Raw genomic sequence first — 1016633 nt, 5'->3', positions numbered from 1 at the left:
GGGGGAGGGGCAGAGAGAGATGGAGACAGAATCTTAGGCAGGTTCCAGGATCTGAGCTGTCAGCACAGAGCCTGATGTGAAGCTCAAACTCATTAGCTGTGAGATCATGACTTGATCCAGAGTCAGACATTCAATCAACTGAGCCACCAGGCGCCCCACAAGGGAAATACTTTATAAAAAACAGCAGCAGTGTTTGGACCAAGGACAAAGAAAATTCTTTTGAGAGTTGAAGTTAGCTAGATATGAAATTCTATCTGCCAAAGGGCTATGTACCCGTGTTGTCCAGCTTGTAAGTAGTTTATCCTATAATACTCGTTATTAACATTAATTTACATACATGCATAGAGTGTGTTGCCTGATAACTCACAACAATCAGGGAGCAGAAGATTAAAAAAAAGAAGATAAAGAAGTCCTGGATTTTAGGAGCAAATGTTTAGAAGCCCATGGGTGGTGACAGTGAATTTAGGAGGAGCTACGTGAATGTGGCATCCCAGCACCTGTATACACACCAAATCTTCAGCAACTAGAAAGTAGATTCTCCACCCTTCACACAATGCCCATGAGTTTAATGAATGTCTTATGATACAGAGAAGAGTAGCAACTGTGGTGAATTTCTGGTAATGCCTGGCATGGAGTCTGTTCCTAATTAGACACACCACAGAATTTATTCATTGAATGATATTTTCTAAGTCCCAACCCCACTCCTACCATTCAAGTTACATGAGTTCAAAAACTTGAGTTGCACCATTTTGCCTGTTTCTGAGCTGATGTAAGCCTCAACAAGATCTGCCTCTGAACCACTGGCCCAGCCTGAACTCCCAGTAATCTCCAGCCTAAACCCAAGTGTTTGCACCAGAAGCATCTGTTTCCTGAATATCCATGCATAGCTCTACATCCTCACGTTCACTGATGCCATTCACCTTTTCCTGTGCTCCTCTTTATGACCATGGCCTAAGTTTTATTCCCCTTCGAGCCCTAGTGCCAGCCAGACTGCATACACAAGTGCCAAACCCAATCACTAACTCTTGCCCCTTCACACTTGTTCCCCTTTCTGTTGTACCTACTGTCTTTATCTCTTACTTGGCACTGAGTGTAAGCTCTGTCCCATTATCACGTATCTCTTTATTTCACCTCTTTTTTAAAAATTGAGATATAATTGACATATATTATTTAAGTTTAAAGTGTACAACATGTTTTTTTTTATGCCTTGTTTATTTATTTTGAGAGAGAGAGCATGTGTGAGTGGGGAGGGACAGAGAAAGAGACAGGGAGAGGGCAAGAATCCCAAGCAGACTCCTCACTGTCAGCACAGAGCCTGATGTGGGGCAGGGCCAGTCGAGGGGTAGAGTTGGACTTGGGGATCAATACTCACCAACCGTAAGATCATGACGTGAGCCAAAATCAAGAGTCAAGCAATTAACAGACTGAGCCACTCAGACACCCCACAACATGTTTATTTTATACACTTAGATATTGTAATATGTTACCACCACAGTGTTAGCTAAAAACCTCAATCATGTCACATAATCACCATTTCTTTTTTGTGGTAGACATTTAAGATCTAGTTATTTAATGACTCTCAAGTACATAATACAGTATTATGAAACATAATCACAATGCTACGCACTAGATCCCCAGAACACATTCATCTTCAGATTGCAAGCTTTTAACCCTTTGACCAGCATATCCCAATTCCTCCACACCCGAGCCCTTTGTAACCACCATTCTACTCTACAGGTTTGGCTTTTATAGATTCCATATATAAGTGAAATAATACTTGGCTTTGACAGGGATTCCACTAAATCTATCAGGTGGCTTTGGGTAGTATGGACTTTTTATAATATTAATTCTTCCAATATATGAACAAAGGACAGCTTCCCAGTTATTTGTGCCTTCAATCTCTTTCATTAAAGTCATGTAGTTTTTAGTGTATGGATCCTTTGATTCTTCATTAAACTTATCCCTGTTTTATTGTTTTTGATGCTATTGTGAATGGGATTTTTTTAATTTCTTTTTTAGACATTTCATTGTTGATGTATAGGAATGCAACTAATTTCTGTATGCTGATTTTAAATCCTGACACTTTACTGAATTTGTTGGTTACTTCCAAGTGTTTTTTGGTTAAGACTGGTCTCTATGTGCTCTCCCTGTGTACGCGCATCACCTGTCTTGGGGCCAGGCATACACAGACAGCCACAGAGTCAGGGGAGGTACGGTTTGACACTCAGGGCATTGGGGGTGCCTGGGGATCAGTTGCAGGGATCCTCAGGTGAGGTTTTCCCAGAAGCTTATGGGCAGAATTCCTGCTGGAGCCCAAAACACAGTCAGCAGTAACCATATCCCTTTAATTTCCTCTGATATTTGTATGCATGTCTTTTCCAATCTCCTCCCTAGTAGTGTCCCCCACAGCTGGGGAAGCCGGGCACTCACTCCACCCCTTCTCTTTCTCCTATGGGCAAGGTGACCAACCTGTTTCTCTTACCTACATCGATGTGTCCAAACTCTTCTGTTTTTCTTTCTCAAGTGGAGTGTTGGAACTTCTACTCTGGAGAATCTGGACTTCTACAAGGGCTCTCTTGATGGTGAGTGTCTACCCAAGCTGGTGATCTCCACATGCTCTTAGACTACAGCCAAAAGGGGCTTAAGCCAGTTCACAGTCTCCTGCTGGTTCCATAGCCAAAACCGATATCTGTTTGCCTAGTACCTGATCTACAGGTGGGCAAGACTCCTCCCAGGTCCCTTGGCATATGGTGTTGGACCCTACAACCACCACAGAGGCACTTTTGTTTATGAAAAGATGCTGAATTTTAGTTGCTAAAGGAGTGACAAAAAGGAAGGCATCTTATGCCTCCTTGATGTTGATGTCATTGTGTCTGCTCCTATGCAGTGGAAGCTTTCTACACACAAGAAATTCAACTAATATTAAATGGTGATGATGACCATGGGATGATAAGTAACAACACTGAATTCTGATGAGACAGCACAGGATTGGCTCAGATTTATTCCATAAATATTCACCGTCAACCTACTGGACACTGTTGGGAATATAAAGATGGGCTGGCAGCTGTATCAACCTGTGTTCCTCCTGGGAAATGAGGGCTCTTCCCTGAGAGTTCACATGTCAGCTTTGTTATCCCAGTGGAGTGCTTAGGTCAGCTTTTACCCTTCTTGTTTCAAGAGAACGTGGGTAGAAAGAGGCTGTGGGTGTTCCACGAAGGGGTAAAAGCTCAAAGGAGCCAAGCAGTAAGAGCCTTTCCTATAGCAGGGAATGATCCATCAAGTGTGGAAATCCCATCTTGAAGCACAGGAAGCAACCTGCCTGCATTTGCACCCCTTCCCCAACAGAGGGCACCAATGGCCAGATTACAATAGCACCAGGCAGTTAGGCTTTAATTTTATTTTCCCCTCAACTCAATCAATGGTCCTGTAAGAGCAGGAAGAAGAGAGAGGAGGAAGTGAAAGGATTGAATCTCCACTTTCTTCCCTGCTGGTCTTCAACCTCTGTACTAGACCTAAGATAGTGGAGGAGATGAAGACTTTAATTAGATATGACATTAATGTTGATTTAGACTCTTTAAAACCTGAAAATGAGACTAGTCTTCAAAACCTGTGGAATCTATAATGCCATCAAGAGGTGATCTCTGGAATGTGTTTGAAGGCAGAGGTTGGAGAAAAGCTTGTTTCTTTGGAGTTCAGTCTATTCAATAAATGTGTTCCATGAGACGTAAAAATCAGTATGATGTGAAATACCTCTGTATTTTCTTTGAGATCGCTTATCCTGTGTTGTGTATTTCATTCCCCTTATAAAAAGACCTTGAGATAAGTTCCTTGCTCAGAAAGAACTAAACCAAAGGTCAAGGTAAAGGCCTATCTCTGATAATCCTTCATTTTCTTGCCACTGTGGCGGTCACAACTTCCTCTACCTGAATCCAGATACAGCAGCCTTAAATTGTCTCTGTCGAAATACTTTTCTAAGGTACTCCTGACACAGAGCTCTGCTCTCCTGCTCATTCTGGTGCTTGTGTTTATATATTTCGTTACTGGTGTTATTGGTCTCCTATGAATGGTTCTTATCGTCTCGTATTTCTACTATAGATTGTGGCAAGTTCTTTCCAACATTGGTCTTGTGAAAGATAGAACAAGAGAAGACAAAGAAAGATTACCAGAGACAATGGAGGAGTAACATTGTACCAATGAAACAATCATGACATACCTGCAATTGCAAACCAATTTTTTAAAACTGCAGATTTATTTTTATCCCAGAAACACATATTAAAGGAGAGAGTTTGGGGAACTTGTTCTTGTAAAGCCTAGAGGAGGTATCTCCTTACAATCAGTGGGAAATAAGTTATTCCTGTGACTATTCTTAATGTCAAAATTCTTCCCAACAGGAAGGGAAACCATCTTCTTCAGCCTTTAAATAGAATCCTTGAGACACATTCACCATCTATTAGCCATGTCTTAAACTCCCAAAGAAACACTTTTTGAAAGACTATTTGTTCTATTTTTAATAACACTTACAAAATTGATCCTAAGTGTGAATTGACTTTTTTGCTAGTTTTGCTGGCAAGGATATAGTTATATAAACTGTATTGCGGTGCCAAGTTTCTTCAAAACATATTTTTTAATAAAATATACCAAAAATGACAGGTTAAGTTGGTTGGGTGAAAGATAAATCCCTTATCATGAGCTAAGTTTTCTTTAAATTTTAACCTAAATGATAGATTTTTTCAAAGATATTTTTATTAAAATATGCTAGATGTAAGTAACTGAAACACAGCCAAGATACAGTCAAAATGATTGCGAATAATCCCTTGCATTGCAGGGAAAATAGATCTTAAAACTTAAGTTTAAAATTAGAAGAAAGATAAGTCTCACAAGCCTTCATTCTTAAAGTCTAAAGATAGACTGTGTAGGTCGATATTTCTTAAGAATATTGGCAGCTTGGTGTTGTCAGTACTTGATGGTTTGAATGAGGCCCACTCCAAGAACTTGGAAATAAGATCATCTTCTGAAGAGTCAATCAAGAAATCAACTCGCGTCCCTACCTCTTCTCTAAATGTAGTAACCAGAAAATGGGTGGCTAGAGCATAAGTTTTTAGTCAGTATATAGTTTCAAGGAGGGCTAGGGAACTAGGCAGAATCAACACACCCAGCAGAAATACCCAACCATACCCACACCATCTGCCACTGGCATCCATGACGTTAGGAGACAGGCAAGAGGACACGCATCACATCTGTCCTGAGAGCCTCCGATGCCTGTGACCCAAGATCAGCTCTCACCTGCACAGCCACTACCCCACATCACTTATTTCCTCCTTGGGTGACTCTGGTGGGTGCCTCTGCTTACTAACATGGATCACACATAGAGTTCTAGCTGCAGAGTCTGAAAAATGCCATGTTAATATCCCAGCCTTCACTGAAGACTCACAGGAAGGGAGCCAGAGGGGGTATAGAGTGAGACAAAGCAGTCTCTCCACAACTTTCTTATGCAAATACCTGCCACCTGTAATTTATAGACCTTACACATTGATTACCATTTTTCACTAATAAAAAACTAGTGAAGTATTGCCAAAAATGTGCTTATACCTAAAATGGATATGAAATGGATATGAAATGGATATAAAAATAAATCATGAAAGTTCTCAAGCAATTGATACCGGAAAAAAAAATCTCTATATAACATCAAGGATAATTAAATATGGCTACCTTGACATTTATTAAAATCAAGGATCCCAAACTCTAATAATTTCAGGCTAGTCACATAAATATGTGAAGTTCATGTAAGACAATGGTAAACGTGGCAGAACACGCTGACCGCTCCCCATGTCACTTGCTTTCTGTTGCAGAGGGGGAAAATACCTTAAATGTAATGGCAGAGACGGGGAAGAAGACATTATTAGCTGTAGTATTAGATGGGCTTCATTTCCCTCCCTGATCCTCTTTATCAAATCCGTGCACTTAGCTCCTAGCTGTTGTCACGATCAGCTGCTAACAGCTCACAAGAGCTCACTTCTTGAGAAAATTGCTAACAAACAACAGAAACAGCCTTACTCAGGAAACTATTTTCAGCCTACATATTGTAGCCTACAGCTAATGACTGAATGATATGGAGTGTAAATTCCAACCCCCTTGGGCCAGACTAACTCTATGGTACAATTCATACTCAGAACTCCCTCTGGGATCCCACATCCTTACCTAGCTTTCCCCTACCTGCCCTACCCAGCATGCCTCACTCATTTTCTCCTGAGAACTCTCCTTCACTATATCATCTGAACAAGAAGCTGCCCAAGTTTTGTCTCCAGGGAATTAAAATGAACAAAGAAACTAGCTATTTTCGATATTGTTGTAGTAGAAAAATAGTAAGGAGCAAAGAGAAAAAAAGAAGGCACTAATACTTAGTAAAGAGAAATATATCAGAGCTAAACAGTATAAAAACACATGCATGTTAAAATGCTAAAATCTAGCAGTAGATAATATATCTTATTTTTAATTGTACATGCAACATGTTATAAAAATTGACCACAGATTAGACGAAAAAGAAAAAAACTTCAAAAGTTTCAAAATGAAATAATACAGCCAACATTATTTGACACAATACAATTAACCCAGAAAATAATAATAAAACGATTAAAAAGACCTTTTTACATAAACCTTGAAAAGCATGCTGAAAAACAACTCTTGGTTCAAGGCAGAAGACAAGACTTCAAAATTTATTGACAATAGCTGCAAACAAAACATATCAAGTCTGTGAGATACAACTAAAGCAGTTTTAGTGTTGAATTCCCATAAAAATACAAATACAAAATAAAAATCCATTAATTAAACACCCTACTCAAAAAACTTTGGAAGGAAAAGAAAAGAAAGCAAGAAGAAATTAATAAGGATAAAAGCAAAAATTGATGGATTTGAAAACTGAAAAGAGTTAAACTAATAAAATCGAAAAGTGTTAGTTGAAAATTTTAATACAATAGACAAATTACTAGCTAATTTAATCTAGAAATGATGGGAAAAAACAAAATTATCCAAAATTATAAGTGACAAAAGAGAAATAACCATTAAAACAGAACATTAAGATTTTTTTAAATGTGTATTTACTTTTAAGAGAAAGAGAGAGACAGAGACAGAGGCAAGGGGTGGGGAGGGGTTGGGAGGTGGGGTCAGAGAGAGGGAGACCCAGAATTCAAAGCAGGCTCCAGGCTCTGAGCTGTCAGCACAGAGCCCGATGCCGGGAGCCCACAGACGCCCCAAAATAGAACTTTTAAAGAAAATTGTGAAACTACTTTGCAAAACTCTGAGAAAATCCATTTTAAAATATAGATGAGGGACACATGGGTGGCTCAGTTGGTTAAGTGTCCAACTGTGGCTCAGGTCATGATCTCACGGTTCGTGGGTCCAAGCCCCATATCAGGCTCTGCGCTGACAGCTCAAAGCCTGGACCCTGCTTCAGATCCTGTGTCTCCCTCTTTCTCTGCTCCTCTCCCACTCGTGCTCTGGCTCTCTCAGTCTCTCAAAAATTAATAAACGTTAAAAATTTTTTTTAATATAGATGAAATGGGCACCTGGGAAGCTCAGTCCGTCAAGCAGCCAACTTGGGCTCAAGTCATGATCTCGTGGTTTATGGGGTTGAGCCCCACATCGTGCTCTGTGCTGACAGCTTAGAACCTGGAGCCTGTTTCAGATTCTGTGTCTCCCTCACTCTCTGCCTCCCCTCCACTTGCTCTCTCTCTCTCTCTCTCTCTCAAAAATAAAGAAAACATTAAAAAAAATTTTTTTTTAAATTTTTTTTTCAACGTTTTTTATTTATTTTTGGGACAGAGATAGACAGAGCATGAACGGGGGAGGGGCAGAGAGAGAGGGAGACACAGAATCGGAAGCAGGCTCCAGGCTCTGAGCTGTCAGCACAGAGCCCGACGCAGGGCTCGAACTCACGGAGCGTGAGATCATGACCTGGCTGATGTCGGACACTTAACCGACTGCGCCACCCAGGCGCCCCCCAAAAATTTTAAATATAGATGAAACAAATCATTTTCTACAACAATGGAACAGAGGGACTTCCAGGTTTCTGTTCCACACGTAAGGAGCTTGGAAGTTGCCATTCCAGCCCAGCCCATGTAAAGAGCTGAACAGACTGAACCCTGGCAAAGATTACCTAAGCCAGGTGATCAAGGTTAACCTCATTAGTGGTATGTCATACCCCTGCTATGGGCCCCTGGTAGGAAGTAATAAGAATGACACTTCAGCTCTGTGGTCTTCCTCCTAGAAACCCAGTGTAACCATGAAAACAACATCAGACAAACCCAAACTGAGAGACATTCTACAAAATACCTGAGCAATTCTTCTCAAGACCCCTCAAAAAATCGGAGAAATTGTCCCAGACCAGAAGAGGCTAAGGCAGCAACGATGATTAAATACAGTGTGATTATCTTGGGTAAGAGTCCAGAACACAAAAAGGACATTAAGGAAAAACTAGTGAAATCTGAATAAACTTCAGAAATCAGTTAATAGTAACATATCAGTGTTAGATCCTTAGCTGTGATAAATGTTCTGTATGTATCCTAAGTAACAATTGGGGAAAACAAGTATTAGCACTCTTTGCTCTGTCTTTGAAATTCTTTTGTAAATCTAAACTATTTTAAAATCAAAGTTGTTTTTTTTTTTTTCATATTTATTTATTTATTTGAGGGAGAGTGCAAGCAGGGGAGGGACAGAGAACAGAAGATCTGTCTACCCTAGGTAATCCACACGTCCCTTGCTCTACCCTAGGTGATCCTTTCCATACATCCTTTCTCTCCTTGGAGGAGGCTGTCCCTGCATGGGTGTCAGATTGCTCAATCACCTTATGTCTTTAGCTCCATGGTGGGTTCAAGAAAAGTTACGATTTTGTCATTTATCCAGCTCTTTCTCATTGATAGATGGGAGCATGTTCTTTTCAGCTTTGCCCATCCTAGGTGTAAGACAAACTCCAGAGATTTCTCCCTAACTCTGAATACTACAGTCAAGCATGCATTTGGGAGGGGTGGTGATTATATTAATCACCATTAGAATTAGAATTATATTCTAATGGTGATTAGAATAATATTTACTTTTAAAATAAATAATAAATACTTTTTATTAAATAAATAATAAAATATAAAATATAAAATAAATAATAAATAATAAATACTTTTAAAACAGAGATTCTGGGGTGCCTGCGTGGCTTAGTCAGTTAAATGTCCAAGTCCTGATTTTGGCTCAGGTCATGATCTCACAGTTGGTGAGATTGAACCCTGCATCCACTGATAGCACAGAGCTGGCTTTGGATCCTCTCTCTCCTCTCTCTCTGCCCCTCACCTGCTCATTTTTTCTCTCTCTCTCTCTCTGAAAATAAATAAACTTTTTTTAAAAAAAAGAGAGAGATTCTGAAGATTTCAAAAGAATCATAGAATCCTAACAGTGCAAGGAATATATTAGAGGCAATCTAGCTTAGATAAATTCTTTAAGCCGTGTCCTGTTTTATTAAAATTAACATTTCACTCATATTCCTTCCAGGAGGAGGCTGCTTCTAAGTAAAGATCACTATACTTCCTGCACATCCCTACCAATCAAAAAACATCTCTCACACTTTTCTTTCAACTGAAATGAAAAGCATAGGACGGACATAAAACTTACAATATTGAGAAAGTTTTCAAACTCTACACCCCTATCCTGACTCTGCTTAAATCAGTACTGTATATGGAATCTTCCCCCTCCTTAGTTAGAAAATAATTCACTATTCCAAACCCTCCCCAAATAAATATTTTTCTTCTGTCTATGTGCTTCTCAGAGAAGTACTTTTGACAGTGAATTCTTTACACTGACACAACAAACCAACGTGGTAGTAACAAAGATGGGGATAGATAACATGGGCAAGAGAGGGAGGACAGGTCTATCTCTTTTTGCAAGAAGGTTGAAAGGTGGGTTATAATAAAAAAGAACTGTGCCATCTAAGGACTCAATACTTCTAAGGCAAATGTGGTAAAGCACCAAACAGCCAAAGAACTGAGGTCATGGAACAGATTCATATCAAGTGTCTCTAGTCTCTGACCAGAAACAGAAACCCCCGTGAAGAAATCAGAAACATCTGCAATGTGAGACCTGAGGGACACAGCCCATCTTCGTTGTTTGTAATTCTCAAATGCTGGGAAAATAATCCTGTAACGATTACCATTGACTAGTAAAACATAACCTTGTAGAAGTGTTCCCTTGTCATAAGAATCATCAGGCTTCCTATCAAAAATACAGATTCCTGGGAACCATTCCAGATCAAAAAACCAGAATCTCCAGGAAAGATTCCACAAAAGATATACTTTCTTTTTTTAATTTTTAAATGAGCATTTATTTTTGAGACAGTGCAAGTGGGGGAGGGACAGAGAGTGAGACAGAGGATCTGAAGCAGGCTCTGTGCTGACATGACAGCAATGAGCCCCGTGTGGGGCTTGAACTCATGAACTGCAAGATCATGACTTCAGCCAAAGTTGGACACTCAACCAAGAGAACCACCAAGGTGCACCTTGTTTAAAACAAAACAAAACAAAACAAAACTATTTTATTTTGTTTTAATTTTGTTTTTTATTTTTTAAAACTTACATCCAAATTAGTTAGCATATAGTGCAACAATGATTTCAGGAGTAGATTCCTTAAGCCCCTTACCCATTTAGCCCATCCCCCCTCCCACAACCCCTCCAGCAACCCTCAGTTTGTTCTCCATATTTATGAGTCTCTTCTGTTTTGTCTCCCTCCCTGTTTTTATATTATTTTTGTTTCCCTTCACTTATGTTCATCTGTTCTGTCTCTTAAAGATCTCATATGAGTGAAGTCATATGATTTTTGTCTTTCTCTGACTAATTTCACTTAGCACAATACCCTCCAGTTCCATCCACATAGTTGCAAATGGCAAGATTTCCTTCTTTTTGACTGCTGAGTAATACTCCATTGTATATATATACCACTTCTTCTTTATCCATTCATCCATCGATGAACATTTGGGCTCTTTCCATACTTTGGCTATTGTTGATAGTACTGCTATAAACACTGGGGTGCAATTGCCCCTTTGAAACAGCACACCTGTATCCCGTGGGCAAATGCCTAGTAGTGCAATTGCTGGGTCATAGGGTAGTTCTATTTTTATTTTTTTGAGGAACCTCCATACTGTTTTACAGAGTGGCTGCACCAGCCTGCATTGCCACCAACAATGCAAAAGAGATCCTCTTTCTCCGCATCCTCGCCAACATCTGTTGTTGCCTGAGTTGTTCATGTTAGCCATTCTGACAGGTGTAAGGTGGTATCTCATTGTGGTTTTCATTTGTATTTCCCTGATTATGAGTGATGTTGAACATTTCTTCATGTGTTGGTTGGCCATCTGGATGTCTTCCTTGGAGAAGTGTCTATTCATGTCTTTCACCCATTTCTTCACTGGATTATTTGTTTTTTGGGTGTTGAGTTTGATAAGTTCTTTTTTTTATTTTTTTTAACGTTTTATTTATTTTTGAGACAGGGAGAGACAGAGCATGAACAGGGGAGGGTCAGAGAGAGGGAGACACAGAATCTGAAACAGGCTCCAGGCTCTGAGCTGTCAGCACAGAGCCCGACGCGGGGTCAAACTCACGGACTGTGAGATCATGACCTGAGCCGAAGTCAGACGCTTAACCGACTGAGCCACCCAGGCGCCCCCTGATAAGTTCTTTATAGACTTTGGATGCTAACCCTTTATCTGATATGTCATTTGCAAATATCTTCTCCCAATCTGTCAGTTGCCTTTTAGTTTTGCTGATTGTTTCCTTCACTGTGCAGAAGCTTTTTATTTTGATGAGGTCCCAGTAGTTCATTTTTGCTTTTATTTCCCTTGCCTCCAGAGACGTGTTGAGTAAGAAGTTGCTGCGGGCAACATCAAAGAGGTTTTTGCCTGCTTTCTCCCAGAGGATTTTGATGGCTTCCTGTCTTACATTGAGGTCTTTCATCCATTTTGAGTTTATTTTTGTGTATGGTGTAAGAATGTGGTCCAGGTTCAGTTTTTTTGCATGTAGCTGTCCAGTTTTGCCAGCACCACTTGCTGAAGAGACTGTCTTTATTCCATTGGATATTCTTTCCTGCTTTGTCAAAGATTAGTTGGCCATATATTTGTGGGTCCATTTCTGGGTTCTCTATTCTGTTCCATTGATCTGAGTGTCTGCTCTTGTGCCAGTACCATACTGTCTTGATGATTACAGTTTTGGAGTATAGCTTGAAGTCTGGGATTGTGATGCCTCCTGCTTTGGTTTTCTTTTTCAAGATTGCTTTGGCTATTTGGGTCTCTTCTGGTTCCATACAAATTTTAGGATGATTTGTTCTAGCTCTGTGAAGAATGCTGGTGTTACTTTGATAGGGATTGCATGGAATATGTAGATTGCTTTGGGTAGTATTGACATTTTAACAATATTTGTTCTTCATATTCAGGAACATGGACTCCTTTTCCATTTTTGTATCTTCTTCAATTTCTTTCATAAGCTTTCTATGGTTTTCAATGTATCGATTTTTCACCTCTTTAGTTAGATTTATTCCTAGGTATTTTATGGTTTTGTGTGCAACTGTAAATGGGATTGATTCTTTGCTTTCTCTTTCTGTCACTTCATTGTTGGTGTATAGGAATGTAACTGATTTCTGTGCATTGATTTCATATCCTGCAAATTTGCTGAATTCATGAATCAATTCTAGCAGTTTTTTGGTAGAATGTTTTGGGTTTTGCATATAGAGTTATCATGTCATCTGTGAAGAGTGAAAGTTTGACCTCCTCCTAGCTGATTTGGATTCCTTTTATTTCTTTGTATTGTCTGATTGCAGAGGTTAAGACTTCTAATACTATGTTGAATAACAGTGGTGAGAGTGGACATCCCTGTCTTGTTCCTGACCTTAGGGGGAAAGCTCTCAGTTTTTCCCCATTGAGGATGAGTTTCTTTATGCTTTTGATTAACTGATTTATGTATTTGGGTTCTTCCACATTTGGTGCATAAATGTTTATAATTGTTAAGCCTTCTTGGTGGACAGACCCCTTGATTATGATATAATGCCCTTCTGCATCTCTTGATACAGTCTTTGTTTTAAAGTCTAGATTGTCTGATATAAGTATGGCTACTCCGGCTTTCTTTTATTGGCCATTAGCATGATATATGGTTCCTCATCTCCTTATTTTCAATCTGAAGGTGTCTTTAGGTCTAAAGTGGGTCTCTTGTAAACAGCATATAGATGGATCTTGTTTTCTTATCCATTCTGTTACCCTATGTCTTTCAATTGAAGCATTGAGTCCATTGACATTTAGAGTGAGTATTGAAAGATATGAATTTATTGCCATTATGCTTGTAGAGTTGGAGTGTCTGGTGGTGTTCTCTAGTCCTTTCTAATCTTTTGTTGCTTTTGGTATATATATATATATATATTTTTTTTTTTTCATCTTTTCTCCCCTCAGAGAGTGCCCCCTTAACATTTCTTGCAGGGCTGGTTTAGTGGTCACAAACTCCTTTATTTTTTGTTTGTTTGGGAAACTTTGTATCTCTCCTATTTTGAGTGATGGCCTTGCTGTATAAAGAATTCTTGGCTACATATTTTTCCGATTCAGCACACTGAATATATCCCACCATTCCTTCTGGCTTGCCAAGTTTCTATGGATAGGTCTGCTGCAAACCTGATCTGTCTTCCCTTGTAGGTTAGCAACTTTGTTTCCCTTGCTGCTTTCATGATTCTTCCCTTGCCTGAGTAGTTTGTGAATTTGACTATGATATGCCTTGTTGATGGTTGGTTTTTGTTGAATCTAATGAGGGTCCTCTGTGCTTCCTGGATTTTGATGTCTGTGTCTTTCCCTAGGGTAGGAAAGTTTTCCACTATGATTTGCTCACATCACCCTTCTACCCCTATTTCTCTCTCTTCCTCTTCTGGGACCCCTATGATTCTGATGTTGTTTAATGAGTCACTGATTTCTCTAATTCTTAAATCATGCTCTTTTGCCTTAATCTCCCTCTTTTTTCCTGCTTCATTATTCTCTATAAGTTTGTCCTCTATATCGCCGATCTCTGTTCTGCCTTGTCCATTTGTGATTGCAGCTCAGTTATAGCATTTTTAATTTCATTCTGGCTATTTTTTATTTCTTTTATGTCTGCAGAAAGGGATTCTAATCTATTTTAAACTCCAGCTAGTATTCTTATTATCGTGATTCTAAATTCTGGTTCAGACATCTTGCTTGTATCTGTGTTGGGTTAAATCCCTGGCTGTTGTTTCTTTGTGCTCTTTCTTTTGGGGTGAATTCCTTCATTTTGTCATTTTTAAGGGAGAAAAGGAATTAATGAGGTAGAAAAATTGAAATAAAAAAATTGAAATTAAAAATTAGAAACACACACACACAAATCGAATAGATGATGCTAGATTCTAGGTGTGTTTTGGTCTGGGTGTTGAAAGTGGTTTGACAGATTAAAGGAAAAAAAGGGGGGCAGGAGAAAAGAAAAGGAAATCATTTGAGAATTTGAAAAAATGAATACACTGAAGTAGACTAAAATGAGATGATGGGGGTAAAATAGAATTTGAAAAAAATACACAAAAGTAAAGAATATAGTAGGAAAAATTAAGGAAAAATATTTTTAATAAAAATTAAAAACAAATGTGAATTTTTTGTTTTCTGTATTTAAGAAAAAAGAAATGAAAAAGAGAAAAAAGATAAAAATGAAAGAAAAAAGAAAAAAAGAAATCGTTTGAAAATTTGAAAAAGTGAAAATACTGTAGTATACTATAATAAAATAATGGAAGTAAAATAGAATTTGAACAAAATTTACATAAAAGCAAAAAATATAGTAATGAAAATTAAATAAGAATATTTTTAATAGAAATTGAATGTAAAAAATAAAGTTTTTCTCTTTCTGCATTCAAGAAAAAGAAAAGAAATGAAAGAGGGGAAAAAAGAAAAAAAAGGAAATTGTTTGATTATTTGAAAAAGTGAATACACTGTAGTAGACTAAAATAAAATAATGGAAGTAAAATAGAATTTGAAAAAAATTACACAAAAGTAAAAAATATAGTAATAAAAATTAAAGAAAGGTATTTTTAATAAAAATTGAAAATAAAAATGAATTTTTCTCTTTCTGTATTAAAGAAAAAGAAAATAATTGTAAAAAAGAAAAAGAAAAAAGGGAAAAAAAGAAAGAAAATTGAATAGATGAACTTGCTAACAGATTGAAGTAGGACTGAAATTACTTTGTTTTCCCCTAGAAGTCAGTCTATGTAACTCTTTACAGTGGATAAATCAAGCCAGTGGTGAGGCTTGTGTTCTTTAAGAGTGAAGTTGGCCCAGTTGGGCGGGGCTCAGTGTAACAGCTCCACTCTCCACTAGGTGGCACTGCTAGCCTACTGGGGTGGATTGTTGCTGTGCTTGTAGGTGTGTTTGCGCAGGTGCAGGAGCCGTGAAAATGGCGCCACCAGGCTACCCAGTCTGTTCTCCCGGATCAGCAATCGTGCACCCATCCTCTGTCTTCAACTCTCGTCCACTCCCCGCTTTTCCGCTCTCCGTGACCAGGCCCCAGGCAGTACTTCTCTCCCGAGTTTTGTCTCAGATGCGGCTGTTTTCCCCACGCCTTACTTCTAAAGGACTGTGGTTTTTGACCTGTTCCGCCCCTCTGCGGGAGGGTCTCACCGAGCAATGGCTGAATGTCGGCTGCACCCAGGAACGCCCGCTGGACCCTGTTGTTGCCGGTGCGCCAAGACTCAGCCAGGTGCTAGCCCGTCCCAGAAAATGTTCGTGATACAGTGTAGTAGCAGCGTTTCAGGGATTATGGAAAATCCCACCACACATGTGGCACCAGGCTTCACCCTTAATGACCTTGCCCCAGCACCAGCGAACGTGGCCGCCTTCCAGGCTCTGCTGGGACCAGGTGGCTTCAACAGTCTCTACCAACTGTCCTTTCAGCAGTGGAACCACTTTTCCCCATGTGGCCCAAGAACCTCCTGGACCCCACTCTGTTCCTGGGGATTTGCCCTTCCCACCAGAGCACCGCCAGGTATCGAGCTGCAGAGTTGCAGCCTTTGTGCTCCCCTTGTTTACAGTCTTAATGGAATTTAAACCCTCTCCTTTCTCCTTTCTCCCTTTTTAGGTTAGTCCCTGCGACTGTTTCCAATTTTCCCCTTTCTCTCCAGCCGCTTTTGGGGAGGGGTGATTTTCCCTTATTCTCCCCCTCTCCCCAGTCTCTGCTCTCCGCCCACAAAAGCATTTCCCTACCTTCGTGGCTTCTTGCTCCCAAGTTCAGCTCTCTGTGCCACGTACCTGCTGAATTCTGTGGTTCAGGTTGTGCAGATTGTTGTGTTAATCCTCCAATCAGTTTTCTAGGTGTGTAGGATGGTTTAGTGTTGGTCTGGCTGTATTTCATGGACGCAAGACACTCAAAAAGCTTCCATGCTGTTCTGCCATCTTGGCTCCTCACCCCAAAAAACTATTTTTTAAGTTTATTTATTTATTTTGGGAGAGAGAGAGCACACACACATGCACAAGCAGGGAAGGGCAGAAACAGAGAGGGAGAGAGGATCCCAAGCAGGCTCCAGGCTGCCGGTGCGGGGTGGACACGAGGCTGGACACAGGGCTTAGGTTCACAAACTGTGAGCTCATGACCTGAGCTGAGATCAACAGTTGGATGCTTCACTGACTGAGCCACCCAGGTGCCCCAGAACTGAGACCCATGGGATTCCTTGGCTCAGAATTATTTGGGAAACACAGTCGGAACACAGCCTCTTCAACCATTCCTTGCCCTAAACAGCATTTTTGTATTATTAGCCAATTATTTCTGATAATCAAGGCCAAATAACCCTGATGCTTAACACTAAAATATTAAATATGAGGAGTTGCCTGTGTGCTTGTTAAGCTATAATTTCTTTTCTGGAGATACAAATGGAAGAAACTCAGTGTTGAATTCACCTTACAGTAAATTTTAGTGAGAAGCTGGTAGCAAGCAAACCGAAGTGTTTTATTTTTGCCTGAATGATTTTCTTTAGAAGATTATTCAAGGACAAGATATAACCTTTTTAAACAAATTATTCCAATGAGTGTAAAATTATATGAGCAGGAACAAATCAAAATTTATTCATAAACATATGACTGACAGTAGAATCATTACTCTAAACCTCTTGAGAATATGTCTCAGACTGAACCTAGATTGAGAGCCTCTTTGTGAACTATCCACGGCCACATACTTCAGTGGAAATATGTTTGTTTTACACAAAAGGAGTTTCTAATGAAGAGAACTTTGTCTTTTGTAGTAAAGATGAAAGGCATTGAGGCTTGGTTTTAATTTGGGGGAAAAGGATGAAAATCCTGCAGAGACTTGTTTTGTTTTTTAAGTTTTTATTTACCAGAGACTTCTTTGAATTCTCCTACAAACTACCTCCTGAGCTCTTATCACTGACCCTTAGGCAGTGTTTCTTTTTTTATTTTTTTTTTTTAAATCTTTCTTTAACATTTATTTATTTTTGAGACAGAGAGAGACAGAGCATGAACGGGGGAGGGGCAGAGAGAGAGGGGGACACAGAATCGGAAACAGGCTCCAGGCCCTGAGCCATCAACCCAGAGCCCGACGCGGGGCTCAAACTCAACGGACCGCGAGATCGTGACCTGGCTGAAGTCGGACGCTTAACCGACTGCGCCACCCAGGCGCCCCGTAGGCAGTGTTTCTTAATGTCTGGCTCGAGATTATTGGAGTCAGAAGTACTTGAAATTAAGTGTCTAAAATGCTAATTCCTAGGCCTCCTTAGACTTAAAGAAGTCACATTTTAAGTGTGTAAGCCAGAAGATACATTTTTAAAAGCATTCCAAATTATATAGATGAACATAGAAATTGGAAAAATCAGTGCCCTAAAGTATGGTCCAGCAAATCTTTTCTGGAAAAGGCCAAATACTAAGTATTTTTACTTTATTCTTAAACCACTTTTTTTGAAGTATGGGTGACATATAAAAGGTTGTACATATTTAATGTAGATAGTTGTATGAGTTTGAGGATAAGTATACACCCCTGAAACCATCATCACCATTAAGGTCATGGACATATTCATAACCTCCCATGGTTTCCCCCAGCCCCCTCTATTATTATTACTATTACTATTTTGGTGTGATAAAAATATTTAATGTAAGATCTGTTCTTTTAGCAAATTTTAAGTATACAATACAGTATTGATAGCTATAGGTACTGTGCTATATAGGGATTGCTCGAAATTATTTATCTTGCAAAACTGAAACTGTGTACCCTTTGACGATCATCTCCCCCATTTTGCTCTCCCCACTGCCCCTGACAGCCACTTTTGTATTCTCTGCTTCTGCGAGTTTGATTATTTTCGATTATCCATGTAAATTATATCACATAGGGGTGCCTGGGTGGCTAGTCGGTTAAGTGTCCCACTTTGGCTCGGGTCATGATCTCGCAGTTTGTGAGTTCAAGCCCCACATCGGGCTCTGTGCTGACAGCTCAGAGCCTGGAACCTGCTTCGGATTCTGTGCCTCCCTCTCTCTCTGCCTCTCCCCTGATCATGCTCTCTCTCTCAAAAATAAATAAACATTAAAAAAAGTTTAATGATATCACATAGTATTTATCTTTCTGTGCCTGGTTATTTCACTTAGCATAACGTCCTTCAGGTCTATCCATGTTGTCACACATGACAGGATTTCCATCGTTTTTAAGGCTGAATAACATCCCACTGAATGTATAAAGCACTTTTTCTTTATCCATTCATCTGTCAGTGGACCCAGGTTGTTTCCCTGTCTTGGCTATTGTGAATAATGCTGCAGTGAACATGTGAGTGCAGGTATCTTTCAAGATCCTGACTTTAATTCCTTTTGATAAAGATCCATAAGTGGAATTGCTGGATCATATGGTAGTTCTATTTTTCATTTTTTGAGGAGATAATGTAATTTTAGAATGCATTTAGCTAGAATGATAAACAAAACTATACTACTTGTATCCAGAGTGTTTTTGTGTTGTCTACCTTTAAAAGACACTTATTAATTCCAATAATTTTAATAAGTAAACTCAGAAACTCCATTCATAATTAAGTGCCTCTTTTATTTGTAGCCTATTTAGAAACTAACTCTTACTTTTGGAGCTCTGGGACAAATTATAATATTCCCCATTGAAATCTCTACCAGTTGCCTTTTGTCTTAATGTCTTTTGATCTGACTCTGCTAACATTGTTAAGTGAGAGAAAGAATGTACTCTTATGTTTGCAAAACTTATTTCATACCAAATTTCTATAATTTTCTAGAACCAATATCAGAACTTCAGCATCAGCTTTATTTTCATTTTATACCAAAATACTCCTACATCCAAGAGGCATAAAGTTCTCTTCAAGGGTAAACTTTTTATGATCAAAGGCACTCCTAGATACCACAGGCCCCCAACCACCATGCCTTCTCTTTCTGCCTTTGCCGCTCTCATGGCCTCCTAATTCCCACATCTGCCACACATGCACACACGTGCTCGCATGCGCACACGCTGCACATCCTCTCTTCTTCCACAGACCCCTAATCGTTGTTGCCTGGGTTTTGCCTATTTCCTAATCCAATGTTTGCATAGGAGAAAGTGTAAGTGATTACAACAGAGAAAAAGGAAGAGAATTGAAAGGAGTGCAGAAAGTATTGTCGTGAGGTAGCCATGAAATGAAATAACAGCATAGAGAAGAAGCTGTGTGTAAATCTCTGCCTTCATCTGATGACAGATGTGTTGATGCAGAATTTGAGGGCTAGGATAGACCTGTGAGTCTTCCAGTACAAAGCCCTCTGTTAGCAGATAAAGAAAAAAAAAAAGGAGTAGAGAGTGGGTGACTTAATTCAGGAATTTAAATAGATGTTGAGGAAACTAGAATTAGAAACTATATGTCAGTTTTTCCATTAAGATGTTTGAGTTTTGTTTTTGTTTTTGTTTTCGTTTTTCCTATTCATACATCCTTAGTAGCATGTACTCCTCCTAACCCATATGAGATAAGACTGGTATTTTCACCCCCGCATTATCAGCACAGTGATAGTGGTGGTGTATTCATCAGGACTCAGGGTTTGAGGGAACTGACTGTACTCAGATTGCACAAAGAACTATGATTAGTTTACGCTAATTAATTTGGGTTTATTGCATAAATACACCAAGAGTAAATTAAACAGTAAACAGTATAAATTGTCCCATAGCCAGGTCTCACGGAGCACTGGAATGTTAGTTGCAAAGCAAGTCTAAGGATCCAAAATTCTTGTTCCTATTCAACAGCAGACATCCTTGCTCCCTATTCCAGTGTTCTAATATGATGTTGACTCAGCTAATCTCTAAATGTAATGCTCTTATTTTTACTAATAATAGACTTTTTCCCCTTTCTCTGTGTGTATGACTAATACCACTCCCTTAGAAAAATGGCAATCACCTTTTAACGTGGAACGACCCAAACATGACAGAGCACTTGTGTGTGCCCACTTCAAAGGCCATGAGTTAACCCCCAGGTCTGGTTCTTTTAGGTCAGGTGCCCATCTTGTGTCAATCAGTTATGGCGAGGGTGGTGGCAAAAATCATGGCATCATATGAAATAAAATACGCCTCAGTGGAGGCCATGGGTATAGCAGCCCTATGGTTTCCCAAAAGGTCATTGTAACCACTTCACATGTTATGCACTTCGCATGGCCTGCCCTATGAAGAAACAAGCTTTAAAAACAAACAACCCCCACCAAAAAAAAAAAAAACATACACAATGACTGAATACAGAATATATATGTGTAGTACACATAAAGCAGAGAGATTTTGGATTACAATTGAATGTACACAGTAGTCACACCTGAGACCACAGTAAATGATGACAAAGGAGGGGTGGGGTGGAGGCATCAACCTTTACAGATGAAGAGAAAGGAAGAGGGGACAAGAAAAACAGTATTTTGTGGGCAAGAGCACAGACGTTTGGTAACTGACTCAGCACTACTGAGAAAGTTGAATCCTAAACTGACAATATTAGAAAATCAAAAAGCAAGGCAATTTGTACCACATGACTCATGAAAGAGATGAAGGCTCCGGGCACCTCTGGAAGTGGGGGTGGAAGTGGAGAGAGAACAAGAGATGTTGCTAAAGTCTGTTAAAGAGAGTAGTGGCCTCCGTAGTTCCTCTGCCTGCCATGGCAAAGCCTGGGGCTTACTCTCCAGGGAGGATGAAACAGAAGGTAGGTCAAGTGGATGGCACTGGCACAGCTAAGATAGGGTACCATCCTGGAAAAGTGCCTTCTACCAGGACTCAGGTTCCAGAATCCCAGCAGCTGAGTTTATACCTTTCAGGCAGGAGATTAGAAACACTTTCCTGAAGAATTCGACTACTAGGGGTTCCCTAGCCAAATGCCAAGCCAGATCACCCAGCAGTGGATCCCACCACATTCAACACATGACAGTCCTGTGCAGAGAGCTTCCCGCTCAGCCTTTTAGCACCGGATTCTTCAATAGGATTGAACAGCATGTCCAGATATTTGGTGAAAGCTTCTAGTAGGAAAGGCAGAGAAACAAGAACACAGGGAAAAGTAGCTTGGAGGAAATAAAAATTTGAAAGGACCTAGTGGTGAATACTCCCCTAAAAAAAAATCACAGCTCTTTGCAAGGGTGTTATTGCTTTTCCTCCCATCAAGAGAGTCCATTTGAGTATGGGCTGGCTGGTGACAGACTTGGAGAGTTTGTCAAGGGGGCCTATAAGCCTCTGCTATTGCTCTCTTAGAACCCGGGAATTGCCCGGAATCATGAGAAATAGTAAATGAAATTGTTCTAAACCACCAAGTTTGACATGTGTTCATTTTAAGATTGCATAAGAATCATGGTCTTACCTTTTTAAAACTATGCTTTAGCAACAGCCAGGTCTTCATTTTTCTCAGGTTGAGAGAATGCCTAAAACTGGGTGGGGGGTGGGGGCTGGGAGGCAAAATAAGCATGTTACTTAGAATAATGGACATTAATGTCAAAAGAAACCATGAAAGCTTGAAATTGTCATTTTTCCTAATAATCTTTACAAAAAAACTCTTGTTTTATCAAAGTCTTGTACATGTGTAACTTGGATAAAAGTTAAAACTACATCCTAAAATGTAAAGGCCCAAGAAAAAAGATAGAGAAATAAATGTACCAAAATGTTCCTGATGCTATTTATTGCCTGAATGGTCGGTTGCAAGTGATTTTTATTTTGTATTGTTTTGAATATGTACTGATTACATATTCTCTAACTTTTCTCTATTTTCCAAATTTTCAATAGTGAGTATATATGGCTTACATAATCAGAAAAAAAAAACTTGATGAGTTAGAGAAAAAAATAAGAAAGTCTTCTTGACCATGTTTAACTGCTAGGCTCTCCTGCACTCCCATGTCCCTTCCCATTCTCTTCAGGCTTCTGAATGTTTTCATCTCTTTCTCACTCTCACACATAATGAGAACACACAATCAGCTCCTCGACAATTGTCAGTTCTTTTTAGGTTTTTGGTTCTTCCTGAAAACAAACCTTCTCAGAAAAACAAACTGGTCTATATATGGCAGCTTTCTTTGATTTCTAGACATTCTCTGTGTTTCTGTATAACTTTTTGTCTCTCCCCTATCCTAACCCCTAAGACTACTGGCTCTGCCATCCTACCTTATTCTCCCTCATCTAGAAGTACCAAACTCAGATCCTCCATGTTCATGATTTGACCGCAGGATAGTGATTTGACACATCTGTGTTAAATCATAATCCACTTTCCCAAGCTGTTTTTCCTCACAGTCAGGGCTGATGTTGGCCAGAGGAATGACAGAAGTCCCATTTGTCTCTGGTTCCACCCCTTGTAAGCTCTTTTTAAGGGGAGCTGTGATGTTGAATGTCACTGTTCACCCTATAACACCATCTTGTAGGCTGTCGATACTGTTGCTCATGTTACAGGTTGATCTGCATGAAATACATGCACTATCCACAAACCTGAGAGTCTTGCAGAAAGGATCGTTTAAGGAAGCCACACAGGAGAAAGATTTTTCAAGGTATTAGTTCTTTCCTTCTTAGAAGAAAGGCTAATTTCACAAATAAAACATAGTGGAGACAGGGAGGGCTGAGAGGAAAGGATAAAGACTTGCCTTTCACTGAGACATACATATTTTATATGTGAAAGCTAGGATTAGTTTCTACTCTGGTCTTTGAATGTTTTTTTATTCTTTAGCTAAAATGTGCTTTTCCAAATTACAGCAGGAATACTATAATACAGCAGTACTTTCTAACCCTGCCACTGTGTCGCACTCAACTGTTGTGGTTCACTCCTTTAAACTGTGCTTCAGGGGCGCCTGAGTGGCGCAGTCAGTTAAGCGTCCGACTTCAGCCAGGTCACGATCTCGCGGTCCGAGAGTTCGAGCCCCGCGTCGGGCTCTGGGCTGATGGCTCAGAGCCTGGAGCCTGTTTCCAATTCTGTGTCTCCCTCTCTCTCTGACCCTCCCCCGTTCATGCTCTGTCTCTCTCTGTCCCAAAAATAAATAAACGTTGAAAAAAATAAAAATAAACTGTGCTTCAGATTACATAGATAAGTGATTATTAATACTGTACATATTTATGTACTTGATAAATTATTTTCAATATTTGCTTTTTTGGTGAAAAAAGTCTCCCTATATAGAGGAGAGGAGGGAGTCAAAAGGAAAAAAACTATTATAAGCTAAGGGCAGGGCTAAAGTATTGAGCAAAGTATGAGTCTTCATGACTAAAATGTTCACTCCTATCTAAAAAAAACATACTATAGTCAATTGTTTGAATAAACAATTCTAAGAGCATGAAAATATCCTTGTTTTTACATGGAGCACAGCTTGTATTTATATACAGTGTAAGGTATTAAAGTATAAACACAAGAAGTCGCTGCAATAGGTAATAACACCTACTTCCTTTGTGCTGAGGGACTAGGAAGGTCTCAACTGTGTTGGAGAAAAATCATCCATGGGAAAGAAGGAAGGAAGAGAAAAAGAAAGAAGGAAGGAAGGGAGGGAGGGAGGCAGGAAGGAGTAAGGAGAAAAGAAGGAAGGAACCCTACTGATTTAAACTGTATTTACCAACTCTAATCCACCAAGAAATTTTAGAAATACTGATTTATGTCAAGAAAAACATTTTTAAAGGTTATTTATTAATTTTGAGAGAGAGAGAGAGAGAGAGAGAGAGAGAGAGAGAGATAGTACATGGGCATGCACAAGCACAAATAGGGCAGGGGCAGAGAGAGGAGGAGAGAGGATCCCAAGCAGGCTCCATGTTGTGCAGACTGACATGGTGCTCGATCCCAGGAACTGGGAGATCATGACCTCAGCCAAAATCAAGAGTCAGACGCTTAACCTACTAAGCCACCCAGGAGCTTCAGGAAAACATTTTCATCTTACATTCAGAAATGGGGAAAGGGATGGTCTGGTCATATCAAAAAGGGAATATTAAATTCTCTCTTTTAAAACTGCTAACAATAATAATCTATAGTTAAGACTTTTTGCTTAAAGGTACCAAAGAAAATAAGAAGACAAAAAAGAAAATTAACTTTATTGTATCTCCCAGAGTCTGTGGGCATAGCCAGCTGTGCATGATGTAATAGGGGGTACTGCAATAGATGGGCACAGAGGCCAGCACAGGAGATTTGAGCCACATACTTGGATTTGGAGAACTTTTGGAATCTGGGTTTTTTTTTTCTTTGTTTGTCAGGTGGTACTAAAATGTTTTAATTTTATAAAATAAAAAAGATGGAGAGATAGAAAACTAAATGTGATAAAGATTAAAATAATAAAAGAAAATCTACAGGGAGTGGAGTTGGGATGGGGAAGTTAATTACCAATTTCTATTCTGATTCTTCCACCTTATATTTTATCATAGCTCTTGGATATCACTTTAAACACAACTTTGTCTTTTCCTTATAACCCCATAACAAATTCCCCTTCTCTTCCCTTCATATTTTCATATATACCCCTCTTCTCTCTTATTCCCTCCACTTTTCTTCCTTGTCTTTCCTCCTCTATTTCCTATTTTTCTTTCCCTAATAGCAAGAGACATGCAAAGTGTAGAACAAAATGGGAGTATTATTTTTAAATGAAATGAGGGAAAATGTCAAGAAACAGCAGAATATTTGGGAGGTCAGTTCGATTATGCTTCCTCTCTGCAAAGATAAGATGAAAAAAGAGGAAGAGGAGAAGAAGAAGGGAGAGAGAAGGAGAGAGAAGGGGGAGAGAAGAGGGAGAAGCTGGAGGAAGAGCAGATGGAGAGAAGGAGAGGAAAAAGGGGAGAAGAGGAGGATTTCCACAAATAATCTCCAGTGATCTTTGGGGGCAAAGGGACCCAAGTTTGAAGTACTAAGGAGTGACTGAGCCAAAGAAGGGAGATCAACGCAGAAGAGTAAGATGAAGAGTAATAGAGTGTACTAATGAGGTGGGAAAGGAATAGGATTAGTGGTAAATATAAAGCAAAAAAGAAAATGTGTAAATTGGATTGTTAAAATTATATTCAGTGCTTTCAGTTGTGTAAATCAAAGGTATGAAAATCCGCTAGAAAGGCTTTTGTTTCAATAGTATCAAATGTCATAATGAATTAGAAAGCAAAATCATAACCAAGGACATTGTTGAAAAAATTCATTAATAACGCTTAAAAAGTTATAGCACACATAAATTGTTAAGTACTGCCCACTCAAAACAATTAATAATTCAACTTAATATGTAGCTCCTAGTCCAGACAAATGGTTTTAGCATATTTACTTAAATAATGAAAGATTTCATTAATTATGAAGGCTGGTAGTGGGATAAAAAGTTATTCAAGGCATTCAAATTGTTCTTTTTCTAGGATATGCTCTTATATGGAGTGTTGAAATGAAAAGGTGAGATTTGCAATCTATTAGAACACCAAAAACTAAGGGCTATAATATTGCTAAATACTTATTTGTACTCAATATTATGCATTCTGTAAGGCTTTCCTTCTTTTCTTTTTAATTTGATGATCATACCCAACAAATTGCCTGATTTATCTCTAATTATCTTGTCAAAATTCTAAATAATAAATTTTTACATAAGTAGAATTATAGCCAGGTAAGAAATTTTTTAAGTTTCTAACTTATCTAGTAAATAAAATATACTATGATAGACAAAGAGGATTATCAATAAATTTAATTTCTATTAGTAGGACAACTGCGTTAGAGCAAACTAATCATTTGTGAAGAGTGGACATACTTTAAAAATACATTTAATTAAATACATCTAATTCAGTCAGAATTGCTGGTCTTCTCTTTGCTCAAGACCTTATTTATACTAGGCATTAAAATGGGCCAAATAATTTTAGGTGAGAAACAAAAATACAAGTGATTATAAAACCACACTTGCTCTTATGTATACTTTAATATTTAATAGTTCAACAGTACAGTGGAAAGAGTACTATGGTAGTACAGTATCTGAAGTAGGAGAGATAAAAATAATAATGGAAAGACCTGGAAATCCCCACGGATTGGTAAGAATAATGCAGTGCCTTCCACCGACATCACAGGGAAGGAAAGTTTGAAAAGATGGTGAAAAGCAAGAGCTAAGGCCCAGAGGTAGGCATCTCTTATTTCCGAAGTTTCTTCCCTTGTAGCAATCTGAAATCAAATCCTCTGTGATTTTAATCCCCTGTCTCTTTAATTCCTGTCTCTGGAGTTATGCACACTAGACCTATTCATTCCTTTAAAAGAAGGCTTTTAATTACTGCTGATTGTATCTGAGTCTTCTGTAAGTAAAGATCTTCTGTTCCTTCTTAAATGACAATTTTTAAGTGTTTCTTAACTGTCAAAATTTTGAATCACTTTATTATCTTCATTGTGTTCTTCTAAATCAGTTTCAGATTGATCATACTATCTCAAGTGTGTTGTCAAATGCCTTTCAGTGGTGACAAAGCAAAACTGGATTACAAGATCTCCTGCTCCCAAACACAGATGAATAAACAATTACCAAAAATGACAAATGTACTGCAATCAAAGAAAAAAGTAGAAAATTCTGGGCTTTTTTATATGGCTCTGAACTCCCAAGAAATATTATCAAGGGAAAAAGTGGATTGAAATCTTAAAAATCTCACAAATGCTATCTATGTGGAAAGAAATGTACTATAAGTGAGTAGGAAGCAGGGGAAAGAAAGTCTTGAGAGTAGAAAGCAGTATGATTTTTCATGTTTTTAGAAGCTCAGCAGAGGCAGAATATGTGGTTAAGGATTGCCATTGTCCAGGGATTTCCAAAATAAAAAACTAATGTCAAGCCTTAAACCATTGTTTCTTGAAAATACAGCATACCTTGGACTAGATAATGTGGACTCCATGAGAACTGGAGAAGGCCATCAAAAAAATATGAAACAAAAACTCAGCATCTGAGTCTTATGAAAAAGGCTGCTCCAGTTCCAGCTCTTATACATACTTCATATTTCAGAAAGGTGGATAACATGTAGTTCCAATCTTTAAGCAGAAGAGAAGCCTATCTTAGGTAAAGTGTTAACGCTGCAAGAAAGAATTCAATCACTTTAAATCAAAACATTGAGAATGTCCGGATAGAACTGCCCACATCAAACATGAGCAAGCTGAGAGAAAAAAGCCAAAAACAACAACAAATGAAAAAAATAAGAAAACAGAGAAGGAGAGGAAGAGAAGGATGAGAACGAAGCATGCAAAGATGAAGAACCCACTACAGAAGAAGTCATTACCCAAGGTAAAGAAAATCTTCCAAAAATGCTTTGAGCCACAGAAAAATAGAATATGGATAGGAATTCAATAAAACATAAACTCTAGGAGAGGATGATAAAGCATCTATATAAATGGCTGAAGAAACAAATTGAGAAAAAATGCATTATTCCAGAACTAAACAATAATTTAGAATCAGCAAGGAACAGAATTGACATGGCTAAAAATCTATTAGCTACATAGACAATAGAACTGAATATCACGGTAACTGTGTACAGTAGGTTAGATAATAACCACCTAAGAATATCAGGTGTCAGTCCCTGAAACCTGCAAATATTACCTGATAAGGAAAAGGGGTCTTTTCAGATGGGAGTAAGTGAAGGATCTTGACATGGGGAGATGATCCTAGATTACCCAGGTGGGCCATAAATCTAATCATAAATGTCCATGTAAAAGAGAGGCAAAGGGAGATCTGACTCCGTGGAAGAGGAGGAAGCAATGTGACCAAGGAGGCAGAGGCTGGAGTGACACTGCCGTAGGAAAGGTTGCCAGCAGCGACCAGAAGCTGGAAGAAGGGGAGCAAATCTTCCTAGAATGTTCCGAGAGCCTAGCCCTGCTGACACCTTCATTTCAGCTCAGGGAAGCTAATGTCAGACTTCTGGACTCTGGAACTCTGAGAGAATACATTTCTGGTGTTTTAAGCCACTGACTTTGTGGAGCTCTGTTACAGCAGCTCTAGGGAACTAGAGAGAGATGACTGCTTCATTTTTGCCTTCCAGACCCTGCAAAAGTTCCTCTTCTGCCCAGCTCTAACCTACTACCATACAGGAAAGGGGGTCTAGGAAAAGTAGTTCACACTTAACTAAATGATTGATTTGGTTGGTAAGCCAACATGAGTAGCCTGAGGTTTCCAAACAAGGAGCCCAGAGGTTTGGAACAATTGGTGTGTAATCAGAAACCATTCAAACAAAACAAATCTGTATTTGCTTGTAAAATGACCTGCTCTCTTTTTATCTTGTTCTCTAATGATGCTTATTGTTTTCGTGTCTAAGATTAAATGTCCATTCAAGCTTAACCAATTTCCTCCTGATGTTCATTTCAGGTTTATACCACAATGAGGTCATGATTTTACTCTTGCAATCATATATTGGTAAAATGAAGTTACTTCTGAAAATTATTTAATATCTAATTCAAGACAAAAAATTTGAGAAGATATGACAAGTAACCAACACTGCTAGTGTTTAGGTAGTTGACTATCTTCCTATCTACTTTCAGAGTGAAGGATTACATGGAAACAGAGTAAAACTATACTACATTTGGAATACATCTGATACTTCATCCCCCAGTATTTTTTCTGATCAGTACTATCTCTCATTTATTTATAAAGGAACAAAATGTAAGAGCGGCATTTTCTGATGTGCAAGATGGGCATTCTTGAATGACTATAAGTTTCATGCAGCATTATACAAAATTTAATCACATAGAGATAAAGATCTGCCCTTCCCAATTATCTTTCCATTGATTATACCAAAGAGAAAGTCTCAACTTCTTGCTAGTATCTTAAACATACCTCTAAATATAACTGTTCTCTTGAAGTAAATAGAGATCAGGTCTCAGGCCTAGGGCTTAGGGAAGGCAAGAGGACTTGCTATAACTTATTTCGTGTTTTCAATGCATTTAGTTTTACAAAAGTCTACTTTCTCCAAGTAATATCACTGACTAATTATATTAGTTATAGAAAGCCAATTTAAGGAATATGGTAAGTAAATAATGTTACAAGTGGATGTGGATATAGCAAATATTATGAAGGTAGTACAAAAATGGATGAACTTAGAGAAACAGTGCATGGGGAAATCACGCAACATACCTTCACCATAACTGGTTGTCACTGCCATAAATAACACAAAGAGAGGTGACATCATCACGGGTTATTTTCTTTGTACTAAAGCTATTGTATTTATACTTAGAATTGTTCTTCACGAGAGATATTCCCTACTAAAGAATAGTTATGTATACATATAAGACCAGATTCAATCAGTTATGATGCAGGTTCAGCTGCTATTACTGGTAACCAAGTGAAAAATGGCTCAGATAACACAGAAGTTGATTTCTCTCTCCTGTAATAGGCATATTGCAAGTAGCCCAGGAGGTTTCCATTTCGCTTTTGCTCCTCTTGCACTGCTGAAGCTGCTACAGGATCAAAGATGCCCAAGCACACGTTCTACATCTCATGTAGCAGGATGAAAGCAGAAGCCAAATGAAGGAAAGCTTCTTCCCTTAGTGCTGTACCCTGGTAAGGGCAAAAGCATCTTGCCACATTTAAATATAAAGGAGGTTGGTTGGTCCTATGGTCCACCGGAAAGTCCATTAGTATAGAAGAGAATGGGTCTTCATGGGCACATAGGGGTCTGTTTAAAGATCCAGGGGATTTCTCAATACAGAAGAGATGAAATTATATTCAGTATTATTTTATCATTACTGCATTATTGCATCTTATGGTTCTATTCCATGCTAAATTAAAGACAAACCCCTTGGCCTAAAGTTCAAGTATCTCCACAGTTATCTACAATATAAAAATATGACTTTAAGTTACAGACAGTTTGAAATGGCAACACATTAGAGCTGCTTCTTTAAAAAAAATGTACAATGTTACTGAATGTATCTGGGTGAATATGATAATTAAGCAAGATGTGAATTTGAGCATGTAAGAGCATGTATATGGGGTTTATTTCTTGAAGACATCAACTGACACTAAAGCCTAGAAAGGTATTTATACATTTTTAGCTCTGCTAATGACCAGTAGGTGACAGAAGGTAAACTTAAGACTCCCACAGAAGAGGCTGACACTGATAAATGAAAACGAGGTTAAACAGAATCATTATAAAAATCCCTCTGGTAAAACTTTAGAAAAACAGAAGTTAAAGCCAGATGCTTCTGTTACACAGTTCATCCAATTTAAGTCCACACAAGTATCAAAAATCTCTCTTCTAAGACTTCATCACAAATGAAGGTTTTGGGAGTGGCAGGAGAGGTGGTTAGCACTTGCCACTTCTGGGACATTTTGTATGAGGCCCCCCAAATCGTATAACTGGAGTTGTGGGAAGCCCCTGGAAACTGTCCTAGATATAAGGGTCTTAAGTCATATTCAGTACCATGATAGCACCATTGGGAAAATAACTTTTCAACTTTCCATATCTTGGAAATAATTGTGACACATGGTAAGCAGAAAGTGGGACACTTTCTGTGGGACACAGAACTACACTCCCCCTGTAGTTCTGTGTAGGAACTCCCCTATACACCCCCAAGAGTAACAGAGATTCCATTCCACTGTAACAGTGAAAATAAAGTGAAAACAATCATCAATATAATAGAGTAGTATTATCACTTACTACTCAAATGGTACCAGAGTATAAGAATTCACTTATATATCAGATCAGAATATGTACTCATTCAAGCATATATGACCTAACGCTACTTCTCTTTCAAATCTTAGAATATTTTTAATTTGTAAAGAATTGTGTCCATCCATCCTTAAAAAGTAAAGCTATGCTGGACATGAGGAAAGTAGCTTAACTGTTATTAGGATAGCTCTGAATAAAATCGTAGAGTAGGCAGAGCTTCTGTCTTCACTTCCAGCCTAGCTCTTTTACAATTTCCTGCTGGTCTCTACCCCTAATCTTTCAAGCACCTGGTCTCCTTGCATTCTTCTCTATCCTATCCCACATCCTAGCTTCTGATTTCATCCATGCTATTCTTGCTCCCAGAGAAGGATCTTCTACACATGGCAATAGTACATTACATTGTATACTCAACTTCGAGGGGAAAAGAATGACCATGGACAGGGTGGCTAGATATTTCCATCCTCTTCCATCAACAGTATTATGAAAGAAGTCGTGCCCCACTCATTCTTGGTCATGTCATTTGGGTTGGATAAACCATTCACAACTTTAGGGGTGAGCCGTATGATCGCCTTTTGTCATCTGGATCAAGTACCTATAGAAGGCCAAGTTTTCAGTGGAAATAAAGAGTTTAAGGACTGTGGACTTGGTTGGTTACTGCTAAAAAATGTGGGAAAAGAAAATGATGAGTTTAGAGCTTTAAATTCATAGCACAAGGTCTAGGGAATAAACGGAAAGCTTCCTTACACCTTGTAGCTAAATGGTTGAGATTTCTGAAAACAAACCCAAAGTCCAATCCTGCAGGTGGCTAAATTATAATGCACATAGAGTTCACAGCCCCAGATTCTCTTATGTTATAGAATTGATTAGAAAAGAGTGGGAACTATGAAAAGTGGAATGAGACTATCTGGAGAAGTCCTAGAGAAGCTGGGCACCTTGAACCTCCAAATTCTGCTGTGTCTCTTTTGCCAGGAGAAAAAGCCTATTTTCACTGTGGAAAGAGGTTAGACTCTTCTTGCCTAAAAAAACGTGTAATGACCTTTCCAAGAGAGTTACCTTGCAGGAAATCTTAATATTCTTCTTACTATTACTTCTTACCTATAACTATGTTAAAATCCGGGGCACTGAGAATAAAGTATGACCTGGGAGGAAGTGGCATACATAATATTGCAAAATTCTGGCAATATACACAAACTAAAACCTGAGTAATATGTATCATAATGGATTCTATCATAATGGAGTGCTTGGAATCAGGTAGAAGGAATGCACTATTGGCCAAGGCCAAACTTACTGATATAGGGTGATTAATGACAAATTTTGAATTTAATGTGTTATCTAAGGTAGTTTGGTTTGGCTCTATGGGTTCAATTGCTTGATTGAAATTTGGAGTTAAATGTGGTTATGCTGACTGAAGTTGAAAAACCAAAATTGCCCTGGTATTTTGCAGAGAAATGTATCAAATATTTAAGGACTACTGGATACTGCAGTGACTTTATAATGTGTGACTTCCTCTCCCATCAAATTATGTCCTCAAGGAAGGTCTGGAGGGCATTTCCTTTATAAAAGCTTTGAGAAGTAGACTGGTGAAGGGATCACCAGTATCCTTGAAGGCTTCTGTAATAGCTGTTTTCTGGAGGCCAGGGGTAACAGTGGGCAATGCTGCTATTAAAATAGGTTGCCTGAATCCTGTGTGGGAAGATGCAATCCCACTGTACCACAAGCCAAGTTCCAGGTCTTACTTGTCAAGAGTCAAAGAAGGTACAGTTACTATAACCGGAAGCAGACTATTTGACCATCAGTGATCTTTGGTCCTGGATAATTGATTGTGATGATTTTAGGTCTGAAATATATGATTGTAGTTTATTTGAATAATCAGAATGGCTCTGACAATTGAATAATGGTGGACAGAAATCTAACTTAAATCATCTCAATAGAGAGTCCTGGACCCTCAATCAATTCCCAGATTTGAGCCAATTTATAGATAAAATCTCCTTGAATGAAGGTAGGGCTGGGTTTCCTTGAGGAAGGACCCTTAGACATTCCCAAAGAATATCCCATAAAACTTCTTAGCCTTTCCCAAAGGAATTGTGGACACTTACCAATGTGAATGCATTGACGAAAGTGTAACACCCAGATCTGAGGGAATTATTGGACCCTGGGCACTAAACCAAAACTAACTTGGGGAACAAAACCTTAACAGTCAAGTTAGAAGCTTATGGAAGTCAGGAGACTAATAAGGTTTTGGTTCATGTCTGTCTTGTAGTGGCTCCAGTAGAACCTCTATCCACTCTAGTAATTTTTTTCAATTCCAGAAAACAGAACTGAAATAGACACACCTAACAATTGCCAGAATCCCCATAGTAGTTCGTTGACACACAGTGAGGCAAGAATTATAGTAGGAAAGGCCAAATGGAAACCTCTAGAATAGCACTGAATTATCATAAATTTAATCTGATGGTGACTCTTGTCACAGTGGCTATTCTACATGTGTTTCTTGACTACAATAAATCAACATAGTCTCTGGTTCCTGGTGTGCAGGTGTTAAACTGGTGAAGTCTTTTCCTCTGTACTTGCTAGAAACAATCAAAAGTAGTTTGCTTTCAACTCATTATCTCTCTGTCCAATTCAGTCTCCAGGCACTTTGATAACCTATCCATCCTATAGGATATGATACTGCTCAAATACAATGGCATCACACTAATTGAACCTTACTGGTAAGCAGAAACAGAAACACTGGTAAGTCACATGTGGGTCAGGGGTAGGAAGAAACCTCCGTGAAAATTCAAGGGTCTGACACTCCAGTGAAATTTCTAGGAGTCCCATAGTTTGGGGCATATCGAAATAGCCCTTCCATGGTTTAAAAATCCTCTCCAGTTACTAAGAAAGAGGCTTAATGGCATCTTTTCACTTCAGGGACATCATACTTTATTTGGGTATTCTATTACAAACCATTTACTGAAAAACCTGAAAGACTAAAATTTTTAAATGGACCCAAAGCAAAAAATAGCTCTGCAACAGGTAAAGGAGGCTGTACAGTTGTTCTGCCATTTGAGTCCTATGACCCCGCAGATCCCGTAATGTTTGAAATGTCTGGGCAGATAGGGATGCTGTATGGAGTCTTGGCCAGACCCTATAGGGAAAATGCATCAAAGAAATACATTTTACAGCATAGCTATGCTGTCATCTGCAGATAACTATTTCCCTTTTGAAAAATAGTTTATGGCTTACCAATGAGGGTAAACAGACACTGACTGCTTGGCCACTGGCCCTTGAGTTAGTATATTTTCTGAGCTGCCCATGACAAACTGGGAATTGTCTGATGCCCAAGTCATAGTAACAGTAACAACACCTCGTCAGGAAAACGTAGTAGAAAGGAAATCAGAGTTGGGAAGGTCATGAGGCACAAGTAACAACATCAAATGGCTCAGATTCCTTAAAAAGCAATTAATTAAAAGTCTACTACTTTCCCCACTATGTTCAGAACTCCTTGAAGCAGAGAATATGGAGTGTTCATCTCTTTATCTGTAATGCTTGAAAAATTCCCAGAAAATTTCAACATATTTTTATTGAATGTGTCCAAGCATGAAATAATTAGGGCCTAGTTAAGGAATGTGGGAACACAGCACAAAGGAATTGGTGGGTTAAATTAAATTAGCAAGAAAGTTGTACTGGGGGCAAAAAGCTGAGAGAACAGTTGAGGAACAATCAGGCAGCATGGGAAACATGGACAATGACAGTGAGAATTCTGATTTTTTTTGACTAAACCTGGGGTAGAAAATGACATTTTATTGGTGGATATAAACAGAAATTTCAGAAAAAGAAGTTTCAGAATGATGCAATGAAGTATAGTGTCTGTGAATATAAGATATAAGGAGCTCTTCAAGGCAATTAGTATCCCGATGAAATAGTAGGTCCTCCAGAAAGGATCATAATCATATTAAAGGGGGTCATGGAGAAGAAGCAAGTAAAGAAGAAAATTCAAGAGCAAATAAGGGGGAGAAATGGAGAAACAAGAATAATGTAGTTGTGTCAAAGTGGGTAGGTCTAACAATACTGTCAAATATGCAATAAAGAGGGATAAGAATAGGCTCTTGCTTTAGGTGTCTTTGTCTTTAGTCACTTTTTAATTGGAATGATTTCAGTAACATGGAAACAGTGTAAACCACAATAGAGAGCCACAAAATTTGAAAAATAAATAGAGAAAGGCTGCAGGATATTCTATTTGATCAAGTTGAAGCAAAGAGAGGAAGGGGAAGCATTCAGGGTGAGTATACACTGGGCAGAGGACATACCTCCCCATGTTTGAATATGGCAGGGCTGGAAGCAATGGGAAAGAGGTGAACAATGAAAGAGAAAGCATGGGCTCAAGGCTGAGGCAGGTGGATGGCTGAAGAATAGGTATGTCTGTGGAGAACAGCTGATTTATGATTATGATATTGGAAGACGGGGGAAAGTGAAAAAAGATTAGGTGCCAAAATCAGTGATGTTTTCCCAAAAGTCCACCTCACAGGGCCTGGGAAGAAATGATCAATGGGGAATAATAGATTTTTAAAACTATGAATGCTCATTAGTGATAAATAAAGGAGCAATAAAAAGCTGAAGATCATAGAAAAATATGCATTGTTTCACCTTGATTTGACTTGTCAGTCTTATAAACTTTCGTTGTAATTGTATCCCAAGTAGACAGAACTCCACTTGATTATAGTCATGCATTTGGGATTAGTGAATATTTAACAATAAATTTTATCATGACTTAGGTGCTAAATTTTGCTCTGTATTCAATAACATCAATTATGAAATGTAATGTTCCAGATTCTAGTTCAGTAGCAGGGAGCATGCACATTAATGGAATCTTTAAAAGCCTATATATATAAATTCCAAATGCAAATATGAAAATCATATATATTATACAATCTTAGGTTTGAAAGATATAGAAAGATTTAAGAAGTCCTTTTTCTCTTGCCCACTGAGGGCTATGAGATTAAACAAAGTTGTGGAGGCTTCCCATTGAAATGAAGCTTATTACCTTGAATATTTTCCTCCTACTCCACTACTCCTATTTTCATTCTAAAAACTCAATATAGTCTTAACATATTTTGAGTTTATCTGTGCATTACTTTATTTTCCCCATCTTGTTTAAGAATTCTGAGGGAATAGGAGAGGAGAAGTACCCTTCAGATACCCACACTAATGCTGCTTCCATGGAATCACATTCAATTAATTGGCACCTGACCCCAGACCTAGGAGCATCCTCCTGAAAAAAATGTAGTTAAAAAATGTTCAATAAGCATGTTCAGTGATAGATGTTCAAGTGCTGATTTTCAAGACCAGTTTTTCTATACCTATTAGCCTACCAGTTTTGTGGTTCTCTTTGTTTACCATCAGGAGAGAGCAGTCATAAACATAGCTAGTCATTAGGAGCTTGGGTGGTTTTAATAAAATGAAAATTGCCTTGTTTCTATTATTGATGATCTCTCTCTTCCTTTGCTTGTATTGAATAGCAACTACTAAATGGGTTCATAATACTAATTCTTTGCTGAGTTCTCTGAGGTTGCAAGGAAAAGACATGCCAGGTTAGATGATATGGTGTTATTATAAGGATGGCTCTAGAAATAAAGAAGCATGGGAAGCCATCTCACCAGCTATACTCCAGTTCAGAAGTGCATCACCTCTAGGGATGGGATTGCATTTCATTCCATGAAAAATAAGCAAGGGCCCATTTTCATCAGGATTTTTCAGACTAAGGCCCAAGAACCCACCTCCTATTGGGGTATCTTCACATTAATGAGACAATCCAGTATGGAACATCCCAGTTGGGCTGAGTATTGCACCAAGCCATCTCAGTAGGAGAGAGCACACCTTACATCCATGAGATGGCATATCTTATGTCTATACTTTATGTCCAAGTTTATTTCATGCAGGGTACCTATAGCTGGATCCTTATAGCTATTTCATATTTTGTACCTACTATAAACCATAGTAGCTTAAAACAGAAGTTCATTTCCTTATAACGGGTCTGAAGGGCATCCTTGTCCGCAATTCATCTCTGGTATCATTGCTTCTGTAGGTAAGTACTGTCTAAATAGTAAAACATTGGATCTCAAGTGTATGTAAGATTAACCTGTAATGCTTATTTAAAATGTAGGTGATTAAATAAATTTAGAGGGAGTTGGTGCTCTCATTTTTTTTTAGAGAGAGAGAGGGAGTGCCTGAAAGGGAAAGGGGAACTGGGAGACAGAGAGAGAGAGAGAGAGAGAGAGAGAGAGAGAATCCCAAGCAGGCTGCATCCTCAGCACACAGCCAGATGTGGGGCTCAATCCCATGACCTTGGTATCATGACCTGAGCTGAAATCAAGAGTCAGACACTCCACTGAATGAGCCACCCAGGTGCCATACATGCTTCCATTTTAAAAAGCACCTTTTGTGTTTCTGATGAAAGTGGTAGAGGATCGCACTTTGGGAAATTCTGTACAGAGAATGTCTTCTCAGCCTGCTTTGCTTTTTCCAGACTGAGTCACTTGAGGCTATTCAGGGTCTTACCAGGTCACATAATCTTGCACTCAGGTTCTTTAAAGACTAAATGTTTGAGATTCAGACCAAGATACCCATAGAGCAAGAAGAGAACTCATTAGGGACAAAGGTAGTTTTAGAAGTTACATATGACATGAAAATAAGAAAAAAATACTGTATCAGGAATTATTCTGTGCAAAATGCCTGTAATTCACCACCATTATCACTTCCACAGTTAGACGCTGTTAGAACGGAGGCTATTAGAAGACTCCACCCAGCTGGGTTTGGAAACTTGATTAGATCATGGTTCGGTGGCAGATGGTAGCTGGAAAAATAATGCAAAGCACAACTAAATGATAGCAGGAAATGAGGATCCACATTGAGAGGGAACACACCATAATCTTTAACTAATGACAAATTAAGTTCAGTTAACTAAGCTCGTCCAAGCCTTCAGTACCGTGTAGTGTGAGATTTTAGAAAAACATCTCTGCTAAACATGAACAAACCATTCTTTTATAGACAACTTAATCATTTATCTTCTTATATTGGCAGCTAGATAATTTCATTACCAAGCTTTCCTTGAAATACTTTTTAATTGATTACTTCTATGTAACAGGTATTTATGAATAAGTTTGGAAAGATACGTAAAACACCATTGGGAAGTTCTGTTGCTGGGTTTGCAATGTGAAGTTTATAAACTATTTTATTCAGAAGCAGTAGAGGCCAAGTTTCCTCTACATGTACCTCCCTCAAAAAGATTAAATGGGTAATACTTCTAAAATATTATGAGAGATTTAATTAAAACTACATAATCCAGCATATAGGATTAGAGAAGCACTGTTAACTAGCAAGAAAGGAAATACGGGCTCTGAAGGAAAAATCACAAAGCCTTAGCACGACAGAAGCTGAGGTAGGTTAAGAACTAAGACAGGAGAAGGGGCCATATAATGGAGTGGTTGAGAGCATGGACCTTCTCTCCCTCTCTCTCTGTCTCTCTCTCTGTCTTTGTTGTTGTTGTTATTGTTGTTGTTGCCTACATTAGGAATCCTAACCTTCTCTATCTATAAAGACAGGATAATAACAATATCTGTTTCACAAGACTGTTGCAGAGTCAATGAGTTACCATAGGTAAAGGACTTAGGACAGTGCCTGCACATAGCAAGTTCCAAGTAGCCCTAACTCTTGGCTCTTATTATTAACCAGAGGAGATTAGAGGAGATTCACACCACTCTAAGACAGAAGGGTTAAAATAATAACACCTTCCCCATAGGTAAGCCAAATCCCTTCCTCTCTTTCAATTTAAACTCATATTCTCTTACTGTGTCATTCATGGCAGCAGGGAATAGTTGGACACTCTCCTCTGCATGATGACCCTTCATACTCTGAATGATTTCATGTATTCGGAAACATTTGTGGATGTAGAGCTCTTCAGGGAAAAGCGTGTCCCAATCTAATTTCACAAAGTAATGTCTGGAAGGAAACGATCAATGAGGTTAGTCTAAATCAAAGCACTTTAGAGAAAGTCTTTTAATCCATCTTTAGACCAGTAAAGCATGGATAGAGAAACACTGATGTCCAAAAGAGTTCTTTATATCTCTACTTCCTAGTACATTTTGAGGCTAAAATTAAAGGTTAGGGAAAGATTTAATCGATTAAATCAGAATAATGTGGAGTCTGTTTCCACATTACAATATCAGAATATTTATTTTGAATCTTGAGGTTTATAACATGATTTTGGTTTATCCTAATCTTGGTTTTAGTCTCCTATTTGAAGTAACAACTGGAAAGCAGAGGATCCTATTTACACATATTCAGATTTTCACAAAACCTAGCAAATGGTTTACCTATTACAAGTATTCATTAAGCATTAGTGCTCAATGAGTCCATAGTAGTCAAGTTAGAAATTTAGGAGCTAACAATCATTTCTGAGTTCTGTTTATTAAAATTAATAGCAACCAGGGAACATCACACCATGAGGTAAATGCTCAATAAATATATGTTGCTTCAAGCAGTGCAGACAAACAGTAAATGAAATGTCAAGCTCACTTTCTTTAATGAGTGCTGAGGGTGCTCATAGGCCAGTTGGGGGATTCATGGGTGAGGTGAGCCCAATGTCTCATGGGTGGAGTTCTTGATGGGAATCTCTGATTCACTTAGTGGGATCCACGTTCCTTTAATGTCCTCTGAGAGTCCTATCTTCCACTCTCTCAGCCTTCTCCCTCTATCTCCACGTGCAACTCATGATTCCGTGCTTCATATATGGTGAGAAGGAAATGGGTCTCTGGAGCAACATCCCACAGGGCTGGGGAAGCTTGGTTGTCAGCCACATGTAATCACTCTCCCCCATGAGAGAGATCACAGGCCAGTAAGGTCTCACTTGGCACTGAGCCATGCCCCTTGTAGGGGAAGGGTAATGCAGATAAAGTCAAACTGTTCCTCTGACTCCAGTGCATCCAAATTCGTACTTTCTTTTTCCTTTAGTGGTGGGCTAGAGCTTCTTCACTGAAAACCTGGACTTCCACATAGGTTCTTGCATCCATGGGTGATCGTCTAAGTCCACAGCAAAGAAGGGCTGGAGCCAGCTCACAGGCCACTGCAGAGTCCACAGACAGGACCAAGGTCTATGTACCTATTACTTAACACATGGGTGGGCAAGACTCCTCAGGTTTTTTGGTATATTGTGCTGTATCCCACAGTTCCCACAAATACATTCGGTCTATGGATTGATGCCAAACTGTTGTGAATGCAGGATACAACAAGGGACATCTTATTCGGCCATGTTGCTGATGTCACATATGAACATATACTTAACTCATACAGATTCTTCCCTGAGAAATGTACTTTGATCCTGTATTACATTGTCTGTCACCTGTCACCATCGACCCAATACTACACTCAGGCCTTCCCAGACTTCTTTTCATTTTCATTAAGTTTTGAGGTTGTTTCATTAGGTTACTTTAGTCCCAATAAGAAATAAATCAGAGCTTTTGACACCGCAGGCCCAGGGCTCTTCCTTTCAAGTAGTATCAGGGTATGTTCTATACATTAAACATTAATACGTGTAATCCTTCTGTTGTTTCCCACAAGACAGAATTGAATGATATAATATATTCAGGCTGATTTTTTTTCCTAAAAAGTCTAAAATGTTTTTCAATGCTTTTTTATCACTCCTGTCATATCTTCCATATGTACTTGGGAAATGGGCAAAGAGCTTTAGAGTACTCAAGATCATGCGATGAGAAACTAAAAATTAGAATCTTTGACTATAAGCTATTTGAAATACAGCTTTGCAATAATCTTCCAGTAATCACAAGAGCTTAAGATTGCATTTTGAATTCTTTTAAATATCAGCTTATTTTATATTTCATGTTCTGTAGGATTTTACTTGGCTTTTACTCATGTTCATTTTCACCTTTTTTTTTCATCTTCTATATTTAAAGTCTAGGCAATTTCTTACTAAATTGTCATTTCCAGGTGAGGTTGGTGAGTGACTGCTGATGACATTTAAACTGTGAATTCATAAACATCCAAAATATTCCTCACTTGCATGAACTTTTCATTCTTTTAAATTAAAATATTTAGACTCCATAAACCTGCCATTAAAATTCAAATGTGATACTTGGAATAAGTAATATTTTAAGTCATTATCACTAACACGTTTTGTAATCAAATTAGTTGATATACATAGTTCATTGAATTTCAAGTAGATACTCTTTATAACTAATTCAATTCTGCTGTTCATAGATTTATTATTTTTGAGTGCTATTTATTAAGAGAACTGTATTTTAGCTTTTGACCAGGTTAGAGTAGGTTAATATACAATTCCTTATAGGTTAATGAATACTTATTTCAGTGATAGAAATTTTTTAAATAAAATAAGAGATTGCGATGAGGAGGCAGAGAATTAGCATAGACTTCAATGCTACTTACAAAATAAATGTTATATGAACTAAAAAAGTTGATGGGTTCAAGGATCCAACACTATAACCTAAAATGGAAATTTAATAATAAACTCTTGTCAGCAGTTACAAATTACTCAAGTAAAGAATGAATTTGTAGAAAGAAAGCAACTCACAAAGGAAAAAACATGAGCAACAAATGTTTAAAATCTTTGACTAAATATTTAAAAATAAAATGTACATTAAAACAACAATAGGGGCGCCTGGGTGGCGCAGTCGGTTAAGCGTCCGACTTCAGCCAGGTCACGATCTCGCGGTCCGTGAGTTCGAGCCCCGCGTCAGGCTCTGGGCTGATGGCTCAGAGCCTGGAGCCTGTTTCCGATTCTGTGTCTCCCTCTCTCTCTGCCCCTCCCCCGTTCATGCTCTGTCTCTCTCTGTCCCAAAAATAAATAAAAAAACGTTGAAGAAAAAAAAAAAATTATAAAAAAAACACAACAATATAACAGGATTTTATTTTGTTTTGTTTTTACCTCCCAAATTGTCCTATTTTAAAAATTGATAACAACAACTGTGTTAGGAGTACAAAAAGAAAAAAAAAAACCAGGCAATCCCTCATATTCATAGCAGCAATGTTAATTGATATAGCCTTTCCAGCAATTGGGTGACATATATGCAAATTTTCTGGCAATTAAAAAATATATACCAAATATCTTGAAATATATGTTTGTCAACTTAGAAAAGCCTCTTCTAAAAAGTTGTTTGGAGAAAATATTTATTGGTATCTGCAAAAATACAGCTGCATTATTAAGGGCTGTAAAGGTCCAATAATCAGGGTTAAGTAATTGTGTTTCACAAACTGATGTGTAAAGTTATTCAAAATTATCATTAATCAGAAAGCCCATTTTTGTAAAAGAGATATACATGCATATATAAATATAAATAGTCATAATTTCTGAGATATATACCAGGGAACTTGTGTGATATCAACTTTTTATTTTTTACTATTTTATTATTTCTATTTTACTATTCTATTTTGTGCATCTATATTTATAATTTTTGTCCAATGATCATGTATTTAACAAAGTTTTTAAAAATAATCTAATAATTGTTTTACATACGCCTCAAATATATAACCCCCCAAAATCTCCTTAAGCTGTAATCCTTTTTAATGAAAGAAAATTGGGAAATGTATAAAAACCTGTTGAGCCATATACTCAGCACCATCCCCATCTCTGACAACTGCCCTTCTTCACCCCAGTGAGAGAGCCCGACAGCTCTTATTTTTTTGTTTATTTATTTACTTTGAAGAGAGAGAGAGAGAGAGAGAGAGAGAGAGAGAGAGAGAGAGAATCCCAAGCAGGCTCCTTGCTGTCAATGCAGAGCTTGATGTGGGGCTTGATCCCACAAACCATTAGATCATAACTTGAGCTGAAATCAAGAGTCTGAGGCTCAAACTACTGGGCCACCCAGCTGCCACCCCCCCCACATAGCTGTGTTTTAATGGCTAATGCCACTGGAACCAGATATGGACATTTGTACAAACGAGGCCACTCAAGGTCTCTCCCTTTATCTGGAACTGGAATTCAGATTGGCTAGTAAGCAACACCTGAACTGAAAACAAATAAACCCAGAGGTATGGGATGTTGTAAGAGAAAGGTAGAAAAAATTAGCCTCCTAGAGACAGAAGGAAAGTGAGGGAAGAATAGAGAAGAGACAGACTGTGGAGTTACCAGGAAGACAACATGGAGTAATCCTAGTTCTAAGGTTCTTTTCTGAAGCTTACCAGGCCTGATTGCACTTCCTGTCTCAGGATTCCAGGAGCAACATATATTCTATGATAAAGTCTATTTCTTCTTAAACGAGTTCAAGTAAGTTTCTGTTATTTTCAAAGAAAAAGCACAGATTAAGAAATAGTCTATCAGTTAAGAAAGCAGAAGTCATACCAACTATTTTAACTAGAAAATTTAATAGAAGGAATTGATTTAACAGTTACTAGAGGATCAAAGAGAGAAAAAAGGAAACACTGAAGTATCGTTGAGGTAGCAACCACAGTAGGAAGCTGCCACCTGTAGGGCTGGCATAATAAGGAGAAGAAAGTAGGAATACTGTAAAACCTAGGAGTTTGAAAGCAGGCTGCCTAGCTGGCGCTTGTAACTCAATGATCGTGGAGAAGAGGCCCCAAGAACCTGGGACTCAGGTATCCAAGAAGAGGATGCCAGCCAGCTGGTGCTGGTCTTTCTGAGAAGGCAAAATGAGAGTGGCTGTGGAAGTTTGAGGGAAAGAAGTAGAAACTAGAACCAACTGCTACTGTTATTTATTGTCACTTCCAGGGCAAAAAAAAAAAAAAAAACACTTCTGGGGTGATGTTGACAGTGACAGGAAACAAAACGGGAAAGAACACATCCCTTTTTCCTTCTTCGGCCTCCAGTATTCCTTTAGAATTCTCTATTGCCAAAGTCTAAGACAGAGGCACCTGGCAAAGTGGAAATGTGTATGGTTTGCATAGTCCCAGCCCTAGTAATACAAAGCAGAACAGAAAAGAGTAGGTTTGAAACAACAAGAAAATGGCTTAATAACAAGTAAATATGGCAGAAGTAAATTTTATGTTACTTCTTAATTCTATGTTTATGCCAAATACAATCTAAAAATACTTTCAAAATGAATGAAAAACACTGTAGAGAAACCATAGAAACCATTCAGTAGATAAATTAGCAAATTCAGGGGAAATTTGCTATTTTGGCAGTCTGTGTTCTGCTAAAAAAAGTCTTTTAATTAGCTTTGTTTAGTCCTACATACAATTAAGTTTGTGAATTTAGAAGCAATCTTATATGTGTCAGTTGGACAAAAATGAGAAATTGTTAGCATCTTTTTTGTTGAAAAATGTTGAATTCCGATAGTACCAAAACCTAATACAAGAAATAATTGGAAGACAAAAATTTAAATGGGAACCATATGAGGTGATGAATTTGTTAATTAGCTTGATTGTGGTAATCACTTTACAATGTATGCTTATATCAAAACATCACATTGTACACCCTAAATATATGCATTTATTCGTCAAAAAAGAATAGAAAAATTAAATAATCTTAAATTAAGGAAATTAAGTCAATTATTTTTATCAAACAAATAAAATCACATCTCAAAAACTTCACTAGTGAAAATTTCTAAACATTGAAATAAAAAATAAGACCCACCCTAGATAACTCTTTCAAAGAATAGAGAAAGAGTGGATACTTTCTATTTCTTTTTTTTGCCAACATAGATGTTACAAGAAAGAGAAATTACAGACCACCCTTTCTTGCAAATACAAATGCAAAAATCCTTTTAAAAAGTTGTCAAGTCAAATATAGCTATATATAAAAAGGATAATGCAACAAAACTAACTGGGGTTTATCCCAGGAATGTAAGGTTAGGTAAATATTCAAAAATTATTCAGTGTAATTTTTTACATTAACAGAATGGAGGGAAAAAATGATCATCTCAATAAGTACAGAAATATATTTGATAAAATTCAATACTTATAATAACAATAAAAAAACCCTCTTCACATACTGGGACTAGAAAGGAATATTCATATTATTATAATGGTTGTCTATGAGCAATCCATAGCTAACATTATACTTAGTGATGAAAGAGGCAGTACTCTCACCCTGAAGGTAGAAAGAAGACTCATATGTCAACACTCACCATTTGTATTCAACATTGTACCAGAGGTCCTAGTCTGTGTAATAAGACAAGTAAAAGAAATAAAAGATATAAATATCAAAGAGAAGGAAGCAAAACTCTGTATTTTCATGTGACATGTGTGTATATATTTTTTAAAATCCAGACAAAAATTGCATATGACGTGTGTGTGAATATTTTTTAAAAGCCAGGAAAACTATTGGAAGTAATAAATGAGTCTGGCAAAGTTGCAGTATTAACAAGATTAATAACAAGGCTATTAACAAGGTTACTATACAAAATTGATTTTTTTCTGTATACTGGCAATGAATAAGTGGAAAGTAAAATTTTAAATCAATGTCATTTGCAATAGCATCAAGATCACCAAATACCTCAAACTAAATCTAATAAAAGATGTGCAGTGCCTCTACAATAAAAATTTCGAGGGGCGCCTGAGTGGCGCAGTTGGTTAAGCGTCTGACTTCAGCCAGGTCACGGTCTCGCGGTCTGTGAGTTCGAGCCCCGCATCAGGCTCTGGGCTGATGGCTTAGAGCCTGGAGCCTGTTTCCGATTCTGTGTCTCGCTCTCTCTCTGCCCCTCCCCCATTCATGCACTGTCTCTCTCTGTCCCCAAAATAAATAAACGTTGAAAAAAAAAATTTTTTTTTCTAAAATTTCGAAAGCTTATTAACAAGAATTGAGTAAATAAAGTAGCATTTCACCATATTTATGGCTTGGAAACCTCAATATTTTTTTAAGTTTATGTATTAATTTTGAGAAAGAGAGAGAGAGGGACTGTGAGTGGGGGAGGAACAAGGAAAGAGAAGGACAGAGAGGATCCTAAGCAGGTTCCACACACTCAGTGTAGAGGCTGACTTAGTAGGGCTCGAACTTACGAAGCATGAGACCATGACCTGAGCCAAAACCAAGAGTCAGACGTTTAACTGACTGAGCCGCCCAGGTGCCCCAGAAACCTCAATATTTTTGAGATGTCAGTTTCCCCAGATGAACCACTGGTTTCAATGTAATCCCAACCAAGAGTTCAGAAATGTGTGTGTTTATGAGTATGTAAACTGTCAAAATGTTGCTAAGAGTTACACGAAAATTTAAAAAAAAAAAAAAACAACTTGAAAAGCCAAGACAATCTTGAATTAAAAAAATCTTGGAGGACTTAGACTATCATATTTCAAGACTTAGTATAATGCCAAAATTGGAGCAAGGATCAATAAGTGGAACAACGGAACCAAGTGGCAAAAGCCCCACAGCAATTCATGGAGAAATGAATTACTTTTCAATGACTGGTTCTGTGGGAACTGAATACCTATAAGAATCCAAAGGAGCTTGACTCCCTACTTCATACACTATACAAATAAAAACACTAGGTTGAGGTATATCAAGGGTAAATGTGAACAATGAATACATAAAGCAAAAAGATGGGGAAAAATCCCAGAGGACAATATCTATATTATTTTGGGACAGGCAAATATTTCTTACACGGGACACAAAAAGCATTAGCAATAAAAAATGGTGATGTTGGACTGCTTTAAATTAATAATTTCTTTTCATTAAAAGACATCAGTATTGGGTCAGAAAAGGTAACCGGGAATTCATATTTTCGGTTTCTATAACTGTCAAGGGCTTATATAACAGTTTATACAATTGTCTGGGATATTTAAGAACTCACACAGATCCATTAAAAAAAAGACAGGCAATACAAGAGAAAATTGAGCCAAAAAAGGAAACCGACATTACAAAAAGGAAGAAAGTGAAATGGCCGGGAAATACATGAAAACATGTTCAATTTTACTACAGTATCAGCTCCACAAAAATACCAGAATGAGAAGAACAGACAAGGACGACAATGATGCAGGACAATTGGGAATGTCATACACTGCAGTAGACATTTACATTGATATTATCACTTGGAAAAATTGTTTGGCAGTACCTACTACTGTGGAACATACACACACCTTATCAGGTTTCTATTCCTAGATCTATACGTGAGAGATGCATACAAATATTAATAAGAAAGACATATATAAGAATATTCATGGCAGTGTTGTTTGAATAACTCAAAACTGGAAAAATGTAAATGTCTACTTATGGTAAAACTGATGAAAAATTATGGTACATTTTAAAAAACGGAATGCTATCAGGGCTCCTGAGTGGCTCAATTGGTGAAGCTTCTGACTCTTGATTTCGGTTCAGGTCATGATCTTGTGGTTTGTGGGATCGAGCCCCATGTGGTGCTCTGTGCTGACAGTGGGGAGACTGCTTGGGATTCTCTCTTGCCCTCTGTCTCTCTGCCCCTCCTGTGCTTTTGTGCACGCTCTCTCTCTCAAAATAAAGAAACGTTAAAAAGTGGAATGTTATCGATTAGTGACAATGATAAAATTACAATTTCATGCAACAGCACAAATATACTGTTGGAAGAAAGAAGCCATAACCAAAAAAGAAAATATTGTAAGATTCCATTCGTAGAAAGTCTTAAAAAAAACACAGGCAAACTAGCCAATTTCAGGGGCGCCTGGGTGGCTCAGTCAGTTGAGCATCCGAATTCGGCTCAAGTCATGATCGCACAGTTTGTGGGTTGGAGCCCCGAGTCGGTCTCTGTGCTGACAGCTCAGAGCCTGAAGCCTGCTTCGCATTCTGTTTCCCTCTCTCTCTGCCCCTCCCCCGCTCATGTTCTGTCTGTCTGTCTGTCTGTCTGTCTCTAAAAACTAAACAAATATTTTTAAAAAATTAAAAAAACACTAACCAATTTCATTAAGTCAGGATATTGGCTACCCTTGAAATGGGAAGGACAGGGTGGGGCATAAAGGGGCCTTCTGAGGTATTCATAATGTGCAGGTTAAGTGAACATGTTCATTTTGTGAAAACACATTAAGCTACTCTTATGATTTGTGTACTTTTAAAATGTATGTTATAATCCAATAAAATTTACATTAGCAAGCCTGAATGGAAGGATTAAGCAGCTAATTAGACACAGATGAGAAATAATGTGATGACTAGAAAATAGATCTGAAAAAACTTGGAAAAATACAGCACAGGGAGAAAATTTGAAAGATTAAAAGATGCAGAAAGTAGAATCCAAATGAGGATAAATACAAATTGATATACACTTAGATACAGTGTCATGAGATACAAAATGCCAACACACACACACACACACACACACACACACACACACACAAACTTGAAAGCCACAAGAGAAAAGAAAATTATCTTAAAAAAAGGAATGATAATTATCCTGGAAGCCAGAAAATTGTGGGAAAATATCTTCAGAATACTAAGAGAAAGTATTCTTCACTCTAGACTTGTACACAACATGCCTGCATCCTAGATGAAAGTAAACCTGGGTATGCGAGTTCTCTTGTTTCTTGGGAGGGCTGACTTTACAATGTAGAAATTACAAAACATAAGGCTGTTCAAAGATGTTGGACAGCCACTTCTGATGAGTATCCCCTCCATCCCATTCCTTGACTGCCTGCCAACCACATGCTACTTTATTATATACCTGAATATCCAAATATGAATTCCCTCACCCCAACAGAAGAATGCTGTTTCCACACAAGCAAAGCAAAATGAAACTCATTCGTTTGTTCCCTAAAAAGGAACAATTTGTAAATATCATCAGGGACTGCATCTAAACTCCAATTTCAATATTCCAAAGAAATGTGTTTTCCTCCTGTGGATTACTCATGATGTTGTTTTTTTGCTTTGCTTTTTACATTTTTTAATTGAGATATAATTGACTTATAACATTATATTAGTTTCAGGTATATGACATAATAATTAGATATTTGTATATATTGCAAAATGATCAACACAAGAAGTCTAGTTAATATCTATCACCATACATAGTTACAGTGAGGTTTTGATATTCTATAAGTTATGAACGAAATTACAAAAATGACCACCAGCCACAAATCCTAATTAAAATAGTAGATGAATTGGAGGTGCTTCAAACTCAGTTAATACCTTAAATACCACCTTCATTTCTACAAATGGTCACTAGAGAACCAAAGTTCATTCCTTAGAGCAATAAACCTTTAATGGTCCTGTCTGGGTGGATATACTCTAGTATGCGGTCAATTCTAGTGAACGTGATAGTACAACAGGACACTAGGTTATCCCCACAGTTCCATCTGTACTCCTCCAACCCTTACTGTTTACTTTGTACAAAATGCTCTGCAAAATGCCTTATGCTGCTTTTTATTATCTTGAGAATAATTACCACTTATATAGTACTGCAGCTGAGAATCTTTGGAAACTCAAGGCCAAATATACATATACATCCAAAATTGTCTACAGAAAGCATAAAATGCCTTCCCCATCTATGCATTTTTAAATGTGTAGATGGCACTTCCAACTAATGAAATACAGTTTACTTCATTGTTTCTCTCACTTAACAAGTATCTATTAAGGGGAGTCAGTCTATCTCATCACATGTGCCAAAAGTAGGGATGGAGTGGATGCCCACAGGAACAATTAGTTCTGTTACCAGAAGAAAAGTGATAGATTTTGAGCAGGCAAAGACAGCAAATGGTCACCCTGTCATTTATTTTCAAAATCTATATAGGCATGGAAAGATGAGAGTCGGGATGAAGTTTTGAAACTTTGCCAGTTCTTACCTCTTCCCTTGAAGCTCTGTGTATAAGCCAAAGATGAAGAAAATGACAATCATGATATAACAGAGTGGCAAGAATCTGAACTTTGTGTTAGTAATTTCACAAGAAAATTATTTAATACATGTGAATATCAGTTTCCTTGTTCAAAAACAAAATGGAAGAGGAGGAGGAGGGAAAGAGAAAATTGAATAAGATGAGTTCCGAAGTACCAAAATTCTATGCTTCTTTATCTTTTATTTCAATATTCCTGATTAGACAGAATCTCATTTTCCTTTTTTTATGTTTAAGAATTTGATGTTTTTAATATCTCATGCTTCTTGGTTATTATCCACATATGTGCTGTGGTAATAATCTTACTATCTGGTATTGGGTTTTGAATAAAAACAAAATTGCAGTATTTGATGACAAATATATAAGGAAGATTTTTTTTTGTGGAAGCATGGATACATATTTTCATGGAATTGTTTTTTTCTTATCTAACAGATCAGATTGGATGTTTTTGCAGGACAAGGATAATGTATTGGGCATATAGTAGAGTTCATTATGGAAACATGTTGCACTAATATCAGGTATAGAAATAATGCATTAGAGTCCAGGAGAATAGTACGAAGCAAATATAATGGTCATTTTGCAGTGATCTTTAAATAAGATGCTATAGAACCTTGGATAGGAAGATAATAATAACCACCCTCTATTGAACAGCTGCTAGGTGTCAGCTTTTTGTGTGTTCTCTGTAACATTCTCTGATAAACCATATTACAGTGTTGTGTATAGAGATCATGAAATAGAATACATGTATAAGGAAATGGCAAAGGGATGAAGGCTCAAAGATTGATAATTTACCTAAACTCACAGATCTGGTCATTGACAACAACGAATCCGTTCTCAGGTCTCTTGGATATTTTGAGACCATTGTCTTTCCTACTTTGAGATTATGACTTTTGATAATTTCCAAGAAGAGAATGTCTCGCTTTCTTGTTTCATATCAGGAAAGTTGTTCCCTATGAAACATCTCTGCGACATTTGAATCTGAGGCAACTCTGTATCAAATGAAGAAAAGTCTACAGAAATGCAGGAGTTGTGATTTTTTTATAAATTGCTATTTATTATTTGGTAGAGAATACAAAATGTTGACATAAGAAAGAGCAAATTGGCTCTTATTTCTAAATCCATAAATGCAGTTGATAGTGGTCTTGTAGAAACTCTTACTAGAATGTCCTACAGAGATATGAAATTAGGTTACTAATTTAGGATCTGTTTAAAGATAGCAGTATTAATTTCCCTTTGTTTTCCATGTTATCCAGAATAAACTACCTTATTTGGAGGAAGATGCTTCTGAAGCAAGAAGCACAAGAAAGCAGCTCAAAGTTTCTTACTCTTAAGAATAGTGATTGTTCCTTATTAAATCAGTGGTCATAGATCAGCAAAGCTGCCTCCAAAGGTAATTTCAGATGAATCAAGCCCTAGGTAATCAAGGCAAAGCTTTGCTATGCACATGTTAATTTGAGTATGTCTCACACTGCCAAAGGCAATAGCAGAACCCACGGCAATGAGCATGCTAATAAAGTAGCTGGATGTACGTACGGAGCAAGAGGAAGCCGAATAGGTCTCTGGTCTAGTTCAACAGCAAGACTTCTTTCTATTCTAAATTTTCACAACAAAGTGGTTATGCAAGCTCGGGTAAATCTCAAGAGGTTGAATAATGGTTCACGAACCAATTGGAATGTTTCCATTTTAAATGTAGTTCTTAAAATAAAGAAATAAAAACAAATGCAGTCATTATTTTGGTAATGTCATGGATTGCTTAATTCTGCTAGTTTTTCAACAGTGAGAGGTAGCAGAATATACCACCCTCCATATGCCATTTTGATATATTGATTGATTGTTTTGAATCAAAGTTCCTTAAGACAGTTAAGAAGGACACACTGACTCCCCTTTGTCCCCTTGAAAGCAAAAAATAAATCTCCGTGTAAAAGATACCCTCCCTTTATCAGGAGGAAGAAAAACATCATTATCACCAGAGACAGGGAATTTAGGGCTGAGAAAGCTATATAAACAAACCTTGTTACTTCTTCACTAATTTACTACCCCAAGCCCAAACTTCTTTATCTTGTCAATTCTTCACAAGTTTATTGTTTGTCTAGAAGTTATGAAAGATGCTTGCTTTGGTAACTTCTTTGAGTACTACATTTTGGTGGGCTCTTGTACATATGAAATTAAATTAAATTTTTTTCCTGTCAATTTGTCTTAATGTCAATTTAATAATTAGACCTGCTAAAGAACCTCAAAGAGAAAAGCAGAAAAAGTTTCCTCCCCTACAGCAGAAAAGGGAAATGGAAACCATTGCTGTAATTGCCAATATGCAGCTTTACACAGATACCCGCTGAACTGGTATGGAAGCTATGCCAGGCTTTCAGTTAATGAGGTTTCTCAATCAACTGGCTATAGGTGCTGAGTGCCTGCTCTAGGGGTGCACTTTTCCAGGCAAACTCTGTGATAGATTTTCTATGTATAGCCACAAGTGCCTCTCCAAAATTTGGAAGAAGGGGAAATAAGTTTGTTTTAAGAGACAAACATTGAAATCAATGTATAAAACAACAGTAAGCAGATTTGCCTCAAAGAGAGTGAAAGGCTCCACTGGTGAATGGTAACTTGATTGAATGAAATAGCAACACATTTAATGGAAGAATGTGTTAATGAATGGAGAAATAAATTAGTCACACACACACACAGAATATGAGAAAGAGAGAGAGAATGTGAAAATCTAAGTATCTAGAAATAAAATGGGATCAGGGCAACACAAGTCTGGTGTAAATTAAACATTGGAATATTGTACCTTTAAGGGTAAAAACAAATTAAAAATAAGAAGCTTAATTCTCCCTATTGAAAATGAGAGAACTTCTCTCCCACTTCCCCTTTCTTAGAGAATTTACTTAGAAACCTTTTAAGTTCTTTTGCTCCTCTTGGAAATGTATATGTCTTTTATTTTTTATTTAGATATAATTGACATATAACATCATATTAGTATCAGGTGTACAACATAATGATTTGATATTTGTACATACTGTGAAATGATCACTACACTCAGTCTAATTAACATCCATCACCATACATAGATAGAAATTGTTCTTTCTTGTGATGAAAATCTTCAAGATCTACTCTCTTAGCAACTTGCAAATACAGAATACAGTGTTATTCACTATAATCCCCATGCTGTACATTATATTCCCATAAGTTATTTATTTTATAGCTGGAAGTTTGTACATCTTAACCTCCTTTACCCATTTTGCCCTCCAACTCCATCCCCTATCTTGGGCAACAACCGATCTCGTCTCTGTATCCATAAGCTCAGGGGTTTGTGGGGTTTTATTGCTTTTTAGTTGTTCTTGTTGTTGTTGTTGCTGTTGTTGTTGTTATTTTTTAGATTCTACATATAAGTGAGGTCATATGGTATATAAGCCTTTTTAAAAGTTAGATAAGCCTGTTGGTAACTTCAAGAGCCAGGAATGTCTTTCTCAATGACCTACGAACCATCTCTGAAAATGTAATAATCAAGACGGATAACACCCCTATTTCCTGGTTTCTGTGGACGATCAGTGGCCTAACCTCAGTGGGAGTCTCATTTCAAGTTATAAAACTACTTCCAGTCCTAAAGTTATAAGATTTTTTTTTTCTTTTGGGTAAAGCCAATTAGCTAACAAAGATGGTTATCCCAATTACCAAGTTAATTAAGGGTGAACTATGTGTGACAAATGGTGCTGTTCTCTTAAGAACTAGTTATTGTTCATCTTGAGAACATGGATATAATGAATTATATCTGCTTGGCTATATAAGAGTGAGATTTTTTGTTTTTGCATACTATTTGGTGGATTGCCTGTGATGTGTTTCACATTGTGGTTTACTGCTTATTCAATAATAAAATTGTTTACCTTCTCTTCTATCTTTGTGGTGAGGTTTTCTGAGCTAGGAGATTTTATTTCTAATTATATTTCTACAACACAATTCCCTTTGCTCTGATCCCATGCTCATTCTAAGTTCTTGATTATAAATAGTTTTCCCTTAAAAGTCTGGATCCAATGCATTAAATAGGTGTAAGAATTTTTGGCTTACATTCTTATTCTTCTCCTTGTAAAATAATACGCATTTGTTTATACACATCAGTCTCTAGGAGTTTGATTATTGTTAGTACACTTTCAAAGAAGACTCCAATCTTAATTATGCTGTCAAGTTTTTAAGCGTGTAAATCTGAGAACCATCTTCCTATCCCTGATGAATTGCCAAGATGAATACTACTCTGTGAGGATTCTTAGCAAATAGCCAACAGGCTTTCCCTAGTGAATTACTTTAGACATGCAACTTTTCATGCAAAATTTCTTCAGAAGCAAAAAGATAATAGATTAGAAAAACTTGCCTACCTAACAAAAATTGCTAAATGTTAAAACAAACGTTGTCTGTTCAGATCTTGCTCTTGGCTTTGCACTAAAAAGTGGTTAAGTGTTGTGATGCCTTAAATTTCTTTCTGGGATATACAAGGGAATTCATCAATGTGGAAAGAAACAGGTATTCTACTGAGGAATGAAGGAAAGAAAACAAAACATTATGTTTCAGTGTTTCTATCCTAACATCTCTCAGATATAGGGCTTGGTAGCCAGCAAATGGAGAACACCATTCTCTCTGCCTAATTTCATTTTAAAAAATATGAAAGACTAAAGAAAGTCTACACATTATTTATTCTTTCTGTTATCAAATGCCCATTTTATTCTACGTTTGTTTTAGATGCTTCCAGGTAGCATTAAAATGTAAAGCCACATCAGTTTTCTGGGAAATTTCAATATACCATTGAATATCTGGAGCTGACCTTTTAATTCAATAACATACTTGGGACCCTGTTCCATCACTTGAACTTCTAGTAACAAGCCTTCATTTCTATTTACCCTTTCTATGTTCATTTTGTTGTTCAGCCTCTTAATATGCTGGCACACTTTTATCCAGAGCAGCTCATTTTTAGTATATCAGTTTTTCTCTATACTATATAGAACTGAAAACTATGGTTTCGTGTAACCTAGCTACATTCAGGCTGCACACATATAAATCGCTTAAGATATAAAATTACTGAGATTTATGTACATTTGAAGTTTGGAGTACTTAATTTTGATTCTAGATTATCTTGCTCTCCAGAATATTAGTTTTCATTTGTTTACTAAGAAGCTTTTTAGTTTGTGAGTTCCATGGTTTTGTGATTAGCTTGAATTTTGGTTATGTACATATTGGTGGTGTGCCCTGAAATAATTTTATTTAAATTTTTTTAGTGTTTTATTTTTATTTTTGAAAGAGAAAGAGAGACAGAACGTGAGTGAGGGAGGAACAGAGAGAGAGGGAGACACAGAATCTGAAGCAGGCTCCAGGCTCTGGGCTGTCAGCGCAGAGCCTGACACGGGGCTTGAACTCACAGACTGCGAGATCTTGACCTGAGCCGAAGTCAGACGCTCAACCGACTGAGCCACCCAGGCGTAATTTTTTCTAAATTATTTTTTAAATAATTTTTTCTAAATCTTTACTAATAATTGTGTTTCACTTGTTAAAAAATATTCTGTCTCACTGTAAGTTACAAATGGTTTGGTCACTTAGGTGCTTCACTGTAAAAAATCATCAGTCTCATTTAAAATAAAGCACACGATGGGGCACTTGAGTGGCTTAGTTAATTGAGTGCCCAACTCTTGATTTCAGCTGGGGTCATGATCCTAGCGTCATGACATCGAGCCCATGCTTAGTGTAGGGCCTGCTTGAAGATTCTCTCTCTCTCCCTCTGTCTCTCTTCCTGGCTCACGCTCTCTCTGTCTCTCTAAAATAAAAAATAAATAAACAAATAAAATAAAGTACATGCAAATCCCCCTGTCCACTTCCAATCAAACCCAACAGATTTTTAGTCGCTCTTCAAGAAGTTTTTTTTTTTTTAAGTAAGCTCTAGGCCCAACATGGGGCTTGATCTCCTGACCCCAATATCGAAAGTCTCATGCTCTACTGACTGAACCAGCTAGGCTCCTCAAGAGCTTTTAATGATAGTCTTAAACACCTACTTTGTCTTACTCTTTTCAGTGTTAATCAAAAATATTATAAATGGAGAATGTGACTCTTCTAATTAAAATATATTAACATTATTATATCATAAGGAATGTGATTTCTTTAAAAAGGTATGATAAAAATTTGCAATCTAACAGTTATATTTAGCAGGTAAAATGTTGTGTTATTTAATATTGCTCTAGAGAGTGTTGAAATGCTACATTCAAAAACATGAAGACAGAAGGAGAAATTGGGCTTAAATTGGTAAATAGGAAGATTCCACTAAATCTGATAAAACCTAATAAATGGCAAGAATTTGATAAATGGCAAGATTCACTGGCACTCAGTAAAACCTGAGATACCAAGAAAACCAAAAGATCAAATTATTTTCTTATTTTATCTGAGCATACCTGCTTGTCAGGTGCCAAGAATTCAAATAATCATGTCCGATTACTTTAGTACTTTTCTGTGCTGGCTGAGCAATGTCAGAAAAAGCTCACTGAAATAAATAGGAACATTGATGTGGTCTTTCTCCGGGGAAGGGCATACGGTTAGTTATGCACAACTCTAGGGAGTACTTCTCATATTCATGGTTGCCCTGGACTTGTGTGTTGATTACCATGGCTGTTTGTCAGATGGATGTACATGCTTTGAGAAAGAAATTTTCTCCTACTATGAACAAAAGCACCATTCAGGCTGCAGCAAGGCTAGACTCGGACTCTAGATACGCACTGCCAAGCAGTAACACAATAAGCCAGAATCTTTGCGTGATTAGATTACAGCGTCACCCAAACTTGCATCCTTTGTGAAAACATGTGGAAATTCAAATGTAATATTTCCTCAGAAATTTAGTGACTTTAACAAGGATATCATATTCTGAAATAAAATAATAAAAAATGATTAGCTTTTATAGTATAAATATAAAAAGGAATCTGCTGATTTTATTATTAGTTCTTCCCTGTTGCAGTCAATAGTTCTGGTTTGTTTCAGTCAAAAAATAGCTAAAATTTTGCCCATCAAATGGAATACAATTAGATAAAATATAGGAAAAAATTTTAATGAACAATATAGTCAAAAAGTAATATAAGAAATACAATGAAAACAAAAGTACAACCAGAAAAATAATGGTACATTAAATTACTGAAGAATATTACAGAGAAAGAAGTAGTTGCCCATGAAATGCTATTAAAAAGAATTATATACCAAATAGCATGAACTTGAAAACAGTATATTAATACAAAGCTAAGAGGGAAGGTAAGTCCATGCATCAACACCTATGCTCTGACTTAGAAGATACAGGGAAAGAACAATTGGAATAAACTCCCCAAAATAAAAGAGCAAAAACTTAACATTGAAGAACAGTTACAGATGCTTGTAACAGAATCAGATAGGTGGGGGAAAGAGATCTTGAATAACAGCAAAGAAAACCAGTAGAAAACTGTCCCGTGGTCAGGAGATCTTTGGGGAGCTCATTGCAAGAGAAGGAGAATATTGGAAACATCAGAATAAACCCCAACAGTAAGAGGAGAAAAAAAGAGTAGGCTGAAAGGAAAAGTAGCCCCCACAGAGAAGAAGCAAGCATTCCATTAGGCAGTAAGGTATATCCTAGAATGAAAACACACAGTCTTGATGGCTTGAGTTCACATCCTACCTCTGTTATTCAACTGGCTGTGTGAACTTGGGCAAGGTAGTTACCCCTCTAAGGACTAAATATGTATTGTGTATGTATGGTATTTGTCATAATTGCATGCAGTATGTATATCCAGCCATCCAATCATGAATATATGTATTATATATCTCATATATTATTATGGCAAAAACAAATGAGGGAAAGAGAAATGTTGCGACCAGGAATAGTATTCAAAAGAGTTTTAGTTTGAATCTGGAAATTCCAAGATGTAGAGGAGATAGAAAGGATGATATAGCCTTCTCACCATACAGTTAAAAATATTATTAATTATAATTCCTTTCCATCCCTATGCAGGTTAGAGAGGGAGCCACTCAGATTTTTCTGTTGACTATACCTACAGTTTGCCTTCTTGTGAGTTAGTTTTTCCACTAATTTCTTCAAAATGCCACTGAATATTTAGTTTACTATACTGACAATTTTGTGGTTGATGATGTTTGTCTGCCTTGCCAATCTGGTCTCCTTTCTTCCTTCCTAGAAAAACCTCTTCTTCGATCATAGCAAAACGCTTTTCCAGGGGCTGGCCTGATTGGTCTAAGACCAAAAGTGAATTCTAGTGACTGGTTCAGGGATCTAGACCTAAGCCAATCAGCACATGACACATCTTGGGCTACAAGATTCAGTCACAAATGGGTATGTGACCAAATTCTGGCTAATTGGGAGAGATTTGCTGAAGACTTCTGGGGGTGGGGGGGCGGGACGGGAAGCATCTTTGTTATTATAAGATGGCTCCCTGAATCTTTCCTATCTTTTTCTGGTGTAGTAATAGGCGATGGGCAATATAGCATTTTCGCTACTATGCAGACAGCAGCCTCAGGAAAAACCCAATACTCAGAGGAAGGCACAGGAAACTATGAAGAGCCAGAACCAGAATTACTAAATGAAACAGACCTAAAGTCTGTCTGGCCTCTGGAGTCTCAGTCACATAAGTCAATAAATTTTCTTACTGTTTAAGCCAATTTGAATAGGATTTTGAGGTACTTGCGTGTGAATTGCTTCCATGTCAAAAGAGTGTTGGTTCATTCTCTGACCAGAGTGCCCTGTATCCAGTTTATGTGGCCTTATGAGTTACTGTATTTTAGCCAGAAGGACTTTTGGTCATAAAATGTTGGAGGATCTCCTGATCGATTCCGGACTGTATCAAAGAATTAAAAATTTCTTAGATACCACTCTCAGGAAATTCTTCCGCTTGTTTGCACTAGTTTTTCTTTTTGTTCCAGATTAACAAATAAAACGATGGATTTATTTCTCATAAATTCTTTTGCTAATATAAGTAGAGCGTGATTTCTGAGTCCTCTCTTCCTTTAGATCAGTAGGCTGCCATGAGGCTTCTTCTATTCAGAACTGTCCTTCATAGGAAGTAGGCTGCTAAGAAAGAAAAATGAGATCATTCTCACCAAGACAGTTTTGCCTAAATGAAAAAGAGAAGACAAATAAAAATTAAATTAAAATCAATTCATTATGAGTTTAATACTATATTTTTTGATGAATAGATGGTAATTTGCATGTTATGTTAAATATTCTGAAATTGTTGCCATTTTAATAATACAGAATAGTATTAGAAAAAATGTAAACTGGAGGAAAATAATTCAAATTCAATGTGTCTATTTTCCTTTTTTTTAATATTTTATTTTTAAGTAATCTCTACTCCCACAACCCCAAGATCAAGAGTCTCATACACTCCACTGACTGAGCCAGCCAGGCGCCCCAGTATGTCTATTTTCAAGTCAAACTAACAGGGTTTTTTTGTGGCTTTCATCTTCAAATCACTATCCTTTCAAGATGCATTTCATTTCCATTCCAAATAAGTAGCATTTCATTTCTTTTACTTTAGTGGTTTTTTTCTTATTATTTGTTCACCAATACTTAGTTAATTTACTCTCATGGGCTTGTACCTTAGTCCTGCTGCAAGTAATCTTTCACATCTATTATATCTCTTGCTTCACAAGTATTTGGTCGTGTTTTAAAATTTATTTGACAAGAAAATTATTCATTGCTGAGTTCAGATATTACCTCCTTTGGGAAGGCTGTCTGGAATCTCCTAAAGCAACTCAATCTGCCTCGTCTGTTCTCCCTAGAACATATAGTTACCATTCATACCTCTATAGCATGTTATTTACCTCATTTTCTTTCATTTAACTTTTTAAGTAATGGTCTCCTTTACTAGCCTATGATGTCTGCATTAGTAGACTCCCAGCCTTATTAGAACTTCAGGCCTCGGTACCTACCACAAAACCTGACACCGGTACAACCAATAAAAGTTTCTTGTGTCCCTGCTCAGTTTAAGGTCTTCTAAGGAATGTGCCTAGTTTCTGCCATTTTTAACCTAAAAGTTGGAGACAGTTCGCTTTCACCTCGTCTCTATATTGCAGTATTTGCAATTCATAGAGATTAAGAGAATGCATTCTAGAGTTAGATTATCTGCATTCAAATTCCAGCTTTGTTCGTTTCTAGCTGAGTAACCTTGAAGAAGTTACTTAATATCTCCAAGTCTCAATTTCTTTAGCTGTAAAGTTGGCATAATAATAGCATAGCAACTTGGCATAATAATAATATGTTAATAGGGATTTTGTGAAGATCCAGCGGGGGGGAAAGATTATAAAACTCTTAATACAATGCCTGGGTTGTACTACACATTCTCACCCTCAAGTATATGGCAGGCAGTGCTTTTGGGTTTAACATTAGCTATTATTATTACTGTTGTTATTATTAGCTATTTAAATATTTTATTTTCAGTGTGATTAGATACTACGTTTCAGACAGTAATGAAATGTTGTTATAGAAGGAAGGCTGTTGATTTAAGTTAGCTTTAGAAAAATTCCAGGTAATATTACAGCTAAGAATTAACAGTATCAACAAGAAGCATTCACACCAGAATTCTGCTTTTATTGTTCACAGGCTATCTTTTTACAGGAAAACAAGTTTTATATTTTCAGTCAGTCTTGACCCACCATTTGAATTCAATGGTTGCTATCTTTGGGTTATTAGCATGTGGATATCTTAGTACACAAACTCTAGAATTCAAATAAACAGTTGATAGTTGGGGGGAGGGATGTACTTTGCTATATCTTCAAAATGCTCCAAATTTGCTCATATTTCTCTACATGATATATCACCATGGACAAGTATGGATTGTGAGAGATTTAGAAAATGGACAACTAACTAAAATGCTGATTATTTAGTATTTTCCTATTAACTTCATTTTTTTGTTCACAATTCCAGATATTGAAAATTTGTGGGTGTGATGGAAATATGTGTAGGTATATGTCTGCCAGAGGAAAATTGATGTATATGGTACTGCTTCTAGGTGAAAAATCCCCAATATGCAGTCTATTCGAATTCCAAAGAATCTCACATGATTATTCACTGTGGTTCTTTAATGTTAGTGCTTGAAATATTCAAGTTGAAAAAGTTAAATTAGTTGAGACTAATAAAGATTGCCCCGTTAAAAGCTTAACCATGACTTTTGGCTGGACGATAGAAAAATTGCGTTTATTTTGGAAACTGACTCCTAAGACTGTTATTTGTAAACTTCATATGTAGGAAAGAAAAAAAACAAATGTGAGATCAACTTGTAGATTCCAGTGTGCCAAGTGTAAGAGAAAGCACTAGAAACCAGTAACAGTCTCCTCAGAGATTCACTACATTAGGTCTGAATTTCGTTAGATTCTGTAAGCACGTATACATTACCGTGACCTTGGGAGTACCTTCTCCGAATTCTGGAGACTGCGTATGCAATGTTTAATTCATTTTATTTTTGGGGTGCCTGGGTGGCTCAGTCGGTTAGGCGTCTAACTTCAGCTCAGGTCATGATCTCATGGTCCATGAGTTCGAGCCCCACGTCAGGCTCTGTGCTGACAGCTCAGAGCCTGGAGCCTGCTTCGGATTCTGGGTCTCCCTCTCTCTCTGCCCCTTCCCCACTCATGCTCTGTCTCTCTCTCTCTCGTAAATAAAATAAAAACATAAAAATTTCTTAAAAAAAAATAATTCATTTTATTTTTGTCAGTACTTCCAATTGCTTTAATGGGATTACATGTACTACCTCTAGTATTTTAATTTTATACCTGAAAATTATTTCCCAAATTACAAAAAAATCAACCTTCTTATATATCAGCAGTGCCTAAAGTAATAGCACTAGCTGAAGTCTATTTAAAAAGTCCCCTCACTTATCTGCCAGGGTTATGTGCCAAGACACCAAGTGGACGCCTGTGGATAAAGTCAAACCTTATGTATACTGGGTTTTTTTTTCACTATACACACAAAGCTATGATAAAGGTTAATTTATAAATTAAGCACAGTAAGAGATGAACAATGATAACTAATAATAAAATAGAATAATAGTAATAATCTACTGTAATAAAAAGTTATGTGATTGTGGTTTCTCTTTCAAAATATTTTATTGTACTGTACTTACCCTTCTGGTGATGATGTGAGATGGTAAAATGCTTACGTGAGGAGAAGTGAGGTGAATGACGCAGGCATCATGTCAAAACTGGGCTACCATTGACCTTCTGCTAATTCATCGGGAGGATGATCTGCTTCCAGATTCCCATTGACAGAGGGTAATGGAAACCACAGAAATGAAACGGCAGATGAAGTGAGACTACTGTATTTATAGAAATTCAGCAGCATTACTTGCTTCCTAGTTTGTGATAAGCATCATCACCAATGAAATATTAATTTTCTATAGGTCATTTCATTCCGACTTTTAGAAACCTTTCTATTTTTTATTTATTAAATGTTTATTTATTTAGGGGCGCCTGGATGGCTCAGTTGGTTAAGCATCTGCCTCTTGACATCAGCTCAGGTCATGATCTCGTTGTTCATGGGTTCTGGCCCCGCGTTGAGCTCTGCATTGACAGGGCTGAGCCTGCTTGGGATTCTCTCTCTCTCCTTCTCTCTCTGCCCCTCCCCTGCTCACTCGTTCTTTAAAATTAAATAAGTAAACTTAAGAAATAGTTAAATGTTTATTTATTTTGAGAGGGAGAGAAAGAGTGTGAACAAGGGAAGGGGCAAAGAGAGAGGAAGACAAAGAATCCCAAGCAGGTTCCAGAACCTCACGTGGGGCTGGATCTCATGAACCCTGGGATCATGACCTAAGCTGAAATCAAGAGTCAGATGCTTAACTGACTGAGCCATCCAGGTACTCCCCTTGTTATTTTTTTAATCAACTTTATTGAGTTGTAATTTACAAATAATGAACTACATTCATATAAACTACAGTAAAACCCTGGTTTGTGAGCATAGTTCATTCCAGAAACATGCTTGTAATCCAAAGCACTCGTATATCAAAGTGAATGTCCACACAAGAAATGAAGGAAACTCAAATGATTCTTTCCACAACCCAAAAATATTCATATAAAATCATTACAGTACTGTAATATAATACAAAATAATAAAGAAACTACAAAATATAAAGAAAAATAAACAAATTAACCTGCACTTTCCTTTGAAAACCTTCATGGCTGGAGTGAGGGAGACAAGAGAAATGAGGATTATTATGTAGGACAAGTTTCACTATCACTAATAGAATTACTGCTATCTATTGGCTCAATGGAATACTTTTCATTTCGTGCAGGTTTAGCAAGGAACCTATCCAAAGACACTTGCTTTTGCCTCCTTTTGAGGATTTTGCAGAAATGTGACATTGCATTGTCGTTAAACAGATTCGTTGCTCGCACTGTTACTGCCTTATTTGTGTGGTGCTTTTCTACAAAGTTTGCACAGTCTCCTGCATTTTACACATCTCCCTAATCTCATTTGAAGTGAAGGGTTCCTCCACCTTTTTCTCCTCCTCTGCAGATGAGATGCAGATGTTAAACTTCTTATAAAATCTTGCAATTTTGGCCACTCGCATACCTCATTCATACTTCTTGATGATTTCCTTCCTAATTTCCACCATAAGCATCTCCTTCTTACCACCTTTCTTTTCAACTTTTTCTGCATGGGGGTCATTGTATACACTTGCGTGGATATTGACTACAGTTCAGTATTAATAAACTTGTGTCATATACTGTATTTAATGTAACTGGCAATAAGGTAGCAGAGGAAAAGGTCTCTATCTATAGGTAGCCTGACCTAGAATGAAGCAAAACATTTCTATTCTTACTCTTGTATGGAAAAAGCAAAGGACTGTCCATAAATACTTTGAAGTGACAAAAAATACACTAGTGCCAGTTGTGGGCACCTTCCAATGTTCTGAAAAATCACTGATTTCTGCCAAACACCATGGCCTGAGACCGAGCATCCGAGCATGGAAGATGATCACCCACAATCCCACACAAGAGACACTGAGAGAGAGAAGAACCATTGGCTCAGTTGTAATTATGTGACATTCAGCGTCATGTACTACTCATATTGCAAGACATCACTCGTTTATTAAGGTAACATTTATTATAAATGTTTGCTTGTCTTATGAAACACTCACAGAACAAGTTACTCGCAATCCAAGGTTTTACTCTATATGATTTGTTGAGTATTGACAGAGGTATGCATCTGTGAAACTACTACTATGAATCAAGACACAAAATGTTTTGATAGCCCCCAAACTATTCCCCATGGCATTTTGCAATCCATCTCTTCCTCTGCTCCTGATCCCAGGCGACCACTTTTGCCTTCTGTTATGATAGGTTAGTTTGCAATTGTCATACTTTTATATAAATAGAATTATACATATGTCCTTCTTGTGTCTGGCTTCTTTCACTCATCACAGTATTTTTTAGATTCATCCATATTGCACGTATCAGTAGTTCATTCCTTTTTATTGCTGAGTAATAATAAATTCATTCATTTACCATATTTTTTCCCATTCACCTGTTGATTTGGAGAATGTCTAGCTTTTGGCTAGCATTATTGTGAATAATGCTGATTTGAGCATTCATGCATATCTTTATTTGGACTTGGGTTTTCATTTCTCTTAGGTAAATACATACTTAGGAATGGAATTGCTGGTTCATATGGTAATTATATGTCTAAATGGATGAGAAACTGCCAAACAATTTTCCAAAGTGCTGTGCCATTTTACCTTCCCACTTAGCAGAGTGTAAGTTCCAGTCCTCTGCATCCTCACCAACAATTGGTATTGGTGATGTTTTTACTTTTAATTCAGATGGCTATGTAGTACTGTGTCGTTGTGGTTTTAACCACGTTAATGAACATTGCTTTTAAAAGTGGGGTAGAAATGAAATTCAATGATCTTTTGCAAGGTTCCATTTCTGTCCTATCCCTAACTCTATTCAATAAGTATAGTTAATCATCTACCTTGTGTCATGTACTGTGTTAGGAAAGAGAAAAGAATAAGAAACTGTTTTCTGAAGACTTCACTTCATGAGACAGGAGTAAAAAAAAATGTCACATACAGTCCAGTTGCTGCTATAGTAAAGGTTTAGGAAAATACATTGACAGGGGCGCCTGGATGGCTCAGTAGGTTGAGTGTCCAACTTTCACTCAGGTCATGATCTCACAGTTTGTGAGTTCGAGCCCCACAGCGGGCTGTCTGCGGTCATCACAGAGTCTGCTTCAGATCCTCTGTCTCTCTCTCAAAAATAAATAAAGACTAAAAAATACATATATTGACAAGAGCATCTGGGTGGCTCAGTCGGTTGAGTGTCTGATTTTGACCCAGGTTATAATCTCATGGTTTGTGAGTTCAAGCCCCGAACTGGGCTTTGTGCTGATAGCTCAGAGCCTGGAGCCTGCTTCGGGTTCTGTGTCTCCCTTTCGCTCTGCCCCTCCCCCACTGATGCTCACTCTCTCTCTCTCTCTCTCAAAAATAAACATAAAAAATTAATATAGATAGATAGTCATAGAGGAAGGAAGAAAAGTTGGAGAGGACTTCACAAGAGGTGGTGTCACTTGAATTATCTTCATTATAATTCCTTTTACCTTCTTTTGAAAAGGAAATACATTCATAACAGAAAATTTAGAAAAAATAAATGAGATTTACCTCATTAATCTGTATTTTGGGTGCTAGCAATCTCATATGGACCAAAAAGTTCAATGAGGAGATGTGCCTTAAGTAAGAAAAAGAAACCTGGTTGTCTTGCCTGACAGGCCTTCCCTACAGATGAGTCATTTAAACTGATATGGCCACTAGAGTTAACTTCCCTTAAATGTAAACCTATTGTCTTGTGCCAAACAAGTGTGCTTCGTTGGAAAAAGGGAATGGGCTTGAGAGGAAACAAGATGGGTAGGAGAAGCCAGGAGGTGGAGATTTCATTAAATGAGCAGAGACACACAGAAATCGCAGTGCCTACTCTTTACCTGCCATTCACTATGGGACACACATCCTAAGTGTTTTGTTGAATTCTCACAGCAACCTTAAGAGGGTTTTAAATAGAGAGAAGCTGAAGCAAGAGATATTAAGACTACCATGATAGATTCAAAGATTGTTTAAAAAAATTGACTCTCCCCCACCCTTACTTCCCCACTGCTTTGATGCTTGGTTTGGTCATTTGACTGGCTTTGGGCTCATGGTGGACAGAAGGCAGAAAGACTTTAGTTTTGGCCATGTGATTTGCTTTGGTCAATGGGATGCTAACAGGTATAACACAAGCAGAGGCTTAAAATATGCATGCAGGGATGGCTTCTCCTCTAATGGCTCTGCCATCACAATGAAACATGCCCTACTTGGCCTACTGGTACAAGGAGGATGAAAGACAGGTGGAGCAGTCCTGGGACCAACATGTAATTTAGAGTACAGGCAAGCCTGAGGCAGGTAACCCACAGACAAGTGAGAAAGAATAGTTGATTATTGTTTATTCCACTGAGTTTTAGGGTGATTTTATTATTCAGCCACCTAAGTATCAGAAAGAATTTGAACTCTGACAACATGACTACAGAGTCTAAACCACATTGCCACTCATTCAGTTATTTTCAGATATCTAGGTAAAGATAATTGGTTGGAGGCTGAAAGATAATCAGGAGGAAGTTATGGGTCTGGAATTAAAAGAATATTTCTTCGATTAAAGAACTAAACCTTGGCAAATTATTTAATCTCTCTGTGCCTTCCTTATAAGGCTATGGTGAAAAAGAAAATGCAGTAATAGCTATCAGATCTCTTCAAGTGTGGTAAAAGTGTTATGGAAATGCTAGTTTTTCTTTTAAGTCTATTTTCTTTCCTGCTGTTTCTCAGTGCCTAGAACAGCACCTGGTGTGCAATGGGCACTCAGTAAATATTTGTTAAGAGAAATTAAATTTTTTTCAAATAGTATTCTCAGTTTGTAAATGCAAATGACAGGAACACACTGTACGTCTATCATTAGGGGAGTAATTTCTGTTTTTGACAAGAGTGGGGGAAGTCTAGGAAGTCCCTTCCTCTTAGAGCAGATTTGTGTGGGGTATACTCTACAGGGGATGTTCGTTTCCTGTCTCTATCACCCAACTAAAGGCACACAAACTAATGCTCTGTAAATCCTCATATTAAGGGAGAATGTTATTGCAGTCTTATACTACGATGCTTTCTGCCTCAAAGATTGTTTTATTAATGGGAAAATATTTGAATTTAATATTTGTTCTGCCGTTAAAGAAAGGGAACTTGATTTATAAAATACAGATAATTCAGAAAACAGCCAAATGAGCATCTGGGTTTGAAAGTTGGGTCACCATGATAAAAATGTTCATTTACCCTTTTTCCTTCTTTGCTTACCACAAAGCAAGATCTAGCCAAATGAGACATCTCACTTTACGACATTTGCATTTAAATCACTTTAGGATTCAGGTCAGAGAAATGGTTGGTTTGGTTTGGGTTAGATGAGCAATTTGTTCCCCACATCAACTCACAGAACATTCAAGGACTAGAGATGTTATTTAACTTGCTCTATTTTCTATTATAACACAGACTGCCTTTTTATCCCAAAACTTTTCCAAAGATTTCCCAAGAAAACTTTTGGTCGTGTGGATAAAGGATTACTTCAGCTCCAAACTCTCCTGTTAAAATATTAAACAGGAACATTTGAACAGTATAGTATCATCGCCATGAAACTGACTAACAATCTGGAAGCAATAAATTTTGCTTAAGTGTCCTCCATTGTACTGAGTGCTTCACCCTGTGACAGATATTCTCCAGTGAGGGTTTCGAGTGAAACTCCTATCTCAGCTAAAAATCTTTTAATAGCTACTCCTAATCCTGAACCATTTTTGGCCTCAGTTAATATGTGTTAGGAATGTAATTAACCTATCAGTATCAGTAGTATGTTAACAGTTATAGACTAAACCTAGTATTGAAAGACAAAAAAGAAAAGATCAATCTCATTATTCTCGCTGTAGATTTTCATTATAATGAATCCTTTGTTTTATTTCTTGAAAATCCGTTGTATCTATTCCAAGACCACATGTTTGAAAAAAAATTTTTTTAATCTGATAAAAAAACAATTTTTTAATGATTACTTATTTTTTTTATTTTATTTATTTATTTATTTTTTATATATGAAATTTATTGACAAATTGGTTTCCATACAACACCCAGTGCTCATCCCAAAAGGTGCCCTCCTCAATACCCATCACCCACCCTCTCCTCCCTCCCACCCCCCATCAACCCTCAGTTTGTTCTCAGTTTTTAACAGTCTCTTATGCTTTGGCTCTCTCCCACTCTAACCTCTTTTTTTTTTTTTCCTTCCCCTCCCCCATGGGTTCCTGTTAAGTTTCTCAGGATCCACATAAGAGTGAAACCATATGGTATCTGTCTTTCTCTGTATGGCTTATTTCACTTAGCATCACACTCTCCAGTTCCATCCACGTTGCTACAAAAGGCCATATTTCATTTTTTCTCATTGCCACGTAATATTCCATTGTGTATATAAACCACAATTTCTTTATCCATTCATCAGTTGATGGACATTTAGGCTCTTTCCATAATTTGGCTATTGTTGAGAGTGCTGCTATGAACATTGGGGTACAAGTGGCCCTATGCATCAGTACTCCTGTATCCCTTGGATAAATTCCTAGCAGTGCTATTGCTGGGTCATAGGGTAGGTCTATTTTTAATTTTCTGAGGAACCTCCACACTGCTTTCCAGAGTGGCTGCACCAATTTGCATTCCCACCAACAGTGCAAGAGGATTCCCGTTTCTCCACATCCTCTCCAGCATCTATAGTCTCCTGATTTGTTCATTTTGGCCACTCTGACTGGCGTGAGGTGATACCTGAGTGTGGTTTTGATTTGTATTTCCCTGATAAGGAGCGACGCTGAACATCTTTTCATGTGCCCGTTGGCCATCTGGATGTCTTCTTTAGAGAAGTGTCTATTCATGTTTTCTGCCCATTTCTTCACTGGGTTATTTGTTTTTCGGGTGTGGAGTTTGGTGAGCTCTTTATAGATTTTGGATACTAGCCCTTTGTCCGATATGTCATTTGCGAATATCTTTTCCCATTCCGTTGGTTGCCTTTTAGTTTTGTTGGTTGTTTCCTTTGCTGTGCAGAAGCTTTTTATCTTCATAAGGTCCCAGTAATTCATTTTTGCTTTTAATTCCCTTGCCTTTGGGGATGTGTCGAGTAAAAGATTGCTACGGCTGAGGTCAGAGAGGTCTTTTCCTGCTTTCTCCTCTAAGGTTTTGATGGTTTCCTGTCTCACATTTAGGTCCTTTATCCATTTTGAGTTTATTTTTGTGAATGGTGTGAGAAAGTGGTCTAGTTTCAACCTTCTGCATGTTGCTGTCCAGTTCTCCCAGCACCATTTGTTAAAGAGGCTGTCTTTTTTCCATTGGATGTTCTTTCCTGCTTTGTCAAAGATGAGTTGGCCATACGTTTGTGGGTCTAGTTCTGGGGTTTCTATTCTATTCCATTGGTCTATGTGTCTGTTTTTGTGCCAAATGATTACTTATTTTTAAGACAGAGAGAGAGAGAGAGACAGAGAGAGCATGAACCAGGGAGGGACAGACAGAGAAGGAAATACAGAATCCAAAGAAGACTCCAGGCTCTGAGCTGTCAGCACAGAGACCAATGGGAGGCTTGAATTCACAGACCAGAGATCATGACCTGAGCAGAAGTCAGATGCTTAACTGACTGAGCCACCCAGGCTCCTCAACAATTTTCTTAATTAAAAGAATTTCGCAAGTCCAATATTGTACAAACTCAAAAGTTTGGGAGGCCTTAATATCTTCACTCTCATTTTTGTCTAATATCCATTTCTTCATCAAGATACTTCAGTTATAGCTCCTATATTTCTTTCCAATTATTTCCTTTCTTCTATTTCCACTGCTTTCACCTATTCTTGCCCTCTTGTAATCGCTACAGTGCAACTTGAGTGATTTTTATTATAAAAAATAAAACATGAATATAATGCTGATGCCCAACACCATCATTGCTCTTAGGATACAGGCCAAAACCTTTGGGATGGTCCACAGGGCCTGGGCTGTCTAGCTTCAGTTCTGGGCATTCCAGTCACCCTGGCTTTCTTTCAGGGACTGAGAACAAACCAAATTCCTTCTTGTTTCAGGATGCCCCCTCAAATATGCCCCCTTCTGCCTGAAAGTCTAGTATGTCTCTCTCTCTCTCTCTCTCTCTCTGCCTCTCTCTCTCTCTCTCTTTGTGTGTGTGTGTGTGTGTGTGTGTGTGTCCACATACCTATTATTGAAATTATCACTCATATATATACTAACAATACATTTTTAATCTTATTTCATTTATGGCACCACCTGCCTCTCCTCCAGCCCAGACAATTTTGAAGCAAATCCCAGGCATATTATGAAAGGCCCTTTCTAACTCATGCCTATCCTCACGATCTCTGCCCTAGCACCACCTGCTTTCCTCATCTCTCTGCCAGAGTGGGTCATATCTGCCTGTCTCATGTTGTCTTATGTTCACTAATACAGCACTTCATAATGACTACTAGCTTACTCAAAGTTTTCGGAAAAACTATAGCATTGTATCGGATTAAAAGGTGTAATGATGGTGTCAATCAGAAGATGGCACTGTTCAAAGGGAGAAAAATAATCTGAGCAATTGATGGAAAAGCCAATCAATAAAATTAAAAATATCCCCAAATTATAGCAGTAAATATTTTCTTTCAGATTTTCATGTGGCTATGTTATGCCTTGGATATACTTATATAGATATTACTGCCCTTAAGAACTTCAAGTATTTCCTTTTAGGAACACATTTTCCCTTATTACCTCCCCTAAAATGGTTTCTCTTCATTTGACATAAGATTGTTTATCTTTTTTTTTCAACGTTTATTTATTTATTTTTTTGGGGGGACAGAGAGAGACAGAGCATGAACGGGGGAGGGGCAGAGAGAGAGGGAGACACAGAATCGGAAACAGGCTCCAGGCTCTGAGCCATCAGCCCAGAGCCTGACGTGGGGCTCGAACTCACGGACCGCGAGATCATGACCTGGCTGAAGTCGGACGCTTAACCGACTGCGCCACCCAGGCTCCCCAAGATTGTTTATCTTAAAAGTAAAGGATCTTGTAACCAATTTTTTTTTTTTTTTTTTTTTTTATAAATAATGTTTTGGAAATCTCGTTCTGATCATACTGGTCGCGTGGATTATCTTTTCAACGTTTATTTATTTTTGGGACAGAGAGAGATAGAGCATGAACGGGGGAGGGGCAGAGAGAGAGGGAGACACAGAATCGGAAACAGGCTCCAGGCTCTGAGCCATCAGCCCAGAGCCCGACGCGGGGCTCGAACTCACAGACCGCGAGATCGTGACCTGGCTGAAGTCGGACGCTTAATCGACTGTGCCACCCAGGCGCCCCAAAAGTAAAGGATCTTGTAACCAATTTTTGAGTACTCTGTTTATTAAACCTGCTTATGAGTGATAATTAGATAGGATATAAAATATTACTTCTCCAGACCACATCGCCTGAAATCAGAAATACACTATACAATTAGCACATCTTAAATTATCTTTCCCTCACTGGGTAAATAATCTAGAGAGAGAAAATTATTGAGTTAGCTCCTCTATAGTTCCTCAACAATTGAAAGGACGTGCTTGCGTGTGATGTCATTTCTAATTTCCATTGGATGTTACAGAGGACTTCTAAAGACAACTGCTAACCTTGGTAGAAAGTGATACTGTATATCATCCAACTGCTTCATTTGTCTAATATGGTATGTGCAAAGTGGCTATTTAGAAAGTATCAGTTGAAATAAGAAGTTCAATTATTTTTTTCATCTATACCAGGTGACTGAATCTGGGGCAGGACATTTTAGCAGTTGTGTGATATATGAAAAGTAAGTATGTAAAGATTCCAGTTACACTTATACTGACATCTCTAGAGCATAAGACTTATTAAAAGTTAAACTCCAACCTAGTCTTTTAACCACATTTGTAATACATGTGTTTTAGCATTCAAGTATCTGACCAAGTTAAAGAATACAGCACCATCTTATGGATATTTCTGTATTTGTAAAATCTGGAAATGCAAAAATCATTCAAGTTTGGGAAAGGAAATCTTTACCAGAAAAAAATTGTAGAAGGAGAATATTTTAACATAACAAGGGAAAATGATACGGTATTGAATAATCTGAATATGTGTGTGTGCATGTATGAATGTGTGTGTTTGTGATGGCATATTAAATGAAGGCACAAACCAAGATCTGTAATTCTTTTTCTTTTCAAAATTGTGAATTCTGATAAAAAGAAAAATGAACACCTGTTCTTTCAATCCAAATTCGTAACTTTGTGAAATAAGACATGTAGCCCAGAATCCTATCAGTCTCTAAATGACACTGAAATATCACTGAGTATCAACCTTGCAAAGATGCTTTCAAACTACAGAACTATTGAGAAGTAGAAGCGTGCTTACTAGCCATGAGTCACACTTCCTAAAGAATTCTGAGAAGCTTAGGTGATAATAAACCTATTTAACTATCTGCTGATACTACACAACTGGTAATAAAGTCTCCTTATGTTTATCTAGTATTTAAATGTTTTCACAAGTGATTTATGCCCATTATTTTGTTTATATTTTAGATGCAGATATTTTTGAATAATCGCTTCTTAATAGAACTCTTATTATTGTAATGTAGAACACAAAGCCGGTTTAAGGAGATTACAGAAAAATTGATGAACAAAACTCCCCAGTTAATGGTTAAGGTGTAGTCAGATATGTATGGTCCACCAACTTTCGTTCACTTTAGTTATCAAGTATGGGCCTGAGGCATTACATGATTTACCGAGTTCATATTTTATAGAATGATTCCGCTCTAACTAAAACACAGATTCAGTGATTCTTAGATTTTTGCTGCCTTGAACTCTATGGTATAAGCTTTGGAACCTCTTCTTAGAAAAACAGTCCATGGATTTGATACACTTTGCATACAATTTTAGGGGGCTCTAGACCCCCTGGAGTTCATCCATACTCTATGATTTTAAATAATATTCTCCTTATTTTATTTTATTTTTAAAGTAGTTTTTAATATTTACTTATTTATTTTTGAGAGGTAGAGCATGAGCAGAGCAGGGGCAGAGAGAGAGGGAGTGAGAGAAGACCCCAAGCAGGTTCTGCGCGCTGTCAGCACAGAGCCCCATGTGAGGTTCAAACCCACGAACCGTGAGATCATGACCTGAGCCGAAATCAAGAGTGCGCCGCTCAACCAACTGGGCCACCCAGGTGCCCCTATTCTCCTTATTTTAACATTTATTTATTTAGGTCCAATTTTGATGAGTAAAAGCCGGGAACTTAATTGCAAAAATATGAAGTCTTGTGATAGAGAGGATCTATAATTTTTACAAACACACACACAAACACACTCCTATTTGGTTTTAAGTCATTTCCCCCCCACAACTAAATTACATAAAAAGATCATTGTAAATAAAGAGGTTCTTATTGGTTTATTTTTATATATATTTTATTTTCATATTGTTTACTTCAGAGTGAGATGTGAAAATATGATGCTGACTACAAGTAATATAGAATTTTTAGTTTTATCTGCACGGAATAGTATAGTTTCTAACAATGTCCTGTTAGGAATCATTTTTTAATATAATGTAGACTCTTGAATCTAAATTTCTAAATTTTGTTTTAAATGTAAACTTGTCACCAATTAATAAAATTAAGTTATCCCTAGATGTCCACAGTAGTAGAAAAAATATGACATAGTTGAAAAATTCTAAGCATACCATATATATCTTTTTTGTTCAGTTCTTAGATATAGATAGGTATTTTATGACTTAAAAGAAACCCAGGGAAATTTAATAGGCTTATAATAATAATATGTTTAAGTTCAGATTCAAGGCATAATATTAGATATTAAATTACCTTTTTTATGTTATCAAATGAAGAATTATCCCTATATAAAAATTACTTTATTAATATTCCAGAAATATCTTCCTAATTTAATACAATGCTTTAATTTTTGAGAGAGACTGCATAAAATGTATGAAAAATTTATATATATGATAATTTAAAATATGAATGAAGACATTTTCACAATATATATCTTTAACTGTAATAAGATCCACAGGATATATTTGTTCAACATAGTATAATACCTACTTTATTCTAGACAGAGAGAAGAATATTTGAGAGTGAATATTTAATGGGTAACAACAATGTTTTAGTTGTACAATAGCAAAATTAGAAACCTAACCCTGAAGATGAAGCATACTCAAAATACGATCCTTAAACCCCTGGGCATCCCTAAGACCCTAACAGAGGTTGAAAATTTTTTCATGTGAATACAAGATGTTATTGGTCTTGTTCACTGTGTTGACATCACATAGCTGCTGTAGAGACAATGGTGGATTCATGATGGAACTTCAGCGGGAATCAAAGCAGTGGCTTAAAAAGCCACTAATATCACTGTGTCCTTCACCTGCAGACACTCACAAAGAAAAAAAAAGCCAATGTCACTTAAAAATATTCCTGATTAAGCAGTAAAAAGGTAATGAGTTTGTTAAGTCTCAACCCTTGGGCATACACTTAAAAATATATTCTGTGAGGTGAAATGAGATGTTCACATAGAACACTTCCACTGTATATTGAACTACAATGTTTGTCTGGAGGAGAAGGAACTGTTTGAGTTGCAAGCTGAACTAGCTGCTTTTTCATTGAATGCCATTTTTACTGGAGAGAGCAACTTGACAAACAAATTATAACTATTCAGACTTCGATAACTTGGGAGGCATTTCCTCAAACATGAGTGAGGTGAGCTTGTCTCCACTGACAGTATTGTTACCAGTTATAAAATTCAAGCTTTCAAATGAAAATTAGAATTCGGAAAATCTCTGTCTGCAACTGTGAGCTTAATAGTTTTCCGGTACTCAACGACTTTTTTGGTGTTATTGCTGGTTATTGACAAATGTCGTTTTTTGGGTGCTATGTAATTAAATAAAATGTGCCAACTTTTGGACAATCTAGATTATCCAATGAACCAGTGTAAGAAAGTTTTACTGATGTGGTTTTAGATTCCATACTGCAACTAATCTTAAGGAAACCCCCACTTATTGAGTTTGGGTATAATATCAAAGTAGCATAACCACAGTTACAGAAACAGGCTATTAAAATACGCCTTCCTTTGTCAACTGCATATTTATGTGGGATTGGATTGTCTTCATCTCTTTCAAACAAAACATATTTCAACAGGTTGAATGTAGAAACAGATAAGAAAATCTACATGATTTCTATTAAGTCAGACATTAAAAAGATTTGTGTAGTGGAAAATAATGCCACTCTTTCCACCCACCTTTTTATTTTGGTAATACAGTTCTTTTTTTCATAAAAATATGTAATTTATGTTACATAATAGGTTTGTTACTTTTACGTTTAAATGAATTGATAAAGAACTATTCCTAAATTTTCTTAGCTTTATTTTTCTAATATTAAAAATACCAATAAATGTAACCCGCCTAACCAAGACCTTGTGGTCCTTAACAACTTTTAAGAGTGTAAGTGGGTCCTGAGAACAAGTTTGTTCAGCACTGCTACAGACCAGAGTAATAGTAGTTAATAAAAATATATCTTTATTTTTCCTATGTAACGTAATTTAACTATCACTTATAATTGTCTTCAATAAAAACTCTACTTCAATTTAGTTTAATTTTTTTGAGCATTATTGTTGAAATGGTGTAAGTTTTTTTTTTACAGTAGTAGAATTCTCATCTCTTGAGTAAGACATTGGTTGAATTTCTAGTCCATCGATGCAATGCTCTCTTTACAGTGCCCTAGTACGGTGCTTAATGTAGAATAGGCACTCAATAAATATTATTGATTGGCAAAAAAATGTGTTCAGCAACAAAGTCAATATAACTTCAAGAAAACTATAAAAGGTAGATGGGGGGAAAACCTGTTATTGCTTTATCCACTTATGAGCATAATTCCTACGTTTTAACATTTAAAATACAAACATCTTTTCTAGGTTAGATATCTGCTTCTCTAGAAGAGCATAATCACCACATGCATTATATAACTTGAATTAATGTAAGACTTTTCTCATGACATTTTGAGCACATAGGTCACAATATGTTTCTACCTTTTTTTTCTCCTTGTACTTTACAACCAGCTCATTTCTGTTACCTCCTCCAAATTTCCACCAAATGGAAAATTAAGAACAAAACTATAATCAATCATTAATGAATGTCCGCAGATTGAATAAGAACAGAGGAAAAGTAGCTTCTTCTTGTGGGTCAGACCTTCTTATAAAAATTATGAAATCTTTGGGGTGCCTGGGTGGCTCAGATGGTTTGACGTTCCACCCTTGATTTTGCCTCCAGTCATGATCTCATGGTTGGTTCACGGGTTCGAGCCTCGCGTTGGGCTCTGCACTGACTGTGTGGAGCCTGCTTGGGATTCTTTCTCTCTCCATCTCTCTGCCTCTCTCCTACTCCTGCTCTCTCTCTCTCTCTCTCTCTCTCTCTCTCTCTTTCTCAAAATAAATAAACATTTTAAAAATTTATGAAATCTTTGAGATCTTAATAAAATACTTTAACACATATTTGGGGGTTTCTTTAGTCTGGTTGTTTCAGGACAAATAATTTAGAAATACAAATTCTAAGCTATGTAAAACCCAATAAAAATGCATAGAATCATTTACTATATTATCTACAGTTTGTTTCTTAAAAAAATCTTTTAATGTATATTTATTATTAATAGAGAAAGAGAAACAGACTGCAAGTGGGAGAGGGGCAGAGCGAGAGGGACACAGAATCTGAAGCAGGCTCCAGGCTCTGAGCTATCAGCACAGAGCCCAACGTGGGACTTGAGCTCACAAACTATGAGATCATGACCTGAGCCGAAGTCGGACGCTTAACTGACTGAGCCACCCAGGCACCTCTCTACAGTTTGTTTTTATAGTTCTATGGTTAACAGTGAGCCAAATAATACAGCAGTTATAATAACAACAGCAAAATACTTGGCATTCACTGAGAATTTACTCTGTATCAAATACTTTTTTAGTACTTTACGTCCATTATCTTGTTTTATCTTCACAACAATCCTTTGACTATATCTTGTGTTTCTGTGCATGAGTCTGTGTATCAATGTTGACTACTCGTTTACTGGTCAATTTGTGCTAATCGTTTGCATATGTTTTACTCATTGTCTATAAAAAGTGGAGTCCTGGAACAGTTCTCCACTAGGACTCAAATTCTAACTAGAGAGGAGGAAAAAGGGAAAGCTAGGCAACGAGAGGAAAGGGATTTAAATAAAGTTGCCAGGAAGATTATTGCCTCATAAGATATAAATATTCATCTTCAAATTTGTTGTTTTTATCCTACTTCTGTAAATGCATAGTCTTTTTTCTTACCTGGGCTTGTGAGTTTGACAGTTTTCCTGTACGTATTTGCAAAACTGGTCCTTCTATTTGACCTGAAAAAGATTCCTCTCTCTGTTGTCATATTATTTTAGTGATAACTAGACTACAAAAAATAATAGACTGTCCAATTCCAAAACACTTAAGGGATATTTTGTGATTTTTTTCTGTATTGCCACAAGAGCATTTATTACCATAATTTCTTATTTTGCTCATGTCTGTTTCATATGCATTGCCTCAGGGACTAACTTTTATTGTTTTTATCTATTTAGAATAGTGCAGAGCCTAGAGTGGATGCCCAAAAAAATATCTGTTCAATGAAAGAATGATTTCATTTGTGACTTAAAAGAGTTAATACCTTCCTTTCAGGTCAAATGCACAAATCAATTCTTAACCAGAAAACAGACCACCTATAGCTATTCAGGTCACACACCTGTTTCCTTAAATATCATTGCCAAAACACATTTTATATTCTATTTCATTACTGTGCATCCATCTTTCCCCAGGATTAAAGGTGTTTCATTAAAAAGCAGTATAAGCTCAATTTGTTTTTATATTCACCTTGACAAAAGTAAAAATGTATCATTGAATAAGTTCAAGTGTATTTTGTGTACTTATGAAATGGTACAAGCCAATCATAGTCTTACGTTAGGCATCATTATTCAATTATTCTGGAGCATCAGCTGATGTTATAATTGCCTGGAAAGCTAATATTTAAGGTAAAATTTGGCAAGAACATCCATGCAAGCACAAAATAAAAAATGTTAATTAAGAACAACTGAATTCTAATGATCAGGTTGTTTTCTTTGAACCATCCTTTAACTGGAGAAGAGGCAGGGAGGGTTCCCCAGAGACCCATTGTTGGCCTTCTCTCTCTGAACATGATTTCTGGACCTTCTCATCTATATCTGTAGCTTCAACTAGCACCAATATGCCGACGATTCCCTTATCTGCTGACAGAATTGAGTAACAGCTTTGCATCTCCAACTGATCTAGGATAGAGTTTAGGATCTCTATGATGGGTTCCTCAAAACTTCATGTTTCTCCAAACCTATGTGTCTTCTAGCAGCCCATATTTCATCTATCATCAGTGAAGTTACCCTATCCTGAGAATCGTATTCTATTCTTAACCTCTTCCTCAGCTCCTCATCCATATTCTATCAATTCCTTTGTCCTTCTCTTAAGCGTCCCTCTTCTTCTTGTCCTCTGTTTAAAGTCAAGCCCTCACTGTTTCTCTCCCCGATTTTTTTTTTTTTGAGTAATTTAATTGGTATTTTGCTTCTGGCTTCACTGCCCTTACACTGCTCTGGATGACTCTTAAGAGTTAAGGATCATCTTATGTTGTACCTTACTTAAGCCTTCACGTATAACCCCATTTGGATGCCTGCTCACTGTCTTGCTTGATGCTAAATTTGCCTCTGCCAGTTCTCTAGTCTCACTCCCTTCATCTTCATATATGTCCTCCTCTTCAGGCATGCTAGTTTATTTGCAATTCTCTGAACATGGCAAATAATTGCATACCTTTGCAAACACAGTTCCTCCTGCCTCCAAGTGCCCTCACCCTACTAGCTCTAAATCATTCTTCAAGACATATGTCAAGCATCCTTCCTTTTCTCTGTCCTGCATGAGGTAATTCTTCTCTATCTTACATTATCTTTGGGGATACTAGAATAATAATCAGATTGCAATATCAATATTTATTTTCTGCTTTTTTAAAATAAATCATTTTCTCACTTGTCATTGTTTAATCTATACACTTTTAAAGGTTCAAGACTAGATCTTGTTTTTCTAAGTATACCCAGCATAGTTTTGACATATGTTAGCTTCTTAAGCCATGTATGTTTAATTAATGAAATCCTTAAACATTGTCTTTGTTGTCTTTTGGATACTTCTTTAATTTATGCCCCTTAAACCATTTTCATCTTCATAGAGAAAACACATCTTTTTTAAAAAATGTTTATTTACTTTTGAGAGAGAAAGACAGAGAGAGAGAGAGAGAGAGAGAGAGAGAGAGAGAGAGAGAGGGGGGAGGTGCAGAGAGAGAGGGGGACAGATGATACAAAGCAGGCTCTGTGCTGACAGCAGAGAGCCTGATGTGGGGCTCAAACTCACAAACTGAGAGATCATGACCTGAGCCAGAGTCAGACACTCAACTGATTGAGTCACCCAAGTGCCCCCACTGTCTATCTTATTCTAAAAATTATTAGATGTTTTCCAGTCATGTCCCCAAGGCTTGAAGAATCTTTAATTTGGTAACTATTTTTAATAGGAAGAGAATAAGCTATTACATCAAGTAGTATTAACTAATTAATAAAGGAAACAAAAGTATAGCTTTCTTTGGCAAGAAAAGAAAGGGCAATAAAACTGTTATATTTAAATTGTACTTTTATGTTGCTAAGTACAACATATTTGAGTTATCAGTTTAATAAACATCATACATTTAGTAAACTGATTTATAATCAGATTATAATAGAAAAAAAGCACTATTTGGAATTAGAAAGGACTCATAATGTTGAGTCTTTGTTCCCATAATTCTGTGGGAAAGAGGATTCTCTAAATCTCAGGATCCTTATCTGTACAAAGGAACTACTAATAAAAATAAAAAAATGAAATAATGTATGTAAAGGGCTTGGTGCAATAGTCCATACAAAGCACCTAAAAGATTAATTGTAATCATCACCATCATCATTACCTGTTATCCAAAGGTTACTTTGATGGCATTAGTTAAGCACATTTACAAAACTTTGCAAAATGTAAATTGCTATGTATGTAAGCATTAGATACTATGACTGAAATGAATAGGCTTATCATTTATGGTTTACCTTGCCAAGAATAAAACATTCTTGAAATACATCAGTTTCTGAGATTTCCTATTCCTTGGAAAGTTGGAGATCTGCCAGCAGTAATGCCCTCAATGAACATTTTATCGCTATGGGCACCCATTAAGGATTGATAAATAAGCAAGGCTCCTTAGGAGTAAATGCCTCCTTATCTTTTTACCCCATCTAGGGAGAACGTCAGTAAATGCAGAAGGAAAGCCTCTCTATTGTGTACCTAACTGTGGAAGTGGCTTTAAAAAAGCTAGAACTGCTTTTTGGCCACAGAGTAGACAAGCTCAGAGTCGACAGTGCACCTCCCCCGTATCTCCCCGGCGCTTCATAATCTCTCCGCCAGTTTGGCCATAGTACATTGCATCTTGGTTTGAATGCACTGTTTTCCCTGTTTCCCCCTCTTGACCGGATTAAGAACATCGGAAACAGAAATCACAGGAAGAAACTTCCAGGTGGTTCCAGCATTGGGACTGAGAAATCTGTGCAGATAAGACAGGCTTCAGGTGCAGCCTCCAGACGCCCACTTGAGGCCAGAACCAACAATGACCAAGTGTTGTGTGTCCCTGAGCTCCGCAGGCTCCGCCAAATGCTGACAGTGCCGGACAACGGGCGTGTGCTCAAACGTTAGCTGAAGATATGTGTGCACTCACTACACAAACTATTTGAGTCAATCTCATTCCAACCCAGAAAATAATCCAGCTATGTGTGAGCTGAACCAAAGTGCCATTCCAAAAATACAAAATCTATCTTGCTCATGTGGGAATAAAAACAGTTTAAAAAAAAAGCCTCGCGTGTTTCTTTCTTTCTTTCTCTTTTTTTTTTTTTTTTTTGTCAAAAACGTTCCTCTGACTTTATAATTTGGACTTCAGCATGAGCGTCAAACAGCAGCAGAGCAGAGCGAGAGACTTTTCAAAGTCTCTCCCCAACATTATTTTGAGGTGAGTGGCTCCCACTTTTCCGCACTTGGGTTCAATCTGGGCATCGGATTCGGGTCTCAGGGATGTTCTGGCCGCTTTCCTCACCTTCGGAGAGTAGCAGCAACTCCACCGCCCCCATCCACCTGCCCTTTAGGAATCTGTCGGGAGAAAAAGCATGGAGGGTAGGGGGTCAAGGTAGTCCAAGCAACCCCGGGTGTGCATACGGAGCAGACACGTCTACCCCTCCTCGCTTTTGCAAACTACCAGCCTCGGCACCCGGGATCCTGGGCCCCGGCAGCAGCCGCGGCGCGCGCACGCGTACTTCACGACCCCGCGCCCGCTCAACATTTTATTCCACGTGTTGCTTGTTGTAGGAGCCACAGGTTCCCCACCTGCGTCCGGGCGCTCGGGCCGCCCCGCCTCTGCCCGCCGGCGTGGCGGGATCACGGGGTTGGCGGGTCCCGGGCGGGCAGAGGAATTCACGAGGCGCTCACGTTCACCTCCAACGCTAACTCCGCCTATTTAATCCCGGCGGCTCCCCCTCGCCTCCTCCCGGCTCTTGCCCGCCCCTTTCGCCCTGGTGGTAGGAAACATCCCGGTCTTTAACTCGACGTGTCCGGAAAGCTCTGGCCAGTTTTCCTTTCGTTCTGTGGCCGCTGCTGCCAGCCGCGCGGCTCCCTCAGACCGGCGGACGCAGCTGCCGCGGGTGAAGCGCCTGGGGACCGCGGGCCGAGCGGCGGGGCGCCCCGAGCACCATGCTGGACCCGTCTTCCAGCGAAGAGGAGTCGGACGAAGGGCTGGAAGAGGAGAGCCGCGATGTGCTGGTGGCGGCCGGCGGCCCGCAGCGAGCGCCACCGGCCCCGGCTCGCGAAGGGCGGCGGGACGCGCCGGGGCGCGCGGGCGGCGGCAGCGCGGCCAGACCCGTGAGCCCGAGCCCCTCTGTGCTCAGCGAGGGGCGAGATGAGCCCGAGAGGCAGCTGGATGAGGAGCAGGAGCGGAGGATCCGCCTGCAGCTCTACGTCTTCGTCGTGAGGTGCATCGCGTACCCCTTCAACGCCAAGCAGCCCACCGACATGGCCCGGAGGCAGCAGAAGGTGAGTTGCACGCAGGACTCGGCGCCTCCGGCCGCCACTTCTTCCTCCCGGGAGTTTTCTCCTGGGAGCGCTGGGGCGCTTGCCCTCTGCCCTTGTTTAATGCGTGCACTGTTTTTGTCGGTCTTTACGGTTCAAGGGAATCTTTCAGGGGGAATCCCTTCGTGCTTTAGCCGGCTGGGTATCGGGTTGCAGCGGATGCGTCCTCCCCCAGCCCCCTTCCTGTTGGCAGAAGCTGTCAGCTTGGCATCGTGAGACCCGCAGCGCCCGCCGTGCGGTGGTTGCACCCGCTGGGACTCCGCTCCGGCCAGGTTACAACGCAACTTCCATCAACTTAAGTTTCTAAGAGCAGTGGTGCATTCCTGCCCACCTGAGTTCAGCTGGAGCTGGGCTTTTTTGTGGGTCTTAATGATTGTGTAATTAGGCGAAACAGGTGGAATCTGGCCACCCCTGTTAGCTAGAGCAGCCTTCACTAGGGCGAAGGGGTAGAAATTTTCCGCAGGGAATAAAAAAGTTAACGAGCTTGCTTTACTGCTATGTAATGAACACTTCAAATACAAACCCTGGAGAAGGTACGCAGTTCTTAGAATTGCTGTAGGTTGAGAATTCCTGGTCTGGGCAGGCACTATTAATGAAAAACAAAGGATTGGTGCATAACCACTTGGTAAGGAATGCGTGTTTTTGTTTTTTGTTTTTTGTGTGTGTTTTTTTTTTTTTGCTTTGTTTTTGCATCCCAAAGAGGTAAGGAGATTGTTTCAGGTGTAACGTCTGCCAACTTTAGTTTTAAAACAACATTGCAGGGTCCGATGTTTTTGTAACAGTGGAAAGTCATGACTCCAATTGCTCTAATTGGGTAAATGGGAACCTAAGAAATCTTTCTGATAGAATGCTGAACCTAAAAGGTCCAGTAGAAATCTAACTATCTCCGACAAAATGTGGAGGCCCAGAGAGCTTATAATTTGCCCGACGTGTATCTAGATGCACACGTGTTTATTTTGACATATCAAGCATATAAAGCATTTCTCAGAAATCCAGGGAGCATTTGAATGGTCTTCTGAAACACCACTGCAGCTTTGAGTACATGCAGTCCTCCCACCATCCTCCTCTATCCAGCCTTTAAAAACACACCTAAACTAAGTAGCTGTTTTGAAACCCTTCACTCTCTGGGAATACTTGAGGGGTCATTCTTTACAGCTGGTGCCTAATTACACCGAACCTTCAAGAACCTAACCCTGTAGGTAATTCAGTCACAGAATGCTAGAGCTGGAAAAGACCTTGGTGTCCTCCAGGCAGACCCCTCCTTTCGGAGGTGAGCAGTCTGAGCATCATTTCCTCAGGGGGCATGATTGAAGTCCCCATTCCTCCAGTCAGTCGTGCGTGCCCTGTGATGTTCTTGTGCACCTTCTATTCTTCCCGTAGGTAAGTACCCTGCTTCCTCATCGTTGTGCTGCAGTCACCTGTTGCTTGTCCACTCCATAGGTCAAGCAGATTTCAACTTCAGTAGTCCTCCTTATGCTAAGTGTAAGTAATTCTTGACCTGTCTAGCCGTGTAAAGCTTCTGAATGTCAGCCTGTTATCACTTCGGTCATTCATATTGCATTGAAGCTTATTTTTAGTGTATTAAACTGTAAAAGCATATGGTGAAACTAAAGCCAGTCCTGTCCAGACTATTCTGCTTTTGTAAAAAGTTACTGGTAGCTGACTTACACTGTGCTTGTCGCATTTTGGTACTGAAACTCCCCTTTGCTTGTTCATGGTTAGAGATCTGACTCCTCCCATTTAAATAGAATGTTCCTACAGAAGTTATTTGAACTGTCAAATACGTTCACAACCCTAAGAAAACTATGACCTTACCCAGAGGTTACCAAAACCCAAACAACAAAACCCTGCATCTGATCTCTGCAAAAATACTTGGAAACTTCAGCTCTCTAAATCTTGGGAGCATTGAGTGCTGTCAGATTAACTTCAGTGAATTTTTATTAAGGGGGAGGCCACATAACTTAAATCTTTGCCTTATTCCAAAGGCCCCACACTTTTTTTTTTAACGTGCTGCTTCCTAGAGGGAAGTGGAACAATTTCTTGGCAGTAGGTTTTCTTCTAGGATGGAGTGAAGTGGGAACTTATATTCCTGTGAATTTGATACATAAGTCAATTAATGCCAGAAACTTTAAGTCTCAAATTATACACGTGGGTTATGTAAAAAAATCACAGCATAATTGCAAAATCATTAATCCATTGTATGTTTTTTCCTGTATCTTCAAGTAGTCCAACATCTAATAAAAGGATCTGATGGGGCGCCTGGGTGGCTCAGTCGGTTAAGTGGCCGACTTCGGCTCAGGTCATGATCTCGCGGTCCGTGAGTTCAAGCCCCGCATCGGGCTCTGTGCTGACAGCTCGGTGCCTGGAGCCTGTTTCAAATTCTGTGTCACCCTCTCTCTCTGACCCTCCCTCGTTCATGCTGTCTCTCCCTGACTCAAAAATAAACATTAAAAAAAAATTGTTTAAAAAAAAATCTGATAGCTTAAATTGTTATTGACCTGCATGTTGCTGCTTACTCCTCACAACTTTGAGAATTTAGAAACTCTCACACTGAGATCTGAAAGGGTCCTCGCTTTAAAAAAAAAAAAAAAAAAAAAAAAAGTTAATGTTTATTCACTTTTTGTGAGGGACCTAGCACAAGCAGGGGAGGGGCAGGGACGGAGACCCAATCCAAAGCAGGCTCCAGGCTCTGAGCTGTTAGCACAGAGCCTGACACTGGGCTCGGACCCATGAACCGTGCTATGACCTGGGCCGAAGTCCGACGCTTATCTGACTGAACCACCCAGGAGCCCTCCTTTTATAAGTGACACAAGAGCCTTCCTCTGGCTGTCCTAGCCCTCCCTTAAAGGGCTGGTGAGTTTTTGTGAACTAGACCTCAGCTGCAGTGTTTTGTTTTCTCCTTACTTAGCTAGAAAGGCCCACAAAGCTAGTTAAGGGTTTTATCCAGGAGTTCCTCGAAAGCTTAGTAGCATTAAACTCGGTTGACTCAAACATTGCTTTCTTTGCTCTTTGCTGGAAAACTTCGAAGAACAGTGGCCAGTGTATGCCATTGGGGCCCTGGGACTACTGATGGCTCTACAGAAAATTCTGGAAGTGAGTACCTGGGTCCACCCTAACAGCTTTGCACCGGGTGGTCACATCACTTAATGTATCCAGGGGTTCACACGTGATACCAATATGAAGTAACTGCTAATGGCAAAAGGACTTTAGTTCCGAATAGTGTCTAAGCCTGATGCCTCTTTACCTTGATGACTTTGGTACCATCAGAATGCTACAGCAATAATGAACTTTGTGTGACTCTCTATCATTGGTTAAGGGTGGGATCAGTATTAATGGCAAAGCAGTTTACCAAATAAGCAAATCTGCTTCATCATAAGGCAAATCATAAAGGCAATTTGTTGAACCTTTGGAAAAGTAATAGGTGTTCATGGTGACTAGAAGGTACGGGGACTCTGACCCATCATAACGACTACCACAGCAGGGGGGTCAGTATGTTCATTCCTGTAGTTAAAGGTTTAGACTGCAGGTCTGTAGGCTTCTAATGGGTGGTTGCACTGTTTTTGTTTTCATTAAAGTTAGTAAAGTCCGATGTTGAAGGAACCCGCTCTTTTAAACTAGAAATCAGGAATTAGAGTAAAATGGTATTTGATAACTTTCTGTGAATCCTAGATCGATGTTCTTGCCATTTCTACATGTATGACCAGTAATCACTCTAAATTGTGACTTAACCTTCACCTAGAGTAAGCATTCCCACCACTTCACATAATTTTTGTCCAAGTTTGAGAAATGTACACAAATGTGAAATTGTGGGTGGGGGTGGGGGGGGGAATGCATAGGTGCCTGCCTAGAACTCTGCCATCTGAATGTTTCATTACAAAAAGTGGCTACTTTTAGATCTTTGGACATGATGGTCTCTTTTGTTAACATTCTGACTGCTCAGGTGATCCCTAAGTTCAGGGAAAAGAGCCAAATTTTTAAAATTTTCTTTAAATGTTTATTTCTGAGACCAAGTGAGGGAGGGGCAGAGAGGGGAGACACAGAATCCCAAGCAGGCTCCAGGCTCTGAGCTGTCTACACAGAGCCCAACATAGGACTCAAACCTGGAGATCTTGACCTGAGCCTGGGTCAGACACTTAACGGAATGAGCCACCCTGGCATCCTGGAAAAACCAGTTTTCCAAAACAAAGCCCCCACAGCTTTACAAGGGTTGAGAATCCCTTACCTAAGGCTAGGAAATCTTATGCCTTCAGTGCTGTGTTGCCCCCTCTTTGGTGCCTTAGCGTAGGGCGTCCAGCAAAAACGTGTCTTGGAGCGGGGGGGGCACGCCTTGGTGGCTCAGTTAGCTAAACATCAGACTCTTGATTTCAGTTCAGGTCATAATCTTGAGGCCTGCTTAAGATTCTCTGCCCCTCCCGTGCTCATTGGTGTATGTGCTCAAACCCCCCAAAACTTGTTTGGATACAAACAAGTGTCAGATTTAGTACATGTTGCAAAGAATTAGGTGCAATTTGGAGGAAAGCTGTGGCAGGGGTGGGGGGGGGGGAGAAAGGAAAGTAAGAGTCTTCTGATCTCGGGGAAACTAGTGTTCCTAAATGTGTTTTTGAGACCTCCAGGATTTTTACCCCCTGAAAGCCATAAAAATGTAAAGCTGGTAGAACTGATGACTGCAAAGTGAAACTTGGCCACTGCCACTACCAAGCCCAAGAGACCAGCAGTGTAGAAGCCCAGTATTCTACCTTGTTTTCTTGTTTGCAGGTTTCCAGCAAATGATGTGAAAATCTTAAAAAGCCACCCTCTTTGGGAGTTAGGCTTAATTCAGCCTTTGTGCTCTGACTTTGGTACATTGTGGAGCAAATGCAGAAGGGATAGGTTATGTTGGTTTTTAAGAAGAGCGAATACATTGTCCTCCAGGGAGTGAGTTGAAACCACATTAAAGTAACCTCAGACCGGACTTAATACAGTATCTCAGGAAGATGCGTGTTGCTTTGATTCATCTAACCCTCCACAGGGTGTCTTGAGATGGTGGCACTTAATTTAGTGGAATGAGTTGTGTTGATGAGAAGAACTCAGACGGATTAAGTGATATTGACGTTTGCTTCTTTCAAAAATGAAATCAGCTGTAATTCTGATATACAATGACTGCTTATAAAGTGAAATAAAATAGCTAATTATGTTTCCCTCTTTGGTTTTTTCTTAATGGAAACTGTTCCCTTTATTTATACACTCAAAAGATAAATAACACTGTAAGGTCATTAAAGAACTTTAAGATAAAATTAAAGCCAATTGCCAGGTTATGAAATATGAGAATTCCAAATAGAACATCCCACCAGTTTGGTGGTGAGGAGGCCTCTTTTGCATGATTGTGCTATTTTCTATGCATTTCAGATTGACTTAGATCTTTGGGAAGGAAGTGGTGGGTCATATAGTCATGTGTTGCTGTTTTAATTTTTGGGTTAAAGACCTAATAGCTGTAAATGTAAAGGTGGACGTATACTGGAACAAAGGACACCTGCCCAAAATTAATATTTAGGAATCAAATTATGAAATTGTCCTGAGTTGGTAACGCTTCCTGTTAGGACCACTGTTTTTGGTCCCTGTGTTTCAAAATCAGCTGAGGATTTTGATGGGCTTTCATTTTTTTAAAAACAAAAATCTGATTTCTATCCTTAGCTGCACATTCGAATTCCCTGGAGAGCCCTTAAGAATCCCATCATCCAAGTTGCACCCCACATTAATGAAATCAATCTCTGGGGGTTGTAGTCTTAAAGCTTCCTAGGTGATTCCAGTGTAGGGCCAAGGTTGAGAACTGAGTGTGTGTGTGTGTGTGTGTGTGTGTGTGTGTGTGTGTGTGTGTGTGTGTGTGTGTGTGTGTTTTCTGGAAAGCTGCCGGAAACTGGCTTATTTTCACATGGGCAAGGTGAAAGTATTTGCATTAACGAGTAACATTACTGAGTAATTAAACCAATATTCCATATTAAGGTAAAAGCAACAGGGATGCTCTAAGGGAGGAACAAACATCTAAATATTCTAGACTTTATTGAATCAATACAGTGGGAGGCCAGTACATATTAGACTTCCGAAAGGTCTTTAATTAGGTAATATGCTAGAGGCAATTAAGTTGCATTTGCAAGTGTGTAATTATAAAACCACAGATCACAACGTTAGCGATAGAAAATATAGGATGCTGAGGGTAAGCCTGAGTGTTGCTTCCTATTCCAAAATGAACTGGGAGAGTATAGTGAAATCTCAGAGGCTGACACTGAGTAATGCCTAACTGAAGAGTAAATTGCACCAAGGTCTTTCAAGATCTTTAGTCAGTGGAATATTTCCTTGGTATATGCAGTAGTCGTGCATATAGGTCTTTCAGAAAGTAACTTCAGAAGGCATTAAGTGAAGTACTTAGCTAAGTTCTTGTTTAAACGGTTTTAAGTGTTATATTTTTGTTTGCAGTCCGCAAAATTTTAGCGTTAGGTGGAGAGTATGGAAAACCTGTTCAAATTGCATTAGTGTCACATAACTGTTGTACACCTGAGACTAACGTTGTGTATTGACTGTACTTCAGGAAATTAAAAAAAATACATTAATAGGTTGTAGTTTGCATTTGAGAGTCTTCTGTTTGTAGAGCATCATTGGTCTACTTTTTGAAACTTCTTCACATCACTTTGTAAACCTTGTGGTTTGAGTATTTTCATTTTCTAACCTTCAGGTTTGTGATGAATTTTTACAACGAAAATATTACTGGGGCAAAAGGTATGAACAGTTTAAAGGCAGTCTTTGCCAGGCTAGCAGGATAGTTAACTCGCTCCTTCCTGATAGTGAAGATGAATATATGTGTATGGTCTAATGTCCTTTTTTTCATTTTTTTTGGTTACAATTTTGGTAATGTGAACTCTTTATCAGTATGTTGAAAATAACATTCCTTTGTGAAGGGTTTTCTATAGTCTGCCTTTTTTTTAAGATATACTTTGATCTTTTCCTTAACATTTCTTCTCTTGGACAATTTCCCATCTAGAATTAATGTTTGAAGCAAGGAGTTGACATCTCCCCGCCCCCCCCCCCCAAAAGTTAAGCAGTTCTTGCAGACTGATTCTTGATTATGCTCTGCTTCCTTCCATTCCTAAGCTGGAAGGCCAAGTTCATATGTTTTCCCTCATTAATTCATTGACCAAGTATCTATTGAGCCTCTACTTAACAAGATCAGATGTTCTGGAAACACAGTCAAGAATAAAACAAGCATAAATTCCCTCAGTAGTGTTCAGTAACTTATAGATTATGTGTATGTGTCTTTTACATCTTTTTCTAGGTTACCTATTCTAATCTAGCTCTTTTCCTATTGCTCATATCCTATAATTTTGACTTAGGATAATTACATATTTTAATACTTGATTGGAGTTCCCATTTGTCAAATTTTTTACCATTCTATTCCTCCCCCTATCCCCACCCCCTCACCCTTAATTTTTTTTTTTTTAATGTTTATTTTTGAGAGAGAGCCACAAGAGTGCAAGCAGGGGAAGGGCAGGGAGAGAGGGAGACACAGAATCCTAAGCAGGCTCCAGGCTCTGAGCTTTAGACACAGAGCCCCATGCAGGGCTCAAACTCAAGGACCCTGAGATCATGACCTGAGCTGAGGTCAGCTCAACCACTCAACCAAATGAGCCACCCAGATGCCCCTCACTTGCCCTTTCTTAAAAAAAAAAAAAAATGCAGCAGTTAGGAAATTGCTTTGTCTTCAGGGAGCCTGGCTTCATTCTTTTGTAGTATCCCTGCATTGTATGAGTAAGGTATTTCTGCTCTCTAGGTCCTGGCTTTTTCATTTGTAAAAAGGGGCTAATGGCTGCATAGAATTTTTGTTACAATTAAATGAGATGCATAGAAAGTGTTTAGCTTGGTGCCTGCTAACACATATGCTCCCTTATGCTCCTGATTAGATGCTGTCATTTCTTGTTAAGCCTGTTTGAGAAACTAATTTTTACTAAAGTCAGTCTTGTTGATGTGCATCCTCTTCAGTTAGGCTTCTTCTGTCGTCGTGATGTTTCGTCCCTTTCATTGTATTGACCCCTTGGGTTTATAACCAAGTTATTTTTAAACCTTTTACAATTTTTTCGCTGTGGCTTGTGTTTTTCTATTACCAGTAATTGGTAAATGTTAAACTCTAGCTTTGTTTTAACTGATCATATCGCTGTGCACTATTGTTTTAGTAAGTCCTATCTGAGCCTTCTGGGTTGTCTATGGTAGGCGGTTGAATCCTCTGATAGTAATGATTTGTCTTCTCCGGTAGCTGTACCTGTTCTGTTTGACATCTCTGGTTAAGAACGTTCAAAACAGTGTATTTGGTTTTTTTTTAATTTTTAAAAAAAATTTTTAAATGTTTACTTTTGAGAAAGTGACAGACAAGAGTGAGCAGGGGAGGGGCCGAGAGAGAGAGGGAGACACAGAATCAGAAGCATGTTCCAGGCTCTGAGCTGTCAGCACAGAGCCTGACTCAGGGCTTGAACCCACAGACAGTGAGATCATAACCTGAGCTGAATTTGGATGCTTAACCAACTGAGCCACCCAGGTGCCCTGCCATATCCTTCTCTTGATGCAGGCTTTACTAGGAATGCTTTTGGAATTGTACCAAGGAACATATTGTTAGCATTTTAGGGTATTCTTTGCTACTCTATTTTTCTTACATTAAGTGAGTTGAAAAATATCAGGAATGGACTTTTATCAAATTTCTTGTCCCATCAATTGAGGTGATTGCCTGACTTAATTTTACTGATGTGATGGATTTACTAGGTTTCCTATTGTTAAACTGTATTTACATTCCTAGGGTAATTGCTCCCTGATTGTGGTGGTTTTTAAAAAACTTGAGTTCCCTAGGCTTTTAATTTTTTATATTTCTTTTGGTCTGTATTCAGAAAGGTCTTTTTCTGTGCTGGCTGTCAACTGTCACCGAAAATTGGCCATTTCTAGGTTTTCAGGTATATTAACATAGTTGGATATATCTTTCATTTTCTCTATCTTCAGCTTTTGGTCTCCAGGGTTTCTCCTTTTTAAAAATTCATTAGATAGCCCAGATACTCTTGTTCTTACAAATGTACACGTAAACTTCATAAACTTTGTTTTATAGTTTCTATTTTCCTAAGGTGTTTTTTTTTTTTTTTTTTCGGGGGGTGGGGGTGGAGCTGGGTAAGGGGAGATACAAGTGGTTCTTTGATCTGGCAGTTTAACAGGATTTTTTTTCTGCTTTGTAATAAAATGAAAGTATATGAAGCTATGAATTTACCTCTAGGTACATTTTGGCATCTGTAGTACTATGAAATTGTTGCTAAATGTTATTTTTCTCTTCAATCGGTATTAACATAGTTAACCAGAATACTTAAAAATTTCTAGTGGTGAAGTTTTTGTTTTCTCTGTGGTAATTTCTAATCTTATGTTGACACTATGGTTCACTGTAGTATGCAATGAATATTAAGTTTTAGGTCAAAAATCATGTGGCAAATTTTGACTTTAGGATTTTTTTTTATATATCTAATAATTAGCATTATAGTAATCATTCCTATCTTCTTTGTCTTTATAGTATCTTTATATTATCCTACAATTGTATGTATCTTTAACTGACTTTGTATTTCTAGAAGCATTTAACTCCTAGATATTGATGCCAGATTCCTACTAGTATAAAGAGAAGTATATACTGTAGTCAGTGGAAAGGAACTCCCTTTGATTCATTTAGTGTGGGTGTTGGACAAGGATTCTTTGTCCAACTTTAAAGGTTAAAACTACTTTCTGTTGGAGTTTTGGATGTTAATCATAATGCATACACCTGTTTTTCACATCTATAAACACATCTGCATGTGTGCATATATACATTTTGAGGTTATTTTGTATTGAAGATTATTTAATACAACAATTTTTGCCTGGTCTTTGCTTTTGAGTTTGATGAAACCATCATTGCCAATGTACCATTAATCTTATTTTCCATTTTGTTTTTTGTTTCCTTTATTTTTGTTTTGTCTTGAGTATATGGCATTTCAGTTCTTCCATCCTGGAGCCAGGGACAGGTAGAGGGACAGGATATAAATCTTGCTAGGTCTTCATAGTTGTGCTTCTTGTTTTGATTCACAAAGCAAAGCATGTGTGCTTTAAGAAGCTGGGTCTCTAGTTTTCATGGATTATGAAGTTAATGGACATTCATCTTGTTGGGTTTTAGTCTTATATTTCATCTGCAGTATTTCCTTTAAAAATACTGTTATGTATCTGTATGAATACTGGAAGATGGGAAAATTAAATTCTGCTACGAAACCTGTATTTTTATTTCACAAATTTAGGGAAATCTATTCCATATTTTATTTAAAGAGATGAGAGTCTTAATTTGGTTCTGTAGAAAAATCTCTAAAACTCAAAATACTTCTTTAGCCAGAAAGGCTTACAAAATGCTAAGTATCCTCAGGAATCATTCTGAACTATAACAAGACATCTATTGCCTACATTTGTGAAGCTCTGGTTTTCTTTACCAGAAGGGCTTCATGTATTGTTGAGTAGCGGGAAGTAGGGAGATAGAAAGCACTTTTTTTTTTTTTTTTTGAGAGAGTGGGGGAGGGCAGACAGGGGGCGGGGGAGAGAATCCCAAGCAGACTCTGTGCTTTGATCGCGGAGCCTGATATATAGGGTTTGATCCCAAACTGTGAGATTATGACCTGCACTGAAATCAAGAGTTGGCTGCTTAACTGACTGAGCCACTCAGGCGCTCCAGAAAGCACATTCTTGTTCTCTATTCCCTGCTTCAACTAGAAGGCCACTCTGTTTTACATGATAGAACAGTATATCTTAAATTACTGGGGGAGGACAGTGTCCAAATAGCTTTAATGTTTCATAATTGTGGTTCAAGTGTGCGATCCTGTAAGAATGTCTATAATTTGATTGCTACATCCTAGAATCCTAGGCTTTGTTGCCTTTCTTATTCTTTTTTATTTTTTATTTTATTTATTTATTTTTATTAAAAAAAATTTTTTTTTTCAACGTTTATTTATTTTTGGGACAGAGAGAGACAGAGCACGAACGGGGGAGGGGCAGAGAGAGAGGGAGACACAGAATCGGAAACAGGCTCCAGGCTCTGAGCCATCAGCCCAGAGCCCGACGCGGGGCTCGAACCCACGGACCGCGAGATCGTGACCTGGCTGAAGTCGGATGCTCAACCGACTGTGCCACCCAGGCGCCCCTGTTGCCTTTCTTATTCTTAAAAATATTTGAGAAGCTATGTGGGGATATACAATTTAATCCAATACAGATCATGCCATGAGGAACTTAAAACCTAATAGGTGAGATGTTGAATTTGTGGTCCTTGAAATAAGAAGAGATCAAAAGGACAATTGTTTGGAGCTTGGGAGAGATTTGGGTATAAGAAGTAAATTTGAGAATTGTCCTGTGGATTTCATTTGAAAGCATGGGCTTGAATGATGTAGAAGGAAAGTGAATCCAGCAAGAGAAGTAGCACTATGAGTGCTAGTTTGAGATTGTAATCTGAATCTAAGCTATCACAATATATTTACACAGCATAAACCTTGCAGAACTTAGAATTAAACAGTCTGTTCTCTCTTCCCCATTGCCAATCAGCTTTCCAGAGGGAACCTTTGTAACTTTTCATGTTTTTTTAGTTCTTTTGGAAATAGTTCATAAATTGAAACATGTATACCACTTTTCTCATGGATTCTTGGTGACTTTAGCCATTGCTTCCTGTAGAATATACGATGGGGAGAGTCAGCTCATTTCCTACAAGCATCTGGTTCCCTTTCTTCTGGAATATGGTCTTTTACCATTATTGGTTTCTGCTAGTTGCCTCCTCTATGTTCTCACCTTCTTTTTTTTTTTTAATTTTTTTTTTTCAACGTTTATTTATTTTTGGGACAGAGAGAGACAGAGCATGAATGGGGGAGGGGCAGAGAGAGAGGGAGACACAGAATCGGAAACAGGCTCCAGGCTCCGAGCCATCAGCTCAGAGCCCAACGCGGGGCTCGAACTCACGGACCGCGAGATCGTGACCTGGCTGAAGTCGGCCGCTTAACCGACTGCGCCACCCAGGCGCCCCTATGTTCTCACCTTCTTACAAGAAATAGAATTTTTAGCTGGGCACGTGGCTGTCTGGCTGAAGACTACATTTCTTATCTTGCCCTCCCCTTCCTTTTGTTATCCGTGGAACAGAGCATGACTGTCCAGAGAATGCATGTCAAGAACCTAGCTTGGAGGGTGCCAACTTTATTTCTCCCACATGAGAATAGGGCCAGGTCCCATGGCCCTATCAGTCTTTACAAGGAATTGCACAGGTAATGTCTTTGTTTTTACACAATTCTGGAAGACCAGCTACAGACTTCTGAGATTTTGCTGAGGAGGGCAGGAAGGAAGTCTTGCCAGAATAGGAGGAACAAGTACGTGGCATACAAATTGTTGGCTCAAATTGTCGTTGATGGCTGGGAACAATTGGAATCTGATATTTGTTCTACCTTCTCTTGGCAGTTAGCTTAGCCAAAAGACTAATTTCAGGCTAGCGGGCTATGAATGGAGGTGATGTGTGCAAATGTATGGGCCGTTCCTTGTGAAGGGAAGGAAAAATTCGTCTTTTAAGGTTTTCTAGCTGGAGTAAGAATTAAATTTACATGAGACAGACCAGAGAAAAAGTTTATTGCATGCACACAGAGGCCCAATGATAGAGACCTAAAGACATGACTAAGGCAGCTTTTTCACTTTTTAGGTAAAGACAGTAAATCTGAGGAATTGACAACTGAATTTGGGGAGCTTCAGTAAGGAATTCTAAACAGAATTTGGGCCAAGGTACTAAATTAGTAAAAAGGGTTGTTTGTACAGGCTTTAGGCTCTAAACTTCCTGTCTCTCATCATGAGAATGTCTTTTAACCTCCTGGTACAGGGAGGGTACCTTTTGTGTGGGACATGATGCCCTGCTTTTAAGGGGGGCAGAGGAGGGTCTAGGTGTCCTTGTACAGGCTGTCCCAGTAACTTTTATTTAAAGAAATATGTTAGGGGCGCCTGGGTGGCTCTGTCAGTTAAGCATCCGACGTCAGCTCAGGTCATGATCTCAGAGTTCAGGGGTTGGAGCCCTGCCTCAGGCTCTCTAGTGTCAGCACAGAGCCAGCTTCAGATCCTCTGCCCCCATCTCTGTCCCTCCCCTGCTTGTGCTCGTTCTTTCAAAAGTTAAATATTCCAGAGTGTGGTCCATCTTGGGGAAGCCTGCCTTTGGCTCCTACGCCGGAAACCAGAGGAGAGTGTCCCTGTCCCTCTGCCCTTTCCCACCCACTGGCTGAATATCTGTCTCAGTCTGGCAGTTAAAGCAGCCTTTGGATGAGGAGCCGGTTACTACTTATTGAGTCGCTGAGCGGCGTGGCTTGCAGACGGAGAGCTACCCCACCTCTCAGATCTCTACAGGAGAGAGAAGTGAACCTCTCATGGTTAATTTTCAAGTGACTTGATTTTTACTTGTTAAAGTGGGTCTGCTCAATCCATATTGTAACTATAATTAGTTTGAAGTCTAAACAATCACCTGTTTTGTTTTTTGCCTTCCTATATGAGGCAGGAAACACTCCTTGTGACTACAAGGAAAAGACTGCAGGAATTTCAGACACTGGAATTGAAATCCATTGCCAACAGCACCTGCATCTAGATTCTTCAGTGAAGAAAATATCTTCCCAAGGTTAACTTTATCTTTTAGAATCCTTAAGACTTCTGGGGCTCCTAGGTGGCTCAGGTAAGTGTCTGACTTTGGCTCAGGTCATGATTTCACAGTTGGTGGGATTTGAACCCTGTGTCCGTCTCTGTGCTGACAGCTCAGAGCCTGGAGCCTGCTTCAGATTCCGTCTCCCTCTCTCTCCGCCTCTCCCCCACTTATTCCTTCTCTCACTTGCTCAAATAAACATGAAAATTAAAAATCCTAAAGACTTTTGTATTTTGAGTAGCTGATTCTAAAAACTGGAAGCTACTTAGTGGAGTTCTGTCACTACAAACCACATAGTATGCATTGGTTACATATCTTCTAAAAGTTGAAACTTTTCTTGGAGTTCTTGTTTTTCTTTACCTATTTTGTCTCAAGTTGCTAATTACGAACCATTGGTACTTGGAAGGGAAGCAAAAACCTAAAAACAGGGAGGGGGACATGACAGACTCTTAAATATAGGGAACAGAGGGTTGCTGGAGGGGTTATGGGAGGGGGGATGGGTTAAATGGGTAAGGGGCATTAAAGGCACTTGGGATGAGCACTGGGTGTTATACATAGGGGCTTAATCACTGGAATCTACTCTTGAAATTGTTGTGCTATATGTTAACTAACTGGGATGTAAGTTAAAAAAATATAAAAAGTGGTAAACAGAAAAAAATGTTTTATTACTCAAAACAAAACAAAACAAAAAAAAAACCTTGGTTCCCAATGGGGCTGGTAATACCCCCAGCAGACACTTAACCAACATACCCCATAAAATGTTTTTTCTCGGTGATTAGGGGGTTGCTACTAGTATTTAGTGGGTAGGTCCAGGGATTCTAGAAAAAACTAAAATGCAGGATAAATTGTCTTTCATCCTACATGGTATTTGAATGTCTTGTTGGACACTGGTGTAGGTAAGTCCTGTGTATGGTTATTTGAGCCTAGAGTAAAGCTCTTTATAAAGAAGGTATTGGGGCACCTGGGTGGCTCAGCTGGTTGGGTGGCTGATGCTTAATTTTGGCTCAGGTTGTCATCCCAGGGTCTGGGAATTGAGCCCCCCCCCCCCCCCATCCCCCTACTGCCATTGTGCTCTGTGCACAGAGCATGGAGCCTGCTTAAGATTCTCTCCTTCCTCCCCTCTCCCCTGCTCATGCTGAAGCTTACTCTAAAATTAAAAAAAAATCTGTATGGTTTAATATGTATGATCTTCCAAAAAATCCAGACAACTTTTGGGTAAATTGGGGAAAGATTGAACTTTATTTTGTTAGGAACTTACCTGAGAATTGCTCATCATATTGGAAAAAAAAGTCACCAGTAGCAATGGTGCTTGTGATGTTTGTTATTGATACAGGATGCCTGTGTCAGCTTTCATTTTCAGTTGTCCCATTCTCCTGGATTTTATGGATAGGCAAACTGTTTAGCCCTTGAAAATATCAAAAGAGAGTGTTGATAACATTCAGTTAAATCTTATCTCCCTTATCTTAAATTCAGACTTCCATATCATATGTGGGTATATATGTCGAGTTTACTTTCCTGTAGACCAGCTATGCCTAAGCACTTATATCTGAAATCCATGTTATTTCCCTTCATTTTATTATTCTAGTTAGGAGGTTATATTTTTGAAAGTATGTGGAAATACTGTAACCTAGCAGTAAAATCACTTCTGTGTAGCCAAAAGGTTATTATTTATTTATTTTTTTAAAGGAGGAGGATTATGAAATAGGGCCTAGTAGGAAATAACTGTTATGCCAAGGGGCAACTCACAAATGAGAGGGTCAGGTAGTTTAAGGGAACCAATGAGGGTTGGTGAAGCATTCAAGGGTTACTACAGGGGGAAGAACTTACTTACCTGTAGGCCTCCGTGGGCGAAAGGAGGAAACTCTGACCTGAACTGACCAGGAATCAAAGGTGTGGGAGAAAGCTATCTGACAGAGGGTGTGGTCTTCAGTTGTAGAATAGAGTTATGGCCAGATGGTGCATAGTAGGGAGGTGGCCCAGGGATTAAATCTCCTGTTATCTTGGACTTATTTCCCTCTGACTTTGTGCAGGCACCTCCCCAACAAGGAAAACCCAAAGAGAAGCTGAAGAACAAGCCTGCTTAGCTGTTAGGACTAACAGCTGAGAGTGCTGAGCCGGATAGGTGATGGGAAATGGAGCTCGAGACCAAAGGGGGAATCCAGCACGTGGGATATCTGATTGGGTTTGGAAATCACTATTACAGTGGATAGCTGGCCTTGATCGCTTCATCTCTTTTCTTTTGCATATCTTTCCCCTTCGGTTTACTCTGAACTCAGTGTTGGGACAACAGGCTGAGAATTGTGATTCTCTTTTCATAGTTCTTGTGAGCTATAGAGCCCCTGTTCCTATTTCCTAATTTTGTTTGAAAGTTCTCATACTCCCCTTTGAAGGAGTGTGACAAATTTTCTGAATCTACATGGGTTTGAAATTTTTTTCATAGAGAAATCAACTGGGCAGAGTAGTCTGGATTGAAACCCTCTTCCCTCGGAACTTTTAAGGCATTAATAGTACACTCTTCCAGTTTCCAGTGTTGCTAATACAAAGTTTGAAGTTGGGTTTCACTCATTTTTAGAAGACCCATTTTTTCCTTTCTGGTGCTTTTAATGTACTTGGCTTTAGAGGGCTCTAAAATGTTAAAGTCTTAGTTTGAAAGTTTGTTGTGCTAGATGCTAAATTTTGCTGTTGTAGTCAATCTGGCTATAGGCACATGTCATCTTAACCCAAAGGAAATTATTTGTGGATTTGGGGTGGACAAAGGCTGGGTTATAAAAGGTGGTGATTGCTTTTCTTAAAGGTGAGAAAGCTCCTTAGAATCACTGGCTTTATAAGCACACTTAGAAATTTCACAGGCTTCTATTTGGATGAATTTTCTAATCCTGCTCTTGAGATTGTTTAAAGTGTTTTTTGCCTGTCTCTTGGTTTTGCTTTAGGTATCAGAGTAAAATAAAGTTAGCTTAGAAGAATCCAGGAACAGAACAGTGTATTCATGTTCTGTATATAATTAAAATGTTCCCTATTCTTTTAACTTTCTGTGTGACTTCCATGTGTACTAATGGAGCTGTTTAACTGGAGTAAGGCCGTGATGATAAAATATAAACATCTGGCTGAAAAAGCGAATTTCAAAAGAAATGTATTGGTTATGCTGCATGGTTTTTACCTAGGGGCATTAAGCAGTTAATGCAAATGTTAAAAATTCTGATTTAACCAACTTTTTTTCAATCTGTATGTATGACTCCCATGTTCAGTCAGTCATTTATAAAATGGAGTCTTTGGGGATTTTATTGTAAAATATTGCAAACTTAGCTAAAACCCAGTTAAATTGAGTATTTTAAGCAGGCTTGGGAACACACCAATAAGGGAGTAGTGAGGGGAATCGGGAGTATATTCTGAAAAAGAACTTGGAAGTTATGTGCTAGGGTCCAGGAAGAGCTGGGAATTTTTATTATTTTTTGGGTAGATACTTAACTTTTCATCGTGCATAACCCTTAGGGCCCTGTTCCCTGATGATATCAATATGCGTTGGTTTCAGTAGGTAATAATGACTGTATTTACCCCCAAGAGCCAAGAGTGTGACCACAAGAACATTTGAATTTTATGAAGCAACTTATATTTTCATTAAAAAATGCTCTTTTCAGCATATTTGCTTAAATACAGCCCTTTTCGCGTGTGTGTTTTCTCATCAAGAACCTCACGAGACCAGTGTGTTCATCAGTTTCAGAGTTCGGTATTGCTGTTCAGAGGTCTCACAGCAGAATCGTCTCTCTCTTCATAAAAACATAGACTCTAAACTGTCAGCTACGTATATTGTGCCCAAAATATTGTTGACCAGGTTCTGAGATGTTCTTCAGATCATGAGGGTTAAAAAGGGATGAAATAGATAAAATTGCTTTCTAAAAGAAATGAGTAGGATTAAATGGCACTTTCAAGTGTTGGGCGTTTGAGCTCATCTTATTTCTGTTTCTGCATGTGCTCAGGGAATGTAAGTGATTTGCCTTAGGTCAGTAAATGATGGCTTTGGAATTACCCCGTCTCTGTGCCTCCACACCCTTGGATCTTCATGGGCTTGCCAAGGTGTGTTCTTGGTTTTTTCTCTCACAATAAGAACTGTATTTGTTTCTTGAATAAGAGCTCTTATTTAAAACTGGTTTGTTGAATTGCATGGAAGTCAGGAGTACGTGGGTGTGTCGCAGAACAAGTCCTGTGCCTCCAGTGCGTTACGACTTACAGTTACAGCCCAAGTGACTTGAATGTTTTTGTGATCTTCCACAGTGGCTTTCTACAGGGAGTTAGGATTGTATGGGAAATTGTTTGAATAGGAGATGTTCAAATGTCAGGACCTCATGATTGGAATTCTGAAGTCTCCTAAATTGTAATGGAGGCTGTCACGCTGCTAAGGTTATTGATCTTGGTTCCCTTTGGGTGCTTCGACTGAGGGCTCCCAGCTCCCTTCACCAAAGCCACATGAATCTGGTTATGGAAAGCTGTCCTCATTTAATAGTAGCTCAACCTGGGTTCTTTGTACTGTTGCATTTTTTTTTTTATACTATCTTTTGTTTTTTCTTATCTCCAGAGCTGTATATATTTTTTGAATATAGAAATAATGTGCTTGTAGAAAACTTCAAAAACAGAAGTTAAGGGGGAAGTTACTCAGGATCTGGCTAGAGGTAACAGTGGTGAGTGGTGAGCAGTTCATCCTTACTGTTCCCATGCGACTCCCATTGATCATGCTGTAAGCAACTTTGTATCTTGGCTTTTTCCCCCACTTAGCATTCTATCCTGAATATATCCCTGTTCAAAAAAACTTGCTAATGGTCTTGTACTCTTTCCTCATGCATACTAATTTCATGAACATTTATGTCCTGATGACCTTCTTGGTGTACCTTATGGGGATGAGGGATGGATTTTACGACACTTCTATTGTAGGTGTACAATAAGTGTGCACATGTTGACACTTGTAATATACAGTTGGCCCCTGAACAGCGTAGGGTTAGGGGCACCAAGCCCCCCCCCCCCGCCCGCCATTCTCCCATGCAGTCAAATCTGTGCATACGTTTTGACTCCCAAAAAACTTAATTTGCTTATAGCTTGCTGTTGACTGCAAGACTTACTGATATCCTAAACAGTCCATCAATATATCGCATGTGTATTATATACCGTATGCTTAAAGTAAGCTAGAGAAAACGTTAAAATCCCAAGGAAGAGGAAATTTACTATAAGAGAAAAAAATCCACATGCAAGTGGACCCACACAGTTCAAACTTCTGTTCAAAGTATATTGAGTAATTATACTGATATATACATACACACCTGTGAATAGTCTTTAAGAATATCTATCTCCCTGCATCCTCGCCAACTTTGAATGTAGTAGAGATGTTTTGGTAAAGGTTTCTTTCATTTTAACAAAGACCATCTTCCTGTGCTTTATGAGGAGTTAGACATCTTTGTATATTGGATATAAATGATCTCTTTACTACTTAAAAATGTTAAAATGCTGGCTTTTCACATGTTTTTGTAGCCATTGTTGGACCCCATTATTGTGAAGTCTCTTGAGAGACAAAGTAGAATCCAAGAATTCATGTTGGTATGTCTGGAAAACTTGTCAGGAGAGGTTTGTGTGTCTAAAAAGTGTATTGGTGGCGGGGAGGAGTTTGGCGTTTCAGTGGTCTAGAGAAGGAGAGCATGAGTGAAGGTCGTGAAGGGTAATGGAAGGGTTGTATGGTGTTTAAGAAACAATGAGGTACAAATGGGCTGATGTGAATGAGGAGGATTTAAGCATGATTCTTATGATCTTGCTGGTGCCAGTTGGGGGGATGTGAAATGGAAGAACAGGATTTGGGGATCTTCCAGTGAGGATTTTGTTGGCTCTGAACAGAAAGGCAGTCTAATAGCTTAAATCACTGGGCTTTATTTCCCTTTACAAGAACAGAGTGCTGTGGCAGTGGCTCCCTTGTGCTTTATCCCTCCCATGACACTTTGGCCATTATGGTTGCACCTATCTGCAGGTGAGGCACTTATGTTCCAAGTGGAAGGAACAGGGAAGCCATGGGCTCCATCATGGAGAAGACCTCATTCTGGAAAGGAGGTCCCCTCCCCACTTCGGCTTCTTTCTATAGCTTATTGGCAAACCATAGTTGTAAAGAAGGCTGGGTGGAGGTGCCTGGAAGGCTCAGTCATTAGATTTTTTTTTTTTCCCTTACCAGCCTCTGTATCAGAGGAACACAGAAGAGGAGGGATTTGGAATTGGAGTAAAGTTACTGAGAGTATGCCAACAAGGAAGGCAGGAAACAAACTAAATTTTGGCATGTTTGTGGAGGAGACTTCTGTGCAATAGAAAACAATGCCTCCTTTGGAAGTTGTCAGTGTTTGAAATACATAGGGGCAGTCTGTACTTAATATTTAGCCTTATAACTAAAGAACTTCATGTTTTTTCTTTGTGGCTTCTCCTAAATTCCATTTTGTAGGTTTCCTGCCAATTGGTGGTTTCAAGACCATGTCCTCCACCTTCCAGCCACAGGGCCGGATTCCCCATGACTTCTTATTCTGGTCCGGTGTGCTGTTATTTTCCTTAACTGTCTCAGTTCTCCTGGGTATGCTTCTAGTGTGAATGGGAGGGTCCTTATCCATGTTTGGAACTTGCATTCCAGTCTATAGTGTGTAGATGGCAACTACAATTTCCAGTTCCTCCCCATGCAGTTGACCTTTGAATAACACGGGTTTAAACGTCACGGGTCCACTTGGATCCACGTTTGGATTTTTTTTTAAAGTACTGTAAATGCATTTTCTTGTGACTTCATAATTATTTTGAGCTTTATGATAAGAATGCGGTACATTATGAAACATACACAATGACTGTTCTTGGTAAAGCTTCTAGTCAACTGTGAGCTACTAAGTTTTTGGGAAGTTGGGTTATACTTGGCTTTTGGACTACATAGCAGGTGGTGCCCCTAACACCAGCATTGTCCAAGGGTCATCCGTATATACCTTTACGTAAATGGGGGATTGAATTGCTCCTGGACTAAATGTGTAGTAACTCTTAACTCGAAAGGCCTGTTCCCTCCTGGTATCTGTTTGGTATCCATTCACCGTGCTAATGCAGGGAGATGTAGCTTCCAGGAAGAATACTGCTGTGAGGGATACTCCTGCTAAAGAAGTGATCCCTCTAGGAAATGAACACTCCCTTTCCATAGGATGGTGCTTGTTTCCTCCCTTTTGTGTCCTTTGCTATCCTGAGGGGACAGCAGATGGGGATCAAAGTGACCCTTGAAAAGCTTTCAGACTACCACGAACTACTTCCTCTCCAGGGACGAAGGCTTTTAAGTAATTTGAAGCCTTTATAGGTTCTATTTCGTATGGGTTGTATTTTCACATATAACGAGTCTGTAAACATCTAATGTTTTAGGTCTGACGCAGTCTAGTTGATGTCCCTTTATACTATGACTGTCAAGGACATGATTCATTGTTGAATTAGTGGTGACTAACCGTTGGAGTGCTGAAGCGGTTTTCTGATCCGTGCGGCTACCTGTCTTCCCTGGGGTCAGTCCAACATATTCCCTTTTATACCAAAGTGCTTATGCAACACAATATAACCTGAAGTGTGTTTTCTGTAGAACTTGTTACTCTCACAGGCACTCGAGGCTGAATTTTCTGTCCTTGTATATGCATCCTGTTTATCTGCAGGGCTAATGAGCGTTAGCCTGGAGGTTGCCGGTAGAGTCTCCCCAGCCCTTGTGTACACAGCACACATTGTTCCAGCCCAGCTGCGTGATGGAGGGGGTCTGGTTTGCCCACGTTCTGTAGCAAGTGTGGGTGGTATCTTTGTCTTGACACCTTAGCGGCTCAGGTTTTTCTGTTGACGTTTCTGTACATCGACCTCACCTCCTTTGACTTCTTAATCATTCTGTGCTGTGAGTACAGGGTTGGAGAAAGCAAGGCTCATTTCTGGCAGCTTCTAGGACTGGCCTCAGGGGTGCCCGGAGCCTTGAGGTGGTGACTGATAGCAGCAGGTTCTCTAGGAGGACTGGGGTGAGGTTTCCTGGCTGAGCTGTAAGCCCTGAGGAGCCTCCAGGACTTTTGCCTTGGGCTCCAGATCAAGAGGGTATTTGTAAAGCACTTAATCAGTGATCTGCAGGACATCCCTCTTTGCCTCTTCCTCTCGCACCCCTTGCCCCTTTCATCTCCCCTGATCTCCCTTCAGCCAGATTTCCCTGGGAAATAAGAGTGTAGGTTACTATAGAGTATGTGCATACCTTCCAGATTGTAATTTAACACAACATGCATGTATATCTTTTGACATAGGAGTACCAAAGGATCTAATCAGAAAAACGACCACCAAGTGGTTTCATAGAGGGAATATAATATAGGGAACTAATTACAAAGGTGTTAGGAAAGCCGAAAGAGCAGATATGAATCCGTTCTTCAATGCAGAAGTTACCAGCTGCAGGAAGCGGCCGCCATTCCTTGGGCCACAGTGGGGGTAAGAAGAGTTCCTGTTATTAGAGCCAAGGAGAGGGGGCATGGTGGGAGCCCAGCTGTAGTAGAGGAGCCACCTGTGAGCAGAACCCAGGATCTAGGGCCACCTGATTCCAACTGGAACCATGGAATAGGCTCCCCATGGGGAACTGAACAGTGGAGATATAGCTACTGTTGGAGATGCCACCTGAAGTAGAAGACGTTGGGGGAGAAACGTTGATCTTTCTACTCACAACGTCCAGTTTCCAGCTAGTCTCTTAAGCCAGCTGTCCAGGAATCCTGGGCACTGAAGTCTCTGGCCTTTCAGCCCTGTGAAGGGGAAGATGGGAATAGATGGGAAGGCAAAGGACAGGACCTTTTCCTTAAGTATGGTTCTTTATTAAAAAAAAAATTTTTTTTTAATTTGAGAGCACGAGGGGAAGCGGGGGGAAGGGCAGAGAAAGAGGGAGACCCCGAATCTGAAGCAGGCTCCAGGCTCTGAGCTGTCAGCACAGAGCTCCGTGCAGGGCTTGAACTCACTAACCTTGAGATCATGACAACTAAGGTTGGACACTTAACGGACTCAGACACCCTGACGCCAGACCTTAAGGATAGTCCTGCTGCTTTTCTAGCCTAAGGCACATCCCTGATGTACCTTCTATATTTCCACTTCAGATTCTTTTAATTGGTGGGATTTAATTTCATATGATTTTTTTTAGAATGGTGATTACAAAGCAGTCTGCATGCAGAATTCTGCAGTAGCCTTCTAAACTTGTTTTCTTCTGTCCTTCAGACAACCCAGTCTGATCTCTTCAAGCAGTCAATGATTACTTTGTAACAAAAGTCAAACTGCTTTTGTTCAAGACCTCCAATGGGTTCCACTGCACTCCTAGAAAGTCTTCATCGTGGCCTGCAAGGCTCTGCATGATCTGCCTCCTTTATCTCTTACCTCCTGCTCCTCTCTTGCTCGCTCTTCTTCTCTAAACGACATTTTTGCTGTTCTGGAACATGCTGGCATGTTCTTACATCTGCCCTTTTGTTCTTACCATTCCCTGAACCTCAGATGCTTTTCTTCTAGATAACCCTCCTGCCCCTCTTCACCTGTACTTTCAGTTTGGTAAGGCTTTTCCTGACCTTGCTCAGTCCTTCTACTCATTTAAATACTAACTACTTTCTCTTTCTGCTTTAATTTTCCCTGTTGTACTTATCACCTAATATACTATGTAACCTTCATTGTTCACCCCTACCTTCTATCTCCTCCCATAAGCTCAATGAGGGCAGGGAATTTTGTCGGTTTGTTCATAGAAGGTCTGGCATATGTATGTCTTTAGGAAGATTTTCTAGCCATTTGGAGTGTCAAGATTACTTATCTTTCAATTACATTGAATGGGACAGTATTCTACCAACTTTTTATTTAAGAAAAAAATTTTTTTTAATGTTTATTTATTTTTGGGACAGAGAGAGACAGAGCATGAATGGGGGAGGGGCAGAGAGAGAGGGAGACACAGAATCGGAAACAGGCTCCAGGCCCTGAGCCATCAGCCCAGAGCCCGACGCGGGGCTCGAACTCACGGACTGCGAGATCGTGACCTGGCTGAAGTCGGATGCTTAACCGACTGCGCCACCCAGGCGCCCCAACTACCAACTTTTTAAAAGACATTTGAGACAGTGCACATGTGTGAGTTGGGGAAGGGGAGGAGAGTGAGAGGGAGGGAGAATATCAAGCAGAGGTTATGGACCACGCAGAGCCCGATGTGGAGCTCCATCCCACCAATTGTGAGATCTTGACCTGAGCTAAAATCAAGAGTCAGGAGATAGACCAACTGAGCCACGCAGGTGCCCCATATTTTTACCAACTTTTAATGCGTATCTCATTTAACTTAATTCTTCATAGAAGAAAAACTTCTTCACGCAAACTCGCGGGGTAGTAAGGACTTCTGGATTCAAATTAGAGTTGACACTAATTGATTGTGGTCCATTACCTTTGCCTTCGCTTCCTTGGTGATATTCAGGTAATAGTGCCTTGCTTCATGGTTGTGGGTATCAAGGCATAATAAAGGTTGAGCCTACATGGTAAGTGTTCACTTGCTCTTAGCTGTTATAATGGGATTACATGCTGGGATGACTTGTAAAGTGGATCTCCGGGGGCTCCTTGGCTCATCGCCCACTTTCGGGGAGTTGGGTGCTCCTTTGCTTCCTCTGGCACTCTGAGGTCCTGTCTGCTGTGGGCTGGGCCTAGCCAGGTGACCAGGGACAGAAGGGATTGTAAGGTAGGCAATCCTTCAAATTGTGGGACTGTGCTAATGGATGACTTGAGCTCAAGGACTTGCTATCCACTTGGCTGAACCTTTTCTTGGACCTTTGCCAGAAGTCCAGTCCTTCTCTCTTCTCCTTGAATCTTGTATGAGGATGCTCCCTGTCTTTGCTCCCTACTTGTTATGGGATGTGTGTTTGTGTGTCCCCAAAATTTAGAAGTTGAAATCCTACCCATCAAGGTGATGGTATTGGGGGTGGGACCTTTAGGACATGATTAATTCATGAGGGTAGAGCCCTCATGAATAGGATTACTGCCCTTACAAAAGGCATCTATGAACCAGGAAGTGGGCCAGGCACCACATCTGCCTGTGCCTTAATCTTGGACTTCCAGCCTCCAGAACTATGAGAAATAAATGCTGGTCACCCAACCAGTTATTCTTTTGTTTATAGTAGCCTGGATGGACTGGGACCCTACTCCAATAGGTCTTTTATTGGAGGCTCCAGGCTGCAAGGTGTCAGCACAGAGCCCAACGCGGGGCTCGAACTCACGAACCGTGAGATCATGACCCAAGCCGAAGTTGGACGCTTAACTGACTGAGCCACCCAGGCGTCCTGGGCTTGTACATGTTTAATCTTACTAGTGGCTTCTTGATGGATCCGAACTAATGCAAATGACACTCAAAATAATAAAAGCCTCACTGAAGGTTGACCAAAGTTGGAGAGGAGTGATGGCTGTCTGGAGGGAAAGTATTCAAGGTTCAGGAAACTGTAAGACCATGGGGGCAGATGAACATGCCAGGACGTTCTAGAACACGAAGGAGGTAGTTTAGTTGAAAAACACAACCATCTCATTGTGGGCTTAGGACTTGTCCTACTGAGAGCAGAAATGTGTGGCCAGTGAGGAGCCTACTAGCTACGGTATGCCCTTTGCAGAGTAAGAATGGTGCCAAGGTAAATGGAGAGCATATAATAAACTTGTGTCTTGCTGGCTGTTGGAGTTTCTGCTAATAGTATTAGCTTGCAAGCTGTTTCCCCCTGCCTGCACCACCCCACCCCCGATTTCACGGAAGTGAAATCATATGGTATTTCTTTCTCTGACTTCTTTCACTTAGCATAATATCATCTAGGTCCATCCATGTTGTCACATATGGCAGGATTTCATTCTTCATGGCTGAGTATATCCATTGAGTATCTCAATGGCTGAGTATCTCCATTGCTCGTATGTGCCACATGTTCATCTAGTGATGGACACTTAGGTTGCTTCCTTATCTAGATTATTATAAATACTGTGGTGAACACAGGGGTACATATATTTCTGAACTGATATTTTCATTTTCTTTGGATAACTGGAAATTGGTAGTATGGTAGTTCCATTTTTAATTTTTTGAGGAATCTCCATCCTGTTGGCATTGTGGCCATGCCAGTTTATATGCCCACGGATAGTGCACAAGTGTTTGGTCATTCTCCATATCCTTGCCAACTCTTGTTATCTTGTCCTTTTGAGAATAGCCAGTGTCACAGGTGTAAGGGGGTAGCTCATTGTGGCTTTGATTGCATTTCCCTGACTAGCCATGTTGAGCATCTTTACATGTGCCTGTTGGCCATCTGTAAGTCTTTGGGAAAATGTCCTCTGCCCATCTTTTAATTACTGTTTTTTTTTAAATAATGTGTAAACTCTGTATTTGGGATGTTAACCCCTTATTTGGGTAGGATTTATAAATCTCTTTCATCCGGTGGGTTGCCTATTTTGTTTGCTGTGCAAAAGCTTCATAGTTTGTTGTAATCACATTTGTTTATTTTGGCTTTTGTTGACCTTGCTTGAGGAGACTGGTCCAAAAAAATTGCTAAGACCAACGTCGAACTGCTTACTGTCTGTTTTCTTCTAGGAGGCTTATGTGATTTTTTCTTTCAGAAGACTTTTGACTAAGCAGATTAAATATAATGAAAAAGTAAGTTTTACCCAGGCATCTTACAAATTGAGAAATTCAGAATGTGCCAACATTCTTCAATAGAGCTGTTCAAAATTTTGGTAAACATGAATAAATTACATTTGTGTTTATCAAATAGTGGGTAACTCACTTATTAATCACTGATGGAAATGTGAATTTGAGTGGTCTCTAGATAGCTTGGTAAGGAGACTAAGTTTGGACTCCATTTCTTAGCCTTCAGATGAAAACTGTTAGATGCGGAGGGTTGAGAGGTTTAGCAATTATTCGTTAACCTGCCTGGGACTTTAGAAAGCAGGTTCCATGTTCTGGCATCTATTTTCTTAATAGAACACGAAAAGCTGTGCTGAGATGCTTCCGAAACCTTTTCTTCCTTGTGAAGTCTTAAGAACAACAATGTAGGGGAGAGAAAAATGACTTTGCTTCAACCCATCTAGGTTCTTGGCTGACACCACCTCCCTATAATACGAGATTAAGAGGAGAAAAACAGAAGTTTAATACTCCACTTACCCCACACGTATGGGAGAGACAGCGGAAGACTCAATAACTCCCTACATGGCCCAAGCCAGCACGTTAAATACCGTCTGCAGCTAATGACAAAGAAGGTGGTAGTGGGGTGGGGGGAGGATGGAGGAAAGCAAGTTATGGGAGGTTTCTTAGGCAAACCGCAGTAAACAAAGGCTTGTGGTGGTTCCTTGCCTTCTCCATTGATAAGTTTCTAGAGATTTAATCCTCCCCTTCTACCTGGTAGGGAGAAGGGGGTACACTTACAAATGGAGATGTGTCTGCTATTAAAAATCATGAGCTCAAGATAATCCTTATGCCGAAGAGGTGTATTTTGGCGTGGCAGATTTTCCCTTTCAGTAGCTTGTGTGTGTAAATCTTGAGATTTCTTAGATGCATTTTCTCTCCCTTTCCTGACATCCACTGCCTCGGAGTTTAGAAGTTGCCTGAAGTTTTTGGTTGCCTAGGTGTCAAATTCTTAAGGTAAAAGTCAGCATTGCATTTTACACACAGATGCAGAGTCTGGGTGTAGTCCACTAACATGGAAATATTTTAATTTGCAGTGACCTCTGAGAATAACAGTTCATTGGGGTGGCATTGGAGGCTGTGGGGTCTGTTTGAATCACAGCTGTGCCACTTCGTAGCATCTGATCTTGGCATTTGAGCCTTTGTGAGCCCTGACTCCTCATCCATGAGGAAAACACTCCGCACAGACCTAGGGCATCACAGACTGTAGATAAATGGTCTTTACTCTAGGAGGTGGTGTAGGCATTTGCCAGTTTGAGGGGAGACTTTTCCTTTTGACCCTTCCCATGCAAATGGAGAGATTCAGGTTCCCTTGTTCTTATTATTCCAGCAGTGACTCTAGTATCTGAGGGCTCTGTTTCTGAGGAAGGGCTTGTCTGTCTTGGAACACTGCCTCAACAGGGACTTTTCTCTTAGTTATGCTGGTTACAGGCCTTGAGAAAGGGCATTGCTTTTATCAGGGGCATTTATAAATTGGCAAGAGCTTAACTCTAAGCAGATACTGAGTGTTCTAGTGGGATCACCTTGTTAGAAGGTTCACATTGTCTATTCTGGCAAATTTTGCTATGTGGTTGCTCTGTAACAAGTTATCTTGCTCCCACCAAATAGTTTATCTTGGCAGGATGTTTTATTGGTTTTGCTAATTTCTTTCAGTCCTAAGTATTAACCAGTACTATCCTAATACCTTTACCATTCTTACCACTACTGTTGGAATTGGAAGCCAGGAACGCTTTATTTCAGTAAGTCTAGAAAAGAAAAACTTGAGGGAGGTTAAGTAAATAACTGATAAGGCTGTTGGGTTTGAATGGTAACTTGACTAATGCCTACCAGTGTGAGCTGAAGCAAAGTTGCTTTTGAAAACCTGTTTTCCCATGTATTAAGAGGGCATAAGAATGGTATTTTTCTCATGGGGACTGTTAAGAAAAGTCGAGTTAGACATAGATATATGGTGGCTGTTCTTGTTCAAACAAGTGAATTGATACAAAAAATGGGAAACATACAGAGCTGCACACAATTGAAGAAAGCAGAAGGCCCTTTAGTTGATCGCTGAAGACTTCTATTAGGTAAGTATTGAACTAGATTAGAAGAGATGAATGAGGAATAATGGACTAGAGAGACTTCCATTCAGGTACTTATTCAAACTTTTGTTTTTTATTTAAAAATTGTTTTTAAAAGTTTATTTTTTTATCTTTATTTTATTTTTTTTTAATTTTTTTTTCCACATTTATTTATTTTTGGGACAGAGAGAGACAGAGCATGAATGGGGGAGGGGCAGAGAGAGAGGGAGACACAGAATCGGAAACAGGCTCCAGGCTCTGAGCCATCAGCCCAGAGCCCGACGCAGGGCTCGAACTCACGGACCGCGAGATTGTGACCTGGCTGAAGTCAGACGCTTAACCGACTGCGCCACCCATGCACCCCTTAAAAGTTTATTTTTGAGAGAGAGCATGAGCAAGAGGGAGGGGGGAGAGAGAGAATCCCAAGCAGGCTCGGCAGTGTCAGAATGGAGTCCAAATGTGGGGCTCAAGCTTAGGAAACCATAAGATCGTGACCCGAGCTGAAATCAAGAGTCGGAAACTTAACTGACTGAGCCACCCAGGCACCCCTTACTCAACATTTTAAAGCCATGGTTCTCAAACTGCAGCATGTGTTAGCCTGCTGAGGACGACTCCTGAGGAGACCTTCAAAATGCACGTTCCTGGGGTGCCTGGGTGGCTCAGTTGGTTAAGCGTCAGACTTCAGCTCACGTCATGATCTCATGGTTTGTGAGTTCAAGCCCCACCATGTAGGGCTCTCCACTCTCAGCAGAGGGCACACTAAAGATCCTCTGTCTTCGTCTCTCTGCCCTTCCCCAGCTTGTGCTCTGTCAAAAACATTAAAAACACATTCCTGAGCCTACTGCCAGGTGTTGTGGGTCAACAGGTATGGGGTGGGGCACGAAAATTTACATTTTAACAAGCGCCAGAGTTGTGGCTACTGACAACACTACCAGTCTGTGGCAGGGAGATGCTGCAGCGTCCCACGGAGCCTGGCATGTTGCTGACGGGAATGGAGGCCAACTTGAGGGTCCTCTCAGGATGTGAAAGTTGCAGTTGGCACAGTCGCATAATTTGCTATATGCGGATTCTCCAGACAACTAGAACCAGTTGGCGTGTGGTGGGGGATGGTGCTCAGGAGGGTAGAGGTTTAATAAGGGAAGTGGCTCATATGACGACGGAGGCCAAGAAATTCCACAGTCTGCTGTCTGCAAGCTAGAGAACCAGGAAAGCTGTTGCTGTTATTCAGTCTGAGTCCAAAGGCCCGAGAATTGAAGGACCAGTGGTTGAAGTCCTCATGTAAGTCTGAAGGTCCAAGACTCGGGAGCACAGATGCCTAAAGGCAGGAGAAGGTGGATGTTGCACAGTCAGCAAATTGACCCTTCCACCTTTCGTCTGTTTTATTTAGATCTTCAAGGGATCGGATGTCCACTAGCATTGGGAAAGACCATCTGTATTCTGTCTTGTGATTCAGGGCTAATCTCTGGGGAGATCTCATATATACCCAGAAGTGTTAGATCAGTTCTCGGGGTATCTCGTAGTTCAGGGACATTGACCCAGTCATTCCCCTCTGCTCTGCGTATTTTCTAGAACCTCAGTTTTGACGGTTTGGGCCTGTTTGTGGTTGTTCCTTACCAAGATACAAGTAACTGGTCTGTGTCTTTCTTCACATTTTTGGCTGTTTGCAACACAAACCTCTCTCTCGTAGCTCATATCAACTTTTATTTCTGCAATTCTGTTGAATCTGTGAATACATATATTTCACCTAAAAATTGAAGCAGCACTTCAAATACCTCATCCTTGGCTTTATATTTCCTATATTAGGTGACTTTTGTATCTAAACTCAACCTAAAGTTTACTTTTGAGCCTTAAAAAGTACAGCCATAAACCTTCTCAACACTGGTGAAAAAATTTCCCATAATTTCCTTGATATTTGAGAGATTTGTACCATTTGCTTTAGGCTACAACTTAGTAGACCATCTTTTTAGTGTATGAAGCAGTTTTTCTCACACAGGTTTAAGTCCGTTTTTATTTACATCTTATTCCGGCTTTTACATCTTGTTTCTTAGAGTAGAATAAACCTTGCTGACTAGGTTTTATAGTACCTTTATCACTTAATATGACTAAGTGGAATGTGTAAGATGCAATGCTTACCATTTAGTACCTTGCATTAAAATAAATGTCTCTAGCTTAATCGTGAATCCCTACAGAGAAACAGCTAGAATTCAACATATTTGCTTACCTCTGAATTTTTAGAGGTACATACTCCAGTTTTCTTGTTGGGTATTTTAACCATTGTGTTGATTTGCAAAAACATCACGACTTTGTGTTCCCTCAAACACTCCCCCCCCCCCCCCCCCCCCGATGGAGTCTTCACTAGGTGCTATAACCTTTCTTGGACAATAACATGAGTGATATGTCAAATTCTCTTATTTCCTGTAGTCCTACAAATCCCATTTTGGTAGCTTTCAGTTTTGAGTCATAATCAAAACTCTAGACTTTGAGGTTTGAAGATGGTCTGTCCTGTATGCGAGGACCTGCCTTGGGCTGAGCCCCGTAGTGGGATAAGTAGTGCAGTTGGAGAGAAATTTATAAATGAAACTTCTTGTGAAGAAAAAAAATGGGGCATTTATACAAGAGGATTAATTTTAATTGGAGTGATTAGAAAAGGTACCAAGGAGAGGTGCCTGGGTGGCTTAGTCGGTTAAGCGCCTGACTTCTTGATTTCCGTTCAGGTCATGATTCTGTGGTGGTGGGATCGAATCCTGCATAGTGCTCTGCTCTGGGTGTGGAGCCTGCTTAAGATTCTCTCTCCTCTCCCCCACTTCCGTGCTCATTTCACTTGTACGCTCTCAAAAACAAAACAAACACCAAGGAGTTGGCATTTGAATGCAGTCTTGGAAATCATCTCCTTTAAGTCTTATTCGAGGAGTAGGAGAGTGGCAAGTATGTTGAGAGGACTTGGTATAATCTGGGGAGATTGCAGTATAATGGACATGGTGGGGCAGGGGTGATAAAGTTGGAAAGGTCAAATTCTGGAAGTTTGAGTGCCATGCAAAGAAACTGGGATTTAATGAAGGGAATATTCCTTAGTTGTAAAGCATTGCGTGTGAAGCCCAGCTAGAGGTCAGAGCTGGGAACTGGAGCATGATCTTCAAAGATGCCATAAAGGGTTTACAGTGACATTACACAGCCACCAATCCAGGGACGTGTGAGAAAGATCTTTATCACCTCAAGTCTTCTGTGGCCATTATCTTCTGATGGATGGTGATAACCCCTATTCTCCCTCATTCCTAGGATCTGAGCCAAATAGAATTTGTGGTAGAGAACTGAGGATGTCTGTCAGTGGGGAAATGGTGATTAAAATGCCTAATTCAAAGTTTTAAATCTCTCAGAAGCACCTTGATTTTGTCCCTCTGTGAACTATGGAATGATAAAATCTGTGGGGGGGAGCCCCATAACTTGCAATGCGCGCACGCGTGCGCACATATACACACACACAGACACAGACACACACACACACACAGTAACCAAAAAGCCGTAGAATAAAATATTGTTACGTCTTCTCATTTACATACTGCTTTAGGCCACAGGTCTATCTTTACATCAGAATTTGACTCAAACTCTTAAAATTGCCTTCTGTAAATCTTTTGTCTCCTAAGCTCGAATAGCTGACTTTTCTAACCACATCAGACCTCTGACCTCCAATCTTTTATTTGATGTGACTTTTTACTTATTAAAAATTTTAATATTTGTTTACTTTTGACAGAGATCCAGAACATGAGTGGGGGAAGGGCATAGAGAGAGGGACACAGAATCTGAAGAAGGCTCCAGGCTCTGAAAGCACATAGCCCGACATGGGGCTCAAACTCACGGACTGTGAGATCATGACCTAAACCGAAATCAGACACTTAACCGACTGAACCAAGGGGCACCTTGATGTGACTTTGGATAGTGTAGTCACTACCATGATTGCATACATTATACCTAAATCCTTGTCCACAAACTGTAATTTAGGATGCATCACTATATTGAGGTATTTTAAAAGAGCTATTTTCTACTTAATTCGGCAAGCTGTATTTTCCATCCTAGTATGAGTGCCAGTGTTCTAAAATGTTTCCTATGTGTAAATAGGATAAAGGATGTATAGCGATACTGTATTGTTAAGGCATACGCTTTGAGAAGGGAACTCCTAGAAATGTTTGGTCCCCAAAAAGACCTGTATCTATGACCTAGATATCAGGGATAAACAGGATTCTCAAGTATCCCTTTTAGAGGAAAGGTCAGGTAGGGTATTTCTTGGCTTTAAAGCTCTCAAAGAGTTTACCTCTAATCTTAGAAGATGAATTTTAATACGAAAAGTACAACTTAGTTATGCCCCAACACTTTACTCCATCTTGTGGGTTCAGCCTCATCCCCCAGGCAGGGCTGATTTTTTTTTTTTTTTTTGTCTCTAGTCGGGCCTGTATGAAGAGTTTGGAAGCAGAAAGCCATTAGACTCAACTTTAGGCTTGGCTTGTGTTCAGTCTGGTTCTCCTCTTGGTGCCCTAGTTGCTGGAAACTGGATTCCTGCCTTGCTCATCTGTGATTACTTCTCTGCTGGGTATCCCAGATTCCTTTCAGATACAGTGTACTCCCTTTGAATTCCTTGTTCTCCTTTTTATCAGACCACTTGTGCCCATAATACCTTCCAACTTGCCCTCCACCCAGATCCTATTTTCGCTTTCAACTTTTGGCTTATAATGGTATCCTCCCCCCACCCCAACTTCATCCTGTAGGCTCTTCTCATTTCAGATCTTCTAGACTCAGGCCCTCTTTTACCATCTCATCATTAACTGAGTCTTTTTTTTCTTCTGTATTCTGATCAGTGTGGAATTTCAAGTCAAGTCTTCCAAAGTCTGTCTTGTCAGACTGCTTAATTTTATGGTGAAAATATTTTTTCTTTGTCAGATGTCATAATTTGGTATGATAGCATCATTCCCCCAAGGAACTGGGGTTTTCATTAGGAGCTCACACATGCATTGCTGGCTGTGCATTTTAAAATATTATTCTTTGTATCAAAGCACCAACTTCATTGTTTCCCTCTCTAGGGCATCACTTTTTGTTATCCTGATAACCACTTGTCTCATGGTTTCAGATCCGAGTATATATACACGTATGCCTGGTCTATGGCTGAAGAATTAAAAGCTTTTACATATTATGCAGTTTAGCCAGGGACACATTGGAAAGCCAGAGATGAAACTAAGGATAGGACTCTACTCTTGCTAATCTTTGGTTCCTGTAGCCCTCTTGATGGAAGAACATTAACACAAAATCCACTATGTGGGGTGGTGCTTAAGCTGATCTTGATTCCCTATCTTTTGCCTCAGGAAGATTGTCTCTGTAGGCTCTGTAAGCTACGACCTAATTTTCATGATCTCTTTTTCCTATAGCTGAGAAGTAACTTTATCTGCCACAGGGCTGATGTAGTTGCTGTTGGGAGCTTAGGGAACCTGGGATGTAGGGAAATGAGAATTCTTCTTGGGCTGTGAGAGTAGGAGAGAATGTTCAAATATGTGAATGATTACAACCTAGATTTTCAGGAAAGGTATCCAAAAACTAACTTTGGAGAACTAGGGTGTAAACTTTTTAAAATATATGCATTTAAAATCAGGTAGTGAGGACATTAAATCGCATGTTCTTTATTAGGTCCAATACTTTTTTTTAAATAACAAATAGTGTGTAATACCATTTTTTGTGTCCTAAAATAGCTATATGCTCTATGAATTTTATATTTAAATATTTATAAAAATGTATAACCCAGTCATAATGCATTGTTATAATGCCTTATCTATAATATGAAGTAAAAATAATTTCAGTAAACTAACATGTAAATCAATGTGTAAATACTTGAACACAGCTATCCTGGGAGATCCAATTTAAGATGTGTGTATTCATATTTATATAAAATCATGGAATGTACCAATCTCCGGTGCAGACTGACATAAATGTATTCTGTTGATTTAAACATAGCCCACAGCAGGATTTTCCTAACTAGCAAATAGCTGTTAATGTTTCTAAAAATATGGTCTTTCCTGAATTTGCATAGTAGTTGTATTTTCGAAAAACTGTGGATATATTTAAACCCCTGCAAAAATGCTTGTATATAAACTTAGTATTAGGTTCTAGTAAGTTTTTTTTTCTCTTCTGTGGATGTCCTGGAGGATGTCTGCAGCCCCAGGACCATCCTTCATGTAGATCATTTAGCATTACTACCCCCTGCTTCTCTAATACCAGCTATGCCCCTTCACTCCCATGTCATTGGGACAACCGTCAGTAACCATTTTAAAATGTTCCTCAATGAGGGTGGTCTGTGGCCTTCTTAGAGATCCTGTGCACCAGTCATTGGGGTGGTGATGCATCCCTGTAGATGAGCTTCCAACCTCAAATAATAGGTTCGTTCGGGTCTTTTCTGACTTGTGCTAGGTTTCTGGCCATTTATATTCTTGGTACTGCTGATATTATACTCAGAAAATAAAGTTGGACTAAATCCATTCTAGTCAAGGGTCCATTCTGGTCATGGAACCAGGAAGAATGGTTTCTGAAATACTTCTGGCGAGGAAGGGATAGTCCTCAGCCCTTTAAATTAGTAGTTGTAGTTCAAATGCCGGTCGCAGTTGGTGTGACAAATGGGTGTTGGCTTCATCTGTCTCCCACTGCAGGGCAGGAGTGGAAAAGACAGATTTTTTTTTTCTCTAGCCCTGTGGTTCACAAATATGGCTGCATATTAGAATCACTTGGTAAACCTTGAAGCAAAGCCGGGTCTACACCAAGTGAATCAGAATTCTGGGTCTTACCCTGGATATTTAAGCTCTCCAGACAATTTGGTCAGTCAGTCATGGTTAGAGGGGACTTCTCCATCAGTTCTTATTCCAATTAACTAGGCTGGTGCCTTGTCCAGTCTAGCACTTTGATGTTCTGGCAAGATCTTTGGCTAATCGATATATCAAAAATGTGCTGGTTTTATCGATAAAAAGTTTTATTCATTTGGTAAGCAAATACCACAGATCTAGGACTTGAGGATTCACACTGACTGAGAAAGTAACCTGTCCTGAGGGAGGAACACAAAGGAGCAGTCAGTTCTCCAAGGCACCATCAGAGTTGACTTCTTGGAGGAAGTGAAATTAGAGCAGCAGGTTGAAAGGTGAATAGATCAATATGTGAGTGAGAGGGATTCAGATGGGATTAGCTGTAAGGGTACCAGGACATGAAGTGGCACATTGTGTGTGGGGGGGGCAGCTTTGGGGAAAGGCACATAGCAAGAGATGAAACTTGGTTAGGTGGGTGGGAACTGGGTACGCAGAGCCTTTTGCAGGAGTTTGGGCTTTATTCTGTAAAGTGAGACCTAGTGAAGGCTTGCATGGAGGAAAAATATGAGGTGAGTTCTCTGTAAAAAGAGTATTCTGGAAAACCTAAGGAGACTAGGTTAGAGGAAGGCAGAAGTGAGTGAGTGGGAAGGTCCCGGCAGAAATTGGACAACCTGAAGTAAGGTAGTAGCTGTGTAGGTAGGTAGAGATACTGTGTTGGGATGATCAAAACATCCCAACTGTGTTGGGATGTTGGGGTTTGATCAGAGATCCAGTCAGTAGGAGAGTGGAGTCGAAGGGATTTATGGTGACTCCTCCCTTTTGCATTTGAGTGACTGGGTGGGCAGTGATGGATTTCCTTCTCAAAATATTCCCTTTGAGGTCGATGATCCAGGCATCTTGATGGGACTCGCTGGCTCTTGAGGTGTGGGCTGACTCAAACTAAGCCCTTAGGAAGGTGAGAAGCTAATAGCATGTAAATAGAGATTTTGATAAGCATTGCAAAGGCAGCTGATGAATTTCCTTTGAAATAGGCTTCTGTCTGGTTAGAGGAGGCCATTCACTACATCGGAGTTAGCTTGCCCAGTGGCCAGGTATCTTTGGAGGCTGTCCCGTGGGGCTACCAGACACTGTCACTGATAGTACATCTCAAATTTGTCACCTGTTTCTATCAAATATCCCTTCATCTCAAAGTTTGATTGTAACTTTGACAGTAGACCGTGACACTTCAGAGGTCAAGGTAGTGGTGTGAGCAGATTAGTTACCTTCCTTCTCAACTTCCCATTTTGATGTTTTCCTGGCTTTTTCCGTTATGGCAGATACGTGGGTAATTCTGTGGCCTGCTTTCTCCATCCTTCTATATTGTTGAAGGAGAATTTCGTCCTGCTTTTGGTAGGAAAGAAAAAATAACCCATCTAGTATATTGAGTACAGGCTCTTGCTAGTGTGTGTTCAGAAATGGGAATCCGGTATCTGGTATTAGAAAGCACTGTTCTTAATGAAGCCTTTTGTTTTTCCAGCTTGGTATCCTTAGCTAGCTGTAAAAAGAAAAAAAACAAACAGAAAAACAAAAGGTTGGGGGGGGGTAACAATCTCTTAAGTAATTTACTCATGGGATTGTAAAGCTTTGTTTTCCTTTGTGCCTTCTTCCACATATAGTTACAATTGATTTTTATTTTTGCCCCATTAGAAGTGTTTAAAAACAACCCCCACAAAATTTTGCTTCAGTGGTGGCTACTGAAAGGCTTAAGTTATCTAGCTTATTTCCTTTAGTTATCTTGAGAGCAAAAATGTTCTCAAACTGAGAATTGACTGGGCCCTTACTGGATAATGTAGAACATGTGTTTTTTCCTTTTCCTACCTGTTTGTATCTTAGTCTAGAAATTTAAAGACCACTGTATCCTATGTTAACACATACCATTTTTAACATATATATTCACATGCTTATAACTTTAACATACAAAGGATATGTGCTTTATTTTTCTGATGCCGTTCTGTAAGCACTGTCTAGTTGACTTTATAATCTTAGTGTCTCCCCCCCTCCCCCCCCATTGTCACTTTTTGGTATGTAGGATTGTGACTATTGTTAAATGAGTGTCCATTTTCGACATGGTTAAAGAGGAACAGGAAACATTTCAGATGGTCAGGAGCCTTCCACCAGGTTTCAGGGCATTGTGTGAAACTGGCACGAACAATGCTGCAAACCAGAATTCGAAGCAGAAGAGCAGTCCTGAGGCTGGGCTCACCCTGTCCTACCGGATTGTTGCTCCTTTAGACTCCCCTTCCACCCTTTCTCACCCTGCTTTCTGCCCCAGAAGTGGACCTGCTTGGACTCTTGCTCTCAGGCTTCTGATTAGGTTTGGCTCTCGGGAACCTGGCTGAAGCTGGGAGGGTCCGGGGAGGAAAGAAGTCCCAAGTATTCCTGCTCCCTCCCTGACCCCCAAGGTCCTCTGCAGTGGGCTGTGCTCCTTAGAGCTCACAGCTCTCCACGAAGCAACCATTTCTTTTCTTTTACATTTATTTATCTGAGAGACCGAGCACAAGTGGGGGAAGGTCAGAGAGAGAAGGAGACACAGACTCCGAAGCAGGTTCCAGGCTCTGAGCTGTCAGCACAGAGCCTGATGTGGGGCTCGAACCCACAAACTGTGAGATCATGACCTGAGCCGAAGTCGGTCGCTTAACCAGCTGAGCCACCCAGGCACCCCCCACAAAGCAACCATTTCTATGGCTATTTCTCAGACTGACAGCAACTGCTCCTTCACCTACTTCTAAGCTAGGAGAGGTCACGGCCCAGCCACTGTCATCCTAGGGCAGGGTCTGTTATACCCCCACCTTGTAAATCACCCTTCTTAAATTCTGTTACCACGTTCTGAGTGTCCCATCTCTTTCTTCTTGGGACCCTGACTGAAGGACTGGTCATACTGGATAGTTGGCTTGGAGTACAAAGTTCTTAGTAGGAACTAGGTTTTGGAAATTTGGAATTAGTGGACTCAGCCTTGAAGATCTTCAGTTCTTCCTGTTTACATTGGTTTTGGGAAGAATAGTTGAGAATCCAAGTCAGCCTGGGGAAAAAAGTCTGCTTTTCTTTGCTATTTTATGATGGGTGGAGAGGTTCTAGGTTGTTTGTTTTTGTTTTTCCCTGTAATCAGATATATTTTTTGATTCTTCCTACTCTTAACATACTCAACTTGCATTTTCACCTCTTTCATAAATTGGCTTAAGATTTATGGTTGCTGTAACTTGCTTTATGCTACAAGGTAGGTTTATTTTTTTTAATGTTTATTATGTTATATAAAACTAAATATATATTTATAGTATATATATTCTCATGTTTATTTTTAAGAGGCAGTGTGAGCGGGGAAGGGGCAGAGAGAGGGGGGACACAGAATCTGAAGCAGGCTCTAGGCTCTGAGCTGTCGGCACAGAGCCTGACGCGGGGCTTGAACCCATGAACCGTGAGATCGTGAGCTGAAGTCGGATGCTCAACCGACTGAGCCACCTGGGCACCCCTTCAAGGTAGGTTTGAAAAGTTTTCTGTGGTGCTATGTTATCTAAGTTATTAACTTTTCCTAAATCCTTGAGCTTGATACCAAATTTCATACATTAAATTACATATAATTATGTCTTTCCTGAGACTTCTAATTCTTTTGCCTCAATCTGCTTTAATTTTATGATTGTTTTAATGTAGTTTGTAATGTAAAGGTGGGGCTAACTGTCCTGTCCCTTTCATGTTGGAGTACTTGACAACATATTCTTTCAAAATAAGTTTTGATTTACTTAGTGAATAAATTTGTTATCACGTGTGTCTACAAGTGTACATGTACTGTCAGGTGTCATTTGTATAATTTACTTTAAGAACTGTAGATCCACTTTGCAATTGTAATGTTGACCATTTCCCCCCAGAATCTTCACCCTAAACAAATGGTTTAAAGAGTTTTATACAGTTTAAATTTGGGTGCCTGGGTGGCTCTGTTGCCTAAGCATTTTCTTTTAATTAAAAAAAGATTTTTTTTTTTAACGTTTATTTATCTTGAGACAGAGCATGAACAGGGGAGGGTCAGAGAGAGAGAGGGAGACACAGAATCTGAAACAGGCTCCAGGCCCTGAGGTGTCAGCACAGAGCCCGATGCAGGGCTCGAACTCATGGACCGTGAGATGGTGACCTGAGCCGAAGTCGGACGCTTAACTGACTGAGCCACCCAGGCGCCCCATGGCCTGAGCATTTTCACTCTTGATCTCCGCTCAGGTCCTCATCTCAGGGTTGAGTGTTTAAGCTCTGTGCTGGGCATGAAAGCTATTTAAAAAAAAGAAACAAAACCCAAAACAAGTTTAAACTCCAGTATAAGCATTGGAAGGAATTTTTTATTGCTAAATGATGCCCGTAGATTACTGCATATAACCTCTAGCATGGCATTCTACAAAACAGCATTGATAAGGTTGATACCGATAGACTGGTTCTGTATTTTCTGGAACGTTAATCACAAAGAATTGATGTTTTTGCAGTTGTTTTCATAAAGGAATATTACAGGAATGTTACATAACTTTTAGGTACATAAATTTTATACCTTGTTGATATATGGGCATGAAAATTTTATTATATACGTGACTTCTTTAGTAAAGATAATCTTTTCTGTAGATCTGCCAATATATCAATTCATATACTTTGCTATTTCCTATCATAGTACTAAGAATTTCCAAAGGGGGCATTAATGGTAGTAGGCCTTTTTTAAAAATCTATTTGAAGAGAAGTTCTCCACTCTGAAGTATTCTGTGGCTTTTTGTTTAGTGTGATACATTTTATTCTGTTTATCAACTTCTAAAAGGTTTTAACTCAGAAAAATGGAAAAATTGTTTTTATGACTACCCTCCCCGCCAAATACTTGTTATAGTAGCAAAGCCCCTCATAAGGTGGAGGGTGCCACTGTGTGTCTTTCTCAGTTTATGGTACCTGGCTATTTTTGGGTAATTCTTGCACTGGTTTTAGGTATGGTGGTAGTAGACTCTCGGGCTGTGTTGAGCATCTATGCTGTGTACCGGTATCTCCCTTAAGGAAGTTTGACGTGACTGGCACTCTTGAGCCTGCTCTCTGCTCTGGTACAGAGTGGTACAGAGAAGAGCAAGAAAGCCAGAAGGAGTCTAGAATTTGGTGATGGTATACTGCTTATTTTCTTTTCAGTGCTGTTTTGTAGAATGCCATGCTAGATGTTATATGCAGTGATCTATGGGCATGATTTAGCAGTCTTTTATCCAGGATAAAAAATTGCTTGTAATGCTTGTGCTGAAGTTTAAACCATTTAGGGTGGAGGTTGTGTGGAGTAATGGTCAACATTATAATTGGTAAGGGATCTAGAGTTATAAAGTAAATGTATTACACAAATGAGACATGCGTGATATACGTATACTTGTATATACATATGATATATTTTTTGGCTGCTGTAATCTTGCAAACCAATTAATAAAACCAAATTTTAACTAAAATTCTTTTATGGGCTTGGATGCCTTGAATCTTTATCTACAACTGAGTTGTTTCAGTAAGCTTGGAAAAGAGAATCTTCTGTATTCTGTAGAAAGTAAATTTTAATAATTTTAGATGTAAGGTAATGCTATCTAAGAATCTAACATAAAATTACTTTCACATACAATATTTACTAAAATGATTACTGGAAGGTTCATTGAACAGATATGGAATGGAGGCACCAAGAAATTTCCACTTATGCTTATAAGTAGATCTGAGTAAAGGATCTAAGTCGTCAGTTGGTTTTCTTCATCTTCATTTCTTGTTTTACCAAAATGTAAAACCAAAGGTGACTTGAATTCCAACACTGAAGGGATTTGTTTTCCTATAGAAGATTTATAAAAATGAATTTGATTATATTTTGGGTTCCTTTTAAAATTGTAACTGACTTGCTTACGTAACTAATGCTTGCCTCCCTCCAGAAAAGTACTCCCTAATCGTCTCCAAGTCCTGGCACACTTAAATGATAATTTGTATAGTACTTCCTGGTAACTGGAAAAGGCTTCCTTCGTTTGGAGTTGATGGGACCAGGTGATTCTGGTTGTCCTGGACCCAGCCTTGTTCCTGGGCCATGGCACGTGCGCCATGGAGGCTCCGGGTAGAGCTCATTATAAAGTTCAGCAGCACAATGAATACATTCTTCAATACGGTTACTGCGAAAGACAGAAAGCACTGTAGGAACAGCTCCACTCATTCGGTTTTGTTGTTCTTCCACGATTCTGACCTAGGTTTTTCACTCTTCTGCTCAAAACCCCAGTGGCTCCCTAATACACTCAAACCACAGGTCTTAAATCACCTGCAGGATCTGTCATCCTTTGACTTCATAGCTTTACCTATCCTTGTTTCTCTGTGTTTTTAACTCCCCACTAGCCTTCTTTGTACTGCCTTCTACATGCTAGGCATGTTCTCCGAGCTGTTTCCTCTACCTGAAATGTTCTTCCCCAGAGATCGGTATGACCTTCCCAGAGGCCAACTGACCACTCTTTGAAAAATGGATTTGACTTTTGGGTTCCCTGTGCATTATCAACTTCGCTGATAGTGGAACTTGGGTTTATGCTGGTATTTCTGGGAAAAGTCAACTGCAAAATCTACAAGGTTCTCTGCTTGTTGTTCCTGTCGAAACTGAATTCTTGAAGGCCTTTACCACTAAATCTATTGGCCTTTTCAGCTGATGTTTTCCTGCCCTTCTGTAGCATGGGATAATTGCCCTGCTTGTTAAAACCATCTTCTCCTTGAACTTTGGTAATTCTGCCCTTCCCTAGGTTTGTAATGCTTTGATGGTTCTTCAGTTTTCTTTCACCTGGGATTTTTTTCAATTCTTTCAGGGTAATTTCCCAAGGGTTAGACCTTGATTTTCAGTTACTACCCATTTAGTTTTTCTACCTTAACCTTTTCACCTATTCTCGCAATGTTATCAACATTGCCCTTGCAGGCCTATCTTGGTTATCTTTGATGGCACTCCTTTCTGAACAGTTTATAAGTTTCTTTTAGCCAAATGTGTTTAAGGTAGTCTCTGGTTCCTGGCTCTTTTTCCCTCCATATCCATTCAAACCTTATTTAAGAACAAGCTCAAATCTATTTCCCATCTGAAACCTTCCCAAACACTCAGTCTGATATTTCTTGAATTTGTGTTCTTAGAAAGTCCATAAATTAAGGACTTTTATTGTTAACTTGAAATTTTTTTTAAAACCCTATTGCTGTTGAAGTGAAAGTTAGAGGAAATACCCTCTTGGGCCCACATTAAGTGTGTTTCAACTTAATGTTTAACATTGTAATTCTTAAAACCAAGTTTAGTATTTAAACATAAAGCATGATACATAAACATTTTCCTGTTTCTTGAACTGATTCACAACATTTTAATAAGGTGAAAAAATGGTCCATTTCAGTAGGAATTAAAACATTACAAACCACTAGATACTTCTTTCATCTGTTAGCAAAGATTTTGAATACTATAATGGTATGTTATGTTAAAACTTTATCTCATAAAGGGGCGCCTAGGTTGGCTCAGTCCATCTCTGAGCATCTGACTCTTGATTTTGGCTCAGGTCATGATCCCACGGTTTGTGGGACTGAGCCCTGTGTCAGGCTCTGCACTGAGAATGTGGAGCCTGCTTGGGATTCTCTCTCTCCCCGTCTCTCTGCCCCACTCACATTCTCTTTCTCAAAATAAACTTAAATTATATCATCACAATTAGGGAAAATGGAAATAGAAATGATATGAACAGAACAGAGGCTAGAAGGCATTACGAAAATGTTATTGGTCTCACTGTCCAGGCACAACTATCTTTCCTCCCTGGGTTATTTCTCCCACTTTTTGATCGGCAATATGGTATTTGGACATCTGTTTCTTTTTTGTAGTTAAAGAGGAGGAGTGTATTCACGTGAGCTAAGGAAAACAAAAGTGAAGAGAAATGCCTTTATTTCATCATGAAACTAATAAAAAATTAAGACTTTCATTTTTTATAGCAGTGTTAAGTGTACAAAACTGAGGGGACGTACAGAGGTTGCCTGTACACTGTATGACTTCCCCATTGTCCACATCCCCCACCAGATGGTACGTTTGTTACCACTGATAAACCTACGTTGGCACATCATAATCACCCAAAGCCCATGGTTAATTTTAGGGTTCACTCTTGGTGTTGTCCATTCTATGGGTTTGAATACAGGTATATTATGTATCCACCATTTTGGTATCCTACTTAGTAGTTTCACTGTTAAAATTTTTTATGATCCTGCAGTCTCCCATTCTCTGTATTGGAATGGCTTGCTTTCATGACCGACGAAGATTTGGGTAATGTTTGTGTAGATCTCACTATGTTATGGCAATTTCCATATTGTACTGTGATTTCTTGGCTTCTCTGGGGATAGCCAGCTATGGTTTTGAATTACTAATTTGTATAGCAGCATTTGAACATCTATTCAGTTTACATCTGTGAGGTTTACTTCAGTTGCCTTGCAGTGGTAGGTAGAACCAGACCACAATATTGCCATCTGTTCCCACGGTTATACTGGTAGGTTTCTGGTAACACAGGCAGAGGAGGTCTGTTTATGTTCCATTTCTTAATTCAGATGGAAGATCAGACCCAGGAAAATAAGCCCTTTTTCTATTTCCAGATGATTTCTGATCAAGCATAAATAGACTTTGAAAATCTGTATGCTACATTTCTCTTGAGCAAGTATTAGCAAAGGGCCACGTATGAAACCAGGTCTCTATACGCTGTTTCAGGATTCAAGTTCACACTTCTCATTTAGTATACATGTGTGCACACATGTGTGGTTCACAACATGCTTTTTATACTTAAGCTTTTTTAAGTCCATGATCTTGGAAACTGTGGACTTAAGGGAATCTGATGTTTTGAGGGAATTAACATTATGTGTTTACATGCCACTTACCACCGGAATAGAGTTCCCTTAATGACCACTCTGGTATTTGTTCCTTTATTTTTATTTTTTTTATTTTTGAGACCATGAGCAGGAGAGGGGCAGAGAGAGACAGAATCTGAAGCAGGCTCCAGGCTCTGAACTGTCAGCACAGAGTCCAGTGCGGGACTCGAACTCAGCCATGAGATCATGACCTGAACTGAAGTCGGACACTTAACCAACTTAAGCCACCTAGGCACCCCAGGACTGTTATTTCGTGTATGCATCCTAACAATGCTTGGCACATAAATATTTTTGAATGATTTTAGAGTGAAATACATACTTCTATATAAATCCATCTATTACCAAAGAGGGACAGTATTTTATAGCATGATTGATGTTGGCATTTATGGTCTCTAACCAGAATGGGACCATTCCTTTATGGAATGCTGACCTAGAGCTTTCCTTACATACTATATTGGCATCCCTTTTTCTGGAAAGATTTTCATTTTTCAAAGGGAAAAGATAACTTACTACAAGCTTCAGTCTATTTTATGTGAGAGTAGAGCTACAGTGACAATCCCTATGTATGCTTTGTGTATGTGGGGGGGGGGGTCTCTGATCAACTTTTTAAATTGCTAATATTGGAAAGGGCTCTTTAATCTTTGGCAGAATTGCTTGAGGGTGAGGAGTTTGAGTTCAGGCTTTTGGCCCCTACGAGGTGGAGAGTTAAGTTTATGTGATTGAAATTTTACTGGCAATAATTCCAGGGACCTCCTTTAAACTGCCCCCCACTGCCAGACAACATCCCAACAGGAATACAGGAATTGAAGTACATCCCATTTGGGAAATAACTCCTATATCTTCAGTCCTCTTTTTTTTTTTTTTTTTTTTTTTTTTTTTTTAGGTAAAAGCCTGTAGAATTCACAATAAAATATAAACATCACAGGTTCTAATGAAAATCCATAAAATCCATAATTGAAGATACTGATGGTTTTTGAAGACTGGAATGTATCAATTTTTCTTGTAGAAATAATAAAGGGTTGCTTTGCTATTTTACCCCACAAATAACACCAGTTAGGGCATGATGTTTTGTTGCATGAAGTGATGATGTATAGGTATGAGTCCCTTATGTTACTTGATCATGTAATGTTGGACTTGGTTTTCTTTTTGTAACAAGAAGATCTGAATAATAGCCCCATTGATCACTTTCAGCGGGAAGAAGGAAGAGGAGGAGGCCTGTTTCCTAGTAGGTCACTGAATTTTGTGTGGTATTACTACTTCCTCCAGCCTAGGTTCTAAATTTCTCCTAGAAAAGCCTAATAATATGGCCCTCAGATGTTTTACATTTAAGATTATGGGGCACCTGACTGGCTTAGAGCATGTGACTCGACCTCAGGGTCGGGAGTTCAAGCCTCACTTTGGGTGTGGCACCTACTTAGAAAAAAAAACCCAACATCAGATTTTTTTTTTTAATTTCCGCTTTAATCCTGTGGTGGTTCTTTGTTTTTTATCATAAGCTCTGTTCACTGGAAGTCCTGATTGCATTCTTTTAATGACATATTATGAGTACTTTCTTTTGAATTTCATGGTGTTATAGTTGGAATTTATAAATGGAAAACATGAAACTTTTTTTTTTCTTAAATAGAATGGAGTTATTTTATAGCTGAAGGGGATATGTAATTATTGGACTTGGAACTATCTTTAGCCTTCTTTTACAGTATGAATTGCTTGCTTTATGATTAATCTTTTTGCTTCAGTGTTTTCTGAAGAACCTCCTAAATAGGAATTGAAGATCTTCCAGTGTCCAGAGACCGTTCTTTTTTTGCAGTTATTACAAATTGAAGACTACAAATTACTGAAAAAACTATACTGAGCCTGGCTCATCTCTTTTTCCTCTTATGCACTATATATGGGAGCAGTTAAATTTCTTATTTTGGTACTTCTTATTTTTAAATTACTGCACATTCAGAATAGTCTGTCTCTGCAGACCTTTTGAAATCGGTGGGATTGGCATCCTTTTTTTTTTTTTTTTTTTTTTTTTTTGGTATCCTAATGCTAATAAGGTTTAACTTCCTGCTATTTCTATAGCACTGTCAAATGGAATGCCACTTTTTTAATCCTCACTTAAAATAGAATCCTTATTCTATAGATTTTACACTTTGCCTTTTAATCTTGCAGTAGACATTACTCTCCTGTGATTTTTCTGAGTCTGCAGTGTAGTGACGAGTTAGCAGCAGGGACTATGGAGACCAGACTGTCTCAATTTTGAATGATGATTCTGCCTCTTACCGGCTGTGTGGACTTGGGCTGGGCTAGTAACCTTTCTGTGTCTAAATTATTCTTACCTTGAAACGGGGATAATAGTTCTTTCCTGTACTTTTATATACAGTGATCACTGTAGTGAAGTACAACGGATAGTTGTATGCCTCATTCTGTGTATTCATAAGTACTTGTTTTTTTTTTCTGTGTGTCACAATACTTGAAAAGGTATCTGCTCTTGTGCTGTTTTGAATGAGCTTGGCCTAAATGAATTATAATCTTATTGTCAAATTTAGAGATATTAGAGGCCCCTTTTAAACAGTTTTGTAAAAAGAGGTGCATCTTTGTAGGGTAAAGACTTCAAGCTGTGTTTTAGAAGTGCTTAAAAATGTATTTAATACATAAAATAAGCTAAAGGCCTAAGGTTACTTGGGAGTGAAATATATAATTTATGTACCAGTTGACCTCTATAGTAAGGTTTTCCTGTAAAACTTCTGTCATGCTTTCTTCACATGAGACAAAAGATAGTTGAATCCATCTACCAGTTGCACATGACTCTTCATAGGGTAATTGAAAATATAGAAAGTGGCTTTTGCATGCAAGGTAGGAATGTGGGAGGTTGACCTTGTAATGCCATTCACGAGGTTTCTTCTTGCAAAACATTTAACAAAACTGATCCAGTATTCCTTCAGAGTGCAAAGGGAAGAAAATTTCTAAGTTTGGCTTTTGGATTCTCTGCTTCACTCTTTTGCTGAAGGAAAACAACACATTAGCCTAATGCAAGTAGTATATACATTATAATTACCTGAAGACATGATGGGTAGAATCGGTGGGTTGGACAGTGGAGAATAGTGCTGTTTGACCAAAAACACCTAGGTGTTCTGATGGCAGACCTCAGTCTGAATGCTCCCATAAAGTTCATAGTATTTCCTAATATTTTTAATGGCTGGGGGATTTACAGTGTTGTATTTCATTCTGGGTATCGGTGATGTGTGTCTTTTTCTGTTTTTATGGTTGTTGCTAGAAGTTTAACAAACTTATCCCCCCCCCCCCCACCCCAGGAACCAGCTTTTTATTCCATTGATCTTTTCCCTCTGTTGATTTCCTATTTTCAATTTCATTAGCTTTTGCTTTTCATTTCCTTCTACTTAGATTGGATTTATTTTGTTCTTTCTCGGTTCTTGAGCTGAGAGCTTAAATTAAGACTTCTAAAATCTATACATCTAGTGCTATAAATTTTGCTCTCAGCAATGCTTGTGTCTAATCTAGACATATTGTATACTCATTCGGTTTAACATTGGTTTATTTTTAAAAATTCATTAGGGAGGGTACGCAAGTCAGGGAGGTGGCAGAGGGGGAGAGAATCCTAAGCAGGCCCCACACTCATCACAGAGCTTGATCTCACTACCCTGGGATCATGACCTGAGCTGAAATTAAGGGTCAGACACTCAATCTACCGAGCTGCCCAGGTGCCCCTCTTGTTTTTAAAAAAAAAAAAAAAAAAAATTGAGACCCTCTTCGATCCACTTGTTTAGAAGTGTATTGCTTGGTTTTCAGCTGTTTGGAAGTCTTCCTGTTGTCTTTGCTATTGATTCCTAGTTCAGTCCTATTTTGGTCAGATAAAATAGTCTGTATGATATCATTAGTTCTTTTAAAGTTTTTGAAGTTTGTGGCGCAGGATACGGTCTATCTCGATATGTGCTCTGATGTCCCTTGAATGTATTCTGCTGTTGGGCAGAGTGTTAACATTAGATTCTCCTAGTTGAAGGTATTGAATCCTGTATGTTTTCTAGTAACTTAGTTCATCTCCAACTGTAATGGTAGACGTGTATATTTTGAGTTTTAGTTCTGCTTTACATATTTTGCAGCCTTGTTTTTTGGTGCATGCACATTTAGGTCACCTAGGCCATCTTGGTGGATTGACTTTTTCCCATTATGCAATATCCCTTTGTCTACTAATTTTGCTCTGAAGTCTGTTGTATCTGATAGTCCTAATTACCTTTCACCAATGTTTGCATGACATCTTTTTCCTTCCATTTCCTTTCAATTGCCTGTGTCATATTTGAAGTGAGTTTATTGTATGCAGTATATAGTTGGGTTAGGGTTTTTTTTTTTTTTTCCAACTTTTTTTATTTTTTTATTTTTGGGACAGAGAGAGACAGAGCATGAACTGGGGAGGGGCAGAGAGAGAGGGAGACATTCCAGGCTCCGAGCCATCAGCCCAGAGCCTGACGCGGGGCTCGAACTCACGGACCGCGAGATCGTGACCTGGCTGAAGTCGGACGCTCAACCGACTGCGCCACCCAGGCACCCCGGGTTAGGGTTTTTAATCTGTCTGTCTTTAGTATATTTAAACCATTTATATTTAATATAACCATTTATCTGTTAGGGCATAAGTCTGCCATTTCATTTTGTTTTCTCATTTTCACTTCTTAGTCTTGACTTCCTATGGGTTATTTTAATATAGGTTAAAATTATGACAATATCTACAATGAGTGTATTTTTATGGCCTTCTAAGAGGTTGCTCTAGGTATTACCTAAATACCCATAAATTCTTACAGTCCACTAGTATCACCTTTTTACTAGTCTTTTTGAAATATAGACTCTTTTTATGTTTCAAAACACTTCTATTCCAGTGTGTGTATTCACACACATACACCACATCTGGATCCATTCATCTGTCAGTGGGCACTTATGTTGCTTCTGTATGTTGGCTATTGCAAATAATGCTGCAATAAACACGGGTGCATGTACTTTTTGAATTAGTGTTTTTGTGTTCTTTGGATAGATACCCAATAATGGGATTATTAGATCATAGGGCATTTCTATTTTCAACTTTTTGAGGAATTTACATACTGTTTTCCACAGTGGCTACCCCAGTTGGCTTGCATTCCCACCAACCGTACACGAGGGCTTCTTTCTTTCCTTTCACATTTTTGTGAACACGTGCTATTCTTTTTTAATTTTAGCCATCCTTACAGGTGTAAGAGATCTCATTTTGGTTTGGACTTGCAATTCTCTGTGGAGTAGCTTTTCCTGTGTCTAGCCATCTGAATGTTGTCTTTGGAAAAATGTCTATTCAAGTTCTCTGCCTGTTGGATTGATGTGTTTTGTTTTTGGTGTTACGTAACATCTTTATGTATTTTGGATATTAACTCCTTATCATAAATACTGTGCAAATCTATTTTCCTGTTCAGTAGGTTGCCATTTTGTGTTGTTGTTGATGGTTTTCCTTCATTGTGTGAAAGCTTTTTAGTTGGATATAGTCCCAGTAGTTCATTTTTGCTTTTGTTTCTCTTGCCATAGGAGACCTATCTAGAAAAATGTTGCTATGACTGATGTCAGAGAAATTACTGCTTGTATTGTCCAGTTTTGTGGTTTTATGTCTGACATTTAAGTCTTTAATCCATTTGGAGTTTATCTTTGAATAGGGTTTTAGAAAGTAGTCCAGTTGGAATTTTTTTTTCCATGTAGCTATCCTGTTTTCCTAGCACCATTTATTGAAGAGACTTTTCCCAGTTGTATAATCCTGCTTCCTTTGCCATAGATTAATTGACCATATAAGCATGGGTGTATTTTTGGGCTCTATATTCTGTTCTGTTGATCAGTGTTTCTGTTCTGTATTTGTGGTCTTCTATGGTTCCATACAAATTCTAGTATTCTGTGAAAAATGCTGTTGATACTTTGAGAGGATTGCATTAAATCCTATAGATTGCTTTGGGTAGCATAGACATTTGACCAGTATTCTTCCAATCCATGGGCATGGAATATCTTTCCATTTGTGTCCTCTTCGCTTTCATGAGTGCTAGAGTTCTCAGGGTACAGATCTTTCATCTCCTCAGTTACATTTATTCCTAGGTGTCTAATTCTTCTTGGTACTATTCTAAATGGAATTATTTCCTGGATTTATTTTGCTTTGTTATTTGTGTACAGAAATGCTACTAATTCCTGGGTATTAATTTTGTACCCTGCAGTTTTACTGAATCTATTTGTTTTTCATGGCGCCGATAGCGTTTTCTATATAGAGTATGTTACACAGCCATGAAAAGGATGAGCTCTTGTTAATTGTGACAACACTGATGGACCCAGAGGGTATTATGCTAAATAAGTCAGACTGAGAAAGACAAATACCATGTGATTTCACTCCTGTGGAATCTAAAACAAAAGAATCAGACTTCTAAATACAGAGAGCAAACTCAAGGTTGCCTGAAGGAAGAGGGTGGGGTTTATAGGCTAATAAGGTTGAGTGGGAGGTGGTTTTACAGTTATGGAATGAGTAAATCATGGAAATGTGCACAGAATAGGGAATACAGTCAGTGATATTGGAGTAGTATCCTGTGGTGACAGATGGTAGCTACTTGTGAATGTAGCATATATAGAGAAGTTGAATCACTATACACCTGAAACTAATGTAACACTGTCAACTATACTGAAAAACAAAACAAAATGAAGCAATTAAAAATATTTTTATACATAACATTGGAATGATATGAAACAGTGTTTTGCTTTAACCATCAAAAAACAGAATTTAGAAATCTGAAAAGGAAGAAAGCTTATTATGTTTACCTGTGTTTTCGTTTATTTGGTTTTTCTACCAAATGTTTTCTAGAAAACACTTCAGTTGCTTTTAAAGTAGGTTTGCTTGTGAAAAGTCCTGGGTTTCATTTATCTGAGAAAGTCTGGATATCCCTTCTATTTCCTGAGGACATGTTGGATATAGGATTGTAGGTTTGCCATTTATTTCTTCTTTTGCATAACACTCAACTCTGGCTTCCATGGTTGCTAATAAGACACATATTTTCAATAAAGTATGTCATTTTTCTTAGCTGCTTTACAGATTTTGTTTCAGAAGTTTAATTATTATGGGTCTTGGCATGGATTTCTTCGGGGTTATCCAGTGTTTAGGGTTTTCTTGGTTTCTTGAATCCATAGGTTTGTCTCTCCATGGCAAATTTGGAGAGCTTTCAGCCATGATTCAGTACTTTTTCAGACTCCCCCCCCTTGTTTCTCTTTTCCTGGGATTCCATTGACAGAAAAGCTAGATGATTATTAACCCATAGGTTGCTGAGACTCTGTTGATTTTTTTTTTTCTCTTGTTCATACTGGGTATTTCCTATTCTGCTTTCTAGTTCATATTCTTTCCTCTGTTGCCTCCACTCTGTCATTGAATTCATTCATGGAATTTTAAATTTTGGTTGTATATTTCCTTTAAAATTCCCATTTGTGTTTTTCCTTGCTGAGGCTTCATTTCTTTGAGGCTCTTTTTTTTTTTTTGGATGGGTTTTAATAAACATACTTATAATTGTTCTTTTGAAGTATTTTTATGATGGCTGCTTTAAATCTTTGTCAGGGGTGCCTGGGTGGCTCAGTCGGTTAAGCGTCCAACTTCAGCTCAGGTCACGATCTCATGGACCGTGGGTTTGAGCCCCGTGTCAGGCTCTGGGCTGATGGCTCGGAGCCTGGAGCCTTTTTCCGGTTCTGTGTCTCCCTCTCTCTCTGCCCCTCCCCCGTTCATGCTCTGTCTCTCTCTGTCTCAAAAATGAATAAACATTAAAAAAAAACCTTTGTCAGTTAAATCTGATGTCTGTCATTTCAGTGTTGGCATCTGTTGATTGTCCCTTCAGTTTCCAGTATTCCTGGTTCTTGGTTATGACTATTTTTCTATTGAAACCTGGATCTTTTTGTGTCATGAAAGACTATGGTGGTGGTTAAACTTTAAGTGCTTGTGTTTGCTGCTGGCAGAGAGTAGGGGATACTGCCTCATTGCTAGCAGGGGGAGCTAGAAGTCTAGGTTCTTCAGTGAGCCTCAGTTGACCTGTGAGTGGGGGTTCTTAATTGCTGGGTGGGGTAGAATTTTTGCCTTTTCTCTCCATGGACCCCGTGGTGTTTCTGCTGGTTGATGGTGAAAGTCTTTAGTCTGCACTAGGCCACCTCTGTCCCTACCTGAGTGGGAGGGATGTCACCTTGTGGGGGGGCTGAAGTCCAGGCTTACCGTGTTGCTTCTAGTGATTGAGGAAGAAGGGTGCTCATCATTGCCCAGTAGGCTTTAATCACAACTTCCCTCACTTACTCCGTGGTCTCTGGCACAACCTAGGCAGGAGTGTTTCAGGTGTTCAAGTCTCTAGAGAAAGTAGAATTCCTGACCTTTGTTGGCTTGGGTGGTGGAGATGAAGTAGGTTTGGTTATTTCTTGTGTGTGTGTGTGTGTGTGTGTGTGTTTAGGCCATAACAACTGTATTCCAAATGTTTTCTGTCTAATCAAGTTGCCTGTTTGCTAGTATTTTGGTTATCTGGAGAAGCCTTTTGTCAGGGCTTTTTTTGGGTTGGGCCATTTGTTTTTAGGTGTCCTAAGTATTTAGCTCCAAATCTGGAATATAAGAGGCAGAACCAAACAGTGTTATTTCTTGGTTCCCAGCTTTCTGCCTTCTCTTTAATATTCTTATCCTTGTTTTATAAATCCAAGATTTTCTGTTGTACTTAATGGGAGGAATAGGGAAAAGGACATCTACTCAGTTGTTCCAGAAGCAGCAAAAGTACCATACAATACTTCTTGAATGAAAAAATTGTAGAAATCAAAGATGAGTTTTGAACAGGGGTTAGGGATGGAGTGGGGCTGTGGCAGGAAAGGTATGTGTGATGTTCTAAATAAGCAACCTGAAGAATTCTTGTGGTTTTTGTACCCACGGTGTTGGATTAGAGGAACCTTCACTGGTGACCACATTATTTACAACCTAATGTGCATACACAAGGAATATGCATAATCTGGGGAAATTTAAGTTAGATGGATTGTGTCAATGTCAATATACTGGTTTCAGTATTGTACTCTGGTTTTGCAAATTGTTACCATGGATCAAAGTGGACATGGGACCTCTCTATTTGAACTATGTGTGATTATGGAGTGATCTCCGTAAAAATCTTAAATTAATGAATTCCAAAATACAAAACTAAAACTATAGAGTAAGGTATGTTCACAGAAATCTTGTTTTCAGAGATGTCCCCTCCTTTTTTGGCTAAGTAACCATATCTGTGTTTTTCCTTCTTGTTTTTTTTGTTTGCTTTTGTTTTTTCCTTTGGGAACCTTGATGTGCCCACTTATGAAGAATCCTATTGAAACATTGTATATCGTGCTTTTTCACTTGATAATAAGGTTTGCCTTGGTCACTCTATATAGACTGTTTTCACCCATTATTGCATGGGTGAACCATAGTTCGTTGGCTCTTATAATAACACTATCTTTATGCTGTGGTTATTTTGTATTCTTGTGAGTATATTTTGGAATACAGTAGAGGTGGGATTTCTAGATTAAGTGGAAACATTGGAAATTTTGCAAGAATTTTTAATTCTAGAGAGTTTGTAATGTAGTTAATACCAGGGTGGGATAATCCCATTCACCCAATTACTGTGCTTTTTCTGGCTGTTCTTGGTATTTTTCCACCTTGAACTTTTCAATGAACAATTGAAGGGCGTCTGGATTTTTTTTTTTCTCTATTAGATTATGTCTACATTGTTTGATTGGTCACAAAACCTAGTACTGTGTATGAAAAGGCTTATCAAATCAGTGAGGAAAAAATGGACTTAATAGCCATTTTTGAAACCACTGAATAGCCATATGGAAAAATAAAATTAGATTTGTTCTTCGTTAATGCATAAGAATTAATTCCAAATCCAGAATAAATTCCAAATACAAAAAATGAAATAGTACAAGCCTTAGGAATAGAGAAGGCATTCGTATACAAAATTCAAAACCCAGGAGCAATTAAGACATTAATACATTTGCCAAAGATATAAGCAAGGTTGAAATAAACTGGAAATCATTGCTACACATCATAGACCTAGAATAAGGACTAACCTTGATTTTGTAAGGAGCTATTAAAAACTGGAAGAGTAATAAAAAAGGGTAATGGAATAAATGTAAATGGCTCTTGAACAGGAAAGTATAGGGCGTCTGGGTGGCTTAGTTGGTAAAGGGTCTGACTTGTGGGCTCTGGTCATGATCTCAGGGTTGAGATCAAGCTCCTTGTTGGGCTCTGGGCTGCTTGTGGAGCCTGCTTGGGATTCTTGTGCTCTGGTTCCCTTAGTAGCTCCCCTGCCTTGTGTGTACATGCTTTCAAAAAAACAAAAACATGGGAAAGTATAAAAGCAGTTAAAACAATGAGTGAGCAATCATTTCTTTCGGATCAAGTGGCAGAATGCTACAAGTTTATTTTTTTGCTGGCAAAGCATTGAGAAAAAGCATACTGACATTGTAAGTTCAGATTCAGTGCTCATGCGGAAGTTTTTTCAGGGTGCAGTTAAGAGCATGGACCCTATGCTCCTGATGTTGTAATTACTCTTGTTAGCTACATGACCTTGCACAAATTTCTTGGCTTCCCTAAGTTAGTTATCTTGTCAATGAAAGAGGGATGTAAAAATATTTATCTTGGGTGACTTTTGTGAGAAATAATACATTAAATGAAAACACCATGATATTTTTTTCCTCATCACTTCTGTCCTCACTATTTCCTAATTGTTAAATGATTGCCAGACTAATTCTTAAGCTGAAGATGAAGGGGTACTGGAGGGTACTTGGAGGTTGAACTTGAGCAATTGCAAGTCCATGCCTTGTGCCTGTGCAAGTCACAAGGTTTGGGAAGGTCAGGTGTGGAACTAGAGCTCTGAGTGGGAGGGACAGCATAACCCTACAGTGTGAGTCGTTGTTGTTGCTGTAGTAGTTGTTGCTGTAGTAGTTGTTGCTGTAGTAGTTGTTGCTGTAGTAGTTGTTGCTGTAGTAGTTGTTGCTTAGCTGCAGCAGCTGTTGTAGCATGTTGCGTAGCAGCTGCAGCAGCTGTTGTAGCATGTTGCGTAGCAGCTGCAGCAGCTGTTGTAGCATGTTGCGTAGCAGCTGCAGCAGCTGTTGTAGCATGTTGCGTAGCAGCTGCAGCAGCTGTTGTAGCATGTTGCGTAGCAGCTGCAGCAGCTGTTGTAGCATGTTGCGTAGCAGCTGCAGCAGCTGTTGTAGCATGTTGCGTAGCATGTTGCGTAGCAGCTGTTGTAGCATGTTGCGTAGCATGTTGCGTAGCAGCTGTTGTAGCATGTTGCGTAGCATGTTGCGTAGCAGCTGTTGTGGTTGTTGAAAACCCAGCACTGCTTTTACCCTTCTTATGATATGATACTCAACTACTAGAGTAAATGGTGAGGGACCCAGAAATTGGTGCAAAGTGGGCAAGAGACTTTTTCAGAGACCCAGCTCCAAAGATAGGTCCATTGCAGGTTACATTTTGTTAACATTTCTGAGTGAACACACCCAATGGAGTCTGTATCTTGAAACAAAAATAACCTTGTGAATTGGAGCTGATCTCCCTTTATAGTTACAGAGCCCTGCTACTGGGACTGTGGACAGGTAGGGCAGTTACCTTCAGAAATTCAGAATCTCTAGCCCCACCCCAAGCCTATTGAATTAGACTCTGCATTCAGCAGGATCAACCGGGGATTTGTATGCATATTTCAAAATTAGAAGCATTGTTTACTTGAGACTCTTCTAGGCTAACTATCTAGGAGAGAGGGACAGGCTATATTCATAACTTTTTATTACCTGATTAGCTTGCTTTTTCATTCCCAGTATTGAGACTTTACAGACACATTGCAATTTATTAATCACTTATATGCTAAGACAGTGGTTAAACAAAGTATACCATTATCATCTAATACCTCAAGGTTAAGAGTCAAGTTCTGGTCTCCCCATTTTTACAGTGGAGGAAACTGAGGCAAGGGAATTTTCCCTGCCACCCCCCTCCCAAATGGAAATGCATTGTGCAATTAAGAACATGTGAGGTGAGCATCAGGTATTTCTCTACTGATAAGGATTGAATATTTTGGAGCACATGCCTTGACACGAAATGATTTCTTTAAAAGCTAAGAATTAAAAAATTTAGGAGACAGCATTTAATTTTTGAGAGAGTAGAGTTCATCTTTTCTTCTAACAATAGGTTAATTCTTAAGCAGAATGATTGCAATTAGAGCTGCTGAGAGTTGAAACTTTGCTATCAGTGACTGCCAGGTTAGAGGTGGGGTAATTGGTCAAGTCTTCTAACCATGAAGGACCTGGTGGGTTTATTCCGTACTTGTCAAGGTTTAACAGTTCTCTGGAATGTATGATAAATTTTTGTTTTTTCATTATTAGCCATGGCTCATTTGTTTCCCTCCCTTTCAGGTCTAGTTCTGTTGTATATCTGTATGGTTTCACCTGCTTACAGCATTTCTTGCTTCTACCACAGCCGGGGAATAACTTCAAGAATTACATATTTTAACTGACTTCTAAATTAGGCGTCATGTTTTGATCTTTTGTTTAAAAAATGTAGATAAACTTGTCTCCTGCACAGCTTTGTGAAATCAGTTTTTCCAGATGTGAGGTCAAAGCATAATCATCTGAAGTATATTCTTGAGCATTACGTGGGGCCTTGAACACCCTTTTTCTGGAAGCAAATTAGCATTCTGGGTGAGTTGAGCAGTACGTCTCTAGTTAGGTGCACTTTGGAGATTCTCTGAACAATTGTGACTAAGGAAAGCATACATTACATGTAGAATGATAATTTAGTGAGTTACAGGAGCAATGTATTCAAACCACTTTATTGTAGCTATGTTGCAAAGTCTAAGCATGCAGAAGCCTTCCCCCCCACCCCCCACTTTACCTCTTAAATACATCTTGGTTTTTGCCTGTAAAGCTGCCTGCTTCAGTTGTATTTTCCTTCACGCTTTGTGCTAAAGCTCTGTTGGACTGATCTAGGAAAAATTCCCACTCATCCTGTTGGGAGTACAGGGACCCTGAATCAAAAGTGTCTAAAGGAGGTTTCCATGAACCAAAATACAATCAATTTAATAACATGACAACTGTATGTGAATATCATAGTTTCTTGATTCACAGGAACTTGTAATAAAAATAGTGAAATGCTGGCTGTCTTTAAAATTGCACAACAAAATAGATTAGTATGTGTATATATACCAATATACACAAATTCAAACATTTTAGGCTTTGTAGGCCATAGTGTCTCTGTATCCACTCTGGTAGTGCAGAAGTAGTCCTAGTATGCAGATACATGGCATGGCTGTGTCATAGCAAAATTGTGGATGCAAGTTTTAACTTCATAGAATTTTGGTGTGTTGTGAATAATATACTTGATTAAAAAAATTTTTTTAAACATGAGAATACCATGTCTCCTAGAAAGTATGCTAGGCCCCCGTAATGTAGATTTTATAGTCTGTTGACACCATTATGGTTGTGGTGCAGTTAAGATGCTTCTTAGAGTATTTCAGTTGATACTTGAAAATTCTACATTTGTTTCAGGCTTCACTAAATTGAGAAGACTTCTTATTTTGCTTATGTGATCTGCTTTAAGTAGATCTCCTCTCTCTGTAGGATTTTGCTAATACTACTTCCGAGAATATTGTCTGCTTGACTTGTGTTGTTCAGAATACTAGCGAGATATTAGTTGGAAGGCAGAATAGCTTGATGTAGTTAGGCTTTGTAATCAGGTTCCGCATTGCTGGCTTTGATTTGGGCGCACTTCTAAGCCTCATTTTACTCAGCTTTAAAATGGAAATAGAGGACTAGTTTTGCCCCCCACATCACTATACACACATGAATGAAGTAATTTTTTTAAAAACTGGGGGAAAGGTGCCTGGGTGGCTCCATCAGTTATGCGTCTGACTCTTGATTTCTGCTTAGGTCGTGATCTCATGGTTCATGAGTTCAGAGCCCCATGTTGAGCTCTGTGCTTGCAGTGTGAGGCCTGTTTGGGATTCTCTGTCCCTCTCTCTACTCCTCCCCTCTTCATGCATGCTGTGCATAAATAAACTTTAAAACCTAGGGGAAAAGCAAATTAAAACAGTGAGCTCCCACTGCATACCATAGAATGGCCCAAACTTGAAACATCAACACCGAATGCTGACGTAGAGCAATAAGAACTTATATTGCCGGTAAGACTATAAATGGTACAGCTACTTTGGAAGATGGTATGATGGCTTCTTACAAAAAGAACATACTCTGACGATACAACCCAGCCATTGTACTCCTTAGTATTTGCCCAAAGTACTTGAAAACTTAAGCTCACACAGAAATCAGCACATACATGTTTATGGCAGCTTTATTCATAATTTTCAAAACTTAGAAGCAAGCAAGATATTATTCAGTAGGTGAGTGGATAAATAAGCTGGTATATCCAGACAGTGAAATGTTATTCACTGTTTAAAGGAAATATGAAGCCGTAAGATGTGCAGGAACCTTAAACGCATATTACGAAGTGAAGGAACTGATTTGAAAAGGCTCCTGTAGGATTCCAATTACAATGTTCTAGAAAAGGCAGAATTATAGGGAAAGTAGATAAATGGTGGTTGAGGGCTAGGGAAGGGGAGGGATGAATGGGCATAGCACAGAAGGTTTAAGGCAGTGAAAACACTGATACCATAATGATGGGTATGTGTCATTAGTATACGTTTGTCCAAAACCATAGAACGAATGCCACCAAGAGTGAAGCCTCAGATAAACTGAGTCCTTTGGGGGGTTACGATGTCAATGTAGGGTTATCAACTGTAACAAATACACTATTCTGGAGGATTTTGGTAATGGGGCAGCCGTGTGTGTTGGGGTAGGAGGGTTTCTATGGGAAATCTCTGTACCTTTCCCTTCATTTTGTCAACCTAAAACTACCCCCAAAATACTTCTGATTAAAAGCCAGCATGGGTAACATTATTTCAAAACTTTAAGTCCGGGCCACCTGGGTGGCTCAAGTCATGATCTTTGTGGCTTCAGAGTTTAAGCCCTGCGCTGGGCTCTGTGCTGACTGCTCGTAGCCTGGTGCCTGCTTTGGATTCTGTGTGTGTCTCTCTCTCTCTCTGCCCCTCCCCGCTTGCTTGCTTGCTCTCTCTCCCTCCCTCAAAAATAAACCCTTCAAAACCAAACCAAACAAAAAAAACCCCAAAACTTTATGTCAGACCTCATTTCTCCCTGGTTAACATGTTTATGGGACATACTCATTTTCCCGTGTTTAAAGAGGAAGGCCTGTTTTTGAAGGGGGGGGGAGGAAGAGTTAGTACATCTGTAACTTAAAAAATTCTTTATTAAAGTATTTCCCAGTACCCAGTTTTTTGGGGGTAATACTAAGAATGGTATTATCAAATAAAGTCCTGAAGGGCAATTGAGACCAAGCTGTGAACACAGACGGTACGGTTTTTTTAATGCAGTGGTATTGTCAGAATACCCCCTTTATAGCCTGCATGCATTTCCAGGCATTTAGTGAAGTCCAGTTTCTTGATGTTACAGTTCAGTTTTTAAGACAGTATCTATACTTAAAAGATTCTTAATGTAAATAAGCAAGGTAATTTACAAGTGATAGTGGTTTTGAGTGTTTTTTTTGACTAGAGAACAATGAACACTCCATTTATGGTTAGCAAACAGCTAGAAATGATGAGTTATATAATGCCACAATTACATTTTAGTAAAAAGACTTAAGAGTAAGTATCACAAATTAGCATAATTAAGCAATATAAGTATAGTCTGTTGATATAATTTGGAGCTGTGTGGAAAATTAAAGTGTCCTTACTCACTTTCATTTCTGAACAGGGAGTAGGAGGAGAAGAAAAACCCTATAAATGCAGGTATTGATTTACATCTTGCAGGGAAGGGTCAAAAGGGACTTGGCTGTAGATAAAGACATAATTAGCTTGTACTTTTCTCTAAGATAATGTTGTCTTTGAAAAATCTTTCTACCTATGCTGCTTTAAAATCTGAGTGGAAGAATGGAAGGTGGTAGGGCCTTGGTCTTTGTTCATAGCTTTTCCTGCAGTGTTCCATATTGGGTAGAATACCAGAAGATTGGATTCCTAGCTTTAGGAGGTCCAAGGAGCAGTTGACAAATAGCACATTGAGAGCCAACCAAAAATAACTACTAGGTTTTCAGGGTGTGTTAACAAATAGTAGTGTTCGTTATATAGAGAAAGTTCATAGGAGGACACTATATTTAATTAAAAATGACCCTAATTTTAAGAAACCATAGTATTAGTAATGAAACGAGATCTTTTTAGCATCTAATCTGTAATAACTGGAAGATAGTATGGCCCAAACATAGGATGAATAAACGGTATGTGTTGGGTATTATATAAAGATTTTGAAAAACAAAGTGTTGTACCTATCATAAAGATGACCCCCTCCCCACCCATTTTCATAGGAAGTTTTTAATTGCAATTCCCATGTTAAAAAGTTCTTTTATGCTATTTTTGTTTTCTATAGCATTTACCAGCCTTTAGCATTTATTCATAGTTTTAGATCTATAGCTAACTAGAAGGAAAGACTATTTCTCTTCTTTGAAGTTCTGTTTTCTGTCAATATATCATGAAAATCCTTTAGAATAACTGATCAACCTATATAACCTTGATGGATATGTATACCATCATGCAGATAGGGAATTGATAGCAGAAATCACTGAACATGTGTTGGGACAAGTAGGGTATTTAGTCCATTGGAACCTCAGTCTACCAAATTGTACGAAAGGAAACATACAGGAGGGGAAGAAATAAGTTGAAAATCCCAATCAGCTGAGGACCCAGAATACTAGAATCTTTAAAAGGGGAAAAAGCAACAGTAAATGATCTAAATGATTGAATAAATAATAGAGGAGTTTGCTCAGTTTAGCAAATTATTGCCCTAATTAGTTTTAGCAGTGGGTAATGTAATAAAACAATATTTTCCAAGATATTTCATCTCCATATATTAAAAAATCACTTAGTAATAGGCATTTAAGATTCCTCTTTTTGTGGCTTGACAGTTGATATTTGTGGGTATTTTTAAATACATTACAAAGTGGTTTCCTTTTTAATGTTCTCTTTGTTTTGTGTTTTTGAGAGAGAGTGTGAACAGGGGAGGGGCAGAGAAGGGAGACAGAGAATCGAAGCAGGCTCCAGGCTCTGAGCTGTCAGCATAGAGCATGACGCAGGGCTTGAACCCATGACCATGAGATCATGACCTGAGCTGAAGTTGGACGCTTAATCAACTGAGCCATCCAGGTGCCACATACAAAGCTGTTTCATACTAAGATATGAGGCAGTATTTTTTCCGTAGACCCTTGCCATCTTCTAAATTTTTAGTAAATTTTTATTTTTGTGATCTGAAATGATATATGGCACACGTGCAGAAAACCACATGAAACAGATCTAGAGCATAATGAGTTATTAACTCGGCATAGCCTCCTTTTGGTGACCAGGTAGTTAGAGCTTGGAAAGTACTCCAGAAGTCTGCCAGTGTCCTAAGACAAGCCCTTGGTGGTCCTAAATTTAAATTAGAATTATCAGTATGAATCTCCATATGTATGAACACTACCTGTACATCAAAATCCTATCTCTCCCTATAAAACATTTAAAATCTATATTTCCTAGCTCTTTTACTCTTTCTATGGAAAATACATAGAAACAGTCTAGTAATAATGAGCATTCCTAGTGCCAAGACTGAGCCCTTGAAATCCCGCTTTCCATAAGTTTGTCCAATATCTATAGTTTAAAAACATTTTTTAAAATTACGTTTCTTTGTTTTTGAGAGGCAGAGACAGAGTGTAAGTGGGGGGGAGAGGGGCAGAGAGGGAGACACAGAATCTGAAGCAGGCTCCAGGCTCTGAGCTGTCAGCATAGAGCCCGACATAGGGCTCGAACTCACGAACTATGAGATCATGACCTGAACCAAAGTCGGACGCTTAACCAACCGAGCCACCCAGGCGCCCCTCCATATCTTTAGTTTTACTGAAGTGTAGAAATTGTGGCAAATGCTGGGGCTTTAGAAGATGTCAGGTGGGGAGTATGCCTGTGTTCAGAGCTATGTGAATTTGGTATGTTCTGCATTTATAATGAGGACTTTATAGCTAAGAAATAGTTGGACCTTGAACACAATACGCCTCAAGACAACACTTCAGTATCTGCGTTGGTATTGTCAAAGAAGGAGTTTGGTTTTGTTACTTTAGCAGTAAAGCTGCTGTTACCCAGTTTCTTAATGTTGTACTCCAGGCCCTCCTGCTCTTGATCAGTAAAGTTGTCAAGGTGGTTAAGAATGTGTGGCAGAACTCTGGAAAACAGTGTGGAGGTTCCTCAAAAAATTAAAAATAGACCTACCCTATGACCCAGCAGTAGCACTGCTAGGAATTTACCAAACGGATACAGGAGTGCTGATGCATAGGGGCACTTGTACCCCAATGTCTATAGCAGCACTCTCAACAATAGCCAAATTGTGGAAAGAGCCTAAATGTCCATCAACTGATGAATGGATAAAGAAATTGTGGTTTATATACACAATGGAGTACTACGTGGCAATGAGAAAGAATGAAATATGGCCCTTTGTAGCAATGTGGATGGAACGGGAGAGTGTGATGCTAAGTGAAATAAGCCATACAGAGAAAGACAGATACCCTATGTTTTCACTCTTATGTGGATCCTGAGAAACTTAACAGAAACCCATGCGGGAGGGGAAGGAAAAAAAAAAAAAGAGGTTAGAGTGGGAGACAGCCAAAGCATAAGAGACTCTTAAAAACTGAGAACAAACTGAGGGGTGATGGAGGGTGGGAGGGAGGGGAGGGTGGGTGATGGGTATTGAGGAGGGCACCTTTTGGGATGAGCACTGGGTGTTGTATGGAAACCAGTTTGACAATAAGCTTCATATATTGGGAAAAAAAAATGTGTGGCAGAGAATTCAACCGAACTGGGCTATAATTCTGTAAAACTGTACTTTCTTAATGCTGAATCAGAAAGGTATGTATAACTGAATGGTGAAGTTCCATAAAGCATGAACATAGAAGGTGGGGTTTCTAATTAAAACACAACTACACCATCAGTGTGTCAGAATTCAGTCTGGAGGCACAAACTGAAAGTAATTTGAACAAGAAAAACTTAACAGTTTACCATAAAAAGAATAAACAGAACTTTCAGTGATAGATTGGATAGATCAGAGCATCCAAGTTCTGGGCTGAAATGTGCCCTGTCACAATTCTCATGTTGAAATCCTAATGCTCCAGTACATCAGAAAATACCCATATTTGGAGATAAGGCCTTTAAAGATGTCACCAAGTTAAAATGAGGCTGCTGTAGTGGGCCCTAATCCAGTCTGACGAGTGTCCTTACAAGTAGAAGAAATGAGAACTTCCAAAGAAGACACAAAGATTCATGTGCATGGAGAAAGACCGAGGACCCAGCAAGAGGGCAACCATCTGTAAGGCAAGGAAAAGAGGCCTTAGAAGAAACTGAACCTGCTGACACCTTGACCTTGGACCTCAACCTCTTGAAGTAGGAGAAAACAAATTTCTGTTCAAGGCACCTAGCCTATGGTATTGTTATGGCAGCCCTAATGAACTAATAAACCAAGGAAAGAACAAACTTGGGAAGGGGGCTGCCTCTCCGGGGCTGGGATTCAGATTTCCTTATAGAAGGAATGGTTGCAGCACATGGTGTAGCAGAAGTTAAATGAGTTTTCCAGGCTACGGCTGGTCTACAATTGCCAGGCAAGCCAGATACTACTCCAGCTAAGAGACAGCTTGAGTCTGGTCGGCGGGGAATGCCTCTCAGGGGTTCACGTGGGCCCCGATGGTGGAAGGAGGCAGAAAGATTCTGGCAATGGAAGCGTGCTTGTTTCCCTGGCCGAGTGGAGCAAGGCCTGAGGTGTAAACTGTCTAGGGCAGGAGGCTCTAATGAAGTGTTGCCTGGGCTGAGATTTGGGGCTAGGAGCTCACTGAGAGTCTGTGGTTTGGGGGCGTGTAGCTGGTACAGCACTGTGTCCCTGTCTTTGCACTGCTTATAGCCGGTAATAGGACCAAAAAAGAGTGAACACAGGCACTTTGGAACCGGGAAGGTAGTGCCCCTTCCTCCTGCAATGTCCCACCAGCATCCTCTGCTGACAGTTCAATAGCACATTCACTGCAAAGGGAGGAATACTTCTTCGTGGTCAGCTCTCTTAGTGTAGGCAAAAAATGGTGGGTCTGGAGCCAAGAGGCAGTAGAATGTTTCTTGTCCTATGTGCTCTCCCTCTTTCCTATAAATGAACAGTCTTTAACGTTGTTTGGGAATTAAAAAACAAAATTCCAATGGACTTATCTTGCTTTTAATATTGCCCATGCTTAAGCCAAAAAACACTCTTCTCCAGAGAGAAGAAAGCAAGGGTTACCAGAGGGAGAGGTGAGTAGGGGGCAATGGGTGAAATAGGTGAAGGGGTTTTAAGAGTCTGCTTATCCTGGTGAGCATGGAGTAATGTATAGGTTTGTTGAGTCCCTATACTCTACACCTGAAACAGAACACTGTAGGTTAACTACACTGGAATTAAACATTTAATAAAAATACCCATCTTTAGAGTATAGGTTAAACAAATTTCTAGACTTGAGGATAGTCATAACTGTAGAGGAAAAGCTTATGGAAGTGGTAGTTTTTGGCAAAAATTCTTACTGCTAACCTAAAACCATGAGTTCCTTATCTGTATTCTGTTCACTGAGATTGCTATGTGAGTGTATCACCAACTACAGAAAACTGCGAGAGAAAGACAAAATCATTAGGATTGCTTTTAATAGATGACAGGATTCTGGATGAACAACTTGTTTATTTAGACACATCAAGTTATTTAAGTCAGTGTTAAAACAGCATTTATGTTATAAATCCATTAACTGTCCTTGCCGGTATAGTGAAGTTACTAGAGGGAATTATTTAGGCAATAAATTCTAGAATCAGGCCTTTATTTTTTCAATCAGAACACTTTGTTAGATGTGTTTTCTTTTAGTTTGGGTGAGGTGGCAGGAAAAGAAATGACAGGCGAAATTTTTATTGCCAGTTCGAAGTAAATTTCAATGTAGAATGGAGATAGTCACAAAAGTGGTTTATTCACTCAAAACGGAAAACATATCTAACTCCTCAGAAACCTTTATATAGAATAAATTATTATAACTTAGTTTTTTAAACTACATCATGAAGAGCTTCTGACCATGCAAGTCTCATCCTATCTGGTGGTTCTGCCACAATAAGAATGCCAAAAACCTGAAGTAATGAGTTAGTACCTCTTAATTTTACTTTGAGAAGGATCCTGTGACAAAGGGTTGCATATCCAGTGCTCTGATATACATACTAATACACATAAAAGGCATGATTCCTACCTAAACGAGAAAGTCTTGCTTTGTTGGAGAGTTCATGGTTAAGTACCCTATAAAACCTCTATAAAGAGCTAGTGTTAAAGGTCATTGTGCCTGTGTCCTTTTATCCTGCCATTCAAGTTTAAGCATGGGATAGACTGTGGCAAATTGGTAGTATCCATGCACATTTTATTTTCCTTTTTGTTTGCAGAGGGGTTCTTCTGTGAGATGAAAGGTGCCTATTTCCTAGTAACTGGTCAGTGTGTAATGTTGGCACTTGGCAGTTGTTCACCAGCCCTTGATAGTTCTGAGACCCTGTTTTTGTGACTTCTGATACCCGTTGTGGTCATCTAATTACTTGAATTCTAACCAGGAAAGATGGTTATGACCTGTCAGGGTAAATGATTTGGGAGGACTACACTTAGCTTGTAAATGAATAAATATGGAGGGTTTTGATCTTTGGTTCTACCGTTAAAATTAGCTTAGGTCCAGATAAATTATGTTTTGCTATTGAATATACAGAAGAATAAAAAAAACCCTGAAGGAACTCTCCCATGCTTATCACCCATGTTGGGTGTAGGCTGTAGAAATAAAAGAAAGCCTGTGAGTTTTGCTCTCAAACTTGTGCATGTGTCTTCTGTTATTAACTAGAACTAATATTAAGTGGACAATATTGATAAACACAATAAAGGTCCTTCTGAGATAATATATTCTTCTGATTAAGAATGCTCCCTACCAGGAGCGCCTGGGTGGCTCAGTCGGTTAGGCGGCTGACTTCGGCTCAGGTCATGATCTCACAGTTCGTGAGTTCGAGTCGAGCCCCACGTCGGGCTCTGTGCTGACAGCTCGGAGCCTGGAGCCTGCTTCGGATTCTGTCTCTCCCTTGCCCCTCCCTTGCTCATGCTCTGTCTCTCAAAAATGAGTAAACGTCTAAAAAAAAATTTTTTTTTTTAATGCTCCCTACCAATCCCTAGAGATTACTTATGGTTTCCCTTATGATTCTAACCAATCTAGTTTAAGTGTATGGTATTAGAAATGACAAGCAGGTGAGAAGAACTTCTAGAGGTAGCAAAGAGATTACAGGGAAAAAGGATAGTTGATCTCGAGGCAAGACCAGAAAATCTGATCAGGTGTATAAGAATTTGAGGCATGTCAGTCTAGTCATTAACATAGGGAAACTGCCCCTCCATGGTACATAGTATCCTTAGGACATCTGTTATAATCTAGAGTAGTAATCTCCAATCACGGTAATTTAGAGGTTTAAGAAAGGCTGAAATATTTTCTGCTTCATTGACTTAATACTGCATACTCCAGTTTGTAGCCAAAAATCCTTGTCATTTCCTTAAAATGCCATTGAAGAAATATTCTAGGGGTGCCTGGGTGGCTCAGTCGTCGAGCGTCCGACTTCAGCTCAGGTCATGATCTCGCAGTCTGTGAGTTTGAGCCCCGCATGGGGCTCTGTGCTGACAGCTCAGAACCTGGAGCCTGCTTCCAATTCTGTGTCTCCCTCTCTCTCTCTGCCCCTCCCTCACTTGTGCTCGCTTGCTCTCAAAAATATTAAAAAAATTTAAAAAATAATGGTAAGTTGATCTCTTGGCTTCAACTAGAACTGTCAGCCATTCAATTGCACAGGAGTTCAGAGAGAAGATAATCTATTACATTAAAAAAACTTTCCTGAAAGAAAACTCAGTCTATATATGTGGTTGTAAAAATGTAGCATTTAGTGGTTATGAATGTTGATATTCAAACTTTTGGTAGATATTTATAGATTTGCCTTGTTTTGGCTTACAAGAAGTTATTTTATAAAAAGTCATTTTAAAGGATGTTTAAAAGCTTAGAGTAAATTAACTTGTTTTTTTTCTTCTAGAGAAATACTGGTTATGCCATTGCCTTGCGCTGATGTGGGGAAAGGAAGTGCAGGGGTCAGAATTAAAGCTTTGTCTAAGACTTTTCTGAACTTAGAGTTCAGGTTCAGTCCTATCCTCAGTCAGGGACAGACCAAGAGCATTGTGATGGCTGGGGACACTGACCACAGTGGATTGATGGCCCTTTCCCACCATTTGGCCAGAGGGAGTATAGCTGTTAGTCACAAAGCAAAAAGCCTTAGTGCAAATATGTTTGTGATTCTTTCCATTCAGGAATCATCCCCCCAACACAGTTAAAATGGAGCATAAATACACTGGAAGAGCCAGACATTCATCTTGGTTATTTAAAAGAATGTTGACAGCTCTGAAGTGTGTATAATACTCAGTTGACAATGCCTTGTTTTCTTAATTGAAGCAATTTAATTTTAAATTGAGGATCTTCTTTCTCAAACCTCTTTCCATTGAAGAGACCAGTGTCAGAGGCCTGAGCTCACCATCTAGTGGTTAAAGGTTACTGTGAGTAAGGGTATGTCACGTTATCATACATGATCAAGAGAAAACACCATGGAGAATGACCAGCTCTATTTCACAGTGGTAGCAACCTGACATTCTTCAGATCCCGAAGTGAGTTCCATAATAGAATGTTTTCTTCCCTACTCTTTATCTTAGATTACCAGGACAAGGATTTAGGCAGGTGGTTACTGTTTCTACCTTGCGAAGGAAGAAATGAGTCTTGCCAGATTGTGATTACTCTTTACAGAATACTGGCAATATGTACTTTTTCACTTAAGATGTACATTTTTTTTTTTAAGCAGCAAGGTAAGGGATTAAGTGAATTTCTACAAACAGCATTGAGCTGTATGACCTGTATTCACCGGTTTAATTTTTAAAAGTTAATTTTTGAGTTCATCTACAGTATGACAAGGCAATAAGGGGGGAGATGGGGAAGTGAAGAGGCCTAGATCCTTAAAAATACATGCATATGATAATGCATCCATATTGGTTTCTTATTAAAAACCATTTTTTAGAACAGTAAAATAAAAATATGAGAAATCACAACATGTTAATAAAGGTAGTCATTGTAAGAACTGTATCCTTTTGTATACATGAATTTGATTATAAAAGGGATAGTGGTCTGTGTTCTGTACTTTACCAGCTTTCCTTAACTACTTTTCAGGGCTATCATTTTAATGGTCGATGCCATTGTATGCATGTGTAACTATTTAACCAACCAACTACTTATATTTGGATGGTGGCTAATACTTAAAAAAGTGTTTTGAAGAACCTTTTTATTTAAAAAAATTTTTTTTTTAACATTTATTTATTTTTGAGACCGAGACAGAGCATGAACAGGGGAGGGTCAGAGAGAGAGAGGGAGACACAGAATCTGAAACAGGCTTCAGGCTCTGAGCTTTCAGCACAGAGCCCGACGCGGGGCTTGAACTCACGAACTGCGAGATCATGACCTGAGCCGAAGTCGGACGCTTAACCCACTGAGCCACCCAGGCTCCCCTTGAAGAACCTTTTTAAACAAACCTGTGTGTCAGGCTTTATGCCAAGTCTCAGAGATGACAGGAGAGATGTGATTTCTTCAGTGATGGAGCTTCTGATGGGAGAAGATACTTATGGTTGGACATTTATAATGGGATAGACCTATACCTAGGGTGTGTAAAGGCATGTGGGTGCATATCTACATTAGGGAATTCAGAAAAATTTTTTGAACTGAGGTCCCAGGAGTGAGACTGGGCCAGCTGTTACAGAAGACTGAGGTAGAGCATTTGAGGCAGAAAGAATAGGAAGTGCAAAGTTCCTGAGGCAGCCGTAGCCTCAGCTTGTTGTTAAAAGGAAGAGATCTTTGAGTATCTATTTCTCCTTCTGCTTTGAAAATGAATCATGGGTTCAGTGTTAGTTTAGAAAGCTGGACTTTATTTTTTTTTAACTTTAATTTTTTTTGCCCACATAGGGTAATTTCAGGGGGATGTTTGGCACCCACAGTATAGTATTATTCACAGTACTATCCACATAGTAGAAACATAAACACTCTATTCAGGTTATTTTTACATCTTTGAATTTTTAAGATTTTACCCATATTGACACCTTTGAGACATTGTAAGTTTTTTCTATAAGATTTTTGAATACTGTTAGTTGTAGGTCTTGAAGCCCTTACTGAAGCCTTAGGGTTTAAAAATTCTCTTGACTTTCCATATGGATCTGATTTCCAGTAAATACCAATTTAAGTTTTCCTTTTTTAAAATGTATATTTTTGACTAATGCATTTTCTTACTGCATTGACTAAAAATATAGTGAGTAGTAGCAATGGTACTAGGGATCCTGTTTTTTTTTTCCTAATTTAAATGAGAGCATACCTAATATCTTCTGGCTAATTGTGTGGGAGATTTGTGCTAGGTACACTTTGATACCCTTTACTACATGAAGACCCTTGAATACTGGTCCTTGCTAAATACATTTTGTTAGCAAAGGGTGATGAATTACTTAGATTCTTTTAAGCATTGATGTGATCACATGACATTTATTCTTTAATCTGTTAATGTAACAGATTTCATTAGGATATTTCTAACATACTGGACCATCTGTACATTCGTGGCATAAACATTAGTGGGTTTAGGCACATTATCTAGGAGCTTGTGAGAAATGCAGATTCTCAGGTATCTACTGAACCAGAATCTGAATTTTAAAAAGACTCCCAGGGGCGCCTGGGTGGCGCAGTCGGTTAAGCGTCCGACTTCAGCCAGGTCACGATCTCGCGGTCCGTGAGTTCGAGCCCCGTGTCGGGCTCTGGTCTGATGGCTCGGAGCCTGGAACCTGTTTCCGATTCTGTGTCTCCCTCTCTCTCTGCCCCTCCCCCGTTCATGCTCTGTCTCTCTCTGTCCCAAAAATAAACAAACGTTGAAAAAAAAAAATTGAAAAAAAAAAAGACTCCCAGGTGACTCACGTGAATGTTAAAGTTTAAGAATCCCTGTCCTGGAACTTGATCAGTGTTTGTTAAAGGTTACGTACGTGTTTTAACAGAGTATTAATCTGTGAGGTAAAAATTTCTCCTTTATTTTGACAAGTTAGATTGTGTACTGTGCTTAAAGAAATCGGAGATGTTAAATTTTCCAACATGACTACATTTATCAAAATATTTCTCATGTGAATCAAATATGAAACAGGAATAGAAACTAGTATTGTGACTCTGGATGTATCCGTTTATTGAGTAATACATTCCAAGTATTGAACTAGATTGTAGACAGTGAAAATGGCTTATGGAGCACTGTTTGCATATATATCTATTTTAAATATTTTTATTTATTTTTGAGAGAGTATGTGAAATGGGGAGGGACAGAGAGAGGGAGACACAATGCAAAGCAGGCTCCGAGCTGTCAGCACAGAGCCGCGGGGCTCGAACTCACGAACTGCGAGATCATGACCTGAGCCAAAGTCGGACACTTAACCGCCTGAGCCACCCAGGCGCCCCTGCATATATTAACTTTCCAGGACAAGGGAGTGTTAGGTGTTTCCTTCTGAGAAGCCACAAGCAGCCTTTCTAAAGTTCCTTAGCTGGTGGGTGTTGGGGCCGGGAGCTGTAGATTTATCTCCCCAGCCCGAGGTTTGGTGACTTTTTTCCCCACACGGATAAAGGTATTACCTGGGGAAAAAGTGTAAATATAAGGCATCGAACCTCACCACTTAGAAGAGAAAGTGAACAATTGAATATTTTAAAGAATTTTAATTGTTAGGTTATATGTTGACTGATTGGAGTGCCATGGCTAATGTTTTTATCTCCTTGTTCAGGCCTTTTGATGAAAAGATTTTTGTTGAATTTGATTCCATTTTAATTCTTTAGGTTAATGTTCTATATTTGCTTAATGAGCTATACTCCTTAAAAATATACTTTCATCTTCTCATAAAAAATACTGTGTTTTGTGTTTCTTGCATTATTTGGGAACTATGTTTTATAATTAGTATTTTCAGATAGATTGGCAATATCTCAGGGTTGGTATTTAAAGAAAAGTGCTGTATTATTGAAAGGTAGGAAGATTATAAACCTGTATCTGATTTTGTTTATAAAGCCATTAGGTTTATCATGTGACTTAAAATGTGACCAATATTTTAACAATGGAAGATCATTTTTCTAAATGTGGGTTATACCTGAACAGATGATTTCACTAGTACTCCTTGCATAGAGGGCTTTTTGTGGGTCCCCACCTAGCTGTCCAAAGTAACTGTTAGGTGCTTTCTGCAAAGGGAGACTTCTCTTCACCCTCCTGTCTTGGAGAAATCAAGCAGCAGGTAAAGAAGGTTTGCATAAATCTTTTATGAGCTCAGGAAAACTCAAACACTCCTCCCATAATGTAGCCTTTATTTTCTTCCTGGAACAAGTCTTCCATGAAGTAGAGTTTAAAATAAAATGGAAGTGGGGCACCTGGGTGGCTCAGTTGATGAAGCATCTGACTCTTGGTTTCGGCTCAGGTCATGAACTTGCAGTTTGTGAGTTTAAGCTCCGTATTGAGCTCTGTGCTGGCAGCTTGGAGCATGCTTGGATTCTTTGCTTTCTTGATCTCTCTCTCGCTTTTGCTCTCTTTCTCTCCCCCTTCCTTTCTCTTTTTCTCTTTCTCTCTTTTTCTCTTTTTCTCTTTCTCTCGCTCTGTTTCGCGCTCGCTCTGTTTCGCGCTCGCTCTGTTTCGCGCTCGCTCTGTTTCGCGCTCGCTGTTTCTCTTGCTCTTTTTTATCTCGCTCTTTCCCGCTTTCGCACTCGTGCTTTCGTGCTCACTTTCTCTCGCTTTCTCTTTCGTTTTCTCTCTCTAGCTCTCTCACTCTTTCTCTCTCTCTCGCTTTCTCTCGCTCTTTTTCTCTAGCTCTTGCTCTCACTTGCTCTCACTTTCTTTCTGCCCCTGCCTTCCCCCCAGCTGTGTGTGTGTGTGTGTGTCTCTCTCTCTCTCTCTCAAAATAGATAAACTTAAAAATACATAAAATAAAATGGAAGTCTCTAGAGTTCCAATACAATTGGGTCTACAAAACTTGTGATGGAGTCCATGGTAGAATTTCTTTTGTTCAAAAGGTTACCTTATAATGTTTTGCATTGGCTAAGGCTTTGTGAAGACTAACCTTCCATTTGCTTTTGCAGCATTTGGGATAATAAAGGACCTATATATAGGTTGATATAGAGACAGAGGCTGTAAATATCCAGGTAGTGGTGGTTCCCCTCTAAAGAATTTCATTTCAGCTGATAGTTAATGTCTTAGTCTGTGCGGAAGTTTATGTGCTTACTTTGGCTTTTCATCAAGGAGAGTAGCCTATTACCTTGCTCCAGGGGCTGAGTGAGCTGTGGCCTTGAGCAAGCAATGATGGCTGAGTCAAGGATGGTGTGTTCAGGGAGGCTCATAGAGCCTTCCTTCCTGGTTTTTGCTCTTGATATTTATAATGAGTTAGGGAAGAAAAGAAGTTGTTAGAGCTTTACCATGGAGTTAGAGTTCTTGAGGATAATGTGAAGAGGAGGATTCCATGTCTGAACGTTAGTCAAAGAATAATGTTCAAAGGTTAGGGGTTGGAGAGATGTACCAAGGAATTTTAAACAGTGAAAGTGGGAAGAAATGAGAAAATCTGTGAAATCATAAGGGGCCTTGAGTAATCTTTTTAGACACTGGACACCATAAATCTGTGGTGTTTTAGGTTTGTGTGTATGTGTATTTATAGATGGAATGGCTGAAAGGTACAACTTTTAGGTTTCCTCGTTTGCACTCGGTGGTCTTTGCATGAACTCAAGGATTCCTACTGGAATGCTCAGACATGCAGTCAGGAATCACATTAGAATTGTACAAATCTTACCCATGGTGTGTTGACTAGAAGTTGAGGTAAACATAGTGCTGTTAGAATGATCAGTTTATCTTGAGAGACTAGATGCTTTCCTGTTTCTTGGCTTTGGATGAGCGATCTACCTTTCATTTGCTCCGTTTATGTTTAAACGGAACATGTTCTAATTCAATTTTTTTGCTTTAGCAAGATAAGCTATTTGAAAGCCATCAGATCTAATTTACTTGAAATCCATAATTTCATGCTACTAAATACCTTTGAGAATCTTATGGGTGCTTCTTTAAAACCTGTTGAATTTTTACTAACAGTAGTTTAAGTTTGTTACCAGAGTAATGGTGATCTCTGTTCGCCACAGCATATGCTTGGGAATACATTTTGCTTGGTATACAAGATTGTGATTTGATTGACAGACACTGAGTCTTCCTTTTGTTTTTAAGTTCATTTCTTTTTAATATTCAACACAAAGCAAATATGTGGGATTTGGTCTGTTGTTTAGAGACTGACTTAGCCACTTGATTTAGTTCCCTTAAGACATCAACCACTAATATAAAATGTATTTTCTTCACCAGAGATTTTGAGAAATAATTAGATGCATATAAATCATTTAATTACTAACATTGAGATGAAGATGCATTTGTGATTTACTCAACCCATTTAGTAATTTATAAAATTTAAGTGCCTTCAATTCCGAGCAAACATTTTAGACTGTGGTTTATAATTAGATTGAGTTCATTTTTTTTTAATTTTAAAATTTACTCTGAAATTGAAAAACTTCCAAGATAGGCTGTTTGTATGAAAATTGTTTTGTCCTGTCTTGCTATTCTTAATAGGATAATTAAATAGCAATAAGATGCTGAGAAAGTTGCTAAATCACGATGTACTTGGTAATGGCATCCTGTGTAATCTTTCTCCAGATTGTGTTTGAATAGCTGTTATTCCGGCAGTTGGCTGTTAGTTGCTGTGCTGGTATATCTGCCTATGAGTTTCACTCCTAACCTTTGGCCCAATTCAGAATGAACTCAAGATTTAGTTGACATTGACTATCAACCCAAGGATGATGGGAATGTTCAAAAGGAGAACTAAGAATAACAAGGTTTAGAAACTTTTGTGTTTTTATCTCTGAAAAGAATACTATTTCATCCCATCTATGGCTTCCCCAGTGTGTTGTATAGTGTAAAATTGAAAAGTTAGGCAATCTTTTTTTTTTAATTTATTTTACTTAGAGTGGGGGGTGGGGGTGGAGGGCTGGAGAGAGAGAATCCCAAGCAGGCTCCATGCTGTCAGCACAGAGCCCAACACAGGGCTCTATCCCGCCAACAGAAAGATCATGACCTGAGCTGAAATCAAGAGTGGGATGCTTAACTGAGCCACCCAGGTGCTCTGAAAGTTAGACAATATTGTATGCCATAGTGGAAAAATAATTTCTTCTGGAAAACTGTGGTGTTAAAGGAAGAACTTCAGCATCTGAACCTCATACATTACATATCAGTCGTTTGTACTCGTAACCACCAGCACAGTCTCATACAGCATATTTAATTTTGCCCTGGTCAGTGTGGTCTACAGCATTGAAGCACAGTAATAAAGACAACTGGTAGAATTGAGGGACCTTTTCATTTCCTGTGGGCATACTGCATATGGAGCTCTAAATTTAAAATGATTTGTACCTTTTTCCCTTTGCTATATTTTAGGTGCTACCGTTTCCTTTTGTACTTTGCTCATAGTTGAGATTCCTTAAATGCTTCAGTGTTAAGTCTTAATAGCCAGGAAAAGTTACGAAGATGGGCTCTTGGGAGACTTTAGTTCTACAGAAGGTCAGGATCTTATGCCTGAGAATTTTCGAGTAGCAGCTCAATTAGTCAGAACTAGTCATGCATTGGAGTATCTTGAAGAGCTATCTTGAAACCAATTTCAAACCTAGCTGGTGTTCATGAATTGTAATTTTAAGAATGAAGGATAGAGTACTAGATTTAGATGCTTCTTTAAAAATCAGTTTCAAATGGATTAAGTTGATGTTTCATAAGCACTAGTTTGATCTTTATATGCCTCGATAGTTTAAAATCCTGTATTTTCCTGAGTTTTGAATTCATTTCTGTAGTGTTTATTTTAAAAAGCTAAATTGAAAGGGGGAAGATTAGGAGCCTTTTCTTGAGTTTAAGAACTTTAATAAAGTTGCATTTAAGGAAAAACTCATCCACTCTGACCATTCTGTTTTTGATCCACAACCTTATTGCAAACTTCGATCCAGGGACCTGTGTTTCTTGTCTTAAAACAAACAAAAACCCAAACCTGCCTGATGGGATTCTTTGTTCTTATGTCAACATAAAGTATTTATTTCCTTCAGCACCCTACCTTCAATTTATTTTTTTAAGAAAATGGGTTAAGTGCCATTTTTATTTTCTTCAAACTGTATATGCAAGTCCGTGTTCTTTTAAGGAAACTAGCTCTATATCTCTTAGCATTGCAGATATTTTTCCACACATAGTTTTGCCTTTCTAAATGGTGTTTCATTTTTTGCTCTGTTTTCATGCACAAGTTTTAAAGTTTTATGTAGTCAAATTATCTAGGTTTTCCCTTTGGCCTCTGGGTTTTATGTACAAATGACTTTTGAAAAGTGTTTACTGGCTATACCCTTACCGAGGGACATCTTTAGGAGTTAGAGCACTTTTTCTGCTCTGGAAGTGGGAGAACTTTAAAATTTATTTTGAGAGAGAGGGAGAGAAAGAGAACATGAGCAGGGCTGGGACAGAGAATCTCAAGTAGGCTCCGTGGCCAGCATGGAGCCCAACATGGGGCTTGATCCCACGACTGTGAGATCATGATCTGAGCCCAAATCAAGAGTCAGACACTTAACCAGGTGAGCCACTCAGGTGCCCCTGGAAGGGAGGGAATTGATATGGATGTCCTCTGGGTTTGGGAACTAAATAGGTTTGGGGGGTTAGGTTGTAATGCTTATGTAGTAAGTGGCAGAGCTTTTTGTATTCCTGAGCAGTTCTCCCCTGTAAGACCTTTGGCTTCTGAGTGCTTTCCAAAGCAAGATAAAGTGGCTGAGGCAATTAAATAAGAGATCTCACTACTAATTACTGGGCCTTTGGAGTAAATGAACCAATTAGAGGCTAACCCTTCCTTGAAATGTATTGGCCTTAAGGGACGTGTGGGCTAGTAAAGCAGTAACCAGCCTTTCTGACAGAAAAGTGGTTATAAAAATGTGAAGTTCTGAGTAGACTCTGGATGCTGCAGCTGGCATTCTGAATCCTTCCAGCCCAAATGACACCCTACTACTGAAGTCTTTTCCTCTGAGGACATTCCCTTCGTCCCCTCATTCTTTTATGTATGTCCCACATGGGTCCAGGGCAGCTAAGCTGAAGACTGAGAAATAGCGTTATCCTTGCCTCCCCATCTGACACTTTCCATCTCTGAGGACATGTGGGCTGGGGAGTATCTTAAAGCCTGGGACCGAGTGTTGGAGATAGGTAGGCAAGTACTTCTTTGTGGTCCACATCTGATGGCAGCCAGGGTGCTTGCAGCCTTTAGAGTAAGGGCTAGTGAAGTGTGGAACTGTTTGTCCTGCTGAAGCAGGCAGTTCCTTAATTGTGGTGACTGAGGGCTTAAACCCTGGGGAGCACAAGTCCACCTAAGCCTGACTGAACACAAGTGACAAAAGTGGAGCCCTGTGACCTCAGATCAGACTTAGTGCCTCAGGCTTTGCTGGAATCTACACTCAGTCATGGAATGGGTGGTTCCCTGAAGGCTTGCCGAGGGTCTTGCTGTAGCCAAATCAGCCTAAGACCATCAGGGACAATGTTGTAGTTTTACAAAGTCATGTTGATCCTTTGCAATGAGGGAGACCACACAGCAGAGGATCCACTCAACCTCTCATCAATAAAAAGAAAATACAGAGTTATTACAGGGTTTTGGAGAAGGATGAGGTTTGGGTGACATTTAAATAAACTTTTTGATAGGTTTAGAGCTGGACTTCGTCTAAATAGGTTAACATCGCTGCAAAGTGGACCTTGGTCCTGTTTCCTTGGAAACTGCAAAGCTGAGTGATGAGAAATGTCCTATCCATCAACCTTTCTGAAGCTCTGTGCCTGGGTTTGTAAATCAAGTTTACTTCTTTGTCCGAGTGACTTAGATCCTCCAGGTTAAAGTGAAATGATTCATTCTCATCATTAGGATTTTAAACAAAGTTTCTGATAGTCTGTGATTTTAGTGAACTAAAGTTTCTTCAGGAGTAAGAAAATGGACACACAAAGGGGGTTATTATGGAACATTACAGTAGCAGGAGTCCTTGAGAAAAATACTGCTTTCTACTAACCTGGAAAGTGGCTCTATCCATATCTGTTGTTCCAGCCTGATGAATGGCTGGGCAGATTTTTACTTTAATTTGTACTTTTTCCTTCTCCAGTAGTACGCACTCAGTCTCAAAGGACGTTTGTTATGTAGTCTGAGTATGGTTTGTCAGGGACTCTTTGTTCTCTCCTAGGACCGTAACTGCACAATGCCTTTCCAGTTGTTTTAGGCTGGTGGTTGGACCTTGAGAGGTGTTGAGTGAGGGTTAGAGATCACTTAGTACTGCTTTGCCTCATCCCCTAACATGAAGTTTTGTGCATGGTAAAAGATACTGCTGATGGATCCCCTGCTATTCCCAGACATCCTGGAATGCAGTTAGTTTGTCAGGTTAGAATTTACTCCCTTTTCCCTGCCCCAGACATGTAATTGGGAACTTGCAATGGACCCTGTAATGCACTAGGCACTTATGTCAATGTTAATACAAGGTGGTTTTGTCTTTCGGGAGCTCTGTTGGGAGAGATGAGTATGGAAGCAGGTTGTTGTAGTGAATGTTGGAGACACGGAGTTGGTGTTGATGAAGTGTCCATTTCCATTTGAACTTTAATAACTCTTCAGTTACCTGGGATTTGGGCCCTGCATTGGAATATATCTGGGCTCAGAGTCCGTTTACAGATGAGAGTGCATCATCCAGAAGTTTTATAATAACTCGTAGGCCTGTGGTTTTCATAGACCCTTCTGCGATGGCCTGAGACAGCATATGCATAAATTCATGGTACTGGACACGGCTGTCAAATGGCATGAAACCTAAGTGAATAAACTTTCAGGTTTTCCTTCTGAGTAGGGAGACACTTTGAGACACCCTCCTGAGAGGCAAGGAAGTTAAATATCTGGTCTCCAGTCACTCAGCCAGTGAGAGCATGAGATGTTCCTGGTGCTTAGTTTTGTTTTTGGAATGAGTTATCCAGAGTATTTAGATGAAGGAGTTGGGAATTGTTTCCAAAGAGTCCTGTGTATTCCTAGGGGATTCACATCTTAAATGCTAGGTGAGGCCTGCCTATATGCCTGGCATTTGCTAGCACTAGGGATGTGGCTGTGAGAAACACCCATGCTTCATTCTCCTGGAACCTCGTTTCCAGCAGGGGAGAATGCACTGGGCTGGGAGGATGGAGTCTTAAGCAGTCTTGATTCTCCTTTTATCTGTTGTCTGGTTTATTTGTTTTCTTTTGAATAAAGGGTAGCCAAAATCAATTTGAAAACCACCTTTATAGAAAAAAGTCGAATGTGGTGATGGTTTATTGCCCTTTACTTCTCACGTTATAGTTCTAAAAATACTGGTTGCAGTCCTGTCTGCAACCTGGGACTCATACACCATTAGTAAAAGCATTTACAATTGAAGATTGGAAGGGAAAACTGTTCACGGAACTTGTGCCGTGTATCAAAATTGGGAAATTTTGTGAGAATTCAACAATGTTGACATAATAGAAAAGATACAAGAATGTCACTCCCTATTCCCCAACTTTCAGCTAAACATCCTTGTGCAAATCTAATCTATAAATGTGCTGCTTATCTATTTTGTAAATCATTTTGACTTTGCTTCAGGCATTATCTGGTTAGTCCTTTTTCTCCCAGTTTCTTGTCTGCTTGATCCTCCTCCTTCCCTTTTGAAATTTGCTCTTGGCATTCTAATGCTCATTATTAGCTGACCTACACCGTTCTCTCTGGCCTCTCACCCATTTCCCCAGTGTTGCTAATTTGCCACTTAAATGAACAAAAACTGTATTTAGATGTTGACTATATCCTGGGAAATGTCAAAAATGAAAGTCTATGTGATTCCTGCCAAGGAGGGCAGTTTGAAGATGTGGGTATGTTTTATTTCTCTTAGGACCTTGTTACCTGGCTCTTCTGAGCCACAGGGACCTATAGGCAGCAGGTTTAAGGGGGGGGGGGGGGTGGGGCTTCAGGGAAATGAAATGGTGGGGGCTTTCTCTAAATGGTCTGAGCCTTGCTGGGAGAACAGTGTTAGAACCACAGGATGAAGAATCTCAAAGAGATCCTGGAAAAAGGCTGGTCTTTGGAGATCTGCATGTTCCTTGGAGTAGGCGTGTGAAAGTGTGCTGGACACCCTAAAAGCCCAAGAGGAAGCTGACTGGCTAGACTGGGTCATTCATGCTCTTGAGCCTGAGACGGCAGTAGGCCTGAGAGGAATGAGACTTCCCCCTGCTCTTTGCCAGGGACTGACAGCCTCTTCAGAGCTCACATGGGTGCAATTTAAAACCAGGTTAGAGCTCAGGTTCTCCAACTTACATGGGGAATTTACATAACTAATGCCTGAGTTTTCTACTCTAGGGATTCTTATTTAATAGGCCCTAGGCTTTAGAAATTTTAAACTCCCCGACCACCCAAGTGAATCTAATGTGTAGCCAGATTAGAGAACCACCAGACTGGAACCAACAAAGACAGTAATCTACATAAGACAACCTGCAGTCAGAAGAAGGAAAATCAAAACAAATTTGAAATGAAGTATTTCATTGGATGAGACATGTTAAACACTCAAAAAAAAAAAAAAAAAAAAAAAAAAAAAAAACAAACCCTAAAAATCTTAAGCATGATTCCTAATCAACTTAGTTCATGAATAAGAAGGGAATAAGAGCGAGGTTGGTCACTGCTGACACCTGAGTTGGTGTCCTTGGAAGATCAAGTACACAAATATCTCAGGTTACAGAAGTATAAAGATGATAAAAAGATAAAAATCATGAGGGGGAAATAGAAGAATGGGAGAGTAGATTCTAGAGGTCTGAAATAAAAGTAACAAATTTAGTGAGGTTAAAAAAAATAGGAAAGGTATGAATTCTCTATAGTAGAGAGTCTCCCTGACCTGAACATAGGAAAGATCTGGGCCAGTAAACTGAAATTCCTCACTAAGGTCTAGGCTCACCTGATGAGAAAGACCTACAGTCTAGACCTATTCTGGTAACATTATGTTCTGTAAGGCTATAGATGGTTCCAGGGAGAAGAAGAAGGAAAAAAAAAAAAAAAAAACCCAACTTTAGAAAACAGTGGGAGGTGGGAACCGGCCTGGCATTGGTTTTCTCATCTGCAAGTCAGAGAGGAGATGGGGATATCCACAAGTTACTGAGAGAAGTGGACCATAATCCAAGAATGCTATTTCCAATTTATGTAACTTACCTGCCTGCATGAAAGATGTTTGAGGATATGCATGAATTCAGAGAATCACCAATACATAACCTATTGTAAGGATAGGTGCTAACTAAATACTAAATGAACCTGAACAATGACTTCAAGATGGGAAAAGATAGAATAAATACTGATCATAAACCTTAACACATTTGTGCATAGACAATTAGAAATTAAACCTAAATGGATGGAGATCACTGGGGATTTGTAACTTAAATGCAAAGTGACACCTTAAGTCTTCCTAGAAAACCCAAAGGTATACTGTATCAGACAAACTGAGAGCGGTGGGCAGAGAAGTGGAAGCATTCTAGAAAGATCATAAGAGGGTTGAGGGAGGAGAAATTAAAAAGAACACACAGTGAGCTTACTAGGGCGGTATAAAAGAGTAAAGAGAAGGTCATCTTGGGAAAACTCCATTAATGGAAGTAGTTGTAATCTTGTTTTCAAAGAATGGAGCCTTATCTGGTGAGAATAGGGAGAAAGAAGGTGACTAATGAAAGAAAGGATGTCCAAATTAACAAGGGGGTTGGTAAATAACAAATTAGTCCTTCAATTAAAAATTGTGAAATAAAACGACTACGAGAAGGAATAATAGGAATAAAATATTAGTCCTTGTGTTAAATATAAACAGAATAATTAGAAAATTAAAAGCCAGATATAAGATTAATTAGAGTAAACCAAGTTAGTCTATTTATTGCTTATTGCCATTTATTGTTAGTGTTTATAAGAATATTTGAAAGAGATGCATTAAAATCATACTAGGAAATGACAGGTTAAAAACATAAATGCACCAAACAACATCAGTTAAACTGTAAAGCAAAAAAAACCAAAATGTGAATCAAACAGACTATCCATACACATAATCCATTATGTCCTCACATTTGGTATAGATGACCAAATACTTTTTATTTTTTTATTTTTTAATGTTTATTTTTGAGAGAGGAGGAGAGACAGCGTGAGTTGGGGAGGGGCGGAGAGGAAAGGAGACACAGAATCTGAAGCAGGCTCCAGACTCCAAGTTGTCAGCACAGAGCCCAACATGGGGCCCTGAACTCATGAACTGCGAGATCATGACCTGAGCCGAAGTTGGATGCTTAACTGACTGAAACACTTGGGTGCGCCGATGACCAAATACTTCTTAGCATGTGCTGATGTCATTTCCAATGAAAACTGAAACAAATAGGAAGAAATTTAAATCAATCTTTAAAATTTTAGAATAAATGATTACTAGTATAACAGATTAACAACCAAGTTATCTAGTTGTGCTATTTTTAACATTTCTTGAAGATTTTAGTAAATGGAATAGTAAAGTAGCAAAGACCTTGGAAGGTTATTGTTACTGTTATGGAGAGATATAATTTTATACCTAGAAAACTTAGTCTGGTAAAAGAATTTGATAATTTTTGTGTATTTACCTTATATCTAGCAACATTAAGTCTATGTGTTAAGCAGCCAAAATAAAAATGCAAATAATTTAGAAGAGTGACAAAACCATATAGTGATAAATTCAAGGTGAGCATAAGACCTATGTGAATAAACCAAAGTTTTCCTGACATAAAATGAAATCTGAACAAATGAACTTAAAATGGAAGATTCAAGGGGCACCTGGGTGGCTCAGTCAGTTAAGTGTCCATCTTCGACTCAGGTGATAATCTCATGGTTGGGGAGTTTGAGCCCTGCATTGGGCTCTGTGCTGAGAGCTCAGAGCCTGGAACCTGCTTCGGGTTCTGTCTCCCCCTCTCTCTCCCTCCCCTACTTGTGTACGCATGCTCTCAAAAAAAATAAATAAATAAATAAATAACCATTAAAAAACTGGAAGATTCAATGGCAGTAAATATGAAGTCATTCAGTATATAGAGGTTTCCATTTCAGATGTCAACATGGTTGTTAAATGGAAAGAAATAGTTTATGGAGAATAAGTGCTTGGATAGAAAACTTAGGGGGATTTTGGCTACTCAGTTGGAGTATTCTCTATACTGAGTTAATAGTATGATATTTAATCAATATAGCATTGTGCTAAGAACAGATAAATAGGTGAGTAGAACAAAATTAAAAATCTAAGTACTCTGTAGAAAATTTAACACTGATAATGCTTTATTAAATGTAGAGACTAGGAAAGGATATTTACTGAGTGGTACTGGTACAATTGAAGGAAAAGTGAATTCTTTTATGTTCAGATAAAAGAACAAATGAGGTAAGAGATAAATATAAAAGCCTCCAGGTAGGAAAATAACACCTAACAAAGACTGGAAACACAAACTAAAAAAAGAAAAAACAGACTTTATAGTCTCTTCTACTCAGAAGAGTTATCTTTTAAAGAGTCAAAGAGCCCCCCACCTCAAATATCATACAAATGATGTATTTATAGCAATTACATGGAAAGACCTGGTAATAGACAAGACAAAAGGGTAATGGGTAAGGAAGTAGACAATTCAGAGAAGAGCAAACCCAAATGATCAAATTTATGAGATGATGCAAATTGAAATATCAAAGGTTGATTTTTATTTATCAGACTGGTAATTGTAAAATGACGCTACATCATGGGTATGGCAGGAAAGGTATTCTGGTAGATCACTTCCGTAAGAAGCTACAAATCTATTAAAAGGGATACATCCTTTACTTCAGTATTTTCACATGTGGGACTACTCTAGAGAATAAAAGCACCTTAAGTAAGGCTATATATGGAAGAATGGTTATTGGTGCATTGTTTGCAGTGACGTGAAACCAAAAAACCATGTAGGTGCTGTCAGAAGAGGAATGGTCGTATGAATTGTGGTCGGTACAGCTACGTGTCATTTAGTATTATGCAGGTCCTAAGAGAAGGACTCAGAGCTAAACCGGATTACTTGCAGGGGAGGTTTCTCTGGAGGTACTGGTTGAGTGAGAAATGCAGTCTACCAAAAACTAATTTCCCATTTTTGTAAAATAAAACTATGGTTTAAAATACCTCTGTAGCTTATGTAGTTGTGTGCATGTTTGTATCTATAGAATTGAATATGGAGAAAAAGTCAAAGTTGTATTATTTCTAGTACTCCTGGTAGAGGTGTCACTCTGAGTTTCTTTGTAAGACTATAAAAAGTGAAGGTTGGTGAGGAAGAGCATGGACTCAAGCTGGAAAGAAAAAACTACTTTAAAAAAAAGATTGATAATATGTAGGGATTTGTAGAATGCTGTACATGTAGACACAGATTTTTAAAATCTGGCTCTTGGGTATTTGACTTCGAGACAAGTTGAGCCAACCTACTTATCTCTTCAAGTCTGGAAAGGACCAACAAACAACAAAAACTAAACTTAGTGAAAGTGCTAGAAAACATGGAAGGATGCCACTGAGTAACCTGAGGCACTGAGGAATTTTTAGCAGTTCTGCAGCAGACAACATCAGATGAGGAGAAAAGTCCAATAATGGTGACTGGCCTGTGATTCATCACATGGAACAGAGGACGTGCCCAGGAAGTGACTCGTCAGTGGAGATGGTTTTACTCAGAAGGCTTTAGTAAGTCTGTAGTTTGAGGGTAGCAAGGTAGTGATGTGAGGTTCATGATGGAGTGGTACACAGGGTGACAAAATGAAGGCCCTTTTGAACATGCGGTAATTCTGTGTGTGACTCCTGGCTTTGTCACTGAGGTCTGTTCCCAAAATAAATGGGACCTCTGCTGCAGTGGGTTTTGTTTGTGTGGGCACTCAGTTCTTTGTTTGTTTTTTCTTTTAATGTTTACTTTGAAAGAGAACAAGTGAGTAGGGGATGGGCAGAGAGAAGGGGGAGAATTTCAAGCAGGCTCCGTGCTGTCACTGCAGAGCCCGATGCAGGGCTAGGATCACCTGAACTGTGAGATCATGACCTGAGCTGAAATCAAATGAGTCCAGATGCTTAACCAGCTGAGCCACCCAAGGGCCCCCTGGACACTCAGTTTTTTTTTTTTTTTTTTTTTTTTTTTGAGAGAGGGAGAGCGAGAATGCGAGCAGGGGATGGGGGAGAGTGAGAGGAAGCAGAAGCTGACTCTGTGCTGACAGCAGAGTGCCTGATGTAGGGCTTGAACTCACAGACCCGTGAGGTCATGACCTGAGCCGAAGACAGATGCTTAACCAACTGAGCCACCCAGGTGCCCAACACTCAGTTCTTGAATACCTAGAAGGTTTGTTTATTGTGTGGTGGAGAGTGGGGGCTGTGAACTAAGGCGTTCACAATAACTGAGATTATTGTCTAGCAAATGCTTGCTCTTTTTTTCTCCTTCCAGGCAGAGTTTACTTTCCTTGCCCCTTGGCTTTGAGCCTGGCCTTTTGATTTCAGCCAGTGTAATGTTTGTGGGTGTTACTTGAACAGAGTTTTGAAATGTTAAACCTATTTGAGGTTGGCTCCCTTGAGAGCTACTGACTTCAACATGAGAAGACGTGTCTTCTGTTCCTAAGCCTGGCCCCAGAATGAGACCAGTGGAATGGTCACCTCGTTGACCAGAAGCAGCAGAGCTACCCTAGCTGATGACTCTTGAGAGAGGAAAGGCTACTTGTCTTTGGCTGACACGCTGTAAACAATAGCTGAATGACACAGCTATTGTAGAGGAGAAAAACCTGTTGTTTTATAGGTACAAGAACTAGAAATTCCTCTGACTTTACTAGAAATTTTACTTTGAACTTGAGAAAAAGTACTTTACCCAAATGGAAGAGGAATCCTAATAACATGGAAGGGGAATGGAGGAATCAGCAGTGGAAACTGAAATTAGTAAAATTTATGATTAAGCTTAAGTAACAGCTTGTAAGAAGGCTGTGAATCTTAATACAGTTGTTAGGAAAGAATTTTCAGAATTCAAGATCTGTTCTGTTGGAAAAAGTATCGGGAGTCTAAGCTCAGTAAATTTCAGGAGGCTGGCAGGGAAGGGGAATTAAAACCTTGTTTATAGTCCTAAGTCCTATTTTACTACGGGGAAGATCATATATAGTGTTGATTGTTAATGGTGATAAGCAAGTATAGGTGCAAATATGCTAAATTAAAGGTAAGTAAAAAATGCAATATTAAAAAAAACTGCCCTCTGTGCCAGAGGGAGACTTTGTTTCCTAACCAGGGTAATAAATACTTCCTTTCCTCCCTCTGGGAGGAAGTTTAGAAAGCTATGCCTAGCATTTAATTAAAAAATTAAATATGTACATACTTACATACATACATACATTGACATTTCCTAAACCACAGGGTTTTGTAGCTGTGACACGAACACATTGTGTGTGCAGCATCTTGCATCAAGCCACCTTGCATCCCTTCTATGGGACTTCACAAGCAGAACCCCTTGACCATGAAGCTAATGCTCCCTTGTGTGTTATGAAAAATACTCTCCTTTAATCTTTGACTCAGGAGTTTCATCTCCTGTACCAGTGTCTATAAAACAATGACAGGCCAGTTTGTTACCTTGAAAACAGTAAAATCTCAGACTTTTCAGATATTCTGTTATACTGTTAAATGTTTTTTGTATCACCCTTGGATAAAAGGTACAGCATACTGAGAATGAGTATAATTGTCATCAAACTTTTATAATGCAAAACAACATGATAAAACTTCTGGAAGTAGTTTATATTTTGAAAAAAAAATTAAAAAAAAAAATTTTTTTTTTTCAACGTTTATTTATTTTTGGGACAGAGAGAGAGACAGAGCATGAACAGGCGAGGGGCAGAGAGAGAGGGAGACACAGAATCGGAAACAGGCTCCAGGCTCCGAGCCATCAGCCCAGAGCCCGACGCGGGGCTCGAACTCACGGACCGCGAGATCGTGACCTGGCTGAAGTCGGACGCTTAACCGACTGCGCCACCCAGGCGCCCCAAAAAAATTTTTTTGAAAAAAAATTTAATGTTTATCTTTGAGAGACCGAGCTTGACAGGAGAGTGGCAGAGAGAGAGGGAGCTACAGAATCCTAAGTAGGCTCCATGCTCTGAGCTGTCAGCACAGATCCTGACGTGGGGCTTGAACTCACAAACTGTGAGATTATGACCTGAGCCGAAGTCTGTCGCTCAACCAACTGAGCCATCCAGGCACCCCATTTTGAAACCCTTATTTCAAAAGCTTTAACATGGTATTATCAAAAAAATTTAACAAAAATCTAGGGAGATTTGACTATCACCCTCAAAAGCTTGAGTACATAAAATATTTATGGATCTACATATACCATATTAGAAAGTAATGTAAATTGAGTGCCCATGAAACCATTAAATACAGTGTAGGCTTCAAATGAAAGTTCAGTATTAAAAAGTAGAAACAATTCAGTCTATATTTGCTTTCCTAAATCCCTTTAAACTAGAAATTAGGTTGGAATTTTTGGTTCCAAACAGAAATGAAAGCTTCTAAATAATTTTAGGATCAAGGAGGATATCAAATGTAAAACTATGCTGCTGGAATAAGAGACACACTCGACAGCAAAGGTTATCTTAAGTGGTTAAACCATAGTTGGTAGAAAATTCATAACCTTATGCTTTGATTAAACAAAAGGATATGAAAATAAATGAGAAATTCAGACCTAGAAACTAGGGAGTCTTCACTAACTTTTCCTTGGAAATGGTTCTGGTTCTCACTGCTAAATATAAGCTTGTGCTAACACATTGTTCCATTTTTAGAAAAGAAAATAGCTTTTTAGCTTCTAAAGAAATTGGCTTGAGAAGGCTTTTTTGTCAGTTAGTATGTTTCCAGAGTGTGTATTTTTATTTTTATAGAAAAACTTGAATAAATCTTAGCAGATTTCTCATATTCAAAAACAACTTATAATAATTTACATCATCTACCTTTAGAGATTAATACATAGGACAACATGTAGTGCTTGAAATTTAAATGAAATTGAAGAGTTATTTTTTTTAAACCGAAATGCTTACAAGACTGATTCAGTATCTGAATTACATTTATTTTTTTTTCTGGATATTTGTTTTTTTGTTTTTTTTTTTTTTTTTTACAGCCTGTTAATAAAAAAAAATTTGACCTATAATGTGCAGAGTTTGCACAAGAGAGAACTAAGCAAACATAAGTTTATAATCCGTACAGCATGCAGAACAAACAAGGTGAAGGAAAATGTGAATGCCAAACATCAGAGAGCAAAACTGTGGAGATCTGTCTTTATTCCTTTAAAATGTAAAAGGTGATTTAAGGAAAGCTCCACAAGGGAAGTGGACTGAAAATTTGAAGTGCTGTCACGGAAAAGTAGTTTGCTACAGTAGTAAAGATTAAAAAAGTATTTTGTATGCCAACCTTTTTTTGATATTAAAGCAGTGCCAGAAAAATACTTGTTCATTTTAGAACATTTAGGATGTGTAAACATACAAAGAGGATGAATCCTACGTTTCTTTTGTGAAGTCTTTTCCATGTCTTTGGGCTGCATTCTTTTTAATTTTTTTAATGTTTAGTTTTGAGAGAGAGCATGAGAAGGGGGAGGGGCAGAGAGAGAGGGAGACAGAATCTGAAGCAGGCTCCAGGTTCTGAGCTGTCAGCATGGAGCCTGATACGGGGCTCGAACCCACAAACTGTGAGATGATGACCTGAGCTGAAGTCAGACCCTTAACTGACTGAGCCACCCAGGCACCCCTCTCTGGGCTGGATTCTATTCCTCCTTTTTGTGTCCAAGGTGTACCCTTTTCATTCTTGGTATTTCATGCACAGTAGTAAAGCTGTGATTATCTTCTCCATTATGGTAGGTAGCATTGAAGTTTAAACAATGTTACCTTTTTTTTTTTTTTTTTTTTAATATCGGCAATTTAGTGATGTCATTAATAGCACTCAGTAAACACTGATTTTTGGGTCAGTTATTAGGATTGATTTATTCTAGAAGAGGAGATGCTTCTTTAAGCAGAATAAACCGTATTTAGGCCTTAGGTCAACTAGCATTTCAGAAATGCTAACTGCCAATTTTTGCACTAGATTTAGGTTTAAAAATCCCCGTATCACTGTGTCCTTTCCAGCACTGGGCATTCCAACTTTAAGGTGTTAGCCAATGTAATCAATAAAATCTTAATGTGCTCTCTTTTCATTACTAGAGCGATTGGACATTTTAACAGTATTGAAGTCCTGTGAATTACTCATGTCTTCTCCCTTCTGCTTGAGATCTAATAAACTTAACTTTTGCCCATTTCATATGAGGGAATGTTCTTCCAGTTTGTTGCTTTTTTAGTTTGCTTTGGGATCTGTGTGCCATACAAAAGTTTTGTGTATTTAATATCACGGATTCTTTGTCATTTTGTTTGTCTGGAAAGTCCTTTTGTATGAAGAGCATACGTTTTCACCTTTATTTTCTTGCGGTGTTATATGGTTTAAGTGCCTTATCTAGGTGCAAAGAATGCATTGTATTTACTGGATTTGCATTAATTGAGCATGTGGATTTGTGAAGAACGGACATCTAACTTCTGGTCCAGAAACCAAACCGGTTTCTCCAGTTATTTACTTGAAATCTCTCAGCAAAGATTTATGAAAAACTTTTTTTTTCCCCACAGATTGACCTATATCTGTTGAATTTATTGAACTCCCTTATTTACCAGAAGCTACCCAGTTCAGGTTTTCTAGATAGAAAGTATATTTAAGAGTAAAGTGATATTCTGGCTTGGGATTGTCCTCAATTTTTCAACCATTAGGAATGCTCTCCGTTGTTGTGAAATGTAGGTTATAATGTTATTCCCAAAATTTACTTAATTTTTAAAAATAGGAATCCATATAGAATTTGACAAATATACAAATACCTTCTTGGCCTATATTAAGATCAAATCTACAGATACCTAGCATATATTAAGATCATTACATGGTGTCAGAGTTTGACCTGTTGAAGTGCTCTACTAGTCAGATTTGTATATTAAACCGTTCTTGAAGAAATCTGACCTAGTCTTGGATTATTTTAACAGAAGATTGGAATCGATCCACTTTTATTTTCCCAAATACTTAATATCACATTTTGAGGAGCACATGAAAAATTCCTGCATACTACCCATCTGTCTCTATTCTGTTCTCCTTCCTTAGTGACTTCAGATTACCCTGACTTCTAAGTTTTTTCACTCTTCCATAGGGAATGGATGAATTTAGTTAACAGTTCTACCCCTAAATGTATGCAATCCTCCTTCCCCAGCAGCAGTTGCCTTGCTATGATCCCTCTTCCCTGCCCCCAAACACAAATTTGATCATGCCAGTTCAGTTTTCAAAATCAATTGGTGGTGTTGTGTTGCCTTTGCAATGAAACTGAAGCTCTTTAGCGGAGTTATTTTGATCTTCGACTACCTTGAAGTCTTTACATTTGCCCTTATTCCAGTCTTAGTGCATCACCTTATGTTATAGAAGTATGATAGGTTCTCACAGCCTAGAATGATCTACTGCCTTATTTGCCTGGTGACTCCTGCAGCTTCCCTCTTAAGCTCAGAATCTACTTCATCTTGGAAGTGTTTTATGATAGCTTGGCTATGCACCCTAAATTTAGCTGTCTTTCCTGTCTACTCCCATTATAGCCTTCATGTTTGTGTTCTACTTATCACACAGTATTTTAATTTTCTTGCCTTTTCATCACTACGCATTTGAGAGCAAGTATGTTTGGCCTTATTCATCTTACTGTGTCTCCTAAACAATAGAGGCTCAATAAATATTTGAGTGAAAGGATAGAGAAATAGACTACCTGGAGCCTGCATTATAGTAGACCCTGGTCTTTTCCTCTTCTGCCTCACTGCTACCAGTGTTCTTTCCAGAAGATAAATCTAATACTTTTAGAACAGTATTGTAAATCCTTTAGTGAGTCTCAACACCCACATGATAAAGTACTTGAAGTGTTTCTCTAGACTTGATTCTGAATGCCTACAGGTTAGAATCATCTGGGGAGCTTTGAAAAACCATGGGGATGCCTATACCCTATCCCAGACCAGTTACAGTAATCTCTGGGGTTGGGCCTCAGCATGGGTATTTTCCCAAAACTCCCTGGATCCTAATATGTAGCAAGATGAAATTTGCCCAGCTCCCAATCTGGGCATTTCCAGCAGCCACCGGTCAAGTCCCTCAGTTTATGTGGAAGTCTCAGAGTCAAGGCTTGATGGAGCACTGAGAATTCTTCCTGGTTGTTTTCTCTCTGCTGAGACCTGCTTCACTGTTTGGAGACTGGCTCCTCAAGGCCTTGATGCCCTGGTTGTCTGCAGAGGCCCGTGAGTGCCCATGTGGCATGGTTGCCATCGGGACTGCCATTTGGGTGCCACCATACACACTGCAGATACTTTACATCCTCCGTGCGCTGTTCTTCACAGCTCTCCGGGGTTTACATTTATGGGTTTGCTCTGCCTAACCTGTATTGGGCACTAGGTTGAAGAAAAGGTGCTTTTCTTTGTCATTCTCCCTTATTTAATGGGTGTCATAAGAAGTGAAGCTACCTTATGCCCGGTATGTTCTAAGTTAGCGTGATGTCTTACCTGAGATTGCGGTAACAATATACTGTAACCTGGGTGACTTCTACAACAAACGTTTCTCAGTTCTGGAGGCCTGGGACGTCCAAGATCAAAATGCAGACAGAATCATTGTATTGTGAGCATGTTCTCTGGTGTATAGACAGCTGTCATCTGTCTTCACGTGGCCCAGAGAGGGAGCTTTTGTCTTGTCCTTTTTTTTTTTTTTTTTTTTTTTTAAATCAGGACACTAATCCCATCTTGAAGGACTTGCTCTCATCACTTGATCTAACCCTAGTTACCTCCCCAATGTCTGACCTCCAGATACCATCATACTATGGGTTAGTATGGATTTCAAAATGTGAATTTTGAGGGGAGGGTCTCAAACTTTCTCTAACAAAGGACCAGTGGTACCTGTGTTACAGATACTGTGTGTATAGATTTACCTTTGAGAAGAAGGTTACTTTGTCACTTGCCAGAATGGTCTGTTATACTCTTTAAGGGGAATTTTTTTTTTTGTTTTTTTTTTTGTTTTTTGGTTTTTGTTTGTTTTTTTGAAATCTGAGGGATGCTGTTAATCCCTTGTATCCTTAAATTTCTTTTGATAAAAGTGGTCTTCTCAATTAAGGTACTGATTTTATAATCCACATGATAGAGGGTGGAGTGCAGATGAGGTAGGAAAAAGAAAGGAGTGTGTGGCTGGTGCTGTTGGAACAGACTGAATACCGTGTGCTCACTCAGTGAGGCAAGCTGTCCTGGAGGTGAAGGGTTCTGTACACCCACAGCTGGGTTTCAGTTTTTATCCCATCAGTTAGAGCTGGGGTCTTTGGGTAGCCACTTAACCTCATGCCTCAGCTTCTGTAAAACACCCATGAGTTCTCATCTCATGGGTGGTTGTGTGGATTCAGTGAATTAACTATATAAAGTGCTTACAAGAATACCTGACACATAGAAGCGCTCAGTAAATGTTAGCTATCGTTAGAACTGTGAAAACTATAATTTTAACCCTCACAGCAGCTATTTGAGATTTCTCTCACTATCTCCATTTTAAAGGAGGAAAAACCAGCTTTGGAGATGTTAACTGAATGACCCAGGACATGTGATTTAACAGCTGACAGATTCAAACCCATGTCTGTCTCAGTCTGAAGCCTCTACTCTTAGTTTAACTATAACCGTAGAAAGATGATGTTTAAACTGCTCCTAAGTATTGTTGAAGTCTTTGATTAGAAAGTTTTCAGTGGTTACTTGATCTGAAAACCACTAAGAAGATTGACCTTCGGCAGAGTGATATAATGTCGTTCCCAGAAAATTGTGCTGCACGTATGGAGTGATTGGTGGGGGGTTCCGGGGGGGGGTGCGAGGATAAAGACCTGGCAACGTCAGGTGACAGAGCTTGAACAGAGGTGGAGTCAGGGAAGAGTAGGAATATTGTGACCTGGAGATCTCCAAGTCCTTGGCGGCCGGCTACTGCAAGCCGTGGACCCAAGTGCTGCTTTCCTGAAGAATAGATCGCTTCGCCATGTTGGGAATTTGGAGGGAGGAGAAATGCTGTCAAGGCCTTTCCAAAGGGAGAGCATGAGATTTGGACTCTAATTTTTAGCTGTGGATTTTAAAACCATGTGTTGGCAGAGGTGTAAGAGCTAAGTGTCTTATCTAGTAATCGTAAGACTAAGCGGAGTTGTCTTGAGGGCAGGGCGAACAAAAAAGCAGAAAGTCAGATTATAGTTGTCTCAGTGACTGGAGTCTCTCAAACTCGGGGTATGGATCTTACATTAAACATACACCGAATTTGACTGCAGTTAGAGTGGCAGCCTTGCCGTGATCTAGAAATACTTATGGCAGCTGTGGCTTTTTTTTTTTTTTTTTTCCCCTTAGAATGGCACTTAGCATATGCTGTCTTTCCAGGTTATCTGTATTTTCTGTCATCGGCTCTGCTTTGAATTGTGGCTGTCATTCCTCATTTAGGTTTTCTTTTTAGAACAAAATGTATTTACTGTGTTCTCTCAGGACTTGGTATACATGGGATCTTTGGGCTACTCGGTACTTGAAGACAAAACCTGAAAGGGGGAATAGTTAAGTCTAAACATATGGCTTCCAAAGGAACTGCTATTACTTATATAATTATCCACAATATGATTTTCCTCATGTCTAAGCAGACACTTTAAAAATAGCATATGTCTCCTTCTGCAAAACTGAAGACATTATTTTGTGTCCTTCTTAGTCATTTTGTTTTCAATCTTGAAAAACAAATCCTTATCAGATAGTGTCATTTTGTTTTCAATCTTGAAAAACAAATCCTTATCAGATAGTGTTTTAAAGATCTCTATCGGATGACCAGCGGGTAAGGTAAAGTAAGGTGACCTTCGTAAAAATCTTTCAGCTTCTATTTGACTCTAAGATTTACTGGTCCCCCTTTTCTCCTATTTAAAAGAATCTTAAATTTTTAGAACAAAGTAGGATTTTTTTTTTTTTTCAAAATTCCTGTTTTTCTAACAGGATGGTCTGTCTGCTATTCATATGTGACTTGGTATATTTCTTATAAGACTGACTAAAGCTTTATGTTGCCTTCACACTTAGCACCCGACCGCTCTAGTAGGAGCTAGGAAATGAAGGTCATAACCCTGGATTTGGGCTTGCCAGTATCAGGTTTTTCTGTCAGGTGCTTGTCTCACTCAGCCAAACTGATGATTAGACATTTGAAGGTGCCTGCTGTAAGCTGTCCTGTATTAAGGGACAGTTTGGCTGTAATTATCACATTTCCCTTTGTTAATTTGTGACTGACACCTGGCTGCATCCTTCAAAAACTGTATATAAGACCACAAACTCATTTCAGCCACGACTGTCACCTGATGTATTTTTCTAAAATTGTAAACACAAAAAGGAATGCAAACTTGTTTCTCATGTGAAATAACACATGAGAGGAAGTAGATCAGCCACAGAGAACCAGAATTCTAGAAGCCTAATTTTTCAACGTGGATTATCTAAGTTCTATTATGAAACAGTTTCTTCACCCTTTTTAACTACAATCTCATGAAATGACTGAAAATCTGGGAGTTGTTCCAATCAGATAGTACCCTTCATCATAGTTTACTAAAAGTGCTTGGAGGTAAATTTTTGGAATGTCAGTAAGTGACTAATTTACAGTTGCTAAAATGATTGGCACACCACCACACTGGAAGGGTGAGGCGAAGGCAGGAAGAAATGGGCACGATGGGTGTGCCAGCTGTGTAGAAGTAAAGCCTTTGTGGATCTCACTGGATGCTTTAGATGTCTTCTCATCTGTTGACTTTTCCTTGCACAAAAAGTAGGTAATTTGTCTCCAACTGGGAAGTTCAGTTTCTTGAAAAGCATAGTAGGTGGCACCTGTGGGTTGTGAGGAGCGACGGGGTTAGGGTGGCACAGTGTTCAAAAAGGTAGACTTTGGAATTAACATACCCAGGTTCGGAATCCCATCTCTCACTTCCAGGCATTGGCACTTTGCTTAACTCCTGAGCCCACATTTTCTTGTCTGTGAAATGGGGATACTAACCTCTGCTTCAGAGTGAATTAGTTTACTGTCTAAAACCTATGAAGCTTTCAATAAAGGACGGTCTTGTAATGATCTAGGAAAAAATTAAAATGACATTATGTGCACATTTAAAAACTCATTAAGGGGCGCTTGGGTGGCTCACTTGGTTAAGCGTCAGACTTCTGACAGCTCAGCCTGGAGCCTGCTGTGGTTTCTGTATCTCCCTCTCTCTCTCCCCCTCCCCCTCTCCCACTGTGTGTGTGTGTGTGTGTGTGTGTGTCTCTCTCAACGATAAGGGAACATTACAAAAAACCTTAAAGTTTCTAAAAGTGTTTGCTTGGAAGCGTTCTACAGTTTTTAAGTTATTTATTCATTCATTTTTGAGAGAAACAGAGACAGCGGGGGTGGGCCAGAGAGAGTCTCTAGCAGGCTCCACACTGTCAGTGCAAAGCCCAGTGTGGGACTTGAACTCCAAACCATGAGAACATGATTTGAGCTGAAACCAAGAGCTGGACACTTAGCCAACCAAGCCACCCAGGCGCCCCGGAAGCATTCTACATTTTGATAGCATTGGAAACGCAGTTTGGCAGTCAGCCTTCTCCAGAATCTCCTTACATTATCTAGGGAATAATGACTTTTTCTTTTTAATGTTTGTTTAGTTTTGAGAGAGCATGAGCAGGGGAGGAGCAGAGAGAGGAGGAGACACAGAATCCGAAGCAGAATGCTGTCAGCTGTCAGCACAGAGCCTGTTGTAGGCTTGAACCTACGAACCGCGAGCTCATGACCTGAGCCCAAGTTGGACGCTTAACCAACTGAGCCACCCAGGCACCCCGGGAGTAATGACTTTTTATTAAGTAGCTGATAAGTGTTAGATGCTTGTCTTTCGTATTTGGCTTTCATATTTTATGTGTATTAGTCATCTCATCTTACGCCAGTTCTGTGAAATAGGTACTATTATTATCCCCTCTTTATAGATAAGAAATGGAGGTGTAAAGAGTGAGTTACTTCCCCAGTAACGAACAAATGATAGCACTGGCATTTAGCTTGAACTCCATCAGCAGGGCCGGAGTTGGTTGGGTACCTGTCAGCTAGGATGTCGTCATCTGCTGACATACATTCTCCTACACTTCTGTGTTCCACAAAGTCTTTTTAAAAGCTTTTGAACTAGCCCTTACATATTTGAGATTTACTGTCTCTTGCATTGGCATACACCCTTGCTAACACCTCGTCTTAGGTGTTAGCAAGACAGCTTTTCAAAGTCATCTTGGTTTTGAAGGGTTTTTCTGAGCCAAAGCTGGCTGTATATTGAAAGAGAAGGGAAAGAACAGTTTTCATTTCCCTGCCCCACGGTTCAAAAAACATAGTCTTTAGGACATGTAACAGTAACTTTTGAGTTTGAGGACAGATAACTAAATGCGTAAAATGACCAGAGATGTAAAAATATTCCTAAATCTACATAAAACATTTCTAGGGGTGCCCGGGTAGCTTAGTTGGCTAAGTGTCCGACTTCACAGTTCATGAGTTTCAGCCCTGTGTCGGGCTCTGTGCTGACAGCTCAGAGCCTGGAACCTGCTTCGGATTCTGTGTTCTCCTCTCACTGCCCCTCCCCTGCTCATACTCTGTCTGAAAATAAATATTAAAAGAATTTTTTCTGAAAATCTAGTTGGCTAGCAATCAGTCTGTATTATATCTATACGACCATGGCTCAAACGAATGAAAAACTGTTGTTTACCTTCATGAGAGAGAAATTGGTCCCGGAAATCAAACACGTCTGAGGATTTGCATAATGGCCTCACAAACAGCTAGCTCTTGGGTGACCTCGGGAACCTTACCTGTCCTGGAGTACTGCTTCTCAACTGTAAATTAGAGATATAAAAATTACAGATTTGTTTAGATGATTAAATGGGTTTACATTTTAGCTAGCATAGTACATAGGAGGGTTTCAATTATTGACGGCTGCTACTTCAGCTGATTTTTGTTAATACGTTTTTACAAAGAGGACATGATGTTCCTAACAAAGAGTGCACTTGAGTTTTAGAAATATCGTAAACCACCTTATTTTGAATATACATTGCGACAGTATTAGTGGAGTAGGTGCCGTGGGAAGTTCTGGAACTGGGAAGAAGTTGATGGCGATGGTCCTTGAGGTGTAGAAGGTCTGCAGACTAGTGGTTGAGTTCCTGACTGCATCTGTCCTCTCCTGGTGACTGACTGGTCAGTCGTTGGTCCATGTGCTTCTAAAGTGTTTCTTAACATATTCAGTGTGATGGTTCTATATCTTTAGCTTCCAGGGTTTGTTTGAGTTTATCAATCCCCCCCCTCCCCCCCCACAGGTTCAACAGTAAGCAGTATAAACTGACCAGGATTCTCCATGGTCATTTTAATCAGTTGTCTTCCAGGAGGGAGAATTAAATATACTATTGGACTTCAACTTGAAAATTCTTGACTGGGACATATTGAGACCCTTGAGCCCTGACTTTCTACAGGAGTAAAATCGAGCTGTGAGCCTTCGAAGCTCTGAACTGTTGGAGTGCCTGAGCTATTACATGCCAGAACATGTACAGTTCAATTGGTATAATCCATCACTGTATCAGATGAGCCCCTGCAATTGGATTTAATTCATGAGAGTGTGAGTCGGGGAGTGTGACCCCAGGTATGTCTGAGAGCCAGCTTACCTGGCACCCTCCATCTGCCCTCAGCTGGGTGGTGGTAGGGGGCACAGGAGCAGGGAAGGCAGGTAGTAAGATGCCTGGGCTCCAGATTTTGCTGTTAGTGTAACAAACTTGACATTTTGTAGTTGAGGGGAAATGAGGCTTAGAGAGGTAAAATGATTTCTTGCAAACTTATGTAACTGGTTGGTGGCATAACTGCCTTGAACACATACTTTCCCTTTTCTGGGCCTTGGTATTTGGCTCTTACCTCTAGCTGGAGCAGACTTACCCTAAATGCCTAGTTTTTCCCTCCCTCACCATCTTATCTAAAATAGCACTCCTTCTTTTTCCTTTCCACCACTTTACTCTGCTTTATTTTGCTTTGTGACCCACTCCGCACTGTCTCACACTGTTAAATATACTTGCATCTTTGTCTCTCCATCTAGAATGTAAGTTCCACAAAGGCCAGTTATTTGTACTCTTTACAGTTTTATACTCAAAGCCTAGGAAATGCCTGGCTACACAGTAGATGCTAAATATCACTTAAATCAAGGAACAAACTCGTTAATCAGACATCTGTCTACAGTGACCAAGTATTATACTAGTTGCTGAGGATACAGTTATAAATAGGCTATTTGCTCTATCAAGATTGCGTTTTCTAGTGGAAGAGAGACCAAACTCATTTAGTGTGTGTTCTATTGATAGGAACGCACAGGAGGGTCTCTAGGCTTAGAGATCGAGAAGTTACCCTGAAAATGTGATGATAATTTAAGCTGAGTCATAGAAGCAGCTTGAGTGAAGCTGAAGTGTGGAAGTGTTGGGCAGGGAAGTGATGGACATCAGGCAAAGGGAGCTCCAAATGGAAATGCCTACAGGAACGGGAGCTGAGAGAATTTTAGGAGTTCGGTTGCCTGGATGAGGAGATCTTAAAAATCTTTTGGCCCAGCTGAATTTATAAACCTCTAGATATACTGATGAAATAAATATGTGTACTCATAATATTGGTACATTAAATCCTGTACCCTATAAAAACATACCAAAAGTCCTGCTTCTATTTTAATCATTTGAAATGTCTCAGACTTTTGATGTGTATCTTCTGTGTTATTATCATAAATAGAACCGCTTTGGGGTTACCTAACAAAGTCTTCCAGAGCTGCTTATTTTTTAGAATGTTTGTGATGTGCTTTTTGAATGTAGATTTGGTATTCTTGACAGTGTTATCTCTACAGATACTTGTAGAACCTTAAAGCCATTTTTGCTCTTTTCTGTTTCTTCTGACAATTAAACATGACCATATTTTCTTCTTAAATAATTTTTTTGAAGTTTGAGAGAGCCGGAGTGGGGGAGGGGCAGAAAGAGAAGGAGTCAGAGAATCCCATGTAGGCTCCGCACTGTAAGCATGGAGCATGGTATGGGGCTCAAACTCATGAACCATGAGATCATGACCTGAGCTGAAACCAAGAGATGGATGCTTAACTGGCTGAGCTGTCCAGGTGCCCCCACATGCCTGTATCTCTAAAGAATGTTTATATACTCATGTAATTGATCCATTTTAGCCATTGTCTGCCGAATTCCTATCATTATGGCTTAGGATTTAGTGCTGTTAACCCTCTATCCCCTTTCCTTCCCTTCCCTCTCCTTACTCATATAGGGTTGTATTAATCTTCTTTCTTCTATCACTATTTAATATTTTGCATATGCAGTATTATTCACAACTGGGAATTATGCAGTGTGATGATATTTTCTTCATTTTGTTTTTCTTGAAACTAATGATGACTTACTTGCTTAGTTATAACTACCAATTATACTTCTCCCCACTCTATCCAAAAGACTTTCTGTGCAGCCCTCCATAAGTTGGTCATGTTAAGGAAAGAAAATCTCTTCTCTGATTTTTGGTGGTCCCATTTCTGTGGTGATCTCTATTGACCATGTAGACTGGTTGCGAGGTGGGCTGCCTTTTAGGTTTTGCGTGAATTTCCTTTGCTGTTATCCTGGATATTCCTTTTAATAGACCATATTTTGGATATTCATATGACAGTGTAGAAGCCCACAGAGCTTTGGTGTACTAGATTAAAAAAAAAAAAAAAAGCCTGAAGTCTATTAGTTGGGTTGAAGAAGAAATCACATACCTTGATGTAGTCATCATATGCCTGTCTTAGGAACTAAATACAGTTAGAAAGTTAGGACCAAAAGGAGAAGAGCAATTATTTTTGCAAAAAAGGGAATAAGATGTTTAAAAGGATAGGAGTTTTAAATCTGTATTAAAAAAAAATACACACACACACATATCAAAATTAAAATTGACATCTAATCATTAAATACTTAACCAAACAGCTTTGGTGACCTTTTAGAATTCACGTGTAGTGAGCTTGTTAAATCAGTTGGTAGCTGATTTTTTCCACATGTTGTATGTTCTATGTTGAAACTTCTCTGGCTAGTTAAGGCACAGGTAGTAAAGGTATGCTTTGATTAAATCACCAGTGATTGTCAGGATACAGATGATCCCCTATTTAAGCACAGCTTGGCGGACGCCTTTTATTGCTTGCTTTGCCCATGTGTGCATATGAGTGTTACTCTTCTAAAAGACAGTAGGGAAGTCCTATTTTGACTGTTCTTCCTTTCTTGCTCTTGTCCTATACATTTTCATGAACTGGTTTGTTCAATGACCTACACATGTAATCAGGAAATTAAAATGGGGAACAAACCAATTAATACACAACAGGGCATGGTGAAAATTGTGGACAACTCAAGAGTTCATCACTTCTCAGCTGTAGCTGTCATTGCCCAGTTTAGTAAATCTTCCCTCCTTCCCTTTTCCTCCTTCCTTACTGTTACCAGAAATTCAGTTTTTGTGTGTAATTTCACTTTGAAGAGGACTTTTGCCCTTTGAGTTGGTTCAGAATTTGGATCAGTAACCACCAGCTAAGTTTGGCTTTCTCAGTCTTGAGAGAGCATACATGTGCTGCTTCTGGCTTCCTGGGTGGAGTTAATTCAGGGGCGTTGCTTTCCAGGGCTTCTTGGTTCCTTCTTTGGCAGATGGCTCTGGCACTCCAGGTTCTTTAGCTACTCTTCTGAAGGGCTGGGCATCCATGAAGGATTTTTGTGTACTGCAGGGGTTCTCCTATTCCCTTCTTCTTTTGAATCCTTTTCTCTCTTACCAAGATCACTTTCTTGGTCTTTCACTTGCTTGGGCCAAACATGTTCTCTAATAGTGTCATCAAGTTAAAAAATAAAAAAAAGTACAATAGCAATGCACACTGTGGTGACAGCCCTTAACAAATCTGCCTTTTAAGGGTCTCTTGGGTGGCTCAGTGGGTTAAGCCTCTGACTCTTGATTTTGGCTCAGGGTATGATCTCCTGGTTCATGACGTTGAGGCCCCTCTCCTGACAGCCCAGAGCCTGTTGGTGAGTCTCTTTCCCTCTTTCTCTGCCCCACCCCTGCTTTTGTGCAAGTTCTCGCTCAGTAAATAAACATTAAGAAAAAAAACCCCACAAATTTGCCATTTGAGTCACAGTGTTCCAATTTGGACAGGGTTGCCCTTGTTTGATACATACTTTTCATCCTAAAATCTCCACCATCTTGAGAGTTCAATTTGCTTGGCTCCTTAGTTGAAGCTTCAGTTTCCTAGGAGGATGTTCTCTTTCTTGGGAGGACATCTCATTTTGATGAAGCACATCCTCCAGTAACTTCCTGAGAGATGGTCGTGTGCAGGAGGAATATTTATTGAATTTTGTAAAACACTTTTTATTCACGTGTTCAATTAATAGTTGGACTAGGTAAAGAATTTTCAGTCCATTTTCCTCAATTTTTAAAGCCTTTGTTCCATTGTCTTAGTTTTTGGTGAGTCTGAAGCCCTTCTGATTCCTCATCTATTTATTACAGTGATGTGCTTTGATTCGTAATCCGAATTCAGAAACACTACCCCTACCGTGTTTTATTACAAGGTGATACGCATGGTGAAATGTAACAAGGTAGTATTTTTTTTCTTTGTACTTTTGAAAAATCAGAAATGTAACTTTATGAAAATGGAGTTTATTCCTTCTTTAACCTTGCATTTCAATTCATCCTTTGTCTTGTGTCTTTAATCCTTTTTGTCCACTCACATCTGCTTCATTCCTCTTCAGAGTATATGCTTTTTTCAATTAAAAAAAACTCAGAGAAAGGCATAATAATCTTACTCATTTTGGCAATAATTCCTGAGACTGTCTACTTAGTGAGGAAATAGTAAACTTTTTGTCCTGATATTCAGTGGCTTCATAAAAATACAGCTTACTGCTCTGAAACTACATGGATTCCTTGGCCTCTTCTTTTTCCTTTAAGGGCTTTACTTTTTTTCTTTTCCCTGAAATAAGAAAGCCCTTCATCACTATTTTTAGCTTATGCTAAGTAAAATTTTCCTTTCTAAACAAATGCACTCTTTGAATGTGTTAAGCTTAGTGCTTTCTTATCCTAGTCATTTTCCCCTTGAACTTTGCTGATAAAGATTAAGAAACACTGATGGTTTACAGCTATCACTGTTTTTTTAATGCCAAAGGCTTTCATGGCAAGAGAAGAAATAATTGAATGAACTTAGTTCTAATTCTGAAAGGTGGTTTAGGATTAGCTCTGAAGACTGCTTAGGGAAAGGTCAGTAAACATATGCAAATCCCATCTTCCTTCGGATTTGAGTAGCTTTTGCCCCCGCATCCCTGCGAGTCTGACTGATTTCATATAATTTTGAGTGATACAGATGATTTGATGTGTGCCCGTTTAAAAAGTGGCAACAACTTAGTATTTGTTGAATAGGAAATCTTTCAAGAAGCATAGGTACTAAAATTTATGTTGTTTATAACAAAATCAGGCACTTGATATCAGTCTCAAAATAGTTACTTTATACATTCCTTGTGCTTTAAATCCAGTAGAGACTTTCAAAATAAGGAGAAAGATTGCATTTGCTTCGCTTCATCTCTGTGGTCATTATAATGTGTATGAAAATGTTCGTAAGAGTCTTAATGGGAATGATCAAAGATTTTAGAGGTTTAAGTAAAATACAGTGAAAAGTTTGGTTTATTTGCGGCCTGACCATTTTCTTGCTGTGCTGGGGTTGAGTGTACAATACCAAAACAAGAAATGATGTTGAGAACCTATAAGGAATATAACAATAAGGTCTGACAATTTTCTTTCCTGCTGTTGAATTATAATTGACATACAACATTACTAGTTTCAGGTGTACAAGAGAGTGATTCAATATTTTTACACATTTTGAGATGGATCACCATGACTGGTCCAGTTACTGTCTGTTCCCATCCAAAGTTATTACAGTGTTGTGGACTGTAGTCCCTCTGCTGTACATTTCATCCCTGCAACTTATTTTATAACTAGAAGTTTGTACCTCTTAATCTTCACCCCTTTCCCCCCGGCCCCCCGCTTCCCTGGGGGACCTACTGGATCTCTGAACCTATGAGTGTTTCTGTTGGTGGTGGTGGTGGTTTAAGATTCCACCTACAAGTGAAAGTGGTGTTTGTTTCTGACTTAACTCCACTTAGCATCGTACCCTCTAAGTCCACTCATGTCATCACAAACATCAAGATTTTATTTTTTTTTATGACTAATATTGTGTATATATACAACATACTCTCCATCAGTCAGTGGACAGGTTGCGTCCATATCTTCTTGGCTATCGTAAACAGTGCTACAGTGAACGTAGGGGTATATGTATGTTTTTGAATTAGTGTTTTCATTTTCATCAGATAAATACCTGGAAGTGGAATTGCTGGATCATATGGTCATTCTATTTTTATTGTTTTGAGGAACCTCTCTACTGTTTTTCACAGTGGCTGTACCAGTTTACATTTTCACCCCCAGTGCATAAGTGTTCCCTTTTCTTCCATATTCTCCTCTATATTTGTTATTTCTCATATTTTTTATCCTAGTCATTCTGACTGGTGTGAAGGGGGGATCTTCTTGTGGTCTGGATTTACATTTCCCTGATGATTAGTGATGTTGAATATCTTTTCATGTGTCTATTGGCCACCCATATGTCTTTGGAAAAATGTTCCTCTGCTCATTTTTAATCCGATTATTTTTTTGTTATTGAGTTATTGAGTTCTTTATACATTTTGAAATTCAGTCCCTTATCTGCAGTATTATTTGCAGGTATCTTTTCCCATTAAGTAGGTTGCCCTTTCATTTTATTGTTGGTTCCCTTTGCTGTGTAAAAAAGCTTTTCAATTTGATACTATCTTGGTTTTCTGTTGCCCTTACCTGAGATCTATTAAAAAAAAAATTACTAAGACCAATGTCAAAAAGCTATTGCTTTTTTTTTTTTTTTTGGAAATGTTATGGTTTTAGGTCTTTAATTTTTTAATCCACTTTTTATTTTTCTATGTGGTATAATAAAATGGTCTGGTTTCATTCTATTGCATGTAGTTTTGCCAACAGTTTTCCCAACATCATTTATTGAAGATTGTCTTTTCCCCATTGTGTTGTTGCCACCTTTATCATAGCTAAATTAACCATATAAATGTGGGTTTATTTCTGGGCTGTGTCTGTTTTGGTGACCATGCCTGACTGTATTGATAACTATAGCTTTGTAACATAGTTTGAAATCAAGGAGTATGATACTCCAGCTTCCTTCTTCTTAAGATTGCTTTGGCTATTTGCAGTCTTTTGTGGTTCCATGCGAATTTTTGAATTACTCTAGTTTGGTATAAAATACCCTTGGGGTTTTTTTTGTTTTGTGTTTTTGTTTTTGTTTTTTTGATGGTGATTATTTTGAATCTGTAGATGGCTTTGAGTAGTTTGAACATTCTAACAATGTTGTTCCAATTCCTGAGCACAGTACATCTATTTGTGTCGTCTTCAGTTTGTTTCATCATGGTCTTAGAATTTTCAGAATACAGGACTTTTCACCTCCTTGGTTAAATTTATTTCTGGGTATTCTTATTGATGCAATTGTAAATGGGATTAAAAAAAAATCTTACTGCTTTTAGCGTATAGAAATACAACAAATTCATATTTGTATCCTGCAACTTCACTGAATTCTAATGCTATTTTGGTGGATTCTTTAGAGTTTTCTATACATAGTATCATGTCATCTGCAACTTGTGACAGTTTTCTACCCAATTAGGATGCCCCCCCCCTTTTTTTTTCTTGCCTAATTTATGTGGCTAGGATTTCCAATATTGTGTTGAATAAAAGTGATGAGTGGGCCTCCTTGTTTCTGATGGTTGTCTTAATTTGTTGGCAATTTGCAACTGAAAGGAACTCAGTTTCATAGGCATGGGTGGTAGTGCATATATGTAAGTAATTATAATTTAATCCAAGATCTAAAAACTGCAAGGAAGTTTTTTACAAAGCATAAAGGGAAGCAAGCTTGTTTGTTGCATTTGCTTCCAATAGACTTTGATGTCTGTCTACTAAGAAAGTATTAGGTTGTGAATGTTCCTGTCCAAGTGTTGTTAGTTTTTTAAATAGCATTTTATGTAGGAAGAATATAATAATTTTGGAAATCCTAGCTATACTTGTATGGTTATCTTATGCTTTTACTGATGTTAATTTTTTCTTTGAACTATGTGGCTATATTTAGGAAGACAGCCAGGAGTTTGATCTAGACAAGGTTTTTATAATTTTATCTTAAAATTAACTCTATATAATAGTATCAAATGGGTAATGACCACTTCCTTTTTTTGGCCTAAAATAAATAAATTTATAATTTTTCTTTAATCTTCAAGTATATAATTTTTGTTTTATAATTCAGCTCAAGATTGAATCTAAGCAGGAGTCTTATAAAAGAGGATTGTTCAGGTTTTCAGATTCCAGCCAAGTGTTCAGGACATGAATGTCTGGACTGCTTCCATACCCTAAGTGACTACAAAGCATCTAGAGCAGGAACTGGGATTTTGAGTTTGGTTGAGTGTGCCTCAACCAAAGACCTTACCATTCTCTCTGTCGCCACATAAAGGTCTCGGGATGCCAAGTCTATTGTAGTACGGAGCACTTTGAAAAATATGCCCAACTTGTGGTAACAGAAGCTTGGTCAGCAGTGTTTTTAAAACATTGCCTTTTGGCCATATTTCACAGCTTTCTCACTTATGTGTTGGAATACACTACAGTGGTCATTATATGTATGGCCAAAGGCTGCCTTTTTAGCAGAATTTTAGGAAGTACCATTCACGTTCATTCAACATAAAAGATGCCCCTCTGGAGTGGTACAGGATTAGCAGTACTGCATACTGCAATGTGGGATGCAAACTCGAGGGTATTAGGATATCTGTATTGGTTTGATGAAACAGTTCAGGACGTTTTTTGTTACGGAAGAATGATTTTGACCTGGGAAAACCTCTGAGTATCTGGAAATTTGATTACTGAGGGTATAAATATTCTTCAAATGTAGCATCTCTTCCTTAACAAGTGTGGTAGGTATACTTTTGTAAATATAAGTGCTTTTCAAATTGAACTTTCTCCTATCAGGACTTTCAGAATGATTTTATTCTTCACGCATTGTTTACATGATGTCCTACAGTATGAGGATACAAATAACACCAACTAAGCTGTGCTAGTGACTTGTCTTAGCCTCACTTTTGAAGTTGAGTTGTTTTCAGTCTATAAGCTTTGTCAGTACATGTTCACGTATATTCATCCAGTCCTTGTAATTTTCGATTAGTTCATTCTGGGGCTCCAGTGTCTGCCACTTTTTGAAGCTGGCCAGTAAGTATCCAACAAATCTGCAAGGTGAGTGTAAAGCATTACAGTTTTCTTTAAAAAAAAAAAAATCACTTTTTAATTTCCTCTTTAGATACACTTTCCTGTGCCATCAGGACGCTGTGATAGGAAACAAATAACAAATGATGGTCTGATCTTCTGTTGCCTCACATAAAAGCTGGAAGCAGATGGGACGGTAGCCACTTGGATTATATTCACCATTTGCTTAACATAATTTAGTATAGAATCCAGGCAGACTTCTATAGGAAGGGTCTTTGGAAGAAAAATGACATGGTAATTACATTGCAATATTTTCCGAATCAACTCTTGATGTCAAAGCCTTTACATATTCCTGTCAGTGCAGAGCATACACATAGGCCTTGTTTATATAATGTCTTATTTGTTTCTTGATTTTTCTTCTGCCACAGAGGATATTTCATTCCTAGTAGTTTGGGTATTTCTCTGCAAAACAAACAGTGTTGTTCTAAGCATGACTTCTCTGGAATTTTAGTTGTTGTTTTTTTTTTTTTTTTTTTTAAAGACCATTTTAATAGCTGCAGATGCATTAATATGTAATGAAAATTAAATTTTTGATTTAGTAATGTTTGCAATTAGTATTGTCCAACCTCTTTATCTGTAAGAATTTGGACAGCTGACACCTTTTGGTCCCTTATACAATCTAATGTTGATAATATGTAACTGTTGAAATAAGCCATGTGCTGGTTTAGGTGAGATGTTTTGGCGTTAGCGTTTAATTGCATGACCTTGAGTTCTTGAGTTCAGTATGATACATTTGTAACAGAGCTAATAAAATTTCTTAAAATTCATCACTTATTTATGAATATATTATGGGAAGGTATGAGCATGGTTTTTGTGTAATACCTTTGCTGAACTTGATAAATGTTTGTGATGAAATAAGACATTTAGACTGCAGAAAAGAATTACTGGAATATACAAATCCTGATCTGGTATAATCTTCATACTGCCTAGTGTCAGACCTTCTTATCACTATTATCTGAAGGTGTTCTAAATTAAAAAGGAAAAAAAAATGTATTTTAGTGGAAAGAGATCTGTAAAAACTCTATTCAGATGGAAGTTTTAAAGGAGACTGTGAGCTATTACGAATTTGGAAACTTGATCCAAAAAAACTCTAAGGTTGCCTGTTTTAAGATTGTTAGACTACTCAAAAATTTAAAAATAGTTTTAGGAAATACTGAGATACAGATATCCTATAATATTCAACAATTAAAACTTAGGAATTCACATAGATGTTCATAAAATAAAAAATTAAAAAAAATATCTGTTCAGAAGCTCTAAAGGCCCTTAATCCTTTTAATTAAATTGCATGAATTGAGAAGAAAACTTCTTTCCAAATCATAGAATTCCTTCAAGGGGCAGACTTTGGTTAAGTATTAAAAACGACAGTAGGTAAACTTAGGAATAGTTGATCCAGTTCACAGAAAAACAATAGTAGTTGTGGTAGTAGTGATAAGCAGTGCCACTTTGTGTTAGTAGGAAAAATTATGAAACACAGAGAAGCAAATTAAATGGAGGGAACGCTAAACGTTTTACATGTGGGTGCTAAACAAAACTCCTTGGTTATAAACGGACTGCGAGGACAATTATCCTGTGATTCAGCTGGAGGTCGGGGGGGGGGGGGTGCAGTTTGTAGGGACCTTATGCTGCTGCTTGTTAGTGTGGAGAGCTCTGCATCAAGCCTTATTTGTCAAAGTGACCATGACCTAACCAAGAAGGTTTATGGAAGGAGCCATGCAAATTATGTTCAAATAGGATTCAACCGATTAAAGCTTTTTGAATAGTACTTTGAAGAGGTTAATTCTTTTTGGTGACCTCTGCAGCCCTCAGGAAGCTCTGTTCTGTAGAGCTTGTTAAAGGCCCCCCCCACCCCCCCGCCCTGCTACTGCCAGTGGGTGGGTAGGGGGAGTATATGCGTATGCTCTGCAAGTACGCTTATGCATTGGCATGTTAACGCATACACAGTGGAGTCAGTCCTATGTTTGGCAGCCATAGCTGTTAGCTAAAGTGTACTGTTTTACAAACCAAGATCACAGGAAGGAAGAAACTTCCTTTCTTTCAATCACAACTCGATTTCAAAGTATCATAGTTTATTTTACAAAATATTGGAAAATGAGGATGTATTTTCACCCAAATACTAACTAAACTCACTGAAGGTAGACTTTTTTTGTCCCCCATTGTCACTGCAGTACTTGGTATGGGACAGGGTCTCGTATATTTGTTGAAATGAATATTTGAGGAAACCTTAAAAACTAACAACCTTTCTAAATAGAAGTTGAGGCACTTATTGCTTTAAAGTTTCCTATTTGCATTTAGAAAATTGTAGGGCAGGGTAGTAATTGAGAAGTGATGTGTATGGCTTTTGGCTTAAACAGAATAACATGAGAATGAGTTTCTCTGCTTTATGTGTATGTAGCATAAAGTGCATCTCCTTCCTGGGAAATTTCTCTTTGATTTAGTTATACCCTATCAGATTTTATTTTTAAAAAATGTGCTTTTAAGATGTATATTAAAGATGTGTATTGGGGCGCCTGGGTGGCGCAGTCGGTTAAGCGCCTGACTTCAGCCAGGTCACGATCTCGCGGTCCGTGAGTTCCAGCCCCACGTCAGGCTCTGGGCTGATGGCTCAGAGCCTGGAGCCTGTTTCCGATTCTGTGTCTCCCTCTTTCTCTGCCCCTCCCCCATTCATGCTCTGTCTCTCTCTGTCCCCAAAAAAATAAATAAACATTGAAAAAAAAATTTAAAGATGTGTATTAATAAGAGACTAATTTCTAGGTTTGCAGTCACAAGTAATCTTTTACCTGACGACTGGTGACGAAGTAATCTACCAGAATGTCCATGGAGCACTTTGTTGGGATGACTCCCTTTTGGGGAGTAGAAGTTCCAATCTCAGTATCTTATTCTCTGTTGATCTGCTTCCTTCCCACAGCCTTCTATCTGCTTGCTTTCTTTTTCCTCTGCTGACTCATTTCCTAATCAGGAGGGAAAAATCATTGGTGCCCTGTCTTTTAGGAGAAGGCTGCTGGCTTAGTGAGCTAATGCTAAGCTGCCATGCACTTTAAAGAACTAATAGGTTTAGATACTCACCTACTATAGGAATTTTTAACAAGGCAGAGGTTCTGGAAACAATACTATAACCCAGAGAGTTAGTCATTATAGAATGCCAGACATTTTGGTGGGCAGAGATGGGATATGTGAGTAATGTTTCGGAAGATGTGACAAATCACAAATCTGTCACATGGAAGCCTTTTGAGTTGTGTAAAATTTACCCAGTGTTTTTTCAATTTAGGTGCTTTATGTAATTCTTTGCAGTATCCTAATTACAGTGGCACTAAATTTCATGCTTAACTGTTAATGTATATTAATTATTGATATTTATAATTCTGTCATTGTAGCCAAGTTTTTCAGTGATACCCAGGAACACTTCAATTATTTATAATACTCGGGACTTCAGAAAGCATGAGAATGTGGTATTCTTTGCTACAAAAGTAATTTAGGTGGTATTGTAATTTAGCAATGTCAATAGATATTTTATGGGATAAGTAGGGTTTGTTCATAGAATTTTTTGTGAGAAACATTAAACAGAAACACTGGAATGTCTTCCAATATGAAAAAAAAATTCAGATGTGCTTTAGCACAAAATATTTAACTTTTCTGTTCTATATATTCACATCCTAGATTATCTTTCGGTTTTTAGCATCTTGAATCCCTTTTGAGTTGTCTTGAGTTTTCTTGGACATCTGTTTTGTGAATCTAAATTTTCTCCTGCAAAATGGAACTGATAATAGTCTTAAACATTAACAAAGAGTAAATAAGGACTCTTCTAGTTAGCTTGGCTCTAGGTCTTTGTGTGGGCAGGAGATGGAGTAGAGCCAAAGGCACCCCAATAGACAGTTCTAGGACCAAAATGCAAATTCTGTGGCCTGAATTGCATGGTTACTTCACACTTGAGGAATCTTTATGTATATGCATTTGGTATAGGATAGGTTTTCTCTTGAGACCAATGTATTCTGTGGGGATACTTGACATCTGGTCACCAGTGAGTGATACTATGCAGTAACCCTTCTCCATTCCTGTGGTTTGGTTGTATTTGGAGGTTCGGTTTGTGTGGCCAAGGTCTTTCCATGTTGATTTGAATTGCTTTCATTTTTTTACAATATGGCATTCTATTTTTTTTTTTTTTGCTTTTTTTGCTTTTTTAAACTTGTAGACTTGGTGTATAAAGCCACCTTCTTTAAGATTCAGGCAGGTTAAGGTTAGATTGTATGTGAAGGCTAACTTTCCTGGGCATGGTGTGAAGGAGAGCATGCTTTAGATTTTTTTAAGGTATATTTTGAGAGAGAATACAAGTGGGTGATGGACAGAGAGAGAGGGTGAGATCGAATCCCAAGCAGGCTCTGCACTCTCAGTGTGGAACCCAAAGCAGGACTCAAACTCACAAACCAGGAGATCATGACCTGAGCCAAAACTAAGAGTAGGATGCTTAACTGAGCCACCCAGGTGACCCTAATTTCTAACACACTATGTATGCTCAGCCTTCTACCTCAGTAGAATGCATGGCTAAACCTTAGGTTCTGTATGTTAATTCCCCATGCTCTGGAAAATTATATTCTGCATTATTTCTCATGAGAAATTTGCTTTATTTATAAGCATTTGTGTGTTAGATGCTTTCCAAGCAGACAAGATGTACAACTTAAGTTCCTGTATCTTAAACTAGGACTCATAATTACACTAACCAGGAGATAAATGTATTTTTTTTTTTTTGGCCATGAATAAAAATCTAAAAGTTGCTTGTAGTCCTACTCTGTGTATCTTGCATGTCTGTTTTTCCATTTTGTTAGTTGAAAATACAATTTTACGAGTTAAATCTAAGCAGTATGTTGTGTAAATAAACCTTAATCCACTGATGCCTCCGTACATTTGTTTTAGTTAGGTAGATGTCTTAACTCATGGGTACCAGATCCAATAATCCTCTAACCTAGCTGAACATCAGACCCTCAGGAATTTAGAGTAGCTTTCCAGGTCCCTGTATTCAGAAGTTGAAATAGTAGGTCTTCAGTATCTGTATTTCTGAAGAAGCTTTCAAAGATTGTGAGGAGCCAGGTTTCAGAAACTCCCCAGTTTTTCATGGTTTAAAAACAATCACACATGCCTCTTAGTGGTGTCTCCTCTATTTGTCCAGTTTTCATCTTGCACAGCATATTGAGTTGTGTTGTAAAGATTTCCTTGTGAGCTTTCTTTTCAGATCGCACTGAAAAGATAAAGAAGTTGGAGGTGACAGTTACAGTGACACATTGTCAGGTCCTAAGAGGCAGAGGAATACAAGGCAATCCAAAGAACAAAGGGAAGATGTTATCAAAGCCTCAGTGAGTTAGAAGGTAGAATACAAATACAACTATAGGATACCCTGGGACACTGGAATTTTAGGTAAACTGTGAATAACATTTGATATAAGTATCCCAGGTATTTCATAGGACATACTTCTAAAAACCACCCTAAATACGTGTTTAACATAAGTATTTTATCATTACCCATTGCTTATCTGAAATTCAAATTTATTGGGACATCCTATATTTGGCAGCCTTACCTAGAAGCACACTGGTATGAAAGGAGGACATGCTATATGCTTAGACTCAACAGCATAGCCAAAAGTGGCCGTTCAACTAAATTAGCTCTAGAAGCAGTTTTTATTTTAAGATCCCTTATTTTCTTGTTTTTAGTTACTTGAAAGCTAGCTTTGTAGTTGACAGAATAAACTATTTGCTTTTTTTTTTTTTAATGCTTTATTTTGAGAGAGGGAGAGAGTGTGTGCCGTGTGTGTGTGTGTGTGTGTGTGTGTGTGTGTGTGTGTGAGTGAGTGAGTGAGAGAGAGCTGGGGAGGGGCAGAGACGGAAGGAGAGGACTGTGCTGTCAGGGCAGAGCTCCACGTGGAGCTTGATCTCATGAACCTCCAGACGACCTGAGCCAATACCAACAGTCCGATGCTTAACCTACTGAGTTCTCCAGGTGCCCCCATTTGCTTTTTCTTAGTGGGGAAATGGTTACATAGTTTGTTTGGTTTGACCTCACTGTGTACAAGTGTACTATCTACTTTTATCTACCAGCAGCATTCTGCACATGAATTGAAAATTGCTTTTAAAATCTAAAAATCTAAAGCACATGTCATCCCAGTCTATGTGTTCAGTTCTTTTAATGCTAATCTTGAAGAGGTTTTTGGGGGGATTTTGTGTGTGTGTGTGTGTGTGTGTGTGTTTTTTAAACTCTGTTTAATTTTCACCAATCCTTGAATTTGCTGATAACAAATGTTAAGCCCTGAAGTTGAGGTAGCATAGCATGCTTTGCTGGCTAAAATTCTGGTAGATTGTTCTCTTTAAAGGAGTAGTAATGTGATCTTTGCAGTTATCAACAGGGGTTAAATTCTTAAAGTTGCTGCTAAGATTTCTGTTTGAGGTACACACTAGGACTTTATATGTTAGGGAAATTAGCCAGGCATTTGAACATAGAAGGCTTTATCTCTTCTCTGCATCTTTCCATTCCAAGCCTCCTTTTTGGAAAGTTCAGGAAGAATGACAGTTCTAATTGGCCTACATCATAGTCCTTCTGTAGCTACAGTTCTTCCTAACCAGACCCTTGGATTTATTCAGATATCAGACCCCCATTGTGCGGGAATGACTGGATTCCTCTTGAATCCTCAGGGTGACTGACTCTGGATCCGTCCATCGTGATACTACCCCTTCCCTTACTTTAGGGATTTCTTCAGGAATAGATCCATGAATCCTTACTGGATAGTAACATGTAGGGAGAAATACTACATGTAAGGGTGTGCTGATTCTGGGAAAGTTGTCTCTACCCCCCCCCCCCCCCCCCAGAGTAAAAACACTTTCTTTAATGTTTAGTTTTTGTGATTTGGAGGATGCCTTGATAGAGTGAACATGGGTTTCTTTGGAGGCAGGGAAGCTGGAGGACAAACCAGCACATGGAGGGATATACCTAGATGTAAGAGGCCTACTAAACCCTTGATAACTTCATTGAGTGACTCAGTTAACTGATCTGGAACCCTCTTGTCTTGAGATGTGCGATGATAAACCCCTATTTTGTCTAATAGGCCCTTTTGAGTTGGAGCTTGTGTAACTTTCAGTCTAATGCATTCTTACCAAATTAAAGGAGTTAAAGAGGATGGCCCCACTGGGTGTGTCAGGGATGGGTCAACCAAGATGACAAGCTGAAAGTTTCCTTCCCCCCCCCCTTTTTTTTTTTTTAACAGATAGCCTTTGCTCATCCATGATGTATCTGCTTTAGAAAGAAAGCAAAAACTTCAAACATTTCTGGGGAAAGCAAATGTATATTCTATTTTCTTTTAAAAGCAGCTATCCCAGAGCACTTATTAGCTCCTGGAAAAGGCCATTGTGTGGCTTGGAGCTGGTCAGCTTGTTTAAGCTTTTAGACAAGTACACAGTTGTCTGCAGCAGTGTCTGTCCAAATTCTTTGTGACGAATATAAAATCTCTGTTTCTTCAGCATACGGAACTTTGCCATGAAATACCAGATGGTACCAAGGCACAGAGTTCTTCCTGCCGGAGAACAATATTCTCTGCAAAACAGAACTACTCACACTGCAGCTCAGCAAAGAAAGCCTTTGGTATTTCTTAGGTCCTCACTGAGTCTGACCATGCTTACTTAGACAACACACAGTCCTGGAATTTTAAGACTGTCCCCTACTCCTCATTCAGTTATGTCACTGCTAGTGTCTTTTTTTTTTTTTTAATGTTTATTTTTGAGAGACAGACGTGGCACGAGTGGGGAGGGGCAGAGAGAGGGAGGGAGACAGAATCTGAAGCAGGCTCCAGGCTCTGAGCTGTCAGCGCAGAGCCCTATGCATGGTGAGATCATGACCTGAGCTGAAGTCGGACGCTCAGCCGACTGAGCCACCCAGGCGCCCTGCTAGTGTCCTTTGCCAATGGTTGTGACAGGATACATGCCCAGAAAAGCAGTGTACTGCATAATGATCTCCTCTTCCACTCTAGATTTTCTTCCAGTGTTGATGACTTTGTATCAGCAAACACTGTACTTAGCGGGAATGGGGATACATAGATGACTGACATCCCTGTGTAAGGAATGTGTACTCTAGTGAGGAGAAAACCATGCTATGCAAATGATAGGGTACACAGAAGGTTTCTTGGAGGTTTTGTTTGGGTTCCTTTCTAAAGGGAGAAAGGAAATCTAGGCAGAGTGGACTAACCTGTGTTGAACAAGCATGGTGGGATAATGATATGGAGGGAAAGAGAAGAGCTTTTAAGGGGCGCCTGGGTAGCTCAGTTGGTAGAATGTCTGACTTCGGCTCAGGTCATGATCTCACAGTCTGTGAGTTCGAGCCCCGTGTCAGGCTCTGTGCTGACAGCTCAGAGCCTGGAGCCTGCTTCAAATTCTGTGTCTTCCTCTCTCTCTGCTCCTCCCCTGCTCGTGCTCTCTCTCCAAAAAAAAAAAAAAAAAAAAAAAAAAAGCTTTTACTCAACTTGCCAGGCTGATCAAATCTTGGAATGGCTTTGCCAGGCTCTGATGGTCTTGTATCTTGACACTGGTGTGAAGAATGATTTGCTCAAGAAGAAACTCAAAGGGTAGCCAGTGGCTAAGAGTGTGCTAGTCAGATGCACCTGACTCTGCCTCCAAATTATGTGAGTTGGGTCTTTCTTATCTGGGTCTTAGCTTCATATTTGACACAAGGAACCTACCTCATGGGTGCTTGGAATAACCCTTGTAAAGAGGTTAGAAATGTGCTTACTATGTGGTAAGTGGTCAATTAGTATTAGCTATTCCTAGGTATTAATTACATGTTTATCAGGGGTGGTCAAGGGGAAGTCCTATTGTTTAAAAAGGGCAATCCCCTTATCTCCCTTGACATGGTCTACTAGACTTATTTGTAGGAAGACAGGACTGCTTCTGACTTTGCAGGTGGTGAGGTGACTGAACATGTGCTGGACTACTTCCTATTTTCTGCCTTTCTAACCTAGTTCATCTCCAAGATGTCTTTTGGGAAGTCTTGTATACTCACAGTCATCTCTGACTTGCTTGATTCCAACAGATCGTTAAGGCTGTTATTATAATTGGCATATTAGTCAGGGTTCTCTAGAGAAGTAGAGCCCATAGTATGTATATATATATCTATGGGATTTATTACAGGAATTGGCTCACACAATTATGAAGGCTGAGAAGTCCCATAATCTTCCCTCCGTAAGCTGCAGGGCCAGGAAAGTTGGTATATTCAGTGAGTCCAAAGGCCCAAGAACCAGGAGCCGTGATGTTTAAGAGCAGGAAAAGATGGATGTCACAGCTCAAGAGGAGAGAGAATTCACCTTTTATCAGCTTGTTTCTATTCAGGCTCTCAGTGAATCAGATGATACCTGCTCATACTGGTGAGGGTGGATCTCTTTATTCAGTGTACTGAATCAAATCTTCATCTCTTCCAAAAACACTTCCATAGACCTACCAAGAAACCGTATTTTACCAGCTATCTGTCAAGTGGGCAGATAAAAAAAAAAATATCCTCACGATTAGTTTGCATTTGCTTGTGATGAGCTGCTATTATTTGGGACCATTAAAGGTGTTCATAGGTCCATCTCCTTCTGAATCGTGGGTGAAACTGATGCTCTAATGAGTAAGAAGGTCCTAAAGCAGATTGTTGAAAGATAATGACCAACAAAATTTGGCAGTTGGCTCTCTTAACCTATATTCATGTTCAGGAATATGAAAGTCTTATTGAATAACTGCGCACTTGATTGTCTTTGGTAAGATAAACTGAATGGAGACTTAGAGTCAAACAACATGTCAGTGGGATAGGCAGCATGTAGGGATAAAATACAACTCATAGACTTGGATTCAGGATACCTAGGTTATGATCTTGCTTCTGTGACCTAACGGGTTATGTACCTTAACCTTTAAGACTGTTTTCTCATCTAAAATATGACTAATAATACCTACTTTGCTCTTTGACAGTGAAAAAACACTAGACAAATACTTAAGTTTTTTGCCTTTTAGGCTCTTGTGTTCTTCTGAATCAGTCATACCCTAAGACTGCCACAAGCCACATACTGGGGGTCCCGTTGCTGTGAGTGAGGTCACAGCTATTTGGCAGGATGTAGCATGGACTTGTTCATCTGTCATCAATGGACACCTGACCATCACACACATTTCTCTCTACCAGTGTGTCTGATTGAACTAAAATGGGAGCTGTGTAAGTAACTTAAAATTTTCCAGTGGTGCTTTAAAAACAGATGAAGGTCATTTTAATAAGTCATTCTATATATACAAAATGTCTTTCAATATATAACCGATATGCAAGTATTAGTGAGATGCTTCATATTTTTTATTGTACTGTTTGAAATCTTGTAGGTGTTTTAGACTTGGACCACATGTCAACTTGGACCAGCCACATTTCAGTTGCTTGGTGGCCAGGTGTGGTTACGTACTGGACAGCATAGCTCTGGGCAGTCTATTTTTAATGGTCCATCTGCATCCATCTTAAGATTGGTTTTTGTCTCTGGTCTCTGCCACTGTGGAAACAAAATCCCCATGTATTTCTAAAATAATAGGTAACAGTTCAAAGCGTTTAATGTGTGTTAAGCAGTTTTTCCCCATTACTGGGAACAGCCTTATTGTAGATTGCTACCATCCTCATTGTGTAGATAAGGAACTGGAGACCTTGAGGGTAAGTGACCTGAAGAGCCTACAAATTGTGGGGGATCCTGGAAACAAAGGCAGTTGGGCACTGCAGCCTGTTATCTTTATTACTGTCGTTTGTCATGTAGAACCTTGTTAATGAGTAGGTGAACCTGTCTGATAAGCTGTTGTCTGATCTGTTGTGATGGATTGAGGTAGTCTTGAGGTGTTATGATTGCATGATAAGCCAACATTTTTGTGGGGGTAGGTGAGCGTGAGAGTGGAGGATGTAGCTGTCCTGGTAAGGAATAGTGTCATAGCAGCTGGTATATGTTTGTTCATTTGTTCATTCTTAGAACATGTTTGTTTTTTTTTTATGTGTTAAAATCATGTTCTTATCCCGATGTGGATTTTATTCTAGTGGGGAGACTTTAATAAGCAAAAGAAAACATACAAGCTATCTGTGACACAATGGACAGTGATAAACACCTCTTAACTGGTTGGCGGGGGGGGGGGGGGGGGGGGGGGTGGTGGTGGTGGAGAGTGACTGAGCAAAAACAGTAGTATGGTGATTAGAAAGAATATAGGCTTTAGACCAGGATACTGGTTTACATTCTTCCCCTGCCCCTTTATCAGATGTGAAGTTAGGCAAAGTGCTTAACTTCTTTGGGCTTAATTTCCTCATGTATAAAATGAAGATGAACACTTTATAGGAGACTAAGGAAGATTGAATGAAACACGTGTGGAATGTGTTTAGTGCAACAAGGAAATTGATGGAATTCATGGATTTAACTTGTCTAGGTCCAGTATTTACTAGCATCCCCCTACACCCTCCAATCCCATCATGGCATGTAATTTTGCTGAGGCTTGAATTTGACTTAGGAGGCCAGTGAGAATGGGGATAGAAGTAGTCACTTAGTGGCTAAGACTAGCCTGCAGCCTGTCTATTCAGAGGGATTTTGCTCTTTCAACTCATGACTGTATACATTTCATTATAAAATGTTTTAAAGCAGATTTGGGGCTTTTTAATACCCACTTTCAATACTGTGGACAATAGAATTCAGTCTGGTAGATAGCTTTATTTTTAGCCTCCATCAGGCACTTAAACCCTAGGCTTCACTGTTCATGGGGTGAAGTTTACTAGATGGTTTTTTGTTTGTTTGTCTTTACATAAAATAACATATGGAATGAATATTCTATTTCAGAACTAAGATAACCTTACCAGCAAGGGATGGCATTTTCACCCTGGTTGGGTATCTCACCGGGATTTGTATCAGTTAGGATTTGTTTCATTGCTATATTGATAATGAACTCCAGATAAGAGTGATCGGTATATAGAGGCTTATTTCCCTTTTACATAAGGGAAATTGGGGTGTAGATGGTCCAGGGTTACAGTGGCTCTTCCACATCAAAAAGGGCATCAGGCTCTTTCTATCTTCCACCATTTTTATGGGCCAACCTGAGAGTTACTGCAAACACCTCAAATTCCAGTCAGTAGGAAAAGAGGAAAGAGATAAAAATTGGCTTTTCAGCTACCTTTTAGGGTCTCCTGCAAGTTGCACACACTTGCTTATATCTCTTAAGCCTTAACTTGGAAATACTAAATGAAGCTGTTGTTTGTAGTCTTAGCTAGGAGTATTCACTGTTCCAAATATCTGTGCTTACAGAAGGGGGCAAGAAAAGTTATTTGGCTAGGAAACTAATAGCAATGCCTTCCACGGGCTTTATAACTTATGAGACCTGGCCACGGTCCCTCTGTTTTTCTACTGATAGGCAGTTTGGAGAGGTTTGTGGTTTTGGAAACATGGAAGACATGGAAGGTGTGGATTATTTTGCCCTAATAGTGTCTTTTTTTTTTTTTTTTTTTTTTTTTTTTTGAGAGAGAGTGTGCATACGAGTGGGGGAGGGGCAGAGGAACAGGGAGATCAAATCTCATGCAGACTCCATGTCCAGCACAGACCCTGTCACTGCAGTGGATCTCAGGACCCGAGACCACGACCTGAGCGAAAACCAAGAGTGGGATGCTTATCTGACTGAGTCACCCTAGGCGCCTCGCCCCAATGGTTTTGTGTAGATCTTTTTGACTGCCAGAATGTTGGTAGGGAGGGAAAAATGAAAATAGCATCTCTACTTTAGTCTTCTTCTGTTAATATCTTTTAGTATATCTCACTAATAGGCATTAAAGCTATGCTTGTGTATTTCAGAGACCATCTGTGCCTGGAGTAAATCCTTTCATTTTCTTGAAAAATATTTGTTAGTATCTCTTCGAGGTATGCATACACCGTGACCCATTCTCCAATCCTAAAGGGAGGTACCATACCCACTAGTCACCTGCCACTTTGCTTTGGAATCTGTGGTCACTTTTACGTGGATGTCACACAGCCCCACCATGAGTGTGAAGGCTCTTGATGGGGAGCACAGGTCAGGACAGGCTTTGCACAGCAGTGCTTGCTGGATTCCCAAATTCCTGACTAACATAAATGGCTGGTTTCCTGCTGTAGTCAAGATGCTGATGTAAGTCTTCAGTTGGTCATGACTTAGAATGAAAATGCTAGAATCTAATTTGAAAATGAAGGAAAAAAACACCTAAGAAACATAAAACATATCTGAACCTTGAAAATTGTTTTTTCTGTGGCAGTTGTTATGGATAAATTATCACTGCCAGCCAGAAGTCGTAAAACTTAGCTTTTGCTGTCAGTATTCAGAATGTTCTGTTTATAAGCCTAATCTCTTGGCTGTATTTAGATATTTGCAAGGATATTTATGTTCTAGTTTCTGCAATTTAATTTCATATAAAAAGCTCTCTAAAAATTCCCGTTGGATAATTTTTGCATCAGAGTTTTCTCTATTTGAAAAACGTTATGCATTCATTGGTAAGTATACTCTTGTGAAGGCAGTATGGACAAAACTGAAATATAGGATGAATCCTAATAAAGTCAGCTACCCTGAAGAATGTTAATCGATTGTGTCAAATTTGGGTGAATCCATGTAATGACAGGTTTCCAGTTTCTTAATCCTCAGCTGAAGGTTTCTTAAAATGACTCCCCCAGTTGAAGACTACAGATACCACCTTATGTTAGTGGACATAAAGCTAGGAGTGTTATTTGGTCATTGGGTGAAGGAATTAGAATTCTAATAAAATATTAATCAACTAGAATAGTAGACCAAATCTAGCAAGATGAAACATGGCTTAATGAAACACAGGTAAGAATGTTATAGAAATTTTTGTTTATAAGCATGATGTGAGTCAGTTGATGTGACTGCCAAGAAGAGTTCATTTGTTTTTGGTTTGAATTAAGAGTGATTAGAATGTGGGAAGTGGTCCCCCCTTCTGTGTTGCCCACACTGTCTTAGGAGAATTATGATCAGCTGGCTCAGTATTTTTAAGACGGACATTACTATTGTTATGAGCTCCGTTTGTATGTTACATCTTCCAGTGTGCTTTTTTTATACTTACCTGTAACTAACTTCTATTTAATGGTTGAATGTTTAATTTATGAAGAAACCTTTAGGGTGTTGGGGAACTGGCAGACTTTATCCTGGAAAGGCAAAGACTCACAAATAAGCCAGTACCTGTTTTCCAGTTCCTGAACAGCTATGTTGAAGAAAGTAATGTTTAGTCTGTTTTGTCCTGGTGCTAGAACTAGGATTGTGTGAAAGTCCTAAGGGAAGGGAAGCAAATTTCAATTCTTGAAAATTTGTATAGGCTTCATTGTGAGGCAATGAAGGTGTGTGTTAGCTTTAATAGACTCCAAGGGAGGCTGAGAGATGACTTCATAGGGATTTTGTAAAGTTTAACGCATTGATCAGAATATTAAATAAGGTGACTGCTACAGTTTTATTCTGAGTTTGTTGTTTTTTTTTTTTTTTTTTTTCCTGGTCTAGAGATGTTAGACCCAAAAACCCAAAAATCAACAACAACAAAAAAAGTGGGACTGTCAAGTTCAAATCTTTCACTTGAAAGGAGAACTGAAAAATCAGGTCATCTGTTGTCCAGTCTCCCTGCAGGATGATGAGATCTAAACTATATGCAATGGATCGTAATTGTTCTGTGTTAAAACATGTGGAAAGTTGCTCTCATAGCTTATTTTAAATCTAAATTAAAATTTGAGTGAAGAGTCCTATGAGTTAAAATCTAAAATAAATATAGCAGTATAGGTTGAAAAGTCTTTTTTACTTTTTTTCCATCTGTCCAGTGCCCATAGCCATCCTTCTCTAGTTTCCATCTGCGTGTGGAAACATATTCACATGCGTGTTCTAATTTTGCCCCTTTTCAATGGGAGTGGTGGCTTATTTTTATACCCTGTTCTATAACTAGCTTCCTTCCCCCAAGATATTTTGCAGATCTTTTCATATCCATACAGAAGAGAACTTTTTTCTTTTTATAGAGCAAATAGTATTGCCACTGTTTGGATATAGCATTTATTAGCCCTCTATTTATGAAAATTTAGGCTGTTAGCTTTTTTCTGCTTTTTGCTGCCACTGAGTGGAGGGGTGGGGGATGACCAGCTGCTACTGTGCTAGAAGCTAAAATTGGCCCGAATTAAACACAATTTGCATTCAAGTCTTCCCCTGTAAGTTGCAAGCCCTCAGTAGACTCCAGAATTCCAAAATATTTATATCAGACAGAAACTGCCAATGCAATTGTAGGCTAGGTGGGAGAGATTTCTGGTGCTTCCCACTCCACCATCTTCCCAGAATCCTTCCTCTGTCATGTAGATCTAATTTGCATTTTACTTATTATGAATGAAGTTAGGCATGCTTTTTCATAGCTTAAGAGTCATTTCTCTGGATATATCCATTTGGTCTGTTTCTCTGTTGTCAGATTCTTACAGTGTCTGGGATCTGTATTTGGAAATTAGCTCTTTAAGATAGGAGTTACATGTATTTTCCTCACCCCTCATTGGTCTTTTTCTAACTTTTTTGCCTATGATTTTTTTGCCATGGAGAATTTATGTTTAGTGTATTTGTAATTAAATTTATGACTTGCAGATTTGCATTCATGGTTAGAAAGATCTTTTCACATGCTAGTGTTTAAAAGAATTTTCTTCTTCTTGTACTTCTACGTTTTCATGTTTTTATGTTAAAAGTTTTAATTTGGACTGTAACAGTGTGTGTGATGATACAATTTAATTTTTTTCTGTCTGGCTACCCACTTATTTTAACCCCATTCATTAAATAGACCATCTTTTGAGTGTACTTAGACCTAATTCTTTGGTTTATTCCATTAGTCTTTATCTGTTGATGTGTAATATTTATTTTGATAATGCAAATAGATTTTAGGGAACTCTACTTTCTAAACAGCTATCCCTGCTGCTAGATTTTAAATTTAATTTCCTTTTTTCCCCTCCGTATCTTTTGTGGAAATATAGACTTTTATACTAAAAAAGTACTTTATTGACTTTTTTTTAATATATATTACTGTAATGGTGGCTGTCATTTTAGGTCTTAAATGTAACTGCAGTAATTGTTAAAAAAAAAGTTGAAGTTGGATATTTAGCTAGATGCCTCTGGCCTGTTTATGAACTATACCAACAGTGTTGGAGTTTCTAAGAAGACTGTTTTCTCAGATATCATGTACCTAATTGTTATTCATGAATTTTCCATGCCGTAATCCCCCAAAAGAAGTAACTCATGGGTGTACAATGGCACAATAAACACTATAAAGAACAAAATGCATCTGATAAGACAATTGAATGAAGAAGTCTCCAGTTTTTGAAAGCTATTTACTTTATATATATATAATGTGTGTATAAAATGGGTGTGTATAAATGTATAAAATACATAAAATATATATATCTCAAATGAGGGAGATGGGGAGAAAGCTCAGTAAGATCTCTTCCAGTTCGTTGTCATTTGCACATTTTTCCATGTTCACTGTGTTACCTGGACACTTGGTTTGCAAGTTGAAGCCCTTGCTGGCAGTTCGTGGGCTTGGCAGCTAATGTGCTCTCAACAACTGCTGTCCTGTTTCCATCTGGTCCTTTTGTGTGAGCCATGCTTCAGGAGCTAAAGTCGTGGACTCCATTTGCCTTGCCAGTACTTACACACAAAAGGTCCCTGCTTTGATTTTCCTTATGTTATAAAGTGGAAAGTGTAATATAATGGTGATAGTTCTGCATTTGAGCTTGGTTTAGCTTTCCCTAAAATGAAGGAGATAAGGTTAAAAAAAATGGAGTGGTATTTCTTCTCTGCTGCTCGGGGCAAGAGGTTTCTTACGCTGGGGTACAATAGGACGTTTCTGTGTAAGTCTGTCACTACCAGCAGCATTTTCTCTAGAAACTGTCTTATTTGTTAGATTCCTGAATAAAACCCCCTTTCTTTTGAAAGCGCTTGTCTTTCCTATTGGAATGGCATCTTAATAAGCCTTTTGAACAGATTTAAACTTAGGGCACATCAGCCTTCTTTTGGAAGCCAAATCGTTGCAGTTTATTTAGCCTTCCTTCCTAATCCTTTTTTAATCATTTTATCTTTAGCATATTTCCAAATGTTTCGTATCTCTCTGTAGAATCCAGAACTGGAATGAGTTCTTTAATAGTCTGATGAAGAATGAATGAAATGGAAAGATCACTTTTTCCTGTTCCTTATGTATGTTGGCATTGTGGGGTTTTTTTTTTGTTTTTTTGTTTTTTTGTTTTTTTTTTCCCTGCAAGACTGTTCTCTCAGCAGGTAAGCACTTTGAACTGCTGTGGGACCTACTGTGCCCCACCTCTAGTGAAGTCTGTGCCCTGTATTCTGGGCTGGCTTCAGGGGCAGTTGCACAGGGCTCCATGCTTCATAGGGCCCATGCTTGGTGGAAAGTGCTGTTACTACTGTCTTGAAATCCTTCAATTTTTAATAATGGGCTCCTGCGTCTCCTATTGCCTTGAGCCCTACAAACAGCTGACTCTGCTTGTCACTGATGACTACAGGACATAGTTGGTAAGTCATGGTTCATGTCCCACACACCTTTAGTAATCATTATGGCAGCCAGACCCAGGGTGAGGAAATCTGGTTGTGAACTTGAACTCCTCTCCGTGGCATATAGCTCTTGCTTGGTATGCTTATATAAGGCATGCTCTGCCTGCCTGTTGCCTCTCTGTTCTCTGGGTTTGTCTTCCAATCAATTCTTTATCTCCCCTCAAGCATTGAGATATGTTCATGGAATTCAAATTTGTGCCATCCAAAAGATGTTCTTTCCAGAGGATACTTTCTCAGGGTCCTCTGTCCTTTGCAGTCTTCCAGTTAGTCTTCATCTAAGGTGGCTGTTGTTCACTCACTTCCAAGGACCCTCGTTCTCTCTGCTCTCTGTGCTCAGGACAGCTGGCAATTTTGCACAACAGTTCATTTCTCATCCGAATTTTAGATTTTACCTGTTTCTACAAAGAGACCAGGGTAGTAAACCTAGGAGCTCCATCTGGCATAGAAACTTGTATCACATTGCAATGTTAGGATTCCAGAGTATGGGGAAGTGAATTGGAAATGTTTTAAAATTGAGCCATAGTATAAGTAGTAGGAGTTAGTTTTTTTTGTTTTGTTTTTTTTTGGTTTTGTTTTTGTTTTTGTTTTTGTTTTTTTTAACATAAAGCTAATTCTAGGTGTCAGATCTAACTTCTGGCTATTAAAATTTTTATGAATTGTCACATTTCTCAGATTGGCTGATTTTTCAGCTAATTCCCTCTTTTTCTTCTAGCTTAACAAGCAACAATTGCAGTTATTGAAAGAAAGGTTCCAGGCCTTCCTCAATGGAGAAACTCAAATTGTGGCTGATGAAGCATTTTGCAATGCAGTTCGGAGTTACTATGAGGTAAGTTTAAAGAGCTTTGTTTTTGATATTTTGATGCTTCTTAGAAAGATTTTTAAAAATGGCTTTCCTATTTTAAGGAACTCACTGGTATGATAGGAAGGCTGTGAATTTGCAACCTTCCTGAAAGCAATGTCAAATTTATTTTACAATTTAAAAACTCTAATTCCACAACCTGGCTTGGAGAGATAAACAGAATTGGAAATCATTCACATCTTTTCAGGAGAAGTAAACTGTTTAGAAAAATGTTCTGGCAGTGATTGATACAGGTGACTATAGCTATCTTTGGGTCCACATGTCTAAATTATCCTTTTTAATCAGAATTTTAATAGTAAATTACTATCTTGTACCATGGTGTGCCCTAAGCTTTATAATTAAGGCTGGTACTAATTTCAATAGGATAAACTGAATTCTTTTTTCTTCCTGGAGGAATAATACTACCAATACCACCTTGCTTATTTGTTCTGATTTTAGTTTGTGATTCATCAGGAATTCTCTGTGGATTTCCTATGAGCACCAGTTTTCACACATGGTCATTAACTGCTTCAGTGAGTTGCCAGTAGATATTAAATTTAGAGAAATCCCTTTTTATCCTAAGCATTTCAGAGTCATTGGTGGGGGGTGGGGATGCATTCCTTTTGCTGTGTAGACAGTCGAAATCTTTAGCTGTAGAAGCAGAACATGCGAACTAGTAAAAGGAAAATGTGGAGATGCGGTAGGTCAGAACTTGCCTGATGCAGGGAATATCTTTGCATGAAAAATCACCGGATGTACAGATAATTGGTTGCATTTGTCATTTACTGATGGTAGGCGTTCGGAGGTCCCTCATGCCACCTGAGGGAGGTTTGTATTAGCCCAAGAGTTGGCCTGTTGAGTTGTATGAACGTTTGGAAGTCTTGCTTACCAAATGTGTGTATGGCATGGATCTCATGACAGCAATGACGTGTCCAACTGGATCTCGACTCAAACGATCTTAAAGTATAGGATATATGAAATATGTATAAATATATGTAAATAAAGTATATATGAAATATAAGGACCTGTAGTAGTAGCCTCGTGTAATGAAAGAATAGCCAAAGGTCTGTGTTCAGGATGAAGGAAATAGAGGTTCTGGAAAGTAATTTGTGTTAAAAAAAGAAAAACAAAAACGGGGTGCCTGGGTGGCTCAGTCGGTTGAGTGTCCGACTTCGGCTCCTGTCATGATCTCATGGTTTGTGGGTTTGAGCCCCACGTCAGGCTCTCGTGCTGATGGCTTGGACCCTGGAGCCTGCTTTGGATTCCGTGTCTCCCTTTCTCACTGCCACTCTCTCATTTGTGCTCTGTCTCAAGAATAAACAAACATTAAAATTTTTTTTAATGTAGTTTAAAAAATCAACCGGCTCATTTTTGGTTTGGGGAAATGTACTGTGGCCACTGGCTATGTTAACATTAGGAAAAACTGAGTCTGGGTGAGGGGAGTGTGTGAGAGCGTGCAGTACTATATCTGCAATTTGCGTGTAAATCTGAAATTATTCCAAAGTAAAGTATATTCCAAAATAAGTTATTCACATTAAAAAGCATAATGTGATATGGTCACTCTTTGACAAGAGGCACACTTAAGCTGTGACACTGGAGAGATTGAATTGTAATGAAAGTGTGTCCTCATTGTATCCTACATGGGGATTTTGTTCTCTTGGTGTCCTGTATAAAGATGTGGACAAATTTAGGGTTATCATGTTTGGAACATATCACATGTAGGTTGTTTCAAGAAGTGAGAAATGTTTAGTCAGGAGATGGATTAGGTGTCTGTGGAGCCAACAGCAAAACTAGCCTAAGGTGGAAACTAAAGTGGGGAGATGCCAACCTAACATCAGAGTTTTGTCGCACGCCCCAAATGCAGAATGGCTGGTGAGAGCAGCATCACCAGAGGCTAGATTCTGGCTACACTTGCACATCACTTGGGAGGCATATTGTACAAACCGGTCCTGGAACTTTGCCCTGGACTTTGTGAGTCAGAATTTCAGAATCTGTCCTTACCAAAGCTCCTCAGGTTGTTCTCCTGCAGTTGGTAGGTTTCTAAACAATGGAATTAGATGATGATTTGCTGGGATTGTTGCAAAAAGAGTCGCAAGAACTGAAGAGGTGGTTGGACTGGGTGACCAAGCATTTTCTAGTCTTCTGGATACTATTTCTAGCCAGCGTGAGACTGTATCCACCTTGCCTTTGTGCAACTCTCAAAGCTGTGTTAAGATTGGTGATATTAATCGTGTTTATGGAGGCTGCATTCCTGATTTACATTTGGGAGTTATTCTCAAGGTGACACACAGTTGGTATTTAAATTCTTCAACAGGGGTATTTTGTTGGGTAAATACGGCAAAAAAACTTTGCAGTTTTTTTCCTCAGAAGTCCTGTTTTTTACATATGCTGTGACTAACAGTGCTGGTAGCCTCTGGTACCTTTATGAGGTATTTTTTATGGCTCAATAAAAATCCCTAATTTTTTTCTTCCAGTGTCTCTAGTAAAGAGTACACATATTACCCACAAATGAGAGGTTAGAAACTAAATCTCACAGATGTTATAGGACTTGTCTGGTAAGCATCTGAGTTAAACCTGAACCTAGATGTTCAGAAACATTCTGATAGAGCTGTTTCACGGTTGCCATTTTGAATACACCTGTGTCAGGTAGTATGTGTGAAGCACTTCAAAAAATACTTTATTTTTTTAAAATGTTTTTCTTTATTTTTGAGACAGAGACAGAGCATGAGCAGGGGAGGGGCAGAGAGAGAGGGAGACACAGAAGTTGAAGCAGGCACCAGGCTCTGAGCTGTCAGCACAGAGCCAAACGCGGGGCTCGAACTCAGAACTGTGAGATCATGACCTGAGCTGAAGTCAGACATCTCACTGACTGAGCTACCCAGGCGCTCCCCAAAAATATTTTTATTCTTGAATAAACCTTTTAACAGACTTCATCTCATTTTAGAGATGAAACTGACAAGTGTCAAAATCTGTACTGCTAATTAGTAGCACAACTAAAACCTCTCTTTCCATTAAAGCTTTTTCTTTTTTTGAGCATGAGACAGTGTAAGTGGGGGAGGGGCAGAGAATGAGTGGGGTGGAGAGAGAGAATCCCAAGCAGGTTCTGAGCTGTTAGTGTTGAGCCCTAGGCAGGGCTCTCTCACGAACCATGAGAGCCAAAATCCAAAGCCAGATGCTTAACCAACTGAGCTGCCCAGTTGCTCCTCCCCTAAAGTTTTTTTTTTTTTTAAACATTTATTCATTTTTGAGAGCTGGAGACACATACATCATGAGTGGGGGATGGGCGGAGAGAGGGAGACACAGAATATGAAGCCCCAAGTGGGGCTCGAACCCACCAACCCTTGAGATTGTGACTTGAGCTGAAAATGGACACTCAACAGACTGAGCCCCCCAGGCACCCCTCCCCTAAAGCTTTTTAGAAGTAGATTTTAATTCACTGTATTTTGAGAAACATGTTGAACTAGATCTTACAACTACTAGAATAGGTGTTTCCTGAAGGATCTGTTTTTGTCCTGGTCATCATTGTATCCCCAGTGTGTAGAACACAAGTGCATTCAGCAGTTATTTGCTGGCTAAGTGTAGGAGTATCGTAGCACCTATTTCTCTATGTAGAAATTGCTTATTTTCCCGCACAACAGTATTTTTCTAAGAGTATTGTTTCAGTATTGCGATGGAATTTGCTTTGGTTATAAATGTTCTCATGCATGATTTGTTCTTCAGAAGTTGCAATTACTTGGGCACCTGGGTGGCTCAGTTGGTTAAGCTTCTGACTGTAAGTCATTATCTCATGGTCCCTGAGTTGGAGCCCCTCATCCAGCTCTTTGTTTACAGCTCAGAGCCTGGAGCCTGCTTTGGATTCTATGTCTCCCTCTCTGCCCCTCTTCTGTTCATGCTCTCTCTCTCTCAAAAACCAATAAAACAAAAACAAAAACAAAAAAACAGATTGCAGATAGTTTAGAAGTCTGGTTGAATTTTCATGTTCTAACTTAGTATTCTATGATTCTATGATCTATGTTTTGGCTTCTCACATCCTTTGAGGTCTGTTTTCAGAGATACTTTGTTGTTTGCTATATATTAATTGTTTTCAACTACTAATCTTATCAGTAGTAATTTTCTCATTTATTAGGTTCTGTAGCCTTTAGCTGCAATGGCCATTTCTAACTATGATAGGCATGAAAAACCCTAATAAATGTGTATTACCAATAAAACTGATGGTACATCTTCATACTTTGTGAACCAAAGTTCTCCCAAAGTCTGTATGCTACTGACTTTATTTTTTTAGTTTCATAAATGCTATTTAGTGATTTTATGGCATCTTTTCCAGCTTGGTTGTATATCTTTTTTTTAATTTTAAATTTTAAATTTTTAATTTTTTTTTTAAAGACCAGAGTTACCTGCCTGGTTTTTGTTTTGCTTGTAACTTCAGATATTTGGTTTGCATTACTTTTTAGCAACTGGATCTTAATATGACTCAAAATACACATTTCTTCAAGGTACATTCATTACTTTAAAAGATAATTTCTTTCAACTAGATCATGACAGAATTGGGATTTGGTATTTTATGTGGTGCCCTCTTGGGTGTGCTTCTTCAGGTCTTTGTTTTAATAAATACCATGAATACTATTCAGTATGTCACTTACACAGAATTATATATTATGAAGGTAATGATTCCTATTGGACAACATAATTTTTATCACATCGATTTTAATAAGATGTCTTAAGTTTGGCTTAAATACTGGCCTATAAAGTACTAAGAGTAAGTCTGTTTTTGAAATCGCACCGGTCTTTCTCACCATAAAGCTAAGCATAATTAGAAAACTGTATCCAGGCATCTAAACCACCTAACGAGGCAGCCATATGGTACAGAGGGACCAAAACGGGAAAAGAGGAAAATGGCAGGTAGTGTATATAGCTACTTAATAAAAGTTAGCAGTTATTCTCTTGATAATTTCGTCACTGCTAATGGTTGTTAGATTCTACCGTGCTTTTTTTAATTGTAATTTTCTTCCTTTCAAGTTTTTTGTTTTGTTGTTTTTTCTTATTTTTTTAATTTTTTTTTAACTGCTGCAGGTAACTTACTGTCTGGAGGAAAGCATAAATGGATATTAAGTCTATGTATTTGTTTTTTCTTGCCTTTTTTTTTTTTTTTTTTTTTGCGTTTTGCTTTTCAACTTAGGAAACTTCAGCTGATTCTGGGAATGGGGAAACATAAGTTTTATTACAACATAAAACTTTCCAACTTATTCTTCCCATCAGATATATGCTTGTTTCACAAGACTCAAGTGGACTTTATCCAAATACAACCAATGACAGTGTGATTTATAACAGATATGTGGGAAAGTAAATGGCTTTTCTCAGAAATTTCCAAGAGTATACAATTGCTTACTACTTGCTTTCAGCCCAACAAGCTTTCAAGTTCTGTTAGTGTGGGAGAAGATAAAAAAAACCCAAGATGTTGGAGCTTTTCTTTTCTTTGTGGGTTGGTTTTCTTCACAACTTTTCAAAAAGGGTGTGATTTTTTCTATTACTTCCACTTGTTTATGTTCTCTTCTGGTTCTGAAGAATGGACAAGGGTTATAGGGGCGTTTAGTGTTTAAAAATTGCCAAAAATATATTGACGTTAGTCTTGCCCCCACCATCACGACCACCACCATGTGCTCTCCAGAATTTCTACTTGCTAATAAGAAAAAATGAAAATTCTTTCACTAACTTAAATTTCTCTTCAGTGTTGTTCAAATTTCATATAAAATGAAAAATTACTTTCATCTCAAAATATAGTGAGCTCTAATTTTCGCCCTTTTATTGCATACTTTTATTTAAAATGCATTTTTAAATTCTTGGATTCAGAAAATGTCTACTTTATTGAAGAACACTTGTGAGTAGAAGTAATACATGTTTATGTTAGAGAATTAAAAACTAAACAGGAAAATTTGCTATCCTAAAACTGTTGTAAAAAAATATAGTACTATTTTAAAAAAGGAAAAGAAAACAAATAATCACCTATAATTGCAAAACCTGTAAATAACTCCTTTCAACAGTTTAGCGTTTCTCTTTTATACATAAGAAACTGGAACCATTTCAATTTCCTTGTGTACTACTATGTCAAGACTATTTTTTTTTTTTAAGTTTATTTTGAGAGGGAGTGGGGAGGCAATGAAGAGGAGAGAGGATACCAAGCAGGCTCCATGCTGACAGCATGGAGCACAGTGCGGGGCTCAAACTCAGGAACTGTGAGATCATGAACTGAGCTGAAACTGAGAGTCATCGGTCGTCGAATGCTTAACTGACTGACTCACCCAGGCACCCCTGTCATGAGCATTCTTTTTTTTTTTTTTTTTTTTTTAATTTTTTTTTCAACGTTTATTTATTTTTGGGACAGAGAGAGACAGAGCATGAACGGGGGATGGGCAGAGAGAGAGGGAGACACAGAATCGGAAACAGGCTCCAGGCTCTGAGCCATCAGCCCAGAGCCTGACGCGGGGCTCGAACTCCGGGACCGCGAGATCGTGACCTGGCTGAAGTCGGACGCTTAACCGACTGCGCCACCCAGGCGCCCCATGTCATGAGCATTCTTTAACAGCAAATGTTCACCATAAACATGGTTTTAAATAGGTGCATAATACATACAACATTGATAAAAATAAAACCCATGTATCTTTTAATTTTCTTAATAGATGTTCCAACTTTTTCCATTTTTAGCTATTAAAGTATTGAAATGGTCATTCATACTCATTTATTTTTGATAAATTTCTGCAGGTGGTATTACGGGATGATCTGAAATGAGCATTGTTTACTCTTCATACCAGTTACTAAATTGCCCTCAAAAGTAGTAATAACTTGTGGTAAAAACAATGAGAGCCTCATTTTTAAAAAATGTTTATTTTTAATGTGTTTATTTATTTCTGAGAGAAAGACAGCATGAGTAGGGGAGGGGCAGAGAGAGGAAGACACAGAATCTGAAGCAGGCTCCAGGCTCTGAGCTGTCAGCACAGAGCCCGACGCGGGGCTCGAACTCACAGATTGTGAGATCATGACCTGAGCTGAAGTCAGATGCCCAACCGACTGAGCCACCCAGGTGCCCCTAAAAATGTTGGTTTTTGAGAGTGCATACAAGCAGGCAAGGTGCAGAAAGAGGGAGACACAGAATCTGAAGCAGGTTCTAGACTCTGAGCTGTCAGCACAGAGCCCAACACGGGGCTCGAACAGATGAACTGTGAGATCATGGACCTGAGCCAAAGTCGGACGCTTAACAGACAGAGCCACCCAGGCACCCAGAGAGTGCCAGTTTTTTCCTTCACACTTGGTATTACCATAAAATAAATGCCAGCTATTTGGTTCACTTATTTCTGTTTTACTAGTGTGGTTTTGACAGTCTCTATTGGTCATTCATATTTCTTGAATTACCTGTTCATATCCTTTGTCCATTTTTCCATTTGGATATTCTGTCAAATACTGAGTTTATGGGTGTTTTTTATACAGCAAGAAAACTATTAATCCTTTGTTATGCTGTGGTCATTTATCTTTTTTTTTTTTTTTTTTTTTTTTTTTTTTTTTTTTTTTGCACATTTCCTTACCTCCAGTAGTGATTCATTTCCTGTTCTGGTGGAATGAAAGACCTGTTCACATACAGAGTAGAACCTATACCCTATTTTGTTAGCTTTGGATTTTCTTCTTCAAAAATCACTTGTGACCATGCTTTCCATCATACTTCCAGCTACTGCCTTTCTTTGCTCTGTCAGTAGCTAATATTGGTGTAACTCCTGTCACTGCTGTGCCTGAAGGGGGAAGATGATCTCAGACTGCCTCTAATTGCACAAGTCCCTGAAGGGTAATTTGTGTCTTGCTACTTTTCCTTTCTTTGTCCTGTGTGCTCTTACATCTCCAAAATGAAAAGAACAAATAGAGGAGCTTGGCTTGATACTATTGTCCTCAGACAAATACCTGAGCCATAGTTTTGAATTCTTAGATAAACACATTAAGACAAAGCAAAACGATCTTTCTCGTCCAGAACACCAAGGAACTTCGGCCTGCTTCTTCCATGGAAATTGGGGTATGTGTTCCTGTTACGTAAAAATTAAGTGCAGGAGTGCCTGGCTGGATCAGGCAGTAGAGCATAGGACATTTAATCTCAGGGTTATGAGTTTAAGCCCCACACTGTGTGTAGAGCTTTTTAAAAGGTTGACCTCAAGGGTTGCCTGTTGTGGTCCAGGTAGAGGTGACAGTGACCTATGAACTAGAATGAGAACCCTGGAAATGAAGATCAATGGAAAGACTGGGATCTGTTTGGAGGGTAGAGATTATTAATCTCTGATCTTGATACTTGACCCCCCCCATCTTCACCTCAATGATAAAATTGTCACATATTACAAGCATAGATATTTAATGGTTTGTGAAAACAGAGTGTTTTAGTGCATTTTTGTCTTGTTTTATGTAATTACTGTCGTTATTGTAGAGTTAACCTGTACAGCCTGAGTGTTCCTTTGTCTAGTGTGTGCCAACTAAAAGGAGAGAGAGGCTGAGCAGGCCTGCATTTAAATATTTTGATGCAAGTTTCTTTATCATTTTACTTTGGTATAGAAAGATTTACTTTTCATATTCCAAGGGATGTTTGACCTGTCAAAATCTTTTACAATGTGAAATAATGCCATGGAAAAGGCCTATTTTTTCATAGGGAATTGACGATTGCTGAGTAAACCAAGATTGGCAGCCTGTGGCAGGAGGGTGTAAAAAAAAGGTCAGCACATTCACAGATGAAATCCAGTAACCGGTAATGAGAAGTGAGGTTTTAAATTTGCATTGAGCTCTGCAGATCACATTGCGTTTGCTATTTTTGATATTAGCCATTTTATTTCACATCACATTTTCTTAAATTCTAAGGATGGCATTTTCAATTAAGTATTCTGTAAGAATCTGGAAAATGTTTTCATGTCTGAGATTCCTATTTCTGTTCAGGGGAGCTTTCTTGATGCTCTCTGTCAGTGAGTTTTGTAGACCTGCCTACCTTCTTGATGGCATCCATTTCATGGTGAAGAAGGGTTAGTCTATGGATTGTATGATTTTGTTGTTTGAAGGTAGGTGATGTTTGAAGCAAATCTGGTTTGACCATTTTCCTCTTCTTCACATGTTTTTAGAAGAAATTGTCTTTGTTTTTCAAGCTCACATATTTGTGGTAGAGGGCATGGTTAGACCTTTATCTCTTAACTCTTAATGTTCTTTACATTTTAAGACAACGATATTGTATCTTTACCATGGGCTATGGGTTAGTAGACCTAGTGCAGCTTTCCAGTTTGGCTGGTGATTTGGAAATTTAATCCAAGCCAGGTAGCCACAAAGAACAGAAGTATCTGTGGCTTACTTCAGGCCAGCATTCTCTAATCCCCAAACCCAGTGTGAGAGTTCTCCATTTAGGGTTACCACATGACAAAGGTAGACTTTTGAGCTTTGCCCTATCTCGGGTGCTTTTTTTTTTTATTATTAAATTTTAAAAATTTACATCCAAGTTAGCATATAGTGCAACAGTGGTTTCAGGGCTAGATTCCTTAATGCTCCTTACCCATTTAGCCCATCCCCCCCTCCCACAACCCCTCCAGTAACCTTCTGTTTGTTCTCCATGTTTAAGAGTCTCTTATGTTTTGTCCCCCTCCCTGTTTCTACATTATTTTTGCTTCCTTTCCCTGTGTTCATCTGTTCTGTGTCTTAAAGTCCTCATATGAGTGACATCATATGATACTTGTCTTTCTCTAATTTTGCTTAGCATAATACCCTCTTGTTCCATCCACATAGCTGCAAATGGCAAGATTTCATTCTTTTTGATTGCCGAGTAATACTCCATTGTATATATGTATATACCACATCTTCTTTATCCATTCATCCATCAGTGGACATTTGGGCTCTTTCCATACTTTGGCTATTGTTGATAGTGCTGCTGTAAACATTGGGGTGCTTGTGTCCCTTCAAAACAGCATATCAGGTGCTTATTTTTGAGTCACACCACAGGCATGTTCTACTTTGGCCTAACATCACGATCCAGAAAGAATTTAGACCTATGTTGGTCCAACTATCATGCTTTCTATCAGGCACTCTCCGTTCTTTCAATAAAATGCAAGTCAGCAAAGCCATATCCTCCTCCCGGGAAAATTCCACATTAGTGCTTAGAGAATCTGACTGGTCTCACTGCTGGTGCTTTGTGATGGATGAGCTGTTGGGTCACAGATTACATTTTTTAAGGGAAATGCTCTTTAAGTGTCTTTGAGAAGTTGTTTAGTGTCATTTGTTAAATTATGTCACCCTAAGGTTAACATATCTTTGAAAAACTATTGTGCTTTGATTTACCTAATCAGGCAAGTTATATCTTATGTGGATTGTTTTTTGGTATCAGAAAGTTGTTTCTAATTCTACAGTTAATTTCTTTGATTACCTGGAGCATTTTTCAATTTTCAAAAGGTTTCAGGAGTTAAATAATCCCTTTCCCTGATGCTTTATGACCCTGAAAGCATCAAGATGCTTTGTGGTTACTTAAATGTCACTCTTAAGTCGAATGCATTTCCTCTGCTTATCTTCTGTCAGGTTTACTCATTAGAACTTTTTAGCGTTGAACTTCTATTTATTTTTAAGGGAGGGACAGAGAGAGGGAGACACAGAATCTGAAGCAGGATCCAGGCTCTGAGCTGTCAGCATGGAGCCCGATGTGGAGCTTGAACTCATCAACCTCGAGATCATGACCTGAGCCGAAGTCAGACGCTTAACTGACTGAACAACCCAGATACCCCTGAAATTGTTTTTAAAGCCTTGTCTTTCACTGCTTTCAGGGGTGAGATCTTGAGAGGAATCCCATGTACCCTTGTTAGCATAGTCCCAGTGGAGGCTGGTCTCACCTTGGTATGTCTGTTTTTCTCTATCCTAAAAAATGAATAGAATATGCTCTTGAAAAGCATAAGGTATTAAGCAGGTAAAATATGCAAGACAATGACCAGCTAAGATTGCCATTGATCATCTGTTTCTTAGCTCATATAACTTTAATACCTCTGTTAACTGTTTTCAAAGTACTTATTGAAAGGCCTGTTTGATACCCCCACAAAACACACTGAAGACCTAGTCCTTATCCTCTCACACTTTACAGTTAAAACAAAACAAAAAAACCTCAGTGTCCATGAAGGTACTGGTTCTTCTGATCTTTTCAGAAGATCACAGAGAATTATGGAAAGAGCCTAAATGTCCATCAACTGATGAATGGATAAAGAAATTGTGTCCATCAATTGATGAATGGATAAAGAAATTAATTCTCCATACACAATGGAGTACTACGTGGCAATGAGAAAGAATGAAATATGGCCCTTTGTAGCAACATGGATGGAACTGGAGAGTGTTATGCTAAGGGAAATAAGCCATACAGAGAAAGACAGATACCATATGGTTTCACTCTCATGTGGATCCTGAGAAACTTAACAGAAACCCATGGGGGAGGGGAAGGAAAAAAAAAAAAAAAGAGGTTAGAGTGGGAGAGAGCCAAAGCATAAGAGACTCTTAAAAACTGAGAACAAACTGAGGGTTGATGGGGGGTGGGAGGGAGGAGAGGGTGGGTGATGGGTATTGAGGAGGGCACCTTTTGGGATGAGCACTGGGTGTTGTATGGAAACCAATTTGTCAATAAATTTCATATATTGAAAAAAAATCAGAGAGGAACATTCTTTTGCATACAAATCTGTTTGTGATGGGAGTTTTATTTAAAAGTAGTTGAGCTGGTGAAAGAAGATTTGGTGTCTTGATGAAGGATAACTATTTGAAAAAAAATGTCAAGCTGCTTTGGAAGTGCCTACTATTTTTAGCCAAAGGGATAATATAAAAGTTGTATGCATTTATCCCATAATCCTTCAGCCTTCCACTCACTGTGTGTGAGGTGCTATGCAGGTACACTCTAGGTGTTTGACTGCTACTTTGCTCCTAAAGTACTAGCTGTTCCATTAAGGGTAAAGACAGTATCGGCATTCCTAGCTGTAATGAGAGGAAGGATCATGAAGAATGGTAAAAGAGAAAGATGTCAGAGAGAAGCTGATTAATTATAATTTACAGCTGAGGATCTTTTTTAAAAAATATTAAAAAAAATTTTTTTAACGTTTATTTATTTTTGAGACAGAGACAGAGTATGAACAGGGGAGGGGCAGACAGAGAGGGAGACACAGAATCTGAAACAGGCTCCAGGCTCTGAGCTGTCAGCACAGAGCCCGACGCGGGGCTCGAACTCATGGACCATGAGATCATGACCTCAGCCGAAGTCGGACGCCCAACCGACTAAGCCACCCAGGCGCCCCTAAAAATATTTTTTAATATCCATTTGTTTAAGACCATGCAAGCGGGAGAGGGGCAGAGATAGGGAGACACAGAATCCGAAGCAGGCTCCAGGCTCTGAGCTGTCAGCAAAGAGCCCTACGTGGGTCTGGAACCCATGAACCTATCTGAGCCACAGTTGGATGCTTCACCAGCTGAGCCACCCAGGCACCCTACAGCTGAGGTTCTTAATCTGGATAGAATTCAGGGAATCTGAGCTCAGATGGAAAAACATTACACCTTTATTTTCGCTAATCTGTAACTGAAACTTAGCATTTACTTATGAATGTAGAAAACAAGCTATAGTAGTACTGGCTATTATCTGTGGCTTTATCTCCAATCAAAATACATGGTTGTTCCTATCACATATTTCATTGCAGCTATCTTGAAATACTGTTTACGTTCATGAGCTACACTGAAACTACAGTACTTTAAATACCTTATTGCATCTTAAAATTTTTTTTAATGTTTATTTTTGAGCACAAGAGAAGAGAGAACGTGAGCAGGGGAAGGGCAGAGAGAGGGAGACAGAATCTGAAGCAGGCTCCAGCTCTGAGCTGTCAGCACAGAGCCTGACACGAGGCTTGAACCCATGAACTGCAAGATGATGACCTGAGCTGAAGTCGGACACTTAACTGACTGAGCCACCCAGGTGCCCTCTGTATTGCATCTTCTTAATGAGTTATTAACGATACATATAAATTTCCTGCGACACATTGGCTTTTAAAATATTTTTTTATAACTGTATTTCAGTAAAACTGCTTTTCTTTGTAATCCTGTGAATTTGTTTAAAAGCACTATCCTCAGAAGGGATTCATAGGCTTTACTAGACTGCCAAAAAAGATCCTATTACCAAAATGGTTAGAAATCTTAGAGGACTTTTGAAGACTTCAATACAGAGGGAATAGGGTGTAAGCATAAGGGGTGAAAGCGGGCAGATAAAAGTGTGTTTTGTTTCTGTGCTGGGGTTGCAGATTTAACACCTATCTGTGTGACTCCTAGAACTGAACCTTGCTGCTTCATTTTCTTCATCTGTAAAACGGTGCTAGTGCATCTCCCTCCCAGGATTGTTGATGATTAAATTGCCAAGCCCAGTGTTAGATGTGAGCTATTTATTACCTGCAGCATTGCTTTCCCAAAAGTACCTCCCCCCCCCTTTTTTTTTTTTTTTTCCTAGTTCAGCACTTAATTCATATTGTGTGTATTCCTTCCTAATTAAATGCTCTTTCAGAACGGGAAACCATGGCTTATATATGCTAAGAACATAGAGACATAAAGTAATCAATTTTGAGTGAAATAGCTCATCTAATAAACATTGAAATGCTAATCAGGTACTGTCTTATGCTCTGGAAATACAAAGATGGATAAGCAAGGTCCCTTGACCTCAAAGACTCCAGTGTGTTTGGACGGATAGATACACGAGCAGTTGATGATTAAAATCACCCTGGGCCAACTTTACTGGCTTGGAGTAGGGAGAACTGAAACCACATCTAAGTTCTCCCTTCTGTACAGAGTAAACCTAAGAAGACTTGAATGTGCTGTCACCTATGTCTATGTGACAGTTTTATGTACATAGTAGTTGACACTTGATTTCTATGAAGCTGTGAAAATTAGATTAAGCGTGTTAATGTACCACAGTGTGTGGCACATATTACATTTGTGATGGTAGCTTTTCAGTTGAATGATACGAAACTGCCAATATGTTTTTAATAAAAAAGCTTCCTATGGATACATCTAATAGTATTTAAAGCTGCAATAATTAATTCTACTTGCTGTCTCTCATAGGTGGTTTTGTGTGTCAGTGTTTTTTTAAAAATTCTTTATTTTTGAGAGACTGGGTGAGTAGGGGAGGGGCATAAAGAGAGGGAGACAGAATTTGAGGCAGGCTCCAGTTTCTGAGCTGTCAGCACAGAGCCTGTTGTAGGGCTTGAACCCACAAACCCCGAGATCATGACCTGAGCCAAAGTCAGACGCTTAACCAACTGAGCCACCCAAGTGCCCTTGTGTGTCAGAAATCTTGTGAACATCTAGATATCGGTCAGAATCGTATGTGATTGATTTTTAAGAATGTGACTGGAGGCAGATGACTTATTAGGGGCAGACTAGAAGATTCCAAAGGTTCTTCATGAAAATCCTTCATCATATACACTTTTGTAATACCTTATGCTTACTTACTGTCAAGGTATATTTAAGCATATACAGTTTTAACAGCATTAATACTGTTTATGTGTTCTTAATTTTGTTTCCAAATATTTGACATGTCCTCTCAAATCACATTTAGAAATTAATATTTAAATTATTTAATTTAATAAAATGGTGTTTATTATCTCAGAAACAGTCTCTGCTGTCTCATGAGACCTGACACCTAATCAGCATGACAAAATGATTTTATTTCAGATCAGCCAACATTTGGATACCCATTGATCATGTGGATTTGGAGTAGCCCTGCCTGTGCTCCAAAATTAGGGGAAAATTGTGAGCTGTTGAATTCAAACATAATGTTTAGGAAACATTTTAGTAAATAGTTCTCTATTGCAAGAACTCTCCTTTTTGAATAAGCTTTTTCCATTCTGAGGTGGTATGTACGTGTTTTCATTTTTTAAATTGCAACAGACAGTTGCAGGGGAAATTCTTCCTTCCCCAATGGCCTTTTAATCTCCGATTTTGAAGAAGTGGTAAGTGATGATTTTCTACTTCTGTGATTTTTTTTTTTCCAGTCACCTTGGACTATATTTAATCCTTTATATACTGCTGAGATTTTAGCTTGACTAGAGTTCTGAAAATTTCTATCTCACATAGGGGAATTTAATTCCCATCCTGGCTTGGCTTCTCCTTTTCTTATAAAATTATATGCATGTTATAGTATAGCACGGATAGGTATTAAACCAGTGATCATTATAGATGGATTATGAAGGGTCCTTCAAGAGGTAAGGCTGTAATACACTTCATCTCAGTTCCATGCATACTGGAAAGAAAAATGGATGCCAGCTTCCCTCCCTGTTTCTGTGCCTAGTAGCCTTGGTTTTTAAAATTGACTTCATGTGTACTCTCGTTAGTCACTCCAAGGGATAGGTGTGGTGTGAACTTGGCCCTCTTGTTTCCTTTACAGCATGGAGAAAGTAGATGATTTGAGCAACCTAGGGAGCAGAGAGGAAGGGCAGTGTTGGGGGACTTCCTGCTGACTCCCCTATAAACAGAATTCCACACCTCAGTTAGGCTGGCCTTTTTCTGTTTCACTCCCTTGTCCTTCCTTTGTTTTCCCTCTTTCCCCGACCCTGTTTAAAGAGCTCTCGGTATGGTCAGCACCTCTCATCTCAAACCTAGTGACTGCTGGCCCCTTCTCCTCCCACACTTGAAGATCCTGGGTTGCCCACGGCTATCAGCAAGTATGCTAAGGGGGTTGAGTCCATAGAACATGGAGGGATTTGCATCTCGGCTTTTTTTTTTTTTTTTAACTTCACCCCTTCAAAATTGATACACTGAAGGTGGCATCAGATAGCAGTCCCTGAAAGTTTAAAAAAAAAAAGTTTTAACATTCATTTTTGAAAGACAAAGTGAGCAGGAGGAAGGAGGGGGTAGAGAGGGGGAGGGAGACACAGAATCTGAAGCAGGCTCCAGCCTCTGAGCTGTCAGCACAGAGCCCGACGTGGGGCTTCAACCCACAAACAGTGAGATGATGACCTGAGCCGAAGTTGGATGCTTAACTGACTGAGCCACCTGGGCGCCCCATCCCTGAACATTTTATTATTGAAACACAATCAGTGGCTAATGATTGTTGTAAATGTAGCAAGTTGGAGGTGTAAAGAGGTCCACCCTAAACTATATTCTTTGCCAAATTCTGTTTGAGAAAATGAGTTTATTTGCTTCTATTCACTGCTATATCAAACCAGCTGACAGGGTCCTTGGCTCCCCACATTGTCTCTGAGAAGTAGTCCATGGTTCTTGTTTCGCTTCTGTGCTCTACAGTGTGTTCTCATTCTTTTAAATGTTATGTTGTAATACTTGGATTATACATGGAGCCATTTGATCAGTTCCTTGCCAATTTATATCTTCGTTTTAGTCTATTCAGGCTGCTGTAATAAAACACCATACACTGGATGACTTATAAACAATAGAAAGATTTTTCTATAAGTTCTGGAGACTGGGAAGTCTAAGATCATGGTTCTGGAATAGTGAATGGGATAGCAGGCAAGAAACTAATTCCTGGTTAATGCATGGTGCTTTCTTGCTGTGTCCTCCTCATTCAGTGGAACAAGCTAGGGAGCTCCATTGAGTCCCTTTTTATAAGAGCCCTAGTCCATTCATTGAGGGCTCTACCCTCCGGACTTAAGTATCTTCCAGAGACCTCACCTCCTAAAACCATCACATTGGGTGTTAGGATTTCAGTGTTCAGAATTTGGGGGTGGGGGGAGGACACAAGCCTTAAATCATAGACCTCGTTTCACTACATCATACATGACTGTTCAGTGATGGGGGAGGGGAGGGTGGTGGTGCAGAACTGTAGTTACCTGAGAATGACATACACATCTTTTCATTATCCATGGTTTTCCCATCCTGCTCTATCCAGAGAACACTTATCTGTCCTGGAAGACTGAGCTTCCTTATTACGTCCTCTGTGTAACCCTCCCTTCTCTCCCCATCCTCCTTCCACTTCTCCCTTCCCTCCTTTTCTTTTCCCCTTGTCCTCCCACATGATTTTTCCATGTCAAAAGATTTACAGATCTATAGGAACATAATGGATGATGTGGATATGACCTTCTTGGAGTAGATTAAGATGTCATAGTTGAATTGCATAATGACGATCACATAAACTACACAAAGTTTCTACCCTTAGTAAACTGTGAATTTTGAAAAAGAAAAAGGGGGGATATACTGCTGGTCTGAGGTAAATAGTATTTCGGTATTTTCTGCCCAGTAATTTTATTATCTCAGGAAAATGTTTATCTTCTCTAGGGTACATTCTTAAATTTAAGGCCTTTGAGCTAAAAGATGGAAGGGATGGAAAGATTTCAGTTGCTCAATGTTGTATAACATTGGTTTTTCTACAGTATAATGTTGTTTACTCCCTATTATCTTAAAGCTGCTTCATTATTACTCTTAGCTTGGGGGTATGAAAATCGGTTTTTTATTTTCAAGATAACTTCCATATGGAAAACCTAAACAGTACTATCTATAAACCAATTTTTAGTCAATATTTATTGGGAGAAAAAGTTTCTGCTACTTTTTAATATTCTTTATAATTTTTATAGAAAATTCTACATGTTCTTACCCATTTAATGTTTTCATTCAAAAATTAAGCACTACCTACAAGAACTATTTATGGTCTGTGTTTTTAAATGTCTTTGTACCTTCAATTTACACATTTTTGAAGTTGCCAGACTGTTAAGGCATTGCTACTATCTGTCCTCTTTTCTTATTTGGTGGGACCAAACAAAAAGAGGAGAAAACCTCTTAATTGGGTTCTTGACATGCTATTGGGAAATTTAGTGCAAAGTAGTAAAAAATGATAGATAATGCCAAATATGAAAATAAGCTGGGGATCTGTGGCATCTTGAATTCAAACACATTAAATGTACAGAATAGTTAATGTTAAGAAAGATTACTAGCAGTAAAAAAACGTGTTTTGTCATTTAGTTCATTATAAATTTCCCTTAAGTGGCAAATTTTGTTGGTATATTGAAAAATCAGGTATGACGTGTGTTAGATTGTCTGCTCTGTCCTAGTAGAATGAAAGGCGTGTTTACATTCTATGTAGAAACTGAACTCCTTTTCTTCGGATGTGGAGTGACTATAAATAGACTCACAGTACTTTAGATCAGATTTGCCCCCAAATGAGTTTATTGCAAACTTCAGGGAAAAAAAAGTTTTTGTTGAAATGTGTATAAAACATACGGCCCTTAGTAAAATCTAGAGGAGCACAATCATGTTGTTCTTAATGTTGGTCACAGTGGATGGATGACTTTATTATTGGCACCTTACTAAGAATAGACTATTGGGATTTTTAGTCTGGAGTTGTGTATTGGTTGGTTTTTACAGTTGTACCACTGGATTTCTTTTTGTCATAGCTTGTGTGTGAAAGTTTTAAGCCTTATGCTATGGAGAAGTTTTTGGCCTTGGCGGGAGGAGTATAGCTGGCTTTGTCCATGGGAAAGCTGCTCTTGATTTAGAGGCAGTTACTGTATTTACACTTAGACCTCACTCAAAGGAGCATGCACTCAGTTTAAACTACAGGTGGCCCTGGTACACAGGCTTAGAATAACACTGGTGTTTTCCTAGGCATAAGTGTGTGAAAGACCATCTTTTTCACGTCTTTTAGGCATAAGCAACACAGTATCTGCTCATCTTTAATTGCAAGGCGTAGAAATCCTGTTGTGTGACTTACAGAGGAGCCACGTTTGGATTCATGCTGTTTGTCCGTAGGCTCAGATTCCATACCCCCGACCCAGGCCCATTCCACCAGTTTGGCTGTGAGGAGAGAAACCTTCACCAGGAAGCAGGGTTATATAAGGCCTAACCAAACCTAACTAGTGACAGTGGACACTCCAATAATAGTCACTTACTAAAGAATAATGTCATGCCACTTGAGAGACTACCCATGCATGAGGGGGGGGGGGGGGAAGGGTATATACAAGTTAAAAGGTTTTATATATGATGGAAGAGATTGAGAGCCTCGAAACCTGGTATCAGGCATTCATCATTGCAAAGAAGGAAAAGTGTCTCAAATGTCATTCTGAGAGTGAAGATTGTTTATAGAGGCGGGTTCTTACACCACCCACTTGGTAAATTCATAGTGTTAATTAAAGTCAGCATCTTAATGGGAGTACTTAGGTTTACAGGTCAGTCAGAACAGCTGCCATGGACTGATTAGCATCTTGGCAACATTAAAAGGCTTTTTTTTTTATTATTTTTTTTTTAAAAACCTTTGACTTTTCTATCTTGGCTATAGTTTTGGCTACATACACTGTTCCCTCAGATAACTGACTTACTGCTGAGTCCGGGTACTTAATTCTGTAGATAATTATAACCCCAAAGAATGAACTTGAAAGTAGTAAACATGATAAAAAGTAAAGAAACTGAGGCTAAAGTCTAGTTGTGGTAGACCTGTGAGACTGATGCTACCCAGATTAATGAAAAAATGCATAAATAAGCACAGTTAGATAAGCCCAAATAGCAGAATTACATTCGAATTTTAGCTACTTTGAACAATGCTAGGCTAATACGTTTGGAAACTTTCATGAATTGATATTTTTGTTGGAAAACAAAATTGAAGAAGAAAAAGAAACCCTGAATGATCTATAATCCTTTAAGACAGTGAAATGATAAGTTGGACTCAAATAGTTTTACCAAACCTTAAGGGAAAAATAATTTCTAAGACCTGTTCTGGAAATGAGAAGAAATGCTTGTTTGATGAGGCTGGTAAATCTTTGTACAAACGAAATTGGAAAATATATGAATAGAAAACTAAAGATCAGCCTTTTTACATAGATACAAAAATCCTTAATAAAATGTTAAATATCAGTGTTGTGTATCAAAAAGTGTGTTCTATCCTGAGTGGGTGAATGGGTCAGTATTAGAAAAACTATTAATATTGTATACATTGAGCTAAGAGAGAAATCATTATGTTAATGTAACAAATGGCATTTAATACAATTCAACATGTGTTTAGGATAAAAATGTGCAAGATAAAAATGGGCACTAGAAAGGTTCTTGAATATCAAAAATTTACACAAAGCATCTAGTTAATGAAGACCTTGAAGTTTTCAAAAGAAAAGACAAGGCTGTCACCCCTTACTATTCAAGTATTCCATGATGTAACAGAAGTCCTAGTCACTGCAAATAAGAAAAAGTGACTTTAAACTTGTAAAAGTAAACTATCCACATTTGCAGGTGCTGCGTTTTCTATGTAGACCATTTCAAGAAAACCTATAGAGAAACTACTAAAACTAATGACTTCGGCAGGATTGCTGGATAAAAACTAGGCCAACCTACAGAAATCTGTACCACTTTTATTAAATAACTAGTAAAAAAAAAAAATGGGAAAAAAACAATTCCTTCTCAAAGACATCAAAACTCAAAGTACCTGTTAGGTACGAATTCAACCAAATACTGCAAGGTCCCAGGGAGAAATATCATGAAATATTATTGAAGGTAGAGAACATGTTTCTGAATGGGAATATTTGATGGCATTAGTTGTAATTTAACCTGAGCATAGTCAGGAAATCATTGAAATTAAAACCTCCAACAGAATCTTGCTTTTTCTTTTTTTTTTTAAATTTTTTTTCAATGTTTTTTATTTATTTTTGGGACAGAGAGAGACAGAGCATGAACGGGGGAGGGGCAGAGAGAGAGGGAGACACAGAATCGGAAACAGGCTCCAGGCTCTGAGCCATCAGCCCAGAGCCTGACGCGGGGCTCGAACTCACGGACCGCGAGATCGTGACCTGGCTGAAGTCGGACGCTTAACCGACTGCGCCACCCAGGTGCCCCTCTTGCTTTTTCTTACGTTACTTGATAAGCTGATACTGAAACTTGTGTGGAAAAGCGAAGGATCAAGAAACAGGCATGATTGTGTGGAAAAGGAGAAATGGCATGGGGAGATTTGCTGTACCAGGAACCCATGATTATAATTAAGATGGCTTATTTACTTCTCTATTATTGTCATAATATAAATAAATCCATGCATAGGTATAAACTTGATATGTTTCACAAGTGGCATTACAAACTTTTGAAGAAATGATGGACTGATGAATAAACATTGCTAGGATAACTGGCTACCCGTAGGGAGTTAAGATACTACTGGATTCTGTCCTCACACTCTGCACAAATACGTTCTAAACATATTAAATACAGAAATGCAAAAAGCAAGAACTTTGAGGAAAATGTAAGTGAAAATAGGATGACAGGATTTTTAAGCCAAAGAAAGCACAAACCATAAGTGATTGAAAAAAATGCTAAAAGCTGAAATACTTCACATGACAAAACAAAGTAGGGAGAAAATAGTTGGTATTACCATCAACAAGCCTATAATACATAGGCTTAATACCTAAAATACATACAGAACTCTTCTATGTCTGTATGACAAGGCAAATGGTCCCTGGACAGAATGGGTAAATTCAAAGAATAGGAAATCTAAATGGTTAATAAACTGTAATAGTTTCATGTAGCTGTTGTGATAGTTGCCACAAACTGATTGGCTTAAAACCTTTATTTTCCTAGTTTGGAAGGTCAGATACCTGAAATCAAGATGTAAGCAGGGCTGCATTCTCTCAGCTCTGGGGGAAGACTCCTTCAAAGCTTCTTCCAGCTTTTGGAGTCTCTTGACATTGTCGTCTTAGCTTGTGATCGTGTCACCCTAGACTCTGCCTTCATCTTTACGTTGCTGCCTTCCCTTCTGCCTGCCAGATATTCCCTGTGTCTCTCTCAGAAGGACACTGGTCATTAGATTTGGACCCTGCTTGATAACCTAAGATGGTTTCTTCATCTCAAGATCTTTAATTTTATCCACAAAGACTTTTTCAACAAAAGTCGCTTTCATAAGCTCCAGGGGTTTAACATGGATGTCAAATACATGTTGGAGTCATTCAACCTGTTACAAAATTGGGATGATTAACATTCCTAATAATCAAGGATGTTTAGATTAAAAGGAGATACCGTTTCTTCCAGTTTGGTGAATTTGGAAAAATGAAACTTTAATAAGGATATAGGAGAATGAGTAGTTACATGGTTCTGGCTGAAGTTGTAGATCTTTTCAAACAATCTGTTCAGCTTGTAGCAGTGTAGTGCCTATACCTTGTGAACTGGAAATTGACCTGCCAGGAGTATAGTCTAGGGAAATTCAAGCACAAGGAAACCCATATAGGAATGTCTGTTGCAACGCTGAAATATTGAAGGAGTGAAAACAACTCAAGTACTTATCAATAGGTGAGTGAATATAAAGTACGATATGTTCATACAATAGAATGCTATAAAACTGGTGAATCTCAAAGACAATGATCAAAAAAGTTGCAAAATGGTTTGTATGGCATAGTTGTATTTATATGGTTTTTGTAACACATAGCAGAGTTTTTCTATATGAATACATGCACATAAAGCTTACTGAAATTAGTAGCACTTTCAGAATAGGGTTTATCTCTGGACGTCTGGATTATTGGTTTGAGGGTGGTATATAAAGGGCTTCAAGTGTGTCTAATTTATTTTCATTAAACATCCTTTACTAGGTTGTGTAGTGTTCCCCCCAAATTCAGGTTCTTCAGAACCTCAAAATGTGACTTCATTTGGAAGTAGGGTTGTTGTAGATGTAATTACGGTGGGGGGCATACCAGAGTAGAGTGTGCTCTTAAGTTCTATGACTAGTGTCCTTAGGAGAAGAAAGATACAGGGGAGGACGCCCTGAGAAGATATGAGGATCGGGGCAGACGTTGCAGTGATAACGTCTGTAAGTCAAGAGACTAAGAATTGCTGGGAACCACCAGAATGTGCTGGAAAACATGGACCAGATTCTCTTGAGCTTGCAGTAGGAATAAGTCCTGCCAACACTTCAATTTTCTATTTCTAGCACGAAGAACTATGAGGGGAAAAAAAGCCCTATTTCAAGTCATCTAGTCTGTGGTATTTTGTTACATGGCCCTAGGAACTGAATGTGTGTCTAAGATGTTAAGATTAAAAGTTGGGTGATGAGTATGTGAGTGTGTAACATTTTCTTTTTCTTTTTAAATATTGCACCTTAAAAATACTTAAAAGCGAGTAATCCCCACTAATCTGATTGAATTTGCTATGATTAACCTTTTGTTGAAGTTGAAGAAAATAGATGTGTATGTAATTGTCTAAATGAGCAGTGCTGCAAATATTGCAGATGGACTCATGGCTGATAGTTGCAGTAAAATCCCAGCAGTATGTTTTCTGTCATCTTTTAAGGTTTTAAGTATTGAAGTGGGGGACTAATTCACCATCCGAAAAAGTTGTTCTTGGCCACTGTCCAGTATGGTAAATGATTATGCATCGGGACCTGCTTATAAAAGTATTTGGGCCATGAGACATTACGATAGACATCAGGGTCAAATCCTGATTCCTATTTAACTCCCTCTGTGGTGTTAAATGATTACTTGCTTGGCTTCAGTTTTCTCATTTATAGCTTAGAGATTCTAAATAGTACTACTTCATTGCCAGGTGAATAGTAAAAGCGATAATCTAGAAGGTTCTAAACCCCGCCATTTAGTAAAGACTCAAATTGAAGCTCTGTTATGGTTCATAGCAATAGCATTATAAATTTCTGTACTTCAACAGATTATGAAAGTACTATAGTTGAAATATGAGCTAGAACAGTTTGTAAAAATACTACACTAATAACCTTGAGAGTACTTTGTATTCCTGTGCATGGCATTGGGTTTTGTCTGATTTACTCTCCATCTGTGTCTCACACTCAGTAGCTCATCTTGTGTATTTTTTGAGACATAAATGTAAACCCACGAATTTTGTTTCAGTCTTCAGTTTGTGGATTTTTTCTGTAATTTTCACCTGTGGCCCTACTTAATGTTTTTTTGTTCCATGATTGATGCAAGAAAAGTATTAAATTTACTAAAGGTTTTAAAAGAAAAAATGACATTTGGAAGATGAAGTTAAAAAATAAGACCACCAGAAACAATTCACAAAGTTGTAGAGAGGAGAGAAGGTGTTAACTTCATATACTTGGAGATAAAAAGGCTGTCACTCACCTGTGTTTTCGGGTTAACTGTATCACTTACCGTCTTTTTTACAGTGTTTATTTCGATCACTCAGTCTCGTCACCCAATCTCATCACAAATGCACTTTTTTTTTTAATGTTTTTATTTATTTTTGAGACCAAGACAGAGTGTGAGCAAGGGAGGGGCAGAGAGAGAGAAGACACAGAGTCCGAAACAGGCTGCAGGCTCTGAGCACAGAACCTGATGTGGGGCTCAAACCCACAAACCACGAAATCATGACCTGAGCTGAAGTTGGACGCTCAACAGACTGAGCCACCCAGGTGCCCCGCAAATGTACTCTCAATCCCCTCACTTATTTCACCCTTCCCTCGTTTCATCCATTCCCCCCACTCCTTTCCCCTCTGGTAACCATCTGTTTATTTTCTATAGTTAAGAGACTGTTTCTTGTCTTGTCTCTTTCCCCCCTGCCTTTTGCTCATTTGTTTCTTAAATTCCACTTATGAGTGAAATCAGATGGTAATTCTTTGACTGACTTCACTTAGCTACAATCATGCCATTTCAAATGACAAGACTTCATTCTTTTTTTATGGTGGAATAATATTTTAATGTGTGTGTATATCATAGATTCTATATCCATCAGTTGATGGATACTTACCCTGCTTCTGTATCTTAGCTATTATAAATAATGTTGCTTTAAACATAGGGATGCATGTACCCCCTTTGAATTACTGTTCTTGTGTTCTTCAGGTAAATAAGCAGTATTGTAATTGCTGGGTAACAGGATAGTTCTAATTTTAAGTTTTTGAGGAACTTCCATATTGTTTTCTAGATGGCTATACCAGTTTGCATTCCTACCAACAGTGCAAAAAAAAGATCCCCCCTCCCCATCCCTGCCAACACCTGTTGTTTCTTGTGTTGTAGACTTTAGCCATTCTGGTGAGTATGAGGTGATCGTTCATTGTGGTTTTAATTTGCATGTTCTTGATGTCAAGTGACTATGAACGTCTTCCCATGTATTCGTTGGCCATGTGTATGTCGTCTTGGGAGAAATGTCAGTCTGTGTCTTCTGCCAACTTTTTTTTTTAATCTTTATTTTTGAGGGAGAGAGAGAGAGACATAGCGCGAGCAGGGGAGGGGCAGAGATAGAGGGAGACATCGAATCTAAAGCAGGCTCCAGGCTCCGAGCTGTCACCACGAGCTGTGAGATCATGGCATGAGCTGAAGTTGGACACTCAACTGACTGAGCCACCCAAGCACCCCTGTCTTCTGCCAGTTTTTTTAATTGGATTATTTGTCTTTTGGGTGTTGAAGTTGTATCAGTTCTTTATGTATTTTAGGTAATAGCCCTTAATTTGATGTATCATTTGGAAATGTCTTTTCCTATTCCATAGGTTGCCTTTCAGTTGTATTGATTGTTTCCTTCACTGTGAAGAGGCTTTTTATTTTGATGTAGTCCCAGTAGTTTATTTTTGATCTTGTTTCCCTTGCCTCAGGGGACTTATCTGGAAAAAAAAGGTTGCTATGGCTGATGTCAGAAAAATTATTGCCTGTACTCTTTTCTAGGATTTTTATGGTTTCAGGTCACACATTTAGGTCTTTCATCCATTGTGAGTTTATTTTTGTGTATAGTGTGAGAAAGTGGTCCAATTTCATTCTTTTACCTGTAGCTGTCCAGTTTTCACAACACTATTTGTTGGAGACTTTTTCCCGTTAGATATTCTCTCCTGCTTTGTCAAAGATTAATTGACCATATAATTATGGGTTTATTTTTGGATTTTTTATTCTGTCCTGTTGCTCTGTGTCTATTTTTGTGTTAGTGCCATACTTTTTTGATTACTATAGCTTTGTAGTATAACTTGAAGTCCAGAAGTGTGATGCCTCCAGCTTTGCTTTTCTTCTTCAAGATTGCTTTGGCTATTTGGGGTCTTTTGCAGTTCAATACAAATTTTAGAGTGGTTCTAGTTCTGTGAAAAATGCTGTTGGTATACTGATAGGGATTGCATTAAATGTGTAGATTGCTTTGGGTAGTATAGCCATCTTAACAGTATTTTTCAAAAATACTGGAATGTGAAATGTCTTTCCATTTGGGTCTTCAATTTCTTTCATCAGTGTTTTGTAGCTTTCACAGTTACCGGTCTTTCACCTCTTTGGTTAGGCTTCTTCCTAGGTATCATTATATTAGGTATAGTAATAAATGGTATTGTTTCCATAAATTCTCTTTCTGCTGTTTCGTTATTTGTGTAGAGAAATGCAACAGATTTCTGTAGATTGATTTTATATTCTGTGACTTTACTTGAATTAGTTTATCAGTTAAAGCAGGTTTTTCTTGTTTTGTTTTTTGATGGATTTTTGTTTTTGTTTTTGTGGAGTCTTTCAGGTATCTATGTAAGGTATCATGTCATCTGCAAATAGTGAAAGTTTTACCTTTTTCTTGCCAATTTGGATGCCTTTTATTTTTTTGTCTGAATACTGTGGCTAGGACTCCCAGTACTATGTTGAATAAAAGTGATCAGAGTGAGGGGCACCTGACTGGCTCAGTCTGTACAGCATGCAACTCTTGATCTTGGGGTTGTAAGTTTGAGCCCTATGTTGGGTGTAAAGATTACTTTTAAAAAAATCTAAAAAATTTAAAAAGGTGGTAAAAGTAGACATCCTTGTCTTGTTCCTCACCTTAGGGAAAGGCTCTCAGTATATTCCTACTGTGGTATGTTTCCTCTAAACCTACTTCATTGTGGGTTTTTATCATAAATGGATGTTGTACTTTGTCAAATGCTTTTTCTGTGTCTATTGAAATCATAGAATTTTTTATCCTTTCTCTTAATGATGTGATATGTTATATTTATTTGTGAATATTGAACCACCATTGTAATCAGGAATAAATCCCACTTAATTGTGGTGAATGATTTCTGTATTATTGGATTCTGTTTGCTAGTATTTTGTTGAGGATTTCTGGGTCTGTGTTCATCAGACATACTAGCCTTTAGTTCTCTTTTTTTTTGTGGTGTCTTTATCTGTTTTTGGTATCCTGATAATGCTGGCCTCACAGAATGAATTTGGAAGTTCCCCTTCCTCTTCTATTTCTTGGAATCGTTTGAGAAGAATAGGTATTAACTCTTCTTTAAATGTTTAGTAGAATTTGCCTGTGAAGCTGTCAGGTCCTGGACTTTTGTTAGGTGTTTTTTGATTACTGATTCAATTTCTTTGGTGGTAATTGGTCTATTCAAATTTTCTGTATCATCTTGTTTCAGTTTTGGCAGGTTATATGTTTCTAGAAACTTACCCATTTCTTCTAGGTTGTCCAATTTGTTGGCATGTCGTTTTTCATAAATATTCTCATAGTTGTATTTCTGTGGTGGTATTGGTCCTCTATCATTTATGATTTTATTTATTTGGGTCCTTTCTTTTCTTGATCTGGAGAGAAGTTTATCATTTTTTTTAAAGCTTATTTGGAAAGAGCAAGAGCTGTGGGGAGGGGTAGAGAGACCGAATCCCAAGCAGGCTCCACGCCAACAGCATGGCTCACTCCCCCGAAGCGTGAGATCATGACCTGAACAGAAACCAAAAGCCAGACACTTAACCGACTGAGCCAGCCCGGTGCCCTAGAGGTTTGTTAGTTTTACTGATTTTTTTTTCCCCCCTCCAAAGAACCAGTTCCTGGTTTCATTGATCTGTTCTATTATGGTTTATTTTTGTGTTTTGTTTTTTAGTTTTTATATCCTTTATTTCTGCTCCAACCTTTATTTCTTTCCCTATCCTGGTTTTAGGTTTTGTTCTTCTAGTTCATTTAGGTGGAAGGTTAGGTTGAGATTTTTCTTCTGTATAGGCCTGTATTGTAATAAACTTTCCTTTTAGACCTGCTTTTGCTGCATCAGAAATGTTTTGAACCATTGTGTTTTCATCTTCATTTATTTCTGTGTACTTTATTTCCTGGTTGATCCATTCATTATTCAGTAGTATGTTATTTAATCCTTTTTTTTTTTTTGTGGTTTTCTTGGCGAATGACTTTGTTTCTCAGTGTATGGTCAGAAAAGATGCATCGTATGACTTGGATGTATTTGAATTTTTTGAGGCTGGTTTGTGACCTGATACTTGATCTGTGCTGGAGAATGTTCCATGTGCATTTGAAAAGAACGTGTGTTCTGTTTTAGGAGCGAATGTTTTTGAATATATCTGGTAAATCCATCTGGTCCAGTGTGTCGTTCAAAGCCAGTTTTTCCGTGTTGATTTTCTGGTTAGACGATCTGTCCATTGATGTAAGTGGGGTGTTAAAGTGCCTTGTTGCCATTGTGTTATCATTGGTTGGTTCCTTTGACCTAGTTATTAACTGTTTTAATTATCTTGTTGCTACCATGCTGGGTGCATAAATAGTTACAGTTGTTACATCTTGTTGGATTGTCTTTTATTATAAATGTTCTCCTTTGTCTCTTATTACAGTCTTTGTTTCAAAATCTATTTTGTCCAACATAGCTTTGCTACTTTAGCTTTCTTTTGACAACCATTTGCGTGATAAATGTTTTTCTGTCCTCTCACTTCCAATCTATAGGTGTCTTTAGGTCTGAAATGAGTGTCTTAGGGGCAGCATATACATGGGTCTTGTTTTTTTTGTTTTTGTTTTTTTTATCCATTCCATCACGCAATATCTTTTTATTGGAGTGTTTAGTCAATTTACGTTCCAAGTAATTATTGATATGTATTGCCATTTTATTAATTATTTTGTGGTTGAAGATTTTCCCTCACCCTTTTTTGTCTTTTTCATGGTTTGCTGATTTTCTTTAATGATCTATTTGGATTTCTTTCTTGTTATTCTTTGCACATTTATTATTGATCTGTGATTATCATTAGGTTTGTATATAACATCTGTGTATACAGTCTATATCAAGTTGATGGTCCTTTAATGGAACCACTAAAGGTAGTTCCTTTAATGATGGAACCCATTCTTTACTCCTCCCCATGTTGTAGGTGCATGTATATAGGTCATATACCTAAAACATACCATACTTAAAACATACCTAAAGGAATCATTTCTATTCTTCTATTTTGTGAGTTCCTTGACTGATATTTTACAAAAATGCTCATTTTTACTACTATTGTGTTTCCTGCCTTTATACTGTAACTTTTGGTTTCCTTTTCCACTCAGAGTCCCCTTTATTATTTCTTACAGGGCTGGCTTAGTGGTCATAACTCTTATAGTTTTTGTCTGGGAAGCTCTTTATCTCTCCTCTTATTCTGTGTGATAACCTTGTGGCGTAGAATATTCTTGGTTGCAGGTTTTTCCCATTCAGCACTTTGTATATATCATCCCACTCCTTTCTGGCTGGAATGTTTCTGCTGAAAAACCCACTGATAGCCTTATGGTGGGGTTTCCTTTGTATATAACCATCTTTTGTCTTGATTCTTTTATAGTGTTTTTTTTTTTCCTGTATCACTACATTTTGCTATTTTGATTACAACATGCCTTGGTGTCGATCTGCTTTTGTTAATTTTGTTAGGATTTCTCTGTGCCTCCTGGATCTGGATATCTGTTTCCTTCCCCAGGTTAGGGAAGCTTTCAGCTATTATGTTTTCAAATATATTCTGTCCCCCTTTCTCCTTTTCTTCTGGGACTGCTATAATATGAATGTTACTATGTTTGATGGAATCGCTGGGTTCCCTAAGTTCTTTTGTGTAACTCTTTTTCTCTTTTGTTAACCTTGATTTCTGTCCATTACTCTTTTAAGTCATAAATTTGTTTCTCTCAGCCTCCTGTCCCTTCCATCCAGCATGTTTCTCATTTTGTTTGTTGAGGCCTTTATCTCTATTTATTCTTTATCTCTGTGTTAAGGGTATCACTCACGACCTACACTCTTTTCAAATCAAGTGAGTATCCTTCTGATGATTGCTTTAAATCCTCTATCAGACATGTTACTTACACCTGTTTCACTTAGATCTCTGGCCTTGTCGTGGTCTTTTATTTGGGACATTCCTCTGTCTTATTTTGTCTAAGTATCTGTGCCTATTTTGTGTATTAGGAAAGTCAGTTACTTCTCCTTTAATGGCCTTATGAAGAAGAAATCCCATAGTGCCCTGGATTTTAGCATCCCCTGTTTCTCAGGGCCTGGTGCTTCTGGGATTGTCGTCAGTGTGTGCTCCGTGCACTCTGCTGTTGTGTCCTGGCTGTTTTTTTGTTTGTTTTGTTTTGTTTTTCCCTTTAGACCAGCCTTCTGCAGAGGCTTTCTTTGTGTGTTGTTCTTTGTGTGTTTGGTCCCTGGTCTGAATGTGCTGAGTTTAACTAGGTATGCTTTGATCTGCTTCTGAAATGAGACCTGTCTGTGTTGCCACTAGGACAGAGGACTTGGAAAAACCCCAGGGTTGGGGGTTGTGGTGTGGGCAGGGGTTTGGGCTGGTCTTCTGAGAGAGGGGTTCCTGCAGGGCCAAGACTGAGGCAGGTGTGACTGGGAAGGATGGTTCCACCATAGTGCAGGGGTTGGGACTTGGCATGAGCAAGTTAGGTAATGAGTACGGGCACTGGCTGGTTACTGCAGGTAGCCCTGGGCTCAATGCTGAAGGGTGGGGAAGAAAATGGCACCTGCCAGTTCTTTTGTTACTGGTAGGATCTCACCCTCGATACTCCCTCTTTGGGACAAGCTCTGAGACGAGCACCTAACCTTCCAACTGTGTGCCCCAGGTGCTCTTCAGATAACTGTTTCCATACTGTTGGTCCACAGGCAATTTGCCCTTCAGCACCAGTATCCTCCAGCCTCTCCCAGGGCCAAGCATGCTGACCCAGGCTTTAAAACTCCAGGCTTTAAGCTGTGCTTGTTTCAAGAACTCATGAAATCTAGGTCCTCTCACTTTCCAAGCCACTTGCTGTAGGGGTTCATTTTCCCCATGTACTCCCCTATGTGCTAATCTGCCTTCCCCCTTCTCTGCAGCCACGTTTATGATCCAGTTCTCTCCCAAGTCACACCTCTGCACTTCCCACCTTCTTTGATGTGGCTTCTGCTCTATCTTTAGTTGAGTTTGTTCTGCCAGACTTCATGTTGATTTCTGGGATATTTAGTATGATCTCATTGTTGTATTCCTAGGATAAAGGGAGCCTAGGGTCTTCCTACTCTGCCGTCATCTTTTTACAGTCTACTTTCATTTATATGGGATGTCGATCATTTAGTTTTTCCACCTGAGTAATTTTAGTGTCCTCTCAATAAAATGGACAGTGGAACATCAGTAATTCAACTATGTTGCACAGAATGAAATTCTTTACGTGTGGTTTACACACACTTTGCTTTCTCACATGATAACATCTATCCCTTAAAACTCAAACATCTTTTCCTAAAAACTCATGGATAATTTGAATCATTGGTGACCTGAATGTTCTTCTTCGAGTTTAATGTGGATTAGTAATATAACAATTGGTGAAACAAGGCTCCTTTTCAACATAATGAACAGTATCATGTCAGGAAAGCTAATCAAAAGCTTTACTTCTTTGTTTTGATTTTATAGGAGGTCTGTGGGTGTGAGGGAACAAAAAACACCTTTTGTTTGAAGTTGGTCATGTATATTCCAACAATAATAATAACTAAGCTCTGTGACTATTTTCTTGTCCCCTCTGAGTCCCAAAACCCTTTCTCTAAAGGGCAGCCATGTTAACTGTTGAGTTGGAGATGGTAAGAGGCATTTATGTAGAGACTAGGTCTCTAGTCTTTAAGAGTGAATGTTACATGTGGAAAAGTGATAGCAAATATTCTGTCAATATAGAGAACTTGTTAGAATTATAGGATTTTAATCAGGTTTCTGGGGATTGTAGGATTTGACCACATTTTTGGCTGGGGAATATAGAAGGCCTTCTGGGTTGCTGAGAAAGTTGGTGTCATTTAGAACTTTGTGCATTAAGTATTACTGCTGATCTAATCTAGGGCTTTGAGGTGCTGAAATGCACAATATTAATCTGATACAGTTTTCTTATATTGACCATTTGACATATGACTTGAGATACAGATATGTTGATCTATAAACTAAAAGAATTTTTCTAATGTTTATTTTGAAAGAGAGAGGTAGAGAGCAGGGGAGGGACAGAGGGAGTGGGGGAAAGAATCCCAAACAGACTCCACACTCTCAGTGTAGAGGCTGATGTGGGGCTCGATCCTATGAACCCAGGAGATCATGACCTGAGCCGAAATCAAGAGTCAGATGCTTAACCGACTGAGCCACCCAGGCACTCCTAAACTAAAGGGTTTTTGATTCAGTAGAGTCTACTTAAACATTAGAAATAGTTATTACTTTATGGCTGTATATTATTCCATTTTTCAAGTGTAGAGCTGTGGATGGAATTTATTTCACAGAAAAAATGTCAGATGGATGGCCTCTGATCTTGTGATACTAAATAAGCCTTTGCTGGACAACTGTTGTCAAAGTAATTCTTAGCTGAGGGAAGACTTGTCACATCATTGCCTGTTTTATATATTTTTTAAATGGGTGGCTGTAAAAAGCAGAGGTTGCCAGAGCTGCTGATGGATCTTAGTATTTTGAAGAATAAGTACTTGAAAAGACACATATTTGACAGGGACCCTGAGCGCTAGTCCCTGTCTAGTATAGAGGCAAAAGGGAGGAAACCAGTTTTATACAAATAAGTTAACATTACTCACCAGACATTTTAGGTCAAACTGAACTGGGAACAGACATAAATATCTAACTACATGTAATATACGGCAGGATGGACTGTCAAATAGATGTAAAAACAATGTGTCATAGGAACAGGTGCTTTTCTCTGGGGAGATTGCAGAGGGAGGATTGGGATGAGTCGTGAAGGATGAGAAGAATTTTATTAGGTGAAAAATGGAGGAAATAGGCTATCTAGAATTGGGAAGGGGTGGAAGGGCCAGGCCTGTTGATCAAGCCTCTGCCATGCCAGTGGTGTGCTTGGTGATTTCCGAATAAACATGGAAGCGATCATCTGATGGTCCACCATCCATTGCGCTGAGAGGCCGACATTACTTCCCCATCGTACAAGTGAAAAAACAGGCTCACTGTGGCACCCCTCACTCAGCATGTGGTGAAGACTGGGTTTCCCCGTGGGTCTGTCACATAGCTGGGTGCTTCAGCAAGTTGCTGCTAGCATGATGACGTCATCCTCCTCTTTTTGTTCCTCTGCTGCCTCCCAGGAAGGATTAAATTACCTCACAAATGGGTAAAGGTTTTGTGACCGGTGAATTGGAAAAATATAACTGATAAATGGGAAAATCTCCTTGATTGCCTCTACCCTGCTATTTCAGGTGGCTAAGAGCTTACTCAGAGTTAAGTGTGCTCTGCAGGACTGGTCTTCAGAAGGCAAAACAGAAACCTTCAATGACTGACTTTGGCTTAGGAAGGTCTGGAATCTACTTGAGGGTTTTAGAACAATTTTAAAATGGCAGAGCCTCAAAATCGGCCTTCATACCCATTTGGTCCTCCGTGTTGGCTCTTACTACAGAAGCAGAAAAAGTCTATTGATAGAACAAGTTCTTGGCAGTTATTCAAAAGATTCCTTTTTTTTTTTTTTTTGAGTGCATTGCCTATTCACCCTTTCAAACAAAACTCCAGACTAAATGATCGAGTTAATATTAAGATGTATTTTGTCCCAACTCAAAGAAAGATGATCATACAATCAAATACAGTTCTTAATCTTGTGTTTACTTAAGGATGTTCAGCTCCTTCCTCTATCCTTCTTGATGCAAAGGTTACAGTGTAAATAAAGGGTTTTTTTTGCCCCAATTACTTCTCAGACTGGTTACTAATATATTCCTACTCTATTGATTACCATTCTATATTCGAACTAGGTAGATGGAGAAGAAAAAAAGGTATTCAATTTAGTGTTATGTGAACCTTGACTTAAATTCTGAATGCAGAAGAGAATATAATTTAGGTAGTTTGTTTTATACCCATTAAAATTTAAAGACATTTGGTCATACTCTGCCTGCTCATTTATCTTTGTATTCAAGTATGGCTATAGGAAGTCCAGTTTGGAGTATTAAATATACAGAATTCAATATTGAACTCATGCACATTCTAATTATACCCAAACTGAAACTATCACCCTTGTAACGATAAAACAAAATACATAATTATTGAATGAGGAATAGTATATATTAGGATATAGAGGATAATGACACTGTGAGTTTATCCAGCCTTCACTAAGAACTTACAATAGATAACTACATGTGCTAGATACTGTGCTAGAGGATGAGTACTGAAAATGAGCCATTGAGTCCTAGCTGTGAAGGAAGTTAATGGAGTAGATAATTCTGTAGAGGGAGCTCTGTCAGCTGCTGCATTATAAACCATCCCAAACTCCTGTATATCGGGGCAGTTTCTTCTTTTTATAAACTGTAAAATAAGAGTATGTGTTATTGCTCAGAAGTCTAGGGTTGACCAGGTGAGTCTTCAGTTCTGTGTGGTCACCTCACAATCATGGAGACCTCTCTGCTTATCAAGGCCTTTCACACATGTTGGTCTATCTGTAGACTGATGTAGGGTGGGCTCAGCTAGGCTGCCTGGCCTCTCCTCCACTTAGCATCTTGTTAGGCTAGTTTTCTTTACTTGAGGGTGGTGGGGTTCCGAGAGCTGGGGAACAGGGCAAGACGGTAAGGCTTCCTGAGGCTTAGACTCAGACCTGGCATGTCTGTACTTCTGTTCTAGTCTCTTTACTACTTAAGTTCAAAGGGTGTAGAAATAGATCCACCTCCTGATGGAAGGAACTGCTCTAAGCCACATTGTGAGGGCTGTCATTAGAGGGAGGGAAGTAATTGGTGTCGTTTGCAATCAGTGTACCTACCATAGGAACAAACTCGCTTATTAGAAGGCATAAAGCCTGTGTAAGGTCTTCTATAGTGACTGCCGCAACAGGAGTGCAGGAAACTATAAGCTGTTTGAATTGAAGAAGATAAATTTCAGGATTGATAATTGTAGAAAATGAGACCAGATGAAAGCAAAGAGGACCAAGCTGGAGAGGCTTGTATTTCATTCTTGGCCGCTTGGGTGTTATCCTTTGAATAGAGTAAGCCATCTAAAGTTTTAAGCAAAAAAAGAATGCCATTGTAAACTTCATTACTTTTTGTCTGTAGGTTGCTCTGGCAACAGAATGAATCCAAGGTGATGGGAGATTAGATAACGATGCTATTGCAAAGTTCTACACTGTGGGAATGATTTTGAAGGCCAGACTAAAGCAGTGGAAAGTATTCATTCAAGTGTGATAAAACCTGACCATGCTAACTACTCATTCACACAAGCTCTTTTGAGCCAGCACTGTTAAGTGTTTGAGTAAGGTGAGCATTCCCCGTCCTCCATGTCATGGTGGCTTCTTGGAGCTTTGGAGCTCCTACACTAAACTTTCCTCCTGCATCTGTTAGGTATGCCAGTAAATAGAAGTAGTAATCCTGGCTTACGTTAGTGAAGAAGTGGTGGTTGGTCATGTGGTGACTTAAAAATGTGTCTGCTTTGGGGGCACCTGTGTGGTACTGTTGGTCTTCAGCTCAGGTCATGATCTCATGGTTTGTGAGTCCGAGCCCCCACATCGAGCTTGCTCCTATGAGCACTGTACCCCTTTCTGTGACCCTCCCCCTGCTTATGCACATGCTCTCTCAGACCTTCCCCCGAAAAAAACAAAAACCTCACATGTACAGAGAAAAAACAAGTGTCTACTAATATACTTAATTACCAGAGCCTTTAATGACTTTGAAAGTCATTAAATTGGTTAATATAAGGAATAATGAGGAGCCTGAGTAAATTTTGGGGTTTTCATGTATCTGTACCTGTTCTAGTACATAGTACTTGACTGTCCAGGTAATTCCCAACTTCATGTTATTTAAAAAAATTATTGTCTTTCATTTAAGCATATTCAGAACTCCTGTGTTCAAGAATATTAAGAGGAGAAAGCACTTGTATATTAAAAATTTTTTTATTGCATATGTCTGAGAATATGTGAGAGTAGTGATTAACTTATGAGAGAAAATGAGAAAATACATTATGAGAACTTAATTTACAATAAAATATATAATTTTAAGTTGATGTAATTCTGCCTTTTAATATTCTGTTCTTGCCAAATTCTAGTATGCATTTAGTTACTGGCAGAAAACTTACATAGTTTTCAAACTTTAAGTGAATCCAGTGTGTTTTGTGGATTCTTAGAGATCTCGAATATCATAGCCCTGGGTACTGTGACTTGTGAAATCATTTATTAAAGTTTCTTCAGTATTGCCTGTATCTTACAGATACTATGTGGGCAATGCTGAGTGACTGCATTTGGCTATTTCTGTCATCAGGGTGGAGATTTCTGGAAATTTGAGTAATGAAAACTATAACCTTCTTAACATTTTAGGTGGAACCTGAAAGTTAAGATACAGAGATGCGTATTTCTGATTTGTGCATAACACTTTTCTACTACCTAGATGATGACCTCCTTAATAAAGGGGCCGTGTTGTGTTCCTTGTGATACTGGCTCTAGCCCTTGTCAGTGTATAGTGTGTATTACATGTTTGTTGTGGTTAATGATTACTTAAATATCATTCCTTTGGGTAAAATGAATTTAGAGCCTGTAGCTGCTGTGTTGTTTACCTACTCACGTGGCAGTTTGTACCTTTTTCCTTTGGTGGGAGAGCACCAGTAAAGGGGATCGTTATTGATATATTGGCAATTATAAAAGCTTAATTTATGATAAGAGCTCAGATATCCCATGGAGAAGTAAGTTTTGTGTTGGTTCCTTCCTCACAAGCCTGTTCTGTTAGTTTGTTAGCCTCAGCATTGACATTTTGAACCAGATAATTATTTAACCGGGCTATCCATGTGCACTTTGGAATTTTTAAAAGCATCCCTGGCCTCTACCAGTGCATGCCAATAGTATTCTGTCATCGTGGCAGTCGAAAATGTCTTCAGAAGCAGCCAAATATCCCCTGGAAGGGAAAATTGTCCCCTATTTGGAAACCACTGTGTTGGAGATAAACAGTTGTTTCTTATAGTTGCATGTATTCTGGGACTCCAGCGAGTTCTATCATTGCCTTAATCCCCTTACCTCGTAGTGAGAAAAATACAATGAATTGGTAAAATTTTCAAATCATTTTTCAACCATAGGACCTTGAGATTTGAGATGTGTTACTGAGTCAGAATATAGTTCCTGTTTAAACTGTTTACCCTTAAGAATTAGCAAACCAAAACAAAGTTAGAATTTTTTAACCAGATTTACTGAGGTATTGACAAATGGACAAAAATTATACGTGTGTAAGGTGCACAATGTGATGCTTTGGTACGTGTACAGTTTGAAATCGATCACAAACTAGTTAACCTATCCATCCCCTCACATAGTTTCCATTTGTGTGTGTGATGAGGACACTTGAGATCTACTTTTTTGGCAAACGTTGAGTAAACAGCATTCTTTACTGTAGTCACCAGGCTGTGCATTAGGTCTCCACAACTTAGTGATTTTTTTTTTTTAATAGAAAGAAGGAATTCATGTTTGAAGTTGTGTGTTTTCCAGGTGTAGTTGACACACAGTATTACATATTTTCAGGTATATGCATAGTGATTGGACAAGTTTATACGTGATGTTCGGCCCACAAGTGTGGTAGCTGCCATCCGTCACCCTACAATGCTGTCACAATACGATTGACTAATGTTGCTTACACTGTCCCTTTTAGTCCCATGACTTAGAGAATTACTTCTTAAAATCCAAATGTTAAGTAATCCTACAGCACCTAATGTGATGATGTAAATGGTCTTCCTAGTAAGGCTTCACCTGGTCAGTGTTAATGGGCCAGCGCTTGACATGATTTGAAGCTAGGAAGAGTCCACATTCTGTGTGTCTTCACAATAGTCCAGATGTGAACTGAATGATGAGACAAGTTTCATGGTTTCCAATTTTATTTTTGTAAGTGAATATTAAATATTACAAGGAGTACAACTAAATGCTTCTGTCAAAACGGCAAAATTCTGTCAACATGCCTCAAATTTTTTTTTGTCCCTTTTGTATCCCGAGGGCGTTACGGTATGCCTGGGGCATAGGCTACGTTCTATATAATGAAAATGATAAAAGTTTGAGTGTTGCCTGTTTATTGAATCTTTGAAACAGACTTCAGGTGAGATTTAAAATGAAAGCAAATAAGCATTAAAGGATCTTTAAAGCAGTAAAGATGCCACGGTTTGCAGCAATAAACTAACAGAGTGATTTGTGGCCATTGTGGTCCTCCTTTCCTCCACCCGCTACTACCCTTCCAGTTACCAGATCTGTTAATTCAACCTTTGAAGTGACTGACTTGTCTGTGCCTCTGCATGTTTACTACTATTTCAGGAGTCCAAGCCACTGTCTACCTAAGCTCCCCTCACCACTCTTCTCCTCCAACCCGCTCCCCGCATGAGACAGCCAGAGTGTGCTTGATCACGTGTCTACATCTTGAAATGTTTATAAGTCCACCTCCCCACCTGGCAACCCCTTTGGTGTGTTTCTGTTGTCCTTGGGACCTAATCCAAAATCCTGGTGTAACATTTACAACCCTGCCCGCTGATTGCTGTTTACCCTCCTCCCTCATTACCTTTTGCCCTCTCTCCTGTTTTGCCAAACACACATTGCTTCAGATCCTTTCATTTGCTGTGTTCTTTCCTGTGTTAGGGTCTTGAAACTGCCATTTCCTCTGCCTGAAATACTATTCTCAGTTTAGGTAATTCTGATTTATCTTTCAAGTCTTAGTGGCACTAAGTACCACTTCCTTGGGGAGCAATGCCTTGGACCTCTAGTCAAATTTGTGTCCTTTTATATTCTTCGGATAGAGTGTTTTCCTTTCAGCGACCCTATCAACTTGCAGCTACGTGTTTGTGTGTGTGTTTAAGATGTGTCCTCACTAGGGGTGCCTGAATGGCTCAGTTGGTTAAGCATCCGACTTCGGTTCAGGTCATGATCTCACCATTCATGAGTTTGAGCCCTGCCTCAGGCTCTGTGCTGACAGTTCAGAGCCTAGAGCCTGCTTCAGATTCTGTGTCTCCCTCTCTCTCTGTCCCTTCCGTTTGCGCTCTGTCTCTCTCTTCTCAAAAACAAATATGTATTTATATAATATAGATTTTTATGTATGTATATGTATATACATATATAAATGTATATATACATGTATATACATATATATACATATATACATATATATAAATCTGTCTGCGCTAGGTTGTAAGCTCCACACAGTAGCTGCCTGTCTGTTTTTGCCTCCAATGTATATCCGTGCTTAGTGTTTGCCTAGCACATAGATTCTTAGTAGCAATTTTAGTGAAAAGTTGAATTTGCCTTGTGAGTTGGCAATGTATCAGGCTTACAACATGTTTATTGTCCTCATGTTGAATCTGAGATAAGCATTTAATTTTGAAAGAGAGTAGAAATGATTTGTTCCTGCTGCCCATAGATTAGCATATTGGGTAGCATGGAACCATGCATGAGAACTGGTGACTGGCCAGCCACATGCACGAATACATGAATGATTTCTACTTTGCCTAACAGAAAAACAATGAATATAGAGTGGTATTAGGCAGTTTTCACTCTATCCAGAACTAGGAAAGAAACCCCGGGCTTAAAAACAAAAACTTGCCTGTTTATTGCTTTATAGTTTATCCAAATTGTTATATACCATGAGTTCTTGCTTGGTGTTTTTTTGGCCAATAGAATTTCAGTATGCAGTGCACTAATATCAACTCCTGGATTGGCTTAACTACCTCTGATGTCACAATATCCCCGTGAGGAAGTCATAATTTGCTTGAAATCACATTGTACTAATAACAACTCTTGTTCTGTTTCATTGCAAGAAAGATAATCTACCAAAAATAAAAATGCTGGAAGGAGGAACATACCTCTGATCAACACAGACTTTTTTCCATTTATGTGCTTTAATTATCTACTGCCAACAATTGAAGTTAGCTTCTTTGCTACTTTTTTTTTTTTTTTTTTACAACTGATGTTTTGTTTTTTGTTTGTCAGTTAAGAGGCAAATGGAGGAATGAGCCTACTTAGAATTACTCCTTCAACTCATAGTTCTGTTTCATCTCAACTATTGAGGCTTAGCATCTTTCTACTACTTAGCCTTTCTGGCTCAAAAGGAAAAGCCATTTGGACAGCCCACCTGAATATAACATTTCAGGTGGGAAATCGGATTATATCTGAATTAGGAGAGAGTGGAGTGTTCGGAAATCATTCTCCTTTGGAAAGGGTGTCTGGTGTGGCGGTACTTCCTGAAGGATGGAATCAGAATGCTTGTAATCCTATGACCAACTTCAGCAGACCTGAACAAGCAGACTCTTGGTTGGCCCTCATTGAACGGGGAGGCTGTACTTTTACACATAAAATCAACGTGGCAGCAGAGAAGGGAGCAAATGGGGTGATCATCTATAACTATCCAGGTACGGGTAACAAAGTATTTCCCATGTCTCACCAGGGAACGGAAAATATAGTTGCAGTAATGATAGGCAACTTGAAAGGTATGGAACTTTTGCATTTGATTCAGAAAGGAGTCTATGTGACGATCATCATTGAGGTGGGAAGAATGCACATGCCATGGCTGAGCCATTATGTCATGTCTCTCTTTACCTTCCTGGCTGCCACAGTTGCCTACCTTTTCTTGTACTGTGCTTGGAGACCTAGGGTGCCCAATTCTTCCACCAGGAGGCGAAGACAGATGAAAGCAGATGTGAAGAAAGCTATCGGTCAGCTTCAACTGCGAGTGCTCAAGGAGGGGGATAAGGAACTAGATCCAAACGAAGACAGTTGTGTTGTTTGCTTTGACATCTACAAACCCCAAGATGTAGTACGTATTTTAACTTGCAAACATTTTTTCCATAAGACGTGCATTGACCCCTGGCTTTTAGCACACAGGACATGCCCCATGTGCAAGTGTGACATTCTGAAAACTTCAACCCAGACAATCTTCTGAAGATGTAACTGAGTCTTGCCAAAGGTTAAAATTAAATGAATTTTCATGTAGTACTTTATGTAGAGAGAAACTCCATCTTCTCTACCTAAGCACTGAAGAGAATGAAAGTTGCGTTTTTAAAATAAAACTCCATATCATGCCAGCTATTTGAACTTGTTGTTTTTCTATTAAGTTGTTAGACTTTTGTCTTTATCCAAATAAGAACATCATATGTTTAAAAGCAAATTAGTTTTATCTTCAAATTAAAATGATTTTGGTGTTGAGGCTATGGAGAATTAGGCATGATATTTTAAAGTTTCTTTTTTAGATTCATTTTATTATTTCTATGGGTTTTTTAATTATGAAATTAATTGTCAAATTGGTTTCCATACAACACCCAGTGCTCATCCCCAACAGGTGCCCTCCTCAATGCCTGTCACCCACTTTCCCCTCCCTCCCACCCCCCATCAACCCTCAGTTTATTCTCTCTCAGTTTTTAAGAGTCTCTTATGGTTTGGCTCCCTCCCTCTCTCTTTTTTTTTTTTTTTTTTCCTTCTCCTACCCCATGGTCTAGGTCTTCTGTTAAATTTCTCAGGATCCACATAAGAGTGAAAACATATGGTATCTGTCTTTCTCTGTATGACTTATTTCACTTAGCATAACACTCTGTTTTTGATACCTAAAATCTCTATTAAATAAATTTCATTATAGGGACGCCAGGATGGCTCAGCCAATAGAACATGCAACTCTTAATCTCAGGGTTGTGAGTTCAGGCCCCAAGTTGGGCATAGAGCTTATTTAAAAAAATAAAATCATTATATAATTAGACCTTGATTTAATTCTCCATGGTTAATCAATAGGAACTCTGGTTTCCAAAGGCACTGGGTAGATCATGAGTTCTAAGTAATTGCTTTGGATGACAACACCTCTGGTTAGGTAACTAAAATATTTTAAATTATTATAAACCTCATTTAAGGAAAGCATCACAAAAAATATCTCTTTTGTTTGTCAGAGCTTAGTTAGCCTAGCCTAGTGAATTAGCTCTGGTAGCAGATTTCTCTTCTAGAATTAACCTTAGTAAGTGCTTTTGTTTTCTTAAAATGGTGGTGAGTGTGTTTCTGCTTGGGCATTTTGACACAGTTCTAGAGTGGAGCTGAAATTTTGTTCGGCTGCCTTTAAAAATTGTGAATAAACACAAATACTTCTGTGTAACAATGGAGAGACTGAAAGATTTGGGTTTTGTGTTTGACTAAAATCTCTCTGGATGAAATGCTACACCATTGGTACCAACTTAGATGGCACTTTATGGATGTACACACTATGTACTACCCATTTTGAAGATTGGGTTGTATGGAAATACAATCAGGTTAGTGGCCTTTGGAAAAGAAAATTCACTCTTGGGAGCTGAAGTTTACTCAGTAGTATTTGTTTTTATGCCGCTTGGGTTGGGCCTGTAGGACCCTGTTCTTCTTCCCTCCCTCAAGTTTTGTTGACTCACATTTCATAAGAACAACTAGCTCCCTTAGCCCTGGTGAGACCCAGCCAAAACTGTCTCTCAGCATCCTGTGTTGTAAGGACAGACATTTGTGTTCAAGGTAAAAATTCTTGCTTTCCTAGCCAGTGGAGATAAGAACCACTGAGAGATACCCTCATGAAAGTGTATGCCCCTACACCAAGGGCTGTCCATGTTTGTTAGTCCACAAGTCACTTTGGTATGAAGTCCTTTTGTGCCAGTGATAGAAGTGGAGCAAAAATATAGGCAGAACTGATAGTGTATGTGGGGATGGGGAAGGGCAGTTTCTATCAGGGATGTTTGATTTTAGCAAATGTTTTGTTCAAAGCATCTGTGACCTTTAACACTGCTGTTGGTGTTAATCTAAATGAGGGACCTTGATGTTTTATTAAAATCAATAGTTGCCTTTTTGTTTAAAATGAATGATGCGAAGACTGCTAAACAGAATTGTTTCCCCTTATACTCTTCCTCTCTTCCCTCAAAATATTGTTAGATCAGTAACAGATGTCAGTGTCTGCAGAGAAAAGAGATTAAAGTTCTTTACTGCTGTCATCCCTATGGATAGGCAACGTAAGAGTGAGACAAGTGAGGCTAAAGTAATCTAACAGGATACCCTCCTTTTAAAAATCAAAACCAAATCAAACCAACGAATCTGAGCAAGCAGTTGTTAAATAAACTTAGTACAGTGCTTTATGTGATAAATAAAAAATCTCTTGTGATCACGTGAGTGAAAAATGGTAGTAACGCTCATTGCTTTTACCACATAATTGTTCTTCATGCTAATTCCTAATTATTTTAAACTTGCCATTTTGTTGCATGTTTCCTCGATTTGTGAAGAAGAGTGATAATGCTGTGGCTTTCTTGCATATGCTTTCAGGTGTGTGTGTGTGTGGTATGAGTTTTATATTTCTGATTTAATGTGATACCTGTTAATATGTTGCTCAGGGATTGACTTGATCTTACAACCTAGGTATCACCCATAACAGTATTTGAAACTCTCAAGTCAGTAAGTTGACAGCAGATTCAAAGCTGTTATCTAATTGGTTGTGTTATCTTTTATGTCATAATCACATCACCCAATTGTAAACAGTATCTGGAGTTACATTAGTGGGACTGGGATTTTTTTTTTTTTTTCAATCTAAAGGGTTTCTCTTCCTCTCTCTAATAAAACATCTGAACCTACTAAGACCTCTTTAAGAATTTCTTACAAAAACATGCTGGAAGACCGTGGAACTTGTTTTCACCCTGAAGATTTTTCTCATTTTATTTTCGACTGATTTCCCACAGATGTGGAAGCCACATCTTTTTGTTGGGTTGGTTATTCAGTCGCTAGGTGGGGAGAGAGATGACTCCACTCAAGATTAGCACTTACAGAAACAAAACTGCCTCTTCCTGGCTTATGAAATTCAGTTTTCTTTGGCTTCTTAGTCACAATTGTTGCAGAGCCAGTGCGGTCTGGACTGCTTACATGAACATCTCGTTTCATGTTGGGAATCGGATGTTGTCAGAGTTGGGGGAAACGGGAGTGTTTGGAAGAAGCTCCACTTTGAAGAGAGTGGGAGGAGTTATCGTGCCACCTGATGGAAAAACTCAAAATGCATGTAATCCCAGTACCAGTTTCAGCAGATTGAAGAACTCAGAGACCTGGCTTGCACTTGTTGAACGAGGTGGTTGTACCTTCACGCAGAAAATTAAGGTGGCCATTGAGAAGGGAGCCGGCGGAGTGATCATCTACAACTTTCCAGGAACTGGCAATCAGGTTTTCCCCATGTCTCATCAGGCATTTGAAGACATCGTTGTGGTGATGATTGGTAACCTCAAGGGCGTGGAGATTTTGCATTTAATTCAGAAGGGAGTTCATGTTACAGTCATAGTTGAGGTGGGGAGGAAACACATCATCTGGATGAATCACTATTTTGTCTCTTTTGTGATTGTCACAACTGCTACTTTAGCATATTTCATCTTTTATCGTATTCGGAGACTTTGGATAGCAAGGATTCAGAACCGGAGATGGCAGCGGTTAACAACTGATCTCAAGAAAGCCTTTGGCCAGCTGCAGCTTCGGGTTCTGAAAGAGGGGGATGAGGAAATCGGTCCAAATGGAGATAGGTGCGTAGTTTGCTTTGAACTCTATAAGCCTAACGATACAGTTCGTATTCTCACTTGTAAACACTTTTTCCACAAGAGTTGCATTGACCCCTGGATTCTGGCCCATGGGACGTGCCCCATGTGCAAACGTGACATTCTTAAAGCTTTGGGTATTCAGGTGGATGTTGAAGATGGGACAGAATCTTTGCAGGTTCTCATGTCAAATGAATTGTCCGATGCCCTGTCCCCTGATGAAGAAGAGACAGACAGTGAACTTCCTCCTGTGAGAGGATCTGATGAAGTGACGCCTTTGGAAGCGGGGGAGGTGCCACTGCCCCCTCAGAATGACAGCCAGCCTACTTCAGTAGTTGAAGATGTTCATCCTTTACCTTGACAGCATGACCTTTGAGCAAGTGGATTAAACCTGTTTGTCAACTCAAGTCCTAATACTGACAAGCAGTTTGTCTGTTTGAAGTGTGGTTTTTGTGTCCTCTTGTTACTTTGGTAACTTTCTGCATTGTTTGTCAAGCAGAAAAAGGGCCTAGCAGGATTTTTTTGTTTACCTTTTTGCCTTTGCTAAATTTAACTTTTTGTCCATGTCTATTGAGTATATATGTCTATTTCTTTGTACACATCCATGTTAAAATCAAGAATGAACTTTCCCCCCTAAATGTTTGTACATATTCTGGGCTCCATTTTGATAAGAAAATTGTTCATATATTCGCATGTTCCTTATACAGAAGCCATCAATTGTTTGGGAACGATAAATTATCTTATGTGCTAGAAAGAGTAATATTTTTGATATATTTATAGTACAATATACTACTTTTGAAGTCAATGTGTGCTGTGGTTTTTCATTCTTAGCATGAAAATTTTGCTGGCCAGAATTTTATTACTCTCACCCTTGGCAAGAAGTTCTTTTCAAGCTGTTAGTACATTTTGATGGGCTCTGCATATGCATGGTGATAGTAATTTTAAAAGTAAAACACTAGCACTTTTCAGTGAACAGCAAATAATTCAGTGCCCAATATTGCTGAAAAGTATTACATGTTCATGATTTGTGGAAAGATTTAAGTGGTCAAGAATTCCTATGGTGTTTATTAGGGTGTATTCATTTCCTATGTATTTCAGCTTACTAAGTATGTTTTGTCATTAAAGATTTAAAACGTGCTAGATTATTTTCAGGTAAGTATCACAATGTAGATGTTCTTACGACAGCGTTTGTGTTTATTTTGTTCACTGTATTTTCAGGATCTAGCAGAATGCTGGACACTCATAGTTTTGAGTGAAAGGATGAGTAATAAGTATTTTTTTTTTCTGTAACATAAATATATATTAATATGAAAACCTGGGTAGTTTATCCCAATCATACAAAATAAGGGGAACTTAGTCCTGACAATTTTCATCCTAAATCACCTTGACAAAATAGAAAACTGATTCTCAGCTCAGAATCCATTATTTCAACTTAACATATATAGTTCTAACAAGGAGCTTTGAACTCTTCCCGGCCTGACAGTGGGTTTTTAGTTCTTGTGCAACACTAAGAGAGTGGGGTTTTTTGTTCTTGGCAACACTGGAGAGAGATCTGTTAGGAACTTTCTTGAGTTCAATGCTGACAACCCTGGAATTCAGAAGCCGGTGGAAGGGCAACAGTTGATTCTAACTGCAACACCGTCAGACTATTTAAAGGAGGGAGAAACAATCATTGAAGGCCAGGGAGAATCGAAACACAGCAAAATGTGTCCAAGATGACCAGGTAGAGGGGTGAAACTTGACTTGGTACACACATGTTTCTTTTTATTTTTGAGAGTGAGTGTGCTATCGGGGGAGGGGTGGAGGGGCAGGGAGAATCTTAAGCAGGCTCCATTCCGGGCATGGAGCCAGATGAAGGACTTGATCTCAGGAGTCTGAGATCATGATCTGAGCCGAAATCAAGAGCTGGATGCTTAACCGACTGAGTCACCCAGGCACCTTTACACAGGCTCTTATACCTAACCGGGGAGAGGTTTGATTCAGTTAATCAAAGGAACTGGTCTTTGAAAGAACTACAGAGCACCGATACTGTGGAGGATTTCACAGAAACACTGTTTGGCAGATTTTTTTGCTTTTACCTGGGAGAGTAAATTTGTTTGAGGTACCAAGGATCACTTTAAAGAGACAGGAGACTGAAGATCATTTAAAAGCCACTCCTACTAGAATCTGTTGCTAAATCCAGGATAAGTTGTCTTTCTCAGACTGGCCACTGTTGGCATCTCAGTCTCTAGGGCTAGCAGCTCATGGAGTGGCAAGGGTGACTTCCACTGGTTGCCCAAGAGAATCATTGGAACTATGGAAGTGAATGCATCTTGGCAGCCCCCGAACCTAGGTTCTAGAATCATTACAGCTGTGTGTCCTCCTGGAAAATTAAATATGGGTTACATGTTCCACGATAGACCTAGCATTTAAATTTGCTTTTCACACTAACTGCCATTGTGTTCTCTTTCAGTCCTTCCTGTGCCTCCTTGGTTTTTCCTTTTGGTTCATCATTGTCAACCGTAAACATGACTTATCATGTGTACAAAATTAACATATATTTACTTTCATAATTCAGTGTCTCAATGATGGACATTTAACGCACTGTGGGCTTATTGTCTTGATCTGAGAATTTTCGGTGGATACCCTTTAAAAGGTGTTAGAACCTGTATTTGTGTTGGGGAAGGAAAGGTCAGTGAGCTTGGAACCTGTCATTGCTGAGTTGTCTACCATGTAGTAAGTAGAGGACTAAATGCTTTCTCTTATGTCCGAACAAAAGTTTTAATTTTTGTCTTTAGAATGTTGTAAACAGATCAGTTAAACCACTTTTGCTGAGTTTAATAACTAGAACCTGGAAATAAGGCTGCTGTGTCAAATTTAAGGTATTATTCATCGTAGTAAATTTTTACCTATTTTGTGGGCTACCTCATTTTCTCTTAGCGAGGTAAACATATTTTGTCATAATGGCATGGGACCATGATAGGAACTGTCTTGCTCCTAATACCAGCGTCATGATACATTTCCCTTGTGTTTCTTCGTACATACTTTTGCATTCCCTGGTAGTTGATTCCCCACACCCACCTCTAATAGGGGGGGTTGATGTTCCTTATAAAAATGCAACTTCTTTGCTTCATTACTGGGATATATTAGGTTTAATTATTTACTAAACCGAAAGTGGCCTTAACCACTTGGTTGAACTTGACCACTGATTGGGTGATGCAATAGGTGATTTTATCTATACATTTCCTTGTATGACAAGACACACTAAACTATAACCCTGTCTCTTGCTATAGAAATACTGTAATGTAGTTGTGCTGTAGAGAAATGTTGGCCAACCATACTATTTACAATAGTATGTGTACTTTAAAAGGCTTAGCTTGAGAGCTGGTGTTTCCGATGGTATTTAAGTTTTGTGTACAGTTAATGTTTTCTCCTACAGACTTTCAGGTTTTTGAAGTGGCACACAGGAATCAAGGAAAGGATCAGAATTTAGAGAAGCACTGATGTAAAAAAACAAAAGAAAAAAACATTCACTCCTGGCTACTGTGTGAAGAGTAATGGCGACTCCATGTTCTTACTCCATCATTTCCTATGGGCGCCAGTTTCCGTCTTTTAGAATTTATTTGGCTTTGTGTTTGGTGCATTTTTAAGTGTTTAGTGCTTACTGATGAAGAATACGGATTATGAGTTACTGCAGTTACCAAAAGAAATATCTTAATACCTGTTTTTATAAACTGCAAGTACTTTTTTTAGAAAAGGAGGGAATAATAATGCACTTGAGATTGGCTGCTCCCTGTGCACAGGTGTTAAAGCTCATCACAGTCCCTCCACAAGAAACCTGCCTTATTTGTAGATATTCTACCTATAAGTCTTCACAGTTGTGCTGTCATCTTAGAGCTCTGAGATAGAGTTCCTTGAGGACTTCAGCTGCTGACATGAACTTTCCTCATTGTTGACGACCAGCGTAATCCTGATTTCAAAACTTCTCTACACCTGTAGTGTTCATCTCCCAATTCTACAACACACCATTGTCACCGCCATCAGCTTGTGTCATTTTTGAAAATGACTCAGCTAAGAGCATCTTTTTCAGAATTACCTCTTTGAATTCACTTGACTTTTCCTTTCCACCCCTTGCTTGCTTTGTTCTCATTCTATGGTTTCCTGTACCCATTCTTTTTCAGCCCATCTCTTTTCCAGCTGCAGCCTAGAACCAACTATCAGCCATTTGTTTTGTTCTACCACATGCCACTGAATTCCTTGCCTTCTAAACTTTTTTCCAGGACCATTGGTTGTCTGAGTCATCTCTACTGATTTTTACCAGATACTCAGTTCTGTTTAAAAATTCTTTATTCTCGGGGTGCCTGGGTGGCACAGTCAGTTGAGTGTCCAACTTCAGCCAGGTCACGATCTCGCGGTCCGTGAGTTCGAGCCCCATGTCAGGCTCTGGGCTGATGGCTCAGAGCCTGGAGCCTGTTTCCGATTCTGTGTCTCCCTCTCTCTCTGCCCCTCCCCCGTTCATGCTCTGTCTCTCTCTGTCCCAAAAAAAATAAATGTTGAAAAAAAAAATTAAAAAATTCTTTATTCTCAGGGTGCCTGGGTGGCTCATTCGGTTGAGTGTCTGACTTCAACTTAGGTCATGATCTCACAGTTTGTGGGTTTGAGCCCTGCATCAGGCTCTGTGCTGACAGCTTAGAGCCTAGAGTCTGTTTCAGATTCTGTGTCTCCCTCTCTCTCTGCCCCTCCCCACTCATGCACTGTCTCCCTCTGTCTCAAAAATAAACAGTAGAAAAAATTTAAAAATTCTTTATTCTCAGGGTGCCTAGGTGGCTCAGTTGGTTAAGCATCCTACTTCGGCTCACATCATGATCTGAGTTTGTGAGTTCGAACCCTGCATCGGGCTCTGTGCTGACCACTCAGAGCCTGGGCCCTGCTTCAGATTCTGTGTCTCCCTCCCCTGTTGGCTCGTGCATGTGCACGCTCACTCGCTCTGTCTCAAAATAAATATTAAAAAATTTTAAAATTCTTTATTCTCTTAAGTCCCTCTTTTGTTTCTCATGGAGCAGTGCTTCTTGACCTTGGCTACACATCAGAATCCTGTTGAAGGCTCTTAAAATTCTCCATGTCCAGACTGCACCCAGCACCTGTGCTTTGGACTCTGGCTTCAGAATTTTTTTTAGTTACCCAGTTGATTGCAATAAACAGACAAGATCGAGAACCACTACCATAGGGCTTTTTCAGAGAGCCTTTATGTTAATCAAGTTCCTTGTTTCACCTTCTGCTTACTTCTTATTGACTTGTTTTCACTTTGCTCAAGATATTGAGGTGGAAATCTAGCAAGTCATGAAGGGTGATATTTCATGAAGAGCAATTGATAAAGGCTTCTGGGAATATGAAGGAATGGATTTCAGCTAGAGAAGCAAGAACTCTTAGCTCCATTTCAACTGTTACTTCCTTCTCTATCATTTGGGAAGAAGCACATTTTAATGGAGGGAAGGATGTGAGCAGCAGTGTGGTTCCCCCCACCAAAGAAATATATTGTTGGTAATTCAGGCAGTAAAATAATCATGTAAGAATTTAAGAATGTTGATATATCATGGATTATTATTATTTTTTAAGAGAGTGAGTGCATGAGAGGGGTAGAGAGAATCCCAAGCAGGCTCCGCACTCAGCCATGAGCCCTACTCAGGGCTCCATCCCACAACCCCGTGATCATGACCTGAGCTGAAATCAAGAGTCAGACACTTAACCAGCTGGGCTACCTAGGGTCCTCAGATCATGGATTGTTAATCTGTTTTTTTCTTTTTCAAGTATTTAAATTCCAGATAACATGGTATAATATTTCAGGTGTAAAATTTAGTGATTTATCACTTAAAATACCCAGTACTCATCACAAGTACCTTCCTTAATCCCCATCATCCATTTAACCCATCCCATACTCCAAACCTCTAGCAACCCTCAGTTCTCTATAGTTAAGAGTCTGTTTTAACAACAGTGTTTTCTAAAGAAGTTAGTATCCTGTAGAATTTTGATTAAGGAACTTGAAGACCAGGAATTCTGGAGGCTGTTGTAAGAATCCAGGAGTGATAAAAAGAAAGTGTAAACAAAAACAATAATAGGTGAAATTGAGTAAGAGAATTCACCTTCAAGATAACATGTGCTTTGATTTCATTTGCTGATTTATATTTTTGATCTGATTTTTTTAATGACCAAGTTGGTACTGATTTCAGAACTTGCCTTTATACCCATAACTTTCATCTTCAGTTTAGCAACACCGTGAATAAAGAATAGAAGGGTTAGGGTCAGCAGGAGTAGAGGAATGGTCAAGGATGACTCCTAGATTTCCGTCTGGGGCACTAGGTGATAATGGTGCTATTCATTGGAGTAGAAAATAGGTGAATCAAGCTTTTGGGGTAGAAGAAGAGTTCACATTTTGAATGTGCTGGATTTGAGGAGCCCACATAACTTACAATAATGTTCACTACACAGCTGAAAATAATAGGTCTGTAGGAATTAAATGAGAACATAGCAAAAGAAAGGATCTGTGCAGAGTAGTCAATTGTGGCGATTTACTAACAAAACGACCCACCATTGACTTGTATATTAGTGGTAATTTACCAATGTAAAATGTAATACTGCTGTTTTTGGATTCCTTGATTTTATGGTATTCCCATGGAAGTGCTATATGGCTTTTTCTCTCAAAAAGTGGTGGTTAGGATGGTAGTGTGGTGATAACCGTTTCAGTATGACAGGATGCTGTTCCGTGCGTTTATCAGGCAGACACTCATTTAACCCTAACAATAACTCTGAGATATGCTCATTCTTTAGATGATAAAACTTAGACCCACAGAGGCTAAGCAGTTTGCCTAAAGTTAAACAGCTGTTATGTGGCAGCATCTGTGTTTGACTTTGGTCTGGTTCCACAGCTGTTGGCCTTTACCACAGCACTACAATTAGCTTGAAAAACCAGTTTTTAATAGGAGTTTTGTTTTGAGGACTTCAAGAATTGGGCCTTAGAAGAAAATTCCCAGCTAAAAGATACTGGGAGTGCTGGTGAGAGGGTGGTGCAAGTGATAACTGGAGAAATCTCCGGACGATTTAGGGATACAGGAGCATGGGTGGCTGAGGGTTGTAGGCAAAATGTATCTAATGGAGAAGGGAAAGTTGAGCTCAAGGGGAATGTCTGCTTACATTTAGAAAGTATGGATTCTGGAGTTGATCTCATACAAAAAATCAATTAGTTGGGGGGTTTTATGTAGTCTTTTATTCCTTTGAAGTTGGAAAGGGTTAAAAATAATTTTTACAATTACCCTAATAATTGATAACACTCCATTTTGCATGTTCAGGGATAAGCACAGTTGCCTATTGAAAAGAATACCATGCTTTTTTATACATCAGGTGACCTGTATTCATATCCTTTCCCCCAAGGCAGAGCATCTCAGAACAGTAGTCCTCAGGCCAGTATCGTTAGCATCACTTGAGCCTGTTGGAAGTGCAGGTTCTCAGCCCCCAGTAGACCTTTATGGAGCCAGAAAAGTTGGGGAGGAGGGGAGGGAGGCCAATACCTGTTTCAACGAGTCTTCCAGCTGATTATGATGGACATTCAAGTTTAGGGATCTCTACTGTCTCAGGAAGTTTATTTTCAGAAGAGGATGCATCACATAGTTGTCATCAGATAGAAATAGTATACATGAAAATAATGGTGAATCTTAAAGCAGTACACAAATCATAGTTGCTATTGTTGTATTAAGAGACCTAGTAGGCATTTTTCACAGGTCCAACTTATCAGATTTATGTAGGACTTGTGCATATAAATGCTTACTCCTTTCCTCTCCTAGTTCTCGTTTCTCTACCACCACTATCATACTGCCAAGGGATTTGTGAAAAAAACAGATTATAGACAATTTAGGAATTCCAAAGTAGAAGGTTAGGAAAAAAAAAAAAAAAGCTTAAAGCAGTCGATGCACTGGGTAAGGATTGTTTCTAATATCACCTATGTAGTAGGTCTGAAAATAACCTACTAAAACGGGACCATAGATGAAATGCAGAAGGGAATTAGGTAAATTCTTGGGTTTGGGTTCAGAAAACCAGCCTCACAAATACTGGAGGGAGACTCCGTTTAGAGTCCATAAATACAGAGCTGAAAATACATCTGTGCAGCTACCTGAAAATGCTTGGCGTCTTCTGTGTGAATAGCACCACTGCTTCTGTAGCAGGAGTTACTCCTTTTTGTGTTAATGGTGAGCATCTTACCCATATGGCAGATTCATTGATAATTTCATTCAACAAATATTGATTGCCTTGGAAGTCTAGGAATAAACCATACAAAACCCATTGCCCTGATGGAACTTGCTTTCTAGCATGATTAAGTTCCAGGATAAATGTAATATGTTAAATAGTTTTAATTGCTGTGGAGAACAGACCGAAAACAGGATGGGAACTGTCAGAAGCAGAGTTGCAGTTTTAAATGGAGTAGGCTTTGAGGCGCCTGGGTGGCTCAGTCCATTGAGCGTCCAATTCTTGATGCTGGCTCAGGTCATGATCCCGGGATCATGGGATTGAGTCCCACATCGGAGTGTGTGCTGAGTGTGGAGTCTGCTTAAGATGGTCTCTCTCACCCTCTGCCACTCTCCCCTGTTCACACTTGTGCTCTCTCAAAACTAAAAAAATAATAGTAATAAAAAATAAAACTGGAGGAGACTTCACAAAGATGAAAAACTGAACCAAAGACCCGGAGGGAATGTGTGCCATGCACTAAAACACATGCACGGAAAGGGCAGCACGTGCAGAGGAGAGCCGCCAGGTTAGTAAGGGGGCCTGTCATCTGAAGAATGTTTAACCTCACAGCTTGAAGACCGGGTTAACTGCCATTAAAAAGCTTGAGGAATGGCCTTTGGCAGAACGGAGGTTGTCTTTGCGATGACATGAGGTAAAAGTCTGTGAGAGAATGACAGCTGTAAGGAAAGTGTTGCCACCGGGAAACAACCTTCCTGTCCTTGGTCCTGTCCTAGGCAGATTATGGCAGCGGAGAGTTTCTCTTCCCTAAAGGAATCGGTTGTTGCTTAGATATCATTTTAATGGTGGTGGTGAGGGAATCCATGTTTTGAAAGAACCCTGGGATTTGTACCCTTGAAGTCCCTTACTATCCTGAAAGCCAAATTCTGGGATTAAAAACCAACAATGTTATTTCATGCATAGTAGCCATCTTGTGGAAAAACAAATAACTGCAAGGTATAAACCACAAAAATTCAAGTATTTACTGAGCACAATTGTATGCCAGAGAGATGGTAGTTCAACAAGTTTTGGGTTCATTTTCTGTACCATAGCAGAATGTTTGCTTTGAAGATTGACTTCCTTTCCAGAAATATTTTTCATTTTCATTTTGAAACTTCATTTCTCTGCTGTAGGCTCCTGGCTTATCAAGAGTAAATAACTTGGTATCCTTAAGATTCATGTTTTAGAAACCTAGAATATGAAAGGGTAGTAGCTCATTCTCTGGTATCCTGATAGTATTGTAGAAAAAAAAATGTTTTGGTTTTTAGAAATGGTCTTTCTCAATTTCGGTGTCAACATTAGTATATCACCTGTCTTCTCAAAAGTTTCCTGAGATATTGTATCTGCAGCAAAGGAACGAGTATTTGTTTTCCAATCCATCATGGATTATTTTGTAAAATAAAACCCATGTGTTTTATTTCCTCTGAAAATGTATAACAGAAGTAATTTGGATTGATGAAGGGATGGATGGATATGTGAAAGAAACACTAGAGTAAAATGTCATTTGTAGAATCTAGGCTGGGAGGTAGGTATATGTCAGAACAAAGGCAGTTGTTAGGAGTTTTAGCTTCTGATCTCTTCACATTTGATAAAGGAATGAAGATTGGTTAAATCAGTGATTTTTCAGACCACCAAAAGCTTTTTTTTTTTTTTTCAATTTTTACGTTTGGACACTTCCATAGCAAAATGTTGATTAAAACTCTGCTTTTGGATGTTATGGCATTGTCCCATCACTGCAAGTTTCTAAAACGTCTCTGTACTCTTTGATGGACAGATGATGATAATTTGAGAGTTGGCGTTGGTCCATGGATCACACTTCCCATAACACTGATGAAACTCATACATTACTATATTATATAATAAATGAAAACGTATTGAAGAAGGCCGTTACCCCTATTCCACCAGCGGGGAAACTGACCCAGAACATTGCATGTTCTCAGCTTGTGTCACACCTGGAACACCCAGGGCTGATTCCCTTTTTGTTACATTATTTTCCAGCCGACAAAAGGAGAGTGACACAGAAATGGAGGATGAGGTGAACAGAATTAGAGAATTGATGCTGGACTATTGTAGAAGAAGAGGACTGAGCACGTTCTTTGTTCCATACAATAAAGGATTTATTGAACGTTAGGTACTATGAGACTCCAAAAGTAATCCACTGTTTAGTATTCTTTTTTTCTGTATCATAATCATGAGTGGGGGGGGGGGGACATCTTTGTAAAACAGAACAAAGTAGCTCAACCCAGAAACTTAACAGTTTCTATGGTACCATGAAACATTGAAACAAGAGCGAGGAGATGGGTGCAGAGAGGGTGGCATCTTTTTTCACTCTATTTGTATAGAAAAATACTGTAGAAATTCACATTTTCTATGTCATGGCTTGCTTTTCCACTGCGAACATGAGGTTTTTTTTCTTTGAACCCTAAACCATCCCAGTCTGGAGATTGGAATCCCAGCTAGTACCCAGTGATTTTGGTTCCGTGTGTATGGAACTTAAAGTGAGTGGGTTGGTGACTTTTTTCAGCTTCAGCCTCTCTAGTTACAGGGTTAAGGAAAGTTTGCCATTGGTTTAAGGAAGTTTAAAGGACATTCTTAAGCTGAAAAATACTTGTAAAGAAAACTGAAGGATCTGCTATTGGCTGATATTACAAGAAAAACTTTATAAAAACTTTGTAATGTTGACAATAGAAATAGCATGTATATGTTTTTCCAAAAAGCTTCGTATTTTTCCAATCACCTTTATGTTCATCTGGATATAAGTTCCCCTCAATCGAACTATAGGACAATGCAAGAAGACTTTAGTAGTTTAGGGGGTTCAGATTTGCTCTAAGGGCTTTAGGTGAGTTATAACAAAAGGGTCATTTGAGAATACCTGCTTTCTAGTTTAAGGATAGAGGTTTAAAGTTATCACCCAATTTTTCAAGTAAGAGATGGTTTGCTATCATTGTTAAGTTATATTTTCACATTTGATAAGGGAATGGGATTGGTTAAATTAGTGGTTTCCAAACTGTTAGAATTCATGGATCAGTAAAAACAAACAAAAGAAAACCCCCCGAAGTCAACTACAGCTTTATTATTTTTGTCAAGAAGGATCATTAACCACAACAAAAAATTGATTCACAATTTACTGTTAATAACATTGTATTACAAGTAAGTGACTTGTTGTACCTATGATTTCTATCAAAATATTGGAGTGAATATAGCTTTACTAAAATTACTTTGCAATCTACATGTCTTTACATTGAATTAGGGAAAACCATCTTTTGGATTCAGTAACTTTCCCAAATTCCTTGCTACTATGAGGACTCATGATTTCCTTTAAAATTTGAGTGTTGAATGATACCAGATCCTACAGAGGCTTTAAAGGTACAGCTCTAATGAAGTTCATAGTCTAAGCAGGGGAAAGATACAGGGATTGCTGTACAGAATTTGCTGCAGCATGAGAACAGGTTAGGTTCCGTTCCTTAAGAGAGGATGGGGAAGCCCTAAGAAGGCTCACAATGAAGAGGCGGCATCAAGGCCGTGGGAAGCTTCACAAAGGAGGGTGGACAGTAACAGGAGAAAATTCCGTACCTCCCAATTCTCTTCATCCACCCAATTCTGTAGCTCAGTTTCATTAACCATAAGTTGATAGATCCCCAAATTTTATTATAGGGTGGGGGATGAGGAGGGATCTCAAGTGAGACCCTCAGAGCTTCAACTTTGACCCTTCGGCAATCTGGATGTGTGACCTGGGGCATGTTTCTTTACCCCTCTGCTTTATTTTCTTTTTTTTCTTTTTCTTTTTTACACCTTTAAAGTAGATGCTAGCATGTACTTTGTATTGTGAAGGTTAGTATATCTAAAACCCTAGAATGTGTTCTAGCTATTTTCAAAATGCTTTTTTAATCATGTGACTCCCGGACTTAAATGTTTGGAAGGCGTTCTGTGTTCTCTTGGGATAAAGACCAGGTACATTCCAGGGCTTAGGAAGCCTGTCCCTCCTCTCTAGCCTCTTCTCATTCACTAGATGCCCTGTCCCTTCACTGATTCTAAGGAGCCTTTTCAAACCCACTTAGATCAGTTGTGTTCCCCCGTCTACTATCCCTTGGTCTCCCCTCTTTCCAAACAAATTCCTCTCCATTTTCATATCTCCAATCACCACCTCAGGGAATCTTCTGTGACCTCCTCAAATAGGTTCAGAACCTTGTTATAAACTCTCGTGGCTCCAGAAATTCCCAGTATTTTCACCTAGCTGCCATCATTTTGTTTGGTTTTCTCTAGTGTAAGTTCTGTGAAGGCAGCAGACTCTTGCCTTTTTCTCAGTAGTACATTCCCAACATTGAGCACATTGCCCAGTAGTTAGTATGTTTTGATAAAATATTTATGGGAGAAATGGGTGAGGTATGGGGGAGGGAACTTGTAGAGGATTGTGCTAAACAAGCGTTCCCTTTATTAGAAAAGAAAATACATTCTTCTGACAGGAAGAAGAGAAGACTGTAAAGGAAGCTTGTGGGATACCCAGATGGATGAAGAGACTGGCACAGTACAGCCAGTAGGGAACCTATTGACTGGCTCTGGGCATGTGAAGTGACCTGATAGATGCTGGCGTTGATACTGGAAAACTAGAAATTGATATATAGTGGGACGAAATTCATCACTGTTAAGCTACATGAATTGATAACACCTGAAAAATAGGTTTTAAAAACAGTCACCGTTTCTCTGTGCACAGCCTCCATTATGGGAATTAGAAGTAGTTTCCATTAAGGAGAAAAGGGCGTCTCTTATAAGTGGGGCTCTTGTACTTTCTCCATGTTTTTCCTGGCTGGACACCTGCTGGCAGCTTTCCCAGGAACCATCTCATAGATAGCCACAATGATTTGGCACACACATAATGTTTTTCTTGTCATTATACGATCCTTCTGAATCAGAGAAGCGATGCATGGATCAGATCAAAAGCAATGGCTGAACAATAAGTGCTTCTGTGGAAACGTGTATTTGAAGTTTTATTTGGACAGCTGAGCAGACTTACCTTTTGCAGACAGAGCTTACTATTGTAGTCATCACATTTCAATTGTTATTCTCCATGACATGAAGGTATTCAGTGACTTCTTTGGTATATAAACTGAGCAGCTGAATGGAAAGGGTGGCCGTTGGTGGTGCTCAGCGGGCCCCCATATGTGGTATAACTTGTTAAAATGTGGAGAAGACGTGACTACACGGTATGTTCTGGTTTGATATGAGGTACCTGACTCCCACACTGAGTTGGTAGGGTGTGTTCAGTGGCATTTTCACATAAAGGTCACTGATTGGTAATTCCCATAGTGTTGACCAGCACCCATCAGAATATATATGCCTATCAGGGGTGAACCCTTGATAGGAGTGGGGAAGTGAGAAGAGTAGGTGAAGGAATGTTGCTTTTAGATTCCATTGGTCTCTTCTCTCAATATGTGGCCTTAGGCCAGTCACTTAACTTCACAGTCTAGAACGCTTAATCTGTAAAAGAGAAAGATAATAAAGGCCCAGGGAGGGTGATTGTGGGGACAAAAGAAGATAATGTGTAAAGAGCTCTAGGGAGACAGAATATCTGCTCATCAGTGGGTTTGCTGATATACCAAGTTCCCATCACTGCTTTAGCACCAATAATGACACACTATTCAATGTACCCCAGGCATAATTTTATGGAGGATCCTGGGGCTCTGACCAGAAAGCTGGCGTGTGTGCACCCAAGGCTTGGAGGCCAGTTCCTAGAACCAGCCTCTTCATGTGGCCACCCTTTACCTGCCTTTGACTTGACGATTGTTACTGTGAAAGGTTAGAAGATTAAGATAGTTTATATCTAATGGGACTAAATCCATCATTGTTCCATAATTTATAACATCTGAAAAATCTTTAAAAACTATCTGTGATTACAGTAGATTGTCATTAAGACTTTTTAATTTTTTTTTTTTTTTTTGAGATAGTGCATGCGCACAAGCACCTGTGTGAGCAGGGGTGGGGCAGAGAGAAAGGGAGACACAGAATTTGAAGTGGGCTCCAGGCTCGGAGAGCTGTCAGCACAGGGCTCAAACTCATGAACTGTGAGATCATGACCTGAGCCAAAGTCAGACACTTAACTGACTGAGCCACCCATGGCCCCTAAAGTTTATTTTGAGAGAATGCATGCGCACGCCAACAGGGCAGGGGGTGGAGAGTGAGAATCCCAGGCAGGCTCTACTGTCAGCCTGGAGCCCAACACAGGGCTCAAACTCATGAACTGTGAGATCATGACCTGAGCCAGAGTCAAGAGTCAGATGCTCAGCTGACTGAGCCACCCAGGTGCCCCTAGACATTGTTTTTAAACAGTGTTTTTAAAGTTTTTTTTTAATGTTTATTTTTGAGAGAGAGACAGAATGCAAGTGAGTTGGGGCAAAGAGAGAGAGAGAGGGAGGCACAGAATCCGAAGCAAGCTCCAGGCTCCAAGCTGTCAGCACAGAGCCCGACACGGGGCTCGAACTCACAAGCTGTGTGCGATCATGACCTGAGCTGAAGTCGGATGCTTAACAGGTGCCCCCAAACAGTGTTTTAAACATTTTAAACAGAGATGTTTTTCTGTCCCATTCATGTGGACAAGCTCCATATTTTAAGTTAAGCATATAATTGAAAATTACTAAACCTTAGTGGTTATTTAAGTTATGCAAGTGCATGGATGGGGAAATAATCATCCAAACCATCCTCATTTATTCATTTCATGGATATTTTCTAAGTGCATGCTCCGTACTTGGCCTGGTGGTAGGTGCTACAGATACAGTACTGAACGACATCATCTTTGGCTTTGGAACTTTTTACTGAGTTAAAGAATAAGATGACAATATAACCTTCACTGAATTATCACAGTGACAAAGTGCTAAGTACTGTAAAGGAAAAAGGTGCTAGGATTACATGCAAACACCGCCAGATCGGGCTGATTCAAGGCGATTGGGGAAGGAATCAGTAAAGAAGGGTTAATTGTGCCAATATCCTGCTGTCTTGATGATTACATCTTTGTAGTAGAGGCTAAAGTCTGGGATTGTGGTGCCTCCCACTTTGGTCGTCGTCTTCAATATTACTTTGGCTATTCGGGGTCTTTCATGGACAGGAAACCCATCAAGACCCTAGAGGAGAAAGGAAAAAACCTCTCTCACCTCAGCCACAGCAACTTCTTACTTGACACATCTCCAAAGGCAAGGGAATTAAAAGCAAAAGTGAACTATTGGGACCTCACAAAGATAAAAAGCTTCTGCACTGCAAAGGAAACAATCAACAAAACTAAAAGGCAACCAATGGAATGGGAAAAGATATTTGCAAATGACATATCAAAGGGCTAGTATCCAAAATCTATAAAGAGCTCACCAAACTCCACACCCGAAAAACAAATAATCCAGTGAAGAAATGGGCAGAAAACATGAATAGACACTTCTCTAAAGAAGGCATCCAGATGGCCAACAGGCACATGAAAAGATGCTCAACGTCGCTCCTCATCAGGGAAATACAACTCAAAACCACACTCAGATACCACCTCATGCCAGTCAGAGTGGCTAAAATGAACAAATCAGGAGACTATAGATGCTGGAGAGGATGTGGAGAAATGGGAACCCTCTTGCACTGTTGGTGGGAATGCAAACTGGTGCAGCCACTCTGGAAAACAGTGTGGAGGTTCCTCAAAAAATTAAAAATAGACCTACCCTATGACCCAGCAATAGCACTGCTAGGAATTTACCCAAGGGATCGAGGAGTGCTGATGCATAGGGGCACTTGTACCCCAATGTTTATAGCAGTACTTTCAACAATAGCCAAATTATGGAAAGAGCCTAACTGTCCATCAACTGATAAATGGATAAAGAAATTGTGGTTTATACACACAATGGAATACTACGTGGCAATGAGAAAGAATGAAATCTTGCCATTTGCAGCAACATGGATGGAACTGGAGAGTGTGATGCTAAGTGAAATAAGTCATACAGAGAAGGACAGATACCATATGTTTTCACTCTTATGTGGATGCTGAGAAACTGAACAGAAGACCATGGGGGAGGGGAAGGGTAAAAAAGAGAGGGAGGGAGCCAAACCATAAGAGACTCTTAAAATCTGAGAATAAACTGAGGGTTGATGGGGAATGGGAGGGTGGGAAGGGTGGGTGATGGGCATTGAGGAGGGCATCTGTTGGGATGAGCACTGGGTGTTGTATGGAAACCAATTTGACAATAAATTTCGTATTTAAAAAAGGGTTAATGGAGTGGGGATCTGAAGCATTACTAAGAGATAATTAGATGATGGTCAGATGGACAGTGTGAAGTTTTGGAGAGACCAGTGGGACTGGAGCATGGAGACTGAGCGAGCGAGCTAGAGAGAGACAGAGAATATGCCTTGTAATGAAGCCAGAGTGGTAGTTTGGAGCCAGTGAAGAATTTGTAAGCTGGAGGAGGATTGAAATAACAGAGTAAAAAAAAAAAATACTAGTTTGATGCCAGTGAAGGGAATAAGTTGGGAAAATGAGAATCATTTGGGTGGCTTTCAGGAAAACGGAGGTAGGAAAGCCAGTTCCAGGCACTCTGGGGTGCCTGGTGGCTTAGGGAAGCGTCTGACTCTTGATTTCAGGTCAGGCCATGATCTCACGATTGTGAGATTGAGCCTTGTGTTGGACTCTAGACTGAATGTGGGGTCTGCTTGGGATTCTCCTCCTTCTGCTCCTCCCCCACTTGTGCTCACTTGTGTGCTTTCAAAAAAAAAAAAGAACTTGCTTTTAGCTAGTTGAGACAGAGTGAGGTGCATAAACAACTTTTGTGGGCACAGGAAGAGGAAAAGAAGGATTTGAGAGGAATTTAGGGGGTGGGATCAGCAGGGTTTAGTGACAAGTTGTAGGGAAATAAACATGGAAGAGATGGAGGTTTTGAGAATGCTTTCCAGGTCTCAAGGCAGGAAGTAGGTATCTGATGTTCACTGAAGCAGATATAGCAAACAATAGGGAAAGTTATGCATTCTGTTTGAGACTTGTCCCACTGGCACCCTAGACTTCATGTGTAAGGAGAGCTTTTGGTTGGTATTAGCTATGTCTGAAGCTTGAGTGATATTTGAAGAGTTTGGTGGATCCCTTTTTGTGATGGTGTCAGAATTGGGAGCGTGTGCAAAGTGGACTACCCAGACCTAACTGATACTGGTCAGCATGGGATCCCAGAGGAGGACACAGAACGGAAAAGCAGCCATGGTATCATGGTAGGTCTTCCTTTCCCTATGCCTGGGATCAGGGGAGGGCTGTCCCTTCCCCCTGCTTTCAGATCACGGCTTTTCCTTCCTCATGCAAAATCTCTCTTGCCTTCTGGAATGCATTCTTTTCCACTATACCACAAATCTTTCAGCTTTTTAGTGTTTATCCATTTCATGGCTCCTCTCACACAGACATCCATATCTCAGGAAATCTGTGAGCTGGATACCTATGTAATCCTCTTCTTTAGCTTTAGAGTGTTCAATGTCCATAGATAGTACTTTTTTCAACAAATCTTTATTGAGCTCCTATTATAGGACAGGCTCTGTATCAGGCCCTGGATTCACCAGCAAACAAAACCAAGTGTCTGTCTGCTCCAGTGGTGTTTGCTTTCTTTTTGGGGAGACAAATACATACAAGGTGCTCTGTACTAAGAAGAAGACTAGAGCAAGATATGAGGGTGAGAATGGCAAATTAAAAGGGGGCTGAGGGGGCACTTCTTCTCAGAAAGTGATATAACCGAGACCCAAATGAAGTTAATATAGTAACCCATGTGAGTGTATTTGCTGTCTAACAAATCATCTTAAAATTTAGCAGCTTAAAGTGATAAATGTGTACATATCATTTCACAATACCCCAGTGTAAGGAATCAGGGTGTAGCTTAGCTGATGTTTCCGTCTAGGGTCTCTCGTGAAGTTGCAATCCAGCTGTCGGCTGAGACAGCCATTATCTCATGGCTCAATTGGGACTAAAGAATTTGCTGTCCAGAACACTTGTGTGCTTCTTGGTGACCTAGTTCACTGAGGGCCTCCTTTCTTTGCCTCCTAGCAGCTTGCTTCCCCAGCGCAAATGTTGGGAGAGAGGGACAGTATGCCATGGTCTTCTGTCAACAGATCTCAGAAGTGACAGACCATCATTATTTTCTGTCATCCATACCTTAAACTGCCTCTTTACTGACTTGTTTGTCTCCCTCATTGCCTAACGGCAATTTCCCAGTCCAGCTTCTCCCTCTTTTCTCGTTTCCCTTTGTATTCGTGCTTCCTAAAAGGAGAGTTTATATTTGCTGTCTTAAGTTTTACAACTTGTCCCCCCTTTCTCTCCTACACGTTGGCTCCCTCTCTCTTCCACACCATGAACTCTTCTCTGTCAAAGGTGACCTCTGGTGATAAAGACTCTTCTTAATTAAAAAACCTAGTCTAAATTTAGTTGCCTTCTCTTGTGGCATTTAATTCTTTTTCTCTTGAGATGATCTCCCCTCTGGATAGCAAACAGATCATATCTTGCCTTTTCTTCTCTGATGCTGCCCCCTTTCTTGGATCCAGTTCTTTTGCCAACTGTTTAAATGTAGGTATTTAAGAGTTTTTTCTTCACTTTTTGTTTTTAGTTTACTTTGTCTTCAAAGCTGACTTCTGCCAAAACTAAAATAATCCATGACCCCTCCTGACACCACCGCCATATACAAACACTACACACACACACACACACACACACACACACACACACACACACACACACACACGTTGTTCCATCTGTATTCCCTCACTCTTTATTTTTGGTTAATGGATTCCAGGCACCCTCTAGAACTTTTCCTGCCTTTCCAAATTCTATAATTTGTAACACATGTTAATTCTGTCTTTTAACTCCCTCTTGCCTCTCCCTAGTTCTCTAGTTAATGACCTTTGCCCTAGATCAAGCCCTTCCTGTTTTCACCTGGTCTACTGTACTTGTATGGTAACTGATTACCTGATCTCTGTTTTGTTCTATCGTCATGTCTTTGATGCTGCTACCAGTGGTTAGCGTAACTCCTGCTTGTCAACATTTCAATACCTGGGTCACCCTGCCGTCATTGGCTCTCTGTCCTCAGAGCCCAGATCCCTTGCTTGGCGCACAGTGCATTTTGCCATCTGGGCTCTGTTGGTCTGCTTGGCACAACTTTGGCTCCCCTTACCCTTACATGTAATGCTTCTGCAGTATGAAAATTCTGACGTTACCCTCAGAAGACCATGCTGTCTTATGCCTTTATGCTTTTATTTCTTTTGTTTTCCTGAAATGTATTTTATTCTCCCTTTTCTCCTTTAACCCACAGGTCATTCAAATTACAGGTTCCTGTCTTTGTTTTGTGCCTTCTTTGTCCTCAACCTTGTCCCCAGACAATGGAGTTCCTTTCCTTTTCTCCCCCCTACCTCCTGCCCCCTTGCATAGGCTGCAGTTCTTGCTTTTATTTGATTATTTATCCTGTCTCTCTCTGGTTGTGTGAGCTTTGAGGGCAGGGTCTCTGGCCCATTCACTCTTGTGTCCCCTCAGTACTTAGCAAAATGCCTCACAGGTGGTTATCTAGTAAATATGTATAAATAACACGTATTTTGACTGAGTTAGTATGGCTTCACCTATGGTTTTATAGGGTAGTTAAGACTCCAGAGACTCCTTATTATCCTTGCTTCAAAAACATTGTCGTGTTCCTTGGTAGAATTTAGCACTGTGTTAGGCAGGAGAAGTTGAGAAAACATAAAATGCCTGCCAACTTAAAGTATCAAATACCAAGTAATTAAAAGCTCTTCTGAAGCCAGTCCTAAGGTATTTATTTTGCACATTAAAAATATCTTGCTGTTTCCAGCTATACACACAGCTACCAAATTTTTAAAAGTTGTTTGTCTCAACTCCAAATAATCTCCCATAGAAATAATGTTACTTACAGCATTTCAGTATTTCTAGATCAGGGTGCAGTCTGGAGACAGAAAGCGCACAATTGAGCAGGGACAATTAAATCAATGAGAGATTGGTTACCATGGGTAAGGAAAGCTGAAAAATATGGGGGCACAGCACCTGGGGAAGGAACAAATCTGGGAAGGGTTCCACTCCCTGCCTCTCAAAGGCTGGGATCCGGTCCTCGTCGGAGATGATGGGGCATGTCCTGCATGGCAGAGACATTTCACTGAAGCACCACACTAGTGGGACTCAGGGGTGGGAGGGGGTCTGCCTTCTGAGGTGCTGCACTGCGGAAGTCACTGGAAATCTGCCAGTGGGGGTGGTGCACTGGGAAGTCACACTCAGGCCTGGGGAGAAGCTGTCCAGGGGTTGGTACCACATGCCTCCAGGTATGAGAAGAGAACCAGAAGGAAGAGCCCTCTTCCTGTAAAGTGGTGCTGGCTGACACAGGCAGGGTACTGGAAGGGTAGCACAGAAGAGCAATAAATTGACTACTTTGACCACTGAGCTTATCTATGTCCCCATTTAACAATATACCTGTATCACAGGAGTTAGAAAAAATACATAAATGTAATTTATCTTGAATTCTAGTGCCTAGTGAGAGTTGTGCAGTTAGATGAAGATTAGAAAGGAGATGAAGGCACTCCCATGTGTATCGAAGTTGTTAATAGTATTCTTGGACAAGGTACATCATTAAATGTCTTCATTTTCATTGATCTGCGTAAAATAAAGGCATTATTGTTACATCTGTCACTTAAGAATTAGTTGCAGCTTAGAAACCTAGAAAATAAGCGTATTTTACGTAATAACTGAGCCACAGCTGGTAAAGAGGAAGCGTTGTGTGTAGGTCTTAAATGTTTGCTTAATACAGAGTTTACAACCCCTATTTCAGTACATTAGTCGACCAAAATGTTTGAAGAATCAGGAATCTTCTGGCCAGTGAGCAAAGATAGGAATACATATTTTGTGTGAACGACTTTAAAAGGAGAAAAATAAAATGTTGGAGAAAGGTTTGGAGTTAGGTGACAGTCAATGGAACTAGTGAGGTCAGTTTATATGGAATGTGTGTCCTGCTTACTGACATGCAGACAGACAAGAGCCTACCTAGTCTAAGTAGTGGGCTCATAACTTGGGGTGCCAGTTCTTTGGGTAAAAGTTAACAGGGATTTTTGTTTCATAAGCTTCACAGATGAAACTCCTGGGACTGCACTGAATAATCCTACATGCTCTTTGGGAAGAATTTGTCATTATAGGAAAAGAAGGAATAAAATCAGTCTTACCTGATTCATAGTGGATTCTTAGGACTATTGATGAGAAAATTGGTATTTGAATCTTGACTGATATTTGCTCATTTTGGGGTCTGTAACTTAGAAGAAAGGAGATGCTTAAGGCCAAGTGTGAGTTGTTGCACAGTAAGGCCCATTTCTTCCTGTTTCATGAACATTCCTCTCCTTTTCTCTCTCTCTCCCTCTCTCTGTCCCACTCTCCCCCTCCCCCTCATTGTCTTTGTATTTTATTTCTTAACCTGGTATTAGCAGACTGCTAGATGCTTCTTAGAGAATTTGCTTTTCTGTCATGCATTTTTACCAGCTATGAGACATGTGGGAGAAGTTGGTGGACTAGTCAAGTCAGGGTTGTGGAAGGTTATACCCTAATCCCCAGTTGTGGGGCAGTTTTGTTTAACAGTTATACATGCTAAGTATTGATTTGGATACTAGACTTACCACACTATTGGACTTAAGATCCTGACTCAAATAATTGGAACTCCTCTCCCCGCTTAAAAACCTAGCCTAAACCCTTAAGTACAGATAAAAACGCTGAGTTGATGTCTCCAGTTACCTACTTAACTCTGAAAAAATTCAGTTGCAGAGATGCCTAGGACCTTCCGGTAGAGGTGCATGTAGTTCGGGTTGGCTCATGTTATAGATTTCTCACCATTCATTACTGCCTCTTGTAAACGTTTTGTCATTTTAGAAGATTTGGGTCCTCCATTATGTTATTAGTTACCATGTGCTAGAAAACATTTTTAATCATTGTAGAATATTTGTCCTCATTCTGAATAGATGGCTAAAAGCAAGTGTTCTTGCCCAGTTGTAAATGGTTTTTTGGTTTGTTTTTTTGTGTCTTCTAGGTTTTTCTGAAGAGTGACCGAGTGGCAAGAATGGTTCAGAGTGGAGGATGTTCTGCTAATGACTTCAGAGAGGTGTTTAAGAAAAACATAGAAAAACGTGTGCGGAGTCTGCCAGAAATTGATGGCTTGAGCAAAGAGACAGTGCTCAGTTCATGGATAGCCAAATATGATGCCATTTACAGAGGTGAAGAAGACTTGTGCAAACAGTCCAACAGAATGGCCCTAAGTGCTGTGTCTGAACTGATTCTGAGCAAGGAACAACTCTATGAGATGTTCCAGCAGATTCTGGGTATTAAAAAACTAGAACACCAACTCCTTTATAATGCATGTCAGGTAAGTGGTCCATATTTCCTATTGCCCCTGTCTCAGAAGGCACATCAAATGTTTAAAAACCTGTGAAAATGTATGTTTTATAATCAGTTGGCTGAAGAGTTGAGTGGAAATGAATTTTAGTAAATTGAGTAGTGGTATTTGAAAGAAACTTTGAAAGATGCATTTGATGGAGAACCTTTTATCCCGTGAGTAGTTGTTCCCATGCATCCTATTTGAGGACATCAGATTTTCACCTATTGGGTATATATAGGGCATGCCCCAAGTACAAAAGTGAAAATAATCTGTTATCTGAAGAAGTTGGGCGATTTAAAATAAACAGGTATTCCTGAGTGCAAAATAATTTTTTCATAAAGATATGCTGGTCTTTTGAGTTTTATGGAAGTAATTGAAATTTCAAACTTTTTTCTTTAACCCATCCATATAGAAATGAAGATATTGCTGAACTATGTAATTAAGAGATGACCAAATTAAAAGTATTTTTTCTCTTCAGATGTTATTTGTAACCATACAGGGGAAAAATGGAATAAAATATATACCGCACCTTTCATCTTTGGACCCTGTGATTTGTCTAATAATGTAGTCATTTCATATGTGCATTTTGTTTGCTTGTTTTAGTGGTATAAATTATTTAACTATGCTTTAAAATACAATTCACATTGACAAAATTCAGCATTTTGAAATTCATGCATTCATGAAGAGTTGTACTGCTATAATCATACATTCACGTTTTTCATCTTTTCAGAAATCTCAGTTTCTGTGTTCTGTGTGTATCATTTGCATTACGAACTTGTGGATCAATTCAAATGAATAAATTGACAGTTAATAGTAAAGCAATGTAGCATCTTAACTATGAACAACTTATGCATTCATAATTGTTTTTCACTGTTATCAAACCGGATGGTTATTTGTTAATAGAGGAGGATGACAGTAAAACCAAAATCTGTTTTAAAAGATCTTTGTATTTTTAATGAAACAGTAGCCCACTTGTACAGTTAAATTGATGAGCATGACTTAATGAAATCCATAATCACATATTTGGTAGATATTTATTGAGTTAGGTGTGGGAGAAACCAAGCTGAGCAAAAGAAAGTATTCTCCATATCTCCATATGTTGAAGTCTAATAGAGCAGATAGACCTCTAAAATGAATTATTACAAATGCATTGGAATTTATACTGGTGTTAGAGGGTCATAAAATTTCTGTGAACCTATCAGTTTATTTTTTTAAATAACAGTGTTGTATCTTTTTATGTAAGTAATTCCTTTATAATTATATAAAAATCCCTCTATTTCTGATAATTTTCTTATTTTGAAGTCTGCTTTGTCTTAAACTAATATGACTACTCCAGCTTTCTTTTGATTAGAGTTAGCCTGGTGTCTTTCTCTGTTTACTGCTAACCAATCTGATTCCCTATGCTTAAAGTGGGTTTTTTTTTGTAGACAGCATAAAATTGCCTCTTGGCTTTTTCTCTTTTAATCCAGTCAGACATTGTCTTTCAATGGATGTGTTTAGACTGTTCATGTTTCAAGTGATATTGTTTTCCATTCTGTTCCTTTGATCTATAGGTCTATTTTTGTGCCAGTACCATACTGTCTTGATGACTACAATTTTGTAATATAGCATGAAATCCACTTTTTTTCTTTTTCAGGATTGCTTTGGTCATTCGGGGTATTCTGTGGTCTCGTACAAATTTTAGGCTTGTTCTAGCTCTGTGAAAAATGCTGTTGGTATTTGGATAGGAATTGCATTAAATGTGTAGGTTGCTTTGGGTAGTATAGATAGTTCATGAGCATTGAATGCCCTTCCATTTCTTTGTATCCTCTTCAGTTTCTTTCACAGGTGTTTTAGTTTTCAGAGTACAGGTCTTTGACCTCTTTGGTTAGTTTATTCCTAGGTATCCTGTTAATACAATTGCAAGGGGACAACGACATTCAGAAGAGTGAAACTGGACCACTTTCTTACATTATGCACAAAAATAAATTCAAAATGGATGAAAGACCTAAATATGAGACAGGAAACCATAAAATCCCAAAGGAGAACATAGGCAGCATCCTCTTTGATCTCAGCTGCAGCAACTTCTTACTAGACCTGTCACCGAAGGCGAGGGAAACAAAGGCAAACATGAATTATTGGGACTTCATCAAGATAAAAAGCTTCTGTACAGCGAAGGAAACAATACACCACTAAAAGGCAGTCTACAGAATGGGTGAAGATACTTGCAAATGACACATCTGATAGAGGGTTAGTGTCCAAAATCTATAAAGAACTTATTAAACTGAGGACCCAAAAAACAACCCAATTAAGAAATGGACAGAAGACATGAACAGACACTTTTACAAAGAAGACATCCAGATTGCCTAAAGACAGATGAAAAGATGCTCATCATCACTCATCAGGGAAATAGAAATCAAACCCATGATGGAGTTTGATTTCTCACCCCTGTCAGAATGGCTATAAAATTAACAGCACAGGAAACATCAGGTGTTGGCAAGAATGTGGAGAAAGGGGGGGGGGGGACCATTTTGCATTGTTTGTGGGAATGCAAAGTGGTACAGCCACTCTGGAGAACAATATGAGGTTTCTTAAAAAGTTAAAAACAGATCTACCCTCGATCCAGCACTGATAGGTATTTACCCAAAGGACACAAAAATACAGATTCGAAGGGGTACATGCACCCCAATGTTTATAGTAGCATTATCCGCAATAGCTGAGCTAAACTATGGAGAGAGCCCAAATGTCCATTGACTGATGAATGGATAAAGAAGATGTAGACATACGCACGCATGAACACATGCAATGAAATATTATTCAGCCATCCAAAAGAATGAAATCTTGAGGCACCTGGCTGGCTCAGTTATTTGAGTGTCCAACTTCAGCTTAGGTCATGAACTCAGTTCGTGAGTTCTAGCCCTGCCTTTGGCTCTGCACTGACAGCTCAGAGCCTGGAGCCTGCTTCAGATTCGGTGTCTCCCTCTCTCTGCCCCTCCCCAGCTTGTGTGCGCTCACTTATGTGCTCTCTCTTTCTCTCTTCCCCTCTCCTCCCCTCTCCCTCCCTCTCCTTACATGCCTCCCTCTCCCTCTCAAAAATTAACAAAATCTTGGCAATTTTCAGTGACGTGGATGGAGCTAGAATGTATTATGCTAAGCGAAATAGGTCAGAGAAAGACAAATACCATATGATTTCACTTAGGTTGAACTTAAAACAGATGAATGTATGGGAGGGGGAAGAGAAGAGAGGGAAACCACAAGAGACTCTTTAAGGATAGAGAACAAACTGAGGGTTGATGGAGGGAGGTGGGTGGGGGATGGGCTAGATGGGTGATGGATACTAAGTAGGGCACTTGTGATGATCACTGGGTGTTACATGTAAGTGAAGAATCACTGGATTCTACTCCTGAAATCAATATTGAACTATATGTTAGCTAACTAAAATTTCAATAATAAGGAACTATTATAGGGGCGCCTGGGTGGCTCAGTTGGTTGGGCATCCGACTTCGGCTCAGGTCATGATCTCGCGGTCCATGAGTTCGAGCCCTGCGTCGGGCTCTGTGCTGACAGCTCAGAGCCTAGAGCCTGTTTCAGATTCTGTGTCTCCCTCTCTCTGACCTTCCCCCATTTATGCTCTCTCTCTGTCTCAAAAATGAATAAATGTTAAAAAAAATAAGGAACTATTATAGATGCAAAAAATACCTGGTTTGTTGAAATTCTACAGTCTCAATTTGTAAGTGTCACTTCCTTGAATTTGTCCTTTGTCCCCTTCCCCACCCATTTTGCCTTCTCTCATTTGAATTGAATGCTTCATGGGATTCCGTTTTATGGGATTTCCTTTTGATGTACTATTTTTTTAAAACTTGTTTAGGGCTTGGTTAGTGGTTGCTCTAGAGTTTACAACCTACATTTCAAAACACTCGGAGGTCTACATTCAAGTAACATTATAAGGGCCTCAAGTGTAGTACAGTTGTCCCATGATAAAGAATTCCCAATTCCTGCTTACTATCCCTTAGGATGTCTGTCATTTATTTCGCTGACCTTTCTGTCCTTCATTTCCTTGATGTTGTTATCACCCAGCACATTGTTACTATTATTGCTTTAAATAGCTAACATTTGGGTATTGAGAATAAGAAAATAAGAAAAAGTTAAAAAAATATATCCATTTTTACCTTCATTCATTCCTTCTCCTGACCCTCTTTCTTCATGCAGACGCAGGTTTCTGACTGGTGTCTTTTTCCTTCTCTTTCTTCTCACATTTCTTGTAAGGGAGGACTATTGGTGATTAGTTCCTTCAGTTTTTGTGTGTGAGAACGTCTTTTTTTCCCTTCATGTTTAAAGGATAATTTCATTGGATATAGGATTATCAGCTAGTTCTTTTTTCTATTTCAACATTCTAAAGGTTTCACTTCACAAGTTTCTTGCTTGCATGCTTTCTGATGAGAAGTCTGAAGCTCTTGTGACTTGAGTGTTTTTTTCTTAGTTTCCTACAGTTTGAATATGATATGCCTAAGTATAGGCTTTATGATATTTCTCTTGCTTGGCATTCTCTGAGCTTTCTGGATCTGTGGGTTGGTGTTTGTCATTAAATTTGGAAAATTCTCGGCCATGATTACTTCAGATTTTCCTTCTGTCCCATTCTCCCCTTCTTCTGGAACTCTAGTTCTGTTTGTCACTCCTCTTTGATTATTGTTCTCCACAGTTTTTGGGTATTCATTTTGTTTGGTTGGGTGTTTAAAATTTTTGAGTTTTTTTTTCTCTTTGCTTTTGAGATTTGGAAATTTATGTTGACTTTTCTTCAAGTTCAGGGATTCTCTCAAAATCATCAGGTCTACTGATGAGCCCATCAAAGGCACTGTTCATTTCTGCTAATGTTCTTGATTGCTAGCATTTCCTTTTGAGTCTTTCTTGAGGGTTCTCATCTCCTTGTTTACATTACCCATCTATTCCTGAATGTTTCTGACTTTTTCCATTAGAGCCTTTAACATATTAACAATAGTTAAACTTTCTTAAAGTGTAACATCTCTGTCACCCCTAAATCCAGTTGGAATGCTTCCTTTGTCTTTCCAGACTGTGTTTCTTTTTCTTTTTTGGCATGCTTTGTATTTTTTTGTTGAAAGCCAGACCTGTTGTATCAGATAATAAGAACTGAGATATATTTTCCTTTAGTGTGGGGGTTTACAGTAATCTGACTGGAAGTTAGGCTGTGTTTAATGTTCATTGTAACCATAGGTACAAGATTTGACTTTAGACTTCCCTAAGTATTTCTGTTCAGAAAGAGTCTGTCTTGCATCTCTGTTAGCTGTGGTACTCTGCTGTGACACTGGAGTGATGTTGGGGAGTAGGGACTGTTCTACAGTCTGACTGAATCTTGGACTTTTGGTGGGCCTAGGTCTCAGGGCTGTAGCCTTCACAAGTGCTTCTGTCCCTTGTCTAAGAGATCACTTCCCTCCCCAACATGTGCCTATTCCTCTTCTTGCCTAAAGCATCCCCAGTCTGTTTCCTTGAAGCCATGTCTCCTGTTCCCTCAGATGTCCCCCCCCCCACACACACACCCTGTAGAAGACATCAGAAGGCTGCAGAGGGTATCCTTCTTTGTCTCCAGTTGGGATAATTTTTTCCCGTTTCCTTTTGGCAAAGTCCATCCCTCTTTGTTAGGTAGAAGAATCTGGGAGGTTTAACAGTGGCTTTTCTTCCCCTCTTCCTGCCAGGTCCACATGGGGATCTTTCTTAGATCCCTACCATGAGAACTTGGTGGGGTTACTGGAAGTAAAGGCCAGTAGATTGTGGGAGTCCCCTCTGACTGCAGCCCCAGGATTTTCTCACTCTCTTCACTCAGCTTTTAGTGATTTGTCCAGATTACTAGCCAAGTAAGTAGTCCTACGCTTTATGGCCTCCATAGACTTCTGCTTTCTGTGTTGTGCCTCTCTGGTTTTGATTGTGTCTCTAGGTTTTGGGTTAGTGGTTTGCCCTGCAACCATAGTTCTCTGAGAAGTCCAAAAAAAGTCCTTGATTTTCAGTTTATGCAGCTCTTAATTTTAAGAATGGGAGTGATGACTTCCATTCTCTACACATGTCCGAGGGGAAACTACAATTCCTTTTTTTGGCTCTGGGGTTTGAAATACTTTTGGATTATTTTTTGATTGACTTGAAAACAAATTACAAATAATACTCGTACATAAAGAAAGAGCCTTACTTTGGAGTAACAATCATTTTATGAAATCAACACAGTGATGAAAATAGAGGGTTAAGAAAACAGGTGAGATTTTTTTTTCTTTCTCTAGGGCATATGGATCTTCTATGTTCTTCCATTGCCTTTCAACAGAAGTTTAAAAAGAAAAGGTGATAGAAAACACAGATGATAGTCCATCCTTTACTAAGGAAAGGAATATTCTGAGAAGAGGAATAGTGGAGCAGGGCTCGGGGGAGCGGAGAGAGGACCTGAAGCCAGCTGAGCTCTTGGAACCTGGCTCCAGGTATAGGTCAGTGAAATGTATTCCACTTTCTCTGGCATCTCAGAAAAGGCTTTAAAACTTACTAACTGTAACTCTTCTGTATTTGTTTACCCTTAGCTGGTCCCTTGTTTTTGCTGGTAGTGGTTCCCTAGGAAATCTCAAAGATGTGTGCTTGCTTCAGGGTCAGAAGCTCAGGATAGAGATCTGTTCTGTTAAGATGCGCATGATGGTGACAGCCAGTCTGTCCCTGGGACTTGAGAAAGAACAGGAATGTGAAGGGAACGGTGCCAGAACTGCAGCCTGATGCCAACGGGAGCCTACCTGAAAGATACTGCATTTAAATGATAAAGCTAAGGATAATTGAAAGAAAAATTATTACATGTTAACAAAAAATACAAAAGAATAAGAACAATCCATGTATTTCATAGATTAGCTATTGTGCTATTAAAGCTATCTGTCAGGGGCTCCTGGATGGCTCAGTTAAGCATCCAACTTCAGCTCAGGTCATGATCTCGTGGTTCGTGAGTTCGAGCCCTGCGTTGGGCTCTGTGCTGACAGCTCAGAGCCTGGAGCCTGCTTCGGAGTCTGTGTCACCCTCTCTCTCTGGCCCTCCCCCACTTGCTCTCCCTCAAAAATGAATAAATGTTAAAAAATGTCACATTTTGGATTCTTTGGTTTGAGAGTCCTGTGTATTGCACATTTACAGAACCAAATATTAAAAAGAGCTCATTCTAAAATGAGCAACATAACAGTATGAGAATCTGAATTTGTTAGCCATGATTTATTAGAGGTGCAGTAAAGTAACAGGTCTGAAAGACAATCTGCTGGTGGAAAGTTTAATTTCAGAATAGTTTTAAGGAAATATAGTGAATTTCAGGTAAATATAGTTATACTTTTAGAGAAAACAGTTATTAAAGGTATATATTTTATAATCTCAAGTAAGAATTTTGTCACCTATTTTATTAAAAAATCTTTTAATGTTTATTTTTGAGAGACAGTATGAGCGGGGAAGGGGCAGAGGAGGGAGACACAGAATCTGAAGCAGGCTCCATCCAGGCTGTGATCTGTCAGCACAGAGCCCAACGTGAGGCTTGAACTCCCCAGTTGCTGTGAGATCGTGTGACCTGAGCTGAAGCCAGACGCTTAACTGACTGAACCACCCAGATACCCCATTTCATGTATTTTTAACGAAAATGTGGTTATTGAAATGGTACTAGTAATCAGCTTCCTTTGAACAGAAGTAGGCTTATTATAGTTTATTTTAAAATATGACAGGATAATAGATTACGTTCAAATCGATAGTCTGCATTATCCTGTTTGGGGGGTGATGCGGGGGAGGAGAGGTGCTGGCTCTTGTCTCGTGGAGTCGAAGAATGAATCTCACGGACAGTAGAGAGTGAGCAAAGTGATAGAGTTTAGCGAGGGCAAGTATAAAGCTCTCAAGAGTGAGAGGGGTTCTGACCGCATAGCCACCAAGGATTTTTGTCCCTTTTTATTGGGACCTTAACAGAAAGTTTGTGAGACTTGATGTGTGGCACTAGCCCAGGAGGGTCCAGAACACGTTTATCTTCTCTTCTTCCCCAAACTCTGCTGCCACTACTGCTTCTTCAGCCTCCCACTTGCAGCCACATTCTGCCTCCCTGAAGTTCCCTGATCTTTCCCTGCCTAATGTTAGCCCTTTCCCTATTCAATGTTAGAAATATATGTAGTGAAAAAGTATGTGCCAAGCACTGTATTGAATGATAGGAACACAGAGACCAGACCTAGTTATAACTAGATAAAAAAAAAAAAAAAAAAAAAAAAAAAAAAAAGACAAGGCCCTGTTGTAAATGCCGCAGTGATGTGGTGAGTTCCTGGCTCTGTGTTCTTGAGATTGAAAAAAATACAGTATTGGAGGAGTGTCATGAAGATACCAGAATAAATTGCTAAAAAAGAATTATGCAAGGAAGGATGAGTAAGTGTAGAGTATCCAAAAAGGCATGGCATTAAGGGGAACTGCAAGTCTTTGTTGCTGCTGGAGTATAAGGAAGAGAGGGGCTGTGGTTTGAGAGGACATTGGCCGATGTAGGTAGGGGTGTTGCACACTGTGGAGAACAATCCAACCCTAGATGACCAGAGTTGGTGTGGTGGGGTCATAGTACTAAATGAACACTAGTTCTTTTACTTCTTTATTTGTATTTTAAGAGAATTAGTAAGGGAGTTTTACAGCTATCCAAATCCTATCTTTTCTGCCTAAGGCAACCTTCATTGATCTTGCATAATCCCATTACATTAACTGAAGAAAGTGATTCATCCATATTATCCAAGGGTCAAAGCAAAGTTGAATGAAATCTTCCTCTCTAAATATTCCTCTGCCCCAGATCTCTTATATTCTGAAGACTGCAAGAACTCTAAGTGATACTACAGAACTGTTGTAAATTTTAAGGGACAAGTGGGAATGATTCACAAATGGTTAGAAAGTAGCATTCAGGTCTATGATACCTTTTCTCTGGGATTTTAGCTTTGGAGTTGAAGCGCTTGAGTTTAAGAGTTTTAAGGAAATGGGCAAATCTAGGCAGTTGCGAGGTTCTTTGCTCCTCTCATTGTGAGTCTTGCCTTGGAAGACCTGCATTCAGAATGTCAACGGCAAATGGAAGAGCGAGGAATGTGAATACTCCTAGGAAATTGGTATCTGCCTTGCACCACTACCCTCTTTTCTTCTCCACTAGTGCTGTGTGATTTGATAATACTTCTTGTTTAATATAATTTATCTGCTTTGGCAAAAATAAAAGCACACCCTACAGAGGCAGTTACATTTGATAACAAAAATCATTTTCAAAATTAGACAATAAAGCTGTAGAAATGACCATTTGCAGGGTGTATCTTTCAAATCCTCAAAATGCTTGAGGAAAATGTTGAAGTAAATGTCATTAAATGGCAGTTATGTTCTAAGATGCCTCAAGAAGCTTAAGACTTTAAAAATGAGTTGATTTTATAGTCTCCGGTTTTTCAAACTCTGTAATTATAATTGGAATGGCCATAATATTTATGTACATGTTCACTTTTTTTTAAATTTTTTTTTCAACGTTTATTTATTTTTGGGACAGAGAGAGACAGAGCATGAACAGGGGAGGGGCAGAGAGAGAGGGAGACACAGAATCGGAAACAGGCTCCAGGCTCTGAGCCATCAGCCCAGAGCCTGACGCGGGGCTCGAACTCCCGGACCGCGAGATCGTGACCTGGCTGAAGTCGGACGCTTAACCGACTGCGCCACCCAGGCACCCCCATGTTCACTTTTTAAAATGAAGGTGTCATGATATGAATTAGAGGACTCTGATTTCATTTCAATGAATTTGAATATCTGATTAACATTAAATCAGTTTTCTCTCTAAAAATTAAAAATTTTAATTGTGAATACATTTCTAATATATTAAACCAAATTTTAGGTTTTATCAATAAGTTTTGCTTCATTCAACTGTGCATTATTTTGTTTTTTTACCTTTGGCCCATCTGTAAGAGAGCTACATAAGAATATGCCTAAATAAGATTTCTCCCAAAAATGTTTTACTTTGCTTTTTCCCAAATCTCACTAGATAACAAATATAGGCTACCTTCAGACATTCCTTGCATTTATTTTAGGGTTTTCTTTACCCAGATCTAGCCTATACAAATTAAGATATTAACTTTTCCATTTTTTTAAATAAGAGAGTACAAATCTTCAGAGATCAGGCATCTTTGTAGTAGTAATAGTTGAGCCAGGGTGGAGGTGTATTTTTGCTAATATATTTCAAGACCTGTTCTCAACTCTTCATAAAAAAGGATCATATATACTGTTTCAAGTATAATAAGTAATTGTGTCTTTTTCATGATTGTTCATGAAAATATTCTATGGAAATTAAAATGAGGTATCTACAAATGTCAGGGAGAATACAAAAATGACAAAATTTGATTTTTTCAAGGTATCTGCATATGGTCAGGGGACAGATCTATAAAGAAAACGTAATGGTATAGTTAAAAAGTGTGATCCTGAGGCTATGTATACTGCACAACGTGGGCATGTGTGTGACTGTATTTTAATTTGACATGGGTTAATTGGCACAGCTTTCTCTAGTTCTCCATCCTGGCTGCGCATTAGAATGATCTAAGGAGCTTTAAAAACCACTCAATGCCTCGGCCCCACCTCAGACTAAGTGAAACAAACCACAGAAATGGGGCCCGCTGTCTGGTTTTAAAAAGCCTTCTACGTTACGCTGATGAAGATGTCCAGTATGGTTGGGGACCCCTGGCCTGACTGCCCATCGAGGACTTAATGCCATGGTGAGCTCAAACCATAGAAACAGCTTGAGAACTGTCTGAGAACAGTCTACCATTGTGCTCAGGAAGAGGAGTGTTTGGGCAGTGTGGAAAACCTATTTTCCTTTGTAGCTTTAATGAAGGTTCTAAGAAGGCACAAATTCCTGAATTTTAGAAGATGGGTAGAAATTTGACCGACAGGTAGGTGGAAAATAACATTTACAAAGGCACAAGGAGAGTGAAAAGGCTTGGAATTTGTTAGGAAGGTATGTTGTGTGTATTGCTGGAGTAGAGGACATGAGGCTAAAAAGGACTTGGATATTAAGGGTCTTTAACTGCTAGCTGGAAGACCTTAGAATTTATTAGCTCTTCTGGAGCTAGGCTGGAAGAAAAGAAATGACAGGAGCAAGGTGGGATTCTGCAAAGCTTTTTCTCCGTGGCCTAAAAAATAGATTGCCAGTGGTCAATATCGTGCCTCACCCAACCTGTGGGCATATTGCAGCATTATTAAAACAGAAGTGGGTAGGGGCTCCTGGGTGGCTCAGTCTGTTGAGTGTCCAATTTCGGCTCGGGTCATGATCTCACAGTTGGTGAGTTCGAGCCCCGTGTCAGGCTCTGTGCTGACAGCCTGGAGCCTGCTTCGGACTCTCTCTCTCTCTGTCTCTCTGTCTGCTCCTCCCCTGCTCACATGCTGTCTCTCTCTCAAAAATAAATAAAGATTAAAAAAATTTTCAAAAAACAAAAAAACAGAAGTGGGTCAGGGACCTACGTGTTAATCCTTCAAGTAATCTCCATGCTCTGCTCCTTGCCCTGCTGTGGTCCTGTTTTATCTCTGTTGCTTGTGAAGTTCCTAGACTACTGGCTTTGACCTAGGAGTCTGTTGTCGGATCCTCTTAGATCCATCCCCTGTATTGTGCTTCACAGTCCTGCTGGCTTCCTCGCATACTTGGGAACTTGGCCTTGAGTCAGAACACTGGAACACCTGTTTGCAAGGAAAGGGACAAAGAAGTCTGGGAATGCAGGCAGAAGCTAGGAGTCAACTTGGGTCTATAACTTAAGACATACCATTTTCTAGAACTTTGATTAAGACTGCCTATTCCTCTCCCTTTCTTTTTGTAGGAAAGATCCTATGCTTTAATGGCTATCTTCCCATTTGTTAATGTTTACCTGATTCAATGTTTATGTTAACCATGGTCTGATGAGGCATCTTTGATTAGGGTTTTCTTTCATCATTGTACCTACTCTAGTCCAGCACTGTTCTAGGCTTTCAATATATGCTGTTCCCTCTTCTCAAGGAGCAACATCTTGGGGAGGGAAAAGGGTTGGGGGGAAATCAGAGGAGTTCTGTTTTATACATGCTGAAAACAAAATACTAAATGTCCACATGGAAAAGGCAGGTGGTAGATGGATGTGCAAATCTGAAATGCCAGTGAGTGGTCTGGTTGGAGATACAGATTTGGGAATCATTTAGATAAAGTTAATATTTGAAGCCAGAGGCCACTATGAGATCATTTTAGGACAGTCTCGAGCTCAAGAAGTAAAAGGGCCCAGAAAAGAATCCTGTGGACACCAGGATTCAGAGGCTGCACAAAAGACGAATAGCCAGGGAAGTAGGAGGGAAACCATAGCATGTGGTATCAGGGAAGCCAAGAGAATACCCGTCAGAGAAGGAGAGGGTTTATGCCACAAGCTTCTCAGAGGTCAGGTAAGAGGAAAATGGAGTGACCCTTGTATTTGTCATGGTAGAAGGCACTCTTGACTGTCTTGGAGTGGATTAAGAGAGGAACCAAGAAGGCAAGAAAATGGAATTAACAGTAAATTCTTTAGGGGATTAGGCAGTAACATAAAACATTTACATATTCAAGAAATCCCTTCTATATAGTGCGTTGAATCGTTTTATTAAATTTGTTGGCAACTTACTGTGTGCCAAGCTCATAGCACCAGACTTTCTTCTTGTTTATTATTTTTGGATTTATAGAAATGTGTGGCCCAGAGAATTTAACACCTGCTCCTTTTGGTAGATGGTTAGAGCAACTTTTTGGTTTTTATAATGCACTTAAAAAAAATTTGAAAGGCTGAGGGAAAGGGATTGATACATACTCACAAAAGAGTACCTGCTGATATTCAATGCTTTTTAGCTGATTATCAAGGTCATAATATCCTAAATCCTCTTTGCTTTAGACTATAAAAAATTTCCATTTATCCTAATCACATTAGAGCAGGGCCAACTGATCATTATCTTAGTAAGATTTTGCTTGTGTAATGGGTGGCAGTGATTGATTCTGGCTATTTATTACAAACTTCTAGAAAGGCCTCTGTTATTGTTAAATGTTGAAAATGATGTTCTTTTCTGTTTATGAGTGTTTTCTTGATTCTGATGCGAAGGTCTCCAGATTAACAAGGCTTACATCTCAGTCTGTGAATCCTCATCAGAGGTTTGTGAACTCATTTTGTACATGGTATGATACTAAGAGCAATAGTGTTTGAAAATTAGAAACAGGCTCACTACCCTATTTTTGAGAAATGAGATGCTACTGTTTTTGTTGCATTGAGTTAGATCCACTGAAAAATACTGCAGTGATAAAAACAACACCACCACTCACTGTGTTTTGCTTATTTTGAGTATTAGTGCCTTTTTACCCTTTTTACGTAGGTCAGCTCCTCCCTCTCCATTCTGTCTCACTATAGCCCAGGGCAAACTGATGAATCTGAGACTCCTGAGACACAACAGGTTCAAAATGCCATTTCTTCGCATCCCAAACACGATCCTTCTTTTATTTGTGTCAGCCTTCTGACTCATAACCATCGGTCCTTCTATGTCTTCCCAGCCCAATTACCTGCACTGCTGCTTTCTCCATAATGCTGTATCATCTCTCTTATTTGTTTTTTATTATGAAAATTATTATCAAATTGGTTTCCATACAACACCCAGTGCTCATCCCAACAGGTGCCCTCCTCAATACCCATCACCCACACACCCCACCCTCCCACCCCCGATAAACCCTCAGTTCTCAGTTTTTAGGAGTCTCTTATGTTTTGGCTCCCTCCCTCTCTAACCATATTTTTTCCCTTCCCCTCCCCCATGGTCTTCTGTTAAGTTTCTCAGGATCCACATAAAAGTGAACAAACACATGGAATCTGTCCTTCTCTATATGGCTTATTTCACTTAGCATAACACTCTCCAGTTCCATCCACGTTGCTACAATAGGCCATATTTTATTCTTTCTCATTGCCAAGTAGTATTCCATTGTGTATATAAAGCACAATTTCTTTACCCATTTGTCAGTGGATGGACATTTAGGCTCTTTCCATAATTTAGCTATTGTAGAGAGTGCTGCCATAAACATTGGGGTACAAGTGTCCCTATGCATCAGTACTCCTGTATCCCTTGGGTAAATTCCTAGCAGTGCTACTGCTGGGTCATAGGGTAGGTCTATTTTTAATTTTTTGAGGAACCTCCACACTGTTTTCCAGAGGAGCTGCACCAGTTTGCATTCCTACCAAAAGTGCAAGAGGGTTCCCGTTTCTCCACATCCTCGCCAGCATCTATAGTCTCCTGATTTGTTCATTTTGGCCACTCTGACTGGCGTGAGGTGATATCTGAGTGTGGTTTTGATTTGTATTTCCCTGTTGAGGAGTGATGTTGAGCATCTTTTCATGTGCCTGTTAGCCATCTGGATGCCTTCTTTAGAGAAGTGTCTATTCATGTTTGCTGCCCATTTCTTCACTGGATTATTTTTCTGGTGTGGAGTTTGGTGAGCTCTTTATAGATTTTGGATACTAGCCCTTTGATATGTCATTTGCAAATATCTTTTCCCATTCCATTGGTTGCCTTTTAGTTTTATTGATTCCTTTGCAGTGCAGAAGCTTTTTATCTTCATGAGGTCCCCATAGTTCATTTTTGCTTTTAATTCCCTTGGCTTTGGGGATGTGTCAAGTAAGAAATTGCTGTGGCTGAGGTCAGAGAGGTTTTTCCCTGCTTTCTCCTCTAGGGTTTTGATGGTTTCCTGTCTCACATTCAGGTCCTTTATCCATTTTGAGTTTGTTTTTGTGAATGGTGTAAGAAAGTGGTCTAGTTTCATCCTTCTGCATGTTGCTGTCCAGTTCTCCCAACACCATTTGTTAAAGAGTCCTCTCTCTTATTTCCATGGTCATTGCCCTCGCTCCAGACTTCACTTATGAGCACAGCCTATGGAGCATGGCAGTAATTTAACTGCTTCCCCCTCCCAACCTTAATGTATTTTTGTTGCCAGATTAGTATTATTGGAGCACCATCCCATTCTCATCATAACCCAACTATGAATAGGAAAGAAAAGAAAATGGCTCCTCTCTGTCAACAGAATGAAGCTAACACCACCTCAGTGTTCAATCTGGCTCCCCCACGTGCCTTGCTTATGTTATTTCCCATGTAACAAATCTTTACATACCCTGTGTTCCATGTAAATTGAATCACTCCCTGTATTTTCTTGTATTTTAATTTTGTCTCTTAATATTCTCTTCACTTCAAATTCCATATTAATTCTTCAAGATGCAAGAGAAGGTCCACTTGCATGAAGATTTCCCTGCTCCTGTCCCCATTTTTCTTAAATACTGGGAGAGGACCCCCCAAAAATGAGAAATTTACAATTCCTTATCATTACCCAAAAGCCTACCATATTCTACTTTGCATTATATTTATATATGCCTCTTCTACTTCATTGAACATGGGATATTGAATCTTTGTATCATTAATTTGACAATATTTAATGTGCTTCCTATTGTGGGTACTCCTGGATAGAGCGAATGACAGAAAGAATGGAAATTGAGTGTGAGGTAGTTAAGTTGAACGCTGCACTCAAACTGCCCTGCCCCTTATTAACTGTGTGACCTTGACCCTGGATAATTGCTTAAAGCAGTCTGTGCTTCAGATTTTTCATCACTAAAATGGGATAAAGTTATCACCTATCCCATAGGGTTGCTTTGAGGCTTAAATGCCATCATGTTTATAAAAACATAGAAGAGTTTCTTATATGTCATAAGTGCTGTATAAATTTAGTTCTTATTAATCTTGATGAAGCTGGAGTTCTAATGTACTGGGACAAAGTTTTCTAATATCCTTGATTAGTGTCTGTTACTTAATATTAAACTCTCTCAATTTCAGCATTTAATTATTAATGTGAATGTACACTCAACTATTGAAGTGAATATAGTTAGTAGTTGCTTGAAAGTATTAGCATGTTACTTTTGTCTGGAAGATAAAATGTTAATATAAATGAAATACTGAAGATTCTATGATATTTCAAATTTTGCCACCTACCATTTTAGAGAATATGCATGCATTGTCTTCAGGCTATTGAAGTCTCATGGTTTTTAGATTTGAGGTTAAATTCTTATGTTCTTGCTTTTGAACACTTTGATCCATTATTTAATACAGTTCAGTTCACATAGGGTAATCTTATATGTAATTAACTCATTCATCTTTCCCCTACTTCTTTAGCATTCAAATGAAAGTGTGGTTTGGGAAATGATCTTTCTTAGTTTTATTGAAAAATAATTGACCTATGTCTTTGTATAAGTTTAAAATGTACAGTATGATTGTTTGGTTCATGTATATTGTGAAATGATTACCACACAGGTTTAACCAAGTTCTGTCTTCTCCTATAGATACAATAAAAAGAAAACAGAACTTTTTTTCCCCTTGTGATGATAACTCTTAGCTTTTCCTATATATCCTTCAGCAGTCCTAGCTATATTCCTCATGCTGTACAGTATATCCTTAGTGCTTATTTATGTTATAACTGGAAGTTTGGGCTTTTTGACCACCTTCCTCCAATTTCCTTCCCTCCCAACCCCCTCTGCCTTTGGTGACCACAATTCTGATCTCTGAGTTTTGTTTTTTCAATTAGAAAAAAATCACACAAGCAATCCTACAGTATTTACTTTTCTATGACTTACTCTACTTAGCATAATGCCTTCAGGTTCCATACATGTTATTGCAAATGGTAGGATTTCTTCTCCTTTATGGGTGAATAATATTCCATTGTATATATACACTACAACTTCTTGATCCATTCATCCATCGATGGGCATTTAGGTTGTTTCCATGTCTTGGCTATTGTAAATAATGCTGCTACGAACATGGTGCAGATATCTTTTCAAGCTTGTGTTTTCATTTCCTTTGGATATATTCCCAGAAGTGGAATTGCTGGACCATATGGTTGTTGTATTTTTAATTTTGTGAGAATCCTCCATACTGTTTTCCATAGTGACGGCACCAAATTATAGTCCCACCAACAGTGCACACAGGTTCCCTCTTCTCCACATCCACGCCAGCATTTGTTATCTCTTGTCATTTTGATGATGGCTATTCTAACAGGCATAAGGTGACATTTTTGTGGTTTTCATTTGCATTTCCCTAGTGACTTATCAAGTTAGGTGTATTTTCATGTACCTGTTGGTCTTTCATGTATCTTCTTTGGAGAAATATCTATTCAGGTCCTTTGCTCAGTTTTTAAATTGTGGTGTTTTGTTTTTGTTTTGATTTGTATGAATTCTTTATGTGTTTTGGATACTAACTTCTTTTAAGATGTATGGTTTGAAAATATTTTTTCATTCCATGGGTTTTCTTTTCACTGTTGGTTTCTTTTGCTGAGCAGAAACTTTTTAGCGTCCTATAGTTAATACTTGTTTATATTTGATTTTGTTGCATTTGCTTTCAGTATTGTATATAAAAGCAAATAAATCATTACCAAGACCCCAGTCAAGGAGCTTTATTCCTTTGTTCTAGGATTTTCACGGTTTCAGGTTTTATATTTAAGCCTTTAATCCATTTGAGTTAAATATTGTGAGGGGTGGAAGATATGGGTCCAGTTTCATTCTCTTACATATGAATACCTAATTATCCCAGCATGATTTATTAAAGAGATTGTCTTTTCTCCATTGAGCATTCTTGGCTCCTTCGTCAAATATTAGTTGATTATACATTGTTGGGTTTATTTCTGGGCTCTGGACCTGTTCTATTCATCTTTGTGTGTTTTCATGTCCATGCCGTACTGTTTTTGACGACTGTAACTTTATAGTATAGGTTGAAATTAGGAAGTGTGATGCCTCCTGCTTTTGTTCTTTCTCAGGATTTCTTTGGCTTTTCAGGATTTTTTGTGGTTCCATGTAAATTTTAGGCATATTGTTTCTACTTCTATAAAAAAGAAATGCCATTGGAATCTTTATAGGGTCTTCCAGGCTATGAACATGGGAAACCTTTCCATTTATATGTGTTTTCTTTGATTTCCTCAATTTTATTTACCAATGTCTTGTAGTTTTCAGAGTAGAGATCTTTGACCTCCTTAGTAAAATTTATGCTTAAGTATTTTGTTTTTGATGCTATTGTAAATGGCATTTTAAAATTTCTTTTTGAGAAAATTCATTGTTACTGTATAGAAACACTACTGGTTTTTCTATGTTAATTTTGTATCCTATTACTACTAAAGTCATTGATTAGATCTAATAGGTTTTTGGTTGAGTCTTTAGGATTCTCTGTACATCAAACCTTATTCTCTACAAGTAAAGACCATTTTACTTCTTTGCAGTTCTGATACCTTTTATTTCTTTTTTGTTGCCAGGTTGTTCTAGCTAGGTCTTCTAGTATTATCTTCAATAGTAGTACTGAGGGTAGGTGCCCCTGTGTTACTCCTCATCTTAGAGGAAAAGCTTTTAATATTTCACCATTGAGTATGTTGTTAGCTATGGGCTTATTATGTTGAAATAAGTATGTTCTTTCTTCCTTCTGGGAAATGCATTTTTAAGACTCTTAGAACTGTTCTACAAGGACCCATGGCAGAACTGCTATTTCTGAGTCAGGTTTTTTATACATAATCTATACGATAGATACAAGGGAATTCTTTCAATGCTTTGCCTCTAGCACATGTGATGTTACCTGAATCATACATATCATATATGCAAGTGTCTCTTTTGAGAGTATGGGAATAACTTCATTTTCTTATTATATTCTTTTTGTTGTGTGACATTACAAAGAGAGTTTACCATGTTGTTGGCTGATTCCCAATGACCAAGAAAAAGGGAGGAAAGAGGTTTTGGTTTTTTCAGGGGGATTGACTCACAGAAGATGGGTCAGCTTGGAGGGAATGTCTTGGACATTCTTTGTATTTGAATTAAAATTTACACTAGTTCTTTGAATTCCCCTATTCGAGTTGGAGTTGTTTTACCCCTCTGGGTAGGCTGGGCTGACCAGAGGCATACATTGCAGGCTGAGGTAGTGGTCATAAATATCTGAAGTTCAACAATAATAGGAAACTATGAAAGATATGTCATGAGATAGTACCTGCTTTATTATTAAATGATTGGTAAGGTAATCTCAGATTTTAAGTTTGATCAGGACAGTGAAGGTAGGTAAGAGAAATGTTGCTGGCAGAAGAAAGAAACACAAGCAAAATGCATGACTGGGAAAATGTAACATGTTCAGTAAACACTAAACAAACTGACTTGTATAGATAATGGAATTATCCAAGAGCTTAAAAATATAGATTGGTACAAAATTTGGGAGGACCTTAATACTAACCTGAGGTGTTTGGGTATCATTCTCTCTATTCATATTGATTTATTTAGTCCTTTCTCTCCTTTCCTCATCTCTCTTCCTCCCTCTGAGACTGTAGCGTGATCAAGGGTAGTGGGAATTCTATGTAGAAATAGGAAGCTATGTTGAAGAGTGGATGATAAAGAACAGATTGTTTTTTTGAAATTTTAACTTATTTTTTTAATTTACATCCGAGTTAGCATATAATGCAGTAATGATTTTAGGAGTAAGTTCCATTGATTCATCCCATATGTATAACACCCAGTGTTCATCCCAACAAGTGGCTTCCTTAATGCCCCTTACCCATTTAGCCCATCTCCCCATCCACAACCCCTCCAGCAACCCTCAGTTCTCTGTATTTAAGAGTCTCTTATGTTTTGTCTCCTTCCTTGTTTTTATATTAGTTTTGCTTCCATTCCCTTATGTTCATCTGTTTTGTATCTTAAAATCCACATAATGAGTGAAGTCATATGATATTTGTCTTTCTCTGACTAATTTTGTTTAGCATAATACACTCTAGTTCCATCCATTTGTTGGAAATGGCAAGATTTCATTCTTTTTGGTTGGCGAGTAATTCTGCATTGTATACATATACGACATGTTCTTTATTCATCTGTTGATGAACTTTTGGGCTCTTTCCATACTTTGGCTATTGTTGATAGCACTGCTGTAAACATTGGGGTGCATGTACCCTTTTGAAACAGCACAAGAACAGGTTTAGTTTTAGTTTGAGGACTTTGTGCGTGCCTAAAAGGAAAGGCCTTGCCTTCAGCTGGAGAGCTGAAACTCAGGGGAAAGGCCAGTGGTATGTACTGACTAATGATACTGTTTTGAGAAGTAACTGGAGATACTCTGATATCTAGAATAGCCAAGAACCTGTGTGTGTGTGTGTGTGTGTGTGTGTGTGTGTGTGTGTGTGTGTGTGTAGGCATGAGGTGGGGAGGCAGCACAGAAAACAGAAGTAGTAGGTAGAGTTAGGGGCTATCTTTATGATAAATCTGTGGTTCAAGTAATAATAAAAATTAACACGATTTATAGATGAAGTAAATTAACACCTAAAGCTTTTTGATGAGTGGTTTTAGGTCCTGTTGCAAAATCCATGTATATTTGATAGTGTCAAGTAAACACTGGGCTACTAGAAAATTACGTGATAAAGTGTTGAAGTGTTCTTTTGGAATCCGTGTTAGGTTTGTACTGCTTACTTCTCATGATGTATTATCTATAAATCACTGGATTTATAGATAATATAAATACAGTGGACCAGCATATGGATTAATCTTAGGGAAAACACGAAGTTTATATAACAAATCCTAGTCTCCTTGCATTTTTCATACTAAAGGATAAAGATGAATATTGCAAGAAAATAACAATATAATTTGAAAAGAGGTATGCCATAATTGGAGTATGGAGTTGGAGAGAATACTAATTTCTTCAGTGGGAGAAAGGACATAATTGAGTAAGGTTGGCACACACAAAGGCATCATTATGGGAAAACAGCTATTCCCCTTTTTAGTGATTGACAGTGTTAATACAGTTATCCTGGTTCTAGAAAATAGATTGATAGGAGAGGGTAATGATGCTAAACAGCTCTGTGAAAAGTGCTTTTTATAAATGATCTTTTTTTTAAAGATGAGCAAATTTAATGAACTCAAATGTTTGATATTTATAGTTTTTAAAGCATTGAAAGAATATCACAAGTTGTAAAATGAAGGTGTTAGATGGAACTTGGTAAAGTTATTTTATTGCTGTTTATTACAGTTTGTGAAAATTTTAGACTTGGACACCACATAGGCTTTGGGTCCCTGAGGCCTTTCTGCAAAGGGAGATGTGCTGATCCCTGAGGTCTCTTTTCAGAACTGTTTCCAAGGACATGAGGGGAATGTGGCAAAGACAGCCTAGGCTTAGAGATTTGTAAGTCAAGACCAAAATAGACTGCTGCATCAGGTCAGCATTTTCTCCTCCACCTTTTACTATTTCCATCTTCACGAATCCATCCTGTTACTAATCAACCGGGAAACACATCTCTCTCATTACTGAATTCTTACAGCACCTGGTCAGTAACTTTCTTGTGGCAATTATATTCTGTTCTGTGTACTATTTTTACTGTTTTCGACATAAAGTGTGAACTTCTGGAAGGCCCTTACTTTTGTAGGTACTGATGAGCTTTCATAGTGGTTGCTATATGGTAGGTGTAGGAAAGGGTAAATAGAGTTGGTAAAGTAACTGTGGACCATTGCCAACACTATTGAGAGTCTGTGTCTTAGCATCCCTTTACAAAGATTTAACAAATCTCTGTAAGAGTAAGGTTGATGATGTGTAGGTCTGAGGTGACCATTTCCCATGGTTTATTTTTTAAAAGCCATATAGCCTCTTCTAGGATATAGAAGCTTCTAGAAAGATGACGTCCTTACAGCGTTGTTCTTTACTTTGTTTGAGTTAGGGAGTTGCCACCCCTTTGAGTAAGGTATGAAAGTCAAGCCATTCCCCGAGGGGAAAAAAATGCCTAACTCTACAAAATTTTGCTCACAACTTGAGTAATTCAGACCCCCCAAAGGTCCAGGTTAAGAATTCCCTAGCCTAGAGAATTTTAATTAAGGAAATTATAATCCCTGTGTAAAAACAAGAGGAAAATAAAAATTCACTTTCTGTATTAAATATTTGTTAAGCTAGTGAAATATTCTCATCATTGGAGTGGTCACTGATTTTTGAATATGGTAATTGATTTTGAAATGGTATCGAAATTGATAATTTTCAATTAATCATGGAAAATGCTTTGTATAGTGGATAGTAGAGGCATTGCAGGGAATAAGGCTACATTTGGGCACCTGTTATGGTCAGGGTTGATTGACCCTTTTTAAAAGACCTGAAAAATCTTCTGTGCCAGAGGATTCTGAATGTGGAAACAGTAATTTCTGTGTAATGAATAGGAGGGAACTAAAAGTACATTTCCTGTACTAAATATTTGCCATTCCAGAAACATCTCTTGATAATTGAAATTGATAATTTTCAATTAATAATTGAAAATGCTCTGTGTAGTGGATACTATGGGCATTACAGAGAATAAAGATACATTTGGGCATCTGTTATGGTCAGGGTTGAATAACTCCCTTTAAAAGACTGGGAAAATATTCTGTGCCAGGAAAGGACACCTGTGAGTTAAGTCATCTATTGTCAAAAAGTGTTGAAATCAAGAATTTAAAAGAAAATGAAGTTTAAAAATGAAGTTGCCCTTGTGGAATGAAACTTATGTCTAGTCCCTACCATGAATTCCAGAGTCTGCATATCCCCATTTTATCTCATACCCCAAATCAGGCATTAGAGACAGATGTGTTTCCCAGCATTTAATTTTTTTCTTTTATTATTTTAACATTTCTTTGTTTTGAGAGAGAGCAAGAATCCCAAGCAAGCTCTGTGCTTTCAGGAGCCCCAATGTGGGGCTCAATCTCAAGAACCGTGAGTTCATGACCTGAGCCATAATCAAGAGTTGGATGCTCAACCGACTGAGCCACCCAGGTACTCTGGTGTTACCAAGCATTTTATTTTATTTTAATTTTTCTTAATGTTTATTTTTGAGAGAGCGCATGCACACGCACACAGCAGGGAAGGGGCAAAGAGAGAGGGAGACGTGGAATCTGAAGCAGGCTCCAGACTGTGAGCTGTCAGCAAAGAGCCTAGCACAGGGCTCGAACCCATGAACCGTGAGATCATGACCTGAGCTGAAGTTGGACGCTTAACCTACTGAGCCACCCAGATGCCCCTGTTACCCAGCATTTTAAAATCTGGTGTCCCACATCTGTAAACCACCTAACCAGACTTCTCCTTTTTTTCTATTTTTATTTTTTGAGAAGGGGGTGGAGGGAGTGGTATAAAAACCCATGTTCTCTTGAGGGTTCAGAAAAGGAAAAGAATTATGTTCACCGTAACCATAGGTACAAGTGTTCTGATGAGAGGAGATGTACTTGAAGTGGCTAAGGAAACACTCCACTCCCCAGAAAAGTGGTCCTGGCCAAGAACTCTTGAGTACCTCAATTCTGGTCTGCCTCAACAATGTGATCTAGGTTTCACCCTGCATGGCTCAAGGTTGGATTGGATGTGGGCCGTGAGACAAAGGGGAAGGTTAAAGATGACACGTAGGCTTTGGGCTTGAGCATTTGTATGACATGGCATTATTCATGGAAGGAGTGATTGGGACAGGCTACTAGAAATCAAGATTGCATTTTGGGCTTACTAGTGCAATGAGCCTTCTCTTCATGCAAACAGAAATGGTAAATAGGCAGCTGGAAATGTAAGTCAAACTCTAATGAAGGATTGGAGCTAGAAATACATGCTTGGGAGTTGTCAATGAGTAGATGCTATGTAGGGCCATATGCTTTGAGGAAAGAACTCAGGTGGTGAACTTGAAGATTTAAGAGGTCTGAGACCCCCCATCTACTGTTGACAAATGTTAACCTCATAAGAGGCCATGTCCAATTTCATAATGGAAAGTAAAAGAAAACCCATTTGCCTTTTTAGAATTTATTTTTAGACATTGTGAAAAGAGGTGCATTATTATTAAAACCAACTGCAGGTTCCCTGGAGGGAAATGGGTCTGGTTATAAAAGGGCAACTTATGATGTTAAAACTCTTCAGTGTTTTGACTGGCGGTGGTGAACCTGTGAATCTAGATAAATAATTGGTTAAGACGAATAAGCATAAAACTGAGAAACTCTGGATAAGATGGATGATTATATCAAAGTCAATATCCTGGTTGTGCTAGAATAGTTTTGTATGATGGTGCCATTGGGGGAAACTGGGCAGTGGGTGTATCTATTTCTTATAACTACATGTGAAACTAATTTCAATTAAGTCAACTTTTAAGAAAATATTTATAAAAATTACATAAGCTTTCAATGAATTTGAAAACAAAGGCAATACTCAGAAGAAAACAAAACGCATGGGACATTAACATTCTTACATGTAAAAATAAAAAAAAGCTAACCAACTGATCTACTTCCTTCAATTGTATTTAGTATTACATGACACAAAGATAAGAATTTATTGGTTGTTTTTGTTAGCTTTTCCTCTCTTTTGTTAATGTGTTTGGAATTATGCTGTTCTATTTTCACCAAATGACACCAGTAGTCACAAAAATTAGTGTTCGGTCTCTGAAAATTTATTAAGGAAGAGAAAGCTATTCAAAGGTCGTTTGGTACAGCAGCACTCTGCTTTTGTCTGCCTACGTTGTTTCAGAAAAAGCACTTAAGGTATTAATATTTTTTAGAAGTAGCAGAAAACTGGCTCTTGCAGTGATCATTCTTGCAAAACCCAGAAGTAAGTCAAATAATCCCACTTAAAATTAGGGGCTGTTAATAAGAAGATAAGAATATTTGAAGATGTTAAATAGTGTTTTGTGATTGAGTTTGAAGGAGAACTATGACCTTTTATTTTAAGATGTTAAATACTGTGTCTTAGTGGAACCAGAACTCTTTACATGCAGGTAATCATTTCATTTCAGTTTTCTGTGGAAACATACCTATTAGCATTTAAGCAAAAATTGGAACATTTTCCGTGTTAAGTTTAACGTATTTGAAGTATTATAGTTACAAGTTCTTACACATAATTTTTGCTTTTAGGACCTTGATTTCCATTACCTAGAACAGACATACCACGTATTCTTTAACAGTTTTGTTAGTTTTTAATGTAGATTATTTTGACTTTGGACACAGTGAAGAGAAACTGTTTGACTTTGCCTCCTATTAATTGTATTTGTTTTAAGATGACATGGAAAATTGTCTACCAACAATTTAGTTTAAGAAAATCTTGGCTATTTTTAAACTTGTCTTTTAAAAGAATTTGATTTTTTAAATGAACTTGGAAACATATTTTTTGGAAAGTAACCCAAGATCTCTCTTTCTAATGAATAAATAATAGACTTCCTATGTCCCTCTAACCTGTTGTTAGTGCCAGAAACAGAGTGATCTTTCCAAAATCCTGTTTAAAACCTCTCAGTGAATTCTCATTGCTGTAGGAACCAACTCCAGACTCCCTAATGTGGCTGTGAAGAGTAGTTTATGAAGTAGCTGGTCTCTCTCCAGCCCCATTTTCCATGTATCTTCCCCTGCCTGCCCCCCCATCCCATTACCAAGATTATTAATCTCACCTCCAAACTTTTGATGCCCTCTTAGTGAAACATCTTCTCCTTTTCTTGACTCTTTATATTTGCCCTGACACCACCATCCTGTTGACCTGCATTGCCCCCACTCCTCTTTTTCAGGCATTATTTTTTTCTTTTTTAAGGCCGTGTTAAAGCATGTAATCTGGTCCATTTGTAGTTCTTCAGCAAATGAAATACATCTCTGTTTTCCTAGGCATTTAATGTGGTACTCAATACTAATGCAGTCTTTAGGTGGGCCTTTACTATAATACAGTTGTATTGTGTGGTCCTGTTTTCTTAATGAGGGAAGTAGGAAAGGGGAAGGAATTAAAGTTGAGAGAAACATCTGTAGCCCACCCAGTGCATCCCCCACTGCGCATGGCTCATAGGACCTCCGCAGTTTAGCAGTTTTTATAATGAACTAATAAAAGAAGTTGATTATGAATAATTCAGGAGAAGGGAATCATGAGGAAAAGTTAAAAGAAAATCTATAAGAAAAGGATTATTTCACTGGATAAGTGAAAGTAATTTTCTGTGTAAGTATCTTTAAAAAACAATGACCACGTGCTTTTCTTGCTTTCAATCAAATTTAGTACAAGAGAATGGAATTCTAATGTGGTGCCAGTCTGTGAAGAGTAGAAGGGTTTCCTGGCAGTATAAGTCTGTTGAAAACTAGAATGAGGAGAATATGAAAACTTAAAGGGTAGGAAGTTCTATCAGTCAATCAAATGCTACTTTTATAGTTTAGCACTAATGCACAAACTTGTTATAAAACTGACGAAGAAGGAAAACATTACTCAGTATCTCACCATCCAGAAATACACTGTGGAAATTTGAAAGAACAAGACAAGAGACTCGTCTATCTGGAACTACTTAGGAACTGACCTTCAAGAAGATAGAAGGATGGACTGAATAAGCCTAACAATGATTTAACCAATTTAATATAACTTCAAGGAAACAGCTTACTGGACACGTTGGGCAAAGAATGATTATGATTAGATTTTTGGTAAACTGAGCTATGATTCTTAGCAATTGAATAACTTTTATAGCAACTGAATAACTTTTTTTAGCAATCGGATAATTTTTTTGTGAACAAAACTAAAATGAAAGGTGCCCAAGAAATTTAATTGGACTGCTGACCTAATTAAACATTGTTCTGTGTTCTCAATAGGTAGCTGAGAGAATTTATTAAAAACAAAAATCGAGTCTTTAAATCTTCACTTTAAACTGTAGGTCACTGCCGTTAAGTAATCACATATGTGTAATTTCTGTCTTAAAGCTGGACAATGCAGATGAGCAAGCTGCTCAGATCAGAAGGGAACTTGATGGTCGTTTGCAGCTGGCAGAGAAGATGGCAAAGGTAAATGGTTAACTTTGACACACTGTGCCACACTTTTTTTTTGTAGATTTCTGTGAGCTGAAAAAGTTTTGTATAGATAAATGCAGCATAATTTTTATCATTTTCTTCTCTGTGTGCATGTTTCTTAAGCCCAAATATCTGAATGCATATTGTCTGAATGGGGCATATTATCTATTTTACAGATCCTTCCTTATACATAGGACATATTTAAGTTCAGTAACTTTTGTAGATTAAAGCCATGCCTGATTTTCTCAAACTGACAGATTTAAAAGAATTTTAATATTGCACTAAACATAATATAATCAGGGAGTAAAATATTGTCCCTGTGAAATATGTGAAATCACATATTCTAAAGTATTCAGCACGGTGATTGGCACATAGTGGAGTCAACTAATATTTGAATGGATGAAAGATACAGCTTGAAGTTTCTTGTAAAAAGTCTCTGTGTATTTAATATTTTATTTTGTGCAATCACTGTGTTTCTCTGTAATAGGAATAAATTTCTTTAAAAAAATTTTTTTTTGGGCGCCTGGATGGCGCAGTCGGTTGAGCGTCCGACTTCAGCCAGGTCACGATCTCGCGGTCCGTGAGTTTGAGCCCCGCGTCGGGCTCTGGGCTGATGGCTCAGAGCCTGGAGCCTGTTTCCGATTCTGTGTCTCCCTCTCTCTCTGCCCCTCCCCCGTTCATGCTCTGTCGCTCTCTGTCCCAAAAATAAATAAAAAAACGTTGAAAAAAAATTTAAAAAAAATTTTTTTTTTTGATGTTTATTTATTTTTGAGAGAGACAGAGACAGAATGCGAGTGGGTTAGGGACAGAGAGAGAGGGAGACACAGAAACCGAAACAGGCTCCAGGCTCTAAGCTGTCAGCACAGAGCCTGACGCAGGGCTCGAACTCGTGAGCCACAAGATCATGACCTGAGCCGAAGTCGGCTGCTCAACTGCCTGAGCCACCCAGGCACCCCTGTAATGGAAATAAATTTCAAACAAAAACCTTGAATTTCTTCTTAAGACTTTAAAGATCATGGAACTTCATTATCTGCCTCATTCTTTAGTATAATTGATGCATTAATTTATTAGTGGTAAGGGAAAATTTAGTCTTTACCAATAGACTTGAGGCTATAGTGCTCTTGATCTGAGACTATGATTTTTTTCCCTTTTTTCTGCTAAGCAAAACTTTGAATATTTGGTGGTAGACTCTTCCTTTCCCTCCCTCCATCTTTCGGATGACTCCTCCCTATTGAGGGAGTATTACTCATTTCTTTAAAATTTAAGTATAATGTATACAGTATACAGATAGTTGACAGCTCAGTGAATATGTGTGTATATATACGCATATATATATATATATATATATACACTGTGCGACCACCTCCCAAATTAAGATAGTGAACTTTTCCAGCACTAGAGAAGACACATCCTGTGCTGATTTTAACAATTTAAATGCGTTTGTTTTTGCAAAGACAAATATATTTGTGAATAATGTATAAGTTTTAAGAACACTAATACTGTGTTTATTTAAAAGTCTTTTAAACTAAAAAGTAGGGAAGTTGTTGAGAAATCGGAGATAAATAGGAAAGTAGAGAAAATTGAGAGAAATTTGGGTAGCAGAGAGGAGAGTAAGTTGTGAGAACCAAGTCGGAGATAGACGAGGAAGTATCTGCAGATGAATGAAAACATAGGATGGTGTGAGTTGGGAGCTAGAGAGTTATATGCATCCAAAGGGCAGTGGTTATAGGGCAGCATGCCTTGTTACTATGGTCTGGATATCTGGAGAGGCACTGCATCATCCCAGAGGTAAAAATGTCAGATTCATAGCCTGGAAGTCAAGTTAGATTAAGACGATTAGAAGCTTTAGAGAAGAAAATACTTTCCCCAAAACCCTCAGCTGAATTGGAAACTGGCTGGAAAGACCTTTGCTTTTCTAGAAGACCCGAGGCTGGGAGAGAATCCAGAGAGATCTTCCAGACCCTGTGGGGAAGGACCCTGGAGCTGAGAGCTGCATTTGTAGATTGCCTAGGTGTATGTAGATTGTACCTGAGACTGTGCACATTGTCATGAGTTGGATTTGCTTCTGTAAGGGCCTGGCCAAAGATGTGATGCTTTAGAATAAAGTTTAAATGAATTTCTGGAGAGTAATGAAACAGGAGAGCCTTGGTGTTTTCTCAAGGCCAGATCTGGGGAGGAGGATGTGGGTTTATAACCTCTGGACTTGAGAAGGGTCAGTGATGCACCTACAGAGAGTTCTCTTTGATGATACCCTGCTGATGCCATCACAAACATTGATACATTTTTAAAAAGTGTGGAGAAGGGCCAGGCACTTGGGTGGCTCAGTTGGTTAAGCAAGTGTCCAATTCTTGATTACAGCTCAGGTCAGGATCTCATGGTTTCTGAGATCAGCCCCATGTCTGCTTGGGATTCTTTCTTACTCTCCCCCCCCCCCCCCCCCCCCGTCCCACACTCCCACTGTGCCTCATCTCTCTCTCTCTTTAATAATAATCTCTCTCTCTCAAAATAAATAAATAATAATAATACATATATAAATAAATAAATAATCTCTCTCTCTCAAAATAAATATTAAAAAATAAAGTGTGGAGAAGGATGTGAAGCTAGTGGGATTGGAAGGGGGAAAAATGCCACCAAAAATAAAATGCCTTTTGGTGAATATATTGACATAGCAGATAGAACATGTTTAATTGCTTTCTACTTTAATTGCACCAGTTATAAGCCATCTTCATAAAATATTCATGGCGCTAATTATAATTACTGACCTTGTTGCATTGTATATCTATAATCTATGAACCCACAATGGCAGATGATACAGTGAATCTGTTTTATAGACCAGGAGATTGAGATCTAGGGAAGATTATTGATCTCAAGATTACATAACAAATAATGTGCTGGAGGCTGGGCTCAAACCCTGGTCCTTTGACTCCAGAACCTAGTTTGCTCTCTTGGGTGCAACTGCCTGTTCAATCTGATAAATCCAGAAGTGTTGTCCATTAGCTAATCATTGGTAATCAGTAACCCCTCCTACCACACTTCACAATACGATATAATAACAAGGAAGCCCCAGGGCAGAAATCTGTTTGAAAGGATAGAAATACTGACCTTAATACTTTAGCCAAGGTCTAATTTGGAAGTAGTCAGAAAGGTGTGGACTGAGCCAGAAAAACCTGTAGGCAAATCCATGATTGCCATTTTCTAGATATAGAACATTAGGCAAGTTTGTTTAACTTTTTGGAGACTGAATTTTTCCATCTGTAAATTCAGTGTTTATTGAACACCTGCTAAAATAGCTATGCAATGTTGTAGGTGCTTAGGATACATCCAGACAAATGTGTGGTTGTCTTGGGATAAAACCAGACAAAAATATATCTGCTATGCCCTAACAGAGCTTGCATTTGAGAGAGCCCCACAATAAGCAATATATGTTCTATATAACTGAATTATGGAGGGTGATCATTTACTGTTTAGAAAATAAAGACAAGGTAGAGTCAGGAGTTTGGAAGGGAGGGAGGGTGCTTAAAATCTCCTGTTAAGTGGTCAGGTTAGGCCAGTTCTTGGCAGTGGTGTCTTTTCGATTACACCAAAAAACTTGGAATCATCTCTGACTCCCTTCTTTTTCTCGTGCTTCATGGCAAATTTATTAGAAAACCCATTTGCATCTGTCTTCAAAGTATTTCTAGACTCTGACAGATGTCTCCATCTTCCACCTACTACTCTGGTCCAGGCTTCATCTAGTGAAGGTTAGGAGCACTTAAAAAGTGACTAAATTTGAATACTGAGAATTTTTTTATGGAGCAAACATTTTCACATATATCATGTGTTAGGGCTGCTAATGAGCGAGTAAATTAGGACTTTTAAACCATGGTTTATAAGAGCAACTCACAGTTAAACTAGAGAATAACCCATTTCTGATTCTTTTCTAATTTAACAGATCAAATTTAACATATAGAGTTGCCTGAAGTACCCTTGATTTTGTTTCCAAGAAAGAGGCAACATAAGTGGGCTAAATAAAGTTGATGAAATACTATTAATAAGCCTCTGAGCTTTAAAGCAGGATTGTCTATCTTTTCCCCCAGAGAGGAAAAAAAAATGAGTATAGTCTATTTCTTGAAAAGTTGGAAAATGCTGATAAAACAGTCACTTTTGGTGATTCCTGCCAGTCTCCTCCTTAAAAAATGATAGTGAGTGAAGTGTTGTTTTTAATGCTAAATAGGAGTAGGATCTTTTATATGGTGATGGTAAGTTTTCCATCAAATAACACCTTAAAAATTTGACAAGAGAAAATTGGTGCATCCAGGCTTTCAAAGAAGGTATTTCTTTTTGCTTTGCTAAAACAAAAATTTTAAAAAGGCAAAAATCATGACTCCTACACATATACAATGAACACACAATAAAGGTTTCATTGAGAGCATAATGAACAAGCCAACTAGTTATAGATGAAGTAACCTCAAGAACATACTAGAACTAGGTGGTTTTAGCCAAGGTTAAAATAAGATTCATGGATTAAATCTGAACGTGGTTAATTTCCAACAAAGTTGTAAAGTATAACCATTGGATTCTCTTATTCACCAGACACACACTATTTGTATCTTTTTCAGACAAAATTCTGTAAGGTTAACATGTAATTTCACTTAAAAAAAATTTTTTTTTTAACGTTCATTTTTGAGAGACAGAATGTGAGTGGGGGAGGGGCAGAGAGAGAGGGAAACAGAATCCAGAGCAGGCTCCAGGCTCTGAGCTGTCAGCACAGAGCCTCCTGTGGGGCTTGAACCCACAAATTGAGAGATCATGACCTGAGCCAAAGTTGGATGCTTAACTGGCTGAGCCACCCAGGCGCCCCTGAGACTTTTCATCAATAAACAGTAAATTGAACTTAGTATATTTCCTCAGATGACCCTTGGATGTCCTTTATCCATACAGGACATTGAAAGGACCTTCCCCCCCTCACCCTTTTGCCTTATTTCTAAGTTTTGGAGACTTTTCATAACAACTTTTAAAGTCAGTGCACCAATCTATAAATCTATTTTTATGGCTCATTTTGCTTGTAATTTTGTTTTTCCTTTACATACATTGAGAAACCATTCCAAAACTTTTCTTTTTCACCAAAGGAAGCCAAGGTATTCTGTACCTGACTAGCTATGTGTTTTTCCTGGGATTGCAAACTGACTGTTTTTGGGGTGTCACTTCAAACTATAAAGGAATGTTGAAAGGGTATTTAAGAATCTTACAAACGTTACTTCTGAATGTGGATATTACTGTGTGATAATAAATATTCAATTTTAATATTGATTATATGTAAATTATGGTAAAAGAAATACGTGAAGGTTGTACTGGGGGAAAAGAAAAACAGGTGGCCTGGGACTCTGGGACTGATTTGTGAAGTGGTGCCAGGTGTTGCTTTCGATCCCATGAACAAACGAGGGCACGTGAGTCACAGGTTAGGTGCTGGTTGATGGGAGCATTCTGGATGTGTTCCAGTTATCTCAGAGATGAGGGTTCCTTGGGTTAGGCTTTGAATGATGCCAAGGGAAACTGTAAGGAAGGCGCTGCTTTTCTAGGGCATTAGGCAGCTGTTTGAAAGGTGGCTGCTTTAGGCTTTCATTCCCAGCCAGTTTTGTGCAGTAGGTGGATATGGTATGTCATACTTGATACCATTATAAACTCTCTACCTCTAAGGAAAGAGCTAATGCCAATTGTCAAGGGTTAAGGAAGAGCCAGTAGCAGGAGGAAGTCTCATTTTGCTGTTTGTAGTAATATGAATGGCTATAATCTTCTCTAAGGGCAATTTGGCAATGTCTGTCAATATTTTTTGGAATACTGATACTTGGAATGTCCTTTTCATCGAGTGAAAGAAACCAAAATCTGATGGCAGAGATAGAAGGATCAAATGTCAGTGCTCATGTGACCAAAAAGAAAATGACTCTTCTAAGTTGATATTATTCTTTTATATGTAGATGTGAAAATTCTAGAAATATCATATTGCTATTTCACATGATTTTTTAATTTGAATGCTTATTTTATAAAAAGGATATCTTCTCAATAATACACCTCTGTGGTAAGGGAGAGATTTAAAATGTTTGTTTCCCAACAGGCAAGGCATCCTGTACTGAACATTTTTCTTACCGACCAATTACCCCAAGCATTTCAAAGTTACCAGTGGCTAATTAAGATCGATACACACACTAAAGTTTCTTTCATGTAGGTTTCCAGTTTTTACTTAAGCAAAACCTTATCAAAAATAAAGTTAATGTTGAAAATGTAATTCATCTTGTACCATAATGATTCTGAGTAAGGGATATGAGTAGGGTACTCTTATACATAATCAAAATTGCCAAAGCCTCATGATTTTAAAGCCTGAAGACTCAAGTATTGGGTAGCTGCATTTATACTGAGTATCATAATTTCTGAGAGTCAAATATATACATCATGTGATCTTTTATGATAAAATTGAAATATGTCTTTTGTAACGTTATTTTAAAATTATTTTCAAGGAAAGAAACTTCCCCAAATTCATAGCAAAAGAAATGGAGAATATGTATATAGAAGAGTTGCGATCTTCAGTGAATTTGCTAATGGCCAATTTGGAGAGTCTTCCAGTTTCAAAAGGTGGTCCGGAATTTAAACTACAAAAACTAAAACGTTCACAGAATTCTGCCTTTTTGGACATTGGAGATGAGAATGAGATTCAGCTGTCAAAATCTGACGTAGTGCTGTCATTCACCTTGGAGGTAAGTGTCTTTATCCCATACTCACCTCTGACAGCCTGAATGAGGCTGCAAAATAATTTCTGCTGACCTTCGTGGTAACTCTTTGAATTTAAAGCAGTGTAATATATTTTGAAGAAGTTACATTATTCTTCATTTGCTAGACAATCAGGTTGTGAATGCAAATTAATGCAAATTGCTCTTTAAACCTAACAGCAGTTTTAGGATTAAATAATAAAATGAGTTGAGGGAAGTCATCCTGTGCTGGTGTACTAGGCTGGTGTACGTTTATTGATAAAGTTAAACACCAAAGCACTCTTTAAACACATGATTTAAATCTCTAATTTGGGAATTGCTTTCAGGCTTTGGTTTAGCTTTGTTTTTAATCTACCTCACTTGTGTTTTTCTAGCCTCAACTCACACCATCTAGCTTTGAAACACAATATTGGGTGAATATAGATGATAAGTAGTTCTTCCTTTCCAGGATGTCCATTTTTGTTATAGATAATATTTTAAGGACCAGGAACAGATGTAACACATTTAAAATTGTCCTCCTGGAGGCGCATCTGAGTGGCTCAGTTTCAGTGTCTGACTCTTGATTTTGGCTCGGGTCATGATCTCACTTGAGCTCTGTGATGGGCTCTGTGCTGATAGTGCCGAACCTGCTTGGGATTCTCTCCTTCGCTCTCTGCCCCTTCCCTGCTCATGCGTGTTCTCTCTCCCCCCTCCCCCCTTTTCAAAAATAAATACATTGTAAAAAGATAAATAATATGTGTTTCCTGAGACTTCAGAGTTTCATCATTTTTATATAATTCACTGGAAACCAGATATTGATACGGACTCTTATTGCCACAACCACTTGATGTTTTTCATGATTACATTTTTTCATTGCTAATCTGTGTATTTGAGCTAATCCACGTAATATTTTGATGTATTTATACATAAAACAGACACACAATATCAAGGTTAAATTTATAGCTCTCTCAAAAATTAAAACTTCTAACTCCTTCCTTGCATTGTTAAATTGTCGCTTTGCTGGTACCCAATACTGCTATTTGAGTTTGTGGATTGACAGAGAAAAGTACATGGAGTCTTAGGAGGTACCGTTTTAAATTTCCCTGTTGATACTTCTTGCTCTCGGCTCGCTTAGGTTGTGGCAGAAAAATGTGTGCTTTTTGTTCTTTCCTCCACCTGTTCAACTCTAAGGTAAATTCAGGCTTCAGGATAAGCCAACTGCCTCTCTCTTTCTTGACTTCCAAGCTAATGATTTCTGTGTAGGTTAACAGATTAAATGTACTATCAGAGTAGAGATAGGTTTTCTTCTGACTCAAGCCTCAGTTCTGGGGTTCCCTAATGATTGTGCCATTATTGCCTTTCTTCTCAGTCTCTTGTCATTACTGAGTTTCTTCTCAATCTCTCCAATATCTTAAAGAGATATTTAAAGGGAAAATACACAGTATCTTACATGTCGAATTTTCTTAGCATACCTGTCTGTTTTCCTAGTGACCAAGATATAAAGTGCCCAGTTTTTTTTAAGGCTTTGTATGAAACAAAATGAGTTTATTATAATTTGTAAAGCATCTTATTTTTGTCATGTATAAATCTGCCATTATATAAACACGCAGAACTGGAAACAGTTCAGAACGTCATCTCTTTATTCTTTAAAAAACTGTAAACAATAGTAAATAATTGGCTCTTACGGACTTTTTCCCTACTTAAAAACAAAATTATGTTCGTGAGTTAGTGTCTGTGTGAAACCATGCGTTGTTCTATGCTTCATCGCCAGTGTCTTAAACAGGGCTGAGCATGTAGCAATAAAATGGCATTGGGGGAGAATAGGAGTTAAAACTTCATTTTGGGTGGTCTGAGAAGCTTGTATATTTATAAAATTATTTTGATGTTCTTTATTGCTATGTGTATAAAGGCAGAGATTTTCCTTCCTTAGCATAATACAGATCTTTTCCATGATGCCCCCAGTATTATAAATAGGAGATGTGTGTTCAACAACAAAATGAAATCACATTCAGTGCAAACTACATACACAGTATGTATCTGTAGACCCCTTAGAGAATAGACAGGTCTCCCTCCGTCCCCAGGGCCTCTGACCTCAGCCTAGCTAAACTCCATAATTATCCCTGGCCCATTATCCAAGCCTTGCTTCTCAGCCTAAGAAAATTCTGAAAGGCAAGTAGTTAATCCACTTTAAGGGTCTCGCATTTCATCAGTCAAGCTTAGAATTGGTCTAGTGAGAAAGGTTTTTTCTAGGAACTGAAGTCTGGATCTAAGGGGTAAGTGCAGATTTGAAAAACTCCTATCTTATCACCCTCTTTAAAATTGCTGCTGACTGCTCTCTTCTCTCACCCCACCCTATTCTGTTTTCAAGCTGAATTTTTGCCACAGCTCTTAACCACCTACTGTATAATTCAGTTATTATGTTTATTATTCATCTGATTTATTCTACAATGTAAGCTATGGGAAGTTGAGGTCTTTTGTTTACTGAGGTATCACACGAGCCTAAAACACTGCCTGCTACACAACTAGCTTGATAAATACTGATTGAGTTGGGGACTTTGGTGGTTCAAAAAGCAGCAGTTGGCCACACATGATTACTTTCAGGTCTCTCCATTCATGAAGCCTTCGGTTCAGAGAGAATAGTAAAGCAAGAGACCAGCTAAGCCACAAAACTGTAAGCCATACAATGGGATTTTAAAATTAAATATTCAAATCAGGGGAGGACAACAGATGTTCATCTATGAAGTTGAGTCTGCATGTCGTAAGAGAAGAGGAATGGTTTTCGCTGGCATGAGAACCGTTGGTTTTCACTGGTTTTAGGCTTGCAGACCCTGTGACTTCTTTCTCTGGTATATGTGGTCCCCATATACTGCTCAGCTTTGTTTTCTCAAACCTGCCCACACCCTGATGCCACAGAACTCTGGACAATTCAAAAGCATGTTACCAAGCTTTATATTTTGTACGTGCCTCCCTTCTTTTTGCTTCTAGAATAACTCTGTATATTTTATCTTTATCATATCAGTCACAGAGAGATTGGGGAAGAGAAGATGAAATTTAGACTAGTTTTATTTTCTGTAGTTGCATTGTCAAATCTTGCAGGGAATTGGTAGAAACCATTACCTAAAATTAGGTTAGTTGATGGTTCATGGGATTCTGGGCTGTCTTTATCATTAATGATTGAGACTAGCTGTATTTTTTTTTCTCCTTTTGGAAACCAGATCTGCAGAATTGTGTTGTTTTGTGTATATGTATGGATTCCAAACAGAAGTTCCTTCTTTTGAGAGTGGCGATTCTGCAGAATAAAACCTTCCCGGCACAGATGGGAGTATTGTTTTGCAGAGCAGAAAACAGTTTCCTGAGTTGTATGCTTCAGGAGGTCCTGTTTACAGTAGCTTGTAGTAGAGGTGACAGAAATAGTGTTAAGCATATGCTTCCTTTCTTCTTTTTTGAACTTTGACTATTAAACACACTGTAGAAAGAGATGCAGTGCAAATAAACCTATTCCCAAATAGGAACTAAAACATTTCTAGATTTATCATGTGTACATGATTCTGTTGCTTCCTATATTTTAAGTGATCTTCCAAAAATTTTATTTAGAAGTCATTGGGGTCAGGGCACCTGGGTGGCTCAGTCGTTTGTTTTAGCTCAGATCATGATCTCACAGTTAGTATGAGCCCCTCCATCAGGCTCTATTCTGACAGTGAGGAGCCTGCTTGGAATTCTCTCTTTCCCTCTGTCTCTGCTGTCTCCTGCTCGAGCTCCCTCTCAAATAAACTTAAAAAAAAAAAAAAAGAAAAAAGTTTACAAATGACCAAAAAAAGAAGTCATTAGGGTCATGGTAGTAAGTCCATGTGGAGTTGGCTTTTGATCGATAGGGTTACAGATCTCATTTGTTTTAGTTTCTGCTTAGTTCTAACGAGTTTCAAAATGATTAACAATGAAGCTGATTTATTAAGAATATATACCTTCTTTTGCTTACTTTCCATCAATAAGATGAAGTGCTTTACTTCAACTTCCTTGAATGTATTAGGGAAGCTGTGAAAGATAATTCTGTTATCTATCAGGTCTTAGTCTGTTTTCAGTTAAGTCCTTATTTTTATTCGTGACTTGGTATGCATTTCATTGCAATAAAATGACAAAAGTCTTGATTGAGGAGGAAAATGGTTCAGAGTTTGACCTTTTTCAGTGATTAGTTTCCTATCTTTTTGTGAAAAACAAATTTGGCATTTGTATTTATGAACATAATCCTTCTGTTGTGCTGGAGAGTGAAAGGAAAAATAGTTTTTTTAAGATGGCTTCTTTGAGACCTTTTGCCTCCAGATTCATATCACAATTCATGAAAGGGGTAATGATTTAATAATGCATTAAGTGATCAATATATGATTTTTTAGTGGATATTTTGGTAGCTACTTGGCATGAATGCTGTTGATCTTGTTTGTACAAATACAACACGAGATCAGTAAAGACATGAATGTATATTATGAAAATGCCATTGAATATATTTTATGCAATTTGAGAACTGAGGAAACTTTTGGGTTGCAAGTTTTGGTTGAAAAAGCTATAGCATGTAATATTCAATAATCATATTTTATGTGTATACCCAGTGAAAACATTAGGTTACAGTGTTTTAAAACCAGTAGCCTTTTATATGAGTATAAAAGGCTCACTTGAAAAAAAATTGTTTCCCTTTTTTCCAGGACTTATAGATGCATAAAATAATATCACCTTCTACCCTTTTCCAGTAAACTGCCTTAAATTAGCACATACTTTTAGTGGGTGAAGAAGTCCTTTTTTTCCCTTGTGAAGTTGGTAGAAGGATATTCATTGGCAAGTTAAATTTTCCATATTTCATAATACATACATAACAGTGAATTGGTATTATGATGATGTGTACCACTCATAAAGCGTATTCCACTTTATGTGGAACTCAACCTGTACATGTTTTAGCACATTCACTGAGATTTCATTGGTCATTCTGCTTTACCTGATGCAGACTTGCCATCGTTTTTTAAGGATCTGAGTGTATACCTCACTTATTAATTCAGTAGGGCTTATATTTAGAGATTTTAACCTTACTGTAATAGCTGGCAGGAGAGATTTCTTCAATATCCAATATTTCTTCAATTTCTTCAAAATTTATTCAATTTCTTCAATATTCTTCAACTCCAATATTGAAGAAATCTTGAACATTCTTCAGAGTATTGAACATTCAGAAATATTGAACATTCTTCAGAATGTTATTTACTTTACCTTTCATGAATACAGGTGGATTCTAAGGAAGAAAAGATACCATTGGTGTTACCAGATAATTTATTCAATTGGTCATTCTAATTGTAGTCAATGCTGCTATCTCTGTATATTGCTAAAGGCTGCCAACTTGATGTATCATTTAAATTTTTTTTATCTTTAGATTGTCATCATGGAAGTTCAAGGTTTGAAGTCTGTTGCTCCCAATCGAATTGTTTATTGTACAATGGAAGTGGAAGGAGGAGAAAAACTGCAGACAGACCAGGCTGAAGCCTCAAGGCCACAGTAAGGCACTTAAAAAAAAAAAAATTCTCCCCTTCCAAAGAAACCCGGTTTGTTTATTTGCAGCATTGTGTGGTTTTATACTCTGAAACTGTTATTTGGCCAGGCTTGTCTGAACTGTGCTAGAATTATTGTATGCCTTTCTAGATAAGGATGCCATAAATAGAACTGTAGCAGAATCCCTGTGTAGTACGAACAGAAAATCTAACATGCAAATGAGAAGCTAATTATTAGGCAATTAAATGTTGGTAAGTCATTTAAAAGGAAAACATGCATTATATGTTATTTAGAAGGTAGTGCTTGATCCTATTTCAGTTTCTAGAATTGTAACTTAATAGCTTTTCCATTTCCATATATTATAACACTTATGTTGAGGTAGCTACAATTTGGCACAATGTCTTAGAATACTTAGGGAATAGGCTTTAGGTAGAGAAGCAGTTAATGACAACCATACAGTAATCAGAGAAGCTAAAGCTGTTTTCTGCTGGCAGCTTTATGTTTCAGAATGTGGAAATGAGTTTAATTAAGTTTGGAAGATGTTCTTTTTAACTGACTGAAACTTGGGAAACATCACAGTCTCTGGTAGAAATAACCAGGCTAGTCTGAGGAATTTGAGTGAAAATTGCCTGGCTTTCATTTGTACACTGCCTATAGAAAAGAATTTTTTTTTCCTTCCTCGGGATTTAGGATTTTTGTCTTATCACAGCATGATGATGGGACTAATCATACAAGAGACATCAGTTCAGATCCTGGCTAGGCACTGGTTAGATAGTGGTAAATAAAACCTTTCGTTCTCTGTAGGGCAGGCACAGTTTAAGGTAGAGACACAAGTTGACATGTAACAGGACAGATGTGCACAGAGTATTATGAGATGGAGGAAGAAGCAAGTTGCAGCTTCTCACCCTGCCTTACAAAAAGCCATACAGGTCTGCCCCTAGCCCGCCCCTCATTACCTCTGGGACCTCACCTTGACCCTCGGTTTCCCTGGGCAATTACTGGACTTAATGCAGTTCCTTCAACATCTCAGCCTGTTACCATTGCACTTGCTTTTTCCCTCTGCCTGCCTGCTTTCTTACCTTTGTATGGCTGGATCCTTGATACTAAGAATCTTAACACAAACTTCACTTGCTGGGAAGATCTTTTAGATAACCCAATATGGAGCAGATATCTTCTGGCTCATTTTAATTTTTAGACCAGTGTGTTTTTCATCTGTTCACTTGGTCTTGTTTTCCCTTGAGAAAGGGGAAGATCTCTTGTCCTATTTGATCTTCTAGTACCTGGTAGATTGTCAGAACTTACTAGTTCAGTTGCTTGCACTTATTTTTATGACTTAGTCACAGCAAATATTTAAGGTCGTAGTATTTACTCTTGCAGGCAAGTAGAGTTGAGTTACATTGAGTTGTGACAATGAGGTGAAAATAATGAGGGTAAACAACTCTTTTAAGAGATTTTCTAAACCTAAAAGAAGGCTGTGGAGATAGAAGGAAGTTGATTGGGGCCAGTTTTGGCCAGGCATATGGAGTCAAGGGAGAAGTTTGTTTTCTGTTTTCAAGGACAGCTATATTAGTATATGTTAGTATATTCACAGAATTATGCAACCATCAGCAATTTTAGAACATACTCATCACATCAAAAAGAAACCCTATACCCTTTTCCTAACAAACTTAGATTACCCCGTCCTGAGCAACTAAGTGACTTTCTTTCTCTCTAGATTTGCCAATTCCAGGCATTTTATATAAATAGGATCATTTATATGCTCTTTTGTGCTCTTTTGTGACTGGCTTCTTTCCCTTAACATAATGTTTTCAAGGTTCTTTCATCTTGCAGCGTGTGTCAGAACTTCATTCCTTTTTATGGCTAAATAATAGTCTAAAGTAAACACATTTTGTTTCATCTAGATTTTTGACGCTAGGGTTGTTTCCACCTTTTGGCAACTATGAATAATGCTATAACTAAAGTTGTACAAATATCTGTTTGAGTTCCTGTTTTCAAATGTTTTAGGTATATTCATAGGAGTGGAATTGCTGGATTATAGAGTAATTGTGTGTTTAGATTTTTGAGGGTCCACTAAACTGCTTCCCACAGTGATTGCACCATTTTATTTTCCCACCAGCAATGTATATGTGTTTCAGTTGCTTCACATTCTCACCAGTATTTATCATTTGTCACATACACACACAGTCCTTCTAGTGGGGGTAAAGTGGTATCTCATGTTGCTTTCATTTACCCTTCCCTCCTAATGAGTTGTGAGCATATTTTCATTTGTTGATTAGCTGTTTGTTGATTTTCTTTAGAGGAAAGTCTATTCAAGTCTTTTGCTCCTTTTTTTAACTGGGCTGTTTATCTTTTCAGTTGTAAGAGCTACTGGTATATTCTAAATGTTAAATCCTTATATATATGATTGCAAATGTTTTCTCCCATTATGTGGATTTATATTTTTATTTCCTTGATATTGTCTTTTGCTATCATTCAGTTTATTTTGTTGCTGATGCTTGTTTGTGCTTTTGGTGTCATACCCAAGAATCTGGTGTCCAGTCAAAGTCAGAGACTTATACCCATGTTTTCTCCTGAGACATTCATAGGTTTTCCTTTGACATTTAGGTCATTGATGTATTTTCAGTTGAGTTTTGTTCACAATATGATATAAGGGTTCAACTTGTTTCATTTGACAATTCAGTTGTCCAATTCTTCAGCTGAAGAAACTATTCTTATTAAGTGTTCTTGGTACCTTTTTGAAAATCACTTTACCGTAGATGGGGCGCCTGGGTGGCGCAGTCGGTTAAGCGTCCGACTTCAGCCAGGTCACGATCTCGCGGCCCGTGAGTTCGAGCCCCGCGTCGGGCTCTGGGCTGATGGCTCAGAGCCTGGAGCCTGTTTCCGATTCTGTGTCTCCCTCTCTCTCTGCCCCTCCCCCGTTCATGCTCTGTCTCTCTCTGTCCCAAAAATAAATAAATGTTGAAAAAAAAATTAAAAGAAAATCACTTTACCATAGATAGATACATGGGTTTATTCCTGGAATCTCAATTGTATTTCATTGATGTACTTAATGCTAGTACCACATTATTTTGATTGCCATAGCCTTGTATGAAGTGGGTTTTTGTTTTGTTTTGCCTTGTATGATGTTTTAAGCATCCAGTAATGTTCTTTTTTGAGATTATTTTGTGTATTCTGTATTTCCATATGACCTTTAGGATGAATTTGTCATTTTCTGCAAAGATTTTGCAGGTATCTCTAGCTGAGATTCTGACAGATTGTGTAGAATCTGGTCCATTTGGAGAGTATTGCAATCTTAACAGTGTTGAGTCTTCTGTTCATGAACATGGAATGTCTTTCTAGTTATTTAGATCTTTTGTTTCTTTTAACAATAGTTTATAGTTTCCAAAGTTTTAAGTTTTACACTTCTTTGGTTTAATTTATTATTTTTGACCCTATTATAAAGGAAATTGTTTTTGGATTATTTAAGTATATAAAGACAATTGATTTTTTTTAGATGTTGATCTTCTATGCTGCACCCTTGCTGTACTTTATTCTAATGGTTTTTTGTTGGGTTTATTAGATTTTTCTTTATATAAAATCGTCATGGGGTGCCTGGGTGGCTCAGTCGGTTAAGCGTCCGACTTCCGCTCAGGTCATGATCTTACGGTTCATGAGTTCAAGCCCCGTGTCAGGCTCTGTGCTGATGGCTCAGAGCCTGGAGCCTGTTTTAGATCCTGTGTCTCCCTCTCTCTCTGACCCTCCCCCGTTCATGCTGTGTCTCTCTCTGTCTCAAAAATAAATAAACGTTAAAAAAAATTTTTTTTAATCATGTCATTTGCAAATAGTGATAATTGTATTTCTACCTGATCTGGATGCTATTTATTTACCTAATTACCCTCTCTCCTTCAGTGCAGTGTTGGATAGAATTGGCAGGAGTATAACTCCTTGCATTCTTCCTGATTTTAGTAGGAAAGCCTCTATCTTTCACCAAGTACAATGCTAGCTCTGGGGTTTTTGTAGATGCCTATTAACCAATTTGTGGAAGTCCCTTTCTATTTATAGCTTGTTAAGTGTTTTCATCGTTAAAAGGTGTTGGGTTTTGTCAAACAATTTCTCTGCATCTGTTGAGATGATCATAAGGGATTTTTGCTTTTTATCCTGTTGTTATGGTGTATTACATTCTTTAATTTTCAGGTGTCAAACCAGCCTTGCATTCCTAGCATAATTTGCACTTGCTCATGATGTATAATTCTTTTTATTTGTTACTGGATTCACTTCTCCGGTGTTTTGTCAAGGATTTTTGCATCTATGTAAGAAAAAGTGGTCTACTAATATCCTTTTTTGTGAATTGTTTATCTGATTTTATATTGGCCTCATAAAATGAGTTTGGAGGTGGTCTCTGGTTTCATTTCTTTGTTTTTATTTTTGTTGAATTTTTTTGGAAAGTCATGAAGAATTGGTATTCTTTAAGTGTTTGGTAGGATTTACAAGTGAAGCTGTCTGGGGCTGGACTGTTCTTTATGGATAATTCTCTACTAATTCAGTCTTTTTATTTGTTATAGATCCATTCAGATCCTCTGTTCCTTGTCACTTTTGGTATTTGGGATCTTTCCAGTAATTTGGCCATTTCATTCAAGTTATCTAATTTACTGGCATACAGTTAATTTATATTTTTCCATAAAGTATAATGTTTATAATGTTATATAATGTTTTTTTATTTCCATAAAGTATTCCCTCTTTCATTTCTGATTCTAGTAATTGGAATCTCCTATCTTTTTATTACTCCATCTAGCTAAAAATTTATGTTTTCTGATGTTTAAAAACCCACCTTTTGCTTTACTGATACTTTTTTTTTTTTGCATTAATTTCTATTATAATCCTCATTATTCCCTTCTCCTTTTTCTTTTAGGTTTAGTTGGCTCTTTTTATAGTGTCTTAAAGTGGAAAGTTAGGTTTTTGAGGTCTTCTTTCTTGATTTAGGCATTTAGAGCTATAAATTTCCTTCTGTGCACTGCTTTATCAGCATGCCGTAAATGTCCATATGTTTTCTTCATTTTCATTCATCAAGGAGCCTTGAGCCAGGGACATGTGTTATTTGCATGATAAATAGTGGAAGTAGTTTCTTAGCTGCAAGAAGATACAAGCCTCAGATGCTGTCCTGCCCCCCCCACCCACCAGCGACTGAGGGAATTGAAGTCACTCTCAACCCATTGGAAACACAACAGTATGTCACCACTCACTGGTTGGAAGCTCTTTCATGTCAGCTATTTTAGTTTATTTAATCTGTGTGTCTTAGTTCAGGCTACTGTAGCAGAAATGCCGTATACTGGGTGGCTTAAGCACCAGACATTATTTGTCACAGTTTTGGATGCTGGAAGTGTAAGTTCAAGGTGCTGGCATGGTCATGGTTCTTAGTGAGGGCCCTCTTTTCTGGGTAACAGAAGGCCACTTTCTTGCCAGATCATCACAGAGTAGACAGTGAGCTCTTTGATCTCTTTATCCTCTTACAGCTGCACCATTTCCATCATGGGGGTTCCTCATGACCTCCTCCAAATCCAGTTATCTCCCAAGGGCCCCACTTTAAGACACTGTCACATTAGGGATTAGAGCTTCAACATATGAACTTTGGGTGTGCACATTCAATCGTTCACATTTTACCTACGGCCTCTCAAAATTCATACCTTCACCTGCAAAATACATTAATTCTATCTTGACAGCCCCAAAGGATTTAACTAATTCCAGCATCAGTCCGGAAGTATAAAGTCCAAAGTCTCATCTAAATATCATCTAAATCAGATATGAGTGAAACCCAAATTATGATTCATTCTGAGACAAAATTCCTCCAGCTGTGAACCTGTGAAACATTCAAGTAAGTCATATGCTTCCCAAGAACAGTGGTGGGAGAGGCACAGAATCTATCTTCCCGTTCAAAAATGGGGAAATCAGGAAAAGAGGGGTGAGTACAAGCCCCAAGTAAATCTAAAAGCTAGCAAAACAAATTCCTTTAGACCTTAAGGCTCAAGAATACTCTTCTTTCCTTCTATGCTTTGCCTTGTAGAACCACTTAGGCAGTGCTCACGCCTGTGTGATGGATGTTTTGTCCCTGCAGCTTCTGGTGCCTGCCATCTGGCCTATTGAAACCAAGGTGATGGCCCCATCCACAAGGTCCTGCTGGGAAGAGGGCTTACTCTTTGAAACCAAGGGTGGGGATAGCCCTTTGTGTGCCCCCCCCCCACCTGCCCTGCCCCACAGGCTTGTTGCACTCAAGGCCTGTGCTGGGATTGGCAGCCCTAATGATCTCTGAGTACTTCTGGAGTCATTCCTCCCTTGCTTTGAAGACTAGAATGTGTTCATAGCTGAATCCATGGTCCATCTGTGTAGGGGCTGAGGAGTTCAACAGCCTTCCTTCATTTCTTTCCATCTCCTTTAGTTCAGTGGTGTTCCTGCTGGGATGGTTGACGAGGTTCAGGGTTCATACCTATACTTACCTCCTTATCAAATGGTTAGTCTACCACACCTTTAGTGTTCTCTTCTGTACCTGCTTTTAATTTTTATTTATGAACAGGTTGAGAATCTTTAAACTCTTTATGATCTGGTACCTTTTTGCAGAACAATTCTGTCTTTAAATTCATTGATCACTGTTGCTTTTTACTGCAAGCGGTCAGGAGGAACCAAGCTGCTCATCAGCGCTCGGCTTAGACATTTCCCCAGGTAAACCTCCAGGTTCACTGCATGGAAGGTTCTACATTTCACAAAAGACTAGAACATGAACACACTTCGGCCAGGTTTTTGCCTCTGGTAATGAAGATCGTCTTTCTTGTGGTTTCCAATAACCTGTTCCTCATTTCCACTGAGACCACATCAAAATTGCTTTTACCATCCGTATTTTCTGCCAACATTCTGTTTGTTATATATTCTCCAAGAAGACAGAAGCTTCCTCTGTAGTTCTCATTGCTTTGAGTCTTCACCAGAACTTCCTTTAGAGTCCCTTCATTGCAATACTGGCTTCTTCCAGCATGCACCTCAGAATTCTTCCAGCCTTGATCCAGTTCCAAAGCTGCTTCCACATATTTAGGTATTTGTTTGTTACAGCAGCACCACACTTCTCCAGTTGGGCTGCTAGAATGAAAATACTGTAGAATCCGTGGTTTAAACAGCAAACCTTTATTTCTCACAATTCTGGAACTAGAAGTCCGAGATCAGGGCACCAGCAAGGCGGGGTTCTTGCTGAGGGCTCTCTTCCTGGTTTACAAATGGCTGAGTTCTGCCTGTACCCTCACATAGTGGAGAGAGCGATCATCCACCTCCATGACCTTATTCAAACTCGGTTCCCTCCCAGAGGCCCAAACTCCAAACACCATCATACTGAGGATTAGTGCCTCAACATGAGAAGAGGGGGTGGGGACATAAGCCCTATGACAGTAGTAATCCATGTAATCTTGAGGGAGTGCAAATGCCCTAAGAATCTGAATACCACGTTATTTCTTTTCACAGAATCTTTTTAAAAAGTTTTGTTGAGCTAAACTTCATATAGCATAAAATTATTCCATTGTCATGTAGATGATTTTTAGTAAATTTATGTGCTTGTACCACTACCAGCTGGTGCCACTCTCAGTTCAGTTTTAAAATCCATCACTTCGAAAAGTCCCTCATGCCCATATTTAGTTTTCCAAATGCCAGTTCCAGGAAGCCACTCATCTACCTCCAGCGCTATAATTTTCTTTTTTCTAGACATTGCATATAAATGAAATCATGCAGTATGGAGTCTTTTATATCTGGCCTTTTCATGTAGCATAATTTCTATAAAATTTATTTGATACTCAAATATTTGGTCAATCAAACAAATTAACTTTTATATCAGTAAAGTTATTTTAACAACTTTTTTCACAAGTAGGTTTTCATGAGGTGTTTCTCATTAAAAAAAACTTTTTTAATGTTTATTTTTGAGAGAGAGCACATGTGTGAGTGCGTGTGAACAGGGGAGGGGCAGAGAGAGAGAGAGAGAGAGAGGGAAACACAGAATCCAAAGCAGGCTCCAGGCTCTGAACTGTCAGCACAGAACCTAACATGAGGCTCGAACTCACAAACTGCAAGATCATGACCTGAGCCAAGTCTGAGGCTTAACCGACTGAGCCACCCAGGCACCCCAGGTGTTTCTCATTTAATTTATGATGTATTCATAACGAGATTCTGATAATAGGAAACACGTAAGTGGACAATTCAAGTGAATTAAAATGCTTAGAAGTGAGAAAATATTACAATAATCCTCCAGTACTCTTTTTTATTACTCTGACCGCAAGGAAATTTGGCTAAAATACTGCTTTTCTCTTTCCTCATGAACACGTAGTTAACTTATAAATTGAATTAAATGATTTATATTTATCATGTATCCCAGGGGCACATTACCTTAAAGATGTGTCTTCTGAAGCTGGCCAACTGCGGCTTTTCAGCAGTGTGGTAACTTCTGTCTTGAACTCACCTTGCACAACAGGAAAGAGATTCATCTCCTCCATCATTATAGCGAATCATGCCTCAGACACGTTTTCTATGTTTTATTGCTTTAACAGTTTCTGCTGTATTGGATATCAATTCATTCTTTTGTCTGATACTAATTAAAGTGCCTTATTTAGTCCATATTTCCAATAAACTTAATCAAGATTTCTAGTCATTGCCTATTTCATTCCTGTAGTTCACATTTCCTGCCAGCAATTAGGCGGAAACAGTGTGTGAGGTTGGTGCATAACTTAGGAAATAGAATCTGAGATCTCATAAAAGTGTGTTTATAGACAAGTTTGATTTACAAAGAGTAGTAGTGAGTTAAAGTTTTTATTTTATAATGGAGGGAAGAGAATGTATGTGAACTGTATTTCAGTTATGAAAGAAACTGTTTATGGGTTTTCATAGTCTCTCAGCCAGGAAAGGTTTTGTTCTCTATGAATAGAGGTCCATAAACACTGTTGCTACCCTTGTGTAGCTTTTTACCATTTCCAGACATTTGGTGGTTTGAGTTTTAGCCCATACCCTTCATGACCCGCCCCCCCCCCCAAAGGAAAGAGAGCGTAAGAATGACAGACTGAAAGGGGAAGGGGTCGGTTGTGTTGTCCTCACCAGTCTCTCAGTAACACTGTGCCTATAAATAATGACCATCTTTGCCTAAGACACAAAAGCTGATAATTTTCCGTGGAGGGTGAAGATAAATCTTGGTACCAGAAAAATAAAAGCAAGGAAATTAGTTGTTAGAAACAAACCAGAAATGCCTGGGAGGTTCCATCAGTTAAGCTTCCAGCTTGATTTTGGCTCATGATGTCAATTTGTGAGATCAAGCCCCGTATAGGGCTCTGCACTGCCAGCATGGAGCCTGCTTGTGATTCTCTCCCCATGCCCCTCGAAGTAAATAAACTTTAAAAATATTTTAAAAAAATAAACCAGGAACTGGGAGGAGGGGGAAATGGGGAGTTGTTCTTTAAGACATACAAAGTTTCAGTTATGCAACATGAATAATTGTATGAGACCTACTAATATTGGACTTACGGTTAACAATACTGGACTGTACACGTAAGCATTTAAAAGGCAGATCTCATGCTCCATGTTTTTACCACAATAAAAAAGATAGAGGGAAGCAGCACGGTTTTGTGGGGGGGGGAGGAGGGGTGGTTTTGTTTTTGCCATACTTTCTGTATCTCTTTTATGCCATAGTGTTTTTAAAGGTACCTCTATATCTTTTATTAAAGGTATTTGAAGGTTAATTGGTCTCTGCTCCCAACCCTCTGAAAGTAATATAAAGGTAAGGAGCAATTAAAAAAAAAACTAATGAGGTGCATTATTAGAGAAATATATTTATGGATATGAGGACAAAACTTTCTTCTACCTCATGAAAATGATGAGAAATATAGGCTCCAGTACCCATTTCTGGAAACTCTACATTCAGAACCAGAATTGTAACAATCTGTCAAACTATGAAGGAATAGTAGAGCCACAAATGGAAGGCTTATCTGTATCAAGGGGTTGGGACAAGTGTGTGAGAGATTAAGTACAGACTGCATAGAAACTAAAAGAAGCTAACCAGCCTTTTTAAAAACAGTAGTTTACATCTTAATTTAGGAATGTCAGAGTTTTGAAATATAATTCATTAGCCTGCTACTCTTGCAGAGCAGAGATCAAATATACTAAATTGATACGTGATGTCAAAAAGTGTGCCTGTTTTTAATGAACCTAAAGGTAAACACTAGAATGGCGTGAGTCTCATCTTTTCTCATTTCCATCTTGAAAAACATGAGCTGGCTTCGGCTTACATAAATAAATTCACCAGAAGTAACATTTCTCTGAGCTGATGCGACTGGTACAGAACAAAATGAAGCCTAAAGAGACCAACATTGGCCAAATACAGGAATTACATTCATTGAGAATTTATTTGGAAGTAAAGGAAGCTGATTTGGCAATCCTTGTAACTAGTGACATCTGCATTAAAGGGAAAACATGATGGATTCAGGTTCCAGATGCTGGCTCAAGAGGCCCTATGAGCTAAAGTGGAAAATGGCCATGAGAGAGCTTGGGAGAAAGTTTATATAATTATGATTATCAACATCTCTGTGATGGATTTACAACTTGTAAATTACTTCCCTTTACAATCCGTGACTTTTTTTTTTTCAGAGCAACCTTTTGTAGTTGTTTTCATTATTATTCCATTCAATTTATGTAACCACTGTATCAGATGGGCTAAATTTGGCAGAGAGTGAGTAGCAAACAACTTAATTTTTATCCCAGTATTACTCTCAGACACAGACTAGAATCTCCCTTCATATCCTTTGAAGAAATCTTGGCAGAAAGCATAGCTCTTGTTGTTGTTAGGTATTAAATACCATGTTCGGGTATTAGAATTTTCAGGTTTCAGTCAAAACTTATGCCATTTCAAAACTTGTTCCTTTTCTTCCAGCTCCTCCAGAAAGCTGTAGGAGGGAGGAATATACTGTAGTTCTTTTCACTATTCTTGTTTTGCCTGCCCATATACTTTTTCTACCACTTTTGAGTAGGATTGAGGTTGGGAGGAGGGGAAAAGGTGAAAAGGGCACATCGTTTTTGTGTGTGGTGCTCTTGTAGTCCTCTCTTCTAGCAAATGGCTTCTGTCATGGCTTACGTCCACACCTAACTTTTCTCTAGGGTAGTTCATTGGAGACGCCCATGCTGCCAGCAACTTGTGACATTGCATTATTCTTTCCTAGAATGATGCATCATGTAGCTGCCATCTTTCTCTTCCCCCTGAGCTTAATAATATCCCCCACATAGCTTCTTCCTGCTTACATTTAATTTCCTTTGCAGAGGACTCACATGATGTAGAAGCTACTTGAAAGACAGGGGCTATATCATAAACCTCCTGGTTTCTGTTTAGCACCAGCCGCAGTAATATGGCCAAATAGTGCTCAGTAATCTGAATGTTTACCCTTCAGAATATGAAAAATAGTCTCCCGGTAGGTTTCCCGGTATGACATCTGAGCTATTACCTGCTTGTGATCAGCATATCCAGCCCTTGTTCTCCCATCCCAAGCTCCCATTTTTCTAGAAATTCCTTGGAAAACATATTCTAAAGAGCAGCGCTTTTGCTTGTACTTACTGGTGACTGGAATTAAGGACACTTCCGACTCTTGCTACCCTTGCTATCCTGAGATGGGGGACCCTCTGGGTAAACAAGACTACTTCTTCAGGAATGTGGAGGCACAAGTATGATTTTAATGGAATCAATATATGATTCCTTAGTTCACATGTACTCACTCCTAAAGCTCTTCTTTCTAGAAAATAGCCTGCTTTATGCAAGTTCTTTCTGGAACTTGGCTCTCTTCTTTGACTTTTACAAAGGAAAGGCACATCTCTCGACCAACTTGAGTCTTACCGTCATTTTTGTCCTAGAGTGGAAAAACCTCTAGGTCACCATTCGAAAGGGAAATTTATGATTAGTTTTGAGAAAGTGCTTGACAAATGATGTCATAAGTCCTTCTGTAGATTACGAGGCTTGTATTTCTTTGTTTTCAACAAAGATGAAGGGTTTATTTTGAACTGCTAAATGATTGAAAAATAGTTTTTGCTTATCAATCACTGTAGTTGGTGACATTTAAATAAAAAATAAGCAAATTGATGGAAATTGCCATAATAAAGTCTATCTAATTATTTTTAGTGCCTACAATAGGAAAACAATAACCTGGAAACGGATCAATTGAAATTGATACTGAACTCAATCTAAATTAAGTAATGGCCACTGCTTTAGATAGGTTAGATAGATTCATCAACTAATTGGGGAAAAACTATCAATTTCATTAAGAGATATATATCAAAAAATATATTTTTTGTATTAATCACTTGTCATATATTGGATCATATGAATACTATTTAGTAATTGTAATAAAAATTAAATTCAGAAGGAATTTTATTTCCTGGTTTAATTCTTGACTTGATTTTTGACAAATAACTATTTAAGGTGTACAACATGATGTTTTGGTATGTGTTATGAAATGATTATCATAAACTAATTAACATATTTCACATCCCATAGTTACCTTTTATATGTGTGATGAGATCAGTTGAGATCTAGTTACTCTTAGCAGATATCGACTATATGGTGCATTATAAACTGTAGTCACCATATTGTGATTAGTTCTTGAGAACTTACTCATATATGACACATTGTACCCTTTGATTAATATCTCCCCATTTCTTCCACCCTACAGTTTCTGATAACCACCATTCTTGTGCTATTACTATGAGTTTGACCTTTTTTTTTTTTTTTTTAGATTCTATGTATAAGAGATCATGCAATATTTGTTATTCTGTGTGTGGCTTATTTCAGTTAGCAAACTATACTCCAGGTTCATACATGTTGTTGCAAGTGACAGGACTTCTCTCTTTTTTAAGGCTGCGTGATACCCCATTGTATGCATATACCGTGTTTTCTTCAGCCATTCAGCTATTGATGAGCACTTAGGTTGTTTCCATATCTTGGTTACTCTGAAGAGCACTGGAGTGAACATAGGCGTGCAGATCTCTCTTCAAAATAGTGATTTTTAGGGGCACCTGGGTGGCTCAGTCTGTTAAGCATCCAGTTCTTGATTTTGGCTCAGGTCAGGATCTCACAATTGGTGGGTTTGAGTCCCGTGTTGGGCTCTGAACTGACAGTGTGGAGCCTGCTTGAGATCCTCTCTTTCTGCCTCTCCTCTGCTTGTGCATGCCCGCTCTCTCTCAAAATAAACTTAAAGTGATTTGGGGGGTGCCTGGGTGGCTCAGTTGGTTAGGCATCTGACTCTTGATTTTGGCTCAAGTCATGATCTCTTGGTTCATGAGTGTGAGCCCTGCATAGGGCTCCACACTGACCGTGCAGAGCCTGCTTGGGATTCTGTCTCTACCCGCACCCCCCCCCCCAAAAAAAGAAATAAACTTTTAAAAAAATGATTTTATTTCCTTTGGGTATATACTCAGAAGTGCAATTGATGGATCATGTGGTAGTTCTATTTTTAATTTTTTGAGGCATCTCCACACTGTTTTCCATAAAACAGTTGTACCAGTTTATGTTCTCACCAAAATGCAAATGTTCTTCACATCTTCATCAATACTTGTTATCTTTGACTTTCTGATAATAGCCATCCTAGTAGATGTGAGGTAATATCTCATTGTGGTTTTGATTCGCATTTCCCTAATGATGAGTGATATTTAGCATCTTTTCATATACCTATTGGCCGTTTATAGGTTTTCATTGAAAAAATGTTCAGGTCCTTTACCCATTAATAGGTATCTGAGTTTTGTTACTGAGTTGTAGGAATTCCTTATATATTCTAGATTAATCCTTTATTAGATATATACTTTGCAAATATTTCAAAAGTTTCTTTTTCTTTTTGTTGGTTATTTGCTGTGCAGAAAGTTTTTAGTTTGATTTTTGCTTTTGTTGACTGTGTTTTTGGTGTAGTCCAAAAATTCCTTGCTAAAACAGGATGCTTTTCTTCTGCATTTTCTTTCAGGAGTTGTGTGGTCTCAGAGATTATGTTTAAGTCTTTAATCCATTTTGAGTTTATTTTTTGTATATGAACACGGATATCCAGTTTTCCCAGCACCATTTATTGAAGAGACCATTCTCTCCCATTGTATGTTCTTGGTACCTTTGATAAAAATCAGTTGAACGCATGTGCATGGATTTATTTCTGGGCTCTCTATTCTGCTTCCTTGATCTGTGTCTTCTTTCATGACTATACTATATTGTTTTGATGACTATAGCTTTGTAATATTTTTTTTAATGTTTATTTATTTTTGGGACAGAGAGAGACAGAGCATGAATGGGGGAGGGGCAGAGAGAGAGAGGGAGACACAGAATCGGAAGCAGGCTCCAGGCTCTGAGCCATCAGCCCAGAGCCTGACGCGGGGCTCAAGCTCATGGACTGCGAGATCGTGCCCTGAGCTGAAGTTGGACGCTTAACCGACTGCGCCACCCAGGTGCCCCTATAGCTTTGTAATATTATTTGAAATCAGGAAGTGTGATGCCTCCGGTTTAGTTCTTCTTTCTCAAGATTGTGTTAGCTATTCAAGGGTTTTTGTGACTCCAAACTAATTTTAGGATTTATTTCCACTTCTTTGAAAAATGCCATGGGAAATTTGATGGGGATTGCATTGAACTCTGTAGATCACTTTGGGTAGAATAGACATTTTAACAATACTATTCCAATTAACAAACATGGGATAGCTTTGTGTTTTTTGCAGTTCTTTTCATTAGCATCTTAGAGTTTTCAGTGTTCAGATCGTTCACCTTTTCAGTTAAATTTATTCTTACGTATTGTACTCGCTGTTGTAAGTGGGATTGTTTTTTTTAATGCCCTTTATGCAGAGTTTGTTGTTAGCATGTGGAAATGCAAGTGATTTTTGTATGGTAATTTCTATATCCTGAATTTATTCATTACTTTTAACAGGTTTTGGGGAGGGGGTGGAGTCTTTAGGGCTTTCTATATGTAAGATCATGTTTTCTACAGAGACCATTTTACTTCTTCCTTTCTGGCTTAGGTCTCTCTCTTAGACTTCCTATATTCTGTTGAATGTAAGTGGAAAGAGTGGGCACCCTTGCCTTGTTTGTGATCTTAGAGGAAAAGCTTTGTGTTTTTTCACTGTTGAGTGTGAAGTTAGCCATGGGCATGTCATCTATGGCTTTTATATTGAGGTATGTTTCTGAAGAAGATAAATCTATATAGTTTTATATAAATAGGTATCTTTATAGACACCATTATACATATTAATATATATACTGCCTTTACAGAGGACCTTATCAAAGAAAATAAAAATTATATATAATTTAGCACAGATAATTAGGATCCTCAGTAAAGCATGTTCAAGTGTTAAAATATATTACAGTAGAATAAAATTCTAAATTTGTGAGGGGATAAAGGGAATCAAAGTGGGATCTTGAAGTAAAATGAAATGTTGCAATTCTATTAAAGAGGTGTGCAGATGTTTTTAAAATGGGTGGTGGTAGGATTATCTTGCTATGATAGATTCCATTGAATCCACTTAAGAATGACATCACATTTTTGTTAAATGGCAACGTTTACAGTGCCAGGAATTAGACCCTTTGCAGCCCTTTAAATGTATATTTCAAATTTCTAGATATGAAATTGAAAATGGGTGTATACTTTTTAAAAATTCTTTTAGGAATTATGGGAGAGAAAATGTGAAGGCTGCTTCTTTACAGTGTGCCCTGTATTAGAGCCAGACTAAGTCCTAGGTCAGAAGACGTTGTTGTGTTTTAGATGCAAACTTATACAGTCGAAAGAATGTCTTTGTTCCTAGTCTCTGCTGTCCTTATATCGAGAATTCTGCTTGGCGGTCTAGGAGATACCCCTGGGGCCCACCTGCACTGCTGCTGGTACAGATCTTCACCCAGACCAGAGCGCTGTCTAGTGGTACAACATAGGACTACTCTTCCCTTGGGACACTACTTCGAAGACTGCTGTGAGGAGCTGGGGGGAGGAGGAGCACCTGCAAACGATTTGCCAGGACCCTTAGAACAATCAGTGGATGAAGAAGAATGATGATGAGGGGCGCCTGGGCTGCTCAGTCAGTGAGCTTCTAACTCTTCATTTTGGCTCAGGTCATGATCTCATGGTTCGTGGGATCGAGCCCCACATCTGGCTTTGCACTGACTGTGCAGAGCCTGTTTGGGATTCTCTCTGTCCCTCTCTCTTTGCCGCTCCCCCACTCTTAGTCACTCTCTCTCTTTTTCTCTGTCTGAAAATAAACTTAAAAAAAAGAATGGTGATATCAGTAAATAGAGAAGACTTTTTAGGAAACCTAATTGAATAATATTTAATGTGAAGTGGTAAATAAGTTCATATTTTCAGAAATGACCGGGAATTATAATAATTAAAAATAGAAAGGCCTATATTGGAAGTAAGAGTTGAGGTAGAGGTTTTAGGGGTGCCTGGGTGGCTCGGTCAGTTGAGCGTCCGACTTTAGCTCAGGTCATGATTTCACGGTTCGTCGGGTCGGGCCCCGTGTCAGGCTTACTGCTGTCAGTGCAGAACCTACTTTGCATCTTGTTCCCTTCTCTCTCTACCTCTCCCCCTCTCACACGCTGTCTCCCTCTCTCTCAAAAATAAATATTTTAAACAGGAAGTAGAGTTTTTAAATCAGATTTTGAGACTTTTAAAATGTTAATTTCACAGTGATTATAGTGGACGTTTATCAGGGCAACATGGCTTTAAGGAAAAGAATGAGACCAGAATATAAATCTCCAGATTTGTCACAGATGAGCCATGTTATCATGGCTAGTTAAATCTCTTCCAGTGTGTGTCCTGATTGGTGAAATGGGGGTAATATGCTTGTATCAAGGATTGTGAATTGAGATAATGCAGGTGGGAACACTCAGTCATGTTCTTCTGCTTTTACCTCTCCCCATATACTATTTTTTTCTTTGACCCTTTGTTTCATGTGCTTGTCCCTGGAGTTGTTGATGTTTCTTTCTTTAAAACATGTGTATGTGCTCTCTTAGCATCCTGTTTGAAAGTCCAGAGAATTAGCAGGAAGGGGCTCACACTTGATGAAGGATTGAGTGCTTCTGACAATATGAAAGAAATTTATTTGATGAAGTGAAATTTGCTTGTGTCTCCGGAGTCCGTCCTGCCTGAGATTTTCAGTTGGTGTTTTTTATTGTCATGTAATATTTATTTGGTAAGAACCCCATAACCATCTTTTCAAGATTTGAGAGTTACTTTCAATCAAATGTAGGCAGTTTTCAATATGAATAATGGCCTGGTGTCAGTTACGAAGGGACCGCATTCTTTGGTTGTCAGATATTTACTATCAGCACTGGTTTTGTTTCTCAGTTGATGTCATTGAAGATTTATATCTTCTCTGGTAAAATGCAGCTGTCAAAGGATTGCTAGCACTGTGCATCAGAGCATTCTGCAACTGTTGACAGTAACTTTGCAGCCATGTCTTCCATGTTGGCACCGTGTTAATACATTATGTGCGGGGCACTCAACTGTGACTTGTATTGCAGCTGTGGAATTGAAATGCAGCTGGGGGCTCCCACTACAACTGATGTGTGGATCAGCCAAAGAAAGGATAATCCTAAATTCAATGCAACCCTTTATTACTGGGATTGTATCAGCTATAGGGAAATCTGAAACAGTTTGTAAAAATATCTTGGAATCCTTTGTGGGCCCTCAGGGTAAGAAGGGAATACGGGAGGTTGTTTCTGTAAGGTAGAGTGTTTAAAGGGCCTCGGTGACTGAGATGCAAGGTAAGTAGGAGTCAGGAGTGCCATGCTCCGCGAGACCTCTGCACGTGAGAGCACGGTGCTTCCTTTGGCTTTCCTCTGTCCAGGAAATCTGAGGACTGCTCCAAGACCACTTGAACTGGGGGAAGGTTTGCACCTGGATTGATCTCAGCGTGGTCTTTTCTTTATTAAAGCGCTTTTTTTTTTTTTTTACTTTTAAATACAGTGAAATGTTAATACAACATATTATAATGTATTTACACTTTTATATTCATTCTGATGAATCCTTATATATATGCCTTCCTAGACAAAAATACTCATTTTGGAGTAGTATCTATATTGTGTACATTTATGTATATATGCATTACTATATAAATAATTTTTCAGTTAAGTGACTATGAAATACAATTGCGGTAGTTGTAATAGGATGACAATGGACATTATTTGCAGGTGAAATTTGTTATTGTGGTAAGGGCACAACATAGGATCTCCTTTCTTAAATTTTTGTGTAAAATATAGTATTGTTTACTGTGGGCAAAATGTTTTTCACTAGAACTCTAGAATTTGTTCATCTCCTAGAACTGAAACCTTTTACTTCTTGAACAGCACCTCCTCAGGTCCCCTTCCCCCGCAGTCCCTGGCAACCACCTTACTGCTGATTCCAGGAGTTTGACTATTTTCGATAGCTCCTGTAAGTGGAATCATGCTTTTTTTTTTTTTTTTTTTTTTTGTCCTTTTGTGACTACCTAGTATAATGCCCTTGAGGTTCATCCCTGTTGTCACATGTGGCACGATTTCATTCTTTTTTCCAGGTGGAATAATTTTCCACATCTTCTTTATCCATTCATCCATTGATAATGCATTGAGGTTGTTCCATAGCTTAACTATGGTGAATAATGACGCAACAAGCATGGGAGTACTGGTATCTCTTTGAGATCCTGATTTAAAATTCTTTTAGGTATATACCCAGAAGTAGGATGGTATGGTATTCTATTTTTTTTTAAGTTTTTGATGAACCTCCATACTGTTGTCCATACTGAATGTACCATTTTGTATTCCCACCAATGGCGCTTTGAGGGTTTCCGTTTCTCCATATCCTCACCAGCACTTCTCTGTTTTTTAGATTAATAGCCATCCTAACAGCTGTGCGTGATCTCTCACTGCAGTTTTGCCTCGTGTTTCCCTGATTATTACTGATTTCCCTGATTATTACTTTTCATGTACCTTTGGTCATTTGTGGATCTTGCTTAGAGATATGTCTGTTTAAGTCCTTTTCCCATTTTCTAATTGGTTTGTTTTTTGTGTTTTTGCTATTGAGTTGTACTCTCTGTATGCTTTGGATATTAACCAAAATTATTAATATCAGATATAAGGCTGGCAAATATTTTCTCCCATTTCATAGGTTGCCTTTTCACTGTGTTGATTGTTTCCTTGGCTGTACAGAGCTTTGTCTGATACTTTCACTTTGCTATTTTTGCTTTGTGGCTTGTGCTTTTTTAGCATCATATCCAATAAATCATTACTTAGACCAATGTCTCGAAACGTTACTGTTTTCTTCTAGAAGTTTTGAGGATTCAGATCTTACATTTAAATCATTAATTTATTTTGAGTTGATTTTTGTATATGGTGTAAGGTAAGGGTCTAATTTGATTGTTTTACATGCAGCTGTTCTGTTTTCCCAGCCCTATTTGTTAAAGAGATTACCTTTTTTTTTCCCATTGTGTGTTCTTGGGACTCTTGTTAAAGATTATTTGATTGTAGATGTGTCGGTATGTCAGGGCTCCCTGTTCTGTTTCATTGATCTCTATGTTTTTAGGCCAGTATCCTATTGATGTAATTATTTAGCTTTGTAATTTGAAATCAAGAAGTGTGATACCTAAACTTTTTTCTTTCTTAAGATTGCTTTGACATAAGAGACTCTTAAAAACTGAGAACAGGGGCGCCTGGGTGGCTCAGTCGGTTGGGCGACCAACTTCGGCTCAGGTCATGATCTCGTGGTCTGTGAGTTCGAGCCCCGCATCGGGCTCTGTGCTGAGAGCTCAGAGCCTGGAGCCTGTTTCCGATTCTGTGTCTCCCTCTCTCTCTGACCTTCCCCCATTCATGCTCTGTCTCTCTCTGTGTCTAAAATGAATAAACGTTAAAAAAATTAAAAAAAAAAACAGAACAAACTGAGGGTTGATGGGGTGTGGGAGGGAGGGGAGGGTAGGTAATGGGCATTGAAGAAGGCATCTTTTGGGGTGAGCACTTGGTGTTGTATGGAAACCAATTTGACAATAAATTTCATTGAAAAATTGCTTTGAATATTCAAGGTATGTAGTGATTCTATTTGATTTTTAGGATTTTTTTTATTTTTTATAAATGCTATGGAATTTTGATAGGGATTATATTCAGTTTATACATCACTTTGGGTAGTATGAACAGTTGAATAATATTAAATCTTCCAATCCATGAACATGGGGTATCTTTCCATTTATTTACTTATTAAGTTCTTTCATCAATTTCATATAATTTTCATTCTAGAAGTTATCATCTTAGTTTATTCCTAAATATTCTTTTTGATGCCACTGTAAATGGGATTGTTTTCCTAATTTCTTCTGTGGATTACTCATTGTTAGTGTATAGGAGTGCAATTGATTTTTGTACATTGATTTTGTATCCTGCACATTTATTTTTATTAAAAAAATTTTTTTAAATGTTATTTCTTTTTGAGAGAGAGACAGAGTACAAATGGGGAAGGGGCAGAGAAAGAGAGAGACATGGAATCCGAAGCAGGCTCCAGCCCAGAGCCTGATGGGGGGGTTGAACCCACAAACCATGAGATCATGACCTGAGCCTAAGTTGGATGCTTAACCAACTGAGCCCCCCAGGTGTCCCGTATCCTGAAAATTTATTAAATTTGTTTTGCAGTTTTAACAGTTGTGTTGTAGAATCTTTAGTGTTTTCTACATACAAAGTAATAGCTGCAAACAGATGATTTTATTTCTTCTGTTCCAATTTGTATGCTTTTGAAATTCTGTATTTTTTTTTTTTTATTATTAATTGCTCTGGCTAGGACTTCCAGTACTATATTGAATAAAGTGCTAAGAGTGGAGTACCCTTGCCTTGTTTCTGATCTTAGAAGAAAGGTTTTCTGGTTTTCACCATGGCGTATGATGTTAGCTGTGGACTTATTGTATATGGCCTATATTATACTGAGTTAAATTCCTTTTATACCTAATTTTTTCAGAGATTTTTATCATGAAGGGTGTTGAATTTTGTCAAATGCTTTTTTCTGCATCAGTGGTTATGATTATATGGTTTTTATTCTTCTCTCACTATGGTGTGTCCCATTAATTTGTAGATGTTGAACCATTTTTTTTGCATCCCAGGAATAAACTCACTTGGTCATGGTGTATGATCCTTTTAATGGCCTTGTTGGTTATATTTTGCCAGTATTTTGTGGAAGGCTTTTGTATCTATATATGTCAAAGATACTGGCCTGTAGTTTTTCTTAATGGTCTTTGTCTGGCTTTGGTATCTGGATAATGCTAGCTTTTTAAAATGAGTTTGAAAATGTTCTCTTCAGTTTTTTGGAAGAGTTTGAGAAATGATTAGTAATTCTTTTTTTAAATTGTGGTGTAATTTACCGGTGAAGCCATCTGATCCTGGGCTTTTCTTTGTTGGCAGGTTTTTTATTACTCATTCAATCTCCTTATTAGTTATAGGTGTGAACAGATATTTTATTTCTTCATGAATCAGTCTTGTATGTTTCTAAGAACTTACACATTTCCTCTAGGCTGTTCAGTTTGTTGGCATTAATTGTTTGTAGTAGTCTTTTACATGATTTTATTTATGTGTCATCAGTTGTAATGTCTCCTCTTTTGCTTCTGATTTTGAGTCTTCTCTGTATCCCACATATCTGTATCCCCCTGTATCTATCCATAGGTTGCACAATTTAGTTGAGGAAATTTCTGCTACAACCATGGAAGTGACCTTTTCTTCCCCTACCAAAGCACTTTTATTAATATATCAAGACGGTGACTTTCCTATTTTAAGATTTTTTTCATTACTAATTTATGAAGAATAATAAGTTATTTTTAAATTTATATAATTTTTTTAAAAATCACAATTTTGAAGCTTGTTTAGAAGGAAGGGGGGGACACATTAAATACATTGTCTAACATACTGACAATTATCAGGGAACTTTGGCAGAGTAAGACTCATTATTCATGGTAGTTGTTCCTACTCTATGAAATTTGAAGAACTTTTTAAATATAGGAACCCTATTACTGGAATATATGACTTTGTTTTTTCTTAAGTTTTGTTTTAAGAAAAGAATAAGTCTTCTGTAAACTTAATGGTGAGGGGGGGCAGATTGGTGAGTTTTAATTTTTTACACTTCTACATCTTCCATAGCTTCCAAATTAAACCTGTAGGCTCTAGAAATACTGCTGGACAGGTAATGACATCACATTATTTAAAGAGAGTTTTGAAAGTTTGGGAGACAAGCCTATTTTTAAATTTCTTTTTTCTCAGAAAAGATTTCATTGACTTAAGAGACCACCAAAGGAACCATAGTGATGGTAAATTTGGCAAAAGAAATAAAAGTGAATCATTAGTCAATTTTTAGACAACGCTTTTGTTACCTTGGCTCAGATTTCCTTATTATATAAAATGCAAGATGGATTTGGTTGGCAAAGATTTGATATCTTTTGGCTTTTATAAAATAGCAAAATTTTACCTGGAGCAAAGTTTTTGAGCGTTTCACTGTGTTCTAATGTTTAATTTTCTTCTTTTTGCCATAATATAGCTTTGCTGGCAGATGGCAACATTTGGATCATATTGAATTTGGCAAATTCTCATAAGAATCTTTAAAAATTTTAATATTTGCATGTGAAAAAAACACAAATTTTACATAGCTCTGCCAAGAGGTAGAGACAAAGTCTTCTGCATTTTTCTTATTTTCATACCCTGTATTGCTTCACATTTAAATAGGGTAAATGTCTAGGAAAAACATGAATTAATGTATAACAAATATAATCTTCGGGATATAAAAACTTAACCTATCATGTTCCACATTTAAAAACTGTGTTCCTAAAGTAGAATCTTGTGTTTTTCTTAAAATAAAATCAGTAGCTGAAGGTCAACATTCATGTCAACACTAGACAACTTTTCCTGTAGCTTCCCTTTAAAAATTGGAAATATTTGCATCTGATTACTTATTTTACATAGGGGCCAGTGTTTCAGGTCACCCCATTCTCCTGTTTGCTCTACAATGCTGGGTTCCCTGAGAAGGCTGTGGAACTATCTGCTAAGAGGGAGGCCTGTTTGTTCTTTTAGTAAACGGGACCCGGGGTATGTAGGACCAAAACAGATATACATTTTTTTTTTTTAATTCAGCTCCAAACAAATTCATGCCATAGCTAGATTTTGGTGGATTTACGTATTTATGCGGAGCTCCTCCCTTAAGCACACATCCTACTTGTAATGGGACTAGAATCATAAATGGCTTAGACTCAGGGACTCAAATTCTGTGGCAAACTCATTAAAATTGCACAACTATTTCTGGAAGGCTCAGAACAGGTTTGTGGACTTAATGCGATTAGTCACTTTTGTGATGAGACTTACTGACAGATGGACCCTGTTTCTCCCATAATCAGACAGATTGGTTGATTACATGAAAATTTCATCATTAATATTTTCTTGGGCCTATCTGAATGTTTCATGGCTTAGTTTTTCAGAGAAGGTCCCCAACCTCGCCAGTGACCTTTGGCTGTTTTCCCTCAGTTGGTGGGATCTTTAAAAAGACAAAGCTTGTTTACACCAAGCTGAGCTTGGCTTTGTTGCTTTGACTCCATGGGGCTGCTCTTTCTGTTCACAAAGAGGCTAATTCCTTTACTTAGCTATTTTCTGTTGTTTGCTTTCTTGCCATCATGTAGCTGTGATGGCCTGGACGCAAAGTGTACATCCATTTTACAATCATTCTTTTCTTAAAACCAATCCAAAGATGTACTACTCAAATGTCCTATTCTTATAAATTGATCAAAATTTTTCAGTTTTATAGCACCACTTATGTAAATTAAGATATATTACAAGGAGGATAATTCATCTGATGTAGAAATATTTATCCATATGGTGTGGATGAGCAAGAGCTTCCCAGTGGAATATAATCATTCTCTTTTATTAGATAGGAGACAGATAACAATTTATTCTGCATTATGTTAATATGTGAGTAATTCATATTGTGTGTGGTGTTGTTTCTTCTGAAAGAAACTTTCATGGCGGGCCAACCCTTGTGATAGAATACAAAGAAAAATAGCTTTCGGATTCAGAAGGCTGTTGCTGAAAGCAATTCTGCAAAGGACAGAATCCACTTTTTAGTTCACCCGATTGGTTCTGGATGGCATATCCTTCTGTCTGGATATCTTCATTCGGATATCTTACAGACCCTGAAATTCACATTCAAAATAGAAACACTTATTTTTACTTTTAACACTCCTTCTTTCTGTTTACCATCTCAGTGTGTGGTCACTCCATCTACAGAGGCGCCTAAGCCAGAAGCCTGGGTGTTCCACACTTCTTCCTCTTTCCAATCCCCACATCTAAAATCCTGTCTGGTATGCCTCCTCCATGCCCAACGAAACTGTTTCCCTTTCCACATCTTCATTGTCAGCACATGGGTTCAGCCTTTGCTAACTTGATTTCAGGAGCCTGTATTTGGTCTCCCGGCCTTCCTGCTTGCCCCCACTGCAGTCCAGTTGCTAAAACACAGGTCAGATTATGTCATTCCCCTTGACATTTTTTAGTGACTTCCCTTTGCCTTCGTGAAGAAGTCTGGCATGAAAGACTCTACGTTTACCTGACTTCCACTTACTTCTCCACCCTACCTCTTTTTGCCGGTCAGTGTTTCCAGGCATTTGGTTGCATTTTGTGGGAGCGGTTTTCATCAGTGGAACTGCATTATAGGTAATTTAGCTTTCATAGCCTCTGCCCATACACATATTTAAATGCCCTGAGCAGGAGGAGGAACCATTTCTGGGGAGAACCACTATCTCTCCTTGTACATGGACTGCCTGCCTTTCATTTGTACCTAGCTGCCTACCCTCAGGTAGGTTTGGGGGGCTCTCCTCTGTGTAGACGTCCTGAACCCCCTGCCCTCACTTTCCTCAACAGGCTTCCTGAACAGTGTGTATGCTCTGTCCCCCAAATATAGTTGCCTCTATTTGCTGCTGCTCAAAAGCTGTCCGCTCCCCGAAGGCAGAGCCCAGGTCTTATTCAGCATTGCACCTTCAGCATCTGGCTCTGCGACTGACCTCTATTTGATGGAGTATTTGACCTTTAATAACTGACAATAGTATTCTCTTGAATCTATTAAGTAAGCGTTGATGACAATATATAGGGGAAATACTGATTAACAAAAATTAGATATGCATATAAAACTAGGTACACACTGACTTGTCTTCTAGTGTTCATGCAGAAAAAAGTTAAAAGTGAGTCTGGACTTAATAGCAGCTGGGAGCAATTGTTACCCTAATTTCCACCCACTGCACAGTTAAATACAGTCTAAGTGACATTGTACAGATCACTCTCTGTGTCCCACATATCCCTTCACAAATTGCAAATAATTTAACATCGACATCTCATCTCACATATCTGGAACATTGGTACGGTGACAAAAACACTATATGTTAAAATCTCTATAAATCACATGCATTATCTAGGGGAAACACCCCTTCAATTTGAGCTGGAATTTTAACATTTATTAAAGTTATCATGATACTCTAATTTTTTACATATGAAGGTATTTTTCAAAAAAACATCTTTGTAGCAAAGGTAGAAAATTTTTATTTAGCCAAATACACAACGGTGCTTGTTTTCACTTAGAAACTTTCCACCCACATTGCTTACTTCTTTGGCATATGGAAGTAAGGATTAACAAGTGACAGCTAAAAATGTATGCATTATAGGTAATTAAGAAAGTTGTAATCGCAAAATAAATATCTAAACTCTATTTTGTAAACACATGATTTTGGAGGTCAAGGGCCAGATAATATTTTGTCTTCTAAACTATATTATTCTCTTCTAAAAACAAATGTTAAGATGTGAAGTCTGGCTTTGCCACAAGTTCTGTATGCTTCCATTGAAAAACGTGACCGGGGCGCCTGGGTGGCGCAGTCGGTTAAGCGTCCGACTTCAGCCAGGTCACGATCTCGCGGTCCGTGAGTTCGAGCCCCGCGTCGGGCTCTGGGCTGATGGCTCAGAGCCTGGAGCCTGTTTCCGATTCTGTGTCTCCCTCTCTCTCTGCCCCTCCCCCGTTCATGCTCTGTCTCTCTCTGTCCCCGAAATAAATAAATGTTGAAAAAAAAAATTAAAAAAAAAGAAAACGTGACAAATGTATCTTCCCTAATTAAATTGGAATACAAGTTCACAGTTAAATGCTGTGATTCTTCTTAAGTTCAAACATATCAGACATATTTGGTGAACTTAATGTTTGTGAGGTATTAGAATGGAAATTGGAAGTAAACTACCTTTCTCAGCTGAAGTTAGTATTTAGTTTAACAATGTGTACAAATAGTCTTTGCCTCAGTCTTTCAGTTTTTTATGTCAGGGAAGACTTTGGTGAATAAAAAGATCTATCGGAGATTTACCTCCTAGAGAAAATTATGGTTACTACTCAAGTAGTCATGTAACAGTTACTTCTTGCAAAGTATTCTGTTGTAATTCTCTACTTACGCAGGACACAGGTGCAATGATGGTAGGATAAATAAAAGTATATCCCAACAGACAAGTGAAAAAATACAACAAAATGATTTAATTCAGTCACTGCAAAGCTTAAGACACACCTGTTACTCATTAACAACTTTTGCCTAAAGAAACTTCCTCCTTTTCACCATTTGCTGATTCAGAGATTGGGTAAGAGATGAACAGTAGTAGTCTCAGGTAAACACACTTAATGTGTGTCCATGTGTTTATTACCTCTGACAGTTCTAATATGGAGATATTCACTTGTTTTAGAATCTCCACCACTATAAATAGGTTAAAATGACCATATTATTTTACACACGTCGTATTTTAAAATACCGAAGTGGCTCTCAGATTCAGGTGATTATCCCACTCCGCCATCTTGAGTCGGTTGCATTGTCCAGAAAAACTGTTCCTGCGTAAATATGAAAAATTTTGCATATTTTTGTATCATTGACAGTCTGATCTAGAGCTGTTGTACATGCGTGTTGTGTAGTTGTCCAGTGTGGCGGTGATTCAGGAAACCCCATTCCTGATCTGATCTGGTTTCTGTTCTACATTTAACAAGCAAAATATACTGTCAAGAAAACTCAGTTATCCAGGGGCACCTGGGTGGCTCAGTTGGTTAAATGGCCAACTTTGGTTCAAGTCATGATCTTAAGGTTTGTGAGTTCGAACCACATATCGGGCTCCAAGCTGACAGTGCAGAGTGTACTTGGGATTCTCTCTCTCTGTCTCTCTCTGTCTCTCTCTGTCTCTCTCTGCCTCTCCCCCACTTACTTTCTCTCTCTCTCTCTCTCTCTCTCTCTCTCTCTCTCTCTCTCTCTCGCGTGTGCGCACAACATAAAAAAAAAAAGAAAGAAAACTTGGTCATCCAAATACTGTGGCTCTCCTCATAGTCCTTTGAGGATTGTCCAGAATAAAGTATATGGTGTCCTTTATTAAATCAACAAATAATTTTGAGCTGTGTTCTGTGCTAAGTGCTGCACAGGTACTGGGGTTGAAATGATGACTAAAATCAGACGTGGCTGTAGCAAATGGCATTTGTTGTCTAAAGCAGGGAGCTAGGCATTAACAGCTCAGCACCTAGGATCATATAATTACAAACTAGGTAAGTGCTTTGAAGGAAAGGAATATAATCCTATGCAAATATGACACAATGGAACTTATTTGGAGGACTGCACAGTGGAGCAGGTGGCGATGGTTAAGAAAGTCTTTCTGAGCAAGCAACCCTTGGTCTTTCAACAGAAAGACACATAGTAGTTACCAGACAATGGAGTGGAGCAATGAGGAAGCAGCACTACTCCTGACGGAACAGGCAAGTGTCCTGCCCTATGGCAAGAGCCTTCTGGATGGGCACAAATGCAGGTTAGAATGGTTGAGATGAGGCTGAGGAATAGCCAGGTATGCTCAGTGTTGGGAGCTATGGTTAAGAATGTTAATCTTCATTGTGTTGTCTTGTTTGGTTATTTTACCTTGTCTTCTCCCATCTTCTATGGTAGAAACCTGAGTATACTTAAGAGGTTTTGTTTTCATTTCTAAACATTGACCTTCTTAGTGCTTCTCAGAACTGCTGAATCTTTCTAGAGAAAAGGGAATTAGTTTCATACTCTGGACTTTGGTGGGAAAGAACCATTTGTAAAAATAGCTCATATGTAAAACAACAGTTTTTTGTTGTTGTTTTCGTGTTTTGTTTTTTCCTGTCATCATAGCAGAAGGCTAGTTAATGGTTCATGATCAGTTACTCCAGCGCTGTGGCTAGATCAAAGCTTGCTTCTCTGGTAACCTATACCATCTTCGCCTGTGTTCTTTATCCTGGATTATCATTTTCTGATTTTTCCATTCTTAGCCGATGTTTTGGGATTATGCTCAGTCTGTGTTATTATCTGTTCTTTCCATGCTGTGTAGTGCTCTGTGTGTAACACCACATCCCTCCTATTTGATTAGGCCTGTTTCTCGACTCTGATCATTTTAGCTCATCTATGTAGCCATTCTTCGCATTTTTTTTTATTATCTCCACCTGCTAAAAATAAGACTGTTGGTAACCATGGTAGCTCAAGGACATAGTTAGGAAAGGAAAAAACAAAAAAACAAAAATAAGAAAACTCAAGCGTCTCCCTCTGTGAGTACCAAACCAAAAGGGGGAAAAGAGACCTGCCAGGTAGTCTTGAATCTTTTTTTTTCTTAATTTATTTTGGACATGTGTGGGAAGGGGCAGACGGTAGTGGGAGGGAATCCCAAGCAGGCTTCACATTGCCAGTGTGGAATCCGATGCAGGGCTGAAACCTATGAACCTTTGAGATCATGACCTGAGCCGAAATCAAGACTCAGACGCTTAGTGGACTGAGTCATCCAGGTGTCCTGATGAATTTAAGTCTTAAAAGAGCTTAAATTCACCTCTAGACTTTCCACCCACAGTCTGACTAAAGCCCCACCTGAGCTACAAAGTTCTTAGACTGACCAAGATCAGCACCAGCTTTGTACCACCACAAAATACTATTAAGGAGTGGAATTTTTAATTCTTGGGTTTCAGAATTTCTTCCAAAAAAGACCTGTGAAGATGTTATTAAATATTTTAGGAATTCCAAATATATTTGACACGTCATTTTCCAAAATGCTTCTTCCTACCTTAAGATTGGAGTACCATGACAATGTGAAAATAGCAGTGCCTTACATGAGCTGATTAAAGACTACATTAAAGCCAAAACATGTACTTGCCATGTTTGCTGGAGCTAGTTTAAGAGTGAGGGAATTCCTAAAAGTCCGCTATCAACACAAGCTGTATTCCCAAGTAATACAGCTAAAACCTGGTGTGTTTCAGGATATGTCTTCTACCGTACTTGATACTTGCTGCTGCTTTCCACAGAAAAGAGACTGTAGGATCACTCAGAGGACTTCTTCCCCTTTAGAGAAGATGGAATGGGAAAGCAATCAGGAATTGCTCATTGGACCCCTGCCCTGACATCAGGAAAATGGGGTGCACAAGTGAAAAGACAAGAAGCATTTATTTTTTTATGCCTCCTAATTTTCCAAGCATTCTGATATTTTCTTATTGATTTCACTCTTCTTAATACTTATGTCAGGTGGGACTTATTACTATTCCTATTTTCTAGATAAGAGAATGGATCCTTAAAAAATATTCCATAGCATACCTAAATTAACTCTGCTATCAGGCAGAGCAACCAGTATTCAAACCCAGTCCTCTTAGATTCCAAAGTCCATGCTCTCCGTACACAGTCTCCTCCCCTGAGCATGTGATGTATGCCGGTTATTTCCTGGGCCGTAATGGTGGCTGCAGTGAGAGATGTAGCTGTAGTTGCTAAGACAAATCATGAAGGTAGAAAAGTAATGCAGGTAGTCTCCAGTATTAAAATGAAGGTCACTCTTCAGCTTTCCGCAGCACTTTCATATTTATTACATTTCCTGCTTCTCAGTTTCCTCCAAGTACAAGTCCTTAGGGGCTGGAGTCTGTTTTCCTTCATCTTTGTATTTTTCACATTCATCCGCGTGACGGGCACATACAGAGTACTTATTACATATCATTTCGGAGATTACACGAGTGAGGAAGTGAGGACAAGAATTACAGTAAGTGCTGTTATTTCAAGTTTCCTTAACCCTAACAGGGCTTCTGTTACCTCATGAGTACCAAGATTTTTTTCCTCAAAATATCACTGTAAATGTCTTTAAGCTTTAAAAGCATGTCTGTGTTGTATTTATGTCCCAAGGTTATCTCAAAATTAGTCACTGGCCATCAGAAATCTGCAAGTGGGGATTTCGTTTTCTGAATAATATGGGGATAGGTCTCTTAGGAACCAGGAGCAGCAAATGCCCCGGTGATTACTTAGTTTGTGGGGATTACTTGAGCAGATTTCTCCTGAGGCTGCTCGTAACATGGTCACCTCTGTACTGTGTGCTCCCCTGATGCTCCAGGGGCTGGTTTCAGCTGTCCCCTTGTTTTGCTGGCTGGACTGTCTGGCTGTGTCTCCTTCCCGCACTGTGCCTTTTTTGAGCACCTCATGCTTTTTACAATCTTCTCAGTCCCCTCAGGAATGGTCTCAAGTAATTCTACCCTCTGGAAATCTGCAGATATTTGTATAATTCAGAAACTTCTTCCTCCCAGATTCCTCCTGTGCAGTTGAAAAGTCTTTATTTCACCCAAAGAAACTGTCATTTAGGAAAGAGAAACAAAGTTTTATCTGCAGGGAGCTCCCCAGGAGGACCATTCCTAGGAGAAATGAAGTAAACCTGGGTAGATACTTCAGTCTGGTATTCTCTCTTTAAAGCCCCCATGTTACTGCTCTAAGGACCAAGAAGTCTTTTATCTTTGGAGAAGCTGGAAACATTGCAGGAGCATTTGCTTTTAAATGGAAACCGTTAAGAATAGAAGCACTGACATTGTAGGACTTGGGCAATTCCAAGGTGTTCAAATTAAGAAAATAGAGAGCAGAGCATTTTCACACCCATATGTCTGGCCTCCAAGAGCATCCCACCGCCCCCTTTGAGGTTCTGTCAAATTAGAGATGAATTACTGGAATGGATCTGGTAAAACAAGGACCAGTAACAGATACTCCAGTTTACTAGTAACAATATGCTCTATTGATTAATGATGATTACAATAGTTTGTGTTTTACATTTCTATAGTACCTTTTATCTTTGAGGGATAATGCATGGATTCACAGTTGAAAGGTTTTCTTTTTTTCTAGTTCATGTAACACATTCACATTTTTGTGTCAAAAACAAACAAAAAACACAGGAGCAAACCAGGCCGATGTTCTCACATTACTTCAAAGTTAAGGGTATAACCCAAGTGTGAACATACGTTAATAAGTATGTGTAGTGATTAATTATTGGCTTATGCAGTAGAGTTGTGCTCATTTCTACACCATTGCATTTTATTATTTTGAAATCTTTCTAGAGGTTTGTTGTATAACACATTATGCATTAAAGTTAAATTAATGTACCTGATCAGTTATTTTGCTTGTATTCCTATACATAGGTTCTTGAAAATCTTGGTTTCTGATAAAAAGTTACACTTTTTTGTACTGCCTTGACCAAGTAAAATTGTAATGCAAGATATAACAAATGGTTCTCTTTAAAATTAGATGCTTCAAGCTAATGTCTTTGAACTACCCTGCTATGAGGAAGAGAAAGGAAAATGCTTGTGAGGGATTATATCTTCTATTTTTTCTGAAACCTGGTTTTGTGCTAACATGCTTGCTAGACTTTCCCAGAAGAAAATGGTATAAGTATAATACGATTACTCTGGATATGGAGGTTTAATGGCATGAATACTTCATAAATGAAATACGGACTTTAGAGGATAATTTTACTCTGTTATTCTTGAGGCTTTAGCAATCTTTAGAGCAGCAAAATGGGAGCTGTCTCTTTGAAGGGAAATGGAAATTTCCAGACACATTAAGAGAGAATGAAGGGTGAAGTCCCTGGGATTTTTCTCTTATTATAACAGTGATCATTACCCACCCCAAGCTATCCCCAAATATTTTTCTGCCTTCATCGCAGGATTTCTTCTTTGCCTTGTTGAAAAGAGAACTTTGTATTGTCTTTTCATCATAATGAAAAGTTTTAATGTAGTGTTTTTGAAAGATCATCCCAGAAGCTTTGAGTGATAAAGCTTAGTTACTTTAAAGGATATTTTCTAGCCCTTCTCTTAAACTTTGCATCATGTCAGCATTTTAGACTAAATATTTTTTTAAAGAAAGATTAAAGATCATGTGCAAAATACATCAAGATTGAAAGTAACTCAGTTTATAACTCTTTATCCCAGGTTGGTCCTGTGTTAATCGTCCCTTCTTTTCTCCATCTCTGCCCTTCTTACCACCCTCTCTCTCTCCCTCTCTCTCTCTTTTTTGTCCTGTTTTGCTGTCAGTGGAGGTCTCTCTCTTTGTAGTTTCTTCTAGTGCCTGGGTTTTAGTGTTGCTGTTTTACGAAGTTGATTAAAACTTTAATGTTCCAGGCCATCCATCGTCTTCAAGTAGGTATCATTTTGCTTGTGCGGTTAAACTAGAATAGTCTACTATGGCTGCTAATAACAACAGTTAGCATTTGATGTGCGCTGTCCGTATGACATTTGGGTCATACGTGCTGTGGCATTAGGGGTGTTAATGTGAATTGCCTTCATTCGCACCTCCACGGTTTGAGGAGGGACGTAGTATAAGATTAGAGGCAAGTTGATTGCTCGGACTCCCTTTGGGTGTGGGAATTTGTCTTTGAGCCCAGAAATGGTCTCTGGGGTCTGCACTGTGGAACCCTGTCTCTCCATGACCGTACTCTGCTGTGGGCAAGGGCTCTGGTACTGGTTCTGAAGTTTTTTCCTTCCCTTCCCTTCCCTCCCCTCCCCTCCCCTCTCCTCCCCTCCTCTCCCCTGTTTGTTTATTTTTGAAGGAGAGAGAGACAGAGCGTGAGCAGGGGAGGGGCAGAGAGAGAGGGAGACAGAGAATTTGAAGCAGGCTCCAGGCTCTGAGCTGTCAGCACAGAGCACGATGTGGGGCTCGAACTCACAGCCATGAGATCATGACCTGGGTGGGCCGAAGTCAGATGCTTAACTGACAGAGCCACCCAGGTGCCCCATTTTATATTTTTTAATCTTTTCCCTCCCCTCACACATCTTTATATGAAACTATTTAGAACAATGTTATATTTGTGTTGCTAATTTCATCGAGGTGGTTATCTTTGTATAGCTGTACAGAACAATTCCTTTGGTTTTGTTGAAAGGATAGAATATTTTGTCTTAAATGCCAGTGTAATGGTAAATGTTATCTTCTTGACCCAGAAGGTCATGCCATGATTTCATTAGTTGGCGTAGCTATATTGCCTTGGAGGTATTGCTAACCTGTGTGTGGTTCAAATTTGATATGAAATTGAAATTTAAAGTATGTCAACCACAGTAATGATAATAAGTAAAACAGTTTTTATAAACACTATTGATCACCCAACTTAAACTAATTAAATGCATAGGAAATGTTTTTAATGATATACCCAATGTATTTTTAAAGTAAGAAATTTAGTCTCTACCACAGATTATTAAAATTGAAGGGAAAGGATGTTTACAATGAAATTTTGAAATCCTAGCAAACTTGGATTTTGTTTTACATTGAATTATTTTGAAATTTTGGCTTTTGGGATAATGTGGCTTTTGTGCTCAATTTTATTTACCTAAGTACATCACTTATGAATCGACTTTTTAAATTAGTATAATCTTTTGTATTTAAGATTAGTTTAAAATCTTGGGCTGTCTTAGAAGTCTGCCCTTGGTCTTCTTTTGAGTATTTCTGTAAAAATAATTAAATATATATGAAGATGTCTTTGCAACATTTCTATAATAGTTGAAATTGGAAAGAATGCTGCGGTCTGTCAGAAGAGTGAATATAGTACAACTATACAAGAGGAATGTGTTAGAGTCTTAAAATATTGTGTAAAATCCATGTACTCATAGGTGAAGATGTTCAATATGTAGTGTTACATAAAAGCACAAGTTATAGAGCAATTTGGATATCCCACTTATTGAAAGATAATAAACGTGTTTAGGCACACACATACACGGATATAGAAACATATGCAGGCCTGGATTTGTAAGATACCAATTCCTACCATCATGGAGTTTTTAATGAACACCCTTCATAGGTTTTGTTCATTCTTAGAGTTTCTACTATCCACCTCTGTGTTAAGAATTCTCAAATCTTTGTCTTTATTTGCAGCCTTTTTGCTAAAGTCCAGACATGAATTTTCAGCAACTTATTTGGAATCAGACTCTTGGGGTTTTCAGATAAGTCCCTTCATCTCTTACGTATACTTTGATAATGGAAAAGGATGACACCAGCCATCCACATTTCTGTGAAAATGTAGTTACCTTCACTTCTTCCCTTTTTCTTGGGCTTATGTCCATCAGTAATAACACTGATACATTTGGGCCCTGGGAAATGACATAGAAATGCTGAACTTTTTAAATATCAAAAGCTGCCCTTCCAAAAGTGTCTTCTGCTTAGAGCTTTCCATGAAACTGTCTTAATTGCTCTTAATAATCAGAAATGCTGTATTTAAAAGAATTTGTTCAGGGGGCGCCTGGGTGGCTCAGTCGGTTAAGCATCCGACTTCGGCTCAGGTCATGATCTCACAGTTCGTGAGTTCGAGCCCCGCGTCGGGCTCTGTGCTAATAGCTCAGAGCCTGGAGCCTGTTTCAGATTCTGTGTCTCCCTCTCTCTCTGCCCCTCCCCTGCTCATGCTCTGTCTCTCTCTGTCTCAAAAATAAATAAACATTAAAAAAAATAAAAAAAAAAGAATTTGTTCAGTGCTTAATACTATTAAAATGCCTTCAGTGTTCTATTTAATCTTTATATAGTAGGCTCTTAGTGATTCTTTTTAAACTCCTCAGTTTTAAATTCTTCACTTAAAAAGAGGTATATTCATCATAGTGAGGTCCTGCATTTACTTTGTATATTGTACAAGCCCTATTAATGTACCTGTTTTACATATACATCTGTTTCAGAAGAGTTTGACTGTATTGCTGTGGTCATTGTGAGCAGGACACTGACTGACAGAAAGATACCCACAGAGGTGCAGATATAGCTTTTTTTATGTAAGTAAAGCAAACTAAAGCTCACCCGCATGTCCCTGCATGAGTAGGGACACAGCTCTGTGCCCTGAGTCAACCAGGCAAGTTTCCCTGGCCTCCTGACCCCAGGACGGCAAACAGCTGCGGATGGTTTCCTCTGACAGCCCTGAGGATACACACGTTTAGGCCTTTCTGACCGACTCCCTGTATCCCATTCCCAAGCATCACTATTCCCTCTTGGTGGCTCTTAGACTTGTGAAGAGTGTTCATCTACGTTGTCACCAAATAAGAATGTTAAAAATAACTCCAAGTGATCCTGTTTATTATTAGGTGAATCCAATCCTGTAGGAGTTGTGGGGGCAAATGTCCTACATGACAACAGAAAGTGACCTCAAACCCATATGAAATTGATTGCAGAAAACTTGGGAAGATTTTCTGTTTCATAAGTGAATGTTTAAATCAATATCTACCAAATATCTGATGTTTGGATATTTAAGTTATGAACCTAAACTTGATTGAAACAAGTAATCTTGGATAAACATGACATTTTAATCTTAAAATGCCTAAGTTATGAAAATTAAAATCTATAGTTGGATTGTTAAAAATTTTCTTGCTGCAGTTATTTTAAGGATTATGCATAATTTAAAAAAATGTTAATGTTTTTATTTATTTCTGAGACAGCATGAGCGGGGGAGGGGCAGAGAGAGAGGCAGACACAGAATCCGAAGCAGGCTCCAGGCTCTGAGCTGTCAGCACAGAGCCTGACGCAGGGCTCGAACTCATGGAGTGTGAGATCATAACCTGAGTTGAAGTTGGATGCTTAACTGACTGAGCCACCCAGGCACCCCAGGATTATGCATAATTTTTAAAAGACTTTCACTTCAGGGCGCCTGGGTGGTTCAGTCAGTTAAGAATCTGACTGTTGATTTCGGCCTAGGTCATGATCTCACAGATCATGGCTTCAAACCCTGCATTAGGCTCTGCAGTGACAGAGCGGAGCCTGCTCGGGATTCTCTATTTCTTCTCTCTACCTGTACTTTGTGCATGCACATGTGCTGTCTCTCAAAATAAATAAAAAATAAATAAACTTAAAAAAAAAGACTTTAACTTCTTCCCCTTTAGATACTGATTTCATGTTTTCTGCTAGAAAATTAGTGATGTTTTTGTAATTATAGGTCATTGTTAATCGATTATTTTAGTAACTCAGTTTTTGTAATAGGATTAATGGTAATTTGGTCATGAAAACATTGAAGGTTTCACTGGATTGGAAGTGAGGCAAAACTATTACTTATTAAAAGAGTTCATAACGTTCTTGTATACCAGCAATTGTCAGATAACATAAAGGACACAGTTTCCTTAGAATTCCAAAATATAAAATACTATGAAAGTGGGGTCCCTGGGTGGCTCAGTCGGTTAGGTATCCGATGCTTGGTTTCAGCTCATGTCATGAGCTCACGGTTCGTTGGCTCGAGCCCCACATCAGGCTCTGTGCCAGCAGTTGCAGAGCCTGCCTGGGATTCTCTCTCACCCCTTCTCTGTTTGCGCCTTCCCCACTCCCTCTCACAAAGTAAATAAATGTAAAAGAAAAATTAGAAAACTATGTGATAATTTTAACACAGAATGTGTAGGACTTACCTGCATGGAACAAGGAAAAAGTTTAAGACTTTACAAAAAAAATTAGAATAGATCTTAATAAATGGAGAGAACTCCCTTTTTATTGAATAGAAATGTAGTAAGTTGGAAATATCTAGTTCCTTCTTGTGCTAACTGGTATTCTAATATCTCATAAAGCCACAACAGTTCAAACAGTATAGCCCAGCTCAGGAGGTCTATCTTGAGGACAAAGTTCAAAATCAAACCCCAGTTTATATAATAATACCACAAGTATATTTGATTTCTAAACTAAGTGAGATTGGATAGATGAGAAATTAAGGGAAAATACCATTTAATATCACTGTTAAATTTTAGACAAATTGAAGGTTTAAATAGTGGAAATGTGGGAGAAATAAAGGTTAATATTTATATCATCCTTGGTAAAGACTCTTTAGGATGTCAAAATCCAGTACTATAAATCACATTGCTAGAACTTGACTGTCTAATATTTTAAAAGTATACATTTAAAAAAAAACCTGGAAAGAGTTAAATAGAAAATCACCAGCTGTGGCAAATTTGCCATATATATCAGAAACAGTAAGTGCCTTTCTTTATGTTAGTTTTTTTAAAATCAAAAGAAAGCCTCCTAGATAGAAAGCCTAATGTAATAGATAAATGGACAATGATAATAAAAAAGAAAGTCATAAAAGAAATTTAGATGACTATAAAGAGAAAGTGCCTGATCTCAGAAGAAATTTTTAAAAGTGCTGTTTAGAAAGCTTGTTCAATTCTGTGTGATTGGATTTATTATTTATATTTATGAGTTTATAGGTCTTTTTCCCCTACCAGTCTGAGCTCATCTAGGGACAGGATCTGTTTTCTTAATTTTTTTTTTTTTTAATGCCTACTGTTTCCCAATGCCAGCTCCACAGCTGGATGGATAAAAGGATGGAGGCATGGATAGATGAAATAATTTTTCAAATTACATACACCCTATTCATCAGTGCTGGTCATAGATAAGGAACGTGGATTGAGTCTTCTTTTTAGTTTTATCTTTTATCATCATGTGTGCATTATATGTTCACAAGAAGAATTTTGAATTAAGGGATTTGAATGATTTTTGATAACTGTTGCAGTGTTGATGACTTTCAGCGTACTTTGAAACAAATATGCTAATACTTTTTGAGAATCCTTTTAGGTCCCATTTTAAACCTAGTTCTCCCGATGCTGTAAGACGCATGGGAAGTATCCAGCTGTTAAGAACACAGGGCGAGGTGTTCTATGTTATGTATATAGTACAGTATATAATCAAATTGTTATCTATAATCTATTAGAGTATCAGTTCCGAGAGAGTGGAGACTTTGGTTGACACTAGAGTATTGTCTGGCACATACGAAGTACTCAGTATGGTTTTTGAGAGAATAAGAGGTCCAGATTGTTTTTGTTTCCACATTACCATGTCACCTTCATATCACCCCATATCACCTTCATAGCCATCATTTTAAGTAGCAGCAAAATATTCCATTGTGTGCCACTAAATTACATAATTTTCCTTAAATATTAGATATCTGAGATGCTTACTTTTGCTGTTATACATGGTGCTGTAGTGAATATGTTTCTGCTGCTAGTCTTTTCAGTACTCATGATTATTTTGTTAGGGAAGATTCCTAGAAATAGTTTTACTAGATGAATAGACATGTACATATATTTTGGCTCATCATGTGAATTTCCAGGATACTTAATTTAGTAGCAAATACATAATTAATATCAGTTCCTTCAGTTGGTATGTTAGCTGCCCTGTGTTTGCTTAGCCAGGAAGTCCTGCTGTCCCCGTACAGGTGCTTTGTAGATATTTTATTCTTTTGAAGATTTACACTGGAAGTCTGAATCCTCATAAATAATACATACACAGAAGTGGAAAAAGGCAATGTATTTTGAGTCAAAGCAAATTGACAGCAAGGGAAACGTATTATTTTATCACAGAATACAGAGAAAATAGTAGGAAGATAATAACTGGTATTAATTCCTGGAAGTATTTAAACATGCCAGTTAAGTAAAAAACAAGGAAACATCTTGGTGAATGTTGAAAATATTCACCTATTATCTTCCTTCCTTCCCCTGCCCTTTTGGGGGGTTGGGTATAGGAAGGAGGACTTTGGTTTTTAATTCATTTATTGTAGAATTCATAAGCATTTTCTAACTGTATATATCTTTTAACGTTAGTTCTTAGAAATTCTCGGGTCACCTGGGTGGTTCAGTCGGTTGAGCATTTGACTTTGGCTCAGGTCACGATCTCGCTGTTGGTGAGTTTGAATCCCGTGTCAGCCTCTCTGCTGGCAGCTGGGAGCCTGGAGCCTGGAGCCTGCTTTGGGTTGGCTCCCTCTGCCCATACCCCGCTCGTGCTATGTCTCTCTCTCAAAAATAAACATTAAAAACATTATCAAAGGGGTGCTAGTTTGTTTGTATTCTGGAATTTGGGATTTATGAGGGCTATTAAGTGCTACTGTATACTTAGGCACCCCTTTATAATTGCACATTTTTGTTGAATATCATAAAAGCTTAGTCCTCTGGCTGTTGAAGTTAGGATCCGTCAGTCCCCTTGTGCCTTTGCTTATCTCTGCCTGAAAGCATGTTATTTAATGCTCTCTCATTTCACAGGAGCTGACCATTAGTGTTCCATGCCCTTGACTCAGGTGGTCCCAGACCTTGTTAGGTAGATAACATTCTTGCAGATTGCTTTACCAGGCCTTGTGATATTCCTGTTTCCTGCCCTCATTGGCATAGGTTTTGAGAATGGAGATCCTGCATTGTTCCAAGTTCTAGATTACTAGTGGCTTCCTATAAAATTTAGCTCTTTGTTTTCTAATAAATTACTATCTATACTTGCCATGTGTTGATTAGGTTCCTCATGTGACTTCTCTAAGCATGTGTTGTACTTATTACCATTCCCGGCATAGTGTTCACTAATTTTACACAAGTATAATGGTAGAAAAGTATTCATGGCCTTCAAATTATAAAAGATAAATACTTCAGGGGCGCCTGGGTGGCGCAGTCGGTTAAGCGTCCGACTTCAGCCAGGTCACGATCTCGTGGTCCGTGAGTTAGAGCCCCGCGTCAGGCTCTGGGCTGATGGCTCAGAGCCTGGAGCCTGTTTCCGATTCTGTGTCTCCCTCTCTCTCTGCCCCTCCCCCGTTCATGCTCTGTCTCTCTCTGTCCCAAAAATAAATAAACGTTGAAAAAAAAAATTAAAAAAAAAAAAGATAAATACTTCATATTAAAAGGCCAGAGTTACTATTAAATCTTTTACATCACCGAATAGGATACCAAAAGTTGACAAAAAGATAAAGGGAAATTGTCAAAATCCCTAGGTTGATGGGAGAGGATAATACTTCTACCTTGCTATATAAAGAACACCAAAAAATCAGTAATGATAAAATAGATTTTCACAGTTAACAAGCATGATCTAATGTCCATATATACAACATTGTACCCACAGTGGAAAATACTTTGCATTTCCAAGTACTCATGGAAGAGTTAAACACACACACCCCTACCTACATATTTTGGAATATATAAAAGCTAATTTCAATTATTTCAGAAGATTAGTATCCTGTAAGTTATATTATCCCTTGCTAACCTAATGCAATAAGCATAGGGCTTATCTAGGAAAAGGAAAACTGCATTTACAAATTCTAGAACACACCTGAAAAGAGCCAAATAATAACAAAAATAATGTCAGTTTGGGGGATGCTGTACTTAAGGTGGTTAAGGGAAATGTATAGCCTGAAATGCTTACAATGCTAAGCTTGAATGCTTAGAACAAAATAAAGGTTTGAAATTAATGAGCCATGCATTCAAGTTAATTCTACAGTTCTACATTTTTAACACCAATAAATTAAGATAAAATAAAAAAGAGGAATTTAATGAAATAGAAAACAAGCGTGCAGTGGAGGAGATCATCAAAGTCCAGCAATAGTAATTTGAAGAGAATAATAAGACAAACTTATGTCAAAGTTAAAAGTGGGGAAAAAAAGAAGATGAGGAATGAGGAAAGATACTTAACTACAGATGCCATAGATGCAAAAGATAAGAGGAATTTTAAGTTTATTTTGAGAAGGGGGGTTAGAGCATGCATGGTGGAGGGTCAGTGAGAGAGAGAGAGAGAGAGAGAGAGAGAGAGAGAGAGAGAGAGAGAATCCCAAGTAGATTCCCTGCCCAGCACAGACCCTGACTTGGGGCTTGATCCCACAACTGTGAGATCATGCTCTGAGCCGAAATCAAGTTGGCTGCTTAAGCAACTGAGCCACCTAAGTGCCGTCATGCAAATACTTTCATGTGGATGAAATAACTTTTTCTAGTAATATATCAAAGTGGCTTAAATAGAAAACTGGAATAGTTTTATAACTATAACCTGTGAAGAAACAGAATCAGTATCAAATGCTTCATTACCACGAAGAAACACTGCACCCAAACATCTTAATGGATAAATTCCAAGAACAGATAATTCTCATTTATTGCAAACTCTTCCAGATAATAAAAATGTGGCAGTGTTCAACTGCTTCAGTAAAACTAGTGTAAGAAAAACAGGAAAATACAAGAATGTAAATCTACAGGCTGGTTTCATTGATGAAAATTATACAGCATAAACTACAGCATCCTAAATCTGTGTGTTTTTTTTAAGATAGGAAATTAGGTTTATCTCTGAAAAGCAAAAAAAAAAAAAAAAAATCCATATAAACCACTGTAATTACCATCTCAGGAGGTACAGGAAAAAGTTTAATAGAACATTCATTTCTGGATTACAGATAGGTAAGGTCTGTGGTCTAAATTTATGATAGATATATAGTGTGTGTGTGTGTGTGTGTGTATATATATATATATCTTTACCTGGATATTTAATGGGTAAAGAAAATAATCTTCTTTTCCTAGTTCATTATATACCCACAAATAAATCGGAATATAGGTCTTTCATACACATATATCAGATATGGGATATACATCATGGTATATTACCTATGTCCTAGATTTTATATATATCCTCCTATGGATTTTTTTGAAGTTTATTTATTTTGGGAATGAGCAAGGGAGGGGCAGAGAGAGAGGAGGACAGAGGATCTGAAGCAGGTTCTATGCTGACAGCAGAGAGCGCAACGTGGGGCTCAAATTCACGAACTGTGAAATCATGACCTGAGCCAAAGTCAGAGGCTTAACTGACTGAGCCATCCGGGTAAAGAAATATATATATATATATATATGAAAGACCTATATTCCGATTTATTTGTGGGTATATAATGAACTAGGAAAAGATTATTTTCTTTTTTTTTTATTTTTTTTTTTCAACGTTTATTTATTTTTGGGACAGAGAGAGACAGAGCATGAACGGGGGAGGGGCAGAGAAAGAGGGAGACACAGAATCAGAAACAGGCTCCAGGCTCTGAGCCATCAGCCCAGAGCCTGACGCGGGGCTCGAACTCACGGACCGCGAGATCGTGACCTGGCTGAAGTCGGACGCTTAACCGACTGCGCCACCCAGGCGCCCCAAGAAGATTATTTTCTTTACCCATTAAAGACCAATTACAGGACACCTGGAGCAATGATCACCTCTAGAGGTAAAATGCTAAAGATCCTCCCTTTAAAAAGAAAGCCGAGACAATTACTAATACAGAACCCAGAATCCTAGCTAATCTTATGGTGTGGGGTTGGGATGAGAGGAAGATGTGATCAGGGCAGGGCACAAAGAGGACGTTCCTGATGTACTGGTATATTCTCCATTGTAACCTGGGGTAGTGGGAATGCTGATTTTTTATTCCTTAAACTGCATCTCATCTTTAGATACTTAATGTCTAATTTACACAATAAACTGTTTTTATTAGATGAGAGAGGTCTACTGAATAAAGACTGAAGATATAGGGGTGGGATACTTTTCCTTTCTGGTAGGTTCTTTGGTCTAATAACTGACATAAGAAAAACAAAAACTGGGGTGCCTGGGTGACTCGGCCAATTAAGTGTCTGACTTGTGGTTTTGGCTCAGGTTTTGATCTTACGGTCATGGGATCAAGCCCCAAGTCAGACTCTGTGCTGGGCATGGAGTCTCCTTGGGATATTTATTGTCTGTCTGTTTGTCTCTCTGTCTTTCCTTCCCTCCCTCTCTTCTCCTCCTCTCTCTCTCTCTCTCTCTCTCTCTCTCTCTCTTTCTTTGCCCCTCCCCCACTGTCAAATAAAGTAACATTAAAAAAATAGAAAAACAAATTTAGTTTGTACATATATGAAATAGGAAACTCAAGGTGACCAAAGCAGGCAGCTTTTAGATCTCTTAGACAAACAATAAATTTGTGAGGAACTGAAGTCAAAAGAAGTTTGGGCTTTGGGGATAGTAAGTTAGTAAAGAAGTAATGAGGTTTGTTCATGTAATTTCCTTGGCCCTAAATTTCCTGTCTCTGGTAATAAGGATGTCTTCTGCCTTTCGGTTTGGGGGGGGTAGGGGAGGGTACCTTTCACGTAGGAGATTTATTTCCTGCTTTCAGGGGGACAAAGGAAGAGTCTTAGTTTCCTTGTTGCACCTCCTGTTTCTTTAGTAACTTTAATTCAAGGTAATATGCCAACATGGCGTATATTGGAGTGGCCTGTCCTGAACCCCATCAATGAAGAGTTGTTGAAGATCTCTGTTTATGAAGGATCTGAGGTACAAGGCAATTTTGTGGAGGTTCATGGGCTCATGAGTGAGCACAGTTCTTTACATATGCATTGTGGTTTGTCTTACTCTAGCAGTGGAAATGGCAGTGCATTTCCCGTGGTGTATCATCCTTGCAAAGGGGCCATGCTGTTCTTCTCTGTATCATTCCAGTTTTGGTATATGTGCTGCCCAAGAGAGTGTGCATTTTCCTTCATGTAAAGTGGCAGAGAGATGGAAGTCAGAGATGAAATTCACAGTCTCCCAGTGATGGTTAATGTGGTCATCAGTACTTTTCGCTTTGGAGAATTGCAGTAGATGGGGGGTTACATACCATCATAGAAAACAGTGTAAGCACTTGCAAAGGCTTTTGACATTAGAGGGAAGAAAATAACAAAGGAATTTTTATGAAGAGAATTAGTTTAAAAGATGAGCAGATTCTATGTAAAACTGTTAGGCTGTGTCTACATGGTTACTACAGATTTGATTTCACTTGTAAGGAAATGTCTCAAAGGGTTTAGTTTCCCAAATTGAACCACATGACACGAAGTAAAGGCTAGTATGTCGTGGGAATTTACTCTAGAGTTGTCATCTGGATAGCCTTGACTATTCAAGTCTTAAGATCCTACGCACTAAATTGAAAAATTTTCTCTACTCCCTTATTTTGGTTCTGAATCTGTTTTTACTTTTAGTTTTATTTATTTAGCTCTACTTTATCTCAGACCATCTTAATTCTATGAAACGGCAAAAAAGATTCTTTGCTAACCCCTTTCTAGAAGTCTAAAATAAAAATTAAGCTGCTTTTCCATTCTAACTGAATGTCTCTTTTCCCTCTGGCATACAACTTTAATTTCAGGAGGACAAATTATAGCTACATACTAGTTTCTTCGGCCACTGAAATGGCCTCTGCTTTACTGTACACATATTACAGTGTTATCACTGTTGTGGTAGGGAAGGAAGACATCAGTTATTCAGTTTTTCTTAGACTTCCTCCTTTTTTTTTTATTTCCCAAGCTTTCTGAATATGGTTTATAAAATAAAGTTTAGATAATGCCTTGAAAATGGTAAATTCATTTTTTTTAAATAAGAGGAGAAAATTAATATTTTTAACATGGTGATTTATTTGTAGCAGGAATCCTTATTGTGTTAAATCTCACTTTAGTGTGTTTTTCTCAATGGCATTTTCTTGATGCTGTGCTGCATTTCATGCCTGTGATCCTAGCGTTATGAGAAACAGTGATAAGATTTTTTAATATCAGGTGTATGCCAGTTGAGTTTGTAAGCACACTAGGATGAACTGGTGTGTGGTAAAGCTGAGATGCTATTAATTAAAAGATAAGCCAAGAAAAATGTTATTTTGTTATGATGATTTGAAAAGCCAGATGTCGACAGACTTACTGCATTCCTAGGAGAGTGTATTGGGAAATTAACTGTAAAATACTCCTATTTTTATAGTGCTTATTTATTTCCTTTTGACAGGAGCTTTTAAAAATCATAAAGTAATAGATGGGAGATAATTACCTCCACTTTTTAAAGTATAAAATATCTAGTAAAGACTTCCCAAGAAGTTATGGGATAAAGTTTTTACAATGCAAAAAATAGTTTTCTGTGAAACTACCTCTTATATAAAGAAACTTTTAGCAATATCCTCCAGGCATCTGTAAAAATTGGGTTGTAATTTGTATTTGAATTAATAAAATAGTAGAGTTTAGTAGCTCCGTATATAATGCTTTACCTTAACCTAAATTCTTATTGCACACTCTGTTATATACTCTAATGTGCTAACTTTTGGAACAGCTTTGGAATTATTATAAGCTGATAAGCTATAAAACTTACTGTTATTTTTCCTCCTTGACTCTGCCATCTGTCAGAAACAAAAGCAAAGCTAAAAATCTCATTGAGCACAAAAGATTCTGCATTGCTTAATGGGCCTTCTAAGGAGATACATCTGTCGGGAAAAAAAAATTAATGCTGCATTTTAAAGAAAATCTTTGTTCCTTAATTGCAGATGGGGAACTCAAGGTGATTTCACCACCACCCATCCTCGGCCTGTGGTCAAAGTAAAACTCTTCACTGAAAGCACTGGGGTCCTGGCCCTTGAAGATAAAGAACTGGGAAGGGTGAGTTGTGGTCAGTCCTGTGTGCTTGAGGTCACACAATTGTTACTTCTTGTGCTTTACACTTAAGGTGGACCAATATGTAGTGTGTGAACTTACTGTTGAAAACCTAAATAAAATAATTTACTTGTAATTTTCCATTGTCCCGGATTAATAGCTCTAATCTGTTAAAGGCAACTGTCAATAACATAGAAAATACTGTGATAGGCTTTGGGTATATAAAGGTTGTATATAAGATCATAGGGACCCATTTTGCTTACACATGCATTGGTCATTGGGTGTCTATGGCACAGGGCAACTTGTTGTTTTGGGTGAAAGGGAATTGTCATTTAAACATTTCCGTCTATGGGTTGAAAGAAGCATCTTGATATTTAAAGTCCATCTATTCAGGTCCATTATGATTAGACTAATTATAATATCTAAAGGTATTTCTGTCTCAATCTCTCGTGTTTTCCCTGTGAGTAGGTCTTTTTCACGTAACTTTTAACTCTGGATTTTTTTTTTTCCTGTACTCACTTCATACCTAGAATATATTTATCTGCAATTCCAGGGTCTTTCCACTATACTCAGCTCTTGCTGGCAGTGCATTAAGATGAGGGTGGATTTGTGATCTTAACACCTCTCTGTGTGAAAGATTATCTGCAGTCCCATTTATAAAGTACATGTGCTACAATGAGTAGGCTATAAAGTTACCTTCTCTAATGTGGATCTCTCTTACCCAGACCTGAAGACTGAACTCATAGGTATTTTTCAGAGATTAAAGCCTTCAGAAATCTTACCTGAAAATTTCTGGTAATGATGGACAGACAGCTTGTGTGATGATGGATGTTGAAGGATACTAGGATCGTTGGGTATATTGAAAATTTTTTCCCCCAGAGTTGGGCTTTTGATTCATTTCAAATCTGTATCCTCTTGTGTCTCCTTTACCTGATTAGAGTTTCCCATTTCTAGGGATTTTGTGAATCTGTACCCACACTCCAGAAATTGAGAATCTATATCCATATTCCAGGTTTCCTCTTCTGTTTCCTTGTTAGGTGTATTAAGACCTAAGAGCTAGGCCGTACCATTCATTCATTCATGTGCTTGCATATTTGTGCGCTTAACTCATTCCGCAAAGGTACATGTACAGGTAGCATAATCTTATAGAAGACCTTTGGAGACTCCGTATGATCTGATGGATTTATAAATCAGGTTTTTCACTTAAACTATTATTAATTTTACCCTATTTCCTTATGACTATTTCCCACACTCAAATAGCAGCCATTTTAAGTCTAATGCTATAAGGTAATTCTTTAGATATTTTTAATTAATTAATTAATTAATTAATTTTATTTTATTATTTTTTTTAATAATAAAAAGGTATTATTGGAGTTACTTTTTTTTCAATATATGAAATTTAGTGTCAAATTGGTTTCCATACAACACCCAGTGCTCATCCCAGCAGGTGCCCTCCTAAGCAGGTTTTATTTTTTTTTTTATTTTTTTTTTTAAAGCCTATTTTTTTTTTCAACGTTTATTTATTTTTGGGACAGAGAGAGACAGAGCATGAACTGGGGAGGGGCAGAGAGAGAGGGAGACACAGAATCAGAAACAGGCTCCAGGCTCTGAGCCATCAGCCCAGAGCCTGACGCGGGGCTCGAACTCACGGACTGCGAGATCGTGACCTGGCTGAAGTCGGATGCTTAACCGACTGCGCCACCCAGGCGCCCCCTAAGCAGGTTTTAAATTGGGTATATAAGTGATATGCTTCCCAGTTATTAGTATATCTGAGAAAGGCCTCATGCTCCTTTGCCCTCTTCATACAAGACAGGTTTTCTTTCCATACAAGGGTTTCTCAACCTCAGCACTATTGATATTTTGAGCAGGAAAGTGCTTTGTTGTTAGAATCCTTTCTGTACACTTTATATTTAGCAGCATCCCTGGCCTCTGGTCAGATGCCAGTAGTGCACCCAGCCTTAAGTCAAGATGGTCAAAAATGTGTCCAGACATTGCACCCTGGGAGGTGTGCAAAATCACCCTTAAGGATCCATTAAGGATCCATTGAACTACCCTAATGATCTGAGTAGGTTCCATGATTATAAATATCATTTATGTGGCAATAACTTCCAAGTTAAAATTTTTCTTTCTCGGAGCTTCAGATTTGTATATCCAATCCACATACTTAGTATTTCTAAGTTGCATTTAACAGTTATCTCGAACTAAATATTTCTGAAATAGAACTTATGATTAGCAACCGCATAAAGTTTTCCATAGAGGTAGTTTTTAAGTCTGTGACATGACATATACTTTGTTTCTCCTTCCATCACCTTAATGCTCCCATCTATTTGCAAGTTCTGTCAGCTTTCCCTAAATTTATTCTGAATACGTCCACATCTTAATTTCTCCTCTACCCTAATTCAGGACACCATCCTTCCTTGCTGCTAATAGTCTCCTTACTACTTTCCCATTTATCATGTTGTCCCCTCTGACCTAGCTTTCACACCTCAGCCACTATGATCTATTTAAAATTCTAAACAAATCACATCATTCTTCCCTAAAAATCTTCAAGTATCTTCTCATTTATTTGGAACAAAAATCAGACTCCTCGGGGAGCCTGGGTGTCTCGGTCAGTTAAGTGTCTGACTTTGACTCAGGTCATGATCTCACAGCTCATGGGTTCGAGCCCCACATAGGGCTCTGTGCTGACAGTGCAGAGCCTGGAGCTTGCTCCAGATTCTGTGTCTCCCTCTCTCTCTGCCCTGCCCCTGCTCTTGCTCTCTCTCAAAAATAAGCACAAAAAATTTTTATTAAAAATCAGAGTCCTCATCATGGTGTAGCATGTCCAAGAATGGTTCTCAAGATGGGACCCCGGATCAGCGATATCAGCACCTGGAAGAGTTAGAAATGCAGATTCTCAGGCCTTGCACTAGATCTGCTGAACCAAAAACTCTGAAGGTGGTGTGCCGTAGTGTTTTAACCGGGCCTCCTGGTAATTTCAAGACACCCCAACGTTGAAGAACCCTGATCTACATGAACTGACCTTTAAGTCTCCTGTTAGAGCCATCTTGCTTACTGTCCTCTTTCCTTCAGACTTGGCTTTCTTCCTTTCCTCAAACATATCCGATTCATTTCTGCTTTAAACTTGGGGTCTTCAGATGTATTGTAGTCTGAGTCCATGCACATATGCATGCACGATTAGAAGAAACTGGTGGTGATCAGGGCACCTGGGTGGCTCAGTCGGTTGAGTGTCCGACTCGATTTCGGCTCAGGTCACGATCCCAGGGTTGATGGATCAAGCCCCATGTTGGGATTGTGTGCTGAGTGTGGAGCCTGCATAAGATTCTTCCTCGCCCTTGCCCTTGCCCCATCTCCCCATCACACTCTCTCTTACTCTCTAAAATAATAATAATAAAAAAAACTGGTGATCATCTCTGGCTGGTAAAGCTACTAGTAATGTTTCCTGGTATAGCTATCTACTTTTATATTGGGAAGCAGAAACAGTTGGGTTTTTTTCTTTATTTTTTTTTTAATTTGAAGGAAAAAGCCTTACATGACCTGAAATTTACAGTGTAAATTTTTACAAATCGATACCTGGAGATCCTAATTTTAAAGTGAAGTTTTCTAATTAAAATTTTGTGTAGCAAAATTGTGTTGAATTTAAAGATGAGCAGCACAGTCCCTAAAATAGATAGATACCACAAGGAGACCCCACCACTGTACAGTTGGTAAAATGGCTAACGTACAAGAAAGCTGACAATATTGGGGCGCCTGGGTGGCGCAGTCGGTTAAGCGTCCGACTTCAGCCAGGTCACGATCTCGCGGTCCGTGAGTTCGAGCCCCGCGTCAGGCTCTGGGCTGATGGCTCAGAGCCTGGAGCCTGTTTCTGATTCTGTGTCTCCCTCTCTCTCTGCCCTTCCCCCATTCATGCTCTGTCTCTCTCTGTCCCAAAAATAAATAAACGTTGAAAAAAAAAATTTTAAAAGAAAGCTGACAATAACAAGTGCTGACAAGGATATAAAACAACAAACTTGATCTCTGCTGGGTAGAAATGCAAAATTGTACAGCTACTTTGGGAATACAATTTGCCAGTGTTTTTGTTTTTGTTTTTAAGTGAAACCTAGACATGCCATATTACCCAGAGGCTGTCCTCTTAGGTATTTACATGAGGTTTATTACTTAGTATCTGTACGTGAATGTTGATAACAGCTTTATTCCTAGTCACTAAAAACTGGAAGCATTAACATGTCTTTCAATGGAGGAACTGATACATAAACTGTGGTACATCCATAAAATGAAATGCTATTCAGTGATAAAAAGAAATAAACTATTAATTCATGCAACAACATAGATGAAACTTGAATGCAAGAGAACGAAATCAGACTCTTTGCCCCATTTAATACTCTTTGAGGATGGTAGTCTCAGCCCATGTTGAGACAGAAAGTGAGAATCTGATTAAGACCTCTCAGCAAGTGCAAGAGTCAGTATTTGAACTTGGGTTTTCTGATCCCAAAGCCTATATTCTAAATCATTAAACAGTACACCTGATAAGATGAGGAAATTTGGCAGTATTTTACAAATCTTGGTATGAATATGGGCCCATTTAATTTCATGGCTTAAGGTAGGAACCAAATGTTATTTAAGCTAATGCCATTTTATGCATTTCATAATATTTTATGCCATAATTTGCATCTTCCTACAGTAATCTCTGGAGGCACTTTCTTTTTACGTTTATTTGTTTTGATAGGGAGGAAGGGAGAGAGAATCCCAAACTTGCTGCATGCTGTCAGCATGGAACCCTCTGTGGGGCTCAATGTCACAAATCATGAGATTGTGACCTGAGTCAAAATCAAGAGTCAGAAGCTTAACTGAGCCACCCAGATGTTCCTCTCTGGCTGCACTCTTCTATGTCATAGTGCCACTCAACTGTCTGTGCACATAAAGAACCCCTAGGAAGTGCATGAAAAGACTCAGGCTATAGGCCCACAGTCATCTTTTGGTTGGTTGGGGGTGAGTCCAGGAAGGAGCATTTTAAGCACCTCTCAGGAACTAACAGTGTGCACATAGGGTTGAGAAGCACTGGTACAAATAGTGTCACTAAGCAGCCGGAGTTGAGAACTGGTAACGCCCAGGGATAAGAGAAAATCTTCTCTAGCATATAGTTTTGTAAAATGATAGTTCAAATTTAAGTAGGCATTGGCCAGTTGAAGGTTATGTTCTTTGGAAAGTACTTGGCATGCAGATTTCGTTTGGAGATGGCAGGTGCAAATACTTATTTATAGAAATGGAGGTGGCATATGGAGATTTTTCATTTGAATTGGTGGCCAACCCTCTACCAGGTGCCTTAGGGAATACCTGGAGACAGAACAGGGAATTTTTCATATTATGGGCTTGTTCTAGCAAGGAAACAGTTGACCAATCAAGCACCCAAAAGTATATCGTTCATCAATGATACTGCAATAGTACTTTATGGTAGCTATGCTTTTGATGAGCATAGTATAATGTATAAACTTGTCGAATCACTGTGTTTCTACCCCTAAAACTAATGTCACATTATGTGTCAGCTCTGCCTAAATTAAAAAAAAATTAAGATGATTTTGTCCCCAAAACTTTAAAGGCAAGGCTTACTTAACATAGCTGTATAAAAATCCAAATTGCTTCCAGGACATCTATTTGTGGACAACGGAGTTTCCATTGAGCCTTTCAGAATTGATTTTTGTACTCCTTGGTAACTTTTTAACTTGCTGAATGGTGTTCTTTAGTACAAAATGAATATTTGAAGTTTACACCCAAGTAACTTTTTAGTTTTAGGAGTGTTTCTATCAAAGCATTCTAACCGTTGTTAGAAAAAGAGCCTAGTTAGTGTCTGTTCAAGCGCTGAGTTCATGGTCTTGATAGCACATCATCAGTATCCACAGAAGGATGCTCGTTTTTCCCCCATGAGGATAGAGACTCCCACAAATCAGAGAAGCTATTTTCCTTTCCAGGGGAGCCAGAACGTCTTCTAATTTGATTAAATATTTTAAGATAGCAAAAGACTAACAGTCTGATTATCTCTTAGATACACATTTTTAGAGTAGTTATATTTTTGAAATTAAGGTTTCATTTTATGTATTTCTCTCACTTTTTCTATTTGACTATCTGCTTGTATTTAACATTTCTCAACATGGAGATGTTCATACGCAATAAATTCAAAGTGACAGTCACGTTTGTTTTACAAATACAAATACTATAAGGAAATAGCAGCTGGTGGTTAATTTCAAATACATTTTAAATATTAAGATAAATTAGAATTGCTGAAATGATTACTCCATTACATTGAACTATTATCTTTCAAGCGGCTTGTAATGTCTTAATGTAGCAAGTAAAAATTAGCTTATATGTTTGCCTTTTTCGTTGTTTCTTCTGTTTGCTTTATGAAGCATCAAAGGAGATCTGTCTCAAGAGTGATCAGAATATGCACAATTTTTATTTGTTTTTGAAACTTGACAAGAGAAATAAGCAATTGAGTGGTATGTTAACCCGTCTGTCGTCTTGGGAGGTAAAGAAATAGTTGTCTTAGGAGCTCTAATTAACTGATCAGTCTATTATTATTTTTCTTGCCTCTCTTGTTTTTCTGGCGTATATCCTCTTCACTTTTTCTCATTTGTGTGGCTTTGATTGAATTCTGTAAGTTTTTCGTTAATGCTAAAACTTTCAGCAGCCACATTAATTATTAATGCCAAACTTAGCATATTTAATTGGATATCCCATATATAACTGGTTAGAACTCATAGACTTAACAATTTTTTTAATGTTTATTCATTTTTGAGACCGAGAAAGAAAGAGTGTGAGCGGGGAAGGGGCAGAAAGCAAGAGGGAGACAGAATCCTTAGCAGCTCCAGGCTCTGAGCTGTCAGCACAGAGCCTGACAGGGGCTCGAACCCACAGACCATGAGATCGTGACCTGAGCTGAAGTCAGCCACTTAACCAACTGAGCCACCCAGGTGCCCTTAGAGCTCATAGACTTTAAACATTTGTCTAATTGCCTGCTTTATACCCAGTCATCATAGAACTTTGATTTCAACATACACAGTAATAAGTTAGAGGAGTAGACTACAGATGTTTTAAATAACTATCCTAATTTTTCAAAAATAAATATACAGTTAAATTCATAAAAAACGCTTTAGGCCTTTCCTTCACTCAAACCGTCAAAATTTATATTTGGATTAAAAAGTTTCCAGCATTATGTGAATTTGATTCATCTACATATGAATCAAGCATTAGAGAAGCTGCTAGCAAAATCATAATACGTATTTTTCTTCACTTTGAAAGTGAAATTTAATATCCAGTTTTATTGAAATTGCCAGCACTAGATGCCTGCTGCTGTGGCCGGCGAATTAATATCATATACTGCAAAATGGAACGGAGACTCATTTGCATTTCATATGCCTAATTGAACTCACCCTATACTGTGGACTTTAATTTTTGTAGTTTTAGCAAGCGCTGTAGCTTCTCTGAAACTAAAATTCACAGAAAAGGTCTCATCCTCCTTTAGTCATTTCATATAGCCATCCCTCCCTCCCAGGACTCTGCTGTCCTGTCTCAGGATCCGTGCCAGTGACAAGCTGGACCACGGACAGGTGGAAGGCCATGGATGATTCATAGATGGTGCAAATTTTTTCTAACTGTTTTTTCTAACTGCAGTTAATTATGTCTGCTCATTAATCACATGCCGTGAAGAGTTAGAGAAGACTTACCATTCAGAGTCTGACTTTGAAGGAAAAGCACCTTTGATAACATGCATCAGTTGTTAGTGACTCTGCCTCAGACCTTCTCTAGGGAGTTGGCTGAAATCTTCTCTGTAGAGGTAAAGGAAAGCATATTCTTACCTACTCACATTCAAGTGGGTGAACAGGTTTAAATAGGCATCCTCCATGGTGGGTCCATGTGGGTGATTATGTTAGCAGAAGTTGGTGTTTCAGTTTTCCCATAGTAATAAAGGTCTGCCTCTCCCCCAGACAGAATATTAGAAACCATATACACTGTACTTATCTCTTATTTCTAAGAATTATGGTGTTATTTCCTCATGGTTTTAATTTTCTTTTCTCTACCAACTAATACTGATCATGTTGAACATTTTTTTTTCATGCTTGTCTTCCACATATCTTCTTGGTATATACATTCATCTTCTTGACCATACATCTTCTTTGATGAATCTGTTCAAATAGCTTCCCCAATTTTTAATTGGGCTGTTTATTGTTCTTGAGTTTAGAAAGACTATAATAAGTTGTTTATACCTCCTTTATCAGATATATTTGTAAATATTCTCCCAGTCTTTAGTTTGTCTTTGTATTCTGCTCATGGTGTGTTTAAAAGAGCAGGAGTTTTTAATTTTGATGAATGAAATTCAGTTTGTGAATTTGTTTTTATGGCTTGTGCTTTTGGTACTATATCTAAGAAATTTTTGCCTAGCCCAAGGTCAGAATTCTCCTCTGAAAGTTTTTTAGTTTTAGATTTTTATGTTTAGATCTTTGATCCATTCCAAGTTAATTTTTATATCTACAGCGATGTATAGGTCAAAGTTCACTTTTTTGTTATATGAATATCTGGTTCTAGTACCATTTGTTTATTAGAGAGTGTGTGTGCAAGGGGGGAGAGGGGCAGAGAGAGAGAGAGCATCTCACGCAGGCTCCACGCTCAGTGTGGAGTTCGATACGAGGCTTGATTCCATGACTGGGATCATGACCTAAGCTGAAATCAGGAGTCAAACGCTCAACTGACCAAGTCACCCAGGTGCCCCTTTAGCACCATTTATTGAAAAGACTTTCTTCACTGGTTTTCCTTAGCACTTTTGTTGAAAATCAATTGTATATGTATCTGTGGGTCTATTTGTGGACTCTCTAGTCTGTTCCATTGGTCTGTTTTCCTGTCTTAATGCCACTAGTGTACTGCTCTGATTACTTTAGCTTTCTCATAAGTGTGTCATAGCAAGTACTGATAGTTCTTCAACTTTGTTCTTTTTGTTTTTGATTTCCCCAGTTTTGTCTGTTGTAGTATAGTTCTTTGCCCTATGAATTTTAAAATCAAGTTGTAGCTTTCTATAAGAAGACACTCAGTGTTATTTTGACTATGATTTCATTGAATCTGTAGGTCAGTTTTGGAATTGATCAATAGTATTGGGTCTTTCGACCCATGGATACGGTGATATATCTCTTTCTTTAGGTCTTGCATCATTCCTCATAGCAAGGTCTTAGAGTTTTCAGTGTACAGGTCTTGCATTTCTTTTGTCTGATCTGTCACTTGACTATTTCATATTTTTGATGCTATTCTAAATGGCATTGTTTAATTTTTTAAACTAGGTATTACTAGTATATTGAAATACAGATGACTTTTCTATACTGATCTTCTATCCTGCAGTGTTAGTCAACTCACTAGTTGCAGTAACATTTTGTAGATTGTTTCTCCATAGACAATATTGTCTAAAAATACAGTTTTTCCTTTCCAATCTAGATAGTTTTTATTTTTGTTGCCTTATTGTACTTACTAGAATCTAAATTACAGTGTTAAATACAAGTGGTGAAAACGGACTTCCTTGTCTTCTTCTCAGTTTTAGGGGGTAAGCATCTAGTCTTTAAACATTAAGTATAATATTAGCTGTACTTTTTTTTTTTTTTTGGTAGATCCCCTTCATCAGATTGAAAAAGTTCCTTCTAATATTTATTTGGGCTCTGATCTTTATTATTTCTTTTATTTACCTTGGGTTTAATTTATACTTTTTCTATTTATTAAAAGCTGAAGGCATTGATATGAGAAAAATCTTTTTTCTAAAATAGACATTTAGTGCTATAAATACACATTCCCTAATTACTGCGTTCATAGCATCCCACAAATTCTTTCTTTTTTTCATTTTCGTTCTTTTGAAAATACTAGGTTTTATTTTGATTTCTTCCTTTGACCATAGGTTATTAAGCATGTGCTATTTAGTTTCCATATATATTAGAGTTTTTCAGAGTTTTGTTGTTGATTTCTAATTGAAGTCTATTAATTAGAGAATATACTTCTAGAACTTTGATCCTTTTAAAATTTACTAAGGCTTAGTTTATCACCCACAACCTGTTGGATTTCCATGTGCATTTGTAAAGACTGTATTCTTCCATTGTCTAATAGGGTGTTTCATAGAAGTCAGATAGTTCAGGTTACTCAGATCTTTCATATACTTACTGATTTTCTGTTTACTTTTTTTAAAACAATTTCTGACAGATTGATACTAATCTCTATTATTCTGGATCTGTCATTTTTTTGTTCTATCTTGAAGATCTGTTCAAAAATATTAAGGATCTGTATATATTTTTAAATTAACTGACTGCTTTGGCATTATGAAATGACCTTCCTTAGCCCTCATAATATACTTCGCTTTAAAATTTCCTTTATCTTAGGGGTGCCTGGGTGGCTAAGTCAGTTAAGTATCTGATTGTTGATCTCAGCTCAGGGTTATGAGTTCAAGCCCTACATTGGTCTCCATACTAGGCATGAAGTCTACTACTACTATTACTAATAATAATAATAAATAAAATCTACTTTATCTTAGCCATCCCAGGTTTTTTAAAACTAGTGTTAGCATATCATGTCTTTTTCCATTCTTTAATCTACTTCTTTACATTTAAGATGTGTTTATTTAAGGCTCAGTGGAGCATGTGACTCTTGATCTTGGGATTGTGAGCTCGAGCCCCACATCAGGTGTAGAGATTACTTAAAAAAATAAAATATATTTAAGCAATGTATAACTGGGTCTTTTTTTTAGTCAATCTGGTAGTCTTTTAATCAGAGTATTTAAACTATATTTTATTACAATTTTTGATATGGTTAAGTTTAAATCTGTCATTTAGGTATTTTTTGTGTCTCATGTCCTTTATTCCCTTTTTTCTCTTTAGACTAACCAATTTTTTAACATATTTATTCATTTTTGAGAGAGCATGAGTGGGGCAGAGGCGGGGACAGAGGATCCGAAGGCAGGCTCTGAGCTGACAGCAGCAAGCCCGATGTAGGGCTCGAACTCCTGAACCGTGAGATCATGACCTGAACCAAAGTCGGATGCTCAACTGACTGAGCCACCCATGTGCCCCAACTAATTGTATATTCAGTGGTTCCATTTTTTATCAATAACTGTTATTCTAGGTGTTGCTTTAAATCATCACAGCCTAACTTCAAGTGATGTTGTAGCACTGAGTTATAGTGTAAGAACCTTACAATAGTGTATCTCCATTTCCTGTTGAAGGTGAGGCCAAGGACATACTGTCATTTCACCAACATCTAACAGTATTTAATCTATAATACATGTGCAGCTAATGTTGGGAAGATGAATGAACAAATGAATCTCTTAAACTTGGCCTGATTCCATTTTATTTCTCATATGCAAAATTATAGCAGACAGTAGAATGACTCCCTTTGAATGCCTGAGCTTCAAGTTATAAACAACAATTGCAGAATAATGTAAGGTTTGGATCCTATAAGAAGAGTGAGGTTCTAGTAGAGTCAGGCTCTCTCCTTGTAATACATGGAATAAGCAAGTTGGAAGAGCCTCAGATCCATTGCTAACCTCTTCTTGTAGTTGCTGCATTAAGAAAAGAAGTTCCTATGCATCTTGCTGCTATCCATAACCACTTAGGAATGTTCATCATCATGGTCTTTAGCACTGATGCCAAAAAGCTAAGTACTTTTGTTCCCTACTAGTTATTATCTGCAGTGTTTGAATCAAAAATAAATTCTTTAGGTAAAAGGTGCATGATTCAAATTGGTTCTTGAGCACCAGAAACTGAAAATATAAAACCTGCTTCCAGAAGACGTGGATTCTGGTATTGGCTTTGTCATCGTAGCCATGGGGACAAGTGGACAGATCACTCAACTTCTCATTCTCTGCCCTAATCTTTATCTTCCACATACCTCCATCTTACCATATACTGAATGTGAATCAAATATATTTTAAGGATGCAGCTGAATCCAGGTTTAGACAGTCTGTAATTTCCTCCTTCCCATCCTACTATCGTATATTCTGGATTAAGAAATAAAATTGACTTGGCTCTAAAAATCCTTACAGTATTTAATAACCACAGCGAGAACAAAGCTACATTAGTTATTATAACGTTTGTGAAATAATTAAGGGAGTAATTTGTTGGATTAAGGAGGGGGAGGTAACACTGTAAGTGTCCATTGATATCCTGAAGAAATTTTCTTAGGTATCCATTTAACTTCAGTGTCAAATTATTTACATAACCAGAGTAACGCCTATCCTTTAAGGGTGATGTGAGAATTAATTTAAATTTCACAAAGCACTTTGAGGCATTCAGTTGAAAGGTTCTTTATAAATGCCAGGCATTATTACAACCAGCCTAGTAAAAAGAAACGGGATAAAGCTACTCATGCCGTGTCCTCTGACAGGAACTGTATTGGTTAGGGAAGTATAAAGGTTACCGCTATTCATAATTTATGGTTGAGGGGAATAGATCAAGAATAGTAATGACGCTTTTCTGTCCAGTTAAATCTTAAAAAACACAGATATAACAGTGATGGAATATATTGCTCTTCCAAGGAGAAGTATGAAATCGATACCTTACAAGCAATAAAAATGATATAGGAAGATGAATAAAGGCCAGTATCTTTAATCACGTCATAAAAATACAGTGACAGCCTTGACTGTCCCTCCTTCAAAATCTTCAAGAAAGACTTTGCAATGGAAGAAATGATTCTTGATCATGTGGGTGTATAGAATTTGAAATTTGCTAGAAATACATGCAGATGGTCTTCATTGTAGTAACCAAAATAATCAGCCTCATTGTTAAGAACTTAAAAATGTATATGATAAGTCAAAATTTTAACACACAAAAACTTTTCCAAAGATTTCATACAAGCAGGATGCTTCAGGTACGTGAGAGATAATCACACACAAAAACCTCTCGTTAAAGTAATCAGACGAAGCTACGGATTGAAGTCTGTGTGTAAAAATATCTTTGAATCACACTTGGCAGAAGAAATTTAAAAGGTAAATTTAGTGTTCTTTTAATCACAGCATTTAGTGTTTTTATGATCAAATCTCAGCCTTTATTGTCTGTATTAGTTTCAATTGGGACTTTAACAAATTATTAAAAACACAAATTTATTGTGAAGGTCAGAAGTCCAAAATGAGTCTCAGTTAGCTAAAATCAAGATGTTGGAAGAGTTGCGTTTCTTTCCAGAGGATCTAAGGGAGAATGCAATTTATTTTTACTTTTTCAGTTTCTAGAGACTGCCTGTATTCTTGGCTCATGGCCCCTTCCATACCAAAGCCATCAATGGCTAATTTGAATTTGAATGTTTCTCACATCACATGGCTCCAACACCCACTTTTCTGCTTTCCTCTTCCATATCTAAGAACTCTTTTTTTAAAGTTTGTTTGAGAGCGAGCAAGTGAGCTAGTGGGGGAGGGGCAGAGAGAGGGAGACAGAGAATCCCAAGCAGGCTCCGTGCTGTCAGCACAAAGCCAGACCCAGGGCTCCAACCTACAAACCGTGAGATCTTGACCTGAGCCAAGACCAAGAGTTGGACGCTTAACCAGCTGAGCCACTGAAACACCCCTCGGAACTCTTGTAGTTGTGTGAGGCCCACCTGGGTAAACTGGGTTATCTTCTGATTTTAAGGTTGGCCAGTTAGCAATCTGCAATTCCATCTGCTACTTCAGTTCCCTTCTGCCTTAGAAGAGAGCATATTCACAGATTCTGGGGATTAGGTTGTAGGCGTCTTTGGGAAACTTACTCTACCTACCACAGTCCAGGAATGGAAAAGGAGAGTTACTTAACTTTTTGCAGACTGGCAAGTAAACGGCATACAGATTCTGACATTGACTATGGTCATTTTCTGTTACCACGGCTGGCAGTACTTTAGTTGGCAAGCCTTTTTCTCTTTTCACCTCAGTGAAGTATCCATTTTAGGCTTGTATTTTTGTTTTGGGTTTCTCTCTGCATGCATCCATCCAGTCAGCCACCCAAAATGCTTGGTGTAAGTATCTGCCCCAGATTTGAAGCTAGGGGACCATGGTGAGGAAGAGTTTAATTGAAGATACTGACTTAAATTAACCTGTAAGGCGCTGATGAGCTACTTTACCACACCATAGCTTCTGCCTTCAGGGAGCAGAGTCTGCTGAATGCCTTCGAAGAAATTCTTCACATAATGGTTCATTATTAAGTCGGGATTTCAGAAAAGACTGAAGAATTTTGACACCTTGGTTTTCCTTTTCCGTACCCTTTTCCCAGCTCCCATCATGCAAATAACAAAGTTTTTCATCTCTGTCTTTTAACAATTAATGTCAGGGAAAAGTATTTAATCAAGATGATAATATTTCTTGTACTGTTTTATTTATTGATTGATTTTTCGAAAAAGGCCTTATTTGAAAAGCACTATATAAAAGGAAGCAATTGTGTGGTTCCGTCAGGTCAGGTGCACATTTGGTAAGGGGTCGGGAGTTGGATCAGTTCCATATTGTAAATTCCAGGATTCTTTCCACCTTTAAAAATAAAGGGAACTGGATTTAGCCCACGGACAATAAGGTTGACAGAGACTTAATGGTAATCTTTCAGTACACAAAAGAGCATTGTGTTAGTGAGAATGAGCAGGTGTTCTTTGTTTCAGCTAAGTAGGACAGGAAGCAGGGATATTAAATGGAAGGAAAAATAATTTAGACAAAGCAACCTCATGTGTATTAAAACACAGGCAAGTGTTACTAAGAAGGATGTAGATTTCTCTCAGAAAAATCTTTCGATTTATCTTCTCCGTGCACTGAAAATACAGAGGCCCCCGATACTGGAGAAAATATATACTAGTTATTAACATGTGCTAAATAAAAATTGATTGAAATGAACTAAATTCAGTTATTCTTTCTCTCAAGGTTATAACTCTCAGGAAGGGACTTGAGAGGTTCACGAGGAATAGTCATTGTGAATCTTAGCTAATGTATAAAATCTCTGTCATTTGAAGGAGAAAGATAGAAAAATGTCAACTGAACCCAAAAATCAAGGTTTCTTATCAAGACAACTCTACATATCTGAGGAGATGTTCCCTTGCGCATGTCCTTAAAACAGCTCTGTCTCAAGGACATCTGATTGTCCACATAAAGGATTTTTTAGGGGAGAGCATGCAAAGGGAAAGAGAAGAGAAAGAATCCCAAGCAGTCGCCATGCCCAGCATGAGGTGGACACAGGGCCAATCCTACAATGGTGAGATCATGACCTGAGCCAAAATCAAGAGTCAGATGTTCAACCGACTGAGCCACCGAAGCTCCCCTCAGAAAAAGGATGTTTAATCACAATTGAAACATGATTCCAGCTAATAGCATTTTCACTGCCACTTACTGTCTTTTAAAGGTGTATTTCCAAGGCCAGATCATCTCTTAGTTGAATGTTAGGATACCTCACCACACATTGAGTTACATGACTGCATCTGGGATGCATACAGATGGATAGAGGGGTATTAATTCTTTACTCCAGGATATACAATTTCCCTGGCTTAAAAGTATCTTCTAAATGCATGTTATGGGATAACCTTATAAACTCCTTAGCAAAACATCTCCTTTACAGACTATCCCTAGTCTTCCTTTCTGGTCTCATCTGTCAGCACAAGCTTCCCATTTCCTTACTGTCTTCATGCTATCCGGCTTTATTCCCCCCGCCTTGGCCACCGGTGCTTTTCTAGCCGAAGTGATCTTGCCTGACTTGCCCTGATATCACTTAGGAGTCAGGTGAGGTCTTTTCCTATTCCTCAAATAGATTTTTGTTCTTGAAACTATTGCAGTCTGGCCTCACATAACTTGCTGAGATCTTGAGTAATTTGTCTGTTAAACCAAGCAATACCCTTTCTGTTTTTCTTACCCTTCCTGTGCTTAACCTCTCAATTGTCATTTGACACTGACGGCTATTTCCTACTCCCTAAAACACTGTCCAGCTTAAATGCAGTGTATCACCTTCTGGTTTTTCTGCGTACTTGGCCCCTGGTCTCAATTCTGTAGTTATCTTCCTAATTCTCAAAAGGTCTTCACAGAATTCTCCCTTACCTTTTGTTTTTTTTTTTTTTAACAGTATTATTGACTATATTCCCCAAGCTGTACTTTTTATCTCTGTGACTTATTTTATAATTGGAAGTTTGTACCTCTTAATCTCCTTCAGTTATTTTGCTCATACCCCCATCTACCTCCCCTCAGCAACCACCAATTTTCTGTATTTTAGAGTCTTTTTTTTTCTCCGTTTTTAGTTTCCACATATAAGTGAAATCATATGGCATTTGTTCTAACTTATTTCACTTAATACCTTTTAAGTCCGTCCATGTTTCAAATGGGAACATCCTTTTTTATGGCTGCATAATATTCCATGCTTGTATTCCGTCTTCATCTATCAGTGGACACTTGAGTTGCTTGTTACTGTAAATAATGCAGCAAGAGATATAGGGGTATGTGTATCTTCTTGAATTCGTGTTTTTGTTTTGGCTTAGTTCCAACAGCCTCATGTCTTTGTCTTAGTTTCTTCCCCGTGTCTTGCCTTGTAATTCTTAATGTGTTCTTTTAGACTCCCAAATGGAAGTAATTCCTCTATGCAGTCTGTCCTGATCCCTTCCAGAATTGCTGGTTGCACCCATCTTTGAGCTAGAATTGTACCAAGTATGTATCTCTATTTTACTTTAAGACTAAAATGCAATTATTGTGGTCATATACTCTTTTTTTCTTCCTCTCTGCTGACAGATATTTATAGGAAACCAGTGAATTGTTTATCTGGCCCCAGGGCCTATCTATCCCTCTCTAGTTCTTCTAGATTTTTTCCCTTAGCTTTTACATCTTTAAGACCTTGTTGAAATTGTTTAGAAGGCTTTAAGTGGATAGGTCACAGAGTTCAACTAATGTGGTGTGTGCATAAATGTACATGACTTCGCTTTAACTAAGGTATTTTAGGAAAGCAATGTAGAGATGTCAGCTTGTACAAATATGTTAGAACAGAGATCCTATGAACTATTACTCTAAACATTATGTGTATGTGTATATTTACACTTCATTCTTAAGTTTTTTCTTCCTGTGTATTAAATTTGACAGAATTTTAAACAAAGTGTAAAACAAATTGTGTTTTTCATTTACACCTCAGCAAACATGGCAAGTAACTTTGACATTTTATTATAAAGAAGATACATTGGCTTTATATTTAAGGTAAGGAATCATAAAATGTGTGTGCCATGCTAAGTGACAAGACATTTCAAGTGTTGGTGACAAAAATAAACTAGAAGAAGCAGGAATGTGTATAGAAAGGTTCAGAGAAATGGATGGCAAAGAATAGACTAGTTTGCTTAATAGAAGAAGCTAACTATTTTGTACATAGCTATAGTTTAATTTAGATGTGAACCTGGAATATAGCAGAATCCTTAATAAATCTTTATATCTGTTAATATTTTAATTGTACCAAATCCTTTTTTTAATAATTTAACTTTATTTTTTAAATTTTTTTAATGTTTATTTTTGAGAGAGAGGGAGGGAGGTGGAAGAGCAGAGAAAGAGGGAGACACAGAATCCAAAGCAGGCTCCAGGCTCTGAGCCGTCAGCACAGAGCCTGATGTGGGGCTCGAACTTGTGAACTGTGAGATCATGATCTGAGCTGAAGTCAGATGCTTAACCGACTGAGCCACCTAGGCACCCCAAGTTTGTTTTTTTTGAGAGAGGTCTGAGATGGGGAGGGGCAGGGAGGGAAGAAGGGAGGGAGAGAATTCAAAGCAGGCTCCAAGGTGTCAGCACAGAGCCTGACCTGAGGCTCAAACCCAGGAAACCGTGAGAACATGACCTGAGCCAAAGTCAGATGCTTAACCCTGAGGCACCCAGGTGCTCCTGTACCGGGTCATTTTCAAGTAGAACTGCTTATCTTAAGAATTGTAAGTGCTTACCTGTGAAAGAAGATACATGAAGCAAAACTTTGTTAATGTTTTACTTAGGATTCTATGAAATGCTGTAACAAACATTTCACTTGTTCCAAACAGTAACACCTGTAGAACACTTTACTGTGGGCGTTACCGATAGATGGGGTAGATGTCCTCCACCTGGTGATTCAGGGCTCCGGTTTCTCTCATTTTATGGCTCTCATTTCCTAGAGCAGTGGCATCTCTGGATTTGGCTAGCAGATGAGTAAAGAGGGATGTATCTTAATTTTTCCCCAAAGTGATACTGACCACTTCTCTTCATATTCCATTAGCTAGGACTTTCATATGTCCCTACTTCGTGTAAGAGGAGCTCAAAAACATAGCCTCTGGCTGACTAGCTGCATCCGGCAGCAGCTCTATGCTAGTAAAAGCACAAATCCTGGTAAACAGATGATCAGCTGTAGTTCGCCCCTATAGCCAAAGAGAATGATTGTGTTACCCTGCCTCCTACATACAGAACACCTTCACTTCAACTCAAGGGCATCACCCCAAAGTCTCTTCCGGTCTAGCTTCTCCATCAGTCCCAGCTGTGGCTCTTTGCAGCCTGATGACCTATGAATTCAAGTTCATGTTTAACTACCTCCACCTCCCCTCCCCACCTTGCCCTAGCACAAATCCAGTCTACAGCGGTGGAACAGGAATAAGAGAACTACAAGTGTCCCATCTGAAAAAAGGTAAAGTAGAAAATGCATAGTAGTATCTGTCCGTCGACAGTACTGAGATCCTGTCCTGGCAGGCACTGTGAAGATACCCTGTCCTGTCAGTGTTTAGGATCTCTTGACTAGACCCTCGTTATGCATCTGAAAGAGAACTCCTTTGTCCTTTACTCTCCTTGGCCCTTGGAGCTCTACACATTGGGAGCTGCCTCTTGTCTGTTAACATCCTTGGCAACACCACGTAGAGCAGTGTGACCACTTCATGCTTGTGCAGTTTGGGAACCTGGAAACAATTTTACAGCCATTGTTAAGACTAAGTTCAGGGTTTATTCACCAGTACAGTCCCTTTAGAAACAACAGATAGCATAGGTATGGATCTCCATTGGTTACACATGTCAGTGTTTCTTCCTGACAAACAATTCCAGGTATTTCAAAAGGAGGAAATGTAACACAAGGAATTGGCTTCAAATGTGATAGAACAGAGCCACCAAAGAAATGACTGAGTAAACCTAGAGACTGACAAAATGAGAAACCTTTGCACATCTTAGGGATAGAAGGGCAATAGGAGAAAGTGATATGATCAGATATTATCCGATATTATATCATCGGATAGAGCTCCAATAACAAGAAACTGTAAACTCCGTGAGGGATCTGAGTCATCCATATTCTTTTACCTTTTCGTGTCCCCATATAATGAGCCCTCAAATGTTTACTTAAGTAGTAAATCCTTCCACTGATATCACTTAGAAATACTCACTAGGAATCTAAAATGTGGCAAAAATGATGGTATTCAACAGTGAGATGATCCTTAATTTGTGGATCAGATGCAGTTAGTTGTTTTGGGACCTTATTTGATAACTGTCATCAGCATTTAGAGAATGAGAAACTGTCAGAAGTTTTCATTTAAATAATCTCTTCCTGTTTAAGGCTTTTGGAGTTTGGAACAACATCAGTTTTTGTGTAAACATAGAAGGAAGAATTAAAAAGGAATAAAGTATGTATATGTAGGTGGCTCATGCCAAAATAAATTGGGGGGGGATGTGGGGAGAAAGAGAAAAAGCTTTCCAGAATTGCTAGGGAAATGGAAGCTATAGCTGCAGAGGTTAGATCTACAACTCTTAGTCTTTGTTTCATTTTTGGAATCCTCCTCTAAGTTAGTAATAACATTATTTTGTCTACTGGTTTGAGCCAAAAATCATCACTTTTTTTTTTTCAACGTTTATTTATTTTTGGGACAGACAGAGACAGAGCATGAACGGGGGAGGGGCAGAGAGAGAGGGAGACACAGAATCGGAAACAGGCTCCAGGCTCTGAGCCATCAGCCCAGAGCCTGACGCGGGGCTCGAACTCACGGACCGCGAGATCGTGACCTGGCTGAAGTCGGATGCCTAACCGACTGTGCCACCCAGGTGCCCCTCATCACTTTTTCCTAAACTCATTTAAGAAAGAATCTGTAAAATATTCCATTGGATACTTTAGCAGTCACAGAGGACTAATTCTATAATACAGTTTTTGAAGATCTCACAAATGCCATTTTCTCTGTTCCTGGATGTGCCTTTATATGCTCAAGTGTATAGATATGCTGGATTCAACTCAACTGTGGCTTTTAGGATAGGCTTTGAGCAAAGTCTCAAAATAGTAGATACATTTAACAACTTGGGAGTTGAGAATAGTTTAAGAAGCTTTTATGACTGTTGTCTTTCTTAGAAAAAGAGCTTTGCTTGAAAATTTCTGTGTGAATAGTTCCACTTATCCACAGAAATGAAGACTTTTTTTTCTTTTTTTTGCCAGAGCATGCCAAATTTAGTTGCCATGTTTTGCTTTTAAACACATGAGCATGTTTATAATTCTTGCATTTACATAGAAACTTCAGGTTTGTTTACTTCTCACATTGGTATAAAATAAGAATGGCTTAAAGTATAATATACTGCATTTCATTTTTTTTAAATTTTAAAGCACGTGTGCAAGCAGGGGAGAGGGATAAAGGGAGACAGAGAATTTTAAGCAGGCTCCACACTCAGCCAAGAGCCCGATGTGTGGGGCTCGATTCCATGACCCAAAATCAAGAGTCAGACGCTCCAGCTGACTTAGCCACCCAGGCTCACCTACACTACATTTCATATCTTTATCCTTCAGGATATAGGCTTCCCATTTAAAAATATCAAGGCCTTGATATATGCTGTGTCTAAATAATAATCTGACTAACAAGGGGGAAATACATCATTTTATATACAGACATGCCTCAGAGATACTGTGAACTTGGTTCCAGAGTTCTGCAATAAAATGAATATCATAAAGTGAGTTAACTGAATTTTTTGTTTTCTCAGTGCATGTGAAAGTTACATTTATAATATACTGTAATATAAGTGCAATAACATTGTCTTTAAAAGTACATATCTTTGGGTGCCTGGGTGGCTCAGTCTGTTGAGCATCTGATTCTTCAGCCCAGGTCATATCCTCACAGTTTGTGAGTTCAAGCTCTGCGTTGGGCTCTGTGCTGACAGTACGGAGCCTGCTTAGGATTCTCTCTCTGCCCCTCCTCCACTAGGTCGGTCGGTCGGTCTCTCTCTCTCTCTCTCTCTCTCTCTCTCTCTCTCTCTCTCATAAACTTAAAGAGTATATACCTTAATTAAAAAACACTTACTACTGAAAATGCTAACCATCATCTGAGCTTTCAGCAAATTGTAATCTTTTTGCTGGTGGAGGATCCTGCCTTGATGTTGATGATTTCTGAATGATCAGGGTGGGGTGACCCTGGTAATTTCTTAAGATACATGAAGTTTGCCATGTCAGTTGACTTTTCCTTTCGTGAACAATTTCTCTAGCATGCGATGCTGTTTGATAGCATTTTACACACAGTAGAATTTCTTTCAGAATTAGTCAATCTTCTTGAACTCTGCCATTGCTTTATCAATGAAGTCTAGATAATATGCTAAATCCTTTATTTTCAATTCAACAATCTTCACAGCATCTTCATTAGGAATAGATTCCATGTCAGGAAATCACTTTTTTTAGTCGTCTGTAAAAAGTACCTCCTTACCTATTAAAGTGTAATGAGATGATAGCCATTTGTACTGTGATGTATTTCGCTTAAAAACTTACAGGCCATTGCTGGGTAATTGGCATAATTTCAATATTGTTGTGTCTCAAGGAATAATTAGTCACATTTTCAGGTTCCACTTCTGGCTCTCTTGCTGTTTACACCACATCTGCAGTCACTTCCTCCACTGAACTCTTAAAACTCTCCAGAATCATCCAGGAGAATTGCAGTCAACTTCTTCCAAACTCCTACTGTTACCTTGACCTCTTCATGTGAATCGTAGATGTCCTTAATGGCATCTAAAATGGTGACTCCGGGGCACTTGGGTGGCTCAGTCAGTTAAGCATCTGACTCTTGATTTCAGCTCAGGTCTCCAGGGTTGTGGGATTGAGGCCCGTGTTGGACTCTGTACTGACAGTGAGGAACCTGCTTGGGATTCTCTCTCTGCCCTTCCCTGTTTGTGCATGTTCTCCCCCCCCACCACCCCTAAAAATAAATAACTTTAAAAAAAATGGTGACTTCTTTTCAGAAGGTTGTCCATTTACCTTGCCTAGATTTGTCAAAGTAATCGTTATTTAGAGCAGCTTTAGCCTTAAAAAATGTTTCTTAAATAAGACTTCAGAGTGAAAATCACTCCTTGACTCTTGGGCTACAGAATGAATGTTGTGTTAGCCAGTGTGGAAATAGCATTAATCTCATCGTCTATCTCCAGAAGAGCTCTTGGGTGACCAGGTGCATTGTCATTAAGAAGTAATAGTTTGAAAGAATGTTTTTTCCTGAGCAGTAGTTCTCAGCGGTCCTCTTAAAATAGCCACAAACCATGGTGTACACAGATGTGCTGTTATCAAGGCTTTGTTATTCCATTTACAGAGCTCAAGCAGAGTAGATTTAGCATAATTCTTAACAACCCTGGGATTTTTGGAATGGTACATGAGCTTTGGCTTCAATTTAAAGTTACCAGCTGCATTAGCCCCTAACAAGAGAGTCAGCCTGTCCCTTTGGTGCTTTGAACCCAGCAATTGGCTTCTCCTCTCTATGAAAGACTAAGACGACACCTTCCTGGATGTTGAAAATCTGTTGTGTAGTGTAGCCACTTTTATTAGCTAGATCTTCTGGATAACTTGCAGCTTCTACATCACGAGCTGCTTTACTTTGCACCTTTATGTTATAGAAATGGCTTCTTCCCTTAAAGCTCGTGAGCCAACCTCTGCTAGCTTTACATTTCTGCAACTTCCTCACCTTTCTCAGCCTGCTTAGAATTGAAGAGAGGGCCTTGCCCTGGATTAAGCTTTGGCTTAAGGAAATGTTGTGGCAACTTGGATCTTCTATCCAGATCGTGAAAACTTTCTCCATATCAGCACTAAGGGTGTTTTGCTTTATCATCATTTGTGTATTCACTGGAGTACAGTTTTAATTTCCCTCAAAAACTTTTCTGCTGACAACTTGGCTGTTGGGCCCAAGAGACCGAGCCCTCAGCCTCTCTTGGCTTATGTCATGCCATCCTCACTAAGCTGAATGATTTCTAGCTTTGGATGTAAAGTGAGAGACCTGTGGAGCACCTGGGTGGCTCAGTCGGTTGAGCATCCAACTCTTGATATGATCTCATGGTTCAGGTCATGATCTCATGGTTTTTGAGGTCGAGCCCCACATTGGGCTCTGTGCTATCAGTGCAGACTAGGATTCTCTCTCCTCCTTTCCTTCTCTGTTCCTCTGCCACTTGCACAGGTGTGCACACTCGTGTTCTCTCTCTCTCTCTCTCACTTTCAAAATAAATAAAAATTTAAAAAGGTAAATAGAGAGATGTGTGACTCCTTCTTTCATATTTAGAAACTATTGTAGGGTTATTATCTTGATTTCAGTATTGTGTCTCCAGGAATAGGAAGGCCCAAGGGGAGGGTGAGATACAGTGGAATAACCAGTTGGTAAAGCATTCAGAAAAACACAAATTTATCAGTTAGGTTCATTGTCTTAATGTGGATGTGGTTTGTGATGGCCCAAACAATTAAATTAGTAACGTCACAGTTCTTCACTGATCACAGGTCACTATGACAAATACAACGTAAAAGTTTAAAATATTATGAGAATTACTGAAACTTGACAGAGACGTGACGTGAGTGAATGCTATTGGAAAAAGGGCACCAGCAGACCAACTCGGCATAGGATTGCCATAGACCTTCAATTTGGAAAACACAGTATCTGCGAAGCACAATAAAGTGAAATGCAATAAAATGAAGTGTGGTTGTATACGGCATGTAAGTTATGAAGAGTAAGCTTGTCTCTCCTGTGTCGGCTCTGTGAAGCTGTGGTGTTAGAAAATAATCAGTTGGAAATTTTATTACAAATAATTACTTTGTGAGGGCGCCTGGGTGGTTCCTTCAGTTAAGCATGTGGCTCTTAATTTCAGCTCTTGTCATGATCTCCTGGTTTGTGGCATCGAGCACCACATCAGGCTCTGCAATGACAGCACAGACCCTGCTTGGAATCCTCCCCTCCCCTCCCCTCCCCTCCCCTCCCTCTCCCTTCCCAGCTTGCACGTGCCAGGGTCTTCTTCCCCTCCCTCCCTCTCCCTCTCTCTCTCTCTCAAAGTAAATAAATAAAAATTTAAAAATTTATTTTAATTATTTTGTGTCAGTCCTTATAGTATTTATAGATATGAAAACATCAGGAAAAAGTCCTCTGGTGTTGATCTAGGACAGAAAATGTGCTATATCGGTCTTTTCCATCTCTAATTGTGTTGACTTCCTTTCATGCTATCTTACAATGCAAATATTAAAACATTAGGTATATTTTTGCTGCCTAGAATAATTAGTTTTACTTTTTAAACATGCTATCTGTAATTTCAAAAAATATTTCCTTCTGAACTTCCATGCCCTGAGTTTAGAATAGTCTTCAAATTATAGATGTCTAATAAGTATTTCTCAACTGTCAATTCAACTGCAGCCTTTGTGCTATTACCTCATTAGGAAATGACACAGGAAGAAAACTCGTTATGTGATAATATGAAAACACATATTTGTCAAAAAGATAAATGAGGCTGTATTGAAAACCCATCTGTTGTGGTGGGAGTCAAGTGGTTGAGACACATTTGGGCATGATACCTTCTTTTTAAACAGGAAAACAAGATTTCTGTTTCAATCCTTGGAGCTTGTATTGTGCACTTAAATGTGTTCTTTTTTTGTCTTTTATAGGTGATATTATACCCAACTTCTAATAGCTCCAAGTCAGCTGAGTTGCACCGAATGGTAGTTCCAAAAAATAGCCAGGACTCTGACTTAAAGATCAAATTAGCAGTGCGAATGGATAAACCACCACATATGAAACATAGTGGGTGAGTGTGTACTTGAAGGTGCTTTTCTCCTGAATTATTGGATCTCGTTTCAATGTATCACTTTTGCCAGTTTACTGACAGAACAGGTATATCATGAAATTTTCCCCCCAAAATGACATTTACAGGTTAACTTAATTTTTTACACTCCTAGACACGTTTACAGCTAAATATATGTGTATTTAGTTATTATAACTGTGTGCATGCTAACATAATGTTAATAATTGATTGCGCTGGTATTCTGTATCACTCATGTCAATGAGGGGCAGTGATGGATGGAGAGAACTTCCAAGAACTACTCTTCAAAATATAATAGTCAAAACAAGCATAGTATTCAGCTCTCCAACAGCTAAACTTACATAAAATATATTAATTTTTTTTTTCAACGTTTATTTATTTTTGGGACAGAGAGAGACAGAGCATGAACGGGGGAGGGGCAGAGAGAGAGGGAGACACAGAATCGGAAACAGGCTCCAGGCTCTGAGCCATCAGCCCAGAGCCTGACGCGGGGCTCGAACTCACGGGCCGCGAGTTCGTGACCTGGCTGAAGTCGGACGCTTAACCGACTGCGCCACCCAGGCGCCCCTAAAATATATTAAAGCTAAGATGTCGTTCACATATAACCCAGGACACTGTGAAAGGTTTGTCAGGGAGGGATGTGAGTGTTCATTCAATATGTGAGTGAAAAACTAAATCAGTGCTGGAGAGTAAGCCAGAGGGCAGGACCTGTCTCCTGCGGACCACCATGGGTCAGAGTCCGTCGTCCTCTCTTCCAGGGTTCCTTTTCCCTTGTAGTTGGTGAGGTAATAAGTCTGAACTCTTGAACACAATGAGTTTTTTAAAAACCTCGGTCTTTCTCAGATTAACACTGTAGGGCTCGCTACAGTCAAATCACAGCACAGAGTTGTTAGCTATTAGGAAAGCATGTGATCTTTTTCTTCACGAAGGAGAGAAACAGTCGCTAAAGTGGCTCCCTTTGAGATTAGCAGCCAACATGAGTCTAAGAAAGTACATTCCTATACAGAGAGGTGTCATCTTCTGGCTTTAGAGCCAAATCACCAACACTGTAGCGGAGTTCACTGATGAGTCAACAAAATAAGGATTCTTTGGATGACTGACACGGGGCTAAGGACTACATTGCCTCCTTAGTTTGGATGGGCAGTGTATGCAGTGTCAGAATGAGTCTCCCTGATGGGAGAAACAGCTCAGAGGGTGGGCTCTTTGAAAGGAAACCGTAAGTTGGGTAGCTCACATTGTGGCATCTCAGTGTAGTGTTGCAAACTAAAGTCTAACTATGACTCAGCTCATAATGCAGATGGAATTCTTGGGATTTAATATTTAGAGTTCTTCTCATTCATTCATCTCCCTGGTCACCATTGATTTATTTAGCAGGCATGTATTGAGCACTTGCTCTGTTCCACCCAGAGCAAACCTCAGTGAGGTACCATCTCAGGCCTAAGGAAAGTGGCTAGTCAGGGATTCAGACTTATATACAAGTAGCTGTAATAGTGATGTTAGTCATGAAAATCCCACAAGACACCTGACTTTCAAGATAAAACTTGGAAGTGTGAATTCAGGTGGGCAATGAGGAGGAAGAGCATCCCAGTCACATGACCTAGCATATTCATGGCCAAGAGTTCTGGAAGGGCTGTTAGCCAATGAAGACAAGTTGGGCGCAGTTAGCATAGAGCGTGTTGAGACAAGAGAGTTAGAATACTACTGCCATAAAGTGCTTAGAGATTAGTAGAGCCTAGATTTGGGCATAATATTTCTTCTGTTTTTACATCAGTCTCTTTTGATGAATGGCACCATAAGAAATTGGAACCTATGTATTATAATTCCAACAGAGTCCTTAATTTGCAAATGTCCAGCACCATGGTGAATACCCCTGGAGCCTTAAAATTGTCCAAAGAACCAAGATTAAACATGAGGTTAGGCACATGGCAAATTCTGCAGCCTTTCACTTGTGTGGAAAGAAAGCCCTGCTCTCTTCTTTGGCAATTTCTTCCCTTAGAATGCTCCAGGGCAGGTGAGACAATCCAGCCCCCTTCCAAGACTTGATTTTGTTGTTGTTTGTTTTTCCTTTTTTTTTTTGTTTTTTATCACTCCTTTGCCCTTAAGAAGAACTGGTTTATATCCTATCTCTGAGCCCTTGACTAAATCAGGAACACCCCCCCCCCCCCGCCCCCGCCCCGCCGCCCAGGATGTGTCTGGAGTTGACTTGTGTTCAAGACTGCTGGTGAAAGGGATCACTAAAGAGAATATATCTTAGTCTCTCAATTTAATACATAAAGCCCAAGAACTCACCTTGGATTCAGATGAGGAATGCTTTAGATCCATCCACATCAATTATTATCTAAAATGATCATGACAGACATTACTAGATATTCGGGTGTCTCTGCAGTTGATAGTATGTAAAAGGAAGGAATTCTAGAACTGAAAATATCTGTGATGCTGTTCTCCTAGTTGGTATGTTATTCAGCATAATTAAAGACAACATATTTCATAATAATTCCTTAAAAACTAATACCAGTATTGGACATAATAATGATCAATCAGAATTAAAAGTTTTCAACACTGCTGTAATAGGTGATCCCCATGGGCAGGCACAGGTGTTTACTACAAGTGCCTGATTGGGTTCCTCAGTGCCTGTGGAGACACACAAATATTTTGAATATCACCCCTGTGTATGTGGGCAAACATGATTTGACCTATATTATAATTGTATTCATCTTTTTCTGCAGTGTTTCATAAATGGATTTTACTGAACTTAATTACATTTAAGAAGAGAAAGTCCACTAACCTTTTTCTTCCAAGTACTCTATCATATGCCAAAGCAATAATAGGATATGAGTAGTAGATTAATAGCATTTTGCTTTGAGGCTGGAGTGTGTTCTGTCAATAGTTCATCCCATAATGAATAATTAACACATGAATAATGAATAATTGAAAAAGAAACAAGTCAAGTTAAAAAAAGATTAATTTATCTTTAAAATATAGCAAACCTCTCTTACAGAGAGTTGTCAAGTGGATTAAACAATAAATTGGGAGGGTTATGGGTTTTTATCTTCAGAGCACTTTTGAGAACTAGACTTTGAAATACTCTGGGTTGTTGGTTATAAAAACCTACTGGCTTTTAAAAATAATACGGGTATCTCTTATATGAACTATTGGAACATATAAATGAATATTCATCACATGTGTAGAGCACCTATATGGTCCTTAAATATTTTATCAATGTTTTTTATATTTTTTGTGGCCCCAACTGCACTGTGAGTTTCTTAGACCCATTTGAATCCACTGCCTCCCACAATGTGCAGTCAAGGACAGATATTAATATAATGATGATGATGAAAATAATAGTGTGCTCCTTAGAGTTTTAAGGAAAAAATTTACAGTAGGTTGCATTCCTAAGTTGAAAAGTAAAGAGTTCTAAACTCACGTTACATAGAACAGAGTATAATTTAAAATGAAAAATACCTAACGGGCACCTGGGCAGCTCAGTTGGTTAAGCACCCAACTTCAGCTCAGGTCATGATCTCCCCATTCATGAATTCGAGCCCCACATCTGACTCTCCACTCTCAGTGCAGAACCTGTTTCAGATCCTCTGTCTCTGTCTCTCTCCCTGCCCTTAACTTGCTCATGCTCTCTGTCTCAAAAATAAACAAACTTAAAAGAAAAAGACCTAAAATAAATGTGTTTGGTTCTCAATTGTTGCATTTTTAAATAATCTTTTTTTTAAGTAGAAAAATGTATCTGTTCTAAAGCTCATTATTCTGATAACTAATGAGTCGTGACTATACATTATAGTTTTTTTTTAAGTAGGAATAACTGTATGCAAATGAAATTACATTTAATTTGGATAAAATAAAGATGATTTCATTCTTTTAAAACCAAACCACATGACATATATTTGATTGTTTAAAAAGGGCTCATTAATTCTTTTGGAATATATCCTATAAACTAATTATATAAACTCATATAAATCTGTTAAGTGAATTACCAGGTAGGTTTTGAATGGTTAAATAATTCATATCCATTTTTTTTGCGGTTGTTTTCCTGCTTTTTCTGGGTAGCTGGAAGACAGAAGTGTTCTAGGACAAATGGACTATCCTTTAGCATAGCCTAGTGGCTAAGTAGCAGCATTAACTTAAATCTCAGAAAATACTATTCCTCTTTTTACTGAATTACATTTTCCTAATTCAAAGGTTATTTTTTTCAGTCAGACAATAAAGTGGAATGAGATAAAGCGAATGATTTATTATGACAATTAAGCCTACAATGGAAAAGGAAAAAGAAGAAAATTAAATTGCCACAAATATGCAGAAGCATAAGACCAGGGTCTATCTATCCGAGGTCTCCGTGCACATGTTTTTTGGTTTTTGGTTTTTGGGTTTTTTTATAGTGAAAATGAATGAAAACCTCATGAGTGTCTAACCATAGGAGAGTTTTGTCACAGTTAAGAACTGGTAAGACTTGTAAGACAAAATATTAGCCAGATCACTGTCCTCCTATACATCTGTTTCTCTTTGTGCAGAGTCATGCTTGGCTCTTTAAACATTTCTTGATCAGATAGATGTATTGAAACATTTTGTAACTGTTGTTTATAAGTCTCTGTTTAATTAATATCTTAAAGGTTTCAAGGGCCCCGGGGCCTGTTTCTTGCTGCCAGGGAGAGACAGGAGTGGAGATTGCAGTGGGAAGAACGGTGTCCACACCAAGCTGGCTGCAGGATTATTATCCCCTGCTTTCCCACAGAGCCAGCCAGCCCTGCATTCAGGGACTGCGGTGTTAGGCTGTCAGACGTGGCATTTGCTCTTAACGTGAACGGACTGCGCTGTAATAAAATTGGATTGTTGATGATTTTAAGGTTTATGATCTTCAATTAGTTTAGGGGGTAGTCTGATGATCAAAGGGAGGAAAAATCTTACTTTTGTCAAGATGGCATTTGCTCTCAGGGTCCAGGCCTTACAGAAAGGACACGTCTGTTTTTTCCCTGGAAGAAAATTGATTCTCACTTTAAGTTGACCTTTTAGAATGATTTTCCTACATGTCCTTGTCTAAAATAGCCATGTTTTGACATTTGAACCTATATATAGGTCTGTTTGCCTTCCCAATTTGAATTTACCTCATTCTGACTTAATCTTGTTTCATAGAAATCCTACCTCTTAGTGCCTTGCGAAAACCTCTGACAAAGTATTTGCTAGGTTCTTAATAAATGATTGATTCCTTTTCCAAATACAGCTCTCAGAAGAGAAGTCTGTCTGTGGTACTTTATAAACATGAATGTAACTGCTGTAGAATGATAAAAGGAATAAGCCCTCAAGGCAACTTCGTTTTTCCAGATACCTTATATTCATGTCCCTTTCTGCATGCTAATTTAAATCATTAACTGTATTTTTCATTTTAATTTACTGATGACTAGTTATGTAATAATCATAGAAACATATTCAGGCATGGCTTTAATGATCCTTAAACTACACGTTTTAACCTCCTTTGCAAAACCTTCTCGGATTTCTCCTGTAATAAATTAGTTTGCCACTGAGGGTTGATGGGGGGTGGGAAGGAGGGGAGGGTGGGTGATGGGTATTGAGGAGGGCACCTTTTGGGATGAGCACTGGGTGTTGTATGGAAACCAATTTGACAATAAATTTCATGTATTGAAAAAAAAATAAATTAGTTTGCCTTTAAGCTTAAATGTGGCTTTCTCGAGATTTTTCTCCAGGGAGTGACATTTTAAGTTATTTTTCATGCATCAAATAACTATGCTCTCTTGCTTTTAGGCATCCTTCAGTGTCCTATCTGAGCATCTTAAAAGCATGTGAGGCCAAACAACTAAAAGTAGAATTGAGGTCTTGTAAAATTTTCTTTCAGGAACCCCAGACCATACTCATAGGTTATCCTAATGAATTTGGGGCACTTCTTAAAAAATTACAGTGAAAACTAGGAATAATTTAAAATATTTTATAAACAGTTAACATACAGAATTATAATAGACCAGTTCCATCTCCTTTATTGGTGCCTTTTATTATACAGTTTTTCTATTTGCACACATTCAAAAATTTTAAAATATTATCACCGAGTTTATAAATTAAAGCTCTTGGGCTTGTTAATGAGCATTGTGGGAGGTCGGGAAAAATTTGAGCATTAGTTACAGACATTTAGTTGATTTCTCAGATACGTGACTGCACGGTGGTGCAGGTGGAGGGCAGTGCGGTAGTAGTTGTATACGACAAGTACAGGTGTTGAGCCCAGGACACTGGGTTTGGGTCTCAGTTCTGTCACTAACTTGGATAAGTCACTGCACCTGTCCTGGCCTGGTTTCATCAATTGCTAAAGGGGACATCAGACTAGAACATTTGGTCTCTTCAGCTCCCCAGAAGACAGACAGCCTGAGAAGATAAGACATTTGGAGATTCATGTCAATCTTCTCAAGATAAGAAAAGGAAGTATGGAGACTGACTGAAGCATCAGGCTGCTTTTGTAGAAAAGTAATTTGAAAATACACATCGTAGAATTGTTTATACTCTGATAGTAATGTTAAAAAACAGATGCATATAAAAATTTAGAAGTGAAATACAGTAAATATACTAAATAGAATAATGCAACTATGGGTAAAATTTTCTTGATTTTATAGATTTTTTTTGTGATATAGTTATACTATTATGATGAAAGAATGCAATTATCAAACTAAAGATCAAACAGGTTTTCTTTTAATTAACAGTAGATAATCACTAGGGTGCCTGGGTGGCTCAGTCGGTTGAGTGTCTGACTTCAGCTCAGATCATGATCTCAAGGTCAATGAGTTCAAACCCCAGGTCAGGCTCTATGCTGACAGCTGGGAGCCTGGAGCCTGCTTTAGATTCTGTGTCTCCCTCTCTCTCCCCCTCTCCTCCCTCCCTGTCTCTCAAAAATAAACACACACACACACACACACACACACACACACACACACACACACGCAAGGTAGGTAATCAGATATTTGGTAAAACTAATTTATTAGGGAAATTTATTTGAGAGGTTTCCTTAAGATAGCCTTGAAATACTCCTGTCCATCCAGCGTTTGTCCTATTACTTTTTTTTAAGTTTATTTTGAGAGAGGATGTATGAGTGGGGGAGGGCCAGAGAGAGAGAGCAAAAATCCAAGCAGGCTCCACGCTGTCAGGCCAGAGCCCAATGCAGGGCTCGTTCTCACGAACCATGAGATCATGACCTGAGCCAAAATCAGGAATTGGACACTTAACCAACCATCCAATATTTAAAGACTCGGTATGGCTTAGGAACGTGCGCTCTGGAGCCAGACTGCCTCTCTTCATATCCTGGCTCCACCAATAGCTATGGCATCTTGGGAAAGTTATAAAACCTCTCTCTGCCTCAGTTTCTTCATCTGCAAAATGAAATTGTTGGTAGAACGTAACTCATAGAATTATTTAGAGGAGGAGCATTTTTTTTTTATTGCAATGTAATTAGCATACAATCTTATATTGGTTTCAGGTGTACAACATAGCTTTAACAATTCTATACGTTACTCAGTGCTCATCACGGTAACTGTATTCATCACCTGTCCCCATACAACGTTATTACAATATTGTGTGATGCTGTACTTTTTATCGCCATGAATTTATTTAATAACCAGAAGTTTGTACCTCTTAATCCTGTTTATTTCACTGATCCTCTCATCCATTTCCCCTCTGGGAACCATCAGTTCCCAGAGTTTGTATTTTTAGAGTCTGGGGTTTTTTTTCTTTTTCTTCATTTATTTTTTTAGATAACACATGTAAGTGAAATGATATGGTGTTTGACTTCCTCTGACTTAAATTCAGTTAGCTTAATACCTTCTGGGTCCATCTTTGTTGTTGCAAATGGCAAGATCTCATTCTTTATGGCTGAATAATACTCCATTGGATATAGATACCACATCTTTACTCAACACTTGGGTTGCTTTTATATCTTGGCTATTATAAAACTGCGGTAAAGAAAGTGTGCATATGTCTTTTCAAATTAATGTTTTTGTTTTCTTTAGGTAAATACCCAGTAGTGGAATTACTGAATTGTATGGAGTTTTTATTTTTAATTTTTTGAGGAACCTCCATATGTTTTCCACAGTGGCTGCACCAACTTATATTCCTATCACCAGTTTATGATGGTTCCTTTTTCTCCCCATCCTCACCAATACTTGGTATTTCTTTTTGATACTAGCCATCCTGATGTGAGAGGATACCTCATTGTGGTTTTGATTTGTGTTTCCTTGATAATTAGTGATCATCAGGACCTTTTCAAGTCGTCTTTAGAAAATGTTCCATATGTCTTCTTTAGAAAAATTTTTATTCAGGTCTATTTTTAAATCAGATTATTGTGGTTTCATACAAATGCCAGTGTTCTAGTTCTATGAAAAATGTTGATATTTTGATAGGGATCGTGTTGAATCTGTAGATTGGGTAGGATGGATGTCTCCACAATATTCTGATTCATGAGCATGGAATAGCTTTCCATTTGTTGGTGTCCTCTTCCATTTCTTTCATCAGTGCTTTATAGTTTTCAGAGTACCAGTGTTTCGTCTCCTTGGTGAAGTTCATTTTTAGCCTTTTTTTTTTGATGCAGTTGTAAATGGGATTGTTTTCTGAATTTCTCTTTCTGCTACTTGATTATTTGTGTATAGAAATGCAACAGATTTCTATATAATAGTTTTGTATCCTGCAACGTTATTGAATTCATTTACCAGTTCTAGTAGTTTTTTGGTTGAATCTCTAGGGTTTACTGTATATAGTATCACGTCATCTGCACATAGTGACACTTTTGCTTCTTCCCAGTTTGGATACCTTTTATTTCTTGTCTGTTTGGCGTGACTAGGACTTCCAGTATTATGCTGAATAAAAGTGGTGAGAGTGGACATCCTTGTCTTGTTCCTGATCTGAGAGGAAAAGCTTTCAATTTTTTACCATTGCATATGATAATAGCTGTGGGTTTTTCATATATGGAGAAGTAGTATCTTAGTGTGTATAATGTGCTTTCAAGAGTAGCTGGCTTGGGCGCCTGGGTGGCTTAGTTGGTTAAGTGTCCAACTTTAGCTCAGGTCATCATCTCACAGTTTGTGAGTTTAAGCCCCACATCAGACACCCTGCTATTGGCACAGAGCCTGCTTCAGATTTCTCTCTGCACCACCTCCGTGTTCTCTGTCTCTCTCAAAATAAATAAACTTAAAAGTAGCTATCTAGCTCACAGTAATATCCAAAATGTTTTAGCTATTGATAAAACCCTAAAGAAGGTATGTGTTTGGGTTGAGACACTTACCAAAAGAAGGAAAAATAAATCTTAAATATTTACAATATGAAACAAAACAAAAACCAAAGCACCATGATAAAAAATGCTGGTACATCAGAGAAGACAGAATAGGACTGGGTGGAGTGTTACTCAGCACTGGAGAAATAGGACATAGCGAAGACCCTTGTGGACCATACTAAGTACAATCCCACCTGGCCCTGCGTTGTGGGGAGGAACTTTGGTAGTTAGGTGACACATGAAATGTCTACTTCCTGGGCCAAATTTGGTTTAAAGCATAGTCTGTGTCACACACCCAGTGATCCATCCAAGAACAAGGACTGCAGCCTAAATTCCAAATACCAGAGACTGAAACCTCAGCCTTGCCTATAGGAACACCTGCATCTTTGAACCTTTATCATGTTTTGTACGGGTTATTCTCTGTATGAACTTATTGCGGTAATAAAACAATTAACAAAACAGCTTACATTTGTATTTTCTGTTTCCTACCTGTCTGCCCCATATTTTTTCTTCTCAAAATCCATTCCTTTAAAAAAAAATCTGGGGCACCTGGGTGGCTCAATCCGTTAAGCATCCGACTTCAGCTCAGGTTGTGATCTCGTGGTTTGTGAGTTTGAGCCCCGTGTCGGGCTCTGTGCTGACAGCTCAGAGCCTGGAGCCTACTTCAGATTCTATCGTCTCCTCTCTCTGCCCCTCCCTGCTCATGCTCTCTCTGTCTGTCAATAAAAAAGTGAACATTAAAATAATAATAATTAAAACAAGTCTTTTGGAGAAGTACGTGTTAGCTAGGATTTGTTCCAATCTATGGTTGAAGATGGACTATCACTTGATCTTGATAAGGGTGGGGAGGGAGGGTCAATCCTTGAAGTTAGTTTCTGTGGGGTATAATAGATCATTCTACTCACTAAAGTATTTCTCGCCCATCCTGCAATCATCATGCATGGAAGAATATTACTCAGAACTGCATGTCAGGAAATGGATGGTAGAGAAACATTTGGATTAAATCTTATTACCAACCAGCTAAATACTTTGTTTAAGCCCTCATTTTATTAGAATGTTGCTATAGAATGATCTGGGCCTTGGATCTCAGGTGGTGATGAATACATAGAACACCTTTTTCTTTCTTTCTTTTTTTCCAGTTAACATTCTTTATTTCCTATTTATTCTGGATCCTTCACTTTTTTCCAATTTTTAAAAATTTAAATCCAAGTTAGTTAACATAGTCTAATAATAATTTCAGGAATAGAATTTAGTGATTCATCATTTACAGATAACACCCAGTGCTCATCCCAAAAAGTGCCCTTCTTAATGCCCATCACCCATTTAGCCCATCCCCCCACCCAATACCCCACCAGCAACCCTTGGGTTGTTCTTTGTATTTACGAGTCTCCTATGGTTTGTCTCCATCTGTTTTTATCTTATTTTTCCTTCCCTTCCCCTATGTTCATCTGTTTTGTTTCTTAAATTTCACATATGAGTTAAAAAACGTATTTGTCTTTCTTTGACTTATTTTGCTTAGCATAATACATTCAGTTGCATCCACGTTGTTGCAATGGCAAGAGTTCATTTTTTTTGATCACCAAGTAATATTCCATTGTGTGTGTGGGGGAGTGGTATACATACACCACATCTTTATCGGCTCTAGGCTGTCGTCCTCCCCCCTTTTTTTTAATGCCTTGTCCCAAAAGGATGCTCTAAAGATGAAAGGTGGTCTTAAAAGGGAAGATGAAACTTTTTGAGCAGCAGTCTTTCCTCCATATGATCCTAATAAAGTCTTTGAAGGAATTTCATTTAGAAACCCCATTCACAACTAAGTGAATTAATTAAAAGGGCACCATTTCCATCTCACCTGCACCTCTGGCAACTTTCTCTTGCTCCTTCTCAAGCATCCATTAGGGCTGCTACTGAGTAGTAGAGGGGACTGGCCTGTGGGTGACCTAGGCTCTAGCCTGCTCTGCCTACGGGTTGCTCTGGGTCTTTAGTCATGTGCCTCCTTAGCTTCATCTTTAAAGCAGCATATTGAGCTCGTTAAAAAAAAAAACAAAAAACTTTTAGTTTTCTTCCAGCTCTGAAATTTCTTTCAATTTTTTATTTTAAACCTAAAAGTAGGTGTCTTAAGGAAAGTAAAATAGAAATAGTTCATATTCCTGGGATAGAATAGAAACAGGTAAATGATTTTCAAGGCCTATCATTCTCTTTAAGGACATTTCCATAAACAAGAGGCACAGGGTACAGGGGGGTTAAGAACACAGGCTTTGGAGTTAGACCTGAGTTCATACTTGAGCCCTGTCATTTTTATGCAAACTTGGTCATACCTAGCTTCTCATGGCCTCACTTTTCTCAACTATAAAGTTGGATTGTCCTCAGCAGGAAATGAGATCTACTCAGAAAGCATGTAGCACAGTGCCTGCTACCCAGTAAGTGCTTGATCACCTAGTAACAGTTGTTACTAGAATAAACATTATTTTTAAAAAATTGTAGTCCCATGAGGTATAATAAAACCTAAGTTTAACATCATAGTTTGATTGTATTTGGAAGAAGATGCCCAAAGACATATGGGAAAATAGCAAATCTTAATTCCTTCAGAATATAAAAATTATGTCCCCGATTAGGGCCCTCTGCTTTAATTTTTTGACAGTTATTATGGACGTAGGTGGTGGTAGTTCATATGTGTATGTTTTGCTGTTAACTTTGTTTTGTCTTCTGTATGTCCATGGAGAAAAATAGAAAATATTATGTAAGAGCACTCAGATAAGCTCAAGTTCTCAAAAAAAAAAAAAAACAAAAAACATCTGGAGATTATTTCATAGCAAGTGAGAAGAAGATAGAACTTTTCCCTTTATTTTAGCCCAGTACAGTCTAACTTATTTTTAAAATGGCAGATGCTTTCAAAGCATGATATTTTAAACAACTAGTCGTGTCTTTTGTAAGTTTAGGGCAGTTGCTGATTTTAATTTTCTTAAATCTTTAGGTGAGTGTTGATCCTCTATAGCTTTAAGCAGCCTGTTAGGTTTGGAAGTATTAAAATTTGTCCACTTTTCAGTAAGTTATTGTTCACAGTAATTTTTACATACTATGTAAGTTTTCATTTTGTTGGGTGTTTTAAGTTGATTTTATACATGCTTCATTTAAAGAGGGATTGAGAAAAGCTTACTCAATACTTAACGATTCAAAGACTTGTGGTTGCAATAGCATCCAAGACCTTCATGTCGTTGAATAATTAAACATGCTAATGTTTTATGAAAACAGTTGCGGGGAAAGATTGGCATCATTGAGGTTGGGGTTCCAAGGATTCTTCATGAATGTTCTCAAGTGGTTCCTGGTACATGCCTTTGGCAGTGTGGTGGACACTTAAAGAATGCTTTTACCCCGACCTCTGCCCCTGCACCTGTCAGTTCTTGGGTCAGGTGTGATCTCTGCACAGGGGCCCATCCTCCCCACCCCACACAGAATAGTGCCTTTCTTTCCTCACTGCCAACTTTCTCTTCTAACTAGCTTCATTATTTTCTTGTTTGAGAGATCATATGAGCAGGAGAGGTGCAGAGAGAGGGAGAGAATCCCAAGCAGGCTCCTGGCTGTCAGTGCAGAGCCCTATACAGGGCTTGAGCTCACCAGCCATGAGGTGATATGATCAGAACCAAAATCAAGAGTGGGTCACTCAACCTACATTGCCACCCAGGCACTCTGGTTCATTCTTTCTTAAGCTCTTATCATTACCTGATACTATTTACTGGCTGTTGTTTGACTATCTCATTACTACAATGTTACTTCTGTTTGGATGGTTTGCTATTAATGTAGCCCTCCCAACCAAATCTAATTTCAGTAGGGAAATTTCCATGGCCTTACTGCTATTTTTAAACCTAGTTTTTTAAGGAAACTGTCTATTGCTTAGTAGAAGCTAAATAAATACTTGAGTGGATGTTTTCTTTTCCAAAGAAAGAACAGAATGTAGAACTTAAGTTCACAGTCCTTTTATATTCAAAATAAGTGTTGGATTGATGGGATAGAAACTTCAAATTATAGTATTATCTAATTGGTACCACTGTAAGTTTGTTGGAATATGCTTCAAAATATTATTTCCCCAGAGGATTTACAATAGGTTTTTACAATTATAGAAATTTAGAAATTTCTATAGGACTAGAAATCTGAAGACTATTATCAAAAGAAAATTAGAAATATAGAAATTATAGAAATTTACAATTTCTATAGGACTAGAAATCTGAAGACTATTATAAAAAGAAAATGTATTGTTCAAAAACACTTCAAGGGGTGCCTGGGTGTCTCAGTTGGTTAAGTTTCTGACTGTTGATTTTGGCTCAGGTCGGGAGCTCACCGTTCATGAGTTTGAGCTCCATAAAGGACTCTGCGCTGACAGTGCAGAGCCTGCTTGGGATTCTCTCTTCTCTCTTCTCTCTCTTTCTCTCAAAATAAGTAAAAAAAAAAAAAAAAAAAAAAAAAAAAAAAATTAAAAAAACTTCAAGTTCAAAGTCATTATTCTCTAGAGTGAGACTTCCTTTTTTAATCATTTTTTTGCCTATGATGGAGGAAGTAGATTTGTAATATTATCTGTCAACATTTTCTGTTTTGACCATTTCTTTGATACATGGTGGAACTGTAGGAGGAGTTTCAGCAACACTTCCTGTGGGTAGGAGTATATCCCAGTGTTTGTATACAAGAATGCTGTATAACTGATACTAAAGGCCAAAAGAAAACTAGATTTGAGCATTGTTTATGCTGTCTTTGTGGAATCAGTAAAACTTTTGCTTTCTTTCTCCTATGGGAATTCCAGATTGAAGTCCTATTTATTTCAGGGTTTATTGTTTTTCTATTTCATGAACACTTCTCCATTTACATTGGCTCAAAAAAAAAAAACATTTCATGAAAATATTCTCCCCAACAACTGACAAAGAAGAACAAAGAGAAATTAAAAAGAAGCCAGTGCCTTGATCATCCGAGACAGAAAGAGTCGTGGATATATCCGGGGAGGGGAGCAGAAGGGAGGAGGGAGTGAGCAAAAGAACTCTGCCTGTTGTCAACCTGAGTGAAGATTGTGCAGGGGCCAGAGTGTGGTTTGGGTCCAAAACAGGAAGAAACTTAGGAGCCTGAACATTACATGAATTAGAAAACAGGATGAAGCCTGGCAGTAGTGAAGGACCATACCTAAAAAGAACCTGGTCGACATTTATTGCTGTAAAGCTGGCCTTGTTGGAAGCCCATGACAAGGAGAGCAAAATAGATTGGGAGTTGGGTGTAATGACGAGGTCCAAAGGGAAGAAAATGGGTGTTAGTGGAAAGTAGGGATGGGTAGAACAGCACCTGAAAATACAGAAACAAATCTCTTCAAAAGTAGTCCCAACTCATCTGCCAGTGTATTTTAATCCTGGCATTCTTTTCACAAATCCCATCTGGTCATTAAGAATACTTCCTAATCCTCTCTTTATGATCATAGAGTTTAGCAAAATGGGTATTGGTGACAGGATATAACTTCACAACCACAGTTCTCTATCAACACCATATTTGAGATGCCCGAAAATCATTAGGTTGATGATGGGGAAGATAGCCAATGAATCTGTTTCAGCTGCATGGGTGGATGGGTGGATGTTTTGATTATAAAAAGAATCATCACCAGCCACCTGGGTGGCTCAGTTGGTTAAGCATCCAATTATTGATATCAGCTCAGGTCTTGATCTCAGGATCATCAGTTCAAGCCCTACATTGGGTTCCATGCTGGCTATGAAGCCTACTTAAAAAAAAAAAAGAATCATCACAACTTTAATTGATACCCACGTTAATTACATGAACAGAGCATAGAGTTCAGGAGTATTAAAATGTCTAATCACTCATCCTGGAATCTTGTATATCCTTAAGAGTAAATTAATATTCAGATCAGAAGAAAATAACTTATTTTCATGATTTAAAAAAATCTGTGTTGGGGCGCCTGGGTGGCGCAGTCGGTTAAGCGTCCGACTTCAGCCAGGTCACGATCTCACGGTCCGTGAGTTCGAGCCCCGCGTCAGGCTCTGGGCTGATGGCTCGGAGCCTGGAGCCTGTTTCCGATTCTGTATCTCCCTCTCTCTCTGCCCCTCCCCCGTTCATGCTCTGTCTCTCTCTGTCCCAAAAATAAATAAAAACGCTGAAAAAAAAATTTTAAAAAAAATCTGTGTTGTCTTTATGAATGTATCTTTTATTGTCTTTGCTTATTTCATATATCAGTACTTTTGAAAATTTTTTTTAAATTTGACAGTGGGCTAGAGGGTACAACAGTAGACCAGTCAGAAAGGTAACAGAAAATTTGAGTATCAGCTATTTCCACCTTTGTGACATTGGCAAGCTTCTTTTTGCTGGTTGGATTTTTAGGTTCATCTTTAACTACTTTCTGTTTACTGATATTAATTAATCCCTAGCTGTCTTTAGTATTTGCCACAGAAAATCCCTTTCCATTCCTTCTCTCAATTCCGTCTCTACCCTGACAAAAACACCTGTTCTAATAATTTTTGTAGTGATCTTCCTGCATTCACCTGTTTTCCAAAACCAATCAGGAAATTTAGGAGTACTGTTGATATTTTTAGTAAAAAAGTTCTAGTGCTTTCTGTTGCTAATGGGATGAGATTCACATTCTATATCCTTGCCTTCAAATTCTTCAAAAATCTGGCCCTATCTGATGTTTCTGTTTCTCCTTTTAGTGCTCCAGGCAGACCCCCAGCTTCAGCCAAATCAGTCTGTTCATATACCCAAACACGCTGTAACTAACTCAGTCCTATTTCTTCCACTTTGACTTAACCTGGTACTGGTCCAGTACTAGGTTATCTGTTTTCTCACATTAGTACAGATGTGCCAAGAAAATTGGTTTTCTCTATAGTCTTTCTCATGAGCAGATGGTCTGCTGACTGCCAACTAACTTTGTCCCTCCCCGCACCCTGATTTTGAGGGAACTGGTCATCGTTTCTCTGGTTTACTTGCACCAGAAGAGTGGGCTTTCATTCTGTCTGCCTACGACCTTCCTTATTTAAAACTCTTGAGTCAGCCAGATCTGCCTTTTGTTCTATTGGAAGAGATATGCTTATTGAGAAAATTCATTCTTTGTACATATGGTAGGTTGATTGTGAAAGTGGACCCAATAAATGGACTCTCTATATCTTTTTTTTTTAAGTTTAATTATTTTGAGAGAGAGAATCCTAAGCAGTCTTTGAGCTGTCAGTGCAGAGCCTGACGCGGGGCTCGGTCTCATGAACTGTGAGATCATAACCTGAGCTGTAATCAAGAGTCTGATGCTTAACTGACTGAGCCACCCAGGTGCCTCCTAAACTATATCCTTTGTCCTATATCTATGTTGTTCCTTCCAACGTTGGGCTCAGCCATGTGACTTGCTTTGGCCCCTGGAACAGTAGAAACTGGGCATAAGCAGAGGCTTGAAAAAGCACCTGTGCATTTTCACTTCTTCTCTTGCTCTCTGCCTTCATCATGAGGTGACCTATGGGTTTGACTGTCAGAGGAACAGAAATGAATGAGCCCAGTTTTTCTGGCCAAGGTCTCAGACATGAGTGAGCCCAGACAGAATAAACAAAGCTGGCTAGCCAATTTGTAGCTGACCATAGGTCAAGGAGTGGGTCATGTAGAGCCCTGATCAGATCAGTAGTAATGCTCAGTGAATGATAGGTTTATGAGAAATAATAAATGCTTGATGTGTTAAGGTGCCAAGTTGAGGATGATATGTTACACTGCAAAGGCTGATACTGTGCACTGTTGTCTTGCTACTAAATCCTGTTCACTTTTTCCTTCTATAGATCAGATGCACAGAGTTGGATTAGTCATAATCCTTGGCCCATGCAGTATCCCATATTGTTCTATACATGTAATAGTGTAAGTAATCTTTCCTGTATAATATGCCTTTCTGTAAATATACTATGATTTATGCACTTTATCATAATGGGCATTTAAGTAGTTTCCAGATTTTGGCTGCTTCAGGAAGTGCTACTATAAACATCTTGTGTTTATCTCTTGGTACGTATATTTTCTTTCTCTTTAGTGTGTACCTAAGAGTGAATTGATGAGAATGCAAAAGTTCTCTTTACAAGATAATGCTAAACTTTTTCAAGTTTTAACAACAGTTGTAGCAATTTCCTCCAGTTGAATGTGAGATTGTTTTGCCATCTTTGGCTCTTACCACATAGTACCTTCTTTTGATAGTTAGATTTTCATATATTTTATGTGTATAGCTGTATTATCTCCTGAAGGTAGGGAAGGTATACTTTTTCCTTTGTTACTTTGCCCACACACTTCAGAACATAGTGGATACAAATTAACTATTGACAACTGGTTCATTTTTATGTACTTTCAAATTAAGAGGCAATATAAAAATTCCTTGACCTCATGTTTCCACTTCAGACTGATGTGGGCATCCCAAATCTGTGCTCCTAGATAGCCTGAGAGTGTTCTGTTATAGAATTATAACCATTCACACTCTCTCCAGTTGGGATTAACACCTTGTAGACTGGCGCTTCTTAGTCACCATTATTTGACCCGATGCTTAATACAGGCATGGTTTCATCAAGTGATTTATTGATAACTATGTGCCAGGTTCTGAGCCAAAGAATGGATGGGTGCAGTTTGTTATAAGAATAGTAATTCTTTGGGTGCTTGGCTGGCTCAGAGCATGCATCTCTTGTGCTCAGGGTCATGAGTTCAAACGCTCCATGTTGGGAGTAGAGTTTACTTTAAGAAAAAGAGTGATACTTAAGAAACATTAATCAGCAGGAGAAATACATTAGATACAGTGGAGCTAATTCTCCCACTGAATTAGAACAGTTGTTAACCTAACAGTATAGATTTAGAAGATGAAGAGAACCGTAAAATGGAAAACAAGCTGGCAAAATATATAGAGAATGTAATGGTCTTACAGATGATTGCTTCTTCCGTGACTTTGACATCCCAGTTGACAAGATATAAATAAGTGATTCACAGAATCTATTTTAATTGGTGGTTTGAAGCTGTTTTCAAAAGCCCTTATATCAGAATTCAAAAACACTTCTAAAAGATATGCAATTTGAGGGGGGGGGGGCGGTGGTGGTGCCTGGGTGGCTCAGTCAATTGAGCTTCGAACTCTTGATTTTAGCTCAGGTCATGATCCCGGCATCATGGGATGGAGCCCCACATCGGGCTCCACGCTAAATAGAGAGCCTGTTTAAAATTTTCTGCCTCTCCCTCAGCCCCTCTTCTCTGCTCACACACATGCATATTCTCTCTCTCTGTCAAAAACAAATTAACTTTTTATTCTTTGTGGGTATTAGTATGCACACACAAGTGTTTAGCTTGGTTGAGTATAATTTTCATTGGTCACTCTGCTCTGAAAGCGCAAGAATATGCGTATTTGGGAATAATATCTGTTGACTAAAAATATTGTCCCAGTAGGTAATGGTGGTAAGAATTTTGCTTATGAATGTTTATTAAACGAAACAAATTTTAAAAGGATGAAAGGGCTCAGCTCTTTGCATGAAATGTGAAAAGTGATAGAGGAGGAAAGCTGATCAAACCTGAGTCATCCAGATTTCTAGGCTGATGGAGACTATAATAACCAAGGCAGAAAAAATGACTAGGTGAAGGGAGTCCAAAGGTACAAACTTCAAGTTATAAAGTAAGTTATGGGAATGTAGAATGTACAGCATGGTAACTGTAGTTAATAATACTGTGTTGCAAATTTAAACAACACCTAAGGGAGTAGATCTTAAAAATTCTCATCACAAGAAAAAAACAATTTCTATGTAGTGATGGCTGTTAACCAGACTTGCCACGACTATTTCGTAATATGCACAAGTATCGAATCATTATGTTGTACACCTAAAACTAAAGTTTTATGTCATTTGTACCTCAATTTAAAAAGTAAGGATTGGACCTGAAATGAGTAAAGTAGTATAAAATGAATAAGATGGCTACAAAAAACAAAAACAAAACCAATACTGTTTCAGTTGTAAATACTGCAGAGAATATGGATAAGGTTGTCATGCTTTGCCATACCACTGTTTGCTTTGGACACAAATTGGTTTTTTTCTTTTCTTACTTATTTATTTCTGAGAGAGAGTGGGTACGAGTGGGGAAGGGGCAGAGGGGAAAAGAATCCCAAGCAGGCTCTGTGCTATCAGTGCAGAGCTCAACCCACAGCTCAGTCTCACTGACTGAGATCATGACCTCAGCTGGAATCACGAGTTGGTCATTTAACTGACTGAGCCACCCAGGCACCCCACAAATACATCTTTTTATGCAAAGGAAGAACAAGTTTCCCATATGTTTAGTCTTTTCCTGGACCTTAAATAGGATGCAACTGTGGACATTTTGTTTATAGTTCCAAAACTTGCACTTGGTTACAGATAACTATGCATTGTTCACTCAGAGGTTTAACCTTTCGACTTACTGAGTATATCTGAGAGAATCAAAGTGTTAAGTTACATGTTATACCGTGTAAGTTTAAGATATTTTCATATTATAGTAGTAATATATATTACAAAAAAATGAATTGTAAGAAAAACATCAAAAAGGAGATAAAAGTTTACTTCATAATCCTTTAAAAATTTAGGCATTTAAAAATCAAAAGTCTGTCTCTCTGATCCTATCAGCAGCATTAATGACTTGTGCATATATTTTCATATTAACATATTCAATTTAGAGTAGTTTTAGATGTCTCCTTTTCAGCACTGATATTTCTGCTATCATCAACCACTTTAATGTTCTATCATTAAAGTCCTAGCATGAATAAATGGGTTAAAAAATATTTCTTAATTAAAATTATTCCCACAACTTGATCAATTGGTTGTAATAAGTTATATAAAATGAAAAATTGAACTTTGTGATACAGAGTACAAATTGCATTAATGATTGATAGGTAATATGCGTGAAATGAAAAATTACTAGGCAGGGAGGAAAAAGTGTTTATCCTGCTACCAAATTCTCGGTGAATAGAGTATAGCTGTGATCATCCCTCTAATGTTTCTCATAGTAATTGACAGGAAGAGGTATGAAGAATCATGAGACCTTAATAATATGCCTTGCCATTTTAATTGCTGAGACAAGTAAGAGAATCTTAATTGCCAGGGGACGCATTACTAATTAAAGTGTCATTCTACATTCATTCTGAAATAATTAGTTTGAATATTTGTAAGAGCTGAGATATAAATTTAGTTCCAAATTCAAGAACATACCCACAACAGACTTTGTTAAAATGATCTATGGTTAAGAAAGGTTAACAATCATAAAATTTTTAATGTTTCTTTAATTTGGTACAATTTAATTTTTATTAGATTATTGAACTTGAGAGAATGGAGTTCATAGTATCATAAAACTTAGTATGGTTTTTAAATTGCTATAACACCGAGTTAAATTCCTGAATTCCTTTTGAGATTTATGAGATGTTGATATTTTGTTTTGGTGTTTGTCACAATTTGGGAAAAACCTTTAATAAATAATGTCAACATATAGTTACATTATAATGTATGAATTGTTCTGTTATAACTAAGTGGCAACTTACAAATGTAGCCATGATTCAGTGGACTTTTAAAATTCAGGAATAAAGTATTTAAGTTCGAGATTAAGTTGTTAAGACCTGTGTACGTTGTTATATGTTCTTCTAGGTCATTCCTTCTTACATTCTTTAATATCTGTTACATTTTACCTGTGCAATCCTCTAACGATGAACACCTGAAATGTCTCCAGTCCATCATCTGAATAGATATTAAATAGATCTTTGTTTCTGTCCACTTGTAGGCCTAGTAAGAATTTGTCCACCACATGTAACCAAGAATCAGACATACACATACTTAATTTCGTCAAGTATTCCAGGTTTACTTTCCAGATTATCTGTTCTTCTTTACAGTCCTACATCCCTGTATCCATACCCAAAATTCATATATAGACCTTTCTAATTTTTTGCTTTTTCTGATGAGTGTGAAATAGTGTTTGATTATATTTAATAAGCTTGAATATCTACTCCTATGTGTTTCCACTAGTTAGTCTTCTTTTCTGATTCATATGTTCCTCTCCTCTGTCAGTTCACTTTAAAATATTTTTCATTGTTGTAAAATGTTCTTTCTCTCTATCAACATTGTCCAGTTCAACTTCAGTGATGGAAATATGGGCCTGGACTATCCAGTAGGTTAAACCACTATGAAGCTAAGTTGAATTCCTAAATTTCTTTCTGGAGTATTGGTATTTTTTCATTATTGTGTTTCAGGCTTATCACAGTGTGGGGATGATGTGATTTTTGAACACTTGAAATGTAGCTAGGAGCCAATATTTTTATTTTATTAATTAATTTTTGTTAATTTAAATGTAAATAGCCACACTTGTTCATTCTGCTGGACAGAGAGATTTTAGATAATCTTTTGCTGGCTTCAGCTATGACAGATAGCCTCTTACCTTTAATCTTCTGGATAACCTTCTTGAACAGAAATGCTTAATAGTCAAATCCATCAATTTTTTTTCCCACGTGTTTGTGCTCTTGGAGTTGTTTTAAAAGTATCCTTCATCTCTAAATCCCGGAAATAATCTTTCATTTTCTTCGTTTGGTTTTACAGATTTATCTTTCATTTTTAAGTCTTTAACCCATATAGAGCTTGCTTTGGAATATGGTATGAGAAAGGCCTCCAAATTTTCTCAAAAAGCCAGTTTTCCCACATTGCATGTGGAAGGCAATCCGTCCTTCGACCTTTGCTTTTGTGGTATAAGCACGGTATTGATTGTAGTAAGCTAATCTGACCACTTGTCTTTTTCTGTCCTCTGCAAGGAGCCATTTTTTTCTTCTTAATTTAGTGTCCTTTCTCTTTTTTTTATTCTATGGGCCAGTGCCTCTAGTGTTGTGTTAGTTAGAAGTGGCAGTTGGCAAACTGGCTTTTTCCCCAGTCTTAGAGCTAAATCTATTAGTCAGGATTGTCCAGAAAAACAGAACCAGCAGGATACACACACATGTGTGTTTGTATTACATACATCATAAGGGATTGGCTCGTGTGATTATGGAGTCTGGCAGTTCCAAAATCTAGAGGGCTAAGATCTGAAAGCCCCAAGTTACTTTAGAACCAGGAAGAACCGATGTCCCAGTTTAAAGGCCATCAGGCAGGACTTGATGTTTTATTTGAAAGAGGATCAGGAGAAGTGGGTCTTACCTGAGGGAGGGTCAGCTTTTTGTTCTATTCAGGCCTTCAACTAAGATGAGGTCCACCCACTTTCAAGAGAGCAATCGAAGGGCTACCAATTTAAATGTTAATTTCATCCAAAAAACATCCTCAAAGAAACACCCAAAATAATGTTTCAGCAACTATCTGGGCACCCCCCGGGGCTCAGGCAAGTTGATCCATAATATTAACTATCACCATATCTGAAATTTCTTTCATTAGGCATATTTGCTTTATGTTCTTGGTATGCAGCTTTACTAAATTTCTTAAACCAAACATGGTTGAACTTTACCAAATGCAAACACTTTCTCCTATCACGTTAGTAGTACTGTTTTTCTTCTTTAACCATCTGTATGGTGATTTACATTGGTGGGTTTTCTGATGGTAAGCCATCCTTACATTCATAGATACAATGTTTTGTTAAAGTTATTTTAAATTTAAATATTTGCAGCTTTGGCAAAGAACACGGATCACCAAATTCATGATCTGTAAATTGAAGACAGTTGATAGCATTCATACACGATACTGAACAAGTTTAACAGCTGTAGTCGGCCTCGAAAATGATGTCTACCTAACAGTGGGATGAAGGAAGAAAGAAAATGTTTTCTTGTTTTAAAGTTGGAATAGATACAGATATTTTATGTGACATGGCTAGAGCACATATCATGTTACAAGCAAATTCTTATCTAGCCAAAAAAATTTTTCACAGATGTAAAATATTCAACATTTGTGCCATGGGTTTTAATTTGTAGGCCACAGATTTTGGGGGAAACGGTGAATCTGTCGGATCTCTTTGAGTTTATTCTCCTCAGAGTTTATTGAACTTCCTTGGTGTGTAAGCTAATATTTCCCATCAAATTTGGGAAGTTTTTGGCCATTATTTCTTCAAATACTATTTCTGGCTTTCCTTCTGAGACTTCTGTTATGTGTATGTTGGTTGCTGCATGGGACTCCACAGATCTCTCAGCCATTTGGTGCTCTGTTTTTCCTCCCCTCTCCATCTTCTTCTGTTCCTCAGACTGGGTAACCTCAATTACCTATTTTAATGCCTATGGACTCTTCTGCCAGCTCAGCCCACTATTGAGTCCTTGTAGTGAGTTTCTAATTTCTTTTACTTTGAAACTCCAGAATTTTTTTAAATAATTTCTATTCCCTTATTGATGTTCTCTTTTCGATGAGACAGTGTTTCATAATTTTCTCTCTAAACGACATTGTCTTTCGTTCTTGAAAATATTTAAATGTTTAACATTGTCTTATGTCTTATGTCTTACTCTGTAGAGATTATATTATGACAAAATTTGTGTCTGGAGAAACCCAATCACAAACATGATTTCTATGAGAGCACGTTGCCCTATTACAGGTTTTCTCCCTTTCCACAGTAGTGAGAGGTAGTCTGGAATTTCTTCTTCTTTTTTTTTTTATTTGTTAATTTCTCCTTTTAATTCTATGATTATGTATTTGAAGTAGATGTTAACTGCTGATTACACATATTATTTTTTTAATTTTTTTAATATATGAAATTTATTGTCAAATTGGTTTCCATACAACACCCAGTGCTCATCCCAAAGGATGCCCTCTTCAATGCCCATCACCTACCCTCCCCTCCCTCCCACCCCCCATCAACCCTCAGTTTGTTCTCAGTTTTTAAGAGTCTCTCATGCTTTGGCTCTCTCCCACTCTAACCTCTTTTTTTTTTTCCTTCCCCTCCCCCATGGGTTTCTGTTAAGTTTCTCAGGATCCACATAAGAGTGAAAACATATGGTATCTGTCTCTCTCTGTATGGCTTATTTCACTTAGCATAACACTCTCCAGTTCCATCCACGTTGCTACAAAGGGCCATATTTCATTCTTTCTCATTGCCACGCCGTATTCCATTGTGTGTGTGAACCACAATTTCTTTATCCATTCATCAGTTGACGGACATTTAGGCTTTTTCCACAATTTGGCTATTGTTGAGAGTACCCCATAACATTGGGGTACAAGTACCCCTATGCATCAGCACTCCTCGATCCCTTGGGTAAATTCCTAGCAGTGCTATTGCTGGGTCATAGGGTAGGTCTATTTTTAATTTTTTGAGGAACCTCCACACTGTTTTCCAGAGCAGCTGCACCAGTTTGCATTCCCACCAACAGTGCAAGAGGGTTCCCGTTTCTCCACATTCTCGCCAGCATCTACAGTCTCCTGATTTGTTCATTTTGGCCACTCTGGCGTGAGGTGATATCTGAGTGTGGTTTTGATTTGTATTTCCCTGATGAGCGACGTTGAGCATCTTTTCATGTGCCTGTTGGCCATCTGGATGTCTTTAGAGAAGTGTCTCTTCATGTTTTCTGCCCATTTCTTCACTGGATTATTTGTTTTTTGGGTGTGGAACTTGGTGAGCTCTTTTAGATTTTGGATACTAGCCCTTTGTCTGATATGTCATTTGCAAATATCTTTTCCCATTCCGTTGGTTGCCTTTTAGTTTTGTTGATTGTTTCCTTTGCAGTGCAGAAGCTTTTTATCTTCATGAGGTCCCAGTAGTTCATTTTTGCTTTTAATTCCCTTGCCTTTGGGGATGTGTCAAGTAAGAAATTGCTGCGGCTGAGGTCAGAGAGGTCTTTTCCTGCTTTCTCCTCTAGGGTTTTGATGGTTTCCTGTCTCACATTCAGGTCCTTTGTCCATTTTGAGTTTATTTTTGTGGATGATGTGAGAAAGTGGTCTAGTTTCATCCTTCTGCATGTTGCTGTCCAGTTCTCCCAGCACCATTTGTTAAAGAGACTGTCTTTTTTCCATTGGATATTCTTTCCTGCTTTGTCAAAGATGAGTTGGCCATACGTTTGTGGGTCTAGTTCTGGGGTTTCTATTCTATTCCATTGGTCTATGTGTCTGTTTTTGTGCCAATACCATGCTGTCTTGATGACAGCTTTGTAGTAGAGGCTAAAGTCTGGGATTGTGATGCCTCCTGCTTTGGTCTTCTTCTTCAAAATTACTTTGGCTATTGGGGGCCTTTTGTGGTTCCATACAAATTTTAGGATTGCTTGTTCTAGCTTCGAGAAGAATGCTGGTGCAATTTTGATTGGGATTGCATTGAATGTGTAGATAGCTTTGGGTAGTATTGACATTTTAACAATATTTATTCTTCTAACCCATGAGCACGGAATGTTTCTGTATTTCTTTATATCTTCTTCAATTTCCTTCATAAGCTTTCTATAGTTTTCAGCATACAGATCTTGTACATGTTTGGTTAGATTTATTCCTAGGTATTTTATGCTTCTTGGTGGAATTGTGAATGTGATGAGTTTCTTTGTCTTTCTGTTGCTTCATTATTAGTGTATAAGAATGCAACTGATTTCTGTACATTGATTTTGTATCCTGCAACTTTGCTGAATTCATGTATCAGTTCTAGCAGCCTTTTGGTGGAGTCTGTCGTGTTTTCCATGTATAATATGTCATCTGCAAAAAGTGAAAGCTTGACTTCATCTTTGCCAGTTTGGATGCCTTTGATTTCCTTTTGTTGTCTGATTGCTGATGCTAGCACTTCCAACACTATGTTAAACAACAGCAGTGAGAGTGGACATCCCTGTCGTGTTTCTGATCTCAGGGGGAAAGCTCTCAGTTTTTCCCCATTGAGGATGATATTAGCTGTGGGCTTTTCATAAATGACTTTTATGAGGTTTAAGTATGTTCCTTCTACCCCGACTTTCTCGAGGGTTTTTATTAAGAAAGGATGCTGAATTTTGTCAAATGCCGTTTCTGCATCGATTGACAGGATCATATGGTTCTTATCTTTTCTTTTATTAATATGATGTATCACGTTGTTTGATTTGCGAATGTTGAACCAGCCCTGCATCCCAGGAATGAATCCCACTTGATCATGGTGAATAATTCTTTTTATATGCTGTTGAATTCGATTTGCTAGTGTCTTATTGAGAATTTCTGCATCCATATTCATCAGGGATATTGGCCTGTAGTTCTCTTTTTTTACTGGGTCTCTGTCTGGTTTAGGAATCAAAGTAATACTAGCTTCATAGAATGAGTCTGGAAGGTTTCCTTCCCTTTCTATTTTTTGGAATAGCTTGAGAAGGATAGGTATTATATCTGCTTTAAATGTCTGGTAGAATTCCCCAGGGAAGCCATCTGGTCCTGGACTCTTATTTGTTGGGAGATTTTTGATAACTGATTTAATTTCTTCGCTGGTTATGGGTCTGTTCAAGCTTTCTATTTCCTCCTGATTGAGTTTTGGAACTGTGTGGGTGTTTAGAAATTTGTCCATTTCTTCCAGGTTGCCCAGTTTGTTGGCATATAATTTGTCATAGTATTCTCTGATAATTGCTTGTATTTCTGATGGACTGGTTGTATAATTCCATTTTCATTCATGATTTTATCTGTTTGGGTCATCTCCCTTTTCTTTTTGAGAAGCCTAGCTAGAGGTTTATCAATTTTGTTTATTTTTTCAAAAAACCAACTCTTGGTTTCGTTGATCTGCTCTACAGTTTTTTTAGAGTCTATTTTGTTTATTTCTGCTCTGATCTTTATTATTTCTCTTCTGCTGGGTTTGGGGTGTCTTTGCTGTTCTGCTTCTATTTCCTTTAGGTGTGCTGTTAGATTTTGTATTTGGGATTTTTCTTGTTTCTTGAGATAAGCCTGGATTGCAATGTATTTCCCTCTCAGGACTGCCTTTGCTGCATCCCAAAGCATTGGGATTGTTGTATTTTCAATTTCGTTTGTTTCCATATATTTTTTAATTTCTTCTCTAATTGCCTGGTTGACCCATTCATTCTTTAGTAGGGTGTTCTTTAACCTCCATGCTTTTGGAGGTTTTCCAGAGTTTTTCCTATGGTTGATTTCAAGCTTCATAGCATTGTGGTCTGAAAGTATGCATGGTATGATCTCAATTCTTGTGTACTTATGAAGGGCTGCTTTGTGACCCAGTATGTGATCTATCTTGGAGAATGTTCCATGTGCACTCGAGAAGAAAGTATGTTCTGTTGCTTTAGGATGCAGAGTTCTAAATATATCTGTCAAGTCCATCTGATCCAATGTGTCATTCAGGGCTCTTGTTTCTTTATTGACCGTGTGTCTAGATGATCTATCCATTGTTGTAAGTGGGGTATTAAAGTCCCCTGCAATTACCACATTCTTGTCAATAAGGTTGCTTATGTTTGTGAGTAATTGTTTTATATATTTCGGAGCTCCCGTATTTGGCGCATAGACATTTATAATTGTTCTTCCTGATGGATAGACCCTGTAATTATTATATAATGACCTTCTTTATCTCTTGTTACAGCCTTCAATTTAAAGTCTAGTTTGTCTGATGTAAGTATGGCTACTCCAGCTTTCTTTTGACTTCCAGTGGCATGATAAATAGTTCTCCATCCCCTCACTTTCAATCTGAAAGTGTCCTCAGGTCTAAAATGAGTCTCTTGTAGACAGCAAATAGATAGGTCTTGTTTTTTTTTTATCCATTCTTATACCGTATGTCTTTTGGTTGGAGCATTTAGTCCATTTACATTCAGTGTTATTATAGAAAGATATGGGTTTAGAGTCATTGTGATGTCTGTAGGTTTCATGCTTGTAGTGATGTCTCTGGTACTTTGTCTCACAGGATCCCCCTTAGGATCTCTTGTAGGGCTTGTTTAGTGGTGACGAATTCCTTCAGTTTTTGTTTATTTGGGAAGACCTTTATCTCTCCTTCTATTCTGAATGACAGACTTGCTGGATAAAGGATTCTCGGCTGCATATTTTTTCTGTTCATCACATTGAAGATTTCCTTCCATTCCGTTCTGGCCTGCCAAGTTTCAGTAGAGAGATCCGTCACTAGTCTTACCAGTCTCCCTTTATATGTTAGAGCACATTTATCCCTAGCTGCTTGCAGAATTTTCTCTTTATCCTTGTATTTTGCCAGTTTCACTATGAAATGTCATGCAGAAGATCGATTCAAGTTACGTCTGAAGGGAGTTCTCTGTGCCTCTTGGATTTCAATGCCTTTTTCCTTCCCCAGTTCAGGGAAGTTCTCAGCTATGATTTCTTCAGTACCCCTTCAGCACCTTTCCCTCTCTCTTCCTCTTCTGGAATACCAATTATGAGTAGATTATTTCTCTTTAGTGCATCACTTAGTTCTCTAATTTTCCCCTCATACTCCTGGATTTTTTTATCCCTCTTTTTCTCAGCTTCTTCTTTTTCCATAATTTTATCTTCTGGTTCACCTATTCTCTCCTCTGCCTCTTCAATCCGAGCTGTGGTCGACTCCATTTTATTTTGCAGCTCATTAATAGCATTTTTCAGCTCCTCCTGGCTGTTCCTTAGTCCCTTGATCTCTGTAGCAAGAGATTCTCTGCTGTCCTCTGTACTGTTTTCAAGCCCAGCGATTAATTTTATGACTATTATTCTAAATTCACTTTGTTATATTGTTTAAATCCTTTTTGGTAAGTTCATTAGCTGTCGCTATTTCCTGGAGATTCTTTTGAGGGGAATTCTTCTGTTTCGTCATTTTGGATAGTCCCTTGAGTGGTGCGGACCTGCAGGGCACTTCCCCTGTGCTGTGGTGTATAACTGGAGTTGTTGGGCAGGGCCGCAGTCCGACCTGATGTCTGCCCCCAGCCCACCGCTGGGGCCACTGTCAGACTGCTGTGTGCCTTCTCTTCCCCTCTCCTAGAGGCGGGATTCACTGTGGGTTGGTGTGGCCCGTCTGGGCTACTTGCACACTGCCAGGCTTGTGGTGCTGGGGATCATGGTGTATTAGCTGGGGTGGATCGGCAAGGTGCACAGGGGCAGGAGGCGCAGGCTCAGCTCGCTTTTCCTTCAGAGATCACTTTCAGAGGGGCCCTGTGGCACCAGGAGGGAGTCAGACCTGCCGGAGGGATGGATCCGCAGAAGCACAGCGTTGGGTGTTTGCGCGGTACAAGCAAGTTCCAGGAGCTGGTTCCCTTTGTGGTTTCGGCTGGGGGATGGGCGAGGGAGATGGCGCTGGTGAGCGCCTTTGTTCCCCGCCAAGCTGCAAGCTGTGCTCTGTTGTCCAGGGCTCAACAACTCCCCCTCCCGTTGTCCTCCAGCCCTCCCATTCTCCGTGCAGAGCTGTTAGCTTATAACCTTCCAGATGTTAAGTCCTGCTCGCTGTCCAAACACACTCCGTCTGGCCCCTCTGCTTTTGCCAGCCAGACTCCGGGCTCTGCTTGGCCGGCGGGCTGCCCTTCCGCCCGGCTCCCTCCCGCCAGTCTGTGGAGCGCGCACCGCCTCTCCGCCCTTCCTACCCTCTTCCGTGGGCCTCTCATCTGCGCTTGGCTCCGGAGAATCCATTCTGCTAGTCTTCTGGTGGTTTCCTGGGTCATTTAGGCAGGTGGGGGTGGAATCTAAGTGATCTGCAGGATGCAGTGAGCCCAGCGTCCTCCTACCTGGAATTTCTTCTAAGGTCTTATTATCCCCTCATCCTCAAGTATGGTTGGAAAAGTAAGAGTAAGACTTATAGTGAAAGTTTTGAAAAGTTCCATAAAGGCTCCAAAAAACATGTGAGTCACTTTTGGTGATGTTAGGTTCAATATTGCATCCCATCAACCTGCAATTTTACCAGTATTCTTTAAAACAAGATCTAATTGCCTTGGGATTCTTGTCAAAGTTTTAAATATATGTGTCTTCATCAGTGGTGCAGTTATATTCTTCATTAGTTCTTAAAGGAATGTGTGGTCAATATGAATAATAACTTGTGCCCTTTCTGTGCAAGTCTCGTGAACATACTGGGAAGAGTCCTTGACAGCAGCAAGCAGTTATTTAAATAGGACATGTATCCATTATCTCGTAGAGTGTTCTTTATCCGTTATTTATTTATTCATTTTGAGAGAGCGTGCATGCATGCACATCGGAAGAAGGAGAGGAAGGAGGAGGATCTTAAGCAGGCTCCATGCCCAGCGCTGAGCCCGACACAGGGCTCAATCTCATGACCACGAGATCATGACCTGATGTGAAATTGTACTGGTTGCTTAACTGGCTAAGCCACCCAAGGCACCCCAGAATTTTACCCTTTTAGACTTCACATTTATTATACTATTAATTAGCAAGATGAAGCATATTATTTCTTATAAAATATGTGACATCAAAATAATGTTAGAATTTGATGTGATGTTTTATGTGATTTATATGATGCATTTATATATATCATTTGATACTGATGTCACTATTACATCAATTTGCAGAGAGATTACTGAGGCAAAGGAAGTTAAGGAATTTGATCAGAGTCCTATAACTCGTTAAGTGACTGTGGTTTAAACCTGTTTGTCTGATACTAGAGCTTGTGCCTAAACCACTAGACAGCACTGCCTAATAACACAATACTTCTCGGAAGTGATTACATTGCAAGTTCACAAGAGTCAAATGCTGCGGAAGGCCAGGCAAATCAAATAAATGCATGAAGTCAATTAAGTATAAGGTCAGGAAAAGTGGAATAGTCAGGATCACGGGAATGAAGAGAACATGAAAAGCAATTCAAACTATATATTTTTAATGCGGTGCTTTCAAAGCACATCTGCAGGCCAGATTTGGCCCATAAGGTCACCATTTTGCCTCTCTTGGTTTATAGAAATCATCTCTTTCTGTTCTTACCTTTGAATAATGTTGAAGGCTTTGCTGGCTGCCACATACTCAGAAATAGCACTTATTTTTTAATGAGTAAGGGACCTTAAGGAATTACATATTTTTAAATTGATTTCATTGAGATAAGAGAATGAAAGGAATTTTTAAAATGTTTTTTAAACCTTCTTCATATGTTCTTTTAAAATAATGAGGTCCTCATTAATGGACATTGCTGTTATTCTACCATCTAATTAAATGATCTTTTCAGTTGTCTCTTTTTGGTTATTTGATAGTAAGGTTTTAGAGGCCTGGCCCTATTGGCTACTGAATAACCAATTGGAAAATCCTAAACATTAGGGTCTTCATTTAGGACATAACCCAGCATTGGTCTAATATTTACCCTCTGAATTGCATCCATCTCTAGACATGCCATGATGAATACCTTAATTCATAAGTATGTTTTAAGTCTGTGTCTTGGCCATAAATGATATACAAAGCAAATCTGTATAACATCTTTTAGCCAAGTAAGTAAGTTGATCCCCTCCGTGTAGGTATTTTGCTAAAATAACATTTAAGTACTCTGTTGGGAGGGCTTTGTGGAATAGGCTTTTACATGTTAAAAGCTTAGAATTATCCTTGTTCAAGGAATTTACCTCAGTACAAAAGCAAATGGTTTTGATGATTTAAGTGTAAGATTAGGTAACAAAAGTCCTCGCGTTAAAATGCTCTAGAGCTTAGATAAAAATCACAATCATCCTTTTAAAAGAGTTCAATAAATAGAAGTTAGAGCATCACATATTCAGACTCCTAAATCAGTGGCAAATTAGGGACTACACAGGGCTGGAGATGTGAATATTCTATAATGAGGATAATAAAGGAGTTGAATGTGATGTGCCTTGGGTGTACGTTAGTAGCTAATTCCAGTAAGAATGCTTTGCAATCATTTGTCGGTTGAGATGCATGTGTTCAGCTAAATGGAAATCTTGGACGTTCTCTCATACACCCCATTATTTGTAATTGAACACCTGATTTCTATCATGCAACAAATTAACATCTGCACTGAATCTGTCTTTTATGCATATGGATACACTGATTAGAATTTTGCCGATAGGCAGATACTTGAAAACAAAAAGACAACATTGTGAAACACTTCCAGCCATAATTTTTGATTACATATTGAGAATCGTTTAATTATCTTACTCCATTTAATTAGCCCTTCTACTTAGGTCAATTGCTTTTTTTATTAGCATGACGTGTTAGCAGTTTGTTAATTGGCATGAAATAACATGAGACTTTTCTGGGTATTTTGTATGAGATCCATATTTCATGTGTGCGGAAGAAATTTAAGGGAAGTGCAGAGAGAGAAATGTACTCATTAGCCCCCTTCCAGCTTTTACCGGGGTCATTATGTGGTGCCACCAGAACCTGGGTTTCTGCCCTTCAGTCCTTGTATCATGTCGAATGAGTTTGTTGGTTTGATGAAAAAAATTGGAGAGCCTGGGCATACATTTAAAATAGAAGAATCTTTTCTGAAATTAAGATAATGATAAAAAGAAGAGGTGTGTGTATGAATTTATATATATATATATATATATGTATATATATATACATACATATATATATAAATTTTCCATACATATACACATATACATGCATACTGGTAGATGGGAGGGAGGGAGGCATTACATACATGCATGTAAGAAAGTTACTAAGAAAACGATTTAGTCAGTATCTGGTCTTTTTCACCATTGTTTTCTATTTTAAATAATTTGACATATCAACAGTTTTCCTTTAGTAGCTAAGGCCCCCCAGTTTAGTGATTCCATATATACCCTTTGAAGTAAAAAATGAAAGTGTAAGCTGATATGTTTTTAAGAGGAATTACAGAATATAATATGTAAACATCTATGGAGTGTATGTAAAGATATCATATCTAGGAAGAAAGTTTATTTTCTTCCCAAGACTTCCTCTAGGATATGGCACAGACAACTACCAGTCTCCTGCTTTGGAGAGACAGGAGCCCATTTAACCACCTTGCATTACATTCAATCACCTAGGTACAAATCGTTGTTGTTGTTGTTTTTCCTAAACCCTAAATTATCACAACTTCGAGGAACTGTGTGATGGCGAGAATGGAGAGCACAGAACAATAATAGTTTTCCTGTTAGTCGTTTCTTTATATTACACTTTTTTCTAAATGAGATTTGTGGTTACTTCCTGCCAACATAAAATTAAAGAACTAAAAAGGATTTTGGGATCATCTGGCCCAATATTAATGTTGTGTAAGTAAAACACTGAGGGCAAGAGTGGTTAAGTCTTTCTGAAATACGTGCGGGTGTTTATTCAGCTAACCTGTACTGAAGGTATGCTGGGCAAAGCGCCAGTTTGGGCATTCTGGCAAATACGAAGGTAGGTTTTACATAAACCCCCATCCCAGTGAAAATCGGTCCATTTTCCTTTCTTGTTAGTATTTTTTTTATCCACTTGGGGGCACTATGATCAAATTTAAAAGAAAAAGTTATTTGGTTTATTTCACTTAGAAAAATTGCTTAGGGTAAAGAAATCTTAACTGATTATATACTTTTAGGTAAAAATACATTTTAAAATATATAGGTATGGCTAAGGTTTTTGTTTCTGTTGAAGTTTCAAAACAGATCTGGTCTCTGGACCAGGAGCACCAGCATCTCCTGAGAACTTGCTAGAAATGCAGATGGTCAGGCTTGATCTAGTGACTCTACCTCAGGGCCCAGCAGTCTGTATTTTGACAGAGATTTTCCTGAGATTTTGTGGAAACTACTGGAAGGGAATACTGCTGAACCGAAGAGAAGACCTCCAAACTTCTGCTGCAGTCAGTAGGAAGATCTTCCAGAGATAGGGGTGACTGGATGGTAACATTGGGACTGTGAGCTTGCCCTTCCTGGAGGGATTCCCTCACATCCTTCATACTATGCTAGACCTCAGACATGCCCTAACTCCACCTCTTTTCCTTTCTCTTCCATTGTGGGCACTGCTTCTTTGCTTCTCTTTGTTCAATTAAAGTGGTGTAGAACTTCTAAAAGTCTTTATGCTGAGGGAGAACAAATGATGGAGTCATAGGGGATATGAGAAGCTTCCTGGAAAGCTTGCCATCATTCTCAGGGCCTCTGACAGTTCACCTACTGTCCTCCACTAGCTGTGTTCCTTCCTCAAGAGGCTGACCTGACTTAGGTGGTACCCTTTGAGGATACCCTACTGTTTTGCTTTTAGTCTTTGCTCCAAATGAAGACTCCTATTTAACACCTGCAACCCAGGGAATGGTCTTCTGGCTAAGTAAGCACTTTGTCATTCACAACCAAGCCAGGAACTGGGACACAATGCCTCTCACCCAATACACAATGAGTGGTCTTGATCTCAAAGACCACATTCTCCATATATACAAGGTAACCTCTTCCATGAACACAATTGTTTTATGTGTATAACAACTGGAGGTTGTTCCTTTATAATTTACTTATGAAATGAATCTTATAGCAAAGCCAAAAATCAACTGAAAATATCCAGTAAAAATTTGTAAGTAATACTGAAGGTAGTTCTTAACATAGTTTTTGTAGTATTATCAGAAGTTGGTTATAAACTACATTTGTTGTAGTTTATAGCAGTAACTATACCTACCTTATAGGATTGTTGTATTAACTGAGATTATATATGTAAAGTACAAAAGCACAATGCCAGGAATTCAATAAATCTCTAAAGATAAAATGTAACCTGTTATAATGAAAACAATGAGGGATAGCTCAGTCAGCTAAGTGTTTGACTTCAGCTCAGGTGGTGATCTCACAGTTCAGTTCATGACTTCGAGCCCCATGTGGGGCTCTGTGTGGAAAGCCTGGAACCTGCTTCAGATTCTCTGTCTCCCTCATTCTCTGCCTCTCTCCCTCACAAAAATAAACATTAAAAAGGAAGAAGGAGGGAGGGGGAAGGGAAAGGAGAAAAGAGAAGAATGAAATGCATTGGGAATAGTAACTTGAAGCATATCCGTATAAAATTATTCTATAACAGAACGTATCCTAATATAGTCTGCCATTTTACTTTTTTTTTACTTTGTTTTTTTACTTTCAGATAGCATCAAAAGGATGCTAGCAGAATAAGTCTCACAAGAAACCATATTTAATTTCAAACTTTATTGCTGAACATTCTTTTAGTATTTATTAGAATTCTGTGTTGCTTTTTAGAGTTAATAAATATATTTTTATTTGAGGATTGAGGATCATTTATTTTACCTATGCTCGTCTGTCTGAAAATCTCGGACTTGTACAAATTCTCATGATTGTTCATCTTCACTTTTCGTAATACTTTCTACCTTAGGCTAATGTCCTATGTCTTATGTCTTAAACTATACAAAGTAGATATTAAATATCTCTAAAGAACATTGACTCCAAGATATGTCTCCTAATTTCTGAAATAAGTTTGTTTTCTTATTTTCCTCTACTTGTATAGCAAAGGAAGGCAGAAAAAAACCCTCTGATAAGTTGAAAGTTATTTGAATTCTTGTCCATTACAGTTACACTGTAATTTATAATAACTTTCTAGTAATTTATGCACCCCACTGAAAGGCAGATACATACGTGCCAGCAACTGAATCAAACCCCAGGATGTAATTATGACACAGACCTTTGAACAGGATTCCCACTTTGTTTTCTTAGGAAAAAATAATATGTCTTCTTAACTGAAAACGAACAAATCTCAAATTTCTTTGCAGTTCTTCTGCTATTTAGGTGGTGCCACCATAAAAAGAATAGGAGAAAAAATATTTAGAGGTCAGTGTATTCCATGTACTGTTTTTTTTTGCATTCTGTTTTATTATTGTGGTCTTAACTATTAAGAAAAATTCAAATATATCTTTGGAATTGATGTAATTCTTTTCTGTGAAGTAATCTTGATATTACAAATTTATGGAACAAAATTCTAATCTTTAGCTGGATGGCTAAATGGAAGAGAGCCGCTGCTTATATTTGTTTTAAAATTACATGCTGGTGTTTTTTAAATAAATAGTTAAATAGTTATCTCATTTCCTCCATTTATATTTTTCTATTTCATGTACACTTTTGCCTATGAATATATAACTCTCGAATGATTCCATTAAGAAGGGACTAATGAGTTATGAACTGACATGTATTTGAGTACATTTGAAACAATGTACATTAACCTTGGGGGGAAAGGTGCCAATTTCCTCTACTGACACATGCCTTCAAACACAAGAAAGAGAAGGACCGGATTTTCTTCCAAAGTTGGATTTTAAAGGAAAGTATCTTTGGAAGAGTTAGTTTTTGTTTGATGGAAGTAGTCATATATTTATCCAGTAGGTGGCGCAAGCATTCCCTGAAAACAGAATCATATTTTCTCCTTTGAGTAGAGAACTTGGTAATAAAGGTGGCACTATTTAAGGAGTATTAAGTAACCTTCAAGACATTTTCCTTAAAAAAAAAAAGTGTAAGAAGAAAGGTTAGAAGAAGGTGAAGTGGTAGCTCATTTTGGACATATCAAACTTGTCAAGACATTTTATCAAATTAATGTAGAAAAACTTTAATGCTTAGTAGTAGATGAATGATCAAAGATATCACTAAGGTCAGTTTTAACCAAAAATATGTGAAACTTGAAATTCTAAATATGTTTTGTAAATGTCAAAGGTTTTCTTCTCTTAACTATATTGATTTCATTTTTCTTTGTATCTTGCATTCATAGGCAGAAGTCTCATAAATACAGTTTATAGACAAATAAGTGGAATTCTTAAGCTTTAAAATTAAAGGAGAACAGGAAGCGTTTTACAAGCCTAGCCCAATGAATCCCAGCTTGATTGTACATGGCCCCCTTAATACTATTGCCTTTATTTTGTTATTCTCCAAATAGATGGAGGTAAGAGAGAAACTGGATGTAAATGTGCATTTTTTCATAGTATTCTAGAATTTTGTTTGTTGATAAGTAACAGTTTCCTAAGAACCTAAGGAATTTAGTGACTGGGAAACATATATGTATGCTACAGAAATATTACTTGTATCTGATGAATGAGAAAAACTAATTTTGTTGTAACCTGTGCGATATACTGTTATTCTTGATTTTAGAAAAACAGGTTTTTGCCCCACTCTTGGAAAGTTTTTTTTAATGGACAAGTTGGAAAATTCATTGTCACTCCCCTGCACTTGCCAAAGAGTCCTTCGAAAAAGTTAGATTGAAGTATTTTTCAGTATATTCTACTACAACTACTATAATGATGATGATGCCTTGATTTACCTTGTGCTTTATAGGTTTGCACTTTATAGTTTCAAAGCGCCTTTTACATACATCATTTCACCCTGTTTTTGCACTGACCCTGTCTCTTATACTCAAGGCAGACACTGCTACTCCTATTTTATACACGAAAAAAGGGAAAGTCATGCTGGGCACATAGCAGTTAAAGGAACTTAAAAGTTGCATGTGTTTCTGTATTTTTGTTCCCCCTCCCTCTCTCCCTCCCTCTCTCTGTGAATATTTTCACTTTTTCATCTCTGTTTCGAAAAAGCACTTATTGCACACCCCTGATACTTGCTTGCTTCCATGTGGCGGGACCTCCACGACAGTAATACCCCTGGCTTCTCTCCTATCCGTTTTTGGACTCAGCTGAGTGGTTAGCTTTAAAGCAGGAGCTGGGCATGCATAGATCAGCCCTTCCCGCTCTGTCCTTTGAAGGTGAGTTGTCCATGGGGAGTACCTGTTCTCTGCTAAGTCTGTCAGAGGCAGCATCTTCATGCCTCTGGACATGGACAGGCCTCTCCTGTTCAGCACTGTCTGTGACTGGAGACAATAATGGTGAATGAGGTGATGTTTTTGCCTCTTAACTATATTCTCAGAAGCCAATTTGTTCAGAACTTAGGCAAAGAAAAGAGAAATATACTGTATAAAGTATCGGGGCTTCTCAGAGACTCCCAACAATGTCCATATATCAGCAAATTAAAAAAAAAGAGTATTAGTGGAGTTAGGAATCTGGGGGAACTTTGAGATCTTTAGACCTAGAATGTATTCTATTCCATTTTGACTAAAAGGCCCCTGTGATGCTATGACCTTGAGGCTGTTTCCAGCAGTGGTTCAAACTGTTTTGCCTAAAGTTCAGGAGTCTCAGGGGACCCTGACTGGCTCAGTCAATATAGCACGCGACTCTTGATCTCAGGCTTGTGAGTTCAAGCCCGATGTTGAGTGTAGGCCTTATTTCAAAAGTTCAGGAGTGCCTTTTTTGGATAATGGGGTGGTGGGTGGACTGGACTCCTACTAAAGTTCTGTGCCTGCTTTCATAGCAGTTGATTTATGCTTCCTTTATGTTTTGATTTTCCATGTTAAGTTAAACATTAGGATAACATTCTGCTAAAACTATTTGAATACTTGTGATTAAATAAGTCTAAAAATAACAACTTTATGAAATATCCAAAGTCTGTCCAATGCTTTTTATTTTACTTTGATACATGTTATATAAATTTTTGCTGAAGGTTGATTTTCTTTATGTTCTTATTATAATTATTCCTTATGACAGACCTAGAAACAGCCATTTTGTCATTCCAAAAATGCTTATGGAATATCTGCTGTATAAAGGCCCAGTGCTGGGATGGAGTGGTGAGTCATGACCGATGTGGCCCTTGACTTACACAGATTTACGGTCTTGTGCTGGAAATAGACTGATCCAATATGCCTCGCCATAGGCCATGGCAGAGCTATGGAAGAAGTGTCCACATCTTGCCTAATACATGAAATAAAGGAATATGACCTTATTAGGGATATCAGGGAGGGCTTGTGTGGAAGGGTGGTGGTGGCTGAACTGAGAGATGGGAAGAAAGTGGAAAGGTGAGACTCAAGAACTAAATTAATTTAAATTGCGGGAAATTAATGAAAAATGTTAGATGTGTGTGGAACTGATTAGAGGAACAGCGAGAACAGAGTATCTGTGCCGACGAGTACATGGTGTCAAAACCAAGGGAAGTATCTGCAGATCTCAGCACAGGCAGTGGTATTTGCAGATGTGAGCCATCACCGATGGCATCACCGATGCCAAAGCAGGGTATCAGAGAAGGATGCACAAGAGCAAAGCTGGGTCCTTGGCCTGGAGTATTGGGTTGCTTATCCAAACAATGAGGGCAGGGGATAAGACACTGAGGCCAAGGTACAACGTCAGAACTGGAGTGATAGTCCCTGAAGTCTTGAACCAGAACTCCACACAGTTGTGCTGGACTACAAAGAAGATTGGTCACAAGGCATAACATTGAAATTCAGGTGAGACAGTGCGGGTAGAACAAGGCTATTAGGGCAGGGAATCTGTGAAACACACCGGGTGTCAGGAGGAATTCAAATGCGTTAATAAATGACTCACATGAGGGTAAGTTACTTGAAAGATGGATATAGCTTTCTAAATTTCAGAGTCTTCCGAAAATGTCCTCATTCACTAAGACCAGAGGGAAACATTACAGAGCAAGTGATCTTTCAGAAATCAAATATAATCCATGGAGATTATGATCCAAATTTTACAAAAAACTTTTTATCCCCCAAACATAAGTGTTGACAGATTCCTACAAAAACGATGTTAGAAGTGAAGAAGATATTTTAATCATGATTAGGATTTTTGTTAATTCCGAACAGAATGTAAAAACTCAATTGTATAATTTTATCACTTAAAGACTAATTATCAGTATTCTAGTCTGCCTGATTTTCCAAAGTGTATGCTGGAAAACATTACTCCTACAAGATACTTTCTGAAGAAGATTCTATAGTTTTGCAGACGCTACACCTGCTCTTCTCCCTTCCCCTCCTGCTTTTTAGTGTCTCTTCCAGGTCTACAATAAGCTCTTACTCATCCTCTCATTCAGAATGCTTTCAGCTTTTTTTAACTGAGTATTTCTCACATGTATTTGCCCACCACATTTGTTCTTTTTTTCGCATAATCCTTCTTTGTATCCAATTCCCAAGACACACAGTGGAAAGCACTGAATCTCACATTACCTTCTCAATGATTTTCATTTTCCTTTTTTTAAATTTAAGTTCAAGTTTAAATAGACATACAGCATAGTCTTGACTTCTTTTGTTTTTTTTTTTTTAAGTTTATGTATTTTGAGAGTGCACACACACTGAAGCAGGGGAGGGGCAGAGAGGGGGAGAGAGAATCCCAAGCAGACTCCTTGCTGACATGGGAGGGGGGGGGGGGGGGGGGGGGGGGGGAGTCTCCATCTCCCGAATTGTGAGATCATGACCTGAGCAGAAATCAAGAGTCCAATGCTTAACCAACTGAGGTACCTAGGCGCCCCATGATTTTCTTTTTAGAGTGTATACAGTTTACAAATGGGCATTTTTTTGTGCATATTTCATCTCAAATTTATCATAAATATGAAGAAGGTAGGACAGATATCTCCACTTACAGTAAACCGAGACCTAAAAATTTCTGCTAACTCAGCATTACTTATATTGGATATAATGTTTAAAAGTGATTACTTTTGCTTTGTTTCGGGAATACTGTGTCGAAAAAGAGAACATATTTGGAATAGTCAATAAGATACAGTTTGTTACATAAAAACCCCTTGCTAAAACTTTTGTTTCATTATTACCAAATCGTTTGCACTTTCAGGAAGAGGAGAGTTTAACGGATCTCGCAAAAGTATCTGGGATTGTCTAAGTGAATTATTTCATCTTAATTGGTAGGTGCCCTAGAGCTTTATTGCCAAGTGCAGAGTGTCCTTCCTTTTGGAACGTGTGGTAGATGACCCTCCACCCACCCCCACCCCCACCCCCCAGATTCACATCTTCCCAGCCTGTACCCTCCTCCACAGAAGATGGAGGTATGGTCTTGACTCTGCAAGTTAGCCTGGTTGGAATAGGTTGCTTAGTACATTATTTGGACATATTTTCACTTATCTCCTTCTGAGATATTTTATAATTAACTTGGGAAGCTAATTTTCTTTAACTTCTAACAAAGCAGTAAGGCTTCTGCACAGGCAGAAAAGTATTACTTATTTTGAAGGACGTTTGAACTGAGGACAAACATGAAGAAACCGTGCTTACAAAATCTGCCCTCTGTGTTACAGTATATTAGAATGAGACTCTAACATATTGGTGTAACTTTGTAAAATATGTGAGACCATGATCCATTAAAAAAGTTTTTAAGACTACTTTTCCTGTTGAGATATAAAAGAATACTGCTGATCAGTCATCAAAGATAAATCTAGAAAAAAACTGCCTTTCAAATAGATTTCTCTGTGCGGTTTCATTTAGGTGGTTTGCCTTGTGCATAGTTGTTTAAACATACTTTTCGAAGAGCTACTGTTATAATTTCCCCAGTTTGGTTTGTTTCTGGGTGACTGTGCATTGCTTTTTATTCTGGACCTCTTTTACAAATGGTCGTTTGGAGTTCTTAATGTCTTACCCGAGGTTGGGGTATCAGTCTTCCCATGTTGGCAGATTGCCTCCGTTCGTGTTCTGTAGTAGGCAATGGCAAACCGGTGTTTAGAAGACAGCTTTCATACATTAGACTGTTACACTCTGATAATGCTGATCCAAGCTGAGAGTTAACTCAGGCTTAGAGTAAACTACCAGAAGATGGGACTTAGGAAGAAAAGGAGGGGTGATTGGTTTTATGTTACTAGTTCTATAAAGTGTGGTCCAGAAAAGGAGTGGAGAACTCTACATTTTACTCAAGTTTGCTTTTGTAAGTCTGTGTATACAGCACACACATTTCAACTTCTTGTTTAGCTGTAGGAGTTTCATATTTTTCTTTGTTCATAATTTCTCTCAAAATGTTAAGTAGTTTTGTTTGGTGGGGAACCTTCCCTTGCCTCCCCAACCTCATGTACTCTTTCCCTTAAGAATTCAGGAGATAAAAAGCCAGTTGGAAGGTATTTATTTCTCGGTTTCTTAATGCCCAGGTCACACTGTTGTCTTGAATCAGTTTCTTTCTCTCATCCTTAGCCAAAAGTACCCCCCACCCCCCAAAAAAGGCTTATCTTTCAGGGTTAAATAAAAGAAAGAATGCAGTGAAAGGAAGATTCCTTTTATCCAGGCAGCAGAGAACAGGGAACGTGCAGGATGACTGAAAGTGCCTGAGGGCATTTGGTCCCCATTGGTTTTCACATCAGATGCAGTGGTGCCCACAGATAGCCTGTATTGTTGTCAGTTAAATGGGATCATGAGTGTCTGAAAGGTGTTTGAGAATGAACCGAAAATCATTTTCACAAGTGGATGATTACTTCTGCCACATGTTAACCGAACTCTATCAGAATGGCCCAGATTTCTGAGCCTGCATTAATTGCTCTTTCAACCTTGACTGAGGTTTCTCTTTAAGAAAGCCCTTTCCAGGACTAAACGACTCTATATATTGATTTTTTTTCCCTTTCTGTATTTTTCCTTGAAAAATGAAGCCTTGTAGAAGGAAAGGCTTTATCATTCAACATGTAGATTGATTGTTCCGTTTCTTTGAATAAAAAGCTGGACTCAAGTGATCCGACAAAAGAAATAGTCCTTTTTTTCAAGCACCGAATAATTCCCATGTTCTGTACACAATTATGTTTTTCAAATATTCATTAGTGATGATTTTTCATCACAAAGTGAAACCATGAACTCCCACAGCATGGACTCAGAGCAAATAAATTGTCACATTCTCCTTTCTATTAGAACTGTATGCCACCACTCTAATTGAAACTTAACTACAATATTTAGTAATATGTTTGGAGAATTTTTGTGTGTTGAAGATGCTTTGAGCAGTCTTTACGTTAGGTCTTATAAAGTGTTTTTAGAGTGTTTGGATAATTGTTATTGGTTATGTTCTCCCATTTTCCATTCCAAATATGACGTAGAGAATTTTAGCTGTTTATTTACTAGAATAGGATAGGATATATTGGAGCTCAGACACACTGTGTTACAAAGTTGAGTTAACTCTCAATTTTAAAAACTAACCGAAAAATGAGTTCCTGAAATTTCATTAACTTTTGTGATTATATATTAGCAGAGAATATATACCATTTACAGAAAAATAGTTTAATTTATTATTAAAACTAATTTGGGGGGTTTTGGGCTTGAAGACACATCACAGAATGATATATGTGAATCTACTATTAAAAACCATTCACAGGAGTACTGTGTAAGAACAAGCATTTAAAATAATTTTACTTTACAAGCATTGCAATGTAAACATGTAATGAAATCTAAATATCTCCTTGAAAATGCAGCAAAAATGAGCATAGTCATGTTGCCAATTTTTGTTTGCTTGATGCTTGTTTTTAGGAAACTCCATTTTTTTCCAGTCTGTGGTTGAGGTCATTTTCTTGGTAATAATATATATTGTTAATAGGCAGCACATATCTGAAGAAAAGTGTTTATCCCTGTTGTCATAGAACGTTCTAATGGATTTCATAAAGGCTCTGCTTTTGTCTCTCCACAGATGAAAACTTTTAAAAGCACCTTGTCTTACCAAGTTATCACATAACTCTTTTAAGGATGATAGCGGTTCCATAAAGATAGTACAGTTTTTAGTGTTGAGATTCTCGCATAGTCATGACAGGGATTTGGTCCCTGTTGGGTTTTTTTGGTCCCTACATAGTTATTGACAGAGAAGATGAGAAATAATGCCCTGTTTTCCTCGTTGATACTAACTTTGAGGTTTGCTGTTGCCAAAGTTCTTTAATTTTCTTTTCTTTCTTCATGTGACATTTTCCCTGACAGTATCCACATCGTATTTTAAATATGCAGTCAAACTCTTGGAAGTGTCACATTTCTTTTATATTTGAGGATAGAGCATGACCAAGAATAGTAACACCAAAAAAAAAAAATAGTCCTAGGCGAATGAAACATTGATACACATTTAGGTGGGTCTGTGCCTTATTTTCTAGCAATGATTGCTATGTCTCTTTGGAACAAATAGTACTCTCCATTAGAAGCAGCCCTAGAAGAGGGATTAATTCTTTAAGATTATTGCTGTGTTGATACTGATTTATAAAACCAAATGCTTCAAGGCTTTAACTCTTGTGTGTTAAATCCAAGCTTTGTGCCCGTGCTGTTAATTTCTTTGTTACCTAATCCCCATGTAAGAAGAGAAGATTTTAAAGTTAATCAGGCAATTTTTTGTTCAAAGGGAACAACTTCCTAATACGTTAAGTTGGATGTATTGATGAAAGCAAACACTATTAAATAGTATCTGAGCAGTTACTTCTAAGTAATCCAAAATACTCTAGTTACATGAGTGTTATGCTGCATTGGAAATATTTTAATGGAAAAACGTTACATTTAGTACAAATTAGGGATAGAAATCTGTATTTTTCAAATGTGTTATGTACAATAGAATCTTTTTTCCCATTCAAATAATTCTTGGATCAAATTGAATTTTGATTAGATAATTTTTTTTTCTGAAGGCCATACTCTAATACAGGCTTGGAGAATGTGGCATGACCATGAAAATGGCTGATATAGGTATTCCTTCATTTTCTGTCCATTTGTTACTTAGCTGAAATAATTTAACAAGGATGAGTAAAAATGTTTAAAACCAAATTTTGTAGGCTAATGAAAATGAATAATGTTGAAAGCCCCATGGGAGGACAAAAGAGAAAACTAGCTTTCCTCTTTAAAACCTCTTCAAAATAAGGTGAAAAAAATTCACAGTCTGCATTAGAGACTATTGCTGTCATATATGATATTTTATTGGATAACCTTATAAATTGTCAAATAAAGCCCAGTTAAATGTGTGTTCCCAGTTTGAGTGGTATTTGGCAGGTCTGGTTTACATACCCTTTAAAAAATAACTTTCTTTTAGAGTTAATCACATAGTCAATTGAGAGGAAGCTAATGATTCAGCAGGTTACAAAATAATCAGGGAGAATACGAGTGCTGAGCACACCCGCCAACAGACCTGTAGTATGCTAGCCAAAGTAGTCTGTCTCCAGAATGACAAATATACTTCCTGGAAGAGACTCGCTACACTTTTATGGGGTAAAAGTAGATTTTATAAGGCAGTAAAAAACCAATTCGTTCAAAATTCAGAAAGAAAGATTTAATAATAGATTTTTTTTTACATTCTGAGCTATTTTTATGAAACAGGAATGGATGACAGGTAAATAGCTTTCAAAGATGTGCTTAATACTATTGCTAGATTTAGACCTGTCGACAATACCTTCTCCTTTACAGAATTATGCAGTTATAATTGATGTTCCTAATAATGACCCTGAGGTGCCCTAGCATCTTTTCTAAATCAAGTCAACCTGTTGTATACAAAATCCTAAAAAATTCGTTATGGGTATAGTTTCTACATAGAGTAACTCATTTTTCAGTAATTAAGAATACTCAAACATCACTATGTAAACGTAATGAACTGAATCTTAACTGCCTACTAGAGCACAACATGTTAAATGTAACTTTAGTATATTTATCTGAAATAAAGCTTTCTGGCTTTTTATCTATAAATGAGATAATTTGTAGCCTAACACTCGACATTAAAAACAAAACAAAACAGGTGAGGAGAGAATGCAAATTAATTTTTACAGATGTTTCTAAAAATGGATTATTTGATTATAACCGAATATTCAAATGATTTGGGCTAATTTTTTCCTTACTCTCTCCACAATTCAACTCTTGTGCAGCTAAGACCACCAAACTACAGACTTGAGAATAGCCTTGACACCTGAAAAACCATTTAACTATTAAAGCTTACAGGGGCACCTGGGTGGCTCAGTTGGTTAAGCGTCTGACTTCGGCTCAGGTCATGATCTCACAGTCCGTGAGTTCGAGCCCCACGTCGGGCTTTGTGCTGATAGCTCAGAGCCTGGAGCCTGCTTCAGATTATGTGTCTCCCTCTCTCTCTGACCCTCCCCTATTCATGCTCTGTCTCTCTCTGTCTCAAAAATAAATAAATAAAGCTTAGAGAAGGAGTTCTCCAATGTACTCAAGATACCTATAGACCAAAGAGAAGGATCTTTGTCACTGTATTTGACTTTGTCATACCAGAATTACAATTTATGGATCCATAATGAATATATCCCCCAAATCCCTCAGTAATTTTTTTCTGATTATAAAATAAGAGGTACTCTCATATATTGCTAGTGGTAATACAAAATTGTGCAGCTACTTTGGATAACCAGTTTGGCGGTTTCATATAAAGTTAAGCACACACTTTAAATATAATTCCGTAATCCCACTCCTAGATATTTACCTGAGAGGAGTGAAAATATGGACCCACAAAAGACCTGAACATGCGTGTTTATAGCAATTTTGTTTATGATAGCTAGAAAAATGAGAGCAATCCAAACGTCCACCAACTGGTAAATGGATAAACACGTTGAAGTAAATTCATACAATGTAATAAATTCAGCAGTGAAAAGAATGAACTCCTGATATAGACAACAGGGGTGAATCTCAAAAGCTTTTTACCAACTGACAGAAACCAGACGCAAAAGGGTGCGTACTGTATTTTTCCACTTACATGACATTCCGGAAAACACTAACTGTAAGGTTAGAAATCTGATCTGTGGTTGCAGACCTAGGGGATGTGAGGAGGAGGCTGATTATACAAAGGCCTCAAGGAAGGTTTGGAGGGATGCAGATATTCTGTTAGTTCATGGTGGCGGTGGTTACATTGCTGTGTCGACACTCACCAAATTATGTACCTAAAGTGGATGAACCTTACTATATGTAAACTATACCAATAAATCTTACTTTAAAAATATGGAAGATATGCTCAGTGTAGAAATTGTGGAAATGTGAAGGCCTATAGAAAACAATATGAAGGAGCACCTGGCTGGCTCATGAGGTAGAGCATGCAGCTCTTAACTTTGAGGTTGTGAGTTTGAGCCCCACATTGGATGTGGAGATTACTTTAAAAAATGAACTTCAGGCACCTGGGTGGCGAAGTCGGTTAAGCATCCGACTTCAGCCAGGTCACCATCTCGCGGTCCGTGAGTTCGAGCCCCGCGTCGGGCTCTGGGCTGATGTATCAGAGCCTGGAGCCTGTTTCCGATTCTGTGTCTCCCTCTCTTTCTGCCCCTCCCCCGTTCATGCTGTCTCTCTCTGTCCCAAAAATAAATAAAAACAAAAAAAAAAAATGAACTTCATCTTTAATCTCACCAGCCCAATATTAACTGCAGGCTTAACGTTTTGATTCATCTTTCTGGGTTTTCTTCCTATGCATATACTATAAGCTCATGTGACAGCTTTTTTTTTAAACTTAGCATTGTAATAATTTTTGCATATTATTTTTTGGCATTATTTTTTCATGGCAACTTATTCCTTACCATTGATTCTTAGATGATTTGAGTTTTTTCTTTTAAACAGTATTGATGAACGTCTTGTTCTTCATTCTTTCCTTAATGTTAAATATCTCTTATGTCCAGAATCTACTTTTATACTAGTGAGAAAGCAGCTAGCTAGTACTAGACATCTAACTCCAGAAATCATTCCTAGAGTAAAAAAACCCTCAAGTTGGTTGAAGTTAAGTTTAGTGCATTCTTATTCAGTATAGTTATCTTTTCTGATGTATTCATGTCCATTTTATTTCATAAAATTTTTATCTGGCTAATGTGAAAACTGAAGGACAGAAACTGTCATTTTGCTACATAGCGTTTATAACGTTGCGTTAATGCAGTCTATCTTGTGTTGAACGTAATCTGTTTTCTTAAGCAGAGAGCAAAACTCTCATGCTTAGCTACTTTCTAGATATGTGTGATCACTTGTGACTTCTGTTGGTAGTTGACTGAATTCCTTCTTACAGGGCAACACCCCCAAAACACCCCAGAGGCCAAATGCTTACCTTGGTTCCATTCTTAAATCATCTCTTATTCAGTTCCTTACATCTCCCAACTTCTAGTATACGCATGTATGTATCCACCCACTGCTCTGCTGTCTTCAGAGAAATCCTTCCGTGCCATTCCCAGTATGTTGAGCCCGGATTTTGAGTGATGTTGCCGCTGGTAGTAGTATTACTTGTGTATCACCTTAGCAAGACTTACACTCGCTTGTGGTGTTGATGGTTTGCTTCTCACTAACTGAGATGCTGAGTGAGACGCTGAAGGAGCTGAGAAGCAGGCAGTGGTCACAGGCAAAGGTGATTCCCAATGTCTTCTGTGGCTCCTCAGCAGCTATTCGGTGCACATCTTGCCAGTGCACTTTTATAGAGGGCGTCTGTCGTGTCCACAGTGTCTGGCTCCTGAGGTCATTGCTGTTAACCCTGTAATAGGAGTTGGGGTGTGTGCATTTCAAGGAGAAGGAAATTACGTACAAAAGACAGAAAGAGAGCAGCTAAGCACCTATCACCAGAACCACAGAAGAGAAATTAGAGCCTGGAGCAAAGGTGGGGCAAAGGGTTTTAACGGGACCTCAGGTGGTGATAGTGAACAGGTGAGCACGGTAGCAGTGGATGTCTCTGTCAGGCAGTCACTAAATGAATATCCAGAAGTGCAGGCAGCGTGGTGTCAGGGGTATTGTCAGAGCTGAATAGAAGTTCACCTAGATAGCGGATAGGTTTGACACAAAATACGTAATTGATTTGGGCAGTTATGGATGATGATTTCCAATGCAAACGTCTAGCTTCTACTTTGACTTCTAGTAACTGCATCTTTTTTGTTGTTTTTGTTTTTGATTCTGAACATTTAGAACCCAATAAATCAAGCTCATAGATACAGAGAACACATTGGTGGTTTGCTAGAGGCTGTTGGGCTTGGGGTGGGGACAGATGGGGGAAGGGGAAAAAAAAGTAAAGAGTGCCTGTTCATTTCTTGCATCACTTTTTAAAAGGGGGGCAAAAATGCTTTGCTGTGCAAAAGAGAATTATTTTAATACGACAGAAACTAAAATTTCAAGCTAAGATTTTAGTTTTAAAAATTGTGAAACTCTCAAGACTTTAAGCCCCCAAATAAGTGATTAACTGTAGTGCTTTTTTATCACTCAGAATTGTATATAAATTTAGTTTGAATAGCCTTTACAGTGGTGAAACTTCACTTCAGAAAAAAAAAGGATTATGATAAACTATTGAAAAATCTTATTTTAATTTAACAACTAGGCCTGTATTTATCATATTTCAAACTCTAATGATATTTTCCACTTTTGTAGTAAGTGTGTATATCATTCCAAGGTGTAATTTTTTTTCCCATGGAATAATTTTTAAATAGCTCTCCATGACATGCTTATACTAGAGCAATTTTTAATTTCTTCTTTTTCCTCCTTGATAAACTTGATAAGCTTACATCTATATATATTCAGTAAGAATATTCTCAAATGATTGACTCCTTTATTCATTTCAATTCACATTGTTAATAGCAATGCACAGTTCAACATAGTTTCAGCCAGGGCTTTTGTTTAATTACACCATGTTCTCTTCACCTGAACTTCATAGTTAGGAAAATTTGCAGCAAGATACTTTCTGTAAATCAGCTAAACCCCCAAATTATGAGGCCGGCAGAGACCTTAGAAATCAGCAAAGCCAGTCTTGCCATTTATAGTTGAAGAAACAGAAACCGAGATTGGTGCTGGCACAACTTGGGGTCCCCCAGCTGGACAGTTACCCTTCACTCAGGTTCTTGACTGTACAGCCACTTCTTCTGAGGCCACACTTGTCAGCCGCGGTCATCTGAGAGCTGAAACACTGCGTCTTCTATCCCCAGTTTGTAGTCTTTGTCTATCCTAAGAAGTGTGTCGTAAGCATAAAATTCCCACTGGTTCTTTGATTATTCTTTCTAGCTCCAACGCGGCTCAGTTTGTAGTAAGAACTGACAAATTGATAAGCCACATAAATCAATTCCCTTTCAAGAACCTAGAATAAGCTCAAGTCATTTTATAACACAGAAGCTACATGTTTTCTCCATTTTCAAATGAACTAGACTTTGCCTTTAGCAGGCTGGTCTCCAGAACGAATACCTGTGGAAGAAATATGATTGCACAGAGCCACAGCATCATTCATCTAAAATATCTTTTGCTTGTTTTCCTTACCAGATATTTGTATGCCCTTGGACAGAAGGTCTGGAAAAGATGGAAAAAACGTTACTTTGTTCTTGTTCAGGTTAGTAAATTTTTTTCCTGTTACACAACCGGTCTAAGAGCAGTGCTCAAACTTTCATTTGGTGGGTTATACCTATAGGTATTCACTGTGTTAGAAATTAAAACTGAAACTTTTAAGTATTTCATTTTAAAATAAAAGTAGTGAATTTCTTTACATGCCCACACAAGTAACATTTTTATGTAAAATAACTTTTGAACCAAACAATTTAGGGAAATGAGTAACATTATTCCAGGTTTTCACACATCTCTTTAATGTCTAGCTTAATAGAATGCAGCTATATTTTCATATCAGGTTCTACATTCAATCTGTTGTAATATCAGATGAAATTTAGCCTCTGGAAAATTCCACTGTACACACAGAGAATAACTGTGGAAAATGCAGATGATGTCTGAATTATAGTTTTGACCTCACAGATTCCCTGAAAAGATCTTAAAGTTCTCCAGGATTGCAAAACCACACCTTGGGAACCACTGCATCATTCTGATATTTTATAGATAAACCATAATACTTAGAAGCTTCCATTTTTATACAAATCTGACATTTTTTATCACTTATTCACATAACTGTAGCTTTAAATTTCCAGGACTGGTAGATATGTTTGTAATAGGATTCTGAATATTCTTGGATTATTGGAATATACGTTCTGGCTGACTCTTCCTTGTTTTGTTAGTTTTTAATCATGGATAACCTTTACTCCTAGAATATACTCATTAAATTAAATTTACATTAAAGAATAACTTTCTAAATAGTAGTCGTTCCATTCTGTGATGAATCCAAGCTATTTTGTTCCCAGTGGTTCTATAGAAAAAATTGTTCTTGGTATTCTTAACATGAAACAGTCTCTAAACTCTTGTCGATTCCTACCCACACATTAAGCAAATTTAAATGGACTAGATCAGAATAACATGGTGAAATGCCAAGGAAGGAAAACTGTCATTTTTCTGTCTTCCATAAGTAAGGTTATCTATCCGCTTTTGGATGTGTCACAATGGCGTGGTAACTTCATGAAAAGTATAAAAATTCAGTCAAAACTAGTTTTATCTATGTGGAAGATAGCCAGCCTATTTGGTTAAAATGTAGCGTTTTCTCATGTGATGAGAACCAATATTTGGCCAGCTACTTTAACAAAAGATGCACATATGTGTGCACAGCATACATTGGCAGTCCTGATATAAATAAATTGAGTAAGGGGCTCCTGTTTGGAGTTGAGTGATCTGCCCTCCAAAAACCATACCCATAAGATGTCTTCTTTGGTTTCCAGGTTTAATTTCTTTACATTGGCACAAGCATTTAAATGCATTTACCAAGCAATTTTAATGCAGATCTTTCTGGACATTTGATTTTATTGCTGTTTACAGATGTCTCACATCTAATGTGACAAGTTTACATTAGCGACTTGTCTTTATCAAATCTTTCTAAATCACTCAAGTGATTTTTCATAGAAACAGTAGCTGCTTTTTCATAGTCATACTCAGTGCATTTAGGTAGAATCTTTATTCCATATTTTTAATAGCTGATGTGACTGGCACAAACCTAGCTGACTCTTAATTAGCATGAACTTTTACTTATTAATTATTATGTTTTTTATTTTACCTTTTTTAAAAAAACTTTATTTTTTAGAACAGTTTTAGGCTCACAACAAAACTGAGAGAAGATACAAAGATTTTCCATATATCCCCTGTCTTCACATATGCCGTGGCCTCCCGTTATCAACATCACGTGATACATTTGTTACCAAGGATGAATCAACATTGACACATCATAATCATCCAATGTCCATTATTTACAGTATGGTTCACTCTTAGTGTTGTATATTATATGTGTTTGGACAAATGTATAATAACATATATCCACCATTAAATGTCATACAGAGTATTTTCACTGCCCTAATAATCCTATGTTCTCTGCCCATGAATCCCTTCTCTCCCCCATGGCAACCACTGATCTTTTTATGGTCTCCATAGTTTTGTGTTTTCTAGAATGTCATATAATTGGAATCATACCCCATGTAGCCTTTTCATATTGGTTTATTTCACTTAATAATTTCAATTTCCTCCATGTCTTTACATAGCTTGATAACTCATTTCTTTTTAGCATTACATACTCCATTGGCTGGGGGTGCCTGGGTGGCTCAGTCGGTTAGCATCCAACTCTTGATCTCTGGGTTATAATTTCAAGCCCCACATTGAGTTCCATGCTGGGTGTGGAACCGACTTAAAAAAAAAACACACATTGTCTGGATGAATCCTAGTTTATTCATTCATTCACCTATTGAAGGCCATCTTGGTTGCTTGTAAGTTTTGTCAATTATGTTTAAAGTTGCTGTAAACAGTCCTGGGCAGTGTAGACATGTTTTAAAGAATGAATCAGAGAATGTTCATTAGTTTGGATATCTGGTTAAGTGACAAGCTAAGAGAGTTTCTGTTATATTGGTCATATGAAAATTGGCTTTATTATTTATTAGATCAGTCTTGAGAGATCAGATGATTGCCTCATGCTTTTGGCCAGGTAAAGTTTGAGGTAATCCTTTTCTGCATACTGTATTTTGTAGCATATGATTGCAAGAATCAAAAGTTACAGAACAAACGTATACTTTGATCACCCTAGAAAAGAGTTTAGAAATGAAAGAAAGAATTAGAATACTTTGAGATCATTTGAGGAACATTAACCGTGTCTTTGGGAATCTAGAGAGTTGGCTCAGTAACAAAAATAGGTTTGACATTTTCAAAGGCAAAATTTAAGCCCATAATTAAAATTTAATTTAAAGCCATATACTCCATAATTGGAATTTAGAAAAAAAACATCACCAGACAATAATGAATTCAGATTTATTCTACCTGAGGTACCTTCTTAAAATCTGAAGTCCTATTTAAGCCTTATAATTGTGTACAAATATATGTATACACATGCATTCATATAGAGAATTCCATGCCCACATGCATTGAAATAAACATGCCAGTACACTGGCAACTTCTTCGAGTTTTAAATACAATTGAATCTTCCTTTCAATCCCAAACTTAATGGGAAGACAAATTGAATGCGCACATTTCCAAATCAAGAGGGATGTGTATGGAGATTCAGTGAGAGTGGCCCATTGGGAGGAACTGGGTAGTTTTTATGAGTATTTTTAAAGAGAGCTCTCATTCTGTTGGCATGCAGCCTGTAGGTTCATACCTGCAGGCTGCATTATTGAAAGGTGAAGGAGTCATTTTTCTAGGGAGGACACTGTGCCCCTGCTGTGTCCGCTGCTGCCATCGGCAGGATGGTGCTTTGGCGATAATGTGAATCTCATCACCACTTGTGAGTGTGTATTATATGAGTGATATAGCTGGAGATACAGCCATCAGCTCAAGAATTTGTACTCATAAAAATTGATCGCGAGCCTGGTTTGGCCAGCTGCAAAGTCATTGTTCAAAGTGAACACTCGAGGGGCTGCTGAGGTGAAAAGACTTTCACATCAACATTTAAAGCAGAGTCCAAAATGGGAAAATAAATTATTTGTTAATATGGGGTGCTTTTCTAGCTTCTAAGTAAGATTCTAAGTAAGATTTGGTCTCCATTTAGATTCTGAAGTCAGTATAACTGTGTTAGATTTTCGTGTTTCTTAAGAGGCTGCTTTTTTTTTTCAATGAATGAATGAAAGTAAATGTTGATTCAAGCCAAACTGAAAGAACAGTTGATTTTGAAGAATATGTTTGAAATCTTATCAAAATTAAACTTATGTTTCTTACTCATTTTTCTTATACTTCTTCAGTGTTTTACTATTTGATTTGGAGTATATCATTATTGTGAAGTACTTATGACACTAATACATTTTTGTTCATTATAGTCCAACCATTTAATAGTCTTAAAATTCTCTAAGATTTAATCAAAAGGAATTATTTCATAATTCTGTGTTCTGCTAATGCCTATTCAAATAACTGTCCCCATGTAGTGCATATTCTGTAATCCAGATATTTCTGAAGCACTCTCACCTACTACTGTAGGTATTGCTGTATTTATTCTAATACTTATTAAGCAATAGTAACAGGCATTTATGCAAAGCACTTTTTAACACAGAATGAGGTATGTTTGAGGGATAGGTGTTATGATCCCTGTTGTACAGATACAACTGATACACAAAGGGGTTATGTTATTTACCTGGAATTGGAAAGTTAGTATGTGATAGAGTCAAGCATTCAAATCCACATATAGTCTAGAGAGTAGACTTTTATTTTGTCTATCATCGTGCTATGATTAAATGGATGCACACAAATACAGTTGATGTGAAGACAAATAGATATAGGAATAATCTCTGTGGATCATTCATTTCATGAGGTACAGAGCACTTTTACTAGAAACGGCTAGTGATAGCATAGTGTCGTGCTCATGAAGGGCACTTATTGTGTGACATCACTGGAAACTGACATCAGTGTTGTGTTGACTCTGTATCAAAGTGTTCACTGCTTGTTGTCAGTGTGCCAGAATCATGACTTGACGTTCTGCAAACAACAGCAGGCTATCAAGACATAATGTTAATTACATGCACATCAGCTGAGTTGGCACAGGATGTAAACAGTCATCCATGTCACTGAGTGATCTGTACATGCTACAAACATGCGAGAAGCACTCTGTTTAGTGAGATGCCATCAAAATCTGCTTTAGACTTTAAAGAAGTGACTGCCCTAGTGTCTTGCTATCTGAAATCTTCAGCACACATGGAAATCCACTGCAGCAGGCTGCTGTCACATGTCAGAGAAGGCCACTACTGGATGAAACGCTATGGTCTAGATTTAGTCTGAGGTCATCAGCTATGTTGGCTTGTAGTAATATGAAGTGGACAAATACACTGTTGACAGATGCAGAAAATCATGGGATAGTAGCTCTCTAGCTTTATGTTTTAAATTAAAATTTACAAACCCAGGGCACGTACAGTGTAGGATGAAATCAAATCATACAAAAGCACTTATGGAGAAAATGAAGTGCCTTTATCAACAACACCCCTACCACCATTGCCACATTATTCCATTCTCCTTTTTAGAGGACCATTGCCAAGTAACCATTGCCAGTAGAGTGACCTTTTTTTTTCTTTAATTTTTTTTAATGTTTATTTTGAGAGAGACAGAGCATGAGTGGGGGAGGGGCAGAGAGAGAGAGAGAGAGAGATAGAATCTGAAGCAGGCTCCAGGCTCTGAGCTGTAGACACAGAGCCCGACACGGGGCTTGAACCCATGAACCCCGAAATCATGACCTAAGCTGAAGTCAGATGCTTCACTGACTGAGCCACCCAGGCACCCCAGTAGAGTGGCCTCCTAAACTTCTACCAGTGTGTGTGTGTGTGTGTGTGTGTGTGTGTGTGTGTGTGTGTGTGTGTGTATGTGTGCACACACACCCTTCTTAATGGAATTATTCCATATACTGTGTGTGCATTGTTTTGATCCCCTTTACAAAATATTACAAGTTGCCATATTGGTATATAAAAATCCACTTTATTCTTTTGACCAGATGATTGGATCCCATAGTACGGATAACATAATCTATGTAACAGTTCCCCTTTTCTGGACATTTAAGTTCCTCTTTTTTTAATGAGCAGTGGTACAAGCAGCATATGTACAGTTTTTATATATTAAGTTTTGTGTGTATGTGGGCATATTCTTGTAGAAATGAAATTACTGGGCCAAAGGGCTTGGATACCTATAAGAAAAAGTAAGATTATGGGGCTCCTGGGTGGCGCAGTCAGTTAAGCGTCCGACTTCAGCCAGGTCACGATCTCGCAGTCCGGGAGTTCGAGCCCCGCGTCAGGCTCTGGGCTGAGGGCTCAGAGCCTAGAGCCTGTTTCCGATTCTGTGTCTCCCTCTCTCTCTGCCCCTCCTCCGTTCATGCTCTGTCTCTCTCTGTCCCAAAAATAAATAAAAACGTTGAAAAAAAATTTAAAAGAAAAAGTAAGATTATAAACCTTTAGGTGACTCATGAGTACTTAGTCACCAGAACTTCAGCTTGTTTTTTCATTTATTATTTTCTATAGTTAATAAATAGTCCTTATATGTCAAGTAGCATATGTTATTTTGTCTTTCAAATTGCACACCTGTAATATGAAAGAAAATGGAAAATTCTATTGGCTTGGGGGCTTATTTGGAACAAAATGTTAGAGGATAAGAAATATTTTCTTAGGTTTTGTTTTGTAAGATAACTTCTGCTTTGTGATCAGTTGAGTTTTCCATAGCAAAAAAGTTGTCATTTTATATGATTTACCCTTGGATATTAACTAACAATGCATTTACTCTTCAAAATAGTTCTAAAATATGAACTATTATGTGATCGTTTAGCTCAAGAGCTAAAATTATAAAAGACAAGGTGAAGTGAACATTAGGCTGGATTTAGTAAGGAGAATCTCATATGGATCAGGTGGTGATCTCAATGCAAAACTGCCTCTTTTATATAGCCCCTGTGTTCCCTTAAAATGTTTGTTATTTAGATTCCAAGGAAATGTGGGATTCCTCTTATTGTATAGCTCATACCTGCAAAAAAGCGCAAAGGACCTAGGAATGAGGATTGTCCGATGTTGTAAAGTCAGCATTAAATATTGGTGGGCTATCTTTTTTTGAAAATGGCTTTACAAGTGTCCACTTTTAAATGTTGTGTGTACGTATAGCTTATGTGTATATTTATGTGCACGTACAGTATATCTTTACATATACGTGTACAGCGTGCTTGCCACATAGTAAAGACTCAGTGAAGATTGAAGTGAATATAGCCTGTCCTTTAACTTAGGCTTCTTCTCAGACCTTTATGTGGACCATAAAATTGACTTACATTTGGGCATACGTGACAAAACCTAGGTGTCCTGTTTGATCTGCAGCCCGCACAGTGCCCCACTTACTTCCAGTCCTCCCCGTTTTCTCTGCCGCTGTACTAGCCGAAACCGCTGTCCCCTTCCCACAGACTCCCACAGCATTATCCCAGCTGCTTCACCGCCATTCTCCTCACAACCTATTGCTTGCATTGTCCAAATAATCTGTTTGAGGCTTAACTCCTATTCTGCTACTTCTCGCTGCTTAAATGGTTCTATGGCTTCCCATTACACTTAGAATTACCCCGACCACGACCTGGGGAAGATGCTACAGAATCTGTCGCTAACTTCGTCTTCGGGGAGTCTTTCCCGGTCACACTGAGCAGCACTTCAACTTGCAAGGTTCTGCCCCCAGATAAATTACAGTGCCAAGAATTGTAGTATTGCACCTCACTGTCACTAGCCTCCCTCTCCAAACACATCTCAAATAAATACGTAACATGGTTTAGTTTTTAGTGTGTGATTATGAAGATACGCCTTGAATTAAGTCCCCTGCCTTTCTTCCATCTATGGTTGTTCGGCGACTCATAAATATCTCTGTAGAAATTCTGAACATTCTATTGCTTTCATTTCTCCGTGGCTGGCTCATTCTATCCTTTCAAGGGTCGGGTCAGATGTCGTCTCAAATGGGCCTCTTCTGCTCACCCAATCTAAAAGTACCTCTCAACTCACTCCCTGTCCCAGTACCTTATTTTATATTTTTTCAGAGCATATTCCTAATCAGAATGATCTTTTTATTTAAATTGTCTTTGTATTATTTCTTTACCCCTTCTAGAATATATGCTCCATGAAAATAAGGGTCTTGTATTTCTTATAGTCTACTGTGAGTAGAAACTATATGTTAAATTAATATATGTGTGTCACTCTCAGCAGTGTAAAAAGACCGCCTTTCCCCTCTTTAGTTTATACACTGATTACTAAATCTCTTTTATGCCATTTGGTCAAGGCAATAAATATATATTCCCCTCAAATCCATCATGGTCTTGAAGAAGATATATTCCTTTTCCTTGATTAAATTAAGCTGTGGGATTTTTTTTTTTTTTTTTTTTTTTTAAATAACTCTAGCAGCACCTTTGGCCTCTGCCAAGAACGTTTCCAGCTAAGGATTTTTTAAGCCTTAATCTTTACTGAAATTAGATGGTGGCAGTTGCTAAGCTGCCAGCTGTTAACATGATCTCTGCAGTAGGAATACAACATGCGAACCTGAATGCTGTGGTCTCTAAAAACTCATAGTTAGCCCTTGCACACGTGGACACAGGTGTTGAACAGGTTGGCAATTGAGAATGAAATGGGAGGATTCCCAGAGCAGATGCAGATTTTACCTTGTGGGACCTCAGCCACCTAAGTTAAGGTGCCCTGTCAAAGGTAATGATGCCAAAACCTGATTTAATGCTGTCCTCAGATTAAAGTCTGCTTATATCCCCCAATTCTCAATAAATCCATTCTTTATGGAGTTAACAGTGGATTGGATTAAGTATATGAATGTTTATCATTGCTGTGTCTTTCCACCAAAGGGATTTTCAGTTGCAGTGTAGTATATTATACGAGCTTTGTTCAGTAATGTACAAGTAAGCTTTTAAGTGAAAATAAATACTAGGTCAGACCACCTGTTTTTATCTAATTCCCTGGCATGTGGTGATGGGGCAGAGTGCAGGCTGCAAAATCTCTAGCTTGGGAGTGCAGGGAGCAGGGTGACCCCCTTGGTCCCATCGCTCCTTTTAGCCACATGTTTTGACTATTAGTGCCACTTCGTTCAGAGGGCAGCTTCTCCCCATGACCCTTAATTTGGATCTTGGCTGGCAAGCCAGTAGCTACAAGGTGTTACCACCATTCAGAAGGATTCACTAACATATATACATTGCAGCCTCATTGTAGGGTTTGTTTGCCTCAGGAATGCGATTTCACATGACTTTGCAAAAGAGATGGGTAAAGTAAAAGCTCTTGGGGTTAGTCAAGGAATCCAAAGAAGCTCAAAATGCCGCACCATTTTATGGACCTAGAACCAGGAGCTAGTAACTTAAAAGGATGGTGTTCATAGTTGCTTCTGGAGCCCATGTATTCGAAATTCAAACTGTACTTTGTTCAGTTGTCTCCTGGGTCAGGTTTCCTCATTCTTAGCAGTAGCTTTGTCAGTCTGTGGTGTTGTGTTCCTGTTCCATCTGTACTCTCCGTTAAAACCCTCGGCCCAGTTACCTGTGACAGAGTCTGGGTCTTTTGAGTGACTTTTGAGATGTGAAAATATTAAAGGTACGAAGTAAAATAAAACAAATGTTTAATACCTTATCATTTAAATCCCCATGGCTTTAGAAAGTAGGTGATTCCTCTGAGGTTGTGAAGGGGTTTGTTTTTTAGGCTTTAGAATTTCTAAAGATCTTGAATGTGCTTCTCCCAATTTTATATATCTATCATGTTAAATAATTATTTAGAGCTAGCTAGAAATACAACACTAGAAATAAAGCCTAGAATAGCAACTGAACCTGTATTTCAAGTTATATAAAGAAAGAGCACTGATCTAAGCTTTTCACACTGTGTGTAATAAAACAAGCCCTTTGGGTAATTTTGAAGACTAGATCTTAAATGGCAAGCAAACTTTTAGCATTTTAGGTGGGTTACACATATCAAGTCTGCGTTCTTTATTTTTATTTTTAATGTTTGTTTATTATTGAGAAAGACAAAGTGTGAGCAGGGGAGGGACAGAGACAGGGGGAGATACAGAATCCAAAGCAGCCTCCAGGCTCTGAGTTGTCAGCACAGAGCCCGACGTGGGGCTTGAACTTACCAGCCGTGAGATCATGATCTGAAGTTGGACGCTTACCTGACTGAGCAACCCATGTGCCCCTAGTCTGGTTTCTTTAAGGCATGACCACATGAACTTGATATATGTTTCAGAGATCTTTAGAGATGAAACCTTTTTAAAAAGGTGAATAATTTTAAAAACCTACATTAAAATCTATAGCCACGATACTATCTATTAGAAATAAAAGGGATACTAGCTAAAACTACATTTATAGGCATCTCTGTCTTCTCTTTCTCAGGTTATTGTTCATTTACATATCCATTCAGCAAGTACTTTAAACATTGTCCACTGTGTTCTTAATGGGGAAGAAACAACCTAGGGGAGAGAGGGAGGGAGACAGGGAGGGAGCCAAGCGAGGCTGGGAAACAAGCCGAGACAGCAAAGCCAACAGCCCTCCCATCATTCACAGCAGAGAAGCATATGGCCTCACAATCAGTTCAGTCCCCAAATCAGCCAGGTGACTCCACTGTGTTAGAACAACGAAGCACATCTCCAACCCCCAATGAAATGATCCTTGGAATACGCAAAGGAAGAGAGTTGAGAGAAGGAAGATGGTTTCCTGACAGCTGGGTTTGGTTGGTGGGGAGACTGCTGCTCCACAGCCAGTGCCGTGCTCCACATCAGTTACCTCTGATTGTCTGAGAAGCCCTGTGGCACGCATTATCGTGGTCTCTTTTACAGAAAATCAGACTGAGGTATAGAAGAGTTAAAATGATTTTCCCAAGGTCATGTCGAAGATGAGTTGGAAAGAATAAGTAACTGAGGAGGAATGAAAGTGTGACTTTCATTTTGCAATAACAGACTCGTGTTAAACCTGGCCTGTGAAGGGGACTTCACTTCCATTTGAAATACAGTAAAACCTTGGATTGAGAGCATAATTCATTCCGGAAACATGCTTATAACCCAAAGCACTTGTATATCAAAGCGCATTTCCTCATAAGAAATAATGGAAACTCAGATGATTCATTCCACAAACCCAAATATTCACATAAAAATGATTATGATGCTGTAATATACAAAACAATAAAATGCACAATATAAAGAAAAACAAATTAACCTGCACTTACCTTTGAACACCTTTGTGGCTGGTGTGAGAGAAAGGAGAGAGGAGGGTTATTGTGTAGGACAACTTTCACTATCACTAAGGGAATCACTTCTATCTATTGGCTCAATGGAATCTTGTTCTTTAAGTGCAGATTTAACAAGGAACTTATCCAATGATCCTTGCTTTTGCCTCCTTTTAAGGATTTCGCAGATATGGGACATCGCATTGTTAAACAGATTTATCATTCTCACACTGCTACTGCCTTCTGGGGGTTGTACTTTTCTACAAAGTTTGCCACATTTATACACCTCCTTAATCTCTTTGAAGCGAGGGGTTCCTCTGCCTTTATCTCCTTCTCCTCTGCAGATGATATGCAGATGTTAGACTTCTTATAAAATCTTGCAATTTCAGCCACTTGCATACCTCATTCACACTTCTCGGTGATTTCCTTCTTAACATCCACCATAATCATCATCTTATTGCCTTTCTTTTCAACTTTTTCTGCATGGGGGCCATTGTATAAGCTCACACGATGTTGACTACAGTACAGTATTAATAAACTCTTGTAATATACTGTACTTAACGTAACTGGCAATAAGGTAACAGAAGAAAGAGTCTTTATTTACAGGCAGCCTGACCTAGAATGAAGCAAAGCATTCCATCCTAAGCTTACTCTTGTATGGAAAAGCAAAGGACTATCCATAAATGCTTTGAAGTGACAAAAATACACCAGTGCCAGTTGTGGGCGCCTTCCAGTGTTCTGAAAAATCACTGATTTCTGCCAAACACTGTGGCCTGAGCCCAAGCATCTGAGCATGGGAGACGATCACCCACAGTCCTGCACAGAGAGAGAGAGAACAACCCTTTAACAAGTTAAAATTTACTAGAAATGTTTGCTCGTCCTGCAGAACACTTGTAGAACAATCTGTTGGCAATCCAAAGTTACTGTACCTTAATATGATTATCTTTAGAGAGCTCTTTTCTGGCCAAATTATCAAAAATATACCCCTTTAACTATCATTCTCTTTACTCTGCTTTTTTTTTTCTTGGAGACAATTCATGACTCAAAATTGCTTTAGATATCTCTTTGTTTATTTGTGATTGAGTCTTCTCCGTTCTCTCTGTGTGAGATTGATTTCGTTTTTCTAATTTTTTCTCTGATTCTGATGCTGGGGGATTTGTTGTAATCCTCAAGAACTAGAAATATTCACTCTAGATGCTCAGTAAATATTTGTTGAATGAATAAGAGAGTGGGAAATACCCATAAGAATGGAAGAAGATATGATAATTATAAATGCACATGAAGCGAAAGTCAGTTATTTACCATACTGATTAGTAGGCAAGGAAACACTAACTCCCAGATCTGTAAAAAATACCAAAGAAGGACAAAATACAGCTTTCTAAAAGACCAGATTACATTCACATTAGTCTTCAAACTGTTTTGTTAATATATTGTCCCTTAAAATAATTTTGTGCAACTTCTAGATCATTATAACTTTTCACCATAAATTAGTTGCAGTGGATATAGTTTCTAACATAAAACCGTTTATCAATTGTAAGCATGCCTAGTAGAATCTAAATGCTGTTGTGAATCTATATCTACCTGTAACCATGGAAAATTGAATATCAGTAGCTTTTTGCCCCTCGAGTTCTTATTTCCATGGCTCTTTCCCAACAGAAATTTACTCTTAGGAAATAAATATTATGTTTTAGAATCCTATCTGATCACTCTATCATGCTTCTCTGCAATTAAAAAGTCTACAAAATTGGAATTAAAAAAAAATTCCTGTGAAGTCCTAACCACTGGTGTCTTAGAATGTGACTTAGTTGGAAATAGTGTTGTAATTAGGCTGAGGTCATAGTGTAAAAGGGGGGGGCTCTAAGCCAGGATGACTGGTGTCCTCGTAAAGAAGAAGGTGTTTGAGAGTAGTCCTGCACACAGGGAGAGCGTCACGGGTAGGTGAAAGCAGAAGTGGAGATGATAGTTCTACAAACTAAGATATGGCAAAAATTGCTAGTAAACTACTAGAAGTGATGGGAGAGACCCAGGATAGATGGTCCCTCACAGCCCTCAGAAAGAACCAACCTTGATTTTAAACTTCTCGCCTCCAGAACAGGGAGAGAATAAATTTCTGTTTACGCCACATAAACAAACTTCAGCAGAGAACAGATTGCTAACAGATGCAAAAAAATAACATGGGAAAGACAAAAAGCGTCTTTCACTAAAAATAGCTCCATCATTACATCTTTTTTAAATATTTTGTTTTGAGAGAGAGAGAAAGCACATTGCATGAGCAGGGGAGGTACAGAAGGAGAGAATCTCAGGCAGGCTCCATGCCCAGTGCAGAGCCAGATGCTGGGCTTGATTCCACGACCATGAGATCATGACCTGAGCTGAAATCAAGAGTCAGAAGCTCGACTGAGCCACCCAGGTGCCCCCATCATTACATCTTTATATTCTAAACACCCAGATTTATTTCCCCTTCTCCCTCTGTTTGAACAAACCAAGTTAAACTACCTCACCTGAATAAAATTAAGACTTTGAAAAGGAGAAAGCAAACTGTTATAAACAAAAGGCTTTCAGTATTAAAAATTATTTTATATTGATGTATATTTGCAATGATAAAGTAGCAGAAAACTGATAAAAGCATATAAATATATGACAAAATTTAAAGGACAATTATTAAACATAAAGTTTATTGGAAATGCCCATCTTAATGAGCTGGATATGGCTGCCCTTCCCAATTTAACTGTAAATGAGTATTTTTCTAAAATGAGAAAAGGTTTCAGACTGACTCCTTGTTTATAGTGTTTGAGATATAAGCATGAATGAACTCGGCTCACCTAAGTAGGTTTATGGAAATGGTTTTGTCACATCACTCAGTTTCTCAACCGGTGTGTGTGTGTGTGTGTGTGTGTGTGTGTGTGTGTGTGTGTGTAAGTTCTAAATTAGATTCCCCCAACACGTAGTGATAAATCATAAAAAATATTTTTAATATTCTGTCATCTTATAACTAAATTAGTTCCTTTCATAGCTTTGCCAAAAGCAAAAAATGCAAAAACCATCTAATTTTCAAATACTTTGTTTTGCCTCTGAATGTAGAGCACCACAGCACTGCAGCTGGAAAAATTCCTATGCACATCTCACTACATAAATGCCTGCTAGAAAATGAAAATTGGGTTAGAGAGAGCTGTTCATTTCTACTTCTCTCCAGCTTGAGTTTGAAGAGGTAAATCCTGTCAGTTCTCTAGTAGGAGATGAAGGGGAATCAAAGAGGATTTCCTGTCATTTGGCAAAATCAGACCTTGCAAGATCACTGTTTGTTTGAGGATGGAGAAAGGGACAGGGTAGTGTGGAGACCTATGGAGACCTATCAAAGGATTCTGTAATATTAAAATCAAATATACTGATTTTGTTTAATTTATAAGAAACATGGACACTATTGAAAAGTGAAAATGAGAGTTGGCTGAGATTAATAAAAGAGCTCTAAAAATAAGGCAAAAAACAAGTTGATGTCCACATTTTAGGTAATGTGCAGAATGAACACGACATAGATGAACTCAGTAATATGGAAGACCAGAGAAGCTCCAAAAGTGTGAAGTCAAAACCCTACCTACCTATACTAAGGAAAGAAAGCCAATACTCAGTATGACCAAAATCTGCTTATCTAAATGGGAAGAGAACACAGATAAAACAGAAGTAGTGATAAGAGCAATGGTGAAAATAAAAATAAAAGGAACATTTTCTGATATTTCAAAGAAATTAGTCTGCAGAAATACAGACTTCCCACATTTCAGGAAATTTAGTGAGAAGAAGGTATTTCCAATTTCTTCTAAAACATTTTTTCAATTAAAAATGTGTGTTGAGTGTTACACTCAAATACAGAAATTAGTGGAGTTAGATCTACAGAGAATGAATGGAAAATTGACTTGAGAATTTGGTATACATCCAAGATCTGTAAGTCACCTTCCTGAAAATATATAAAGAGGAGCTCCTGGTATTTGAGATGAAGGAGTATAGTTTCTCGGGAATAGGAAACTTAAAATAGAAAAGAATTAAAGAGTAATGATAAAAAATATAGCTGAATCTCTATTAATGTTATAAAATACTTTGAGCCCAACACTTGTAAACATGAGGATTGTTCCTGAACAAGTTGTGGATGTATGAAGTAATTATAACAAGATGTGAAACATAAACTCAAAGTTAATGAATGCAGTAATAAAAGCAGGCTGTACTCCTCAAGTTATGTAAGAAACAATCAGAAATTAGTTTATACTTTCAATAGAGAAAATACGGGGTCAACTCTGTCCTTGAAAAGTTTTAAAGTCTACAAATTAGGATGCCTAGAAAACTTTAGTAAACATAAAACAGAAGACAGCAATAGGTATGTAAATTGTTACTATGCATGTGGTAAATAGAAGTTTTAGGAGTCAGATTCTCAGAATGGGATTAAAAAACAAAATCCATATGTATGGTGGCTTTCCGGGATACACCACAAAAAAAAAAAAAAAAAACAGTAAGAACACGGAGAGAAAGCGTGAATATTTAGACTAAGGAAACTTTAAGAGCAGTATTAAACACATAAAGGGTTATAATTTTATATTCATTAAAGATATCATCAACAATTAGTATAAAACAAATAATGGTTGTTAAAATGTCAATACTACCCAAAGCAATCTACACATTAAATACAATCCTAATCAAAATAGCAACAGCATTCTTCACAGAGCTAGAATAAACCCAAAATTTGTATGGAACTGCAAAAGACCCCATATATAGCCCAAGAAATGTTGAAAAAGAAAACTAACGCTGAAGGCATTCCAATCCCAGACTTTAGCCTATATTACAAAGCTGTAATCATCAAGACAGCATGGTATTGGCACAAAAACAGACACATAGACCAATGGGATAGAATAGAGAACCCAGAAATAAACTGACAGATATATGGCCAATCAATCTTTGACAAAGCAGGAAAGAGTATCCAAAGGAAAAAAGACAGTCTCTTAAGCAAATGGTGCGGGGAGAAATGGACAGCGACATGCAGAAGAATGAAACTGGACCACTCTCTTACACCATACACAAAAATAAATCCAAAATGGATGAAAGACCTAAATGTGAGACAGGAAACCATCAAAATCCTACAGGAGAAAACAGGCAGCAACCTCTTTGACCTCAGCCGCAGCAACTTCTTGACATGTCATAAGAGGCAAGGGAAAGAAAAGCAAAAATGAACTATTACGACCTCATCAAGATAAAAAGCTTCTGCACAGCAAAGGAAACAGTCAACAAAACTAAAAGGCAACCTACAGAATGGGAAAAGATATTTGCAAATAACATATCAGGTAAAGGATTAGTATCCAAAATCTATCAAGAACTTACCAAACTCAATACCTGAAAAACAAACAATCCAGTGAAGAGATGGGCAAAAGACATGAATTGACACTTTTCCAAAGAAATCCATATGACAAACAGAGGCATAAAGAGATGCTCAATATCACTCATCATCAGTGCAATACAAATCAAAACCATACTGAGATACTACCTCACACCTGTCAGAGTGGCTAAAATTAACAAGTCAGGAAACAACAGATATTGGCAAGGATGTGGAGAAAGGAGAACCCTCTTGCACTATAGTTGGGAATGCAAACTGGTGCAGCTGCTCTGGAAAACTGTGGAGGTTCCTCAAAAAATTAAAAATAGAACTACCCTACAACCCAGCAGTAGCACTTCTGGGAATTTATCCAGAGGATACAGGAGTGCTGATTCATAGGGGCATATGCACCCCAATGTTTATAGCAGCGCTATCAACAATAGCCAAATTATGGAAAGAGCCCAAATGTCCATCAACTGATAAATGGATAAAGAAGATGTTGCATATATTTATTTATATTATGTTATGTTATACTATATATATGTATGTGTGTGTGTATATATCTATATATATAGATATATACACATATATCTATATCTATATATATAATGGAATAGTACTTGGCAATGAAAAAGAAATATTTCCGTTTGTAATAAGGTGGATGAAACTAAAGGGTATTATGCTAAGTGAAGTAAGTCAGTCAGAGAAAGACAGATCTCATATGATTTCACTCATATGTGGCACTTGAGAAATTTAACAGAAGACCATAGGGGAAGGGAAAGAAAAATAAGTTATAAACAGAGAAGGAAGCAAACTATAGGAGACTCTTAAATACAGAGAACAAACTAGGGTTAATGGGGGTGAAAGGTTGGGGAGGGTGGGATGAGCACTGGATGTTGTATGTAAGTGATGAATCTTGGGAATTTACTCCTGAAGCCAAGACTGCACTGTATGTTAGCTAACTTGACAGTCAATTAAAAGTAAAATAAAAGGCAAAACAAATGAAACAAATGATGTATTGAATATGTACCTGAAGAAGATAATAAAAGAATAATGCATAATGCCTCAAATTACTTGCTATTCAATTTCTTTCTCTCTCATAACCTTAGTAGTCTTAGTAGTCTTTGATTATAGATTCTTACATATAACTGTATATTTTATAGCTATCTTAAATGATAATGTTACCATAGAATATATGAGGTAATTGGCTTATGTGGGAAAACAGGATAAGCTTTAGAATGCCAATTATAAAATAAGGTGGGATATTAGAAGGAGTACTAACTGTATCTGAGGAGAGTTATGTTTCTAGACTCAAGATGACATTTTCCTTCTGAGTGACCTTGGGAAAGTCAGTTTGCTCTTCTGTGAACTCTGGAGTAGAGATCATTATCTCCAGGGCCCTGAACCCCGATCCCCCAATACTAGTATGTCCTGTGGAATAATCTTATTTTTTCTTTTCATTGAAGCTTAACTCTGGGTTTTAATTATTAGTGATTTAGTGAGACCTGAGTCCTCTAGATATCATAGTCTCTAGTTTCCAAATGTTCTTAAGATCCTCCCCACCCAACTGAAATCTATAATTCTATCAAATGTAACAGTATTTTATTCATTAATATTTACTGATTAAATATCTTGTAGAATATTAGGACAATACTATCAGAAAGTATACCTACAATGCTGAGAAATCCAATCCCATCTATACTATTACATAATACATATCTTACCATTTTTCCTGATGAGTTTTCAATTTGCAGTGCTTATAATATTTCGGCTCTACCCTTTTCTTATAGTAAAAACATAAAATATAACAAGGTCTCACATGAATCAGATGTTTTTGAGGAAGTTAAGAATTTCTTTTTAATATAATCACTCCCTAATTGCCGTTTCCCAATTATTCTTTGATATTTCATTTTGTTTTTTTCCTAGTGATCTTGTGATTTTAATGGGTTTCTTAAGACTGTGATCACATTATAGCTGTTGGTATACCTGGAAGACTAAGACCTGGTTCCTCCGTGGCTCTTAAAAGTGGGTCCATCACACTCTGGGTGCTTCATACAGCCTAGTTGGATAAAGGAATGAACTTAGCCTCATGTTTATTGTTTCCTGAACATTTTAAGTACAGTGTTTGACATTTTAAAAAATCTAATATTACTTGAATGGTGAGTGGAGGAGGATTCATTTAAGAGTACAAGTTGGGGGGGGGGGCGCCTGCGTGGCTCAGTCAGTTGGGCGTCCGACTTCAGCTCGGGTCATGATCTCGCGGTCCGTGGGTTCGGGCCCGCGTCGGGCTCTGTGCTGACAGCTTGGAGCCTGGAGCCTGTTTCAGATTGTGTGTCTCCCTCTCTCTCTCTGACCTTCCCCCATTCATGCTCTCTCTCTGTCTCAAAAATGAATAAACGTTAAAAAATTTTTTTTTAAAAAAAAGAGTACAAGTAGGGTAATTTGGACTGCTAGACTATTAGTATTTTTTTTTTAAACAAGGTAAGTATGTGATCTGTCCTAACAAAGATAATAGATTTTCAAACGTGGCTGAATAATTTTATTATGTTGAAATAAGTTTAATTTCCCAGAGAAATTAAAAGGCAGGGACGATATGCCAGGCACTGTGGGAGCCAGTGAGTCACAAAGAGACAACAGCCAAGTAAATGCAGTTAGGTGTGAAGGGGACAAGTTTGTAAGGGTGCTAGAGGGAGGAGGAGGGCTTACTAGATTAGGAAATCTATATAAATCATGCAATTTCAAAGGTGGAGGTGATCTATTCCTGCTTGGGAGTTCAGGTAGAGAAATGAATAAAAGTGGACAAGTCTTGTTGGGGAGCCTATCTGGAGTACCAAACGCAGTGGTAGCTATAAATTCCGACTAATATTTGTGGGAGATTTTTGTAAGCCGTGCAGAGAAGGCAGACCTTTCTGTGCTAGTCATCTTTCTCCCAGCAGATTCCAGATTGTTCGTGTGGTGATGTGTCAGGAGACTTTCTTTCAGCCAGGTTTATATGATTCTTCCAAATGAAAGAATAAAAATGGGAACTTTTTGGATAATTGGCTCGATATACTTCCTGTTTTGTTAACAATTGGTCACAGAAGTATTACTTTGTGTAGTAGTAGTCCCCTGAAATCTAATAATTATTTTAATTATAAGACAAATTTGAACATTTTTTTTGCAGTTTGTATTTCAGCTTTATTTATGCTTCCTGTTAAGAACATCTGAGTTTTTTTTTAAGTTTATTTTTTTTTATATGAAATTTATTGACAAATTAGTTTCCATACAACACCCAGTGCTCATCCCAAAAGGTGCCCTCCTCAATACCCATCACCCACCCTCTCCTCCCTCCCACCCCCCATCAACCCTCAGTTTGTTCTCAGTTTTTAACAGTCTCTTATACTTTGGCTCTTTCCTACTCTAACCTCTTTTTTTTTTTTTTTTCCTTCCCCTCCCCCATGGGTTCCTGTTAAGTTTCTTAGGATCCACATAAGAGTGAAACCATATGGTATCTGTCTTTCTCTGTATGGCTTATTTCACTTAGCATCACACTCTCCAGTTCCATCCACGTTGCTACAAAAGGCCATATTACATTTTTTCTCATTGCCATGTAGTATTCCATTGTGTATATAAACCACAATTTCTTTATCCATCAGTTGATGGACATTTAGGCTCTTTCCATAATTTGGCTATTGTTGAGAGTGCTGCTATAAACATTGGGGTACAAGTGGCCCTATGCATCAGTACTCCTGTATCCCTTGGATAAATTCCTAGCAGTGCTATTGCTGGGTCCTAGGGTAGGTCTATTTTTAATTTTTTGAGGAACCTCCACACTGTTTTCCAGAGCAGCTGCACCAGTTTGCATTCCCACCAACAGTGCAAGAGGGTTCCCGTTTCTCCACATTCTCGCCAGCATCTACAGTCTCCTGATTTGTTCATTTTGGCCACTCTGACTGGCGTGAGGTGATATCTGAGTGTGGTTTTGATTGGTAGTTCCCTGATGAGGAGCGACGTTGAGCATCTTTTCATGTGCCTGTTGGCCATCTGGATGTCTTTAGAGAAGTGTCTCTTCATGTTTTCCGCCCATTTCTTCACTGGATTATTTGTTTTTTGGGCGTGGAGTTTGGTGAGCTCTTTTAGATTTTGGATACTAGCCCTTTGTCCGATATGTCATTTGCAAATATCTTTTTCCATTCCGTCGGTTGCCTTTTAGTTTTGTTGATTGTTTCCTTTGCCGTGCAGAAGCTTTTTATCTTCATGAGGTCCCAATAGTTCATTTTTGCTTTTAATACCCTTGCCTTTGGGGATGTGTCAAGTAAGAAATTGCTGCGGCTGAGGTCAGAGAGGTCTTTTCCTGCTTTCTCCTTTAGGGTTTTGATGGTTTCCTGTCTCATATTCAGGTCCTTTATCCATTTTGAGTTTATTTTTGTGAATGGTGTAAGAAAGTGGTCCAGTTTCATCCTTCTGCATGTTGCTGTCCAGTTCTCCCAGCACCATTTGTTAAAGAGACTGTCTTTTTTCCAATGGATGTTCTTTCCTGCTTTGTCAAGATGAGTTGGACGTACTTTTGTGGGTCCAGTTCTGGGGTTTCTATTCTATTCCATTGGTCTATGTGTCTGTTTTTGTGCCAATACCATGCTGTCTTGATGATGACAGCTTTGTAGTAGAGGCTAAAGTCTGGGATTGTGATGCCTCCTGCTTTGGTCTTCTTCTTCAAAATTACTTTGGCTATTGGGGGTCTTTTGTGGTTCCATACAAATTTTAGGATTGCTTGTTCTAGCTTCGAGAAGAATGCTGGTGCAATTTTGATTGGGATTGCATTGAATGTGTAGATAGCTTTGGGTAGTATTGACATTTTAACAATATTTATTCTTCCAACCCATGAGCATGGAATGTTTTTCCATTTTTTTTATATGTTCTTCGATTTCCTTCGTAAGCTTTCTATAGTTTTCAGCATACAGATCTTGTACATGTTTGGTTAGATTTATTCCTAGGTATTTAATGCTTCTTGGTGCAATTGTGAAGGGGATCAGTTTCTTTATTTGTCTTTCTGTTGCTTCATTATTAGTGTATAAGAATGCAACTGATTTCTGTACATTGATTTTGTATCCTGTAACTTTGCTGAATTCATGTATCAGTTCTAGCAGCCTTTTGGTGGAGTCTATTGGATTTTCCATGTATAATATGTCATCTGCAAAACATGAAAGCTTGACTTCATCTTTGCCATTTTGGATGCTTTTGATTTCCTTTTGTTGTCTGCTGATGCTAGAACTTCCAACACTATGTTAAACAACAACGGTGAGAGTGGACATCCCTGTCATGTTCCTGATCTCAGGGGGGAAAGCTCTCAGATTTTCCCCATTGATGATTATATTAGCCGTGGGCTTTTTATAAATGGCTTTTATGAGGTTTAAGTATGTTCCTTCTATCCCGACTTTCTCGAGGGTTTTTATTAAGAAAGGATGCTGAATTTTGTCAAATGCTATTTCTGCATCAATTGACAGGATTATATGGTTCTTTTCTTTTCTTTTATTAATGTGATGTATCACATTGATTTGCGAATGTTGAACCAGCCCTGCATCCCAGGAATGAATCCCACTTGATCATGGTGAATATTTCTTATTATATGCTGTTGAATTCGATTTGCTAGTGTCTTATTGAGAATTTTTGCATCCATATTCATCAGGGATATTGGCCTGTAGTTCTCTTTTTTTGCCGGGTCTCTGTCTGGTTTAGGAATCAAAGTAATGCTGGCTTCATAGAATGAATCTGGAAGTTTTCCTTCCCTTTCTATTTTTTGGAACAGCTTGAGAAGGATAGGTATTACTCTGCTTTAAATGTCTGGTAGAATTCCCCAGGGAAGCCATCTGGTCCTGGACTCTTATTTGTTGGGAGATTTTTGATAACTGATTCAATTTCTTTACTGGTTATGGGTCTGTTCGAGTTTCCTATTTCTTCCTGTTTGAGTTTTGGAAGTGTGTGGGTGCTTAGGAATTTGTCCATTTCTTCCAGGTTGTCCAGCTTGTTGGCATATAATTTGTCATAGTATTCCCTGATAATTGCTTGTATTTCTTAGGGATTGGTTGTAATAATTCCATTTTCATTCATAATTTTATTTGGGTCATCTCCCTTTTCTTTTTGAGAAGCCTGGCTAGAGGTTTGTCAATTTTGTTTATTTTTTCAAAAACCCAACTCTTGGTTTCATTGATCTGCTCTACAGTTCTTTTAGATTCTATTTTGTTTATTTCTGCTCTGATCTTCATTATTTCTCTTCTGCGGGGTTTGGGGTGTCTTTGCTGTTCTGCTTCTGTTTCCTTTAGGTGTGCTGTTAGATTTTGTATCTGGGATTTTTCTTGTTTCTTGAGATAGGCCTGGATTGCAATGTATTTTCCTCTCAGGACTGCCTTCACAGCATCCCAAAGCATTGGGATTGTTGTATTTCCAATTTCGTTTGTTTCCATATATTTTTAAATTTCTTCTCTAATTGCCTGGTTGACCCATTCATTCTTTAGTAGGGTGTTCTTTAACCTCCATGCTTTTGGAGGTTTTCCAGACTTTTTCCTGTGGTTGATTTCAAGCTTCATAGCATTATGGGTCTGAAAGTGTGCATGGTATGATCTCAATTCTTGTATACTTATGAAGAGCTGTTTTGTGACCCAGTATGTGATCTATACTGGATAATGTTCCATGTGCACTCAAGAAGAAAGTATATTCTCTTGCTTTGGGATGCAGAGTTCTAAATATATCTGTCAAGTCCATCTGATCCAATGTATCATTCAGGGCCCTTGTTTCTTTATTGACCGTGTGTCTAGATGATCTATCCATTGTTGTAAGTGGGGTATTAAAGTCCCCTGCAATTACCACATTCTTGTCAATAAGGTTGCTTATGTTTGTGAGTAATTGTTTTATATATTTCGGAGCTCCCGTATTCGGCGCATAGACATTTATAATTGTTCTTCCTGATGGATAGACCCTGTAATTATTATGTAATGACCTTCTTTATCTCTTGTTACAGCCTTCAATTTAAAGTCTAGTTTGTCTGATATAAGTATGGCTACTCCAGCTTTCTTTTGACTTCCAGTAGCATGGTAGATAGTTCTCCATCCCCTCACTTTCCATCTGAAGGTGTCCTCAGGTCTAAAATGAGTTACTTGTAGACAGCAAATAGATGGGTCTTGTTTTTTTATCCGTTCTGATACCCTATGTCTTTTGGTTGGAGCATTTAGTCCATTTACATTCAGTGTTATTGTAGAAAGATACGGGTTTAGAGTCATTGTGATGTCTGTAGGTTTCATGCCTGTAGTGATGTCTCTGGTACTTTGTGGTCCCTGCAACATTTCACTCACAGAATCCCCCTTAGGATCTCTTGTAGGGCTGGTTTAGTGATGATGGATTCCTTCAGTTTTTGTTTGGGAAGACGTTTATCTCTGCTATTCTGAATGACAGACTTGCTGGATAAAGGATTCTCGGCTGCATGGTTTTTCTGTTCATCACATTGAAGATTTCCTGCCATTCCTTTCTAGTCTGCCAAGTTTCAGTAGATAGGTCTGTCACTGGTCTTATCAGTCTCCCTTATAAATTTGAACATATTTTGATTTTACATGCAAACCCCATCAACAAACTTCTTTTCCTGGAATGTGGTGAATATAATAGTTTTTCTCATATATATGAAAGCTAGACCTATTATTCAGAATCTCTATTAAAAAATTAGAATTGAAGGATTAGCAAAAGCATTTGAATTGGGGTCTTGGCTAGTCTTCAATGTAATGCTAAGAATTCTTTTATGGAAAACACCTAGAAATGCTGGGTAAGGTATAATACACATCTTTTTTACATGCATATCTGAACTGCAAGAAGAAGGGAAAACCCCAGGGACCAAAGAGTGAAGCTTGTGAGTTGACTTTGTAGCTGTATTGGGGCTGGACACACAAGGGTGTTGATGTTGGTTTGTAGGGATTTTACTGTTCATGCAAAGAAAACATACCCTGAGGCATACTCAGAGTGGGAATTTGGATAAGAGATCTTCTCATAAAGAACTTAAAAGATCTAGATCACTGTGAAATGTGGACTAGAAAAAAAAACTGCCCCTAGGCTAGTAAATTTATATTTGGCTCTAAATATGGAGTAAAAATGACTCCTGAGAATTTATAACTATTAGCCTGTACTCAGAGAATGTTGAAGTTCTAATTTATTTTACACAAATTTAAGGGAGAAATGCTGAAGTTAAGAAATAAACATAAAAAGTACTTATGGATTGGTGATATATCTGAGGCATGTGACATTTTTAAAAAACTTTTTGGAGAGATGAACCTTTAAAGTAGGTTTTATAAAATATCCACAGATAAAATGGTGTTGGATATGAGCTCATAATTTAAAATCACAAAACAATAAACCACTTATTTATACACCCAAGAATTTTAGTAATAACTATCATATGTATAAACTACAAAATAATTAAACTTAGGGTGATGAAATTTATAAACTGATTCAAAACTATAAGAAAAGAAAACACACTATGAAAGATGAACAAGCAGGTTTGGAATAGGACTATGTGGAGCTAGTAAAAATTTTAAAGTCATTGAAATTATATCTTTATTGGACAGGTTAAACAGTAGGTTAGACACATCTAAAGAGAAAATTAGTGATGTAATTAATGATAGAATATTATAATCTTAAGAAATTACTCAGCATAGAGAAATGAAGAAGCATAAAGTATGCAGAGGTTAAAAGGTAGGAAAGAATCTACCGTTCCGAGATACTTGTGATAGAATTTGAAGAAAGAGTAAAGGGCAAATGAGATAGAGTCAACATTTGAAAAGATAATGAATGAGATTAAAATTTGATAAAAGTCACAAATTATCAGATACAAGAAATACTACAAATATTAACCAAGATAAACATTAAAACTCCCTAAAATTTCACAGTAAAACTATAGGATAACAGGACTGGCTGGCTCCATTGGTAGAGCATGCAGGGTCATGAGTTTGAGGCCCCTTGATCTCCGGGTTGTGAGTTGGAGCCCATCGAGGGTAGAGTTTGCTTTTAAAAGAAAATTTTTAATTAAAACACAGGATAACAAAGATAAAGAGTACATTTAGGAGAAATTAGAAAAGGCAAATTCACTGCAAAGGGACCACAGTCAGAGTGTCATCAAACTTTTCAATATGGATTATGTAAGGTTTCTGATGATGGAATATCTTCAAAGTGCTGAAAGATTACTAGCCTAGAATATTATATAACCAACTAAACATTCATAGGGTAGGGGCTCCTGGGTGGCTCAGTCAGTTAAGCAATCTGACTTCGGCTCAGGTCATGATCTCGCGGTTCGTGAGTTCGAGCCCCGAGTCGGGCCCTGTGCTGACAGCTCGGAGCCTGGAGCCTGTTTTGGATTCTGTGTCTCCCTCTCTCTGACCCTCCCCCGTTCATGCTCTGTCTCTGTCTCAAAAATAAATAAACGTTAAAAACAATTAAAAAAAAACATAGGGTAGAGTTAAAGACATTTTTAAAATAAAAACTGACTCAAAAAGTTTTTACTAAGGAAGGAAATTGAACCCAGTGATGGTGCGTACCTTCTTTTTAAGCCTTCTTTTAAAAAACTGGTCATGCCCTAGGCAACAGAGCAGGTTTCAAAAAATACTAAAATTCTGAATCATTCTGGTCACAATGGAATTACTTTAAAACTCAGTAAGAAAAATGTAACCACACATCCACATATGAAAGCACACTTGTAAATAGTTCATGTATAAAAAAGAACTAATGAAATGAGAAATATTTAGAATGAACTAAGGAAAATGCTGTATGATAACTTGTGAGATTAAGCTAAGGTAAACTTAGAATAAACCTAGATAATATGCATTTAGGCTTATCGAACCTATATAATAACAACTGAAAATGAGTAAGCTAAGTAGATGAATTAAAACATTCATAAAAGAATAAGCCCCCCCAAAAAGAAGGGCGAAATAATAAAGATAGCAGAAATTAAGAAATAGAAAACAAAGAATAGGGAGGAGTAACTAAATGCAAAGATACTCCTTGCAGGTGCTTAAAAAGGTAAATAAATCTCTTGCAAAACTGATTATGGGGAAAGGATTTGAATGACTGATAACATTAGGAAATGAGCAAACTTGTTTAATAAAGTAACCCACAGAAAAGAAATCCCAAGTGGCTAATAAAAATAGGAAATGTTCAGCCATATTAGTAATGAGAATTCAGAGAATTCAGAGAAATTCAAAGAATAGAGACACACCACGTACCATTCGTCAAAGTTGGTAAAATATTAAAGACTCAAAAACCAAGTTAAGCAAAGATATGTAGTACCAGGACCTCTCCTGGACCCTTGGTGTACGTATGCACTGGAAAGTAGTTTTGCAATGTCTAGTGAGGATGTAGATACACATGCCCTACAGCCTAGCAATTCCCTGATGTAGCCCTTTAGGCAGCTCTAACACATGTGTGCGAGAATGACCGTTGTGGCACTATTTTTAATGGCAACAAGTGGAAGGTACTGAAGGCCATCATTAAGACATTGGGTAGAGTGTGGCAGTTCAGATAACAGAGTAGGTATCAAGATGGCTAAACATCATGTTGAACTTTTGGGGGGAAAAGTTGCAGAAGAAAGATACATGATTTATTCATACAGAGTGTTAAAATGTGTGAAGAAGTACTTGATTTTCTCAATTTACTTATGTGGCAATTGTGATTTGTGATAAATACATACTTGGTCTTTATCCGCATTCTAGCATAGAATCCTTGTACTTTTCTACTGAGTGGTAAAGCTGTCTTATGTTAATGAGATGATTTTAGAGCCCACCTAAGCATGGGGGCTGTTTGCCTAGAGAATCAACAGTGTGATTAGAACTGGAACTTTCACTTCCACCTACCCCCCACATCCTCCCAGACCTCAGGGAGGAGGCAGGCTAGAGGCTGGATAAATTGCCAATGGCCAGTGATTTAATCAATCAAGCAAGCCTCTATAATGAAGCCTCTGTAAAAAAAAACAAAATAAGGGGGTTGAGAGAGCTTTTCATGTTGGTGAACAGATGGAAGACTTAGGAGGTTGTGGGAAACCCTGATCTGTAGCCAGTCAGAAATACAGGTAATAATTTGGACTAGTGTCTGAAGTACAAGGAGAGAGGGGTATCTGGGTGGCTCAGTCAAACTTCTGACTCTTGATTTAAACTCTGGGCATGATCTCATGGTTTGTGAGTTGGAGCTCCTGCAGTTGGGCTCTGTGCTGACAGCATGGGACCTGCTCGGGATTCTCTCTCTTCCTCTATCTCTGCACCCCCCTTCCCTTCCCCATGGCACCCCCCCCCCCCGCCACGTGCAAATAAATAAACTTGAAAAATGGAGTACAAGGAGAGAGTGGTAAGAACCTCCCATCTGTAGGTTACAGTCTGGGTTTATGACTGGCATCTGAGGGGGAGTGGGGGTGGGGCAGTCTTGTAGGACTGGACCCTTAACCTATGGAATTTGAGTTCTATGTGCTGTGTTGGTATAGTGTTACAATTGAGCATATTGTAGGATACCCAACTGGTATCCAGAGCATTGCTTGTTATTGGTGTGGAAACCACCCTGCCTATGTATAAACCAGGTTGGAACCGGGTCTAAGAACCTAAAAATTTATGTAATAAAAGTTGTAAAAACATGCATGGGAATAATAAACACAAAATCCAACATGATAATTACCTTTGTGGAAAGAGAAAAGAAAAATGGGTTTGAATATATATATACACACACGCACACACACACACATATATATATATATACATTAACTGTATCCAGACAAAAACTTTTAAATATGTATGTGTGGGTGTATATGTACATTTATATGTACATATGTGTGTGTATGTGTATACACACACACATACACACACACACATATATGTTTTTTTGTTTTTTTAAGTAGGCTTCACACCCAGCTCAGAGCCCAATGTGGAGCTTCAGGACCTGAGCTAAGATCAGGCTTAACTGACTGAGTAACCCAGGCATCCCCATAATAGCACTTTTCAGTAATTAGTATAAATATTTTCATCTGTATCCTGTTCATATGTATGTACAGTGTTTATCCAAAAAAGTACACTCTACATTTTTGTTTTTCCGCCTGCTTTTTATGTTATATCTTAGAAATAAAGATATGTCTTGAAAAAAAAAATCTGTCATAAGTGCTTTGAAGGCTGAATAGCATTGTACTGTGTGATCATGTTGTAGTGTATTTAACCAAACCGCTATTGGTTTTTCCAGTTTTTGCTTACATTCAGTACTGCAGTGAACATACCACGCATGCATCTTTGAATATTTTCCATTTGTTTACTCAGAATAAGTTCTAAGATTTGCTGGATCAAAGGGATTGCGTAATAAACAGTGAGGCTTACATACTAGGAAGTTTCCAGCAGGCTGGAAACTCGGGATGTGATGCTACAGTCTTGAAGCAGAATTGCCTCTTCCCTAGTGACGCTCAGTTGTTGCTCTTCTCTGTCAGCCCGTATTGATAGGTAGCAATTCTTTGCTGAATATATGTTTTGCATACATCTTAGTTTATGGCTTTGCCTTTTTACTTCTTTTTTTTTTAACATTTTATTTATTTTTGATAGAGACAGAGCACAAGTGGGGGAGGGGCAGAGAGAGCCAGAGACACAGAATCCAAAGCAGGCTCCAGGCTCTGAGCTGTCAGCACAGAGCCTGATGCAGGGCTCCAACTCACAAATCGAGAGATCATGACCTGAGCTGAAGGCAGAGGCTTAACCGACTGAGCCACCCAAGTGCCCCTCCTATTTACTTTCTTTGTGGTGTCCTTTAATAAGGAGAATTTCTTAACTTTAGCATAGTCTGTGTAACTTTTTTCCATAATTAGCTCTAGAGCCCTCTTTAGTTTTTGTGTATTGAAAGGTATTTTTTGTGTTTTCTTACTTTCATTTATGTTTAAAAGTGGAAAGGGGGCATAATTTCACATTACCCAAACTGTTTTCCATGGAATCCTGTGTTCTAGGATATTTTGCAGTTTAAGTGTTAATCCACCAAACATTCTTTTCTCCTGCTGGGAACAGCACTTCCCCTCTCTATTTGGGGGGAACATCTCAGAGCCCACCTGTTGGAGCATTTGACATTCTTTGCCACAGATGTAAGCTCTTGACCCATACTGGACTAATGTCAGTTTTACCCCTTAGCGGTAGTGATTGGTCCAAATATGGCCTTAAGACTCCAGGTGGGACAGTCAGGGAGGTGACTGAAGAGCTTTTGGCCACTGTGGTTCTAGGTCACTGAGACCACAGCACAAGAAAATGAGGCCATTTTCAAAAGAGAAGTAGAATGGAGACACAGAGTGATCTTGGCAGTGTTGAGTCTCTGGCTGCCAAAAAACTCATTCCACCCTGGACCTTCCTGTGGGTTTGCTTATGTGGGCCAGTAAATTCCCAATTTTTATTGAAATCTTTTTATTTGTTTATTTGTTTATTTTGAGAGACAGCACACATCTGTGTGCACATACAAGCAGGTGAGGGGCAGAGAAAAAAGGGGAGAGAAGATTGGAAGCAGGCTCTGCTGACAGCTGAGAGCGTGACGCAGGGCTCCAGCTCACAAACCGTGAGATGATCATGACCTGAGCCGAATTCAGATGCGTAACCAACTGAGCCACCCAGGCGCCCCTGAAATCTTTTTTTTTTTTTGAAGTCTGGAAATAAGTACATTTTAAAGTGTAGTTCCATGATCATACACGTTTGAGAATGCTTCTGTTATATCTTACTCTTAGAGATTCGCAAAGTATGTTAGCCTACTAAAGGCCATAACAAAACATGCAGTAGAAGAAGCCTGTTTATCTTTATTTAACCCAGTGATTCTCAAACTTATTTTTAACATAAATACTTTTTTATGATGCTTCTAGTAATGTCTCATAGAATCTTGGCCAGCAGATCATTGGCTTGGGAAATGTTATCGTAGGCATGGAAAGGCCTAACTGCAAGCTGGCAGAGGAAAGGTGCTTTCATTTATGAGTTAGGTTTTGAAAAATGCTAACACCTATTGAATTTTTAAAATTTGGCAAAGAATCCTCTGGTTAAAAAATAAAAGAGATTTAATGCTAGCAATCTGCAAACCTTCTCTTGTGCAGGTTAGCCAGTATACCTTCGCTATGTGCAGTTATAGAGAAAAAAAGTCTGAACCACAAGAACTAATGCAGCTTGAAGGATACACTGTGGATTATACGGATCCCCACCCAGGTAATTCTAAGCCGAATCTCTTTCTCTGCCACGCATTCATGAAATTCTCATAACTCTCCTGTCTCTGTTCTACGTTTCAAGCTCCACTGAATGAATAGGGTGCATATTTCACTGAGGTACCTGGACAAGACTTCATGAGATTCGACTTCTATCTTTCTGTGGACTACTTAGCTTTAGGCTAAACTCATCATTTCTGTCGTCTTTAGGACAAGGATGCAATAGTGAAAGTTACAATAATTGGAAAAATTCTGTGAGCAATATCAGCAATGCTTACATAAACTTCTTTAGTGGAAGGCAAAAAGTTACAAGAGACAGAAATAGGGAAAGAAATGATCAATGAACTTTTATGTAGTCTATCGATTTTTTCCCCAGTAGCACATTCTTATACTTCTCTCCTTACCTCCATATTAATACTAGGTATGTACTAGACATTTGGTGTCTAAAATTGGTAAAAGAATGAATTAATGAATATGTGGCCAGGAATGAAATTAATAAAGCAATATTAAGGAATACATAGATTTAATAAATGCAGAGATTAAAAATTTCACATAGATGAAAAGTAGGAATCTGTGATCATGTTCACTAATTGGTCAGTGAAAAATGAAAAACGTCATCTCTGTGAAAGAATTTTGTGGAGGATAAGATGCCATACAGATAAAAGCATCATTTTTGCCTTTTCTGCTAAAATTACCGTATATTTCTCCTGCATCTAGGTTTAGAAATCTGCCAAGAGAAGACTTTCTTCTCCGGCCTGAGCTTTCAGACTACACTATATATTTCTATGGAGTAGGTTTATATGGCTTGCATAATGTTACTGTGCCATGAACTATTCGTTTCCCTAGGCGATTTTTAATTTTTAAAGTAGTACGGAAATTTAAACTTTTCTTAGTAGCATCGAGCTATTGATATCAAATTCATTCTTTTCTATGAGACCATTTAGCGAATGGGCTTAAAACTCTGCCAACTACGTAAGTTTTTTTAATGATGTCTTTCTTTCTCCACAGGCCTTCAGGGTGGACAGATGTTCTTTAATGCAGTTAAAGAAGGAGACACGGTGATATTTGCCAGTGATGATGAACAGGATAGAATATTATGGGTTCAGGCCATGTATAGGGCCACAGGTCAATCATATAAACCCATTCCTGCAATTCAGACCCAGAAACTGAATCCTAAAGGAGGGAGTCTCCATGCAGATGCTCAGCTTTGTAAGTTTTGTTAAAACATAATTTCATTATCAATTAATAACCTTAATAATATATAAAATTGCCTGAGGCAAATTTGTTCAGTATCATAGTTTACATCATTAACGAATTCCTAATTGAATAAAAATAGTTTGTATTAGTCATAGAATCAGCTCTCTAATTTTTCATATGGATCTGGAATAAATGGTGCCTGGGTTTTCAGTTACAAATTTGCCAAGCATTGGGGTACATTTGGGCATCTCAAGGGCATATAAGAAAATTCTCCAAAACTTCTAAAAGAAAATTTATTTTAATACTTATAATTGTAACTTTTTTTAATGTGTTTTACAAAAATGGAAAAAGTATTGCAAAATTAAATGGGCATTGATAGGACTCCAGAATACCAAAATCATGAACCGTCACTTTCTAGGGTTGTTCTTAACTCAGAAGAATAAGAGGGCTATTTTCTGTTGTAGATTGACAAAAAAGAATGAGTCATCAAGCCAACTTTCTTTATCTACATACCTTAGTATTCATGTCATTCTTTTTATGCTAATTTAAATCAAGAATTTTATTCTTCATTTGAATCTACAAGTGATTAATAACGAATGATGTAATAATTACAGAAACGTTTCGAACACAGCTTTAATAATCATTAAACCCAGATATTCTAATTTGTTACACTTGCAAAACTTCTCTGGTCTCTTCTGTAATAAGACTTTTTTTGGTATGACTTTAAATTCAAATTTTGACTTTTCATTCAACACCCTTTACTGTTAAGGCTCTTCTCCAGGAGAGTAACATCTTGACGTGCATTATTTTGTTCTCCACATCAAATAACTACTCTCTTTTCTTTTTGAGCCCCCTTCAGTATCACATCTAGGCATCTTAACGGTACATAAGGCCAAATAATTAAAGATGGAATATGAGCTCAACTCCAATTACCTTTGTGTTATACCATATGTTTAGTATATATACACACATAAATATATATATATATATACACACATATAGTATATATACACAGGCACATATATATACACACACCACTGTGTGTCTGTGTGTGTGTATATATATATACATATATATATACACACACTGTATATATAGCATATATTATATATAACATATATAAATATATCTATGTAAATATACATATGTATATACATTGTATACATAACATACACTTTATGTTAGCTAACAGGACGATCAATTATTTTTTAAAAAACTAAAATAAAAAAGAATACTGATCTTGACCTCTATCAGAGAAACCATTTAACTTTCCAGAGAGTAGTTAGCCCTTAGTATTTTCTTCATTCCATGACTTCCATAGCATTCCTTTTTCTTCTTCTTTGGTCATCTCTTGGAAGAACAACTTTTAGAGTTGTTCTTAGTTAATAGAAACTAAGAAGATAATATGAAAATAAAGTGACTAGTTATAGAAATAAGTATTCTCCTAATCTATTTAACTATGCTTTTTCACTCCTTTGCTGACCTATAGCTGGTAAAGGTGAGTGTTTTCATGATTTTCTTTTTGCTTCATTGTATTAAAATTTTTGTAATAATGTGATTGTTGAAGGAATATCATGGTCTTATTTACAATGCCAGTCTCCTACTTTCTAGGCAAACCCAGAATATTTAGGTTAACTTTGCCATTTATGAAACAAAAACGTCTATTTTTGCCACAACAGAGAAGTAGAAACAACCTAATATCTACCATTCATATGGGCATAAAGGTCATGGCTGCGAAGGTATTACAACAGCCTGCAAAACACTACTCAGTAATGTTACGTGGAAAAATACTAAATTGTGTGTATGGTATTTCACTGTGTTAAACACAGTTTTATAAATAGAATAAATTATTCACAGTATATGAGTTTAATTAAAGGGACTAGTTGCTAGTCCATTTCCTCTATTTCCTGAATTATCTTTGAAGTATTTATGTTATAACTTAAACCTTTTTTAGAACTAAACATTTTTTAATGTTTAGAGATAGTCAGAAAAAAATAATAAATTTATAAAGTCTAACTTATTTGAAGATAACCTTATTTTAGGATATAAATAAAGGTATGTATTTATAGATTTTTCTAGTAAGTGAATCTGTTCAACTTCCCTGTTTCTTTAGCTTTCAGGATATTTAGAAATTTTAAGAAAATAGAGTAAACTGAACAGATAGAGAGTCGGCTTGATATCCAGTTTCTCTGCTTCAGATAGTAGTACATTGCCTTCTGCCAGACTGACAGGCAGTCTTTGATTAAACTGTCCTTTTCTATGCAAAGCAACTGTTTTTCATTTTTCTCTCATGTATATAATGCAATACAATATGTATGTAACACAATACAGTACAACACAGTTCATTTCCAATAATGTCAAAAAAGAACCAGAAAATTTACCTTTTTATTTTAAGCCAGATTTTAAAAAAATCTTAAATTGGAATATAAGCTTACATTTAATTTTATGAGCTTATTGTCTTGACTAATCTAGTAAGTTGAATTTCATACTTCATAGGTATGTTTTATCTTACATTGAATATATTATATATATTATAATATACTATTTCAAATAATACCTTGCCTGTGATTCTAGTCTGTATGTGTTGATTAAAATTGTCTTGTGAAAATACTCCTTATTTGTTATTCGTTGCAGAAAGCTAGATGTGTAAATTCATACATCCGGTTTTAATCAATTTAACAAAAACAAGCTAAGAAATTATTTCGATCGATAATAGAGGTGTGAACAAACTCCTAATTAATATACGTATCAACATTTCTCTTTGGTGTTCAGCATAATACATGTGTACATAAAACAATATTAACCAAGATCTACATAAAATTTTGTAACCTGGAACTTCCTATTAGTGGCTACGTGGGTGCTATAAAAAGACAAGTGGTCCTTATCTGTCCCATGTTTAACTTCATGTGAATTTTCAAGCTCATTGAGAATTTGACCTAAAAGGAAAGTATAATCAGATGTGGGTATCAGCAAATGCAGCTACCAGCAAGCTCTTAACCATAGGACAGTCTTAAATCAAGTTATTGTATTTGAAAAGATTCATATGCTGCTTAGTTCAGTTCAGGATTTTGCAGAGGAGGAGATGCACTCTTAGGTAGCAACACCTTTTTCATAGTCCTTTTGGTACCTGAGTCCCAGGTCTGAACACCAGAGTGTTCTCAGAATGCTAAGGGATGCCTGCCTCTTCCCCTGCAGTGTCACATTTTCCCCTCCCTCACATCCTTTTCTCCCATTTTATATTCTAATTTCTCTCAACACCAAGAGCAGTGAGCGTACATGCGTACACACACACACACACACACACACACACACCATCCTTAGAATTAGTTGCAAAAGAAGAAACATTTCAGTTGATTTTTTTTAAAAAAATTTTTTAATATTTATTTTTGAGAAAGACACAGTGTGAGCAGGGGCAGGGGAGGGGCAGAGAGAGAAGGAGAGACACAGAACTCGAAGTGGGCTCCAGGCACAGAGCCTGACGCGGGGCTTGAACTCACAAACTGTGAGATCATGACCTGAGGTGGAGTCAGACGCTTAACCAACTGAGCCACCCAGGTGCCCCTTCAGTTAACTTTTTTCCCCCTCACATCCTGAACTCTGATTTCAAGTGCCTATCCTCGTGTTTGCATTCTTGAGCACACAGGGGCCGGCCGTGGTCAGTGTCTACCGAAGAGCCCCCTCCCACACACCACAGGGGGGCCTACCAGCCTGCTAATAGTCCTCGCGTTGTTTCCTAGGCTAGCTGTTTTCAAGTCAGTGTTAACTGTTTAAATTGGTACTGTCAGCCTACTCATTCTTTTCCCTGGACTTCTAACAGCTGTTACCCTAATGACAAATTTAAATTTTCAGGTTCCGTTTGAATAAGCCTCTATAATTCCATACATCTATAGCAAATAATAATCTTTCTCAATTTGGGTTTTATTCCATCCACTTTTACCACACCTGGTGACAGTACCACCTAAAGACGCTGGCGCATATAGCCAACTGTTACCATAGAAACTCTCCACCAGTATCCTCAATTACCATGTCCCACATCTGTAGTTAGTCCATAGGTTAATCATCACAATTTGTGACAGTTTTGCAGTGCGTTGTTCAAGCTCAAATCTCGTCGGTTTCTTTTGATAATTTTCTTACACCGTTTCGGAAGACAAACTGAACTGAAATTTGTCCTTATCGGTGAACGTTTGATTAGTGCCATGAATAATTTTTCATTTAAAACTAGTCACCATAATTTTGTGTTATAATAAACATTAATTGAAGATAATCGAGTATAACCCAGTTTTAAAGCCGGTCTCCGAGCTTTGCATTTGGTATGTAATTGATATCCAGATGATATCTCTGCATTTTCTAAGAGTAAATGTAGGTATGTTATGCCAAGAGAAAACTACATGAAAATATTCTTGTACAGAAATAAGAAACTAGATAGTATTTCAACAATAGTTTTCCTATTGTACTTTGGTTCATGAGCGGGTGTTTTAAAGTGAAATATTTCTCACACAGAGATCAAAACTGTTGCTTTTTCAAAATTTATTTCTTCATGAATTTATAGAAACTAATGAATCAGTGGTGCATCGTGAAATATATTTGCATGAAGTATTTCAAATTGTGCTTATAAGGTATAAAAAGAAAGTAGAACAGCTTGGTCTTTGCAGCCTGTATTTTGAAGATGGGGCAATCCCTAAGAATACATTTCACTTTGATGGAAATATAGCCCCAGCGAGATTGTGGGGTTTCTTTCTTTAATAGAATTTTGTTGGCCTGCATATTTTATCACTGTTGATATGGAGTCCATTTTTGTGACTTAAACTGCTATTAGGAATATTTTTATCACGAAAGCCAATTGTTGGCAAAGTAATTTTTCATTCATGTGTGTGATTCAGAAGGGCTTAACACATAGGCAAATGTGTGGTTTAGAGTTACATTTCATGAGGAAAATACTTCGTAAAGTAAATTCATTTTTAAAAATACGATTTGATTGCAGAAATGAACCATAAGTCATATTTTTCAGGACCTTGTAGATTTTATTTAAAGACTGTAAACACTTTGCTTTAAAATGAAAAAAATTGCTTCTATAAACCTCTATAAAGGGTGGAAGCAAAAAGAGAATTATGTACAATGTATTGTATGTATTTATGTATGTAATGTATGTATTTTGTAGAAGTGTAAAAGAATTGTGGGTTTTCTGTGAAATTTATTGTATATCCTATTCTTAACAGATAAGCCTTAAGTGAGTGTTATTTTTAACTTGTTATGACCTTCTCCGTTGAAAGAAATAATGAATAAAATTCAGATGTTTTATAAAACTAGTAATTTCATAAAGATGTTACTAAAAGATTTTTTTCACTCAAACAAATGGAGAAATGAAGATTCTAAGATTATTTAGAACACAAAATAACAGTTTTATTATATATGTACCTTGCATTTTTCAATATGCTGTCTACTAATTTGATATTATTTTTGCATTATTATATATGTAACTTTATTTTGAAAGACTATTATACATACAAATAAAGTACAAGAGAATTTGGATTGTCTCATTTCTCAATTCAGGAAGAGCAGTTTAATAACATTTGGTGTTCATCCAGTTAATACTAATTTACCACATGTAATGCATTTAATCATTCAGTTAAGTAATTAGTGAATGCAAGGGAATACATATGGCAGTTTCTCCATGGATCACAACCCAATACCTTACATCATCTATGAACACCCATTCATTGCTAACTTGCTGCATTCACATCTGCACTGATGTGAGATTTTTTTTTTAATGTGATTCTGAAGACCCTTCAGCTTGAATTACATAGTTCTTCCATCCACAAATATGGCTGAAAGTTGAACTTGACATAGGATCAATATGATCTGGGCTAAATATCTAAATGTGACTGATTATGTTAGCATCATGTCCACAGATCAATATTGAGTTTTATTATGAGCCTGACTCTATAATTGCGTTTAATCAATAAACTTTTGTCTTCCTTCCTTTACAATTTTAGGATTGTACCATATAGGTTTTAAAAATTACATTTGGCTTACATTTAGGACTCTACTTCTTGTGATGACCAGAATGAGATCTGTCTATGAATTTTAAGGAACAATGGAGCCTCGGCCCCACCATTGTCAGGAGAGTCCACTTTTACCCTGATAACTGATTGCTTGCCTGATGCACGCTACATTTCTAACAGAGCTAATGTAGTAACACCCCAGCACTCCTTTTGGGTGGTGTGTGTCTTTTTTTTCTCTCTACTTAGTAAATAATTCACATTGAAGACTTTGACAAAACATACCATTAATGAAAGCAGTCCTAAAAGCTTGCCTTTTGATAAACCCGCAGGGTCTGCAGGCGTTGAAAGATGCAATCTGCAAAGAACAAGAAATTTGGGTCTTTGATTGAAGTGCCATTTGGGACGTTATGCTTTGTCTGCGTATTTGCACAAACATGATGCTCCCTTTTTCCTATCTCTTAAACTTGAAGCTTGAGAGCATTCAGTGCCATTTCTACATGAAGGTTGGTCCCATTAAAGGCTCAAAAAAAAAAAAAAAAAGACTGGAAGTGATCCAGCAGAAGCCTGTGTGTTCATTTCTGTCCTAGTTTGCCATTTGGAAAGCAAGCTTCTAGCCATCATTGCTATTTTTTTTATGACTAGACCTGGGTTCTTTTCCAGTCAATTCCTTCTTTAAACACATACTTAAAATGTATCTACTTTCTTAAAATTGGAAAATAAGATTATTTCTGTTATGAATATTAGAAGAGGCTCTGATTGAAAGTAGGATTTCCTCATTTCAAATGATCTGCAGATTTTTCCAGATCATTTTTCACTAGGCTGCAGAAAAATTGCAATTTATGTTAATATGCTGGATTCCTGGCATCCTATTTTTTGCAATAGAAAATAGTGTGTTATCATGAGGCATGCATTTGGTGTTCAAAAACTGTATTTGCCCATGAGTAAGCCAGGAAAGTAAATGTATTATACATGCTTTTCTGGATTTACAGATGCAGACCGTTTTCAGAAACATGGTATGGATGAGTTTATTTCTGCTAATCCTTGCAAGCTTGACCACGCCTTCCTTTTTAGACTGCTCCAGAGGCAGACTTTGGATCACAGACTGAATGATTCCTATTCTTGCTTGGTGAGTACAAGTCTGTCCATCCAGTTCCCTGTAGGTTGGAATGAAAGATTTTTTTTTAAGTGAGAAACACTTGTTATGAAGCGGCATTTTATTCCTGACCCCTTTAATAACTGTAGTTGGGAGTTAGGGATAAAGGATTCCAATCGATTGCTTCCCAATTTGAAAATTATACACTTGAAGACCACTGCTGTGCCACTCAATAGACAGGAGAATAGACTCAAACAGACACTGACTTGTGGTTTATCAGTCCCTCTGGAGAAGGCTGAATGAAAATAAAGGCTTTAATGAAGGAAAAAAAAAAAACACACCTCTGGGATAGGATTTACTAACACCTGTAGAGACATTTTAAGGTTTAAAGTCTCACCAAATGTTGATATCTTTCGTTTCTCTCTTGTTTCTAGAAAGACAACCTAAGTGGCGGGGGAAAGAAACAGTGGGATAAATGATATGACAGGGCAACATGTAACAAGAAACCTTTGGTTTCCTTTAACCTTCCAAAGACAACTTGAATTCCTTAAGAAAACTAAATCAAGTAGCTAAACTGCTACTCTCTATGTGTGGAAACCAGGCAGAATTTGGCATATAAAGTACCGTTTACATATAGAAGGAATGCTTGACCCCTCAGAATGTGGGCATTAAACTGTAGCCTAGGAATTGCACGTGCCTTTCCAAGGATTTATATCAGCGGCCATTCCTCTGAAATGTGTCCAGCCTGAATATGCCTGTTTCCATCACCACATGGTCTTTTGACTGCTGAACATGGTATGGTAGCTACCTACAATAAAGCTACGGTCTCTTTAAAGTAAGATTTTAGACAGGATGTGCTCCAAGCTCATTGGACATGTTTGAATAGGCAGGAGGAATTAAAACCACTTACTGCTGTGATCCCTATTTACTGTCCTGATAAGTCATTTGTACATTCATTATTAAGTACACTACGTGCATGGTTTAAACCTGATCCAGCCCAAACTTTACAATTATATGGAGAGTGAAATCATCACAAGACCTGATGGTGCCTTTCCGGGGACAAGCACACACACAGTGGACATCAATGACGGGCTTCCCTGGTGGATTTCAACTCAGTGGAGTTAGGTACTGAATTACAAAAGTTGTTTTGGTTAAGTGGATGACCCCACGTGTCATAAGGAGTCTGAGGAGAGCACTACAGTGTGTCTTCAACTGCATCTAGAGGGTAGTGAGCATGGTGTGATGAGAAAAGGGTGTTTGGAGGCAGGATGGATGGCCCTGGATGTAAATCATGGCCCGACAGTCGACTTTCAGTGTCTCGAGCAATTCACTAAATGTTGCTGCATTGTAGCTTATGTGGCTGTGACAGGGAGAGCATAGTAACTACCAGGCACGATGGCTTTAATATTACAGAGAGCGCATAATATTGTATGTCCAGTTCGGTGCCTGCACCGTCACCACAGTAAGTTTTTGAGAGCTTGTTTTTCTCCGTCTTAGTGTTCTTGCTGTCTTAGCTTTCTGCATTTCTCACCAATGTTTTCCTTCTCTTGCGCCATTATCCTGCCCCCTTTTAAAACCATTTATTTCTTAGTTCATATAATCCATCAAAACATTTTATGAACCAACTCTGCCTAACCCTGCCCTCCAGTATTAGCCAAGCAGACACTACCTGCTGGTTCAGTTGGCACACACACACACACACACACACGCACGCACGCGCGCGCACGGACACACACACCTTTCACATCTCGTTTCAAGAACACCATAAACTATTATAAAACATTAACTCTGTTATATTGGTCACAGAAGGACAAACAGAACGAGAACAATGTCCCAAAAATGTAAATTTCCAAATAGCATATGTTTACCGCTGCTAGACTTAACTAGGATTTTCTTATAAAAGTGCTTCTGGCAACTCGGCAGTTTCGATTATGGTGTCTGATTTACCGTTCTCTTTTTAATTGACTCATTCATGGATCGAAGTTTGTCAGAATGTTATTCTTCGTGACTGACAATTTTAGATACTGTGAATAAATTTGGTTAATTTTGAATGACGGTGGAGAAAAACCGGTTTCCCGTGCCTTGCCGTGGCAATAAAGAGAGAATGGTGTTAGGTGACCAGCGTCCCAGATCAGGTCCAAAACTGTTGACATTAGCTTTCTGAAAATAACATGCAACATGCTACTAATAAAAAAAATATATCAAAAGACACTTTGATGCAGCTTCTTCTTATAATGTCTAAGAGTGCCTACAGAAAAGCAAATCCTAGTACAGAAAGAAAAAAAAATTTTTTTTTTCTTTTGCAGGGTTGGTTTAGCCCTGGCCAAGTCTTTGTGTTAGATGAGTACTGTGCCCGTTATGGTGTGAGAGGCTGTCACAGACATCTCTGCTACCTTACAGAACTGATGGAACATTCAGAAAACGGTGCTGTCATTGACCCAACCCTGCTCCATTACAGCTTTGCATTCTGCGCCTCTCACGTGCATGGCAACAGGTATTTTTACTTGCAAACACGCAGTGATATATGTAGGGTTGACTTGGGAAGAGAGAAAAATGTGCTTTGCCACTATCACCTAGTAACAGATTTTAAATAGCAAGCACTTCTTGCAAGAGACGGGGAAAAAAACCCACAAAGGAAAAATGTACATCAATATGCTGTTGATTTAGGTTGGCTGCACTTTATGTTTCTTTTTGCCATTGAAGCCACTTGAAAGAGAAAGGAAGAGAATATCTAGGAGATTAGAAGTTGCCTTTTAGTTCTTAGGTACCACCTCGCACTCGGGTCTGCACAGCTGAAGTGTCCTCTGTATTTTCATCATGATGCATATGTATGTCTGGGTAGAACTTGTTGACAGGTCCGTGTATACCTAATGGTCCATCCTTGCCTTTCCACTGTGGAATAAGTTTTCATTGATAAAGCAAGATAAATAAGGAGGTTTATGGGGAGTCTCCTCTTAGCTCCTGCTCTGTACCTTAGGAACAAGTGTCCCATTTTAGCACCCTAAGCCAGTGACCTCACCTTTTGCTTTACCAAAAGGACAAAAAAAATCACCTAATACAGGCCCCCCACAGCTATGTGCTTCTGAGCTTAAAATCTCTCCATGTCTCGTTCCCTACCTTTTCTTCATTCTGTTCCAGGGAACCTTATTAGGGTTCCTCCCACAAAGGGGTTACCCCTTATCCCATCCCCCTTTTGGCTTGTTTCAACCATCATTCCATCTCTCCATCTTCCTATTTCCTTTCTTCCCACAAACCTGTGTAAGCTTTTGCTAGTCTCACAGCATTACAGGATGGTCAAGGGGCTCTGAAGTCAGAGTGCTGAGTTCAAAGGAATACAAATTAACAGTGTGAGGTAGGGTAAGCTTCATCATCTAGTGAAGTGTCTGGGTTTTCCTGTCCTTGAGAAGGATAGAGCATAGCATCTTTCTCAGAAGTCATGAATTGGCTAGGGATTAAGTGCATTAGTATGTGTCAGGTACTTAGAACACTGCCTGACACATGATTTGTCAAAAAAAAAAAAATGTTAACTGGTAGTTTATGTTGTCGTAAGTGTTGTTATTATGTCAAGCTACCTTTCCATTGTTCTCTTTATCTCCCCAACCAATCTTCTGTCTCCATTCCCCCATCTGCTTCTGGCTTCTAGCTCCTCACTTACCAACAAGGCTTCTTGAAATAGATTGCATAATGACCTAATCCAGGAACCTCTTCTCCGGCTTCACCTTCGCTACTCCCACTGAAAAGATGATGCTCTTGAATTTCCCAGGGTCTGTGCTGCTTGAACTGCTGCTTATCTCCCTGGTGCCGTACCGCCTCATGTCGGCTCTCCCCTTATTTATTTTTGACCATCTCTTTGCTAATAATTGTTGTTCCTCCAGACTCCCAGGTACAGGATAGCTCTTTTCTCACATCTGTTCTTGAACTTGCTCTTCTTTCTGAGAATTTTTCTACTTCACAGAAAAATTGTACTTCAGTGATCTTGCCCCTTTCCACACCGACCTCTCTTTTTACAGACAACTCCATCCCAATGACTCTTCTAAAGTATAGGTCTCTATTGACCATGGATGGCTTGAATGTTCTGGTACTTTCAACTGGTCAACTCTGTATAAAATAAGTCTGTCATCTCACTAGACCAGCTTCTGTACCTCTTAGCAGGGTACCTGGCAAAGAGGAACGAAATAAGTGCTCAGTAAACATTTGATGAGTGAATGAATGACTTCACTAGTTATGTTAATATCACTTCCATTAATGACATATTCATTTTCCATTCATCTTTTGCTTTTACCTTCTAGACCCAGTCTGTTGCCAGTGTTAACACTGAGCACTCCTCAGGTTCGCTTTTTTATCATTTTCATTGCACTATCCTAATTCAAGCCTTCATTTTTTTCTTGCTTATTTATCTTTATACATGTCTCTACTGCTTTTTTTTAATTTTGTTTTAAGTTTATTCATTTTTGAGAAAGAGCATGAGCAGGGGAGGGGCAGAGAGAGAGAGAGGTAGACACAGAATCCAAAGCAGGCTCCAGGCTCCAAGCTGTCAGCACAGAGCCTGATGCAGGACCCTAACTCACAGAGCATGAGATCATGACCTGAGCTGAGGTCAGAGGTTCAACCGACTGAGCCACCCAGGTGCCCCATCCATCTCTACTGCTTTTTTAAAAAAAATTATTTTAAGAGAGAGCACAAGCCAGGGAGAAGGGAAGAGGGAGGGAGAATCTTAGGCTCTACCCTCAATGCAGATCACGATGTGGGGCTTGATCTCAGAAACCATGAGATCACAACCTGAGTTGAAATCAAGAGTCTGACGCTTAACCAACAGAGCTATCCAGGCACTCCTCCCTGCTGCTTTTTGCCCTCCCTACAAAAGTCTAGCAATCACCTTCAAAATTACAGATTAACTTTTATTCTACTCCTTTACAAAAAACTTCAGTGATCCTTGTTTGATTAGGAAATTAAAGAGAAGTTCCAATCTATATTGTTAGGGTTTTCTCTACATATTTCTTGTCTGATCTACCCAGACTTCTCTTCCAGTATGCCTCCATATATAATCTTTACCCCAGACAACTCATTTATTCATCATGTCCTATTTGTCATTTCCCAAATTTGTAATCGTCCTGTATCATAAAGCTCCTCAAAGAAAGCTTCAGTTAACTTAAACACTAAAAACCTTATGCCTGTAGTTTTCTTATGAACTTTATCCTGCATACCTACATGCTGCATCCATGCCCACACTCACCTGCTTCTATCCTAGTAGGTCATATTTTAAAGGCAAAACCTAGCTCTCGTTCACCTGTTGTGCTCTGCAGGAGGAGACCACACTGCCTTATACATTGTGGGCACACAGTAAGTATTTGCTGAGTTGAAGTTGTCATTGTTGCCATTCTCATTCCACAGTAAATGAAAACCAATCCTGGTTTCAGGATCTGGGACCTAATTATGGAACACAACCTTAACTTGAGAATTAAGGGGAAACTGCAGATTGTAGTCATTTCCCATTACCCTAAACTAAACCATCTACACTCCATAAACTTTGGTGGGGGGGTGGAGGGTAACGGGGTGGCAACAACAGGGGACAGTCAGGATCACTAATCAATAGCCAACATGAGCAGTTTTTTTGTTTTTTTTTAACTAAAACTGTTTCTTAGCTCCTGACTCTGTCTTACCTCCTCCTGACCAATGGATGTCAAAAGATACGTCTCCCAATGTTAGTTAGGCAGGATTCCGAAATGCAAGAGGCTGAGAAGGTTGTACTGAAACAGACCTACCCAAAGAATTTGGTACGATCAGATTATTTTCATCATTAACACTGAAAGGGATAATTAAGTTGAGAACCTTAAGTAGGACATTCAGCTAATGCTTCCCCAAAACGTGTATGTTTGAGACACATTTTAATAGAAAGTTACTGAGGCAGCTGGGAACTGCCACCTTGGAGGCAGGCTGATTTGAATCTATAGGTTGCCATAGTTACCTTTATTCTGTAAAGCTATTGTTTTCTTTATAATGGTACACTGCAAAGTATAATATAAGGTGTGCTTATATGTTCATGCTTGTGTTATGCTTAACATAAATCCATTTTCTGGGTTAAAATGTGTACATTTTCAGATATCTCTGCATGGTATAAAACAAATACGGGTCAGTCTGGGATTCAACATTTAGGTCACGTGCAGCTTAAAAAAGAAAGGAAGAAATGCAGTTTTAGGGAAATTTGAACCTCAGTTTGAGGTAGAAATTATCTAAGATAAGCTGACGGGTATGATGTCATTCAGAAATGTCATGCCATCACAGTGAACGAATAAAAAGAGGCAAAAGATCACTACTTGAATCTAACTCCGAAATCTGCAAACTGACCCATTTTGGGCAAATGACTTAATCTTTCTGAAACTCCCAAGTTCTCGTGTGTAAAAGGGGAAATGCTAATATGAAGATACTGGATAATTATCAGTACTTATTAGTTGTTATTCTAACAGTGCTTTTTCCCTTTGCCACCCAGCCACAGGGACGTAAACTGTAAGGAGAAAAAAATGTGAAAAATAGGTAGAGCTGTGATAGCTCATCTAAGTGGAAATATTTCAGTGCATATGTAATTATAATCTTCATTTCTTTGCTGAAAGAATATTCAGGTTTTAGCAACCTCGCCTTATGAAAATAAGCTTCTCTTATCCAAGTCTGCAGTATCTGATATTTATACAGACTTTTGTTAAAAATACCATCAATGTCAAGTCCGACTTTTCTACAGTATTTGCCATAGTCTCTCTTTATGATCGTTTTTATCTGTCAAGACACATTCAGAGCTCCATTTTGCTCATTACCTGAGCTACCTCTGTCAAAAATTCAAAAGGAAAAAAGATTGCCTTTTGTCATTGCCTGAAGTGAAGGACAACAGTGCCGTCTGGATCTGAAATTTTTCCAGGAGCACATCCTATTACACAGCATTGAGCTCTCAAGGTGCTCTGTGCCGACCCATCTTCTCTGAATAGCACTCGGAGTGTTTCAGGAATAAAAGAATAGAGTTAAACAGAAAAGGTCTGGCTGGTACTAAGATGGAGGGAGAGAGAGAAAAAGAAAGGAAGAAAGAAAAAAGTGAGTCAAGGACAGAAACAGACACATTCCTGCAGGATGATAGCCGCACGTCTGTGAATAACAGAGCCACTCAGTGATCGTGACACTAAGGACTGACAAGAAGGAGAAAAGAGACTTTCAGAGACTATGCATTATAGGGCAAAGTTCTAGGTTGATATGTGTGGTTATGCATCTTGGTTTTGCTAGTCACGCTGAGGGTGGAGAAGCTAAAGCAGCAACACAAAATGGCTTTTATGTGTCAGTTTAATGTAAGGTATGTATACAGGGTATTCACTGGCTTGGCCACAGTTTAGTGGGCCCGCCTTGGAGCTGCTGCACGTCTGACAAAAGCCAGCTCAGATGCGCTTTCAAGTGTAGGGATGGGTTTGTAACATGACTAGAGTTTATATTGAAAATAATCTCGATTTTTTGTGGACTCCAGACTACGTCACAGAGTAGTAGGCAGCCTTCATGGGATCAATCATATTATTATATGATGATGTCTCCATCTTCACAGATAACATTTCCTCTGACGTATCACTTCAGAAATGGTGCCTTAACTTCCTGTCTCTTAATTTTAGGGACAGTGGTGCATGTTTGAGTAAAATCATAGATAATTGCATCAAATAGGCTCATCAAAACTTTTCCTTACCACTTTTTTTTCCTTACCATTTCTTTTTTTTTTTTTTTAATTTTTTTTAATGTTTATTTATTTTTGAGACAGAGAGAGAGCATGAACGGGGGAGGGTCAGAGAGAGACAGAGACACAGAATCTGAAACAGGCTCCAGGCTCCGAGCTGTCAGCACAGAGCCTGATGCGGGGCTCGAACTCACAGACTGCGAGATCATGACCTGAGCCAAAGTCGGTCGCCCAACTGACTGAGCCACCCTGGCGCCCCTCCTTACCATTTCTTAATTCTAGTCTTTTATATGTGACTTAGAGAAAATAAGTGTAAATGTCACATCAGTTGTGAACCTGGAGACTCACTTCTGGGACAGGTGGGCAACCAGATCAAATGCCATAAGCAAGGTTCATCTTCATGTAATGCGTCCAGGTGGACAGATTTCATCCTATGTGCGCAGAAGGGGAAGGGATAGTGATCAATGAGTGCCTTTTAAAATATACTCTGAGGGTTCTTTGTTGATTCTCTCAGAAACTATAGAATAACCTCAGATCTGTCTCAGTCAGCCTTGCCTAGCAATAACATCTATCCCCACCCAGCCTTGAGTTCAATACTAGAGCAAGGTAATTATGCCTTTCAAAACAACACAGACAAAAACAGAAAGTGAGCAGTTGAGTGGAAAGACATGGTATGTTGAAACAGAACATCTGTCTTCAGCTCTCCTACTTACGAGCTATTTCCTTTTGATCAGTTGGTCCTGTCTGAGCCTCAGTTTCCCATCTGTTCATTGTGAATAATTACATCAATGCTGCCACCTCATGTTTCTGGAAAACATTGTGGGTCTAATGGGACAGTGGCAAAGACCTCGCCAAAAGCAGGAGTCAAGAACCCAGTCATCGAGGGTAGTAAGTAAGCTGCCAGAATGCAACCTGAAGAATATAGTTATTAAAATCACCGAATCAGTTTCCTGTTTTCTTTCCACACCATTCATTCGCAGCACACAGCTCCTAGATTTTTCTGAAATAATGCATAAAAGAGCCCACTGAAGGTAAATCGTTAAGGAAGAGACAAGGCAAAGGGTTTTTTAATACGTGTTAGAATGTAAATCAGGTTAATTTACCTTGTAAATTAGCTCTTGTAAGCAAGAACTACACCAGCTTTTTTTAAACTCAGGGCCTTTAGCGCCTTCTTAGCATCTAGACTTAGGTGTGGAAAAGTTTGAGGTCTTGAGTTGGATTTTCATGTAACTTTCTAATATACTAAAGTTTTTTTTTTAAGAACGTAATAAGTAATGCTGTTACATAAAAACAAACACAACTATCTGTGCACATCTATACCATTTACTAGTACTCTTGCCAGTTTAGTGTTTTTAGATCTATGTTGATGCACAAAATTGGCCTCTTTTTTCCCTCTCTCATACGGCTTTTATTGGGATGTGATATTCACGTTACCATAGATAGCCATATACAGTGAGTTTGGGAACTTTGTAGCTTGTTTTGTATAGACGTCAAATGACTTACTGTTTAAAAATTATCAGTGACTCCTCTTTAAAACCATCTGGGCTTTGAGACTTCTAGATGGAAAGATTTTTACCTATCACATTAGTTAATTTTGTAGTTAGCTATACAGGCTTTCCTTCTATCTTTTTGAGTGAGTTTTGTCGGGTTATGGTTTTCTAGGAAATAGTGCATTTTATCGAAGTTTTCAAATGCATTGATACTAAGTTCAAGTCATTCTTTGTACTTTTTGCTCTGCCTACTTTTTGTACATTATAATGTTGTTTATTTGTATCTTCTCTTTTCCCCCTCAATCCATCTTGCCAGAAGTTCTGTAAACTTTATTAGTCTTTCCAAAGAAGTAGATTTTGGCTTTGTTGAACTATACTACTCTTTTCCCTTTTCATTAATTTTTTTTAAAAAACCAACTTTTTAGAAACATAATTTTAGATTTACAGAAAAATTGCAAGGATGTTGCAGGGAATTTCTATATTTGTTTCCCCTGTTACCGTCATATAATAACATGGTATATTTGTCAAAACTAAGAAACCAACCTTGGCATGTTAGTTACCTAACCAGTAGTTCTTAATTGGGTTTTACTAGCCCATTTTTTTGTGTCCTATTTTTTCTTTCCTGTTGCAAGGTCCAACTCAGGATGCCACCCCTGTTGCATTTAGTTGTCATGTCCCCTCTGATCTGTGGAGTTCCTCCATCTTTTCTGGTTTTTCACAACCTTGACCGTTTGGGAGAGTTCTGGTCGAGTGTTTTGTCAGATATCTCTCAGTTTGGGTTTGTGGGACATTTTCATGATTAGACTGAGGTTATGGGATTTTAAAGAGATAAAATACTGTCTCATCTCAGGAAGTCCTTGATAACCCCAAGACATCACTGGTCATCTTCACTCTAGGGTCACTTGGGAAAGGTAGTGCATGCCCGGATTCTCCACTGCAAAGATACTATTTTGCTTTCTCTAAACACTAGTTTTTTAAAGCAAGTCACTAAGTCTAACTCACACTCAGTGGGAGAGTGCCACTTTCCTGGAGGGAGGACCAACTAGATATATTATTTGGAATTCTTCTGCAAGGAAATTTGTCTTCTCTCTATTTACTCAGTCAAACATTTATCTATATTAATCTGGATTCATATGTAGTTATTTTGTACTTTGGGTTATAATCTGATAGATACTGCTTTATTTTGTTGCTCAAATGGTTCCAGCTTGAGCCATTGAGAGCTCTTTCAGACTGACTCCCTATGATAGGTGCTAAAACATGCTCCAAGCTCATCTTGCATTTTCCCCCGTCTGGTAAGTGGAAAGCTGTAGCTGCCATAGTGGATTCTTTCTCCTGCTTATGCCAATTTTTGCTTTGTATATTTTGAGGCTGTTTATTAGGTACATTCAAGTTTAAAATTGTTAAATCCTCCTAGAGAATGGGAGTTATTATCATTGTTTAATAATGACCCTTTTTACAACTAATATATTTTGCATTCAAGTTTATTAAGATGGTTATTAATGTAGCTTTCTTTTGGTATTTGTCTGATATGTTTATTCATACTTTTAGCCTTTCTGTATTCTTGTGTTTTAGTGTATTTTATAAGTAGCAAACTAGATTCTGATTTAATTCTCCAGTATGACAATTTGTTTTTTAATCAGTTTAGTCCATTTACAATTATGTGTATTGATATAAATGAATTTATTTCTACCATTTTATTTTGGCCTTTCTTTGTTTTTGGTTCATGTTTGTAGGCTTTTTGTTTCTTTCTTGCCCTATTGTTTTATCCAGGTTCTTTTCTTCTGTTTTTTTCCCCCCTCAATAGCTTACATTTTCCAACATTTGAGATTTTACCAAGCATGTTGCTAAAAAATTTTTAAGTTTTATGCTCATCAACACATTTCTTCTCCTTCTAAAGAGTAGAGAGACCTTACTCTCTATGCTTTTATTCTCTGGTATTTCAGTTGTATCCTTGTTTATTTGTTTTCTATTTTATACTCAACACTTGCTTAGATTTAGAATTTTTTCCTTTTTTTCTGAAGTATATTTTTTGGAATTTCCTATTATGGAGCACTTATGGATAGTGAATTTTTATTTGGAACTGTGTGTGTTCTACATTTTTTCAAAGAAAATTTTGCTAGGTGTACAGTTCTACATTGACCGTTACTTTCTCTCAAAACTTTAAAGATGATACTTCGTTCTCTTCTGGCTTCCTTTGTTATGAGAAAGAAAGCTGTTGGCAATCTAATTGCCATTCTTTTGATGTGGATTTGTCTCTCCTCTCTGGATACTTTCAAGATTATTTTGTTCATTAGTGTTTTGTGGGTTCACTATAGCATATCTACATGTGGATTTCTTTTCACGTATACTGTTGGGGGTTCCTGTGGATTTCTGATCCATGTACCCTGATATTGAGTAAGTGCAGATTTCTTTGAATTTACCTTGATTTGGGTGTGAAGATCCATGTTTGCCATCATTCTGGAATATTGTTATCTCTTTATTTATTTATTTTTAATTTTTTTTAACGTTTATTTATTTTTGAGACAGAGAGAGACAGAGCATGAACGGGGGAGGGTCAGAGAGAGGGAGACACAGAATCCGAGGCAGGCTCCAGGCTCTGAGGTGTCAGCACAGAGCCCGACTCGGGGCTCGAACTCACGAACCGTGAGATCATGACCTGAGCTGAAGTCGGCCGCTTAACCGACTGAGCCACCCAGGCGCCCCTATTGTTATCTCTTTAAATGTTGGTTCTCCCCTAATCTCTTTTCTGAAATTTCAAATATCTATATATGAGGCATTTATCTTATGTATGTTTTAATGTCTGTAATACATATTCTACTTATTTCTCCAGTTGCATTCTGGGTAATACTTTCAGTTCTATCTTCAAAGAACTTGACAAAGTTTTTCTATAAAGGGCCAGATAGTAAACATAATAAATATTTTGGACTTTGTGGGCCATATGATGTCTGCCACAATGGCTCAAGTGTATGTTTTAGTGCAAAAACAGCCAAGAGTAATATGTAAATGAATGGGTGTGGTTTGTGTTCTAATAAAATTTTATTCATAAAAACAAGTGGTAGAGTATACTTTGCCAACCCTTACTCTATCTCATTCTCTCTTTAGTGAGGATATCTACTTTTTAACCCACTCATTGAATTGTTAATTTCATTTTTTTTTTAGTTCTGGAAATTTCTATTTGGTTCTTTTTAAAATCCATTTGATTTTTGTTTTGTTTGTTTTTTGTTGTTGTGTTTTGAGAGAGAGAGAGAGTGCGTGCATGCATAATCCAGGGAGGGAGAGAATCTCAATCAGACTCCACTCTGCCCATGTGGGGCTTGATTGCACTACTGTGAAATCAAGACCTGAACTGCGATTGAGAGTCAGACGCTCAGCTGACTAAGCCACTCTGGCATCCCCATTTCATCATTTCTGAACCTCTCTCATTTGATTCTTGGTTTTTATCTCTCCTTCCTTTTCCCCTTAGACCTTTATAATTATTTTATATTCTGATCAATTTTAATAACTAAAATTTTCTAGGCGTTTATATCTTGTTTCTGCTGACATTTTTGCCATGGTCACTGTTTTCTTATTCAGCTAGCTTTTTTTTTTTTTTTTTTTTTTTTTTTTTTTTTTTTTTTTTTTTTTTTAGTAAGCACATGTATTTGAAATTAATTTGTGAGAATTCTACAAGGCCTGGTTGAGAATGAGAATACTGTCTTTTAAAGAGGATGTGCTCTTGCTTTTACTTGGTGATTGAGGTGCTACTGGAGCTACTTTAGTTTCTCATCTTGGGGATTTCTTGATTGCACAGGTAGTACCCAGTTTAATGAGGTTGGGCATATGGTTCATATTGTCAGGAAAGACTCTTTCAATCTTTAGATGTTGTGGAAACAGACAGGTTTCCTTGTTGCCTCCCCCTTACAAGAATGTGGATTCTTTCTGGCCCGTCCTTTAACTGATAGTACAGCCCAGTTGTTTGTACTGGGCCCAGTTTTTGCAGGAATCTCCGGTTCAGTGGCCCCTGGGGTTGCAGACCCCATGGTGCATTCTCTTGAACATAGCTGTAAAGCCTCCTTAGTATCAGCATTTACCCCCCCAAGGCAGCCGGGTTGTTCACATGCACCCCCACTTTGGTTTCAGTTTCTGGTTCCTTTCATTTTCCTGGCTTTGGAGAATTTTTTTTTAACTTTCTTCTGAGTACAGCACATTTAACTACTGTATGCTTATTATGACTTTGGCAGTGTTTAGGTGTTTTGTAGTGAAAGGGGGCTTTTGGAGTATCAAGTCAACCCACTATACTAGAAGCAGAAGAGTCATATAAAATTTGCATTTTGGAAAAAAAAAATGAACATCTTGACTATGGAGAACCTGTTGGAACGCTCTCCACAATCTCTGCTTCTAGTTCCACCTGATTAAATGCTGCTCGTCTGTTACATCTCAGCTGAAAAATCATTCCAAACCTGACTCCTTCCCTGAAAATCCATACTACCTCAAAGCTTTGTACCTTTGCCCTTCTTTATTGCAATTGTACATTACTGTCTGGTTTTTCTTTTAATGCCTTTCCCTGCTATAAACTCTGTTGGGGCAGGAGACATTTCTGTTCTGGTTATATTTTCCCCAGCACCTAGGCAGGTACTCAATGAATATTTGTTGAGTCAGGAAATGAATGATACTGGCCATCTGTTTACAAATTTTATAAGTGAAATGTTGGGGCACTTGGTAAGTAGAGTTCACAGTTAAATATTCTGAATGAATCAAATGCAATGATTTTTATGACCTGTGGAGAGATTCTGTGTAAAGCGGAAAGATTGTATCATTTTGCCACCCAGAAATTAATAGATTAAAACAATGAAATACTCTTTTTATGTATAAAATTGAAAATGATTATAACAAATGATAAAGACAACAGTTGATGAGATTGCAGGGAAATGAATCATTTCATGCACATGGGTCACGGAGCAAACATAAGTGCTTTCTTAAAAAGCAATTTGGTAGTATGTATCAAATTTCTGAAAACATCATTACATTGTCTTAGCTTGGGCCGCCATAAAAACAACTCCATCATTTGGGTGGCTTAAACATTAGGAATTTCTTTTCTCACAGTTTTGGGGATTGGAAGCCAGAGATCAAGGTGCCCAGCATGGTCAGGTTCTGGGGAAGGCTCTCTTCCTGACTTGCAAATGACTTCCTTCCCCCCATGTCCTCATATAACAGAGAATAAGAAATCCCACTCTTTCTCTTCTTAGAAGGCCACCCATCCTATCAGTTTAGTGTCCCACCCCTATGACTGACCTCTTTTAACCTGAATACCACCTAAAAGTGCCATCTATAAATACAGTAACATTGGGGGCTGGGACTTCAGCATATGGATTTTCATTCTTGGTGGATTCAGTACAATCCATAGTACCACTTACCAACAATGTACTTTCAAGAATTTACCCTAAAGAAGCAATAAGAGATGGATTAAAAACATTATAGTGTAAGATTGTGTATATGTAAGAATATATGTTTGGGGCACCAGGATGGCTCAGTTTGTTAAGCGTTTGAGTCTTGATGTAGGCTCAGGTCATGATCTCACAGTTCATGGGTTCAAACCCTGCCTCGGGCTCCACACTGACAGTATATGGAGCCTGCTTGGGATTCTCTATCTGCCCCTCCCCTGCGCATGCACACGTGCTTTTTCTCTCTTGCTGTCAAAAGAAACTTAAAAAAAAAAAAGTTTATATATGGTTGTATACATGGTAGGAAGAAATAGAGGAAAAAGTCTAAATTCTAATGGAATACTGGGTAAGTTATGGTACTTCCATAACATGAAATATCATACTTACATTAAAAAGCATAAACGGCGGGGCACCCAGGTGGCTCAGGCAGTTAAGCGTCCGACTCCTGATTTAGGCTCAGGTCGTGATCTCACAGTCTTGTGAGTTCAGGTCCACACTGGGCTCTGCACAGGCAGTGAGGAGCCTTCTTGGGATTCTCTCTTTCTCTCTCTGCCCCCTTCCTCACTCATGCTGTCTCTGTCTCTCTCAAAATAAATAAATAAAACTAAAAAAAATTTTAAGCATACATTAGGAAAAGAGGTTTATAGTTCATTATAAATAAATTCAAATTATAAATCAGACTTGCAGTGCATGTATAGATTTATAGAACAAAAACTGGAATTACATTTACAAAATGATTGGGACATTTAAAGAAATTTTAAATTTTGTCTTTGTGGTTTTCTGAATTCTTCTCCTAAGTTATGTACAAATAGACCTTTAGTTAAAATGTTGTGGTTTTTTAAAATAATATTAGGTATGGGTCAAACATGACCTATCAACACTACCAATGTTAATACTCTTTATTTTTATTTAAAAATCACCTTGATATTTTATTTCTATTAAATTCTAGAGTTCTATGCAGTAATGATTTTAGTTTGGTTCCAGGAGAGCCCAGTTATCAAACACCTTGATAATGGTCTATGACCTGTTCATCACTAAACACAAAAACTGAGTCACAAGATCACATATCTTCATAGAGTTGGATAACTGCTTTTTTGTGAATAAGTATCTTTTTTTTTTAATAACTCCCAAAGAAAACAGACCACAGTAGGAAATTCAAATAAGGAATGGATTAGGAGGGAGGAGTGTTTAGAAAGATAATAGGAGTTGTAAGTTTCATTTGCAAAATATTTTTTTTTTGCAATTCATGGAAAGTGCTGCTTCTGTCCCAATGAACGTAGGGGTCGAATTAATTTCTTCTGGATATTTAAAATAATCAGGGGAAATGACACTGATTTACGTGACCAATATATGATCATCCAAATGAGGTATCATTTTGTTTCAAACAATTAAGAAGTGTTCTAGGTTAGGGAACAAAGTTGAGAGGTTGTTGTTTCCTCCCTCCTCTCCCGTCACTTCTCATTCTTGTGCCGTGTCTTCCTCTCCTTTTTATTCTGTTCACAAATGGATATTGGTGGGAACGACACGAAGTGCAAAGTGACTTTGACCTGCTGTGCTGCAGGCCCAGTTGACAATTCCGAAAGGCCACTCTCCAGGTGTCTCTCCCCTTCTCACTTTGTCCAGAGGAAGCTAAGAGGTCCTACATTCCTCGTAAGAGACAGCACGTGAAAAGAAGCCTCTAAGAAACTCAGACACACCATGAACTTTGCTATCTGCCCTGTCATTGCTTACAAAATCTCTTTTGCTGCAAGCCACCAAACTTCCAGGACAAACTTATTTGATGAACTGGGGCGGGGGCGGGGGTGGGGGTGGGGAGGCGTTGGTGAAGGAAGTCTGTATTTACCAGACTTTTCTTTACAATGGTAACTCCTGGTATCTTTCTTCAACCCACAAGCTTCCTGAGCACTCTTCCAAGCAATATGCAGGCTTCTAGAGATTATAAAACCAAGGACACTTTTATCCCTTAACTATCTAGAGTCTGTCCGGCTGATAAAATGATTAAGAAAATAACCATAGAATGAATATGTTAACAATTTTCATTAAATAACCAAATACTCATCAGCACTAAATGAGTCTTTTGAAGTGGGAATTGTGGAGAGATCCCATGATCAAATAATTTTGAAAAGTGATGTGAAAGTTAAACAGATTTCTTTACTATGAGACTTCGCAAACGCCTTGACATGCCTTGGTTACTTCATGGGCCTCCAGCAAGGTCTCATAAATTATATTGTTCAAAAAACCCTTGAGTGTTAGGACCATCGTTTTTTAAAACCTGTTAGGAGCCAGATGAAATAGATATTTAAATTAGTTTTCATCAGTCTTTATGGGCCTCTGAAAGTCTGTATTATACTGGGAAAAAAGGACCATAAAATGTGTGAACTGTAAACTGTTCAAGGGAAATGAAGCTATGAGGTTAGACTATATTAAAATATTTAAGCAGATTGCCTCATTAATGTTTGCTCTTCTCCAATGACGGACTCTGCAACCCATTTTTCACACTTTCCCTTTTAGATCTTTCTTGAAATATAATTCTTACCTTCACAGAAACTAATTTCTTATCTGAACTACCCCAAAAGCCATCAGAAATGATAGAAGGTGGGTTATGATACTGTTTCTCTCTCTTGTTCCGAGTGGTCTTTCAAAAACATCCCTCTCAGGGGCGCCTGGGTGGCTCAGTCGGTTAAGCATCCAACTTTGGCTCAGGTCGTGATCTCACAGTTTGTGAGTTGGAGCCCTGCACTAGATTCTGTGCTGACAGCTCAGAGCCTGGAGCCTGCTTGGAATTCTGTCTCCTCTCTCGGCCCCTCCCCCACGCACATACTGGCTCCCTCTCTCCCCCTCTCCCTCTGAAATATAAATAAACATTAATTTTTTTTAATCTTTCTCAATTTAGAGCTTATTTTGTACTTGTCACCAAGAGTTGCTAGTAATGACAGGATGTCCAGCACATATAATGGATTCTGTTTGTTTTAAAATGCCTAATCTTCCAGGTTGACGAATGGCACAAGTTACAAAATCCATTGTAAGATCTCTTAGTTCATGTAGGAATTTAATAAAATTAATTTGTATAAGGCCTTAATATGTATAGGAACTATTTTTGGATGAATCTGCTTTTCAGAAAAGGTAGTGTGTGTGTCTGTACGTGTGAATGTGCCTGCATGTGATTCTTTCTCAGAAAACAGACTGTGACCCCAAGGCAAATGTAAGATGAGGCTCTTTAGCATCAGTCAGAGGATTCCATTGTATGAATTCTTTTTTTTTTTAAAGAGTCTATCAAGTACAATTAACATAGACCCAACTACATTTGGTGTTCATTTGTTTATTATGTAATGCCAGAAAGAAGTTCTATGTCATAACTTGTTTGGGTCTATAATTAAAAGAAATGCATCTACTATTACACTGTATTTTATAATTTGTTAATATCTTAAACTTTCATGGAGCAGTTTTCTTAAAATCATGTGACTTCAGTAACTGCAGGCCCCAAGAAAAAAAGGAAAGATTTAAATCTTGGTACCTGAGAAGGTCTTTTTGTGTCATTGGAACAGTTTTAATATTTAATTATCAGTCATAGAATTAAGCTCCAAGTAACATTTGAATCAGAAAATTGGCTTTTTATTGTAGAATTGTCAATAACCATATTTTAACATCATCTGAAAAGATGTCAGTGTCAAAGAGGCATTATTTATTTTACTTTTATTATCTCGGGGGGAAAAATTCTGTTTTTGAGATTTAAAGCAAATGATTTCACTAATAATTAAATGACAGGTAAATACTAAAAATGTTCTGCTAAGTGTAAATATAGCTAACTTTTTTTAGAACTCTTTTACCCAGAATATTAGAGTTAATTCCTGTTCTGTTTGTTCGTCAAAAAATTTCCTGTTTTACCCACTGTGATAGGATTTAAAACATTGCAAATAATCTAATACTAATAAGCAATCATATTTTTTGATATTACTAATTCATGAATTTTTATAATCTGTACTTGGTATTTTTATATTCTATGTATCACTTATTCATGTCTTTAGCACTTCTGTATTGAACATCAGTCTGCCAGTTCTGGGTACCAGGGTTGCAGCACAAAGGAGGCAGATAATAAAAACAAGTCTGTCATGTGTGGGGTGATGGCGGTATGCACAGTGAGCAGCAGTAAAGCATATTAAAGGAAAAGAGACCTGTGGGAACGGGAGATTACATCTTTACCTCAGGTGTTTAGAGATAACCTCACTGATTCTGAGTCCTTTAGGTTGAGATGAGAAGGGAGTGAGCAAGCCATGTGTGACTAGAAAAGTGGGAGCAGCATATGCAAAGGCCCTGAGGCATGTGTTCTGTGTTTGAGGGCTAGCTAGGAGACCATCATGGGGTGGGGGGTCTGCTGTGAGGGGTAGAGAAGATCAGAGTGTAAGTGTGGGGAGAGGGGGTCCTAACAGGTCTTGCGGAGCATTGTAAAGGTTTGGGCCTTTGCAATGAGTTGTTCGCGTGACGAAGTATGACTCATACTTGCAAAAGGCTCACCCTAGTGTGTTGCCAAGACTCTGACATAGAAAAGACTAGAAAAGGGAGACCAACGAGGCTGCAGCCATACCAAGATATGTTTTGAAGGTATAACTGACAAACTAATTTATAAGCTAAGTTTGTAAAGCTGTTATTTTAAATTTCTATTACCTTGGGTCTACTAGATGAATGTTCATAATATATAACTGTTTTAAGTTTCTCTTAAAGCTGCTTTCTACAAGTACAAATTTCAGAACTGACTTTGTTGAGATTTTTTTTAATAGAATTACTGATTCAGTGGCAGGTATTTTGTTTTTGTTTTGTTTTTTAATATAATTTATTTTGAGAGAGAGCACACATGAGCAGGGGAGGGGCAGAGAGAGAGAATTCCAAGTGCAGGGGGCCCCACCCGGGCCTTGATTTCACAAACTGATGAACTGTGAGATCATGCCCTGAGCCAAAATGCAGTCAGATGCTTAACTGACTGAGCGACCCAGGTGCCCTATAGGTATTTTAAATTATATCAATTTTTAAGCTTGCTGCCATATGTGAGTAATATAGAAAATGTCTGATGTAAGTAAGTATGTTTGAAATATTCCACATTGCTTCTCAGATACAGTTTCCATTTTTTAACACAGATTTTTTTCCTCTTTATTATTTTCTGTGAAAATATCGGGGCAAGAGAATAAGACATGGGCACTAAGAGCCCTGGATTTGGAATGCAAGAGACCTAGGTTCAAGTCCAGGCCTCTGCACATATAATCGGTATGACCTTGGGAAAGTCACCTCACCCCCCTGACCCTCAGCAGCCTCCTCTCTTGGAGGCTGCAGAATGGATTGCTGTGAGCCTCTTATGTTATGCATATAAAGCAGCTAGCATAGTACCAGGGGCACGTTAAGAATTTTGTTTCTGGTAATTGCTATATTTGTTTTGATAACAACCATGACAAGGAAGATCTGATGACACAGAGATATTTGTGTTTATTAGGAAGAATAATTTTAGAAGGAGCTGTTACCTGTAGGCATGACTACAGCTAAGTTATTTGTTACCATCACTTAGGTATAGATGCCCACTCCATATACCTAATATTCAGTACATAGTCTGGTATATGCACTAAAGGCATGTAAATAAGGACAAGTCCAAAATACTAACTCCTGTGTTTAACTGGTCAGATTTATACCTAATGAAATAATCTCACTAAAATGGCAGCCCTTCGCTGTCTATAACAGTCTTTATTTTAGTGAAAGTTCACACAAGTGATGTTCCCCTGACTTACCTTTCTTGCTTTTCATCACCTAAACCCCTGGCTCTGTTGTGTGAGGTAGGTGAGGTGCCCAAGTGAAGTTTGATATGGCAGGACGAGTTGCTGTATCCTTGTGAATCACAATCTCCTTTGACAGTTGAAGCAAGGTTGACTCTAACATAACTGTGTGGAGTCTGCCAGAGAACAAAGCCAAAGAACCATATCAGTCATCAGAAAACTAAAGATAAGTTCCTTGCCCTTTTTCATTAAAGTTTGCATAGGTGAAATACCCACCCACAACGTGGTATGAGTTTTTGTGCTGTGTAATAACATAATGTGGCTATAGTTTTCATCTGAATGCTCAAATTCCCAGGTTAATGATTTATATAGAACTCTCCACTTGAACTTTTGTGATCATTATTGTACTTATTTTTAAGTGTACTTATTTTTAAGTCTGGGTTGTTACCGTTTTCTCAGTGGGTATTTATTCTGAAGTACTATGTGAAAAATCCATTTTATTACAAATGATTATAATATTACAAATTTGTTTTTAATTTTTTTAATGTTTTTATTTGTTTTTGAGAAGAGAGAGACAGAGCATGAGCGGGGGAGGGGAGAGAGAAAGAGGGAGACACAGAATCTGAAGCAGGCTCCAGGCTCTGAGCTGTCAGCACAGAGCCCGACGAGGGGCTCAAACTCACAAGCTGTGAGATCATGACCTGAGCTGAAGTTGGATGCTTAACCAACAGAGCCACCCAGGTGCCCCTATAATATTACAAATTATTATAAAACATTGGGTTAGCTCAAAGTTCATTGTTTTGTAATTTCTAGATCAGACTTTCTTTTCTCCTTCCTAAAAATATTTGAAAAAATATTTGAATATTTTTCTGGAGTTCACATTCTGATGCAATGTATTATTCTATGAAATTAAATAATTGATGTTTCCCTATTTAAGGATGAAGTATAATTATAAGAATTTCACAGCATAAATTCTAGCAGCAGTGAGTTTCTGAAGTAACAAATTATTTACTCTATAATGGAAAAGAAATTTTTAGACTTAAGAGATGCCTTGATATCAATAAAAGGTCTTTGTCATAATGATTCAGGTATAACTTTAAAATTAATTGCTTTTATCCTAATTGACTAGTTGCAAGCATCAAAGATACACACACACACATACATATACATATATATATATGTAAAACAAGAGTGGGAGAACCAAATAAAAACCTTATGGGAAAGTTATATGAAGCATTTCCATAATCATTTCTACCCATTTTATACATAAACATTAAAAATTAGTTAAAATTATAAATATATAAGTCTTTGGTAACTAAAATATAATCTTTAGAAAAATAAGCTAATTGAGGAAGAAATGATGTGTTAATTATCAAATCCAAAAGATTCATTTTGTTGAAATATACACTTTTTGAATGAGATCAATACATCTTTCTCTTTGCATTAACTAAGTTAAAATTCGTATGTTCAAAATTTTTGATGATTGTTGCACAAGCAGACTTAAACTTATATAGTATAAATTCTAAATCCATTATTCATTAGAAATATCTTACACTTTTAATCTTGATCTTAGTAAAAGAAGATGTCTGTTTAGTCTTCATAATTCTCTTTTTAAAATTTTTTTTTCAACGTTTATTTATTTTTGGGACAGAGAGAGACAGAGCATGAACGGGGGAGGGGCAGAGAGAGAGGGAGACACAGAATCGGAAACAGGCTCCAGGCTCCGAGCCATCAGCCCAGAGCCTGACGCGGGGCTCGAACTCCGGGACCGCGAGATCGTGACCTGGCTGAAGTCGGACGCTTAACTGACTGCGCCACCCAGGCGCCCCAGTCTTCATAATTACTTCTAAAAATTTTAATGAGATCTTGCCTTGATTCCATAGGGATATTTGGCTAAGCACAAAAATCCTGAAACACAGATGGTCTGTCTTCTCTATATGTTTTTATTCAAGTATTTATTTTTATTTTTAAATAAGTTAGAATCTGTGCCGACACACTTAAATAAACAAAAATATGGTACAATAAAACACTACATCTATTCAGAATTTCTGTGTTTTTTCAATTAAAATTAAATCTCCAGTTTCACATTAGCTTAATTTTTATTTGGAAGAAGAGCAGTTAAGATATTTTAGTTTGTGTTCAGTATGCTTTTATAATATTTCTATCCAGGGGATATTTATTCAATTTGTCAAATATGTGATGCCACTATAAAACTCTTTTCACTGTCATCTCAAGGACTAATCATTGTTTTCTGTAGATCTGGAAAATATTTATTGTACTCCTTACCTTGAAGGCTGTCTAAAACAGAATAGTTCCATTGCATTCATTCCAGGTTAAAATCTGAAACAAATGACTACAAATACCTCCTTTAAATAAATTTCCATTATAGATGCAAGTAATATGTATACTGTGAACCAGTATACATTTTTCTTAACTATTCTTCAGGGAAATATAAAGATTACACACACACACACACACACACACACACACATACACATAAGGGCAATGGGTGGCTCAGGTGGATGAGCATCCAACTCTTGGTTTCAGCTCAGCTCATGATCTCAGGGTTCATGAGACTGAACCCTGTGTTGGGCTCTGCACTGATGGCATGGAGCCTACGTTGTATTCTCTCTCCCTCTCTCTGTGCCCCTCCCACACTTGCACTTTCTTTTCTCTCAAAATATATGTGTATAAATAAAGATATATATATATGTGTGTGTGTGTATAAAGATATAAAATACATGATAATAACCATTCTATCAATATAAATGACTGATTTTGATTTTTTTCCAGGCCTGATGGAATTGGAACAGTTTCAATGGAAGAAAAAGAGAGATTTGAGGAGATAAAAGAAAGACTCTCTTCCCTTTTAGAAAATCAGATAAGCCATTTCAGGTATATATATTCCATTCATTAATATTAAGTATTTGCTTTCTTCATTCAACACTCCAATCCCCCACAGCTGTTTATCATGTCTTTCTGCTGCTACTCAAGAACTACCAGTAGCTTCTTTTCCAATGCCTGCAAGGTAAGATCCACGTTCCTCAGTCTGTGGTCTGTTTCTAAGCCCACCACCATTCAGTTTCCACCATTCGCTAAGGTAGATCCCTTCGCCCTTCAGTGTCCAGTGTGGAACGTATTTCTCACGTGTGCATTTCTCATTCTTGAGTAGCCTCTTTCCCCAGCTCTGGTGACTAGTCCTTTCTCTCAGAATCACCAAGCAAGGAACCTCTTATGTCCTGTCTTCACAGTGCAGCCTTTCTCAATCATTCCAGCAAAGACTAAAAAACCTGAAGTCTTTCAGCATATATTGTCTGTACTTTTCACTAGTCGTTTGTCACATAGTCATAACACCCATTTCTTAAGCCATTAGGTATCCTTTTATTTATATTTTCTGAGAACAAGGGTCCCACTGCCTGGCACAGTTTCTTGCTCAAAAAAATTAACCATTTAAACTAAGAAACATTTGTATAGTGAAAGGTCAAAAATCTTAATATTTTTCCCCCTGATTATAGGTAGCTGAACAGAACCTCATGGTTAAAAACAGAAATTTGCCAATATGTTCCCTTTTTTTTCAATCATTTTTACCAGGTCCTATAGTATGTTGTGTCTTACAACATACTTGTCTTGTTGCAGAGATCAGACTTGAAATTATTTCATCATTACTGAAAACTTCGGTTAATATACTTCTGTAATAGTTCAAGAAAGCTGTTACTTAACCATTATCTTCTAGGCATATTATAAGTCTTCCTCTGTGAGTCTGACTAGCTCAAGAGAAAAGACCTAAAGCCATGGACAATAAAGACTCCCACTGGAACAGCCCAGCCAGATTCTTCTTTAGCAAAGACCATAGCCTACACATACCCACCTTAAGTGCATATAGCTTCCATTCAGGTTTTTACTGCCACACTTTTGAAAATGATCAGACAACCAAGGTCATCAGACATTTGAGGAGAGTATTTAATATGGAAAATAGAGTCTAAAATAAGTAAATACGAAAAGAGCAATTGGGAAAACATGGGGAAGGTAAAATTAATGTGGGGACTAAGGCAATGAAAATCTGTTATTGATGTCCTTGGAGAGGTTTAAGAAGATAGGACAACTATAAAACAAAAGCAGGATGTTGTTAAAGAAAAAAAATGAATAAACCTCAAGGAACAAATACGAACACATACACGCTATTAAAAATTAAGTTAATGAAACCTTCTAGAAAGTAATAGGAGAAAGGTAGGAAAATGGAAATACAAAGATAAGAAAAATTAAGGATTTGCTCAGGAGTTTCATCACCATAAGTAATAGGAATTCTGGAAACATAAGGCTGAAAGTAGGAAATTGTCAATACATTTATTCAAAAACATTTTACAGAAGTAAAAGACATAAGGGTTCACAGTGAAAGAGCTCATTGAGTACCCAGCACAATGGATTAGAATAGATACTCATCAGGGACATTTTCATGAACTTCCAGCATCTTGGGGATAAAAGAGAAGATCCTGAAATACAAAGAATCCAGAATCAGAATTACTTCTCAACGTTGATTCGTTCTACAAACATACATTGAGTACATATTGTGTGTCAGGCAGAGAACAAAGTTAAAGTTCCTTTTCTTCAACTTCCATTCTGATGGGAGGAGCAATACCAATATTCAGAAAACAATGCATCACTGTCTTCAAATTTCTGAGGAAAGATTATTTTCAACCTAGAATTCTATACCAGTAACAGTCTTAAGGGTAGTAGTAGAAAAATATTTTCAGACATTAGGACCTTAAAAGATACGCTTCTTGAGGTGACTGACTGCTAAAGCCAGTAGAGCATGTAGCTCTTGATCTCAGGGGTTATGAGTTCAAGCTCCATGTTGGGCATGGAGCCCACTTAAAAAAAAAAAAAAAAGATATGCTTCCCATAATCCCTTTCTGGAGAGTACAAATTCCAGACAAAGGAAAAAACAAGGAGGGATAGTTAAGATCCCTGAAACTGAAAATCGGCATTAAAGAGGAGGGAATCTTCATGGTGATTGTTAATAGAAACCCCAAGTGATGGCTGAGCTTTGAAAGCAGCCAGTTCTGATAAGAGGTCAGAAAAAATCTTCAAGTAAATTAAATTGACAAAATACTAAGATGTTTTAATATGTTGAGAGAGAATTTACCCATTTGGAAGTGAGTTTGGAGTTATATTAATTAGATTATATTAGTTATATTGGAATTTGGAATTACATTAGATAAGGTCTATAAAAAGAGGAAATTAGGGGCGCCTGTGTAACTCAATCAGGTGAGCATCTGACTCTTGATCTCTGTTCATGTCATGATCTCACAGTTGTGAGATTGAGCCCCACATTGGTCTCTGCTGTCAGCACAGAGATTCTTGTGATTCTTCCTCTCCCTTTCCTTCTGACCCTCCCCTGTGCACACATGCACTCTTGTGCATGTGCTCTCTCTCTTTCAAAATAAACAAAAAAATAGAAAAAAAATAAATAAAAATAAAGACAGGTATTAAATATAAACAAAATGATGGCACATAAGAAATCATAGTACTGTGTCTCAGTTATCTAGGATATTACATAATATAAATACTTGATTTAACCCCCAAATGGTATAACTGTGTTAGAAAGACAGGAAGGACAGGAATTACATTTAGGGTTGGGTAAAGTAGTCAAAAAAAATAATATATGTCTAAGATGGGATGATATTTATCCTGTCATCTGAAACAAAAAAAATTTAAAGACTATGTGCAAAAATGCTTTTCAACACATTAAATATAAGACCATGAATAAAAGTGATTCTTGAGAGATGAGAAACAAATGAATAAGCCCTTTCATTGCCTCTGCTTAGCATGAGGACAGTGTTTCCAGGCCATGGCCCAGGCAGGAGAATCTCAGTGGACCCTGACTTGAGACAGAGATGGGAGTCCAGGAAGGACAAGACAGCCAGAATTCTCAGATCAGACTTCTAAAGAAAGAGAGAAGAGACCTACAGGTATTTGCTGAGGGTCCCCTTAGAGTCTTCAACTAACTATTGATCTGAGCAAGTATGTAAGGAAACTATTTAAAGTCAGGCAAATAATCCTTTCTCTCTGTGGTAGAATTACAGAGGATAATCCCCAAAGCTAACACAGCTAAGAGGAGTACCAGTTTCTACCACCCAGATTGGAAAGCTTCTAAATCATGAGTATCAGAATACTGAGACGGCTTTGCCTCAGTAATGGAAAAAAAATTAGCCCTGTTTTTTTCTCTCTCCTGATGAGAATTAAAATAAAAATTCAAATAAATCAAACTGTTTTTAAGTAATTTCATTGAATTCCAGAACAAAGTTCAAGAATAGAGGAATACAAAAATATTGAGCCACCAATAATGTAAAACAACACTGTCTAGCGTCCAGTCAAAAATTTCTAGGCATATGAAAAAAAATAGTAAAATATAACCAATGAAGAGAGCAAAAACAGCCAAAAGTAGAAATAACACAAGATAGAATTAGTAATCCATACTATTAAGAGAATTATTACCAAATGTCTTATGCTCAACCTGTTAAGGGCTTTAATGGAAAACCTACAGCTTCATACTTAATATGAAGACTGAATGTGAAAGATTGAAAGTTTTTCACCTAAGATCAAAAGGCAAGGATGTTTGCTCAGAAATCAGTATTCAAGGTAGTGTGGTATGGACAGTTCAGAAGTAGACTCATACACATATGGTCAATGGATTTTCAAAAAATATATAAAGATAATTTACAAAGTATGCTTTTTTTCAACAAATATTAACCTGGACCCATACCTCATACATGATTGAAAAGTTAACCTAAAATGGATAGATCTAGAAAACAGAAAAATGTCTCTGTCCTTAGACTAAGCATAGATTCTTAAACACCAAAATCATGATTCATAAATGGAAAAATTTTACCTTAAACTTCAACAACATTAAAAACTTTTGATCTTCCAAAGACATTGAGAGAATAAGAGATACATTCCAGAATGGGAAAAAATGTTTGCACAATACGTATCCCACAAAAGACTTTTTATCCAGAATATATAAATAACTCTTAAAACTTAGTAAGAAATGAAACAACTCAATAAAAAAATTATGATATTTCACCAAAGACATATGGTGAAAAGGCATATGAAAAGATGCTCAACATCATTACTCTTCAGGGAAATACAAACTAAAATACAATGAGGTACTACTATGTCATTAGCATAGCTAAAGTTTAAAAATTACTCCCCAATGTGTTGGCATGGTTGTGAAACTGGACCTAGCCTATGACCTAGGCCATTCCACTTGTAGGTACTCCCCCGAGAGAAATGAAAGCATATGTCCACACAGAGACTTTTATGTGAGTGTTCAAACCTTAACATACCAGCATTATTCCTAATAAACATAATAAGCCAGGTGGCCATCAGCGAGGAATGAACAATGTATTGCAATACTTCTGAGCAGTAAAAAGGAATGAACTGTTGATAGCATAAAAATATATTGAGAGAAATTACATGCAAAGAAGTACATACTATGATTTCTCTTACATAAAATTATAGAAAATACAAATTATTCCAAATGACAAAGTAAATCAGTGGTTGCCTGGGCCCAGTGGGTGGGGAAAGAACATTTGAGGGTCATGAATATATATATTAAGTTGAATGTAGTTATGGTTTCACAGGTGTTTACATATGCCAAAACTTATCAAATTATATATTTTAAATATGTGCAGTTCATTATATATCCTTTATGCCTCTAAATCTATTAAAAACTAAGTACTTCCATAGTGGAAAGTTAGTAGAATATTTAAAACTGAAAAATCAAGAATTAGAAATATTAGCATGTAGGTTAGGAATATAACTTTTAAATACTGAAAGAAGTAGCAAAAAGTTAAAAACTTTTTTTTTCTGAAGAAATTTACTTAGGGAGTGGGGTGGAAATGACATAAAGAACTTTTTTTCATAAAAAGTCTTGAAAAGAAGTTTCCTTTCAGATTACGTGCATATATAACTTTAACAAAAAGAAATCCTGTATTTTAAAATGGATAAGGAAAGGAAACAATTTGTGGGACATGTGTATGCAGGTTCATTTATCTGTGTAATTAATTTACTATGTTAGGAATCAGGGTGATTTTAATTTATTCATATTAGATATTAAACTTTGTTGAATTTTATTTGATAATTGTGTATTTTCCCCTTTGCTTTGCTATTAGAGAGCTATCAAAGTGGTAAAAACCCAAAATATTTATCCTGAAAGGCAGAACAAAACTATTCCTTTCTTTTAAAACTCATTTTGTAAAGATTAATTAAGCTCTGTGTAGTTATTTTCTGTACTTTATTGATTCAGGATTACTTGTACTCTGTAAATGTGCTGAATTATTTACACATCATGGGCAGCTAATGCTAATTCAGAACATACCCAGTGGGACCTCAGAGCCCTGAAATGCTAAATGTAATCTGGGGATCAGTAACATTCCATTCATAAAATGTGTCACCCACAGGTTAATGGAAATAAACAATAGGAAAGACAATGGGTGGATTATGCAAATACACTGAAAAGATTTAAGCAGGGGGAGGGGACTATAAGAACCTAATTTGTGTTTTATTTAAACGTGGATTAAGGTTTATGGTACACAAAATGATGAAAGCTACTTTGCTAATTTGCTAATGCTCTAAAAGGCAACACTGCCCAGGAAACAAAACTATCAAAAATAAATTGGTGGTGGTTTTTGTGCACGGGAGCAGAGGGAGGAGTGAGAGAATGCATCGAGGCAAGCGTAAGTGAAGGAAATTTTTTGACAGTAAATGAAATGATAAACACTGTTGTGAAGAAAAATTTGAGTGACTGGATTTATGACATTTTTTTGCATTTATCTGAAACTAATAAAAGTTTCATAAAACTAAAACCCAGCCCTAATATAAATTTAGCAACTGCTTTGTGAGAAATCAGTCTTTAATCACTCTTTAATCACTCTTCAAAATTCACTCCTATAAAATAATTTGAATTTAAAATATACGTGCTTTTAAGGAAACCTGTTCAAATTGCCTTGTGAAAACAGTAATTTCATAGTGAGTTACATCTTAGAAGATGTGTTAACCAAGTCCCTGAATAATGGCAAAGGACATGGAAATATACAAACTTCAAGTTACTAGTGTCAAGATTTCTAATACAGATCCAAGTGGCAGCCTGTGGACAGCTCAGCTGCCTGGAGCACTTGATCTTGGGGGGGGGGCAGTGGTTGGGGGGGCGAGGTGCTTTACTGAACTGATTCAACAAAGCGAGGAGCTCCAGCAGGATGAAGTGGCCCTGACGTTTTCTGCTCTTTAAGTGGAAAGTGACCTGAAGAGGGACTCCCGTGTAAAGAGCCATAAATCTGTTACCACCATGTGTCAACAAACTTCCAAGGAGCACACTCACTCCCCCAGCTTCTGACCCTGATTTCAGAATGCTAATGTAACCTGTCCTCCAGTTGTGGGGGTGAATTAGGAATACACAGGACTGGAAAGACTGAGGATGACCCACTCTGCTGGCAAACTGCAGAGTTCCCCAAGGTTTATGTGTTTTGTGTGGGGAGGTGCCACCGGCACAGAAGACAAAAAGGGAGAGCTGAAAGCCATTTTTCGTACTAGAAGTTATGACTGGTGGGGAAGGGGGGTGGTATTTCCATCTCAAGCCACACAAGTACAGGAGTAGATGGGCGAAGTCATTTTGTTGATGATAGGGCTTGATAACAACAAACCTTAAGAAATGTTTAGGGAATATGTTTTAATTATCTCTTTAATAGGACCTTTCTGAACATGTATCGTCAAAACTGTAGAACCTTTTCATCACAGTTGACAGCCTTACTGTTTAAAGAAATTTACAGCATGAACTAGGTAAACTTCTGCTGTTAAAATATTTCCCAAATGGGCTGATGCTATTTTAGCCAACCTTTCACTGTTCTTTAATAATGCCAAGTAATAGAAGAGGGAATTATTTAGCAGTCTTGGATATTAAATGTGTGACTTTTTTTGTTCCTCCTTTTGTTTTTAAAGATACTGTTTTCCCTTTGGACGACCTGAGGGTGCTCTAAAAGCTACGCTTTCATTACTCGAAAGGGTATGTTTGAACACTACTTTGTAAACACTATTTGCACTCTTAGTGGCTGTGTGTTTTAGTTACTAACCCAGGCAGATAAGCCCATTCCTCGCAAGTGTGTTCCCTGAGGCTGTTGGTCACATTTCATCACTTTGTCATCTGCTCTTACTACAACTCCTCCTATTGACTATTTCTTCCTGTCCGAAACCTTTCTGAAGCCCACCCCGGCCATCCTGTGCCGAGTTGATGGCATCTTGGTAGTATCCATTTTCCCCACCTCTTTCTTTCCCTCATGAGATTTTCCTAGTCAAGTATAATTATGTTTTTCAGACTTGATTGTTGTCTTTTATTACCACCCTCCCCCCCGACTTATTTGAACTTCTGTCATGTGTGTCACACCTATAAGAGTTTATCATTTAATATTTACAAACGTATCATGCCTTTCATTCTAAATCTCAGAATTCACTTCAACTTATGTTACTTTAAATGAATACACAAATGGAAGAAATTCGTTTTCCCTCAACTAAATAGCAAACAAGGCTTTCATATCCACGCTAAAATAACTTACTAATGAAAATACGTTCTTCACTCCTGTTTTTGTGGCAGACTAAATTTGAAAGGGAAGAATCATCTTGATGTATTTATAAAACTACATGCTGGGTGGATCCTAACAGTTAAGCAATGTGGACAATTCCTTTTCCTTATCAGTATTAGAAACAATTTCTAAGGATCATTTATAGCTCATGATTTGAATGTTCTGGCCCCGATTTATTGACTTCAAACACTTGGTCTTGCCCACTTTCCTGCCAAATGAATTCTAGATTGTTTATTAGCACTTCTATTAAAAGCAAAAAGGGATTTCACGGATTTGAGCACTTGGAAGATGAGAGCTAGAACTGATGAATGTAATGAGATCTTTGGATTATACATTGGTTTCCGCTGTATATCCCTGTCTTATTGTTCCCTGTGCATCATGTGATAGAAATATTATTATAGTAGTGACCTGTTTTATTTGAACTTTTATAATAAAGCTGCATGTAACCTAGGCTTTTCAAGGTATTCATTTCATCCAGTTCATTAAGGTATCATAGAAAAGATAAAATCTTTACAGAGAGCTTTACTTTTGGAACGGCATCCCATCCTGGGGACCTAATACAACCTGTCTGTGTTCCGGTTTCCACGGTGGAGCCTCCATCCTCCCCCCATCATGGAAGAGTTAGTAATAGCAGAGATGCTCTCACGCCCTGACAGGCGGCAGGATGAACAGTGACCTTTTTCCCAGTTGTAGTCGCTAATCATGTCTCTTGCTGAACTGAGACAGAAATGGGAGGGCCACTTCTTCATTTTCACGTCTCTGTATTTATTGACATCTTAGAAAAAATAAATCTCCATGTGAATTCTTCATACTTACTATGCCTTGGAAGAAATGGAGAAGATACAGGAGACAAGCTGGGTCTCTCTTTCGCACTTGCGCCCTAACATTGCCCTTTGCCAGGAAAGAGGATACAGTTCCCTCCATTCCAAATTAAATACCCAGCTCCTGGATACTATGAACTATAACCCAATTTCATTCCTGGACTCGTCTCTGTAACAGACCATATACATTCTAATTTCAGCAGCTCTATTATTTAAAAGTGTACCACCAGGGGAAGGCCTGATAGTAAAGTTCATCATTCTGCGTGTGGGACAAAATTAATATTAAATTTAAATCTTACTAATAATCACATTAAAAATAATAGTACACGTTAAAGCTTTTTTTTTTTTTTTTACTATGAGCCAAAGGGTTTTTCTGCCTCTAAAGACTGATGTGTAGTTCTAATTAAAGTTCCAGATACGTGTAAAATATGTTAAAAATTTTTAATATGAAACTATGAAGAATAATTGAATTTGATGGGAAGGACGTTTTTCAGTAATAAAGTTTGCTGTTTTGAAAAGGAAACCTTGCCTGACAAAATTAAAATATGTTGTGAAAGACCACCAGTGCTTAAGTGGTTGAATAAATTTGAGATTATAAAATCCCTCGTGCCGAGGCTGATCAAAAGAGAATGAAGTAATAAAGCATGGATGTTTTCATGCTCTTTTGATGATTCTTTAAGGTGAAAGACTAATAGAATAGTAAGAATACTTACTGTTCTTGTCTTCTTTATACTCACGTTTTGCCATATATTTTATAATTTGAATATAAGCAAAACCAGAAAAGCTGCATTAAATATATGGAAAAATAGTTCTGGACTAATGGTATAATCAAAACTGACTGTAAGCAATTTTATCACTGAAAAAGTTTTAAGGAAAATTATCAATGAGTCATTATAAAAGTGCTTAAATACATAATATCTTGAATTCTGGATATGATTGCATTTTTGCCTTGCCAATAATAATACTTATAAAGGAAAAAAATCTAAAAATACAGTTAAGAACTCAACAGAAAATAATCTGTTCTTTTTAATTTCAGAAAGTTTCTGTGTGTTTTAACACAGAAATGCCATTCATTTCACTAAAACAAAAAATTTTTTTCCCTCTCAGCAGATCACAGGAATTAGTTTGTGAGAATTTGAGATCTTGATTTTTATAGAGCTCAAAAACAGTGCTTGTTATTAATGGAACTTTGTTACTGTTTTCATATATATCGCTCAAAAGATTTAAAGCATTTAAATTAGGGATGTGCAAGAGAAACTTTATTGCTTGTCCCAAGGACTATAATCCTGATCTGAAACAGCTGCTCTAACGGTGTCCTGGGCCCCTGGAGGAAAAGTGACAGTCCTCACACTGAATGGTGGTTTGGCCTAGGGGAGGTTTTGATGTGCATAAATGAGGCTTAGACAGGAGGAGCCAAGATTGGAGGATTATGTTCCCAGTTGTGATGTGCCGACTCATTACTTTCCCTCAATGTTACCTAGGACCCCTTCCTGGTAATAGATATAGGACAATTTGTATAATTTGATTTTGGTATCTGTTTTATGCAATCTCTCCCTGTCTTCCTCTCTTTAGGTCTTAATGAAAGATATTGCCACTCCCATACCAGCAGAAGAGGTGAAAAAAGTGGTCAGAAAATGTCTCGAGAAAGCTGCCTTGATCAATTACACCAGACTCACAGAATATGCCAAAATAGAAGGTCAGTGCAGTGAGCAATTGCCGAAGTGGCAGTGAGAGCCAACAATGCCTATTAACTGAATTTTCTGTGAGAAGTTCTTTCCTTTCCTGAACAAACCTGTACCGTGGCAAAGGGAAATGTCTCATTAAAATCTCAGCTGGTGAACTGAAGAGCTTTTTCCTATTCATTGCTTTAATATGCCTCCTGGGACTCTGCTTGAATGAAAGACCCAGGATTCGTGCTTAAGTTGTCCTTTGTTCTTATTTTGAGTTTTCAGGGAACCAAAAGGTGTTTTCATGGGTTGTATTTTTTGACATTACCGTAAGTATGTCTAACATTTCAACTGTAGGTAGTGTCTTCTTTCCTGATCAGTAATAGTGTAGTATTACATAATTTTATTTTCTGTTCAACAGTGTTGCTCAGAGAAGGAGGAAACTTGTTGATTATGATGAGGGCCAAAATAAACTGACAGAATTCCCTGCAACTTCTCATTGCTTGCAATATATTAACACATTTGAATGATTACATCTCTTGAGAGGACTGCACTTTTTTTTTTCCTCTTCCTTCAGATTTCACTCATTAAGATTACTGAGGTTTAAGATGCTTAGAAATAACTAAATTGAAATTTGTGGCAAAGACACAAAAATGGGCTTTATTCGACAATCCTTTGATATGATTAAAAATGATAGAAAGGGCCTCAAAGTTTTTGCTCCAATTATTCATAAAACTGGCTTGTGTCGTCCATGTAGCATTCACTTAGGAAAAGTTTGCAAAGTTAAATGCGTATATCTAAAAATAAAGGCAAATCCTCTGTTAGAAAAATTTTAGTAACTTTTAATATAAAATTGTACTGAATTATAAATTTGTTAATTACTGATGTGAAGATAGTTTTATCAAAAGTGGTACAATGAGAAAGATTGATTATAATTGGCTGCGTTATATCCTTTTTTTCTCTCCGAATCCGATCAAGCTTTCTAACAAGCATGCAATAACCAACCTCCTGAGTGATTAACAAAAAAGCCATCCCATCACTATAGCAACCAATATTATATCACGAGAGTAACAACATGAAACCTCCTTAGTTACCAGTTTAACATCATTAATTATGATATCATGTTGTGTTAAAGCAAAAGCAATGAATATTAGCTCATTTGGGGAAAGTGGAAGATAAACAGATTGGTTTTCACATCATGAATACTCATTCAAACAATCTTCGTGTTTTCAACATTGTGTGTTGTGAACATGGGTTGAAAGAATCATTATAAAAATAGACCTATTAAAACCTTTCAAATCTAGTAAAGGGAAAAAAGTTTGTGCACAACTTGAATAAACACAGTATTGTTTTATTCAAGTGTTTAAACTCAATCCAAAAAAAAAAAAAAAAACCCTATGAGAATCCTTTTGTTCTTAACTGGCCATTCCAGTTAGTATTTTTGACCATTGTGCAAGAATACCAAAAACATAGGTTATTTCTATTTTCTAGTCCTAGAGTCCATTTTAACATGGACAAATAAAATTGTCCCAGCCATGGATAACTTTTGTTAATTAGTTAGACAAACGTGTTAACACTGGTGGTCAAAAGACATAGCTGTTCCTCTGGATCACACATGAAAACAAGTCTGTGTTAGAGAAAATCCTATTCTGGGACCAAATAAACAGTGAGCAGGGAGCTCTCATAGCTCTTTCCTTTCTGGAGTCATCTGTCTCTTACTTCTAGTCTACTGTGAGAATATTCTAGAAAATGGATCCTAGGAATCTAGGTGGGACTACTGAGCAGTCTCCATTTTCAGAAAAACAAAATGCATGCTTATTATATGAGAACACATCTATGCATTTCATTTTCTCCCTTCCTTCCCACCCCCTTTTGCGTATGTTAAAAAATAAAGCGCTTTTTGCTTTATGCTCAGGATCAGACCAGGAACAAAATCAAATTTAAGTTAGATATAGGAAGTGGGCCACTTTTCTTTGCTTAATTGACTTTCTGCATTATGTGAGCAACATGGGTAGAGTCTGCTTTTTTCCTAAATTGTCTTTTCTTATGTTTTAGGCCCAGCAGAAAAGGAAGCAGGTAATGGATGTTTGTGCATGCACGTGCTGTTGTTTCTATTGTGGCATGATGTTTGATATTGATGAATAGCTGTCTGCTTTTCAGGGCTCCTATTAGATGACTTTGATTAAGATACTGAAAATACTTTCATTTTGGGAGAACTATTGTTAATGCTCTGTAGGTAAAATACAGGCCATTTATCCCTGTTAAAGTTCAGCATTTTTTATACGAAGTCAAAGCCAAAAATTGGAGGCTGTATTAATGTTTTAAGCATGGACACTAATCTTATTTGGAAGCTGTAGCCAATATTTGGAGGGCTCTTACAGCTAGAGAAGAGGACCATCTCTCCTTTATCACTGCTGAAAAATAACACAGTGAAAAGCATAAATGCTATTAAATAAGAAGTAAGAAGCTCTTAACTTTGAAAGTTGATAATCAGAGGAATGAGCAGGGATTATGAAGTCCTAGTCTCAGGAAATTGCTAGGAAAGTGTTCTCCGGATCACTGAATTTTTAAAGGTTTTTTTACTTTTCTCTTATGCCACTTATCACAGTTGTAATTAATTTAATTACGTGCTGTTATCTGTTTATCTTGTCTGTCTCTTCTTTAGCCCCTTGCCGGCAGGGTCTTTATGGACTGTGTTTACTGTTGCATCCTGGCACCCAGCCCTGCACCACTGGCCCCAAGTAGGCTCTTGGTGCTTTGGAGGGAGAGGAGAGCTTAGCTAGTTAGTTCCATGGGGCAAGAGCCCAGGATGAACCTTTCTAGTCCGAGTTTCCCTGTCTCATTTAAAGCCTACATGCAGTGTTATAGACAAGTTTGGGTTGGTTTTAACTGAAATCTTCGACTAAAGGGTTCTCTTTCTGTTTTCCTAACTCTTTCCATTCTGTTTCAGCATTTGACCCCAGAAAGTGTGAGGAACAAAACACTCTGAGCCAGGAAAAGGGGAAAGAACACGATGACCACTAAAGTGCACTTTTGAGACTACCATCACTTCTTAAGACAGCCCATTGTAATAGCAACAGTCCTGTTCTCTTTAACAAACTTCTTCAAAATCTCTTAGGGCATTTCATCCACTGCAGTGTTCCTGTAGTGAAAATAGGTTTTTATATAGTTGACACACAGGAAGTCTGGGGTTGTTAGGGCTTTCCCACTGACACAGAGTAAATAAATCAGCCAGCTGGGACTTGCATCAGGTGTCCTGATCCCCAGCCTACCAAGGCTATGCTCCTTCCCCTGTGAAATATGAGGGAGTCACAGCACGTCTTCATGAAGGCTGAAGTGGAGGAACCATGTAGAGTTGCACACATTCCCATTAAAAAGAGGAGAGAACGAGAAAGTTGCTGTCCCTCATGTACCTCACTTCCAGACAGAAGCCTTCCCTTCACGCATTTCTGGCATCCATATGACTGTTCGACTCTAGAGGCTGATGATGCTAGGGAAAATACTTTCCTTAAAATTAAATTCTAAGAGGGGCACCCGGCTGGCTCAGTCGGTGGAACATGTGACTCTTGATCTCAGGGTTGTGAGTTTGAGCCCTACTTTGGGTGTAGAGATTACTTAAAAAATCTTAAAAAAAAAAAAAAAAGTTTTAAGTAAAAAAAAAAAAAAAAAAGAAAAGAAAAGAAAGGCCCAGATGGAAGAGAGAAAAAAATCAGTGTATAGTCTAGATGATTTCAGTGGATTGAAGGGATAGTTAATCTCAGTTGAAGAATGTTGTGAAATAATAAAAGAGAGGTTTAAAAAAAAAAAAAAAACGTAGTTCTATTTCTTTGGTTGCATTTGGTAGCAAGTTTAAGAGAGTTACCTAATGTTCTTGGGGGTGTAAATGACTCAAAATGAGAATGTCAGTTACATGTGTAAGAGCTCAAATGCTTCCAAGCAGTATTCTCTTGGGCATTATGATAATTTTCCTCAGTTAGTTTGTACCGTGTAGACAAGAGTTGAATTCTGCCCAAGATTGGTCTTCATTTTGTCATCTGTTGACAGTTCCCTCAGAGGTTTTGTTTTTGTTTTTGTTTTATTTACTCTGCTTCATTAGTTCCTAAAACAACTGTAGAAAACAGATATTTCATAGAAGAGGTAACCAAGACTATAGAAAAAGTCCGTAACTTTCACAAAGGTGTGCTGTTGTTATTCAATTCAGCAGACATGAGATTTGTACCCGTGCCTCTCAGATATGGAGCGTGTTCTGTCCACTGGTTGCCCTGCCTCTGGGGCTGTCCGATTCTGAGGCACAGTGCAAGAGCCAAGGGGTCACTTTTTCCAAAAGTATAGATATTTACTTAATAGTAAGAGCAAACACTCATTAGTAGGAACTGTTTTAAGCACTTTGCATGTGTCCATTCATCCTTTACAAGAAATATTTCTATTACTGCTTTTTTAGGAAACTGAAGCAGAGAAGTCACTAGTCATACATCCAGAGACCACTAGGAAGCAGGAGATTAGAACACAGTGTCTCCCTTTCAAACTGTCATTTTATTTTCCTTGGTCTTTCTCCCTCCCTTTTCTTAGTGAGCCTGTGTAGTTAAGTTTGTACTCAGTTAAACTGCATGGGCATTTGAAAGGAGGTCTGGAGCGGTGTGGTTCATAGAATTATGATGAAAGCTGTAGATATAACTTAAAATTTTCTAGTAATCGCATTAAAGAGGTAAAAAGAAATGGAAAATTAATTTTAATAATAGTTTTTTAACCCAATATATCTAAAATATTCCTTTAAAGTATATTCAATATAGAAAATTGAGGTATTTTACAATATTTTTTCATATGTAGTCCTTGAAATCTGGTGTGTATTTTTACTAGCACATTTTGTCGCCCCATTTCAAGTACTTGTTTACCACATGTGACTATGGCTGCGGAATTAATCGGACAGCACAGATCCCATGGTAAGGCTAGGAACTGGCTCCAAAATCCAAAGCTTTTTGTTTTTATGCTCACATATCTCACAGCGTCAGGTGTTGAAAGGGATTAAAATTTGCAACCTTGCCCCCCCCCCCAGCCCATACGTAGCCTCTTTTTCCCTCCCCTATTTTATTTTTCTCTGCAGCACTTGTATTCTAGCACATGATATGGTTCATTCATCCTACTCTTGTCCTAGAGTGGTAGCTCCACCAGGGCAGGACTTTCGTATTTTAGTAGCTGCTGTATTTCCGGTGCCTGAAAAAGGTGCCTGGCACATGTTTGGTAGTCAATAAATATTTGTTGAATAAATGAATGAGTTTATGGCACAGAATGATCAAGCTATTTATAGCAGAGAGAACATGTATAAACTGGCAAGCTGGCTTACAAAAGGTCATTCAGATCAATCACTAAATAATCAGAAATATGAGAGCAAAAACTAACCACTTAAAAATAACAAGATTGGAGGGGCACCTGGGTGGCTCAGTTAGTTTAGCATCCAAATTTGGCTTAGGTCATGATCTCGCAAGTGATGAGTGGGTGAGAGCCTCGCCTCGGGCTCTGTGACAGCTCAGAGCCTGGAGCCTGCTTCAGTTTCTCTGTCTCCCGCTCTCTCTGCCCCTCTCTGCCCTCTCCCGCTTATGCTCTCTCTCTAAAAAATAAACATACATTAAAAAAGTTTTTTAAATAACAAGATTGGACAAATTAAACCAGAATTCCATGCTCTTACCATGGGTGTGGGACACTAACCCTGGATCACAGCAGCCAGAGGTGATGGAGAACAGTGGCGTTAACAGTAGTTAGCATTCTAACCTGTTTCAGTTGTTTCCATGATTCAACATATGCTCAGTTGGACTTCTAGTTCTCTTCCATCCTTGGGAATTCTTCCCATTCTCCATCGGCATCACGTATTTGCAGAAAAAAAGGAATTTTACAACTTTGTAATAAATGAAATAAACGACCTCTCTCTAAATGTCTTCTTTCCTTCTTAGGATATCTTTGCATTTGTTTCATGAGAACAGAGTTCATTTTGAGAACTTAATATTTCTACAAGGCATTTTTTTTTAATTTTAAGAAATATCTGAGAGCTACACGGTTGCAAAAATCAACTGGTGCTCTTCCTCGATTTAATTTTATCACTACTGTGCATTTAACAATAAGATCATTTTTACAGTATTTATAGTCTAGGGTTCAAAAAGGTACTGCAACTTCAACTTCCTAATTGTGTCTTTTTTTTAATTTAAATCACATACCTTTTTGATGCAAACTAGCTCTTTTTAAAGGAGAATCAATTCCTTCAGGGAGTTTCTTATAGACAAGAACAGCAGTCTAGTAACAGTCCCTGCTATCTCCTGAAAACTACGTATCATATGAGGGCTTATGATAAAAGAGAGAGACGGCTCATTAGAGCTTGCCTTGACCTGAGATCTTTTGCATAGACTTGGTAGCTAGGCTTATTGTGAATCTCAAAACATGGAGGTGCCCTAAACAAAAGGTAGCATGGAATGAACAGGCAAGAGCTTTGTGCACTGAGGATCTGTCTGGGCCCTTTGGTTGCCAGGTTCCCAGGTCTAACCCCCAAGTGCTCTCATTTTCAAAGTCTCGGTTGAACAGGTAGAGATGCTTTCCCAGAGGGCCACACTGCTTGCTTTCTTTGAGAGAAGTTGCACTTTGGCAGGCCTTACGTCATTAGGATGTGTTTGCCATCTGGGTGGCATTTTAATTTAGCGCTCCACTGTCAAGAGTATAGCGATAAATAATAAATAAAATCCGTTCTTAAGTGTATGTGTGTGTAGAAGTTGAGTAGATCAAAAGCATACTTGATGAAAATATTTTTTTGTCAGTGAATAATTTCTTACTAATATTTCTAGGATAACATAACCATTTTCTCTCATAAAAGCTATATTTTCTTATAAATTTGATTTAAAAAATTTTTAATATTATATGTTATGATGAATTCAGGTTACTGATATCTCTAAATAATAGTCCTGAAATTTTGCATTCCCATAAGAATTGACAGTACTCTGCAGGAAGTGATTTGTGTATTAGAAGAAACAATTCTCACCTTAAAAACTATAAAGCAAAGTTGAAGAATTAAAGAATTTTTTTGTAGCCTTTGTTAGCGTGGACTTTGGCACGAAAACCTTTATGACCATTTGTGCTTCTGAGTCACCTGATGACTTACAGACAAATTGAAAAATGTAATTTCTGACTCTAAAAGAGAATATCTTATTGTTGTCTTCAAAATGTTTGAGAAAATTAAATCTATAAAGAGCTTTTAGTTTATAAAACTATGTAGCGTAAACATTTGCTGCTTGAGCTACGCCATCTGGATAGGGACCAACTTAAAATTTATTTTTGTACTATATACAGAGAAAAAGTATTTTTCAGATGATCTGTGGACTCTTTAAATTACCTGAGAAGATAAATTTTTCTGATAGCTCTAAGTGACTTTTATTCCATTATCTAATATGCATCGGATGTTAATTTTAAATTATTTTTTCAACATGTTCCCATCAATATGTTGAGTTAAATGTTTTTAACACCCACTTCCTTGCTACCCCAGTAGCCTCATTCTATAGGTCATATATACCAGAAAATATTATGACCATATTCTCTTTTCAGTACTATGTAAGTAATACGAATTTACTTTGGCCATTTCTACATCTAATTTGGAATGAATGAGGATTTGTAATATGTTTATTTGCTTCAGCTTTTTTCCCACCACCTCACTAGCCTCACAAGATAGCAGCCCCACACTGGATAATTTGTGTTCACACCAGTTAGTTAACTCATGACAGTGTTGACAATTCCTATGAATCAAGAGATGTTTGGGGGACAAACAGGAGTTGCAGGGATTATTGACGAGAAGAGGCAAATGAAGACATTGGCTTCCATCCGACAGGGCTTTCCAGCTGTGCGTGTACCTTCAGTCAGCTCAAGACAGACTTAAGACAGGAAGAGTGTGCTGTGCAGTTGTACAGTGGCTGTCTGCACACTCAGGTGACCAACTAAGAGAAAAGTCAACTGAGGACACAAGGAGCACCCTGTATACCAGTGACAGTATGATGGTAATGCTTGGAACCCCTCTCAGGACCACTGCACGTACTACCCACAGCTTTAGTGACCAAAGGACGAGGGTTCTGTCAACTCCAGACAAACCATGGAGACACTTACGGACACTTGGCACTCTCTCCTCTGATATTGGTTCTGTCTGCATTTCATTAATATTCTTCTTGATTCGTTTGTGTGTAATTGTGAGGAAGCATTAGTATCTGTCACTCCGTTAAAAACAACTGCTGACAGTACCGTCCTGCTGCCTCTGGTTATGACTTTTCACCCTTTACGTTGGAGTTAATATTGCCAACACTGGATGATTCGTCGCGCCTCCGCTGAGGTGTCCTGTGACCAAATGGAGTGGCATCTGTTCTTGATTCACAGTCTTTGTCGTGAGTCATCCACCATTTCCTTCTTTGTTTTTGTAGTAGAAGTTATAATGGATAAGGAGAGTCTCAGTCAGGGATGGTCATAGCTAATCCCATATTCAAGGTGAAGCTTGACTCAATCTTGATTGATGTTCTCTTTCCAAATCAGGCTATCACAGGAATTTGATCTTCAGTTTAAATGACAGCTAAGTTTAGGGTATTCGAGGGCAGTCCCTTCTTTTCCACCTTGGAAGCATAGTAATCCTCAGCTCTGTAGGCTCTATACCTATAAACTTCTTGGCATCCCCACCCACCCAGGTCTCCTGTTCTCCAGCATCAAGGGATGAGGTATCTTCCTCTTCAAGGTAGACTCATCCAACCTGTGATATTGATCTCAATTGCACCTACTTCTTTTTGGGTGGAATTTACTCCATCATATATCTCTTCTTTCTCCTGTGGTTAGTTCCCCCATCTTCCTTCTACATATTTCATTTCCATCTATAACCATGGTATCTCCATAAATAAAGCAGCCTTACCCTGATCTTCCATTGCTTGCCATCTGCCATCCAAAGAGCAGCTTATGCTCACATTCATTTCAGTCACCTTCACTTCACTTGTCTGCTCCAACGAGTTTGGTTGCCAGTCCCCAGTCTGTCTTGTGGAGAGTTCTAGCCTGGAGTATGGCTGAGCAGAGAGGGAGTGAAGGGTCGTTGCCTTGAGACCATCAGTTCCTTTTGCCTTTGGAGTTGGTAGCAGTAGGCCAGATGGCTGTTATCTGTGGCTTTATCAAAACTGGGCCCAGCTCTGCTGCCATGAGCTGAAAACTGGAATGAGTTGAGCCACTCTCAGGCAGTCATGCCTTCAGTCCTCTGTATCCCAACGTCTAGCCTAGTGGATTACAACCTAAGGAGACTCTTGGTCAAGTACTGCAGCTTTGAATCTAGCAGATTAACAGTGAATCCATGTCCTTAGAAGTTGCCTAATGGGTTAGTAGCAAAAGGAAATTAGTAGTAGTATTGGTCTTGTATTCTGGGATCCTCTACTCCAAAGCCTAAGTTTCTCTGTCCTCAAAGGACACACAGGCAAGCACCTGCCTATCATTCCATCCTGAGTTTCTCCAATGACCATGAGCTTTCAAGTCAAAATGGACTCCTGAGGAGTTACAGCCCCTTATAAAAGACAGTAAACGAAATGATATGTGTCATCTAGAACTTACTATTCTTAGGAGCAAAAATTTACCTTAAGCGTAATATACTCAAGGATATATTGGAAGATTCTAGAAATATGCAGGAACAAGAAGTCATGAGAAACCAATTGGAAATATTGAGTATGAAACATTAGGTATGAAAATAATATGGTAAGAAACATTGGATACAGGATGAATACAGCTGGAGAGCTTGTCATCTGGGAGATTAGTGAGAGCAGCAGGAAAGGTGAAGATGTAGACAGTGTAAAAGAAAGCAAAGTGATGTGGAGAATAGAAAGAGTAAGATAGACTTCCATCAGACTGATTATGAAAAAAATTCAGGTAAATATAATATGAAAAATAGAGACACAAGAGGTATAGAAAATAATGGAAGAGTATTATGAACAAAGACAAAAATTGAAAGTCTAGATGAAATTGATTACATTTCTTGAAAACCTATATTGGTGTGGTCAAGACAAGAAATGAGACTCAGGCTATTAAGTTTTAAAGTAATTGAAATGGTTGTGAAAACTCTCCCTTTCCCAGATCCCTAAGCCTGGTTGGTTTTGGACGTGAGTTCTACCATATTTTTAAGGAAAAAATCCTATCCAAAATAAGTTCAGTGAAGTGGAAAATGAATGAATCCTGTCCAGTCCATTTCATGAGGCAAATACAATCTTAATTTCCATACCTGGTAAAGGCAGTAGAACAAAAGAACGTTATTACAGGCCCATTTCATTGTGAGCCTACATATGCAAAACCCCTAAGTATAAGCCTACAGAATCCAACAGTTTATTGGGAAAATAATCAACGGGGTTTATCCCAGAAATATAAAAGGAGTTCAACATTAGGAAACAAACTAAAAGCAAAAATCCTACCTCTAGAGACGTAAAAAAAAAAAAAAAAAAAAAAAAGTATGTGGAAAATTGTACTGTGAGCATCTTGGAATTTCTTAGCTTTATAAAACCCATATGGAAAAAAACCTACACCAAATGTTTTACATAATGAAGGAAGTTAGAGGCATTCCCACTAGGGTTTGTGATAGTTACTTCCAGTATCGTCACAACACTGGGAGTCTTGGACAGCATGAAAGAAATGAAAAAAGTAAATCCAAAGAATGGAAAGAGGAGGTAAAACCATCATTGCAGATGAAATGACCATCTGCCTAGAAAATCCAACAGGATCTACATAGAACCTTTTATATGTAAGTGTTCAGCCAGGTTGCCAGCTATAAAATCAGCCTGCTAAAATCCATAGCCTCTCTCTACACCAGTAGTTCTCGAATAATTTAGTCTCACAAACTTAGTACACTCTAAAAATTCAGATCCCAAAAAGCTTTTGTTCAGATAGGTTGTTTACCAGTATTTACCATACTAGAAGAATAACATAGAGAAATTCGTAAAATATTACTCTTTACAAATAGCAATAGCAAACCCATTACCTGTCAACATAAATAGCTTTATAAAAAATTTTTTGCACACCTCTTTAATGGCTGTCTTCATAGAAGACAGCTGGATTCTCATAGGCACTTCACACTGAGTCTATGACAATATGTTATTTTGGTTGATGTATGTTTTTTAAAAATCGACATATACTGATCTGCAGTGGGAAAAGGGGAAAGTATTTTAATAGACTTTTTAGATAATTGTGGGTTTTCTTCTGTGTTATACTAAAGCTTGGCAAGTGATAATTTCTTATGGGTTAATTGCAATGTCGAATCTGAAAGCCTATCAATGAATTTTTCATGCTATTAAATCCAGTTGGTTCATCATGTACTTTGAATACGTTTTTCACTATGCATGATTTTTTAACACCATGTACTAATCATTTGGTCCACTGAGTTAAGATACTCTTAGTGTTAACAAGTATAATAAAGTCACCCTTGTTAATATCATCAGAAAAGTCTCAAAGTCTTGGGAAGCTGTCAAGTGCATGACAGATACAGTCTTACTAAAATTCCAATTTTCCTTGAAAGCTTTAATTTTATCATTAGCAACAAATACTATTTAAGTGACAGGTTTACTTAATTTTTCAGAAAACGTCTACCAAATATCCCCAAGTCTGAATAACCATATTTTTGTCCATCGGTAGGCTTTTCAACTAAAAAATGGTTCTCTGAAAATAAAACAGTTCAGCCGAGACTGAAACAAGCACACACTTTTACTTTAGACAATCATAACGCTTCAGTATGCAGATGTGCCTAATGCCAAGTTCTCATTTTGTCACAGACGATATTTAAAAATGTATACTCAAGGGGAGAGATTCAATAAAGTGGGTGGGTTTTTTTTTACTGTTTGATCAAGGACTTTTGTATGTAAAACTGGCTTTTTTCTTGCATGCACGGGGGTAAAGAACCCAGTGATTATAATTTAGCACCACAGCCTTGATTCATGCTAAGGTAACAAGAGTTTTACCTGCCACTGCTTTTGTACCATCACTGTGAAGATCAACTAAGTCAAAAAAGCAAAAACATTTCAGTATTATTATGAAAATACTTTTGCACTCACAGATCCCTGAAAGGTCCTGGGGATCTGCGGTGGTCTGCAAACCACAGTCAGAGAACCACTGCCTAGAAACCACTAACCACCATCAGTTAACTGCCTAGAAAATATTAACCAAAAGTATCTTTTACAGTAACCACCAAACATCCAGGAATTAACTTTGCCAAAAACATGCAAAACTTCCTAGACCTCTAAAGAAAATTTTGAAACTCAGAGGTCGTAAAGAGAGATCTAAATAGATGTAAGATAGTCCTTGCCCTTAAGAGAGAGGACTTGACAGTATGATAATTAAACTCTCCCCCCAAATGTATAAATTAATTGCAGTGTCTGTTGGAATTCCAGAGGTTTTTTTTTTTTTTAAGAACGTGATAAATTGAAAATATAAGTGCAAGAATAAAGGATACTGAATAAGTCAACTTAAGAAAATAAAACGCATGGAGACTTGCCTTGGCCGACACTAAGATTACAAAACTATCACCAAAGCCTGTGAAGAAGAATCTACAGGCTCACGTACCGATGGGAGCCTGCTGTGCTTCATCCATAATAAAATGGACCATAAACCAGTGGGGAAAGGATGGACTGTTTCGAAGATGATGCTAGAAAGAAGGGACAAAAAATAAACTGAATCCCTCTCTGGTGGAAGCATGGCCTCCAGAGAGATCAGAAACCTCAATGTAATGAAGAAAATGTCTACTGCTATGGATTTAGTGTTTCTCTTTATTTTTTTGAAAGTTTGAGAGCGAATGAGTCGGGAGAGGAAGAGAGAATCGCAAGCAGGCCCCAAACTATCAGCTCAAAGCCCAGCGTGGGGCTTGATCTCACAACCACGAGATCATAACCTGAGCCAAAGTCAAAAGTTAGACGCTTAACTGACTGAGCCACCCAGGCTCCCTGGTAGTTCTCTTTATTGTAACTATCCCCAACTAATGTTTTTACCGTTTTGCTTCCTTGGTAATTTCTCAAGCTTGTCTGGTATCTATTTGAGATATGTAGCAAAATTGTTTTTAACTTTCTGATAAAACCTAGCATGTTCCAGTGTAGTTACTTCATTTTCTACATAGAATTGTCAGCTAACCATCTATCCTTGAGAAAAATACTTGACCCCTCTGAAGTGATGCCGTGAAAGCTTCCATGAATCCTACTGATTCCCAGTTGCAAGAGAGAAAAGATTCAGAAGATAATATAAGGGAGCTACACAAAATAATGCATCAAGAGTACTTAATTGAATATATCCCAGATTGCCCACGAGCTGGAAAAACATTATCTTCCCCCCAAACCTTCTCTTTGATGAATATTTGCCTTCTGTAGAAATTCTTAACCAGAACATAAGCACCTCCTGAGAAAAACCAAGCATTTATGTAATGTCTCCTTCAGTGTGCCCCTTACCAGGAATTATTCCCTCAGCCATGATCTCTAACACTCTGAACAGCTCTTGCTAAAGTCTTCTCTCCTTCCTCCGAAGATGCATGGAAATCTCATTACAAGTGTTCAACACCTGTTCCCTAAAAGGTCTCAAAAAGGATGTCAGTTTACTCAGCTCACTTGACAATGTGTCATGTTTTATTTTTTTTTTTACTTTCACATGGAATGTGGTGCACAGATAAATGCAGCCTTGGAATAGCAAGTTTTCTTATGAGCCATTTGGTAGAATTTATCATTCTCTAAATCCATAGTTTGAAACCCGCTGATTGGTGACCTTTTCATTTATTTACTAACGTGTGTCAACAGGTAAACCAAGTGACATATAGCCCTGTGGCTCCTGCAGCACCTTGTTAATCTGAGTAGTTTAGATGTATTAAAAAGTCTTTTCCAGTTGGACAAAACCAGAGTAATGCAAACTGACAGATTTCACCTCTTGATAGCTCAATAGAGTTTGTAAGTACTCGGAGCCTGGACAGGTGAATAGTTTTAGAAATCAGAGGTTATTACCTATCGGCCGTAACTAAGTGGCCATATAGCTTCAAGAGCTAAATTAAAAGGCCTAATGAGTGTCTGTAATGCCAGATCCTTTTTTATTTCAAAAGGATAAACCTGTAAAAATACCCCAGAGGCATTTTGTTTACACACATTTTCACAGTGGCTGGCAGACCCAGGTTGTTAAAATGGTAGAAACATTCAAGATATCACCAAGCCCAACCCGCCTCTCTACACCTGGTCTTTACACTTGTCCAAGTAGGAGACATTCTCCAAATCTAAGCATCAGATATCACCACTAACGCATTAGTTGGCTGCCCTACCCCATCTTGTTTATATCTCAAAGGAGACAGAGATACATACAGACATCAAGATCTTTGACTCATTTCTTAGTACCCAAGGCTACAAATCTTTTCAAAATAGATCTTTCATACTGTTCTCTTTCCTTCTTCAGCTTGCCTCCCACTGGCCAGCCTCTGCAGTCCTGACTTTTCACCCTCCTCATTGCCCGTCATCACCACTACCTCCGGGATCCTGCTTTGCCTGACTGTTCACGGGCAGACCTTCTCCCTGAGAATGAAAGAGAGTTTAAGGGGCAGGAGGAGGATGGGAGAGTGGAAGTGTGATGGTACTTCTTTGATGCGTGAATGTAACAAATGACCAAGAAAATGCTATTTTAAGTAAATGTAATTAGAAGACAAGAACTAGGCATGAAATTTAAGATGCTATAGCCCTTAATTATGTGATAATTTAGTACTGGCCTGGAAGTTATTATAACTGAGATCAATTTCTGAATCTGAATTCTGTTGAGAGGATAAGGAGCACTAAAACCAAGGAGACCATTTATCAGTTTCAGCTGCTGAATATATAGCAGTGTGTGTGAGATATATGTATGATAGATGTATAGGCTATATAACGGGATAGCTATAAAGACCAGTCTTTAGGAAAACCCCTGTTACACAGTTAGGCAGAATTCTCCATGGAAAAATTTTATGCTGTCATTAAAATCCTGCAACATATTTCTAACCAGAGCTAAACAGAGTTAAATAAACATTGCAGAAAGTTTTTTTTCTCTGTCAAGCCTTCATAGTCCTCTCAGCCAGCAATCCTATGAAGATACTTTTTTTTTCCTGTGAGATCCTGGATCTTCCTTCTTCACAAACTTGAAAGCCAGCGTCACAATAGTTAAAAAGACTTTATTTTTTTTTAACTTTTTAAGGGTTTATTTTTGAGAGAGAGAGCGTGAACGGGGGAGGGGCAGAGAGAGAGGGAGACACAATCCGAAGTAGGCTCCAGGTTCTGAGCTGTCAGCACAGAGACCAATGCGGGGCTCAAACTCACCAACCATGAGATCATGACCTGAGCCGAAGTCAGATGCTCAACTGACTGAGCCACCCAGGTGCCCCTAAAAGGACAACTTTAATAAAATCAAGCCAAGGTGTCTGTGTTTCTCCACTCTTACAAATCACATAACTATAAAAGCCTGTGACAATTTAAGCCTACTAATATTTCTCTGATTCCATCACCATCACCCCTTATTTTAAGATCTTAAGAGGAGACTATGTTGCTGTATTCCTCCTGAAGAAAGTCTCACAAAACCTCACTGATGTCTACCTCACATATGTATCTTTTTATGGCCCATTACCCCTGAATCTCCACTTGTTCTTGGCTTCTGCATTTGTTCGGTTTGGGTCCATTCTGGCTGCTATGGGCCTATACTCCAGTGGCCAATCTCCTTTGATCCAGAGTTGACCATTGGCTTAAAAATGAATTTACTGAGGGGAGAGATAATCCAGGTAAAGTAGCTAATGTGACTGTCACAACAGAACAATTACTCCAAAGTGCTGTATCATTAGCATGGTTAATTCCAGAGGTATTAACTGCAACTGTTGCTTTAAATGGCAGGGTTATTAAGGAAGTTAATACCCAAGGGATTCTTGGAATTAGGCCACAGACCTATTGTTTTCAAACATCCATGGTATTAGTACTCTCAGGGATTTTAAACAGCTGTAGGGAGGCCATAACATTCCAGATATTTTCATTCACACAGAATTGTTCAAATATGTACACCATCCTACTGAATAACATGACAGAAAAGTAAGATGTGTTCAGATTCTACAGAAAAAGTCACCTTTTTTTCCCCTAAAATGAAATTTATACAAAGAGGTAGCTTGATTTCAGGTAAATGAAATAATCTGAAGTTCCTATGGGTCACCGTGGTATATGTTTGTTTTTCATAAACACTGGTAGTTCTCAAAGTGCATTCCCCAAAGTGGCATCATTGGCAACTCCTAGGAACTTGTAGGAAATGCAGATTCTTGGGTCCCAAACAAGATCTACGGAATCTGAAATTCAGAGGGTGATGCCAGGGAATCCGTGTTTAACAAGCTCTCCGGGAGGTTCTGGTGCATGCCGAAGCTGAGAACCACAGATCTAATACGGAAGTTATTCCAGTCATCGATTGCAGCGATGGATGTATTCCAGCACTCTCAAAACTGTACTAACATTTAGGTTGCCATCAGACAATCCAGGAAGGGATCCATGTTAATGCTATTCTCTTGCATTAGCTGAGAGTACCACGTCTTGGGGAGTCAGATACTGGGCAAGGTTGAGTCAGGTTGGCCCTGAAGAGTTGGGGAAGTAGAGTTTAGTTTTAGAAACTGCTTCTCCCCTAGATTCTGAGGCAGTCTTCTTAGCATGTTCTACCCTGTTTCCTCTACGTGGCTAACTCAGGAGTTCCCCCCGGAGTCATCTAGTCACGAGTTCTGAAAGTGGCAGACAGGTTTCAAGAGGGAGTTTTGCCTAATAAGGAAGAATTTGCTCTCTTACCCACCTTTCCCTCTCAGGATGAGAAATCCCATGAGCATGGAGATCTGGCTGGGATTAGGACTCGAAGAAGCCTGGTCGTGTTAGGCTCTGGCACTCTCACTCACCACAGGTTGCTGTGCTGGAGCCAGAGGATAGGTCAGAAGACCTCAATAAATTTTAGACTTTCCAATTGAGTCATCAGTCTGGATCATGCAAAGTGGGAGAACATTAACACCAATAAGAGTTAAGGTTACAATTAGGGACAGAGTAGAGTCAGTAGACATTCCTTGAGCCAAGGGAAATACAAATCAGAACTACTATGATGTACTACCTCACACCCGTCAGAATGGCTAAAATTAACAACTCAGGCAACAGCAGATGTTGGCAAGGATGAAAAGAGGAACCCTCTTGTCCTGTTGGTGGGAATGCAAACTGGTGCAGCCACTCTGGAAAACAGTATGGAAGTTCCTCAAAAAATCAAAAATCGGATTACCCTACGACCCAGCAGTTGCAACTATGAAATATTTATCCAAAGGATACAGGAGTGCTGTTTCAAAAGGGCACGTGCACCCCAGTGTCAACAATAACCGAAGTATGGAAAGAGCCCAAATGTTGATAGACTGATGAATGCCTAAAGAAGATGTGGTATGTATATACAATGGAACATTCTCAGTGATCAAAAGTGATGAGATCTTGCCATTTGCAACAACATGGATGGAATTGAGTATATTCTAAGCAAAATAAGTCAGAGGAAGATAAATACATGATTTCACTCATATGAGGAATTTAAGATACAAAACAGATGAACATAAAGGGAGGGAAGCAAAAATAATATAAAAACAAGGAGGCAAACCATAAGAGACTCCTAAATACAGAGAACAAACTGAGGGTTGCTGGAGGGGGTGTTGGGGGGGATGGGCTAAATGGCCGATGGGCATTAAGGAGGACACTTGTTGGGATGAGCACTGTTATATATAAGTGTTACGTATAAGTGATGAATCCCTAAATTCCATTCCTGAAATCATGATTACACTATATGTAAAGCAGTTAGACTGCTGCTGACTTTCTCTGATCTAAAGTTTCTGACCTCACAGACTCACTAAAAGAAGCTTTTATTTCTGAAGATCTCCTTATGTTACCTATGAGCAACTTAAAGCCTTCCTATTGACGTATCTTTGATCATATTTCTTGCAAGATAATAATGCTTTTCTTGCATGTTGAGTCCATTTAATTCCCTCTGTATCAGAGCTTTATAGCAGAACTTCCTCATATTGACCAAAAACCTATGGTATAGAGCTATCCTCTATACCATATAATCTGCCAAGAGAGAAAGACACATAACTTCTTTGAAGCCTGAAATATTACCTTGTTCATTATCATATCCCCTTAGTTGTTAGTAGACTACCTTCCAGGCAATAAATGTTGACTCAAATTCAGGGTCACAAAATCTGGGGATGTTGAGGAAGCAGGCAAGAAATCTTAGTTCGTATATAGGAATTACTTTTTGATGTACTCTAGCTGGTTATTATGTCCTAGATGCAAGGGAGAGAAGTATTATGGTAGCATTATTGCCATAGTCCCTTTATCCAACACCATCTTTATCGTTTGGTTGCAAGTATAGATATAAGTCTGTTAAGACTTAAGGTCAAATACCTTACAAATTTCTCCATATCCTATATGGGGGAAAGGGGCGACTGAAATGATCTTACTGGTCTTCTCCCCAGGTTCCCTTGCAACCTTCACTCTGAGCACCACTGTGTGTCCACCACTAAGGATTTTGACAGGAAACAGCTAGAAGGGAGGCAGCTGGGGAGAATATGCTAAGGGTATGCAATAGAGAACAGAATTAAAGCCTAAAGCCTGCTAAAGCAAAATAGTCAAGCTGTCTTCTCTACCTCCTTACCTTTTTTCTGCTGAGATATTTTCTTCAATGTACAGAGCTATAATGAAAAGGAATTGCTTTGACCAGTCAGGGAGTGTTAACTGTAGAAAATTAAAAGTGGTGCAAAATGAAGAAAGCTTGTCCCCAAGAGCAGTGCATTGAAAAGTCATCAAGCAACCTTGCTACTTTGGGCATATTTGTTTCAAATGACACTATTTGAAATGTATTACAACAATCATCAGCTTGGTGCGAAGCTTGAAGAATATAGAGACATATGTAATGCTGTGAAGATGTTACAGAAAGTGAACATTTCGAGGAGGAATTCTCAAATATTCAGTGTTCAGATTTGTAATGGAGCCATTGATAACCTTGTTATCTAATAGAGTTCTGACTATAGACATGCATTAAACTTCTTGGCTGTAGTCAAATGAGTGACAGCCAGAGATGGTATACACAGTGTACTTGATAAAAATGCTATTTATTTAAAGTATTAGAGTGGCCATTATGTTCAAGTACAAAGTTCTGCTCTTCTCAGTAAATTTAGTCTGGAAAAAATAAAATGTTTTAAACTGTTTTTAAGTTTCAGAAGGACACAGGGTACTCTCCAAGTTTTTACTTAAGATAGTGTCAAATGTAAAAGCTGGTTTTGACATAGTCACCTGTAAACAGAAACAGGTTTTCAGGTTCTTTCTGTGATTATTTTCCATTATTGCATACTTGTGGCTAAGGATATGGTGACTTAATAAACTCTTCAAACCTGCAGCCATTTCAGAAGCTTCTATTGAACGTATACAGTCAGTCGAGTGTGTGTGTGATTCCTATTCAAAGAATTGAAAATTAAAAAGGATTCAGTCCTTGTGTTATTGCCGCTTACCTGACATCAGAGGTAAGATTTTAATCCATTCTCAGCCGGTATCCTCCTGTATGACCTTGGACACCTTCCTTAACCCCTCCAAGGACTCTCTTAATATGGAAATGGGGGCCATTATTTTCTAACTTGCAGAATGGTTGTAAGGATTCAGTAAATAATGTAATAAAGAAGGTAGGAAAGTAAGTTCTTTTGTGATAATAAATTTTGTTGCTTTTCTATTTCCTTATGAAAAACACATGATATAAACATAGGAATAGGTTTAACACAATCCAATGTAGAGAAAGCCCAACACTGATGTTTATAGGAAGCATAGAATTTCTTAGCTAGAAGGAATTGTAGAGATTATAGGATTTGGTGACTCTTAGCATTTGTTTAGTTTATGAACCACTTTGAGAACCTGAAAGTTATGATCCTTCTCTCCCCGCAATGCCTTCATACCCAAAACTCAGCAAATAATTTTAAGGCTGTGCCCTAAAACCTGTTCCTAATCTCTAAATCCCTTGGGTTGAGAATCCTCAACTCAATTCAATACCTTCAATCTAAAGATGGAAAAATTAAGGAATGTAAGTGATATGCTCTTGAGAATTAAAAATTATTTTGGTAACCCTTTTACAAAGATGTCTTTCTCTAAGAATACAGCATTCATCAGATTTTTGAGCATTATTCTCAAACTGCAGCCACATTTCATTGGTGGACTTGCCGATTCTGTCACCCTTGTCATGTTAGTGACAGGAGCAGTTTGCAGTCGTACACAAAGTTAAGTGATTTGGGTATTTACTTTTTAACACAGTTTTTCCCAAAAAGGTATATTCTTGCATCGTCAATAAACTTTCATTAGTTATCTGTGATGGTCCAAAGCCTATTCAAAATATTGAGGGTACAAGATAATGAGATCTAGTTTCTGACTTGGATCTGGGCATAGACTCATAAGCCCCTAAGAGGGGAACTCGGAGGGAGGAGCAACTCATTCAGCCCTAGAACTTTAAGAAGGTCCCACATTTAAGGCAACATTAAAGTTGTATCTTCAATGATGAGTAGGGGTTTTCTAGGCAGAGAATCCAGATGTCTTAACTCCCTGTGTGGGCAGATTTTACATGACTTAGTTGTCTTTTTAGTTTAGAATCATTAACTGATACATGTATGGCAGTCCTAAAATATATAGGACGCCCCATTGGAGACCCATTGCCTGGTTTTACAACCATGCATTCCTCATTTCCTGAGCCATACAGTCTCCAAACCTCAGAGTCATTCTCCTCTCTGGCCTGCAATTTCTAGTAACTTTCAAGGGCTTGCAAATTTGTTCTTCAAAGCATCCCTGCGCCCTCCTCTTACCATCTTCCCATAGTTCTCCATATTGCTAGACCTGACCCTTGGAATCCTGGTCACACAGCCTCACCAATCCTTCCTTTTTCTGCACAACCACAAATACATTTTCCTAAAATCAATTTAATCTGAAGCCTTGCAAAGCAACACTTGCTGTGTTATACGTAGGATATAGTTATCCAGTGTACTTATGATCTTACTTAAAGCCTGCCACTGTCCGAGCCCAAACTCATCACCTATTATTCTCCTGCATGTTTGCACTCCAGCCAGGCAGGGGCAAAGCAGAAGTGGTAAGAGCCCACATTAAGTTCAGTTCTCCCCTTTTCCACTTGCTAGCTGTTGCACTTCATCCTTCCAGGCTTGTTTCCTTATCTGTAAGTTAGATGAAGAAATAACCAAACAAAGCTGTTAGGGAAATTAGTGTGGTGATGCATGGAAAGTGCCTGGCGCTATATGCCGGACACATAATTGACTCTCAATAAATGGTAACATTTGTAATCATTATCTTCCTCTGAAACGCACTTCTCTGTCATAGAGACATTTCTAGAAACCTGTCCTCTACCTACCAGGTCATTTGTTACTCCTTTAGGACCTGCTTCAGGTTCTGCTTACCTTCCTGCTGATTCCTCCCTCCAAACCCACCTGTTCTCGGCTGCTCTCACGTCTACGTTACTGCTGTGTTTGCTCTGCGTTGTTTTCAAACTTTTCTTAAGGAGCTTGTCTTTCTCATCAGACTGTAGTAGCTACAGCTGCCCCCAAATGGAGGAGATGATTGTGCAAAGCCATGATCTCCTTGACTTCACCCTCTTTTGAGGATTTTGAAGTGATCGTGAAACAGGTGGAAGATTGGATAGTTGATGTCTAAGGATCCTTTTCAGTAGTGATTTTGGAGTCTGAGTTGTTACAGATCAGGGACATGGCTTACACCCCCTCCTCCTCACAGCTTAAGAACATGTAGGGACACTCAATTATGTGGTGGTTGGCAGACTGGCTTTCCGCTCTTGACCCCTGTCACAGACAAGCGGTGGCTTTCCATCCTGCAGGGAAGTTTAGGAGAATGAGTGCAGGGTTGGGGGATGGAAACCCCCACATCTATCACACTGTGACCTGTAGTACGCTTATAATAAAGGTTTAATGAGCAAGCACCAGCCGTAAGCAGTGTTTCACTGCCTCATTGTACAGCCCTTGGAAATAAGAGCAATTGGAAGAGTGTCTTTCAAGTTTAAGGCTAAAGTTTTAGGAAGAAGTTGAAGGGAAATATCCATTGCCAAAAATCAGAACTCCTTAGGTTCCGCAGAAAAAGCCATTTCTCGGGGCGCCTGGGTGGCTCAGGCAGTTAAGCGTAAGACTCTTGATTTTGGCTCGCGTCTTGGTCTCCCAGTTTGTGGGATAGAGCCCCCACATCAGGCTCTATGCTGACAGTGCAGAGCCTGCTTGGGATTCTCTCTCACCTTGCTCCCTGCCCCTCCCCTGCTTCTTGTGCACTCGTGTGCTCACCCTCTCTCTCTTTCAAAATAAACATTTTAAAAAGAAAAAGCCCTTTTCCTGAAAATTTTATTTCCCTTCTTTACAACCTCCTTACTGGGACAAAGAGTCCATGAACGTAAGACAGTGTTTATCTTCAGTGTGCTTGTTGGAAACTCTGTGCTTCACATTCAGTTTGAAACAGTTTCATTATACGAGGCACTGCTGATTTCTGCCAGTTTGTTGTATCTCTAAAATCAACTGCTTTTCCTTCTCTGTTGCTGAATTTCAGGTAGCTGTACTTAATCTTATTGTGGCCTTGCCTTTTTATACCAGTTTCCCTAATGCTGAGAGAACCTTCAGCTTCAAAGAACTCCTCCCCACCCCTCTCCAGTTGGAGGAGGGCAGTGGGTGGCATAATGGCAGACATGGAAGGATGGGGCGGGGGAGGGGGAGGAATCAGTTAATCGCAGGTTGTCCAAGTTGTTTTAGGTGGCTTTATATTTCTTGAATTTAAGATCAATGTAAACTATAAACATTTCAGGCTGAGAATTTAAATGGCAACAAAAAACCATGGTTTTTGCTAATGTCAGGAATGACTCATCTGGTGAGAATGGTATTGTATTGATAATACAATACAGAGAGAAGGAAAAGACTACAGTATCGTCTCTCTTTGTGTTTCTGACCTTGAGGAGAATAGTAACTTGTTTGTTGCAGAAGTTGAGCATCTAATGTGCTGATGCACCTGTTCTTATATATTAAATGGCAAAGCACTTGCAGTTCTGTGATTGCTTTGTGAGGGAAATATTTTCTACAATCTGGTGAACTGTTTTTGTTTTTTTTTAAGAATGTATTTATTTGTATTTTTTGCATCTCTTATTTCTCAAAAATATGCTTTCTATTCTACTTCAACACCCTGATCTCCTCATTACATATTGGAGTATGTTTGGCTTTTTCTTTTCAAGGTAACATTATCATGATTTCTTTTTAACATAGAGACCATGAACCAGGCAACTCCTGCCAGAAAGCTGGAAGAGGTCCTTCACCTAGCAGAGCTCTGCATAGAAGTCTTACAGCAGAATGAAGAGCATCATGCGGAGGTGACGACTTGCTTTAACTGTCCTATAAAGCTGCACGTGATGCTTTGCCATAGTGGGAATAGCACTGAAGAAGTGGCCTGCCCGTAGACTTTGATAGGTAGCTGGCCATCTACCTGTAAGAAAAACTGAGAATGTATGTGCATTTCCTGGGTATCCAATTCCTGTACGTTACAGAGGGACTGTAGATGTATATAATTTATTATCTGTTCCTGACAACAGTCACTCTGTGAGGAACACGGGAGAACTTACGGGATCTGCCAAACACGTACAGGTAATCAGAAGCAGAGCTGGAACACAAACCCATCTCCTGATGCCGGATTCCTTGTGTCTCCCCCATCCTGGGATGGCTTTAGTTTAGAAATGGAAATTAATCAAGATGCAAAAGGAAAAGTAGTGATAAACTATAACAAAATCAAGTAGAAGACATGGATAACTACATGACTGATAATTAGTCTTTTATTCTTACCATCAAACTTTTCTCTAAATTTTCACTAAACCTGCATTCTTTATAGTGTTAAAAGTTTTAATTGTGTATTAACATTCACTCTGTAGAGTGGTATTTCACCGGGCCAACTGCTTATTCTAAGACTTAAAACTGCTGCTCTTTTTAATAGTCATGAGCGTATTAAAAAAAAAAAACAAAAGGGGGCACCTTGGTGGCTCAGTCGGTTAAACCTCTGACTTCGGCTCAGGTCATGATCTCACAGTTTGTGAGTTTGAGCTCCACGTCGGGCTCTGTGCTGACAGCTCATAGCCTGGAGCCTGCTTCAGATTCTGTGTCTTCCTCTCTCTCTGCCCCTCCTCCTTTCCTGCTCTGTCTTTCAAAAATAAACATTAAAAATTAAAAAAAAAAAAGAATTTTATGACTTTGAATTAAGTTTGGAAAATATATGGATTTAAGTAAGTATAATAAATTTCAAGGCCTTAACAGTGCTTTTATTCTTGAGGAAGCACATGAAATGGCCAAGAGTTTTTTAAAAGCCCAGATACATAAGACTTTATAGAACATTTATATGTAATGAGGCCAAGTTCTTAAAAATATGAGAAACTATAGGAAGTACATTTTAAGCAAATTCTTAAAAAAGAATATTCAGGAAACCTTACTATAGGTAACTAAGACTTATGGTATCTGATTATAAATATGATCATTCAAAACATCTGCTTTTAGCTCACACTATGGAATCTAGTTTTTACCTTACATCTGTCATGTGTGAACTTGTTATGGATATTTTATTTTAAACTGAAGAAACAGCTGCTTCAATAATGTGAAATGAATCCCCATGAGGATCTTCTCTAGGCTAGTACTACTGCTATGTTACAATGAAAATGATTATATGCTGAGATATATATATGTGATGTCTTTGTCTTTTGTTAAAAGGCATTAGCATCAGAGTGTTAGACATTTTTGAATTAAAAAATATTTCTGATTGGATATTCAGCTTCAGTGTATTTCACCTAAATGGGTACATCTAATATTCCCCTACATTTCACAAAAATAACATTTAATTTTCCTGTACTCATAAGGAAAATAATTACTCTCCTGTCTTTTAAATGCAATGATGAAGTGTTGTCTACTCCACGCAGTCACTAAATGCTTGTTAAAGGTAATGTATTCAAATATAATTAAAATGTAAATAATATTTTGTAATCCACAAAAATATGGTTGACGAGATGGATAATTATAACTCATAAATATCACTCTACTATATGCTGAAGTATAAAATTATTATAATGACCTCTTTTTAAAATGCTTTGTAACACTATGGCCTTTTCCATTACCCAATGCTTCCAAATTCTTGGAATCCATCAGGGAAGAGAGGTGAGTAAAGCTGTTCCCACTGTTTTTCTAGCATGGAATAAATAACTCTTTTAGTGAAGATTAGATAGAACCCACTTTGATTGTAGTTACTTTAACACCAAGTTACTTCTCCTCCTTACAATTAATGATTATTTCTTTGAATGGACTTATCTTGGTTGCATCGTTTCTATAAATGTGCCTTAATAATTGTGTGCATAATTACTGCTGGCCATCTAAGTAAGGTTTTTGAAAAGGTTTTGATGATTTGGTTTTATCCTTTTTTTTTTTTGCCTTTTTCTTTTCTTTTTTTTTTTTAAGATTTTTATTTTACTTTTAAGTAATCTCTACACCCATTGTGGGATTGAAATGTACAACCCTGAGATCAGCAGTTGCATGACCTACTGACTGAGCCAGCCAGGCACCACCCCGCCTTTTTCTTTTTGTAACCAGCAGAGCAACTTTTTCTTTGAACAGTATTGGGGAGAGAATTGGTCTGATGCTAACGTCATTTCCAGAGTAAGTTAGTAGACTGCACTCTGCACTGATCTTTATTCTGCTGGGTGTTCACATTGGAGTCTCTTTACTCCGCACAAGCACCTGCTTGGCTCCCTTGGTGGAGGTCAATGTGTCTGCCTCACAGAGCCCTCCCATTGGCTCCTGTGTAGGCTTCTTTTACCTTTACTGTACCTCTATCACAGTGGCAATTTAGTTTCAGGGCTAAGAGGTGGTTTCTATCAGCAATTTCCCAGTCAAGCAGTTTTCACTTCTTCACATTTTTAACAGCCCTCCCTCCTCTCTGATGGCCTCTCCACTTCTCTTTTGAGGCCTTATTTCTGACCTTGTTTGCTCTTTAAAAAGATAGTTTAAGATCCTTTCCAGAAAATCTTTAAGGCTGTCTCCAACATTCCAGTGCCTAGACTGTGCCTGACCAGAAACGTAGGCAAACCGATCTGTCAACTGTCCATCCAGAGGCCACTCACTTTGACAATGCCGGGAGGACCCAGATGTTGAGGAGAAAGCCCTGGGCTCCCACCAGCACACCGTCTCCACGTGCGCCATTTGACTGATAAGAAAACTGACCCAGAAAGGTTGAGCGACTTGCCAGAAATGCACAGGTGGTTAGTGATGGGACGGCAGACCTGGGTGCTTTGCAGTGAACCACATTGTTATTTCTCGTTGACTGGAGGGGCAGAATAGTTGTCTTACCCTGGTCTGCTGCCAAGTTTCATACCGGGCATCATAGCAGGGATGGCAATACAGAGGGGATGATTATGGTGCAAGCCTGGGGATGCCCCTTTCCATTCATTCTCTTCCTTTCCTGGCTGTCTGGTGGATCCTAGGACTCTGCCTAAGGGAGTGGAGTACTGAAAATATCAGTAGATGGGAGGAGAGAAGAAACATCATCAGTGCAAGCACAGCTCAGGTTGTTCCTTTGTTGCTCATGATTACAGCAGGATCTAGATTTAAGGTCGCTGAAATCATCGAAATGTAATATTGTCCATCATATCAGGGACACTGTAAGAAAAAAGGATGTTGGCAGTAATTAGGTATTTGTGGCACAGATAGCTCTCAGTTCACTGCACATCGGCGATTCTTCTTGTGCTTCAGCTGGCTGTGTCCCAGGCTCTTCCTCCGGCAACGGAGGCAGGACAGGAAAGGAGTTCAGGGTGGACACACGTATTTGTGCATACACTCACTCATATGAACATCAGTATCTGAACCAGATGATGTTTCTGGATGGATTCTAACGTGAAGAGAGAGGGTATTTGATTTTTTTTCTCCATTTATTTTGCCGCTTTGTGTGTGACCCTACTCTTCTCACTAACATGCACATCCAAGGAGCATCTTAAAGTACGGTTATTTGTTCATGAACGAGATCTGCTTCCTACCAACTACTGACTAAACTACAATAATCCCAACCATTGAGTTAGTATTAATCACGTAGTATTTGTATCTCGATAGCCAGTGGGATAAACCAACATTTTTTAGAGTGGTTTTACTATTGGGTTAGATTAGCCTCTGGTCCAACAAATGTCCCTTATTTTGAAAGAAGATAACCAGCAAGTGGCTTTCAGATGGCAAAGTTATAGAGACAGAGTTCCATTTGCTGCAGTGACTCTCAAATGGAATTCCATGAACATCAATAGCCTACCAAAAATGTCTGTTAATTATTTAGTAATGTTTAATACTGTGTGTATATAATATATATAATACTATATAATAATAAGAGTAGTACTTTCCTCTGAAAAGTACTTTCCCCTAAGATATGCTTTGAAATATTTTCAGTTTGCTTTCTCTCTTGATTATTTCATATTTATATTCATGTATGAATCCAATGAGGGAGGAGAGATTTTGTTGAATCCAAAGAGCCATAAAAAACCTATGGCTAGGTTGACAGTGGTTTAGGTGTCCTCTAGACCATTCTACTGGTTCCTCAAAAGAACGTACATATTTCTGGAATATGGCCCCTTAGTGTTACATTGCTCTCTGTGTATGTGTATGTTGGGGCTGGGGGATCTTCCAGACACTAGACTTGTCTCCAGAGCTTTCAAGATTGTCTATAAAATACAGGATTGCAAACTGATCTCTTCCTGAGGAAAAAAAAATGAGCACATAGTGCATTTCAAAATCAGATTCACTGTTTTTTGCTCATTTATGCAGTTATCTTTTTTTTGTAAATTATAAATTTTAACTATATTTTTTAGGGTAAAGTTAATCAAAAGCTTCTGACCTCAAATAAATTAGAAAAGACATAAAGGAATATTAATAGATGTTCTGGCAAGAAAAAACCGGAAGACATTAACAGTGGTCTGATCTGCACAACATGATAGACATACAGATAGAAGGACAAGTATTGTTGATTAAGAAGCATCTACATGTGTAAGAGCTTGGTCTCTATACTCCAGCTGACTGAGATTCAAATTATTGTCCTGACACCTACGAAGTGTATGACTTTGGGCAAGTTCTGTAAACTCTCTGTGTTTGCTAACATAGAAAGCAAGGATAATTATGCCATTTACCTTTCTGGAAGGGTTGTTTTGAGGATCAAATAATATAATGTATAAAAAGCCTTTATAATAGGGGCGCCTAAGTGGCTCAAGTAAACATCTGACTCTTGATTTTGGCTCAGGTCATGATCTCACAGTTGTGGGATCGAGCCCCACATCAGGCTCCGTGATGAGTGTGGAGCCTGCTTGGGATTCTCTCTCTCCCTCTCTCTCTGTGCCTCCCAAGCTTGCTTGTGCTCACTCGCTCGTGCGCTCTCTCTCTCTCTCTCTCTCTCTCTCTCTCAAAAAATAAATAAGGGAGGTGAGGAGAAGTATTGCCAATTTGCAGAAGAGGAAATGGAAATTCACCGAGGGAACTGATTTGTCCATGAGCACTCAAGTCTCACCACTAAGTGCAAAAGCTTGGTACTCACTTCTAGTTTCAGTGTCCATTCTTACCTGCACTGTTTTCAACTATGCTTAGAAAACAAACACAGCTTTCAAAGTATTGTCACCTTGTCACATACATCATTTTCACCGTATAAGATCTTTTTGTTGTTAGAATGTTGGTAGAAATGGTATGGCTGAAGGATTACAATCAAGTTTTGTATTTTCCTCTTAAACAATTCAGCATTACCTTCTGCCTCTGTCATCTCATATACAAAAATTAGTGGCTTAGCTCTAATGCTAAGATAACTTTAACCCAGGTAATCATGACTTGATTGGTGCCCTTCAGATGGCTACATTTCTGGGTGGGGTTTCCTCCTCCCTGGTGGAGATCTTGACGCCATGGAACCTCCACAATCCTCCGTAAAGTGGTCCTTGAGGGAGGACATCGTACAGCCTCTCTTCTTACAGTCCACGGCGGGATGACTGCCACCTAGGGGGATGGCAAAAAACTAAGTGGGTAGGTGTCGAAACCACTCTGTTCTCAAGGTAACGGCCTTTGACCCTTACTTTTTCTTTTCAAAGACTGTGATTGCTTAAAGCTTTCTCTGGTCATCCTAGGAGAACAATAAGCGTTCATTACAGATTGGCTTACATTCATCAGGAATACAGTTTGAGACACAGAAGTACACTTCTGTAAAAATAATGAAAATTGTGAGTTGATCGCAAAATCTTGCCATCCTGAAGTTACTTTTTTTTTTTTTTTTTAGATAAAATTCTGTTCCATTTTATTTCATTCCCTACCGTGGCTTTGTCTTCCAAGTTCATTTTAAAAAGAGCTCTGTAAATTTTTCTGAGCCTTGAAACAATCCTTGACATAACATGATGGTTACTTTCTTAATCTTTTGAGATTAAAAATTTTAATCTTTCGTGAAAGTACCGGTTGTGAACTACAAGTAAGACCACAAGTCCCTCTTTGCAGCACCACATTTTTGCTTGAGTTTCTGTCCTGCTGCACCTAGAGTCAGGAATCTCCGGTTCCTTTTATGTCAGTCATTGCTGTAGCTCTAAAAGATAGGAGTAAGACATATGTAATGAAATGACACTGTTTTATTTTTTACTTTTATATTATTTGTCACATACCCATTTTTTTTAATGTTTATTTCTGAGACAGAGGGAGACAGAGAGTGAGTGGGGGAGGGGCAGAGAGAGAGGGAGACACAGAATCTGAAACAGGCTCCGGGCTCTGAGCTGTCAGCACAGAGCCAGATGTGGGGCTCCAACCCACGAACCATGAGATCATGACCTGAGCCAAAGTCGGACGTTTAACTGAGCCACACAAGCGCCCCTGTCACATACCCATTTAAGTAGATAGTTAAGAAGTATTCAAAGATAATATTTTGAAAGAGCAATAGCTCATGACATAAAGCATACCATTTCCAACAGTTTTTCACGTTTATATATTTGTAGCAGCAAAGTTCAAGTCCTAAACACCGAGCTGGGCATTAAATGTCCCTAACTCTCACATCTGTTTGTATTCTTCCTGTAGGCAATGCTTTCTTACACTTGCCATCCATTAATTCATTACATGGCGATGTTTTGTATTAATAAATTGTGGGGCGCCTGGGTGGCTCAGTTAGTTGAGCATCTGACTTCGGCTCAGGTCATGATCTCATGGTTCGTGAGTTCGAGCCCTGCATTGGGCTCTGTGCTAACAGAGCCTGGAACCTGCTTCAGATTCTGTGTCTCCCTCTCTCTGCCCCTCCCCCACTCATACTCTGTCTCTATGTCTCTCAAAAATAAATAAAACATTTAAAATAATACTTGTATTAATAAATTGGACATTATCTTGTGATACAAGTTTTTAAGAAAATACCTAATGGGTTGATATTTTATAATCCATTTTGTTTTGTGGTTTGACACTTAATGTGGTTTTAATCTAATTTACATTTGAAGAAATTAAATGAAGTTTTACAACCATGTATCACATGTTCTTAGAAAGTTCTTGAAAGTAAACGTTGACTTCTCTGGCTATAGCATGATGAATCCTTTTTTTTTTTTTTTTAAACGTTTATTCATTTTTGAGAAAGAGAGATGGGAGGAGTAGAGAGAAAAGGAGATACAGAATCCAAAGCAGGCTCCAGGCTCCGAGCTGTCAGCACAGAGCCTGGCACGGGGCTCGAACTCATGAACCATGGGGTCATGACCTAAGCTGAGGTTGGAGGCTTAACCAACTGAGCCACCCAGGCACCCCCATGATGAATCCTTTTTAAGTGATTAATTCTAATTGGGAACTAATGGAAACTTCTGTATCACAGAAGTGTAAATATTTTGTATCTATTTGGTTAACACACTACCAAAAGGTAAATTTTAAAAGGGGGAGAAAGGGGGCTCCTGGCTGGCTCAGTAGATAGAGCATGCAGCTCTCGGTCTTGGGGTGGTGAGTCCAAGCTCCACGTTGAGTACAGACTTTATTTAATAAAGAATTTTTTTTCTAGGCTGGGGAGGGGGGGAAGACCTGAAAAACAGTTCACTAAAAACAGTATAAAGAGAGCCCTTATGGATATGAAAAAATGTTCAAACCCATTCATTATTAGAGAATTGCAAATTAAAACAGAACTGAGATGCCGTAGCCAGACAAAGCCACATTATTTTTTTTGTGTGAGTGTGATAAGAGCACTTAACACAAGATGTAGCCTCGAAGCAAAATGTTGAGTGTGTAACAGAGCACTGTTAACTCTAGGCACTGTACTGCACAGTAGATCTCTAAGACTTGTTCATCTCGTATAATGAAATCTTTGCACCTTTCACTAATGCATCCCTGATTCACACTCCCCCCAGCCGTTCTGCGTCTGAATCCACCATTCCACGCTCTGCTTCGAAGGATTTGACTAGCGTAGATCTCACTCAGCATAACATCTTCTAGATTTAACCAGGTTGTGGCAAATGGCATGATTTCCCTCCTTTTTAAAGGAATTTCCATTGTATATCAATGCCCTATTTTCTTTACCCATTAATCTGCTGGTGGACATTTAGATTGCTTCCATGTCTTAGCTATTGTGAATAATGCTTCAGTGGACAGGGCAATGCAGATATCTCTTTGAGATTCTGATTTCAATTCCTTTAGATATACTCAGATATAGGATTGCTGAATCTGTGGCACTTCTATTTTTAATTTGTTGAGAAATCTCCATACTGTTTATCATAATGGCAGTAGCAATTTACATTCTCAGCAACAGTATACAAGAGTTCTCCTTTCTCTACATCTTCAACAAAATTTATCTTTTGTGGTTTTTTTTAATAATAGCCATCCTGATAGGTGTGAGGTGATAGCTCATTGTAGTTTTGATTTGCATTCGAAAATCAAAGTATGATTAATGATGCTGAGGACCTTTTCATATGGCTGTTGGCCGTTTGTCAATCTTCTTCAGAGAAATGTCCATTCAGGTCTTTGCCCATCCTTTAATCAGATTATTTGGGTTCTCATGCTATTGAGCTGTAACGTTCTTTATACACTTTGGATATTAACCCTTTATCAGAGAAATTCTTTGCAAATATGTTCTCCCGTTCCATAAGTTGCCTTTTCATTTTGTTGATGGTTTCCTTTGCCATGCAGCAGCTTTTTAGTTTGATATAGTCCTATTTATGTATTTTTGCTTTTGTTGTCTGTGCTTTTGGTGTAATATTCAAGATATCATTGGGTAATAGTCCCTTTTGATCTTTTTTATTCCCATGGCGTTGGTTTTAATGCCTTCTCTTTCATTTATGATTTTATTTGCATCGTCTTTTTATTAGCCTAAAGTTTTCTTGGTATTGTTTATCTTTTTAAAAATTTAACTTAGTATCATTGATATCTTCTATTACTTCATATTTTCTATTTCATTTAAGCTCTAATCTTTATTATTTTGTTTTTTTCCTAACTTCAGACTTAGTTATTTTTCTAATTCCTTGAAGTGTGACATGAGGTTGTTATTTGAGATCTTTCTACTTTTTTAATATAGGTGTTTATTGCTGTAAACTTCCTTCTTAGTACTGCTTTTACTGCATCCCATAAATTTTGGTATATAGTGTTTTCATTTTTGTTTGTCTCAATATATTTTCTATTTCCCTTATGATTTTTTGTTTGACCCAATGGCTGTTCAAGAGTGTCTTGTTTATCTCCATATATTTGTGATTTTTCTGTCTTCCTTTTGTTACTGATTTCTGATCTCCTTCCACTGTTGTAAGAAGATACTTGGGGTGATTTCAAAAGTTAAGAATTTTTTTGTGACTTAGTATGGGATCTCTCCTGGGTATTATTGTTCTGTGTGTACTTGAGAAGAATGTGCAGTCTCTGGCTGGTGGGTAGAATGTTCTTTATATGTTCTTTTAGGTCCATTTGGTCTAAAGTGTTATTCAAGTCTGCTGTTTCCTTATTAATTTTCTGTGTGGAAGAGATCTATTCATTATTGAAAGTGTAGTCTTTAAAGTCTCCGAATATAATTGTATTGCTTTCTATTTCTCCCTTAAGAGTGTCAGTGTTTGTTTTATATATTTAGGTACTCTGAGCTTGGGTGCATATATATTTATAATTATTCTTTCTTGTTAGTAAATTGACTCTTTAATCATTATATAGTGACCCACTTTTTTCTCTTATGGCAGTTTTTTACTTAAAGTCTGTTTTGTTCGATGTAAGTATAACCACCCCTGCTCTTTTGGTTACCATTTGCACAGAATATCTTTTACAATACCTTCACGTTCAGCCTATGTGTGTCCTTAAATCTAAAGTCTCATAAACATAGAGTTGGATCTTTTTTTTATTCATTTATTCAGTCTGTGTCTTTTGATTGGGGAGTTTAATTCATTTACACTTAAAGTAAGTATTCTTAGGTAGGGATTTACCTTTTAAATGGACTCCACACCTTTTAACAGTGGTAACAACTTAAATTTAATTACATACCAAAACACTACACTTTTACTTCCCCACTCACACACACCTACGTTATGCCATTGATGGGAGAATTGACTTCTTCTATACTGTGTATCCATTAACAAATTTTTCTGGTACTAGTCATTATTAAAAAATTTTTTATGGTAAAAAACTTTTGTTAACACCCTTCATACTCATGAGGAGGGTAATAAAAGTTGAATTCAGACAGTTTTTATCCGTAACTGAAACTTACCATCTTGATCAGTTGACATCAGACTTCACATAGCCCAGTTACATTTATAAAGCAGAGTAACCAGTCTTTTCAAAGCATGGGATTAGTATAGACTCAAACATTTTGATAGTCTATCCTTGAAGGACTAGGAGAAAAGTATGTTCTAATCGTTTACATGAGGACTCTATATTCTTTAACTCCCCTTACTATGTATTATATTTGTAGTTCCCACATTAAAGAAGACCTGAGAATGTATCCCCAAAAGTGTGAGCTTAAAATACAAGACTGCCATGTTAAAATTTTTGTTGACATTAGATCTAGCAAAGGCTCTAGGGGAAAAAAAAAGTGCTGACTGTAAATGCCTTCTATTTATGTACATAAGGATTTCTTAGGAAGCTTGATGCTCCATTAAAGGTATTTTTAATTCATTGGGCCAACTTCTAAAATGTATGGCACATTTAAAACCTATACCATAGTTTGCTTCTTTATATAAATCAAATAGACCTAAAGGAAGTAGACACTTAAATCTTTGTATTTCAGTATGAGTTATCTGATTTGGATTTGATTTTTCTTTACAAAACCCACACTCACTCATTAGAGTCATATTTATCTACTTAGCAGTTTAGGGAAGAACTTGGCAATTTTGTGGTTTTTGAGATTATCATTCTCTTAAAGTGCCAGTGTTTTAAAATAGTGTTCTTGTGTGCAATTTTACAGGCTTTTGTGGTGGAGTGCTGTTTTGTTATAGAATTTTGACTTGGATTCTTTCAATTTGCATTTGTTTGTGTAATTTCAGGAGAAATACTGAACATCTGAGTCCTGGGTGATACTAATAAACTAATAATTGCACAGGTTTTTTTTTTAAAAAAAATACTTTCCTGGGGTTCCTGGGTGGCTTAGTCGGTTGAGTGTCTGACTTCGGCCCAGATCATGACCTCACGGCTTGTGGGTTCAAGCCCCGTGTCAGGCTCTGCCCTGACAGCTCAGAGCCTGGAGCCTGCTTCGGATTCTGTGTTACCCTATCTGCCCCTCCCCCACTCATGCTCGCTCTCTCTCTCTCTCTCTCTCTCTCTCTCTCTGTCTCTCAAAAATAAACATTAAAAAATTTTTTTTAAATACTTTTCTCTTTTAGATTTTATACTAGAATTAAAAGTGATTTGTTCACCCCTATTATAGTATTATATTACTATTAGTCTATGTATTTACCTTTACCAGTGAGATTTATATTTTCACATATATTTTTGTTGTTGTTGTTGTTGTTTAATGTTTATTCATTTTTAAGAGACAGAGACAGTGTGTGAGTGAGGGGCAGAGGGAGAGGGAGACACAGAATCTAAAGCAGTTTCCAGGCTCTGAGCTGTCAGCACAGAGCCTGGCATGGGGCTCAAACTCACAAACTGTGAGATCAGGACCTGAACCAAAGTGGGACACTTAACCAACCGAGCCACTCAGACGCCCCAATATGTATGTATGTATGTATGTATGTATGTATGTATGTATGTATGTATTTATTTATTTATTGTTTCTTTTTTGAGAGACAGAGCACAAGCCGGGGAGGGGTAGAGAAAGAGAGGGAGAATCCAAAGCAGGCTCTGCACCATCAGTGCAGAATCCAATGCAGGGCTTGAGCTCAAAACGACAAGTTCATGGCCTGAGCTGAAATCAAGAGTAGGACGCTCAACTACCCAGGCAACCCTATATTTTCATATATGTTTGTGTTAATGTTTAGCATCCTTTGTTTCAATTTGGAAGAATGCCCTTTAGCACTTATCTGTAAAGGCAAGTCTAGTGGTAATGAGCTTTTTCAGCTTTTGTCTGGGTAAGTCTTTACTTGTCCTTCATTTTTAAAGAACAAGTTTGCTGAGTATTCTTGGTTGGCGTTTTTTTTTTTTTAGCATTTGTATGTATCTTACCACTCTCACCAAGCCACCAAGGTTTCTGCTGAGAAATCTGATAGCTTTGGTGAGGTGGTGGGGGGTGTATATGATGAATTACTTTTCTCTTGCTGCTTTCAAAATTCTCTGTCTTTGACTTTTGACAGTTTAGTTATAATGTGTCCTGGTGTGGACTTTTTTAGGTCAAGCAATTTGGTGTCCTTTAGGTTTCATGAATCTGGATGTCCATTTCCCTATCCAGGTTTGGGAGGTTTTCAGCCACTATTTCTTTTCTTTTCTTTTTTTATTTTTTTTAAATGTTTATTTATTTTTGAGATACAGAGTGCAAGTGGGGGAGGGGCAGAGAGAAAGGGAGACACAGAATCCGAAGCAGGCTCCGGGCTCTGAGCTGTCAGTGCAGAGCCTGACATGGGGCTCGAACCCACAAACTGAGATCATCACCTGAGCCAAAGTCGAACGCTTAACCGATTGAGCCACCCAGGTGCTGCAGCCACCATTTCTTTTAAAAAGGCTTTCTGTCCCTTTCCCTTTCTCTCCTGTCTTTGGGACTCCCATAATATCTATCACTGGTTTATTCAAAGATACCTCATGAATCCTGTAGGCATTCTTCACTTTGTTTGATTCTTTTGTTGTTATTGTTCCTCTGACTGGAGAACTTCAGATTACTTGTCTTCAAGTTCATTGATTTGATTCTTTCTTCTTGATCAACTCTGTTGAAGCTCTCTGTTGAATTTTTCAGTCATTGTTCAGTTCTAGAATATTTGTTTAGTTCTTATGGTTTCTGTCTCTTTGTTGAACTTCTCATTTTTTTTAATGTTTTCCTGAATTTATTTAGTTGTTCATCTGTGTTCTCTCGTAGCTCATTGAGCTTCTTTAAGATGATATCTTTGTATTCTTTCAGGCACTTTGCAAATCTCCATGTCTTTAGGTTGGGTACTGGATCTTTATTTTGTTCTTTTGTTGATATCATGTTTCTTTGATTCTTCATGGTCCTTAAAGACTTGTGTTGGTGTCTGCACATATGAAGAAGCAGCCATCTCTTGTAGTCTCTACAGACTGGCTTCCTCAGGGAAAACCCTTCACTAATCATCCCATTAAGAGATTCTTGGTGGGCTGGTTGGTAGGGACCATGGGAGATTGGGCCTGCTGCTGGATTCCATGGGCAGGCAGTCTTGGTGCTGTGGTCCATGGTCAGACCACATGGTTTTCAAGAACTTTCTAGAAAGTAAATATTATTTTCACTCAGATAAACAGCAGATTTTTTTAAGTGAATATTGCCATGACCTAAAAGGCACTAGAAAATGCCCAGCTGACTATAAAATAATAAATAGAACATATACAGACTTGTCTTTGTAGTGTTACTGTCTAATTAAGAGGCAGAAATTAAAATATTCGCATATATAGTCATATATACAATGCCAAGACCTGCAAAATTAAAATGCTGGGCATCAGAGAGACTATGGAAGACTAGTTACGACAAAGACCATTGGAGCACCTAATTAACATCAGAGTTAAGAAATCCCTCCCTTTGAAAGTATATTTTAGCTTTACACCTTAGATTTATTTTTTAAAGTACTACAAATAAAAAAGTAGTATTTTTTAAATGTGAGAAAAAATGTTATGCACAAATTTTAAATAAGCAAATTTGGCATTGAATGAAATAGGGAATCTAAAATAGAATTAAAATGCAAAATGACATTTATCACTTCACTTTAAAAATACATGTTTAATATATAACATTTGAAAATATAAAACAAAAAATCTATTTCATAATTTAAGTATAACTACTTATGAATGTTTTTGTGTATTTCTACTATCGCTTTTTTCTATGAGTAGACTTATTTTTAAATGTGTTACATATCCTATTTTATAGCATTCTACTACAATTTCACTTTTAATGACATGTTCTCAGGTGGCAGGGTATTTGTGTGTGTTTCTAAGAAGTAATCTAATTTTACATTATTTATTTATCCTTTTATAGGCATTTGCCTGGTGGCCTGATTTATTGGCAGAGCATGCAGAGAAATTTTGGGCTTTATTCACAGTGGATATGGATACTGCACTGGAGGCCCAACCACAAGACTCCTGGGATAGTTTTCCTCTTTTCCAACTACTTAATAATTTCCTCAGAAATGACAGTAAGCACGTGCGTTTTCTTTCATATATGAAATGGGGAGGGGAAGGTCGATGAAGAGAATGTTGTGTGAGTGAATGTGTATTTATAGAGCTCTCATACTCACTGAACAAGATTGACATTGATAACATTAATGTTTCCTCAGTCTCCTTGACTTTTTCAAGCTGGGTTCTTGGGGGAAACCAGTAATATGCCCAGATTTCTCCACTGGCCTCTGAAGTTCCTCTTATTTCTACCCTTCTGCTTTTATCAAGAACTGATAATTATAGGCATCTTCGCTGTACCTTGTGAATCAGAAAATCTTCAGAGGTTAGCATTTCTAAAGCACTTGAGAATACTTGCATCTCTGAAAGACAACTTAGAAATGTGCCATTATTCTAAGAATCATGCTATGTTAAGGCTTCTACTAATATGCATTCTGACAGTTTTGTTTGCCTGAGAGGGATTCACTTCCGTAATGATGGTGTAATATTGCTGTGTGGTATGGGTTGCTCTCTCAGTATTTAGAAATTTAGGAGGATGTAAAGGTCCTCTATTGAGACATTTCTTTCCAATGCAATAACAACTTCTACAACTTTTCTGGTACATGGTCTTCTAGAAGCCAGAACAAACCTAGTTTTACATCAGAACTTTATGGGGACATTTCTTAACACACAGATTCCTAGGCCTTCCTTATGATGATTCTTTTTAAAGTACCCTTAAACCCAAGTTTGGTTACTACTGACGGCCTTTGCTTCAACACTTGCAGTGATCACAGGTCACCAATTACCTGTTCTATCCTGTTCTTCCCATTATAGACCAAGTTGATCTCTGCCGCCCCCTCCCCTCTGCTTCTGACTTGTTCTACGTGATCGATGTAACAGCCTTGTACTATTGTGTGTTTTCTTCTCTGAGCCATTATTGCTAGGTCATTCAGTCCTTTCTCGCATGATAGTGTTTCTGTGCCCATTACCACTCTTACCACCTTCCTCTGCATAGACCTCAGTCCGTGTTTCAGTATTGCTCTGGAGTGTGGTGCTGTGAAGAGCACAGTGCTCACAACGTGGCCTGAGTAACCCAGACCCCCAGGAGAGGTGCTGTCCCTCTGCCTTGTCTTTGTGCAGCTCATGCTGCTCTAACTTGCCAAGGAACTCAGTCACCTGTGATACATTGCAAACTTAATGTAACTTAAAACTCCAGATCCTTTTACTGCCCTCGTTCCAGGACATCACTATTATGTACTTGTAGGCTTAAACTTAAATCCATGTCTTTACATTTATCTTTGTTTTAGGGGCGCCTGGGTGGCGCAGTCGGTTAAGCGTCCGACTTCAGCCAGGTCACGATCTCGCGGTCCGTGAGTTCGAGCCCTGCATCAGGCTCTGTGCTGACAGCTCAGAGCCTGGAGCCCGTTTCAGATTCTGTGTCTCCCTCTCTCTCTGCCCCTCCCCTGTTCATGCTCTGTCTCTCTCTGTCTCAAAAATAAATAAATAAATGTTAAAAAAAATTTTTTTTAAAAATTACTCTTGGGGCGCCCAGATGGCTTGGTCAGTTAAGCGTCTGACTCTTGATTTCAGCTCAGGTCATGATCTCACAGTTCATGAGTTTGAGCCCTGGGTCGGGCTCTGCACTGACAGCATGGAACCTGCTTGGGATTCTCTATCCCTCCCTCTCTGCCTCTCCCCTGTTCCTTGTCCCCTCTTTCTCTTGCTCTCTCTCTCTCTCAAACATTTTTAATTTTTTTAACTAAAAAACTTACTCTTTCGGTTTTGTTCCTCACTCTGCTCTGTTACATCTTACCTTTCTTTGTTGTTCATCCTTTTCAGTCTCTGATAAAACTGTAACTGTTTTGCTGGAGGGGAAATCCACATTAATATGAAATTGTGTGTAATATTAGACTCCCCATAGACATCAGATTTAGGATGGCAGGTCAAGAACCTCCGTTATAGTAAGAGAGGTGTGATTTTTAGTAATTATTAACATGGACTGTGATGCCAGAGAGATTCACATCTGTCTCTGCCACTTGCAACTTGACCTTTGACAGTAGCTTGACCCCTGTGAACTTTAGGTTCTTCATCTATAAAGGAAGGAAAATAATAGTACATACAGTGTCATTGGTGGTGAGGATTGAACACCATAATAGTGCACATATAGTAGACACAAAATAAATATTATAGGTGTTAGTCTGAAAATTTCAGTCTCGACTCTTTCAACTAATTTCATTCTCCTATCCAATTTCATTTCCAAAATATCCTACTAGAAAGCCAAAGAACTAAGCTACATTTCCTAATTCATATTTAACCACAATGTCTACTGTCAGAAGTAGCTAAACCCACATTATCTGTATGTGAATCATTCATTCTGCAAATGATCCCAGCCAGCTTTTAAGTTGTACTTTGGTTCCCTCCTCCCAGCTAGCAGACTTTGAATGACCTTCTTCTTTTCCCAGTCTCTTAGCATCATTTATTTTCTGCTAAGAAATTATAAGTCAGGTTTCATATTATCTTAAGATAATAAACCTGCTGTCAAAAATAAATATATGTATTATTCATTAAGTCCCCAACTGAACATAAATAGTTGTAAGCTTATTTTGAGCATTGCTTTCTCCATTTGTATGAAAAAGTCAAGAATTGACCATATTTAAATTTATTTGGGAGTTCATTCAAAAATGAGGCATTTATTGTTCATAGTCAAACAGTAAAGGTGATGAATCATTTAACTTATTCAACATATCAGTATTTATGCATGGAGAAAACAAGTATAGGTTTCTAAGAAATTTGGGGGGGGGGGACCTAAACGGCAAACACTGAATTGGCCTCTTTTAATATTTATTTTTTAAGCTTATGTATTTATTTTGAGACAGAGAGAGAGTGGGGCGGGGGCAGGGGGTTGGGGGCAGAGAGAGAAGGAGAGAGAGAATCCCAAACAGGCTCCAAGCTGTCACCACAGAGTCCATGGAGCTCAATCCCATGAACCATGAGATCATGACCTGAGCCGAAGTCAAGAGTGGGACCCTCAACTGACTGAGCCACCCAGACATCCCTAGTATTTATTTTTAATAAGAGTTCTTGCATTGCAGGTGTGAATTTATGAGAGTTATATCAAAAAGAACACTAAAACGAAGGGCCTCTCTCCCATGGGGCTGTGTGGGTCCCTTTTCTCTTCAGCCGGGGTTGGAGGCCAAGATCAGCTCTCAAGGATCATTGTCGGGGCTGTCATGACCTAATAACCTTATTTTCCTGCCTCAGACATCTGTAGTTGCTGGGAGCTCCCACTTGGTCTATATCAGGCCACAGACACACGAGGGTCTAAAGTGGCAACACTGGGCAGGAGGCCTCTGGCTCTCCTTAGATACTGCCAGACTCTCATGAGCTGATTGATATTAGCCTGTGTTGTCCCAAAAGTAGCTTGGCCCCCTGCCTGATCCATAGGCAGCACCTAACAAACACACCTAAACAGGGTCTCATACGGGATTGCGTGGTGCAGGGTGGTGAGAGAGAGCCGTGAGTGGGTGCCGGAGAAGAAAGAGTACCTCGGGCATCAAGGCAAGGAGATCAGACCTGACACTCAGGAGGCCAGTTGCAAATACAAGTCCCGCTTCTAAGCCATTAGCTGCATCGAATTGGACAGCTTGGGCTCCACACAGTTGCACGGGGGAGAGTTTTCTCTGTTGAAGTGCCTACTTCCATCAGCTGACAAAATAATGTTTTAGAAAAGTTTTCAAGTGCTAGCGGTTTTTCTTCACTAACAAAAGTTCTGAAAGCATCTTATTTTGTTCTAAAAGCAATAAACCACTTTCTGTAGAACTAGAAAAATAAAAAGGAACACTAAAGTGAGAATAGCAGAAAGTTAATTTTTAGCCAGACCTGCATATATTTAATTCAAAATAATTGAATTTTAAATTAAAAATTTCCCGTTTTAAACCATTTCTATAACATTGGCTACTATTAAATGCATATAGTTTTATGTTGTGTTGTAAATTATTCAACTAAAACATGGAAGCATTTATTACTGATCTCTTTTGAGCACTATCAGTTTTGAGGTAAGTCTAGATCTTGGCTTTGATTTTGCAGTGATTAACAGATTTGAGAAAACATCAATTATTTCAGAGAAAAACAGCTCCTCCATGTAGTGAGGTAAATAGAAAAGTTCCCCAGTGCCATAATTTCCTTTTGGTATTGGGAGCACAGTAGAGTCTGGGGAATTGAAATACAATGCAGTCACTTTCCTCTCAAACTCAGAAGTTACTATCCAAAGCCAAGACCACTGAGTATCTTGATAGTTGGTAAATTGTACTTTCTTTTTGCTATTAATTCACTCTTGATAGTAATGAAGAATATTGTTAATAATTATGTGTTTGTTTTATTAAATTCCTGAAATATTCAGATGGCGATTTAGTGAACTCAGTTCAAATGTTAAAATATCAACCTACCGCTGCCCCTGTATTGGCCTTTTGGAAAGCTTTAGGAAAACATACAACTTCTATCCTTTTAATTCCCCCTAGAAACAAAGAGCCTTACATCAGTACTATGGCATGACAGTTTTTTCCACATTGACCCAATTAGCGTTAGAGTCCAAATTATAATTAATTACAACTTTAACCAGGAGTAAAGGAAACAGATCACTCTGAAATGTCCAGTCTTGGAACGGGCGAGAATTTGCTAAATAACGGTGCTTACTGTTAGCCCACATGTGGTACACAACTAATTATATACTATAGATTTTAAATGGTTGTGACTTATAATAATGTTGCATGCTTATGTTGGCATTCCCAAAATAAAAATTACTGACACACCTCAAAGTAGTGGAGGTACGGGTTAAAAATTTTACTTCATTTATTTGTGCCTTGAAAACTTGGTAGCCGAGTTGTTTTGCGTTTTTTTTTAATGAATAATTCAATATGTCCCCACTGGTTGTTTCCCATCTTTCTTAATGCTTGGATATTTTTTTTAAACGTTTATTTATTTTTGAGACAGAGACAAAGCATGAACAGGGTAGGGTCAGAGAGAGAGGGAGACACAGAATCCAAAACAGGCTCCAGGCTCTGAGTGGTCAGCACAGAGCCCGACGCGGGGCTCGAACTCACGGACCACGAGATCATGACCTGAGCCGAAGTCGGCTGCCCAACCGACTGAGCCACCCAGGCGCCCCTGCTTGGATATTTTTAAAATAGGTGTTTATCTTTTGGAAAGGGGACAGGATTTTAGACAAAGCTCTCCATTTTCCAGCCTAGGAAAGTAAATCCCTAAGAGGTGATGTGGCCAGGCAGGAGCTGGCCAATGGGAGTCACAGACAGAGGTGAGCAGGAGCCCGCCCCCTTGGTCTCCAGTTCCGTCTTGGCCTGTGCAAACAAAAACAGATTCTGGGGCATTTACAAAATAATATAATTTTTTAAAGGAAGACAGGAGATTCCATGAAGTTTTGTTTTCACCTCAGAAAATTTTCATAAAGCCCTTGAGTTGTGGGGGCAGAGGAAGAGAGTTGGTCAAAGGGTACAGAATCAGATAAATGGTATATGTTGTCCTATCACGTATGATATGAAACGTCCACAATGAGAATGCCAGGGACTGAACTAATTAGTTGGGGGAAAGATTCAAGACAGCAGATTCAGTTTCTGTTGTAAGGAGGAGAAAAATTCTGTCGGGGTCATGCGTCTTTCCGTAGAGTTGGGCATGATTGGGGAAAGTCTTAGCCTTAAGAACCCTTGGAGATGAAATGTAGTTTTCCTCCAGGGAAGAGTATCAGCTGCACCATAATTTTAGCAACTGTCCCCAATCTCCCGCCCCTCACAGACTCACCCACTGATTCCCAGAGCAGGGCTGATGATGAAAACAAACTCCGGCTCCTTCATTTCTGTCCAGAAAAGACTGAGCTCCCGCTCGTCCCTCCATCCTACCTCCGTCCACCCTGATCCACTCCCCCTGCCCCAACTAAAGAGATAATTAGGTGGGTAATTACTTTAAATGGTATCTAAGGAAACAATTTTGAGAAAGAGATGTATTAAAGTTGAGGGAAAATAAATGTTTTCATAATGAAGCAATTAGCATGATAGTTAAATGATGCTGTGCGACTCTTACGCTAGTACAAATAGATTCTACCCTTGCGTGCTGTCTGCCACAATTGTCCTGTCGATAATAGATATGGCAAGTGACCGCTTCTGACAAATGAAAGCCATCTGCAAATGGCACAAATCATTTCTTTCAGCACTACTGAAAGGCAAACCCTTAGAGCTAGTCACCTTTTAATCTGTGGATATGTTAGCAAGTGGCAAATGACCATTCTTTTGGGAACTGATTCCCAAGTGAAAAATACCACGGTGCTTCTTCTTTAATTAACAGCCTTTTCACATTGCTAGCACATTAAAGCCATCCTGAAGAACACCCGTGCTTATATAATCAATGTCACAGCGTCTCTGCCTAAACGAATAATAAATGTTCGGGCTCTGCACTAAGTGAAAACCTATTCTCCAAGACTTTCACCTTCATAAAGATGGGCTCATAAAAATCGAAAAAGGAAAAATTGGAATGTGGTCTCATGAGGATAAAAAGGCTAGTGTTAATAATTAACAAGGAGAGTGAAGTGGAGTCAAATTAGCCATAATAGAGCCCAGAGTGACTGGCAAAGTCACCTCTCATTATCAAAAAACTCATTAAGAAATGAAGAAGTGGAAATCCCGCTGGGTTATTCTCACACTTAGGCTGTATCAGAGATTATTTTTCAGATTTATTTCAAATGAAGAATGGTTAGGTCACCATATTGTATATTAGGTTAATCTTCAAGCTTTGAAATATGGAGGGCTGACACCTGCGTGTTATTCTGTCTCAAGCACTTAAATGAGCCGTGCATCTGAAATTCACGAATTGGTGTTTATAGATACATCTGTACATACATCTACGAGGCACAATGCAGAAAGGATATGACTTCTAGATGACAACAGGGCTGTGTGCCAGCCTAGTTTTATAGATAGGCACTTTTACAAACGATGAGATGACCACAAAAATGCAAAAATGTATTTAACTCCAGTTTCCAGAGTTGACTGAAAGCAAATTACATGTCAGAATGTGTTCTGCCAGTGTGTAGAGTAAAATAAATGTAAAAGCAAGCAGTCACTAGCCTTTTTTTTGGTAGTTGAGTTCCACAGTGTTGCTCTAGATTCTTTACCACATGTAGACATCTAAAATTTTCAGTCTGATTTTTATATTTTCATATATGAGAACTTAATGCCTGAAAAAAAAATAACCTGCTCTAAAATGCCTACGTGTCCCTCACAGTAGATTTGCAGAAAGCTCTGTAACCCCTACGGCCATGAGCATCAAGAAGCCTACACTTGAGGGTTGTTGATCACGTTACAGCCGAACTCAATTGTTTTCATCACCTAGGGTAGGCATTGAGGAACATAATCCCAGTCAGAAAGCTGTATGTAACTGGAATAAAATTACAGACTTCTCCATTTGGGTTTTTTTATTAATCTCATAAAAGACAGCATGAGAAGAGCAGGACCATGAGACTTCGTTGTCTATGTTTACCCTAAGCCTTGGTTAATGTTTATATCGGGTTTTTTCCTGAATTAATTCTGCAACAAACATGTACTGAATGCCTAAAATTTACAAGTCCCAGTGACTTTGCAGAAACCTGGATTAAAAAACAGTCCTGGCCCTTGAAAAGCTTATCATCTAGTAGAGCATATGGACATATATTGCCTTACTGACTATAATGCAATAGATTGTAGAAATAGAACTCAATTATGTGTACTGTACTATGGCATCTTTAATTATAGTTTTCAACTTGGATTTGTTGGATTTGGGGTTGCTGTCCAAAATATAGGAAACATAACACCAGTGCTATCGCTCCTTAGGTAGGTTAGGCAGATACGTAGGTAGGTAGGTAGGTAGATAATTTTTAACAAGTGCACCAAGGGGAAAGGAAGAATTGGATGTGGTTTTAGGAGGTTGTTATGCTCGTAATTGTACAAATTAAATATTACCAAACTATATAGATTTACTTATTAAGCTTTTAATTAAAAGGAAAATAAAACCCAGTGAGTTTCCTATTCTACTTAAACTTCGAAGGGACACTCTCAGAGTTTCCTTTAGGCAGTGGATATTTATTGGTATTTATTCAGCAAACACACATTTATGTAGTGCCTATTTAATGTGCCAGATTCTTGGCTGGTGCTATTCCTAGATCTCAGGGGATTTTTTTTGTTGTTTCGCTGTGTGTATTTTCTTCCTTGTACATCATTGTGTTTTAGGCTGAAAGCTTCCTGACTTTTCTCCTGAAGCCCTTGTTCAGATTTCAGTGATCCTCACTGTATACATTTGTCAACTAATTTTATGTCTTAGTCTCCTGGGTTTTCACTGTGCAGGATCCATACAGTTTGTAGTCCCTTGAATAATTGTTGTTTTATGGCAAAGTCTTGTTTTTATTGTGGTCAGTGCTGTTTATTTTGCTGGTCATGAGTTACTAGTTTCCTTCTCAAATGGCTATTTAGAATTTTAGGAGAAGTCATTCACCCTAGTAATCCATTAATGCTGACTGATTGGAAGGGGGTGGTACAGTATAAAATTGGATTAAATGGGCTCAGGAGTCACCAGCATATTTTTACCCTAAAAAGAATACAGGAACTCTTTTATCTGCTTATTCTTCACTTGTCCAGTGATTACTATCTCAGTAATTGTTATTAATTGGATCATAGTTTATATTCTTAGATGAAATCTTACTATTAAAAGCCTATGACAAGTACTTTTGTAAATGTAAGACTCTTTTTGGTATGTAAATAATCAACATTAATTTATTAATTATTGGGATGCTCAAAATAATTGGGCACATCCGCATCCCTAGTTTACCTTTTATTTAAGCCTTTTGCTTCCTTTTTGCCATTTCTAATTGTACTGTTCAGCTAGATGTCATTGATGCTTCATTATTTTCTGACAAGGTGGTATTTGGAAACATGGAATCTTTGAGGGGAAAATGATTATTTAACAAAGTAGATGCTGGGTCCTCCACTTACATTCTCGTAACCACTATTTTAGACTCCTTCCAAGCAGTCCTTTCTGCTTCCACACCTCGGATATAATGTCAGAAGCATTCTTGGAGGAGGCCACATTGAGGAGTTGCCTCTTGGAATAAGCTGTTAGAAGGGGTGCCCTGCAGAGGCTTGATCTGGACAGGTGGCAGCCCCAAATTGCAGCCTACCCTTACTAAACCGTATGGAGAAGATAGAAGCACTCATTCTGATGCCTGGGGCTCCATAGTAAGAGGGCGTTTGATGGTGCCTGATAGGAGTGGAATGCAAACTGGCATATGGGCAACTGAGAAGAAGAGCATGCATTTACATACACAAGTACAGTGTCCTGTGTGTTTCTCTAGTCTTGCCTTTTGACCCGAAGCTTTTGCTTTTCTTTCTTGCTCCTTCTGCATTTTTTCTGTATTTCTTTTCTTCTCTCTCTTCCTCCTTCTCTCCATCCCTCCCTTCTCCACCACGCACCCCCCCCCCCGCCACCTTTCCTGAGTCTAATTACCAAAGAAATAATACTGCCAATTGCCAGTTTTCTAAAACTTTGGAAAATGGGTCTATAATTTGATTTTTTTTAAAAAAAAGGAACACCCTGAGGCAACATGAGCAGACTTTTGGCCAGAAGTAAGCATCTGTGACAGGTCTTAGGAAATAGAGAAAACCTCCCTTTTCTCCTAATCTTCAGGATGTGTTAGTTTGCTACCAAGAGTCATGACTGAACAGAAAAAATACTCCTCTTGCCACATTCATTAAGATAAGAGACATAAAATAGCCACATTCATATCCAGCAGAATTTTTAGTAGTCTGGTCTTAGACATCTGGACTACCCTATTTTGAATAAGATATTCAAGGACACGTGAGTAGCTCAGGTTTAGCTTCTGATTTCAGCTCAGGTCATGATCTCACGGTTTGTGAATTTGAGCTTGTGCTGGCAGCACAGAGCCAGCTTTGGAGCCTCTCTTTCCCTCTCTCTCTCTTTGCACCTCCCCTGTGCTTTCACTCTCTCTCAAAAATAAATAAACATTAAAAAAAATAGGATATTCATACCAATAGCATTTAATACCATATATTCTATATAAAATTTGAAGAGATATACAGGCTTCAATAAGTTCTTAGACAGTTTCCTGAATAATAGTGTAGTCATCTTAATGTTGTATCCAAGTAATTATTCACTCAACAAACATTTGAACGATTGCTTGGAGCCATGCACTTTGCTAGATACTAAGAATACAGACATGGTCCCTGCCTCAAGGACCCTGCACCCTTGTGGGGGAGATTAGAAATGGCAGTAGGTACAGAAGTATGATCTGGACCACCGTGGAAGTCTGTACAAAGTAGTGAGTAAACGGGGGGAACCAGTAACTGGGCAAGGGGACAGCAGAGCAAAACATTTCCAGAAAGGTTTGGAGGAGTTAATTATAGACTTGAACTGACCGTGCAAATCATTATGGCTGGACCACAGCAAATATGAGGGTCAGGCAACAGAGATGAGCCAGAGAAGTCGTTTTAAGGTATGGCATGGATGGCCTTCATGTCATGCAAAGACTTTTAGAGTTTGTTGCTGATGATCCACTAAAGGTTTACAGTCTTTAGGAAGGACATTACTAGTTTTATATATTTGCAAGCCCCTCTGCTTGAGATTTGATTGACAAAGAGAAAATATGGATCCTGGAGACCAGGAAAGAGATTACTGCACTAGATAAGAAGGCTGGAGGAAGTAGGGCAACAGCAGTGACGATAAAGAGAGGGAGGGATGTGTTGAGATGGATATTAAGGATGCAAAGTACGTAGGTCTTGATTACTCTTTGGATGTAAAAAGTAAAAGCCAAGCAGGTAGTACAGTCACCAGCTTCAGATATAGTGATCTGGTGGACAGTCTCTGCTTTCACTCCCATGGTGGGAATACGAGAGAAACAGGCTTATTTAACAAGTTGGTGAATTCAGGGCTTAGCAAGTGTATTAAAAAAGAGAGCTCTTGCTAGAAATACATTTGAGTCAACTGGTACTTAATCTTAGAATCATTATAACATTTAATAACAACATTGAGTATTGATTCTCCTATGTGCTTCATTTTAACAAACTAAGTATGACTTAATAACCAACATACCTAATCTCTAAATGCATAATAAAGTAGCGTTTGGCTTGATGAGGTAGAGTTACTCTCATTTGTAGATGTAATGATTTCATAGGTGCGTGTGTGTTTTGGTCTTGGACTAGTTAAAAATAACGATAGTGCTTAACAGCACCTAAGATGTAGAGCCTGTGGCTCTTTGCATTTTTTTTTTTTACATTTTTATTTATTTTTGAGAGACAGAGTGCAAGTGGAGGAGGGGGCAGAGAGAGAGAGAGGGAGACACAGAATCTGAAGCTGGCTCCAGGCTCTGAGCTGTCAGCACAGAGCCCAACGCAGGGCTGGAACCCATCAACTGTGAGATCAAGACCTGAGCCGAAGTCAGACACTTAACCGACTGAGCCACCCAGGTGTCCCTGCATTTTTTTATTAGTAGCCCACATAAATTAAAGGTTAGGCTATAGTCTAGCTACATAGCAATGTGAAATTGTCCAGCTTTCGATGCGTATTATAAGCACATTGAATATTTTCAGTGTTCATTCATTTTTCACTTCATTGAGTCTAATAGTTTTGCTCAATCTCTTGACTTATTCATAGTGTAACTGAGTTTTTCAAAATTCTAATTCTAAAAACATAATTCATCTAAGATGTGGAGTAATGTGTTTGTCATTTGCAAGATTTTTCTACCTAAAATAACCTCTACTTTTCTAAGTCTTAAAAGATGCTGATAGGCTGCTGGTAGGTTGGATGAATGATGAATGGATGCATACACAGATAATAGTTTATGGTTATGTAAATTGAGAGGTGGCAGTATTATACTCTATGGAGGTTAAGGGCTCTTGCTCTATTGTTTAATGACTAGATGGCTTTGCCACATGCCCCCTAAATCCTCTGTGCCTCAGTTTCCTTATTGATAAGACTAAAAAAAATAATAATAGTGCTTCTATCATAGAGTTTTTGTAATGATTAAATGAGAGAATGCATATAAAAGACTTAGCACTGTGCTTGACACTCCAAAAATTCTGGCAAGGAGGAGGAAGAAGGAGGAGAGTTGTTAAGTGGAGATCCAATAAATTCAGATAGGAGTGTATTTTTTAATTTGCTTACCACAGTGACTTAGGTGGCTTGAGAGAGAATATTTCATCCTTAATGTTCAACATCCTTATTTAGGTGACATTTGGCAAAAGGAACTGAATTACGTGATCTATAGTACCTTGAGTTCTTTGATTGAATCTCTAGGAATAAATAAAGCTCTTTTCAGTGTGCTAATGAAAACATCATTAAGATAACATTAGTCTCCTAAATAAGACATTTATCTTTAAATATGATTATCATTCCCACTTTAATAGGAAATCTTTTCGCATATAGATAACCCAGAAAAAAAACCTACTTAACCACAAAAAATACTAAACCAAATTAACTAGAAATAGGAAAAAAAAAAACAGGGTTGTATTTTCCTCTGCATTTAGAATTTTTTCCAACCCCACTTTTACATGTCTGTAGTTTTCCAGCCTCTGACAAATTTCAGAATCCATTAAAGCAGTATTCATGCCACTATGGTAAGCATCACATACTTTGCCCAAGTTTTAAAACACTATTTAGCTCTTGGGGTATTTTTGCCCTGAGGAAGATTTATGTGGGAAATTGGCATATTTAGTGGAGCATTTTATATGACATTACTATTAAAGTTACTAGTTATTAGATTTTGTACACAGGCACACACAGCTATTCAGATCCATAGAAGTGAATGGGAGTCCTGAAGAACTTTCCCCCATCTTTCACCTCTGCTGCTCTAATCCCAGTCCCCATTCATCATCACCATCACCCTTTACCTGGTCTATTGCAGTGAAGCACTGAGCACTGAGTACCTTCTTTGCTTCCCCCCCCCCCCGCCTTGGTCATCCACTCCCATCTTCCACACAGCTGCCAGACACATTCTGTCGTGTCACTCCTCTGCTTAATAATAATAAAAATAATGATGCTTCCCTGAGGACCCACGTCCTACCATCTAGACATCACCTTGCACTATTCTTTCCCTGTCTCTCACCCTACTCCTGCCACACTGGCTTTCTCGTCCTTCTAGAAGTGCACCTGCTTATACCCTGCCTAGAACTTTCATACCAGCTCTTCTCTCTACCTGGAGATCTTCCCTCCAAATCTTCTGTGAATGCCACCCTGTCATTTAGGCTCAATTAAAAGACTATCTCTTCAGAAATACCTTTGCCAACCATGATGTATATTTTGAAATGAATATGTTTTCACTTTGAGAGTCAAAAAAAATCACAGCTGGGTTTAAGATATGTTCACTTGAGAAACAAACATGTACCATCATCTAAAAAATTTCAAATTATTTATTGAATATTACGTAACATTACTTAGTATTTTCCTATAGATTCTCTGTTCTTTCATGGTGCAACTTAGACACATACTGGCTGTCTTAGTCCATTCAGGCTGTTACAACAGAGTACCAGAGATTGGGTGGCTTATAAACAACAGAAATATATTTCTCACAGTTTTGGGGGCTGGGAAGTCCAGGATCAGAGTGCCCACAGATTCATTATCCGGTGAGAACTTGCTTCCTAGATGGCCATCGTTGAGCTGTGTCCTCAATGGCAAAAGGGTCGAAGGATTTCTCTGGGATCTCTTTTATGAGGGTACTAATCTTGTTCATGAGGACTCTGCCCTCATGACCGAATCATCCCTTCAAGGCTCCACCTCCTAATACGATTACATTGGAAGTTAGGATTTCAACCTATGAATTTGTCAGGGGAGTGGATGGGTGGGACACAAAGAGTGTATAGATAGCACTGAGCGTCTTCTAATGAAATTATGTCCTGTGCATAGAAAGCATCCACCTTCTGGTATAGGGAGGTGCACCTTACCTACTACCTACTTACTAAACAGTCCTGTCCCAGTAGCACAAATTCTAAGACCTCTACAACTGCTGTAAGTAGGGTGTTCCACAGTAGAATTCATTAAAGACAAATGGACACCTGGAAAATGCAGGGGATATGCTGTTTTCAAAGACTCATGTGGAAAATTGGGTAACAAGAAAATCCACAAATAACTGAAAAGTTCATGAATCAGATCAGACATTCCCAAGGCCACAGTCACCCTCCTGGTGAATTAAATAAGTGCATCTCTTACAAGTAATCAAGCTTAGCTCTTAGAATTAAATGGGTTTAGCTCTTTGTGATACACAGTATAGCACAGGGATTGTAACGCTCTTTATCACTATATTTACATGTGTCAAGACCTTCAGTGTATCCAATAGCTCCCTTGAATCTCTAGCAAGTAGTCCTATGCCTCATGTGTTAAACCTCTTAGAAAGTAAAAACATACCACCTGCCAGGAACATTTTATAGAGATATAATCTATTTGCAGTTTTGACAGCCATGCTTAGGAGGTTGATTATACTTCTTGATTAGCTCTCATGATATATTCAATATGAGGAGCAAGACCCATTATCATCTATGTCAGTTCTTCTGTGTCAGACTCTTTCAGGAAACATTTTTTTCACCCCTGTTTCCCAAATGCCTGATGTGATCCCTCTGACAAACATATTTCTGCTTGACTATTTCAGCACTTTTACGTAATGGAAAATTTCACAAACACTTGCAAGAGATCTTTGTGCCCTTGGTTGTTCGCTACGTGGATCTCATGGAGTCCTCCATTGCCCAGTCAATTCACAGAGGCTTCGAGCAAGAGACGTGGCAGCCTGTCAAGTGGGTATCTTGCCTGGTGTCCATGGAACATCTGTCTCTTCAATCCTGACCTTATGACTTTACACGTGGCCGTCTGTAGTTCTTGCTTATGGTGGTCCCTTCCCACGTTGTTTGTTTCTTTACAGGAATATCGCCAACAGTCTTCCCAATGTAGCTCTTCCAAAAGTTCCAAGTCTGCCTCTTAATCTTCCACAGATTCCTAGCTTTTCTACTCCTTCGTGGATGGCTTCTTTATATGAGTCCACGTGTGTATTCCTCACTTATTTCCTGGTGGTGTGTGAGCTAGTGCATGGCCTGGGCTGTGTTCTGTGCACATGTGTTTAGATTGCATGGCATTTATCATCGTTGGTTGAGGGACACTATGTTTTGGTTTTGTTTGAGTTTTTAAGCTATTAAGCTAAGCTTAGCATAGCGATGATAAATGATGCAGTTTTGTTTTTTTTTTAACACTCATTGGATTGATGTAGCCTGTATGTAATCTGTTGGTCCGAGGTCATTTTGCAACCCAGGTTGTAGACTCCAGCCTAAATCATAGAGTTCAGGCAATCAATGTGGTACCAGTATGTCTAGGAACCTTAGTTGACTCCAGCTTTGTTACTTCCCACATAGGTTCTCTTGCACATGGAGAAAACCATTGTAAGAACAGTTTCAAGAATATAATCCTTTTTTCTTAGTCTCACTTTTAAAGAAATAATATTGTAGGTTGCAGAGAAGTGATTGTCCTTTATTTCCTAACACGAGCAAATTCTTCTTTTGTCCTTTCACATATCAGTTGATGTGACCCGTTATTTTTACATAATCTGTGTATCTTTAAAAACTGTATTTATTAACTCCACCTTGTGATAAGCCTACCTATTGCAGATTTGGTAACTAAGGGTCATTAAAACGAAAAGGACACAGGCTTTGAAATTGAGCAGCACTGCATTTAGACCCTTGCTCGTTATTCATTAAGTTCTCTCCTACCCTCAGTTTCCTCAGCTCTGAAATGGTTATGATACGTAATTTAAAGACATTTTTGTGAGAAGAAAAAAGGGGGGAGAAAACTATGAAAAGTTCCTGGCACACCCTAGGCTCTCAATCATAATAACTACTCCTATTCTACATTATGATTTTATTGTCATTATTACTGTCATCAGTCATCATTATTCATGATTGTATAGTTTTCAAAAATATGAGCCTCATAGGCAACAGATGAACTCAATAATAGTCCCTGTTTTGCCCAAGATCTCCCATGAAGTCAGCTAGAAAGAATAATACTAGAGGAAGAAAAATAGCTACCATTTATTGAGCATTTATTATGTCCCAGTTACAGTGCCAAATCCTTTATCTCATTTAAGCCTTATAACAACCCTGTGAGGTAAATGTCATTGTCCCCGTTTTACAGTTAAGGAAACCAAGTCCTAAAGAAGGTAAGAAACAGAACCTGCCCGGGGTCTCACAGTAAGTGAGTGACAGAGGTGAGCTTCGAATTGAGGTCTGCCTGACAACCAAGCTCTCACTCCTCTCATTTATGTATCAGGCTTCCAGAGAATATACTAGCTAAGAACTTGTCCAGCATCCTGTGTGCCAGTCCTCCCACCACTGTTAAACCTGCTCCCAGTCAAGGCTGCATACGTTCAAGAAAAGAAGACCAAGAAAGAGAAGAATAACTTGCAAGACAGCTTAGCAATACTTCTCTAAGTTAAACATCGTCACTGTGCCCGTGCTAATTATTAGGATATTGGGTTACATGTGAATCTTTATCAGGCAAATGCTTTGGGCACTTACGGTGTATAGAGTGGTGTGTGTGTGTGCTTGGCAATTATCTAGGAAGTATAATGAATCTAAGTTGATGTGTTTTTGTGCTTCTTAATACTGTTTTATAATTTCACTCCTCTTCTTCCTCATCCCTCATCTGTTTCCCCCCCCCCCCTTGATTTTCACCAAGAACACCATTGTGGGCATTACCTTGTGAAATTTAGATTTTTTTGTCATTATTATTTTATTAGCTTTGAGGTATGTCTGAAACCTGAATCTCATTATTGGAAGCCCCTATTTAAAATGACCCTCAGGACACGAGTCAGGACAGACTGTGGCTTTGTAAATAAAGTGCTCATATTTTCATCATTCTGGATAAATAAAAAAATATGGTATACAAGTTAGTCACTATTATCTTTTCCTGCTAGGATTATCAACATTAGGCTCTTCAGCAGGGTGCTCAGAATTACTTATTAATGTTATGATGTAATCACAACTAGTTGTTGTTTTTTTTTATTTGCAGGGGGAGGGGAGGAGGGAGTTGTTAAAGATTTTATTTTTATTTTTTAAAGTAATCTCTATTCCCAATGTCGGACTTGAACCCACGACCCCAAGATTAAGAGTTGCATGCTCCACTGACTGAGCCAGGCCAGGTGCCAGTTTTTTAAATTTTTGTTATAAAGCATTAAATACCGCCCGAATCGTTCCATTTCATATATATAAGGAATTAAAAGTACAACACAACTATGGCTTTAAAGGTACATCCTTATCTATTAATGTATGTATCACCTTACAAGGTTCTCCTCCCCATCTTCCTTCTGGGTTTTTTTCAGCTCTAAAAGTAGATGCAGTAAGATAAGTTCCCTACTGGTGGTTTTAGGAAATTATCTCAGAATCCATTATTCACATTTGAATTCTTTGATCTGTTAATAATACTTTCGGAATAGGTGACTGATTAGAAATAATTTTAAAATGAAAAAGTTCTGAGTAAATTGCAAGGTATATATTCCAGCTCAAGAGAAAACCTATTTACATTTTTTTATCTAAGTATAACAAACACTTGTTACCGTAATTACATTCCCAATTAAGCACACTTATTATTCTAGAGTCTTACCATAGCATCAAAGAACAGTACATATTCCATACTCTCTGTAAAGATTTGTTATATGTTATGAGAAAGTCCATTTTCAATAGAATTCCACCTTCACTATTTCAGAGTTTGTCTTGATGGTGGTTTTTGTTGTTTTGTTATGCTGTGAAGAATACATTCATGTTGCAAATAGCTACTTATATGTCTCCACAGTAAATAATGATAAGTAGTAGGTTTGCTTCTTTAACCAATTATATTCAATTACTTTTAAAATCTAGGTCCTCTAATTTACCGCATTGTATACTATGGATATATAGGAGGATTTTGCCTGGTCATTTTTTCCTCTTATTTTTATTCTATATACGGCAAAAGGGAGAAATAAGTATGGTGTTTCTTCTCACATTTTTCACATCGACATCAACATGGTTTGTCTGGTTCTTTTGATTGATGGTAGTTTGGGGGCACTGATATTTAAGGTGTGAAGAGATATTGAGTAAAGAGGTGGCATCAGGGCTTTGCTGCGATTCTCCCTTTGAGAATTAACTCTGGGCACATGTTGGCTAGGCAAGGAGACCATGAGGAATTACAGGCAGATTGGGAGAAGAAACACAAAGTAGGCTGGTAATGCAGGAAAGATGCTGAGGTGCAGGTGGTGGAGGCAAATGAGCATTTAATCAGCCAGAGAAGGAGGTGATTTTTTTAAGCCAACTAATTAAGATATATTTATCCAAACAAAGTGGGTATTTAAAAGAATTTTATTTTTATAGGGGCACCTGCATGGCTCCCTCCATTAAGTGTCCAACTTTGGCTCAGGTCGTGATCTCACAGTTCACGAGTCTAAGCCCCACATCAGGTTCTGGGCTGACTGCTCAGAGCCTGGAGCCTGCTTCGGATTCTGTGTCCCTCTCTCTCTCTGCCCTTCCCCCTCTCACCCTCTGCCTCTCTCTCAAAAATAAATAAACGTTTAAAAATATATAAAAGAATTTTACTTTTATAAAAGTTTTCTGCTGTGCTTTTGTGATAAATTATTTTATTTCTCTGATTTTCTTTTGCACACCCAAAACAGAACTTTTAGGTTAGTATATGTGAAACATTTATGGGAAAGCTGAGGAGAAATGAATCACACAGGGGCTTCTTTCTCCTTTAATTCTTAAGTTTCAGTGTGTTTTAACATAGGAGCATTTTACTCTCAAAGCATCTGTTTCCTTATTAGGCTATATACTTGCATAATGGAAAGGAGTACTATTATCCTTTGCCCAAATGTTATATGTACTTTGATACGAATTACTTTCCTACACGGGGTGAAGCTTCAGTCCTCTAAGTAATTTTGCCACAGCAGTGACCACAGAGCAGATCTACGCTCCACAGTTAGATGGATGGAACGATCTGAAATACATGAATTGGTTCCCACTGCAGAACACCCTGAATGTCATTTCTCCGTTAGACTGTATAGATACCTTGTACTGTTAGGTTGAATTGTGAGCGAGAAAAGTCAAAAGGCATTTCAAAATGGGCATAAGATTTGCCTCCCTTCCCGGCCTTTATTCCACTGGCAGTTCCTGTTTCACCTTTACCCATAATTGAGAAATTTAAGGATCTTGTACCCTACGTACGTGTCTGTAGACACACAGAAGCCGTTGTGATGACAAAGACACATACATAGGCATGAGCAGAAGAGTAAAGATTCCAGTTGCTGTCATATGGGTTTTCTTATGTAAAACATACTTTTTGGAATTTCTAGGAGGAAACATTTATGAATTTTATCTTTATCTTAAAGATTGGTAAAAAGCATTTGAAATGTTCTTCCCTGTCCAATCTGATTTATTTTCCTTAGTGAAGTACCCTTATCCATTCTACCCCTTTCTATGAAACTTTACTACTAGATTCATTTCTATTTTGTTTTGGGTGTTTTGCCTTACCTTATTAAGAAGAAGTGAAAAGGAAGAGATTTAGAAGGTTGAATAAAGAAAATACCAATGATTAAGGAATTTACCTGCTATTTTGTTTTTTGGGTTTTTTTTTTTTACTAATGGCTATTGATACAGAAAGGAAATCACAATGTATTGTCGATCTCATAGCTAACCATGGCCATTGATGATGCTCTTCGTGTTTCCTTTTTCTTCTAGCAATGGCTCAGCAACATCAGAAGACCTTTTTTGGAAACTTGACGCACTGCAAATGTTTGTCTTTGATCTACACTGGCCAGAACAAGAATTTGCCCACCACTTAGAGCAAAGACTTAAACTAATGGCCAGTGATATGATAGAGGCCTGTGTCAAAAGGTAGACCTGTGTTTTCAAGTCGCTGCTTAGTATGCCAGCAGCCAAAGTGGCACTTTTCACCAAGCACCTGTTACATAATTGTCACAAGGGAAGGTTTCGTTATGTACTGCTATTACAAAATTTAATGGACATGAGGTTCTCAGACCTAAATTCTGGGGCCCCCTGTAACTGACAGGCTTGACCTGAAACATTTTTTTAGGCCTCCTAACCATTGCCCTCATCAGTGGCATCCGTACTATATTAATCATTTCTGTTGTGCTTATTGTTGTCTCTCTGGGAATACTGTGCTTTAAATTCCCAAGGCAGTACTTCTGGAGACATACGGAAAAGGTCTGTTAAGTACTTTATGCATTATGCACTATGTCTGTATGCTGTGAAATGGCCTGGCGAACTCCAATTATGCTCAGTGCCATTGATTCTTCCCTCTTCTCGTAGTCTCTTTCAATATCAAATGAGTTCCAAGTATCCATTTACATTCTCCAGAATTTAACCAGAAATAAATTATGAGGCTTATGGATTCTTCCAAATGTGCTTCCTTTTTTTTCTTTTTTTCTTTTTGTTGTTTTTTTTTACATTTCCTACAAAATCAGCATTGTATCTCTCATTAGCCAAGCATTGTTTTTCCCATTGCCCTTATTCATGACACATATAAGGACAATGTGGGCAGCATATTGGAAGAAACACTGGCTGGAGCAATTGAATAATCCTGAATTCTTCAAAGGAAGAACAATCCTGCCTTTAGAATAAGGTTTAATGGCTTCCTAAGGCAAGGCCATGAATTAGATTATTTAATGTTTAAAAAATCATGTTTGTCATATGTGATTCTGATGTCTCAAATTTATGGAGGTTCTCTGGATACTTTAGCAAAAATAAAATTCCAAATTGCCTGTTCCACAGTTTCTTTCAAACAGCTATCTACAATTATGGGTATTTGAAAGAAAACCTAAGTGATGACATTCATTATGATGTTTTAGAGTTTTCCAGACTTCTACGTTTCTTTATTTGGTAAACTCTGATGCAGAGGATTTGTTCTGCTTTAATGCAGAGAAGTAAGTGGTTTTTATACTTGGAAATTAATCCAGGCAGTTAAGTAAAACTAAGACGTCTTTCTATTAAGAGTTATACACTAGATGTAACAAATAGCTTCATTTGGGTAGAGATACTGTCTGCATGACTGCAAAAGCTCTGTGTAATATAAAATATCTCTGTGATCTCTCCTGTGAGACACCTGAGAAAGAAGAGCTTCCCATCCCCTAGCTCCCAAGCAATGCAACACTCTGTATTTGCATGTTTTAAATTAGCATCTTGTAGTGTTGATTTCACTTTTACTGAACAGGTGACACAGTTCAGAATTACTTACTATGAATTCATGTTTTAATAACTAGAACAAGAACTGCATTTGAACTCAAGCTGCAAAAGGCAAGCAAAACAACTGACTTGCGCATTCCAGCTTCTGTGTGTACAATGTTCAATGTCTTAGTCGATGCCAGAAAGCAAAGCGCCAAACTTTGTGCCCTGGATGGAGGACAAGAGGTAAGCGAACTGAGTGTCACATATGGATATGCAGCATGGGATACTGGATGCTGTTTCCAGAAGTCTTTGGTTTGATTAGACTAAAAGACCAAGGTCTCCAATAGAAGTGTTTGATCTTTTCTTTACTATAATAGTGGAAGGCCCTTGATTATCCTTTCTTCATGTCAGTTTCTTCTTTTTTATATGAAGACTGCCTAAGATTTTACAAGTGGCCATTGAATTTCAGATACACCTTTTAACAGCTTAGGTGTTGTGTTTTTACATAAACCTTACTTTTCACAAGCAAATAAGAAAGCTAGAAAGCTACCTGCTTTGTTTATACAAATCTAGAGTATCCTGAGTTTGCATTCAAAAGACAAGGCACAGAAATAGCATATGAAATATTTTATTTATACAAAAGTTTCCATTTTTTTACAGATCTGGTAGAAACGTACTTTAAAAATTAGGCTTTTTTTTGTTTTAATAAATATCCCATTGTTTCACTTCAATTCATGTTTTGTTTGGTTCTATGTTCAGAAACAGCTTATTTACCTTTTTGTTGAGAGTGGCTATTGGATGAAAATGGATCTATTTTTCTTAGGTTATCTGTTTAAGTTGACATTTTGTTGCCTCTTTTCTCATTGTAATTACTTTTCATCATTTTTTTACTCTTCCCCTATGTTCTCCTTCATCATCTTTTTTTTTTTTTTCTCCATGGCATGATCCAGTTTGGTAGTCAATGGGTAAGTCTGATTTTTTGTTGTTGTTAAAACACACTTTCATTTGAATTATTATTTTTGTAAATGTACATTTTTAAATTTTCATCTTTTCAAGTGAAAATAATGTAATTCCATTTTCTTGTTTATGGTTTTTATACACATGTATAACACTAATGACTCACCATAACTTAGCAATACCCAGAAACACGTTAAAGTACACATACTTATACCTTAAATAATGTCAAGGGGAATGTTTCCTCCCTGTTAGGCTGCAGAAACACAAACTGCTTTTAGATTTTTAAGGATAAAATTATTTAAAATGAAATTAATTCACCCTCCTTTAAACAAAATTCTAAAAAAATTCAGAAGCAGAGTGATTATAACTATTTTCAAGGTGCATATATCTGTAGTATGTACTTCCACTAATCCTAGAAAAATTTGGAGTTTGGGGCTTTGGATGACATAAAGTACATGTCAGGGTACCTCTAAATTCGAAGACCAGGAGGCCATTCCTAAGGTCACTTCGTGCAGAAGAACCCAATTGTGGATTTCAATAAGGTACATGCCCACCAGTGATACAGTCTTTCCTCCCACTCATAGCCTGGGAAGTAACCATCGTCAGAGGCAGGTAAGAGGCAGACCTGTGTCAGGAGCCTTTCAGCTCCTCCCCGCTACACAAGGTTGTCTTGAGTTACCACCCAGAGCCTCAGAGGGACATGATTTGAAAACTTATATGCCTGTATAATTGACTAGGTGTTACATAAATACATGTAAAATAGGGGCGCCTGGGTGGCTCAGTCGGTTGAGCGTCCGACTTTGGCTCAGGTCATGATCTCGCAGTCTGTGAGTTCGAGCCCCGTGTCGGGCTCTGTGCTGACAGCTCAGAGCCTGGAGCCTGCTTGGGATTCTATGTCTCCCTCTCTCTCTGCCCTTCCCCTGCTCATGCTCTGTCTCTGTGTCAAAAATAAATAAAACATTAAAAAATAAAACAAAATAAAAATATGTAAAATATATATTATATATATATATGTTTTGATAAGTCAGTGTTTTTGTGCTCTCTGGGTATGTTAAATCTTACAAGTCTTAAAGTTGCCACCTGGGAGTCCAGCTCAGGGTGAGTCTACTAGGTTAACGATTCTCATCCAAGCAGAAGGGCTTATGTAGCTCTGAAAAAGGATAAGAAGGCCCACTATTGGTGAATTTCATACTTATTTATCCCAGACATAGACATTAACTATTTGGCCATACTTTATGTGCATGCACACATATTTCATTCTTTGAGTAATTCAAGAGGAAAAAATACATTTCTAATACCATAGCATACAACCTTACAGCTGTATTAATATTACCTTTCACATTTTCACATTACCTTTTCACATTTTTCAGTACTCAGATGTGAGCCTTTGATGGTATACTGTCTTAAGTCTTCATAAGCCCATCCATTTCTTATCAGGTTCATAGAATCATCTTGCCTCTTCCCATTAATATTGGATTTACCCATTTGTTTTTATTTTAACATACACAGCAGTACCTGACACATAATAGGCACTTAGTAATATTTGTTGAATGAGCAGACTGGTATGTTGTCACTACTTTAAAAATCCTCCCCTGTAAGAAACGAACTTATTCCAGTACTAAAAAAGGAAAAACAGGCACACAGGCAGATGACAAAACATTGTTGCATTGTCAAATGATGTCTTATGTTAACAAGTAGATGGTTTTGAAGAGTAATCTGCTACTGTTCATTATATTTGCACCTGTACCTTCTCACCAGAGACAATTAGTTCCCCACAACTTTCACACAATTAATAATATAGTTCAAAATGTGCAGGTGTAAAACCCATTAGCAACTATGAAAAGTGGTAAACAAGAATTTCAGTGCAGAAGAAGGATTTTATACTTTGCTTTTAATCACCAGTAAACAGACCCACATAACTGCACAGGCTTTCCCTCTCTGTGCCCGAGATAAGTTTTGGAATTGTTGCAAATTAGCAAATACATTACCTGCATAGGTGAACCAGTGGACCCCATTCTGTAGTAAGCAGCAAATTAAAAACTCAATTATTGCACAATCTGGAACCTTGTGAAATATATACTTACACATAGGTAAACCTAGTAGAAAGATTTTTCTAACTTTTAGGGAATTGCCTCGCCAAAGTCCCCAGTAAATTTGTTATATGCCGCTGCTGAGATAAGACCTTCTCAGCTCCTTTCCCACAAGGCAGTGCCTTCTGTGCTCCTAAGTGAGGATTCTGTTTTCTCACGTGGCACACGATGATGCAAACGTGCTCAACCGCAGCCCAGAATGGTGTTTAATGGAGTCATTAGTGAGCGAATGATCCACTCATGTGACAGCTATGCATAATGAGTCAGCAGTCTGAGGCCAGTTCCTGAGGGATAGATGTTGAGATCACAAAACCACCAGTGTTTAGAAATCTTCACTCTCCATAAACTGCCTGGGTCTTAGTCCTCAGTGCCGCTGTGTCGGATGGCCCATCCATTGAGGATGAAAGCACATTAATGGAGGCTACTTGTGCAGGATTTGTTCTCAGCTACAGTAAAATGTTTCCATTTCCAGAACTAACAATCCAATACCTTTCAAATTCTTCCCAAGAGAAGGACAAAATCTTTTAAGAATGCTGATCGTACTGGCATTTGATTAGTCTTCATTTCTTGTGTGCTTACCTTAACAACAGTCAGATGAAATGATGATATTTACCTAAGTGTAGGGAGACCAGGATTTCAGACTCTTGCCTGATCTCTGAATTCCCTGGGCTCCATGAAGTAAGAATTCTTTAAAGGTTAATTTTAATCTAAAGTCAGAGTCATCTGCTGGAGAAGCAGGGCACATACACTTCATTTTTCAGGGCAGATGTAGGGAGAATTATTCTAAGAAGTGAGCTGTAATTTGCCAGAACCCCGGTATGTTAGGGTTAGCGATCCAACTTGAAATATTCTGATAGAAATTTTATAGGTTTTTATTGTTGCAGACCAAAAATTTGCAGATTTTTATCAAAAATTCGGTCTGTTGGGGTGCCTGGGTGGCCCAGTGGGTTAAGCACTTGACTCTTGATTTCAGCTCAGGCCATGATCTCACACTTCTTGGGATTGAGCCCCGTGTAAGGGCTCTGCACTGGGATTCTCTCTCTCCCTCTCTCTACAGCCCTTCCCCACTTGCATGTGCTCATGCACATGCACACATCTCTCTCTCTCTTTCTATCTCTCTCTCTCTCAAATAAACTTAAAACAATGTTGTTGTTTTTTTTAATTCAACCTGTTAATGTAAATGAACTATCTACCAGTTTTAGGTTAGGTAATGTAAATGTCTATGCAAATAAATTCTGTTCTTATCTGTGATCTCTTGGTATGTTTTGTTTGTGTTTCTCTTTGGAAGCTGTCTGGATTCCCTGATGAATAACTCTTTCCAGCTAACCTTCTATCTCTATGTGGCATACGTGGGTTATTCTCTTTGCAGAATATATATATATAATGTGAATTCTGAGGCTATCTGCCCAGTTCATGCAGACCACCTCTACCAATGGTGCAACTAGAGGAGATTCTGGAAGTTTTAATATTAGTGAAAGTTCAAGCTAATCAGATAAGTTTACAATAGCAAAATCTCCTGTTATAAAAACCTAACAAACCTTATGCTATTTGGGTTTGCCCCTTGGGTAGTACATTTAATATACTTTTCTTCCTTTTTAATTTTTTGTTTCTCTTCGCCTTCTCCTCCTCCCTCACTCCCTCCTTCTCTCACTGCTCTTGGCTAGATAAGATGTCAAAGAAAATAGCAATTTAAGGGTGTGTATAATAGGAGAATTTGATGGCTCCTAGGGTCCATGGCTTTCCCTGCCTTTTGATAAAAAGGGTGTAAGGAACCTCCTTAGTGGCTCATCTCTTGATTTTAAGATGTGCCCAAATCGATCCAGTCTAAAAGTTTAACATGTAGAAACTCTATAGTTTCATATCCAATAGCCTTCTGATGACATCTGATTACTTTTGAGTTAAAAAAAAATGTAATATATGGGGCTCCTGAGTGGCTCAGTCTCTTAAGCATCCAGCTCTTGATTTCAGCTCGTCATGATCTCCCAGTGGTGGGATAGAGCTCTGCATTGGGCTCTGTGCTCTGGGCCCAGCACAAAGCCTGCTTGGGATTCTCTCTCTCCCCCTCTCTCTCTGCCCCTCCTCTGCTCATGCTTTCTCTCTCTCTCTCAAAAGAAATAAACATTTAAACTTTTTGTAAATTTATTTTAAGTTTTATTCATTTTTCAGAGACAGAGGGAGACAGAGCATGAGTCGGAGAAGGGCAGAGAGAGAGGGAGACAGAATCTAAAGCAGGCTCCAGGCTCTGAGCTGTCAGCATGCAGCCCAACCCATGGACTCTGAGATCATGACCTGAGTTAAGTCGAAGGCTTAACCAACTGAACCACCCAGGTGCCCCTAAAAAATTGTTTGGGTGAAGTATATGACAGAGGCACCTGGCTGGCCCAGTTGGTAGAACATGCGGCTCTTAATCTTGGTGTTGTAAGTTCGAGTCCCCGGTTGGGTATAGGATTACTTAAAAATAAAATCATTTTTAAAAAGTGAAATGTGGGGGTGTCAGGGTGGCTCAGTTGGTTAAGCGTCCAACTTCAGCTCAGGTCATGATCTCACAGTCTGTGAGTTCAAGCCCCATGTCAGGCTCTGTGCTGACAGCTCAGAGCCTGGAGCCTGCTTTGGATTCTGTGCCTCCCTCTCTCTCTGCCCCTCCCATGCTCATGCTCTGTCTCTCTCTGTCTCAAAAATAAATAAAAACAATTTTTTTAAATTTTAAAAATAAATAAATGAATAATGAAATGTGTAACAAACATAAACATATCAAGTATATATTTAACAATTTGGAACTGCTCAGAGGTCTGGGCACCTTGATCCCTACATGTTCTTTCCAGGGAAGAGAGAGGTGAGAAGCTTAAAGCCCATCTCCTGTATCCCTTTCGGACTCTACCCCAAAGAGGAACCTCAGTCTGGTATTTCACTTCCTCCTGCTGCACAGATACAAATTTGGAGACAGAAGGATATGAAAAGAGAGTAGCAGGGAGGGAGAGCCTGGGCAGGGCTCATTTGCATAAGCTCCTCACGCCAGGTCAGCTGTCCAGCTTCATGCGGAGCTGGGGGACCCTTTTTGTACCTGTGTCTGTAGGGGGCTTCCCAGCCATCTCAACTACCAGCCAGATTCTTGAAACTCTTTCTTTTCTACTTTGTTTTTCTATATTTTCTCCCCTTTCCTTTTCCTTCTCTTCAAAATGTTCTAAAAGTAAAAGAATCAACACTACTATAATAGAAATCTACCCTCTGTGTTTCTGTTCCAGTCGTCTCGGGGGAGCACAAGTTGGGGAATCTCTACGGCTTTCAGTCAGACAGACACATAATATTTCTCTGCATTAGGTGAAATACATGTCTGGAAAGCTCCATATTCATATGTGTGTGGTTAATTTTAGACCAGTTGTCTACACACCCACTTACACATGCAGAAAAGAAAATTCACAGGCTCCAAAATTATGCTTCCTTTATTATTTATGCTGGTAGATAACCACTTGTAACTGGCAGAGCCACTGGGGGAGAATCATTCCTATGTATTCCAAAGCAGAACTAAGTTGATGTTTTGTTGTGTGTGGAAACTTTGAGACATGTTTTCAGAAGAAAAAAATAGCTTTCAAAAACTTACATCTTAGGAAACCATTCAACCAGCAGCTGTGAAGTTGGTCTAATGTTTATACTGACCTGAGTACTTTTACTCTATGCATTATGTTAGCTGTTCCAAGAAGCCTTGAACCATCAAGATAGGGTTAGTCTTTACAAGTCACATTTTCTGTGAAGTGGCTATTGGGGACAATCGGCTGTCAGATAAATGCTTCTAAAGGAAGAATTAGTGTTTAAATGAATGTGCCTTCACACACTGCAGAAGCCGAAGCTCCTGCTAATTTAAGAATGCAACTCTCTAGTATTCTCTAAAGAAAGCAAAAAAAAAAAAAAAGAGGCTTTCAGGTTTATTTTAAATACATCTTTTTTTATATTTACTTAAAGGCGTCTTTCTCATGAGGAAACAGCGATAAAACTATGGGGAGTGAGTGCTGTTCCATTATACCTTTTATGGCCTATTAATTTGTTACCATCTATTCACCTTTGTTGATGAAATTTTAATTTTGCCCTTGCTTGAGCATATTGTAAGAATTGTATAAACTGCTACTCCCTGCACTGACAAAAACGGTCCTTTGAGAGGGAACAATTGGGAGCTCATTTTATTTCTAGAGCACATTTAAAATAACTTATGAATGAGAGTTGTCAGACACGAAATGCTGTATTAATTAAATCTTTTTCTAGTCTTTTTGCTTCTTCAGCTAAGCCAACCCTTTAGAAAAATACACGGCCACCTTCATTATAGAGAAGAAGACAAAAAGTACCCTTCACATTCCTCTGCCTGAATAAGAATAAGAACTCAATTCATCTATATAATAACCCCATTAGCTGCTTAACTCAACAGTGCACATGGGAAAATTTTCAAACCACAGTGTAAAAAGTGTTGATTGGGTGGATCGTTTTCAAGGTTTTGTTCTTCTGGTGTTCAAAATGATCATTTTAAGTAAATCCGATATGTCCTAACCAGTAGCTTTAAAGCATTTCCGACTTAATGACAAAAGTTTCGTGTCCACATCAACTAACGCATCTTTGTCTTTTAACATCCAGCAACAATACCATTCGAAGATAGATGAGTTGATTGACAACAGTGTAAAAGAAATCATTTCACTGCTAGTTTCAAAGGTAATGTATTATTTACTCACCTTTTTAAATCAAAGTCAAAGATATATTTTGCTGAGAGGTTGTAGAAATGTCTGTCGTGTGTTTCAAATAGCTAAGTGAGAAATAGTAGTTTTAAAAATAGATGCAAGAACCGATCAGATTTTAAGAAGAGTTCTGAACCAAATAGGAACACTCTTTGTCAACAACTTTTGATGTTTTTGTTTGTTTGTTTACAATTCCTTTTGGCTTTTCTTGCAACTGTTGTCCTTTTAAAAATAACCGTGTCTTCCAGTAAGACCTATTATTTCACATTCATGTTCTCTTACTATCTATCTTATCTGTTTGGCTGATTTGAGTAGTCACCAGTCCTTGAATGGAGCCTGTTTGTTGTGACGACAGTGCTGAGGCTCTAGGCTGGTCCCAGGCAGACAGAGAAAGCTGGCCGCCTGGACTCTGATGTTCTCCACTCCCGGGAAGGCTCCCACGATTTCCAGTGTGAGGCTCCAAACACCTTTGACAAAGGCTCTGGCCTTAAATTGTGTAAGTGGAGATGAAGCATAAATGAGTATTCCATCAAATGATTAGATGAATTAAAACCCCACTGAGGTGTAACAGACTTCCACGAGTGACACTTGAGATCTGGCTCTGCAAGGGGAAGACATAGAAAATGGAACTCAAGAGGGTAAGGAGTCAGAATGGACATGGTCCAGGGGCACATTCACATGAGCAGATATAGCCCTTGCTCTTGCAAGGCTCGATCAAAGGACCTCAAATCAGACTTCATAGAACAATTGGAAGAATGTACAAAGAGCAAAGGAAAAAACACCCCTAACTTAATAAACCAAGAACATGTTACTTAGAAAATAGAGTGATGCCCAATAAGCATTAAAATTGTTAAACCTCATTAATAACTTAAAGAATGAAGAAAAACTCGGGTGCCTGGGTAGCTCAGTCAGTTAAGCATCCGACTCTTGACTTCGGCTCAGGTCATTATCTCACTATTTGTGAGTTCAAGCCCTGCATCAGGCTCTGCACTGACAGTGTGGAGTCTGCTTGGGACTCTCTCTCCTTCTTTCTCTGTTCCTCCCTCTCTTGCTCTCTGAATGAATGGATGAATGAATGAATAAAAATAAACCTAAAAGAATGAAGAAAAATATACTATTTTTTCTAACTCTTTTTTTTTAATATATGAAATTTATTGTCAGATTGGTTTCCATACAACACCCAGTGCTCGTCCCAAAAGGTGCCCTCCTCAATACCCATCACCCACCCTCCCCTCCCTCCCACCCCCCATCAACCCTCAGTTTGTTCTCAGTTTTTAACAGTCTCTTATGTTTTGGCTCTCTCCCACTCTAACCTCTTTTTTTTTTTTTCCTTCCCCTCCCCCATGGGTTTCTGTTAAGTTTCTTAGGATCCACATAAGAGTGAAACCATATGGTATCTGTCTTTCTCTGTATGGCTTATTTCACTTAGCATCACACTACAAAGGCCATATTTCATTCTTTCTCATTGCCACGTAGTATTCCATTGTGTATATAAACCACAATTTCTTTATCCATTCATCAGTTGATGGACATTTAGGCTCTTTCCATAATTTGGCTATTGTTGAGAGTGCTGCTATAAACATTGGTGTACAAGTGCCCCTATGCATCAGCACTCCTGTATCCCTTGGATAAATTCCTAGCAGTGCTATTGCTGGGTCATAGGGTAGGTCTATTTTTAATTTTCTGAGGAACCTCCACACTGCTTTCCAGAGCGGCTGCACCAATTTGCATTCCCACCAACAGTGCAAAAGGGTTCCCGTTTCTCCACATCCTCTCCAGCATCTATAGTCTCCTGATTTGTTCATTTTGGCCACTCTGACTGGCGTGAGGTGATACCTGAGTGTGGTTTTGATTTGTATTTCCCTGATAAGGAGCGACGCTGAACATCTTTTCATGTGCCTGTTGGCCATCCAGATGTCTTCTTTAGAGAAGTGTCTATTCATGTTTTCTGCCCATTTCTTCACTGGGTTATTTGTTTTCCGGGTGTGGAGTTTGGTGAGCTCTTTATAGATTTTGGATACTAGCCCTTTGTCCGATATGTCATTTGCAAATATCTTTTCCCATTCCGTTGGTTGCCTTTTAGTTTTGTTGATTGTTTCCTTTGCTGTGCAGAAGCTTTTTATCTTCATAAGGTCCCAGTAATTCACTTTTGCTTTTAATTCCCTTGCCTTTGGGGATGTGTCGAGTAAGAGATTGCTACGGCTGAGGTCAGAGAGGTCTTTTCCTGCTTTCTCCTCTAGGGTTTTGATGGTTTCCTGTCTCACATTCAGGTCCTTTATCCATTTGGAGTTTATTTTTGTGAATGGTGTGAGAAAGTGGTCTAGTTTCAACCTTCTGCATGTTGCTGTCCAGTTCTCCCAGCACCATTTGTTAAAGAGACTGTCTTTTTTCCATTGGATATTCTTTCCTGCTTTGTCAAAGATGAGTTGGCCATACTTTTGTGGGTCTAGTTCTGGGGTTTTTAAGCTAACACTTGGTTTTAGAAAAGGTGAGCTGGGACACTCATACTTCCTGTCTATGGGAGTATAAATTGTTACAACCTTTGTAGAGATAGTTTGGAACTGTATGGAGTACTTTAATACCCTTTCACCTAATAATTATTTTTGCACTTTTTTCTGTGAAGAGAGATGCACAAAATGTATATACATTGATATGGTCACATTACATTTAATGAAAAATTGGAAACAACTTTAATCTCTAACAGTAAGGGAAGGTGAAGTAAACTATGGGACAGCTATATTAAGAAACTATGTTTTCAGAGACTATTAATGATAAAGGAAAAGTTTCATAATATAGTGTTAAGTGAAAATGAAAGCTTAGTATTTTAGAAATATAAAGTATGATACGAATTCTCATCGCATAGAGAAAAGACAGGGTAAATACCAAAATGTTGACAGAGCTTCTCTGAATGGTGAGATTATACTTGATATGGGGAGAGGAGTCTTCTTCAGGTTTTTGGGTTGGTTTTTTTTTTTGTATTTTCCAAATTCTTTGGTAGCAAGTCTTAAGATGGAAAGTAGCCACAAAGATGACTTTAGAATAGCACCACCCCTCCAGTGTGTTCTTGGTCTCCTGACTTCTTCTACCGCAAGAATTATCTATACCTCCACATACAACACACACTCCCCAACAATAAGTAAGGGAAAAGGTTAACAGGGAAGCCATCCAGCAGGTGGTGGGAGAAGTGAACCCCTGGAGAACAAAGCTCCAGGGGAAGGACAGGGAGGTTTCCCTTCTCCCAGGAGCCTACGTGCTCCCCTAGGCCACGTGCAGCCCTGCACGGACAGCCCACTGAAGTGAAACGTGCTTAACGTTGCACCTTCGTTGTCTGTGACTCATCCGGGCAAATTTTACTTGGCTGGTATGGCCTCATCTTCACAGTTCTCCTGTGGAAGTTGTCTTTTGTGAGAAGGGGGCATAATGGAAGTCATTAAATTGCGTCGGGCGCCTGGGTGGCTCAGTTGGTTGAGGATCTGACTCTTGATTTCCGTTCAGATCACAATCTCAAGGTTTAGTGAGTTCCAGCCCCACGTGGGCTCTGCGCTGACAGCGCGGAACCTCCTTGAGATTCTGCCCCCCCCCCCCCCACACACACACACACTAAATAAATAAATAAATAAATAAATAAATAAATAAATAAATAAATCTTTTAAAAAAACATAAATTGTGTGATAGCAAGCAGTTGGTAAAGGGTTAAATAGGCAGCAAGGAAAAGAGACTAGTTTGGGTTTTCCATTGGTGGGAAGTGGTGGGGGGAGGGTAGGAAGAGACTAGTTTTCTCTTGGTGGGGGGTGGTAGGGGGAGGGTAGAGAAAGAAACTAGTCTATTGGTGGGGTCAGTGCTGGGGGAGGGTGACAGAGAAGGCAGGCAGGGCTCTGCATGCTTTTCTGGCAAAGTAACAAACTGATTGTTTAATATCAGGTCTAGGTTAGTCTTTTTCTGTGGATCATTTCTATGGATCATTTCTCCTATAATCTAACAGTACTTATTAATAATCTTCAATTCTTTGGTTGAGAATTATAAAATAAACTGGCTCGACAGATTGAACCAGCCGTCTTAAGCTCCCACAGGAGATGACAGTAAATGGTGGGTTTTTTTCTTTCATTAAACAAACACAGATAATCTGCAATACAGTTCTTAAATGTTAGCGTGCCAAAAAAAATTACCTGAGATCTTGTTAAAATGTAGATTCCATGCCCTGCTTTCCAACAATTCTGAGTCAGAAGCTTGGGAAGAGGAGCAGGAATGTATGTGTGTAACCATTCACCGTGGTAATTTTGATATAGAGGTTCAGTGAGCCAGACTTTGAGAACCACTGCTCTGATGAATCGCTATCCAGGCTATCCTGTGAAAGATCTTTAAACTTCCGTATAGTGTTTAAAAACAAAATAGCTTCTAAGATGGTGTGTTCACATTTGTTTTCTCTGAAGAAATGATATTTTAAAAGGAGGTATTTATGGGGATGCCTGGGTGGCTCAGTCACAAGTATCTGACTTCAGGGGCACCTGGGTGGCTCAGTCGGTTAAGCATCCGACTTTGGCTCAGGTTATGATCTTGCAGCCCGTGAATTCGAGCCCCGCGTCAACAGCTTGGACCCTGGAGCCTGCTTCGGATTCTGTGTCTCCCTCTCTCTGACCCTCCCCCATTCATGCTCTGTCTCTGTCTCAAAAATAAATAAACGTAAAAAAAATTTTTTAAAAACTGTGTCTGACCTCAGCTCAGGTCATGGTTCGTGACCATGGTTTTTTGTTTTTGTTTTTGTTTTTAATTTTTTTTAAGTTTATTTATTTTTGACAGAAACAGAGTGCGAGCATGAGCTGGGGAGGGGCAGAGAGAGAGGGAGACACAGAATCCAAAGCAGGCTCCAGGCTCTATGCTGTCAGCACAGAGCCCAATGCGGGGCTTGAACCCACGAACTGTGAGATCATGACCTGGGCCAAAGTCAGACGCTTGACCGACTGAGCCACCCAGGCGCCCCCCCCCCCTTTTTTTTTTATCACCAAGGAGTGTCTTTATTCAGCATGAGCATGGTTCATGAGTTCAAGCCTCACATCAGGCTCCCTGCTGTCAGCACAGAGCCCACTTTGGATCCTCTGTCCTCCTCTCTCCACCTCTCCTCCATTTACTCTCTCTCTCTCAAAAACAAGTAAACATTTAAAAAAGGGGCATTTATGAAATACCTACTGTGAAACACCTATGGGATGGGTAGTCTATTTCACAGATAGAAACATAATCCTCAAAGTAGTTTAGTGAATTGACCACACACATAATAAGTGAGAGTCCCGAATCAAACTTCCGAGCTTCAGATTCCTAATCCATTGTACCTACAGATTCCAGATCAGGAAATCAGTGAAAAGCAAAAATACCCTAAAATTTAAAATATGTTACTTCTAAATTAACTATCTTTACTTTACCCTGTCAAATTTCGAGAGTCATGTCCTAAACATTTTTACTTTATCCTAGCATGTTAATTAACTCAACATAAAGTAGATGAATAGAATAATGAATTCCTTGTGTTGTATTCCAAATGTTTCTTCCCAAGTTTTAATTATTCTGTGCATATTGATAAATCTATTTGCTACATTTGGATAAATTAGAATCCTCCCTTCTTTTTACCTCCTCTCTTCAGTCACCTCCATATCCTTTTCTTATACTACACATCTTCACAAATGATTTGAGAATGAGCTAGGGCTCTCAGTCACGTGTAGCCCTCAGCAGTACATGTCCCAATTGCATGCACATTTTACATACCTAGAAAAAAAAACTTGGTGTTCCCTCTCTGTGTCCTTTCTCCACCTAGCACCTAAATGCTGGTATTATTGAGTTTCCATCTTTAGTCTTCTTTTGAACTCACTTCACAAATTTCTTTGACTTTCACACTTCTGACCTTATATACTAATGATTCCCAACTCTGTGCCCAAGAGGCAGAGTGGAATCGTAATGAAAAGTCCAACTTCAGACCTGAGGATCCTAATGTCTTCATCCAAGAACAGTGGGAAGCCACCAAAGGGTTGGGGAGGCAGCGAGTAGGGGTAAGGAATTAATCATATTTGCACTATAGGAAGATTCATTGAATTACCTGTAGCAAATAGGTTACAGAGAGGGTAGGATGGAGACTGTTATGTTTGATCTCTGGTGGACTAATTCGAAGACACTTAAGGAGTGCTGTAGGCTGAATGTTTGTGTCCCCCCACCCAAATTCATATGTTGAAACTTAATCTCTAAGATGATGGTATTAGGAGGTGGGGCCTTTGGGAGGTAATTAGGTCATGAAGATAGAGGTCTCATGAACAGGATTAGTGCCCTTATTTTAAAAAGAGAAAAAAGAAAAAAACAAAACACCCCACAGAGTTCCGTAGCCCCTTCTGCCACACAAAAACACAGCCAAAGACATCATCTTTGGACCAGGAAGTGGATTTTTAACAGACACCAAGTATACCTTCACCTTGTTTGTAGACATCTCAGTCTCCAGAACTGAGAAAAAATTGTTCATTGTTTATAAGTCACCCAGTCCAGAGCATTCTGTTATAGCAGACCCAGGGTTAATATTGGGGAAAGGAAAACCAACCAACCCTAAGGATGGTTCCTAGGTTTAGGGCTTGAAGCACAGGATGGATGTCGAGGCCATCAACTAATGCAGGGTGCCTGAAAGAGGAATGGATTTTGAGAGAAAGACCATGATGTCAGTATTGGACATGTTGAGACTGAGCTGCCTCTGAGAGATCTGAAGGACGAGAGATCAAGGAGACATTCACATAATAGTTGGGTCTGGAATTCAGAGAAGGCGTATGGAACCAAATGTGGTTATAAGATTTCAACCATTGGAAATGATTCTATGTCAGTGGCTACTATTCTTAGGCAGATTTTGCATAACTGGAGACCCTATGGAGAAATGAAAGTCAACCTTAAAGGGGGAAAAAATAAATAAAGATGCTTCTACCCAAAAAGGGACTTAGATTGTTTTTAGTGAGGGAAAAAAAAGTGACAGGAACATTGAATCTTGCCAAGGAAAGGAAACAAAAAATGTTGTATTTATTGCCACCCTATATTTAATTAAGTTGCCTTAATTGTGGGATAGTCAGATCTGAACTCTGCTCCTGTTTCTTCATGTTACCATCTGGGTCTTCCTACACAACTTAATTTCCTCATCAAAAAAGCATGAGTTGGGGCGCCTGGGTGGCGCAGTCGGTTAAGCGTCCGACTTCAGCCAGGTCACGAACTCGCGGTCCGTGAGTTCGAGCCCCGCGTCAGGCTCTGGGCTGATGGCTCGGAGCCTGGAGCCTGTTTCCGATTCTGTGTCTCCCTCTCTCCCTGCCCCTCCCCCGTTCATGCTCTCTCTCTCTCTGTCCCAAAAATAAATAAAAAACGTTGAAAAAAAAATTTAAAAAAAAAAGCATGAGTATTAGATCAAAAAAATATATTATCTATAGCCTTTTGTCAGTCTAAAACAAAATCCTTATATAGAGTTCTTTATAGAAGCCTCTGGGGGCCCGCATCTTTTCTCCCCAGGTGGTAGAGTCACGTAGGACACACAGTGCTACAGTTGGAACCCTGAGACCCTCTAGCCTGGGATTTTCAAACATTTTTATAATGTTTATAAGACACATTTAATGTTCTCAAGTGTATGTTGGGTAGCCCCATAAAGTACAACACTGATCAGAGCAAAGGTGCTCTGATTGAAGAGGGAAGGAGGCCTACATCTCCACTTACGGGGCTCCATCTCCCAAGGCAATCCTGATCACCAGGGCTTGCCCCAGAGTCCAGTCCCCTTGTTCACAGGTGAGGAAACAGAGGCCCAGGTTCACATGGTAGGTAGCTGTGGAGCCAGGACTTGATCCTCATGGTCCCTAGGCCCGTCACCTTTCCACAACACTGCACAGAATTCAGCAAGAGCAGAGAGGAAGAGAATGGGTGCTTCACCTCCCAGGCTTCTGGTGTGCCCTCCATGTCTGGGTTGTACTGACCAGCCTGTGTCCCTTCTTTGACAGGCATACATGCTGTGGGACCGGCATGGGCAGGTAGATGAGAATGGAATTTATTGTGTGTAATATGAGGATGCTGAAGAAAACCTGTGAGAGATGAGAGAAGGAAGTGCTTGGGGGAAATGGTTAGCAGAGCAAAGAATGAGAAAATGACCACTCCCATAATGCACTCTGGTAACAGAGCTCAGTAAATTCTGGGTATAAAGTAAAAGAGCAGAGTAATGTATTCAACTTCCTAAATCCTCAATTATTGCAAAACGGGATTTGGGAAAGAAGATACACTGCCTCACTGAGTTCATATAGCTATAAATGTGTCGGTGTAAATATATATGTACACACCCTTGTTCTTTCTGACAACCTAGAATGTTTTCCCTGAATTTCTCTTAATAATAAGATGAGCAGAGGATACATCAAACCTGACTACCTGTATTCTGTAATTAAAGTATCTCACCAACTCAACCTAAGATTAATTTGATTAAATTTACTCATTCAGATCAAGGCTATATATTCAGAAGACACCTGTTCAAAAACAAGTATATGCCTGAAAGGTTTCTTAGGAGCCATCAGGAGAGAGGAAATACAAAATGTGATGGGTCACTCCATTTGTGGGGCAAGGGTAAAGGAGAGAAGTGTGTGCTGAATGCGCCATTTTGGAAATTGTCTTAGATATTTTGTGGAATGAGGTATGTTACAAATAAATATTTGCCATCAAATACTAGATCTCCTTGCTCAGGGATATCATGCTGTATCTTTCTATGTCATCCCAATTTTAGTATACATGCTGCCAAAGCGATCACTCGAATACTGTCCATCCTTGACACAGATGTGGAAAATCTGGAAAGACCCTTTGGAAGTCCACTGGAACAAATGTTCAGAGAAATGGATTCACAGTTGGAGAAAAGTGACTGAGGGAGGGACCATTGCATTGTATCATAACATTAACATTCTGATTCGGGGAAGAAACCAGTCCGTGGTATTCTGGTTCCCTGGGGATGTTTAACAAGACTAGCTAGTCCTGATCTTACCAAATAAACATAAAACATCTGCTAATAGATATCTCCAGCACCACTAACCCTCGCCCCCGTCCCCACCACCAAAAGAAAAGGAAAGAACTTAGTTTTTCACAATGAGTCTTACTTGGATGAATCTCTTCTCTGTGAAAGATGTTACAATTTGCAGGGCAGATGATGTGAATATCCCTTAGTTATTTCACGAAATGTAGCTGAAAAAACAAGAACTGTGTTTTGAACCCACCAATCTATAGCTGGAATCCTCCCAATAACTTTTTAGAAATTGTGGTCCACTTTCCGTGCACATGGGAAAATGAATCTTATACCCTGTTAAAATTCAACAGGAAATTGAAACCAACATGCCTTGTGGCACACTTCATGTTTCATTCTACTAGTTATTTCAAAGTGCTTTTCATCTTTAATTTCCTTGAGAGTGTGCTAGTGAGGCAAAGTTGGTAATTACCCAGACAGACTTTAGGTGTTAAATATTATTCAAACAAACCCAGTAAATGGCATCTACAATAAAGAGCAGGGAAACAAAGAGATTACAGTGTTTCATTCCAACCCGACACCCTCAGGAGAACAGAGAGCACAAGGCAAACCCCTAAGTGTTTATATACTCCCTGAGCTGTACTGAGAAAGTTCACAGGAAGCGGTTAAAGACACAGCAACTAAACCCAGCATTTAACTGGATTTCTTTGGAATCTTGCTGTTTTGTGCAATTAACAGCCAGACGGAAAATATATCATTATTAGTCAATCCTGATTTTAATAGAGTTTGATTTCTAAGGCAGCTCTTCTACCACATATGTCTCGTAGAAATCTCACAAAGACAGCCTTCCTGTAGGAACTGTATGGCTGGGCTGGTTGATCCCAGTGGTGCAGATGCTGTTCACTGCCATGTAAGCACATAAAAGTCCCCACTGTATTATGCCTCCCCAAGGACTATTTGGGGTAGAGAGGAACTCAAGGAGACACTGTCCGCTATTGTTAAAATGGAGGCAAAGAATGTTGTGAAATGCATGCAACAGCCAACCGGTCCTTATGTAGAATTTACACGGTTACAACCCAGGCTTGGTTCTCACCAGAGATGGTGAGACACACAGGCTGCCAGATGCTGCAGTGGGGAACCTTTTGCCCTAAAACCATCCACCAGTAGGCTTGCCTGAGTGTCATTTTATCTAACCCTCCATTTCTGCCCTCCTGAGATCAGCTCCTGTGCCACCTTGTAAATGACGCTTACCTAACGTCCTCCAGTTAAAAGCCATGCTTTCCCTCCTCCTGTTTCAGTTACACTGTTTGCCCATCTTTGCTGGACCTTAAAACTTTCTGCCTGTCTCTTCCACTAGTTTGTGTGTTCTTGAAAGGAAAGGTCTGAGACTCCTATTGTCTGCATTTTGCACATTAGGTACTCAATAATAACAGAATGACATTTATTGAATACTTATATGCTGAGCACATTACTTATTTAATACTTACAACTGTCTACTGGTAATGAACATGGGCTTTGGAGCCAGACCACCTATGTTCAAAGCATCCTTCCTCTGCTGTCAGCCAAACGACCTTAAAGCAGATGGGATTTTAATGCAGGTCGTCTGATTTACAGCTTCAAATCTGTTCTGCCTCAGTAGGTATCTTTAAATTGAATTAGACCCATTCACTGGTAACCAAACTCATTATTACTCCTTATCCCTAAACAATCCTAAGGCTACGCCCATTACCCTGTGACTTATACATTTCTAGACCTATATAATGGATAGTTTGTTCTTTGCATTTCTTTAGTGTTTTGCTGTTTTTACAGTTCCTGCACATAAAATATCTCAAATGATCTTCACTGATCCTTCTAAGATGGACATGATGGCTGCCGTTTTCTTTCCCTCTCTGACTGATGAGTCTAAAGCTAGAGAAGCTCATGGCTTGACTATTGTCGTGTAGCCAGAGATTGGCGTGGCTACAACTTGAGCTAAGATCTTCTAAATCCATCCACAGGCGTCTTGCCTCTACCTTGCCTTGTCCCTCAGCACCACCCATGTGTGTCCACGTATACCCACTCAAGGGTACCAAGAACCAGGTGCCATGCTAGAGCCTTCACTGGCTCAGGTTGTCCGGTAACCATAGCAATTGTCGCTCTGCTCTCCTCATGGCAAATGAGATCACCTGGCACACACTGGCTCTCTCAAGATTGGAGTTAGAAGAGATGAAGCATTTTCCACAGAGGGCCATTAAGTTTGGAATTCCCTTCCCCTGGTTTGACATAACCCTGGAGTATTGGTCTTCTGGGTCTTTGCAAACCACATCAAGTTGAGTTGGCCAACTGTGACTGGTAAGAAATCCTAATGGGCAGGAAGAAAGTGCTAAATTGACTTTTAGTAGTTGTGAGCAATTTGTAATTTTGTGTTTTTTGCTGTCTGTATCCCTTAGGATAACTAACGAACCATACATAATTTTCATTCTTTAAAAATAAAATTTTAGTCAGCAGTTTGCATGATTTTGTTTCTGTGTTCTTACATCATGTCGCACATGATGTGATGGGGAAACCTATAGGGAAGTTTTTGTTTCTTTTGCATAAACTATTTTGCAGTAATTGACCAGCCATAGAGAAAAGATTATCTCCTGTGCACTCTCAGTGAGTTCTCTGGTCACCAGAGACCAATAAGCTGTGTCCCTAGAACTATTATCACTTTGTTGAAGAAGCTGCTATGTGAACAAAAACCAGCCTTCGTTAATTTCCCTTTTTCGTATTTAAAAAACCTTGTCAGTATTTTCCCTTTGGGAGTTTATAATTTGTCAATAGTGCATATTATTTTAGTTCTAAAGAGGAAAGTTGCGGGGCAGTATATTCTTAACTAATTTCTTTATCTTCTTGCCAGATTTTAATGTTGCCACTCGTTGAAATGTAATTTCCTACATTTTTAATCATATTATGGTATAGACATCTTTTCACTTCATAGAAATATAAAATTTTAGAAATGTACAACACTTGTCAGGCAAATTTAATTTGTCACACACACACACACACACACACACACACACACACACACACACACACACTTTAACTGATGGGGGAACTGATTGATGCAGTAGTTGGCCTGAGCCCACAGAGTAGTCAGTATAGGAATCAGGCTATATAAGCTCAGTCTAGTACTCTTTACCTTGCTGCCTGCAGTGTGTTTATCTGTTCTAGCTCTCCAATGGCTTTGTAAGCTTCTGAAAGCAGGTTTGATCCTTGTATGTCCCAATTAGAACTGCTTGGTTAATGCCTGTTAACTGATATCAGACTTGACTGCAGTGTTACAAGAGCCTCAGAGGTTACACATGTCTTTCGTTATCTGGTCTTTATTCATCCTCTTCTATAGATAGAAAAAGTTGGGGAATGGTCAAGTGATTTACAATAGAAAAGAATTTGATTAAACTTCACCATCATTGCTTCTACACATCTATATTGAAGTTGAAAGTTGTTTTAAGGAACAGTCTAAGGAATTTCAAGTTATTTATTAATGGTTTAAGTTATCTCACATGTATAGTGACCAGACTGCTATTACATGTTATTCTTTGTTGTTAAAAAACAAAAACAAACCTTGTGTATTATTTCCAGCAATGGAAAAGGACCTTTGAGCCCATCTTCAAAATGAAAGAGTAAATGTAGCAAGTCAACACCACCGCTTCGATGTGCATTTTTGTGCCGTGGGAGAAGTTGGCTTGGGATTGTTTGCCCTGTTATTATTTTGAAATATTCTAGATACTCACTGTAAACAATTACAGTTTGTTTCAGTGTTGGAAGGGGTGTTGTCTAAGCTGTCAAGATATGATGAAGGCACTTTCTTTTCATCCATCCTGTCATTCACTGTAAGTATTTGAGTTCTCTTCTGTCTTTTGACTGTTGTCACAGTACTTATCTAACAGTTCAGAAAATAATTCTTATAATTATCTCTTTTCCACTTAAGGTGAAAGCAGCTGCAAAATATGTTGATGTTCCAGTAAGTATTTTTCCATTTGTCTTTAAAAAAATAAATATATATGTATATACATACATATATATATGTATATGTATGTATATGTGTGTGTGTGTGTGTGTGTGTATATATATATATATATATATATATATATATATATATATAATGTATATATATATATGGCACCTGGATGGCTCAGTCAGTTAAGCATCTGACTCTTGGTTTCGGCTCAGGTCATGACCTCATGGTTTCATGGCTCAGATTATGACCTCATGGTCTCGTGGGTTCAGGCCCCAGGTTGGGCTCCATGCTGACAGTAGAGAGCCTGCTTGGGATTCTGTCTCCCTCTCTCTGCCCCTCCCCAACTCACACTGTCTCTGTCTCTCTCAGAAAACTTTGTATATGTGTGTTACATGTATTACATGTGTGTATACATATATACACACACATATATAATTTTTTTAAATAATTTTGGTTTCCCACAGGTTTATTTCAAATCTTCAAAACAGTAAGTGCCAATTCCTAAGGGAGCAGTTTATTTTCCTTAAGCAAGTGCTAGCCCTCATGGCAAGGCTTGACATGGTTATTTCAGTGTATATTGTCCATTTTAACTTGGGAACTCTTTTGGAGGTCAAGTCATTGTGAGAACATGTCAGTTGCAGAGGGTAGTTACATACTCTAGGATGGTAGAAAGTGCCTCATTCTTTTTGTAGAAAAATGCTCACTCTCTCTTCCCTTTATGTAAAAACTGTAATAGGTTTCTTATAGGAATCAAAGTAACAATAATGATGGACCAGTTAAAGAACTAGTTTTCTAAACACAAAAAGTATTATAAATCAGTTTTCACTTATTTTAACATTTGGTTTTTCACAAAATTCTTGGGAAATAATTTGTAACCTATAAATCTGTTCAAAGATTAAGATACCATGAGCTACAATTAGAAAATTCACATGATAGGGGTGCCTGGTGACTCAGTCAGTAAAGAGTCTGATTCTTGACCTCATCTCAGGGTCTTGATCTCAGGATTGTGAGTTCAAACCTCATATTGGGCTCCATGCTGGGTGTGATGCCTACATTAAAAAAAAAATTCACATGATAAATATAATCAAGTTAGTGCAGCATTTTTAAGTTGATAATCCTGACAAATTAGTTTTTGCCTTCATCCTACTATCACGTATATGGTCAAGGCCTAATATGTTCTGTTTGATATATATATTGGCATATGTATCACTTTTCAAAGAATTTGAACACAGCGGAAATAAAGTTTACAAATTAAAACTAAATGGAAACGGAATAGAAGTCATCTTTGCTTAAGATTGTGCTTGGGCAGCACCACATCTAGATTGTCATTATGAATGTTAGTGGTTTGAATCCTTGCAAGCTTTGTATACCAGTAGTAGACAGCTCTTATCTTTAAAATGCAGAACCACATTTTATACTGTGGACTAGATAGTCCCCAGATTTATTGCTGCTATAATTATTATAAATGGATTTTTGTATCATTTTATATTTTTTTTCATTGTGATAAGTGTACTCTTTAATCCCCATTCCCCTACGTGCCCCATCCTCCCACCCACCTCCCCTCTGGTAGCCATCAGTTTGTTCTCTGTAGTTAAGAGTATAAATGGTGGGGCCCCTGGGTGACTCAGTCAGCTGGCAGACCTGGAGCCTGCTTTGGCTCTAAGTCTCCCTCTCTCTCTCTCCCCCTCCCCTGCTTGCATGCTGGCTCTCTCACTCTCATTCTCTCTCTCTCTCAAATGTAAATAAACATTTTTTTTTAAATTTTAAAAAGAGTATAAACAGATACTTTAAATGAAAAGGCCATGGACTTTCCTGCCTTTGCATGGGGTTTCTTTGTAACAAGCCTTTTTTAATCTTACAAATGATTCCCAAAGAAGTTTTGACATACTCCGTGTCTTGTACATAGAATCAGAAAATCAGCACTGGGCAATAAGCAGAAATAGTCACATGTAGGGTCTTGCAAAGTGACAGCACGAAAGAGAGGATGGGAAAATTAAGGGCAATAGTTTATATTTCCTATCTTAGAAAAAGACAAGGAATCATAGGAACACATGAAATTCATTGGCATTCCTAGCACATATTTTATAATACAGTTTTGTTTTTATTTTGAATCATAAATGGAACGGGAAACAATAATTATTTTCGTTCTTAGGGCTTCTGAAGTTCTTAACCTGACCCTGCCCTAGATCTGTTAGACTTTGCAGAACTTCAGAGTTGAAAGATACAGAAAGAGGTTTATTCATTTTCCTTCTAGGTGCCGAAAGCCCTTCCCCCAATATCCCTCACAAAAATTCATTCAGTCTCTTAATTTTTTCAGTGATTGCAGCCTCCTCTCACGTTTAATGAGTTGAAATTCTGTACCTCTATGAATTCTACCTTGGTTCTAATCCCTCTTCTGCATGATAGCCCTTCAAATATCTGATGATAATTAATCATGCCTCCTCTTCCCAAAGGGTGTGGTGGCTATTCAAAGGGATATACTGTCTGGGAAATTCTTACTTTCTATATTACACAAGCTCAGTTTCTTCACTGAACTCACTAATTAAATATTTATGTAACACTAAATGCTAGGCGCTGGGCTTACATGATAAAAATATACACTGCCTGCCCACAAGCTGTTCAGTGTCCAGGATGAAAGAGATAGGGAAACAGACATAGCATGAAAACAGCTACAACTGTAGATGAATTCCAGCTTACCAGCGCCATTATTAAATCAAGTTGTCCCCCCACACTCTCCCCTCCTAGCAGAGCATACTAAACCATAGACATAGTCTGGCCTTGGCAGATTATTACTGATGCCTGTGAATATTAACTTCAAAAGCTGTAAGTTGCTGTTGACTGTTACTGTTTTTTATGCTAAAACACCAGCAAGTATGCCTCCCTGAAGCATTCTTTTTAGAAGAACCTCACAAGAAAAAAGAACAGTGGTTCACCTTTCACAAAAACTAACTCAAGACTGTCCAAAAACCTACCAGTAAAATGCAAATTACGAAACTGAGAAAACATAAGAGAAAATATATGTGGTCTTGGGTTTGGTGATGATGTTTTAGGTACACTACCAAAACCTCCATGACAGAAAAACAGTGTACATTGGACTTAATAATTAACTGTTCTGCACAATTAAAAGAATGAAAAGACAAGCCAGAGACACATGTTTGGTAAATAACTTGTGTCTAAAATGTACGAAGAACTCTCAACAATAAAATTTTTTTTTTAAATGGCAAAAGATCAGAATGGATACTATACCAAAGACATACAGATACCAAATAAGCATATGAAAAGATGCTCAGCATCATTAATTGGTAGGGAAATGCACGCTAAAATGCACTGCACACCCGTTAGTGTGGCTAAAATTTAAATTTAAGAAAAGCTGACAATGGCAAGATACTGACAGGGCTTTCAGAGCACAGGGACTGTCATTCATTGCTGGTGTAAAAGTAGTATGGTCCGGCCACTTTGGAAGACAGAGTTTCTTACAAAGCTAAAGAGTCTTACCTGCAACCCACCGTTTGCACTCCTAGGTATTTATCCAACAGATTTGAAAACGTGCATCCACACCAAAACCTGCACATGAATGTTCATAGCAGCCTTATTCATAATCACCAAACATTGTAAGCAACCAAAATATCGTTCAGATCCCACCCTTTGCATCCTACTAGCTGTCCGACGCCTGGGCTTCCATTTTCCCACCTTCGCGCTGAGGATAATGGGTAATTCCTGTGCTGTCTCCCTCATTCGGCTCTTAGGAGGTTCAGTGAACATATTAACATAAAAGTTCTTTGTAAAGGTAAAGCACTATTGAAATAAATAGGATTGTTATTGCTTCTACCTGGAGTGATGCTTCCTGTTCTCATACACTACTCTGCAGTTCCCATTGCTTGCTTCAGAACATGATTGTTTTCCAAAAGAAAAATCTTCTGCCTTCCACAGTGAACAAATAAGATCATTTTTCATGTATTTTCCTTTTATTTTAGAATATTAAACACTTCATGTATATCACTGGTGACTTTTAAAGGTATAGTTGCCTAGCTGACTCAGTAGGTAGAGCATGGGACTCTTGATCTTGGAGCCGTGAGCTTGAGCCCCACACTGGGCATAGAGATGACTTAAAATAATGTTTGTTAGTGCCCATTGCTGATGGTTAAAAGTTGAATAAGGATTTTTGTTAATTAAAAATAAAGTTATAGTTGGTCGGTTCAACGACCATGGCATTTTCCCTCCTTCCTTTGCTTCGGATATTTTTTTTATTTCTTAGATGAGGCAGCTTGAATATCAGTGTTTTACGTCCAATTGAGAGCCAGGCAGAACCCAGAGAGTGAAGCACCTGCCCCCTGGGCATATTCACCTGGAGGGAGAGATGCACACTAGAACCAGATTAAAGTCTCACCATTCCAGGAGAAGAGGAGGGTGCCTATTGCCCTTTCTAGATAAGCATTTTGCTTCTCTCATCTTTGTTCCTTTGTTTTTTGTTTTGTTTTTTTCTGGCTGGCTTTTCCCCTATAAGGGAAATCCATGGACTGCCTCTGGCTTTGAGCTTCTAACATCCTCAGGTCTCCTTTGAGCCAAAATCTGAAATGTTCCAAATTGGGACTGAGTAAATCAATTCCAGTCAATCTAAATTTTAAAAGCTAAATGAAATGATAGCCACAGCATTTTAATTTCAGGCCTTTGAGTCCTTAGTGTCATTTCTGTGGTTGACGTTGTAACAACTATAGACAGACAAGGGAAAGGTTAGTGAACATTGTTACAAACTGAGATTGAGAACCTTCATCATCATTATAATCATTACTCATGAAAACAAGAGTATAAAGGAATTAGGTGCTACTTATATTGGCACTTTTCTTGTCTGGCAGTCCTGTATCAGCACCTCTTCCTCTAAACTCTGAGATGTTGGTGATCTTTATTACAGATCGGAAATAACAGGAGAGATTCTAGAAGCCCATAGGCTCAAGTGAGCAAGACATAGTAAGATTAAAATTGAGCCCATAAGTCTCAGTTCAAAGTCAACCTGCCTCTTTTCCTTGAGGGTTTCAGGCTAGTGTTTTAAACCATTATTCAGTATTCCTTTTAATACTTAAAATAACCTCCTCTTTGGAAAGATATTTTCCCCCAACGATACAACAAAATATCAAATAACAATATTGTATGTTGGTACATACAAATGCTTAGACCTGTGAATAATATATCACAATGTAGAAGAAATAGTGTGAAGCATTCACATGAACTGAAGAGTGAAAACAATATGACTACAGAAGTTACACAAATATTAATAATAGCAGATTCTGGTATACTCTCATAACATTGTGTTGGGAACGTGCTGTTTACCAACTATACTCACAGGGAGCAGACGGGAGACTCTTTTCCAGAGCAAGAACTCTGGAGACATGGAACCATCTCTGTCTTAGAAATATGGGACTAAAGGAAACATACATACTTAAAACATGCATATTCCATGTCTAAAAGACGTTTTCAAATGGATGCAGGTGCCATTATCTTTAGTTCAGAATTTTCTACTTCCCAATTTGGAGTCAAAATGTATAATAGTGTTAATTAATGGAATTTTGAATACCGCTAAATTTAACAGAGAGAAAGGTGACTCTGCCTGCTTCACTGCTTAAAATAACAGTTTGGAGGGTTTTCTAAGAACAATGAAAATTGTTTTATTGTTTTAAAAAGTTAGGTAAACTACTATTAGAAATCTTGAAAACTTCATATCGTGACATTTTCATCGTTCACATTTCTTCCCCCCCACTCCTTTTATGAATTATTCCTCTTCCTGGGCTGATGTAATATTTAAGATGGCATAAACCTAGTTTGAAGGGTTAGTTCTGTTTATTTCCTTTTGCTTTTCAATGTGGATACAATATAATTATTCTACTTTGTACAAAATTGGTAAAATATATTTTTTACACCATAATCATCGTAGCGATACTCAAAACCTATTTTTGGAAATATTTGAGAACATATAACTTACTAAACCTACTCCAAATGCTTTTTGAAAACCCTAACTTTAAGAACATTTTCACTCAAATGTAACACTGTAGAAATGGCTGCATGAATGTCAGAATAATGAAAAAATATGTTGAACAGTGAACGAAAGATATATATTGTTAATGATAGCTGGGATAAGTTGTATGTTTGTAGAATTATGTCCTGTGTTCCCTGATGATCAGTTACAGACCATTTCTGTATCTGAAATGCCAGAGCTGACATAGAAACTGCTCCTACTACAATTTCACACTGAGAAGGTGTTCAATTGTTTCAAACCTCACAAGATCCACGCATGCAGATTCTTACCCATCAGGGTAGCACAGCCCCACCCTTGATTGTTTCTTCAAGGCAAGCTTTTTTAGGTTATGAGAAGCGCACTTTCACATTAAGTCAATTATACTGTAGCTTCTGGTTAATCTTTGAGACTAGAATAGTATATTTAAAAATCTGTCTCCTTGTTAAACAGACACCATGAAAGTGTTTGCATAGTGTATTGTTAACCTCCCATGGAAGGTTAAGCGGCTTCTTCTGCATCTAAATCCGTTGCTGTGGAAAATGACCGGGGCAGCACTGCACCCACCTACCCATGAATAGGGAGGGTGAAGACTTGCACCTGTGGGATTAGGTAGAGCAGCAGGAAGTAAGAGCATTTGCAGCGTATAATTAACAAGGAATTTTTTTTCTCCTTTTCTAAACAGCATTTTCATCCCACTAGGTTAACTAGTGATTAACGCTTAAAAAAAAATTTGCTGGAGCCTACACCCTTACTTAAACTCACTCACTCACTGGTGTATTCTGTTACTTATGCCGCCAATGTCAGAGACACGCTCCTCACCATACTATATTTCCCTCCACACTTACTGATTTCTTTATGCTCATGGGGGAATTTTGTGATGTTTGTGTTAACTTTGTTAGCCAAATTTTGTTCTTTTTTGAAACAAATTAGAATTCAGGATTCCTATTTTGATTTAGAGATTACTGCCCTAACAGACAAGATGGAGAAGTTAGTGCTTAGTGAACCAAGGATCTCAGAGGTGTAAATGGTGGAAGGCAAAAAAGTGTTTAAGTGGTAGATAATGCGTAGCATGCTTGCTACCTAGTTTCAATTGTTGTTTTCTCATGTTCATTAAGAAATCTATAATTATCAATATAGAACAGATTTCTAAGTTTAGCTCTCTAGGGGCGCCTGGGTGGCTCAGTTGGTTAAGCCTCTGACTTCAGCTCAGGTCATGATCTTCCACTCCGTGAGTTCGAGCCCCACATCAGACTCTGTGCTGACAGCTCAGAGCCTGGAGCCCGTTTCGGATTCTGTGACTCCTTCTCTCTCTGCCCCTCTGCCTCCGGTGCTCTGTCTCTCTCTCACAAATAAACATTAAAAAAAAATGAAAAAAATAAAAAATAATAAATTTAGCTCTCTAGATTACGATATTCTTGACAAAACCTCATCCATATCCACAGTTTTTGAGGTTTAATAGACCTCTACTTTGATAAGGTTAGTGGACACCCACTTGTACCAATACGTGTAGCAATTTGTTGTCTCTGCCAAGCAGTCACATGCATTCCCATTCATTTACACCCCCCCCCCAAAATGAAGCCTTAACAGAGTGTGTTCAGTTGGGTTTTTTTTTTTTACTTTTTAACAAAACTTCATTTCCTAATAAAAGATAACATCTAATGATGAAATTAGATGCATAACGTGTAATAATGGAATTAGATGTAGTGACTTCCAAAGTATGTAAATTTTACTGCCATAAAACAGAGTCTTTGCACAAAGGAGCACTGAACCAGTGATAATGTCTCCTATCCAAACACATTTGTACTGTAAGTAGAAACTGTTTAAAAGGAAAATTACATCTTTTTCAGCAATTTATCAGAGATAATTACCCTTCATACACTAAAGGAGGGATAAAGAACCATAATTCTAATTGGTAAATGTCACCAACTGTTGCAGTTACTCTTACTTGTGTATATTCTTTTAATGATTATAGTCTCATGCCACAGCTACATGAAAATATACTCACTAGGTGTGAAATTCCCATATGTCACAGTTTCAAGAATAGGTAAACAGCTCAAAGATAAAGAAATAATGCTAATGAGAAATGTAAGAATTCTAGGTTTTGTTTTCCAGGCAAGTGGATCTTAATTTGCCAAAAGGGGAGAAAGTATAATTAAAAAAAAAAGAAAGAAAGAAAGAAAGAAAACAAAATACAAAAACACTTAGTTTTGTTGGATTAAACTTTTAAATGAGCTTTACTTCACACTTTCAACCAGAGCTTTTTATTTCCTTAGAAAGTTGTAGAACTGTCTCAACCTACAGATTTCAGGATCGTATCCGTTGGGTCTGCCAAAGGGAACGAACAGCTTTTAAAATTCTTTTAGGCTTAAACTATAAAGTGTTTTGTTAGTTTCAGATGTTAGAAGATAAACTCCTCCTGGACAGTATTATATTTTGTCCAATGTTATCTTGAAAGGGATCAAAAAAACAGAAAAAATGACCTTAGAATCTATGGCAAGTGTTTAAAGTCACTCTTCTCCAGTCTTCCTAGCTATAAGTTAGTTTCCAGTGAGCTTGATGGGTCAAGTGATTGACTAGATAAAACTTGTAAGCCTACTTTTCTTTCAAAAGGTAGAAATAAAAATGAGGTTGAGCAGGGTAAGAAATGATGGAGAAAACAAACCTCTCGTTTGTATATTCTGTAACTCTCAGGTTAGCTGAACTGTGCCCGACTGCTTGGTATTATATATGTCATAGTATTTTGTTTCCAAGCACCTGGCTGAGGTTCAGATGCTGAGCTAACTATATGCTATCCATTGTACGTAGACCAGTGTTCTGTTGCTGTTTTCATTCTGTGGCAGTATGTTTCCTGGATGTTGTCATTTCTGATGTTTTGACAAAGTTTGAGAAGCGTGGAGAGAAGTACTTATCTTATGGGTTAGCACTCTTCAAGTATTAATAGTAGTAATCTTTGTACAAATTACCCTGCCTCTTCACTGGAAAAAGTGATATATAGTTCCCCACCCCTGGCTGCAAAAGAAAGAAGAAAGAAAGAAAGAAAGAAAGAAAGAGAGAGAGAGAGAGAGAGAGGGAGAGAGGGAGGGAGGGAGGGAGGGAGGGAGGGAGGGAGGGAGGGAGGGAGGGAGGGAGGGAGGGAAAGAAAGGGAAACAACCTAGGGTTCTCTTGGTTATCCATGTCATTGTATTTAAACTTTCAAACATGGCTCAAGAGAATTATGCAGAAAAATAGTAAAGGAATGAATTTGATAAGTTGCCTCCCTTGGGTTTGAAACCTATTCCCTACATTGTATATGGATGCTCTTGAAGGAAAGAACAGTGAAAACATTTAAGTATATATATTATAACTGATAACTAACTTTGTCATATTAGGGTTATGTTTGAAGGGATCCTTGAATTTATGTGGCATATGTTTCCCTTCAGGCTAAATAAAAGAGCAGTAAGAGCTTCCTTACCCAGAAGGAACTCGCATTACCCAGAAATAACTTTGTTACCAAAAAAATCAAATTCAGTTTTATTAGTGACATATGCTCATTGCCTATACTGTGCACTGTGCCCACAGAGATGGGCAATTTTATCATTGTATATAAAATATGCGCCCTCCCCCCACCAAAAAAAAAGTGGTAAGAAATTTTTGTCCTTCATTTAAGGAGAGGGGCTGCCACGATACTCAGTTATGCTTTTTTCTTGCAGCAGTAATTGTTAAATGAACGATATTCTCATTCACTTCGTTTCCTTGCAAGATTTACTTTGCAAAGTGAGTCTGATGATGGAGGTTATAAGTACATTCTATGAATATGAAATGATACAAGACCAATGGACTTGGGCCTCAGTTCCACCATTTTGTTATTATTAATGCCATATTCTTTATTATTATTTTAGAAAGAGAGCACGAGCAGGAGAGAGGGGCAGAGAGAGAGAGAGAATCTTAAGTTGGTTCCATGCTTAGCATGGGGGTGGGAGGAGGGGAGGAGGGCTTGATCCCACAACCTTGGGATCGTGTCTTGAGCTGAAATTAAGTCAGGCACTCAACTGACTGAGCCTCCCAGGTGCCCCTTAATGCCGTATTCTAATCAAATGAATACCTCAGTACAGATTATGAATCAACCCCAAGTGTAGATCATTCAAATGAGTATTTTTATTAACTAGTCTAGCTATTTGAAACACAAAAAAAGAACTAAAGATAAGTCTAGAAGGAAAACTCTTTGGAAGCCATTCAGATTTTTGTCCCTTCCTAGTACTGATTTCGTAGACTTTGTAACAAGGAGGAATTATATTAACTGCCCTATCTCCTCTAACATCACAAGACACCAGATGTTGTATACCTTCAGAAAGTTATCTGAATCACACTTTAGACTCTTCTTAGGAGACTGGTTCATTGATATTCTTGTTGTATTTCTAAAATAAATCTTTGAGATAGATAAGTACGAATGAGTAGAAGCAATGGATAATCCACAAAATTTTGGTTTACATTTCACTTTGTAATCCATTAAATTTTTTGCCCAATATCTTCCTAAGAATATTTTATTCAAACTAATAAAATTTACCTTGTATGCCTTGAGCACTGATCGTAGTTGAGGCAGGCAATCCAAGGAAAACTAACATTTTTGTTTTTAATGTATATGAATAAACCAGCCAGAGATAGTGACAAGTAAATTGTATTGGAAATTAGGAAAGGATTATTTCAAGTGGGGACTTCTTAAAAAAAAAAATCATTCATTTATACTGCTCGGCATATTAACCATTCAAGATAGCCATTAAAGAAAAAAGATACCGGGGCGCCTGGGTGGCGCAGTCGGTTAAGCGTCCGACTTCAGCCAGGTCGCGATCTCGCGGTCCGGGAGTTCGAGCCCCGCGTCAGGCTCTGGGCTGATGGCTCAGAGCCTGGAGCCTGCTTCAGATTCTGTGTCTCCCTCTCTCTCTGCCCCTCCCCCGTTCATGCTCTGTCTCTCTCTGTCCCAAAAATAAATAAACGTTGAAAAAAAAAAATTAAAAAAAAAAAAAGATAGCCATTAAAGAAAAAAGATACCTAGTAGTTTACAGCCACACGTCTCTACTCATTTTCATAATGATGAATAACCGTGACCTCAAGTTACAGACACCAGTAATAAACTTTTATTTATTTTAATTACAGAATTTACTGAAGGTGCTCATTGTTGATTTTGGTCTTGAGCATAATTTACTAACGTAATTTTTGAAATGATATGTGAATTACTTTTTAAGGTTGTGTTTTAATAATGTTTTCACAATTGAGACCTGACATTTTATTCCCCATGCTTTTCCCCTACCACAGAAACCAGGAATGGATCTGGCAGACACCTATATCATGTTTGTTCGGCAAAACCAGGATATTCTTCGAGAAAAGGTCAATGAGGAAATGTATATAGAAAAGCTGTTTGATGTAAGTAACTGCCCTCGCAAGGCTTCCTGGCATCATAGAAATATGTGCAGGGAAAATTGCATTTTGATGATATGTTTGCAAAGCAGACTCCTTTTCTGATCCCCTTTCTTCTATGCGGCTAATACAGTTGATAGTTTTATTTCTCTGACTGTTGACAGAAGGCTTAATTGGCTTCTTTTGTATGTGGGAAGTGTCACTGTTAGAATGGAGGTCTCAAAAACCTTCTAAGGTTAATTTTAACGAGCAGGATGATAACCAGTTTACCATTATGTACAGCATCGGTCCGCTTGCCTTTGTGCATTCCCTCAACAGGATAATGCTGGCATGGAGTTGGCCCCTCCTCGTAAAGTTTTGCGAGTCAACGTCATGCTCCTTAGTTGCACAAAGACATAAGCTTCAGTAAAGCCAAATATCCACCACCAATCTACTGTTATTGAACACTTTCCCCTTGATTTACAGCACTGGCATATGCTAACGGTATCACCCTGGGGTTTTATCAGCACAAAAGTCTTCATTTCCACAAGGCAACTCCTAGAAGTAGGGGGGTGTGGTTTTAGAGAGCTTGATCATTAAGTTTCATTTATCTGGTATCTGTAAAGGAAACTAAGAGAGCAATCCATTTCAATAACAATGTTGTCATTCATTTGTAATTATTTAACAGTCAATTCAAAGGAAATGGTGCTTTTGCTTGTGTTGGAACTTCCCAGAATTCACCACAATGCTGATGCTGAAATGGAATATTTGCTTTGAACTGTATTTATTTATGTACATCTCCCCTGCATTTTGGAAATGATTTTCTGGCAGTTTCATTTAATTATGCAAGTTGCCGCAAATGTTTTCATAACAGCAATTCACGGGCTTCGCGGTGACACTTCAGCTGTGGCAGTTACAGAAGGTCCTGCTACGTCATCATCTCCTTCATGGTCTGTTGTGTCAGTGTTCACTGTTTGTCAGATCCGGTGGTCAACATGAGTCTCCTCTTTCATATTTTATGCTTCTAGCCTCTACCCAGGCTGTTTTACAATAAAAGTATCATCTGTTTTAATAAGCTAAGTGTTAATATGTGTGAAAAGAATGATTTCCTAAAAGCTTTGATGCCCTGCAGGGGTAGAAAAATTATCATCTATCCAGCTGGCTCTTTTACAAAATACTGGAACCGTATTAGCAACTTCTGCTTCCATTTGGTATTGCTCTGAATTTACAAGCATATGTTTTACTTCCAAATTCTCTTTTACCTTTTTTGCTTATGTGGTAATTTTCACAAATGTTGAACAGAATAGGGAAATTGGATTGATGTTATTTCCTTTATGTTTATTCTTAGTATATCTGAAGCATGTTTTCTATGATGGGAAAAGATAGAATCATCTGGAAATAGGCCACTATAGGTAGGGAGGTAGGGGTGTGTGTGTGTGTGTGTGTGTGTGTGTGTTCTTAACATCTTCAACTTTTTATCTTGGTGACCTATTTACTACAAAGCCAGCCATCAGTTCATAACAGAGGTAGAATTTTTTCGCTATAAAGATATTCCCTACTTCGTCTCTCTCACATTCACCAAACTTTCTTTGAAGACTTTTTGTGTGACAACAATAACCAACAGAGCTGACTGAAGTAGAGTCAACATTAAAAGGGCCAACATTAAAATTATGTCTAGTTTAGGGGGCACCTGGCTGGCTCTGTCGGTAGAACACATGACTCTTTTTTTTTTTTTTGGGGGGGGGACAGAGAGAGACAGAGCATGAATGGGGGAGGGGCAGAGAGAGAGGGAGACACAGAATCGGAAACAGGCTCCAGGCTCTGAGCCATCAGCCCAGAGCCCGACGCGGGGCTCGAACTCACGGACCGCGAGATCGTGACCTGGCTGAAGTCGGACGCTTAACCGACTGCGCCACCCAGGCGCCCCAGAACACATGACTCTTGATCTTAGGGTCATGAGTTCAAGCCCCACACTGGGCATAGAGCTTTCTTTAAAAAATGTAAAAGTATGTCTAGGTTAATTGCCCTGGTTATGTACACTTTCCTTTGATAACTAAGCGTCTGACATGGCGGTAAGTTTGCTTCTGAAAAGAACTCTTGACAAGCAACCGTTCTGTTTTGGTTGTGAAGGTTTTGTCATTTTGCGTATCCCCAGTAGAACAGTGGACTTGTTACTTGTGAAATAGTTATAATGTCCTTAAACATTCTAATATTTTTAAATTGCACATTTTTATTACTGTAATTAAAAATAAAAAGTAGACCCTAATTCTATTGATATGTCATCAAGAATAACATGTATGAGGGGTACTAAGAGCCCCTAATTAGCCAAGACTGAATTTGCCTCAATTATAGTTAGTAAATGAGAGGTTATCAAGTATGTGTTGAAAGGTAAAACAGAATGTGTATCTTAAGCAACAGATCATTACTGAGAGACATTATATAATTATTGGAAATCCTCTTGGCTGGAACTTAAAATAGTATTGTTAGATGTCAAGAAACAGTTGAAAATAATGACCCTATAAATACTGTTGGCAACCTTAGTCTATTACAGATACAAGATTGAAGAGAACAATTTTATTCAGGCATCACGACAAACTTTTGCTATTTCAATTAAAATAAGAAGTAAATAGAGGGAAAGGAAAGGAAAGGAGAGGGAAGGGAAGGGAAGAAAGGAGAGGAGAGGAAAGGGGAGGAGAGGAGTAGGGGGAGGAGAAGGGGGGAGAGGGAGGGGAAGAGACAGAGACCCCTAACTTCAGACACAGAGGAAAATGTGCATATACACATACATGCACACGCACTGCAGTGAATCAATACTTGTGGTTTAACCAACCCAGGTAAGGGTATAGGGCATCCAGCTTCTGGTCATTCAGTATGAGAACTTCACTCCTTAAGAAGGATATTCTTTTGACCCAAACGAGATTCGCTTCATATTGGAAATCCCACAAATTACAATATTTTTATATAAAACAATTATTCCGAAGACATACTTTCATCCTGCCTTCGATGCCGACACTTTAAAAAAGAACTCGTGTGTTTTACTAAGTAATCTTTTTCTGCATGATGCTCTGCTCACAGAAAAGACTATTGAAAGTTCTGTGAAACTTTCCCTGAGAGTAGTAATTACCTGTATTTCTGGCCTCAGAAACGTTTTGATCAATTAAGCATCTTAATGGCTCATGATATTTGTGGTGAAATACTTTAGGGTTCTATTTGCATAATTGTACCAGTGCCTAAGGCCAAATAATGACCATTACCCTAGATTTGTGTCCATCGCTTTGCATGCATCTACAAACAAAAACGGTACCTCCTACGGTCATCCATGTACAACTCGTGAAGCCATAAGCCATGGTCCAGTTTCCTGAGCATCTTGCACCGCAATTATTATTGTTCTAGCCTCCATGGAAAGGGATTTTGTTTCCTTAACTTCAGAGTCTTAAAGACAGGAATGATTAAAATTTGTATTACCTTCAAGACCCTAAATATAGGATGACCTTTAGACTTACATTAAATTTTAAAATATTAAAGCCAAATGTACCCTTGAAAGATCAAAAAGAGATCATATTAGGACAAAGAACCAAGACATTCTACTTCAGTCCATAAGTAGTTAAACTTCTGAAACATTTTCTGCATCACACAGAAATAATTTTTCAAAAGTATAAATAAACAATGGCAGATCCATGCTGCTAATAGAAGGAACCGAGTTTAAGGTATATCCCTAATCTTCTCAAATTATCAAAATAATAATACTGGCCCTAGCTGTCATCACTAGCATTCCCAGGGCACCTCCATGTACCAGGAAATGTGCTACGTGCTTTACCTATATCATTTCTAACCTGCTGAGCTAGATGCCATCATCTCCATTTGCGCTGATTTTCAGGTTAAGGAATCTGCCACTCATAGAAGATAAGTGACTTGTGAATTGCTGAATCAGACTTTGAAATTGTGTCTCTCCAGTTTCAAAGTCTCTGCTATCTCCACCATAAAGTCTATGCTATCTCCACCATACTTTAGACTTACAAAACCTGAAATGGTAACACAGTACCATGGGAGAGGCCTGGACCAGGAATCCAGATCTCTGAGTTCCAGCCATGGTTCTGCCATTGATTGTCAGAGTGAGTGTCAAGAAGTTATGTCACCTGCCTAAGACTCAGTATAGTTAGTACATACAAACTGAAGAAATTGGTCCAAAACTCCAGACGGTTTCTGAAATATCTTCCAGATTTTAAAACAACTAAATTAAATTAGTTTCAATTATGTTAGCAGTGATGGCAAAAATTACCGGATTGGTTGGATGCTAAGCCTTGCACCCCAGAGTAGCAGTTCTTAAGGTGTTTTGTTTTGTTTTGTTTTGTTTTGTCATGGCCAAGTGAAAGCAGGTATCCCACCCAAGAATCAACAGCAAGTGCAATAGATAAAGAAAAAAAGAGATTCTGTATAAAAGAATAGCTGTACCATGACATTCCGTGTATCTACCACCAGGGCTCTGAACCCCTTTAGAAAAATAGTTGGAACTCATCCATTCCATATTCATGCAAAATCTTTCTGAGCGACCAGAGTATTTTAAACAGAGACTGTCTCTTCCTCTCAAGCCGTCATCGTTACACATGCTGAGTTTAAAATCTCCATGTTAGGGGCGCCTGGGTGGCTCAATTAGTTAAGCGGCCGACTTCAGCTCAGGTCATGATCTCATGGTCCGTGAGTTCGAGCCCCACTTCGGGCTCTGTGCTGACAGCTCAGAGCCTGGAGCCTGTTTCAGATTCTGTGTCTCCCTCTCTCTGACCCTCCCCCGTTCATGCTCTGTCTCTCTCTGTCTAAAAAATAAAAATAATAAAAATAAAAAAATAAAATCTCCATGTTAAATTTACATTTTCAATTTAGAAAAAATGTGCCTTATCTGGGTAAGAAAAATCTTAAAGTTCTCCTGTAGGGAGAGAGGTCATGGATGCGCCAACTGGTTTTTCAGCTTTCTGTGCAATCTCTCTTACCCTAGTGTGTTTTTTTTCTTACATATTAAACACCATTGTCGGCAACCTTTTTAAAGTTTTTATCAAATCGAAACCATCTACAATTGTCTAATCCCGATATAGAAGTATGACAAAGATCTTCTAATTCTTAAGACCCATTTTTAAATGTCTACTGTGATGCTTCTTCCCACACACTCAGGCTTCAGGACACGCAGTGCTAGCCACAGGTTCCTGTGTGTCGGGAGAGAGGCTGGGTAGTTCCCGCAAGACTGGTTTGGACAGTGGTGGTGTTTCCAGAGTCAAAACTGACCTGTGCAGTAATTGCCCAAGAGCACGCGCTGTGGTCCTTTCCTAATGTCCAAGAATATTACAACCTGGAGGTAGTTAGAGGTTGACTGAAATACATCTTATTGTCCAGGATGCACACTAAACCCACCTACCTCTTTAAATCTTTGTATATTTATTGAGCATTGCCCTTCTTGAGTCCCTTTGAAACAATTTCATTTCAGCTCTCATGTTGCTGAAGACACATCAGGGTGCAGTATTTAATTGGTAAATCATGCAGATTAAATGTTCTCATGTGTTATAAACTGATTAAATATTTAATTGTTGAGGAGTTTCATCTCAATGAGATTTTTTTTAAATATTGTGGTGATGTCTTATAAAATTAAAAGTAATTCTTTAAATGATAGTTAATCAAACTATAGTTTTGTTTTTTTTTATAGTTTTTTATAAAGGATTAATTTCTCAGGACTTTTCCTTGAAAAGAATTCTTTTCAGTAAAGCAACTCTACATTAAACACTCTAAGTAAAACTGACCTACACTATCTACGTGAATTCGGTAGCCATCCTAAGATACGATAACATACAAAGAAAAAAAAAACTGAACCTATGACAAGAGACTATATTTCTCAAAATAAAAGTCATTTTCCATTTCTGTGCTCTCGTCTCTGACTCTGAAATAAGAAAGGGCAGAAATGCTCAGAATTTTTGAATGCAGTTTCACACCAGTGCCCAAACCTTGTGACTCCGGAATTTATTCATCCTCAGTAAGATCAGCACTACTCTTCTTAACTTCCTTAAAGATTCAGTTTATTATCATGTTGATTTTCACAAGAATAGTTGAAATCAACAGAGCTTGGATAATAGTGGCTGCTAGATGAAACTTTCCTACCGTGATGCCGTCCATGATATGTATTTAAAGCTGACTCTACTTTTTCAGTCCTTTGGATAAATTTCTTTGTGTGTGCAATCAGCCTCTTTATTGGGAATGCAGGCTGCAGCCCAGTAAGACTGAAAACTTCTTTGTCTTCTTGCGTTTCTTATAATTCTAAGATATTATAGGTATATTCTCTAGTATGTGAATGTTAATTTAAAAAGAGCAGTTTTCTTCTTTTCAATAATCTTTTACTTTCAAATGACTAGGAAGTTGTTCTATAAACTACATAAATCAGTCTAGATTCCCATTACAGAGGATGTTCTCTTTGGTTTTGCCTCTGTATAAAAAGAATTCAAATACAAAACATTAACTGTTGGACCATTATGCCCAACCATGATTTTCCTGTCACCAATCAAAATTAAAGGTTACTATCACTCTCATATCAAAGCCATTATGTTCCTTCATCGATAGGAAAGGCTGGATGATACGTTCAATGATGGACTCGAGGCTATTTGAGGTAATGTATTTCTAAACGTGGTTGTGCTACAGACTAAACATGGTTTAGTACCTCATTGCGTCCTAAAGGTGGATAAAAAGTTTGATCTCCACTTGTTATCTGTGTTACTTTTGACACTGTTAGTGGCTTTGATACATCGTTCCCCAGGTGTTTGGTTTTTGTGTTGAATTGTCTATATTTCCGCTTCATTTTACCTACAGTATTTGGTCTCACGCTGAAGTTGTTTGACCTCTTTTAAGGTAGTCCTAGTCAGACGTGTTCCGCGGAGCATCTTGTCTGCCTCAGTAAACGCCCTCCACAGCTTGCTCCTTAGCGGTTTGTTTCCTGAGTTTGTTTCTGTTTAAAACCTCTGCTCTCGAATTACGGCTGTCTGGTTCGTTTTTGTTAATAACCTTTATTTTAATGTTAAGCTATTATTTGTAAGTATAAGAATTTATTGAAGAGTCTACTTTTTGATGTACGGTGGGTGCCGGAATAGCTCTGGCAAGTCCAGACGCAGCCCAGCGCCGCCAGAGGCCCTCATTTGAATCTCAGCTGTGGGTGAATTAAAACCTGGGAAACTTGAGATACGCGTGCCTAATTGCCTAAAAGAAACTCCGCGAGAAAGTGTATTGTAGCGTGTTGATCTTATTTCTTTGATAATTCAAAAGAATCTTCAAGAAATATGTGGGCTTCTTCCTTATATTCCTGAAATGTGATCATGAAACACAATGGTCATTTGGCACATTCCCAGAAATAGACGTCTTTGCATGAGGCACCTGGACATATGTGGCAGGTCTGGTAGAATCAGCTAATTAACAACACAGGCTTAAACAGGCACCTCATCTGGCAGTGCAGTTAGTTGCCTGATGGTGCTCAGCAGGACTGGGTAGTGCTTTTTATTTTTCTATCCTAATGGTCTGCTGCCCACCTAATTTTGCCTTATTGTCAGTCACTACTTACCGCAGCTTGGGGCCCTCCCAGGAGGCTAAATTATTATCAAAGGATTAGGGAGATGTAGCCTCGCAGCTCTGACATTTCTGATTGCTTGTCTATGCCAGAACACTAATTAGCTGTGACTAATTAAGAAAAATGTCCCTGCCATAGAAAACCATTTAAAAGAACTGAGAAGTGGAAAAAGCAATTCAGAAGCTGAGCAGTGCTCAGATTTGCCGATGCTCTTTAGATTTCCACCAGAGCCTTAACTCACCTTTAATTGTGCTCGGAATTTTAAAAAAAGAGAAAGAAAGAAAGAAAGAAAATCTCACATGTGAACTGATCTGAGGTTGTGCTTGAATAGGAAGAAAAAAAATTGTTGATCACGTAACCTCTCTTAGCGAGGGTAAAATTGTCTCTGATGAATGGAAGATGACAAAACTTTCATTTTCATGGAGACATTTTTCTAAACCCCAAATGTGTAAATGTGCATTAGCATTCATTCACCCAAGCCAATAACAACGACTTAATGGTCGCTGAAGGAAGTTAGAATATTCCCTGGACTGATGCTCTAAAAGATGGTTGAAATGATCACAAGCAGCACATTGAGCATTTTAGAAGTTATTTAGTATTGATTTCATGCCGCTTCCACATTTAAGACAGTCTGGAAATTGTGGCTTCTCCACGCACAGCCTGGTGTTTCCACCGTGATTTTACATGCTTGTACTGCAACTGGCCACCAGTGACTTATTACTGAAAATACCCGGGACTCCCCTGAGACCAGTGTCTCTATCAGTTGACCAGTGCAATGTTTTCATAGAACTGGTAACTACTGCTCTCCTTCTCTTCCAACCTAACTTCATCAGCAAATGTCACACGGCCTAAGGCCACTTCCCGTGGTGGCTTTTTGAGCTCCTCCTCTGTCAGCCCCCTCCTGTGCAAGCCTTCCCTGCATCCCTGGCAGTGCCTCTCATGAGTGGACACAGCGGTGACAGCCAGCCAGACTGCCAGCCACCGTTGACTAAGTCCAACTGGGAAAAAAAAAAGTCTGTGTAAGGAAGGAGTTGTTGTGGCAAACCATTATTCGATGTGTCTACTAAATGCATTGAAAGGAAACTCTATAAAAGAATAATATCCAAAGGTACTTACCAGCACCTAGAGAGAGCCCTTACTTAATTTCCTGATTACGGCCCAGCCCTAAGTAAGAGACCATCTAAATTTTACTGTGTTCATACAAGCAAAATATTTTGTTTGAAATAAAATTCTAACCCCATCTCACCTAAACTTTCATGCTAGTTTTTAAACCCATTTTCCCTTTTCCTCTTGGTGGAGAAAAAGCAGGTAGCCAGCATCCTCTAGGGAATAATCCTTCCTATATATGAAGACTGTTATTAAGGCACTTGTCATACTTGTCTACTCCAGGATAAATAATCCCTGTTTGTTTAACTTCTCTTCATAGGCCCCTTTCCTAGCCCTCTAATCATCTTCGGGGTTGTCCTTTGAAACTTCTCTAAGCGTTCTCTGTCATGCTTAGGGTTTTGAGTCAGGAATGGGATGCAGTGTTTGAATGTGGTTGAACAAGATTCTTTCAAGCCACGTTCCTACTTACGCAGTCTAATATATAGCGTCCCCATACTTTTCCTCTGCAGATCCTCAGAAATTTGGTTCTGTATACTCCCCACAGCTCCTTTTGTTGGCTTTCCCCTCAGTGACTGCCCATACCATACACATATAATGTGTATGTTTATTGATGTAGAATGTCCGTTCAGTTGATGTGTTGGATGCATGAGGAAACCTCCCATTCGCTTCATGTGTATGGGATAGTGTATGCGATAGTGGTGAATACTGGGACCGAAAGGTTTGGCCTTTCGGGTGGCCTGGGTGGCTCAGTCGGTTCAGCATCCTACTTCAGCTCAGGTCATGATCTCACAGTACGTGAGTTTGAGCCCCACATTGGGCTCTAGGCTGTCAGCACAGAGCCCGCTTTGGATCATCTGTGCCCCTCTCTCTCTGCCTCTCTCTCTCTCAAAAATAAACATTAAAAAAACACTTGGCATTGTTTTATCCCACACAGATGGATATCTCTGTCATAGTGACGATGGGATTCTAATTAAAGTAGGAAATTGAAACTCCCCTTATTAACCATTTATTCACCCCCTGCCAAGTATTTATTTTGTAGAGGCCACATGCTATGTGGCAGCGTTAAACAGGATACACCAAGTCCCTGTCTTAAAGAAGCTTACATTCTTATGATCAAATGGGCCTTTTGAAAAAGTTAATTTCTCATTAAAATGTTTGACATTTTCATCTCCAGAATTAACATTAACATTTTTTCTTTGAAATGGATGTATTATGGAAAACTAAAATTTAATTCCCTTCCAAGAGAGATAATAGTGATTCAAGAAATTCATTTATTTATCTGTGTCAAGTGGAAGATTGGAAACGCCAAAAATTAGGGCCGGTGCAAGGTTCATCCCCACACAGCTCCACTGTTTGCAGTATCAAACGCCATGACTGCAAGATAAGGGCACGCTCTTCCTCTTTACCCTTCGTGAGTTCTTTGCTCAAAAGCCAGGCTTGTTTCAGGTCCCAGGAGAGTTGTCACGTTCCCTTAGACTGAAACCAACAATGCCATAGCAGTGATAATTTTCTGCCTTAAAAAAAAAAAAAAAAAAAAAAAAACTCTTGTACAAAACCAGCAAGTATAGAAGTCACCCAGGACATGTCACTTGGTGGTCAAAATGCACAGGCAGCACTGCCAGCCGTCCTCCAGATAGGCTCCACAGCCGTCAATAACCTGTAGGAATGGGGCCCAGTACCCCAGGGCATAAGCTGGTGAGGCAGCTCCCTGCTTGCATGACAGACTCCCAGAGCCGAGCACATCAACACCTGAACACGTGGGATTATTAGATCTGGTGTCTGTAAACTATGTATGTGGACACTCGTGTATGTCATAGACCTAGGGGTTTGTTAGTTTACAGTACTTTCTCCTTTATTTAATTCATCACTTACGTGAAATTAGACGGTCACATTTAAAGCTCCGTTTTAGTCCTATGTTAAGTTTCTTTAGCTAAACGCCATCATTTACTTTTTGGTGATTTCTACAACTTTCACATCTATTAAATTATTTCTCTATCAATGAGACATGTCATTCAAATCAACAAACTGGCTCTGATACTCTCCTATCCTTTCTCTATTAAAAACCTCACTCTCACTATTACGTATGTAGCACTTTATATCTCCAAGTATTCTAAAGCATTCTAGTCCTTTGACAAATATGCAATGCATGCTGTGTGCCAGTCTGTGAAGGGCTGGAGATAGCAGTAAAAATAAGACTTGGTTGCTGCCTTGCGTTTACACATAGCCCATTGAGACAGACGTATAGCACATGGTGCAATATTTATATAGATGTCGGTACAGAGTTCTAGGAGCAGGAACTGTAAGAGCGTCTAATTCCGCCTAGTAGGAGATAGTGTTGGCTTCCTAGCAGAAGTAATGGTTGAAATGAGTTTCAAAGGCTGACATGGATCTGGCCGGGGAAGCATACTTTGGGATAGAAGTCCAGACGGAGGGACTGACATGACCGGAAATCCCAGACTTAGAGAACCCCAACATGCAGCAGGGGACCGGGTCTTTCCATTTGCTAGGGATGGATCCTGTGAGAGTGAGCCAGGAGTTGGAGACTCCTGGAGCTGCCATGGAGGATGGTAGCTAGTGAGTTCAGTCCTTACAGCACTCTCCAAAAGTCATTTTGAAATGAAGGTCTCCCATTTCTGTAAGGAAACTTCAGTTTCAGTTCCCAGGAAGACCTACTAATAGTTAATCCTCAGGTCTAGATTTTTCTCTCCAGCTTGTGCCATCCAATACAAGCCCTTCCAGGAGTCTGATACATATTTTTATTCAGATACTATATTATGAATTTAAATGCAATCCTGACCAAAATTGTGTACCAAAATGCCTCATTGAACCAGATGAAAAGGTCATAGTGCCCAAATGAACCATTCAGAGACTATGTGCCCCAAACTGGTACCTACAGCAATATAACTGGACTGACTACTGAGTTTGGCCAAGCCAATGATTAGTCATTTAAGTCAAAAAATTAGTCAAACCAGCATGCATCCCATCATTTGTCATGAAGTAGGAGAGAGGGGAACGGCTGATTATCTGAAACTTTCACTTTGTAATGAATCTTTTTAACACCAGGAAAAGGGCCCCAGAATAAACTTACAGAGGCACTTGCCTACTTGATAATAATGAAGAATAAAGAACAGTATTGATGTCAATGCTCTTTGTGTAGCATGGGAAAAGATAGGCTAGTTTGATAATACTATTTCCAGGACATTTTGGAATGAAGGGAATTTTCGATTAATGAAACGTGCTTGTACAACTCCCAGTTTATGGAACTTATCCTGTTATGTAACTTGTATTTTGTAACTTAAGAAGATCTAATTCATCTAGAAATATCTTGGTATTTACACATTTTTTGTCAGTTTTTTTAAAGTAATCTCTACACCCAATGTGGGGCTCAAACTCATGACCCAGAGATCAAGAGTTGGATGCTCTACTGACTGAGCTAGCCAGGCACCCCTACCTTTTTTTTAAACACACAAACAAAAAAATATGGTGGCACCTGGGTGGCTCATTCGGTTAAGTGTCCAACCCTTGGTTTCTGCTCAGGTCATGATCTCATGGTTCATGGAATTGAGCCTTGCATTGGGCTCTGTGCCAACAGTGTGGAGGCTGCTTGGGATGCTCTGTCTCTCTCTCTCTCTCTCTCTCTGCCCTTCCCCTGCTTGCTTGTGTGTGCACTCTCTGTCTCTCTTTCTCTCTCAAAATTAAAAAAAAATAGTATGGGGGAAAAGTATTGAACTTCAAGAATAGGAAAGTTTTTTCAGCATTCAACAAACATTTATTAGGTACCAACTCTATGCCAATCTTTCCGTGTTATAAGCACTTTTTACATTTTCTTAACAGACATCAAAATGCTCATAAACTCTCTTGTAGACTTCCTGATAGACTAGAAAATGAAACCACCCTGCATGTCAGATTATTATTGAATATGGAAGAAAAATGACATGAATCAAATGCTTCTCTGCTCTTTGTTAAAAAAAAAAAACACATGAAAAAAGCTGCATATATAGATCAAGTCCCTTTATGAATAAACCAAGGATCTTTTTTCCTACATTGCCTTGTTTTGTTATAGTGGGGGAAAAAACCCTTCCCAGTATTCCTAAGCATTAAGGTGTATGGCACCTTAAAACATCTTAAGAATAGGGTGACATGGTGTGGGGCGCCTACGTGGCTCAGTCAGTAGCTCCTGCAACTCTTGATCTCTGGGTGGTGAGTTCAAGCACCACATTGGACATAGAGATTATTTAAAGTCTTAAGAATGGGACATGTGGGAAAGGCATAGCAGAAGAACCACTTGGTCGGTTATCCTAAGGGAGTGTGGTTCTTGAAAGAATTGATTTACATTACATATTACATTATTAGGTTTAAAAATATCTTTGGTCTTTGGAAACACAGCTTGCATTCACTTGCAAGGAAGTGTGGTAGACTAATTTGAAACAATTAATAAGCATTTCCTGTTTACTTCACAATCCTGTATTACAGTAACGATCAGGAACCCCCAGGAAGGGTAGAGGTTGTTTTCTTAGTTGTCTGCTGGAAGCAGCAAACTGCCCTTAAAGAATCAGAGATTTTATTGACAGAACAGACTGTTTTCTAGAAGGGACTGGAATAACCTAGCAGTCATGAGGACAGACTCTGAATCATGTATCCATATAGATAAGATATAAATCTAACCTTGCCATACATACCTATTGTATAAATCCAAATAACACGCTTAATCTAAACTTAGTTTCCTACCTATGTAAGCTCAGTTTCCACGTACGCAAAATAGGAAAAATAACAGCCATCTCATTAAGGTTGTTCTCAGAAGTAAATGAAATTTTAACTGATGCATTAAATTTCCCAGGGAGAACTTAAAAAATCAGATGGCTTTATAATCCGAATTCATAAAAGAATAGAAATGAGTAACCGTACCTCACAGTTCTTGAGAAATCTCATTCACTCCTCATTACACTTTTCCTGTTTATAATGTATTTGCACTTTGTTAAAAGGCCAAAATGAGTAAGTTAATAACAAACAAAATAACAGGTGATAGAAAGTTCTGGAGCTCTAGGCTTGCATTGTTTTTTTCTTTTGAAGAATAAAACTGTATTTTAGCACCATGTAGAAAGAAAAAGTGTGATGATTTGGCTTTTCCCTGCAGTTCATTTTTTTACAAGAATCACAAGCTGTATTGGTCCTAATCATGCCCTTTATTCTGATGATCAAGTCATAGTATTTTGGGAGAACATCAGAATCTTCTTATTTAAAAGCCAGGTTCACAGACTCTACCCTTCATATTACAGATGAGAAGACTGAGACAGAGGAAACCCTGACCAGCTCGGTCAGGCAGACAGAGCATAGAAGGTGCTGGCCCTTTTCCCCTCTCAGCTTCTGTGTGCTGTGTTGACAGCCAGCCCTCCGCTTCCACGTTCAGACCCAAGCCTCTATTTTTCCCCCACGAATAGTTCTGGGTCTAGCTGGGAGGCTTGATAGGTATAGGGTGGGTTGAACACTTCTGTATTTTTAACCATAAGAGACTGGTTTCAGTTTTCCCAAAATGTTGCCCTCGCTCCTATTCCAAGCCAACAAAAAATCTGCACTTAAAACTTTATAGATGCTGGTGTTTCAGGGGTCTGTTTTGTGGAACCGCATAGCATCGTTTCAGTGGGATGCCTCATATAGAGGAGGGAAGTGTTGGTGTTACTGTTTCAAATTTACCATAAATATAAAATGTGTACTTTAGTGTTTAGAAATGGGAAGTGACTGGCCATGAATTTAGTTCTGTTAAATAGATGCAGTGTTGACAAAAGAGACACTCAGTGTACAGTGAAGCATTTATATTTAGTGGGGCATTAATGTTTCTAAATATTTTGTTGCTCTCCAAAGCTACAAAATGATACTAAAGAATGCCTTATATTTATCAACTTATCAAAACCTTCAGCATTTAAAAAATATCATTTGTTATTTTATTCAATTCAACTTGGCATTTAAAAGGTACCTATTTCCTAAGGTGGTATTTTCTAGATGGTATTGCGGTTGAACTTGGTGACTCAACACTTATAAAACCGACAGCTTCCCCTGAAATAAATGAAGAAATACATACACACTGGAAATTTAGTCATTCCATATCTTAGTGCACTAAAAACTGTTGGCTTTCTTTTTTTTTTTTTTTTTTTTTTTTTTTTTCTGTTGTTCACCTATTGAGCTGAGCCTAGCTGGAGAAGAATGAAAATATATCAACTAGTTGTACCAATTCATAATCAATAAAAAGCTAAACACTTAAGCAGAAAATATATCACAGATTTGTTCCCTAGCAAAGCAGCTATTTTTGCCTTGCCATCATCATCAGAAGCCACATTCTGACAGAAATCATTTGCTCGAAGCAGCCGTGATATATACACCCTATGTGGTCTTGTGGTTCAGATTTAGGAATATCAGCCACAGAGGGTCTAAAGGCATTGTGCATTAGTATGTATTGAGACCTCATTCCAGGTGGCCAGCAGCTGGACTTTTTGAAAATAAAACTTCCAAAATAAATGTGAAGTGCTTGTTTCCAGGCAATAAGTGTTACATTTAATTGAATCATCCTCCAAAATGTTATAAATTAGGCAGAAAAGGGAGTTTGCATATTTAATATATTTGTTTTATATTTCCACTAGTCAACAGAATAATGAAATTCCTTAACTACTTCTCTTTAACTTGCATGAAGAAAGCACGGTATGTTGCTAAATCTCTTTTCACCAGCACCGCGGAGAAACAACTTTAATCCTTGTTAGAAAATTGCCGAGTCTGGGACTGACAAAGAGCTCATGCTTGTTCCATTGTTAGTGCTCCCCGGCCCCAAGAGCAGAGCCCTTTACAGCTGCGTGGATCCCGCCCGGCTCAGCTGCACTATTTAGGAGAGGAGGTTTGTCAATTTCTATTGACAATGGAGAGAGTTTTTCAGGGCCTGTAGCAGTGCTGACACAGTTGGGGATCAATGCCAGCCATTCAGACTGCACCCTCTTTCATTGCTTTGGTTTGTTAATTCAAGACTAAAGGTCCACTGAGGGGGTTCAGGGTGTTTAAGAAAGCTGATGAACTGTTTAAGAAAGCTGATGAACTGCAAGCATTTATAGCCCTGGTGTGGCAATTTCCATAGTCAGTGGCAACTCCTGGCACTGAGGGAGCTGTGTCCTTGTTGACCCTCTTGTTATTAAAAATGCACAAGTGCTGCGCTTCTCAATATTTCAACAATCTTTCATTGTCAATACCACCTTCTGAGCCCTTCAGCTTGTTGCTTGCTCTAAAGATCTTCTTAGATTGGGTTTGAAAACTTCACCTTAAACACTAGATTAGACTGATGTTCTGTTTTCCGTGCTCCTGTTGATTTGTTGAACCTTCCCAGGGCTGGAAAGCAAGTAGCAGCTTGATGGGGAGACGGGCTGCTAATATGATTTACCAGTCTACAGTCATGCACAATAAGTGTGAATAAATACAGGGGTCTCACAGAGTCAACCCTAGCCTTTCCTTTTCTTTTATTTTTGCTTTAAAAGAAATATCTCAAGAAAATGAAGTGAGTAATGCATGCCCTTACAGGAGTTGAATGAACCACAAAAAGAAAAAAAAAGACATATTTTTTTGTTAAAGTGGTAGGCTGCTGTCATGGATTGATGTAGGAAAAATGTAGAATATACACTTACTGCTTTATTCCTAAGTAGACCAAAGCAAAGAAAGAAGCAGTAATGCCATACCCATGACTTCAGTGCAGACCACAGCGCCCCTTCCTTGTCGTCCCCTGAAGGGAAAAGTGAATCGTCCACCCAATTGTTTTATAAAATTAACTTTTCCAAAATGAAAGGACATTTTCTAACATTCACACTTTACTGGACATTCACCCTTTTTGAATGCTTTTTTTCTTCGTAATGTTAAAGGGTTGGTTTTGTTTGGGGTGGGGGAAGATGCAGCCAAGCTACCTTTGACTTTTTTGTCAAGATATAAAAATGGGACCTACCATATTGCAGCACCCCAGAGAGGAACATGTCAATTCCAGCACCAGAAATAGGAAACTGCTGGAGATTTCCGTTTGGTTGTTTTGTTTGTTTGCTTATTTATTGGAGTGCGTGCATGTGTGTGCGTGCACATGTGCGTGTGTGTGTGTGTGTGTGTGTGTGTGTGTGTGTGTGTGTGTGTATTTCCTCATATACAAGAAAGAAGCAGTCCTAGTGGGTTTTTTGTTGTTAGCTTGTTCTTAGTAACAACATAAACTCTGAGCAAAAGTACTGCTTTCTCTTTATTATTTGTTTGTTTTAGCTGAAAATCTTCAAAATGCCTTGACTTGGACCAAAAAATAGGCATTTGTATCTGATAGAATTATTTTTCGTATAGAATTTTCCTTATAATTTGGTTGTCTTTAAAGCTAAGATGATGGTAAAGTAGCTTAAGCTTTTTTTACTTAAGAGTGGTTCTCTTTTTCTCTCTTTTTATAGTTAACTTCAGATCATTTGATTCCCAACTTATTTTTCTCTAAAGTTATAATTTTGGCATTGTGTTAAAGAAGTTATATTAATAATAAATTTCTGTGTTACATTAAATGCCCTTTTGATTATCACTTAATCATAAGTATCATTGATGTGTAATGGGAAAATGAGTTAAATTAATTTTAAATTGTGTAAGGATTTCTTAAAGATGCATAGGGAGTAATTTTAAGAAAGGATTTTCATTTCCCTCAAATTCATACAACTTACAATAAATATAGTAACTTTATAGTCTGACAGATTAGCTAGTATGTTATGCTAGACCATATATCATCTTTTGTTTCCCCCAACAAAAAAAATATATTATCTCTTGCAAAAGGACTATAATTTAAGAGTTACAACCATTGTGACTACATTTTAGCTTTCAAATTATCTGGAGAGTGGTGTGGAGGTGAGGGTCTTAATTTAGTGTACTCATATTCAATATCACCAATACCTGGGAGTGTTTATGTGTATTAAAATAGAATTCAAGAGGTTGAGGCTATAAATAATTTGAAATAGGGAAGTATAGGCTTTAAATACCAGTAGAAATTAATATGTCAGCTGAAGTACTGAATTCATTAGCAGTTTATTTTTTTAAGAATTTAGGAGTGTATCTTATTTTGTAAATCTTATTTCTGATACTTTTACAAAAATGTCCTGAAAATTAAGAAAGCAGTCATTAGGAAAGAGCAAAGTCGGGTACATGAATAATATTTTTTTTAGATCCTAGCCTATCTCACATTTTAAAAACCTGAAACTTCCATTCATCCATGTGATATAATATTTAGTAAATCAGTTACTCATTTTAATTACCTTATCTCATTTTATGCATGTGTGTTCAGTGTATTAAATTAATAGAAATAAGTCTGATGAAATGTGAAACTAATTCATGTTTAATTTATGCTTAAAATACCATTTCTTATACCAAATTTTGTCAGAACAAGGTTAATAAATACGAGTCCAGATGAATTTCAGACTTACTTATAACATGTGATGGTACTCTTAGAAATTGAATTTGTCATTTTAATACAGAAGAAAAATATTTTTTATGATTTTTTTCCTGTGTTTGAATACCTAAGACACATGTACCACACGTACATGATGTATTGTGTCACTATGTTTGTGTTTACAAACAAGACACAAAATCCCTTTTCTCATGAAACTCTTGTTATTTCCTAAGTGCTGAATGGGCTTTGAGATTGATTTCTTACTGTTATCTGAATGAGTAGCATTATTAATTTTCCAGTACTACCTAAACCTAGTTCTAGCGTGTAGTGCTGAATCCCTTAAAATGTCACCACTAATGGCAGATTGCCTTTAAAACACAAAAACAAAAACAAACAGGAACAAATTTCTTCTTCTATACTCGTAGACATTATACAGGAGCAGGAAATTACATTGGAGAAGAATTTCAGTTTCCCTCTCCAGAAAGTGGTAATAAACAGAGAAAAAACTATGAACCCTCCAAAAACACTTGTAAAATGAAACCAGTTCTTTCCTTTCATAATTTGGTCAACTGACATCTTTTTTATTCTTATAGACACAACAGTTCCATCCTGAATAATGTTCCTTCCTCAGGCGTCCCACCTTTATTTTCAGTGGTTTTAAAACATCTTGGCAAATACTTAACGATACTAGGTAAAGGTGTGATTGAGGATGTCTTACCATCACATCTGTAAAACGTTATTTCTAGGTATTGACTGCATGTGTCATGGCATAAATCCACTCTTTGATTTTTACATAACATACGGGCTAATTAGAAATTTCCCTTTGTAAGTAATTTACCTACTTTTTCCTGCTGTTTGGGAGTCCATTCAGTCCCATACCATGTATTTAGTGCCCGTTGTTACCTACCAATTACAAAGCAGGCCTCTAGGCCTGCAAGTGCAAAAACACGGTTTCCCTTGAATATGTTACAGCTGAAAGACTAATGTTAATTCATGTAGAGAACAGCCTAGGTCAACTTAGCAGATTTTCTAGCAAAACATAGAATTCTGTTAACAGGAAATTATAGCATTATTGACTTCAAGTGCTGATCTGTGGTCATTTCAGAGTGTTTCATTACCCCCTCATTACCGAATCTGTTACATGAATACTGCAGAGGCTGTTTTCTTTTCTGTTCTCCTCCCCTCCGCCCCCATCCTTCTTTCCAGCAATGGTACAGCAGTTCCATGAAAGTCATTTGTGTCTGGTTGGCTGATAGATTAGACCTTCAGCTTCATATTTACCAACTGAAGACGCTCATCAAGATTGTGAAGGTAAACAAAATGTGTTGAGTTGTGAATTGCCCACCAAGCTATAAAGAATAATGGCTAGATATTGACATACAAGAAAATTGTATGTGACACACCTGAGTGGATGTAAGTACTTTAAAAACATCACTCTCAGCAGTGCTATGCCACTGTTTACTTCCATTTTCAGTTAGATTATCAAGTAAATGTAAATTTTTCTGCACTAATAAATGAAAGATATTTTATCAGTAGTCAAATTTTAAGACAATGTACACAAAGCCTCTGGCACATTTACCTGGTTGTAGTAGGTCTACAGTAATTTCGTCTTCATTTTGTTAGGCATAGAAATATTTTCTCCTCCTGATACATTTGCTTCATGCTTATTAAGATCGCATATGATTATGAGGACTTTTTTTTTTTTTTGAACGTGCGCACATGCATGTACTCATGTGCAAGCTGGGGAGGGGAAGAGAGAGGGAGAGAGAATCCGAAGCAGGCTCCACACTGTCAGCATAGAGCCCACAGCCGGGCTTGATCTCACCAACCATGAGATCATAACCTGAACTGAAATCAGGAGTTGGTGCTTAACCAACTGAGCCACCCAGGTGCTCCATGAGGGCTTTGGAATTGTATTGGCCCACAGCATAAGGAGAGTGTCCGTTATTTTGTCATATCCTGACACAAAAGTAACACTGTCACTGCCTAACTTCTTTAGAAGCATGCCCCATCTGACATGTAAGAGATGATCAGTTTGAGTGTTGGGAACATCCCAACCAACAACAGGTGTCACATCCCTTAAGGCCATTTTGTCTTTTGCTCTTCAAAAGGAAAGGTAATAACACAAGTATTATATTTATTGAGTATATTTATTTATTTACATAACGTGATTTTATTAATATATATAATTATTTAACATGATTTTTCACGCTCCATAATTCTAATGGAAACACAAAATTTGCTCCAAGTGTAACTTTTTCCTAAAATTGAGACAAATCCTACTTAATGACTAAAAACATAACTCTAAGCTATTGAGAATCAGCTGTTCTTTTGAAAAGATGACCTTCCATTTTAGTGCCATTTGTCAAATGCAATATATATATATATATATATATATATATATATATGTATATATTTGTGTGTGTGTATATAGGCACAAATATGTATGTTTATATTTATGTGTATGTATGTGCATATGCGACACACAGTAGTTCTCAAAGTGTCATTTCTGACTTATATCAGCATCACCTGGGAACTCATCAGGCATACACATTATTGGGCCCTACCCCAGACCTGCTGAGTCAGAAATTCTGATTCTGGAGCCCAGCAGTTTATATATTAACAAGTCCTCCAGGTGATTCCGATGTTAAAGTTTGAGAGGAACTATTGCATTACATCATTAAGTTTTAACCACATTAAAATATTTTCCATCATTCTCTAGGTTCCTGTAGTCTAATTAGAATACAAATTATTTTGTGCCATAGACACACAGGTTATCACAAATTAGAAAGACCCATAAATAGGAAAGTTCTGTTCTAAAGTGAGAAATTGGCAAATCTACCGGAACATAGAACCAGACCTATAATGTCACAGTAATAGCAATCATGATTAGTCATAAAGAACAAGTAAAATTATAGCCGCCCACTAATTTTTAATACCTCTGAACATGACATTTCAATGGAAAAAAATAACTTTGGTCCAGAACACTTCTTACCAGGTGTTATTTGTTTTACAAAGAAACCGAAAGTGCACAATAATACGTTCATATTTGCCTTCGATTCTGCAATGTTTCTTTCTTGTTCTATTAACGTGACTTGGAGAGCTTTCAAATGAAGTTTGTTTTTCATAAAAGAGAATCAGAATCTGTGTATACCTTCTACATATATGTGTATGTTGAGGTTGCAGTCTGTACTGTGAGTAATATTGGGATTAGCTGCTTACCTTACAATCAGTCATATTTTTAAGTTAACATCTATTGCATTCAAGATGTCAGAAATTACGTATTCAGCGGATTGGCATTTTTGGCTGGATTGTTAAGCTCTCTACTTTGTTTTTAGAATAAAAATCTCTATTAGCCCATCATCTTTCAAAGTTCTTCCTCTTCTCATATTCACACGTCATTACAATTAAAGATCAAACAGCGGTGAATATTTTAGCAGAATAAAATGATAATGTCACGAATTATGCGGTGGCATTTCCATTGTACTCTACACCAATCAATTTATCTTAGTTTAACATATTCTTCATTATGGCTACCAACAGTCAAGACTGATAAATATGGAAATAAATTTCATGAATATATTTGACTTTCCATGCTTTGTTTTTCACGAGCAGGTCCCCAGACTCAGCCAATGCTTTCTTTGGCTGATACATTTAATCAAATTGTAGAGCTTTATGTAATAATTAAAAATTCTTATTTTCACAAAGAAAATCAGGATGAATTAATAATTTAATGTTTTGATTGTTTCCTACTTTGAGTATAAACAGACTTTAACCAGTTTCGTAGATAGATTCATAATTCTTCAGAACCTATATGGTTATATTTGTAATGTTCATTTTTCAGTGAATTTAAGAAGCTATTAAATAGCACATGTATACAGGGGTGCCTGGGTGGCTCAGTCGGTTAAGTGTCCAACTCTGGCTTTTGGCTCAGGTCATGATCTTACAGTCATGAGATCGAGTCCCATGTCAGGCTCCACAGCATGGAGCCTGCTTAAGATTCTCTCTCCCTCTCCCTCTCCCTCTCCCTCTGCTGCTCCCCTGTCCACTTGCATGCCTGCACACACTCTCTCTCTAAAATAAAAAATAATAATAAGTATAAAAGCACATGTATACAATTGTGACGGCCCCTGAGTAGGCTTTCCTTCCGTCCACATCTCCCGGTGCTAGCCAGCATGTTACTACAGAGTAGTGCATTCTACCAAGGAGCCAAACTGCTAGTTGTTTGGTTTTTTTACTCTACAGGCATAGTCATTCTTCTCTGCCCACTGGAGACCCAGATGCCACCAAGATGTATATTACAGCCAACCTTGGCCCACAAAGACACTTAGATACTAATCAGTTCATTCATGTCACTCGCTGAGAAAAAAACAAATTCCACTAACAGATTCACAGAGAGTTTAGGGCTATGAAATTATTCGCAGTTTTAACATCGGAATGATTTATTGAAGGAGGGAGAGAAACAGAATCCTCAATCAAAGTGGCGGATGGATTTGTGTTCTCCCGAGTGGCCCTATGACATTTAAAAGCAGTTAACGTAGATCAGCTGCTCTTACTAGGAGACAGGAAGACAAGTGAACAGCACCCCATGGCAGGCCCTTGTCTTACATAAGAACTAAGCAGACCTTCATTGCCAGCCACAGAGGATGTCCAAGGGCCAATAATATTTTATGAATTCTAAAGAGAGAGAGAGAGATCACAAGGATACCTGTCCTGCAGTTCCCCTAACTACCTGTTGCTTGGTGATAAAATAAGGCAGTAGAGTCTTAATTACACATAAATTAGAAAGCCTTCAGGACTGCAGATCTACAACACAAATCTGTCCTGGCGAACTTACTGACAATTAAGCCAAGTCTAAGAAAAGTCAATTCTAATAAAACAAAAAAGCAGGACTTATAAACTCAGTATATAATTGTTAACGGAACAATATTTCATATCAGATGCATTATGCAATGTTTCATGTCAGGCACATGAGTAATTTGTGTACTTGACATAGTTTTAATCAAACTATTAAACAGTTACAGTCTTGAACACAAATCTCTGGGGTAATACTACTGTGTATATTAGTTACCAGATTTTCTGGATAAAACTTACCCTTCAGAGCCATTCCCATGTGTTTTGGTGCAAATTACCAGAGGTTTTGGTGTAAGAGAGTGCCACCTTAGTAATAATGAGATTAACACCTTAGAAAGAGAATATGAGGATAGTGGGGTGTAAGTATCTTAAAATATTAAAATGTAAGTAAAAATAGTTTTGATCATTTAAGAAACCACTCTCTGAATCAAATTTTTTTTTTTTTTAAATTTTTTTTTTTTTTCAACGTTTATTTATTTTTGGGACAGAGAGAGCCAGAGCATGAACGGGGGAGGGGCAGAGAGAGAGAGAGGGAGACACAGAATCGGAAACAGGCTCCAGGCTCTGAGCCATCAGCCCAGAGCCTGACGCGGGGCTCGAACTCACGGACCGCGAGATGGTGACCTGGCTGAAGTCGGACGCTTAACCGACTGCGCCACCCAGGCGCCCCTCTGAATCAAATTTTTATGGGCTGTTAAGATACCTCTGATACTGCACAGCATTCCTCACAGTTCAGTTTATTTTTGGACAGGTGGTAGACTTTTCAAATATGAATTTTACTTATAACAAGTAATGATCCAAATGAGAAAAAAAATTATTATTCACCCTCCATACTTGCTTTTGGCATATCACTTCTGAAACTTGTAATGATACTGTGGGGCATACATCAGATTAAAAAAGACAGGAAAATAAAATGTGAAAATACCAATGGCCCCCCACAACCTTGTAATGATTTTGCTCCTTCCCCGAAATCTGTTAGTAAACCAGGTGTGTATATCAAGGGGATTAAGGTGCTATTCATCAGCATTTCCTACCTGATATGAATAAGTACCTTCAATGAAACTGTGTGAATATTAAAAGTTTCCTTCCATATACTCTGTTGAACGAAATCAAGCATGCCTTCATGTTAATTTCCAGCTATTGGAGTTGTAATATTGGGCCAGAAAGTACAACATTCCTTCTTACTTGACTTTTTTCATCTATTAAGTGTAAAGCAGACAACAACAAAAGTACCTACTAGAAACATTTAGAACAATGGTGGCATGTTGATACTGATACTTGAGGCCAGTCCATTAAAATCTGAATGTTTAATATTCTAAATCTAACACAGGACAGTAAACAAAATCTGGAAAGATATTTAGCATTAAAAACAGCCTTAGAAGTGACTCTACACAATGGGATATCTTCATTTGTGTTTTGTTTCCACACTGAACTAATTCTAGATTTTTCCCACAATTTAAAAAAAAAAAAAACAGTAATAAAATTCCAGTCCTGTTTAGTCTCAGAAAAAAATCTTATATGAGGAAAATTGCACATAAGGGGATCAGTGAAATAAGCGACGCTTTCTAGGTGACATATCTTAAGTGCCACAGAACCCAGAATTCTGTTGTTCCTGTCATTGTTCTTGGGATCCATGTTATAAACATTAACATGACGTTTGTTCTATTTTTGACATATAATACATCAAATAATGGGCTTTTCACAGAAAATATAAATACATGTTGTATTTATCATCTGTGGAAGCTTTCTACCAGAATTTTGACACTTCACATTCCAAGGGAATTTCAAAAGGAAACGGCAGAATTCATCCAGACTTCTGGGTGTACACAAATTTTTAACCGGTGGTACATATAAATAAATGTTGTAATTCACAAATGCTGAAAATGCAAACTTCTTTTACTGATAATAGGATTAATTATCTCCCTCCACACTTCCCCCCAAAAGCTAATACATTGCATAAAATGTGTTTTTCAGTATTAAAGGAAAGACATGTCAACTGAAAAACTAAGAATTCCTTCATTTAAAAATGTACATAAGTGCCTATCATTTTACCTTGTCGCAAGCTATTCAAATAGTAAAGTCTGTGCCATTAGCAATATTTTCACTTGTCATCTGTCAGAACATTTTGATCTATTCAGAGTGATTCTGCTTTGAAAAGCAGGATCCGAGGTCTCATTTCTTTTTCTCCCCAGAAATATACCAACAGGTTGACTGACATGGGCAGCTACAATCTGAGTCCATTAGTGAACTGTCCCACATTATTTTTGAAATGCTAACTGAGGATACATACGGACGTCCATCCGTACAATTCGTGAGCTATCTAAGCAAAGTCTTTCTTCTTCTTCCAGAAAACCTATAGGGACTTCCGACTTCAGGGTGTGTTAGAAGGCACACTGAACAGTAAGACCTACGATACTCTGCACAGACGTTTAACAGTCGAGGAGGCTACAGCCTCCGTCTCGGAAGGAGGAGGACTTCAGGGCATCACCATGAAAGACAGTGATGAAGAAGAAGGCTAATAACTCCCAGCTCTGTGGGAGGAAGGAGGACCTTGACATTATTTTGTACGCTGTCCTTGTAATTACATTGATTGGTTGGACCAAATAAAAAATGCTTGTATTTCACTCCGCATTGTAAAGAGTGAACCTGGAAGCAGAGTTAAAGGGGAAAATGGCAAGTTTCTTGGTTTGGGGGGATTTTTAAAGATGAGTCTCTTTTGTGTAGTTTGACCTAAAATGAGCTTTGGCTTTGTGATTGGAACATAACTTTTTGGTTTTTTTGGAAGATTTGACTTTTCCGTCCATAATTACATCAAAGTAGTGTCCTGTGTGTGAAATGAGATATGTATTTCTCATAATGTGACATTGTGAGAAGAAGCTACTTGGATCACTGTGCCAGCTCTATCGTGCCCTTGTTAAAGTGGTGTGTATTTAATAGTTTATCATTTATGTGTGAGGGTTTTTTTTTTTTTTGTAGTTAACTCGCCATTGTTGTGATGTGTGTAAAAACTTTAACCTCTGTTCTTAGTATTCTGAGTTCATCTGCAGGCTTCAAGGACTGCCAAACCCAAATATAGACTAGATTATCCATCAGCTTGTGTCTTGTTTTATTCTGAACATTCCTTCTTTCAAGTGTAAGAAAAAATCCCAAAGTGTAAGGTAGTAAATGTGCTGCCTTCAACATACCCTATTCTCCTACTTCTAAGTGTAACAGCTTGCAGGCAATAAAAATCTCTTTGGTCGAAACCACTCCTGTATTTATTAGACTTGTGTAAATTAAATGCAGTAAAAAAAAATGTTTGCAGTATTATAAAAACCCCAACAATTTGTCTCTGTGTTTTTGTGTTTTTGTTTACAATCAAATGAGTAAAAGATATCAACAGTGCTTTTGCACCTGGAAGGCACACACATTTGTTAAAAGAGTAAGTTACTCCGACAGTCTATTTCCATAGCAAAGGTAATGTTGACTACATACTCATGTGTGTTATTAACGTTAGCAGTGTTAACTAACGAAGAGTAATATAGGAATGCTGGTAATTTAACTAGCAATTGACAGGTTAGTTAACTATTATATCTTCTTCCAAAATATTTTCTTGCTATAATTTTGAAAAATAATAGTGTTATACTTTGTAATTTCTCTGTGAGTTTTGTGTATTTTTTCCTAAAATTCATATTGTGCTACTACATCCATTCATAAATAATCTTTAAAGGAGGTAAGTTAATGCAGAATAAGCAGAGGTATCCCTGAATTTATGTAAACTGTAGTTCTGGAATTTTGGAAGTGAAACCGACTTCTTAGACCTCCAAATTCATTCTCCTGTGTTGTTATAAATGGTGTCTCAGTAGCTGGACTAGCCCACAAAAATCCATTTAATTCAGTTATTATATACTACTGGTTTGGGCTCAAATCTGGGCCCTGGGGGTAAGACACCCTACGATACAGGACAAACATGAAAGTAGATGTCTTCCCCTTTCCTGGATTAGAAACTAACTCTACCAACTCGGTGTTGTGGAAAGTCAGTTTTTCGTGAAATGTTCTCTTTCCCTGTCTTCACCTTCACATCCAGTATCATCCTCTCTTTGGGCCCCTAGGTGTCCAGTTGTGCCACCCTAAACTCCTCGGTGGTATCCTCTCCACGGTTGCTGCCGCACAGCTCAAATGGCTGGCTACTTGCAAATTACCCACCCTTGTTTTCTTCTAAATGTCTGTGTCTTTGATTCAGCTCATCTCTAAGTAATTGGCCCATATTGTCCTGAAGTATGAATGATGGATGACTGATCCCTTCGCCCCCCTCCAGCCCTATGAAAGGAAATATCTAGCTGATCCAATTCAGAAATGCAGGGGAAAGCCCTTGGGGCCCAGCGGATCTTCCTGCTGATCTAGTTCACCTGCCTGCTGGCTCTCTTGGCTGGTCAGCCTCTTCCAGCTTCTCTCTAGATTTGCGGGTTCTCTGCGCCTTCCCTTCTGTACTCAGGAGATTTCTAAAAGCTCTACTCCCCACTCCAACCTTCAGTGGCTTCCACAGGGAGAACAGCAGAGCCAAAGGCAGGTAGTGGGGGTGCTCAGAAGTTTATGATGACTATGTGGACTAACCTTTTAGCCACAAAGAGGCATAGAAGAGAAATCTATAAAGTAACTGAAAGAGAATGAAATCCCACTTTTGGGTTTTTGCCCAGAAATTCTCTCCAACATAACTGCAAATTGCTTGAGACGACTTAATAATTGTTCATCGGTGTGTGTAACTGTTAGGGTGAATACCCAAGCATCTGTCTATTAAAGGAAGCCAAGTGTTACTATTTTTTAAAAAAAGTATTATTTCATTTAAAGGAATTTAATTGAAAGACGAACAAGTTTTAACAAAATTTTTGAAGTGAAAATCATTTTTAACTCAAAGAAATAGTCCTATCCTCCTAAATGGTTTTGGGCAAGGGCCAAAAAGTGCGTTTTGGGGGCAGTTTGGTGAGTGTTGCAGGAGAAAATAACTAATGCAGTCCAATATCCAGCTGGAATGAATCTGTTAAATAGCACGTCTAAAAGGAAAGTTTCTCCGAACGCAAGGAGAAAAAAATAATAATGCCTTTTCCCGGAAAGGGAAAGAACCACACAGAGCTTAACGTAAACCTCTCAGCTCCAGCTGTGGGTCGTCCTTGCATTCACGGGTTTTTCCACCTGAATTCCCCTTAGTTCTTGTTCATTGTCCCTCGCTCTGCAGAAAGGACTTCCTGCTACTTTTGCAGTAAGCGCCCCTGCAAAGTGTCTCGGGGCATCCACCCCGCCCCCCACGGTCATAGCCCGGCCTGGCCTAGCGCCGCCCTCCTTCGCCCGCGAAGAGTTCGGGTCCCTGAGCTCTGGGAAGGTGCGCTTGGTGGGAAGGAGGTCACTCGGCCATCGCTGCTCATGGAGCCCCTCCCTGCTGCGACCTCCTGCAGTCCGAGAGGCGCGCGCCCCCAACCCTCCCTGCCCGCTCCCTGCAAACGCGCGGAGACGCGGGGTCAGCGCCCGGCGTGCGGGACTAGGGCGCTGGCGGTCGGCAGGATCCCCGCAAGCCGGAGCTCACAGCCTGCCTTCCCATCCCCTCCCGCCTGGCGTTTGGTAGAAAGACCTGAGCGTGGAGATTCGAGCATGAGCCTGGTCGCTTTTATTTTTTACTCCCCAAACAGAAAATGGAAATTTCCCGGTCCGGGTCCCTAAAGGGAGGTGATAGATCGATGTTCCTGAGAGATGTTCACGCGCCGCTGGTGGCGGGGTAAACACTCGCCCAAAGAGCAAGCAGATCGGCCCCCGCGCGCTCTGCGCCTCTGCCTTCGCCGCAAGGCCCAGCCCCCACCGACTGCCCTCGACCCATCCCACCCCCGTTAGTTTTGCGCGGAATTGGAGGCCTGGTCTGTGGGAGTTCGGGAAGACCGTGTTCGTCCTATCCTTACATGGGGTCCTCCTAACTCACCCCCCTGCCCCAGTGCTATGCGGCGAGCGCGGTGGAGAGCGGGTCTCCTTTCCCCCTTCAAACTGCTCGCTGGACGGGCAGGAACCTTCGGGGAAAGCGGACGTCTGAGTTGGCTCCAGTACTTTGCTGCAGACGGAGTCGAGCCCAGGGGCCTGGGCAGCCGGGCGGAGGCGAAGAGGAGCTGAGACCCCGCAGTGCCCGAAGCGCGCGGCTGGCAGTTGCCCCCCCTTCCCCTTCCAAGGGTGAGGCTTTCCCCCAGCGTTGACTGAAGGATGGGGTGCAGAGATGCCTTAATCTGCTCTTCTCTGTGACACTGAAGAAAGATACTTAGAGGAGTAGAAGCGGATAGACACTGAGCGCAAAGCGCTGAGCCTGCGTTCCAGAAGTCACGACCGACAGTCAGTCGCGCCCTTTGTCCGTGTGCAAGATGTGATTGTTTTAAGGGAATAGGCAGTGGAGTGTGAGAGTGTAGCGCCGAGAAGAGAAGAAGAACTCGATGTGGTTCCCAAATGAAGACCCCTGATTTAATACCAAGAAACAGGTGCACAGGACACCGCTTGGAGATCGTAGTAAGCAAGGCCTTGGGGCCAGAGAAGCCTGGGTTTGAGTCTTTTGAGTCCTAACAGCTACGCCTCTTCCCCGCGTCTGAGCTCTGTGTCCTTGGGCAAGTTACTGAACCTCACTGTAAAATGAGGACTTAATAAGGCAGGTGGTTGTAAGAATTAGAGACGGGTAATAAGTTGTGGCCAATACTAACTAGTTCTTTGTGAGGAATGGATTCAAAAGAAATCGTGGCAGTCCTGCCTCTGCCAATGCGCACCACCATTCTCCAGCCATTGTCCCCGCGGTGGTTTCAGGGTCCTTCTGCATCACAGCCAGCTCAGCGGATCTTCAGCCTCGCCCCCGGCGTGTCAGTGGACTGGAGGGTTCCGGGGTTATATATAGGGCCAGCCTAGTGGGAGGAGAGGAGAAGACGGGGAGGGGCAAACCTTGTCGGGTCTCCAGAAAGGGCCGGCTTCGCCTGGAGCAGCCCCCGGAGCGGCCGGAGGGAGGGGAGGCAGCTGGAGACGTGCCTTTGGGGGATGGAGTTGGTCAGAGGCTCAGAAACCAGACAGGTGTGATCCCGGGGTGCTAGACCACAAGTGAGGAATCTCAGACCTCGGCCTCTGCCCAGTAGGTTCTAAGTGCAAGAGAATTTAAGGGGCAAATTGGTGTTCATTAATGTTTTCCAAAGTTTAAGGAGGCCTAGAATGGCGTCCTGCGTCTCAGACCAGAGATGCGCACACAGTAAGCGCTTGGAAAATTCGAAGCGGAACCGAAAGAGAAGCAGAGGAGGCCGCAAACCGCCCCAGCGCGCCCCACGGAAGTCGAGCGAAAACGGCTGACACTGAGGGCAACAGTCAGCACCGAGTCCTGGCCCAGAGTGCGGAACTGCCAGCCCTTGTAGGCTGTCGTGAAAACGCCAATAACTGGGAGGCCCAGCGTGGGCCGAGGGCAAGCCCCAGGGGCTCATCCCAGCGTGTCCGTGGCGAGGGAGACACGTGCCCTGGTGATGCTGCGGCCAGGCACTCGGCGGCCTTGGAGACGAAGACACTCACCACTTAGCAAAGGGGAAGATACCCCCCCTGCTTTGGGCTGGGACTAGAGCTACTTTTATAACTGGAGGGATGTTCCCCACCTTCATCATTCCTGTAAGGTAGCCTGCCTGCAGCTATTGGGTTCCAGATAGAGGAAGCAGAATGCCACAGATGCCTTTAACTCCCAGGACTTCATAACTTTACATCAAAAGTGACTGTATTTATGTGCTTATTTGTGGGTGATTGTTAAAATTTAGCAAATAGGGGCACCTGGCTGGCTCAGTCCGTTAAAGGGCGGGAGGAGGGGGGGGAGGGTTGATTTCAACTCAGGTCATGAATGTAAGGTTTGTGGGATCCAGCCCAGGAAGCAGGGTCCAAGCTGAGAGCACCAAGCCTGTCTGGGATTCTCTCTCTCCCTCTCTTCCTGCTCCTCCCCTGCTCACTCTCATTTTCTCTCTCTCTCTCAGAATAAATAAACTTAAAAAAATTTTTATATGAAATTTAGTAAATAAACATATTCTAGACATATTCGTCTAAAATCTTTTTCCATCCCGAGGCGTCTAGGTGGCTCAGTTGGTTGAGCACCTCACTCCGGTTCAAGTCATGATCTTGTGGTTCTTGAGTCAGAGCCCCACATTGGACTGGCTGCTCTCAGCACAGAGCCAGCTTGGGATCCTGTATCTACCCCTCCCCCCGCCCCCACTCTCCCCTGCTTGGGTGTGCTCTCTCTCTCAAAAATAAATAAAACACTAAAAGATATTTTTAAAAAATCAATAAAATAAAATCTTTGGCCATCCCTAGGATCAGTGGTTCTCAAGTCAGAGAGGAAGTGAAGAGTTTATTTTGAATTCAAGAATCATCAGGCAGAGGAGTTACCCTTTCCTGGGCTCAGACACAGACTTGTTTCTGGGTCCCCTACACACAATTTGTACCTTTGAAAAAATTAAGTGGTGTGTCAAATCTTTTCTGCTTCAAATCAATTCTGACTTGCCTCTTAACACTGCTTCCTTGCTAACAGCCAACCAACAAGTAACACCTCTCGTGGATGTGATTGGTGGAAAGAAACATTTAAATGCTGAAACTTTTTAGGGCATTTCTCTAAAATGCCAAGGAAACACAACGAATTGTAACTTTGGAAGGAGATACTGCTAGGGAGGTAGAAAAAGTTTCATTAAAGAGGGGTTATATAGTAAAAGGTCAGAACCCAGCAGGACTGTACTTCAAAAACTGGAAAGTGAAACGTGGAGAGATGGGGGTAGCAGCTGATTGTGGCAAGAGAGAGCTTTGACAGGTTCCCCCCCCCCCCCAGAGCCGGGTAATAATTTTTTAAAACACACTTCAAAGTTGCTGTATTAAAGAATCTCATTTGTTGTCATTTGTTCAAACTGCCCAGGCTTTTTTGTTGTTGTTGTTATATTGTATGATTGCTGGGTGTATTCTTTCATATAATTAGGATAGTCTATCAAAAAGTTGATTAATTTTAGAAATGCATAAGTGCTTCTAAACAGATGAAATCTGCTTTAATCAAACTGGGATTTTTGAAAAGCTTTTGTGAAAGGTTAATTCATCATTCTACAGAAGAAAGTGTCCCCTGGAGACCTTAGGACTGAATGTGGGAGAGCAGGCCCCCAAGGATAAGGAAAATCCTCAAGGTTGTGAAAAATAATTTAGCAAATGTGATTCTTTACGTGCATTTTAACATGTCCATGTATTTAACCAGAAATAAAATCGTTGAGCCGAAGGGGTGTTTTTTAAATACAGATTTTCTGAAAAATATTTTGGAAAAGTTTGTAGCCTAACTTTTTAACAAGGTGGTAGATAGCTTTTCATATGTAAAGTAGTTTTATTTTAAAATCTCTTTTCAGTCTCCAAGCCTCCCAAGAATGAAATAGGCTTTGATTTAGTCCCATTTCACAGAAAAACAATCCAAGGCAAAGGGTAACTGCCACCATCTGTTGTGGTTAACAAGGGGTCCACTAGCTGTGTGGCCTTCCCCAGATGAAGGCACTCTGCTTTAGGAGGCCAAAGCAAAGCAGGAAACTGGCATCATTTAATCCGGCCCTCAAAATGTGTGGGACAAATTGGTGATAGAAGTACACACGAAAAACTGTCTTAGAAAGGGGGAAAGGTTGTTGTCCATTTCAATGGACAATTGAAGAATCCAGCTTTAAAATGATAGTAAGTGGGGAGGGGTGCCTGAGTGGCTCAGTCCGTTAAGTATCCAACTTTGGCTCAGGTCATGATCTAGATATTGGTGGGTTCAAGCCCAGCATCAGGCTCTGTACTGACAGCGCAGAGCCTGATTGGGATTCTCTCTCCCTCTCTGTCTGCCCCTCCCCTGCTCGTGCTCTGCCTCTTTCTCAAAATAAGTAAATAAACATGAAAACAAAATGGAAGGATAGTAAGAAACACGAAGGAAAGGGGATTATAATGGCTAGTTTTGCATGCGGGTTTTGCAGAGGTAAGAGAAGCTGGAAGAACGGAAAGATGCAGGAGAAGGAGGAGGGGGGAAATGGTCTTTCCCGTTTGTGATTTACAGTTACCACCACCCCCACGTCTAAACAATGAGGGAAGGGCTCCGATGCCCACTCGCGGCTGGACGCGAGGCGCATTGGCAGAGAGGGAGCGCGAGACCAAAGGCCACTAACACCAGTGCGGCCATCGTGGCTAACATAAGAGGACGCTGGGGTCCCACAGATCTTGCGGCTGGATTTGCCCCTGTCCCGCATTTGATTCCACATCATTAGGATGAATCATTAGGAAAATGTTTCAAGTAGGGCTCCGGATTTGGAACTTACTAGTGGTATCCAAGTTCAAATTCAGAAAAGAAAGAAAAAACACGAATCCTAGAAAGGCAACGACAGCAATCACGTGCACTTCGTAGCTGCCGCCTTTCCCTTTTCCATCTTATCTGTGAATCGGCCGGTTGGAGCCCTCTCGACAGAGAAGGCATTCTGTCAGTAGATGTTGGGGCCTTCACTTATCTAGAGAAATAATAAATTGGAATGTTCTGCTAATATTAAAGGCTAATGATTTTCCTCTTCAAATAAAACGTCGATATCTGCCAAATAAAAGGGGAAGAGATCCTTTGGAAAGTAAGGAACCCCAATTATTATCATGCCTGCTGCCTTTTGAACGCAGCATATGCTCTTAATTTTTAAAATTGTTTTGCTTTCCGTAAGAACTCTAAATCAGCGTCATTAAAGCCAATTTCTCCTTCTTTCCCTTTTTTCTCCCTCTCCGCCTCTTCTTTCAACAGTGGTGTGAAAGTTCAGTTATTCTCCGTCATGAGTATAAAGCTTTGGAAATCAGCTCATGTGCCAACACCGGGAACTTTTCCAGGCCCACGGTGCGAAAATGGAATATGTGCTGTGGAATTATTATTTTTGTCCTTTAGGTTTACATCTACGCCTTTGTATTATGTAAATTTATGAGAAGCTGTGAATCACAGGGTTAGGTAGAGGAGGGGTTTCTTCCCCCTCCACAGGCAGCGGGAACCGACCCCATTCAGTCTTTGAATGATGCACAGCCTTCTTATCCTTCCGTGGTTTTTTGTTTGTTTGTTTGTTTTGTGTTGTGTTGTGTTGTGTTGTTTTTTTTTTTTACCCAGACCCAGCTTCTCTCCCCACCGTCGACCCCGCGGGCCTGCAGGGGCTCAGGGCTGACACCCAGGCCCCAGGAGCCTCGGCAGACACGTTGGTGACAGCAGCCGGCCGGCCCCACGAGGTCGCCGGGGGCCGCGGGATGCTGTTCCCCTGTTGCCAGCGTCAGCACTGACGCGGGGCGCTGAACGCTTCGCGCTCTTTCCAGTACCCTCGTCCCCTGTGAGTCTAATTGGAAGCTATGAGGGCGGACCCACTGTCAGCGAAAGTCAAAGAGTTAACAACTCAAAGAGGACACAGAGGGAAGAGAAAAAGAAAAAAAGGCTTCCAAACTAATTCAAACTAAGACGGCAGTAATTTTACTTCACATCGTAAAAGTTGGAGAGATTCCTTAAAGCCTGGGATTCACAGTTCAACTTTTGAAACATGTGCAATGCCTACAGGATCAGGTCTGAGAGAGGCCTAAGGTGGTGGGGGCGGGTGTCGCAGAAGAACGTCCACCTCCACCAAGAGAGGGGGGCCCCGGCCAGTGGCTGAGCGTCCCCTCTCCGTCCTTCAGGGATTGTGAAAGTAGCTGGAGGTGGCTGTGGGGGTATTGTGCTCCGTGCACAGTCATGCCCTCTCCTGCTTTAGCAAGGAAGAAGGGCTTGGCAGGGGGAGCTCAGGAACCGGAATGAAAGTTCAGGTTGGAGGGTGGGGCCCAAAGGGGAAGGCAGAAGGAAACTCTTCCACCGAAGAATCGAGTTAGAAAACTCCCTCGCTTTCCCCGAGACCGTCAGGAGACACCCAACAATTGGCAGCCCAAGCCGAACGGCTCCGAAGGCAGGATTCGCGCGGCTGGGGCCGGCACTGAAACAGAGCGCAATGGACACGAAAGGTTTTCGGAGGAGAGCTCACAGGTGCCCCCACCACCCCGTTTAAAAGTGGCTTAAGGAAGTGTTTTCCGGGAAACTGAAAGTGACAGGCAAAACTTATAAAAAGATGCTCCGGTTCCCTTTTGGGCGTGCCACGGCGTCAGGCCTGTTTTCTTTCTCTTGACATCTAGATTAAATGACCCTTCAGTTACACCCGGAGTCGTCAAAGCAAGTCTATTAGCGACTGTTCTGTTCAGAAACTTTTCAAACGGGAGTTCTCCGCCATCTGTTACTTGGTCTCTAAACCCGATCCGGCACCCCCGCCCGAAACCCTTTGGTGACTGCCCCCATCTCCCACCAGCCTTGGGGGTGGGGAGGGGAGGGACGGAGCCGCCGCTGGATCCGCGGGGGTGCGGCGGGGAGCGGGAGGAGCGAGATCGCGCCCCAAAGGAGCGCGGGGCGCGAAGGTGTGGTGGAGGCCCCGAGGCCGGAGGTCAGAGGGACCCAAGCGACGACCGCGCGGCGCGGGCAGGGGGGGTGGGGGGCGCGGGAGCCCCGCCGGACGCGCAGCGCGCGGGGGGCGGGCGGGGAGGTCTGGCTGGCGGCGGGCGGTGGGAGTAGCGCCCCGGCTCCCAGTCCCCTCTAAGCCGCTCCAGCCTCCCTAGCCGGCCCCTCCAAGGCAGGGTCACAGTGCCCGGTCGCCCCCGGCCTTGCCGACGTCATTTTTAACCGTTCGGGACTCGTGAGCAAGAACCAATAAGTGGAGATCCCAGCCAGGGAGTGTTGTCAGCTTTTCGGTTTCACTTCGGGCTTCTTTTTAAATGGCTCTGCTCCGGCAAACGAATCGTGAGTGAGGCCGGGCACCTCAGCTCCGGCGACCGCAGCGGGAACGCAGTTCCCGTCCAAGGCCAGGGCTGGGGGGCGCCGAGGTCGCCGCCGTTATGGACGCCCAGGCGGCCGAGGGCAGCGGGTCGGCGCGGGGCGCTCCCGGCCGGGAGCCACCGACGGCCGGGGTCCGGGAGGTAACTACGTTGATAAAAGGCTCTCGGATTTTCATTTACTTCTGTTGCTTCTCCATTTCTCTAAGCTCCTTCTCTGCTCTGTATTATTTGAATTTCTATTATAGACATTTATTTCATGGGAAATCAGAAAGTTTGCAAAGAACATCACAACTGCTCTAAACCTCGTGGGTAGTATCAAGGAAAGAATCGGGCGGTGTCGAATGTAGGTTTTATTTTGACCACAAAAATGACTCGTAAAAATTATCTGGGGGCTGCTGCTGAAAAGCTATAATCAGCCAGTTGCACAACCAGCGATCAGTGCAGAACAAAAGAGCGTGTTTGGGGCGTCCTCTTCTAATTGTTCACTTCCCAGGCTTCCAGAACTACCTTGTAAATTGCAAGCAAAACTTGTCTGACTTTTGTAGTTTGACTTGTAGGCAGCTTCTCGAATGAGTTGGAAACATTGGGTTGCTTGTTTCTGAACTTCTTTTTCCCCCAAGTCCAGCTCTGAGTCGCAGTCTGTAGGGAACACACCTCACAGGCCTGTGGGAACGGGTGAGAAAAACCCCAGCATTAGTGGAGGGGCAGAAACAAACCCGCGGCAGGTGATCCTTGTCTGTAATGCTTGCCGGCTCATTAAAAGCTCACACCTTTGGGGCTCTTCCTTTACTTTTACAAACCGATTTAATATGTAAATGCTGTTTTGAGGACAATTCCACTAGGTTGAACCGGGACCCCCAATAAAAAGAAATAAGTAGTAACAACGAAGGTCTAAACAACAAACCACGCTCAGTCCTCCCCTCCCCCAGAAGAAAGGAGAGCTTGTGAGTTAACTGACCCCTCCTTCACAACCAACCGAGGACACTGCCCTTCACACGCTCTACAAAATTAGCAAAAATTCTTTATTTGCTGCCAAACTAAAAGCACACTAGTAGCCTCAAATCGGAACTCGTAGCTCTTGTGTTTGTTGATGTGCTGGAAAGTTAGTTCCCACTGTGTATTCATTAACTTAATCTGAGGTACTCAACAAGACTCTTCCTTTGAACCTTGCAGATCCCCCTCTTTGGGGCCTACTCCAACGCTCCACCTCCATCACACATTACAGGAAGTAACAAAAGACAAGTCAGAGATAAAGACTGAGTAAAACTGTAGAAGAATTTAGGAATGTTTTTCCTCCTCCAGAAGGCAGGTAGGTTGCTATTTATTAAACAGGAAGACTTGTGGATGGGTCCTAGTGCCTGGGGAGGCAGGGTGGTCGGAATAATCTAGTCTCTTCCATTGAGCTCATAGTAGCTACTAAGAAGCAAAGGGGAAGCAGGCTGTTACTTCTGACGAAGAGGCAGGGGCCATGGATGTTGGAGAGGCCTGAAAATCCTAAAAACATGAGCAGAGATGAATTCATGCACTTGGCAGAAGGTTGGATAAGTTATAATAGTTTCTAATCCATGTGTTCCTTTTTAAAAACTCAACAGTACTTTGTGGCTTATTAAAGAAGAAGAGGGGAAAGATTGTGGATTATAATCAATGGCTCCATTATATTGCCTTTTATTTCAGATTGCAATAGTCTTGACCAAAAACTGCATTTGCTGGTGATAGGAATGTAAATTTAAAAACCTGTGAAAATTATGCAAGTCCTTGAACAATCAAGAACAAAGTTTAGGAAGCACCGAAATAAAAATTGGGCTCCCGAGGCAAAAAAAAAAAAAAAAAAAAAAAAAGAGAGAGAACTTGAAATTATTTAAGAAGAGTAGAAATTTTTTGTATTTTCTCAGGAGGTCTTAAGAGTTTATCAGGTCTCTTCATATCAAGGACTGCTCTGCTTCCCTCAGTACATCTCAGGCGGGATAAACCACACACTTAATACTCCCCTTCCAGGATTTAAATACTGGCTTTCTGTGATTGGGAAGGAGTGGGACACTTAAATCACTGGCTCTGACCAAAAAGGGGATTAGAAGAGTCTCAAAGAAAGTCCAAAGAAACTATAACTGTTTCTATTTGCCGTTAATGAAACGAACAAGGCTGTCTTGCATTCTTTTAATAAACCATTTTTAAGTGATGAACAGTTTTAGAAACTTCTGAATTTGCCAGATATGCTCTGCTTTTCTTTTCTTTTTTGTTTTGTTATCTTTCAAATGTGGGGAAGAAAACCCAAAGTACTGGACAGATTTGACAAGACGATGGAAGCCCTTCCTAAATGCATTTTGCATTTTGTTTACGGCAGTTCTAACTGAATAGAGATATATTTTTTTAAGAGCTTTAAGTTAGGTTTTGAATAGAAGATGCTCATTAACCAATGTTGGAATATCAAGACCTTGATTTCATAAAAGCACCTCTTCAGTCTTTAGGATTAGCAAACTCAGGTCTGATGTTTTAAAGGGAGGGCATAATTGCTACTTTGCAATATTTGTGTTAACTCGCATGACACCTTACTTTCAAACACTTGTCAAAAAGGCAAATCCCGAAAAGACCAGTGAAAAGCAAACAGTGGAAATATTAACTATACAAATAAGTATACCCCTTAGCCAGTAATTCTCCTTGTTAGTTCGGTGTCCACCGAAGGAGAAATGTACCGAGGTCAAAAACAGGACTCTGGCCGTTAAGGAGGAGGGAGTGGGGGAGGGGAAGAGGGGAGTGCGGAGGGACACGCGACGAACGTAAAACAAACTGGTGGCATTCAGTCCAGAAGGCAGGTAACGCTCCGGAAGCGGATGAGGTGTACCAGTCAGCTGGGCGCTCCGAAGCTTTCCAGAGCCAGGCTGTTTCGTGCTTCTTTGCCTTTTCCTTCAAACCTGGCCCTATGTTGGAGGGGTGCAGCGTGAGGGGGATTTTTCGATGTTGGGAAGTGGCAGGTAGGAAAGGAAACCTGACCTGCCCCAAAAGGCAGCAATTAAAGTCTTAACGGCGACCCATCTGTCGTGGGACGCCACCGCCCCCACCCCCACCCCGCCTTTCCCCTAGCAAAGCCGTCCCCGAGCTCTTTGTCTGAGCAGGGAAGAAGAGGAGACAGGGTCTGAGGCCCCAACAGCAAAAGGAAAGGAAATTTCCAGCTTGGGTGCACCCTGGGTGACTGAGCCCGGGCCCAAATCCGCCGCGAAGGCGCCTCTCTCTGGACTCGGCTCTAGAGCCCTAAGCTCGCCTCACCCTGCACCTGTGTACGGCTGCAGCCTCCCAGCCCAAAGCCACCCCGAGACCCGAAAGGAGGCATTTCCCAGGCCTAGTTGTTAAGGCCGGTCGCATGCAGACTTTCTCCCCATTTAGCCCTTTGGCTGCCTCCAACTTCCAATAGGACTCACGTCCCTCCCCCCCATCCTTAGCAATTGCGTGTCCCCACCACCCATCCCGCTGCTCTGCTCCGCCGCTGGACACAAGGCGCGCGTCCCCAGCCCTGGCTCTCTGCAGTGTCCACCCCTCTCGGCTCGCACGGCCGGGGCGGGGCAGACCCTCACGAAAAGCCACAGTGAGTGGCCTGTGCTGAGCATTGTGGTAGGGAGGCGGGATTATTTTGAGGCAAATTTCCTCCGTTTGGGGTCCAACTTCTCATTTTGGGGTGACATTGCTCAGAGGCTCAACAATCCCAGGTTTTATAGTCTGCATCCAGGCTCCCACTGCTGACCCTTTCCAGGCCTCTTGCAAGAAGTCACCCACACCCACCTGTCACCACCCGTTCTACATGCACTCACTGAGGGTAACTCACCAGGTAGATGGCACCCTGGGCTGCAGCGGGTGGCCACTCCCAGGGGCTTGCGGGCCGCAGGGTTCTGAACTGGCACGTTTGCGCTCTTCCTCCACTTCGTGGCTCGGGCTCGCGGCCGCCGATCTCTCGCCGCGCAGCCGCTAGTCCCACGGCTAAGCTCTGCGGGATCGCAGGCTTGCAAAGGGGAGCAACCAGGAGCGTGAGCGCTGCAGTGGTGGGCGCGCTCCGGACCGCGCCTGCCTAGGCGGCGGGAACCCGCGCAGCACGGAGGAGCAGCCACCGGAGCCTTCCAGGAACACCCCTTACGCTCTACGGCTCCTCGCCGAGTTTTGACAGAGGCGCCAGACCCGAGGGCGCCGGCATATTGGGGCGTTGCAGGGACTAGGTCTCCGCGCGCTCGCGTGCCCGTAGGTCCCGGTGCTCGCCGCCGCGCGGTGAGCACACGCACCCAGGCTGCCTCCTGCGCTGCTTTGACAAGTGGTGGGGACTCCAGCAGTAGGGACTGGAGGGCTGGGGGTGGAATCATAGGTTGTTTCCCTTCTCTGCTTAACTTTCAGTATCTAAAATGCTCCGAGAGAGCTCTGAGAGCAGGTACTTAACATAAATATTTTTTCTGGGCTCTCAATGGAAACGTATAAAAGCGCGCGTGTGTGTGTTCGTGTATATCGGGGGTGGGGTCGGGCCGTAGCCGAGGTTTCTTGTCGTGTGATACCCGCCTATTCCTTGCAACTCCTTCTCAACTTTGTGGATGGAGTGCGGCTTTCCCAAACTTCTGTCAAGGTACCACATTTACAAAACCACAAATACATAACAAGCCTCCCAAGGCCTTTAATTCTCAGGGACATTTTGTGAGGCCAGTTACCTGCTGGCGTCTTCCAAGTGGTCCAGATTCGGCTCGGGCCGCAGAGACTCCGGGATGCCAGGAGTCCTCAGCCCCGGGCCCCAGAGGAGCCCTAGAAAGAGGGCTGCGGAGGAGGCGGCGCGGCTTTGACCTGGGCCCTGTGTCGGCCCGGCGGAACCGTGCAGAGAAAGCTCGGATTTCGCTGCGGTCGGCTTCCTGGCCGTGGCTTTCTGGAGCCTGGCGTTTCATAAATATAGCCGGGCGTTTGCCCCTGAATTAGACTCCGTTTCCTTATTTAGCCTTTGCACAATGATTTTAGATGATGTCACTTAGAGCTAAACGAGAAAATTGATCTCAGATTTGCTTGGCCTTTAAAGCCTGGTTAAGCAGATTGAGAATTAAAAAGACAGAGGAAAAAGCAAAGGGGCGGGGGAGGACGGCGAGGTGTGCGCCCGAAAGACTGCGCGCAGAGGGGAGGGCGTGCCGCGCGGCGAAGAGCGCCCCCGCCTCTTTTGGGCGGGGGAACTTCACTCACCAATGAAAAGTAGTCACTGACTGCGGAGAAAAAAAAAGTTTTCCTGTTGACTGTTGGAAGCGAATTGAGCAATTATCTAGTTTACCTTCTCCTCTTGGAAGTTAACGATTGGCGAGATCTTGGCTGCGTTATTGACACAACACTTTCTATTGATAGAAATAAGTAGTGATTGTCCTCGAGTCATTGGTGCGCCAAGAACTCTGCGATGGGCTGGCAGGAGTCCATTGGGCTGGGCAGGCAGGTTCGGCTGGTGATGCTGGGGAGGAGGAGGAGGAGGCTGCTGGTGGTGATGGTGCCCGTCCTCCTCTCCGCAGGTCTGTGACAAGCAGGGAACAAGGCAACGACGGCGCAGCCTGGCCCCGGCTGACGGACTCTGGCGACTCAGAGATGGACAGTAGCTGCCACAACGCGACTGCCAAAATGTTAGCTACTGCTCCGGCCCGGGGCAACATGATGAGCACCTCCAAACCCTTGGCTTTCTCCATCGAACGAATCATGGCGCGCACCCCAGAGCCCAAGGCCCTGCCCGTCCCCCACTTCCTTCAGGGAGCCGTGCCCAAGGGGGACCCCAAGCACTCTTTGCATCTTAACTCGTCGATCCCTTGCATGATCCCCTTCGTGCCTGTGGCGTACGATACGAGCTCCAAGGCTGGAATGACGGGCTCGGAGCCGCGGAAGGCGAGTCTGGAGGCTCCGGCGGCACCCGCAGCGGCGCCCGCAGCGCCCGCGTTCAGCTGCAGCGATCTGCTCAACTGCGCGCTGAGTCTCAAGGGCGACCTGGCCCGGGACGCGCTGCCGCTGCAGCAGTACAAGCTGGTAAGGCCCCGTGTGGTCAACCATTCTTCCTTCCACGCCATGGGAGCCCTGTGCTACCTGAATCGAGGTGACGGCCCCTGCCACCCGGCAGCCGGCGTTAACATCCACCCGGTGGCCTCTTACTTCCTCAGTTCCCCTCTGCACCCTCAGCCAAAAACGTATTTAGCTGAAAGAAATAAACTGGTGGTCCCGGCGGTGGAGAAGTACCCCTCGGGAGTAGCTTTCAAAGACTTGTCCCAGGCTCAACTGCAGCATTATATGAAAGAAAGCGCCCAGCTTCTGTCGGAAAAAATCGCGTTCAAAACCTCTGACTTCAGCCGAGGCTCTCCTAATACCAAGCCCAAAGTTTTCACTTGCGAAGTGTGTGGAAAGGCAAGTACTATGCAGGAGGGAGGTCTCCCTCCCTCCCTCCCTTCCTTCCTTCCTTCCTTCCTTCCTTCCTTCCTTCCTTCCTTCCTTCCTTCCTTCCTTCCTTCCTTCCTTCCTCCCCTCCTTTCCTCCTTCTTTCCTTCCCTCCTTCCCTCCTTTCTTTCAAATTTCATTTTAATTTGTAATTATTTGTATACATTTTCTATAAGGTTATTTCCTCCCTCCCCCTGCTCTGACGCGCTTAATTTCAAAGTACTTGTTGGGCTAACCTGTTCTCCATGTGTTTAACTTTAAGGTCTTTAACGCACACTATAACTTAACCCGTCACATGCCAGTGCACACAGGAGCCAGACCCTTCGTTTGCAAAGTGTGTGGAAAGGGCTTCCGGCAAGCCAGCACCCTGTGCAGGCACAAGATCATTCATACCCAGGTGCGGAACGGTTGGTAGAAAAATAGCCGCTAAACCCTGACTGTTTAGCAAAAGGTTTAAAATGTGCTAGCTGGACGGGAGGAAATGCCATGTTTTTGCCTTTGTTCTGCTTAAAAACAAGGGAGACAGCATTACTGTGTTTTTGAGTTTGCAGGACTCCACAAAATACCTTAACTTCTCTGCTTTTCTTTCCTTCCCCTTAGGAAAAACCTCACAAATGTAACCAGTGTGGCAAAGCATTTAATAGAAGTTCCACTTTAAACACGCATACCCGAATACACGCAGGCTACAAACCGTTTGTGTGTGAATTCTGTGGCAAAGGATTTCATCAAAAAGGTATAGAACGCAGGAGGCGTTGCCTTTCACCAGTAGTCTTACTGAAAGTTCCAATCTTTTCCGGGTATTTTGGAAAAATGATTTTTAAAGTGCACCCAGTTACTGGTGCATCTGTTGCCATTCCAACCTCCTGCCCTTGCATCTGATTAGTAATAGAGAAAAGACATGGTTTATACACTGAGGGGTATTTCCGAGCGGCTTGGTCTCGTTTTATATAACTGGGTTAATAAATATGCTTTAAAATGTGGAGGAGATGGCCTCATTGCTGATATTTACAAGTAAACATGGGGAGAGAAGTGCAGGTGCCCAGCGCAGCCCGCACCTGCTGTCCGAGCTGTGGCAGCTCTTCCTCCTGCTTTGCAATAGTCCACTCCTCTCTTTTCAAGCTCTCAACTTAGACCCACGTCCCTGTCATCTGTCTGTTTCAGGGAATTACAAAAACCACAAGTTGACCCACAGCGGGGAGAAGCAGTTCAAGTGCAGTATCTGCAACAAGGCTTTCCACCAGGTTTACAACCTCACCTTCCACATGCACACTCACAACGACAAGAAGCCGTTCACGTGCCCCACGTGTGGCAAAGGCTTCTGCAGGAACTTTGACCTCAAGAAGCACGTCCGCAAGCTACACGACAGCAGCCTGGGGCTGGCCCGCACGTCCGCTGGGGAGCCCGGCACGGACCCGTCGCCCCCTCTACAGCAGATGCCGCCTGCCACCCTGCCGCCGCTGCCGCCGCCGCTGCCGCCCCCCGGTCCCCTGCAGCCCGGGCTCCACCCGGCCCACCAGTGATCAAGGCCAAAGTCCCTTCCCAGCCGCATTCGGGCCCCACTACCGAGGCAGCGGGGGAATAGAGCTGGTCCTGCAGACCCAAGCTCGTCTGCAGACCCCAGGGCGTGTTGGGCCCCACGTTAGCGCCTACCAGAAGCCTCTGCATTTCCCCCGCCTTTAGCCTCTTGCATGCACCTGCTAAATGGTTCTGTGTATTATATCCTATATACGCACTAACGATTATGAGAAAATTGGGGGTTTTGTTTTCTGATTTTTTTTTAAACAAAATTCTGCTGTATTTATTGAGATCTGTATTATCCTACCCGGGAATGCTGCACCATTTTAATTTTATTATTGTATATATTTCCATTGTGTTATTCTGCGGTCTCAAGATGCCTGCCGATTGTTTATCATTTCCTCTTTCCCTGAGGTAACAAGACACTGTGTGTATGTTATATATACACGCATAGATGTGTGTGCCTGTAAAGGCACATTTCACAGTCGTGAGCACACACACACACACACACACACACACACACTAGAAAAAGGTGGTTCATTATGGATGAATTTGAATTTTGGTTTTGATTCTTGCACGTGAAAATTGATTCATTGACTGTTGGAAATAAATACTTGGAACATGCTTATTTAATCAACAAATGTAAGGGCTCTGTTCATATTATTCAGCTAGAGATCACTATTCTGACCCCCTCATCCTTCCACATTCTTTGAAAGTTCAACCCTGGGTTAGTACCACCTAATGTTTGTTCTGAGAAATTCACCAAGAACAAAATGATAGTCTCTTTACACAGTTACAACTTCGGCCCAAAGCAATGAAATTTGACAAAGTTCAGAGGCAGAAGATGTGAAGTTTTCTAACAAACGTCTTTGTCCTGGGCCATCTGATCTGTTTGAAGTGCTGGTTAAATGGAAACAACGTATCTAGGAGATGTGTGTAATATACATCCCAAACGTGCATCAGGACAATACCATGCAGAAAGGTATCTATTGTTTGCATCCTGAATGCACACAGGCACTTGTACACAGCTGGCAAAAAGATCCTCCGTGTTTTCATGTGTATATATGTTTATAGACGAATATACTTCCAATCAAGGAGGGAACATGGATGAAAACCAAACTGTGTCGGGTGCCAGGTCCTTGAAATGCTTCAAGTGTTAATCAGCAGCTCCACTGTGAGCTCGGGCTCTGGTGTTTTCTAACTGCAAGTCTCTCCTGTTTTCTTGCCAAAACAGTGAAACAACTGCTAAAGACTTTAATTAAGAGGGGTAATTAGTTCAGATTTATCAAAGCCGGGTTGTTATACTATTAGCTGCTCAGTAGAAGCTGCCAGACAAACTCGCAGAGCAGCACAGCCATCCCACCGCAGCGGGACCACATCCGGGGAGAGATGCAGGGGACAGCGGGCCGCAGGGGTCCCCGCCTCGCCACCGCGGTCCCGGCACCCCTGCCCGCCCGCAGGGTGCGTCTCGGCCCCTCCCCTCGGCCTGGCGCTATCTGCAGTCCTGGCGGTGGCGAACAATCCACCGCAGATCCACACCGCGGGCACAGGCTCCAGAGAAGCCTAGATTCTCTTCCCGCGCCTGGGGCAGCGCTGCCTCACTAGCTCTTGGAGCGCCCCGATGGTTGCATGAGAGAGGCGCGGGGAACGAGTTTAAAAATGTGCTGTGCCGCCTCACTTTTGCACGTCTTTGTGGCGCTCCTGGCAAAGTGGCGCCTTCAGCCAGAGGCGGGACGAAGAACGAACCTGGGCCGGGGGCACCGCGGGGGCAAGGCGGCGATTTCCTTGGCAACCAGAATCTGCATTTCAAGGCCGGGAAGGATTGACGCGGGCGCGGTGAGCCCTCGACCCGAGGGGCTCCTCTGCGGCCCAAAGGGCAGGGAGACGACAGCCCCGGAGAGGACCGCGGGCGAGCGGGTGAGCGGGCCCCGCTGGACACCCTCACCCAGTCCACTCGGGGCCCCTTTCGGGTTCGGGGAGCCCCAGGCGCGTGGCGCGGAATTGCACCCGAGGGTTCCGAGAACGGGGAATTCACGTGCAGACATGGGGGCCAGCCTCCCCTCTGCTCTTACCCAAAGACGCACGCCCATCGGCATCCCACCGCCCTCGCGCACTGGGAGTTTTTTAAGTCCCGGCCCCGCAATCCTTAGATGGAATCCCCACGTTTTTCTTTTCCTGGCCTCCCCACACCCCATCTTGTCCTTTGCTGCGCCCAGATCCATGTTGGGGTTGCCTCAGAAAGAGATGGAGAGGTTTGGAATCCCGTAGAGTTGGGTGGTTTCTGAATCTACGCGGCAGGTGGAATTGTGGTCGTTCCCTAAATGTAGAGGCCGATTGAAAAATCTTGTCCCAGGCGCTAGCTGCAATCGTTTTCACAGTTGCCCACGCCATAGAGGGAGTTTCGGGAAATGTCTCATAGTTTAGAAGTAACTACCTTTTGGAGGTGGTTTCGGCGCATCTTGAAAGCATTTGTTCTCTTTGAGTAATCATAATGAGGTCAGGGGTCATTTTAAAGGGCAGAAAATGGCCTTTGCTTCGTGAACTTATTCTCAGCAAGTATTTGAACTTATTCTCAAAACCCCGGGAAGTAGTTCTTCCAGACTTTCAACGTGACTCGATTTTACTGGTGAAAAACAAGTTGAACAACGTTGAGGAAAATTACTAAACCATAAAATACTTGCAGCGAGAAAGTACTTCTATGTGGTAGTATCCCCACCTTCTAACCCATGCCAGTGTGCTTTGACTTATATTAAAAATAGACATCTCTGGAAGGAAAAATTAGGTTGGGGGGTGGGAAAATGAGAGAGGGAGAGAGAGAGAGAGAATGTGTGTGTGTGTGTGTGTGTGTGTGTGTGTGTGTGGAGTGGGGGGGGGGTCTGTTACTGTAATCTGGAATGACTGTATAGGTCTAATTTGGGGAGGTACAATGGTTCCAGAGAAGGCAGGCAAAAGGAAACGTTGTCTACCTGCTCACAGGTTTGAGTAGCCTGAAGCGGTGGTGATTAAGTAGGCGAAGCCAGAAGGAAATTCTCTAAAATAAGCACTCAAGAGGACTACTTGTCTGGAGGCGAATTATGGATGAACTTTGATTTATGACACAGCTGGTAGAGCTTACTAAACATCAAGGACAATCTCCTTAAAGATAGGATGAGTTTAGAGATTAAGTGGGAGGAGCAGGTAAAAATTGATGAAGAGGGATACTTAGCTAATAGTTGATGGAAGACTTTACAATTCTACCCCCTCCGACAAATATTAAAAGGTGTTTTTCCCCTAACTGTTCAACCTGTGTATGTCTGTATGTGCTTACATAAATGTTTATGTTCATTCATGAAACGCGTACCACAAAAGTATAAATCGCAAATTGGCTTATCCCAGTCCATCTTCTTTTTACCAGCAAACTCAGTTCTTTGGTCAGTTTTGGAAATCAGAATATAGTACAAAACGAATAATGTAAATAGTTAATTCCTACCAGTTTTAACACAGAATGCAAATCCTGATTTCCAAAAATATCTTCCCAAAGGATATAATTTGTTGAGACTTTCAAAATTTTAGTTGGAGAACGAGTTATTGTGCAAGATTAGAACTAAAGTGACCATTTTTCACTAGTAAACAAAAGCATTATTTAGGGGCCTCATCAAAGAAGTTACTTGTTAGTGAAGTTTGAAGGTTTATGAATTTTGTGTAGAACTTTGATCCTTTACAAATGTGAAAGAAATGAATCAAAAAATGCAATGGAGTCATGATTCCCAGAATCTGTGCACCCTGTTTGATAGATGCTTCTTTTATTAGTAGTAGTTAGCAATGTCAGAAATCATAATACGACTCAAAGCATTGACTGAATTATAACTATAATGGGTATGTTTTGTCTTTGTAAAATACTCATCCTAAAATAGACAATATAAAATATAAATTACTTCAAATTCAAAATCGGTGAAGAAACAAAAATATTTTTGTCATCACTTGTAAACCCCTGTAATGGGTAGATTTTTGTTACACTTTGTTTATGATTTTAAGAGATCATAACTTACTCTGTTACCAAACAGTGTATATTTAAATTTTTTTAATGTTTATTTATTTTTGAGAGAGAGAGAGACAGAGCGTGAGCAGGGGAGGGACAGAGAGAGAGGGAGACACAGAATCCGAAGCAAGCTCCATGCTCAGAGCTGTCAGCACAGAGCCCGACGCGGGGCTCGAACTCACAGACCGGAGATCATGACCTGAGCTGAAGTGGACGCTCAAGCAACTGAGTCACCCAGGCACCCCTAAACAGCGCATATTTAAAAGCATGAAAATTAAAGACAAGACTGAACTTCAATGGGTAAGAATATGAAGTTGTTGACTGGTCCTGAAAAAAAATTTTGAACCAGATAAAACGTTGCCTTTTTGCTATGTCTTTGCCAAACCCCAGATTACTTTCACACAAGAAATTATATACTTCCACTAGGTTAATTAAAAACCAAAAAACCATATTTGTAAGGAGAACATACTTTATTATGAATTTCATTGTTTCTAGAAATCAAAGCATATGTTCATTCCAGCTCCAGGGCATACCAACTGCAAACAAATATTGTAAAGATACATTAACACACTGGTCATTTGTGTACTCTTAGTGTTGAAGCAATTGCCAGTTCAAGCCAGAGTAGGGTCCCTCACTCCAGGCAATAGAGAAGAGGAGGCCTGGTGTTTAAATGACCTTGGTAGGAAAACCTGCCTCTGTTATATTTTTCTGCTTCTATTGTGATATGTTGCTCACATTGAACTTTAAGCAAAAGTCAGAATCCATCATGCACTTGAATGGGCACAAAGTTATTCCAAAAACCCACGTACATTTCTGTTCAAGTTTGAGGTGACGTTGGTATCAGATGAAATCATACTGCTTTGGTCTTATAGAGATTAAGTTACTAAATAAAGATGAAATAAAATTCTGTCAATACAAGTCTCCAGGGCTAATATTTTGCTGTCAAACAAATGTTGCTCAAGGGTACAAAGGTGAGAGTGGGGAGAGAAAGCATCATGTATCAGTTCCTAACTGGAGCTAGAAATCTATACAAAGTGAAGAACAGATCTCCAGTTTGATTTAACTGTGTCCTTCTTGATAACCATAATATAGACTTTTTGTGTGTAAAAAATCTAAAAGTTCATACCTTTCTGATACAGAGCCCTCTGATGACAGTAACACATATGGTGATGTCTTTTGATAACCCACTACAGAAATGTAATTTTTCAGTTAAATGTAAACCAAATCTGGAGGATAGGTGCGACATTCCACAACATTTTTTTTACACAAATCTCTGGACGAGAGCTGTATCTTTAAAATTTCAGCCACAGACTTTGGAACAAACCTCTACAGGACAAAGAACCTAGTTTCTTCAACTAATAATAGTGAGCGAGGGACTCCTGGGGGGCTCAGTCAGTTAAGCGGCTGACTTCAACTCAAGTCATAATCCCGTGGTGGTGGTTCCTGGGTTCGAGCCCCACTTGGGGCTCTGTGCTGACAGCTCGGAGCCTGGAGCCTGCTTCAGATTCTGTGTCTCCTTCTCTCTCTGCCCCTCCCCCACGCGGGCTCTGTTCTCTCTCTCTCTCAAAAATAGACATTAAAAAATTTAAAAAAATAATAATAGGAAGAGGAAGAGGAGAAACAGGAGGAAGGAGGGGGCCAGGTCAGGGATAACAAGAAAACCTATCAGTTAAAAGAGATTGGAAAAACAAAATAAACATTTGTTATGTATGGCTCTCATTTAAATCCCAACTGCATCAAATGAACCTTACAAATAAAAGTCAGTATGACACCTTAAACTACTGGAAATTTGAATGCTGACTGGGTGTTTAATGAAATTAAGGAATTATGTTGACTCCTTAAGATGTGGAAAAAATTATTTTGGTTTTGTTTAAAAAATAGTGTTTTTAGAGCTATACATTCAACTCTCTAAGGGTGAAGTGATAATATGTCCGGGACATGCTTAAAAATAATACAGAAGAAGGGAAGTGGATTTAGGGGCAGATCAACAAGATTGGCCATGAATTTATAATTGTTGAAGCTGGGTGATGGTAAACAAGATTATAATATATATCTTGAAAACTTTTGATTAAATTTGCAATTTCACATGAACAGTGTTTAAATATCTTTCATATTAAGTTGCATCGTGTCACAAAACAGTTTCCCAATGAAGACTCAGAATCCTGTCACCTTAAAAACATTAATTGTATTTTTTACATTGTTCATTTTAGTCTGATTCCAGGACTACTACCATTACAATACACAGCGCTAAATATTTTGTAGAAGTGTTTAAAAGTTAAGGTAAAATAAGATATGTAGAAGGATTTGAAGCGGGGGGATGGACTTTAAGACACATAAAAATTCTAGTGATTGTCAGTTTATGATGTAAAGGAAGAGAACCAGTGAATCTGTTACTTTCCTGAGGAGACAGAGTTGAGAACAGATGACAATAGGAAACTTCCATTGGTTAGGCAATTTCAGGTAGTGAGGAAGAAAAGCAATACATAAAAAGGAAACCACCGCAGCATTGTATAGTCACTCCGGGTCCTAAGAAAAGCAGAACTAAAACTCAGTATTCATTCACCATTTCATCGATTCATTCAAAGTACAAGGGTCATCAGCCTACCTGCTGGTTATGCAATAGGATATAAGACGATTATTATGTTATCTTCCTGGAATTTATATTCTAGCAATGGAAATAGAAGTCAGCAGTGAGTTTATGTTATTTTAAGTGTGAACAGAGTGCTTATGTATTCAGACACAAGAGTCATCTTTGGGGTAGCCTGAAATTCAGCTATTTTTCTTCATTTGCTTCATGCCAGGGCTATGGTTTCAAAGGGGGGGGGGGCGAGTTTTCTCCCTGAGGGCATTTGGCAATGTCTGGAGACATCGCAGTTTTCATAACTGTGAAGGGAGTACAATGGGCATCTACTGAGTAGAAGCCAGGGGTGCGACTAAATATCCTAAAAACGCGTAGGACAGTTCCCTACAACAAAGAAGTACCTGGTCCAAGATGTTGATAGTGCCAAAATTGAGAAACTGACTTAGAGGCTCTAATTCCTCAGATAGGTTCTGATGGGGTCAGTTCGGTCTTTTCATTTGACCTGTTCATTTGGGTACTGATTCATGGTCCACATGAATACCTTGTGGCCCAGAGTATCCATTTTTCTCCCACAGTGTCCAATATGCTAGTGGGCTCATTCAGTGAAAACTTTATTTCAGATATTGTATTTTCAGTTCTAGAATATCCATTTATTCTTCTTTTATAGTATCCTTTTCTTTTTTAAAAGTTTATTTATTTACTTATTTTGAGAGAGAAGGAGACAATGAGTGGGGGAGGGGCAGAGAGAGAGGGGGCAGACAGAGGATCCAAAGCAGGTTCTGCACTGACAGCAGAGAACCCAAGGTGGGGTTCAAACTCATGAACTGTGAGATCATGACCTGAACCTAAATTGAACACTTAACTGACTGAACCACACAGGTGCCCCTTATAGTATCCTTTTCTTTTTGACTGAGATTCCCCATCTATTTGCTCATTATATCTGATAATTTCCCTTGAATTATTGAAGACTTTTATAATAGTTGTTTCAAAGTCCTTGCCTGCTAATGCCAACATCTCTGTCATCTTGGGATATGTTTCTATTGCTTATTCTCCAGATCATGTCACATTTTTTTTGCTTCTTTCTATGTCTATTAATTTTTTTATTCTATGCTAGATATGTAATATGAGTTACTGTATTATTGTTTTCATATCCTTTAAATAGTGATAAGTATCTTTTAAAGCAGGCAGTTAATTTGCTGGGGAATCAGTGTGATCCTGTTGGAGATTGGATTTAGGTTGTGTTAGCACAGTCTGTAGTGGCATAGTTAAGATATAGCTTTTCTGGGGTCTCTGCTGAATGATTTGTATTCGGCAAGTCTTTCCACCCTTGCTGGTCAGAATTCCAATATCTCCCAGCATTGGCAAACTCTAAAATATCTGTTTAGCTCAGAGTCCCCAGTTATTCTCTGCCAGGCTTCATATAATTTCTCCCTATGCATATAGAGTTTAATATTCTACCAAAGACTCATGGGGACCCCATTCATACTTCTGCCCCCCCCCCGCCCCCCGTACAATTCATTCCTCTCCCATGAGCTATCCTACAATTTGCAGCCACTTCAGCAATCCCACAGTCTGGATTTCTCCATCCAGTGAGATGGTTCCTTTCTGTTTGGACTCACTTCTTTGTACCTTGCTTTGTAAAGTTTAAGAGACTACATCGCTAAAAGTAGAAAATGGAATACCACGTGATTTGGGTGGTTGGATATTTTTAGCTTTGAGGAAATGTAGTCTTTCATTTATATGATCATTTATATAAAAATGTTAGAAAATTAATATGAGAAGTGGATCAGAAGTCAGGACTATCCTTAATCTCACACAAATTGGCAGAAAATATTGCAAAATCCTTGGTGCATTGTGGCACGTATTTATACAGTATACATGCATATTTATTGCTGTTCAATTAAGCACAAACATTTTATAGAGTGAGCTTAAAATATGAGAAACCATATATATAATTAGAAATAACTAAAAATAATTAAAAGTATGAAAAGTACAGTGGAAAAGAACTGAGCACCTCTCAAAGAAGATTTAATGAAGTCTTGGAGTGAGAGAGGTAGATATTTGAAAAGGTTTTCCTGAGGAAGTGATTTCAATGGGAGCATTTTTACCACCATCTGGATCCTTCTTTGTCTATAAGGCAGTCTTTTTTGGCAAGAGACTAATATTAGAGAATAAAAGAAAATACAAATTCTAGAAAAAAAAAAGGTTACCGTTCTACTTTGAGCCTCAGAGTTGACTTTTGTGGTGAGATAAGTCTTATCTATGATGAGACAAGTCTTAAAATCTAGGCTTTTTAAAGAGACAAATGATTTTTCTTAGTTTCAAAACCCATACTTAGTCCTTCTAGATATCTTCCGGGCAGTTTTAAGTATTAGCCTCAAACTAATTAGTATCTTTTATATAAAAGATAAAGAATATAATTGTTTGTATAACACCTGTTTGGCTTGTGCCTAAGGTAAGGTGATCTTGGAGAATGACACTTGAATTATGAAACTGAATCAGGGGCTGGTTCTAATGACAGCTGCCGTCCGTCTATGGTCTCTCTTCTGGAGTGCGTGAACATGCGCCCTGGGCAGGCATACTGTTGTCCATCTGCTGAATGCTCCTTTCCTCTGTAATGAGGAGTAAAGACTGCCTGAAGCCACTTGTTTTCACTTGGAAAGGACAGCAATACACTTTGTCTTACCTCTGAGTTATGTGATTTCTCATGCTTTCTGCACAACCTGAACTGCTAGAAACTTGAGTCTCGTTGTCCCTCAGGAAGTCATGTCGATCCGCTGTACTGATTATATCATGCTGACTGGCTTTGTTTAGCAGGGAATTGCAAGTGTATTAGAGGCCTTGGTAAGGCACAAGTGTGTCAGAAGTTTAGAGATAAACCAAATGAAAATTCAGGGGAGTGTCATTTTAGCGATGTTTGAGGGGTCTGGAGGTCTGGGGTGTGTTGAGATAGCACCTCCAAAGTGAAAATATTGCTGCATCTCATCTCACACTGCCTATCTTTAAGATAAGTGTCACAACACATGGTGGTTTTGATTATGCCGTAACAAACATGGCTGACCTTGCTCCTGGGACTGACTTACTGAGGGGCCTGAAAGGCTAAAAGTTGTGAGTGGGGTCAAGAGCAAAATAAGTCTTCAGAAATGGTACGGCTACAGTTCAAAGAGCTGTGCAACAAATTCAATAGTGTTGTAAATGTCAGTGGCAGATCAGAATGCTGAATGAATACTCTTTCAAAACTCAGTAGGAGAATGTCTGAGCATATCCTTGGGTTTTAAAGCAAAGAAGTATCTGCTTTTTTCAAATACTTATGCTCTATTTCAGAAAAAACTTTTGACTTGTACCGAGCCCTGGAGGAGATTTGGTGCCTGACAATAGATGTCAAATAGCTTTAAAACGTAGTATTCCTAATGTGAAACTGGGTGTCTCTGGTCCACCATGTCACAGAGTTGAGTTTATGAAGCATGATTCCTTTACCAAGAGAAAGTGGTAGACTTGAAGTTGGGCCCCATTACATTCTAAAGGCACAAGTAAGTTGCAAGAGGAGATGCCTCAGGCTTTTGTGTCACTTCTGTTTTAACCCATATTTATGGTCTTCTGTGTGGTGTTCTTTATCATTGAGAGAAGAACATGAGCCTAGTTTAAAGATTGCTCCACATGATATGCTGACACCAGTCAGAAGTGAAACCTGGAACATTATAATCCCAAATAGAGGACAATTTCAAAGACAAGTAAGGGAAATACGCCCTTGGGAAAGAACTTTTGAGTAACATATCTGATTGCCCATTTGAAGGAGAGATGGCAAGAAGTATAGATATACATATGTCCTTAATCAGTAGCTAATTGTTCGCCCAGAAGGAACATGATTAGAAAATTTATGAAGACGAGATCTGGAAAAACAAATATGTGAATGGACCTTTCTGTATGGCCCAACATCAGGATATTTCTAGCTTATATGGTTGCGACAATCAACACCCATGATGAAATGTAATTTTATCAGGTGGACAAGATTACCTGTTCTCTTTCCCCAGTCATCCCACACTCGCCCAATGGGTTCATAAGGTGGTCTTGGTGACAAGGGTGAAAATTATGTGTGGGCTCAATGGACTTCCCTGTCACTAAGATTGATGTGGCTTTCATGGGTGAATGACATCCTTACGAATAGTAGGATCTAATGCAGAGCCTTTGGTATGGTATTACGGGACCAGCTGACTACCTGGTGGTACACTGATCACATTGGACTCCTTCCTCACAGAGGATAGCATGTTGTCTTTGTTGGAGTAGACATTTATCATGTATATAGATTTGTCTTTTTTGTACACAGGTGGGTTTTTGTTTGTTTTTTGGGTTTTTTTTTTTTTGCCAGAACTTCCATCCGTGGATTCTCTAAATTCCTCATTTACCTTCATGCCACATGAAGTTTTTAGAGCAAGAAATATTATAGCAAGAAAATTCACTCACTGTGAATATGCAGTGAGTTTACAGAAAGTATTTGCAATGAGTAAAATGGCTAAAACATTCAACACACGTAATTGACTAATAGTATCCAGCATATATAAAGAAATTTGTACATTAAAAAGAAATGACAAAACAAAACTAATAGAAAAACAGGCAAAAATCTGACAAGGAATTACAAAGGAGGAAACCAAAAATGTTCATATACATATGAAAAGATGCCTCATCCTCTTAGTGATCATCATAATGCAAATTATCACCCCAGTGAGATCCATTTTCATACTTAACCAATTAGACCAAGTTTTTACAATAGCAAGAGTGGTGAACACCTAGAGCATCCACAACAACTATATGCCCTCTGCCCTCGATAGGAAAGGAACTCATAATGGTTTTAGAAATCGTTTTAGAAAACGTGGGCATTATCAAGCAAATTTGTCTATACACTTTCCCTATCACCTAGAAACTCCTCCATTAGCTGTGTAACTTAAAGAGCTTCTTGTACACGGGACATATAGGTACAAGGTAGAAGACCTCATATTTGCACCGTTATAATTATAAAAAAATGGGAACCACCCAAATGTCTATTAACAGGAAAAGAAATAAATAGCGGTATGCTTATACAATGGAGTAGTATACAGGAGTGAAAATAAATGGATTACTATTACATGCAAAAACATGGGACAAATATCAGGAAGATAATTTGAGTAAATATGCAGGTTACCTAAGGATGTACTCTATGTGAATCCATTAAAAACATCTTAAAACCATATGTGGCAAAATTACCAATAAAACCCAGAAACGAAGAATAAAAAATTTAGAATAATGGTTACCCATGAGCAGGAAATAAGTGAATGAGATAGGATACACAGGAGGCATCAGTGATAATATTTATGGTCTTTTTGTTAAAACAAACTGTGTGTAGGGGTGCCTGGGTGTCTCAGTTGGCTGAGAGTTGGGCTCTGGACTTTGGCTCAGGTCATGATCTCAAGGTTTTTGGGTTCCAGCTGTGCATCCAGCTCTGGCCTGTCAGTACAGAGCCTGCTTGGGATTCTCTCTCTCCCTCTCTGCGTCTCGCTCTCTTTCTCTATCTCCTTCTCTCTTTCAAGAATAAATTAATTTAAAAAACTTCAAAATAGATTGTGTGTATACAGATGTTTGTTATGATGATTCCTAACAGATTTTATAGCTATTATTTTCTGATTAACACTTAATAAAAAAAAGTTTAGAAAAAGTACTGTATTTTGGAACCTCTAGTATACAACTAAACCACTAAACCAGAAGAAAATACAAATCCTTAAATATAGAATGTGGGTAGAATTGTCTTTAAGATAGTTATTCTGTTTGTTTGTTTTGTTTTGTTCTCTAACATTTATTTCTTTTGAGAGACAGAATGTGCGCCTGGGGGCTTGAGTAGGGGAGAGCCAGAGAGCTAGAGGGAGAGACAGAATCTCAGGCAAGCTCTGCATTGTCAGTGTGGAGCCTGATATGGGGCTCGAACCCACGAGTGAGATCATGATCTGAGCCAAAACCTGACACTTAACTGAGCTGCCCAGGTACCCTAGGATAGGTTTTTTTTTTGTTTGTTTTTTTTTAGCTTTATTTATTTAAATAATCTCTACATCCATGTGGGGCTCAAACCCATGACCCAGAGATCAAGAGTCACATGCTCCTTTGACTGAGCCAGCCAGGCCCCCCTTCAGTATAGTTTTAACCAACTAAATGAAACCAAACCAGGGTTTTATAGCAGTGTAGCAGTATGCTATCATTGTGTGAGAGAGAAAAATGTCTTCTGCTTGTAGAAGAACGTAATATTCCTAGGAGGATATGCAAGAAACTGGTAACTTTGGTTACCCAATCTGAGAACTGGTAGCTGGAAGGGTGGGAAAGTTGAGGGTCTGAGGCAAGGGGTGGTCGGGGGAGGGAAGATTCTACCTACAATAACCCTCCTCCTCACCCGCAGTTTTGCTATAGGCAGTTTTGTCAAAGGCAGTGCGGAAGCGGATGATCCTCCTGACGAATCTGCAGAAGGTCAATAGCAGCCTAACCTTACGTCAAGATGCTACGTGATTCACGTCCCTTCATCTTATCACGTACCGTGTCTCATCATCACAAGAAGGGTGAGTACAGCCCAATAAGATGCTTAGAGAGAGAGAGAGAGAATATTCACACAACTTTCATTATAGTCTGTTGTTAAAATTGTTTTATTTTACTAGTTGTTGTTAAACACTTTGCCTAATTTATGAATTAAATGTTATCATAGGTGTGTATATATAGGAAAAAGCATAGTATATATGGTGTTTAGTACCATCTGCAGTTTGGGGCATCCACTGGAGGGTCTTGAATCCTATCCCCTGAGGATAAGAGGGGGGGACTACGGTATATCCTTTTACTACATACTCTTTTGAATTGTGAATCAGTATATATGTGTGGCAGACACAGTTACTAGCCTATCTCCTAATTATTTTCCTTTCTTCGCGCTGGAAGAGACCTGATTTGGTTCAGGTGTTCACATTTTGACTTGTAACTCAGGTAAATTTTGCTTAATTTGTGCCTATCGTTGTGTTTTTTACCCTTGTCGGGGGGCTGTTGAAAATGAGCAGTGGGGTATTGGTAAATATTTAACAACTGGCTCTCAAAAAAAGTCCTGATTTGTAGCAATCAACAATATCTCTGGTGTAAATACTCCCACTGTGACTGATTCAAATCACCGGGCTCATAAAATTCCCGAAAATTTAACAATTGACTCTCGCAAGCCAATATGAGCTAGTTACAACACGCCCCTGAGAGTGAACATCTGATTGCTTCTGCCAATGAGAAATGAGGGAAATTATTCTGTGAATTATTTGGGGGAAAACTTTTATTATTCATAAAAAAAGATTCAGAAGAACAAAACAATCCTTTTTCTTCTGGCTGGTTTTTCCTAGCTTTTTATTATAAAAAATTCTTTAGCAAAGATGAAAGATTTTTATAGTAAAGGTATATATTTATCACCTGGATTCTACTATTAATATATTACTATGTTTGATTTATCCCACATCTATCCATCTATAATTCCATTGATCCATCTTGTTTCTTAATGCACTTCAGAGCAAATTACAGATGTCAATACTCTTCTCACTAGATACTTCAGCATGTATAATATTAAGTAGAGTTCACTATATGTTTACAATTTTTTTCTTTTGAAGTAAAATTTGCAAATGAAATGTAAAAATCTTGAGTGATAAATGCATACACTGTGTAACCCAAATCGCCCCCAACATACAGAACATTGTTCTTACTCTAGAAAGTTTCCTTATTCTCCTTCTAAGTCAGTCCTTACCTCTTGCCCCAAGAAGCACCTATTCTGGTTTTTTTTTTTTCTATCATAGATTAATGTTGCCTATTCTACAATTTTATATAAATAGAATCATGCAATATGTACTCTTTTGTGTAAAACTCTTTTCAGTCAGCATTGATTGGGCTTTTGAGATTTATCCACATTGTTGCATGTATCAGTGATTTCTTCCTTTTTAAATTAAGTAGTAATATTGCATTGTATGAATATACTACCGTTTGTGCATTCTTCTACTAGTGGACATCTTGGATTTTTCCAATTTTTGACTATTCTGAGTAAAGTTGATATAAACCTTTTATACGGTCTTTTCAGAAGCCTATTTTTATTTCTCTTGAGTAACCACCTAGAAGTGGGATTGTTGGGTCAAAGGGAAAGTGTTTTAATTTTATAAGAAAGCTTTCCAATGTGATTGTAAAATTTTACACTCAACAAAAAATATATCCAAGTTCCAGGTACTCCACATTTGGCATTGTGGTGGTCGTATAGTGGTATCTCATTTCCTTGATGACCAATGATGTTGAGCATTTTTTCATGTGCCTATTAGCTATTCATTCTTTTAAATGAAATATTTATTAAAATGTTTTATCTGTTTGTTTAATTGGGTTGCTCACCTTTAGATCATTAAGTTGTAGGAGTTATTTATTTATCCTACATACCAGTCTTTTATCAGAAATACATTTTGCAAATGTTTCTCTACAGCTGCAAGTCTATAGCCTCCATATCCACTTTCTTAATGACTTTTGATAAGCAGTTTTTAATTTTGATGAAATTTATCAGTCTATTTTCTTTTATTCGTCCTATCTAAGAAATGTATTCTTACCTCAAAGTCACAAATGTTTTCTTCCTTTTTTCTTTAAAAGTATAATGGTTTTAGCTTTTATGTTGAGGTCTAGAATCCATCTTGATTTAATTTTAGAGTAGATATGGAGCAGGGGTTGAGGATCATTTCTTTTCCGTATGCATATTTAGTTTTCCCAGAACTATTTGTCAAAACCTTTCTTTTTCCCACTGGATTTCTTTGGTGCCTTTGTTGAGAATAAGATAACCATATAATTGACAGTCTATAGCTGGAATTAGTATGCTATTCCATTGATTTAAAAATTATCTTTATTCTAATAGTATATTATCTTGATTATTGTAGCTTTATAGTAAGTATTTATTATTATTTTTTAAGTTTATTTTAATTTATTTTGAGACAGAGCTAGAGAGCAATTTGGGGAAGGGCAGAAAGGGAAGGAGACAGAATCCCAAACAGGCTCTGTGCCATTAGCGCGGAGGCCACACGGGGATCAAACTCATGAACTGTGAATTGACATATTAAAAATGCCAAGTTTTGGGGCGCCTGGGTGGCGCAGTCGGTTAAGCATCCGACTTCAGCCAGGTCACGATCTCGCGGTCTGTGAGTTCGAGCCCCGCGTCAGGCTCTGGGCTGATGGCTCAGAGCCTGGAGCCTGCTTCTGATTCTGTGTCTCCCTCTCTCTCTGCCCCTCCCCCGTTCATGCTCTCTCTCTCTCTCTGTCCCAAAAATAAATAAAAGTTGAAAAAAAAAATTAAAAAAAAATGCCAAGTTTTCCGATCCATGAATATGGTTTATCTCTTTATTTATAAATTATCTAGTTTCTCTGGGAAATGTTTTATAGTTTTCAGTGTAGAGGTTTTACATATTTTGTTGAATTTATGCCTAAATATTTCATGCTTTTTTTGGTCCTATTATAGATTTAATTATTTCTGAATTTACTTTTTTAATTGTTTCCTTGTAGTTTATAAAAACACAGTGGAGTTTTGTACATTCACCTCATATCCTGTGACCTTGCTAAGTTTATTAACTTGTGTAATTGTTTAGTAGATTCCATTGAGTTTTCTGAGTAATATCTGAGTAGTATCATAATCTGCCAATAAAAACAGTTCTTTCTTTCCTATCCTTTTGCCTTTTATTTCTTTTTACTTGCCTTATTAGAATGGCCAGTGTCTTCTGGATATTTTAGTGTTTTTATTTGTTGCCTAGAACTTTAGCAGCCATCTTGTAATATGAAGGAAGATAACTTGAAAATAACATGCTGGAGATGGCAGAGCATAAATCTGCAGGGAACCTGCACCTTAATGATTTCATCAAGCTACTGAATTAATTACCTATTTCAAATTTACTTCCAGACTTTTTAGTGAGGGGAGGTAGAAATCATTTTTGGAGGCAGATTTAATATAAAGCTTAAAAATCAAGGTGTGGGGCGCCTGGGTGGCGCAGTCGGTTAAGCGTCCGACTTCAGCCAGGTCAGGATCTCGCGGTCCGTGAGTTCGAGCCCCGCGTCGGGCTCTGGGCTGATGGCTCAGAGCCTGGAGCCTGTTTCTGATTCTGTGTCTCCCTGTCTCTCCGCCCCTCCCCCGTTCATGCTCTGTCTCTCTCTGTCCCAAAAATAAATAAACGTTGAAAAAAAAAATTAAAAAAAAAAATCAAGGTGTTTCTTGTGCTCAGGGGTTTCTGAGAACTGGAGAGTGGCCTAGCAGTATTGAATTTATATCTGGACATTTTTTTTGCTTGAAGAGATCCTCAAAAATGGTCGAAGCCTCAGGTTTCGTAATGCTTGAATCTGTCTGAGATCTTCCATTGTTGAAGCCATTTTGAGTTGTGATCTCTGTTATTTGGAGCGAAAAGCATCCTAAAAAATAAAGAGGTAGTATGGCATTTGTGTCCTTTAGCATCTTCTGACAGAAAATAAATTCTGTTGTTTCTTTGTTTTTCCCTCCTTCGTCAGAGCGTATCTCAAGGTTGGGATCCCTTGCCAGATACCATCATCATAGTATTTACATTTGAATCAGAAAGTGGGGCCTCTCCCCTTAAGAAATAATGATGCTGTGTACTAATTAGGATTTCTGAGGACAACCCACAAAACTGGATTTGTATATCTGAAAAAAAAAAAGGAATTTATTGAATGGAAATTGTTTGTTTCACAGACACAGTTGCTCACAGTTTGGACCCCAAAGCTTTAAACGGAACTCAGAAACAGAGGGAGGGAATAGCTGTGATCCTGCCCAGGATGATGCCACAGACTCCCTTGCTACTGGATACTAGACAGCAGCACAGCCATGGGGCCTGGTGCTAATATCTCAGAACAAAGAATTCTGGCCAGAAATACTACACTGACCTTTCAGAGAATGGTGCTTGGATGTTCTCTGTAGTCATCTTCCTGAGCTTCCCCAGATTATAGTTTCAAGGCTCATTACAAAGTCTTCAAAAATGAGTTACAGAACATCCTTTCTTTCTTCCCCCATGGCTACATTCTATGCAGGCTGGTAGTGTAGGTTGAAGAGTAGCATTTAAAGGAGGACCTCTGTAATGAAATACAATATTTTTTCCTACTTGGCTACCTGAAATGCCTTCAGATTTTTTTTTTCTGAAAAAAATTTCAGTAGGGGCACTAAAAATGATTTTCTTTGCTTCAGGAGGAATTTAAAATAGATTACTAGAACATATAAATACAATAAGAAAATAAAGTCTAAAGTTAACAGGTGAGAAAATGAAGGCAGGAAAGATGAAATCAAGCCTGGACTGGATTTAGGACATGAAACTGTGTTGGCAGATCTTGTCAGTTTACTGGCACTGAGACACAAATTATGTTTTACGCTTTCGAAAAGCAAACATGAAAAGGGAGAAATCATCAGTGGTGTGATTGTACAAAGATTTGCTGCAAAGAAATAAAACTGTACTAGGAGTGAGACGCAGCAGAAATCTTTACACCGGGTCTTCCTAGAGAAGACCCTGACAGGATGGAGCGAATTTCATCCTCAAAGATTTCCATACAGTAAACTTTGAAAAATTGTGTCATATAGATTTGCTTAGCCTGGGCCACTGGTGAGCTATGAAAGTAAAACTTAACAAAAACAACCACCGACGGGCCTAGCAGTTTGGGTCAGGAATTCAGTTCTTCATTTTTTTCCCCTAACAATAGAGATTCTATGGGTATAGTTAGACTGTATTTCAGGTACTTTTTCATGAATGTTGGGTTTCCTCTAATGGAGATTTAAAAATTTTGGGGCATCACCAGTGAGTTAAGGTAATATAATCTGGGATATAAATTGCTAGGTAATCAATAAGCAATGTTTTAAAAATCAACAGAGATGGGAGATTGAATCAAAATCCCATTATGAAAACTGAGGAATCAGGTTAGGTTATGTCCCAGAATACATTGCTATACTACAGTGGTATACAGGAGGTCTGAGGGATACCTTTATATAGTATAGGGCCAAGATTCCTGGAAGATGTAATTTTGACTTTGCTCTTACCAACAATGAATCATTGAAATCTACGGGCTTTTTTGTTCGTTTGTTTGGTTTTGGTTTTGGTTTTGGTTTTTCTGTTGTAGGGCAGAGCTGCAATGAGTTTAGCCTGGAGAAATTTCAAAGCAGTTGTAACCAAATACCTCAACCATAAAAAACCACCACCACCACCACCACCACCACCACCACCATCACAACATCCCAAACCTCAGGTTATTCTATAATATATAACATTGTGTGATGTAACTTTGCTCATTGACGAACTTTTTCCAGGATAAACTGTAGCCAAGTAGGACAGTAAGTTGACCATACTGTTAGTTTGGGAGGCTGTACATCCTCACCTTGTAGCAAGTTGTTACTGTATAAGGGAGAGAAAACAAGTCTTTATTTTGCATACCTACCACCCAGCATGACCCTGAAGTTTGGAAATGAACTTAATGGGTTTGAGAGTCCTGTAACTTGTTTTAAAATAATTTCCTTTCCATAAATTTAAAACATGAAAAAAAAAAAGATCAGTAAAAGCCCACAGAAAATTTTTAAACAGTTTTATTGAGGTATAATTTATGTATCAGACAAAACACCCATTTAAAGTGTACAACCTAGGGTGCCTGGGTGGCTACATGGGTTAAGCATCCACATCTTGATTTTGGCTCAGGTCATGATCTCATGATTCATGAGATTGAGCTTCACGTTGGGCTCCACGCTGACAGTGCACAGCTTGCTTGGGATTCTCTCCTCTTCTCTCTCTGCCTCTCCCCCATTCGGGTGGTCTGTCTCTCAAAAAAAACAAAAAACAAAAAACAAAAAACCCAACAACTTAAAAAAAAGTGTATAACCTAATTTTTAAAAGAAAGCCCACAGAGTTGTGTAATCATTACTAAAATCTAACTTTAGAACACTTTTATCCTGATTTAGATATAGATATATAGATGTAGATATTCTGGAAGTCCCAAAAACATTTTTTTGGGTTATTCTTAACAAATTTCTTCACCAAGTCAAAGGCGGAATAATCATCCCTAAATCTTTTGCCACATCCTCTGTCATTTACTCCATAATTCCTACACTTTCTCTTAGCTTCTTCAATGTGAAGAGAAACGAGATGACATAGCAAAGCCCTTCCCACATCAGGGCTTCTGCTTATGCTGTTTGCTATTTGTTCTGATTTAACAGTCACTCTTCTCTGCAGGAAGTCACCTCCTCACATTTGACTTTTTGAATCTCAAGTTAAAATATCAATTCCTTGAGGAATGAAGTTTTTCCTGATTCACTAAGGCTACATCAGCAACTCCCTTATAGTTTCATAGCTTCTTATAATTTTTCCTAATAGCACTTATTGCAGAGTGAAGTGATACATTTCTGTGATTATTTGATTAATTTCTCTATTCCCCACTACACTATAAGCTTCTAATGGAAAGCTTAATGGATAGTGCTGACTTTAGTACCTGTCACAGGGCACACAATAAAAACTGTGGAATTAATGAGCGAATGCATGTATTCTGTATTCCATATTATATATATATATATATATATATATATATATATATATATATGTAATATAGAATATATATAATATAGAATATATATATAATATAGAATATATATATATGATAACTGAACTGCTTTTCAGAGGTGTTTCCCCTCATGCTCTCACCAGCACCCTATCCAGCATCAAGTACCATCCTCATAAAGGTTAGAACTAAAGTGACAGAATAAAAAGCATTTTGATGTCCTTTTGTTGATAATGAGCTTGAATAGTTTCTGCATGTTCATTAACCACTTACATATTTGTGTCATCAGTACCTTGTCTCCTTATGTCCTTTGTCCATTTTTTGAAGTCTCATTTTCAGTAGAACTTCCAGCTTTTTGGGGCTTGCTGGTATTGCCGAAGTTTCCTGAGGGCAGCCTCTGCCAGAGGGTGGGACTCTTGCCTCTGACTTTCCTCCCAAACCAGCAGTGATCTGCAATCTTTTGCCATAGTCCATTTGGCCAGTCTTACTAGGACTGATGTTCTCCTGAGTTAGTGAAGAATCAAGTCAGGAGCAGCACGTTCTTCCCGGTCAGGTTTCTTTTTTGTGTGGCTAGCTCTTTCCATCTGCATGCTTGTTTCTAGTTTCCAGCACATTCCAATTCCTGTCAGTCTCCTGCTTTCTGCATATTTGCATGGATTTGGGGTTTGCTGTTCTCTTGGTTTCTGTTGGAGTCTCTGCCTTCTGCCTCTCCTTCACTAAGCACCAGTCTCTCATGAGCTCTGCAGTTCTTTGTCTAGGCTTCTTGCTTCCTTTTCCTTGATTGGCTGCTGCCAAGAGCCCACTTGGACAATAGCATTGGTGGCATTCAACCTTGGGGCTAGAGCAGAGGAAGCAACAATATATGATGATGGTAGGTGCTGCATTGGGCAGGTCACAAAATCAAGAAACCTTGAAGACGTATAGTCAAGGGTAATATTTTGTGTAGTATTAGTCTTCTATCTAATTAATAAATGTCAGTAGAGTCAATTCAATTAAAATAGTACAGTACAGGATAAATTCCTAGCATAAATATAGAGAAGGGCTTTGGATGGCATCCTGTGGCTAGGCCCCACTTAAAAATTCTTATTTGGTTCCTCATTATTGGCATTTGGAATTGGTAGTTGTGGTTGAAAAATTAGTGATCTGAAATTCCCCTACTGTGAGTCTAGTCAGCATTGACTTCTACTTTGGACTGTGCTCCTTAACTACTCTTCCTCATGATTAGCAATGATCTCAAACCCTCTTTCAGTGCACACTTCTCTTATTTAGGAAGTGTCAAATCTGCTTTATTCTCACTTAACAGCGATCACTTCTGTGGCCTGAAGTGCTCAGAAATACTTCTTCCAAATTTGTACCTGACTGAGATCAGTCTCCTAAATAATACCAGGAAATTCTAGAGCAATATTATAGGACATTGATCTGAAGCTCTTGGGGAAAAGTTGGACAAGTGTGTCATTCTTAATACCTTTATTTCATATATACTAGTTGAACATTTACTACTGTGGTAAATAAAAATTAGGGCAAATGTGAATTTTGCCTTTATAGAAATTTTAGCTTAATATTTATAGAATAGACTAAAATCGAACATATACCGTGACCTATTCTGTGAAAGAAGTTTAATCAAAGGCTTATTTAATTGAATATTATTGAGTGCCTATAACAAAATGGAGATACTGCTGTGAATAGGTAAGACAAAAGCTTTTTCCCTAAGTCTTATAAGTAAGGGAGAGGTTGTTTTTCATTTGGTGAATTCAAAGAGAACTTCATTGAAGAGATAGTATTCAGGAGGGTCCTTAAAGCACAGGTAACATTTATCCATGTTTATCCACCCATTCATCTATCTATCCATCCATCCATCCATCCATCCATCTATTCATCCATCCATGCATTTAACACAGAGTCTGGTATGACGCTCCCATCAAAGAAGCTCAGATTCCAAAGTGGCAAAAGAACCAGGCCCGTGGTAGAATGTACTGAGAATGTGTTAGAAGATATATCTTGAATTTGCATTTAGGTGGGTACTACTGATTTTTTCAAGGGACACAATTTCCTGCCTTTGCTTCTTTAGGGCCTGGATGCACCTCACTCCTGAAAGTGAAAGACTCCAAAAAGACAATTGCTGGAAGGATGTGGAGAAAAGGAAATTTTCTGCACTACTGATGGCAATTTAAATTGGTGTAGCCAGTATGGAGGTGCCACAAAAAGTTAGAAATAGAATTAATAGAACTAATGACCCAGCAATTTCACTTCTGGGTGTATATCCAAAGGAAATGAAATCACTATCTCGAAGAGATATCTACACTCCTATGTTCACTGGAACATTATTCATAATAGCCAAGATATGGAAACAACCTAGTGTCCATCAGCAGATGATGAATGGATAAAGAAGATGATATATATATATATATATATATATATATATATATATATATATACACACACACACACACACACACACACACAATGGAGTATTATTCAGCCCTCCTCCCCCAAAAGAGGGAAATCCTATCATTTGTAACAACATGGATGAAGCTAGAGGACCTTATGCTAAGTGAAATAAACCAGAAACAGAAAGACAAATACTGAATGGTGTCATTTATATGTGGAATCTGAAGGAAAAAGTTGAATTCACATCAGCAGAGAAGAGAATGGTGGTTACTAGGGGCAAAGGGATGGGGAAAAAGGAGGGATATTGATCAAAGGGTACAGACTTTCAATTATAAGGTGAGTACCTTCTGAAGACATAAGGTACAGCATGGTGATAATAGTTAATCATAATGGATTGCATACTTGAAATTTGGTAAAGTAGATATCAAGTGTTCTCACCACACACAAAAAAGAGTAACTATATGAGGTGATGGATATGTCAATTAGCTTGATTGTGGTAACCTCTTCACAATGTGTATGTTTATCAAAACATTACATTGTACAACCTAAATGTATACAATTTTGTCAACCATACTTCAGTAAAGGCTGGAGAAAAAAAAAGACTCAGACTCATAGTCAATGAAGGACACTACCAATGCTTTTGAGAAATAAGCAGCTTCTCAGAGGTGGATAAAAAATTGACAGTCTCCAATTTCAGCCTTTCAAAAGCAGCCAGATAGTTTCTTACTACCCTTTCATTTGTGACATTAAACAGCCAAGGCAGTATGCTCGGTTAGGGAGAATACAGTTGCTGACACCCTTCAAGGCTTCCAGTGAGCTGCTTAAAATCTGAGACTTAAAACCATTTGATCCTGCTGCCTTCTCATCCCTGAATCCCCTGCCACACTCAAAATGCAGGTCTCCCTGGTCAATTTTGCTCTTATACAAAGTAATTGTCATCTTTCAAGCCATTCATGAATGCCATTGCTAACCTCTCTTCAATACACTTCTCTGAGACCTCTTTATTCTTTTTCATCTAGATCACTGCCACTCCAGGGCCTTGCCTCCTTCCCTAGTTAGCCTACACTTCACAGCGCGTGATGTCAGCCACTTCCTTGCCAGTATTTTCAGCATCCTAATCTTCTAATTTTACTGCAAGCCTCACCTTAAGCTCCAGTCTTGAATCAATTCATGTACCTGCTTGCTTGCTTACTGTACACAGGTTGCTAATGTGCTACTGGAGAAAATCACAGAACTGTATATAACTGGTTTCAACCTCAGGTGGGGAGTTCTACCTCCCTGAAGACAGAGCTTCTACATAAATTATTTGGAATTCTTCTGCACAGGAGATTTGCCTTTTCTCCATTTATTTATTTATCTGTTTAAGCATTTATATATATCAGTGTTGACTCATAGATGTTCACTTTATACTTTGAGTTATAATACGATTCTAGTTTATTTTTTTGCTCCAATTATTCCAGCTTTGGCAACTGAGATCTTTTTCAGTTGGCTCCTATGTCCCTTTGACATAACCCCATCACTGTCAGTGCATGTGCGTGTGCGTGTTCGTGTGTGTGTGTGTGTGTGTGTGTTTGAGTGCTTCCTTACATGCTGGCACTAGAAGATGTTCCAGGCTCATCTTATAAATTTACTGTCCGAGTCATAGATTTCACTGTTTTTCCAAGAATCCCTGGTTCTTTTTATTGGAGAATGATAGTAGAAATCAAGATTTGGTCACCAGGTATGCTCTTTGCTACTGGGCATTCATTGCTTCCAGGCCCTCAGAGCTGTCAGAGCAGGGATATATACATGTGTATAATAACTGGCATATGTATATATATATATATATATGTATATGTATATATATATATGCACATATATGTTTATGAAAACATTACATTGTACAACCTGAATGTATACAATTTTGTCAACCATACTTCAGTAAAGGCTGGGGAAGAAAAGACTCAGACTCATAGTCAATGAAGGACACTACCAATGCTTTTGAGAAATAAGCAGCTTCTCAGAGGTGGATAAAAAATTGGCTACACACACACACACATACACACAGACCCCTATATATATACATACATATATACATACATGTATACATATATATACATATATATAAACATATATACACACACAAATATGTCTATGTATCTGTATGAACCTAAACATGAGTTCATATTGCTGTCTCAAACTTCACTCAAGTAATACATGGATCATTCTAGCCCTCCTCTCTTTCTTATTTTTAATCTCCCAAAGAGTGAGAAATCTCATTCCTACCGTCCACTATCCATTTACTTATTTGTTCACATAGAGTGGTTTCTGAATTGGTAACCTGTACACCTATGGGGAAAAGCTTCATCAGCTAGAATATCATGCTTGTGGACAGTTCATTTTGTCTGACATTGTCCATTTATTTCCAACGTGACTTAGATAAGCAACTTTTATCTCATCCCTCCCAGTGAGGTTGTTTTACATATTTGTAATACAGTTAGATCTTGTCCCAGTCTGCCTTCTTTCCTGGGATTCTAAGAACTTCTAAGTAACTTTTTAAAAATTTTGCACACATTAAACTTTACTCCTTGCGCTGTAAAGTTCCAAGGGCTTTGGCAAACATATAATATCATAAATCCACCACTGCTGCACCATACAGAATTATTTCACCCCCACCCCCAAATCTATGCCTCATCTGTTCAGCCCCTCTCCCCTTGAACCTCTGGCAAAAACTCACTGGTTTCTAATCCATGGGTACACACTGTCTCTCCATTTCTTTAGATTTCTTTCATTGATGTTTTATAGTTTTCCACACATGGGTTCTGCATATATTATGCTAGATTTATACCAGAGTATATCATATTTTGGTGTTATTATAAATAGTATTAGGAAACATTTTCAGGTTACAAATGTTCATTACTGGTGTATAAAAACACAGTCTTCCTTTTCACATTGACATTATATCCTGTGAACATGCTATATAAGCTTATTAGTTCCAGAAGTTCTTTGTTGGGGATTTCTCTATACACTATCATGCCATCTGTCACTAAAAATATTTTTATTTCTTCCTTTCAAATCTGTAAATCTTTCTATTTATTTTTCTTGTCTTAGTGCATTAGCTAAGATTTCTGGTATAATGTTGAATAGGAGTAAAGAGAACATCTTTGTCTTGTTTCCAATCTTGGGAGGAAAGGGTCCAGTCTCTCACCAGTCAATTTGATGGTAGCTGTAGATTTTTTGTAAATGTTATTTTTTAAGTTTTGTTTAAAAATTCTATTTAACTCATGTATATGTTTATGTTAATTATCAAGTTGAGACAGTTCTCCTGTCTTCCTGGTTTGCTGAGAGTTTTTATCACTAATGGTGTTTCTGCTTTCTTCCTAAAGCAGAAAATTGATGCTTTTCCTGCATCAATTGATATGTTCATGTGACTTTTCTTCTTTAGGCTACTGATATGGTGGATTAAACTAATTGATTTTTGTTTGTTTTTTATTTTTTTTGATGTTTATTTATTTTTGGGACAGAGAGAGACAGAGCATGAACGGGGGAGGGTCAGAGAGATAGACGGAGACACAGAATCTGAAACAGGCACCAGGCTCCAAGCTGTCAGCACAGAGCCCAACGTGGGGCTTGAACTCACGAACTGCGAGATCATGACCCGAGGGGCAGTCGGACGGTTAACCAACTGAGCCACCCAGGTGCCCCAAACTAATTGATTTTTAAATGTTGAACCAGATTTGGACATTTGGAATAAATCCCACTTGGCTGTGGTGTTTAATTCTTTCTATACATTGTTGGATTATGTAAATATGAGTTAAAAAATCTTCTCCCTTAAAGGATCTTATAGTCAATTAGAGGGAAATAAAGAGATGAGCACATACTTAACTATAGAATCCAAGGTGGAGCATATCAAGTGTTCTAAAAGAGGGGGAAATCCTACAGGTTTTCAATGGAGGGAAAAACCATATCTGGCTTGGAGGAGTTAGGAGACACTGCTGTATAAAATGTGGCTAATGTAGTATCAGAATTTGAGACCTGGAAGAAACTTTTGATCATATAATTCAAGCCCTCTCCTTTTCTGATAAATGAGGTGGAACACAGTCTATCTCTCCCTAAGTAAGGAGCTGGGATCTGATCTGAGTCATCCCATCCTTATGTCAATAAGCTTTCCTCTGCCTCACACAACCACCTACTAAAATAAGTCACATAAATCTCAACTTTTAAGTAGCTTATTTAGAAAATGAGCATGGCTGTTCCTTTGAATTTCCTCATTCCTTCAATAGAAAGAAAACTGGAGGCACTAGGTGGGTATGGAATTGCCTAATTCTGCAATTGTGTTCCATCGTGTTCTTGTGCCTCAGACCGAGAAAGCCAAACAAAGAAAACATAATCCCCATCTGCTACAATCTGTAGCTACCTTGCTCCTCCCTGAGGGAGGTGATTCCCGGCTGGTGCAGCCATTACTGTATATTCTCTGCACAGACTTGTCTTTAACGTGTGAGTTAGCTCTTTTTTCTAAACTTGGACCAATTTCTTTCCCACAGAAAATTTACAGAGAAACTTAAGTTGAAGTTCACCTGTGTTTATTCTTTGTAATTTAAAGAGATAAAATTCACTTTGCCCTAAGGACATTTTAAATAAGGAATTTGTAATAGCTTATTCCAAGAAAGGCACATTCTTAAGGTTATTCAAAATAAAAACTGTCACTTTATATAATTGCTGATAATTGGGTTCTTTCTATCATAGCCATGTGCAACAGAGGATGGATATTTCTACTCATCTCATATAGAGAATTAATTTTCCTGAAATGATAATTATGATAATGAAGATAACAATGATAGTTTCTGCTATGTATACTGAATCTTCCAAGATGTCCAATACATTCTATAGGTGATTTTTTAATTCTCTCAACCATCCCATGAATTAGGACTTGTTAATATCATCCCCATTTTAGAGAGGAAGTAGTTTTAACTTAGACAAGGTAAGTAACTTGCCCAAGGTGGTGGAGTTATGAAGTAACTCTGGTGGTTGGTCTGACATCAATTCTTTGGTTTTTACTGCAGTGATTTACTTACTGGCATTTACAGCCTCTCCCTTGTTAGCCTAAGTCCTTGGCTGGCACCCATTCCCCCCCCCCCCCCACACACACATTCCCTCTTACTTATTCACCCCAGTGGCCTCTGTGGCTTCCAATTATCCTGACATTCAAATCCATCCACAAACAGCCTCCTCCTCTACAGCCAACCACTTCCCCACATGAACCCTTCAATCCAGCTAAAGGAGTCACTTTGTTTTTTGTTTTTTTTTTTTTTCCCCTCTCCATGTAGTCTCACCTTTGCTCAAGCAGCTCCCTTCAGCTGCAGTGCCCATTCCCACCTCCTCACCACCTGTCTACATTCTGGCTGGGTCAGCTGAAAAGAAAAATTTCCAAGGATGGAGAGAAGATAGGCAGTGGGTGGCTGAGCCCAAGGTGAAGTAAAATAATGTTTTCTTTTATTGATTTACCAATGTTTGTCTTTTAATTTCTGGAGAGCCTCAATTGCATGCAAAAATGTTAATAGGAGTTGAAGGTCTCTTATTCATACAGTTCCAATCTATTCTGCAAATAAAAAGCAGTGAAAATGATTCATATGTGAATAATTCCTCCAAACCTTTGCTTATTGAAATGGATCAGAGATAATTACCAGGTTGGAGAATTTGCATCCACACAATTTTCTAGTCTCACAAACATAATTTTCTTTAGAATGAATAGAAAATATTTGCTCTTTTAAAAGCTGCTGTGAATGGTGGAACTGTATTCTTTCTGTATCTGCAGAAATGTGGCTGCACTGTCCACTGCTGCCACCCGTTTGAGCAGGGGACTTCTTTCTCCCAGCCGGCCTCCAGCACTGTGGAGCTCAGATCATTTTAAATTCCCATCTGCGTTCACCTCTGGGTGGAAACCTGTGTTTTCTGTTGGTCATTACATCCACAAAAAAGAAGTTCATGTAACCTTGTAGTTTGGGTGTTTGTAATTTCTTCTTCAAGATGACTTCACATGCACACCACTGGTCGGGAGACAAGGATAACCTGTCACATCCTTGGGGTTTATTAACTTTGAGTGTTTAGTGGAGACTAGGAGGAAATTTTAATTGGAGTTGCTCTGAGAAGGGGGTGGGGACAAACGCTTTTTGTCTGTGATCCTTCAGAACCATCTGGAATACACATGAGATTCGTTTTCTGCCATTGTGTCTCCAAAGCATCAGGCTGTTGTTCCAGGTGTGTGAAGTGCCAGTATGGCTTAGGTTTAATACTTGATTTTCATTATGCCCAACAGCTTGGTCCTTTATTCTCTGGGGATGTGTTTTCAATACCACAGGAGATTTCTTTATGCCCAACCAAATGAATCTTTACAAACAGCTCAACTGGTATAAGGCCTCAGGTGGGCTTAAGGGACCCACAAGAACAAGGTTTATGTGTAGGCACAGGGCATATTCAAATGTGGCATTATATAAAAGGCATTTTAAATTTCTCTATTCTGGTTTTTTAGAAAAACAAGCACCCTTCCTTCTGAGACTAAAGAACAGATTCCAGGGTTCCTTGAAACTATGTTGGAAAAAGAAAAAGCAAGGCATGTACGAGATACTGAGTAAAATAAATGAGGATATTGTGGAAAAAGAAAGGAAATAAAAAACAAAAATTTAATGTTTTTAAAGGAGCAGATGAGAAAAAAAGGTGACGTCCATAGATGAATTTCCAGGAATGGATTAGGTTTTTTTTTTGTGTTGCTCCGAGTTAACACATTATCTTTAAAATGGAAAAGGAAGTCAGTAAACAAAATGAATGAACATTGCTACATAGGGTAATATGGGTGAATGTTAGGAATATAATTTTAAGTGAAAAGTCCCCAGAGATTACATCCTGCATGATACCTTTAAATAGCCCTTTTTATTGTGAAATATAACATACTAAAAGTGTATAGAGATGCCCTTTTTATAAGTTTAAAAACAGCCAAACCAAAAGTATATGCTATTAATAAATACAGATAAACCTAATATAATTGTATGCAAAGGAAAGCAAGGTAACAATGAACTCAGGTTTCAAGGTGAGAGACAGGGAGATAGGATGGGCAAGGATCTCATGTGGATATCAGTTATCATCATCATTTTAATTTTTGTTGGGTGATGATTTTATAATTGTTTGTTTTTAAAATCAACAAACCAACAAATGAACAACAAATAAAGGAGAACTTTTTATGTATAAATAATGGAAGGCTGTTATGGATTTAGGATTATGATTAAAGCAATTCTGTGCACCTGAGGTCCAGTTTCAAAAATCTGACAAAGGAAAAGGGGAAAGAAATATTTCTCCTTTGAGTAGCATATTCTAAGCATGGCTGTTCCTATACAGTATATTTCTTTCCCCGGAATTGGTTATTAATTATTCTTCTTGCCTTTAAATACATATATGTTTATATATGTGTATATTATTATTATATACATATATATGTATATACACATACATATATGTATATATGTATACATATATGTATATACATATATGTATGTATATATGTATATATTATATATAAACATATATGTATTTAAAGACAAGAATAATTAATATATACATATATATATGAATTCATATATTCACCCATATTACCATATGTAGCAATGTTCATTCATTTTGTTTATTGACTTCCTTTTCCATTTTAAAAATAATGTGTTAACTCGGAGCAACACAAAAAAACCTAATCCATTTCTGGAAATTCATCTATGGATGTCACCTTTTTTTTCTCAACTGCTCCTTTAAAAACATTAAATTTTTGTCTTTATTTCTTCTCTTTTTACACAAAATCCTCATATATATATATATATATATACACACACACGTGTATATATATATATATATATATATATATATACATATACACACACACACACGTGTATATATATATATATATACATATATATATATATATATATATATACACACACACGTGTATATATATATACACATACCTGTGAAGATTTCTCAATTCCACCAGCAAGTATTAGTCTCTTGGGAGATACTCTCCCCCTGCTGCAGAAAAATAATTTGTTGGTACATGTTTCAGGCAAAAGCGCCCTCTGCTTTCAGGTAGTGGTATGACACTCCTATGAACACCACCAGATCTGTAGTGGAGCTCAAGGTATAGGTAGGTCTCCACCAGAAGTGAAAAACCTAAGTGTCAAAATGGATAACTTGAATTTCCAAGCAGAACTAATATTCCTCCATGCATCCCCAAAACTATAAATGCAGAACTTTTAATCCTAACTTATACTGATTCTTTGTATTAATTGTTGCAAGTTGGGTTTCCTGGGAAGCAGATTAAATTGGAGATTGTTGTGATGTGATCTTGGGAAAAACATCTGTAATCATGTGAAGGAAGCAGGATTGGGCAGAAGGAGAAGTTGAACTGCAATGCAGTCATAAGAGAAGCCCCAGCTGATCCCATAGTGTACTAAATAGCTGGGAGAGTTCTGAAGAAATGTCTCCAACTGAGGCAAGGGGCCTGAGCCTTTGAACTCCCCTTCTCCAGGGGAAATCCACATCCAAGACTGCCTTTGGGGAGGATTTTCCTGATGATACCTCTCCGCCCCCCAAGTCAGGATATAGTGCCATTGCAGCCAATTTTTGGCTTGCATATAAATACTGAGCCAACCTATCTGTGAACTCAGCATGGCCTTTTCTCACCTCTGGACTATGGGTCTAAGGTAGTATTTGCGATAGGTGTGAGCAGAGGGGGAGGCATACTTGCAATAATAATGGATGTGATAGGAATCTGGATCATCAGCTCATGCAGTTATTTGTGCCCTCTGGTCTTGCTTATGACTCATCTCTGATGTACCACTTCTGTGTTACTGTAGCCAGTTCTCTGCTGCAGATGCCATGGCCTTACTCCAGAACCTTAGGTGTCTAATGTTATAACTCTCCTATGAGAACTTGCCATAACCCCCTACAACATCTCTTCTCATCATAGATTCCTCTAGGGTCTGTTAGATTATACAGCCAGGGCTAACTTGTGCTATAGCCATAGAGTCCTTTGCATGTCTGGATCTCATTACAAGCTGTCAATCTCCCATGTCACTCAGTAAATAGGTTGGAGTAGTATTTGCAAGTATAAAATGTATTGTCTCCAGAGCCTCATGTGTGATAATCCTGGTGTACCTCAGACCACTGAAATCCTAAACAAAACAAAACAAAACAAAATAAAACAAATCTACTGAAAGTCTCCAACATACTAGCTGTGTTTGCTCAACTGATCCAATTTACATGATGCCATTGGTATAGTGGGCCAATGTTATGTCATGCTAAATGTCAACGTCCAGATGGTCTAGGCCTTTTTGGACTATATTGTGACAGAGAGCAGGAATAATATAACCTTCAGAGAAGACTCTAAATATATACTGCTGTCCATCTTACATGGATGTGAATTGTTTCTGGTCTTCCTTGAGAGAGATGGAAAAGAAAGCATTTGCCAGACGAATAGCTACATATCATGTATCTGGAATCATGTTAATCTGCTCTAGAAAATATTTCATATCTGGCACCTTAATTGCAATTGGGACTACTGTTGAATTGAACTTGAAAATATCTACTGTCATTCTTCAGGAACCATCACTATTATAAGGACCATACAGGAGAATCAAATGAAAATGTGCTGAACACTTCCACCCTTGCAACCTTTAGATTTCTAAGGGTGCTGTAAATCTCTATCCTTTTTCAAGAGCAAGATATATGCAATTAATTAATTAATTAATGTGGTTGGTTGGTTTTCACTGAAGTATAATTCATTACAATAAAATCTTAAGTGTATGTCGTCCAGTGAAATTTGACAGTCGTGTGCAACTATGTAACCTAACACAGTCAAAATAGAAAACATTTTTACATCCAAAAATGTTTTTATATACCATTTTCAGGTTAATTTTACCTGCTTTCTCAGCCCTGACCCCAGGCAGGCATTGATCCACTTTCTGCTTGTATATTATATTTGGCTTTTCTAGGGTTTTATATAAATGGAATCATACAGTATGATTTTTGTTTTGTTTTGTTTTTGGCTTCTTTCTCTCACCATACTATTTTGAGATTCATTCATATTGTTCATGGTATCACTTGTTTGTTCCTTTTAAAATTGAGTAGTATTCCAGTAAATGCATATGTCATAATTCATTTATACATTCTCCTATTAATGGATACTTGAATTATTTTCTAGCTATGGCCATTAAGAGTAAAACTGCTATTAACACTCATGTCAAGTTTTTTTTTGTGTGTGTGTGAACATATATTTTCATTTATCATGAGTAAATTTTTAGGAGTTGAATTGTTGGGTTATAGAGGAGATGTTTATCTTTTTAAGAAACTTTGTAAAGTGTTCCCCAAAAAGGTTATACTAATTTTTCACTCCCACTGGCAATATATGAGGTATAGATCCTCATCAACATGGGGAACTAGCATAGTTTTGGCTTAAGCCACTCTAAGAGGTGTGAAATGGTGGTTTCATTCACTTCAACCACTTCCTTGTGGTTAAAAAAAATTTTTTTTTCAACGTTTATTTATTTTTGGGACAGAGAGAGACAGAGCATGAACGGGGGAGGGGCAGAGAGAGAGGGAGACACAGAATCGGAAACAGGCTCCAGGCTCCGAGCCATCAGCCCAGAGCCTGACGCGGGGCTCGAACTCACGGACCGCGAGATCGTGACCTGGCTGAAGTCGGACGCTTAACCGACTGCGCCACCCAGGCGCCCCAACTTCCTTGTGGTTTTAGTTTGCATTTTCCTGATTAATGATTTTGAGCACCTTTTCACATGATGTTGGCTATACCTGGTCTTCTCTGTCTCTTTAACCCTTCTGCCCGTTAAAATTTTTTTTAATAATTGATTTGTCGCAGTTTTTAAAAGTATATTCCAGCTATAAGTTCTTTCTTAAAGATATACTGTTATATACTTTCTTAAGGATATATTTTCCCCAGGGGTTGACTTTTCTTTTCTTTTTTTTTAAATTTTATTTATTTAAGTAATCTCTACACCCAACGTGGGTCTCGAACTACAACCCCAATATCGAGAGTCACACACTCTTCTGACTGAGCCAGCCAGGTGCCCCAACTTTTCATTTTTTTTAATTGAAGTATAGTTTACATATAATGTTATATTCGTTTCAGGTACAACATAGTGACCTGATAATTCTATACATTATTCAGTGCTTACCACCCATTAGTATAGTCATCATCTGACACCATACAGTGTTATTATAATATTATTGACTATGTTTCCTATGCTGTACTCTTCATGTCCATGATTTATTTATTCTGTAACTGGAAGTTTGTATCTTTTAATTCCCTTTCTACTATTTCACCCATTCCCCCACCCACCTCCCCTCTGGCAGCCACTAGTTCTCCATATATAAGAGGCTGTTTGTTATTTTGTTTGTTTGTTTTGGCTGTTCACTTTTTCAGGTGTCTTTGATGAGCAGAATTTATTCTTTTGTGGTTAATGCTTTTTGTGATTTGAGAAACCTTTTCTTACCTCAAAGTCACGAAGACATATACTTAATATTTTCTGCTAAAAGCTTTATGAATCTAGCTTCTACATTAAGGCTATGATACATCTCAAATTAAATTTTGTGTATGGTTGCATGGAGGCAGAGGTCCATTTTTTCCACATGTTTATCCAGTTCCAGAATCATTTGTTAGGGAAAAAAAAAACTTTTCTTTTCCCCCTCAGTTGACCATATGTGTGTTGGTCTATTCTGGACTCTCTATTCTGTTCCACTGATCTATTCATCTATGCTTGGGCCAACAACATTGTCTTAATTATTTTAGCTGTAAAATCATTAAATCAATGCAAATATTTTACTTTGTCCTTCTTTTTCAGTATTGCTTTGGATATTCTAAGTGCTTTACATTTTTATATAAGTTTTAGAATAAGCTTATAAATTTCTATGAAAATCCTTACTGGAATTTTGACTGGGATTGTATGGCATTTGGAGAGACAGGAAATACAATATTGAGTCTTTTAATTCATGAATGACATATATCTTTTCATTAGTTTATGTCTTCTTTAGTTTCTTTCAGCAATGCTTTGTAGTTTTCAAGGTAGATGTATTACACGCCCTTTGTTGGATTTATTCTTAATTGTATGATGTTTGCTATTGAATTATAAACTTATTTTAAAACATTTTTAAATGTAATTTTAAAGTGTTTTGGATTACAGTTTTTGCATACTTTGATTTTTGCATACTGATCTTGTATTCGATCACCTTAAAAATTCATTAGGATTAGTAGTTTTATTACTAATGTTATTTATTTATGTTTTATTTTATTAGTTATTTTATAAGTGTTTTTGAAGATTCATTTGGGTTTTCTATGTATGTTTGCATGTAGTTGGAGTGTAGCAATCAAGGGTTATACTTCCTAATATTTCTTTTTTCTTTCTTTTTTTCTTGCTTTATTACATTAGCTGGGACTTGCATTATAATGTTGAATGGAGTAAGTGACAGCAGACACGTTTGCATTATTTCCAGTGTTAATGAAAAAGAGTTCAGTGTTTTGCCATTATGTATAATGTTAGCTATAGTTTTCCAAGGATTCACTTTATCAGAAAGAAGTTTTCTTCTCTTCCTAGTTTGCTAAGTTTTTATGATGAATACATTTTTTTTCTATTAACATGTCAAATACTTTTCCTCCATCTATTAAAATAATAATGATTCCCCTCCTTATGCTGTTAATTAATTGGGTGAATTACATAGATTGATGTAGAAATGTTAAGCCAACCTTGAATTTTTGGATTAAACCCCATTTGATCATGTTGTATTATCTTATATAGTATATATGCTGCTGAGTTTGATTTGCTCATGTTTTGTTAAGATTATATTGTTCCTATGTTCCTAAAGAAGATTATTCTGAATCTTTCATCTCTTGTTTGTGTCTTTTCAGGTCTAATTTCTTAAATTGATTTGGGAAGTATTCCCTCCTCTTACATTTTCTTTTTTTTTTAATTTTATTTTTTATTTTTTAAATTTACATCCAAATTAGTTAGCATATAGTGCAACAATGATTTCAGGAGTAGATTCCTTAGTGCCCCTTACCCATTTAGCCCATCCCCCCTTCCGCAACCCCTCCCATAACCCTCAGTTTGTTCTCCATATTTATGAGTCTCTTCTGTTTTGTCCCCTTCCCCTGTTTTTATATTATTTTTGCTTCCCCTCCCTTATGTTCATCTGTTTTGTCTCTTAAAGTCCTCATATGAGTGAAGTCATATGATATTTGTCTTTCTCTGACTGACTCATTTCACTTAGCATAATACCCTCCAGTTCCATCCATGTAGTTGCAAATGGCAAGATTTCATTCTAAAATGGTTTGTGTGAGATTAGAATTATTTCTTCCTTAAATGTTTAACAGAATTCACTGGTAGTGCTATCTGGGTCCGCAGTTATTTTTGTTACAAGATTTTAGTTGGAAATACACTTTCTTTAATAGATAGAAAGCTATTTGATTTTCTAATTTTTTTCCTGTCCACTTTAAAAAGTTGTATTTTTCAAGGAATTTGTTCATTTCCTTTATCCATCAAATTCATTGGCATGAACTTGTTCAAAATATCCACTTATTATCTTTTTAATATTTGTAGCATCTGTAGTGATGTCTCCATTTCATCTTCAGAAGGGTCCCCATTTCAGCCTTCAGAAGGCTATTAGTAATTTGTGCCTTCTATTTTTTTTTGATAAGTCTTTACTAGAGGATTATAAAGTCAATTAAACTTTTAAAACATTTTGTTGATTTTTTTCTGTTGTCTATTTGCTATCGTATTGATTTCCATCCTTTTTATTGTTTTCTTTATTTTGGACTTAATTTACTCTACTTAAAAAATAAGGTTTTAGGCCATCTTGCGTCCCCACGTGTGTGCGCCTAATCTCAGCTGGTCCACCCGAGACCGCCTGAGCGCCAACCCTAGTCCCCTGCGCGCGGTCCCATTTCCGCCCCAACAAGATGAAAGAAACTATCATGAACCAGGAGAAACTCACCAAACTGCAAGCACAAGTGCGCATTGGTGGGAAAGGAAGTGCTCCCCGAAAGAAGAAGGTGGTTCATAGAACAGCTACAGCAGATGATAAAAAACTTCAGTTCTCCTTAAAGAAGTGAGGAGTAAACAATATCTCTGGTATTGAAGAAGTGAGTATGTTCACAAACCAAGGAACAGTGATCCATTTTAACAACCCTAAAGTTCAGGCGTCCCTGGCAGCGAACAGGCCATGCTGAGACAAAGCAGCTGACAGAAATGCTACCCAGTATCTTAAACCAACTTGGTGCAGACAGTCTGACGAGTTTAAGAAGGCTGGCTGAAGCTCTGCCCCAACAATCTGTGGATGGAAAGGCACCACTTGCTACCGGAGAGGAGGATGATGATGAAGTTCCAGATTTTGTGGAGAATTTTGATGAAGCTTCCAAGAATGAAGCAGACTGGATTGAGCCAACTTCTGAAGAAGAAAAAACTTGAAGCAGTTGCTGGGAGCTGCTATTTTCTATTATGACTGCTTTCTAAAACTTTTGTTCATGGATCTGATAAAATCTAGGTCTCTAATATTTTTAAGCCCAAGCCCTTGGACACTGCAGCTCTTTTCAGTTTTTGCTTATACACAGTTCATTCTTTGCAGCTAAATTAAGCTGAAGAAGCCTGGGAACAAAGTTTGAAACAAGATTAATAAAGTTCTTTGCCTAGTAAAAAAAGAAAAATAAGTTTTAAGGTGGAAGCTTAGATAATTGACTTTATGCTTTTTTGTTCTAATGTAAATATCTAGACCAATAAATTTTTTCTTGAAGCACTACTTTTTGCTGTGTCTTGCAAATTTTGATATGCTAATATACTACAATCTTTTAATGACCTTCCAGTACAAACTATTTTCTAGCATTATAATTTTTTCTTTTTGACTCATGGGTTATTTAGAAGTGTGTTACTTAATTTACAAATATTAGGGATTTTCTAGATGCCTTAATTTTTATTGATTTCTGATCTAAAGCCACCATAGTTAGAGAACATACTTTGTTATACATTTATCATTTTAAATGCTGACATTTAAATATTGACATTTTAAATACTTAATTTTTTATTTTTATTTTTTTAAGATCTTATTTTTAAGTAATCTCTACACCCAATGAGGGGCTTCAACTCAACCCCGAGATCAAGAGTTGCATCCTCTGACTGAGCCAGCCAGGTGCCCCTTAAGTACTTTAAATACTGACTTTTTAAATATTGGCAAATGGTCCTTATGCATTTGAAAATAATGTGTATTATGAAATTTTAATTGTGATTTTTTCCTCAATGTTAATTAAGTGAAGTTGGTTGATAGTGTCATTCAAATATTATATATCCTTAGTGATTGGGGAGAAGCTTAATTTTTCTACCAGTTACTGAGAGAAACCTGTTAAAATCTCCAACTATAATTGTGGATCTGTCTACTTTCCTCTTCTAATTTTACCATCTGCATTTTGTTTTCTTTTATCCCCTACTGTTATCTTATTTTTGATGAAGTAATGTTTTAGGACCCTAGTTTATCTCCTCTATTGTATTTTTAGCTGTATCTCATTTGACTTTAGTGTTTTCTCTAGAGATTATGATATATATTTTGTCACAAAGTATCTTCAAATAATAGTCTATTACCTCATGAGGAGTATAATAACCTTAAAATACAATGCAAGTATTTTTATTCCTTTTCCTGACTTCTGTTCTCTTATTCTTATATATTTTACTTCTGTATATGCTATAAACTTTACATTACTAATGTTACTTGTTTTTCTTTTTCATAATCAATAATCTTTTAAATAATCTTTTAAATTTTTAAAATGTATATATTTTGGTGCTTTTTTTCCTTTCCTCATATCCAGTATTTGATAGCATTTTTCTTCAGTCTGAAATTCTTTTAGTGTTTCTTGTACAGATCTCCTGGAGACAAAATCTGTCAGGTTGCTAATGAGAATGTCTTTATCTCATCTTCATTTTTGAAGAATAATTTGCTGGATATGGGATTTTAGGTTGGCTTTTCCTTTTTCTTACAGCACTTTAAAATATTTTTCCATTCTCTTTTGGCCTTTTCCATTAGCTTTCTTATTGTTTCTGATGAGAAGTGATGCCAGTTTTCCTCGGTATACAATGTGTTTTATCTTCTTTCTGCTTTTTTAAATCTTTTCCTACCTTTGTTTTTCAGAAGTTTGGCTATGTTGCACAAGTGTGTGTGTGTGTGTGTGTGTGTGTGTGTGTGTGTGTTTCCACTTGTGGTTCACTGAAACTTTTGTATTCAGGGGATGATGTATTTTTATCGCTTTGGGGGAAATTTCATTCTCTCTTTGAATATTTCTTTTGTTCCATTTTCTTACTCCCTTACTTCTGGCATTCCATGTATATGTGTACCAGACTCTTGAATACTTGTCTCAGAAATTTAAGATGTTCTGTTTCGTTTTTCATTCCTTTTTCCCTTTATATTTCAATTTGAGTAATTTTTATTACTTCTCTTTAAGTTTACTTATTTTTCCTCTGCCGTATCCAATGTGCAGTTAAGCCTATTGCTTGAATTCTTAACTTTGATACCATATTTTTCTTTTATAGTAATTTCTTTTAACTTTGTGTATGATTTTCATCTCTCTTCTAAAATTCTCCATCTGTTTTCACATTTTGTCTGTCTTTTCCAGTATTTCTTTTAATGTTCATAATTACTTTAAAATCACTATCTTTTAATTATGGGATATTTTACAGTCTGAGATATAGAGATAGTTATATAGAGAAAGAGAGAATCTGCTTCATGGTTTTCCTCTCTTGGTCGTGAACCAGATTCTCTTGCTTCTTCTTATATCCTATACTGTTTGACTACATGGCCCAATATTATGTGTAAGAGAATAGTAGAGACTGAAGTAGATAATATGGCGATCCTTCTTCTGGCAGGTCACCAGTATAGGACACTAAGACTCTCATATCTGGACTTTGAACTGAATCTGGACTTTGTTGTAGCTTTAGTTAAATTCAGTTCACCTCTGGTTTGAGTTTGTGTGGGGTTGTTTTGTTTTTGTTTTTGTTTTTGTTTTTTTGGCAGTATCAGAACTTTTCATTCGTCAGTGCTTGGAATCTGGGCTCTGCCCAGATTCTGGAGTCTTTGTGCTCCATAGCCTAGTTGCCAGCTTTTAGTGTTCCTGAAGAGTGCTTCAGGCAGTGGTTTTTGGTTTTTTGTTCGGTTCTGCCACATTGTAACCGATCTTTGGTATATAATCCTTGTGTACTTGGTGAAAACTTATGGGAATTGTTAGACTAAGGTAGATGCAGACTTGGTCTTGGCTGGGGACTCCTTGGGATTCCAATCCACATGTTCTGCTCTCAGAGGCTTATTAAATGTTTGGTTGGTTTCCCCTTTCCATTGTCAAGGCTGTATTCCTCCTCTTCCCGGTGCTCTGCCAGAAGTAGAAGCATCTCATCATTTTCTGGTTTTTAGTTCGGTTTTAGTTTTTAGTTTTTAGTTTTTAGTTTACTTTGGTTTGTGTCCTAAGCCCTCATCAGTTAAATAAAGCCATGATTTAGGTTTTTGGTGGTTTTTTTTAAGCTTTCTTAGCTTTTTGGCAGTAGTGTTGGTGTAATAGTCTCATTACTGTATATATTCTAACTGGAAGTGGAATTCTCTCGTTTATTCACTATCTCAGATAAGGTAAGGCAAGATTCATAAGCTTCCGTTTGGTTTCCTTCACTGCAACATCTCTTATCCCACATGTCAAGGAATTAATGTGTTAATTCTGCCAACCACTAAATATATTCATTCATGGCCCAGAAAAATGACCATTGGATGACTCTATGAATTAACTGGATCCAGTGGATCTACCCAGAATCAAACCTAGGCCAGAAAACCATTTATTATTTCTTTCCTATATGCTTTCACTTTAACAATTAGGCTCTAATGGCATGTCAAGTCCCTGGGTATCAATTTCAACTTAGACTGTTTGTCCAAGAGTCCTAAAATAAAACAAAAACAAGAAATAAAACTGTGCATTTCCTCTCCCCAGTTTACTGTTACCCAGGTATCTGGGGTTCTGAGCCTTTGGGGAAGGATTAGAATAATTAATATCATGTATACTTGCCAGAAAGGCTCTTTCTCACGGCACTTCTGTCTAGGCTACATTATTCTGTAACTCTTTCGAGTGACAATAAAATGGAAAATTGAAGGACGCCAAGAGACAGAACATGCTAATGATCTTTTCAATCCATTTATGCCCTGCTAGATAGAAAACTGATCAATACTGAGATGTTTCATTGTTGCTTCCAGTCCTTTGCCTGGAGGTAGGATTCTTCAGTTATTGAAGAATTCTGGGCCATGAGTTCTCATTACCCTCTCCTTATTGGGAATGGACCATGAACAGAGAGGTTCTTGAAACTTCCAAGTAAATCTCTTCTATATTGAAGTACTATCTCCCAAAGGAGATATTATGACCCCCTTTTTAAAATTTTCTTTGGGGTGCCAAATTCCAGCAAATGCTTTAGGTAACTTGGAATCTACTCATCACTCATTTTCTCTTGATAATTTCTACTAAACAGGACACTAGAGGGTAAGTTTCTTCCTATTCTCCAGAAGAAACACAAAGACTGGGTTTGCATAATTTCTAAACAAAGAGGGACTTATAATAGGAAATTTGCAAATGTCATTTATTCTTTTTCTTTGTTGCATTATGTAGTCTATCTTCTGGGAAAGAAGCCCACAAATCTTAAAGCCATGGACCCTAGTCTAGTTCCAATCTGTTAATTCCATCTCCTTCCCATGAGTGGAATGGTAGTTGTATATTGCTTATTAACAAATATTTAATGAGCACCTGCAATCATCCATGCATTGTTTCTGGTGGAGGTACTTTGGTTAAAAGAGACAAAAGCTTTTATGGAGCTTACATTCTAGTGAGGGGAGGCAGTCAGTAAGTAAGTTAATGTGTGAGATGGTATTAAGTGCTATGGAGAAAAATAAAACAAGAACAAGGGAGAGAGCTGCTGGATTGGAGCTGGTAGTGGTTATAATTTTAACTAGGGTAGTTAGAAAAGACTTTACTAAAAAGGTGACATTAAAGATTATCTGTGGGAGGATGTCAAGGAGTCTGAAAGCCCAACGAAGGGAATTTTTCAAAGCATCTCCCATTTCACCTAAGTCAGCAGCAAACTGAGGCCCAAATCCAGGTATTAGTATCCTTTGTCTCCTGTGCTTTTCCATTCTGTGACACTGTTATAAGGCCCTATAAGGGATTCACTGAAGCAGTATATCCAGCGATGTGGTGTAACTGTGAACTGTTGGCAAACAGGAGTGGCAAACAAATTAGCTAAACAAGTCCTCATTGATTCCCTACTGTTCAGAGAAGATCACAGGTTCCCTAGGGATCTCAGAGAAATACACACTGGATTTCCTGCCTTCAATAAGCTGACAACATGGGGTAGGAGTGGGGGCAAAGAACAAACAGATCAAGCAGGTGTTTTGATGATACAGTCTGAACAGTGCAGACACAGAACTACAACCAGGGATGTTCTTAGGGCAGTGTCTTTTGCCAAAATCCAAATGACGTTTTTCACAGGCTTGCTGTGAAGAAAGACAATTCCGTTCACTCACCTTCTTTTCAGCCTTGCTCACACACATGGATTATCATACTGTCAACAGCATAATCTAATAAGAAGGATAGCAATATATTGTCTTTTGTTAGCTGGCTGAAACCCAAGGACTGTGGTTGTTGAATACAGAAGGGCAGACAGATGGAAGTTTCACGCTGTCCTGTAATTGCAAAGTAGCTTTACCTTCGAGAGTCCTTTTCAGAACAGTGTCTATTACCCGTGGCTAAGTTGGGATGGTACATTTTAAAATAATATGGAATAGACCTACTGGTGAAATTTAATTGTTACCAATTAGATCTAGCAGAGGGAGAATTTATATCAAGCACTGTGACTTACCTAATTGGACTGCAGAATTGAAGTTGTCGTTATATTCAGAAAAGCAAGTACTTGTTTTAGATGTCGGTTTTTACACTGCATGGAAAATAGTGGCCAGAAACTAGGCATATATTGCCTCCCCGTGCTGTGTACCATAGTGCCGGAAGTAACAAATATGCAATTCAAAAGGTATTAGAAAGTAGTCCCAGTAAAAAGAAGAGAAATTCAGAAAGTTTAAGATATATCTACTTTGCAGCAAACGAGGGTGTGTATTTGATAAAAAAATTCCATTCAGGAAATATCAGCCAAACCAGTGATTGTCCTTATATTTTCGTTAAAACTTATAATATCATTAAAACAGCCTGGTGTTTGTCTTTGGTATCCTGAAGAGGACTCACTCGGTCTCAGTTGTTGTTTTTTTTTTTTTTTTAATTTGTTTGACTTTACCTTCCTCAGTTTTAAAGAAAAAAAAATTTTACAATAGTTTGTTTTATGGCACATTTAAACATTTGCCCCTTTATCCTGTTATCTGTTAGATAGGAATTATCAAAAGAAAAAGAATGATGGCTATATTTTAAGATACATAAAGCATTTGCTTGGAAGGTGATAAGAAATTAATATTTGGGGTTTTAAGCTTAACTCCATCCCTGATTTTGTGTTTATTTTTCCAGTTAACATAAAATGGGCCCCATGGGTCCTACTTTTAATATACACAACACATACATACATATACATGCATAATTTCCCTCATATTACACATTTCTTAATCGAGAGACATTTGTGGTCTACTAGGTTTTCCTATTATTGAAATGTTAGTAAGGACCTACCTTTTGGAGTTTGAATAAGTTAACTACTTAACATTTAAAAGTCATAAATACCTAGACTTGTCAGTTAAAATTAGTACAGCATTATTGGATTTTTTGGGGAAACTTTATTTAAATTGTTTCAAGATAATCTTCAACAGGTCACAGAAAAAGCAGCTTCTAACTGCATTCAGATCAGAATCCCCTGGGAAAAGGACTTGCCTCTGCTTCCTGGAGTCCGGCACCATCCAAAGATTTGGTTTATTCTAATTTTCTTTTTTTTTTTTTTCCAACGTTTATTTATTTTTGGGACAGAGAGAGACAGAGCATGAACGGGGGAGGGGCAGAGAGAGAGGGAGACACAGAATCGGAAACAGGCTCCAGGCTCCGAGCCATCAGCCCAGAGCCTGACGCGGGGCTCGAACTCACGGACCGCGAGATTGTGACCTGGCTGAAGTCGGACGCTTAACCAACTGCGCCACCCAGGCGCCCCTATTCTAATTTTCTATAGGCTTAGAATTTGTAGGTAACTGAAAGGTCAGTTCATCACTCCTAAGGTTGTCTTAATGAAACACAGTGAATTGGAAGAAAAGGTTCTTTTGGCCTCTCCCTTTGAGTCATTCTCTCTACTGAGGTAGTAGCAGAAGATGACCTGCTTATAAGCCAGGGCAAGTTAGAAGTAGAATTGGGCTGTTTTGCAATTAATAGATTGTAAACAACAAGTTCAAATGTGGCACGTCACCAGTGGATAATGTGGTATGAGTTGGACAAACTATTCTTATGGTGATGGTGGTGGTGGTGGTGGTGGTGGTGTGGGATCTGTGAACTGCAAAATTATTGCCAAAGGTGACTGGTGATTGCCTAGCAACTTTTCTCTTCCATCTCCCCCTCCCCACCTAAATACCTAGCATGGGAACGTGTGGTGAGCATAGGGTAGAGCGTATGGTATCACTGCAAAGAAAGAAACCTTATTAAGGCTCTGGAAAATAAATGTTGGGTTTCAAGCAATCTAAGGAACCAAGAACCCAGCTAAGGGCTTGAAAGAAATGGTGCTGTAGTTGGCAGGGAGCAAATCCAGGTGGGACCAGAAAAATCTGGATATGAAGGACATCCAGGAGAGGGAGATACTGACAGCATGGGGAGTTTTAGTTTCTGATGGCAGTAACTTAGTTAATGCTGTTACTTGTATTTTCTCTTAAAGAAACCTTTTGTTGTTGTTGTTCCCAATACACTTGTGTTCATAATGATAGCAGTATCATAGGGCAAGCTCTTCTGAGCCCATGTTTTATATCTTTTAGGGATGGTGGGATAAAGGTGGGGATAGAAAAGGGTTTGCACAGACTAGCACAGTAATGATTTCACAATGCTAATTAATTTGGGCGCTGGTGGCCCACACTTATGTGGTTGGTTTAGAAGGTTGCTGATACACTAAGCCACTGGAGAAGTGTTATCACCAGCAGCATGAGTGAAAAGATGATGTTCAGCAGACGGAGAGACTTGTGCATGGTTTTTCTCACTGCTTCCCTTGTACAGTGTTATCTTACCAGCATTATCACATGGTTTAGTTCAAGAAATGGGCCTTTGGAAACTGTCTTTACTCTTCCTGTTTTTATAAGATGCAGTGGGGTAATTGCTCAGATGGAAGAATAAGAGGGGACAGGCTTCACCATATTTTGAGTTTCCTCCTTATACTCACAGCTTCCCAGCAGCACCTTAGCTAAGGCTATGAGTGCCTATATTGTTGGGGGGGCGGCGGAAAGAGAGGAGTAAAAAGCCCATAGAAGTTGACAGAAGAGGTTAGAGACCTAGGACAGAGAAGGAAGAGTGTGTATCAGGTAATAATTGCTAACGATTACTAAGCACCTGCCTGGCAGGCACTGGAAGGTAGAAGATGGAAATACAAAGTGCAAAGGGGCTGGTAAACAGGTGGGAAGTATGCGCTGAGGTGTTGGGTGAATCACAGAACATTGGTTCACAGAAGGCATATTCTCTCTCTGATGTACGTATTTTCTCTGCTATGCCTGGCAAGGGGGTGAGGCACACCCGGAACAAACTTCGGGGAGCTCATTGCTCTCTGTTTCTCTGCAGAGCTCTAATGGTTCCTAAGTTCCTCTTCAACTAACAGTGATTGGTGTCTCAGAAATCCCTGCTTCTCAGGACCCATCAGAGCAAACTTAATCTCTTGTCCACAGTAGGTTTTCAACCTTTGTTTCCTGTTTGTTTTATGGTGAATTCTTCCCAGTTTCTTCCATTTTCTTCTGAACGTGAAATGACATGGGTCATTGATCATCCTGCTAATTTCTTCTGAGTAGACTTTGGTTTGGCAGGAGCCCTGGGGAATGTGATACCTGAATTGAACACCCTAGGTGTGGTCTGACCAGCTTGGAGGAGAGCTGGACAATCTCTGCTTTCGTCTTGGACTTCATTGACAAAGACTGCTATCTCATTAGCCCCTGGCCAGTCTCTTTATAGTTGACCGAAATGAGCTTATGGTCCATGAAAACCTACAAGTCATTTTTAATATGTATTTATTTCTCGTCCTGTATTTAAACTTATTTTTGGGTTGCCTGGGCAGCTAGGTCGGTTAAGCATCCGACTTCAGCTCAGGTCATGATCTCGTGGTTCGTGAGTTCAAGCCCTGTGTTGGGGCTCTGTGCTGACAGCTCAGAGCCTGGAACCTGCTTCAGATTCTGTCTCCCTCTTTCTCTTCCCTTCCCCCGCTCATGCTCTGTCTCTCTCTCTTTCTCAAAAATAAACATTAAAAAATAAATAAATGCACTTATTTTTAACAGAGGACATGATATTACATATTTCTGTGATGTATTTCATCATTTAGGTTTATCTTATTGTTTAATCTTTTTGGATATTGGTTCTGTCACACAAAAGTAACTTCCCCAAGGTCTGTTCTCCTCAAGGTTTGATTAACATGACATCAGTGTCTCATCTAAATGATTAAAACATGTGGTGAAAAGGCAGGTCAGAGCCTTGTAGTCTGACCCTAGGAGCTCTCATCAGAAGCAGTTTTTGTTCTCTTCGGAAAGCTAAAGGATTCCTACAAGTCAGAAGAATCTGCTGTTCTGAGAAAGGTCCTTTATGACTTCTACATCTTCCCTGTGCACCTGTGTATGGGTCTGCATCTGGGATGAACCACTGAGTTATATGTGGGTTTGTGGGTCTTGAGTGAGAACTTGTTTTCCCAGTGTGCATCTCTCCGAATTCCCCCTTGTGAGTCAGATTGGATTAAGGGCCCACTCTATTCCAGTGTGACCTCATCTTAAGTAACGAACTAACTACTTTGCAGTGACTGTATTTCCAAATAAGTTCACATTCTGAGGTCCTAGAGAATAGGGGTTCAACATACGGATTTTGGGAGATACAATTCAACCCATAACATGTGGTGAACCTGTGATGTGTGGCTCTGACCCCTTTCAGCTGCTGAAGATACTGTTGTAAGATGGTCTGCAGCTGTAACACCTTTTTGGCATGTCTTCAGCTGAAGAAAACTACCTCTCCCAAGATCTGGCTTCCTTCTAGAGCAGCCTCGAAAACCGAGCAATCAGTAGGTATAGTTTCCTAGCACCTTTGCCTCAACTTGGATATTGCTGAAGGGCCATCCCAGCTGCAGAGCTGCCTGTAGGGTCAGATGGGCCTTCATTGGGACTGCATCCCAGCCTACCTTCTCCCTTTGCCCCATCTTGCTTCTGATCCCTCCCTTCCACAGGGGCACTTCCTAGAAGCCTTCTGCAGGCCAATCACTGTTTCAGAGTCAGCTTCCAATCTATGACACAAGGTAGCATTTATCAAAGACTCCTAAAATGTCAAAGAATCTTGCTCTTGAGTCACTATCTGAGCCTATGTCTCAAGCTGGCCTACACCACAGATAATTTTTTCTATCACCTTTCAAATTGCTGAAGGTATCAGTCTCTTATCTTGCTTTCTGGGTCATCCCTAATGTATTTCATAGCACTTGGTTTGATCATAAAGTTGTGTGGATAGGTGGATTTAAAATGTTGTATGAGGAGAGGAAGGAAGACTGATGGAGAGTTCAGTGGGAAGGAATAAAAATGCCAGTTTATTACAGATTGATTAGCTGCCCCAGTTTTTTAAGTGCCAATGTAAAATTAATTTAAATTTAAAAATTTAATTTAAAATTACAGTGAATGCTGATTTCCAACCCAGATGAAAAACTATGGTTTATATACAGAAACATGGGAGGATGCATCGGTCATTAAAGAGAGACTTTTAAGGTGGTTGAGCTCAGGTTATAGGCTATTGCTGCCATTTTCCTGCAGTGGGATCTTGAGTCACCTTTCATTTCCTCATCAAAGAATTGCAGAATTGTGTAGATTAGATAAGGCATCTAGTAGATTCTTTCTTTTTTTCTTTTTCTTTTTATGTTTATTTATTTTTGAGAGAGACAGAGACAGAATGAGAGTGGGTTAGGGGCAGAGAGAGAGGGAGACACAGAATCCGAAGCAGGCTCCAGGCTCTGAGCCATCAGCACAGAGCCCAACGCAGGGCTCGAACTCACAAGCTGTGAGATCATGACCTGAGCCAAAATTGGGCGCTCAAACCGACTGAGCCACCCAGGTGCCCCAAGGCATCTAGTAGATTCTTGACATCTACTAGACCATCAATAAATTATATTCAAAGAACAGTAGCAATAATACAAATAATAACAGTGGTAACTGTTTGGAAGTAGAATGATACATTATTTCAAGTGGCTCCTATATGTATTTAAAATGTATTCTAAAATGAATGTAAAAATGTATAGATTATTCTAGAAACATGGCTTGTTGTTGGCTCATACTTTTAAGATCCTTCTGCTGAAATCACATCTGTGCCAGCAATGCCAAGATTATGCTGAAGGATATGTTTTTTATGTTTGTAGTGTTTCAAATAGCATCTTCACATCCAATTTCCTGAATTGTCATTTCAATAGTTTGTAGTGAAAGAAGTAAACTATCACTTGAAAAGAATGTATTATATAAAATGTATTTCTAAGAAACTTGAATTTATTTGAAAAATTTTGTTGGGGCTCAATTTGTTAATGAAAAACATTATTTCATGTAAGTAGCTTTCTCAAGAATTGAAACGTCTCCATTAAGTGCTAAAGATTTCATATGGTACCAGGTTTTTAAAGACTTTTAAAAGAACACCTAAAAGCACCAATAAACAGCTTATTCTGCCTGTGTGCTCAGAATTAGAATAAAGCTTTTGACAATATCATCAATGTGCTGACATTATTATTAAAGGTCCTTAACCTTATTATAGAACCGTTGAACAATACGTGCTTGTTCATCCCAGACTCATGTAGGAAAGATCGTTGGGTTCCAAGGTTTTTAGGCACTTTTTTCTTTTCTTCTTCTCCTTCTTCCTCCTCCTCCTCCTCATCCTTCTCCTTCTCCTTCTTCTCCTTCTTCTTCTTCTTTTAAAGCAAAAGTGATGTTGGCAAAGAAAAAGAGTAGAGTGACAAAAGCAGATAGTACCTGTGGAGACAAGTTCTCATGTTATTGTTAATAGTGATAAGAGTCTCTAGACATGGGTAATTTTTTTCATACACTTATTTTTTTAAGCAAAGTACTTGCATAAAATTGCTATTTTCCCTCTGAAATCCACTTGACCTTTGAGAGGTTATAAAATAACCTGTTAAATGAACTTACATTGGATATTTCACTGGTGTCTCACATTGTCTCCAGTGAGGAACATAGGGGTTTAACCTGGGCATTGCAAGGTTTAACATGCTCTCACATCCCCCTGTGTAACTGGGACTCAGAGCTCTTACATTTTTGAGAAGGTAACATTCTAATCCACCACTCCACTTTATTTTTTAGTTTCTTAAAAAATATTTAGAAATTCATAAAGAATACAAAAGTGGTGTAGTTGTGCCATCCAAATACTTCCAGTTGAACTTTTTAATAAAAAAAAAAAATAAAGTACCAGATTCACATGATTAGAAAGTTACAGTAGAACTGAATTCTTGATGTATTGGTAATGTGTAGTGTTGGTAATATTCTAAGATGCGTAATTCACATGAATTTATTTTATTATGCTTCAAAATATTCCATTACATAGTTCCATTACATAGTTTTGTATATATCCAATGTTATATGAAGAACAATCTTTAACTCTTCCTCAAATAAATCAACAACAAAAATAGATTGAAATAAAAAGTAAACATTTCTTCATTCTGAGACACTCTTCCTAAAGGAAACTACTATTTTGCCAATTTCTAGTGTATCTTTCTTGAAAATGTTCTATGCATATAAAAATACATATTTTAAATATTTCTTTTATTGGACTGTAAGGACAGCATAGTATAGGCAGGACCTCAGACTCCAGAGCTAGAAAACCTGAGCTGGAATCCTGAATCCTCCAAAGACATTATGTGACTTTAAATAAATTATTTAGTCTCTTTGTGCCTCAGTTCTTTCATCTGTAAAATGGAGCTATTAAGCCTCAGAGGGTTGCTTTTAGAATTGGATGTGTTATGTTAAAAACACTCCTGGCACATAGCATTCAGTAAATGAGAACTACAATTACTGTTTATGCCAAACAGATTGTTTATTTTTCAGTTTTATAGAGATATAATTGACAAATAAAATTGTAAGATACATGACGTGTACAACATGATGATCTGACATATGTACATTGTGAATAGATTAATTAAACATCCATCACATTACATAATTGCCTTTTTTTTTGGTAAGAGCATTTAAATTCTGGTCTTTAAGGGGCGCCTGGGTGGCCCAGTCGGTTAAGCGTCCGACTTCAGCCAGGTCACGATCTCGTGGTCCGTGGGTTCGAGCCCCGCGTCAGGCTCTGGGCTGATGGCTCAGAGCCTGGAGCCTGTTTCCGATTCTGTGTCTCCCTCTCTCTCTGCCCCTCCCCCGTTCATGCTCTGTCTCTCTCTGTCCCAAAAATAAATAAACATTGAAAAAAAAATTAAAAAAAATAAATAAATTCTGGTCTTTAAGCAGATTTCTTTAAAAATTTTTTTAAATGTGTGTTTATTTTTGAGAGAGAGAGAGAGAGAGATTGGGAACGCGTATGCACGCATAAGTTGGGGAGGAGCAGAGGGAGAGGGAGACACAGATCGAAGCAGGCTCCAGGCTCCAGCTGTCAGCACAGAGCCTGATGGGGACTTAAACTCATGAACCAACTGAGCCACCCAGACACCGCTAAGCAAATTTCAATTATACAAAACAGCATTACCAACCTATGGTTACCATGGTATACATTAGATCCTCAGTCATTTATCTTATAATTTAAAGTTTATACCCCTTTACCAGCCTCTACTTATTTCCCTCATGCCCTAGCCCCTGGCAATCACTTTTCTATTCTGTGTGTTAGGAGGTTGACTTTTTTTTTTCTTCTTCTTCTTTTTTTTAGATTTTATATATTAGTTATGCCATGCAGTATTTGTTTTCTCTGTAGGGCGCATTTCACTTAGCATTATGTCCTCCAGTTTCATCCATGTTTTTGCAAATGAAAGCATTTGCTTCTTTTTTTTAAGGTTGAATAATATTCCTTTATATATGTATATACCACATTATTTTTTAATGTTTATTTATTTATTTTTGAGAGGGAGGGGCAGAGAGGGAGACAGAGAATCCCAAGCAGGCTCCCCAATGTCAGCACAGAGCCTGAAGCAGGCTCTGTGAGATCATGACCTGGGCCTAAATCAAGAGTTGGACGCGTGACCGACTGAGCCACCCAGGCATCCATATACCACGTTTGTTTGATCCATTCATCCGTTAATGGGCACTTAGGTTGTTTCCACACCTTGGCTATTGTCAATAATGATGCAATGAATGTAGAAGTACAGATATCTCTTAGAGAAAATGTTTTTGTGTCCTTTGGATATATACCCAGAAGTGGGATTGCTAAATTACATGGTAGTTCTATTTTTAATTTCTTGAGGAACCTCCATACCATATTCCATAGTGGCTATACCAGTTTGTGTTCCCACCAACACTCCACACAGCTTCCCTTTTGTCCACATCCACACCAGCATTTGTTATCTCTGTCTTTTTGATAATAGCCAGCCTAACAAATATGAGGTAGTATCTCATTGTGGTTTTGATTTGCATTTCTCTGATGTTTAGTAATGCTGAGCACTTTTTCATGTACCTTGGTACATGAAAAGGTAACCAATGGAGATTGCATTCCCACCAACAGTGAATGAGAGTTCCTTTTTTTCCACATCCTTACCGATACTTGTTGTTTCTTGTGTTTTTGATCTTAACCATTCATTCTGACAGGTGTGAGGTGATATCTAATGTGGTTTTGATTTGCATTTCCCTGGTGATGAGTGATGGTGAACATCTTTTCATGTGTCTGTTGGCCATATGTATGTGTTTTTTGGAGAAATTTCTGTTCCTGTCTTCTGCCCATTTTTAAATTGGATTATTTGTTTTTTTGGTGTTGAGTTATATTAGTTCTTTATATATTTTGGATACTAACGCTTTATTGGATATATCATTGCAAATATCTTCTCCCATTAAGTAGGTTGACTTTTAGTTTTGTGTGTTGTTTCCTTTGCTGTGCTGAAGTTTTTATTTTGATGTAGTCCCAATAGTTTATTTTTGCTTTTGTTTCCCTTGCCTAGGAGACATATCTAGAAAAATGTTGCCATGGCCAATGTCAAAGGAATTACTGCCTGTACTCTCTTAGTGTAGGTTTTTTATGGTTTCAGGTATCATATTTAAGTCCCCAACTTATTTTAAGTTTATTTTTCTGTGTGGTTTAAGAAAGTGGTACAGTTTAATTCCTTTACATGTAGCTGTGTAATTTTCCCAACACCATTTTGTTGAAGGGACTTTTTCTCATCGTATATTCTTGCCTCTTTTGCCATAGATTAATTGACCATATAATTGTGGGTTTATTTACAGGCTGTCTATTCTGTTCCTATGATCTGTATGTCTATTATTGTGCCAGTACCATACTGTTTTGATTATTACAGTCTTTTTCTTTTCTTTCTTTCTTTCTTTCTTTCTTTCTTTCTTTCTTTCTTTCTTTCTTGCTTGCTTGCTTGCTTGCTTGATTATTACAGTTTTCAATAGAACTTGAAGTCTGAAATTGTGATACCTCCACTTTTGATTTTCTTTTTTCAAGGTTACTTTGCCTATTTAGGGTCTTTTGTGGTTCCGCACAATTTTTTGGATTGTTCTCATTCTGTGAAAAATGCTATGTCATTTTGATGGGATTTCATTAAATCTATAGATTGCTTTGTGTAGTATAGACATTTTAACAATATTCGTTCTTCCAATCCATGAGCATAGACTATCTTTCCATGTATTTGTGTCATCTTCAATTTCTTTCATCAGTGTTTTATAGTTTTCCAAGTACAAGTCTTTCACCTTTTTGGTTAGGTTTATTTTTAAGTGTCTTATTTTTGGTGCAATTGTAAATGGGACTGTTTTCTTAAGTTATGTTTCTGCTGCTTCATTGTTAGTGTATAGAAATGCAGTGGATTTCTGTACATTGATTTTGAAAACTGCAACCTTACTGAATTCATTTATCAGTTCTAGCAGTTTTTTGGTGGAATCTATATGGTTTTCTATATGTAGGATCATGCCATTTGCAAATAGTGAAAGTTTTATCTCCTACTTGACAATTTGGATGCCTTTTATTCCTCTCTTTTGTCTGAGTGCTATGGCTAGGACTTTCAGTACTATGTTGAATAAAAGTAGTGAGAGTGGACATCCTTGTCTCGTTTCTGACTTTAGGGGAAAAGCTCTCAGTTTTTCACCATTGAGTATGATGTTAGCCGTGGATTTTTCATATCACATTTTTATTATATTGAGATATGTTCCCTCTAAACCTATTCTGTTGACAGTTTTTGTCATGAATGGATGTTGTACTCTGTCAGATGCTTTTTCTGCATCTATTGAAATGGTCATATGGTTTTTATCCTATCTCTTATTGATGTGATATATCATGCTGGTTGATTTGCAAATATTGAACCACCTTTGCACCCCAGGAATAAATTCCATTTGATTGTGGTGAATGATTTTTTTAATGCATTGTTGGAAATGGTTTGCTAATATTTTGGTGAGAATTTTTGCATCTGTGTTCATCAGAGATATTGGTCTGTAGTCCTTTTTTTGTGCTGTGCCTGTATCTATCTTTGGGATAGGGGTATAGAATGAATTTGGAAGGTTCCTTCCCTTTCTATTTTTTGGAAAAATTTGAGAGGAATAGATACTAATTCTTCTTTAATGTTTGGTAGAATTCACCTGTTCACCTGGTCCCGGACTTCTGTTTGTTGGGAATTTTTGGTTACTGATTCAGTTTCACTGTTGGTAATCAGTCTGTTCAAGTTTTCTATTTCTTCCTGCTTCAGTTTTGGTAGGTTATGTTTCTAGGAACGTATCCATTTCATCTAGGTTGTCCAGTTTGTTGGCATATAATTTTTCATAATATTCTCTTAAAGTTTTTTGTATTTCTGTGGCGTTGGTTTTTATTGTTCCTCTTTCATTTCTGATTTTGTTTATTTGAGTCCTCTTTCCCTCCCTCCCTCACCTGCCTCTCTTTTTATGAGTCTGGCTAGAGGTTTATCAATTTTGTTGATCTTTTCAAAGAACCAGCTATTGGTTTCATTGATCTGTCCTGTTGTTTTTTTAGTTTCTGTTTTGTTTATTTCTGCTTCAATCTTATTATTTCCTTCCTTCTACTGAGTTTTGGTATTGTTTGTTTTTCTTTTTCTAGCTCATTTAGGCATAAGGTTAAGCTGTTTATTTGAGATTTATGTTGCTTTTGAGGTAGGCCTGGATTGCTATAAATTTCTTTCTGAGAACCATTTTTGCTGCATCTCAAAGATTTGGGGCCATTGTGTTTTCATTTTCATTTGTTTTCCTGGAATTTTTGTTTTTTTTTTATTTCTTAGTTGGCCGATTCATTGTTTATACCATGTTTTTTAACCTTCATGTATTTGTGCTCTTTCCAAATTTTCTCTTGTGGTTGATTTCTAGTTTCATAGCATGGTCAGAAAAGATGTGTGGTATGACTTTGATTTATTTTATTTTATTTTATTTTATTTTATTTTATTTTATTATGTTGAGACTTGTTTTGTGGCCTAATATGTAATCTATTCTAGAGAATGTTCCATGTGCACTTGAAATGAATGTGTATTCTGCTCTTTTAGGATGGAATGTTTGAAATATGTCCATGAAATCCATCTCATCTAGAGTGTCATTCAAAGCCACTGTTTCTGGGGTGCCTGCCTGACTTAGTTGGTAGAGCATGCGACTCTTGATCTCAGGGTCGTGAGCCACACTGTCTCTGCACAGAGCCTGACATGGGGCTTGAACTCACGAACTGTGAGATCATGACCTGAGCCAAATTAAGAATCAGATGCTTAGCTGACTGAGCCACCAAAGGTGCACCTGTTACTAACTGTTTTATGTATTTGAGTCCTCCCATGTTGTGTGCATGGATATTTACAATTCTTATGTCTTCTTGTTGATTTGCCTCTTAAAGATTACATAGCATCCTTCTTTGTCTTGTTACAGTCTCTTTTAAAGTCTATCTTGTCTATTGTAAGTATTGCTACCATGGCTCTTTTTTCACATCTGTCTGGTTGATAAATATTTCATCATCTTCTCACTTAAAAAAATTTTTTTTAATGTCTTCATTTATTTTTTTGAGACAGAGAGAGACAGAGCATGAGCAGGGGAGGGGCAGAGAGAGAGGGAGACATAGAATCAGAAGCAGGCTCCAGGCTCTGAGCTGTCAGCACAGAGCCCGATGCAGGGCTCAAACTCACGGACTGTGAGATCATGACCTGAGCCGAAGTGGGCCACTCAACCAACTGAGCCACCCAAGCGCCCCACCATCCTCTCACTTTTAATCTGCATGTGTCTTTAGGTCTGAGGTGAGTCTCTTGAAGGTAACATATAGATGGGTCTTGTTTTTTTTTTGGTCCATTCTGTCACTTTGTGTCTTTGGTTGGAGCATTTAGTCCATTTACGTTCCAAGTAATTACTGATAGGTATGTATTTACTGTGATTTTGTTTGTTTTGTGTTTTTCAATGTTTATTTATTTATTTTGAGAGAGAAAATGAATGCACAAGGTGGGTGGCAGAGAGAGAGAGAGAGAGAGAGAGAGAGAGAGAGAGAGAGAGAGAATCCCAAGCAGGCTCCGCACTATCAAAAGCAGAGTCTGATGTGGGGCTCAAACTCACAAACCATAGATCATGACCTGAGCCGAAATCAAGAGTCAGATGCTTAACCAACTGAGCTACCCAGGTACCACTGTTTTCTGTTTTTGTGGATCTTCTCTTTTCCTTTCTTCCATTGCTCTCTTCTCTCACCATAGGTTGGCTTTCTTTAGTGATATACTAGGATTCCTTTATTTTTTTGCATATTTATTACTGTTTTTTTATTTGTGGTTACCATTAGATTTATATACTACATCTTCTGTATGTAGCAGTCTATGTTAAGCTGATGGTCACTTAAGTTTGAACCTATTTACTCCTCTCTTCCCCATGTTTTAGGTGTATGGTGTCATACTTTACAGTTTTTAAAAAATTTTGATTGCTCTTTAACATATATTTTTAACTTATTTAAAAATAAGCGCTACTTTTGTGCTTCCTGCTTTTCTTACCTTTGCTTATGGTCTTCCCTTTCCACTCAGAGAGTCCCCTTTATCATTTCTTATAGGGCTGGTTTAGTGGTCATTAACGTCTTTAACTTTTGTTTTGAAAACTCTTTATCTCTCCTTATATCCTTTTTTTTTAATTTAATTTTTTATTTTTTTAAATTTACATCCCAATTAGTTAGCATATAGTGCAACAATGATTTCAGGAGTAGATTCCTTAGTGCCCCTTACCCATTTAGCCCATCTCCCCTCCCACAACCCCTCCAGCAACCCTCAGTTTGTTCTCCATATTTATGAGTCTCTTATATTTTGTCCCCCTCCCTGTTTTTATATTATTTTTGTTTCCCTTTCTTTATGTTCACCTGTTTTGTGTCTTAAAGTCCTCATATGAGTGAAGTCATATGATTTTTGTCTTTCTCTGACTGACTAATTTCACTTAGCATGATACCCTCCAGTTCCATTCACATAATTGCAAATGGTAAGATTTCCTTCTATTTGATTGCCAAGTAATACTCTATTGTATATATATATATATACCATCTCTTCTTTATCCATTTATCCATCAGTGGACATTTGGGCTGTTTCCATACTTTGGCTATTGTTGATAGTGCTGCTATAAACATGGGGGTGTAGGTGTCCCTTTGAAACAGCACACCTGTATCCCGTGGATAAATGCCTAGTAGTGCAATTGCTGGGTCGTAGGATAGTTCTATTTTTAGTTTTTTGAGGAACCTCCATACTGTTTTCCAGAGTGGCTGCACCAGCTTGCATTCCCACCAACAATGCAAAAGAGATCCTCTGTTTCCTTATATTCGTAATGACAGTCTTGTTGGATAGAGTATTCTCAGCTGCAGATTTTTTTCCTTTCAACACTTTGAATATATCATGTCACTCTCTTCTGCCCTGCAAAGTTTCTGCTTAGAAATCTGCTGATGTCCTTATGGGGTTTCCCTTGTATGTAATTTATTTCTCCCGCTGCTTTAAAAATTCTTTATCACTCACTACTTTTTGGCATTTTGATTACTATGTGTCTTGATGTGGACCTCATTGGGTTGATTTTGTTGAGGGATCTCTGTGCCTCCTGGATCTGAATTTCTGTTTCCTTCCCCAGATTTGGGAAGTTTTCAGTTACTGTTTCTTCAATAAATTTTCTTCCTGCTTTCTCTCTTCTTCTAGGATCCCTATAATGAGATTTTTATTACGCTTGATGAAGTCACTGTGTTTCCTAAATATATTCTCATTTTGCATATTTGTTTTTTCTCACCTGCTCAGCTTGATTACTTTCCATAACTCTGTCCTCCAGGTCACTAATTAGATCTGTATCTTCTAGCCTGCTATTTATTACATCTAGTGTATTTTTTATTTCAATTATTGTGTTCTTCATCTCTGATTTGTTCTTTTTAATCTCTTTGTTAAGAATTTCACTAATGTCCTCCAGTCTTTTCTCAAGTCCACATCTTGAGATCATTATGATCTTTATGATCATTACTTTATGATTATACTTTATGATCATTACTTTAAATTCTTTATGATCATTACTTTAAATTCTCTATCAGGCATATTACTCATCTCTGTTTCACAGGTTTCCTGCTGTTATTTTGCCCTGTTCTTTCATTTGGGATATATTCCTCTGTCTCCTCATTTATTTTATTTTATTTATTTATTTTTTTTTTTATAAAATTTTTTTTTCAACGTTTATTTATTTTTGGGACAGAGAGAGACAGAGCATGAACGGGGGAGGGGCAGAGAGAGAGGGAGACACAGAATCGGACACAGGCTCCAGGCTCTGAGCCATCAGCCCAGAGCCCGATGCGGGGCTCGAACTCCCGGACCGCGAGATCGTGACCTGGCTGAAGTCGGACGCTTAACCGACTGCGCCACCCAGGCGCCCCATCTCTGTCTCCTCATTTTGTTTAACTATCTGTGTCTGTTTCTGTATGTTAGGAAATTCAGCTATGTGTCTTATTCTTGCAAGTAGTGGGGAGGATGCACACTTTTAACAAGGTGGTCCTGGTCCTCTTCCATAGGGGATGTGCAGCCACCAGGGCCACCTTGCAAAATGGTTGGGGGTAGGGCTTGCAGTTTTAACAAGGTGCACACATCCTCCTTGGGAGGTGACTGGCCACCAATGCTGCTGGACTGAGGCCCTGCAAAACTCAGAGTAGGGAGACGTAGTGTTGGCAAGGTTTTCACCTGTCTTCTGAGGGAGGGGGGACACATAGCACTGAGATTGAGACAGGCCCAGCAGGAGGGGGCAGGGCATAGTGTAAGCAAGTTAGGCAGGAAATGGTGGTGCAGACTTGGTTTCCAGTAGGTGGCTGTGTGTTTATGCTGGGGGGCTGGGTAGGGAAATGACACCTGTCAGTTCCTTTGTTCCTGGAGAAGTCCCTCAAGGAACTCAGAGAATAGTAAATAACTCCCTGCCATATGCCCAGGTGTATTTTCAAACTTCTGCTTCAGTGCTGTATCTCCATGGGCTATTTATTGTGCTGTCTCTTTCAGGGTGAGGAGTCAGTTTTCTATCACCCTCCCAGCTTTCCCAGAGTTGTGTCTGTTGCAGACTTTGCAGTCTGGAGTTGTCTCTTTTCCAGCAAGAGAGTGGACACAGAATTGAATATGAGAGAGGCTAATGTTCTGGAGGAGACAAGAGCCCTGAGATAGGGTCCTTGCTCTGTATTTCTTAGCATCAGAAGGCTTACAAACATGACGGATGTGCAGAAAGAGACAATGAAACAGTGATCATTAACTCAAGTGTATGAGAGAAAGGGGGTTTTGAAGATATGTGGTGTTCGAGGTTTGGGTCAATACAAAACAAAATCCCGGCACCAAGCAGTTTATGGCAGTTTATGGCAAGCACAAGGTGCCATGTCTGTTTATCTTAACTTGCCTAGGGGATAAGATAGTATGCTACCTCAGGGTCAACAAGGCACTTTTTTTTTTGCTAATTAGCCCCAGGCAATTTCACCCTTTTGTGGTGGTCTTTTGCCTCATTTACCTGTTTACTATTCTTGGATGCTTTCATCCTGTGGAAGCAGCTTCCTGCTCTACACTTTTGTTCTACTCTGGGGGCACTTTTGTCCTGTGGCCACTTTCCACTCTAAGCCTTATTAACCCATTGGTGCAAGCTCGGGGATTTACTAAACTTATTCCCCACATATGCCTATTGATTTTTTTAAAGTTCCAGGGTTTACATCCTGCTGGTTGTAAGAGCTCATGAAATTTTGCCTCTTTGGTTTTCAAAGCCAAATGTTATGGAGATTTGTCCTCTTATGCAGGCTTTCCAATAGGATAGCCTGTTCCTCTCCCTTCTCTACACCCTTGTCTCCCTCCCTGTGTCTCTGCCTTCCTACTCTCTTCAGTGTAACTTCTTAATTTTTTAAAAATGTTTATTTTTTTTGAGAGAGAGAGGAAGAGAATGAGTGGGGGAGGGGCAGGGAGAGGGAGATACAGAATCTGAAATAGGCTCCAGGCTCTGAGCTGTCAGCACAGAGCCCGATGCAGGGCTCAAACTCAGGAACCAGGAGATCATGACCTGAGCAGAAGTAGGATGCTTAACCATCTGAGCCACCCAGGTGCCTCTCTTCAGTGTAACTTCTTATCTACATTTAGTTGCAGAGTTTGTTCTGCCAGTCATCAGGTTGTTTTCTGTGTTATTTGTACTAATGTGAGTGTTATCTAGTTGTATCCATGGGAGGAAGTGAGCTTAGGGTTCTCCTACTCTGCCGTCTCCTTGGAAGTCTCAATACTATAATGTTTTGATTACTATAGCTTTGTAATATAGTTTGAAATCAGGAAATGTGATGACTCCAGGTTTATTCTTCTTTCGCAAGATTGCTTTGGCCATTTGGAGTATTGTGGTTCCACATACATTTTAGGATTATTTTTACTATTTCTGTGAAAAATACCATTGGAATTTTGATAGATTGCATTGAATCTGTAGATTGCTTTGGGTAGCGTGAGCATTTTAACAATAGCAATCCATGAACATGGAATATCATTCCATTTACTTGTGTCTTTAGTTTCTTTCATCTGTGTCATAGTTTTGAATATATAGGTTTTTCACCCCCTTGTTTACATTTATTCCTGTTTTATTGTTGTTGATGTTTTATAAATGGAATTGTTTTCTTAATTTCTCTTTTGAATAGTTCATTGTCAAAACAGTATAATTCCTGCTTTACTTTATTTAGCTTTGTGTAACCATTTTTTATATATTCTCATTTTTAAACTTCTTCTGAATCACATTGTTTTCAATGTATTTCTTATAAATAATACATAATTTTAAAAAGTATGAAATATGAATTCTTCCTCTTAGCAGATGAATTTATGCTATATTTATTGATAGAACAAATATATTGGGTTTTATTTATTTATATATTTTGTTATTTTATGTTAAGTTGTTAACGCATTCTCTATTGTTTCTGTTGTTGCATGGATTTTTTTCTGATGTATTCATGTTTTTCTTTGAATAATTTGGACAATTATTATCTATTTTTAAAATTCTACTTACATTTATAACTTTATATTATACTTGATCTTCTATCTTTATTTTTGAAATCTATTTCATTTTATTTATTTACTTTTTTTATTTTAGAAAGAGTGTGTGCAAGTTGGGGAGGAGGGTAGAGTGAGTGAGGGAGAGACAGAGAGACAGAGAGACAGAGAGAGAGAATCTTAAGCAGGCTCCATGCTCAGCAGGGAGCCTGACACAGGGCTCAATTGCACAACCCAGGAATCATTACCTGAGCTGCAATCAAGAGTCAACACTAAACCTACTGAGCCGCCAAGGCCCCCTGATCCTTTAGCTTTAAATATAACAACTTTGGGGTGCCTAGGTGGCTCAATAAATTGAACATTGACTCTTGATTTGACTCAGGTCATGATCCCAAGGTTGTGGGACTCAGTCCTGCTCAAGATTCTCCTTCTCTCTCCCCTTGCCCCTCTCCTCCACTCACACCCTCTCTAAGATACAATAAATCATAAGTAAATAAACTTAACAATTTCAGACAATACTATTCCTTGCAGAAGGAAATAAGAAAATTAGCAATTTACACTTTTATTCAGCTCTTTCCTTATCCTCCACCTTCCAAATATGGTTAGTTACATTCTTATTTTCAGTCACTTTCAATAGTTTGGTAGTGTTTAAAAACATTTTTATATTGTTAAATCTTGATTTATCAAAATAGGAATATTTTTTATTTACTAAGAAAGCTGCTAAAAGTATAAAATTTATTTTTATTCCCATTTCCTGTCCAAATTTTTACTTGTTATAAGTGCCAAAATTTAAAGGCCTTATTTTCTGTAATCGTACTTTCATAGTTGTTTGTTTTAGTTGTATATTTGAGTAGATTCAGTGCTCATAACAAAATATTTGACCCCAGAAGTTATTTAGAATTGTGGTTTTAAATTTCCCTTGTGGTTATAACTTTCTGTTGTTGTTGTTGTTATTAATTTCCAATATTTGTTGAGTTGTGCTGTATAATACCAATTCAGTTAAGTTTCTTGAGTCTACTTTATGGCTTGCAGTCAGTTTTTTGTTTCTTATGTGCTGGACAAGAATGTGTATTTTTTTATCTTTTTAGATGGAGTATTCCGTATACATCTAGCATATTGCTCAAATCTTTTTTGTCTGCTAGCCTTTTAATAATAGAGAGAGCTATATTGATATCTCCCCCTATGAAGGTGATTTATCCATTCCTCATTGTGCTTTTAATGATCTTTTTTCTTGCTTATTTTGAAGATATTTTACTAGATGTATACAAAGTTAAAATTTTTAAGCTGCCTTGACTAATGGAACTTTTCATCTTTATACAGTGATCTTTAAAAAAAATCATATATTCTGTTTGATATTAAAATACCTATCCCAACTGTCTTTGGCTAATTTTTTTTTTCCCTGGTATAGTACTGAAATCTTTTACTGATACCTACTATTTTGTGCTTTATATTTGATTTACTTTCTTTTTTTCTTCCTTTTCTGTTTATTTTGTTTTTTCTCATTACACACTTTTCCCCCCTATTAGTTGGAAGTTATACACCCTATTTTATTCTACTGGCTGTTTTTCTTGAAATTTTACCATTTATGTTTAACAAAGTCCAAAATTTATTCCTAACCCCTATCCCAGACAATGATCTTAGCACATCTTAATTCTGATCAACATTTCTGTAGCTTTATCTACAGTTACTTTTTTTTTTTTTAACTTTTGTTCCTTTTTGTATTCAAACCTTTTCTGGACCTGTTTTGCTTCTTCCTGAAGCACATCTTTAGGAAGTTCCTTAGTAGATCTCTATCACTAGGTGCTCAGTTTTCTGTATCTTCCCTCAAAGATGACACTAAGCCCAGACAGGTATTTAAGAACATTCTTGTTCCTTAAAGATAATTTTGATGGTTCCAAAATTCTAGGTTTTTTCTCAAGGAGCTCAATACATGATTTTACCGTTCTCTAACAATTATGGATGCTCACATAGTGGTTGTTGGTTTATCCATCAGTCCTTGCTTTCCAGCTGTTTTAAAATGTAAAGTTTGGGGCACTTGGGTGGCTCAGTTGGTTAAGTGTCCAACTTTGGTTTAGGTCATGATCTCATGGTTCATGAGTTCAAGTCCCGTGTCAGGCTCTGTGCTGACAGCTCAGAGCCTGGAGTCTGCTTCAGATTCTGTCTCCCTCTCTGTCTGCCCCTCCCTAGCTCGCACTCTGTCTCTCTCTCTCTCTCTCAAACGTAAATTTAAAAAATACTTAAAATGTAAAGTGTTAAATTGAAAATATTTGCTTTCACCTTCTTCTCCAATTTTGTTACAGTATTTATAGGTGTGAATTTTTATATATTCTGTTTTGGTTTTGATATCTTTAAAATGTGAGACTTGGTATCTTTTATCAGTTGTGGAAAATTGTTAGTCATTACCTCTTCATATTTTTCCTTTTCTCCATCTTCCCTCTTGTCTTTTCTTAGATTCCAATTAGACCATCTTATTTGAACATTTTATCTCTTAAATTTCTTTCGTATTTGTCATATACCTGTCTCTTTGTGTTGCATTATGTTAATTCTTGAGCTCTCTTCTTTGGTTCTTCAATGTGCTTTCAACTGTGTTTCATATGCTGTTAACATAGTCGCTAAGGTGTTATTAGTAATAGTAGCAGTAGCAATAAATGTAAGTTAGTTCTCAGGTTAGATGTTGAATTTCCAAGTGTTCATTATATTTTTTAAATTTTTTTTCAACGTTTTTAATTTATTTTTGAGACAGAGAGAGACAGAGCATGAACGGGGGAGGGGCAGAGAGAGAGGGAGACACAGAATCGAAAACAGGCTCCAGGCTCCGAGCCATCAGCCCAGAGCCTGACGCGGGGCTCGAACTCACGGACTGCGAGATCGTGACCTGGCTGAAGTCGGACGCTTAACCGACTGCGCCACCCAGGCGCCCCTATATTTTTTAAATAGAATAAAATTTAAAAAGGCAGTTCTTGGCAAATGATTCTAGTGTGTCATGATTCAAGGGTTATGATTAAGCCAGTTCTGTAAACCTAATTTCTAATAAAAATAATAAAAGTTTTCAAATCATCTCGGATATTTCATTTTTTAAGCTATTTTGTTATATTTTAATAATTTTTTAGTATACTTGACATATAGTGTTATATTAGTTTCAGGTGTAGTACAGGTGTAGTACAGGTGATTTGACAATTCTGTACATTATCCAGTGCTCATCATGGTAAGTGTAATTACCATCTATCAGTATACAAAGTTATTACAGTGTTATTAAGTATATTCCTATGCTGTACTTTTCATCTTCATGATTCATTTGTATCGTAACTGGAAGTTTGTACATCTTAGTCCCCTTCACCTGTTTGGCCTGTCTGCCCACTGCTTCCCCTCTGGCAGTTGCAAGTTTTAAAGAATTGTTTTTCTCATTCAAAAAAATTACAAAAAAATTTTGTATTTTAACGTATTTCCCACCTAGTAATTTTATATTGTATATCAATTTCAATATCTGAAGACTTCAGTTTTCTGAATCTGTTGTTTGTTTTAATGCAATTTGTTACTCATGTGTCTTGTAACTGAAAAGGAAAAGATAGATAAATTGGACCACATTAAAAACAAGAACTTTAATTCATCAAATAAAGCCATTAAGAAATTAGAAGTAAAGGGAAAGAAAGAAATTAGAGGTAAAGAAAAATTTTGCACCTATATATCTGATTAAAGACATATCTAGAATAAAAAAAAAGCACCTACAAATCAGTAAGAAAATGACAAACCACTAGATAATTGGGCAAAGAACTTGAATAAGTACTTCACAAAACAGGATTTCCAATAAAGAAGTGCTCAACCTCATTACAGTGCCGGGAAATTAAAATTAAAATTAAAATTAAAATTAAATAATTAAGTATCGGTACACCCCTGACACAATGGCTAAAATAAAAAAGACTGGCAATCCCAAGTGTTTGTGAACATGTGGAATTCTTATATGCTGCTGCTGGGAGTGTAAATTGATATAACCTCTTTGGAAAACAGTTTGGCAATATCTACTGAAATTACACGTAAGGGACCTAGCACTTCCACTCCCAATGACATGTATACATATATGCACTAAAAAGCATGTACAGAGAATCTTCATAGTAGCACTGTCCGGTAATAGCTCCGAGAATCCATCAACGCTAGATTGGAAAGATAACTTGTGGTATAGTCATACAATAGAGCAATGAAAATGAGATACTGTGACATCACAGCAACATAGATAAATCTCAAGAAATAATGCTGAAAGGTAAGAAGTCAGACACAAGAGTACATTCTGTATATTCCATTTATGGAAAGTTTAAGAATGGGCAAAACTAATCGATGGTGTTACAAGTCAGAATACTGATTACCTTTGAGAAGGGGATAGTGACAGGGAGAAAGTACAAAGGAGTGGGCTTTTGAAATACTGGTAATGTTCTATTTCTTCAGTTTGATTACTTGGGTCTGTTTATATTTTAAATGTTTATTGAGCAATTCATTTATTGCCTGTGTACTTTACTATATGTATTTATACTTCAGTAAGAAGTTAACTTGAGAAAACAACCTGTATATTCTTGAAAACACTTGGGATACTAACATATTTAATATTTGTTTTCAATTTTTTAAATGGTTCACACTGGCCTTTGTGGGCTATTTTATATCTAGCATCTATTGTTTACCAGGAGGTGTACTAAATATTTTGCGTTCATTAAATCTTCACAATAATCCTATAAGTTAGAAATTGGGTCCATTTTATATATGAATAATTAACTCAGAGAAACTAAGTTTTTGGCCAATATCATACAACTAATAGTTTATGCTATCCTACCCTGACAATATTTAAAGCTACAGGTTTTTAGAACAGAAGCAGTTTTCAGGTTGGAGTCTTGGGCCTGGAGACATAGATAAGTTATTTAACCCAGTGTCTTCACTTACTAGCTATAATATAAATTACATTTGACAAGCAGAGCGGTGCTGGATTTTTTTTTTAATTTCCTGAGCTTTCTAGCTCCTGTGAACAGAAGGAAAAGTCGTAAACAACCACCGTTAATACTAAATATTTTACCTGAACATGTTTGCATGAATTGCTTTACAAATAAAATCCTTGGAAAGTTAATATTAATCTCTCTGTATCTGTTGTTGACTGAAGAATTCCATCCAATCCCTGGGTTTCTGAAGCAGCGATAAATACTTGGTACTGTTTGTCTTTTGATGCCTTATATAAGGAGGCAAACTGCAGAACACTCCAAAGGGATTCTCTTTCCATTATGAAACATATTGTCTGACATTAGATTAAATAGCTTGAAAATACTGTAACCATTGATGCACTGTTGTTGTTACAGTGTCTTAGAATCAATGAAAGAAATTAATAAGCAGAAAACCCAGTCTTAAGAGAGATCTTCTCCTGGTTTTCTAGTTAAGAAAAAATAAATTAGCACTCTCAACAGGGGGGAAAGCAGTAGATTGTGTGGGATTCTTTTGAAAAAGAAGAACTTCACTTCCAATGTTAATTTAATTTGCATGCACTTCTGGAGAAGTCATTTATCACCTTACTGTGCTTATACCTTGGATAATATTTATGCTTCTATATAAGCTTTTAATAAAATATACTACCATCTCTGGAATACCAATTCAGAATTGGTTAATAAAGGAAACAGTGAAAGGAAAGTTTCAGTAAGAATTTAGTATAATCCCTTCGCATGTCATTTTAGGGACTGTTTCATCACGTAATGATCAAAGACTGAGAACAAGGAACTTCTGATTGTATTTATTCTCTTCTAATGCTGTTTATGCTGCCCTGAGCTTCTCTTTGATTCACAGAAGGCCGGCTGTCATCAGTATGTTGGTTCCATTTTCAGTAGTCATGAATTTGGGGAGCTTGGATAACTTAAAAAGAAGAGTAAAGCTGATTTGCTTTGCAGATTCTGAGCAATATTACTGATATCAGTGTGAACTAGGGTGTAAGTGTTCTTATCCTATCCCTGAATGTGTGTGCTAGGCAAATAGTTATATCAGAAAGTGAAAACCAGTTCGCCCTCTTACCTTTGACTGCTTCAGCCCTAACTAGGACTTGCTGTTGGGATCCCCTTTCTTGTCTTCATCCCTGTGTGAGCTCTGAGTTCCAGGTTGCTTTCTGCTTAAAGGACAGAGCTGTCCAATCTTTACTAGGTATCTTTGTGTTTTGGTTTTCTCACTTGTGTAAAGTGAGCCCTCTCTCTTTGCCATGCTGTCCTGAATAATAGATCAGACTGTCAAAATGACCTTGCAGTTCATAGGAAAGAAGTGAAGACCAAATATTTGAAGACCAAAGGGATTGCAGGTATTTACTAGATAAGGAGACACCCGAAGATAAAGAGGGCTGTGACTGTCCTGCCAGCAGCACAGTGTGACAGTCAGGAGGGACTCAGACTGCCTAGGCTCAGGTCTCCATGCCTCTACTCACTAGCAGGGAGACTTTGGAGAAGTTACTTAACAACTCTTGAATCCTCAGTGTTCTTGTCTGTAAATTAAGAGTAACATCTAATTCTTAGGGGTGATGTAAGGATGAGAAACAACCCTACAAATACAATGCTTATGTATTATATTGTAATTATAATTTTTATGTAAATGTATATAAGCATCATTATGTATGCATGATACTCATATTTATATTATTATATAATTATATATAAAGTTACACAATATGAAGTTATAATGTTTGCATACAAAGTTATATACAATTATATATTTATAAATACATCTAATAATTGATATATAAATAAATAAGCATTGCATTATTTTTATTACATTATATTTAATATATTATGTATTTATCCTATTATATATACAAATATTTGTATGAGTAGGTATAACTATAGTAATTATATTCATTATAATTATAGTGCCTGGCATGTTTTAAATAGCCAATAAATATTAAATTTTTTAAAGTTGGACACTTTTTTAGGTCTGTTTAGTACCCCTTCGCCCTTCATCTGGGAGAGCATAAGATTTGAGCACAGAATTTGGACATAGCCTATCAGAATGTCCCAAATTACAGATCTGGGTCATCATAATTAGTTTAAGTTGAGCAAATGACTGAGCTAGGTCAGTTACTTTAGATCTTTTTAATCTTCCTTAGCCAAGATAGTTGCTTAATACAACAACTAAAGTTGTTTTATATGTTTAAAGAATACTGTAAATACTAGTGAATAAATAGTAAATAATAATGAACTAATTTGTCACATCTTATGGGTTAAAGGGGTAAGAATGGGAAAATGGGTTGAGTGGTATGTAAACATCAGTTTCTAATGGAACAAATGAGTATATGAGCACATATATTTCCTTTTGTTTTATTTTTTAAGTTGGTTTGAGTACAGTTCCATCACTCACAATAAGAAGACTCCTGACCAATCTTAAGAAATAATAGAAGTAGTCCATGTCCAGAGATACTAAATTGGGCTTTGGGAGCAGTCCCCAGGACAGCTTAACCATAAGTGCTGTGCAAATCAAATTGAGGCCAGAGTTGGATCCTTAATAAAACTATAACAAGCTGGTCAGTTTGGGCAAACCAGATTTTCTTTGGAGTTTTAAGAATTTTCACAAATTAGATTTGGAAAATTTCAAATACCTGGTTGCTAGAATAATCAATATTGGAAGTTAGAACCTTCAAATTCTTCATTTTATTAAAAAAAAAAAGCTTAATCCCGACTACTTGCTGCAGACTGAAGGTCTCCGGGCAAATGAGACCTTTTTTTCATATATCATGGAATTAATCATTTTAGTTAGAATCCCTGATGTTCCTGACAATGGCTTATACAATTCTGTCTCCCAGTTAACTAGAATGTATTGTTTGACAGCTACTTACATTTAAAATTCACTCATTTTTTTGCATGACCCATCTGAAGTTGTAAATGAAAATGTAAATACACACAAATTTGAATTAAAAAACATTTCATAGTAAAAGTTTGGAATGAACTGATTGACTTACATGAAGAATATTAAGCCTGAATTTTCCTTATGTTTGCTTTCATCCAATGGTGATCATTTTCACCCAATTTTCAATACTTGATTGTGAAAACAATGTTCCAGAAAATCTGATGTTCTAATGATAATGAGATTGGTCAGTGACATTTAATTGTGTCCTTATCTTTTAATCTTTTATCTAGATGTCTGTCACAATCATTTCATTAGTCATTTCAATATCTGGTCCATTCATGTTTTATCTCCAGGACAGAAAATTGCCTGTATTAGAAAACATTGTAAGTAACTGTGGGATCTGGGCTCTCTGCTGCCATTTGAATAAATCATGCTTTTTAAATAAAAAGATTGTGCAATTTAAAGGTCACATCATAATGACTCAGTTTAGTCTTTAATATGACCAGCCATCAGAGCTGGAGTTAGCAGTGAGATTTGGATAAGAAAGATTCATAATTCTGATTTTCATCTGTGCACCTTGGCAACACCTCCCGAGGATAGTGTGAACAAAATTCCAAGACCAAATAGCCAATAGCATAATATACTTTCCAGCGTGCTGAGAAGTAGAGGGTGAAGAAAATTAAAGCTCCAGTGGTCTCCTGTAAGGATTTCATAAATTATTTTCTAGTAAAAAAGTGAGTTGAAAATAGCTCTTGTAACATTTTTTATACTTGTACCAGATTTAGAACTATGACAAAAATCTAATATTATGAAGGTATTGGTACTTATAAAATATATTTAAACACGAATGACTATAATTTTAATTGTAACTACTATGTAGTTACTAATGTACTACTAAGTAAGTTACTAAGTTACTACTAATTGTAACTACTATGTAGTTACTATGCTCTAATAGTAAGTATCCTTACTATTTGCCAGCAACTGGGCTTAGTGTTCTGTAGACATTATTAGTTCATTTAATTTTCACAACAGCTTCAGTGTGGTAGGTATTATGAGGTCCATTTTATAGATAAGAAACTGAGGCATACAAAGATTATGGAGCCAGGGCTCCAGCACAGTTTTGTTGGCTTCAGAACCTGGCTTTTCTTGACAGTGCTGTTCCATGGAAATATTAAGTTTATTTGCTTATCTTCTCTACAGATACTCATATATTTATCATTTCCTACAATTAAACACAATTTTAAAATTGTTCAGTTCACACACATATTTATATATTTTTTAAACTTTTTACTTTAACATAATTGCAGCATATTAGGGTTCTCCAGAGAGACCCAGGAGGAGGATATAAATATATATATGATAGTGGAGGCTGAGAAGTCCCATGAACTGCTGTCTGTAAGCTAGAAACCCAGGAAAGCCAGTGGTAATTCTTCCAAGAACCGGACAGGCAATGGTGTAAGTCCTGATCCAAGGACAGGAGAATACTGATGTTCCAGTTCAACCAGTCAGGCCGAGAGGGTGGATTCCCCTTTTTGCCGCCTTTCTTCTTATTCAATCCCTCCATGGATTAGATGATGCCCAGTCACACTAAGGAGGACAGTCTACTGAACCCACTACTTCAAATGCATATCTCATCAAGAAACACCCTTACAGACACACCCAGAAATAATGTTTAACCTGAGCATTCCATGTCCCAGTCAAGGTGACCCATAAATTTAACCATTATATACAGATACACAGAAAGTTGCCACAAACGCACACAAAGTTCATAGGAGAATACCAGGAGCTCTTCACCCAGCTTCTACCAATGGTGACATCTTGCATAATTATAATACACTGTCAAAACCAGGAAACTGACATTGGCACCTTCCACATAGTTGATTCTAATTTCATCAGTTTTACAGGCACTCTTTGCCCACCATAGTTTATTATAGGCTTTTGATGCCATCCATCACATGGAAGGTCTTAATTTTATTTGGCCAAATATTTCAATTTTTTTTTCATTGCTCTGACTTTCATGATTTGCTTATTACAAAGACTTTCCCCAAAACCAAATTATATTGGTTAATATATATTAAATATATATAAATATATTAAATATTATATATATTAAATATGTTATATATTATATATATATTTATATATATAAATATATTAAATATATTTTCTTTTGGCACTTCATTTCTTTTAGAATTTACTTTTATGTGTCGTGTAAACAAAATCTAATTTTTCCCCCAAATGAACAGCCACTTGTGATAACACCACTTACTGAATGGCCAATCCTTTCCTATTGGTTAGAATGCCATTTTATCATATAGATTTGTGTGTTTTTGTACCCTCCATTGTGTTCTATTTTTCTTTTACTCTACCAGTACTGTATAATTTAGATGTAGCTTTCTTTTTTTAAATGTTTATTTATTTATTTTTGAGAGAGGAGAGAGAAGGCAGAGAGAAAGAGAGAGTCCCGAGCAGGCTCTGCGCCATCAGCTCAGATCCCGGATCATGTCCTGAGCCGAAACCAAGAGTTAGGTGCTCAACTGACTGAGCCACCCAGGCGCCCCTAGATGTAATTTTCAAAAGTATATAAATATTGTACTTTTTAAACAAGGCAATGAAACGGATGTAAGGCTATGGAGTGTGAATGACTTCTTAGAGAAAGGAGGCCATCATGGTCCTATGCAGAGCCCCAACTCAAATGCTTCTGGAAGCCACGAAGGTATCATAAATATAGAAGGAGGTCAGCACTAAGTCAGTAAAGATTGGTCTATACCATAAATATATGATTACATGTCTCTCCTAAAGGAATTCCATTTCAACTTTTTAATACAACTTCCTGTCCATATACTTCTCTGGCATTTAAATGTCTACTTCTAGTTTAGTGGAAATAATTTGATATTAGAATCAAAAACGTCTCCAAGTTTCCCCATTTATTAACTGGGAGACTTTAAGCAAATAACCTCTCAGAAACTCAATTTCCTTATTCTGAAAAAGAAATAATACTTATGCATTAATACTTACTAATTATTACATGAAGTAATAAGTAATATTGCACTACATATAGTGCCTTGTGCATGTTCTTTGCTACATAAATATTAGTGGAATTTAAACAGTAATTTATTTAGGGAGAGAAACATATCTTTTGATCTAGATAAAGGCCCCTTTTAACCCTTATTCATGAACTTTTATGTATAGTACTATTTTGGGTACTTTCTGGGGAATACAAATAATTATCAGATATAGTCCTTACTTTTGATAAGTTTGTAGCCTGGTGAAGACACAGACATTGTAGAGTTTAGAACATCTTTTCTTTTCCTTTTCTTCCTGTCCGGCACCTTTTCTCACCGTTTCATGATTTGACCATCTTACTCTCAATTTCTGTATTGGGTTGGGGTTTCTCCAGAGTTAGGCATCTATGTCACAGACCTGGCCTTTCAGAGATGACCACTTCCCAACTACCATGATTGCTTCAAGTCTGAGCATGGACCCATATCAGCTCAATAAACTCTGAAACTCTTGAGACTTTTGCTGGGGCTGTTGGGAAAAGAAACTCTTTCTACAGATTGTTACCCTAGGGAAATTTGAGTCTGAAGCTGTCCGTGGGCCATAATTAACCAAAAACAAAACCAAAACCAAAACCAAACCAAATCAAACCTCACCAAAAAAGCCAAAACAACAGCAACAATGACAACATGCCCAAGAAGGAAGCCAGTACAAAAGTTTGCTGAGTTGAAAAACAGCAGAAGGAGAGACCAAAGCTGATGCCAGAGTTAGGGCACCTGAATTCAGCTCTGTATGTTCATCCCTTGAACTTCCTAGTTACCTTTTTGGTTAGAAAACAGTTTGAGGTGTCTTTCTGTTATTTTCAACTAACAGTTCTAACCAATATAGAAATATAATACATATGTAAAAAACATGCAAGGAAGCTTACAAAGCAACATAAATCAGTCCTTGAGAAATCTGAAGGTCCATTTATCTTCCCAGGTATAACTGTTCCAAGTCTGGTTCATATAAGCAGGGGAGCAGTTTTGAGAGTACATTATAGGCATTGGTACAATTAAAAAAATACCCTTTAAACATTGGGGTTCCATTTACCCAGCTAGCTCAGTCGGTAGAGCATGAGACTCTTAGAGATTGGGGTTCCATTGATCCTCAAAGATAATGGAACCAAAGATTTAATATAGGGGAACTTTTATTCCTATAACTAGTGTGTATTATGTATCCTACAGTTTCAGCATATTTCCTGAGTATTTCCAGCATATTTCCTTGGTCGGAGGAGAGTAGTGAAATGGAATTAATAAAAAATATGGAGAGAATTCGTTTTGATGTAAGGACTAAGATCATGTGAGCAATGTTTAGGTAATAACAGGAAGTGTCCTGTGGTGGGAATTGCCTGCAGAAGGGGCTTTCTTCTGCTGCCTCCCCCAACACTGCTTCCTACATAGGAATATCTTTTGGGTACTGGGAACCTCTGCCTGCCCAACCTATCTCCCTCTGCCACAGAGTCCAGCACCAGGGCCACTCTTTTGCTTCAAGACATTACATGTTTACATCAAGACAATTACATCAAACACATATAAATGTGTTTAAAAATGGACATTGGAATCCATAAACCAAGTACGTTTTTGTCCTTGAGATCAGCTAAAAAAATTTTCCAGCCCAGAGCTGAGGCACAAAATGGGGAAGTTCTGATCGAAGTGAAGTGGAAGAAATGATGGAATCTGAAACACAGACACAGACCAGCCATGTGGTCTCTGGCCTCCCTGTGACAACACAAGAGGGCACCGTGAGACTAAAGGCGTAAAGAATAGGCTGATCTAATTTTCAGACATGGTCCTATTGCTTACTGCTCTTGGCAGTTACTAGGCACTCAGTATTCTTTTCTGTAAAAGGGGAGAATGATAACACCTATCTCAAATGATGCTGAGAACATTTGGTAAGGTATTGGCCACAGACCATGGAGCCTGGGCATATTTATACCTGCTTAATGTATGTCAGCTGTTGTCATTACCATGGCCATCGCTGATGTTGGTTTTACTACAATAGGAAAGACGGACGCTTTAAGGAAGGAACTGTGCTGAAAGCCACTTGACTCGTTTTCCAGGTTTGCTTTAGGAAGGTAAATTTTTGCTATTAGGAAATACAAAGATTCATCTTGAAAATCACAACCTTCCCAATCAATGAGGAAGAAAAAGCCAATGGAGGATTTTGAGCAGCAGAGTGATATTTCACATTTAGCAGGATCACTGGTAGCTGTGTTGACAGTGGACTGTAGGGAGGGAAGATGGTGGCAGGGAGATTGGTTATGAGGCTGTTGAATTAACTGAGGCAAGAAATGGTAGTGGCTTGGAACAGGGTTATAGGGGAAGGAATAGAGTGAAGTGACTGGGTCCTTGTCATGGTCCTTTGGGCTGCTATAACAAAGTACCACACACTGAGTGGCTTAGAAACAGCAGAATTTAATTTTCGCAGTTCTGGAGGCTGGAAGTCCAAGATCATAGTGCCAACATGTTTGGGTTCTGATGAGGCCCTCTTCTGGCTTGCAGACTTCTTGTTGCATCCTCACATGGCAGAGAGGGCCAGCGAGCTCTGTGGGGTCTTTTTATGAAAGTAGTGATCCCGGGGCACCTGGCTGGCTCAGTTGTTGGAGCGGGTGACTCTTGATCTTGGGGTTGTGAGTTTGAGCCCCATGTTGGGTGTAGAGATTGCTTATATATATAATCTTTTTTAATTTTTTTATTTTTAAGCACTAATCCCATTCGAGAGCTCCACCCCCATGACTTAAACACCTCCCAAAGGCCCCACATCCTAATATCATCACATTGATCATTAGGATTTCAACATACGAATTTTAGGGGGATGCAAACATTCAGAGCATAGTAGGCCTGAAGGCAGAGAAATAGAGCTAGTGGATTGGATCTACAGTGTGAGAAAAAGAGAGGAGTCAAGGATAATTCATGTATTTCCAGTCTGAACAACTGGGAGGAAGGAACTGTCCAAAAGGACTTTTCTCTTGCCTCCCATGCACTATCCTTTTCCGGTTTTCTTCCTTCTGTGCATAATTTTTTCTTCATAGTCCATGAGAGGGCTGGTTACAATGCATATATAACCAACCTCTGTATAAAGTACAACTTTTTACTACTGGTTTTATTCAGATATAATAGACATATAACATTGTGGAAGTTTAAGGTGCAGAATGTGACGATTTGATATATATTGTGTATATATAATATATATTGTATATATTGTGAAATGATTAAAATACAATTTTGGATTGAATGTGTAAATTACCACCAGAGGAAAGAGGAAGGATGAGGCAAGAACATGTTGAAGGTTTATTCCCTTTAAGAGAAGACTGCTTTTTTTTTTTTTAATTTTTTTTAACGTTTATTTATTTTTGAGACAGAGAGAGACACACAGCATGAACGGGGGAGGGGTAGAGAGAGAGGGAGACACAGAATCGGAAACAGGCTCCAGGCTCTGAGCCATCAGCCCAGAGCCTGACGCGGGGCTCGAACTCACGGACCGCGAGATCGTGACCTGGCTGAAGTCGGCCGCTTAACCGACTGAGCCACCCAGGTGCCCCAAGAGAAGACTGCTTTGATAGGGAAATCAAAAGATGACTTCCCAGATCACAGCAAGACAGGTAAAACCTATCAAGGGCACAAACCATTGGAGTGAACTCTCAGAGCAGATTGTTTGAGAAAATAGGTAGTTATCGGGGCACCTGGGTGGCTCAGTTGGTTAAGCATCCCACTCTTGGTTTCAGCTCCAATCATGATCTCATGGTTTCATGGGTTCAAGCACCGCATTGGGCTCTGTGCTGACAGTGTGGAGCCTGCTTGAGATTCTCTGTCTCCCTCTCTCTATGCCCCTCCCCCACTCACGCTGTCTGTCTCAAAATAAATAAATAAACTTGAAAAATTTTAAAAAGAAAAAAAGAAAAGAAAATATGTGGTCATAAGCTTTACATATTATCTAACCTGAATTCACAAAGCTGGAGCATATTTGCGTTGCTTTCTGTGTCTTTGTACCGTGAATTAGTTTGTTGTGACTTATGTGGTTGAACAGTTTTCCTCTGGATTAATCTAATTTCTAGTTTAAACATTCATTAGTGTTGTTATATAGAATTTACTTTGAATCAGCACTTTTGAATTGAAATGTTCATTTATTATACACATAATTTGTTTTTTCAGTTATGAACATACAGTGATACCATTGGTTTTTAGCACTGAATTGGGGGATCAGGATGTGATTTTACCTCATTGAAGTGTTTAGTTCTTGATTAACTCATATAATTTAAATATTAACTGCTGTGCACCAGTCTCAATTGCAATTGGAAATTGATTTTAAAAGGTAAAGTTTGGTGCCATCCAGTGGCAAAATTTAAAATTGCAGCATAAGCTCATTTGTGAGGAAAATTGCAAATTGAAACGGTAACTGGTTCATTATTATACCCTGTAATTCACAGAGATATTCATAATCACAAAAGAGAAATAGTATAAATTTTGAATTACATTTAACTTCAATGTGAGATAATGTAATATAGAAGTAAAACATGGAATTGAGAGACTGGGGACAGATGTTTTGGACTTGTTTCATTTATGAAATAGGAATATGTTACCTACTTGATGGCTGACAGCTGGAAAATGTATATGTTTAAGATACAAATTAATATTACATATTATACTTTGGCATTGACTGAATTAGATTATAAAAGAAGATTTTTATATTACACTTTGTTAGATAACATTTTTACATTTACATGTTTGAAAAAAAAATTTTAATGTTTTGTTCAACATACAAGAGCCCTGAAAAAGTCTGAACTTTCAAAACTCATTCACAAGCAAAATATGAGGCATGTTACCCAAGGTGCCAAAATTAAAAGTGAAAATTTCCATTGTGTAGGAGACTGTCTGCTTGCTCACAAGATGCATTTTGTTGAAGTATCAGGAAGTTTTTGGTCATTTGGTTGTTATTCAACCATATGCATTAAAAACACTTTTTTTTTGAATATGAGATATACCTTTATAGCAAGACTACCTGGTCAAGACCTGTATTAGTTAGGATATAGGTTTGGCTGTTGAAAGATGCCCAGTAATAACAGTGTTTAAATAAGATAGAGGTAAGTTCTCTTCCATGTTAAAGCCTGAGTAGGTGATTTAGGACTGTGGAGCTGTCCTGAGAAATCCACTATCATCCAAGACCCAGGCTTCTTCTACTTGTGGCCTTAAATATGCAGCTTCCATCTAATGGTCCCTGATGGCTGCCCTGTTCCTCTTCTCATCCATAGTTTTCTCTGCACTTCTCCATCTTTAAAGACATAGGAGGCAAATGGGCAGAGGAGAGTTCTCAGGACTGGTTGTATGGTTCAAGTCTTACTGTGTCTCATAAATTCCTGTCTCTTTTTTATAGAAAGTACTGCTCCCAGTAGAATATCTGGTACAAAAGCACTATCAATATATTCTTCTATTAATGAAATATACATATATACATTAATTTATTTATACCAAAATTACGAAGGAAAGTAAACCAATGCAATCGGTCCCATTAGACCGATGGTTCAAAAGCAGTGGTTCTCAACCTTTGTTACACGTTGTCATCACTTGGGGACCTTTAAAATTACCGATGTCTGAATCAAGCAATTGAGGTTCTTATCTAATTGGTCCAAGGTGTGCTTTGGCCATCAACAAATTTCAAGACCTCCCCAGGTGATTCTAACTGCATAAAGATTGAGAACCACTGTTCTAGACCTTGGTGTACATCAGGATCACCCAAGGGGCTTTTAAAAACTCCTCTGAGCCTTTCCCTCTGCCCCCCGCCACCATTTGGTTATGCTGCAGTTAATCTGGAGTGGGTCTCAGGCCTCTGTGTTTTTTAAAAGTTTCTGAAGAGATTCTAATTGCAGGCAGGGGTGAAAATCTCTGTTACAGATGGAAAAGAGTTTCATGATTTTTTTTTTTTTTTTTTTTTTTTGCCAATCTACATACTGACCCTTCTACTTAAATTTATAGAGCTATTCTGGTAGATTCAATGAACAGTTCCTGGGATAAGAAAACTACAATTATATTGTAGATTTAACCCTCTCACATGAACAGTTCATTAAAATTTCAGATTTCCCCCAACTTCAAATAGAATGCTGAGTAGTGTCAGCAATAAAATTGACTACTGTTTTACAGACTTTTGTTTACATACAATTTCCTAACCTTTGCAATTGTTAGGAAGCTTTAAATAACTTGATTACAGTTAAATGGTTAAAATTTTCTTTTGTCATTTGAATGTTTCAGAGAGAGACACTTTTATTAATAAGTTGGAAGGACTCTTCAGAAAACATAACCTTTCTCTTCTGTTGCCAACACATAGATTATTCTGGGTTGGCTGGAAGTTCTATAGCCTCCTAAAGGAATTCTTTTTACCATTCACATCCTCCTTATACTTTTATGTACCAGCTATCCTGGACTGCTACAAATCCAGTTGTACTGGGAACCTCAGAATCTGGATGCAATCCAGTTTAGCCAGGAAATTGTTGGCCAAATAGCTACTAGAGTCTATATTTCCTTGTGCTCCAGATTTCCACCTTGGGGGCCAAAGGTTGTTTTGTTTCGTTTCGTTTTTTTCCTGTTATGGTAATTAAAATGAATTCCAACAGGGAGATCTAGTGAGTATTTGCATGAAACTGGCCAGATTCTTTAAGAAATGTCTGAAGGAAATCCCTTAACACAGTGTGCAGAATGTGTATCTCACTGGTGTACTGTTAAATACTGCTGCAGGTTAGGGGACCATCTACCACTGACTCATGTTTTCTTTGAAGGAAGGGAATTTCCATTCTCCTCCCAAAGAGGCAAAGTCTACAAGTAGGACACTTCTAGCTTCTCCTTGCCCCTTTACTTTCTTCTCCCTCTGAGAAGATTGACTTCTCTGGCTGGTGAGTTTTGGAGAAGCGCGTATGCTTGGCTGTGCTGCTTCACATTCTCTTCTTTTGAGATCTGCTTGTGCAGAAAGGAACTGTATGCTGGTCTTCTGTGGACAGTGCAGAAGCTTGATATAAACTTTGTCCTTATATTCATGTCTACTAAGCTCAGGTGTCTCCCAGTGACTCTACCACAGTTTTCCAGTCCTGTCCCACTCCTACTCTCCCAGATGAATTCTTCATTCTTCTCTTCTCTCATTACACTTCTGACACTTCCCAGCCCAAACCACAGGATCAGCTAATGATCCTTATTCTTTTTTTGCTGAGAAAATAGAAGTTATTAGCAAAGAACTTGCACAAGATTCAACTACCTAATCTACTAAAGCATCTATACCTTGTACCTAAATCCACATCACTCTCTTCTCTCCACTTAAAGGAGATGAACAGTTTAAGTTCCAGTCTATGGCCACTTTCTCCACTTGTGCCCTGGATTCCGTTTCTTCTCACCTTCCCAAGGGCATTGCTCTAGTAAATTCTCCCCTCCCTCTTCAGTTGTTAATTTGTATTGATCTACTTGTCCATTCACATTAGCATATGCATGTACTATATTATTTCTCACCTTAAAAAATGTTTGCCTGACCCCCTACCTCCCACTGGCTCCCACCATTTCTCTGCTCCCCTTAACAGCAAATTTTCGCAGAAAAGTAGACTGCCTTTTCAGTCTCCAGTTCCTCTCCTCCCGTTCCTCATGAATCTGCTCTAGTTAGGCTTCCATTCCTATCACTTTGTTCCAAATAAAGTGAGAAATGACCTCTTCATTGCTAAATCCAGTGGTGTATTTAAGTCCTCATCTACCTCGATGTATCAGAAGCATTTGACAATTGGGCCACATCATTGGTTGCTTCTTCTTAGTCTCCTTTGATGGATCCTCTTCATTTTTCCAACTCTTTTCCTCTTCCATTTTCCAGTCTCAGATCACTTTTCTCCTCTTTCTACATTCACTCCCTAGATGACTTCATCCATTTCTACAATTTCAGTGCTAACTATGGAACTTAAGATACTTAAAGTACCATAAAATGTACTTAAATTTTAAGTACTTAAATTTGGGATGACTCTCAAATTTTTATCTTTCAGTCAAGCCCTCTCACCTGGACTTCAGACTAAGTGCTTACTTAACACCTCCATCTAGATGTCTGGTAGGCATTTCAAATACAGCATTGCTATGAACATGTTATTGACTCTGTCCCTTAGAGCTGTTCAGTCTCAGCCTTCTCCTTCACAGTGAATGGCAGCTCCATTCTTCCAGTCTCTCAGGTTAAAAACCTTGCAGTCAGTCTTTTTTAAAAAACTTTTAAAATCATTTTTTTAAAATTTAAATTCAAGTTAGTTAACATACAGTGTAGTCATGGCTTCAGGAGTAGAACCCAGTGATTCATCTCTTACATATGACACCCAGTACCCATTCTGAAAGTGCCCTTCTTAATGCCTATCACCCATTTAACCCACCTCCGCACCCGCCTCCCCTCCAGCAACCCTCAGTTTGTTCTCTGTATTTAAGAGTCTCTTATGGTTTACCTCCCTCTGTTTTTATCTTATTTTTCCTTCCCTTCACCTATGTTCATCTGCTGAGTTTCTCAAATTCCACATATTAGTGAAATCATATAGTGATTCATAGTGAATTCATAGTGATTCATAGTGAAATCATTTTTCTAGCTGACTTATTTCACTTAGCATAATACACTGTAGTCTCATCCATGTTGTTGCAAATGGCAAGATCTCATTCTTTTTTTTTTTTACCACTGAGTAGTATTCCATTACATATATCTCACATCTTCTTTTTTTTTTTTTAAGAGGCACAGTGTTTGGTAGTCCTCTTTCTTTTTTTGTGTGTTTATTTATTTTCGACAGAGAGAGAGAGACAGAGCATGAGCAGGGGACGGGCAGAGAGAGAGAGAGAGGGAGACACAGAATCCTAAGCAGACTCCAGGCTCTGAGCTGTCAGCACAGAGCCTGACACGGGGCTCGAACCCACAGACCGTGAGATCGTGACCTGAGCCGAAGTCGGACGCTCAACCGACTGAGCCACCCAGGCGCCCCTCACATCTTCTTTATCCATTCATCAGTTGGTGGAAATGCAAACCAGTGCAGCCAGTCTGGAGAACAGTGTGATAGATGGTTCTCCATCCCCTCACTTTCAATCTGCAGGTGTCTTCAGGTCTAAAATGAGTCTCTTGTAGGCAGCATATAGATGGATCTTGTTTTTTATCCCTTCTGATACCCTATGCCTTTTGATTGGGGCATTTAGTCCATTTACTTTCAGAGTGATTATTGAAAGATATGAATTTAGTGCCAGTGTATTATCTGTAGATTTCAAGTTTGTGGTGATATTCTTTGGTCCTTTGTAATCTTTGCTGCTTTCCACTCACAGAGTCCCCCTTAGGAACTCTTGTAGGTCTGGTTTAGTGGTCACAAACTCCTTTAGTTTTTCTTTGTCTGGGAAAGTATCTCTCCTTCTTAGGGCAGAAATAAACGCTTTAGAATCCAAAAAACAGTTGAACAGATCAATGGAACTAAGAGCTGGTTTTTTGAAGGAATAAACAAAATTGATAAGCCCATAGCCAGACCTCTCAAAAAGAAAAGAGAGAGGACCCAAATAGATAAAATCACATAGAAAAGAGGAGAGATCACAACCAATACCCCAGAAATACAATTATGGGAGAATACTTAAAGTCATTCTTGATCCCTCTTTTCTCTTGTACTAAATTCAACATGTTTAGTAAATTCTGTTGGTTTCATCTTTGAAATATATTTTATTAGGATTCATTCAGTTAGAGAAACAGAACCACTATGATATCTGTATCTATATCTAAAAAGATTTGTTACTGGGATTGACCTTATAGATCAATTGTGAGAGCTGGTTGAGCACTCTCTATAAAACTATTGTCATCATATCTGATACTGGATCTTGAAGTCCACAGCTCAGGTAGTCAGAATGGGAAAGTCTCTGTCTATGTCTATATGTAGAAATATTTAGAAATATCTACATAAATGTTTATGGATATCCTTATAGACATCTCTAGTTATGTATATATATCATTATGCTTCTATCTCTTTCACAAGAATCTACTCTGACCCACCCTAATAAAAAACTTACCTGAAAATAAAAAACTAAAAAAGTGTAGTTCAACCTAGTCAAATTGACATACCACCATCGTCCATTCCCTGTTGAACTGGCATCCATGCACATTTCCTTAAACCATATGTAATCTCACATTATGACAATAAGAAAGTCACACTTCCACTTTACTTGCTACAACTGTATCACGTAGAACTGAAAAATATGCTAACCCTTTCCCGAGGAGAGGTTATACGTCTCTTGTTTGTTTGTTTGTTTGTTTGTTTGTTTGTTTGTTTGTTTGTTTTTGGGTGTCCATTCTTCTCCTAGCTGACTCACATTCCCCCTTTGATATCCTGTTAAAGAGTTAGCTAACTACTAATAACATATCCTACATTAGATAATAAGGGTTAACGGAGGTAAGAAAACAAAAATAGCCACATAAAGCTAAGTAAAAACACTGATAACTATTAAATTCCTAATTTCTGCAACAGGTCCCGTGGATGTAGCTAATATTTATAACTACCTTCTTCTACTACCCATTCCATATTTCCTTTGCTCTGAGAATTTACCTCCACTGATTGTGATTCTTTGCGTGGTGATGTGACCCTAATTCTCATCCTTGAAGGGTCTGAGCCATTAGTAGGTCTACTTAAATTGATGTAGTTTTCCATGGACTTTACTCATACGACATGATAGTATTAAGAAGTGTCCCACAGGATCTCCTGTTTTCCAAACTCCTCATTTCTCTCATTGTGTACTGGCAACCTTAATTTCCCCCTTTTCACTCAAAGTCAATCAGCCCCCCACCATACAATTACCCCTCTTTTGCCTGTTGAGTCAGTGTCATGAGGAGCTCAACGTGGCCAGGTGCCAATCTCAACCCCCAGTACAATGAATTCACTGAATGTCCCTTAAGCATAAGCTCAATATGGTGGCAGTGTATTAGGAAATTTATTGAGGCTGATCATTTAAGCTTTATTCCCATAATTTTATCATTAATAAAGTTCATGCTTTCATCTCTGTCAGAGTTTTGCATCTACTGGGGTAAAAAAGACAGGAGTGCTATTTATTGGCCCTCTAAAGCCATAATCACGAGGTCCTGAAAAATGAAATGTCCACTTTTTAAGTTATACCCAGTAAAGCCAGTATAGAAACATTTAGGGTAAATGCTTAGGGATCTGTAGTTTTAGGACTTATACTGAGTTCACTGAAGCTCTGAATTTTCAGGGATTCTCTTGCACATGCCTATAATTCTATATGGGGGTCTAGTCTAACCCTTACGAAGACAGTTGCTGAATGCTGGAAGCTTTGAATCCTCAACATTGCCAGAACGTAAGTTCTAGGTGCTGGAACTCAGTTTCCTTGTGGCTGATAGGTATAGCCTTTCCTTAATTGTAATTCATTGCAAAGTGTTTTCTGGTTTCACACAGTGTAGGGGAGGTTGCCCATAAAGCATGTTGTGCAAAGAAGAAAGGTGATGGGTTAAAAATAAATAAATAAAAAGGTACAGCAACAGCATCCTTTAAGTTTAGCCTGTAAAGCCTTTACTATACCTGAAATGTTTTGTACTTCTTTTTCAGTTATGTACATACTTTCTGCTTTTGGATACTTTGACAATTGTAACCAGAAAGACAGAAAGGATGGAAGTTTTAAAATAAAATTGCATTTGTAAATCATTTTGTATCAGAATGTAATAAACCTCTCAGATGTCACCTATTCTGTTAGAAAGCAACTGCATATTTTAATTGCTAGTGATAAGCTATACAACTGAAAAAAAAGGTAATCTAATAAAATCTAAATCTAATGTAATCTAAATTCCTTTCCAAGAGAATCAATCAATGATGTTGCGAAGAAAATGGAATAGAAAAACTGTTCACCTTGTAGCCATTATTGCACATTCATTACTGAGATTTCTGGTTTGGTTGCCATTGAGGGATTTTTCTTTGAAAATGTGAAAATCAAGGTAACAGTTTATTGTCACACTTTTGTTGCTATGGAAGTATTCATTATCTTGTAACATCTAATGCAAAGGAACCAAATAGAATTATTGGAGACATAAATGGAATATGAACTTGTGACTCCCTACACTGTAGCTAGAGCAAGTCTCTTTCCTGACCTTTCTTAATAGATTATCTGAAACTAATCTATGAGAATATGGGATGGTAGTTGGAATACAGTCCTAAGTCAGGACTATACTGCCTGTTAATGCTCATATGGGGTTTCAGTATAGGACATAGGGAGGCAGAGAAACAAACTTGTGAAAAGTTTGGGTGTTTGGTTTGGCATTGTTGATATGAATTGAGGTTGGCCATTGTGTCTTTAGAACTTCAAGTGAATGATCCAAGCCCCAGTTTTGGCCAGTTTTGGTCACTTTCTAGGTCTTTTAAATGGATCGAGGCAACAAATGAGACATGTCACAAAGATCACATGAAAGCCTGGTTATTCTCATTAGTGACTGTCTCCAAAGCAATTCAGACAGCATCCCATTCATTTCCTCTCACTAACCCTGTCTTCCTTATCATGCTACCAACTCTTGGTTCTTAGCACTTAGTACCAGTATCACTGCAAATCTTAGGTCTTACCTCCAGATTCTGAAGAGCCACTTTGGCTCTGCCATTGGGTTTTTCTCCTGAGCAAAATTTTGGAACTAGCTTTTAGCTGGTGTAACTCCAGAATTTCTATATGGGAAAAGCATATTGGTGGCAAGAAGGTAAGAAAGCAGGGGCTGGAGCGTTGTGGAGAAGTTTTACGTGTGTGACTGACACATTGTTTTGATTCAGCTTGTTTGTTAAGAGCAATTAAAATGCAAAGTTTTAAAAAGATACTTCAATGAATTCTGGTCTAAATATATGTGATGGTTTAGAGATGGACAATTAATGGAAATCATATGGGAGTGGAGAATAAAACCCTGGCATAGCCCTAGACCTTCATTTTTAAGCACCACATATTCCAGTACCCTGTTCTCCAGCCTAGCCCTTTGAATGCCTATCAGAGGGGTCTGACACAATTACTAGCTGCACTCAGATGTGGTGGGGTATATTGCCTATACCACCAAACCTTCTATGATACGTCAGAGCTTTTATAATCATGAGGACAACAGTGTGGAGGTTCCTCAAAAAATTAAAAACAGAATTACCCTATGGCCCAGCAGTAGGACTACCAGGAATTTATCCAAAGGATACAGGAGCACTGATTCATAGCGGCACATGTACCCCAATGTTTATAGCAGTTCTTTCAACAATAGCCGAATTATGGAAAGAACCTAAATGTCCAACGACTGATAAATGGATATAACCACTTATTGATTATCCCATTGGATTGGGACAGAAAACCCAATCCAATCTTAAGCAAAGAGGCATTTGTCTATTATAAGAGAAATGTACAGGGGTAGTGCTAGTTTCAGATCCATATGGCTTTAGAGTCTAGAAATGATCTATCTCTGTCCCTTGGCATTGTTCTATTCTACAGGTCAATGTCATTTTCAGATGGGCTCTCATCTTGCCACAGTGAGATGGGTGCAGCAGCTGCAACTTCACATTGTCACCCAGAAGAGGTCAGGGACCTCTCTTCCTGATAACGTCTGTGTAATTCCATGAATTCATGAAAAATGGGCAAACTTGTGTCACACACCTATCCCTGAACCAACTTTTATAGTTGCTGAGATGAAGTTTTACTAATTGGGTTCATGTACATTCCTGAACCAGTCACTATGACAAAAGGACCTTGGTATTCTAATAGGTTTGGTATGAGTCACACTGAAATCTGTGGAGCTTGAAATAGAGCCTCATCTTTTTTTTTAAGTTGATATATTTATTTTGAGAGAGAGAGAGAGAGAGAGAGAGAGAGAGAGAGAGAGAGAGACCACAGTGGGGTAGGAAAAGAGAGAGAAGGAGAGAGAATTCCAAAGAGGCTCCGTGCTGTCAGTGCAGAGCCCAACGTGGGGCTGGAACTCACAAACCATGAGATCATGACCTGAGCTGAGATCAAGAGTCTGTTGCTTATCTGACTGAGCCACCCAGGCGCCCCAAAATAGAACCTCATCTTAAGCTCCTGGACTGAGGGCAGGAAAAGCTGGGCTTGACAAATACAGTTAAGGTGCTATTCCTGGAAGAATGGGGAATGGATGTCAGATGGCGAAACTACAACTGTCCACCTCATGTGATTAATTCAGTCATTGCATCTTTTCCTACCTGGTATTTTCACCTTGGTCTTAATGTACAAGTCACACATTCCATCATCTTCCTCTTCCCCTTAAATAACTACAAAGCACAAAATAGGATGTGTATGGGATTCCATGCAGAGGCTTAAATACTTGCTTTAGCCTGTCACTTTTAATTCAATACATTTGTAGTAGATGCATTTATGTAAGGCATTGTATTAGATTGCTTGGCTTCAGAACAAGAATACCCAGACATGTCTACTTTTTACATGATAGGCATTTATTTCTTGGTACCGTAATAATTTGAGGAAGATGTTCCTAGTTGGCTCTCACCCATACAATGAGTCAGGAAGCCAGACTCCTTCCATTTTGTGACATCACCATCCCAGGGACTTGCAGTCCTGGGAATCTAGCTGGTGAAGGTAGAGAAGGTGCATGTGCTTCTTAAAAGCCTTGGCATCGAGCAAGACTGTTCCACTCACAATTCATTGGTGAGTGAGAACTAGTCACATGGCCACATGCAGGTGCAAGGGGACTTGGGAAATACAGTTCTTAGCCATCTTTGCCATTGGTACTATGCCAGCCATGGTATCAGGAAATGTGAAAAAGATACAGTCTGTTTCTTTAGAAGGCAGAGTTTTCCCATAGACACAACAATAATGCATAGCAGATGATTAAAAAAAATCAGTTAGGGAAAGGCAGAAAAGGGAGATAAGATTCATTCTGAAAAACTGAACATTTTGGTGTCGTTCCAGATTTGACTTCCTGAGTGCTGGGCATAAAATGTGTTGAAATTCCTTGGCACACTGCCATTCCCCAAACTATGCACATACTTAGCTTAGTGATATTTGAAGGTTATATTGTTCCTCTTACTCAGGTCAGGTTCTGCTTTCTTTGAAACTCCTCATGTGTCTGGTACAATGACCTGATCATAGCAGGTACATATGGAGAGTTAGGAGGTACACGTGGGACAGTTCTACCTTTACGTATCATTAACCTTTTACAATTTCTTTCCTGACTTTTCCCTTTCTCTCCTACTGGAGCTGTTCTGGCCTTCATCGTGAGCCTTGCACTTCCTAATTCTCAAGATTATCAGTCCTGGTTTTTTCCTCAGAGCAGCCACTCAGTGGTACATATAGCGTCACATTCAGATCCACTATTCCCTTGAATGAACCATCACAGCAAGGCAATATCACCTAAATATTACGCTGAATGGGAGTGAACTGTTGTGTGAGGATCCATCCCATCATACTGGAACAGGTTAGATTTTTCTCATTACTATAATATGTTAATTACTACACTATCTTCCCTAAGATCATACTTAAAAAAAAAAAGGTAGAGAATATATCATTTCAGAGTTTTACATAGAATGTTTTCTGCTTTTTTTGGTTACTTTTTAAAAAAAGATTTGATTTATTTTTGGGGAGAGAGAGAGAGAGAGAGAGAGAGAGAGAGAGAGAGAGAGAATCTCAAGCAGGCTCCAAGGTCAGCACAGAGCCCTATGCAGAGCTCTATCCCACAACCTTGGGATCATGACCAGAGCCAAAATCAAGAGTCTGATGTGCAGCCGACTGAGCCATCCAGGAGTGCCCCCCACCTTTTTTTTAAGTGAAGCTCACTACTATCAATTTTTTTTTTAATTTTTTTTTCAACGTTTATTTATTTTTGGGACAGAGAGAGACAGAGCATGAACGGGGGAGGGGCAGAGAGAGAGGGAGACACAGAATCGGAAACAGGCTCCAGGCTCCGAGCCATCAGCCCAGAGCCTGACGCGAGGCTCGAACTCCCGGACTGCGAGATCGTGACCTGGCTGAAGTCGGACGCTTAACCGACTGCGCCACCCAGGCGCCCCAAATCAATTTTAATGCTTTTGTGTCCTTCTACCCAGGTGCCATTTACTCAAAGTAAATTTATTCTTAGAAGAATCTCACAATTCTGCATTAAGAACACATCTCTTTATCTAACGTGAGCTGTTTTCCATGTTTTGTTAGTATAGCATACTTTGAAGCACATTTATTTTTAAGCCTTTAGCTCAAACTATTTTATAGTCTCTAACAGAGAAGAGAACCCTAAGCGAATGCGTATTTGAATAAATAACAGGTTCAGGGCGCCTGGGTGGCTCAGTTGGTTAAGCGACCAACTTTGGCTCAGGTCATGATCTCACAGTTTGTGAGCTCAAGCCCCGCTTTGGGCTCTGTTCTGACATCTCAGAGCCTGGAGCCTGCTTCAGATTCTGTGTCTCCCTGTCTCTCTGCCCCTCCCCCTCTCACACTCTGTGTTTATTTATCTTAAAAATAAATAAACAAAAAAATTTTTTTTTAGTTAAAGAAAAAAAAAAGAACAGGCTCTTATAATTGTAGAAATCTCAAGTATGGAAAAGCCTTTCTTTCACGTGGTTGAGTCCAGACACTTTATCCAATGCTTGACCACCTGACTGCATGGCTCTCCTTTATAACCCTCTTTTCTACAATTCCAGTCCTATACTTTTTGTCGCCAAGAGAGTTCTGACAGTGGCATGAATATTGGCAACTCCCTCCTGTTTGGGGAAGGAAAGGAAATGGGAATTAAGGAGGCAAAGGCATGTTCTCAGTGAGAAGCTCTAAGTAGCACAATAAAGTGGCGGAAATGTTGAAAGACACCAAAATAGACAAATGACAGACACAGAAGTGGATTGGGCAGGTCCTGGTTTTGCAAGGTCTGAAGCTTATACAGTTGGAGAGGCCCTCTTTAAGCAAAATAATACAAAATTATAAATGCACAATTAGATACAAAGTGAATATTTATTTAGAATGAGAAAAGAAGTCACAACTTACACATTTTTGAAAAGGTGATAAATGCTACAAAATCACAAAATCAAGAAAAATCAAGAAAAACTATCTGACACACTTTGCCCATACTTGTTTGGTCTATATTTCTTACTTTTTAATCACTTCATGTGAAATGACATTTGGTATAAAGAGAATGGAAAGACAGTTCAGTATTTTGTCTAACATGGTTAATTGAAATTTGTTTTTCCTTGACTGTTGAGAGGCATAAAGCAAGTGACATCTGGAATACTGCTATAAGTTTGTACTCTATAATCATAGATGGTAATAAATTTTATTTTAAGTACTTGGCATGAAAAAAGAAAAAACTATGCAGTGTGTTTATGATGGTACATAAATGTATTATTGAATATGTTCTTCATGGCAGGGAGCTTCCATTTACATAAGATGTCATTGGGAATCATCTCCTTTGCTTACGTTTTACATGTCTCACTGGCTTCTGGCTCCACACATTTCAACCTTTCTAACTCTCTGCTATCCACATATATCTGGTCCTAGATGCTGTGGCACATGTTCATACCCTGATTTGACCTCTGGCTCTACACTTTTTCTGTCGGACTCCAGGTGTATTTGCACATTAACATTTTAGGAATATCTTTAGGAAGGTGTTCCCATGTTGCAAATAGCTAGGTGTAACTATTCATGGAAGTGACGGCATCATAAATGTATTGGCTAAACTCAAACTAAATATATCTCCAGCTCAGTTTCCCCTTAGCAAGATCCCCCAAATGCCTGTGGCCACTGCAACACTACTCCACCAGTGTGGTAGGGGGCAAGTCAGAGAGGAAAGAGATCATGTTGTGATTCATTGTAATTAATATATCTTACTTTTGTGTTTAAAAAAAACATACACACACACTAAAGCCTGTAGCAATCAGGGTTCAGCTATAGAAACAGAACTAGTAGGGGATATATAGCAAGAGAGTGATTGCCAAGAATCAATTTATACAGTTGTGGTAGTCTGAAATCTTCAGGGCAGGTTGAAACTTTTGGGCATGACAGAAACTGCTGTAGAGGTAAGTTTTCCTTTAATTTTTTTGATGTTTTTATTTATATAGAGAAAGCATGAGCTGGGGAGGGGCAGAGAAAGAGGGAGACAGGAACCAAAGTGGGCTCTGTGCTGACCACAGAGAGCCCAATGCAGGGCTCAAACTCACAAGTGGTAAGAGCATGACCTGAGCAAAGTCTGACGCTTAGCCAACTGAGCCACCCAGGCGCCCCTAAAATTTCTGCTTCAGGAATGTCTCAGCTTGGCTCTTAAGGCCTTTCAACTGATAAAATCAAGCCTACTTAAAGTCAACTGATTATGGACTTTAATCACATCTATAGAATATCTTCACAGCAACACCTAGCTTAGTGTTTCATTGAATTACTGGGCATTGTAGCCTAGGCAAGTTGTCAAAAAACCTTGATCATCACAGGAATGTTCCTAGACTTTGAAGATGGTCAATGTAAGAGAGGGACCCTGAGGCTTAAGCTTCATTTACTTCATTTATTTATTTATTTTTTGTTTGAATGTAGTTGGCACACGAAGTCACATTAGTTTCAGGTGTACAATATAGTAATTAGATGAGTTTATACGTTATGGCTATGTTTACCACAAGCATAGTTACTATCCTATCCCCATACATCGCTATTACAATATCATCCACTATATTCCCTAGTCCTTTGGCCCATTCCCCCACCCCTCTGGCAATTATCAGTTTGTTCTCTGTGTTTATAGGTCTGATTCTGCTTTTCGTTTGTTTATTCATTTGGTTTTTTAAGTTCCATATGAGTGAAGTCATGTGGCATTTGTTTTTCTCAGTATGACTTATTTCACTTAGTATAATACCTTCTAAGTTCATCCATGTTGTTGCAAATGGCATGATCTCATCCTTTTTTATGGCTGTGTAATATTCCGTTATATATCTATAATTATCTCTCTCTTATATATATATCTATATATATACCCCTCCTATTCCATTCCATATATATTTCACTATATATGTGTATCTCCCATCTTCCATATCCATTTGTCTATCAGTAGACATTTAAATTGCTTCCATATCTTGGCTATTGTAAATAGTGCTACAATAAACATAGGAATGCATATATCTTTCTGAATTAATGGTTTTGTTTTCTTTGGGTAAGTACTGAATGGTGGAATTATTAGATCATATAGTATTTTTATTTCTATTTTTATTTATTGTTTGATTATTTTTTCAACTAATTTTGTTTAAAACTTAAAAAAATTATTTATTTTTGAGAGAGAGAGCAAGTAGGGGAGGGGAAGAGAGGGGGAGACAGAGGATTCAAAGCATCCTCTGTGCTAACAGCAGGGAACCTGATGTGGGGCTTGAACTCATGAACCGTGACATATGCTCTGAGCCAAAGTCAGACGCTCAACCAAATGAGCCACCCAAGTGCCCCAAACTTTAAAAAATTTTAATATAGTTAACTATAGTACCATATTAGTTTCAGGTGTGCAATATAGTATATCTTCTTTAGAGAAATGTTTGTTCATGTCTTCTGCCAATTTTTTAATTGAATTATTTGTGTTTTTGGTGCTGAGTTAAATCAGTTTTTTATATATTTTGGATAATAACCCTTTATCAGATATGTCATTTACAAATAACCTCTCCCATTCAGTAGGTAACCTTCTAGTTTTGATGACTGTTTCCTTTGCTTTGTTTAGAAGCTTTTTATTGTGATGTAGTCCCAATAGATTATTTTTGCTTTTGTTTCCCTTGTCTCGGGGGATCTATCTAGACAATTGTTGCTATACCCACTGTCAAAGAAATGACTGTCTGTGCTCTCTTCTAGGATTTCTATGGTTTCAATTCTTACATTTAAGTTCTTAATCCATTTTGAGCTTATTTTTGTGTATGGTGTAAAAAAGTGGTCCATTTTCATTCTTTTGCATGTAGCTGCCAATTTTCCCACACTATTTGTTGAAGAGACTGTCTTTTTCCCATTGCATATTCTTTCGTCCTTTGTTGAAGATTAATTGACCATATAATTGTGAGTTTAGTTCTGGGCTGTTATTTCAATTTTTAATTTTTGAGGGAACCTCTATACTGTTTTCGATAGTGACTGTACCAATTTGCATTCCCACCAACAGTATATGAGGGTTACTTTCTTCCACATTTTCACCAACACTTGTTTCTTCTTGCCTTTTTTATTTTAGCCATTCTCCAAAGAAGACATACAGATGGCCAACTGACACATGAAAATATGCTCAACATCATTCATCATTGGGGAAATATAAATCAAAATCACAATGAGATATCACCTTACACCTGTCAGGATGGCTAAAATAAAAAAGCTTCATTCACTTTAGATAAATCTGTGCCTGGAGAGGGCATAGAGAAGGAGGATGTAGGAGTGGAGAAGATTATCCAGAACTTTACAATTTTGGATCGGATAAGTCTTACCGACCCATTTACTTATCTTGGGCTATTTATTTCATATATTTCTATTAGTCTTCAGTGATTTCTCCAGGTTGAATTTATAGAAGGAATTATATTGGATTGCTCAGGGCGATCCATTGTTTTACCCCTGAGGAATGGGAAATTCATTGTTATATGAAGTAGCACATCATATAATAAGAGTATAAATAGAGTCATTCACTTCTACTGCTATGTATCTAAGAATAATAAAGGTCAATGCCTATGAGTAGCTAAGTTATGAGAAGTTTTATTCTAAATGTTCATCATTCTCTGCCTGGGCTAGGTTTTTGAAAAAACAAAGACTTTCAATATCAGGAAGGCAATAAAAATTTCCAAGGTTTTGAAACTAGTGATCTTTCAAAATCAATCTATTTGACTGCATTTACTCATTGAATTGAAAAAAGGATTCTTTTAAAATAAATACCAGAAGCATGAATAATGCTTTTGAAACATTGTGCATTAGGGTGCAGCACTTAATACTCTTCTTTTTTTTTTTTTGTAGATAGAGTTTAGTCAGAGTGATGTTTTGTAAGAGCCACAGTAATGCTTATAAGTGGCAGTATTCAATATATTTGGACCTTGGCTTTGAAATGTTAGTAAAAGTGTGTGAAGGATTAATTTTTGTTCCTTTTGTTCAAGGCACAAAACAGGCTGCTACTGCATGGGAGAGAATTGTTTCACTGTTTTCCACTTCATGTCAGTGAATCTTTATGTGTATTTGTCATTTTATCAATTCTTTTAGTTTGCCAGAGTTTGTTTAGCTTTTGCCTTGGGTTCCCTTGACCAATGCTAACTTTTAAATATTAGGATTTTAAAAAAGTACATGAATATGTACTTAAAACTGAGGAGAAAAAAGCATATACATACATTTATCTCTAAATCCATATTAAGATCTCTTAACAAATCCAGATTTCAACACTTTCTTAAGATGTGATCAAACAAAAAATACCTGATAATGCAAAATAGAGCAGACATTATGTGGCTATATTTCCATCTGTCTGAAGTTAATAAACTTGGGTTTAAATCACCAGGAAGAAAGATATGGTGACAGGGATGGGCAGTGGTATTCTGATAAATCAGCTCTCAAAACAAACAAACAAACAAACAAACAAACAAACAAACAAACAAGCAAGCCCTGATTTCATAGTGTTTGCTGATTTCCATGGTGTATATACTCCAATCATGGTGACTTTTAAGCTAACAATGACTGGTTCTCAGTATTTCCAAATATTTAACCATCAGTAACATCCAGTTCCAGTTGGTTCCTGCACATTGCTGTTCACTTCTTCCTTTAATTAAATGAATAAACATTTATTGAGTATCTAATATGTGTCAGCCACTATGCTAGATCTTTATGAGAATAAAGAGATTAATTAATTTGTTCTGGTCCACAAGGAATTTCTGTCACTCTCTCTTGAAGTGAAGAAGTTGTTTAAAATTTGGGATATAAAACTGAGGGACAAATAAAGAACAGCATCTCATGATTTGGGAAGTTTGTATGAGCTCATGAAGTGAAGGTGTGGAAACTTTCATTGCCAACATTCAAGAATAAATTGCAGTGAACATCTGGTTGCCATTTTCATTGTTCCATAATTTACAAATTTCCATGAAAATCATGTCAGCTGACCTTGTTTTCACTTAAAAAACAACTACAACCCTATAACTAATTCTATTTCCTTAATGTTTAAAATGAACCTAAAACTCAACTTGTACTAGGTGCTCTTCCTACACCAGTGTTCCTATCGAAATCTTTGGGTTCATTAAGTACTGTGGAAGAGGGGAAACATTTCCCCTTCTTTCCTGAGTTTCTGTGTCTGTTCATATGCAAGAGACTTGTGGACCAACCCAAATTCATACTTCAGAGGAATTTTGAAGGGAGTTCCTCTGGCCTTCCTCTTTTTTTCACCCCATCCTCACTCCTCTCCATAAGAGGAGGAGTTGCAAACCTGACTCATTGGAGTCTGAGTGATAGTGCTACATCAGTGCCTTTTGGCGACACAGTCTCTTGTCCTCTGACATGCTCTTGGATTTAAACACAAATTGGATAAATTGGATAACTTCTTCACAACAAGCAGAAGTCTGGGTAAATGACGTAGGCCTGCTCTTCTCATTCATGTGGCTGGTTGGGTTAGTGAATTAGGTGAATGCTTTGCACATCATCCCTCCCTCCAACTGTCCTTCCCTCCCTTCCAGTACTCATAAGAGAGTAGATCTCCCTTTAAGTTTGAACTTAAACTGTATCTTCTTATTCATATTTACCACTGAGATCCAAGGTATTAATAAAATTGACAATAAATTTTTGCTTAGCTATTGATTTTTATAATAGATTCTCTCCATCAGGCCACCTCAGAAGGGAGGAAGATTAAGCTATAGGAACTAAAATACCACTGAAAACCATCCAATTACCTTTAATCATTTTTTTCATCGCTATCCAGTTCAACCTGTTTTTTTGTGTGTGAGTTCTGCCCAGACTTACATTTCCTTGATACTACCAACTGTCTTCTTTCTCGATAATTCTGTTGTCAACAAATTTTGAAATATTCCAAATAGACATGTTATTTTTTCTACTCGAAACTCTGGCTTTGATGAAACTACATTTATATTTTACAGTATCTCAGTTGGAGACCATTTTAGCACTCCATATCACAGGATGAAGATAAAAGGGTATTAGGTTCCTTTTCTTATTCCTCTTAGCCACTTCCAGCAGCAGTATGAAACCCTTTATTCTTAAATAGCAATTCTAGTAGTCAGTGATTTTCAGAACTGGAGAACAGGGAGGGACAGAAAATTGTGGGTGCAATAAATCGTTAAAAAAATGATATTTTGTAATGATATGGTAAGTTGGGACAAAAGAGGGACAAGGACAGGCACTGTGCTTGGAGTGAAACTGATCAGTGAACACAAGATGTCATTTCCATTTCTTTGTGTCTTTGAAAGTTTCTTTCATCAATGCTTTGTACTTTTCAGGGAACAAATCTTTCACTTCCTTAAGTTTTTTCTAAGTGTTTTAGTCTTTTTGATACTACTGTAAATAGTATTGCTTTTTGAATTTCCTTTTTTGGATCGTTCACTGTTAGTGTATACATATTTGCGGGTAGATTTTGTATCCTGAAACTGCTAAATTTATATATTAGTTCTAACAATTTTTAAAATGAAACCTTGAGGGGTTTCTACATATAAGATCATGTCATCTGTGAACAGAGATAATTTTATTTCCTCCTTTCTGATTTGGATGTCTTTTATTTCTTTTTCTTGCCTAATTACTCTGGCTAGGACTTCCATTCAGTCTTGAATAAGAGTGGACATCCTTATCTTATTCCTGATCTTAGAGGAAAATCTTCAATTTCTCACCATTGAGAATGATGTTAGCTGTGGACTTTTCATATTTGGCCTTTACTATGTTGATGTAATTTCCTTCCATTCCTAGTTTGTTGAGTGTTTTTATCATGAAAGAGTGTTCAATTTTTCAAATACCTTTTTTACATCTATTGAGATGACCCATGTAATTTTTACCCTCTGTTCTGTAAATGTGATGTATCAGTTTTGTTTCCAGTGTTGAACCATGTTTGCACTCCTCATAAAAATCCCATTTGATCATGGTGTCTGATCCTTTTAATGTATTGTTAGGTTCAGATTGCTAGCATTTTGTTGCATCAATAGTCATAAGAGCTATTGGCCTGGAATTTTCTTGTAGTGTCTTTGTCCAGCTTTAACATCAAGGTAATGCTGGCCTCACAAAAGCGGTTCAGAAGTGTTCCAAGACTAACTATTGTTAAAATTTCCATACTACTGTAAGCACTTTACAGATTCAATACAATTTGTATCAAAATCCTATTTTTATTATTTTTATAGAAATAGAAAAAATCATATTTTTATAGAAATAGAAAAAAATAATAAAATTCATATGGAATGACAAAAGACCCCAAATAACCAAAATAGTCTTGAGAAAGAAGAATAAAACTAGAGGCCTCACATTTCCTGACTTTCAAACATATTACAATGCTACAGTAATCAAAAAGGTATGGTACTGGCATAAAGACTGACATATACATTAGTGGAACATAATAGAGAGCATAGAAATAAACCCACACTTATGTGGTCAAATCCTCTTTGAAAAAGATGCAAAGACTACACAAAAGGTAAAGAATAGTTTCTTCAACAAATAGTGTTGGGAAGGCTGGATACACACGTGCAAAAAAATGAAACTGGACCCTTATCTTACACCAAACAAAAAAGTCAACCCTAAATGACTTAAATATAAGATCTGAAACTATAAAGCTTCTAAAAGAAAATAGAGAAAAAGTGTTGTAACACTGGACTTGGTAATGTTTCTGGGATATGATGTCAAAATCACAGACAACAAAAGAAAAAATATATATATGGGACTACATCAAACTAAAAAGCTTCTACACAAGAAGGAAACTGAGTGAAAAGAAAACTATGGAAAGGGAGAAAATATTTGCAAACCATATATCTGTTAAGAGGTTAGTATCGAAATATAAGGAATATATAACTCAAAAGCAAATAAGCAAATAACAGTTTAAAAATGGGCAAACTACTTGAAGAGACATTTCTCCAAGGAAGAGATACAATGGTCAACAGGTACATGAAAAGATGTTCAACATCACTAATTATCAGAGAAATACAAATCAAAGCCATAATGAGATACCATATCACCTCACCTGTTAGAATGACCATTATAAAAAACAAACAAAACTCCAAGTAAAAAAAGTAAGTGAGAGGATGTGAAGAAATAGGAACTCTTCTACACTGTTGATGGAAGTGTAAAATAGTGGATCTTCTATGCAAAACAGTGTGCAGGTTTCTCAAAAAATAATAAGCAGTACTACCATAATGATCCAGCAATCCCATTTCTGGGCATTTATCCAAAAGAATTGAAAAGAGAATTTCAAAGGGATACTGGCACTGTCATGCATAGTATAGCATTATTTGTAATAGCCAAGAGATGGAAACAACCTAAATCTCCATCAATGAATGGGCAAAGAAAATGTCAGGCACACACACACACACACACACACACACAGGGCAATATTATTCAGCCTTAAAAGAAGGAAATTCTATCACAAATTCTACCATAAATTACAAGGATGGACATTGTAGACATTATGCTAAGTGAAATAAGCTAGTCACAGAAGGACAAATACATTGAGTCTACTTATATGAGGTATCTTAGAGTAGTCAAACATTCTCAGGTGAGGGAGGACTAACAGACTTTGTTGCCAGTAAACTTGCTCTAAAATAATTGCTAAGGTACATGTTTCAGCCAGAAGGAAGATGATACCAGAAGGAAACATGGCATATCAGGAATGGTGGAACAGCAATAGAAATGGTAAATATCTGGGTTAACATAATAGAATGTTCACCTCATCTTGAGTTCTGTAAAATATGTTTGATGGTTGAAAACTGGATATAAGAACAACAAAAATATCTTTTATTTCCATATATTAAGAATAGCAGTTGAAACTAACATTAAAAAATACATTTTAAAAACTCTAGAACCTTAAGTACTTAGGTATGAAGCTAACAAAAAAATGTACAAGATTTGTATGCTAAAAACTGCAAATTTTGAGGAAAGAGATCAAAGAGGACCTAAATAAATGCTCACAAATTAAAGGATTTCATAATGAGGATATTAATTCTTCCCAAATTGATCTACAGATTTAATGCAATTCAAATGAAAATCACAACAGGATTTTTTTTTATATAAACATTTATATGTGAAGGGCAAAGAATCAGGATAGCCAAAACATTTTTAAAAGGAGGAATAAAGTTAGAGGAACTATTACACTTGATTTTAAGTTTACTATAAAGCCAGAACAATCGAGATTGTGTGGTATTGGCAAAGAGACACATACATCAATGGGATAGAATAGATAGTCCAGAAATAGAGCTATTAAACATTGATTTACTTTTGACAAAGATGCAAAGGCAATTCAATAGAGAAAGGGTAGCCTTTTATTTATTTAAAAATTTTTTTTAATGTTTATTGATTTTTGTGAAAGAGAGCATGAGCAGGAGAGGGGCTCTGAGAGAGAGAGAGGGAGGCACAGAATCTGAAGCAGGCTCCAGGCTCTGAGCTGTCAGCACAGAGCCTGATGTGGGGCTCAAACTCATGAACCGTGAGAACATAACAGTTCTCACCAAAGTCGGACACTTAACCGACTGAGCTACCCAGGTGTAGGGAGAAAGGGTAGCCTTTTAAACAAATCATGCTGCAGCAATTAGACAAACACTAGAAAAAAAAAAAAAAGAACATTGACATAACTTCACATCTTATGCAACAATTAATTTTATTTTTTTTTATTTTTTTTAATATTTTTTTTCAACGTTTATTTATTTTTGGGACAGAGAGAGACAGAGCATGAATGGGGGAGGGGCAGAGAGAGAGGGAGACACAGAATCGGAAACAGGCTCCAGGCTCTGAGCCATCAGCCCAGAGCCTGACGCGGGGCTCGAACTCACGGACCGCGAGATCGTGACCTGGCTGAAGTCGGACGCTTAACCGACTGCGCCACCCAGGCGCCCCAACAATTAATTTTAAAATTGCTCATAATCTAAACGTAAAACTTAAAACCATAAAAATTTTTAAAGTAATCCTAGGAAAATTTTTATGGGGTTAAACAAAAAGTTCTTGGGTAAGGGAGCAAAAGCAGAGTTCATAAAAAAATAATAAAATCAGGTTTCATTAAAATTAAAACCTTTCTTTCTGTGGAAAACCCTGAACAGGGAGTAAAAAATAAAAATAAAAAGTTACAAAAAGAAAATATTTGCAATCCAGATACTCTACAAAGATCTTACATCCAGAATATATAAAATCTCACAAAACTGAAGAGAAAGAAAACAATCCAATTTAAAATGTGCAAAATACTTGAAAAGACAGATCACCAAAGGGGTTATATGAAAGACCAATAAGCAAATAAGCACATGAAAAGCTATTCAACATCATTAGCCATTTGGAAAACACAAAACCACATTTTTAATGTCATTATATATATATATGTATATTAGACTGCCTAAAATTAAGATGACTGAACGTACTGAGTACAGGTGAGGATACAGAATAACTGTAACTCTTCTGGCCTCCTGGTGGTGCTAAAACATGATAGAGCCATTTCTGGAAAACAGATTGGCAGTTACTTATAAAGTTAAGCTTCCCATAAATCTCACAATCCCACTCCTGAGTAGCAAAATGAAGACACAACAAAGTTCTATTGATTCTACCACTGAATCTGCTGGCACCTTGAATTTGGATTCCCTAGCCCCCAAAGCTATGAGAAATAAATTTCGGCTGTATAGATCACCTAGCCTATGGTATTTTGCTATAGCAGATTTAGCTAAGATAACGGATACTTCAGGGATATGTTAATACACCAACAACCATAGATCTTGTAGTCACAGAAGCCTGGGTGGCTCAGTCAGTTGAGCAAACGACTTTGGCTCGGGTCATGATCTCATGGTTCATGGGTTCGGGCCCCATGTCAGACTGCGCTGACAGCCCGGAACTTGCTTCGGATTCTCAGTCTCCCTCTCTCTCTGCTCCTCCCCTGCTCTCTCTCTCTCTCTCTCAAAAATAAATAAACATTAAAATAATAAATTAAAAAACTTAAAAAAAGAAACTTGGGTAATGTGTCATAAATTATTCTCTCAGGGCTTCACAATAAACAATAACATATTGAAGAATCTAGGAAATATTTTGTCATAACAAAAAAGAAACTCGTTTGACTGAGTTGAGAAAGTTTTTTCCCATCAAAGCTGTTAATTTCTCTGGAACTCTTTCCCTGAGTAAACCAGTTTGGGAAGTTCTAGTGTTCAATAGTCTTTTGAGAAGTTTGTCAGCAAGTGAAATAAGGCCAATGGGTCTTCCATCTGATTGGGAAGAAAAAAAATCAAAATGAAAACTTTTTATAACCAGTACTTTATTTTTAAAGTGAACATACAGTAAAATTTACCCTTTTTTGAGAACAGTTCCATGAATTTTAACACGTATAAATTCTTAAACTCTAACCACCATACAGTCAAGATACAGAACAGTTCTATTGTCCACAAGACTCCCGCAGGCCAATAACATCCTGCTCCCATCCATAACCCTGGCAACTAATGATTTATCCTCTGTTGCTATAATGTTGTCTTTTCAAGAATGACATATAAATGGAATCATAGTCCAGTCTAGAAGGGTTCCAGAGAGTTCATGTCCTCAACTCTCTTCTTTTTCTTTGCTTCCAGTATTCTCACCAGCTCCTGGTTTGTGTTATCTGTGCATATACATGCCAAATCCTTATCTCTAGCCTTAAGTGTTCTAACTCTAGTCTTGAATTTCCCAGTTGCTACTGTATATTGTCAGGTAGGCTATCTTGCTGGAACGTTGTATTTGGATTTTCTAATACAATTCTTAACCTCTACTTACTGTATTAGGCACTGTCCTCCGACTTAATCGTTTTCAATTCTGCTGTTTCTCTCCCTGTCTCCCCTTGGTTTCCAGGCACCTTCAAAGTTCTGTTGATTCTGCCACTATACTATTTGTCTCATCAATATGAGCTCCTTTTCACGACTACACATTCTTCTTCTGCTTTTGAAGTGCTCCAGGCACAGCCATGCTGGCAGTCATGAGAATTGAAGAGTGTCTTCAACTGCCTGTGCTTTGGTTTGGAAATTTCTTCAGATACTCTCTTATTCTTCTTGTATCAAACTTTCCCTTGTGTTGGCTCCTTTGGGTTCACATCATACTCTCTTAGTTACCTTTTTCATTCTTCACTACTCCAGCATGTGCTCCCCAGGATTCTCTCCTATTTATACAGTCATATTCTAGCCCCGAGCCAATGTTTTTATGATGAAGTGATTCCTGATAGGTATCAATAGATCTCAAGAGAGTCTTAGAAAGTTATTGTCTGTCACTAGGCTGCTTCATCACATGCTTTCATAATAAGAACTGCATGTCAGTCAACCCAAGGAGTAAAGAAAAGGAAGTAAACATTAGCCTGGCATTGACAGAGAAGCAGGAATATGGTTTGTACACAGTGCAAGGCTGATGTTGCAGTATAAACATATCCATTATGGGTTGAATTGTGTCTCTTCAAAATTCATATGTTGAAGACCTAACCTCCAGTACCTCAGATATGTTTTCAGAGATAGAGCCCTTGAAAAGGTGATTAAGTTAAGGGGCACCTGGGTGGCTCCGTTGGTTGAGTGTCTGACTCTTGATTTCAGCTCAGGCCATGATCTCATGGTTTATGGAATCAAGCCCCACATTGGGTTCTGTGCCAACAATTCAGAACCTGCTTGGGATTCTCTCTCTTCCTCTCTCTCTGCCCCCCACCCTCCACTATTTCTCTTTGTCTCTCAAAGTAAATAAATAAATAAATAAACATTAAAAAAAAGAGATGATTATGTTAAAATGAGGCCATTAGGTGAGACCTAATCTGGTGTAACTGGTGGCCTTATAAAAAGAGGAGATTAGTACATACAGACACCAGGGATGTACATGCACCAAAGAAAGGCCATGTGGGAATATGGTGAGAAGTTGCCCATCTACAAGTCAAGGAGTGGGGCCTCAGAAGAAATCAGATCTGTTGACATTGTGATCTTGGACTTGTAGCCTCTAGAATTGTAAGCAAATAAATTTCTGTTTAAGTCACGCAGTCTATGATATTTTGTTATGGAAATGCTAGCAAGCAAGCTAATACATCATCAATAATAACAGTAAAATGTGTTCATGGCACAAGCCATAAAGTGGTGTAAATATTAATGGTCAAGCTTCAGTGAAACAGGCCATGGGCAAATTTGGTGATCATAATGAAGTAGGGCAAAAGGCAATGGCTTCTCCAGTTTCATCTCTTCATTTACTGAGCTAATAATAACCACAATAGAAGTGGCCTAAACACAACCCACCTCTTTCTTACTTCCGCTCCTTCACCCAAAAGGGAAAGTTATGGAGTGTTGCTGGTGAGAGGCCGAGATAAGGATGTGCAGGAAATGAAACGTTTTGCTCATTCTTCCTCAAATCGGTTTTTGGCTCCATGAAATGGATATAACTGGATGAGAATAAAGCCATCCCCACCAGGTGATGAGAAATTTAAAAAATGCTCACATTTGCTCTGGTGGTAATTTTGTTTGCCACTATGCAAACATGTATAGTATTGTTGAAGGAATATTTCTAGTTGTAATTATAGCAAATATAATTTGTTATAAATTATATTCTAAAACTGATAAATTCCATTTTAACAAAATTGCACCAGCAAAATATTCAAATTCATTAAACCTCAAAAGGAAAATATAATCAAAGTGAAATAATTATAAGTCCTGTTGGCATTTGTTGAGTAATCTCCCCATTAAGAAGTGAATTTAGGGGCACCCATGTGGCTCAGTCAGTTAAGCATCTGACTCTTGGTTTCAGCTCAAGTCATGATCTCACTCACGGTCCATGGGTTTGAGCCCCACATCGGACTCTGTGCTGTCAGCACAGAGCCTGCTTAGGATTCTCTCTCCCTCTCTCTCTTGTCCTTCCCTGTCTCACTGTCTCTGTCTCTCTCTCAAAATAAATAAATAAACTTAAAAAAATTAAAAAAAGAAGTGGATTTAGATAGTGGGGTCTCAGCCTTCTAGAGCAGAGAGCATCTTCCATACACATGTTCATATAGTCTTTTATATTAATTGCTTTTAAGAGACAAATACAGATTTTTTTCCTCAGTAAAGAAGATTGAAGTCTTCTCAACCTTAAATTTTATAATTCAGGAATTATAACTTAAAAAACAACTTACTTAAAAAAATGTGTGGTCATTATCTGACTGCTCCATCACACCCATTCTCCAGGTTTCTCTGGCTTGCTCTGTGCCCCAGGAGGCTCACTTGTTCTGTGATTTTTATGGATGGCACCCCCAGAGTTTACTCTAAGGTTTCTTGTTGATTTGGGTTGGATAAAGTCTGTGATATGGGAAGAAAAAGAGGCCAAGTGACTCTTTGAGTGAATTATGTTTCTGTTGAGACCCTGGCTAATATTCTTTTGAGAAGTGACCTCGGGAGGCAGGTCCCAAAAACAGCATTCTAGGATTACAATGCTCACATATTTGAGTGTATGGATACATTCCTTTGTGGGGGCAAAATGGGATATAGTGTATCACACATTAACATCACATTACTGAAATTATCATTGGAGGTAGCTTGTGATGGAATACAGGGAGAGGATTAAATCATGAGAGATCAAATAGTGTGGCACTTTGTTGCTGCAGCAACCATGAGGTAAATTGTGAAATAGATTGGACACTTCTGGCTGCTCTGGAGAGGGTACACAAGGGATATATGTAAAATCTACAATTCCCAGCTCAAAGCACTAATTAATAAAAAACCTCAATAGCTTAATAAAGTGAAAAATATCAAGGACTCGTATTTTGGAGGAAAGAATGTTTGGGCAACTTGGTAGATGAAGAATTCTGTTCATTCCCATCAATAGTGCTTGAGGGTTCTTTTGTTTGCCACATCCTCTCCAACACTTGTTATTTCTTATGTTTTTTATTTCAGCCATTCTGACAGGTATGTACACACACACACAAGCACACACACACACACAGAGGAATATTATACAGCTTAAAAAATGAGATCATGCCATTTGCAACAACATGGATGGACTTAGAGTGCATTACGCTAAGTGAGATAAGTCAGACAGAGAAAGATAAATACCCTATGATTTCACTCATGTGTAGAATGTAAAACAAAAAACAAAAAACAAACAAAAAAAAAAACAAAAAAACAAATGACCAACCAAACAAAAACGCAGAATTAGACCTATAAATATAGAGAACAAACTGACGGTTGCCAGAGAAGAGGGGGAGGTGGGCAAAATGGGGGAAGGGGTGTGGGAGACATAGGCTTCCAGTTAAGGAATGAATAAGTCATGGGAATAAAAGTTATAGCATAGAGGATACAGTCAATGATATTGTAATAGCATCATACAGTGACAGATGATAGCTACACTTGTGGTGAACATAGGATAACATATACAGAAGGTTTTGTTTTAAATGTTTTTATTTATTTTTGAGACAGAGAGAGACAGAGCATGAGCAGGGGAGGAGCAGAGAGAGAGGGAGACACAGAATTCAAAGCAGGCTCCAGGCTCTGAGCTGTCAGCACAGAGCCCGACGTGGGGCTTGAACTCACGGACTGTGAGATCGTGACCTGAGCCGAAGTCGGACACTTAACCGACTGAGCCACCCAGGAGCCCCAACATATACAGAAGTTGAATCACTATGTTGTACACTTACAACTAATTTAACATTCTTTGTCAACTATACTGAAATTAAAAGAATTCTGTACTGCTAAGATACTGGTAGTGGGTAAGGTAATGAGTGATAAAACAGGGAAGCTATTATTGTCAATTTAGGTCTTGTGACTGGCTTCAGAGCACAGTACAAGCTAGTTTTAATTAATTATTTCCCCCTTTTCCCTCTTCCATTTTAATAAGAGCGCTAATGGTGGCTAACATTACAATTTAGGTTCCAATAGGAAGTATGAAAGAGCTGACATCACTCAACAACAATACTGCGGCTGATGAGAGTTTGTGTTTCTCCATGATGGGACCAGAAGTTCTTCATCCACTAAAAGGTCAAGGGTGGGTGCAACAGGGAGATAGACTGTGTTGGTTATTCTCTGTTTGCTTCTCCCCACCCATATCTTGATTCATACCATGCCCTTCACCTTTTGTGCTCTAGGACACTGACCTCTATGGATTCCATTATCAAGGTTCTTTTGTCCTTTGGCTTCTAGATCAGTTTGGCCAAAGGAAGGCAGCCATGGAGTATTGGAAGATGGGAGGAGAAAGAGGTTAGAGTATGTATTTCCCCTCTCCCACCTTTTCTTGATCACAGATTTGGCAGAGGCTCTATTCTATGGATACAGCTTCTATCAGCAATTCCTCTTTGATGGCTCCATACTGTTTTCAGTCTCTGGAAGCAACATTCACTATTCTTGCCTCTTAACTTCTGGAGTAGTAATGATTTCCCTCTATTGCTGGTCCCTGGGTATTTCCCCAAGCTTTTTGCTCCCCTTAGCTTTCTCCATATCTCTTTAAATAATACTTTCATTAAACTCTCAGTTCCAGCATTTGTGCTTACCATTTCTTTCCTGCTAGTACATGGACCGATACATCGTAGAAGGAAGGACAAATTGTGAGGGATCAGGTGAGGACAGCCATTGGCATTGGGATGCAGCTACAAGTGGTAGGGGAAATGCAGCTTGGAAGACGGAACACAGAAAATAGAGACTATGGGGACATAACAGTTAGTATTCTAGATGAGCAATCAGCACTACAGAATAATTGCAAGGAGTAGTGATATGAATTTATGGGCATGTGCAGTAAGGGAGTGAAGAATCCAAGAGAAGATAGTCCTTGGGAGAATCTGATGGCCAAATAGAATGAGAGAATCAGAGTTCCCAGACATCAGGGCTTCAGGTACCAGAGTTCTTGTCTTTCTTTGGGAGCTGGAAAATGGACAGAAAAGCTTCAGTGTAGATGATTCAGTTCTTAAACAGATTATCAAACACTAGTTAATTTCCTTCACACGTATGTTTATTTGCTCATTCATTCATAAAATATTTATTGAGCTCCTTCTGTATTGTAGGCTCTGAGCTGGACACCAAGAATATAAAAGTGAATAAGGTACATTATCTGATTTCATGGGGCTGACGATCTACCAGAAGGTAAAGATATGCATGAATGTAATTTCAGTACACAGTGATTGGACACCTGTATCTAGACATATACTGCAGTATATGAAATAAAATACGCATGAAACTTAACTCTTCTTCTAAAAAGTGCATCCCCTCATCCATCACTCCGTTTCGTGAATAACACTGCTATGGCCTTGTCCTAGGGAAACAAGATGTGATTCTTTTTTTTTTTTTTAAGATGTGATTCTTTTTAACTAATACCCTAATTTATCTCTTGATACAATGGCATTGATTGTTCTTCTTTTTTAAAAACCTATTTTGTGGGGCACTTGGGTTGCTCAGTGGGTTAAGCGTCTGACTCTTGATTTCAGCGCAGGTCATGATCTCATGGTTGTGAGATTAAGCCCCACATCGGGCTCTGAGCTGACAGCATGGAGACTTCTTGGGATTCTCTCTCTCCCATTCTCTCTGTCCCCCTGCCCCCGCTTGCACTCTCACTCTCTCAAAACTAAATAAATAAACATTTTTTAAAAAGATTATTTCTCTCCCCCTTCCTCTGCCCCTTACCTGCTCGTGCTCTTGCACTCTCTCTCTCAAAATAAATAAATAAATAAATAAATAAATAAATAAATAAATAAATATTTTATGTATCACTATTAGAACATTTTTCTTACTTGTGATTCTGATATACAGTCAAGGCCAAGAACATATTAGATATAGAATTTATCCTAAACTGAGATCATAATTGGTCTTTTAAAAATGGAGTGAGCTGTATCTTGTGAGGGGTGTGTGTGTGTCTGGGAAGGGGAAGAGTTGAGTGTTTCTTGCTAAGTAGATATATGGGCTTAGAATCAGGTGGCACTTGTTGAAAATGTCAAAAATACAGTGTGGCTGGCTGGTCAACTAGTGAGTCTCAGTATATTATTAGCTAGGGCCCCCAAATTCAACCTCTGTCATTGTTGTCAGCACTTTTTGTTCTTAGGAAGTGACTCATGCAGATTGAACTCAAAAGAGATTGAAAGCCAAAATATCAGTTTATTACTAATTTGCCATTAGAAGTACATGTCACTGCTTGACAGTGCATCCTCTCCTATGCAGGGAAGTCTGTGTTACAACTGGATGCAACCTTCTCTATGGAGGTAGATGTAATAGAAAGTAAAAAAATACCCTTCAGCTTTGGCTCCTCCCTTACAAGAGCCCCGTGAGTGCTGGGAGTGGCTGGGAGCTGCAGAGTGTTTTACATAGCCGGCGAAGCCCGAATTGCAACTGGAAGACTTCCTATGGACACATTTTTGGTTAATTGCTTAAAGAGATTTCAGAAGAATGAGACCTGAATTGGCAAGCCTCTAATAGTTCACTGTGAATTTTTTTTTTTATAGGCTCCATGCCCAGCATGGAGCCTAATGCAGGGCTTGAACCCATGACCCTGAGAGCAAGACCTGAGCTGAGGTCAAGAGTCGGACGCTTAACGAAGTGAGCCACACAGGCACCCCTCTTTTCTTTGTATAAATAAATACTTCTGTACTCATTTTGAATTCACAATTTTGCCTTTTTTATTAAAAAGTTCCCCCAGCGGTGCCTGGCTGGCTCAGCTGGTAGAGCATGTGACTCTTGATCTTGGGGTTGTGAATTCAAGCCCCATGTTGGGAGTAGATCTTACTTAAAAAAAAAAAAAAAATTCCTCCAGGCTCCTCAGTGTCTGGATCTGTCCCTGTGTTTCTAGCGTAGGGACATAGACACTCTGCTGGTTTGGCCAAAGGACACTCTTTCAAGACCGTGTTTACTTTTTCTTAGATTCCATAAATTTCACTACTCTTGTTACCATATCATTCCTTCAGGCAGAAAGCAAGCAATTAAGTTATGGTTCATTTATATTATTGTATCTCATAGAGGTCCTTGTGAGAAGACAACAGGGTCTCCTGAAGAAGAGCTGGGAAATATCTTAGTCCTTCAGCAGTTCATTTAGAAACAATTTCTAAATTTGGCCACTTTCCCCTCCATTTTGTTGCTGTTCACCTGTTTCACCTGACGGTGATCCTTTTCTGACTTTTTTCTCGCATTCTGGGGGTTATTGTGTCTAGTGTACCATGCATAATAACAATGACGCTATCTTCACGATAGTATTCACCAGTTCTCTGATAAGCTTTCTTCAGCCTACCTAATGAGGGAGCATAAGTTACAGACAACTTGTCAAGAATGACAATGATTTAAAGCTAGTTGTTTCCACCACTTTTCTTTTCACAGTTTATTATAAGTGAGATGCTCTTGCTAAATGGGTCTGTAGAAATTGTAGGTATAAAGCTGCTTCTCCAAAATCCTTAGGCATAAGTCTTTTAAAAGTAGAATCAAACAGCCTCAGTGTACCTGTATTTCAAATTGTTTATAGAGCTCACCATGAGGCCCCAGCTTAGCTTCTGTTTTTCTAGACTTTTAGAGCAAACAAGCTGTCAAAGATCAATCCAACAGAGTGATCTTGACCTCAAATTCCTGCTTATGCAGTTACTTTCACCTTCTTTGTTCATTGTATGATTTTATTTTGTTTTGTGTCTTCAGATAACGGTACATGCATGATCACCCAGACATTGGAAGTCAACCTGGCTCTTTGGTGATTTGAGAGCACATTGGTTTCCCAGGGCTGCCATAACAAAGTGCCACAAACTGGGTGGTTTAGAAACGCGGAAATTTATTGTTTCACAATTCTGGAGACCAGAAGTCTAATCTCAAGGTGTTGGCGTGGTCATGCTCCCTCTGTAGGCTCTAAGGGGAGAGAGAGAAAATTCTTTCTTGCTTCTTCCAGTACCTGGTGCTTTGGGGTTCTCTGGCTTGGGGCAGCATGACTCCAATCTTTGCTTCTGTCTTCGCACGGCCCTCTTCCCTGTGCTGTCATGTGTTTTATTTTCTGTCTCTTAGAATGACATTTTCAATGGATTTAGAGCCCACCTGAATCCAGCATGATGTCATCTTGATTCTTACCTTAATTTTACCTGCAAAGACTGTATTTCTAAACAAGGTCACAGTCTGAGGTTCTAGGTAGACATGAATTTTGGGGAGACACTATTCAACTCAGTACAAAGGCCACTGAACTCAGGTGCTTAGGGACACAGTTCCCTTGCTTTCCGTCGAGAAGGTATCTCACTGTTGTCGCTCAGCAGATAGCACAGCCAGACTTCCAGAAGCCAAACCGTGGTGCTTTCACAGCAGCCAGGAGGAGGCTGGGGCTGAGAGAAGGGGCTGAGGGTGGAAGCGGGCAAGGGCAGCCTCATGCCCAAGGAAGAGAGGTATTAAGGAGCTGACGTTGTTGCTAGCTGTGAAAGGTTTCTTGAACTAATTCCTTTCTTAAAATTCAACAGATGTATTCTAAGATTTGGGTTTTTTTTCACAAAACCTTTGACTCCTTTTCCCTTCTTGAAATACTTTTCTGTTCTCGCTGGCAGCTTCTTGTTTCTGTCGCACTGGACTCACACGCAGTGAATACATTTTGCCTTTCCTGCTGTAGGCCTGGCCCCCTCCGCTCACTTCATCCTTCATCCTGGTTTTTCCACTCTCCCTCATTTTGTTCCTGTCATTTCCCTGTGTTACCCGTGGTCCAGATCTGTTTCTTCCACATAACTGCATGGATCCCTCAGGCCTCAGTGTGTGTAGGGCGAGCAGTAGACACTGGACGATTCCAAAGACACAGAGCGCAGAGTCTCTGACTCCGAGGAGTTTATACATTGATGTGGTGTTTGTCTTGACACATCTTTGACATTGTGGGCATTTAGCTTCTTAGGGTAGGGGAAGTGTTTACTTAAACCGCATTTACAAAATAGCTGACAAACATTTGCAGCTAGCCTATGTGTATTGGCCCAGGCAGCGCTCTGGTTATTTCACACATTCTTGCCTTTTGCCTTTGTTTTGTTTTAGAGGGTTAGGGTCCTTCAATAATAGTAAGTGCTAGTGACAGAAAGGCCTGTACCTACTATCATGGGCAGTGCCAACATTACACCGTCCAACAGGAACGTCCTCCTCTGGTGTTCTTTTTCTGTGCTTTTCAAGTTTTATTACATTTTTGTGAGGAACTATATAACTGGCAATTATCATGAGTGTCAGTTCAATGTCAGGGGTACTTTCTTCACCTGATTTTTTTCTTTCTGCCATGACCTTGCCTATGCTGAGATTATTTTTCTTAGATGCTACTTCTTATTCTGCACAAACCCAAATTTTATGTTTTGTTTTTGTTTTTTTTTAATTTTCTCCTTCCTATCTTTATGGTGTGATGACAATGGTAAAAGATTGGTTTTATTCAGTACCTGACCCAGACCGGGGCTTGTATGAAAGGTCCTGACTCTCCTACCTCTACCTGGCCTGCTGGTTTTCTCCAGCTCAATTACACTTAGAAAGACTCCAGAAAAACTAGGCCTGCGTTTTATTTTTGCTTTAATTACCTCCTCCCTCCTTTCTCCAGTCTTTTCTCAGTGCTTCAAGACACCTTCTTTCTTGAGACTTTCATTCAAATAAGGCAGAGAGAAGAGCACTGAGTTTTTTTCCTTGATTAGATCCATCATTTGTTGGGGAGATAGACTCCAAAACTTGCATTCCCCAAATTTGCTTATATTATTATAGCATACAATTCGCAGCCAATTTATAAAATGCAAGATACGTAACAGAAAATTTGTAAGCCCTAGTAGACTTCTAATAACTGTTAGCAAGCGGGAAATGATGGGCAGCAAACTCAGGACCCAGTGAGGTACACCTACACACATAATTCTCAAGGGATGCCAACACCCTTGAGGACTTTGTGAAACATTAGAAACCAGCAAAGGCTGACTCTGGAAATGCTGAGGAACTTGGAATTTTCTTGCGTTTTATTGTCTTCAGGAATGCTCTTTAAGGGCTGCTAATGGGAGAGGAGGTAAATTAGGAATTAGTTTTCTCTGCTTTCTAATGAAAGGGTGGGAGGGAACAGTCCTGTGGGACATCACTATCTCGACCCAAAACCTGTTTGCAGGAATTACGATTTACCTGTGGGTGGTTTCTGCTCTTGCCTTACCTGATCAGAGTTTTAAATTGCTTGAAGATAACGAAGGTATGTTTCATTCCTAAGATAACTGGGGAGGCAACAGTAGTAATTGTCATTTAGAAACTTTTCCTTCCTAAATGATTTTTTATTTTGTACATTTGACTTTGCACTTTCTGCCTACAAGAAAATTGTCTTTATAATAGAATAATTTATTAGGGTGGATAGATTATGGGTGATATAGTAAAAATTGCTTTTCATGTAAGAAACATAAAATCTTGAGACATAAACAGAACAAACTTAATAGTACGCTGGATTCCTTGCACCACCTCCCTCCAAATGTTCACCTCTTTTCTCTTTATAGCAAAGTTCACTTAAGTTTGAGAGTGAATTCTGAACACACACACACACAAAAGGGGGGGGGGAGGAGAAGATGAGATAGAATAAAATAGTAAGCACCAATAATAGCTCACATATGTTGAGAACATGCATCACTTAATCTTCTTGCAAACTCTATGATATATCCCACTATCCTGATGGGGAAAATGAAGAAACAAGATGGCTTGTTAGTGAGTGGAAAAGGAGGGATTATGTCTAGGTTCAGCTCACTGCAATGTTTGGATACCTAACTACTATCCTCATTGTCTCTCAGGAAGGACAAAACCAAAGCAGCAATTTGGGAAAAGAGGAAGTCAAGGAAGTGGGGAGAAAGAGAGGCAGCTTGAGTGGCCCCAGATCAGCTTTTTAATTTAAGAGTGTCAACCTAGCACCCCACATGGGTGAAATGGGTGGCTCATATTGAAGGTGTCTGAGGGTTTGACTGTGGGGGCTGACTTGGGGTATATCCCAAGTTTGTTTTAATCTCATCTGTTGCCCCTTTTCATTGGGAAGAAATTTCTGAGAACTGTCACACTTATTACAACCAATATGACTATGATGAAAAAATTTTAATTCTCCATTTGAAGAACTAGTATTTCTCATGTGCATATTTAGCAAAATTCCTGCATACCATAAGCATTTGAACAGTAGTTTAGAATTCACAGAAGAAGGATTTGGGGCCAGGTTAATATTTATTCAAGGTGAGGGCAGGTCAGAAGTGCATGGGGTTTCAAATTAAAGCAAGAGAGAGGCTGACTGAGCCTTATGGATCCTTGGTGGAGTCACCATGGTCCAGGGCCCATTCCCAAATTTGTCCATTCAGGGAAAGAGTTTTCCCATGAGTGTTCAACCATTTGTAGAGGAACTCACAGTAACCAGTCATATGATTCATTAATCTCAACAAGCATTTGCTGAACACTTTTTGTGCTGAATATTCTCCTTTGAATCTTCTATAATTTCTGCCCCCTTGGTACCTGCTCTGTCTCCGAGGGACTAACATTTATGGGCTGCACCAACCCTCTGCCTTTCCTTGTGTTCTGGAGAATGATGGGGGGGTTATTCATTACCTAGGCCAGAGGTCTGTAAACTATGCCCCCCAGTCCATATCTGGCCTGTAATTTGTTCTTATAAATAAACTTTTATTGGCACCCAGCCACACCCATCCATTTAAGTATTGTCTGTGGCTGCTTTTTACAGTCTAAATGACAGATTTGGGCAATTGTGGCAGAGATCTTATGGCTTGCAAAGCCTAAAGACTTTATTTTCCGGCCCTCTACAAAAAGAAGTTTGTTGACTCGTGCCTTAGGTGGCTCCTTCTGGGTGGAGTTATCGGTTCCTTAGGCAGCTTCCTGCCCGCTAAAAAAAGCCACCACTGTCAAGTGACACTTCTATAGCTTCAGCTACACCACAGCTAGAGCTCTTTCTGAGTCCTGGTAACAATCTGTTGCCCTGGCCACATTAAGGCTTGCAGGTGGTTCTCACTGCTGCTAGTCCCAGGATGTGGCAGCATCTTTTTTTGCCTTCCTTTACTGCTGCACACACTTACTCCTTTCGTGTCTCCTAATTTTCCCGGTTGGATTGTGCCATGTCTCCTTCTGAGACTCTGACTGGCCTGTCATATGCATAGTATTGTGTTAGAAGCAATGGAATAAAAATGAATAAGGATATACACACACAAACATATACTTGCTTTTATTAAAGTTTTTATGAGCCAATGGTGATGACAAATGGAGATAAGATAGATAGAAATGGCTATTGCGTGAGGAAGACTGTGGTAAGTACAACCAGAGAGGCAGACCCAGAAGAGAGAAGGAAGAGATCGTATCTGCTTGATATTCAGGGACAGTTTCACTGATGAAGTAGCATTTGAGCTGAACCCTAAAGGATGGATTAGTTTTAGAGAGGTGAGTGTTTTTGTCAATAAGAATTACGGATAAGTGGACAGGCAGTGAGGGGAGATAAATAATAACTGTCAGTTTCTTTAGACACTTGGAAGAGCACTTTGGGCATCATCTTCTTTTATCCTCATAATGACCCCCTTGAAGTAGTTCCTGTTATTGGTCTATCAACAGATAAGGGAACCTAGGCTTTTTTTTGAAAATGAAGTAACTTGCCCATGATTTACAGCTTAAGGTAGGAAAGTAAGGATTCTGATCCAGGCTCCTAATCCTTATGGATATAGCAAAGCACAGACTGTGTTTCAGTGTTCGTTAAAGGCTGATTCTTCTATGGAAATAAAGCTAAGATGGCTGATTTTAGCCATATCTTAAGCAACTCACACGTTGTTGAAGGACTTTGCACAATGGTCCACAAATAGTGGATAGTCCCAGGGGCTTTTGCTCAGGCTAATGAGATGATCAGAGTTGTGTCCTTAAGGGAATATGATCTAAGTAGTATATAAAAGAGGTTTGGGTAAGAGAGATAGTAGAGGGATTTTAAAGGATGGAGTCAACCCCAGGGGTAAGGTTGACAGACTACAGGAAGAATTGAAACAGATTTGGTGTTCTGGCCCAGTGGTGATAAGGAAGCTGGTGATATCAAGAATGGAACTGGGAAACAGCACGAAGGAAAGGCTTTAGAGGAGTGATTAGGAATATGATTTTGGGTATGTGAAGTTAAAGATACAGAGGACAGTCTCAGTCTGCAGAAAAGATTTTAATTTTCTCTGCACTTGAGTACAAGTGGAGTTTATAAGAATGTTCTAAGCTCTAGATTGTTGACACAAGAGTTTCGTGTTAGGTATGAGAAAAGTCTAAGTATTGGAGAAAGTTATAAAAACGGGAGGGAAAATTACTCTTTGACCATTGACTCCCTCGGAGGACCACAGATGAGCATCTGGCATTTCTTCAGTGTCTAGTGCTGAGGCTAGTCTTTATGAAATGCATTTTCCCCTGTCCCTTTAAGGCCATTCAAGACTTTTTAAGAATAGTAGACTTCGTCATATACACATAGATTCTTAATATTCATGGGATACACTACACTTAATTTCCTAGTCTCAGCTTGTTGGACTGTTCAACTGTTCTAAGAACTGTCATCTGGCTTCATCGGCTTATTATGAAGCTGTGAAAATGCTTTGAGAAGTGTATATCGCTAAACAAACGTAATACACGTGGGCTTGCAACTTTTTTCCAGCAGGTACACACATCTATTTAGTGTATAATGCCCGGACTGTTTTCGTCCTTCAGTGTCTCCGTCTGTCCTTTGCTACGGACAGTTACAAAGTCCTGGGAGAACGTGATGCCCCCAGCTAAGGACGCACGCAGGTCAGAGATCTAGAAGGCAGAAGGATTTTCGGGGAGGAGCAGGGGCAGGGCATGACCTAGCACCTGGCAGCGCCGCCGATTGGCGGAGCAGAAGGTTGTTCCCTCAGGGCGGCTGCTGATTGGCTGCGGGAGGAAGAGGCATGACGTCCTCAGAAGTTGAGCAAACACCTCCTCCTCCCGGCTCCCATCCCAATTTCTGCTGGGAGTTCGGAGCCTACCCAGTCCGGAGCTGGGGGCTCGGAGGCGGCAGGACCGGTCGGCGCAGCAGGGAGGACAAGGTGAGGAGGCCGCCCGAAGGGGCTGGGCCGACGGGCGGTGGGCTCAGCCAGCGAGTTGCACTTGGAGGTCGCCGGCGAGGCTCCGACTGTCCTCGGAGAGGGGCGGGCGAGCTCGGCCTCCCCCACCCTGCGCCGCGGGCGACCTGGCGACTCCGCGGAACCCGGCCGTTGCCGGGACGGGCGAGGGAGAGGGTGGCGAGCGTTTGGGCCTCCCTTGCGAGCGTTTCCCTTGGAGCGGGGAAGGGCTGTGGGCGCCGTACTGGAATTTCTGAATAGGAAAGGGAAGGGGTGGCAATTAGAATTTCTTTTCTTTTCTTTCTTTTATTCTTCTTTCTTCTTCTTCTTCTTCTTCTTCTTCTTCTTCTTCTTCTTCTTTCTGGCGGGGGAAGGGAGGGCTGTTACTGGGGAGTAAAGGATAGGCGTTGAAGCTGTAGAAGGAACACCCTGTTAATTTTCCGACTCCGCTTATTTATCAGGTGGTTGGCTGGCTGCAGTGTGTGGTTGATGGAGACTGTGGGGGGCAATCCTCTCCCTTACCCCCAGCTTTCTTTGTGCGCGGTTGTCCTTTCCATCTCTGGCCTGCTTAGCCAAACTCTGATCATAAACTTCTCACCCAGAGCATCTTGGGCTGGCCATTCTCTTTAGGTAGGGCCCCCTCAGCAAACTGCCGTCCCCAGGCTACTCTCTAATGGATCTAGACGGCATGAGAAAGTTAAACTCCCAAGACCCCATGGGGCTGTGAGTCCAGGGTGAGCACTTCAGCGAGGAAGGAGCGCAGGCAGACCACCATTTGTTACCTACTCTGCTTGATTGAGTTGGGCTAAATGCCCTGACAACTTCCAGAAGAGATGTGCTTTTCAGACACTGATTTTAGGGGAGTGGGGTGAAGTGTGGGAGAAGAAGGGAAGGGGAGAGCGAGTGTCCAGTAACCTGAACAAAGGTGAACATTTTTTGATATTGTGGGCCATCAGTTATCAGAATGTGGGTAAGGTGTAGCTGTGATTATGCCGATGTAGCTACTCATGGGACCCATGTATTGACCCCGGTGGTAGCTTTCACATACTTGATAGCAAAAAAAAAAAAACCAAAAAACAAAAAACAAACAAACCACCAATAGCACTTTGCATGGATGCCTGTATGTCTCTCTCTGTGTCTACTTTGTCACCTGCGCCGCCCTCCCCCTTTTTCTCCATAACAATTAGTGAATCTAGGGGTACATGACCTTCTGGCACTGTACGCTTGCGGCCATTCTGTGAAGTGAGTTAGGAGGACAAAGATCTAGGCCAACTTTCCCTAGTGACATTCCCGTTCTCCAGACAATCGTATTTGTTGTCAATCTCACTTGTTATTGGTGACATCATCAGAACTTTGATTTATTTGCGATGGAATCCTCTCTCCCACCCCCAAATAAGACTTTATGTAAGCCTTAACAGACTTGGCTCAGGATTTTGGAAGTGATCTTCGGTATGTATGCAGTGCCCATTTAACAAAAGTTTACATTTTTCGAAATATTATCTTGTTAATTGTCTCATAGAAACAACATTGCAAACAGTGGCAAGTTTCCTTGGTAAGATCACAAAAAAATTCTATGGAATTAATGGAATCACAGAAATGGTATATTTCGCATGGGAAATAACAACATTATTACCCTTTTCATCTAATCTAAGATGCTATCAATTGTAAAATGCATTCCTCTTTCAGGGATGCTAAAATGTGAAAAAAATGGATCATAAATTTAATGAAATGCCGTATTTAAATTAAGTTATTTATCTTGAACACCCATGCCTGCAGAGTGACGAGAGGGCTTACTGGGCTCTGTTTTGTTTTCCTTGAAAAATGTAACGAAGGGAGGGGGGATCAATGTGGAGTCCTCATGAAGGCCTCACTACAGTGTGACAAAGATGACAGAAAGGTAGTGTTTTCTGTAAGTGGTGTGGTTGTGCTCACCTTTGAGGTGGAAGCAGGCTTGGAGCCTTTTTCTGTTCTTGACATTTATTGAGTGTTAACAGCATGCGAGACAGTACTCAGTATTTTACTCATATGAGTTCAGATAAACTTCACAATAGCCCTGAGATGTAGATATCAATACGAATCCATTTTGCAGATGAGACACAAATAGGTCAAGTTATGTACCAAGGTCACAGAGTAAGCATTTACAGTTTAGCAAAGAGACAGACAAGCAGATAAACATTTTGGATTAGAGTCCAACTTAAAATGAACTTTGCATTCCATCTCAATGATACTAAATTTGTGGGCTAAAGACCAGAAGAGTCATGGATCTTAGATCTTTGGATGACTTTGAGAAGCTGCTTGAAAACATGAATATTCCTAGACCAGATTAATTAATATTAGATTCCCCCTGCCCCAAGTCTACTGTTTTTTGTTTGTTTGTTCGTTTGTTTGTTAACATAGCGTTAACAGTTTTATAAAAGGTTCGTGTGGAAGCATGACAAGCATGTACCTACGCAAGGGGAAGTGAAAGTATGGAGGATGGTGTTGTTGCATGCCCAAGCCTCGTTCTAGCAAGCCTTGGGGTTGGGAGGTATTTGGATTAGTTCTAGGCCATCACCAGGTGTCCTATTAATTTGGAACTCTTTCGGGCCTCTCCAGGATTACTATGGTCTGGATACCAAATATGTAGTGTGGGCCAAGACTCTTGGCCATGGAGCTGTGGTTCTCTGCCCTTGTAGGTGGCTTTTTGTCAGATATAATTTCCTATGAATACATCTCACAAAATCTTCTTTGGTTCATTCATGTGATTTAGGATGATGATCTTTTATTTCATAATAACTGAAAGAAAATGGTGGGATATGTATGGAATGCCAGGCTTGCCCTGTCTGTCTATCTATCTATCTATCTATCTATCTATCCATCCATCCTGTCATCTAATCACCATTTTCCTTTTCACTTCTCTTGAAAAGGTTAGAAAATACTAAGGACATTTTAGCATGTCCTCCCTCTGCCCCTTTCTCATGTGTACGTTGCAAAGATAGAGAATTTAGAAGTTAAAAGAAGTTCTTCAGTCTTCCCCCTGTTGAAAGATGGAAAGAGAAGTAAGGTGGTATCACAGAGTATGTTCTATTGCTACGTCCGGCCACTTAATCTTCCTCCTATCACAGCACATGTCTGTGTAATTCACTATAATACTCCCATAAGTGTTTAGAGTCATTTCAAATTCCTGATTGATCCTAGGTAAGTAAAAACATTTATCTTAGTGCAGATCCGATTTTATAAAAACAGAGAGAAGAATCTTTTAAATTTCATTTTTATGGCATTTGGAACATTGGTCTTTCATATGTTGAAGGAAAGACTGTTTAGAAATTGTGAGGAGAAGAGTCTTATTTCCCTCCACTGCCTATGTGACACTTCTCTTTCTACCCCGTATTCCTCTTCTCCTGTTCCTCCTCCTTATTCTTCTGACTCTTCCTTTGTCTCCTCCTCTCATTTTCTTGCTTTCCCACATTCTCCTTTCTCCTGCCACAGGCTGTCATTAGCACCTCGCACTGTCAAGTGAACTCACTAGAGCCAGTAGATAAGCCAGGGGTCTTCCTGCTTCGTTGCATTGAAAGCATTGCCAGGAATACACCTTACGTTTATTTCCTGTTATTCTTGGAAAAGCCCACAAAACTCAGGACAGGGAAATCCAAAACAGCCCACCTGGGCATATCCATGAAATACCAGACCCTGCAGTGCCCTCCCTAAGAGCAATGAAGAAATCCTCACTGCTACAGATTTTTTGATGACCTTAGGGTGAAATGAATGGTGGGCCTGGAAAGTTTCATGTTGAGACCCAATTTCAAGGTTCAAGCAATTACTAACACAGTAATACCTGCTATAATTGAATCTTTTTTTTTTCCAAGCACCCAGAAACCTAGAATTTACCTTGGCAGTGACTCAGGAAGGGTTTTCGGTGGCACATGGGAAAGGGATCCACAGAAGCACCCCATCCTGGAGGGGAGAACTGACCATTTACTCTAGTAAAGGCGATGCCATATGGATCTCTTTTATTTCTGAAACGAGCTGGCAGCGGTGGCATGCATCAGACCTACATGGTGTGGATCTGCAGGCTTTGACAAAGAGAAAATCCCAAGTATTAAATATTAACCCGGGAATCCTGCTTCTGCTTAAAAGCAACAACTCTAGTCAGACTCCAGTTCAGTTTTTCATCTGTAAAATAGAGATAATAACAGTTATCTAGTCATTAAGATTTTTGCAAGGAGGAAATGAAATAATGTCTATAAAGAGCTCAGCATAGTGCTTGGTACATAATGCTAAATCATTGCTAACTACTGTTGCATTTATTTAAAAACAAAGCTACAGAAATTATGAGTTGAGAATTCCCTAGAAGAAGTGAAAGTGAAAGCAGCTTCCCAAATCAACTTCCGAGTGTCGCTCCCCGCTCCTTTCCTTTTCTAGCCTGCACGGAAAGTTCTGCCTTTGCAAACACATGTGTGTGTATGTCCGTGACCCTACACTGTATCCCCCACCCCAGACAAGGGAGGTGGGGAGGAAGGGGTGGGATGGTCACTGAGTGAGGGGAGGCTGCGATTATAAATCAAGTTTGGGACGAGGAGAGAGACTAACTTATCTGATTGTGTTCCCTCATATTGGCTCCAAGAATTGCTACTAAGAATAGTGGATGCAGGGTCATTTGGTCACCTATGGTGTGTGAAATAGAGCCCCTGCTCAGAAGATGGGACCATTTCTGGGCTCATCTGTGTGTTCAACAAACCTCACTTGTCTTTGGAATTGGTTTTATTTAAGAACATAGGGACTTCAGTTCTATGAGAGTTGCAGGTTTCCCTTTGTTTTGGGGAGAAGAAGTGTTGTGGGCTAGGGCTTGGGTTTGGGTCTAATACAATCTCTTTTACAAACAAAACTATGAATAAACCAAAAATTAGATAGAATATATGGCAGTTTTGCTCACAGTATTTTGGCCCAAGTAAAAGTTAGCCTGAGCTCTATCATCAGCGTGTTTGCTTGCTGTGGACATTGTTTTTCTTCCTGCCTTTCTTCTTTCTAAAGCTTCTTAGCTGATCTCCTTGCTGTTTGCTTTGTTCTTTTAGTCTGTTGTGTTGTGAGTTGACCTATAATTTTTCTATCTCAAGTGGCAAGTAGTTGCCCCCAGGAAATGCACTTGTATGCGCCACTGTTTAGACAAAACTTCCATCTGCAAAGTGAGTCTGATTTAGAGATTGCAGTCTGATGTAACAGAAATGTGTTCCATAAGAATTTTGATCTATGTCAGCAGTGATTGGTGGGAAATTTCTAGAAGGTGTGACATCATTTAGTCCCCATATTTTGATGCCATCCTTAAACATAAAATCATTGAAAGTAAATTGTCATCTGACATGACATTTGACTGCCACGTATATGTAACCATTTGAAGAGGAACAGAGTATTGTTTGATATTTATGCTTTTATATAAAATTTGCTCTCTGCTGATGCATAGTAAGCCTCTCGTCAACATTTCTTGATTGAATAAATGAGTGGAATTATGCAATCTGGAATAGCAGTTAGAAAACTGGTTGAGATAGGTCTGGGTTTAATATAAAAGCAGGAGGAAGTGGCATGAAGAGGAAATCCTGAAAAGGGGAACAGCATGTTTATAGCAACAAAAGAGTCAGGGAGGGTTAAGTCAGGGAGGCTTAAGAGGGTTAAGGGTGCTTCTTAAACGTTTAACAGCTATGGTGAAGAAACATGGCAGTTTTGTTGTCTTAAATTTCTAATCTGCCAGGACCAACACTTTCATAAAATTCAATAACAATGAATTACTGCAAAAATGATCATGTGATATAAAGATTTACAAGTGCTTACTTCCTATTTCTACATAGCTCATACAGGACCTGTAAAAAGCAGTTCACTGACCTACAACAGGCTCCAAACACACTTTAAGTAGCACTAGTTTAAGGATTGGTCAGCGACAAAACTCGAAAGAGGTTGGAGCTGGATTGTCAAGAATCCTGCACATGATTATAGGATTCCAACCTTTATGCCATCAAAATTGGCACAAATTATCTTCCTGTACTTGCATTTTAGGTTAACATGCTTAAAACTTTTGTGCTGGACACATGGTTGATGAAACGTATATAGTAAAACCTTGGATTACGAGTAACTTGTTCTGCGAGTGTTCCACAAGACGAGCAAACATTTCTAATAAATTCGAACTTGATAAAAGAGTGATGTTTTGCAATATGAGTAGTATGCGGTACCGAATGCCACATGATCACAACTCTCTCTCTCTCTCTCTCTCTCTCTCTCTCTTTCACTGCGGGGTTGTGGGTGATCGCCCCCCTCCCCCCATGCTCGAATGCTCAGTCTCAGGTCATGGTGTTTGGCAAAAATCAGTGATTTTCCAGAACATTGGAAGGTGCCCACAACTGTCACTAGTGTAGTTTTGTCACTTCAAAGCACCTATAGGCAGTCGTTTGCTTTTCCATACAAGAGTAAGCTTGGGAGTGCTTTGCTCCATTCTAGGTCAGGCTGCCTGCAGATAAAGACCCTTTCCTTTGCTGCCTTATTGCCAGTTATATTAAATACAGTATATGACAAGAGTTTATTAATACTGTACTGTAGTCAATATCCGTGTGAGCGTATACAATAGCCCCCATGCAGAAAAAGTTGAAAAGAAAGGCAATAAGAAGGAGATGATTACAGTGGATGTTAAGAAGGAAATCATCGCGAAGTGTGAATGAGGTATGCAAGTGGCTGAAATTGCAAGATTTTATAAATCTAACATCTGCATCTCACCTGCAGAGGAGGAAGAGAAAAAGGCAGAGGAATCGGTCACTTCAAGTGAGATTAGGGAGATGTGTAAAATGTGGGAAACAGTGCAAAACTTTGTAGGAAAGAACCGCTCCCATAAGGCTGTAGCAGTGAGAGCTATGCACCTGTTTAACAAAGCAATGTCCCATTTCCGTGAAATCCTCAAAAGAAGGCAAAAGCAAGTGTCATTGGATAGGTTCCTCATTAAAGCTGCATGTAAAGAAAAAGATTCTATTAAGCTAACAGATAGCAGGGATTCCCTTAGTGATAGTGAAAGTTGTCCTACACAGTAACCCTCCTCTCTCTTGTCTCCCTCACACCAGATGCGAAAGTTTTCAAAGGTAAGTGCAGGTTAATTTGTTTATTTTTCTTTATATTTTGTATTTTCCGTATTATTTTGTACTATATTACAGTATTGTAATCATTTTTTAATGAGTGTTTTTGGATTGTGGAGCAAATCATCTGAGGTGCCTTTATTTTTTATGGGGAAATTTGCTTTGATATACACGTGCTTTGGATTATAAGCACGTTTCTGAAACGAATTCTGCTCTCCAGCCAAGGTTTTACTGTGTATAAAGAACGGTTTTGGCTTAGCAGATACTGGTTAGTGTCCTATAATTTGCTCAGTACTTTCTTATTTTGGAAATAAATAAACTCACTGGTGGAAATTTGGGTTTGTTGAGTAAAGGAGCACTTTTTATCATCTAGGTTTCTCCTCCTCTCTCTTGTATCTGTTCCATCTGAGTTGGTTGGATTTTACAGCAGATTTCTCAGGAGACCAGAACTGATCTGTGAGCCCTCCTGCCTTTTATTGCGCTATTCTCTTATGGTGTCTTTTCAGTCACCAGGTTTCAAGATGCTACGAGTACAAAGGACCAAACTGGGCAGGCTGGGGCTCAGCTTGTACAAAGGGCTTCACCACAAGGCTGTGATGGCCCTGAGGCGGGAGGATGTGAACGCCTGGGAGCGGAGGGCACCCCTGGCCCCCCGGCATATCAAAGGGATCACCAACCTGGGGTACAAAGTCTTAATACAGCCTTCCAATCGGCGGGCCATTCATGACAAGGTAAACATTTCTAATTTTTTCAATGAAGGAGCATCAGAGTAAAAATAAAATGTTTGCTAGTGTCATGTAAATGCCACATGACAGTATTCCTTTCTCTTTCAGAATTTTTCCTTGGGTCCAGTATTCAGTCAATAAGTATTATTTTCACTCCATTGCATGCTTTCTCCAGCTGAGGGGTGGAGGGATTGCCTTTCGAAGGAGGTGGTGTCCTATAGTTATGTCTCCAGGTGTGACTCTAGTTCTGGGACTGGGGAGACTAAGGTCAATAAAAAACTGCCTTGCCTAGGAATAAATCACTTTCCTACATAACCATCATACCTAAGAAATTAATAATTCCCTAATATCATTTCACATAGCCCATCTCAAATTCCCCATTGTCTCAATGGTCTTCACGATTTTTTAAAATTTTTATTAAAAATTCTTTTATTACATTTCTTTATTTTTGAGAGGCAGAGAGAGACAGAGCGCCAGCGGGGGAGGGGCAGAGAGAGAGGGAGACACAGAATCCGAAGCAGACTCCAGGCTCTGAGCTGTCAGCAGAGAGCCCGATGTGGGGCTGGACCTCAGGAACCAGGAGATCATGACCTGAGCCCAAGTCAGACGCTCAAGCGACTGAGCCACCCAGGCACTCCTATTTTTTTTTTAATTTTAATTGAGGCTTAATTAAGATTCATTGCATTCATTGTTATGTCTCTAAATTTAGTTCTTTTAATCTAGAACAGCACACCTGTTTGATTTGTGGTATGGTCTCTTTTTGAAGAGTCCAGGCTAGTTGACTTGTAGAATCATCTGCTTCTGGTTGTAATTAGTCTTGTTTTTATTCTGGTGTTTACATTCAGGTTAAACACTTTTGATATAAATGTGATATAAGTGATCTATGTTCTTCCCATTGGATCACATCAGAGACACAATATATCAGGTTGTCCCAAGGTTAGAAATTTGTGGTCACTTGGCGGAGGTGGTTACCACCAGATCTCTCCATTGTATAAGTACCTTTTTCCCTTTGTAATTACTGAGTCATCTGTGCGATGATATTTTGAGACCGGTGAATCTCCTGCTTGTGTCTCAACCACCTTTTGCTAAAGATGTTAGTTAGCATCCATTGATAATCTTTGCCTGAATCATTTTTTCCCGTGGAAGCTTGCAAAATGATGATTTTCTAATTTTATCACTCTTCTAAGTTATTTGCTGATATTCTTCTGCAGAAAACAGATTTCCTTTAGTTTTTCTTTTCTCTTTTGCTCTTTCGAGTATCATTATGGATGTATGAGCCTTTTCCCTTGCTGATAATCTATTAACCATTTTCTTAAATGTCCGAATTATCCCAAATTTGAGATAGAGGGTCTCTTTAAGGGTGCTCCTCTGTCTTTGGACATGAATCCATTTATTTTTGAGCTTTCTTGTTTCCTGCAGCAACATATGGTCTTAGCCTCACCTTGTGCTTTTTTGCCCCACACCTGGGATTAGCCATTTCATCAGGGAACCCTGATTTCTTTTAGTATATAGAAACCAAGATCTGATATCTCATGTTAGGTGTGCTTATTTTTACCGGGATAGTGTCGTTCTTAGCCCCTTTAGTGGACAAACTAAGAAATACACAGATTACACATACCCATACACATATATATACATATAACATACATATAATACATACATACATATATAATATACATATACATATATATTATTTAATCATGCGTTAATACTGGTATTTCCATTAAAATTTTTAACAGTGCAGGTTTTTCTTACCTTTAAAATTTTATATTTGTATGTTTTCTCCAGCAGTGAACATTTTAATTCTTTATAACATTAATGCATGTTTTTTGCTCTGTCCTATATTATACATAAAATAGTTTTGGAATCACAATACTAATATTACAACTAAGGATAAACCTATTAATGCTAGGGGAGTAGACCTTAACAGTTCTCATCACAAGAAAAAAATTCTGTAACTATGCATAGTGATGGATGTTAACAAGACTTATTGTGCTGATCATTTTGCAATACATAAAAATATCGATTATTATGTTATACACCTGAAACTAATATAATGTTGTATATCACTTCTACCTCAATAAAAAAAATAAACCTATTAAATAGAGTTTAATTTTTTTAGTTGAAAATTATTTTTGTTTTAGAATATATCTCACAACAAATATTCAGAGTGCTGTATTCAAGTTATATGAATTATACAATGTGTAGTTACACCATCGTTGTGATATACAGCTGGATTTATTTGTGTTTTTTCTATACATTTTAACAGTTGCTTTAATATCCTTTTTGATTTAATTATATTCTTAAAATAAGTGAAACATTTACAAGTTTCAAAGGTGAAAATGATGTACAGTGATGTGCTGCAGAGAAGTCTTCCTCTTATCTTAATCCCTTAGATCCTCTTCCCACCCACTGCATAGGTTACTATTGTCATTTCTCATCTATTATTTCTATATTTCTGTCTGCGAAAATGTGCGTGCATGAGCGCGCGTGGGCGCGAGCGTGCGTGTGTGTGTATTCTTGTATAGAAGGTTGTATACTATACATACTGTATTGCACCTTATTTGTTTAGTCGACAACATACCCTGACACTCACTCCATATCTGTTCATAGAGATCTGCTTCATTCTGATTAACGGCTGTGCTATAATTATTCTGCTGTAATTACTCCATGATTTTTTGTGATTTATTTAACCAGTCTGCTATAAATGGGTAAATAGATTATTTTCAAAGAAACAAGGTATGAATTATATGTTCATTCTTGTAGTGTCTGTCTTATAGCTTCCTTTGAAGTAGATTCCTAACTAGATTCATCTTCCTTTTATTCAACGGCCACTTTTGATGCTCTTTTAATTCTGCCTGGATCATGCTGCTCCTTTTGTTTAGAAATCTGAAATGACTGTCTATTGCCTCCATGTACTAGCTATTCAATCTCAGTTGAATGTGTAAACCTCAGGTTTCCCATTGATAAAATGGCCACAACAATAGCACCCACCTCATGGGAGTTTTATGAAAATTAAGTGAGATAATTCATGAAAAGAACTCAGTCAAAGCATGTACTAATTTATTAATAAATGATGATGACTTTTTTTATCCCATAAAGATCATATTCACCATGATAATACTTAGTTTACTTTTCCAAATTGATTTACCCACTATGCCCTTAATATCTCCTTATTTTCCAGGCTGCAAATTTGTACGTATTCCTTCAGTGCCTCTTACTGATATTACCATATTGCATTTCCCACCTCCATCTTTCCAAATCCTACCTAGGCTTCAAGATTACTTTAAGTTTGCGTATTTCCTTGGTAGTCTCACCCAGGAATTATCTCAGTATTCATTAAACTACTGTATCACTTAGGTTCTGCTGTGCACAATTCTTTTGAATTTGGTCTCATTTACTGTGCTCCTGACTTCTTTTTACTATGTTTTGTTAGTGCCTTTATAGGAGGGGTGTTGTCTGCCTTTTTGTGTATCTTATCATCTCATCTGTAGCACAGTCCGCTGGACAGAATAGGGCAGTAATAAATACTAATTGAACCAAAAAAAAAAAAAAAAAAGAAAGAAAGGAAAGGGAATATTGCAGATACATGTCTTTCTTTTAAAAATACCTGAGTAAGGGGTGCCTGGGTGGCTCAGTTGGTTAAATTTCCAACTCTCCATTTTGACTTAGGTCATGATCTCACAGCCATGACGTCCATGCCCAGTGTGGAGCCTGCTTAAGATTCTCTGTCTCTCCCTCTGTCCCCACCAACACCGCTCAGGCTGTCTCTCAAAAAACAAAACAAAACAAAAACAAACAAACAAAAAAACCTGAGTAATAAATTACTATTTTGCATTTAGTGTTTCAGTGCATTGTTGATATAAATTATACATTTCACAAGTATTTTTAAATCATGTGTGTTAGTGGTTTTGATTAAACTATTAACGGGACTTAAATAAGAATAGGGGGTAAATTTTCTAATTGTTTTTTTTTTTGCTCCAAAAGTCAAGAGTATTAAACTGATCTTTAGCCAGAAAGTAAAAATATTAGAAGCAGTTGTTCTGTTATTTGTTCCAATGCCTTCAAAAGATTGTGCCTCTAATTGCTACACTTACTTATTAAAGAAAATGTGAATACAAAAAATCAGGGAAATAACTTTTAACCAAAACTGCATTCCCAGGAATATGTTAAAGCTGGTGGCATTCTTCAGGAAGATATTTCTGAAGCTTGTCTAATTTTGGGAGTTAAAAGACCCCCGGAGGAAAAATTAATGTCTAAGAAGACTTATGCATTCTTCTCCCACACAATAAAGGCTCAGGAGGCCAACATGGGCTTGTTGGATGAGATTCTAAGAAAGGTAACTAGTGACCAGTAATCATAAATGTTAACACAGAAACAATATTTCTTTTTACTTTTAAATGTCAAGTGGCGTTTTAGTTTTCTTTCAGCATCTAGGGAATACATCATGTTATTCACCTCCGTAGGAAAGGTGGTCTATGAGTTAGTGCTAGAATGGCTCTGCTTCTTTTAGGGCTCCTCTGCTGTGCAAGTTTGGAATTTGTAATAAGAGAAACCAAACATATTTCATTCTTTTTGTATTTTCAAACAGAAATAATGATAAAATTGTTCCCCCCAAACGATTAGCAGTCTATAAGGCCAATTGGTCAGATATTACCAAGTAGAATTTTATTGCTGAAAAGAGCCTCAGGAATCGTATAATCCACTTCTGTCATCTTTCAGATGGAGCCCCGAGAGGCAAAGTGACTCAACTGAGGTTGCACAGCTCTGTAGGGCCAAACCTGGATTGGGGATTACTTTTACATTTATTAACATTCGTATAGGAAAAAAAATCAATTTTCGAGATACAAATACTATGGAAAAACTATCAGGTGTTTAAAATATAGAGTATTCATTCAACAAATATTTGCTTAGTGTCTGCAATGTGTCTGATACTGTTCACTGCAATGGCAATAAAGTAACTGTCTTTATAGAGCTTACATTCTAGGGGGAGGAGACAGATGATGCATATATAAATAAGACATCTCATCTGTCACTTGGAGATATGTGTGATGGAGATAAATATGATACAGAAGGAGAAAAGGGGTGCTGGGCACCGCGGGTGGTGATAGTTTAAATCGGATGATCAGGGAGAGCCTCACTGCAAATCTGGCATTGAGCAAAAATTTGAAGGAGGTGAAGGATTAAGTCTTATCCATTGGAGAAGAGACTTCCAAGCAGAAAGCAGAGTAGTGCAAAGTCCTGAGGGTCTGGCTGAGCAGAGGGTTAGAGTAAATCATGCTCTGAAGTTCTTATTCAGCTTGCTGTGTGGATAATATCGGAGGTGGAAGGAGAAAATTGGCAAGATTGTTAGTCTAGATTAGTATGGGTGCCAGGTTACAAAAGACAGTGGCTCACATGAGGGAGGTGGAAATGGAGGTAGTGATACACAGATCAGTATTCAGTGTGTTTGAGAGATCAGATCCTGCAGAAGTTACTGGTGAAATGAATGTGCAGTATGAGAGAAAGTGGAACTGGAGAGGAGTCCAAGGTTTTGGCCTGAGCAGTTTGAAGGTTGCCACAGACTGAGATGATGCTAGTGCAAGAGGAAGCAGGCTTGGGTGGGAGGATCAGGAGTTGAGTTCAGGGCCTGTTGAGTCCAATTTGTCCCTTAGACATTTAAGGAGATTTTAGATTTTAGACGTTCAATTTTAAGGAGATACTGAGACGGCTGTTGATACGAGTTTGTAGCTCAGGAGGGTGGCTCCTCCTGAGACACATGTTGTGGTCAGAGACTTGATGGCATCTAAGAACATGAGACTGGATGAGGGTAGGTAGTGAGTGTGGGTAGAGAAGGCCAATGTCCAGGTCCTGGGGTAAGGATGTTAGAGCATTAGAAACGAGACAGGAATCTGCGAATAGGCAGAGGACAGGAGACTTTACAAACAGTAAAAGCCATAGAGGAAATGTGTTTCGTAAAGGCCTATGGCATACATTCCTACTAACTTCAAATATGCTAGACCTTGGCTAGTTAATTGCCAGTGGTTCTGAAGAACGAGTTCAAAAAAGTGATTAATGGAAATAATATTATAAGAGGAAGGTTTCACTTAAGTAGGTAAACTCCTTAAAAAGTACTTCAGAAATTTTGTTGCTATATGAACTTTTGTTCATTACAAGAGAATTAATAGAAGCAGAATAGGCATGGCTGCTTTTTGGCAACATTTTGTAACCAATTATTTAGAGTTGGATGAATCTTAAACATTCTGAAATTCAGGCACTTGGTAAAAATCATAAGGTATTTAAGGAAATATAATGGCTGTTTAAAGCATTCTGTAATTACAGTGTGTCAATAGCTTTTAACCATGAATTGACAGGACATTCCTGAGAGGGAAGGTTCCCAAAGACAGGGAAGAATGTGGTTTTAATGAAGCTGAGAAAGTGAAAAGCAGGCTGTATGTACTACTACTTTGTGAATAAAGCTTATTTGTAAAAGGATGGGGAGAGAGAAAAGAGGGAAGGAGGAAGGAAGGAAGGTAGAGAGGGAAAGAATGAGAGATTTGTGTGTACGGACTTGAGAGGGGTTGTTGTTACTTTTTAGGTAGGAAGGCGCAGTGTACACAGGGATGATGCAGGAAGAGAAAGTTCAAGAGTGGTCTGGGAGGACACGGGAAAAGCTGGGATCCAGTTCGCAGAGATTTGCCTTAGGAGGGACTTGTTTTCTTTGAGGCTAGAAGGATAGATATGGGGATGAATGGGGCTATAGATATATCCGTGGATGCTGCTGGCCTAGGAGAGGAATTGATGCCTTTCCTGTTTCATTAACTACCATCAAGGAGCACTAGGCACTCTGCTAGGACCATTCTTTCATCTCAAATCATAAACCTATTATTGGTTTGTGACCCAGCATTTTCTAAATAGTTCATGGTGCACCTAATGGTAACTTATAAAGTCTAGTGAAGACATATTTTATAAGAGGAAGAAATGTGAAAATTTACTTGCTCGTATATGTGCTTACTCATTGATATGAAGCTGGATGGGTCTGAGTCAAAGTCTTTTATTCTTTCTTCAGGAAATCCGACTGATCGATTATGAGAAAATGGTGGATCATAGAGGAATACGGGTAGTGGCATTTGGACAGTGGGCCGGTGTAGCAGGTAGGTATGCCAGGGTTTTACATCACTCACTTTCTGAATTTGCCTGGGGGTGTAACTAGGTGTTTTCCTTTTTTCTGTGGCAAGGGCATGAAAGTGTTCATTTCCACCCACTAAAAATAAACATGGGTGTGTGCCTAAGGGTGATGAATATTAGGGGAATAAAATAAGAAGGTAAATCATTAAATACCTTCATTACAAAAGTTAAAAAAGAAAAATCAGGGAAAAGGAGAACAACTATGAATAGGGTCTGGCTTTTCCGGTAGTTCTGTCTGGAAGACTAGGAGAGGTCAGTTTGGTGATGAGAAATTATGGAGAGGAATAAAGGGGGGAAGGAAGGGAAAAGGTACAGGGGTAGGAACCAAGAGAGGAACAGTTTAGAAAGAATAAGAGCTGTAGTTTGGGGGAAACTACACTTGACTTTTGTCCCATTAGTACTTTGAACCTTCTTTAGTTGAGAAAACATCACCTTATGTTATAACCATGCATCGGATTAGACTACTTGAAGGTCTGTACTTGTTAAGACAAGCAGACAGAAAAGTTGTGGGGATATAGGACAGGAAGACACCATCAGCCACCCTAACCTAATTGACAGTTATTGAGTACTCACCCAGATGGCCCATATGCTGGGTCACAAAACAATTCTAAATAAACATAAAATGTTTGAAATCATCAAGTATGTGCTCTGACTATAATAAAGTCGATTTTGAAATAATAATAGAAAGATATTTAGAAAATTTCTAGATATTTGGAAGATAAGCAATATATTTTTGAATAACCCATAAGTCAAGAAGGAATCACAGAAAAATTAGAAAATATTTTGAGGGTGCCTGGGTGGCTTGGTCGGTTAAGCGTCCGACTTTGGCTCAGGTCATGATCTCACGGTCCGTGAGTTCGAGCCCTGTGTCGGGCTCTGTGCTGACAGCTCAGAGCCTGGAGCCTGTTTCGGATTCTGTGTCTCCCTCTCTCTCTGCTCCTCCCCTGTTCATGCTCTGTCTCTCTCTGTCTCGAAAATAAATAAACGTTAAAAAAAATAAAAAAAAAAAAGAAAATATTTTGAATTGAATGAAAATTTAAAACAGCATACCAAAATTGATGAGGTGCAAATAAAATGATGCTTATAAGGAAATTCTTAGCATTTGGTGCTTTTATTAGAGAAGAAGAAAGTCCAAATTAGTGATCTAAACTTCCATCTTACAAAGCAAGAAAATGAAGAAGTAATTAAACCCAAAGCAAATACAAGGAAAAGAATAATAAAGATAAGAGGGGAAATCAGTGAAATCTAAAGCTAGTCATTTTTAAGCAAATAAATAAAATTGTTAGGCCTCCAGTTAGACTGATTAAAAAAAATAGAGAAAGAGAGTGAAGCCACAATTTACCAGTATTAGGAATACAGGAGGGGTCATCACTATACATCCTATAGACATTAAAAGGGTAAGAAAATATTATGAATAGACCAATTAATTTGACAATGTTGGTCAAATAGACAAATCCCTGAAGGACAGAAATTACCAAATCCAACTCAAGAAGAAATAAAAAACTTGAATATCAATGTACAAAAGAAATTCTAATCATAGGCATTTATCAAGAGAAATGAATAATTTTTTTTGTAAATACTTATTTCTAGTAGCTTCGTTCATAATAGCCTAGAGACAATCCAAATGTCCATCAGCAGAGGAATGGTTAAATAAATTGTGATATATCCATAAAATAGAAAACTCCTTCATCAATAAAAATAGGTCAACTACTAATACACTCAATTATGTATGAATTTCAAAAACATTATGCTGAGTCAAAGCAGACACAAAAAAGAGTATATACTTATAATTTCATTTATATGAAACTGTAGAAGTAACTATTCTCTACAGAGAGAAATGAGGTGAGTGGTTTTCTGGGGCAAAGGGTTGGAGAGGACTGAATGGGGTGTTGGAAATATTCTATATCTTGATTAGGTCAGTGATAATATGGGCGTGTACATATGTTCACAGTTATCAAATGATACATTTTAAATTGGTGTGTTTTATTGAATATAAATTACTCTTTTAAAAGTTGACTTAAGAAAAAAGATCAAAGAACATTTCAAAGAGATACAGAGAGGGCAAGTTATGTTCCTAAAAAGAAGGGGAGAATGGATGATGAGGTCTTTGCTATGAGTATGCTGAGTTTTCGTTGTTTGAATCCAAATTGAAAAATCCATGAGGTAGTTGATTAGTTCTTGAAGCGAAATGTCTGTGTTAGAGATACAGACTTGGGGTCAGCAGCATACAGAGTACTTGAAATTTAGGACTGGATGAGACTAGCTAAGGAAAAAAATGTAGAGATTGAAGAGAATAAGGCCCTGGACAGAATCCTGAGGCTGATTAAGGTATAAAGAAAGGGCAGGGGACAATAGTTTAAAAGAAATGGGCAGGGGAAGAGGCACCTACAGATGTGGGAGGAAAGTTTTCAAGTCAGAGATGCTAAGGGAAGAGAGGGTTCTAATAAGGAGGGATTCCATGTTGCCAAATATCTCTGACAAGTAAGTCAAGATCTGACAATTGTCCACTGAGTTTAATTAACTATTTAGGTCACTAAAATTGCTGACAGCGGTCACAGGTAGGGCCCATGGTGACCTCGTTTTGCTTGTTCATTAGTTTTGGTTCAAGAGGAATGTAAGTGTCTTTAAATGTTGACAAGAGTGAACTAATAGGGAGGGATAGTGAAAGAAATAGTAATTCAAGAGTGAATTCCTTAGAGAAGGAATGGGAAGAGATGGGATCTGGAGCAAAGGTGGAGAGATTAACCTTAGAGAAGAAGACGGACACTCTTTCCATTCTGGCAGATGGAAAGTGGAAGGGATAGATAGAGATGCAGCTGAGTTAGTACTTTTGATGGCCGCAAGTTGAGAGGATGGGTAAGGTGACCACCGGGGCCCCTTCCAAATCTGAGATGCTGTGGTCTGTGCTTCCTCAGAGCACCGAGCAGGTTGGAGAATGGTCAGAGAAAACAGCTTCAGCTCCTCCCGACTAATGGTTTTTCTGTTGGTCTGATTCTGCAATAGGGATGATCAACATTTTACATGGAATGGGGTTAAGGCTCCTTGCTTTGGGACATCACACACCTTTTATGGTGAGATGTGTATTTTGTTTATCATTTTGAAAATACATATCACACTTTAAGAACAGGTAAATGTCTCAGGATGTAGACTAATTTGAATTCGTGTGTGCTTGCTTTCAGCACATTGGCATGGCTCATAACTACAGGAACAGCAGTCAGGCTGTGCAAGCCATCCGCGATGCCGGCTATGAAATATCTCTGGGTTTGATGCCAAAGTCGATAGGGCCCTTGACATTTGTGTTCACAGGGACTGGTAATGTATCTAAGGTAACTTCTCAGATACTTCTAAGAATATCAGCTTTCTGTAAAGCAGTCAAAACTCTGAGACTAACCCAAAGGATGTGAGGATTTTAGGGATATTTTAGAGCCCTGCTTTTTGGATGAGTGGGCATTCTGTTTTTGGTACTTTTCTTACCTATGTACTTTTCCCACAGTAAGAGAGAAGTGATGGTCCAAACTCATTTTCTTTGCTCTTGGTTGACTCCAAGCTGTCAGGGGTTTTGAATGCTTTTTCTTTTTAAAGGGATAAGTCATTGTTAACGGTATAAAGGTCTGTTCTTAGAGAGGTCTGTTTTACCTTCGTCACTGTGTTGTCCAAAAGTTTGGAATTGACCACAGGATGTAAACTCTTTTAAATGACTTGGGGTTTTGCCAGTAAGATTTTAGAAAGCCTGATTTAGGATTGTAATTCATACTGTCTTCCTTTTGGGGTGGTTTTGAGAAGACACTTGTGATCCCCCAGAGAAACTTGTAATTGTAAAAGAGATCTTTCAATGAAAATATTTTACAAACAGGACATCACTATTTGTATTATACTGTGAGATAGCCATCTATTTTTTTTTTCCTAGGAAATATAATTCCCTCACTTGAAATAATTCTGCAGTGGAGTAAACATAAATAGGAATATTTTGTTATGTTTTCATTTCTAAGCACCCTTGTGTCTCCTCTGGGTAACTTAAATAAAAAAAAGTAAAAGTAAAGCTCCTTCCAATTAATGCTGTTTCATTAATAAAATAAATAAAAACTGGTTTGTAGGCTGTGTGCCAGAAGCTTACCTGTACTTCTGGGTTGCAATCCTCGCTGTAGGGCAGGACAAGTGGAGCTGTGTAATTGTGGGGAAAGCGAATTGGAATCCTTGCGGGAAACCATTGCTATTGTCCTATTGATTTTTAGATTTGTACTCATGCATTATTTATAGGGAGCCCAAGAAATCTTCAATGAGTTACCTTGTGAATATGTGGAGCCACACGAATTAAAAGAAGTTTCCCAAAATGGAGGTAAGGGGGAGGAGGATGACTGCATGTATCTTTTACTGTTTTTAACAGTTTCTGTGTTATCATATTTTATCACCATAAACCTTTATCATTTGTCACCTACTTTACTCATTTCTTTCTCTTCTGCAAGACCTGAGAAAAGTCTATGGGACGGTGTTAAGTCGCCATCATCATCTTGTCAGGAAAACAGATGGTGTGTATGATCCTGTAGAGTATGACAAATATCCTGAGCGCTACATAAGTCGTTTTAATACTGATGTGAGTATCACACTCTGCCTCTGAGTTGGTTGCTCATAACACACTATTGTTAGGTTGTTTTCAAGGAGAAAAATTATGAATGTATATATTGTTTTTCAGTTCCCCATAATGACTCGTGACTCCTTTGGGTTGGCCTTAGGGGTTGTTGGCTTTTATTGATGTTTGGAGTGGCCTTTGCTTAAGTGGTTTTGCTGGATATGTTCTTTGCTTCGCTGTCTCTGTTTCTACTTCAGGTCTGCATGTGCCCAATAACTCTAAACCATTTCCCATGGGGTGTTGTTTTCTGTATTTATCTTGGACTAGTTAGTACTGTTGGCAAAACACAATGTCTATGAGGTTTCATCTCAACCTAGGTTTATCCCACCTATTGTCACAAATTGCACTCATAACCCCAGCCAGCTATCTTGAGGCATGGCATTGGTTACAGGGGACTAGAGTGAAACAGCTACATAAGCAAAGACCCATCCCCACTCTACAAAAAGTTACATACAATTCAAAACCTCCTGATGGAGACACGCTGGCCTCATCTTCTAAGAAGAACAATGTATTTGTGTGTTCTGTACTCAGTGGTCATGCAAAGTCCTCCTCAAAATAAACCAAAAAACCAAAAAAATAAACCAAACAAAAAGTGCATTTACTGTGAAAAGAAATGTTTTAAATAACTTTAAGTATGTTTGAGTAACAAGATTCTAGATTCTGGTATGAAATTTAGCTGTTCTAGCGTATAGAGCATGCTATAGAGAAGAACTCTTACCTGTAGCTTGAGAATGCCTGAGATTTTTGAGAAACAAAAATTATGAAACTAGTTTCAGACTGAAAAATTAAAAATCTAGTAAATTTACATCCCTCCTCTTTTCCCCAATCACAGAAGTGTTGGTGATTGGACGCATCCTAAAACTTATAATGACCTAGTTACCATGTATGTATGCATGTAGTACATTCGTCCGTGGAGCTTACAGATGTTATCTGATTTAATCTTTACAGCATTCCTTTGAGGAATGGGGTACGTATTATCCCCATCTGGCAGGTAAGGAAAGTAGAGCCTAGAGAAGTTGAGGTAGTGTGATGTAGATCACACTCCTGGTGGTTGAGCTGGAAATAGAGTACTAGGTTGCTTGATTCTGTCCTTTCCTTTTTCTTGGCCATGCATTACATTAGAGAACAGAAATATTAATGCATTTATGTTCACATATTTCTCTATCATGGAATAATTCTGGGTGGGTATTTATTGTCTTCACCTCACAAAGCTACCAACGACCTGGCAAATAACAAAGTCAATTAGAAGTAACATTAAATTATTTCTCATGAACTCTACTGATAGTTCTCTTTCAGCCTACTTCGTTGAAATTCGCTATTGCCTATCTTGTTGAACTTGGCACTTGCTTTACAGATTGCACCCTATACAACTTGTTTAATTAATGGAATCTACTGGGAACAAAACACCCCTCGATTACTAACTCGCCAAGATGTCCAGAGCCTCTTGGTTCCGGGCAAGTCCTCGGTTGCTGGTGTGGAAGGCTGCCCCGCATTACCACACAAGTAAGGACTTCCCTTCAGTAATGATGGCAGTTTGTAGCAGCTGGACCCACTAGTTACGGTATCATTATAGGAGATTGATGTATCACCAGATTTGACTATTAATGACTAGTTGTCTGCTTTATCTTACTTGATCTCTTGGCAGCATTTGACAGTTAACCTTCCTTCCCTCTTGAAACTCTCTTCCCTTAACTCCACACGAAGCTCAAAAGTAACCTCAGAAAGATCTGCGTCCCCAGCCCCGTCTCTCTCTAGTCTGTTACTTTTTTTTTCTCTGAAACTCACGATCATTTATTTTCCTGTGTTTATGATTTTTCTCCCTCCTATTAAAATTTAATCTCCTTAAGGATAGCGGCCCTATTTATCTTGGCTTCAAGTACCCAGTACGTTGCCTGACATGTAATTTGCATTCAAATAATTATTAAATGTTGAGTATATAATTAATCAATAAATATTTGTGAATGCTTCATCTGCCTTGCACTCTGCTAAGCTAAAGGACAGAGAAAATATATGATTGCTGCCCTCAGGCATGTAGCTGGCAAGAAGCAAATGTCAAGAGAATGCGAGGAACAATAAATAGCACAAGAATTGAGAAGAAACTGGGAACACTGGGCTCAGCAAGGCTTGAAAGGGAGGACTGAGGGGAAAGAGAATTTCAAGTGATAGGATTGGTGCCTGATAAATACGGAACCACCAAAGCACAATTTAAGGCACAGCGAGTTAAGACATTAGCTCTAGTGCAGGGTTTATAAAGGCAAGTGGTAGTTGGAGACTGGGCAGGGAATTTTTGGTCAACCACTAAAGGATTTCAAAAGCTGGGCTGAGGCTTTTGTTCTTAATTCTAGAGGTTTCCCTGTATTAACATGGAAAATTCCGTAGTAGCTCTATAAGCACAGACTCATCCCCACTGTACCAAAAGTTACCTACAATTCCGAACCTTCCGAGGGGGCACACTGACCTCACCTTATATGAAGAACAATGTATCTGTGTGTTCTGTAATCATTGGTCATGCAATGACCCTCAGAACAAACCTTGTGCCACCAAGCAGAGTGCAGACAGTGTCATCAAATATTCATAAGTTATTTAGAGCTGGCTAAATAGGTTAACTTTAACTAGGCTGTTTGCTGTGATTTCTCTAGGGAAGGGGTTTTCCACTTTGATTTTTTTCTCATCCCCCTCTTTTTCTCCTTATTTTTGTGTGTGGAGACTAAAACTCATCTTGGGAAGACTGTCTATATCCTAGAAGGATACAGTGTCCTGAACAGTGAAGTGTAGGGAAAAAAGCTGAAGAACCCAGGAAATATTTGGCATCCACACTGAAAGTTGTTCCAAGCACCTTTCACTTCTATTCATTTTTAATCTTGTTGAGAATTCCACACTTTCATCTGAGTGTTGATGTTATTTTCAGACTTGTGGCAATATGTGACATTTCAGCTGACACAGGAGGATCTATAGAGTTTATGACTGAATGTACGACGATAGAACATCCCTTTTGTATGTATGATGCAGACCAGCATATTATTCATGACAGGTAAGTTTGCTGGGGCTGCAGATGATAAGAGACACATAATAATACATCACTTACTTACCTTGGTATAGTAGTTTAAAGTATTCAGTATTTTACATTTTTATGAAGGCTATGCAAATACCAGAGATATGCTCAAACATATTAAAAAATTTGGTAAAAAAAAACAACAACATGCAAATTCAAACACTTAAATACATGCACACTATATTTAAATGGGAGATGGGTGGCTGAAGAAGGGAGGTTTTGGTTGAAAAGTCTTGTTTCTTTTCTTACACACTTTGATACCCAGCTTTAAATTATTATGACACAAATGCAATGGTTTAGGCATCTGGGAAAGTAAGAGCTTACAGATAACACTGTATACATCTGAATAAAGCATCTCACTTCTCCTAGTGTCGAAGGCTCGGGGATTCTGATGTGTTCCATTGACAATCTGCCAGCACAGCTTCCAATTGAAGCTACAGAATACTTTGGAGACATGCTTTACCCTTACGTTGAAGAAATGGTAAGCTGACTGGCAGCATCCACAGCAATTCTGTGGCTTTCAACAGAACTGCAGCGTGGTCCTAGGGATGTCTGGTCTTCTATATCTAAGAAATCTGTTGTAAAATGGAAGGCCAGCCCTCCCTCAAAAGTATTTATAGACACTCTTTTATATATTCTGCTAGCTTGTCTCATGGGGAATAGAATTATATAACTGCCTTCATAGTGAATTATAATAGCATTTATCTTCCATTATTCATATTTTGTTAAGAAAGTGGCCTGTGGGGTAAGATTTTCCTTTTTCTCACTCTTCCTGCCGTCTAGGTCAATGCATGTGAGAACATTCTTACTGTGCTGTGATTAATAGATTTGAAAAATCAGAAATACAGAGACTTATTGGATGTTAGTCACTAATGCTTCGTTAAGTGACAGCTTTTGTTGTGGTCGTGCATTTTTCACTGTAATCAATGATCGACTGCCGAAATACCGTGCTCTCTAAATTCCATTTCGTTTGCCAAAGATAAGCACTCTTATTTCAGTGTTTATCTTTCTTTTTTTTTTAAGAGAGAGAGGGAGAGTGTGCACACGAGTGGGAGAGAGAGGCAGCAGGAGAGAGAAGCTTAAGCATAGAGCCCGAGGTGGGGCTCGATCCCGCCACCCTGGGATCATGACCCGAGCCCAAATCGAGAGTCAGACACTCAACTGACTGATCCACCCAGGCACCCCCAGTATTTATTTTAAGCGTTCATACTCGCTTTCTCTGTTGAGAATTTCTATCTTTTCATACCTTATGAATGTACTGTTCTTTATCACATAGTCATAGTTAGAAAAGCCACTTTATAGTCTTTGCATCATATTTCCCAGTTTCTGGGTCAGCTTGGGGTTGAACTTTTATTGATTGTCTTTTCCCTTGAAAATGGGTCAAGTCATAGTTTCCTGGTTTTCTCCAGTTGAATAATTTTGGAGTGTGTCATGGGTGATGTGGATAGCTATGCTGTGGAGATTCTGGATCGTTACATTTCTCTTCAAAATGTTGATTTTTTGTGTGTTTTAGCAGACATTTAATTTGGCTAGCTTTAAATTGAAAACTCTGTCTCACCTGAGGTGGGGAGTAGCTCAAATAAAAGTTCAGCTCTTTGCTTTCCTTGGGCTATTTGTCCTGCAGATGCTCAGTTTGGGGGTTATCCTGAGACTCGGAATAGGGTTCACATGAAAGTTGGACTTCGCTTTTTCCGAATCTGTGCCCTCTGCCATCCCCCCTCACATTCTGGAGGCTGTGGTTGCTCTGGTTCCATTCCTGTTTTTAGATCAGAAAGTAGTGAGCTGGCTGCGTGTTTCTATGTCTTTGCACCACGTTGCCCATCCTGGGCAGTGCCAAAGGCTGGGCAAAGGAAACTACTGTGATGGTTATTTCTTCCAAGTTTTGACGCTCCTCCAAAAACTGCCAGCTATTTTTTCATTCTTGGAAGCCCTCAAGTAGTTGGTTTTGTTTGTATTTTGTCCAGAGTTTGTAGTTGTTATCTGCAGGAGGAATGGTCCATTAGAACTCCCCAGAGGCCTAAGATGAAATGCGCCAGTCATAATACATAGAATCAACTGGACTCTAGTAGACTTTTGGAGTATGTAGAAGAGCTGTTGGTGAGCCTTTGGCTTTAATTCATCTCTTTGAATGCTTAAATTATGTGTTTTCGGTGCAACTCTTCCTCTATATGGGCCTGGTTTGTCTTGTGGATGGATTTGACTGTTAATTTCTTGAAATGTGTTTTTGTATGGCTGCTCTAATATCACTTACCACTTAAAAAAGTTGTTATAAGCCATTTCAACTCACAAATTACTACGTTTCAAAACTTCAGTTATAAGTATATTTCCATTGGACCCTACAACAGCTTTTCATTCTTATTTGTCTTTAATCAAAATTGCCATTCATTGGGGTGCCTGGGTGAGTCAACTGAGCATGTGACTCTTGATTTTGGCTCAGGTCATCATCTCATGATCTTGTAGGTTCGAGCCCCACATCAGGCTCTGCGCCGACAGCGTGGAGCCTGCTTAGAATTCTTTTTCCTCTCTCTCTGCCCCTCCCCTGCTCCCTCTCTCTCTGTCTCTCTCTGTCTCTCAAAATAAATAATAAACATTAAAAATGTATTCATCCAGTAGAGTTGATCTCATATAGATACTAGGAGAAAAGCAAGCCAGTTTAATGAATTACCGGTAAAGTGTGATTCAGGGTTAGCCTATGTACTTGATGGGGGATAAGTACATTGATTAAATATTTTTATTAAAGAACAATATATATTTTTACATTATATAATAGCATGAAAATTAAAGTGTCACATATAAGTGATACATAAGTATACAGCATGTTAAATTACCACAAAGACACCCGTGTGAACACTATGTAGATTAAAAAAAAAAGCAATGTTAGCATTCCAGAAATCCCCTTATACCCCTCCCTCTACTGTCCCAGCTCTCCTTTCAAAAGATAACTACTATCGGGGTGCCTGGGTGGCTCAGTCAGTTGAGCTTCCGACTTCGGCTTAGGTCATGATCTCACGGTCTATGAGTTTGAGACCCGCGTCAGGCTCTGTGCTGACAGCTCAGAGCCTGGAGCCTGCTTCAGATTCTGTGTCCCCTTCTCTCTCTGCCCCATCCCTGCTTGTGCTCTGTCTCTCTCTGTCTTTCAAAAATGAATAAACGTTAAAAAAAATTGTATTAAAAAATTTTTTTTTAACGTTTATTCATTTTTGAGACAGAGAGAGACAGAGCATGAACAGGGGAGGGGCAGAGAGAGAGGGAGACACAGAATCTGAAACAGGCTCCAGGCTCTGAGCTGTCAGCACAGAGCCAGACACGGGGCTCGAACTCACAGACTGTGAGATCATAACCTGAGCTGCAGTCGGACGCTTAACCGACCAAGCCACCCAGGCGCCCCCAAAAAAATAAAAAAAAAAAAGATACCTACTATCTTGACTTGTATGTATGGATTAGTTTTGCCTTTTGGGGGGAAAATTTTATTTTATTTTTTGACAGTATTCATCAAAGTTTAAACTCACTTCTGATAATTCCATTAAACTTCTTGGATTTGTTTATGTTCTTTGTTTTTTTTCTTGGTTTTCAGTAAATTCTTATCACTTAATATGCATGTTTTTTATTTTTATTTTTTAAATTTTTTTATTTATTTTGACAGAGAGAGAGAGAGAGAAAGGATGCATGAGTGGGGGAGGGGCAGAGAAAGAGAGGGAGAGAGAGAATACCAAGCAGGCTCTACATTGTCAGTGCAGAGCCAAACATGGGGCTCGATCCCAAGAACCGTGAGATCATGATCTGAGCCAAAACCAAGAGTTGGATACTTAACCGACTGAGCCACCCAGGTGTCCCTGCATGTTTATTTTTAATTGAATGCTGGATATTGTGTATGTAAAATTGTAGAGATGATTTGAGGCTCTTTGGATGTTGTGTAATTTTCTCCAGAGAAGATTTCCTTCGTTTCTGGCAGGGAGAAAATCACCTCAGTTCAGTGACAGAAGGGGAAAGCCAGGCTTTAGATGTTTAGAAATCTGATGTCTTTCAATTCATCATTTATTTGAAAATGCAGTCTTTCAGGATCCCAAATGAAACTCTGGCATTGACTGGGGTCCCCTTCAGCAGAACTGAAACTCCAATTTTTATTACAATATTATTTAAAGTTGGCCAAAAGCTCTTCCCAGTTTCTCTGCATCCCAGCTGCCACTTCCACATTGGCAACTACACCCATGGAAAAGTGGTGACAGATGCCAGACTCATCACTTTGGGCTTCCTTCCCCAGAATTATGGTGCAGCAAGTCTTATCTATCTTAAATTTTTTTTTTAATTTTAACTTCAGTATAGTTAACATGTAATAGTATATTATTTCATGTGTACAATGTAGTGATTCAACAATTCTAAACATTACTCAGTGCTCGTTTTGGTAAGTGTACCCTTAATCCTATTGACCTATCTCATACATCCCTTCACCCACCTTCCCCCTGGTAAGCATCTGTTTGTTCTTTATATTTAAGAGTTTATTTTTTGGTTTGTCTCCTTTTTTCCTTTGTTTGCTTAATTCCACATATGAGGAAAACCATGTGGCATTTGTCTTTCTCTGACTGACTTATTTTGCTTAGCACTATATTCTTTGATTCCATCCATGTTGTTGCAAATGACGGGATTTCATTCTTTTTTAAAAAAATTATTTATTATTTTTGAGAGAGAGAGAGAGAGAGAGAGCACACAAGCAGGGGGAGGGGCAGAGAGAGAGAGAGAGAGATACAGAGGATCTGAAGCAGGTTCTGTGCTAACAGCAGCCAGCCTGATGCGGAGCTTGAACTCACCAACTGCGAGATCATGACCTGAGCCAAAGTCAGATGCTCAATCGACTGAGCCACCCAGGCACCTAAGGATTTCATTCTTTTTTATGACTGAGTAAAATTTCAGTGTGTGTGTGTGTGTGTGTGTGTGTGTGTGTGTGTATACACCACACCTTTTTTATCCATTCGTCTATTAATGGATGTATGGGCTGCTTCCATGATTTGTCTATTATAAATAATACTGCAATAAACATAGGGGTGCGTATATCTTTTCAAATTAGTGGTGTCATATTCTTTGGGTAAATACCCAGTAGTGGATTACTGGATCATATGGTAGTTCTATTTTTAATTTTCTGAGAAACCTCCATACTGTTTTCCACAGTGGCTGCTCCAGTTTGCAATCCCATCAACAGTAACAGTGCGCAAGTGTTCCTTTTTCTCCACACCCTTCCCAGCATTTGTTGTTTCTTGTGTTTATGATTTTAGCCATTCTGACAGGTGTAAGGTGATATCTCATTGCAGTTTTGATTTGCATTCCCCTGATGATGAGTGATGTTGAGCATCTTTTCATGTGTCATGTTGACCTTCTGTATATCTTCTTTGGAGAAACGTCTGTTCATGTCTTCTGCCCATTTTTAATTGGATTATTTATTTGTTTGTTTTGGTGTTGAGTTATATAGTTCTTTATATATTTTGAATACTAAGCCTTTATGAGATAATGTCATTTGCAAATATCTTCTTCCATTCAGTAGGTTGCCTTTTAGTTCTGTTGATTGTTTCCTTTGCTGTGTAGAAATTTTTGTTTTGATGTAGTCCCAATAGTTTATTTTTGCTTTTGTTTCCCTTGCCTTAGAAGACTTATCTAGAAAAATGTTGCTATGGCCAGTGTTGGAAAAATTACTACCTGTGCTGTCTTCTAGGATTTTTGAGCTTTAGGGTATTACATGTACGTCCTTAGTGCATTTTGAGTTTATTTTTGTGTATGATGTAAGAAAGTGGTCCATTTTCATTATTTTGCATATAGCTATCTCCAAAAATCGTTTGTTGAAAAGGCTGTTTTTTTTCCCATTGGATATTCTTTCCTGCTTTGTCAAAGATTAATTGACTGTAAGATTATGGGTTTCTTTCTGGGCTCTCTATTTTGTTCTGTTGATCTGTGTGTCTATTTTTGTGCCAATAGCTTACTGTTTTGATGACAACAGCTTTGTAGTGTAACTTGAAATCTGGGATTATCATACCCCTAGTTTTGGTTTTCTTTTTTAAGATTGTTTTGGCTATTTGGGGTCTTTTGTGGTTCCATAAAAATTTTAGTATTGTTTGTTCTACTTTTATGAAAAATACTATTGGTATTTTGATAGGGATTGCATTAAACTTATAGATTGCTTGGGATAGTATGGACATTTTAATAATATTTGTTCTTCCAGTTCATGAGCATGAAATATCTTTCCATTTGTTTGTGCCATCTTCAATTTCTTTCATCAATGTTTTCTAGTTTTCATAGTACAGGTCTTTCACCTCCTAGCTTATTGCTAAGTTTAATAATAAACTCCTAAGCAGTAATAAACTCCTAAGTTTATTGCTAGATATTTTATTCTTTTTGGTGCAAAGGTAAATGGGATTTCTTAATTTCTGTTTCTGCTGCTTCATTATTAGTATATTGAAATGCAGTGGATTTGTGTACATTGATTTTGCATCCCATGACCTTACTGAATTCATGTGTCAGTTCTAGTAGTTTCTTGGTGGAGTCTCTAGAGTTTTCTATATATAGTATCATGTCATCTGCAAATAGTGGAAGTTTTGCTTCTTCCTTTTTAATTTAGATGGCTTTTATCCCTTTTTCTTATCTCATTGCTGTGGCTAGGACTTCCAGTACAATGTTAAATAAAGATGGAGAAAGTGGACATCTTTGTCTTGCTCCCAACCTTAGGGAAAAGCTCTCATTTTCCCCCCATTGAGTGTGATGTTAGCTGTGGGTTTTTCATATAGGGCCTTTATTTTGTTGAGGTATGTTCCCTCTAAACTTATCTTGTTAAGGGTTTTTATAATCAATGGATGTTGTACTTTGTCATATGTTTTCCTGCATCTATTGAAATATTCATATGATTTTTATCTTTTCTTTTGTTGATGTGATATAGCACACTGATTTGCAAATATTGAACCAAGCTTGCATCCCAGAAACAAACCCCACTTGATCATGATGAATGATTTTTTTAAATATATTTTGGATTTTATTTGCTAATATTTTGTTGAGGATTTTTAAATCTATTTTCATCAGGGATATTGGCCTGTAGTTTTTGGTTTTTTTTTTGTAGTGTGTTTATCTAGTTTTAGTATCAGGGTAATGCTGGCCTCATAGAATCAATCTGGAAGCTATACTTCCCCTTTTATTTTTTGGAATAGTTTGAGAAGACTATAGGTATTGACTCTTCTTTAAATGTTTGGTAGAATTCACCTGTGAAGCCATCTTATCTTGGACTTCTGTTTGTTGGGAGTTTTTTGATTACTTATTCAATTTCATTGCTGATAATTGGTCTGTTCAAATTTTCTGTTGCTTCCTGATTCAATTTTGGGAAGTTATATGTTCCCAAGAATTTATCCACTTCTTATAGTTTGTCTATTTGTTGGCATATAATTTTTCATAATATTTTTCATAATATTCTTTTAGTCATTTGTATTTTGTGTTGGTTGTTATTTCTCCTCTTTTATTTCTGATTTTGTTTATTTGAGTCCTCTCTGTTTCTCTCTCTCTCTGATTTTTTTTTTTTTTTTTTTTTTGGATGAGTCTGGTTAAAATTTTGTTGGTGTTTTCAAAGAACTAGTTCCTGGTTTCATTGCTCTGTTCTATTGTTTGTTGTGTTTTTGTTTGTTTCTATTTTGTTTGTTTCTGCTCTAGTATTTATTATTTCTTTCCTTCTACTGGTTTTGGGTCTTGTTTATTGTTCTTTTTCTAGCTCCTCTGAGATTTGAGATTTTTCTATTTGAGATTTTTCTTGCTTCTTGGTAATAGGCCTATATTGTTATAAACTTCCTTCTTAGAACAGCTTATGTTGCATCTCAAAGATTTTGGACCATTGTGTTTGCATTTTAATTTGTCTTCATGTATTTTTTTTTTTTTGAGAGAGAGAGAGAGAGATAGAGACAGAGAGACAGAGAGAGAGAGAGAGCGAGTAGAGGAGATGCAGAGAGAGAAAGAGACACAGAATCCAAAGCAGGCTCCAGGCTCTGAGCTCTTGGCACAGAGCACAATGCAGGGCTCGAACTCACAGACTGCAAGGTCATGACCTGAGCCAGAGTCAGATGCTCAGACTGAGCCACCCAGGCACCCCTGTCTTTGTGTACTTTTTTATTTTCTCTTTGATTTCTTCTTTGAGCTATTCATTGTTTAGCAGCTTTTTATGTAATGTCCATGCATTTGTGGTCTTTCCAGATATTTTTCTTGTGGTTGATTTCTAGTTTCATAGTGTTGTGGTCAGAAAAGATACATGGTATGAATGTGATCTTTTTGAATTTGTTGAGATTATTTTGTGGCCTAATATGTGATCTATTCTGGAGAATGTCCCATGTGCACTTGAAAATAATGTGTATTATGCTATTTTAGGATGGAATGGTCTGAACATATCTGTTAGATCCATCTGGTCCAATGTGTCATTCAAACACTGTTTCCTTGTTGAATTTCCGTTTGGATGATCTGCTCATTGATGTAATTGGGTGTTGAAGTCCCCTACTGTTGTTGTATTACTATCAATAATTTCCTTTATGTTTGTTATTAACTGCTCTATATATTTGGGTATTCCTATGTTGGGTGCATACATATTTATAATTGTTATATTTTCTTGTATTGTTTTCTGAATGATTATGTAGTGTCCTTCTTTGTCTCTTGTTACAGTCTTTGTTTTAAAGTCTTTGCTGTTCAATATAAGTATTGTTATCCCAGTTTTCACATCTGTTTGCATGATAAATTTTGTATTTCTTCACTTTCAGTCTGCATGTGTCTTTAGGTCTGATGTGAGTCTCTTGTGGGCAGTGTATAGATGGATCTTGCTTTTTTATCCATTCTGTCACCATATGTCTTTTGATTGGAGCAAATAGTCCATTTACATTCAAAGTAATTATTTATGGGTATGTATTTATTGCTATTTTGTTGTTTTATGGTTGTTTTTGAGGATCTTCTCTATTTTTTTTCTTCTTTTGCTCTTGTCTTTAATGGCTAGTTGACTTTTCCTAGTGATATATTTGGGTTCTTTCTGTTTTATTTTTTTGCATATCTATTACTGATTTTTGATTTGTGGTTTTTACTTAGTTTGTATATAACATCTTCTGTGTATGTCAGTCTATATTAAGATGATGCCCACTTAAGTTTGAACCCATTCTTTACCCCTTTCTCTCCCACATTTTAGGTATATGGTGTCATAATTTACATCCTTTTATTTTGTGATTTCCTTGACTGATTTTTATAGATATACTTAATTTTTCTGCTTTTGTGCTTCCTACTTTTCTTACTCCCACTTATGTTCTTTCCTTTCCACTCAAAGAGGCTCCTTTAATATTTCCTGTAGGGCTGGTTTGGTGATCATGAATTCCTTCACTTTTATTTATTTTAAAATGTTTATTTATTTTGAGAGAGAGAGAGCATGAGTGGGGAAGGGACAGAGACAGAGGTAGAGAGAGAATCCTAAGCAGGTTCCATGTTCAGTGCAGAGCCTGATGTGGGGCTGAATTTCACAACTGTGAGATCATGACCTGAGCTGAAATCAAGAGTCAGATGTTTAACTAACTGAGCCACCCAGGCCTCTCAGAATTCCTTTACCTTTAGTTTGTCTGAGAAACTCTTTATCTCTACTTCTATTGTGAACTATCGACTTGCTGGATAGAGAATTCTTGGCAGAAGGTTTTTTTTCTTTCATTACTTTGATTATATCATGCCACTGTCTTCTGGCCTACAAAGTTTCTTCTTCTTTTTTTTTAACTTTTTAAATGTTTATTTATTTGAGAGAGAGAGAGAGAGAGTGGGGGGGAGGAGCAGAGAGAGAGAGGAAGACACAGAATCTGAAGCAGGCTCCAGGCTCTGAGCTGTCAGCACAGAGCCCAACTCAGGGCTTGAACCCATAAACCATGAGATTATGACCTGAGCTGAAGTCAGACACTTAACCAACTGAGCCACCTGGGCAGCCTTGGCCTACAAAGTTTCTGGTGAAAAATCTGCTGATAGCTTTATAAGGTTTCCATTGTATGTAAATGTTTTCTTTTCTCTTGCTGCTTGTAAAATTCTCTCTTTGGCACTACTTTTTGCCATTTTAATTATATGTGGTTTTGTGTGGATCTCCTTGGGTTGATTTTGTTGGGGGCTTTCTGTGCCTCTTGGATCTAGATTTCAGTTTCCTTCCCTGAGATGAGATTAGAGAAGTTTTAAGCTATTCTTCAAATAAACGTTCTGCTCCCCTTTTCTGTCTCTTCTTCTGGGATCCCTATAATGCAGATGCATTACACTTGATTATGTAGCTGAGTTCCCTAAGTCTATTTTCATTTTGTATTATTATTTTTCTCTTATCTGCTTATTATTTTTCTCTTAGCTTATAGATAACAATCAAGCTTATTGTTATCTGTCTTCCAGATCCCTGATATTTTCTTCTGCTTTCTCTAGACCACTATTAATTCCATCTAGTGTATTTAAATTTTTTTTTAATGTTTATTTATTTTTGAGACAGAGAGAGACAGAGCATGAGCAGAGGAAGAACAGAGAGAGAGGGGGAACACAGAATCTGAAGCAGGTTCCAGGCTGTGAGCTGTCAGCACAGACCCCAATGCAGGACTTGAACTCACAGACTGCAAGATCACGACCTGAGCCAAAGTCGGATGCTCAACTGACTGAGCCACCCAGGCGCTTCTCCATCTAGTGTATTTTAAATTTCAATTATTGAGTTCTTCACCTCTGATTTGTTCTTTTTTATGTTTTCTCTTTGTTAAGGGTCTCACTGAGGCCCTCCACTCTTTTCTCAAGTCCAGTGAGTATCTTTGTGGCCATTAGTCTAAAGTCTCCTTAGGCATATTACTCATTTCTGTTTCACTTAGGTTATCTTGTTCTGGTTTTATCCTGTTCTTTCATCTGAGACATATTGCTCTATCTCCTCATTTTGTCTAACTCTCTGTGTCTGTTTTTATGTGTTAGGAAAGTCAGCTACATCTCTTGCTTTTGAAAGTAGTGGCCTTATGAAGAAGAGATCCTGTAAGGCCCTGTAGTGCAATGTCCCCTGTTGCCCAGAACCTGGCGCTCCACGGATGTCTCCTGTGTGTGCTGCGTGCACTCTGCTGTTGTGGCTCAGCAGCTTTTTCCTTTAGTCCAGTTGTCTGCAATGGCTCTCTTTGCCTGTTTTGGGCAAGGTTTGATCCCTGTGATGTTAGTAGGTTTGTCTGGGGCTGCCTTAAGCTGGAGTTAGGTCAGACCTGGCTTTTGCCAAAGATGTAGTAGCACTGAGGTGCAGTTTGCTTTCCCTGTTTTGTCTCCTGGGAAGCTTTTATAAGTGGGTGGGGCCTGCAGTCAGATCAGCTATCTGCCCCCAACCCACTGCTGTGCCTGCAGTCTGACTAGTATGTGTGGTTCATTTTCTTTCTCCCTGAGGTACGCATCACTTTGGAGTACTGCTGGTCTGTCAGGGCTGCTTGCATCCTGCCAAGCTTGTGGCACTGCTTTGGATGGACTCAGACCAAGAGTGTATTGGAAGGGGTGGATCTGCAGAAGCCCGACGTGTCAGATGTGGGGTGTTAGCAAGGCTTGCACAGGTCTTCCGTGGAGTAGACATTCAGCTGAAGCTGGGCTTGAGGGGGTGTGTCTGCAGGGGAACACTTGGGTGGGGCACACTATTAGCAAGATAGGTAGGAGTGTATGTGCTATGCTGCTTTCAGCTGGTGGCCCGGTGTTTAGCCTGGGGGGTGGGGCAGAGAAATTGCACAGGTCAGCTCCCTCATTCCTAGAGAAGTCTTTCATGGATCCTTGTCTCTCCAGCTCGCACTCTGAGATCAGTAAACAAATCTTCCTCCAATACAACCCAGGCGATTTTCAGACTGCTGCTTCTATGCTGTGTCTCACTGGAGCTTTTTGTTGTGCTGTCTCTTAAAGGGTAGGGACTCAGTTTCATCTTGCCTTCCAGGCTCTCCCAGAGCCAAACCAACAGATTTTTCAAGTTCCAGGTTTTAAGTCCTGGTGCTTGTAAGAACCTGTGAAATTCGGCCTCTCTGTTTTTCAAAACCAAATGTTACTGGGATTCATCTTTTCTGTGTGGGCTCCCAGTGTGAGAGTCTGTTTCTCTCCCCTCTCTGTGCCTGTGTTGTCCCTCCCTCCTGTGGAAAGTTCTGCAGGTCCCTGTGTCTCAGCCCTTCCCACCCTCTTTGATGTGGCCTCTTTTCATTTAGCTGTGGAGAGTTTGTTCTGCCAGTCTACAAGTCGTTTCCTGGGTTATTTGAACTGATGTGTTCGTTATCTAGTTGTATCTGTGGGAAAAGGTGAGCTTAGGATCCTCCTATTCTGCTGTCTTCCCAGAAAAAAAATTTTCTTTATCTATCCTTTGAAGCCAAAAATTGAGGCTTTTCATGTTTTACCTGGTTTTACTCAATGGGAGGATTGGTCTGAAAAGATCTAATTCACCCTTGTTTAGAAGGGAAATGTCCAAAAAAAAAAAAAAAAAAAAGAGGTTAGAGTGGAAGAGAGCCAAAGCATAAGAGAGTCTTAAAAACTGAGAACAAACTGAGGGTTGATGGGGGTGGGAGGGAGGGGAGGGTGGGTGATGGGTATTGAGGAGGGCACCTTTTGGGATGAGCACTGGGTGTTGTATGGAAACCAATTTGAAGATAAACTTCATATATTGAAAAATAAATAAATAAAAAATAAAGGCATTGTATTATGAAAAAAAATAGAAGGGAAATGTCCATTTAAAACGATGATATGTTTTTGCTTACTAAATCAGCAGTTTGATAGTCTCTTAGGCAACGTGACAAAGTTAAAAATATCTGACAGTGAGGTGTTGGAGAGTTTTGGTCAGACTGAGGCAGGTGATATTGCCTATGACTAAGCCGGCTTCTCTAAATTGTCACATATTTTTCCTTTTATAGATCACAATAGTCTTCCAGACAGTGTGGTGGGATTCTCTTAGGGGCATCTATCTCAACATTACATATAAGCAGTGGACATTTGTGAAAATGTATGGCTATTTATTGTAGTCTTGATTTGTGTGTATCTGCTTACCACTAAAAAATTAAGTATTTTGTCTCTGTTCTCGTTTGATAACTATATTGGACCTGTGTTTTCCTTTTTGATGTAAGATTCAGACCCTGTGGCATTGCAGGGCACAGGCTATCATTTTGAGCCAATAGAAAAGTTTGTTTCGCTTGAATTAATTAGATAGTTATTGTCTGCTGGAACAAGGCACACATATGGTTGAAGAAAATGAAAATATACCTTCTGACCTATAGTAAGATGAGGTCCAGGAAGGGAATGAGATAAGTGCGCAACGCTGCCATAAAGTGGAATATGACAATCATTAGAAAAATGTTAATGGAGTTGTGGAGGGTGAAGCTCTGTCCTGTTGGGTAAAGCAAGAAAGTTTTTATGAAAGAGGTGACATTTGAGCTGGCTCTTGGTAGATGTATAGGATCTGTTCGTTTGCATGGGAATGGGAGGCATACTATCTGATGGAGACAGGAGAGCAAAGGTGGGAGTTAATCTGACAGAGGGTTTCTGTGAGCTGTCAAGTCTGACAGAGTAAAAGGAGTATGTTGGTTCCATATTGCAAAGGGTCTTAACACCAGGATAAATAGCTTGAAATTAATTTAGGAGAGAGTGATGAGCTCTCAAAGGTGGCATATGTAAAAGTGACAAGGCATACCATATGCTTTAGGACCCTTGTGCTTGTAGTTCTGTCATGATTGAATTCTAGCAAGGAAGGCAGTTAATATAATAATTCAGCGAGCAGCCTTTTGTTGTCTTTTAGGTTTGCCTTTCTGTAGGTGGACTCAAGACACTTAGTTTATTTTCTTGGAAAAAATCCATATGATTATTGCATGTATCCACTAATATATTTATTGAATATTTACCATTGTATTGCACAGGCAAGATGCCAAAGTGCAGTTCTTACCTTCAAGGTGTGCTTCGGGGCAGATTTTGATTAAGGCTTCACAGAGGAGGCAGTTCTTCAGCTATATCTTGGAGGACGAAGAGTAAGAATTCCATGTAGAGGAATAGCATGTGAGACATCCACCTGGTATAGAGGCATGGGAAAGCTGATGTAGATAAGCAGCTCCACACTGTTAATAGGACTTGAGTTTTGAGTATGAGACAAAAGGGAGAATTGAGGTCGGAGAGGCAGACTATAGAGAGTCTTGGAAGCCGTATAGGGAGCTAGAGACTTTATCCTGAGGGTATCGAAAAGCTAGTAAATGATTTCAGAGAGACACAGAAGAAATGGTCACATTTTTGTTTTAGAGTGAAGGTAAATGGAAGGCGAGAGGTGGGAGGTAGTTCCCATGGTCTCAGTAAGGCCTAAGTAAGGCTGTAGAGTTAGAGATAAACAGTAGAGAAAATGAAGATACTAAAGAGTTCAGTGGTTTAGCCATATGCCAAGTGAAATTCAAATCTCGTCTTATTTACTAATGGCTCCTGGCTTGCAGGCAGGGCTGGTAGGTGGAGCAGTCAGCCTGACGGGGAGTGCTCCATAGGTGCCTGGGCAGAAGAAGCAGTGGGAGGACTGCAGGTATCCCAATTCCATGAGCTTCCCCAAAGGTGCCCTGCCTTACAGGTATATATATCTTTTTTTTTTTTTAATGCCTGTATCCCAGGGATAGCCTAAGTGTCATGTGTTTTAGATACATGAAAGTAGTTTTGATATTTATTTTAATACAGTAAACAAATATTCTTCTGCCAGTATCTGGTAGGTACATTTTTGTCTTTTCTTAGCTGGGTGAGTGCTCTAGACTTTAACCTAAAAGGATAAGGAGGGAATGGTTGTCTCACTGATCCTACGGCCCTGGCCATCAGAAGCAATAAAACTGACTTATATGACCTCTACCCTTTGGCAGTCTACTCAGGAGTTGGATATCTTGGAAGAAAGGAGGAGGATTAGAAGGATGCTGGGGTGTTAATATGAGAGATGTGGCTTTTGTTGTTGGCCATCTGACTCATTCTTGTGAGATTAATGGGAAGACTGGGTGATTTTTTGAGGTCTACTTGGTCAAGCCATTTTCCCTTACACTTTTGAAATTCTGATGTGCTTATACATAGAACTAATCTTGGTGTGAGGTAGACTCCCTGTTGCAGGGTTGGGGACTTTGTGTTTGGAAGACCCATTCTCTCTTCTGATAGAACAGTGTCCTATCCTTTGGGATAGGATACAGGCCTTCTGAGTGGGGACAATGGCTGCACGGCTTGTGGTGATGTTTGTAGCATGTTCAATATGACACATCTAACTGGAGGGGAAGGATAAACTGCTTTGTGTTTTCCACAAGCAAAGATGATTATAATCAAATTTTAGTTTTAAAATTGGAACTTGTACTGAAACAGTATGTTCTTGGGGGGCACAATCCATTGCCTGTAGATCTCTATTACCAATTATTTATATTCAGTGCTCCTTAGAAAACTTTTCTAACTTATTTTTTCCTTTGACTAATATTTTAATATGTAAACAAACACCAAGAACCCTTCTTTGCAATGTCATTTATCTCTTACCAATCTCATTTTTCTTTCAGATATTATCAGATGCAACACAGCCTCTTGAAAGTCAGAATTTTTCTCCAGTGGTGCGGGACGTAAGTTATAATAGTTTTTTTCCATGAATGTATTTTTTTCCACTACCTTCCTCTCTCCCTCTCTCCCTTACTCTCTCCATCTTTGTTCTCTGTCAGTCATAAGCCCATGTTTGTGGGTCTAAAATATGGACACTAAAGAAATGTCTTGTGTCATACACATTTAGGCAGTGATTACATCCAACGGTACATTGCCTGATAAATATAAATATATCCAGAAACTCCGAGAGAACAGGTAAGCATTATTCTTATCTTGGATTTGTTGAGTATTTTTAAATGTTTCTATGTGAGTTCACGATACTAGGCTTATACAATTTTGAAAATGTCTTTTAAGTATAGGAAATCCAAACTAAGTGACTAGCTGAAACCACTGGGAATTATTTTCCTCTGAACATCATTTTGGTTTTCTAATCTCCTTCTTTGACTTGTATGTAAGCAAGTAAAGTCCAAAAAGTTCTCCTTTGGGTAGCACCTTGTTCTTTCTCTAGAATTTTGCATAGTGTTGTCTCAGGTGTTTTCTCAAAGAACATAAGCACACTAACCTTTTTTGTGGTATTTTCAGTCTGGTTTCTAGTTGAGGATTTGGACTCTGTTTCGTTTAGTATGATGTTTAGATAAGTGGGCTCTTATTTAGAAATTAACAGAAGTAGTGAAGAAAGAAAATGGTGAGAGGTCAGTTTTCCCTGGGGATTCTTCTTAGGAGGAAGATGCCAAGCAGTAATGTGGTAAATCTACCCAAGAGAATAGTCCTCTTAGAAAAGTACTCAGCTAAGGCCCTTGTTTCTTTAATTGATTTTACTCTTCAGAATTTGAAAACATTGACATTTCTTTGGAATGTTCTGGTCCTCTTCGCTGATTGCACTTGATTTGTGTTTATATCTGCTCCACTGGTCTATTCACATCTAACAAAATAACCCATGCACTGAATTCTCAGGAGAGACCAGAGTGGAAAAATTAAAAAGAAACAAACTGCCTTAGCTTCTTTCTCAGTTCTTCTATCTGTAAGAAATAAAGAGATCTGCTAGGATCAAGTATACTACTCCTGTGCTTGTCCATCTGTGTTAGTTTTCTAATAGTTACTTTTTATGTGTCAATGAAATATTCTGGCATAAGATAGCAAGAGTGATTTTTTTTAAGTGGCTAGCACTATAGGCCCATGGGAGAGTTTCTTAGAGAGGAAACTTCACATGTGTTAGTTTTTCATAACTCTCTGTATTTTTTGATTCTTATCTGCTGATGATCTCTTATATTGCTAATCCTAATAACATGTCTAACATGACCAGTCACAATGATGCTTTCACTGTTACACCGTTCTTGTAGCAGCAAGTCTGCTAGGACTTCCTGCCCTCCTTCCTAATGGAATATTCTGTCAGGAAACTGATAATGAAGATTGTATTTTGAAAGGAAATTTAAGTTATCTTAAATATCTTCCTTATTCGAATGTTCTCTTCATCACTTAGCACCATGACTATTAACCTAGAGTCTTTGAGGTTGCCCATGGGGTGGACAGTCTTAAAATGTAGGAACAAGTTTTTAAAAATGTATTTTGAACATTTTATTTTTAGGCATCAAAAGTGTAATTTATTTACATAGACTATAGAAAGTGTTGTTAGAAAGGATATACAATAACCAAATTACTAGTTCCCTTCTAGGGTTTGAAATGGATGGGGACAGAGGTTAAAGTAGAATCACCTCATCAGTAACATGAGTGTTGGGGTGAAGAGGGGCAGGGACATTTTGTATTTAAATTTATTTGTATTCACGGAGTGCCTGAGTGGTTCAGTTGGTTGAGTGTCTAACTCTTGATTTTGGCTCAGGTCATGGACTCACAGTTCATGGGATCAAGCCCCGCATCAGGCTTAGCACTGGCAACACAGAGCCTGCTTGGGATTCTCTCTCTCTCCCTCTCTCTCTTCCCCTCCTCCCTGCAACCCGCTCGCGCATACACGTACACACTCCCTCTCTCAAAATGAATAAATAAGCATTAAAAGATACATTTATTTGTATTCACTTATAATTAACGGAAAGGTTAAAGTTTGAGAGACAGCTTGACCTAAAAGATTCCAACAGCAGAGCCTTCTGCTTACGTCTCTGGCACAAAGCCATTTCCATGGTCTTACACTGGTATCTGGGAATTTGACTCAACAGAGTTTTAATGAATATCTTCCATATTTAAGACAAGATTTGTTGAGCATTACTGGGTTTATAAAGATGAACAAGACAGTCACGGTCTTGGAGGTCATAATTTGTAGGAAAGACAGAGAGTTAATCTGACAGGAAGGGACAAATTCCAACAGAATAAACTGTTCAGGCATTAAAATCCTGCCTCGTAACTCATCTTAGGTTTTTACATTTAACCCATGGCATTTGTGATTTCAAAACTATGGTTTTAATTGTTTTCAAGTGACCCTAATGATAAGTGACAAGCAATGCCTAATATGACTAATAATAATCTCCTTCTCAGATTGTTGTCTCCTCAGATTGTTGTGAGGAGGAAATAAGGTTTCTGATGTAAAGCCCCTGGCATGGTTTTAAATCATGTCCCCTGGAAGGATAAAGTGTGAAACCAGGTTACTCAGTTGTGAGTAAGCCAGGCAGTGGTCCAGAATCGCACCTCAGTAGTGGTTGGGAATTCGTGAAAGTTCATGGACAGTCACTTCAGAGAGGTCAGGGTCTGTTGTTCATCACACAAAATCTAAAATAATTAATGGAAAATGTTGGTATAAGGAACTCCTGTTGAGGTTCTTGTTGTAAGAAATGTGGGAAAAATTATCATTTCACAGTCTAAGATTTGGTTTGTTTTGGGGACAGAAAGATTTTGTTATTTTAATTTCTTTTGTTGTTAAAATTTTCTCTTCCTCCCCTCTTTTATTTATAGGGAGCTTGCTCAATCACTTTCAATGGGCACCAAGAAAAAGGTCTTGGTTCTTGGATCTGGTTATGTATCTGAGCCTGTACTGGAATATCTGTCAAGAGATGACAGTATACAAATAACAGTAGGTAAATAGCCCTAAGTTTTAGAGCAGAAGACGAAAAACTGATTTCAAAACGTGCTTACTCTGTGAATTTCAGATGACCATCTTGTTTCTAAACTTTGAGAAATTCTTTTTGGAGCTGTTAAAATGTGTTTTACTCTCTGATTAGTGAAAGGAAATCTTAAAGTTGGACTTTTATATTCTTGAAATAGGCTCTGATATGAAGAACCAAACTGAACAGTTAGGCAAGAAATATAATATTAATCCTGTTAGCATGGACATTAGTAAACAAGAAGAGAAATTGAGCTCCTTGGTGGCAAAACAGGACCTTGTCATCAGGTTAGTATCTAGGTAGAGAAGATGGCCATATATTTTGTTATTTCTCTTTTTCCTTATTTTCTCTTTCTCTGCTCTAAGTAAACTTTCAAATGAAGTGTGTACCCAGATATGACCAAATCATAAGTGTATAGTTCAGTGAATTTTCACAATGAACACACTTTGTAACCATCATTAACATCCAAGCACAGAGTAACAGTACCCCAGAAGCCACCCATGTGTCCCTTTCCATTATTAGCCCTATCCCCCAAGGGTAAGCACTATCATGGCTTCTCATGTACATTAGTTCTTGCTAGCTTTCAACTTTGTATAGTTGGAACCACTCAGTCTGTCCTCATTTGTGGCTGCCTTCTTTCTTTAACACTCTGATTGTGAGAGTTGTTTGTGTTGTTGCTTATAATTATAGTTTATTCATTTTCATTGCTATGTAACATTCCATTGCGTGAATATACCATTATTATCCATTTGACTGTTGATGGGTGTTTAGATTGCTTCTGGAATTTGGCTATTATGAATTGTGTTGCTGTGAACATTTCAGTATTTGTCTTTTGATTGCCATATGTATACATTTCTATTGGAAATCTATCTAAAAGTGGAGCTGCTGGGTCAGAGGTCTTCATGTTTCATTTATTTTGGTGGCCATTTTATCCTTTGAACTTATAAAGTTTAAATGAACATAAGTAGGTTCTCTAGCCTTATGACCATTTTTAGTCTTATCATAGGAACAGATCTTGAAATATAGTTTTTATTACTGATAAAAATGCAGATCTAACTTCTAGGTACAGAGCTACATGAGAGTCACTCTATAATTAAACCTAGTTTTGAAATACCAAAGTGATGAGAATAAGCATTTATTCTTAGAATATGATTCTTCCAAGATGGACGGAAGAAAATTACCTGCTCATCCATAATTAAGTCATTTTCATAGTTAGATTAGATTAAAGTGATATCTTTGGAGGAAGTTCTGTGATGTTCTACTTTAAAGAAAAAAGGGGCTGCAAAAACACAATGAGAGGTAATTCTGTGTGGGAACGTGTGCATTATCTCTTGATGTATTTAAGTTAAAGTCTCACTTCAGGCACTTAAAATATTATTCTATTTATACAAATTTAATGTGCAATAATTTTTATTCAGCAAATATTCACCAATGACCATGGACCTTGACTGTCAGTGATATGATTATGATTCATAATGGAATGTTCTAACTTCCTGAATAAAACAAAGAAATCTGTTTTACCACACATAGGTACCTAAATAAAACATTTTTTTCCTTAAAGAAAGACAACGTATAAGACACACTTGGAATTAAATCTGAAGCAAAATATGACAAGATAATAATCTACTAATATGTTGCAAATTTAAAAATTTAGCAAACTGATGGCCTTGAATAAGATTTAGCATTAACAAAATCTGTTTTATATTTAGTTTTTCTCAGTTGGTTGAGTTTCCATGCTGAATAGTGTTAATGTTGTTGAACATCCTGTACCGTTCTTTAAATAATTTAAAATTTTTTTAAGCTGGAGAAGGAGTGTTTTGATGAAAACACAGTGGTCACCAAAATAAAATGAACAAAGAATATGTTTCACAAAAAAATTCATAATAGTATGTCAAATCCTCATGGTTTTAATTTTGCAATTCTAGTTTTTAATGATTTAATGCAAAGTAGTAATTGAGTTTCATAAATTACTTTGAAAATTCCATTTGTATTTTGTGTATGTTTTAATAAGTAGCATTTCCAACTATTTGGATTAATTGGGTTTGAGTCAACTCAAATAACTGAAGAGTTATGTCCCTTTGAGTAGGTACTATATTACATACTCAGTGAGTTATGAATGCAAATCCTTTTGTCTAAAACAGGTACCATTAATCAAAGTCCTGGCATTCTAGTTCTCAGCATATTATTCGGTTAGTGCAGATTATGCCAGAGTTTAAAAATGTTATTAGATCTTGATAAAGTTTTTATCAAGAAAGACTTTAATGTGGGGAATGTGGGGAAAAAATCCCTACTTAATTTTTAAGATGATGCCATTGTACATTTTCTATGAATATTTTTCCAACAGAGTCTTGCAACTATTTTGTTCATGGGCTTTTAGAGGCTACTGTGTTTAGCAATAATTCTTTGTGATTAAAAAAGTCAAAAAACAGGGGCGCCTGGGTGAGTCGGTTGATTAAGTGTCCTACACTTGATTTCTGTTCTGGTCATAATCTCATGGTTTGTGAGATTTGTGGTGACAGGGAGTAGCCTGCTTGGGATTCTCTCTCTCTCTCTCTCTCTCTCTCTCTCTCTCTCTATCTCTCTCAAAATAAATAAATAATCTAAAAAACCCAAAAGACAGACATTAGGAGTTTTCCTATTGATGCTGACAAAATAGGTACACAATTGTATTCCATATGATCATAAATCTAAGTAGCAATACTTCATTAAAATTTTGTTTTAATGTTTATTTATTTTTTGAGAGAGAGAGAGTGAGACGGAGTGTGAGTGGGGGAGGGCCAGAGAGAGGGAGACACAGAATCTGAAGCAGGCTCCAGACTCTGAGCTGTCAGCACAGAGCCCGACGTGGGGCTCGAACTCACGGACCGCGAGATCATGACCTGAGCTGAAGTCGGATGCCCAACCGACTGAGCCACCCAGGTGCCCCTAAGTAGCAACACTCTACTAACCTGAGGAGGCATAAGTATCTCAGAGGTGGTTTATTATTTTGTTTTATATAAAATAGAGAAAACCTGAAGTTTGCAGGATGAATTTGTCAAGTACAGTGATGTAGTGTGATAATGTTTATAAGTTTGTACTTACATTTTCATTGTACTATGTAGATTGCTTCAGCAAATAGGCAATAAGCTAGTAGAACTTGACTATTATTATGCAGTTGACAGGATGTTTTATTATTCTTTGGATAGAATATGACTATGTTCATTTATATTAACATTTATGGAAATTTATTTTATTTTTCGTGATTGTCTAGTCCCAGTGCCAAATTAAAACACCAAAGCCAATTTTTTAAAAAACCTGATTGAAGTTGAGTTTTGAGCACAGTTTCATTTTTTGCCTAGCATATAGACTTCTAGCCATTTTGATAGCCTTTACACCAATCAATACCATTAAAGCTTATTTCCTCCTTTGGACCTTCCTAGATTCTATTCTGTAATGTAACATATGGGTCACTTTGACTTAGTTTAACCTAACCTGATGGCCATTTGGGAAATGTGGAGGAAAAAGAAAAACAACCTTATCTTTTAGTAGGGGATCCAAGACAGAAAATCATAGAACTATAAAGATGAATGGAACAAATCCCATTAAATGTTACAAAAAAAAAAAAAAAACCCAAAACCAAAACAAATAGCTGAATGAATGCAGAAGAAGGAGATCTGGCTTTGGGGGAATCTGAGAGAGTTTCTTGGAGAAGATACCTTTTCAGACATTTCTTTATGGAGAGTATGGCCTGGATGGAGGTGAGTGGGTGGATGTAATATTTCAAGTAGAAGGTATAGTGAGAGTAAAGTTTCAGGGCTAGAAAAGTACCGACTGTGAGTGGAGAATTACAATAACTTCTTTGGTTACCATATATGGTTACTGTATTTGGTTTATGAAGCAGATTGAGGGCGAATAGTGGAAAGGTTAGGTGAGGGTCAACTGTGGAGGGTTTTAAATGGGATAATAGGATGAATTTATTCTGTAGTTCTTGAGGAGTCACTGGTCATCTTGGAGAGAATAAGTTAATCAGAGTGATAGCTTCAGTGCCCTTCAAGACATATTGGAAGGTAGGCTTGGGAAAGTTTCTGATAGTTTCTCTCTGTTTTTAAGCTTGTTGCCCTATGCATTGCATCCTCTTGTGGCCAAGGCATGCATCACAAGCAAAGTTAACATGATCACCGCAAGCTACATCACACCGGAACTAAAAGAATTAGAAAAGAGGTAAGTTCTAGTCATTTTCAACAAAGTAGTTCCATGGCATTGTTTTTATTTTGTATCCAACTTTTTCTTTCTCCTCTTTCTGCCTGTTGTAGCGTGGAAGATGCTGGCATCACAGTTATTGGCGAACTGGGACTGGACCCTGGTCTTGATCATATGTTGGCAATGGAAACCATAGATAAGGCCAAGGAAGTGGGAGCCACGGTGAGCCCAGTTTACACCCAAAGGTCCATTTAGGAAAATATTAAAAGGTCCCGATTTTTGTGTACAGAAATAATCTTTTTGTAATTTTGATTAAGGAAGCTATTATATTCTAACTCATACTTTGACTAGAAATTTCAAGCAAAATCCTGTAACTTCAGAAATATCTGTGTGATATAACAATGTTCAAGGCTTAAACAACTGATTTTTAGAGAAATAGATGCTACCATAATATTTTGGTTTAATGAAAGGTTTTAGACTACTTTGGAGATTCTATAATAATGTTTGACTTTTAAAAGTGGGAAAAATTCTTTGGATTATTGTCAAACTTTTGGTTTATGAAGTATCTTTTACACATGAGAAGGAACTATTGGGTATGAAAATGTGACGAGTCAGATTAAATGCTTTAGGTTATATATTTAATATGTATGTAGTCAAATGTAGAATCAAATTATAATTATCTATCATATAAAGATTACATTTTATATTCATTATATATTAATACTAATTAGTTATACTTGTATATTATAAAATATATAATCAAATTATAATCAAATATGTCATTTGAACACAAAAGTCAGGAGGAACTGACCAAGCAGAATTGAACTAATAGTTGGATTTTTAACTAGCAAACTGTTGGTCACAGTCTCCAGTGGATTTTAAAAATGAATACGTAAAATGTAACTGACTTGATCAAACAATGTTTGGCTCTAAGAATGTGCTTTTGAAAGCCTTTGTAACTTTAAGGGAAAAAAAATCCAGCGAGTTTAACCTCATTTGCCCAGTTTTTGTCATCGTGCTCATTTAATTACTTAGATACATCAATCTCCCTTACTTAATATTAATCCTCTTCAATTTATTGTTCCCTTACTTTACAGATTGAATCTTATATTTCCTACTGTGGCGGGCTTCCAGCCCCGGAACACTCGGACAACCCTCTGAGATACAGATTCAGCTGGAGTCCAGTGGGAGTTTTGATGAACATAATGCAGCCCGCCACCTACCTGCTCAACGGAAAGGTGAAGGATTATCAGCAAAGCTTTAGAGATATGAACCTACAGTGACCGTCTCACGAAGTCCAAAGTCTTTCTCCCTGATACAGGCCCTTTGACAGTGGCTGTGCGTCCTCCATTCCCTCCTCCACCAGTGTTTCCCAGTGGGTATTTTCTGTTCCACTCAGGGTGGTCTACTTGCTGTTCCCCGTGAAGCCTGTGCTCATTCTTTCCTCTTCACCCTCTTGCAAGGTGTTTCTGCAATTTGAAAACTCACTTCTCAACTTCTCTGCACGTATAAAAACGGGTCACCTTGTGATTTCTTTCAGTAGGAAAGACATTTACCGAGTCCTAAATGTGTGCTGAGTCACTACTGTGTGCAAGGCACCAAAGGTTGTCCCACTGAGTGAAGTTCTTGACCTCGGAGGACTCACAGCTAGAATGGAGGGTTTGGTGGGTCAGGGAAAGAAACTAACTTTCTTTCCCAGCTGTTGTGTGCCAGAATGGAAGAGCTCTCCAAGTTCAGTGTCAAACCCAGATCTTTTACCAGATTGCCTCATGGCAGGTAAGACAGACAGTAGGATAAGTGGCTAAGATCCGGTGGGAGAAGTTCTAGGGTGTGCAGATGAGAGGGCAGTTGATTTGACCTTGGTGAGGACGGGGGAGAAGAAAGTTAGCAGAGAAGACAAGATGTGCTCGGCCTTGAAGGATGAGCAGGTGCCGGCCGGGCAGGGACGCCGCCAGCCTAACTGTGCTGAGCGCCAACCTCACTTGATTCTTACGACCATCCTAGTGGGTGGCATAAGAAGCATAGCTAACTCAGCCACAGTCTAAGAGGCCGCAAGGGGCACAGCCAGTGCCCGTATTGCATTTGTCTGCCTTCATAGTTCATGCCCTAGCTATAAGGAACGAGTCTTGCAAAGAGCACATGTGACTAGACTGAGGGTTTCTCCTTAACTTTTGTGATCTAGGCACCTCCTTGTCCCTGGCTCCAGCCCTGCAGGGGGTGGTGAATTATGTCACTAGCTGTGTGTCTTACAGAGATTCTTCAAGCAGCAGTTTTCTGAATCCCCAGTGTATCTGATTTAAACATATTTTGTGTACAAAGGAGTAAATTGAAAGAATTTCTCAAGACACAAAGTGAACGTTATTATCAGTTGTCCTCTGTGCCTATGATGTACAGAGTATACATCGCAGCCTTAGGTGTGCATTGGAATCGACAGAGCGCTTTGAAAAATAATGATGCCTGGGCGCATCCCTAGAGATGCTGATTTGCCTGGGTTTGGGGATCTTCAAAGACTCCCCAAGTGATTCTAACGTGCAGCCGAATTTGAGAAGAGCCGGTTTGGTGACCAGAGGATCATAGCTGCACTGAAAACAGTCCCAAACAAGCAGGACACTTTGATGCTAGAAAGATACATGCGTGTGTTTCGGGATGTATTCCCTGTGTTCTGGTCCAAGTGCCGACTTCCCTCACAGTGCCACCAAAGTCCAGGCAGTTGTCAGGGTCCATCAGGCATCAGCCTCCTAACGGTAATGTGGCTACTGACGTCTCATCTAGCTCTCCAGTCCTGAGAATCATGAAGGTCCGGCCCGAAACAGTCTGCTGTTCTGCCGAGCACATCTTTATATGCCTCCGCCTGCCTCCTGTCGCATTTAGCAGCTCCTTCCACCACCTGCTGTCCTGGAAAAGAGACCAGGCCATGTTTGGTTTACACTAACATGTGGATGCAGGGAAAATTCTTGCTTCCATTGGGCAAATGCTTGTTTTCAGGAGGCCATATAAGTGAAAAGATGATGACCATGGACGGGTGAGCAGAGCCTGTGTGAGAGAAAGAGCCGGGGCTTTGATGGTAGTGGGCCTGGCTCTGTGCTCTCGCTCAGCCCTTTGCCAGCTGGTGGCTCTAGAACCATCCCCGAATCTCTCTGATCTTTGGGCTGCTTGTCTGAAGCTAAGCAGAATCATAGCAGCCGTGTAGAGTACTTGCAGTAGGGCTCACTGAGGCCAAAGAGACGGCAATCTGCCTAACGCACGTTCTCAGGCAAGGCGTAAAAGTTAGCTGCATAAAGAAATTGATCGTGGTAGGTGCTCAGGAAAAGCAAGAGGTTATTTCCAGGCAGCAGAAGTTGTACATATTGAATTTGAAGTTTTTCCTTTTCATCCTCAACTTCTTTTGTAAAAAAGGAATGCTTTTGCATCTCCCTGACACTGTGGAGGAAGCCAAGAGAAAACATGAGGGCTTTCTTTTCTTTGCTAAAAATGATACTTTTTTCAAGGTCCCGCTCAAGTTTCCTCTTGTGGAGACAGCTTTTCCTGACCACTCCAACCCCCATTCACTCTTCTTTTGTCCAGACTCCCACACTTTGTCTGTGTAAGAATTTTCCGGATGCTGTATTATTCACTCAGTAATTCAAGTGTATCTGTCTGTCTCCCAACCCAGATTGTTAAACTTCTTAAAGCCTCTCTTATATTCTTGTCCCTCCATCCCCTCCACCACTCTCACCGCCCCCACGGAGCAGGCCTTATATAATTCAGGGAATCATAATGGAGGGTCAGGTGACCTCTCTGGCTTCTGCTTCAAAGTTGAAGCCTTAAACTTTTCCAGCAACTCAGGCAGTGGCCTATGAAATAGGACATACCTCATTGTTCCACATCCTTGCAGAATTTCCAGCCACTGACACCATTCTTAACTTCTAACTTCTAATCCTATTTCTTTTTTTTTTTAAGTGTACTTATTTTTTTAGAGAGAGAGAGAGAGAGAGAGAGAGTGGGGGAGGGGAAGAGAGAGAGGGAGACACAGAATCCGAAGCAGGCTCCAGGCTCTGAGCTGTCAGCACAGAGCCTGACATGGGGCTGGAACCCACAAACCATGAGATCATGACCTGAGCTGAAGTTGGACGCTTAACTGACTGAGCCACTCAGGAGCCCCTTTCTAATCCTATTTCTAACAAATATGATTCCCTTCTACATATCTGGAAGACAGTGGCTGTGTCTTCTCTTAGTTCTGTTTTCTCTATGGGTGGTGGGACATTGGTGGGAGCTGAGGGTGATAATGGCATCATCTCCTTCAGCCTCCTCTTCTAAACTACTCGCAGTGAAACAAATATTCTCCAGATCATGCTTGCTCTGAAAACTCAGCTCTGAGGTAGGTTTTGTAGCTTTCTTCCCGTTGCTTGCTTGCCCCTACCTGGATTGCGGCACCCAGCCCTCCTTTGTAGGAAGAGCCACAGCTCTTCATTGCCTGCAGCCATTTTGAATGCAGTTTGCGGGTGTGTCACTGGTGCCATAATGTGGAAGGTTACACCGTGTCAATCGGTAGCCTTCTCAAAATAGTGATCCACAGAGAAGTTCAAGTAAGGGGACAGTGTGGTGTAGTAGAAAGAACATAGACGTTGGAGTCAGATAGACCTGGGCTCCAATCTGCCTCTGGGTGACTCTCAGTCCCAGTTTCCACCTCTGAACAGTGGATTATTGCATGAATTGAAGGTAACGTATATAAGGCACTTAGCACAAAGCAGGTCCTGAATAAAGGAACTGTCTGTGTATTTCCTGTGTTTAGGTGTCTAGTCAGTTTAGCAATCAAGCTTATTGTCGGTCAGTGGTTGGGAGACGTGTGGGTGTGGCTGCGTGTGCCGGAAGGGCTGGATTTAGGGCAGTCTGTGGCAGCCATGGGTAAGGAGCCACTGTTTCTGTTGGCAGTAGGTGCTGGGTGTGTGCGTTGTCGAGTCAGGCAAAAATCCATATTCTGTGCCAAATAGATAAATATGTCATTCTTTATCCAAGCCATTAATAAAATATTAAACAGGATAGGGCATATTAATGAACCCCATGATATGCCACTAGGCATACGACTCTGTAGGAATATCGCAGGACACGTGATTACCCAGTAACTTTTTGGATCAGGTAGTTTTGGCAGTTTTCAATCTCTCTAAATGAATCATTATTATTCAGCTGATATTTCCCTATTTTCTTCCGAGGATCTCCTGATAAACTTATGAAGCAGCTGACTGACTTCTGATTAGTAAAGTGCTGGAGTATAGTAGTTTTTATTGTCTTTTTCTTGAAAACAATTTCCTCACCTTCAAACAAGCAAACAAAACGTTAGAATTGCTGTAAGCCATAGAAGTGAGATGTGTGTGGAGACCCTAAAGGTTAACGTTTGCTTTCTTACTAGATTTCTTTTAAATTTAGAATTCTGATAGAAAAAAAAAAAACCTGTTTGAAGGCAATGGTACAGAATTGGTCCCTCTGGAAATGTTTACTGTCCAGAGGCGTTTCCTAAGGAAAGTAAATGAGAAGCTTTCCTCACCTCCCTCAGCCTGTCACTCTTGGAGTTCTAGTGGTGCTTGGTGCTTGGTGCTTGCAAACCCAAGCCTTTTAACTGCAGGGATGCCTCCAGGCCTGACGCCAGTCAGCGTCGCCCATTTCTTCTGGGCCTTCGGCTACCCACGCACACACATTTCCGTTTTCTCTCTCAGAACAAGGCACGTGCAGAACCCATCTACAAATAAACTCCAGGGATCTTAGCAGAAGACTCTTTGGGGTGGTTTTGTGCAGCTGCAGACCCGTGGTGGGAAGCCGTTTCCAGTGGTGCAAGGGGATGAACCCAGTTCCGCCAGCAATGACCCCCCCCCCCCCAGCCCTGATTTGATCACTCCGGGATGTCTTCCATCATCTCAGGGATGATCATAAACCTCGCAAGCCAAAAGAAAACTTTAGTCCTTTCATCAAAGTCAAAGGGAAAAACCTGCATCAGTGCATTTTGGGTGTGTGATGGGGGAGGGGCTGGGTAAGAGGATTTTAGAGTGAAATCAGAAGAGCTTGGGAATCGACTTAATTCTAAGCAGCAGTAAGACCAGGGGGTGGCACTTCTATGGGTTTCGCTGTCTGTTCACACGTCGTCTCTCTTGTAAGGGGACTTCTCTCCTGTTCCCCATCCCCAGTGCACACCCATAGGTTGACTTGTCTAGGCTGTGAGCTCCTTATGGTCGTTCTAGCACCGCTGCTGGCACTTGGTGGCCATTCAGTAAATGTTTGTTCATGAACCGAGGGAATGGAGACAGAAATTGCAACTTCTTCATCACTCTCCTTCCCTCCACAAGGAGTGATCCCAACAAGGATCCCAGCACGTACATGGTAGGTCCCCCGTTAGTGCTAGCAGTGACAGAAATGCACAAGACTGGTGCCCGATGCTCGGCGTTCAAAGGGGGATGTAAGTGAAGAATGAAGTGAGAATATCGCTGTTGTTATTGGAGCATAGCCATTTATTTATTTTTAGTTTTTGTGTTTTATGGTTGGTTTATTTTTATTTTTTAAAATTTATTTATTGATAGTCAGGTTAGTTAACAGAAAGTGTATATTGGTTTCAGAAGTAGAACCCAGTGATTGATCACTAAGGTGTAACACCGAGCTGGAGCACAGCCCTTTAAAATTTCCATTGCTTTCAGCTCACTGAAACCCTAATGGGGCGCTCTTCAGTGCCATCTTATCCAGATTTAAGTCGGATTTCATTTTATTTTTTTAAATGTTTATTTATTTTTGAGAGACAGAGTGAGAGTACACATGAATGGGGGAGGGGCAGAGAGAGAGGGAGACACAGAATCCCAAGCAGGCTCCAGGCTCTGAGCTGTCAGCCCAGGACCCGACTTGGGGCTGAAACTCATGAACGATGAGATCACGACCTGAGGTGAAGTCCCATGCTCAACTGACTGAGCCACCCAGGAGCCCCTTAAGTTGGATTTTAAAGCTTGGGAGAATAATGGCCTTTTGAACTATATTAGTTCAATAGCTTAGGTATGAGATGTCAATTATGGTAGTTTCATTAAAAAAAAATTTTTTTTCAAACCCTCTACTGCTTTCTTTTAAAAATCTGATTTTATTTTTTAAGAAAATAATGCAGATGAGTCCACAGGGAGCACAATATTGTAACCCCATCCGTGCCCTTTCAATGTTCTTCAGGTTGTGAATGTCGCAGGGGGCGTCTCCTTTCTTGATGCAGTGACCCCCATGGATTATTTCCCCGGATTAAATTTGGAAGGCTATCCTAACAGAGACAGTACGAAGTACGCTGAGATTTACGGCATCCCATCTGCGCACACTCTGCTGCGGGGGACACTGAGGTACAAGGTAAGCAGCTCTATTGGAGATGAAACCTGTTGCCCGTTTTTGGGTAAGTGAAGTGTACACGTAATGTTTCTTAGTCATCAAAATAATTAAGACAGTAGGCCAGGCTGGAATCTGTTTTCTCAGGATTCTTTTGACTGAATGGTTTAGGAGACAATTGAAAATGGCCTGAGCTAAGAAAGAATTTTTGATTCATGAGGAGTTTGAGAGGGGGACAGGTGAAGGGTCACTGAAGGTGTAGCAAGATTTGGGGCCCAGTGACCTCATGGGGACTTGGTTTCTCTTCACCTCTCAGCTCTTCCCGTATGTGCTGGCCGCAGTTCCAGGCTCCACACAGTGGCAGGGTGGTGGCAGCATCCCCAGCATTTTTGGTTCAAATCCAGTAGGGATTAAAAAACATATCTTCATAGCTAAAAATACCATTTTTGTCTCAGCCCCTGAAGTCACTGGGATAAAATATGCCCATCAGCCTTTGCCTTTGCTTCACTTCCCTAAAGCTGAAGATGTTGTCACCGTCACTTTCCACAAAGCAAATCTGAAATGTTTTTTAGCACAGAATGGCGTGTAGATTCTGGGAGCATACACACAAATGCCTACCACACACTTATGTATTAATAACAAAAGAGTAGTGGCACATATGACCAGATTAAGACAATCAGTGTTAACAGTTTCCTGGGGCTGTTTTAACGAATGGCTACAAACCAGGTAGCTTAGAACAACAGAAATTGACTCTCTCACCTTTCTTGAGGTCAGAAGCCTGAAATCAAAGTGTGGGCAGGGTTGGTACCTTCCGGAGGTTTTGAGGGAGAAACTGTCCCATGCCCCTCTCCTCACTTCTGGTGGCCGCCTGCAATTCTTGGTCCAGTCTCTGCCTCGGTCTTCATATCACCTCCTGTTTGTGTCACTGTGTCCTCTCTTCATCTTGTAGGGACACCGTTCATTGGATTTAGGATCCACCTTAAATGTAGATTGGTTTCATCTTGAGACCTTTAACTGACTATATCTGCAAATATCCCCAAAAGGTCATACTCTGAGGTTCTGGGTGGATGTGAATTGTGAGGGAGACGCTATTCAGCCCACTCCAACCAGCATCCCTAACATACGTACCTCTCTAAAAATCAGAAATCTGATTCCAGGTCTCGGTGCCCTGTGAGATTGCCTGGTGAGGGCAGAGACGGGATTTGTCTTGTGTGTGTGATCCACCACTCACTAATCTTTTCTCTGGTAGATGGGAGGCACACGCGTCCATCAGTGATAACCCCTCCATTTTTGTGCACACTCTCTCCTTGCTCTTACTGTTCACTGGCTGTTACTTTTGCCCAGAACCTGCTCCCCCAGAGATCTGCACACTCTCCTTCAGCTCCTTTAGGACTTTTCTCAGTGATGCTTTCCAAATCATGTTATTAAAGATCACAGCTCCCTCATCCAGGACTTTTCCTGTCCCCCTTCCTCACATGGGGAAGGCATCAGGAATCGGCGAACACGGGTGGTATTATTTCTGTGTGAACAAAGTTCACGTAAGAGCAGAGGTTGTTTGCACAGTGTTGGCACATGAAGTGTGGCTTCTGGTTTGCCTCGTGTCTCCGTGTCTAACTCCTGTTTATTCTTAAAGAGAGACAGTCACTGCATTTCCTACTCGTTAGAGCTTCCTTTACATTTATTGGCACCGAGCACTTGTGTCTCAGCACTTTTAGTTAGGTTTTTATGTACATTTTTCTTATCTCCTGAAATAGATTGTATGCTCGTGGAGGGCAGGCGCCTGTACTCTTCTGAATGTGATGTCCTCACTGACCAGGAATCAAATGAGATGTGGCTGATAGCAACCTATGGTCTAGGAACCATGGGTGTTCGTTCCACAAGCCTGTAAGCACAGCAGAAACTCTAGTCTGAAATGAAGTCATAACATCCTCAGTACTGGCAGATTTCTTGATTCTGTTTTCTTTATTTTGTTCCAGGAATATGAGTGGTCACATTTTGGGGGGGTCCGGGAATTAGGATTTTCTGATAGCTTTAGATATAGTCTCTTGGCAACATGAAGACCCAGGAACAGAGAATTGTAAGAGTTTTAATAATGAATAAAGCTCTCAAGGATGTGTATGGATAATGGCTGTTGCCACAGAACCCCAGAAGATGGAAGATGTTGCAGTGTCCACATCCGTGAGGGTCACCATTCAGGGCAATGCCAGCAGCCCTTCAGTAACCTGAATATTCTTTCCAGTATTGGATATGAGACACTATCATCTGAGTATGACAGGGAGGCTTTGGCTACTCTCCTGAACCTGCCTGTTACCTGCTTGTCCTCGCAGAGCCAGCTTGCTGTCACCTTCCCAAGGGATCTTTCTCAGCTCCTTCTTGACACCCCTCCCCCACATTGGTGTGATTTCAGAAGAAGCTCTCTGATTCCTACCTCTCTTCCTGCTACCTATATGCATTAGGATAGTGGCTCTTAATCAGTAGAGTGGATTATCTGCTTTTGGGTGATAATATTCTTACAAGCTCCTTCTTTCATTATAAGAGAGGGAACCGTTCTATTAAATACGATTCTGCTGAACTGAAAGCACATAACACAGGAGGAAATTTGCCCCTCTGCTGTCAGAAAATACCCCTCCCTTGTTACCTAGAAACAGAAGTAAAGACCAAAGTCTTTCAAGGTCTGTTATGTAAACCAGCAGAATTGCTGTGACACTCTTGATTCCCCTCTGAACCTGAAGGTGTTTGCATCCATATACGAGCAATTCAGATGAATACTTTAAGCCTGTTTTCTAAATGAATTACAAAGACAGATCCCTCTTTTCAAAAAAGCTTTTTAATTTTTTCTTTGAAAGGAAAAATGTCATTTACTACTTCATAATTCTTTTTATAGGGTTATGCCAAAGCTTTGAATGGATTTGTAAAACTGGGTCTCATAAACAGAGATCCGTTTCCTGCCCTTCGACCTGAGGCCAACCCTCTCACCTGGGTGAGTGACTCCAGAGTTATATGCTGTTTGCTGTTCTTCAGAAATGGTCAGATTTGAACTTTGGTTTGGACCAGCAAAATTACCCATTCTGTGGCTTATGTGCAGGAAGATGAACCATGACCCCCCAGACCCTCTTTTCTTCCCCTGTTATGGAAGAATGGAGAGATCATGGGCCTGACCCACTGGGCTTATTTCCTACAGCCACTTGTACTGTAAGAACAAGTACAAGTTCTTGTTCTTGTACAAGAAGAGCTCCTTCCACCCTGAGAAGAGATGGATTTGGGCTCTGGGCTCTACCACTTGTCTAACTGGTGACCCAGTGACAGGAGTTAAACTTGGGCCTCCTGGAACTGATAAACTGGGAGAGCTACTGGTGGTGTCACAGAACTAGACTCCCCACCCCCAAGTCCCATCAGTTCTATCATTTGATCATTTTTAACCATGAGTAATTTGAGTTTTCAATTATGAATTTATGTCTAAATCTGTGTTGCATTAAAATCTCAGAGTCTCAAGGTCGGAAGGGACTCTGAAGGCTTGGAATTGCATGTAAAGTAGAGTTTCCACTGACTGCCAGGTGTTACCAGTCGGTCATCCAACTTGAACAAATGTGCCCATATTCCAGTAGAAAATGCCAGAAATTTATCATAAGGAGAAGAGGATCAGTATTGCTAACTTTGGTATTCTTGCTAGCTATTGCTTTAGATTCAGTTTTCTATGTTATCTGAAAGCCTTCCAAATCTTTCTTACCTTTCATAAATGTATGTGTTGGACAGGAGTGAGTAAATATATACACAGTGAATTCCAAGACTGAGGCCGTTGGATTGGGAGGGTTGGTACTTGTGAGAAGTAAGTCCACTGACCCAATCAAAGGAGGGACGCAAAGACCCGGAGCACAGTGAAACGAGGCTTTAATCAACGTTCTTGCAAGACTGGGTGTCTGATGGACAGGCACACTTGGGGCAAGTCAGGGCGGACAATTTATCTCCTAGTGTGCAAGTCCCTCCCCTGGTTCCTCATTGGCTGAGCACTACAGAGGTTACAGCCTTACCTGGAAGCCTCCTCTGCCCATGTAAGGCTTTGCCTTACATTCCTTGAGGTGATGCAGAGACCTCAGTTCTTGGGTGCATGCTAATTGCAAAGCCCGCAAAATTAAGTCCACAAAACGGAGCGGGGAGAAAAATCAGGAATTGAAGTGTCTAACGGTTTGAGACTCCATTTCAGGGGGGTGGTTCATACATATTTCCAATAGGTTTTAAACCCATTGTTAACTAGATAGCAACTGCTTTTATTTGGTATTTCTGAAAATGAATCATCTCACTTCTCACAGTAAGAGGGGTGGATCAGTAGTTTGGTAGCTATAGTTTAGAATAGGGGCTGGTGAGGTTTTTGTTTTTTTGTTTTTTTGTTTTTTTGTTTTTTTTTTTTTTTTTTTTTTTGGTAAAGGTCCAGATTGTAAATATATTAGGCATTACGGGCCATACATACTCAATTCCACCATACACAAATACATAGACAAATGAACATGGCTATCTTCCAATAAAAATTTTTTCTTGAAAAAACCAGGTGGTGAACCAGTTTGTTGATTCCTAGTCGAAATTACAACTTTTTTCCTTGAGATCCTGGAAAAAGTCTTGTTTAGAAAGTAGAGAAAGCTATGACTGCTGCTTAAGTGTTCTTGCTTTGAGGTTTTATCATCTGCCAGGTCTTTCTCATCTCTTGAGCCTACAAAAGAACTCCAGTTGCTTCTGGCAACTGTAGCAATGAGCCCCTTTCACTTGATCCTGGCCAAAATGGGTCTTGGAGGGTAAGGGAGAACAGGTAAAAAAGTAATGGAGAGGATATGCATAGGCGAGAATGTGATGGTAAATATGGTACCATCTATTTTTTATTGATTTGATGTTATGACCTATTTTTATTGCTGAAATATTATTTAGGAATATAATTTATTCATGTGTGGGTGTGCAGACACGTGTATGCATATATATGTGTTACTGTTTACTATTTCTAGTCCTTTCTAATTTAAAATTTGAGGTGCGTTTGAGGTCAAATGTCTTAATACAATAATTTCTCAGCTGATTTTTTTTAATTAGGAATTTAGGATTCTGTCTTTATTTTTATAACCAGAAAGAACTCCTTTGTGAACTTGTTGGGATTTCACCCTCCTCCACGCATGATGTGCTTAAGGAAGCTGTCTTTAAGAAATTAGGAAGAGACAATACCCAGCTGGAGGCTGCTGAACGGTAGGCATGCACCAATCAACTTAGCAAAATGCTGGATTATCTCAATATCAATGATTACTTAGTCCTTTCTAGTCAAAGAGAGGTCAAGATGAAACCAGACATTTTACATTGTCTTTGACTAATTTGCTGCTCTAATGTTGGCCTGTTGTAGGGAGATTACCATGTATTGAGTTTATGTGGGGATAAAAAGCAGATAAAAAGAGAAATTCAGTGGCGATTATAACTTGGGAAATACTTATTTTGAAACACTACTACTTTGAGAACTTTCAGTTCCCAAGAAAGCGGGGATATTTTTTTCTCTCCAGAAGGAGATTCTCCTGGTCTTCTGGAACCCACTTTAAAACTCTCATTCACACAGCTGTGGCATATTATGCTGGTCTCCTTAATGTGGGAAAACTAACCTGTAAATTAATCTCATAAAAAGCTTTGCAACAGCACAGACTAACAATGTGTCAGTTCTGCTCCAGAGAGCACTGCCCCAGGGAGTCTGGGGATGATTCTGAAGATGAAAACATTACTGTTGTTATTGTTATTTACAACTCAGGAGAGTCCTATAGCTTGGATTGTCATCTTGTGGTTCTTCCCTTTCAAGATAAAATCCAAAGAGCTCCCTTCTGCTTCCCAAGTGAGATTATGTGTAGGACTTGTCCCAACCCAGCTGCCTCTTGTGCTTCTCAGGTTGGGCTTACTTGGGGATGAACAAGTCCCTCGAGCAGAGTCTGTGGTGGATGCACTCTCCAAGCATTTGGCCAGGAAACTCTCCTATGGTAGGTAGGCCTTGGGGTGTTAGCTACACATCCCAGAAGCAGCAGCATCAGATGCAGTCAGCACGGCTAGTGAATGGGATGGGAGGCTGGAGCCAAGCGGTAGTGGGAGGAAGTACGCAAGGAGGGAAAGGGCGCTTGCGCTATTTTTCCAGAGGGAAGAATCAGAGAGCTATCAAATAGGAATGAACTTGGGGAATATGGGAAAGGAACAGATATTAGCTTCACTTTTAATGCATTAGGGAAATGCTAAGGGAGCATTTTTGAGTGAGGAGTGGGTGTTCTATCGCAGTGCCCTCACATCTGTAGCCGGGCTCCTGTGCTACCAGCCTGACCAGAGGAACGTGGGCAGGGTTATCGTTTCTTGAGTTTTTCACTTGGTCTTTGGACTAAAAAGCAGCATAGATAATTGTCTAAGGACCGCATATGATGGGAGGAGAAAGTTGTGAGAGCAAAAGGGCAGGAGCAGATGAAATGCAGTATTGGAGTGTAATGATAATGACATTTAATAATGTCTGTTTATTTATTTTAAGGCCCTGGAGAGAAAGATATGATTGTGATGAGAGACAGTTTTGGAATCAGACATCCTTCCGGACATTTAGAAAATAAAACCATTGACCTTGTGGTTTATGGGGACGTCAATGGCTTTTCAGCCATGGCGAAAACTGTGGGGTTACCCACTGCTATGGCAGCCAAGATGTTGCTTGATGGTAAGTTCCTTCATTGGAGAACTGAATCTGTCTCCATATCATCTCTAAGTCATTTGGTGCCTGGATGCCAAATAATTACTCGTGAGTATGACACTGGAGTTCACTAAAAGTGAGCCGTCTCAGAAGTTGAGTGCTGACCGGGAGATCACGTTGTGGTGAGTAAAAGCCACGGGTTTTGGAGTTAGCAGCTATTTCTCTCCGAGTTCAATCACAAGATGGCAGAGTCATGGGGTGCAAGTTACTCAGCGTCTCTGAGCTAGCACTCCCTCATCTTTAAAGTGGGGATTGTCTTCCCTAATTCAGAGGTTTTTGGTGACGCTGAAGTGAAATAATACATAAAGATCCTACCACATATGTGTCCCTCCCCCCCAGGCAATATTAATTCTTCCTTTCCTTCGTTTTTCATATTTTAGGGGTAGTTAACACTGAAATAGCAGAGGGGATTCACTTTCATATCCTCAAAAAATATAGACCATGTTTTATTATTCTTCATGTCTCAGTATGTTATCAGTACTCAATATTTTGGATTGAGCGAATTCAGATTTCAACCGTCTTCTCTCCCCTTAAGATCATCTATACATTCAGTAAGCACTACCTCTGAATAGAATCCCCCATTTGGCCCTTGTGAGTATGTGAAGGGAATAACAAACATCAAGCACACAAATGTGAAATACTGAGAAAATGTATCTACAATAGCATATCAGCTAATATCAAATTAAACTACCTACTTAGTTCTTGAGGAACCAAAGTTGAAGAAGTGATGAGGAATGAGGTCATCATGGACTTTAAGAAAAGTACTCAGACAGGCTCTTTCAGTCTCCCTCAGAGAAGCCTGTGCCCAAATAATCAGACTGGTTTTAATTCATTCTGTTGTTATGCTTTTTTTTTTTTAATCAGCAAATAAAGCAGACAAGTTAAGTTTACTTTCCTTTCATACCACTCTTTATTCTCTGATCATTTTGGCAGTAGTTAATGCAGTTAGACGCATGCACTCTGACTCTGTCCCTGAGTCCCCCTGTGCTTTCAGTCTCCAGGTAACCCCTTTCCCTGTTAATGGTTTGGAGACCCTTGCTGTGGAAACTAACCTTCATAACACCTTTAAAGTGGTAACTACAAATTTATTTTCTTCTAGGTGAAATTAAAGCTAAAGGCCTGATGGGGCCCTTTTCAAAGGAGATCTATGGACCAATTTTGGAGCGAATTCAAGCAGAAGGCATTATATATTCAGCACAGAGCATAATCACACAATAACTGAGAATTATATCTTGTTATCTTCCCATGTAGCGTCGTTTTGAACATTTGTGCAACAAACATGCTTGCTAATGTACTACTTTGAAATATAAAGCATGATATTTTTTTTGAGTCAGTCAATGTAATGATATTTTTAAAATATAAGTCTCTATTTTAATATGAAAGCATTTGGAAAAGGAGATGCCAGTAATTACCAGAGAAGTTTAATAATTCTACATGTATTTTTTTCACGTGTATGTAAAAGTGATGATTGTGTTATATGTTAATTTATTGTGCAGCCTTTTTTCTTATAAGAATATATTTTCCTATCATCAGCAGATAAACTTTTATCTTTTTTGGTAAGAAAAAAATTTTTCCACAGCTATATTTTTGTATTTTTCAAATGAGTCAGTTAGACACTTTTAGATTACTTACCTATGGACCTTTGCAATAGTTCTGTTTTATGGCTTTTTGGTAAAATTATGATTTATCTAGTAAATAACATTTCTTATAGTTTTCTTTTGAGCATTTGGAAAAGGAAATAGGTAAGATTAAATGAAAACCCACATGATCACCTTGTTAGAGACAGAAAAAGCATTTAACAAAATCTAACACCCTTTCATAATAGAAAGACTCAATAAACTAGGAACTGACTTTTTTTAACCTGATAAAGAGCATCTATGAAAAACCCATAGCTAGCATCACATTTCATGATGAAAGGCTGAAGGATTTCCCCTTGAAATCAGAAACAAGACAGTAATATTTGCTTTTGGCTCTTCTACTCAACTTGTACTGTAGGGTCTAACCAGGGCAATTAGGCAAGAAAATGAAATTAAACACATCCATATTTGGAAAGAAGAAGTAAAACTATCTCTATTTGGAGATGGTATAATCTTATATATAGAAAATCCAAAAGAAGACTTTAAGAAAATTATAGAACTAATACTTGAGTTCAGCAAAGTTGCAGGACACAAGATTAATATACAAAAATGAATTGTATTTCTGTATAATTATCAATAAATGAAAACAAAAATTACACTGAAAAAATAATTAAACTTACAGTAGTGTGAAAAAGAATAAAATAGGAATAGATTGAGAGTCCGGAAATAACCCTCATATTTATGGTCAGTTGATTTTTGAAAAGGGTGCTAAGACAATTCAATAGAGGAAAATAGTCTTTTCATCAAAAGGTGCTGGAACAATTAGATATCCACATGCAAAAGAATGATGTTGGACCCCTACCTCACAGTATATGCAAAAATTAACTCAAAATGGACCAAAGACCTAAATGTAGGAGCAAATGCTATAAAACTTTTAGAAGAAATCATAGATGTAAGTCTTCATGCCCTTGGATTAAGCAATGGTTTCTAAAATAATTGAAACCAAAAACACAAAGAACAAAAAAGAAAAGTAGATAAATTGGGCATCATCAGAATTAAAAACTTTTGTGCTTCCAAGGATACCATCACAAAAACAAAAAGACAACCCATACAATGAAAGAAAAATTTTTGCACATCATATATCAGGTAGGCATGGAACCTGTATTTAGAATATGTAAAGAACTACTATAACTCAATAAGTAGACAAAGAGCTCAACTTAAAAAGTGGACTAAGGGCGTGAATTGACAGTTCTCCGAAGAAGATATACAAAACCAATAAGCACACGAAAGGATGTTCAACACCATTAGCTACCAGGGAAATGCAAGTCAAACATACAATGAGATACCACTTCATACTTACTAGGATAATTATAATGAAAAAGATAATAGCAAGTGTTTGTGGGGGTGTGGAGAAATTGGAACTCTCATAAACTGCTGGTGGAAATGTAAAATTGTGCAGCCACTTGGGAAGACAGTTTGGTGGTTCCTCAAAAGGTTAAGCATAGAGTTACCATAGGAGTCAGCAATGTCACTCTTAGGTGCATACCCCATAGAAATGAAAACGTATGTCCACACAGAAACTTGTAAACAAATGTTTATGGTAGTATTATTCAAAATAGCAAAAAATCAAAACAAGCCAAGTGTTCATCAACTAATAAATGAATAAACAAAATGTGATATATCTGTACAATGGAATATTACTTGGCAGTAAAAAGGAATGAAGTTCTGATACATGCTACAACATGGTTGAACCTTGAAAACATTATGCTAAATGAAAGACACCGGACACAAAAGTCCACATTTTGATATGATCTCATCTATAAGAAATTGTCCAGAATAGATTAGTGGCTGCCTGGGGCTGGGGATTTGGGGGAAAGTGGGAGTGACTGCTAATGAGTTTGGGGTTTCTTTTTAGGGTGGTCAAATGTTGTAGAGTTGATTGTGGTAATGGTATCACAACTCTGTGAATATACTAAAAATCACTGAATTGTATACTTTGTGTGAATTACATAGGTTGTGAATTATATCTCAAGTTGTTATAAAATGATTCAATTATAAATAAAACCTTTTCATTTTTGTTCCTTGGGGAAAAAACATTTCCATTTAGAAATATAAACTAAACCCTTGTTTGACTTTTCAGGACTATTCTCATATCCTGGCATATGGAATAAATTCTGCCCTTGAAATAAGGAGGCATTATGTGTAGGGTATATAGAAGTTGAGAGGGGTGCCTGGGTGGCTCAGTTGTTGAGCATCCGACTTCGGCTCAGGTCAGGATCTCCCAGTTCGTGAGTTTGAGCCCCGGGTTGGGCTCTGTGCTGACAGCTCAGAGCCTGGAGCCTGCCTCAGATTCTGTGTCTCTCTCTCTCTCTGCCCCTTCCCCACTCAGGCTCTTTCTCGCTCTGTCTCTCAAAGGTGAATAAACGTTAAAAAAAAAAGTATAAGTTGAGAAAACATCTATGCTATTTGAAATGGATCAGAGTTGACTAAGGTTTAGTCCCACCTGTCAAAAATAATATACGGAGACAATACTAATACATAGAGACATTTCTGTTATGGCAATTTTTTAACCACAACATTGAGTTCAACATGGTCAATTAGAAAATATGAATGTCACATTGATTCTACCTGCAATCTGGAAGAGTGCCCAGATGGAATGGGAACTAGGGAACTAGCACCTTAGGTGGGTGAGGGAAACGTGTTGAGTGCTCAGTATAATTACTTTGTTGGACTTCATAATAGCAATGAATGATAAAGGGGGTATGATTGAAGAGCTAGTCTGTTATCTGTGCTGGTGGCAGTGCTGGAAAAGTAAATGTCAGTAAGTTTGAGTAAAGACGGGTGTAATCACACACTGCATTGGCTCTCAGTTTTCCAGGAGAAATTTCAATAATGAAGATGGTGGTGGTAAGATCTAGGGGTGAATGGGTAGAATATAATTACAAGCGAATGGCTCACCAAGGGATCAGCAAACCTTTACTATAAAGGGTAGATAGTACATATTTTAGGCTTTGTAGGCCAAAGGGGGTCATGACTTCTCATTTCTGCCTTTGTAGTGTGAAATCAGCCATACACAATACATAAATGAACTGATATGACTGTGTTCCAATGAAACTTTATATTTAAAAACAAGTGTTGGGCAGACGTGGCCCTTTAACTGTACTTTGTTAACACCCTGGGTGTTACCATGGCAGTAGACTGAATACTCACATCTTCCAGATCTCTTTTGGCATCTTTCATATAATATCTATATTTGTGTTGTCCAGTTTTCCTTGTCCTAGACAAAGGAGACCCTAGAAGTTCTTCCCCTAAAAGCAGTTTGGTTGATTTTACAACATATGAGCTACTTCTCCATAAAATAAGGATAACAGTAACTTGCAGGATAGTTATGAAGGTTAATGAGAAAATGTAAGGGTAAAGTCTGGCCCCTTGTAGATGTTCAAAGTTAGTGTTCTTACCTCTTTTGCCGTAACATTGTTGCCTGCCATTTATGTTAATGAGATTTTAGCTTAAAGAAGTTTTTTCAATCTTTTGGATACCTTTGGAAGACTTCTCAAGGATCCATGCTACTCAAACTATAGGTATATCTGCTCCATAATGAGAATCTTAAAGCAGTGGAGCGGAAAGGACCACAACAATCATTTGGTTCGGTCACTGATTTTACAGAACAGAAAATGTGTCTCACAAAGTTAAATGCTTGCCTAAGGGGACGAGACTTAATATTGAAGCTTTATTGTCATTTGAAGCCATTCAAAATATGTACTTGATAAAATTTGGGAAACGCTTTGATTTATAATACCTCTCTTGTGGGTTATTAGGACCACCACTAGCCCATATGGTGCCTCTTTGAGAATTACAGAAAGACACTGCTCTTTCAAGACGCTTCCGTCAAAAATTTTCAAGTATGTAATTTATCAGAACATTTTACTACCTTCATAATAAGTATTAATCACATTAAATACATGTCATAATACTTGATGTTTATGATGTGACTAGCTCCCCCTTAGTTGCAGCGCACAATTTGCAGTCATGCAGAGTAGCTAATATTACCCTTATGTGTCGTATAGATTAGCTTTCTTTACAAGGGTTTACGTTTGTTGATTGCAGTGAAACTACATTTACCAGACTTGAAATCCACTGGAAAGGATCCAGTGAGAAGAGCTTTGTTTTGGAGCAATACTTGGTAGTCACTGACTGCTAATCTGCTAACTCCCTTTTTCCAATTTTGTTTTAGTCCTAACACTCATTTTTACTTTTTATCAGCAAGAATTATGAAACAGTGTTGGGTCCTAACTTGCAAGGTTAACAGGTTCTGACCTTCTCCTTTATGTTGTTGGTGTAAAATACAAGTTTTCTGGTGTCTTCCAGTGCTGTGCTGATTGCTAAAGTATACCACATCATTGAGTAATGCTTTCATAAACCCTGAGAATCTCACTTCCAGCCTTGGAGCCTGATAAAACAGCATTGATATGGCTCGTCTCTTTGAAGATGATTCTGGGCTGTTGCCAGGCACAACTAAAGCAGCAGCCGAGCACCTGGCTTCAATTCATTTGAAGTGCGTTTTGTTCTGACCAAGCCAGGTTCTTGGTGAAGTTGGCACAGGGTGAAGCAAGTCCCCACACTTGATCAGAAGCCCGGCAACTCTAATACAGAAAAATCCTGCTTATCTTACTAGCAAACTGTTGATAAAAGGAGTTTTTTCTTCTAAGTTGAGAGAAATACTTAAAAAGAGGTAGAAATTAAATGGGAATTGATAGAGGAAAGAAACTGGAATAGGCTGTAGAACAGAGAAGACCAAGAGAAAAGATGAGGGGCACAGATTGTTAAAATACTATAATAATGTGGTTTTTTGTTTGTTTTTTTTTAAAAAAAACTTAAATATTTTGGCTGGCACAGAGTGGTTCCATTTAATTTCTGGTGTGTGAAATTTTAAATTTAACCATTATGCAAATGGTTCAGTATGTAAGATGTTTAACGAAGATAGGCTTTGAACATCACCTTTATCACTAAAGAATCCAAACGTCCTCACCTGAGCTTCTGAGTATGTATACACCCACCTACTACTAATATCTCTGTTGGGATATGTCCCAGTATAGATTTAAAAGTTTAGAGTATAGGGGCGCCTGGGTGGCACAGTCGGTTAAGCGTCCGACTTCAGCCAGGTCACGATCTCGCGGTCTGGGAGTTCGAGCCCCGCGTCAGGCTCTGGGCTGATGGCTCAGAGCCTGGAGCCTGTTTCAGATTCTGTGTCTCCCTCTCTCTCTGCCCCTCCCTCGTTCATGCTCTGTCTCTCTCTGTCCCAAAAATAAATAAACGTTGAAAAAAAAATTAAAAAAAAAAAAAGTTTAGAGTATAAACTAGGGTTTCTCAGTGGGGCCACTCTAAGGACTTTCCCCCCAAAGTAGTTCTTCGACCTGATTGCCCATCTCAGGAAACGGCAACCACTGTCTTCTTTCTGTTTAGGATGTAATCCTTGATACTTTCCTTTCTTTTACTCCCACTTCAGCAAATCAGGACTTCTTCCTCTTCTCCACCAAATCCATCCTCATCCATGCTTGGACTTCATCCTTGTCTTTCTACCCACGTATAGCTCGTCTCATCCAAGGTCACTGTCATCTTGTATGTGGATCATTGCAACAGCCTTTTACCTGGCCTCCCTGTATCCAGAATTACTTCCTTGATGTCCGTTCTCCTCACAGCAGACACATTAGACACATTGGTCTTTCAAAACTACAAATATGATTATGATATTTCCCTGATGTTCCTACTGATGGGTATTTTCTGGGACCACATACTTGTACTTAACACATTGTCTCAGCGGCTGCTTCTGTGGGAACTCTAATATTCCAATGTATTTTTTAACACCCATCATGAGGCCTGCAGCCTGGCATACAGTGGTGTGTGTGTGTGTGTGTGTGTGTGTGTGTGTGTGTGGTATAGTAGTGACACATTTAGAAGCCTGATGGTAAAGTGTGGTAAAGGTGGAAGTATAGATAAGGAAAGGTTGTTATAGGCTCTGCTTGTATATAAAACAGTTTTGCTATCTTTTAGCATTAGCTGGTAATGGCGAAGAGGCACTCTTCACATTTCTCTTTCGTTTGTTGCTTCTTAGAGTGCTTGTTGAAATTTCCCCAGAGCATAAGGGTGGGTAAAGGGCATCATTTTGTGATATTTGAATCAGCCCCAACTATCACAATCATTGGGTTACAATAGATTGAAATTATGTCATGATCAATAATCCAGGGGGCTGGTAAGATCAACTTTGTGCTTCTAAAAGATTGTTTTGGCTCCAGTGTTGAGAGGGACTTGGGAAAGGGTGAGAGAGTGTGACATTCAGAGGCCTCTGTTGTAGTTGAAGAATAAGAAGGTACTTAAAAAAAAAACTGAGAATGTCATTTAGACACGTCTCCAGGCTACTGAATCAGTTATTAGGAAGAGGAAACATAAACCATGCCAGGTATTAAAAGAGAAAGGCACACAAGGCAGTAGGAGCAAGATCTTATACTCATAGCTGGGGCCCACGTATTGGGAAGCTTGAATCAGGAGTACTTGGTCTTCCCATCACAGCTGCTATTGGTTCTCAACTCAGTACACTGGAGCTCAGCTGCCCACAGGTCTACAATCTTCTTCCTTTGACCAGTAGGGTCAAGGAGAACAGGAAGATGGCCTCTGCCTTATTTCTGTATTCCAAATCTTGTGTGACAATATTTACAGAGTGGCCAGAGAGTCAAGAAACATAGGCAAATACATAATAAATGGGTTAATATTATATTACAGTGCATGGTAAAACAATATTGTCTATGTTTCCAGACTTTGGCTCTCTGTATTTGGTGGAATGTAATTCACCCCCACAACTCTAGCTGCAAGGGAGTCAGGGGACCATAGTTTATAGCTTTTTGGGCTTTGAGGTTTAAGAAGTGTTCTAATTACTATCCTGTGTAACAAACCACCCCAAAATGGAGTGGCTTAAAACAAAATTTTTGTTTTAATTCGCAGTCTGGGCATGACTCAGGGGGAACAGCTGTCGCTGCTTCACACAGTGTCACTTGGGCTGTGTTGACTGGGATCTGGGGGATGCATTGCAATACAGCTTGTTCCCATAGCTGGCAAGGTGGTTCTAGCTGTCAGCTGGAAGCTCAGCTAGGGCAGAGGGCCAGGGCCTGGTTTTCTTTCCATGTGGGTCTTTCCAAGCGTGGGCTTCACAGCATGGTGGCCCTGTTCTCAGAGTGAACATCCCAAAAGAGCTGTATTGCCTTTTATGACTTAGCCTCAGAAATCATATGGTGTCACTTTCGCCGTAGTCACGAATCCACCCAGATCCAAGGGGAGGGACCATAGATCCCACTGCTCAGTGGGATGAGTTTCAAAGAATCACATGTGCGATGGAAGATACTGTTGAGCTATTTTTGGAAAAGACCATCTGCCTTGGAAGGCACCCTAGAAGGAGAGTGGCATGTGGGTGGACTCTGCGAATACAGTTATGACCCCAATTATCATTCTTTCCTCATCGGCCTTCATTATTTTCTAACCATTTCATGTTTTGTTTAACTGGTTCTTTGAATCTCTTCTACGAATCAAATGGTTCATAGAATCGCCATGAGCTTAGAACTGGACATACTAGAATGACAAAAGATGGAAGGTTTCTCACTCTCTAAAAAGCCTCAGAAATGCAGGTGTAACTTCCTGCATCCATTAAAGCACTTACTTGAAATAAAGGTGTTATGAAAGAATTTTCTCTTCTTTAAAGAAATCTATTTTATGGTATTTATTTCTTTATTTGCTTTGTTTACTTATTTTTTCACTGTCATCTCTGAACATTTATTAGAAAAGAAATTAACCATTCCCACTAGGGACTGCGGGAGGAAATTAACTTAATATTGGAGTTCCAGATCAAACTTAACAAGAAGGAACTCTTAAGTTTTCACGGAGTGGAAGGAAAAAAGGAGGGAGAGACAATCATTTAGGACCATGTTTCTCAAATTTGGCCCCTTTCACGGACATACTGTTGGGGAAGGGGTTTGCAAGTTTTCTGTGGTAATATTATAAATGTTGCATTTGACTTCTGTTCATAATCTAAAGTTAATATTCTCTTTTTCAGGTTTGCCTGGATGACCATCTTAGGGAAGGAGGAGCCCCATTATTGCAGCTGCTCTACTGAGACCTCTGATCCCTGTGGCACCAAGTGAAGAGCAATCGTGCTTAACTTTTCATGTGGCATTTCCCAATTGGGTCCTTAAGACCCTTCACAGTATTGTTGAACATGTCTTGTGAGATCTGTGAGTTGTCAAGATTAAGAACATGGTGGGGCGCCTGGGTGGTGCAGTCGGTTAAGCGTCCGACTTCAGCCAGGTCACGATCTCACGGTCCGTGGGTTCGAGCCCCGCGTCGGGCTCTGGGCTGATGGCTCAGAGCCTGGAGCCTGTTTCCGATTCTGTGTCTCCCTCTCTCTCTGCCCCTCCCCCGTTCATGCTCTGTCTCTCTCTGTCCCCAAAATAAATAAAAAACGTTGAAAAAAATATTTTTTTAAAAAAAGATTAAGAACATGGATTCAGAGCAGTGATTCCCAAGACAGGATAGGGTGGGATGGGGATAACGACTGGGGAGACACATAGAGCTTGAAAAAGCACACTCAAAATACCTATTGTTTTTGTAATGCAAAATCTATCAAGTCAAACTCAACGGAAAAACTTTCAGGCAATAGCAGGAACCAGTTATAGATTCATCCTACGGGGTTTGGGATAATATTGGTTGAGAAACACTGGCTTAGAGGTAGAGGGGTCCTAGCATATAGAGAACAGTAAGAGACATGTGCCAAAGAGAAAAAATGTCTTTTGGGTCATTGGTTGAATCCTAAGCCATAACTTGTCATGGTCCTTTGGAACCCAAAGGGCCAATGGAGAAGAAATCCAAGATGTCTATCAACTTTCTCAGACCTATAGTTTGGGGCAAGTTAGTCCCCTTTCAATACTGAGTCAAAAGAAGGAAACGCTGTTTTTGCCCAAAAATCCACCCCCCCCCCTTTTTTTGGTGAGCACATTTCAGAATTTTAAGTAAACAGTTGCTGTGGCTGTTAGCCCCAGATCCATCCACCAGAAAGTGTGGTCCTCATTTGAAATGCCATCCAGCTTTTGGGGCGCCTGGGTGGCACAGTCAGTTAAGCGTCCGACTTCAGCCAGGTCACGATCTCACGGTCCGTGAGTTCGAGCCCCGCGTCAGGCTCTGGGATGATGGCTCAGAGCCTGGAACCTGTTTCTGATTCTGTGTCTCCCTCTCTCTCTGCCCCTCCCCCCTTCATGCTCTGTCTCTGTCCCAAAAATAAATAAACGTTGAAAAAAAAATTGAAATGCCATCCAGCATTCAAGGGGGATATCATCCTGGGTTCTGCCCTAGAATTACTGTAGAGCTCCAGTCTGTTTTAGCTGCTTCAACAGCTCCCCACTCTGATGCATTTCCATTAGGTCAGTGCATCCCCCTAAACAATCTTTACGGATAAAGATCTGAGGAACTGTTCTGGCTCCTGTGAGCTGTTGCAAATAACCTTGAATCTTGCTAGTGTCACTGGTGGCTATGATATCAACAAACTCCAAAACCTCTTGTTTGAAGGGCAATTGGCTGAGGAGCTCTTGGGTCCTCGTGCAGTAGGGGCAGGAGGGCTTGGTGAACACAACCACCTTCCCAGGCTAGATTTTGCAGTTCACAAACTCTTCAACCATGCTGACAGCTGCCTCCTGGGGAGGAATCCTATTTTATTTTTCTTTAAAGATTTTATTTTGAGAGAAAGAGAGAGAGAGAGAGAGAGAGAGAGAGAGAATCTCAACCGAACTCTATGCTTAATGTGGAGCCTGATGTGGGGCTTGATCTGACGACCCTGAGATCATGACCTGAGCTGAAATTGAGAATCGGATACTTAACCGAACCACCCAGGTGCCCCTATGAGAGACTTTTCTAATTTAATATTCCTCACTAGGAGGGGTGCTTGGGTGACTCAGTCGGTTGAGTGTCCGACTTTGGCTCAGGTCATGATTTCAGCTCATGAGTTCGAGCCCCGTGTCGGGCTCTGTGCTGACAGCTCAGAGCCTGGAGCCTGCTTCAGATTCTGTGTCTCCTTCTCCCCTCCCCCACTCATGCTCTGTCTCTGTCTCTCAAAGATAAATAAACGTTAAAAAAAATTAATATTCTTCACTAGGAGCCTTCACGCAATAGTTTCTAGTGCATGGCTTCATTAAACAAGTGAGTGCAAGGCAGACATTTCTTGCACCTGTTCATTTCTCTATGTGGATAATTCAGAACTGAGGCACCTCCTCTAGGGCTGAAGCAAGATCCTAAGAATCTGAGAGAGATGCTGAATGGCACATCCAGAGTTGAGGAGGAAAGCATTGCAAATTAGCATATTTGGAAAGTTTTTCAAAGGTCAGTCTCGTGGCCTGCTTAGAATGTGTCACCGTGGAAGGACTGAGCAGAATGTATTGTGTCCGCGATGAGAAGTTTCAAATTCACACCCACAGCCTTTCTTACTCCCACTCCCTTTATCTTGTTTTAAGTTTTAAAAATGATTACTCTAAAAAAAAAAAAAACAAACCTTGTGAATTCTAATTTAATTCCAAGGATGTTTAGATTCTTAGAAGTGGTATAATACATGTCATTTATATGCTTTAATATTTAATACCACCTGCTCTAACATACCAATATTGTACTAGTGATGAGGGGCCCTCTGATGTATGAGAATATTTTGCAATCAGTGAGTGAATGCTATTCATTTGGGGTTTATACTAATAAAAACAAATGTGCATTATTTTGAAAAATATGTAGATTTTCCAATTTTCCTTAAAAAGTTCATTTTAATCCAATACATGATCAGCACTTCTGATTCTATGTGCTGTTTGCAAGTGGGATTCAATTCTAATAAAATATGTAAAATTGTATCTGCTTATAAAGAGATCTTATTTTCCAAGTTCTCTAAGTCATTTTAGATGCTAACGATTTAGGGAGTTTCAGATCAGAAATACAAAAATTAAGATTTCTTTGCCATAATAATGAGAGTATGTATGTATGAAATGTTTGTATTAATTATATGTGAAAAAGGAGCTGCTATAAATTTTCAGGGAGTATCACATTACAACTATGACGGACCTTATAGTTCTGGTATATTTATTAGAATTTGTCTATGAAATGTTGAATTACCACACATATTGCTTCATAAGTACTTGCCTTTGGAAGAGATTCTGCAAGGCACCTCACTGGTAAATAACCATGAAGGCCAGAAAAATCCATATCCCCCCCAAACGGGCGTTTGTTCTTGGGACAAAGGCCAAGGGAAAACCAGACAAAATTATTAAGGTGACATGTATACTCTTGGTTCGGAGCAATTTACGATGAAACATTGTGGGTTATGAGGGAAAGAGCATAAAACAGAGGACTAGGAGATAAGGTTCGAGAAGCAACCAAGGAATCAAAGTTAGCCTTGTGGCTTTCCTCCCAGGGAGGGTGAGAAAGAAACACAGGAATTTTTGTTGTGCCTGGTAAAGCAGTGCTCACCAACATCTTGGGATTTGTGACACTCTATCATCTGTTGACCTTTTTCCTAGTTCACGTTTCCTCATGAGTGTTGCCTTAAGCGGAAAGCTAATTTTGGTCCTATTTTAAGGGTTTGGCAAACATTTCCCGACAGCGCTTAAGGAAACTGGAGGCTCCCTGAATTGTTGCGACAGAGCAACGGTTCTCAAGCTCTAGCCTGGATTAGATTGTAGAGCTTCATTTCAGAGTTGCTGATACGGTAGGTCTGGGATGGGATTCAAGGACTGGCATTTCTAACAAGTTCCCGGGTTTTGCTGATACTGCTGGTCTGGGAACCATATTCTGAGAGCCCTGGTTTAAATGAAACTTTTCCTGGCCTCCCGCTCGGGCCCCTGATGTGGGCATTCTTGGGGATTAGTGCCCTCCTCATCAGGCAGTGCTACAAAACACTCCTGGCTGAGGCAGGGGACGGCCCGTCACCCAGGCCGATTCTGTTTTCCTGCACTGCAGCTCCACACAGCTCTTGGATCCTATGTGCCTTGACATAGGACCCCGGGGTTTAAGAGCTCCTGAGCTTTGTCTATCAATCCACCTGGCTTCCAAACCAGTCCCCGACTGGCAAATCTGCCTGCTTCTAAGTCCCAGATTGATTCTTTTTAAATTTAATTTTTAAAGTTTATTTATCTTTGAGAGAGAGAGACAGCGTGCAAGTGGGAGAGGGGCCTCTGGAGGGAGACACAGAATTTGAAGCAGGCTCTAGGCTCCAAGCTGTCAGCACGGAGCCCGACGCGGGGCTCGAACTCACAAACTGCGAGATCCTGACCTGAGCCGAAGTCAGACGCTTAACCGACTGAGCCACCCAGGTGCCCCAGTCCCAGCTTGTTTCTAAGTCAAAGTCCCCCGACGTTTCTTGGTACACGGTAGTTAGGTCCAGGAAGTCAGTAACAGTAGTTGTGCAGTATGAGTACTGTTGCTATGTTCTCAAAACTTTAAATTCTGTGAGTTCCCTATGTGTCTCGATGCACAGACTGGGACTCACAGCTCTCTATGCTGCTCCATCCCATCAACCTTTCTTCACTTCCATCATCATTGTGGACCCATGCCCACAAGTTTCTGCTACACGTGCCCCGGCACAGCACTCCCCAAACAAACGCACGTTGATAGCAATATTTGTATTTATTTTTGCAATGCCTTGGATAAAAACCAATGAAACGATGTTGGGTAAGGTGTTATTCTCATAAAAACATCTTTCAAAACAAACGTATTTCTATTTTCCATAAAAGTTAAAGTTACATGCTAAAACAGAGTTAATTACTGAGATGACATGGAAGAATATCAGAAGACTCGTAGGGTAAGACCAGATAATGAATTATATCATTAAACTAAACCATTACACAGAACTAGAAAACTGACTCAGTAGTAAAATATAAAAATCTACAATTATAAATATAAATTTGGTCCATGGAGACACTAGAGCAGTATTTACAGTAAGTACCAGATTATTTCTATTTCAGGTGAATACTGCAGTTGTGAAACATTGAATATCATAGGGAATGGAGTGTTTTATTTACAATCTACTATATTAAAAGTTATATTTCTAGCAAACCTGATGATTGCTACAAATATGGCTAAAAATTTGACACTAAGAACAAACATGTTTTCTGTAGTTGGGAATTCCTAATATCTATAAATTCAAATTTCCTGTTAAAATACGAAAAAAAAAACACCCCACAATTCCATTCTTAGAAATACTGTAAAATCCAATCATTTTAGTTTAGACACAATAAGTGAATTACAAGAAGTTTTGCAAAAAGGCACACATTGTTAATGATGTAAATTTGGCAGCAGGATCCTATGTCGTGAAAATTACTGTCAGGTGATGGAAAGTGAACAGATAACAGAAGAACTGAAGTGATTTTCCTGTCTAGCTTCAGGAAGAGGCAAAAAATGCTCAATACGGATTCCCCTCGCCCCTTTCTGCGCTACACTAACGACTCCAAGCTCTCGGCTATATTTCCATCGGGCAGTGCCGCGCCATTACTGTCCAGAGAGGTGGATGGATTCTCTTCCTGCCTCGTGCTCACAAGACTGAGGACAGCTTTGTAGAGAAACTGATACTGCTCCTGGAGAATAGAGAAGGGGAGATCGTAAACAGGAAGCTCCGTGAAGATGCACGTTTGTAAAACGAAGGGAAATTTTCAGTCACGCGTTGACACTGTTCGCGGAAGGGCATTGTGTTAAATGTTCTGTTAAACTCAGCGGAGGTACACAATCTATATTCATATCTCTTTCGAAGAAATTTTTTTTTTATTATTTTTTTCAACGTTTATTTATTTTTTGGGACAGAGAGAGACAGAGCATGAACGGGGGAGGGGCGGAGAGAGAGGGAGACACAGAATCGGAAACAGGCTCCAGGCTCTGAGCCATCAGCCCAGAGCCCGACGCGGGGCTCGAACTCCCGGACCGCGAGATCGTGACCTGGCTGAAGTCGGACGCTTAACCGACTGCGCCACCCAGGCGCCCCTCTTTCTGAAGAAATTTAAAGTAGCTTTTCAAGTAGCTAACATTCAATTGACCTAGGTCAATTTCAATTGACCTAGAAAATTGGCCAACATACTTTTGCCAGTGGTAAGCACTCCATTCTTTTTTTTTTTTTTTAATTTTTTAGGTTTATTTATTTATTTGGGGAGAGAGAGAGAGAAACAGAGACAGAGAGAGCGAGTGGGGGAGGGGCAGAGAGAAAGGGAGAGAGAGAGCTCCAAGTAGGCTCCGCACTGTCAGCACAGAGTCTGACATGGGGCTCGAACTCACAAACTGTATGTTCGTGACCTGAGCCAAAATCAAGAGTTGGACGCTTAGCCAACTGAGCCACCTAGGTGCCCCAGCACTCCATTCTTGTTTATCTATGTCATGGAATCAGAAAATGATGTGACAGATTACTGTTACCGATTTATCAACTTGTATGTAATCCTTTGGTACAAGGCACCTGTAAGCCACTCATTCTCCTTTTTCCACTTGTCATGAAATCCACTGGGTCTCTCTCTCTATGGAGAGGTCCCAGAAAGGACTGCACTGTCAGCTCGGGCTCACACAGAATCCTTTTTACAAGACCCACTGTTTACTAAGTAGTCTTTACACTCTAGCAGCCTGACTGGCCCCACGCCTTGCTTTGAGCAAAGGTGAGCATGGGCCCTGCTACGGTCTCAGAGTAGAGACACGGAAAAATAGAGAGTTCTCAGATTAGTTGGTGCTTTTGAGGGTATTTTTCAGAATTACAATAAATCTTGCAAAAAGACACATGTGAAATTTAAATTTTATACATTTAATTTTCCAGAAGATAAACTTTGAATGTTTATTGTTTATTATTCCAGTTCTATGGATTGTGGACTGAGTAACTTGTAATCCAGCTTGAACACCACATGGAAATGTTATCAGTCAAGGTGGCCTCTTTTGATACATGATAAAATGATTTTGGCAGCCTCTGGGAAGTAAGCAGTACTCTAATGGTGAAAGTTTAGTTCACTGTTCTATTACTTACAATGTCAGCAAAGACTCCTGGCCTCATCAAATTGATCATCTTGGCTACCTGGTAAACATCCATGGAGTTTTCCTTTTCTAGTTGGTGCATAAGGGTTGTCAGAGCACAGAAAGTTCCTGCGGTCACTCCTCCATGCCTTGAAGCAAAGGGACAAAGACTCCATTCAGATGCATGGAACGTTCACATTTGGAACTCACAAAGCACATGGCCTTAACAACTTTGTAGTGGGAACACGGAAATTTTTAATGAAATGTCTCTCTTTATCGTGCAGAGAACTACAGTTTAATTTGAAACACTAGCAAGTATGTATGATATTCGTAATGGGATACTTTATAGAAATTTAATGTTTGATTATTCATTTGTTATTTTTACACTCTGGAAGGGGCTGGCAATCAATCAAAATTATCTGACAAGTTATCACATATATATGTATCATATACAACATATATATAACATATTATTCCAACATATTTTATTTGTTCATAACAGGAGCCTTTAGAGATGTATTGTATAGATTCCTATTTCTGATTAATAAAGACTGTATCGATTTTCATCCTATCTAGGGTGTCAATAACTAAGAAATGTCTCTCTGGTGAGCACCTGTAAAAATTCAAGTGCCAAAACACTGACTCATCACACAAAGTGTTCTTAGCACACAATGCAAGAGCAAATTCTTGTGATCACATACCTATTTTTTGCCTTCAACATGAGCTCTAAGAGAAGCGAAAAAATCTAATTCTGTGTTAACCTTGGTTATAGGAAGCAGATCATCTACCCTGGCTGAGTCGCTACAATTGGTCCAAAGCATTAGGTTAGTACAAAGAGAAAAGAAACCTATGCCCACCCAGAGAATGCTCAGGCACGAAACCGTTTAAAGAGAGGAACTTACTCATCATGAACAATCACAGGTCCATCCCTGTTGGCAGCTTCCTCTTTGATAACACTTATAAGTTCAAACGTTTTACTAATAGGGCTGTCTGGATTTGGCCATTTGGGGCACTGAAAATGCCTCACTTCAAGTACATAATCATCCTATACGAAGAGAAAAACCAGTATTTTAAAAAGAGTCCCATTGGTGACAGTTCATTATGAGTGGAATAACTGGGGGAATCAGGAATACAGGAAGGTGATAAAACCCAGTCACATGCACTATAGCCCGTCCTCCATCTCAGAGGGAAGAAACTGCTGTGATGCCTCATTTCTCACTGTAGATATAATCTCTTTTTCATTCTAAAAATGTCTTAGTTGTAGGTTTATTATGGTATTCAAACTTCGAAACCATGTACCAAAGATGCGTCTGTGCCACTAAACTTAATACAAAAAGAAATCTTCAGTGCTAAAATTTGTTTTAAAATAACATAGACTTCTTCAAATCCCAGTATTACTTGGGAATAACTGAGTGGAATTACATGACCCGATGGGGAAATGCTGGCAAGCAGGGCTGGGCGGGTGGAGACGTAGGTTCCGCTCCAGACCCACTCTTGGTTCTTGTGCAAGTCGCCAACTGGGCTGTGTGACTTTACATCCCTAAACCTCCAGCTTCCCAAAGTGTAGTCAATAAAATGCTACATTTAAAAATAAGCAGCAGAACCTGAAATTTACACGGTTCACCTGTTCCAGAATTAGACTACAGTGAAGTGCAACATTGAGACCGTCAAAAACATGGTTTAACCTTTTTCTGATCGGGAAGGTGCTCTGTCTCTCACGTGCCTTGCTCATTATTAGTATCTTTTAGCATTTTACCGTAGTTGTACAGTAAATTCTGTACTGTAATTACATAAATAATTCTTGGCAGAGAATTCAGATTGATACCTTATAGATAACCAAGATTTAGTAAAACAATCCTACTTCATTGTACTGCACAATTTTCAAAGCACTTCTTCACTTGTAACACTTCATCTCTTGGTAGACAGCAGTAAGCTCATTTTGGTAGATAATATTTTTCCTATTTTACTTAGAAGAATTCAAGGTAAAAACTTACCTTAAAACAGGAGAATTCGGATTAATGAAATTATTTTTTTACTGAATTTATTTTCAATTTAAGGTCTATCAGAACTACTCGAGTGAAGAGAGAAATCTTTGATTCTCTGAGTGGGGACGGTGTAGTTTAGTGGCAATTGGTGTTTAATGATTCTATAGGATTTTAAAAATGAAAGTGACAAGTAAGGTAAAATTGATTATTTGGGCAATCTGTCCTAATTTGTAAGAAATTAGGTTCCTTTGTTTTATTTCTAGGGAAGATCCTTAAACCAGCATATATTTAACAAAGCATGTACTTAAGATGAAAAGTTTGTCATTTCAATTATGTCCATACCTGTGTAGCTTCTAGAATAAAATCCTGAATTATAAGTTTTTCTTCATTAGACAGACATTTGTGTTCTTCAGCCATAAGAGTGACCTTAAAACTCTCACAGTTTATAGGCTCATCTTTATTCGGCCAGTAAACAAATTCATCTTCTGCCTGGAGGATTAAATACCAAGGAAGAGTCTAGATTTTAGTCAAATGTTTACTAAGTCAGACTGTGAAATGAAGTTAACTGGTTGACATAGAAAATTCAACTCAAAGTTTTCTTTGAATCTCAAAATTTACTCTTAAAATGTTGAGCCTTAAACAAGTTTGGTGTGCAGAATAAAGTATCACACTTAAGAAACCAAACTATTGCTTTGTTGTTTTGCTCTTAGCTCATCAGTAACAATGGTAAGTTGTTGCTTCTATAAATGATAACTGAGTAGAAAAGATTCAAGTGATTTTAAGAGCTCAGCAATTTCCAGTGTCATTTGGAATGGCCAGTCTACCTTTACAGATAAGAAATAAATCTCCAAGTTACATATATGTGCAAAATCTAAATAAAACAGGCCTTTATTTTGGGTTTTATATAGATCTCCTTAAACTGAAGGACTCTCCAAATATCCTAACAAGTTTTATTTTAAAAAATGTAAATAGAAGCATAGGGACTGACTTCATTCATGATTGCAGTTCTAATTTTTCATAAGCAGTATCACAGAATACTTAAATTTAAATGAATTTTAACTTATTTTTATTTAAAACTGTCGTTCAGCAATCTCAGACCTGGGAGGTGGCATCACCGAACCAGGCCCAATAGTAGACAATAGCAGACCAGTAGCCAACGAGTGATATTAGTTTATTAGTTGAAAAAAAATTGTTTGTTTGCTTGGACTTCCGGCTGACATGACTTGCTATTTCCCCTGTAAGGCAAGTACCAAAAGTGACGTGATGGGGGAGACTTACCATGTTTTGACCATCAGGAAGCATAACTACCAGCTGGGCATTATGGTCCCATATCATCCGCCAGAAATCCTTGATGGTATGAAGAAGAGGATGCTGGGTGATGATGAATTCATTGCTCTGATAGTAACCCTACAAAAGCAAACAGAAGATACAAAGAGCCCTGGCATATGACTTTAAACGCTCCAAGTACATTTATAAGTTAATGGGCCTTAAGTCAAGGCAGTCTTTTGGCTTTTAGATTGCATCTGTAAATCACAAGGTGATTATTTTAGTTGCTGTTTAGAGGGCACTTTCCATACACCAGGCACGGGAGTAGCATTTTCTTCCTTTTTTAAAACATTTATTTATTTATTTATTTATTTATTTATTTATTTATTTATGAGAGAGAGAGAGCGTGAGTGAGGGAGAGAGAGGGAGAGAGAGTGCAGAGGCTGGAGTGGGGTTCGAGCTCACCTGAAGTGGGGCTAGAGCTCACAAACTGTGAGATCATGACCCAAGCTGAAGTTGGATGCTTAACCAATTGAGCCACCCAGGGGCCCCAGGAGTAGCCTCTTCTTCCCCTTAAGTCTCTCACGTCTCACGGAAGTACTATGCGATAGGAACTGTGATCCCCATTTTGTAGGTGGTTAAACTGAGGCTTAAGAAATTAAGTGTTGTGGGGCACCTGGGTGGCTCAGTTGATTAAGTGTCTGACTCTTGATTTAGGCTCAGGTCATGATCCCACAGTCTGTGGGATCGAGCCCCCTTTTGGGCACTGTGCTGGCAGTGCAGAGACTGCTTGGGATTCTCTTTCTCCCTCATTCTCTGCCCCTCCCCCTCTCATTCTCTCTCTTTCTCTCTCATTCTCTCTCTCTCTCTCTCTCTCTCTCTCTCTCAAAATAAATAAATAAACTTTAAAAAAACATTAAAATCCAAAAAGTGTTGTGCCCAAGTCTACACAGCTATCATCTCTAGGAGCAGACTTCCCAAAATGGCATGTGGACCATGTCTCTTACACTGGATAGAATGGACATTCGGAGGAGATTTTACATTTCTCACTTTCTGTAAGTCCCAATGGCAAAGTGCTAAATTCGCACCCACTGACAACAGAACACCCTTGGTGTGCAGACACCCTGGCTTCCTCTACCAGGGAGGAATCAGAGAGGCACCTTGCAGATTTTGCTGCAGAAACCCAGAAGCTGGGTCCTCTGGATTGGTCACGATTTCCATGGTGTTGCTTATTAAAATCATGGCTCGTTTATCCTCCTCTGCTCTGGGGTCTCTCAGATCCTGTTCCTATTCCCCACAGGCTCATGGGAAGTGCAGCATGTATTAAATGCTACCACAACACATCTCCCTGTTTCCTGCATGGATATCTTGCAATATTTTCTTTGCTGGATAAATGAAACAGTGATTTTGGCATGGGAATTACCACCTTTTCATGTGAAGCCAAGCTCTATGATTGACAGACCTGAAATGGAAACGAGGGCCACGCAATGGCTACCCCAAAACACTCTCCCCTTTCTCACAGAAGAGCTAAACACAGAAGGAGAAGATTATGTCTTTAGAAATCCGGGTCAGTAAATGAGCCCGGTCCACAGGGTGAACACTGTGTTGCAAACCTGGAGTAGTAAAGTCAGTGAGATGGGCTTTCCAGAATCTGGAATGTTCTGGGTCTGTTCAGGGTAAATGCAATGGAGCCTCTTAGTTGGCCCAGTGTATATTGTGTATCTTCTCATAAGTCCTGAATGGTAAGTTTGGTTCCTGCATTAATTTACTAATTTGTCGAGCTTGAGGGATCTCCAGTCCCAGCACACATCAAAACATCAAGGGATGCTGTTATTCTCTTTGCTGCTTGGGGGTTGTGGTCTGCAGTCATTCGATTAGATCTACCCACCAGCGGTGCCACAGCCACTGCTTCAGGAAGCCCGTTTTGGTTTTGGTTCTGGAAGCACAAACTGGTAGGTAGATTCTCCAGTGACTTCTCGACTTACCATGATATAGGAGGCATTGATGTAGTCTGTGCCTTCCCCACTCAGAGATGAAATGCCAACCCTTGATCTCTCCACTGGAACACAAAACACTCATCATGAACCACCATGCTCACAGCTCCATACCCTTCCCTCCACCCCCACATTGTAAAACACAGCTGCATGTCCCAAGTTGAGTGACTTTGATCTGTAAGCTAGTTTTTCTATGTATTTCGCATTTTTTAGATGGACTTCAGGATTTAAGAGTCCTTTTTAACAAGTAAATTATCAGGCATAATTAGAAAAATACTGAGTGAATTCATTCATTCCAAGATGTACAAATACTATCATTTTTTTTTTATGATTCAACATAACCTACCAGGGATGATGGAAGATGTTCTGTTCTTTTCCCTGTTACAGTGCTTTAGGGCTGTAGAATAGTCACTCTGTTGTATATTCGATTGACTCAGGAGCTGAGAAAGGGAGTCAAAGAAAAATATAGATTATTTCATTTAAGTCATCCAAGTACTCAAACATACACACATACATACACACACACGACCCAACCAAGAAATCAAGATACTGAATATACATATATCTGACTTGTTTTCCAAAAATTCCTTGACCTAACTCCCTGGCACATCTGTGTTCTACACCAGGGAAGCTGGAAGAAGCAGAGAATGCCCCTTAGTTTGACATTCAGCACTGGGAGGATCTTCCCTAGGGTTTCCCTCATAAGCATACACTATGTCCTCCACTTACATTTCACGGTGCAGTTGGGGTAAATTGCATGATATGTGTATGTGTGTGTGTACACATTTATGTATATGGTTGGATTTCATTCATTTTTTTAGTACTGCATTACATGAATAATCTATTTGTTATTTATCTATTCCCCCAACTAGTGAATGTTAGGATTATTTCTAATATTTTGCTTTTCTAAACTTTGTAGCAATGACTCTCTCTTGTATATTACTTAATGCATACACATGGAATTAGGAGTCATCAGCGTTATTTTTTGACAGTCTGATAGAAGTGATAAACCATGCTTTTGATTTGCATTTCCTTGATTACTGTGTGATTGTGAATTTTAGCATTCATTAGCCATTTAAATTTCTTTTTTGATGATTGCCTTTTTATATTTATACTTCACTGTCATTTATTAATTTTTAGGGGGCTTGATGTCTTGAATTTAAGTCTATAATCTGTTTAAAAATTTGCTAATGTCTTTGTTGTCTTTAATCACACAGACATTTATAGCCAATTAATTTTTTCTTTAAGATTTCTGCCAATTATGTTTTTAAGAAGTCCTTTTCTACACTGATGCCTTCAAAATATACATTGCTAACATTTTCTTGTAATAGTTATAGAACCTTGCTTTCACCTTTAAGTACCTAATCCATCTTGAATAATTTTAGTGTTTAAGGTGTGTTAAGAACCCAGTTTTACTTGTTTCCACATGGAAATTGTCCCAATATCACTTATTGGTTAGTCTGTCCTCCCCTCACTGATTTGTCATATCTATCATATAACCATTTCCACAAAGACATGGTTCCTCTAGCTGATTTGTCTGTTTTTCAGCGTTAATTATCATACCTGTATAAGTCTTCTATATACTGTCCAACACATTTCTATTTTGTTCTTTATTTTTAGTAGTGCTTTGGATGTCTTTGTTCTTCTCCAAATGTTAATTTTAAGTTCAGTTCTTAATTTACCATGAAAATCCTGCTGGGAATTTGATTGGTACCACACTGATTTTTATACTTAATTTCGGAGAATCGACATCTTCAGAATATTTCCATTCATGAAAATTGTATCTATATTTGTTGGGTCTAATTCTAGGCTCTTCAATTCAGTTTTATAATTTTTTCTCTACGCATTCATTGTACCTTTTGTTAAGTTTATTTTTGAGACCCTGGAGTTTTTGTTTCTGTTTATTGTTGAACTCCCTTTTTCTTCTAATATCTCTTCTAACAATTCACAGCTAATGAGTTACGACGCTATTGATTTTTATATATACTTGTTGAACTGTAATAAGAGTTTAGTTCTAATAAGAGATATCTTATTTTGTTTCTCTTGATTTTCTATATAGACTAGTGTATCATCTACAGATTCTTTCCTATTTCTAAACACTTTTTTTTGTTTGACTCGATTTCCAGTACAGTGTTGACTAACAGTGTCAACAGTTGGCATTTCTTGTTTTTTCTTAAACCTACTATGAAAATTTCCAAGTTAAAATTTTGTATATGACATTTATAATGTAGCCTAAGATGAAGAAAGCTTCCCTCTAGTTTTAATTTACTGATAGTTTTTGTTATGAATAGTACTGAATTTTATTTACTGCCTTTTCTACATCTTTTGAGAGGGCCATACAATTCTCATAACTATATCTGTTCATATTTTCTACTGTTAAATCATCACTAGAACAAACTCTGTGAATCCTAATTGGTCACAATATTTTTTTAAAAACTACACCGCTGGATTTGAGTTGCTGCTATTTTAAACAGGATTTCAGTGTTTAAGTTCATAAGTGAAACTGGTCTGTATATATATTTTTTTAACATTTTATTTATTTTTGGGACAGAGAGAGACAGAGCATGAACGGGGGAGGGGCAGAGAGAGAGGGAGACACAGAATCGGAAACAGGCTCCAGGCTCTGAGCCATCAGCCCAGAGCCTGACGCGGGGCTCGAACTCACGGACCGCGAGATCGTGACCTGGCTGAAGTCGGACGCTTAACCGACTGCGCCACCCAGGCGCCCCTGGTCTGTATATTTCTTTACTTGTACTCTCCTTATACAGTTTTGGTAGCAAAGTTACACTTGCTAAAACAGTAAAATAGTTGGGTTTGCTTTCTACCTAGATATTTTATCACAGAGTTTGGAATTTTCTGTTCCTTAGAAGTTTGGTAATTCTTCTAGTTCTGATTTTATTTTGGAGGTGAAATTTCTGGCAACTGATACAATTTATTTAATGGTTCTTGGTCTAGTTGGATTTTGCATTTCTCTGTGAGTGTATTTTGCTTACTTTTTCTTAAAAAATATTTCTTTCGGGGCATCTGGGTGGCTTAGTCATTTAGCATCCAACTCTTGATTTTGGCTCAGGTCATGGTCTCATGGTTCTTAAGTCTGAGCCTTGTGTCAGGCTCTGTGCTGACTGCATAGAACTCTCTCTGTCTCCCTCTCTCTCTGCCCTCCCCCCCCCCGCTTATGTGCTCTCTCTCTCTCTCAAAAATTAATAAATATTTAAAAATATTTTCTTTCATGTAGGATTTCAAATGTACTGTCACAAATATGTTCACAGTATGCTTTTTAAGTTTAGAAAAACAGTTCTAAAATATTTATAAATATATCCCTATTTTTCACCTTAACATTTATTAGTGCAAAGCCTCTCCTTTTCTTACCAATCTGGCCACAGGTTTATTTGTCTTATTAGTCTTTGATAGAACCTGCATTTGGTTTTGTTCCATCTGTTTCTATTTAATCACTTTAACCATCTATTTAAGAAAGCTTTAACTTTCTGAAAATATTTCTGTCTCCCTCTTTGGGTGTACCATGCTTTTCTTCTAATTTTAACATGATATGCCTATTTCATTTGTTTTTATTTTTATTTATTCTCAAATGAATATATTTAAGATTATAAATTTCTTTCTAGATACAACTTCAGTTGTTTCCTACAAGCTGTGCTATGGAGTCCTTCTGTTGACCTTTAATTCTAAAGATTTTATAATTTCCTCTTTCATATTATTATCAATTATGTAAAAGAGAATTTTTATTGTTCAAATATTGGGATATTTTTAGGGCCAAGTTTTCATTTCAACTTCCAATTTTCATGTTTTAGATTCTGAGAATATGGTTAGTACTGTATAGATTCTTTGAATTAACTCTTCCCCCTCCATTGGATATTTAACGTCTTTATCCTAGAATGTGTGTACAAACACACACACACACACACACACACACACCCCATGCCCACGCACGCACGCGCACACACACACACACCCTGTGCCCACGCGCACACACCCCATGCCCACGCGCGCGCACACACACACACACACACACACACACACACACCACACTCACCTCCTGTGTCACAGAAGGAATAGAAGCCAGAGTATCCCTTCAGTCTGCAGCCTTGGAGCCCACACACTTACTGCTATACACACCCACTTAGGTGTCCCTGCATTTGGCCCCTAATTCCTCTTTGCCTCTTCTCAGGATTTCCTCTCCCTCTAAAAGTCTGTTCTCTCCTCCCTCTCCCCACCACTCCCACCATACATCTCTTTTCATTAGTGTCTTTTAAATAAACTATTTTTTAAATGTTTATTTTTGAGAGAGAGAGAAAGAGAGAGAGAAAGAGAGAGGGAGAGAGGGAGAACATGTACAAGTGGGAGAGGGACAGAAAGAGAGGGAGAGAGAATCCCAAGCAGGCTCCTTGCTGTCAGTGCAGAGCCTGATGCTGGGCTGACACTCACTGGGAGATCGTGACCTGCGCCGAAAACAAGAGTCAGACGCCCAACCGACTGAGCCATCCAGGAGCCCCTATTTATTTTTTTAAGTCAACTCTATTCCCAATGTGGGGCTCGAACTCACAACCCAAGATCAAGAGTCACATGCTCTACCAACGGAGCCGGCCAGGCACCTCACTTTTCATTAGTTTTTAAACAAATTCAGATGCCTCTCATTAAAACATAAAAAACAAAACAAAACAAAAAAATTAACCAAAAAAAATTCTTACTTTCTAACTTCAAGTTTCCTTCTAGCTATCATTATCATTCTCTTCAGAGTCAAAAATCTTTAGAGTTATCTAAATATGGTCTTTAATTCCTCACACACAATGTCTCCTTACCTTCCTAGAGTCTGGCTTCAGTGCTATCCTTCCCTGAAGTAGCTTTTATGGCTCAGTCCAATGGCATGCTCTGTCCTCATCACAACTGATTTGTCAATGGCATTTGCCGACCTTTGTCCATTTCCTCCTCGAAATGTTATTTCCTTCAGAGTGTATTATATCCCCACTGTGACCAATTTTCTCCTACACTCCAATGTCTACTTCTTCCCTTTCTTTTGCGGGCTGTCCATTCATTGGTTAGTTATAATTTTTCTTAAAAACCCCTTCCCAAGCTTTCTTGGCTGTCTTGTCCAATTCTAAGGCTTCACGTAACCATCTCTATGCTGATTGTTCCCAAATCCTTTCGCTAAGCCGGACCTCTCCTTTGTGCTTCCCACTGAGTATTCAACTGCCCGCTATGCCTGTTTACACTACACCTCCTGAGTTCCTAAAATTAGGTTGGCTCCGAACAAATCTCACCATCCCTTCCCCACCACACCCAACAAACATGCGCTTTTCAGTCTCAGTGAACAATATCTCATCCTCCCAGTGCTCAAGTTAGAATGCGGGTAGTTAATGCTTGTCTTTTTCTCTCCTCACTGCAATGTCCAATAACTCACCGAGTCCTGTATGCAACCCTTCACTATATCCTGTGCAATTCTTCCCTAAAGAGTTGCATCCTACAGCACCCGTTTCACCTGTGTGATGGCACTTTCCCCCTGTTTTGTAACTGTTTTCTTGCCTGTATATCTCACTAGATCAAGAGCAGGAGCAAGTGTCACAAGGGCAGGACCTGGGTGTGATTTTTTGAAAAAATTCATGTTTGTATCAAACACAAAAGGCCTGGTATGTGGCAGGTGTTTGATAAATATTTGTTTTCTTTTTAAAATGAGGTATGACTGACATACAACATTATATTAATTTCAGGTATATGTCTTAATGATTTGATACCTGTATACATTGCAAAATAATCACCACAGTAAGTGGAGGTAACATCCCTCACCATACATAGTTATGAATTTTTTTTCTAATGACGAGAACTTTTAATATCTACTCTCTTAGCAACTTTCAAATATGCAGTACAGTATTATTAACTATAGTCACCATGTTGTAGATTATATCTCTATGCCTTATTTATTTTATAACTTGAAGTTAGTACATTTTGATCTTCTTCACCCATTTTGCCCACCCCCTACCCTCTGCCTCTGGCAATCATCAATCTATTCTCTGTATCTGTGATTTTTTTTTTTATTTCTTCATGTAAGTGATACCATATGGTATTTGTCTTTCTTTGTCTGACTTATTTCACTGAGTTATTTCTGGCTTACTTCACTTGCCATAATGCCCTTAAGGTCTATCCATGTTGTTGCAAATGGCAAGATTTGCCATTCTGTTTTATGGATGAACAATATTCCATTGAATATATATACTACATTTTCCCATCTATTCATCCATCAATGGACGCTTAACTTGTTTCCATATCTTAGCTACTGTAAATAATGCTGCAATGATCCTAAGAGTGCAGATATCTTTTTCAGTTAGTGTTTTCCTTTTCTGCAGATAGTCACAAATAAATGCCATATAATTTATCTCAAGGAATTGTTTCTACAGATAAACTTGAATGACTAATGTCTTATAGAACAGTGCACACACACACACACATAAACACACATACTTTTTTATCTCCCCGGTAGTGTGTTAACAGGAAACAGAATCAAATGTCTCCCCATTAAATAAGATTCTGGCTTCATAATTGATATTTCTATTTTGATCCTGGGTGATCCAGTGTAAGCCGTATCAATTCTTTTATGCAGTTGTGTAGGGGTAAGTCATACTTCAATGAAAATTATGTTGAAAATGGGTAATACTTATATATTTTTTAATTTAGAATAAAGCTATCCTAACAACTTAATGCTGATGTTTTATACTCCTTTATTATTCATTTGTAGAAGGCAAATTGCATACTTTTTCTTTCTCTAACGTGTTCTGTTTTCGCTCAGATGAGCTTTGCCGCATAAAAACACTTATGTCTTCCTGATGGCAGGTTCAAAGCGCAGCATTCACCCCAATCTTTCTCTTCTCCAAATGTACAAATGGTGCTGACTGAGACAACAGAAAATCAGAAGGAAGTCCTAGCGACTAACATCTTTTAAACTGTAGTGTGGGGGAGAAGAGGAAAAACAACACTCTGCAATCTCAAGATTTGTCAACTCTACTAGGTTTTTCCAGGGTCTCAAATTCTTCCTAGATATTCCTCCTTCAGAAATTGGCCCTGTTTCTCTAGGAATCCTGGGAAGTAAGAGGTTAGTATAGGAATAAGGTGGAGCAAATGACCAGCCTCCATCCTGTGGGAAAGTCAAAACTGTGCAAATCCCCCTTAAACAGCTAGAAGGTCCAGTAACAACTGTTTTCTGAATTCTTTGCTGGCTGATTTCTGGAAGTCAGAGAACTAGGATTGTAGAAGGTATGATATTGAACAAAACATACTCCCTGCTCTAGCTCACTGCTTCATGACAAGGTGGGTGGGAGGAACTGGGGTTGAAGAGCTATTGTTCTGGTGTGGCCTCTTCTCTAGTCCAGGGGCTTCAAGTGAGACAGATTTTTCCAAAGAATAGCATGAACAGCCTGAGCCGGAGCACTCCTTGTTAAGTGGTCTGGTTCTTTCAAAAGAAAAAGAGCACTTACGAAGTTTGTATGATGAGGTCTGCCTGTCCCTTCTGTTATGCTCTGTGCCCTCCTTCTTGGACCAAGTTTACACTTGTAAACGTTAATCTAGAGTTCCTGAGAACTTTTCTTCTTGCTCTCAAAATTAAGATTCTCCTTGAAACTTACCACGTGGCTTTGCCGCCCACTCTAAAGAATAATACACAGCCACTGTGCCAACCGTGCTCTGAACCCGTCCACATGGCCTTGTCAACTCAGACAAAAAGATGCAGGGACACTGAATTGCGTGGTAACGTCTAAGAGGACTCACCTTGAATTGTTTCTCTAGCTTCGTTTTGCCTGTTGGTCCAGGAATGAGGAGCGCATTGACATAGGCATGAATGTGGCTGTCTGGCACCTCAGTCTCTTTACTAAGTATGGCCTCAACCAAAGCATCATGAATGAAAACATACTGTTCCTGGCAAAACAGTGACAATGAGCAACATTACTTCAGGTTTTCTTTATGTACCTAAATACAAAAATAATTTTTTTCCCTGACAGACAAAAAAAGTTTTACACAATGGTGGGAATGGACCCACAAAAGATTGCTTACTCGTCCTGCGGGAAATCAGACGTAGGAGAGGAGGCAGTCAAGAGAGAACACGACTCTTCTCGTCCCTCCTGTTACTTCTGACGTACTGACATTTGTGGGAAGGAGGCAAAGCAATGCTCTCTCTGCCCTTCCTTCAAACCTGTGACCCTCCATATTTTGCATGAGGACTTTCCTGACGTTTATACTCCTCCTGGGTCTTCTTCTGCTGTCCGTTCCCATTCTCCTTTCAGCAGTCATATGTAACTTAGCACAATTTCATGTACGGTTTTGTCTTCTGTTTCCCGTATGCGACTCTTTCTTGGTCTAATCTGACTAGTGTGTCATTTCCTTCATGGACTGAAGTTTGGTTTAGTTTGATTTTTGCCCACAGGGCAATTTGCCTTTGATTGCTCTCGAGCTGCCATCCATAGTTTCCAATTTCAATTCATGTTTATTTCGAAACAGGGGAAAAGATACAGATATGCAGACTTTGTCCTGTGTCATGTAAACTATCTATGATAAACTATATGGACTTAAAAAAGGCTATCATTTGAGCAGAATTCATACTTTTAAAATATGAAAATAAAAAAATTACGACAATGCATGCATTTATTCACTCTATGCAGGAAAAACTTGAGGTGTTTGCTAGCAGGGATGGGCACTGCCTGATCCGCTTCTTTTCTTTCTTTTTTTTTTTTTTTAATCTTCTCCGCCATCAGCGTCATTCCAAAGATATTCCCTATTTGGTCACAAAACAGACAAAATGTACCTGGTCCACCTATGACATACAATGCCATTATCTGGTGTTATGGCTTGAATTGTGTCTCCCAAAAAGATATGTCGAAGCCCTGACCCCCCAGTACCTCAGAAGGTGACTGTATTTGTAAATAAGGTCATCGTAGATGTAATTAGTGAAGATGAGGTAGTGACTGTTGTTCTTCCAAGAAAAGGAAGTTTGGACACAGAGACAGAAAAGCCAGCCACGTGAAGATGGAGGTAGATATCGAAGTAAGGCTGCTTCATCCAAGCAACACACGGGCTACCAGAAACTCAGACAAGGGAAGATCCTCCCCTAGAAGTTCTGGAGGAAGCATGGCCCTGCGAACACCTTGACTCTGGGCTTTCATCCCCCAGAACTATGAGGCATTAAGGTTCTATTTTTTAAGCCAGCCAGTTGGTAGCACTTTAATATGGGAGCCCTATGAGACTCATCAACCTGGAAAAACAAGGTCAGGTCCATCCAACTTTAGCATTTTAGGGACATTTCCAACCCTTAGATAAATCAAAGTATCCCTTTTGGTGGGGGAGGGGGAGAGCAACAAGAACAGAAAGTATCCTTTTTTCTCATACCTCGGTTTGCACCAAATAATTTCTTTGTGAACGAATGTGTTTTAAGAAGCCGAATATGTTGACAGTTCCTTCCTGTTGAATTTGCTGCAACATACTGTCTAGCACAATGTATGTGCCTGTTCTTCCAACTCCAGCACTGAAGAGAGCACAAAAAAGAACCATTTCAATGTCAAGCGCGAAACATAATTTGAAGATAGGTCACTCCTGGCTGTCTTGCAAATTAAAATAATTTTCTTCCCCAAGCCACTGAGCCACATAATAAACAGTTCAGCAATCCAAAAGGGTAAACAGTTTAGTTGTTAAGCATGATGCTTCAAAGAACAAGTAGTTTACTTTTTATTTTTGGCCGTAGGTCGAACTGTAAAATAACCTATTTCTGTTGGAGATTATTTATTTATTTACTTAGAGATTTTTTTAATTTTCAATAATTATATTTATTCCTCATTTATATATTATACAATGAAAACATTATGTATCAGAGCATAGCAACTAGACATTTAATCTGAGAAAACTGAAAGCATCAGCTTCACCCAACCCTGAAAATAAAAGGTCTTGGGGTCTGTATTGCCAGGTAGACATGTTTGTAAAGGTTTTCATATTAATCAGAAAAAGAATTTGATAAGGCTTTCTGCTGAAAATACCATTTCAGCGAGATCGTGAGGACCTAAGCATAACTTCAGTCATTTCTAAAGGGCCATTATCTATGGACTTCTTCAAAGCCTCTACAGGAGGGACAGAATTCATAGGCAGGGATTCTTTTCAAACGCTGCGACAAGTAGAAAGAACTAGAGTGGAAAATTAGCACCTGCTCTGTACAATACCCTGGTCCTTCTCCATTTGCTAAGAAACAATCCCTGACCTTCAGAGCTCTTTTTCTTGCATTTTCCTGTTTCTCTCAGCTTATCATCAGGCTAACAGATGAAAAAACTCAAGATAAGTCTCTCAAACTTTGTCTGAGGGTAAGTCCTGAGATAGGTAATTAGAATGTGTCAGATAAGCTGTATATCAAAGGAAAACACTTGCTTCGGTAAGAGCACAGACACTGCTTTGAGAAAAACACCGTAGACAGAAATCAATTTGATTTGTGTGGTCATAAAGTTTGGCACAGATTCAGCACTCAGTAAATGTTAACTGTTAATTTTATTTTAACTGAAAAATATTAGATTCAAATCTCCGACATATTTTTTTCTCTTTCTTCAAAATACCATTCTTCCTATTCATCAACGTAGTCTTGGAAATAAAGTAATTGGGTAACGATGGGTTGATAATCCCTTGCTATGATATAATAGATAGAAATTGGGAAAATGAGAAAAAGAATTTTGATCCGAAATGATTTAATAGCAACATAAAAGTATTTTGCCAAATTCTTCGCCCTCTATGAGCTTTGGTTTCTCTAATATAAACCTGACATAATAACTCTACAATAGACTGCTAACTCCTAAGAACAGTGGTTATGTCTCAAGCACTTTTTTTTCAAGTTTATTTCTTTTTGGAGGGGGGGAGAAGATGAGTGGGGGAGGGGCAGAGAGATGGGAGACACAAGATCCGAAGCAGGCTCTGCACTGACAACAGTGAGCCCCATGCAGGGCTCGAACTCACGAACCGTGAGATCATGACCTGAGCCAAAGTCAGATGCTTAACTGACTGAGCCACCCAGGCGCCCCAAGTCTTAAGCACTCTTATCCCATGACATTATGTTGTAATAAACGTTTAATGACAAAACGCTGTTCCTCCTGCCTCACACATTTAATAAGTTAAAAGTCCAATTCAACAATCAAATAGAATAATAAACATCATAAAAATACCTGGTGCTTTGAAATATTTAGCAATCAGAATCTGAGTCTGGTGCACTCACTCCCCCGTGATCAATACTTTTGAAAACGGGCACGTAGTTTCATTCCCCTTACTTCGTGAAAGCGTTCCAATTCGGCAAAACCTTTGTTCCACGGCTTCCCTTTCTGTCAGCAGAAGCCATTCTGTGGGTTTAGAAATGCACCCCTGAGGCTCACCTGCAGTGGACAACAACAGGCCCCACCGCGTGGCGCTTGGCGTGGGACGCCTTTCTCACAAAGGCCAGCACTGGCAGCGAGTACTCTGGCACTCCCATGTCAGGCCACTGCGTGTAGTGGTACTGTGTCACCACACGCCCATTGGGTCTTCCTTTCTGGGAGCCCTGGAAGAGTTCAGACAGCTTGTAACAGGAACACACACGAATGTGCACGCAGAGAAACACACACATGCACACACATGGGTCCTTAACTATCAACTTGATTTTGGTGGTATATAAAGAGGCAAAAGAAAAATAATAATACATCGGCATTCGTGATGGTTAATTTTATGTGTTAACTTGGCTAGGTTATGGTAGTCAGTAGTTTGGTCAAACACCAGCCACACCAGATGTTCCTGTCAAGGTTTGTGTTTTTTTCCAAGACATTTTTTTTCAAGACTTTTAAAAAATAATCTCTACACCTATCATGGGGCTCGAACTCACAACCCCGAGAAAAAGACCTGTATACTCCGCTGACTGAGCCAGCCAGGTGCCTCCCCGTTGTCAAGGTATTTTTTAGGAGTGATTGACATTTAAATTAGTAGACTTCAAGTAAAGCAGATCGCAGTCCCTGATGTGAGTACACCCCATCCAATTAACTGAAGGCCTTAAGAACAAAGAATGAGGTTTCCTGAAGAAGGAGGAATTCTCCTTGAGACTAAAATATAAAAACTTTGTCTGAATTTCTGGCATGGAGTCTATTGCTTAAAAAGTCTCTCTCTTAATCTCTCTCTCTCTCTCACGCACACACACATTTTTCTGGAGAACCCTGATTAATGTATCACTGTTTTTTTCTTCCCCTAAAATTTTGATCTCCCCTATTTCTGGTTGCATGTGCAGGTATCACATGGGGAAGGAAGTTTCCCTTGTGCATCAAATCCACTGCAGCCACTGGCACCATGACCAATCTGGCTCCAAAGCCTTGGCTGGCATTTAGAGACTTAGCAGAAACCTTTGGGAATGAGGTGTGGTTATGATAAGAACTCTCAATGCCTTTAGTTATATTATACACAGAGAGAGTTTTAGCCTCCCCTGAGTTGTGCCATCCACGCACTTAAAAAAAGACCAGATGTATCACTCAATTGATGATGACCTTCATTTGTGGACTCACCTTTTTTATCTTTGTGTTTCTCACAGTAAAACTCCTCACAGTATAATAGGAAAGCATTTGCACACTCTTCTGAGTGACCAGAAAGCTCCCGTACTCTTCACTGCCATCGGCAGGCCAATACTGGTCACATTTTCTCTGCAAAAGAGAAAGTAAAAGGCTCAATATAAGTGTTACCCCTGAAATCTGGAGAGGTCTGGCACTGGGACAGGAACGGGCTTCCTGGTTCTTTCAAACATTTCCTTTTCTATGTGATGGGGGAGTAGTTTTGGAGGAGACCAGGGACAAAATTACAGAGCTGAGAAACTTGAGATGATCTGGTCCAAACTTCCCCCTTTGAGATGAAGAAATAGAGACCAGATGAACTGAGTCACTACAAAGTCGGGGTTAGAATCCAGCTCCTGTGAATTAAAATCTGTTTTGCTCTACATTGCTTTGCAATGAGCCCCAATTACTTTTTTTTTCACAGTATGAAGAATGCATTTAAGTAGCAGATAGCTTGATTTATAGTGAAACTTTAATTACAAATGTTAAACTCCCCGTTAGCCGTCAAACTTTAACTAGAGAGGAATCCTGATCAGTCTTCATAACCTCACCTGCTTCCTAATGCCGAGCCCATTAAAAGCAACTTAAAGCACTTCTGATTACCATTGTGGGGATGAGATCACAGATTACCTACATACCCTTCCTTTCTCCACGAGGTTTGTTATCATGACGATAACTTCCACGTTATGCTCCCATATCATTCTCCAGAAATCTTCAGCTGTGGATTTCAGTGGGCCTTGGGCAGCAATGTAAGCTTTTGGTCTGTTGTAACCCTGAAGAAACAAATTACAAACATTTTTTACTAAATTGCTCTTTTTATGCCATTTTATTGTGCAATATGTAAGTTTTTAAGGTCAGCATATTTTTTTCCTATAAGAGAAGAACCATAAAAAGTAATCGTGCAATGCTGGAAAACTCGATAGTACTAGCAAAAATAATAATCATTTACCTATGATCTTTGTTAAAAAATATAGAAAGTTCTTTGTGCCTTGGCACAGACACTATTCTCTGCACCTTTAGTCCAAGTACATTTAATCTAAATTAATCTAATCTATTTACTATGCTGGTCTTGAATTGTGTGTATACTGCTTTGAAATGCATATCGGGCATTGGGGCTCAGCTGTCTACAGCAGTCAGGAAGCCTCTGGTTGCCTCCCTACCCTCTCCTTGGCGGTACTAAGCAATGCTAATAACTAACAGCTATCCTTCGCTGAGCACCCACTGTTACCTGAGATGGTTTATGAACATGAACCTGCATCCTTAATCTGCATGCATAATGGAAGCGTCATCCTTGATCTGGAGATGAGGAGAAGCTCAGGGGCATTAAGTGGCTTTCCAAGCTTTCATGGCTACCCAGTGACAGGGCTGGGACTCAAAACCAGTTCGAACTCCAAAGCCCACATTGGATCTGCGGTACACATTGCCTCCTCCGGAAGCATGAAGTGCCGCCTCTAACAAAGACACCCTGTATTTTGGGGTGCTCACTTCTTTGAATTAACTGTTCCACACAGCATAAAGCCTGAAGGCATCTAGACTGCAAGGTCAGTGTCAGGAAAGTAACTGAGCTCCTTTGACATTCAACTGACCACAGTGAAAACCCAGTAAATCAGTCAGTGGTCTGCGGTCCCGGGAGATCGCTAATAAGCCCCACATAGCTGTGTATCCTGAGAAGTGCCAGAGATGATAAGGCTGATAACCAGCTTAGTAATCACATGTCTGCCTTTTAGCCAGATTACCTTCAGAACTTCTCAGTCAGGATTTATTGATCACCTGCTCCTTACACAATATGGTGCTAGGAACTGTGGGATATTCAAAATAAGCATTAGTCCTGACCCTCACAGTTAAGGAGTTATAAACCTATCCAAATGTGTATGTATATATGTGTACATGTACATATATATATATATACACACACACATATACATATATATACACACACATATACACATATATATACACACACATATACATGTATATACATATATATATACACATATACATGTACATACATATATATATATATATATATTCTACCTTGAACGTGCATTCCCAGCCTGAATTACCTCTCTCACCTATGAGAGAAAGCACGTATAGGGCTTGAACGTTATTCAATCTGAAATCCTTTAGCTGTGGGATGTCCTACTGCTGATTTGTATTGTTTATTACCTGTCAGATAACATGTATCGAGCACTAGTATAAGTACAGCACAGTGGTGTAATAAATTCATGGTCTAATATAATCTCCATAAACGTCCCAATGGAAGCATGCTTACATCAACATAATTGGCATTGATGTAATCAGTCAGTTTGCCATCTTTCTCAGCAAGTTGTGCAAGCTTAACCCTACTATGATCATCTGTAATAAAAAAAAAAGAAAATATTTCACTATAGCATGGATGAATTTTCAGCACAAAGGACATTTATGTTTACATAATGGTACATCAAATACAATTAAAATCAATGCAAATATAATTTACTTTCAGTAGGTTTTACGGATTACAGAGGTGACAAATATAACAAGCGCTTCTGCTTTCAACAAGGTTTCTAATGCAGATGATGAGAACAGATATATAGAAAGAATATGTTCAGGCGTCAAGCGTGGTGCAAAGTATGAGGGGGGCACTTGAAGACAGAGATTGTGTTAGTTTGGGATGATAATAAACGTTTTCATAATGGTTGGAATGCGACATTGGCATCTTAGATGGTTTCCAAAGATGGATCTTGGGGCTGTGAACAGATGACAGGGAGAGAAGAGTGTTGTGGTGTCTTAGAAAGCTAAGGAAGGAAGACAGCATGTGCACTCTGAACTGGAGGCTGGTGGAGGAAGAGAAGGTAGACAGAGAAGGAGAAGGGACTTAGGAAGTTTCTTTGAATGGTTAGAGCAAACAGCTCTTTCAAGGGGACAACCTCAAAGACCTGCTAGTGCACAGCCAGGCAGGAGAATGGCTGCCCGAGAACAGGGCGCATGGGTCCCACACTGTCTATTTAAAGGGGGTGAAAACTATGGTAACTTATACATGGTGTACTAAGGCAATTAAGATATGTTGAAATGAGGAGGTTGAGATTACCTTTGGATCTACAGGGAGATTATATGTACTTGGAGGAGCGATATAATAAGAAAGCAAAGTTTTACTAGCAGGAAAATGGGTAGTTTCACGGGGCAGAATTGATTTATTCTTTTCAAGGATGAAGAAGTGAATACATTCCAAACCATGACAATTAGAGAGACATCCTGATTGTAATGCTTCTGTGACAACAGCAGCTCACCAAGTGCAGGGAATGTCTTACAGAAATAGATATATGTGGCAATGGAGAGATGGGTTTGGTGCCAGGCTGACCTGGTGTTTTTGTTTTTTGTATTTTGGTTCTAATACTTTCAGAGGGGTATTACTGGGCAAATTTTCTGGGTTGTTTTTCTTCAAGTCTACAACAGTATCTACAAAAGTATTATTGTGCAGGATTATCTTAGGGATTAAATGAACTAATATATTTACAGAGCTAGGCATGAGGAAGGTATACAACAAATGTTAGTCTCCATCCCCTTCTTAATTACCTGGTAGGTGCTTTCTATTTAGCTTGTAGAGGGAATCATTTGATAACTTCACCCTCTCTAAGAAGCAACTGAGTTTTTATGTGCAGCCAGGAGGGTTGCTTTGGTTGAGGGGGACAAACATGAAGCAGAACGTGCTACTAAAACCTTCTAATAAAAATCTGTGTGAGCCCTGTAGGAAGGAAGCAGCATCTGTCCAAACTATTTAAGAAAATGTGATGATTAGGGGTGCCTGGGTGGTTCAGTCAGTTAAGCGTCCGACTTCAGCTCAGGTCATGATCTTACAGTTTGTGGGTTTGGGCCCCGCATCCGGCTCTGTGCTGATAGCTCGGAGCCTGGAGCCTGCTTCGGATTCTGTGTCTCCCTCTCTCTGCCCGTCCCACACTTGTGCTCTCCCTCTGTCACTCAAAAATAAAAAAAATGTAAAAAAAAATTTTAAGAAACTGTGATAATTAAATGTTAGTATCTAAAATATATAAAGAACTGACACAACTCAATCCTCCTCCCCCCAAAATGAATAATCCAATTAAAAATGGGCAGAAGACATGAATAGACATTTTTCCAAAGACACAGAGACCCATGAAAAGATGTTCAACATCACTCATCACCAGGGAAATGCAAATCAAAACTACCATGAGATATCACCTCACACCTGTCAGAATGGCTAAAATCAACAACACAAGAAACAACAGGTGTTGGCAAAATGTGGAGAGATGGGAACCCTTCTGTACTGTTGATGGGAATGCAAACTGGTGTGGCCACTATGGAAAACAGTATGGAGGTTCCTCAAAAAGTTAAAAATAGATGGGAATGCAAGCTGGTGCAGCCACTCTGGAAAACAGTATGGAGGTTCCTCAAAAAACTAAAAATAGAACTACTCTACGACGCAGCAATTGCACTACTAGGCATTTATCTATGTGATACAGGTGGCTGTTTCAAAGGGACACACGCACCCCCATGTTTATAGCAGCACTATCAATAATAGCCAAAGTATGGAAAGAGCCCAAATGTCCATCGATGGATGAATGGAAAAGGAGGTGTGGTATATATATACAATGAAGTTTTACTCAGCAATCAAAAAGAATGAGATCTTGCCATTTGCAACTACATGGAATTAGTCAGAGAAAGACAAAAATCATATGACTTCACTAATATGAGAACTTTAAGAGACAAAACAGATGAACATAAGGGAAGGGAAACAAAAATAATATAAAAATAGGGAAGGGGACAAAACAGAAGAGACTCATAAATATGGAGAACAAACTGAGGGTTACTGGAGGGGTTGTGGGAGGGGGGATGGGCTAAATGGGTAAGGGGCACTAAGGAATCTACTCCTGAAATCATTGTTGCACTATATGTTAACTAATTTAGATGTAAATTAAAAAAAATAAAAAATAAAACAAGTTAAAAAAAAGCATAAAAACAAGTTAAAAATAGAACTACCTTATGATCCAGCAAGAGCACTATTAGGTATTTACCCAAAGGATACAAAAACACTAATTCAAAGGGATACATGCACCCTGATGTTCAAGGCAGCATTATCTACTATAGTCAAATTATGGAAACAACCGAAGTGTCCACTGACTGATGAATGGATAAAGAAGGTATGATATATATACCATATATATATGCTGCCTTGAACATCAGGGTGCATGTATCCCTTTGAATTAGTGTTTTTGTGTGTATGTATATACACACACACACAGATATATATATATATATATATATATATACATATATATATATATACACATTACACATACATATACATACACACACACACACAGGAATATTACTCAGCCATAAAAAAAGAATGAAATCTTGCCATTTGCAATGACACGGACAGACATAAAGTATTATGCTGAGTGAAATAAGTCAGTCAGAGAAAGGCAAATACCATATGATTTCACTCATATGTGAATGTAAGAAACACAACAAAATGTGAATGTAAGAAACACAACAAAGGAGCAAAGGGAGAGAAAGAGAGAGAGAGAGAGACAAACCAAGAAACAGATTCTTAACTACAGAGAACAAACTGATGGTTACCAGAGGGGAGGTGAGCGGGTGGGGGGGGGGGGGGATGGGTGAAACAGGTGATGGGGATTAAGGAGAGCACTTGTGATGAGCACCAGGTGTTGTCTGCAAGTGTCGAATCACTCTATTGTACACCTGAAACTAATATTATGCTGTATGTTAACTAACTGGGATGTATATAAAAACTTCTTTAAAAGGGAAGTACGGTTTCATTGGCTTCCAGAAACTAGAAAAGAACTGGAATTTAAATAATCAAGCTGGTGTTCATAGGATTCAGGGAGACCCACTGAATATAAAAGGAAGGAGAAAAGGTATAATTTTCAGGGGATGGGATGTGGATGGATTTCAAGAGATGGAGGGGGAATATAAAGAAAATAAAAGGGAACATATGTAAACATGAGGTGCTATAAGAAGATAGAAGGAAGACTGTAATTTCATAGGAAAAATAGGTAAATTTGCATTAAACAAAAGAGACAGCTGGTCATTGAGGAAAAAAAGAAAGAACAGAAAAGGAAATAAAGGGAAAGAAGGAATAAAAACAATCCAACTAGGGGCCCCTGGTGGTTCAGTTGGTTAAAATGTCCAAATTTGGCTCAGGTCATGATCTCGCAGTTCGTGAGTTCAAGACCTGCGTCGGGCCCTGTGCTGACAGCTCAGAGCCTGGAGTCTGTTTTGGATTCTGTGTCTCCCTCTCTCTCTGCCCCTCCCCTACTAGCGTGTGCGCTCTCTCTGTCTCTCTCAAAAATAAATAAAACGTTAAAAAAAAAAAAAAAAAGAAACCAACTAGCCCTTTGTAGGACCCTGGGACGAATAGCAAGAAAGGGAGGAAAAGGGTAGAAGGAAAAATAAAATCTAAAGAAAATCTCATTTGATTAGTAAACTCACATAGAAAGAAACAGATCTGAAGTGAAAATAGGAACAGGAAATATAAATAATGACAGACACTGTAAGAACAGATTTATAGCCCATCATGTCTGAAGAAAGGCCTGGATTAAAATTTCAGTTTGTTTTGTTTAAAAGAAACATATCATTGGGGTGCCTGGGTGGCTTAGTCGGTTAAGCGTCTGACTCTTGACTTCAGCTCAGGTCATGATCTCACGGTTCTTGAGTCTGAGCCCCACATCGGGCTCTGTGCTGCCCGTGCGCAGCCTGCTTGGGATTCTGTCTCCCTCTCTCTGCCCTTCCCCTGCTTGTGCTCTCTCTCTCTCTCGAAATAAATAAAAATAAACTTAAAATAAAGAAACCTATCACTAATTGCAGAATGTATTTTAGTCAGAGCAGTAGAATGCTACGTACTGTCTAACAGAAGTCTTACTGCCTGATGCCAAAGCCCCTGACACAGCTCTGCTGAGGTCTGCCGTCAGACTGCCGGACAGCGCTGAGTAGCACGAGAGTGACCATGATAATGTCAGGGCTGCATTAAGGAGATACTTACAGGCTACGATATTTATGTAGCGGTTCTTGTGCTTGTTGTCTGGGTGATTGGAGCTGTCTGCTGTGATACCTAAGTCCGCAGTACAGCCCTGCACCTCCTGAAAGAAAGTTATGTATAACATTTTAACACATATCCTTTCAAACAAAGTGCCTTCAAAATATAATGTAGAGGACAAAACAAATTAGTCTATCCCCCCCCAATTTGTTTTACATGTTATAACTATTTCTTGGCTAAAAGAAATGCAGTGAAATAATGCCTTACCTGGTAAAACTCTTTCAGTGTCTAATGAGGGAATGAATGCCAAAAAAGTAAAGAAATCAAATTCCACAGCACACGACAAATGAGAAAAAAAAGCGTTCATATTAGGTTTACAATGGAAAACTATGATCATGCAATAAATACATTTGTCAAATAGCAACAAAACAGAATGTTTCAAACAGTTGCATGCAAATAGAAACTTCTAACAGTTTGGAACCTTAAAATTATGTAAAAGGAAAAAATAACACTTTTAAAACGGTACGGTGGTATAATAATATGATGAATATAAAAAATGCAGATGAGAAAAACCATATATTTGATGGCACATTTTGTTGGATTAGTCAGATTTGCTAATATCCAAATAACATTTTATTTGACCACGATAGCACTATTTGAAACTCTGAATTAGTGACACACACATATATATATTTTTTATTTATTTAGGGTAATTTTAAAGAGTAAATATCTTCCTATTTGGTGGTCTGTAACAGATTTAGGGTTGCCAGAACATTACAAGTTCTTCTAAATTTTTTTTATCACACATATTATATCATTTTGATTTTGATAGCATTACTTTCTACATATTTAATGAGTAGACTTCTTTTTAATTTAAACTTCCACGGGTACAGAATAATTATTTCTGCCAATTATCTTTTAAAATGAATTAAAATCCTTTTCAGAGATGTTTTCTATCTAAATACATTAGGTAGGAATTTATAATAATTTAGCATTAAGATAATAAGATAAAACCTTTATAATTTTTGAGAAAGTATATAGCCCAAATGTGAATCTGACTCCTCAGCAAATGGCCCAGCCTCTGTCCAGATAACCCTTTAAGGCCTCTTCTACAGTAAGTACAGCAAGCCCTTCTCACTCTAGATTTACAAACAATTTCATGTTATGAACACTTAAAAGGCATAGTATTACCAGTTGTTAAACTAATTATTAAGTTAATGAAACGTTTTCTTGAATCAGACTGTGAGATAAGAGCAATGGAATTAAGAATACACTTTTGAGTAAAAATGTGAGGCTATTTTATTAATTTAATTATGAGCTGCTTCATAATATTGAAAATTATTTTATGGTTGTAAAAACTATGAATCTGCCTTTATGCATATGTTAGCAGCAAGTTTTATTATAAGTTATCTACTTTTCCTCGTGATTTTTAAAATTTGGAAAATTAGATCCTTGACCCAGTCTCCCTCTTTCAATTGCAATTTTGTTTCTGAGCCTGATAGTTTCTGTGAGTTAAGAAGGCACCACCCACCCTCTAACCTCTATTACAGTAAGAAAAAATAATTTGATGTTTTAAATACGTAATTCTTTATATTATTCCACTTTACTTGGTCATTACCTCACCGCTATTTCAGTGTAGCTATGACTTAGATTTCTTTTAAAATGAAATGAATTGGCTTCTATTATCTTTAATTTAGTGAAAATATATCACATTTCACTTCTATTTCCTTTGATTTCTTAAAGCTTTCTAACCTACGGCATTTTCCTTCCCTAAATATATCTTGGTTGATGTGACTCCTGGGAAGCAGTTGCGGGGTGCAAGGGGAGAGTGGGAGGTCCATAGAGCATTTCCGGGTTGAGGGGGAGACAGAAAAGCAAGGTGACACTTCTTAGAAGGGAGGGGCCAGAGGGAAGGCTGAAGATCCCTTGCTTTCTGGAACGGAAAATGTAGGTAGGCCACGGAGGCGCCTACGTGGTTCCATCTGTTAAGCATCTGACTCTTGCTTTCGGCCCAGGTCATGATCTCACAGTTTGTGGGTTCAAGCCCCAAGTCAAGCTCTGTGCAGATAGTGCAGAGCCTGTTTGGGATACTCTCCCTGCCCTTTCCTCTCTCTCTTTCTCTCAAAATAAATAAATAAACTTAAAAAAATTTTTTTAAAGTATGTATATATGTTTTAAAATCACGGACCTACGTTTGAAACCCAGCACTGGTATTTTTAGAAATTAATTACTTAAACTGAAGCATAATTAACATGTAATGCTATATTATTTTCAGGCGTACAGTACAAGGATTCAACAATTCTACACATTACTTGGTGCTCATCACGGTGAGTGGTCTAGCCCTGCTAGTTATGACTTGTTAATTAACTTCTGTGGAAGTTGATTTCATCAGTAGTATGAATAGAAATAAAAACAAATAACTTCTAGAGCTGGGTGAAGACTAAATATAAAAGCATGTAGTACAAGGACTGGCATTATTAAGGAGTGCTGCATAATGGTAACTTTTATTTTTTTGTGGTTGTCATTGTTAACTCTGGGCTCACAGTACCCTGTTTTGAAAAATCTGCTTAACTGAAGGTTCAGTGCGCCATGGTAAATTTGCAGCAAATTTCTCTGCCACTTCTAAATATGAGTATTTTACGGAACATTGCTAGAAAAATTTTTACTGATTATGCAGTTCAAATGTCTTTTAGAAATGCATATTTTCTTAAGAAGATGGGACCTTACCTTGTATAATATTTATTACTTGTATTATACCTTGTAAATGAAATGCTTCTGTACTTACAATGGTGGAAAACTAAGAGTTTATAAGTACTTTGCTTGAAAATCATGAAATTTAGTAGTTTAGTATAATTTATATAATTTAGGAAATTAAAAAGAATCAGTGTTACTAATTCAGATTAAAAGAAGGATACTGGAATTCTGTACTTTATGGGAGAAAATTAAAAATGTTTTTTTTCTACTAGTATGACTTGGTTTTTAAAATGGAAAACCAATTTTCTAAATTATATGGTAATCATAACACATCTCTTAAACACATAAGTGATTATGGAACTAGTATTCTTTCTAGAAGTGAAAATAGTTTCAATGTTTTTAGGTCAAGAAATAGCCTACTGCTATTAAATTTACTTTTTTTGTATTATTTCAAATAAGTTTATTAAAATCATACCTCAAATTCTTCAGTAAACCCACTACTTGCATGTAAGTCTGCAACATGCTTTGGAAAGTGCTTTATTGGAATCGCTCCAACATCATCTAAGCAAATAAAAAACAATTTGTTTGGAAAAGATAATTCAACAGAAAGGAATATGCCTCTCACTTACAAAGATTTATAAAATGCCTTCTTCTAAAGCAACTTCAAAGTTCAAGCATTCCTACAATCCCGAGTGAATCTCAGCATCCAATGAAACATTAAGCAATGGTTACCAAGTTTCTCTGTATTTACTATCAAAACTTGCATTATATAATTCTGATTTGATCATGAATCTCTTTTCCTTTCATACTCTAAAGAAACAAGAATTTTTAATGTTAAATGATAAATTCCACCAAAGCCTCACATCTTATCAATGGACTGCATCTTTTTATGGATAACATTCTTTAACATGAGTAGAAGTTGCATTTACATTTAATACATTAACACGAATGTGAGTTCTGGGTAAAAAAAAAATGCAGAAATAATATATTTTCAATTTTACCAAGAACTAAACATAATATGTGGTGTAATTTCAATTTAACATAGTTTAATGTTTTACAGTTATATAGTCAGATGTTTCCATTCAAAAACATTTTTTATTTTTCTCTACAAATAATAGAAAACATTGACATGCAGACTATTCATTAAGGATAACGTCAAAAACCTCTGGGACTTTTAATATGTAAAATTTCAGGAATTCTTACTTAAAAATATGCTATGTAAACAATGTCATTGGATCTGTTAATTAATTGTGAAGGGGCCAAATTATTTTAACTGGCTCTGTTTTTTCTCTTTCCCTCCTCTGGAAAGACTTTCTTAGATTAAACATATCACTAGTTCACAGTATGCGATTTCACAAGTGATTTCTCTGACAAGGAAACATCAAACACATTTCTCTAGAAACACTTATTTACATCAACAGATGTTCAGCATCTAGGCCCTTTAATATTTTTAAGCTTCAGTTACCAAGAATTTGTTGATTTTTTAAAAAAGTAGAATCCATCTGTTCTCTCCCTTCCGTGAGTGTACCTGAATACTAAAACTGAATTAGCCAGTTAAGCTTAAGAAACACTAGACAAAGGTGCAACTCTGCCTTCACATCTACGGAAGGATCTTGCCTGGAAGTAGCTTTTATAATTAGACAAGAAAACAGAAATAGCTTGTCACATCTAAATCATCAGTTCTTCTGGTAAAGGTCCTTCAAACCCATAGATATTATCCTGCACACCTAACCTCTTTTCATAAACTGACTACTTTTTATTTACAGTTGTGTATTTTGGTTAGTTCTTTCACAGACTGGTCTGCAAGTGAGTGAGACCAACATATCCAATTTCTGATCGTACATGAAAAGGTGCTTATTTGGGTGATCTGGAGCACAGGTGAAATGAGGAAGTGCCCTTGATCACAACCCTTCTGAGAAGTAGAACAAGAGATTCTGGGTTTCCTGGACAAGGTCCTGATTTGGGATTATTTACTGCTAATAATAAATTACACTGGACTTTGGATATTTCGGATAATATCATGCTAATGTGCTCCCCACATGCTGGGGGAGTCTGTAGAAGAGGTATGTTTGAAAGTGAAGTGAATCAAAATGCAACAGATAACAGAGAGCTGTCAATCTCACAACTCTTAATATGCTGATGAGAAACTGTGCTGTACTCAAATAACTGTACAGAATTTTAACAGACAATAACCCAGAAATAAGACAGAAATAAGACAGTGATGGCTAAAGACTCAGAGTGGACAAAAGACGGGAAAGAGCCAAACACTTCTAATTCCTATGCCTGCTGAGAATTACACAGAAATTGCTTCTCTTTGTTTTGTTTTTTATGTTTTTTAAATCACGAGATTTCAGAAAATGACATCTTGTGGAACTTGGGCCTCTAACAATAACCTAAAGAGTATCAATTTGAAAGGAGGTCTCTGTAAAATAGCCACGTTGTCAATTTTTCCCCTTCTATTTTGGTTTGGTGGTTTTCTGTGTCTTTATTTCTTCCTCTATCCTTCAGGGGCTTCTTCCAAAGTTCACATTTTTCTAGGCAATTCCTTTATTGTTACTGCTTTTCATTCTGAAATGTTATGAAATGTTAATTAAATAAGTGTCTGTGATCTTACAGTGTGAACTCCAGGGTCAATGGACGTCTCAGTCAAAATGACCCTGGCTAATTCTTGAGTATTGTTAACCAGGTAAGTTCTGCTAAAAATAGTCGATATTTCCCCAGGTACTCAAACTGTTTGACATTGTGGCTTTAAGTATTTCAGGCAATTACACATTTCTTTGTGCGCTCATGTTTTCCTTCTACCCCACCATTTTACAGTTTTTTTCTAACATAATTAAGGGAGATTTTCTCACATAATTTCAGATGATCAGAAGGAAACGAAACTTTATCCTTACTTTTGTTATCCTGTCCTATTCACCCTTACTGCATTGCTTTATCCTGACTTTTGTTGTTCAGGTTTCCATTTAAGTAATGGAAACGACGAAGGTCAGCCTTATTCTTAAATAATCTTTTATTGCTATGTTCATGTTAACATTATATCTGAACAGTCTTGAGTTATCTTGCCATATGGTCTACCTGGCTAAGAACGTCCAAAATTAATGAGAACAAGGCAGAAACCTGGGTGCCTGACACCCGGCTGTAATAAATACTTTGGGCAACTCAGAAGTATCACTCGTCTACGTTAGAGCCATTTACAAAGCACTGCAACAGGGACAAACCTTCCAGCATATGCTTTCCATTCAACATCTACCAGCTACTTATGGTCACACCTTAAGCTATTACCTGAAGTTGGAAAGACAGGTGTTGGAGGTGTGGATATTACTCGAGGGGAGGTACTGTCCTCTAAATAAAAGTGTGCGGTCTGAAAGCATTTCCTGGAAAGAAAAGAAAGCAATTTATGTACTAGCTGCCATACGACAACTTCTGAGCTAAAACTGCTTGAAAATTACGACAGAAATCTCCAGAATTAAAACATAAATGGGAATCTGTATCTTACAAAACACAAAGCATTAAAGAATTGTATGGCCTCCAAGTTTATCTCAGTTTTACATGTGCCAGATGCATACGAGTAAGTAGATACCAGACACACACTGAAAGCAGAGGTGGCATTTGCAGTCGTAGCTGGTACCCAACAGTATTTTGCTAGGATAAGGACACCTCATCACCCTGGTTACTCTCCCACTGTTGCTATATACCAGCAACAGGGGACTGGACCAGAGTGGAAGAGAAACCTGGCCCAGAGCTCTTTTCACTCCATCATTAAGTGACCACACCTTTCTGAGCAATTCAGCTGCTAGGAAAAGGTAGCCATGACTGTGGAAGTGAGATTTGACAGCGGTGATATTTTGATGGACAAGGAAGGCAGCTTTATACTGAGAGCATGAGAATGCAGTAATGACAGAACAAAGTGAGGAAATAATGAGCATGTAACCAAAAACAGGCGTGATTTTCTTTCCAACAGATGCTAGCCTTGTTGATGAGCGTTTTGAGAATGAATATATTTGGAATCAACGACAACTATGACCTACAATGTCACCTGAATCTATTTTCATTCAGATAATAAGAGTAACATCTGGTAAGAGCAGACCACAAACTATTGAGAAGAGCAAAGAACCAACTGCTGCTTTAAACTAATGCAAACCACACTTAATTAAAAAAATTTAGATAATTAAAACTGCTAATGACACTCTTTGATGTGGGTCATTTAATTTATATGAAATGTTATTCATGAGTATTTAAGTTTAACTAGAAATATCTGTGTGAGTAAAGATGCCAATCTCACTTTCCATTTAAGATTCAAGCTACAAGATATTTATTCTAATGAGCTTTAACGTAACATTTGTTCTTATGAGGACACACCTCAACTGTAACATTCTTTCAGTAATCAGCTCCCTGTGTAAAATTCTTCAGTGGCTTCCCCAGTGGAATCAGAATGATATTCAGTTATTTCATCAAGGGCTATAAGACCCTCTATGACCTGGTCCCCCACCTGCCTCTGGGGTCCTCTCCAACGTCCCCTACTACTAGGCTCAGGCCCACACTGGTCTTCTGCTCCTCCTTCCAAGAGGCTCCATCAGTGTCACCTTGGGGCCTTGGCTCTTGACGTTTCTTCTGGCCACCTGCCTCCTTCCCATTGCTTTGGTACTTCCTGTGACAATCCTTCCCTGACCATGGTAACTAAAAGTACCAGCTCATCCCACCACATCACTATTCTTTGGCCTCTTGCCAGCTTTATGGCACTTAGCACTTTCTGAAAATCCTTACTTATGTATTTGTCTTACATGTTTTTAGTTGGTCGTCCCTCATCAGAATGTGAGCCCTGCAAAGGCAAGGTGGTCTGACTTAATGCAGTGTTATGCCTCAGTGCAAAGAACAGCAGTAAGTCCCCCCAAACTTAAAGTTGCCTGTGCCCCAAAATATTTGTTCAATGAATTCACCGCTATGACTAGTATAAATTCATGTAGTTTATTTATAATCTTAATGTCACAAGCAAAAAAACCAAAAAACCAAAAAACAAACCCAAAAAAACAAACAAAAACCAACAGAACCATCCAAAAGCAACAACGTGCATAGTAAGGACTAGCCCCCTGCTGGGATCGTATAAGCCTTTGACAAGAGGACACGATCAAGACAACACAAGAATGTCTTCTAGTGAGAACAGGTGGTACTGGAGGAAGATGACTGTGTGTCGAATCCAATGTCGAGGGGGCCTGAGCCAGGTTCACCTCCTGGAAAGCGGAAAGAGTACAACCGACTAGGAACAATGGGAGGGATGAGGGCCACAGGTCTCGTGATCAACTGTCCCACTGAAAGTCTCCACTGGAGCCCATGTGAAGCCAGACTGGAGCAGAAACTAGTGGGCAAGTTTGGTAGCATGTTCTGACACAATAGGAAAACACTGGGTTTGATACCTCTTTTAAGATCACAGAGTTAAATCTCTTTGATTCCTCTAAAATGTGGTTACACAAGCTGGTAAAGGGGTTTCTATTTATTTTTCAATGAATCTTAGAGTTGTAAAATGTCTTAAGGAACCTGGTGCAACATCACCACAGACAGAAGAATTTGTTGGATAGCATCTCTGACATAGAAAGATCATCTCCGGTGACAAGGAGTCCTTTATGAGGACACCTTTAGTTGCCACATATTGCTTTCTCGTCCTAACTGAAAACTCATTCTAAGTACCTCTAAATGGTACTGCAAGAGGAGGCCATCCCATTCCACTGTTAGGCCTCCTGCTGTTATTTTTTTTTTGGTATCAAGCCAAAAATCTATCTCCCTGTTACTTTGAGATCTTGGCTCTATTTCTGTACCTGACAGGTTTTATTTAGCTAATGGTGCCCAAGATCTTTCAGTACTTACATGCTATCTATCTATGGCCCTCACCCCTTTTGACTTTCTTCTTGAAGTTTATACTCCACAAATACAAACAAGTCGTAGATCTCTAAATATGACTTGTCCTGTCCTCACTTTCTCCTCCCTGCTTCAAACATGGTTCTCCTGACCAAAATGCCTTACTCACGAGTACTATCTTCCATAAAGGCAGCTCAATGGTATCTTCTCCGTGAAAAAGCCTTTCATTTCTGGGGCACCTGGGTGGCTCAGTTGGTTAAGCATCCAACTCTTAATTTCAGCTCAGGTCATGATCTCACAGTTTGTGAGACCGAGTCCTGTGTTGCGTTCTACGCTGACAGAGCGGAGCCTGCTTGGAAGTCTCTCTCTCTGCCCCTCCCCTGCTTTCTCTTTCTCTCTCTCAAAATAAATGAATCAACTTAAAGCAAAAAAAGCCTCTCATTCCTAAGCTGCCTCTAGCATTCCAGTTTCTCTGTTTTCACTGCACCCAACACAAACTTTGATTCATCTTCACCTTTACAAAGACTATTTTGAAAAATATGTTTAATTAATCCAAGGATGGCCTTCACTTCTGAACTCTCTGCTAGATGATTTTAAATATATATATTTTTTTACTGATTGTTAGTTAGGGTAATTATCTTGCAATATATTTGTTTTGTGCCTATATCCTCATTATATTTTTTAAAAGATGGGGCCATGTCTTCTGATTTATGTAAGCCCAACTCTGAAAACAGTGCCATGGTGTTAATGATTAGATGGATTTCCAGTAGCAAGTAAATCCCACCAACCATAAGCTACTCAGCTGCATCCCAGACTTCTTGCCTACCTGTGCTTCAAATGGGATAACTTAAAATCTCAAGATATTTGGGAAGGAGAAGTGAAATATATATAGCTAGAGGAAGATGGATGGATGGACGGGTGGATGGGTGGCTGGCTGGATAAGTAGATAGAGGATGGCTCTGAGAAAATGGGAAGAAGGCAGCCCTCATGGAATAGAAAACGGTAAGTTGAAACTTATTGGTATTAGGGTTTAACATGGTAAATATTCATTGTAGGATCTGGGTAAATACCAACTCTACTCTTTTTAGCTATGTAAACAAATATGTGTTGTTTAAGCAAATAAGTGGTCCATTAGTGTTATTTGCATAACAAAAGAACACTATAAAATCATACCAAAAAACTTGTAAGTGGGAAAAATCAAAATTAAAATAGTGTAGGATAAAGCTTTGAGGAAAGTCACACGTATTATATTCAGTCCACTTTATAGTGCAGTTCTACCTAGGAAGTGACATTCGACTTAAGAGGCAGCATGGTCATGGGAGGCCTCCGTTTTGGGTTGGTAGCTACCCTGTGTGACTCACAAATTTGAATTTCAGACCATGAGAGAATTCATATTGCTCTTCCTCCCTCTCCCCAAAGCCAAAACAATTGTCTATGGGAAGTTCTTTTTTATACTGTTTTTGATGGAGTGCCATTTTGTTGATTATGCCTTTGATAGTTTTTAGATTTTAACTCTTAAAAAAGCTCTCAAAAATTTGCCCTTTGTCTTCTTTAAAAAGAACTTTTTGAAAATCTTCCTTACTGAAGTCATTTTGTATCTTAGAAACTTACGACTTGGCTCATGTAAATTCTACCTTAAAACATCTGGAAAATAATTTCAGGGCACATTATTTAATGTATGACAAGATTCAATATCTATAGTCCATCTGTTCTGTATAAGCAGTGAATGTCTTCACGTCTATGTGCTAAGTGTTGATAACTATGTCTCTTGCTAATTATCACTCAGCCATAATGAAAAAAGTGATGACTGTTTTAAACTTGTAGACATAGGTCCTATCAATCAATGTTAATCTGATTATTTGATTTACACCTTTTCATCACAGTAAGTATTTGGAATTAAAAGCTAGAAATGTATTTCCATTTTTTGGATCCTTATACAAATATAAAACCATATTTATTCATTATGCTGCATTCATCACAGAAACTCTAAAGAAGCTCGGACTGCAATCTTAAAGATGATCTAGTGAACCTTCCCCCGAAATGCACAGACAGGAAAACCAGTTCCCAGGTGGATAAGTGACATGCCCAAGACCACGTAACAAATGCCAGGCAGAAATGGGGAAGGGATCCAGATTTGTTCTGTCTTCCGACTACAACATGCTTTCTCTTGAGGCTTACACAAAACCTCAGGGACCGCTTTGAATTGGGTAAAGAGACAAAGAAAAAAAAAGACTTATTATACCACTTTACAGTAATTTTTCATCCTAAGAAATTAGATTAGAAAAACATTTAAATATATCAGCTTGGAAAAACTCATAAGGACCATGTTACTATGAGGACTTTTGTGGGTATGCCATTCTATTTTGAACTTTTCCACACAGGCTGTGCTTTCCACAAAGGTCTAAAATGTTTCCATACTGGCTAGTGAAATCATATTGTTTACAAATGGGTCTACATCAAAATTTGAATATATTCACAAAAACCCCGAAGAAGGAACTAATATAGTCATCTTGTGTTGCACCAACTAATACCCCTGGTGTATCCCTGATCTAAAAAGTTACATTTTGAAGTGAATTAATTTCAAATGGATGTGAGGACAGAGGTGTTAAATTTTGAAATGGGTAAGTAAAAGAGTGACAGATTTTATCAGAATGTTTGACAGATAGATATAAAATATATACATAAAATCATCAGAGCGCTCATTTTTTAAGCTAACGCACTCTGTGTTCAAGGTACATAAAGTGTTATTTGTGAGGAAAAGAGAAACATCTTGTTGGTGAAGGTCAAATTAGTATTTTTCAACTAGTAATTTTATCTTTTTTCTCCACATAATACAGATGAGATAATCCATTATTAATAGAAAATAAATACCATTCCAGATTTTAATTTTCCATGAAATATCAAATCCTATTAAATAAGACACTTTCAAATCTACAAAAAATAAACTTGAAATACTAAGTAACAAAGATCAAAACTCTCATTCTTATTTCAGTCTTAAGATTGACATTTCTATTGGAAATTTATTCTAACACTCTTTACTGTGAAGTAGAATTTGGGCTTACTTTCCATCTTATTTAAAAAAATTTTACCTCTAATTCCAAATAACTTCAAACATTGGTTTGCCAGGGAAAATCAGATTAAATATAAGCCAGTAATCTGAACACATCAAGGTTGATAAAAAGTTTGGCCAACAAACCGAGTGGGGAGTATGGAGAAAAGCAATATGAATTCTTGTTGAAAAAACATGTATAAATCATGTACTGTGTTCACGGTCCTCTGCTGAGCATGGAATCTTCTGTAGAAAGAGTCATTGGCAATTATAGGAACCAGTGAAGAAAGCAGCTTTGTTTGCATCATGTTATGGACAAAATAGACCACCAACTCACATATGGTAACAAAAGTATGATCTGTTCTGTTACTGCAGTTTACTCTTTTCTGTAAAGTTGTTGGATATGAAATACAGTTCATCATGAAAACATTCTACCTTAGTCCACCGTGTCCAACTACATGCAACTGCCTGCCCCAGGCCTGTCTCAGACACACCCAGCTTACTCCTGCTTCCTGTTCCTTCCACCTGCTGTGTTCCTGCCTGAAAAGCTGTCTCCTTTATCTCCACTTTCTGAACCCTATCCAGTGCAAGCCCAGCATTTTACATTTACTCTGCTCATCCTGGCCTATCAAGATCCTTTGTTCCCTGACCACTCTTAACATTAGTGATTTCAGCTGTCGTGTGTATACTTGCGTATAGTAGGTTATACATTTTTCATAGAAAATTCTCAATAAGCATGAATTTCTCAAGGATAGTGACTCTCATTCATTCATCCGTTTTTGATATTTTCCATAGTAGTCAACATGGTACTAGGCACATGAGAAACAGTCCTTAAAAATGGCAAATATTTTTGAATAAACTGAGAGAATATGTTTTAGGATAACACATAAAGAGATAAAGAGTGGCCATATGAGCTTACAGAGAGACATTACTAAACAAAAAGGAATTAATTATAGATCTTCTGAACAAAATTCTCTTTTAAAACGAAGCAATAAATTACAAAGCTAGGATTCCTTATATCATCGTAAAGTTTTTGTTTTTCAAGACACAGTTATAATAGTTACACTGACTTACACTGTTTCTCCAGTAAACTTCCTAATTTGAAGCGTGTTCTGAATGCCATGGGATGGGAAGCTTACGGTGAGTGCAACCGTCTTTGTCCTTTAAAAGTTTTAATAGGATACAGGGGTGCCTGGGTGGTTCAGTCAGTTAAGCGTCCAACTCTTGATTCTGGGTCAGGTCATGATCTCACGGTTCCTGAGATGGGGCCCGTGTCGGGCTCTGAACTCATAGTGCAGAGTCTACTTGGGATTCTCTCCCTCCCTCTCTCTCTGTCCCTCCCCTGCTTGCACATGTGCACTCTCTCTCTCTTTCTTTCTCTCTCAAAATAAAAACATTAAAATCAATAAACAAAAGTTTTAATAGGGTATTGATGACAGCAAAACTATATCTTATCCTCAAGGCAAGCTATAATTAACTTTAGAATTCTATGCATCTTAATATGGTCAACTTTATTTTCTAATTATATTAATATTTTAATTGCTTGATTTTTACTCTTGTGTATGGGGCTATCGGTTTTTGCTATTAGCATGCAGCTGATGTGCATCTTGTACAAAATCCACAATTATAAACAAACCATGTTTTTACTATAGCAAAAACTATGTTTTTTCTAAATAATAACTTTTGAAATTGTAACAGCTGGAGCATTTAAGCTGAGAAGCTTAGATTTATGTTAAGTGCTATGATAACATTTGAAGGTTAATTAGATTACTATGAAAGTACAACTGTCAAAATACTGTATTAAATATTAACTAAGCCAGGGTTCCTCCATTTTACCCTTTAATTGTTTCACTGGTGTATGAAAAACAATCAAGTATTATATTATTATGTCTTTGGATTTACAAATTCACCTAATTCATCGTTACCTGGATAAATTAACGGTAGCTCTCAAGGAAAAAGAATGTGAATATGCTTTGAAGAACTTTCAGGTAAAACAAAAAAAAAAAACACAGGCAAAATCTGAGCTCTATGAAATACATTTCTAAAACAAGCATTCAACTTACCTCCAGTAGATGAGAATACCCACAAGAACCACTAGACAGATAAAAGTCAGGGCTGACACGATCACGAGGGGTATAACTGCCTTCTTCTCGGATTCCAACCCCTCAGCTAGACCAATACGAGATTCATGGCTACTATTACTGGCCTCTGTAGTCAGAGAAAATCGAGAGAGTTGATATTTAAGCTTAAGGAAAAGGCACAACATTTTTCAACTGAGTATTTGCAACCTTCATTGTTGTTATTTTCCTTTAAAATTTCAAATCTATGATACAAAGAATGTCTATGATTATAAGCCAATTTGAGTAAAACAAAGCTTAAAAAGTAAGGCTGAAGAACTTAGAATGTCCCAACAGAGATGAGCACCTAGGGACGGGTGCTGTGGCAGGAAGTGAGCATAATACTGCCTTGAAAAGCTTATTAAAAGGGAAATAGAAGTATTAAAATAAGAAAATAAAAGAAGTATTAAAATAAGTTTTTAAATAAAATAGCCAGGAAAAACAATGCTACTTACTGTACCATATATAATCTTGAGTTTCCAAACTTAATCTGAATACAAGGTTTCTAATCCTGCAATTAAATAAATAGCTAGGAGCAATTAATAATTTCATAAAGAGAGAATCTTAGGAAAACCTTCTTACATTAGGATAGCCATTCACCCAGAAAACTATTTACACTGTAAATACAGGTTGCTTTTGAAGTGTTACTTTGAATGCCTTTCTTATCAACTATTTTTCTCTATCAAAAAAAAAATACGGGGTGCCTGGGTGGCTCAGTCAGTTAATCATCTGATCTTGGTTTCAGCTCAGGTTTTGATCTTGTGAGTTCGAGCCCCGCACTGGGCACCATACTGATCATGTGGAGCCTGCTTGGGATTCTCTCTCTCCCTCTCTCTCGGTCCCTCCCCTGCCTGCACACACTCACGCTCTCAAAATAGATAAATGAACTTAAAAAAAAAAAGAAAAATAATATTGCATGGGAACTGAAGGAGTACATAGGTTGAAGAAATTCTTTTCAAATATGCAAGTGTAAATTATGGAAAAGCTTGAAGTCTGTTCTTGGGTTAATTTCAAAAGATGGAAAATGACTATATCTGTGACCAACTGCGTGCATTAGTATTCTAGCACTTTCAAAATCATTGCAACTGGAGCTAACCTTCCAAGTTGTTCAAAAGAGTTTCAGAACTTCAGTGTATCAGTGGCCAGTCACAATGCTTCCCTTCTACACTGAGGTGTGTGCAGGGGGGAAGCACGACAAGGGCACATCAGAACTGCTCTGCCATGGTGACATACTGACACTGTTGCAAAGTAAAAGCCCTCATCGCGTCCGCCTGCAGAAGTTCTGGAAGAGCTCTTTAAGTAGAACATTTCAGTTCCCCATGAGAGTCTACATTGCTTTCTACATAGCTGGCACATTAGGTTCTTTTATACCAACTATCTTACTTTAGCGATAAGGGGAACAAAAGGAATTGATTTAATGTAAAGATTTACAAATAAATTTGAGAGTAACAAATTCATGAACACAGCACTGAGGTAGAGCTAATGGCAGAGGACTTAAGGTTTAAAACAGTAGCTTCCTTCTGAAAGACGATACACAAAGGGTCAAAAATTTAACCCACTCGTATGAGAAATGTATCAATCGACAAATGATACTCATATTTCCTTAGACATTTTTTCTTATAATTCTGAATGATTTGCCTGAAAAGAGTAGAATGCAAAGGGATGACTAAAAATCACAAAACTGAATAACAAGTGGAAATATTGTAAATCCATTGATCCCTGAGCTGTAGTTCATATTCTTGTGAGAGAAGCCCAGGCTTTAGTTTCTACTGTTACTCATTTGCTCTGGTCATTACACATTGCAACGAGGCTCATCTCGAAGCCTAAATAATCTGATGGTGAATGCACTGAGTTTCCTTATAAAATTTAGGAAACCATCTTGTTTTAATACATAATTGTCTTCACACTTTTTCTATTATAACTATTATTATCTAAATGGAAAATTTGTGGCTGAACAATGAAATAATCCACTTAGAAAAGCCCCTGGTACCTAGAAATTACCAATAGTGGTTCATATCATTATCAACATCAGTCATTCTTGAAATGTGATTGCCAGAATACTGGCATTGGCAACACCTGGAATTTGTTAGAAATGCGAATTTTGCGCCCCATGCCGACCATCACAAATCTGCTGAATCAGAAACTCTGTGGACAAGGCCCAACAGCCTGTGTTTTAACAAATCTTCCAGGTGATTTTGATCCATATTAAAGTTTGAGACCAATAATGTACATCAATTTATACACAAAGTGTGCTTATATAATCACACGGGTCTTCAATGACCACAAATCTTTATAGAAATTTGTATATAGGTGTATATATGTATGTATGTGTGTGTGTAGATACATGCATTTTCATTTATGTATATGTATGAGCATACATATATATGAGATATGTCTGATCATACATGTGATATATATGTAAGATATATAACACATAAAATATGTAACAAATTACCATATATATCACACATTGTATACATATATGCACACACATATAATCTTGTAATATAGACTTTACTCATAAGTTCTCTGGGAGGTCTGATTTTAAAATAAACCCTTTCATTGAGGAGTCAGAGTGATAAATCCATGCTAACTACATATTATGAAATCTAGGTATTTTATACAAGATGAGGTACCACATGAAATTGTGGCACTATTGGTAGAGTATGCAACTTTTGATCTTAGGGTCGTGAGTTTGAGCCCCAAGTTGGGTGTAGAGATTATTTTAAAAAATAAAGAAGGAATAAAATATACCCAAATTAAAAAAAATTATATAAAAAAAGAAAGTACAGACAATCAACTGGTTCTTTTACATACTATAATGAGGAGCTAGTTGTATTGATTTTTATATTCATTAGTTGAGGCTAAAATATCTATTTTGACATGGTTCAGTAGTGTATATGAGCTACCTAAATAAGACAAGAATCTACTTGATTGGTAAACAAAGATAAGATGAATACTTTCAAATACATTTTTAGAATAAAACAGTATAATTTTGGTATTACAAATTAAGCATTATATATATCTCATTGTCCTCAATTATGAAAGCATAGTCTCTAAGAGACAGACACCAATAACACGTTTGCAGTGTTAGTTTGTGTCAACTCCCTATGTGACCTTGATCACATACTTTAGTATCTCTGGGTCTCAGTTTATGCATTCACAAATTGCAGATACTAATGTTGGCCTTACCTCTACTGTTTTAGGGAACGTGTCTTATAAAATACTCTACATTCTAGAAGTACATAATAAAATAATAAGTTTCAAAATTAGTCTGTATGCATTTGATAAAGAGGCACATTCAACTATTTTATAAGACAGAGTACATACGATTTTTTACAGATGCAGTTTTTAAAACAGGCAAGAATTTTCCCCTAATCTTGTTTGATCTCACTCCATTAATTGTGTTACCTGATGATATTGGAAGGTATATTTCTACTGTTTTGTCCTCATCAGTGGGAGAACATACACTTAATAATTAATCAGATTAGCACATTGAAAAGAAATTGCTAAGTTTCAGTCAATAATTCTGGGTTTGGCATTTTGTAATATATATAGTTTCTCCCTGATAGCATAACTTAGTAAGAACATACTGACGATATCACTGTCTAGTAAGATAAAATAAAAAGGATGAACTCCTCATACGTCTTTAAATCTAATAAAAATTTTTTAAAAAACCCCACGTACTATAATTGAAGCCAGATAACAATTCATATATATGGCAACACTAATGAATATAGTGACCTACGGATTCATTATTCATTCTCACATAGCAGAGTGTAAGTGTTTAAACTGGAATGCAATGTTAAATAGGTATCAAGTCAGAATGTAGAAAAACTTCTATCAAAATGCACAAACTTTTAATTGCTGCTGCACTGAAGGAAAAATACAACTAATTCAAGAGATGGAAATGACAAAGAGAAAAAAATATGCTAATTAGACTGGTATCTATGATCTGGCTTATAAATATCCGCTTTTATGCAATAAGACTGCAAGATGCTACCTTGATCTATCTTTTGACTAATTACATTAAGATTTAAATATTTTTGTTGTTAATTTAAAAAATGCCTTAAAATTTAATAAAAGCAAGTTGTAAAATTCTTATGATCAATTCCATGAAATTATCTAGTATTTCATATGCTTAATGGTTTTCAATTTCCCTTTTTCTCCCCACTGGCATTTAAAGCAAACATCTGTATTATATATGTTGCAAGTAATCTGCTCTAAGAAACATCTGGCTTCTAAACTAATTTGCATAAAATACATTAACAAATGAAATGCATTTCTACAGAAAATGGTCTAGTGTTTTACATCTTGTCATACAATACCTATACATACTATGCATATTAATGACCATTATTTAACTTCTTAGAAAGGGTTGTCTAACCGCGAGTACAAAGTAGAATGCATCTTGTTAGTTCACACTGCCCTCTTTAGGCAACATTAAGGTAATCAAACAGAGGCAATTTTAAAAAATGAAAACGTTCTTTAAAGAAAATCTTACCATTAACTCTCAAAACTCAGAAAGAGAACTTTTTTTAAAAGTTTAAAGTTCCAGGCTGACGTGGATGTGCAAATTACCACATCTTTTCCATCGGGTGGGTCAGAGAGGTGTTTTGTATCATACTACTATCGGAGTTTAATAATTCATTTTATAATTCAATGAAATTAGTTTACAACTTATTTTAGAACACAAAATGAAAACTATCTAAAAACAACACACTCCCATCTATCATTTAAAAAGCAGTATACTAAAAACGCATTACGCACACTTAAGTGCTCCCACGTGTAACTGGCAGCTCACAGAACATGAAAAGTTGACAATAAAAACCATTTTATCCATCCACTAACCAAAACATGTCGAATATTCATTTGAAATAATGAGTAAAATCATACTTTAAAAACCGTGAATGGATTTGTTGAACGTCTTGATTAAGAAATATAACGATGTGCCACTTTACCAACTTTCTCTTTTCACGATTTTTCTATTTTTTGAGGAAGAAAACCACCACACCTCAGTCTATCTCTTGGATCCATAACTAACCTGCCTCTGAAATGTTGAACACTTCTGAGTGCCTGCTAGTCACAGTCGGGGTTGAGGACTGTGGGGATCCAGGAGTTATTTCTGAGTCGGCTGCTTCCAGGACCCCATCAACATCTCTTTCGTTAACGTCTGGAAAACTGAAATCTGTGGAAGTCTCGTTATCATTAAGGTTATCTGAGACAGCTTGCCCTGATCCACTCTCTTCATCACCTGCAACAAGTACCCATGCTTCCGATTCTGGGGTGAAAGGAAGCAGGGCATTACCGGTCTGAATGTCATTTTCCTGTCTTCCATCACTGGGGTTTGGGGGTAGCACATTTGTTGGTGGTGATTTATCAGGACTTCTGTCCGTATCGGTCTGACTGTCTGATATTACACCTGTGACTTTATTTTCTTCTTTAGAGTTTTCAGATAGTGAATATGAGGTTGGATTAGTCTGATCCACAAGATTGTTGTCTTGGGTGTCTGAATCATTCATTACCTTTTCCTCTGATTCTCTATAGGAGGAGCATGCCATACACTTATTTATGGATAAGCCATCTCTATCTCTGTCATCATAATCATCATCATAATCATCAAGATCACCATCGTCACCACCACCCACTAAATCACCATCAGATCTGGCACTCTGAATGAGCTCGGAAGTTGTTTCAGAAGGAAACAGGAACTTGGTTGTGGTTACAGAACCATCTTTGTTGGGAGAAACAGCTGTAATGGAAACGTACGCATTTCCTAAAGGAACAGAACCATCAGCAGTTACAAGTGTGTCAGAAACTGCTGGAATACCAGCAAATACCTCATCAGTGAGAGACCCCTTGGTGGAGGTGAAAACTTCATCAGAATATAGAGGCTTATCTGTAAGTGTGTTTGGTGGTACATCGATTGATAAAACAGGAGTAGCAAACGCATGCCTTCCTTTCGGGGGAAAGGCATGGCTAACCTCCAAATTGGTAGTTTGGAACAACTCATCATTACTGTACAACGAAGGCACCACTTGCTGGGAACTTTCGCTCTTAAGCAAAACTGGTTCAGAGTATTTCTCACTCGCGTAAGAAATGGTTAACCCTTGAAGCGAAGCAGCATGCACATTAGAAGTAGGCGATACATCAACAACTGGTGCAGATGTAGAGTGCAGCATGTTTTCCCTTGAGGCAGAATTTGAGGCCATGAGATGCAATACCGTAGAACTAATCTGCTCAACCTTGGGGGTTTCAACCAATAGTGGATCACTAGGCACAGGTGGAAGAGCAGTTTTAAGCAATGTGTCAACATCAGAAGCCTGAAAGGAAGGTTGCAGCAACATTTCAGTATTAAAAGAAGCGGAGGGCTCATATAATAAGAGCTGAGTTGAAGGAGGTAACATTTCACTAGAAGCGGGGTCAGAGGAGGCTGGCTCTGAGCTCGCCCTACGCACGGGTTTAAGCGAGGTGTCACCAAATGCTTGAGATACAGCACGTGTAGGCTGAACTGAAAAGTTATTCTCTGGCACGTGACTAATCTCCTGATCAAAAACCTCAGTGGCGGGATGAGCAAGAGACCCTGGAAGTATGCCCTCTGTGCTAGAAAAGGAAACGGGGGATTCTTGTAAAGATACGTTTGACTTATTTATCTCATCATACAGGCCGGGCATGACTGTGCTTTCAGAATGGTAAACCATCTCACTGAATGAGGAAATCTGCAGTTCAGTCTCATTTCCATATAGTATGTCACTTTTAGAAAGCGGCTTATTATCATCACCAAACACAGATGCCGTATATGTAAATTCAGCTACAGAAACAGGTGAAGAAATGTTAAGGGCTGTCAGACCATCTGTGTCAGGTAAAAGAAATTCACTATCAGTGGAGGCTCCAGACCACTCCCCATCCCCAGAGAGGCCATGAGGCGGCAGCAGCAATGACGCGGTTGGGGTTATGAACGAAGACTCAGGCACTGGAATGTGGCTAGGGCTGCTAAATAAGGAAGCCTGATGCGATACACCAACAGGACCATGCACAGGTACTGCGGAACTGTAAGGAACAGTGAAGAAGTGTTGGGAGCCCTCATTATTAGATAAGGCATAGGAAGGTTCGGGCCCTGAAGAACGTGCATGCATCACGACATCGCTGCTGGGCGGTTCAACTTGAGAAAACATATGCGTTTTATAAAGGACACCAGATTCACTACCACCAAATCCCAATGTCTCTGAAGCAGCATGAGCAGTGGTCTGATGCAACATCACATCAGAATATTGAGCAAGGCTGGGCTCTAACAGCACATCACCCCCAGCCACTGGCAGAGAAGCATGCAGGGACAGCTTATCACTCTCAACAGCTGAAGTAACTTGTGGAAGGATTTGAGAAACTGTATACAGATGGCGAAACGATTCACTACTGAAGGAAGCAGAGGAAAATGGAAGCAAAGGTGCACCATCATAGGAAGACAGGATGGATTCAAATGACACATCAACACCAGGAAATACAGGCGTAGCATGCAAGGCCGAATCACTACTTGAAGCAGCAGGGGTAGTGTTGAGGATCTGATTGTCAAGCAACAAAGGGGTGACTAGAGGAAAGACTTCACTACTGTAGAAAGGTTGAAGAGGTGTCTCACCATTGTATACCGGTTGAGTTGTCTGCGAGTGTACCATGTTGACGGTGGGGACCGAATCTTGTTGTCCAGAGGATGGAGTAAAAGCATGAGGCGTTACCTCAGTCGGGAAGTAGGCAAAGGTAGAATAAGGTGGCATCTCCAGATCTGTGCCTGGGGGACCCTGTGACACCAGGGGGCCTGGAGACGAGGACTCAGCTGTCTTCTCAGATTCATCAACGTGTATCTTGGCGTAATTAGTCTGGAGAAAGCTCTCTCTACCTGATCCAACATCGGGTTGTGTTATCACATCTGGAGTGCTAGCAAACCACACATTTCCATCAATGGAAGGATCCTTTAGAGATTCTTCCGAACCTGACGAGGCTGAATCTTCTGAAGCATTTCTTGTAGATTCTGGTAGAAGGACACGATATGTGATTGTCTCTGGGTTTTCTGAAGAAAACACAAACCCATGGGATATTTTCTCAGAGATGAATGGCATAGCAGAAGTTGCCGGACTGGAGCCTGAAGAATCGTCAGCTCCGGTATCGAACTTGAAGCTTGTCAATAAACTCTCTTCCTCACTGATATCAGTAGACACCTCTTGGGATTCTGTTATAGAAACTGTATTTAAAGATTCCACAGTCCCAGTCAAGTTCTTCTGCAGAAATCTGAGAATCGTTTTAGAGCTGTCATTTAAAGAGGCTGAAGCGCCTTCCAGGGTGTGAGGTGGCATTTTAGTCACAGTCTGTGAAGTCAAAGAAAAATGTTTTTGGGGGGCTAATCCAGTGACTGGTTGGGACGTGGAATCTAAAGATTTGTTGGGGATATCACCCTTCCCAGAGAACTCACTTCCTCTTGTTGGGGATCGGTTAGTCTTGGCCTCATTGTATTTAGTCCCTACACGATTGTAGTTTGTTGTCGTAGGAATCCGGGGTTCCTTTCTCCTTATTTGGTTTGTGGCACTGTCTCTACCAGGATTCACAACAGTGTCTTCTTCAGTGTCTTTTCCCTCTTCTTCCTCCTTTGAAAAGCAAACAAGAGTTAATGAAACATAAGGAAATAAAAAAATGAATTCTTAACAATATCTTATGCTGCTGTTAATCTTCACTTGTGGGATCTTGGGAACGTCTCCTCATAAAGCACCATCTCACAGAGGCCATGCCTCTATCCTATAGCCTTTATCATCCACATTCTAGGGACACTAATTAAACTTAATGAAAACACCTTATTTATGGCTGCCTTTATTTTAATGCTGTGGAAGTAATTAAATTAATAGATACCACAGCTTTGAAAGAAAGGCGTACTATAATGTATTTATTTACAGTGTTATTTAACATCGTATTTATTTTGTTTTATGTTTCTCTGTTCAGTTCATCTGGCAACAAGCTAAAGAGCAATTAGCTTCTTACAATAGGAAATGAAACAATTTATTTCAAAGATCTAATTACTTTCAGATTCAGAATATTTCACTGTATATATTCAGAAAAAAATCACAATTTTTAAGCCATCATAAGAGGAAGATTTAGGACTAGAAGAAGTTTGGGTTTTTCATTTTGTTTTAAATATTTTCCACTCAAGACACAGGCAGACATTCTAAAGACAAACTGTCAAAGTATGCTTCTAGTACTAGTTATTTGATTCTGTGTTTTCCTTAGAAACATCATTCAGGTGACCCAGTCTTTTGGGAACACTCAGTCACTGAAATGGCTCAGGAGCGGTCTGAAGAGAGGTCAATCAAGACCCAGGTTTTCTGTTTTTTTCTTCTTTTTTAACTCTGCATTTTATAATACATCAAACCATATGCTTAGAAAACTAAATTGCCAAAGCTATCAAGACACGGTATTTTTAGTTCACATAGAATATGACTTTTCTCAGTTTGCTAGCATTATCATTTATTAGATCTTTTACTTTTTTATTTTTATTTATTAATTTTTTTTTAATGTTTATTTATTTTGAGGAGAGAGAGAGAGACAGAGCGGGAGTGGGGGAGGGCCAGAGAGAGAGGGAGACACAGAATCCGAAGCAGGCTCCAGGCTCCGAGCTGTCAGCACAGAACCAGACACGGGGCTCGAACTCACAAACCACAAGATCGTGACCTGAGCCAAAGTCAGACACTTAACCGACTGGGCCACCCAGGTGCCCCTCATTTATTAGCTGTTTTAAAGTCATGTCCCTAAAAAGAAGAAAAAATGTACAGATTGGTAAGAAATTGACTGATATCAGTAGAAAGAATCTGAATCTTAAACCACGTTCAGATTTCTCTCTCTCTCTGCCCTTCCTCCACTTGTGCTCTCTATCTTAAAATAAATAAATAAATAAACTTAAAAAAAACAAACAAACCATGCTCAGATAACTCTCAGAATGTGATGAAAACAATGCACCATTCATTAATCCCACCTAACCAAACCTTGTAGATCTCTAGAAGGCATATGATCTCATGTCAACACCTCAAGAACAGATCATTCCTGCTCTATGATTACTTTGTACATACCTGAAACCACAAATATTTTAATGTATACTGCTTCCTATCATTTTTTATGAAGTTATTGTGACTCTTCCACTATGGTTTTGATCTGTGTCTCACCTGTTATCCTTCACAGCTTCCATTAAAAAAACTTTTACTATAAAGGCCTTGATCACCCTGGAGATACTTTGTCCTTCAAAGTAATGCATTTTTATTTGAGAACAATCTGAGAAACATCGCCCAAACTATTCACTTCCACATTCAGTTTTAAAAGCCATTACAGGGGCGCCTAGGTGGCTCGGTCAGTTAAGCGGCCGACGTCGGCTCAGGTCATGATCTCGCGGTCCGTGAGTTTGAGCCCCGCATCGGGCTCTGTGCTGACAGCTCAGAGCCTGGAGCCTGTTTCCGATTCTGTGTCTCCCTCTCTCTCTGACCCTCCCCCGTTCATGCTCTGTCTCTCTCTGTCTCAAAAATAAATAAACGTTTAAAAAAATTAAAAAAATAAGTAAATAAAAGCCATTACAGACACATTCCATGTATCTGTTTTGCCAACCTCCATCATTCATTCCTGCAGGAATCAATGGTAGTGGGTAGTGTTATGGGCTAAGTGTTTGTGCCCTCCCCCCCCATTCCTATATTGAAATCCTACCGCTTGAAGTGATGATATTAAGAAGTGGGGACTTTGGGAGGTATCTGGGACTCGATGAGGTCATAAGCACGGAGCCTTCATGAATGGGCTTGGTGCCCTGACAGGAAGAGTCACGAGAGAGCTTGTTTCTTCTGTTCTGCTCTCTGCCATGTGAAAATACAATGAGAAGCTGGCAGTCTGCCACCCAGTGATCACTTCTAGGTATATGCCTATCCACGTGCACATGCACATGGGCACACATGCACACCCACCCACACACAAATATCCTTGGCAGAATTTTGTGAACTCTTTCAAAGGTGGACTGCTCACTTTGCTAAAATAACCCTTTGCCAGACAGAACCGCCATAAGATACATAAACTATTGAGATAATTATACATGTGAAAACAATCTAATTAGTATTTATTGCCAGATAATAGTTATTACACTCTCTGATCTTATACACACATATGTGCATATGCATACATTTGTACTACATTAGGAATAGCATCTGGATTTAACATATAATCTCAGTTAAGATGAACAGTATATTTGGGCTTAGGATGAAACAGAAGATACATCAGTCATTATTTCTTTATTTTAGAAATTAAGACAATGTTAGAATTTATAAATATTCTCTTTTTTAATGTTTATTCATTTTTGAGAGAGAGAGAGAGAGAGAGAGAGAGAGAGAGAGAGAGCGCAAGTGGGGAAGGGGCAGAGAGTGTGGGACACAGAATCCGAAGCAGACTCCAGGTTCTGAGCTGTCAGCACAGAGGCCCATGAGGGGCTCATACCCATGAATGGTGAGATCATAACCTGAGCTGAAGTCGAATGCCTAGCCAACTGAGCCACCTAGGTGCCCCTATAAATATTCTCAAATACCTATTTACTTACAGGACATTATACTAGCAATAGACACTTATCATATGACTAATCCAAACACAAATATTTGGACAGAATACATACAACTTATGTTTTGGCTCATATTTGTTATCAATCTGTCAACCACTGGTTAAGTTAATTATAAATCAACTGTAGAAATACTAAGAATTGGTTAAATGTTGTTTTAATCTTTTAGAAAAGCTTGAACACTGAAGAAAATTCTGATTTATAGCTATAGTTTATAGCTATAATTATCTTTAATGTTAATTTTTTTCATTATCACCAACCCTTTTCCATCTGTTACTTTTATTATACTATCAAAGTGACATCCAACTCTTGATGAAAGAATCATGTACGTCGATTATATCACTATCTATAAAGCTCAACAACTAACCCTACAACGAATAATGCAACATGAACTTTGATTAATGTAACATCTGAAACCTAACCAACAATTGAAAAAAGGCTTTTTAATTTTAAAACATTTTAATATAAAAATAGCTATAATACCTTGACTATTTCTTCAGTTCCAATTAATTCAGGGAAGAGGTCCAGCTCTACAAAATTAGAAACAAAATTATTAAAATGTTTATTCGATTATTTCAGCTGTGTGGATCTACCTTTGGATGGAAAGAGGGAAGGGGGAGAAAAAAAAAGACTTGTTAGCTTTGAAAATACAGAATTTCCAAAAATAAAAATTAAAGATTTGTGTTTCAACACTTCTGAACACTACGTAACACACCACAACATAAGCCTATATGAAACAGCATTCAAAAACTTCGTTTCTATCCTCTAATCCAACTCCCTTCCCCTCCCCTCTCCCCTCTCCAGGTGTGATTGAAGCTAAGAAGGGAAAGGGGGGCAGGCTGAGTATAAAAAACCTAAATAGTTTTTCATCAGCATAGATGATAACTGGGGAAATGCCAGGGATTAGGAGGAGAATTGACAGGATTTGTTTTCTTACTCAGCTACTTATTCTTTCAGTTCCTCTTCTGGTGGAGGGCCCAATGATTTTTTCTACACTGTGAATTTGAGCTGATGCTTATATGTACACAGGGTGCTGCACCAAACAGACAGTGCCTTCCAGCAGGTCCAACCTGGCTGGCCACAGGAAGGACTGACCAGAGGGATCTGGTTCCTTCTCGCCAGGGAAACTTAGCTGTGCTCCCGCAAAGATCTGGCCAGGGTCAGTCAAGTCTGCTGTTCCCAATGACCAAAATCCGTTTATTTCCAGTACATGGATGTCTCAATCCTAAAACAAACCCTATCAGTAATGTGAGGAAAGATTAGGAGCTGGGTCCCTCTCTCCAACAAGGAATCTAGCCCAATGTCAAATTACCAAGGGGCCACCTGCAGAAGCACTGTTCCTCATGCTTCACCTGTGCCATGTAGGACTTGGGTTTAACTAAGCGTTACTGCAGGATTCCTTCTCTCAGTCTTATTATTTCATCGACTCTCACTCCATCTCCAAAATTCATGCTCTTTACTACCCCAATGCTGCTTATGTTCTATGTTTTATACCTCTAGGTATCCTCAGAAGAAATGCATACTCTATAAAGTTTTCAAAGGCAAAACTGAACTAACATGAAATGTTTATTAAATCCAGGCCTGTATTATGATAGATTTTACTGAATCTGCTTTTAACAGAAAATTCCCAGATACTAAGAAATGTAAAGCCATAAAATGTGGTCCTGTGTGTGGATTCCATTTCGAGGAGAATTCGGGACGAATTTAGAAGTGAAGTCACGCTCTCAAGTGAACTTAGATAAAATTAATACTCTTGACTACTTAGCTATCTCAAAGTTACTTACCCTGAACAATGTTAATTTAGCCCTGAATTAAATTTTAACATTAGATTTTTTTTTTCTTGTTGAAACTGACCGTGAAAGAGTTTGGAAACCTTTATTTGGATCATTAATGTTCTCCATTTCCTATGTTTTGTTTTTCATGTTCTTTATTCTTCACATTTTCAAATTAAAGTGATTTCAAACAGTCTGAAACATTTGTATCTCTATAACCTCTACGGAAACAAATACATGTGAGTTGAAAGATGAGATGCAACTAAACTGTAAAAGACAAATAAGAAATTTCAATATGATTTTCTATAAACTACAGTTAAGAGAAGTTCATGCACATGAAAACCTTCAAATTCAGCATGTGAGACAATACATAATTTGTTGAAAGGCTTTTATTTATTTTTTAATGTTTACTTATTTTTGAAAGAGAGTGATAGAGCATGAGTGGGGAGGGGCAGAGAGAGAGGGAGACACAGAATCTGAAACAGGCTCCAGGCTCTGAGTTGTCAGCACAGAGACCGACGGGGGCTTGAACTCATGAACCACAAGATCACGACCTGAGCCGAAGTCAGATGCCCAACCGACTGAACCACCTAGGCGCCCCTTTATTGAAATGCTTTGAAATGGAGTCATACCTTTTCATGTACTTTTAAAATATTTTAATGTTAATAAGGGCAAGTTATAACAAATATTTATTAGTGATACATATATTATACTGTAGATTTTTCTCTGTTAAGAGGCTATGGGAAAAAAACTCAGTGATAATCCGTTCTCTTCAACGTGCTTAAGGAAATATTTTAAAATTAAAAACAAACAAGGGAACAAAAACAAAAACATGGTCTAACTTTACCTAACTTGATATTTTTAATAAGCAGAAGTAATTTTCTTATTGACTATCAAGGCTGGCATAGGGTACATATAATTATCACATTGAGGACTGATTTCCCTATTACTGCATTTAATTTATTTTTATCCATTTACTGCAGCATAAATTAACTATATGGACTCTGGTTCCTATTAAGTTAAAATATGTGATTTTACCAGTACTTTTCCCTCAAAGAGCATCAGTGAGTTCTACTGAAACTGGCTTTGCTGTTTACTGAAGTAAGAGATAAGACGTCTTCTGGCCCGCTTTGGAGCCTAGAGGCAAAATGTATGGGTCCAAGCAGTCCTTTGGTCCCTCTTTGCTTCATGGCACTCTCCTGGGTGAACACCCCAAGTCTTGGTGTCTTCGTATCTGTAAGTATTAACCCTCTTTGAAGGATCTTCACTTTGGTTTCTTATTAGATTATTTGAATTGACTAAAATTCTGTGGTTGCCCAGGAGCAATTCAATATGCCTTTCCCCCATACAATCCAGAGCTCTCCTGCTGAGCCTCTTCAGAACAATTCTGAAGTAAAATAATTTCACAAATTTTCTTTCTATCTACCCGGAGATTCTGAGGCCATACTTCTGAGTCTGAGAGTTCATAGCACCCAAGGTGTAGCTCTGGTGGTCGGCACAAGATCGCATACTCCGAACCCTTTGGCCTGCTGGTTCCTCACAAATAACCGATATTTTGGTCACCACTGATCGGACTCAGGCATTACTGACATACTAAGTAGTTAAGCAACTATACTGCTTTATAGACGTCTCACTCACTTGGTCAAAATAGACTGCATGAAGCCTACAAAACGTGTAACAGTAAAGACTGTTAATTCTTTTTTTTTTTTTTTGTCAGTGAACATATAAAATTCACGTATGTGTGACAACTCAGCAAAAGCTATTGGTTCATTCTGGTTTTGTTTTGGAGCACATGTAATGCCACATTTTCTACAAGAGCATGTTAGTACCACATTAATATTCCATAACACAAAAAAGCAACACTGACATGGGTTGGCAAGCAAGGCTTATTTAATTGTTTAAAGGAAAGCCAAGTCTCACAGGCAAAAAGTCAAAGCAACATAGACTACAGTCTCTTCAAACTGTGATTTTAAATATTATTGTAACACCCATGGCATAGGGTGGTACAGGCAGAACAAGGACAGATGTATAGTGATTTAACAAACACAATTGTTAAATAACTGAAAAGCACGCACCAACAGAAAAATGTGTTGATCTAATTCACCACACATGTAAATTTAACACATATAACTATCAAGGCTCTAAAATACGTACTTAAATAATATCCTCTATAATTGTATAATAGTTAACTATATTATAGATTTTAAAATGACACGATTATTTTAGTTACAATGACATAAATTATGGATTATTTTTTCATAAATATAATTTTCTATAAAGTATTTGCAAAGACTAGCACTTCAGTTTAACCTTAAAATGGTTTCCTGGACAAATTTAAATGGTTTCTTAATATGCATTTATGCATGGATTTTAAAATAGCAATTTATAGTAATATTCATGGATGCCAATTTTATGGTGATACTGTTGTACACAGCAAGTGTAATTAAAATGCACAAGCAATAATCAGATTAGCTAAAGTTAAGGGCGCAATTTGGGAGATTGAGTTTTCCTTCATGGATATTGATTAACATATGTGAAATCCACAACTGAAAGAATGAGGGCAGTTATAAATAACCTCCTTCATTTCTTTTTAACAAAAGCAAAGGACAATACAGTGTTTAGAAAAAAGCCTATCCAAAATAATAAAATATAACTCACTAGGGTACATTACAATGTTACTAAGGGAATGAACAACATAATTAACAGGATGAAATGGTACTAATAAAAACCATGAAATAAACAGCAAACTCAAGAGTCACTTACATCTCTATTAGCCACATAAATCGTAAGATTCTTGCGGGCACCATCACACTAAACCTCAAGACAGTACTTTTTTTCAAAACTTTTACTGTGACGTATTGACTGTAGAAGTATTTAAAATAATGTAATTTTGGTAACAAATTGAAAATACATGAATTGAAATGCCATTGCAGCCTTTTAGATCAGAAAAAAAATAAGATCTAAAGGAACAAATGTTTTCTTTATGAAACATGAGAAGACTCCAAACTTTGGGTAAATTGGCTTTTGATGAAGGACTTTTTGGTAGGAATAACTGAGGAATAAGCCATCTAAGTTTTTAACCTTTGCTTTTAAGAGGAATATCGTAGTGAAACATCAAATCAAACACTATCTTTTACTAAAAACATTATTACTGTACAAAACGCTTTAAGGGACTGAGACATCCATGGAGATCAAATGGTATGCTCAAACTAAAATCTCATTAGCTCAATAGTGTCCCCAGCCTTTGAATAAATGGAAACCAAGTGTAATATTTATTATTTTGTACAAATGTGAAAGTGCTACAAATGATACAAGAATGTTGTACTTTGTGCCAGTGTAGACTCAGTCTAAAAGGATCACTCAGAAACCACTTCTGTAGAAAATAGATATTTGATCTGTTTTTCTTTATGCAATAAACATCTCAAAAAGGAAAAAACAAAAAAATTCAGAAAGTTTAAAACTTGGCAGAGTGGATACAGTGAGAAAGAGCGTAACATAAATAACTACAATTATTTTTTGTAAACTCCTGGGAAATTGTTTTATGTGCAGAAATGAGAGTAGTATAATTAAACCAACGTAGTAAACGAAATGAATGTATTTAATATAATCCACATCCTGAAATACACAATAGGATTAGAGGAGATTTTTATGCCACATTTCATCAATTCACATGTGATACTGGCCAATATGGTGAATGATGCCCTGCTAAAGATGTGAATTTCTAGGTGGATCCATATGGGGAATGTTGCAGAGGGACGGCAGTCAGTGCATGATATAGTATAACTGAAGCCATGGTCAGTTTCTTTGATACTCACCTTTCAATAGCATTTAGAGCTCACATTCCATTTAAAAATAACCTCATTTTGAAAAACAATGCTATATAAAAGCAATACATTATACACAGGCCATGAGGCAGATCATAAGAAATATCAAATAGTGATATTGCCATCATAATAGTAGTAATATTAATTAGCCGTCAACATTTTAATCTGGGAAGTAACTTGGCAAGTTTGTAGCCTGTGTTTTAGAAAGATACCTAATCTATCCTCAGTGCTCTGACATATATACTTTAACTTAAAAGTTTAACTAGTGAGAACAACTATGAGGTAATCAGTGAACAAGCTCATAATGGATTAAAGACCCTGTTGTATCATGTAGACCACAAAGGCTAATCAATACACATCAGTTTTCCTTCAATATGTCAAACTGGAATATGCTATAATTAATGTAATTTATTACCATCCATCTCTATGAAAAATTTACAAAAATATCAGTGAGTAGACTCATGGTAGGGAAGACCAAAGATTATTACATTTATGTATGTACGTTTGCATATATTTATAAATATGCATATGCATGATGTCTGTGTGTATACACATATACATATGTACACATACATATATATTTCATTCTGTTACTTTAAAACTGCTTATATTAGCAAAAGAGAGACTTTAATTACATGCATTTGTAAATTGTCAAGTTATGATCTGTACTTCATTCAGTTACTTCATAAGATTTTAGATCAAAAGATTTCCCCATAATACTTAGAGAAGATGCATGCAAAAACAAAAACAATTAGAAACAGTATCTTTGTTTTACTTTGTGAAACAGTACTGGCAAATCAGCTAGGAGAAAAGCACTCTCCCCCACTTCACACAGGAGTATACAAAGTGGATAAAAATATCTAAGATAAACTGTTGGATGCTTTGTATAGATATTTCAAAGTACCTCACATGATCCTAGGATCACGTATATACTTACTACAAAATGCTTTGGGGGCTGAAAAAGGAAATAAACACAAATGAAACCAACTGTTCATTATCAAAATAAAAGTCTTAATATTCACATAGCTATTTTCATTCAATGACCATTACAGACATAACAATCAGTTTTGCTATTCTTATTCTAAAAATAGAAAAATTCAGTATTTAGAATAAATTTACTTATTGTCCTGTCCCAGATCTGCTGAATGAAAATGGTTTCCATGCTTCACAAAATTGGCGGATGATCCGTGTTAAAAAAAAAAAGAAATCATTTTGTCTTTTAACCAAAACAATATAAAGTCAGAGAGAAAGCACCACTGCATCCAGTAAGTAAACTAGCTTCCTTATGTAGATTACATAAAGGCATATCAGGAGAGCACTTACCAGGGTCATCAGAAGGCATGTCGACTATAAGCTGGTCACTGTACTTTCCGTGTAAGCCATTAGTGCATATGGCTACTATTTGAAGCACATAACTCATATTGGGTAGTAAATTATTGAGAATAGCACCCTAAAAGAAAGATGTCAGTAATTATATAAATGTATTACTCTTTTTAAAATTTTCTTAAATGTTTATTTATTTTTGAGAAAGAGAGAGTGCGTGTGCAAGCAGGGGAGGGTGGCGGGGGTGGGGATGCAAGTTCTGAAGCAGGCTCCTGGCTCGAAGTACAAAACCCCACCTGGGGCTCAAACCCACCACCTGTGAGATCATGACCTGAGCCAAAGTCGGAGGCTCAACTGACTGAACCCCCCAGGCCTCCCAAATGTATTATTCTCATAAGAGTACTAACATAATAGACTTCTGTCAATGAAAAATATTTATATCTTATTAACCTAAGAAAAAGTTTATGCAATGTTGTTAAGTTGGATTTGTGATATCTGTGAATTATGAAGATACTGGAAAACTAGGCTTTTTTGTTGTTTAAAAAATATAGTTCTAGAAAGTTTCATTTTCAACTAGAACTCATCAGATTCATAAATGTGTACCCAAAACTACAAATTAATATTTTAGACAAATAAACATGGACTATTTGCAAAGAGCAAAATGTGAAAACACAATGAAAACACAATTTATCTCTTTATCATAACAATATATAAGCCAGGTAGTAATAGAATTATCTTCTTAATATTATTATGAAGTGAAAAATGGCAAATTTCCATAAATTATATAACATCCATGTTCACAGCGTCTCTGTTCTAAACACCTGGATTAAAAAGTTGTTACATGTTTTATCAATTTGCCCACATGATGTTCCACACCATGATAACAAAGGCAGTTTTTGTTTAAATGCAAGTTCCCAGGCCCTGCTGGACTCCAGTTGTCCAAATACATTGTCCAGTGTCTTTGACTTGCAGTGGGGCTTTCCTAAGGCCATAACCAGATAGGGTTTTCTCAACCAGACCCCAATCTATGGCCAATCCTTCCCTACCAAGGCAAAGTTTAATACTGAGATGCCCAGGTCAGAATCTGGACTTTTTAAAAAAGTTTTAATTTTAATTTCAATTAGTTAATATACGATGCTGTATTAGTTTCAGGTGTATAATGTAGTGACTCAACCATACCATACCACACTTTATTTTCTTTAATTCGTGTGCATGGGTGGGGAGGAGGAGGGAGTGGATCTTTTCCTAAAGATGATCTGACTTGTGTTAAAAAGTCCTGACACAATTAGCTTCACATCTATTACTGGGAACCTTGATGCAGTGTCTCCTACTCTATTTTCTTGTGCCGGAAGAGTATGGTGTGAGAAATGATACATGGCAGTATCAGAGCACGGAGATTCCAGATCCAATTATTTCCACAACTGTGAGATCACAGTCAACTGTTCTTCGAGACCTTTTATTTTTAAAGAGAGGCTACACTAGATGAACTCTAGTTTCTAAGTCTTCTCTACATGTCTACTCTATAATGTTGTTGTTGGCAAAGCTGTAATCTTCCTGTAATTGAAAACAAGTAAGAGCCTAGTGTATGATTCACTGTGAGTCTGGACCTAATTTAGTATTGCTTCTGTTTCCCCTCCTCCCCACTGGAGAGTTTCATACAAAGTTTAGAGCAACAATATATAATCATTTGTAAGTTCCTACCTTGAAAATTAAGCTATGGTGTTATCAACACATGAAACAATTGATCTTATAATTACCAAGTCCTGATAGCCATCTGTCAAAAATTCATGCTTGGTCTGGTCTTCTCCTTCTAACTGCTGGTACAGAACTGCGAACTTCTCAATCATGGTATCATAAACCACTCGAGGTCTCTCCCATGTAACAAGAAGGCTGGTATAATTCTCTGGGTCAGCCTGAACATTTTCTGGTTCTGAACTACAAACTTCAGAGAAAAAAAAAGTTATTGAAACAACTGTCAGCCTCGAGGATTTTAACAAACGAGACGTACTCTATGAAAATTTCTGTTTTATTTCAACAGAAGGTAAAAAGTTACACTTCTCCACTGTGAAGTTTTTGTTTCTGCCATTTTGGGTATCTGAAATACTTCTTTCCCTACCTATCTGTGTCTACCTTCCCATTCAGAAAAGGTCTAGGTCAAGTGTTGCCTCTTGTTATGCACCCTCTGATCTCTGCGGAAGTGATCTGTGTCATTTTGAATTGTCTGTTTTGTTTTAACACTACTATTGCTTTAACTGCATGTTCTCTTATATTATTCACCCCCCCCCCCCACCTCCTCCCTGAACAGGTCTTAACTCCTGTAGTACATAATAAACACAAGAACTACAGCTTTTATTTCCATATTGCTTAGATCCCTATCTGGAATATATTTGGCATACAAATTCAATTTGAGAAATAAACAAATGATAACTTCAAGTTCATGATGTTTTTATTTCTCTTGTTTGGTACCTGACAGATATGTTTAGCTCAGAAGGAGGAGAATTTAAATTATAAAAGATGGTCTATTATCAGATATTTTGTTGTTTCAAAATCCTTGAAATAATTTAAAGTTCCCTATTGAGAAAAGCATAGGAGAACAACTAAAACTATCATTTCTGAATTTTGGGGACCTGCTGACAAAAATACCACTTTGGCATTTTAAATAGATTAAGCAACTGATTTTAGGAAAATTTGTTCTGTCTGATCTGAAAAAAGTATTTTGAAAATTGTTCAGGGACTTCTTAAAATTAATTCAAGTCTATGCTGAGAATCATGCCAAAAATTTAGTCCTATCAAAAAGAGTATTTTGATATTTTCTGAAATGCACTCATAATGTGAATTTGGAATAATTACAAAGATAAAAATTATACAATTTTGTGATATTGTGCTAATGGAGCAAAGCAATAAATATAATCTCTTCATGGGTTAAATAAATTTGTAAAAGATAGAGAAAGGTCAAGCTAAAGACTGATGTGCTCACAGAATCCAAGCTTTGCTTTTGGGAAATACCTGAAGTTACAAAGCCACTAAATGAGACCATGCGGTTGACTTAAGTCACTGCCACAAAAACTCAATGAAAACATCCCAACAAGAGCATCAGAATGTGATCAAAGAAAACTTTGGTCTCTATTAGTTTGTAGTTTTGCTTGTGAACACAGGAGGGCACCCAAAACTAACAATTGACCTTGTAAATTGAAACTTCACTTTTATATACAGTATTTATAATAGGAGTTTTAGCCTATGAATGCTATGCTAGCAATGGTATGTAAATGATCCAGAAAAATATAAATATATATACTTTAAATAATGCATGTATAACTTTTATGACTTGGGAGACAAGATTATTCACTGTAAAAACTGTAATATTATTTTTTGTCTATTAAGGTTTTAGGATGGGGTGCTCCTTTGGGAATAAAAGAACAATTCTTCAAAGCCACAAATTTACGAAAAAGTATGAATTCAGAATAAGAAAATGTATTCTAATTTAATTCTACACTACACCCTCAGTGCCCTATCTAGTGACACTTCCGTACTGGCCACCAGATGGCATAAGACCATCGAATCATCTCAAAAGTGAGCTACTCACATAAACTATATCACTGGAGGAAAAGGATTGCCTCAGTCTTGCTTCTAATGAGCCCAAGTTCATTTTTAGAAGGTTGAAAGTGATTCTTGACAGTATAATCTGTATATTTTGTCCTACAAAAATCAATCCCACTTTTTAGAGAGTAGGAATGATTTAAAGTGAACTATTCTCTTCCTACAAAATGAAATTACCTTAAAACGCATTAAAGTTTTGTGCATGGACACAAAGCAAAAATCTCTTGAGAAAATATAAATTATTAGCTGCAAAATACCCAAAGGACTGCTGCCTAATTAGCGCGAAATTACTTTGGTTGAATGTCTGTGTTTATTTCGCCTTAATTGTAGAAATCAGCAGATGTTTCAAATTTTAAGAATCAGCATTAATATGAAGCAGGACTTCAAAAAGAAACTTATATTTCCTTGTCATTAAGTTTTTCTTTCTTTGCTTTCTTCTTTATAAATCTGTAAGAGCTTATAGATAATTCGCTTAATAGTTTAAACTTACATTTTAACTAGACATTTATTTTTTTAAATGTTCCTTTTGTTTATTGATAATCACAGTAGCTTAGTAATATATTATAAAGCTGCAACTAAATTTTACCTTTTAGATGCTGAAATACAGGACTTTATGGGGTAAAGATGATATACTTTAAAATGTATTCAAGTGGCAGCTGGGTGGCTCAGTCAGTTGCACATCCGACTCTTGGTTTCAGCTCAGGTCATGATCCCAGGGCTGTGTGACACAGCCCCGCATCGGGCTCTGCGGTAACAGCAAGGATTCTCTATCCTCTCTTTGCCTCTCTCCTGCTTTCTCTCTCTCTCTCTCAAGATAAATACATTTAAAAATAATAAAATAAAATGTTTTCAAGAGGAAAAACCTGTACTTCTGTATATTGTTTATTATCTTGCCAAAGGGCTGACCTTCTATAAGGTAGGAATGGATTTTTTTTTAAATTTTTTTTTCAACGTTTATTTATTTTTGGGACAGAGAGACAGAGCATGAACGGGGGAGGGGCAGAGAGAGAGGGAGACACAGAATCGGAAACAGGCTCCAGGCTCCGAGCCATCAGCCCAGAGCCCGACACGGGGCTCGAACTCACGGACCGCGAGATCGTGACCTGGCTGAAGTCGGTCGCTTAACCGACTGCGCCACCCAGGCGCCCCATGGAATGGATTTTTAAAATAACAATGTAGTTCATTCCATATACACTACTTGGTGTTCTAAAAAAAGAAAAAAAAGCAGGGTATGACCATGGAATATGTTATTAATTTGCACTAAATTTTCCAGGTTTTCTTATATTTCTTATTGAAATGGACTTACCTTATTAGAAGGCATATACTGCATAAAGCACATTATCTGGATTGAAAATCAAGAATGGTTCTCCAGATCAACATATACTCAGACATCAGATATAAGCTACCAATTGATAAAATCATGACAATAAATAATTTCCTTGTTTATGGGGAGTTCAGAACTAGACTGATGTCTCATTTTCTTCTTTAGGACTGAATCGTGTGTCTAGATTCCTTTCCAGAAGCTAAATGTGATGTGGGTCACAGTTACTGATTCTCTCAGGAATGCTGGCCAAGAAGGAGAAACTGGTTCCTGCAAACCCTTGGCCATGAGCCAAATCATGTGACAAATCTGGGGTCCATGTCAAGTCACACAGAATACAAGTAAGTGCTTCAGTACAAATGCAAGGTTGCTCATAAAGAATGATGATGTAGTTTCCTTCATAAAGCTGTTAAGTGTTCTTCCTTCAAAACTTTAAAAAAATTTTTTTAATGTTTACTTATTTTTGAGACAGAGAGAGACAGGGTGTGAGCAGGAGAGGAGCAGAGAGAGGGAGACACAGAATCGGAAGCAGGCTCCAGGCTCTGAGCTGTCAGCACAGAGCCCGACGTGGGACTCGAACTCATGAACTGCGAGATCATGACCTGAGCCGAAGTCGGACACTCAACAGACTGAGCCACCCAGGTGCCCCCAAAACTTATTTTTAACATTCAATTCTCATCTACTTGGTTCCAGGTACTCTGGACATACAACTACAGATGGTGCTGTTCCTGCCTTTAGGAAGCTCGTTCCTATGCTAACTTCTAACCTTTAATTTCAGTAAGCTATTAAACATAATGGGTGCTTTGAGTTTCTACGTCCTAGACCCCATTGACAGAAGAATGCAAAATAAACTTGTAAAAAATATGCCATGTAGACCAAGTTAGGTTGTATTTTTCAAAATTACACGTTCTTCCCACTCACAGTTGTAAAAGTTTCACAAAATTTTGGCTGATACAAAGTCATGTATTTTCTCATCACTTACATAAACTTGTATGAAGAGCAAATACCTCATACAGAGGAATGCACATTACTTGCAGAGTGAGTACCAAAGAGTGAAGTAATGAGTGTTAGAAGGAAAAAAAAAAGTGGAAAAAGAAAAGGGAAATAAACAAAGAAGGAGAAGTATAAATGACAACTCTGGCTGTGACCAGTCTCTCAGCTAAACACAAAAGCTGATGCGGATGGCTAAGGGAGACCGGACTCTTTGCCGTTCCGTGCTTAGCTTGGAAGAAGGGCAGGTGCCCTGAGGGAGACCAGCCTTAGCTCCATGGATTACGAGTACAACCACGGATGCAGGTAAAAAGACAGAGTGGTGATTCTTGGGGAGTGGCAGAGAAAATGTCGCAATTGCCTAAGATGTCACTAGACTTTACTGTTATTTCCCACTGAGTTGAAGTTTGGTGCAGTTTAACATGGCCCATGACAGAAATACTTTGTGATCCACACTGATGAATCTACCACGTTCTTGTCTGAAGTTAATGAGCCTCACTTCAAAAAATATCGAGACAGGTATTTTGATGACTTTGTTGTGAGGAGCTCAAAGATTTATAGACTTAGAAGACAACCAGTATTAAGGTCATCATTTCCCCTCAGAGGGCAGCAGATCTTAATAAAACAAATGTAAACATGCCCACAAATGTTAAAAATAGTAATTAGAAATTATCCCCCACTGATTTGTACTTCTCAATGATTGCATCGCTTACTTTAGATAAGTGGCCAAAAGGAATCTTTCAGATTCTGCTTAATTCAGTCAGTCTTTTACAGGGACACACTGTAACTCCATCAACCGTTCGATTTGTAATATATAACCTTCTAAGAAGTAAATAATCTTCAGGTCACGTTTCTGCATACAGTTGGAGTGCAGTGTTAACGTACACATGCCCTTAATGAATGCTATTTAAAACTACTGACCTTCAAGAAGATGAGTCTAGTGATGTTTAATTCATCACATTTTCCAGGAAATTACAGAAAATTTCTCATAGCTCAAATGCAATATTAAGCTATAAGGACACTCCTTTCATGCAAACCTACCTTGAAAAGCATTTTATACTGTATTATTAAAGAAACTTTGCACTGAATATATTGCAAGGCTAGCAAATGAGATCTGAAGTGTATTTATGATTTTATTCAACAAAAGTCTTAAACATGGGAAACTTGAATAGCACCCCATACTTGTGATAGTTTGTCCTCATATGTATGTGCACATACACACAAGAGTGTGCATACACACACATTACAATAGTAGTAGCTTTCAGTCTGGGACACATGTTCAAGAGACTGTGTTTCTTTGCAAACATTAGCCCATTTAAACCTCACAACAAGGTGGCCCTTCTAACTCATGTTATAGGTGAAGTAACTTGACCATTTTCATATAACTAATAAGTACTGGCACTGAGGTTTAATACCAAGTCTATGGACTTTAAAGCCCAAGATTTTCCCCACTGTACTCCAGAACGCCCCTGCTTCTTAGTGGGAGAGTCCTGCTAGTGGGATAAGAAGGCAGCAAGAAAGCATCTGGTGTCTGGAAAGCATGGGATAAAGTTGAACTTCACCTACATTATACTTTTGCTGGGTTCATACAGTTATTCACACATATTCCTCCTTATCTAAAAGACAGTTTTTACTAACTCCTTCAAGGTTCTATTAAATTCTGTGATTCTTAGAAGAGTCAGTGTCCATTCCATGATGCCAAAAAGAAACGCCTCTAATAAATGGCTACTCTACATAAAAATGCAAAACTAAAGGACTGAAGTTCTGGTAAACTATGCATTCATTCACAAACATTTATTGAGTTCCTGCTATGAATGCAAAAATGAATAACGCTTGATCCCTACCCTCAAGGAGTTTACATAGATATACAGACCTTATGTGATTTTTGCAATTGTTGGCAATGTTTTGTGCAAAATACACTTTTCTACAACGTGTTTACTGAAAACTGACAACTTCAGGCCACCCTTTACTTCTGTCTTGGTCAAAAGGATGATGCTAGATGTTTATAGCACCAAAATATATAAATATAACCTGAGTGTCCGAAATTGAGGAACAGGTTTAGTAAGTTGTTGTAAGTATACAGTGGAATACTACACAAAATTAAGAATGGTGCATTAATGATATATTTGTACCACTGAGTAAAATAAAATCAACAAACATATATGTAGTATAGTCCCCTTTTTGTGAGATATAATAATATATATTTAATTTAAGCCAAAAGCCTGGAGAGATATTCACCAAAGCCCTATAGTGGTTATCCCTGGACTGTGACATTATATGGAAATTTATTTTTTTCCTGTGTGCTTATCTGTGTTTTCTGCCTTTTTAATAATGTTCATGTAATATTGAACTTTTATTAAAAAATAAAAAATCTCCAGATTAAATTTAATAAAGATTAAATCCTGGATATAAATGTAATCCTCAATTTTTATTTTCAAATTCAGAAAGTTGAAGGGGGATAGTGTGTGTACTAAGAAGAAAACCAGGGCACCTGGGTGGCTCAGTCCATCAAGAATCTGACTCTTGATATCAGCCTAGGTTGTGATCTTGTAGTCATGAGATCAAGCTAAGCAGACCCTACTTGGGATTCTCTCCCTCTCTCTCTCTGCTCGCCCCCCCCCCCCTTAAATACATAAATAAACTTAAAAAAAGAAGAAAACCATCACAGGAATATGCACATGGCAAATGATAGTGTTTACTGAATGCAAAACATTCATGATGGAAAAATTAAGAATTTGATCACTCAAGTTTTTGAAAAAAGCCAACGCTATTTTTTTAACATTTTAATTTTTAAAATTTTTATTAATTTTTAATTTGAGAGAGAGAGAGAGGCAGAGAGACAAAGGGAGAGAGAGAATCTTAAGCAGGCTCCACACCCAGCTTGAGCCTGATGTGGGGCTTCATTCCATGACCCTGGGATCGTGACCTGAGCCAAAATCAACAGTCAGGTGCTCGACCACTTGAGCTACCCTGACGCCCCAACCCAATGCTATTTTTAAAAAAGTTTCATGTCATTAAGAATCAGTTTTTATTATAAAATTTCATCATAAATTATGTATGCAGAAATTATGTTCCCTTATAAAGCACAGCAGAACAAACTGGAAGGCTTTAGAATGAGATGTGTTCAAATACTGACTCCAGCCCTTTATGGTGCTGTGAACTTGGGCAAGCCACTTAACATCAGCCTCCAAAACTGTAAAATGAGAAAAAAAAAGCCAACTTCATGATGGTGTTGGGAGGCTGAAATCAAATCCATATGGTTCAATGCCTGGTTGAACACACTGGTCCACACAGTACATGGTAGTTATTACTGTTTTTGTTATTCAAAACAAATAGCCTTTGTTTTAGCCTTCATCACTTAACTGTGAAATGAACAATATCTGACACTGAATTGGAACTACATTTGGTTTATACTTAAACAGGGCAAAAGGCACTCATCAAGCACAACCACTCAGTTTTATTGTATGAAAATGGATTCTTTCCATCATTCGGTATTTGGTGAATGAGAACTTTACTTTAGCCCAGCAATGGAGGTAAAGACTAGTTACTTCTTTCACGGGCTCAGAGTCCAATGGGGGAGATGAATAAGTAAACAGACAATGGTCATACTGTGGCAACTACTGTGTACTTTGGATGCGCAGAACACAGGAGCACTTGGGCATATGACACACCTCCAGATGAGCGTCATTGATTTGTACTTTATGACTATGGCACCTTCACGAGTGCACAGTCCTATGCCAGGGCCACAGGCAGACTTGATGAGGATGGAGATAGAGGCAGGGATGGTTCCCCCGTGGATGCAAAGTCTGCTTGAGTCTTGAAGAATGAGGAGGAGAGAAACAAGTGAAACAGCAGGGAGGAACATGCCAGGGCAAGGAAACAGCATGTAAAATGTAACCTCGGAGAATGTGACCTTCCTTTCTTCAGGGGATGTAACCTCGGAGAACGTGGTCTTGCTTCTTCAGGGGATGTAACCTCGGAGAACATGGCCTTCCTTTCTTCAGGGGATATGACCTTGGAGAACATAGCCTTCCTTCTTCAGGGGATGTAACCTAGCAGAATGTGGTCTTGCTTCTTCAGGGCTGTAACCTAGGAGAATGTGGCCTTCCTTTCTTCAGGGGATGTAACCTCAGAGAACATGGTCTTGCTTCTTCAGGGGATGTAACCTCGGAGAACGTGGCCTTCCTTTCTTCAGGGGATATAACCTTGGAGAACGTAGTCTTCCTTCTTCAGGGGATGTAACCTAGCAGAATGTGGTCTTGCTTCTTCAGGGGCCGTAACCTAGAAGAATGTGGCCTTCCTTTCTTCAGGGGATGTAACCTCGGAGAATGTGGTCTTCCTTTCTTCAGGGGATGTAACCTAGGAGAACATGGTCTTGCTTCTTCAGGGGATGTAACCTCAGAAAACGTGGCCTTCCTTTCTTCAGGGGATGTAACCTAGGAGAACATGGCCTTCCTTTCTTCAGGGGATGTAACCTAGGAGAACACGGCCTTCCTTTCTTCAGGGGATGTAACCTAGGAGAATGTGGCCTTCCTTTCTTCAGGGGATGTAACCTTGGAGAATGTGGCCTTACTTTCTTCAGGGGATGTAACCTCGGAGAACGTGGCCTTCCTTTCTTCAGGGGATATAACCTTGGAGAACGTAGTCTTCCTTCTTCAGGGGATGTAACCTAGCAGAATGTGGTCTTGCTTCTTCAGGGGCCGTAACCTAGAAGAATGTGGCCTTCCTTTCTTCAGGGGATGTAACCTAGGAGAACATGGTCTTGCTTCTTCAGGGGATGTAACCTCAGAAAACGTGGCCTTCCTTTCTTCAGGGGATGTAACCTAGGAGAACACGGCCTTCCTTTCTTCAGGGGATGTAACCTAGGAGAATGTGGCCTTCCTTTCTTCAGGGGATGTAACCTTGGAGAATGTGGCCTTACTTTCTTCAGGGGATGTAACCTTGGAGAACGTAGCCTTCCTTCTTCAGGGGATGTAACCTAGGAGAATGTGGCCTTCCTTTCTTCAGGGGATGTAACCTAGGAGAACATGGCCTTCCTTTCTTCAGGGGATGTAACCTAGGAGAATGTGGCCTTCCTTTCTTCAGGGGATGTAACCTAGGAGAACATGGCCTTCCTTTCTTCAGGGGATGTAACCTAGGAGAATGTGGCCTTCCTTTCTTCAGGGGATGTAACCTTGGAGAATGTGGCCTTACTTTCTTCAGGGGATGTAACCTAGGAGAACGTGGCCTTCCTTCTTCAGGGGATGTCCAAGAGTTCAGTATGAGAGAAGGAAGCTAGTGGCGGGGAGTAAACGCTAAGACTCATAAGTGCTAAACGGGACCTACCATGTAATGATGAATGGTTTTGATTTTATTCTAAAAGCAATGGAGAGCGACTGAAGAGTTTTAATAAAATACAACTGACAAAAGTACATAAGAAAAAAATCATATTTATTTAATTTGTTATGTGGTACATTATATTTTCTAAAAGGAGATGGTTAAATCTAGTTTTTTTTTTTTTTTCTAATCAATTGTCTATTATTTACCAGACAGAATGTTACAGTATTTAGTATTGCTGGTAGAAATGTAATGAGATTTCTTCCTTTGGGGGCAATTTAACTAGAAACTCATTGTCACGTTAAATGTAGCTATTCATCACTGTTGTCTTGGGCTCTATTTTGTTGTTGTTGTTAAAGGATAAGTAATTCTCACAAACAGTACATTAAAACATGTAATGTTTTTAAAAAACATGCTTTTTTAATACTAATCTTCAAAAGAAGATGATTATTAGATTAATACTTTAGATGGCCAAAAATTCATTGTACAGCTGAAATCAAAGATGGCCATGTACTTGGAAATGTTTTAAGTCCCCAAAGCAAAGGCCACGTCACCTATTTCTTTCATTAACCAGTACACTATCAGTATAAACTGAAAAGGAAAAGTCAGTAGATTCATCTGATTATGTCCTCTGGACATTTTCAAAGGCTTCTGCCTGTTGTGTCAACTTCAAAAGACACAAAGGGCACTCTGGAGACTTTCCCCCTGGAGTCCTCTCCATTGCTTGGGTCGACAAACTTCTTTTCTCCCAAAGAAGGAAACTGGGGGGAAAAACTCCCTTTGTATTCATTAATAATTCAGTGCATTTGTTTTCAGTCCCTACTTCATGCTACGCTCTTGCCTTGGAGCTGCCAACACAGACGTGAGCACCTTAATACCCAAATCACGCACCAAGACTCCACTCAAATGTCATTCCCTCGCAGAGGCTCTTGACTACCCCAACTAGAAGTGATCTCCTCAAGCTCTGCACATCACGGCTTCTTAATCATTCATTTCCTAGAGCTCTTAGCACAGGCAAACACCATGGAGTGAATTTGGAAGTGTGTATGTGGCTTTGCTATCTATTACCATGCGTTTTAAAAAAATCACTTTTGTTATTGAATCTCAGTTTTTCTCATCTGCAAAATGGGGTTATTCATGTGGGGAGGAACAGCTATTTTTAAATGCTATTTTATAAATGTGGTAATTGAGATTCAGAGAAGTTAAATGGCTTATATAAAGTGACAAAGCTAACAATCAAATATTTCTAAATATCTAAGTCTTGTATATTTTCCATTATTCCACAATTACCGCCTACAACATAAAATCTGTAAAAGTAGTAGAAAAATTATATTTCAATACATACCTGTTTCATGAATCTCTTCCTTTCCAGTGTATGAGGAAAACACCTGCCTAGAGAATTTGTATTGTTGTTCTCGAAAATTATTTTGTAAGTAGTCCATCAGCATGACATAGCCAGACTGTTGCATTGTAAGAACTTCACAAAAAACAGCCAACTGTGAAAAAGATCATTTAACATATAATTTAACATATCTGATTCAAAGGCGTCTATAAATGCTTTAAAATAGATATTCAGTAGTAAAGCTTAGAAACTAATTATTTTTAAATTGCTTTGAATGATTGCATTTGTTTGAATTTCCAAGATTACCTGGCTTTCAGAGATGCTAACTGTATCTTTAAAAATAATCCAGTCAACAGTGTCTGTGCAGGGAGGAGATGTCAATGAGCCATTGTAAGTGTAATATTTGTCAGTTGAGTTTGGCAGAAGGTTCAGCAATATGAAGGGATCTAATGCAGACTGTTTCCCTACAAAGTAACAACATATATCTCAGTTGGGATCTCAACACTGGAACTCAGCGGTTCAAAGCTTCTATGAAACAGAGACATATGGTTTGTTACAAATTTAATCGGAAATGAAATTTTAAGAATATTTTAGGTACATTTCAAAAATGGTGATAAAACCAACATATTCTGAATTTCCTTACATACACAACTACATAGGTTATACTAGTAAGATCCTGGAGAGATTATTTTACATATAAAAGATATTCAGAAATCATACAACCATCTTAACAGGTACAGTAAAATCACTTGAGAAGACTTACTACCAGTTTGCGAAAAACAACAAAACCTTATTCTGGCGAAGATTATCTTCCAAAGCCTATGACAAACATTGTATTTAAGGATGACCGATTGGGAAAGCTTTCCCCTAGAGATAAAGAATGAGACGAAAACATCCTGCTATCACCATTTCTGATTAACACTGAATTGGAGGACTGGGCCAGTGCAATAAAGAAAAAAGTCATAAAGATTGGATATGAAGAAATGATACCATCATATTTTGCAAATGCATGATTGTACATGTATGATATTGAATTTACAAACTATCAGAATTAGTAAATGCATTTAGTAAAGTCACTGCACATAAGACCCATATACAAAAATTAATTATATTGCTATGTACCAGTATGAAACAATAGAAAATGCAATTTAAACCAATATAGCTCATAATAACAACATAATATCAAATACAGATAAATCTAACAAATGATGTGAACAACATCTATATTAAAAATTATAAAACTTTCTTGAGAGAATTAGGTAAAAATTAAAATTATGGGAAATTAAAATTATGGGATATACCAAGTTCATGGGTTAAGAGTTAGTATTGTGCAGGTGTTGACTGCCCCCAAATTGATTTATGGAGTCAAAAAATCTTATCAAAATCCAAGAGGCTTTTATACACATGTGTTTTATACAGCATGTGTTTACTGACATGCTGATTTAAAAATTTAAATGGAAATGAAAAGTTAAAACAATCTTGAACAATAACAACTACTGTACGACTTTCATTACCAGGTAGGAAAACCGATTATATAAAACTATAGAAGTCATGATAGTGAAATATGCATGCAAAGACAGACAAAGGGAACAGTGAAAGAGAAAAGAGAACTCAGATCCATACATATATAGTCACTTTATGTATGTCACTTTTTTTCTTTAGGACAGGAAAAATTACTATGTAGTTGGAATGGACTGCCTTTGCAGTAAAGAGTGCTGTATCACTTGGATATCCTTACGGAAAAAAGTGAATCATGATTCCTTACTTCACATCTTAAGCACATGAGTTCTAAATAGATCTAGTAGATCTAGATTTAGTGGATCTAAATGTGAACAGGAGAGTAAAACTTTTAGAGGAAAACAGAAAATTCACTTTATAACCTTAAGGTAGGCTGAGATTTCTGAAATGGCACACAAAAATTGTTAATTATAAAGGGAAAAATGATGTACATGATAATTAAGATCTATTTATCAATATTTACCTATTTATCAATAGTCACTATTAAGGGAATAAATGGTAAGAACAAAGGGTGGAAAGTATATTTTACATATATGTTGTGTGTGTGTGTGTGTGTATGTGTGTGTATATTATACCTTTTATCCAGAATAGAGAATTCCTTTAAAAATTTAGTAGAGCTTCCCTAAGAGGCATATCTGGCCTTACAACTCTCAAACAATCCAATTATATCTGTCTCCATGAATGATCCCATTTTTGCTTTTGGACCTTTCCAACAGCACTTATCAACAGCCATTTAGCCTTTAGTGTACCTGCCCTCACTCATACAGGCAGCAATCTGCTTATCAGCAAGATCTGTGTCTAACTCATTTACCCATCCTAACTATCTAGCTCAATGCATGTACGTCCTCTGTTCTTTGTAGTAGACTTATGTCATTAAGAAGTAGCCCCTGAGACCTATTTAATCTATTCTTAGTGAGATAGCACAGCGTAGAGTAGTAGTTTTGTCAGACGAAGTAGTTAGACAGACATGACAGGAAGGGGAAGTAGGAGGATGACGATGGGAAATTGCCAGAAATCACGTGTCTCCACCCAGAGTCCACCCCATCTCCCTCAGACCAAGCCCTTGTGTGGTACACCACAGACCCATAAGCAGGAGATATGGGCTACAGGGACTGCCTTAACTTTGGAACATGTGCACTTAAGAAAGACTGTGTCATGACAAGCCCGAGAAACCAAGATGGCAGAACAGCATGCAAGTTTTTTGTGTGTCTCGCGCCCATGAAATATAGCCAGACCAACACTAAACCATCCTGCACACCTAGAAAACTGATCTGAGGATTAACACAACAATCTGCACAACCTGAACCACAGAACTCAACAGGTATGTGGCACAGAGAGGTGAACTTGGGGAGAGAGAAGCTGCAGCGGGCAGGGAACTGCTTTTGCAGGCGGAGAGAGGATGGAGATGGGGGGAGAATACTGGAAAAGCACCTCTCCCCAAAGGCAGCTGGAGAGAAAGTGGAAAAGTGGAAATAGCTACAGGGACTAAACTAAAAAGGGAGAAAGGAGAAAGGAGAGGGTTTAAATTCCATTAAGACTGTAAACAAGGGGAGCACAGAGTCTGCAGCTCTGCAGCTTGATACCTGGAGATGCTCTGCTGGGAAGGGCAAATCCCCAGGAGTGGAGTGGGGTCCGGGAGGTTCTTGGGCCACACAGGGAAAAGCGATTCCACTGCTGGAAGAACATTTGGTAGAGACTGTTGAGGCCACCTGGTCCCAGCAGACCCCAGAGAACGGTCACATTCGCTGGTGCTGGAACAAGGTCCTTAAGGGTGAAGCCTGGTGTCAGATGTGTGTTGTGATTTTCCATAATTCCTGAAATGCTGCTGCTACACTATCTCTCAAACTTTTTCTGGGGTGGGCTGGCACCTGGCTGCAGTCTCTGGGCTTCGGCAGCAGCACAGTAATGCGAACTTTCCTGTGTGTGGCTGGCATTCGGCCATTGCTCAGTGAGAGCCCCCCCCCCCCGCAGAAGGGCAGAAAGGGTCAAAGCCACAGTCCTTCAGAAGTAAGGGGCTGTGGAAAACAGCCACATCTGAGACAAAACTCAGGAGAGAGGTACTTCCTGGTGCTTGGCCACAGACAATGAAAAAGCGGGGAGTGGACAAAAGCTGAAGACAGAGGACGGGTGAGCAATTGATGATCCGGGAGAACAGAGTTCCAAAACTAGAGACTGGGTAGCTGGCTGACGCCATTTTCACCGCTCCCACGCATGCACATATGCACCTACGAGCACCACAACACAACACCCCAGTAGGCTAGCAGCACCATCTAGTGGAGAATGGAGCCGTTACACAAAGCCCCGCCCAACTGGGCCAACCTCGCTCTTCAAGAACAAAAGTCTCACCCCCTGCTTAATTTATAGACTAGAAAGCACTTCATAGTCTGACTTCTAGGGGAAAACAAAGTAATTTCAGTCCTATTTCAATCTGTTAGCAGGTCCATCTATTCAATTTTCTTTCTTTTTTTTCTCTTTTTCACTTCTTTTCTTTTTCTTGAATACAGAAAGAAAAAATTCATTTTTAATTTTTATTAAAAATATTTTTAATTTTTATTTCTATATTTTTTACTTTTGTGTAACTTTTCAAATTCAATTTTACTTGCATCATTTTATTTTAGTCTACTTCAGTGTGTTAATTTTTTCAATTTTTCAAACGATTTCCTTTTTTTTCTTTTCTTTTTTCTCTTTTTAGTTTCTTTTCTTGTTCTTGAATACAGAGGGAGAAAAACTTCATTTTTCTTTTCAATTTCTATTAAAAATGTTTTTCTTTAATTTTTATTTTTACTATATTTTTTACTTCTATGTAAACTTTTCCAAATTCTATTTTATTCCCATCATTTTATTTTAGTCTACTACAGTGGATTCACTTTTTCAAATGATTTTCTTTTCTTTTTTCTCTTGTTTTTTCAATACAGAAAGAGAAAAAATTCATTTTTATTTTTAATTTTTATTTAAAGCTTTTTAATTTTTTTTCTACTATATTCTTCAGTTTCACGTAAATTTTCTCAAATTGTATTTTACTCCCATCATTTCATTTTAGTCTACTTCAGTGTATTCAATTTTTCAGATTCTCAAAAGATTTCCTTCCCCCCCCCCCGCCCCGCCTTTTTTCTCTAATCTATCAAACCACTTTCAACATCCAGACCAAAACACACTCAGGATCTAGCATCATTTATTCATTTTTGTCTGTGTGTGTTTTCAATTTTTAAATTTTAATATTTTTTTAAATTTTAATTATTTAAATTTTAATTTTTCTACCTCATTAATTCCTTTTCTCCCTTCAAAACGACACAATGAAGGAATTCACCTCCAAAGAAACAGCATGAAGAAACAACAGCCAGGGATTTAACCAACACAGATACAAGCAAGATGTCTGAACCAGAATTTAGAATCACGATAAAAAGAATACTAGAGGCAGTTGAAAATAGATTAGAATCCCTTACTGCGGAGATAAAAGAAGTAAAAACTAGTCAGGATGAAAAAAAAAATGCTATCACTGAGCTGCAATCATGGATGGATGCCGTGGTGGCAAGGATGGATGAGGCAGAACAGAGAATCAGTGACATAGAGGACAAACTTATGGAGAATAATGAAGCAGAAAAAGAGGGAGATTAAGGCAAAAGAGCACAGTTTAAGAATTAGAGAAATCAGTGACTCATTAAAAGGAAACAACATCAGAATCATAGGGGTCCCAGAAGAGGAAGGAAGAGAAATGGGGGTAGAAGGGTTATGTGAGCAAATCATAGCGGAAAACTTTCCTAACCTGGGGAAAGACACAGACATCAAAATACAGGAAGCACAGAGGATCCCCATTAGATTCAACAAAAACCAACCATCAACAAGGCATATCATAGTCAAATTCACAAAATACGCAAGCAAGGAGAGAATCATGAAAGCAGCAACGGAAAAAAAAGTCGCTAACCTACAAGAGAAGACATATCAGGCTTGCAGCAGACCTATCCACAAAAACTTGCCAGGCCAGAAAGGAGTGGCAGGATATACTCAGTGTGCTGAATCAGAAAAATATGCAGCCAAGAATTCTTTATCCAGCAAAGCGGTCTTCAAAATAGAAGGAGAGATAAAAAGTTTCCTAGACAAACAAAAATTAAAGGAGTTGGTGACCACTAAACCAGCCTTGCAAGAAATGTTAAGGGGTACTCTCTGAGGGGAGAAAAGATGAAAAAAAACAATGTGTATATATATATATATATATATATATATATATATATATATATATATATACCAAAAGCAACAAAAGATTAGAAAGGACCAGAGAACACCACCAGAAACTCCAACTCTACAAGCATCATAATGGCAATAAATTCATATCTTTCAGTACTCACTCTAAACGTCAATGGACTCAATGCTCCAATCAAAAGACATAGGGTAACAGAATGGAAAAGAAGACAAGATCCATCTATATGCTGTTTACAAGAGACCCACTTTAGACCTAAAGACACCTTCAGACTGAAAATAAGGGGATGGAGAACCATCTATCATGCTAATAGTCAACAAAAGAAAGTCGGAGTAGCCATACTTATATCAGACAATCTAGACTTTAAAATAAAGACTGTATCAAGAGATGCAGAAAGACATTATATCATAATCAAGGGGTCTATCCACCAAGAAGACCTAACAATTGCAAACATTTATGTGCCAAATGAGAGAGCACTAAATATATAAAATCAATTACTCACAAACATAAACTCATCAATAGTAATACCATAATAGTAGGAGACTTCAACACCCCACTCACAGCAATGGACAGATCATCTAATCAAAAACCAAGGAAACAATGGCTTTGAATGACACACTGGACCAGATGGACTTGACAGATATATTCATAACATTTCATCCTAGAGCAGCAGAATATACATTCTTCTCCAGTGCACACGGAATATTCTCCAGAATAGACCACATACTGGGACACAAAAAGATCGAGATCATACCATGCATATTTGCAGACGACAACACAATGAAACTCAAAATCAACTACAAGAAAAAAATTTGGGAAGGTAACAAATACTTGGAGACCGAAGAACATCTTTCTAAAGAATGAATGGGCTAACAAAGAAGTTAAAGAGGAAATTAAAAAGTATATGGAAGTCAATGAAAATGATAACACCACAGCCAAAAACCTCTGGGATGCAGCAAAGGCAGTCATAAGAGGAAAGTATATAGCCATCCAGGCCTTCCTGAAGAAGGAAGAAAGATCTCACATACACAACCTAACCTTCCACCTTAAGAAGCTGTAAAAAGAACAGCAAATAAAACCCCAAACCAGCAGAAGAAAGAAAATAACAAAGATTAGCACAGAAATTAATGCTATGGAAACCAAAAAAACAGTAGAACAGATCAATGAAACCGGAAGCTGGTTCTTTGAAATAACTAACAAAATTGATAAACCATTAACCAGCTTGATCAAACAGAAAAAGGAAAGAACCCAAATAAATAAAATCAAGAATGAAAGAGGAGAGATCACAACCAACACAGCAGAAATACAAACAATAATAAGAGAATATTATGAGCAATTATATGCCAATAAAATGGGCAATCTGGAAGAAATGGACAAATTCCTAGAAACACATACACTACCAAAACTGAAACAGGAAGAAACAGAAAATTTGAACAGACCCATAACCAGTAAGGAAATCGAATTAGTAATCAAAAATCTCCCAAAAAACAAGAGTCCAGGGACAGATGGCTTTCCAGGGGAATTCTACCAAACATTTAAGGAAGAGTTAGCACCTATTCTCTTGAAATTGTTCCAAAAAATAGAAATGGAAGGAAAACTTCCAAACTCTTTCTATGAAGCCAGCATTACCTTGATTCCAAAACCAGACAGAGATCCCACTAAAAAGGAGAATTATAGACCAAATTCCCTGATGAACATGGACGCAAAAATCCTCAACAAGATACTAGCCAACTGGATCCAACAATACATTAAAAAAAATTATTCACCACTACCAAGTGGGATTTATACCTAGGATGCAGCGCTGGTTCAATACCTGCAAAACAGTTAACATGATTCATCACATCAGTAAAAGAAAGGACAAGAACCATATGATCCTCTCAATAGATGCAGAGAAAGCATTTGACAAAATACAGCATCCTTTCTTGATAAAAACCCTCAAGAAGGTAGGGATAGAAGGAGCATACCTCGAGATCATAAAAGCCATATATGAACGACCCAACGCTAATATCCTCAATGGGGAAAAACTGACAGCTTTCCCACTAAGGTCAGGAACAAGACAGGGATGTCCACTCTCACCACTATTATTCAACATAGTATTAGAAGTCTTAGCCTCTGCACTCAGACAACACAAAGAAATAAAAGGCATCCAAATCAGCCAGGAGGAGGTCAAATTTTCACTCTTCGCAGATGACATGATACTCTCTATATGGAAAACCCAAAAGATTCCACCAAAAACTGCTGTAATTGATTCACGACTTCAACAAAGTTGCAGGATATAAAATCAACACACAGAAATCGGTTGCATTCCTATACACCAACAATGAAGTGACAGAAAGAGAAATCAAGGAATCGATCCCATTTACAGTTGCACCAAAACCCATAAAATACCCAGGAATAAATCTAACCAAAGAGGTGAAAAATCTATACACTGAAAACTATAGAAAGTTTATGAAAGAAATTGAAGAAGACACAAAAAAATGGAAAAAGATTCCATGCTCCTGGATAGGAAGAACAAATATTGTTAAAATGTCAATACTACCCAAAGCAATCCACATATTCAATGTAATCCCTATCAAAATAACACGAGCATTCTTCACACAGCTAGAACAAATAATCCTAAAATTTGTATGGAACCAGAAAAGACCCCGAATAGCCAAAGCAATCTTGAAAAAGAAAACCAAAGCAGGAGGCATCACAATCCTGGACTTCAAGCTATGCTACAAAGTTGTAATCATCAAGACAGTATGGTACTGGCATAAGAACAGACACTCAGATCAATGGAACAGAATAGAGAACCCAGAAATGGACCCACAAATGTACGGCCAACTCATCTTTGACAAAGCAGGAAAGAACATCCCATGGAATAAAGACAGTCTCTTCAGCAAGTGGTGCTGGGAAAACTGGACAGCGACATGCAAAAAACTGAACCTGGACCACTTTCTTACACTGTACACAAAAATAAACTCAAAATGGATGAAAGACCTCAATGTAAGACAGGAAGCCATCAAAATCCTCAAGGAGAAAGCAGGCAAAAACCTCTCTGACCTTGGCTGCAGCAACTTCTTACTCAACACGTCTCCGGAGGCAAGGGAAACAAAAGCAAAAATGAACTACTGGGACCTCATCAAAATAAAAAGCTTCTGGGGCGCCTGGGTGGCGCAGTTGGTTAAGCATCCGACTTCAGCCAGGTCACGATCTCGCGGTCCGTGAGTTCGAGCCCCGCGTCGGGCTCTGGGCTGATGGCTCAGAGCCTGGAGCCTGTTTCCGATTCTGTGTCTCCCTCTCTCTCTGCCCCTCCCCCGTTCATGCTCTGTCTCTCTCTGTCCCAAAAATAAATAAACGTTGAAAAAAAAAATAAAAAATAAAATAAAAAAAATAAAAAGCTTCTGCACAGCAAAGGAAACAATCGGCAAAACTAAAAGGCAACCGACAGATTGGGAGAAGATATTTGCAAATGACATATCAGATAAAGGGTTAGTATCCAAAATCTATAAAGAACTGATCAAACTCAACACCCAAAAAACAATCCAGTGAAGAAATGGGCAAAAGACATGAAGAGACGCTTCTCCAAAGAAGACATCCAGATGACCAACTGACACATGAAAGAATGCTCAACATCACTCATCATCAGGGAAATACAAATTAATACCACAATAAGATACCACCTCACACCTGTCAGAATGGCTAACATTAACAACTCAGCAACAACAGATGTTCATGAGGATGCAGAGAAAGAGGATCTCTTTTGCACTGTTGGTGGCAATGCAAGCTGGTACAGCCACTCTGGAAAACAGTATGGAGGTTCCTCAAAAAACTAAAAATAGAACTACTCTATGACCCAGCAATTGCACTACTGGGCATTTATCCACGGGATACAGGTATGCTGTTTCGAAGAGACACATGCACCCCCCCCATGTTTATAGCAGCACTATCAACAATAGCCAAAGTATGGAAAGAGCCCAGATGTCCATCGATGGATGAATGGAAAAGGAGGTGTGGTATATATATATATATATATATATATATATATATATATATATATACAATGGAGTATTACTCGGCAATCAAAAAGAACGAAATCTTGCCATTTGCAACTACGTGGATGGAACTGGAGAGTGTTATGCTAAGTGAAATGAGTCAGTCAGAGAAAGACAAAAAATCCTATGACTTCACTCATATGAGGACTTTAAGAGACAGAACAGATGAACATAAGGGAAGGAAAACAAAAATAATATAAAAACAGGGAGGGGGACAAAATATAAGAGACTCATAAACATGGAGAACAAACTGAGGGTTATGGGGGGGTTGTGGGAGGGGGGATGGGCTAAATGGGTAAGGGGTATTAAGGAATCTACTCCTGAAATCATTGTTGCACTCTATGCTAATTTGGATGTAAATTTAAAAAAATAAAAAATTAAATTAAAAAAAAAAAGAAAGACTGTGTCACTAGCAACCTCGAGGCTATTATAATATCATAAAAGCCATATATGAACATAAACGCCATATACGAATTAAAATATCATTAGCATTGCGGTCAGGGCCCGCCCCCCCAAGGGGTTGCACTTAGGCCCTCCTGGGAAAATGACTAGGACAAACTTGCAGCAAAAGTTGGAGGGGAGGAAACCAAGGCAGTTCCAAGGGTGGAGTGAGAATGACGAGATGGGAGGGAGGGGAACAAATAACTCCTCATAAAGGAACACAATGAGGAACTCGGCGCTTTGCCACCTATCCTTGGGTCAGCCTGCTCCTCTGTCACTGGAGTGTACTATCACTTTTTGCTAAAAGAAAAAAAAAAGCCTTTGCAACATTAACTCTCTATCAGGTCTTTCAACTGAATTCTTTGAGAAGACAAGAACTGAGGAATTCCATAATCTAGGGCCTGGTAGTAGTTTCACCCCTTATTTGAATAATCTGGGGAGCTTTAAAAAAAATAGCAGTTTTGCAGGCCCCACCCTAGCCCACTTGAACTTAAATCTCTAGTAATAGGGCATCTACATTTTCAAGACAGCATCCCCAGGTGATTCAAACATGCAGCCCGCATTGAAAATCCAAAGCAGAGTGAAGTCTTTGCAAGATGTTAGTATTTTGAACCCACTTTCTACATTATAAAATAAAATGACCAACCCAGATTATTTTCATAGTGTATTCTGCCTTTAAACTCTATGAAGACTGGACATATCCAGAAAGCCTCAAAGAAAAAAATTTCTGTTTAAAAATTAAATTATTGAATGTTAATTTTTCTACAATGCAGAAACTTTTGAAGGCAGGAGGGACTCTGGTAATAATTAAAGTTATAGATAACTGCTTCCATTCTGAATTTAAGACTGACTGAAATGAAAATTTGCTTGACCGAACAGATAGTGTTGTGTATATACAACCTAAATCTAGTTTTAATCTGTTAGAAAATGCAAGTTATGCTTGGTTTAATGTATTAATTAGTAATTTCTAAAAGTATGTCTTATTCCTTAATATCAAGATGAAATGATTAGAATTTAGACTTGGATTCAAGTTCTCTGAAACTGAGGAAAATCTTTTTATATGTGAGTATTTCCCATTTTCAGATTTATGCTTTTATTAACTGAAAAATTTTTAAGTCCATAACCTCCTTCTTAATCATCAATGGGCTACAATTGTTTCTTTTTTTCTGCTGAAGACAAAATTTATCTTACAAATGTTCTCTGGAAATGTGGATGTGCAGAATACTAATTAAGTAAGGAGGCAAACACTGACTCACTGCTAAATTAGGTGGGAAATGAAATGACACCAGGAGAGCTACAGGCCAGAAAAGGAAGAAAAGAAGTGAGATCTGAATAGGGAAGGGGAAATAGAGAATTTTCTTGAAATGCTAACTGTTTTGTACCTTATTTTAAAAACATTTAGAGGGGTGCCTGGGTGGTTCAGTTGGTTAAACATCTCACTCTTGGTTTGGGCTGAGGTCATGATCTCACGGTTTGAGTGTCTGAACTCCAAGTTGGGCTCTGTGCTGACAGCACGGAGTCAGCTTGGGACTTTCTCTCTCTCTCTCTGCCCTTCCCCTGTGCTCGCTCGCTCTCTCTCTCTCTCTCTCTCTCTCAAACTTAAAAAAATAAAAATGTTATTTATATACATGCCCTAAATTTCTGTCTTGGATATCACAGGACTTTTCAACTACAGTAGCACTCTTTTTTTTTTTTCCTTTTCTTTGTTTAATGTTTATTTTAGAGACAGAGAGAGAGAGACAGAACATGAATGGGGGAGGGGCAGAGAGAGAGGGAGACACAGAATCTGAAGCAAGCTCCAGGCTCTGAGCTGTCAGCACAGAGCCTGATGTGGGGTTCAAACTCACGAACCGAGAGTTCATGACCCAAGCCAAAGTTCAAACCCACTGAGGCATCCAGGCACCCCAGAGCTCTTCAATTAGACAACCATCTTTTGAGAAAATTGGAATAAGGCGATTTTTTGAGTATGTGTCTAGCAAAAGCATTTGCTTCATCTGAATCACCTCATTATTGTTAACACAAGCAAGAATCACACCTGAGACAATGCTGCTGTAGTTGTGATCATTCATTCAGTCATTATTCATTTAGGCACATATCGGTGAGCAACCAATCAGATGCTCCCCTTCTGTAGGAGGGTGACAGCAAGAGGGGGAGGATAAGTAGGGAGAGAGATAAGGAGACAGACAAAGACCACAATAGGGTCAAAAAAAAGGCAGGAGTGAGGGAAGGAAAGGGAAATGGGTTCTTTCATCTTTCGAGAGGAATACAGGAAATGAGTCATCAGCCCACATTGGACTAAGATTTTACAATCTTGATGATGGTTGAAAGTGTTGTTTCTTGAATAACTAACATCATATAAAGAATACGGAGCAGGATTTGGGAGCTGAGCTTCAGTTGCAGAGTCTCTGTCCACAGACAAGCGCTGCCTTCAGTCCTCTAGGTTCTCAGCAGCAATGGCTAAGAGCCAGTATCGGGGAGCCTCTCGTGTATTGGGGACTAGGGGGTTTTCTAGACTCTGAAATAGATTTAATCTAAGAATTCTCAAAATAGAAACATTTACCTTTAGGAGGACTTAACTTATTTAGTTTGTACAGATCATATCTAACAACCATTCAAATCAAATTGACCTGTTTCAAATATGTCCTGAAACATAACTCATACAAATCGTCACAGTGTAGTGGAACAAACTTTGTGGACAGACCTGGATCGAGATTTTGGCCCTACCACTTACCAACTGAATCAGCTTAGGTGTCCTTGCCGAATATATGGAAATAATTACGAATCTAGTGGGTGAGTTGACGCACATGGGGGATTTTATTTTTCGGTAAAAGAGGAGGGAAGAAGTCAGTGCACAAGTAGCAGGGCAGAGAGAAAGAAAACAGAGTAATGGAGGGCAGATCGGGATGTGTTTCCAGGCAGCCAGGGAGACTATCGGTTCTGCTTCCAAATTAAGAGCCAGGAGATGGCCAGAATAGTGCTGCTGGGAATCCATGTTCTCGAGGAGGCTATTATGTGGCAGCAGCAGCTGTGAGGAAGCACCTCCCTCAACGGCTTATGGATAGTAACTATATTGAAAAGTAAACTTTAGCCAAAGAACATGGGCAAATTGGTTCTTACACTCATAGGATCCTCGTATGACCCTCCTAGAGAGCCCCAGAAATAACTGAAGAAGCATCCAGAAAAAGAGGCCAGAATACCACAGCGACACAAGTCAGGACTAACAACCCAGTGTTAACACCACTCTTGTTGGCCCCACAGCCTGACATAAGGCCTGGGAACATTTGGAGTTCATGTTTTATACAAGTTTCAGTGTAGGAATTCAAACTAGCTGCCTTCTTTCAGTCTGAATAAAATCCACTTTCTGACTAAATGAGAGAAAAATTAAGTGTGGCTTATGGCATTCAATGTTGAATTTTGCGATCTAGGTGGATGGAGGGAGATAACTTCATCTTGTGTTTGATTGCACCTTTTGGAAAAAACACGAAAACAAAAAACACAAAACAATGAAAGCTGCACTGCATGAGTTCACATATTCCTGACTTCTGAAAAGTTCTGTCACTTAAGGCCCTCACATGTGATTGACAAAGATGAATCAATCCAAGGCCCAGCTTTTGCTTTCAAAAAGGATCTATATGAATTTTGTTCCTGATTTCAAGATTTTGCGGCTTCCCAGAGAGAAGTAATCCTTATTTTGTTGATAACTTAGGGCAGCATTAATCTCCTGCGTGTGGATGCTTACTTACTAAAAATACAGTAATAATAACAGGTTTGCTGTCTCTTGCAGATGTTGTTACAAGCATTTGCTGTGACAAATGACAAGATCCATGAGCTAGCAGGCAGAACAGTGAAACATACAGCATCTTTTTCTATGTTAAGTGTTTGCCTTCTTCCAAAAACCTTGTCATACTGGTAAAGGACCTATCAAGGAAACCACCAGGGAATAAATTTTAAGTTGAGTAACAACTGTCTTTTCACTTAAAAACATGACTTTTATAACACTAGCTGGTTTCAAATTATAAATCAGAGTCTTTAACAAATGTACAATGCAGACAGAATAGAGATACACATTTTAAATGCATGACATAATTAGATTATTTTCAAGAATAAAATTAGAAAACTTTAACTTCCTACTTATATTAACAGTCTGTGATTTTTTATGTGACACAAATTTCAGATAAAATGTTTAGTGAGACATGTATAAATCATCAAGTGTAAGAATTGGAAGATTGCTCCTTTTTGAAAAGGTCTTTCCTCCTTCTTTGGAGCAAGTGACTTTTGTAATATTATAAAAATTCATATGCATCCAAAGTACAATCTAGAAGAAAAGGATTTCTCCAAATAGCTTACCAAAACGACTAACTCTCTCCACTCCATCAATAATTGCTTTGTAATCCAAGTTTTCTTCTGTTCCAATCTATTAAAGAAGAATGACATTCTAAGAATGGGATAAAATATTTGATTAACTCTTCAATAAAATGAAAAGATAAGTGAAATCCATTTTAAGTATCCAAATGCAATGTTCTCCAAATGCATACTTCCTTTTTTTTTTTCACAGCAAGACAAAAACAAATAAAACAGACAAAAAACCAGCTACCTTTTAAATTTTCCACGGAGAAAAGTACGCTTTAAAATGTTGATTCCCAGTCACTGCTGTATTATTATGATGCTTTGCATGCACACAAATCTGCTCACAGAACAGGCTACTCCAGCTAGAAGTGATGCACCCCATTAATGAACGCAAGAGTCCCCTTTTAAACACCCCAGCCAAGGGGTTGTTCTATTTGCAAACGATCACCAGTTAGCATCCCACTTGCAAGCTCTTCAATTTGTTAAAAAGCATGCTTTGATATGTCACATCAATTACTTCAGGGGATTAAAGAATTAAGGTAGTGTTAAATCTATGTATAATGATTACCTCAAATAAAATGGATAAAGCTCTTAACTTCCCTTTTCCTTTTACCGCTTCCTCAAAACTTGAAAATCGGTCTGCATCAAAGCCATAGATTTGCATCTATAAAGGTAACAATGACAGCTTTGTTATATACAAAGACATCACAAAAGTCACCAGAGAGACAATAAAATAATTTACTAATTCAGTATACTATTTGAAAAATTCTGTAAACTGTATAATTCAATACTCTGTACAGTTTCAAGATATTTTATCAATTGCGTGTATATACAACTGCATTTACTCTCATGATTATCATCCTTCAGTAAGGAAAGAAGCACAAAGTTAGATACATCTAGGATGGAAATGACCACCTTGAGATTACTAGATAATACTGAGGTAATAATATACTAGAATAATTATCAAATGGAATAAATTATCAAGTATTATTTTAGCTGTTTTCTGGAATCCTTTCAAATATCGTTTCATTCTTGACTGGACGTGCCTTTCTTGTTACCTTTTTTGGACATTATCATACTATGCTCTAATAATAGTGAACTCTCAAGGACTTTCTGCTTCTCCATACAAACTACCAAAAAGAATTTTAAGTTCCCTGTTTTTTAAGGGTCCTCTTCTGCTGCCGGGAAATATTCCTTGTTAATTTCGACTTCAGCCTCTGCATTTGTTGACAACGGCTTCTACTCTCACTTACAATTTGGTGCTCCCCATGTCACCATCTTAGAAATCAGGTAACTTAGCTAGTTTAGACAATTCTGGGAAGAGCAGAAAGCCTCTGTGAAGACTAATGCTTGGTTAGGGCTATGACTGGAGAAACAGCAGGTGTGGGTGGAGGATGGCAGTGGCTCCTGCCTCCGGTTATGACCACAAAGCCTTTGAGGATTGCTAAACTGACTCCTGTAGGATGAACAGCTTAAAAACTGGTGGGTGAAAAGGAGAGGCAGGCAGCGGCCACACCAGGAAGGTCTGTGAAGCAGTCCCAGCCCTTTGCTCCGGAGAGCAATAGAGAATCCTTGGTGTACTTCACCTAACAGGGATTGGGGGGCAGCAGGGCTGGGGGGGGGAAGAGGGTGAAGAGTGGAAAAGATTAAGACTAGAGAGAGGGAGGGGCACCTAGGTGGCTCAGTTCGTTAAGCATTTAAACGGCCAACTCTTGATTTCGGCTCAGGTCGTGATCTCAGAGTTACTGAGATGCAGCCGTGAGTCGGGGCTCCAGGTCATTGTGGAGCCTGCTTGGGATTCTCTCTCTCCCTCTCTCTCTGCCCCTCCCCTGCTCCTGTGCATGCTCTCTCTCTCCTCTGTCTCTCTCTCAAGACAAGTAAACATTAAAAAAATAAAAATAAAAATAAATTAAAAAAAAGACGAGAGAGGGAGACCAGTTCGGGAACATTTAATAATCCAACTAATAGACAAAGGTGGTTGAGCTCTTTTCTGCCCTCCCACATCACGCAGGGGCAGAATCGAGAAGACTTCATGGTTGGATGCAGGAGACCAGGAAAAAAAGACCAAGTCAAGGATGCTCCTGGGTTTCCCTGCTTGCACAATTACATGGAGAGAGTTTTAAAAAGGCAAGCAACAAACAAACAAGCCATCAGAGAGGGAACTCAAGGGCTTTCTAAATAAGGAAAATACTTGAAGCTTAGTGCACAGACTCTGTATCATTTATTTTGCTATTTCAGGGCTTTTGTTGCTGTTAGGGTCTTTCTTGATTTTCCACTTTGCTCTAAATAGTGTTGTGACAGGGCTAAACTCTCCAAATTGAGAATGTTATGTGTTTAATAAATTGACTTTCATTTCTTCGACAAACCAAATTTGATAAATGTGCTCTTCCTTAAGGATATTTAATATACTTTGAAAAACACAAATTTATAAGCTATGAATTAGAATATGATTATCCATAGCAAAACATTTTTAGTCCTTTAAAAGATAACTCACTCATCTTATTTTTATTATCAATAACTATTTTGACTATAAAAGTAATATAGTTCTGTTATAAGTAATTTTAAAAATATGGGAATTTTAAAGGAGAAAAGCAAGGTACTTATTATGCCATCACCCATGGAAAATCCCTGCTCGTGTCTCCTTGGTTTCCCTCAGTTATTTTTATAACAGTAATAATTCCTTCTCTTATTTAATCTTCATAATAACTTCATAAGGCAGGTGTTACTACTCTTAGATCAGTTTTGGAGGGGAGACATGGAAGCTTAGGTAAATTAAATATTTGTATAACGTCGTGTCTATAACTCATATCTAAATGGTGAAGTCAGTATTCAAACCTAGTCCATCTGATTCAGACTCTGGGCCCTCAGACACTATTAAGTTAGTTTTCATGTTTTACAAAATCAGAGTAATAATACTGCATATACTATTTTATATTTTGCTTTTAAAAAGCATTAAAAAAGGAAAACCCATTAATATCTTATGATGAGCCTTTTTTGTGTGTAAATAAATCATTCAAACACATGGTTTTACAAGATCTGTAATACTCCATCATAATGTATTTAATCATTTCCTTTCAACTTTTTATTATTGTAAATAAACCTTTGCACATACATTTTTGAGCATGTCCTTATTTTTTAGACTAAACTGTTAAAGGGGAAATGGTAGGTATTGGGATTGAAACATTTAAAGTTCCAGATACAGGGGCGCCTGGCTGGCTCAGTCAGTAGACTGTGCAGCTCTTGACCTTCGGGTTGTGAGTTCGAGCCCCACACTGGGCGTAGAGATTGCTTAAATAAATAAACTTAAAAATAAAACCTTTCAAAGTTCTGGATAAAAAGAAGCAAACTGCTTCCCAGTCTACCAATTTATACTCTCTCCAGACATGTATGAAAGTGTTTATTTTACTGCATACTCATTATTTATTATATTTATGTTTCCGATTTTAAAACTGAAAATGTTCTCACTTTATTTTACATTTCTTTGCTTCTCCAGTAAATTGACAAAATTTGCCCCTTTTTTCCTCCTGAGTTGTGGAAGCAAATTTGTTTATTTGTTTACACATCAACATTTGTTGGTCATCCTAGTGTGGCACTCTGGGTTGCCAGAAAGTGGAAAATCAAATGTGAGTGTGACGGAGCTTAGTCCAGTGAGGAAAGCAGATATTAACCAAGTAAAATATAACTGTATAAATTATAAAATCTGACTGTAAGTTAATCAAATTATATGCTAACTAAAATCTCAATGATTTCGGAAAACGAACTAGGAACCAGTGGAACCAGTGACTTACCTCAAGTGGAAATTTTTGTCCTTCTAAACTATGTTCCGATCCATCAGAAGACATATTGCATTTTCCCCAGTGAAAAGTTATCTTGCTTGCTTTGAACACCATTTCGGAAACCCCTCCACTGAGCCAGTAGTCATTAGTGAGATTAATTTCCACTTAAAAAAAAAAAAAAAGCACACACATGCACAAAATTGCACCTATGTTTCTGCAAATCAAAATTACAAACTTTAAATTTTTTCTATCCAACGTACATTAAGAGAATCATTTATTTGATAAATTAAAAACAATTCAGTCACCATTTGAAGTTGAACTTGTTACTCTGCAAAATACACTTAATGTATCTTATTGCCACAAATACAAACTAAAGCAAAGACCTTAACTACTGTATGGCCCTTATAGCAGAAGACAGCCAGTCCCTCTGCCCTGTTCATTTGGTGTCCTGAGCTTGCCATTTCCCCAGGGGTATGCTTTCCTAAGGCATTTTAGGGTAGTGAGGGGACAGAGCAAAGGGAGAAGGAACAGAGGAGTGGACAAGAAAAGTCTTCTCTTGGGAGTGCCCCCCACCTTCTCACTTTTAGCTCTTTCTACTCCTTATCAGGCAGGTGTTTTTGTCCCATCTCCTCATCCCTGCAAGCAAGCATCATACCAGGTTTCATCAGGCTTCAGAATTCCTGTCCTCTACTGTGGCAAGGAAGGTGGGAAATCCATTCCCACTGAAGGGGTTTTAGCCATCTGATGTTGGAACCCCGAGTAGCAACTCAGAATCCTAAACTCTCCTATTTCAGTTCCACAGCAGATTATTGGAACTCTATTTTACAAATGGTCTGAAGATTAATGATTCTTTTGAGAGCTTTATGTAAGATTTTAATGTCTCTCAATCAGATTTAAATAGTCTTTGTTCCATGAGGCAGAAACCAATGTTTGCATTAGGGACCCAATCCAACATTTTGGCCAGCGAGCTAGAGATATAAACTTCCGTTAATAATAGTAACAACAACAAGAATAGTATCAATAATGCTCAACATTTATGTATCACTTACAATGTGCTATGCATTACACTGAGTACGTGTGTTAAACATTTGATTTTTACACAACCTCACACAATGAAGGAAGGAAATATCATTATAAGGAAATTGAATCACAGTTCAAATAACTTGCTAAAGGTTCCACACTTAAAGGTTCCACTTTACAGAGCCAGTAGTGAACCTAAAAAGCGTGGCTCTAAAGATCAAGTGCTTGACCACACTTCACTAAGAAAAATAAAGCAGGGGTGCCTGGCTGGCTCAGTCAGTAGAACATTGTAACTCTTGGCTTCAGGGTTGTGAATTTGAGCCCTACATGGGGTATAGAGAGAACTTAAAAATAAAGTCTTAAAAAAAAGAAAGAAAGCAGAGGCTACGTGCTTTATTTCTTTGTAACATTCTTCAAACCTAGTAATGAAAATGTTAAGATTTGGGATAATATGCTTTTGTGTATTTAATTAATATCTTATATAATAATTTTATTAAATACTTATTACTTAAGATATACCTAGTGAATGCTTATTATATATCAGGAACTGATACAGTAAAATTCTTACTCTCATGGGACTTAAAATTAAATTACTACATTCAAATTACCAAAATATCAAGAATAGAGAAAAAATTCACTAATGATAAAACCATCCCAACATAGCTACTATTATAATTTACAATATTTTTTTCTTATGACTATGTTTGTTTTTATATAACTTCCTGATATACATACAATTTTGTTTAAAATATAATATCAGAAAAGGAAGGCTATTTATTTTGAAAACTATTAGTTTGTCTCTCTATTGTTTACTGGAATTTTTCGTGGTATTATATTTTGCATGTTTAGAAAAAAGGATAGTCTTTAAAAAAAAGCATTTAGAGAGTGCTTCCTAAAGATAGTATATAACTTTAAACTTTCTATCTAGAAGCACTACTAATTTCTTTTCTTAAAATTCAATTATAGTTGATTGCTTTTTTGTATCCCAATACTCAATGTAGCATGAAGCTAAGCAGACAAGAGCAAATAGAGTGTCCAAGAAAAGGAAATTCTGATTAAGTAATTAACCAGCGATGGAGTTATAAAATTACATAAGTTATATATTGCATTATCTTTATCATTTCTTCTGGTGGAGGCATCAATTCTCTTTCTATTATTGGAGAACATGATGTGATGACTTTGGTCATTTTATTTTTTGTACACATTTTCAAAATGTTATCTAAACTTCCAATTTACTGTGTTCTACTTGGTTTCTTCTGCCTATAGTTTTTGTGCATTTACAGTACATTATACTTTATACAAAGAAGATGAAATGAAATAAAATGAAAATGAAAATAAAATGAAACTGACATAAACATACTCTAAGCCCAATAAACATATTAGAGTCACAAACAAAATGCAAACAGTTTTACCTGTTTTCCCAGTGTTATGAATGAATGTGTTTTCCAAGGATGTTTTATCCCAACCCTGGAATTTAAGTTTTTTAAGATTCACATTGACTTGGGTAAGATCTTCATCAATATTGATAGGAGACTGTTTGGGGCTACTACATGTTGGATATTTCTTTCCCCAGTTTTTTTGATTCAGGGCTCCTAGGAAGTGAAAGGGTAAGAAATAAGTTTCTTAAATTACTAGGCAAAATTTAAATTTTATATTATAAATTAATACATTACATAAAAATAGAAACAATAGTAGAAAAAACTGGAATATCTTTGAGTCACTGCATACAACAATTATGCCCAGGTGTGGATTCTGGGCTTTCCTATAACACACTATGAAAAGAGGCCTATACAATAGCCACATCAAGTTCAGTGTTCAACAATGGCTTTGCTTAGCCATCATACTCGTCCAAATCAACAGAAAGCCTAACTGCCATGTCAGGTAGTCTATCTGAGCCCAGGTTCCAGGTTGAAAGGTGTCCAGATGACAGGTCCTAAATTCTTGACTTCCTCAGCACTCTCCATGGGGGTAGTTCTCTTTAGACCTACTGTCTGTCACTCCTGCCACTGAATGATCTCGTTTAATTTTCATCTGCTCAAGGTCTGATGTATAAAAACATAATCACATGCTTTCCTTGAAATATCTCCTCTCTGTCACTTTTTTTTGGGGGGGGGGTCATAAAGCTTAGTAAGTTTTATTGCTTAACAACGAGAAACAGAAAACAGGCTTTCTATAAAGATTTCGCCTACACGGAAGTGAATTTCCAGCTGTTCCACAGAGTGAACAGTCCTCTAAAGCAAAACTGCCCTGGGCTGCCTTTATTTCACCCCTACCTGAAACCATGAACCATCTCTCGTTACCTTATTCCGCTGGACATTACCTTAGCTACAGCCCAAGCAGCACCAAGAACAGGTATGTTTTATTTTAAAATCATCAACTTTTCTCTCTACATTTCTGCAGCTAGCCCAAGAGCAGGGTGGAAGCACCATTTTCAGCTTCTCTCCTTTCAAATGCATCACTTTCAGAAAATGAGTATGGGGGAAGGGGCGCCTGGGTGACTCAGCAGGTTGAGCACATCCGGCTTTGGATTTTGGCTCTGGTCATGGGTCACGATCTAGCTAGCTGCTAGGTTCCTGAGATTGAGCCCCATATTGGGCTCTGTGCTGACAGTGCGGAGCCTGCTTGGAACTCTTGCTCGCTCTCTCTCTCTCTCTCTCTCTCTCTCTGCCTGTCATACCCTGCTCACACTCTCTCTCTCAAAATAAATAAAAAAATAAATTTTTTTTCAACGTTTTTTATTTATTTTTGGGACAGAGAGAGACAGAGCATGAACGGGGGAGGGGCAGAGAGAGAGGGAGACACAGAATCGGAAACAGGCTCCAGGCTCTGAGCCATCAGCCCAGAGCCCGACGCGGGGCTCGAACTCACGGACCGTGAGATGGTGACCTGGCTGAAGTCGGACGCTTAACTGACTGCGCCACCCAGGCGCCCCAAAAATAAATTTTTAAAAAGAAAAAAGAAAGTAAGTATGGGTAAAGTCAAGATTTTACGTGGTTAATGTTTAGGGAAACTATACATAAACATACCCTCCGTATGTCCTCGTCTATGCCATCTTGTTTTTTTGATAAAGGCATCAGAGAAGATTTTGACTTCCATGCAAAGCTCTCATAATGTGACAAAATGAACTTTGCATAATTTAGCCCCAGAAAGAAATAATCATTAGTCGTACTGTGAAATGGCCTACATAGCCAGGAAAAATGAGGTGATTCATCTCCTAGTGAGGCATCTACCAAAATCAATAGGTGCTGAGAACTTAACTTTATTTTAAAATCTAGCTCTATTCCTAGAGAGTGCTGGAATACAATATGCTTTAAACATGCACAGTGATGCGTATTTTGGCTTCTAGGAACAGCTTTAATGGTTTGAGTAATGATATGTTAATTTCACTGTAAAGAACAGGGACATGGGGAAAAGAAACTGCCTGTTTCACTAACGTCACTGTAAGAGAAGCAGAGAAACTGCCGCATGAATCAGTAAGACCCTCTGTACTGCTTAAATTTTTTAATGCACTCCAATAAATTTCAAGCACCCTTAGGAAGAGTCTCATGATTGTGGTGCAGCGAACATAAAATTTTAAGTGGCTAGTAACACTGCATTTGACTAATAAACCTGCTATTTCCCACATCATATAGTGATCATCTCTATGTGGACTCTAATTTGGCATATCCACCACTAAACACTTGATTTCTGCCCAGAAACAAACTCTTCCTATGACCTCTGCCATCCCCTGAACATAAAAGTCGTCCTCATGGCTCGGTTTCCTCCTCACCAAGCCCTTTCGGGTCGACCTTCAAATTATATCCTCTATCAGACGGTTTCTCTTCTCCACTGTTACCACCCTAGCCTGAGCCACGGTCCCCGTGAGCCTGTCTGTGTCTTGCTATTTCACAAGCAGCATTGCCATCACCTAGGAGATTGTTAGGGAGACTCAGGCCTCCACCATAACGTTGCTAAGTCCGAGTCTAATTTTAACGGGATCCCCAGGAGATTCACATACACATTAAATTTTGTGAGGCAATGGCTTAGATATATCTCTAGTGCCTTCTCACCAGTCTCCAGCTTCTTCTTTTGCCCCCCATCCACAATGCCATTCTCCACTTTCGTTGTAGGCAGAATTGTGAGATGCCCCCCAGATTCCCACACGCTGCTCTACATGCCCCGCATAATCTCTTCCACTCAAAGGTGGGCAGGCTGTGAATGTAATGGAATAGTCATTCCCTTGACTAGGTTACATTATATGATGAAGGTGACGGGGAGTCCCTGCTGTGATAGAAGGTCCTGTCATAGCAAATTGGAGACAGAGAGAAAGATTCAGAGTGTGAGAGATTCTCCTGGCTTTGAAGAAATACACTTCTTCAAAGGTTGGAAGAGGGGTACAAATAACTAGGATCCGACAGCGCCCCCAGGCTGACGGCCAGCAAAAACAGACACAATATGCTAGTCACGAAAAGACAAATACTGTGCGATTCCATTGACATGAGGTAGCCAAAATAACCAAATTCATGGAGAGAGAAAGTAGAACGCTGGTTACCAGGAGATGGGGAGAGGGGAAAGGGGAAGCTATTTACTGGGTACAGAATTTCAGATTTGCAAGATGAAAAAGTTCTGGGGAGCCATTTTACAACAGTATGAGTATACTTAACACTACTGGACTGCACACTTAAAAAATGTTAGGATGGAAAATTTTGTGTTATGAGTTTTGTTTTGTTGGTTCGTTGGTTTGTTTTACCACAGCAGAAAAAGTGGTTAAGATGGCAAAAACAAATAAACAAACAAAAACGGGGACCTGGACCTCAATCTTACAATAAGGAAGTGAATTCTGCCAATAGCCTGCATACAGCTTCAGATGAGAACATAGTCCAGCATCTTGGTTTTGCACTTATGAGACCCCAGGCAGAGAACCCAGTTAAGTAGTCCCTCTCTGATCCTGACCCACGGAAGCTGCGAGATAACAAATATGTGTTTAAAGGCCACTCAATCTGCAGTAATTTGTTACACAGCGTAAGAAAACGAATACAATCAGTAACTAAAGTAATCCTTTAAAATATATATCAAGGGGCCCCTGGGTGGGACAGTCAACTGTCTCGACTCTTGATTTTGGCTCAGGTCGTGATCTCACGGTTTGTAACTTAGTGTCCTTCTTGGGTTCTGTGCTGATAGCGTAGAGCCTGGTTAGGATTTTCTCTTCCTCGCTCTTTGCCCCTCCCTCACTCTCTCTATTTTTCTCTCAAAAATAAATAAATAAGCATTAAAAAAATATATGCATATACATATCAAATTGTGTGTCACTTCCTGATTTGGGTCTCCCCAATCCCTTTTCATCCCACTCAGAAGAAAATATAAGCTCTTTACCATGGCGTAGAAATCCCATATAATACCATCACTCCCATCCTCTCTGATCTCGTTTCCTACCCCTCCGCATTAATCTCTCTACTCCAGTCACACAGGTTCCCTGGAGCGAGGGAAGCCTCAGGGCTTGACACTTGCTGCCACCCTCCTGGACTGCTCTGCCCCCAAAGTCTGCATGGCTCACTCTCTCTCACTCTCCTGCTTCTATCGGGTCTCTGCTCAAATGCATCTCCTTGGAGAGGATTTCAGTGAACCTCCTGCATGAAAAACATATCCCTCCCTTGGTCATTCTCAATCCCCTCTCCTCACGTCATTTTTGTTCTCCTGAGATATTAAGTTTATTTATTTGTTTCCACACCCCAGAAGCTAGAAAAAAACCTGGCACATAGTATGTGTTCAATAAACACTGGCTTAATGACTAAATCAGACAAATAAAAAATGATTCTTTTTTTGTTTGTTTTATGAGTTTAAAATCTCAGAGAGATCTAACATAAAATGGCAATAGGAAAAAGGAAACATTTCTAAAATGAGCCATAGGTCATATTTGACTGTTTGTTATATGACAATTTTGTTGAGTAGTCCCTACCAAACTTCTGCTGACAGATATCACGAAGACCTGATGTCCAACTTGTAGATTTGGACACTTTGTAGCACAATGATCCTAAGTGACTGGATTACGTTTGAAGTGTATCAAATGATTATACTGAGTGTGGATCCAGTTTAAAACACCAACTAGATCATGGTGCCAAGAAGAGCATATGTCCAAGAAGCCTCCCGAATTTTTGTAATTAAAAGACCAAAGAAGGGGCACTAGGATGGCTGTCGGTTAAGCATCTGACTTCGGCCCAGGTCATGATCCCACGCTTTGTGGGTTCGAGCCCTGTGTCGGGCTCTGTGCTGACAGCTCAGAACCTGGAGCCTGCTTCGGATTCTGTGTCTCCCTCTCCCTCTGCCCCTCCCCTGCTTGCACTCTGTCTCTCTGTCTCCAAAAAACAAACATTAAAAAATATATATATTTTCGGGCGCCTGGGTGGCGCAGTCGGTTAAGCGTCCGACTTCAGCCAGGTCACGATCTCGCGGTCCGTGAGTTCGAGCCCCGCGTCGGGCTCTGGGCTGATAGCTCAGAGCCTGGAGCCTGTTTCCGATTCTGTGTCTCCCTCTCTCTCTGCCCCTCCCCCATTCATGCTCTGTCTCTCTCTGTCCCAAAAATAAATAAACGTTGAAAAAAAAAATTAAAAAAAAAAAAAATATATATATATTTTAAAGACCAAAAAAAAAAAAAAGCCCATAAAAAGAACTTGAGGTTCTTCTTGAAAAGGACTCTGGAAACAAGGTTGTTTCAAATCATCATAAGTAGAAAGCCAAAGGAAGTAAACTAATAAAGTGTTGAAATTGTGCACAAGAATGAAACATAGATCAAGAAGCATTAAATAGATTTTACTTGTCTTTACTAATGAAAAATTAGATTAATCTTATGCTTAACTACTATTTTTTAAATTCCCAAATTAATATTTTTAATGTTGCAATTGGGAACCTCAGTGGTTAAAGCCAGGATGATGTGCCTGAGAAAGCAGGTGTAAAGAATTCATTAGATCTATATTGTATCCACCTGAGTGTGATTGGAGACTGTCGTGAAGGAAGAAATTAGGACTCACTGTGGTTGCAACAGAAGATTATCAGGGTGATTCACCCATAAGGAGGACGGCAGAGTACTAAATGTCAACTTTAGAAAATTAAAATAAATTATTCATTCACATAGTCATCCATTCTTTCATGCACATATTGATTCATCTGAATTAGTATCATTCCTATAAATTTCCTGTGCTTTCCTCTATGGGAGCACTTACCAGACTATATTTTGTTCGTTAATTTATCTATTTCATCTATACTTTTTTTTTTTTTACTCTTTTTTTTTTTTCAACGTTTATTTATTTTTGGGACAGAGAGAGACAGAGCATGAACGGGCGAGGGGCAGAGAGAGAGAGGGAGACACAGAATCGGAAACAGGCTCCAGGCTCTGAGCCATCAGCCCAGAGCCCGACGCGGGGCTCGAACTCACGGGCCGCGAGATCGTGACCTGGCTGAAGTCGGTCGCTTAACCGACTGCGCCACCCAGGCGCCCCTATTTCATCTATATCTTATTGCCAAACTTTGAGTCTGGCACATAGTAGAAACAAATTAAATGCTTGTGATAGTCTTTGTGCACCAAATAAATGTATTCAATACTTACATTCTGTGCACTCTCTATTCTAAACAGAATGAAAAGCAATTCTAGCCTCTGTGGGGAGATATGCATGAGTTCAAGTTTGTTTGCTTGTCTATTTATTCTTGCATTCCAGGAGGCTGGGGCGTGTGTTAACTACAAAGTAGACAAATGTCTAAAGGAGTAGATGGGATGGAAATAAATGTGAGGTCAAAAGCACACAATGGAGGTCTTGAGGGAAGGGGGGGATCTTGACAGGCAGAGGGAACCAAGAGCAAACCATGGTGGCAGAACAGTTTAGGCAGGGCTCAGAGAGAAGTGAGCAATCTAGCTTGGTCCAATAAGCAAGAGTGGATATCAAGCAATTCTAGAAGGAGATGAAAAGACAGACCCATCAAATGTCGCTGGTTAGGCCAATGGGAGGCAGGAGGCTTTGGAAGAGTAAGAAACTCACAGCTGCCTTATCAGAGAGATTAAACTGGCAGGTATGCAGGATAAGAAGGAACAGGCTACTTAATTTGGGGCAGTTTCAAAAGCATCTTCTTTTTGTCTTCATTTGATTTTTATAGGATCCCTGTGCAACGGACTGAATGCCCCAAAATTCATGTTAAAAATTATAATCCCTTGGGGCGCCTGGGTGGCGCAATCAGTGAAGCGTCCGACTTCAGCCAGGTCACGATCTCGCGGTCCGTGAGTTCGAGCCCCGCGTCAGGCTCTGGGCTGATGGCTAGGAGCCTGGAGCCTGTTTCCGATTCTGTGTCTCCCTCTCTCTCTGACCCTCCCCCGTTCATGCTCTGTCTCTCTCTGTCCCAAAACTAAAAAAACACTGAAAAAAAATTTTTTTTTTTAAAAATTATAATCCCTAGCGTGATGGTATTCAGAGGCAGAGTCTTTGGAAGGTGATCAGATCATAAAGACAGAGCCCTTGTGAATGGGGTTAGTGCTTTTAGGAAAGAGATCCCAGAGAGATCTCTCGACTTTTCTGCCCTGTGAGGTTACAGTAGAAAGATAGTGATCTAAGGAAGCAGTCCTCAGTATTGCCTTGATCTTGGGCTTCTAGTCTCCAGAATTGTGCAAATTAAATTTCCTTTGTTTGTAGGCTACCAGTCTAGGGTAGTTTGTTATAGCCGCCTGAGCTCTAAAACACCTTGTACTTATCTGAACTACGATAAGTCTGCCTCTTACTCATATTGTAATTTCAGTATCTTTCTGAAAACTTGGCACTTAAGAATTACATAAAATTTTCCTGAATGAATATGTACCTCAATAAGATGTATAGCTACTCACCCTTCAATGTCCTTGTACTGTACATCTTGACCAATAGAAATAGAATTCTAAATAGAAACACATTTTTAAATAGATTCTGTGTAGGGAAATATTTCACCAGTATCTAACTTAGGATTCTCTCTCTCTCTCTGTGCCCCTCCTCCACTCTCTCTCTCTTTCAAAATAAATAAACTTTAAAAAAACATTAATAAGAGCAAATATAAAGGTAATATTGAAGTGTGGACTGCAGTGATGATTGTAGTGTCTATTGGTAATTGCCTCGAATTAACTCCATTCAAAATTCTACACCCTGTAAGTCAGAGCTTTATTTTTTTTTAATTTTTAATTTTAAGATGATTTTTGAGAGAGAGAGAGAGAGAGAGAGAGAGAGAGACCAAGAGACAGACGGAGAGTGCAGGCAGGGGAGGGGCAGAGAGAGAGGAAGACACAGAATCTGAAGCAGGCTCCAGGCTCTGAGCTGTCAGTGCACAGCCCAACTCAGGGCTCTAACCCACGAACTGCGAGATCATGACCTGAAGTCAGACGCTTAACCGACTGAGCCACCACGAACTGTGAGATCATGACCTGAGCTGAAGTCAGACGCTTAACCGACTGAGCCACCCACGTGCCCCATTCAGTGTTATTTTCAATGAAAATTTAGCATTAGAATTTAGAACTCCAGCAAAATGGAAAGATGGTATGTTTAAGTAGACACTTTTCAGATGCTCAAGTCATCTGCTTGAGAAAGGGGGCTTTCTCAAAGACAAGAAACTAAAACCTAAAAGTGCTGAATAACAATCATTAAGTGATTTTTATGTCACATCAGTAAAAGTCATCACGTAAACTGACCGAAAGCAAAGGAAGAAGGATGTCTGACTAATTTCCCATGGAAGAAACAAGAAGGAGGATGAATTTACATGCACAAATCAGCATGCCTGTTTCTGTTTCTGGCCAAACAGGTTTTTTGGAGCTAGTAGGAGCAAAGCAGTTGGCGAATATAGATAATGGGTACTATTATAACTGGACTGAAAGCCGATCAAATGCAGGCAGTTCCAGAATGAGAAGCTGTTTAGTCAAGATCACATTTTCCTTTATCATCTGTTCTAATGGGACCCTCACATCAGGACAGCAGAAAATCTTGACAAGCCTGGCCGATATATCCCATTGAGACATGTCAAGGGAAGGTAGTTACCAATTTATGTAGAAAAATGCTAGCACATATGTTCCGTAAGCATTATGATATTTAAGAAAAGAGACCCAGGGGCACCTGGCTGGCTCAGTTGGTTAAGCTGACAGTGCAGAGCCTGCTTAAGATTCTCTCCCTCCCCCCGCCCCTTGCTCTCTCTCTCATTCAAAAAGGAAAAAAAAAAAAAAAGAAAAGAAAAGAAAGAAAGAAAAAGTCCCACAAATATAGAGAAGAAACTAGTAGTTGCTAGAAGGGGGGGGGGTGGATGGACACAAAGGAGTTAAAGGGAGTGGAAAAGCAGGCTTCCAGTTATGGATGAATAAGTCACAGGGGTGAAAGGCATAGGGAATATAGTCCATGGTATTATAATAGTGTTGTATGGTGACAGATGGTAGCTTGTGTGAGCATAGCGTAACATATATAGTTGGAAAAAAATTAACCGAAGTTCAACACAAATAGAGAAAGAGATCAGAAACTTACTTCAAAGTTCCTATTTAAAATTTTAGGACCTTTTCAAGTTAGAAAAATCCAAAGTACACAAACAAGAAACCCCAGAAAACAACAACAGTAAAAACTACTGCTCTATAATGCAGCAAAAAATAAACTTAGGTTTTTGTAGACCACAGGAAAAAAATAAAAACATTAAATGAAAAGGTCTAAGGACACTGACATAGTAAAATACTACTGGTCTTAATGTAAGTAATCAAAACCTGATCATCTGTAGTGGGTATAAATGAAGTCATCAAGTGAAACAAGAGAATGATGCTCATTCTACATAATAGACTACATACATAATAGGTTAATAGGCTACAATTAACCACTGTTTTAATCAGAAAATGAAATAAATCCTATAAAGAAGTAAAGAAGAATTTCGTTTAAGGCAAGAAATTACGGGGGTACAAACTGATGCAATAAACTACTAAAAGCAGCATGTTGTTCCGAGAATTTAGGAATGTTTTAAAGGATTCTTATCTGGAAGTGATCAAAAGAGAAGGGCAAAGGATGACTTCCAAGATCCTGACTAGAGCCTGCCTGGGTGGATAATGGTACCAGTCATACTGGTTGCGGGAATGGATGGAAAGAAAGACTTTGCATCTGATTTTGAACATACAGACTTTGAGATGCCCATGGAAGTTCATTAGACAATAAAAATACAGGCCATTGAGATGTCTGGACTAGAGAGAGGTTAGAGGATGTCATCAAAGAAGTGTAATTTAATAGATGTGGATATATTTCAATTGAACTTGATAGAGAAGAAGAGGGTCAATGATAAGACACTGGAAAGCACTAACATAAGGAGCATGAGGGAAGAGGAAAGCGCCAAAAGAAATTAAGAACGGCTGAATTACAAATTTAGGAGAAAATGGCATCATGAAAGTTATAAATCTCTCAATGAGAGATTATTCCAAAGTAGGAAGCATGCACAGCAGAGACCAAAGGTCACGACTGACGAGTACCCACTGGATTTGGTTATTTCTTAACAGCAAATCTCACCTTCCTAGAACAAAACAACTTCAGTGAAATGACAGCCCTGGAATTCAGACTACAGCAGGCACAAGAGTGAACTGGAGGTGACAAAGGAGAGTTAACAAAATGCTTTTTAAAAACTTGCTGTGGGGGCGCCTGGGTGGCGCAGTCGGTTAAGCGTCCGACTTCAGCCAGGTCACGATCTCGCGGTCCGTGAGTTTGAGCCCCGCATCGGGCTCTGGGCTGATGGCTCAGAGCCTGGAGCCTGTTTCCGATTCTGTGTCTCCCTCTCTCTCTGACCCTCCCCCGTTCATGCTCTGTCTCTCTCTGTCCCAAAAATAAATAAAAAACGTTGAAAAAAAATTTTTTTTTAAATAAAAAATAAATAAATAAATAAAAACTTGCTGTGAAGGAAAGAACAGCAATAGGGTAGCATCCAGAGGCAGATCAAGGATGAGAAATGGATTTTGACACAGAAAGAGATTCATGCAGGCAGAGAAAATTATTACAAGAAGGAGTTTGAAGTTAAGGGAGGTTCATGAACAAGGTCCACCCAAGGGAGGAAGATATAGGCCACGGATGGAGGATTATTAGCTCATGAGAGGAAAAAAAAAAACATAAAAAAATCGAAGAAATGTGGATTTGTATTTAAGTGTTTAGAAATGGGAAAATGAGAAATTTGATGGTTCATACTACAGAGCCTCAGCTGTAAAGCAAGATCACATAACGTGGAAGGAAAAGAGATTTGGGAGTTGAGCACACCATTCAGAGGCACCCCACACCTGCCACTTTATCTGTAATAGGAATAATAATCTCTCACTCTCAGACTGTGCAAAGTCAAGGAGCGAAAACACGTACACGGGCAGGTATGTGAATCTTTTTATCCCCTACCCGTGTTTTCTTAGGAAAACTGGAGGGAGACAGGACCATCACCTGTGGGGTGAGGCAGGGAGGGGACTGAGCTTCAGGAAAATCGTATGAAACAGGAAAATTGACTGAAATAGCGGACAGGTAAGACTGACAGAAGGCACCCAGAGCTCTGCTGATGTGGGAGCCATGAGTCTGCAGAGGCACCTCTCAGAAGAGTGTCTCTGTGTGTTTTTGTTTTTGCAAGTTCTGTGGTCCTGATGGGACAAGCACAGAGGGTAGGGGGCTGAGGTCCTACAGCGGCTGACAGGACCACGAGTGGGTTGGAATTCTAAAAGGTTGGGGAACCAGAAGTTCAGCAAAAAAGTGCTGAAGCTCCGCCCCCCCCACACCCCGCCAATCTCAGATCTGGTATGGGGAGACAAAGGTAGTTTTTCAAAAAAGCTATTAAACAGTTACCACAGCATCCTCCGTCATCTTTAAGCTAGAAAATAAGAGCGATGGTGACAAAGCCCGATATTGCAGTGTTTCTACTGCCATAGACTAGTATCAAATATTTAACTAATCAAAAGTGGAAAAATCCTCGTTGGACTTTAACAATCACCAGCAACCATGGAGAGTTCTTGTGACTGTTTTCTCTCCTGACAAGCCACCACTTCTGAAAGGAAGAAAAGGCTCAGGGTTTAGGTAACTCGGTGATTAATGTTATGACCTTTATATTTGCCCGATTCTCTCCAAATGAGTCCACTGCTTAATATTCAAGATTGAAACAGAAGGCAATGCAGGCTGATTAATTGCAGGACTTGTCTGTAGCATTTGTTGTTAACTGACTGACCTCAATGAAAAGCAGAGAAATTATCTGTGGATTGAGGAGAGACACACAGAGCAAGATTTCTTTTCTTTGTTGCTACCATCTGGCTACTACTGATGAGATTGCAAATACAGAACCCAAAAATGAGCCCTGGAAATTACTCCTGGATTTGGAATAAAAAATAAAAAACTCTCTTTGTAGAGTAGCTCTGAAAGTTGCCTTCGCCTCACTGTAAACTCCCCTGTGGTCATGAACTTTTCCTCTTCTGCAAAGGAAGCAAAGGAAAAAGCAGCACAATAGATAATGGTGGCTGCATTGGTGGCAGGGACGCGACTGTCATGACTGTGCCCAGTGCTCATTGTCCACATACTTATTATCGATATGGGGCATGGCCGTGGCTCTTTTTCCTACCTTTGGTGAAAGGACCAAGGATTCAGAGTTGAAGTCTGAGACACAGATATAACCTGATATTTTTCTATTTGTGATAGGGCTTTGGATCAATTTTCCTATAGTATGGTTTCATTGTTTTGGTAAGAGAACATGCTGCCTATAAGACCAAAGATTCTGGCTTACTTCCTATATAAAATCATCATCTCCTCCTCTCTGTATGCATTTATCACAAAATACTCTCATAAAACAAATCTCCCAGATGTATGCTATTGGTCACAAGCAAGGACTAAGAAAGAGGCTGCGGGTAAATACCACAAATCCATTGCTCCCACCAGGAATTCTTTATTTCATATTATCTTGAGATCCCATCAAAAGCTGATTCCATTAAATACAGCTTTTATTTGTTCATTTGTTCACTCATTCATCAAATACTTATGGAGTGTTTAATGTTAGAACTTAAGTGGTAAAACAACTCAGACAAATAAAACAGTACCCATCATCAAGAACTCACGTTTTAGTTAGGACCCAAGACATATCAACTATTAATTCGAATATAATCTAATATGTACAAGAGAAGAAATAAGCATGGAATATTCCAGGGACACAAAATGAGTTTTACAGAATATAGATGGGACAAAAGACAAAGAAAGAGTCCTGAATGACAAGATGTCCGAGACAAGTCTTGGACGATGGACAAGTATTTCAAATGAAAGGTGAGGAAGGAAGTTAGGAAGAGAGAACAGCATGAGCACAGAAAAGAGAAAAAATGGGTGTTTGGGAAGAACAGTAGGAGGTTCTACTGACACATAAAATGCAAGGAAGGAGAGAGGATAGGGGTAAAAGTGAGCAGACATTCAGGCTTTGAATGCCAGGACAAGGGGGCTGGACATCATCTGGTAGGCTATTGGAGGAATTTAAGTTGCAGGTGGCATGGTGTTACTTAAGTTTTATTAAAAGTCTGTTTGCCTTTTGCAAAAATTCCCTTTTCTCAGTCTTGCTACATTATATATGGGGTTTGAACTCACAAAGTGAGAGATCATGACCTGAGCTAACGTCGGCCACTTAACAGACTGAGCCACCCAGTTGGGTGCCCCTCAGCAATGATGTTTAAATAAAAGAGTTTTTGAATATAAAAAATTCCAGTCCATGACAATTTATAAATCTGATAAAAAAAAAGCTGGTAACTAGTTTACATTATGAGCAGATTTATTGCAATAGTCCATTCAACTAGCAAGTGCCCCTACTTCTTATGTGTGTGTGTGTGTATATATATATATATATATATATATATATATATATATATATGGCTCTTTTTTAGAAGGCTCTTCTTTAGAAGAGAAAGGCTTTAAACTAAGATAGTATGAGTCACTGCCAAGGGACTATCCATCCCAAATAAAGAAAAAATTGTTATGCAAGCCAAGTATTTTTGATTTTCAATAAATTGATTATTCAAGGTTTTATCCCTTATGCAAAATAAAGATATACTTGTATGGATTCAAATGAATCTTAACTTATGTCCAGCCCAGTGGAAGATTCCTTAACAGTCTTTTCAGTAATGATAGATTTAAGTAGACTCTCTTTTTGGATGGGCAGGTTCATAGCGCTGGGGCAAAGGAAGTGAAGCAGGCCCAGAGAAGGGAGCCCCTTGAGAGCTTACAGAAATCCTAAGGAGGGTTTAGGATTTCCACAGGCAGTGGAATGTAAGGGAATGAAGAGGCGGGCTGGCTTTTGAGCCAGCATAACCTATATCTTTGAAAGGTTGGAAGGTCCCAGATGACATCTGTTTCAGACATTTTTTTTACTAATTGATGCTGAGAGAAGGCCAGAATTAAGAGCAAGGTAAAAGTCATCAATGCACATGCAGAAGAGCCAATTCCTCTGTTTGCTCTGGTTTAGTTAATGCAATACCGTATCTTCACATATGCCATTACCTAATAATAAATTACACCACATTTCTGAAATGTGTTCAGGGGGCGCCTGGATGGATCAGTCAGTTGAGCATGCGACTCTTGATTTCAGCTGAGGTCATGACCCAGGGTCATAGGATTGAGCCCCACATTGGACTCCTCATTAAGCATGGAGCCTACTTGGGATTTTCTCCCTACCCTCTGCCCCCTCTCTCCTATTCCCATATACTCTCTTTCTCTTAAAAATATAAGTAAGTAAGTAAGTAAGTAAATAAATAAATAAATAAATAAATAAGTTAGTTCAAGATGGCCATATTTAAAAAGTTCTTCAAATAAATCAGTCTTTTTCACTGCCCAAAGACAAAACTTTTAAATTTTAGTAATACCAAAAAGTATTGCAAATGAAGTATTTTTTTCTTCAGTGGTAGGTAGCAATGAGGTTATAATTATCTCAATTCCAAGAAGCCACTGATATCCCTTGTTTAAGAAATATATCTGAGGGGCACCTGGGTGGCGCAGTCGGTTAAGCGTCCGACTTCAGCCAGGTCACGATCTCGCAGTCCCTGAGTTCGAGCCCCACGTCAGGCTCTGGGCTGATGGCTCAGAGCCTGGAGCCTGTTTCCGATTCTGTGTCTCCCTCTCTCTCTGCCCCTGCCCCGTTCATGCTCTGTCTCTCTCTGTCCCCAAAAAATAAATAAATGTTGAAAAAAAAAATTAAAAAAAAAAAAGAAATCTATCTGAAACTTTGAGTTTCAAAGAAGGTAACCCTATACCATATCTCTATAAAAATCAACAAACTGGCTTAGCATAAAATGTTTATTTTCAACTACTTCATTGTAATTTCATTTGGTAGAACTCTAGAACACCAAATGGAGAAAACTTCCAGATCTAAGATCTAATTCCATACAAATCATGCCTTTTTACTGAATCACTTGGATTCCATAATCTCCTAAATGAAAAATGCATTTTAGTGAATGAGTCTTCTGATAGCATGTTCAAGGAGCACACGTCTAGGACCTGGATGGATCACTGGAAAGTGAACGCTGGCCACAAGTACACTTCTAAATCCAAGTTTGACTGGCTGAACCTATGCTCTGGACCTGTAAGGGCTTGCTACTTATTGTCTTAGTTACTTTCTTTTCTAATGCTTTAGGTCTGAAAACAAAAATATGAATTTTCCTTCAGTGAATCTAGGGTCTAGAAGAAGACATAGAGATAAACAAATCAATGCAATCCAATGAGAATTACAAGTAATCTAAAAAGACTTGAAATATCAATTCCCTGCTTTCAAGTCTCAGCCAGATTGCCAGTCCCCTTGAGAAGAAGACAATGGGGTTTTCAATATCTTAAGTGCAGCCCTCCTGTTTGGGCTTTTACTTTGCTTCTTCAGCTACATCTGGCATTGGGGGTCTTTACCATGTTCTGACAAGTCAGAGTCTCATAGTCTCTGGCCATAGCATGCCTATCATAGAGTCTCAGGATTGGGAAAAACCATCCTAGTTCAATTATCCAATGACTGCCTGAATCTTCTACAGACAATTAATAACCCTCTTAATAACAGGGTTTACTGCCTCAGCTTAAGTACCTCTGATGTTGGGGTCTCTTTATCTCCCCCAGAATAGATATTCCAATTTTAGATTTTTTGGATGTTAGAAAGTCATTTCCTCTATCAAAATACATTCCTCTTCAAAAGTAGTTTTCTCCCAAAATTGTATCTACTAGGAGGCCATACAAAACATTTAGTTATTTTTCCACTGGATGGTCCTATAAATATATGAATAGTGACTAAGAGATGAATAGTTTCCTGAGCTTTATCCTTTTCATGAGAGTCACACATGCTTCACAAATGTCAAGACTCTTTACTAATTCTTCCTAATACTCTCCAGTTTGTCTATATTCTTTGTTTTTTGTTTTTTTTTAATTTGTCTATATTCTACGTAAAGCTTGGCAAATAGAGCAGGCACACATTCTTCATGGAATGAAATACGGAAATACAGATGAGTTTTTTAAGCTATAAAAGGTAACAGAAACTGTATCAACAATAACAATAGTAATTTACATTTGTATGGTGCTTTCTTTGGGAAATAGCACGGTATAAGATTGAAAGCACAGGTTCTGAAGTCAGACTGCATGGGTGAAAACGTTTCTTTACCATTCTGTTACTCAATATCACCCACTCAAAAATATGGACCATATTAGGATGAGCCTCATAAGATTTCTACGAGGCTTAAAGGAGCTAATACAGAGAAAACCATTGGCACGATGCCTGACATAAGGGGCTCTGTACTGTGTCCATTTTACCACATTCCACTCTTCCTCAATCACACCATTGTTTTTGTCTCAGTGCCTTTGCACTCACCATGCCCTTGCCTGAAACACTCACCTCCCTACTCTTCACTGGCTGGCTGCTTCTCTTTCTTCATATCTGAGCTGAGATATCCCTCTGTTGGAAAGGCCCTCCTATTTTTGCTAAGCTCTTCTCTATCACATTATTGTGTTTATTCTTTTCATAATACTTCTCATACTCTGCAATTATCTTGCTTACTTATTTTTCTCTCCCTAATCGAAGGTAATCAGAGCAGAGACCTTATCTTCTCTGTCACTGGTTATATCTACAGACACTAGCATTGAATGAATAAACTGATGAGTATCATCTACAATTATTATTGTTTTTGTATTTGTTAGCATTCATCATTTCTCTCAGTTCTCATGAGTACTCTGCAGTAGACAGATAAATGAATTCCCATTTTTAGAAGAATTAAAATGTGTAGGAACATGCATTTCACAAAGGTAAGAGGAAACATGGTCACAAAAATGAATCAATCCACTAGAACGCTCCAGATATTTCTAAGCAGCTACAGAGAATCCAGTTCACTGGAGCATAAAACTCCATTTCATGTGCCCCAGTTTGTCATATTAGGAAGTTTCAGCATGCGTATTAAAAGAAAACACTTATTTAGAACCAGAATGATAATGTTACCATGGCAGATCTATTTAACTTAGTCTGGAGTTGGCCTCATAAACAAAATTCTTCTAACGGAGGCTAAATAACAAAGTTTTAAAGAGTTACAAAACAAATTCTCACTGCAACATCCTGTTTTCATTTATTTTAGTTAGAATCCCTGGCACATCTGAATAAACGGAAGCTCACATTAAATGATGTATTTTTGAGGCCCCAGTATTATTTTCTAATCCAAATTATTTCTATAGAAAAATCATTAAACTCAATGTAGAATTACCAATTGAATTATCTTTGTTTTTCAATTAAAACTAGAGGGTAATTCAATAGAACTGAAACTAGTATAATTGAATTTCTGCTTTGGTAGGCACATATTTGCAGGCTCTATGATATTATTTTTCCATTTCTTTTCTATTAAACAATTAAAATTCGCATGTATTTTCAAGTGAAAGAGCAACACAGAAGACTATAGAGTAAAATAGTAAGAGTCTCCATTTTAACCTTCCCCACCTTCTACTCCTCTTCTATTTCTTTCTTTCTTTTTTTTTTCCCAGTGCAAAAACGGTGTTTTATTATAGCATGGGGACAGGACCCGTGGGTAGACAGAGCTGCCTTGGGATCGTGAGGAACGACTGATCATACACTTTTAAGTTGGGCAAAGAAAGATAAAGGAAGTTTCCGAACGGATTTTCCGGGGCACCTGAGTGGCTCAGTAGGTAGAGCACCCGACTCTTGATTCTGGCTCAGGTCATGATCACACGGTCCTGGAATCAAGCCCCACACTTTTAGGGTTCTCTCTCTCCCTCTCTCTCTCTGCCCCTCCCCCACGGTTTCTGTATCTCTCAAAATAAATAAATAAACTTTAAAAAAAATTTAAAGACGACTTACAGTATCCTAGAGGTCTGGCTATTGTCAAGCTAAGGTTGCTTTTCACCTCTAGCAAAAACATTAACATTAAGATAGTTGTGAGTTCCTGGAGGAATGCCATTTTCTGCCTGTCTCAAGTATATGTTAATGGGCTGCAAACTGTAAGGAAATTGAATTTTATCTACATTTCCTTTTGCCTTTGTTCTCCTCATTATTCCTTCCCCTGAACAATTTTGACCCTTAAATTTATCTCTAAGGTTGTTGAGGGTGGAAGGTCTTACCTTCTGTAACTTCTTCCTGCTAAATAGGGGCCCAGAGATGTCCCTACTTAGGGGTCAACATTGGTCATATATATACGTTACCAAAGGCAGAAGCAGCTGAATCCAAGGTTGACAACATATAAGAACCCCCTCACATCTATATTAACTGGTTGTTGGTTGCTGTATAACCTTTTCTTTGGAAACCATTTTAAACTTACAGAAAAGGTTCAAGTACACAAGAAAGCCATTTCTTTTTCTTGAAACATTTGAGAGGATGGTGTCCTCTGTGGATATGCCCTCATCGCTGTTCTTAGGTTCTGACACCCATGCAGGTGTCCTACCTAATGCCCTTTTCATCATGGCCTTGTTCTGACATTCCACCCCAAGCCACTCACAATGCGGACATCCTCCTCACTTTATATGAACAAATACCTCATAATGCACAGCCACCACCCCAGATGACATCCTCTTCACCCTAAGTGGGTTCCAATACCTCACACCAGACGGCCCTCTTACATGAATGTTGCCCTCATCTGACTAGGGCTCTGCTTCCCCAGAGCATCAGTCAATGCTCTCCATACCTCACTTAGCATCTGACACTCTGCCTTGGCCAGTCCTCCATTGTGGGTGCTTTCCTCCTCAGGCTTGGAGCTGGCACCTGGCTCTGGGCCACTGTTGACCCATTCTACTGCCACAGGCGTTTGTTTTGCTTGGCTTCTCCTAATGGCTTTAAAACTGAAATATTCAGGAAGAAATCAAATGGAAGGGAAATGAAAGAAAGAAGAGAAGAAGAGCTCGAGTTCTTTGCCTATGCACGTAAATTGTGATGCATGTACACATCCCTATAATCATTTTTCTTCTTACTTTTTGACGTAAATGAGATCACGTTAAATATGTCGACATCATGTGCTTGTTGTCTCTAAATAGCAATGTCTCCGAGATCACCCCATGAATTCTGCCACATTTTTTAAAGTGGCTACATGGTATTTCACAGAAAGAATATACTATAACTTATTTTACACACACACACACACACACACACACACACACACAGTATGGTTACTCACTCTTCTATTCTTGGGCATTATGATTGATTCCAATTTTCCTTATTAAAACCCAAGCTTCAATTAACATCTTTTCACACCTATATTTTTAATCTCACTATAGAAATCTCATCACATTAAAACAGTAACAAATTTTACAGAAACTATAATGCACTAATAACTTCTTTGATTTATGGCTTCTCGAAGGCTGCTCAAGCATGAAATAACAAGCAAAATGTCCAATCTTTTCTGATAAAAATGAAACTATTCCTTTATCTGGTATGATTTGAAGGGCACAAAAAGGCTCACTGACCAAAATGATCCCCTTCACAAACTGACACATGGCCTGAAATTCTCATGCAATTATTCTTCTAAGGATTCTACCTATAAAGGTAATCTGAAAGGTAAATATCTTCCCTGAAAGGGCTTCCATGAATGTATGAGTTCTTATTATTACTGTACCAGGGTGAAGTTCATCAGCCAGTAAAACAGTATTTGAGAACAAGTACTGAGAGATGAAGTTGCCAAGGACAGAGTGAACCACAAATTAGACTTTACATGAAAGTTTGAGAAATCAAAGAGCAGACATCTGGCAAATTCCTGAGAACGAGGCTCAGCCTGAAGGGCAGGTCTTTTGAAAGAGGGCATTCCAGGCACTGAGGGGAGTGGGTGTGGCATGGCTGAGGCCTGGAGGAGGCTACAGGGAAGAGCGGTGCCCAAGGAGCATCTCAGGACTTGCTTCAAGCCAGGGCGCACCTGCTTCATGTTTCTCTTCGGGAACGGAGAAAGATGACCAGTGTGAAAACTGAGATGGCACCAAAAGTTGCACTTTGCGTTCACTGGTTAACTATAACTCGTTATTTTTGTAAATGATATTTCTTCTATCTTAACAGTTTTGCTACATAAAAATAAGAAACCGTGAAGTAAAGAAAAACCAAATCTAGTTGATTAACTACAAAACAGAATTACAATCCAGCATTCTTCGGCACTGTTACTTGAATGAAAACCTTACGTTACCAGTTTTGTTGGAGCAGTTGTAAGTGCTGTTTAGAAACATTAAGGCTGTGCCAATGTGAATATAATATATAAGAAATTGTGTTAAGTCACAGATAACAAGTACTGTGATATAATTCTGTTGAAGTGTGAAGGTAATACAGGATTTTTAGTTAAACGAAATCATGCCCTTGTCATGTCAATTTTGTGAAGTAACTCTAAATATGTTTAAAAATAAATCCTTCATTAAAAAATAGTTTATTTAGGGGCGCCTGGGTGGCGCAGTCAGTTGAGCGTCCGACTTCAGCCAGGTCACGATCTCGCGGTCCGTGAGTTCGAGCCCTGTGTCAGGCTCTGGGCTGATGGCTCAGAGCCTGGAGCCTGTTTCCGATTCTGTGTCTCCCTCTCTCTCTGCCCCTCCCCCATTCATGCTCTGTCTCTCTCTCTGTCCCAAAAATAAATAAACGTTGAAAAAAAAATAAAAAAAAATAGTTTATTTAAATTTTATGTCTTCTGGTTACAAGGATAATTACATAGAAAAATATCATTCATTAACTATGTTATCTTGTAAAATCCAACACCCTTCAAGGATAAGTTAACCTAGGTAACCAGACTATCACATGTATAGGGCAAATAAAAAAGGAACATTTTACTCTAAATTTCATCAGTTGATAAAAAGTGGGCGGCGGGGGGGGGGGGGGGGGGCAGGAATCAGTAAGTAACACAATAACCAAGACATGGGCAAGTGAGAGGCTAGGAAGAAACTGACCTGTGTGTCAGATTATAGGGACTGAAGCACACAGACTGGGGTTAGCAATGACAGACATCTAAAAAACAGAATGAGGTTTAAGCAGGTTAGACTGGGTTCTTCACCATCAAAGTGAGGGAGTCAGGTGTTCTTAGTGGGCTGGTAACAGATTTTGAAAGGAGTTGAACTCATACTACCCTCTTTGTGTGATCCCCTCCCCTTTGGTCCCAGGAGAGGCAAAGTCAGGATATATCCAGAGAACTGGTAAATGGTAAGTGAGGTTGAAGGCCTGGCTGTGCTGATGTTGAGGGTTGAGCCTACAGACTGAGGCTGGTACCCCTGAAGGATGGTACCCTTCAAGGATACCATCGGCTCCCTTGACTTTTCAGTGATCTTGTAAGTTTCAAAGTTAATTTGAGACTATAATTTGAGACTATCTATAAAGATAGACCTGGCTCTTCCATTTCTCAGACACACTAGGGATTCTGTATGGAAAACGCTGGGTTATATTGGGACTCTTTTGTCTTAAGGAGACTGAGTTTCCCAATTTATTCTTCTGGGTTGAGACCCAGCAAGTCCACGTGGTCTTTCAGAGTATAGCCATTTTACCAATATCCCTACTCTACCAAGGGAATACCCCTAAATCTTGGGGACAGCACCATTTCTAAAGGAGGCTTTATAGAACTTTTCCTCTACCCTCTAATGTGCAGTTTCTTTTATAAGAAATGGATTAATGGGGCGCCTGGGTGGCTCAGTCGGTTGAGCGTCCGACTTCAGCTCAGGTCACAATCTCACAGTCCTTGAGTTCGAGCCCCGCGTCGGGCTCTGGGCTGATGGCTCGGAGCCTGGAGCCTGTTTCCGATTCTGTGTCTCCCTCTCTCTCTGCCCCTCCCCCGTTCATGCTCTGTCTCTCTCTGTCTCAAAAATAAATGTCAAAAAAAAAATTAAAAACAAAAAAAGGAATGGATTAAGACCCATGGCAACTGATTTTAAGATTAGTATGAGAGATAAACAGCTCTTATATCCCTCAGGCTATCATGAGGGAGGCTCTCAGTTCCCTCCCAGATTTATATCCTCCCTTATGTCCTTTCGGGTATAGTCTTTAGAATTCAGAAGAGGTTTCCATTAGAACTGCTATCCTGGGGCCATCCTTGCATCAGGAATATGGGGGGTGGGGAGAAATGTTAAGATCCCCCACAGTGCTGAATAGTTTCTTAGCCTTTTAGGTAATCACTAGATCTTTTCTCCATTTCTTTAGTTAGAAAGAAAAAGCTTATTTCAAATTCAGGACATTCAACCATTATTTCCCAATCAAAATCAGATCTGAGTAGGAGTGTTCTTCAGGATTCTCTGGCATTAACAATCTAGAGTCCTGACCAATATCTATTAGTACATACATGGTGGTAAGTGCAGAACTTTCACCGGTGAAGGACATGTCATAATCGGGGCATGGTGCCTACTGAATTCTACTATGAATGCTTAATGATAAGAACTTGACCAAAATGACAAGCTGCTTCTTATAAACTTTTGAGAAAATAATTCTTCTTTTTAAATTTTTATTTATTTATTTAGAGAGAATTAGAGAGAGAGAGAGAGTGCAAGGTGCAGAGAGAGAGAGGGCGAGAATCCCAAGTAGGCTCCACATGGCCAAGCGCAGAGTCTGACGTGTGGGTGGAAGTCACAAACCTCAAGATCATGACCTGAGTCAAAATCAAGAGTTGGATGCTCAACCAACGGAGACACCCAGGTGTCCCTTGAGAAAATAATTCTGTCACTAAGTCTAACATTCTTCTCAGCATTCTGGAGAAGAAGCTGTCTTTAATCCACAAAAGATATCTCATGGCTAACAAGGGAGAGAAAATTTCTCCTCCACTGCACTGGATATGGATAGAGATGTTATGCTTGGCACACTGCCTCCAAGATATGGATAAGGGGAGGTCCAGAATGCAAAGGAGGAACAGGCATTAGTGAGAACTAAGGTATGTTCAGTAATTTTTCAGGAGTTGTGACATTGACCAAGTCATCAAGTGGCATGGCTTAACTGGGACTTTCCATATAACCTTGGAGGTATAGTATGAATCCTTCCAAGCCCAGAGGAAAAAGTGAGTCAGAGGAAATTAAAAAAAAAAAAAAAAAATTCATGAAACTTTCAACTTTGAACATTATAAAAAATATTTACCTTAAAAAAGATGATATATTGACTTTAGAAATTTTGTAGTTGTTTATTTACTTGTAGCAATGGTTTCAAGTTCTAAAATTTTGGAATCTCTCCACAGCCTGAAAGACTAAAATGACTGTTCTCAACATTCATGAATAGGATGGCATCCTTATGCAGTAGAGTTTAATAAGTCACCATGAGTCATTTCCTTTACCTGTACATGTTTGTACTTAGTCTTTTTTGTTTTTTGCCGCCAGATAGGAAATGCTCAATTAAAATGTATTGAATGAATAAATGAATGAATGAAATTATTACCCAACAAGTTCAGGCTCTATCATCCACTGTAAGATTTCCAAACAAGTTCTGTGCTAGAATAATGAGATCTGACAGATGTTTTAGATTTTTTTCTCAATTTCTATGGACAACTATTAAAATTTTCAAAAATATTCCCCAGGGTGAGAGACTAAATTCCAAGAAAAATACAGCCCAATGATGGAAAATATAATTTGTATGTGTAGCAGTAAAATAATTTCTCCTGTGGAGTTGACACTAAGTGGCTTGAAAAGTGGGCAACTACCTGAGTTACTTAACTCCAAACAGCTGCCACAGAAAGGAATGAATAACAACCTTTACTAAAAAGAAGTCCAGAAATATTTCTATCCTATTTTAAAAGTTCTGAAGGTAGCACTAATTTATACTACCAGCATCCCCCCCCTCAAAAAAAAGTGGAGAAAATCATTACTAAGAAGAGAGTTTAGAAGGACTGTAACACCAGACTTTGGAAAGAAGAAAAGAGACAGGAAGGAAGAACAGAGGAACTGATAACACAATCTTGTTATCACCAGGACCCAGGAGCTTTAGAAGGCAGGTCAATAAAAAGTGATTTTAAAAAGGTTACCAAAAAAAATATTCCTTGGAAATTGCTAGAGATAAATGTGTCTAGAATAATTCAAGATAAAGATAGCTTGCAGCCAGGCTCACAAGTAAGGGATTCCCACTGGACCTACCTAGCCAAGGAACTTCCCCATGTCAGGAAAGAGGCCCCTGTCTAGCTGAGCAAATTAATGTAAGCTGTATTAGCAATTGTTCAATTACCTCCCCCTCTGCTGATACAAACAGAGGGTTTCCAAAATAGCGAAAATTGAAAATTGTGTTATTATATAACGTTATTATATATTAAATGGAAGCTGTAACATTATTTCATATTAATGTATCATAGCTGGAGAACTCAAGCACTTTCACATATTAATCTATTCATGAATATGCTCTCTTTTTGACTCTATCATTCATTCATTCATTCATTCATTCATTCCACAAACTGAAGCAATATAAGGAGAGACCGATCTAGATTCTGGATACCACAGTATAAGATTTCCCAGACCACTGGCAGCAAGACCACCTGAGAATTTGTTAGATATCCCATGTGTAGCCTCCACCTCAGGTTTACTGAGTCAGAAATCCTGGAAGTCAGACCTAGCAATCTTATTTTAGTAAGCTCTCCAGGTAATTCTGAGGCACACTAAAGTTTAAAACCACTGTTACAGGTTCCAGAGGGTCTATATTTAATGTTCTCTTTATTCTTTACCATTGTAACTGTTCCTTTGGTAATTTTATTTTCAAAAAAGGAGCAGAATGTAAAAGTTTTGGAGCACTCCAATTAAGAAAATGGGATTCCTTACTAATCCAGTATTTTATTTTTTTAAGTGTTATTTAAATGTATAGCATTTTCACATAGATTGTTACAAAACGTTATTTTTACTTGACCTATGTTCACATACTAGGACCAAACATACACTAAAGAACTATCTGTGATAACTTAGCATGAATCTTAACGCTAGGAAACATAATTTTTTAATGATAATCTACAACATACAATCTTTCAAAGGTGTATGAATTTTAACATGTCTTGTAATCTACCCTAATGTAGTCCAAATACGGTGAGAAACTTCTATATATCTGGCAAAGTTTAACATTTATCTGGCCAACAGCTGCTTGCTATGTAATTGCTTAAAATTAGGAAATTGAAAAGTGGTGTGATAAATCTACTTAAGGCCAAATATTAATTAGGATTAAATAAATATAGTTCCTTAGATCTCTGTGGTATCTAATCTATATAAACATCTTGCAGCGATGACTCATAAATGATTAAACAAAGACCAGACAGATTAGAGGAATTTGCATCATATGCCAGGACTTAATTTTCTACTCAATTTACTTTTACAAATGTTGATGGCATAAAAACATGTCAATAGGACTTAGATTTTAAATCAAGCCTTCTTTCTTATACTTAAACATGAACAAGCAATTACCATGAATGGAAGGAGTAGAAGAGTTATTATAATTTACCGATTCATGCACGTTTGGGGATAAAAGATCATAACTAAAAGCCATAGAAACTTCTCCTTTAATCTACTCTGAAACCACATAAACATATCCCAAACTGGGATGTGTTCTTTCTTTGTTATCTCTATAGAAATTAGAGATGTAATTATTCTGCTAAAAGAAAACAATAGAGGCTGTTCTCTACAGATTAACTGAACTGTTCTCCTTTCAAAAGAGAATGAACTCTAGCATGTCAATAGAGACTCACTTAGAAAATGGTGCACTGGGGTGGGGAATCCTTTGATCTACAGGTCAGCAACACTGTCACTGGATGTGGAGAAGAATTTGGGCTCCAGGGGTGGGTGACTGTTCTGAAGCACATTTGGAGGGCATATCAAGGCTACAGGTTACCTGCATAATTGTTCCGACTTTTTAAAAAAACTATACTTTCTGGTAAATGATGTAGAAAATGTGACTGAGCTGGCAGTGATTCAGACAATCAACTATGAGAAATTGATTCTCACTGAACTGGGATAATGATCCCAGATTGTGGAGATTGTGAAATGAATGTGAAGTGAGTACAATGTGTCATAGCAGAGAAGAAAATCAAGTTGTGTGGTGCTTTAAGTGCCCTCAGTGGTATCCTGGCCAGGTGAAGTCCGGGTGAAATGCAAATGTACCATGATATGACCATTTTTCTAAGAGAGTATTATCTATTTCCACATTGTAATTTATTACCTACCCTTTAAGGATAAAGATGACTAATACAGTATTTCTGACCTTATTAGTCAGTAAAGACGTTCACCTGCTACAGGCATGTTGAAACAAGTCCAGATATAGGCCCCTCAGATCCATAACACATTAGACCTTTACAGAGTGAGAAAATACAAAGGGACAGAAGTCGTTCTGTGATGGTAAGCCAACTTGTTGATCCCCTGGAGAATAAAAGTAATTTAAATAGGTTTATGTTATATTAAATAAACATTTAAGCTCCCTTTTCTCCAACGCAATTACAAAACAAATGCGTTTAGTGTAGATAAGCTTGAAGATACAGAGGAGCAAAGAGATGCAATAAAAGGCATCTGCAATTCCGCTTTTTAGACGTGGCCGCTCCTAATACGTTCCTTAAAATGTGTCTACAGGCAGGGGTGCATGAGTGGCTCAGTTGGTTGATTTCAGCTCAGGTCATGATCTCACCATCGTGAGACTGAGCCCTGCATCGCGCTCTGTACCGAGGATGGATGCTGCTTGGGATTCTCTCTCTCCCTTTCTCTCTCTGCCCTGCCTCCACTCATGTGCCCGTTTGTGCATGCACAATTTCTCTCTCTCTCAAAATAAATTAATTTAAAAAAAAAGACACTTGCATAAAACAGAAAGAGATCATATCAAACACAAGGGCTTGGGAGTCAGCATTTTTTAATATCTACACAAAAACTCAAAAATCTAACAGCTTTATGCCTAGGTTATCAGTCACATCCCCGAAACAAAGCAATCAGATGTGGCAGGGGATTCTCAGGCAAGAGCAGTGGAAGTCAAAACTCAGGCTCAAGTTTCCAGGCTTCTGCTTGATTTGTGATTCTGGGCAAGTAAGTGACTTCATCTCTGTTTTTCCACTTGTAAAATGAAAACACTGTCTTCTCAGCTTTGTTTTTTCATGCCATAAACACTTACTGACCACATCCCACACGCTGTGTCCCTGTGTTATGTGTCCCTAAGAGGGGGAACAGGGATAGTATGTGAAAGTGAGGGATCCTCACTGGCCTGGGGGCAGGAGGAATCAGGAAGGCTTCGCTTTTGGAAGGAATCATGGGGGTTACTATTCAGGCAAAACAGTGAGGAAGAATTAGAATCAGAGAGCCCTGCTGTTAAAAGGCTAGTATGGCAACAGGCAAAGGATAAGAAAATTATGGGGGATGGATGTATGGGCTGGAACCAGATCGTGAGAGTCACTGTATGCTACACTAAAGAGTCCATCTTCCATTCTGTAGGTGATGGGGAGCAAATAAAGAGATTTAAACAGGAAAGTAATATCAGCACAGCTGTCCTTTACAAAGATAGCAGTGTGATGGATATACACCTGGTATAAAACAAGTTTCTGAATATTGCAGAAGATTTGTCTGACTTTCATATCTTTATTGAGCACTTTGTATGTACCAGGTACCATTCTAAGTGTTTTGTATATATGAACTCATTTAATCACTGATGCCCCCTTTGAGGTGGGTACTATTATTATCTCTTTTTGCAGATGGGAAAACTGAAAAGAAGCAAAGTCTATGGAGTCCAGATTTGAAACCAAGCATTTAGATAGTCCAACCCCAGAGCTTGTCCCCCATCAGACATACTAGCATAAGAACCCCCACTGAAATGTGCTTCCTTAGAATATGGCCAGTTCCATAATCTTTATGTCACTGAGAACTCCCTGCAAAGTCATGTGACAGTGTTGATTAGTCCTATCTTCTTGAAACTCTCACTTGGATCCTATAAAACCTCCCCTTCCTCATACTTGTCTCTCTCTCTCTTTTTTTTTTAAACCTTATTTATTTATTTCGAGGGGGGGGGAGGGGCAAACAGAGAGGGAGAGAGAGACTCCCAAGCAGGCCCCACGCTGTCGGCACAGTATGATGTGGGGTTTGATCTCACGAATGAGGAGATCATGACCTGAGGCGAAATCAAGAGTCGGATGCTTAACTCACTGAGTCACCGAGGCACCCCTACTCATATTTGTCTTCTTTTGGTCTCTCTCACTGGTCCTTCTTCTTCAGTTTATTAACTAAAATGTTGATATAATACCCTGCCTCATATTCCTTAATACAAATAAGTCAATAACTAAAAATATAAGTCTTTGTCAGTCAAAATATGGTGCAAATTTTATTACCCAGAATTTTGGACAACCCAAGAATACCAGCTAAATCAGAATTAGTTCTAAGAATTTTGTCTCAACACATCCCTAGTTTTCTGTCCCAAAGGCAGGAAGAATATGCAAGATTTCTCAATCACACAGGTTAACAAAGCTGCCCCCTTTACCTAGAATAATCTTTTACCCATGTTGGCTTAGTTCCTACTTACGTTTTATCTCAATTTAAAATACCTTTCTTTGGGAAAGAAACCCTTGAACCCCTGAAGCTATGTAGGAGTCCCTAGACCTTGTGTCACCACAATCTACTACTGGACATTTATCATACTTTGTAATTGTTGCTGTCACCATGCTTGTTGTGATTGCTTTCATTCTTCACTGCATCCCCGGAGCCTGGCACAGGACCGGCTCGTGTTGTATACTAATATAAGTATTAGTTAATTAAACTAAATGATCTCAAAACATTCAGGTAGGAGGCAAGAAATCAACCACTTCATATTCTAACACAGATCAACTGAAGCTAAAAGTCTTCTCAAGGATATGGGAGGGTATTATATGCATAAATGTAACTGATCTTCAAGAACAAACTTCTGGGGTTTTGAAAAAGAAAGACTATATGTTACCTATACAAAATTACTACAAGCAGCTCTTCCTTCCTAGGGATGCTCATTAAAACATGAGAGGACAGGAACCACACGTATAAAAAGCTACATTAGTCATTCCCAGTGTAGAGGTAATCTAGGTTAGCACATGCCAACTTCTGGATTTGCTCTGATGCTCATTCTGGGTGACTCTGCTATTGCTTCCATTTCCAGGAAGCAGAGGGCTTCAAAGTAAAGCCTTTGCCGTTTTACAGTTAATTAAGATTTATAGCTGCTTCTCATATACTAGAATTTGCTCTGAACCCACACCACGATGTTTTTGTGTATCCCTATTAGTTGCAAGAAAGATTTGGGTTTGGTTCCCTAAAATTATGTTATGCTATTCCTCCCAGGTGAAATTAATTCTGTGTCCCAATGAGGCTGAAAGAAGTAGGGTAAAAATGACTGACTATTTATTGGGATCTCTGTGTGAAGCTCTACTTTAGGCACGGAGATACAATGAAAAACATAAAGCTTTGCTCTAGTAGAAGCCTCGTTCTCTGTTTCCCCCACCCTTAGTTACTTGGTTACATTATTAGAAAAATATTCACAAACTATTACTGAAATGAAAGTAGATCACAGAGCAGTATATATAGTAAGAGGTCATACAATGTCAGAAGGGGAAATTAGGAAAGACAAATAGATATTAAAAATAAGAAACAATTCAGGGCACCCGGGTGGTTCAGTCAGTTGGGCGTCCAACTGTTGATTTCGGCTCAGGTCATGATTTCATGGTTCATGGGTTCCAGCCCTGCACTGGGCTCTGACAGTGTGGAACCCACTTGGGATTCTCTCTCTCCCTTTCTACCTCTGCCATTGCCCCACTTGTGCTCACTCTCTCTCAAAATAAATAAACTTAAAAAATAAATAAAAGACAATTCTTACTGAATATCAGGAAGAGACTTCTCCCCCTCCTTTCCTTAGAGCGTTAACTTTAGAAGATATCACCGTAAGAAGTACTTTAGCCTCTCCTTGAAATATACATAAATTCTTCTGAAAACTTGGTAAGTCTTTTGTCAGCTTTATGATCTGGGAATGCCTTTCTCAAAAATCTGGGAGCCATATTTGATGAAGTGTAAACGTCCAGGAAGATAACACCTCTATACTTAATTTCTATGGGAAGGTAGGAGCCTAATTTTGGTGGATGCCTGGTTCCAAGTTGGAAAGCTACCTCCTATCATAGGGATATGAGGTTTACTTTTCCTCCTGAGACAGCCAATAATAAACTAACACATGTAGTCACTCCAATTACCAGATAAAATCAGGATGAACTACATGTGACCAAACTTGCTATCAAGTCTTTACTTGAAGACTAGTCATTGATTGTCTTGAAAACATGCATGTAATGGGTTGTATCTGCTTGGCTATATAAGGGGATGAGATGCCTTTTTGTTTCTGCAACCTCCTAGTAGACTGTCTTGATGTGTATCACATTCTGGTTTAATGCTTATTCAATAATAAAACTGTTTTCTTTCTCTACTATCTTTATAAAAAGGATTTCTGGGTTGGGAGATTTTGTTTTTAATTATATTTCCCCAACAGGGGACATTAATAGCAGTTATATCTGGAAGATGAAATCCCACCTATCTAAAATATATATTTATTTAAATTAAATTTAAATACTTGTGTATTTATACAAATATATTTATAAATATAAGTATTTTTAAATATATTTGTTATATTTACATTGTGTGTGTGTGTGTGTGTGTGTGTGTAGTTTAGAGAGAGATTGCAAGAGGGGTAGAGAGAGAGAGAGAGAGAGAGAGAGAGAGAATCTTAAGCAGACTCCATGCTCAGCTCAGAGCCCAGAGCCTGGGCTCTATCCCCAGACCCTGGAATCATGACCTGAGCTGAAATCAAAAGTTGAATGCTCAACCAACTGAGCCACACAGTTGTACTTTAAATATTTATGTATAAGTCAATGTATATTTATATATAAAAATTACATATATATGCTATTTTCTTAATTGATCATGTATTACTTCATAATGAGAAATAAATGCAGTGGTTTTCATTTTGGGGGAAAATACCAAATTGGCACTTAGGATACTCATTAAGGTAATGGCTCAGATTTCTACACTTCACAGATCTCATCATGGGGGGAAACTGATCAGAAAGGCATCTAGAGTCAAATCACACTTGGTGTCCTCAGCCTGGGTAAGGTCCCCTCTTTATCCCATTTGTCAAAAAGAGTTATTCTGTTAAATTAGAGAACCCAACAGCATCCCCTAAGGGAATAAAGTTTAGCCCGTATAGACAAGATTCTGATTTTAAGTCCAAAGTTGCCGCTCCTTGTCTAGACCACCAATCACCACCCTGGCCATGGCGGCTGCTTGACTGAACTGGATGCCTGGTCTACCACACTGTCTGCCTTGGAACCCCTGGGGTTTTCCTCTTCTCATTTCTTGCTCTTTGTGAAGGAGCCCCGCAATGGAGTTGCGTGGGCTCTTTGTTTCCAGCCTGCAGGCATTTAAGAAGCAGGGAGGCTCTGGGTAGGGAGTGGCCCAGCAAAGCAGCCAGGAGCATCACAGGGAACCCGGAACCTGCTCTCACTGATACCGCTCTGCACCCAGCTTCTGCTGCCAGGTTTCTTTACAGTCACAATTGCTTCTCAGGGGCTTCCTATTGCCTCTTTTTAGGTTCTGGCTTCCATTTGCCCCACCTTCCTTAGGTTATCAGACACTGTTTTGAACCCTAACTCTACGTTGGTTTCAAGTTCCCTTCCCTTTTCATGGAATCTTAGGCTTATACAGTTTGAGGAATGAATCCGAATAGCTGTTAAAAGTGTCTCAGAATTGGGGTGCCAGGGTGGCTCAGTCGGTTGAGCATCCAGCTCTGGCTCAGGTCATGATCTCACAGTTCGTGGGTTCAAGTCCCGTGTCAGGCTCTGCCCTGACAGCTCAAAGCCTGGAGCCTGCTTTGGATTCTGTGTCTCCCTCTCTCTGCCCTTTTTCCCACTTGTGCTGTCTCTCTCAAAAATAAATAAACATTTAAGAAAAAAAAATGTCCCAGAATATTCTGTAACAGTTAAGAAGTTCCTTGCACAGTCTACAACACTTTGCAGGCTGGCGTGTCAGAGGCCACAAAGGACCTCTAAAATTCTCTGCATTTCAGCCAGGAGAAGTCCCAGTCCTGGCCTCGTTCCGGGGTCTCTTACTTGAACAAAACACAGTGCATGGTTAAAGCAGAAACTTGGTATTCATAGGTAGCAGGAAAGAGAGACAGCCATACAGATACATATATATATTCAATGGAAAAGGAAATAAAATCAGTGAGTTCTAAACATATCTGAATAGATTTCAAAATAATTTCTGTAATTCTGTGCTTCAGTCATAAAGATATAGTTCATTTAATATAAAATCCTTCTGAGTATATGAAATGAGTCATTTACATATTTTTTATCTTTTTGTTCTTTGAAAATCCTTGGTTTAAACAGTTGGAATTACCACAGACAAAAAATAGGAAACTATGTAAGTCTTGCACTTTGCCTTTACTGATTCATAAAATAGGAGGATGACATAGGTCAAGTTAAAATACTTGTAATGGTATTTTGCCTAAAAGTTGAAAACATTTAAGTGAACTTTGTGTGATAGCACAAACTATAGCTTAATCTCAGATTTTTTTTAATAACGATGTAATTCTCTCTTTTTAAAATATTTTTTAAGTTTGTTTTTTTTTTTTTTTGAGAGAGAGAGAGTATGAGCAGGAGTGGGGCAGAGAGAGAGGGGGAGAGAGAAAATCTCACACAGACTCCATGCTGTCAGTGCAGAGCGCGATGCAGGGCTCGAACCCATGAACCGTGAGATCATGACCTGAGCCAAAACCAAGAGTCAGATGCTTAACAGACTGAGCCACCCAGGCACCCCAATACTCTCTTTCAAGACTCTAGATACTGTTAGCAGGGAGCAGTTATGAGTCTGCACCACAGAATCTATGCAATTTCAACTGCAGTCACTAGGGAATACTCATTAGTATACGGTTGTACTATTAGATAAATTTAGCAATGATTATTTCATTGTGACACTATTCTGCATCCATGTCTATTTTTTCAATTGTATACTAAGTGATAGTTACATATAAATTAATTCTGAATTTTAGATCATTTAACTGAACTCTATTAATTTTTTGGAGTGAGGAATACTCTACTTACACATTTAGTATAGGGAAAGTTTGCCTAGCATATAAATCTTACACTTTTAAAAATATGCAGATGATAGGAAACACCTGTCTGTAACACACATTCAAGCCAATCAACTCCGAAATCCTCTTGTGACATTATCAGATACACCCAGACTTGTTTAATCTGTTTAGGTTCAAGTTAAGACACTGTCAAATCATCATCACTTGGATTTGTAGTATACTTGCTCAGAGAGATTTCCTATGACAATGGGAAACATGTATTCGATCCATGTACAATTAAGCATGACATTATTAAAAACTTTTTACTGGTAAGAAAACTGAAATACAGAGCAGGGAAGCAGCCTGACCTGTCTACCTGTCAGTGATGTCCAGAAAGCCTGATGCTACGGTTGGATGTCTGTGACACCCTCTGCCTCAACTCAGCCAAGCAGAGACCCTACATTCTGACTGTTGAAAACACAAGACTGTGGTTCTTGTCCAGACACCCTTCCCTTCTTAGCTAAAACTAAAATAAGTTGAAGACATTGATTTCAACAACGTTATATATATATATATATAAAAAAGCACAATCCAAACAGTACACACTAAGATGTGAAAGTCTCCTGGCTCCTATGGCCTTCCATAGTCCCATTCCTCAAGGGTCACCATGGATGTGTCTCTTTCCAGACCTTCTATTCGTGTATAAACATATAATTTTTTATAGAAATGCTATAATGCTATGCATGGAGTTCTGGAACTTGCTTTTTCATTCCTAAGTTGGAAATGAGACATGAACAGTCTGTTTAATATAAGAAGTGATGAAACAAAAAAGAAAATATAGTATGTTAAAAAGATATTTCAGATTCTAGAAGTAAAGAACGGCCTGGACGAGCCAGAAATCAGCCGCTACTGTACACGGATTCAAATTTCCCTTCAGGTTACATTTGGCCTACTTTCGTCTAGGTTAAGAGAAGAAAATGCTAAAACCCTACTATGTCTAAAAATAAATGCCAAACATCTAACCACATTATACACCACCTTATATTATGGCTCTTTTGTTTTCCATAAGTAGTATCTTCTAGTCTACATATTTCTTGGAATGGAAATGCTATTTAGACAGAATATTATATTTAAGGAAACAAGAAATTCAGTGTTTAAAGCCTCTTTCACTGTGGTGTATTCAGCCAAGTGTCTAATAGTGACTCTTGTGTGGCCTTTCTTGCTTTTATCCAATGCAACTCTTCAGCTAAAGCTTTAAAGGTGTCTAGGTTTAAGAACCCTTGAGATGTATCAATATAAAATTTTCAATTTCAAGTTCCTTTAAAGTATGATAAAAGGAAACAACAGAATATTCTTTAAAGTCCAGGAAATAAAGATTATATTTCAATTGTGACTACTTCTAAGAATGAAATCCATCCATTTCTGGTGATCTTACTGCTTCAAGTTGCAAAGGTCTAAGAACACAAACAGAAGGAAAATGTGTTTTCTTTGAGAATAGCTGACACACTATTTCCTTAGTCAGGTGTATAACATAGTGATCCACAACTATATACATTACGCTATGCTCACCACAAGTGTGTAGCTACCATCTGTCACCATATAACGCTATTACAAATCGTTGATTGTATTCCCCACGCTGCATCTTTCAACCCTGTGACTTATTCATCCATAACTGGAAGCCTGTTTCTCCCACTCCCCTTCCCCATTTTGCCCATCCTCCTACCCCTCTCCTCTCTGGCAACCATTAGTTTGTTCACAAACAGAAGCAAAATCTTAACATCTCATGTAATTGAGGGCTGTGTGTTCACGATATCAAAAGAAAAAAGAAAACCAAATGACTCATTTATTTTCACTGAACTCTCTTTTTTTTAGGCATTGTCATAGAAAACTTGAGGTTAATAGAAAAAAAGGAAATTCATTTTCTGAAATCCTTAAATACAGCCACTATGGAAAGAAGAAGATTTTAGTGCTGACGTTCCCAGATTTACCATTCACTCTTTTATAGCACAGTGGCAAACAAACCTTGCTCACCTTCTTATAATAACTTTAAAAATGGGACTGTCGGCTGTATTTACCAACCCTGTCATTTCCCAGCATAATTATAGCATACATCCTGAATGGAAAAGTTGTTTTTAATCTACGTAAAAAAAAAACACAACTGCAAGAGGACTACCTTCTCCTCCCCTCCCACCCTCTATTTCTCTACCCATCTGATAGCCAACAGGGATTTGTATTGTGTCTTCACATAATTGTGTAATCCTTCATAAACAACCTTAGCTGTAATGATTCCATTTCGATAATGTTTGATACTTGCCGTATGGCAATTTTTAAATGGCTTACAGTAAAGCTAGGCACTCTCTTACTGGCATGTTACAATTTTCTTAGTAATTTTTACTAATAGAATTCTATATGTACAAATGTTCAAGGGCAAGTCCTTCCTTCTGAGATTGCACCTAACCTGACAAATTTAAGTGACAAAACAGATGGAACAGAAACATATAAGCTATTATGAACAAAACTAGGACCAAAATGTAGTCAGAACCAATTTACCCAGGCCATTCATAAGATTAGTTACATTTAAGAATCTTAAAACTAACTTATACTGAAATTTTACACAGTATGGTTTTTCAGATTCCAGGTAGAATAATAAGGATAGAAAGGGAAAACACTACCAAGTTTGAACTACTTGTATTTAAAATAAAAAGACATAATAAACTTTACGGTGAAAAATCTACATTTTAAATGCTTGGCTTCAGTGTGCTCTACTTGGGAGAGACATGTTCTTTTGGATAATGGCTTTGATTTGTGTTTGTTTTCGTTGTGACACCCCAAGAATTCATAGAGCATAATTAATCCACACTCAGTTTGAGCTAAGCAGTTGTAAAATGTCCTCATCCACAGCTCTTTCTAGTCTCTTTCTAGGATCTTCAAATATTCTAGGAACAGATAATTTTTCAAACCAATGAGAAGCACCAATGCAAGTACAGCAATCCATTCTTTAAAACTCTAATTAAAGTTTATAGCCTCACCTCAACTCTGGAATATCCCCTCTTGAGACCTACCATCCTCCTCCATTCCCCACCACCCCCCCCCCAAGCAAATAACACTACTTAAGGAGTCCACCTGTTTGATCCTTTAGGAGCTAAAGCCAACAGGACTTAAGTTATAGGTAGGATAATGGCCTTGATTATAAATCAAAAAATTGTGCATTGTTTATGCATAGACCCATCAATGAAATCCTGGCCGCTCTATAAGCACCATGTCTATACACAATTAGCCTGTTAAAATGAAGAGCTTCCTCCTGAGATAATAGGACATGCCCAGTAACATCTGCCTAAACCCACTGGTAAAACTGCTGTCTTCTTTTGACCTGGTGAGGCACATCCAGCTGCTCAAAGACCCTGGGCTGATGAAAAATGCCCACCATTACCACTCTATACAGAGGCCCTTGCCTGGGTGAGAACTGTAACCCCCTTGCTTTCCAGGCTGTCGGTCCTCCATTTTCTAATTCCAGGTTTGGGGAGAATGGAGGATGCCCAGATAGTGACTCCAGAAAATAATTTCCAAGAGAACCAGAGAGCTGCCCATTGTGATGCCCTCTCCCATGGCTATGGAAGTACCCCAAGCATTTATAATCTTAACTAACATGTTTTGTATAATAGAAGGGGGCCAAAAATCAGTTGTAACTTTTGTAAAGTGCCAGGATTTTGATTTTGTAGAAAAAGAAATACAAAATGGGTTACAGGTGTCAGATACAAGGTTACAAAATGTATATAATGTGAATATATATTATATTTACATAACTGTTATTTATATTATATATAAAAATATACGAAATTTACTTCAGGGGTAATCAAACAGAACAAATTAAAACAAAGTGTCATTTTTAACCTATCAAATAGTGAAGATTTTCAAAATGACAATCATTAAATCCTGGGTAGTATTAGTAGGGCTATCACTTACTTACACTACAAATAGTGTAATCTTTCTGGAATGCAATTAAACCATAGTATCAAGAGGGTTGACAGCATTTACTTTTTTCTGCTTAGTAACTGCCTATCAAGAATTCTCTAATAAAGAAATGATAAAAAGAAAATGTATGAAAAGTACAAGTGATACAAACTATCCGTCTATTCATCCATTTGTCATTGTTTATAGTAGCTTAAATATCCAAATATAATAGATGGTCAAAAATATGATAACATTTATATATAACGGAATGTTAGGTATACATTAAGTACCATGATCATTAGGAATCATCACTGAAATGAAGAAATGTTCAAAAATAATTTCTAGGGTACATTGGATGTATAAGTCTAGGTATAAAATACACAAAAATAATATAATAAAAACTGGTCTGAAAGGAATGTACCTTTTTTTTTTTTAAGTGAATATCCCTGGAGTGAGTAAAGACTGATTTTTATATTCTTTTTTTGGTGCTTTAATGTATTTGCTAAATTTTCCACAGTGAAAGCAGGAATAAAAAAAGAAAAGAAATGCATGCCTATCTAGTAAATCCATTGTGCTGCTGCCCTTCATCTATAAAATAATGTCCAAGTTGGCCAGGCTCACATTAAAGTCCTTGTAATGCTATCACATCTTATCACCCAATCGTATTTCTAAAGACTGTGCAATTCGAGCACCCAGTTCTGTCTCAGATGGTCACCAGGCCTGTCGTGGGCCATCTAGATTCTACTCAGGCTCTTGTCATCAGGCCTAGAACTTCTCTCCTCTAGAGTTTCTGGTCATAACTCATGATTGTAACCATTTTAAGCCAACTTCAGATATTCATGATGGTCTAAACCAAGCCTGGCAATCATACAAAATTCATTTTAGACCCTGATTCCAATTCATTCAGCACAATAATTTAAAAGGAAGCCCCTTCTGAGAGCAAGAATCCCATCAATATTTATTAAATGAATGAAAACAATCACTACTGTAATCATAATAGCAATGGCAACTAACATTTATTGAGAGCTTTGTATTTATAAAGAGGCACTGTGTCAACTTCATTGATTTTACTTAATGCTCTGAACAATCCTCCATTTCACAGATGAAAAAAACTGAGCCTCAGGTAGGTTATGTATGTTTCCCAAGGAAGTATATAACTGGTGTCGACTTGGGATTCAAATCCAGCTGTGTCTGATACAAATATGCTCTATGCTACCAAATTTTCTACCAGAAGGTCTACCAGAAATCATTTTGCCTATGATACATTTTTATTAATTAATCCATGAAGCTAAGTAAAAATGATGTGTTGAATTACAAAGTTTTCTTTTACATACGAAAACAGATACAAAAACAACAGAATTTTCTGTTGAATCTCTTTACATAATGAAATGTTTACCTGTATAGGACCAGCCAATCTCTTCAACAAGTTTCCTTTGTTGTCTGTAGTATCCATAAGCCCAATCTACAACCAAGAAAAATCAGTTGATCAATGTGTAGAAAAATATGTGGTCCAAATGAAAATATATCAGATGCCCAAATCTTTTATCCCATAGATGGTCCTCAATTAATCCTTCCCATGGCACCTTCCCAATGATTCCTCTCAATTCTGACCTCCATAATGATAGTCTCTGTTGTTCCTGTTCTAGTAGTTAGTATAAATTTTAGGGGGCACATTTAAAAAATGCCGAAGTTCAGGCAGCAACAAAGCAAACATTCTGGGTAAAGCAGGAGCAACCTAGAGGTGTTCATCCCAAAGAAAGATGGATCAGAGAGAATAGTTTGTCCTATCTCCAAATTTTTCTTACTATTCCCTTAGTCTAATATCTAAGATACTGTTGATTAGAGATACTTTCAGGTTTACAAACCAAGTCTGGTCCATCAATGCATCTGGGAGACCCAGAGGTTATCATGTTTTCAAAATTTGCTGCCTTTCTGCCGAAAAATGAAATTAGCTGCCTTGAGTAAATGAGAATTTAAATGTATGTATGTTGGCTGGAAAAAAGGCTGTGTTTGACCCTGTCCATGACTTTGTCTCTTGGAAAAACCTAGATGCCTGAGTGAGGTAATACAGTAGGAAGTTTAGGCATCATAAAAGTGGATGCCTCATGACTCAGAGAGAGTAATTATAGATCAAGAACATGTGGCAAGAGGTATAGAAAAGAAAATGGGTGGAAGCCAAGGTGTCACTCTGCATAATTCATAATTTTGCCAGGAGCCATGCTTGCACTCAAAAAAATATATATATGCTATATATATATATATATATGCACACATACCATACATATAGGTATGCTATAATCTTTCTCACCATTTGAGAAAAGAACCCTATTTCTTCTTTTTCTTGCTACACAGTTGTTTTCTCTTTATTGACAATTCTCAATTTCAGGAATGCAAATATCTAAGGGCACTGAAGAAATTATTTTCCTCTTGTCCATGTTATATACTCTCTGATTAATACACCATGGTAATTAATAACTACTTAGACTAGTTCATAAAAGGTAAAAATCAGGTTTGCTAGCAGAAATACATATTCTGAATCTATAGATTATTTAAAACCCAAACTTACTTTTAAGAAATAAGGGTTTTGTATTTGTTTTAAAACTTTTATTGTTCATAAACATAGGTGAATATTCTATTGGCCACATAGCACATTTCAGCACACATTTATTTTTATAGCAGTTATATTGAAGTATAACTTATACATCACACAATGCACCCATTGTATACAATTTTGTGGTTTTCAGTGTATTCAGAGTTGTGCAACCATCACCACGATTTTAGAACATCTTCATCATCCCCATTAGAACCTCTATAACCTTCGGCTGACACCCCCAATTCCACCCTCGTATCCCACAGGTCTAGGCAACCACTATCTAATTTGTTTCTACGGATTTAGATATTCTAGACATTTCATATAAACAAAACCACACAATACAGCCTTTTGTGACTGGCTTCTTTTTGTGTGTTTGTTTGTTTATTTATTTGAAACGGAGGAGGGGCAGGGGGCGGAGAGAGAGAGGTGGCAGGGCGGGGGCAGGGGGGTGGTCATGGAATGTCAATCGGGCTCCACACTCAGCGCAGAGAGAGCCCAACGCGGGGCTCATTCCAGGAATCTGGGATCATGCATGACCTGAGCCGTAATCAAGAGTCAGTGGCTCAACAGACAGAACCACCCAGGCACCCTGTGACTAGCTTCTTAAATTTAGCATAATTAATGTTTTCAAGGTTCATCCGTGTTGTAGCATTTATCAGTACTTCATTCTTTCTTATTGCCTAATAGTACTCCATTGTGTGGTGACCCAGATGGCCTTAAAGTTCCCTTCAGCTTGATTAAACTTTGGACAGGCTTCTTCCTGACTCTAGGCCCCGATCCTATTTTTCTTAGAGCATTTAGTTTAGAAAACTTTGTAACTGTAAATTCCTTCTCTGCCCCTTTGAGATGTAAATCTTTTTTTAATAGCCACATGCCAATTTTACAACCAAGAATGTACTACTCAAGGACATGGAACCATCTCTTTTGTTTTTTGGGTTTTTTTTTTTTATTGTTTTTTTAGTTTTGAAAGAAAAGAGTGAAGGAGGGGCAGAGAGAGAGACAGGTGAGAGAGGATCCCAAACTGGCTCTTCATTGTCAGGGCAGAGATCCATCTCATGAACCGTGAGATCATGACCTGAGCCAAAATCAAGATGCTAACCAACTGAGCCACAAAGGCGCCCTGGGAACCATCTCTCTGAAAGGAAATAGGGCCTTATCACCCAGTTTCTATGAAAGGGTAGGAGCTTAACTTTGGTGAGGTGCCTTGCTACAAGGTGCAAAAACTACCTCCTGTCATGAAGATATGAGTTTATTTTTCCTTTGGATAAAGCCAGCTGGCAAGCAAAATGGCTGATGGCTTCCTGCTAATATCCTGCTCTGCTGTTCCACTGGGGGCTCAACATCAGCCATTAAAAAACCTTTTTCCTTCTATTTCATAAAGTTGGGTTCTGACTTGGTTCTGGCTTCTCTCTCCACTGCAAGAGCCTTGATTAAAGTCTCCCTTGCTTGTTTAACTTTGTCCTGTAAAATTTTTGTTTTGACAATGGATATACCCCATTTTATTTATCCATTCATCAACTGAAGGATACTTGGGTTGTTTATTCTTTTGGGCCATTATAAATAGAAGTATTAATATTCATGCATATGTTTGTTTTACCACTTAAAAAGTAAATATTAGGTTCATAATTTATTTTTCAAATACAGTTGTCCAATAAAATTGTAGTCATTTAAGGTTAAGTTCTGAGAACAAGTGTTTCTTCATGATCAAGGAATATATACAGTTAGATGTTAGAATGGGCCTCAGAGGTCATTTGACTGAGACTTTAACAGTTTACAAAAGAAATAATAATTCCTGGAGATAAGGTACTTTATTCACAAAAAAAATGTAAATGATTTGCACAGGTGGTAAGTGACAAAAATGGAAACAATAATGTCTCCTGTCTCCTACTCCAGAAACTCCCCCAATATCAAGGGTCCCAAACAATCTTGAGTTATTGGTTACTCTCTTAAGGTGTTTTGCCCGAGAAAGACCCCTATAGAATGTATGCTTTCAAGAGGAACAGAATAAAACAGTAGTCTAGAAATTAACCTGAAGAAATTATTTGGACAAATAAATTATAGAGAATTGATTATACCAGATTTGACCTGGCAATCAGTTAAATTTTTTCCTCTGAAATTTTACACTGGCCATAAGGGAAAGATGTATTGTCATTTATTACATGTTTCAAATATAAATATTTTAAAAATAAGACATTTTTGACATATAAATGCATTTTTAAGATTTCAAAAAATCAAAACCTACATTTAACAAGTAATCCATTGAAATAAATAAAACAGTAAGTGCTTGTTTTAATGATTCAGTCTAAAAGATGACAGCAAAATATCAGCAGATTTTAGCTTTCCTTGTAGGGCTTTATCACTACACAATGAGCATTTGTCCTTCGTTTTTAATTACTTACATTAAGAAAGCTTTATTCAATACAGGATTCCCAGGTGTTGGTAGCTCTCTTCAGTTCCTTTATGTATTGTTCCCTTAATTGTTACTTCAAACAATCCGTTACACATTCATATGCTAATTACATAGTCCTTGGGCGTGAGAGAGTACCCCACTTTTAAAATTCTGCTTAGAGGTCTGATAGATGAGATGTGATAGCTTCAATGAACAAGAAAAAAGAAGCTAGGTTCACTTTTTTGTTGTTGTATTATATACTTTGAAGACCAGTAAATCCTATATGAAATGAATCTATCAAAATGCTTACACATTTTTAAATAAATTAAAATCATGAAATATGGAATTTTTTTTATATTTATGTGAATTTCAGTTTCTTTCATTTTTACATTTTGTTTCTTTCAATTTAAAAGTATTTGCCAGGTCTGTATTGGCATGAATGTTTTGTAGTGAAAAAACTAAGAAAGAAATTTCAGGAATGAATTGTACGTGCAATATAGAAGAAAATATATATTACTAAATTTTTAAGGCTACTCTATTTGTTCTGAAAAAATATTCTTCATAAAGTGGACTTTTACCCTGATACCAAAATTAGGAGAAATTTCAGGCAACCTGAAATGTTTGTTTCAACATATTCCATCTTTACCTATGTTGAGCACCAAAGGATATGTAAATATGTAAACGTGTGTGTGTGTGTGTGTGTGTGTGTGTGTGTGTGTGTGTGTGCCCTTTATTTTTCCTTACATTCGGATGATGAAAATCAAAGTCTACCAGATGGAAGATATAGATTAACTTAGCATTTTGTTGTTGTTGTTCAAGTTTATTTTTTTTAAACAAGAACAAAAAATCTGGGTGTTCATTTCCTACTAAAAATATTATAAATATTTTGAGTTATAAAAATGCCTCTGAGTTTGCCCTTACCCTAAAGAAAGTCTCTGCTTCATGTTGATTAATAATTTCACCTGCATCCTACTATATAATCTAGCAGCAGCACTCTGACCACACACACACACACACACACACACACACACACACACACACACACACTTTAATGCTATAAAGTGGCCAAACATATGACAGGGAGAAGAAATAGACTGGTTCTCTGAAAAAGAAGCTTCAGGTAGAAAATAATCACAGATAATGTTTGAAGACTAGGATTCTAAAACCAGGTTTCTCAAAGCAGACTTTCCCAGGGTAAATGATACTTGCATATTTCACCAAAGAACTTCAGCAGAGGAGAAAAGGGAGTTAGCTGATGACAGAAATCTGGAAAGGCAGAGAAGAAGGAACAGAATGAGAGATGAATTTTTAAAGCCCTTGAGTATCACCTTGGCAATGAAAGACTTGGGGAGAAAGATCAGAAATGTTCCAAGTGGAGGAAAAACATGTGCACTAAGAAGTGGCAAATTGTACCAAAGGTTTGAAATGCCACTTGGGCTCTCCTGTGACCTGCATATAGGACACTGGGGACTTATTCTTGGTGACAGCTCACCATGATACAAGGCTCACATCAATTTTCACACTTTTTGTTCTCATCCCACTGTCTCCTCTCACCTCAATTTCTTTTGCAAAATGAAAGGAGATGGTCTGTTGAATTGATCAAAAAGTATTGCATATATTTAGTATATTTTTTAAATGTTAAAGAAGAATATTAAATAAGTAGATAAATAAATTGAATTGAAGTGAAAGAGGTTGGGGGTAGGCAGGTGAAGAAAGGTAAGTAGCTGGTGGCCACTTGCAGAAGGACTTGGAAACCCCTAGGGACAACCTAGTGTCGTCAGAGCAGTAATCATCCACTACACCCTTTGGCTGTCAGACACGCAGAAGACTGAAGTGGCAGGGGGAAAACAAGTTGATAGTTATAGCAGTCATAACCATTTCTTATTGAAAATAAAGTAATAAAAGACCTCTCTCAGAGAACAAACAAATTCAATCAGAAATATGAGTTCTTGTAAGCAGAGAATCAGCTTTTGACTGAAGAACACCTGTGAGCACATCACCTGGCTATGGAAAGTCCTTTATTTGTGCCGATGCTCTATTGCAAATGGCTTCTTCGGGTTGATAAGGAAGCTGAGTTTACGACCCAAGTGATCTCACCCAAAACCTTGTTTAGCTACCTAAGGCAAAGTTTCCAGGTAGAATTCAATCTGCCCACGAGTATAATATAGAGTCTATAAGACCACACATGGCAGACTTTTTTCTATGGAAATTCCCATCATTGTATGTGAAGAATTAGTTTGCTGTCAAACTGTGTCATAATATAGCCTGTAGTTACCTATCTGGAATATAAATTTTTACTTGGTATATACGCAGACACATTTGTGAAACATAATTATGATAATTCAGAAAATAGGCTTAAGATAGTTACAATGCAAACATTATATTTACTGTTAATCACTTCAGATGTAACCAGACTCCCTAAAAACATACTGCTTTTAAAAACACATGCATATTACTTCCCCCCTAAGTTACTTGTTTTTCTATTTCAGCTGCTTTCTAGTGTTAGAAGAAGAGTTTCATTGGTTTCTCTCCTCTGCAAAGGCTTAAAAATAAAAGTACTTTTGAGACTGTAAGTCTCAAAAGTTAAATTGCAATTTATTGCCAAATAGGATGGCACACGAAATCATATTGTTAAAGAGATGGAAAGAGATGTTTCTAGAGTCCAGGTGACCTCTTTATTTAAGGATAAAGTTAAAAAGATGAAAAATGTAGATACCTGAGGCACTATATGAACAAAAAAAATCAAATGGTAAATTCTCAAAGGAGATGGAAATACTAAACATATTGATAATGTAAAAGAAGGGAGCTATTTCTTCCATATGATTGTTTTTTAATTTTTTACCGTTTATTTATTTTTGAGACAGAGAGAGACAGAGCATGAGCAGGGGAGGGGCAGAGAGAGAGGGAGACACAGAATCGGAAACAGGCTCCAGGCTCCGAGCCATCAGCCCAGAGCCTGACGCGGGGCTCAAACTCACGGGCCGCGAGATCATGACCTGAGCTGAAGTCGGACGCTCAACCGACAGAGCCACCCAGGCGCCCCTCCATATGCTTGTTTTATTTGTTTTTAAATTTTTTTTCAACGTTTTTTATTTATTTTTGGGACAGAGAGAGACAGAGCATGAACGGGGGAGGGGCAGAGAGAGAGGGAGACACAGAATAGGAAACAGGCTCCAGGCTCCGAGCCATCAGCCCAGAGCCTGACGCGGGGCTCGAACTCACGGACCGCGAGATCGTGACCTGGCTGAAGTCGGAGGCTTAACCGACTGCGCCACCCAGGCGCCCCCATATGCTTGTTTTAATAGACATCCAATTAAATACATATTCCTCACAGGAGTAAGAGTCTGGAGGTGAGCAGTTAGATTTTTATGGTCTCTTAACACTGAGGATGGTGTATGCTTTCACAGAGAGGATTTGTATATTGACAATATGTCTACCAAACCTATTCAAAACTTTTCAATGAAAGAAAATATTCGCAGGCTTGTCGTGGAAAAGTAGCCAGTGTTTCTTCTTATACTTAGATGAGTTTAACCTAATGTGATTTGTCTATATTCCTAAAGTTGAGGTATTTTCTGTTAAAAACATTTTAATAATTTTGACCTTCATCACACGGGCAATAATACATTCCTGTTTCAGGTAAGTTAGAAAAAATAAAGATAAGCATAAATAATTGTAAAAATAATCCATAATCTTGTGTCCTAAACATAACCATTCTTTACCATTACGCAAATATAGAAAATTTACACTTTACACAAATTGAATCACACTATTTCATTATTGGGTGCCCCACTTTTTCCACATAATGACAAATCGCTGGTACCCTCTCAAGTTAACAAATATGATTTCATAGCATCGTAACAGTTCACTTAAAGAATTCGCTGCTATTGGATATTAAAATTAAAAGTTGATTTAACTTCAGAAAATGTATTCCTTAGGCTTAAATGATATGAGGAATGAAAAGTTCCCATTAAGCTAGTGTGAGCTTCACAGATAACATAAAGTCTGTAGGAGACTACCACATTTTCCCCCTATCAACCTTCTTCAACACCGGATAACACTAAAATGGCACAAATTCATTGCTATAATGTAAGACTGAATTTATTGTACTGCAAGAGAAAGCTTAATTGTTGGTAAAATCATGATAATGGCAGCAGAAATAGAAATAGCAACATGTGTAAAACAACTATTAGAAGAAGAGCAAAAAATAATATTAAGAGTGGGGAGAGAGCAAAATCTGTGAAGCCGATGAAAATGGGTAGAAAACATGGAATTCATCAAATTACAAAAATAATGTTCCATTCATTACGTTATATATTATTATATGATATATATTATGTATTATTATGTTATTATACCGTTATATTATTCATATTATAATAGTGTCCCATTATTTACCAACCTAACTAATGTTTCTGTTGGAAAGCATTCTATCTATGCACTTTCCCTGAAATCAGGAGTGCAGAAAAGGTGTCTGTTGTGTAGCTCTACGATTAGGATCACTTGGGAAGTTCCGGGCAACTGGTGCACTAAGACAACCAATTAGAGGGTAGAAAGGGATTCCATTAACATTTACTGTGAGAATCGTAAAACATCAATAAGTGCACAAATAAACAAAATACAAACTATTATTAATATACAAGAAAATGTGAATAAATAAAAAGACCCACCCCTACCCTTAAATGGGAACACCAAAATATGGGGAAGATATCAGTTCTTTCCATATCAACGAATAGGTCAGATTTCAATGGGATGTTTTCAATTGGCAAAATTATTCTAAAGTTTATGTAGAAATCTTAATGTAGAATAGTACTAGATAAGAAGGTTTGGAAAAAGAGTGAAATAATGGGGGCTTGGTTAACCAGTTACTAAAAGGTAAACTGACAGGCAGATCAATGGAACAAAGCATGTAGCACTAAAACTGGACTCAGTATAGATACCAGTTTAATCCATGACAAAGGAAAACATCACCGTCACATAAGGAAAGTATAAAGTTCAACCAATATTGGGAACACTGGTTATTTGGGGAAAAAAAAGCCAAATCACACTTCATACATACGTCAAAATAAAGTCCAAGTGGATTAAAATGACTGATAAAAAAAGATGCACAAAAACTATAGGAAAAAATATAAATGAACGTTTACTTTATTGCCAGATGGGAGGGGCCTTTCTATACACAAACAAAAGAAATCATAAGGAAATACTTACAGCTTTGATCACCTAACATTCAAAACTTGTACAGAAAAATGTTTAGCGAATTGAAAATTACAAATGTTAAGCTATTGGGAGCTGCTAAAATGCATCAAACAAATATAATGGTATATTCCAAACACAGAGAATTCTTCCAAATCAATAAAGGCAAATATATGAGCAGACAAATTTAAAAATGCAGATATAATTAATTAATAAACCTATAAACTGTTAGATTTTAGTCGGTATCAAACAAATTAAAATGACACTGAGATAGCATTTTTTCCAGTTACCAAATATTGCTATTACTATTATTATTATTATTATTACTTTGAAAATATTGAATAATGCCCCAAAGATCTTGAAATGTTGCTTAACCTACAGGTAGAAGTACGAACTAGTATGAACTCTCTGAGAAGTAAGCTAGTAAGAGTTAACAAGAGTCATAAAATGCTTCATAGCCTTTGGGACAATATATTCCTTGTCAAGGAAATATTTCATATTATCAGAGATGAAAACTAAGTTTCATAAAGCAAGATACTTACAATCGTTTAAGTCACCATGAACAATTGTAAAATATGTTAATGTGCAAAAAGTGGGGGAAGTTTAAATAATGTACTATTCATAATATAAAATAATGTGAATTCATTAAAATTGTGTCTCAAAAACACATATGTGGAGAAATTCACGTGATATAAAACATTATCTACAGTTATGATACAATTTTAAATATATTACATATCCAGAAATGCAAATCTCTATGCGTGGTGCCATTGGGAGTGATTTTTTTCACCTTTTTAAAATATGTTCTAATGCTTTCTGTGTATTTTAGCAGTTTGTATTAGCTAAATATTTTAAAATGTTAAAGTGAACGTGTATTTCTAAAGGAATATCCCTGACTCTACAGGCAAATGGATTAGAGACAAATATATAGATATGTTTTGAAGACGGGGTAAAGAAAAACTTTGAGTTTCAAGTTTCCTATTTTGGATTTTACAGTAAAAAGCTCCTCCTTATTCACAAGATACTGCATGCAGCAGCTAGCATTTTTAACTTAAGTTTAGGAAAGCATAGCCAAGTCTACATATGGCTGAGCACTTCCGTTCCCAAGAAAATTAAACGCAAGAGCCACAGCAAAATAGACATTGTAACAAACTCACATCATCTTATTGGCTGTCATGATCAGACTGATTAGATCATCTATTTGGGGTAAATTTTGAAACAGCACTTGTTTTAATTTGTGCCTTATTTCTAAAACAATACTTTTTGCTTAGATAAAATTAGGTCCAAACTTATGTATCTATCTATTAAGCAGGAAAACCTGGCAACTTTATGAGCTGGCAATCTAATTCTGAAATGTGTGTGGATCACATGTCAAAATTGATTCATTATGCAGTTATGTCCGGGCAAGGCCAAAAAATTTTCTTGTCTTCTTTCCAGGGTACTGACAGAAAATTCATTTGTGTCATGCTTTTTTAGACTGCCTTTTATTGGTCCAGAAAAAGAAAACTTTTATTCATAAGAAACGTACTCCTTTTAACAAGCAGACTGGTATTTTCTCAATTTTTTTAGTGATTCACTTTCAATTTGCCAATATATTTTATAAGCTTACTAAACCACATGCTATTGTTCATTAAGCCTACTTGGCTTTCAAAAAGAAATCAGGGGGGAGCATGGTGGACCCATCCGACTTAAACTATAAACATACATCAATATTTGGTGCCTCTTTTCACTAACTCTTAGGGTCAGAAATCTAGACTCTCCTTTGGAATCCTGGTTCCGGACAAGTCAAATGTCTTTGTTTGTATACCTACAATTGTAAAATGAAAGTAAGTATCTCCTGTGTGCAATCAAGTATACTGCAACAAAGGATAGGGCATAGGTCAGCCATTTTTAACTCTTTGTAAAGCACGTGCTTACATCAACTCATTTCATTTCATTTTTTAAAAAAAATTTTTTTTAACGTTTATTTATTTTTGAGACAGAGAGGGACCGAGCATGAACAGGGGAGGGGCAGAGAGAGAGGGAGACACAGAATCGGAAACAGGCTCCAGGCTCTGGGCCATCAGCCCAGAGCCCGACGCGGGGCTCGAACTCACGGACCACAAGATCGTGACCTGAGCTGAAGTCGGACACCCAACCGACTGAGCCACCCAGGCGCCCCTCATTTCATTTGTTGGATTAATTTTTCCAGTATTTAGGTTTTTTTTTGTCAACAGTGAAGAAAAATTAAAAAAAAAAAAACGCTGTGATGTTTATATCATACACATGGCATATGTTCAATTCAGTTACAAAATTATTCATTTGTTTACTGTTGTTGTCTGGTTCTTAACCGAAAGTATTCTTTAGTCTTAAAGATAAGTATAGATCGTCAGTGCAGATGGAATATACAATTCCCTATATTCAAATGTTGAACTGAGTCCTACAAGAACAATGTGAACAAAAAACATACTTAATTTCAATTAAACTGAGAGACTATCATCTAATTTTTTAGCTACATTCCAAAATGAATACATTTTTAAAAGCAAAGGTTTCACAATATTTATATTTTCCCTGTTTCAGAAGACTTAAGGAAGTATAAGATCATTATTTAGAAGTTCATACTGTTTACATTTTTAAAGAAGTTCATTTTAGAACCACCTTCCCCACTAGCAATTGTAAGGAATTAAATGCTTAAAAAAAATTAATGTTTATTTTTTGAAAGAGAGAGAGAGAGAGACAACAAGCGCAAGTGGGAGAAAGGCAGAAAGAGAGGGAAACAGAATCTGAAGCAGGATCCAGGCTCTGAGCTGTCAACACACGGCCCCAAGTGGGGCTCGAACTCACGGACGGAGAGGGAGTGCATGACCTGAGCCAAATTTGGACACTTAACTAACTGGGCCACCCAGGTGCCCCAGTAATTAAATGCTTTGATGACAACCTTAATTAGTTCGCTTTCAATTAACAAGCCACTTACCTATGTTAGTCACTGATTTTGTTCATAGCTGTATAAAAATGATGACATCTATTGCTTTTTTGGTATAGATGTCTCATTGTCACTAGCTATCAAGTGATAATTAATATGCATCTTCTTATTTTGTTCTGTCGTACAATTTATTTGAAGTGAGTGGAAACTGCTGAAATCCTACTGGCTCAATCGACTGGCACAATGTAGGGATGTTCCATCTGGCTAGCAGAATCATTTTATTTGCTACACTTTCTTCTGCTTGATACTTTTGTGCCCCTCCCCCTGCTCCCTGCTCCATGCTTCTACTCTTTGCAAATTTTGCATTCCTCCTGTACTCTCTTCTCTTTCTCATGCACATTCTCCACAGAACTTGGTGTCTCCTTGACGCTCATTCTGTGAACCACCAAAGTCTAAGAAAAGAGGAGTGAGTTCGACCATCAATTACAACACACCTATCTTCATATCTTGCACTGGTGAACTATCCTGACCAACGACAGTACTGGGTCCTACCGGGCCACCCTCGAAACAACTTTTCCCAACTTTTGCCTGAAATTTGAAAGTTCTCTGCAGTGGCAGATGCTCATTAGGTTGCCTAGATGACCTAGGTTTATTGCACTCAGAGGAACAGTATCTAAAAAGCATTCCTGTCAGTACATAATTAACAGCCTTGGAGAATACATCTCATTAATTACTTTTTATACACAATCATAAATAGTCAGCCAGGGGTTGGATGTTATTTATTTTGGAATAGTTAACTCCATTGGAACAAATATGTTTACTCTCCAGGTTTACCTTTCTGTTTGTGAAGATGTCAAGAGACTGAACAAGTTAATGCAGTGTTTTCAACCTGGATTGCAACCAGACCTCCACTGGCATTCTGCCCTGAAGTTACTGGGCCACTGGGACACCTCAAGATAATTAACATACTCCTGTGGTGTCTAATGTGGTAACAGTGGTGGTTAAATTAAAAAGAACATCCTACAACAGACCAAGGGTAGCACCTTTGGACCTCAAAGGAAAAGGTGTTTTTTTTATGACGGGATGTAGGCCTTATGTTTATAGATGATATATCATGAAGACTTAACATATTGAAATAAGACTTAAGTTTTCTTTAATATACTTTTAAACATCTAAGTGACTTCACGCCTTTGTGAAGTTCATAACTTTTGCCATTAATTTCACTAAAAGCAAATATTTTTTGGTGGAAAATGTTTAATTGGTCATCTCTCACTATTCTAGCCAAAGACATATTGATTTAACCTTGGAAATAAAATCTCATAATGCTCATTTTGTGTTTAAGGGAATGTTATTTTCTTGATGTCTTGATTTTTGCAATAAAAAAAACAAAACAATGGAACTGAGCAGATCTATGATTATAAAGAAAATGCTGTAAGTGCCACTCCAAGTTTAAAGTATAAACATGGTAAACTTTGGATGGAAAACAATACTTTTGTCTTCTTCCATATTTATTCTTTAAATGGTCATACTGGCTGAATACAGATTACAGAAAGAAAAGGCAAGAGCTAACTGTTCATTGATCTGTGTCTTTAACATGTAGTACTAACATGCCATTAAAGATTTGATATTCATATTATCTAGTGTATAGCTACTTGCCTCCTACAATGCCTCAACTTTTTCAGTCAAGGGTGCCTCTCCCAAAATAAAAAGCTGGTCTTCATTTGTGATACTCTGAAAGGATACATATCATGGAGAAAAGAAACTGGAACTAGGGATGGGGCCAGAGGAACTTGGAATGTAACTCCTGGCTTTAAAACTTCTTGACTGTGGATCTTTGGAAGAGTCATTAGCCCCCTCAGTTCCTCTGATAAATAAGGTCCTCCTATACTGGTGCGGTAGGTACACTCAAATTAATTAATTCCTTTGAGTGTGTAAAGGATAAGACGATATATTGATATAGGCAATAATGCTTTCATCTGGGAAGTAAGCTGAACTCATTTACACATTATTTTCTAAAATGAATAAAGGTTATTTAATACATTGCTAAGGCAGGAGTTTTCTCTCTTTTCTTTTATTCTCCATGTGATAGTACCATTACACTGTTTAAAACGGCTCTTGTATTGCTTACTATCTCTGTAAGCAAGCTAACGTGTCTAAGTCTCACTTTCCAGGCCTACAGAATAGGCATAATAATTATACTGACATGTGTTTGGGATAAAGCACATATGGCTATTAGTCCATATATATTATATTAATTTATAATTAATATTTTAGATGTGTAATTATACATATATTATAGGTAATTATAATATTTATTTATTACACATTTATATTTCACTTAGACTTCATTCTGCTATTGCTTTTTTTTTCATTTCAGCAATTTCACCGATTCATTATTTTCTGTGTAAAACAACAAACTTAATTTGCCAACAAATAGGGTGTGGTGAGTCATTGTACACAAAGGCCTTTTCGAGAATATGTTCGTTGAATTTCAATACAAGGCGAGTTCAACATTTTCCCCCCCTGTGCGTATATTGTCAGTTTTACTCAATAACACCCTCAATCTAACTGAAAAGATTCAAAGGCAAAACAATCAATAGTATACAAATTTTAGTTTAATTAAACTGAAAACAACTCATTTCAAAAGCTGAATAGTCACAGAAATAGCTTTGAAGCAAATGAGTACATAAATTTCTTCCTATATACCATTAGCAATACCCAGAGTTTAGATTTTGACATCCTCAGAATATATACAACTGTCATGAATCCAGAAGTAAGAGTCACACAGAGTATCCCACAGTAATACATCTAATAGAGGAAACTGTGTAAGGTGAAGGAGAAAATCTGAGGCAAGACATTCAAACAGCATCAAAAGGTGACAGCAGATGGTTGAAGAAGTTGACTGAACAATGATTACAAATAAAAAGACAACCTCAAGAATAGTTGTGGACTATTCAATGACATGAAAAATGACATTCGTTCTTTAATACTATCTTAAGGAATTATTACAGATGAGAATACTGGGATACAGACGTCACTGAAAAAGTTATATTGCATTAAGGACATTTTTAACAAAGTGGAAAACCAATTTATATTTTAGAAAGATTTTTATCATAAACTGGGAAAGTTTTTTAATAAATATTTTGTGCCTTGAAGGATATATATTAGTTACTTAAAAAATTCAATTCTGGGGCGCCTGGGTGGCGCAGTCGGTTAAGCGTCCGACTTCAGCCAGGTCACGATCTTGCGGTCCGTGAGTTCGAGCCCCGCGTCAGGCTCTGGGCTGATGGCTCGGAGCCTGGAGCCTGTTTCCGATTCTGTGTCTCCCTCTCTCTCTGCCCCTCCCCCGTTCATGCTCTGTCTCTCTCTGTCCCAAAAATAAATAAACGTTGAAAAAAAAAATTCAATTCTGTGGAATGCCTCATTCCATCAGAATGATGCCAAAATGGAATATCATATGCAATTAATTTAACAGTTATTGGCTTTATATTAAACTCCATGCACTAAAGATGCATAGTTAAAAAAAAATAGGGCCTCTTCAAGGAGATCACAAACTAGCAGCATAATGCCTAAAGTTCTTTAACACATTCAAGTTTATTGACAAGAAAATTGTAATTATTGAAGTACTAATTATTTTAAACTACCTTTTTTTAACCTCAAAAAAATAAACAACACCCCAGCTTACAGAAACAGTCAACTCCTTTAATCTTTTTACTTTTTATTTTCTTATTTTAGAGAGAGACAGAGAAAGTGAGAGTGGGAGAGACAGGCAGAGAGAGAGAGAGAATCTTAAGCAGACTTAATGCTCAGCATGAAGCCTGAAGTGGGGCTCTATCTCATGACCCTAAGATGATGACTTGAGCCTAACTCAAGAGTCACCCAGGCATTCCCTCCTTCAATTTTATAATTTTTTAAATTTTTATTTATTTATTTAAAAAAAATTTTTTTAACCTTTATTTATTTTTGAGACAGAGAGAGACAGAGCATGAACGGGGGAGGGGCAGAGAGAGAGGGAGACACAGAATCGGAAGCAGGCTCCAGGCTCTGAGCCATCAGCCCAGAGCCCGACGCGGGGCTCGAACTCACCGACCGCGAGATCGTGACCTGAGCTGAAGTCGGACGCTTAACCGACTGAGCCACCCAGGCGCCCCTTTATAATTTTTTTTAATGTTTATTCATTTTTGAGAGTCAGAGACAGAATGTGAGTGGGGGAGGGGCAGAGAGAGAGGGAGTCACAGAATCCAAAGCAGGCTCCAGGCTCTGAGCTGTCAGCACAGAGCCTGGCGCAGGGCTCAAGCGCATGAACTGCGAGATCATGACCTGAGCTGAAGTAGGCTGCTTACCCAACTGAGCCACCCAGGCGCCCCCCTCCTTCAATTTTAAATGGTATCCATGTACCTTCCACTAATTGAATGTTTGCTTCACATAGTATTTAAATGAAAGGAATACTTCTTTTGAGGATGCAATTCCCAGAAGCCTCTCTGGTATCAGAGCAAGGAGCATTAGTAGGACAAGAAGCTGGACATTTCCCAAGGACATCCCAGCCAGACTCCTTGAGACTTTGTGCACTCACTGTCCACTTGAACATCTCTAGTTATGCCAGTGGCCGGAGAATGCACTGTTCCCTCCTGCTCAGAAGTGTCTGGTGATTGCTGGTGGTGGGCCACACACAGGAAAACTGATGGTAACACCATGGCCCTGACACAGCTTTCCCATCTCCCACTGAGCCCTGTCAGTCAGCTGGAGCCTGTGTGCTGGGTATTGTGATGCCCTGTGGGCACTGCTTATCCATCTCTCCTCCAAGGCTGACATACCACCCCAGCTCCCTGGCACACTGAACAAGAACCAATGTAATTTTATGAACCCCTCCTATAACGCTGCCCTTTAATGCCCAATCTACCAAATTCTTTATGGGAGACCTAGCTGTGCTTAGGATATAACAAGAAAACAATCCTAGTATGCTCTGATTTTAATCATATTGTTTATTTTTGTCTTTAAAATGCCACTGACCAGGACATTTCAGCAAAAATAAAAACAAAAAAAGATTAATCGATAATTTATGATTTTAATGAACTTGATTCTTTGAATTCAGGGCATGTCTGGAGGATTTTTCACAAAAACAGTTGATCCTTTTCACGGCTTAATGCCTCCGTAACTTCCTGCACACAGCTAACAAACTGCCCTGGGCACACACACTCCCATGCCTTTCACACTCTGTGGGTCTCCAGAAGTTTACATTTGGGAACAAGAAGAAAGATCTGGGGACCTTCTCTATGCATGAAGCTTCCTTAGACCTTCAACAGTATGCATCTTTGTAAGAGATAATACAAAACATTACTGGAAATTCAGCGTAGGCTAAAAACTTTTTCTACAGAAATAAAAAAAGTAATGCTTTAATAACTCAGATACCATCAACACCCGCAAGCAAATGACTGAAGACAGTGGTAAACACAAATGATTTCACAGAAATATAACAATCTGCAGCTAAGAAAACCAACGCTAGGTTTTTGCCTTTTAAAAATAGGCACTACGTAGGGAGGAATGAAGATAAATACACAATTTTAAAAACAAATATAGTCCGTGTAGCTGGATAATTCAGGCAACCGTTCCAATTTTTCCCAGCAATGAAGGTGCATTATTTTTGCCTGACCTTTATGAATAATTTCCTGAATGTATTTAATCTGTGTAAATAAATTGAGAATTACTTTGGTTAAATATTATATAATTTGAAATTCTACTCAGTCTTATCCTATTGTACTGACAGTACTCAATAAAAAGGAAAGGAGAGAAAAATTTTCCCCATACCTGTTGTCTAAGGTAAGAATTGTCTCATTCTCTTTGTAAGTAATCCCAAAATAAACTTTCATTTTATGCACCATCTGGGTATCGCCTTAGAGTATATATAAAATTAGCACAGGGTAAATGCAGCATCATTGTATCAAATAGGTTTGTTAAATAAATTAATTAAATGATTGTAAACATAAGAAGTACCAAATTAAGCTAAACAAACAGATATCTTATTTATTCCAAGCACCCTGCTGGTATACAGATGAAAACATTTGGGGTTAGTCTCCCTAATGCAGAGCTTTTCAAACTTTTTCATATCATGACTCAGTCAGTTAGAAAATGATAATTTCTGCAGTGAGGTAACATATAAAAACAGAACAGATGAGTATCAGTCATACCGGTCACCTGCAATAGGCCCCATGGCACAGTGGGTAGGAAGTACTGCACTAATACCCTCAAACAACTCACCTCAGGGCCTTTGCTCAGCCATCTCTCTGCCTAAACATCTCTGCTATCTCTCTTCTCTATCTCTACCCACACCAGATCCTCTTCATCCTTCATGTAGCATCTTAGTACCACTTCTTTGAAGAAGTTCTTCCATGACTCTTACACAGTATTTCTCACAATTATCATCCAATAACAATTTGTGTTATATATATATATACACACACACATGTATATATATATACACACATGTATATATATATACACACACATATATATATATACACACATGTATATATATATACACACACATATATATATATATATACACATATATATATATATATATATATTTTGTTGTTGTTGATATTTGCTTACTGTGCTAGGCTGTGAACGCCGTGAGAATTAAAAATGTGTCCATCTTGTTCTGTTGTATGCTCAGCACCCAACCTAGGCCATACAGTAGTATTCAATAAATATTCATTGCATGAATAAACTACAAATTTAAGATTTACAATCTCAGAGCAATGTTCCCTGCCACCCATAATCATTTACCCCTCTCTGGTCATCAATAGTTTCCAGACTAGGGACTGTGCTAAATCTCTCCCTTTACTATTTGGAGCTGACCCAGCATTCTGTTAGCACCAAGAAAATAGAAGTCACTGCATAGGAATTTGGGAAAGTTCCTTTCTCTCTACCTTGTAGCTATTTTTATCTTCACTCATAGTTCTCTTTCCCTTTCTATCTCACAGAGGAAGGTGGCCCCACACTGTCCCATCCTTCCACCTCTTACAAGATTTCTTGAGCTTCAATCTCTCCCTCTTCACTGTATTGTTTTTTTGGGCTCTTAAAATGCACTCAAACTGATACCCTACAAATTTCCCTTCCCTCGGCCCCTCTTTACCAAATGTACGAAGCATCTGCACTTCCATACATCTGTGTAATGGCAGCTGCCATACTCCAGTGAAGGTATACGTGGCTCTTCTCTCCTCTGGCATTTACTTTAACATCACAAACCAGGAATCCTTGGATTGTCGCTGGTACCAGGCACAGAATAAGCGCTCAATACATATTTAATACCAAATATTTTTTAAATCCTTGTATATAGAATGATGCAAAGCAGTACTAAACACATTATGCACTTTATAAATGGCTCTTATTCTGTGTTTCCCATACTTGACTGCTCTCAAAGAACAGTTCATACAATGTTGATAACAGTATGCAAGCTTCACCTTGTCATTATTTTCATATAAAATGTTTGCTGTTAAAAGTAAATATATAAAATTTTAAAAAATCAATACATAAAATTTACTTCAAACTTGCTCCAGGATTGACAAGGTTTTTTTTTTTTTTAATGTATTTAACACTTCTGTTTGATTATTGAAATCTTTGATTATGAACTAGTCCCTTAGGGGTAAAAGAATCTTTATTTTCATACTATTAGAAAATGTTTCATCATAATTTTCTATTTCTTTTTCTTTTCTTTTTTTTCTTTTCTTTTTTTTTTTTTTTTTTTTTTTTTGAGAGAGAGAGAGAGAGAGAGACAAGAGTGTAAGCCAGGGAGGGGTAGCAGAGAGGGAGACACAGAATCTGAAGCAGGCTCCAGGCTCTGTGCTGTCAGCACAGAGCCCAATGCGGGGCTCGAACTCACGGACTGTGAGATCATGACCTAAGCTGAAGTTGGACGCTCAAAAGACTGAGCCACCCAGGTGCCCCAATTTCAAATACGACATGGAGAGAGACATTTCCCTTTTCAAAATAGCTCTATTTCTTATTAACAAGTCTTTAATAGAATTTTAATGAATTTTACCACTCAAGTCGTCCTGTGTAGATTTGCCATTGAGATAAATCTAGTCAGTCACTGACCTTCCAGTGGTTGAGGTGCCTAAAATATTGAACATGGAAAGGCAGTTCATGCATGTGTGTATGTAATTATAAGGCTATATGTACATAGAGCGAGAGAGAGAAAATGCTTTTTCTTATGTGATGTATGACACGTGAGAAGACAGATCTTATGCCCGGAAAGCAACAGTCACGAAGGAGAGCTATAATCAGTTGGTAGTAAAGACAACTGCGTTTATATTGCAAAATACTTGAGAATGGGATTACTTCCTCTGTAACTTTTTCTTTTCACTTGGAAACTCCTCACTAGCTCCTGGCAGGGGAAAAGGCCTTGAAAAGTTTGCAGTCTTTCATAACCACACTTTCCTACCACTCCCTGCTACCTATCTAGGTTCCAGAAAAGGGAGGGACTATGAACAAGAGAAGTTAAGAATCAGAGCTAGGGGAGGGTTGCTGTACATCTGCTCATGCATCAGACTTCAGGCATGAATACTAACTCTATATGTTGCCAATATAGAAGCATTTATTCTTTATATGAAAGAAAACCACAACATATATATACTAGTTATTACTATCCTTGGGACAAAACAACGAAGGAGTTTATTTCTCTAAACTGGCTGATTATAATGTAATCACATTTATCTATAATCAGTGTTTTCACATATACAGTCAAAATGAAAACAATATTTTTCTAATTATCCCACAGTTTAAATCAGTGTATATAATTATCAAGAAATGTATAGGCCTCATTTTTTCTTTCTTTCTTTCTTTCTTTCTTTCTTTCTTTCTTTCTTTCTTTCTTTCTTTCTTTCTTTCTTTTCTTTCTTTCTTTCTTTCTTTCTTTCTTTCTTTCTTTCTTTCTTTCTTTCTTTCTTTCTTTCCTTTCTTTCTTTTTCTTTCCTTTCTTTTTAGTTTACTTGTTTATTTTAGAGAGAGAGACAGCGTGAGTGGGGGAGGTCCAGAGAGAGAGGAGAGAGAAAATCCGAAGCAGGCTCCATGTTGCCAAGCACGGAGACCAATCTGGGTTCAGTCCCACAAAACCGCGAGATCATGACCTGAGCGGAAACCAAGATTCGGTAGCTTAAGCAACTGAGCCACCCTAGGCTTCCTTTTCTAAGTAAACGTTATAGATGTTTATAGACAACAATTTGTTTCCCTAAATTGTTAATAAGGACTGTTTTTTTTAAATAAAATAAGACTATTAATAAGTTCAACCTTTCATTAACCTTAGATATGAGCTTTTATATCCTAAAGCAGAAAAATTTTCATCTTTGTAAACCACAACCAAGCTATATAGATTAGGAAACACACTGGAAAACCTTTGACAAAAGCTTTCTTTATTGTTGTTAGCTAAATTATTGTACCATTCATTCCATGTCCAGAACTTCCATGGATTTAAATGAAACTTACTCTTAAATTTCATTTTTGTATGGTTTCTTAATGCTGTTCACTTCTAACAACATATATTAGAATCCTGGTATTTTTAATTTTCAGATCTTTTCTGCTCACAAACTTGCTGAAATGTTGGTTTTAGACATAATGCATATTTTCCAACCATGTTATCAATTCCATCTTCAAAACCTATCTCAAATTTTTTCTCTCCACTTCTCTTGCCTCCCCCCAGACTCAAACTACCACCGTTGTCTATGAAACAATACAAATGCCTCCTACCTCATGGGCTTTGTTTTGCCCATCTCTCCATCCTTTCTCGCCTGCCTTCCTTTAATCCCTTGAGTTACTTCACTTAACCAATACTTACTGATTGCCTGTTGTGTGCCAAGCACACACCCACCCACCCAATATCCTGTCCTTGCAGAACTTTCATTTTAGTAAGGGGAGGCAGGAAGTACATAAGGAGACAACAAATAAGTCAGTCATATAGTGTGTACGAAGGTGGTAGTGCTCTGGAGAAAAGTATTAGAGCAGAATAAGGCAGATGACTGAGCAGGTACAAGTCCATACTGGATGCTCAAGGGACACCTTGCTGAGAACATGCCATTCACGCAAAGGCTTGAAGGAGATGAGTGAGGGAGCCTGCAGACACCGGAGAGGAGAGCAGTTTCAGCACTGGGGTAGAGCCCCTAAGACGGGATCACGTCTGGGGGATTTGAGAACAGTAAGGAGAACACGATGGCTGAGGCAGAGAGAGGGCAGGGTTGAATAGTCAGAAACGAGGATGGAAAGACAAAAGTGGCCTCTTCTTGCCTACTCTATAGACTTCCCGGTGCTGCCACAGTAATTTTTTTTCCTTTTAAAAAATATCTAAATTGATCAAATAATGCATAAACATGGTTTAGAACTTCAAGTAATGAGAGTGAGAAATAGACCTGCCTTCCCTCACTCCACCTCTCTCTCAGGTTTCCCTGAGGTCACAGGGAAATTTCAATTTTCACCTCTTACGACGATCTCTTCTGTAATTTAACTTCATAATTTCAAGTCATAGTTTAACTGTGATTTGTCTTATGAATTTTAAATATTACATATTGCCTTTTAATTTTGATGATGTGCTTATCTTCCAACTGAAAGAGCCCCCTCCTTCCTCTCCAAACTGGCAGCATAGAGATCATTTTTTAGGAATATTCAACATAACTATGTAAATACTGATGACTGCCTAGGAAAATAGTGCACTATGATTACACTTTCTAATCAACTGTTTCTTTTCCTTTCAGTTCATTATGCCTTTTAAAAATTTTTTGATTCATTTTCTTAGCACCAATTGCTAATTTCCCCCAAATCTATACAATCTCTCCAGATCTCTCAAACATGTGTAGATTTCAATATTGTCTGGTGCGGTCAATGAAGTAGGTAATATAGTAGTTCTATTTTTTTTCCCTAAAAATCCGTCTGTTCCAATTGGTGGCACCACAGACCTCTGCCTAGCTGGTTTCCTCAAGTTTTCCTTCATTCCTTCCTTCTGTTTTCTGAATTTCATGAATCCCCTTATTGATTTATTGGTTTTGATGAAGTACTGAAGCACATCCTCCAACAGGAAAAGTACACAGGATAAAAGTTTCTTGCAGAAATCCCAGGTCTTTCTGAATGACCTAGTCCCATATTTACATGGTTTTGTTGTAGGCTGGAGCAGAGAAGTGAAGAGCAGCATCCTTTACCGCAAACATTGTCCCATGACTCATCCTGTCTCTCTCTTGTCCAGGACTGTCTTCACAAAGGCTAGAACGTAATGAGAAGGACGCAGGGTGATAGCTGACTGCAGTAGGATCTGTTCTCCTGGTATGCCCTGGGAAGCTGCTGCCTCCAGTTATTGGTTTCCTATAGAACATGGAACTCAGGCACCATTGTTTCCACCCAATGATAAATATCAGCAATTCCATGGCAAGAGGAGAAATCTTCCTCAGTATCTTATTGGAAAATTAAATGATCTATAGTGTCTTTGGTTAAATTTACATGAAAAGTATATACTAAGGCTCAAAGAGCACCTGTTTTAGAAGTAGACAAATCTGCATAAATGGAGTTCACTTCCAAAAATCTTTTCATACACTGAATAGCTTTCATAGGCAGCAAAAAATGAAATTATTTTGAATCTATCAAAGTCAAGCTAAGTATCAACCAATAGTTCTTAGGTACCTTAAAAACTGAAATATATTGAAAAAAATTTTAAAAAAAAACTGAAATATTATGGATCATATAATGTAGTTATTTTTCTAAGTAGTTGAACAAAATTGTGCTCACATTTACTAAAGTAGCACCAATATGAAAGTTATGTTACCTAGCCAGAGCCAAGTTCTCATTATTATTAGACACCAAACTTTTCTAGAAATTATAAAAATTATTCCTTCAAATTCCAGAAACTCAAAAATCTATCCTTTCAAAGCTAAAGACAAAATTATCTGAGCATCTTCTGATTATTATGCCCACTGAATTTTATTAATAAAGAATTAAAATATATTTCCTGCTTCATGAGAATAAAGAGTTAAAATTATTTATTGTGTCAAAGCGGAATAAACAAATTGTTAAAGCTCAAAACAATTATTATATTACTTATGGTCATCTAAGAACATAATAAGAACACAAAACCAGCACATGAAAGATGTAGCAGTGCCTGGCTGGCTCAGTTGGAAGAGCATGTGACTCTTGATCTTGGGGTCACAAGTTCGAGCCCCACGTTGGGTATACAGATTACTTAAATAAATAAAACTTAAAAAAAGAGAAAGATATAATACATAGTAGATGTTCTCTAAATATCAGTTGAAAAAATGGATGAATAAATGAATAATAAAATAAGCAGAAGTTAAATTCAAGGTTTTACTGAAAGTTAATCTGAAATATATTAACTGTGTTCCAGTCTTTAAGTCACAGAAACAGTAGGTGTGTGGACCCTAAGAGTCTGAAGAAAAAAGGTAAACATGGAAATTCAAGTGAAAGACCTCCTTTGACTATAGATTACTTTTTCTATATTATTCTGCTAAATGAGCGTGCCTCGAAGCCTTCCCTGATACATCTCCAAATAGTTCCCCATTCGGTTGGGCATGTGTTTAGTAAGAGGGTGTGTTGATTTTCCACCTCCTCCCTCAGTAGGGAAAAAGGATTTGGAGAGACTAGGGAGGGTGAGCCATTTTTCAGGTATCCCACTCAAGAAGCTAGCTGCCAGTTGAGGGCTGCTCAGAGGGAAGAGAGTGGGGGACAGATCACTGGGGGGTAATACTGAGACAGGAGGAAGATGACAGTCGGACACCAGGTCTCCCTGTGGAGGCTCTGCCTCAGGCTCCTGCAAAGAAAGCAAACACAAGCTCCAAAAGAGGTTTAGCGTTTGGGCCCCACCCATGGGGGGCATTAGCCAGAGAATGAGCAACTACTAACAAGGAGAGGATTACTAGAATAATCCTCTCTTTTTCCTCGTCTGATTCTCAAATTAGAGAAGTGTTTAAGAGGAAGGGAAATGGGCCAAATGGTGGATTAAATCTCTCTTTATACTGCAAACTCCTCAGGCCTGAGCTAAGGAATGGGTAAAAGAGGAGGTCTGAATTGAGTTTAAAGTGATTTTTTAAAATAGAACTGGACTTTGAAAACCCAAAAGTGGTAAGAAAATTGTGGAACCTTCCCAGGATGCCATTATATGATGGGGAAGTGAAATTCAACCTACTCTGGTTGGACATAATGACTTGGTCAGAAATAAACATGCTTATATTTATATTCCATGGAGTTGATGCTCAAGAGGTACAATTTTCCTCAAAAGTGAACAACTGAACCTTCGCTTTCCTTCCTTGTGTTAATATCTAGTAATCTTTGACCACTCAAAGCAGGGAAATCAATGCTTTACAGCAAAAGTCTATCGTGACATTAAGTTCTACCATTTTTTTTCACGGTGAAAAAATGAACATGGCAACAGCTTTTTAAGTAAGTAAGCAATATTGCAATTGGTAAGTGGTAATTACAGAATTCCTCGCGAACTCATGCCTGCCAGAAAAAAAAAAAAAGAATATGCATTTTTATCAAGCTAATATATTCATTTTAAAAATCACCATTCAATATGTTATATGATACTTAACCACAAAGAACAGTTGCCCAACCTTAATTAAGTGATGCTGTCATAATTACACTGCATTAGTAGCAAGTACGTACAACGCTACATTCTACAGGGGCAAGGGACTGGACAATCTTGTTCTCCTCGATATTCCCAGTGTTGAGTCTCAGTGCCTGACACGTAATAAGTGTTCCATGTGGAATGAAGGCATAGAGCATTCAAAAGAGGGAACATGTGGTAAGCAGCTCTGGTTTTTCTTTCTCCTACATTAATAAGAAAATCTGTTGATTTTTTTCTACATGAATATGGAATTTAGAAGAAATACAGAAAACAATATTCTAATGTTTTTGCTTCACTGTGGGCAGGCAAGAAGGAGATTACAAATAAATCTATACAAATGATCAAAATAAAGAAATTAATAACCATCTTTTTTGTAACACTAGATTATAAAAGGTGAAAGAAAATATTGGATAACAAATTACTGGGATAAAAGAATTTTTCATACTCTGATGTACATTTATGGAATAATTCCTACAATCATTTCAGCAAGTAAAATCAAAGGCCAAGTAATCGACATTTTCTAAAAGCATTCTCCTACAATGAAAGTTAAAAAGACCTATTACAAAAAAAATTCTGGTTTAATTTGTGAAATATTTCCTTCGTCAAATTTTAGAATACACTAACCACTGAAAACATTTTTGATATCTATGTAATTCCATAATGTTCACTGAATCGTTTAAAAAAAGATCTATGTTTTCTATTATATCCTGGAGCAAACATACAGAAAACATGTTAAGGGCTCAATCCTCTGTTTCCCCAATTACTAACCACTTTAACAAAGTACGACTGTTTTTGCAATAATATTTACCTAAATTTAGCTTTTATTGCATTGCTCAGGAACTTTACATTACGTGGCCTCATCCCTAATTTTACTTTTGCTTTCTCACTTTGAGTAGGCTGTGCACATGGAAATGAGATTACTGGCACACATAATGTCTTTGCCGGAATTATGGAAGGGACATCTTAAAATATTACTCTCTGTTACTACTTTCATTCTTAAGAAAGAGACGTTACTCAGAATCTAAGGGCATTCGTGGTGGTAAATATCAGAAACAGAGAATGCGGTACATATGCAGGGACATACTAAGATCCTCCCTTTTCCATGGGCTCAGACACTTTAATCCAAGCTCTCCTACTTACTAGCTACATGATACTGGGAAAGTTATTTGACCTCTCTCTATACATCATCTTCATGTGTGAAATGGATACAACAAAGCTTTTGGTTTGTTGTTAAAGTTAAATTAGATAAAAAATGAAAACCACCTAGTAGTGCTTGACACACAGGTCCTAGGCAAGAAACAGTGGTCATCATGCTTATTATTAGGCTTAGTAGGCAGGGATTTCATCATCTGCATTTTGTATCCCAAACGCTGATTATAATGCCTATTAAAAAAATACATAAACACAACTTCTGGTTCTAGGAATGTCCATATATTCCTATGCCCTCCTACCAATGCAAAGATTTAGAGGAGGCAGGGAGAGACATCTGAATGGATTGTGGCAACATGACTTAACCTTACCATATCCCAAAACGAACCAATATATCAAGGCTATTTACTGTTTCTCTCTACAAACAGATACTCCCAACGTCTCTCTGACAATTCAAAATCATTCATCTGAATTGCCATGTGGTAAGATAGTCTCGGGCACCAAGAAGTTCACAGACTAGAATGGGAAAAGAAACTCACAATCATTAAACAATGGGATCCAAGCAGCAAGAGGTACATCAGAACAATATGATTTCACAGAAGAGGGAGTGACAATGTCTTGAGGCCGTGAGAAAGGAATCAGAGATATTCGATGTCTGTATTCCGTCATGAAGGGTAAGAGGCCTTTCTTGGGTTGTGCTGGTTTTCTAAGTTGCCAGGGTTTTGACCCTCGTTCATATTTATGACTGTGTCTGTGGATCTAATTTCAGTTCACCCTTTCTATTTACCCTTTCCATGGTCATGTTTCTTACTTCCTTCCAGCTCCTAAACCTGACCTCTGCACTCTGTAAACCAAATACTGATTCTTGACACTCGTATCTCAGGTTTCAGTGTTTGTTCTTGTGTCCTGTTCCCCCTCAGTGAACTCAGTAGACTGCCTCAGTCTTATCTCTACTCAGACTTTGGACATGAGAGTATCTATTGACTGAGCTAGAGTTTTCTTCAGAAGATGGATCTGAGTCTGTTCCAAGATCAGTGCAGACCCCAATGTTTACTGACAGAGAACACAGTTGTCACTGCTGTTACACAACTAGATCCAGAGTCACAAAGGATATTTCTAGAATTTTCCTGGACTTTAAAAACTCTCTCTTGTCCCAGGTCCCAAACGTAGTCTCCAATAATCCATAAAGCGTGACCTCAATCCATATACTCCATGTAACATTACTTCAGGGGGTCTGCCAAGTCCATACTGAAAGCTTTTCCACAATCGGGCCCAGGCCTGCACAGAGCCTCAAGGCCTTCCAGTCAGATCTCGTCCTTGCCTGGGCCAAGGCCTGGGTCTCCCTTGTCCCAAGTCCACAGCCACCCCCCACCCCTCTTCTCCCAGCCACAGCTCTACTTCCCAATAGCGCCAGGACCCAAGCTTTCTGAGAAGGGAGAAAGTCTGAAAGAACCTAGAATAAGTTTCTAAATGATCATTCATTCAAATGAAATCTGAGCTTTTAAATAATTTTAAAAATAAAACAAAACTTCTGATAACATAAATAAGATGTGAACTTGTACAAATAGCAGAATTTTTTGTTTATAGATTCAGGGTGTTACACATAAAATATTAAGAATATAAGGAAGCAAGGAAGATGCAGAAAATGTATTTGAAAGATCCGGAAATCATTTATGAATATATTTCTAAGCTTTAGAAGTTAGAGACATTTTGAATCATGACTGAAAATAAATGTAATCAATTTGAATTGGGCCGTGAATTGCAATGCCTAATAGGATTTGCAGAGAACAGGAAGGAAATTGAGATGTGTTCTCATCACTACTGTTTCAGTCCAGTGAAAGCCAATAGTATTGAGGGCTTTTGAGGCTAAGACATTTTTATACTCTGGAACTTGAATGGTAAGATAAGATGATAGCAACAGAGAGAAGGAAACAGTGATGGCAGGTTTCATCTAGGAAAATTTAAGGTACAGCAATGATCTGAGTCTTTATAATAATGAATAAACAGAAGCATTGCATTGGATTTGCTGGTTGTTTCTGTAGTGTCACCTCATATCAATTCCTTGTGCGCTCTCATGAACTGTTCTGTCTACTCTGCGTTAGTTTTCCCCTAAAGCTAGTCAACCTGAACCACTTGCGAACAGCCCCCCTGCACTCTTTGGTAGATTATAAGTATATGAAATACCTCTCGTTGTAGCAAGCTGTGCTTATCCTCAGAGTAGCATCCACCTTGTTCTAATGTATAAATCAGCAGCACTCTTGGAAAGATTTCTCAATTTACTCAAAAGAAACACACTCAAGAATATTCCTTCATCTGCCCAAAGGAAGGGTAGTGATATAATTGAACTTGCCACTATTCTTAAAGGCAAGAAAAACATTATTAAAATATAAAAATGGTGAAGGTTGACAGCAAACTTCAGTTTCTCATGCTCTAAAATATACTACTGAATAGAACAGAGATGATATTTACTATACATATAGTGTAGTTCCTCGAAACAGCAGATGAAAAGACTTCTAAGAAATTCTTAATAGCAGAGACACCTTCTGAAATGTATGGAATGATACTATTTTTGATTGGGAAAGCATCTATGTCCTACTTCTTTTGATCTGTGTCACAACAACACCATGCATAGAACATGAGAAAATCCATCGAATACTTCCATGGTTAAAGGAGATCTTCTCTGAAGGGAATTCAGTGAGTAGGGTGAAATCTCTGAGAACTGCACATATTCTTGGATGTCCCTAAATGCTGAAATGGCTTATTGTTTCAGCACCAGAAGGGGTCATAACTCTATACATTTTTAGGCATTACTTTTTGCTACTATAGCATTTAAATATATCACCAATGGATGTTACTTTCCTACTTACTGAGAAAAAGTTCTTCTCCTCCTCCTTCTCTTCTTTCTTCTGCTTCTTTCTCTTTTTTTCCCTTAAACCAGGTCAACGAATAGGTCCATTATGGTATCATAAGGTTTTAGGGAAAATAAGAAGTGCTTAAAAACTCTAGTCGAATGATTGAATGAGTAATAAATGCCTGAAATGGATGACTTTGCCTTATATACCATCATGCCTCTTTGTACTTCTGGCCACCACAATCACTTAACGTTTTTTGATCACTTGCTCTTTTTGCCCAGGGAGCAGAAACTTTATTCACTGCATATTGTTTGGGGAAGAGGCAGAAAAAGGTGCGGTGCACAGCTCTAAGGGAAGGAATGCTATGAGACCGGCAGGAAGATGGGGACTCAGGTTTCCCTCTTAGTGGGGAAAGTGAACCTTGCAGCTAGCTAAAGGGAGGGATCTTGATGAAATATGGCCATTAAGACAGGCAATGGAGACAGCAGACTAACTGACCAGACCGTGTTGTGCTCCGGGCCAAGGGAAGAGAGGAATAAAACAAAGGGAAGTAGAACAACAACAATGACAAATGTCCATACTTCTGAAACCACCATGGCAACAGTAAGCCTAAAACCAGAAGTATCCACGTAAAAACCTCAACATTCTGGGTTTTGAAAAACAACTGTGTTCCATTTTCTCCAAAGAAATTAGTGCTTTGAAATGTGTGTCCTAAGAAATGTTAAATCTTAACTCCCACCACTGTTATGAACAAAGCCATGTTCACTGAATGGTACAGGGGGTTAAAAGTAGAGACTTTAGAATCAGCAGACCCAGATTCAAATCTTAGGTCTGCCACCTTCCACTTATGAATTTAAGGAAGCTGAAAAGATGAATGAGATGTAGAACAGCAATAACGTCTATCAAAGCATCAGAATTATATGAAAAATACATAAAGTGTTTGGTATCATGTATGTCTTAAAAATGGGTATTATTAATAATGAAAATCTTAAACTAGTGCCTCTCTTCACACAGCAATGCTGATTATTAAATTGCCAACGGAGAAGAAACAGACCGGCCTCACAGGCATGGAGCAGTGGAAAACATGCCCCCAAAGAGGCTGTTGCCTCAATCCCTCTAACGTATCTACTCTGTATTTCTACCAGTTGCAGAATCATCAACCCTAGGGTGCTTCTCTTTTAATGTACATACATTCTTATTCATTTTGGTCATTTACAACGAATTACATTGATCAGATAATTAGTGAAGAAATATACAATTGAGTAGTCAAGATAAAGAAATGGAGGTTTAATTGGGAAAAGAGGAAGAACAGCTGACTAATTAGGAAGCCCCAAAGTCTCGGCAAGAAGGACACGGCAAAACAAAAGCGGATACTGGCCTTCCAAGTGCAGCTGGAAGAATTATGTACCTGGGGGGTGGGGAGGGGGGTGAGGAATACGTCAAGGGTGAGGAAAGATGCTAAGCTAAAGTGGTTTTTTTGTTTTTTTGTTTTTTAGACTTGTCTGGATGTCTGAAAGACCTGGTCTTATTTTTTTTGAACTTTATGGTATACAGACTGTAGGTTGCCAATTTCTTGTCTATCCTTTCCTCACAAGGCCAGTTTGAATCCTCATGAAGACTCTTGAATGATTCTTTAAGACAAAGAGATCTTTTTTAAAAAATTTTTTCTTAATGTTTATTTATTTTTAAGAGAGAGAGAGAGAGACAGAGCATGAGTGGGGGAGAGGGAGAGGGAGAGACAGACATAGAGACAGAAAGTCAGAGAGACAGAGACAGAACCTGAAGCAGGCTCTGGGCTCAAAGCTGTCAGCACAGAGCCCGATGCGGGGCTCAAACCCACCAGCAGCAAGATCATGACCTGAGCCCAAGTCACACACCCAACTGACTGAGCCACCCAGGTGCCCCAAGGCAAAGAGATCTTTATTTCTGAAATTAATAGTGTGTAACACTAGAAGATTCATAAATTGTAGCACTGAATATATACAACAACTTTGTACACTAAGCCTTCACTACAACAATATATAAATATATATATATATATACACAACATATATACAAAAATATATATATATACACAACAGTATATAAAAATCTCTCCTCTCTTTCTATAGTTCACATTTCCTTAAAATACTATTTTTTGTATCTCTCTCAAAAAATACCAAAAAAAAAAAAAAAGAAAAAGGAACATTGCTATTTTTGGCATATGTGGTCTGCAAGAATTCTAATCAGTTTATGGAATCAATTCCACTCAACACTATCCCACTCAACACTATCAACCTCCTAGGTGTCCCCATTTTCTTACCCTAGAATTCCAATACCTGTCTCCAAAAAATATATAACCATGATTATCCCACACCCTGACTGGGGGCAAAAACAGGACTAGAAGACAGCAGCAAGAAGAGACGGGTGGGTCTTATTTATTTTTCTCATTAGCGTCACAGCCAGACTTGTTTTAGGCCAATCCTTTTTTTTATGGGCCCTAAAACCAAGGGTGCATCCTCTGTTTTCAAAAAGACACAACATATCTTTTCTAAGTATTTGGATCTCAAAATAGTTAAAGATATTTAAATAAACAAGATAATTGATTTATGCAAATAGAAGCATGCACATAACATATTTCACTTCTGTCTTCCACATTCGAGGAGAGAGGTATTATTTTTATTTTTTTTAATTAGGGTGATACTTTCATGAAGAGTTAGCCATCATGACATTTAAGCTATCTTTCATTTTTCGAGTCTATTCACTTTCCAAATGATAAATCCCCAGATTATTCTAAAAGCTAAATGACAGGGGAGCCTGGGTGGCTCAGTCGGTTGAGTGTCTGACTTAGGCTCAGGTCATGATCTCATAGTTTGGAGTTCGAGCCCCGTGTCGGGCTCTGTGCTGACAGCTCAGAACCTGGAGCCTGCTTCAGATTCCATGTCTCCCTCTCTCTCTCTGCCCTCCACCACTCACTCTCTGTCTCTCTCTCTCAAAAATAAACATAAAAAAAAAGCTAAATGACAAAAGTAATGAACATAAACAAAATACTCTCCTCCAAATCCAAGAGTATCTCAAAATCCAAGGATATGGGGGGAAACTGATAGATAGGTAGATAGATAGATGGATAGATAGATAGATTTAACATAAAGAGTTCTAATAATCTAGAAGTAAAAATGCAAACTCTCAATGGGATAAAGAGCAAACGCTTTCTACAAAAGACAATTCACAACAAGTGATATATAAATAATAAATACAAATGTGTTCAATGTTATCCATCAATAAATAAATGTAAACTAAATGCAAACTAAAACAAGAATAGCTTTTTTTCTTTCTTTTCTTTCTATCTTTCTTTCTCCTCCCCTCCCCTCCCCCTCTCCTCCTCTCCTTTCCTTTTCTTGCCTCTATATATCTAGCCACAGAGGAGCACTCTCATCCACTCTAGACAGAGCGTCAAATGCTACCTGATTTCTAAAGGGTGGTTTTGACAGTCTGAATCAATAGCCTTAGACATACGCATACCTTTGTGGTAGAACTTTGTCTTCCAATAATTTACCCTAAAATAGTAATTAGACAGTAGGTGTTGGGATTTGGATTCAGAAGTCAGATAGTCCTGGATCCCAATCTCATGTTAATCAACCATTTATTAGGCCTATGAAAGTGACCAAACTATTCAACACCTTCTCATTTCCCCTTCCTTAATCTTATCCCTGAATGAGGATAGAGAAGGGTAGTTGCCTAATAAGATGATTATATTCAGCTGAGAAAACATATGTAAACTATTAGCATACTATCTGGCACCTGATAAATATTCAGAAAATCTTACTTATCATTAAGAAGTTAATAATAGAGGGGAATTATGAAGGTGCGCATTAATACACTGTCATAAGGGCCAAAGAACTGATCAGAACAGTTTAATGAAATACTATTTTGACACCAATTGTTAGTGAGGCCCCAAAAACCATTCTCCCCTTCTTCTACATTAGCAAAATGTTTAGCTGGGCATCTGGCCATCTAAAAGAAACTTTAAATTTTCAGGTGTTCCTTTCAGACACACAGATAAGTTTGGCAAAGTAAAAAGCTCAGCTTCTGTACTGTATCTTTAATGAAAATGTAGACTATGCCATTTTCCTATTTGCTTTCCCACTGGCTGGAACTCTGACGTGGCTGTGAACCATCCGAGACATACAGAAGAGGATAATACCCCAGAGATGGTGGGGCAACAAGATAAAGACTGTGGGTTTCAACACTGTGAGGCTCCAACCATCTCCAATAACTGTAGGTGAATGCTTCATCAAGTCTGGACTGACAAGGACAAGGGAAAGAAATGTGATTCCTGTTTGAAACACAGTCATTTGGGGTTTCTTGTGCATACAATCAAACTATATTAATTCCACATTTTAAGATCAGGATGTTTAACAAAATATAGCAAATTATTCACTGTATTTTAAATTCAAAAGGCAAATCACCATTTGAATAGGGCAAACTTTTTTCAAAATGTATACTTTTCTCATTTTTTCTCTCTCTGCTTCTCTCCCTATTTTTGTGTGTGGTATGTGTGTAGGTACTTAGAGAAAGTTCAGGAAAGAGGTAAACTAATATGTTAAAACTATTTATCACCAGTGGAATTATGGGTCACATTTGCTTATATAGATTTTGGGCAATTTCTGAATATTTGCAATGATAATTTCACAATCATGAAATAGATTTTTGCACAGAACAAGGAAACTCATTATCATGCAGGAAATATTATATATTCTTGGGGTGCCTAGGTGGCTCAGTTGGTCGAGCAGCTGACTCTTGATTTCGGCTCAGATCATGATCCCAGGGACATGGGATTGAGCCCCATGTCAGGGCTCTCTCTCTTTCTAAAACAAATAAAAATAAAATGTTGTTGAAAGGTTACCACATTTTTAAAAGTTCTAAATTAGGGGTGCCTCAGTGGCTCCATCAGTTAAGTGTCTGACTTCAGCTTAGGTCATGATCTTGTGATGTGTGGGTTTGACCCCTGCATCGAGTTCTGTGCTGACATCTCGGAGCCTGGAGCCTGCTTCAGATTGTGTCTCCTCTTCTCTCTGCCTCTCCCCTGATCTCTCTCTCTCAAATATAAAATAAAACATAAAAAAATTAAAAAACAGAGTTTTAAATTATAACTATCTTTATTTTGGGCAAATCCCAAGCATCTTATCAGAAAGACTGGATTGTTTTCTTAAGAGTCACTGATGAAATTCACACACACACACAAACACGTATACACACACACACACATATATGTATATGTGGGTATGGGTATGTAAATATATGAGAAATGCTTGCAGAACTCTATGATGTATCAGGCAGAATGACTTTACCTTTCAAATGGTGAAACAGAAAAGCCAAATTTAATATTTGTGAATTAGTCATGTTAAATATTATAGTCGCAGATATATAATTTTTAATGTATTTAATTATTTTGACAATGGAGAGATGATACATTCTGTAGGTCTAACGTCTCAATTAATCAGACATCTGTGTCCCCTCCTTTTATCATGTGGCCTCCCGTTTTGAAGAAACCAGGGTGCTGCTCTACTCCCATCACCCCTGCCTTGTTTTCCAGCCATCAAATATGTCAGTTCTAGCAGAAAAGAAGGGGTCTTTGGTGGAACCTTTTAGTCTTTTCTCAGTAACACTAAGTGCTATAATATTAAAAAGCATATGAGAAAAAAGGTTGCAATCAAATAATTTTATGTCCATCCTGGTTGTCTTTCATACGTGGAGGAGAAAAATAATTTATCATATGTGTCTTGATACCGAAAACAAGTCACCTAAATCTCCTTTAAGCAATTACTTCAAAGAGGAGTCCAACCAAGAATGATAACATTACGGTATGAAACAACAATACTGTAAACTGTAAGGCATACAAAGAAATCCAGATGTATCTGGCACCACTGTTGCTGAACTAATTATGAATGTCCAAAGAAAATGTAAGAAATGCTGACTTAATAACAATGTTCTGTATTTAAATAACTAATCTGTATTTATGACAGCAAGTAACAGTAGTAGAGAAGTTGAAGGAAGGTGAAGGAAGTTGGTGGAGTGTGGAAAGAAGGCTCTTGCTGGTAGGTAATGCATTTCATATCTGTTGTGGTGAAGGGGTCACAGGAACAGTTTCTCTCTTGCCAACCAGAGGAAAAAGTTTTAAAGCATTCTACTGGTTAAAGTTAAAGAAGAATTTAAAATATGACTCGGGAAAAGATAAATGCAAAGTCTAGACAGTGCATAAAACAAAAACCAGAGAGTACACAGACAATGAGAATACATAAATATGACATAATAACACAAGACGTAGGGAAGATGTTTAAAAAACCCCCCACAGATTTTAGATAAAGTCAAAATTGACTACATGATGTTTTTAAGGGACGTTTAATGGAAAGTTACATGAAATGTACACAATAAAAGGATAGCTTAAGAATATAGCAAAGCAGTGGCGCCTGGGTGGCTCAGCTGGTTAAGTGTCTGACTCTTGATTTTGGCTCAAATCATGAGTTCAAGTCCCACATCAGGCTCCTTGCTGACAGTGCGGTGCCTGCTTTGGGATTCTGTCTCCCTCTCTCTCTCTCAAAATAAATAAACAAAAAATCAAAAAGAATATGGCAAAGCAAACTAAAGAATGACATGGTGGCACCAGCCAAAATAGAAGTCAAGGAAAATCAAACTAAAAAAAAAGGGGGGGGGGTTGTTTTATTTACCTATTCATCGAGCACCTATTCACTGAGAACCTATTCTGTGACAGGCACTGGGTCCAGAGTGAATAAACACACAGACCCTCCTGAGGCTTATTAATGAGGAGAGACAGAAAGGATATAATGTAGAAAAATAAATGTGATAAGCATAAGGAGGAAAATAAAGACCAGGTAATTGAAGCCATCTGGGGGAAATGGTTACAATTTTACAACAAGGTGCCCAGGAAAGTCCTCAATAAAAAGGTACCACTGAGTGAAAACCAACGGAGGTAAAGGGGTAGAACATAAAGAGTTATAGAAGGGCATTTCACTCAGAGAGAACAGCAAAAACACAGCGCAGAGGAGACTGCCTGGGTGACTCAGGAGCAGCAAGGAGGCCAGTGAGACCAGAGTAAGAGTGTGGAGCAGGGGAGGCCAGAAGAGAAGTAACAGGGCAGGCACAAGGTCATTCACGGCTTGATGAAAACTGTAGAGATCTGGGCTTTTACTCTGAGTCAAACAGGAAATTGGGGAGTGACATGATTTGACTTACATCTGAACAAAATCAGCTGGGCCGATTTTGAAGCAAAGCAGGGAGACCAGTTGAGAGCTAGGGAAATAACCCAAGGATGAGATGAGCGCAGATTAACTAATGGCAGTGATGGCTGAAGATGACGAGAAAAGATAAACCAGGAGGCACACTGAAGCGTGCTGATAGATGGGATGCAGGCTGTGAGAGAGGAGCAAGAATCCAAATGACTGCAAAATGTCTGGCCTGAGCAACTGAAAAAGTGAAGTTGTCATTTACTGAGATAAAGAAAACAGAGAAAGTTAGGGATTGGGGTGGAGGAAGGGCAGGGGGTCATGTTTGGACAGGCCAAGTTTGAGAGGTGGACGGTTGGCTCTGTAATCTGCAGTGCAGGCAAAGTCCTGGTCTAGTGACATAAATTTGAGAATCGCCCATGTAGAGACTATACGAATGGGATAACAGTGTAAGTAGTGTAGACAGGAAAGAGAAGTATCCCAAGGAATGAGTCTCAGGGACTCCAACACATACAAGTTGGGAGATGAGAAGGAAACAGCAAAAGTGAAGGAGGTGGCCAATGAGACAGCCAGGAAAACCAGGCAGGCGTGGTGTTCTGGAAGTCAAGTGAACAAATCTTCACCAATAGACAAAGTGACAGCTGTCAAAAGTTGCTTACAGATCATTAAAAAAAAAAAAAGGTGGGGGTGCCTGGATGGCTCAGTCGCTTAAGCATCCGACTTCAGCTCAGGTCATGATCTCATGGTTCACGAGTTTGAGCCCCACATCAAGCTCTGTGCTGACAGCTCAGAGCCAGGAGCCTGCTTCGGATTCTGTACCTCCCTCTCTCTCTGCCCCACCCCTGCCTGCACTCTCTCTCTCTCTGTGTCTCTCAAAAATGAATAAAGGTTAAATAATTTTTTCAAAAAGTTGCATGTAGATCAATAAAATGAGGACCAGGAGTATTGACTACTGGATGTAGCAATGTTGAGGGCCCTGGTGAGATTGATGAGGGCAGTTTTTTGAAGTGTTAGAAACAGAATCCTGTGTAGAATCCAAGTCCAGGAGCAAATGGGAAAAGAACCAATGGAGATGGTGAGTACAGGAAACACGTGTCAAAAATTCAGTGATCAGTGGAAGGAGACAAATGCAGCAGAAGTCAAGAGAATTTTTTTTAATGGTAAAAATAACGGTATGTTAAGGAACACCCATTATTTTAACCGCATTTACTGATTAATTCGTATTATCCTATACTAAGCTAACAATTTGAAAGAAAATACCAACACTTAAAATATGAATGGATATAATGTTAAAAAAAAAAGAATTTTGCTGCTAAACATATAACCTTTAACTGTAAGCATTCACAAAGAGCCTTGCCTCAGGATGGGAAGAAGTCCTCCCAAAGTCACTCATAGAAGTCTTGTCTACATCACCTAAGATTGTATTGTCCCTTCTGCTTTTGCACAGAAGATAATTTCTTACGAAAAACTTCTGGAGTCATAGTAAGCTTTTCCAAAAACATAGACTACACATAACTCGATGACTAATATTGTTTTCAAAGAACCATAACCATATTGGTGGAATTTTGTGCTAGGCTTCTCATACTGAATGTTTCACTCAAACCTCATGTTAAATAACAAAAATGTTTAAAGTCTCTTTAAACAACAGAATGAAAATACAGTATCCCTTAAAAATTAATGTTAAATCCACCTAATTCTTGACTGTGTTCATAATTTTAAAACTTCAATAAGTTAATTAATTTCCTATAAAATTGTATTTGAAAATCTGATTTTCCCAAAGTCCCATAAGAACCTTACTCATCGCTTACCACTACTTGTCCGCTCTTCATCAGATCTCACATTGCTGCCTCTATTGTATAATAAAACAATAGTTTTTTTGGGGCAGCCTGGGTGGCCCAGTCAGTTAAGCATCTGACTCCTGATTTCAGCTCAGGTCAAGATCTCACCGTTCATGAGTTCAAACCCCACACTGTCAGTGCAGAGCCTGCTTGGGATTCTCTCTCTCTCTCTCTCTCTCTCTCTCTCTTTGCCCCTCCCCTGCTCATACTGTCTCTCTCTCTCAAAATAAATAAATAAAACTTTAGAAAGTTTGAATAGTAGCTTTTTAATTTTTTTTTAATTTTAAAATTTTATTTTAGAGAAAGAGTGAGCCTGCACACCACCTGAGCCTGGAGCCTGCCGCGGGGTTCAATCCCACGACTCTGAGATCATGACCTGAGCGGAAATCCAGAGTCAGATGCCCAGCTGACTCAAGCACTTCTAAAATAATAGCTTTTTAAACTGCTATTAAAACTATGTTTTGGGGCGCCTGGGTGGCGCAGTCGGTTAAGCGTCCGACTTCAGCCAGGTCACGATCTCGCGGTCCGTGAGTTCGAGCCCCACGTCGGGCTCTGGGCTGATGGCTCAGAGCCTGGAGCCTGTTTCCGATTCTGTGTCTCCCTCTCTCTCTGCCCCTCCCCCGTTCATGCTCTGTCTCTCTCTGTCCCAAAAATAAATAAACGTTGAAAAAAAAATTAAAAAAAAAACAACTATGTTTTAATAACAGAGTTAATATTCTATCAAGCATCACTACTTATTTCAACAAACACCCTCTTTCTTCAGTGCCATCTTGTTTTTTATTCTTTAATGTCTTCTAATAAAATATATGAATATTATAATTATTTTCCTCAGATGGGTTGTTTTCTCTTAATTTTGTATTTCTTAAATTATAATGATTACATTTTGTCCTGGGCATATTAAAACAAACATTTGAAAATAATTTTCTAAATCATTTAGTATTCAATATCAGTATAATTTAACTATTTTAAAATAATGACCTTTTTTTCCAGTATATGTGATTATGTATTTCATGGATCTTTTGTCCTATTCTAACTAGGACAGGTTTTGCTGAATTGGGGCTTCTTATCATTATTTTCATAGAATTGGGAAGTTACAGAAGTCTGTGCACATAATTTTTATTTGCCTATCAGTCTCATAAATAAATTATTTTTATTGAACAGAACACTAACTTCTATAGCATTTGATCAAACTTTGCCCCATCCTGATAGCCTTTTGTTTTCAGCAGTCTGTTCTTCATAATCTATTTGTGATCATGTGTAATCTATTCAAAGTCTATTTCCTCATAATCTCTTTGTGTTTTGCAGGTCTTATTATGGACTCTCCAACAACACTGTAAGCAAGCTAAGCAGTCCAAAGAGAACAAATTCTGATTCCTGTCACAAGATGTAGTTTTCGAATGTCTCTCTTTAGTACCCCAAGCAGGGCAGGGCATAACCCTGCTTTTCTCACATTTTTTTTTAAAGCTTTGAGGTATCAAGAATACTGGTCTCTTTCCCAAGGAAAATAGCTTTAACTCTACAGATCTAAAACTTATACTGTTCACAAATGTCGAAGCATGGGATCCATGATAAAACTCTGACAATACAGCTATTGATGGCAACAGGTAACCAGTGGCTGTAAAATATACAGTGCTTTCTCCTAGCTTGAATCAAACAGGATCTCACATATCTCAGATCTTGTTCTTGGTAAAAAAAGAGGAAAAAAAGAAGAAGAAGAAGAAGAAGGATAAAAGGAACTGAGAGAAATGCTCTTGGCTGGCACTGGCTGGAGTGTTGGAGGGATGAGGAGGTGTTAGCGAGAGGGATCCGGTATCTTTTTGTTTCATTAAAACCCTGGCTTGACAGGAAACATAGGGAAAACTTAGCCATAGAAATGGTGCATCCGCTGTGCAGCCCAACAAGTAGATTCTCCCACCGCTACTTAGAATAAAGAAACTTATAGTCCTCTTTCTCTCATGTTTCTGGCCACAGTCATCTTTCTTCCCTTCTTCTGCATTCACTATTGTACTCGATTCCAATCACTTAATTTTCTTTCTTAAAAGTCTGAATGCCAAGAGTAAAAGCCCTTAGGAAGTTGTCCGTGATCGTGTGCCAATTCAGTTCAAAATCTATATAGACTCTTGGACCTGTTAAAATGAGAATGTAATTTGATTGACCTACTTTTACTTTACTTTTTTTTTTAAATAAGAGGGATTGAGTGAATTTGAGGGTGAATTGAATTCTAATTCCAAATGCTGGAAATGTGATCCCAAGTTTCTTCTGATGCTAAAAAGTGTGCTGAATCAGTCTGAGGCAGTGGTAACATTTCACATTTGACAGGATGGGTCCTACTGCATTTCCTGTTTTTTTGTTTGTTTGTTTGTTTTCGTTTTTTTAAGTGACTGCTGTGGAAGGAATCTCATTCACTGATTTATGCTACAAGTACTTACTGAGCACCTATTACATGGGTCAGGGGCCTGTAGAGCCCAGTGTGTTCATCTCTTAAAACCAGACTCCTTCAGGGAAGAGAGCTATGGAAACAACTGAAATATGATGTGAGTGATGCTTCCTCTTTTCTGGCAAGGAATTGTGATGTGTTAGAGAAGATTTCACATTGGAGGTGAAAGATAACAAGGGACGATAAGCCACCAAAGAAAAAGGAAAAGTTTGAGCCAAAATGAAGGAGCATAGGTGTGGAGGTTCAGGTCACACTGAACAGGCAGCCTGAGTTCAGGCTTTGAAGTACCTTGCACGCCCGGGGAAAGAAATCATATGACATCAAGGGTTACACGAACCTACGGGTCCTTTCTAATGATGAGTGGAAGCAACACAAAATCCCATCCCTTATTTTCTTAATGGTTTCCATGGATGGAGACCCTTATTCCTCTACTGTGTTTCATTACTTAAGTCAGCTGCTGAAAAATTTCTTTCTGACAATTACAAGAACACACTATGTAAGAGGAAAGTCCTTCTTCTAAGATGCAAGTTCCTAAAAGCATTCCAATATCCATTGCTACAAACTTGCAAAACACCTTTTTAACATTGGCCGTAGGCAAGCAATAACTTGCGTCAAACAAATCATGCCTATGGTGTGTTTATTCAACTGTATACATTTTGGCAAGAGAACAGGCTGCTGAGGATTTCCTAGGTTAACAGGGAAGCATTTGTGCTATTTTTGTGGCTCTGTGCATATGTGTGAGTGATATTTAATAAGCTGCAACTTTCCAACTATGTTTTGATCAACTGATATGTATGTATGAGATTTATAGGCGACTAAGCAAGAACATATATGAAAAAAAAGTTTTCCTTCTCTATTATTGAATACCGTAGAAGAATCTTGAGAGGGTCAAACAGTGAGAACTTAAACTCCAGTCTACAAATCCTAAATGGGATTGTATGTGAACATATTTTCTCACCAAAACTGCATAGTCTGGCATACTGGATTGTAAACAGAATGCAATAAGCAAGCATAATTACTTCCACACAAGAAAGTCTGGATCAATCTTTTCTTGATGACCTATTTTTGGTGAGTTTTCTCCAGTAATGCAATCACCGAAACAAATCTCCAGCAGACTGTGTACTACAGTCTCAAAGCCTCACATTAAAAAAGCCAGCACTCTCCATGTATCTCTAAGGGAAAACCCGGTGCATAGAGGTGCACTTTCTCTGCCAGCATTCAGAGAAGACCCAACCTGTCTCACCTTAAAAGGGTTTAAATGCCATTATCATTAGTGGAGGGATTATCAGGCTACAAAACTTTTAATCTTCACCTGCTTGAATGGCATTGAGTCTAATACAACTTAATCTCTTATCGTGTTTGGAAAAAAAAACTCTTATCATGTTGTAAAAACTAAGAGTTGTTTTATTTTTTCAAGTTGACAGATGCTGTAGGATTCTAATTAAAAAATGTAAAGGGTGGGGGAGGGAGAAGGGAAGAAGAGAGAAGAGCTGCAGCCTTGAGAAGCCCCTGCCAAGCTGGAAACTGGAATACTTTTTTATGGGTGCTTTATCATGGGGGGGGGGGGAGGATGGAGGGGTTGGTATAAAATTTTGAATAAGTTATTAAGCAACAAAGAAGCATCTTGTGTTTTGTTGATGTCTTCTGCCAAGAATACTAAATAGCTACAATGTAATGAAAGGCTGGGAAGAAAATAAATTGGAATCGCAGGCAAGAAAGAAGCCCGAGGAGATGGATCATGCCATCTCTCTTGTGGGATAGATGATGCCCAGATTGTGCTGTATCTTAAAGGATTCAAGGGCAACATGTGCTAGACATTCTTGGCTAATTAAAAGTGATTTCATTTCATTCTCTGTGCTTCCTTCCAGGAATCCATTCTGCAGACAGCACTGACATCTACGTCCAAAATTCTTACCCCATTATGATAGACTTTTAGCCAAGAATCATATGCATATCAAGTCATTCTTTGAAATTTTAGCACTAAGAGTTTACCTTTGTCACAGAATAGCAGCTGCCACCACCAAAAATGAAGCCTCAATTTGGGACAGAATTCACGATGGCAATTACATGACATTTTCTTAGCAGTAGGTGTCGAACAGACCATACAAGAAGAGTGTTTTAACTTGCACATTTTATTTATATATTTTGCTGCTTACTTATTATTTTGAATGTGGCCATGCAGAATATTGAAAAGAATTAAATGCATTTCAGACTAGAGCTGCAAAACCCAACCAATTTGGGGGTTCAAGCTCCTCTCTGAGTGAATAATCTAAAATGAATAAAATAGATGTGTCTCTTTGTTCTGTATAGAACAAAAAAAAAAAAAAAAGAAAGGGTGTGTGAGAGAACACAAAAGAAGCTTAAATTATTGAAATGTAAAGTAAATGTTCCATGTTCAAAAGGAGGAAGTACTACTCACATGCTCACAGAGACATTTTAAAAATGAATTTACATCTTTGTCTCCCCTTTATATGACTTTCCACAGACTTAAAATCTGATTCGTACAATCTAATATTTATTTCATTATTTTCCATTCTGGTGTGCTCCCACCAGGGTTCATTTGATACCTGCAACTAGATTAACTTATCAAAAAGAAAAACTACTGAAGTCCAAGCACAGTGTTAAGCACACAGTAGCTGTTCAATAAAGGTCTGGTGAAATGAGTTCTAGTGATCTCACCTGGACTTGACCCCTTTGTAGAGGGACAGCACTGTATTCAGCTCACAGAAGAAGTAGACCTTCTCCCTCTCCTTTCTTTGTGCTGGAGGCATGAAAAAGTAAGGCTGAAAATATCCAGGTAATTCCTACCATTACAGTTAATAATTTTCCCAAAGGATTTAATCTTCTAATGCTCAAAATAAAGCATAAAAACATTGGGAAGCCGAAAAACATATATATTCCTTACTTATTTACCATGTATGTGTATATGTATGTGTGTGTGTGTGTGTATATACACACACACACACACACACATATATATGCATGTAGATACAATATACAATACATGCATATTTACACATAAATACATAGAAATACTTATACAAATATATATTATATGTATGCATACCTTGTGTCATTTACTCACTCTGAAAACCATCAAAGGAAATATTACCAAAACCAAATATTACTCATTAAGAATCTATTTAGTCATATTTCTTACATACAGAAGTCTTGCATCCAACTTTTATATAGCCCAATGTAAATATATTACTTCATTATACAGGTTAACACACACCAACATTTCCATTCTTGACAGGCATCATGTTATCGCTTTCCTAAATTAAATGATTTGTTAATTTATCACTTCATGTATCCTTAATATATGTTAAGAGACATACAGTAGGTAACAAAATCCTATTGCATTTTTCATGAATTAAAAAAAATGTTAAAATCAATTTTAAAATTTCTGGGAAGATTATTCTATAGATTCTTTTTCATTGCACTGTTTTTATGTAAAACACAAGTTTGCAAGCAATTTATAAAATACCAGTCTATGTGACATGAATATGATACCTTCAAGCAATCTGAAATTGTGGATATTAGGAAAGCCTATTTATTGGCATACAGCTGACTGAAATATCTCAATAGTACCTGGTGCTTATTTTTAAGAGCACAAATTTTGATAAGACTTGATAAAATTAGCCTGACACTATGAATATACTCAAATTCTTTCCATCCTTAGGGGGGAAAAAGTGTTTTTGTTGTTGTTGTTATTACAACCTCTACTAAAATTAATAAAAATAGATCATTTCAGGGGTGCCTGGTTGGCTCAGTTGGAGGGGCATGTGACTCTTGATCTTAGGGTCGTGAGTTTGAACCCCACATTGGGTATAGAGATTACTTAAATAAAAGAAAAAAACTTAAAAAATAGACCGTTTTAAGTGGTACCAATTCTTCTTATTAACTCTCAAGGCCCTGAGTTAATCATTTCAGAGGAAATGTTTAGCTTTAACTCCTACATCTTATGGTAACAAATTTGGAATTCTACCATTCAATAAATGAGCAATCTTCAAGCTACCAGGCTCTGTTTCTCCCTCATTTCTTTCCTTCCAATTATCAATTTCAGTAGAACAGTATGTATTTGTTGCCTCTACTTTTTCTTCATGGATATTTCTTTGATTCTATATGGTCCTTGACACCTTTAACTTTCCAGGTAAGACACTCCCTTGAAGACTACCAATGAATGACCCAGTAATTATGCCAACCGCACTTATATCAAATGAGGTGAGGTATTTGATGTACCTGTTAATCATTAAAGTGTTATATAAAGAGGATGGTATTGTTATACCTCCAAATGATCTATCAAATTTCCCCTTTGACTGTCACACTGTAACAGTCTTTTAAATTGAGCTTCCTGATCCCTAGTCTCACTCTGCTCCAATCCACCCTATACTGATACTTCAGTTATCTTCCTAAAATAAAGAGATCTAATCAAGACATTCCACTACTCAAAACCTTCAATAGTTCACCATCATATACTGGATAAATTCCAAACCCTAAATCATTCAATTAACCACTGGAAGTCCTACCTGTTATTTGATACTTCTCCACTAGTACATACCTCCTGATTTTCTCCTCCCTTTAAACAGCACAATCACTCCCATTCCATGCTTCTGTGTATGCCATCCTTTTGCCACTGATGCCCTACTAACGCTCTACCCAGCCACCCTGCAGGGTTTACATCCAGCCCCACCTCCTCCTAGAAACCTTCCCAGAGGTGAATTTAGCCTACCCTGCCTCACGACTCACACTTTCATATACTACGACCTCTGCTTTGTAGGAGAGCTATTAAGGTATGGATTTTTCTCTCTTGCAAAAGCTTAGGAGACCACTGGAGGAATACTCTCTCTAGAGGAAATTACAAGGAAGGTGCTCCATAAAGATTCAGTAAATTGATTTGTGTTTGTTTGTGTTTTTACCATTAATGACTATGTTGAAGTAGTTGTTTGGACCATGTAAAAAAGACCCTTGTTAACTTTTAAGTAGAGCTATTAGTGCTTTTAAAATACAGTAAAAAAAAATGCCTCTTAAATATATGCCTTTAAATAATGCCTTTTAAAATACAGTAAAAAGAAAATGCCTAGACTTGACAAAAAATGCAAATGTAATTTTAAACACACACACACACACACACACACACACACAAAACAAAGTGCTGAAATGAAAAAAATGTAGCTAAATGTTGTATCTGCTACATCACAGAAAATACCTCTGATTCTAACAAATTATACATGGAAAAAGAAACTAAACAAGACAAGGGCACAACAAGAATATGTATCATTGACAAAATAAAATCTATTCTGTGCTCATGTCCTGATACAAGCAATTGTTCTTCCCACCTGCTGAGAGATGTGAATCTTTGGACCAACTCCAAGAACGTCTGGCCTCTTGAAGTTTCTCTGGCTTGCAAAGACTATGAGGTCAACCACTGTAGTCCTTACTCCTCCTTCTAAGGTTACCCTGAAACTGAAGCTGCCTTAAGAAGAGGAGAGACGGATGGGAAGTTTTCCAGGGCCTTTGTCCTGTGGCACTAGCTTTGTTTTAGGATAGCATGAAACTTGCCAATACCTCTACCTTAAGACAAATGAACTGAGATTAGTAGCATCATGAGGTTGGCCTAGAATGGTGGTTTTAAACTCTGGCTGTACTCTGTAATCACCTGGGGAATTAAAAAAAATATATTCATGTCTGGGCTCTGCACCCACGCATATACTTGATTCAGGGTGGAGCCCAGACATCAGGATGTTTTAAAAGTTCCCCAAGTATATAGTCAGCTTGGGCTGCTATAGCAAAATACCATAGGCTGAGCGGCTTAAATAACATTTATTTTTCACAGTGATAGAAGCTGAGATGTCCAAGATCAAGGGGCTAGCTAGAGAGAGCTCTCTTCCTGGCTTACAGATGGCTGCCTTCTCACTCTGTCCTCAAATGATAGAAACAGAGCTCTGGTTTCTCTTTCTCTTCTTATTAAAATATTAATCCTACCACTCTCATGACCTCGTCTAAACTTAATTACCTCCCACAGACCCCACCTCTAAATACTATACACATTGGGTAGTAGGACTTCAAAACAGTAATGTTGTGGGGGACACAAAGAGTCAGTTCATGACACCAGGTAATTCCCAAAGTGCAGCCAGGATTGCAAACCACTGAACTAGATCAATGGTTTCCATTTTTTTTTTTTTGCACTGAAACAAACATAACAGTGATATCGCATGTGCAATATGCTCCTCAGGGCAGACCAAGAGTCTGACAAAGTCTCTGTGTTAGGGGAACGCCACTTTTATATATCCCATTTAAGAAATGCAAGATGGTGAAAATGTCCCTATGGAACAAACTTTTAACTTTTTTGATGACAATGCGATTGAAAACCATGAGAAAACCTAGAAAGTGCTTTTTATATGGCCAGCATTTTATTATTCTAAGCACATAATCTGGACTCTGGTGGTGATCGTGATCTCTGCTAAAAATTGAGGTCATTTTAAGCAGCAACATTTTCTTTTATTCCTACTCACAGTACTGAGTTGATCAGTTCAGAGAAAAGGTCTAGTATCAAGCCCCATCTTGAGGTAAATACATTACAGCTTTAGAATTCAAGAAACAAGTGGTCCAGTCAGTGAAAGAACATACAAATTCTGGAGTACATGTTAATGGAAAAGGCAGATAAAGAGAAGGACAGAAAGATTCTCTAGGAGTGGAGAGGTGTTTGTGGTCACTGTCATGGATATTTTAACAGAAAATCTTTCTTGCTTATTAATTAATAAATTATTCTTTTCAAATATATGAAAGCTGTATTTCCAGGGAAACTTAAAAAAATCTATCTTTTGTCAATGTGGAGATAAATTGATGCATGCTTATTGAGTGAGAGGACAAAGTTCACAGTAATGAGGACCCTAAGTAACTGAATTTACTTTAATATCTGTGCACAAATATCAGAAGCAAAAAGGCCCAAAACAATGTGCCCATTTTAACATACTAGAATTTGGGGAAAGAAAAAAAATGTTAACCAATACTTTTAAAACTGTGTTAACTACAAAGCTCCCCAAATTATATTAACACAGTAAAAATATTCTTAAATAATGGTATCAAATAGTATCAGTCTCCTAACTAGCTCTTCATTGAGATGCTGAGCAATGTTGAGGTGTTTTGTTTTGTTTTGTTTTGTTTTTTTGTTTTGTTTTTGTCTTAGATTTGTGCTTAAAGGAAGTGAATATGGAAGGGAACAGCCACACACACATACATAAAAAAATGAAAGGAAGGAAGGTGAGTGAGAGAAAATAAAGCAAATATCCAGACATCAGGATGTTTTTAAAAAGAGCAAGTCTTTTTTCTATTTTTAACTTCTGTATTTCTAACTCATGCCATTGCCTGTTCTATATGAATTCAATTCAATTCAAATATTTGCTGAACATCTCTATGTGCAGGGCTAAGCTAGGTTCAGTACATCATCTCTGTGATGAATGATAAAACTACAGACAAATTCCAAAAGCATGCATATCCACATAATGTAACTGTACTTCCTGTCATTTATCTGGTTTCCAGAACTGCCTTGGGCCACTACCTCTTATGGCCAGAGTGACAAGAGAGGACTTAATCCAATATGATGGCTTTTGACTGATTGAAAATAGTCTTCATGGGTTCAAGATATTTCATTTCTCACTACTAACCACCCCTCACCCCCACTACCTTCTCCTCCCTAACAGGTGAACATGTGCACACACACTCATACACACACACACACACACACACACACACACACACACACACACAGGCACATGCATACTGCTCCCTGGGACATATCCAAGCTTCATTGATGCTAAGACATCTATAATTAAATGTCAAATTGCTCCTGCTACTACACATGCATGATCAATCATTGGGACTTCATTTTTTATGCAGATAGCTACTGGATCTATGTGATGCTTATGTGAGAGAATCAAAGTGAAGTCCTGGTGCCTGAAGTAGCATTAAAAATGGATGGGTCAAGGTGAATGCAGATCTGTCTCAAAGACTGGGATCAGAATCAAAAGTGGGAAAGGCCAGCAGCACCTGGGTGGCTCAGCCAGTTGAGCTTCTGACACTTGATTTTGGCTCAGGTCATGAGTCCATGGTTATGCGATCAAGCCCTGCGTGAGCCTTGCATCTGGCTCTGTGCTGAGCATGCAGCCTGCTTAAGATTTTCCCTTTCTCTGTCTCTCTCTCTCTCTTCTCTCCCTCTCTACCTCTGCCCTTCTCCCTTGTTCATGTGCTCTCTCTCTCTCTAAAACAAATAAAAATAAAATGAATAGAATAGAATAGAATAGAATAGAATAGAATAGAATAGAATAAAAAAGAAGGAAAGACAAGAGGAAACCGGCTGATCTCAAGGGCAAAAAACTACTGCTATGAAGCTGTACAGTATTATCTCTGTATGACCTTATGCATTAAAGATTTATTAAGCACCAACTGTAGGTATTAAATCCAAGAATGTTGAGTCCAGAGATGAATGAAATACAGTCTTTGCCCTCAAGGAGCCAGTCCAGTTGGGGGAGACAGGCACTGCAAAAACAATATAGTGAATGCTGCAACAAATTAGGGAACATGAGCTGTGAGGACAGAACACTCACTCCTGAACTAGCAGCTATCTCTCCCATTCAACCTGAGTCCATAAAGGCCACCAAGTAGCCCTTAAATTTTCTTCATCTATTTCTGCTCTCTACCTAAGGTCACCAGAAGGTCTCTGTGATTTTTATATAGTTGACGCAACAAAGGACAAAAATCACCTACGTATATCAACACTAAAAATAATTTTAATGATTTTAGAAGTGTTTTTAGTAGAGTTGACAACTTCTGATCAGTAATAACAACATTTTATCAGCTTTTTTAAAATTCTAAACGGCACTGTTCACAGACTTCCTGCAGTGGTAGAAATGTCCTGTATCTGCATTGCCCCAATGCATCGGGCCACCAGCCACATGTGGCTACTGAGCACTTAAAATGTGGCTACTGTGACTGAGGAACTGACTTAGTTTATTTTAATAAACTTAAATTAAATGTTCACATATGCCTAGTTGCTATGGTATTAGAAATCACAGTTCTAAAATATAAGTGTTTTAGGATTGCGCAATATGATCAAATAATTTTCCCCTTAATGCTTATACAGTTTGTTACACATTTCTCTGAAGAATTACAAACGCGGTTAAAAACTGATTTCCTTTTGTAACCTGAAGTTGTTGCTAGGGATTACTCCCAACATTAAAAGTTAAAAAAAAAAACATTAAAAGTAAAGCACAATCCCAACATGCATGTATTGTTTAAATTGGCTCTGACTTTTACCACTGACTTTGTTGATGAAGTGGGAAACACTGTAATATATTTGAAAGTTTAGATATTTAACACATTAAGAGAGATTTGGAAAAGACCACTATTCGCAACTAGTTCTAAATGAAGAAAGTAGCTTAAAAGTGAGATTTAAAGAAAATTTTCATAGTGGGGACTGAATCAGATCAGCTGCATTGGAGGCATCATGAGTGTTAGGACTCTGTGGGTTTACACACTGCTTAATTATTACTGCCTAGCAGATGTCAGGCACTTAGGAAACACATAATGAAAGAGTAATTAAAACAGTATTGATGGGAATGTGCCACATCTGGATGAAGGTGGTTAAGTGACCATATGCATGTGTCAAAACTTCCAAGATGGTACACTAGAAAGGGTAAAATTATGCCTTAGTTTTGTTTTGTTGTTGTTGTTGTTGCTGTTGTTTAAAGGAGAAAAAAGTAATATGGGAGCACATGGGTAAAATAATGAATGGAGAGCTGCAAGAAAGCACATAGGAGAATGTGAGATATAACATCATATCTCATATGAAGTAAGCTAGTAAATTCCAAACAGCAAACTGGTCTCCTAGGAGATAAAATAGAAAAAGGCTCAGGCTCAAGAGGCAGAAGAAACACTTAGGCTAAGACAGGCTGAGTGATACTAGGTAAATCATTTGACTTTTCTGTGTTTCACTTTCCTCAGCTGTAAAATGCGTAAAGTGAAAACACCTACCTCAAACAGTTTGGGGGAGAATGAAATGAGAAAACGTACATAAAATATTCAGCCCCTGGAAAACACAGAGTAGATGGTAAATGGAAATAAAACACAAGCTCATCTTCTTAACCAAGCCCTTCTTTTGAGATCCTCTGGTTTTGAATGAGGGGTTCCATTTCCACAGTAGCCTGAACAGTTGGCAAATGAACGGTCAAGCAAAGCTACCAGATTAGACAGAAGTCAAAGCTCTTTGGAGCAAGGGGAATGGGGGAATGCAACTCATGTTTCTGGAAAAACCTGAACCTGAATTTTTGCCAGAAGCAAAATTCCCACAACATAAAACTTTAAGAAAGTTCCCAAATATCTAGTGCAGGCATGACAGCATAAGTGAATTCATCAATGAAATGATTTATCCTGGCAAACTTCCCTGAGCGAAAGCAAGTACCGTCTACATAAAAAGGAGAGAGATGAAATAAAGAAAATTGCTCCTCTGCAAATCAAAAGTAATTAATTTCCTGAATGGAGACTAGTTATTACTTAGGGAAAGAAGCATGTGTATTTTCTATTCCTGTTTACAATTTGTTTTCAGAGAATAAATAGACCAAACTGAGAGTCACAACATTTTGGATTCTACTGATTCCATACTCAGGATAAATTAAGCAATTAATTCTCACAAAGGAATTGAGTACAGTTTGTAGTTAATGTGTTCCTTAAAGCAGTAAGATATGACTTAAAAGCTCAGAAGTTGATTCATTACATGTTTCATACTACTGTTTAAACTCTTATATTCAGAGTACCTTGCATGGCTATAACTCAATTCAAATATCCTGCATTCTCATTAGTTGAGAGAAACTATTCCTTAAAAGCTCTTAAAACACCTACCTCTCCTCTGTGACTCATAGTTAGCCTCCTCACAGGAAAGCCACTGAAGTTTTTCCTATTACCTGTTCAGTGGGTCAAGATTAAATAATGGTAGAGTTGTGTAGTCATTATATTAGTTCTCCACCTAGTAGAAAACCTCTCAATTATTCTTGAGAAAGTCCAAATTCACTCAGGGAATTACCTTGGAGCCATCTTTAATTTCTGCCTCTCTGATTAAGCATCTCCTTCAGGTGAGTAACGTTTAATGTTGTCTAACTTAGGTGATTTTTAAAAATACTATTAAGTTGGGTATCAGAAATCAATTCCACAGTAAAAGACTTGTCAATAATCCAGAAATTTTGCTAACATTTAAATGTTAAACTAGCTCAGTAGTTGTCAAAGTATGGACCTGAACCAATAGCATCACCATTTTCTGGGGATTTGTTAGATATCAAGATTCTCAGCGCCCCCCCTCCCCAGACCCTCTGAATCAGAAACTCTGGAGTAAGCCCCTAAATCTGTGTTTTAATAAGTTCTCCTGGTGATTCTGATGCTTACGCTAGTGTGAGAACCGTGATCTAGCTAGTTCTGGCAACGATACCAGAGGCCACGGGCCAATTTTGATAGAATTACCCAAATAGATGAACCCACAAATATATTTAATCCCCACCCACCAAAAAAAAAAAACCCATAATGTTCCTCTTTGGTCTCCAGAGATCCCTGGTATTAGCTTGTAAAGAAAGGATTTCTTTCAGTCCAAATGATTTAATGGTAATTTTTTCTGTTTGGAGAGATATTTGAAAGAAGCAATTGGTCTATATGTCCAGATTAAAACATCAGGACATTTTAAGCATGGAAAGTGGTAAAGTCATTCCTTGCTAACTGACTCTTAATTGCTAACAAAGAACACCTTAATGAACGCGACAACTTGTCCTAGGATGATAGTAAGAATGGCAGCCTAACATTCAACTGTATTGGAGCTGTCATCCAACACAGCACATCTCAGTTGACAGACCTTTCCTGAGCATCTATTACATATGCCAGGCCACCCCGTTGGCTCCAAGAACCCTGAAGATGAGCAACAAATATAGTCACAAATACCATAGTACATGTTGGAGGAAAAATAATTGAAATGGAGGCTGCATATCTTATTTGTAGATAATACACTTCAGTTTTTCAAAACACGTTACCCTGAAGTCAAGACATTCACCCCATTTGAGGCTGCCAAGGCCCTAGGTCAAAGTGTGGGCAACAATGTAAAAGGTCAACTTTGTTGTAATGGGAAGGGATACAAAAGTAGTCACCTGTCAGTCACACACAAGAAGCACATTTTGAGTTCTAATACAGGCTTACATTCAATATCGTTATGTAAACTTGTGATCCTCTTAGACATTAATTTAATTTTTTGTAGTTAAATTTTACATCATCAAAGCATTAAAGAAAGCATCCAATAAACCGAAATCTGTATAACCCAAAATAATGAGCTATAAAGAATGTTTTATTGAAAAAAGACTTTGCACACTGGAAATACTGGAATGGAGTATTATTCAGCCATAAAAAGGAAAGAAATACTGATACAGGCTACACCATGGATGAATACTGAAAACATTATGTTAAATGAACAAGGTCAAATACCAAGGACCACATACTGCATGATTCTATTTACATGAAATGCTCAAAATAGGCAAATATACAGAAAATACAAGTAGCTTAGTGGTTGCCCAGGCTGGGGTCAGAGACAGTAAGGAATGACTGTTAATGGAGTTTCTTTGGGGGTGACTGAAATGTTCTATAGTTAAATAGCGGTGATGGTTGCACAACTTTGTTAATATAGTAAAACCCACTGAACTGATACACTTTAAAAAGATGAATTAGAAGGCACCTGGGTGGCTCAGTCAGTTAAGCACCTGACTTCGGTTTAGGTCATAATCTCACAGTTTGTGAGTTTGAGCCCAGACAAGGGCTCTGTGCTGACAGCTCAGAGCCAGGAGCCTGCTTCGGATTCTGTGTCTCCCTCTCTCTGCCTCTCCCCCACTTGCATTTTGTCTCTCCGTCTGTCTCTCTCTCTCTCTCTCTCTCTCTCTCTCTCTCTCTCTCTCAAAAATAAACATTAAAAAAAGATGTAGTATATGGTATGCAAATTATAACTCAATTTTTAAAAATTTATAATATATTCAAAGCAGTGGTTTGGATGGCATACAAAGCAATATTCTCTGGTTTACTTCTGTACTACAGTGAAATTTACTTTAACTAATAATCTAAGTACCAAGACGACCTAGCTTTCTTGTTAAAACAGATCTATAATAAAAATGCAAATTCAACAGGTGTGTATTTGATGAGCACAGCACTTTCAAAAAATGTCTTCGCCCCTCCAGAATTAACTCTGTGGTTTTAGAGAAAACCAGGACCAGATTATCCTGCAAGTCTTAAATGCCAACCTTGTGTATCTCATCACCCCTGAGTATTTTTGTTAAGCATTGGGAATTTAAATTATGTCCATGTATCACGGGGGGGGGGGGGGCTGTTGGCAATTATCACCATATTTGAAATGTAATTCTCATTAGTTAGAACATGAAAATGATTTCTCTTTGTAAAGGTTACCATTCCAAGAGCAGCACCATCAATTGAATAAAAATGTAGGTTAGTATCTACTTTATAATGAACAATCTAAAATTTTAAAAAAATGGGATCCTCTAACGGAAAAGAGTAAAATATGTGTATTCACAAACCGAGGTACCTTTTCTGACTTTCAGGTTAATACCTCCAAACCTATTATAGTCCATTATAATAGGAAATCTTCATGAAGGAAAAAAGATTTTTTGAAACAAAATGTAAAAACCCAATCTTAACAATTCTTCTGGAAAATGACTAGAACACTTGAATCTGCATCCCAGGTAAATACATTTTTTTTTTCAAAATGTAATTTCAGTATTGAATGTATAAGCTGGAAGGTGGTGGATGAAAGATGAATCCATGAATAAATATATCAACCTGCAGCTTTCCTCTGACTTTGGCAGCAGTGGTAGACGATGACAGAAATTTTGATAGAAACTTTTTTTTTTTTTTAAGGAAACTGCCCAGACTTGAATGTGACTAAATTAAAAGTACTGGAAAACACTGAAAAGTCAGGTTGGTTCTTGTTCCTGTTACTACCTTTTAGACACGTGTGTGTGTGTGTGTGTGTGTGTGTGTGTGTGTGTGTGTGTGTGTGTGTTATTCGCATCGGGCACGTGTATTTTTCATTCAAGTCCATAATGAACTTAAAAGCAAAAACGCGATCTAGTACGCAGCCCCGCACCTTGGTTTTATTCTCTTACGTGTACCTAGAAGGCTCTTTCCACACTTTGCAAAACGGGAGAGAGCAGAGCCCGGCGGACTTGGACCGTGAACCGCGAGCCTCTCTCTTCCGGACGGAGCTCGCATCCCCGAGGGCCGATGGAGGTGGCAGAGGTGCGAGGTGGGGAGGAGGCGCACTCTCCCACGCCGCTGAACACCCACCGCGGCGCGGTGGACCCCGTGGGCTCCACCGTGCCTTTTCCCTCCTTGCTAGATGGCGGCGGAGGCAGCAAGTATCTAAGGCTCTCAACCCCCCCCCCCCCAACAGTGTCCCACACGATCCCGGAGATGGAACCCCACCGAGGTCTGATCACTCACCCAGACGGCAAACACAGAGGAGCTGGATACAGGCGAGAAAGCGCTTTAGGATTAGCATTTCCAGACGTTCCAAGGGCCCCCACCACGCGGCTGCTCAGCTTCTTGCGGTGGAGAGGGAGGGGGCGCGACGGAAATGTTTTCTCCTCCGGCGTATAGATTGGTGGGAGATTGTGTGTGTGCGCGTATGTGAGTGTGTCTGAGCGAGCGAGAGAGAGCGAGAGGGAGCGCGAGCGAGCAGAGAGAGAGACTGGGAGTGAGACGGGAATAATCGTAAACAGGACGCGCGGTGGTCGCGGGAACCGGGAGCCGCTAGCCCAGGCGCATGCCGGCGGGCGCGCGGGAGTTGCTGTCCTCGGCCGGCTGCGGCCGCGGTCTGAGCGCTCCGAGCGCACGGCGCCTGTGTGCCAGGGGCGCGCGCCGGCCCGGGTGTGCGCGCCGCGCCGCGGCTCGGCGGGGGCGGGGGCGCAGCAGCGCGCCGCTGGGAGCGTGCAGCCCGCCCGGGGTCGCGCGCAGCGGGCGGAGGGGCGCAGGGACGCGGCTCTCCCTCAGGGCCCGAGTCTCAGAGAGGCGATTCACATAGCGACACCCCTCCCCCCCGGCCTCTGCCGGTGGCTTCGCTGCTCTGGAGTTAGTGGAACCCGCTGGGGTTTAGAATCTTCGCGGAGAAAATGTCTCTTCATTAAGACTCCTTCATCCTTTTGGAAGAGAAGAGGAGGCCAGACCCCCCATTGTCCCGCACAGCCGGAGATTGACCCGTGGGGTTCACCCCTGGAAATGTTTTTCATTTCATTGTTGTCCTCCCTGCAGATGCTAAGTGGGTCCAATCAGCAAGTGGTGGGGGCTCCTGGGTAAGCTGAACCCCCCCTCTCCGTTTTCTTTCTTTTTTTTTTACCGAATCGCCAAAGTAGTTCCAAACCCCATTACCTCTAGGGCAGTTGACTGCAAATAATCTCCAGCCATGATTGTGACCAGTGAGACCCTGCCCCCTCCCCGGGCTCCTCAAACTGTGGTGTTGTACACAGCTGCTTGGGGGAACTTTCAACCTTGCAATGTTCCTCCCGCACAGAACTACCGAAGTGCCTCCTCTCACAGGGTCGCCGGGAAAGATTTATTTTAATTGCTCGTTTGAAGGGTATACAAAAGAAATGTAATACATACCTTCTGCTCCCTCCGCGCTGGAAATGTCACGCTGTACGCGCGTGTTTCTATGGTGGTTTCCGTAACTAGACTGTGAGCTCCTTGATGGCAGGGAGTTTGTCTTATTTACTGTTCTGGCTGAGCTCCTAGCACAAAGGCAAAAAGTTTGCTGGAATTAATTCGAAGCCTAAATGAAAAGATAAGGCAACTGGTATCCTCTATGAGACTGCCCAGAGCCTGAACATTTGTATGCTTTTCACAGATGTTTTTTATATATCCTTTAGGTGTAAGTACGCTTTTCTAACTACATGAGACCCAATTTGGAGCCTTTTCGGAATCCACTCTAAGGCACAGAAAGTCAAGTTCTGGAATTATCCCTGGTATTTTTAGGAACCATTGATGTAGGTTATCTGTGCAGTGTGTACTCCCGTGTCCTGTTCTTGGTTCAAAAATAGTGTTAGCTTAAATATTTCAAGAAAGAATATCACGTACAAAATAGGGTTCACAATGTATTTTGAGTATTACTACCAGTTCTCACTAATATACACAACCTCTCAACACTAGATTAAATGTGCAGAGCTAATGGTGCAATTTGCTGTTGCTTAAGGAATTGATTATAGCCGTGTAATAAGAAATTTCCAATCTATCTGGAAAGTTTGTTCAGGAGTACATATCAATATTGATAAATTGACATTTGATCTTATTTTTCCCATGAATAAGAATAGAAATGCTGTAACTTTTGTAAGTTATTATGGGAATTGATTATTGCTCATGTGAGTTTCCACCTGGGAAGAAAATTTTTGCTAGCATTAGCAAGAAGTGTAGATATAAACTAGAAACGCACTGAGAGCTTAGAGAAAGTGTTTAACATGGGCTGGAGTAGGCAGAGGTTTCCTAGAGATGTGTAGTTAATGGAGGAGGACTAGCCGGGAAAAAAATGATATACAAAGAGGTGGGATGGAAATGAAAAGCAGATGTCATGTACTATAAAAACAATGTGAATTAAATTTGAGCAGATTGAGTGGAGTCAAAGTACGGGAAACACTGATTTCCTAGTGGAGGAGCTTATACCTGAAATAATAAGCAAGAAAGAACCACAGAAGGGCTTCAGCTGTTTAGAAGCTTGGTTTGCTCTGGGGCATGTATGGTATTCCAGGAGGTCTCAGTTATCAAGTCTATCCCCAGCAGACTGCCAGAGTAATCCAATGGTAATAAATATCATCCTAACTCCCCTCACTTGGTCAAAAAAATTACATGACTAGTCACTTTTTTGTGTTAGATCACAAAACAAAGGCACTGCTGAAGTCAAAGTTACCCTAGTAAAAAGGGCAGGTGGATCCTGTGGTTTCTGCTAATTCCATT

At 38.6% G+C, this 1016633-nt stretch overlaps 7 protein-coding genes, 2 long non-coding RNA genes, 2 other non-coding genes and 2 pseudogenes across 42 annotated transcripts; 8 read left to right on the top strand and 5 right to left on the bottom strand.

Annotated features, from left to right (window-relative positions):
* Nucleotides 1–37748: 37748 nt before the first annotated feature.
* Nucleotides 37749–43717, bottom strand: LOC123384006. Its single transcript, XR_006594477.1, has 3 exons — nt 43245–43717; nt 38882–39032; nt 37749–37887 (listed from the first exon to the last, which is right to left on the bottom strand). It is a non-coding gene; the product is annotated as an uncharacterized LOC123384006 (long non-coding RNA).
* A 37625-nt stretch (nt 43718–81342) lies between these two features.
* Nucleotides 81343–622272, top strand: CADPS2 (calcium dependent secretion activator 2). Of its 23 annotated transcripts, XM_045052666.1 has the most exons (32): nt 81347–82037; nt 206308–206421; nt 273239–273571; nt 300268–300348; nt 306846–307082; nt 312481–312602; nt 357874–357985; nt 382795–382934; nt 432849–432915; nt 463042–463150; nt 464155–464355; nt 465833–465841; nt 471335–471471; nt 473745–473932; nt 494591–494692; nt 501791–501854; nt 504822–504945; nt 506972–506992; nt 528240–528343; nt 530154–530162; nt 542533–542689; nt 557332–557473; nt 557599–557718; nt 562427–562582; nt 563968–564115; nt 564823–564837; nt 571537–571611; nt 584388–584471; nt 584570–584602; nt 595897–596004; nt 615297–615401; nt 621293–622272. In XM_045052666.1, exons 1-32 carry the CDS (start codon nt 81699–81701, stop codon nt 621461–621463), a joined length of 3927 nt encoding a protein of 1308 aa, XP_044908601.1. In that variant the 5' UTR covers nt 81347–81698; the 3' UTR covers nt 621464–622272. The 23 variants fall into 23 exon arrangements, with proteins under 23 accessions (XP_044908623.1, XP_044908610.1, XP_044908617.1 ...); XM_045052688.1 differs by lacking the exon at nt 273239–273571 and having other exon boundaries at nt 81343–82037; XM_045052675.1 differs by lacking the exons at nt 615297–615401; nt 621293–622272 and adding an exon at nt 596852–597057 and having other exon boundaries at nt 81345–82037.
* Nucleotides 84746–87246, top strand: LOC123384005. The gene is made up of 2 exons (XR_006594476.1): nt 84746–85166; nt 86829–87246. It is a non-coding gene; the product is annotated as an uncharacterized LOC123384005 (long non-coding RNA).
* Nucleotides 245788–247481, top strand: RNF148 (ring finger protein 148). Its single transcript, XM_003982985.6, has one exon. It carries the CDS (start codon nt 246410–246412, stop codon nt 247337–247339), a length of 930 nt encoding a protein of 309 aa, XP_003983034.1. The 5' UTR covers nt 245788–246409; the 3' UTR covers nt 247340–247481.
* RNF133 (ring finger protein 133) lies at nt 247960–251378 on the top strand. The gene has a single exon (XM_023250527.2). The coding sequence runs from the start codon at nt 250177–250179 to the stop codon at nt 251311–251313; it is 1137 nt and encodes a 378-aa protein (XP_023106295.1). The 5' UTR covers nt 247960–250176; the 3' UTR covers nt 251314–251378.
* Nucleotides 355966–356067, bottom strand: LOC111559618. Its single transcript, XR_002740747.1, has one exon. It is a non-coding gene; the product is annotated as a U6 spliceosomal RNA (small nuclear RNA).
* Nucleotides 545786–545915, top strand: LOC111559651. The gene has a single exon (XR_002740775.1).
* A 9863-nt stretch (nt 622273–632135) lies between the features above and the next one.
* On the bottom strand, nt 632136–637309 carry LOC123384004. Of its 3 annotated transcripts, none has more exons than XM_045052664.1 (3): nt 636479–637309; nt 635617–635790; nt 632136–632465 (listed from the first exon to the last, which is right to left on the bottom strand). In XM_045052664.1, exons 1-3 carry the CDS (start codon nt 636704–636706, stop codon nt 632277–632279), a joined length of 591 nt encoding a protein of 196 aa, XP_044908599.1. In that variant the 5' UTR covers nt 636707–637309; the 3' UTR covers nt 632136–632276. The 3 variants fall into 3 exon arrangements, with proteins under 3 accessions (XP_044908599.1, XP_044908598.1, XP_044908600.1); XM_045052663.1 differs by adding an exon at nt 634438–634717 and having other exon boundaries at nt 632333–632465; nt 635617–636608; XM_045052665.1 differs by lacking the exon at nt 632136–632465 and adding an exon at nt 634588–634717.
* Nucleotides 634614–640366, top strand: FEZF1 (FEZ family zinc finger 1). Its single transcript, XM_003982993.6, has 5 exons — nt 634614–634771; nt 637307–638180; nt 638473–638607; nt 638811–638943; nt 639372–640366. The coding sequence occupies exons 1-5, from the start codon at nt 634755–634757 to the stop codon at nt 639728–639730; spliced, it is 1518 nt and encodes a 505-aa protein (XP_003983042.3). The 5' UTR covers nt 634614–634754; the 3' UTR covers nt 639731–640366.
* Nucleotides 640367–667611: 27245 nt separating this feature from the next.
* On the top strand, nt 667612–814994 carry AASS (aminoadipate-semialdehyde synthase). Of its 4 annotated transcripts, none has more exons than XM_045052661.1 (24): nt 667612–667730; nt 761582–761806; nt 765963–766139; nt 768849–768933; nt 771971–772038; nt 772147–772293; nt 773225–773303; nt 773431–773558; nt 774949–775097; nt 776503–776625; nt 777016–777127; nt 792159–792218; nt 792383–792450; nt 795094–795215; nt 795403–795529; nt 799332–799442; nt 799535–799643; nt 800519–800659; nt 806592–806759; nt 809620–809715; nt 811840–811955; nt 812634–812722; nt 813253–813429; nt 814562–814994. In XM_045052661.1, the coding sequence occupies exons 2-24, from the start codon at nt 761597–761599 to the stop codon at nt 814678–814680; spliced, it is 2781 nt and encodes a 926-aa protein (XP_044908596.1). In that variant the 5' UTR covers nt 667612–667730; nt 761582–761596; the 3' UTR covers nt 814681–814994. The 4 variants fall into 4 exon arrangements, with proteins under 4 accessions (XP_044908596.1, XP_003983033.2, XP_019681301.2 ...); XM_003982984.4 differs by lacking the exon at nt 667612–667730 and adding an exon at nt 753817–753975; XM_006929327.3 differs by lacking the exon at nt 667612–667730 and adding an exon at nt 753843–753975 and having other exon boundaries at nt 761589–761806.
* Nucleotides 676224–677251, top strand: LOC101091524 (annotated as a pseudogene).
* A 9437-nt stretch (nt 814995–824431) lies between the features above and the next one.
* Nucleotides 824432–824752, bottom strand: LOC101091008 (annotated as a pseudogene).
* Nucleotides 824753–827710: 2958 nt separating this feature from the next.
* Nucleotides 827711–1014549, bottom strand: PTPRZ1 (protein tyrosine phosphatase receptor type Z1). 5 transcript variants are annotated; one of them, XM_023250521.2, is made up of 30 exons: nt 1014135–1014549; nt 958814–958879; nt 920469–920648; nt 918049–918200; nt 914829–914924; nt 914261–914327; nt 900029–900186; nt 899726–899876; nt 888914–889098; nt 887157–887283; nt 880721–880767; nt 873668–877256; nt 868570–868714; nt 860890–860981; nt 858083–858168; nt 855181–855201; nt 854920–855016; nt 850174–850256; nt 848540–848674; nt 847860–847994; nt 846711–846874; nt 844702–844837; nt 843091–843237; nt 835670–835763; nt 835315–835388; nt 833342–833470; nt 832406–832552; nt 830981–831123; nt 830092–830227; nt 827711–828676 (listed from the first exon to the last, which is right to left on the bottom strand). In XM_023250521.2, exons 1-30 carry the CDS (start codon nt 1014190–1014192, stop codon nt 828536–828538), a joined length of 6981 nt encoding a protein of 2326 aa, XP_023106289.2. In that variant the 5' UTR covers nt 1014193–1014549; the 3' UTR covers nt 827711–828535. The 5 variants fall into 5 exon arrangements, with proteins under 5 accessions (XP_023106289.2, XP_044908594.1, XP_023106290.2 ...); XM_045052659.1 differs by having other exon boundaries at nt 876257–877256; nt 1014135–1014548; XM_023250522.2 differs by lacking the exon at nt 855181–855201.
* Nucleotides 1014550–1016633: the final 2084 nt, after the last annotated feature.

Source organism: Felis catus, chromosome A2 (genome assembly GCF_018350175.1).
Source record: "Felis catus isolate Fca126 chromosome A2, F.catus_Fca126_mat1.0, whole genome shotgun sequence".
In the NCBI taxonomy this organism is placed as follows: domain Eukaryota; kingdom Metazoa; phylum Chordata; class Mammalia; order Carnivora; family Felidae; genus Felis; species Felis catus.
The sequence above is the reverse complement of the archived record's forward strand: the minus strand, read 5'-3'. Positions and strand labels throughout refer to the sequence as shown.

Bases quoted from the DNA above. Each gene is read 5' to 3' on its own strand.
- CADPS2 (XM_045052666.1), top strand. From the start codon at position 81,699: ATGCTGGACCCGTCTTCCAGCGAAGAGGAGTCGGACGAAGGGCTGGAA. The intron at 273,572-300,267 runs GTAAGTGGTCCA...TCTGTCTTAAAG, and splicing joins TCCTTTATAATGCATGTCAG to CTGGACAATGCAGATGAGCA. The intron at 584,603-595,896 runs GTAAGTATTTTT...CCCCTACCACAG, and splicing joins CAAAATATGTTGATGTTCCA to AAACCAGGAATGGATCTGGC.
- RNF148 (XM_003982985.6), top strand. From the start codon at position 246,410: ATGAGCCTACTTAGAATTACTCCTTCAACTCATAGTTCTGTTTCATCT.
- RNF133 (XM_023250527.2), top strand. From the start codon at position 250,177: ATGACTCCACTCAAGATTAGCACTTACAGAAACAAAACTGCCTCTTCC.
- FEZF1 (XM_003982993.6), top strand. The intron at 638,181-638,472 runs GCAAGTACTATG...TTTAACTTTAAG, and splicing joins CTTGCGAAGTGTGTGGAAAG to GTCTTTAACGCACACTATAA. The intron at 638,944-639,371 runs GTATAGAACGCA...TGTCTGTTTCAG, and splicing joins CAAAGGATTTCATCAAAAAG to GGAATTACAAAAACCACAAG.
- LOC123384004 (XM_045052663.1), bottom strand. From the start codon at position 636,142: ATGATTCCACCCCCAGCCCTCCAGTCCCTACTGCTGGAGTCCCCACCA. The intron at 634,718-635,616 runs GTGAGTTACCCT...CCTCCAACATAG, and splicing joins CCCAGGGTGCCATCTACCTG to GGCCAGGTTTGAAGGAAAAG.
- AASS (XM_003982984.4), top strand. From the start codon at position 753,838: ATGACGTCCTCAGAAGTTGAGCAAACACCTCCTCCTCCCGGCTCCCAT. The intron at 768,934-771,970 runs GTAGGTATGCCA...ATTCTGCAATAG, and splicing joins ACAGTGGGCCGGTGTAGCAG to GGATGATCAACATTTTACAT. The intron at 773,559-774,948 runs GTGAGTATCACA...CTTGCTTTACAG, and splicing joins TAAGTCGTTTTAATACTGAT to ATTGCACCCTATACAACTTG.
- PTPRZ1 (XM_023250521.2), bottom strand. From the start codon at position 1,014,192: ATGCTAATCCTAAAGCGCTTTCTCGCCTGTATCCAGCTCCTCTGTGTT. The intron at 899,877-900,028 runs GTAATCTTGGAA...TCTTTTTCACAG, and splicing joins TTAGCATCTCTGAAAGCCAG to TTGGCTGTTTTTTGTGAAGT. The intron at 833,471-835,314 runs GTAAGTCGAGAA...TTGCTTTTGTAG, and splicing joins TCAATGCCTCCTATATCATG to GGTTACTATCAGAGCAATGA.